Genomic DNA, 952,929 nt, shown 5'->3' on the forward strand with positions numbered 1-952,929 from the left:
CAGCAAATATAAGAAAAATTCAACCCCACCCCATAAGCCAGCCTACGTAATTCTTGAATGACCCCAAAGGTAACTTTCGTTATTTATTTTATATGTACGCTGATAAAGCTTTGAGTAACTTAAATATTCAAGTAATATTTAGTAGGTATACATGTGGTCAAAGAAAATTAATTTTCCAATAAAAATAAGTTACCTACTATTTTTACATTAGCACCGAATATAATTAAGCCGAAAAATTATAATTGTCTTGTGCCTATTTTTTTTTTTTTTTTTTTTTTCATTATAAATATCGTTTTTTATAAACAGTTTTTCAAAATTTTAACAATTTTTTGTTTCTTTGGTATTTATAAAAAAATATAACTTTTTTTTTTCTTAAAATATTTTAGAACTTTGTCGAATTGAATTTTATTACCAAGTTGAACATTTTTTTGGTGGATTCATTTGTGAGCCTAATGGACAATCAAATGCTTCTGAAAAACTTGGTGAGTTCATCATTATACCAGTTACTCTAGAAATTTAAAAATAATCAAAATTTTCATATGACAACAAATTGAGTGGTAAAATTAATTCCAAAAATCGAAAGTCAAACAAACAAGTACATTTGGATCCAAATTGAAACAGGCTAGATAAAACAAATCTGTGAAAATAGAGTAATATGGATTATTTTGATTACCTCTCTAACGATGATAATTTAACCTCAGACGGTTGATAAATACAATTCATTTGAGCAGCAATTACAAAAAACAATTGTTTCGGTAACAATGGAATACCATACAACGTTTGTGTTCCCCTTTTATCCGAAACGTCTTGTTGAAAAATTCGCCATGTTTGATAGGCCGTTTGTAAACCACCAACATCAGCCATATTTTCATTTCGTGTTGTATTCCAATCAAACTACAGAAAACATTATTTTTGAGAAAATATTTATTTCAAACAAAATCAGCGAATAGAGAACTTGGATGTTTTTAATAGTTTTTTCATGTAAAGTATTCTAAACTATAAATTCAAACGTCAATGACGTCGATACATCGTTTTGAGCAACGCCACCGCACGGAGAAATGATAAAATAACATGCAGAATGATAAATGGTTTGTTTCTCAACTGCTTTCACTATATTATAACGTAATGTACTATAACATAATACTATTATAATACTATTAATACTATTCCATAATAACAAACTAAAAAATGTTAATTTAGTATGATTCCGATTGGTTCACAGCCTCAACGGATGTAAATACGGCACCACCGTTTTTTATTCAAAAATATACCTTTTTTTAAATTAATTATTAATAAAAAAAAACTGGCATTGTTAATTTTTTTTTTAAATTTATTTAAATATACTTTAGACGAACTATTTTTTCATTTATATATGAATTTGCTGTTAAAAAAATTAGTTCTCTAGGTGTAGGTAGGTGTACCTTTGGAAAAATTAGTTAAAAACAAGGGATAAATAAAAAATTAAAACTTGTTTATAAGGTGAAAAAGGACATTAACCCTAAGACATTTTTCCATGGTCCAACCGAATGGGGTATTCTACTATTTTTGAAAAACTACTTCAAAATGTTGACTTTGCTAATAAAAAGCCACCTAAAATTTATTTCGGAAAAATACACACGCTTTCTTCCCAAAAACTTAAATTAAATTTTAAACCTTTTTTCAACTGTCAAAAACGCGAGCATCCAATTTGATGACGTAATATCGGTATCATTATACTAAATAACACAAATAAGTTTGACAGATATATTCATAGACAACTGATTATAATAAATATAAATACTTATTATCTATGGATATATTATACCCAGCTGTCTACACTGAACTACATGATGGTCTATGGTTCATACCGATATGACATCACAACAGGGCTTGTCCGCGTTTTAGGTCACGTAATATACAGTTTAAAAATTACGATTTTTAATTTTAAAATTATAAAAGAAAAATGTGCTTTTATGACTTGAAATCAGAATATTTAAGTATATTTTTACATAAATTTTAACTTTTTTCAAATTTCATAATTTATTTTTGACTAACGATAATACCCTATTCAAATCAGTGTTTCCAAAGCTACCAACTTTAAGGTAGAACTACCAATTTTAGGTATCTTTTTCAAACCTACTTCCTCGCAAGAAAATCCACCAACTTTTTCAGTTTATAAAAAATTAAAAATTTGAATATAATTCTGTGAAAATGCTTATAACTATGCCTCATAATATTATGTTTCTTTCTTTATAACGAAGATTTTATTGTTCTTTCATTGATTAAACACTTAGCGAAGAAATATTTTAAATTGTTAAATATGAGATGAAGAATCTATTTTTGGTACAGAGCGATCAAAACTGGCAAAAGGTCATTACAGTGGATTACGAAGAAAAAAATAAAGTTAAGATCTACCAACTTTTAAGCAGGATTTCCTGAAAAACTACCTACTTTTTAAACCATATCTACCACCTAGACAGGTTTTTAATGGGCAACACTGCTAAATAACTTAAAAAAATATAAGGTAAATCTACTAACTTTTCAAAGTAGATTGGATGGAAACTACCAACTTTTTAAATCCTATCTACCTTCTAGATATATTTTAAGTTGGGAACACTCATTCAAATGTTGCCTTAGACTCATACATACCTGATGAAACTCATCACTTTTCGAATTCTTATTTTTCAAAAAATATTTAGCATATTGCCTAGCAAAACAATCGATACGTGCTTCTAATCCCAACCGAGATTCTTGTGAAAACCATGATGTTTTTGTACCGTTTCCATCGAAATTAATACCATACAAATCGAAACCATGTAAAATTGAATGCATAAATATTGATCCAATTGATGCATGTGCAACATATTCTGGTACATCGTCACGCAGATATGCTTGTGTTAACAATGCAATGGGAATTACTAAAAAAAAAATTATAAATTTTTATTAATATTATAATTTTGTCTGAAAGATGACGCCATTTAATACTTACAAACAATATTTTCTTGTGGTTTATAAGCAACGTTAACTACATATGTTCGTGTTTGCCTAAAAATTTAAATATTACAAATAATAATATTATTCAGATAACAAGAAAAACCCATGAATACCACTTTGAAAGCAAAATTATGAGCCTAGGGCCCCAAATAAAACACAAAGGTTGTTATGACTGTCCGTTTGTTAATCTCCGAAACAATGATTAGATTTGATTATGATTTTTTTTTGTTTTATTTGAGATTTGATTTAATTGGAATCGTATCTTATGGTTCTTAACGAAATGCTTAACGAAAACTACCTTACCTGGTAACCTAAGGTTATTTTCAGCTCTTTTTGCTACCTAGTTGTATTAGTATATGATAAATCATCGACTTTGGAGCTATAAAGTAGGTTGCTTGAAAACTTGTAAATTCTAGTTTTGGAATCTATTGTTCAAAAATTTTTATCAACCCTTGCCGCTTTGTACGGAGGGTTGAAAGGGTGAGAAATGTTATCCCGAAATTTTATATGAAGTTTCGAAGCGTACCAAAATTTTCAAAAATTATTTTACAACAAATTTGCTAAAATCACTGGAAAGCTTGTTTATTTTTCATAAAAACAACTAGGTACAAGAAATTACCATACAAGCTTCTGAAATAATCGTCGCAATATAATTTTTCTCATATCATTCGAAAAAAACATAAAATACCTTTTTTAAGCCCCTTGCATACTGTTTTATATAACAAAAATAACATACAAAAATTTTAAAAATTATTTAGCAACAAATCTGTTAAGACCATTCGAAAGTTCATACGACCTTTTGGATATTGGTAGTATATAAATCGAGAGATAAATCATATTTTTAAATTTCCCAGAGATTTGAGAAGCTCCCAGCGCTAATAAAAAGGGTATATAGCATCTGGCGCAAAAACTGTTTGTCGTTTCACGTTGCAAATTTTAAGGCTAAAATTTAACTCTTTTCAAAGTAATATTATGTGGTTTTGTACCAATATTTTCTTTACACGTACAGTTTATCACTTCTATTTTTGCTTCTAATTTTATGTAATTGTCGGAATCCTTCGATAGCATTTTCAAAAAAATTTTCTGGATCAATTTGAATCTGAAACGAAATATTTTAAACATAAAAAACAGATTTTCCTAAAATTTTCGAATTTTGTATATCACTTTGATATTTATAATTGATTTTTATGTTACATTTATAGTTGATTATCGTCCGATCGACCCAATCAATTCAAAAAAATAAAGGACAGGTATTGTATCTTGCTTTACTAATTCAATATTTCTTTAGAAACTACCTACAAGTTTATTTTGACGACTATCAGAAACAAATTATATATTTCGTTTTTTGGCATTTGTCCAAAGAGGTACATTTTTTTCCCCTAAAAAAAATCGAAAATACGAAAAATCTATTTTGTCTCTTATTTTGTTTAAAACTTGTATTTTAGCTAATTTTGATACGGTGAAAACGATGCGGTTGGATAAAATGCACTCCGATTTATAGCTTTCAAGATATCAGTCCTATAGAAACGAAACTCGGACCCAGAAAAATTGGATGTCGTGATATTTTGAAATTCATAAGTCGGACATTCAAATGGATGCGATTTTTGTAATATTTGGTTCAAAATGACTTTCAATGTATAAAATTTTTATGACTATCAGAAACAAATACTTTTGTTGCGATTTTGAAATTCATAATTCGGACATTCAAATGGATGCGATTTTTGTAATATTTGGTTCAAAATGATTTTCAATGTATAAAATTTTCATGACTATCAGAAACAAATACTTTTGTTGCGATTTTGAAATTCATAAGTCGGACATTCAAATGGATGCGATTTTTGTAATATTTGGTTCAAAATGACTTTCAAAGAATAAAATTTTCGTGACTATCAGAAACAAACAATACCAACCCAAAAGGGTTGGTACCCCTTAGAAATATCGAGAAAATTCTAAAAATAAGAATATAATTTTTCGATACCTGCCTTGTTTTTGGAAATATCGAAGGCTAAGATTAAACAAAATCGATATTTTGAAAATTACTCCAGATACCGAATATTTTTTGAAATTGTGTCTCCACTACCGTGCTCATACATCCTAAATTAATCGGGCACAACGGGCTACTTTTGTTTTCAATATTTATTATAGTTTTAACGTTAATTTATAAAGTTTTTCTTTAATTTCCACTAGTTTTGTAGAAATCTATGGAAACATACCACCATAAACATAAACCAACGTTAAATATGCCTACTTTTGAAGTCATTTATTTATTTAAATAATCGGGCAACCCCCTTAAAATTTTCAGAATTGGTTTAGAATTAGTCCAACAATTTATTTAAAAAAAAAAATTAAACATTTTTTTAAAATTGCCTCGGTGCTCCTACATCCTTAATTTAAAAAAAATTTAAATCATTTTAGGTTGTCCCAGTCTATCATTTTAAAAATGAATTTATATTTCTAGTTATCTAGTCTTTTAATTATACTTACATTTTTCATTGTATCAGAAATATACGTTAAATTAAATAATGTAGGCCATATTAAATATTGTTCACGTAACAATGATAATTTCTGTAATGCTAATTTTCTGGTTGTATCATCCATCCAAGTTAATAATTTCATACGATTTGCCAATGTAACTTTTAAACGATTAAATAAACCGCTCACTTTATATGTTAATTGTCGTATATAAAACATTGGATATTGATTAATATATAATGCACCGATTGCTTCATTATATAATTGTGTTGTTAATTGTACACAAAATGCTGGTAAATGTTGTTGATAATATTTCGATGCGTTTACCAAATTTTGTAGGACATCACGTGCATACATCATTAATATTGCATTATGTATGATTCTGAAACAATTTAAGTCAAAAATATGAATCTTGTTTACAAAAAATCGTGTATAACCAGAAGCTGCATTTAATAGCAATTTACTACTATATACAGGTCTCATGACCACGGACCATTTTTGCCAGTTACATCCACAATAGTACAGTTAAAGATGTTACAAATAAAGTTAAATGAAAGAAACCGGGTATATTTTGCTTCAACCTCATGGAATGTGTTTCAAAGGTGTCAAATATAATGACTAACGAATGAGTTAGTGGCGCAAATGTTAACAAACAATAAATTGTTAATTCAATGGAATGATTATTGTTTAAGTTGACTTACAAAATTAATAAATAGGCAACTTGATTAACGTATACGTTATACATGTATAATAGTTTTCGGTTATTTAACAAACACATAACATTTACGTCATACAATTTGCCTACTTACTAATTTTTTAAGTGAACTTTAACATTGATAGTTTCATTGAATTAAAAATTTATTGTTTATTAACAAATAGAAACATTTGCACCATCAACGCATGCGTTACTAATGATATTTGACATCTTAGAAACACATTTCGTGATGTTTTAGCAAAATACGAGCGGTGTTTTTCATTTCCCTTCATTACCCGATTTTTGTGACATCTTTTACTGTACTACAATTATTCTTACAAAAATATTGTTGCTAAATAATCATTAGGTAAAACAAAAGAGCGAAAGGTGACGTGGGACACCCGGTAGGAACTATGTTCTTTTTGCTATACTTAATCTATAGATATGAATCTTAAGCACAAGACCACGACCGTATGAAGAATATTATTAATATTTCGAGATAATACACTATAAAAGAAGTAGCGGTCATAGTTCCAAAAATATATTGAAAAGAAGCCCCCGGTGTTTAAACATGACCATTTAAAATTTCAAAGACATTTTAAAATTAATAATCGCATTTAGATAAGTAAAGAGAGAAAATAACAAATTTAGTGTTTCAAACTACAAATTTTTTTTATTTTAAGTATATTGTATTGGATCAAATCAATTCCACCTGAGTCATTACTTCTTCTTATTACATATGTTATGACATATTTCAGCTTTAGACATGACGTAAAATGTTGAAAAAGTAATCTATGAAAAGTCGCACAGTGATGTACTTCGGATAGCGCAACGTGCTTTATCTTTGAGCATTACAATAATTACTTTTTCTATAGTTATAGGCTACAATATTTAGGTAAACGTAATAACAATCCGTTACAATAAAAACCAGTTGAAGCTGCTACTCGGAGCTAGAGTAAAGGTTTCCTACAAGAGAAAATTGAAAAATTTTCAATGTTTCAATCGCAAAGAGAACACCTTCTAATACAACCAGTGGGAGGTATTCTAGGTAATGAGGGAAAAAATCATATAGTTCACACGTTTTCATCGACAATTGTTGAATATTTAAGTTATCGTTAAAAAAAAGTATTGAGGAATAATAGTGCTGTAAAGAGAGGCAATTTCTATTGATATTTTAAAAAATGGGCTTAAAAACACATACACTTTCCCCTATTCGCTCAAATTTCGATCTTTTAAAAATTTGAAGTAAGAAGATAATGCTTTGCTTAGTAACGAACGAAATAATTTTGTGTATTTTTTGAATTATGTCTTCATATAAGTAGAAGTAAACTGAGTGACTTAGAGAAGCTAATTTTTCCTATTCGACTCTTAGTAAACCATGGAATTGGATGTAAAAATACATTAAATATTTACTTCGTAATAGTCCGGAAGTAAGCCCTCACTACTACCTCATCCCTCACTACTATTCCAACCACTACTGGATCAGCATAACCCACAACTAGGGAGACGTGAATGGGATGGACCCAATACATGCGCATTTCTAGGAATCGTGACATCAGTCTGGAGACGATTAATTGATGCGTTACTTGAGTGAGACATCATATAGTTTGATACAACTTTCGCATAAAAAGCACTTTCGTTGTTTTAATATAAAACCCCCGAAAGAATTCCAAAAAACAGAATTTGTTTACGCCATGACATAGTATGTGTGGTTTTTTTACAAATGATACTCAAGCATACTCTTCGATAAATTATTTAATAAAAAAATTATAATTACTAAAAAATTATTCGTGATTTTCTAATCAAGCACTAAAAAATCAAACTTGGAATAAAATAATTTGATATAAAATATTGAAATTTCCAGTGCTCATGCTAAAATTGAAAGAAAATTATTTACTTTGTTATTGTATAATTGGTGAATAACAACATTTATCGATTTGATATACTCTTAAAAAAAGTTTAAATCAGGTTCACTTAAGACATAGAAATTAGTCGAATTAAAATTGAGAGACTTTGGAATGTATGAGAAAAAAAATCGTAAAGCTATAATTGAATGTGATAACGTGTTCTTTTGGTAGGTGTTACATATGCTCTCCCGGGACAAATGCACCCGCAAACCAAATCATCCACGACAATTTATCCATCGACAATACAATCAATAGTTAAACTCTCGTGATTCCGTTAACTCTCTGATCGACGGGCTTTAATAAGGTCGAGTTAGCGCTGGCCTGGAGACTTTCAACCTTTTGCTTTTGCCCTGCGATTCTGTTCACTCTCGGACCCACAGGTTTTCCATGCCTCCAATGCAGTCGAGCTAACACGGGCTTACGTGATTTTTTGCCTTTGTGTTAAGCCTATGATTAATATTCAGAGATGTTCGGCAGGTAAGCAATACCTCTAATGAGATTCAAGTTTGTTTATCCCTGTGATTTCATCCACATGCTAATCCACGGGTTGACCGTGCCCCTAATGAGGTCGAGACACCACGGGCGTGCATAACACGATTTGGAAGGCGGGTGATTTATCGCGAGATATGTGCCACGGGTTAAATGGTTTGCGAGTTAAAATAATTGCCATCAGATGATTTGATACGTAACAAATTTGGTAAGAGTAAATGAAAGTTGGTCGAGTGAAAACACACATTTTTATTTAACATTATAACTGTACGAATTTTTTCAACATCTTATTTTAAATCGATTAAATAATTCTAATTAAAGAAGAACATAATTCATACTTTTTATCAAAATGGATGATTTTAAGCAGGTTAAGCAAAAAATCTACAATAAAAAATCATGCGACATTGTACTTTGAAGCGATAAAATAATTTTTTTGTATGCGTCCAAATGTATTATAAAAATATCGTCCCATATTACTTTATTGCCATAGTTTAAGACCATTAATATTCACCCAAATTTATTTATTATTTTAAAATAATCTGCCTCGAATAATGCATGTATGTGAAAATTGTAAAATAACTTTACTCTTAGATTATGACAATAAAGTGAGGAGAACTTGCGTTAAATACAAAAACAAATGGGGATATAACGACGGTACTTTATTTATGGTTAACGAATTGATTAATACCGTTTTTGAAAACGGGCCATCAAATCCTCCAGTTTTGTTAGATAGCTTGGGAAAACAACATATAGTACATCGATATTTGTTATATTTATAGAAAGAACATCTTCAAATAATTGTTCCCACCGTATCTGAAAATAAATTCTGCTTATAATCGCATAAAACTGCTTTTGATAAATCGATAATATATTGTCATTTTTTTTTCCCTTAAATAATTGAAAATTTTATTGAAATTTCTCTATTAATATACATATAGAATCAAACTTTCATCTTTAAATTTATTTATTTCTATTCAGTTAGATAAAACACTTAAATTGATTACTCTAACTAAAACTTTAGAAAACTAACTAAAGTTTAAATACTTTAAAATGATAATATCAAAACGTAAGCTTAAAGAAATTGAAATAAAGCAGAAAAGCAGACATAGAATGTTTATTCAAAACCATTAATCGTCAATTAAGCATCGTTTCGGCTCTCTATTGAGCCGTCATCCGGGATCTACATTAATCAAGACAAACAGATAAATTATTTTATCTTATATATTCTTATATATTTAAACGAGCAATTCTTGTATAAACTATATCTATATATCAGCAATTTTGGAAACGGCTCCAACGATTTTCATGAAAATTAATATGCAGGGGTTTTATTAATTTACGAAAACGTCCTTTTATGCGTGTTTTCAAGAAAAACTGAAACATGGACTGTAAAATATGACTCTTCCTTTCATCTATTGGCGACAATATAAAATACATTATCGGGACATTCAAATTAGTATTTGTGTGGAGACATTTAAATGGTTCTTATATTAGTGATAAAATACCGAGTGAATCTCGGTCAACCAGGTGTTTACATATAATGTTTATAATTTGTAACTTTTGTATCTGTGTCTGTTTTGGTTATTGAATATGTCTGAGGAAAGCTCCATAAGAGAGCCGAAAGTTCCCAAAAATTATATGTCCCCTTTTCTGCTAAAATTCGATCTATTAGATAATAAATATGGATACAAATTATCTAAATTAGTAAACCTAAATATTTAAAAACATTATCAAAAAGAAATAATAGAGAACATTTCAATTTACATCTATTTCAATCAAATCTTTCCTTTCTAAATCTTAAGAATTTGTTTAATGTTTTGTGTCACGTAAGAAATACAATATTGAAAGGATAGAAAAAGAGTCAAAATTTTGAACTAATTTAGTAAAATAAATATTATGATGTCTAATTACTTACAAACGTATAATCACTTTGTAATCTTGATAAATTAAATTGCTGCGTGGAATCCCAATGAATCGATTTTCTTTGATCTTGCAACTGTTGAAATTAATATTCAATACAATTACAATTAATTATAAAAAATTACAATTTATTTTGTTGATTAGATAACCATTGAAACTGGTTAAAACTGATATCGTTTTTTTCAGAATAACAAATAACGGACATTAGATACAATTTCTTGAGTGTGAGACACAGATGGATTTTACATCTGTTGCAAAATTCCCTTCACGTCAGAAATTCCAAAAAAAAAAAATAAATAAATAAATAAATATTCTATTCGCTATTTGTAAAATTGTATTAAAATTTAAAAAAATTCCCACGTGTGTTAACGGGAAGGCTCCACTTACGTAGGCTTTGGTGGAAGAAAAACTTAAGCAGCACATGAATATCGTGAAATGGTTTTATATGGATTTGCGCCAGAGGCAGCTAGGTAGAAAAAAAACGAGCTTACCTTATCTAACGATGCAATAAATGAAAGTATATTATGATACTCGGATGTTCGTTGTTGGTCCGTCATTTTCTTTGGAAGAAATCCGTCAAGTAAACTTTTTATTTGTACCAATCGATTTTCGGGTGATCTATTCTAAAATAATAACAGTTCAAAAGTTTCTAGTGATTTCATAATCATCATTAGGTAATCAATATTAATTTTTTAGAAAATATTATAGATATTTCGTCCAAAAATATTGTACACATAATTGAGTATGAATGAACAAAAAAAATATTATTTTTGATACTTGATTCACCTACGGGAACTTTCGGTAAATTTCAAGGGTTATGTTTTTCTAAATTATGACTAACCATCTTTTAGATAATTTTGATCAACCATAAGTTTCTTTTGAAATCTGTTTTCAATATATGAATCGTTTGGCCTCCAAATTAATTTTTTCGGTACTTGTGTATCCATACGATAGTTTTCTGAAGTATCCTACGAATAAATGAGATATTGATTTGTACTTACATATCGAAATAAATGTGGATATAACACAGATGATGAAAATATCGTTGATTCGGGTACATCGATATAAATTGACGAACTTAATCGATCATTTTGATCGTAATCTAAATATATATCTAGCAATGGTGTCCCATTTACTTCATACAATCTTGTTAATAATGGTGTTAAATCTGATGGTCCCACAGTACTTGGTGGTAAATAGCCGCCAAGCTCATCCAATATTGTATATACTACAATAAAATTATGACCAATTAACCTAGTGGATTAAGAGCCAGGCCAAAAATAATTCGTTGAATTTAATAAAGCTGATCATTTGAGGGTGAGTTATAGTACTTAGGTACACACACATACTGCGGTCAGTCAAGTGAACGGCATAACAGTAGTCAGATATATGCTATCGAAACGGTTAAGTTTTACGTGGTACTAAAATGAATTTACTAAAGCGGAAAATTGTTATACAGATTGTATGTTGCATATAAATAACAATAATGATTGTAAGTCAGTTAGGTGTTAGAACAGGACTGGTCCGTCAGCCCCTATTTATGAATCATAAATAGATAAGATTTGTTTATGATTTCCGTGGTATTTAAATGAATTTTCAGCTAAATAAATTTATTTAAATACCACGGAAATCATAAATAAATCTTATCTATAGTTAATTACCGTCAACAAACGGAACTACTAAATGGAAAAATTAAAGCTTAAAGAACCTTACATTTTTGGTGTGATGTTGATTTTTCATTAGTAGTAATACAACTATTATAAAATAGACCTAATTTTTCGAAGGCGTAACCAGAAGTATTTCTTGATAATAAACCTGAAAAAAAAATCTATAAATATTAATAAAATAAAACTTATAATAGTATACAAGTAAGTGGGCATTATTTTCACGAAGATGTAGGCGTTCTGGAATAATTCCAACATTATATTTTTAAAAGTATTAATCAAAATAACAAACAAGGGTTTGAGGATATATTTACTCCAAAAAAATTTAAATAATTGTGATAAACTGTTTGTATATATACGGGCTGCACTTTTTAAGTTGGCATATGCTTCAAGATCGATAAATAAATTTAATCGAGGAAAATGCTTCACACGAAAAATGATAGTTTCCAAGGCGCACATCTTATCACCGGTATCATATTCGATCTAAGTTTTGAGGTTCACGTAAAACCTACTCTGATTCATAGCTGACAAACATTAATGAACCAGGATTTTGAAGAAATAAAATTTAGATTTTTTTAAATAAAATAATTTTAGATTTAGATTTTGTAAATAAAGTTACTTTGCTTAGTCCACTATATTGAAGGATGAACCCTTTAAATTAGAAAGTTATTCTTTATAAATACATAAACATTTGTTGTTTGAAACATTTTTTTGTCAATCAAATAGTTTAGACAGAAAAATTGAAATAAAAAGTCTAGCTTTTTGCGCGTTTCTTCATTCAATTTGAAGAAAAATGGTCTTTATAGAAAAATAAACCACTTTTATTGGATTTATTGGAAAATCACTCTTCTTGGATGATAACTTTGGTATCTTGCAAAGGGTGTTTTTAAATGATTCCTTGCCCACGCCCACGCCGATAAGTCCGAGGCGGTTGAACACTTGGAAAATATCATTCGGCGATTAATTGGTGAAATTCGACTTAAATTGCTGAAAAAAGTTTGTGAACTCAAGTATTAATGTCATCAAATCATCTTTCCAATAAAGCCATTTTCATTGAAATTAAAATGATATCGATTTCTTTGAGGAGTCGATTGAAGCCTATTAATGGCAATATGATTCGAAAAGAATTTCAAAACATTTGGTCGAGTCGGTCGAGTTATTATTATTTTTTAATATTTTTCATAACTTTTTATTATGCCGGGAAGTTATTCTTAAAAGTCGCACCCAGACCCTACCCATGGCTTGTCATTGTTTTATTTTAATTTAAAATTATTAAAACTGTGAGCTACATCCGTCAAAATCACAGCTTCTTCAAATAGCCCCACATTCCTCTACTGTGACATTTTTAATATTAAACATACACATTTGTAAATAATATCTGATACTACGAATATCTCTTTTAAATACATAAAATATTCAATAATACTAAATGGGTTATAATACATTTATACAAATCAATGGATCGTGGTTTTTGTGACGTCATCAAAATAAAATATTAAAATAAAATAAAAGAATAGAATAAAAAATAAAATACATTATATAGAAGTGGGCGGTAATTAAATAGCATTGTGTTTGTTATACTTATATTTCTACTGTATCTATGCCGTATCAATCATTTAGACTTGGCATTATCAATTCTGTTTATGGTTTTTATATAAATTTAATAATAATAAATATGAATATTATGAAATACAACATCTCTTTTTTGTTCATCGGCTATTAATAGTTTCAATTTAAAAACAAAAATCATTTTTTTAATTTTTCTTCAAAAACTATTAGTTGCCACAGATTTTTTGTTTTTCAAGAATGTTTCACAAAACCACTAGTTGATTTTCAACTATCTATCTTTTATAGTTTTGAAGTTGTGGATAAAAGAGGGTTAACATAGATGTTTACGAAAAAAAGTTTCAAACAAAAGTTGTTTATTTTTTATAAAAAACATTTCTAATATCTAGAGTTTTGTTCTATCTCTAACGGCTTACAGGGTTTTCTCATACGCGCTCAAGACCCTATTGACCTATGTTATTGACCTATGTTGATGACCTATGTCATTAATTTAGGAACTTTTTATGTCCTGAGCACGCCATAAATATTTCAGCTTGATATCTCTTTTCGTTTGACTTACCGTAATGACGTACTGACGATCTATTATAATTGTTGCTCGCCAATTTCTAGATAATCTTAATATATATATTTCTTGTGTGCGTGTGTATGTAATTGAACTCCTCCCAGACGGCTGGACCGATTTTGATGAAATTTTTTGTGTGTGTTCGTGGAGATTCGAGAATGGTTTAGATTTACAATTTGGTCCAGTACAACTGTTTTTGAGGGCTCCGTACCAAAAAAATGAAATTTCATTAAATGGTGGGAGCGCATATAAATCATATCACATTATGTATACTATGTGTACTATGTATTTTTAATAGTATTCAGGTATTGTCAATAGGCATTTATTAGAGCCATATGCGAGCGCAGCGAGCGTCAATAGGCATTTATTAGAGCCATATGCGAGCGCAGCGAGCTCTACTATCAATGGTCAGGCAAAAGGTCGAAGGTCAGGCCACTCCAATAAATAGGAGTTAAATTGGGGTTTAGCGGGATGGGTTTAGCGGACAGGCTAAACGTAGTATAGGTATTCATGAATTGGAGATACGTTTTTACGGGACAACGTCCGTCGGGGCCGCTAGTAAATTATAAAAAGAGTCTTGGTACGACAAATTAAAAAAATAATTTTCATCTAAAGTCATTTCAGAAAATTACAAAATATTTTTTCATTATGAACTGACAAAGAAGTTGAATCTCTCTTTGAGATATATTTTCAGGTTAAAATGGTTTTTCTAAAGAGATTATAGAAAAAATATATGGCCAGTTTAATTACCAACATAATACTTTGTCCAAAAAGTAAGGTGACATTTGAATTTAAACTGCGCGCGTTTGTTGTGCATTATGAATTCCTTCCGCCCGGCCAAACAGTCAACAAGAAATATTATTTGAACGTTGTGTGTCATTTGCGTAACGCTATTCGTCTAAAAAGGCCGGAATTGTGAAAAGACAATTCATGGTTTTTACACCACGATAATGCACCACCCCAGACCGCACTCATTTCGTCAAAAAGTCAACCCATATCGTTCCGCAACCACCGTATTTACCTGATCTGGCGCCGCGCGACTTCTGGCTGCTCAGTTTCGAAGATTTTAAAATCCGTTGGCATAAGTACATTGCATCGGGGGGAGGGGTCATTACTTTGAATAATAAAAAAAGAATTTTCAAAATAAATACAATGCCCCCTTATTTTTTAGGAACAGTAGTATTTTCTTTTTGTTTTAGCTTAGTGAAACAAACAATTTTGTACACATATCTTCGTGTTCAAAACGATTTTGAAGAAAATAGGAAAAACATTTGCAAATATTCTAGGTAACTTGCTTTCGATATGGCTCATTTTATCACGTATTTTATTCAGCAAAATTTTTTATACCTTGACTAAATGGTAATTGGGAAATGTTTGACTGAATCATCAATTATTCAAAGAAATAAATAGTAGATTTGTGTAGCTTTTTTACTTTCTAGGCATACAAAATACAGATAAAAATACTTCTTTAAAAATTTAAAACAATGAGTTTAGAGATTTCTGCAATCCCTTAACAGTATCTATAAATGTTTACTACCCACTTTGTAAATTGAAAGCTGTAAATGTTTCTATTTTATTTGTTGAATGCATGTTAGTTATGCAAATAAGGGATGACACTTTGTTGATATGTATTGTTATATATACAGAACGTCACATATGTAACGAAACGTCACATAATCTTCTAAAGAAGCTTTACTATTGTATTTAACTAATTATTATTTTATTATTGTAATTTAACTTCCAATTTTGTATGTATATATACATATGTTTGTTTGGAATGCAACTGTATTGAGTTGAAATTATGGTTCCTAATTTCCTGAATTTAGAACTAGTTATTTTAATGCACTCCCATGATATGAATGTCCAACTTCCATGATATGACTAGCAATTTTTAGGCAATCCCATCAAATGATAGGCTCTGCTGGGAAGAATAATTATAACACATGTAAATCGGATGACAATGCGTTTATAATGGTAAACATGACCTAATTTTTCCATTCATTCTATCATAATTTATACACTCCTTTTATACCATGTATCATGAAATATACCAAAGTATACTAAGTTTAGTCCCAAGTTTGCAACGCTTAATAATATTGATGCTAGGAACAAAATTTTGGTATAGTTGTTTATAAAATCACCTAATTAGTCCATTTTCGGTTGTCTGTCTGTCGTCTGTCTGTCATCACGATAACTCAAAAACGAAAAAAGAGTTGAAATTTGAAATTTTTATAGCATGCTGAGAACGTAAAATTTGAGGTCAAGTTTGTAAATGAGCAACATAGGTCAATTGGGTCCTGGGTCCGTAGGACCTATCTTGTTAACCGTTCTAGATAGAACAAAAATTTATATAAAAAAAAATATTTCATATAAAAAAATAAGCAACTTTTGTTTGAAACATTTTTTCGTAAAACTCACTAATTACCCGTCAGAGCGCAAATTCTACGCAAATTGTATAGTATGTATTATATGGGTATATCAGTTATACATGTGTGGCATGTATGTATGTGTAATGTGGCAGAGTAGTCAACACTGTCTATACATGATATTTCAACTATTAACTCAGTCAATTGTTTGTTTTCACTTGTTAGTTTTACATTTAAAACTTAAATCAAAAATACTTTTTAAAAGGCAAGCTTATTTTGTACTAAAATCTAGAAAATAATTATTCCTATGAGTCAATTGAAACACTCAATTGATTCATAGAAATAAATTGACACAAAAAAGCGTCTCACTTTTACCAATAGCCTTATATAAATTACTTCTTTACTTTTTAGTGCCTCAAAATCTGTCTAAACCGAAAAAATTTCTTCTAGCTTCAAAAATATTTTATTCTTCAACTCTAAAAATGCAAAAATATAGTTTAAGAAAGAAAATTCTTCTCACTTCGAGAAATCCTTTTTTCGGGATATAAAAAAACGAGATTCTGAATATTATCTAAAGTAAGGTCATTCTTTGATAAATATTCAAGGAAGAATCCAATTTTGATGAAATTTCCTCACTGATAGCTTATCGAAAACCGAAATGAAAAAAAAATCTCCAAACATTTCTATGCATTGGTAGCAGTTCTAGGAAAATTGTAAATTTTCATAGTTGTTTCTATCTTTACTATGGTCTACTAAATGCTACCTTCAGGATTTTTGTTAGCTAGTAAAAAGTTTAGCAATACGTGAAGAGAATGGCTTTAGCTTTTTTTAAATTACACGCCAAACAAAATATCCGTCTCTATGCATTCAAATTCTGCCGGTTTCTATTCGTTTTAAAACAAAAAATGTTCTTAACCTTCTCAAGAGCTTTCATGATTAAGGTTAATTAATTCAATGAAGAAATTGCTTATATGAAAAATGAGTTTCATAGCTTATGTGACATCCGATTTATGTAATATTAAAATAACAACTGTTACATTCACAATACGATTATGGGGGTCGGGTAGTTTAGTGTTTAGTTTTATATGTCTATACATCTGTTTACATGCATAAAAATGGCTTATGTAACAAATTTTTTTCTGTAATGTACTTCAATACAGTAAATTACAATATACAGGGTATTACTTACATACCGCGACAAAATATCACTAATAAAATAGAAGCGAGTACAAAACAAAAGTGCAATAACATAAACTAGAATAATGTAGCAGTAAAATTAAATTCCAAATAAGTGTTGCAAAGTTGAAAATAGTTGAGGGAATAAAAAAAGTTTTGCAAAAGGCACCACTAATAAAATCGTTTAGACTTCCATGTTAAAATAAAAAATAAAAAATACGAAGAACCTTCATATTTTAGGCATAAGTAAGCGTTCAGGGAAATCTGCTTCGTTCTCGCTCTTTACAAAGAAATTACATTTTTCCTTAGAGCCTTCTCCAAACTGAACCGATTTTGAGGACCATCGACTATGTTTTAGTTTTTCCGGATACGGAACCCTAAACTTGCACTTGAAACATAGCTAAGAACACTCCCCATTAAATTACTTTTCAAACCAAACAAAAAAAAAATCCAAAGCGGTCAAACTTATCCTATCTTTTTTTTGGTTCGGGGATTAAAAAGTAAGAAGAAATAAAAAAAAATAAAAAAACAACTCCTGAAAAATAACTGAAAAACATAATTTTTACACTCACTTTGCAGTTGTAAATTGACATTAGCTTGCATTGAATATACAGTGAAACGATTATCTGGCATTGCTGAGGAACTACCACAAGCGAATTTGTAAAAATCTTGGCATGGAGATATTCGCATATCCATGGACGAAAGTATTTGAGCGGCCAATGCTTTACATGCTCCCCCATCGCAAACCGGATGACTCTTACCATCCACATCGTACGTGCATTTTTCTTGCATCTGGAAAAAGTAATGAAAATAAGAAACGGTATTTACATTTTATAAAAAACTAACTAAACTAACTTTAAACATTTTTATCGTATTCATCTCAAACAAATTTTCATAATCTATGTTTATTATATAATTCACATGTATTAAACAGGATGCTTTTTAAGTTGGCATACCTCGAAACTTGAAAAATAAATTTTATCGATAAAAAATGTTTTGTTCGTTCTTGGGTGCACATCTTATGCTGACATTCAATTCAACGTGGGCATTTAAGCTCAATGAAAAGCTTCCTATGCTTCATTAATGGTAAGAGATAGAAAAACATTTTAGTAATAAAGATGTTCCTGATTAAGAGAGTTACATTTGATGTTCGAAACATGTTCACGAAAACCATACGGTTTGGACAAAATCTAACTCGAATGACTTTTACAGAATAAGGGCACTTTTCGATTACAAAAAATCCTTATAAAAGATAAGAACTAATTTTATTATTCAGAGCTTTTTTTTACTTCTCACTTTTATAAAAATTGTATGAAAATTTAATTTTTTGTTCCAACTATTCGGTTTTCAAAAAAAACTTCAAACAAAAATGTTGATCGTATTATAAAAAACAACGAATTCAGTTTGTCTTTCAATGTCTGCGTAAGATTTGTGTCTTTGATAAAATCAAGGTAAATGAAAAACACTCTATATAATTCCGTTTTTTCATATTGTTAACCAACATGGGGATAAAAATTAAACATGATTGTGAAAGTTTTACTTGGAAGCTTTCGCTTTGAATTTTTTATAGCGGTTAAAATATTAGTTCTTCCAATTTTTATATTCGTGGACCATAATGAATTTTAATAAGTTATAAAGGGACCTTCTTTCTACAAGGGAATATTTCTAGTTTGTAAAAAAACTCTGCATGAACTGAGCCACGTAACTACCCTTATAAATAAATATATGGGTACGTACTTAAAATATTTAGGAGCCATTGCAACAGTCTTCAATTATCTATCTCCTTTAGTTATAAGTGTTCTTTGATTTATTTATGACAACATTTTAACTTTGTAATTTACAAGATAATCAAGACAAAAAAGAGAAAAGCTTTGCACACTACAAAAAACTTTCAATCTTAAATAAAAAATGACAAATGAACTTAAGCTGCAGTCTGAAGTTTAAAGCATTCAACCGTTTTTAGTGATATTGTTGTGTTGATCCATAGAGTTTTTGAAATAATTTCTTTCAAGTCAAAAATTTGTCCAATATAGGTTCTTCGGTGAGTGTGGCGCGTCATAAACTTAATATACATATATGACAAAAAATAGCATACAACACTCCACAAAAAAGAGTTTGCCAAGCGATATTTCTAATTTTCAGAGTGTCAAACAACCAAAATCTCTTCAAATATGATGAAATAAAAACAGATATTCATCAAAATCATGGGATAGTTAAAATTTTGTCTTGTCCGTAATTCTTTATTTCATAGGCCTTTGAAACAAAAATATTACTCCGGTCGGCTCTTAAACTACAAATAAAAAAAATGGAAAAACTACAATAAAAAACAATTAAGAATTGAATATCATGGTCAAAGTTTAGTTTGAGGTCATAAACCACCTAATTTTAATAATCTGTGGTTTGAGGTTACAATGCTTTTACAACAGTGAGCGCGCATAAAGGATTTTCATTGGCGCCAACTTGATAGTATAATAAGTTCCTTTCATAAAAAAAGGTTATTCAATTTCCTTTCCTTTTGTTTAACTTTTGAAAAGCTTCTCTTTTGTTCTCAAATTTAGTATTTTCTTTTCGTAAATTTTTTCCTAAACCATCAGCATTTAAATTTTTTTTATCGTTTTTGTATCTAACAAGAAATTTTTTTGAATCACTCAAGAATCATGTAACTACTGGTTTCTCAATACAATGTTGTATGCAACAATGGCAACCAAAAGGAAAATTGGACATTTTTAAAGAATATAATTCGCGATTGTTTTTAAGTATTCAAAGAAACTTGTTAAAAATCGAGATATATATTTTGTTTCTAACTTTGATAAAACATTGCGATCCAAATCATCTGTAACCGTGTTTATTAAATGATTCAAGGCATAGTTTCAAAGATTGTTTCAAAGATATGCATCCAATCGTCATATGTAAGGTGTGTCAAAAAACCCAAAAAAATTTTTAACAAATATTCGTAAACAAAAAAACCAAAGAATAGCCGATAGTACAAATATATATGTATATTAGCTTGATACCCGCCCACTTCACTGGGCTTAAAAGTAAAAACCACCGCTTTATAGCCTCCAGCCTTTCTTGATATGTACAGTCTTCAATTTTGTTAGATGTAAAATAGTCATAATCCATTGAGTATATCAGAAAAGTTGGCCATGATTTTTTGACATTAACTATTTAAAATTTTTACTCTTTAATTTATGATTCAAAATGATGATCATAGATCTTCTTGTCTAGTTTATGGTTCAAAATGATGATTGTAGATGGCTCAGGTCTACGATCATCATTTTGAACCATAAATTAAAGACTCTGTAAAAATTTAAAAAATGGTAAATGTCAAATTAAATTTAATTTTTTATTATTTTTTTAATATATCTTTAAAAATTATAGTTCATGTGTTATTCTGATATATAAGCTATATTGCTGTACAGTTTCATTAAAAACCATTCGCTAGTTTTAGCATGAAAGCGTAACAAACAAACAAACAAAAATGCTTACTTTCACATTTATAATATGAGGGGTAGGGATATACATACTATATAACTATATATACGGCTTTTAGTATGTTTTTTCAGAATTGAAATAATATTTATTTTGAAAACTTTATTAAGACAATTGTATTATAAGTTTTTCAAGTATTCGTTGTGTACAGAACCGAATTCAGCGTCACTGGCCAAAGTATTTCCTAATTTTTAAAAGTAATCCTAATTTTTTGAAAATCAGATTATAATCAAAGTATGATACTCGCTGATAATACAACTTTCAATGGGTGAAATCATTTTTAAAATCGGTTTAGTAGTTAATTCAAATATGACGAATTTTCTTCATACAAATTATCATCTCCATTTCACCACCAAAACGACCGAGTTTCATACAAACTTTCCTCCCTTATTGACCCCCTTAAAGAATGAATGTTCTTAAAAATAGTGATGAAGTTAATTTTTGTCTCAAACTATGAGATCATATAGCAATTTTTACATTTCTCATTTCAAAAATGATAAAGTTCTTTCTACCCCTTTTAAATCCCGTTAGGCGATGAGTTTCAATAAAAATACGAAACATGTCTTCCATCCATTGTTAAAGAATGTCTATGCATTTGAAGTAGATTTGCCCCTGTTTTTCAAACCCTACGGTTAGAATTTCTGAAAATCTTTCCTTATCAAATACGTAAGTCATACACATCCTCCAAGTTTCAGGTCTTTACGATCAGCGATTGTAAGTACGTTGATTCGTCAGTGAGTCATTCAGGACAAAGCATTTTATATGTATAGATTAAATTTTTCACACAATGTTTGTTTCGTTAGTGTAACAATGTTGCCTTTATTTTTAAATAATGATACTATTTATTTATGTATATCATACATATTAAGCAATATTGTTATTAAATGTTAAAATCATTGAATGAAAACCAGATTTCCCCGAGTTGCGTTAAAAACGGTCCTGCTAGCAAAGAATATGGACATTTTTTTAGTATTTATAAACCTTGAATTTCTTGGAATAATTCCAATTTTCATTTGTAAGCATTGATTACGTTAAGTAATTATATTGATTATAAGGAGGTTTTTTTATATCTGCAAAATTTCAATGCCAATTTATTTTCCGAGCAATTTTATTAAATAATTTTTTTTATCCTGAACGATGAGAAAAATATATCTAACTAATTTTCCAATGTATGAATAAATGTATGTATGTGTATGAACGGTTGGGATGTTATAAAGACAAATATTAAAGCTAACAATAAATAAAATTTGTAAAATTTTTTTTTTTTTTTGGAAAAAAGAAAAATTTAATATTTAAGTAGTACGAGCACCAAGGCAAGTTTAGACTGGTGGTTTAAATTATTTGTAACTTTTTTCAATTTTAACGATTAATTTTGCTATAACTTTATGATTGTAGACGAAAAGTAAGAATACAATTTTTCGATATCTGCATTGGAATCAAAATATCGAAAGCTAAATAATTAACAAAATTTTCAATTTTCCATATTTTGAAAATTACTCTAGAAACCGAAAAGTTTTAGTTTTACTTTTCGTCTTATTATAACATGCTTTATCAAAATTGAAAATATATATTTTTAAAAATTATTGTCCCCACTATCGTACTCATACATCCTTAATTAGTCGAGCAAAATGGTTTTTTATTGTTTTCAAAAATTTAATCAGGTTTTAACTTAAATAGTTTTTTTATTTTCCACCAACTAGTATTTAAGAAATCTATGAAAACGTATCTACCATCTACCGTTTTCCCATAAGACCAATATTAAATATGCCTACTTTTGAAGTCATTTATTTATTTCAATAATCGGGCAAACACACCTTAAAACTTCTGAAATTGATTAAAACTTAGTCCAACTTCATATAAAAAACCAAAACATGCCTTTGATTCAAAATTTCCCTGGCGCTCGTACATCCTTAAAAACCAAAAATTTCTCGAATAATATTCGAAATAAGGTTTTTCTTTTTGTTGAAAAATTTAAACTATTTGCGCATAATTTCCCCGTATAAATAGGAGTGGAGACAAATACGTATATTTTGTAAGTTTTTTCCAGGGGGAGAAATCGAGTCCGAACGATTAAATTTTTTTTGCAAAAGGGATGTTAGATGTATTTTACTTTTTTTGATTATAAATTGTTTCATAATTTATAGATACAAGTTTGTTTCCAAAATGCATCCGTTCATCTCAAAAATTTTCTTGTAAGATAAAATAATTTTTCGTTTCCCGCTTTTCAAACTAGGATGGTTTTTTTTTTTTAAATCATAATAGTACGAATTTTTTTAGCGTTATACTATTTTATTTCGAAATTTGCTACCAGAAAAATCTCATCATGCCAGAAACACCAAGAAAACAATGTGAAAAATTATGAATTGTACTTTAATTTTTTATTTATTTATTTTTTTTTTTTTTGGAGAAAGCTAAATATCTGAAGCTTCAGGAAAGAAAATTTTAAAAGTAAAATTTTACTATTAAATAATTGCTTCTTCAGTTTATTTTTATGGGATTCAATTTTATCAAAGTTTATATAAATAAAAATATAGTGCATAAAAAAAAATTAATAAATAAAAAGGTTTAAATCCCTTAATATTAATCTGGAAACTTCTCCATATTTCTGATTTTTAATCACAGGAATATGAATATATATTTATAGGCAGGTGTACCCTATATAGATGAACTATGACATTTGACTTCCTGATAAAACAATAGATTATCAACACCTTTATTTACCTGAGGAAAACAATCTCTTATAACTTCACCACCTGGCACACTGCTGATAAGAAATAAAACAGGTGATGCTACCAATAATGATGTCACAACTAATGTAGCTATTGTTAATGAGGCTTTATGTACACTATTATTATGATTTAACCAATAACATGGGACACAACATAACCATGTCCCACTAGATGTGTGTAGCACACGCGTGTCATTTGTTGTATCCGCCGGTGGGATTGTAACAATCGCCGAATTCGATGACGGTTGTTCATTGATACGGGCATTTGTTGTCGTTTGTTCACTATTTGGTGGTTGCACACTTCCGCCCGACGTAGAAGCTGTCGTTACCGTAGGCAATATTGTTGATGTTTTTGTTAAACGGTTTGTTGTTTCTTCCATCACTAAATTATCGTTACTGAAAAACGTTTGGCGCCGTTCTATGCAGCCCACGTTGCACCCCACCACTCTCTATATACTCACACATATATACAGAGAGTTATGTAAACATTACCAGGAAAATGTTTTCCATACAAATAATACGATTTTTTTTTTTTTTTTGGAAAAAAATTGAATGTACTCTAGAGAAGGTCCAGTGTAGCTAATAAATTTACTATTGAAATTTTAAATTTTGTTGAAACTAAGGCATTGAAAACACAATGTTTCGGAGTGTTTATGTACCTAAAATTTCTAATATGCGGGTGGAAGCTACGGAGATTGCCGAAGTATACAAAGCCATCTGAATTGCGGTTTTGGAACTATGTTCGTTATCGAACGTTATCGTTCTAATTTGTTTGTTGGTTGGGCGGTAAAACCAAAACGAGAGCAAAAAACCGACATCAAAAACCGACTGTTTTCACCTAGGTTACCAAGGAAACTAAAACTTTTTCAATAGGGCTTTTCATTTAAAAAATGATTCTTTTTGTTTCGGACTGTTTTCAATCAAGTAAAGACATATCTCATATCTTCTATCCTTGTCAAAAAGCGCTGCTTGAAAAAGATATATAACTTTCTTAGATTGAATAGTTTTTTGACAACTTTCCGAAACAAAAGCAAATTGATTAAAAGGTCTATCGATTCAGCTTATTATAAATTTTGAGAAAATGTAGAAATATTTTTATAATTGTCAATTTGTATTTTTTGTCAAAATTTTTATCATTTTAAAAAATTAAGTTGTGTAAGTTATCAGAAGTTAAAGATAACAGTAATAATTTCAAATAATAACAATGAAATTTGTATGTTATGTCATAATAAATATAAGTTGTTTAGGACTATACTAAATGTTATTAAAGATCTGGAGCTGATAATAACTCATTTTGAACTTAATTATTTATTGAGTGCATACATATAAAACATTACAATTTAGATGAAATTTATTATAAGTTGAATTCCTGAATTCCTGAAAGAATTGATTTGTTTGATGTAAATTTCAGTAATGTTATCTAGGTTTTCTATTTTGCTTTTGTTGAAATAGATGCCTAGATTTAATTAATACCGTTACAAGTTTCTTTGTAGCAAATGCGATATAATAAATTAAAATGGTCAACGTGCAAAATATAAAGATTAATACAAGACATACTATTAACTCAAATCTAATCTAACCGAAATTGAGATAAAAGCATTACTTATTTTAAGTTTTTACAATCATAACAAACTGCAGCGGTTTGAAAATGTGACACACGATGAAATGATTCGATCCAAATTCTCGTATATTTTTCATGTTTCAATTTCACAACATTTTCATTTCACAATGTATGACTAATGAGACCTTTATCCTATAATTAAAATATCATTAACTTGGTCTAAAATATTATTTTCTTAATTTTTGTTATAGAAAGTTAAAACATAATATTTATAATAGATTTTCTAATATTGGTATAATAAAATAAATTATTTAAAATGCTCATTTTTTCATATTCCTTAACTCAAAATCTTCTATTTGTTTACAAATATTGACAGCATATTTTCAATGAAACACGCTATATATTTATTTTATGCTTGTATTATATTAATTTAAATCAATATTTTATGTTTAGTGTTATATACATGGTTATGTATACATTATATACTTTACAACAGTTTAAAGTAGTATTAGTCACATGTTAAATAATTATGTATTAGTTTCGTCTAATTTATTTAAATATATTTATGCAAATTAGTTTATGTTTTCTATATATATATAAATATATAAATATACAAGCATAATTATATTTGTATACATATAAAGTACACCATTTTTATATAATACAATTTTACATTATATAGATATATAATTGTCATAAACAATATTTACATTGCAATTTATTTAAAATATATGATTTGAAATCAATAATTTTTTTAATTTTATTTAAACATGAAAATTTCATTTTATTAAACCCGGTTTCATGCTGTGACATGATATTTTTTGATGAAAATTGTAGTAATTTTATAGGTTAGGGGAATGAAATTGCGTGCACTGGATAATTTATTTAAATTTTCTTATTTTTATCAAAGAATCTTTTTCATGTTTTCTAATGCTTTTTAGAAAGTTTAAAAAAAAAAAAAACTCTTTTGTCTTAATGTCAGAGTAAATTACAGATTTTATCTTGAAAAACATAAATTAAAATACAGTAAAAAATAATTATTGGCGAATAAAGTTGAGATTTATTTGAGAACAGCAAAAATTAGTTATTTACGTAAAAATAAGCTCGATTGGTCGATAAGCGTTCTCAAGTAGTCTTCTCTCACGCAGTTTTTGACACCAAGTGAGAAGAAATTTAAACATTTAAAACTTATATTGTAATTTTTATCTGATAAAAGAAACGTTTTTAATTTATTTTAATTGCGCTTTATTTTAGCATATTATTCTTCAATTTCGTACATATTATTCTCACTGCTTCCACCCAAATTTTAAATTACTAGAACTACCTACCTCTATTGTAGAGCTATTTTTGCTCTTGCTTGACGCAATGGTTTTTTTTAGTTTTAATAAAACGTTAGCAAATGTACATTCAAGGACTAATACATACCTGCTAGTTACAAAGACTGCAATTAAATTGAAAAATTTTTAAATTTTTATGCTTCCATTAGTACTATAGACGTTTATAAATTCAAAGAAGAACAGTTTAGTTTAAAAAGAAAAAAAAACACTTACCTCATTGCATCATAAGTAGCTTTCTCTGGTCACACTAGCCAGGAATTCGAGAACGGATGGAAAAATTTCGCTAATTCTTTTTGGTTGTGTTAATTATTGTCAGAAGAGGGTTCTTATCAAAGATAAAAGATTTAGGTTCTTATGATTGAAAAAATTAAATAAATTGAATGGAACATTAGAAAATTTAAGACGAAATGGTGGAAACGCATTTACATAATGCATACTAAGCAAAACAACATTTTACCTAAACTCCAAATCAATTTTTAATAGGACCATAATTAGCCGTTATTTAACCGCCAATTAACCGAGGAAACAAAAAATTTCCGCTCTTATATAACGGAGAAAAGTGATGTTTTGCTAACTTGACAGTCAAATTAACAAAACAACATTTTATCTTAACTCCAAATCAATTTTTGAATAGTATTGAGGTATTATGTATTATCATTTACGTATTGTTAATAGGAATTTATTAGAGCTATATGCGAGCGCAGCGAACTTCACTGTCGAAGACCGAAAACCGGTCCAAGAGTAAACAGATAGTAGTAAAATTTGTTTAGCGTGTAGTCTAAGCAGGGGGTAGGCCTGCGGGTGGGTTTAAAGAACTTAATGGGTGGGCTAAGCAAAGTAAAGCTATTAATGAACTGGAACTGCAGATTAATAATCGCTGAACAATAGTTAAAATTTAATAAATTGTAGGTGAAACGAAGTTCACTGGGTCATCTAGTAATCAATATACATGGCGACGATCATTTTTAATATTGGGAATCGTAAAAGTAATTATAGAAATACGGAAAATCTACGAAGGAATTGTGTTTAAAATTTGTTGAATTTTTTTATAAAATTAGTCATTTGGATACTTATATTGAGAGTTCAAATCATTGGGTAAAGTAGAATTAATATGCATTAATATGACATTGGAAAAAATAACGGCTTTTCTAAAAAATATTTCTAAATAATTTTCACTTATTTTACACAGCTTGATTTTTCACAGAAATTGTAACGAAAATCCGTTGATCAGATGTACAGGTTGTGTTCATATTAAATAGTTTTAAGACAACCTTTAATGAACTTGTTTTATGGCATGTAGCCATTCGTAGATCAATTTACGACACATTCCTCCTTTTTCAAATTTTTAACCGACTTCAAACAAAAAAGAAAGAGGTTCTCAATTCTACTGTATTTATTTATTTTTTAATGTTTGTTACCTCAGAACTTTTGACCGTGTGAATCGATTTTGATGATTCTTTATCTACTTGAAAGTTAGTGCTTCCCACGTGGTCCCATTTCAATTTGGTCCAGTTCTGACAATAGTATCTATGTGAAAACCATATAAATCTTAAATTTGAATTAAGTATGTGGACAAATGGACAAATAACTCAGTATCACGCCAACCGATTTCGACGATTCTTTTTTTAGTGACAAATTAGTTAGTGTACTTCAGATTCACTAAAAATCATAAAATAAAAAAACTTTTAACAAAAAAAAAACCGACTTCAAAAAAAAAATCAATTTCAAAAAAAATTAATATGCACTAAAAAGCAAAAAATAACGAAACTTTAATGTAGCTACAATAATTATTGTAATTTTTGGAGTGGGTGTTAGCCAAGTTAATGTAGCAAACTGTTCTGTTGCAATTGTTTCCTTGGCTGACACCGACTCCGACAATAATTTTAACTACATTATATTTTCGTTTTTTTTTACTTTTTAGTGCATATTAATTTGTTTTTGAATTGATTTTTTTTTTAAGTTGGTTTTTTTTTTTTGTTAAAAATTTTTTATATTTTTTTAAATTTTAATAAATCCACTTACCTATTATTAGTTATCTTAGGTAGGTACTATAGTTTTGAGATTGGTAATAAAGAAAATTATAATCAAAGAAAAAAAAAACTAAAAAAATAACCAAAAAAAATGGATTGAATGAATTAGGAAATTGAAAATATAAATGAAAATAAATGAAAAATAAAAAACTTTTTTTTTATACATGGACATTAAATGAATATTTCTCTCCGTGAACAATTGTTTATAAATTTTTAATATAGAATATATTTTTTTTAAATCACAATATTATGCATTGGTCTTAAATTATAAATTTAAACTTAATCAATATTATTTTCATTTTTTTTTATTTTGTCAATTAGAACTAAGTTTTAATCAATAATTGATTTTCAAATCAATTTTATTGCATAATTTTTAAATTTTGTAATAAAATTTGTACTTTTTTTTAAACACTCAAGGTATTCAAGCATCCATTATAGTAGATATTTAAAGAAGAACATAGATGGGTAAATTTCCTCGAAATGGGCTTTAAATACTAAATTTATAGTACGTCATTTTCAATATCTATGCATTATGATGAAAGAACTTTTTACACTTATCTAGGCAAACAAGTCAGTTAATAAAGTGTAAAAATGTATACCTATAAGCAATACTTCAATTTGATAATTTATCATGGCTGGCTGATATCTTAAGAATTAAATAGATTGAACAAATTGAGGCATAGCTACAAATATTTTCAAAGCGATTTGTCATCCAGGTAGTGGTTCTCTCATTAATTTTAAGTTCTGTACCAAGTGCAAAGTACTTTCAAGAAGCACTTTATGAAATTTTTTCGAAAATTTAAAAGATTTATTGTTTTTATAGTAAAATTTCATTCAATTTCAAATGAAGGTTGTTTGCTCGTGAAATGACTTTTCTAACAAATTCCATAATATTGAAATTTTGTCACCGTTTGTGGAATGAGATATTTACAATCAAAATGTGGTTAATTAACATTCTGGTGGTATGCCGAGTATAAAAAAATAGATACTTTTCTATATATCTCGAAAAAGGTTCTTACCATTTTTTTCAAAAATATCGTATTGACTGACTTGACTGTAACGATTGAACTACCTTAATGGAAAGTGTATTAAATGTTTGAATGTTGCCTCCCATTCAATGAAGTAATAACCAAACTATGTAAAGAAGAAAGCTGAAAATGATGACGAATTTATTGTCTCAGCGATTTAATTTTTAAAAATTTAGAAAAAGCTTTCAGAATACTTTCATTAAACAATAAATACTTAAATTAAACAAAATAAAAGTAAGCTTTTAATGCAACTTTGGTGTAAATAAAAATAAAAATGTAAAAGCACTTCGCTCAGGATGTTAAGACGATTTAAAACTACAAAAAAAGAAAAGAATAAGATAAGATGTTGTCAGAAAAGGTTTGCCTTTCGTAACCCATACGAAGATGTTTAGGCTTGATAAATTCGAATGTATACATTAAAATTTTTAAGATTAAAACTTAATTCTTATCTTTACAAATAAATTCTTTTTTTTTTCATATATATTATTAATTATTTCATTATTTTTATATCATAAAATATTGCTATTTTTATTTTGTACAACTATGTATATCTTTATTTCAGGGGTTAATTCAAGAAGATATCACCAATTTACTTTTAATTCAGTGAAGGTATTATTAGATATTTAAAAAATTTAAATTTGTGCACATATTTTGGTAAATTTGAAATTTAATTTCGTGACAAAGCTACAAAATATTAGGTCTCCCTAAAAGTATTTAGTTTTTAAAAAATTTTGGAGGAATGTATAAAAATATAAATTTTCGATATGTATCTAATTTTGGAAAATTTGTTATCAAATCTTATCATCTTTTTAATTAACTTAATAGTCCAGTACGGGAAGGTGAAAATAAAAATCAATCTTGAAATTCAAATCGATGCTCGATTTTTTTCCATTGTATTTTGAAGCTATTAAAGCCTGTTTCTCAATCTGTTTTCTAAATAGAGAACATTGATTTCGAAGCAGAATGTCCTACAAAATTTTTACAAACTTTTAAAGTCTAGTTTAAAATATCTGTTTTTAATTACAATTTGTATTATTCAAATACGTTCCTTTTTTCGCGGATAGGGGCCAGATTAAAAAAATGTGTCTGGCATCGATTGAAAATTTTTTTTTTTAGTTTATTATCTTGAAATGTTAATAGCATCTGAATGAGGTCGTGGTTTTGTGGTTACGGTACCTTTTCTCCATTGGAGGATCTGAAAGATGAAATCCATCCACACCAGATTTTAATTAAAAATACCACACCGTTCGCTCTTTCTTTATAGCCCCATTTATTAATAGCCCCATGAAGGAATATCAAATCTAAAGGTTCCCTACAGTTTATAACATAATGGAATCTATTATCTGTAAGATCTGTTGTTTATTTGAATTTCAAGATAAATATCTTCTATCCCGTAATGGCTATAATAATTTTGAAATTTACTTAACAATATTTTATAATGCAAAAATATACTTATTTTTGTATTATGGGAACAAAAAATATAAAAAATTGTTTTAAGTAATACTGATATGGGAGTTACTAAATCAATTGAAGCCTAAGAGACAGTTACCGGTAGTCTTAATATATTTAAAAAAAAGCGAAAACAAACAATTGACTTAGTTAATTGTTAAAATACCATGTATAGACAGTGTTGAGGACGTAATCGTTTGTTTTTTATTCGTTTTAATCGTTTTACTTACGTCACGTAAGTAAAGAACGATAGTCACTCTTAGATAACCACACATTCAAAACGGATTTTCCCATATAATACATACTATTAAATTTGCATCTAATTTGCGTCCTCGTGGGTAAACAGCGATGGTTACAAAAAAATTTTTGAGACAAAATTTGTTTATTTTTTAATAATTTTTACTGTGTTTTACTGATTGTTTTAACTTTTTTAATTGACCTATATTGCTCATTTACGAACTCGACCTCACTTTTGTGTCCACGCTATAAAATTTTCAGTTTGATATCTTTTTTCGTTTTTGAGCTATCATGTTGACAGACACGAGTGTGTTATAGATACGAGTTTAGTTCGGTTCCACGTACATTTTTGTGGGATGACAAATGATTTTACTCCCTAGGGCCTGGTATAGGTATTAATTTTAATTGGGATTTTTATTTTTTCATGATAATTTTAATATTACAAGCAGTTTTAAAAGAACTTTTTAAAAGAAACAAATACGCCCGGCAAAAAAAAGTTCGTAAAAGATCGTGTAACGTCATAATGTTAATTAATAATTGTATACAGTGTATACTATTCAATTAACGTTATTACGTCACAACGATGTTCAACGAACATTTTTTTATCGGGCTCTTTCATTTCTTTTTTGAAAAGCTCTTATATATTAAAGCTGCCTGTCACTTTAAAATTATCATAAAGAAATAAAATTAAAAACAGTTTTGTTGTAAAACTTGTATATGATCTTTCCATTTTTGTAAAAAAAATTTCGTTCAAAATCCCAAGTCGCAAAGAAAATACTTCCTCTATACTGCCTATAAGAAATTAAATGTCAAAAATTTGATGTTTGGTAAAATATATCATAAATCTACCAGCCACTAGTTCTTAGGCCATGAAATTTCTAAATGCCTAGTAAAAATAATCAATGAGTTTCTAAAAAATTTAGTGAATGTAATAGAGAACTGTTATAGAATTTCTAACGTGAGAAAACTAGACATTTAGATTAATTCACTCAAAATTAATTATCTTTAACATAAAAAAAAATGGCTGGACATAATTTAAAATGATCAACCTCCAATTAAAAATAAAATTTTTCCATGATAATTAAATTTGAGTGATTGTTTTAAGACTATATTAGTGACATAAACATATGTTAATATTATATTGAAAATATGGTAAACTTGATGAATTTTTTTTCAAAAATAAATAAATTATTTAATGCTAATTAGTCGGCTGGTAACTTTATATAGCATTGAATTTATTTATTTTTTTAATTCTGATAACCGTTTGGGAAGATGTACGTCTGTTAATTTTTCAGTAAATTTTTTACTGTGACATTTTTAAGTATAATTTTGATAATTTTTTGTTGTAAATATTTATATATATTTAATTATATTTTATTTTACAAAATTAATCAACATAATAAATAATATTTTAAAAATTTAACAATAAATAAATATTTTCTACTATTAATATTTACATTATTGAGAATGGTTTAAGAGTTTGAACAACGTTACGAAAAAATTTCAATATGGATGGACCTCGGATATTTACCATCTTCTTGAAATCAGGAAGTTTTGAAGTACGTTTGGCAGCGGAGAGCGGCTGGGTTTACCAACTACGTTTGCTAGTGCACTATCTTAAAAAAAATTAGTAACCGAAACGAAGCACTGAAGTTCGAAAATTTGAACAGTAGGGCGGATTGGAAAACGGTTTTCTTCATTGGATTCGTTAGAACGAAATTTTATGACTTAAATTGATTTATTAAACAAAAATGAATTTTGCATAAATAATAGGCATTTTATAATTGCATTCTAAATTAAATATACTTAATTCACAATTTGGTTAATAGTGATGAAAATAATTCCAAACATGTTACACTGGAGTTTTTGACGTCGCTGATCACGAATTTTGCGTCAAAATTGGTCTCCGAAGTAACTGTTGTTCAGGGTAAACGGTATCCCCGTCGTCTCCTGGAGCTTTCGAGAAATTCATTACATAATCGGTCCAAACTCGTTACTCGTTGATTTTTTGGGGTCGCTGAACACGAATATCGGGACAAAATGAAGTACCAAGATTTCCAGGGATATCCTTGGCCCTAGATACCTCGGAGGCAAATTCTGTGCAATATTCGTGTTCAGCAACCCCATAAACCTCCAAGTAACGAGTTTGAGCTGTTAATATAACTAATTTCTCGAAAACTCCAATAGCCGATGGAGATATCGTTCATCCTGGGCACCAAGTACCCCCGAGACCAATGTTGACAAGAAATTCGTTTTCAGAGAGCTCAAAAGCCCTCGTGTAGCAAGTTTGGAATTATTTTTATAACAAATAATTGAATTGTGTATTTTGTATATTTACGGTTAATTTAAAATGCTAGTAGAACGAATCGAATGCAGAAAACCGCATACAAATCCGCCTGAATGATCAAATTTTTCGAACTTTGATTGGTTTTAGTGTTTTGTTTCCGCGACTTAATGTAAAAATTTTGATTTAAACATACATTTATAGACACTTTTTTTTAAATTTTTAATTGCCTTTTAGCAATATAAATTATAACGGCCTGGCATTTCCGGTGTATCTAAAACTGCGATAGATATTATTCTAATAATTAAAATAAAGTTATCTCATGATTTTAGTGTGCGAAACGTACTTCATATCCAAATACATTCAATAACGACAAAAATATAAATTCAGGCGTCTTTAAATAAACTCTCGAAAACGTTGCCAGCTCTCTTACCAGAAGAAAAATAAAAATAAACAATATATTCAAACTCAAAAATTATTATTATTAAAAATTTCTAGTATTCTTTTTCACTTAGTTTGTGGTCTATTTTATTTATTAATTAAATAAAATTTTTCTATTTTAAATTAAATAAAATGCTCTGAAAACTGTGTCATGCAAGTGCCTGAGATTTCATTCTAAACAAACCTTCATTAATTTTATTTTTAAACATGATTTAATAATCATTTTTAGTCGTAATTAAAACATAAAGTCATTGAAAAATATAATTTTTTTTCATTATTCACGATTACAAGTTTTGATAAGAAATTATTTTTTTAATTTCATTTATGCGTGCTATATGAAACCCAGTTTTTCTTCACTTAATAAAATATAAATTTAAATCATTATAAATTTGTATAAATTTACATAAGTAATAATAATTTTTATAAACATGAAATTTTAATTAAATTGTAGATGTTTGCATGATCTTAATTTTTTTGTTCGAGCAATTTTTCATTAAAACAGTTTTTCCATTATTTTAGCTCGTAGGTTTTAATAATTTTAATCAATGCACATTCCATTATAAATTTTGAATGTTCACTATCCAACGTTTTGAGAAACGCGTTTTTCAAACGCGTTGGTTGAAAATGTTCCTTCAAGTTTAATAATATTTACGTTTATGAAAAAAATTTAATTAATTGATATATAGAGTGGGTACTTAAGTTGGCTATACATGGAAAACTTTTTTTATTTGCGAAAAAAAGTTATTCTTTATTAAAATCTCTGCTTTCGAAAATGTTAATATTCAGCTATTCGCTGTTCATATCGAATGTACTGGGTGTTCACAAATTGAGAAAGTTCAATAAAACTGTTAATGGTTTTTTAGAAATGCGGACCATTTTGAACAGATAATAAGGCAAACAATTCAAGAAATGACGCTGGAGATATGTAGGGTGTATTTGAACAATTTCATAAAAGAAAAATTACTTATATGGAAAGCGAAGGTGGATACGTTGAGATAAAAACGAAATGAAGATAACTGTTTTTACTTATGTCAACAATAATACCTGTAACGTATGAAAAATAAATGTTCTGTACATATCTCGGGAATCATTTCTTGAACCGCTTTCCTTATTATCTGTTCAAAATTATCTACATTTCTAAACAACCCTTAACATTCCTACGAATTTTTCTAAATTTATAAACATTCTGTACATTCGAAGTCAAAAAGGAATACTGTATAATAATATTTTCGAAAGCATAGTTTTTTTATAAAGATTAACTATTATAATAAAAAAGTTTTCCATTTGTAGCTTTAAGTAGACACTCTGTATGTATTTTGTAAGCAATCTTGACATCTTTCGTTTTATACAAATACTTTAAAAGAAGAAGTCGGTATCTCGCCAATTAAATTGTCTCAAACGTTTACAAACGTTTAAAAGAATACTAGAAAATATAACAACTTTTCATTAAATTTTAATTAGTAAAGATTTGAAAATAAATATGTAAGGAAAAACAAAAGTCTTCGAAAGAAGAATTATTTTTGGATTTAAGAAAGGTATTAATTCTATATTATATACCATTCAAAAAATTGTCTTCCACACTGATTGAAGCTTCAATAAGACTGGTATATTTTAGCTAATTAGTGCACAACTTTTGGAATGGCAATTTTAATCCAAGGTCTACGTAGATTTCAAATAGAAAGTGAATATACATAAAATATATTGTGTTGTTTTTTGTAATTATGGGGTAAATCCAAATTTTAATTTTCCAGTATGGAAATGAAAACTTGTATGTAGTAATCATGTATTACAGGCAATAAAATATTTTAAAATATAGAAAATCAAAACTTCTTGAAGCTTTTTCTGACTTGTATCTCCCGAAATTTTAATCTTAGATTTAGACTCCATAGAATCCTCTGTCACAACAACACATATTTGTTATTCATTTTCTATTTTCACCTGGTTTCCGGTAAATAGAGAGCGAATTATCGACAATTCAAACTGAAATGGTACTGCACCAAAATTTATTTATTTGTAATTGATAAAAATAAATAGTAGAGCTTAATTATTATAAATATTTCAATATGATAGCGATTATATAAAAAAATAAAAAACAATTTTGACATTCTATGAAAATTGTAGAAATATATTTTTTTATTTTATCATAATATTTTGTTCTCTAAAAATAAGCTCAAGAGAGTAAGAGCATAGTTTCATTTTTAAGTAAATTAAGTAAATTCATTCAAATTTAATTTTACTATTTTAAATCGAAACAGTTAAAGGAAATGGTTCCTATAAAACGTTACGAAAGTTTTAACAGTTTTTAGTAAACAGAAATATTTATGATAAGGATTCTTTATTCGCAAGCAGCATGAAAATCAAATTAGTTTTTTTTGAATATTAGGTATTGTCAAAATAGTTATCAATTTAAGTTTTCGATTTTGAGGTGAAAAACTACAGTCACTTGTGTAGATGTTAGACTCATTAAGTCTAGAACGTTGAAGTTAGTCTTCAAGGACTACTGGCTGGACTTCGTAACGCACTATCTTAATTTTCGAATGTTGCCGGTGGATTTACCATGCCGAAAATTTAGAGTGTAATCTTAAAGGAATAAAATGATACTTTATTCAATGAATGCATAAATGTCAGAATAGAGTTGCTTGCCCTCCTTTAGTTGTTGGTTTTTATTCCAACCGATAAAAGCTCGGAACGATTTAAGTGAACACATTCTCTTGCACATGTCTCCATTGAGAAATAATTTTGAGGATTTCCACAATTACTGAGCATTCTTCTGCGTTTAAACAATTCTAGTTTACTTTTTGATTATAGATAAAAACTTTTAGTAGTCGTTTCATATTTCAAAGACTTGGTACAACGCCAATGCAAGAAGACTGCAATTTAATTTTTTCCGCAACCATTTATCTTTAATAAAGGGATCAATAATCGGGATTCATTTTCGGGTTATTTATTTACGGTACTAGATTTTTAAAACTCTTCTAACTAGTTTTAATGAAAGTGTGCGAAATTTTCCCTCTAAAAGCTACCTTAATTTTATTTGATTGATAAAATAATCTAGAATATCCATCCTAATCTATTTTATACATGTACTAATTAAATTCCCTGGGACCTGCCCTACTGAGGAAAAATTATAGCATGATATAGGATGAAATAGTTTGAGCTAATGCTCGTGGGACCCGCCCTTGGGAAAATCAAGCATGGGATCTTTATCCATAATCAAAATGCGAATTTAATGTTCTTTATGCATAAGCGAAAACACTTCTAGAATGCTCAAACTTTGTATCCAAAAATAAGAATAAAGGATTTGTAGGGGTTAAATTGTAAGCTATTAGCTAAATAATGTAGGTGTATATAGGTAGGTTTTGAATTAGTAAAACGTTGAAAGGAAACCTGACATTGAAGAGATCAAGTATGAACGCAGATGGAAATAACGAAATTTAAAATTAATAATGAATGTTGAAAATAAAGTATAAGATGATTTCAAATCCTAAATTTTGGAAAATAAATGACAGCTATAATTATTTTGTGGTTGGTACTAATATAGTCTACATTATAAAAATTAATAAATCATTTGATACAGAGAGAAAATTAAAAAAATATGTTTTTCAAAACTTTTCTACATTTTATTTCTTTCTTCATGAGCTTTTTTTACAATTGCCAATTTTGAATGTGGATCTGATGCAGCTAAATCAACATATGGTGGATTTTTTGTACCATGTAACATTAGTGTCCATTCACTAATAAAACCAGATTGCGGCATTTGTGAATTAAAACTGACCTAAAATTAAATCAAAATTTTTGTTAACATTTTGATTTCGTTACTTTTACAGCCGATCTTGATATTTGCAATTTATTACCTCCAACTTCCAAACTCCCTGAGGATATTCACCCCATGTATGCGTTGTCATAAAAGGCCATTTTGTAAAACCGTCTCTTTGGTCATCATCATTTTTTCGCTTACTTAATATCATTGATCTAAAACAATAATTTACATTAATTGAAGAGTTAGTAACTAAATTATTCTTGCTGTTCCAAGTCCTTTTAAATAGTCGATTATTAATTAGTACGAAAAATGGGTCTAGACTGAACTCTCCGATTTGGATGTCAATCACATCAATTAAAAGAATCTCCCCGGATCTACCGGATTTTGATTATCAATTCGGAAAATTTTTGAAAAAGGCTTATTTTTTAAATAGGTTTTTTTTGTTGTGAAAAATTCAGAAAAGGAGTTTTCCGGTTTCGAAAAGATCCGCACATTCTTCTGTCCAGGAATTTAGGAAAATTTTTCTCTGCATTGTTATCTTTTGTGACGTTTTCTTTAATATCTCTGCTTCATCTATTCGGATTGAAACGACTAAAATCCGATTATTTTGTTATGAATTTTCGCATTGACCTTGTCTACTATCGAATCCGGAACAAAGAAAAATAACATCAAAATCGCATTTAGCTCATATTTTCAACTTCTATGATAAATTTTCGAAAAATGAAGGAATTGAGTTGAAAATTTGGAAAAAATGTAAACTATAATCACACAGTTCAGTTCAGGAAAATCACTTTTTCCTTTATTTCCTTCGACGAAGATGTAACTAGGTACTACTGTTTTTAGAATCCGATGATCCTTCTATGTTTCCATAAAGAGTCTAGTCTGCTTTTGTAGAGTATATTGTCACTTGAGACTATTCCACTAAAATTGAAATTTCAAATAACATACGCCATGGGTAAGGCAAGACAAACATTAAAATTAAACAATTCAACTGTAAGTAATTGAATAAGATTTTTGCGATATGCTTTAAGTGATACAAATTAGAAACGATTACCTATCGTTGTTTTAATCAGTGCAAAAGAAGATATTAAAATATCATGTTAATTACATACCTCGTACCCATAGGAGAGGTCAAAAATAGTTCCAAATCTCCTCGGCGGGTTGAATTCACTGTAATAACTGCTTGTACATGTTCCAAATAATTAATTTCTGTATCTTGGCCTTGGCAAGCATCTGTTCTGATTTGCAATAATACAGAACGACCTGACACGATTGGCCTAGAATAGAAAATATACATTACTATCTTTTCGTATTTCCAAAGAAAAAATCAAAATTTTACTTTGTCTCTAAAACGGAACCTGCTTCACAATGAAATCTTGGAGGTACTGTTTTCCACTGTTTGGCAAGTGCTACCATTGCACCAGCATCTAAAACACCAAATCCAAAAAGATGATTAAACTCTAAGCCGACTCCATTCATTGTCCAATGAAAACGTCCTTTGGCATCGAATAATGAATTACGTTTTGATGTGAGCACGGTTAAGTGCTGGATATCTCGCCAAGTCAATTGTGGACTGCAAAACAAAAGTAAAACATTAGATATTTGGTCCAAAAGACATATTTAAAAAAAAAGAAGATATTAACTCACTTGGCTTCTAAAGCTAAAGCAAAAACACCAGCGGCTTCTGGTGCAGCTGCCGATGTTCCAGAATGCGTGGTGGTGCATTTGCCATATAAATCAGTTGTAGCCTAAGGAAAAAACATGAGCAAGTTCATGTTAATTTCAAAAAAAATAGATTTCAAAACAAACGCAAAGAAATTTTCTTTTAATTCATCGATTGGCTTTATTTACACGATTATATATTCCAACAAGTCCAATTTTATTTTTCACTATAAAATGCATGACTTTAAACTAAAATCGGTCTCTTTCATAGTAATGATTTTGTTTATATAACTTCAGTGACTTTGTATCAATGAATCCATATTTTAAAATCAATCCCATTCTATTGTAAATACAAATATTTAGCTGTACTTGTTTAAATCATTAGGAAATTGTTTGGAAGTATTTTTACATTATTTCAATATAAAACGGCCAACTTCGGGATGAGGTTGTCATGATTTTAACTTTTTTTCAGTGTAAATAAAAAAAAAACGACTTACCACACCCGTATTTGGATCTTTGGCACCGTTACTAAAAGTGGAAGCTAATGTTGATGAACAACTTTCATCGTAATGAGCATTTTGACCATCATTTATCGCACTATTTATTGAAATCGTCCACATGCTTGCAGCATATCCATCACAATTACAATCATCATCTTCACCTCCATCTCCACTTGCCCAAACATAAATATTCCCAAGACCATTTCGTCCCTAAAAAAATATTTCCGTCATTAATCTATATTCCAAAACTATTAATGAAATGCGTACCTCATTGACACCTCTGACAATTGCACGCATTGTTGCATTTCTAGGCCCGTCCACAGTTTTACCATCATCAGTAGGACCCCAAGAGGCACTATAAATATCTATTAAATTTGGTTCATGACCCATAGAGTTTGCTTCTATTAAATCTGTCATATAAGGTTGATCTAACATTCGGATACCTGGAATGTTATGAAAATGATAAAAATTGATTTTCTTGTTAAGTAAATACGAATAATGTACCGGCGATTTTCGAATCATAGGCAACACCAACACCACAAACACCATTATCTCTTGCAGCAGAGACTTCTCCAGCGCATCGAGTTCCATGACTGAAAAGTAATAAAAGTGAGCATAATAAGAGTAAAAATGTAAGTATAAGAAGAGTAAAATAATAAGTAAATATTGTACTAAATTAAGGATGTACGAGCGCCGGGGCAACTATGGATAAAAGGCTTGATTTTTTTTTATACAGATGGGTACAACTTAATAATGCGGGATTTTTATCAAATTTTTAGTGTTTAGGTATTATGAAAAATTGTTACAATATATTTTATTCAAAGTATTGTCCATCTGAAGCCACTACTTTTTCCCATCTTTCTGGCAATTTATGAATATGAATATGAATTCCGTCCCAAAAGAACCGCGCCAGCTTGGCGGCCAAGAATAAATCGAGCGAATTCCGAAGAGGGCGTTCTGAATCGATCTAAACAAATGGTAGTCAGAAGGGGCAATGTCTGGGCTATACGGCGGGCGATATTAAGTTGGAATAATTCTAAATTAATTCTGAAATTTTTAAGGGGGATTGCCCGATTATTTAAATAAATAAATGACTTCAAAAATACGCATATTTAACATTGGTCTAACGGTCTAAACGGTGTATGGATGGTATGTTTTCATAGGTTTCTCCAAAAACTATTCGGTGGAAATTAAAAAAAAAAATAACAACTATTTAAATGAAAGTTAACACCTTAATAAATTATTGGAAACAAAAAAGGACCCACTGCGTTCGACTAATTATGCATGTATGAGCACGGTCGTGGGGACACAAATTTAAAAAAATATATTTTCTCAATTTTGATGGTGAATTATGTTATAACTTGCCAATATAAAACGAAAAGTAGGAATAAAATTTTTTGATATCTGGAGTAATTTTCAAAATATCAAAAATTGCTAATTTTGTTTAATTATTTAGCTTTCAATATTTCGAAAACTAAGACAGATATCGAAAAATGTTATTCTCATTTTTCGTCTACAGTCATGAATTTATGACAAAATTCATCATCAAAGTTGAAAATAAGGTACAAATAATTTCAACCACAAGATAAAACTTACCTTGGCGCTCGTACTACCTTAATTCAAAATTTTGTTACATTTTTGAAGAGGACGTCAATCAAATAAGCTTCGCACTTTTGCAATCACTCTTTTAGTTTGACGTAAATAATTCCTATTACTCTATCGATTATCTCATGATTAATCAGGTCTAGACCAAATTGTAAATCAGGCGAAGGAGCAGAAAATTTAGAAGATAATATATCTGTCGCTTCTTTAGCAAAGATAAAACAATAAAAGGTGATTATGTTGTCGAAATATAAAAATTTAATTTACCTATTAAACCAATCATCCGTATATCTTGGATATGGAAAAGGATCATTACTGCTGAAATCGTAACTTGCTTGGGCATTCTGTAACAAAAAAACAGCCGCTTAATCGAATAATTGCTTCCAATTTATTTAGAAAACAAACATTTCTAACCCCCCAAGAGTGTTATAGAATGAAACAAGAACTGTAACAAATTGAAACGTCTGTTTGTAAGATTAGAGTTCAAATCCAAGTACTTTTGCTACTAAATATTTTGTTAAAACTAAAGGATTTTCATCATTGGTCATAATATAATGATGAATGACGTCACTTAAACTTGTTTTATAAACTAGATGGTACTGGTTTTCTAAGTATCAACGATTGGGAGCTAAAAATAAAAGGGTCGTCATTTGCATAACGAGGAATAATTAAGATTTGCATAACGAGGATAATTAGTAGCAATGAGAGCTATAGCAATGTTCTAAGTTTCAATACGCTCAACAAAGACATAATTTTTCAACTATTAGACACGCGTTTTCAAACACAAATAGGTATACAAAAACAGTCAATAAATGGGTAAAACATATATGACTTTATTGATGTTTACTTTTAATTAACTAAAATAAACAAATATATATAGTGTTTATTAATCATTATTTTACAATAAATAAAATAGTAAAACTTACGTAATTATACTTTAAATCTGGATGCATGTAATCAACACCTAAAAACAAAATAATACAACTCATTTTACTACCAACAATAAATCTTCTATAAATATATAGGAGACTTTCTATAGATCTATATAGATAGATAGTCACTCATCACGATATCTCTGGAACTATAAGACCTAGAGACTTGAAATTTGGCAGGAATATTCCTTTTGCCAAGTAGAGGTCAGCTAAGAACGGATTTTACGAAATTCCACCCACAAGGGGGGTTGCGGGGGTGTTCATGAATAAAAAATTCATATTTTTCAATTATGGCTTTTAATAGTTCAAAACTTGGTCAGAATGTTTTAAATTACATTTAGAAATTTTTTTAACCTTCGGAGGGTAGAAAGGTGTAGCGAGAAAGTGGGAAGGAAATATCGAATATTTACAAATATACCTAAGTGGGGTATCAAATAAAAGAGCATGACGTGTACATTACAAAACTGTTATCCAACGAAAGGAAATGTGGAGGGAGGGGTGCAAGTGGGGATGTTGCCCAGCAAAGCGGGCGGGTAACAGCTAGTCTTATATATTTAAACGAGCAATTCTTGTATATATATATATATATATATATATATATATCAACGATCTTGGAAATGGCTCCAACGATTTTCATGAAAATGAGTATGTAGGGGTTTTTTGGGGCGATAAGCCGATCTAACAAGGTTTCATTTTAAAAAAACGTCGTTTTATCCGTCTTTTCATGAAAAACTGAAACCGGCAATGCAAATTATAACTCTTCCTGACATCTATTGGTGTATATCGTAGTTAATGAAATACAATGCAAATTATAACTCTTCCTGACATCTATTGGTGTATATCGTAGTTAATGAAATAAAATACATTACCGGGACATTCAAATTGGTATTTTGTGGAGACATTTAAAACGGTCTTCTATTAGTGATAAAATTTGTGTCTTTTTAAGAATACCGAGCAAAGCTCGGTCATCCAGATATTCAGTTATTTATTCACGATATACGTGTTCCGATATTTTAATATATTTCATGTGTTAGATAGATGTATCTATTAGATAGATATCCATACAACATTAACGGATTATTAATATTATTATACAGGTTGAGGCAGAGAAGTGTGCGATTTTGAAAACGCGTTTAAAAGATATCCCATCAATTCTACCATAGGCAGAAAATTAGGATAGGTTAGGTTAGGTTATATTGGCTGTTACACACATAGGCTATAGAGTTTAGGCTGACCGTTTTTAGTGTTTTGTTTCTTCGACTATTGTTGCAGATGAGTTTTGAAGTTATTTATCACATGCCAAAGAATTATCAGTGATATTTGAACCACTTTGTATCTTGCTGGCTCTTTCATTGCTGCAAATATTGTTTTGATAGAGCGCTTTTACAGTTCAACCTGGTGCTGGGGTATTACCACCCTATGATGACTCGATGAAAAACGTGTTAAATAAAAGAAGATATGGTCTGCTTATTTTTAATAAAACATCATACTTTTTGTTAACCTCCAAATAAAAATAGAGATTTTGTCGTTTTGTAGAAGTTTAACGTATCTGCGTATTTGTGTATCTGTCCATGACATTCTCGCGACTAAACGGATGAACCGAATTTGCTTTTTTTGTTTGAAAAGTAATTTTGTTGATAGTATTCTTAGCTATGTTTCAAGTGTTAGTTTAGGGTACCTAACCCGAAACAACAGAAGAAGAAGCAATTAAATGAAGAAACATCTTAATACTGGTTTTCCACAGTTGAGACAGTTGAGATTTTGTCGAAAACGAAAACAAAACTGAAACGGTAATGACCATTATATTACTAGTCTTCAAAAAGTTAGTCGAAAGTTGCAGTTTTGTTTTTTTCTACACGAGTTTCTGTTTTGTTTTTAACCTAAACAAAAAGTTTCTTACCATCGTCCATAATAGCTGTGGTCACGTTTTTTCCCGTGACACCTTGTGCCCACGCTGCCTCAACATTTAAGTCTAATTTAGGTTTTCCACCGTTTTGTCCAGTATTTTTTAAATACCATTGAAATGGAAAATAAGGATCTGTTGGATCACTTATTGAATTACGTATTTGTTGAAATGGTACTAAATTTTCAACTTTAAATGGCTTGTATCCACGTTTCACACGGACAAAACCTGGTTGTTGTATTGCTGTATGTACCTAAAATAAAAAAATTCATAATGAAGGTAATTCACTCATGGAACGGTTTTTCTTAGGAATTAAATAAAATTAAAATATAAGATTAATAAAATTAATCTGTATTTGATAAAAAAAAGGAAATTTGTTCACTGCCTGTGGAATGAGATATTAAAATAAATTGGCAGTGTATAGTCGGTGTGGTACTGAAGTCGTGTAATTGCGACGCCGGTAGTCCACCCGACAAACTTCCCAGAGGGGGGAAAAACATTAAAAAAAGATCTTGTTAGCCTTCATAGATTATTCTTCGAACATGTACTTCAGCTTATGCTGGAACGATCATTAGCTCCATAGATAAATGATGTGTTTTATCCACTTTTCAGATTCTGTTTATTCAGTTTTTTTATTACCATTAAAAAACAGCTCAACTAATTCTGCTGAAAACTCTTTCAATTCTTAAATACGCGATAACTCGTCGAATAAGCCCAGTCAAGTGTTAATTTCATAACTGGTTGGCGACATAATCGAGGTGAAAGAATCCGAACGAACATACAAACATACGCACAAACATACACACACACACACACAGACATCACATTGAAAAGATTTGTTTCGGATATTGCGTCCTTGAAACCGCGGAAATATGTAAAACTGGAGATTTTCAAAATCGGCCCCATTACATTAACTTCCTCTGAGAAGTTAATTAACAATCAAAATGTGCATATCTGCAGGTATATAGAGTATAAAAGAAATAGATCCTCTTGTATATATCTCGAAAACACAGCGTCCTAGCATTAAAACATAAATTTATGATGAATTTTTAAGATATTTACAAAACGATTCTGGCATGATTTGTTGAAAAGAGGAGCAAAAAAAAATTTTGAGGTGCAGTTGCCTTAAAAAATTTTAATGCGCAATAATCTTTTTAGAGACTTGCCTATAACGAACTATAACGGACCAACGGTCGAATAACCTTAAAATGAAAGAAGTTTTTTTGTTATTAAGAATTGCTCTACTTACAAGGGGGTCCACTTTTAATTTTCTAGTATGTGGAATACTTCGCCTTGTTCGTACGATTGGTAATGCTGGATGTAAAAAATGGTATTCTGTACTTGAACCCAATACCTGAAACAATAGAAAATTTATATTAATACTGACAATCTCTTTGCTTTCAAAATATTTGATATTTTAATAACGTTTTAAATATTTAATTAAAAATAAAAATTTCATCGGATAATCGAAGTACCTCGTAATCCAAAATAAATAATTCTGAAAATCAAAAATGTCTTCAGGTCAGAAGCTTTTTATTGTTATCGAATAAAATAATCAAATAGAACTTTTCAAACTGTAACTATCATTGCTTCCGATATTTTAAAAAAATATTTTTTTTTTCAAAATTTCCAACATAAGTCTCAAGAGTTCCAATTAAACTTTTTTTATAATTCCTATTTAAGCCCGATAGGCATGGATGGCTAGAGTTTGGATGTTGCAGATCAGACAACTTTGAAGAGTGTACTCGCAGACAATACCCACAACAAGAATTTCGAGCAATTCGTGGAGCGGATAAAATATTCCTTCTAAAAACTTCTCGTAAAATTGATAAACCATTACTATTGTACACGTAATATATTAGTCTGTGTTTAGAGATAATAAAAAATTAAATATTCAGTTTAATATTAAACGTACAAGTTTCATTGGGTGATAAAATTATTTCTTATTATTATTTCGTTTATATTATTTCTTATTAGTAGGTATTACTTTTATAATTATTTTACTCTCAATTAAAACTAACATAAAGAATTATATTTTTATTACAATAGGATATTTTACTCTGTATGGGAAAAAATTAAAGTAGTTATTTACAATACAAGTAGGATAACAGCATTATTAACGTACGCCTGCGAAATTAGCACAACGAGTGCGATGCATGAGTTGGACAATCGCAGAAGTACGTTTCTAATGCGTTATCACACATACATCGTACAAAACTTTATCTACGCCTCTAAAATGTGAAAATAAACGATAATTGCCATTTAAAATTTGCCATGGCTTATTTAGACAAATAGAAAATTTAAAAATTAATTAACGCCATAGTGCGAGAATGAATTCATTAGCACACTAGGACGGTAATGAACTATTTACCACGCATACTGAATGTGAAAAGTACTTCTTTTTTCACGGGCGTAGATAAATAAATTATTAAGATAGCTTAGGCAAAATACAGTAGGAAAACGTTTGTTTTAGTTCATAAAAAAACTAAATGAATATCACCATGGAAATAGCAGCTACCACGTTATTATTACAGACTTTTCATATTGATAAGGTATGCTTTTTTAACGGAGATTATTAAAAACATCTTCTTTTTTTTTCATACACTTAGCCGTACACCTTCAATTAACGATTTTACGTCATGTCCTGTGATATAATTTGATTAAAAATAATTTCTAAGTATTGTGACGCAGGTATTACAAAAAAAAAAACTCGTGAGCTACAGAACACCATCAGTAAAGTCATGTTTCCCCAATCATTTAAAGTAGTTCGGCTATTTGAGCAATTACGATCTTCATTTTTTTTGCGAGAGTTCAAAGTCCCTTCGTCACAATAAACAAAGTTTTGGAGCCTCTTGTGGGGCAAAATTTTAACCTAAACTACCAATAATGTAGGTTAGGTTAGCTTAAATTGGCTGTCAACGAAGGACACACTTAGGCTATAGAACCCATTATGATACCATTTATGTGTTTTACCACCTTTCCACTGATAATTTCATTTATTAGATCCTCAATTTCAGTGAACCTCCTTCATGCATATACCATGCACTACACCAGCCCATCACAACTATTAATTAAATTAATTTTGTTGCGACGGCGGGAATCGAACCCGCTACCCTAAGCATACCGCGGACGGAATTTGTTATGTTACGACTCCCAATAATGTAAATTGTACAAAAATTAATCGGTGATTGAACTTCACAAAAGGTTTTCATTATGAAAAAATTTATCACAGATTTTGTTTATGCAAAAAAAAAAGCTCTACCCTGCGGCTCTTTCCAAAGAAAAAACTTTGGTATTGGACGCTTTTACGATATTTTAGAGCATTTTATTACATTTACGTCATACAAATTTCCTAGTTGACTAGTCACGTGACAGCCGGACTACTTTAATGTTTCTTTATATTATATACTTCATAGATCAGTAACAAAAAATTATCTGTACATTTTTGTAACAAAAATTTTTTACAAAATATATCTTTGAATTAGTATGATTAAGACTGCTGATAATTAGCCGCCTAGCCCAATTTGAATGGTTGTACAAAGTTATAAAGATTTCGAAAGGAAAACGTCTAGCCTAATTTGAAGGGTTGTACAAAGCTATGGAAAATTTCCAAAGGAAAAATGTTTTACAATTTCAACCCCCCTCCCCAAATTGCTGCTCCAGATACCCAAAAGTAGCAGGAAACATATATGTGGATGTGTATTTATTAGACATCCTCAAAACCACATAAATTATGTTTAAGACATTATGAAAACCATTTGTATCACATTCTCATCCCTTCCCGTTGAGTTTCGATACAGTACATAAGTCAAGATTTTCATGGAAAATATAACTAAAATAATAAATAAAGAAATTGATAATCAATTTGTTTCACTCGATATAATTCAATATGTGTGTATCTTTCAAAAGTAGAACAGAAAAAAAAAATTTATGTGAATTGAAATAAAAAAATAATTAGATTCGTCGACTAAACGAGAAAGAAAATTGAAAAGAATCAAATTACATGGCACACACCATATGGAGATATTCCCCAAACGAACGTTGCTATAAATGAAAATTATTACCTTCATTATAACACTATATGCAATATTATTTTTGATAAAATGCATAATAAAAATTTATTAATATTTGATTAAGAAGTCAGTAGATGATCAGTCAAAATGATGACTAGTATCACTATTTTTAACTTAAAAAAAAGGACTAACTCAAAATTTAGAGAATAAATATATAAAGTGATTTAAATAAATAAATGACTTCAAAAGTAGGCATATTTAACATTGATTGGTCTTATGGGAAAACGGTAGATGGATGATATGTTTTTATTAATTTCTCTTAAAACTGGTCGGTGGAAATTAAAAAAAAAAACTGTTTAAATTAAAGTTAGACCTGAATAAATTATTAAAAACAAAAAAACCTATTGTGCCCGACTTATTGAAGATGTTTGAGTACGGTAGTGGGGAGACAAATTAAAAAAAGTATATATTTTCAATTTTGATGGTGAATTCTGTTATAACTTGACAATATAAGACGAAAAGTTAGAATAAAATTTATCGATATCTGGAGTAATTTTTAAAATATCGAAAATTGAAAACTGTTTAATTTTTAAGCTCTCGACATTTCGAAAACCAAAGCAGGTAACGAAAAATTTTATTTTAAGTTTTCGTCTTCATTCATGAAGTTATCACAAAATTAAACATCAAAGTTGAAAATAAGGTTTAAATCATTTCAACCACTAAACGTGCCTTGGCGCATGTGCTACCATAATCGTGTTAATCGCTCAAATCCTATTTTCCTTTGCGAGTGATATAGAATTTTTAACAATATATACTCGCTTTGATGATTTATATGCCTATACAAACGTGCATCTTTAAGCTTTTATAAATCAGATATATCAAATTAAAGATCAAATAAACAGATATCTGTCGAAACTAATATATATTAAATATATATTTTTTCGTTCGTAAGAAAAACCCACATTCTGTCAATATAAAATCTTGTATATAAACTCTTTTCTAAATTTATTTAAGCACCTGTTCACACTTCACAGACAAAAAAAACCATTATAATAAAAGGAAAATCCTTTTTCTAGTATAATAAAATAAAACTTTTAAAAGTATTTTACAATAGCAGCAAAATAATGGTTTTGATATTATTGATTTACATAAATATGATTGTATAGAAAACCATTAAAAAGATATAAAAGTTTAGATATTTTATTTTTAGTACTTAAACAGTTTATTTTAACCAATTTCAAAAAGAAAAATTCTCAACGGAACTTACGCTCCTAAGACCGAAGCACATGGACTAACCAAGCAAACTTTAATTGCAGTTACTTCAGTCGTTAGGAAGGACATGACAAGATCAACAAAAGATTCAGATTATTTTCTATATTTTTTAATCCGCAGAATCAATAATCAATTTGGAAAGACTTAAGAAATGTCTGTAACAAGATAAATAGTATTCATGTTAAAATTTCTAACGAATGAAATTTACAAAATGTAAAAAACCTTTGACAAATTTTTCGAGTACGGAACCCAGAACTCGCAATTGAAAAATAGCTTAGAACACTCTCTATTAAATTACCTTCCAAACGAAACAAAAAACTATCAAAATCGGTTCAACCGTAATATTTAATTTTGGAGGAAACCATCCAAAATCGATTTTACATGTCAAAAACTAAGAAAATGTCTGTAACAAGATAAATAGTATTCATGTTTCATGTCAAAGTTTACGAGTGAAATTTACAAAATTTAAAAAACTCCCGGAAAATAATTTCGAGTACGGAACCCTAAGATGCACTTAAAACATAGCTAAGAACACTCTCCATTAAATTACCTTCAAACGAAACAAAAAAATCAAAATCGGTTCATTCGTTTAGGCGCTAGACAGACAGACAGACATACAAAGCAATCAAACTTATTTTTTGTTCGAGAGTTCAAGAGTTCCAGAGAGCTTGAGTAGGTTTATCTTAAAAACGAGAAAATGCATTTTTCATCATACAAATGAACTATGTATATTTATTTGAACAGATTTACCTATAATCAATTTGAATTTTTTTAATTAATATGTTTCTACTTAATAAAAGTCTGAATCAGATGCACTGATAGACATCGCACAAACTAAACCGATGGATCCAGATTCACTTGATCTATTTATTAAATTATTCTGAGCTCTAATATTTAAAATATTGGCCCCATATTCCCAGTTGCCCTGAAAAATTCATGCTAAAAAAGACTATAGTAATACAGTAAAATTCTGAAAGGCAACATTGGTCGGAAAAATTTGATTTTTTTTTTTGTCCCATTGATGCGATAGATTTTTTTGTGTAGTTTTTGGAGTGCTGAATTCGAATTCTGCTTCATAATTTTTCTACTACATAAGGTTTTCGAAATATTTATAATTAAAAAAGCGAAAAGTTCGTTTTTCGGTTGGATTGGAAATTCCGTAACACCACTATGTAATTCTTTTCTGATATGAAAATTGGAAGCCATCCTCTTTCTTCCCTCTTCCATTAAACTACTTTTTGAATCTTTCCGGCATTCCATGATTTCTGTTCTTCGAGAAATTATATGGTAATTATTTTAGTTTAAATATAAATACTCTATAACTGCTAATATAAATATATAGGTATTATTTATGGCACTTAGATATTATCTTTTTATTTTTATTTGCATTGGAAAAAAATTTTGGAAAATTTCTAAATGGCTTTTGAAGGGAAATGAATGGTATTTTCTGATAAAACATGATTTCGAATTTAGGGGAAAAGCAAGTTTTTTTCCTTATTAAGGATCGAATTCCTCGTAAATGTGGCAGATTGGTATTCAGCACGTCAAAAACCTTTCAAAAAGTATACTCTTGTTTCATGTATAAAATATGTGTCGACCAGTGCAATTAAAAATAAAAATTTATTAAAAAAGAAAAAAAATTGTATATATAAAAAATAATAAATTAGGTCACCACTGTACAATATCAAAAAAAGAAAAGTGTAATTATACGTAAAAGTTTGGGAAACAGTACTGTAGAATCATTTTAGCCTCTAGGGCACTTGTATTCTAAAACAAACTCTGCACTTATAATTTTAATATTCATACAAACCACAAGTAAATGTTTACATCAACATTTATTCGAAGCATAACTTTTATGTATTTTCCAATAACATAAATAGAAAATAGTATTTTGATATTGTTGATACAATAAAAAAAACTAATAATTTAAAAGATATATATCAAGTTGATAATCTATTTTCAATACAAACATAAGATCATTTGAATGATGTACCTTTTGCATTATGACCTCTCATTTATTAGCTTGTACTTTCTGAGCTTCTGTATGACATTGTAAACAAATCTTTTAACTCGCATATTGGGTGAATCATAAGCGAGATATATTATTTGTTTTCAATGTCACAATGCTCTATTTATCCAACTATCAAGGAGTGAGTGTGGCATGCATAATTTTTTTTTTTAATTATATTGCGTGTTGAACTACTGGGGTACGGAAACCTAAATGACTCACAATCAATTTATGAGAAAGTGGCACTACACAAGCTTATTTTATATATAAATGTGTACTACCCACAAGTATAAAACCAACTTTTAAAAAGTCACTAGTTCACTTTCAACAAGTGCACTTGTGACTTGTGGTATTATGGAAAGGAACCTTTTTGAAGATGTCGATATTTTGTCATGAGCAGATTTCTAATTATACCGTCATAATAAACATTTAATAATACTTTGAAAGGTTTGAAATTAGAAATGTGCAGATGGAAAAAAAAACATCAACAATTAAAGCACTATATCTTTCAAATAATACTAAAGAAAATTTTGAACTAGCTACATAAGAAAAATTATAAACATTATCATATTATTATTAAATCCAGAAAAATAATTATTAATAATTCCAGATAGTTTCGGTAGTGGCCAAATAATGGATAATCATCACGGACTGATATCTTCATAAAGGTTCGTTTCCTTAATACCACAAGTCACAAGTGCACTTGTTGAAAGTGAACTAGTGAGTTTTTAAAAGTTGGTTTTATACTTAGTACACATTTAAAAAAGTGTAGCACCACTTTCTCATAAATTGATTGTGAGCCACTCAGGCTTCCGTACTAGGGTCATAAACGCAGTGTCAGCAGGTATTATGTTATCACATTATATTTATTGTTATTATTGTTATAATTTTCATTCTTTTAGGTGTGGTTGAGTAACTTATATTTTCTTTGATCAAAGCTGGTGTAGAAGTTTGATATTTCGTAGGAAACTGTGGAGTTTTTGGATTTCTCGGTAGTTGTTTCCGAGTGCAGTAGTAATATCGGATGAAATTATGTTGGAAATTCATTGTTCTGTATTTAATACATTGAAATAAATGCTGTGCTGTGAGTTATATATTGCAATGGGTGCAGATGGTGGAATAAATCTGTTCAAGATGAAAGATTCCGTTGTTTTGGTTAATCTTATTCGATGTCCAGTCAGACCTATTTCAAATATGCGATCATCTTGATAGAATGGGAAACATTCAACAATTCACTTTATACATTTTTTATTTTTCATAGTTTATTTCGTTATTGGAATTGATTGTACCCATTTTAAGTTTTCGTTCTCCAGTTTAAAAAAAATATGTTTTAGGAGATCAGTACCGTCTAGTGCTCGATACACTCTTTCATTTTCAGCAATTCCCATATGACTAAATGTATGTTTGTTGGTAAATTTCTTTATTAACTTGCATCTTCCAAACAGCTCGATATATTTCGACATGTAAGATATTGTCATATTCGTCTTAAAAACCAAAGAGTTCTTAAATAGGTGTTTGAAAAAAAAACCAATTTGGCAAATTTTTATGGTGAAATAGTAATACTTTAATAAAAAAAATTAATCAAACCTTTCGAGTAGGGTATCAAAATAAAGAAAATTAAAAGGCGATTCCAAAATATAAATAAGTTTATACTTATGTTTAAATTTAATGAGGAATAAAAAATTGATTCTAAAAGTTTTAATATAGTAAAATAAGAGGGTTTTTAAGTAAAGGGACACTAAAAAGTATAAAATAAAATAAATAATTAAAAATAAAAAGACTGCGCTAAATAAAATCTTAAAAGAAGGAAAGAAGTTCAGTAGTTTACATAGCGACTACAATAGTGACAAAAAGCATGAATTTTGTTTCCAAAGTTTTTAAGCTTATTGGGTTGAAATTTATTTTGATAATTTCTACTTTAAAAGAAAAGTTGGTATCCATTTAATAAACTATAAAATTCAACAGTTAATTTTCAAATCAAATAATTATATTGTTTCAAAATAATTCAAATCTTTTTATTCATCTTGCAATTACGAAAAATTAAAATAATCAAATCTTCATTCTCAAAGTAAATCAATCAAGTACCTAAATATAAAATGGATGTCTGCAAAACCCGATAGATACCGAGAATTACTAATATTACTGAAAAAAGCTTTCTGATAGCATTCGGACTATTTTTTCTGGTATTTTAAATGGTTACCGGGTAATCAAATACATAATACAAACTCAAAGTAAATTTCCCGCCCTAAACCAGCAGAAAAGTAATTTGCTCGTACCGTTTTATCACACTTGATTATTAATTTGTTATATTTATCTGTTGGTCTCCATTGTTTAACAAATTTCAGCAAAAATAGCGTTTGCATTTCGTAAAAAAGCGCATTTCCGTGCTCCTTCGGTTACTGGCGCCAATAGTCCGGAAATTTGTTGCTAAATATACAAACTACTATTATTTATTTGATACTGACATTTATTAAAATTAAAAAAAACAAAAAAAAAACGAATGAGTTATTACAAGTCAAAAACTAATTAATTCTAATTAAATGAAAAGAAATATATTGTAATAGCATTGGTGATATTAATAAAAATTAAAGTTTAATATTCAATCCAATTGATTTATAAATATAATATAATTAAGTATTGTAATGTAATTTCAATAATGAATAAATAAATATACAATTACGTACAATAGACAGTGTTGATTAAATGATATTAATGGATTGATTCTATATACAGAGTGAATCGTTTTCTATTATATCACGCATTTATTTTATAATGGGACGTTTTTATACCCTGTATATATGAAATATATTTCTAGGCATACTAATTTCTGTCCCAAGTTTGAAATGCTTAGAAATATTATTGATACGGACAAAATTTGGGTACAGATGTTCATAAAAGTCCCTGATTAGTCCATTTCATGCTGTCATGTTTAGTGTAATACTGTGTCCAAAAAATAAGGTGACATTTGAATTTAAACTGCGCGCGTTTGTTGTGCATTATGAATTCCTTCTGCTCGGCCAAACAGTCAACAAGGAATATTATTTGAACGTTATGCGTCATTTGCGTAACGCTATCCGCCTAAAAAGGTCGAAATTGTGGAAAAACAATTAATGGTTTATACTCCACGATAATGCACCATCCCATACTGCACTCATAATTCGTGATCAGTTCGTCAAAAACTCAACCCAAACCGTTCCGCAACCACCGTATTCACTTGATCTGGCACCGGGCGACTTCCAGCTGTTCAAAACCAAGGTCAAAAAACCGCTCCGGGGACACCGTTTTGATAGCATATAGGAGATTGAAGCCGCAGCGAGGACCGAACTGAAGAAAATCCCGGAAAGTGACTACAACCAGTGTTTCGAAGATTGGAAAATCCGTTGGCATAGGTGCATAGCATCGGGAGGGGATTACTTTGAAGGGGATGAAATTGATTTGGAAGAATAAATAAAGAATTTTCAAAATAAATACAATGTCACTTTTGTTTTTTGGGCACAGTATATATACTTTGAAAATAATGTCCATAAACTATAATAAATAGCACAGTGAATATGGAATACGATAAAATTTATGAAGTGAAAAATCAATAATTTCATTTAATATATGTTTTCAAAATTTTAAATACTAAAGTAAATAAAAATTTAGCAAAATAAATTTATGATGTCAATTCTATCAGTATTTTTTGTGCAGTGGCCATCAAACAATTTCAAAATCAAAATTTTTTTTTTATATACAAAAGTTAAAATTACAAATTGTATCCTCAAAGGTGAACAGTGTTGTTTACGAAAAAAAAAAAACTTTCAAACAAAAGTTGTTTATTTTTTTAAAAGGAACATTTACACTTGGTTATCTCAAACAGTTTTTAGGACCCAAGACCCAATTAACTTATGTTGCTCATTTACGAACTCGACCTAACTTTTTACGTCCGGAGCACGCTATAAAAATTTCAGTTGTAAATCTCTTTTCGTTTTTAGTTATCGTGGATACAGAGGGGCAGACATCCGGAAATGAACTAATTAGGTGATTTTGTGAACATCAAAACCAAAATTTTGTTTGTGGCATCTATTTTTTCAAAGTTCCAAACTTGGGTAGTTGGTATAAATCAGTGTTTTTTGTAAAATTGCAATTTTTTAAAGTTTATAATTGAAGTAAATATAAAACTAATGATTTATATACATACAACTTTAAGGATATAAATCTTTACGAGAGATTAGGTTTAGCTGCTATAAAAATACGAAATAGTTAATCAACTATTTCTTTAATTTATCAACTTGACCGATATAAATATGTAGGTAAGCATGTTTAGTATTTGAAATAATTTATAACATCCAACAACTTGAAACAAAATCCATTTATTAACTTCTTATTGAACTGATTATTTCTCAAATATAATACAAGACTTTACTATTTCAATTATTAATCAATTGTTAAATTACAACAAACATATACGGACGGCCAGAACGGCCAGTTTTAGAGGGTGCCGTTAATTCAAAACTCTTTTTTTTTATTCTTGCTTTTTTGCGTCACTTACATCACATTATGTGGAAAAAAATAGGAAAAGCTTGCAAGTATATATTAAGTTATAGAAAAAGATATTATATTAAGTTATAGAAAATCACATACCATATAGGTAATGGCTATGAAATGTATAAAAACCAGAAGTAATAATCCTGAACCGCATAATTATCTTTTCATTTGGAGGTCTTATAGTCAGATTTCATAGCCAAAAGCAATTAATCAGCATACATATACAATTACGATTCATTTTTAACACGCTTATATTAACTTCACTTGTTACTGAAAAATAATGAAATTAAATCTTTAAATTTAACCTACGTCTAAGATGAAAATTTTTACACATATCAAGGCCAATACAAAAATAAATTATCCTACAGTATCCTGACCAGGATTTCCAGGATCGATAATCGTATCTTTATTAATTTAATAATAATATATTGATATATTGAAAATAACTATAACGGCCCACTCTTGGCCAGGTGGTGTTGTGTTTATATATATTTTTCTAAATTCTATTTTGTTATCCAAAGAGTTAACGATTTATAACTTAGCGAGACTCAAAAATAATAAAATAAATTATAGTTTAACAAGTGAAATTTTCAAAATTTAAAAAACCCCCGACAAATTATTAGGGTATGGAATCCTAAACTTGGACTTGAAATATAGCTAAGAACACTCTCCATTTAATTACCTTTCAAAAAAAAAAAAACAAAAAAAATCAAAATCGGTTGATCCATTTAGGCGCTACGATGCCACAGACATGCAGGTAGACACACACACAAAGCGGTCAAATATTGACCATCGCATGCCTTAAATTTTATATTACAATTGAAAATTGTTTTCCACTTTAGTGCAACGAAAAACGGTCAGATCGTTAATAAGTAATGTTGCAAGCTTCTACTTAAGTTCCGTTATATACGCAGTGAGTATAACGAATGTAGTTTTTCTTCCTACCAAAAGCAATGTTGATATCAAATTTCATTTCATTCGAACAATAATTATATTTCATAATGCATTATCGAAAATAAAACAAATTTACCATTCAGATACTCTATAATATGATTTGTTAATTAGTCTGAAAAACTCTGCATTAAAAGCTAGAGATTATAAGAGATTCAATATTCAGGGTCTTAGCCCTGAGTTAGTAAATTTGTATTAAACACTAGGATAAAATAGATTATATAACAATATATAATTATCGTTATATAACAGTTAATAAATCCAATGTGAAAACATTACGATAACGATATTAAATATTATATTTTCAATAAATTTTCGATTTTACTTTGCTTTAATTAAATTTCCATTGTGTTTTATGTAAAATTTATGATTTTAGTTTAGTGTGATATATTTTATAAATTAATATTTAGGGAAGAGTGTAGTTTCAGAGATTGAGATTTAGATGTTAAGTTAATCAATAATAATCATTAATAATACATACCTTTGTATTATTAAGTAATTTTGCTTTAAATTTCGGTAACAATGCAAACAGTCTCTGTTTATCTCTAACCCCAATTATTTCTTTACACTTTGTATTTTCAGAGTGTTGAATATAACCCAGCTATGGATAAAAACTTGTAATTCATGGTATATGCTCATAATGTACCATGGATGGCACTCGAATATATCTCAAATCACCTTCACCAATAGGGAATATTCATGAAATTTAAATTTGGTTCAAATATTTTTCTTCCGTAACTTTAATGACTGGACATTTCAACTAAACCATTATTTTAATAATTAATATCTTTTTATTTACTTAAAATTAATTAATAAAAGTACAAATTCAGTGAGGGCATTTAAAAATTTCTATATTGGAAATTCAAATTTTTATACCTACGTGACATCATAGTACGGACTTGTCAAATTTGTTGACATACTGTATGATATTAATTACTTTCATTTTATATGGTATTTCATTAAATTATACTATTCTACGGCTTTTTATTAGAAAACTTAATAATAACGAGTGTAAATTCATTTTTTTTAAGTGTAAATTATACATTGAATTGTCAGTAATTGACAGATCATGTACTTATACGTCATCAACAGAAAGCGCCAAAAAACTGCGTTTAAATATCTCAAAATTATAATGTATTTTAAATATTTGTTTACACTTAAATACAGCATTTTTAAGCAGTATTTATATTTTTTACTTTGTTATAACGGTGTAAAAAATGAATTAAAAATACCTAAAAAAAAATACATTAATATTCCCTATTGTATCTCAATGTGCATTCTTCGTAATGTAATGTTTACAATTCATTCCATTCCACAACTTCAACTAATATTTAAAATGACTTCAGGTGAATGAGACCATGTTTTCCATCTTCTACAACGGCCACCTATAACAAAGGTAAGAGAAGATAGGTTGCCAGGAAAATAGTTTGAAACCGGTAGTTTCGACCTGACAACCTGGTGTCATTAAGAACACTTATAAACTTTAAGAACAGTTTTGCTCGTTTTCAGATTTCTTTTTGTTTTTTATTTTCTAATTACGCTTATTCTTTTATCATATATAAGTTGGTACCGTACATTGTTTGAAAATTATCGAAATAGGGGTATTTAAATGTGTTTTTGGGCGAATCTAACAATTGACTTGAATGACATACAAATCAGAGTACCGACCCATTTTTTGAGCTAGAAACAGATCTATTATATAGTAATTCAACAAAAATTTTATCAGGGGTACTATCCATTACCTTTAGTACAAAATAAATAACAAAACTTGGATATTATATAAAGTCTTTAATTAAATCCTTGTATAATAAAAAAAATTGGGTAATTATTTCTATTTCGTTACATCGATATATATATATATTTGAGGTTTTATATTGAATGTCTAACAGAATTTATGAGAAATTTTTTATAGACCAATATTAGATCAAACTAACAAGACACAGAAAATTGTGTAATATATTTATAGCTTTTTCAAACTTGGAGTTTTTTTTAATTCTAGCATCAATTTGAATGATGGTAATATCCTTTTAGGCCAGTTTTAGTAATAGTGTAAGATACGGATTATATAAAATAGACTTTCATACAACTGGTTACCGAATGAAAGTTATTTTTTATGAATTGTAAAATGTTAACAAATATTCCTGCATCGAGTTTCCTTAAAAATATGGCTACCTTTAACATAAAATACTAGAGTACAATTTTTTCGCTGTTTTGCTTGTCTGACGACTTACCTGTTTCTTTTGTGAATCCAATTAAGTCCATCATATGGGAACTTATGTGTGTTACCTCAGAACTTTCGACTTGGTAAACCTGAAAGCTATAAAAGTCTTAAATCCCGCCAATCGATTTCGATGATTCTTTTTTTAGACAAATTAGTTAGTGTACTTCAGATTCACTAAAAATCACAAAATAAATAAAACCTAATTCAAAAGAAAAACTTTTCCAAAACAAACTAATATGCACTAAAAAGTAAAAAAATTACGATAATATTATTTAGTTAAAATTATTGTTATTTTTGGAGTCGGTGTCAGCCAAGCTAATGTAGCAAAATGTTCTGCCAGAGTTGTTTCCTTGGCTGAAACCAAATTCAAAAATAACAATAATTTTTATTACATTTTATTATCGTTATTTTTTTATTTTTAGTGCCTATTAATTTGTTTTGGAAAAATTTTTCTTTTGAAATTAGTTTTCTTTTTGTTAAAAATTTTTTTTTTATAGTTTTATGAAAAAAGTCTTGATAAAAAGTTATTTAATTGATATCTTACTATTTTAAAAGTTAATACTTTCTTCAAACTGAATACTAATTAATATATTTTCTAATATTTTTTTTCATTACAAGTGATAATTTTATTTTTAAAATGGTGTTTAAAAAACTGTATCTTTAATAATAAAAATTTATAGCGTCTGTTTTACAGTTTTGTTTTACTAATTTAATAAGTAATCCTTTTTATTCTTTCTTACGTAAAGGAACGAGTTCTAATTGAAGTCATTAAACTCACAATTTTTTACAACCAATAAGGTTTAAAAATATAAAAAAAGAAAAAAAGGTGAGGCCCGATGAGAAATCGATTCGATTTAGATTTTTTTTAAATGGGGTGAAGTTTAAAATTTTTCGATTAATCCTGTTGACAAAACATAAATATTTGTAATAGGCCAAATTTTGAAAATCAATTTTTCAACAGCTTATCATCAGACCATTTTTTAGTAATCCCCAGTCTAGTAATTGGTAACGCGCGTTAAGAAATATGCCCAAACAAAATTTCTAATTGACAAAAAGTATCCAGAAAATGAAATTTTGTAATTATTTTCGATAGTTGTAGCAAAATGATAATTTTTCACCATTTCCTTATACTTATGTATACCTAATGTAGAGATATTTTCTCATAGAAATATTTGGTCAAAGAAATATTTTCCTCTTGCAACATTATAATAGGGATATTTTTGGACCTTATAATTACTGAAATATTTCGATTTTAATTGGAACATAATATTTGGTAATATTAATCATTCGATTTACATCGGTAAAGCGGATATATTGGACTAGGAAATTTTAGTCGAATTTAACATATAACCCCACTCCTCATATAGGCGTCCCATTACCCACAATATATGCATCTCATCTTGCCAAAGCCATCTGACTTTAATTGTCAAAGTTTTCAACGCATTTCTAACTTACTTTATATAATCAGTTAAATACGTTACTAAAATGAGTTTAAGGCATAATTATTGCCCGGAAATTTCCCGTATTTCCCCGTTCGTGTTCTCTCCGAAGGAATATAATTCAATTTTTTTCAAACAAAAATAGTTACCGGATCCTTTCGTTTATGTGAATTGAATTAGTAAGGTTGAAACGAATGGCATGGTATTAAAGAATCAAACGTGTTTACAAACCTGATAAAGGACATAATACACCAACTTACCCTATCTCCCCCGCCCCTTTCCCTGGTGTTTCTACGTAATATTATTTTCAAAACAGAATTGAATCAACATTTATCATTTATAATCACATATGACACAATTGAGTAATCAATTAGAAATAACAGACTTATATATTTCTATAAATACAAAAATAAATTATTATTTAATGTAAAATAATATTCAATTATCGTAATGACGTCATCTTGTATAAAATAAACAAGTTTGCTGATGCATAAGAACCATTGGGGGTAAATTTAAAATAAGTTCATTCTATACTAACTAATATTGTGATACGCATACAGACTGGGTATTTAGAAACTATAATTTAGATTTTACTTTTAGTACATTGCTCTGGTCTTGTGAGAAAAAAGAAGAGATATATATTTGAATGGTTTAAAACCAACATTAGCATCAAATTAATAAGCTTAAATAAAAATATGTCTAAAATTTTTTCAGCAAATGCTTCGATATAAAACCACAAGCTTATTTTGTCTTCGTTTGTAACTAAATGACATTGCAAACAAATTTAACAGATCGTTTTTTTTTTCATATATTAATCCGCGATATCACAAACTAATTCGAAAACACCATAATACGACGAAAAAAGCGGGCTGCGAAGTTTTTTTTTAAAATGTCATTTAATTCACGTCCTTGAAGACAGTGAAAATAAGTAATAGTGAATATAATATATACTTGGTGGAAACACTGATAAATTACATTCATTTAAATACAAAACATATGATTGTTTTATTAAAATGTTGGAAAACAAATTCTTAAATGCAATGTAAAGGGTTCGTACACTTCATGCTATTTTATCCTGTGCATATGCAATATATATCAAGGTATACTTTTTTTAATTTAAGTCACAAAAATGCAACAAGCGCAATAATTCAAAAAAGAAAAGAGATATCCAGCTGAAATTTAATAGTGTGCTCCGAACGGGAAAGTTGAATTTGAGTTCGTAAACGAGGAACATAAGCCAACTGGATCTTGTTCTGGTAGGAGCCATCTTGTAAACCGTAAGAAAAAACTAAGGAAAACAAAATTTTGTTCGAAACATATTTTCTTAAATATCATTGTTATTCCATAGTGTCCATTTTCTCCAAAACTATAAAACATAGAGTGTTGAAAATTGTAAGTAGCTTCAACTAGTGATTCTTGTGAAAGATTTTGGGCACATAGAAAATATTTCGACAAACTTTCTAAAACTAGAACATATGGCGGTCGATCGAAGTAAAACTTAAAACTGTGGAATAACTGATTTTTTTAAAATTTTTAAATAAATAAATATTTTGATTAAATGGGGTTTTAGACGCAAGATTTTCGAATACTAGTCCAGCTGTGATAACATCTACTACAAGTTTAGTTTTTAAACTTTTTGTGTGACGGTCACGTACGCTCAGTGTTTTTTCGCCATCCCAAAAGTTCCCAACGCGTTTTCAGAAATTCAAAGAACTAAAACTCTTTCTTAAGTTTTTTTTAATTAAGCATTTTTATTGAGACTCTCCATAAGTTGTCTCTCAGTAAAGAAAAATAATTTTTGAGATTTTTTGAAGTCTAAAAATCAAACTCGACTATGAAAACAATTATAGAACATACAAGAAAATGAAATTCTTCCATTTTAAAGTTCAAGGATTGAAAGTAAAACTTCCATTTTAAAGTACAAGGATTGAAAGCAGATGTAGCTCTTCGATTTTTTAACCCCAACTACAAGCAACAACTGCACGTTTTGAACTTATTTTCATATTTTTTGTAGAAAGCTTTTAAGAATGGAATCACATATATTTTCACTTGTATTTAGAGATTTATAGTTATTTTATATCAAAAAATATTATCCTTTTATAAGAATTATCAACAAAGGTTTCTTTTGTACCTTTGTAGAAAGTTAAAGAATATTCAATCTTTGTGTAACATGTAAAACGTGGTAAGTAATAATATCTGATTTTTACGGTTAAGCTTGAAATTTTATTCATAAAATTTCTTTGAAAGAATATTTCTAAGTAAAAAACATTTTTCTTTTTTTAATAACTGCAATGCAGATTTATTTCTAAAATTTCTACATTATATGGATATGAATAAAGCATTAGTTATTTTTGGTGACCAGTTCAAATATTTTATTATATTACAAGTTTTTATTTAACTTGCAATGTTTGTGTATATGTTTGTTTGGATTAAATCTTGTAACTGAATTTAAAAGCAATTATTATCCGATTGAGCTGAAGTTTTACATGCACGCTTACTTTGGATGATAATGCATGGCTAGGTACATGACGCCAATCTAAATATAATATGGATCGTCCAAGATGGCGTACTAGTTATTTTTTCTTATCGATATATCAGTATCAAATAAAACGTTTTGCTGACCATAATAAGGATAACATATTTAAAATCGATTGACAACATATTTTTATGGTAAACATGACCCTATTTTCCCATCGCTTCCACCGTATTTTATCTCTGTACTTTTCTTAGTTAAAAATTATGGATGTACGAGCGCCAAGGCAATTTTGGACAAAAGGCTTGATTTCTTTTTATATGATGATGGACTCAGTCTTAATCAATATCAAAAATTTTATGAGGAATTTTTATTTGATAAATAAATGACTTCGAAACTAGGCATATTTAACATTAATATTATGAGAAAACGGTAGGTGTATGATATGTTTTTATAGATTTCTCCAAAACTAGTCGGTGAAAATTTAAAAAAAAAAATTTGGAAAACGGTTGACCCTGCAGGTCATCCCTGTAACTTCCCGCTAAGTATTGACTTAATGATAACTTTAGAATGAATAAACCGATTTTCACGCAGTTGGTGACATTCGACGCAGTTTTTGAAGCTTCATGAAGAATCTTTAAGTTTCCATTGATAGAACAAAAAATTTTGAGGTTATTCCGAAAAAACTCGTCAACGATAACTCACGAACGAATCAACCGATTTTGACCGGACTGGTGGTGATCGACGTAGTTTTTTGATGTTGAGAGCTGATTAGTTTTTGGAATTGATCGATACAGCCGTTTAAAAGTTATTAAAAAAAAACCACTTAAAAAAAATTTTTTTTTGCAGGTTTTTTGAGATTTCTCGAAATCTATCGGTTCGAATCGGTCCAAATAGGCCTCAAATTCTAAGTCAAGCCAAGTTATGAGAGGTTTACATACATCCACACACACACACACACACACTCATACATACATACAGCCATACAGACACCCTCGCGGAAGTAGTCAGGGAAGCTTCCTGACACCTTAAAACGTCGAGATCTGATGAAAACTCGATTTTGGCCAAACGGGGTGAAAACAATAACTTCCCTATTTTCTTAGCGGGAAGTTAAAAAAACTATTTAAATTAAGGATGTATGAGCACGGAAGTAGGAGCAAATGTTATAACTTGTAAAAAATATATAATTTCAATTTTGATGGCGAATTATGTTATAACTTGACAATATAAGACGAAAAGTAAAAATACAATTTTTCGATATCTGGAGTCATTTTCAAAACATCGAAAATTGAAAATTATCTAACTTTCGACATTTCAAAAACCAAGGTAGATATCGAAAAATTTTATTTTAAGTTGAAAATAAGGTAAAATTTATTGTAATTACCTATTTTTATTTTCATTATGGATGACTTTCTAATCAATTAATCACTAATATATCTAGATGGTCTACTAGCAAATGATTTTATTGGTTATCAATTTTACCACACTGCAGAATATTAAACAAATTATTAATTATTTCTTTTCTCGAACATTTTCATTAAAAAGCCACAGAGAGTTTCTGCGTGATTAAGTTTCGAAATAGATGCATCTGTACACGATATAAATGATGAAACCACAGACAAAATAGGAATGTTAAATACACATATCCACATCTGATAAATTCTAGATAATTATGCTGTTCTAGAGAAAATAAGCATAACAAATATTACAAATTTAAATAATGGTGTAGAATAATTTAATGTTGAAATTCACTATTTTCATATGTTTATTCAATTTAATTCAATTCAAGCAGGTTTACTGACTCATAATTTTTTTGTTTATTTAGAATCACTTCATATAGCCACGAGAAATCTACATGTAGTTTTAAGGTAATACGGGCGCCAAGGTAATTTTAAACTTAGGGTTAAAATTATTTGTGCCTTATTTTCAACTTTAATGATGCATTTTGTCATAACTCAAATGTAGACGAAAAATAAGGATACAAATTTTCAATATCTGCCTTGGTTTTCAAAATATCGAAAGATAAATAATTAAACAAAATTTTCAATTTTCGATATTTTCAAAATTACTCCAGATATCGAAATTTTATTCTTCATATTGTCATAACATATTGGCACAACAGGTTTTTTTGTTTTAAACAGCTAACTAAGGTTTAAACTTTAATTTAAATCAAACCAATGTTCACCCTAAAATAGTCAGACTTAGTCCAACTTCTTATAAAAAGAAATAAAATAAAATGTGATTTTATCAACAAAATAGGAAAAATTTCCTGTTTTAAATTTTATATAATTTGATTCTAAATTGATTAACTAATAAAAGTATTAAACAAAAAGTTTATTTTGCGGAAGTGTTTTGTAAAACTCTACGTAAGTATTTATGCTTTTATTTCCACTGAAACAATGAACAAAATAATTTTCGTATGGCTTCATCAAAAAGGAAACTTTCGTATTTAATATTTATTACATTTCAAATAAAAGCAAGTTATTATAAATGATATAATTATTTGAATAAATATATTATTACGATTCAATTTGTTTTTATTTTAAAGGTGACATTATATTTATTTAACACAAGTGGACAATATTTACAAAAGGTTTTGTTAATACGCCCGTTGCTTGTAATACCTGTAATATGGAATATTGATGTATTATACCATGCATATATGTAATATGCAAGGTATACTAAGTTTAGTCCCAAGTTTGTAACGCTTAAAAATATTGATGCTAGTACAAAAATTTTGCTTTAGGTGTTCATAGAATCACCTAATAAGTCCATTTCCGGTTGTCCGTCCGTCCGTCGGTCCGTCTGTGGACACGATAACTCAAAAACGAAAAAAGATATTGAGCTGAAATTTAAAAAATTTTAAATTTACAGCGTACTCAGGACGTAAAAAGTGAGGTCCAAATCGTAAATGAGCATCATAGGTCAATTGGGTCTTGGGCCCGTAGCACCCATATTGTAAACCGTTAGAGTTAGAACAAAAGTTTAAATGTAAAAAATGTTCCTTATCAAAAAGTAAACAACTTTTGGTTGAAACATTTTTTCGTAAACATCACTGTTTACCCACGTGGGCGCCATTTATGCGGAAATTTTATAGCATGTACTATACTTGAATATCAGTTATTTATGTGTCACATATATGTATGCGTTATGTGATAAAGAAATCAACACTGACTATGCATGGTATTTCAACAATTAACTCAGGCAATTGTTTGTTTTCACTTGTTTTTTTATATTTTTAATTCATTGTTTACACCGTTATAACATAGTAAAAAATGTAAATACTATTAATGCTGTAATTAAGTGTAAGAAATATTTAAAATGGAGAATTTTTAAATGTTCAAACGCATTTTTTTTTTGTGCTCTCTGTTGATGACGTATTAATAAATGATCTGTCAGTTGGTGACAGTTCAATGTACTGTTTACTACAGGTGTAAAATACCCACGTATGTAGTAATTATATTAACACGTATGACGCCACATATTATCATTATGACGTCACGGCAGTTTAAAATTTTGAATTTCCGTTTTAGAAAATTTAATTTCTCTCACTGAATTTGTACTTTTATGAATTAATTTTAAGTAATTAAAAATATATTAATTACTAAAATAATGGTTTAGTTCAAATGTCCAGCCAATAAAGTTACGGAAAAAAATTTTTGAACAGAATTGAAATTTCATGAATATTCCCTATTGTCAAATTCATGAAAGTTTTGGTATAGGATGCCCTAAACATTGCGTCTTGGATTTTCCGGTTATATTATCCATATTACCACAGTTATCTTTTTTGTATCGATATAGTTCTTCAATATTTAAATGCTTGAAAAAATACATTATGTTGAGAAGTAGCGGTGTTATTTTACACAGAAAACTTCAATTGTGATAATTTGAAAGATGGCTTTAAGAAATACAATAATAAATTTTGTTTTTATATGCCAGAAGGGACTGAGGGGCTAGGAACTTTATTAACGTATTTCTTCGACTCAAGGCGGCTCAGTAATTTTGCCAGAAAACGTATAATTTCACATTTATGAACTTTTGGTTGCCTTTATATTTGAGAAATCATTCAGAAAAAATAAATTCTACCAAATAGTAAACATATATGCTGCATTATGGTATTACTAATGCAAGAAAAATATTGAATAAAATCCCTTTTGGATAAATTCTGTTTATCGAAATTATATTTATATATTGTCATTTCACAGCAATGGAAAAGTTTGTTTTTGATTTTGAATCGTAATATTCAAATACGAGAAGGTGAGATTTTCGAATTGTAAATTTCTAACATCTTGTGAAATGATGGAAATTACACTTCCTTTCATCCCTCAAGGCATATAATATTTAGAATAATAAAATACAGAGACGTACTATTTTAAAAGTCGATTATATTGAATTTAAAAGCTTGGGTTTGGTAGTTTACTGATTCCTGGAAACTTATATTATTAAATGGAATTTATAGAGCCCATAAAAAGTGTTTTTTTGAAATATACCAAGGTACTAATACACTAAAATTGATCATGTGATAAATATAATGATAACTTGTTATAAATGAATTAAGACAATGCCATCATTTTCAGCCAAACAGATTTGGTATCTATGGTAGTATAAAAGGTTTATCAAATCGCAGACTTTAGGCGGTAAATGCCCAATAATCCAACCAATATTATATTATATTGGGTGGGTTTTCCCTTGAACAATTCTAATATTTCAATAAAAAATTTAGCCAATCAAAACCGTTTTCGATCAGTTGATACGGCAAAAAAGCCAATAAAAATCGTTTTCGATCAGTTAATACAGCTAAAAACCCCTAAAAATAAAAAAATATCCATATTTTTGAATTAATAATCCATTATTTTTTTACAAATTATGGCAAATAGATTTTTAAACCCAACATCTGTGCAGTTATTATGACAATATTTTCACACTATCAAGCGTCTCCATTTCTCCCGTCATCAAACGAAATTTTAATCTCTTTTTGAACATCTTTTGTTATGAAGATCAGTGTTTCTCTGATTGCACCAATACTAAAACGATTATTTAACTAAAGGGAATCAAATATTAAAAATTTATACTAATAGATCAATAAATAAATGTATTTTTTTTTTAAGTTGGAAAGCTCTAACTCTGAATAAAACTATTAAAAGTTTGTTCGGTGAAGTTTTAGCACTTTGGCATTATAGTTTTATTCAAGCAAAGTCAAAATCAAGATGATGGTAGATTATGGAATTTAATATTAAAAATTTAACAATTCCGGCCCTGTGCTTTAGGTACACAAATTATACTTTGCGAATTGACTAGAAACTATTTCAACACAAATGGAAGCTTTATAATAATTTGATTTAGACATTATGTATTCATTTCTGTAGAAAATTCAAGTTTCACAATGTGAAAAATTGTATTTTTCCCTATAGGTTAAAACAATCTTTATACTTATATACTTCAGTTTCATATATCGTACTTTTCACAGAGAACAAAATCAAATTTATCTCATTAGCATTGTAAGTAATTGAAAAAAAAATCAACTTATACAATTCATTATATTTGTAATTTTTCTACTCTATAATTGCTTTATTGGTACAAGAAAAATATTCTTGGATCTCAAAAATGCTATACGTAGTCGTAATAGAAAAGATTGGTTTCAAATAAAATTCCTAAATCCATATGTCAACAAAACACAATAAAAAGTTTTTTGGAACATTTTTTACATGGTTACCACATGTGTGAGGTTACAATCCTCGTTGTAACCTCTTGTTGTTATCGGATAGGGCTGCCAACTCTCCGATTTTGGAACGAATTCGGTAGTTTTCGAGGTGTGATTCCAGTATCCGGTTTTCGAAAAAATCAATCTATTGTAAATAAAAATTTACTTGATTTTATAAACGTAAAAATCAATATTTATAATATAGCAGTTGCTAGATAGAATTGAGTGTACAAAAATCGAGGACCGCATTTTTTCAATTGATTCTTGTTCAGAAAAGCTTATATATTAATATTCCAGATGTCCCCAGAAATCCTATTGATCCAATTTTTGTATATCCCTCCTCCTCCATAGAAACAGTTAAATTTCATATGCTACCCGAGCTTCTTGGGTATTTTTTTCGTCAAAAAAGCTCCGAGTTTTTTGGCGAAAGTTCACTGTTTTTGAGTTTTTTTTCGAAAATCCTGTTAATTTTCACAATTTTCATTGTTCACACTTAGGTACTTTTTCGTATTCCACTATAGCTGGATGTAAAGAATAAAAATTGAAAAAATTAACAGGAATTTTGAAAAATAAAGGTTGAATATGAGTACTTATAACATATTCAAATTTCAAATCGATAGAGTAAACGGTATAATCGCAGTGCTTGAAATTCAAATGTAACTTTAACCATTCTTATATTGAAAACCGTTTTTCTTTATAAATATTTTTTTCAACCAATGAATATTTAAGACGAATCATAAACAAGTGAATCACATTACACACACACACATGTCACACATACATAACTGATAATCCCATATTAATCCATATTATAAAATTTGCATCTAATGTGTGCCAGTAAATAGTAAACTCGTCAGTAAACAGTGATTTATACAAAAAAATGTTTGAAACAAAAGTTGTTTATTTTTTTATAAGGAATTTACATTTAAACTTTTGTTTTATCTCTAACGGTTTACAAGATGGGTCCTACGGACCCAACACCCAATTGACCTATGTTGCTCATTTACGAACTGGGCCTCACTTTTTACTGAGTTCGCTGTAAAAGTTTCAAATTTCAAAATATCTTTCTTCGTTTTCGAGTTATCGTGTTGACAGACGGACGGACGGAAAACCGAAAATGGATTAATTAGATGATTCAATGAACACCTATACGAAAATTTTTATCGTAGCATCAATATTTTTAAGCGTTACAAACTTGGGACTAAACTTCATATAATATGTATATTTCATATATACATGGTATAAAAATTAGAAAATTTCACGCCAATCAAATAATGATTTCACGCCATTGTGTATAAAAGCGTCTTAATACGTATTGACGTTGTAACTTGTATGTGAATGGGTGAAAATTACATTAACATGTTCAATGTCGTATTGAAATTTCTCATTCAATTTGAATAGCAATTTTATTTATTATTAAATATTATTTTATATAAATAGAAAAATTCATTAATATTCATTGTTTATCAACGCTGATAAGCAATGAAAAACGACAACAATATAATATATAGATAATATGATTACATTGAAAGATTACAATGTTGAATGTGGGCCGCTGTAAAAGATGTAATTTTTATATATCAACAATGTATATAATGCGTATTGATATAATATATTTTATTGAAACAGACAGATTAAAATTCATGGAATTTTCTTAGCGAAAATGAGTATAAATTTATTTATAGACATTGTTAAATATTATTAGGATAAAGTGTTGTATCTTAAATAAATGCATCTTTAATCATCCGCCAGTTTCTTGAAAGATATGGGCTGGCTTTGAGACAGCTACTATATAGGGTTTGTCATATTTTACATAGAATAACTTACAACTAAACAACCGATTTCTGTATAATGTGGTATTTTTAGTCCAGTTTTATTATTTGGACTATTTTTTTAATACAACATCAATCAAGTGGTCGCCACTATAAACCAAAACGAAATGTTCCCTTTTTCTTGCATCTTGGTTTAAACAGCCACTTTTTGGGGCAACAAAGGCGTTTGTTTCTTGGCGGATCTTGTGTGGATTCTTCCTCCCCCAAATTCGACAATTTTGCATATTAACGCTGCGAGAGAGCGTAAAATGTTTTCAAGTTCAGTGTCAGCCATTTGAGCATATCTTTGATGACAATACAACGCTTTTTGGTTCTGGGCAACGCTGTCTCTGACCGCTGTTAGCGAGTTCACTGGAACGCCTTAGTTGTTGATGAACGGTGTTGACTATCTCCCACTGGCTCCCATGCTCATCAAAATGTAACACCAGGTCTCGAATTTTCGACGATATGCACATTGAGAGACACAAATAACGACTATTTTCAATTTATCTTCAGCCTCACCGCGTTGTTTCAGTGCTAACCGTTTCAAAAACTTGTCTTATCAGCTCAATCGATTGACAAATAACAAAGTTATTAAATTTTTACTTTCCGATATAAAAAATGTCGCACCCTGTATAAAGACAAAGTTCACTCACCAGTGGGCAAACAAACGAAATTATGATTGTCCACGTGTTTTTTTTATTAAATAAAATATAATAAAATGTAATTTTTTTTTTAATAAAATATTTCGATTGTTCTGGGTCAGTTTTCTATATATAAGTACCTACAGAAAAAGTGAATCTTATTGATCCTGAGCAAATAAAAGAATGTAGTTGAAACTGTTATTGAAGTTTAAGAGAAGAGGATACAAAATAATTTCATATTGAAAGCAATGCCTTCAGAGTAAATCGGTGGAGAGGAGGTGATTCAAGATACATTAGCCCATAGTGAACTATGGTGTTGTACTACTGATCACATATTAATAAAATAAATACCATTTTTATTGATTGTCGTTGATATAAATTCTCAAACAAAGACATAGTGTGTAGGAATATTGTAAAGGATAGAATATTACCATTCTTAATTTTTGTAATGTTATTTTTATAATGTTTTGGTACGACACTCTCATAAATATATGGAAATGCTATGAAAATAACAACATTTCCTTTAAGTTATATAAACGTCGGCAGTAAATTCCAAGAATTTTCTTAGGTAAAATAATCTAGAAAACTTGTTTATAAACACTATTATAAACATGTTGTTAAACAAAAATAATATAATGGAAATATTATAAGAAAAACAATATCCTTCTAGTAAAATAAATATATTGATAACATTTTAAAATCTATTTTTAACATACTTTTTTTATTAGCCCTGACACAAGTATTTATGAATGTAATATAATTTTCCAATCAAATTTAAAACTATTAGTTTTCAACCACTTAGGATTACTAAGAACCAGACTGTTTGCTCGATTACAATAATAACGGAATTTAAAAAATTATACAAAATAAAAATTAGAATGCTGCAGTAAAGATATATTTGATTAGCGTAAGCGGTGGTATTTAGTCTTTAAAAGTGCAGCTTTAAATACCTAAATAAAACATACTTCATAACCATGAGAACTAGTTATAACAAAAACAAGTGAAAACAAACAATTGACAAAGTAAATTACTGAAATACCCTGTATAGAAAGTGTTGAAAGTTTATATAAATTTTTTTTAATCCCTTCCATTATTAAGTGAAATTTACTAATATCTACTGATATTATTATTGGCTACTGGTTATCGAATGATAGTCAGTGAATGAACAAATTTATAAATTTTTCCTTACCCGTATCCCTCCCAAATTAGACCCCATATCCAAATTTGGAAAAGAGTTTTTTTTTTGCTCTTGATGAGCTTATTTTGGAAGCTAGGTTTCTGCAGTCAATAACAGAGCATCTTGTATAGATGTTTTAAAATCCGGTAAGCATACCCAACCGATATAATAGAAATGATGAACCAAAAGTCATCAAATATTTAATCTAAAATTATTTAAAAAAATATTTTATATGAATGAATGCAATTAAATAAATTAAATATAAAAAAGTGAAGAAAAAAAAATTTTTTTTCAATTACTTTTCTATATTCAAATTTTATTGAAATTCAATCAATCACATTTACAATGCATTATGATTACAAATACAGCAATGTATCGCTTGATTAAACATCAAATTCATGCCTTTATATTCTGATTATTTTAATAATTTTTCTTTAAAGCCTATTTTCTTCGTATATTTATTTACATTCATGTATTGGCGTTATTTATGTATGAGAGAGGTTTTTGAAGATGATAAAGTAAGTAAATGCTAAATGTACATTAAGGTGAATATGATAAATGTACATTATTACGAGTTAGTACGTTATTCTTAATTAATTTTGAATTTTAAAAAATAACAGAGCCTCTAGCACTAAAATATGAACAAAAAAAATCGACTTTTGAACAAATCAAATCACACTTAAATACTCACATCAATCGTAAAAGTGATCGATCGGTTAACATCTGATTTTATTACACATATGTTGTCTGTAAACGTAAGGTGACAATATTGGATTATTAAGCTTTTTTTAGTTTACTGGTAAGTTTATCATTTTTGAATATGTAAAAATATTGATTAGAATGAATAAATAAATCGTCTTATAAGAAGTAATTATTTTTAACTCACATTTTATACCGATCGAAGCAGTAGATACCGTAGATTTCTGTGAGGTAATTACGGGATATATTTTTTTAATTTGACTAATTTATCCATAAATATTAGCTTTTTATGATAAGTATCTAATGTGTTTTTAATCCGGAATAATGAGCAGAGTTTTTACTTATGTATACAATTCCGATAGTATCACATTGTAAAGGAGAAAATTGAAACTTTACTATATTTTGTTATTTAAAATATTTTTTGATGATTTTTTATGTTAAAATAACTTTTTCTATTATTAAAAGAATAAAAAAATAACAATTTCTATTACCTTAATTAATTTAATAACGTTAATATTTATAATACCAGTGATTTATTACCATTAGTATTCCGCAATAAGTTATGATTTTTTTTAAAATTAATTAAAAATTTAAATTTTTTATTTTTCAATCAAATTTTTCATGAAAATACTCAATAATCTTAATTACATTACAAAACAACTTTTTTAATTTACCTATGTTAAGTGTGTATCCCAGAATTATGTACTTTCATTCCCGGCGGAATCAGGTTCAAAGCCAAATTTTATCACGGAATTAGAGACAAACTCGAAGTCCAGAAAATTAACGTTTAATACTATAAATTAAAAACTTTGGCGTGAAAAAATGATCAAAACTAATTATCAATAAATCATTGTATATGTTACTACAAATCAAATTTAATAAAGAAAATATTTATATTTATTTCAATAATCAGCTTCAAAGTGCATTATTATGCCTATAAACATCCCGTAATATGGTACATTTACCTTAATATTTACAGTGTGTTCTTAAAATAAAATGAACCAAGTACAAATTTTTATGTTAGAAAAGAAAATTTGTAAAATTTGGCAAACTTTACACAAATAGATGAAAGATAAATTTTGCTTTCGATTTCCGTTGATTATATTCGGTTTTAAAAAAAATTGATACCCACATAAGTAACTATTTTCCTTAATAACAGAATAATCAACATAGATCAACGTTATATTCAGGTAATTTTTTTTAAATTTGTTTTTCATTTAAAGAAGCAAGTTGCTACAAAATTTTTCTTTAATCTCCCCATACGCTCATTTATAGGCAATAAAAAGCAAAAAGCTTTAAGAACAATGTGAACTATTACTAAACCATGAAAGGTACGTAAAGGTTGGTAAAAAAGGCGCTTGATATGAATCCAAAATACCTGGAAAAATTTTCATTTTCAGTACAGGAACTTTTTTTCTTATAATTAATTATTATCTTGTGATACGATAGTCAAACGGAATGCCTTTGTAATTTTTTGTTTTTCATTTTAATAAAAATGCTGATAAATATAAGCGTTTCTCTCATTTATCTTATTTTTCTGAGGAAATGATCAAAAAGAAATCTTATTTAATTGATTTAGATATAGAAACGAGATGCTATTCTGATAAATAAATAAGTGTAAAAATGTTTTTGTTTTTATTCATTTGATTCGTATATTGAAAGATTTCATTGAACCAAAATTCCTTCGTTTTTTTATTACATTATGTAAACAAGTGAAATTTACAAAATTTAAAAAACCCCCGACAAATGCGATTTATTCCTTGTAAACCGATTCTTGGAAACTTAGCTATAAAATGTTCTCAACCAAGGTGGTTCGACCGTTTAAGGGCTACGATGCCATTGAGAAACACACAGACACACAGATAAACACTTTAAACTTATAACACTCCTGCTTAAATCAATATCAAAGGGATGGTCAAGGACATCAGATGAGATGAAAAGGATATTTAGAGAGCTATCATTTTTTGGGATATATTTTTGGAAATATTTTAATTGAAATTGAAATATTTGAGTTGACTTTGATCTTTTGAATTATTGTTTTGAATTACCTAATTATTTTACCCTTTCACTTTTCGAAATGAATGGAGCCAGGTTTATTTGCCCATTCATTTCCATAGTAATTATTTATATGTCAAAATTATGTGTCATGCCTTGCCAAAATGAATCAATTTTAAAAATCATCGCCAATTTTTTAGTTTTTTCGGGCACAGAAACCTAGACTCGCACTTGAAACATAACACTCTCCGTTAAATTACCTTTCAAATTAAACCAAAAGAATTAAAATTGGTTCATCCGTTCAGGCGCTACGATGCCACAGACACACACACATAGCGGTCAAACTTATAACACCCCTTTTTCAGTTCGGGGGTTAAACAGAGTTTATTCAATTTTTTACAGCTTAAATTTCAAGCGAACGCCAATTATTTTGATATATTTACGAATTTTACGAAACTATCAAAGTTTTTTTAATGTTTAGTATTCCTGAGCCTATGAAATTCCCGAACTTGTCTAAAAAATTCGTGATAAATTCAAGATGATCTAAAAATATGTTTTCTCCATGATATAATTGACGAATTGCAACTGTATCTGTGAAAATGAAACACGCTTTCTCACTCTAAACGTGGATAATAGAAAATATTCATGAAATTTAAATTTGGTTCAAAATTTTTTTTCCGTAACTTTATTGGCTGGACATTTTAATTAAACCATTATTTTAGTAATTAATATCTTTTTAATTAATTAATAAAGTGCAAATACAGTGAGAGGAATTCTAAATTTCTGAAATGGAAATTCAAATTTTAAAACGAACGTGACGTCATAGTATTGGCTTGTCAAATTCGGTGACTGTATGGTATTAATTACTTATATTTCGTATGGTATTACGTTGAGTTATATTATTCTACGACTTTTTAATAGAAAACTTAATAATAACGAGTGTAAACTCTGTGTTGTAAATTCATTTTTCAAATGTAAATTATACGTTGAACTATCACCAATTGACAGGTCACATATTTATACATCATAAACAGAGAGCGTCAAGAGAACTGCGTTTTAACATCTCAAAATTATTCTGTATATTAAATATTTGTTTACACTTAATTACAGCATTTTTAAACAGTATTTACATTTTTACGATTTACAACGGTGTAAACAATGAATTAATAATATAAAAAAAATACAGGAATATTTCCTATTATTTTTAATGTTAATTTAAAGAATGGGTGTAGAGGGCACACCACTCTTCCGATTTTACATTACAATTAAAATTAATAATAATTATCCACTTTAGTACATTATTAAAGCGTGTCTATTCAGTTTTTTAAACTATAATATTCGAGCAAGAACCTTTTAATAGATATAACCTTTTGTTAAAACATTTGAATATGTATCATTTCTCAAAATATGATGAAAGAATTACAACACTAATAAAATTTATTTTGAGATATCTTGAGAAAATTGTATATGAATGATACTCGCCAGTGAAACTTATGCAACAAGAAAACATTGATCATAAATCATATGTTTTTAATGTTATAAAAGTTTTATAGAATGTGAATTGAGTTTAAGAAAAAAAATGTGTTTTACGATTCTTAAAATTTGAAATATAAATCTTTCAAAAAAGTTTTAATACTCTACGGACACCGAAATTGCAAAACTAATCTCGTTACGAGAATAAAATTTATTATTGTAAAACTGATTTTGGAAACCACAGAAATGGATAAAAATACGCATTATCCATAAAATTGTTAAAGTAGACATAAAACTATAACAAAATTTGAAAGTTAAATTAAAATTAACTAAAAAATGAAAAAGTTATAAACATTCCAAGATTGTTGTCTGTTTCTTTTTTTACAAACAATGTTTTATATGTAATCTTTATGGCGATCCCGTGCAAGGACGTTACTAAACTATATCTTCCTCTTTGTTTAATTAGGAATTTTAAACGTTCATATGTAGCGTAATTGTAAAAATTTTCAAAAACCAACTTCACTTTTCTATTCGTGAAGTGAGAATTCTTCATCTGAAATGAAAAAAAATTTAAGTGAACATCCCCATTAGTCTACATTACCTATAAGCCAATGGGGATAACAGAAACTACAGTCAATATACTCCATAAGCAAGATATAAATTAAAAATCTATCAAACACAATAAATTCCAATAAATAATCAATCTAGTAAGCAAATTAAGTAATATTTTTATTTTCATTATTAATTTTTTTTTTTTTTTTTTTGCATTATATAAATAAACTAGCGGACCCGACAGACGTTGTCCTGTACACACGTCTTTTTTTAACTACAATTCATTAATACCTATACTATGTTTAGCCTGTCTGCTACACTCATCCCGCTAAACCCCAATTTAACTCCCATTTATTGGACCGGCCTGAGCTTCGACCTTTGGCCTGGCCTTCGGCAGTGGAGCTCGCTGCGCTCGCATATGGCTCTAATAAATGCCTATTGACAATAAAAAATACATAGTACACATAGTAAGTTGTAATATAATGTGATATGATTTATATGCGCTCCCACCATTTAATGAGATTTAACTTTTTTGGTGTGGAACCCTTAAAAACAGTTGTAGTGGACCGAATGGTAAATCTAAACCATTCTCCAATCCCCTTGAACTCACACAAAAAATTTCATCGAAATCGGTCCAGCCGTCTAGGAGGAGTTCAGTCACATACACACGCACACAAGAAATATATATATTAAGATATTTACGATACCGTCGGTTTGAAATAAAAAAATAATAATATTTTCATATAAAAAATCCGATATGGATATATGACTTCCATGAACGCTTAGTCCAAATTGTATTCAGAGATAGTAAAAATTATTATTGAAATTTGAAAGACTCATCTGGTGAAGTTCTTGATCGCTAAGTTCTTGATCACGATTCACTTATGCAAATTCAAACTCAGTAAAATAAAGAATATTTCAGGTCCAAAAAATTTGAGGCATGTGCAGAACGCGTGAGCTAAAATCTCTCATCAGGAAACTAAAGATTATCGAACGGTTGACGTGAGTCCTGGCGGGTTAACTATACGAGATATCGAAATTACGTTTGAGGAAATATAAAAAGAGAGACACGCAACTTAATATTACAACAATTCTTAATCCATAATATCGATGGCTTATACTCAATGTGGCACCTGTATCGTTAATCAAAACAAGTCAAAATTGATTCTAGAATGTTTAAAATGAATATTTCCGTGGAAAATATGATACCAATATTTCCACTACTTTAAACAAGGATGTAAAAAAATAATAATATTTTATATAGAAAATAATATTTGATATCATGTACATTTAATGATAAAAAACATTAATTTTATGTTAATATTCGTAGCTAAAGTTGCTGACTGTACATACAATACCTCTGAAAAACATATTGTCAGTTATATTTATGTTTTAACTTCCTGATAGAAAATTATGGTTTTCATTCCGAAAAATAAAATCACACGCATAAAATATGGTATTCCTCATCAAAAATATCTCCGGTTTGAGTATTAAAAAACGTATCCTGTATCCCGCCGAACCATTTTTTTTCTGTTATAATCTCCAGCTGTATTTGTTGTGTGCAAAGTAGGCGGAGGGGGCAGCTTAATCGATCGCAACGCTACTTATGAAATTTGCAATAAATCTCACGCTTTATTTAAAATACTCGAGTATACTCGGTAACAGGAAGTGATTAATCTGACTTCTAGAAACCTTTTTTACACAGTTCGTTGTATATAATAATATAATAATGGTACACACAACACATACTCTAAGTACTAGAGAACAGAACATAATAATAATATGAAACATGATTATTGCATTAAAATATGTATAAAAAAAAGTCGATTAAGCGTGTATCAAGTTTATAAAATATGTGTTTTTATATCCGTTATTCTATTTAAAAATAGGTCACACATATAAATAATATTTTTTTATAATACATGGATAAGCTTACGTATAAAATAATAACATTTTAGTTTTTTATTATAACATAATTTTTATTATATTTTCCCCAATGGAACCACTAAATTTGATTGAAAAACATTTACTCGTACTTTCTGAAAGTTATATGTCTTTACTACAAAATTTTGAAAACTAGCGCCAGAGTATGGATTCTACTTTATTGTATGGATGTAGCTAAAACGAGCGATCATGTTAATGCTATCCGAGGCGCACAATTTCAATTCAATTCCAATTACAAGGCTACGAAGAGCAATCTGACTAGAAATGCTCTAAAAGTTGGTAATGAGAATGATCTAGAACGGCGAACGAATCTATGCATTCTTTCGTATATGCCAATGTATTCGGAAGTTAAATCTCAATTTTTAAAACGTTTTCTAACACGCAGATGATGCCACTGAAATTAGGAAAAGGAGAGCCACATTAGTTGGGAACCCCCAAAGGAAAGACATGTGAACAGAAGCGCGCTATCTATAAGGCAAAGTTGATATGCCCCTACAGGCGCACTACATAGGGGCGCGCGTGTGGAAGTTTTAAAACAAATATAAAATTGTGTAAGTATGCAAAAAATTACTGTTGATGTTATTTCCATTTGTGCAGTTATTCAAATGTATAGCAGCCTAATTCATATAATTTCTGCAAAAAGAAAAAATGTTAATAAAAATGAGGAGCAAGTCTTGGAACTCTCACTAATCAAAGAATATGAAAAAGACACTTACACAAGGAGATACGGAAAAAATAGCTCACAGCAGATGAATCTGCCAAAGACATTGCTTGTTCATTATCTAGTAATTATAGACAGACTTATAGTTGAACTTCAAAAGAGGCGATAATTGCTTAAGAGCAATATTTACAGTTAATTTTTCGTTTTTCAGAAACAATTTGACCAATTTAAACATTGAAGAAGTTCAAAATAGAACATGTATATGAACAACGATGTATTTTGGTGATTTAAAAAAGAGCTTTTTTGACGAATGTTTTCATCTAAGTTTCCATCCTAAGCCGGAGACCTGAACCGAACAACCAGCAAGATTTTATAGGTTCTAAGAAATGAAGAACTTAAAACTAAAGAACTAAAAAACAAGGTCTTTATTCAGAGATTTTTATTACGGGATCTTATTTGGGAAACTGCCTACTGGAGCAAAATTATCTTGCTTGCTGCATGTGAAAGTGATACAAAAGGATTACCTACACAAAAACAACTCAGAAAATAAAGGTTCCGATATATCAGAAATATAACTAAAAATGTCGGAAACTGGAAAATCAAAATTCATAATCTAAATGGAAAAATTACTAACCCAAATTTGTTTACTTCAGCATATTCAAATCGAAATGACTTATAAAAAAAAAGTCTTCAAAATATTGTCGATTTTTTTTTAAATATTACAGTAAAAACCGTAGCTGATTCAATTTTGGTACGGAATATTAAAATGTAAGTAAGCAAAGTATAAAGAAAATTATAATAATATGGAAAAAATGGGTGCTTAGAAAATATAACAAGAAAAATACAAATAAAACACTTGACTGCATGCAATGCTGGTATCATATTTTCTTTACACAGTATTAAGAAAAAAATAGTTCTAAAACGATATTTTGTTATTCTTGACCGAACTCCAAATTTTGGTTCAACGTTAATGACCATAAGTAAAAAAAAATAATCTGGAAATATTATTCGATGCATTATAAATAAATTGTATGTAGAAAATGATAATAAGTTATGGAAAAAAGCTTTAGCTTTTTTTTAAATTTGAACCCGAATTTTTGGATAAATTTCAAACACTTTGAGAGGGTCTTTTGCGTTTGAATGAAGTTATGATTTCTTTCTTTCATAGATAATAAATGGCGATCAAATAACAGTTATAGATTTTTAAATTGGAATAAAAACAAACCGACATAAGTTATCAATATGACATTCCATCAAGGATTTTTATTTTCATTTTCAAATATACGATTCAGTGAAACCTCCATACTAAAAAAACACACCAAATTGCGATTGTTAACGTGATTTATGAACATGCGAGTTTATCGGAAGAGAAAAGAAGCGATTTCTGAAGCAGGTAAATTATTTCATCAAAAAAATCGATGAAAATCATTTTTGGTTTAATAGCTTCACGAATCACAAAACTGTCACTTTGGGTGTAAAATGCTATTCAATAATCATGTCTACCCACAAAGTGAAAATGGATCATATTTTGTTACCATGAAGACGCCACATAAACCATTTTTTAATTAGTATACTATGATCCAATATATAAAAACAAAACAAAAATCATATTGATATCTCATACCATTTTGTTTGCTTTTCAAATTAAAAACGTATATCCCCAATTTGATCATCCTATATATCTCTTGCCTTTTAGTATATAAAACCCGGACAACCCAATCCAATCTGATGCCAGATCCCAATTCAATCTGATGTCCCCCCATCAAACTCTGCAACTTTTGTTAATGTTATTCTTTGGTTAGTTAACTACAAAACGAACTATTATCCATAATATATTAAAATGATTCACCCTGTATACGTTAAGATGGATTGGTATATAAATGTTTGAAAAACCTTTCAAAATCATCAAATATTGTAAGAAATACAAGCGAAGTGAAACGCTACATGAAGAACAAAAATGAATTTAATAAATAAAATTTTATTTTTCAGACTATCGTTAAAATTAAAGTGACAGGGATTGTGTGGGATATCCATCAGATTTTTTTTATAAAATGAAACGACGTCCTTAATAAAAAAATAAACATTTCATTATAGTATGTATAAGTATTATTTTCATCATTCGTTCATTACAACGTTTATAATACACGAAGAGCTTTTACGCTTAACGCTTCAAACAACTTACTATACACATAGTACAGTCAAACAGTTATGTTAAAGAAGCCACTCGCATTTTGCTAAAACCTTATGGAATGTGTTTCTTAGGTGTCAAATTACATTAGTAACGCATGAGCTTGAGGTGCAAATGATTCTATTTGTTAATAAACAATAAATTTTTAATTCTCGGAAACAATCAATGTTAAAGTTCATGTACAAATTAGTAAATAGGCAACTTATAAGGCGTAAATGTTAAGTATTTGTCAAATAATCGAAAACTATAATACTATGTATTTATAACGTATACGTAATTCAAGTTGCCTATTTATTAATTTTGTAGGTCATCGTTGCATTGAATTAACATTTTATTGTTTATTAACAATTAAAAACATTTACATCACTAACGCATGCCTTACTAATGAATGATATTTGAAACTAAAGAAACAAATTCCATGAAGTTTCAGAAAGATGTGAACAATTTCTTTTATTTCCCTTTATTAGTAACATCTATAACTGTACTAACGTACCATACAATATAAAAATAATATAAAAGTGTGTTAACGATAATTTCTTTTAGAACAGAGAAGTATAAAAAAAAGTAAAAAAAAAAAAAAAACAGTTCATTAAAAAAACATTCATTATCCATGTTTTTTATATATCAATTAATTTAAAAACAAAAAGAATTATTTTATTTTTTAGTTTAAAAAACATAAAGGGTTTTTTTTAATTCACTCATAAAAGTTTTAATACTTGTTCGACCTCTATGAAGTGACGTTAATAAAATGTAGAGGCTGTGTGTTTCATTTTAATATTTAAATTAGATTCAACCCACACTAATCAAACAGAAAGTTTGTTAAACTGAGCGGTTTCTTATTCAAGACGGAACTATTCTTAAATATTTAGAAGCTATTACTTCATTTTGTACAAATTGACTAATAGTTTTTTTGACAAAATTTGTTTTTTTCCACGTTGATGCGATAGAACATTTCTTATAGTTTTTGAGGCGCTGAATTCGAATTTGGCTTCGGAATTTCTCTAATACATAAGGTTTTTAAAATTTGGCTACCTAAAAAAAAAAAGGAAAAATCCGTTTTTTGATTATATTTGAAATTTTGGTCTAAGAGAGGTTGATCTTCACCCATCTGATAACCAAATGAGACATATTTTGGATAAAATTTTATTGATTTTTAAACATGCCTTTCATAGTTTTTCTATCGAGAAGGGTTTATGGCTTTTTTAATTAAATTAATTTTAATCAATTTCTTCCATGAACGATTTTTTCAGGCTAGCCTATACCTATACTTTATTCTCGTAGTTAAATTATCTTTCTTGTGATTCCAATTTCGATTGGTTAACAGATCGGTGTAGATTTGTTCATACTATAAGAACAGGTAAGTCGATATAGGTAACTACCTACACTGATCTGTTAACCAATCGAAAGTGGTATCACAAGAAAGATAATTTAACTACGAAAATAAAGTATAGGTATAGGCTAGCCTGAAAAAATCGTTCATGGAAGAAATTGATTCAAATTAATTTAATTAATAAAAGCCATGAACAATTTTCGATAAAAAATAACTATGATAGTGTTTAAAAACCAATAAAATTTCATCAAAAATATGTCTTATCGGGTTATCAGATGAGTGAAATTAGGTATACTCCTTTTCCTACCCTTATTCTTTAAAATGCTTTTTGAATTTTTCCGATACCTTTTTTGCTCTTCGACAATTTTTTTGATATTTATTAAAGTTAAAATACACATTTTATTACTACTAAAATAAAGATTCAGGTATAATTAACTTCTTAATTCAACTTATATATTTACATATTACCAACTTATTTGATTTCCTGGAAAAAGTAAAAATTTCAAAAGAGCTTTTGAAGATTAATGAAGGATATTTGCTGATGGCGTTCTAGTGGCGTAAATTATTTTTTGAGAAAAACTTATTTAAAAACGTGAAGTGGTGAACCAATTTCAGATTCATATTGAGCACGTAAAAACCTTCCAGAAAGTAAACTCATGCTTCTGGTACAAAATTTGTGTTGGCTAGTGTTATTAACAACACATTTAATTGCATCTATTGACAAAACAGAATGAATGGAATATCTGAACAGTGTGCACCTGCGAAATTATTGTACGAACTAACATCGTACATTTCTTTTAAGCCTGTTACCGTAGTTCTATTTTAAGCTACCGTTCGTCGCATGGGAAAATGATTTTCCCAATCGGTATACAGCTTTTGAAACTGTATAGGTATATACGTCTTGTGGAGTTTTATTTATTATGAAGTTTTAATTTACAATTTTTTTTCTTGGTATTCAAATGTGTTTTATATTGTAATACGATACTTAATATCATTTAAAAATATGTCAGACAAAAGTATGGGGACACACAATTTAATTTGAAACACGAGTAGAACATTAGAATGTGTATACTGTTCGAAATCAGAATCGCCTAAAGGAACAAATTAATTGTATTGAGTTTAAAAATAGTATATAGTATATCATTCACTTGTAACATTGTAACAGTTTTACTATAGGATTGCGAAGTTTGAGCTCTTCGTCAGACCGGTATAGTTGAAAAGGCATAGGTGAACTTTTTTAAATTAATATATATATATATATATATATATATATATATATATATATATATATATATATATATATATATATATATATAGTTTTCTCTATGACCACCAACTCCAATCAACTTCCCGTTGGGGCGGTAAATACCCCTTGGTCTCCTGGTGAAAGTAAGGGAGTTTGGTTGTGGTGGAAGTGGGTGGCAAAAATGAGAAAAAATATATATCGATCCTTTTCTTACTCACGTGAAATTTCGGAAATTTTCAGAACAAATTTCTGGAATGATCTAGATAGTTCCAAAATGTGTGTAACGGTCAAAATCGATTCGAAATTTTCTAGAAAGTTCTAGAATTGATTTAGAAAGTTTGTTTAAACCGACAACTATAATCAAGAAAAAGGACAATAGAAGCTAATAGAATAGAATAAAACCCTTCTCTCGAACATTCTTTTAACCAGAAGCCTCTAGAACAACCAAACGATATATAAACCAAAATCCAGTGAATATCCGTCAGTCTGATCGTGTTTACAGTCGAGAGAATACATCTATAATATTTACGTTATGGATCGCTAAAATGGATCCTTAAATATTATTTATACCATTAAACATGCGATGTATTTTAACCCGGGTTTGGCTGCTAGTGCTTATTAAAATGTCATAAAAGCACACCCAATTATATTATCAAACTAGAAACAGTTGTAAATAACAATAATCCAAACGCTGCAAAATTAAAGTTTAATAGGGGATCGGACTAAATTTTTGTATCACTTCCGATGAAGAATTCTCACCACAAGAATAGAAAAGTGAAGTTGGTATTTAAAAATCTTTACTAGGACGTGGGTATCGCCCTAGAGGTTACATATAAAACTTTTGCTAAGAGGAGATGGGCAACCTTTGAATGCATCCTTTGCTTACTTATATGAGAAACTTACAGCGCCAAAATGGGATCTGCCATTATCGCCTTGGGCACAAATATTCTGTAGTGAATTTTAAGGATCTTCTGAACATTTAATTTAGTATTGAAACCATCCCAAAGGAGGATGTTTTGGTAGGAAAATATAACATAGTTTCATACAATTTAATTATAAGTAAAAAAATCAAATGTAAAACTTATACAAGAGAAATTTTCTAAGAAAACAATTTACGCTACGTCAAAACTGTCATCAGTTTTAAAACATTGAAATTGTATTATAAACTAGTGCATGAATGTGACATGTGACGTAAAAGTCTTTATATTTTTCAATTTTGAATATTATTATAGTTATAACTTATTTTTACAGGAAATCACAGAATTTTACTCTGGTATCTACATCACACTTTATGCACTTAAATGCACTTATTTTATACCAAAAACAAGGCTAGCCTTTACGGCATCATTACGTTGTCTCTTCGTTTTAAGAAATCCAATCGTCGCAATATCTTCTTGCGTCTTCAAAATAGAATTGATCACATTAATTTAAATATTGGTCATAAGTAGTAAAAAAAATTTTCCAAGGAGAAGGATCCGGATAAAAATGATTATTTCAAAATAATTTTTCTTGGTTGGTATTTAAATAAATAGAAAAAAGATATCTTAAGACACTGTACTGCTTAAAACTAAAACATACTAATTCCCTTTCTTTGTAAACGATATAATATTTATAATAAAATTTATAGTTATTGCAGAAACACAGATTAACGGAGTGACATATTAAGGACACATAATGGTATAAAAACGGGCAACATATGCCACATACAGACGCACAGATACACAGACACGTTAAATTTATAACACCCCTATTTTAGTCGGAGACTAAAAAAAACGAATTCAAATCATTTTAGTAGATAGTTGTAATTTTAATATCCGCTCTCAGATGCAAGACGTGAGTTCACTAATGAAAAAAATATTTTAATTCGCAATAAAATAAGTTCTCAAAGACGTTTAACGTTTTAAACGCTTCAGTTTACACATAGCTCTGGTGCCATATGTTACTACACAATTTGTCCTGGAACACACTGTGTTTTACCATTTTCCCATCTTTTACATAAACTTACAAACACCAATACAAGACAAATACTACTTCTATATCTTGTTCAACTTACAAATCAATAAATGTGTGTCATGTTAAATTACTTGCCGAGTTCTGCGAGTGTAGTAAGTTCTCTTTATGTAATTTAATATTGAAATTGAATGACATTTTCTGTACAATAAAAATCAAGAAATGCAATTACCTGAACTAAGAATTAAAATGGCAAATGGGTACTAAAACTTGTAATAAATACAAACCCAGTCGAAAGTAAAGATTTATAGAGTTTTCTCATCCAAGATGAGAAAAAAAATCCTTATAATGCCCGCCGGTGTTGCAAATTCAAAATTTTAAAACATTAAAACCCTTGTTACTTTGGAATTCTATGTTCAATTTCTATAAATATTATAATGTTTACCTTTTTAAGTATAGGTACTAAAGAGTTTGATTCAACTATTCTTCCAAAAAAAAAAACGCAAAATACGAAGCTCCAAAAGAAGCAAAAATTGTGCTACTACCTCTAACATTTGAGTCATGTGACGTAGAAAAAAAGTGTTGGTAGTTATACTCAATAAAGAACATGTAAAGAATTTGGATTCTAATTTTTAAAGAGTAGTGCTTCGTGCAGTCTTTGGATGAATAAGTCTTTTGATAAATAAAAAATGTCCAGTAACGTTTTTGCTTCACATGAATATTTCACGAGTTACAAGTTCCCAAAGAAAATAAAATTGAATCTATATTTTAACTTTCAATGAAAAATATTTCAAACATGAAAAGTTAATTAGGCTCAGCGGAAGACTTACAATTAGTTAAATATTTTCAAAACTTATATTTCGTGAAATACTCAAGTGAGGAGAAAAGTTTTTTTTCATGAATTATTCACCCGAGGAGAAACTTTTTTAATTCAACCATATAAAATACGAAGTTGCTTCTTTATATTATATCTCACGAAAAAATATTTCTTTGTTGTTTCTCTAATAAGTCCTATGATTGAACACTTTTATGAACACTTTTATTTGGCCCATTTCTTATTATTAACACTCGAATACATGTTATAACGCCACTTCCTTACTAGAAACTACTCCAATAGAAAATGTAAATTTTGTTGAATTACTTGTTAATGAGATAACTTTAAACTTGGAAAGAGCTACGGGCAACCGGTAATAAATGTATAGTTTTATGCGAATATGTTTAAGTAACATAGTAACTACTTCATTTTCTTCGGTACAACGATAACAATTTTACAACTAACGAGATTTTATTATTCTTTGTTTTTCTTCATTTCTATAAATTTTATTAACTAACCTCTATCCATCCACTTCACAGTTATCCGTTAAAATTGTTAATATTCATTTTATAATAATTGTAAAAGACAATTATTTGTTTAACTAAAAGGAATTGACTATTTGCAATAAAGTAACAGAAACAGAAACACCCAATATGGAAAATGAGCAATCAGAACTCCCAAAAGAACGTTTACAAAACACTGTTTGATTTATTTTTACATTTCATTTAGACCACCAAAATTAGTCACCATTGACAGGATTTCAATGGTACCGTACCTCCTTAAAAGTACCACCAAAAGTACCACGTACCACCCATAAAAGTTATTAGGGTCACCATAAAAGTTATTAATATGCATAAAATTTGCTCCTTAACTTTGGTACCAGATTCAATTCTATCATGTCTACCATAAGGGCCATAATCTATGTTTATTTGAACCATCAATATCCATGCAGTATCAGTAAAACATGTGAAGGCTGGTTTAATATAACGTTCTTGTCCGCGTAAGATTATTTTGATAATGTGCTCCCATAATATATATGATGCAGCTTATTGTGTTTTTTATTTTGCAAATAACCTTCCATTTGTAAAGTAGAAGACTTTTAAATTTTAAAGAACTATCAAGAATTCTATACGAAAGAATTAAATTGAAGATTAACCAGGAAATTGGAACTAGGCAACTTGGGTTTAGAAAAGGAGTAGTGGTACAAGAAATGCTTTATTTATGCTGGGAAGAATAATGGAGAGGTGTCTCGAAATGCAAAAGGATGTGTATTTGTGTTTCCTTGATTATTCCAAATCTTTTGACAAGATCGACCATGAAATACCAATACAAAAACTAAAAAATATAGGTGTCGGTGGAAGAGATGTGAGATGCATAGCCAATATGTATTGGAACCAGACTGCCTCAATAAAAGTTAATAATAAAAGTACTGAAAATATGTTTGTCAAAAAAGGGGTCAGGCAGGGCTGTATTCTCTCACCCATCCTATTCAACATATATACAGAAAACATATTTGAAAGATTGAAGGAAATGGCAAGAATTAAGATTGGTGGTTGGAACATAAATAACATCAGATATGCAGATGATATCATCCTGATAGCGGACAACAACGAAAAATTAAAGGACATTGTAAATAAGGTGTGCACTTTGAGTAAAAAGTTGGGAATGTTCTTAAACACAAAGAAAACAGTAGGCATGGTTGTAGCAAACAAACCCAAAATAATAAAACATAGTGCAAAGATATACAACGAAGAAATAAAAATGGTTGATAAGCACATATATCTTGGAACTCTGATAACCAACGTTGGCAGGTTTGCAAACGAAATAAAAGACGCATTTCTTTAGCGAAAATTACTTTCAACAACCTAAAACGAATTTTATATACCAAAGTGATAAGTTTAAACACTAAGCAAAAAGTTCTACATTCGTGTGTGTGGCCAGTGTTAACTTATGGTTGTGAAAGTTGTACAATAAATAAAAATTTGTGGAAATCCTTGGAAACGTGTGAAACATGGTGTTGGTGTAGAATATTGAAAATAAAATGGACTGATTATACGTCGAATGATAAAGTGTGGAGAAAAGTTGGACTTTGGAAAAACAAGTATTAAATAGTGTTCACAAAAGACAGCTGAAATTTTTGGGACAAATAATTAGCAAAGGGGAATTAGAATTTGTAACACTATGGGGAAAGGTAGAAGGGTGTAAAACGAGGGAGAAGACGATTAAGGTACCTGGAAAGCTTTCCATGTGAAACGCCAATCAAATTATTCATTTGGCATACGATTTAAATGGAAGATCATGTTGGTCAACATTTGTAATATACAAACATGACACATTATTATTATTATTATTATCAAAGATAAGAGAAATTTAAGAAACGAAAAGAGAACGAGCAGGAATTCTATATGATTTGTATGTAAGCTTCTAAATCATTCTGTAATTAATAAATCACATATTAACGACGCATATACACATCCACATATAAAGAAACATATAATTAATAATGATGTAACTGTATATAGTTACATGACGTAAATAGTAACAAAACACAACCCCCTGTTGAACAATGGTTGGTAATCGCCATGTATAAGGTATATGTTACAAAGACAATTTCGAACATCTCAATTAATGTATTTTCTATGCTTTTTTACCTCCGTGTATCGAGAGGATCAATTTCGAAAACTTTTTTCAAGTGATAAGTATAGTGAAAACATTTTATGTAACTGGTATTGTTAACAGAATACGCAGTGATATTCAGATATTGGGATATAAGCCTTGAAGATTGTGCTTTATGAAAAAGTTTAGTGTTTCGGTAGGTGTTGCCTGACTGTCTTAGAGAGTTGTTGCAACAGAAAGTTCGGTAATTGTTACAAACCTAAAATTTCATCGTACAACAAATCTCCATTAGTATCAGATTTAAAATTGACCGTATACTTTTCTAGCAATACAGAAAAATCTCGGATTAGTTAAACAAGAAATATTTCCTTTATATAAGCACGGTACTCAAAAAAGCATTTAAAAAACTCTACTTCAAACTTTTTGTTTGTTTGAGTTATTGGTTCATCAGTAGCCTCTTCACTCTGTCTACATTCAGTGCGTCTTATCAAGTTCGGATGCTGTTACAATAGCTTGTTCGTAATCTGTTATGTTGAGTTTAAGTTGGGGCCCTGGCCGCTCAGTTCGCCTACCTCTAAAACCACCAGTGCTTATACACCTTCTGCGCTGAAAATAACCTTAATTATTCGAAAGAAGGAATTCCTTCTTTCTTTCAAGAACTTTGTTACACAGGTCCTGCTTGACGAAATTTAATAGTTCAATATTTATAGCTTTCATAATGTTTTTACAACTTAATTTTATAAATTTCAAAAATGATTCAAAGTACATTTACGGTAAAAACATTTAAAGAAATTATACATTTCACATTCCTTTACCAAATTGAATTTCAGGTGTGGCATTCAACTCTATATATAGAAGTCGTATGAAGTTAACCTAAAATTCTCATTGAATTACGTCATAATAACATCTTACGAATCGTAATCATATATCTGTGAAACATAGAAATAGAAAAAAAAACAATTTTAGGATATACCGCCTACATTTTAGGTCACTTACTATAATAAATATTTCCAATGGATGGGCTTACACATACGATGGAAAGTAGTTATCATTATTATCTTTTGTGAGAAAATGTACTCAAATAGTCATATGTTCCTATTTCATTTCAACTAAAGTCCAATCATAGCAATAATACGAAACTACTATTTCTAGAAAAGAATGTTTTATAGCGAAGTGGATTTAAAGATGGTATATTGAGTTTTGGTTTCGTAAGACAAGCAATATGAAAGAATTTTAACCTTCCAGCAATCCACGCTTAACAAACGAAATAGTAATCATTATTATCGAACACTTTGTCCAAAAATGGAGCTCAATGGCCCATAACATGGTTTGATTGCAGTTTATATATATTACATAAAAGTAATGTTTATTTTTACAAGCTTTTTATCAACACACTTTCCTTGTCAGACAATCTGAGCGTTAGAAATATTACATTGGAAATAAGTTGAGACATTCCGCTACGAGATAGAAGGCTGAAATATAATAACAGAAAAATGCGATGGAAACAGAACAGGTGCCAAATATTATGGAATACCAACGCTGTCCTAAGAAGCGTCAGAATTAGTAGCAGAAATCCTACCGATACATAAACGAGTGATTAATTATGAATTGAGATTCAAATAATACAACACTCATGTTTCGACTTTCTAACATCGATATTGAAATCTGTAAAATTTCGATTTATCGTCTATTGGAGCCAAAATTCTAGCATCAATAACTAACTATTAGAGTCGTTAAACCAGCAGGCCCAAATCTGTGGTTTTTTTTAAAATTTCTAATCAATTTGATTCCATGAAGGACTTAAATAGGACTTTCTCTTGAAATTCTAAATGCTGCCATCGATTTTGTCAAAAAACAAAAATCGGACCTTTCTGCAGATTTGAAAGACGAAATTATCTATCTCAAACATATCTACGAAGCAAATTTGGAAGAAGAACTATCTCCATATACTTGAATTCAATTTTTATTAAAAATTTTGAGAAGGATTGGGGGTTGGGCCCCAAACTTATTAATTCCCCGGACCTGGATTTTCTCTGCGGCCCTAAATACCAAAATTGATGCAGAACTTCATATATATACTTTTGTCGAAATAAAGGTTTGGAAAAACAATTATGATGAATATAATGATATATATTTCAACATAAGCAAAGAAAAATTTTCTAATTTGGTAAGGACTCTCACTTAAACAACAGAATTTAGAATACAATATTATATTGTGAAAATATAGAAATGAAAGATAAATATTTCACTTTAATTTGATGGTTTATATCCTCAGGCATGGCCGATATTATATTTTATTTTTAACGGACATATTTGCCTTAAATATTAATAATTTGTTACAAGATATTGAAGGAAGAAAATGTTGTTATTTTCAAAATAAAATTCAATCATGTATGAAATATTTTATATCCTTTTTTTTTTTTTACAAATTCTTTCAACTAAACCGAAAAATGAAAAATGTTAGTTGAGAGTCAGATATTTGATAATATATTATATAATTTAGTTGTGATAGAGGTAATATGATATGATAGAATCATGTTTAAAATTCGTTCGTGAACTTGTTATCTTACTTATATAAAACGAAGCCTAAATAATTTTGTTTTTATCTACAAGTATGTAAAAAGTATTTGAAAGAAAAAAGAAGACAAAGTGTTTTTGTTTTTTTACACTAAATTAAAGTAAAAAAATTTTAAATGTTCAATTTATATAGTTGATTTCCTGGTTCATATCATCCATACTTTAAAAAGAAGCGATAGTTTTCAACGATAACCAAAATTTTTTAAAACAAGTGAAAATACCATCCAAACAATAAGCATCAAACCTTGACCAATTAATATAATTCAACCCCAAAAGGAACATTTTCTTTTTGAGAAAATTCGATAAAAAAACTAATTTTCTATTTTACCAAATTTATTTCAACTTAGAAGAAATGTATAAAAATACATATAACAAGTGAAAATGAACAATTGACTGAGTTAATTGTTGAAATACCATGCATAGACAGTGTTGATGACACAATCGTTTGTTTTTTGACGTGACGCACACACATTCCCATCTTAATATATACTATAAAATTTTTACCTAATTAGCGCCCTCGTGGGCAAACAGTGATGTTTACTTTAAACTTTTGCTCTATCTCTAACGGTTAACCAGATGGGTCCTACGGACCCAAGACCCAATTGACCTATATTGCTTATTTACGAACTCGACCTCACTTTTTACGGCCTGTGTTGATAGACAGACGGTCAGACGGACAGACGGACAGACAACTGGAAATAGACTAATTAGGTGATTCTATGAACACCTATACCAACATTTTTTTCGTAGCATCAATATTTTTAAGCATTACAAACTTGGGACTAAAACTTAATATACTATGTATATTTCATATATACATGGTATAAAAATACATCGCTTTAGAGAACTATAACATGTATAACCATTTCTAATTAAGTACCTATTTCTAACCCAGAAAAATTTACCTTTAGAAATGAAAACAATGACTCTTAATTACTATTTTCATTGTAAGTATTTTTACAGAAATTATAAATGAGAAATAATAACGAGTGATCATTATTTTTGAATGCATTTATTATGTAATTTTACAATAAAAATTGTTAAAAATACAATTTACTTAATTAACAACTTATAATTTACTTAAAAATTCAATTTATGTAATATATTTAATTACTTTTTTTTTTATGATTATTAAAATGGTAAAAAATAATTTGGAAAAATTAATGGATTTTTGTTTTACAGTGTTTTTAAAATCGTTCACTTTTCTGTGCCACTGAGTGTTTTCCTTTCAACAAAAAGCCAAGGTTGGTATTTTTTTCTTAGCAAATGGTTGTGAGATAATTGAAAATGGGGTTGAAAATTTGTATGAATTTAATTTGTTTGAAGAAGATAATTAAAGTTATATTTTACCTCCAAAACAATTATCTTGTTTCGTTCAAATAATTACTTAACCTAAATGTTATTCGAATTGGTATGTTAATTGAAATAATGAATTTTAAGTAGAAACTAAACTAATAATATAAAAACAACAGATCCAGATATTCTGGTAGTAATTATAAATATTTGATGAACGAAAAAGTATAGTGGGTAGTGACAATAATGGGTCTTTCAGAAATTTTCAAAATGTTGGACGTAAAATTTATGTTGATTATTTATGATCAAAACCAAAAAAAGCCAAAACCGCGCTTCCCGTTAAGAAAATTATAAAAATTCGATTTTGTCAAAAATTTTCTGAGATACGATGAATGGTATCTTGAACTTTTCTTTAGTTGATTCCGCGGATATTCTAATGGTTCAAACACTCAAGTTATGAAGTCTATTGGTTATTTATGGTAATTAAGATAAAAAAATGTATATAAGTCTTGCTGATTTGATGATTTTAGGCGTTATTTCATAGCTTGACAATCTCAATTGTTAAGTAAACCTGATTTTTGCATATTTTGGATCGAAATTACCCCCTGTACTAAGTTTTATCGAATTCCGGAACAAATCCATGGTTTGAAATTTATATCTTTAAACAAGTGAAAACAAACAATTGACTGAGTTAATTGTTTACATACCATGCATAGTCGTGTTGATTTTTTTATCACATTACACATACAAACATGTGACACATACATAACTGATTATCAAGTATAGTACATATTATAAAATTTCCGTTATAAATCACTGTATTTATATATCTCCGTTACTATTAAGCATTTAATTATGTTTTAATTTATTAATTAGAGCCCATGTAGGGTATTTATCGGTATTTTAAAAATACTTGACGATCACCCAAGGCTCCTCCAAAAATTATGCAATCCTATTCATAGGATTGACTGACATGAAGAAGATGTTATTCGATAAATATCACACTGTTCAGTGATTTTATATACACACACATTCAACATACTATTAGCGCGAGTTGATTTAAGACTTGCATTTGTATAGAACCTTATATATTACTGCATGCTACCTACCTCTTATGTTTCACTTATTGAACTAGTAAATAGCTGAGACGAGTAAACTTTTTTTACCTCAGAAATTTAAAGAGGGCCAATTTATTGACTATTTTTATATAAAAACCAGTGAAAACAAACAATTGACTGAGTTAATTATTGAAATACCATGTATAGACAGTGTTGATGCGCGGTCGTTTGTTTTTTTGACGTCACGTAAATAACAAAAGATATTCACTTTTAAATAGACACACACACAACTGATATTCCTATATTAATACATACTATAAAAAATTTGCACCTAATTAACGCCCTCGTGGGTAAACAGTGATGTTTACAAAAAAATGTTTCAAACAAAAGTTTTTTATTTTTTTATAAGGAACATTTTTTATATTTAAACTTTTGTTCTATCTCTAACGGTTTACAAGATGGGTCCTACGAACCCAAGACCCAATTGACCTATGATGCTCATTTACGAATTTGACCTCACTTTTTACGTCCTGAGTACGCTGTAAAAATTTCAGCTCGATATCTTTTTTCGTTTTTGAGTTATCGTGTCCACAGACAGACGGACGGACGGACGGACAACCGGAAATGGATTAATTAGGTGATTCTATGAACACCTATACCAAAATTTTTTTCATAGCATCGATATTTTTAAGCGTTACAAACTTGGGACGAAACTTAATATACTATGTATATTTCATATATACATAGTATAATACTATGTATATTTCATATATACATGGTATAAAAAAAATGTAAAAAATAGGGAAAACTTTTTTGGCTAGAATAAATGGGTTTAATTGACGATTAGTGAATTGTTTTCTAATATGTCTCCTATAATCGCTTACGAAGATCAATCGTTTAACAATTTCAGACGATATCTACAAAATTAATCTTTTTACATTATACAATTTTTTTCACTGAAACATTCAGTACTTGCTACATTCATTTTGTTTAAATCCATACAGTGCGAAATCGAACAACCAAAAATTTCACCTTGTAGTATTCCATATCTCATGAATGACTTCGAGTGAAATATGTTTGCTATTTAAACATATGCCCATCAATAAAAATAAAGACATGGCTTAGTGAAGGGATCAAAAGGAAAGTTTTATTGTATACACACTGCTTTGGCATAATATAAACAATGCCAATTAAATTGTGCCAATTATTCAAAACGAGAATGAATCTCGAGAATAATTGACAATTTGACAAACAAAATTATATGAAAATAACTTATTTTTAGAAATTTCTCTTGATTGTTATAAAGGCAGGTTAAAAGCCAATTATAGTATTTAATTAGATGAATAAAGCATTTCAAAGTAAATTATATATTATTCTCATTGCTCAAAATAATTCGTGATTATAATAAAAGTATGCGATTCCTTCAATGTAAATAAATTAAACCTTTTCTAAAATTGTCGACCTATTAGCTCAGTTGGCTAAGGCGTAACCAATTGGGGTAGCGGGTTCGATTTCCACCGTCGCAACAAAATTAAATTAATTAATAGTTGTGATGGGCTGGTATAGCATGGTATATACATTCAGGAGGTGCACTCAGCCTCTGAAATTGAGGAGCTGATAAATGAAAGTATCAGCGGAAAAGTGGATAAACACATAAATGGTATCACAATGGGCTCTATAGCCTAAATGTGTCCTTCGTGGACAGCTAATGTAACTTAACCCAACCTAATCTTTTCTAAAATCACTATTACAGTTACTATATATCATAAAAACGCGGCTATGATTACTACAGTTGACGCATAGAATTTACACCGTTGTTCTTACAGTTTTAGTCTTGTCCTAGCCAGAGTACTCTTATAAACCAAGATCAATACAATATTCCGCAAGAAGTTTCACATTATTTATTTCTTTTTTAACAAGCTTTTATTAGCTTCAGATGTATGTTAGTATGTTAGTATGTAACGGAAACTCTGAACATGATTTTGACACCCTTCAAAACGTCGGATTAACTCGAAATATGGCATACTAATCAAGGACAAATGATGATGTAATGATATAATAAGTTTATTTGATAATCCTGGTCAGGATTTTCAAGAATAACGATTTCCATATTTGAAAATATATACATTTATATGCGCTTCCACCATATTTATACTGAATTTTTAATAAATGATAGTCTAAAAAACACAAAATAAATAATAGTTGTTAAAGCTATTTTTTTCTACCTTTTAGTTCAGCTAGTTACATACAAAAGTATGCAAACTATTATTTATTTAATTTAGGTTTTAGTCAAACTGATCAGAACCATAGGAATTTCGGTCACAATAAAGAGATTTTTTTTTATTAGAGGCCATTCATTAATTACATATGGATCCAAGGAGGAGAGAGTTAAAAATCTGTACATACCATTATAGTGCATGGCCATAATGACCACTTTCCACAGTCCTGGTGGATATTAATTCTAATATTATCGAAGGAAAAAAGAAAATACATTACAAAATAGTAATAACAAATACCTTGCATATTATGTAAAAGTGATCAAAATTCCCAAGTGAGCTTTAGTGAACAACAACAGTTTTAATTGACATCCTATATATTTATATGCATATTTAATAATACAAAAGAAAACTTCGTTGATTAACCAGAGTAAATCAACAAAGCAGGTCGTGTTATTAGGGATTACATAGTAAAACTTTTAATTTTCATCAACGTGATTGTGTTAGTGGTTGAAAGCTCCACGTAGTGAAAATTTGTAACATGTGATTTTAAGAACTTCCTAGAATATGAAACATAAAACATAAAGGATGTTTTTTAGAGGTTCACACCTTTGGCAACGTCCTTTCGTTTATTTACCGATTTGACAGTACCAGTTGTTTTGTGTTTAGTTTAGCACATAACGCTTACAAATTGTTGAAATTTTATATTTTTCGAAGAGTGGACATTCAAATTGCACCATACCATTTCCAAGTGTGCTTAGGTAATGACTCGAACTTAATTCTGTTCTGGGTTACTATGACTTGGTAAAACCAAAGTTAATGACAAGATATTACAACAAAAAACTAACCCTGTGGCCTTGTTGCATGAATAATATAAAACTTATTTGAAAGTTCGAAATATGTTACCATGAAATAAAGTTTACATCTAAGTCTTTATCTACACAACAACCCTTAAACAAAATAAAATATATAAAAAAACTTGATATTTTCATCATAACATTATTTCTCATATTAAATCTTAGGTAGGAAATTATCATTTTCACCCCGAAACATGAAATAATATTTCCTTGTGTTTTAAAGAATATAGAAATAATAAAGGTAGAGTTGGTTTATTTTATGTTGGGCCTTATATACAAAAATAATAAATAATATTGGATATATACTTTATTATTTATTCTCTTTATTTTTAAGTTGAACTTTACTAGAAACCAACTCTATCCAAGGATGCACAAATGTGTGTGCATAAAAGTTAGTGTAACTGTCACCAATTCTTGTAACAAAGAAGAGCTTTCGTGGAAGGGAAACCCAAAAATTTCTCGATGAATATTAATATTATCGCGATTAATATTAGTTGCATAATAAAGTGATAGAAAATCAACCATTTTGTCTGTCTAATATTTAATGAGATATTTGGTTTTTAGGGAGAAGCACATTAAATTCAAAGTTTATGAGTTTATTAGAAAATTGTGAGAATTGACAGTAAATTCTTATTCTATAAATTAACCACATTTTAATTAGATTTGTATTTTATTGCTATAGTTACGATTAATAAAAATAACATTATATAAATAAAAATTTTCGTCGTAATTAGCAAATCAACGAGAAAAGAACGAGAAATTTTGTGAGTCACTCGGTAGGAACCATGTTCCTGTCGTTATAAATATATTATTGAATTAAAGTTTGATTTACAAGCACAATGAAGGAATGGTAATAAAATGGTATTTAATAATTTTTTTCAAGTTTTTCGTTTATCAATTTATGAAAATAGATATTTAGTTATTAATTATTATAATAAATAAATTGATGGGTATCTTTTTAGATTTATCAGTAGATTAGGTTAGGTTAGAGTGGCTGTCCTAAGGTGGGACACACTTAGACTATAGGATCCGTTGTGACACCGTTGTGGAGCTGTTTAAGAACAGCAAGAGAGCTTTGACGTCGACGGACTCCAGGTCGGAGAGGTCGTGAAAGAGAAGCTGGCTAAAGTAAGTCCATCTCCTCATGACAAGAGCTAGGCAGTGAGAGAGAAGATGAGACATTGTCTCCTCCTCCTCACCACTGTAACAGCTCCTGCAGTAGTCGTGACACTGCCAGGCCCAGGTGCTCAGAATGCCTGCCGCCCGACCAGTGTCCTGTAATATCCGCAACAACTTTGCGAACAGAGGCCCTTGGAAGTCATATAAGATTTCTGAACGCCTGCGATTGTACTCAGATCATAGAATAGTAATCAAAACAATTGATGTTTTTGAAATGTTATGTCAAAAGCCATCCATCTATGAAGTGTAATAAAAAGTTATCAAATATCAGAATCAGAAGTTATTTAATAAAGTAGAAGTAATTTAAAAAAAAAAAAAAAAAAAAAAAAAAAAACATGGATGGGTTTGGATCTGATGACTTTTGTGCCGGATGAGCGACAACACCGTGGCTACAAAACCACGAACACATTGGTAAAGTTACTATTAAAATGTCAATATATTTAAAAAAAAAAAAAAAAGTTTTTCTTTTTTAGCGCCAGAAAACTGCGTTTAAATACAGCATTTTTAAGCAGTATTTAGATTTTTTACCTTTTTATAACGGTGTACAAATATAAAAAAATACATGAATATTCCCTATTCGATTTATCAGGATGCTAATGGCCATATCCGGCACTTTCTTCGGTTTTTTTTCTCATATTTATATTATGAATCTAAATACAGATACAGAAAGGTACCTATAAAAGTATATAACAGTATAAATATGTGTAATGTTTACTTTTATTTAATAAAAAACAGAAACCACTGCAAAGCTTAAGCTTTTTTGTTGAGTTTTATTTTCAAACTTTTTTTTTCCTGTATTTTTCTAGCCGAAAGGTAAATATTAAAAAAATAATGTATTTACCTTCTGTCCGCATAAGCAATGTTGTTTAAAGCTTCTAAATGGTAATCGTGTTACAAGCAGAGGTTAAATTAAAGTCAAAATCAGTATTAACACAGTTTTTAAAGAATGTAGGCGGTCTGTTTCCAATCATTGTCATAAACACAATATAGTATGAAAAATATCTCTATGACCTTGACATTTTAACACATATGAAAAATATCGATACTAGGATTATAGCAAGATCAAATTTTGTTTCACAGATTGAATTTATATTTGAATAAAATTGTGATAACACGTTTTTTAAATAGACGAAGATATCCAATAATCTTTAAATAAGTTAAATTTACAAAATTGACATTTGCTCGATATCCATTGAACTTTCGGCCAATGAATATTTTATTTCTCACAATACAAGTAAATTTCATCAAAGTAGCTTATTTTTATTTTCTTAAACTAAAATTGGTATTAGATTTGAAAATTTCATTTAGCATTGCTTTTCCATTACACATTTTCTCCGTCTTGGATAGAAATGGGTACAAATCAAAAATATATATTCCTATTGCAGAATATGAAATATTCAGTCGTAAGTTTAACATAACGTAGGGGGCTAAAAATAACCCATTTTCGTAGCTGAGTTTTCCTGTCAAATTCCATTTAAAAAGTTTGCCATTCTTTATAAAAGAACCAGTAAGTTTATAAACAATAACTTCGCTATATATTTTGTCCTCCTTACTAATTACGAATATATATCCTAATACTCTAAGAAATGTACGAAACAAAACGCAATCCATGCTATCAGGAAGCACAAAATTTGATGGAGTAGAAAAAAATTCTAAGAAAAATTATTTACATGTGCAGAACCTAAGAAAGTCGGACAAATCGAAAAAACGGTTTCGCATCGCATTTGTAAAAAAAAAAAACAAAACAATCAAGTGAAATTTACAAAATTTAAAAAACCCCCGACAAATTTTTCGGATACGGCCCTCTTAACTCGCACTTGAAACATATCTAAGAATATTCTCACTCAAATTTCCTTTTTCCTTGAAGCCTTTTCCAAGCAGAGTTTGTTTATTCGCATATGGAATCCTAAACTCGCACTTGAAACATAACTAAGAACACTCTCCATTAAATTGCCTTTCAAACAAAACCAAAAACAAATCGGCCCATCCGTTTAGGCACTACGATACCACAGACAGGCAGGTAAACACATAGACAGACACACATAGCAGTCAAACTTATAACACCCCTTGTTTTAGGTCGGGAGGTTAAAAAATAGTAAAGATTGTTTTCTCGTTATGGGCATATCGACAGAAAATTCTAAATTTGTGTATACTCATTAAGAGTATAATAATACCATAAATTCAATTAAAGTTCGGATAATTAACATGGGGAGCATAGGAAAGGTTGTTTTTTGTTGTGTTTTTCACAAGTTTTTTTAAATCTAGAAAAAAAACTATATTTAAGATATTTTCAAAACAAAAAATAATTGGACATTCAATATGCAGCAAATAAAAATTCAATGTAAAATATTTATCGTGAAATTAAACCACAGATTCTTATAATAAAATTTGTAAAATTCATAGAAAAATACGATGTGGGTTTTATACAATTTCAGCGAGTGGATCATATGTCAACTATTTAAAATAAAAGAGACAATAAAACAATAAATCCAAGCATACTTTGTTAAATTCTTCCTTATAACGAATATCTAGAATAATAAACAAAATAAGAAACTTATCTATAACAATGTAGTTAAAATTTATGTATAACAAGAAGAAAAATGTCTTTTTCTTCCTACCATAATCACACAAACTGTTGGAGATGCGATAGCTTAACGAATTTTTGTTTGTCGTTAATATTTTCATCTAAATAGAATTAGTTATCCGGTCAAATTAAACAAGAAAATAGGAGTGAAGGTACAAAAATTTACACCCAGCTAAAAGTTGGTAAGATTGTTCAAAACACCATCATAATTGAAATTTAAAAAGTCCTCATCGAATCGATACCTGGAAAAAAATTTACTCGGGATCAAAAGTCACAAAAACGGATTTTTCGTGATTTTCAGCAAAATGGTTAGTTGGATCGAAAATTGTAGATCAGATAATTAAATATAAAAAATGTCTCAATACTTTTTTCCCCAAGAACAAGAAAGAGATCGTTTCTCGAGATATAACAATTCAAAAAGTTGGAAGAGTTGTAATCGTCATATAATTCTATGGATGGACATATAACTGTATGGCTGATATAGAAAATTTTATAATTTTGTCTTACAAATTTCAGTCAGTAATTATATGAATTTATATTTTAAAAATATTATTTATATAATTTCGTATCTTATTTTCACAGTTTAAATAATTGCTATTTTCCAATAATTTTAATTTGAAATTTACTATTTATCATTAACATGTAAAAAATTGAAAATTAGCCATAACAGCCACTTTTTACGAAAAAAAAAATTATCCTATGCAAGCGCTGGTGTCGATTTGATTGTCCCACCATGACTAAACATATAAGGACGATTACTCAACATCTCAGAAACGGTGGCTCTTAGGAAAAAAAGTATTTTAGAGACATTTTTTATATTTAATTATCTGAACTACAATTTTTGTCCCAACTAATTTCATGATAAAACTTAATGTTTTGTTGAAAAACGCAAAACACCCATTTTTATGAGCTTTTACCCCGAGTAAATTTTTTTCTAAGTATCGGATCTATGAGAACATTTTAAATTTAATTTATGATGATCCAAATTTTTGTACCTTGATGATTAATTTGACCGGATACAAAAATTACAAATAGGCATTAAAATTTTATTTTATGAACATTAAACGTAATCATATTTGCAAATCTTAAGCTATTTTATTTTCACTGATAATATAGACAATTTACAGATTTAAAAAAAAGGCCTAATACTATACGATTGATCGAAATTGAAAAAAAAAAATAAATATTGATTTATTTAAATTCGAAAGTAAGGACAAATTCCCCATTTAAGTTGAAAATAGTAAAAATAAAACAAATAATTCTAGCGTATTTTAAGCCAATAAAAAATGCTATACAGATAAAAAATAATACCCAACGTACGAGGTAGGTATTGATACATAGTAACCTCATTACTGCGTGGGCAATATGTTTATATTCACGAGGCAATAGGCAATAATACTGAGAGGAAATTTGTTTTGATGTTTAAATTAACAAGTTTCATACAAATAAGGGTGTTTTACCTCACAGTAAGACTCATTTATGTCTATGATAGGTATAAATAATATACCAGGTGTCCCATTTTAAACAATCCTGCAGAAAAACTTTTGAAAGAAGAGCTTTTGGAAAACACGAAAGTAAAAGTTGTTTTCTGTTCGAAACGGGACATCTCATAGAAGACGGAATTGGCTTATTTAAAAATCAACTGGCATTCATAACCGGCACGAGAAAGAGGAAAAATTAAAACACACCCACACACACATGCTTCTTCTCCAAATTGGTGTTAATGCCTTGTCCTAACCATGAAACAAAAAGATATGTTGAAAATTTCGATTTCGAAAATCGGACCCATTACAATAACTTCCTATAGTGGTAATTTAATAAAGACATTCGTACAATAGCAATAATTTGTTCTCTTAAAGAGGAAATCGTCTTTAATAATCAATCACACACGTTATGTAAAGCCTTGTTATGGTATTTTCATGATATACATTGTTTGATCATTATATGATATGGAAATTCACATACACGTGTCGACAGCGATATTTTAAAAACGTGATCGAAAATCTTGTCCATTTCCGGTCGAAACTTTCAGTATTGTCGTTATAAAAATGTTATAAACCGTTCGTTTAATTATACAAAATATGAGTTGTAAATAAACATTTCATTTGATTTTGATGGATTTATTAATTTCTCTTAGTAACCGATAACGATATTGATGAATAATTGAAATTACAAAAAATTATTCTCTATACATTATAATCACTGTAAAGACCCGCAACACGAAGCTAAATTTCTATGATTCTTTTTATCTGCCTTGAGATATGATAAATATGAGTTTGGTACAAAAGAAAAATCAGACTTTATTCGTGGCTCGAGTATCCAATTTATGGAAATCGAGTTTGCGACGTATATTAAAATTTGCTGATGGTTTCTGTTAATTTGATTTTAATACGCGAACGGAAAAAAACACCGTCATTCTAGCGTGATTAGAAGTGAAAAGTGTGGTTTAAGTAATTTTTTTCAAAATTTTGGTAGCGGTGTTCATAAAATCACCTAAATAGTCCATTCCCCGTCTTCTGTCTATCCGTCTGTCAACACGATAAATCAAAAACAAAACGATATATCAACCTGAAATATTTATAGTGTGCTTAGGACGTAAAAAGCTAGTTCGAATTCGTAAATGAGCAACATAGATGACTTTAGCCTTGAGACCGTTGGACCCACCATTAGAGATAGAACACAAAGTTTAAATATAAGAAATTTCCCTTATAAAAAAATGAAAAACTTTTGGTTGAAATATTTTTTCTTTAACACCACTGTTTACCCATGAGGGCGCAAATTAAGTTGGAACAAATAGTGTTGGTATTGTATTGTATCAAGTATAGATTTTGTAAATATGTTTGTGTTTGTCTATTACTATTTACACTAAGGAAGTGAGAAGAAAGATACTCTTATTACTTTGTGTGTAAGAGTGACTATCTTTCTTTACTTACATGACGTAAAAAAACAAACGATTGCCTAATCAACAATGTTTTCACTAGTTTGGTTGAATTAGAATATGGTTTAGTTTTATATATAGATGTATTGAAATTTGATTATGTCTTTGATATATCAATAAAGAATATTATTATAAAATGAAAACAGAAGGAGGTAATTATATAAATCATTTGAATTGCTTTTAGCTAAAAGATACAATTTCAACTCTTTCCTTGAGGCAAAAACAGATTATATAGAAGGTATTCATTCATATTATACAAATATGGCTGAGTTTCAGTACGATAAGTGTCAAGTGGAATATAATAAATGATCTTATAAAAGCTAATGAATCCCATATGATTTGATAGATAATTAAACTTTATTTAAATTAATGATGAATGTAATTACTTTACATGTGCAACGTAAATGTAGAGCTTATTTTAATCAAACATCGTTTTGCACATACTACAGAAGTTATAAACAGGATATGTAACATTTATCGATTCTATTTATACAAATATTTGTGCATTTTAGATTAATAAAGGTAAAAATTTATTCTTTCTCCTTTTGTCGAAATGAAATCAACATACGTCTAAAGAACTTTGACATATTAACTGTAATAATCTTACATCATACTCCATAAATTACGTCACACAGATTTTATGATTTTGTTAATAGTCGCAGAATGGAAACACTAAAGATGTTCAAATTTGCAAAATTTGAACAGTAAGTCGGATTTGAATGCGGTTTTCGGCATTCGATTCGTTACAGCGTCAGGAAATTTTGTGATCTAAATTGATAAGAAATTAAAAATATGCAATTTGCATAAATAATATGTATCTTAAATTTATCGTCAATATAATGATGAAAATGATCACAAACTTGTTACTCAAGCGTTTCTGGGGTCGCTAAACACGAATATTCTTCGAGGAATTGGTTTTCGAGGTACCTAGTACTCAGGGTAAACGTTATAAACGTCGTCTCATGGAACTCGTTACTGGGAGGTTTTTGGGGTTTTGAACACGAATATCGGTATAGAATTGGGAATCAGGTACCTGGTGCCCGGGGTATCAAGGATGCCTCGTAGATCAATTCTGTCGCGATATTCATGCTTAGCGACCCAAAAAAAAAATACCGGCAACGATTTTGATAATTGTTTAAATTTTTATCTTTGGGACCCCCGTAAATACGTCACACAAATTTTTTGATTTTGTTAAATTGAAATATAACCCGTAATAATTGAAAGAGTTTAAATTGCTTCTTTTTTTATAAATTAAGCCAAGTTTTCGAATTGTTTTACGAATAATTTTTCCGTATTATTTCGTTCATTTATTTCATTGGCTCAGTCGGTCAACAAAATGTCGAAAAGTATACCATTATTTCAAATAGTGGTATTCTTGAAAAATAATCACTGAAATTTGGCTTCAATATAGGATCTCAGTCTTTTTCCTTCCCTTGGCTGTTTCCCAGATTCTTAATTATAAAATACCATTGACTACCTCAAAAATCAAAATATCACAAACTTGCAGGTGTTCTAGATTTGCAAAGTGTTAAAATTACGTACAATTTAGCGGAAAGTTAACAGTTAAATTCTGTTTTGTTTCATAGAAAATAATTGTAAAAGTTCAACAATCACTACATATAGACAAAACAAAGTCGCTTTCCGCTGCCTGTCCTTATATATGCTTAGATCTTTAAAACTACCCAACGGATTTAGATGCGGTTTTTTTTATATAGATAGAGTGATTTAAAAAAAGGTTTATATGTATAATATAGTAGAGAAACACTGATAATGTTCGAGGTTTCTAATGAATGTAAATAAACACATGTTTTTATACCGCTTATAAGCCATTTCCTTTGCCATATAAAAGTTTGTAAGTAAACAAATTGTAAGTAAGAAAAGTTTTTATGGATGTTCTTATGTATAAAAGAAAGAGCGAATGCGTTCTGTGTGCCAATGTGTGTTATGGTTATGTGTTACTGTGTGTGATTGGTATTGTATGTGTACAACTTCAAGTGATGAGTCTGACCAGCTGGGTTCATGTCATGTATACACATATATGTTTTATTCGTAAGTACCGTCCGTAAGAACTCTTTTTACTTCATATAATATAAATGGCTAACGATATGGTATGAAGACTTTCAGAAGTATATTTAGTATCAGCATCGCATCCGTTCGAAGCCGAGGTGGGTCGCTAGTATTTTAGAAATCGGTACATCTAGACTATTTTATTTAAAAAAATTCTTCTTTATTAAATTAAACAAACATTTCAGTTAAATAAACATCAATTACTAATGTTACATAATCATATATATCTAAAGCATTTGCGTCACATTATGCTGAATATACCACTAGTTCGATTTACATCTAGGCATATAAATATCACGAGTATGACAGAGTATATGCGTTAAGCAATGCATCTAAGTAAGAGGTATTATATATAGAACTATTCGTTGTGTGCGTAGTCATGGTAGGGATAATAAAAACGATGCCAGTGCTTACAGTGAAAAATTTTGGGAATAAAGGAGGCTGTTATGACTAATTTGCAATTCTTTACATGTTAATGTTATAGAAAATGTCAAATTAAAATTATGGAAAAACACTAATTTTTTATACTTAATGCATTAAAAATTGTGAAAATAAGAAATCAAATTGCACAAATATTATTTTTCAAATGTAAATTATCATAATTATTTATTTAAATTTGTGAGACAATAATATTAATTAAATTTTCAATGCAAGTCATAAATGCACTCCATATAATTATTTATGCATCCATACAATTCTATAATTAAAGTAGCGTATCGTTACGATGGAAAAGCCTCCAATAAAACTCACGCACGGTGCGAATACTACAGTTCTTCTGTAATGTGCCTGCATAGAGTGGGGGTCAACACATGTATATAATACCTCTCACTTATATGCATTGCTTAACGCACGTATGCTGTCATACTCGTGATATTTATATACCTAGATGTAATCGAACTAGTGGTATACATACCTATTTGTCTAAATCTTACTTTTCTCATTGCATAAAACAATAATTAATTAAAATTTTATCAAAGCATTAACGATAATTAAATGAAATATTGTCAGTAGTAAAGTTTTACACACCCACCCGTTTCCATATACATGAAATAATATTCTTGTCAAAGACACAAAGACAATCCTATTACATGAAAATGATATTCTTGTCAAAGACAATTCTTGAAGAATATATTAAATAGAAAGAAGTATTCAATAGAAGATTTTCATTTACATCCAACATTATTATCGCGTAACAATTTTGTTATTATCTTTAACATAAAGTACCTACAATTCTCTGTAAATAATTTTAAACAACGCTTTAATAGAAATGCAGTAAAATCGTTGGTGATAACGACGAACGGGTTTTCACTACCAAAATGAAAAATCCTGGCTAAATCCCCATATTAACACAAACACGAGTGTATCGGCTATAATGATATTGACTGTAGGCTACATATTATAACTGTCAATTAATTAAAATTCAAGCATCTGACCGAACAAGTAGAAGTGAGTTAGTGCACTGGTTGGAAGAAAGACAAGTAATTCAGCGCAACGTCCGGCAAGCGCCAAGTGGACATCAATCTTGAACGAAATTAAGGTTATAGAGTTATGAAAGCAAAATTTCTAGAATTTCTTAATACTCAGAACATAAGGTATTAAATATTTAATACCTTAAATATTTAATGACGTTACTTTTTCCAGGTGCATATTTTATTTTGAAATCATACTGTGATAAATAGTACGTCATATCTCCCAGTTCTTCGTCTGGTCTTGATCTTATGTTTAGATCCTCTAGAGGTTTATGGTCTGTGATTACCAAAAACTGTTTTCCGATCAACCAGTATTGCCAGTAACGCAAAGCTTCTTTTATGGCTAAACATTCCAAATAGATAGCTTTTTTTTTCTTTTGAGCTTCATTTAATTTCTTTGAGAAGTAAGCTACAGGCTTTTCTTCACCATTCTGTTGTATCTGTTTAAGTGTTGCTCCAACACCTAGTAGACTTGCATCTGTGTAGATTTTTATTGGCAGTTCATTATCAAAGATTTCCAGAATTGGTTGCGAGCATAACATTTCCTTTACCTTATCAAATGTTTCTTGACATTTATCTGACCAGATAAATTTTATGTTTTTCCTTAATAAATTATGCAATGGATCCAGAAGAATTGCGTTCTTCGGTATGTATTCGTTGTAGAAATATATTTTCCCCAAAAATTGTCTTACATTTTTTTGCGTTTTTGGTATTGGAAAATTCTTTATTGCTATTAGGTTATCTTTTAATGGTCTAACTGTATTATTTTCTATTATGTGACCAAGATATTTTGCCCAGCTTGCTGCAAAATGGCATTTTACGAATTTTAGTCTAAACCCTTCTATTTTAATTGCATTAAACAATTTCTCTAAATGTTGCCTATGGTCATTAAAGGATTTTGAAAACACCAAAATATCATCTATATAGTTAACTGCAAATTCTGTCAGCTTGTATTTCCTTAAAATATTACTTAGTATCCTTTGGAAGATAGCTGGAGAAGTCTTTAGACCGAATGGCATCACTGTCCATTGATAATGTCCTTCTTGAGTCACAAATCCCGTTTTTTTCCTATCCCCAACTCGTAATGGTATAGACCAAAAAGCAGAGTTTATGTCTAAACTTGAGAAATATTTGCAATTTCTTGTCTTTACCATAAGATCTTCTATTATCGGAAACGGTTGTGCTTGAGGAACAATTATTTTATTTAAATCCCTGAAATCTATGCACATTCTTGTTTTACCTTCACCTTTTTTTTCTGCTAGTGTTACCGGAGCCGCAAAGGGACTGTACGATTCTTCTATTAGTCCTCTCTCTAGCAATCTTGATATCTGTGTTTCAATTTCTTTTCTATCTTCAATCGAACATCTGTAGGGTCTTTTGCTGCAATATTTTTCTACCGTTAGGTCAATTCTGGCTTCGTATTCTTTAACTGTGCCTATATCATATTTATCTTTTGCAAACAAACTTTTATTTTTATCGATTAGAAGTTTTATTTCTCTTTCTTCATCTTCTGATAAATTTTTGTCAATATTATATTCTGTATTTTCTATGTGCTCGTTAAAGTTCACTGAACTTCTTTTAAAACACTCTTTTTCTATTTTCTCAAAATTTGATGTAATATCTTTATTATCAATTTTCTTTACATCATCTTTTTCTCTTCCTTGTTTTATTTCAAGGTTTTCATCTTGAGTTAAATGAAACTCTTTTATTAAATCTAATCCGATTAAAAAATCGTATTTGAAATCTTCATTATCAATAATATGACAACAAACTAATTTTTCTATGTTAAATATTTTAATTTTTAATTTAGTCAAACCACAAGTTTTTTGATTACCATTAATTGTCTTTAAATTAATCTGATTATTATTATTTTTATTTTCTTTTATTTTTAATAATTTTGAATTAATTAATGAAATATTGGCACCTGAATCATATACTCCTAGCACCTCTGTTATATCATTAATTAGTAGTTTGACTGCAATTAATGGCATTATTCGTTTTTTTGTTCTTCTTCAATTAATTCTGCATCAATAGCATTGTTTACTGTTTGAACTCTTTTTGTATAATCATTTTCTTTGTAGTAACATTTATTCTCTGGGTGATAACGTACTCCTTTTTTTAATCTATTGCATATAGAGCACGGAGTTCTCTGACCTGGTTCTTTATAATCTGATTTTGTTGTTTTTTGTTTCTCTGTTTCTCTCTTCCTTGCTAAGAACTCATACTGGCTAATCTCTTTAAATAAATCTGTGGTTGTCTTTAGTGATTCTTTTTTTATTTTATTCATAATATTGTCCGGTAATCCCATTACTATTAAGTATATCATTGTAGAATCATCTATGTTTCTATTCACTTCAAGAATCAACCTCTCCTTCTTTGTTGCATATTCTAATATTGGGCCTGTCTGGTATCTAAAATTAAAGGCATATTTAACTTGTGACCAACCTTTAATTTCATAAGTTTCAAGAAATTTTGCAGTCCATGTGTTCCAATTGGACTCTACGGTATATTTTATTAGCATGCTGCTATACCAATCGTGACATTGTTTTTCTAATAAGAACTTCAAGATTTCTATTTTTTTTCTTCTTGATTTATACCAAACCTTGTGCATTCTTGTTCAAACTCCTTCAACCACTGTGAGGCGTTTGATGTTCTGTTAGAAAATTTATTAATTGTGAATCTCTCAGCTACTTTAGCTAAATTTTTTAATTTGCTTTCATTATCACCACCATTATTGGTTGAAATGTTTTGCACTGAATTTTCTATGATTGTCTCTTCCAAGTAGGTATTTCCAAATTGAATATTTTCTTCATCATCTAAATAGGTACTCCTTAAATTTTCATCTAATGCAATCCATACCTTTCTGTATTGATTTCTTCTTTTTAAAGAGTTTTTGACTTTCTCAAAAGTATTTGTTGCAATAACATAAGTGTGATTTTTTGCTGGTTTTAAGTCATCAGGCACTTCGAAATTCCGCCCATCTGGAGTCGCAATTGAAGTTACACATATAATATTTGACTTATTATCTGAGCTCGGTAAAAGCTTGAAAGTGAATTGTAATTTTTCCATTGTTTTAATGTATATATATAAATATATTTCTTTCTTCTTGTTTATCTATTTTTTTCTTGACGAAATTGTCGTTTTATAATGTGAATCTTGGAAATAAATGACAGTTTTTGAATAAACACTTGTGTTGCTCTGAAAAGAGTTTATTTTTATAAAATAATTACATGAATAATCTTAATACTAATTACATAAAGGAATTAATTATTTAATTACCTGAAAAGAGAAACGACAATAATGTCAATTCTCACAATGACATTTATTCCCTCTCGAGTTATCAAATTATATCTAGTTTTTATTATGATGTATACAAAAGCAAATCTATAGTAACAACAATTAACATACGAACATACCAACCCGCGGTCAAGTGAGCGCTGGGGTAATTAATTAAAGAAATGCATTTCTTTACATGCTGTTAAAATTTAAAGGCAATTTACCACGCCTAACATGAGATAATTGCAATTAAAAATGTCATTTTTAACACATATAGCATAACAGAAGCAAGTGAAAATGGCAATCTTTTTAATTTTTCCCAGTGAAGGAGAATTACCGTTTTGACAAAAAACTAATATTAGGAAGAATCAATAAAAAAAAAAAAAGAAAATAATTCACCATTTAGTTTTCCTAAAATAGTAAATCAAATATTACATTTAGAGTAGTCTTAGAGTAGAGGTGTTTGTGTGTATCCATCCTAGTGTCTGTGCGCTCCTTGCTTGTATCTTGTTGTATAGCAAGGGTAATCAACCAATAATTTTTGACAGCAGTGCTAGGAACGAACTACATTAAAATAAACTTAACAAAAAACGATTAGCTTCTAAATGCAGTTTCTAGTGACGAAGAAGGAAGCATTAATTTAGTAAATAAAGTAAATTATTTGCAAACTTTGGATGGACAACTTCCATCATCAGAAGAGATTACATTGGTTAAAAGATTTAAACAAGTCTAGAAAAAAGAGATTCCTGTATTTGTCTTCGATATAATTTTTCAACACAGCCGAAACATATGACTTACTGGCAATGGCCAAAGTATTAAGTTGTAGCACAGTGACTTGCGAATAAACTTTCTCGGTATTTACGGAGGCTAACCGCCCACAACGACCATCTTTATGCCTACATCGAATGTCCGATTTTATCCTTTTAACACATGAAAAAAAACATAGCATTATTCATGGACTTTACGACTGAGTTTACTCAGTAGAAGAATCGAGCACCACAGCTTTTCAAATTATCTTTTTACAATAATCATTGAAATATAATTAAAAATTAAAAGTTATCGTGTCAACGACATTTCATTTTTGTATAATGCCTACCTGATTTTCTTGAGCCTACGGTCCTGTTTAAATATCTTCCAAAGGAAAACGTTTTTCGTCATTACTTTTTGTTTCATTCGTATCAAACCAAATCTAACATGGTACCTATTGTTAGTATTATATTTTATTAAAACCGATGATCATCTAATATTAAACCAGGATTATTTTTAAGATTTTAACGATACCTATTATAATCTACAATGATATAACACAGTTATTGTTGGTTTTAGTCAGAAAATACATATCTTTATCCATATTATAACAACATTCATCTAACTAAATTCTGACCGTCAGTTTGTCACCCGTTTATATTAATTTTACCATCTTAAATTTTTAGTGACACATTCTGATGACAACTTAACTTCCTAGTTTTAATATGAAATTACAGAATGGCTAAATTGATATAACATGACAATGTGTAAATGATAAAATAATATATTTTAAAATGAAAGTGATTACTACTCTACTGTCGGCTACCCAACGAAAGATTTCACTTACAATAAAGATTTGACAGTCTAATAATACAAACCCAAAAGTATTTACTTCAAAATCATTACCTGCTAAAATAAGTCAATTAACAAAAAGGAATAGGAGCGATCAAAAAAAAAACTATATATAATTATTACAACTTGTTGTTACTTATATAGTCAAAGTCAAAACTTGGAAATATTGACAATACATTACTCGTAGAAAATAGTGTTTGAAGGTAAAATATTTTGAAAATCTTCAGTCCTGAATGAAGGCAGTTTATGAAGAGACAAGAATGACTTTAGATGTGGAAGAGATCCCCAATTATAATAGCATACATCTTGAATTATACATACTGTGTCCAAAAAGAAGGTGACATTTGAATTTAAACCGCGCGCGTTTGTTGTGCATTATGAATTCCTTCCACTCGGCCAAACAGTCAACAAGGAATATTATTTGAACGTTATGCGTCATTTGCGTAACGCTATCCGCCTATAAAGGCCGGAATTGTGGAAAGACAATTCATGGTTTTTACACCACGATAATGCACCATCCCATACTGCACTCATAATTCATGATCATTTCGTCAAAAACTCAACCCATATCATTCCGCAACCACTGTATTCACCTGATCTGGCGCCGTGCAACTTCTGGCTGTTCAACAAGCTCAAAAGACCGCTCCGGGGACACCGTTTTGATACGATAGAGGAGATTCAAACCGCAGCGAAGACGGAACTGAAGGCAATCCCGGAAAGTGGGATTGCTTTGAAGGGGATGAAATTGATTTGGAAGAATAAATAAAGAATTTTCAAAATAAATACAATGTCATCTTATTTTTTGCAAATGAAGGGGCACTAAACATAAACTAGCTATCGAATTAGATTAAACAGTAGAAAGAGTCCAGGTTCCCGAAAAATTGCGATTCCGCACATAATTTGCATCCGCTCCAATTCTCAAACAAGTTTTGTTATTATCGGTAAATGTGCTTGAGTACAAATTTAGCTAAAACAGTGAGATTAAAAACTTAGAGGAATAAGTATAATATATATTTCGATAGATTGTACTTTTGATAACATAAATTTTCCCCCGAGATAAAGTAGAAGAAAGAGAGGATATTTTTCCTGTCCATAATTTGTGATAACTAAATTTGCCACAACCCTCAAATATCTCTACATTTCACGTTTGACTCACGGGATGTGTTGTAATCTTTTACATTTGTCTCACCTCTCCAAGAATTGAATCTATTCGAACAGAATGGTAGGATATTGATGTTTATCTACAATATAACGAAAGTATGGAGAAAATAATCCAATCATTAAAATTTTGTCGAAAGGTTTCGGATTATATGCACGGTAACAGTATATGAACTTGTAGTGAAATGAGGTATAATTTGGTCTAATACTCTTCCAGCGGAGATCGTCTATCGTCTAAATATGGGATTATTTTCAATTTTTTTTCATTGAAACTATGTATTGAATATTTTTCAATTTTTTTGACTTATTTTAAACATATGTATAATTCTAGGAGATATAAGTATTCCATAAAGATGGTGATAATTCTACTAAGCAAAAAGAAACATATAACTTATATTTTCCCACAATTCTCTTATGCTGTACGAGTAATATGTAAATTTTAATCGCAATTATATCATAAACGATGGAGTAAATTGCCATCAAATTTTAATATGATATGTTTTATACATTTAATTATTCATTTTTCTTTTTTTGAAAATTTCCTAATAAATTGTAATCGCGGAGAAACTATCTTAAATAAATGTGTATATATAAGAATTTTTATGGACATGAAGAAGGCTTTCAAAAACCAAAAATAATAGTATTTAAAAAAAAAGTAGGGCTTATTTTAATTACTTTAAATTATAGAAACAAAATTTCTTATTTATATTTATACATATTTTTATACTTTGAGCGGCTTACCTATGTGATCTTTTTTGTATTGTTTTCAAGCTTACAAAGAAAATTAAATTATGAAGGTTTCAACTTTGTTATCATTTATGAATTTGGATACCTAAGTATATTATACCTAGATATATTATTATATTATACAAAGGTATTATATATATATACCTTTATATATTAATTCAAGCAAATTAGCAATTGGTTATTAAAGTATCTTCTTTAAATTCTGAAATGGGCAGTTTCACCACGTAAAGTTTTAGGTTTTTAATTTATAAAAAGGTTTTTCTGAGACCTATAATCTCCCAGCACCTGGCCAATCTATATATTTAAAAATGAACCCCTATTTCTCTTGGTCATGCTATAACTTGAGAACGGATGGAACAATATTGCTAATTTTTTTGTTGTTGTATTAATTATTGTCAGGAATGGATTTGTATTAAAGAAAAAATGAAAGAAGTTGAACGGAATATTAGAAAATTTAAGAAAAAATGATTAATGGTGGAAACGCATTTTATCATGCATAACATTACATCTCCATATGTACTATGTATTTATTTGCGCTCCCACCATATTTATCTAGAACAGATTAATTGAGGTATTATTTGTTATTATTCATGTATTGTGAATAGGTAGTATTTAGAGCTATATGCGAGCACAGCGAGCTCCACTGCCGAAGGGTTCAGCTAGGCTGAAGGTCGAAGGCATGTTCAAGAGATAGTAGTAATAGTTGAGTTTAGCGAGCGGGCTAAGTAGGGGATGGGTTTAACGGGCTAAGCGGGAGAGCTAAGTAGAGTATAGCCTTTAATGAATTGGAACTGCAGGTGAATTAAGATTAATAATAATCGCTGATCAATAGAGACAAATAAATAAAATTTAGGTGAAGCGAAGCCCTCAACAGGCCATATAAATTTTGTATATTTGAAGGAGTATTTTCATCCAAAAAGTTTTAAAATTTGGGCAATTGTTTTACACAAATATATTAAAAATAGTCTAAAAATTACAATAATCAAAAAAAAAAAAAATTAAAAACCTACAATTTTACTTAATTTCGAAGCACCTCATTTCAGAACTTAGTAACAAAATGTCTTATTTGCTTGGAGTATATTGTGTAGGGTACCCAAAGATATTTCTATAAAATATAAACCTCTATTGTATATAAATGTAAACACTTTGTGAAAGTATTATTATCCTTTATGGTTTTTAGAACCTCAAAACGACGTTAAATGTATGGGTTGTTTCATTCGAGTTAACACAAATTATTCGATTTCTTTTTTCGTCGCATTTGCTTTATTTCAGTTTATCTGATTTTTACAGCAAAGTATTTCACGGGCACTATTTTCGATTTTTCGATATTATTTTTTATACTTTGATATACTATATTACTAGACTATAAATTAGCAATAAACTATACTACTAAACGATATACTGTTGTTATCTATTATTCAAAATAACCAAGTTTAATCACTTCCATAAAGAAAGGCGAAAATGACCTCAAAAAAATTTCACCAGTTGAAAAGTGTGCATTTTTTATTTTTTATAAAAGGAAAATTAACTTGGAATGTAAATTTTTTAGAATAATTTATTCGGTTGACGAAAATTCACGAAGGTGAGAATATGTTCATTTTTCTTGTCGTATCCAGTTGTCTCAACTTAAATGGAACACTTTGTATACAAAATAACAATACATTTTCTATAACTTAACCACATTTTGGATGATGAAGTTTTAAAATTTAATACAAATATTCATTCGTGTGCAATAGAATATTCGAGTATACTTCAAATTTTGTATTAAAGTGATTCAGGAGTTGCTGGTTGTTTAAGATAGCGAACAAAATTTTCGACAATAAACAGAATGAATGTCTCTTTGAATATAAAATACCACACTTAAAGACGATTATTTATTCATCCTTTTAAGTTTCGAAGCAAACGTATTTTATAAATTTCAACGCACATATTCTTTTTATTGTTATTTTGCAAGAAAAAAGGAGGTTAATTGATTTTTCGCCTTTGCAGATCCCGAAAAATGCAAATTGCAAAAATAGGTGTACTGGCTATAATATATTTTCAAACTATGCACTTGAAATGAAAAATATAGATTTTGATTAATTGATTAATTTTGTAATGATTATTAAAAGTAAGACTCCAAAAATTCTGAAATAATACAATAAGACTTGTTCGATGTTTAAGAGCTCAAACATGGTTTATGCAAGATCAAAAACAAGACCAGATTTATCAAGACCAAGGCTGAGATTATTTTTGCAAGACCACGACCAATACTCAACTCTACAAGAACAAGACTGGATTCTGCAAGACCTAGACCAAGACTTAATCTAAGAAACAAGACCAATACCAAGATTCAATCGTTAAAACCAAGATAACTTTGGTCTTAGTCTTAATGCTTTTAAATTGCTTAACTATTTACTTAAAAGTCTCCTAACGTGCGAAATACATATGTGAATCACATTATCTGATCTCAAAAAATGAACTCAAGTGTAAAATGCAAGAAGGAAGACGAACATGACAGTTCATGACACTTCGCAAAAAACTGTTGAAATTAATCTTCGAATCTATATTTAAAATGCGTGCAAATATAGGCATTAATTTTTAAACGACAGACAATGTTCCTCCTATTTTCAAACATACTTTCACAGAAAATAAAGACTAATGCACTGTATAAGATTAACGAGGGGAGCTGAGGGTGTTTTACAAATCCGTTTCATGATCCCCAGGCAGATCGATTTTGTTATAAATGATAGTTTAAAAAACTAAAAATACACGCTTTATTGCACTAAAAAGTGGGTAATAACTTCAATTGTAATGTATTTCAAAGCGTGGGTTGATCATTTTTTTGTCAAATTTAAACAGTGAATATAGTGACCACCTCACGCTTTACATTTTATATTACAAAATTGGATTTAGAGACCCAGCCAACTCCTTTATAGGGTATAAACTTTCTTCCCTTGTCGCTTTTTATAAGCGAATTTTTAAAGCTTAATTTAGCTAAAATGTGTTCATAAAATCACCTAAAGAGTTCCTTTCCAGCTGTCCGTCTGTCTGCCTATCCATTTGTCCGTCTGTGATCACAATAACTCAAAAACAAAAACAAATATTAAGCTGAAATTTTTATAGCGTTCCGGACGTTGAAATTAAGGTTGAGTTCGTGAATGAGCAACATAGGTCAATTGCGTCTTGGGCTCGTAGGAACCATTTTGTAAACCGTTAGAGATAGAACAAAAGTTTAAATGTAAAAAATATTCGTTATAAAAAAATAAACAACTATTGTTTGTAAAGTTTTTTCGTAAACATCACTATTTATTTACCCGTGCGGGCGCATATACGGTTATAACATTATATATTTTGTATTATATGGAAATATCAGTTATGTAATAGTGACACCACAGTCGTGTTATATCTAAGAGTGCCAATCTTTCGTTACTCACATGACAAAAATAACAAATAATTGTGTAATTAACACTATCTATACATGGTATTTCAAGAATTAACTCAAGATATTGCATGTTTTCAAAAACTGGTAAAGAAATGGAAAATTCCATTTTATTAAAAATATTTTAAATATGAAAGTAAGGATGAAATATTACTTTAGTTATGGAGCTCTGCGGCTCGTGTGTTAGCTATAAAAATAGGTTAAAGTACCACATGTAATATTTAAAATGTTAAGATATTCTTATACAATGAACGTTCTTAGACAGCTTCGAGCTATATTACATACAATATTGGTTTTTAAGATGAAAAAGTTCCCAGCTCAAAATAGCTTGTACTATGTATACGGAGTGCCCCAAAAAAAATGTATACACACTTTAATGCGTCATTTTTTCTAATTTATTATTTATTTGCTGGGTATAAGCCATTTAAAATAATGGCTGATATTAGACTAGACTTTGAAATACGTAAATTTATTTTAAAGTGTTACCATAAGTGTGAGAATATTGTGAAAATGCAAAGACAGTTTAGAAGGAAGTTCAGATAGATCCACTGACGGATCACAATCGGATCAATTGCCACAATTGCAGCTACTGGGCACGAGAGAATCTTCATGTTACAGAAGAACATCATTTAAATTTACCAGGAATTACAGTGTGATGTGAATTGTAAGCGCGGGGTTTAATTGGACCATTCTTTGTTTGATAACTTTTTTTGTGGCTGTATAACACTGTTTACTTGAATTTGTTGCAGGATAATATCATGCCAAGTATTCTTGAGCAGCTTGAGGACAAAGAGGACTATTATTTTCTGCAAGATAGAACACCTCTCCACTATCATCGTAATGTGCGAGCTTGTCACAATAAAAATCTACCGAACAGATGCTCGTAAAGGTGTCATCGAATGGCCTCCCTTCTCTCCACACCTCACGCCACGGGTTTGTTTTCTGGGGACTCATCAAAGATAAGATTTATTTGTCGAAATCGGCAACAGTCGATGAATTGAAGTCGGCAATTCATAGAGAATGCAACGAAATTCCAAACGAAATGATTCACTAAGTTTGCGATTTCATTACTTCGCGTTATCAGCGTGTCTGAGATCACTATGGACATCAATTTGAATATTTTCGCAGACTAATCAAATTCTACATCTGCCTTCTTTAATTTGTATTTTTAATCTGTAATAATAATTTTTGGGACACTATATATGTATATTATTTATATGTGTTTATAAAACGTATAAGGATTTTGACTGGAAGGTATTTTTTAAACTCTATGTTTATATATTTATTTACTCATTCTACGAGAATTATAATCTTTGACTTTATGTCAATGATAATATTTATCAATTCAAATTTCTATTGGGTATTTTCTTTTCCAATTTGTTTTACAAAATCTATCACGAAATATTTCATATTTTCAAGTGTATCAAAACAACATCCGATGGATTGACAAGAATTTTTTTCATTTATGTATGTATGCTTGATAATACTATAAGTTTCATTTTTTAAGAGCAAAAAGACCCTCGAAATCCATGTTTAGAGGAATATGTGATGAATAGTATTATGAAATAGTAGCTCGGTCTGTGAAGAATTCCACAGTGCGGTACCCAAGGCCAAAACAGGCTTGAGAAATAATATAGTGATAATTTATTGTCTTTTTATTTACAGGAAATTTTATTACAGATATAAGCTACAATTTTGATAATTAACAAAATGAAAAGCTAATATTATAACTCTAGGCTGTTTTTTCCTAAGCGGTACTTTTTTGGATCGCGAGGTTAGTCATTAGCCAGCACAGCATGATAAGCTTTAAAATAAGGGGTAAATCATGAAATTTGATAAAGGAAGAAGGAAGATATCGCGTACCCAGGAAAAAACTGGCTAAAAATAATATATAAAATGAGTATCGACTTCTAAAACTTGCAAACAGGTTTTATTGTGAAGAATTATATGCAATATAATGAGGAAGAAAAAAAGATCCTTATATATATTCTTTTAAGAGAGGTTTTACACCTTATCAAGGAATTTGTCAACTTTATACTTAAAAAAAAAAAAAACATAAATTTACAGAAAATTCTATTTTTGTAAATTTATCTCAGATATATTTATAAAAACAAAACACGCAAATTATCCGAGCTTTTTCTACGTAGATATTTATAATTTACAAAACGAAATACTTAAAAATATCTATATTCTGAAAAAATATCTAATCGTCTATGTAAATGATTAAGTATAATATTAAACTTTACATAATACTTAGGTACATACATATAATATTTCCTTATAATCGCACAAATAAAATTGTAATAATATTCGTAATGCGTACTCTAAAATAAACGAAATGTAATCCGTACTTACTGATATAATACAACATTATGAATGAATTATGTCTGAAATAAATACCATTTGAAGTATTTTGTTTGCTCTAAATACACGGAGAACTTTTTGTGGTACTTAATTCTAAATATATCCAATGTTACGATAGAACATTTATTCGAAGTTCTAGACAGATCACGTGATCTTCAACTTCCTCTAAGCAATATGGAACCCTTCATGTAGAAAATTTTAAAATTCAACTTATATATTATAAAACGATCGAAATCATTTTCACATTTGAAAAACTGATAAAAGTTATGTAATAAAAAATAATTAGGTTTTTATTGTGGCTTCTGTGTCAAATTTACAGCAATCGAGATCGATTGTTGTAATATTCGATGGTTTTTTTGTCTGCCGTATATATTTAAAAAAAGTCATTAACAACACTATATTTTTTACAATTTCATTTCATTTTTTAACTATCTCTACGCAGTTTTAAACTTCCTGCATGTTTTTTTTTTACATATTTTCCTGTCGAAAACTTTTTTTAAATATATATGGCAAACAAACAAAAAATCGTCGAAAAAAACCAAAATGTAGGCACTCGATTTTCATCATCATTTCAAGTTCCACATGCAAGCCACAAACAAAAACTAGTATTTCTTTATAACCAAACTAACTTTTATCAATCCTAGAAATAGACAAAAATAATCACAAAAATTTCGTTTTATTATGGGCTCAGAGTCAGAGGTGGATCGTGAACTTGAGAGGCCCTGGCCTAGTATTACTTAGGGGCCTACTTTATTACCCAACTAATTTCCATTTTGTTATAAAACTGTTTTCTATATTATTTTGGCTATTTTGTCTAACTGTTTACTATTTTATATTCATTGAATTTAAATCTAAGTTATGAATAAATTTATGAATAAAAATAATATTTGTATCACGTAAATGTTTTTTATGCTTTAAAAAAAGCATAAAATATAACATTTATATGTCAATTTGATTACAGTTTTTTTCAAATTTATATTCAAAAACCAAATTTTTTATATTTTCATTTGGAAAGCACCGTAAGGTAATGTTTTTTTTTTTGGCATAACAGAATCTGTGATAAATTTTCTTTATGCTTTTGTACAATCAATATTATTGTGAGTTCTTCCATAAGGTACTGTGTTAAAAATCATAATTTTAAAATGAAATAATTCCCAATTTTACCCCGAAAGAGCCCCCAAAACTGTACTTATTTTTATCCAGGGACTTCCAACCGAAATTAGTGTACATTCACCGTACTTGTTCAAACAGCCCAACTAATTTTATATAATAAGACTTAGTGTTTGTATATACAAAAAGCAACTCTTCGACATATTGCAAAATAAATTGGCAGGTTATGTGTAGTTATGATATTAAAACAACATTTCTGTATTTTTTATATTATTTTTAAGCAGGCGTCCTTTTACCACAAGCCTCAGGGCTGCTGCCCAAAAAACCCTTAAGTAGATACGCCCCGCCCCTGTTCAGAGTCTGTTAGGTCAAGTTCATCGAATTAAAAAACTAGAATGAAATAAAAGTTTTTTTTTTATTAAAACATTCATGTACACAGCATTTTAAAATTAATCAAATTAATTTAAAATTTAATTAAACTTAAAAAATTTATTTATTCAAAAATCCCCAAGACGAAGTGAAGTCACCAGGTAGATATCGCACTTTTATAATAATTGTAAAAAATTTGTACTAACAAGAATAATTTTAATTAAATGCTGTGAGTCACTAAAAACTCTAAGGGATTAATGGTATATCAAAACGTTATGTACACTACAGTGGTTTCATATATATAATAAACTCAAACCCCTAACATTGTGAGTAGGAAAAAAATTTTTTTAATGATTTATTACCAAATGAATTTTTTTTATATAACCAACAATAAATATCAAAGAAGGTTATTTATTGTTTCCGAAAAATACAATTTTGTAGAATTCAGTTTTTATAATTTTATTGGATTAAGTATACGGAAACGCTCTTGCCCCAATATACAGTGTGGCCTCGGATAGAGGTAACTATACTTGTAAATTTTCTTATTTTACATTTTAAGAAAAAAAGTCATCCTTTATAATAAATTTTGCTTATTCTGAAAAGTATGTAGGCATATTTAAAACTTCTAAATAATGAACAGAGTAGCCAAAAATTTGGAATCAATATTTTTCTTTTTGGTAAACTACCCTTCCTTTTTATAAGTTGACAAAATGTTACTAAGAGAAGTTGGTCGCAATTAAAAAGTATGACTCAAGAGGATCCGAGTACTTTAATTAAAACATCATTTTTTATTTGAACAAAAGTTTTAATTACTAAAAAACGTAACAAAGAAAATAACATTAAATCAATTTACATGTTCCTCTCCTACCATAACACATTTTTCAACCAAAACCCAAATTTTTTATAAACTTTAAAAGATTATTAATCGTCATTGAGATCATATTTATAAACTTTTTGTTGAGATAGCCCCACAAAAAACTAGGGGTGTTACAGTTTCAAAGGAAATTGAAATAGTCTGTTATAGACTTTAGACTATTAAGACCATAGACAACTAATTATAATATAAATATAGCATAATATAAATATTTATTATCTATAATTAAGACTATTATTTAAGTTTAGATCAGCTTTTTGGATTTTTCTGTGGATGTGTAAGGAAATTAATAATAAAATTTACTTTCTCGGATAAAGCATTATTCACGAAGAATAAAATTATTAAATTTAGAAAGATCTTCTTGAAATTTTGTTTAGAGTCATAATTGTTAATTTCGAGGAACTTTTCTTAGTAACATTTTGTCAACTTTTAGAAAGAAAGGGTAGTTTACCAAGATAAAAAATAGTGATTCTAAATTTTTGGCTACCCAGTATATTATTCAGAAGTGTTAAATATGCCTACAAAATTTATAGAATAAGCAAAATTTTTTATAAAGAATGACTTTTTTTCTTAATATGCAAAATAAGAAAAGTATAGTTACCTCTATCCGGGGACACACTGTATAATATTCTATTAAAAAAATATGATATTTTTCTATGGTTAATTTCAACAGGTGGAGTTTTACCCTGAGAGTGGTAATCGGGGTAACTTCATCCTCCGTAAAATAAGAAAGTCAACCACAAAACATAATACAGTCGGTTGGTTCATAAAGACCTTTTAAATAATTACAAAATATCGGTTTAGTATTTTTTGTCTCAAAGAAATTTCTTCAGTCGATATCTCGAAAGCTTTTCGTTCGTAAGAATAATTAAAAACATAGTAATTATTCCTTATTAATGATTAAAAAACATAAAGTTCAAATGTCGATTTAGATTAATATTTTTCTAGGTAAATTCAAAATAACTCATAATATCAATTATTCGTGCAGGATTGTTGTCGATTTCTCATAAAATGTTTACCCAATTGTTAAATGATCTGATTTTTGGATCAAGTTTTTCCTATATGCCAAATTTTGGACAATTCCAAAATACAAAATTATTGGTTTATATTATTATCGATTTTTAGAATTTTTTCAGAAATTGGGACGATTTATCTCAGATTTCCATAAAAAAAAACTTTCTAGGATAATTTTACAATCGAAGGTATACGAAAGCTGATATCCTGAAGCAATTTCAGTCGATATCTCAGAAATTTCTGGTTCAAATGCCTAATGGATCATATTTCAATGATTATTATAAACATACATATGTAAATCATTAACCTACTTTTTTTACTAGTATTTTTAGACCATGTATATATAAAATATATCAAGGTATATTAAATTTAGTTCCAAGTTTATAATGCTTAAAAATATTGATGCCATGACCAAAATTTTGATGAAGATGTTTATTAAATCAACTAAATAGCCCATTTCCGAATGTTCGTTCTTTACGAATGTCTTATAATACGATAACCCTAAAACGAAAAAACATATCAAGCTGAAATTTTTATAGCTTGCTTAAGAAGTAAAAAGTAATTGAGCAACATAGGTCAAGCGAGTCTTTGGTCCGGTAGGAACCTATCTCGTAAGCCGTTAGAGATAGAACAAAAGTTTAAGTATAAAAAATGTTTATTATATAAAAACTTTTGTTTGAAGCTTTATTTCGTATACATCACTGTTTACCTGCAAGGGCGCAAATTAAGTTAGAAACATTATATAGTATGTATACTGATATGGTTTAAATTTTTACGTTATATATATTATGTATGTGTTTGTTTGTTATACGATATACTATATCTATCTGGAAGTGAAAAGAAGGATCCTCTTATTACTTTGTGTGTAAGAGTGGCTATTTTCTTTACTTATATGACGTAAAAAAACAAACGAGTACGTAATCAACACTGTCTTAACATGATATTTCAACAATTAACTCAGTCAATTATTTGTTTTCACTTTTTTATTTTGGTTTCTTACTCCAATCTCCTACGTAGTACACTTTATATGCAATTTTAATTTTCGCCTCTTCCTCTTAAGTTGTATTTTAAATCAAATCTCGAAGACATGGAAAAAGTTCAAAGTTTATTTTCATTACGAAAAAAAGAGAATAAAATAACAAGTGAAAACAAACAATTGACTGAGTTAATTGTTGAAATACCGTGCATATCAGTGTTGAGTTCTTTATCACATTACACATACAACATGTGACACATACAGAACTGATAATCAAGTATAGTACATATTATAAAATTTCCGCCTAATTGGCGCCCTCACGGGTAAACAGTGATGTTTACGATAAAATGTTTCAAACAAAAGTTGTTTAATTTTTGATAAGGAACATTTTAATTTTTTACATTTAAACTTTTGTTCTATCTCTAACGGTTTACAAGATGGGTCCTACGGGCCCAAGACCCAATTGACTTATGATGCTCATTTACGAACTTGACCTCACTTTTTACGTCCTGAGTACGCTGTAAAAATTTCAGCTCGATATCTTTTTTCGTTTTTAAGTTATCGTGTCCACAGACGGACGGACGGACGGACAACCGGAAATGGACTAATTAGGTGATTTTATGAACACCTATGACAAAATTTTTTTCCTAGCATCATTATTTTTAAGCGTTACAAACTTGGGGCTAAACTTAATATACTATGTAATATGTATATTTCATATATACATGGTATAAAAATTACTCTATAAATCACATGACAGAAACAACAATTTCTATACTATCGATTTGAATATTATATCTGTATATAAGAATACATAGAAGTTGTATGAGTGTTTATCACCAGATAATCTGTAGTATAGATAACAGATTAATATTAATTCAAATAGCTAAATACGTCATCAGTATATTGTTATTATCATTTGATACTAAATAGGTACTTCATTATATATTGTTAAATGTTTGCTTTTTGTAAGTTACACGTATTGAACGCTTTTGTAATGTAATAAATGCTATCAATTTATATCATTTTCATCAATTGAATTAGTTTTAATTGATGTAATCCTAATGTATGCGTCATACAACCTACCTCAAAATGACATTTTAGCTTCGTAGTAACACGAATGTTTTGAAAATGATCTCCTGCCAGAAAAGCCAGAAAATAGTCGTGAAAAATATGTGTGAAATGCCTGCGTTGAGCTTTGAATATAAGTCAGGGAAATCGCTCTATCTGCTGTGATTTATCAAGAATTGTGAGGGGTATATGTAAACAGTAAAATTGAAATAATTCTATAAAAGTTTTTTCGATCGCTAAGCATGGGCCAATAGGTAGCGATGGGCAAATCTACTACTCTGCAAATTTCATCCACCTGCCTATAATCGGAAAGAAGATATACGATCTCAAATTTTTTCCAAAAATTATGCATATCAAGAAGGCAGAAAAAATTCAGTACAAGATAGTCGCAATTTTTCGGTGTCAATTTGTAGAAGCCTGAGTTTAAAGTTCAGATTACGGTTAAGTATTTAAAATGCGACCCATCAATCTGTATGACTGTGCAAAATTTCAAATTGATATTCCTATAAATACAAAAATGAGAGTGTCTTCATGACACAATGTATCTATATCTATTTTTGTGTATGTTTATTTATTAAAAGCTCGAAAATTGTTTGCTCATCGTATAGTATCAGTAAAAAATGGCAAAAATTCAATTCTACATTTTTGTGAAAATTTTTACGTCATAATTACCTTGTGAATTTAGATTTCTTGATGAAGTAATAAAAGAATTTATGATAAGAATAACAAACATTTTAAGTTATATAACTGTCGTAGGTATAGAGCTGAGAATCTAGCTCATTCAAAAAAAGTGCCTATAAATGCTGTTCAGAGCAGAATTAGGCTGTTCAGAGTTAAAATAAGGTTATACGTCTGACAGAGAATGAACTTCGTGGCCGCTCAATTTGTTGCCATCCATTTACCTTTTTTTGCACTTTGGGTCTAACCTTGTACGAGTTCCCGAGGGGCAGTTTTCTGTCAGTCCATCCCTGATAATTTTATTATTTATTTTTAGAATGTTTTCATTCATGTCAGGCAGTTCATCTTACTAGTGAATATCGAATTTAATTTATGTGATAGAATATTATACACCTTTACATGTAACAGTGTTAATTAACACAGGTATCAGTATTAATTATTTACAAAGCACAAACAAATTTACAATTTAGACCGTGACTCTACAATCAAATCAAATTTCTGTAATTAAGTCCTGTCCGTATATCTTGAAAGATTGATTGAATAATAAAGTTTGAAAATAATAAATTTGGGGCAATAGCCATGGTTCTAGGCAGTTTGTGTATCCTATTTGTGGTAAAGAAAATCATTGATGACACAATACGTTAAAAAATTTTGTCCGAGTGACTGAATAATTTCAACCCCTTCAAAAAGGAGGAGGTTCGCTATTCAACCCGTATATTTGTATACCCTGTGTATATGAAATATATACCAAGATATATTAATTTTAATCCCAAGTTTATAACGCTTAGAATTATTGATCATACGATAAAAATTTGGGTGTAAATACCAAATAGGTGTTTATAAAATCATCTAACTAATTCATTTCCATTTGTCTGCCTGCCTGTCCATCTGGAAACACGATAACTCTAATTTCTCACCGAGTTTTCATCTGTGAACCAACTGTGATATATGTCACTGATTGCCAATTGTGGACCGATTTTTGAAAATGTTTACTCTCGAGATGGTCCCATAGTTGTTTCATCAAAATCGGTGTACTAAAATAACAAAAACACGAGAGTATAAAACCTTGATTTCCATCAAAGTGACACTTGGACCATGATTGAATATTTATCTCAATTTTCTATTTGATTAAACTTTTCTTTATTAATTATTCTCTAATAAAAGTTTGACAAAAATGAATCACGGACACTTTTTACATTATTATGAGCTCACAATCTAATATAGCTTTTAGGAATATTATATACATTTATATAGGTGAATTAGTTTTCCCATATAACTAATTTACCAAGAGTATATCACGTTGTATTATAGTACCACACTTCTAAAACATATGACAGTTTTATATACAGGATGATCCATTCCAAACCCAAAACACATCCTATTTTATATTTATTGAAGCTATATTTATTGGCGTTAAAGATGATTAAATTAGGAAGCTATCCATTTGGTAAGGTAAGCACTAACGTCAATCGTTAGATAATCTTCAGTCGCATGATGAGATGCGCCAAATATTTCACGCTATAAATATTCTTTAATATTGTAAGCATAAACTCTGAACAATCTGTTTTAAATTTATTTTCTAATTAAATTTATTTACTTTCAAACATCAGAGAAATAATCTAAATAATTCAATTAAACTAATGTCACCATATTTCTATCACAACTTTTTATTTTTTACTAAGTACGACTTATACTCTGGAAAGTGCACAAGTTTCCAAAGTTAATATTTTTAGCACTTTTACTCTCGTTATGAGAGAAATTCTCACAGTTTCACTTGAAAAACATATATTTTAAAAAAAACTGTAGATTGGTTGAAATAATCTGAAAAATTCGAAAATAGATATAATTATATAAAAACAAAAAAAATTTCAACCACATATACCATCGATATTTCCTATTACACTTATTTAAAGCGAGCTATCCCAAATTATATGATTTAGGAATAAAATCATAAATATCTTTGCAAATATAAGACATACATAACACTGGAGTAGATGATAAATTTGTAATAAAAATCATTTTCGACAAGTTTATAATAAATGATAAATATTTCGATTTTATTTTTAACAACCGAGAAATTCCAAATATAATTAAAAAAATTACTACCTTTCCATTTTATCGCCTTTTTGTTAATAGACCTTTTTCATGAAAAACAGAAATGCTTTTTTTGAATTTTTTATGAAAATATAGGTCGAGTAGAGCCTGTAACTTGAAAATTACGCATTTTTAAAAATAATAAACTATGAAAAAAATTGTAAAAAATTCACAATATTTGAAATAATTTAAATCGATTTTTTTTTTGCTCCACCGCACACGTGATCTGTGACGTCAGTTCGGCAAGCAATGACAATAAAACAGTGAGTCGTAATAATATATCATTAATATCAACTTTAGAGGGGTATTGTTTATATCATTTCTGAAAGTGAAGAATAAAATGCCAAAAATCGACCCAGGATTTTCAAAGATAGATCAAAGAAATCTATCGAAAAACTATTTTTATGATATGGGAGTTTTTAGTGCAAGATGACAGGTTCAAAGCACCCGAAGTTCGTGAAGTAAAAGCAACTTTATGATTACTAATTTTAATAAGAAAATGCGTAACATTCTAGAAAAAAATGTGATTAATATAATTTCATAATAAAATTGTCTTCGAGGGAGAGCTATGGGGACTTTTGTAACATATATAGTAAAAGAAAATGTTCATCATGGCAATGATAATATTCGTACTGTACTTACTACAAAATGATCTTCGCAACAATAATAATTAGATTTTCCAATCGGACCCTTGCGATGAGTACGAACAAACCACTTTTTTCTAATAGCCATATCTATTGGAAACGGAAAAATAAAGTTTTTCTGGCTTTTTTATAGTAGTATTTGGCCACAAAGGCACAAATCACGCCCGATATATTTATATGCGCAATTTTTCATCGTCAATATTGAGCGATTTATCTGTCATTGCCGGTTTATATCATTCGCAATTCGTATATTTATGATAATTAATAAAAGTCATCTGACAAATTGACGCCACAACGCCATTCGTATAACTTCGTGTGTTTCCGGATCGTTTTCACCAATTTGAATTTTAATGATTTTCATTGTCTGTTTTCTCGGTCACATGGCTCCAAAAAAATCAGGGAAAAAATTAGCCCATTTATCAAGACATTTACTTTCATTTAAAAAGAAAAAAAGAAAAAAAATGTGAAAAAGGTCTATTAATTTCTTTAAAATATTAGCATGCATCAATTTAAATAAGCCACCCAGTATATTTATGCAATCGAATTATTACTCCTATGAGTATATGGAATTAATTTAAACACATTTCGAATATAGGTGATTAAAACTTGATGTCATCGACGCGACAGATGCCACAATTAATTTATAGAATAATTGTATTGTTAAACTTCGAAAATTGAATCAATAATCATATAGTTTGGATTCAAATTTAGTAACAAAACAAATGAAAACAAACAATTGATTGAGTTAATTGTTGAAATACCATACATAGACTGTGTTGATTACTCTATCACATTACACATACATACATGTCACACATATCTAACTGATATTCCCATATACAATTTACACTTAATTTACGCCCTCACGGGTACATATTGATGTTTACGAAAAAATGTTTCAGGCAAAAGTTGGTTATTTGTTTATAAGGAATATTTTTTACATTTAAACTTTTGTTCTATCTCTAACGGTTTACAAGATGAGTCCTACGGATCCAAGATCCCATTGACCTATGTTGCTCATTTACGAGCTCGACCCCACTTTTGACGTCTTGAGTACGCTGTTAAAATTTCAGGAAGGACGGATCGACTAATTAGGTGATTTTATGAACACCTATACCAAAATTTTGTTCTTAACATCAATATTTTTAAGCTTTACAAATTTGGCATTAAACTTAGTATACCTTGATATATTACATATATGCATGGTATAATAATACCAGCCAAGAATATTCATCGAAAAAAGTTTTAAAAAAATGGTGTTACCTTTGCCAATCGATTGATTATATCAATATTATTTCGCATGTAGTTATTTTGCAATTTATTAAAAGTGATTTCAAAAAATCACTAGTTTGTAGGTTTATTAAATTAAATCCCTTATTTCAAAAGCCGCAAATGTCATATTCCAAACAAGTATTAGGCTATATTGATTTTATTATCAAATTACTAGCAAACAAAATGTCAAAATTTGCGGGGTGAAACATTAGTGACGGTTTTGCGTCGAGTGTTAAAAATTATTATATCTTCATTATGGTAGCGCAAAGAAATAAAACCATTTTCTCTTACTCTTCCCGACACTTCTTGATCAATTCGTAACTTTCGTAAAGTGGGTGTTATTTCTATTTTAGGAAAACTAGCGTATGCGTAACTATGAGAAAGTTAAAGAAATGAAGCCTTGTCAACACCTAGCAGAAACACTTAGAAATTAATTTCACTTAGAGTAAGTGTAATGAATTCCACAAATTTTCTTATGAATTCACTTACACTTTTTGTTAAGGTAGTACCTACACGAAAGTGATATTCCAAGAATTTCTCAAAACTCAGAATATAAAATATTTAATTCATAATACACTTGCTGTTAAAATTAGAAGATGATTTACCATGCCATACATGAGATATTAGCAATTAAAAGTGACGCTATTTGTACGTGTACATGGGAGAAGTGTATAAAAATACACAAATTTACAAATATTATATTTATTTACCAATGAATGACGTCCACCATCTCTATGAAAAACTAATATAATGTAGAATACTATATTTAGAAAATATATAAATAAAAATAAAAATTATTTACCATATAGTTTCGATAAAAAACTTAAATAAATAACTCGTTTTAGCGATAATTTTTGTGGAAAGCATATAAAAACTAATGGTAAAGGTATATATCAAAGTATGTGTGTGTATACGTATAGAATATATAATAGTGAGTAACTACAGTCTTGTGAAAATAATATATGGTATATGTATAATAGTCATAGCACAGTTAATGCACTGAATGATAGTATTAGTCCAAAACTTTTTGACTGGACGGTCGCGGAGGAATTACCTTAACAAGAATAGAATAAAAAATAGGCTAGAGAAATAATATTAAAATATAATTTTGTTATCTGACATTTTATTCATTACGTAATTTGTATATCATATCTGTAATGAAATTGCCTATAAATAAAAATAAAGTAAATTACTATCGATATTATATTATTTCAAAAGTCTGTTTTTAGCCACGGGTACCGCAATGCGAAATTTCGCACGGATCGAGCTAGTAATAAATATAGGTAATTGACAAAAAGATTAATAATTTAACATTTATTTCGGCATAGAAACAGTGAATATGATGACAATTAGCCAAATGGTAAACAATTTTTAAATGTCATGTAAAAATAAAAAGTTCAAAATGAAAAACTAAACGATAAACAATTTCTCTCATAAAAATTCTATCCAAATATTTTACAAACACACATGAATATTGTATATATACCAAAAAACTGTTAAAACTGTGGAGAATAAAACTGATTAATATTCAAGAGATGGGTATGTTTTTTTGTACGCGTAGAGGAAAAGGTCATCTAGAAAAGTTTATGTTTTTTTGTGTAGCACTCACTCTAAATTCTGTTGCCATAATATGAAAATTTTTTTCCAATACGAAAAGTGTTATTATAAACTGCAGGTTTGCTCTAATAATAAACACTGAGTTTTTAAAAACTACGTTACCTTTTAATATTCGATAAGCACTTAGAATGAGAATAAACTTTGACAAGTTCAAGAAATTTTTATTTTTCTTTATAAATAGTTGGTATAGCATCTTTAGAAAATGTCACCGAAGTTTATTAATTAAATTCCAAGTTTTCACCTGGTGTTCAAGCATACTCAAACTAAGAAACAGTTTATGAAGAAGGAAAATGCGTATATGAAGAGTCTACCAGGTGACAATAAAAATACTTTATTGATTCGATAGGATAGATCTATGAGACAGAAAATTACAAGAGGGCAAGCAACCGAGATAATGGATTTCCTTACACTTTTCTTTTCAAGTAAAAAATAATAATAAAATTACCTTCTACCTAGATCACTGCACATTGGTGGGTAATTTGTGACGTCATATTTAAGTTTTAAACATAGAATGTTGAGAGTTTGGAAAATGCTACATAATGTACCTTTGATCAAAACAACGATCTGTTTTAACCTTCAATGTAAAATAAAATTAATGTTTAAATTTTATATTTATAATGAATTTTCGTTAATTATCGATCGAATCAACACAAAATAGGCTTTTTTGATAGGCCAACATGCTATGTATCTTCAATCAATACTTAGTTGAAGTTATGTTACTTGGCGCTCATAGTAACGGATGATGATTATTGATTATGAAGAGAAAGTTATCGGTTTTCAATATTTCACTTACAAAAAAGCAGCACTCCGAATACAACCGGTAAAGGTGATCAAAGGTACAGTAGGGTGGTAAATTACGATATTGTACTTTTAGATTATTAAATTATAAACATAGTTTAATAATTTTTATCAGTAGTTAGTATTAAACTTAAAAGCTCAAAAAGAGCTTCTATGTAACTGGTCCTTAAATCTGCTACTACAAAGTATTAAAGTGTGTTATTTTATTTATCGATTTTAAGACTCAATAAAACTGTGATAGTTAAAAACCCAAACTCTCTTTTTAAATCTTGAGCTTTGTATTGATATTTCAGCTTGACAGCTCTTTTCGTTTACGAACAGATAAACGGAAATGGACTTATTAGGAAAAAAAACAATCGAATTTTTTGCTGAGCGTAACACTCTTTAGGATGTACGAGCACCAAAGCAATTTTGGATAAAATATTTGATTTTTTTTATATGAAGTTGGACTAAGTTAAAATCAATTTAGGGGTGGTTGCCAGATTATTTAAATGACTTGACAATATAAAACGGAAAGTAAAATTTTTCGATATGTGGAGTAATTTTCCAAAAAGTATCCAAAATTGAAAATTTTGTTTAATTATTTAGTTTTCGATATTTCGAAAACTAAAGCAGATATCGAAAAATTGTAATATTATTATTCGTCTACATTCATGAAGTTATAACAAAATTCATCATCAAAGTTGAAAATAAGGTATCAATAATTTCAACCACAAATCTCACCTAGCCTTGGCGCTCGTACTACCTTAATTAGAATACTTTTTAAATACCGTGTATCCATAGATATAGATACATGTACGTTCTAGGTATTAAATAACTTAAAATGTAAATTTTTTCATTGGTTTTATCTCTCTCATTTTTACTATATAAACTAAAATGAATAATCAATAATTTAATAATAAATTCAATACCTGTCGTAATATTTTTTTATAAAAGTTTGTCTAATATTTTTTGTCTCTTTTATTTGTTTTCTATGGAGGAACAGAACAGGGCGATAAAATTTATTATTATTAAATAGAAAAAGTAGGTATCATCTAAATTTCGAACAACAAATAGATCGTTTAGATAAATTAAAAGGTCAATGGTCGCAAAAGTTTTCGAATTAAAATATAGCCAGAATGTCTCTAACTATCAATTTAAAATATTGGTTTATATGTTGGGAATACAATTTTCTTAATAATTGTCAAATTTTAATAGTTGTCAAGAAACCCGGCTTGTCAAAATAAGCTCATCAAGAGCAACAAAAAAACTCTTTTTCAAATTTTGAGTCCTAATTTGGGAGATACGGGTATGGCAAAAATTGATATATTTGTTCATTGACTGACTATATAATTCGATAACCAGTAGCCAATGATAATCTGTTGATATTAGTAAATTTCACTTAATAATAGAAGGGCCTTTTTAAAAAGTATAAAATTATTTAATTAGATCTGTGATATTTTTGTGAGAAAACAATAACAATTGTGTTTTAATATTATATCATTGTTGCGTAATTTGTTTGTTTACTAATAATCTAATGTTTATTCGCAAAAATATAATAAAAATATAAAAAGTGGGATTTGACCCAATCCAATTAAATAATTTTATACTTTTTTTTTAAATCCCTTCCATTATTAAGTGAAATTTACTAATATTTGCTGATTATCATTGGCTACTGGTTATCGAATGATAATCAGTGAATGAACAAATTTTTCAATATTTGCCATACCCGTATCTCTTAAATTAGGCCTGAGATCCAAATTTGGAAAAGCTTATTTTGGTAAGCCGGGTTTCTGCAGTCAATAACAGAACACGGTAGATACCTTTTAATAATTTTATAGAAGTTCCTAACGAGTAAAATAAACTCAATGTTCTGCTCTGAGTTTAATCAAGTTCGTAATAATATACAGTAATACCCCCAACTTGTTCTAACTAGGTTGAATTCGCGTAAGTCGAAGTTTGTTTGATATTACATACTAACGATTATTTTAGAAAAAAATGTTTCATAAAATCATGATTATCTTATATAAAATTTGAAAATCGCGTAAGCCGAAGTATTACTGTACTAACTATATTTAATATTAATATTCCGTTTTATCCCCCACGAATAATGTTGATCTAGTTTAAATATTTGTTTTAAAGAAAGCTCCTTGAAAAAGTTTAACTTAAAGGATAAGATAAGTTTAAGAATTTTAATTTAACTTCTTCGGATACTCCTTTTGCATCACTTTTCTTTTTAAGATATAGAAAATAATTCATATTTAAACAACATTAAATTTATGGAAAATAGTTCCGAGCAGTAAATCTCTGAAAAACATCTTTAAAGACGTTTGAAAAGATTCGATCCTAATTCTCAAGTGCAAGAGCTAATTTTACCAAAATATGTTTTGTTATTAAACAATTTGGAGTTGTGGGAAATGAACAAAACAGATAAAATTTATTATAATCATCTTCTTTTGATTACTCTCGGCTCTCGACTTAAGCGCAGTCTTCATTTTTCGTAGTCGAAATACAAGAAAGCAATATATTTAAAAAACCGGAAAATCCGTTGAATTAAATGTACTATTAAGCATGTAATTTTTATTTTTCGAAAAAAGATTTTGTTTCACACCTTTTTTAAAGACTCGTCTGATTATCAAATCTAAGTAGTGCCAAAGCTCAAGCTGTTCTGACCCTTAAATTTTCGTGAAAGCACATAATTGACGTTCTAAAAATCGTATTTAACTTATTGGGAAAATTATTGATGACGTCAAGCAGTACTAAATCGGCTTAAATATTTATTAAAAAAAAAGAAAAAAAACAGCAAGTGGTTTACGGAATGACTAGACCAATAAAAAAGTGGACTATTTTTTATTCGACAGTTCGTTCATACATTTTAACAGTTTTTTATAAATTACTATGGTTTCTTCATATCTTTCTAAATATTCAATGTCTGGTGAAACCTAGTTTAACCTTATATCGTAGTTCTTTTCTATACTACCGGTTGTCGCATGGGAAAATTATTTTTCCATTAGTAATATATTTTTTTATAATTACGGCTCAACAACTTAATAAAAGTATGGGAAAACGAAACTTAAAAAAAAAAAGCAATTTTAAATTTAAAATACCAACTTCAAACAATTTCGAATAAACAAAATCATCTACAAGCTGTTTTTTTTTTTTAATATTTTAAAAAAAAAGTTAATGTTTTTTTATTTCCCAAAAGTCTTAACCTTGGAAAAATATACAAGATGATTTAGTTTTATACCCATGAGATAATTCGAGAATACTTTATATTTTATAGTAATATAATCATTGGAATCAATTTTAGTCACATAAATTAAATTTTAGACTTTGCTAAATATAAACATTACGTAACCGATAAATTTTGGTGATAAATATTATATTGAAACATTTATAAAACGTTTATGAAATTGTTTTAATAAATAAAAAAACTCGCAAACAAGCACACCATTTTAAAAGAGGTTCTTTTAAGCTTTTAAAGTTATAATAGCTTCACAATAGTCCTTTGGTATATATAGGATATTGATACCTATAGTCGATTCACAACATTCTACAAAATTGAAAATTCAATCCATCAAGTGTCTCATGTTTTTATTGAAAATAAAATGAAGAAAATTAAATGAAAAATGATATTTCAATTAAGATAATTTAATTTTACCAATTAAATCTAATCAAATTTATAGACCGTGAATACTTAATGAACAGAAATTTCCATGATTATTATGATCTGCCTTTTTGAAGGATTTATTAACGTAAGTTAAGTAATAAATGGATAGTCAGTTTTAGCTTTATTCTCAAATTTATGGAAATTGTACTTTTTTCACTTTTCCTGTTGTCATTAACTTTATTTTAACGTATATGGCGGAAAAAAAACTCGATTTTCATAAGTTCGACATTTGAACCACAATTAAAACTTCTATATGTATACCTTTATTAATTTTTAAAAAAAGCAGGAAGAAATGAGCATGGAAAATTCACTTCGTTATGAGCTCACGGTATATCTAATATCAAAATTATTCGATTTTAAATAAAAATTGTTAAATTTTCGTTTTTTAATTGTTTACTGATATATTAAACATCAGTTAATGATTTTTCATTTTAAAATTTTTTTTAAAGACAATTTTCTATAAATTTTTTAAACTTATACATTTATATATTTTCTAAATATTGTTTCCTTTCAATCTTTGAAAAAAATTATTAATAAAATAATTATTGTCTATTCGATTATAAAGTAATTTCTGATATTTGTCATAGCCTCAGGTCCCGTGTTAAAAAATAGATAGTTGACAGTTTTTGTCTCGTAAACTAAAAATCAAAATTGGCCCTTATTTTAGTATATTGTGAATTATATTTTATATATTTTTTTAAATAAAATACCTAAAAAACGTTCATTTATCTTTCAATTCTTCTAGTACAACAAACATTTTAAATCTACAAAATTTATTCTGAGTTTGTTCGATTATTAAATAAAAATAAGCCTACAAAATGTACAAAAAATCGACCACAGAAATTCCAACATCAAAAATATTTTATGAAAAAATAAATAAAATAATACTTAAATGAATTATAATAATAAAAAATAATTTACTTACCGGTCCCAAATTAACAAATCCATTACGATTGGCAACATTATGCGCTAAATTATTGTCAACACCTTGACGAAATTTCACAAGAAAGCTATTTGTAAACAACTCCTTGGTGTAAACGACATGACAACTTTTGAATAATACAAATAATATCAGGCATACTGCCCCAAAGAGCTGTCCATGTCTAGTCGGCATTAGACAGCTGGTTGACAAAGAATTTGAATCAAATATGGAATGATTCTTCTATATGTTCTATTTTGTTGCGTTATCAATTCGATCTCGAAATATGATGTTGTTATCAACGTGTATGAAATAATACTAACAAATTTTTTTTTTTGTATTCTTTTATAATTCTTCAACGGCGGCAAATGCCACTCTGGCAATATGTTTATATGTAATGGTAAAGTATACCCGCTTCTATCGTATAGTCACCGCGCCGCGCCGTTTGTGACGTCAATTCGCATTGATTTTACGAGAGACATAGTTACCAGACCGGCGCACCTGATATCTTTACTAAAATATTATCACAATAATAGTAGAGATACAAATTATATGATCCAAATATCAACGACTATTAAATTTAAGTGTAGAATTATACCCATATAATATTTTACAACGTTCTATACAATAAGTTTTAGTCGTTAATCATGATGAGTAGGTAATAGGTACTATTATTCTATATTTCTTAAATATAGTAGCAATATAGAGGTTATATTTTCCACTTGAACATTCAATGTTGAATTTTCCACCTATCTTTAAATTCTAGTATCCTGTTTCAAGACTTTCTTTTATAGCCATTTTATAGCCAGTCTATATGAATCTTACGAAATTGCTCACTTTAAAAAGACCTAGATGAAGCTCAACCGGAAGTGAAGCTTTTTGAGCTAACTTTTTGATTTTTTTTAAAATGCCGCTAGAATATTTTTTAAAAGTATCTTCTTTCTTTTGGTTCTTCTTTTCAAAGAAAAATTTGAAAATGTTTTTAATTGTTTTTTCATGTAATTTTACAATTGAAAATGGTTTTTCTAAACTATAAATTCAAACGGCAGTGACGTCAACATATCGTTTTTAACAACGCTACCGCATGGTGAAATGATAAAATAACATTCAAAATGGTATGTTTCTAAACTTGCTTTCAATATATTATAACGTAATTTTCCATAGAAACAATCTGTAAAATAAAAATTTAGCGTGATTCCGATTGGCTCACTGCCCCAACTGGTGTAAAAACGTCACTACCGTTTCTTTTATTCAAAAATATACCTTTTTTTTTTAATAATAATTAATAAAAAAAATGGAATTGTTAATTTTAGAAAAAGTTACTTAAATATACTTTAGATGAATTATTCTTTCAGGTATATATATATGAATTTGTGACAAAAAAATTAATGCAAGTTTTCTATTCGACTTTAAATTTATTAACTTTATAAAAATGTTTCTTCTAGACCACCTAAAAAATAGATATGAATAGAGACGCAGCTTGATGGATACGTAAATTCGTCAAATGCCTTCTTTGCACATAGTCAAGACATACGCGTTTTAGCATTGTTTTACTAATACTGAAATAAGACGGCATTAATGAACATAGATGAATTTGAAAATAATTTCTTTTAATAAAATAGATGCCTGTCAACATATGTTAGCATTGACAAATGCATTTTTATACTTGATTGATTATCAGCATAACAACTTTTATTTCTTATAAACTTATCGCAAGCTGTTATCGCAAAAATTATTATATAAGAAGAAGATATCTGAATGAAATATTTAATATTTACTTTGACCAACATCCGAAAAAAACGTGTCTGATATACGACACAACAAAAAACTCAGTTTTTCAGCCGTCATACATAGCTACATGATTCAATATTTAGTCTAAATAAAGAAAAAAATAAAAAAATAATAATAAAAGTTAAAAAATTTTAAGTGTTCTACTAAAATGAAAATTTTCCATCCGTCTAATTGATCCATATAATGTTAGACGAGTAATTACAATACCACTTGATAATTGTCACATAGACTATTCGCTCCGTACAAGTAGGAAATCGAAAATTACTCATAACAGCCTCCTGTATCGCCGAAATTATCCACTGGAAGCGCTGGCGTCATTCTGATTCTCCCTGCCATAGCTATACGTACGGAGTCAATATATATTCTATTTAGGGTTTAATCTTTTCTCAAAACGAGTACTTTATTTTCCTTAGAGGATAATAATTTTTACGACTAACAAAACTTCGCATATTTTTCACAGCGCTTCCATCTTTTTTTATAAAATTTCAATACCCTATGTCTACAAAAGGACGATTTCCCGGCTAAAAATATATTGAGAAATTGTAATTATTTTCAAATACATTATCTACCATTTGATAAATACCCCGTATTTATAAAAATCTAAAAATACTTGGAGTTCATTTAATATAAAAAATAAACTATAAACCTAAGATCTAGAAATTTCTACATAATAGACTATCGTATACAAAGAAAGATTAAAAAAAAAAAACATCAGAAATGTTTCTTTTACTACATGAAAATTGTATCTCATCTACAAATGAATTTTATTTAACAATGACGAATAATTGAATCCAATTAAATTAAGTATTTGTTTGTACTGATGTAGAATTGATAATCAGATTGTTATAGTTAGTAGTGACTAGTGAGTAGAATTTCTATTACAACAGCTTCTAGTACTAAATTTAGAAAGATTGTTCCGTCATGTTCAACTTTATCATTACTGTATTTATATAGTGAAGTATACGTGCAGTATAAAGAGATTTCGTAAAATATTGAAGTTAAAAACTCCTATTTTATTGAACTATGAACAGACAATACTCTTCTGTAAAAAATACTCTTACAAAAATAACCCCGCAATATTCTCCTAGAAAAATATCCCGAGTAAAAAATATCTTTGTTGAAAATATTCCCACAAAAATATTCCCGCAAAAATATCCCTACAAAAATAGTCGCGCAATAATATTCCCATAAGGAGTAAGCATTGTTATGAAATAAATAATAGTTTAAAAAAAATACAAAAGCTGCACGCTTTTGTAACTAACTGAACTAAATAGTAGAGAATTATTTCTATGAATTTAAATTATTGTAGATATTTTATTGATAGATGTTGGTAAAATTAAAGTCCTTATAAAGTATTCTGCTTATAGAAAGTATTTTCTACTTTTTAGTTCCGCTAGTTATAATTTAAACTATTATTTATTAATATTATGGAATGTTATCTGCGCTTCCACCATAATTATTTGAATTATTTATATTATAAAATTGTTAATCCTAAAGATCCTAGTTAGGGCACACTATTACTATTGAATTATTGCACAGTCATCGATTCATGATATGAGTGCGACTTCATTCTGATGTTTTGAAGTGGGTGAAAATCACGTTCAAGGTTACAACCACGTTCCGTTACATACCAAGCTAATAAAAGCGCGTTAAAAAAAGCGAGACCCTATGATCCACAAGATGGCTCTGCCTTCAGCAGAATCGAGTAGCTTGTTGGATATTAGGATTTAAATCGATCTCCTTAATTATTCTAAAATATCTTATTAGCTAAAACATGCGTGGTTTATTCTTAAAGAAGCTTTTTAAAATAGGCATCTTGATTTGAGTTTGTAACATTACGTAGATATTTCACTTATAGATAGGATCATGTTATAAGACTTTATTTAACTTTCAATGTTTGTATGTATGTTCTGGTCAAATCTTGCAATTGAATTTAAAAGCAATTATCCTTAACCGATTAAGCTGAAATTTTGCATAAACGTTTAATTTTGATGGCAATGCATGGTTAGCTAAGTGGCGTCATTCTAATAGACGAACAAGATAGCTGACTAGTTATTTTTTATATTAATCAGATCGCAATACATTTTTATGTATGAAATGATTTAGTTTGAAATCATTTTCCCATCGCTTCCGCCATATTTCATATAAATACCTTTTTTAGTTTTAAATAATAATACTTTTTTGAGGACAAGCTTTTATTTTAGTAAAAAGTTAATAATAATTATTGTTGAGTCACACACACATAGTACTTGTAAAAGCTTCAGGCACTCCTTCAGAGCTTACAAATAGTCTTGTGCGAGTGACTCATAGCAATCATTATATTCTACTTTTTAGTACAATTAAAGCTTGTCATTCAAAAATTATTTTTTATTTAAATTTATGCCTCTCAATAATAGACTAGGTTTTTTTTTATTCAGTGTCAAATGCAATATTTTATTTTAAACAGGTTATTACGTTTCTATCAAGGACGCTTACTTTTGCGACACTTTGTATTTTTATTCTTGAAGTTATTCCATCTTGGAAATTTAACAGCCTACCATTATTCGTATATATCATTATTATGAGTATCTTTGTTAAGTGTTTTTTTAAAAGTACTTATACAAAAAATTTTTGTTAAACTGTCATGCGTAGACTATAATTTTCTACTAAAAAAATAATTGGCAAAACAACATTTATTTTACTATTTCAAAAAAGTAAATATAATAATTTTTAATCAGAAAAAAAAAACAAAATTATTATGATTGAGGTTTCTCGCTTTATCTACGACCCAAACAGAGGATCGTTATAAGTTTGAAACAGTTTTACAAAACTGATTTACTAGACTTCAATTGAAGCCAGATTTAAGCGAAAATATTTCAAATAAATACGATAAAGATCTGGAATTTTTTGGAATGGAGGCTGGGCAATAAAAAGTGCTCGATCGATCGACCGTCCGGCACCTTTTTTACAGCTTATTATTTTGAAATATTGAAAGTGATCTTGTGGTTACGGTGCCCGCTCCTCACGTGGAAAGTCTTCAAGTTAAAGCCCATCTACATCAATGAATTTAAAAAAATCAATAATACATAAATTATAGTGAAGAGAATGTAGTTCTTACCAAGTGTCCCACGACACCTCTCGCTTTGTTTCATATGAATGGGATCGCTGCTCATTGCATTCAGCATATCTATATTTGAACGTATCTAAATATAATTATATCGGCCTACGTCGTAATAATTATATTTATTAACTGTGTAAGCACATGAATAGATTTTGTAATCTCTTCTTAATGCTTCGGAAAATTATTATCGGAATTTAACATCTACACAAATCTTATAAAACACCTAAGAAAGCGGTAGGCAGGAAAATTGTATATTTTTATTATTATTTTAACTATCCTTTACTTTCTCTATAGCATACATGCTATCGTTACCGTGGGTAAAAGCTACGAAAACTTAATTTAGCTCTTTTTTGTATTCTAAACATAATGAAAATAAATAATAGTTTAAAAAAATAAAAAAACACCCATTTATAACTTGTTGAACTAAAAAGTAGAAAATAATTTCTGTAAGTGCAAAAAAAAAGTGAAAACAGTGATTACGAAAAAAATTATTTAATCGTAAAGAAACTTGAAGTGTTGAATTTCAGTCATTGTAAATATTTACAGATATTGGTAGAAGGAAGGCCATTATCAAATATCTTAAAATGGATTCCACGCTTTTTAACGATAAATTTTTTTTTTTTTCTCACTACCATTTATCTTCTTTTTTTGTGAATATTTTTATTTTTATTCGAGTTATTTAACGATAAAGAAATTTTTTTGTATTTTTCGAAAAATTTTTTTGCATTTATATTGCAATATTTACAAAAAATATATATCCGAAAAAATATATAAATAAAGTAAAATGAAAAGCGACAAGCATTAATTTTAGTTAACGTGGTAAAATCAGTTTTAATGCTGAATATAACATGAAAAGAAAGGTACGAAAAACTTTGTTTTCATTATAACTCAGTTAATTTTCAGGCAAATGGATTGAAACTTTTTCCATTTTCATGATATTTTATAGTACTTTAAAAGTGCACCATGTACTTTCTTCTAAAACTTTAAATTTTTCAGTTATTTGACGTTAAATACTCCGAATTTAAATCGCCAATAACTCGGAAAGTTTTGACTTTTCGAAATATACTCAAGGATTTTTTTTCGATTCGATTTCATTTTTAACATAAACTTATCCACCCTCTGGGCAAGCTCGCACAAATTTTTTTTTCTAACTTCTTTAAGTAGGTAACCTTTAAACAATGCAGTCGAACAGGTTCTATAAAGATTCATTGACTATCCCTGGATTCCGAGCTTTTAACATTTTTATACCTTACGGATCTCTGTTATTAGTTATTTAAAGTATTATTTATTAATATTATTGAATATTATCTGCGCTCACACCATCAAAAATTTTTTAGAAAATTGTAATCCAGAAGATTCTGATCAAGATAATAGGACAAAGCTATGAAACTGTATGTGTTATGGGTCGTTGATAAGTGTGCAGTTATGAAATGGATGAAAATTACGTTCAAAAGTTCCATTATATAGATACATAGATACATACCAAGCTAATAAAAGTGTGTTTATAAAAGTGGATAGGCTTACGACTTATGAAAAAAAGCTGTAGTTGCAGAGCTGAAAATAGTTACCATAGAATAATAAGAATAATACGTATTTAATCAAACATGAATGAAATACGATATATTCACTGATACGATACATTTTTCACGTGTTTTAGATGTACCTACGTAACTTTGTTGAAATGTCGAAATTTATTAAAATAAAAAATTCGACTATTCTATTATTCAAATAAATTTTATTTGTTGAAACATATTGTTATATACTCCAATCATCTTAGGGTTTCACCTCGAAATCTAACGAAATAAGCTGATTTTTTGTACAAACCTTTATTTTGATAGGACAAATGTTGTAAATTCACATATGGTAACGCGTTCGCACCCCTAGATATTCAAGGTCAAAAGTTTCGAAAATCATTTTTATACCATGCATATATGTAATATGCAAGGTATACTAAGTTTAGTCCCAAGTTTGTAACGCTTAAAAATATTGATGCTACCCACAAAATGTTTCTTATAAAAAAATAAACAACTTTTGTTTGAAACATTTTTTCGTAAACATCACTGTTTATCCGTGAGGGCGCAAATTAGGCGGAAATTTTATAGTATGTTCTATACTTGATTATCAGGTATGTATGTGTCACATGTATGTATGTGTTATGTATAAAGAAATCAACACTGACTATGCATGGTATTTCAACAATTTACTCAATCAATTGTTTGTTTTCACTTGTTTTTGTTAATATCTCGTTTCTTTTGCGTTCAATCGTATTAACATTCATTATAAAAGTTGAGAGGATAAAATTTTCTACAAATTTTGTCTGAAAGTTTTCTTTTGTATGCTGAACCGTCTTTGTAATAGAGGGCGCATACTACTTAAAAAATAATTTAATACCTTATATTTATAAATATTGACCCAGCACTGAAGTACGTTAAGCTGAGCGCACCATGTATTTCAAAAACGGTTCAGCATTCAAAAGAAAACTTTCAGACAAAATTTTATCCTCTATATAACTTTTATAATGAATTAATACGATTGAAGGCAAAAGAAACGAGATATTAACAAAAAAAAAACTGGTTTTCGAGATCTTTGACCTTGAATATCTAACGACGCGAACGCGTTACCATATGTGACTTTTGAGACAACATTTGTCCTATCAAAATAAAGTTTTGTACAAAAATAGAGCTTATTCCGTTAGATTCCGAGGTTGACCACTAATTTTAACTAAGATGATCGGGTTAATAATCTTTTTTTCATATGTATCCAAGTAAATCTATATTTTAAAAAAGTGTCAATACTCTTCGGTCGATTTTGATTGAATTTTTTGCAATCTCGTTCATATATCATGTATGTACATATCTGTCTATATCCAGATTATATATGACTGTCTGCCATTCGAATTCACCCATGGATTATCAAATTCAGTTTTTCCAATAATAAATCAAATAATACAATATTCGAAATATAAGTGTGTATTTGAAAACTATATTTGAAAAATATAATTATACAAGAAATACAGCGAACAATAGTGTTAATTGTTTAAATAGTCTGCATATACTAGATAGATAACAATTTTTATACCATGAAATATACATAGTATATTAAGATTAGTCCCAAGTTTGTAACGCTTAAAAATATCGATGGTACGAACAAAATTTTGGTATAAGTGTTCATCAAATCACCTAATTAGTCCATTTTCGGTTGTCTGTCCGTCTGTCTGTCAAGACGATAACTCAAAAACGAAACATGATATCAAGCTGAAATTTTTATAGCGCGCTCAGGGCATAAAAAATGAGGTCGAGTTCGTAAATGGGCAACATAGGTCAAATGGGTCTTGGGTCCGTAGGACCCATTTTGTAAACCGTTTGAGATAGAACAAAAGTTTAAATGTAAAAAATGTTCCATAAAAAAATAAACAATTTTTGTTTGAAACATTTTTTCATAAACATCAGTGTTTATACCCGTAAGAGCGCAAATTAGGCGCAACTTATATAGTATGTATTATATGGGAATATCAGTTATATATGTGTGACATGTATGTATATGTAATGTGACAGTGTAATCAACACAGTCTATACATGGTATTTTAAGAATCAACTCAGTCAATTGTTTGTTTTCACTTGTTTGAATTAAAATTGTAAGAAGTCTTGTCTCGTCACTCGTCAGCTTATCTAACATACCAGGCCCATGTGGCATTTAAGGCAGAAAAAGCTCACCGCTGTTTAAAAAAATCCCATATTGTATGCTTATTTTCTGCTCCGTAGTGTAGTTTATGACCTTTAGTTTTTCTTACAAGCATATAAATAGTTAATAGTAATTATTATTTTCATTGCAAATATTAAGGTAAAATATTCTACCGCGGTAATAATGTACCATGTAAAATCAAACAGTTTCTTGAAAGATGCTACTATCTACGAAACAGCATTTCTATGACAACCAAGTTTAGTTACCAGGAGGAAAGCAATTGAGGAAATGAATATCCATGCGTTTTTGAATTCAAGTAAAACAGAAATTTTTTTACTATTTTTTACTTTTTATTAATTTAATTTATTTATTTTCAAGGTTTTTGTTCTGTTTTTTTTTTCGAATTTTCCATACAGAAGTTTTTCCATACAGTTTAGATAAAAACGGACTGAAAGGTTTTACTCAAAATTGTTTTTTCCTATCAAAATTGTTTATTCGTATAATTGGTTCTGCGAAATCTAGGCACTCGAAAAAAAAAATTTCCAATAAATCCAATACAAGCGATTTGTTTTTCTATAAAAACGATTTTTGTTCAAATTGAATGAACAAACACTGAGCTTGATTATTGTTATCTATTACTGTCAAACTATTCGATTTACAAAAAAAAATGTTTCAAACAACAAATGTTTGCATAGTTATAAAGAACAACTTTCTAATTTAAAGCGTTTATCTACTGTTTGTCAGTTATGAATTAGAGAGAGGCTTGTATTGAACCTGATAATTTAGCTTGAATATAAGATGTGTGATTTTATCGTAAACCATACAAAGAATCGACTTGAAATTTATACAGAAGGTGTATTAAATACTCATTTATTGGTACACAAAATTTCAGAATTTTGGTAACACTTTCGTTTTGGTATCGAAACACATTAACTTCCCAGTATAGGAAAGTTCCTGTAATCCGATCGAAAATCCAAAACACAATTTTCAGCATAATATCTTTACGTTTCCATATAATAATATTTATTTATTGTTAAATCATTTCAAAATCTCATATTAGTGGAGAGCTGTTAGATTTTTACTTCGGAATCCAGAGATAGTCCATGAATCTTTATAACTGCCTTTATGACTGCCTTGTTAAAAGTGGACATTAAAAAGTGAAAGACAAAAAATTGTGCGATCTTTTTCAGGAGGTGGAGAGCACCCCTTCTCGAGGGTGGAAAAAATTATGCTAAAAATGACAATGGTAATCGATTAAGGAATGAATTTTAAGCAAAAACTGTGATTGAAACATATTTCGAACCTATTGGCGATTAAAATTCGTAGTATTTAACGCCAAATAACTGCAAAATTAGAAAAAAAAATTGCTCGTACCGCTTTTTTATTTTTTATTCATCACAAAAAAAAAGATGTATTTACCGCGGTAGATAAAATTAATGCTTGCCGCTTTGCAATTTATTTCGAAAAAATAAAAACCAAAAATGTCTTTATCGTTAAATAACTCAAAAAATAATAAACTTACAAAAAAAATCTCGGGGACAAAAATTGAGCTCTTTTTTCGCAAAATATTTTACCTTCCAGGCCTTTTTTTGGAATTTTAATATTTTTCATGTTATTTAAGGATAAAGACATTTATTGTTAGTTTTTTCGATAAATTTTTTTTTTGTTATATTTAAAAAAATATATATCCAAAACTGCTAGAACTTTTTGAGCATGTTACCAGTACCTAAAAAAGTAAATTGAAAAGCGGCAAGCAATAATTTTAGTTCCCATGGTAAATTCATCAGTCTTTGTGCTGAATATAACATAAAAAGAAAGGTACGAAAAACTTTTTTGTCATTATAACTCCGTCAATTTTCATGCAAATGACTTTAAAATTTTTGCATTTTCATGGTGTTTTATAGTACTTTAAAAAGTGTGCCATGTACTTTCTTCAAATAACTTCAATTACCATTAATTAAATTATTCGAATTTCAATTACCCATAGCTCGGAAAATATTGACTTTTCGAAATATACTTAAATGACTTTTTTTGCTTAGAATTCATCCTTCTATCGATTCCCGTTCTTATTTTTAACATTAACTTTTCCACCCCCAAGAAGGGGTGGAAACCTTGGACAAGATCGCATAAATTTTTGTTTTTAACTTCTTTAAGTAAGATTTAAACAACGCATTCGAACAGTTTTTATAAACATTCATTGACTATCCTTGGATTCCAAGCTTTTAACATATTTATTAGACCTTACGGATCTCTGTTATATATTTAAATTTTAATTATGATCATAGGTACAGCACTATCCCTTAGTACAAAAACAATGCCTGAAACGATTTATTGTTTATACCATAAAGGTAGTATTTGAATAAAAAATTTATTCTTTACCATCATAAATACAATAGAGTAAAAATGGTTTTACCTTAAGGCTATCAGAAAACTGTATATAATCTATTTCTTATTTATTTTGAATTAAGTTTAATCGTATACAATGTAACAAATAGAGAAAATAGGTTTAAGGGGACTTTCTAGTTTAAAATTTTCAAAAGATCAATTTTTACATAAATATGTTCCTTGGTATCATTGAAATATTCTCCTAAAATTTTATGAATAAATTCCAAGTAGAAAAAAAGTTATAGCTATATACGTGAAACGATACCAGCGTTAATTCGAACCGGTTTCTATATACAGAGGAAGTCGCCACACTACAACTTTAAACGTGTTTTTTAAGAACCAAAAGGTTTCTGATTTGTTATAATGAAACCTAGACAATAGTCCTCTAAACAGTTAGAATACTACCCCTCCCTATTTCTGTATAAGGGTACATTTACCCCAAAAAATAGTGTCTTTTTGAAATCTTTAGAAAAACGTGTATAAAAACGATAAAAATGCTCAAATGCACTTCTTGAAAGAAGTTGCCTGTAGCGGAAAAACTGGACCAAAAGGGTCATAAATTTGTTTTTTAATTAAAACATGTATTAAGTAAATAACTTACAAAAAAACAGGGACAGATCGTCAATTTGTGGGGTCCTAGGCTGATATATACTACTTAGGGACCTGCCTTTTTACTCAATTAATTTCCATATTGTTTTCAAAAACTGTTTTCTATAGTAACGTAGTTTTACTTCTCACTTCCTAAATAAACTTATAAAGGCAAACGAAAAACCTCTTTACCAAATTTTGATCTGAGACTTATTTTCCGAGATATTTAACCAAATCAATTAAAAAATTTATCCAACGACAGAATACTGGGTGAGGTTTGGTAAAAATTTAAAAAAGTGAGATAGATAATTTGATAATTAAATTCAACGATAAAGACAGCAATAATTGTTGGCTTTATCGTTGCATTTAATTACCAAATTATTCAACTCACTTTTAAATTTTTATTCAAGCCCACTCAATAATTACCATGGTATATAATAATACACATAGGATATCGGGTTGGATACTGGGTCGGGGTTTATTTAGCAAGTGAAGAGTTCTGTAGTCAAATATAGAACACCTTGTATAATATGACCTAGAGTTTGTATACAGAATGTTCAATTTACATCTAGGCATATAAATATCACGAGTATGACAGAGTACATGCGTTAAGCAATGCATCTAAGTTAGTATTATAGGTGTTATATGAAATTGCAAAAGTGACTTGTATCGTGGCTTATTACTGGAGTAAATCTAAGCAAAAAAAGGCTGTTATATGGATTAAAAGTTCGAGCAGCGAAACTTTGGGGTTTTTCTTTTCACATCAAAATAAGTATTTTTTGAAATTTTTTACTTTCCCGGAGTGGTGCAACATGTTTAAAAAACAAAATGGCGTCAAAAATGGAATTTTTTTCAGAAATTTTATCATTTTTATTTTATATTCGCAAAAGGAGACATCGGTGCATATCCAAATTTGGTAGGTTTGTAGTCAATGTTAAGAACTACTCCTCATAATTTTTTAGTGGGGTTTCGTCCCTTCCCCTCCCAGTTATATATATATGTATACATACATATGGTAAAACAGTTCATTTGACTGTAACTTGAAAAATATTCGATTGATTTTAATGAAACTAATATCAATAGTAGGTTTTATTACTTACAACTTTCGGTTAAAATTTTAGCGAAATCCGTTAAATAGTTCGGCCAAAATTTCCAATTTAGGGAATTATTTAAAATGGCTGCCATTTTATGCCATTTTGTCCTACGAGGTTAAATTTTTTTTTAAATTGTAGCATTTTTTATTATCTTTCGATTTTATAATAAGTAACTTACCCGTAAAATGACTCCTTGATCCATATTTTTGCGAAAAACGGAAAATTTAACACTTTCTGGAAATAATTGTTTGGGGGGTGTATGGACTGGCTTTGGGGGGTGTTTTTTGCTTTGGCATGAGAAAACTATTTTTAAAAGAGGTCTTTATGGTTTAAAGCAAAATTTTTAAGTTTTAACCCCCGCGCTGTAAGGGGGAAGGGGCGTATGAAATAAATGTATCTTAAAAGATTTTAAAAAGAGGTCAAAATGGTTTAAAATGCTAAAGTAACCCAAAATTTTAGCTGTTTATATTAATATAGCACTTTTTACAACATCCACCCCTTCCACTCCCGCTTTCATATTTTTTGCAAATTCAAAATTTTTAGGACGTATAAAGGGGTTTTTGGGGTCGCTGATCTCGAATTTTGCAATAGATTATCAAAAACAATTGTAATATTTTTAGGGGGTGTACTTATTTGGGCCAAAAGTTCGAGATCAGCGACCCTCAAAACCCCTTCATACATCTTAAAAATTTTGAATTTGCAAAAAATATGAAAGCGGGAGCGGAAGGGGTGGATGTTGTAAAAAGTGCTATATTAATATAAACAGCTAAAATTTTGGGTTACTTTAGCATTTTAAACCATTTTGACCTGTTTTTAAAATCTTTTAAGATACATTTATTTCATACACCCCTTCCCCCTTACAGCGCGGGGGTTAAAACTTAAAAATTTTGCTTTAAACCATAAAGACCTCTTTTAAAAATAGTTTTCTCATGCCAAAGCAAAAAACACCCCCCAAAGCCAGTCCATACACCCCCCAAACAATTATTTCCAGAAAGTGTTAAATTTTCCGTTTTTCGCAAAAATATGGATCAAGGAGTCATTTTACGGGTAAGTCACTTATTATAAAATCGAAAGATAATAAAAAATGCTACAATTTAAAAAAAAATTTAACCTCGTAGGACAAAATGGCATAAAATGGCAGCCATTTTAAACAATTCCCTAAATTGGAAATTTTGGCCGAACTATTTAACGGATTTCGCTAAAATTTTAACCGAAAGTTGTAAGTAATAAAACCTACTATTGATATTAGTTTCATTAAAATCAATCGAATATTTTTCAAGTTACAGTCAAATGAACTGTTTTACCATATGTATGTATACATATATATATAACTGGGAGGGGAAGGGACGAAACCCCACTAAAAAATTATGAGGAGTAGTTCTTAACATTGACTACAAACCTACCAAATTTGGATATGCACCGATGTCTCCTTTTGCGAATATAAAATAAAAATGATAAAATTTCTGAAAAAAATTCCATTTTTGACGCCATTTTGTTTTTTAAACATGTTGCACCACTCCGGGAAAGTAAAAAATTTCAAAAAATACTTATTTTGATGTGAAAAGAAAAACCCCAAAGTTTCACTGCTCGAACTTTTAATCCATACACAAGGCGTAATTTCACTCTACTATATCTGTAGTTCATCTATTCAATTGAAAAACTCCCACTCTCCAAGTGTCTTACTACTATCTCAACGCATATCGAAGCTTCAACACATGTATAAAATACCTCTCACTTAGATGCATTGCTTAACGCATGTATTCTGTCATACTCGTGATATTTATATGCCTAGATGTAAATGGAACATTCTGTATACAAACAGTAACTGTATGATTTGATTGCAAAAGAATGCCCCTCTGCTAACCAGATTGATCACAGTTTTGCCAACCTTATGATCGGTTTTTTTTTTTAATATTTTTTTTACAATATCGTCTTTGTTTAATGGAGACTGGGATCCTTTTGTATGCACGGCGCCCTGGAGAGTAACCGAAAAAATCCTTAAGTAAATCCACCCCTGTAAAAGGGCTCACATTTTTTTCTTTTTTAATTTTTAAAAAATGTTTCTGTTTTTTAATGCTAAATAAGAAAGTTCCCTTAATTCTATTATCGTTTAAAACTACATAAGAAGTATATGAGTTACAATTGCAAATTATGCATCTCAATTTCAAATGATATATATAGTTCACTAACGCTTACATTGCTTCTACTAACGATTCACAAACGCTTGCATTATTAAGTCATGCCAAGTATATATACTAGCAGCGACTAAAAAATTGATACTGATAGGAGCTATTTATATTTCCCAAATTTGATCTGGAATGAAAATTTGAAAAATGTGATTGAAATTTAATTGAATTAAATAATTGGTTTATTAAAATTGGCAAAAAATTGTGGATTATTTTTTTCACTCGAATTTTTTAATAGAATATTTTCTGTATTCGGGCGAGTGACTGTCTATATTAACTCGATCGAGGGCGAGTGGGATAGTCCTGTTCAATTACTCGTTTGATGTAGACATAGAAATTATATTGTTCATGTAAAACATGCAAAAAAAAAACGAGTTAAAAAAGCAGTTTTTCTGCCATTTAGAGGATTAATAACGATAAATTTAGTAATCAAGAAAAATGAAGTTTCAATCTTGGCTCGAGTGTCGGATTTTTGGAAATCGAGCTTTTTATTTTGCAAATGTCAAAAGTATTGTCAAATCGTTTCCAAAAATCAAAAAGTTACCCTTCATTTTTTAACTCCTTCGACGGTTGAAAATATCCTTCTATTGGTTTCAACGTATTATACTCTCAAGAACTTTCTTTAAACATAAACGGGAGGTAAAATACATCGTCGAAAGACACAAAAATTGAAGCATAAAATTCGACACTAAAGCCACGGTCAAATAACTTCATTTTTCGTTATTACAAAAAATTTGTTTATCAATCTTCCAGACAGCAGAAAAAAGAATCATAGAAACTTCGATTCATTAGAGACTAACGGCAAGTAGTTCAGGAAGAGGGGGCAAGAAGGTGGACAGACAAAATTTATAGATGTAAAATTTAGAACAAAACAAGTGAAAAGAAACAATTGACTGAGTTAATTGTTGAAATACCATGCATAGTCAGTGTTGATTTCTTTATCACATAACACATACAAAAATGTGTAGACAGTGTTGATGCGCAATCGTTTGTTTTTTTGACGTCACGTAAATAACAAAAGATAGATATTCCTATATTAATACATACTACAGTGCAACCTCGATATAACGAATCTGAAGGGAACCAGTAAATATTCGTTATATCAAGTAATTCGTTGAACTGAGGTTCGTTATGTTGAGGTTAGATTGGTCTAAAATTCGTTATAAAGAGGTAAAAGAATAGTTTTATTCACCTCAATATGTATTACGTACTTATACTAATAAATGATAACACATTTTTATCAAATTACTACATATGTATATGTGTTTGCTATGTATTTATACTATTTCTTGATAGTTGAAAATTCGTTATATAGAGGTTGTACGCAAAGAATATTCGTAAAGTAGAGGTATATTTTATATTGACTCTTATGGACAATTCAAGGGGATTACGAAAAATTCGTTAAATCGAGGAAATCGTTATATTGAGGTTCGTTATATTAAGGTTGCACTGTATAAAATTTGCACCTAATTAACGCCCTCGTGGGTAAATAGTGATGTTTACAAAAAAATGTTTCAAACAAAAGTTTTTTATTTTTTTATAAGGAACATTTTTACATTTAAACTTTTGTTCTATCTCTAACGGTTTACAAGATGGGTCCTACGGACCCAAGACCCAATTGACCTATTATCCTCATTTACGAACTTGACCTCACTTTTTACGTCCTGAGTACGCTGTAAATATTTCAGCTCGATATCTTTTTTCGTTTTTGAGTTATCGTGTCCACAGACGGACGGACGGACAACCGGAAATGGACTAATTAGGTGATTTTATGAACAGCTATGATGTTGGATTTTCCGCCAACTTCTTGAATTGAGTGGACTGAATCTACTACTATTTTTGAGATGACGATTGTCCAACATAAATAAATAAGTTTTGTTGATGTAATTAAATGTTAATACAAATTCATTAAAATAAGTTAATGGAACTTACCCGTTGAAACTGGATCCCATGTGGTACGAGTCCATGTGGTACGGAGGAAAATTTTTGGGATACCAGGATAAGGAATCGCACTTCACAACTTTGAAATAAGGACCCGTTTTAACGAGAGAATTTATAAAACAGTTCAATAAACACCAACTTTTACAATGATTTTATTATAGAGATAAATAACTTTGCTTTTGCGGTAACGTTACGGAACGATATTAACTATTAGCAAAAAAAACTACTACTGATTACCAAAAAAAAATATCTTATTATTACATAAATATTTACGGCTTGTATGTAACATTTATGTACAAAAAAAATAAAATATAGTTTGTCTACACAAAACATGATGCGACGCCATAAAATAAAATAATAAATTTGGAAACTAACTGCGGCCTCAACATCCCCCCCACCCTGAAATATTGTTTCAGAAATCAAGCAAACCAAGTTTACCAAATTTTAATGTAAAGGGGACATAAAGGGACATATATAGGAAACTAAAATGCTAAACCATAAGGTTCTAAAATCAAAAAAATCAAATTCTAATTAAGTGAATATTATATTAAACTAAAACAATGCTACTCTACTAAAATACGTAAAAAAAAAAAGGTTATTGTGAGGGAAGCGGGCAAACTTTAACCGTGGGCCTTTTGAACAGCCCTTGTTTGGTTCGAACAGAGACAACTCTAATTACACCGTCTTTACTAGGGAAGATTTCTTCGATAACACCAAGAGGCCACCTTAAAGGCGGAATGCCATCTTGTTTTAAAATGACAACCATACCGGGTACGATTGGAACAGAGGGGGTGTTCCATTTTTCCCTGACTTGCAAGGTTGTTAGATATTCCAATCTCCAGCGATGCCAATAGTCTTGAACCATTCTATCAATCAATTGAAAACGATCCAGCCGATTGATTGGTTCAGCACTTAAATCTGGTGCGGGAATATTTTGGAGCGGAGTTAGCGTCAAAAAATGTGCCGGAGTCAACGCGGTGGGTGCGGTTGGATCAGAACTAAGAACGCATAGCGGACGTGAGTTAAGTAATGCTTCAATTTGAGCTAACAACGTTGTTAATTCTTCATAAGACAATAGTTGGGAATTGAGACCTTTATATAAATGGGTTTTTACGGAGCGCACGTTGCGCTCCCAAATACCTCCGAAGTGCGGAGAGTTTGGTACGTTGAATTTCCAAGCTATTTTCCTTGAGGCGAGCTCATCTCCAATAAGTTCATTGTACTCTTTGGATATTACAAGTTTGTACAACTCGTCTAAATTCGATTTAGCTCCCACGAAATTCGTACCTTGATCGGAATAAAGGCAGGCGCATAAACCACGGCGAGATAAAAACCTTTTGAAGGCTTGTAAAAAATGTTGCGTTGACAATGAACTTACTAGCTCTAAATGCACAGCTTTAACGCTTAGGCAAACGAAAAGGCAAATATAAGCCTTTTGCGACAGTGTACCACGTTTACGGTGAAGAGTGATACTTACAGGTCCTAAATAGTCAACTCCAGTGTGAAGAAAGGGTTTAGCTTGCTGAATTCTATAAGCAGGCAGGTCGGCCATCAAAGGAAATGTAGGTTTGGGTTTAAATTTATAACAATAGTTGCAAGATTGGATACGATTACGAATCACTCCACGACCCGCCATGATCCAATATTTTTGGCGGATAAGTGCAGAAACTAAGTATGGTCCAGTATGTAAATTCTTACGATGATAGTAATCTATTAAGAGGTTTACTAGCGGATCCTTCTTTGGTAAAAGCAAGGGATGCTGCTGATCATAAGTGAGTTCAGCTGAGTTTGACAAACGACCCCCCACCCTGAGAAGGCCATCCCTCAAAAAAGGTCTGAGTTTTCGTAAATAAGGAGAACATTCCTTATTAGAAGCTAAAAGTGACATATCTTCCTCGAAATGTACCCTTTGTACTACTCTAATCATTGTTAGCTCAGCCTTTTCCAATTGTTCAGCGAGTATATAATTTTGTCGCGGTAAAATACGAAGAAATCGCAATACGTATATAGTAGCCCGAATTAGTTTCCACCATGTTGAAATTCGGGTCACTAATAGATATAGTGAATTTGCTCCTTTATCAACGAGCGGAAGCGCTATTAACTTTTGTTCAATAGTGGTCGAACTTACACCACTATCAAATGGTTGAATAGGCCATTGATTTCTGTAATTAGATAACCAAGATGGCCCAGTTAACCAGAGCGGGTGTTCTAATAATTCGGAAGGAGTTAAACCACGTGAAATGCAATCAGCGGGGTTAGATTGGCTATCAATATGGAACCAATTTTCTTTGGAAACCAACTGCGTGACCTTTGTAACGCGATTTGCCACAAATGTCGCCCATCTTGAAGGAGAAGAATTTAGCCAACTTAAAACTACGGTGCTATCAGAAAATGCAAGTAGGTCGATTATAGGAATCCGGGATCCATATGTATCTAATACAAAATGAACTAATTTTGAAACTAAATGTGCGGCGCATAATTCTAATCTGGGAATAGAAATTGTTTTTGTTGGCGAGACTTTCGATTTAGAACACAGCAATGTGACTTTGATTTGTTTGTTTGGAGTTAAGGTTTGGAGGTAAACTACTCCTCCATAGGCCTTTTCACTGGCATCAGCGAAAGCTACTAAAATTGTGGGACTATTTTTGAAAACAGACACATGTCGCGGAACTTGAAAATTATTCAACAACGATAGTTCATCAATGAATAATAACCATTTTTTTAATATGTTAGGCGGTGGCGTATCATCCCATTGAAGTGCAAGACTCCATAAATCTTTAATAATTAATTTAGCGTAAAGAATAACGGGAGATAAAAGACCTAAAGGATCATAACAGCGTGCAATGGTGGATAAAATTATGCGTTTTGAACAGGTTTGTCTAGTTGAGTTAACCTGAAATGATAAAATATCTGCATGCGGGTTCCATTGAAGGCCAAGCACCTTCAATGTATCACTTTCAAATTGTAGCAGGTCAACAAGATGAATTTCCGGTGGAATAATGTCGAGAAGTTGTTTACTATTAGAGGACCACTTGACCAATTCAAATCCTCCTGATTTAAACAAACCCACCGATTCCTCATACAACAATTTGGCATCATCAATACTATCGACACTAGAGACAAGGTCGTCTATGTATAGATCTCTTAAAACAACTTGTGCAGCATTCGGATATGTTTTGGATTCATCTTTAGCCAATTGTTGGACAACTCTTAGAGCCAAATAAGGAGATGATTTGATTCCAAATGAAACTGTGTTCAATTGAAGTTTTGTAACTAGTCTCTCAGGTGAGAAACGCCATAGTAGTCTTTGATAACGTCTATGCGATTCAGCAACAATAATTTGTCTGTACATTTGTCGTATGTCTGCACACATGGCAATGGAAAATAAGCGAAAATTCAATAATATAGTGCGAATATCTATCTGCAATTTTGGTCCCGCATATAAAATGTCATTTAAAGATAATGAAGAAGTACTTTTCATACTGGCATCGAAAACTGCGCGAACTGGTGTTGATGAACTAGCTTTGAATATGGGATGATGAGGTATATAATAGGTCGTTGAGTCGGAATCGTTTTCTTCGACTATACTCATGTGACCTTGATTTAGATAATCTTGAATAATTTTGTCGTATTCAAGTTTTAACTCTGGAGAAGCCTTTAGTCTCCGTTCCAATGAAAGATATCGTTTATAGGCAAATGAATATGAATCACCTAAATTTGAAGGGTGATTTTTAAAGGGCAATGATACAATATATCTCCCAGTAGGATCTCTATCAACCGTTGAAACGAATAAATTTTCGCAATATTCATCTTCAGGGTCCATTGCCACAGATACTGAGACCTCTTCTAATTCCCAAAAACGTTTTAAAATATTTTCTATGGGTGGTTCATCCATTGTAGTGCAAAAGATCTGAGTTTGATCGGTTGAAGACAAAAGAGGTGCGCAACCCATAACCACATAGCCTAAGCTACTCTCAACTGCAATAGGTGATGATTTGGAGGTGGTTACTCTACCAGTGTAAAACAAATGCGGGAATAATTGAGCACCAATTATTCCGTCTATAGGACCCGGTTGATGGTATTTTTCATCTGCAAGGGGTAAATTCTTAAAACAGGACATGGATTCCGTGTTTATTGGTGACGTTGGTAATTGATTCGTTATTTTGTTGACTACTAAGACATTTATATTGTATGATTTTAAGGGATCATATCGCGAGAAAAATGTTAAGTTCGATTGTCCATGGGCTGGGTTGGAATTTGATCCGATTCCACTAATTGAATTGTAAACTTTGGACATTGGTAGTCCAAGGCGTTTGCGACAATTTGCGGTTAATAAATGAGCTTGAGATGCACTATCCAAAATAAAACGAGCTTGTTGCTTTTCTCCATTACAATCTTGAATATAAACAATAGCGGTAGCTAAGAGCACTGTTGAGTTTTGTTGAGGACTATTACACGATGTCGTTGAGCACAAACTATGCGAGGGCGAAATACTTTCTAAACTATGGTTTTCTTTCGGCGGTGATTTTGACTCAACGGCAATAGGTCCAGTTTGCGGTATTGTAACCCTAGTTTGGTCAAAATGCAATAATGAATGATGTTTCAAGTTGCAAGTTGAACAAGTTGATTTTGAATTACAATTTGCTATAAGGTGACGATCGCTTAAGCAATTCAAACATAAATGTTTTTGAATGGCGCAAGTGTATCTTTCCTTTGGGGAAAGCCTTATAAATTGGCTACAACGGTAAACTATATTGTGGTCAGTCTGATGGCACATTGGGCATTTGTTATTTGATGAGCCATTTTTAATCATAAATGAAGACATGGTTTTGGACTTATTGTGGCTAGCGTTATTAATTTGGCTGGATTTAATGCTATTAGCATAAGTAACATGAGGACGTGAGCGCGATAAAATTTTAGTTTGTTCTTTCACAAACTCAATAATATCTTCGTAATTTGGGATAGAATCTTTTCTTTTATAATTTTCGAACAAACGTGATGTTTCGGGATCAAGTTTAGATAAAGCTAAATAAGAAAAAATGAAATTTGATAAATTAGGGATATCTAATTTTTGTAGGGCAACTACAGCGGTATCAAATTTTTCGACGAATGAATTGAGCTGGGACTCAGAGTTTAATGATTTAAATTCAAAAATTTGTTTCAGATAAGAGCTAGCTAGTACGCGTTTATCCTGGTATTTATCAGTAAGTGATTTCCAAATTATTGGATAATTTTCGGAAATTGGAGGTATTCCAGAACAAATATTTAAGGCGTTTCCTTTTAGCTGTCCAATTAGATAATGTATTCTATCCGTGTCATTTAATTCACAATTATCATGAATCATGCTTTTGAAACACTGGTAAAAGATGGGCCACTGAGAAATATCCCCTGAAAATGTAGGCAATTCTAATTTAGGAAGTCGCGGTAAAGATCTATGGGGTTGTGAATTTTGTATTGTCGATGAGGTTGCCTTTTCTCTATCAGCTACTTGCCTAGCTACAAAGCGAATATGATCACGTAGGTCCTCGAAACTGTTTAAACATTGGTAATCAGGAACAAAAGTTTTGTCTAGTTTTAATTCAAGGAGGTTTATGGAATCGATTGTTTCCGTAAATAATAAACTGGTTTGCTCGAACCCCTCGTATTTAATTTTGAAAATACGAAGATTTTCTGAAGTTGCAATATTATTGCTTGCATCGTAGATACCTTGAATTCGACGAAAAAGATTCTCCTTTTTTGCCGTTAAAACTCTCAATTGTTGTTCAGTTGCCATTATGATAGCCGTTAACAATTAATTTTTAATAACAAACAATGAATAAAGATACAAAAAAAAATTTCTAAAATGTTCCAAAAAAAAAATCCCAACAAATGAATTTAAGTATTGTTTAAACAATTCTTGAATGTTCAATAGATGTTTATTGAATGTTCAATAAATGTAGCGAAGCAAATTCAAATGAGTTTAGAAAGCTAAATTAAATTCAAACTATTTCAATAAATGATTGCTATGGCGGAGCAGCAATTTTGTTTGAGACAAACTATAATAAAGTACGAAATAATTTTTAAATTTTTATTTTCTATTTTCGAAATTAATAAGTAATTAAATAATCTTGATTCGCAAAATGGTTTTAATTATTATCTCGAATTTAATTAGAAAATTAAATAAAACTATTTAAAGCGGTTTCAAAACTAAAAAAAAAAAAAAAAACAAAAAAACAAAGTATCAATGGCGATTTCAAAACTACAATAACAAAATTTATGGCGGTTACTACTAAACTAACAAAAAAAATTGAAAAGGTTTTCCATCCGGTTCGTATGGACCAAATATATGTTGGATTTTCCGCCAACTTCTTGAATTGAGTGGACTGAATCTACTACTATTTGGTCCATACGAACCGGATGGAAAACCTTTTCAATTTTTTTTGTTAGTTTAGTAGTAACCGCCATAAATTTTGTTATTGTAGTTTTGAAATCGCCATTGATACTTTGTTTTTTTGTTTTTTTTTTTTTTTTTAGTTTTGAAACCGCTTTAAATAGTTTCCAAATTTATTATTTTATTTTATGGCGTCGCATCATGTTTTGTGTAGACAAACTATATTTTATTTTTTTTGTAACATTTATGTACAAAAAAAATAAAATATAGTTTGTCTACACAAAACATGATGCGACGCCATAAAATAAAATAATAAATTTGGAAACTAACTGCGGCCTCAACAGCTATGACAAAATTTTTTTCCTAGCATCATTAGTTTTAAGCGTTACAAACTTGGGACTAAACTTAATATACTATGTATATTTCATATATGCATGGTATAAAAACCTATGTTGCTCATTTACGAACTCAACCTCACTTTTTACGTCCTGAGATCGCTACAAATTCAGCTTGATATCTCTTTTTGTTTTTCAGTTATCATGTTGACGGATAATTTGGTGATTTTAAGAACACCTAGGATACCAAAATTTTATTGGTAGCATCAATATTTTTAAGCGTTACAAACTTAGGACTGAACTTTGTATACCTTTGATATACTTCATATATGCATGGTATAAAAATCTGGCATTTGTTTAAAATTTTTTAAGCATTTAGCCGGCTCTGAAAGCCCAGGTAAATGTTTCCTCTTTTTTGATGACATTCTTGGCCTAGAGTCTATAAAACCTCCTAAGGAATAAATAAACCTAAATATCCCTGAGTTACTATACAAGGTTGATATAATTCACAATAGGTATAATAGACGGGTTGATACTTTACACATACTTCACTTGCATTGTCACTTCTCTATTATATGGCATGGATGGTAAAGATTTATATCCGTAAAGTACAATGTTATAAGAAAATAATACTAGTCTCTATATAATAAAACAAAAAGGTCAAAGGTTATGGGGGTGAAATTATGTAAAATGTCTTACAATATAAAATATGGTGTTTTTAACGCATTCTTTGAAAGTACAACATTGTTCAATCAAAAATTTTATTCAAATAAATCCGATTTTCATAATTTTTAGGTCAAAATTACCTTAGTTAAGACAGTTCACTCGTGAAATGGATTTTCTCAGGAATTCAATGAAATCGAAATAAATGATCAGTAAAAGTATCTATGTATTCTCTATTTAATAAAAAAAAAAAAAATTGAAAACAAACAATTGACTCAGTTAACTATTGAAATACCATGTATGAACAGTGTTGATTTACTCGTTACTCTTACACACATAGTAATAAGAGAATCTTTCTTTTACGGGTAAACAGTGATGTTTACGAGAAATGTTTCAAACAAAAGTTAGTTCTTTTTTTATAAAGGAATTTTTTTCCATCTGTCATCGCTCAGTCGCAAATTCGCTCTGTTTTTTGTGCCTGTGGGTTATAAAGAGAAATTAGCTCCGAAACTCATCGTTCAATCACAAAATTTACAAAATATTTGTGCTTCGGGATAATAGTATCAAACAACATAAAAATTCAGCTTATTTAGCGACACACAAAAATTTTGTTGTTTTTCTCGATTTTTTTGAAGGGATTTTTTTTATCAGAAAAGTCTCTTTCCCCCAATTTGGATAAAAATCATTTTTATGAGAAGGTAATTTTTATTCGGAAAAATACAAAAAAGAGTCCATTTAACGATTGGGCGAGTATAATTTCTGAAATATTTCTTAAAATCGTACACGAAAGATATCGTTATCATTGAATTTCAAAAAAAAGCTTTTCGTACTCTTACAAATAAACAAAAGATACAATGTAAGTCAAAGAAACAATCTAAAAATTAAACTCGAAAAATGTTGAAAAGTTCAAATTTGATAAAGCGCAAAAAAAAATTTTGGGCGGTTTTGAAAATTATACGATAGTGTAAATTATATTGTTGAAATTAAACAAATAATCAATAATAAAACATATTTTTTAATTAGTTTAAATTTATTTTAATAACATATTCTATCTAAAAAAAATTTTTTAACATTGATCTGATTGTCAGTCATTTATTTTAAAATCATAAGTGGCAGCACTTATCAGTTTCATTTACAGAATTTTAATAAATAACAAGTGATGCACTCTATTATCTGCTTTTATAAGTACTCAATTTAAAATTTAGTTTCACATAATCAATTATACAAATGTTTATTGAAATCAATTTATTTATACGATTATAATGTGAAACTACCCTACATATTAGAAAAGTACGTCATATTTCATAATTCAAATCAAATTAAATCCGAAATAAATAGATTTTTAATTTAGTAAAGATCTGCGTAGGCATATTAGAATGATGCCTGTGAACTGATCTTTATATTTCATTGGTGGAATAACGTGACATTTTTAATACATTATTATTTTGTTGTGTATTGTGGTCAGTGTGAAAAATTTCAAACAAACTTTCAAGCACAAATTTTCATTGACCAATTAATATATTTAAATGAGCATAAATGCCGACTAATATATTATCAATGTTCTGGTAAGTTGTTTTTCACAATACGCCCTATATCAAATTACGTGTTTTGTACACAATTTGACAATGGATGTCACCATACATTGACATTTCACGCAGAACTGTCAAATAAACAAAAATCGTTTATTTTTAAAGTGAACAAAAGTCATTAGTAAATTCATTGGCACCCCAATTCATTAAATTTAGCATATCTTACGAAAATGTAACAAAAAAATTGAAATTAATTGTATTTTAAGTCATATTCATTGTTAATTGTGTATCTAAATTCTATAACTGAAGGGTAAGTTTGATTTTATTTTATTTTTAATATAACTAGGCCGTTATGGAGGATAGCTTAAGTGTAAAATCCAATGATTCAACAGCTACCAGTGACGATTTCGATTTTGTTTCTGACAAACCAGGTCCTAGCAAAACACCAACATTAGATATAAAGGACGGTAATTTGTGTGATCTGCAAAAAGTTTTGGACGAGGTGTTAAACGAACCAAGTTGTAGAATGGAGGACCCGTTACATAATGTTATTAATGGTGGCACAACAGACAAGGATAATCAAAATATTTATACGAATGATGACAACAAAGATGCTGCAACAAAAAGTAGTTCAGGATCTCCGACTATTGAAAAACATGACGAAATGAAACCAGAATACAGTGAGGAGAGCGAAGAAGAAGGTAAAGGTATATTGTATCTGCACAATTTTTAGTTTTATTTTTAGATTTAAACACTTTAAATAGCGTAATTATTATTTTTCACCCTGTATTTCACACCTATTTAGTTTTGCTTTAATTAATCGGTAGGTAACAATGTTTCTCCGCATCTACCAATTTCTCCTCGAAAAAAATGTGGAGATGCTCCATATATTAGTGTAGAATAGTTAAATTTGATATCTGGCAAATTTGAAGATTTAAATACCTTGCTAAACATAAGCTAATTCAGCAAAAAAAATTTCAGATGTAACTATTTTTTGTAATAATTTATGGCTTTGATTCATTTTTCACTACTTTGATCAAAAACTGGCCCACAGACATTTTTGCCGCTACATTTACCTAAAAAAAAGTATTTGTGGTATGTAATAAGTTGTACAGGACGTAACTGAACGAAATATGTTTTCCAATTTTCTGTTACTAACAGAAAGTTTCGTTTGTGAGTATAAGTGGGGTGTATGAATACAAATAATAAACTCTTCTGCAGACGGATATTGGTAACAATATCATTGTAAAATATCTTCTTCTGCCTATCCGAATATACCCAAAAAAAATTTCTACAAGAAAGTTTCATATTTACCGATATTTTGGATTTGCACACTTCGTATGCAAGAAAAACATTATAAAGATTCAAATGTCAAATAAAATGTATTAATTCAGCTTCCGAACTATTTAAAAATAATCAAGAAACATTTAAAACATTTTAATATAACCTGACCGTGTCAAATCCAAAATTAAACAAAACTTCTATAAACATTTCGGAAATGATTTTGATTATATTAATATTTTGATAAGGAAATTAACAAAAGTATTATAATTTTGATAAGGAAATTAACAAAAGTTAAATGTTACAGCACACACCATAATTTAGTTTCAAAAGTCGTTTCCAGAATTTAGATATATACGCAATAACTCGAAATTAAGATTCTTAGTGTGAACTAGGCATTATATTATATTTAGCCTTAATTTACAAAAATTTTATGTCATTGGCATTATATGTTAAAATTAAAAATTTGTAAAAAATACTTAAATTTGTGCACTAAATTAACCGTGAAAATTGTTTAATTAAATTTATTTAAACCTAAAATTTTCAACAAAAATATTTAATATTTCTTACAAAAGAATCAAATGCGAGTGAAAGTGGAAAATTTACGAAATCAACCACCTCTCCTCCCATAAATGTGATTTTTCCTTGTAGTTTCCTCCAAAGTGAACCAGTTTTCTTATAACATATACCTTTCAAACAACAACAAAAATCAAAATTGGTTCATCCATTTAGGAGCTACGATGCAAATTATAACATCCTTCTTTTTAAGTCTCGGGTTAATAAAAATCTCAATTTTTCGATTTAAATAAAATAATCAGTACCATAATTTAAAAATATTAAGGTTCCTTTAGAAGCCGTCATAGATCATTTCGTCAATGGAGGCGATTCTAAACAAGTAGTATAATTTTATTGATCATTTGTAAATGTATCTGACCCTTGTTGCATGGGTTTGTATCTTTTCCTCACAATCTAGAGTTCTCTTTTTGAATCATTTCTTGAATGCTCATTAAGATCACACTTTCAAGAATAATACCCCTTCCTCCATTCGCTTTTCACTCAAGTTAAATAAATAAAAAGATTAAAATTAAAAATAGTTACCTTGTATCCATTGGAGGAATCCGATAAGCGCATTATCATACGAAAGAATTACTTCCTAAAAACAACTGATAATTCTAGAAATACACTCAAATCAAAACATTATGTATCCAATACTGTGCAATGGAATATCGATTGAGTAATATTATTATTTTGTGATAAAAATTCAATATTTTTCGGATAATTATAATAAAAATAAATTCCCAAATGTTGATTTTGCTGAAGTTATTTAGTAAAAACGAAATAAAATTTAAAAAAATCAAATAACCCGACTGCTTTAAATAAAAAGTAAAAGAAAAGAACAAGTCCAGTAGCTTACATAGCGACTTTAACGCCGGGGCCCATCATTGGAAAGAATTGAGCCGATCTAGATTTTAATAGGTCCCGAGTGTTCAAGTCGCTATGTAAGCTACTGGACTTTTTCTTTTCAGTTTTTATTTAAAGCAATCGGGTTTTTTGATTTTATTTTGTTTAGTTAGGATTTTCAAATACCTATTCAATAATATTCCACTTAACATAGTGCGTCAATTTCAATTTTCAGCCTATGTATGTATCTTTGGTCTTTTATGGAGCTCTAGAGCCAAAAAAGGAAAATATTTTGCACATATTTTGGCTTATTTATTTCGAGGAAAGCTTGTTGAAAAGTAGCGGCATCAATTGTTTAAAACATGATGATTGCATGACTAAATAATTTTCAGAAAATTTAACATATTAGAAAAGAAGGCCATATCGCTCTTTTGGGGTCGATTAAGATTTTCACATGTTTTTCCCAAAGTTTCAAAAAAAAAAATCAGCCCTGAAATCAAAACACAAACTCGTGTCGAAAAAACAAAACTGCAACTTTTTACAAACTTTTTGAAGGATGGCAATGTAATGGCCATTAGTGATTAAGTTTTGTTTTTCAACAAAAACTCAACTGTTCGTCTAGTGGAAAACCAGCTTAAAAATTGCATGAAATTCTTTCTGTCTATTAGACGAAAAAGAATTTGAAAGTAACTAATAGAAGTAAACATCCAGAACCTCTGGTAGAATAAAATCTTTCAAGCATATATTTAGCACCATCCAATAAATAAAAATGTACAGGAGCATTTTTATTTATTGGACGAAAAGAGGAAACATGTAAAAAGATAGAGTATCAACTTGAAAATGGGCTGCGCTCCGGTTTTATAAAAACTCTCAACACAAAATTTAATGATTATTTTCCAAAATTAGTAACTCAACTTTTTCCATAATGTGTACTGCTTATTCGTGGGTTTGTTAAACATGTAGTATACTCTATATTTACAATATTTGTACCAACAAAAACGGCGCTTATCAAATCAAACAGCACGTGTATGTTATGCTCATTTATCAAATAATGTTTGTCATGCCTCCAAACAAATAAAAATTTAATGTATTAAAAGTTTTGCTTTGAGAAAGTATTTGAGTCAAATTTCAGTAGTTCTTCAATAATCACAATGACCAGACGTAAGTGTGATTTTCTTCTCTGTTGCATTTAATTAATTTTTTTAAATTGTTTAATTAAATAATATCTTCATTTCATTATCTCGACTAAATAGTTATAACAGTATTTTTCTTACGTTAATGTTTACTCACCGTATTTAATTTACGTCAGTGATGTGCAATTATTATTGTTTAATAATGTGTCGGTTGTTTGCGTTGTTAGAGAAAATTTGTATACCATGTAAATATGAAATGTACATAGTATATTTAGTTTAGTCCCAAGTTTGTAACGATTAAAAATGTTAATGCTACGAAAAAAAATTTGGTATAGGTGCTCATTTAATCACCTAATTAGTCCATTTCCGGTTGTCTGTACGTTTGTCCGCCTGTCTGTCAACACGATAACTCCAAAACGAAAAGAGATATCAAAAGTCAAAAGTAAGGTCGAGTTCGTAAATGAGCAATATAGGTCAATTGGGTCTTGGGTCCGTAGGAACCATCTTGTAAACCGTTAGAAATAGAACAAAAGGTCAAAAGTAAAAAATGTTCCTTATAAAGAAATAAACAACTTTTGTTCAAAACATTTTTTTGTAAACATCACTGTTTACCCACGAGGGCGCTAATAATGTGAAAATTTGTAATTTGTATTAATTTGGGAGTATCAGTTATGTGTGTGTGTTTATTTAAAAGCGGATATCTTTTTATATTTACGTGACGTCAAAAAACAAACGATTGCGTCATCAACACTGTCTATACATGGTATTCCAACAATTAACTCAGTCAATTGTTTGTTTTCATTTGTTTAATTTTATTTTTATTGTTAGAGAAATATTGTTTTTGTGTACTAAACTTTAAATATGATATAATATCAAGAATCTTTTCAATTAAAAAAATAATATTTATGTTAATGAAACAAATAGCGTGCACCACTTAGACAAATACATGTCAAATTAATTTTAATTATCAGATAATCGTACCTCTTGTCTAATTTAACAAACTTCAACTTTTGAATTCAAGTTTGTCATTAAATTGAATGACATATATATCTGATCATAAAACAGCTGATCGAGTAGTTGAGACGCTTATGGGGATTCAAAGTAATTCTTGATTTTTACCCAAAGTTATTCATATTTATATATATGTACTAGCTTGCTACCCGCCGCGTTGATTGGGCTTTAAACTAAAGACCATCGCGTTATAGCTTCCATCTCTCTTGCTCTAACTTATCCCCTTCCATAACACTCGAGTAGAGATAGGGGTAGGGATTGTCTTACACTGGTAAAATATATATACAGAATTCAATTTTTTTTAAAATTTCATAGTCTTAATTCATTGAGTGTATCAGAACAGGTGGCCATGAATTGTATATCGTCCACAATTTTACAGAAATCTTTAATTTATTTAAAATGTCATAGACTAAATTTAATTTTTTTTAAATAATTAAATACATCTATAAATTATAGCTCATGTATTAGTCTGATGTATGAGCTATGCTATTAAACAATTCCATTCGCTTATTATTATACAGTTTTTACGTGAAAACGAATCAAACAAACATCCTTACTTTCACATTTATAATATATAGGGATTGATAAAATCACTAATGGGACGTCAAGCAGTCACTATGGTAGCCATAAGCAGGCTTCAATCTTAAAAAAAACTAAGTTGCAAATATTTTAACATCATTGTTTTAAATTGCAGTTTAATCATGTTATCGTAGTTCTATTTTAAGCCACTGCATGCCGCACATAGAAAACTAAATTCCCAATACTCAAATATCAACATTTTTTTTTATCTTTTCAAGATTTGATTTAATTCAATTTCAATTTTGATTTAATCGAGTATCGTATGTATTTGGCGTTATTTTTTTTCATTTTGACTCCAATCACTTTAAACCATGTTATACGGCGATTTTCATTGAAAGGGGCAAATAAGTGCTAAGATATATTTTTATCAGATTATTCGTAGTATTATTTTCACAGGCTCAATCTCCTTTAAATATAGACACTTTAAATAAAAAATATAAAGAAAATGACCAAACTAGTATACAATGCAGAATTAAGCTGTTCTGGGCAAAGAAACTCTGTTGAAACTATTTTGCTTTAAAAATCTTTGAATACAATAGAATATTTTCGGACAAAAATTTATCTTCATTGAAAAAAAAAAAAAACTCCGTGCCATTATTTGTAATAAATGATAATTGCATGTTAATTAATGACAACAAAAAATGGTGACATTTTCCAATTATATGGTTTTTAGTTGGAAAATGACAAAATTTCCATATAGAATGCAATTTGATCTGAAACCGGTACTGCTACTTTAGAAAAGTAGTTTATTACGACATCAAATTAGTGAGATTGTAAAAGACGGTAATAAAATTTATTTTTACTAATACAATATTGCAATTAGTTTCATCTACGTAACCGATTTGTTTCCAAATTCAGTTGCACGTGTATTGTAAGCGTGTTACCGAGGCCAGCTTTCACAATGTATGTCGTAATTTTCTGATAAGTTTATTTGCACCTGTATATGTGTAGTACAGTTCTACGGTTTATGGCTAATTTACTTTCCATGCAATATTAAGCGATAACAACTTAAAACACATTTCTTTATAATATTAAAATATAAAAGACGTGTGTTTAAAGATATTCTAAAAAAACTTGAATGATTTTGCCATTTTTAATCGCAATGTGATCACCCTCACTGGAATTCACTAAAATTTATACAAACGCAAAAATTCGAAACACTGCCTATTATTTCTCAAACAGTATAAGCCAAAGATAACAAATCAATGGTGCACGGAACAGTATCTTGGGACGACATTGAAAACAAAGTTCACTGTGAAGTATTACGAATGAACGCAAGTGATCTTACGAACGCGCGCACGTTTGTTATTGAATTTTTATTGTGGACTACAATTAGCATTTTGAAACAAATCTATGGGTCAAAACCGCGAACCAGACAAAAGGAGTTAATTGCCAGTGTAATAAAAGGCAGAAATATACAGTCGACGTCTATGATCAAATATCATCAAAAATACTCCTCGACCTAGAAACACATGTATCTGACTCCTTCTATATCGCTTGGTCTTGATAAAAGCACTGACGTCACTAAACTTGCACATTTAGCAGTTTTTGCTCGATATTACTAAAAAATTGACATTTGAACTTCGCTCTTGCTCTATCTAGACGAAAACACTGATGTAACTAGAATTGCGCGTTAGCTGTTTTTGCTCGATATTGCGTAGAAAACGTTATTAAGAGAGAATTAATTGCGAATCACGAAAATCTCAATGATCATTTTAGGCCCGTGCCTAAAAAGCTTTGTAATTACTTCACTTTTGTTGAACAAAGTCGCATCTCTTTTCGTGCATTTCGTTAATGACAATATGACCACAGAGGAGAGAACGAATACTTTCTGTTTTAATCATAAACTTCAAAAATGAATTTGAATTTTAGTTATGAGAGGATTTAAAAGTGAAGTAAATAAAAATTCTCTGTGATGTGAATTTGGAAATCATTTGTCATTGAATTTTCACAAAAAATATAAAAGTTCATCATTCGGACCATATATAATAAAAATTTTCTCTTCGGTAAAAAGTGATATCAATTTCTGAATTCGAGATTATAGAGAAAGTGTTCAAATTTCAATGTCTTTCGTCCATATCCAGAAAGCTATGATCGACTTGATGTTCGTTTCGTGTGTAATACCCATACCTACGCTCCTTTCCCAAACATATAGTCCTGCTTACAATAATTGATTTTAAAGTGTAAAAGATATGTACAAAGTTGGGTCGCTCAATCATATTTTTCAACCTTTCAAGGTTGTTATGAAATTTCTACATAAGCCGCTCAACTATGTAATGGTCATAATTAAATAAAGCATGCAAAATTTTACTTATGTAAACGTATTTGACATGTGGTTATTTTACAACTTACTGATAAGTTCTTTTATTTTCATTTTAGTTTCACTATCAAGGTTAAAAAAATCGATTAATATTTTATTGATAATTCATAAATAATAATTTATAAACTGTCACAAACATTTTTGAAACACATCCTGTGTTTTTTTCATATTTTGTATCGAGATTAATTGTTTTTATTGAAATTTACATAAGTTTATTTGTTTATATAATACAATGCATCATTTTACCTTGCGAAAAGTATAAAATTGCTTAGAGTAGATTCAAACCCGGAATTACCTGGGAATATGATTGACCGAAAATTATTACAGAAAGTTGGAAAATCTAAGAAATATCCAAACGAATCTTTGAAACGATCTAGTAATAAAATACATTTTTATAGTTATTGAAATAAATACCACGATACTATATTTTTATGTTTTTTTGAGCTTTAATTACCTTAAGCAATGTTTTTTGTTCAAATTACAAATAAATTTTTGGTGATTTTTCAATTTTGCCGATTAGAATTTTATCGGTTTGCTTAAAGAGAAAGATACCGAATTATTTTTAATCTCTTTTGGAATATATAGGTAAAAAAAGACCCAAAAAGAACAAAATTTCATTTTATTTGAAGATTAGATATGTAGTTCTCGAAATACTGCCAAAAAAAAATCCCAAAATAGAGTTTCACATACGATTTCGGACGATTTATAAAAATATTTGACTAATTATCAAATAAACACATTTTTTGTTTACAATCCTTTAGGGTTACTCTCCTTAAGAAAAATTTCAATAATACTAACTACATAAGGTAATTTCAACCCAAAACAAGCTGTGGATAGGGTCTGATGCGGCCTTTGATACCTACGAATACCTTCCCAGCATAAAAAAAAAAAAAAACTCGATCGATTAGGGAAATACTCGACGGAATGTTATTTTCCGATCATATTGCCGTTAGTACGCTTCGATCGACACCTCATCGAGAAGTCGAAATCATTTTTTGTTCACGCGATTTCGATCAGGAAAAAATTTTAAAAAAACGCACCCTGTTCGAAACGGTTCGACCAATGTTATGAAAAATATTTTCGGATCATATTGCCGTGAATACGCTTCGATCGATACCTCAACGAAGTCGATATCATTTTTATCCGCGCGATATTGATGACGAAAAAAATGACAACGAATGTTCGTACACACACACACACATACTTCTTCTCCAAGTTGATATTAATGCCTTGTCCAGACCATGAAACGTAAAGGTATGTTGAAAATTTCGATTTCGAAAATCGTACCCAACTTTCTATACTGGAAAGTTTAAAATTCAAAAATTGGGTTTATTTAATGAAAGGATGCATAGTTTCTGAGATATCGTCCAAAATCCCATACGGAAAGTACTCTGCTTGAAATATAAACCAGTGGCGTAGATGTTTAAGTGATGGTTATGCAATGATTGTAATTGCGATTAACTTTAGTTTCAGATATTGATCAAGAATGTACAATATTCAGTGGTGTCACATATTTAGGTGCAGCACAAATAAATGCACCTAAATCTGAAACAGAAATACAACGGAATATGGCCATTTTAAATGAACAACATCAACATTCAGAACAAGGAATCAAAGTTTCAGTTTCAGTACCCAGTTTTTCGACTGGAATTGTCGTGTAAGTTTTTATTTATTACCTTCAAAAGACCTTTATAATATAACAGTTTTTGTTAATTACAGTTTGTACGATGCAAATACACATTCAGTTATTGCTCGTTACGAAATTCAAAGTATACTATTTTATGCGCGTGGAGTTGCAGACACTAAAGAGGGTAGTTGTTTTGCGTTTACATGGTCACATGGCGAAACACAAGAATCAGCTATATTTCAATGTCATGTATTCCGATGTGACATTCCAGAAGCTGTGTCACAAGTATCAGGTAACATTCAATTTTTAAAAATATTTTACTTACCCAGATATAACGTTAAGAGGGTGTCCTGGTTTAGGAGCCTCAATTGTAGGCACTTTTCAAACTAAGAAAATGAAAATCATTTATGGAGTCATTTTTTATATGATAATTATTGACATTTTTAAAAGACAAAATGCAAATTGTAAAAAATAAATAAAAATTGAAGTCAGGCCTACAAAAAAAACACGGTACCCTGGTTGACACGATTCCAGCCTTTGTAGTGACCTGAATCAAAAAAATTTTAAAAATTTTAAATTAGTAACGGTGTCGTTGTCGTCTGAATCTCGGTAAAAAAACTAACAAAAAGGGGTGTAAGGAAGATTACCACCAAATTTCAAAGAAATCGGTATAGTAGAATTTGATATATCATGCACACCACCTCCAAAAATGTAGTTTCAACAAAAACGCATGGTAAGTTGGAGAGACAATTCCAATAATAATATTACTCACCGTACATTGGTCCTTCTTCTACTTCATATGCAATGTCTGGCAAAGTTATTTATAAGCAGTAGAAGCTCGCAGTACAGAGCGATCAATTCAAACCTCGTTACCAGAAAATCTGCTATATCTTCGAAAATAATTCGAATTTTGAAAACCCGTTTAAAGACATATTCTTAAGGATCTTACCTTTAAAAATATGCAAAAAAGTAATCGATTTTGACAAATTTTTAAACTAATTTAAGTTAATCATTAAATTTGTTTCTAGGATGTTTTTCAAAAGCATTCCAACGAGCCCCACGATCAATGACCAATTCCGTAGCATCAGTTACTGACATGTCAAGTTCAGCATGTACATTACCTGATATACAACAGAGGACTTTAGTCTGTGTTTTTGAATTATCTTTAGAAATTAAAGAAGACGATGGCCGAGTAAGTTTCTTTAGAAATTGAAGACAATTTTTTTTAAAATTTTAATTAAATTGTAACTTTTAGGGTGGATTTTCTTCGGTATACAAAGATAGATCTGGTTTTAAACTACGTTCGAAATTAGTCAAACAAATCTGGATCAGCATGAAACAAGTGACAGATCAAGCTGTTTCAGATGGACCACACCTTCATATAGAACGATGTTTTGGTATTCTAGTAGCACCTGGGCGACATGTTAAACATTCTGACATGCAGTTATTAGAAATGGTAAATTTCAATTGCTTCTATCATACATTTAGAACCTCGAAAGCAGGCAATTTGTCTGTATAATAAATTTATAAATTGTAAAACAATTAATTTTATAATAGAGAGCTATTTATCCATATTCTTTCGATGAAGTATTGCTAGTGATTTAAAAATTGCTTCGCAAATTGAATTTTGGGTAGATTTATTTTCGGAATTTAAAATTATACCTCCGATTTTTATGAAACCAGGCCAAACTGTTCGTATGAGGGTGTAGAAAAAAGTCAGTTTGGTCAGAAAGTGTGATCTTTAAAGGAGAACTTTTGATCAGAATGATCCAAAGAACATTTTAGGGTGCGTTAGAAAAAGTTTCACAGAAAACCATTTTCCTATCTAATCTTGCGGAATCTTTTACGCGTTTAAATGTACTGGAACGCGCTTGAAAGTTCGTAATAGCCAACTGCTGAAAATTAATGAAAAAAACTATTGGATCTCATTTTTTGTCCTTTGGCATATTTCCTAAGCCTCGCCGTTTCCAAAAAATTCGTTATTTTTACGGAAACGTTATTTTTGTTATATGATTTTTGCACCTTACCTCGCCCTTTTCTAGATGTCGATAGTTTGATTTTATATTTTTACACAAAGATTAATACCCCAATAGTTCCTAACTAAGCCGGCCATAACTGCATACCTACCCCTTCCTTTCCTTTTCCTTATCTCTTTTTGTGGTTCTATACACTGTAAATATTGTTTAAAAAAAGAATGCGTAAATTGAATCGAATATGCATGAATGACCTATATTTTGTAAGATAACTTTTAAAGTCCAGTAAATTTTTAATATACTCAATATTAGTTACAAATAGACACATTTAAAAAAATATTGAATGCTTTCAATTAAGTTGAGGCTGTAATTATACCATAAAATTTTAACCGAATTACAGGTACCTATGGGAACAACAACAACAAATAATACTTGTGAAAGTTATGTAATATCAGGTCATTGGGATCCATCAGACGCAGCATTTGCACCATTAAATACTGAAACACCAAAAGAAATAACACAATACATAACGATTGCTGCTGATCTTGTAATACGCGGTGTTCCAGAACCAGTACGATTTTTAGTTGAGACACCTGTTAAAGTATTTTCTCAAAACGAACGTTTTTGGTATTTCACTAAACGGCCATTAGTACAACAGTTTATATTAAATTTGAAAGAAGTATTATCACCAGATACTGGTGATATTATATACGAAGTATCCAATTTAGAAAGTACTGGTGATCTAGATCGTAACCGTTTAAGTCTAATGTTAAATATATCAAGTTTAATACGAACACCAAGTATTACGTCAATCGACACGTTAACACCAAAAGAAGAGTATCATTCTGATGGCGATGAACCACTTTTAAGTGGAACTGGTTGGGTATCCAAAGATTGTCCTGAAGCAGTTTTGGATAGTTGGGCAGAAGTATTAAGTAGATGGGAACCAGGTGAAGCACGACCACGTGGCTTAGCTGGTTTAGTGAAGATGGGTATACCAGAAGCGTTACGTGGCGAAGTATGGTTAAGATTAGCAAATGCCGATCATGATCAGCAAATGATGGAAACATATCGTATTTTAATAACAAAGGAAAGTGGCTGTGAAAATGTTATTCAACGGGATATTAATCGTACATTTCCTGCACATGACTTCTTTCGTGAAGCTGGTGGTCTTGGTCAAGATTCATTGTATAAAATTAGTAAGGCTTATGCAGTTTACGATCAAGAAGTTGGTTATTGTCAGGGTTTAAGTTTTCTGGCAGCTACGCTATTATTACATGTAAGTTAATGAAGTTTAAAATTCATTCGTGCAAACTTTTCAAATTATAAATTCCCGTCACTTTTTTTCTGAACGAAAAAGTGCTTACAAAATTAATCGTTACTTTTTTTTAGATGCCCGAAGAACAAGCATTTTGTGTCCTAGTTAAATTAATGTACGATTATGGTTTACGAGATTTGTATAAAGATGGTTTTGAAAATTTGTACTTACGACTTCACCAATTAACCAGATTAATTCAGGTTAGGTTTTTTATTGATAATTTATTTTATATTTATTGTCCTCTCATATATATACGAAAATCACTGTACATCATTATCAATTTGTAAAAAAAACACAATTATTATTGAAAATAATCAATTTTTATCAGTTTATATTTAACAATGAACTTTAATAATCATTTCAAGTTACTACAATCGTGGAAACCCTTTTTATAGGGATTCTAAGTGTGGGAAACAAGGATACACCTTGTGGGAGTAAAAATATCAACTTAATGGTCTTGATCCCAAACGGTTTTAAATATTTGTTTCGATTTTTCGAGACTCTTTAAGGAAATATTCTGGTCTAGAAGCCTAAATTGTGATAAAAAAATTAAAATTTTTTCGAATTACAGGCTGGTGAAGTGGGACTTCAAAAAAATTCGTCACCCTGGTTGACACAATTCCAACCCTTGTAATGATCCGAAACAAAAAAATTAAAAAAATTCTTAATTAGTAAAAATGGTCTAATTCTTAGCCAAAAGCCAAAAAAAAATCACAAAATAGCGTCGAAATGAATAGAAAAATTTTTTAGATCTTTTTAATTTTTTTTTTAAATCCAAAGTTCAGACGATCGAGAAATTTATAAAGAAGACTTACCATGTTTTAAAAGAATCAATCGACTAAAACTTTAGATATCATGTCAACCACCTCGAAAAATGTATGTTCAAGAAAAACGCGTTTTAATTTGAGAGACTTCCAGCAGAGTAATTCGGAAAATAATATTACTTACTTTGGATTCATTAAGGGTCTAACCTATAAAAATATGCGAATATTGATTTGTAGCTTCCTTTCACTTTATGAGTCAGAGATAATTCTCAATACCAAATTTTATCCTTTCGTAATATCTCTTTGGTTTCTATGTGGCGTCACATTCTAAAATGGTCCTTTTTTTTGCAGGAACAATTACCACCCTTAGGACAACATTTCGCCGAACATAACATTGAAACGCATATGTTTGCATCTCAATGGTTTTTAACATTATTCACAGCACGATTTCCCCTATATTTTGTGTTTCATATTATTGATGTGGTACTTTTACAGGGCATAGAAACTTTGTTTCAAGTTGCTTTAGCACTTCTAACTGTAAGAGATTATAAAATTAAATTAAGTGATTATTATTATTACACTTTAGTCTTATTTAATTAAAAAACTTACTTAAATTTATTACAGATGTGTAAAAAAGATTTGTTACAATTAGATTTTGAAGGCATTCTTAAGTATTTTCGTGTATCGTTACCCCGCCGTTGTTTAACTGAAGAGGTTTCCCGTGGTGTTATGAAATTAGCTTGTAGTATAAAAGTAAAAAAATTGAAAAAGTACGAACAGGAGTTAATTGATCACAAAGGTAAGCCTTTTTTCCCAGTATTTCAATAAATTTCTCTCTATCACATTTTGTACGTCATTTTATTTCGAAACGGCTAACATCTAAATTTAAACTTCCACAAACCTAAAATCAAACGTTTATAATAAATAAATTTCGAAGTATACGTTGAATATTTTATATTGTTAATAAATTTTTTAGAATCACAAGAAAATGCTGAAAATTATTCAAATGAATTAGCACGACTTAAAATGGCAGCTTTAAAACATGAAGAACAAAAACAATTATTAATTGAAGAAAATTCGAAATTAAGAGTTGCAATTAAAGATTTAACATCACGACATGAGTTAGAAACATCAAGAAATGCAGCAATTATTGCCGAGTATAAACAGATTTGTAAGCGATTAGATGAACAAAGTACGCAATCAAAAATTGCGTTGAATGAAATTCGGGTAACTTATTGAAAATTGTTAAAGATTATTCGTAATTGAAAAATAATTTGTATTTTTATGTTTTATAGGAAAAAGTCAGCGGTTGTGAAAAATGTCGTGTAGCAATGTCCAATGTACCTACATCACCAGCGGGACAAATAAGTTCTGGTGATCATCCACTTGCACCAAAACATTTAAAACAGCAACAACAATTAAATGAAGAACAAGCACAGGTTTACGAACGTGTTCACGAATTGGAATTAGAATTAGCACAAGCTAAGTTAGCCCAAGTAGAAGCAGAATGCAGAAATCAGGTAATTTTATTTATTTTTTACTTGATTCCTAATAAAATTTCTAGTTCCCATAAATAGCTCGAGCTTTATCATAATATATGGTAAAATGAATCGAAAAAAATAAAATTGAATTTATTTAACGATTCCCATATATCCAAGCGATTTCTAGTATTCCTTTTTAAAACTCATCCAATAAATGAATTAAAATTTTGAGTTTTCATTACTCTAGAGCAGGGATGTTTTGGGCACACCACCAATGACAAAGTTCACTATGAAGTATTTATATTACGAATAAACGCAAGTGATCCTATAAACAAAAAATTTCGTTGGAAAAATTTCATACGGCACGTCTATGGCCTCATTAAATATTTCTTTTGGGAAAATGGTACGTTGATACATAAAGGTTTACCACCCTTGCTCTAGAGAATCCAAAAATGTTGCTTTTTATTTCTTGTTATTTTTTAAGGATAACGATAACTCACAAATAAGTGTTTTACAATTTTCCGAACTAATTTTTTTATTTAACTTGTACAGGGTCCTTTCACATTAAATTTTATCTTAAACTTAATTTCAAATACGAAAATAGTAATTAATAACTTCATTAAAAGTTGTCTTAAAATAATGGTGGGCATCACCTGTTGATATCACCAAGTGAAGCCACACTCATATTTCCAAATAATTACCAGTCTTTGTAAAAAATATTTTATTGTTTTATAGGCCCTAACACATAAACTAAATGCAACAATAACCGAATTACAAACTGCCAGAAATTCATGGCCGCCATGGTTAAGTAAAACATTAAGTTCAATAAAAGAAGTGACAAATAAAAAAGACATTCCAACATTAAATTCATTTAATCATCAAACATCACAACAACAACAGAATAATCCAACATCAGTGGCATTTACAGCTCATATGGGATTATTGCGACGTGAAAGCGCACCACATAAACAGGAAATTCTCTCCAATAATGATATTAGTAGACGTGAGTCCGCCCCTATTATTAAAGACTCTCAAAGTTATAATAGTTTTAGAACAATGAATAATTAATTTTTCATGTTTTTTTATTTTATTTTGTTCTCGTTAAACTTGATACAAACGCTTTTTTCGATTATATTTTTATCCCATGTAAGAAATTTTACGAGTACAAAATGAAAATTTTTTTGTTTTTGATAATATTTATATCGATGTTGCGATTTTTTGGTTCTTTATTAAAAAGAATATCTTTACCATCATCGATTAAATGTTTTTAGTAAGTTAAGGAACGGCTAAATATTTTAAAGAATTTTGTTTAGAAATTATTATCGTTTAAAATATTGATGAACTTACTTTACTCGTTAAGCGATTCAAGTTTTCTGTTGTCTCCTGTTCGAACGCATTCAGGATAATTAAAGGATTCATCAAAGATGATTATTGTTTATTAATGGAATTAAATCGTAAAACTACATCGATTATTTCATTGTACAGCCATATGCCATTCTGTTAAAATAATATTCAAAAATAATTTAATAATACAAACAATTTTCATTTAGGGGATATATTCTAGTCTAGAAACCTAAATTGTAGGCATTTTTCAAAGTAAGTTTATAAAAAAATGAAAAACATTTTTGTAGCCATTTTTTTCATATGATATTTCTTGGCATTTATAAAAATATAATAAAAAAATTGTGAAGAACAGAATTTAAAATTGTTCGAAGTGGGGGCTCCGAAAGAAAGACGGCACCCTGGTTGACCGAAGTAGTGATCCGAAACAAAAAGTTTGAAAAATTGTTAATTAATAAAGATGTGGGTATCGTCCTGACCTTTTTTTGGCCTTTTCGAATTTTTAAAAAATATTCAAAATGAATTTTTTTTAAATCTTGGATTTCAGCCAATAGTGAGATTTATAAATAATATATAATTCCCACCAAATTTCAAAAGAATCCGTCGAGTAGAACTTGAGATATCCACCTCGAAAAATGTGGCTTCAAAAAAATTGCGTTTTAAGTTCGAGAGACAATTCCAGCAGAGTATCTCGGATAATAATGGTACTGACTGTGGATTAATCGGCGATCCCAGATCCGTACATTGGGCCTTTTTCTATTTCATATGCAATGTCTTGCAAAGTTATTTCTGCTTACCGTGCTGTTTTGCCTTCTTTAGAAGCAGCAGTTATTTGTAGTACACAGCGATCAATTCAAATTTCGTTACCAGAAAATTCGTTGTATCTCCAAAAATAATTCGAATTTTGAAAAATTCGTTTCAAGAGATATTCTTAAGGATCCAGCCTTTAAAAATATGCAAAGAAAAAAAATCAATTTCTTCAAATTTCTAGACCAGAATATTGCCTTAAATTTTTTCGCTACCACTTAATATTTATTTATTAGATTGGTGAAGTCTAAAGTTCGTTTCAATCCTTAATTTTCTAAAAATTAAAAAAAAAAAAAAAACCTCCGATTCGTTTATTTCATTTGGGTTTGGTTACATTTGGTTTCAATTTTTATTTATTATATATACACAAGGGTACGTTCAAATCTCGTAAACTCTCTATTATAAAATTAAGTCGAATACTGAGATACCTTCGAACAAATTCGTTATACGTAATTATGTGTTTGTTATTTTTTTTTCAATTCGAACGCACCCAAATTTGTTTAAAAAATATAGTACAACGTGTGCCATTCCAATATATATTATTAATTGTTAATTTGTTTTACCCTGGTGCTAATTTATTTCCAATAATATAATCGAATCAAGCTAAACGTCTATTGTCCCGTTAACGAACTATTATTATTAAACCCAATTTATGAATTATTAGTGATATACAAAATAAATACATTAGTGTATTTATTAATTTAATTATAAGAAAAATTTAAAGAATTAACCATTTATTTAATTATATTCAAATTAAAAATATATATTATATATTATTATAAAAAAAAGACCGAATATTAAGTACTGTTTTATTTTGCTCGAAAACATTTCGTTTAATTTTTCTAGAAGTGAAACTTCTGTGTACAGTGAGATACATACATTTAGTTTGTAAGAGACCGAATCACAATCATGACATTAATCTTAATAAATTACTTGGGTCTAAAAATTATTGTTTTATTTCAACACCAACATATTTTTATTAAAACTTAACCAAAGGTTTATGTATACTTTACTTAGGTTATTTTTATTAGCAATTATTGATAGCAAGGAAGACAATCTCTGTCAAATATAGCGTGTATCGATTATAAAATAAAACATAAATTTAACCATCAATTTTTGACATCAACACAATTTTTGTTAGTGACTTTGCGAGCCCTCGATTTACCTCAACGTTTAGTTCCTTCAACGAATTCTTATACCATGTATATATGAAATATATCAAGGTATACAAAGATTAGCCCCAAGTATGTAACGCTTTAAAATATTGATGCTACGAACAAAATTTTGGTATAGGTGTTCATAAATTAACCTAATTAGTCCATTTTCAGTTGTCTGTCTGCCTGTCTATAGAAACGATAACTCAAAAAGGAAAAGAGATATCAAGCTGAAATTTTTATAGCGTGTTCAGGACGTAAAAAATTGCGGTTGAGTTCGTTAATGAGCACCATAAGTTTAAATAAGCAACTAGAAAAAAAATAAACAACTTTTCTTAGAAACTTTTTTTCCTAAACGTCACTCATTTACCCGTAAGGGCGCAAATTACGCTAGAAACATATGGTATATACACAGATAACTATTGTATTTATTTTAAATTTATACGTTAACTATATTAGGTATTTGTTTGTTTATTTATTACTAATCCACTGAGGAAGTGAGAGGAAAGATACTTTTATTACTTTGTGTGTAAGAGTGGTATTTCAACAATTATCTCACTCTCAGCAATTTTTCGTTTCGGGGAAAAAATTCAGGTAGGGCCAAATCTAGGGAATACGTTGATGAGTTTTCTCACACTAAGGCCAAATACCAACCACAATTATCAAAGAAAACAATGGTCATCACTTTGACTATTATTCGATTTTTATGTGAGTTTTTGGCCATCCTCATAAGCCTTAGAAATAATTATAAACAGAAGTATTATTTTCTTTAAAATATAGAAAGAAGGTGATTGAAATACCCATAAGAGTTATTGAAATAAATATCAAAATACTCGAAATAAAATTGTATATTAAGATATTATATTTAGAAAATTATTGTATTAAAAATCATACAATTTTATTATTTAAATAGAATTTCTTAATATACAATTTTAATTCGAGTATTGTGGTATTTATTTCAATAACTTTGTCTCAACTCGAAGTCAACAAAAATTCATCCTTATACCCATAAGGGGCTTAGAATTTTAGACGCCCGTCTTGAAACCACGAAATCCAAGGCTCTTTATGGTTTTTCTGTAATTTTTTTTAAGTACTTATAAACCTTAAATAATTAAAATCTATCACTAAGGTCTGACTACAGTATTATTAACCCAAGAAACACAAAATGGTTGTTTTGAAATTCTTGCCTCAAATAGCCATTAACTGCTTAAAATATATCATGAGCACTATTATCTTTCGGAAGTTTCATTTCTATTTTGTGATATTTCTGGAATAGTTTTTTTTTTTTTTTTTTAAATAAAATCATTTACTTTTGAATATTTCAAAATATAAAATTTTGTAGCAATAATTAACTAGTTTCTTAAATCAACCTTTGGACTCCAGCTTTATAGTGTAATATTTTTCCAGGACATATCAGTCAGCAATAAACCGCCATTTTTATTGAATATTCAAAAGTAATGATATATAACTATAATTTTCGAAAGCGCTTAAAAATCTACAAGATAATTTTAAAATGATCAATGTATTTCACACATCCCAAGTAGAATTCTGCAAAAAAAGTGTGTGTTATTGTGAACCGTTTTCAATCCCGAAAATACACCTTATTGGTTAGCATTCACAAGTATAAAACTGTACTTATTAATTACTAGTCTTGATTTAAGAATCTTTTGGAGATGATTTTCAATCGATGAGTCTCTGATAAAAATAAAGCACACCACGCGCTATCTTTGTTCAAACAAATTACACACTACACAGAAAAAAGCTTTACAAAGTGTGTTTTTATTATTATTTTTATTAATTTTTATTTCATATTAACATAAAAAAAATTGAAAAACTTAATGTTATTATATTATATATATTCTTGTATGCTATTTATTTTATATATATTATTACCTCAAAAATATATATTTATCTTTGTAAAATTTTTTTAAAACAATATTTTGTAAAAAACGAAGAAAAAAAAATGAAAAGAAAAATTTTGAAAAATACCTGGAAAAGTCTGTGCAAGTAAAAAAAAATTGTTGTGAATAAAATCTGTCAGCAGGGCCGTCTTAACCATATTGGGCGCTAGGGTGCGAAAATAAAAAAATTAAAAACTTCATTTTTGTGTTTATTTGGTTATATAACACTTACTCTAATTAAATACATTTTTAAACATTAAATTAAATTTTTCTAGCTTTTAAGCTGGCAAACTTTTTTTATTGATATCGTCTGTTTTGAAATCTACTTTTGATTCGATATTTATTATGGCCAAATTTGTCAATCTCTCTTGGGGTATGGTTGATCGTAAGTAGTTTTTGATTAATTTCAATTTCGAAAAGGATGTTCACCTTCTGCTATTGCCACAGAAAATGTTTAATATATACATAAAGATGTTGAAGCATTTGCAACTCTAATGAATGTTTGTTAAGTACTTTCCAAAAATTGATTGATTGTGTACACAATCAATATGTATAGTTATAAGGCCATCGGTTGCCCCGCTCCTCCAGATCCTGCGCTTGGTTGCCACACAAACCTTGCACCCTCGAATAAACACGGCCCTGTCTGACAGATAGAATTGATATTTTCATTTTTTTAATATTTTTTACACTGCTTTTAATTATTTCATAAGTTAAGACAACCAAATTCGGTGATAGGCCTGTCCAATTTTAACAGTTCTGCGCCTGAGAACTAAAGCATAAATGGTTTTTGTGCTGGTTGAAAAAATTGAAGCCCGCCATGCCTGTTATAAGCCAACATTACAAGTGTAGCCTGAAAAGTTTCCAGCATAATTCAAAAATTCCTTAAAATTCCGCTTTATTAATCAGCATAGTCTTCTCTCCCTTTCATCTGTAAAAAACCCGTCCAAAAATATGATTGGCATATTTCAATTTTTTCTTCACTTGCGGTTGTTTTATTTTATTTTTACCTTCATCTTGTCAAATAATGATGAGAAAAAGAAATCTTAATCATAAATATAATTTTAAGTAGTGTATTTAATATTAAACTCAGCATATACAAAATACACACACAGTTTGGCAATCTATTATTTAATTTTAATTATAAATAGGCCAACATACTTTAGTCTTTAATAAAACTAATTTCATAACTATAATAAATAATTGCCTTTATTGTTTTCAAAAATTGTTACACAAACGTTACTCGAATTCGAATTCTTGCATATTCGATTGAATTTACCAAATGATGTATGGGGTAGCGCCGGGCGTTCCCAAGCACAAAGGAATACTTTTCAAACATATTTTGTTAAGAACTGACAGCTACGTGCTAAAAAAGACATAATAATTCAATCGTTAATTCCTGCTAATTGGATTGTTTCAATACACAGTTACCATAGTTACCCGATAAAACAGAGTCCTCGCCAACTTATATATCGATAATCAATCGGTAAAAAGCTGGGGTTTCACGACCGAACTCTTTTTTTTCAACTAATCATGGCCATAATCAACATTTTGAAATACCTCGAAACATAAAAAAAATATTCAAAAACTTTTATCATACGTGTAACAATTTTTTATACTAACATAGTAATTTTTTGGTTGAGAAAAAAAAAAAATTACGCCACACTTGCGCAAAAGATGTGATTAAAATTAGTAAAATACTTTTTAGATAATTTTAATTATGTAATAATTAACACGCTTATTTCTTGACAAGCAGATAATATCGTTAAAATTTAGTAAGATCTTAAAATTTTCATTTCCATTGATCTAAAAATTATTTTAGATAATCTTTATAGTAAGACTGTTTTCAAGTCAAATATATCACTTAATCTATTAAAATAGAAAGATAACTGACCAAATTTTACTGCCCCGTTTTAATCGATAGAAATTTATTATTGAAATATTAATAATAAGCTTTTGCGCAAGTGTCTTTGAAATTAAAAAAAATTAATACAAAAATCAGTATTTAAAAATCATTTTATTTAACTTCGAAATGCATAATGTTTTTGTACAATTAAATGTGTAGAGTTAAAACACATGTCTCTAGTAGCCATATTATTGATTTTATTATATAATTTATAATCCATTTCAGTTAAAAATATAAAAAATTATTAATTTGACTCGAAAGTTTTATTATTTGTTAAGTGTCTCCATGGGGGCGAATGAAATTAATGAGGGATTAATACTTGAAATTTTGTGAGTGGCTTCCTTTTGACGAATCAACCAAGCTTTCTCTCTACGACTTTTTTTAAATGAGGATGATAACGTCATATTTAAGCTATCGGTCTGACAAAACGCAACAGGGTATTTTTGCCGGACACTATGGCCACTTTATATCATTCATAATTATAAAAAAAAATAATAATATTTTGTCCGAAAAAAATTCTGCTCCGAAGAACTTGCCTACCACCTCGAATTAATGTTACTAAGTGATCATAGTGTGCGACAAATTCCCTGTTGCATTTTTTCATTTTTTAGAGAGAAAGTTTGTTAGAATCGTCAAAAGAAAGCCACTCACGAAGTTTCAATTGTGTAATGATCATTTAACAAAAAGAGTGTTGCCATGCGGACTAAAACTGATAATATTCCGTCAAAGTTATCTCAAAATTATCATTATAGTTGTTTCAAAATAGTACCCTTTTCTGCCACCAGCCAATAGTAAATCTTCCAATAATTGTAATATATTTTAATCAACAAATAATCGCAAACTTTTCAAAACTTCGTTGGTATTTGTGATTGAAGTCGGCTTCCTGCTAATTGGATTGTTTCAAGTTTCTGAAAGAAAAAATTTATATAACATAGTTTATGATTAATAGTTCGCTCAATATTTACTTGTGCAAATGAAAAACAAAAGAAAATGGATTTGTTTTCATTTCCATAGTTTATTATTGGCACTCCGAGTATTCCATACGGTGATGTTAAACATTCCGTGGCATAATCGTTGGATACGTCTAAAAATACATCAAAATGAGTATTATTATGTCGGTATTATAAAATTTATATGTATTTAAACCTTGATGATTTTGTTTGAAATTAATTTCCACTACAATATAATATCCACCTTCTGGATTGATGATATTTCGAAAACCACATTTTTTTAAATACTTTAACAATAAATCACGATTGTCAGCGTAATTACTTTGAAAATATTCAAATCCATATTTTTCAATAGTTCTGGCTAAAGTTTCCTAAAACATTTTTCTCAATTTTTATAAAGATAATAATTTTTATTTAAAATATACGTGAGGTGTTTCGGTTAGAATTACCATGACTGAATTCAATTTTTCTGTTTTCAAATATACAAACAAGAAGCCTTTCAATGTTACTCTGTAACTTTTGTTACCTGAACTGGTGTAAAAGAACTAAATGACAGTTGATGAACAACTTTTATCCTATTAACTAATTTTTCAGGACCATACACCCATGCAACTTTCCAACCTGTACGTCCATAAGTAACTCCACTGCCTCCTATTGTTAATGTTCTATTCCACGTCTCAGAAAGCGTTGCTGAAAGTAAATTTTTCGAATTAAATAAAAAAGCTCAAAAGATAAAAAATTTTCTCCATACCCATGCGAATATGTTTATTATGAACTACCGTTGAATCTAAGCATTCATCAACTACGCATAGAACATTCCATTTTTTACATAAATTTGTAATAAATTCTAATTCATTTTTGGTATACACTTTTCCCAATAAGTAATTTGGATTACTAAATATTATTAATTTGGTTTTATTATTAAATAAATTTTTCAAACATTCAAAATCAATAATCCAATTCATTGAAGATTGATTTTGCTCATTTTGATCTTCCTAAAATTGATAAAAAAATATAGATTGAATTTGGAAAATATTCAGGACTCAATTTTTTCCTCAGCTAACATATTTATTTGTTAATTTTCCTTTATAACTCCAAATTTTATCTTGTAAGTGTCAATATTTTATTAAATTAGAGGCAATACAAAGATCAAAATATAAAAAATTTACGGTAAAATATTTGTGTTCAAGTTTTTTTTTCGATCTAACATTGAATAAGTAAATATTTTAAAAGTTCATAGATTAGTTCAATAAAAATTGAGCGCGCTTTATTATGAGTGAAATTTTCAATGCCATCTATATCGTTGTAATATAAGTAACGCTATTTACATTTTTCGTAAATTATAGTTTTTAACAGCTTTTAAACATTTTACTTACTTTCGGTTTCTTTGAAAATTACAAAAAAATTAGATAAAACTATGAGTTCATCTCGACCTCGTATAAGAAAACGGTTAAGCGGCGCTGCGAATAGGAAAAGAGCAGCAGAAAAATTGAAAAAGGTAGAAGAAGTTATGTCAAAAACTGCTAAGCTTACAACTTTTTTCGAGAAAAAAGAAGAGGTGCAGTCTTATGAATCGAATTATTTCGGTCACAAACAGGAAGGTAATTATTAAATTGCATGAATATATTTTATTTTATTTTAACTTAAATTCTACGAACTTAATTGTGCATTAAGAATTTTATAAAACTCTTAACCTAAATGAAGAAATGAAACAAAAGTATAGGTTATTGTTAGATTAAAAAGCCTTTAAACCTCTTTTTTGAGCATCGTAAAAGTAAATCAATGAAAAAACACGAAATTACTGATTCTCAATAGCACACAATAAAATCGTCATAAATGCATTTTTAGATAACTATATCCATGTTTCCAAATCACCTACTAAATTAAAGGACGTGAATACTTACGACAAACTTTAAAGGACATTCATGGACAATTCCACCATACATTAGCACAAGAGGTTTACAATTGTGATAAACTGGAGTAATCAGAATGACTTCATCACCTTTATCAATAAATCCAGATATGCATATATATATAGCTTCTGTTAAACCCATTGTAATCACTAAGTTATTATCAGGACAAATTTGTCGATCTAATAAAGTCCTATAATATTTCGCCAAAAGATCTGCCAAACGTGCATGACCCTACAAAACTCAAACATAGTTCAAAAAAGTTTTTATTTCCCATATAGTCACGCTCATTTAGTGTAATTTGTCCATTTCATGAAGAGTATATCCATCCGTACTTTTCATTTTCATCTATTTTGTAAAGAGGAGAGATGATTGGAATTTAACCACCAAAACAGGCCCTAATATAATTAACCAAATCCAATTTTTGAATTGATTGGTATTGATATATGCTGGGGGGCCTTTTTTGTATAATAATTTGACCCGTAAAGATATGTCATAGAAAGGACATACGTTTCATGCAATATTCAATTTCACTAAGTGAACACGACAAATATTTACGTACAAAATCTCTCGTATATTGATTAAATAATTTTGTTTTATCAAGAACAACATCTGCTAAAATATTATTCATTTCTGGATTTGGACAAAAATCTATAAAGTGCCTACGCAAATCTATTGGTTTCAATTCATTGCTTAAATTCACATCAGATGACCTAAAATTTTATAAATATTTTTATCCAAAATTTTATTAGAAGTATAAATTTTTAACCTTATATGAGAAACTTTTTAAAAAAACAGTCTAGACACATCATTGTTGTAAGCGAGGATTTTAACTACTGAACTCTAACACATGGAGTAAAAGCAAAGTTCAAAGCAATTTTTTTAGCTAGGTGTGCTTATTTTGAGCCATACTGTACGTTTGTGTTTTTATATGATCCACAGTGTGGTGTACATATAGGACCACTTTTGCATTTCAATAAAAGATAAAACTTATCAGACTTACCAAAATTGATGCAAATTATTGCTACCTTCTTGGATACTTTTTAAAAACACTAATTTTCTATTATCCATATTTTTAACTCTTGATAAATGTTAAATTTCCTCAATTAAAAGTATATTATTAAATAAAAGATTAACATAAACGTTTTAAAATTCAAATTCAATAATTAATCAATTCTTTTAGAGTGTGAATATTTCTAAAACTAAAAAAGAAATTAGAATAAAATAGAAATTATTTGAGCTTGGGTTTCTTAAATGACACCATGTAATATGTAGTAAGTATTGGTGTAAGTTGATGAAATCATGTTGTGATATTATCAGACATAGTTTCTGTTCCTATAGTCAATACTGACCTATGGTTAGCATGCTGGATTAATTTCAGAACACACTTATACTATGCTTCTGTTCGTAAAGAGATGTTACGTTTGAGAGCATCATGATATTATATCATCACTGAAAAATACACATTTAGAGAAAACCAACGCAACAGAAATAGTCGCGTTTACCAGTTTTTGAATGTATGTAAAAGAAACTTTTAAACACCTACTAGTCGAGTTGTTACACAATAAGGTGGACGAAAATATTAACTAACTTTATGTATAAATTATTCTTCTTTCGAATACAACAATTCTCCTCATGGATATATTACCCAAAGGCGTGAATTATTTCGTGTGCTTGAATTTCAACTACCCCCTCCCCCCCTAACTTACTCAAATATCTCTTACTTTTAAGACTTTGTATGCATAGTTTCAAAAATTTTGCTGAAAGCCATTTCTAATAATGAAAATGCGAAGTACTTTCAGTGACTACGTGAAACGAGTTTGTTATAAATCCCACCTAATTAATAACAGATAAAACGAAAATCGGGAAAATTAATTACGATTTTTTTTAAAGAAAATACCTTATTTACTGACATTGTTATATCTGAACTTGGAAAATATCCCACATCACAGTTTTCATTTATATGTACCTTAATTATGTATGATAAGGATTGTTTGTTTAAAAAAAACTTACTTTTATTAATATTTGCATATAAAATTCAATAAATTTGCATATAATTCAAAGTGGTTTATTAATTAAGCATATCGCACTAACAATTTTTGAATTATCATTCAAAACTAGAGTTTTGTTGGTTTGATTATTAATAAAGCTATCAACAACCTGTATTGTAATTAAAACAATTAATTCAACCTGTGATAAAATTAGTTGTAATGCAACAAAAGATAAAATGATACCAAATATTTAAAATAAATGCGCTAGCAAAAAGATAAGTTTAAAAAAAAAATACTCGAAAATAATAAAAAAATCAGTTGTGGAAAATTTTAAAAAAGCAATTTTATATTTTGTTACAAATACGTTTTAATTAGGCTAGTTAAGGTTTTATATGATTCAATTGATTTGATTTTAAATAAATAGTTCTAAACTTTCAAAGTAGTTTCAGTAAAATTTTTGTATTTTAAGGAAGTTTATTAATAATATTTGTTAAATATAGAAAATATAATAAATGTATGTATGTATAAAATTAGCATAATGTGTAATCATGTACTTTAGTCAAATTTTGTATTTGGATTATCATCATTAATTTGTTTTTAATTAATGTTTGATAAGAAAAATATTTAAGAGATGATTATTAATTTAGAGGTTAATAGGGAAATATACTTTGTATGATCTCTCTATTCTTTATCTCATTTAAAAATATTTAAAGCATTGTCATGCTATATTAATATATTATCTCCCATAAAAAATAAAGATAATTATCAAAAAATGATTTCAAACAGTTTTAAACAGTTGTGTAACAACCGTCGAGTAATTCAATCTACTATTTCTTGTCTATCAGCCGCAATGTCAACAAGTACTCAAAAAGGTGATGCCAATAAATTTAAACTACCGAAACGATATGAAGGAAGTGAAAAAAGTGTTTGGTAAGTTTAATTATGTTTATATTTTGTTTTATCTCAAAATTTTGATATTTTCAATGTAATTATAATAGATAAGCTAACCGTACTATACATTGAACATTAATTAACTTTGTTAAATTTGTAAAAATAATGTTTTGAGGGGTTTTCAATATAAAAATATATTTGATCCAATATTGTTTCCATAAATCGGTGTATCAAAAATAAGTTTTTGGCTGAAAGTCAAGAATCAACAGCTGTTTTACATGTCAAAAATTATAGGTTTATTTGGATATCTAACCATAGACTAATATTAAATATAGACCACAAAGGCACAAAAGCAAGCTTTCTGTACTTGCTTTCAAACGACAACTGTCGTTATCGCTGTGTGATGGTACAGTTAAAATAATTCGATAGATATGCAGATGTTCCTTTCATCACATAAACATCACCGTCTGTATTAAGCTTGATGACTTTACCCAAGTGTAATGATAACGATGCTCGTCGTTAATTTGGCTACTGATCGTTAACTAAACTTGTAAAACTTTAGACGATAAAAGCGGTTGAATTGAACATTTGGGATTGTTTTTGATAAATTCGTAATTATTTATATTTAATAAACATTTGGATATGGGGAAACAGTACAATGGTGCTTTATGTTGCGAAATCATTTAAATGAATAGATTTGGGTTAATGAGTAGCTTTCTTGTTCCTTTTTTTTTTATATAGACAATCGTAGTTGTTGATCCTTTTTTGTGCTAAGGTTGCTAAATATTTATTTTGTTAAGGTACTAATGTAATTTTGAATTCAGGGTTGAATATATTCAGCTAGCTTTAGACCATAAACCACTCAATCTTGGACAAGGATTTGCTGATTTTGCTCCACCAGATTACATCTCAAAAGCTTTAGCTGAAGTATCCACTGGAGAGAATGTTTTGTATCATCAATATACTCGAGGATTTGTACGTTAAGATAATCTAAAAGCAGTGATGTCACAGATGCATATTTTTCGATATCTAGTACCTACTTGAGGGAACTCTATCTTTCCTTGATTTACGAAGGATTGAATTCTACTAAACCCAAGGTTGTCGAAATTTTTTCATCAAATACATTTTACCGTATCCGTACATCACTGCTGTAAATATAACCGAAAGCTTTTTTTTGATTTTTGAATTATTGTTTTATAGGGCCATCCTAGATTAGTAAATGCTTTATCAAAATTGTACTCTCAATTGATTGGTCGCCAGATTAACCCAAATACTGAGATCCTTGTAACAGCTGGCGCTTATGAGGCGTTATATTCAACAATTGTTGGCCATGTTGATGATGGAGATGAAGTCATTATCATCGAACCATATTTTGATTGCTACGAACCAATGGTGCTCTCCGCTGGAGGTGTTCCTAGATATATTCCACTTAAACCAGTAAGCTTTTTTTTCAATTTAGTTATATTCAAGAGTCTTTTATCGAGCTTAATTGTAGGTACATTCTTTATACTCGATGAAAAAGACCTGGCTATAACCAATTATTTTAGGGTTCTTTTCATACTTATAAATGTTAATAAAATTATTATATTTAGAAAAAAACATCTGGAGTTATTCACTCTTCCGATTGGGTATTGGATAACAATGAATTGGAAAAACTATTCAACGAAAAAACTAAAATGATTATAATAAATACACCGCACAATCCACTAGGAAAAGTATTTACCGAAAGTGAACTTCAAGTGATTGCCGATTTGTGCAAAAAATGGAACGTTTTATGTGTTTCCGATGAAGTTTATGAATGGCTGGTGTATAAACCTCATAAACATGTTCGAATAGGTAAGAAACAGCTGAGATAATTTTCAAGTATTATATGTCCTTCCTTTATCAGAGTGGTCACAAACCGTTGAAATCGGGAATTATCAAGGAATATTATTGATAAAAATCCAGAAATTTTTCAACAATAAAACCAATATTGAAATTTTATGGGTTTTAAATTACGTTAGACAATAATTTTTCCCAATTACCGTCAAACTTTTTATAGTTTTTTAATTTTATCTAAACCTAATCAAAGATACCAAGAAAATAAAAATTTTCCTTCATACAAAATTTTGAGTGATATCAACGAAAACACTCAACTAATCGTAAAAAGAACCCGATTTTGTCTTTTTTGAGAAAACTGCAAGAAATCGAGAAAGAATTATTGTCACCAATTTCGATAAAACTCAATACATTAGAAAATTTTTACCCAAAAATTACAAAAATCGGATTCATTTGATGATTGGATGCATGTTTCTAAGATACAATCCAAAATTCCATCTGAAGAGCGATTTCTCGTATTGAAATCAAACAATATCATAGGAAATATTTGCCTGCTAGAAAAAAGAAGCCGGTCCATACAGAGTTTCATAAAATTCCTAAACGAAAAGTTGTTTGTGTTTTCCCTAAGTTATCCCAGTTATGTAAAGTTTTTCAATCATTATGTTACATTTTATAGCTACATTACCTGGCATGTGGGAACGTACAATAACTATTGGATCGGCTGGTAAAACTTTCAGTATAACTGGATGGAAGACCGGATGGGCTTATGGGCCGGCAAATTTAATGGTGAATTTACAAATGATTCATCAAAATTGTATTTATACATGTAATACTCCGTGTCAAGAAGCCGTAGCGAGAGGATTTGAACTTGAATTAAATCGATTAGGTTCTGAAGAGAGTTATTTTAAAACTCTACCTAAAGAACTAGAAGCAAAACGTGATTATATGGTTAAATTTCTCAGTGATGTTGGTATGGTGCCAACAATTCCAGACGGAGGGTTCTTTTTAGTAGCCGATTGGACTCCTTTAGGTAAAATTGATTACAAGTTTTCAATTTAAACAAAATTAATTGTATTTTATGTTTTTAGAGAAGAAAGTTGATTTAACTACAGAAACAGATCGGTATAAAGACTATAGATTTACAAAATGGATGACCAAAAATATTAAGTTCCAAGGTATCCCACCATCTGCATTTTATAGCGCACCTCATAAACCATTAGCAGAAGATTATGTCAGATACTGTTTCATAAAAGTAAGTGGACTCTGATTAGTAATAAAAGAAATATCGACATTTAAATATTTAGACAAATGCAAAACCATGTTTTATTATGCTTAAAATACGTATTTATCAGGATTACCCATAAGGCAAAGTAGGCACGTGTCCGCACAGGCGCGTATTTAGAAAAGAGGCAGCCTGGATGTTTTTTAACAAATAGAAAATTCATTTTGAATTTCAAATTTTAAAAATTTTAATGTCCAATCAATTGGTCTTTCTATACTAGCCCGTATATCGGTGTTTCGAGAAAAATAATACTAAAATTTCTAAACTTTAATATGTTTCTTTTTGCAGAAAGATGAAACATTAAAGGAAGCAGCAGAAATTTTGAAGAAATGGTCAACTAAGTAATAAGTTATTGAATAAAATATTTTTTATCAAATACGTATTTTTGTAAAATAAAAAGTTTACTAAACAGAAATAAAACGGACTACAGATCTAATGTTAACATTTTTCTGATTATTCCTTTAAAATAATATCCCCAGTGTATGAATATTGCTAATAGTAATCTTTGATTTGATAAACATTTAATACTCGTCAAATAAATACGGACGTTGCCCCTAATTTTAGAATGAGGCCTTAGGCGAAGCGAATTCGATTTTAGTTTTAATGTTATTCTCTCAGCTCTCATTTTGATATAATTTAAAGACTTTTTTTTTTTTTTTTAAATGTCGAAAAAACTAGAGATTTGCGAAATCGTAATCTTCTTTGTTTAATCGCTAACCAGAGACTTTTAGCTAAAAATATTGTTACAAAATATTGAAAATATTAAAAATTATCTTTAAATGATTCATTAATATGGTAATAAAAATTCGCATTTTCGATTTCTAACATTTTATTTATTATTTTCTCGTTTTAGTTGAAACATACACTTTTAAAGTATTATTTTTGTTTATTTTTTTGTTCGATGGGTATATTAAACAACCATTTAACTATATCTGAAATACCCTCTCCACTTATAGGACTAGCTTCAACTACAGAAATTTGTTGAGGTATTCGATCCTTTAATTTTGCATATTGTAGCATTAGCAACGCTTCATTTCTCATTTGTCGATAGCTAACATCCATTTTCGTTAATATCAGTAAAATCTAAAAATACAAATAACTTGAATTTTTTTAAATTGTAGTCTTAACTTTTTCGAGAATTCCTTTTAAACAAAAAATACCACGTTTTAGCCTTCACTTCCTTTGTCCACACTTATCCTCTCTTTTGTTCACAATTTCATGGGCTTTAGTAATACAGTCCATATGTTATTTTCATACAAACACCCATCCTTTTTTTCTGAGCTTCGATTGCTAATTAAGTAACTTTACTAAATTTCAAGTCAATCGGGTGTATAGTTTCAGAGATATCGTGATGATTCTGTCAGTGGTATTTCGCTTATATATAAACTTTACATATACAGGATGGACCATTTTAATCTATTATGGCTAATAGGTCGTTTAGTACTTAACCAATCAAAAAATAACTTAAACAAAAGTTGATTGAACCTAGTTCTTTGGTTTGCTTTAATAGTCAATTTAGATTCCACCATACTCTCAGAACTATTTATAAAGCTACCAAGCTATATTACCTTTGCATTCTTTGTAGCTGGATCCACCAACAATTCATATAAGAGTATACCTGCTGCAGATATTTGACATAAATTTGATGCATCCACCACATACATAATTTTTCGAACACCCTTATAATATTTTTTCCATATTGATGCAACTGAACCACCAATTTCTGTTACTTCCTCATACTGTGATTTATCTGGTGATAGTATTGTAAAAATATTTGTACCCACAGATGGTACAGTATTTGTCGTTAAATCGATTTCTTCATAATTTTGTAATTTTTTAAGTAACAGTGTTTTACCCGATCCATTTGGACCCAAACACAACACCATGTTTACAAGAAAAAAGTTTTCGTTTTATCCATAGTTTTGTTGCTATAGCAACAGTGGAAGTAAAAATAACATTGTTTGCGCATTTGATACATCTTTATTTTCATCGCCTAGCCCATCAACCTTGAATAGACCTAGAAAAGAAGTGTAAAACCTACACATAGAAGTAAAACGTTGCTGTGGAAATTCTTGAAAATAAAATAAAAACTTTAACGGGTAAACATCACTAAAAAATACATTCCTTTAAACAGGGCAGGACATAAAAGATTTATAATTTTGACGTGAGAAGAGCAAACTTAAAATTATTCTAAATTTAAGACACACTTAAAATTGATTTTTCCTGAGGACAAACAATTTAAAAGCATATGATATTATTTCTGAATAGGCCGCTAGATCAATGGATTAATGCTTTGTAATTCTCAGACTTTAACTGCTCCTCAAAATAACTATTACGAAAATGTTGTCTATACTTGATGAAAGTGAACTTAAAAATCAAATGTAAGACCCACTTAATTCTGCATTGGCATCAGATCTGATAAAAAATGAAAATTATTCACTGGTTCCAATTCCATAAACCGCGAATTAACTAATAGTGCAGGCAAAATGAGTGTGATTCCAAAATTGAATTCAAAATGAGAAAAATGTTCCAATAAGAAAGAACGCCGGCTTTGGTTCGTGCGCCAAAAGCATTGCCATCATTTCATATTAAAATTGAATAAGTCGTTTGTTAGTAGACAGCTAAAGGTTAAGTAAAATGAAGTGCTAATTAATAGTAAAAGTAAGTATTAAATTCATTAAATTTATTTAAAAAATCGGGTTGCAGTGTGGTTATAGCACTTGCCTATGAAACACGGATACGCTGGTTCGTATCCCGGTGAGGCTTACATTTTTTACTTTTAACTTAAATGAATATTTTCTGATAATAAAAATTTTCAACTCTTTTTATAGTTTAAATTATCAATATAACCCGCCCTCTTCCTACAAATAACGCCAGTCATAAATCACAAAATATGTCATAAATCACTTGTCAGGGGGTGGGAATTTAAATAATCATAAATATATCTCACTCTTTAAAGTCATGTTCTCCTGTTATAAAATATTAAAAATATGTACAATATAATAAACATGTCATATAGTTTATCTCACTCATATTCTCCTATTACAAAATATTAAAATTAGTATTTATTTATAAATTAAAAAATCGCTCGTTAAGACTAAAATTTGAAATTTGTTAACAGGAGAACATGCTATGTATTTTATCCCATTTTTTAAATAACATATTCGCCTATTACAAAATATTTTAAAAAAAACTTATTTTGCTTAGCTCCGCGATCTTAGCACCTCATGTGCGGAATTTCGATTGACCAATTATACCATCTGAAAGGTCAGAAATTGGTCATAAAAGGTCAGTTGGTCTCATTAATTAGTCAGCATCAGAAATTTTTTTATTAAAGATTAAAGTTTTTCAAGGTCAATTAATAAGTTTAGCACCTCATTCGCAGAAAAAATAAAAAACTCCACCTATGCGCGATCGGGAAGCATTCGCTGATAATTGGTCAGCTAATATAAATAATTGGTCAGTTTAATTTAATATTAAAAAAAATTAAAAAAGTTGTCTCTGTCGTAACGCGCATGCTTTGAGCCGGATGGTTTTATCAGGGCAGTGAGTACTTACGCACAGCTCTTCACTATAAACCAGACAGAGTAGGGGAAATATTTTTTTTATAATTTTTTACTTTTAAAAAAATGAATTTTTCCTTTTATTTAAATTTTTCACTCTTTTTATACCATGTATATATGAAATATACATAGTATATTAAGTTTAGTCCCAAGTTTGTAACGCTTAAAAATAATGATGTTAGTATAAAAATTTTGTCATAGGTGTTCGTAAAATCACCTAATTAGTCCATTTCCGGTTGTCCGTCCGTCCATCCGTCCGTCTGTGGACACGATAACTCAAAAACGAAAAAAGATATCGAGCTGAAATTTTTACAGCGTACTCAGGACGTAAAAAGTGAGGTCAAGTTCGTAAATGAGCATCATAGGTGAATTTTGTCTTGGGTCCGTAGGACCCATCTTGTAAACCGTTAGAGATAGAACAAAAGTTTAAATGTAAAATTTTTTTTCATAAACATCACTGTTTACTCGTGAGGGCGCCAATTAGGCGGAAATTTTATAATAGGTACTATACTTGATTATCAGTTATGTATGTGTCACATGTTTGTATGTGTAATGTGATAAATAAATCAACACTGACTATGCATGGTATTTCAACAATTAACTCAGTCAACTGTTTGTTTTCACTTGTATTATATATATTTGTACATATGTCACCTATAAAAAATTTGAATGAATAATAATAATGGTTATTTTATATAGTAAAAAATCAATTTTCGGGATAACGTTTTCAAATTAATATAAATAAATAAATATCGTTATATATTTTAAATTTTGTTTTATTTTATTCTATCCCATTTTTCCTTTCAGAACAAAATTATTAATTAACTAATTAATTTTTTTTTAGTAAAGGTACAAACAAATTCTTATAAAATATAGGTGAGATAAAGAAGTTGGATTGTAAATACGTAATATTCTTTTTGGATTTTCATTTTATTTTTGTGTAGTATTTGGTTTGTAAAAAAAAAGTTGATGCAAAAAAATTTTTTTAAGATGAAATTAATTATATGGAATTATGTGCAAGTAATTCGTAAATAGTTTTTATGTATTTTGATTTCATTTAAATAAAGTTGAAAACTCAAACCCTGTTTTTATTTTATTTTTCCCCATCTCTCTGTAGCTATACAATATTATTTCAGTTAAAAATAGGTAAGTATTTCGAACTTCACGATAGGTAAGTATTTCAAACTTCGTTTGCCATTTTTTTTTGTAATAATACTACTCAAAATTTTCCGAAAATGAGTTTTACTTTTTGTTATAATTTAAGAAAGTCGAAAATATGAATATAATTATTTATTAATACGAATAACAGAGCCCTAATGGTATAATGGTTAGCGTATCTGACTTCGAATAAATAGTCCCTTGGTTCGAAACTAGGTGAGGACATATACTAAAAAAAAGTTCATTAGATCTTTTAAGCAAAATCTGATTTTTATTTTCATTTTTTTTCAAATTTCCACCACAGCATGTTTGCCTAGTAAATGATGAAAAAATTAGTTTTTTTTCGTTCAAAAACTTCAATTTTTTTCACATTTCTACTAGGAGAACATCAAGGACGGACGGAATAAGTAGTACCTGATAGCAAGGTAATTGTTGTCACCTCGTAAGTCAGAAAGTTAGTGGTCTGCACACCCGTGTTTGGTGAGTGTGACCTCTAGTGGGCAGACCAATAACTTTCTGCCAAAATAAAATTTTAGACTTTCGGGGTGAAAACACTTACTCACCTTTCTCCTTATCAGGAACTACTAATTCCCACTTATGTTCTCCTAGTACAAATGTTGAAAAAATTGAAAATTTTTTCGAAATTATATTATTTTTTGAATATAAAATTAAACTGACCAATTATTTATATTAGCTGACCAATTATCAGCGAATGCTTCCCGATCGCGCATAGGTGGAGTTTTTTCAATCTTTAATAAAAAATTTTCTGATGCTGACCAATTAATGAGACCAACTGACCTTTTATGACCAATTTCTGACCTTTCAGATGGTATAATCGGTCAATCGAAATTCCGCACATGAGGTGCTAAGATCGCGGAGCTATTTTGCTTGTTTTTTTGTTTGTACATGCAAAAATTAATTCCTGTTAAATTAAATTTTATAAGATTTTGTAATAGGAGAACATGTTGTTTAAAAAAAATAATAATAATGTTAGTCCCACTTATGTCATAAATCACTCTTCTTTCAGAGGGTGGGAATAAAAATAACATAAAACATACCCCGCTGCTAGATACGAACCGAGGTACTCTGTAATCGGAGGCGAGTGCGCTAGCCACTACTCCACTTTTGACTTACAATTATCAATAATGTAATATACATATATTTTACTAACCTTTTTTCAAGCTTAAATATATACGCATTACTAATTTAATACTCACTTTTACAAAATAATCATGATAAATGAACTGTAAATCTGGGAAAAGTTGAAGTAGGGAATTTAAATGATAAAAAAAAGAATAATTAAATAGGAATAAACCTTTTTTTATTGAAACATCATATTCAGTATTACATATATTGAAGAAAAAAAAAAACATATAATAAAATTGAAAATTAAAGATGTTATATTTCCAATAACATACATTCTTGGAAATATATTACAAATATTTTTTATTTATTTATTTATATTTTTTTTGTATTTTTTTTATTTAATTTTTTGTTTTTATTTTGATAAGACTGTTTGATTTGTTTTCTTGTTTTATCCATATTAATTAAATAATATGCGTATGTATGTGTGTACGAATTGTCGTATTTTTATAATATGGGGTGCCTGAAAACTGCTGCATAAGAAGAACCGAGCGATTTAGAGGATAAAATAAATCCGACACACCGTTAAAAAGTTCAAATCAAAGTTTTAGAAAATAAAATTTACTACAATTTATTTTCTTATTTTATTAATGCTGAATCGGATTTAAAATTTGAACTAAAAATTTCATTCTCTAAATCGCTTTGCTCTTCCCAATCAGTAGTTTTGAGACACTCTGTATAATATCAAGTATACAAATTATTCAATGATTTTGAACATCGTTACTTTTATTTATTTATTACAAAAAGAAATTAATTAATTAAAAACAAACAAACAAAAAAAATATAATTTATTTACATTTTAAAAAATATAATCATTATTTTTTATTTAAACATTATCTAATACTATTTATTATTTTTAATTACGATTTTTCTTTTTTTTTTAAATATTATATAATCACATTTTGTCAGTTTATTGTCAATGTAATAAATGATTTTGATTGAATGTATTTATTTTATTTATTAATGTTTTATTATTTTGTTTTAAAAACTCAATGAAAAAATGCTAAAATATTTTGATGCTAACCTCAAAATTTGAAAGATAAATTCGATTATCAGTTTATTTTTTGGTTAAAAGACGTTTTTTTAACGCAAGTATTCAATTACGATGTTAATTTTTTTTTTTTTTAAATTAAGGTGTTTTTAAAAAACAGTTGATAAATTTTCTGGCTTATACGAGAGGCCCCACGTTGAGCGCTCAAATTGCAAGACCCAGATGCATGAGGCATTTTACTGTTTTGATTTAAAGTAACCCTCAACATTGGCCGTGATGCATTGTCAATAAAAATATTGAAAATATTATTAATAAAATATTAATATTTAGGATTTTTCTACTTATGATTTTACGCTTCTACGATTCGAATAAGAAGTGAAGTCTTATATATTTCGGGCGTATTGACTCCGTATGTTCCTTGTAGAAACTTCTACCATAAATCAAAAAAATGATTATAGTACTATTCTTTTTGTAATTGAAAATTTAACGAATAGATTGGTTCTTTCTATTGATTAACATCGACGGAAAATAAATACATCTTAATTTCTCTATTTCTTCAAATACTTTGCGTTTGTCTTAAATCGATTCATCTTAAAAAAAAATCGAAAAATTCCTGATTTTTTAAACAATGGCGCATCATTAATTTATAAAAAATATTACTTACTAAATTAAAAAATTGTGAATAAAAACATACTTTCGCAATAAATAATAAAATTTATGGCATTAATTATTTTATAAATCGAAAATTTTATACAAAATTGATTAGGTTTTTCGGTGAAACACAATTTTTTTTTTAAATACGTCTTTTATAACACAAGACGCTTGAATAATCCACTTTTTTTGATCACATAAACAGAGAAAAAAATGTATATTTTTTTTTTAAATACAACGTGTGAATTAGAATACCACCACCGAAACGAGATCAAATTCAAAAATAACGATGTAAGAAATACACTGAAATATTTTTAAAAAATTTATCGGAATAAAATTTGTTAGCTTTTCGTTTTATACTTTCAGACATTATTTATGATTCCTTTTTTTTAATTGGAAAAATGAAAAAGATATTTAACAAAAATTATCGAACGAAATTTTTAGATATACATAGAAAAAATTAATCAATGCAGTTTTCTATGGATAAAATTGTCGAGCAAATAACTCCACTCTAAAAACAAATGTGTTATTTTTATTTTAGGAAAATACACAAAAAAAATGCGTAACGTAAAATGTGTAATAATACTCCATTTGTATTTCGAGTGCGATCGATTTCAAAATATTTAATAATTTAGTCTGATTAAACATGAAAAAGTTATGAACTCTGCATCAAATCAGACATTTTAGTTTTTGACATGTTGTTTGTAATTTAAGGCAATGTTAAATCCAAATGTAGACATTAGCAAAAACAGGGCCATTCTTAAAAAAAATTTTATTTCAGTTTTTGTCGATTTTGACCCCGAAGAACTAGTTTTTCATAAAAAAAAAAAAAAAAAAATGTAAGTTCATTTTTAATGTAGGCTAAACTTGAAACAATTTGAGATTAGAACGGTTTTTATAAGACTAATTAATAATTTCAGAGATACGGCTTTTCAAAACGAATAATTATCGGTGTCCGCCTAGATATTCTTAAAAATCATCCTGGCATCTCAAAATTTCTAGGACGAACCAGGTCCATTAAAGAAAGCAAAATTTGATTAAAATAAATACATACTCAAAACTGATATCAAATTTTCACATATTTTTTATCGATATCTTTTTTAATATAATTTATCAATTTAGCAAAATTTCATCAATTTCAGTATCATTCAAGTTTCTGAAGACCCAGAATTTCCTTGGTAACCCTTTCTCTTCCTCTTTTGGGGTCTCAAAGTACCCCACTCAACCAAGAAAGCCAACTAAGAGGAAGGAAGATGTTATCCAAGAAAATATCATGTCTTCAGAAGCTTGAATGTTAGTAAAAATGATAACATTTTGCTAAATTGCTAAAATTGATGAAAAATATCTGAAAATGTGACATCAGTTTTGAGAATGAATTTATTTTAATCAAACTTAGACCTCTGTGATGAAAATGTCAGGAGGATTTTTTAAGAATATCCTTCGTTTACTTCATATCGTCCGGTATGTCGGGAACTATTGGTTTTATAAAAACCATTCTGTCCTCAAATTGTTGAAAATTTAACTAACTTTAAAAATGAATCCATCAGTACTTCGAGACCAAAATTGGCAAAAACTGGAATAATAAGGTCAAAATTATTGGAATTTTTTTTATTTTTAAGAATTACCCGATCGTTTGCCGAGCTCTAAAACAACATACCAGAAAAAACCTGATTTAATACAGCGAATTCAAATGTTTAATTTAACTGAATTATAATTGGAAAAAAATTCCTTCAAGATGGTTTCTAAAAACTGGAAAAATGCCACAATCTTAAATTCTTAACAATAAACCACATTGATTAATCTTTTATAATAAAAAAAAAGATTTAACATTTAAAAAATTATTTTTTAAAATAGAATTGATCTTAAAAATAGAATATTTTTTCTAATATTAATAAAAAATATTTTTAACTGTTTTTTGGTATAACTCGTCAAAACTTGGTCAATTCTTATTTTTTGGATAAGAATAATAAAAATCGAAAGACGCAATAGGGTAAAAATACAAATTTCTTATCCATATAACAATTAGGGAAGACAATATTTTTTAAAATTCTGAATAATACTTAAAACGATATTTTAAATAACAAAATGGGAAACATTTTAATTGAGTACGAAATTCACATTACACCATTTTCATCAGTGCGTGGTGGTTAAGTTTTGTTCAAAAATTTATACTTTTTATATAAAGTTTTTGTCATGATTTTTCATAGAAAATTTTATATTTGTCAGTCCATTAATTGTTTCAGCACCAAGAATAAAGAATTTTTAAAAAATGACGTGTCCACAAAAAAAATTACATCATATTTAGAAAATTATGGATATTATTTGGATGAGGTACCAATAAAAAGCAGCACAAGCCTTCATTTTAAACATTTGAGCATTCAAATTTGTGACTCGTATGATTTTTTTAAAAATTATTAGTGAGTTAATAATGGTATCACAATATAACGATTTTCATTTTCGCACAAAACGGTTACATAATTTGTAAATAATAGTCAAAATTAAATTGGATAATTTTAGAATTTATTTGTGCATAAAGGAATTTTGAAATCAAATAAATTGGACTTTTGTTAATTTGACTAGATTTGATCCCAAAGAAAGAAACATAACCTAAATAATTGAATATTGCCCATTTTGTAAATTTTCTGATTATATATTAAACCGACCACAAGCACATGCTGAAATTTTTAGGGTAAAATGACCAACCAGGAAATATGCTGAAGAAGTTCCTCCCACATGTAAAAGTTAGTTTAAGCACTATGGCGTCACTATTGTGCGGTACAGGTTACTACAGGAGAAAATATTGTTGTCACATCCCTTGGTATCTCACCTCTGCACCAGCAAATATGTACGGCGTTGCTGGATACTAACTCTGCATAAGTATTCGTAGCATATAACATAAATGCCGTACACGTAGGGCTTCGGACAGTTTTTTTTAACTTCCGATACCGAAGTTACCGGATTTATATATGTACGGCATTTATGTAATTCGCCTCGAATACTTATGCAGAGTTAGTATGCAGCAACGCTGTATATATTTGCTGGTGCAGGGGCGACAAATCAAGGAAAAAATAACGGCATTGTGCTTAAACTTACTTTTACAAATAGGAGCATGTTTTTCAACATGTTTTCCTGATGGGTCATTTAACCCGAAAAATTTCAGCATGGGCTTGTGATCTATATGGCATTCAATGCGTTTTTCGTAAATCGGCAAAACTAATAAGAACCACCCGGGATTACTTACGATGCTGAAGTAATTTTTCTGATGTTAGCAATATCATAAACAAGGAGTTTTCCCTGTTCGATAACTAGCGAAAGAAAAATGATACAAATATTAGATTAGCGTCAATCGATGCACGATAACGTCAAGCTTATGTATCCCCATAGTCCGGTCCTTGAATTTTCTCGTAATAAAATTATCCAATTTAATATTAATCATATTACAAATTACGCCACGTCTAAATTAGTAATTAATATACTAGTATTAAATATTTTTCACAATGTTTTCAAAAAATTAAAATGGAAAAAAAAAAGAAATCACAAAAAGAAATCTGGTTTCAAACAAAATCAACTGAATCGAGATCAAAACGAGAGATTAAAAACAAAACCATTTCCAAAAACAAAAAAATAGAGAGTGAGACATTAAAAAAAAATTCTTTTTAAACACACAAGTAGTTTTGGAATCATCATCATTTTACAAAACTTTATGTTGTTCAATTCTTTTTTTTTTTTTGAATACCACGGTATTTAAAATCACTCTTAATTATTTTAAAATAAAATTAAAAAATATACGAACACAGCACATACTGAAAAAGCCCTTGCTGTATTTAAAATAAGCCATCAATCAAAAAAATTCAGGAAAAAAATCTGAATCGTTTTACGAAAAAGGAAAGAAATGTTGTGTGGCACCTTTTTTTTAAGTTTAGAGCAGTTTTTTTTATGGGAATACTGTGTGTAATAGTAATAGGGCGTAATATTTATAAAACACAGGTATTTTATGATTTAAGTAGTTAGTCTTTTGTCGAAATTATGAGAAAAAAACAAAAATTTGACACGCATGAAAATTACTTTTTTAGGCACCTTTGGTATTTTTTTAAAATAAATTTCAGTCTGAAATTATTTCATATAGTGTTTTTACTCTCTTCAATCATCTTCTTTTTTCTCTGGTTTCAACTCGACTATTGCATGTAACTCTTCAGGGCTACATCTGCAAAGAAATAGAAAAAAATGTTTTATTAAAGTGATGATTACAAATTATAGTTTTTTTTTTGGGTTGCTTCTAAAAACTTTTGATCGGAAAAAAACGGGATTTAAACGGGGGTGTAAACATCGTGCGTTAAATGTAGTCGAAATTTGAAGGTGACAAAATAAATATTGGAGGGTATTTTTTGATGAAAAGAAGAAGTTTTCTGGATCGTATAAAAAAACTAAACGTATTTTAAGGAAAAACGTGAATAAAACTTACCCAAGCAAACTTTGTAAATCACAAACAAAACGATATACATAACGTTTGCCAGCCGTTTTATGTATAATATTTTTGTCATAATAATATCGAAGACCACGACTTAATTTTTCATAATTCATTTTTGGTTTATTTTTACGTATACCCCAACGGCGTGCAACTTCATCAGGATCGGTAAGCTTAAACTCCCAACCATCGCCAGTCCATGAGATAAATCCTTGACATGATTTATCGGTTAATAATTCTAATAAAAATTGCCATAATTGAATTGGCCCTGATCCTGTAAAAGAAATAATATTGTTAAATATAATCTCCAAAGATGAGAGTAATAAAAGTATTTGTAACTGATTTAGTTTTCAAGAAATTACCTGTGAAGCAAGGGCCAGAATTAGCATTATTTGGATATCCGCTAAGCATTGCTGATTGCATCATTGGTTTAGTGTCCATTAATGAATCTCGGCCACCAGTTAGGCCAGCTGAAATAAATGCAGGATGTGTATGATGTACATGACCTAAATCAGATCCAGGTCCCCATTGATCTTGTGGTCCCCCACTGCCCGCACTTCCTGGTACTGTTTGAAATGGTGTACCATCGTAAGGTGTTCCAAAACCATCACTGTATCCGTCGTTATAGCGTGCTGTAATATTAAAAAAAAAGTTCGTTAGTAATTATTCTTAACCAAAAATAATGTTTCTTTGGACTTACCTCTTTTAAAATGGCTCATATACGATGAATTATATTTATCCATAATATTATTACCAGCATAAAATTCTGGAGAACTTTCTAAATATGGTGCTGAGTTCGTGTTTGGATCTAGCGCATGATAATCTGGATCGGGATCATGCCCTAAATGATACGGTGTTTGTTGTTGATGATGTGGTAGGATATAATTTCCTGCCATTCCTGGACCCTGAGAATCATCTACACCTAATTGTTGTCCTAAGCCATCATTCATTGAGCTATAACCGCCGGATTCTGTAATAAAAAGTTAAACATGTTATAAATAATATTATTGAGAGTTATCTCGACTAAATAGAAAACTTTCAATTTGAAACCTTATAATTTGCCCTAAAGATGGGTTAGTGTTATTAATAATAGAATTTTCCCAGCGTCATTGTTGCCGAGTAATACCCCATGGTTTTTAAATATAAGGTAACTTGCAGGTGTCCTGGAATGTCTAATAATGCTCGTGTTCGACCGATAACTTTATTTTATTTTTGATGAGTTCGTCAGTTTAGTAATTCCGTGGATTATCCCTATGTTTTGCCATATCAGGTACAATTGAAATTTACGCTTTCAAAGCCCTTTCACACAATCCTTTGCTATTTTAGAAAATAAGAAAACTGAGATTACGGATTGGATACTTGATTACTACAAATTATAGTGTTTTCTGAATAAGCCCCACAATTTAATTTATCTTCGAACCTTAAGATTCATCAGTATAAAATACCAAACTCTTCGACACTAAACATAAAGCGAATGAATTCGGCCCCAAGGCCTCTAACGACCTCAATTTATTCTCAAATTTTAAATGGGTGAGATTTCTAGCTTGCTAAAAAACATTATAATGTGAAGCTATGATAATATATTAATTTTATATATGGATCAGAGTACAAGTGGGCCACTTTTGACAAGCAGAACAGTCAGTGTGGGATGAACAAAACGAAGAGTTAAAGCGCTAAAACTGACGCTTATGGGATACATGGAAGTCGGAATCCGCTAAGAAGTGTGTAACAACCCACCTGCCAAAGTAAATAGCCCTGAAAATGGATGACGCTGAAGCGTTATGCTTATACTCTATCGTTAGTTGGTATTTTCTATAAAAGATATATCTCTTTTATCATGAAATCCTAACGAGTAGGAGGGTCGCGGTGGTGTGCGTGGAAGGATTGGCTGAGAGGCCATCTGGACCCGCCATCGGCGCAGATCTTGGTTGTTCTTGAAAATACTCCAGTGGAGTTCTACCCATTCCTGCCTGAAAGATATTTTTGATGCAATGTTCGAAGAGAATAGAACTGAGCATGGTAATAGTGCGTATCAGTTCATTGTGAAGGTAGATGGAAACAGACGGGTCAATCCAAGATGTGGTTAATCGGCAGGGACTTGCGACAGTGTTGCCCGTAATTATTCTGTGATATGCAACTTCCGTGGACTGTGAGGTTTTTTTTAATATAGTCGACGAGACGTGGAACAAAAGTTTCGTCAATAATGAGAACTATAGTGCGTTGAATATCTCGCCTGGAGTGTCTAAATGACTAAAGATGGGTCATGTCTGAGTCTACCGAAACTTTAAAAAGAAATCATTAAAAGCAAAGAAACAAACCTTCTTTAAGATAATGTAAAGGTGGACTTCGTTGCATATGATGATGAGAATGATGTTGTTGTTGTTGCTGCGCATGCATAAACGATTGCGTAGTATGTTGTTGATGTGACGACACTGGTGGTGATTGCACCGTATTATTATTATTACCAACTGGTGATTGTTGTTGTTGTTGAGGTGGTGGTGGACCAACAGTTGTACCACCTGGTGTTGTATGCTGCTGTGATGGTGGTGATGATCGATCATCTCGACCACCAATCATTTGAGGTGTTGCACCACCGCCACTATGATGATCTTCATGTGTATGCTGTTGTTGTTGATGATGCTGTTGCTGCTGCGGATGATGTTGAGGATGATGTTGTGAATGTTGGGGATGCGGATGATGTTGTTGGGGGTGATTTGTGTTGTGTGACGATGTTGGCGGTGCTATTGCAGATTGTTGTGTTGGTGGCGGACATATTGTTGTGGTACTTCCACGTAAGTGATTGTTGTAACCACCTGTAAAAATAAAAAATAAAATGTTTTATCATCCTGAATCAAAATATGTTTCTTGCGAAATAATATCGTTTTTTTACAAAATACAATCGGTTTGTTTTGATTTTCTGATAATTTATGCTCATATTTTTGAAACATTGACTTTCGATGCTCGAATTATGTTTACTAGTTTTGGATAAATCTATGAAAACATATCCATCTACCGTTTTACCATAAAATCAATGTTAAATATGCCTACTTTTGAAGTCATTCATTTAATTTAAATAATCGGGCAACTGCCACCCCCCCCTAAAATTTTCTGAATTGATTTAGTCCAATTTCATATTACCTTGGTGCTCGTACATCCTTAAAAAATTCAAAATTTTTAACAAAATGCCTTTGGATAAAACAATAAAAAATGATCTCCGCTACGTTCTCGTTACTTTTTAACAACCATAAAGTTCAGGCATGATTTTTATCCAAACCAACGGAATAGATACTCTAAAATTTAAGCACAAAGACAGTTCTACTCAAAATATGCTTCGCGTAGGATTTCGGACATTAAAGAACAAAAATCAAGACAAAAATTCGTTGTCATCAATTTCGATAAAACTGAGTATCTTTTAAGGTAATTTTCCAGAAAAGAATCATTTTCGTCCAGAATCTCAATTAAAGAATCATTTTCTAGCAATTTCTAAAATTTTAAGGATCTAAGTAAAATTATTTTTAGAAAATATTTTAGTTCTGCCTATGAGAGTCATTTTTATAAACTTAACGTCTCGCATCTCTCCATAAATTCGTTGTATATCAACTTCCGAAGTGTTTTTCAATACCGAATATCAATGGAATCATCAGCCTTTCCAATTAAAAAGGAGAAAAATGCGAAAAGCTAGATGGATTTTCTAATTAAGTAAACTATTATTATTCAATTCTTCATATTTTAATGTTAGAAACTAAATGACCTTCGTTTTCCTACCAAAATCAACTATTTTAATGGAATATTTAAAACTAAATAAATTATTACATAAATTGATAAAATTTCTGCGTATAAATAAATTAAAAATTATAATTAATTTAAAAACCACAAAAATAATTTTGATAATTAGAGTAGGAAAATTTATTTTGCCAATACTGTTTAAATTTATCAAATTTTTGTTCGGAGCGAGAAAAAAAAACAGTCCAACAATTTTTATTAAATGAGTATATAAATTTTATTTCAACATTTTGTGATTGGTGATTAGGAATATACGCCTTGTGAATGCGCGAGCCAATGGTCGTGGTATGGATGTTGAGTATGTGAACTGAGATTGGCCGCGCCTCTAACAACACGATCATCATCACAAGAGTATAATAAATACCTGCCTCTCTGTGACGAGTATATCTCATCATGCAACAACAAAACGAACTAGAGAAGTACTTACTTGCTATCAATATTATATTTAAACAAAAACAGCGAACTTCATGTACAAATAAATGAAGTATATTGTATAGAAATTTTTTTATTTCAGTTGGAAATATAACAAATCTAATGGCGAATTTATTTATCGATTATATGAGCGTTAACGCTGTGCTAACAAATTAGATAAAGTATCCCATAATCACCGTATTCGTACAACAATATAATGTTAAAGAACATAAAATTCTGAGTAAGGAAATCCATTGTCGAAAACCTTTAAGAAGGAAATGTACCTACTACAATTTAGTTCAGCCAAAAAACGAGATAAGATTTTATGAGGTACACACTTTGTGACCATGGCGAATAGATTCTTAATGTTTTCAAAAACAAAAATCCAAAAAAAATACACAAAAATTTTGCTTTAATTACTGCCAGGCAAGTTAATAAAAAATTTTGATTTTTTGTAGACATCCATCCCATGTAATATTATCGGTGAAAATCAATACTATTTCTAAAAAATTACCATTTTTACAAAATTTTTCAAAAAACCTGCCGAAAAAGAACGTTCCCGGGCAAATTTTTGTGCAACTTTTTAGGATTTTTGTTTTTGATAACATTACGAACTCATCCCATATAATCAAGAAGTGTGTACCTCATAAAAGCTAGTCTCCAATTGACTAAATATTTTTTCTAAAGTTTATATTTAAAGAAATATTATTATTCAATGAAAATTAAATATATTGTACAAATAATTTGGTGTACAACTTCTAATTTGAAGATGTTTGAAGATGAATCCATGTTAGATAAAACTCGACGAAATCATTCGAAAGGGTAAAATTTTCAATATCTAGCTTAGTTTCGACATATTGAACCATGAAAATAAAGATATAAATATACAAGAACAGAAATCACTCTTTACATGGAATAATTCCCATTAATTTCAACAAAGAAAACTTAAGGACGTTCCCAAAAAATAACGTTTTCTTAGAATCATTATTAAGTCGTGTATATGAAGTCGTAGCAGGTAAATTTTTTAATACCCCTTAGTGTGTTAAATACATAGATTTGAGCTATTAAAGTTTATGAATCCTATATTAAAGTGTTTTTAAAGGTATGCTTTATTATGTAACAAGGCTAATTTTCTTAAGATTAATTTGGAAAAATAAGAAAATGTGTTTAAAATCAATGAAAATCCAGTCAACTTTTTACTCTTTTACCTATGAATACTAAAAAAATTGAAATTGTTAGTGTGATTAATGAAATTAAGAATTTCGATACATTTTTCTTCTTCTTTTCGTTTTTTAAGGGTATTTCGAATAAGAATTGTCGTTTATTATTTTTACATTCTCAAATACTACTTTCTTATATAGAAAAAAAACTGTAAACAGTGCAACCTTAATATAACGAACCTCAATATAACGAATTCCTCGATTTAACAAATTTTTCGCAATCCCCTTGAATTGTCCATAAGAGTCAATATAAAATATACCTCTACATTACGAATATTTTTTGCGAACAGCCTCTTTATAACGAATTTTCAACTACATAAAAAATTTAAATACCTCTAAATAACGAAATTCGTCAATTCAAAACCTTTATATAACGTATAAAGTCCCACCAATATATGACAGTTAGTATACTCCATAGTATGTAATTCATGTCGCGAGAGGTTCCGACACTTTTTACCTCTTTATAACGAATTTTAGACCAACTTAACCTCAATATAACAAACCTCAGTTTAACGAATTACTTGATATAACGAATATTTACTGGTTCCCTTCAGATTCGTTATATCGAGGTTGCACTGTATATAACAATATTTCATTTCAATAACCTTTCAAGTAAATGAATTTTGAAACTATTAAGAACCATAGGGAATGTTGGTGGAAGCGATGGGAAGACTGATACAGAAATTCGTTAAATATATTATCGCATTATTGTCGGATAGAATTGATGCTGAACAAAAGAAAATTGTTTCAACCTCTTATATTTATGTATAATTTTTTATTGAAAAGCTTGTACAGGGAAGTACTTTGCAAGGCTTCTGAGGCCTCTAGAGGTACAAAATTGAGAAACGAGGCAAATCTGACCATGAGCTTGTATTGAATAATAAAATTGTACCTCTGTCAAGAAGTTGATCGTATTTGCTGATCGTATTCATAACATTGATCATTTGATATATGGTGACTAATATTAAGTATCTCTACTGTTTCATGATGAGACGATTACCGACAAATATACAATATATATGTAGGTATACTAGAGGATGATCAAATAATAGTTATACACTTTTAAATTAGAATAAAAACAAACCAATACAAGATATCAATATTGGATCATAGAATGTTTATTTAAAAATGATTTCATGTAACTCAACAACTGTTCGTGGTACAAAAAAATTAAATTATCAATTAATCATCTTTTTATACGTCTTTTGTGATAAAAGACGAAATTAACTATCAAAGTTAGTAACATTTTTAAAAGCACTTATTGACTAAAAAAACAGCATTTATTACCTCTTTATATACCACTGTGTAAAAAGAGCTGTTTTTAATAATTAATTTATCGTAAGCCGTAGAAAGAATAGACTTGAAATTTATACAGAATGCGTATTAAGTGCTTATTAATTGACACACAAAATTTCAGTTTTTTGGTAACTCTTTCGTGAGGCATGTGGAGTTTTTTAATTTAGTTATTTTGAAATTGAATCAAGTAGATCCATTATTTCATGGATTATATTTTTTGAAAAAGAAAATAGCTTTGCTGTTATCATGAAAGGCGTTCTGGATCCAATATCTAATATCAAAAATGTGATAAAAATCATATTGCGATATCCCATACCGTTTTATTCTTTCAAACTAAAAACGTATAACCCCCACTTGATCACCCTATAGGTAGGTATGTTTACAAAGTACCTATCGTATATTGTTTGTGTATGTAATGTAACTTTGAATTTAAATCATCGGACCATATCAAATTCACATCAAAATTTTTTTATTACTAAATATACGTTCATTATAATAATATAGGTATATATGAACAATTTTTTATTTTTTATTCTAGTTTACAAATAATTTGATCAGTTTAAATCAATCCACTAAAAATTGGATAACTACAAAGTGTACATATTTAGATAGACAGATATTGGAAAATCCCAGAGAGGAGGCAAGCGAAAGGTGCTCGATATTGGTAAATCATGAAAAATTATGATAAAAACAAGTGACAATAAACAATTGACTGAGTGAAGTGTTGAAATATCCTGTTTAGACAATGTTGAATATCAGTGCTTGTAGAAAGCAAATTTATGGCGCGGCCATAATTTGTTCTATTTTTCGAAGTATTTTGTAGAAAACTTTTTTGGTTTTCAGAATCCTATCACAAGCTAGACTCTTTGGTTAAAACTTTCCACGAATTTTCAACTCTCTATCTGCTATAGTTCTGGAGACAATGGATACCAAAGTTTTGTCCTAATTTGCATCCTCACGGGAAAACAATGATATTTAAAAAAAAATTTCAAATAAAGTTGCTTATTTTTAATATTTTTTACATTTACACTTTTTTCTATTTCTAATGGTTTATAAGATGGGTCGCACGGATCCAAGACTCAATTGACCTATGTTGCTCATTTGCAAACTCACTCGTGATCACGGACGGACAAACGGATACACGAACAGATGGTAATGGACTAATTAGATGATTTTATGAGCATCTATACCAAAATTTTGTTTGTATCGTCAATATTTCTAAGTGTTACAAACATGGAACTAAAATTAGTACTCATTGATATATATATATTTCATATATACAGTCAGTAAAGTTTAATTAATTAAACTAAAAATAAAATAGTTTAATTAATTAAAGTTTAATTTTAGTTTATAGTAGAGTTTAATTTAATAACATTGTATTTTCATAGTTTCAAATATGGAGTGAAGAGTAAATAAGTATCATCTCTTATAGCTGTTTGACTAAAAAAGTTTTCACAAAATAGCATTAAATAAAGAGGCTAGCTATAATGACGCTTCTCTATCCATCTCTAGTAACTTTGTTTAGTTATCTAACCTTCCCTTATTACTTTGATCACATCTTTTGAAATATACAATTTTTCCTACAGCAACGCTATCCTTATTTAATGCTTATAGTTTCAATAAACATGATAATAGTACTTAATTAACAGGTTAGTTACAAGATTTATTTATATAAATCAATGTTTTAATTGTTCAGATTGTATGAAAACAACAATATTTTGATACAAAAATCATTTGAATGTTTCACTCATAATTTAAATAAATTGTATTTAATTATAGTCATATTTAATTTTAGTATGACATCAGCGTATTGTGTATAGGTACTGTGTACTGTGTAGTGTACCAACTTAAACAATATTATTTAGTTATTTACTTTTTTTTTTTTTTTTTAATTTATTATTTTATTTATCATTAATTACTATTATTTTTCAACATACTTTAATAATTTAAAAAAATATCTATGTATTTAATTTATATGAAAAACATGTTTTCAGACTGTAAATTAGGCTCACTTAATGCGTGGTACTGGTATGAGCTTTACCAATAAATCTATAATGTGTAAATATACAAAACTCTATATATTATAAATGCGAAAGTAAGCATGTCTGTTTGTTTGTTTGTTACGCTTTCACGGTAAAACTAGCGAATGGTTTTTAATGAAACTGTACAGCAATATAGCTCATACTTCAAAATAAAACATGAGATATAATTTATACATTAAAAAATTGATAAAAAATTTAAAAATTTATTTAATTTGTAATTACCATAAATTACAGATTTCTGTAAAAGTAGTCATTTGACATTATCATAAATTACAGATTTCTGTAAAAATAGTCAATATAAAATATTTCATGGCCATCTTTTCTGATATAATTACGACTATTATACATTTAAAAAAATAGAATACCATACATATATTTTACCTGTGTAAAACAATCCTTACCATTATTTCGAGTGTTATAGAAAGGAGATAAGCGAGAGCAATCTTTACTTTTAAGCCCAGCGAAGCAAGTCGGTATCACTCTAGTACTAGATAAATAATACACCAATTGCAATTTTACAAAAGGTTAGTATGTATGATTAATGTCGAGTTCATCATCAGTTTTTGCCTTCATCTTTTTTGGTATATATCTTTAAAGAGCCATATTTACGGTTCTATTAACAAAACGAAAATGTTATTACGGATTGGATTTGTCTTTTAAATTAGTAAAAAGTATTAAAGACCATAATATTTCAAAGACCATAAGATTTCAAAGTAATTTGTATTTTTTTAAATGGAGTACACCGTGGCATTCAAACTTATGCGCAGTATTAATTTACAGCGTGCTTCAAACTGAGAAACTTGTTATAGTCCAATATTTTAGTGATTCTTTTTACACATAAATTCTTTACAATTTCATACGTTAAATTATTTTTTGAGTAAAATCTCCGTTATATTCATGAAATGTAATGTGATTGTTATAAAATTTTAATAATAAAAGACAACTCCGCCCTTGACGAATGCAATTTATGCAAGAAATATTCGTTTTGAACCAATTGTAAAAGAAATGCATAGTATAAAAGCTGATAAATCTATGTGCGATCCCCATTTTTTGTAAACTTGTCTTATTGCTATTATAATAAAACCTGAATTATTTACAAAAAAGACAGGGACATACCTTTTCTTTTAATTCTAAATAATAAAAGGTGTTCGTATTTCAATGGCGAAATCATTGCTTCCATTTCATTTTGATTATCTTGTTTAAAATGTCATTTCATTAACATTATAAAAAACCTAAATTACCTATCATTTGAGTATTCGTGAGAGAAAAATAATTCTAACTGAAAATTTTTGGGTGTGTTTCAATTCGTTGTGTGCGTAGTCATGGTAGGGACAATAAAACCGATGCCAGCGCTTTCATTTTGGCGTTAAAGGAGGCTGTAATGACTAATTTGCAATTCCTTACATGTTAATGTTATAGAAAATGTCAAATTAAAATTATCGAAAAACACTAATTAATTAAACAAAATGCATTAAAAATTGTGAAAATAAAAAATCAAATTGCACAAATATTATTTTTCAAATTTAATATATTTTAGAAACTTTTGCAGTTTTTCACGGATTACGCAGGTAGCACATTTTTTTTTTAATTGCAAAACGTAATTTGACACTGTCCTAAGTGGTCCAAATAACATAGCAAAAAAAGGAGTTTTACATCGCGTTTTACGATTTTAATGTGCAATTTGACTTTCGTATATTTTCTGAATAAAAAAGTTTATTTTTAAATTGAAAATATTAAACATCAATGAATATATGCTTGAAGTAATATAGAAACGTTTCTAATGGCGCCAAAAATACATATTTTCCTAAAAAGAGTCACAATCGATTGACCAAAAAAGGATAAAAATTGAATTAAAATTAATTTACTATCCCAAATTATATAAAATATTTTTGGAATTATTTTTTTAATATAATATTTTTTTTATATTCGTTGGCTGATACGATGGTTTAGCGCTCACCTGATGGCGTTACGTGTGTATAGTGAATGTATATATGCACCTGACCAACTGACTATTTTTTTAACTGACAAGAACACCTGTTTACGATCTGTTCTCGGCTGGCTTGTGCTGAATAAATAACAACACAAAAAAAAAAATACTTATAACCAACTGGCATTATTTCATATCATCTCTTTGACTTGGCTCTAAAACACTTTTTTGAAAATAAAATATATTGCATATCAAAAATAAATTGTCCGTTTTCTAAATTCGACAACATAAACAATGTTTGGAGATGTTCAATTGAAAAATTATGTCAATTTATTTGATAGATTTATTGTAAGACACATAATTTTGTTTTATGGCCTATAATAGCTTCAATCTGGAAGTATTAGAAGGTTATCTTTCGTATATATGTTTTAAAATTAGGTTTTGAACTTCTGTTGCAAGGTTGCATTAGTTTAAATATAGGATGAAAAATTTTATTCATGTAAGCTATTTTTGTAGTTGCATAAGATAATATATTATGAAGCTCTTATCATATTTTGGTAGGAGATGAAAGCTATCTTTTTCGACTATGGCTTAATTGTTTTTACATCGAATTTTTAGCTTTTTTGGTCGGATAAAAAGAATAAATTTAGTTAAAACGAAATACACTTTCAAAATAACAAGCGCAAAATGGAAGTTTATAAAAACCTGGTTAAATGAGACATCAAAGGACCTGCAAATTTGCCTTACTTATAGAGGTTTTCCATTTACCCAGTGTCTCAGATACCCAGGTATAAATAAATATCTATCTCATTTACAGAGAGTTCCATTAATAGATGTCAGAATACAGGTTATTTCAGTTAAGGAGGTGCGGTTATTAAATAAAATAACGTATTATCAATATCATTGCTGCTACAAAAATTATTAATACCGAGGCTTTGCGCGAAATCTTGTGCCTTTTATTTAATCATCGGTCCACTTACCGGAACGTTTTTGTTACGAAGTTGCTTGAATGATGTTAGCAAACATTGTTCAAGTTCAGGATATTCTGATAAACGTACACGTTTTAGTTTTCCTTGCCCTGCAGAACATATCGGTTGAATTTTATCTTTATTCTGGATAATTCTACAAAGAGTAGATTTTGGCACATTAAATTCGACACAGACTTAATCGCGTTTATTCCCACTTTAATAAACGGATATTAACTTCAGTTTTTCACGTACTGATAACAATTTGATCCTTCAAATAAACATGCATATGATAGTAAAGCAAACAGAAAAAACTGAATGTCATTGAGTCTCAAAATTAGTTAAGTACGGAATAAAGTAAACAAACAAAACGATGTTAACTCAGTTGTCAGTTATAGAGGCTAATGCATATAAAATTCACTAGTTGTCTCAGTTATTTAGGTAGCCATGACGATGAAATCGAAAGAACGAATCCCACATATAGAGGCTTGCTTTGTCCTACTGATAGAGGCAATTTAGTGCCAAAGGGTTGGGCTCGAATCTCACCATGAGTTTAAATTTTGGAAGTTTCTCCTTTATCCAGGTCCCACTTAACCAAGTTATACTGTAGTTATACAGTTATCATGGCAAAGTATTTACATCATTGTCAATCTCTTCAAGAAGTAGCACATTAAAATCACAAATAATTTTGCGAATACACTCAGATTATAAATTCTAGAAAAACAGTTGTTTTATTTATCAAAACGTGTTAGGTGACAAATTCCAGCATCATATTCAAAATGTTTTCATCGAATTGTTAATTCGACTACAACTAGGTGGAATCGATAGTAATTCTTCAACGGATGAAAACGTGAAGTTACAGTTTAAACCAGTAAAAAATAAAAAAATTTTCCAATTTCAAATATTCAATCTCAAAAAATTCGCTAAAATGAATTATAAATTCGGGGAATTAATCATGAATGTTTCTTGACAGAAAGGTACACATTTATTTTTTTCGAATTTTATTTTATTGATCAAATTATTTGATTATTGACCTTTTAAAATTAAAATTAATTGCAAGAAAAAATTTAATATATATTTTAATAATATTACTTAATATTTATAGTTCCAAGTTAAATAAAATACCAGCTGCGTTTGGAAAAAAGCAATGTGTGTCTGTGTTTTATATTACAAGTGTGTTATACATTTCAATTGCCTCACAACCAATATTTAATGTCTTCTGCATTTTTTTATTTTTTACCGGCAAATTTTGCTAAATACAACAGAAATATTTTCAATATGTTAGTATAAAGATTTTTTTCCGAATTTTTTTAGGCTTCGATAAGGCGCGTTTTTTAGTTTACTTTGTGTTTTGATTCTCCCTCGCCTAAATTTTTGGAGATTTTATTTGGAAGTTAGTAATGTATTGTGTAATTTATTTTTCTAAATAAGTTTTAAATCAGAGCAAAATACCTTTAAAAAAAATTCAAAGTTATCAATCAAAATCAATTGAATGAAAATGTTGGAAGCGCAAATAAATATATAAGTACATAGTAATATTGATATCCTACATAATTTAATTGCGTTTCCACCAATTATTTACAACATGTGGTAATTACTGTTTTTCTGTTATTTATTCGATTAAAGTGATGTCTAACTGTTTTTTATTCGATTAAAGTGATTCTATGTTTGTTCAAAGATATATTTATTGTTTGTCTAAGTTTTGGTAAATTAAAAGTGATACAATGTTAGTATGCTGTGAATACTTATCGCTTATTTCAAACGTCAAATGTTAGTTTAAAACATTCCACTTACGATATAAAAATCGTTCAACTAACACTTAACAACGCTTAAACTGTTCGCTTATGCTACAGATATAACAATTTTGTAAGAACTGTATATAGACTTTAATGATCCTTTAATTGTCCTAGTGATCGAATTATTCGCATCATTGTGCAAATGTTCGAAGGAGTTGTACGCATTAGAGATATAAGCAAGATTGGCAATTGTAAGCAAAAATATGATGAAATTAGATTTCTTTTTGTGGCGATTTTCTTAAGAATCGCTTCTTTATCAAGAAACCAGGAACCTTGCGACACCTTAAACTTAACATCCGACAAATTATAACCAAAACGAACAATAAACTCCTGCAGTAGATTCAGATTTTTAATTCGATTAATAAAAATATAACTAAGATCGGATTATTTTAAATTTTGAAAACTCAATTTGGATCACTCGTTGTGAATAAGTTTTCAATTTAAAATATTTGTCGCATGATTATCTTTTAACAATTGAATAAAATTGTAAAAACTCAAACATTGAATTTTTACGAGAGAATTTTTTGAATTTCACCTGCTATCAAACATAATTTAAACTATTACTTGACTGAGAGATATTAACAAGTGTAAAGGTTACAAACTCGTAAAATAGTAGTCTTTACACATACATATGTTTCGATAGCTATTCGATAAACCGAAATTCGATAAAGCAGTATACATGAAAAACAGTTTTGCTTTCTTCAATTTATTAAATAATGTAATTTTGTTTCCCGTCTCTAATTATATTTTAGTATAAAAAAGTTTACAGAAGATTCACGACTTATTGTATAATAAAAAAAGGATAAGTAAGAAAACACATTGTTTCTCAAATTAGTTTGTAAGTTCTTGATTAGTTATCGAGCGATAAGCGAAGTCTAAAAATAAATATCGTAGTCTAAAAATGGATATCAAAATATTCGCCAGTTCATTTCTTTAAAATATGTATGTATTCCATAGACTTGTCTCGTAAAAAAAACAAAATAATTTTGAATAGTTCTGAATTGATGTGTGATAGCTTTAAAAATATATGCCTATCTTACAGTGACGGACGGTATAATTTGTTGAGACACCTATAATTTTCTGTTTTTATGGTTTATTGAAACAGATGGTTACCACAATAAGTTTGTTAAACTTAAATTTTCGTTTAAATTCGTCAACATTTTTAGTATAATAAATAAATAATAATTAAAAAATTGATAAAATATCGTATATTCGAAAAATTTCTAAGCACCAAATACTTTTCATGTTTTGGCTAAAATATTTAAACCTTAAGTCCAAGCGTCATATATATTATATTAATACCATTTTAAATATTTATTCTGGCCCAAATTCGTTTAAAACTGGTTAAGGTTTTGAAAATAAGTGATTATTTAATTTCCGATGCAGAAAATTTTTCGAATGCTTCTTCCAGATTTCTTAATTGATTTTTCAATTAAAAAAAAGAAAACTTGATATTTCATAATCAATTTAAATAAAAGTTCAATTAAAATTAATAGAAATGATAATTAATTAAAATAGTAAATTAACTGTAATAATACGTGATTTTAACATATTAAATTACCATAAGTTAATTAATTTGAAATTTAAAAAATAAGTAAATTATAATTCAAGGTCTATGGTAACGTAAGTGAAATTGATTTTTTATACATAATTAAAATTGGGGGATAATTTTTGTTGTTGATAAAATTTAAAAAGCGTATTTGAAAAATAACGCAAAAACTATATAAGAGCATTCCTGGTTGGCTACCATATCACAGATATCAAAAAACAATTCTTGAGTACCAACTATACGGACTATGAAATAAAAAGATATCTTAAAGCCATTCATACACGTCTGAAAATTTTTGATATTCTCCCCGTTAAATCAGTTGTTACTTATGTATGGTATGATTTACTGTAACAGTTGAGGATAAGGTCGTGGTTCTGTATCGGGGTAGGTTTCATCAAGGGCTAAATGACTGGTATTTTGCAAAATGCCAGTGTTTTTGGAGTGAAACTTTACAGTCATCGAATAAGTAACACATAACTTTGGAAAAGTCAGCTCGAAGTAAGTTGCCCAAAATTAAAATTGTATGCTAATATTCTGATAGTCAAATTTGTTTAAAATATAAACTTGATTTGTTTGTGCAATAGGATCTTCGGTAAACCGAATAATTCAATCAAATAGAAATAGCATAGAACACAGTTAATTTGACATTTAGGGTATTCAATTTTTTCTCAGATAATGCCGATCGAAACATCGAGAATGATCTTCGAATATTCACGATATCATTCTGAACATATTAAGGCAACAGCAATAATTGTAAAAAATTTCAAATAAAAAAAAAACTTTCGGAATGATATCGTGAGTATTCGGAAATACTCGTTGTTGGCAACTTAACAGCTATAAAGTTGGAACTATTCACAAAAATTTTTTGACTTTTATCAAATAAAAAGAAGATGATTTCATAAATAAACAAACATTATTCAAGTTCGTTATAAAAATTATGCAAATTATTAAATTACTAAATTGTTTTAATTACTATATATTAAATACAAGTAATTAATTTACTTCAATTATGAAATACAATATATATTTAAACCGGACATTAACAAATCATAATATATTCTCTCCCATTTCATTTCAAAAAGTGCGCTTTTTAATATATTTTTAAATACATTATATTTGTTAGTTTTGAGGGTCGATTATCGTAATAATCATATTATATTGCGCGCGCGATTTAAAAAAACAACGTAAATATATAAATATTTGCACGAAGAGTTAATAAATATATTATATTAATTAGAATCATATTTCTTAAGATGTTTTTTATTTTTAATTAATATATTAACAATTAGTACAAGGTGTTTCAGTAATTAAAATAGTATATTTAAATTAGAATATATTAGTTACAAAATATCCTTCGATTTTCAAAAATTTTTTGAATAATTTTTAATATTGTCAATTTAAATGGAATACAATTTTTGTGAAAATTAATATTTCTAAAACTAAAGAAAACCGAAAAATACATATTTTGGAGTGTTTGAACGTTTTTGAGCATTTAAAAATCAGATAGTTAAATCGTCTTCGTAAAGCATCTACAAAAAAGCAAACTCAATAACTATTTTTTTTGTTGTTATTCACAAGATAATGCTTTTTGTTTATAAACATTTCGGGGATAGATATAGCTTTCTAAAAATTTTCTTCCTTTAATTATATATAAGACTTTTTATCTTCATCCCCATGGAAGAGAATTTCATTGTACAGGTTTTTCTAAATTGTTAATGGATTTTTATGGATATCCATGATTTTTCGCCCTATATATTTTGTAACTAGAGTGATACCCACCCGCTTCGCTGGGTTTAAAAGTAAAGATTGATAAAGATTGCTCTCGCTTATTCCTTTTCTATAACACTTGAAATAATGGTAAGGATTGTTTTACACAGGTAAAATAAATGTATGGTTTTCTATTTTTTTTAAATGTATCATTGTCGTAATTATTCATTGAGTATATCAGAAAAGATGGTCGTGGAATATTTTATATTGACTATTTTTACAGAAATCTGTAATTTATGGTAATGTCAAATGCAAACGCAAACGCAAACGTGTTTACTTTCACGTTTGTAATATATAGAGATATCGAATGCGATTGTCTACAATTTCTTTTTCTAGATTGGAATATACGACTTTAAAAACTTTTAGATTTTTAATTACATGTTTGCAAAGTGAGAGCGGGAACCAAAATTTTTGACTTTGGATGCGTACATTCAGCTTAATATTCATGCTTCGAGAAAGGCCATTGGAGACTTTTTATTTATGTTTAAAGACCTGTCCAACAATATCAATTTTGCCAGAACAGAACGAGGGCTAAAATGGTGGTGGGCTAAAATGAAGACATTAAAAGGATTTTGCTTTAAACTAGGCGATGGAAAGTATTCAACTTTTTTGTACAGAATTTTAGGGAACTTTCTTTTTTTACATGTTGCAAAATACTGACCGAAGTCGCTTTTACAAAATTGGGAGATATTTAAAACAGGAAGTGGAATTCTTCAAGGAATTATTTATATTCTATGATGAAGAAGTACGTTTTTCATTTAATTTCAATGAATTAAAAAAAAAAATTATAATTTAAAAATTACATCTTGTAAGTGAAATCCATATAAATTTTTTGATGAGTTAATATCATATATTATTTAAACTAGGTATATGTATATATTTTGACTTATAGTTAAAGTAAGAATATTTCATATGATTTTATATATTACTTAGCTAATAAGAATTACTTAAATATGGTTAATTGTGCAATAAAATATTATATATTTCACAATATATAACTATATTTCACGATATTTACCTCTATCATTCAAATATAAGTTACATCCTCTTTGCGCGTTCACTGACTGATGTGTTGTACATATACTTAGATTTTTTTCATTATTTCTAAAAATTTTTTTTGTACTTTCTATTTAATGAGTTTATCTTTGTTTATTTTATTTTATATTGTTTGAATTTTTTTTTCTATATGTTTTTCTTTGTTTTAACAAATTGTTTTTGTAGAGAGATAACAAATTTTTTTCTGTTGAAAGTATATTTCTTAAAATCAACGCTATAAGATTTGAAACTTTGGTTAATATGATTGAAAAGATTCCCACCAAATTTCAAAGGAATCGGTCCAGTAGAATTTGAGATATCATCGCAACCACCTCAAAAAATGTAGTTTCAAGAAAAATGATATTTAAGTTTGAGAGACAATTAAGGCAGAGTAACTCGGATAATAATATTACTCATTTTGAATTAATCAGCGATCCCAGATCCATACATTGGGCCTTCTTCTACTTCATATGCAATGTCTTTCAAAGTTATTTCTGCTAACCGAGCTCTTTTGCCTTCTTTTGAAGCAGCAGAAGCTCGTATGTTCAGAGCGATTAATTCGAACTTCGCTGTATTTCCGTAAATAATTGAAGAATTCGTTTAAGCACATATTCTTAAGGAGATATGCAAGGATTAAATAATGCTTGGGCTTTCAGTAAAACTTTATAAATACATTTTTTTGATTAACAAAGTTGTCAAAAATCATAAAAAATTCCTGGGCCATCGGGCTTTTTATTATTATTTTTATTCTTTTCAATTGGATATTTCTATATCAAAAAATCTAGAGAGTGTGATAAAAAACTATCTAAAATATTTAGACAATCTTGTAGTTTATAATAATACCATAAAAATATAAGGTTGCCGATGATATAAAAACAAAATTTTAATTTAATTATGAGTTCATTGAAGATCCATCAATTGATGAACAGAGACGACTATAGTTAGAATGCTGATAATTGAAGAGCGATATCTGTATTATCAAATTTATAAGCCTCACTTGCACACAATATATTATATATTTTTGCAGTTGCGTGGTATTGTAAAGCCAAAAATAAAGCATATATTTGGTTTATATGTATGTACCGTGCAATAAACCAAAACTTTTTTACAATACTGTAGGGAAACAATCACCTTAAGGATTTAACCTTTAAAAATATGTACAAAAATCGAAATTTCTTCAAACTAGACCAGAATACTGCTTTAAGATAAGAATGACCATCACTTAGCTTGTGTAAAAACCAAAACCAAATTACGTCGGTTGGTAAGCTTCTAATCACCGATGTAACTCGGTATTTCTTAAAATTAGTTTTAAAATTTTTGTAATTTGATTCAATTATTTGGTGATTCTATTTTTATAAACAATTTTCTTAGAATTCATTCGTTTTATCCATTGTATACAATGTTCGACGAGTCCACAGTTAATAACTCTTGTTAGACCCAAAAATATATTTAAAAAAACTGAATAGCATTTAAAATGCAAATACCTAATATAAAGTCCACACATATAAACAAAATGAATGTATAATATTAAAGTTATGGTCTGTCTGGTCTGGAGTTGATAATCATGTTGTAATTTTGTATGTGACATATGCATATGGAAGAATAGAATATTATCCAAATAAATTGAATATATTGTATTCAAATTATTTATTTAACTATTCAACAATTATGTATAATTTGTATGCGATATCCTAATCAATGTATAACTTACACAGATAATCAATCGAGTTTCAAACTTTTAGCTACCGTTGATGTTACAGTTGTAAATTTAAAATATTCGTTAGAGAAGAAAGACTGTATATAGGAAGTTCAATAGCGGATAATCCTGGTTTCGAATTGTCCATATTATCCCTTAAAATGTAAAACTGGACTTGATACCATGACAAAAATTGAGAGAGAAATTAAAATTGATTAAAAAACGAAGAAGCAATCAAAGATTGCATTCAAAGGTTGTCCATCTCCTTATATCAAAACAAAATTTTATATGTAATCTCTAACCCACGTATGTCGTCACTAGTGAGTATCTTCCTCTTTGTTTAATTAGGAATTTTAGTATTTTAGATTGATAATGATGCAAAATTTCACCTCTTTTCGAATAAAGTTAGCACACGTACTAAATAAATTGCCTTTCCCGAAAAAATCTTATTCTAATAAAAGAGGCATTCTTGACTATTTCAAGATAGGCCAATGCAAGCGTGAGCTTAATTTAAGAGGAATGAACACGTAATTCATTTTCCGATTCTGTTTCAAGGAACGTTCGCTATACAATCAATGTAAGAAGTCTTAGTTTGAAGTTTCTGTTGCGAAAAATTATGCAAAGCTTGAGAATATAAAAGCAAAATTTTGTCTACCTTAGATAAACCTGTATTATTGGGAAAAGGGATATGTTCCAATAGGAATTTTTTCTCAGTTACTGAAATGTGTATGTTTTTACAATATTTTAATAAAACAGCGACGATGGTTAATTTTTAATCAGTGTTGCTGCATGATTTTTGTTTAATTTAATATTATAGGATTGCGTAATAACCTAGTAGTTAAAAATTAGTTTAGATTAAAAAAAAGTTTAAGGAAGTCCAAAAAATATATTAAGCTGTCTAGAACTTTATTAAATTTGTTACTTAGCTTCTCTGCTCAACAAAGATAAGAAATTGAATGAATACAAATAAAAACGAGGATATAAACCTAAGGAGGAGGAAATATATACCTAAGTTTATTGAGAAAATAAAAAGCTTGTAAAAGTCTGACTACTAACGGAAGCGCAGGTTAGTAATTTTAATTTTCTTCAGAAATATTTAATTTTTATAATTAGGATAATTGATAAAAAATTAAATAAATACAAACAATATAAAATACTAATACAAAAGGATTTGATTTTTTAGTTAGGATTTTTGAAATTTAACATGTTTGAAATTTTTATCAGACAATATTAACAAATTGAAGTAATTTAACTTTTGTACTAGCATAATAAATTGTAAGAATATTTTGTTTGTTTGAAATAGTAAATAAATTAAATTATATTTACAATGCGGGTAAAATAATCAAATCTATCGTAGAAAACACATTGATTTTTGATTAAAAATGAATTTGACAAATTATATGTCGTTTATCTTTCGAATGAAACTATCTATATATATCTATGTTAGACAATAACTAATTCACGTCTTTCGTTTTTAAATAAATTAAAGAGCTTAAACAAATCTAAACAGAATTCAACAGGTGTGTTTCAATTTTATAAAACTATTGAAACAATATGATATTTTATAAATTTCATCAATTTAAAAAACCATTTTAAGTAGGTAAATGTAATTTCAAAAAAATATAAAGTAGGGAAAAAAATACATATAGTATCGGAATTCGAACGACGGGTCAGTAGATGTTCAACCGATCCCGCCAATTAAGATATTCAAAATAAAGAAATATATTTAAAACTTTTTAAATTATATTATTAAACGCGATTGGGCGTTTAAAGTGTTTTAGTGTCGATACCAAAAAACTGAAATTTTGTGAGCCAATAATTGAGTATTGAACACACTTTCTGTATAAATTTCAAGTCGATTCTCTGTTCGGTTTACGATAAATTAATTATTTAAAAAAGTCCTTTTTGCATGGTATATAAAGAAGTTGTAATAAATGTTGGTGTTTTAGTCAAAAAGTGCTTTTAAAAATGTTTTACCATTTACATTAAAAACTTTTATCAATATTTCTCAAGTTTTAAGCTTGAAAACCATAACAAAATTAAGAACTGTGAATAAAAATGAAAAATTTTTTTAGTAAAAACACTGACTTTGATAATTAATTTCTCTTCAACTGTACAGAGGATCTAATTTTTCACGAAAGACTTATAAAAGGATGATTAATTGATGAATAAAATTTCATATCTTTGGTATCATTTTCAATTAACGTTATCGAAATACCTTAAGGCAGATAATAATACACTTAGAAAGAAAACTTCTTATATGTAGATATATTTGTACATTTTCATGAAAAATATAACATTAACAGTAAAAACTTTCAAAATGAATATAATAAAAGCTTTTACATTGAATTCATGCACAGGACCTACTCATTAATTATGAAGTCTGACTGATTTTTGAAGTAAATGCCAAATGATTCGTCTGAAAATGATTAGTTCGTCCTGAAAATAAATAGAATTTTCTAGCTAAAACTACCAAAAAGTCTCAAAACGAAATTATTTATAAAAATTATGATTTAAGGAAACTAAAAGCGAACGCAGTCCAGATAGAAAGCTCCAATCGAACATTAAATTTTGTATCACAATTTAAAAACTATTTTAAACATTTATATTTCAATTAAATCGCGCGTTCCTAAACTGTAATTTTTTCCCATTGCTTCCACCAAACTTTTATTTCAAAACGTGAATTATCAAAGTATAGTTGTTTAATCATCAAAGTTTCATAAATGATAAAGTTTCATAAGCTTTAAAGTTATACGACGGTAAGAAGTGGGTAAACAATAAATGGAAAAATTTGTTTACACAGTCGATAAATCAATCATAGATCAATTTAATAACATTAAGCTAAAAAAACACGTACGACGCGCTACGTATCGCGTATGGATGAATTTTATTATCATTTTTTTCACCTCAATTACAAAAGTTTATTTTCCAAGAATATTTTTTATAATATAATAAGAAATTAAAAATTATACAAAAATTATTAAAATTATTTAATAATAAATGTAAATAATTTAGAATATTATTATTAGTATTTATGGCAGTGGGTTTTTTATTAACGCTCAAAAAAACAATTAAAAATTATCAAAAAAATTTACCATTAAAATGATATGCAAATAAATTTAATTATAATTAAAAATTTCCCACATAATTCATAGCAATATTATTCTAAGAAAATTTATTTTTATTATTTATAAAAATATTTTTACGAAAGGTGTCAATTTAAAAAAAATATTGATAAAATAAAAATTTATAAAATTTCAAAAGTAAATAATACCTGGAATAATTGATGTTGCATCTAAATTAGTATATGTTGTATTATTTATAGGATAATCGCCATAAAAGGCCTCATTGGCCGAAAGGGCTAAATCGAGCACTTGGAGGACCATATTCGAAGAATCACTGTTTGCGTCCGTCGTGACGCTATAAATATTGTGGTGCCCCTAAAGTCACCACTCAATAAAAACTAACAAATATAATATTCAAACATAAAAATAAAATCACGTAAAAAAAAACAGTTTTTTAAGTTTATAAAAATATAAAAAAATCACAATTAAAAAAGCACACTTTGTTTTTCATTTTTCACTTAAATAAAAAAAATTCACATTTTTTAAAACAAACAAAAAAATTCACTAAATATAAGGCGACGGATTCGATTTGGCCGGGTGGTTTTTTTTTTGTGTGTGTATGTATGTGTATGGAAGCTACAGGTGTATGATAAAGACCATTGTAATACACGCAAAGTTTTAATACTGATTCGATTGCGCTTCGTATTATGTTATACTCCTTGGTACACTGTATACGTACGAATGTTGTTCGGTAACTGAAAGAGACGCATCCGGCCCCGTGCTCTACACATAACGTCCACCACCACTATATTAGTTTGAATGAGTTGAAACTAAAAAGATATTTCCACCAATGTTCTGTATTCTATACTCATATATGAATTAACTATTTGTTTTTAGTAAAAAATATACAACATATAGGAGATAGGAGATATTATAAACTTAGGAGACTAACGACTTAGAGAGACCTCTACCAGCACTTTTTTAATAGAAGACACCTGATCATTAACACACAAAATTAATAATAGCTGTGTACGGCTACTAGGTTTGTATGGAAGAGGTACTAAAACACTAGTTTAGAAAAAAAGTCATTCACAAACGTTTGTAATCTATTTTAAAAAATTTATTTCCTAATTTTTGTATTTCAACATTCATTTTATAAGTATATAGTTTTTGGTTTTATCGATTTTATAATCTTTTAAGATTATAGATATATATTATGTGATGATTTTAAGGGGAAATTTCTTAATAATTTTTAATGTTACGTTTAAAAATTACATGCATTGTATTTTTTTTCTTGTTAATTTGTATCTATTGATTTTGACTTAAGACGACAGTATTCTCAAATTTGAAAAAAATTGATTTTTTGTGTGCATATTTTCAAAGGTTATATCCTTAAGAATATGTATTTTTCAAAATTTGAATTATTTTCGGAGATATATAGATTTTCTGGTAACGAAGTTAAGCTCGGTTAGCAGAAAGAACTTTGCAAGACATTGCATATGAAGTAAGAGAAGGCTTAATGTTGTGAGTATTTAATATTATTATCCGAGTTACTCCGGAATTGTCTCTCAAACTTAAACGCCTTTTTTTTCGAAACTACATTTTTTCGAGGTGGTTTACATGATATCCCATGTTTTACTGGATCGATTCCTTTGAAATTTGGTGGGAAACTTGCTTATAAATCTCTATATCGCCTGTGCCTTTGATTTAAAAAAATTTCAGTTTGGAGTATTTAAAAAAAATTCGAAAAGGTTAAAAAAAAAGCTAAGATGCAGGCGACAAAATTTTTACTGATTGAGAATTTTTCAAATTTTTTGGTTTCAGATCACTACTAGGGTTGGAATCCTGTCAACCAGGGTGCATTGTTTTTTTTCTAGCCCCTACTTCATCGGCCTGTATTTCGAAGAATTTTTGATTTTTTTTTTGTATTCTTAATATGTCAATAAAGATCTTATAAAACATTGCCTACAATAATTTTTTCCATAATTTTTAATCTTAGTTTGAAAAATGCCTAAAATTTCAGTTTCTATACCAGAATTTCCCCTTAATGATTTCGAAAATTTAATTTGAGTTGGATATCGTACAATTTTAATGGCGTGGAGGAGCTATATCATTCTTTCTCTCTTTTTTTTAGATTAATGCGCAATTTTATGTTAACTTTAATTGGCTTGTTAATATTGTAAACAAATCTTTATTTTTCACCTACTTCTAATTATTGATTCTAATGAAAATACATTGGTACTATCTAAAATAATTATGGTATAATTTTCCTGCTTTCACAATGGAAATATAAAATATACTATGTTATAGAAACTTAAAATTTGATGGAAGCGTAGGAAATATATAAGCAGCGAAAGATATAAAAAAGTCAATTGGTTCAAATATAGTCAGAAAAATTCAAATATTTAAAATTTGGTGGAAGCGTCGGGAAAAATATATAATCCACGAAAGAGGTAAAAAATTCAATTGGTTCAAATGTAGTTTTAAATAGTTCCAATTATTTTTACATTCCAATATTTCATTCTATGTTGAATTTAAAAATAATTTGAACTATTTAAAACTACATTTGAACCAATTGAATTTTTTACCTCTTTCGTGGATTATATATTTTTCCCGACGCTTCCACCAAATTTTAAGTTACATACATAGCATATTTCTTATTTTCATTATAAAAGCAGGTAAATAATACGATAATTATTTTAGATGGTAATTTTGAAGGAATTTTCTTCAGTTGTTTACCCTATAAAAATTTTTATTTCGAATAAGATTTGAACCAAATTATTATGTGGACTGCGTTATAAAGTATATTAAATTTAAAACTGTAATTTCACTTTTAAAATCAGCTGCTTTATAAAAACCAGTGAATTCAATAATGATTATAATTATTCTAAAATGCAAAACAAGATTTCAATTTCTAAGCAAAAATGGTGTAACTTCGTGCTTTAATATTATTTATTCATATCATGAAGGGTTGCGTTTTTATTTCTTCAAAGAAAAAACAACCCGTTCTTTTAACCCTTCTTGAGAAACGGTCAAATATTCTATATTTTGTATATCACAAATAAAAGTATGCACCTTTATAGAAAATTTTCTTATATAAAAAATAATTTGTTCCAATGACATAACAGCACTTGAACTAATTTTATTTCATATGTATTTAGAAGTGTCTTTATAAGCAAGCATATGCGTTTGTACAGTACTTTTATTAAAAGTTTATAGAAGATGATACAGTAACGATCAAAATTATAAAACTCTCAACGCCTTAATTTTTAAATTATATACTGAGAATTTGTTCAAATAGAAGTGTTATGAATCGTCGATTATTGAGCATGCAATAAACAACAGATTTAGCAAGTAAAATTGAGAAAATCGATCCGTTATAAAGGTATACTTTAATTGAAAAATATAAACTATTACGAAATTTTCACAGTTTTCCCGAATATCGATTTTAAATCTTTTCCTTTATGCGGCAAAAATACACTATAATGTATGTATTATAATAACATTTTCATTTTGAAGTGATTCCCCTCCCCCCTTCAAAGCTTAATTATTAAATTGAAACTTTGCATTCTCAGGACCGATGACAATACAATAATTTAATAAGAATTTTCTGATGGTGGAAGTGCAGATAACATTCTTAATTAATAAATAATAATTTAGAAAACTAAAAAGCACGCTTTTGTAGCTAGCTGAACTAAAAAGTAGAAAATAATTTCTACTAATAAGCTAAGAAATAAAGTACTTAAGAAAAATATTTATCGTAAATAAGGGTGGGATGCTTTTTAAGATATTTTATAGTATTTTTAAGTTTACCAATATCTGTAAATAAAATATTTACAATAATTGAAATCTAGCACCCCACGCATTTTTATAATAAAATGAATGCATGCATGTGGTGGCTTGCTGCTGCTTTTTTAAATTTTGCATCAAATAAAACGGGTTTAAAAAAAGTCCTCTGTTTGTTATTAAAACTTTTGCTTAGATCTTTGAGTTTTCGTACAAACGGAGATGAAAGAAAAGTTTAAAAACAATACTTCTGTTTGAAACTTTTTTCGTATACAGTAGAGAGATTTACCATAAAAAGACATTAAGACATTAAAGCTATGAATTTTGTTACAAATAGTAAGAAAAACAAAGAAAATTGAAAGAGATGGAAGACACATACGTGTTTGCTTTTTAATTACAAAACCATTGTTCAAACCATATTAATAGATAAAAGATATTAGAGCAAGAGCCCACCGTAAAATAGCTAGCCGATAAGCAGACTGGATGAAATATATTTTTTCCTATATAATTAACTGTAGGCATTACAGAAATCATTTAGTGCCAGGCGTGGCGCGGTTATTTTTATCTTCAAAATTTTTGAAAATGGAATTTTCTTATGTACTAACTATACCTACAGCCTAACACCTTCAAATTAATGGCAAACTCTTCTATTTATCATTATCAAAAAAGATTTTATCAAGTGCCTCGGTTTACCAGGTATTTACGAGTTGGCACGGATCGTTCAATTATCTTTTCCGCGCGTACTAACTATACCTACTCGTTAACACCTTCCAATTAACGCCAAATTATTCCTTAAATATTAATATAGTAAAAAAAAATCAAGTGCCAGGTATATATAAGGATTTAATGCCTGGCACGGCACTTTATATTTTGTTATTCCCTATGCTATTATATATAAAACCTATTGGATTTATTTTATCATAATAATCTTATTAATCACTTTCATTCATTCTGAAGTAAAATTTTGTTAATTTTAAAGTATGAAATCATTTTATATATTTGTCATTTAGATTTAAAATGCCTCTTTGGTTTGAAGGTGATCCAACACCTCTAACAGTTGAGGACATTGTTTTGGTGGAGTTAGATGAAGTTGAAAATGAAGAATTTCAGATTGATATCGATAATTGTAATTTTGACGAGAATGACGATGATGATGCTAACCACTATGAAAATATTAATTATGATGATGATCTGAATAATGTTGATGAGGAAAATGATGATGATGACGATGATGACAACGATGTAAGCGATCACGATGAATAAATGTAAAGAGTGTAAAGAATGCATAGTAATGTATAAGATATAATGTAATGTAGGTGTTCTCTATTAGTATTGTAATTAAATCATAATTTCAACAAATTTTCAATAAATAAAAAAATATTATTATAAAAATTTGTTGTATTTGTTATTTCTCGTAAAACTATAGATCTCAGCAAACGTAGAGCTCTGGGAAGGTGATTTTACAGAGCTGAAGCAGTTACAAAAAAAGGTAATTATATTAATATCATATAATTGGAGTGTAAAGATGTGATTTGTATTGTGCTGAACAGAATTCTGTACCTCAGAATGAATGAAAGTGATTAATAAGATTATTATGATAAAATAAATCCAATAGGTTTTATATATAATAGCATAGGGAATAACAAAATATAAAGTGTCGTGCCAGGCATTAAATCCTTATATATACCTGGCACTTGATTTTTTTTTACTATATTAATATTTAAGGAATAATTTGGCGTTAATTGGAAGGTGTTAACGAGTAGGTATAGTTAGTACGCGCGGAAAAGATAATTGAACGATCCGTGCCAACTCGTAAATACCTGGTAAACCGAGGCACTTGATAAAATCTTTTTTGATAATGATAAATAGAAGAGTTTGCCATTAATTTGAAGGTGTTAGGCTGTAGGTATAGTTAGTACATAAGAAAATTCCATTTTCAAAAATTTTGAAGATAAAAATAACCGCGCCACGCCTGGCACTAAATGATTTCTGTAATGCCTACAGTTAATTATATAGGAAAAAATATATTTCATCCAGTCTGCTTATCGGCTAGCTATTTTACGGTGGGCTCTTGGACTATATATACAGAGTATTTAAAGAAGTTCCAATATTATTTGTTTCCATTGGGTTATGCTGCTTTACTACACTTGAGATTTTTTGAACGAACTGTAATATCACCCTTATTTATGTGGCCATCAAGAACATATTAAAGGTAGTTTCAACAACATTCTGTACAACATATCTTAACAATAAATAAACACTTGGTAAATATGTTATAATCCCACTTCTTTTTGGGGATGATTTAATTCAACTTACATTTTATTTTATATACTAAGTGATGTACCTTTTTATTTCAAAGTACAACCCACTTAAGAGAGTCTATAAACTTTAATGGGGAATAAAGTAGTTTAGTAAGTATGGTTCCGACCAACATTATCACCGTGAATACTACCAACCGGATGTTGTCACGTGTCACAAACTATATATCCTCCTTCCCAATAAGTTTTTTTTTTCTTTTAAAGATCATATTGCACCAGGTCTATTGTTATAAAGAGTAAGATTTCGTTACTTCAAAAAGTATTATCTAGATTTTTCGTAAGACTATTAAAATTGTGTTCTGTACTGTGGAAATTTGAATCTTTTTTCGATAAAGAAAAATGGCCGAGGTGGTTTTGTCTTATAGATAGCAAAAGAATGGCTTATTCTTTAATAGCCGTTAAAATACCCAGTTAAGATAGTACGAGCGCCAAGGCAAGTTTAGACTTGTGAATGAAATTACTTCGATGATGAATTTTGTTATAACTTCATGAATGTAGACGAAAACTAATAAAATTTTCGATAATTGCCTTGGTTTTCGAAATATCGAAAGATAAATAATTTAAAAAAAGTTTTCGATATTTTGAAAATTACTCTAGATATCGAAAAATTTTATTCTTACTTTTCGTCTTATATTGTCAAGTTATAACATAATTCAACATCAAAATTGAAAAAATATATTTTTTTAAACTTAATCATTTATTAAGGTTTTAACTTTAATATATAGTTAATTTTTTGTAATTTAAACCGACGCGAGTAGTTTTGGAGAAATCTATGAAAACATATCATCCATCTACCGTTTAACCATGTTGTTCAATATTAAATATGCCTACTTTTGAAGTTATTTATTTATTTAAATAATCAGGCAATTCCCCCTGAAATTTTCAGAATTGATTTATTTTCTTAAAGTTTAAAAGGATTTTTTCGAAAGTCAATTTTTGTTCTATAAAATTGTAGCCTGCCCTTGGAAAATTTATGGAAATCATTCAGAACTGACAGTTCTTGAATTCTTCGGACACTTCTTAAAACTAAAAGAGCGTAAATTCGAACGACGGAACTTTATTCTATTTTCAAAACTTAGAAAACTTGTGAAAAAGTTAAAATCTGATTTTAGTTTTATTAAGGGAGTGGAGAAATGCTACATTCAGAAATGTTTGACAAATTGCAAATTCTGAATTGGAAAAAACAAGGTTCAATAGAAATTCAGAAAATAGTTTTTTACCATTATTTACCCAGAAATTCCAAATATTGTGTTTCATTGTAAAACAGGCCATATCTCTGATATAAGACTTAAATAAAAGAATAAAATGGTAAACTAGTAAAATTTTATTTTCTATGTTTGTAGGTTATAATAGTTTTACGCCAATAAATCGAAAAATTCAAAACTTTTTCTCCGCATTCTAACTTGCAGTGTTTTTTTTATAACGAACTGGACCTTTTATTTAAAGTAGCTCCGATGCGAATTTTATACAGCTTTTCCAAATGTTTGACAGTCATTTCTTAAAACTTGATTTGAGTAGCTAAGAAAGTTTAACAGTTAAAAAGCTAATTAAAACCATTCAAAAATTACCCAAAAAAATTACTATCACATCCGGTATAAAAAAAAACTCAAATTTACGTATCAAATATCCACTAATCACATCATATTCTGTATAGTACGTTCGTAAATCTATATTTTTTAGAAGAATATAAAAATTATTTTGTGATCTAATATTATTGATATTTGATACGATATGCATAACAGTATTCAAGATCTATCACCATTATACAAATACAAACACCCTTAAAAATTACCCTCCTACTGCTTCACCCCCGCATATAGAATTGATTTGTTCGAGTTATACATTTAGAGAGTAGTGAGTGTATATAACTCGTGTTTAGAGTAAAATGTATGTGTATAAAATAGTCATCTATTTCCTATTATATGAATAGGTATAGAATGTCTTTTGTCATCATTTCCGGTTGTACGGTACAACAAAACAATGTTCATTTTATTGTATACACACTGTAAAATAAAATTTTATATGTAATTTGTACAATATTTCAATACGAGATGGTAAAGCCTGTTGAAAAATCTATTCTGCTATTTTATAGTTATAAAGATTCTAATATTCGTTAGGAAAGAATTTACATTTTCTAGTTTCGTCGTTCGGCATGCCTAGGGTAGCGGATTCGTATCCCGCCTTCACAATAAAAATTAATTTAATTAATGGTTGTGATGGGCTGATGTAGAACGTGGTATATGCATAAAGGAAGCTTCCAAAAATAATTGAGGAGCTGATAACTGAAATAATCAGTGGAAAAAATGGAAAACATACCTATGGTATCACAATGGGCTCTAGAGCCTAAGTGTGTCCTTCGTGGACAGCCAATATAACCTTATCTAACCTAACCACCTCATCTATGCGTTACGGCAGAAATTACATTTTTAAAGTGTTCGTATTCCTACAAAACCATGCTAAAATTATATGCACGGTAAGAGTATATAAGCTTGCAGTAAAATATTGTATAACTTTTATTTCTACTGTACTCAAATGTTTATCATACAATAACGACGATTTGTTTAAAGTTCTGTTAATATAGTTACCTCTCTTTTTAACACCCTAATTATAGTCGTTTCTTTTCAACAACTTTAAATGGACTAATTTTGCGTTATTATATCTCAACAATGAAACGGTCAATAATTTTGGTTTTTATTTTTTTAACTTAAAAAAAAAATACATAAATATTTAGTTAGTTTTTTGAACATTAGACATTTTTTTTTAGAAATAAACTCTTCTTATGCTTCCCGTATTAATGATCTGAACTTTAATTAAGTTATCTCAAATGAGAAACAGTCGTCAATCGACTAATCGAATTTTTATGGCAATTGTATTATAATATCTTTTATTATTGTATTATTATTCTTTTTTTTTATTATTTTGAAGTCAAATATGTAGCCGTAGATCTTAAATAATGTGACAAAACTGAGCAAGCGCGCTTTTAAGAAACGGCGACAATTTCTTTTTGCCCACCAACGAAACAAAAGTATGCACGTCCGATTTTATGAAATTTTGATTAACTTGATACTTGGAGAAGTGGTTTCTATACTTGGCGAATAAAGAAATTTTTTTACAAGATTTAAATTTATATAAAGAATGATGTATAACGAAATAAGACTTGGAACATTAGACACCTGATATCTTACATTGGACTTTCAACAAAATGATGTACAAGTATTTAATTGAATTTTGTTTTAAAATCTTTCGCTCAGTTCTAAAAAAAAAAAAAAAATTATTTTTATTGATATAAAAGGTTACTGAACGAGTGGAAATAGTTTTTAATCGTAAACATAAAAATCACAAAATAGAATTATTCCGGTTCAGGTTCAGGTTCAAAGAATATAAGGTTCAAATTATGGTAGTAAGGTTTATTAATATTCCTAATATAAATTTAAAATGATGGTTTAAAAGTTTTTATTAATACCCAGTTCATTCAAAGTAAAAAAAAATTGAATATTGAATTACAAGTTTTGATTCAGAATTTTATTTATGTTATTGCTTGCAATAATTTGATAAGGAAAAAAACAGTTAATGTTTTTGGTAAATTCAAAGAAAATAGCAAAATTGATAAAATAACTTATATATTGAATTCCCAAAATCCTTAAAAGAAAGATTAACATAACGCTAAAGATTCAAAGAATTTGATTTATTTATATTTAAGTTCTAGGAAAAACCTCTGTGGTTAATTGCACTAACCAAAACAAAAAGCTAAAAGAAAACATCCTGGATTTTATTATTTACTTCCCGATTTTATCTCAGCCACATACAGAAAATATTCACGTATAATACGAATTCTTTGCACATAACATATCACCTTGACTGAAGCGCTAACATTAGTAAAGCTAGTCGAAACCTCTATACAATCTTTTCGAAACTGCCTTTTATTTACTAAACTAAAAGTATCTACACAAGTATCTATAAAAGTACTACGAGCTCGAATTTTTGACAGCGAGACCATCCCCGAATGTTTGGTATGGCATATGCATTTATTATTGGCCTTTCGTTAAAGTTCAATGGATCTGATAAACAGAGGTAAATTTTTTAATATTCTCCATCAATGATGAGTTCTGAATTTATTATAAATTCAATAAATATTAAAAAATTAAAGGTTTCCATTAATTAAAAACATTGACATTAAAAATGCGGATCACAGACAATTTTAATTAATAAAAAATTAAAATTCCATCGAAATAATCAATTCAAAAAACAATTAACCGAAGTTTATTTATCCATATTCGAAAAATGAAAAAAAATTATAAATATTTCGTTTTCAAAATATGGTATAATAAAATTGATTTAGATATATGATTTCGACATTTTATGTATGAAATACCTACAATTGATAAGTATAGTTTTACAAAAAAAAAAAAAAGATTGATTGAATAAAGTTTTGTTGGATCCGGAAGTTTGATATCAATTGCATAATAGAAATACTAGTCAAGAATATATTCATTTACAAAGACGTCAAATGTAAACAATGCTATTAGAAGTGTACTGTACCTTGGTGTATACCGAATATAAAATTTTTACCAACGAAAGTTTCTTTCGATTTCAGTTTTTTTTTCTCAATACTTTATTGTTATCTAAATTAAAGAAAATCCCTATATATTATAAATGTGCAAGTAAGGATGTTTGTTTGTTACGCTTTCACGCTAAAACTAGCGAATGATTTTTAATGAAACTGTACAGTAATGTAGATCATACATCAGAATAACACATGAGCTATAATTTATAAAGATATATTAGGAGAATTTAAAAAATTAAATTTAATCTGACATTTATTATTTTAAATTTGATGATTATAGATGGAGCAGATGTATGATCATCATGTTGAACCATAAATTAAAGAGTTCTGTAAAAATTTAAAATAGTAAATGTCAAACAATTCATGATATACTATTTCTGATATACTCAATGCATTATGACTATTTTACAATTAAAAAATTGAAATATGTGCATACTTTTTAGCTGCGTAAAACAATCCCTTCAAGTGCTATGGAAGGGAGATAAGTCAGATCAAGAGTGGTGGGAGCTATAAAGCGGTGGTTTTAACTTTTAAGCACAGCGAAGCGGAAGGGCATCAAGCTAACATTTTTCGTAAATCAACTATCTTAAAAAACAGCATTAAATTTCTCCAAAGTTTAAAGGAGATACATCAACGGACCATACATTAAATTTACAAGCAAAGTGTACCTATATAAATATAAGTAAATATATATGGTAAGTTAAAACTAATCGTGGGCTGCATAATCAAACAGCTGTGGCTGGTAAAATTGGCTCTATAGCAGTGTAAAGTACTTCGTTGGTTGATTACTTGAAGACTATACCTTCTTCTATATGTGGATTTTCAAAAACTACTCACTACACCCAACTATTATGTATAGGTAAAAACAATAATGTTTTGATGGAAGTTATATATATACAGGAAGTTTCAAAATATTGAGGTTCGATTTGATCTTAAACAATTAGCTGGAATTAAGATATTCAATAAATTCGTATTTATTTAATTTTTACCCAGATATCAGAAACTGAAAAGAGACTATTATTAAGAGAAATTTACTTATTTATTATAAATTTATTAAGTTCTGAGTACAGCCTTGCCACTTTTTAGCTTTAATTTTTCTGAAAAAGTATGCATTTAAAGGAAAAAATACTTATAATAAAAGTTGTTAAGCATAATATTTCCTACTGGGGAATAAATTGCTAAAAATTGTGTAAAAACGTGGAAAATCGTCGATTTTTCCGAAATCACCCTTTTTTTCTGCACATTTGCATTCTGCAAACCAAAATTTCAGTAAATCATATGAAATTTCAACAAATTCATTGGAAATTTTTGTTCCAAGTTTGTAACGCTAAAAAATATTGATGCTACGAACAAGATTTTGGTAGAGTTGTTCATAAAATCACCTAATTAATTCATTTCTGAATGTCTGTCCGTCTGTCCTTCTTTCGACACGATAACTCGAAAACGGAAAGAGATATCAAACTGAAATTTTTATAGCGTGCTCAGTATGGTATGTCGAGTTAGTACATAAGCAACATAAGTTAGGGTCTAGGGTCCGTAAGATCAATTTTGTTAAACCGTTACAGATATATATATTTCTTAATATATATATTTCTTGTGTGCGTGTGTATGTAATTGAACTCCTCCTAGACGGCTGGACCGATTTTGATGAAATTTTTTGTGTGTGTTCGTGGAGATTCGAGAATGGTTTAGATTTACAATTTGGTCCAGTACAACTGTTTGAGGGCTCCGTACCAAAAAAATGAAATTTCATTAAATGGTGGGAGCGCATATAAATCATATCACATTATGTTATACTATGTGTACTATGTATTTTTAATAGTATTCAGGTATTGTCAATAGGCATTTATCAGAGCCATATGCGAGCGCAGCGAGCTCTACTATCAAAGGTAGGAAATGACGAACAAAACCTACGAAAACTATTTAAATTCCTTAAGTCTACAAAATTACAAAATAAACTCTAAATTAACCTATATAGTGTAATTAATATATATATTTATATATACATACATCTAAACTGTGTAAATGACCATAGTTGTTAAACACACAGTATAAAAATATATTAAAAAAGGCCAAAGGTCGAAGGTCAGGCCACTCCAATAAATAGGAGTTAAATTGGGGTTTAGCGGTCAGGCTAAACGTAGTATAGGTATTCATGAATTGGAGTTACGTTTTTACGGGACAACGTCCGTCGGGGCCGCTAGTAATATATATATTTTAAAATACGTTACATATATTATGTATGTGTTTGTCTGTTAGCATATAGCATATACTATATCCACTGAGGAAATGAGAGGAAAGATATTCTTAATATTTTTTGTGTAAGAGTGGCTATCATTCTTTAATAGCATGACGTAAAAAACAAACGATTGCGTAATCATCACTGTCTATACATGGTACTCCAACTCAGTCAATGTTTTGTTTTATTTGTTTCAGTTAAGTTTCCAGAGAGTTGTTTTGAAGAAGCCATTAGACTATTCCACCATCGATTTTTGATAAACCTTCGTTATATAATAAACATCGTAATATTTAATATGCGTCTTCGTCTTTTCAACAAAAATAAATACAATTGAGTTGTTGGATTTGTGTAATGGTAAACCACTCAAGAGCACGTGTCGTAAACTACTGATAGCGTCTCTTCTATATATTTATTGTATTCATATTCATCAACCATTGTGATATACCTACATGAACTACTGTGTATATTATGTTCGATGACTACTTCCGGTCAAATATCAAATATGTATATTTCATTCATTCGGTTCAAATGGAGTACAATTATTTTCTTAAAATTTGTCATCTATACCTGGTAAATTGATATTTTTTCGATTTATAATTACAGTAATATTCGCAAATAACGTTTTTCTGAAAGAACGACAAGTCTGAATGTTGATGTGTTATAACAAAAATAGCATTCAATGGGTATTTTTTAAAATGAGGATGTTTTGGCCACTAAGAATACAAATTTCATTAAGACTAAATGATGTAATTAAGACTAAAAGTATGAAAATATAGATTCTATAAAGAAAATTATAACAAGCGGCATTAGTTTTTCCAAAAAATACATTTAAAATGATGAAATTGCATGCATGTATTTGTGTGTTATTTCTTATAAATAAGTGACTTTCTCTAAATCTTTAGTCATCAATATTTCAAAAACTATGGCATATTTCGAAAAATTTTATTCCTAAGTTGTAAGAGAATCCACTCTGAAAATTTGAAATGGAAGTCTCAAATAATTTCATACTTAATGATTTCATCACTTTAGCGAGGAACGTCCTTAAACATAAAATTTGCAATTTTTCTACAAAAATTCAAATTTCCATATTTTAGAGCTAACATGAAATAATTAAATTTAGAGACAAATGCTAAGAGAAAAAATGGTAATGCATTTTATTTTTCTACAAAATTGGTTCTAAATTGAGGCATTAAACGGCAAATATCCATACTCTCATAATAAATCTTTTAAGGATTACGAAAAGAAACAATACAAATTTTTTATTATTAATGGGACACACTTGTTTATGGAATTTGCAAGCTTTAACATCTGGTTTGGGATAAATCAATAAAGTATTTTGACGATTTCAGCATAAAAAAGAATTTCAGACGGTATAGAATTAACAAATGCGGTTGGCAATATTTAGAATAACATTTAAAAATTAATATACCAGGTAATGATTAATAGAATCATATACATTTTTTTGTACTATTATTATAATATTTCTCTTTGATGTGATTGGCCTGTACATAAATGACACAAACAAACAAATAAATATCGTGTGAACGGCCTCTGATCGTGGGTTTGTTTACACTTGCTTTGTTCTAAAAACTATGAAAACCTTAACCTTAAATAAAATTTTATTTAGAAAACAAGCATTTACTTTTGTCTTCTAACTATTTGAAAAAAAAAAATAAACAAATAGAAATAATAAATAATGTTTTTTAATTTGCTGCATAAAACACCAAACTTTTCTTGTGAAATAACAATTTATTTCATAAAAATGTTTTGTAATTTTACAAAACTACGATTGTATTTTTATTAGACCGTTATGCGTTAGAGCTTCCAAAAATTTCAGTAAACATTAAACAATTTTAGACACACTTTGCCTAAATAACGTTTGTAATATGTGAATAATTTTTTTAATTTAGTGGTGAAGTTGATACAATAGCATGACTTGTATAAAAGTAACTGGCAAACAAATTTCAAAAATTGTTGTTTTGAAATGCAACTAGTTTTAAACGATCTAAAAAAAATTGTAGTTCTACTACTTATAAATATTTTAACCAAATAGTGATGTGATTGGCACAACCACATGAGCAGTTTTATTAGGTTTATTTAAAAAAATTTGATTAGCTCGAGTCGGACTTGAACCAGCGATCTATGGATTACTATTGAAATTAGTGTATTAAGGCCACCGGTTTAATAACTGGGCTACTGATGGTTGTTATATATGTATATAAATATATTGTATATTATAAAAATGATCAATAAGTTTATATTAAACTCTCCATAAATTAGCAACAATCTCATGTAGTTGACTCAACCGCACATATTGCCAATTTTAGCTTAAAAGCTTGTTTTAGGATTCAGATGAAATCGAAATTTTAGTTTTCTGTAGGATATGCTCGAATTGTATGTTTTATTATTTATAAAATATATCTTTATCTAAATCTATGTGTCTGGGAATTTCTTGAAAGGATTTAAAATTAATCTATAACTAGTGGGAAGTCCAATATTTAAAAAAAATTATACATAAATATATACATCTGTGTGTTTATCTAGGTACTTGGTTTAGACAACACAAATAAAAATTCATGCTGAGAATTACAGATAAAAATATTATATGTGAACTAACTGATAAAAACAACACAAAACATTGTTTGACATTATCACAGTAACAAATGTTTTTATTTATTATTATCTTCATTGACCAGAAGCTGGTAAGTTACTTTATTTTTGCCATGGGACACACTTGTTTATGGTATTTGCAAGCTTTAACATCTGGTTTGAGATAAATTGTTTGAAATTTTGGAAAAAACGATTCGATTATTTACATTAAATAATTGATAAGGTGAATAAAGTAATTAAATTGTCATTAGCTTATCAAAAAATTGAGTCTTCATCCTAAATACATTTTTATCTGACTTCAAGAGGAATATTATTGTTAATGATCCATGATTTTGTGTAATAATACTATGATAATACTATACTATAGTTGTTTCTGTTATAATTATCATTGAAAAAATGTGGAGAATTATTTACATTTTTGTAGACTTATATTTCGTTAATTCTTCTTTTGTTGTGTTGATTATTGTCAGGACAAGGTTTGTATAAAAGAAAAAACTTAAGAAAGTTGAGCGTAACATTAAAAATAAAAATTTATGTACTTATGTATTTATTTGCGCTCCAACCATATTTATCTAGAATTGTGAAAAAGGTATTTAAATAGTATTGATGTATTATTTTTTATTATTCACATCTTGTGATTAGGTATTTATTAGAGGTATATGAGAGCGCACCGAGCTTCACTGCCGAAGGCTTCGCTGTAGGTAAGCCAAAATTAATTATTTGCTGATCAATAGTCACAATCAAAAATATTGTAGGTGAAACGAATTTCACCGGGACATATTCAATATTCATAGTTAAGACAGGACAAAGTCTGTCGGGTCAGCTAGTTTTATATAAATTCAAGTAAAAAATTTAGATTTTTTTGGTGATACCATACTTATTCGTGATAATTCATTCAACGAATAAAATTCTCGCGAATAAGTTATTCCACGAATAATTTGGTTATTCGTTATTCTTCGTTCGAATAAATATTGCCCATCTCTGACCCCAAGTTCGTGAAGCTTCCTGTATATCGTATATTCCAAATGGATAGGGATGATAAGAAGAGATTGGTGAGCTAGAGTCTGGTTATAATACAATCTGGTTATAATTAAAATATTAAAAAAAAAATTATTAATTAATTATTATTTTCTAAAAATAATATAATTAAAACTAAATATTTTTATTAATTTTTTTTAATTAGGTAGCGATATCTTTTAAAACAATGTTTTTACTTTTTAAAGAATTTTTATTAAATGTAATAAAATGATTTTTTCTCTAATTTGTGCTTTATCTATATATGTGTGCTTATTTAATTATTTATCACTGCAGCAATCAGAGTGGTTTCCTGTTCTGACTGATAAATAATGTTATATTTTTAAACGTATGTTCGTTGGGTGGTTGTTTCTTTTTGGTCTGTAATATAATAAATCTATACGCCAATGAATTTATTATAATATTTTCTGGTCAACCATTTTTTTAGATAAGTGATAAAAATTTTTTTGTACCAAGTTCATGTAATATTATTATGAACAAATAAACATTTTTTAAAATACATACTTTAATTCATTTTATTTCTAAAATAAATAAGTAAACAATTTTTATTTGCAATTTTAATAATTAAAATGTTTAGGTTTGAAAAAACGTTAATTTTAATATGTTTTTATAATTTAAAAACAGATGTAATTTTTGAGAAAATGAAGAAGCAGAATCGCAAAATATCTTGCCTTTTAATATTTTGAACGTCTATATATTTGTGTATCTGTCTATGAATTGTAAATTTCCAAACGGATGACCAAAGGTCACGAATGACCGAAGGTAGAAGACTAAATTAATTATTTATTATACTCTGTATCTACATATGAGTTAGTAATGGGGTACATCATGTTCTGACATTAGATTGGACCCAGTTCTTGCTTTAATAGTCAATTTTAGATTCTTAAAGGTAAGAAATAGAATAAAACTTTAAATTAGAAAGTTTAGAAAGTTTATCCTCGTAAAAAGACTATAATTTTTTATTCAAAACATTTTTTCGAATATCCTTAGGTTTCAGAGAAAATGCCACTTAAAAATAGAAAAAAAAAAGGTAGCTACAGAAAAATGCTTTAGCTAAAAATTGCCAAGGGTAATAGAGGACATTGGCCTGTGTCTATGATTGACCTGAAATTCTAGTTTCAATTTCATTTGACCTTGATTTTGGTCAAGAAAATTTACCTGAGCTTAAAAGTTATTAACACAGACGAATGACCTTTATTGCCCTTGCTAACTTTAGTCCAAAAAATTTTGTAAAGCAAGCGTATTTTCTTTCGATTAAGTGTAATAATGACATATTTTCTCCGAAAGCTAACGAATTTCGAAAAAATATATTAAATAAAAAAAGTTGCTTTTTTATGGGGATCAATTTTCTAATTTAAAGTGTTATTCTATCTCTTAAATTTTAGGATCTAATTTGGTTACTAAAGCAACCGGGAAAACTAGGTCAATCTGATGTGAGAACATAATATCTCCCATCAAAATCTTTTAAATTATTTTTTGATCGGTTAACTACAAAACGAACTATTAGCCATTATAGATTAAAATGGTCCATTCTGTATATAGTAGTGGTTAGTGGTTTTTAAAATTTTGGAAATTTCACTTTTTTGGATAATTTAAAATCGAATTATTTTAATTTCGAGAAATTTTCATAAATAATATCTGCTAGATAATCTTACGAATATTTATTCCAAAATATTTTATTAATCAATCAAACAAGGACAAAGAAACGTAAGTATCTTAACAGTGCTTATAAATATAAATAATGGAGTTTAACCTTCGTTTCTCTGACATATACGCCTTATAACAGAGACCACCCACATCATTATTTGTTAATTTTTATTTATTTAACTACATACATATTTTACACATTACATTTTGATGTGGGTGGATTCGGTTACTTCGTTCTTATCCAAGCGACGACAATGGGATCAATTCTGCACCCCCATTAATTATAATTATTCACACTGCCGCTGCCTGGACTCGAACTCGCAACCTCCCAGTCAATAGCCAAACGGTCAAAGACTAACGCCTTAGATCGCTCGACCAGTCAGCCGGTTAATAGTGCTTATGGACCACTAAAAACGAGTAACATAATATGTTAACAAGTGAAAACAAACAATTGACTGAGTTAATTGTTGAATACCATGTATAGACAGTGTATAAATTGATAGAAAACGTTAAATTTTCACAAAATTTGTATTGACGGATTTCGATAACAATTTTTAAAATCAAAGTCAACAATATAACCTAAACTTTTTTTAAAATGTTATCGCCTCAGATCCAGGTCTCACGGGATTAAGCTTAAATCCGGTATTGCTAGAAACCAAACGCGTATTGGTAAAATTTGGATAGTTTGCAGTTTAAATGAAAAAAAATTTTATAATTTGAATGTAATACACATATTTGATAACAAAATATAAAAATATGGTTATAAATTATAATATAAAGTGAAAACTGTTAGTAAAAATTTGAAGGTTTTTATAATTTTTGTTTGTAGGCATTCCGCTTTCAAATATATATTGTTGCAAAACTTTCCAAGTTTTACTCAACTTTAAATATTACAATACATACATATTACAATATATAATTGTTTATTTTGTGTACATCAGTAAAAGTTCAGTGCTATAAGTGTGTATAGAATATAGTATTTCTTAAAGTCAAATATATCGTTATATTATTTTACAACGATAACGGATGGCTGATTACACGTTGTTACACTTCTTTAGTATAAAAACAAAAATTAAAGATGTGTTTTATTGATAATAATCTTTGTGTTTATATGTGTATTGAGTGTGTAAGGCTATGTATACTCGTACATCACTATAAAATATTGAGTGATTTTTAAATTTGTCTAGGTATTCGTTATAGAGATTATACAGGGTGATCTTATCCAAGAGTGTTCCGATCCTTAGTTGTCATATAGAATGACCAAAAAGTATCGCCCTAAATTCATAAATTTTGAATTTGATAAGTATACCATTAATGAAAGAGAGCTTCGTTAATTATCGTACATATGGACTATTACTGAAATAATACACAGAACAAAAGGGATTTCTTAGCTCAATTAGATTTTTCGCCAAATAATAAATATCACAGTTAATATGAAACCTAGAGAAAAAATATTTAGAAAATAAATTATAGTAAATTTAATTTTCTACAACTTTGATTGTTCTAAATAAACTTTGATTGTTCAAAACTAGGACAACTAACGAAATCGTATTACGTTAACGAAACTCGGATTCAAAAGCTGCTCAGTTTTCTTCGAGTTGTATGCTATATTATTGATATTTCACGAAAAAATACAAAAAAAACAGTCGAAAACAAACAATTGGCTCAGTAAATTGTTGCAATGCCATGTATGGACAGTGTTGATTACGCAATCGTTTGTTATTTTTACGGCATGGATATAAAGAAAGATAGCCACTCTTACACCCAACGTAAAAAGAGAATCTTTCTTCTCACTCCCTCAAAGGATATAGTATATGCTATAAACAAAGAAACAAATACATAAAATATGTATCGTATAAATTTAAAATATATACAATACTTGTATACACACTATATAATGTTTCTATACTAATTTGCGCCCTCACGAGTAAACAGTGATATTTACGAAAAAATGTATCGAACAAAAGTTGTTTATTTTTTTATAAGGAACAATTTTTACACTGAAACTTTTGTTCTATCTCTAACTGTTTACAAGATGGGTCGGTAGGGCACGATCAAATTGACCTATGTTGCTGATTAACAAACTCGACTTCACTTTTTACGTGCGTCCTAAGCACGCTATATTTCAGCTTGATATCTCTTTTTGTTTTTTGTATCGTATCGTTGACAGACGGAAGGGCGGACAACCGGAAATGGATTTTATGATCACCTAAATAAAAATTTTGTTCGTAGCATCAATATTTTTAAGCGTTACAAACTTAGGACTAAACTTAGTATACCTCCATATATTTCATATGTACATGGTATAATAAATAATATTTGCCACATTAAACCTTACACACACAACAGTTAAATAGACAAGGGGGAGACTGAATAAATGCGGATTGGATTGAAGGATCGACCGACTGACTGATGGATGAACAGGCCAACAGACTTAACAACAATCAACATAGTTAAATTTCATGGTTCAAATATTCGAGTTGAAATATTATAAACAATACATAAAACCATACATATTACAAATGGCCTACTTTCTTAATGGCCATCCACAATATACACACATACACACACAACATATCGTCTATCTGTCTGTCGACAGAACAAACCTATATATTGTTGATCATCATTTGTATGTATTTTTATATTCACTTGTGATCAAAAAAGTTGAACAGATCATCAGAAAACACGCAAAAATTAAAAATCGAAGTAAAATAGCAAAATTTTTGATCGATTTTTAACTTTTCTTCCAAGGAAGAGTTAGAAAACAAAATATTTTATATTTATCCAAATGAAAGAGAATAGGGAATATTCATGAAATTTAAAATTGATTAAACATTTTTTTTTCCGTAACTTTATTTGCTCGAAATTTGAAATAAACCATTAATTTAAAATTAATTAAAACTTGTAAATAATTAGAAACTAATTAATATTTATTTTGCAAAGTCCACTTTAATTAAAAATAATTGTGACAATTGTTTCGATTTTTACATCATATTCATACAAATGTGAAGTTTAACAAAATATTTCTGTTTATATAGTAAACATTAGAAAAAGGATATACATTGCTTATGTGTGTTAGACAAAAACAGACATAAATATGGATTTCCACAAACTAAAGCTCTCATCAATCAATTAAAATTAATTAATAAAAGTACAAATTTGGTGAGAAAAATTCAAATTTATAAAACGGACGCGACGTTATAATACGTGGCTTGTCAGACTTATTGACATAATGTATGGTATTAATTATTTATATTTTGTATGGTATTACCATGGATATATACTATAATTACTACATAAGAGGGTATTACACCTGTAGTAAACAGTACATTGAACTGTCACCAACTGCCAGCTCACATATTAATACGTCATCAGCAGAGAGCGCCAAAAGGACTGCGTTTAAACATTTCAAAATTATTCTCTATTTTAAATATTTTTTTACACTTAAGTACAGTATTTTTAAACGGTATTTATATTTGTTACTATGTTATAACGGTGTAAACAATGAATTAAAAATATAAAAATATATTCACTTATAATTGTCGTATTATTTAAATAATTTACTAAAGCTGAAAATTGTTATACAGATTGTGTATGTGGGTTCTTATTAAGAACGCTAGATAGAGTATCTCTTAGCTGCAAATCCCAATAGTTACACGCTCTAAAACATTATTGATACAATCCAAAAAAATATGATTCGATAGTATTTCCAGGTGGGTCAATATTTCTACACATTTAAGTGTACTATTTCGTACATATGTTTATTGAAACATTCACAAATATTATTCAATGTTATTCTATTATTGCTTGTTTGAGAGTCGCGGTGCGGTGTAATTATTTATTAACGATGCATTCAATTTATTCATTCATCAAAGTTAACTAATACTCAGATATATAGCAATAACAGATAGATGGATACATGGAGTACAATAATACGAAAGAGAAGATATAGTACCTGGAGTCCAAAATACTTTGAGTCATTCTCGTGAGTTTCTCGAAAGATAGTCCTCTTTACTGTACATTACTGGCATTAGTTGTATTGAAATGAAGGCATTTTTTTCAGAAATGCAGATAGGTTGAAGATGAGTTTTGCAAAAACAGGCAAAAATTTTGATTCTTCTGATTGTCTAATGTTTCAGATACGAAAAATGATGAACCTTCAATCTAACAACATAATGTACGATTGATACAGAGGGTGTACTAAATTTTACAAATATGCTCTTGTTATTTTATAGGATTATAAATATAGATCAACGAAATATAAGTGAAAAAAAGACATCTTATTCAAGCAAAGACATTAAAAATAACAATTGAGGCTGTTGCTAGACACTCAGAGATAAACTTGAAAGGGAAACATGTGCTGTTCCCTGGATTGAACTGAAATGATAACATGTTGAAGAGATTTCGCTCACCTACAATCGATTCTAGGTATATTCGAATGTGAACCATGATACACTATATACACGGTTACACGTTTCTATGGAAAGTTGTTGAACATTTTAATTTTAAAAATGAAATAATGAAGTGTTACGAAATAACAGTGTTACTAAACGGAGATAATTTTGTGATATTTTAAAGCATTAAAAAACAAATCAATGTAAATTTTGATCATATAGATAGGCACTACACTTTGCCCTATGGTGTATTTGTAAACTAAAGCTAGTCAGTCGGCCTATCGTTGTATTTCATATTTGTTTGCGTTGTATATTTTATCCTTTATACATCTTCACAGTTTTTGCACATTTTTGAAATACTCAATTGTCTTCTATTGTTTTAAATAAAAAAATTAAATATTTCAAAATCATTAAAAATATTATATCTATGGATTGTTTAAACATTTTTCTAAACTATGTAACTATGATGAATGTGTATAAATTTAACAATTTTTGAAACGTTTATTTACCAAACAACTCCCTTATTGCGTGCACATAGTACAAAATGTAGAATTTTTTCAAAATAAAAAATATTTTTGTATTTTTTGACTAGTTTTAAGCAAAAAAGTACTCCTGTGATTTTTTATCTAGACGCTTAGTTTTCAAAATTAAAAATACAATATTCGATTTTAAGAAAAATGTGTTATTTTTTCAAAATCTGAGGAAATTCCCTTAGCTAACGCAGCTCTTACGCTATGAATTTTATTATCTTTATGTGCAAGTCGGTAATATTATTTTTCATTCATAAAAGTTTAGTTTTTAAAATATGATTGATTTCCATAGAAACAAATCAGAAATGAACTTTGATATTTTAATGTAAAAGAATAACATAATAAAATATAATTTCGAATTCATAATAAAATAAAAAATTCATAAAAGAAATATTTAAATAAATTTTAGTTTGTACAGATAAATAGTATGCCAAAAAGTCGTAAAAAATCCAAACAAGATGATGGCTTTGCCAGTGTCAATGCTTCGCCATCAATACCAGGTACACCCAGCTACATGATAGATCCAGATGAATTGGATACAGAAGACATATATCCATATATTTTAAAAGCCAAAGACGAATTTGAGAATATTGAAAAAGAAGGTCGTGATTTTAATGAAGTGGAAATCGAAGCATTCAAAAAGTATACAGATGTCGTTAAAAAATACTTGTCTTATTTAGATGAAGAAATCCGAAAATTAGGTGATTTATTATTATTTTTATTCGTTTTGAAAATTTAATAACAGAAACATGTTTGAGTAATTAAACAAGTACTACAAGAACAACATAACGTGAAAAAATTTACACAACTGTCAGAATTCGAGTATTTTTTCAGTTTCTATTATATATGTTTTTGCAGACTGTTGTTAAGGTATGATATAATAATAAACAACTATGCCAAGTTTCATACCGATAGTACTACCTTAAGGTAGAATGTAACAAATGCGTAACTGTACATAATACTGATACATTGTACGTATTCATATACAAATTTTACACACAGAGCTGCATTCTGTTTACATTCTGTAAACAAGTGGGTTTACGGACATTCTACCTTAACTATTTTTCAACGGTAAGCATACGAATAACTATAAGGTAATTGAATCAACATCATTTGACAAAAAAGTCACTATTTCTATACTCTCAAATTTTTGAATTTGTAGAATTAAATGGTGGCGGTGAAGATGAAATTGCAGAGATAAAAAATATTGTTAAAGAATTACGCGGTGAGAATAAAAAGAATATTGCACGACTAAGCAGACTTCAACAAGGACGAACCGAAAAAGAAAGACAATTAATTCAAACCAAAAAAGAATTACAGGATCTACAAAAAAGTGATGATTAACAATATTTTATACCGTATTGTACCGTACTGTCAATAATATACGTTACATAACATTCAATAAAGTTTATATATTTTTTAATTAATTTCAAAATTAAGTATGGATAGCTTTGCGAGTTAAATTTATATGCTCCCAGAAATGCCATTTTCTGCCCAGTATACATTTTGACAACTACTTTGATAAAGGACAAAATTTTAGAAGCTGTTTGGATTTCCCTTTCCAGGATTCCGAAAAATCTTAAATCATAAAAATGATGACAATTCGCTTGATATTCAAAAGAGAAAACAATTGAATAAATACATGCAAAAATCATTCGACAAGATATAATTAAAGAGAAGTTGTTGGTTGAATATCGTCTTAAGCAGAAGCATAATAATCAATTTTAGGGTTGTGGTTGAATTAAAAATTGCCGGGCTACCTGAAAGAGAAACGATCATCTCAGCAGTGACTGTAGAACAAAAAGTCTTTTTAATAATTTATTAACAAATAGAGAATTCAACGTCCTCAAGTTTTTCCAGATTGTTTATCGCAAATTTGAAAAAACAGTATCTGAATGTTAAAATTTATTTAACGAATGAGCAGACAATGTGTCTTTACGTTTATAAAGTAATAGAAAAATTTTAACGAACCTTTATAAACCATAATCATTGTTGCAGCAAAAAATATACACAAAATACACAAATATAAACAAAATCAATAAATCTTGAAAAAAAAAAACACTAAAAAGATAAGAGCACTAAAACAAATCACATATAAAATTAAATAAATCCACTCAAGAAAAAAAAGTAAGAATTTAATAAAATATTAAAATTATTAACAATAATTGATCATAATAATAATAAAACAAAAAAAAATAAACATCCTTAAATTACTGACAATTGATTTTGTATAAGGAGATCCACAAATAAGTATATTATTTCATATAATTTGTAAATAAATGTTTGAAATGAATACAAACATTATTTACCTATTATAAGTAATAGTTAATAATTTTAATTTTATTATTATTTCATATGTGTAATAAATACAGAACGATTTATTCATAATTATAAAAACTATACACATGCAGATGAAATGAGCAAATTAACATTTGTTTAGTTTAAAATTACGTTGGTCTATAAACAAAGGAAAAGCATAGATTTTCTGGCACTCCAAATAGGCCAGTCGACAGGGGTAGTTCCAGGTGGAAATAAATCAGAATTGAATCAAACTTTGAGATGTTGTTCAGGGATGGCTATACAACATTTTCTCAAGTTTTTGAATACCTCGAGGACCCTGTGCCAAAAGAAAAAGAGGGGGGGAGGAGGGAGAACTGCAAAATTTTTGATATTCCTCCGGTTTGTCCTCAAAAACTTTTCTCTTTACGTCCTATTATAAAAGCTTAAGAAAAATTGAATTGTACGGCCGCCATTTTGAATTTTCACATTTTTTATGACCAGAGTTGGTTTGCAAAGCTGATGAATGTAACCCGAAACCATAACTACAACAATATGTCATCATAATTCGAGTATAACAGATGAAATAAGGCGGATTTCTGAATATTTTGGATTTTTAATTTTGAAAAATGGCATTTTTTTTAAGCTCCATATCTCATTAAGCTCATATAAAATGGTGGCAAATTTTACGTTTAATTTAATTTAAATGGTATACAAAAAAGTAAAGCATGTTTTTCCGTAGGACGTAAGGAAAAAAGTTATTGAGGAAAAACCGGAGGAAGGTCAAACATTTTGCAGTATATCACCCCCCCCCCCGTATTCTTATAGCACAGGTTAATTTACAATTTAGTTCAATTAATTTAGAAACGGAGTGAAACTAGAAGTATTTGTGGTACTTCTGGTTTCTAATAATTCAGAAGTTTGAAGCGTGTATTGCCTAAAAAGTAATAAAAAACGAATAGTTTTTATATCCATTTATAAAATCGAGACTATATTAAGTTTAGTCGAAATTTTTATTGCGTGTGGTCCGACGACCCACCTTTTAAATCGTAAAAGATTATACAAAAAAACAGCACAAAAATTCAAATCCAAAAAAGTATCATTTAAAAATAAACAACTCCTGTTGAAAATTTTTTTTATAAATATCTTTGTTTTCCCATGAGGGTCCAAATTACGGGAAAACTAAAGTTTCCATTTTCTTAAAAACTATACAATATAAAGAGTTGAAAATTTGCGAGTAGTTTCAAATTGCATATTAAACACATCCGGTAATAATGGGGTAAAAGGGGTTTATTTTTAAGGGTAAAAAGGGTTTATTTGAAATTTTCAAAGCATATTGCATCTAAAAATAACACAAGCATTGATATACAACACTGTCAATAAAGGATATTTCACCAATTAACTCAGTTAATTGTATATTTTCATTTGTTTTATAAAAGCTTGGAGTGATATTCAATAAAAATTTTTCCTGAACGTTATAGATCACTCTGTTAATATATTCAATAAAACAATATTGCATACATTCCCCATCGAGTTTCACTCATTTAAACAAACGATCATCTTCATAAATCGTAGTAAATAGTACAAAAAAGTGTATTTAAAAAAAAAATTGGGGGCATTTTAACTATAGCACACTCCTAAGTGCCAAAGTAGAGGAGGTAAATAAGTACTTTTGTGTTACGTAAAATAATAATAGAAAAGTAAGTTAAAATGTTATTAATTAATATAATATAGTGTCTAATAATTAATTAACTATATTAAATTGTTATAATTTATTTTAATTAAAATAAAACAAAGTAGTATTTAAAATATAGATTTTTGTAATTCAATTACGAAATGTCATAATTTTGATACTCATTTTAGTTACAAAATATTGTTCATTTTGTCACTAGGGTCAAATTATGAAATACCGTTAAACTGAAAACACTGTTTTTGGCACACGATGTGTTGGAGAAAATTCACATCTAGTGCAAAAAAAAAGTGTTTTCTGTATTCATGTATATTCCGAGCTATATAATACTTAAGTTTAATTATTAAATTTGGCAACAAAAGTTTAATATTTAAAAAAATAAAATAAAAGAATACGTTAAAAATTTTGGTGGAAGCGCAAGGAAATAGAGTATGGTTTTCACTTTGTTCAAATGAAGAAACGTCAGTCAATAGACATCAAAAATTGGTTCTTTTTAAAAGAATTGAAATGAGATTAATTTTTGTCTCTACGTTAATTATCTTTTCGTACTGTTTGGAAAACATCATTAAGAAAAAGAAAAAATATTTCAACATTTAATTGTAATTTTTTTTTTCAAAAATAGGTTAACCATATGCGTATTTGTTGCTTCTTGGTTTCTTTATAACATATTTCTTATATACGTGATACGTGAAGTAACAGACAGATATCAGAAGTCTACACATCTTATAGGCCTGTTTTCTCTTACTCAATAATCAGTATCTCCTATAATAATCAACCAACTCCTGTAATAATCAAAAGATTTCCCTCCAAAAAACATTTACTGTCTACTCGGATAATTTTTAGTTACGTTTACTTTGAAAAATAGCAATTTAATGATTTCGTTACGCAATTTGAATGTTGTGAACGGCGTTATACCATTGATAAAAGAGTCAAAACTGAAACTAAGCTTATAAATGATTTTCGAACTTTTACTTTCACTAAACGAATTTGTATATCAAATTCACGACCTTTTTTTTTGAATCGATTTAAAATTCAAGCTAAATAATAATCCATATGAATTTATCAAACATTTTGAATTTTAAATTTTAGAATCTAACAATTGATGCAAGTGGCGTACGGATAAGAAATCCGATCCATTTTTCGAGATAGGGATTTATTTTGGATTGATTGAAATTAAGGGATTTAAACGTACCGATTACATGTATTATATATATATACATATATACCTTTCAAAAATGGCAGAAGGATCATTCGATTTTTTTCATTGTTTTTCAAAACCGTGATTAAAACAAACTTAAATAAGAAACAAACCATAATAATAAAAAACAATTTAATATAAAATGAATTTAAAATATTCTTATGTTAAGTGAACTGATTTTTGTATGGTTCGTTGAAAACAATGCCCTTTTAATACACAAACACATACAAACGCATTATTATAAATATTACTTTATAAATATAAGAAATACACCCACTTGATACGAATACAGTGTGGATATTAGGTCTATATTGACGAAGCTATTTACATGCCACCGTATACAAAATCACAACTGATACGTTTATCTTCTTAGATAGCCCAAAAGGCTTTAAAAAGGGAAAAAGCTCGAAAAATCTTTTAAGAATAATTAATATTTTTTGGATTTACACAAACATGCAGATATGGTGCTGATTAAATAAAACCTTCTCCCGATTAATTTCAGAAAACAATTGGTTATGTAGTAGTTATCAACGTGCTAAAGATAAAAAGCTATAAAGGCTAGCGCAGTAAGCCACTAAGCGGTTCGTAAATAAATGGCAAGAGTCAAGGAATGTCAGCAAAGAAATAGCAAGAAGAAAAGAACTTTCGTAAAGAAATGGTGAAGGAATATCAAGAAAGAATCAGGTGACTAGGAACCGAGAAAAAATGAAAAATTCTTGGGTCAAAATATAATAATTTATTTTTCACAAGCGTTAAGATAAGAAATGCTTTAATGCCTATCTGAAAGCTTTTATAATAGTTGTAGTACAAAAACGAGCATTGCTAGTGTCAATCTTACGACGTAGAACAGTAAAAGTTCGGTAAATCATGACTTTGTGATGATCTTTCTCGCTGAAGTGTATTATCACATGGAAATATTGTCGAATTGATGCTAAGCAAAGACGAAAATAGGAGGCAAGATACAGCCATTTGTGGCATAGTATCCGAAGACATATAATGCTATAGGTTTTGGCAGAATGAGGTGTAGAAGTTTTAGAGGGTAGGTATGAGCCCGACATAAATTATTAGGTGGTATACATTCGGCGGGCATGAACGAACCATTTCCTCCTTAATAAATAAGTGTGATTTTTAGCATATCGTATATTTTAATATTAAAACTCTTACCAATAAAAACTTGGTTCGCGTGTAAATACCAAGAAACACTTTTTTTCATGTTTACGTGTGTAAACATCATTTTATCCTCCAATATACATTAAACAGAAAAAAGGTAATTACAAGTTTCGTCTTAATAGCTTTTTTTCTTTCTTATTCTTCTTCACAAAAAAATAAATAATTTCAATGGTTTTATAAATAAATAATAATGAATAAAAAAAATTGAAATGTGTGATAAAAAACCTTCACGCTAAATAAAATATTTCTTGTTTTCTACAGTCGAAAACAATTTGCGTTAAATTTTGAATTTTTAAAAACAATATTGTTTAATTTATGCTCATTAAACGAACGTGTGTAACTCGCATATGCGTTTATAATTTTTATATTGTATGATTGTTTTTAGGGATAATCAAATTTTTATAAATATTGCAATAATTTAGTGACAGCATTTAAAGTTCCCGTCAATACCGAAAATATAATAATAATATCTACCGAATTTTTTCGGTATATAATTTAAAATTGTTGAATGCACTTTTCTTGATATAAATTCACATTAAAAAAAATTGTGTAGTTAAGAATCGATTGCTTCGATGAAAATTAATAGGGTATTTTACTTTTAATGAGAAAAAATCTATAATTTTATTGAGATAGCTTAGACAGAAAGCAGTCGGAAAATATTAGTTTTGGTTCATAGCATACCAATATAAATTTTAAAATTTAGTTCACAGTTTTAGTTTTTTTAATTTGTTTTTTACTACCAACAAACTACCTATTTTGCTCATTTACGAACTCGACTTCACTTTTTACGCCCTGAGTGTGCTGTGAAATTTCAGCTTGATATGTTTTTTTTTTTGTTTTTGAGTCATTGTGTTCACAGACAGACGGACAACCGAAAATGGACTAATTAGATGATTCTATGAACACCTATACTAAAATTTTTTTCGTAACGTCAATATTTTTATGCGTTACAAAGTTGGGACTAAGCTTAATATACTATGGTATATTTCATATATACGTGTTTTAAAAACAGTTTTTTATTTCGACCTAAAAATTTAATATTTAAAAAAATTTCGTTTTTTACAAACCCAAATAGTGTAGGGATATTTTAAAACTTAAGGAAAATAGTGAAAAACTCATTTAATAATTTACATCAGATATTTAACAAATTGTAATCGAGCAATGTCTTAGAAATTCAGGTAAACTTATCATAATTATTATGTATTTAAAAGTAAAATAAAATAGTTTAAAATTTGAAGGTTATTTTTATAAAATAATAGAATAAAAATAAAATACCGTGCAATATTATGTAGTTATTATATTATGATGTGATGTTTCAACCATGTATTTAATTAATTCAATTTCATTTAATACAATTTCACTAATTAATAAACATTGTAAATTAACTAATAATAATCTATTATTATAGGAGGTTCATGCATGTATGTAAATGTTAGTCTTAACTCTATATTAATTGTCCATTTCAATCATATATTTTTTATATACAAGCATACTATATACCCTGTGTTATCTATTATTCTTTTAAGTTAAAGATACTACCCACTATATGCAGGCACACCACTCTTTGTGTCACGCTCCTTTTATGAAAAATGTTATTCGGTTTAATGGGGCTGCAAGAGTCATACACTGAAAAAAAATTAAAATAATGACAACTCATTCCGAAGTTGGCCGTTTCATATGGAAATAAAGTAAAAATACTCTCAAATAATTTCTTAATAAAATAAGCTGCAGAGAGAGCTTTGAGATTTGAATGGACAATATGCAGGCCTAAATATCCCTAAGTGACTTTGTCTTAGTTGTTGCAAACAATCGGAACCTTTTTATAAGAGCTCATGAGAAGCTTTTTATAAGAGCTAAGGAGAAGCTTCTTATAAGAGTTCATGAAAACCTTTTTATAAGAGCTCTCACATGGCCTTGGCTATGAGTGTTTTCGCCACAGCAGTTGGGCTTGTGTACAACCCAAATATTTAATAAAAAAGGAGTATATATATTTCGTACCTTGGTACATTATAAATACCGCGCTTACCTTTTTTATTTAGAAGATCTTTTTCCGAAATTTAAGATAGGTATTCATTTTAGAAGTCAAATTTTTGTTTGATTTAAAGAATTTAATTTAATAGCTTTTAGTTTTTACTGTAATAATTGTAGTAAGTATTATCTTAAAAAGACATACTTCTGATTTAATAGTCAACCCAATATTTTAGTACATTACGTTTGGTTTGACAAGGATATTTATAATGAAATAACTAACATAAAAATTGCATTGTATTTACTTTGAATTTTCTCTGTTTTCTTTAACTTCTGATAACTTACATAACTCAATTTTTTAAATAAATTAAAAAATTATTTAAGAAAAAATAAAAATTGACAGTTATAAAAAGTTTTTTGCATTTTCTCAAAATTCATGGCAATCTGAATCGATTGAAAAAGTTTTAGTTTCCTAGATAATCTAGATATCAGTTTTTGATGTCTGTTCCAGTTTTTTTGGTTTTAACTCCCAAACAGCAAACAAATATCGTGCGATAAGGAAAATAGTTCCAAAAAAAACACCTAAATTTCCAGTGTGTGATTGAAAACTATAAAAGTATTATTCATAGGTTGAATAAAGTTGACACAGTGTATATATATCACAAACACATCCATCAATGATGTACCAATTGTAGTTAATGCTTGTAAATTTAGTTGTTAATTTTTTTTTATTTCTAGTATTTTTTTATTATCATTATTACATATTTTTTAATTCTTGATTTCTAAACTATAGACATTATTATAACAAACATAGTTGGTTACATGTATTTTTAATTTTTTTTTTTTTTTTTTCAAATATAAATTTTATAATTCAAGGATGCTTTTAATAAAATATAATAACTGTTTTTTATTTAATTTTTACATAGCTTTTTATTACGAAAATTTTGTTATGTTAAAATTTTATTTAGAAATTCATTCAAATAATATTTTAGATAGCTTTCTAGATAATAAAGGAAAACTTTTATTGAGTTCATACCTTTAATAAATTTGAAATCTTCTGAAATTTGAAAGTCTGGATACCTTTCAGTATAGGTACATTTTTATTGATAAATTAATTTGTTTGGTTTAATTATGCTTATTCTTATAAGTTCTGATTTTATAAATATTCTCGTAAGCTAGGCATGCTCTCTCGTGGATCCTAGAAAGTATTTAATAGAGCGGACAAACTTGAAATTGAATATTATCGGTTTTTTGTTATTGTAATAGAAAATAATTATCTTAAAGTAAATTTTTTAGAAATTCCATAAAACGTTTTCTAGTATCTTGAAAATAGCAATTTATAAAGTACGGAAACGCCGTTTCATCGTTGAAAGAATTGCAAAAATTTAATAAGAGGAAAAAGTCGTTAGGATAAGAAAAAAAGATAGTCAGTCATGGGGACTGACGACGGAAGTGAAAACTCAAAACTTTGAAATAACTAGCCTTTGACCTGGCTGGAGCCTTCGGCAGTAGAGCTGCCGTGCGCATAAAGATCCTATAAATACCTATTCACAATGCCTGAATAATAATAAATAATACCTCAATACTATTCAAATAGGTGTTCAAAACTCTAGATAAATATGGTGGGAGCGCAAATAAATACATTTGAATAGTAATTACTTATATGCGTTCCCACCATTTATTTTATGGGTTCTAATTTTTTTTGGGTGCGGATCTCTCAAAAACATTTTGTAGTGGACCAAATTGTGAATCTAAACCATTCTCGCATCCACTAGAACACACACAAATTTCATCAACATCGGTCCATCTGTTTAGGAGGAGTTCAATTACAAACATCGAGGACGCGAGTTCCATGATTTTTCATGAAAAGAAGTTTTATAATATGGCTTTTTTTATTGAAATCTACAATCATTCGACTTTTCCGCAACTTCCCTTTCTTTAATTTCTTTGTATTTATTGACAGATGAAAAGCCAAAATAACCTTTTCTATATGTTCTTGATACTGAATTTGTTTTTCAAGTATTAGATCCAATTTGCTACTTTTTTCTACGATAAAAGCTATTGAAGACTTCAGAAAACCTTGAATAAATACTATTTTCGAATCGAATATGATAAAAATTAATATTAATAAAATTTTCTAAAGTAATTATCGAAAATAAAAATCATGGTAATTATATGATTCAACGACATAATATTTAGTTGAAAATATACTTAAAAAAAATTAAATAAATGAAATAAAATTTATAATAATTCATGTAACTCAAATACATATATAATTAATTATTATGAAATAATAATAATTAGTTATTACTATATTATGTGTAATTTAATACATTATTACCAAATCATTAAAGGTACTCATTTTATGGGTGAAGTACTGTTTTTTTACTGATTTTTTTAAGTAAATAATCATTAATCATTATATTATTTGTTTATATTTACTATAATTTAATCCTTTAATGAAATTAATATTATTACTGCTTGAATCTTCGAAAATTTCGAGTGGTGGAAACTCACAATATTTGCAATACTTCAATTTTAAAGCTGCATTATGTGTTTGTTCAATAAATAAAATTGATTTTCCTGTTTATTGCATATCCATTGCTAAATTTTAAATGATTGCAAATTGAAAATGAATGAAAATTATAAACTTAAATAGCATATAGAGCTAGTTCATTTTAAAGTATGAGTAACAGAAGGCAATTTTACCTTCTTTATGAGAAAATTTAATGCCTTATCTTAATATTTCAAAAAAAAGATTTGACGGGATATAGAACAGTAATCCCTTTATCTTCAAACATATTTAAGGAAGAAACTCAGAAGATATAAAACTGCGTACGTGAAATAGGTTGATATCAAGAATTAAATGTATTTCTGTATTGGAAATTTCTTTGTTTTGGGTTTCTCCAACCACAATCATAAATATTTTGTACTCTTATCATTTTAGCAAAACATCGGGTTTTTTAAATAATTAAAGATGGTTATTGGAGCGGCAGTTCGTGCTTACACCGCGGTTAAAGGTTAACTAAACCGCATAATAATTTAATCTAAAAGAACACTCGGCTAGTTAAAGTTAAGTACGCGCAATAGCGACCTTAACACTAACACAGTTTTTTTTTAAAGAATATGTAGCTCCTTATTATTAAAACTATTGCGTATTTTACAATAATAATAAAAAAGAATAGTAATAATTTTTGTATACAGGGTTTCTAAAAAGTCATGAGTGGCTCCATTCTTAGACTTCCATACACAACCGTCCTTCCCTTGAGGAAAGAACAGTTTCGTTAACTACAATAAATAAACAATCCTTTGGCGTTGAAATTTTAGAAATTATTTTTTTAAATATATTTTGAAAAGTCTGTGTTTGATAAGAGCATAGTTAACAATTGTATGTTAAATAATTTTTTCTAAAATCTAAACATAATTTATTTATTCGGTCGGTGGCCACAAACGTAGGTAAGCTTTCCTACACTACAATGCAACATGCTTTCCTCCAGACACTTTTCTTTATATGTATGAAGAGATTTTCTTTAGGCTCGATGCGTTGCCGTTTCAGAGAGAAAAGGTGCAAACGTGTTAGTGTTTGCCTTTTAATAACTAATGGTTACAAATTCGAATTCTAGTAGCGACAACTGTTTTTAATTATAATTCACGGTAGAATCAATTGAGGTTACAATACTAGGTGTTTTACCACCTTTTTCGCTGATAATTTCATTTATCTGCTCCTAAATTATTTTCAGAGGCTGACTACACCTCCTTCATGCATATACCATGTACTACACCAGCCTATCACAGCCATTAATTAAATTAATTTTTGTTGTGACGTTGCGAATCGATCTCGCTGCAATGGGTATACCGCGTACGGAATTGGTTACGCTAACCAATTGAGCTACTAGGGTTGACTAAAACATTAAAAATAAAAAAATTTTGTACACATTGTACCATTTTTTTCAAAAACCAACTAGATTTTGTAGAAATCGAGTAAAAAAAAATTAAGTATCATATCTTCCTTTACTCATACAGGATAAGATAGTTCTGTTTTTATCAACTTTTCAGTATTGTTTTTATAAACTACTGCGCCAAGTTTACGCAGACTGTCGCAGTTGTCGCAATATACTATTTTGATAATAAATTTAGTTCATTTAATTTTTTTTTCATTGGAATTACTTTGTTCATTGTTTATGTGACCCAACCTGTATTATAAACAAAATTTATTTATGTATATATTATATATTACATAATATTGTTTAACGATTCATAACGAAACGAAATTAAGAGCTTCTTTACTATTCTTTAGTCAGATAGACACTGAATAGAATAGATATAGGTACATTACTAACGTATGCATGCATCACTTTCATTTCATTCAATCTAAATTTTAAATAATATATGGTAAATAAATTTAATTTTTTGTTTGTATCTGACCTAATACTTTAATAGAATAATTAACTAACTAGAGAACGAATTCAATAGCAGCAGAAAATCAAGAGCCTTAGTGTAAGAACATATAGTATTACCATGAACGACATTACACATACAGAATGTTGCATTTAAGATGAAGACACACTCATATTTTCGTTATTTATAAAAATATCGATTCGAAATTTTGCACACAGAGTAATGGGTCACATTTCTTAAGATGCTTAACCGAAATCTGAACTTTAAACTCAAATTGCCAATAGGATCGATTCGTAATATTTTGTCTAGTAAGAGATGGAGATATCGACAAAAATTATAAGAAAAAGTTGCTTGGAATATTTGTTTATACCCATATACCAATTGTCATAAAAGACGCCTTTTAAGTTTTTAGTTGTATTTAATTCACGCTCATAATTATTTATTGAAATATTTGAATACATAAAATTATTAAATTATCAATTTGTCCAGTTTTTACATTCCATAGCACACTAGTTTAAAAATGTACAAGGTTTAAGACATGCAATATGTTCTTTTATTGAAAGCAAAAATATAAATTATTAAATTTATTGTTTTAGGTTTTTTTAGGGATAATAATTTTTGATAGAATTATTAGATAACGAAGAAGTAAATTATTGAAAAAATTAAAAATATTTTGCTTGCTATTTAAAAATATTATTAAGCAGATGTTTATGGTACCTGCTGGTATTTTAACATAAACGAAAACGTCTTTAACATTTAAAAATGTACGCCAATATAAAATTGTAAATTTTTTTTCATTACTAATGAAAATTGTCAGGAAAATTCAGATATAAAAGCATAGGGCAAATATGTTTAAAATTTACCCACAACGGACACGCATAAAGTGTGCCTAGAAGTATTTGTAGCTTATTATCTCTTATTAAAGGTATTTGTATGTAAGGTAGTACAAGCGACAAGGCAAGTTTAGACTTGTGGTTGAAATTATTTGTACCTTATTTTCAACTTCGAATATGAATTTTGTTATAACTTCGTGAATGTAGACGAAAAATAAGAATACGATTTTTCGATATCTGCCTTTGTTTTCGAAATATCGATAGCTAAATAATTAAATAAAATTTTCAATTTTCGATATTTTGAAAATTACTCCAGATATCGATTTTATTTTTACTTTTCGTCTTATATTATCAAGTTATGACATAATTCACCATTAAAATTAAAAAGATATATTTTTTTAAAGTGTTCTAGCTACCGTGCTCATACATCCTAAATTAGTCGGGCACAATGGGTTTTTTTTGTTTTCAATAATTTATTAAGGTTTTAACATTAATTTTAGTAGTTTTTTTTCTCCACCGACTAGTTTTAGAGAAATCTATGAAAACATATCACCCATCTACGGTTTTATCATAAAACCAATGTTAAATATGTCTACTTTTGAAGTCATTTATTTAAATAATCGGACAAACTCCTCCTCCTCTAAAATTTTCAGAACTGATTTAGACTTAAAAAATCACGCTTTTTATTTATAATTTCCTAGGTACTATTTTTGGGTTGTAAAAATGTTGTTTAATTATTTGGCCATTAAATCACACCATCTCTAAATATAATATAAAAAAATAGGCATCCATATGTAATGTATGTTTATGATTGATTGATTATTAAAATAAAATTCTTTTAAATTATGAATTATTAAAATGATTTGATAAATAATAAATATTTAATAAATTTTATTTACAATTCAATTGAATTTGTTTTCATTTCAATGTTTCAATAACATTTTATTATGTTTTTCCTTTTCTATATAACAATTATGGTTTATAAAATAAAACAATACAATCCATGTTTATTGTTATTCTTATATATCTAATGCTAATGTCATGTTGTATACTCTTTATATCAATAACTATTTTATACACATTTACAGCTACTTATAGAGTGCAGTACATTCTTTATAGCTCAGGCAACAAATCTACAAAAACAACTTTGGAAATCATTTAAAAATATTCCTGTAAACGAAGATTAAACCCCTATGACAATATAAGACGAAAAGTGAGAATACAATTTTTTGATATCTGGTTATTTTTCAAACTATTGAAAATTGAAAAGTTTGTTTCATTATTCAGCTTTCGATATTTGATAAACCAAGGCAGGTATCAAAAAATTGTATTCTTATTTTTCGTCTACATTCATAAAGATATACTAAAATTCATCATCAAAGTTGAAAATAAGATAAAAATAATTTGAACCCTAAATCTACCCTATTCGTACATCCCTTATATGTATTGGAGGCGCTTGGTTTTCTTCTTTTCTATGTCATTGCTAATACGTTTACTTTCTATTAAATAGTTTTTTTTTAAATTCTTTTTATTTATTCCAAGTGCAAATTTTTAAAAACTTTCAAAATATGTCGTTTTTTGAGGATTTTTCCATTAGAGCAATGTATTTTATATCGATTTCAATGATATTTTTCTTAATAATTTGCATGGATATCTAAGCTGAAATTTGTAGCCACATATTATTCTTTGAGTTAAAGTCTATCTATAAAAAATTTTGAGTCTTTAAATCAATTATTGTTGCCATGCTCATACATCCTTAAGTATTTTTCGAAAGTCACTTTCCGAGTTATTGGCGATTAAAATTTGCAATGATAAACGTCAAATAACGGAAAAATTTCACGTTTTTTTGAAAAAAAAAAAAACGCAGAGCTACACGACTCTTATCTATTCAGAATAAGCTATTCTTCTTTTGTTGGTTGAACTACTAATAAATTGGTCTACTTTAATAATATTTTTAAGTGAATCATTTTAATATAAAATATTATATTTCATTTCAAAAATATGTAACCATATTTAAGCATTGTGATAATAATTGTTTCTTCCTAACATAATCATAATTAGCATTTTAAACAATTCTCAAATTTTGGATAAATTAATTCGATGGCAGGCACATGATGTCAAGATTACTATGGACAGTTGCTTTGTTTTTAGTTTGGTGTCACTTTATCCCCTCCGGGAGGAAAGTGTCATAAAATTATGACATAAAATTATCTTTTCAATAATGCCAGTTTCATTGATATTAAAAATAATTTACTCTCTCTCGATCATCATCCCTTTACCAGCCTCTTCCGAGTATTCGCTTAGTGTAAACTAGGCATTTGTATTAAAAATAATCTAATATCAATATCCAAGTAGAATATCGTTATAATCATGAAGGGCATTATTTCAATGACATATCTGGCTAGTCGATCAAGGCCAAAATAAAATGCTTTTTTTATATTTTCATAACATGTTGTTTAGATTTCAAGATCATGTAGAACAAGTGAAAACAAACAATTGACTGAGTTAATTGTTGAAATACCATGTATAAACAGAGTTGATTACTCGATCACATTACATATATATACCTATACATGTCACACATACATAACTGATAATCCCATATTAATACATACCATAAAATTTGCATCTAGAGTGTGCCCTGGTGAGTAAACATGTGTGCCTTTTGTTCTATCTCTAACGGTTTACAAGACAGGTCCCACGGACCCAAGACACAATTAACCTATGTTGCTCATTTACGAACTCGACCTCACTTTTTAAGTCCTGAGTGAGCTGTAAATTTCAGCTTGATATCTATTTTCGTATTCGAGTTATCATGTTTACAGACGGACGGGCGGACGGACAGACAACCGAAAATAGACTAATTAGACGATTCTATTAACAACTATTCCAAAATTTTGTTCATAGCATCAATATTTTTAAGCGTTACAAACTTGGGACTAAACTTAACATACTATGTATATTTCATGCATACATGGTATAAAAATGAGAATAATCAATATACAAAGATGACTTTACATTTCATTTCATTGACAAATGTACGTAAATAATGCATGATAAAACTGACTCCCTTGCACATGTTGAATGAGTCAGGATAAATTATTTTTTTTGTTCATTTTCAATTTATTGTCTGTAAATTGGGTCATTGCATTTTATATACATACTTATTTGTTGATAAATTTCACAAAACATGTCATGCGATATGTTTATGAATATTTGCTTAAAAATGAAAAAAGGGAGTGTGATTGAACTGTTTACAAAACAATATGGAAGGGCTTAAAGGAAGGCAGGAATTGGCAACAGAATGAGAATTACCTCTCCAAGATGATTGAGAAGGATAAGAAATGACCAAGCATGATTATTAATGCGCATGTCTTAATATACAATATAATATTCTGGCGCGTATTTACAACATAATGACTGCCATTTAATAAATATTATTTAATAATTAAACTTTACTAACCAGTGATACATGTCCACTTTGAAATATCCCTTGCAAATAAAATAATATCTAACCATTTTTTAGAGCTTGTATACAGAATTAATTAAACAAACAGTAACTATTGAAGCAGCTGACTTCTTTCAGTACGATCATGCGCATTAAATACATTGCTCTGTTATTGTGTCTTTCTGTCAGCTATTTCAATATTGTGTTGTTGTCTTTGTTAATCTTCTCTGTGAAGCAAAAATGTAACTACTTGGCACAGGATGGGGCAGCTAATAATAGTTGGTCTAAGTTTTCGAACATGAGACAAAATCAATGTGAATCCAGAAGTGTTAACTTGCTTGTAAAGCGAATATCTTGATTCTTAAAGATTTTTTACAGCTCATTCTTAAGAAAATAAAGAACCAATCGAATATTCTTTCGCAAATTTTTTGTAAAAGTTTGATACGCTTCTAAACTATAAAATTGAGTGATACAAATTTTTGAGATTCCAAATCTAGAAAGTACAAGTTTTCAAATGAGTTATTGTGGTTACAAATTCCATGATTTTTTTAAAGTTTAAAATTTTGGTAAAATATTGTGTATTTAAAATTTTAATTTTTATAATTTTGATGAGTATATATTATAGTTAAGACTGGATGGTATTTGCTACTTAAAATAGTTGAATTACATTTTTGAAGGATCTGTGCCGGAATAGCAAGGATTTGTATAAAATCGGATTCTAAAAATTGCATATCACATGAAACATACATAAAATCAAAATATATGAATAAAATATACCACTGCAGTGTTTACATATAAATAATACACCATTTGATAATACCTATAAATATACATAATATGCTATGCAAGTACAATTGTTTATTTTGTTGATTTTTCACCCTTTTTTTCATTACAAAACATATTATAAATGTTTATTTTATTTAAATTATTTTAAGATTATTATATTACTTCAAAAAGCTACTACCATCTTTTTATTTTAAACAAAAATAGAAGATATATTTATGTACATTTGCAAATGCATACATAATACACATATAGAGTGTCCTCGTGTTTCGAAGTTAATTTTTTTTGGACTAATTTTCGAAACTGTCTTAGGTTTAAATTTTGGTCAAAAAATTAAGAGTAAAAGTTTTGGAAGCTATAACGCAAAACGGTTTAGTAAAAATACAACCCTAGTTTGTGAAATTACTAACATTTTTATTACACAAGAAATAAAATTATATTATTACACAATAAAGAAAAGCTTGATTTTTTTACTTGTTTAAAAACAACAAATTGTTTAAAATTACTAAAAATAAATTTTATTTTGAAAATTGTATTCTAGTAAGATTGCTACACTTTTGTCTGCAATAAAACAGGAATTAAACATCAGTTCGTTCATTCATTACGCTTTTTTCTTCAAAATTTACGGTCGCCAAAATTAAACGTAACGCTTAACGATTTAGTTTTGTACGTGCGTTTCGACGTACAGTTCTAAAAAATATCAAGAAAACATCACCAAGAAAATTTGAGAAATGGAAATGTTTCTGTACCCTTTTAAAAGTAAAAGCTTTATATTAATAATTTGAGTTTGAATGCAAATGCATGCCAAATTCTTAACAAAAGCAGATTATTAAGGTAGTACGAGCGCCAAGGCAAGTTTAGATTTGTTTTTGAAAATATTTGCACTTTATTTTCAACTTTGCTGATTATTTTCAATTTTGTTATAACTGCATCAAAGTTGACGTAACATAAGAATACAATTTTTCGATATCTTCCTTGATTTTCGAAATATCGAAAGCTACATAATTAAACAAAATTTTCAATTTTCGATATTTTGAAAATTACTCCAAATATCGAAAAAGTGTATTCTTACTTTTCGTCTTATATTTTCAAATTATGTTTCTTCATCAAAATTGAAAATATATATTTTCTTTAATTTTTGTCCTCACTATCGTGCTCATAGATCCTTAATTAGTCAAGCACAGCGGGTTTTTTGTATTTTCAATAATCTATTAAGGTTTTAACTTTAATTTAAATATTTTGAAGTCATCTGTTTATTTAAATAATCGGGCAACTCCCATTCCCAAATTTTCAGAACTGATTTGGACTTGTCCAACTTCATATAAAAAATAAACCAAGCCTTTTTTTAAAAAAATTTCCCTGGCGCTCGTACATCCTTAAGGGGAATCAAAAATTATATCCTTCATTCAGAAATTTTATCACGGGATGGTGAGACACCTTGTATAAATAAGTATTTTTAAATTGTGTTATTATTATTATTTGAGTCATTGCAAATATTCATTTAAAGAGTTCGTATAATGTATACAATCAGTTCGGCATTACTTACAGATTCTTTTACACATGACTCATCGTAATGCATATTATATTTATATTACTTTGACTAAAAACATGCTTAAAAACAGTAGTTGTCGTGGTGATATTCTTTAGTTTATTTATTTCGTTCCAGTATGTAAAATGGGCACTTCTTGTAAATATTTGTTATTACGAAATAATTAATTATAACAGTAGTTGAAACTTGTTGAAAAAGGTAATTTTTTGATTTTTGAAAATTAGTGAAAATTGGACTTTGAAAAATTAAAATTGGGTTAACGAAACTACAAAATAAATCCCTGATTTTTCTTTGTTAGGGGAGAAATAATCAAATTTTGAGTTTGAGCAAATAATCAAGTTGTTTCTTGCTAAATCACCTTTTACTCTAAATTTTGTGGAATCTCGTACAGTTTTTTAATTATAATTAATTTGGTTGGATAAGGTTTATTAACTAACTAGAATTCCTATTTTTGTTTCTATCGTAAAAATTTATTGAAGCAAATGAAAAGTTACTGAAATTCATGGCTTATTTTAGTTGAAAAGAATTGCGTATTTTATAAGGATATAATTTATTGCGTATTTAACGAGTTAAAGGCAATCCGCTACCGGACTGGTTGGGAAAGATGGAAAATTTTACCAAAAACAAATTAAAAATTCATTGGATTTAAATATTAAAATTGTCTAGAAATGCATTACAACAGAATTTTAAAATATGACGATACTTAAAAAATGTCTGATGATATTTTTTTAATATTTACTAGGTCTAGAGTCAGGAGTACTATTATTTTAACTAATTAAATAATTACATAAATCCTATTAATAGTGATGCCTGTCTAAATTTAGAGTGTTCTACTGTACAATTGGAGTTTACGGATCAACATTAAAGAAAGTCCTTGGGTGTAAAATATTTCGTAGATGAAAAAGTTGTTAGGCACGACTTTCTATAAAACAGTCTAAAGATTTTCAAATATTAGACTTGGACCTAGACTATATTTATAATAAATATATGAAATAAAATTATAAGCATATAACCTTATTAAACCCATCCGTTTTAATTTTTTTTTCCTATTTAAATATCTTTAAAACAAAACTAATTAATATAATATTTATAGACATGTTAATTTTTTTATAACATCCTCTTAATTTGTTTACTAATATTCATTACATTATTATTAATAATATTTTATTATTAATTATAATTCTTACGTTTTATACAAAAACATACTAAAATAAAATCAATTGATTTATTGATTAAATTTATAAATTAATTAAACTAACTATAGGCTACCAATTTTTTTTTGTTATTTAACTTTTTGATGCTATGGAATAGTATTCGATCTGTAAATCGAAATTAACAAATGCCAAATGTATAAGTTTTTGCTTGTCTATCGTGAAAGTTGGTATCTGTGGTGAAATATTTCTCAAAAAAACTATAATATCAATTTGAAACTTTAATAATGATGTAGAGGCTCTATGAAACTCCGAAGTTCCATGCATGGCAAATTATAGACGAAAGAAAAAAACGTCATACGAAAACCTCGATGCTATACCAAAATATTTCTCTACTTATGCTCACAAACACAAAATTTGAAATTAGTATAAGTAAAGAAAAAATATTATATTAAAAAAAATTGTAGAAAAAAAATTTCTCTATAATTTGTCAATCAATATAATAATTTATTTAATCAAAAAGATATAAGCCTGACTTCTAAAAGTCCTAGGCACCACAATTTGTTATGGAATGTAGTCTACCTCCTATGTATATTTTTTTAATCTAAAAATAACAAAGGCCACTCACAGCATTATCAAATAAAAATCAAGATGACATTATGAGGTTGGTGATAAAAACAGATTTTTGAAAACCAGTAGTCATTTTATAATAAAATATCAGTTTCATGTCGCTATTAATTAAATTTGATTAATTGTCCCTGATTATTGTGGTTCTAAATTTACTAATTTCCGTTTCGCTTTTAAGTCTACGTTTAATTAGTCGTTTTTGTGAATGAAATTTTTTAATTAAGGCCATAATTCTTCTTTTTTTTTGTCGTAGCCCCAAATTGATGTAATGTATATTAAAACTTTTAATATATTTTTGTGTGTTTTTTTAAATACTTTGATGTAAAAGTATGGAGAAGTTGGTGGAAGAAGTCGTATTTACGTCATTTCCAAGTTATTTTTTGATCAAATTACACGGGTTTTATTCAATTTCACTTGGTATTAGCTTTTGGGTGTTTTGTAATTTTTTTATTGGCTAATCAAATCTTCTAAAAAAATAAATTTTCTAACCAATATAAAACTTTTGTTTGGTTTGAAGCGCTTTTTTTTTGCGATTTTTTCCAATGTTACTAAATCTCTAAAACACTCGATTAGAGATCGATTTAAATATTTCATTCTATCAATCGAGAGAATAAAAGTGAACATACGACCCACAAAAAAGTTTTCCGAGATTTAATCAAGAAAAATTAATTACCCCAAATTAGAATCTAAAGGTCTTAAGGTCTAATAATATGAATATTATTAAAATGTTTGTAAAATCTTAACTTTTAAAAAAACTGACTAAAAACTAGTCTTAGAATAAGAGAAAAATAAAGATGATTCATCTACCAATGGAATTATTTTAAAACATATAATAAATTAAACAGTCACTATTTATAATTTAACCATTAGGCTCAATTAATTAATATTTTTAATTATTTCTTTTATACAACAGTAGTTTATTGATTTTTTTTTGAGTAAATATCGCCTTTGTGATATTATGTATGGAAAGTAGTATAAATTAAATTAAATTATAAAATCAACTTTTAAAGCAAATAATAAACATAAAAAAGAAGTCATTTTGAAGGTAAGTTAGATAATAGGGGATATGAATCATTTATAATAAATTGATTTTAATAATATTTTAAACATATAAAACTGCATTTTTATTTAAATCAGACATTTAAATTAAGATTTAATCCTTAATTAGTTAAGGTTTTTTTACGCGATACTCAATATCAAGTCCAAAAATAAGTAATTTATTAATGATTTTACGACGTGACTTGAGGGTTTAAAAAATATTCGAGTAAAGATTAAAAATCTTTTTTCTAAGAAACTCCAAGTTCAGGTTTAACTACAATATTGACATAAAAATGGAATTATAAAATTGTGTAGTAAGTTTAATTAATTACGGGAAAATTTGATTTTAATTAAAAATTTTTTTTAATAAATATGTATAAAAATAACGATAAACAAAAGACTTTAAATCTCAAGATTTTTTTTTCATTGAAATATTCATTTTTGTGAAAATAAAATCTACAAAATTGGTATCTACGCCCGTGAAAAAGAAGTACTTTTCTCACTCAGTGTGCGTGGAAAAATAGTTCATTACTCTTCTAGTGTGAATTCGTTCCCATATTGGGGCGGTAATTAATTCAGTTACTATAGTAACTTTTTTAATTTTCTATTTTTCTCAATAAGTCAAGACAAATTTTAAATAATAATTATCGTTTATTTTCACATATTAGAGGCTTAGATAAAGTTTTTGTTCTCGTGCTATGCACTCGATGCACAAATTTCGCAGGCGTACGTTAATAATGCTGTTAACACACTAGTATCGTAAATAACTATTCTATGAACTAGAACTTTTTTTTACAAGGCAACTAGTACACTTTCCAAGTGGCGTATTTTTTCATTATATAATATCAAAGATGAGAATTAAGATCGAATATTAATCGAGAGCAAGATAAAAGTAAGTATCTCCTAAGATACTTACTAGTACACCCGCTGTGATTTCAAGAGGCTTGGATGACTTGCAACAAGGAGAAATCGAGCTGTAATTTTTATTTCAATTTTCGTTACATAGAAAACAAAACTGAGAAAATATTTTTCAGATTATTCAAATGTTATAAACTAATAATTCTTATAAAAACAGATTGTATTTTTGATTCTAAAAGAAATTGTTATAAAAAGTAAAACATGAAAATTTTAATTAAAACTTACCATCATGAATAAAAGGCGAAGTATTCGTTGATGTTGGCGTCGGCGTATGTGCTGGTGTTGGTACACCAGATGTAGTTGATTTATGATCACCAGTTAATGGGGAATGATACCCGCCAAGAAAATCAGTCAAATCTGGTACACATCCAGAATCATATAAATTACCGCCACCAGAGTTTGGACCAATAGTATTAGGTGGTCCACTACCTGTTGATGATGAGTTGACAGAAGCAACTTCACGTTCTCGTTCAACATCTGTAAAAATACATAAAATAACGTTATGTAAAATTTTGTATAGTAGTATAACAAAGTGTCTGGACTATCAATAATTTTTTACGACAAGAATAAAAATTTTATCGTCAAAATTGGAAATTTCTGATGCACTTGCATACTCGTCAAACATTCTTAAGTTTTTTTGACTCGTTAAACTTACTCATCATATGACTGAAAAAACGATGCCCAGCAATGCCAAACTTTAACCATATAATTTGATGTTTGTTTTTGATCATTTCTTACAAATTTTCATAAATTTATTTTCTACTAATTTCGAAGCACACACAAATTTACTCTAACACTTTGTTATAACAAAAAAATATGCTTTTAAGTAATCGCGGTATTCGAACTTCGACTAATACATTGTTTTGTAATTGAAGATCGTTTCCAATTTTATTCTCTCTTAGAAATCATAAATATTTCCGAGAATAATAGTTAATCAAAATATATTTTTGTGTTTAAAATATAAAAGTTTATAAATGATTGGCTATTTAAACTGACTTTTTTTGAATTAAATTTACATTAATTTTTCAATTTGGTTATAGAAGTGTTATTAAGAAACAAATTTAAAGATATTTCAGGTAAAGAGCCAATAATTTTAAAAAATCCAAATCAAATCAATTTGAAATACACATAAATTATATATGCAATTAAAATAAGGCCATTTGAATAGAAATACCGTATTTTCAAAGTAAACTCTCTCAAAATTAAAAGAAACGATTTCAAATTTTTATTCTCAAAATTATCAATTTTTATAAATTGAATTTACAACAAAGGTTTTATTAGTAAAATTAATTACGTAAAAAAAAAATTCATGCCGAAATAAATATTCCCAAAAAAATTACAAATTGAAACAAATTTGTATAATTCGTCAGGTGTTCGTGATTAATAAAAATTTAATATAATCAAATAATCAAAAATAATGATTGAGATTACAAATTATCTGTAATACAATTTTTTTCGTTTATATTAATATTTCAAAAAAAAAAAATTAAAATTACTTTTGTACATCATGTAATTCATATGAAATTTACTTAATGAATTTAAATACACTAAATTTTCATTCATTAAAAATATTGAAGATTATGTCTTTAAACTTACAGAGTGTGTTTAATAACATTAGGCACGCATGTATAGAACTCCGGAAAAAGTTATAGTAAACGATTAATATACGTAATTAACACAGTTTTCAATTAACGTAATATTTAACTGTTTTTTTTACAATCAGCTATGTCTCCAAATTTGTTCACATGAATTAAATATAGTTTTAATCAATTATCTGGATAGTTAAATTCAATCCAGTTCAAACATAAGCAAATCGACATTCAAAAAATTGATCTATTTTTCTAATGAGTAAAGTCTTTCCTATACGATTGCGACTAAGGTTTAAAACCAATTGGAAACTAACTTTCAATCAATCAGCTTTTTTGGTTTTTTATTAACAAGTACAAAGTTAAATTCATGTGAAAAGGGCTCCATGAATTATTTTTAGATGCAATTTATGATTTCCGTGGTATTCAAATGTATTTATTTAAGCTGAAAATTGTTATACAGCTTGTATATTGCATATAAATAACAGTTATGACAGTCAGTCAGTTCAATGTTAGAACAGGGATGGTCAGTCAGCCCTTATTTATGAACAGTAAATATATAAGTTTCATTTATGATTTCCGTGGTATTTAAATGAATTTATTAAAGGTGAAAATTGTTATAAAGATTGTATATTGCCTATAAATAACAGTTATGATTGTCAGTCAGTTCATCGCTAGAACAGTACTGGTCAGTCAGTTGTTATTTAAGAAAAATAAATAGATAAAATTTATTTATGATTTTCGTGGTATTTAAATGAATATATTAAAGCTGAAAATAGTTATACTGCTTGTGTATTGCATATAGATAACAGTTATGACAAGCAGTCAGTTCAACGTTAGAACAGGGCTGGTCAGTTTACAACTTTGGGCCGAGGGCACACTTCACAACCTATTTTATATTCGTTTATTTTTTACATTAATTTTGCTAAATATTTTAAATTTATTGCTAATTATCCAGCGAAACGGGCAGTTTACAGCTGGTATATTCTATAAAATATTCTTATCTCGAATGTTTAAGTCCCAATAATCCAATACACAAATAGTATATCATACACTATGTAATATAAATTACATAAATAATTCTAAAGCCGGAATTGAGTACTTGACTGATAAAACTAACCTTGATATTCGGAAAACATATAATTTGTAAAAATTTTGTGTTCATCATAACATTTTCACGCAATTTTTATACAAAAGCAATTTTATTGAAAGAAAATAGGCAAGTATCTAAAATTCTGAAGAACAAATCAAAATATTGTTATGTAACTTTAAGTCTTGAGAATTGGAAATGAGCCATTTAATTTTATTGAGTTTCTGTGACTTAAAAAAAACAATTAAATGAACTCAAAGAAATTTTATGGAAAATTATCAAATAAGAGTAAACATTAAAATATGTTATTTTATAGCTGAGTAAAATTGTAACGCACTAATAAAATAAAGATAATTTTCATTTAATTATAAAATTGTTTTTATAATATCATTGGAAATTCAAAAAATTTTGTTTGTTGTACTAAAAACATATATTTTCATATTTCGGATTCCAAAACAAACAAAATAATTATTTTTAAATCGAATTAAGTTTCGAAAAAAAACACTAATACTTTTTGTAATATTTTAAGTACTATTTTTAAGCTTGAAATGAAACCGTTAGTCTAAAAATCTAGCATTTTGCCATTTTAATCTAGCAGAAGAAGAATACTACTTTTAATTTTTGTACTCAAATTTTTAAGCAGATGATTTTCTGTTAGGCAGTATAATTTATTTTAATTACACAGTAATTCTGAAAAAGTAGAAATATATTGAAATAAAAATATATATCACAAGAATATTTGCTGCTAAACCCTCTTTAACATGCATGTAAATGCGAAACAGATTTTCCATTTTATGGGAAAATTAGTTAACATATTCCTATTATTTTTTTATTGATATTTTTCATTTTATTAAAAAATTGCTTGAAAACTAAAAAAACTCTATTTTTCGTAAAAAATTAATTTATTGAATTTTGTCTCGAATTCGTCCAATTAAAATTTGATATAGGAAGTTTTTATCTCTCAAATATTATTAAATTTTTGACGCTCACGACAACAAAGTTAATTTCTTAAGGAAAAAGTAATCAGTAAAATCAACAGATAAATGATTGTTTAGTCTTATCATTTTAAAAATTTGCTTCCTTTAGTACCTTGATTTGTTTACGTGATAAAACTTGATCATTCATAATTTGATTAATTTGTCTGGATTAAAACAATTATGATTACGTTTTGATGGTAAATAATTTGGCTCAAGTAGATAAGTTAATCAAAAATAAATAAAAATTCAATTTTTTTACATAATCGCGAAATCAAATGTTAAAAATAGATGTTTACTAACGTTGAGAGCCATAATATAATACCTTTGTCCTGAACGACCTTCAACTAAGCCGTCTAATAATTATATTCCTAAACTTTATCGGTAGAAAAATGGGGCATCAAATCTAAAGCTCCCACATAATTAAATGAAATTTTGCATTATAACAGTAATTATCACCAAATTTGGACTAAGCAATTTTTTAGCAAATTTCTATACCTTATGAAATATTGTATACAAAAAAAAGTCAGTCAGGGGAACTGTCGACGGAAGTGAAATCTTAAAGCTTTGGAATAACAGGTCTTTGGTCTGGTCTTTGACTGGAACCTTGGTTCCAGAGGAACTCCAGAATAAATACATTTGAATAGTTAGATTGGTAATGTAATATATTATTTATATGCGTTTCAACCATTTATTTCATGGGTTTTAATTTTTTTTTGCGGAATCTTCATAAACATTTTGTAGTGAACCGAATTGTGACTCACTTGGACACACTTGCAAGTCCATCCGTTAAGGAGGATTTCAATAACAAACACACGCGATGACGGTAACGGTGACGATGACCGATCCTTGTGTGTGTTGTAAATAAGTCCAATTATTCGCCGAAACGACTTTTGTTAAAATAGTTGGAATGGTGAAGCCAAAGGGCATATAGTGAGAACGAGCAGGAACAGTTCTGGAAACGGATAAACGTGATTTAAACAAATCAATAATTTTTTTTTTCCTTTATGGCTATGGTTCGAGAGCGGCTTTATATTAATTAGATAAGTGTTGAATAAAGCGAATATTGTTGAAAATTAAAGGATATACTTTGAACAATTTTAAAGTTAAAATATTAAACAATGACAGCTTATTCTACTTGATGAATTCTGGCAGTTTTGAGTACTCATACAGTTTTGATTTATTTTTGCCATTAAAATTGTATTATTTCTACTGGATCACTCTGTATAAAAATATGCATATGAAAAATGTTTTAAATATACCCTGTACACATACAATAGTAGAATATGTCACATAAAAACAAAAAAAATAAAATAATGAATAAAAATAAGAGCAAAACTATATGAAAAATATGTAAAGAATACACATACACACATATAAAAAGATGAAGGGGTGCAGAGATGTAAAGGGATTCCTACAAACTGTGTTAAAATGTGATTACAGTCATCCGGTGTAGCGTCGCGCGCCGGAAGTGACGTGGCAACAGCGCCAGCAACTCCACCTCCGCGCTATTTATAAGTTTTATTCGTCACATAACAACCGACAACACGAGAGAAAGAAATTGTGTGTATGTGCTTTAGTGTACAATATAAACGTACATACATGCATACATACACATCGTAGTTTTTCAAGTGCTTTTTTTTCATTATTTCGTTTATTATTATATTAGTCACAGAAACGAAGCAATGAAGTTCGAAAAATTTGAAATATAAGTCGGATTTGGAAGCGATTTTCGGCATTCGAAAAATATGCAATTTACATAAATAATATGCATTTAAAATTAGTTAAGGTTTTTAGTATCGCTTAGCACGAATATCGCGGCAGAATTGATCTCCGGGGTACCTGGTGCCCGATTCTATCGCAATATTCGTGTTCAGCTACCCTAAAAATCCCTGAGTAACGAATCTGGATCAATTATGACCAGATATTCCTGTTCAGCGATCCCAAAAACCTCTGAGTAACAAGTATGGAATCATTTTCATCTCTATTAACTGAATTGTGAATTTAGTATATTTACGATTAATCTAAATTGCAATTATAAAATGCATATATTTAATTTCTTATAAATCAATTTATGTCACAAAATTTCCTGACGCTCTAACGAATCGAATGCCGAAAACCGCATTCAAATCTGATTTACTGTTCAAATTTTCGAATTTTGACCGTTTTTAGTATTTTGTTTCCGCGACTATATTTGCTTGTGCCTGAATTAAAACACTAACTCATTCAACCTACTGAAAATAAAAAATTAGAATTATTTATGAGATGTAACGCCAATCATCTAAACGATTATTTAAATGATGAATGAAAAGAATCGTTTTAAATTGCACTGTTTACTGTACTTAAAATGCAGTTGTTTAAATCGTTCTAAACTGTCCGCTATAAAATATAGAATGCTTAAATTTTTTTTAAGTTGGTTTGAGCACCTCATAATAATAATTATGGTCTAAGTTCTGCCTGGTTTTTCAAATTAATGGTGAAGGAAAAAAATATTACACAATTTTCAACCGTCGGAAAATTAATTTCATTGATAAATTCTGTTCGTTCAAATCTGGCTTGAGATTGTTGAGCATTAGGTCTAACTTCGAAGTCAAGACTGTCACTGGCCTTCATCTATATGGATAGTTTCAAGCTCGGCTGCTAAATAACACAATGATATGTTTGAATTTGGATCGATTCCTGATAAAATCGGATATTAAGTGTGTATAGCATTATGTAATGTTTAATGGCTCGCGGACTTAAGGTATTTCGATACCGAAAAAATGAAAAAATTTGAAATTTTATTTACCAATAAATCATATTTTGTGAAAAATCAAATCGATTCTTCGAACGATTTATGAGAAATTAACTATCAAAGTTAGTGTTTTCAAAAAAGAGCACATTTCTCATAAACTGTACAGAGAATCGATATGAATTTTTCACAACCTATTGAAAAGGTTGAGAAAGGTGATTAATTGATAAATAAAATTTTAAATTTTTGTTAGCATTTTCATTTTAACTCTTTAAGAAATTACGATACTTTAAAAATGAAAATGATACCAAAAATTTTAAATTTTATTTATTTATCCATTAATCATCCTTTTATACGTCTTTTGCGAAAAATTCATATTTTCTGTACGGTTTAGGAGAAATTAACTATCAAAGTCAATATTTTTACTAAAAAAAGTTTTTCATTTTTATGGACAGTATTTTGGTATGATTTTAAAGCTTTAAACTTTAGGAATAATGATAAAAGTTTTTTATGTAAATGATAACATTAAAAGCACTTATTGATTTAAAAACCAACATTTATTACGTTTTCTTCATATACCACCAAGTAAAAAGGGCAGTTTTTAATAATTAATTTATCGCAAACCTGACAGAGAATCGGCTTGAATACAATTTTTGATAACACTTTCGTTCTGGCATCAAAACGCCATAACTTTATTTAGTTCATTAGTCAAAGATTGGCACATAAAGGCTTGATTAAGTGTGGACATTTTATATGGCCAGACGCAAACCTTTTTGAAAGTGCAGAAAAGGCATTAAACTTTTGATAAAAAATTATGTTTTATAATGACAAAAATAGCATGTTAGTAGTGAATTTTAACGATAATAATATCAATCATTTGCGATTAAAATAAACAGTATTTTAGGCACTAAAGTATATTTTGAGAATTTTAATAATTTTACTTCAAATAAAAACCAATATAAAATAAAAACCAGGGCACTATTTGCTATAAAAATCAAGGCCAACAAGGCTATCATTTAGTTTTGGAACTAAATAATACATCTACAAAAAAGTTTCAGTCACAAAATATATTAATGATGGCTTAAGACTATTGAAATTAATCCAAAAAAAAAATACACTTACCTTTTTGTAATATTTCTAGATGTTCCCATAATATATCACCCATAAAAGCGGGGGCACGTGCTAAGAATGCATCTTTGCCCATTGCACATATATCTTTGCCCCGCATACGAAATTGTGTTAATGTGATACCTTCTAATGAAAATTCACGTATTGCCCAACACACCCAATGTGTAACATGTTCTTCAGTCCATTGACGGGGATCTAGAATCAAAATAACATAAATTAATATTTATGTCAGAAAAAAGTAAAAAAAAATTATGCTTATTCAGAATCCGGCATTGTAAGAAATTTTTAAAATGTATTCATATTTTACAAACTGAGGAACTTTAGCTTTTAAATAACAAAAATTAGCGATATTCGAAAGTTTTTAACAGGTCGTGAAAAATATAGAATTGTAAAACACGTTATGAAATGATATATTTTTAAAATAAAATTCATTCATTTAAATAATTGTAAATCAATTATTAATAAAAAAAAATAGTAAATTACTTTTAATAGAAAAAGCAAAAGCTTATCAACTACTTCAATATTTAATTTCATATTTAATACGAACTAATTAAAGTAATTAATTACACTTTAGAAATTTAGAAATTTCATTCCGATTAATTTTAAGTACTCGTATGTTAAAATTCCAAACTTAATTCAGATTTTCAGAAAATTAATGTAATTTTTTAGATAAATTTTTCAGTTAATTTGGACGAAAAGTTACAAAAATGAAATTTTAGAAAGATGAATGTGTTTAATAAACCAAAAAGATCGTGAGTTTCAGTTTTGAGAACCCACAACTTGGTAGTTATAAAGTATACCTTAACAAGTAAAGAAATTTTGCATACCAAATCGAATTATTGGATAATCCTTTTGCGCTTTCGAGAAACTTGCTCGAATAAAATTTATTTTCATGAGAAAAATTTTTACTATTTGAAGTTTTACTCTAGTGCAAACGGTTTGCTAAATTTAATGTTTGCTCTTTTCAGCATCTCGCACTCTGTTAAAGACAGAACAAAACTATAAACAGCAAAAAATATTTCTCGAAAAAATACCAACAATGTTTGTTTAAAACAATTTTCCAAAAGCTCGAACAATTAAGCTGAAGTTCGGCACGGTATGGGTCATTACGGACACAAGTTCCTTATAACAAAATGCTTGTTTTAGATTATTGACCGTATATTCTGATACACGTGGTATAACTGTATATTAAGTTTAACGTAATATATAATCAATTATAACAATATTATAAACTTTTGAGGGTAGAGTTATTAAACAGAATTAGACACAAAAAATTCTGACTTGACCTGTCAAATTATCCTGAGAGAGTAGACACTATTTGAGCCCAATGTAAAAAATTATTTACCTTTAACCAATTTATCGATAAATACAGTAGCAACAATTCATTAATAAACTCGAAGGCATTATTAATGGTCAAAATGCTTCAATTTAATTACAGTCTACTATCAACCAAAACAAGTTTTGGTTCCTTACAAATTAATTCATTCATATTTTTATACCGGAAATTATCGATCAAATAATTTTAACGATCAGAGTTAAAACACACCGTTATTATAAAAAATTATTATATTAATATCTGAAATTAATATCTTAATTAAGATTTAATTATCATCCTTCGATGAAGACCCAAACTGTGATTTAATATTATAATAATCTATAGTAAATAAAATAAAAACTAAAATTTTATAAACACTTCAATACATTATTATTAAACGCCACTTGTGTCTCCCAATTCAATCTAATGTCAATGTTATATTTCTGATTTCCGTTTTAAATATTTTAACAAAAATAATTGCGGAAGTATATCTAAGTTTTATCTAAATGCAGTTTTAAAAACAAATTCAATTTTTTAAAATAATAATTAAGAAAAAAAAAAATGTATTTCTTATTCATATATAACTGCACCCAAATGTCGCAATCTTTTCAATTTTAATTAGCTTAGAAATGTTTTTTTTTAGATGTAAAAAACTATAACATCGCTGATAGATTTATTTTTGTAAAAATGCATTAAAAATAATTAAAAAATTTCCAGTTTTTTAAATGTCTGATAAGTTAACTACGGAAGCCTGAATGGCTCACAATCAATTTATCAGAAAGTGGCGCTACACTACTTATTTTTTAAATGTGTACTACCCACAAGTATAAAACCGACTTTTTAAAAGCCACTAGTTCACTTTCAACAAGTGCACTTGTGACTTGCGGTATTATGGAAACAAACCTTTTTGAAGATGTTAGTCGATGATGATTATCATTTAATTAGACAATACCGAAACTGTCTGGAATTATTAATAATTATTTGTCCGGAATTAATAATAATATGATAATGTGTATAAATTGTCTTATGTATTTAATTAGTTCAAAATTTTCTTTAGTATTATTTAAAAAATATAATGCCAAAATTGCTGATGTTTTGCTTTTGCATCTGCACATTTCTAATTTCTAACCTTTAAAAGTATTATTAATTGTTTATTATGACGTTATAATTAGAAATTTGCACATAACAAAATACCGTTTTCAAAAAAGTTCGTTTCCATAATACCACAAGTCACAAGTGCACTTGTTGAAATTGAACTAGTGTCTTTTTAAAAGTTGGTTTTATACTTGTACACATTTAAAAAATAGCTAGTGTAGCGCCACTTTGTCATAAATTGATTGTGAGCCATTCAGGCTTCCGTAGTTAACATGTCACTTAAAAAGTTCATATCAAAAGAACGATTCTAATAATTTGTGAAAATAATATAATTTAAATTAAATCGAATAATCTAAATACTATAAATGTTTTATTTATCATCACTTATCAATCGGAAGTTCTCCTTTTATTTGAAAAGTGGTCCAAATTGAGAAGAAAGTTTTTAACAAAAAATTAAAAATAAAAAAAAATTATCTTAAATTCTATTTCTTATAATTCAGAAAGTCAATATCTTTGAAAAATTTAGATTTATATACAATCAGGTCTAAGTGGTATAATTTTCTTGACAAACTTAAGATTTGCTGATAGTTTTCGCAGAGGTGTTCTTTCTCTTCCCCGAACGAAAAAACTATTTGCGTATGTATATGACGTTGCGTATATATATGACGATTGAAAGTGGAAAACTGAGGGTATATTTTGTTTCCCAGGGACATAAGAACTGGTATGCTTGAGTCTTCTATAGTTTCAACAATTAACTGAATCAATTGTTTATTTTCACTTGTTATACCATGTATATGAAGTATACATAGTATATTAAGTTTAGTCCCAAGTTTGTAACGCTTAAAAATATTGATGCTACGAAAAAAATGTTGGTTTAGGTGTTAATAAAATCATCTAATTAGTCCATTTCCGGTTGTCTGTCAGTCGTCTGTCGTGTGTCGTCTGTCTATCCGTCTGTCATCACGATTACTAAAAAACGAAGAGATATCAAGCTGAAATTTTTATATCGTGCTGAGGACGTAAAAAGTGAGGTTAAGTTCGTAAATAAGCAACATAGGTCAATTGGGTCTTGGGTCTGTAGGACCCATCTTGTAAACCAGCAGAGACAGAAAAAAAGTTTAAATGTAAAAAATGTTCCTTATAAAAAAAATAAATAAGTTTTGTTTGAAACATGTTTTCGTAAACATCACTGTTTACCTGTGAGAGCGCAAATTGTATAGTATGTATGTTATGGCTATATCAGTTATATATGTGTGACATGTATGTATGTGTAATATGACAGAGTAATCAACACTGCCTATACATGGTATTTCAACAATTAACTCAGTCTATTGTTTGTTTTCACATGTTATATAAATTAAATTTAATATTAAAATACATATATGTCCTGCAAATTATATTAGAAAAGCTATTTCATAAAACGGAAATTTATATCGAATGAAGAGAAAATACCACATAGGCAGAAAAAATATATAATAAAGAAAATTAAATGCATTTAGAAAACTGAATATAGAAATCATTTCCTTTCTATGACATACTATTCTAATTAGATGCATCCATTACTTGTATTTGAGGGTGGTAAAAAAATATTTATAAAATACGATTTTATATATAGCTAAGATTGAAAAAAGAAAATTCAATTTTAACTTAGTAGATCACTCTTCATACTCATCATAGCCCATGAAAGCATGTTCTTATATTCATTTGTGACAATAGTGTATAATACTAAAATATTGCTAGTATATACACACAGCGCTACCAATTTATAAGTGGTTTTGTAATGGAAATAGAATCTTTATTGGAAATCGAACGTGATTTTCACCCACTTCGAAACGTCGGATTGAATTGAAACTGCGCACATCAATCAAGGATCGATGACAATACATTTATTTAATAAAGTCTGATTATCCAGATCAGGATCTTCAGGATTAACGATTAAATAAAAAATCTTTGATGGTGGAAGCGTAGATAACATTTCATAATATTAATAAATAGTTTATAAGAAGTTTATCGATTTAAGCTATGAGCATTTTATTCTTTACACAAATATTAGAAAATATATCAGTCAAATATTTAAAAAGTAAATCGTCATAGTCGTATAAGTCATAAACGGTAAGTGATACAAAAAAAAATTTCACAAAAAAACAGGAAATTTAATTATCTACAATAAAGGTTATTACCATTTTCAGTATTAAGTGCACGTTTACGGAAATAAAGACCAAAACGATTTTCTATAAAATTGACCCCTGCTCTCTTTTTGTGCAATTACATTCATTACGTGATTCTGAACCTATTTTAATAAAAAAAAATAACTCCTGTAATTTAATGCAGAAAAAAGTCTCTGTTTACTGTAAGGTAAACTTAAAAGACTTTAAAACATGCATGGGCAAACGTGGCTTCGAGAAGACACTCATACTTCTGTATCTAAAATACGTGTAAGACAGTGACAACCTAACCAGTGACAACCAAAAATACGAGTAAGACTACTATAAGAGAAACTGAGATAGGTAGACGAGTCGTATACCCGTCTCGCTTCCTCCTCTATGAGCAATGCGTTCTTGGATAAAGGGACATACGATAAAGTTCATGGCCCCAATAAAGTTATAACAAGGGTGTCTTTGACTTAAAATAACTCGCCCATGCCTGCGTTAAAACAAGTATTTTATATAATAGTAGTTTAAACTTTGCTCATAGTGTTTTAGAACGATAGTAGTTTTAAGTATAATAAAGATAGATGTTTTTTATTTCTTAGTTTACTTAAAAGTGAGGTTTATATATTAGTTAATTTTATATATTTTTATATATAAAGCTTTTATAAGTAAGTCATGACTAATATAAGGCTTTTATAAGTCATGATTATATTAACAACATATAAACAAACGTATGTATATCCCTATATTATGTTATAGGTACTTCTTCATATAAATAACAAATAAATAATGACATTTTATATAAAATATGGTGAAACTTTACGAAAAAAAAATATGTTTTAAAGTGCGCAGCAAAAAATCATCTAATCCCTAGCCCAAAAAATGTATCCATTTTTAAGAATCCCAATAAAAAATTTCTAGTCTACTCCGAAAATTTGCATTCATGCTTACTTCGAAATAGATCGATTTAAACATTTGTTTCTTGAATTTGATTACCATTTATGTCAATACAAAACTCAAAGAACGAGAAGTAACCACCTATAGGGTTTCTACGTAACTTAAATTTAAAAACTTTAAATAATTTTTTTTTTAATTCGTAGCCGTCGTTCGTAAGCTTCGTTAGCTAATCGAATTCCTTCTTAAGAGATTGAAAAATAACTTTTTTTTCCCAGGATTTTTATTTCGAAAACTAAGCGCCTAGAGAAAAAATCAAAAGTGTATTTTTTTGCTTAAATAAATCGATCGAAAATAAAGTCAACGTCCATTGTCCATTGACAAAGCTGCGGCTTTTTAAGTGCAGGACACAGTGAATTTTCAATTGCACTACAAAATAATTAAAATGTCAGACTACAGATTTTTTCTTTTGATAAAAACTTTCAATAACTTTTTCAATGCTGATGGACTGACTATCTAAGGACTGCATCTAAATAAAATTGTTCCAAATAATAAAACTACGCTGGATTTATACATTTAAATTTTGAAATTTTATTATTTTAAGTAATGCTACTGGCGTATCATGCTGCTAACACTACAAATCACAACCATGTCACTAATAAAATAACATAAAATTAATTTTTAATCAAACATACGAGATTTTAATTTGATACATAAATATAATGATTTTGCTTGACCACCGGATGCTGTTACACGAGGTTGGTTATGAATGAGAGCGACCGGAAACTTTCACTAGTAGTGGCCTAAGCGATTTCCTGTAACCAATTCAATCACCCCCCAATTCTATCAGATATATAAATATCAATCACCGTATACTAAACTCAATAATGAATGCTGTATATTAGATCAAGGGCCAGCATAAAAAAAGGTAGATTTATGTTAATCTGTACAAAAGTTAAGCCCTTATGGTTAGATTAGGTTATATTGGCTACCCACAAGAGACACACTCAGACCATAAGACCCATTGTGATAACATTATGTGAATTACCGCCTTTCCGCAGATAATTTCATTTATCAGACCTCCAATTATTTTCAGAGACTGAGTACACCTTCATCATACACATACCACTCACTACATCAGCCCATTACAACTATTAATTCAATTAATTTTATTGTGACGGCGGGAATTGAACCCGCTACCCTAGGCATACCGCGTATGAAGTTGGTTACGCTGTAATCAACTGAGCCACTATTGTCGACAAGTGAGCCCTAATAGAATTAATACTTTTTAGAAGAGTGTTCCCTAGAAATATCAACAAAGCTGTTTTTTTTTCGCTTTTCATTGATAAAAATAAATTGGGAGGTACAGTCTATAGCTTGGACTCAAAATGATGTTGTTATGGAAATGTTTTCTTTAAGTAGCTTTTGAGACAAGTTTATAAAACTCGCAAAGATAATTCTCGAATTTCACGCACTTCAGAGATTTTTCTCAGAGTTGATAAGTGCCAAAGTATAGGTATTTGAAAGCCGAATCAATGTACATTTAAAATGTTCCATTTTCGAGAAATATTCTTTTGTCTTTTGAAGACATAACTGCACAAAAACTCAAATAAATTAGACTAGAGCGATTCTATAGAAACAAAGCTAGCGTAATAGTCTCTAGATAGCCCAACAACATTGAGAAAGGATGTCATATTTTGGAATTATTTACAATATGTCAAGAATTTGTGTGGACGTACGTCTTACGTAGTCCAATAACTATGGACAAGAGCGTTATTCAAAGAGTCACGCTTTTGTACTTTAAACCATTTGTCCATCTCATCTTTTGATCTTTAATCCAAAAATTTCGTAGAATCACTCGTAAAATCAAGTAGTTCGATAATTTATAAAAACTCGTATATCGTGTGTCGGACAAAACAGACACTGAATTTCAAGTTGAGTGCGTCATTAAAAATTTGCTTCTCTTCCTCAGTGTTGTTACTACCTAAGGGCTACCTAAAGTCAATTTTTGACTTGTTTTGAGTAATTCCAAAACATGCAGGTTAACTTCACAACAGGTTATTATTTTACATTTTTTTGACGCTGGCTCTTGGTCCATATTTATCTAGTAAGCAAATTTAGTAATATTTTACTGAATATTTTTGTTTGTATTGTTAAAATAATATCCTATTGTTATAGGATTATTTAGTTAGCGGTCAAACATAACAATAATAATTAAATGTAATTAATTGTTCAATCCAATGAACAGCATTGAATTTAGAATTGACCAATCAGCAACTAGAATGGTTTATATGCACTCAGTATATGGATTTTTATTTTTTAATTTTTATATTGTTTGTTTATTTTATTTTTTTTTTTAATTATTTGTTTATTTAATGTGCTTTGGGTCAGTGAATATTCACTAATATTTTTCTAGGAAATTTTAACTTATACGAAGTGTCTTTTCAACAAATTTTGGTAACAAAATTATTCCACTCTTACATTAATTTTGAAATTTTTCGCACGTTACCATGCTGATTTGTTTGCTGGTTGGGAGGTAAAACAAGAAAGAGTACATGGAAGTTTTATGTTATATAGTAGTAAATGTCCTGATCAAACCCAATGTAACGTATGCAAATATTGTATGCCATTTTAAACTAATATTAAACTAATTCATACAATAAAAACTAAAAGTAGCTATAAAATTATATTCTTTAAAGAATCAAACAAGTGTTATTGCCTTATAAACGAAGATACAATAGGAACATAGTTCATACCGGGTATCCTATGATACATTCCGTTCTTTTTATATTTGAAAGCTTTTTTTTGTTTAATCAGTATGATCAGTATATTTGTTTAATCGGTGATGTCTCGATTTAGCTCAAAACAATTTCTTGACTTTTCCAAGATTTCCAAAGATTTAAATTAACTTTTCCAAACGTATATTAAACATGATCTATACTTTTAATATACTGTATAGGATCATTAAGTAGATATTAAATTTAATTAAACATTAAATGGAAATTTTTTTCGTTCATTTTATTTAAATTGTTTTATTTTCTTTTTGACTGATCGTGTATCGATCGATATTATTAAAGTTTGTACGTTTTGGTTTTTCCCAAGATGTTCAACAAACATTCCTAAAGCACTTGATAGCTGGATCCGAACAAGTCAAAGGTTTAACAATTGGAAATTTGGTAACAGATCATAGGAAAATCACTATTCAATATTATTTTACTTTAGAATACATAATTATACCATGTATATATGAAATATACATAGTATTATAAGTTTAGTCCCAAGTTTGTAACGCCTAAAAATATTGAAGCTACAAAAAAAAAATTGGTATAGGTGTTCATAAAATCACCTAATTAATCCATTTCCGGCTGTCCGTTCGTCCGTCCGGCCGTCCGTCCGTCCGTCTGTGGTCACGATTACTCAAAAACGAAAAGAGATATCAAGCTGAAATTTTTACAGCGTGTTTAGGACGTAAAAAGTGAGGTCAAGTTCGTAAATGAGCAACATGGGTCAATTGGGTCATGGGTCCGTAGTACCCATCTTGTAAACCGTTAGAGATAGAATAAAAGTTTAAATGTAAAAAATGTTCCTTACAAAAAAATAAACAACTTTTGTTTGAAACATTTTTTTGTTAACATCACTGTTTACCCACGAGGGCGTTAATTAGGTACAAATTTTATAGTATGTATTAATATCAAAGTGAGTATCTTTTGTTATTTACGTGACGTCAAAAAAACAAACGAGTGCGCATCAACACTTGCGCATTATATGAGAATATCAGTTAAATATGTCAGATATGTATGTATGTGAAATGTGACAGAGTTATCAACACTGCCTATACATGGTATTTCAACAATTAACTCAGTCAATTGTTTGTTTTCACTTGTTTTAAATATAAAATTAATTTTCCAGAAAAGTTTCAAAATGATCTGACAATCACCTAACTTTTTAAGATATTCAGAATTCCCTGACATTTCCATGCTTTCAGATTTCCTGTTTAATGATCCTTAGATATTTCCGACGCTATTTAAGGAAAATATGAGTAGTTTCTCGAAATTAATATCCCAGGCGAAAAGGTTGGCTGTTTTTTTAAAGGAAACCATTTTATAACAAACTGAAAATTAAGGCGAATAATAAAATGTGCTAGCAAAATAAAATCAAATTTACTCAAAAAATTTATTGCTTATATCTCGTATTAGTTGAGGGTTACTGAAATTTTTTTGCATATATGTCATTTACTCTTAAACCGACGGATATACAAATTTTATATAAGTTACTTATTTATAGCTCTTACCTTTGGTGATATTTAAACGAACTTGTTCTTTTTCCCAAGATGCAAAAGAGGCCTTTAAGGCCTCTGTCATCTTTTTGTTCGTTCCCGGCGTCAGTGGAGGCACCTGCGTCGGGATGTCTGAAAATAAAAACAAAAAAATTAAAAAAACTGTTTTATATATCAAATCAATTAAATTTGATTCTAAAATCGTTTATCTGGGCTTGCAAAACACTTTCAACAATTTTTTGTGTGTAAAATTCCATTGCAAATCTTTCATTCTAATATCATTTTAGAAAATAGTCATTTGATAAAATTTTGTCCTTTCAACCGGAAAAATCTTTTCCCAAACCAGAAAAAAAATTTGATTAATACATGTCAATTAAAATCGAAAAAACTAACTTTGAATAAAGTAAAATGACGAATAATTTTTGAATGAAATTTTATTTAGATAAAAATTGCCTAGTATTTAGATAAATTACTATTAAAGGGTTTTCATTAAAAATGATAGAACTATAAACTTAAAAAACTTGCGTACGATAGTTCGTGAAAATTTTTCCATTACAAAGCCGCATTGATTCAGTTCGACATCAATAATGGCATTGTTCTTGCATATTTTCAAGGGCACTCGATATTTCATAACATTCATGACGACGAGGTTTGCATGTTGTTTGATTATTTACTGAAACCTGTTGATTTAAATTTCTTATCAAACGATAAATAGTCGATTCATATTGACGATACGAACTAATGAAAATCATGTAAGCAGTTCAAGTAACATAGAACATGGTTTCAATAAGAACGGCAAATATGAAGTGTAATTATGGATGCTGTGGAAATAACAGTCAGTCGATATGGAAAGTTCACTAAAGACAGTTGATATAACAGTGCAGTGCGAAGTTGTTGAATTATTATCTTGTTGAGTTTGTTACGCTTTCACGCAAAAACTAGTTAATGGATTTGAATGAAACTTAACAATAATATAGCTCGTATATCATAATAACACGTGAGCTATAATTTATAAAGATATATTAAAAAATAAAAAATTAATATTAATCTGTGACACTTCACTACGCCATCTATCAGTATCATTTTGAACCATTAATTACAGTTTTCTGTAAAAATGCTGAACTAGATACAATTGATGGACACCTTTTCTAATATACTCGATGAATAAAGACATTATAAAATTTAAAAAAAAATGAAATCTGTCCATATATTTTACCTGTGTATGTAAGAGAGGTGTAGATTATAGCGCGGTGGTGTTTACTTTTAGGCCCAGCGAAGCCGGCGGGTATCACGCTAGTAAAATATATTTTGAAAATAAAGATTGTTTATTGATCTTGCGGATGAATTTATACACCTTACCAAAAACAGTACAATGTTTTCAAACCATTCACCTTGTGGTTTTTTTTATTATATCGAATCTACGGTGGAAGAATCTTGAAATAATATAAATATACATTTCGACTACAAACTAATCATCATCATTATCAGTCATTAGTTTGAATGACTTAAAAACATCCCCTATACAAAAATAAAACAGTAAACTAATAAAAATTTTACAGAGAAAATTTCGAACAATAGATTTTTCATAACAATTCAAAGAATTTTTGCATTGTATGTAATAAAAAAATGTATTTTGGCATGCGTGTTGTTTCGGTTCAACTCGTATCAATGTTCTATCTAATATTATAATAGTTGTTTTCAACGCACCGATGAACACGGGTTCTGGCTGTGTATGTAATGTGTTTTAAAATGGTAAACGATGGATAGATATATTAACTTACTAACTATAATAATAATGTCTGTCTCATTGTTTAAAGGTACCTATACTGTATAGTTTCATTTTATATATACTATGTCTGTGTTATGTTGCAATCAAACAATTCATTGAGAGCCTTTTTTTGTTCAAGAATATTTATTTCACCTTTGATTCTAATTATTTTATGCATAAATGCATTAGAAAAAACTGAAAATTTTATTTTTTAAGTGGAATTGTTTAATAATTTTACGATCAAAGAATTTATTGAATGCTATTTAAGTCTGACGAATTTCCGTCGTTTTAGTTTGTCGAATTTTTGTTGTTTGAGGTAGGTCCAAATAGACCTACTTTTAATAGAATATTCAAACTTATAGTTATTTTACAAATTCTACTTCATCCATCAAAAAAATTGATCGCTCAAAAACTCAATTTTAGGAATGCTCTAACAGTAATCATGAAGACTTTTCCTTCACTAAAGCCTCAAGTAATTTTTCTTCTATTGTCTTTCAGTACTTTATAAAAAAGTTCCTCTCCAAGGAGGTTTTATTTCACATAAGGTTGAAATTTTCTTATCTCTTTATTGCATAAAAATCTCTCTCTCTTTATTGCATAATATAGATTTGTTATTAATTCTCAAATAAGAAAATTCTGATAATGATGAGATAAAACCGCAGCTAAGCTTCAGCTAAAAGCTTTTTTATAACTAAGATTTTATCGCTTTAAATTTAGGTCTGTATGTCAAAAATACATATGGAAAATATTATGGCCTTGAATTGAAGAATTTCAACTCCTACGATTCAAAACCTAACAAGTCCTTAAATCGGAGATTTATCAAGCAAAGAGAGAGTGAAAAGAATAATATTTTTTTTATTAAATTAAAAACAAATCAATGAAGAATAAATTTAAGTACATTTTATGTTAATTTTCGATATTTAGTAAGTTATCGAGAATCAACTTAATTTACTTAAAATTGTTATACTTTCGAAAATACAGAAAAATCTACAAAAAAGTTTCCTTTTTCTAAATAACATATACATAAATTTTTTTAATCACTTTTCTTTTATTTTATTAATTTTTCACAATCAACTTTTTCGGATATATAAATACCAATAATGAAAAATTTTAATTTCAATGAGTAGTAGATAAATATTTTAGTTAAAATGCATATTAACCGGCAGATTGAAACAAATACCCAATAGTTTGTGATTCTCATTGAAAAAAGTGAAACCTACAATTTGAGTCGAAACTGTTTGTTGCTAAGGCATATGTATAACAAATCGCTGAGATGCAGTACAAATTTAATATCGATTTTTTACAAGGCATATCATAGTCGAATAAAAGTATCTACGAGAAATTAGATGGCGACTAGCTGTAATAATATAATGGGGATATACCTCCGTTTTTCAGACATCCATCTATAACAGAGACCGGCCTCATCATTATTTTTAATCTGCATTTAAAACTACATCCGAATATACAGTTAAATTTATGATGCGGGTGGAGTCGGTTACTTCGTTCTTATCCAAGCGACGACAAGCGTGTGATCAATTTACCGTCCCATTAATTACAATTGATCAGAGTGTCGCTGTCTGGATTTCAACCCGCAACCCCTCAGTCAGTAATCAGACGGTTAAAGGCGATTATGCCTTTACTCGCTTGGCCGCTGAGTAAATCATAGGCGAATAAAAGTGTTTACGACAAATTTGATGATGACTAGCTGTAGATACTATTTATTAAATTGAATTAAAGAATGGAAGAACAAAGGGAGAACAACAGAGGCAAAGGGCATCATCATACATGTACACATCTATATTTAGTAAATAATTATAGTGTAAAAAAATAAAACAATGTTTTATTACACATAAACACAAACAAGCACAACGATATACAATATACATGATGATGAATCAAATATATAAATGTTACAGCCAAGTCTTATAATCCACCATAAGGACAAACGTCTAGCCATTATTTAAAACGACGGCTTTTTGAATTACGACCGGTTGACTAGCTTAATGAAAATACGCCGCATTGTATGCACATGTTGCGTTGTTTGAAAATGTACTAACAGAAAATGGAAACAGAGTAAGAACCACTTCTCCAAGATTATTGAAAAGTCATTGATTATGACAGACCATAATTATTAATGCGTATGCCTTAATATACAATAATTTGCCATTTAATAAATATTAATTAATAATTAAACTTTACTATCCTGTAATACATGTCTACTTTAAAATATTCCTTGCAAATAAAACAATATCTAACCATTTTTTAGAAAATTTACAAAGAATTAATTAAACAAATAGTAACTAGGGAAGTAGCTGACTTCCGTCAATACGAACATGCGTATTGAATAACAAGCTCTGTTATTGTGTTTCTCTATCAGCTGTGTGTATATGGTGTTCATGTCTCTGTTAAGAAGCAAAAATGTACACACTTGGTACACGATGGAAAAATCTAGTAATAGATGATCTAAGGTTGCGTCGTTCAAAGCGGCTAATCAACGCATAACTAATTGCAATATGCTGCACCGGTATGTCATTTTTCGTTTCTCGTTAGTGGCTCAGCGCTATTGTAAATATAACCTCAGAACTGTCATATAAAAGTGAGTTTATGTCATAAAAACGTGCAACAGTGACCGTGAGTTTACTGCTGAAATTATTGAAGAAGTTTTGAAAATGTACGTACCCATAGGTAGTGTGAAACGGAGCAATCAAGACGTGGGCATTCGTCAAATTGCCAATTGGATGTAATTTTCTTCAGTATGCAAAAAATGAATCATATACAATCTTCAGAAGATCACCTTATCGGTTGTTATTTGGGTGTGATTCGAAATTCGATTGAAAACTCTCCTGTATATGCTACGTAATCTATTTTCTATGAGGCAAACCCAATTTAAACCTAGCTAAAAGTAGGCCGCCGTTTACAATCTGGCAAAATTTGGACGCCACATTGAGAAATTAATTATTGATAGGAAACCCAATTTACAACTTAGCTAAAAGTAATCCGCCATTTGCAATCTGGCTAAATCTACCCGCCACATTGTGAAACGTATCCCAAAGAGATTTTCTTTCTTCACGTTAACCATTCGTTAGTCAAGAATGTGCCGTTTTAAATAATGCCTAAAAGTTTATTATTACAGTCGATTATAATATTTGCCTACGACATATACAACAAGAATGAATGTATGTATATGTGGACGTTAGTTATACAGTGTTTGTTATTAAACTCGCTACTGTACGGTGGACGCTAACCTTGAATTTCGATAGTTACATGAATTGAATAATAAAATCACTCATTCGTTACTTACAAAATCATTTTCAAACTCATTTTATTTTTGTCCAAATAAATGTGGTGTGTTTGATATTTATTCACAAAAAATTATTCTCTGGTAATGTTGTCATATTACATGTATTAGATAAGTTCGCCGGGAAAAATAGAAAAATCACATTCAAAGTTTTCATTTTCAAAATCATTCAAGAAATGTTCCTTGTTAGTGATCAGGCAGAAACAGAGGCGTCAACGCGAGAGAAAATTTTTTTGCCTTTAAACTTTTATTGTATCTGTTATGGCTATAAATAAGGATAAACAGTTCCTCGATGAGGAGCTGATTTTCGACGTCACGAACTTAATAAATATTTGTCCTCCCATGAAATCTACAAAATGAACCTATTTGAATTAAATTCGCATGGAGTCTATTTTCAGAAACCCAAGTGAAATGTCTTTGGGATTATCACATAAGCAAATACGTATTTTCGAATTTTTTTATATATTTTCCATATATCTTACCCTTTTTTCTACTTCACTTTATATCCACAGCATTCTCTACATTTGTGACCATTCAAGGTATAAGAAAAGCCTAGTCTTCATAATTACAGCAGCATTTACAGAAAATTGTGCTGTCGAGAGTAACTTCAAACGTAAGAAATAATGAATAAGAAACGATAGAGCAAATGTTTAATGAAATGTCGTTTCGAGCACAAGATATAGAAAAGGCAATCGTTCGGAAAATAATTAGCTTTTTTGATAATCAATTGATGAACACCTTTCCACATTTATCATAATACATCGCAACGTGGAACCTAAAATAGTTTATAATTGCTACTCGTATTAATTATGTGTGTTCACTGATAGCCAAAACGTGAATTGGTCTCCTGGGAAGTTTGATTTTTGCTTATTTAGATGATGAGTTGATGATAGACATAAATTCATATAAAATATTTAATTTATCCAACCATTAAACATATTCGGAACTTTGAAAAAAAAAGACATATGAAATATTTAAATTATTTAAAACTAAACAGGCAGCTTATTTTCCTATTCTACAAGAATGATAATTCATTTTGAAATTAATGTTTTTCCTTAAAATTATTATTAATGTGAATATTTTTACAATTTAAATTGTAAATGATTTTAAAATCATTAATTTAGTTAAAATTTTTCACACCAATTTTGAGAATAAATTTTTTTCAAACAAAACATAATAATATTTTGCCATAAAACAAATAAATAAAATTTTTGGTTAAAGCTGAGCAAATTTAAACTTTTTTTATTGAATAGGTAAATTGAAAAAGTATGGAACATCTTTTTTTTATCTCCATTTCTATATATTATAAATAAGTATAGCATGTTTGTTTTTTTGTTTGTTTGTTTGTTACGTTTTCACGCTAAAACTAGCGGATGGTTTTTAATTGAAACTGTACAGCAATGATATATAATTTATAAAGATATATTAATAAAAAATAAAAAATTTAAAAATTAATTTAATTTGACATTACCATAAATTACTGATTTCTGTAAAATTAGTCAATATAAAATATTTCACGGCCATCTTTGCTGATATACTCAATGAAAAATTACGACTATTATACGTTGAAAAAAATAGAAAACCATACATATATTTTACCTATGTAAAACAATCCTTACCATTATTTCGAGTGTTATAGAAAGGGAATGAGCGAGAGCTATCTTTATTAATCTTTACTTTTAAACCCAGCGAACCGAGTGGATATCCCTCTAGTATTATATTAATCGGTTAATTTATTTTCTAGCTATAAAAAAAAAACCATAAAATTAAAATTTTAAAAACTGACTTCTATCAAATTTTCATTGCGTAATGAACTATCGAATTTACATTTTTCCCGTTTTTGTCGAGAATTTTAGAATAAGTAAGTATAGTGAATAATTCTTGGACAATAATTAAAGGATTTCAGGGTTTCAGATAATGTACGAATAATTAAATCAATGACTTTTATTATTGAATAAAACAAATCGAGTTTATGCTTTGTAATTTTTAGAAATAAGGAGAATTTATGAATGGAAATAAATAAATAAATAATTTGCAAATAGTTTTAAACATTTTTCAAGAAAATGACATTTCAAATAAGTAAATTCAACACACAAATTGCCCGGTTCGATCTACATCATTAGTGTCACTACATAGTTAGCTTTTTTTTTTTTAAATAAAAAAATTAAATAAAAAATGTCAGTGACCCTTTTAAAAGTCATAAATAATTATTGTATTATATTTATACATAATTATATGTATAAATATGGTGATTTTGGTTTTAAAAAATCAATGATTTATTATTAATATATTTTAATCATACAAAATATAAAATAAAAAAAAACTAATTAGACTTTTAAAATAAACATATGTGATGAAGATTCGGGTGATCTATGAGAATACAAACCGGTTGCTCACTGTACGATATCACTGTTTTTTGTTTCTTTTTATTTTTTGAAATTATTCTCAAATTTGAAAACCAGTAGTATTCTAAAGATGAATATTTTAAACCAACGAACGAATTCAATGGTAGACTTCTTTTTCCATCAGTGATAACTTTTTTGTATTATATGTTGCATTATAATCCTTATTAGTCATACATAAAAAAGTCTTATGACAATACAAAATTATAAATCGGAAAATGGTGGAAGCATCGGGAAGGATGTATAAGAAATAGAAGTAAAAAATTATACTGAAATATGAAAACTCGTAATAGAATTGAATATTTTAAATTATCGATTATACGAGGTATTTTTACTCGTGATAAAAAAATTGTTGTGAATAAAACTAGCAAATTAGCAAGCGTAAGCGAAATCTAGATTGAATATCAGTTACTAACCGTAAAATTAAACTGGTTAAATTGCCATAATATCGGTCGAAAAAAAAACACTGCTGTTTCCTTTATAGATACCTATAATGAACCAGAAGGGAGTTTTTGTGTACTGTAAGAAGAAAATGAAAAATAGGCATCTTTTTATTAATTTTGGGAAAATAAAAACCCACGAACAGTATCGTCAAAGTATTTATTTTTTCAAACGTTTTGTCTTTCCATATTCGATCTGTTTATTTATCACCAAAGCATCCTCATTTCTCAAAACAAGCGGACTAAATATAGCCGACTGATTTGAATGGCTTTTAGCTATAATAAGTCGTGAATGATAAAAATGTATGGGTATGTTTGGATTATTTTAAGGTGGTGGTTTAATAAATTTTACGTCCATGTTTATTATCTAATTTTGCAAATTTTAATTTTGGCTTTATTTTTGATTAAAATTGAAACTGAATTTGAATTGAAAGCTTCTTATAAATATTAGCTACCAGCTGATGAATATTCTAAGAAGACATGTCATATGTTTTTCGTTACATCACAATTATGTGTTATAAAAAAATTTTAATATCAGCTTAAATATACAAATATTCAAAAATAATTTATATGAACATAATAAACACATATGTTACTAGAAAGTAAACGTACAAGTAAGTACACGTAAATCGATTGTAACGAATTTTATTAATAGGGTAAGATGTAGTATCTTCCGGACAATGTAGCTCTTGGATAATTCTATAGTCTCTTAAAAGATATTGCTATTCTACGAGACACAACTACTAGCAAGGCAAAGATTACTTATCAGAAGGAAAGAAATCGAGAGAAAGGTCCATATGAATTTATTTTCAAGAAAATTGGAAATCAAATTTTTTTGTGCAAAATAGTTTAGCCTAGTATATGTGAGAAAAAAGAAATTCTATTCACTCTGAATCAATCAAAAAAGCACCTGAAGTTGTTGTTCGACACTTAGTGATCATATTCAATCACTTCATACGTTTTATACGATGCTGTCCCCTAGAATAAACTGTTGAATTGAGTATCGTCAGGTTAAATGGGTAAGAGTATTCTAGGTGCGTTAGGTGTGATTATTGGTACATTATGATTTTGTACCATAGGTCACATATTGATAAAACATAATTATAGGTTTTATTGATAGCGAAATTATAATATTTTAGTTCTCAAAGAAATACATTGTGTGTGGGAATAATGGCGCTGTAATGAGAGTTTCTTTTATTATGGAAAAATGGCTTAAAATATGTAGATAAATTGTGATCCAAGGTACATCATCTTCTCCTACATGTATACACACAAAAATAAGCAATAGCTTTATCGTTAACAAAACATTACATTATTTAGTACAGATGATCAGAGTAGATGGGTACATGGTTAGTTATTTGATAACTTGAGGCACCATCAGGTTAACGAATGACTTAACTATATGAGCGATACACATTATATATCGCATTTATATACAGGGTGTTCCGAAATCACTTTATACAAATTTGAGGGTTTATTCCTTGCAAAATTATTAGACATTTTTTCCTTTGCCGTTTTTTTCACAACTCAAAATTAGCGGATCTATTAACAACTAAAGATAACCAATCAAAGCGTGTCAAAAGTCCATTAACGTTTACTTTCTCCTTATCCACAACATGCTCGTGGAAGCCCGTCGACAGGATAAAATTTTTTTTAATTAACAAAAATTAGGTGAAAATGAAATATTTATAATAATCACAATAAAAACGATAATAATTATAAGTATAATTTTAATTTGGGTTTTGTCCTGTCGCATGGTTGTGGACGACCACAACGCGGAGGAAAGGTATTGGTGCACTTTGATGGTGACATCTTTAATCGTTAATAACTTCGCTACTTTTAAAAGGAATATACGCACAAACTTATCTACAGTGATTCCGTATCATCCTATATATGTATGTAAAAACGATATACATTTTTATTTAATATAATAATAATAAACTAACTAAGGCTATATAAAGCCTACAACTGATATGTTTTACTTTTTAAAGAAAATAAAATTTTAAAACATGTTTGGCTGGAGCTTCGTTAACAACAGCCACATCAAAGCAATAGTATTCATATTAACCATATAGTAATAAAAGTTAACCAACTAACAACGTGAAACATTTAAAGGAATAATTCTTGAAAAAATTTAACAAACAGACATTGTTTTTACATTATCAAACAAACAATACCATAAAATAAAATTTCTGTATTAAAATTCCAATTTTTTATATATTTTTAAATTTCAAGTTTGTACCAAGGAAAAAACAAAATGTTGGTCTTGAAGCACATAAAATGATCTAATGATTTTTCAAATGCACACTTCCGTCCATAAAAGCGAAGCGAAACACAAGGAAAGCTGCCAGGATGAAATTCTGTGAGTTTGTACAGGTGTCTAAAAACAAATACGTTTTTCAGGAAAATAGAGGTATCATAATATAAAAAACATTTTTCTTTTGAAAGCTTTTGTTTGAAATTTTTCGGCGTATGCAACGGATAAGTTAAAATAATAAAATATGACATTCATTACATATAATTATAATGATAAGAGACTATCGTACATAAGAGGCGCTCAACTTGCAGATGTTCCATTTGCGAACTGCCAAATAAACCCACTCTAAGAAAGATCAATATTATGTTGAAAATATTAGGTAGTTTCCAAGAGCCTCTACAATAGAAGAGGCTACTACAGAGCAGGCACATTCGGAGTGCTTAGTCCTAAAAGTATACTACAAGCAATTACAAGAAAGCAATAACGATAATTGACCTCTGTCAAGGTCCATTTCTTGGTATGAGAAGACTGACTGCAGAAATACTTATAAGATCTCTCGAAGTTAATAACATCCTACGTTAGCAAATCACAATGTTCTTTAGCAAGTCTAAATGATTCAGAGATTTAGTGGTCCTTTGAGGATATGCAACTTATTTCTTTAAGTATCACAATGGGGCTTTTTCTGACCTAGGTATGCTCTCGGAAAGCCACTGTAACCTAAATTAACAAAGACTATATATAGTTCTCTAGTCTTAGGCTCCTTGGGAACTCGAAGGCAAAGTTACAAACATAATTTATAAATCGCTTAAAATGTTTTTATAAAGTAATTTCAACTCAGATATTTACCGTACAATTCTATACATGCCCTTAACTCAAAATAAATAAATATCTAGTAATCTTACGATAAAGTTAAGTTAAAACATATATTAAATAGTAACTTAGTAGTTAGGTAAGTTAAGTAAGTAACTTAGATGGATGCATGCAGCTGTCCAATAGAAAAACAACAAAAATCAACAACTTTTGTGTAAGATTATCATATGATGTGAATATAATATTGTGTATTCACTTATATTTTATGTTTTATAATATATTTTATCTTTTTTATCTTTTTTTGGATTCGATTTTATACAACTTTTTATTTTTGTTTGAAACTTTTTTACTCTAAGCTGAATAAATGTCTTTAGCATTCCGTACCAATAGTAACAATTTTTATAGCTCTGAGAATCGGTCTGAATATGATGTTATTGATAAATATACTCCGAGCAATTGCGAGAAATTCTTTTATAACTTAATTATGAACATCCTATCGATGAGAGATGAAGTCTTTTCTTTTTAGTAGTTTATAATTTTTTAAGATTCTAATAAAAATATAATTAAAAAATAAAAATACAAAAAATTATCTCATCCGACACACACACAACGTCCTATTGTCCGCATAACACTCTGAAAATTTGAATTTTACTACACGAATTAATATAGGCAAAAATAGTTTTCCTCAATAAATTTAAGCTTGTAACTAAATTGAAAATTTTTAACGGGCGGTCGTACTCGTCTATTAAAAGAAATGAAGCAAAGGAGGAAATTGTTGATTTAGGAATAATTCAGACTCAAAATATTTTCTAGATAAGTATTTATCGATGACAACTAATGCTCAAGGGCAGCATATGTTGTCATTCTCACTTGTCACGCAAATTTCGAAAGCCCAATAAATAAATTTAGAAAATTTCGATAAAACATAAAAATTTTTATGGTGGAGGTAACGGGAAGACAAATAACACATGCCAATTAAAATTAATTTGAAATTTTTGATGCAGCTCTAAAACGAGATTTATAAAATTTTTTAAAACTGCTAATTTTAAATTTATTATTAAACAAGTGAAAACAAACAATTGGCTGAGTTTATTTTTGAAATGCCATTTATAATCAGTGTTGATTACTCAATCGTTTGTTTTTTACGCCATGTAAGTAAAGAAAGATAGTTACTTACTAAAGCAACGACTGTGTTGTGACTATAAAATGTTTCTAACTAAATTGTTGCCCTCACGCCTATGTTGCTCATTTACTAACTCAACATCATGTTTTACGTCCTAAGCACGCTATAAATTCAGCTTGATATCTTTTTTCGTTTTGAGTTATATTGCAGTCGAACGGACAGACAACCGGAAATGGACTATGTAGATGATTTTATGAACACCTATGATAAAATTTCGTTCATAGCATCAATATTTTTGAACGTTACAAACTTGAGACAAAATTTAGTATACCTTGATATATTTCATATATACATGGTATAAAAACCGTCGATCACGATAACCAAACATAGGTCTTCCCGTCACTTCCACCATTTCAAATATTTAATTATCGTCTTTCAAATTCCGTTATACTATTAGAAATGGGGAATTTAACAAAATTTCAGATGATTTATTACTGAGCTTTATAAATAAAAGTTGTAGTTAATAAAAAACAAGCGTTTTTATTTCTAGCCTAATATATACACCATTGTAAAAATTTTACCTAAAATCCTAAAATTTTATCTAGTATCTGATATAATTATAATGTGAAAGTTGTCAGTATGAATGGATAGGTGTTTGTTACTCTTTCACGCAAAAACTACTGAATGGATTTGGATGAAATTTGGAACACAAATCGTTTATAACCAGGATTAACACATAGCATATTTTTTCTCCCGATAGTGTGTTATCGTGGGACAATTATTGCTGACTTTTTTTGGTACTTTATAATTCTTAACAGCTACTTACAACAATTACACGACTTACATTACCAGCGTTTATCATGGGTTAAATTTTAAGAACCCTAATTTTGAAAGAAATTAGGGTTCCGCATCAAAAAATTAAAATCCATAAAATTGTGAACAAAAGAGAAGATAAGTGAGGGCTATAACGCGGTAGTCTTTGCGCAATGCGGGCGGGTATCTGTTAGTTTGAAGATATATTTTTTAAGAACATTACTTATCATTCAAAGATTCCAGTTAAAGACAACAAGACAAATATAATATACAACATTTTAATTTTTAATTCCTTTATATCGAACCCTTAACCATATTCTCCACATGATTCATACATAAATAAAATTTTATTTTAGCTTAAAAAAAAAGGTACAGTACAACTATTAAAGTAAACTAAGTATAAATATAGCAAGCAGGCTATATTGCTATACTATAGTACAGGTCGTGTAGAGTTTTTATATACGTATATAGGTATATATATTGTTTGTATGCATTAAAATATAATGAATTTTAATTTTAAGGTGATATTTATATTTGTTGTATATATCTACATATGTTTTGTATGTACAGGTATTAAATGCACCTGTCTTTATTATTTATTATATATATTACATCTTATATAGACGATTATTTATTTAGTTTACCTATCATAGATTCTATAAAATAGATAATGTAGGTTGATGAAATTGGAAGTCTATATGCTTGAAACTCGAAAAATAATAACAATTTTTCTTATCAAAATTATTATTTCGTATAATGGGGATTTTGAAAGAAAAAGTGTTTTTCTTTATTTGACAAAAATGGAAAGAAAATATAAGTTTTGTAACAAAACTGTTTTTATTTTTTCATGGTAATTTTAAAGTTACAAGCAATTTTAAAAAAACTTTTCAAAAGAGAAACGAAAACACCCGACAAAAAAATGTTTCGTAAAAGATCGTGCAACGTCATAATGTTAATAATTGTATGGTGTATAACAATGTACATTATTCAATTAACATTATTACGTCACAACGATGTTTAACAAACATTTTTTTTTCGGGCGTTTTCGTTTGTCTTTTGAAAACTTCTTTCAAAACTGTTACTTTAAAATTATCATGAAAAAATAAAAACAGATTGGTTATAAACCTTATATAAAATCTTGTGGTGCAAGGTACAAAATCCCAATTTTTTCTGCGAAGTCTAGGCGCTCTTCGAAAAAAATTGTCCAATAAATCTAATAAAAGTGGTTTGTTTTTTCTATAAATATCATTTTTTGTACAAATTGAATGAACAAACGTACAAAAAGCTCCATTTTTGTTATCAATTTCTGCCTAAACTATTCGGTTTACAAAAAAATGTTTCAAACAAAAAATGCGTATTTATAAAGAACAACTTTCTAATTTAGAGCGTTCAACTAATGTTTGTCAATTATAAATTAAAGTGAGGTTTTAATTGAACCTGAAACCTTAGATCGAATTCGATTCCGATATAAGATGTGTGCCTTTGAAACTAGCATTTTTCGTTTGAAGCATTTTCCTCGGTTAAATTTATTTATCGAGTTTCCACTCTAGATCAACATGAAAACATGAAAACTTGAATTTTTTATTTTTAATCCGACGAAGAGAAAATTCAGGATGATCATGGTAAAATCTCTTTCTGAATATGTTAAACGAAAACTACAAACCACTTAAATAGTGTAATTGCAAAAAGAAGCAATAAGTAATTAAAAGTACAGCTTGTATTATGAAATCATACCGGTCTCCTTTATTGAAACGGGAGGTTTAAGATTTTTAGAATTATAAAGCATAATATAAATTTATTATTTCTAGGCGTATTCTTAGATTATAACATGTTTATTAAATATAAACCTATTACACTATATTTCTTTAATTACCCCCCCCTCCTCTCTTTTTTACTTTTGTGTAGAAAATACCATCTAAAAAACAAAACTTTTGAATTACATTAATTTTTAAGATTATAGTGGGTCTCTTAACGTCATATTCATTAAGCCTGTGCAAATGAAACTGTTGGCACATGCAAGATTAATCGGACAGTACACTGCAATTTTACACTACAATCAAAAATTTTTTTAACAGAAATTAAAAGTTTTATTTGAAAATTGATTAATTATATAAATTTAGATAGCATCTAACATCAGTAGTAATCGAATTTATGTAATTATTTAATTACTAAAAACAATAAATAATCGTCTTCCGTTTGGGTTAGAAAAATTTGCCATTTTCATAGAAGACTATTTTTGAAGTTATACTTCTTTAAGCGAGATATGAAAAATTAATCAGAGTGATCTTTGCGCACGCATGGGGTGACACGAAAACTACATGTTGAAGTTAATTACAATTTTTCAATACCATGCAGATAGTCGATAAACGACATTACTCACAATATGCAATAATATAGATGTCAGATTAAGTGTATAACTTTTTACGAGTGAATAATATATAAGTTTATACATCCTTTTTTAATGTACGAGATTTAATTTATAAAAGCAGAAGTTTTTTAATTTTAAATCGATATAAGGTGGAGCAACATTATCAAAAATTTATGCGGTCGTTCAAAATTTGCTATTCACAACATATTAATATTTGAAAACCAATTTTAAAAATATTGTTTTATATGTATTAGTTATTAAGTAGTAAGCAATTAATAAAACATTTTTATCTATATATTGCCTTAATGTCCGATCAACCTTAAAACTAAAAAATTAAAATATGTATAAAAATTTTCTGGTATTTATACAAAAATAACCTTAATTCACATGTAAGAATATTTCATTTATAATTTTTTTAATATTTTTATCCTTACATACTATTTGTGGATAAATTTGATCAAAACGAGATATCATATTTAATCCTTATTAAATACCTAAATTTTACTTACTGCACGTTTAATTTCTATCAAAAATGAAAAGATTTTAAGCTAATGTCTTATTTTTTACGTAATATCACAAGTATTTAACAACTTTCAAACCAAAGTTTTTTGCTAATGAAATACTATAATCACTGTGTTATCAAAAGTGTTAATAATACCAAATTTAAAAGGAAAACTTGCAACTTGACGTTTCTAAATAAATATATGATGATCAATCAAAATTAAGTCATTTGATAAAACTTCTGAATTAATATTGTTTAAACCAACTCGGAAATTCTTTAATTCAAGTAAAAAATGTTCATTCTAGATTTACCAAAAGAAAAAGCCTTACCTTTTGTTCTACTGGAGGGTTTCATTGTCTTTATTCCCATTCCGACGTAACGTTCCGATAAATCTATATACATTTGTATTTTATTATAAATTATTAAAATCGACCAAATATATTAAAACAAAATATTATATTTTCAAAAAAATTACGACTAGAAATATCACACATAAAAAACATAAACCAAAATATATATATTAAATTACGCCACTTAAAAACGAAAAAAATTATGTCCACAAATAAATTAAATTTAATTAATTAATAATTTAATAAATTAACAAAAACAATAATTATATAATTTTCACTGAATATTTCACTTTTTATTTTAAATAAATTCTTTTTTTTTATTTAATCGTCAAAATATTTTTAAAATAACAACAACACCTGAAGAATATGGGGTAAAAAAAATATGCAGTAAACAAAGAGAACATGATATACGGCTGTCTTTATTAAGAGTGTCACTTGTATTACAACATACTTCCGGTGGTGGTTTTACTATATTTTTAATATTCTTCTCAAAACTAAATGACATCGAATTTTATTTTCGGTGTTGTTTAAGACCATACTTTTTTTTTTATTTACGCATCACTGTTATAAAATGTCTCACAATTGAATATAAAAAAAAAATTTAATTTATTTGCATATATTTACACAGTTCAAGTCCATTTTTCAATTGTTTTTGTTAATAAATAATAAATGCGATTTATTAAAAAAATATTTGATTATTTTTCATTGGCTATTATTTGTATCCTATCAGAATAAACATGTGTGGGCACACTGGAATTAAATATTACATTTGATTATATAAATTCACTCCATTACTGTGCGACGATTGGATGGCAATGAAAATTTTTTTTTTCAAAATTCACGCACATGATAAATAATCAATCTGAATTCCACCCACACATCCACTGAGAACACTTTTAAATCACTTGAATAGATAATCAATTGTTTGGATCGAAATATTCGATAATCGTAAATGCACCTGCAAGTGCACTTTGATGCAGTGTTGCAACACACATTTATGTCAGTGAAATAAAAACTTTAGCACGACATTAATACACCATATAATAATAATAAAACACAACAAAATGAATATTAATGCCCTCTTCTTGCCCCGCGATACTAGCTTATTCTTTTTACCACCCGCTTCACGTTCTCGTTTGTAACATCAACGAACGCACTCTGTATGATGGATAAAAAGATATGTGTTTGTGTTCGGTTGTAGAGGCCCAGCAACAGAGTTGTCTCATCAGATTATTAAACAAAAAAAAAAGCCATAGTGAATATGACTATCCGACCTGCCACACCATGAGCTTTCTGATAAATCTTAGTCTTATATTCATTATGTGCGACTTCCACACCCCTATTATGAGCATTTTCCTCATGCTCGATTTAAAACATAAATAAGTTGCTTTTTCAGTCATATGTGGTTGAAACTTTTTCTATCTTAATATAAGTTTATCTATTTTCGAATAATGAATTTTGCAATTTTTTTAATTTTTTTTTTTCAAGTTCTCCAGATATTGTGAGAATTTATCTTATCTCGAGAGTAAAGATGTAAGCAAGATAATTTTACCTTTGGAAATTTTCGGCCTATTCGTGTACTTTCCTTAGTTTACGGTACGTATCATTGAAATTTCTTTGTCAAAAATATTGCAATGTCTTAATATTTCATTGTGTAATAATTTTAGTGATAGTAATTAATATTTAATGTTAATAATAAGCTTAATAAATGCAGATGACGCTTTTGCAAATAACTTCATTATGATTTATTTACATAATAATTTTTATTGAAAGCATTCTTACTGGTACATAACCTACAAGTATATTTATTTTCTATATAAAATCGTTATTTAAATATATCTCGTGAAATATTTGATGCATGTGCAGAACGCGTGAGAAAATTACCGGGCTAAAGATTACCGAACGGTTGACGGAAGTGACGGAAAATTATTTATATAATACGTAAAAAAAATGTTTGAAAGATTGTAGCTCTCGAAAATATTAATAAATCGTTCTTAAAATTTTATTCCATAATTTATCGCTTTTGAGAAATTAAAACTTTTTGTCTTTTTTTCTACGCAATAGATTTTCCATTCATTTACAAGCTCCAACCTGGATTTCAACCCAGACAGTTGACCATGCATACTGTGATTTGTATGTAAATCTCGGTTAAACATACATTATCAAATTTGTGTTAGAGTCGGAAAAGGGTCCTTTTCTAAACACACGGTGTTAGAATTTTGAAGGAAAAATACATTTTTGTTGAGACAATTAAAAAAGCTGCTTAGAAAAATTAGTAATTTGACATTTTGAATTAAGGATCCTGTATGGTAATAATTTACGAGAACCAACGGTAGATTTGTGAGTATAACATCACCTCGTTTCCAAATAATATTATCCAGCTTCACTGACATTTTTGCAAATACGTAACGTTAAGCATGCTTGGGAAATTGTGGGTCTTTCCAATAATGCTCTTTTTTATCTAAAATTTCGACAGCTCGAATCTAAAAAAGGGCGTTTCCCTCGCTATTAGTGTATTGAGAAATTATCATTATTTTAACTATCATATGATAAAATCCTGCTGTCGAAACACTCAAAATCACTTATTTATTAGTCTCGGAAAATATTAGACTAACTGGTAAAAGCCTAAGAATAAATTATAGAAGAATCGGTTTTCTAAAAATTTGGTGTCCCCTTCAATTTAAAACTCTCCTCGGGATCAATTTTTCATAACGCAAAAGCATACAATTTCGTTTTACGGGATGAAAATAATAACTTGTCATCAGAAAGTTAAAAAGATATTAATACCCCAAAAAATATTAAAAAACAAAGACATCAATATACAATTTACATATGTAGGTGTACATGCTATCTCACTTTACTATATAAAAATTATGGTATAATTATATGTAATTATGAATGGCTTAAAATAGACAAGATAAACAAAGTCCGATAGATACACAACATATGTATATTTATCTTTTTTCATTACTTAAGTTTAGTTACATGTGTTAAAATGAATAAAACATATAAACTCATAGCTTATTGATACATGTATATCCTTGTTTAACAAATATATTTGAATGTATGCACAGAATATGTGAATGAAATAAGTTATGAATGAAAAAGTCTTGTAGCCGGGTATCAACTGTACAAGGTACCACTACTTCTTTTGTTGTTGTATATGTATGAGTATGTTTTTACTATAAACGATCATCTTCGCCGGATGAGGTTTACTACAAACGAACTTTTTACACTAGATGAAGAGCACACAATGTTCAAACATATGTGTACCTATCTTTGTCAGTTGACTGGCTAGATTTTGTCAGGCAGGTTAATAAATATATCGACGTATAGTCGTAGTATGGTTGTGTATGGATGGGATTGATATACGATAGATAGATGATGATAATATGTTGATGGTGTGTAGCCTAAGGGTAGGATGTTGTAATTTTTTTTAGTAAAATGTTTTTGTGTAACTTTGTTGTTGTCTGATCTATGGTACGCTTCCTTCTTTTTCCTTCTTTTGTGTATGGGATTTATATGTATAAAAATATTAGCTATTAATCGATAATTACCTTTAATGTTACAATTGATGTTTTTTTTACCTATGTGTGTTCAGATTTCAACGATTATGTAACATAATGCTTAAATGTTCAATACACAAAATCGATGCTGGATTCAGACTACTACTATTTTGGAGCATGGATGTGAATTATAAGTTATGAGAATGTGAAGTTATTAAGAATGCTATAAAATTCGAAGAAAATTGAGCTAGCTATGGAAAAAAAATGCCAAAAAAAACCTTATTTCCAAAGGTGAATAGTATACAGTGTGTCGCATTTAAGATGAAGACACCCGTAAATGGGAATATCGATTTGAAATTTTTCACAGTCGTTCAGGATGATGGGTCGCAATTTTTAAGGTAACTAAAATCTCAACTTTAAACTCAGCCTACTACAAATTGACAAATAGGACCGATATTTAATATTTGGCCTAGCGTCAGAGATGGTGAGAGATATCGAAAAAAATAACTAAAACCTGAACTTTAAAGTTAGCCTACTACAAATTGACAAATAGGACCGATTCTTAATATTTTGCCTATCGTCAGAGATGGTGAGAGATATCGAAAAAAAATTATTAGAAAAAATTGTTTTTTATATTTTTTATTATAAGTATATAATTTTATATTTTATATACATATTTTTTTTATAAGTATATTTTTTTTATCAGCAAGTACCAATTTTCATGACAAAAATCGCATTTTAATTTTTTCATTTTTTCGGTCCACACTCATTATTCCAAGTTTATAGAAATATTTGAATACATTACACTATTAACTTATCAATTCGTCCAATTTTTACATTCCATAGCACAATAGTTCTAAAATTAAAAAATAAACTTTTATAACTGTTATGGAATGTAAAAACTGGGAGAAATGATAATTTAATAGTGCTATGTATTCAAATATTTCAATAAACGCGTAATAATTTTGAGTAAAGACCAAAATAATGAAAAAAATAAAATATGAATATGATAATGAAAATCGGTATATGGATGGGTATACAAAAATAATCTAAGCTTCTTTTTTTAATAGCTTTTTTCGATATCTCTAACCATCTGGGACGCTAGAATGACCCTATTTCTCTATTTTTAGGCAGAGTTTAAAGCTCTGATTTCGGTTAAGAATCCTAAAAAAATGTGATCCATCACCCTAAATGACTATGAAAAATCGATTACCCCATAATTTAAAAAAAAATACGAGGATGTCTTCATCTTAAATGCGACACACTGTAAATTAGATGTTATACAGAGTGGCCTCAAAACGTCTTTACAACGCTCTACCACGTATAGCTTAGCTTCAAGTAAGTCGATTTAGCTAAGAAGCCTAAAAGTTGTTCCGCTATACGCTCTTGAATTTTCAATTTTGAAATCGTTTTAAACGGAAAGCGCGATTTTGATAAAGTTTGGTGTGGTGAAACTGTTTTTTATACAAAACAAATCATCTTTATATTTACATTTGATTTAGATTTTTTTAACCCTCGAACCAAAATAAGTTTGACCATTATGTGTATGTCTGTCTGTCTGTGAACCGATTTTGATTTTTTTTATTTCGTTTGAAAAGTAATTTAATGTAGAGTGTTCTTAATTATGTTTCAAGTGCTAGTTTAGGGTTCCGTACCCCCAACAACTAAAAAATAGTCGATGATCCTTAAAATCAATTCAGTTTGGCTCTAAGGAAAGAGGAAATTTAATGAAGAGTGTTCTTAGATATGTTTCAAGTGTGAGTTTAGGATTCCGTACTCGAAAAATTTATCGAGGGTTCTTTAAATTTCACTTTTTAGATAAAAATAAAACTTAAACTACATAGTAGAAGTAAAATATTCGAACTAATCAACACGTGTCGAAACTGTTACAAGTGCACTTGAGAAATGAAATATATTCTTAATACACTTACACCATCAATATAATATAGTGATAACTTTATACACATATGTTAATATTATTCAAATTTACTTTGTATTTATTTAATAAAAACCTACTTAAACTTAAATAACAGCACTTAAAATAAAAAAATAAACCATCATTTTAAATTAAGTAACTTTTAAATCGTTTTAAGTAATAATTGTTAATTTTTGTTAATATTTAAACAAATGAAATCTCAACAACTACCCTTATAATAAATATAATAATAATAATAATGAATGAATATGTTATTTTAGTTAAATCATATTTAATATTGTTTTATCTTAATAAAAATGAATTAACTTAAGTGATTTTTAAATACAAAAACCTCAACAACAACAATTTTTGGTGTTTAAAACTTTCCAAAAATACATGAAATTCTTGCATGAAATTTCGATGAAACTGTTTCCATGATAGAGTCCTGTTTAAACTTGTTAGGGTTCAGAGTAAAAGTCAGATCGGGTTCGGATCTGAAAAGACTAATAACTGAATCGAGTCTAGATCACATCATCTGAATCGAGTACAGATCCAGAGATCCTGAAAGTATTTTTTTTTTATATGAAACTGAAAGCAGTCTTATTTAATTCTGAAAATTTTAGGGTAGGGGAATATTTTTCGTCTATATTCATGAAGTTATAGCAAAATTCATAGTCAAACTTGAAAATCAGGTACAAATAATTTCAACCACAAGTCTAAACTTGCTTTGGCACTCGTATTTACCTTGAAACAAGATAATGAATGAATGATGAAAAAAACGGTATAGTTCTGGCATAGTCCAGATTAGAAAAACCTGATCGAGAGAGACCTGGCAGCGTTCAGATCCGAAAAAATGATCGGGTTTGGATCTAGAAATCTCGACGGGATCGAAAATCTGAAAAACTTGATAGGGTTCAAATTAGGAAAATCTGATAGGATTCAGATAAGAAAAATCTGATTGAGTTTTTTTTTTTTTTAACTGAAAAATATCGATTTGTCGGGTTATAATCAGGTGGGTCCACACGATACAGACTATTGTTTGTACATTGTACAGACTGAAATGACTGATGTTCATGTAAGACTTTACCATCATAGCTTTTGTTTGCACTGATATGTTACGCAGGCAAAATTCTATAGAAGTCTGTGTGAAGCTGGTATCGTGTGGACCTACCATTATTATTTTTAATAACAAGGGTGACAAAACAAAACACCTGCTTTGGGTCTTGACAGCTAACAACACTGAATGACAACACACGAAACGGAAGATAGCAACAATTCCATGTGATTCATTCTTAGTGTCTATTAGAAACAGAGTTAATTTCGAAAAATACGAAATGGAATATAAGTTGGGAAATGTTGACTGATTTACGTCGAGGATTTGAATACAGAAAGGTATTCAATATTGAAGACATTTAATCGGTGTTTCCGTTTGAATTAATTACCCTACTGATCATTTCAATCCTCTATGTTATTTACAGTAGATTCACTTTCATAGAGGTTTTTCACCACATCGAGGCTCTTGTTAGGGCCCCCGCAGACTGCAGACTTTTTATCGGCCGATAGTTTGGTCGGCTTCTTAATCAGTATGGAGAGGAATGCATATGCGCACACTACAGCGATTCAGTATCGGCCGATAAAAAAGTTTGATGGGCTACCCGATTACATTCAAACAAATCTGCCTGCCAACTATCGGCCGACTGTTTAATCAGTATTGGCGCATACACGCCTGCGCATACATGACGATTGTTTAATCGGCCGATAGCTCAGTTCGCTCTGTGATTTGGCTCTTCCACAGGTATAGAAAGTCTTAAATTTGTATCCTCCTTCGCTATTGCTGGTCCAATTAGCTTGAAAAGTTCATTAAAGCTGGTAATGCTCATTCAATAATAGGCGGAAATTTTTTTTGGGTAATCAAGTTATTTGGAATGCATAGTGTAAAATTTTCCACTAACTAATCTATCACTGAGAATGGGATGCACCCGATACTCTCGGAATCTCTTGTTGATTTTCCTCCTCCGGAGTATGATGAGACCAATAATTTTCCTGGACAATATTTTCATTTTCGAGAATAGTCTGCGCCCTGTTCACCAACCAAACTGTTTAGTTGGCTCGGTGTGCGCACTTTCAGCCCAACCTGACTAAACTATCGGCCGATAAAAAGTCTGCAGTCTGCGGGGGCCCTTAGGGTAGGGTAAAGGAGGTGGTAATAACACTTTCGGCAGGCGCGGATCTAAAGAGGGGGGGGTCACAGGGGTCATGACCCCCCCCCCCAAAACAGCCCACATTTCAAAAAAAAGAGCTGAATCAATATTTTACAAACCGAAAAACAAAAAAAAAACCAACAAATTAGACGAATTTTTGCATGCGAGTATTCTGATTTTGTTTTTGATTCATTGGAGAAATTCAGTTTTCTTTGTTTATTTGGTTTTTTTGTTATTTTATTGAAAAACAAAAATGACAAAAATCCTATGAACCCCCCCCCCCCCCCCAAATTTCTAGATCCGCGCCTGACTTTCGGTCTATTACTCCTAGAACACAAGCAAAAACATGAAATTTTTCCAAATCTACTAATCTTGCACGAACAAAAAGGCTACGACAATTTTCAACAAGTTTCAATTTGGTATGTAAACAATAAAAATATAAATTATACCACCAAATGGTAATTCAATTTGTTTAATAGTAGTGTATGATGTATATTACAACCTAATATAAGGCATTTGTATACTCATGGGCAAAGAAACTAAGCCATTTTTAATTAAAAAAATTCATTGATAGTTCGGGTGTCATTGAAAAATGCACTTCTAAAAATTTTTAAGTGGTTTAATTATGCTTAGTCAAACAACATTTTATCAACAAAAATTCTTGAAACGCAAGTAGGACGTTCTCTTTCACTGGGCTTGGAAACTTTTTAATCGCTTGCACGACTTCACTTTGGAGTATATCCACTTTTTGGTTATTCTAATAGGAGGATAATTAAATAATAAATACAAAAAACATAATTTAAAAATTACTATATTCTGCGATTATCAAGTGATGGGACAGAGAACATCCCTTTTCGAAAAGTATCGACCAAGACAATTTTTGCATTTGTTATTCAATTATCTTCCTTCCAATAAAAACGACATACGTTTATTTCCGAGCCCCGTGATAAAGAATGCCCAACTAACAATAATTTTCGTTGATAAAAAAGTTGTTTAATAAATAAAGTATTGCTTAACTCAACCAGACGCTCACTGCCAATGAGTCTGAATATTTTAGACAAGTCATTTCACATATATTGTGGCTCCTTGTCATATTTAAAATCGATCGATTCAGACCCCACTTTTCCACTTAGCACTCTAGGCAAGTGCCCTTCAGTGTTAACATAATTGATTAGCAATGTCCGTAGAATATGATATCCTCAAAAATATAGACTTTGAACAACTGATTGAAGATTTGGCTTATCCGAAAGCTAAAACGGTAATTATTGTAATTTTAAAGAAATAAAAACAATTGTTTAATAATTTTAGAATTTTGCTTATGTAGATACCCATATCTACACACTAAGGGTCTCGTGAACCTTATATGCCGAAGACCCCAAAAAGTTAAAGATAGCTCTGAATCCACTCTAATTTGTATTCGTAGTCTTTATTACTTCAAAATTTTCCAGAAGGATTTTTGTTCTGATGAACCAAGTTTTCTTGATATTAAACACCCAAAATTTAAAAAATGAGCTTATTAGCGCTAGAATTTCTTTGTCCGTGAGTGTACACATTTTAAAGTAAAGAGTTATTTAATGTATTGTATATAATTATTGTGGTTTCACATTTATGACAAAGACCAATATAACATCACACAGTATATAGATAGAACCCACAGTATACAGAGTATTAAGTAAAGTAAAGTAAGTAAATAAGTAAGTTATTAAATTGATTGTGGGCGACATTTCATTTGATCTCTTTGTATATTTTTGAACCATTCTAATGTAATAATTAATTCATTTAGAAAACAATCTTATTTATAATTTTATTTATTCATTATGAATCTTCTTGATTCTTTATATAACAAACATATAGGGTTGGACAAAAGTGCGAATACCTTGAAAATTAAAATGTATATGTACAGAATTTAAAAATCTTTTTATTTGTCATTTCCATTTCCCTTGAAGAGTTGGGGCTTCAAGATCTTTGAAATTGTGTTGTTGGTAGTTTCATTTGCTTCTACTCTTTCCTGGCATTACATTTGCGCTAATATTAATTAGATGCAATTGAACTAAAAAGTAGAAAATAATTCATTCTATTAGTAACTCATTTATGAATATTAGTAAAAGTTAGAGGCACTCAATTTAAAATACCAAGAATTATTCGGAGCGCCTCAAAATTTTACAAATAGTTATATAATGTATAATAGAAATAATTATTTTCTACTTTTTAGTACAATAATTGTCCTTACAAAAGTATTTTTAATTTAAAACTAATCAAGTGAAAAAAAAAAGAAAACAAATGATTGAATTAATTGTTGAAATACCCTGTATAAAAAGTCTTGAATGTCAGTGCATTATTTTTAATTATTTAGGAAAATTCAAAAAAGGAATACAATTATGGCGGCCTTTCGTCCCCGAAAAATTTTTCGAGAAATTTTGGAAAGTATTATCTAGATTTTTTTTCGAGAATCCTTCACAAGTCTACTAGCATAAGTTAACTGGAAATTTTCAACAACATATCTTTTATGGTTTCGGAGAAAATAGACATCAAAGTTTTAATTTGCTTCCTCACAGGTAAACAGTTATGTTTACAAAATAATATTTCAAACAAAAGTTGTTTATTTCTTTATTGGGAACATACTTTACGACTAAACTTTTGTTCTATTTCTAACGGTTTAAAAGATAACTTTACAAGACCCAATTGACCTATGTTGCTCATTTACGAACTCAAAGTCCTGAGCACGCTATAAAAATTTCAATTTGCTATCTCTTTTCCTTTTTGATTTATCGTGATGACGGATGGACGGGCAGACAACTGGAAATGGACTAATTAGGTGATTTTATGAAAAACCTTTGTTCGTACGGAGTAAAAAAAGGCATGCATATCCAATAACCCGTAAGCGGCTGGAAAATCAGGTCATGCTTGCCTTAAAAATGCATTATTACCTTATTTATTTATTTTATTCGTACCCATATTCTAGGAGTCCACAAAAAAGACGTTAGGATAGAAAGACGTCACTACGGCAATCATTCAAAGTAAATGTGTATACAAAATTTCAGTTCAATCGGTTGAGAATAACTGCTTTACAATTCGGTTGCAAAATTTGGGCCGACAAACTAACATAATACATACATAATATATACAAACATTGCAACTTAAAGAAAAGGTTGTAAAATTTGAAAGCATCATGTGACTAAATAATTATGGGAATAACGAAAAATTCTTAACATTCCAAAGTTTTTTTAATATTCAAACAAAAAACAAATCGTAAGATTTCGTATGTAGATAAATTAAAATTGTTTTTAAATAAATAATTTAGCAAACACAATGATCATTCGTTCTGTTAAGAATATTATTTTTTTAATTTGTATTATAAAATTCTTTTTATGATAATATTAGGAGGCATCGAGCAGTAGCCAAAACTTGAATAGCTGCTATATAAAAAAAGAACACGACAACCCTTTGTATATTAAATGCATACACAACACGGACATAAGGATTTATTTCCCAGTGGTATGACTGTATAAGGTTCTTGTTCTCATCATCAGCTTCTACATCAAATCCTTTAATATTGAAGCCATTGGAATTTCATTCATTTCTAAGATCTGGTTTTCATTTAAAAAAATATTTCTTTGATACCTAAAAACTCAAATGCTAAAACTTTCTCATAGTGACAACTTTGTTTTCAAGTTCAATAAATTTTGAATACAATATTAATGTAGTTCATTAAAATAGGCAATCCAATTTTACTAGTCTGACGCCGCATACTAGCTGTGAACTACCCGCTTCGCTGGGCAACTTCAGTTTTAAAACTGAAGTTGCCATCATTTTTGTATTTAAATACAAAGATAATTGTGTTAAACCTTTACTTCATATGCCGTCACTTATCCTCCTTTTGTTCACAATTTCGTCAATTTTATTATTTTGGTGCGGTTCTTACCCTAATTTTAGGGCAAGAACTCTAGTTGTATCCTGCTTCGCTGTGGAACATTATGATTGCATGGAAATAGATGAGAAGTACCTAGTAAATTTTATGAAATTTAATAAGCCCCAGATAAAAGAGGTCACAACTTTGAAACAGCTGAACTAACTTTCATATGCGTCGGAATTTTCAATTTTGTATTTTACACGTCATGCCCTTTTATTTGATACCCACTTGAGTATATTTGAAAATATTCGATTGTTCATCTCTACTTTCACACCCCACCTTTCCAATCCCCCTTTAATCGATGCAGAATCTTTTAAGTTTTCGAAGCACACCCTTTTCAATCCCTATTTCAATCCTTTACAGATCTTTTTTTGCATTAAAATATATCGTATGTTTTTTCTCAGACTTTAGACTATCTTTGTACTAAATTCCATAAATCGGTTCAATAGTTTAGGCGTGATTGAGTAACATACAGATAGAAACAGTTACTTTACCATTTATAATATAAGTAAGGAAAGTAAGGATTATATCGAAACATTTACAATTTCTTTAGTCTATGCATAAAAGTACTCCTAATAAAATACAAAGTCGTAACAAAAGCGTTTAATTAGCTATGTGTATCTAAGAAAAATTTTCGGAATTATTATGAGAAATTGAAAATTCATTTCGAAGTCTTTTTAAAAATTCTTCTGCTATAGAAGACATATTTTTGGCAACATTTTAAACATTAAAAAATATTTTAATTTACTAAAAGGAAATAATTTATTATCGTATGAAAATTTCTCATTTTCTTGTAAAAGAAAAAACTAATTTTTATAATAGAAAAAAAAAGAAAACAAGCATAAATTATTGTAAATTGTATAATTCATCATTTAATCACCAGATGTCATAGCATGGCGCCGACATTTTCGTATTTTCGCAATTATACACACAAATTTCTTTCCGTGTATCAAAATAATAAAAATAATAATAGTTAATAAGAATTTGGCACATGTAATAAATTTTTCTTAAATCTGGTGTTAAACACTCATACGACTTCCTACAAATATTATTCTTTAATTCCTGTCTCTACACATAAAAACAATTTTGTAGATAAAAACAAATTCAGCTAGTCAGTAATTTGTGTAAATGTATTCAGCATATGTGTCAAAATTAGAATTTTAACCATTCCCATAAGTCCAAAACCCTTCGAACAAATCAGCAATTTCGTTAATTTTTTGGTACTTTTTGATACTGAATAAAATTTTGCTCCTATATTACAATTTCTGTCAAAACAACTTTCATTTGTAAATAATAGTAATAAAGACTGCAGTTCTTAGAATGTTATAAAAGTAGAAAAATTCTAATAATAAGACTACACAAGTTCTTGGCCATTTTATATACAGAGGTACAAAAACGTTTCGTTTAGAGAAAACATTTTGAACAACAATTTTCCATCTGTATTTTTTAACATGCTATTTTACATACGTACATTAATAATGAAATCTATATGACAAAGATAGTAAACAGAGCTATGATGAATATTAACAAAGACAGTAAATAAAAATATCATTGTGATGAACTATTTCCGGTCACTATGTGACGCAATATACCTTTACTAACAAAAAACTCTATGATGGTTTATAGTTATACTGACTAGCAGTGAAACAGTGGCTGTGTTGTAACTAGACTTTGAGATAGCTAGTGAATATTCAACAGATAATATTAAAGTGGACAATTTTAATATAAACTACTGATGGTGTTAACAGAAAATTAAATCAATTTTTATAAAGGATGTTTTTTATGGAGTTTCACATCTTTGAGTTAGCAACATCCTTTTGTTTGCTAAGTAATTTTATAGCAGACAGTTTATTTGGGTTTGATTTGGTTTGCCATTTTATAATGAGTAGACTAACGCCGGAACGACCATTACAAATTATTCAATGTAAAAAACTTAAAATAATGACAACCTCATCCCGAAGTTGGTCGTGTCATATTAAAATAAAGTAAAAGTACTTTCAAACAATTTTCTTATGACTGGAAAAAGAACAGCTAAATATTTGTATTTACACTAGAATGTGATTGCATTTAAAATATGAATTCATTGACACAAAATCACAGAAGTTAAATTAACAAAATCAGTACTTCTAGGAAAAAGGATTGATTTTAGTTTAAAGTAATGTATTTTATTGATGGAAAATAAAATTGTACTTAGTTGGAATATATATGTTCGTGTAAATAAAGCGAATCGATGAATTAGAAGAACATTGCTATGCGTTTCTTTAAATATAAGATTTGTTTACTACGAGCACATACCTATCATGTCTAGTCTATATGCGGTTGTTTCAACTTCATGAAGATTGTTGTTACTAATTTAGAGAGAGTTTGAAATAAACTTATTTTTGTAATATATAACATATTTTTATAAATATATGACAATCATCGGTCTTGATTTTGTATAACAAGTGTTAAGAACTTAGAGCAAAATTAAATTTTTTGGATTCTGATGACGTCATAAACTTAAAAAATTCAATTTTTTTGATAACACAGACAAATTTAATCCTATTTTATTGAAATTTTTTTTAAACTCACTAATTTTGGGTCATTCTTTTTAGCTGTGATGTTAGTTTTTCGCTAGCTATCCCTTATGTTCTTAAGTCCGAGAGCAGGACGCCACATTCTTAAAACCTATTAGAGCTAGGTAATTTTGATCACATTTTGATCTTCAAATTTGAAGAGTATGGCCCCAATTTAGTAGGATTACATACTTAGTTTATCAAAATTGGATAAAATTTGAATGTGATAGAGCAAAATTAAATTTTTGGATTCTGATGACGCCATAAAGTCAAAAAATTCTATTTTTTTTGATAACACAGGTAAATTGTAAATTTGATCCGAACTTGAAACACACCAACTTTGGGTCACTCTTTTTAGCTGCGATGTCAGTTTTTCGCAAAGAAAAATCACTTATGTGCTTAATTCCGGAGCCAGGACTACACATTTTTGAAACCTATTACAGATAGGTTAATTTTGATCACAAATTTGAAAAGTATGACTCAAATTTAGTAGGATTACATACTTGGTTTATCAAAATTGAATTAAACTTGAATGTGATAGTTAAGACTCCAAGAATATGCCGTTTGATTCAAACCGGAATAATTTATTTATTCACAAATATAAATTTATTACAAGCCATTATATAATTTCAGATTTTAAAGACCAAAGAACTGCGTTAAAAAAGTGAATGTTATAAATTTTTTTTTCTCAATAATTTTTATAATGCAAAATGATATTATTTATATGAATGAGTTATATATTTGAAACGGATGAATGACAACTCTTGGTCATTATAGGCTTTTATGTTTCATATGAAAGTTTAAAAAATATTGTTTCAGTTATAAATTGTGATGATACATTTAATATCATGTAATAAATTAATGGCGTACAGTATGTTTCAGTATAACGATGTTCGAGTATAGTGGTATAAAGGATTGTACTAGTTGTATTAGTAATCAACTACAGCGGATCCGTGGTAATCAGACAGACGTTTTGCAAAGTAGTGTCAAATTATTGAATTTGTCGGACTATAATAATAATAATGGAGTTTAGCCTCCGTTTCTCTGACATATGCTTATAACAGAGGACACTCACATCATGCTATGATAATCTTTATCTATTTTACTACATTCCTATATATACAATTACATTTTATGATGTGGTTGGAATCGGTAACTTCGTTATTATCCAAGCGAAGACAATGTGATCAATTATGCACTCTCATTAGTTATAATTGTTCACACTGCCGCTGCCTGGACCCGTACCCGCAACCTCTCAGTCAGTAGCCAAACGGTCAAAGACTAACGCTCTAGCCCGCTCGTTAAAAGACTACTGCCACAAACTCCTTTTAGTCCGGAACTTTTGAAAAAGAATACCAAGTAATCCGACAAATTACATAGCAAAGTGATAAGATTTCAATCATTTCCTCATTTCTGCCACGAAAAATTCATTTATTTGTAATAAATCTCCATTGTAATCACCGTTATAGTTATGTCTGATTACAAAGGTTGTCGGATTAGACCGGACCGGAATACCGTGGGTTTATTGTATATGATAACGTCTACTTACCAAAAGGCAAACAACTGAGACAATGGTTGTACATACACTTTTATTTTTAAGGGCTTATTTGACAGTTTATTAATTTATAAGTTAAAATTTAATTAAGTTTATGTTAGTTAATGTGTTTTGAATCAAATTTTACTTAAAAATCTGCTAATTGGTGGTTATTTTTTATGCCATATTATAGTTTTAAATATAACGAAAAATGTTTAGGAGGTAAACTTTGAAAATACAAAACGCCATGTACCTTGGATCAAAAGAACGTCCTATATAAGTGATTAATGAACGTAAGTCCTTACTAAAAATTATTGAAAACTATTTGTCTTCTGTTTACTATATAGATTAACGTACCACATAATCATTTTAGGGGTGGGGTGGTGGTTCTGGCAAAACTATCGACAGGGATTCATTAATTTTTTTTGTTTTGTTTTCGTAAATATACCTTCTTTTGTCATACTGGGGTCCTTTAACCATAAATTTGTATACTTCCATCAACTTTTTTTCTGTTTGTACACTTTTTCTACCTTCTTTTCTTTTTGTCTTCGTAAATCTACCAGCGGCTCTTTTGTCGTATGAAAACCATTTCTTAAAAACTTGTTGACATCATTTTCCTTTTATTTATTTTATGTTTTTCTTGTTCCAGAAATTTATAATTATTTAGGATAATTTAAAAAAAAACCATAAATTTAGTATTTTGTTATCAGTTTGGGTACATCGAGTAATTTATTATTTTTCCTCTCTCAGTATAAATATGTACCCCTGTACGAAAGTTTCTTGGACTCCATATAATTTAAATAGTCACTAAGAACGGGGTTCAATTATCTGAGAAATTAGCTTTGATCTTTTATCATTTTGTATTTTCTAAGAAAATTTTTAAACTTACTAAATTGTCATGATACACTTATTACTTTTATAATATTCTAAGAACTGGAATTTTTGTTTATTATTTACAAAATAGTCTTGACAGAAATATTAGTTTATAAATTTTTTGCAGTACGCATAATCAAAGGAAAGTCACTTTCAAAGTAGTCCCCATTGAAGCATCTGAGGAATATTTCCTGTACAACTTTCTTCCTTGCAAATAATTCAGCTTTCCGAAATAAAGTGAAACATACTTTTAGATCGTAAATCTAGAAATTAAATATGATATATTATTTGAATAAAAAAAATATTAATTTACAAAAATTATAAATTCGATGAGAATATAATGTTAGGGCGTATATTATTGTTGAGAAAGAATTCAGGTACATTTGATTGACAAATTGCAGGCCCCATGTGAGAAACTGAAAAAGGTAACCCTAACAGTAAACAAGTTGCCGATGCACAATTCATTCACAACGGGGGTGTTTGGTATGAGAGAATACCTATATCATATGTAACCCCCTTGTATATTTAAACACCGGAACTAAGCAAGGTTATATTAAACGAAGATAAAATTATAGTTAAATGTGATGATAAAAAAAGAGATGGACATTAAACGTAGAAAAAAATTAATGTTTTTTAAATAATTTAAAAATAATTCCACAAAACGTTAAGGTATAGTTATAGTAGATATTTTGAATTTTAGGTAGGTACTTTAATTATTTACTACCAAAAATTAATTTGGCGTGGATAATTTAATTTGATTTTGATAATAATTGTATATTGGTAAAATGCCGCATAAAATATATCGGATTTTTTACGTTAATATGCACATTTGAATAAAGGTTCCGACCTCAAGTAATTCAAAACTAAGGTTTAGACAAAAATGTTGAATCAAAGAAATTCACTATTCGAAATTTTTTTCGTTACAATTATAATCATCAAAAGTATTAAAGGAAAATTTTAAAGTTTTACCAAAATTACAAACATGTGTCTCTGCGAAAAAGCATTGAATTTGGAACCGCAATAACTGATTTAAAAACTTGTACTTTCTAATTTTGGAATGTTTTGCTCAAGAAATTTTATCAAACCTACTCCCATTGAACGGAGGGCTGAAAGAGTGAGAAATTTTGCTCCTAAATTTTATTTAAGCATTAGAAGCGTACCAAAATTTAAAATTATTTTACAGGAAATCTGTTTACAACAAAAAAAAATCTTTTTGGACCGTTTTTTGGACCAAGTACACGAGCGGAATTTTACCAAGTCTAATTGAATTTTACTCCCAAATCTTATCACCCCGATTTTTTCACAATAAGATGAAATTGCAACAAAAATTTTGTAAACTATGCAACAATAAAAGGGTATTTTGCAACCCTTGCAACAATAAAAAGGGTCTTATGAGTTTAAATTACCATAAACAATGAATTTTTTCGATTTTACTGAAACCTTGGAATTTTATCGGTACGCTTAAATGTTATCCAGATAATAAAAACTTTTTTGATTATCTTTCGGAAGGCTTAAGGTAAAGAAGATCCAAAAAACGTAAGTCCAATTCAGTTGATAATTAGGTAAATAGTTGCCTAGATATCGCCATAAATCGCCCCAAAATATAGCTCTTTATACAGGATTTTCGACTCAATCATAAAAAATACTCGACCAATCATCAAATGTAACCGACTTTTGTATATTTTTGGTCAAAATTATTCTATATACCGAATTTTGTTAAATTTTTCGATTTTACCTTTAAGAAAATTGAAAAAATCGACAAATTTTTGCTGTCTCTAATTTGAGTAAAACTCAGTATGTAAAGTAATTTTGTCACAAAAAATCAAAAAATCGGATTCATTTGCAGATTAAATGCAGAGTTTCTGAAATATTGTGAAGAATACCATAATTTCCCGCATCCATTTCAGGCAACATCAATAGACAAATGAACTGGAATTTCGTTACTTTCCTAATAACAACAAACATCCAAAAACCGAGAGAATTTCTTTAAAAAGATTTTTGAAATTTGTTTATGTTTATCAATTAAATCTCAAAAAACTGAGTGTAAGTGAAATTGTAAAAATCAGTTCATGTACTAAATGATGTAATAAATGATGGGCTCCTCTGCAAGGATTCCAGGAGGATGAAGCTTCTTGTTATGTATTTTATTAAAGTAAGATCAATCTATAAGTAATTGGGTTATATTAAAAGTACAAAAATGCGTATTAACACATTTAAAAAAGTGCATTTGAACTAAAAAAGAAGTCACGAGTCAAAATTATGTTGACTCATCTCTCAATGGATACATAATAATAATATACACTTTTTTCAAAAAAAAAAAAAATTATATGTAAGTATACACGCACCGGAAGTTGTATTTGGGCCTAGCAACGAGATTATAAATATGATTGAAATAGAGATAGATAAATAAAAAGAGATGTAAATAATAATCATAATGATCATCATCTAACTAACTTCATTCGTATACACTAAACAACATGGTACGCATTTAAAATACATTTAAAATAAAATGTCCTATGCCAATATGTATGTAAAAGTATATAGATGAGATGAGGGGAAATGGGAAGTAAAGAGAATGAAGTAAGTTTATGAATGAATAAGTACAGTGAGACTGTGTTTATAAAATAATATGATGATGTATGTGGTAATGTTTACTGCTTTTGTGAATTATAGGCTGTAAAATTCATAAATATATCGTAGACAATTCAATTCAAAATAGACATCCTTGTGTATTATAAATGTGAAAGTAAGGATGTTTGTTTGTTTGTTTGTCTGTTACGCCTTCACGAAAAAACTAATGAAAGGATTTCAATGAAACTAAACAATTATATAGCTCATACATCAGCTATAAGATGAGCTATAAATTATAAAAATATATTTAAAAAAAATTAATTTTTAATCTGACATTTTACTGCTCCATAAATTTAAGATTTCTGTAAAAATTTTAAGTAGTAAATGTAAAACAATTCATGACCATCTTTTCTGATTTACTAAAATAATTATGAATAATGCCTTCGAGTGTTATGGAAGGGGGATAAGTGCGATCAAGAGAGATGGAGGCTATACTGAAGCGGGCGGGTATCAAGGTAGTATACTATATATTTAGGGTGTTTTTTTAAACTTGACATATACGTAAAACTGGAAAAATAAGATTAATCGAGGAAAATGCTTTAAAAAAAATGTTATTTTTAAAGGCACACATCATATACAGATATTGAATTCGTTCTGTCTAAGTTTTCAGGCACAATTAAAACCTGGTCTGATTCATAATTGGCAAATATTAAACGAACACTTTAAATAGAAAGTTGTTTTTTATAAAAACGAAAATATTTTTTGTTTGAAACATTTTTTTGTAAACCGAAATCATTTAGACAGCAATTCATTACAAAAATATCTGTTCGAACGTTTCTTAATTCTATTTGAACAAAAATGGTCTTCATACATTTTTTGCTTGATGCATTTTTATCCTTAAAAATTATTTTTCGAATTTCACATGTGTCAACTTAAAAAAAAACACCCGGTGTAAAAATCCATTTCTATATACTTTCTAGATATTTTACCTTTTATATTCCATTTTTAATTTTGCCATATTTAATTGAAATATATAACCTTTAGTTTCGGTTAACTAGATTAATACAAACCAACATTTTCCTATAGACAATTTGAATTATGTTAGCATTAGCATGTTTTCTAAATTTCTTACCTGTAACAAAAAGAAAAATAAAAAATTAAAACAATTTCTAAATAAGAAATTTTTAATAAACCATAAAAAAAATAGACAAATTTTTGAAATTTACGAAAACCTGACTCTGGATTTTTATCCGATTATGCTTATGGAATGGACTTTACAGAAGAACATACAGAAGACTCAGAAATGCAAAAGACCAGTTCAGTTAACGATTGGATAAATAGTTATCGCCATAAATCGCTCAAAACATAGCGCTTTATACAGGATTTTAGGTTATATCAAAGAAGACTTGCTTTGCTCGCAAGAGGGTTTGGCTCCGCTTCACCGAAAGTAACATTCCAAGAATTGTAATGTGAATTCATAAAGAAACAAGTGAAAACAAACAATTGACTGAGTTAATTGTTGAAATACCATACATAGAAAGTGTTGATTACTCACATTATACCTATACACATATACCAATACATGTCACACATATATAACTAATAATCCCATATTAATATATACTATAAAATTTGCACATAATGTGTGCCCTCGCGAGTAAACAGTGATGTTTACAAAAATCCTTATCAAAAGACCCTTATCAAAAAAACTAAACAACTGTTGTTTGAAACGTTTTTTACGTTTAAACTTTTGTTCTATCTCTAACGGTTTACAAGATGGGTCCTATGGATCAAAGACGCAAGTCCTATGTTGCTCATTGCAAGTCCTATGTTGCCAAAACCTATGTTGCTCATTTACGAACACGAAACCTCACTTTTTACGTCCTGAGTGCGTTGTAAAAATTTCAGGTGGTTTTTGAGTTATCGTGTTCACAGACGGACGGACGGACAACCGAAAATGAACTAATTAGATTATTCTATGATGACACCTATGGTATAAAAATATTAAAATTCGACCGTACCAAAAACTTACTTTGAAAAAAATTCTTTACTTAAATTTAATAGTCTATGAAAGTTTTTCTATGAATGTACTACAGTATGGTGTATGTATAAATAAATATAGCCACAAAACTAATAAGTTCAACCAGTAAGCATTAACATTTAACGATCCTATTCGATGTTCATTAAAATCCCACTATAATAAACTATTCTTACTGTTTTATGAAATATATTTCAACTAAATTAGGTCAAATATATTTACTATTTTCTTTCATAATTTATAGAAACAAAAATAACGTTTTCATTCATTTATATTTATATTATAGGTAATAAACATAGATTCGATTCGCTCTTATTCTCAAATAATTCCACTAAGTTTTAAAAAATTCAAAAACTTTACAAATTATTACAAGGAATTATTTCCGTAGGAAAATTCCGGCTGTTTCCTAAAGTGCTTTCCTGTACATAAAACCTTTTATAAAATTCGCAATTTTTTTTATCGTTCATCATATTTGCAGGCATGTAACTTTATTATCCTTGATCTTTTTGGGTTCTTTGCTCCTGGGCAGGGGCAAATAAGTGAACCAGAAAATGTGCTTCTCTAATATACTCTTAGATTCGAGGGGTTGTAAAGGCCAAACGGAAATTCAAGATCATTTGTAAAAGTACAAAAAGTTCAACGTATGTTCTGAAACACGGAAGTTGTCGCGCTCCCTTTACGAAAATTGTTATGCTCATGAGAGAGTCCTATTTACTCCCTCCAATTTGATGTTAGTACGGGTAGAGGGAAAGTGCTATCTAAACATTCCTCAGGGTAAAATGATCCCCAGTTGTTTTAAGTGAACCATTAAAGCCATCTACTATTTATCGATAGATGGCTTTCACGTGATCAAATTAATCAAGAAAGGCTTATGGGGATTTATAAGATTTTTTGTGTTTCGTTGCCAAAATATTAATTTTACTGCATATGATCTATGCTAATACAAATTTCAACGTACAATTTCTCTTTTTGTGTTAGTTTTCGCCGACTGATTATTTTACTCTTGGCTTCGGTTGACTTTTAATAATATTATAACACATTTTGATAGGCGTATTATATATTTTAAGGTCAGTTTTTATGATGATATTCAAATATGTCGTTCCGGGTAAAATGATCCCTTTTATATACATTAAAATGATACATATTTCGTGTGTAAAATTAATATAAGTAAAACGGGTCTTAAATGTGTTGATTTAGATTATCTTACCGGTGATTTTTGTTTTCATACTAATCGTTGATGCAATGTTAAAGAACAATTAATATTATATATGAACTAACTGTTTGTTTGGTAAAAAATGCAATTGGATCATTTTACCCACCTATTCTTACAAGGGCAGTAAAACGATCCGTTTTGAGAAATATTGATTAGTTCTAAAAATTTGAACAAACCAAAAGAAATTGGTCAATATTGCAACACTTAAATAAAGAAACCCAAAATATTTTTCGATGTTATACATATCTCGAATATTTTGGCTATAAATTACATTTTTTCCTAAGGGGATCATTATAGAACACCTTCCCCTACTCATGAAATACGCCAATTAAACCGTTTTCAGAATTTCAACCGTATTAAATAAATATTTTTCAAGATAACAATCTATGTAAATAATTACGACTGATGGTAAATAAGATCAATAAAAAAGAATTCTAATTGATGCACAATTTTAAAGTTTGCATGATGATGCATGATAATAGTATGCAGATATGAATGTGTATTGTAAGATCGTGTACGTATGAAATGTAAAACAATCATCATTTTTTAATATGCTTAATGCTTATTTGACAATGTATGAAATGTTTAAAAAATGTGAATTGAATATCATTGTATTCATTTAAATACTGAAAGTTTATCAAATATTGAAAGGAGTTTTTTGGACGAGTTTGGGTTAAAGACAATTTTGGATAAAAAGCTTGATGTTTTTTTTTTAAATATAAAGTTGCACTAAGTCTTAATCAATTCTGAAAAATTTGGAGAAGGGGGGTTGAAAATTTTGTTTAATTATTTAGCTTTCGATATTTCGAAAACCAAGGCCGATATAGAAAAATTTTATTCCTATTTTTTGTCTCCATTCATGAATTTATAACAAGGTATAAATAACCGCAACCGCAATTCTTAAACTTGCCTTGGCGCTCGTACTACCGCGAGATCCTCTTTTAAACCGTGTATATATGTAATATACATCAAGGTATACTAAATTTAGTCCCAAGTTTGTAACGCTTAAAAATATTGATGCTACGAACCAAATTTTGGTATAGGTGATCCTAAAATCAACTAATTAGTCCATTTTCGGTTGTCCTCCTATCTATATGCACGATAACTCAAAAACGAAAAAAAGATATCAAGCTGAAATTTTTATAGCGTGCTCAGGACGTAAAAAGTGAGGATAAGTTCCTAAATGAGCAACATAGGTCATTTGAGTCTTAGGCCTTGAGTCTATAGGACCCATCTGGTAAACCTTTAGAGATAGAATGAAAGTTTAAATATAAAAAAAATTGCTTATAAAACAAAAAAAACAACTCTTGTGTGAAATATTTTTGTGTGAAACGCCACTGTCCAAAACTATAAAAGATAGAGAATTAAAAAATTTCAGGTAGCTTTAACTAGTGGCCTTGTGAAACATTCTCGAAAAGCGAAAAAAATTCTAGAAAATACTTTCAAAAATGTTCAAAATTTTCGAAAATAAATGGCGGCGAAAGGCTCTTAAAAAACTCTTCTAATTTATAAAAAAAAAATAATGCAAGCACTGACATTCAACACTTTCTATACAGAGTATTTTAACAATTAACTCGGTCAATTGTTTGTTTTCACTTGCTTTTGTCTACATACTTTTTCAGTTAAAGAAAACCACATCGTAAAACTTTTTTTATCATGTATATGTGAAATATATACATAGTATATTAAGTTTAGTCCCAAGTTTGAAACGCTCAAAATTATTGATGCTACGAAAAAAAATGTTGGTATAGGTGTTCATAGAATCACCTAATTAGTCCATTTCCGGTTGTCTGTCCGTAAGCACGATAACTCAAAAACGAAAAGAGCTGATATCAAGCTGAAATCAAGCGTTCTGAGGACGTAAAAAGTGAGGTCGAGTTCGTAAATGATCAACGTTGGTCAATTGGGTCTTGGGTCCGTAGGACCCATCTTGTAAACCGTTAGAAATAGAACAAAAGGTAAATGTAAAAAATGTTCCTTATAGAAAAATAAACAACTTTTGTTTGAAACATTTCTTTGTAAACTGTTTACCCATAAGGGCGCTAATTAGGTGCAAATTTTATAGTATGTATTATGTGTGTGTGATTATTTAAGATTGGATATCTTTCTTTATTTACGTGACGTCAAAAAACAAACGATTGTGTCATCAACATTGTCTGTACATGATATTTCAACAATTAACTCAGTAAATTGTTTGTGTTTACTTGTTAATCTTTTAAGTTTTATTTTGAGTTTTACTTGAGATATTAACGCATATATCGGTCATAGCGACTAACCGTCATTGAAATTAGTCAGCAATAACGACCGCTATACATACTTTCACTTCAATATAAAAATGTACATATCGCTTATAATGACTATCGGTTATAATGACGAAGTTATTTGATCCCTTCAATAATCAATTTTCGCTGTTCCTACAATAAAATTCAAAAACTCTGCATATAAAATTAAAATACATAGTTACATACATGGTTACATTAATATATTATCATACTTATACATACATACACACATACAGCAGATAGATAGACATTTTTTCAATAATAATTATATGCATATTGTCTGTTCTGTGTTCTGAACGATACAAACACTAACACAATGTTGACGACAATAATATTATTGTATGTACGTACGTTAATGATATGTGTACTTAAATTATTTTTATTTGTTAAACACTGTAAAGGCGTGAAGTATGTTTAATTTTTATATTTTTGTATTATTTATTTTTAAACATTGTACCTTTTATTGAGATGTGTGTATGATGTGTGTGCCTCTCTGAAAATATCAATGTTTATGTAATAGACAGTATGATTATTTAAAAAAATTATCTAAATATTTTGGATAATCCGAATACTATTGAAAAGTTAACGGACGAAAACTTAAAAGAAAATTAATTGGCAGTACATAGTCGGTGTGGTACTGAAGTCGTGTAAGCGCGACCCCTGTAGTTACCACGTCTAACTTCCCAGAGGGGGAAAAACATTAAAAAAGGTCTTGTTATCCTTCATAGATTATTCTTCGAACATGTACTGCAGCTTATGCTGAAACGATCATTATCTCCATAGATAAATGATGTGTTTTATCAACTTTTCAGATTCTGTTTATTCAGTTTTTCCCAGTTTTTTTAGTATTATTAAGAAACGGCTCAACAAATTATGTTGCAAACTCTTTCAGTTCTTAATTATGCGATTAATCGTCGAATAAACCCCCCAGTCACGTGTTAATGTCATAACTGGTCCGCGAGATAATCGAGGCGAAAGAATCCGAACGAACATACGTACACACAAACACACAGACATCACATTGAAGAGGTTTGTGAATAGTAAGTGAAATTTACAAAATTTGCCCCCTAGAATTTTTCTCGGGTACGGCTTTTCTGATTTTTCGAATACGGAACCTTAAACTTGCACATGAAACACAGTTAAGAACACTCTCCATTAAATTAACTTTCATACGAAACAAAAACAATCCAAATCAGTTCATTCGCTACGATGCCACAGACAGACACACATAGCAATCAACTAATAACAACCCTTTTTTGCTTCTATTAATTATTCATTAAAAAAGCAAATCATCCGTTTGAAAAATAGATAAATCTGTGTAATAAAATTAAAAAAAAAAAGATTATATATTATAGTTAACAAGTGAAAAGAGACAATTGACTGAGTTAATTGTTGAAATACCATGCATAGTCAGTGTTGATTTCTTTATCACATAACACATACAAAAATGTATAGACAGTGTTGATGCGCAATCGTTTGTTTTTTTGACGTCACGTAAATAACAAATAATATTCACTTTTAAGTAAACACACACACACACACTTGATATACACTTATATTAATGCATACTATAAAATTTGCACCTATTTAACGCCCTCGTGGGTAAACAGTGATGTTTACAAAAAAATGTTTCAAACAAAATTTGTTTAATTTTTGATAAGGAACATTTTTTACATTTAAACTTTTGTTCTATCTCTAACGGTTTATAAGATGGGTCCTACGGACCCAAGACCCAATTGACCTATGATGCTCATCTACGAACTTGACCTCACTTTTTACGTCCTGAGTACGCTGTAAAAATTTCAGATCGATATCTTTTTTCGTTTTTGAGTTATCGTGTCCACAGACGGACGGACGGACGGACGGACGGACAACCGGAAATGGACTAATTAGGTGATTCTATGAACACATATACCAAAATTTTGTTCGTAGCATCAATATTTTTAAGCGTTACAAACTTTGGACTAAACTTAATATACTATGTATATTTCATATATGCATGGTATAAAAATAACTAAACAAACACGCTTAACTGCACTTAAAAATGCATAGATAATAATATTAATTGTAATGTAAAATTGAACGCATGGGATGGTCGATATCGGTCGAATCAGCTAAATTAAATAATGAATGTAGACTGCACCCCACGCTTTAAATCTTACAATTAAAACTATTATACACTTTTTATTGAAATGAAGCGTGTTTTTTCAAACTTTAATTTATTTTCTTATTTTTTAGTTTTGTTAAGGTAGCGCGAGCGCTAAGGCACAAGTCTAGACTTGTGGTTGAAATTATTTGTACCTTATTTTCAACTTTGATGATGAATTTGGTTATATTTTCATAAATGTAGACGAAAAATAAGAATATTATTTTTCGATATTTGTCTTGGTTTTCGACATATCATAAATTACTTATCAGATATCGAACATTTTTATTCTAACTTATCGTCTTATATTGCCAAGTAATAACATAATTTACCATCAAAATTGAAAAAAAATATTTTTTTAAATTTGTGTTCTCACTACCATATAGCATTAATTAGTCGGGCATAATGTGTTCTTTTTGTTTTCAATAATTTATTTTTAAGGTTTTAAGTTTATCTTAAATAGTTTTTTTTTTTAATTTCCATCGACTAGTTTTGGAGAAATCTATGACCAAAATGAAATGAAATATGACCAAAAGTCGAAACGTTATTTGGCTCGTTTCTTTATAAATTTTTATAGTAGGCATTTGGCAAGTAATAACAGTTTTTATGAACAGTCTGTATTCAAAACAAAAAAATAACTAAAAAAATTTATATGTTTAAAAGAAATATTTAAAAAAGTTATTTCTAAAGTCTATAGACATTGTTTTAACATACAAAAAAAAGCATAATTTTTTTTAATACATATATTTATGTATGTTATATTATGTTGTTACCTAATATTAAAGCAAGATTTGTATATAAGATGGATTAATGATTGTTTTAACGCCTAATAACACACACTGGACGTGTTGTGTTTCAATTATGTCGGTACTTTATCTTCCAATACCAAAAAATTGAGCACATACAAATGAGAAATCGGAAATTTTTCCGACATCGATCATTATGGAATATAAAATTGAGAGTGATACAATATATTTATGAAAGATGACAAAACAAATGGAGAAATGACCCCTGATTCGTTACGCCTACGAATTTTTTGTTCCTTTGTCTAAATTTGTATTTTTTAAAAAACAGCATAATTACGTCAAATTTTGAATAAATATCGACAAAAGTGTATCAAAATAGTCATAGCAGATATGACTGAGTCTAAATGTTATAAATCGTTAAAGATTGATTCATTTAGTTTTGCATTCAAGTGTACGTCCAAATAGAATGAACCGCAAACTATATATGTTTCGACAAAAACAATCAAAATAATGTTTTTAGTTTTTAATATCTTTATAGCAAAAAATAAATGTGCTAATATTTGCATATTATATTGCAAATAAATTTTTGCCAAAGTTTTTAGTTATAGCCAAATGGTAGGTATGAACAGGGCCGGATTTAAATTTCTGCCGCCCTGGGGCACTGAAGAAAATGCCGCCCTATGACTGAAATTTTATTTTAATAGTTTTGATATCTTATTTTTTAAGAATTAGAATAACTAATTAATTGCAGAAAAAAGAACCGCTTCATAACGAGCTGACTATCTGGTTGCAGATAAAGATTTTAACGCAATTCTTTTTTCAGTATGAAACTGTAAGACTTCCCAGCGATGCGTCGATGCAGTAAAAAAGTTGTATAAAGTTTGTACTGTATGAAAGAATGAAGCAGCTTCTGGGGCGCATTCTACTGCGTGAACTCCAACTTAATTCATAGAATGAGCAGCACAAGGAGCATGTTCTGCAAGATATAATTTCATGAATTCTTGCCTGTAAGCCCGAATAAATCCCTGATACATTATTCGCGTTATCATATGACTGACTTTGACAATCTGAGAGATCAAGATCAAAAAACTCAAGAACAGATAATACAGCAACTAGCAAATCTTCAGCTTTATGTCCAGAGTTCGCAATAAACATGAGAAAAAAAAATTTTTTTAATTCTTCAAAAAAAACTATATTTATCAATTCCAGAAAAAAAAAATCAAATTTTATTTTTTCAAACAATGTTTATTTAAAATAATTAGTTATTTATATATTGTATAGAAAATGTTTTCTAACTTTACAAATTTTGCCGCCCTAGAAAATTTGCCGCCCTGGGCGCTAGCCCCGACTGCCCCTAGTGTAAATCCAGCACTGGGTATGAATACATAAATTTTTAATACCGTACGAATAGCTAAATAAAAATGAATTGAGATCTGGATCACAAAAATCTTTACGGATACAGTCGTTAACATTAAAATTTACTAAAAGTTTTGATTCCAAAATTAATTTAAATTTAAACTGGTGACAATTTATTTTAAAAATATCTTCAAAAATAAACGTTTAATGCCTTAAGAGTTTAAATACTTTTACTTTCAAGGCAGTTGTTGCACGTAGTAAGACATGCTCAACATATGTTAATGAGGGAATTTATTTAGTATCATATTTAATATTTAATATTTAGATTTTATTTTTTAAAACAAAAATATTATGAAGGCATTTCTTCTCACCAAGTACTATCATCAGCTGGTGTGTATTTTTACTTTATCACATGTGTGACGATCATATTAGGTCAAACAGTCGTTTAGTAGGACTATTTAGGTACTTTAATATGAAATATTTTAGGCCTAATACACAGCTGTGCTGTAAACGAAGATATGTAACATTAACTTAAATTGGTAAGTTTTATTTTGCATAATCTTTATCAAATTTCATTCCTTGTTAGAAGAACCCACATGTGACATAATTATTGCAATTTAAAAAGTTTCTCAGTTTACAAAAAGTGCCCATTCTTTGACGCAAACTTTATGGAAATTGGCTTCCAGTTAAATTGTCTGCAGTTTTAAAAATTCTAATAAAATTCGGAAAATAGACATGAACACTTTTCGATAGAAAAACTATAAGAGGAGTGTTTAAATAACAATTAAATATATCTCATCTGGTTATCAAACGGGTGAAGATCGACCTTATACCGTCTGCTGTACTTGACATCGTACTAAACCTAATAATACTACACTGCGCGATTCATGTACTTTCTCTGTTGAAAAGTTATGCCAACTTTCGAAAGAGACAGGCTCTGATCTAAGGTAGAGCTATCTATAATCTATTTTCTATATATGTATCTTAGCACACGGTCTTCGAAACAGCTGTAATAGTTATAGCTGGGGCTGCGCCTATCGACCTGCTAGCTTTCGAGAGGGCAAAACTCTACAACCTCAAAACTAGCGGCAACAACATGAAGGAAGGAAGGGCAAAACTGAAAGAGAAAACGCTAGAAGAGTGGCAAGATAGATGGAAGACGTGCCAGACAAGGGAAGATGGACGAAGCGGCTGATCCCGGACATCAAAGTTTGAGTCTCCTGAAATCACGGAGAGACAGACTTTTTCCTGACCCAGATATTGACGGTCCATAGCCAATTCAACGCGTATCTTCATAAATTGGAGTCTTAACCACAGCCACATGTACAAGTATTGTCCGCACCAAACGACGCTGAGCACACGTTTGAGATACTTTAAAGCCAGTACCGAAGGAACCATAGAAAAAGCTCTCAACCCAGCAAGGTTAGTAGTCCATATGCTAGAACGTGAAGAAATTTGGCCGAAAAACGCAGTTTACGTGCGGCGGCTTCTACAGTATAAAATCCTGTAAAGAAGCGAATAACAGGAGCAGACGTCGTGAGACGTAAACAGATTTGATTGAAGTAGTGCTTACGCGGTTCCAATTCAGACGTCTCCGCACTTGCGAGTGGGGAATAATTGCAAAGGTGTGGAGGGTTTTAGTCGGCATGGAGATTTTCGAGTAAAATTTCATCGAATCCGTACTCTATCTATAATCTTTTTGGTTGACATATTATGCTCAAAAACAGGCCGAGAAACCAGAAACCCTAGCAGTGATGTCTATAATATAGCATTTTATGAACGGGTATGCCTTTTATTCATTTTAAATTGATTTATTATAAAAACATATAATTAATAATTAATTGGCTATTTGTAATATACCTACGAAGTATTAAATACAATTAATTAAAAACAATAAAAAAAATAATCATACTTGTTTGATATACCACACACATAAAAGTATGTCCTAACTGTATGGTGACATTTTATATATTTAATGTAAAAAAGTAACTATTATGTTAAACTGAATGACTTGCCAGTTTAATTAATAACTAATAAGAATTTTCTTGAAATCGGTTTTGTATAAAATAATGAAAGAAAGGCCGGACGGAAATCTGCACTGAGAAGGAAGTGTGCACTAATGACTTTTCTTCATTGGTTTCTTGAACTCAATTATATTATTAATAATAAAATATATTTATATTATATTATATGTATAAAAATATCAATAATCAATCAATTTTATACACTAAACGCTTTTTCTTTTTTTTAATTGAATATTTGACACACATTCTTGTGTGTAAGTGTTAGGTATTGTTGTATTTGTATTGTGACTGTACATAAATTGGCTACGAATGCGCTTTATTAAATGCGATATATTGCTTAAAAAATTCTAAGAACTCTTTGCATTTCTGGACACCTTCTACACTTACATATATATTTTAAATGTTATGAGATGGGTTACAATTCGACCATAGGGTTCGTTGTGGTACCGAAAAGAAGATTGGCTCATTCCCGACCATTATTTGGAGATGTTAAAGAACATTGTGAATCATTTGGAGCTGCTAAAGAACAGCAGGAGTGCTTTGATGTCAACAGATTTCAGGTCGAAGAAATCGTCAAAGTAACGTTGACTTAAATGAGGCCGTCTCCTCATGTCAAAAACTGGACAGTGGCAGAGAATAAGAGACATCGTTTCCTCCTCCTCCCCACTGTGACATCTTCTGCAATAATCGTGTTGCACTGGTAGTCCAAGTCGATTAACGTGAATGACGCGTAACTGCTTATTGATGCTTATGCCCGATAGTCTTTTTCAGTAAGCTTGTCGGTTTTACAATTTTCTAGAATGTCCCTGTGTCTCGGTACCGATATCGCTTATATTAATTTGTTCCGCCAATTCATTTAAGGACGCTAGACAGGGCTGTGCTACCTTTGTGTTTAGATAGACTAAGATTAAGAATTTTAACGGTTTTCTGTGAGTGAGGATAGTAATGTCGCTGCACATGAAAGTCTTTACTCTTATCCATTCACAAACCACGTTAATAGTATGCCATATTCTCCAAATGGCATATAAAAATAATAATCGAAATTTTTCTTTGCTAAGAGTTTACGATATAATAAGGCGTTCATAGCTTTGCTTTCTTCTCTGTGCCAACACTAACGCACAATATGCAAACAAACTCTAAAAATTGTTAAAACTATTAAACTACGAATCTAAACACCTTGAGTTTTGACGTGGATACGTCTATGTTATCGTTTGTAAAAGGGATCATTTCGTTGGCAGGTTCGAATACACAATCGCCATTTGTTGATGCGTAAGTGAACAAAGTCGGTAAGAATGTGATGTATGTACTAACGCCAGCTGTTGGTTTGTAAGTGAAAGAAGTCGAATAACCAAACAGTTTGTGAACCAACCAAAACCTAATCATAATCTCAGCTACGGAACAACAGACGAAGAAGAAGCTGTTAAAGATGTAAATTTAGAGAAGTTCTGATAAATATCAGTTGAAAGAATAAGAAAGTGAAATGTTGAAACAAATTTTTTTTATCGAAAATAATTTAACACTGTTTTCTAAAAATGAACTAATTTTTATAAACAAATCTACAACTAAATACCATAGATTTTACCAATAAAAAAGTAAAACTAAAAAACTCACATTAGTCAGTTAAAAATACATTAGTCAGTTCATTCGAAGTTCATCATAAAATTTAAAATTGGAATTGTTTCGGTTGGAATTTAAAGCTCATAAATATTATATTAATTTATAAAAGTATAGTACAATTAAACTAATTATCTAAAAAGAAAAAATTAATTCATCTTTGAAATTTTCCATAGTTGTTTATTAGGGTGTAAACACTTCATAAAACAAAATCAACCTCTCAGGGGCGTAGGGTAGTTGGGGGTTTTAATCAGTTTCTTACAAATTACAAAAAAAACTTTGTCTCAAATTACAAAAAATTATTTAAAAAAAAAAAAATATTAAAATTATTAGCTGAAGTATTTGTGCACATTCTCGTTTTTTTTTTCGACTTTCTAGCTTCAAAGTTGACCGAGATATGCCAATTTTAAAATGTAATTTTTTTTCTCATTCAATCAAATGAAAAAGTATCCATCTTGTAAATCGTTAGAGATAGAATAAAAAATTAAATGTAAAAGTTAATCCTTATAAAAAAAATTAACAACTTTTGTTTGAATCATTCTTTCGTAAACACCACTGTTTACCCGTGAGGGCGCAACTTAGCAAAAAACTTTTGTGTCCATTTTCTCCAAAACTATAAAAAAGTGTGTTAATTTTTGTCAAGTAAACAACTAGTGGTTTTGTGAAACATTCTAGAAAAGCAAGCAAAATTCCAGAAAATACTTGCAAAAATTTCGAAATTTTTGAAAGTATTTATGAATATATCAAAGCAATTATGAATATATCAAAATTCAGATTTTTCTATAGGTACATTGATTGCATTAATGTCTGATAAACCTTTACATGAATCGTTAGTAAACAAGCCCTGGACAATAAGTAATCTAGTGCATAGACGTACAAATCAGTTTAAAATTATTTTATGAAATTTAAAGTTATCTAGATTTTCTAAAATGTTAATTACAAAGCACATTATAACAAAACCAATATTAAAAACACATAAATAGAATTATTATTATTATTACATTCAAACAAATATTACAATCAAATTGAACTATGAGCAAAGCGGATACAGGACATACTTTATATTTTTTTTATATTATATTTAAAAAAAATATATAATATAAATAAAAAACAACAACAACAACAGTTAATTGCGTTCATCCCGACGATTATTGTTAGTAATTATTATCAGGTCTAGTTATATTGGATAGAATATAAAATAAAATCTTAGAACTTCACATAAAAATACCAGTTTTCGCTTGAAATTTCTACACAAATATTCTCATTTAAAAAAAATTATATTCATATCCGATTTGTAAAATTTATTTTAATAAAATTTAGATTATGTTAACTGATTTTGTATGTAAATGATCGAATTTGTTTCAATATTATATCGTGGGTTGATTTATTTTTGTAAATGTCCATTAGTATTACCGTAAAAATTCATTTTGAATAAATTATGTGGCGTTTGGTTCTATTTCTTGATGTGAATGAGAGAGATTCCCATGAATCTAGTTGTAACGCAACTGTATTTTAAAAGACCAAAAAGTCATTTAGAGTTTTAATAATAAAATTCTTTGACAAGAAATTTCTTTCATAGATTATCAGAATACACCTTTTTCACATTTTTTTTCTTTTTTTTTTTTATGAAAGTAAATGTCTTGATAAATGGGTAAATTTCCCCCTGATTTTTTTGGAGCCATATGACCGAGAAAACAGACAATGAAAATCATTAAAATTCAAATTAGCGAAAACGATCCGGAAACACACGAAGTTATACGAATGGCGCTGTGACGTCAGTTCGATAGTTGACTTTTATTAACTATCATAAATATACGAATTGTGAATGAAATAAACCGGCAATGACAGATAAATCGGTCAAAAATATATCGGGCGTGTTTTGTGCCTCTGTGCCCAAATACTACTTCAAAACAGCCAGAAAAACTTTATTTTTCCGTTTCCAATGTATATGGGTATTAGAAAAAAGTGGTTTGATCGTGCTCATCTTCTTTGATCTACCTTTGAAAATCCTGGGTCGATTTTTGGTGGCATTGAATTCTTCACTTTCAGAAATGATATAATATAGACAATATCCCTTTAAAGTTGATATTAACGATATATTAATATGATTGCTGACACTGTTTTATTGTTATTGCTTGTCTTTTTGACGTCACAGATCACGTGTGCGGTGGAGCAAAAAAAAAAAAATCATTTTAAATTATCTTTAATGCTTATCAAAAGATTAAAATTTTGAACAAGGAGGCGATGTATATTTTTAACAGATCATAGATTTTTGCTATGGCATATGAATTTTAAAGAGTTAAAAATGCCCATGTTGCAGAGAAATTTCTATGACTGTTTTTGTATGCATTTTGTTGAAAATTATTTTGTAAGTTTGGTCATAAAGAAAAATAAAGTTGAAAACGTGGTTCCAGTGTCCAATTGGTGAAAATCTAGATTTTCGGTATTCGTATTTCGACGATAATATTTTTCTGTCATTCCCATTTATATTAAAAAAAAGTCATTGAGATCACAGTAAAAACAAATGACAGGGAAGTTGAACATATCGAAGGGGTTTTTTTCGGATTGAAAGCATAATCGAACACTTCAAGTTTGACCCATCCCCTAAACTGTTCCACCCATCTTATAATAGGAGCAGGAGCGTATAATATTTTATTATTTTGTCTCATTATTTTGATACATATATTGCTTTTTATTATTTTCAATATGTTTGATTTATTTATTTTCTTTATGATACACATATAAAATTGAATCAAATAAAAGAATGACCTTACAAAATTAACAAATTCTCTAAGGTTAATGATATAAAATAAGCAAAAGGATTAATTAATTTCATTTAATGAATTATAACGCAAACTTATAATTAAATGTAATTACTTAATTACACGTTATATTCATTTTTTGTGATGTATATTAATAATATGCACTTAAGAATTGATACAATTTCTAAGATACCTATATAATTAAAACTTGTTTTTAAATCAAATATTATGATTCATTAATAATATCTCATATATTCTCTTTGTTTATTACTTATTTTACAATGTGTTTAATAAACCATACCCCTCAAAATTAAAAAAAATTCGTAGCGCAGCAGCTGCGTTAGCTATGCGAAATTAAAATTGAAGCTATTTTGTACTTTTTAGTTCACATATTTTAAATTTATATTTTATATGCCTTCCTGTTTCAATATGTTGGAAATTCAATATACAGGTTCTGGCGATTATTAAATATATGAAAATTTTAGTCATGAAAAAAGAAACAGACTTAATAACAAACACGCAAATTGCCATCAATTTTGGAACGATCTTCAGTATTTACGGGAAGCCGTAATTATACAGATATCGATTAATTTGATGCAAATTTGTAAAACATTTCTCAAGATACCGAATAAGGTAGGCCATCTAAAAATCGAAAGAAGTTTCGTAGTCATATTTTAGGGACTGCATTTCGATGAACATTATTAAATAAAGTAGGTTACGAATGTTTTGACATTTTCAGTTTTGTAATATTTCAAAATTGTGGGGAAAATTTCTAATATCAATGTCGTCACTATTATATGGTATTAGCAGCTCAATATCGAAAAATCAGGAAAATCAAAATTATAAAAGAAAATTTGATAAAGGTGTTGAATTATATCAAATGTACTATTGGATGAAGGCAGCGGATATTCTTGACAAACGTGTTACATTATTGGAGTTAGCTACAGCGTTCAATAAATTTCAGAAAAGGCTGATCAATTTTCATGAATTTTTAATCGTTTTAGATGATTTAGCACGTCAAACAAAAATTTGTCCTGTTGTATTCATAGACAAATTTTCAAAATCTCGCCCAATAGGTGTGTTATATATTATTCATTTTTTAAAAAGTTTCCTGCCTTATATTTCGCAAACGGAATGAAAAAACGAAAAACGCGAAAACATTTGTCGGCTCATTTTAGAGGGGAATGAAAATACAGTAGTCAATTTTTGTTAGGGAGTTGTCTTAAACATCAAACAGGGGTCAACTTGGTTTTTTTTTTAAAATTGAACTACCTATTTTTGGTCATTAAAGAAAAAAAGGCAATTTTTGTTTAAAAATTTTTTTTTCTAGACCTTAAGTTTTGGAACCTGTGTTAAGCTATTTCCAAGTTATAAAGGTTCCACCAAGAAAATTTTTAACCATCAAATTCTCAACATACCAAATTTTTTCCCAGGTTTATTTTTATATTTTTCTTTTAAATGAAAAATAACAGTTTTAGCCCTTAAAAACTATAAAATTAAGTACCAAAAATTGCGTTAAAAATTAAATTTGTTTCATTCCGTTTTAAAGACATCGTACTATATTGAGAAAGCCATCACGTTACGGATATGCGCGAATAAACACGTAAAACCAAACAATATGTACCGGTCTGAAAATGTTTATAGCTCGCGAATGATACAAAAAATTGATTAAATTTTATGGTACACATTGTAATTCAGTAGATGGATTTTTATTTGCTTATTTTTTTATTTTTAATACAACTAAAAACTAAGCGCATTTTCAATTTTAAAACTATTTAGAGTAATAAAAAGTCATTAAATATCAATTAACTAAAATAATTATATGGTAATTACATTTTTTTACTTTACTAAAAATAAATCATGTTTGTATATTTTTAAGGGGGATGTTTCAGATCAGTCGTGCGTTTTAAATTTACTATCAACAGAAAATTATCAAATCTCATTCAAAATATGTTTCTCTTCTAAAGATAAATTCAAGGTTTTGTCATGACCAAAATAGTAATACATAGAAAATACGATTTTCGTTCTGATAAAAAAAGTCCGATTCATTTCCGATTCAAATTTCCCTTTAATTCCATTTGAATTCCGATTGAATGAAGTATAAATATCTTTACTAAATTATAAATTTCATTAGGTAGCGTGGATTTACGTTTGAAAAGTTTTCTCAGAAGAATATTACTTCAACGGGAAAATATGCTAAAAGAAATTCAAAGAACAGAAAGAAGTTCATGGTTAATGTTTTCACCTTCACTGAAATCGGAGCCTTCATTGAAATCTCGTACAGATGGCGGTAATTTTTTTCGTACCAGCAGTGTGAAAAAATAATAAACTTTAGCGATATAATTTGAAAATATTTACCACACGTGAAAATGCTTTATCAATTCACCGTAAGGTACTCGTTACGGTCGGAATATCGAAATGGTCGCAGAGATAAGTTTATAGTTGTTTTTATGTAGTACACCCTTATGGAAGGGCAACATTTTGTAATGTAAATTTTGAGATTTGAATTACATTTGTATGTCATCTTCCACGTGACATTCGTTGTGACAATGCGTGAGAGGTGACATATACCTTCAATAAGGGTCAAATAAAATAAACATATATTTTCAAATAAATACAGTGCTTTCTTTTATAATAATATTTTAAATGCAGTAGAATCTCAAATTGAAAAAATGCCAATTATCAAGGATTTCTTTTCTTTTTGGCGAAATTATTTATCTTAAACTGGATTTCAGTTGGCGTTTGATAGATGGCGTATGTATTAGTTTAGAACAAAATTCTTTCATTATTTTTTCGAATTAATATCCAATTCAATCAGATTGAACGTTTGAATCAGTTCAAGTTGAAATGAATCAAAAATTTTTTCCAATTAAATCCCATTCATTTCAATTAAGTGTTGATTCAAAATTTTGAATTGGTTTCAATTGGAATGAATAGGAAATTATTTCCAATTGAATCTCCAATTAATAAATCGGATTTCCACCAATGTCACTTACAACAATAGAATTGTATGAATGAATTGTTTAATAAAAACAGCCTATTTTTTTAATATTCTAAACATTATAAAGACCAATGCTGCTTTTTTATCACGCTTATGATAACTATGTAATCTTCTTATAAGTCAAATTCAACCTACTTAATATTGTCTGATTACCTTGAAAGTTTTCACATATATCAAGGTCCGATGGCAACACAAACATGTAAAAAATTCTATATTCTTGCTTCTTAATCTTCTAGAAAACCAATTGATTTTCTAATCAAATATTTGACAAAAGCATTCGATAATAGCCAACCTTCTTAATAACAAAATTTTAACATAAAATAGCGATTTTTTTTTTAAAACGTCGATATCTCAAAAAACAGCAATGATAGAAGAAAAAAAATTATATAAATAAATGTTTAGAAATGTTCCAAAATATAATGTCCAATTGATTTTGATTCAAATATGTGATCAAGACGCCACAATAATAATCGTTTATTTTGTCAGAATCAAATTTTCATCAAAATAACGAAGGTTTAGGAAGAAATATCAAAGGACAACAATTCTTAGAATAGTTCAAAATATGAGATCCAATAGTTTTTTTTTCATGATTTTTTTATTTTCACGAATAAAGACCACTCTTTGTAGTCAAACTGACTTTTTTTACATCCTCATATAAACACTTTGCACCTAGTTTCGTAAAAATCGGAGCTTTTGGTCATTTTTGGTTTTAATAACTCGATTATCCCTTGTACCATTTCGAGATCATTTCAACGGTTTGCATACAAAATCTATTAAAAATAGATGGCTGAGTATATTTTTGACATTTTTGCACAAATGCTTGGAAAGAGTGGATAAAAATTAACTAGTATCGATGTCACTCTACGAGAAGTTTGGAACAATATCTAAATCTCACCATTTAAATAAACAGCATAAGGGTATTGAATTGGGTCAAATGTGCGAATGGATGATGGAGGCACGTATTCTTGATAAACGCGTTACATTTTTGGATTTAGCTGTTGCTTTCAATAAATTTAAAAAACGACTCATCAATTTTGATGAATTTTTAACCGTTTTAGAGGATTTAGCTTGTCGAATAAGAATTTGTCCTGATATATTTATAGAAAAATTAACTAAATGTCATCCTCGTTCGATGTCATCAGGTATGTAGGAAGATAGGTGTTAATGAAAGATCCGTACAATGCTAGTAGTAAATCAGCTTGAACACGAATATCACGAGAATTGGTCTGCGAGGTCTTTTTTGTCAAATGGTCACCCTATTTATAAATGACCTAAACATCAGCCAGCTAGTTCATTGAATGTTGTATTAGACGCTAGGTATGAATTTCATTGAGACCGTTAGTTGTACGACACCGTTTAGTAAAAAGGCTAGGCCGTTAATTGAACGGATAATTAAGTTAGTTGGCTACGACATATACACTAGGATGCAAGAAAATAACATCCTTATAATATATTTTTACTGACTCAAAATTCCATCAGGTATTGCTGTGTTATCAAATTTGAAAAATTTTCTTGGAAAAATTGTACGTACCAAGGAGAACGTAGTAGAAAGTATAGATAGTACTCAAGATTCCGGGATGGTTTCAAACGGGGAATCAATACGGCTTTCAGCACCATTGCCCTATTATTATTCAGGACGGTTTTCATACTTGGATAGAAAATGATTTAATAATCGCAGGAATAATGAACATTTGGAAAGATCATTCGCTATATAAAGAATGGTAATGGTACCTAACTGGAACGTTATTAATTCATCAATTCCCTGGAAGATATCGCTATCATCGAAATGCAGAAATAACTAAAATATTTTTTTAGAAAGTCAAAGATTTGATTGTAGGGACTTAATATAACCTACCGCGATTGATTAATATTGTAATGTCACGTCAGAAGTGACTTACTATATCCGATAAGGGTTGAAACTTAATAAACTTTATTAAAAAAAATAATACGCAGTTTTCATTTCATTTTCATGTTGAAAAAGATGCTCTTATATGTAAAAGTCAGCTTAAGCATCATGGTGTTAGTTTTCCGCTGTACAGGTGAGTAAAGGTGGGAATATGAATGTCACATCCCTTGATAACTCACCCCTGCACTCTGTATAAATATTCGAAGCGAATTACATAAATAACGTACAGAAATAAATGACATAGGGATTTAAAATTGACGAGAGATCAAAAATTTCTGGTACCGAAGTTACCGGATTCAGCAACGCCTAACATATTGATTGGTGCAGGGGTGACACACCAAAGGGTGTGACATTTTTCTTAAACCAGCCACTGAACTTTCTCATAATGCTTATCGAAAATAAACTAAACACAAATAATTTTGTACGAAATAAAAATATTCATAAATAATAAATAAATTATAATTATTTATTAAAATTGTTTAATAAAAAAAATATTACTCATATAATAAATAATATTATAATAATTTTATTTATATTGTTGGATTTTATTTAGTTTTAGTATTTCGATTCGACTTCAGCTGATGAACGACCATTGCGCGTTGCTGCGCTGGGGTAATAATGATGATGATTACTGGGTGCGCCGCTAAAGCACTCATCCATGCTTCCGGTCTGTCAACTAAGTAACATTTAACAAGGACTTATGACTTAGTTTGTTAGTTGTGTTGTGAATATTTTTTTATTTACTATGTAAATAATATATTCTCTTTTTATTTATTATTATAAAATATAAATTCAACAAAAAATGTATACTTTTTTGGCAAAAAATTTCGTATTAAGTCCGAAAAATGGGCCAACACTCTGATTCTGACGCAAGTTTATTCAAGTTGGCTCAAAAATTGAAAAAATCACAAAAAAGATATTGTTTAACAATTTGATAAGGACTCGATATATACAGTGAGTCGCATTATAGATGAAGACATCCTCATATACTCACCCACCCCAACTTTTCCATTTCCTACTTTGTGATATCTCATTTAAAAGGGCATAAAATTCTCTCTTTAACCATGATAAAAAATGAAATCTTCGATTGGTTCTTAAAATAGGCTACCCAGAAGATTGAATTCATACCCTCCATTTTCTATATAGTGTATATTAAAAACCAATCGATTGATTTCATTTTTTTTATTATGGTTAAAAAGAGAATTTTATGCCCTTTCAAATGAGGTATCACAAAGTAAGAAATGTCGTTTAAAATTTCAAAGGTGGGATGGATGACGGTGAAGGAATGAAACCTTAAATATTCTAGGTACCATTTTTGAACTTTCCTCTCGATATCTAAATATTGTTTTCACTCAAAACAATAATAACATGAGATCAAAAGCTATTAAGGGTGGATACTTTTGAAATGATTACACTGTAAATTTAAACTGTTAAAGTTTGTATTTTTAACATATCTATCTATAAATATATAGGAGACTTTCTATAGATCTATATAGATAGATAGTCACTCATCACGATATCTCTGGAACTATAAGACCTAGAGACTTGAAATTTGGCAGGAATATTCCTTTTGCCAAGTAGAGGTCAGCTAAGAACGGATTTTACGAAATTCCACCCACAAGGGGGGTTGCGGGGGTGTTCATGAATAAAAAATTCATATTTTTTTTAGAATGTTTTAAATTACATTTAGAAATTTTTTTAACCTTCGGAAGGTAGAAAGGTGTAGCGAGAAAGTGGGAAGGAAATATCGAAATTTACAAATATACCTAAGTGGGGTATCAAATAAAAGAGCATGACGTGTACATTACAAAACTGTTATCCAACGCAAGGAAATGTGGAGGGAGGGGTGCAAGTGGGGATGTTGCCCAGCAAAGCGGGCGGGTAACAGCTAGTACAATATATATTGGAGTGTTTTTAAAGGGATGTTTTATTACCTCTCAAAAGTAACTTTTTTAGGGATTAATTCGAAAACTAATATTCATTAGTTAAAAATATCACAAATATTTTCCTATAAAGAATATTATAACAGGCGGAACTCGTTTTTTCCATAAAAAAAAAGTGATGCAATGAATGGAATTTGTGTGTTACTTCTTCTAAAGGTGATTTCCTATAAATTATTAGGCATCGATATTTCGAAAACTATGCAATATATCGATAAATTTTACTCCTAATTTTACCAAGTCCAATCCTTTCTGAATGTTTGAAACGGAAGTCTCAAATAATTTCATAATTAAAAATTTCATCACTTAGTTGCGAACGTCTTCAAAAGATAGGTATATTTTTCAAATGAAAACATTTTCGTAGGTAAATTTAGCAAACAATATCCATAAATTTCGTGCATTATACAGATATTGAATATATGTACTCAAATGTTTTAAGACCACAAACAATTAATATCAAAACAAAGCGATATATACAGATTTTTGCATTTTACTACCTAGTATTGTAATGAGATGCATGTATCACAGACATTATGTTACATGATGTCTATATTTTAAATTTCAAAATAAAAAAATAAATATAAATGCCTATGTAAATATAAAAATATAAAAATAACAAACCTAACTAACAATTTATGCAAATTATTTTTAAATCCATTAATTTTACATAAAATTGTATGGTTCCCATATAACAAACAAAGCATGTTAAAACATTTTGATGTTGTACATAATTTTAATCATTATATGTTTGGTTATTTAAAATAAAAAATGACAATAGTTTTTTATGTGTTTAAAAATGTTTACATCGAATTGTGTAGAAAATAAGTATTGGTTTTTTCAAATAAGATTTCAGCGCTATTATGTCACAAATATCAACCATCATTTCCAATAAAACAGCTGTTTTTTAATTAAACAAATTTTTGCGTCTAGTCAAGTAAATCAATTTTATACAAGTGAAATTTACAAAATTTAAAAAAAAAGCGATAAATTTTTCGGGTACGGAACTCTAAACTCGTACTTGAAACGTATCTAAGAACAGTATAACTTCATTAAATTACCTTTTTACTTAGAGCCTTCTCCAAACTTAACCGGTTTTGAGAATCATCGCCTATTTATTGGTTGTTCCGGGCACAGAACTCTAAACTCGCACTTGAAACATAGCTAAGAACACTCCCTATTAAATTATCTTTCAAACGAAACAATAAAATCCAAATCGGTTCAACCGTTTAGGTGCTTCGATGTCACAGATAGACAGACAGACAGGTACACACAGCGACCAAACTTATAAGACTCCTTTTTTGGTTCGGGGGGGTAAAATTCATTTCGTTTGAGATATTTCTTTCCCAACACTACAGTCAAAAATTATTGGCTTATTACCCATGCTATACACAACTAATGAGTACAATGAATACACAAATACACCTCTCCTTTAGAAATAATACTCTAAAATCTAAATGTAATATTTAATTGATTATTTTAAGAAACATTGCGTTTACTTTTTCTCGAATTTAAGAATATTATTCCGCTACAATATTGTGAAAAAGTTTTGGATTATATATACGGTAAGAGTATATGAGTTTGTAGTGAAATGAGGCATAATTTTTGTAATTCTGTATCAGCGGAGGATTAGTTGTTTACAACCACAATAGTTTTTTCTGTTATAACCACAGTATTCAACTATATCTACGCTAAAAATTACCATCTAAATGTGTGCTCGTAATTTTTCATTGAAGCAATGGCTGGTAAGAGAATTTTCAATTTTTTTAATAATTCTAGAAGATATCAGTTTTTCATAAAGATAGTGATATTTCTATTAAGAAAAAAAAAATTATAACCAATTTTTCCACGCTTCTCTCATGTTGTACGTGTTAAATACCGTAGTGTACTGAAGGTCAATTCTGGTCGAAGCCGACTAACCGGCTATCAATACAACCTTCGGCGGAAGCCGAAGTATAATTAAATTACAACTTATATTTTCCCACGCTTTTCTCATGTTATAAATAAATTTCTCATGTTTATATTGATTGTATAATAAAATTTAATTCATCTCTAGTAGTTGATCTAGAGATGATAAAAAATAACCTAGCAATTTAACCACTTCCGGCTTCGGTTTCAGCCCTTTTCGGGCCGAAGCCAAAGCATTGTCTTCCAAGTTGTACATTTTGTGTATTATTACTTATTGTTTGTAACTTTCTAAATATATTACAATCGCAGAGCAGCCACTTTAATAATTTTCGGACTGTGTGTATCGGTACCATATGATTATGAGCTAACTTGATAAATGATATAAATAATCAAGCAGGGAAATCTCTTGCATAGTATACTATAAAAGCTATAATTATTTCATAATATTTATACTTGTTGCTGACGCATTTTTATATGTTATTTTTCAATGAATATTCATGAAAACCTGTTGAATATAAAACTATAAAAGTGCTTTTAACTGTTATTATATGTACAATAGATAAAAAAAAATTATTTTATCATTACATTAAATAAATACCTACATTCACTCAATTGATATTTGTTTTGTATTCTAAATTATACCTCTATATTTAAAATACAACGCAATTGGGAAAATTGAAGGAAGCACTTTACGAAAACGAAATAACTTAGTACGTCCGTGACAGTTAAGACTAGAAAAAAATGCTCTTATTTACGTACATTATATACGACATGTGATACTTAGTCGCAGAAACCATGCAATGAAGTTCGAAAAATTAAACAGTAAGTTAGATTTGAATGAGGTTTTCTGTAGTTGATTCGTTAAGAGCGTCAGGAAATTTTGTGACCTAAATTGATTTATAAGTAATTAAAAATATGCAATTTGCATAAATAATAAGAATTTGCAGAAACATTTTATAATTGCAGTTTAAATTAACCGAATATGTACTAAATTCACAATTCGATTAATAGTCATGAAAATGATTCCAAACTCGAAGTATTGTGTCAGAATTGGTCTCCGATGTACCTAATGCCCAGGGTAAACGGTATCTCGAGTTTTCGGGAAGTATCTGGTGGTCAGGTTACCTTGGCGTCAGGTACCTTGAGAATCAATTCTGTTGCGATATTCGTGCTCAGCGACCACAAAAACCTCCGACTAACGATTTTCGACCGATTATATAACAAATTTCTCGAAAACTTGGGATACCGTTTACCCTGCCGTAGATCAATTCTGTCGCGATGCTCGTGCTAAGAGATCCCAAAAACCTTCGAGTAACGAGCTTGGACCGCTTATTTAACAAATTTCTCGAAAACTCGGAATACCGTTTACCCCTCGCACCTCGGAGGCCAATTCTGACGTGTTCAGCGACCTCAAAAAGTCCCGAGTAACAAGTTTGGAATCATTTTCATCACTATTCAAAAAATGAAAAAATGTTTAAAACATTTAATAAAATAGAACTTAAATTAAAAAAGACATTATATTTATGCATCCTTACATAGCCAAATTAAATAGTTCTTTAATTGAAAGATCATTTTTCGAAAATGTTGCGGTATGTTTCGACCTGTAAATCATCTCAAATGTTTAACCATCTCCATTTTCCTTTATGCAATCGCAATTGCCAGCAACACCGTAGTTGCAATATTTCACATTTGTATTGATAATTTTCTGCCTTTCATTTTGACGTCTATCGGAATCTCTCTCGAATCTGCCTCGGAATATACCACGTTTTACTGATTTACACTCTAGTGCGTTTCTTTTTCTTATCATCAGGTAGAACATCTTCTGGTGGCCGTCCAACTTCAATCATTTTATCCTTCAATTCTTCTAAGGTAAATCCGGTTAATTCACCCAGCTCAATTAAATAATCAATATATTCATCAAAAGTTAAAAACTCTTTACGGCGATTCGTCCACAATAAACCAGTATTTGTATACGTAAAATTATATTTACGATTAAACAATGTGGAACGTTGCAACCATTTATCACTTTGTATTAAGGAAATTGTTGTACCGTCTGAATTTGGATAGCCCCATTTAGCGTATAATTCAAAATTTTCAGCAAATGTTGGTGGTGGTAATTCTTCATCAGTTTTATCTTTACCAAACACTGACATGTCAATTTAAGGTGTTTACATTTTATACAATAAATCTATGGTAAATTTTGATTGTTGGTACCCCCAAACCCAAAAGATTATTGTTCTTAAATTGATGTCTACATTATTAAAAATTACTTTTGACATTTGTAATTGAAAATGTCAAAAGTTTTTTTATTACTTTTTATAAGCGCATGTTTATATTTGAAGAAAATTTTGCTTACACATCAGAATTAATAGAGCATACGTATACATGTCCGTGAATCAGAAAATAGCTTTATAGCTCTGCACAAATTCTAATTAGGGGCAGAGCAAGAAATATACCCGGCGTCATTGTGGCGACAAAACAGAACATAGCCGTTGTGGTCGGGTATATTTTATTCATGTACACTGAATCAATCTTATATCAATATTCACGACAATAAAAAAATTATCAAGAAATACCAAACTGTATCAATGCTGCTACGCAATTGTGGCCGGTTGTATAAACTACCCAATCCCTTTTGACAGGCGTGCAGAATCCACCGTAGTCGCAGCGACACTAAATAGAATAGCTAATACGCTCAAAGAGGTCAAAGACTGCAGCTACTGTAAGCCGCAACTAGCACGCGTACTTTGTTTTAAAGTTATTAAGGTTTTAAAAATCGTGGGGTGTTACCGAGCAACAATGACGCCGGGCTAATGAAACTTTTAACTATTCTTCAAAAACCCTTTCCAACCATTACCAAAAAGACAAACTAACCGATCTCATTGTGACAGATGAAGGTCACAATGACCCAGAAATAACGAATATCGAATTTCTTTGAAAGTTTGAGCCCCATGAAGCTGATATTTCGAGAACTATTATTCGAAATGGATTTATAGTCATTAGCATCGTTTTCCCTTTGTTAATATTAGCCTAAAACGAAATTGTGAAAACTGACGAAACAAACATTGGAAAATAATGTAAAGAATGATAAAATTATTGTTTTAATTATAATGAAAGCAATTACTAAGCTAATTTTAACTCAAAAACTACGAAAATTGGATTAGTTGGAACGCATTGCCTCTCTATTTCAAGATATGGCGTTGTTAGTTCCTTGAATTTAAATTTTGAGCCACGTCGACTCTCTAAACAGTTCTTATAGATTTAAAAATTTCAAAAATTTCTTTGACGTTTAGTGTTTTTTAAATGTATAATGCAGATTTCATTAAATATAAATTTACACTCATTATTATATAATTAATTAAAGAATCATCATTAGACTGACTAGCCGGATAGAATACCTGATTTATATCCCGACAATGATTGGAAAGCACGGATGTGACAACGATTATACACTCTTAATAATATAACTGAACATTTATTAAAAGTCTATGAGAGATTTAATTAATATGAAAAAAATAGTTATTTATTAATAATTTTAAGGAACTAATATTTTTTTATCATTTCCTATTTACCTTTTAATTGTGCTAAATTTATAAAATTTTTAATGAATTACAAATGAAAAAAAACCTTGTTAAATATGCCTGTGTTCAAAAATTTTTTATTGCCGCAATCGACGTTGATTATCGAGCCAAAACATTGTGTGAAATAAAATTTTGGATAACAACAAAAACTACGAAAATATTTAAATGGACAAATAGTAAGAGCGGAAAATAGCACGTGGTGACGTCATAACTTGCAACTGCTATAGAGCAGGCATGGACAAACGTGGCTTAGAGAAGCCCCTCAAACTTCTGTATCTAAAATACGAGTAAGACAGAGAGACAACACTTAGTTTCTACCTATCTCATTACTATAAGAGAAACTGAGATAGGTAGAAGAGTCGTATACCCGTCTCGCTTCCTCCTCTATGAGCAATGCGGACTTGCATAAAGAGACACAATAAAGTTAATGACACACAATAAAGTTATAACAATGGTGACTTCGACTTAAAATAACTCTCCATTGACTGCCATAGACACTACATGTCAAAAGTTTTGCAAGAAAAAGATTGATAAATAATTGCTTATATCTTTCATGTGTATCAATCGATTTTAATTTTTATTTCAGATCTTGTCATCTAATCTCACACATTTTCAAATTTTAACGAAAACTACAAATTAAATTCTTATTTTTCGTAAATACTTCGCACAATTTAATATCATCGGTCAGAACCCTTGTTAGTGTATGCATAATATGAATTATGTATGAGTACTATAATGTACTTTTCGTCTGTCTTCCCTACTTTATTTTTTTGGGAAATTTTTTATTATTTTATCTCATCGAAGACAAAATTACTGTAAAACATGTTTCGTCAAATTCATTGCAGTATACATACTGGAATAATTCTTCTATAAAAGAACTACGGAAATTTACATACAATAAATTTTTTAATATCCATTAAAAATACATTAATATAATACAATTTTATTCATTACATCACATTTTTCAATTATGATTACATAATTGATTTTGATAGATATTGACGAATCAAAGAACAAAATTGTGATTAATATAAAAAAATTGATTATTTGTACAGTTTTCCAAAAACTATAATCAATTAATTTTTATAATCACGAAAAAGCAACCAAAGACTATATTCGTATGTCTTGCTTGCTTCATTGACATTTCGACTAACAACGCTTTAACTTTACGGTGTATCGACGTCAAAATTATAATTTTTTCCTTGAACTCGTCAAAATATATTAAAATATATTATGTCACCCAGTCATACTTTTCCAAATAGACCAAAATGCGCAGAAGTATTTAAAAAATTATATTAAACGCTTCCAAATCACCATCTTTTAGTAGTTCTAAAAATAAAAAATGTATTGCTCACAATTCTTTACTTAGGTTCTAATTTTACTATATCTTTTTTCGTAGGTTTTACTATTTTGAAAAACGGATTTTTTTTAATTCGAGATGTTATGAACTTTATTGCCTAATTTATATCATTTAGAGAAGATTAAATCAATTTGAAAAGTTTGAAAATAATGAATCCAGTAACTTCGCAGAGCATTGCAATTACATGAGATTTTGAGTGATTATGAAAATCCAAGGAAAAAATTATTTTATATTTGTATAGAACTTTAGTCAATCTACTGCTGCAGTTGACGGAAAGAAACTGAATAATTGCCATTATATATATATCCTCTTTTCTACTCGAAATACTCAATAACTTTTATATATTGCAATTGCTAAAAAGAATATTTTGTTTTTGAGAATTTGTACTGTTTGATTCATACTCTTATCGCAGTTCCGATATAGCCTTCAATAAACACAGCTTTTATCTTTAAGTGACTAGTTAAGTAACTTTTAAAACTTAAGTTTTCCTCTGAATTCAAGAAAACGTGAGCTACTAGCTCGAAATATATAGAAGAAAATTCCTACAAAATATGTATAGAGAATAAAAAAAATGTAATATATTGGATGCCATTTAAAGATCCAAAGTTGTGTCCATTCCCGAATAAATCGAAAATGCAAATTGAATTCAGCAAATGGTACATATTTTCTCAGTAACAAAACATAATAAAACCATTTTGTCATTTACAAAATAATAAAGTTATCGAGAGTCTCCCCTTTTTTTTTAATGACACTACATATTTCCATGTTTGTTATTCATTTTTTCTTTTACTATATTTTTTTTATTTAACTCGTCAAAACTAAAAAAAATTAATAAATTGTGCGACTTCTGGCTACATCAAATCGACCAAAACTTGAAATCGAACTATCTTTTCCATCCAAATCAATAAATGATAAGTCTAAGTCATCTTCACGTATTTTTAAGTCGTCTTCGTACACTTTAGTTATTGGTATAAGGCTCTTTTCTTTGCTTGATTTTATTATTTTAATAGGTTTTCTTTTGCCTAAAAAATAAAGAATTAAGTTTCTATATTATGCAAATCAGATCAGATTTCGCCAAAGACATCAAAAATAAAACAAAAAATCAAGCAAAGTTGATATCTATTTAGCATCGCTTTTCCACTCAGAAACACGTAAAACACATGATGCCGGGTGTCAAGATACTAAATAAATTATGGTTTTCCAAAGTTTGTTAAAATTATATGGCCTTGTTGACAAGAACTAATTGATGATAAAATTCGACCCAAAATAATTTGAATAACGGGTTGATCAGATCTTCTTAAGGATGGTATTAATTAGCTCATTCTATGAATAAATTGATATTTTAATTTAGCTTTTAATATAAGTAGAAATCTATTTAAAATTAAATTTTTTATGATATCTGACTTAAAATGCGATATTTTTTGATATATCATTTAAAATAGACTATTTATCCAAAAAATTTTCTGATAAGGCGCATAGTACGTCAGATATACGCTCTCGAAGGCATGCTTGATTGCATATATTTGAAGTTGGACCGAAATCTTTTTTTCAAGAAGGGAATGGAAAATTTTTAAACAACCTGTTCTACGGACATCGTCCTATACAAATCTATAATGTCACCGAATTCTTTAAAGGAATGACAAGACAATATTTGTAAATTAAATTAATTAAATACCTCTTGGAACACGAGATGTCAGTTTTTTTATAAATATATCGGGGCAAACTTTTATCTGTTTGGCCAATTCTTCCAAAATACTTAAAAACTGGTCAAAATTAATAAATCTGGTTTGAAATTTATTGAAGGCCTGAGCTAAGTTCAATATGGAAACACGTTTATCAAGAATTTTCGCTTTTGTCATCCAGTAACATATTTCGATTAAATTTAAGCCTCTTTCTTTCAATCTTACATAATTTGGTTGGGCTAATTGGTTGAAATGTTCATATAATGACATGGGTATTTGAATTTATGGGTATTTTTATTTTGATAAAATGAAATTGTCAAAAACATTCGCAGCCAACTTTGTTATAAACTTTCCACAAATTTCTAAAAATCCGTTCATAAAATTTAAACCCCATCCGCACCAAAAAATAAAACCCCATAAAATAAATGGTGGAAACGCATATAAATAATATATTACATTACATCTTACTATTCAAATGTATTTATTTCCGCTCTCACCATATATATCTAGAATTGTGAACAGCTGTTTGAATAGTATTGAGGTATTATTTATTATTATTCAGGTATTGTGAAAAGGTATTTATGAGAGCTATATGCGAGCGCAAGTCGAAAGCCAGTTATTCCAAAGTTTTAAATTTTCACTCCCGTCGCCAGTTTCCATGACTGAATATAATTTTTTTCTTAAAAATAGCTATTATTTCAACTATTTTTTTTATTATTTCAACTTATAAAAACTATTATTAAAAATTACTAACTCATACAATGAAAAAAAAATTATATAATTATTGCTGATTTGACTAGAGTAATATGACTTCAATACTGGCATACTACCTTAACGATACGAAACTTTCACAACAATGTACAGATACACACACACATACACACATTATTACTAAATATAATGATAATTCTGATTTATTGATGCGTATTCGGTTTAAACGTTGTTTATCGCCTCTAGATATCATTTGTAAGTCGGTACAAATATACAATTAGAAATGAAACTTTATCTTTAATGAATACTGTCTGTCTTTGTCATCGAAATAAGGTTTTCAATATAGAAAACCATTTTCAAAATGAAACTACTATTCTCTTTATATATTCAGAACTGTCGACAACGCAACCAATTTTTATTTGTTTTATTAAAAAACAGAAAAGTGGAAATTGTTTTAAATTCAACAAGTGAAATTGTGCTTGTACAAAATGTGTTCCGTAATAAAAGTTGTAACACATATACAAGCATTATCAAAGATAATAAATGAGAACTTTAGGATATATCGAATTAAATTCCAATGTTTTCCTTAATTTTTTAGGTTAATTAACTAATCGTAATTACTCTTATAAATAATGTATGTTACTCGTTGCTAACTTGGTGTAGACCGTTACCGTGGATAAAACTTAGTTTATAAGATAGATAATTTTGACTCGAAAATCATGTTCATTTGACGATTGAAATAGTAATTTCGAAGAAAATTGATAGCTCGTATCGATGCTTAACGTTATCTCGAAAACTACTCATCCAAATGTACGGTAAACCCGATTTTTGAATTTTTTTAGGTCAAAATTACTTTTTAACTTGATATCCAAACCTGAAACGGAAATTTTTTTTCGATTTTTTGCAATTTTTTAAGGGGGTACCCCTTTGACAAAATGGAAAAATTCGTATAATTTTTTTTGTTTCGGAATTTGATAAAATTTAGTTTATAAGGTAGTTTTGAATTGCGATTAGTTCACACTGATGGTGGCCACAATTGGCAAATATTCGGGTATCTACCTATTAAAATTGATTTCTATGAAAACACTTTAAAACAAAAGGCCCAATGCAAAAAGTATATTGATATTGATAAAATATTTTAACTCGTGAGTGTTCAACAACTTTTTTCCTCCATCAACGTGTTTTACTACCGTCATAACTTAAAAAGCCCCATCTCCATAAAATAAAATTTTAAAGTAACTAAGAAAAACAAACTTCTAAATCTACATACAATTTTTATTTTTTCAAATTCTTTTGATGTACGTGGTGGGCCATTTAAATCCATACACCTAAATATCTCGTTTTGTAGCTAAATAATCAAACATAATTTAAACAAAAGTTGCAGAGTTTAATAGGGGACATCATGTTTTTACATCAAATTGGACCTAATTCTTTGGGTTTCTTTAATAGCCACTTTCTAAACGGTATTTATTCTAAACATTAAGAGATAGAATAACACTTTAAATTATAAAGTTGATCCGCATTAAAAAAAACATTTTTTTTGAAAATCATTAGCTTTCGCGGAATAGCGACTTAGAGAAGTTCCCGTAATCTAACTGGCAAATTCCAGGAACTCCAAAATTTAAGACTGGAATTCGGATTTTTTTAAATTATGTCGATAGTTTTAATTTAAATAATTAAAAATACATATCATGTAATATGTTTAAAGTAACTTCTCTTTGTTTTCCAACTAAAATGTAATTCGCCTCCAATTTGAAACACCTTTGTATTTCACGTTTCTTACCTGAAACAAGAAAAAAATCCAAAATTAATAATATTTAGATATTTTAATTAAGTTATAAAAATTATTATCCACGCAAAATTAAATAGTGTCAGTTATTATAAGATTAAATGCATTATTCATTTCAAATATATTTGATGACATTTCCAACTTATTTACGTATTTTATTATACTTTAGAAATAAATATATTGTTACGAACGAGAATGACCCAAAGGGCGTAATTAACTCGACATCCTTTGTTATAAACAGATATGTATGCTTCATACTAACTCTATCAACTAATTTCACTTACTGTTTGTAATAAGAAAGCTTTTTACTTCACCACTGTGAACATAATAAATATACCTTACATTACATTACAGATTGTGAATTTTATTCAATTCATAGTCAAAAAAATCATCAAATTGTCACTACGTCATTATTCCTCTATACTCGTTTGAACGGATTTAACAAAAAATTTGATGGATTTAGATGAAATTTCCAAGTGATACAAGTGATAGCATGAACTAAAGCGAAGTATTTGGAGATATTCAGAAGTTTAGAAGAAAAGGCTAAGGAAGTCGGTCTTATAATCAATGAAAAAACACATTACATGATTGCACCATCAAGCAAAACACAAAACGCAGTAATCTTGTAATTGATAACATAAATTTCAAGGGAATAACATTCTTCATATAATGGTATTACAATGGGCGCCATGGTCTGAGTGTGTCTCGTGTGTCTCTCGTGCACAGCCAATATAATCTAACCTAACCTTACATTCTTCATGTATCTTGGAAATTTGAATGTTGAACGTCCATCAAAGAACGAAAACAAGCTGGATTCAATACTTAAAAACAAATTATTAAATCACACAGCAAAAATGCAAATTTTCACTTTACTAATTCGTCCAGTACTACCATATCGTGGGGAAGCATACAGGCTGACTGGGGATGATAAGAAAAGATTGAGAAAATTCGAAAGAAAGATAATAAGGAAATATACGGCGGAGTGAAAGAAAACGGCGAATGGAAAATCCGACACAAAGCTCGCGGAATTGAATGGTTTGACCGACGCACGGATGACTCCTGAATATCTAAAACAGTAAGTATACTCAATGTCAGAAAAAATGCTCGTTTTAAAACATTCTAAGTGTTACTATTATAACATAACATATGATGAGTACGCTTAGAATGTTTTAACTGTGGCATTTCTTCTGACAGTGAGTATACATTATAAATGCCAAAGTTTACACCACAATGAGAAGAGGTAGACCTAAAATGAGATGGAAGGACAATGTCACGAATGATCTCCGTATTATAAAGATCACAGGATGGTGTTCCAAGGCGAAAAACAGAATGCTATGGAGGTCAACTGTTGAGGAGGCCACGGCCCATCCAGGTCTATAGTGCCGTTTGGTCAGATCATAACTAAAACAATAAACTAATAATATGTGTAATCAAGATACCAAAATTGAACGGAATTTATTAAGTTAGTAAGTTCTTGACTAATCAGGCTTCATTGGTTTAAAAAAGGATAAAACAAGAAATTAGAAAAAAGTTAAAAAAAGTATTGAAAAAACTCAAAAACAAAGTCTTACGTTAGACAATACCTTCAGTAGAACGTGGCTCCAAAATATTCTGATTAAAGCATAGATGATTAACTACGGGATATAATTACAAAAAAAATTTTAAGTGCAAGAGTAGGATCTGTAATATCATTCAGGTGTTAAATTTAATTTCCCATTTGCAAAGCCAAACATTTTTGGCATTTATTACAATTGACATAATGCCAATGTTCATAGTTTGATGCAACTGTTCAGCTGTTACTTATTAAGTATCGGAAAAATTATTATGAAAATTTTTTTTCTCAATGATTGTGTTCATGATCTGTTTTTGATGCCTTATCAAAATATAAAAATTTCTATTTGGCCAACTTATCTATTAAACTACTTAATGTCTTCGTGTGTAAAAACATTTGGCTTATACTGTCGATATTTCAAGAAAATCAAACTATTAATAATAATTAATTTTTTTTCCATTATTTTAATACAAAAATAGATTAAAAAAATGAGAGTAAAGATAATTATGACTATAATTGTAATGAAAAATGGGAAAAACCATTTTTGTAAGAAGAATATTGTTAAACAATTTAAAGGTAATACAAAGACTTTTTATATTCAAAAGACATTTAAATTAATAAAGAAAAGGTAGAGGGAAAAAAATTAACATTTAAGGACAACAGGCAGACAACAAGTAAATAAGAACAATATGTTCTTTTACGACATTATTGGGGTTGTTTGTTCAGTGACAATTTGGGCACTATTTTTTTAGAAATTATCTGAAACAGTAAAGCTAAAACAGATTTACTTATACATTCTAGGAGTTAAAAATGTATTTTGTTATTTTCATTTACAAGAATTGTCATAACGTGCATAAACGAATTATAAAACAAAAATTTGAACTTTCATTTTAAAGAGGCAAATTGAAAAAGTCTTGTAATTATGAAAAATATGAATTGAAAAAAAATATTAATGAAAATTGATTCTATTTTGTTGTTACACTAGAAATCCCAATAATAGGGAATATTCATATATTTTTTTTTTATTTTTAATTCATTGTTTACACCCTTATAACATAGTAGAAAATATAAATACTGCTTAAAAAAAGCCCGTACTTTGATGTCACGTCCGTATATAAATTTGAATTTCCGTTTTAGAAAATTTAAATGCCCTCACTAAATTTGTACTTTTATTAATTAATTTTAAGTAATTAAAAAAATATTAATAACTAAAATAATGATTTAGTTGAAATGTCCAGTCATTAAAGTTACGGAAGAACAAGTGAAAACAAACAATTGACTGAGTTAATTGTTGAAATACCATGTATAGGCAGTGTTGATAACTCTGTCACATTTCACATACATACATATCTGACATATTTAACTGATATTCTCATATAATGCGCAAGTGTTGATGCGCAATCGTTTGTTTTTTTGACGTCACGTAAATAACAAAAGATATTCACTTTGATATTCCTATATTAATACATACTATAAAATTTGCACCTAATTAACGCCCTCGTGGGTAAACAGTGATGCTTACAAAAAAAAGTTTTTAATTTTTTTATAAGCAACATTTTTTACTTTTAAACTTTTGTTCTGTCTCTAACGGTTTACAAGATGGGTCCTACGGACCCAAGACCCAATTGACCTATGATGCTCATTTACGAACTTGACCTGACTTTTTACGTCCTGAGTACGCTGTAAAAATTTCAGATCGATATCTTTTTTCGTTTTTGAGTTATCGTGTCCACAGACGGACGGACGGACGGACAACCGGAAATGGATTAATTAGGTGATTCTATGAACACCTATACCAAAATTTTGTTCGTAGCATCAATATTTTTAAGCGTTACAAACTTGGGACGAAACTTAATATACTACGTATATTTCATATATACATGGTATACAAACTTGGGACGAAACTTAATATACTATGTATATTTCATATATACATGGTATACAAACTTGGGACGAAACTTAATATACTATGTATATTTCATATATACATGGTATAAAAATACTGTCAATCTCATAGAAACATGTTCTACTCTTAGGAGAAAAAAAAAATCAAATTGTAAGAGTCCAATCAACATTTGTTGGAAAATATTCACTAAAAACTTACAATTTTGCACTTAAAGTTTAGCTTTAGGTATAGGTAAATATTATTTTAATCGATCTGTAAATTACAGGACATGTTTAAAATACTTTAGTGCCCAGATCTAAACTTTCATTGAGTTCAAAAAATAAAACAACATTATTAAACAGATAAGTATTGTAATTAGTATCGAAAATCTTTTTAACTTCGCTTAATAATTAATTAATTATCTGAACAGAATACAAAGAAAATGTTATCCGTTTGGAATACTTGAAAATAAAACTCAATCCCTTTCGACCCCGATTGATCTTGGTCGGGATACTAGGATAAAGTTATAAAATTTTCAAGTTATTCAAGCATCATTAAAAGTAGTTTAAAATCGACTTCTTAGATTTTATTACCATGTTAGTTAGAAGTACAGCAAATAAAAGCAAATTTAATAGTATCTCCACAAAACCTTTTTTATTAAAATTTACTTGCGTTTTTGAAAAATGTATTGCCTAATCAAAAACACAGATGTTTTTATACACAAAAAATGCTTTATTAATTATTCCAGCTAAATAATATTTTATTTTAAAGTAATAGTGACCAGTGAAGTTAATTACTAAGAGCAGGTGAATTTGTTGCTGGCTAGAATATGTTTAGTTGGCGATCCACAGACTGAACAACAACAACAACAAAACACTCTCTGCAACTATTGCAACTGTGTTAATTGCGGGGAGTTATGACTACTATACTCTCTGGGTACCAATAAATTATAATATAAGGCGGTCATCTAAAGGTCACGGTTCGTTTCACCTTTACTTATGGGTATTTATAAAAACAGTGAATATGTATCTGAATTCATTTGCATATAACACAAAAACCACTATAGGGCATTTATATATATTTTATATCTGTTGCGCTTTATGTGAAAACCAATTTAACAATTTAAAATTTTTGCTTTCTTAGTAAAGTTTTCTTTTTCTCTTATGTTACATACCTTTATATTCAATCTGCTCACTTAATATTTACAACTTGCTGCTTTCAATTATATTTAAATTTCTTGATCTATACTGCCGTAAGATAAGAACTAAGTACTTATTTCACTCGTTCTACGATGGTAAATATTTTATTAACGCGCGCATTTTTAACCAATCAAATTAGCCGAATTACTGTCAAAATCTAAACTAATAAGTAACTATAGTAACTTTTATAATGTACTAAATAGCTCAGGATCAATTTTTAACTATAATTAGCATTCATTTCCACATTTTAGAAGCGTAGATAAAGTTTTGTATGAAACTCTACAATAATATAGCTCATACATCAGACAAAAAAATTAATTAATTAAATTTATTCATTTTACTGCGCCATCTATGAGCATCACTTTTGAACCATTAATTAAAGATTTCTCTAAAAATGGCAAACGTAAAAGCATAAAAATACAATTGATCGCCATCTGTTCTGATATTGTCAATGAATTATGACTATTATACATTTAATAAAAAAAATTGAAAGCTGTACATATATTTTACCTGTGTTAAACAATCCCTATCCCTATTTCGAGGGTTATGTAAGAGGGAGAGTGAGAACAAGGGAGGTGAAGGCTATAACACGGTGGTCTTTACTTTTCAAGCCAGGAAAGCGGGCGGGTATTAAGCTAGTAAAAAAATATACCTAGATATACTTAAAAACATAAAATTGAAACTTTAAGACTTATTTGGTTGTTTTGTGATTTAATCGTAGAATAAAATAAATTCAATAGAAAATGTATTGCTTTTTTTTTTCAAAAGTCACAAAATTCCAATTAATTTGACTATTCTAGAAAATATATATATGAAGATATATTCTAAAAAATTGCACGAAATCATTGGTTCATTTTCTTTATATTAAACGCAATTTACGTTAATAGCCAATCGAAATTTACGTTAATAGTTAATCGTAATTTGTGTAAATAGTAACACTAAAGAAAATTTTTTATTCTAAAGCTGACCTTTATTCAAGTTTCACAACTTTAAACATACAATTTTATTAAAAAAAGTATATATGCAAATTAATTATGATTAAGTTTAAAGACTTAAATGTAAATCATATGTTATTATAAATGACAATGAAAACATTTTAGTTTTAAATCTTATATATCAGTTACCTCCATGTTTAAGAAAAATTTGGTAACTCAACTTATTTATCCATGTAAAGTATTCCTTATGAATTATTTCTATTCCTTATCCACGTGAATTATTCCTACTTCTGTGAATGTGAATTATTGTTTCCGAAGATTCTCTAAAGATAAGAGTGATCACTAAACATACCATTATGGTGCTATGCGGAGATGAGAAATTCCATTGTTGGATCGAAACTAAGATAATTTATCGCCTCGGAAAACGTGTTTTATAGAAAACAGAGATGATAAAATAACTGCACTTACTTGAGGCTTGCACCTGTGGCTTCAGAATTACATTTGACATATTCGACAAAATTTAAAAAAACCATATACCAGTACCCAAAAAGTGAGTGTGGTCGTTTTAAAAAGCTTAGGTGATAGGTGGTTATTGGTACACGAGTACACTTTCTTGCAGGAAAATGTCACATAAAATTTGTACACATGAATGTGAGTTTCTTTGATTCTAGGTGAGCACTAAGGAAAGATTTTTGGATATTAGTTGAATGAAAGTGGTGAAATTCTTTCATCTATAAAAAGCTACATTATAAGTGTATGTTTTTTTTTTTTTGAAATTAGCTTTCTGCACCAAAAAATGTAAATCTATGAAATTGTGAAGAAAAGGCGGACAAAAAAGTGCAGGCGATAGGCTTTGTTAAGTTGAAATTGCGAAGCAAAACGGATCACTTTATGCAAAACAGATATCTGCAGGAAAAGGATTCTTGCAAAGGATAGCAGGAAGGACTAAATAAACTCTATAAGTAAAAATAGTATAAAATTCCTAGAGTTTTAAACCAAAACCCCTGAACATATATTCATGGACGTGAATAAAACGATCTCTTTGAATAAACTGAGTTGAGTTCACCTGTATTCATAAAATTTCTCACGATAATTTAAACAAAAAAATAAAAAATTACCAACAAATCCTTAAAAAACAAAGTCATATATATTTATTAAAATATGAATGCATATATACACATCTTTGTCGCACAACAGTCCTCAACTATACTTGATATTGATACAAATTAAATAAGGAAACATATATTTAATTATCATTTTACTAAATTAAATAGTTGTATGTTTGTCTTTCTTTAAAGCATGTACAATATAAAACAGATAGTAAAAGACAGTATTTATTTGCATATCTTTTTTCATTTTATAATGAATGATTTTGAAATTGAAAAATATAAAGAGGGTGATGGTGTGTAATGCATTTAAAATTACCCACCTGCGTAATATGTTATATATGTATGTGTACATTAGGTGGTATGGGTGCTATCAACTCAAAGAAAGTAGCATGATAATAAAAATAAAATTCAATAAAATAAAGTTCGAAAACTAAAACCCGGAAAATTACAGAATCGCGATCTTGAAAGTATGAAAACAAGAGAATATTTTTATCTGAAATTGTTATGATAAGTAAAATCTCTCTTTAAGGTCCTGAGGAAAACTATTTAATCTTAGAGGCCCCCCGACTGTAATGACAATTTTACTTATCATATCAATTTCAGATGAAAATATTTTCTTGTTTTTATACTTTTAAGTGCGCGATTCTTTAATTGTCGGGTTTTTAGTTTTCGAACTTTATTTTATTTAAACCATTTTGGGGTTATAATTTCGTGAGAAAGTATATCAACATATATATCTTTGAAAAGTGCTATCATAGTTTTGCGTCCTCTAGAGGGCGCCATATTCAATTCAATGTGACGGTACATGGTCTATAACCAGCGGGAAATCAAGAAGCTTCTAACGATACCTTATTTGTCAAATTATTCTAAGTAGATAGTTTAGAAGCTCGGTGGGAACAGACGAAAATACATACATTTTAAACTATTTTGGGGTTATAATTTCATTATTAAGAATAACAATATATATATTTTTGAAAAGTCCTAGCTACGCCCTTTAATTTGAAACCAAACAAGATCAAGAAGCTTCTAACGATACCATTTGTCAAATTATGATAAGTAGTTTAGAAGCTAGGTCCGAAGAAATGAACATACATACATATGGGTCAAGCAAATAACCCTCGCCATTGTATAGTCGAGGTAAAATCTAAAACCCGACTACTATAAAATCACGCTCTAAAAAGTATCAAACAAACACACATTCGTATCGGGGGGCCGTTCTGTGGAACAATTTATAATCTTATAATAAGTAGTCCACCAAAGGTAGTGACAATTTTTTTTTTGTTGCGTACTTTTTAGAGTTAAATTTTGTGTTTTAGGTTTTAATTTCTTGAAAGGTATTTTTATTTAAATGATTTCGGCGTTATAGTGTCGTGATAAAGTAAAAATATATATTTATTTGAAAAAAGCTTATAAAAAGCTTTCATTTGCTCCCCAAACCATCATGAATTTTTTTTTTTTAGTTAGTTCTCTAGAGGGCTCTATATTCAATTTAATGTTTACAAAGCTTATAGCCAGCAGACGATCAAAACGATACCTCATTTTTCAAATTATAATAAGCAGTTAAGTAGTACGAGCACCAAGGCAATTGCAGATTTAAGGTTGAAATTATTTGTACCTTATTTTCAACTTTGATGATGATTTGTTATAACTTCATGAATTTAGACGAAAAATAAGAATTCTTACTTTTCGTTTTATATTCTTACTTAAGTTATAACATAATTCACTATCAAAATGAAAATATATTATTTTTAAATTTGTGTCCCCACTACCGTGCGCATACATCCTTAATTAGTCGTACACAACGGGTTTTTTTTTTTTTTTTGATTAATTTATTGCGGTTTTAAATAATTTATTGAGGTTTTTAAAATTTTCAGAACTAATTAAGACTTAATACTCAATGCTCGTACATCCTTAAATAGTAAAAGTAAAGAGAGAATAGATGAACATACATCAAACATGCCTGCAGTAAAAATCACAGCACTCGTGATTTTGGCATAGTAGTGTAAAAAATAGGTTTTCTATACGCCCCTTGATAGTCTCTCGTCATCTAACTGAATTAATTAGTCGTAGGGTCGGACCTGACATGAATTGTTTTTCACATCCGCCCTATATAAGGGATAATCTCATTTCTCCAAATTATTCTAGTCAGTTTTAAGCGAGATAAATGATTTAGCTGAGGTTGTAAAAAACTTTACCAAAATCCCAGTAATCAACTTAGTTCACTCGTTGTTTATCAATCTGAATTTGTCTCGAAATAACAGAGCCTAAATCATCTAGTCTTTATATGCATGTATGTTCGTATATATATTTATAAAAATATAATAATAATAATGCCAGTAGACAAAATGGACATGCTTGGAGGAGCAGGACAAACCGTTTGAATGTCACTTTAACATGCTATTTTTTATGAAAAAAAAAAAAAAAACAAAAGTTGTTGTTTTTTAATACAATTAAAAAATTTGTATTGTTTTTTAGACCTTTATTTTTGTAAATGTCTGCTGTCCTTATTTCACAATGTGTTTATTCGAATGAACATCGCGTCGCCTTGCATCAATCAATGCAATTAAAACAATCTGGCTATGTATAAAATTTAAAAGCTAGTTCAAAAGAAACAGTGTTGAATCACAATCATCTTCGACAATTTGGTCCTATAATTTCGTTGACGAGGAATGTGCGCACAGTCGACTATTTATATCAAATTTCTGACCAAAAGTCAAAAAACTCAAATCTTATGTTTTGTATTGAAAGTTTTTTTTTTTTTTGGTATAGTTAAATAACTACTCCTCTCTGTTTTGTAAGCCGTAATATACTTGTTCTTATGAATGCATGCTATTATTGTTGTAGCTCTTGATTTACCGTGTCATTCAATTAATGTTTACTGTGTTTGTTAGGGCAATTAAATAAATATTTACATGAGATATTGAAGACGAAGGTTTGTGCTCTATTTATTGGTATTCATTTAATGTTTGTATTGTATAATGTAATATAATTAAATATTTGTGATTCATATTTGCTCTTAAAAAAGATAATTTTTTGCATCAAATTTATCATACTCAAAGGTTTTTGTTTATGTGTCAGGTTTTGTCAGGCAAAATTTTTTTCTAACAAGGCAAAGTTTAAGTGTTCCATAATATGTTTATGAAAAAAATTTTGCAGGAGGAAGCAGTTTTCCAGTGGAACGTTTCAACTTATAATTCTAGAATCACGTTACGTGAATACAAAAACAAGCATAGATTAGACAAAAAGTGGCTCAAAAGCAGAATAAATTAAAAAAATTAAATAAAAAAAATTAAATAATTGGGTTTGAAGACAAATATGAGTAAACTATTTTTGTATTATTATTGCCAAATAAAAGGTACTTTTACATCTAAATAGTCTTTTGAATCAATTTTTAGCAAAAACTCCATTCATTAATTACATTTTACCCAGAAATTTAATATTAATACTCCACTGTGGTACGTACTCACACATACTTCTTCTGCAAATTGGTGTTAACGCCTTGGTCTGACCATAAAACGTTAAGATATGTTGAAAATTTCGATAAAAAATAAAATATTTATCAAGGTGTATGTCACTATTTTCAGCTATAGCAATGATACCTTCTCTTATCAGTCTTAAAATAGATTATAGAAGAGGGGAAGGGGGTTGAAAAAGTTTTATTTATTGCCATTTTATACCAAAAATAAATTTTACAAGTGAAAACAAACAATTGACTGAGTAAATTGTTGAAATACCATGTATAGGCAGTGTTGATAACTCTGTCACATTTCACATACATACACATATCTGACATATTTAACTGATATTCTCATATAATGCGCAAGTGTTGATGCGCACTCGTTTGTTTTTTTTGACGTCACGTAAATAACAAAAGATATTCACTTTGATATTCCTATATTAATACATACTATAAAATTTGCACCTAATTAACGCCCTCGTGGGTAAACAGTGATGTTTACAAAAAAATGTTTCAAACAAATTTTATTTTTTTATAAGCAACATTTTTTACATTTAAACTTTTGTTCTATCTCTAACGGTTTACAAGATGGGTCCTACGGACCCAAGACCCAATTGACCTATGATGCTCATTTACGAACTTGACCTCACTTTTTACGTCCTGAATACGCTGTAAAATTTTCAGATCGATATCTTTTTTCGTTTTTGAGTTATCGTGTCCACAGACGGACGGACGGACGGACAACCGGAAATGGATTAATTAGGTGATTCTATGAACACCTATACCAAAATTTTGTTCGTAGCATCAATATTTTTAAGCGTTACAAACTTGGGACGAAACTTAATATACTATGTATATTTCATATATACATGGTATAAAAATCGCTATTTCCCTTCGAATAAGCATACTTTCAAAATGTGTAAGCTTGATGATGAAAGTTAGATGCCTTTAAAATAACATAGGTCTCATTTTTTCTAATTTTTTCGAAGAATAATAGGCTTCTTTCTTTCCAACACTTCATTATTTTAATAAAACCGTTTTTTTAATCACAAATCAACATTTTGACAATAATTATGATTAAAAAAAAAATAAATAAAAAACCAATGGTGTTCAATAATAAAAACCATTTAAATACTTGATATGTGAAAAAATAAACACTAAAATATTTCCTCCCTTAAATAGTTTCATTACATGGTTTATTATTATATAAAAAATACTTAAAACACCCCACAATAACAATAATAATAATACTTTATAATAATATAAAATTTACACCGTTCACTGATCACAATCGCCATTAAAAATAATTATAATTAGATAGTTGTTCAAATAGTAATTCATTCTAACACAATAAAAATATAATGTATGGTCACTATTTCTATATAACTATATCACTTTAATTTAGGGTAAAACAATAATAATTTTATGTTGTTTTATTGTGAGAAAATTTTATTTTACATTTGTTGTTCAGCTTTTATTAATAAATTGGTAACTACATTATATTTTATTAATAATTATTAACTGAATTTTTGAGCTGCTTTTTTTATTGTGTCAAAGGGTTGAAATTAATTGAAAGGTCAAAATATGCGATTTGGAATAATAACTTTTATGACAAATGTACTTGCCCTATCAATTTCGAGATAAGACTTAAATAAAAATGCTAACAATCAAAATTCCAAAGGTTTTGCGATTTTACTGTTTAACATTAGCAGCCAAGTAAGAATAGTTGCATTAATTTTTTTTGTTATGTATTAAACAAGTGAAATTTACAAAATTTAATAAATCCAAGAAAAATTTTTCGGGTACGGAATCTTAAACTCGCACTTGAAACATATCTAAGAATAATCTCGTTTAAATAACCTTTTATCTTAAAACTTTTTAAAAACTAAACCGATTTTGAAGATCATCGTCCATCTTTTAGTTTCTTCGGGTACGGAACCCTAAAATCGAACTTGAAACATAGCTAAGAAACTCTCTTCGGTATTTCGACAATTATCCCAGTCAATTGTTTGTTTTCACTAGTTATTATAATAAATTTAAAATAAAAATTTTTCTTAATACTTTTATCGAATAATGTTGATCTTGTTAAAAATAAAAACATAACAAAAAATTTTAAAAAAAGTTATAGGTCAATTTATACATTTGTACGCTATATTATACTCATAATTTTATAAATTTTATTACTTATTTGATTTGATATTGGTAACGTTTTATAAATGTCAACATATTTACATATATTAAAACCAAATTATTACTTTTTTTATATTTGAATATTCATATTATTTTTATGTTCAGTTTTATAAAAAAAAATTTAAAACATAAATTGTCATAAATTTGTTTGTTTCATAAAGGTACATTTAAGCCCAAATACTGTACTGCTAGAGACCTAATTTGTGTAAAATTTACACCGCTTGAGTTTCGTACTAGAGATTTTGCAATTTGTTTCGAATTAACATTCTTCGTATTAGAATAACAAAAAAAAAAGCCTTAGCATATTCATCGATTTTAAACTGGTGCCAAACAAAAAACATTTTAGACCAAGAAATGGAATATGAAGTAGACGAAGATTATTAGAATTTTTTGAATCTGAGATAGCCGATTAATCAAAAGTGATGCCTTTTTCTTGAAACTATTTTTGGAGGTAGACATGATATTTCACGTTCTATTTGATCAATTCCTTTAAAATTTGGTGGGAATCTTCTCTATAAATCTCTCTATCATCTAAACCTTGGATTTAAAAAAATTTCAATCTTGGTTATTTTAAAAAAAATTCGTATTGGCCATTTTGTGAATTTTTTATTTTTATTTTGCTGAGGTTCAGACGATAGCAACATCCTTACTGTCTAAGAATTTTTCAAATTTTTTTGTTTCGGATCACTACAAGGGCTGTAATCTTGTCAACCAGGGTGCCGTGTTTTTTTTTGTAGCCCCTCCCCCACTTCACCGATCTGTAAATCGAATAATTTTTAATTTTTTTAAATTATATATTTCAAAATGACGATAAATATATGAAAAAATGGCTACAAAAATTGTTTCAATTTTTTATAATCTTTTGAAAAATGTCTACAATTTAGGCTTCTAGACCAGAATACCCCCTCCTTAAGGACTACGGCTACTCAAAGTTCAAAAAAATTTACGTAAGCTCTATTTATATGTACTAGCGCAATAGGGACATTTTAAAACTCACTGTCCTGTCAGAACAACTTTAATATTCCTCGATGTTGGAAGACTGATGATGAATAGTTTGATAAGTTATATTTTTTTGTTATTTTAGTATGAAATAAATAATGTCATGTCACTGCCCATTTTAATAAAATTTCCCATCATACCCTTGTGTGAGAAAATTTCTCATAGATTAATTGATCATATCCGTTTTTGTTTTTAAATATAAATATTAAAATAAAATCAATGATTATCATTTCGCAGATCAATATAATTATTGCAACAAACTACTCTAATATAAAAATTGTTTAATAATTTAATATAATTATAAATTAATTTATTATTCATATAATTAATATTCTTTGACTGTACATAACAATATTATTATTAACTTATATTTTATAATTTATATACATAATAGGTAGGTATATGGTATTGTGATCAATTTTATAAATGCACGTGTATTTTTTAAAAGTCTCATTAAAAAATTATTATAAATTTAAATTATCTAGTTTATATATAAAATTAATTTGAATTTTGAAAATAAATAGTTATTTGCTACTTTATTTATATGGGGAGAGGTTTCAGAATTGCACGATACTTTTTAGCACAAAATGAACAAAAAATTATATACTATAATGTCCATGATGAGACATAATGCCATTTTAACGATATAACTTTTATAGTAAGTGTTGCAGTGACTTCCACGATCCTATTCCAAAGCTGTTCTTGCGAATCACAAGATATAAGCAGGTTCCACAGAAAGCGATAAATGGGTGGAAGGTCATGATATCATTCAACACGGTCAGAGACTAAATAGTGTTGTGCAAAGATTTTATGTGAGGCCCAAAGAAGCAAAACACTTATACAAACAAGTGAAAAAACAATTGACTGAGTTAACTGTTTAAATATCAAGCATAGTCAGGTAAGTAAACAAAGAAAGTTAATCTTTGGTAGCCACAGTTGTGTGTATATAACACGACTGTGGAGTGACACATACATAACTGATATTCCTATATACATACTATAATGTTCTAATTCTAATATAATTTGCGCCCTCATGCGTAAAACGTGGAGTTTACGAAAAAATGTTTCAAACAAAAATTGTTAATTTTTTATAAAGTAAATTGTTAATCTTTTTGTAAGGAACCAACGGATCCAAGAACCAATTGACCCATGTTGCTCATTTACGAACTCAACTTACTTTTTACATCCTAAATTATGTTTAGTATTGTCCAGGCACGCAAAAGAATATCCTATATTTTGGAGAGTTTTTCGCCAGTATCTCAAGGATTACTCAGTCAACCACTAAGTTCCATAAGAAACGTAGAAAAAAGAAATTCAGCATGGGGACTGTCGACGGAAGTAAAAACTTAAAACTTAGAATAACTGTGTTTTTTTAAATTAATAATAGTATGAATAATAATTACAAGTTTGTAAATCATTAACGTGTCTATAAAGAACTAGTATAAATAATTAAAAAAAAAAAAGCCATCTCCGAACAGTAATCAGACGTAACCAAACATCAGAATCACTTAGTTAATAGTTAATTGGACAGCTTTAATTATTATTATATAGATGTCGTTTTTTCGATTGAAAAAAGTTTAAGTTTTCTAAGTTACGGTGCTATATCTGTAGCTATATATTCATATTGATGACGCGAGCAGTAAATAATAAATTATCAATAAACAAATCATTAATTGACTAATATTTTTTTTCAATATTTTCAAAACTCTAATGGTATTAATTTCTCAAGTATAATCTCCATATTCAAGAAGAATTAACGAGATTTTATCGAAATATAAACATCTATATCAGTTTCAATCACATATGCCTATCGTTTTCGATCAAAATTAGGGAAGATGTTTTATCGAAGCATACACCTTTACGATTTACTTTGCGCCAGTGTGTGTGTTTTGTAATAATAGATCATTTTTTACTTTGACATAAATTAATAATTACAAATAAATAGATATATAATTATTTGATTAATATTTGAAAATTAGGTCATATTTTATTAAAATTTACATATTTATCAGTGAATATTATAATACAAAACAGTTATTTAAACAAAATGTTTACGGTCATATAAACAAATTGAATTTGAAAAGAAATAATAAAATAAACACAAACACATATTTTTATTTTCAAAAAAAAAAAGAACCGGACGCCAATAATATTACATTGTAACATTTTGCCGAATATGTTTAATGGTTTAAAACAACAAATCTCCATAATAATAATAATGTCTTCCCACTGTCAGAGTGCTAATAATTTGCAATAATAATCATAAATAATTGATTTCTCACATATTTAATTAATTAATAATAAAACATTACAACCATATTAAACAAGCAGAGGGTACAACCGTTAGAAATCCGACCAATAAATATTTAATTGAGTAAATTATGTTATCGTTTTGATGAAAATAAAAGAATACTTTAATTTCAAGAATTTTTTTTATTTGCTTTTTCGAATATGTGACATGTTTCGTATTATGAACTTATTTTCAAACTATGACAAATACTACAATTTTTGTTTCTTCAAATTTAATTCAACAAAAAGATTTTGTTGTTATCAAGGTATAAAATAATTTCAACAACATGAAATTATTTTATACATTCCTACCAGATAGAAAATAATTTTGAATTTGTGCCAGTTTAATCGTTAAGAAGAATTTGTAGAATTTTTTCCATTTTATATACTTCCATTAGCTCTAAAATATTCGGTTTCGATCTTTTACTTTCAATGTGTAGTATTTCATATGTTGACAGAAATTAAAAACAGTTTAAAAATGAATTAATGAAGTCTGAAACATGTCACACATTACAAATGTAACAAGTAGAAAAAGCAAATAAAATAACTCTTGATATGAAGGTTAGGTTAGGTTGGCTGCCCACGAAGGACACACTTAGGCTATAGAGCCCATTGTGGTACCATATTTGTATTTTACCACCTTTCCGCTGATAATTTCATTTATCAGCTCCTCCATTTCAGAGGCTGAGTGCACCTCCTTAAATTAATTTTGTTGCGACGGCGGGAATCGAACGCGGTACCCTAGGCATACCGCAGACGGAATTGATTACGCCTTAACCAACTGAGCTAATAGGGCGACTCTTGAAATGAAAATATCATTTTATTTTATTAATTACAATGGATTTCTGCAAATTAAAGCTCTAGAATAAATTAAACAAATTATTCTAAATTATAATATTATTGTGAGCCTTCACAAAAACTAGATATAAGTCTAGAAGTCTGGAAATGATGGTTACCATAGTAGTTATAACAATAATAGAATTGTCAGATTGAATATGGACGGACACCAAACGAATAATTGTATCTCTAATCCTTTTATTAAATCGCCCATATCTTTTAATGAAGGATTTGTTTTATTATTTATTCGAACTCAACTAGTAACTATATATATATTATTTTGTACAACTTAATAATTGAGAAATTTCAAATTTTGGGTTTCAGTGATAAAGAAATGTCACAAGAATAAACTTTCAAAATTTCCAGATGATTCCAATAAAAGTTTCCGGATTTTCCAGTGCAATTTTTGTTATTTTTCTCAGATTTAAAAAAAAATTAATAGTAATTAAACTCCCATTGAAATTTAACGTCATTAGAAGATATAATTTTTGACCAAATAAACTTCAATATTTTATTTTTTATTTATGTTTGTTTACCAAACTTGGTATACAAAGCATAGAAGTTAATGTTGTAAGAAGTTAAAAAATTGTTTGTTTTTGAACTTTCTAGGGTAATTTGAACTCAAAAATATCGAAAATCTAGTTATTTGACTATAAGACAAACATATTTATGCATGCAATTATCAAATAAACCTGGTATCTTTTGGGTCAAAATTATCAAATTTTTCCTTATTTTACAAAAGGATACCCTTTCCAAAAAACCGAAAAAGCAACAATTTTTTCATTCATTTATTTTTGAAGAATGTTATATCAATGTGGACACCTAAAAACGAAACAAAATGTTTAATTTTTATTTTCGACGAGACCAACAACTTCATATCAAAAAACTAATAATCTTAGATACTTATAATCGGTTATGTGAATATTGTGTGATACTAGTTGAAGAAGTATATACATATAATTTTTGTCAAAAAATCACATACATACTCTATACATGTAATGGAATTATTATTGAAGGAAACAAAACCGGTTCCTTTCCTGTGACAGAATAAATAACAATATTATTCATGTATTTTGTAGATTTGTCTATATTATAAAGTCGTCGCCGGTTTGTTTTTTTTTTACTTCAAAATAAATATTCTCACTGTTATATGATTAATTTACAGGGTGATCTCATTCATAGGTAAAAGTGGACACACGGTTTTTGGAAATCAGAATACCTCCAAGTTTTAGCTAACAACGGCTCTCAGCATTGAATAGGCTCTAAAAACCGTAATACACTGTCAAATGCCAGCTCTCACCATGCTTGCCTCTCAGTTAGCATCCGGTATTTATGGATACTATATTACACATGGAGGCCTTTGGAACAGAAACAAACATTTTCCAATAAATAATAGACGAGAATCTACCGAAGATATGGAGATGCATGCAGATGTTCTCTTGTAAATTTATATAGTTTTCAACATTAAATTATATAAAAGCGATCAACATTAAATTATACTTCACATTGAAAATGTCTAAGTTTAGACGAAACATGTCTGTAATAATAATTTAAATTATTAATTTATAAATAAAACAGTGGACTAAGCAAAGAAAATTTGGAAGTTATTTCTTCAAAACCTATTATGGAGTTCCACAAAGTAAAGCTCTCTACAATCAATTATATAGTTTTCATTTACATTCTTCTTTATTTTCGCGCATCGTTCATCTGGTTAAAACTTTCTACAGTAATAGGACATCTGGTGCTAATATACAATAGTACATTTAAACCCCCTTGATCCCACGATTGTAGGTATCATATATAGATTATAGTTTTAAAAATGTAAATGTAATAAATAAATTAAGGCCTTAAGTATCAAAAATACAAGTGAGCTCTGAGCTTGAAACTGCCCTTTCTTGACCCTCCTTCTTTAAGGTACAGATCAGAGGATCAGAAAGCACCTGGAAAATACTAGAACTTCGCGGACAAACATAGTCTCTGCCACTGCTGACACACCCTGTGCAATAGAAACTATGATATAAAAAATTACGATATTAAAATCACAAAGTAATAAATGGAAATTCATCAAGTTACAAAACTAGTCAAAGACAGACAAATAAATGTATTATTTTATGTAAACAACGAAATAATTAATTTCATATTTTTTCCCTGAGTTGAAAAAAATCTGATCAAATTAAAATAAATTTTTGTCGATCCTTCAAAATTTTTTATAACTTACTCTGTTAATTAATTACAAAAATTAATCTTTTAAGAGATATTTTAAGAAATTTTCACTTGTCATAATTAGCAATCTTGTGTAGAAAATCAAAATTACTTCATATAAATACGTGTTATTTTTTATTTTTTTCAGCGTGTATTCTTAAGATTTTCGGGAACGGATTTAGTGCTAAGGTAATTTTAATCTAAAAGGTTATTTTTGTCTATGTTAGACATGGCAGATTTATGATATATGGTGGAAGCGCAAATAAATGTGGAGTATATAGTAAATAAGGATATATTTCTTAATTTCACTGCGCTTCCACCATTTATTGATTACAGCTATAGAGATTTATTTACAAGATCATTATTATCTTTGTGAAAGCAATTAGTTGATAACTTGTTTATATAACTTCCCTTGAAATATCACAGTCTAAGACATCACGACCCAAGATGCTCCGTAAAATTTTTAGATTTTGCGCTGGAACTTTTCGATTAATATAAAGTGATTAATGTTTATTTCACGAAGTACATCATTTTTCGCTCTTAGAAGTTTAATTGTTTCAAGAAATTATGATCTTCCCAAAAGATCACTCGTTATATTGTTTTTTAGTCTTGGTTTCGACTAATAGCCGTTTTTTTATGGGTTTTTCATGTTCTGCCGCAATTCTAAGTACATTGCATGGTCGTTATTTGGCAGATTTGGCCTTTTGATGAACAATTTTTAAGCAATAACAGTACTTCCTTTATTCAGGTATACACATTAAAAATGAACATTAAAAAAGAACCAGGACATTAAAAAAAGTACAAAGTACAAAGTAAGTGAAGTACAGGCCATTAAAAGAGAATCCAAAGGTTTATCTATTCCCTAAATGACCTACATATGAAATGCCAAAAAAATCACTAAATAAATTGTAATTAATTTTGATCATTTCGAAATAAGTAATAATTTATAATTATTGAAATAAGATTTATTTAAACTGACTTATAATTTTTGATGATTGCATTTCTGAATTAAGAAATGATCTAAAAACGTATTTATTATGCATAACAAAAATTAGGTAATATTTTTTATTGGAAAAAAATTATATTTTAATTATTTTTATTTGTAATTTAAAAATAGATATAAAATGAATAAAATTGTTTTATTAATAATTATTATAATTATGAAATGATGTTTTTATAACAGTTATAATCGACGTTTAAATGAATTAAATGCTTTTTGAGAATAAGAAGCAACAAGCACAACGGATATCCTGTAAAGATAGTAAAGTGTAGCCACACGAGTAGCCTCTGGTCAGATTCAGATAACTGTCAATTATTTTGTTTATAATTTTTTTAATGTTAAATCAATTCTGTATTAGATTTATACATGGAACATAAAAAGAGGTGGGAGTCAAATTGGGCTATTTTTCGAATACAAATATTGATTTGGCATAAAATATATTATGGTTTTTATTCTTCAATTTTTATTTTTAAAACGGGATTTAATTTTGAACTTTATCTTCAACGAAAAAAATGTATACGAAAAGTACGCGAACAAAGTATACGCTAAAGACTTACTATCATGAGATCCGTTACGATTTCAGTAATTTGCTTTGTGAGAGTGATAAATTTCTTAGGATAAAATTATTTAAAAGAACAAAGTAGTGTACCAATGAAATTTTTGGGTCAGATGTACCATTAACGAGATAGTCTTTGTATCAAAATGGTCGAGAAAATCTTTGTATGATACCATGACGTTGGTAGAAATTTTCAGAATTTTCTGATTTCTTTCTTATAATCTGATTTTTTTGTCTGCTTGATGTATATGTTGTCAAATAATTAAATAAATAAAATTAAAAACATTTAAAATAAAATTTAAATTTTCTTGAAATTAATTTTATATGATCCAAAAAAAAAGTTGTTGATACAAGTGTGCGTACCTAATAATCATTTTAATTACTTATAGGTAAATATAGCAGTTGTAGATGATACTAGATTTTTTATAAATTTTAAATACATATATTAATAGTCAAAAACTTAAATTGTATATTACCTATATTTGAATAAAAAAAAATTGTTAATTGGAACCAGTTTTCAAATTAAATTAAGTTGATGCGCAGTTTATATATATATATATATATATATATATATATATATATATATATATATTTATATTAACAAATTTATGACTGACAACTTTTATGTAATACTGTACTTTTTTGTGTATCAAATGTAAGACAAGCTACTTTTTATACCATGTATATATTGAAATATACATAGTATATTAAGTTTAGTCCCAAGTTTGTAACGCTTAAAAATATTGATGATACGAACAAAATTTTGGTATAGGTGTTCATAGAATCATCTAATTAGTCCATTTTCCATCCGTCTGTCAACACAGGACGTAAAAAGTGAGGTCGACTTCGTAAATGCGCAACATAGGTCAATTGAACAAAATTTTGGTATAGGTGTTCATAGAATCATCTAATTAGTCCATTTTCCATCCGTCTGTCAACACAGGACGTAAAAAGTGAGCTCGACTTCGTAAATGCGCAACATAGGTCAATTGGGTCATCTAGTAAACCGTTAGAGATAGAACAAAAGTTTAAATGTAAAACATGTTCCATATAAAAAAATAAACAACTTTTGTTTGAAATATTTTTTTGTTTACATCACTGTGTACTTTCGAGGGCACACATTAAATGTAAATTTTATAGTATGTATTAATATGGTATATAATATAGTATGTATTATCTATGTGTGACATGTATAGGTGATACTTATGTGTAATGTAATAAGAATAATCAACACTGTCTATACATGGTATTTCAACAATTAACTCAGTCAATTGTTTGTTTCCACTTGTTAATATTTTTTTAAGAATTAAAGAAGAAAAATTACGACATATATCAAAATCACTCAATAAAATTTTTCATATATTTTTCATATTTTTGTACTATGACTAGTAAATTATTCGGCTCTTACTTTGAACGCAGTCAAACCTAGTAGCTTAGTTGGTTAAAGTGTTACCAATTCCTACGGTATTCGGTTTGTGGTATGCCTAGGTTAACGAGTTCGATTCTCGACGACACATTAAAAAATTAATTTAAATAATTTTTGTGATAAACACATATAAAGTATCACAATGGACTCTATGGCTTAAGTGTGTTTTTCGAGGCCAATAACTCAGTTTAAACGTAAACTATAAAGGCGAACTCAAGAAAATCCGCAATGGGCAAGAAGCTTTTAATTTTTTTTAAATTTTTTTTATCCCTGACGAAAAATTCTAATATAATATAATCAAAGTTAAGTAAGCAAAATAATAAATATATCAATAAATAAATATTTTTAAAATTATAAATAATTTTTTTGCAGGTTTTGGAAAAATAATGTGTAATGTTAGTGATAGCGCAGTTTGATTTTTGGTTTAACCAGGTAAAAACTAATGGCTTGGAAACTAATGCCTGCAATTCAGTGTTCATATAATTTTGCAACCTCCTGTATTTGTATCCAAAACAATGGACAAAGATTGAATATTAAATAATAATCCACGAATTTTAAGATAAGTTTAATACTATTTAATATATTATTGTATATCAGGTTATAAAACTTCAATTATAAATAATCGTTGTATAATTTGATTTTATACTTCCAGACAGTCAGCCGGATTACGCAGATGATATATTAATCATAAATGTTAAAATCGAAATATTACAAAATGATTATTTATTTAAATATACAATTATTTAGTTCAATTTTTTAAAGTTTAAAAGTTCAATAACTTTTATGTTGCGTTATTATATAGGTAAGAATAAATTAATTTTGATTTCTGATGGATTGATATATGATGCAGGGTGTAACTAAAAAAGACAACTGGTTTTTAGTTAAGGGTCAAATAATTTCAACTTCGTTATTGGCCTTACGAGCTATACATTCTTTGACAGAAAAGAGTGTTATGGTAACCTGAAAGGGCGTAAGATTATCTATGGTAAGGACCAATCGTAAATATTAACCTGCGATAAATTCAGGATATATTTTGTCACGTATATTTAAAATGATGTGCTATCTAGTATTAGCAACCATCCGGTCTTTTTTGATTCAGACACATTTTATAAATATTTTCCCTAAAGAACTTTGAATCCATTTCCAATAAGAGACACTGTACTATAAAATATTTCTTTGTGGAAAAATTGTCCCAAACTGAAAACAACAAGAATTTTTTGTGGAAGAAATTTTTTCGGAACCAGAATTTTTTTCCTTAACGGAACTTAAACGGAAGAAAAAATAGGCTTGAAGCGATTAAAATTGTTTATAATTTTTTTATATTCTTGAGCCAATAAAAAACCATCTTTCCTGCACATACGCACTAGAACTTCAATATAGCCTCTAAAATTTACGTACTTAGAATACGTAATTCAGTAGAGATAAATTAATTTATGTAAATTTTGACCAAAATATATATAAATAAATTAACCGGATATTAGATAAATCAATTTTGTAAAACAAAAAAAATAAATAAATAAAGTAATAATATTATTAAATCACACAAATACACCTCTGAGAAGACAGACAGACCTCCTTCTCTTGACTTGTATCAAATACAACCACATACTCACTCACATGTTTTATATGAAAGAGGAAATTACGTCGATTTCATTCATAAATTGAATCGGTCGATCAACTGACTCAACTACAAGAAATTATACCTCGAGTACTACTTCTTTACGTTTATAATCTTGTTATGAAATAAATGAATCTACCCAAAATTATTACAATTAAAAGTCTCAAAATATAAACTTAGTACCTATGCAAATGTTTTAGTGGAAGGTTAAAGAAGTGAGAGCAAAGACGCTCTGTAGATATCTCTGGGAATCGGATTTATGAAAACGACCAAAGTGAAGTACGTGAATGCTGACAGGAATATGAAAAGTGAAGGGTTGTCAGGAGCAAGCCTTCTTTGGTAGTAACGCCGCAAAGATTATATGATTGCCAACAAAAATCTTGGGAGAAGCGCCGACTCATATACGTCCAAAAAAGAGAGGTTTAAGGAAGTAACTCGACTGTAGAGGAGGAATGCGTCAAATGTCATAAGTTTCTAGCCAAGCTACATTCAAAAACTTAGTGACGAAGTTGATCGGATTAAAAAGATGAGTTAAGTTCATATACTCTAAAATAAAATATGAAGAAAGATGGACTAACAGAATGAAGAGACAGTCGTATAGAGATTTTTAACTCCCTACTACCATTGATGAACTACTCGATAGAGTATGTATAGATCTCAAGATGAATTGATCCAAAGTTTCTGACTCAAATATTCTATACCTGCGGAGTCCTCTATAAATGATACGTAATGACATCATCATACATGAACAGTAGTTACTAGACTTACATTACGATGCTTAAATTAAATTAAGCAGAGGAACTTCCATTATCTTTCAAAGATCCACTATCTTTCACAACTGTAACCTATTATTAAATTTCAAACGAGTTATATGGTCTTAACTGCGCAAGCACAACATGAAATTCGGGATATCACGGAGCGTCAGGCAATAGGAAAGACATTAAATGTTTATAAATCAGTGGAGAGAGGATATTGGAAAGACTCCTCTCGCCATCTAACGGTTCTGCTTGCTTCGAATGTTTTTTAAACCCTGGCGCAAAAATAAAGGTATTATAAATTTAATCGTTATGTGTGCGTTTGTCTATCTATGGCATCCTAAACGGATAAATCGATTATATATTTTTTCTTAGTTTGAAGGGTAATTTGATCAAATGTTTTTAGCTATGTTCCAAGAAAATCGGTTTAGTTTGGAAATAGTTACAAGTACCCCCTAAAACCCTCGTTAGGAACGAGATTCCTTACGAAACCAGAACAAAAACAAATATAAACGTTAAATAAATACTTACATACAGTTTAATTAATTTACTTTTCTAAATCTGTATTATACATATAATCTGCTTTCGATTGCTCACTTAAATACTTAAATAAAGATTTAAACTAACAAGTTATAATATTTTATTAAATAAATAATATTTATAAATTGTTGATAGCTATAACAGAATAGTAATGAATTTGGTGTCAAGAAGGTGAACATACAGTGGTTTCCATGGATATGGTACACACAAAGCGCATATGTCACATGATTACTTGACGATTATTACCAGTTTTCTCACATGAAAAACCGCGATAGGGAACTCCGTTCCAAAAACCGCATAAATCGGAGGTTTCTGAGAGAAACAAACTAAGAGAACCAAAGATGACAAATACTAGGATAAATTTTCTAAAAATTGAGACAGAGTCTTAAAAAGAAACAGGGTCTTACAAGAAATATTACTTTGAATAAATGGAATCAATTTTTTCAATTGAAGTGTACACACTATGACTATATATTTGCCTAGTATTTTTTCCATTAGCTATCTATCTATTCCATTCACTTGAATAATCAAAGCAACAAAAGCTATACCTAAAGTTAACTTACATATACACATTCATATGCGAATGAAACGTAAATTATTATTTAAAAAAATATAATTATTATTATATGATTATGATTATTATTATTATTATGTTGGAAGTTAGTAAACCAGTTTAAAATGAACAAAAAATAAAAAAAATAAAAGATAAAAATAAACAACCAAGAACAACTCTCCCAACAAACTTAATATCCGCCGTTCGTTCGTTCGCTGTTGCTGGATGTAAGTTTGTAGTTTGTTATGTTTTGACTATAAGGCAATGTTATAAATTATGTACCGATCAAAGATATGAATGGATGCATGTTGGATTATTAATCAATTGCTGTAATAAATTAGCATTAACGCCAAACAATCATTTTTTTTGCTCATGAAATATATAATATTCCTGTGTTGTACATTCTCGTGTATACGAAACATCCAGAAGAGCAATATATGAGTCACGACTTCAGAACAATCATTTGATCGAAGTTTACACATCTTCTCATAATACCTATAGTACAACTAATAAGCCGGGATGCGTACGAAAAGTTGAGAAACAACACCGATTTTAATGAAACTTTTTGTAACGTGTTTAAACGACCCCAAGGAAAATTCAGCCAACTAAACCCAGTCATAAAGGGGCTAAGGGCTCCAGCGGGGGACATATGTAACCCAAATTTTTTTGAAACGCTTATTTTAGTTTAAAATTTTACACAAATCAGATTACACGAATTCTGTCACGTATTCCAAAAATCTTGCCATTTTTGGACAAGAATTTCACTTTTTTGGCACAAAAGTATTTACCATCCAAACTTTGCTCTAAGAGATATTTTTTTTGTTTTTTTGTACTATGTATCGCTGATTACGATACATAGAATGCATGTAATCTCACAACAAATTCTATGATAACAGTTCCTAGATAACAGTTTGGACGATAAATATTTAGCTTTTCGTTTTTTGTGCAGTAGTTGAATTTTGGATCAAAATGACAGGATTTTTGGAATACGTGACGCAATTCCTATAAGCTGTCATCGGATTCGTATTTAGCAACCAAAAATACCGGCTAGATGAAAATTTTAAGCCAAAATATGCATTTCAAAAAAATTTGGACTACATACCCTTCCCCCACCATCGCTGCGGGCCTATGCCCCTTTATGACTATGTTAAGTTGACTGAATGCTCCTTGGGGTCCTATAAACACGTTACAAAAAGTTTCATTAAAATCGGTGCTGTTTCACCAACTTTTCACTTTCGCACATTTTTCCGGTTTATTAACTGTATTATCGTCCTTTTAGACCATGACTAGACACCACAGTGAATGGATGTTAAACGATTTGAAAACGAAATGAATAATTAAATTCTGGGCAAAAGTTGCCATAAGGATAAGTTTCAAAAATTAAAAGCCTGCAAATTTAATGCAATAGAATCTATTTTGCTAGAAAAAGATACAAACAAATTTTTTATAAACTTTCATTTAAAAAAAAAAAAAAATACATGAACATTGCTTATTGGATCCAATTTGCTTATAAACAAAAAATATTTAATCGTTGTTTTTCCAAATAAACGTAAATGAAAATTACCGCATTGCATTTTAATCTTAATAAAATAATCACCTGGACAATTTTTGCGCAACCTTTTCTTTTACCAAAATCAATGCCAGCTCGATGGAATACTCTCAAACTTTATTTAAGTTCCAAGTACCAGTATATTTATAGAATAAAAATTATTTGGATACATATTTATTCTAATATATGTGTGTGGAAAGTATGGTTAGGTTAGGTTAAGTTATATTGGCTGTCCACGAAGGACACACTTAGGCTATGGAGCCTATTGTGATACCATATATGTGTTTTACCATCTTTCCGGTGACAATTTCATTTATCAGCTTCTCAATTTCAGAGGCTGAGTGCATCTCCTTCATGCATATATCATGACCCCCATCACAAAAATTAATTAAATTAATTTTGTTGCGACGGCGGGAATAGAACCCGCTACCCTAAGCATACCGCGGACGGAGTGTGGAAAGTATACTGAAGTACCTCTTCGAAACTAGATACGAAGAAATCTTAATATTTTAAAGGGGGTTACTACAAGGTTTTCTCACAATGTTATATACCACCAATTTAATTCGATTGCCTGAAAAGTTCATTCACGGTAATTTTAAAAATCTTAATTGATTTTTATAATTTTAATCTTATAAATTTACGGACAGATAAAAACACTAAATTTAATTAAGTTTGACTGTTTAAAATTATCATTATTTGTGTCATCTTAAAATTAAGGTGCTAAAAATGTAAATTAAAACCCAAAAATAATTATATAATCAAACATATAATACACAAAATTTATGGTAAATTATACAAAATAAGATTTAATAATATTATTACACTTGGTGACTAATGTGAGAAATTTAATGTTTTTGCATAAAATAAATGAGTATTTTTTTATTTATTTATATATTATTTAAAAAAAAAAACTCTTGAGCAGCAGAGCTCCGATGCTAAGGTCATATTTTCTCTTATAAGATAACATTTACATTAAAGGGAGAGAAGCGGTTGAAAATAAGAAGCAGAAAGCAGTTTCTTAACAATAATTCAAAATAAAATTTCAACCCTTTTTTTGTGAGTGAGCTATCGAGTGAAAAAATTGGGTATTTCGCCACAAAAAAAGGGGATATCCGCAAAGTAATGACAATATCTCAACCTACATAACGATTTTCAAAACTCTAGCCTAACACAGTAATTGCCTGATTTCGAATTTGCCATGTCACGCATTAAAATGTAAAACTAGACTTGATCCCATGACAAAATTTGAAACTCAAATCAAAGTTGATTATAAAATAAAGAAGTTAAAAGCATTCAAATGTTGTTGTCCATCTCCTTTTAGCAAAACAAAGTTTTATATGTATTTTATACTAGCTGCGAACAACCCGCTTTGCTGGGCAACATCTTCACTTTCACCCGCTCGCCCCCCCCCACCCATATCACCATGCGTAGAGGTTACAGTTTTGTAATATACACATTATGCTCTTTTATTTGATAACCCACTTCAATATTTTACATAAAAAACCTACCTCTTGAATCACTCTATCTATTAGAAAAAATCGCATCAAAATCCGTTGTGTAGTTTTAAAGATCTAAGCATGCATAGGGATTAAGGACAGACAGGCGGTAGCGATTTTGTTGTGTATTGATGTATCTCTATGATGATATCGGACAATAACGTCACTATGTCTTCATCTTTGTTTAATAAGGAATTTTAAACGGTCATATTTAGCGTACTTCTAAAGATTTTCAAAAACCACCTTCACTTTTCGGCCCATTCAGTGAAAATTTTTCACCTGAAGTGATGAAAAAAAATTTATCAGCATGCCAATTTAGAGAGATGTAGAAACGCCTTCATAACAACGATCCATCTTGTATACAACCCTAAATAACGAATTTCAACTCATTTCCACCAAAGATGCCGGTGGAGATCCTTGAACAGTTGTATATATCAGACACCCCCAAAATTCCATAAATGGAATTTTAGAGGTTACAATAAAGATTTAAAATATATCTCGTTGGTCTTCGACATAATACATAAGTCTTTATTTTCGTGGAGAATATGATAAAAAATTTTTAAAAATATTATTATTAGTAATATTATTATTATAGGTACATATAATATATACACACATATATATTAATAATAGATTGATTCGCCTACGGCTGCTTTGTTAATGGCGTCGGTGGCAAAGCAGTAACGATATCAAGAACTGAACGGACTATACGTATACGGACACTGTACTGACCTCAACAGTGGGCCTTTCAACAAGAGCAACAGCAGCTTATACCGTGGCTACATAATATTTTATTTTACTATAAACTGAACTACCTGGTTCATTCATAAGATCGTGGGAACTTTAGATTTCTCTGTGATTCAAATTACTATTTAAGATAAAAGTTGTTTACCGTTTAATCAAGAGCTGGAAGTTGGAGTGTATATAGCCAAGGTTATGTATGTATATATATTTAAATTTTACTTTACAAATCAATTCATTAAAAATACTTGTTACCTAATTATTTTGATCAAATTACGTGATAATTAGAAGCGAAATTGAAAGTTTTTCTTCCGGTTCTATAAATAATTTTATTTGCTTTAATTCACTGTACTCTTAGTGATTCGTGAGAATTATCAATTTGACAGTGTTTTGAATTTGATTTTTATCTTTTTGAAATTACGTTTTTATACCTTGACAAGTTTTAGGCTCATTACATTAAAATCAAATAATTGTTGAGGTAATATTTAGATGCCATCAAGTAACTATGCATCTAGGAAGATATTCCAATAAGTAGATAATTGAAAAGCAAATGCAAATAGCATCTTACCACCCTAGGTAAGAAAGTTGAATTTCTCGACTTCACCCCGTCTTTATCATACACGCCAGGGCATCCAAAAATATAGTCTAATAATCGTTTAAATAACGATAAAAATTTTTGAAAGAAATTCTTCAAATTATTTTACGATTTTACGACAACAATATCACGTTTGCTTTGATTAATAATGTTACTATGGATTGTAAAAATATAAGATTGATTTAAGAAAGATGTTTAAAATATCTCTACATCTCTAAATCTCTATCTCTATATATTACTAGCTGTTACCCGCCCGCTTTGCTGGGCTACATCCCCACTTGCACCCCTCCCTCCACATTTCCTTGCGTTGGATAACATTTTTGTAATGTACACGTCATGCTCTTTTATTTGATACCCCACTTAGGTATATTTGTGAATATTCGATATTTCCTTCCCACTTTCTCGCTACACCTTTCTACCCTCCGAAGGTTAAAAAAATTTCTAAATGTAATTTAAAACATTCTGACCAAGTTTTGAACTATTAAAAGCCATAATTGAAAAATATGAATTTTTTATTCATGAACACCCCCGCAACCCCCCTTGTGGGTGGAATTTCGTAAAATCCGTTCTTAGCTGACCTCTACTTGGCAAAAGGAATATTCCTCCCAAATTTCAAGTCTCTAGGTCTTATAGTTCCAGAGATATCGTGATGAGTGACTATCTATCTATCTATCTATATCTATAGAAAGTCTCCTATATATTTATAGAATAAATGCGAAAGTAAGGATGTTTGTTTGTTTGTTTGTTACGCTTTCACGCCAAAACTAGAGAATGGCTTCTATTGAAACTGTACAGCAATATAGCTCATACTTCAGAATAACACATGAGCTATAATTTATAAAGATATATTTAAAAAATAAAATTTAATCTGACATTTACTATTTTAAATTTTTACAGAAATCTGTAATTTATGTTTCAAAATGATGATTATAGTTTGACAGCCGTAACAGTTTGAGGAATGATTATCAAATTTCATCCATCCTGGAAGCCAAAAATTACAAAACGGGACGTTTAACTACATTTAGATTACAAAGACGTATACAGAAACATTTTTGCTAAAGGAGCATAAAAGAAAACTTGCCTACAATAATAACTCAAGTAATCAGGAAAAGAACCAATTAAAAATTTTAAAGACCTATATCAGATCTCTTCTTTTTGATAACAAACTTTAACAAAAAAAAAAAAAACTTTATATCAAAAATTCAATAGCTGTCTATTACATCAGTATCATCTCTTGTATTAAAATTAATGACCAATGGAGAGTTATGCCTACAAATTAGTATGCTCAATTTGATGAATAAATTACCTAAAAAGAAGAAAAAATATTTCATTAATCAAAATCAAAGGTAATAAATTACCTCTGTAAACTACTTTGCTTAATCGTTAGCTTCATTTTGAGTTACGTTTAACTATTAATTAGATGGATTCATTAACAAATACTTTTAATTAGATAAAACAATCTCGCTTAAGATTCATATAACAAATACATTCGTGTAAATTGTAATCATAGAGAAATATTGTTGGTAATTTAATTCTAACAATTAAAAATTAATTAAAAGGCTTGATTTTTTTTATGAAGTTGGCCTAAGTCTAAATCAATTCTGAATATTTTAGAGGGGGTTGTCCGATTATTAAGATAGTTAGATAAATAAATGACTTCAAAAGTAGACATATTACATTGGTCTTATGGGAAAACGATAGATGGATAATATGTTTTCATAGATTTCTCCAAAACTAACCGGTGGAAATTTAAAAATATATATATATATATATATATATATATATATATATATATATATATATATATATATATTAATATATATATTTCTTGTGTGCGTGTGTATATAATTGAACTCCTCCTAGACGGCTGGACCAATTTTGATGAAATTTTTTGTGTGAGTTCAAGGGGATTCGAGAATGGTTTAGATTCACAATTTGGTCCAGTACAACTGTTTTTGAGGGCTCCGTACCAAAAAAATGAAATTTCATTAAATGGTGGGAGCGCATATAAATCATATCACATTATTTTAAAACTTACTATGTGTACTATGTATTTTTAATAGTATTCAGGTATTGTCAATAGGCATTATTAGAGCCATATGCGAGCGCAGCGAGCTCTACTATCAAAGACCAGGCCAAAGGTCGAAGGTCAGGCCACTCCAATAAATAGGAGTTAAATTGGGGTTTAGCGGGATGGGTTTAGCGGACAGGCTAAACGTAGTATAGGTATTAATGAATTGGAGTTACGTTTTTACGGGACAACGTCCGTCGGGGCCGCTAGTATATATATATAAATTAAAGTTAAAACCTTAACAATAGTTTTACCGTCTTGAGACGCATCAATATGATACCAGGATTTCAGCCTCAAATTTCAGATTGTGTGTCATATTGTTTCTCTAGTGAATACCATTCCAGGAAGTAATGAAATTTTTTTTAACATATAAATAGTTTTAATATGTACATAAGATTGCAAACGCTAATTTTTATAGCTTTTTATTCAATTATTATGAGATAAATTATCTTTTATTTGAAATCAAAGGAAATATAAAAATACATGTATTTATTAATTTAATTAAATTTGTGTTTTATGAAGTGGTGATTGTTCCGATTCATACTAGTTTAAGCTTAATGGTTTAGGGAAAAATAAACCTTCTGAATGTGATGCTTCATCATCGAAGGGTTAAAATTAATCCATCTCTCATGAGGTTGGAAATCGCAACCTGTCCGAAATTTGTAGGAGCAGAGAGTACATCATTTCATTTTTTATAGATTGTCTTCACATAGCTAGCTAGCCACCATGGTTATCTAGGCTACCTTCTTCTGGATATTTAAGGAACTTCAGTTGAATCAACTAATCTGGAGTGCTCTTTGAGATCATTCGAAAAAAGGGGAATAAGTTCGATCAAGGGATTGAAGAGTCTAAATGGTATTTTGTCGAAATAAAAGGAAACTCCGAAACTCCTTTATAGCTATCGTATTTGAGTTTCATTTTGCTTTGATTTTATATTCGAAACTGTAACCGTAAACAAAAAAAGGCTTGGTCCAATATGGCATCTGTGGCGCAGAACTATAGAAAAACTTTGAAGTAACTTAATACTTCTAGAGATATTGTAGATTGTACTGTAATGAAAATCTAGACAGCTATTTGAAAAGCTCCTCAAAAATATATTTGAATTTTGAGACCCCTCCTTAAAATTAAGATTTGGTGTAATCAAATGGTATTTTCGAATCCACAAATTGTATCTCGTTTTTCATTTTTAAAGAAATCTTTAACTTATGGCTGAAAATGATGCTCATAGATGGCGCACTGAATGCCATGGACTTACTTTAATTTTTTCGTGTTTATATATCTTTATAAATTTTAGCTCATGTGCTATTTTGATGTATGAGCTCTATTAGTATACAGTTTCATTCAAATCCATTCAGTAGTTTTTGCGTAAAAGAATAAACTGATTAAAATTACCAATTTAAATGATTTTAGGATACTTAATCTTAAATCAAATAATAAATTGAATACTCCAAAAAAAAAATGTACAAAAATCAAATCAAATTCAAAAAAGTTTAAAAAATAATCTAAAAATACAGTTAGAACAAAAAAAAAGTTACTTCATCTTAATTGATGTACACAGATGAGAAAGTAATGATTTCTTACAAACACATATACACCTGGCATGGCGTGTATGAGTTAGTTAAACGAGAGACCCGCAGGAGAAGTGGTTTTTTATTTTATGTTTTATAATATACAACTAACCAAACAACACATCTACGGACGGACGGTGTAACTCTCAGAACAACATCGTGGCATTAAAGAAAGTTTTATGAATGAATTTTATAGTTGTGGTGGAGTAGGATGCGTGTGAATGCGTGTGTACATGCATTAGAGAAGGGATTCAAGTCGCGTGGCTCAATATGACGTCACTACCGCTCGTTCGAATGTGATCCACCACAAGAGATGCTGTATATGAGTACATATATACATGTACAGCACTAGGTCCACGACCTCATCATATATAAAATGTAAGATTTCTCTTCATTAGGAACTAAGAAGAGATCAAACTAACAACGAACACGGTGTCGGTGCAGGCCGCGGTCGTGGCGGTTTGTTCGACAACACCAGTGTATACCTTTGTTGTTATAACAGTGGCGTAACCAATTTAAAAATACATATTATGGCACAGCATGATGCATTTTCAAACTTGTTTATTTTTATTTTAAAACGATGAATCTTGAATTGTGGAGAGTACTCTGGTGTAACCTCTATTGCTTGGAATTATTTTATGTATACTCTGTATTTTACTATCCTATTTAGCAAAACTTTTACGTTTTTCTATTCCTCAAATCATGGACCTTTGTTCTCAACTTTGTTCGTTATTGAGCAAAAACATCATCTATTGTCGCGCATTTTCAAATTTTAAGTAAAGATACATTGAAATCGACCTCAGGATCGCATAATGCACTAGAATAAATGAAATACGTGAATACTACGCTAGCATCTTGCGCTCCGTGAATTTTTCTTTTCTACACATTTTCCTGGCTTTCTGTGCAATTTAAAAGTTCCAAAATCGAATATGTTTTAGGATTTTTTACAACCAAAGCTATACTATAATATACTGCTATCATTAATCTTGCGATACCAAATTCATATTTCGTGCTATCCTAATTGGTATCCAGGAACTTTCTTCACCATTTTGTTAGTACAGATTAAAAAAAATGAGACTAGAAAAAATAGTGCAGGAAAATGCCGGATATGCCTGATATTATTAATTTTTTGGAGTAATAAAACAGGAATTTTTTGGAAACCAGGTAGGTGGCGTCGGTGATAAAATTTTTCTTCTGATTTGAAATGAAAATCATACCTCTTTGAAATGTAGTAAATTCCTTGCAAATTTCTTACCTGTAACAAAAAAGTATAAAATTATTAATAATAATTTGTGTTATTAATTTTTAACAACTCCCGAAAAGGCTACATGATGAATTTTATGAAGTTAGAAGATGTTGAGTTCACACTTCAAAATATGTGATCTGGAATCTTTTTTTTCAAAAGGAGAAAAAATGGAAACCTCTTAAAAAATATTCAAAATTTTTGTCTTAAATTTAAGAAAAATGCATGCTCTTAGATAAAGGGAACCCAAAAGTAACAAAAATCTAGTTTAAAATTTGACCCAAAAGTAACCTTCGAATCCGATAATTTCCAATTTCAGATGATCTAGAAGAAAGAATCTCGAAAACTATATGCCAAACATCCAATTCGACCCATTATTCAATGGTCATAATTACCTTAAAAAGTGTTTTTTTTTACAAAAATTTTATAAAAAACATTAAAAAAGTTAAAACAACAAAAAGATAAGATAAGTAACCATAATTCCTTTCTGAATGTATAATTTAAAAATACTTCTTAAAAAGCCCATTAATTTAGCTATGTTTAAATAAATCATTGGAAATTATTAACTTATAAGCCTCGTATTTCAAGTACACGAGGTTTCAAACTTCGGGGGGGGGGGGGCATTATTGCCTTTTTTTATAAAAACTAAATTTAATTAGTCGACGTTCAATTATATTTAGAGAATTTAATCAGAAGAATATATTTAGATAATTTTCTCAGGTAGAAGAGTCATTGATTACTCCAATATTTGAGCAGTGGATCTTCTTACTATCCCATAAGGTACACCAAGACAACCTTCATTCTAATACGCTACTTTAATTAACTACTTCACCATTATTCATAATATTGATGGTACGCTAATGAGTTGGTTATTAACTAACCGCATTGGATGTGATCCATAGTTATAGATGAACTGTTTTTGTTTAGTGTAGAATTAATAGTGATTGATTAAGAAGAAATTGTACATACAGTGTTGTATAAATACATTCAACATTGACTATAATTATTGATATTTTTTCCTGAAGTTTAACCTGATTTCGTGATACAATCATCAATTTAAAAAAAAAAATATTCATCTATTTAAATGAAAGATAATTAGTTTGAAAATCTTATTAACTTGATTATTTTATAATAAGCTTAATTTAATTTTTAAATATTTGATTAATATTAATTTAAAATAACTAAAATATAATTTGATTTAACTTTATTATCCATTTATTTTTCATTTTACTAAGATATACCTATTTGAATTGTGTCAATTGGCGTTTAATTGTTTGAACAATCTTATATTTCATTAAAATGAAATTTAAAAAACCTAACGAGTCGTAAAACAGCAAACTTTTACAAAGTATAAATAATAATCTGGGGAATTAGTAAACTCGACACAAGCAAATAACTCAAATTTCTAGCAAGATTCTTATATGGTGTACTTGAATTTAACATCTTTCTAAAGATTCATTTAAAAAATCGACTTATATGCGTAACTGATAAAAGATTTGAGCTCACATTAAAAAATGTTTCCCAATAAAGAAGCTATTTTTCTTTGTCTCAAATTTGTTCGTACGGGATTTTCAGCAATATTTCAGAAACTGATTCAATCTACAAAGGAATCATTTTTTGTATTCTTTTGAGTCAAGTTTATCTAATATGAAGAGTTGTATCGAAATTGGCGCCCAAAAATTGTTTGTCCCTACAAAAAAATCGACAAAATAACAAAAACATTTTATTTCGAAATTTGATTACACTTGATATAACGATTAATTTTGAGCCAAGAAAAAATAAAAGATCCCATATAAAGAAATTCCATATAAAGTATTATTTTGGAAACATTTTCAGCTGTAACAGAACTATTGTTATGTAACTGTACAAAAGAACTGGATTTTTGTGTTTTTCAGATTTTCCGTACCCTATATACTCTAAAAATACAGACAAACAACAATTTCATTTATCACTCAATGTTTCAGTATCATGCTCAACAAAAATCTAAATATTAGAATGCATCACACTCAAAGGCAAACCCTAAAATCCTTTTGATTCGTAGATAATTAAATTACACTTTGCTGTGTTGTAGATACCGATCTCATACTGTCTTAAGAATAATATGCTTAAATTTATTAAGTCACGTATTAAATAACAGAATGGTAGCCGTATATCATTATTTTATCATTATGATTCTTGGATTATACAATCATTAACAGTAGTTTTAATTTTATATAATCTGGACGTGTAACAGGGGTAGTTGATTTATTTTTTTATTCCGAAAGTTTATAAATTTCAAAAGGTTACTTCATTACTTATTTTTAGATATTTTGTCAAAATATAATAAAGGAGAGAATGAACCATTGATCAGACCCTAGTGTGTCTTGGTTCAGCCCCCATCCCTCTACCAGATTATACTTGCATCCACAATTTTATGGAAATATTGACAACTCCTACGGGCTTCTTTTGTAAACATGTTCTTCAGTGACACCTTCAACTGTTTTTTTTTCAATGACTCGAAGTCAATACAATGAATTTTTCTACGCTTATTACATGGTATAGAAAAAATTGCAAATGAAGAACCTATAATGATTATCGATAAGTGATACACGACGATGTTTTGATCCGAGGTACATGACTATGCGTCTTTGCATTTCGTTACCTTAAAATTTTACGTAAAATCTTGTCATCGTGTAAAGTCCTTCGCAGATTTATTGCGGTTGAAATTCATACAAATAATGATTCTGTGTTGTAGAAATATGTGTTTTTTTGATTAAGAGATAAATTAAAGGTTATATCTATAATAATATTCTCTACTTAAAGTCTTTTTGTTGTAAACTTTTTGTTTCAATCTCATCTAAAGTTATAAAATAACATTTTATGATTTTATTTTCGAAATTAAAAACCATTAATTTTAAGATTATGTATTATTATATGTTATAAATTATTATAATAATACATACATCTAATTAATTATACAGTCATATATGAATAATTTGTTAAAAAATAAAATTAGAGGAACAATTTTGTTTTTATTTTTTAAATAAAAAATGAATAAAAATATTTATATACTTAAATTTTAACATTTATGTTAAAATCTTTTTAAATTATTATGTTGTAATAACAAAATAATACCATTTTGTATTCCATGCCCGTGTTTAGATTGGATATGGACAATGTTGAATTTGGAAAGTGTTAAGTTTGTATTTATGAAAAAAATGAAAATTGAAACAGGCAACTATATCAAAAACCTTTCCAAATTCCAGGTTTAATATTGATTTGTCTGACTATTTGATTGTGTTATTTCCATACACTTTAATTTCTCATATGATAATTTACATTTGCAAAATAATATTTGTGCAATTTTATTTCTTATTTTCACAATTTTTAATGCGTTAAGTTTAATTAATTAGTGTTTTTCAAAAATTTTAATTTGACATTTTCTATAAGATATATAAAGAACTGCAAATAAGTCATAACAGCGTCCTTTATCGCCAAAATTTTATATTAGAAGCGCTGGCATCGATTTTATTGTCCCTACCATGACTACGCAAACAATGAATACCTAGGCTTGAAAATATCATGGATCCATCAATTTATGTCTTAAGATGAAAGAATAATCAAAACAATTAGTTTATTGTTTTGAACAAGAACCAAAGAAAGTTTATACGCACTGTAGAAACTGTAGAAGTTAAATTTGTGATGGTTTCATAGTGCCAATATCGACAATTTTCATTTATATATTCAAAAAGGAAAACTGCCAACGGTTAGTACAGTGCAATTTTAAAGCAGCCCTTGCAACAAGGAACAAGGTTGCATTTAACAACTCCAGTGCACTCCTCCTTTACTGCGATGGTTATTTCAGGTCTGTTCTTTGCAGATTTATTCGTTTCGGATAAATTTTCTTTTCCAGCTCGAGAGGTGACTCGGTGATTCAAATTTTAAATTTACTCAGTGACGACGTATCGTATGAGATCACAATAAACTCAAAATAAACTTTATATAGAAACAATTAAGCATTATTAGAATTGGTAAAACGAACTAATAGGAAACTATATTGAGCAAATACGATATTTCGCCTTTTCCAAAACTTTTTCTTAGACTGCCATCTTACTATTGGGTTAATTTAAGACGATATACCCAGTTGCGAGTTTTTTTGGGAAGAACTTTTATTTAACATAAATATTAAAAAAATATACCCCGTGGTCGGATTTCAAAAATTTGATCTGGTACAGCTTTTGTAATCGATCTCCTAGAGGTTCTCTAAAAAATATATCTGGTTTGGATTATACAAAATCAAAAATCGAGAAAATTTCTTTAGTCGATAGAAGAATACAGGTATTAATCGAAACAATAGCCAAAATTATAATTTTTGACAAAATAGTGGCTTCCAAAAAAAGAAAAAAACAAAAACAAAAAAAAATTCATAATTCTTAAGAAAATTTCAAGTGGTCTAAAATATCGAAATAATTTTCAGAAATCTTACTCCTTTTGATTAATACCTGGGGAAAATATCTAAGAAGATTGTGTAAAAGTTCAAAACTAATTGGTCGAGCCGTTTCGGCGAAATCTTGCTCACCGACTTGAAACACTGTTTAGAGAAAACGCGTTTTAAGTTTCAAAAGACGTTTACACTCAGTTAAAATTTTTTTCTTTGATGCGTTTATCTTGAATATTTGAATATTCAAATGAATATTTCTCGGAGGAACTTGAAATTTTAAGAGAATTTACTCGATTTTTTTGAAAATTCTAACTGCATAAGTTCTTTGTGATGAGTTCTACTTTTTATTTAAAATAATTTGTACCTTTCGAACATTACATACTTTTACCGTCGTCACCATTTATAAATTTTTTTTTTAAACCTGGCAAAATCAGAACTAATATTGACTACTATTATTGAGAATTAATCTATATTTCGTATTTTGATTATAAAATTAATAATGAAATACAATTCTATATAATAGATCCATATTCAAATTATTTATTATAGATATATTCAGTATATGTATTATAATATAATCTCTTTTATATATATTTATATAATAATTTTATTTTAAAATCAAAATAAATTATTACAAAATAATACAAAATAAATATCTATATATTATGTACAATAAATTATATTGTTTTGTAAATGTATGGACAACACAAAACATATAATATACAACATCACATAGTAACTCTACTCTAGTAATATTATTATTATTAAAAAAACAACCAAAGAAAATATAATATGTATGATGTGACTTATTCTATTCGATTTTACTTCATTTATTCTACATAAAAATGATACTACATCTCATGTAGTTTGAACATTTAGCATTTATGGACTTCCGAGGTGAATTTAGAGAAAATTATACAATAGAGAAAACCTAATACAATAAATGTTGTAGCGGGCTTAACGTAATCAAATTTGTGCAATGAAAAAATGAACTATCTATACTCAAATATTTATACGAATTTTTATTGTTAAGTTTTTTTTTACTACATACAAATACAATATAGGTCACAATACTTTAATTTTAATGTTATTCTGATAGATGATAAATCTTGACTCATTCTGTAGTTAACTTGAAGAATCTGTATTGAAATCTGACGGTATCGCACGCTGTGCACTGTTTATATATTTACAATCAATTGTTACCGTACAGTCTAGCAAATTCTAGAACTGCCACATATATTCTATTACATATATTTTACTTGTATATATTTTTTATTTTTGTTTAAGTAATATAAAAAGATATTGTTTATTTTTTTTTAAGAATTGTCCATATTACATTTGTTTTTAAGATAGTACTGTATGAATATATCACCGAGCTGTTTATAACGACGGATTGTTTATATTGTCGGGTTAATTGTTAACACCACAATTTCATTGCTCCTAATTTTTTTTCAAACTTTCTTTTTCTTAAATATAACCTTTTTGTCCTTGTGTACTCCCATTTAAAAAATCTTAATCGAATCGCGCACATATCTAGAAAAATTTATCAACATAGTCGCATTCTATCCTGTTTTGCATTCTTTCATTTTAGAGCAAAGAACACTGTACCAAATGTGTTTCCTTATACCAGAAAGACGGGTATTTTCAAATGATTGTTATATATTTGAAATATATTTACAAGCGTTGCACAGTACCAAGATTAATCCCTATTAATTGCAGACCACGACTATTTAAACTACTGCTGACTACTGAAAGCGTTATCCTTGATGTGTTTTTCAAAAATTTTGAACCAATATATCACCAACTCCGACCAAACTCTTTTTTAAATACTTCCATGTTTTTCGTGTGAATTTTCAATCAGTTATCAAAAAGTCTAGAATTACACTTACTTAAACGCATACTCCTTTATATTCCTTAAATTCAATTTTACTATATTGCGTCTACATGGGTTAATTTCATTGATTTCTAAGATATTTCAGATAGAAGAAAAACCTTTGGCGGTGGTGCATAAACATTATAATTCAAAAAAACCCAATAAAATTTGTTTTTTAACTAAATTTTATTTTTGCTAAAACATTTTCCACGTTCAAATATAACAATATTTAAGGACTACAAAAAAAATTAATTTAAAAATGTTGGAATTATTTGTTATCAGAGATACCTGCCTGCGTTATACCACTTTTGAAGATGGGTTATTATTATCGGAAAGATTTAAGATATTATTTTTAACTCCCGAACCAAAAAAAAGGTGTTATAAGTTTGACCGCTATGTGTGTCTGTCTGTGGCATCGTAGCGCCTAAACGGATGAACCGATTTGAATTTTCTTGTTTCGTTTGAAGAGTAATTTAATGGGAAATGTTCTTAGCTATGTTTCAAATACTAGTTTAGGGATCCGTATCCGGAACAACTAAAAAATAGGCGATGATCTTCAAAATCGGTTTAGTTGGGAGAGGGCTCTAAGAAAAAAAATAATTTAATGGAGATTGTTCTTAGATACGTTTCAAGTGCGAGTTTAGGGTTCCGTAACCAACAAATTTCTCTGAGATTTTGTAAATTTTACTTGTGACTAAAGTGTACCCTACTATATTGAATGAACCATAAAAGAACTACATCTATTTCTCATCTGGTTTGTGTGTATGTTATTTACATGGTACACATATAACCATTGATTTATTTGAATTTTTAATTAAAGTGGGTGCTGCGTTAGTGCCATAAAGAATATATTTTCAATTATAATTTCATTTTATTTATTATTATAAACTTTTTCTCTTAAATTATCATTTTACCTCTAATACTTTCAACATTTATGTGACCTTTTGTCATTGAATTTTAATGGTCATGGTACATTCAACTTATTGAGATTTCTTTCAATTCCTAATTACAGGAGCGATTTAATATTAATTTCACTAAGTTCTATCTTCTAAAAAATTCTTGTTACAGAAACTGATGACACAATATCTATCTGTATATATACATAAAAATGTTCCTTTGTATATTCTATACGTTTTATCGTTGAACGGAAAATTTGAAAGAATAGTTAAAGAGCTATAAATGTAAAGTTCGAAATGACAAACCATTGAAGATACAAACTTGAATTTTTTTAACAGATTTCTAAAGCAAATACAGTATAAAAGATTTTTTTACAAAATCAAATATCATAGAATGAATATTCGATAAAGAATTACTAATAGTTACGGTTCTATAAAATATCAACTAAATTTTTTCATGTCATGGTCATGAACACGCATGTTCTTGTTATCATAAACAATCGAATATTTTCAAATATTCTCAAATGGTGGAGTATGAAATAAAAGAACATGGCATATACATTACAAAACTTTTATCCCGGTACAAGGGAATTTGGGGGGAGGGAGGGACGAAAGTGGGGATGAATGGTACCAAATAAAACAGAATGATGTGTACATTAAAAAACTGCAAGTATACTTTCATCTATTTCCATGCAACCACAATATCCCTCTGCGATGTGTGGCGGCGTACAGCTAGTTCTACTTAAAATTTAATATGAATTATGTTGATCTGCTATATCTCAGAAAATTCATTTCGATAACGCCGTTCTTGAACGTCGGTTTCTTCTTGTAAAAATGATTATTTATGTCATTTCAATCGAGATTGTCGGAGGTGATAAGCAAATATGCGAAGTCACCAGCAACACAAATACGCAAATTCACAAAAATTCAAATGACCCTTATTTCGGAATCACAGCACTATGAGAAGCTGTGACACGGGTGTACTAATAAAATAAATCATTCATGTCAATGAATTCATTTGACATGGTTCATAGTCATACAATTGGACCATATATCTAACATAAATACCGTTCACAAGTGAATAGTAATTTCATCTTACGTTAGTATTCATTCAATAATTATATATTCCGTGATAAATAATAAATATACCTATGTGGCTTTCAGAAACAAGTAGGTACCTACTATTCAACAAGACATGAAATAATTAGAAATATACATGATTAAGTATCTATATTTTTAGAATAAACAAATGAACAAGACTTAGTCCGTTGTGATCATCTATTTTATCCAATTAAAAACAGAGTATGCTTCACTTAATTCATTAAAATTGGATGTAAAAAGGATTATTGAAGGTTTATTTGATCATTCTTTAAGGCAGTTGTCTCGCTATGGGCATATTACAGAAAATTCTTAACTTTTTATACTTATCAATACATAGTATTAAGCAAACTCGCTTCTCGCTACCTGTCCCTATGTATGCTTAGATTTTTAAAACTACGTAACGGATTTTGTTGCGGTTTTTTCTAATAGATAGAGAGTGATTTAAGAGGAAGGTTTTTATTTATAATACATGCATAATAGAGAATACTGATAATTTTAGAGGTTAATGTGATGTCGACGAAATTGTGAACAAAAGAAGGGTAAGTGACAGCCTATGAAGTGAAGCCTATAACACAATAATCTTTGTATTTAAAATTGAAGTTGTCCAACGAAGCAGGTTAAGAAGCTAGTTAAGAATATAATGATACAATTACCATGAAAATTTGAAATCAATTGACCATCTCTACCCCGAGATAAATTCAATTAAAGTTCGAATAATTAACATGGGGAATATAGGAGATGTTCTGTTTTTTTTAACTCTAGAAAAAAAACTAGATTTAAAATATTTTGAAAAAACTAACTGAAAATTCATGTATTTGTTCTGAATTTTAAAAAAAAATCTTGACTTTTTCATTGAACAGAAACAGTTATATCTAGAACATAAGTAGTTGAAGAGAGATGTATAATGTCTATTATAATACAGACTTTAATACGAGAATACAGAAGTTTGACTACGGGAATGCCACACCATTTGTACATTAGAGTTAAAAAGAATACTTTATTTGACTGTCTATGTATACTAAACATGTGTATACTTACATTCTATTTCTGTTGAAATAGAACACACAATTTTTTACAATATAGTAAGGAGACTAAAACATCTGAAGAGTTTGGCACAAACTATCCTAAACGTTTATATCACAACTGTTCCTGTATCGTAGCGAAACAATCAGATTTTCGTAAATGCGATTTAGATACTGGATACTTTATTGGCTTTATTCCAATAAAAGTTGTTTGTTATTTTATAAATAAAGACTTCCAAATCGCTATTCTTCCTTTTCGTTGATTTTTAAAAAACCTTAGAAGTGAAGGTCAAATTCAAGGTCACCATAATATTGCCGTCATTTTACTTGATCGCTCCAAAGTTGTAAAGTCCCTCTTTTTTGAATTATTGGAATTTTTATACGAGGTTCTCTGTATATTAAGAAAATCATTTTTGCATGCGACAACTGTTGGCTTAAAATAGAACTATCATAACAAGCTTAAATGAACAAAACTTGAGTTTAAGCAAGCGTTTAATAAATAGACGAATATTTAGAAACCATAGAAATTTACAACAAGCTTAAATGAGTTTCAGCAAGCGTTTAATAACTAGACGAATATTAAGAAACCTGATCATTCTCTAGAACATGCTGTCTTATTTTTTAGATTGAAGCCTACTTATGATTGCTACCATATTGACTACTTGGCATCATTAGAGTTTTTCGCAATAAAGCGAAGCACTATTTTTGAAACAGATTCCTAATTGAAATTCTAATTCATATTGCAGTTTTCAAATAATGTAAGTTACAATTATATTAAATATGAAACGCAATCATAATCAGATTTCATATACGTAAATAAATAAATCAATCTTCTTATACTTACCTTATATTAAATTACATAAATAAGTAGTGAAAAATTATATGTAGATCTGATGTTTTATATGACCAATGATCTACATAATGTTTAAAACCACGAACGTAAAATAAATACTAGATTTAAAATATAATTATAATAATATTATATTCATCTATACTTGAACTTAATTATATTTTATCTATTATACTTATACTGCGTTCTAGTGTAAAATTTTATTTAAAAACACTTCTTCTGTTTAGATTTTTTCTCTTAAACTTTCTACAGAAATTTTGCAGATTATTTTCAAGCTAGAGTTTTATCGGCTTCTCTTATTTCCTATTACATAGGAAAGGTGCGAAATTAAAATAATTGTGATTTCATACATACAGTTTGCACGCTTCTTGTATATTCCCGGGAAAAGATTTGAAAACTTGCTATCTCAATCAAGCTCAAAGAATTTCTAGATTTTACAGTTTAGCAGGGTTAAAGGTTCATGGGGCTGGAATTGACATTTCCACGTAAGAAAAGACCCGCGTAAATTAAAACTTATAGCTTTTTTTATCAAATTAACATTTTTGAGGCCTGTAGTAGTACAGAGAATAAGCCAGAATAAATGAAAAAGCTGATAATCAGCGACAAACAATACCCACTAGTGCACAGTTTGGATGATAAATACTTAGCTTGGCGTTTTTTGACTAAAAATGGTATTTCTTATCAAAAAGGAATACAAGACAAAATAGCGAACAGCGACCAAAAATACCTACATAATGAAAATTTTAAGCCAAAATAAGCATAAAAACTGGATTACTCCTCTCGATGGGGTCCTATGCCCACCTTTGATTAAGTTAAGTTGGCTGAATGTTCCTCAGGGCCTTATAAACACCTTATACAAAGATTCAATAAAATCGGTCCCGTTTCCCAACTTTTCCACTATTGACACTTTTGTCTGACTTATTGACTGTATTATAGGTACAATTTTATCACAAATAGTTCTACAAGCCAAAACATGATATGGGACATCCATAAATTACGTGAGCAATTTTTTTATTCAATGCAGACTCCTCCCTCGCCTTAGGTGAAATTTAATGAGAATGCAGACCCCCCCTCTCCCTTACAACAGATTTACTTAGATTTTTTTCAAAATGAGTTAATATACAAATTTTTACTGAATGCATACGATTATAAGCTGAATTTTTTATTCTACTCTAAATAAACAATTTTAATAAAAGGTAAAATTTTTTTTTAAATGGACAAAATGAACACTCAAAATAAATTTTTGTATTATCTGTAAAATAATTTATATTTTTTAAAGTTAACGTAATATTTTTCGATTATGCTACGCCGTATCCCCCCCCCGTTTCTTGAACTCCTTCCACCTTTGATTTCACGTAATTTATGGATGCCCTTATATAGAATTTACCCGTAGATAGTACTTTTTGAATAAACCTCTGCCAAAAATTTAAATAATAATTTTAACTTCGTTCAAGTAATTGGTTTTTTGACGGCAATTAAATCTAAAATGGGTTATCATGTTTACTATAGGGCTATTTAAAAACATAATAGCCTTTTGTATGCTCTACAAAGTTTTTATTTTGATAAATATTGATTAAATTTTGAATAATTTTACAAAAATCAAATAAGATTCATTTAACCATAATCTAAAAACATGTGGGGATCCAGTCTCTCTTCTTTCGATTTCTGATATCAAATATCACATTTTCACTGAAATGCATAGTTGTATAACTTGTTTCACGTCAAAATATTATTTTAAAGATGTTTAATGAGAAATAACATTCAATTTTACCATTATGAGTGAGTGAGTGATATCAACAAATGTGTTAAAATGTAAATTTACAAATAAATTTTACAAAGTATTCCACATCCACATACCAGATAATTGTTGTTCGCATGATTTGAAGCAGTTATAAGAATTTAATTTTATCGTATTAAGTTTAATGTATAATGTTCTTTTATGAATGGTTTGTTTTTTTTCTTTGAATAATTCTTTCTTGAATGTACATACGTACCTTGGTAAGTAATTGCTACAGGTAAAATTATTACACAGTAAATTATTATTCATACGCTTAACTTAATCAAATAATTTCTTATATAATTTTCTGTATTTATAAATTAAATGAACAAAATAGACAATTCTAAGTAAAAAATCCTTAAAAGATATGCGCTTAAATGGTTAAATCTTTCGTGACAATGAAATTATGATTACTAATCTAGAAGTCGCCCTATTAGCTCTGTTGGTTAAGGCGTAATCAATTTCGTCCGCGGTATACTTGGGATAGCGGGTTCGATATGATAATGATGGGCTGATGTAGTGCATGGTATATTCATGAAGGAGGTGCCCTCAGCCTCTGAAATTGAGAAGCTGATAAATGAATTTATCAGCGGAAAGGTGGTAAATATATGGTATCATAATGGGCTCTATAGTCTAAGTGTGTCCTTCGTGGACAGCCAATATAACCTAACCTAACCTAGCCTAACCTAACCTAACCTAATCTAGAAGATTCAAATATATTTATGTTCGAATCACATTATATAACTTGAAGTATTATTTTTATAGCTTATGAGCGCACACCTTAACATTTCATTATGTTTATCTTTTACCTATATTCTCATATTTCTGATCACCGGCAGTAAATTAAAACAGCCTAAAATAGTTGTCAACATTAAATTTAAATAGTTATTTTCTAATTTCATTGGTTAATCGGTTAAATTAAATTTCCAATTTCCAAAACGCTCATTATCTCGATCATCACCATTGTCATATACTTTCCCATAAAATTCATGGTGAAGTATTTGTTTGCAACATTTTGGAAGATTCCAAAAACGAAACCATAAAAATTAGAGGTTTTACATGCAAGTCTAGCTTCGGTTCGGAGCGTTATGGTTCATAATTTCATACCAAGCTGATCCGATCAAGGGAGAGAATTCTGTCAAAACTTATGAAAAATATTAAAATCAAATAAATAAAATTTCACAAAACTTTTGAGACAAAAATTGTTTTTTGTGCCCTTATTTTTAGAGTCTAAATGATTTGAAAAGATTTTTGACACATAATTTAGGGGAAGATATCCTATAATGATTCCTAAGAAAATAGGTAATTTGCAGCCAAACTATTCGAGATATGTGAACGTCGAAATATTTTTGGTTTTTTTATTTGAGTGTTGCAATATTGGCACGTCAATTTCTTTTGATTTGTTCAAATTTTTATAACTATTCAATATTTTTCAAAAGGCATCGTTTTACTGACCTAGTAAGAAAAGGTGGGTAAAATGATCCCATCGCATTTTTTACCAAACAGTTCACATAAAATATTAATTTTTCTTTTACATTGCATCAACGATTAGTACGAAAACAAAAATTACTGGTAAAATTATCTAAAACAACATATTCAAGACACACCACATAATGGGGGATCATTTTAACGTATAAAAAGGGGATCATTTTACCCGCAACGGCATATTTGAATATCATTATAAAAATTGACTTTAAAATTTAGTATACGCCAAAAAATGTTATTATTTGAGTAAAATTAAACAGGAACTAAAAGTAAAACAACCAGCCGGCGAAAAATAACAAAATAGTTTTTACATTACCGTAAGTCCTTGTTAAACGATTAATTTGATCACGTGGAAGCCATCGATCGATAAATATGCTAGATGCCTTTAATGGTTCACTTAAAACAACGAGGGATCATTTTACCCTGAGGGGTCATTATATAGCACATTACGCTATGTATCAAGAATATTCATATTTTTATTTAATAATTTTTAGCAAACGTCAAAAAAAAATTGACTTTTGTGGATATGATTTTTGCAATCTACATTTTTTTAAGCAATTTTTGCCAACCAAGAATATTTTTGCAAGAATATTTTTGCAAGAATAAACTTCATGTCCAGGGTGGAAAAATTGAGTTTGCAACTAAAATGGAATGCTAAACTTTTGTAGCTTTTAATATATATATTAAAGCGGAAACTGTCAATTTTGTAACTATCAAAACTTGTAAACTAATAAGGATAAAATAATAAAATTCAAAATTTTGAAACTTGCTTACTAAACAACTTATAAGCGATAATATAGCGCTCAATAGCAATAATAAATTAAGATAAGTACCAACTATCAAAATAAAAACTCAAAAGTTACTATACAAACATATCATGTACTATTATTAAAATGTTGTGTCGAATCGAACGAATGATATATCGATCAAGATTTAACCATAGCGGGTGGCTCACTTTTACCCGTCTTTATTTAATACAGAATAATGATGAGATGTTGAATACTTGGCCATTGTTGTAAATAATGCTCTTCCAATTTGTTTATTCAACTAACAAGTTTTTCTTCTAAATTTACATGTTGTATTTAATATTTATTTATTTAATCTGATTTCTCGGTATATCTTTATTTCATTTAAAAATAAAAAATAAAAATAATAAAACAAAATAGAATACTGTTTAGGATGACATTTTGATTTTTATGTTTAAAAGTTTAAGCTGTAATTATTATTTATTTAACTAATATTTCAAATAAAATTAATGTCAATTTTATTTTATTTCAACGTTCAAAAAACAAAGGAGTTTCTCAATCGTACTTTGTTTAATGAAAAAATATCTTTTAAACTGCAATAAAGTTTTTACTAAACCAGAAAAAAATTTGTTTGTTTTTAATACCAAGATGATATTCCGATCAATTATACAAGCGACGGAAAGAACAAGTGAAATTTACAAAATTTAAAAAAACCCGATAAATTTTGGGTACGGAACCCTAAATTTAACTTGAAGCCTGTCTAAAAAACACTCTCCCTTAAATTTCCTTAAAGCCTTTTTCCAAACTGAGCCGATTTTGAAGATCATTGCCAATTTTTTAATTTTTCCAGGTACGGAACTCGCACTTGAAACATAGCTAAGAACACTCTCCATTAAATTACCTAAAATTGGTTCATCCGTGTAGGCGCTACGATGCCACAGACAGGCAGACACACACACATAGCGGTCAAACTTATAACAACCCCTTTTTTAGTTCGGGGGTTAAAAATACCATTCAACTATTCTATGTTTCCACCATCGAATTCCGCCCAAGAATCGGCAATTATTATTTTTGGCTTTAAGTCAAGTACAATAATTTATATTTAGTAATGAGCGAAAGCAAATGCAGCATGGTACTAGTCTACATAGAAAGATGATTAATCTTCTTAGAAAGACTTCTTGCAGTCTTGATCAAGACCTAAACTGACAAATCAAACCGAAGATTATCAGACCTAGATTATTTTGATAGTCAATATTTGTAGATGTTATTAAGGAGGTACTTTCGCTTGGGGGAAAGTAAATGATGCATTTACCTTTTAAATTAACATAGGCGGCGAGATTTTTAATTCAATAAAATAAGCATTTGTCTTCTTAAAAATTAAAGTATAGCAAGAAAATATTGGCTTAAATCAAAGTATGTACTTGCTGCCATAAGGACAAATTTTTCTGCTAGTACTTTCTTCCAGTATTTTATTTATTCCTCAAAAAATTTCCCGGTGACATATATATTTTTGTGCAAAAACTGAAACCTGGATATTTCGAAAAACTAATTTACAGTATTTTTTCAATCCATCTTATCGATAACTGGTAGTATAATTCAAGAAAAGTTGGTAGGGTGTAACTTTCTCTTACGACAAATGTTAACATTTTTTTCATAAAAATTTCCACTGTAAAGTATGATCGAAATTTTACTATACGATAGATAAAGACTTAAACAATTATAAAAAAATTATTTTTCCTTGTAATCTAATATATATTTTAATTAACATGGGAGGCGAAAAAACCTCCTTAATACTCAGCTGAATGTACATTTCACCACAGAATAATATTCGACTCTCGTAAATATAAACACAACTGTGAACAACACTTTCGGATACTTGAGAAAGAGCCTAACTACCGTGGATTTTTGTGTGAATAATTTTTAATAATTTTGATATAACTATACTTGCAAAATACGTATTATGCAATTTTATCGTCTTATGATAATTTCTGCAACAAATCAACAATTACGTTTAATGTATGTACAAAAAAAAAAATGAATTTTTCGTCATGCGTTGTTTAACTTTTATTATAATACATTAAGTACCTAAGATGAAATATACCACCAAAAAAAAAAAAATAATAATAAAAAATAAAAAACAAAGATATCATATCCAAGACAAAGATACTAAAACTAGAATTATATACAACGGATATAGATAATTTATAACTTGATTTAAAGACATACCGTTATAATATTTTTTTTCATACATATAAGATAGATATTATATTATTACATACAAACAGAATAGATTACTGATTGATCCAGGTGGAATGGTCGATTCCATTACAACTGAGCAAAATTTATATGTCATTTAGTGATGCATATCTTCTTTACGAAAAGATATTTTAATGGAATTATTCGTTGAATTGCTTCATTTTCCCCTCATCATATTTAGTTTTGTCGAAAAATAACATAATTACTGATAACTGGGAGTTACAACTCGCCAACTGGCGATAAGAATTTGTACTAATTAAAACAAGAGGTAGGTCCAATTTCAGTAATTCCAATTTATACTACCAGATGGCAATACTTGTACTTACCATTTTTAAACGCTAATCAAAATATTCAAATTTAAACCAGATAAATCCCGCCAACTATAGCCATACAAATTCTTACTTATTATAACAAGTAGTCTATCTTTTTCAGGAGCCTCTATTTCAGGTTTTCCGATTTATACCACCAGGTTACTAACCATTTATCAATAGTCACGTAAAAGGCTAAAATGCCAATGCAGATGCATTCTAGGCCGGTATTATATTTTTATCGTATTGATTGTAATTAAGTATCATATTAATTTTTTAGACAAAACTTAATAGAGCGGGGGAAATTAAAACCCTTAAATAATAATTCCATTGAACTTGTTTTTTATTTAGAAAGAATGCATAATTATGGTAAGAAATTTTGTCTAATTCTAATGGAATAGCTGTAATGGTGTTGTACCAAGAAGTTGGACTAAATCCTTAGTTTACATTACTACACAATACGTTAACTCCAATTTTTATTATAAGTGTAACTTTGTGAATTGGATCAAGTTCTTTTATTCACTGTTGTAAAGTATACTTGTTATATTAGTTATCAGAAAGAATTTTATGTTAATTTTACCATTGATAAACATCATATTTTTTATATCATGTATATGAAATATACCAAGGTATACTAAGTTTAGTCCCAAGTTTGTAACGCTTAAAAATATAGATAGTATGAACAAATTTTTGAGGTTTTCATAAAATCACCTAATTATTCCATTTCCGGTTGTCTGTCGTTTGTCCGTCTGTCATCACGATTACTCAAAAACGAAAAGAGATATCAAGCTGAAATTTGCATAGCGTGCCTAGGATGTAAAAAGTGAGATCGAGTTCGTAAATGAGCAACATAAGTCAATTAAGTCTTGGGTCCGTAGGACCCATCTTGTAAACCGTTAGAGATACAACTACCCATCTTGTAAACCGTTAGAGATAGAACAAAAGTTTAAATATAAAAAATGTTTCTTATAAAAAATAAACAACTTTTGGTTGAAACATTTTTTCGTAAACGTTACTGTTTAGCCGTGAGAGCGCAAATTATATAGTGTTTATTTAATGGGCATATTAGTTATCTATGTGTAACATGTATGTATGTGTAATGTGACAGAGTAATGTCTATACATGGTACTTCAACAATTAACTCAGTCAATTGTTTGTTTTCACTTGTTAATATTAAAATATGTTTTTAACAATATATGATTTTATCTTAAAAAACTAGGATTATAAAGAAGTGTGGGATTCGATTCTACCTGTGAATGATTTAAGCATAGCACATACAATTAAGCAGTTGTCCTGGTAGGTGCTACATTGTCCAATTTATAAGATGTAATTACAAATTAAATTAAAGATATTTAAATGTAGGAAAAAAAATTTTTTCTCATTAAATTTAGGTACTTCAATATCTTTTGTGTGTGTACAAAATATCTCTTCTATAAGAATTTACCACTCTACATGTTACATTCTGTATGATACACAATGTATCTTATTTTATTTGATCTTTATAGTAAAAAAGAACGAAAAAATTATTAATCGATATTTTACAAATCATTCATTATTAGTAGAACAGAGGTATCTAAATATTTTAAGTACAGTTTTATAAAACATTTGTCTCCAAATGAATCAAAACAAGTGAAAACAAACAATTGAAGTTCATTGTTGAAATACCATGCATAGACAGTGTTGATTACTTTATCACATTACACATACATACCTACATGTAACACATACATAACTGATATTCCCATATAATACATACTATACAATTTACGGCTAATTTGCGCCCTCACGGGTAAACAGTGATGTTTACGAAAAAATGTTTCAAACAAAAGTTGTTTATTTTTTATAAGTTTTTACCTTTAAACTTTTGTTCTAAGTCTGTAAAGATCTTCATTCAGTAGAACTTATTCAGTGGACAAGTTACGTGGGAATAAGGTGATTAAAACGACCGAATTAAACCCTGATTAGAATCGTCAATGACCAGTCAAGTACGAGTCGGACTAGCACGCGAAGGGTTCTGTAAGGCCTGGTGAGAATACGGACAGTGGTTAGTAATAAGGTTTCGTTGGTTACCCTTCGGGTCCGGAACTGCAAAAATTTATGTCTGAGGTATGAAAATATCTGTGTTATGCAATTCATACTTATAATAAAATAAATATTACGCTTTCCAAGTAATCTCTGCAATATATATAACAATCGTGAACCACAGTTTTAGAAGCACATCTATAAAAATACACCAAAAATAATTAATCATTATTCAATCAGGGTTGTACCATAGCACCATGAAAAAAATATCTTTAAAAACGCATAATTTTATAGATTTGTTTATTTATATATCAAGCAATCGTTTCTTGTAACCAGGTGTGCATCTTTAAGAAATTGTATTTTACCATCTTTGTTTAATTTATCGGAATCTTTTAAGAGGAAGTTCCCAATTTGACCTGCATATGTAAATATGTTAATCGTTAGTCTGTTTTTACATGTTAACTTTTTCATAAATTAAAAATTCTAATCGAACTAGGTAGTTGCGTATAGCATCTTTCACTCGACTCTACTCTATGAAACTCAAACATTCTAATGAAAAGCCGAAAAAAATCATTTCATTTTGGAAAAAATAGAACAGGAAAATATAGGAGATATAAAAGATATTCCTAAAAGGCCAATTTGTTTCCTCTATCACACCAACAATTTATTCACAAAAAATGGATGCATATACTCACTAATTGGTTCAGAACCATTTCTTGTGATACCGCAAAGCATAGTAAAAATTAAAATGAATGGTACTTAAAGGTACAAAGGCTCTTAAAAAAAGTTGTTCATGGAAAAAGGCTTCAGCGAGCTAGCAACTAGGGAAAAAATCATCTGACAAAACTTACTGGTTTTTTTATTGGCCACTACAGTTTCAGTAATCATATGCATAAAATTAATCTCGCAGGGAACGATCCGCAGATTTTATTATAAGGAAGGAAACCGGAATGCACATTAATTCGTGAATACGAAAGTCCTTATCAATTAGGATGAATTAATCTTCTCTCAAATAAAATAAATGAAGTATCGTCCAGAAATATGCTGAAGTTTATTAAATTCTAAGACTTAATCGTGCCTCAAATCTAATCTATATTCATAAAAGAAGAAAGTGACTGACTGACTGATCGATCAACGCACAGCTGAAAACACTAGAACTAGAAACATAAACTTTTTCAGAAACGTTCCTTATGCGACGTAAGTGTGTACTAAGAAGGGATTTTTAGAAATTCATCCCCTAAGGGGGTTCAAATAAAGGTTGAAAGTTTGTATAAAACTTGGTCAATTTTGAAGTTAGAAATCTAAAAAACTATATGTGCTCACGGTTTGAAACAAAAGTTTACTGTATCACTTTTTTATGAAAATTCATTTTTTAAGGAGTTAAAATATTGGATGAAAGTTTGTATGAAATTCCGTCATATTTTTAGTACCTAGGTACTTGTAGGTATTTATTTAAATTGAAGCTATCTTGTAGTACTTGTAGGTAAAATTGAAGTTACCCTGCGAAGCGAGTGGGTAATTGCTAGTTTACCCTAGAAACAAATTGGATAACCGGTTAACTAATCTCGAATTGATAACTTTTATCATTTTGAAAATCGGTAAAAAATGGTCGAGAATTTACAAATCTTGCACATAATTTTGGATTGCCTATTAACTATGTATTTTAAAAATTAGCATTCTTTTTAGAGAGAGAGAAATTTGTGAACTCTAGAAAATTTTCCACGAACTAAAAACAACGAAATTATTACATTTTCTCTAAATTTTATTGAAAATATTTCTCTCTAATTATTTGTATTAGCCCTAATATTATCAAAAAAATTTAAATAATATAGCTCGCAGATAGCCTAAAACTCGAAGTTGTTTAATTATAATAGGTAATATACACAACACAAATAGTTTTTTAATAATATTATATTTGCAATATTTATAAATAAAACCAACTACTTACTACTAAACAATTGAATTTTTAATTAAGAACGGATGCTTTAGACGCCTACAGTAGCCGCTATTTAAATTGTAAATGCTCATATATACCACTTATATTGCATTTAATACATGTAACGGTGAACACTAACTCCCCTTTCCGTAGCCTGCGGTTATCCACACACAGATAATACCATCTTAGTTGTACACTGTACAATTAATAATTTTTATCGATACTTAATTAAAAAATTATGCTTACATTTTTTTTTTGTGGATATAATTATTTGGTTTGGGCGTTTTTGTTTTTGTTTTTTTTTTTTTCTTGTTTAAATTCTTCTTAATATTCTTGGAGGTCTAAAACTAATTTTTAGTTCATTATTTTAAGACTTGTTTTTGTATACATAAAATTTTGAAATTTAAATAATCAAAAACTTCAGTAGCAATACCTGACGCCCAGTTTGTATAAAAACTTCCTTTATTTACGTTCTTTTTATTGACCTCAGCTTTCTCAACATGTATTATTTTAAAAAAATAATATAGCGAATATCTGAGGAGCGTAAAATGGCACCTTCAAAGGTGAATTTTCTGAATAACCCTTTATTAAAGACGTTCCCAAAAAACACTTTTTCTTAGGATGATCTTTTAATCATGTATATGCATTCTCATTAATGCCCTTTATAAACCGGTAAACTTTTTAATACCCCCTTACGGTGTTAAATTTATAGATTTCAGCCGTGAAAGTTTGTGTTTTTAACATGTAAATCCTATATTGATGTGTTTTTAAAGGTAGGTAAGAAAAAAATCCTTTGGTAATAATTATCACTAAAATCGAAATCTAAGATCGATAAATCGAAATCATAGTAAACAAATTTCTTAAGTCCAAGATTTTAATACTTAATTCATGAAAATAAATACTTAACGGCATAAACATTTTCTTGAACCAGGAAAATATTTACTTGCTTAAATTTTGTAAAAAAGATATTAGAGAGACTTTACCTTGAGCAGAGCGCAGCGTACATGGTAATCAAATTTTTCAATTTGTTTATTAAAACTTAAGTGATTGAGAAACCATCGTAGGGAAAATTACAAGGTGTTAGAAAATGTTGAAAGGCTAATCAAAAGTGAATTTCATTTTGTAAACCTTTCGAGACTCGCAAATTTATTTTCATTCTTTATCACATATTGCATGTGTTGTCAATGACTTTACAAGGGAAATGGAGCTATTGCTTTTGTACTGATGATGGAATTTGAAAAATTTCTTCAAATGTACATCGACCCTAAAAATGGAATAATTTTGTATTTTTTTTATCGATTTCATGCAAAAAAATGTACTTTTATGATTTTTTCTCAAGATGCTTAGTTTTCCAAATAAAAATTCTTGCAAATTAAAAATGCAATATTCGATTTTAAGAAAAACGTGTTTTTTTTTATGTCTGAGGGAATTCGCTTAGCTAACGCAGCTCCGGTACTAAGAATTTTTTAACATATCGGCAGACATACAAATCTTCAAATATTCGTTATTATAATTAAAACTTCGTAGACGAGCTTCTTTAAAAATATTTTTTTCGCTGGGTTTTAATTTGTCTAAATAATTAAGAAATTATTGTGGACAACTTTCTTTACTAATTTCATCCGGATATTGATGTGCACGCGTACATAAATAATACTTAATTTATGAATGAGCACTTTTTTTTGTGGTATATCCGCTATCGCTCACGGGTACTAATCGCTTTAAGATATTATAAAAGCTTGTTAATATTTAACGGTATAACAAATGGTTCTAAGTTAATATATTTTTTAATTGACGTGTGTTTGTTTTTGATTAAAGTAAGTTTACTTTAAAAAAAATGTTTGTTTTTTTTTTAAAGTAAAGGTACTTAACTTTTGAAGTAAATTAAGTATAATATAATTTATAATTAGATTAATAAATGATCCATAACGATATTTCAAAATATTGTTACGATCCAATATAGTTAACTTGAAAAAATTTTATAAAAAAAAATTAGTTAATGCCTTATTATTATATTTTTTGAAATTGATGTAATAAATTGTTGCTTATAATACGTTAACTAGAAAGTATATTGTTTATTTAATTTACAAAGAGGAATGGTAGGGTCTTTTAATTTGGATTATTTTATGTGAAGAATTCTAAAATTAAGATCATTTTACACAAACATTAGAGTTCATTGAAATTTAAATTTCACTGATAAAAAATTTTAGGCAAATTAGAAAGAAAAAGGCGAAGACAACACAAAATGAAAATATTTATAACAAGATCAAAAACTAAATTTTTCTACAGTTTATTATCTTTATACTGTGTATACACGGTGTTCTGTTATTGACTGCAGATCGGTGGTTTACAGAATAAGCTCATAAAGACGAAGGATAAAGTTATTTTCCAATTTTGGATCTAAGCCCTAATTTGGGCGCTACAGATATGACAAAATTATCATTCGATTCTATGACTATCATTCGATAACCAGCAGCCAATCATAATCAGTAGATTTTAGTAAATTTCATTTAATAATATTATATAACTAAAGAAGGGATATAAACTGATTTCATTGGATTACATTATTTTGAAAAAAACATTTAAAAAAAAAAACTATAAAATTATTTAATTAGTTTTGGTCAAATCCCCTTTTGTATATTTTTATTATATTTTTGCAAGAAAATACTCAGTCAATTGTTTGTTTTCACTTGTTTTTTATAAATCTAAGATGATTACGAATGTTATTCCTAAGACATTGAAGATACAGATGACTAATAAAATAAATATCTAAAGATACCATTTTATTGCCCCGCCTTGCAAAATTCCCTAAGACTGCAACTTCTTCCCGGCGAATGTTTTTACTAGTCACGAAATAATGCCTTGCTTATGAGATAATACGATCCGCATACTAGTTTTTGTCACAGGAATATTGACTGCATGAGAGGCCAGTTAACCTCCCTCCCTAAAATTTTCAGAATTGATTTAGACTTAGTCCAACTTCGTATAAAAAAAATCAAGCCTTTTATCCAAAATTGCTCTGGCGCTCGTACATCCTTTATTATGTCGAAGTGAGAAATTTTAGTAATAAATTATGATAATATTATATAATTTTAACGAATATTTTATGAAATAATTATTTGGCAGACAAGTTCCGGACGCGTTTGATTAAATGATAAATTAATATTAATTTTTCTTGTGTATGTGTTATTTTTGGTCTATGGGTAGAAATATAACCATGTATATTTTTTTAATGATTCTTAATGATCACCGATTTATCATCTTACAAATAAAAGTTAGATAAATCTTGTATTGTTAATAGTAAAATTAGATTCCAAGCCGATTTGGTTAAAATTATCTTAATTAAATTAGTAAACTTACTAATTTCGTTAATGATTACCCGATTTTATACGAATTGATTTGAGATCTTTAACTTGTCTATTAAGGTAGTACGAACGCCAAAGCAAGCTTAGACTTGTGGCTGAAATTATTTGTACCTTATTTTCAACTTTGATGATGAATTTTGTTATAAATTCATGAATGTAGACAAGAAATAAGAATACAATTTTTCGATATCTGCTTTGATTTTCGAAATATCGAAAGCTAAATAATTAAACAAAGAATTTTTAATTTTCGATATTTTGAAAATTACTCCATATATCGAAAAATTTTAATCTTATTTCGTCTTATATTGTCAAGTTATAACATAATTCACCATCAAAATTGAAAAAATATATTTTTTGAATTTGTGTCTCTTCTAAAACTGATAAAAAAATTTTTGTGCTTGCTTAACTAATAAGAATCAATTTATCTTTCACAACTTCAGATATTTTCAAAAGTTTACAATATTCAAACAAAACACAATTTGCTCATTCTTCATCGCGGTACATTTACTTTAAAAAGTTAAAATGATTGGTATTGATGTTAAATGTTAAGAGTCAGTCATTCAAGTGAATGTATCTCTCTTTTCTTCTTAAAAACCATTATTTTATATTTATTTCCGTCATATTTTCATTCATACTAGAAATAAAATATATAAATACAATACATAAATATATATTCAAATATATGTTACCGGCAATATATTTAATAAGAATAGAATGTTTAGGTATTCGATACGTTCAGGCAATCTATATTACATACATTATCGGGATATAGAACCAGGCAATCTAAAATGCTAATTATTCTGTAAGTTTAAACCTTTTAGTCCTTGTTCTTCTGAAATTCTACCAAATATCTCACAATAGGAACTCAAAAGTAGTAAAATGGATTTTTTTTGGTTTTTTTTTGCAATAATTGTAGAGATGAAAATGGATAAAAGTTATGAATAATAATAATATTTGTATCACGTAAATGTTTTTTAAATGTATACGTCAATTTGACTAGTTTTTGACGTGTACACGTCAAAAACGTATAAACGGAATCTGTGATAAATTTTCTTCATTATGAAAACTTTTTTGAAGCTCAATCACCCATTAACCGATTAAATTTTGTACAATTAATATTATTGAGAGTTCTTCCATAAGGTAAAGTGTTCAAAATCACAATTTTGTCCCGTAGGAAGCCCCAAAACTGTGTTTATTGTGATCAAAGGACTTTGAACTATTTACCTCTGCTTTCGAAAATATTAACATTCGCTATTCACTTTTGACATCGAATGTACAGGGTGTCACAAATTGAAAAAGTTCGGTAGTAATGGTAATGGTCGTTTAGAAATATAGACCATTTGGAACAAATAATAAGAGAAACGGTTTAAGAAATCACTCTCGAGATATGTTTTAGTGTATTAACAGAATTTTGTAAAAGACCAATAAAATGTATGGAACGCGAAGGTGGATACGTTGAGGCAAAAACGAACTGAATGTACGTAATATAGATGATATTAAAAGTTAACGATATTAAAGTAAATGGCTAAAGATTCTATAGAGTGACTGTATTATACACTTTACAGGTAACATATATATTCATTCACAAAACACGACGAAACGTTTGCATTTAATAAACGTACACAAACAGACAACAAACAACTTTACAGAAATAAAATAGAAATATAATAATTATTTTAAAAATAATGAATCATCAATAAAATAAGACAGGTATATTTCCGGTCACACATACATATATTATATATTTATATACATATATACGAGTATATATACATTAATATGCATATATAGTTTTTAAATAATCAAAAATTTATATTCATTAATAGATATCATGTTGATTATATAATAGCTTTAGTGGATATAATCAGTTTTGCAAAAAATATAATCAATAATTTCATTATGATTTGAAAATACCATGATCTATCCAAATTAAAAATAAAAACGTTAATTTTAAACGAACGAACTTTTTTGTTCACTTATGATAAGGGTCCATCCATAAAATACGCCACGCGTCAAGGAGAGAGGTAAACAAAAGATTTAAATATTACTAACTCGATCTATATTTATAAGGTTTAAGTAGGTTTAACGCGAGGATAAAAAAATGAAACTGTTTTAATTTAATTATTTCTAAACATAAATTTGAAAAATATGTGATGCACGCCAGGGGGAAATGGGGGTTCACGAATGTGACCACCTGTGACAAAGACGGAAGGGGGTACCAAAAAATCATAAAATTTGTGTGATTTATGGATGGTTCCTAAGCATGTTCATTAGACAACAATCAATTTTAGGAAATAGTGCCTTGCGATCAGCTTGGAAATACATATAGTTGAGAGTAATTAGGGAGAAAATAGTTTCATATTAAGAACATACAAAAATTATTTATCATTTTTAAAATTCTGAAGCAATTAATAATAATTAAATAATTAAAAACCTCGGAAATTTTGACCTTATTTCAATTTTTTCCGATTTTGACCTGGAAGGACTGGTTTTTCATCAAAAACTGTCGTGTTTATTTTTAAAAAAAGTTTAAATTTGCAACAATTTGAGAGAAAGTCGGTATGTGGGACCGATAGTTTTGGAGATACAGCTTTTCAAAGCTTGTCTATTTATTCAAGTTGTTCGATTTTTCGCAAAATTTCATCTAATAAACCGTTAGAGATAGAATTTAAACATAAAAAATGTTCCTTATCAAAAACTAATCAACTTTTGCTTGAAACGTTTTTTCGTAAAGACCACTCAAATGAAAGCGCAAAAAAACTATAAAAGATAGAGAGTTGAAAATTTGCAGGTAGCTTCAACTAATGGTGTTGTGAAACATTCTAGAAAAATGAAAAAAATTTCAAGAAAATAACGGTTTACAAAATGGAATTTTGCGTAAAATCGTGTGTATTTTGAAAAAATAGACAAACTTTGAAGAGCTGTGTCTCCAAAACTGTTGGTCTTAAAACCGATTTACCTCAATTGTTAAAAATTTAACCTTCTTTAAAAAAATACTACAATTGCTGACGAAAAACCAGTACTTCCAGATCAAAATCGGCAAAAACTGAAATAAGGTCAAAATTTTCCAAGTTTTTCGGCATGATTTGGTCGTTTGCCGTTTGCTTTACATGCAAGGTTCAATGTTTAATTTGATTGTAATAATAAGATTGTTAAATTAAAGATCAAATAACGATTCAGATAATATAAAAGTTTGGGCTTAATTCCGAAATTGCAGCGAACTCCTACTATATACATTTGTATAATCTTTGCAGTGGGATGGGGTTTTTGTGGAAAAAGAATACTACATCGGCATGAAGAATCCTTAATATTGTGAAAGATAAATAAATGTTTAGCATTGTGAACATTTAATTATATTTGGGACATTCAGTAAATATGAGTAAATTTAATAACATATGTGTAATACAATAAACTAATGTATTAAACAAAGACCAATTTATAAAGGATAGATTAAAAGTTTCCGGTCGCGTTAACAACATTATTGCTATATAAAATTATTTTATTTTCAAATTATAACTTAATATTATTTTAAACAATCCCATCAAAAAACTATTTTGTTTTTACGAACAAAGAATGTTTCATTTTTTTATCGAAATAAGTCATGTATCAACAAGAATGCGCATACCGTTCAGAGTACAGGTCAGCGCAGCTGCCCCTCCCTTCATGGATCTGGACTTTCCACTGATTTAATTGTCTAAGTATGTGTATATGCAAAATACTGTGGAATTCATGAAATTTTAAACGACAAAAATTTCAGATTTACGTTTTCTCTCAGCCACAAATTTCTGTTTCCATGGACTGTTTCTGGACGACAAGCAAATAAATGTTTCATAAAATAGCTCAGGCAAAGTGTCATACTTAAATTATTATTTTGGTCAGACTATTATTTCGGTTGATCCCTGCCAAAATTCATTATATACAAAAAGGAGGTTTAAAATTTAAGTAAACCTAAAATTCTATGGCTATCCAAAAAGCTAAACTTAAAATTTAAGTGAAAAGTGTCCAATTTCCTGAAACTTTTTGTGTGTATATTTTTAGTTTCGGAAAAACTGTCGCATAGATTTGACAATTTTGGTTCCCGCTCCGTTACTTCGATTCGTCCGCGCTGATTTGCAAGCGTGTCCATACAATAAAGGACCAGGTTAGATTAGGTTATATTGGCTGTCCACGAAGGAAACACTTAGGCTATAGAGCCCATTGTGATACCATATATGTGTTTTACCAACTTTCTGCTGATAACTTCATTTATCAGCTCCTCAAGTTCAGAGGCTGAGTGTACCTCCTTCATGCATATACCATGCACTACACCAACCCATCACAACTATTAATTATATAAATTTTGTTGCGACGGCGGGAATCGTACCCGCTACCCTAAGCATACCGCGGACGGAATTGGTTACGCCTTAACCAACTGAGCTAATAGGGCGACTAAATAGGGAACAAAGGACTTAGTCATGCAAAAAAATTAGATAAGGGCGACCAGTAGAAAGGGGCGTTTTATTAATCACTGGGAAAGAACAAATAAACCCGAATAAAATAGGTCTGGTTCATAACATAAAACAGCACAAAATGTTAAAAAAGCTACATCCCATTCGAGGTCCAGAATAGGAAGGCTTCATGAAGAAGAGTGAAAAAACAATCACGCCAAAACGTAAGCATAAATATAAGGATGCTTCCTTAGTAATTCTAGCACATTCGACCTACAAAATTGTAAAATAAATATTCCTTCTTATTCCACAAAAAAAACCAAACTAAAGTAAATCATAGGGTACGAAATAATCCCTTAAGATAAAAATCATTGGCTTAGAAAGAACCACGTTCGTTATACCTTCTTATATAAGGGATTAGAAAGAAAAATAGATTTTACAGAGTTAGTTATACGAATAAACTACATCAACTACCATGATCTAGCGACCACAGTTAATATTATTCAACTAATTAAAAATTATAGATGTTTTCTGTTTAGATTTAAAGTGTACAATCAACACTATCTTGTGGTGTTCATATAAACTAACAAACAAATGGTTTATAGCTGAACTGCATCGTATGACACAACCATAATATTAACTTCCATTGCAAATAGATTGATATTACCGGCATAGTATATTTTAGTACTTCAAACACTAGATGGCCAGATAAACAAGATTTTATTCATTATTTTAAAGTTCGTTAATTAATTAACATTGTATGTATAAAATATACAGTAATACAAAGACTTACGTTACTTCTATTTTCGTGAATTCAAAGCAATGCGATTTCTAAAATTCGTTTTTAAACAGCATTTACCTCGACATACGCGCTTTCACTCGGTTCCACGTATCGCGTAAGTTCGAGGTATTAACTGTACAGTAATTTCAGGAATAAAGATTTTACTTTGGAAATTTATCAACAAATCGTTAAATTAACAGCAGTTTTGAGTTCTCTTGGAAATGAATTTTGAATTTTTTTAAATTTTTTTTTTTTTAACTTTTCAAATTACCTATAAAATCGAAAAAATGTAGCTTTTATCGAGAATAGTAACAATACCAAAGGGTATGAGAAAATAGATTTTTTCTTTCAATTTCCATGTATTTACTATTAAGTAGACTCTGTTATCTCGATCATCAAAAGAAATCTAGATCGCTAAAGAGTCGGATCGAAGAGCAAAGTGCAAGCTCTGGTCGCAAAAACAGAAGCGGGAACACCAAAAATGTCGTATCAGACCCAACGCCTCTACAGAGAGATTAAAAGGCAAAATTACATTCTATAGAAAAATGCAGAGATGAGTTATAATTTTAAAAAGTTAAAAAGTCAACAATCCATGAGCTACCTATAATACTTAACAGGGTTTAACGAAGTTTGAGATATTCAGTTTAATGAGTTTTCGTAAGACTTTGGTAGAAGAAACTGCATCACATTTCACATTATCAACTGACTTATATCTCAATTAACTAATTTTTTAGCCTTGATATCGTATTAAAACTTTTCCTTTCGCATTAAACATGCAATTAAGGCTTTAGGTCTTGAACTCTAAAATGGATACTAAAATATGATGTAGGTATAATTTTATGCATACTAGAAAACATGAACGCTTTCAGACATACAACACGCAACAATCTTTTTGAAAAGATAGGCCATGTTTTATTTTATAAATGTGGTCACTAGTCATGATATTATTTTACTGTGAATTAAAATAAACTCAAAGAACAAGTATTGATAAATCCAGTTTTACTCAAGAGCCAGTACCCAGTAGTCGAATAACCATATTAGTTATCAATAAAAATATAACAAAAAATTTTATTATAAAGGTTTGATATCATTACAAGATAAAGACAACAATATGCTATATGACTTGATCATTCATTCAAGCTTGGGTAATAGTTGATCTATTTAAGGTGTTTCGATACCAAAACGAAAGTGTTACCAAAATACTCTATAAATTTCATATCGATCCTCTGTACGGTTTATGAAAAATTAATTAATTTAAAACAGCCATTTTTACATGGTGGTTTATGAAGAAGTCGTAATAAATGTTGATTTTTTAGTCCATAAATGCTTTTAAAAATGTTACTAATTAAATAAGAAACTTTTATTAATATTCCTCAATTTTTACAACTTTAAAATCATACCAAAATTAATAACTGTGCATAAAAATGAAAATAGTTAGTTTTCCTTAAACCGTTTCAAGAATCGATATGAATTTTTTACGAAATTTAAGACGTATAAAAAGATTAATTGATAATTAAAATTTAAAATCATCTTTAAGTATCGAAATACCTTAAAGAATTGAAATGAAAATGATAACAAAAATTTAAAATTTTATTTATTAAATAAACTATGATACTTAATTTTTACTAAGCCGTTCAGAGAATCGAAAGGAATTTTTCACAAAAGACGTATAAAAGGATGATAAATTAATAAATAAAATTTCAAATTTTTTGCATCCTTTTCATTTTTTCGGTATCGAAATACCTTAAGGGTGCCTACCTAAATTTTTATTTCAAGGACAAACTATTCGATTAAAGAATATTGGAAAGTAATTTGCATAAATCAGTATGGCGATCGAATTAATCTCATAAAATTGTTCCTTTATGAAAAATACAGGAAATACCCTGCCTTAAATTCTAATAAGAATCATTTAAAAAGGCAAAAACCAAGATTTTATATATTTTTATTATGTATGAAACTAAATTTTTACTTTTATTTCAAATTTTTGTGTACTCAAAAGTCAAAATAATTCATCCATGATACATTTAATAGCTTTTGGAATCTCAACACATTATACCACCTTACATATGAGGGTAATACTGCACACTTCAACTGTCGCTCCTGTGTAATTTTTCGTTTCTTTCCATTTGTTTAAATGAAGATTTTATGGTTGAATACTTTCTAAGTTTTGGTCATATTTAGTCGAGCTCTACAAAGAAATATTTTCCCAAAGAAATTACAATAAAATCCATGAAATCCAATATTAAATATTGATTGGTAGCTAAATCAAATCGATCATTCAATAATTTCTTACATTATGATCAACAACTACATTATTATTGACGCATGAAATTGTAAATACGTATACAATAATATTTATATGCATGCTATACAATCAATGAGTGCTTGATGAACAGAATAAAATCATATGTATACAGTAACAGTATATAATTTTGTGTACAGTAAATAAAGATGGAGATATTTTTATTATACAGGTTGGCTGTATGAAATCAAATATGCATACCTTTAATAAATATCTGGGAAAAGTTTATTTCTAAAATATATCATTTTACAAAAATTATACTAAGTGAGTTTAATGTTAATCGGGACATTCAAACCATGTATAGATAAAATTCTGTATTTTTGATATGTTATTAATTGCTAACTCATACGTATAAAATATCCTTTGTTTAATCTAACGAAAGGTTTTCATATAATTCATCATTAAGGTATTTATTTCCCTACAGTATTGTAAAAAAGGTTTGGTTTATTGCACGGTACATACATATAAAACAAATGCATGCTTTGTAGTCAAATAATGTGTTATTTTTAGCTTTACAATACCACGCAAATACAAAAATATATAATATATTGTGTGCAAGTGCTGCTTATAAATTTGTTAATATAGATATCTCTCTTTTGTATGGTATTATTATAAACTCTACAAGATTGTCTAAATATTTTAGATAGTTTTTAATCACACTTTTTAGATTTTTGATATAGAAATATCCAATTGAAAAGGGTAACCTATATTATTCATCATTTTTTCAGCCAATTTTTAACGATAAAATAATAATAAAAAGCCCTTTACCTAGGAATTTTTTACCATTCGTATCATCAAGATACGAATCTTACTAAGAGTACGGTCTTTTGTAGTGCACAATTTACTAAATCTAAATCAATAAATTATTAATCCTTTACCTCCATGATCGTAGAAAAATGATGAGTTTGAATTCTTAAAATCCTCACGCTTTTTTGTCTTATAGAACAATCTTATTTAAAAAGATAGATAAGAGATATTCTGGATCAAAGAAATGGGCACCAATCAGCAAACCTTTAATTGTAAGTTTTGCTATTCAAATTATAACTTTTTTAGGCTCTATACAAAATATTATTAATAACACAAGTTTTATAATAGAGCCTGAAGAAGCTATAAATTAAATAGCGAAAGATTGCAATTAAATGTTTGCTGATTGGTGCTTATTTCTTTGATACAGAATACCTTTTATCCTGATAATAGTATTTTTAACCCCCGAACTAAAAAAAGGTATGTTATAAGTTTGATCGCTATATGTGAGTCTGTCTGTGGCATAGTAGAGCCTGAACGGATGATTTTAATGGTTTCATTTGAAAGGTAATTTAACGGAGAGTGTACTTAGCTATGTTTCAAGAACGAGCTTATTTTTCCGTACCCGAAAAAACTAAAAAATGATAAAACATGACATATAATTTTAATATTTAAATAATTACTATGGAAATGAATGGTTAAATAAACCTGGCTCAATTCATTTCGAAAAGTGAAATGGTAAAATAATTAGGTAATTCAAATAAATAATTCAAAAGAACAAACGGTCGAATCGACTTGATTGAGAACATTTTTAAATTTCTTTAATTTTACTTGTAGAACAATGTTAACACACTCAATTTTAGTAAAATAGCATCTCGTGTTTGTTCGGTCAAGCGCTGAAAAACAAAATTACATCATTTCAAATATAGGAGCGCCTAAATCCTAATCGAAGCAACTACAACTAAATCGACTTATTTTGAGCTGTAATAATATATCTGGTAGAGCTTTGTACAGCCCATTTAGGGACACCCTGTATAATAAATATACATGAATGTTCTTAGAATTATATTTTCATGACTACTTTTTTTAGTAACATCAACATTCAACAATAATAAACAGTCATATGAACATATAGCATTATATGTTGATGCTGTATGGGTTGGATTCGAAACGTTATTATATTTATTATATGTATTATAATTTAAAGTGAAATAAAACAACAAATTATTTTTATTTATAAATAAATACCTATATATATCTATCGTGGGTATACACAAATTTAGACAAAAAACTATTTGTCTAGGAATATTATAATGGCGATTTCATAGTCACATTTAATTTAAAAAAAATTAGTTTGAGGCAACATCGAGAATAAGAGCCAGTGCTGTCAAATTCATAAAATATATGGACTTTTCCCGCGACTTTACTCGCGATAAGTATTCATTTAAATTAATCACTTAATGATTCATTGATTCAGTGAATCATTGTATCATTTAAAGAATCGCAATATAGAAAATGTCAAATTTAAAGACTAGTCAACCACATGCAATGCCTTAACCCATTTGCCCACACTTAACCCAACTTCTTAACGCCAACTTTACTTCCATCCTTTGGACAGTGAGGAAGGCGGTCTTCCACCAAAGAGCTCGCATTACAGGAAAAAACAGTCTATTTTATGTATAAAAAAAAGCAAAAAAAAAATCATTTTCTATTTTCGATTGCGATTTTCGGGATGGGTACATTTATTGGAATTTCAAGTTTTACTTTTCCGTCAAAAAGTCTCCTTAATCTTTTCCCAAGGTCCCATTCATTTCTAAACCGAAAGTCATTAAAATTGGTTTGGCACTTTAGTTGTGAACACGTAACTGACAGACTAAGTTACATATTTATAAAATTATTTAGGATTTGTTATGTCAGTATAATTTGCTATGACAATATAATTTGTTATGTCAGCACCTGGCCCTATTCTATTGAAATTTCAAACCGTTCAAATGAAAAAAGATCGAGAAGTATCGTGGGACACCCGATAGAAACTATATTCCTTTCGTACCTTGATACATTATAAATGTAGCGCTTACTTTTTTATTAACAAGATATTTCCTGAAAATTTAAGTTATTAATTTTTTAAGCCAAATATTTGTTTGATTCTTTAAATAATTTAATTTTATAGCTACTTTTAGTTTTTACTGAATGAAATAATTGTAGTATTAGTTTAAAAAAGATATACTTTTGATTAAGTAGTCAACCCAATATGTGAGTATATTACGTTTGGTTTGATTAGGATATTTATTTATTACGGCATTGCATAACAATTGAATTGCACTTACTTTAAATTATCTTTGCTTTCTTTAACTTCTGATAACTTTCACAACTCAATTTTTTTAAACGATAAAACATACAATTTTTACAAAAAATACAAATTGACAGTTATAAAAATATTTTTGCATTTTCTCAAATTTCATTGCAACCTGAATCGATTGAAAAAGTTTTAGTTTCCTAGGTAACTTAGATGTCGGTTTTTGGTGACAGTTTTTTTGGTTTTTAACTCCCAACCAGCAAATAAATATCGAGCGGTAAGGAACATAGTTCCAAAAGCTTTTATTAACACGTACTGTAGACTAATTGTCTAATAATATCAATTATTTTATTTTCATAGCATTTTACATTTGTCTAGTCAAAGCACTATATATCTATAATTCATTTAACTTAAGTCAAATCACCATTGAGTACAATTTACTCATTCATTCACGTACACCGTATATTTTAATGAATGAAAATATTAAGAGTGTTGGTTGCTTTATTACAGCTTCGCCTGTTTGTGAGGTAGACATTAGTATTTTATTAACCATATCTCAATCATATAAATATGATTGAATGGCTATCAAGAACAATTTGTAATATTTGTATTTATAAGAGATTTTAAATTTAAATTTCTTTTCTAAGAAAGTTATATTATTAATAATAAAATTCGTAGCGCAGGAACTGCGTTAACTAAGCGAATTCCTTCAAAGATGGGGGGGGGGGGGAATAACACATTTATCTTAAAATCGAATATTGAATTTTTAGTTTTCCAAGAATTTTTATTTCGTAAACTATGCGTCTAGAGAAAAAGTAACAGAGTACTTTTTTGTGTTTGTAGTCACCACTAGTAAAAAATCGTATAAATTCTACTTTTCGAGTGTAACTGGCGTAATAATAGCTTGAAAGGACAGTCACTTGGAAACTTCGATTCTACTTATACAGACCTATCCATAACAATCTGATATATATTATAATCGTAAAAGTTTAAACGGACCTGAACGGAAATTTAGCAGAGATTAATTATAGTCTGGAATAGTACAAGCACATAGGCTACTTTCTATCCCGGTAAAATGTACGGTTCCCGTGGGATATATTTATTTTAATTTTTCATAGAGCAAAGGATCTACATGATTTTTGCATAGGTAATGGTAGTTTAGTGATAAGAAAATGGCATAGGTTAATTTTTATCCCAGAAAAATATACAGTTCCTATGGGGTAGCATACAGGACCCGTATTTTTAAAACAGTTTTGTAAAATAATAACTCTCAAAGTCTCTTTCAATCGCGGGTAACACCGAGGGGCGCATCTAGTTTTTAAATATTTCACAGAAAGAAGACAAAAGAAAAGATAAATTCATCAGATTTAATTTAGAGAAGAAAAGTATATCGAGAAATTTGAAGCATATAAATTTTCGACAACCCTATTGCGAGAAAATAGCATACGTCTTTTATCGATTTTGCACCTGAGACAAGGCGAGATAAAAGCTCCCGAATTAATGTATTGAATTTTTAAGTTTTTGAGCCCGTGCTAACTTTTTATCTACCCATTAAGGACTAGAATTCATTATTCCATACAAGATTAATCCATAATATCAGAAAGATTCAGGAAAATTTCATATGATTAGTGGATCTGGTCTTAAGAACTATTAACTATTAATAGGAACTATAATTAATGAGTACCTATGGTTTTTAGGGGTAAACAGAAATTTTCCCGTTTCCTTTCCCCGTTCCTAGAATACACGTAAAATTATATTTGAGTGTATCTAAAGTTGCGGTAAATTAATGATGAAAGAGTAATTTTAAAGTTTCAATTTTTCTTTTTTAATAAAGCCAATGTTTTTGTTGGCGCTCAGAGTCCTATGGCATTAAACAAAACTCTTGATTTAGATATTTTTAAACTGTATAATTAATGTGCGTTAACAATCGACCAAGCATGTAGACAAACCGATATAAAAACTTCGAAAATTACATACATTTTTCGAGAAGTAATATTCTGCTAAACGATAAAAAGTAGGTACTTGCGCACTGAGCAAGTTTTATGAATAGTTTGAAAATCATAAACTCACAGTATGCATACGTAATAAGATAAACATAACAAAGTCATACTGATTTCGATGTAAGTATTTGTATATTTTTTATGGATAAAAAAAATCAATCAACATTGATTTGTTGTGTAATAATATTGTACGTGTTGAAAAAAAATAGCAATAAATTTTCAAAAATATAAATCGAACATTCATAACATTTACATTACGAAATAGTATTTTCATTTTTAAGTAAAAATAAATCAATTTCATTTTTTTTTAAAATCAAATTGAAAAGGGAGTTAAAATTTATTGATTTTTAGATTTTTAACTTATTATAGTGAGAAATTTTGACCACTCAAAGAAAATGATTCTAATATTATAATGGCGGAAAATGAATAACTTTAACACTCTGATATGCTTTTTGCAATAAACATATAAGCAATGGCATAGAAAGAGAAAAAGCAAGTGTCTCCATCCATACAAAAGGATGTAAGAGCGGGATAGATTTAGGGTTGAAATTATTTTTATCTTATTTTCAACTTTGATGATGAATTTGGTTTAAACTGCATGAATGTAGACAAAAAGTAAGAATAAAATTTTTCAATATGTGCCTTGGTTTTCGAAATATTGAAAGCTGAATAATTTAACAATATTCATTTTCAATATTTTGAAAATTAGGCCAGATATCGAAAAACATAATTTATCATCAGAATTGATTTTGTATTTTTCAAATATGTGCCCCCTTCTACCGTGCTTATCAAGTCAACCCTAGTAATTCAGTTGGTTAAGGCGTTGCCAATTCCGTATGTGGTATGCCTAGGGTAGCGGGTTCGATTCCCGCCGTGTAGTATGATATATGCATGAAGGAGGTGCACTCAGCCTCTGAAAATAATTGAGTAGCTGATAAATGAAATTATCAGCGGAAAATTTCGTAAAACACATATATGGTATCACAATGGGCTTTATAGCCTAAGTGTGTCCTTCGTGGACAGCCAATATAACCTAACCTAACCTAATCGTGCTTATACATTCTTAAAAAAGTAATTATGTTAGTTTACATTTAAAAATATTATTTAAGCCATTTCGTCTCTTATTTTCACAAATTCTAATGCAACAAATTGAATTAATTGTTAGTCATTGTCAACAATTTGATATTTGTTACAATTACAATACAATTTATAAGTAAAAAATTCAAAAACTATGCATATTTTAAATAAAACGCATGATTTAATGCAAATTTTATAACATAACAGCGCTGCGATCACTACTATGCTCCTTGCCAATACTTTTTATGTATCCCAATACATTAAAATTGCATTACATGCAACACTTTGGTTGTAAAAACGAAGTTTATAGAAGAAACACATTGAATAATAAATAAAATTTATCCTCTGCACATAAATAAAATTGGATGGCTAATAAAAATTACATTGATTTACAAATAAAATCATAAAATCAAATTAAAATTACATTTTTATTTTTAAATCTTTTTGAAATCACTATATATTGTAAATCAAAATGCATATACAAAAAAAAATATATTTACAGCTACTGTGTATTAAAATGTCAGAGATGTGAGAGCTCGTGTAGGCTTATCAAAAAAAAAAAAACTGTTTACTAACTAACCGATATAAAAATATTTCAATATTGAAATTGTTTATGTTTTCTAGTATTTATAAGGTCGTTGTTCCATGAAATCATGAATGTAGAAATTTGATTAAATTTCACAGGGTTAATCTTCGATTAAATATCCGTTGCAAAAGTTCTACACCAATGGAAATAAAGAATTTTGTAAATTGTTTATTAAATTAATGGTGTATAGACCATCACCAAATTAGCAACGAGTAACATAGACTATTGTAACGGGCTGTACTTAAATAACGTAACAAATTTAGGAGGGGAGGGGATCAAATTATAATGTTAATATTTGTAATGGTATGGTGGAGGTGTCCTCTAACGCTTGTACGTTATTATCGAAATAAATAAATAAAATTTTGATGAAACTTCCCGCGCTTGATTTTATTGTAGCTAGCTTTTTTGGTATTAAGAGATTACTCAAAACACACAAATCTTTTTTAACCATAAAAAGTTTCTTAACCATAATACAAAAAAATTACGTACAAAACAGAGGGAGGGGGGTCAATAATTTGTTACAAACTGTTGCATGGGGGGGTAGTAGTGGAAAAGTCGTTCTAAATGCGTTACGTAATTTAAGTATAGCCCCATAAGAGTAATTATAGTTAGCGAATTCTGATGACGACATTCATAAACAACGTAAGCATAATTTTGACGATTTTTGATAACTACATCACCCCCCACGTAAGCATACATAAGATTTCTCGAAACCCCCCTCCCCATCTCGTTTTGCCGAACAATAAAACGTTGTTAGAAAAGGATCAGTTACACTAAAACTCACAATTTGACGTAAATAAAAAATTTTATTCTTTACTTCGCGATGTATATACACATAATTTCTATTTTCTAAATTTCAATTCATAAAATCTTACATAAGAATGAGTTTAATCACCCCCTACCCCACGTAAGCACATGAATAGATTTTTAACCCCCCCTTCTCCTTTAAAATACTTATGTAGTTAATGAATGGCCCCTTAATTAATACAAAATTTATCTAGGAAATTTGTGAAAAATCAAAATTTAATTCAACATATCCTACAATTCTCCTTTATTATCTTAGATGAAACTTATATAATCATTAGTTTTAAACAAAAAAGGTGCTGTAAATAAGACTTGATTACTATAATGGATAACTCGAAATTTGCAATTTTAATCATTGGAAGCATGTAAGCAAAAAATAATAATATTTAATTGTTTCAAATATTCTTCAGACCTAAGAATATATATTTTAGACCTAAGATATACGACATCGTTAAGTTAATCGAAACCTATACTACAATTTTTCAGTACAGTGTAAATTTGTTTTAACAGAAATTAAAAATTTTAATCTTTTAAAGTCAAGACAGTATTAGACTTATTTTAGACTTAGGGTTGAAGTTATTTGTCCCTTATTTTCAACTTAAGTATGTACGAGCACCAGGGCCATTTTGGATAAAAAGGTTGATTTTTTTTATATGAAGTTGAGCTAAGTCTAAATCAATTCTAAAAATTTTAGAGGGGGTTGCCCAATTTTTAAATATATAAATGACTTCAAAAGTAGGCATATTTAACATTGGTCTGATGGAAAAACTGTAGTTGGCTGATGTGTTTTCATAGATTTCTCCAAAACTCGTCAGTGGAAATTAAAAAATAAAACTATTTAAATTAAAGTTAAAACCTTAATAAATTATTGAAAACAAAAAAAATCTGTTGTGCCCGACTAATTAAGAATGCATGAGCAGGGTATTGGGAACCAAAATTTAAAAAAAAAAAAAAATGTTTTCAATTTTGATGGTGAATTATGTCAAAACTTGGCAATGTAAGATGAAAAGCAAGAATAAATTTTTTCGATATCTGTAGTAATTTTCAAAATACCGTAAAGTGAAAATTTTGTTTAATTATTTAGCTTGCAATATTTCGAAATCCAAAGCAGATATCGAAAAAATTTATAACAAAATTCATCATCAACGGATGATGATAAGATACCCTTAAAACAGTAATTTAAAAAAAAAATCAATCCAGGTAATCAGGTTTATGCGCCAGATATCGAAGAATATAATTTTTAGATATCTGGCGCATTTTTGAAAATATCGAAAATTGAAAATTTTGATTAATTATTCAGCTTTCGATATTTGGTAAACCAAGGCAGGTATCGAAAAATCCTATTTTTCATCTACATTCATAAAAATACTAAAATTCATCATCAAAGTTTAAAATAAAATAAAAAAAATTCCAACCCTAAATCTACCCTGCTCGTATATCCCTTATATGGATGGAGACACTTGGCTTTTTCTTTTCTATGTCATTGCTAAAATGTTTATTTTCTGATTAAAAGTTTTATTTTAATTTATTTTCATTTGTTTCAAGTGAAAATTATCAAAAACTTTCAAAATATGTCGTATTTTGAGATTTCTCCATATGAGCAATGTATTTTATATCGATTTTCAATGATATTTTTCTTAAAAATTTGCATGGATACATAAGATGAAATTTTAACCACATATTCTTTGATTAAAAGTCTACCTATACAAAAATTTGGAGCCTTAAAATCAATTTTTGTTGCCATGCGCATACATCCTTAATGTAATTTTGCCACAAAAACTTGATTTAAAACATCTGTGGTAAATTAAATTTTTTTTTAAATATCGAAACAAATCATCAAATCAATTACTGCCAAAGCTTAATAAGAAATAAATCATAATTTGTGCAATACAGAAATTGCACCAAAAGAAAAAAAAATTAACTAAAAAATATGTTTAAACAAAAAATTAATATAAAATATGCTAATAATAATTATATTAATAAGTATAATAATCAAGAATATTCATTTATTGATAGGTGTGAAATAACATAGTTGTAACATGATTGGACGCTGTCGCCCCATTGATTGAATAAACTTTAACATCCTTATTACAGGAATTGCGGTTGGCTGTGCTCAAGTTCCACGCACATAATAAAATACTTTTTTAAATGTCCAATTATCAATTCAATATCGTGCAGAATTTCTTCTAACAATCAAATATCATTTTACAAATTTTTAAAATTATAAAATAGGTATCGATATTATTATCACAAAAATGATCTGCATTTCTGTAAAACTTCAAATGTGTATCTCGTTAACATGTGAGTTGACTTAAGGTGGTTCCTCAAAAAGTGAATGTATGATCATATTTGAGACTTCTGTTTCGTATTTTATTCATAAATTCTGTTAGAACTTTAGAAGAAAAATTAGACGAAAATTAATAGTAAAATTTTTCGATATATACACCATAGTCTTTAAAATATTGATGAATTTGAAATATTCGATTTCGTTATAATGCAATAAAATTATTCCAATAAAAGCCTTCAAACAAATGTTGCCCTTTAAGGTAGTACGAGCACCAAAGCAATTTAGGGTTGAAATTATTTGTACCTTATTTTCAAATTTGGTGATGAATTTTTAATTTTGTTATAACTTTATGAATGTAGACGAAAAATAAAAATACAATTTTTCGATATCTGCCTTGGTTTTCGAAATATCCAAAGTTGAATAACTAAACAATATTTCAATTTTCGATATTTTGAAAATTACTCTAGATATCGAATAATTTTATTCGTACTTTTCGTCTTATATTACACAAGTAATAACATAATTCACCACAAAAATTTAAAATATATATTTTTTTGTATTTGTACCCTCACTACCGTGCTCGTACATCCTTAATTAGTCGGGCACAACAGTTTTTTTGTTTTCAATAGTTTATTAAAGTTTTAACTTAAATTAAAATAGTTTTTGCGTAATTTCCACCTGCTAGTTTCGGAGAAATCTCTGAAAACATATCATCCATCCATCTACCGGTTTACCATAAAACCAATAGAATTAAATATACCTACAATTGAAGTTATTCATTTATTTAAATAGTCGGGGAACCGCCCCTTAAATTTCGTTTTCTTAGGAAACCGTGTTACACGTTAACACGATACTTGTTTTGTAGTAAACCAATCAAAAAATAACTTGAACAAAAGTGGCATAGTTTGATGAGGGACATCAGATTGGACCTAGTTCGACGGGTTGCTTTAATAGTCAATTTAGATCCTACAAGTTAAGAGATAGAAAAGCACTTAAAAATGGAAAATTGATTCTGATAAAAAAAAACATTTTTTATAAGAAAAATTTGGGAGGAAATGTGTCTTAAAAATTTAATCGAAACAAACACGTTAGCTATAAAAAATGTTTTAGCCAAAAGTTATCAAGAACAATAGCGGGCATTCGCCTGTACCCATGACTTTCATTTCAAATTCTTGTTTCAAGGTTATTGGACTTTGATCTTCAAATTATCTTGAAAATTTACCTGGGCTTTAATTAAGTGATTAACACAGACGACTGACCTTTGAAGTTCCCTTGATAACTTAAATTTTTCTAAAGCTAATAGATTTTTTTCGATTTAATGCAATAATAATAACATATTTTTAAATCGCAATTTCCTCTCAAAATTAACGATTTTCGAGAAAATGTTTTAAATAAAAAAAAGTTAGTTTTTTTTTTTAATGAGGATCAACTTATTAATTTAAAGTGTTACTCTATCCCTTACCTTTTTTTTTCAAGCAATCCGTAGAACTGAATCCAATCTAATGTCAGAACATGATGTCCTCCATCAAATTATTATTGATTAGTTACAAAACGATTTTTTAGCCATAATAGTATAAAATGGTCCACCTTGTATGTCCTACTATTAAAATGTTATGTCCTCTACATAAAAGTCAAAAGTTCAAAAGCCGATTATGAGCTTATCATAATTATCAATGAATGAATTTAATAAAATTATGATCAATTAGAAATTCCAATAATAAATGATAGTTTACAATAATGAATTATAAAAATAATTCATTAATAAATAAATATATAAAATATAAGAAAGTTAATCTTACCTAATGAATCTTCAGGATCGGATAAATCACTTAATGATGGCACCTTTTGTATTGAATTAATCGATGGTGGTGCGGAAATACCAATATCATTATCAATAATCTCCTGTTTAAGAAGGATACCCATTGAAGGACCGTCATCATTTTCAGTCTGAAACAAAACAAAAAATTGTATAAGGATAACCTTTTGTTCACTGCGAGTTGAGACATAATTATTGAAATAAATACTTTGATACTCGAAATAAAATTGTATATTAATATACATTTCGCTAAATACCATTATTTCGATTGCAACGCAATCATCATTAGTAGCTTTTATTCATATAACACATTACAAAAGCTGTTTTACAAATTATAAAAGAAACCTAGAAGAACTAACTGTAGGAATAAAATCTGTTTAGTATATAAATTCGTAAAATGTGTTAAAAACGTACTTTTCCGTCTAAAAAAAAGGTATTGGTTAAATCGATATTAGTTTTCCTTCGACATAATACTGAAATTTTTTTCTCTTTCAAATCAAGAATAAATCGACAAAAAATTAAAAAATAAAATAAAATCAAGCTTACCCAATTTTTACGAAAAAACCGAGCCATAATTTTAACAAACACAATTTTATAAAATTTAAAAACTTTGAATGATTAAGAAAATTCAATGTCGAAAATTTGATGTTTTCTATATAAAATTAAATGATAAACTAAATTCATTAAAGTGTCTCTAAACCTTCAGCAACAAATATTTTTCTAATCGAATTTATTGAGTATCCATAGATCTTACTTACAGGGTGTTTTTCAAAATACATAATACGGTTGGTTTTAAGAAGATGGTTAATTAGTATAATAATCTATTTAGATATAATTCAGTCTTTATTTTTAACAAAAATAAATTTAGGAACAACAATTATTAACTTTATTCTTAAACCAACTTGATTCAATTTAAAGTAGAAGCCCATTTTTAGACAGAATGAAATAAAATTTTAAGTACATGTTAAGAAATATCGTCTTTGCCTTTGAGATTGTACATTACTACAATGTTTGCCATAACTTTTTTTCATTGTTTTCGACAATATTAAATATTTATAAATTACAAGGTATAGGAACAATCATAATTAATCCGTTTCATCCAACCTCTAAAAACCGCGGATTTGATTAATAATCCCTTCTCAGAGTATGTTAAAAATTTAAAAAAAGCCGTAGCGCGGGAGCAGCGTTAGCTAAGCGAATTCCCTCAAAGATTAAAAAAATAACACTTTTTTCTTTAAATCGAATATTGCATTATTAATTTTTCAGTAATTTTTATTTCGAAAACAAAGCGTCTAGAGAAAAAAATCACAAGAGTACTGATTTGCTTAAAACTGATCAAAAAATACAAAAATATTTTTATTTTGAAAAAATACAAAAGTTTGTATTTTGCACGAAATATCTCCAAATTATTCTTCTTAATTGTTATGAATTTGGAAACACCTGTATAATAAATCCAAATATATATTTGAAAGTCTATTGATGCTCATCCGGGAAATATAGAAACCAAATAATAAATATTATTTAATATTTCTGTAAACGAAAAATGCAATATTATGATTTTGGTGTTAAATTCCATATACAATACTGTCCAAATATTATAACTTAATAATAAATAATTGTTATTAATTTACAAAAAATTATAAATTTTTATCCTCGATACACAAATGATCCCTATCAATTTTGTTGTACTGATGCCTGATTCACAAGATATTTGATAAAACGTGTTTTCCAAGATGGCGGCTGAAGTTCACGACCCTGTGTCCCGTCAATTTGGATTTACACTCGGAGGATACCCCTAGATATGTTCCAACACGTAAAAAATTTCTGCAGTAAATTGCATTATGAAACTACTTTTTTTGCTTTGGCTATTGGGGTACTACACCATTGAAATTTTCGTCCCTCGAAAACCATAAAATGATTTTAAAAAATATCTATTTATCCATATATATTAGAAAATAAAAATGATATTTAAGAAAAATATTCATTTATCTGTAAGAATAACTGACTGATTAACTGGCTAACATATCAAAGCACATATTTATTTGTAACTTTCCAAAAAGTCCAAACTCCTGGGGCTAGAAACATGACGTTGTATGTGGGTTTCTTTGACACTGTATATGAGCAGTAAGAATTTTTGGAAATTTAACTCCTAAAGTGGTGAAAAAGGGGATGATAGTTTGTGAATAAACTATAATAGATAAACTATAACCACTTAACCCATTTTAAAGATTCTTTCACCTATAGAAAGCTAAATTATCAGCTAGTAACATTTCAAAAAAAAATTAGGGTTCCATATCCAAATATTAAAACCCATGAAATTGTAAACAAAAAGGGGAGTATCCAAGAAAATTTCTGCTTATATACTGCTTCAAAACGATTATTATTCTATGTCATAGATTTCTTATTTACATTCCCAACATCTTCTAACTTTGGAGAAAATTTTTCTGAAAAATATTGTTGGCGAAAATTATTTTGTTAGATTTTAGCTAAGAGACAATAACATAAATTTGAACTTCCACTACACCTAGTTTTTAGAGTTATTACCAAGACTGGGCGCCCACCTAACTGTCTGTCAGCGGGTTGTATATCATAAACCGCAAAAGTTAGACAGCTGAACATTTGACAGAGTTTGAAATTCCAAAAAATGCTATCATTGTATCTTCAATAATAGGAGATCAGCCTAAATTTTTTTATCACTTCAGATTAAGAATTCTCACTTCACAAATAGAAAAATGAAGTTGGTTTTTTAAATATCTTTACTGGTATGCAAAATATGAACGTTAATAAAATTCCTAATGAAACAAAGAGGAATATACCCCCTAGTGACGTCATACGTGGATTAAGAATTCTCACTTCACAAATAGAAAAATGAAGTTGATTTTTTAAAAATCTTTACTGGTATGCAAGATATGAACGTTAATAAAATTCCTAATGAAACAAAGAGGAATATACTCACTAGTGACGTCAGACGTGGATATCGTCATGCTAAAAGGAGATAGATAACCTCTAAATGCAATCTTTGATTGCTAATAACTTCTTCGTTTTTTAACCAATTTTAATTTCACATTCAAGTTTTGTCAAGGTATTAAGCCTAATTTTACATTTTTATACGAATATGGTCAATTCGACATCAGGATTATCCCCTATTATATATGGGAGCTTACTTATAATGCATATTGTTAAAGCACCTTTCTTGTTTTTTTTACTTAAGGTAGTACCAGCATGAAATCACTTTTCGACAGATTTGGCCGAATTTTTTTTCTCGGGTTTATAATAGCTTTATTTATGAATTCCTAAAATTTCATAATTTTTGACCGTTTAGATCGCGAGATATTTAAAGACAAAGTTCGCGATTTTGAGGGTCATGTCCCATTTAAAGCATGTAAAATGTCCGGTCTCTCCAACTATTTTTTATGATATTATTATATATTGAAGAAAAAGTAGAAAAAAATGTTTATACAATACAATTCTAAAAAAAAAATTTAGAAATTAATTTTCACTTTCGAGATATTAATTTTGACGTAAATTGATCGAAATTGGGACGTTGGCATAATTATTTCCCATTTTAAACGGTCAAAATTTCTGAAACTTTGGGAATTAATAGTAAGCATTATTAAATTCTTAAATTTAATTTTTCGTTAAATTCTGTCGAAAAAAAAATTGTACCATTGCTTTAACATAGAAACTGCAAATACCATGCTGGAACTACGTTAAGTAAAAAGTACATAGTCTTATATGTTATTGTTTGATAGTACGGAATCCTTCGTGTGCGAGCCTGACCTGGACTTGACCGATTTTATTATTAATTGTAGACTTTTAGACTTCAGTCGCATACAAGGTATTTAATCATTTGCTCATTTTAGTTGTTATTTACTTTATAAGTTATGCAGTCCAATTTCGAAAAAAATCTGGCTCCGTAGGGATGTTAAAAGTTCCATTAATAGTAGGTAGTATTTTCGATACGGAATCTTAACAATATAACAATAAAATAAATATTATTAAAATGAATCATCATGAATGGGAACGATTTATAAGTATATAAAAACAAAATGCAATAACGCTCCACAATTAATATATTAAAATAACCAATTAAATTAGATCATATCATTTTAAATTTACATAGAAAGTTATATACATATCTAGTTAAAAACACTCAACAGCCAGATTCCCTACAGCTACCTTCTCTCTCGTATGTGTACGCTAATACACTCTACTAAATCTATTAAAATATCTGGTTGTTCAGTGAATTCAAAGCATACGTATAGAATATAGTCCATAAAAGGAATATTGTTCATTACGTCAAATTATGGTGTTGAAAAGATATTTGATCTTGTATAACAAAATCATACCAAAGTAAATACATTATGTAATAGACCTTTTTCATGAAAAACAGAAATGCTTTTTGTTAATTTTTTATAAAAATATAGGTCGAGTAGAGCCTGTAACTCGAAAATTACGCATTTTTAACAATAAAAACACTATGAAAAAAATTGTAAAAATGTCACAATGTTTGAAATAATTTAAAACGATTTTTTTTTGGCTCCACCGCATACGTCAAAACAGTGTCAACAGTCGTATTAATAAATCATTATTATCAACTTTAAATGACGTCACAACGACACTCGTGTAACTTCGTGTGTTTCCGGATCGCCAATTTGAATTTCGCCAATTTGAATTTTAATGATTTTCATTGTCTGTTTTCTCGGTCATATGGCTCCAAAAAAAAAATCGGGAAAACAATTAACCCATTTATCAAGACATATTCTTTCATTTAAAAAAAGGAAAAAAATGAGAAAAAGATATTTAAATTAAGAAAAAACAACATTATATAATTAAGATTTATTGTAAATCCTCTATCAACAAATCGAAATCCACCACAACCGGCAAAATCGAAAAACAGAAAGATCATATTACCTTTAAAAAATAATCAAAATCGGTTCATCCATTTAGAAACTACGATGCCACAGATATACAGACACGTTTAACTTTCAAAATATCTCTATTTTTAGTCGAGAGTTAAAAATAATGTAACCAAAATAAGTCATCATAGTTAACAATACTATTTTGAACATGTTACAAAAAATGTCTGTATTTAACAAATCTTAAGGAGATCCATAGCTAGTCCTTTAAAAATTGCTAAAAATTTGTAAATTAATTCTATACGTTAAATAATTACTTTTGAAAATGGAAATTTTTACATGTTCAAGCGGATTAATCTAGTTGTGTTTCATTATTAAATATGATTGAAAAAATAAAAAGCTTTCGATTAAAGCAAACAGTGGTTTTCGCAAAGAATTATGAAGATTTTTTATATATCTGATGAAGTATCCACATCGATCACATGGTAGTCTCGAATTTTCAAGCAAATTATTTCACTTGACAACATCGCCTGTCATCAAAAATATTTTCATCATTAGATTTATTATATAAGACGGCGAATCATTTTTATACCATGTATATATGAAATATACCAAGGTATACTAAGTTTAGTCCCCAGTTTGTAAAGCTTAAAAATATTTCTACCAACAAAATTTTGATTTAGGTGTTCCTAAAATCACCTAATTAGTCGATTTCCGATTGTCCGAAAAGCTTTCATGCTTTTTATAGCGTGCTCAGGATGTAAAAATTGAGGTCGAGTTCGTAAATGAACAACATAGAAAAGGGCCCTACGGACCCATCTTGTAAACCGTTAGAGATAGAACAAAAGTTTAAATGTAAAAAATGTTCCTTATAATAAAATAAATAACTTTTGTTCGAAACATTTGTTCGAAAAAGTCACTGTTTACCCATGAGAACGCAAATTAGCTTAGAACATTATATAGTTATGTATAAACATTATATTTATCTTTCTTTACTTACATGACGAAAAAAACAAATGAATGCGTAATCAACACTGTCTATACATGGCATTTCAACAATTAACTCAGTCAGTTGCTTGTTTTCACTTCTTTTAATATAATAATTAATAAAACTTGTTTTAAATTTACCATAATCGCTTCGCAGATTTAAGTAAATAAAAATAAGTAAAATTTTGATGTTATGAATTTCAGTTTGTTGTCAAAAATAAATTTTTTTTAGTCAATTAATTTTTAATAATTTCTTAATAATTATTTTTTTTTTTTAAATGTAATTAATAGATTTAAAATAATTAAAAAATGATTCAAAAGTATTATTTTTTAAGGACATTATTTGATTAGAGTGGTATGTACACTCACTGTCAGAAAAAGTGCCACAGTTAAAACATTCTAAGCGTACGCATCATATGTTATGTTATAATAGTAACACTTAGAATGTTTTAAAACGAGCATTTTTTGTGACATTGAGTATACATGGATCTCCTTAAAAATCATATAAAAGACATTTGAGTAGCTATAAATTATATATCACCAAACAACGTTCCACACTCAATTAATTCTGAAGTTTATGATAAAAACAATATTTATTTATACTATAATATAATATAATATAATATAATAGACTTATATTGTATTATTAAATTACATTTGACATAATATTAAGAAGTAAATATTATTTAAATTAATATAAGAATTATTATTAAATTTTATTTTATTATTTATCATATTTATATTTGATAAAAATCTTGGAAATCTTATATTCATTCATTCATCTTAAGAAAAAAGTATTTGAAAACAAAAACAAGTGAAATATACAAAATTTTAAAAATATTCAACGTAAAACGTAAAAGTTAGTGCGGGCGCTGGATGGAGTTGAGTGTGCAAACTATGAGGACCGCATTTTATCAATTGATTCTTGTTCAGAAAAGCATATAAATTAATATTCCGGATGCTAGAAACACTGGTCCAATTTTTCTATACCCCTCCCTCAAAAAAAAAACAGTCAAATAAAGCAACCTTATTTTTTTTGAGTCATTTCACGTAAAAAACACCTCTGAACAAGAGAATACAAACAATTGACTGAGTAAATTGTTGAAATACCACGTATAGACAGTATTGATAACTCTTATCACATTACACATACATAAATGTCACACATACATAAGTGATATTCCCATATAATGCATACTATACAATTTCAAAAGTTGTTTATTTTTTTATGAGAAACATTTTTTACATTTAAACTTTTGTTCTATCTCAAACGGTTTACAAAATGGGTCCCATGGACTTAAAAACCAATTCACCTATGTTGCTCATTTACGAACTCGATCTCACTTTTTACGTCCTGAGTACGCTGTAAAAATTTTAACTTTGCTACCCGTTTTCGTTTTTGAGTTATTGAGTTCACGGACGGACGGTGGCACAACCGAAAATGGACTAATTAGGTTATTTTATGAACACCTTTACCAAAATTTTATTGGTATAATTAATATTTTTAAGCGTTACAAACTTTGGGACTAAACTAAATATACCTTGTATATTGCATATATGCATGGTATAAAAAGTTCATATACATGGTGTAAAAAGGTCAAAGGTGAAAAGCAAAACAAAAAAAATTAAATTTTTGAAAATATCCTAAGAATGATATTTGAACATATTTTGTAAAGTTCTGAAGACTAATAACGGATTGTTTAAGTCTAAGCCCTAAATTTTAATTTTTCAAAAGATATAACAAGGTATACTAAGTTTAGTCCTGAGTTTGTAACTCTTAAAAATATTGATACTACCAACAAAATTTTGTTCATAAAATCACTTAATTAGTGTATTTCCGATTGTCCGTCTGTCAACACGGTTTCAAAAGCGAAAATAAATATCAAGCTGAAATTTTTATAGCGTGCTGAGGACGTTAAAAGTGAGTTTGGGTTCGTGAATGAGCAGCATAGGTCAATTGAGTCCTGGGTCCATAGGACCCATCTCGTAAATCGTTATAGATACAACAAAAGTTTAAAAGTAAAAAATATTTCTTATAAAAAATAATCAGTTTTGATTTGAAACATTTTACCGTAAACGACACTGTTTACCCGTGAAGGCTCAAATAAGGTTTGAAACTAGTATATACTATATCCACTGCAGAAGTGAGAAGAACCGAAAGTTTTTTCGCTTTTATTTCGTCGATTAAATTACATTATTGTGTATTGTATGTTCATTTTCTTTATTATGGCTGATTTCGACTGTACTTTTATAAATGAATGGATTACAAAGTAGAGAAACTATTTCACTAGAATTCATAGGAAAATTAATCAAGGTTAAGTTTTTACTTAAAGACAATTGTTTGGCAAAAAATCAAAGAATGCTATTTTTGTTCCATGTGGTGACAAAATTGGATATACATTCACTAATCGTTTAAAATACAATATAACTGAATTTTTATGGGCTCATTATGTAGATATCTAATCAAAAAAATTCCACGGACATTTCTTGGATGAAAAAATGTCGATGACATACACTACCTATTAATTATTAAGGTAATATAGCAGTGTCGAAGCGGGAAGTTTAGTTTAATCAGCTAACTAAGGATACAACAAAAATTTATAATAAAATATCTTAAACTTTTGCTTTTTTATGATTAAAATGATTTTTTTCTTTATTTTTTTTTTCAAACTTATAGAAATTATTTTATTTCTTTTAGTTCAGCTAATTACAAAAGCATGTTTTTTAGTTTTTGTTTTTAATATTATTTATTTTCTACTTTTTAGTTCAGCCAGCTACAAAAGCGAGTTTCTCAGTTTTTTAAAAACTATCACTTCTTAATATTATGTAATGTTATCTGCCCTTCCACCATGATAAATTTTTTAGTTAATCGTTAATCCTGATCAGGATAATCGGAAGAATTTATTAAATTATTTTATGCTTATCAGTCCTTGCTAAATGTATGAAGTTTTAATTTACGTTAAAATTAACACATACAACTAGCTGAAATTTAAAAGCGCGAAAATTCCAAAAATCTTCTAGAAATGAGAAACGTCTTTTAAACAACGATCTTTATTTGAAAGTTACCCATATATTTGGTTTAATTAACGCTCATATTACATGTAATGAATAAATAGATACACTTTGCATAATAATTAACCTAATTAATATTTATTTGAATAGAATGACTCTATTTTTATAAAGAAAATTATATGCCAAGCGCCATAGTTGGCAAACGAATCAAAAATATTCTTAAGTTATTCATACTTTTCAGTAATAGATCTATAATAATTATTAATTCTAAGAAACTTTTATGATATCTAATAGTGATACATTTTATTACAAATCTAAAGAAAATTTTAACAAATGCACTGGTTTCGCTTTTGCCACAGCTTTTTGGCAAACGAATCAAAAATAATTAATGTTAAAAAAAACTTTTTAAAGGACAATCTTTTATTATTGTTGAAATTTTTGTAAAAGTCAGTCAAGTATGAGTGACTTCTAAAAAATGATTTTCTACTTTTTAGTACAATAAAAGCTTGTCAAATATAGTGAGCGATGGGAAAATCAGGGCATGCTTATCATTAAAATGCATTGTTATCCAAACTAAACGTGTATACAAAATGCTCAATCAATTGAAGATATCTGCTTCAAAATTGAGTTACAAAATTCCAACCGAACATATACCTACCATGCATACATTGCAAGTTAAATAAAAGCTTGCAAAATATAACAATTGCTCCATCGTATACGGGCTATCTTTTTTGAAACTTTTAATTGATAGATAAACACTTTAAATTAGAAAGTTGTTATTGATTAAAAAAATAACATTTTTTGATCGAAATGTTTTTCCGCAAACCGTACAGTTTAGGCAAAAACAGACTGAAAAGTTTTACCCGAAATAGAGTACTCTTAGAAAACAATTTACCTCAAATCCCATAAAAGTGGTTTGTTTTTCTATAAAGACCATTTTTGTTCAAACTGATTGAACAACAGTGTTTGCGTATTTATAAGGAACAACTTTCTAATGTAAAGCATTCATCTTATGTTTGTCAATTATGAATCAGAATCAGGTTTTAATTGAATTGAACAACGGGCTTAGTGGTCGAGCGGTCTAAGTCGTTAGTCTGGTTGCTGACTGAGAGGTTGCGATATTGTCGTCGCGCTTGGATAAGAACGAAGTAACCGAATTCACCCACATCAAAATGTATGTAATTAAATAAATAAAGATTAACAAATAATGATGTGAGTGGCGTCTGTTTTAAGGCTTATATGTCAGAGAAACGGAGGTTAAACTCCATTATTAATATTTAAAAAAAATAATAAAATTGAACCGGAAAAATTCGAATTCGATGCCGGTATAAAATATGTGCTTTTGAAACTAACATTTTTCGTTTGAAGCATTTTCCTCGAATAGCTTTATAAATCAAGCATAATATGTCAACTGAAAAAAGACACTCTGAATATTTCAAATTTATTTAAAAAATCACCAAACTTATAGAAAATGAAAACAGAAAAAAATTCAACAAAAATTTCATAATTAAAATTGTTCACGCTTATGTTCGTTTAAACGGAAATGAAAGAACACGAGATTAAAATACTAAAACACATTAATATACATTATAAAAACTTTAAATATATTGTGTATTTTATATTTATTACATCATTTGGTGTATTCTCTTTCATCATATATTTTTCTATCTTATTCTATTTCTTATATGAGTAGAAGTAAAGTTAAGTGACTTCAAGTGTAAGGTTAAGGTAACACTGTCAACACTCACTGATTCACATAAATATAAATATCACGTTTATTATTCCTTATAGTTTTACCTTTTATTTAAACATCTGAGAAGAGTGATTTTTTGCGATGATTAATTTTTTTATGATTGATCAAATTTAAGGTAGTACTATCATTAATAGACTTTGCATTCAGAATTTAATGAAACTTAGCATAGTTGTCCATTATTATATCATAATTAACCAGTTAAATTTTTATGGGCCTTCAGAGAACTGAAAAAAAGATATTTTAAAGATATTTTAACATTGATCCTTATGAGAAATCACAGATTTTATTTTATTTCACAAAACTGGACGTTCAGATTTTCAGTTCTCTGAAGGCCCCTAAAAATTTAACTGATTAATTATGATATAATAATGGACAATTATGCCGAGTTACATTAAATTCTGAATGCAAAGTCTATTACCGATAGTACTACCTTAACATAATTACTACATATTTTGTTATGATTTTTGAAAACAAAATGGCTACAAGATAATTTGTTAGATAATTTTCAATTTTCCAATATAGTTTGTTATATTGGAAAATACGTTTTCCATTGATTATGTTAAAGTTTTATATAAAAAAGCGCTATATTCACTAGAATATTTTCAGCGATAACTTGAAAATTGGTTATCATGCCGCCAAGTGAACCGTATTTTATACCATATATATATGCAATATGCAAGGTATACTAAGTTTAGTCCCAAGTTTGTAACGCTTAAAAATATTGATGCTACGCACAAAATTTTGGTATAGGTGTTCATAAAATCACCTAATTAGTCAATTTCCGGTAGTCCGTCCGTCCGTCCATCTGTCAACTCGATAACTCAAAAACGAAAATAGATATCAAGCTGAAATTTTACAGCGTACTCAGGACGGAAAAAGTGAGGTCGAGTACGTAAATGAGCAGCATAGGGCAATTGGGTCTTTCATGCGTAGGACCCATCTTGTAAACTGTTTGAGATAGAACAAACGTTTAAATGTTTTTTATGAAACATTTTGTTTCGTAATCACTGTTTACCTGTGAGGGCGCAAATTAGGCGTAAATTGTATAGTGTGTATTATATGGGAATATCAGTTATGTATGTGTGACATGTATGTATGTATAATGTGATAGAGTAATCAACACTATCTATGCATGGTATTTCAACAATTAACTCAGTCATTTGTTTTCACTTGTTTATTTATTGAATCTTCTTCAACCTTTAAAAAATCATTAAAAAAATCATAAAAATTACCTTTTATTCATATCAATAGATTTGAAAAACTCATGGTATGCTAATTAACCTTCATTATACTTAGAATTTATTATATTTAATCAAGTGCAATTTTTTTTTTAAATTAATTGCATTAATATGTTATATTGTTATGAACAATATTATTAATGCAAATTTAAAATGTAAGTACATTTTATTTCAAATGCAATTTACAAAGAAAATCTTCATCTGTTAAACAGAAAAAAACGATTTAAAAATGCAACAAAAATTTTGCTTTAACAAAGAATACTTTTTCTTAAAATACGAATTTAAAAGGAGAAAAATAAACAGTTGACTGAGTTAATTGTTGAAATACCCTGTATAGAAAGTATTGAATGTCAGTGCTTGTATTATTTTTTAGAAAATTTTCGAAAACCAAAAATAATCGTGTTTTATTTTTCAAACTCTTTCTTTCTAGAAGTTTTCTTCGTTTCTCGAGAATCTTTCAAAATACCACTAGTTGAAGCTACCTGCAAATTTTCAACTTCCTAGTTTTTATAGTTTTGAAGAAAAAGGAAACTTAAATTTTGTCCAAATTTGCGAGCTCACGACTAAACAGTGATTTTTACGCAAAAATGTTTCAAACAAAAAGTTAATTTTTTTATAAGGAACATTATTTAGATTTAAATTTTTGAAGTCTTACAAAATGGGTCCAAAAGACTCATGACCCAATTACTCAATGTAATGTTACTCATTAAGGAACTCAATTCACATTTGAGCACTCTTTAAAAATTTCAGCTTGATATCTCTTTTCGTTTTAAAGCTATCATAGTCACGGGCGGGCAGGCGGAAATGGGCTAAGAAATTTTATGAACACCCTTTACCAAAAATTTGTTCGTATCATGAATATTTTTAAGCGTTACACACATGAGACTAAAATTAATATACCTTGTATATATGAAATATATACAGGCTATAAAATATTTTTGAGTGAAAATAAATTAACAAATGTCATATTTCGATCAATTTCTTGACTAAAAGATTTTTCTTACCCCAAACAAACTTATCTTTTAATATTCTTGGTAACAATTTATACTATGTAAACCGTAAAGTTCCTTTATCTGAATGTAGAACCGAGAAAATGAGATAAACGAATTATAAATGATTTGATACTGAAAAGTATTTTGAATGTAGTTTACAAATTGGAAAAAGTTTCCACGAGGCTATCGAAAAATTCGTTTTTCAATCTTAAAAAAAAGCTTAATCTTAAATGAATACTATCAGTCTTTGCCAATTTTTTTATTGAACTTTACCGTATCCAATTTTAGGCTTTCGATTGTTAAATCACTTTTTTAAATAAATTTTTTATAGTTGATAAAATTGTAGGGAAATTAGTTTGCCGGCGGCGGCAACGGAGTCTTCCATTAAGAAACACTCAATATCGTTGTAAAAATATTCATTTGAATAATAAAATTGTTATAAATTTCCTTATCATTATCAGTTAATAATGATTATTAATATTTTTTATAATAATTTATAATACGTTCTTAAACAATTACCTTATTATACCCTGTATATATGAAATATAAATGAAGGTATACTGAGTTTAGTCCCACAATTAATAACGCTTAGAAATATTGATTATACGAACCAAATTTTGGTATTGGTGTTTATAAAATCACCTTATTAGTCCATTTCGTATTGTACGGCCGCCCGATAATGCAAAAACGAAAAGAGATATCAAGCTGAAATTTTTATAGCGTACTTGTAAACCGTTATAAAAATAAACAACTTATGTTTGAAATTTTTTTCATAAACATCACTGTTTGGAAGGGCGCTAATTAAAACAAAACTTTGGGTGTTTATTTTCTCCAAAACCTTAAAAGGTAGAGAGTTGAAAATTTGCAGATAGCTTCAGCAGATAGCTCCTATAATTAGTGGTATTAAACCGCTATTTGCAGATAGCGTCTTGCAAAAGAGTCTCGAACAACCAACAAAAATTCTAGAAAATTTTTAATTTTTGAAAACCAAATAACCATTTTTCTCAAATATTCATAAGTTTTACCGTTCTGTGGCAAACTAAATTATAAACTTATGTAATATGGATCGCATGACAGTTATGTAATACCTGTATAATATGGATTCTTTATCAAATGACCAGAGAGTCAGTTAAAAAAATCCGAATGCATAAACGCTGAGTTTCGTTTACATCAATTATTTTTAAGCTTTAAATAATCAAACGATTGAAATTAACGTACGTCGATTTCAATGGAACTGGACATAAACGTGAGTTGAAATAGGGGTGCGACTAACAACGTTGTAGTGTAAAGAACTCTATGCTAAAAGCATACATTAAAATCGACATCCGCTATGTATAAGGACTCGAATGTATAAAGCCTATAGACGTAAACGATATTGTCTTATTCAACTCACCTTTATATTTATAACATTATAATTTAAACTCAACTTTATATTTATAACATTATAATTTAAACTCAGCTTTATAACATTATAACTTATTCAGAATACCATGTATTTACAAGGTTGAACAAATTGTTGCAGCAAACAAAAAATGCATTTAACTGTTTGTATTTTTTTTTTTTTTAACCGATAACGTAGAATGTATTATTACCTTTTTTTTTTAATTATAAACATTTTATTTTTCATTTCAATGATTATTTTACATAAATATTGTTATTATAAAAAGATAAGTATGTGGTTTTTTTAAATAGGTCTTTTCATCGATTTAATATTGTTTCGGACAGTTGTCAAAAACTATTCAAGTAAAGAAAATAAATATCTTTATCAAATAGCGCTTTTCGACAAAGATAGAAGATATGTGATATGTCTATACTTGAACAGTTTTTTGACATCTGTCCGAAACACATAAAACAACAAGTATCAAAGAATAGTTTTCATAAAAATTATCTTTTTTCTTAGAGCCTTCTCCAAACGGAAGCGATTTTGAGGATCATCGCCTATTTTTTTAGTTGTTCCGGGTACGGAACCCTAATCTCGCACTTGAAACATAGCTAAGAACAGTTCCCATTAAGTTACCTTTCAAATAAAACAAAAAAATTCAAATCCGTTCATCCGTTTAGACGCTACGATGCCACAGACAGACACATATAGCGGTCAAACTTATAGCTCACTTTTTTATGGTGCTGGGGTTAAAAAAGAATAATTTTTAAATGAAAAGGTCTAGTAGTGCAGGCGCTAGATGGAGTTGAGAGTGCAAAATATGAGGAATGCATTTCGTCAATTGATTCTTGTTCAGAAAAGCTTATAGATTATTATTCTGAATGTTGCTAGAAATCGTATAGGTCGAATTTTTGTATATCCCCACTCCACCAAGAGTTTAAATATTGGAAAACTTTAAAAAGGTTTTTCGCAAAAAAAATTCGAAATTTTCGAAAACAAACACAAGTTGAAGTCAAAACGACGAAATACTTTAAAATTTTTTAAACTTTTCTAGTTTAATAACGGTGAATGAAAATGGTGGGTGAATTATAAAATTTGATAAAGGAATAATGTAGATAAGGGTAGGAGAGAAAATAACTGCGTAATAATGTATAAGATGATGATGGTACAGTATGAAAATGAAATCACAAGCACTTTTTCATTACGGAAATTGCCAAAAATAAAAACCCTTACAACATTTTAAACACAAAATTATGACGATATTTTCTCCATTATTATAAAGTTATATTGACTCAAGTGTCTAGAGAATATTTTTTTTTTTAAATAAAAAATATTAAATAATAACATTTATTTTATGACAGTTTGAATATCAATAAAATGTATACAAACATATTCAGTGTAGATATAGATAGTAAACATAATAATTATTTATTCATAATTTCTCATTATTTATCAAATTCAATTGAAATGCAATTTTTTTTTTAATTTACATAATAAAATTTATTATATCGATTAATTAATAACTAAATATAATATAATTTAATTTTAATATTTTAATAGACGTATAAAGTCTTATACACATAGTTCGCATTAGATCTAGGCATTATAAATATCACGAGTATAACAGAATACATGCGTTAAGCAATGCATCTAAGTGAGAGATATAATATACATGTGTTGAAGCTTCGGTATGCGTTGAGATTGTTGCAAGACGCTTGGAGAGTGGGAGTTTCTTAGTTAAATAGATGAACTACAACAGATAAGGCACGATACAAGTCACTTTTGCAATTTCATATAACACCTATAATACCTCTTACTTAGATGCATTGCTTAACGCATGTACTCTGTCACACTCGTGATATTTATATGCCTAGATGTAACGCGAACTATATGTATAAATATATCATTTTATGATACAAAGTTTGAATTAGAAACACTGGCCCCTTGAGGTAATTTTATTTTCTTAAACAAAACAAATAAATTACTGTAATAGGTAGCGAAAAAATCGGTTTCGGTTGTAGAATACTATTGTCAGTTTTATCCGCTGACAATTGTATGCCATAACTGTCTAATTCCATGTAATATGTATGTCACAGTTAACGTCATCAAAAATTGGGGATTTCTTTAATATGATTAACTTCTTTTGAAAAAATATTGACCAATAATATAAGTTCAATATTTGTAAATGAATAATTTTCTTATTTACTAAATCAATATTATTAAAAACGTATGTATTTTTTAATCATCTTTTGTTTCGTATACTATGAAATTCAATGGAAGTATATAGACCAAGAAAGACAGTACTTTTTAGTTTTTAATATTTTGTAAGTCACTGTTTAACGATGTGTATGTTTATGACCCTCTTAATTTAAATTAACATGAATACAAGTGAAGTACGGAACCTTAAATTCGCACTTGAAGCATATCTATGAAAACTCTCCATTAAATTAACTTTTTCCTTAAATCCTTTTCCAAACTGAGCCGATTTTGAAGACCATCGCCTATTTTTTAGTTTTTTTCGGGTACGGAACTCTTAACTCGCACTTGAAACATAGCCAAAAGAACACACTCCAGTAAATTTCTTGAAAGGTTATTTAACGGAGAGTGTTCTCCGCTATATTTCAAGTGCGAGCTTAGGTTACCTCAAAAAACTAAAAATTGGCAATGATCTTCAAAATCGATTCAGTTTGGAAAAGGCATGACATTTAAATAAATAATTACTATGGAAATGAATGGTCAAATAAACCTGATTCAATTCATTTCTAGAAGTGAAACGGTAAAATAATTAGGTAATATAAAACAATAATAATTCAAAAGAAGAAAGTCAACTCAAATATTTCAATTTCAATTAAAATATTTCCAAAAATTTATCCCAATAAATGATAGCTCTCTAAGTATCCTTTTCATTTCATCTGATGTATACTCAATGTCACAAAAAATGCTCGTTTTAAAACATTCTAAGTGTTACTATTATAACATAACATATGATGCGTACGCTTAGAATGGTTTTAACTGTGGCACTTTTTCTGACAGTGAGTGTACTTGAACTTTGATATTGATTTAAGAAGGAGTGTTATAAGTTTAAATTGTTTATCTGTGCATCGGTGTGTTTCTGTGTGACATCGTAGCCCCTAAACGGTCGAACCGACTCGAATGAAAAATTTTATAGCAAAGTTTCTCAAGAAATAAAATCGCATTATTCGTTTTTTAAATTTTGTAAATTTCACTTGTTAAACTATATTCTTATTTAAAATTGTTAATTCTTACCGTTTAGGATCCAAATTGACTATTAAAGCAACTCGGAGAACTAGGTCCAATCAAATATCAGAACATGATGTCCCTCATCAAACTTTTGTTTAAGTTATTTTTTAATTGGTTAATTGCTAAACGAGCTATTATTAGCCATTATATATTAAAATAGTCCACCCTGTATATGAGGATGTATTTAAGACTTGACTGTCACCTAAAGAAATAGATACAAAATACCTTCCAATATTCTTTTTCTATTGAAATGAAATGTATATATATCACAGCAAAAACATTCACATTTCATATAACATCATCATACATCATCATACAATACCCTTTCAATTTTCCATTTTACTAATCTACGCTTACGCACTACTGTGCTATATGATTCAGCGGATAGTATTTAAAAACAGTTTCCCGTCAAGTTGATACCATATATTATCATTTCCAAAAAAAAATTAACTGTCATTTATTTATAAATTATTTGCCAACCGAATCCTCTGTCAAAAAGAAAAAAATTGACCTATGTCAAAGGGGTAGGGGATTCCTGTATATGTTTTCAAGGCTAATTAACCTTGTAACAATTGTCGTCAATATTTATCAGTATTTATAATAGAAATTAAAAATAAGTACAATATTGTTTAAAGTATTTAACAGGTGTTAAGTGTAATTATTTTTCAAAATATTTCTATGAAAATTACATATTATTTTATAAACATTTAATTAAAATTACCATTCATTACTTATTCAATTCTTTAAAGTACTAAATTAATATTATACAGAATATCTAACATACAGATTGGACAACCCAGATGGTCAAAATTATCGACTATTCGTCTAAGAAAATACAATTTTTAGAAATTTGTCGTAAAAGTTTACTAAGAAAACAAGTTGTTCAAATAAAATTAGAAGTAGTGCGAGTATAGTTGCCAACCGTGCATTAAAAATGCGCTTAGCTTATTTACATTGAAGCATACTTTATTTTTATAAATTTACAATGCTTCAATGTGTATATTCGAGTTAAGCTCGCACTTCAATTTTGAAGCAATCATTCTAAATTCAATATGAGGGCCGCCCAAGATGACGGACCAGTAATTTTTTATGCTCTCCCATAATATGGATATCAAATGAAAGGATTTGTTAAGAAGAATGGAAATAACATTTGTAAATCGCATGACAATGCATTTTTGGTCGCTTCCACCATATTTGATATACATATCTTTTTTTTTTGAAATTAGAAATTTTTATAAAAATACTTTTTAATGGACAAGCTTTTATTATACTAAAAAGTAAAAAAATAATTATTTCTATGAACCACTCATACATGACTATGTGTAAAAGCTTGAGGCGCTCCAAATCATTATTGATATTTTTAATTGAGCGTCTTCAGTTTTAGTACAATAAAAGCTTGTTCTTTAAAAGTGTTTTTTTATAAAATTTTTAATTTAAAACTATAAAATTCGTAGCGTAGGAGCTGCGTTAGCTAAGCAAATTCCCTCAGAGATTGAAAAAAAAAAAAAAAAAACTATTTAGTTTATTGAAAGAAAAACACTTAAGTATTACGATTAAGCAAAAAAACTAATATATATATTTATTTTCAATCCTAATGCGTTATATAAAGTACATTAAGATAATTTATTATTATTTGTAATTTATTATGTAATTTATTATTATTATTACATAAAATCACCAAAAATTAGGATAAAACATCAATTCTATAATGAGTGTCGTACATATTACCTCCTATCGTAGAATCGTTCACAAAAATCTGAACGCAATTTATCAAATTTCTTTCATCATAAGATTTAAAATTTTAACTTCTGTACAAAAGTTTAAATATCTTCTTTTTTATCATAGTTATCTTGTACAAAGTTATTTTTTTTAAATCATTAAATTAAGAAATATATATTTCAGTCAATTACACAGCTAGATTAATTAATTTTTAATTAACTAAATATTCAAATGTGATTTGTATCATTACTAATCTTCGTACAAATAACTAATATCTACCTAATTGAATAAGATTTTTATTTTTTTTTAAATATAGTATGGATAAATCAAGTCTTTATCTACAAAATTCAAATGAAAAATGAAAAGAACAAGTTTTTATCAATTAGTATACCTATTACTGCCTTCAAAGGAATCGGTCGAATAGAACTTGAGATATATATCATGTCTACCTCGACAAATTTAGATTCAAGAAAAACGCGTTTTAAAATTGAGAGATAATTCCGGCAGATTAACTCGGATAATAATATTACTCACTTTGGATTAATCGAAGATCTCAGATCCATACATTGGACCTTCTTCTACTTCATATGCAACGTCCTGCAAAGTTATTTCTGCTAACCGATTCGTTTTGCCTTCTCTTGAAGCAACAGAAGCTCGCAGTACAGAGCGATTAATTCGACCTTCGTTACCAGAATTTCCGCTGTAATTCCGAAAATAATTCTAATTTTCAAAAATCTGTTTAAGGGCATATTAAGGGTCTAGCCTATAAAAATTTGTTCAAATTTCTAGACCAGAATACTGCCTTTATTCTGACATCTAAGATGGCTGTGCGAATAACAAAAATATAACGTGGTTTTCAAGAAAACAAATATGAAAATATGTGGAAATAACACTTCAGATTCCTTCGGGCAGTCATTGTGGATGGTTGATACAAAGTACAGTGAGAACAGTTGTTGAATTGAATTATTATTAATTGTGAATATATTTGGAAATCAATATTGTAAATTGATTTTGTGTGAAATAATAAATGTATCTTTGCATTAAACATTAAAGTATAGCAAAGTTTTCAAAAATTCACATAGTGGTGTTTTATTGTATGAAACATATCGAGATAGAACGTTACATAATTTAGTTTATGTAATGTTCTGATTTACAGTCACATGTTCAATCATTATGATGCACTAGAACTCGAAGTTACAAGCTTACATGTGAAATTGAGACCTATATTATTTAAGAAGCGTAGACTGTGGAGTTATCAAGTCCACCACGATGGCAAGTATATTGCTGTACCTATATAGAATAGGTACAGCAAATCTTAGAAGGCCAGGAAAATTATACAGTACATTTGATCAATATTTCGAAGTTTTTAGAAAACAAACTTGACTGACCAATTTTCTTAACACACGTTATACAGCGTTTTTGAAGGACTTTTGGTTTGCTGTTTTCACTCAAAAACACACCGTATGTTCTCTTACATACGGTGATTGGTTATGTAAAAGGTTAAAATGTATATGGTTTTTATTTACAGATGATACGGAATACATAAATTAAAAACAATATTCTTAAATCAACTTTATTATTTTTAGACAGAATATACTCGTTCCACTTAATTTATAGTTAATTGAATTTTTAAAGTTCATTAAACAACTTGAAACATTACTATTAAACTTACATCGGATTGTAAAGTCTGAGTTTGTTAAAAATGGTTTTCTAAATATATTATTCAAATCTATCTGTTTTAAGAGATTTTTTTATCAATAATATTTAAATTTTGGTATATAAGTCAGTTGCGGAGCATTTAACACATTTTTTTTTTAATATTTAATGTAAAAATTCTCAACATTATATGATTTAATTTTAGGTTACAGAGATATCCAAGACACTTCGATAAAAAAGAAATTAATATTTACCATCGAAATAATTCCTATATTTTACATGAAACCTTAATCGCGCTTAGACAAATTTGGGAAATATTAGCTGTCTTTTTCTATATTTTTGAATAATTAATTATATATTTATTTGAGGGCATTTTCTTTGCAAAATTCTAAGACAATTTTCCTTTGTCATTTCACAATTTAAATAAGCGGAGACAGTGGAAATCCTCACTGACACACAGACACTTCCCCTTCTCCCATACGACAAGGACAAACCCTCTCTTCTCTTGATTTCAATTCACAGTATCTTTTTACATACCTGGCAAAAATTAAGTGAAAATGAAATATTTATAATAATTACAATGAAAACAGTAGCTATAAAATTATAATTATTATAGTTATTTAATAATTAAACAATTTTAGTTTGGGATTTTCCCTGTCGCAGGACCCTGTTCACGAACATGGCGCGGGAGAAAGGAAAGTGAACGCCATTGGTTATCAAAACGGAGAGGGAACCACTGCAATCACTGTCTATTGCTCGAATTTTGAAGAGCTTTGATTGACTTTCTTTAATCGACAAAGAAAAAAAGGTAACGGCAAAAGACAAAATGTCTTAGAATTTTGCAAGAAATATAACCTCAATTTTATAAACGGTGATTTCGGGATATCCTATAAATTTTATGACACTAAATTCTCGAATTATAAATCTATACATATAAAATGATTTGTTCTGAATGACTGATTGACTGATTAACCGCTGAGACCTGAAACTTGGAGAGTGTGGGGGAATGAAATAGGGGATGAAAGTTTGTATTAAAATCCATTATTTTTGAACCCACTAATTAATCGATTTTAAAAATTCTTCCACCTATAGCATGATGCTACATTGTCAGCAAGTAACATGGGCTGTATTTTATTTAAAAAAAATAGGATTCCGCACCAAACCATTAAAACCGATTAAATGGCGAACAAAAGGGGAATTAAGTGAAGGAAAAGGAGGACGCGGCACAAGCGCGGTAGTCTTTGTTTTTAAAGTTAAAATTTCCCGACGACGCAGGCGAGTAGGTTCTAGTTTTGTATATAAAAAAAGACTGATTTTACTGAAGCACTTTTTACATGGCATAGATTGTTATACACTTTTTACAGTTTTCCGAACAAAAAAAACCTAAGAACCCTGATTGCATGTAGTGAAAACACGAATAATCTATTACAAACACAACACTAGAATTGGTACCGAAGTAACCGCCTATATTTTCAAAACAAGCGCAGCGCTTACAATAAATTATACATAAAAGATAAATGATATTTTTTTATGTTAATAATAACAATAATAATAGCATTTCATAATTTATTGTGATTTACCATAAAACTCTTGAAGGAAGTTGATGAATACGGTCGAATGATAACGGAAATGTTATATTCAAGAGGGCATATAGGTACATATACACACATGAACTAATAATATAATAATTATATAGCGTTAGATTTCAAAAATAAATTCTAAAAAACTTATTATGTTTTTAAATTTAGAGTTTTTTTTTTTTGTAGATGTTCCTGCTTACTTACTACTACACATATTATACCCTTTTTTTATTTTCAAAAGTGACAGTCAACATATCGTAATTATATTGTAACTATTTTTACAAAAAAAAAATGTAATTATAGCTTTTTTTAGCGTACCGTACCAATAGGGTTTTCTACTATATTTGAAAAAGTACTTCAAAATGTTGATTTTGTTAATAAACAGCCACCAAAAATTTATTTCGGAAAAATACCCACACTTTCTTGCAAAAATTAAAAAAAATTTTAAACCTTTTTTTAAACTGTCAAAAACGCGGACATCCAATTTGGTGACGTTATATCGGTATCATTATACGAAATAACACAGATAAATTTGACAGATATATTAATAGACAACCAATTAAAATAAATATAAATATTTATTATATACGGATATATTATACCAAGCTGTCTATACTGAACTAACTGATGGTCTATGGTTCATACATATAACATCACATCAAGGCTTGCCCGCGTTTTAGGTCACGTGATATACAGTTTAACAATTACGATTTTTAATTTTAATATTAAAAAAGAAAAATGTGCTTTTATGACTCGAAATCAGAATATTTAAGTATATTTTTACATAAATTTTAACTTTTTCAAATTTCATAATTTATTTTTCACTACCGAAAGTCCCTATTGGAAACAGTATTGGATGTACTTGAAGTGAAAGAAGTAATAAGCTTACACTTCTGAAGCCTTTAATTAAATATTTAACACGTCGATTTTCTCCTAAAACGAAATCATGAAATTCATCTAACTGGTGTTTTTTAGATATCAAAATTTTAAGGTAGTACGAGCACCAAGGCAATTTTAGACTGATAGTTGGAATTATTACCTTATTTTCAACTTTGATGAGGAATTTGATGAATGTAGATGATTATAACTTCATGAATGTAGACGAAAAAATAGAATAAAATTTTTCGATATATGCATTGATTTTCGAAATATCGAAAGCTAGTTAACTAAACAAAATTTTCAATTTTCGATATATTTTTCGTCTTATATGTATTGTCTAGCTGTAACATAATTCGCCATCAAAATTGAAAATATATATTTTTATATTTGTGTCCCCACTACCGTCTTCATACAACCTTAATTAGACGGGCACGACGGTTCTTTTTACTGACTATGTTTGGAGAAATTTATAAAAGCACATCATCCATCTACCGTTTTCCCATAAGATCAACGTTAACCGAATATTTTTGGAGAAATCTATGAAAACACATCATTCATCTACCGTTTTCCCATAAGATCAACGTTAAAAATGCCTACTTTTGAAGTCATTTATTTATGTAAATAATAGGCAGCCCCCCTAAAATTTTCAGAATTGATTTAGACTTAGTCCAACGTCATATAAAAAAGGTCAAGCTTTGTATCCAAAATTGTCCTGACGGTCGTGCATCCTTAAATTAAAATAAAACAATGACAAATATTTTTTATATCAATGACACTGGCTTTATTGGAAAGATAATTTTATGCCATTGATGCTTGAATGTACGATTTATGTCATGTGGCCGCCGCGAGTGCGTAGATGATTCGATCGTTCTCACACTTAATCGATTTTTTTTATGCAGAAGGGTTGAAATAATTTAACAATAACAACTCATTCTTGTGAAGGAGTGTCTCTAAATAATTTGATTTGTTTACTATAAGCACTGTTTAAATTTAGTTGAAGATTGAAATACAATTGAATTATAATAGTTTTAAGGTAGTTCACTCGTTTTAGTAAAAATATAATCTTACATTCGTGGACTATTTCTAACAATAGTGTACAATACTAAGACACTGTATCTAGACATATTACACAGAAAACAGCACAACAGTAAATTTTCAAGTTAATATATTTTCAAAAAATACTTCGCACATAAATTAATGTTTCAAAACTTTGTTTCAGAAAAAAATTGTAAGCACAAGATATATAGAGATTGAGTGCGTAGTCATGGCCAATCAAATCGACGCTTCCATTGAATAATTTTTGCGTTAAAGTAGGTTGTTATAAGTAATTTTCAATTCGTTACAAATAAATAGTATAGTAAATGTCAAATTAAAACTATTGAAAAATAACAATTAATTAAACTTGTTGCATTAGAAATTGTGAAAATAAGAAACGAAATTGCATAAATACTTTTTAAATATAAATTATATAATATAATAAAGACATATAATTCTATGCAACCCATAGAATTATATGTCCATGTATACAATTAAATTAATAAAGTAGTGCATCGTTACCATGAAAATGCCTCAAACAAAAATCGAATGGAGAATATTAACCATTTATTAGTAATATGCGTAAAAAAGAGGTTTTGTTACCTCAAAAACATTAAAAAAAAGGAAAATTTTCTAGAGGCAAGAAAAAAAATTCTGGTGGTAAGAAATTTTTCTTGTAACAAGTGAATTCTTCCTTTTAAATTCTTATTTCAAGAAAATATCTAGAAGAAATTCCTTTTTTCGATATGCTCACTGTAAATGTACAATTTTGCCCATGATCTTAGTTTACCTAAATCGAATAAAAACGAAATTAAAACAAAAAAGTCCTAGTAAAGCCTTGAGTGGTGTCAAATAATTATTCAGATTTAAAGAACAATTACAACTTCCTGCCAAGTATGTATATAGGAAGTATAGGGTAAGTTTTTTGTTAATATCAACGAATCAACAACGCATACCCTACAAGTCAATTAGAAATTTAATTACCTATCGAAAAAAACAATTTTGTAAAAATTGTATTGTAATCAACTAGCTTGGAATACCTTTTTCTCTTGAAATTCAATGTACGTGTACGTCTTTTTAAAATTGAAATTAATCATTAGTTTTGTCAGGTGGACTTCCACTCAAAATGACGCATGACATGTGATGAACGCATTTATTGTTTGGTGCTCATTAACTTTACTACCGTTTCGTTATACTCTTTTCAAAATTATATTTTTCAAATCCGTTAAGTGTGCTTTAAAAACCACACTAACAAGGAATCATACGTGACAGTTGATAACTGTAGTTTTATGATATGATGGAAAAATATTTGTAAACGGATTTTTCGTTCTTTCGAGAAACGGACAAAAAAATTTTTGCATTGTTTCTTGAATTATCTTTTTTATTAAGACTGCCTGTAAACCTAATAAAGATAATATTGCTTTCTTAATTCCTAAAGCTCCAAACAATGCGTAAGAATAAGAAATTTAACCACTATCTCAATTTTCACAGCTTTTTCCTTATTTTAGGCGTTTTTCAATCGCCCACCATTTAAAAAAAAAGATAATATCTACTAAAATCTTATTATGGTTTTCTCAGTTGTTAATGCCACCAAAATTTATACAAAATCACAGGTTTTTGGCCCTTTCTTTCTTGATTATAAAATAAATTAAAATTGATGGTCATAGTCTCCAAAATTTTCATCAAGAAGAAATTTTTGACCTTCGGAACCCTTAGTAAATAGCGACAGGGAGTGATAAAATTTGTTTATCAATATATTCCAAAACTAGAAAGTACAAGTTTTCAAACGAGCAATTTCGGTTTCAATTTCAATGATTTTTCGTAGGGATGCTGTTTAAAATTTTGGTAAATTTTTGAAATTTTTATCTAATACTTAATTCACCGTCAAAAATAATATATATATATATATTTCATCTTAACCTTTTTTTCGAAAATCATCAACTTTTGGAAGAAATGCGACCTAAAAATTTGTCATTATTGCATTTAATCGAAAAAAATACGCTTAAAGTTTATCAATAATTGTATAGGTCAAAGTCATTGATACAGGCGAATATCCACTATTACCCTTGACAACTTTTAGTTAATAAGTAAGTATTTTTCCACAATTAGCGTGTTTTCTTTCGATTTAATGCAAGGATGACATATTTTTATGTCGCATTTCCTCTGAAAGCTGACGATTTTCGAGGATACACATTTTTCAATGGCGTGAAATCATTATTTGATTGGCGTGAAACTTTATAATTTTTTTAAGACTCCTTTTAAATATTCATTGCCGGGAAAAAATATTTATAAAGAAGAGCGGTTTTCCAGATAAGAGTGGCTAAAGTTACAATTGAATTTCAAGCACTGCGATTATACTCTTTAATCTATCGATTTGAAATTTGGATATTGAAAAATGTGTATAGAACGTCTCAAAGAAACCCGTAGAGCTAAATCTAATCTGATGCCAGAACATGATGTTCCCTATCAAAAATTGAAACACTTGTTTAAGCTATTTTTTTATTAGCTAAGTACAAAACGAGCTAATAGCCATTAAAGATGAAAATGACCCACCCTGTATATACAAGAAGTGCTCGTTTAAATATAAACTTTAGTATATCCAGGAAGGTTTACTATGATCAGCTCTCCTATTTTAATTCTTCAAGAAGCTACAACGTGTGGTATATGTAGCGGTGTTTAAAGAATCTATTTCAGGAATTTTAAGAATTATATGTGATACCAATAAATTTGATTGAATGTGTTGAATAATGTTTTATCTACTTCATATTTTTGACCGGATACATTTTTTTTGTATAATTTCTTGTATACAGATTTTATGTGAATTATTAGGTATTATGTATAAAGTGTGTATTCCATATAATTTTGACGAAATTATTTTTTTTTTATAACAACTTAATAAAACTATCAACAATTCATTAAATTAAAATATATTTCATGAAAGAATAATGATTAAATTCTATTCCAATTTATTACGAAGTGCTATTGAAAGTGAACGGGATGCCGTCATATATTCGATTTTAGTTCATAATCGAACGCCAAGGTAATGTAGTAAATTGTTCAAATTTTTAGGCAGAACCCTGTTATAAAAGTGTTGGTTGATTTCACTTTCAGTAATAGGAATGTTGAATAAATTTTTGTTATCACTTCAGGTGAAGAATTCTCACTGCACGGGAAGAAAAGTGAAGTTGGTTTTTGAACATCTTTAGACGTACGCAAAATATAAACGTTTAAAATTCCTAATTAAACAAAGAGGAAGCTATAGGTTAGTGACGCCATTGTCCGATATCACATAGAGATACATATAAAATACATACAAAACTTTGTCTTGCTAAAAGGAGATGGACAACAATCTTTGAATACTTATTACTTCTCCGTTTTTTAATCAGTTTTAATTCCATTTTTAAATTTTGTCATGGTATCAAGTCTAGTTTTACATTTTAATACGAAAAATGGCAAATTCTACATCAGGCAACTACCACCGTATTGGGAGGAGTTTCTTTGGAGGAAAAACCATTTTTTTTTCGAAGGTTTTAAAATTTTACTCTTCTCTACAGCCACACCAAACTTTGTGATATGTAAATTGCGTTAACGTCTAGGAATTGGTTTTTTTGAGGAGTGGTGCAATTTCTCAGATCCGTTTCGAATTTTTCTGCCGAAATATTACAAATTTATGCGATTTTTAGGGGTTTGCGCACTTGTACAATCTGTCCAAATTGATCTTGATAATCTGTATGTAGGTTAAGTTGATGTCCAGGAAATTTCTTTTGAAAGCGTCAACTTCCCAGGCCCCTCTCACAATTTTTATGTTGGCATAGCATAATCTAGCTTAAGCTAGAAGATTTAAAATTTATCTGAGAATTGAGTTAAATTAAAGTTAAAAACCCATTCAATTCAATTGAAAGCATTATGGTTGAACGGATAGTACCCCCCCCCCAAATTATAATAAAATGAAAGAAATGAAATAAACAGAAATCAAAAATTTTAATCTGTAAAATAATTATTTAAATTTAAATAGCATCTTACATCACTAGAAATCGGATTTATTTAATTTCTTAAATCTAAAAATAATAAATAATCGTCTTTTGTCCTAATATTTTTAATAGATCTTTGTCCTAAAATTTGTTTATTACCTTAATCGACGTTCGTTATCCAGCCAAAACATCAATTTTTGGATAACATAAAAAACTATGAAAATATGAAGCATTTAAATATACAAATAAAAAGAGAGGAAAATAGCACGTGGTGACGTCATAACTTGCAACTGCCATAGAGACTCCATATCAAAAATTATTTTGAAAAATAGAAAAAAATAATTAATTGCTTTTATCGTTCATGTTTACCAATCGATTTTAATTTCAGATCAATAAATTCAAAAGGGGGAACAACATTATCGAAATGTTATGTGTTCATTAAACATTTGGCTATTTACAACATTTTAAAATTCCAATTTTAAATGATCTGACCTGAAAAAGCTTCACAGTTTTTTTTTTAATAATTTTTTGCGTATGAATTAGCAATTAATAACATATCAAAACTTAAGAAGTATCGAATGAGAAAAAAATAAGACCTTAGTCTTGAGCTCTGCTACTCATGATTTTTTTTTATAATTTATGAGTAAGTAATATTTTGAAAAATAAATAAAATTTGTAATTTACTAATTATGCGAATTTAACTAATATATCACCGATTAATTTACATAAAAGTAATAATTCACAACATTTTTTTTCTTGCAAAAAGTAATAATTTACTATAATTTTTTTATACAGAAATTAAAAAAATATATCCGGTCAATAAAATACAAAATTCATCACCACAATAAACCAATCAAATTGAAATAAAATTTATTGAAGAATAAGTATAGATATAATAATTTTAGAGAAAAAGTATCTAAAGAAATAAATTAAAATATGTTATATAAACAGTTATTATAGAATAGTTTACCTTTGGTATAATACGATGAAATGTAACCGTTTTACGAGTTTTGAACCCAGTGGCACTTTTCGCCGGACTGGGTTCATAAAAGTTTTGATCTTCCAGATTAAAATCGTAAGATTCGAATGGCTCCAACTCCATTCTCACCCCACTCTGAAAAATAAAATAAAAATTAAAAATTTAAAACTATTACAAAATTTGAAAAAATTTTAAATCAATAATATTAAATATAATATTGACTGCAATAAGCTAATTTTTATTGAATATGAGTGAATACTAGTTCGGCTCGTGAGTATTTACGCAGTGCGGTACCCGTGGCTAAAATAGGCTAGTGAAATAATATATAAGTGAGTAATTTACTTTATTTTTATTTATAAGCAACTTTATTACAGATTAGATATACAAATTACATAATGAAGTAAAATTAAATGTTAATATTATTCTAGCTTGCTTTTTTCTAAGCAATACATTTTTACACCATAAGTCTATTTTATGTCAGTATACGCCAGTAAAATCTTACAAAAAATAAAAATAAAATCACAATACGCGATCTGAAGCTGCTTTTTGGTATGTTTTTGGAAACTTTCAGGGAGTGTGAAATTACGTTTTGCAAGCAAAAAAAATATAGTTTCTACTTGCGTAATACGTAAAAACTGCAAGTTTCGCACTTTTCAATGTAAAAACTATGAGTTTTTGACATTAATTGCTTCTATCATTTTGAAAGAATATTAAATTAAAACAAATGAAGCCAACCCTCGGCTTCGCATGTCTATTAGTTTTTGAGATTTGATGCTTGAAAAATTTACATGATTTTAGGAAATGTTAATACTTTGAGTTTTGCTTATGTTAAACCGTTAGAGATGGATCAAAAGTTTAAATATGCTGGAGCAAATTAAGGCAAAACTTTGGTGCCCATTTTCTCCAAAAATATAAAACATAGAGAAATGAAAATTTGTAGAAAGCTTAAACTAGTGAGCCTTTTGAAAAGTTTTTGCAAAAAACTGCAAAAACTGAAAGAAGCCCGATAATTTTGCAGTTTTTCACGTAATGCACAGATAGTACAATTTTTTTGCTAGGCAAAACGTTATTTGGCACTCCCCTAAGGGATCCAAATAACATACCAAAAAAGCAGCTTTACATCGCGATTTGCCATTTTAATGTAGAATATGACTGGCGTAGTAACCAGCAAGATAAACTTCAAAATAAGGTGTAAATCATGGAATTTGATAAAAGAAGAAGGAAGATATCGCGTGAACAGGAAAAATAGGCCAGAGAAATAATATATAAGATATTGGGCGACGACTTGATTAACCACTCTCAAGATTTTATTTTACCAATATTATTGATTCGTGTAAGGGCACCCGAATTTTACCATATATTGAGTCAATAATATTGTTTCAATAATATTGATTGTGTAAGGTTAGCCTAAACGGCGGAATTGAAACCACCTTCATCTGGTTAATAGTTTCAATACAGATGTAACCGTATGACGATCATACCACAAAGACCAGAAGAACAACAGCATACAAAGAGGTCGTTTTAGGTTACTCGATTGATAATAATTTTAACTGAACAACAACGATGGTCATGTTTGTAATGTGAATTGATGAGAACTTGATCATCACCAAGTATGGTTATTTGGTTTTTTTTTTAAAAACATCTTGGTAGTTCTTTCTTTATGAGCTGATCAGTTACTTGTAGTTGTTTTACCACATTGAATATATAAACCAATAAACCTAAATTCATTGATCCATTGATTCAATATACAACTTATTTAAGTATCGATCATTCGATCACTTGTCACAATGATAAAATATAATCGCAGGTCGCGTTGTTTATTCCGGGATTTTCTATTTACTTGTTGGAATACTTGTTTATCATTAAATTTTGTAAAAGACATTGATCCTTAAGGTTGGTCGAAAAATCCAATTTTGTAACAATAATTATGTGAAAATAACAAATATCTGAGCTCAATCAGACGAAAAATACTGATAACAAATATAGAAAAACATATAAGTTCGCATTCACTCGGAAAATATTTAAGTTTTCGATTTTTACCATTAGTTTCATGGAATTTTACGTCGAAAACAAGAAACCGCATCTTTCTAGCATTTACAGAAGAAAAAACCAGTTTTGGAGATGTTTTCCCGTTTCGGGGAGTTGAGACTTATATCTTAAAGTTATTAGTTTTTAGCTGTAGACTTCATTATGTCGAATGAAAAAAACCCCATTATTCTAGCGTGCATACAATTGATAAGGATAGTTTTAGGGGTGTTTTTCCCTATTCCATCCCTTTCTAGTTTTATTTTCGTGAAAAAAGTATATTATGTTCTTTTCCAAGGTACCATCTATCTTTAAATCAAAAATCAAATTTGGTTCAACGGCTTAGGTGTGAAAACGTAACAGACAGGCGGAGTTACTTTCACATTTATAACAACAGCCTGATACCCACCCGTTTCACTGGGTTTACAAGTAAATAACACCGCTTTATATCCTTTACCTCTCTTGATGTGCACAATTTTCCATTTTGTTAAATTTAAAATAGTCATAATTCATTGAGTAAGCCATTATTTTAAATTTTACAGAATACTTTAATTTATGGATCAAAATGATGATTATAAATCTGTCCATCTATAATCATCATTTTGAACCATAAATTACAGATTTCTGTAAAAATTTAAAATAGTAAAAGTCAGATTAAATTTTATTTTTTTAATATATCTTTATAAATTATAGCTCATGTGTTATTCTGAAGTCTAAGCTATATTGCTGTACAGTTTCATTTAAAACCATTCGCTTGTTTTAGCATGAAAGCGTAACAAACAAACAAACAAACAAACATCCTTACTTTCGAATTTATAATATATAGAGATTAGTTAAGATTAGAAAGAGCAACTTTTGAGTATTTTTGTGATAATAACTATTTTTGCAATCAGCTATTTCTCGATCAAAAAAGAAAGCATTTGTAAGAAAAACTGAGCACACATTTACACTTTGGTAAATCTAAACAATGTAAACTTGAAATCTTTCAAATATTATTAACCTTGGCCTAAATTTCGCTATGATGTATTTCGATAGTAGTCAGTGTTTTTTATTTAAGAATTAAGGATTCTATTCCAAAGAATTTACAAAAAAATAACAAAATACTAAATAATTTCATATCAAAGATTAAAAGTAATATGAATCCTAAGAGAATCCATTTATAGTTCATTCTTAAACATTTTTTCTTATACAAATAATAGCGGTATATAATTTTTTTTTTTTTACCCATTGAAATACAAAAATGAATGGAAGAAAAGTTTTTTTTATTAATTTTTATTTTTACATTGCAATTTGAAAACAGGCTAATCTTATAAATTAAACTTTTATTGTAATTGAATAATATATCTCGTCTAATATTTTTTCTATGCCAAACTTATCAGGAATATAATAATTGTAAACAACAACTGGAGAGGCAATGTTAGTCATTTTTTAAGTTACTTGTATGCAATTAAATCTCTATATGTTATAAATGCGAAAGTAAGCATATTTGTTTGTTTGTTACGCTTTCACGCTAAACTAGCGAATGGTTTTTAATGAAACTGTACAGCAATATAGCTCATACTTCAAAATAACACATGAGCAATAACTTATAAAGATATTTTTAAAAAAATAAAAAAATAAAATTTAATCGGACATTTATTTAAAATTTTTACAGAAATCTGTAATTTATGGTTCAAAATGAGGATTATAGATGGACAGATCTATAATTATCATTTTGAACCAGTATTCTGTAAAAATTTAAAATAGTAAATGTCAAACCATCCATAGGCAACTGATAACTCAATGAATTATGACTATTTTGCATTTAACAAAATTGAAAACTGTACACATCAAGAGAGGTGTAGGCTATAAAGCGGTGTTTTTTACTTTTAAGCCCCCAGTGAAACGGGCGGGTATCAGGCTAGTAATATATAAGTACAAAACAAAAAATACCAATTTTTAACGTTTTACTAAACGCGCGTAATAATAATCACTTATAAAAAAAACCAGCAACTTGCGAAACATGAAGAAGTTTATAAGGAATTATTTGGCTTAATATACGGTCCAGAAATCGCTGGAAATATGGATTTACAAAACGGTTTCCACGATTCTGAAAAAAATGTTCACTTTTCTACTTAAATCTTTGCAACTTGAATCTAACTACTTGAAAATATCTAGAACCATTCCATGTTAATATCAATTTTTGACAAAAACATTTTACACAAAAACCTGTGGAATTTTTGTTTGTTTTTTAATTATGATTAATTTTGACATTTAAGGGCTAGAATACAAAATTACTAACAAAATATTTTTAATTTCTGACCACTAAAAGTGATATTATAGTGCGAACCGATTTCTAGAGCTACCACCGTTGTAAGGATATTTCAGGTTGAAATATAAATTAATAAATTGTATCTTTTTTTCCATAAATAATAAAGTTTCTCCAAAAAAAAAAAAAAAAATCAAAATTATTCCGTTAATTTAAATTTGCCGACTCTTGCACCAATAATTTGTTTCAATCTATTAAAACAACAGTAGTTATAAAACAAACTTAAAATTTTTTTATTTATTTTCACATGGTCGATAAATGTATACTCAATGTCACAAAAAATGCTCGTTTTAAAACATTCTAAGTGTTACTATTATAACATAACATATGATGCGTACGCTTAGAATGTTTTAACTGTGGCACTTTTTCTGACAGTGAGTGTACGTTCTTTATAACACATGCTGTTCTTTTTACACCAATCTAGTATAGTGAGTGTAAGAAAAAAAAGATAATGCTATTAAAACTGTATAGCATTATCCTTTTCTTCTTATACTCAGTGTAAATAATGTATACACTAGGATACAAAAAGAACATAAAATGTTCACATATAGAAGTATGCATATGTGTATGTGATTGATCCTTGTTCAATATGTGACCATCATAATCTCTGATGGGTAAAAAGATACATTTTTACATGCATATACACCACCTGTTGTATCATATATCATGTGTGATGCAACAACCCATAATGCAATGTTATACAACAGTTCTTATAACGATATAAAACAGTTAACCACCATAATATTTAATACGAGTTTCAGATTTAATAACTTTTTTTTTGTATATGAAAGACAGTAACTTTATTGAAGAAATATAACAAGAGAAGTTTGAGAATATTTTAAGATTTTATTGAAAATACTATAACACAGTGGTGTTATTTTGGCAAGAAAATCCAGAACAAAGCCACTGCGGTAATCCTTCAAAAATTGGGGAACTTGCTTTTTTAATCAATTAGAAATATAAGGTGGTTTGTGTTTGTGGTATCAAAAGTTGAAGAAATTTGAGTATTAAGGTTGAACTAGCAAAGGCAATTTTGGATTTAAGGTTAAAATTATTGGTACCTTATTTTCAATTTTGATGATGAATTTTGCAATAGCTTCATGAATGTAGACGAAAAGTAAGAATATTTCGATATCTGCCTGATTTTTCTAAAATCGAAAAAATTGCTATCCAAATTACTTATGATTGCTTTGAGGAATTGAACTGTTTGATGAGATTAATCTGGCATGAAGGGAAGTGAAAGTTTGGATTATTTTATCAGACAGGGATAACAATCAATGCCCGCTGATGTTTCCATACTACAGTGTCTTGATTGAGCATTTCCAACTGAGACATTCAAAATTGAACTTCTATCTATGATGTAGTTTCTGGGTATCTTTGACGATCGCATAACACATGACATTTGAACCTATTGAAGCCTAACGGGTGTCTGGTACAAAATATGTAGATCCGAAACTTAAAGCTCATCTGTCTTAGGAGAAGTTCTAGTTGAGCGAAGTCATAATTATGCGATCTGTTTTTAATGAAGCTAAAACGTTGTACCTATTTTTGCAAAATTCAGGAATCGTTTCACCGATTTGTCAATACAAAACTGTCTGCTAAAATTCCCTATAGATTATGAATTATAATATGCGGCACATATGTGTTTATGAATATTATCAGCAAATAAACATTATCTTAATAAAACATCAATAAATATATGATAATGTACTTATATTTGTTAATTATTTACTTTTAATAAAACAAATTAATTGATTAGATTTGACAAAAAATAAAAATTATTTCAATACTTTTTACAACATGTTTTGTTGTGCGTGCGAAAAACACATGATTCATTTATGATGAATTTTAATTTGGAGAGGGAAACTTGTATATTCTTAAGATTATTATTTAAATTTTTACTCTAATTTTTAAATCAATATTAATCATACTATATACACAGTGTTCCAGAAGTAACGTGTGCTCTTGTTTAAAAGTAGAAAATAAAATTCTTATAGGAAAAATCCTCTTCCATTTTTGACCCGATTCACGGATAATTAGCTATTAATTAAAATAGGCAGCCAATCAGAAACGCGTAACAGCGGCAAGACAGTGGGGGTTATTTTTTACCTTATGCAACAAGGACGTCCGTTACTCATGGAACACCCTGTATAGTTTAAAGGCTCATGGCTCCGAAGTTACAAAACATGCCACAATTATATCACGTTCTTATCAACACTTTATTTACTCAAATTTAGGGAATTGAAGTTAAAAAATTTTCTTCATGATAATCCTAAATAAAGAATTTCAATAAAAGACAAACGTCACCCCGAAAATTAGTCATAATAGATTCAAAGATGCTCAAAATAAATATTTCCGTTAAAATATCGTCACCAAATAACATCATTCGATTCGCGATTACAACCATTCCATTCGCTTATAACAGGAATGTAAAAAAAAGATTTGATAGAAATAAAACCTACACTATAATAGAGCCAATATCATTGAGCTTATTTCCAGTATTATTTGGGTTGTTCTATAAACTATAGAAAACAAGTGAAAACAAACAATTGACTGAGTTAATTGGTTAAATACCATGTATAGACTGTGATGATGACGCAAGCGCTTGTTTTTTGACGTCACGTAAGTAAACAAGAATAGTCACTCTTAGATAACATTCATTCTTAACTGATATTCCCATATAATACATACTATAAAATTTGCATCAAATTTGCGCCCTCATGGGCAAACAGTGAGGTTTACAAAAAAAATGTTACAAACAAAAATTGTTTGAAACACATTTGAAAAACATTTTTTACATTTAAACTTTTGTTCTATCTCTAACGGTTTACAAGATGACCCACGACCCAATTGACCTATATTACTCATTTACGAACTCGAACTCACTTTTTATGTCCTAAGCACGCTATAATCGCTTGATATCCTTTTTCGTTTTAGAGCTATCATGTTGATAGACAGACGGACAGACCACCGAAAACGGACTAATTAGGCGATTTTATGAACACCTATACCAAAATTTTGTTGGTGCATCAATATTTTTAAGCGTCACAAACTTTGGACTAAACTTATTATACTATGATATATTTCATATATACATGGTATATAAACAAGAGTCTGATTTAGGCTAGATATTTTAGTGTACATTCTAGTTAGGTCAAAATAACAGTATGTTATACAAATAAATTAGTTTTTATCACGTTTTCCATGATATTTTAGATTTAACGTGGATTTGTGGACTACCCTCACAAAAACCCACTTCTGATTGGATCATAAAAATCATATGCTTTTCTAGTTACTTTTACTATGCATAACATTTTTTATATACTTCGAATAGTCACATGTATTATACATATATTATATTTCATAGGTATAACAACATTTCCAAGAGTCTCGGGTTCTTGGTCTATAACAGTAGCCTTAGTCTTGGTAGTCTTGCAAGACCAATACCAAGACTAATCAAAAGCTACAATTTTTGGAGGATCTCAATACACAAAGACCGATGAGATGTTATGATTTCTTAATATCGGGATTTGGTTAATTTTTGGCAACGTATAAAAAAATGCAATAAAAAATCTCCATCCAACTGCGTAAAATATTAATCACTCTTAAAATTTGTAAACAACGTCTTAGTAATAATGCATATGAATTATAAAATATGAATTCTGTTCATCGATTATTTTAATAATAATAGTACAAATTACATTAGCCAGGTTCATTATCTAAAGTTTAGAAGATTAAAAATTTAATTCTGATAAAAAATTGATCATAAATATTTTCATAATTCACAGAATTATACATTTTAATCTCTGGTGAAGTTAATTTAGTAAAATGATAGGACACAAAAATATTTAATTGACTTAATTTGTTGTTGGGGGGCCAATCCATATAAATCAATATATTCCATTCATTGTATTAATAATAATTTTTTGTATACTAAAATTTTCCATCAATATTTTTACCTCAAAACTACTAACAAGGTGCTGAGAGGAAATAAATATATTTCTTCATTATCTGAACAAAAATAAAGTTAACTGAAACTGGCTCTCATCGCGAGAGCAAATATGGCGAATGGGGATACGAATGTGATACAACTACCGTACGGGGTTGAGTGGTGAAGTTGACACAAGCGTATGAGTTGTTTGTATAAAAGAAATATACTGTCCAACAAATTTCAAATATTGTTGTTTTGAAATGCAACATAGTTTGAAACAATCTCTTTTTCGAACTTGAACCAGGGATCTGTAGATAACTATTGATGATTTTAGTGTCTTAAGTCCACCGCTGTACCAACTGGACTGCCGATGGTTGTTTTATGTGTATAAAACTATGTTATATATAATAAAAATGTTAAATAAGTTTATTTCATACTCTCTGTAAATTACTAACAACAATCTTCATGTAGTTAACCCAAGTCCATAAAAATATTTAAAGCAAACTCAAAGAAATTTTCTTTTAATTCGTCTATACATATATTTAGCTGTACTTGTTCCAATCATTAGGAAATTGTTTGAAAGTATTTTTATTTTATTTCAATATGAAACGGCCAACTTTGGGATGAGGTTGTCATTATTATAATTTTTTTTCAGTGTAATATATAAAATGTTCGATTCACATCTAGGCATATTAATACCATGAGTATGACAGAATACATTCGTTAAGCAATGCATCTAAGTGAGAGCTATTATATACATGTGTTGAAGCTTCGATATGCGTTGAGATAGTTGTAAGACGCTTGGAGAGTGGGAGTTTCTTAGTTGTTGAACTACAACAAATAAGCCACGATACTAGTCACTTTTTCAATTTCATATAACACCTCTTACTTAGATGCATTGCTTAACGCATGTACTCTGTCATACTGGTGATATTTATATGCATGCCTAGATGTATAGGGTGGGCCATCTGTTAGTTATTCTTTTTAGGGGAAATAAAACACATTTCATATGAATAAAATTCGTAGATCTTTATTGAAAATCAAAGTCGTGTCTATGGCAATTAAGTATGAAAAACAATATCGTCCAAGTGACCACCACGACTCCTTTTACAGGTCTTATTACGAAAAAGCCGGTCTATAAAAGTTACATTTAAAAACTAAAAAGTTACATTATATGGCAACAATTGGCCGGCAAGATCATGTGATTTGACACCGCTTGATTATTTTCTTTGGGGTTATTTGAAAGGAAAAGTGTATGCCAATATCCCACGGACGATTCAAGACCTCAAACGCAACATTCGACATGAAGTTCAAGTTATTGATCCACTTTTATTGCAAAAAGTCATTGAAAATTTTGATGTGCGGATACAGACCTGTAAAGGAAGTCGTGGTGGTCACTTGGACGATATTGTTTTTCATACTTAATTGCCATAGACACGACTTTGATTTTCAATAAAGATCTACGAATTTTATTCATATGAAATGTGTTTTATTTCCCCCTAAAAAGAATAACTAACAGATGGCCCACCCTATAAATCGAACATTCTGTATATGTTAGTGCGAATGTGACAATTATGAATTTTAATTGATTAAATTAAAATTTTCTAGGCTTTGTCGGACAAACTATTTTGTTGTTTAATAATAATTATTAATATTATCAAATTGTCATAGCGTCCAAAAAATTCCCTGTTGCGTATTTTCAGACCGATATCTTAAATATGACGTTATCATGCTCATTTGAAAACGCAGCACTTTCGAAAAAAAATCGTAGAGAAATTTAGTAAACTCGTGAAAACGAAGCCACTCATGAAGTTTCAAGTATGTATTTAATCATTTAACAAATCAACCTTTTTGTCCCACGGTCTGTATAAAAGTAATTTGATCAATACTTGCATAGAAGTGAAGGTATTACACAGTCTCGTAGGGTGGATAACAAGAGATATCCGATTTTGATTCCCGGCGACTGAGTAATTTTTTCACCTCTTAATATTTATCCCTATAGATTATAAATGTGAAAATAAGGATGTTTGTTTGTTTGTTTGTTTGTCACGCTTTCACGTAAAAACTAATGAATGAATTTGAATGAAACTTAACAATAATATAGCTCATATATCAGAATAACACATGAGCTATAATTTATAAACATAAATTAAAAACAAAACAAAAATTAAATATAATCTGACATAAATTATACATTTCTGTAAAAATTGTCAATTGTAAGACAATTCATGACCATCTTCTCTGATATACTCAATCAATTATGACTATATACATTTTAAAAAACTTGTACATATATTTTACCTGTTGTACATATATTTTAACTGTGTAAAGCAATCCCTACCATTTATTCAGGTGTTATGGAAAGGGGCTAAGTGAGAGCAATCGAGGTGAAGGCTATAAAGCGGTGGTCTTTACCAATCTTTACTTTTAAACCCAGCGAAGCGGGTGGGGATCAAGCTAGTTTTTTTATAAAATTTAACCAAATAAAAAAATATTATAATTTAAATATATACACTAATTACTAAATTTATTATACATACATTAACATCGTTTTATTGCGCCTGTGGTCTGTGGTAGCATTATGATAATTAAACATTTCATTCATCATTCATATATTACAGTGCTAGTACTGTAGACACTAATTAATTGATTCAACTCAAAAATTATTTTTGTTCCTTTTTTATTTGTATATTCTATTTAAGATATTTTTCAAATGTTTGTATTATGTCTGAGAAATCATCTTAATAATTAATTTGATTGTGTGTCGTTATTTTAAAATAGGTCATTTCTTGGGTACTAGGGGTATTTTTTTATTCCCACGGTTCTTTGTGGAATACAATTTGTAATTTAAATCATAAAATACTAATCTTAAAATATTATCGTGTCTTTAGTAGACAAATTCGTACATATTCGTATCTATTTAGGGAGCAAAGGGAATTTAAAAAAAAAAATTTTTCGACCAAAAAGGAAAGATCATATATAAGTTAAACTGTTTTTATTTTTTCTGTTTTTAAATTACAAGCAATTTTAAAAGACCTTTCAAAAGAAAAACAAAAACGCCCGACAAAAAAACAGTTCGTAAAAGATCGTGTAACGTCATAATGTTAATTAAAAATTTTATACAGTGTTTACTGTTCAATTAACAGTATTACGTCATAACGATGTTTTACGAACGTTTTTTTTTGTCGGGCGTTTTCGTTTCTCTTTTGAAAAGTTCTTTTAAAACTGTCTGTATTTTGAAAATTATCATGAAAAAATAATAAATAAAAACAGTTTGGTTATAAAACAACAAAAATTTGGAACTAAAAATAAAATAAAAATTTCAAATTGGGAACTCACAAGTCTAAAGTCTTATTTTTTTTAGAAATCGTCCACAAACGAAATTTACGCGAGCCATTATGTGTTACTCTTCATTCTCAGCCAATAGGGGAAAAAAGAAATCAAGTCTTAAAGTATTCATTCAAAGTTCGTGAAAGGATACTGCAAAAAACCGCCACAGGCATGACCGGTTACTTATTCTTATCCACACGGTAAAACAATTTCTTGTCTGGTTAATTAAATTGACAAATTTCCAATTAAGCGAGAAGTTTCAAAAAATTTTTGTGCCCTTTTCCGAATTTTTCCATCCTTTTAACTTGACATTATCATATACGATATTTAACTAAAGAAAAGCGACATATTCTGAGTTAAGAATAAAGTTTCCAAAGGTAAGGACCGTCTAGGATGAAACTGAAAAAATTAACTTATTTCAATATCTGCAAATTTCGTCAAAGCTTTCAAGTCTCCGCAGTATTAAATCGACGTTGTCATATTTAACTAAAGAAATGCCATTTGTAAGTACCATGCACGTTTAGTTTGGACGACAATGTAGGGTTAGCTAAGTGACGTCAATCTAAATCCAATATGGCGGATTGGGCAAGATGGCGATCTAGTTATTCTTTATGCACTCCCATGATATGGGGTATCAAATGAAAGGGATTGATAACAATACGAAGAATATATATAAATCAGATGACAATCCTTTTTTATGGTACGCATGATCTGATTTTACCATCGCTTCCACCATATTTGATATACATACCTTTTTCTAGTTTTAAATTAAAAATTAAATAAAAAATATATTTAAAAGGTAATGAAAAGTAAAAAATAATTTTTTGTCAAGTCAGTCATACATAGTCATGCAAATAATCTTATAAAAGCTCGAAGCGCTCGATTTAAAATATCAATAATGATTTAGGGCGTCTCCAGCTTTTATAAATAGTTCTTTAATTATTTTTTACTTTTTAGTAAATGAAAAGTGAAAAACTACTCCATAGTACACGTCAAAAACATGTTTTGACCCTGACCAAAAAAAAAATTATCTCGATTAAAATACTCAAATTGTAACGATCATTTCGAAGATGATTGTTCCAACGCAGATCATGTAGAATATGGGTCGCTCAGACTTTGTTTACTTTACCTGCATTTTTTAACATTTTATCATGTCATGTCGGGAAAAATTAACTTCTCCGTGGCTTTTTCGCCACAGGGAGTGTTACTATAATGGAAAAAAGATAGTTATTTATGACCCGTGTAGAGAGTTTCCTTTTATTTTAATTTTATGTATATCGTATGAAGAATGGTGGCGCCATAATTTTAAAAAATTTTTAAACTGTAGTAAATCTCTGATAGTATATAAAAATTAATATTCAATAAAATTATTGGATATAAAATTATAAAACGAAGATATATTTTTTAAAATTTTATTGACACAATATAGTTTATTTTTTAAAGTAGGTATCCTTCAAATATGATTATTACAACATTACAATGAGATCAAATTATCTTACACTAAAAAGACAAGGTCGTTCGTATTATCAGTACAGTCACCTTAAAATGTTACATTTGCTGTATAAATGTTTTATTATATTATTAAATAGATATAACAGACTTCAATGTGTTTATTTATCTCTTTAAGAAAATAAATCAGATTACATTTTGAATGTAATACAAATCTCTGTTAATCTTGTTGAGGCGCTATAGAAAAAGAAACGCCATTTACTTAAACGACAAATTAAGCTCTTAAATATTACAGAGGTCCAATGTTAAAGACAAAATTGTTATCAGAAAACTGAAAATACGTTCTTATAGAAGAAAAAAATTCAAGAAACGTTTTACTTTTATTTTTACGGGTAATCAATGGCTAAGTTCACTTTTTATGTCCTTTGCACGCTGTAAAAATTTCAGCTTGATATCTTTTTTCGTTTTTGAGTTATCGTGTTGAAAGGCGGACAGACAGACGGACAACCGAAAATTTAATAATTAGGTGATTTAACGAACATTTATATCAAAATTTTGTTGGTAGCATCAATATTTTTAAGCGTTACAAACTTGGGACTAATCTTAGTATACCTTGTATATTACATATATATACTCAAAGTCAAAAAAAATGCTCGTTTTAAAACATTCTAAGTGTTACTATTATAACATAACATATGATGAGTACGCTTAGAATGTTTTAACTGTGGCATTTTTTTTGACAGTGAGTATACATGGTATTAAAGTTATAGACCTCAAAAACCTATCGATTGACGTCAGGTAAGCCCGATTTGGAAGTGTAGATGCCGAGAAAATAGGAAAAAATGAGCAAAAAAACGTCGTTTTTAAATATTTGATTATTTTAAAAAGTTGATATTTGGTGAAGCTATGAGAGATAATTTCATAAACCGTCACTTTTTTTTAGCAAAAAATTTAGCACAAAATTTCGATTTTTTGAAATTTTGCATTTTTTCGAAAAAAAAAAACACTTTTCAAAAAAACTTTCCTTTTGGTCGAAGGATTGTGGTAGAGTGTTATTTAGGGGCTTCGTCTAGATTTCTTCTATCACGAGATTTAAGCAGCAAATGAAATTTTTAAATTTTTGATGCCCTTTTGAAAAAATCAATAACAACTTTTTGTTTTGGAATTTGATAAAATTTGACATATAGGATAATTTTGTCCCAAAGAATTCAAACAAATCAGATTCATTTGACATTTATTTGAGTATTTTTTATGGTACCAATACGAAACTTTATATTTTGGAGACATTTTCGGTGGTATCTCGAGACCTCATCTATTTTAGTCAAATGAACTACAATTTTTGTGTTTATCATCCTACAAAAATATCTTCAAGAATTCTATTTAACTTCAGCTACTGAATGTCTTCTTCTTTGCTTCTTTCTATAAATAAATATTTGACTATAATTCTACCAATCAACAGCTGCAGTAAAGTCTCGTAAATTTATCAAATCAATGAAAATTGAACAAAAACATTGAACTTTCATTCTCACCTAGCGATTAGTACTACTTTAAAAATAAACATACACACGTTATCCTTGAAAATCCACCCCCATAAAAGCGGATAAAGTACAGGATATTAATACGGGTCTGGTGTAAATAATATATAAAAATTTATTTATCAATTAAAATCACTGTGTAAATAATTACATTAAAATATTGTTATACATATATTACTAAGGCCATAATAGTATTAGCTGATGAAAAATTATTATTTTTACCCCGAAAATTGAGATACATGAAAGAGGGTATAAAAGTCAAATTTATAGTGGGGTAAATCTACCAGATTTTGATAATCAATTTGGAAAATTTTGGGAGAAGGTTAATTTTTATACCATGTATATATGAAATATACATAGTATTATAAGTTTAGTCCCAAGTTTGTAACGCCTAAAAATATTGATGCTACAAAAAAAAATTGGTATAGGTGTTCATAAAATCACCTAATTAATCCATTTCCGGTTGTCCGTCCGTCCGTCTGTGGTCACGATTACTCAAAAACGAAAAGAGATATCAAGCTGAAATTTTTACAGCGTGCTTAGGACGTAAAAAGTGAGGTCAAGTTCGTAAATGAGCAACATGGGTCAATTGGGTCATGGGTCCGTAGTACCCATCTTGTAAACCGTTAGAGATAGAATAAAAGTTTAAATGTAAAAAATGTTCCTTACAAAAAAATAAACAACTTTTGTTTGAAACATTTTTTTGTATATATTATTGTTTACCCGTGACAGCGCAAATTAGTTCAGAACATAATTGATATGTTATATATATATATATAACACATAGTATCAATTATTTGCATAGCAACATCATTGTTTATTTCAAACATATACGTCACTTACAAGATTGTATTATTTGTTTGTGTATCCGTCTGTGGACACGATAACTCAAAAACGAAAAAAGATATCGAGCTGAAATTTTTACAGCGTACTCAGGACGTAAAAAGTGAGGTCAAGTTCGTAAATGAGCATCATAGGTCAATTGGGACTTGGGTCCGTAGGATCCATCTTGTAAACCGTTAGAGATAGAACAAAAGTTTAAATGTAAAAAATGTTCCTTATCAAAAATTAAACAACTTTAGTTTGAAACATTTTTTCGTAAACATCACTGTTTACCCGTGAGGGCGACAATTAGGGCGGAAATTTAATAATATGTACTGTACTTGATTATCAGTTATGTATGTGTCACATGTTGGTATATGTAATGTGATAAAGAAATCAACACTGACTATACATGGTATTTCAACAATTAACTCAGTCAATTGTTTGTTTTCACTTGTTCTAAATACGTTTCTTACGTTGTTAAAAATAGAGAAAAGGAGTTTTCCGGTTCCGGAACGTTCCGCAAGACTTTCTGCACGCGGTTTTGGGACAATTTATCTCTACACTGTTTTCTTTGGCGACGTTTTCTTGAATATCTCTGCTTTCTATTGATCGGATTGTGACGAATAAAAAACAGAATTATTTTTTAAAATTTCTACATCGACCTTGCCTGCTATCGAACCCTGAACCTAGCAAAATAATCTCAAAATTTCAAGAAAATCGCAGTAACTTCATATTTTCAACTTTCTCTGATAACTTATCGAAAAATGAAAGAATTGAGTTGAAATTCTGAAAAAAGATGTAACTTATGATGATAAAAAAGTGTGGTAAATTTTAGCCCGATACATAAGCTCATTTTGAGAAAAACGAATTCAGGCAAATCATATGATTTTAACTTATATTTAAATTGCTCGTTTTTCATGTACTTTCGGATAATGACAACGGTTTTTTTTAAACCTTAAGTTTTCAATTGTTATACCTTGTAATGATGCAAATGTAGATTTTTTTTGAGTTTTTTAAAAATTGATAATTTTCAATTTTATTGCCAGCAGAAAATATGGCAAGAATGGCGAAAAGAAAATGGCTATTTAACTTTCCATAACATATTTCCAGAATTTTTGGCATAATAATATTGAATTGCTGTTTGATTAAGACGTATCTTGTGACTTTCGAAAAGTATATTAATTTTTAAACTTTGTACCGAACAGAAATACAAAAAACCAAGTGAATTAATAAAAAGCTTGTAATAACTTGTAATAGTAAGCAATAACTTGTAAAACGAAAAAGTTGTAAAAAATAATTTATCATCTGGCCGTATATGCCATAAGTCTAAAATTTACAAAGAAACTTTCAATTCGATTGTTCTTAAGCATAAAGTTTCAAATTTCTTGGTTAATAGAAGAAACTGAACTTTGACATAACTGAATTCAATAATTTACTTAATTAGCAAATTATTGGTTACTTCTAAAGGTCATATTTATTACGGCTTGTACTTGAAAAACATGTTACTTTGAAAGTACAACCAACATGGTACACACGAATACCTGCCTCTCTGGAGTTGTTTGCAAAGATTGGAACAAGAATATTACACCTGTCTACCAGTTATTATTACGATATGTTCAATTACCTCGACATTGCTAGGCTTACTTGCTGTTGAGAGAAGAGCTAACCGACTCAGTGACTACTCTCAAGAGAACTTTATAGGCTTTTTTTTACAATTTTTATCTTTTTTTTTTTTTAATTGAATAAAACACCGGATAAACTTATTTTACTAAATGAGTAGATGTCTGAGTTCGGTTTCTATTAGATTAATATTAATTTTTTTCTTAAATGTTTTCAGTTTTATACAACAGAGTAACAACTTTTATTTTTAATCAAAAATCACTTTTGTAAAAAAGACTTTCTCATTTACAATTTTCAAAAAATTCAATTTGTAATTAAAAATGTTTCTTTGTATCATAGAAATACTTTCCTAAAATTTTATGAAGAATTTCGAAGTAGAAAATAAGTGAAATTCGAAATGTCAATTGAAGAGAGTCAGCCAGTCTTGATTTATAAGCTTGGTCGAATAATTTACAATCTACTCAGAAGCTTAAACCAATATTGGCTCGGTTATTATTTCCTCTATGGGTTGGGCTGTGACAATATTACTGATCGTGTAAGGTCCCTTGTATCGTTCATGTGTACTTCATTTGATGTATGTTCAATCACTTTTAGACATTTACACATCCACAAATGGACAAAGGATATTTTTCAAAAATATTTCAACCAAAAATATACTTTTTGCATGATATTAACCTACACTCGTGAGTTGTATAAAATATATTTATGGCTAGTTTTCAAATTTATAATTTAAATAAATTGCACACCAAATATAATATAAACAAAAAAAATTATTATTATATGTTAAAATGATTTTTGTTGTTGATTTGAATACCAAATTATTATGATGAATATTTGTGTTCAAACTTATTTATTCAAATTTTTACATAAAAATTTTATGTATGCGTGCGTTTTAAAAAAAAATATATAATTTATTATAAATTTTGTAAATTGCATATAAACACTCACTCCTCTATGTGATTTAAACAATTAATTATTAACTTGTGTTTTACATGAAAGATATAAATATTTATACAAAATATTTTGGAACTATGTTCTATGTCGCGCGTTCGTCCAATGAGGGCTAAATAAAACAATGTACGGCACAGATCGACCAACACTTATTTTATAGTTTATTATCTTGAAATTTGAACTGAATTCTCAATGAGGCCGTGATCCTGTGGTTAAAGGCCCGCCCCTCGTGCAAAAGGTCGTTAGGTCAAAAGCCAATAGATTTTTTTTTAATTTTAAGAAAAGAACATAGTTTCTACCGCTTGTCCCACACCAACCCTCACTCTTTTTATGCCCTGTACATATGAAATATATATCAAAGTATACTAATTTTAGACCAAAGTTTGTAACGCTAGAAATAAAAGAAATATATCAATTATGTCAATTGGGTCTTGGGTCCGTAAGACCCTCTCGAAATCTGTTAGAAATAGAACAAAAGTTCAAATGAAAAAAAAAAATAAATTTGTATAAAAAATAAACAACTTTTGCTTAAAACATTTTTTCGTAAACATCAATGTTTATCCGCGAGGGCGCAAAAATTTGATGTAGATATCCAAAACTATAAAAGATAGAAGAATTTTTGAAAAAAACGAAAGACAATTTTCTAGAAAATACTTCGAAAACTATAACAAATGGTGGACGAAAGGTCGCTACAAATTTGCTGGTTTTTCAATTACACTAATTTGTGAAAAATAATGCAAGCACTGACATTTAACACATCCATACAAGGTATTTCAACAATTAACTCAGGCAATTGTTTGTTTTCACTCGTTTATTAAAACAAATTGCTAGAAGAATTTCCTAGAAGATATTATGTGACTTATTTTTGTACATAGCCATAACAGGATTAAACCTGTTTAGAATTAACTAAAATACAGCTGAAAAGAACACTCGACTTTAGCTGGACTTTGTCCTTCTCGATCGAATATCGCTTATAAAGTTTGCAGACATACGATGGCCCCCACATTTATAGAGAATAAGGAAAGGTTCACCCTAGTTTCTGGAATGAAAATCCTGTTTTCAGCTGAAAGGTCCCTGCCCAAGAAGGCATATTTAGATAATTTAAAAGTCTAGGACAAAGGACTCTAATTGATTATGACAATTATTATTATTATTGTTATTCACACAATCCCAAAATTTTTCAAGACCATTTGAAAATAAAACTATTTTCCAAGAAAACACATGCCTACATTAATGAAATCATTTTTGTTTATTCAACCCATCAATTATAATCTGAAAATTTTAACATTTTTTATAAAAAAAAAACTTTTTCTCTAAAATTTCTTAATAGATTTTAATTAAATATCAAGTTTAATGGCAAGTATCCAAATAATCTAATTTCGAAATTATTTTTATAAATATTTTTTGTTTGTATACAAAAAAAATTGGAATAGTAAAAAAAAGTAATTTTTTTATTATTTTTCCAATAAATGGCCTTCAAATTTCAAAAAAAAAAAAAAAAAAAAAAAAAAAAAAAAAAAAAAACAATCAATTTAACAAATTATTTTCATTTTTCCCCTTTCTTTTAAATCGTAGTGTCTGCTTGTCTGCCAAAAAGACTTTGGATCTCGATTTTTAACCTTTTACCCGTGGTCCTGATTTTACTTAAGACAATTGTGTATTCAGAAAATTTTCTGGAATTTTCGTTTTCATTGTAAACTAAACAAAATCACGGCATAAAAGCTTAAAAAATTTAATACTTCGATTATAATAAATTTTTTTATTAACGAAAAAATTTTTTAATTAATTAAGAAATGCATAAAAATAAAAAATTAGGCATTTTTGGTAAATTTAAAAATTAAAATTTTATAAACAAAGTATTAAAATTGTTTAAACTTTTATGACGTGATCTTGTTAAAAAGGCTTCACGAGATCAAAAAATTTTACGCCAATTATTTAAACATTTTTTCTTTTGGTTTAAAATGAAAACGTAAATTTTTCCAGAAATTTTTTTTAATAATCAATTGTCTAACTATAACTACATTTCACCAATTTGATTTTGTTGACTAGAGTAATTCTGAAGAATTCTAATTTCCGTCAGATTGTAAACTGGTTACCAAAAAGCACTCCAACTAGCGCTAACTCAACGCTTATTATCGAAAATCAACACATTGCGTTATATTTAGTTGGCCTAAGTCGAGTTGTTGGTTTTCGACCTATGTTACTCATTTACGAACTCGACCTCACTTTTAACGTCCTGAGGACGCTGCAAAAATTTCAGCTTGATATCTTTTTTCGTTTTCGAGTTATCACGTCACAGACGGACGGACGGATGGAAATGGATTAATTAAGTAATTTTATGAACACTTAAACCAAAATTTTGTGCGTAGCATCAATATTTTTAAGCGTTACAAACTTGGGACTAAACTTAATATACCTTGCATATTAAATATATATGCATGGTATAATGACACAGCATTCCGTTCGAACACATGTAAATGCAAACTAGATACATAGAGCCAGCCTACTTTTAAATTCACTATTTCATGTTCCTTCAAAATTGTAACATCCGATTTATTCGAGACTTACCTGAACACTGGTCGTCATTTTACTCTTCCATTTATTGCCATCGGATATTATCGACTAGATGCAGGACAATAAACAATTGTTTAAATTTTAATAAATTTTCAATCTTTTTATGAATTTGAATAATATTGCATGTTTTAAATTATTCAAATTTTTTATTATTGTTGCTCGTAATTTGTGCGTGTGCCATTCGAAACAACACACATAAATATACATTATTTTCGCGAACGAATATCCAATATTGAATTTAGCAGTCAGGTCATTATGCATAAAATTTTTAAGACATTAAAAATCAAAAGCTGAAATAATTTATTAATCAAAAAAATTTTTAATAAAAAGAACACCGACTTCAAAAGAAAAACTTTTCCAAAATAAATTAATATGGACTAAAAAGTAAGAAAATAACGATAATATAATGTAGTTATTATACAATTATTGTTATTTTTGGAGTCGATGTCAGCCAAGGAAACAACTCTGACAACAATTCTTTTGTCACTAAAAAAAATCATCGAAATCAGTTGGCATGATATCAAGTTATTCGTCCTTTTGTCGTGCATATTTAATGCAAATTTAAGTCTTTTCTGGTTTTCTCATGGATGCCTTTGTCAGAACTGGGCCAATATGAAATGGGACCACGCGGGAAGCACCAGCTTTCAAGTAGATAAAGAATCATCAAAATCACGTCGGTTAACCACGTCGAAAGTTCTGAGGTAACGACATAAAAAACAAAGTCGAATTGATAAGCTCCTCCTTTTTTGTTTGAAGTCGGTTAAAAATAAAAACTCATTTATTAAAAAAATGAAGCAACAAAGCTCCATCACTTAGGTCATATTTCAGGGTGTCTAGCGAATTTAGAAACTAAAATTTAAGGACATTTCAAGGATTTCAAGGACTAAAAATGTTGATTTTTAAGAACAAATTTTTTAAACAAAAACAAATAATTTACTAATTTATGTTTTTATACTTACAACAATTATTTCATTTATTTAGCTCGAATTTTAATATTCATTTCCAGATACATGATCGGATTAAAGAGATTTCTTTCCGATGCTTCAAATTCTATTAGATCCAGCACATTCCAAGCACCGATAGCAACCTGTATTTTCTCTTACGGTATTTTGTCTTTTTATGTTTTTCAACAAATTAAATATAAGAGTAAAGAGGCAGATAAATTTTCGCCGTATTACGGCAAAATGCTAGCTCAATTTGGAGAAGCTACAAAAGTACGTAAAGCCTAAAAACTCGAAAATGAATGATTTTTCGACATTATAAATGTAAAGTAAATACCCCAAAAGGCAATAACTTTGACGCTAACTTAATCTACATAAAGTTCTTTAAGCTTCCAAGTCAATTTGGAAAGACTACGGAGAAAGGAAGATGTAAAAATATCGAAAAGAGCGGTGTTTCCTGGCAATTTCTTAAAAATTGCTGAAATCAATCCCCAATCTATAAAATCCTTCAGCCTGATATAAACAATAGATTTACTATTAAGTATCTAAATAATTATTAGTTTACATGGTCTACCATATTATGTTCTACCATGTTAGATGTTGTTGTTTCTATTATATTTACACTAGAGTAATACCCACCTGCTTCGCTGGGCTTAAAAGTAATGACTGATAAAGATTGCTCTAGTTTATCCCCTTTCTATAACACTCGAAATAATAGTAAGGATTGTTTTACACGCGTAAAATATATGTATGGTTTTCTATTTTTTGTAAATGTATAATAGTCGTAATTATTCATTGAGTGTATCAGAAAAGGTGGCCGTGAAATATTTTATATTGACAATTTTTACAGAAATCTGTAATTTATGGTAATGTCAAATGACTAAGTACTTTTACAGAAATCTGTAATTTATGGCAATGTCAAATTAAATTAATTTTTAATTTTTTTATTTTTTTTTTTTTATTAATATATCTTTATAAATTATTTTTTTATCTCATATGTTATTCTGAAGTATGAGCTATATTGCTGTACAGTTTCATTACAAACCATTCGCTAGTTTTAACGTGAAAGCGTAACAAACAAACAAACATGCTTACTTTCGCATTTATAATATATAGAGATGGTTACATGTTTTGTAGTAACCTATTTATTCGGTAATAACTTTCATTATATTTCAGAGCCAGAATATCTATCGACATTTCAAGCTTATTTGAATCAAATTGGTTCGCTGGAGATACCGAAGTAACAGAAAACCAAACGTGTGTTAGGGGTTTAACTTCCTTCTCGCTGATCTTCGATGCAATACATAAGTCTATATTTTCGGAGTATATATGACAATAATATATTTTGATACGGAATACTAATATTCAAAATACGTCGCGATTTACGATTGTGATAGCTGTTAAAGAAACATCAATAAATAAAAATAAATAAATAAAATGATGAGTTGATTGGCCGTATTTGGCGTTGATTGAATACTGAATTACAATATTATTATTATTATATTTATATTTTACAGAGTGTCCACAAAAAAGTATGCCTATAATTTTACAAGTCTGCAACTAAAATTAGTCTATCTCTCGTAGTTGTTGGCCGATTTCAATTTCACTTTTTGTCATCTCTTTTACGGTACCTGCATATTTTGTGCGGAAAAAAAGCATCGATTTTCGTTATTGTTTACAGATATATTTTTCAAGTTATTCTTACGATTTTATACCTTTTAATTGATCAATAAAATTTATCATATGTCAGTGAAAAACACTTTTTGTCATTTAGATCCTGAATACAAAAAAATGGGTAACTATTTTGTTATACATTTTCGGCCATTTGATTATTAAATTTTGGATGAAATTGTTCAAGGTTTTCGACTTAAGGTTGTATGGGTCGTTAACAGACCATCTATTTTTTCAAAATTTTAAATAGCGTACAAAATTTAATACACACATTACCATAATTTACCATAATAATTAAACTGAATTTATAACAATTAATAATACATAAATTCTATTAAAAAAAAAAAAAAAGGAAAGTATTTTGACCATTCATTTGATTAGTTATTGTAGTTATAATTCCTATATTATCGACATATTATACTCTAGAAATCTTCCTTATCATAATTAAAATAATAGATTTGGCAACTTTACAACGATTTAAAGCGCCGAGTTATGGTTCTTTAAGATTTTCGGAGACGATTGTCTATTTAATGAAAACAATTTTTTGTGGCATATTAATTAAACTTGTCAACCGATGTCAACGGCATCTGTTAATGATTTTGAAAGTTATCATACTCATAATGAAACATACGGTAATTACAATGCGAATTATGATTAATCGTTAATATTTTTTGATAATAATCGATAACATGTAATTTTTTTATATATATAAATTCTTTAAACTTTAAGCTTTTTTTTTTTGGTGCATTTTTATGTGAACACAATTTTTTGGAAATATGAGAATTTGTATAAGGGGGCGTCCATAAATTACGTGAGATGATTAAGGGGGGGAGGGGGTCGAGTCAAATATCATCTAATCTCACGTTGGGGAGAGGGGGGGTCTCGACAAATATCACGCAATTTTTTTTTCTGATTATATGGACATGTTGGTTCCAATAGTCTCTCTTGAGACCGCGCATAATTCTCCATGGACTGAATTAGAGTAATTCTTTTTTTTTAATCACAGTAGACATAATTTAAGTATTCTATTCTTAACTTTTTATTACATTTATAACTCTCAGCAATATTGATTGGTAGTCTTAACTAGTCGTAAATAAAAGCACAAACCAAATTGTTTTTTCCTTTTTACAATAAACAATCTAACGCGTTTACGTAATAAACCCACATTCTGAAAAATCTCACGTGAGATTGGGGGACGGGGGAGGCGGTTGACTAAAACCTCACGACATCTCACCAAGGGGAGAGGGAGGGACAGAAAATTTAAAAAAACACCTCACGTAATTTATGGACGCCCCCTAAAGAATAACGGACGGGATCCCATTGAGGCAATGTAAAAACTACGATTTTTAGTTTTCAATATTTCATTTAAAAAGTCGATAATTAAATTAGATAATTAGATGCATATCTTTAATATAATAAAAGGTTAACTGTTCTAAGTTCATTTTTATATATTTTTTATCCATACTACCTTAAAAATGTTCAAATATTACAATCCTAAAGCATATATGTATATGTATACTTTTCAGGACAATAAAATAGCAAATCTTTGATGTACATTACATTTATGGCATTAAAACACACATTAAATAAAGTGTATTTTTCGATTACCAAATACATCTGATATATTGATTGTGTTGCAATTTTATTGTCCGCAAGATACTTGGTGGCGGTCACCCTATATATATGTTTATGATTATTATAATAATATGTTTATATTTTTACAAACAACACTTTTTACATATAAATTAATGAATATTTTAATATTTTATTTATAATATTTTGTATTTATTTTATTAATTTTTGCCTTACAGCTTCGTTGGCGTGCACAACACACGTGGTTAAATCATTTAAATCAGTTTCTTTCAAGATATAAATATGTACAATTCTTTACCATGAAAGATGGGTAATTTAAAATTAAAACTATGGGTCTGGCCTCCTAAAGGCCATATTTAACATGATTTACCTATCACCATATCACCAAACATTATTAACAATAATTATTTTATACTTTTTGGTACAATAAAAGCTTATGTTTTAAAAATTATTTTTTACTTAAAACTAAAAAAGGTATGTACTATATCAAATATGGTGGAAGCGGTGGAATCAGGTCATGCTTACCATAAAAATGCATTGTCATCCGATTTACATATGTTATCTGTATTATTCTCAGCAACACCTTTCATTTGATACCCATATCATAGGTGTGCATAAAAAATAACTAGACCATTTACTAAATATAAATAAATATGAAATCATCAAGTTATTTATTTAAATAATCGGGCAACTCCTCTAAAATTTTCAGGATTGATTTAGAAAAAATTAATCCTCTTATTCAACGTTGCCCTGACGCTTGTACATCCTTAAAATCTGCCGCTGATATGGAACTTTTGATGACATTTTATTAAAAATTATCAAATTTTTGTAGAATTTTGTGAATGGGAGATCTATAAAAGACAGAAATGTCATCCTAACCCAACATTCGTTACCTAAATTGATGAAGATTAGCTGAGCAATACAAATGCAAACAAAACATTACATGCAATTTATTAAATACTAGAAAATCTTTTCCAGGAACAGCAATTTATATAAATTTTTATATAACAAATAATGTACGATACGAATCTCTATATATTATGCGAAAGTAAGCATGTTTGTTTGTTTGTTGGTTACGCTTTCACGCTAAAACTAGCGAATGGTTTTTAATGAAACTGTACTGCAATATAGCTCATACTTCAGAATAACACGTGAGATATAATTTATAAAAATATATTAATAAAAAAATAAAATAAAAATTAATTTAATTTGACATTACCATAAATTACAGATTTCTGTAAAAAATAGTCAATATAAATTATTTCACGGCCATCTTTTCTAATATAATCAATAATAATTACGACTAGAAAACCATACATATTTTTTATCTGTGTAAAATAATCCTTACCATTATTTCGAGTGTTATAGAAAGAGGATAAGCGAGAGCAATCTTTACTTCAAATAATAATGGGGTTTAACCTCCGTATTTGTGACGCATGCCTAATCACAGAGGCCACCCACATCATTATTTGTTAATCTTTATTTAATCAATTACAAACATATACAATTACATTTTTGATGTGGGTGGAGTCGGTTACTTCGTTCTTATCCAAGCGACGACAATGTGATCAAATCTGCACTCCCATTAATTATAAATTATTCACACTGCCGCTGCCTGGTTTCGAACCCGCAACCTAAGTCTAAATAATCCTACGTTCTAAAACTAGCGCTTTAAACCGCACGGCCATTTAGAATCTTTACTTTTAAACCCAGCGAAGCGAGTGGGTATCACTCTAGTTAAGATATATAGGCATGTGATGGAATTAAATAAAAATATTTATTTTAAAAGCAAAGAATGTAGGTGGTTTGTTTCATTGGTGTGAGCTTAAAAAACACATACAAACACATGTATTTAATACAAAAAATGATTTTAAACAGACGACAAGGCACGACACGATAAATTCATATACGTTTATGCGAATCCCCATACACTAAGAGCCAGGTATACAAAATTTCGGTAATGCACTGAACTTCTTGCATTGTAAAAGGTGATCAAGGTGATCAGTTTCCTATGTTTTCAACTCTATAAATTAGAATCCTGTGAATCTTTGGCTTGTCTCAAACGTCAAATGCTCCAATTGTTAACTTGTTCTACAGAAATAACAATTTTGTAACAATTATGTTTAGACTTTTACGGGAAGATTATGGTCAATTTAATCTTTAATAGTGAGCGAACAATTTGATTCATTAAGCAAAAGTTCGACGAAAATTTAAGCATTGGAGATATTGTAAAGCGTGAGTAGCGTGTGTTCATTGTAGCTTGTGTTCAGTCAAGAATACGTCATTTGATTTGTTTTTGTGGAGTTTTCTTAAGGGAAGCGGTTAATATCAACAAATCTGTAACGTTGGAGCACCAAAAACGTTACCATTCGCCATAGCCGAAATTACTTTTTGAAACTTAAAAAATAACCTGGAATGAATAAACTGCTGCAGAAAATCCAGAGGCGGTCATTTGATTGGCAGCATCTTATATAATATTTCTCTAGCCTGTTTTTTCCTATCAACGCGAGAATTTCCTTATTTCTTTATCAAATTTCATTATTTACCACCTCATTTTAAAGTTGACCGTACTGGCTAATGACAAAAAATAAAACTCACGGTCTAAAAATGTACCGCTTAAGAAAAACACGCTATAATATTAACATTTAATTTTGTTCATTATGTAATTTGTATACCATATCTGTAATAAAATTGTCTATAAATAAAAATAAAGTAATTGACTCCCTTATACAGTATTTCTCTAGCCTGTTTTTATCCACAGGTATCGCAACACTTTCGGAAAAAATCGTAGAGAAAAGTTTGGTAGACTTGTCAAAAGGAAGCCAATCACAAACTTTCAAATATGTATTTATCATTAAAAAAGAAGGTGATTTTGAAAATGTTTATAAATAAAGTATTCTATGTGTTAATCCAGATATCCAAATTATAACCTATCTGAAGAAATTTGCTGATCCGTTCAGTCGGTTCCGCATGATTGAGTACGTACATACACAAACAAAACTTTGTATAACTGGCTCTTGGTGTAAAAGTATAAATGAATCACTTTTACATTCATCTAATTATATCTTTAATAAATTTTACCAATAATAATTCATTTTTCATCATTTGTACTAATTTTATTTAGTTAGTAGCCAAAAAATTTATTTTTCATCTTTTTCTATTCATCATAATTTTAATATATGGAATAAAAGAGTACTGTTTTACAAAAAAATAAAAGTGGTTAATTGTTTAAACACCGTGCGAATGCTAAAATGTTTCATGTAGGTATACTCAAGTTTACAAAATATTTTCTTGTTAATTCAAAAAAGTTGTGTTTGTTTATAAAATCATTGACAAATAAATATATTTTTTGTAGTCCCTTACAGCAGGTAACTGAGGTAAAAATCTCACGTGTCAACACAGGTTACTAAACATTGATATTTTCTATTAAAATCTTCGACATTGCTCCAAACTAGATTTATTATGATTTCAACAAATCGGGACTCAGGACTTCAAATTTCTTACATCGGTACATCGGTTTTCGGTACATCGCGGCACAAGGCCTACCATCAAAACATCAGTAACCAATTAATGAACAAATAAAAATTTCTTATTCATCAGACCTTTTCACCTAAAGACTAAATAAATGTGTAACAAAACACTTTGAATGCATAAAAAATAAATGATTACCACATATGTTTCAAAAACTGAGAGAGTTTTTATACATTTTTATATATTTTTAAATAAACTAAATCATAAAATAATATCAAGATTAAAACATCTGCAAAGTATACTTCGTCTACATCTCTACATCGAATGTCAACAAAAACCTTAACATAGTGTTTTGCAAAACAAACAAATATGTATAACAAGTTATGTACTAATTGACTGGACACTCATCGGTTTATAGTATGTAAAAACTGGTGAGCCTAGTTTCGACTTATTAAAATATTGGCGCCATAATATCCTCGCTCAAAAAAATCTTTTACGTTGATAACATTTTGTCCTTCTGGGGAAAAAAAGATTAGATCGTAAATTTTTTCGAATCGTATTATTTTACGAATATATCGTAAAATCAATTTGCTATTATAAAATCAAATTTCATCGATTTGCTATTGTTTCGAACAGTTTTCATAAAACTATTTAGCTAAAGAAAACCTAATATATTTAACCTTTATCAAACAGCGCTTTTTGACAAGGGTAGAAGATATGCGATATGAAGGATAGAAGCTATATATTTCGGATCATAATCAGATTTTGAAGAAAAAAACCGTTCGTTTTTCTCAAAATTTAGGTTATGTATCGGGCTCAAATTTACCACACTTTTTTATGATCATAAGTTAGGTACATCTTTTAGAATTTCAACTCAATTCCTTCATTTTTCGAAAAGTTTTCAGAGAAAGTTGAAAATATGAGGTTACTGTGGTTTTCTTGTGATTTTGAGATTATTTTACTATGTTCAGAGTTCGATAACAAGCAAAAATGAAGCAAAAATTCATCACAAAAAAATTTTTTTTTTATTTGCCTCAATCCGATCGATAGAAGCAGAGATATTCAAGTAAAAGTCACCAAAGAAATAAATTGTCCCAAAACCGCGTGCAGTCGTGCGGATCGCACACACCGACTAAAAATTTGGACTAAAAATGGCAGACGATCATTAGTTTTTCATTATACACAAGGCAATATGCTCAATTTTGCAATAAGTTATGTCATATCTGCAACTGTCGATAGACTCTGAAGATAGAATTGAACTATTATGGCCTTGTCAGATGCAATATTTACCAATATTGCCGGATTTTACAACAATATACCGAATATTTCTGATATTAACAAAGTCACAATCTTTCAATATGATCTAGAAACGGTTAATATTATCGTTCAATATTTAGACGGTAACATTAACTTCGTTTAGAACCTGCTAAATACGACTCAATCTACGGTTATTGAACGGCATACTTCCATAAGAAACTAGTGCAAAAGGGTAATAAGTAACTTATTTCGTTCGACTTCGTACATATTAAGAATCTTTTCAAATAGCCAAAAAGAAAAAATATGCTCATCAGCTACTCAAAACCGTTAAGTGCCTATTTTTTAATTGAAAATGTATACTTTGTTTCAAAAAGTCAAAACGGGGGTTGTCGCCATCTTCTGACGATGCAATTCTAAGGTTTCTTTAGGTAGATGTTTGAACGATAACTTGAATGCATATATGTTTTCGTTATCGAATATAATAAACTTGTATTACAATGAAAGCAACATCTATGCTGCATTGAAAATCTAATTTGAATCAGTTTCTCCAAAATATAAAATTAAGATGAGATTTATATTTATTGTAAAAAGAATATTTTATTTTTAGTGCATTTTTTAAGGAATCTGTGCAGTATCAATGATAGAATATTGACAACAAACAATTGACTGAGTTAATTGTTAAAATACCATGTATAGACTGTTTTGATTACACTGTCACATTACACATACATAACTGATATTCCCATATAATACATACTATTTAAGTTGCGCCTAATTTGCGCTCTCACAGGTAAATAGTGCTGTTTACGAAAAAATGTTTCAAACAAGAATTGTTTATTTTTTTATAAGAAACATTTTACATTTAAACTTTTGTTCTATCTCTAACGGTTTACAATATGGGTCCTATGGACCCAAGATCCATTTGACCAATGTTGCCCATTTACGAACTCGACCTAACTTTTTGTGTCCTGAGCATGAGTTATCGAGTTGACAGACGAACAGACGGACGGACAACTGGAAATGGACTAATTAGATGATTTTAGGAACATCTATACCAACATTTTCTTCGTAACATCAATATTTTTAAGCGTTACAAACTTGGGACTAAACTTAATATACTATGTATATTTCATATATACATGGCGTAAAAAGTATCGCAAAAAAGACTGATCTTTTCATTATTGCAAATCGTTTAAGTACCATCATAACTAAAAGTTCAAGAATGGTATTAAAAAAAGAAGGGTAAAGTAATAAAAAGTATTATATTTTTAGTCTAAGAGTAAGTTTCGGTGACTCATTCGTTACGTAATGAAATGTTACCATACAAACAGTTTTGTAGATGTGCATCGCGGCCTTACATCATTGAAATAAATATGTGCATTTCGATTTAAAAATACCGTATCGGCTGTTAATTGAAAGATAAATATCACAAACCAATGATAATTGTAAATATTAACAAATTGATTTATATGAGTGCCAACCCAGCCGCCGCGCCACACTTGCTATTATAATTATATTCAAAGTTCTTTATAACAACAATATTTATCTGAATTATTTATCTCTATTAAAATAAAAACTTTTGAGCAGTCGAACCCCATCAATAAGGTTAGATTTCACCCTTTTTAGATAGATATTTCTTATTATTAGATATTTTTTTATCGTACGTTATGGTATGTTTGCTAGTTGGGAGGTAAAACCTCAAAAAGTGCAATAGACCCTAAAATCCGACATGTATACTCAATGTCACAAAAAATGCTCGTTTTAAAACATTCTAAGTGTTACTATTATAACATAACATATGATGCGTACGCTTAGAATGGTTTTAACTGTGGCACTTTTTCTGACAGTGAGTGTAGGTTACCTGGGAAATAAAACTTTTTTTTATCGATTCAGCTTGCCATGAATTTTGAGAATATGCAAAAATATTTTACAATCTGTCAATTTATAATTTTTGTTCAAAATTTTTATGTTTTTTCGTTCAAAAAAATGAGTTGTGAGCTATCAGAAGTTAAACATAATAGAGATAATTTTTTTTTAAGTACAAGGAAATTTTTCGCTATGTCATATTAAATATTCTGATCAATTAATTTGTGGGTAATGTACCCACATGTTGGATTGACTACTAAATCAGAAGTATGTCTTTTTTAAACTAATATTACAATAAATTCATAAAGTATAGAGTTAAAGTTGCTAAAATATCTAATTCTTCAAACAATAAATCAAGTATTTGGCTTCTTAAATTAATACTTTAAATTTTCAGAATTACCAACGCACAGAAATGTAAAAAGTATCAAGAGCAAAAAGTAACGTACCAAAAAACTAATATTTATAATTAATTACTAATACAGTTATTTGTACGAAAGAAACATACTTCCTACCGGATGCCCACGACACATCTCGTTCTTTTCTATTGATATGGGATTTTTACCTTTTCATGGTTTTGAAAATAATGTTAAGCGGTACATTTTTAGGCTACGAGTCTATTCCGTATTAGCCAAAACGATAAGCTTTAAAATGAGGGATAAATCATGAAATTTGATAAAGGAATAAGGAATATCTCTCAAAAAGCAGATCAAGTGCTAGTCGGAACCGCACACGAAGGGTTCCGTACCATCTTACAAGATATACAACATAATGTTCTTTTGTAAAAGAAAAAAATAAGTACGGAACTATTCGTATGCAAGCCCGATTCCCACTTGACCGATTTTTCTTTAATACACAACCCGCCAATTTCAGTTATCTAACTATTGCGGTTTATGATATACATAGATAGATAGACGGGGATGTGGACAGCGAAGTCGTTATTTATTGAACTCTGAAGGATTTATATTGATATCGGAGTAGAGAGATACTACAGGATTTCTGGAGTCTCCCGATCAAAGCAGGTAAGGTTCCAAAGCCTACGCAAGTTTATATTTTCAGGGTAAATATGACTAAAAATGTCGACATATGTGATATAAATTTACTATTGTGTATGTTTTAAACTGAATTTTTATATATCACTGAAACATAAATATTTTACGATCTTACGAATTACACAGATTGATTGATGTTGGAGATTTATTGTAATTTAAAAACGAGTAAGGTTATCAAATAAGTTCAGTGAAACTATTTTATTGGTGTATAATTCAATTTGGAAATAATTTTCACTAACAATATGCTAAAAACTAGTCTATAGTAAAGGATAGTCTCAGAAATGGATTATCCAGAAGGTAAAGTAGTGCCTAAAGATGCAATAGGCACAAGTCCATGCTAAAATTTTTCGGATGAAATGATCCGCCTGAAATCATGTTGAAACAGATGCTACTATATGTAAAAGTAAATTTAATCACGATGGCGTCAGTTTTGCGCGGTACAGGTGAGAAAATGAATGTCACACCCCATGGTGTCTCACCCCTGCACCAGCAAATATGTACGGTGTTGCTGGATACTGACTAAATAAATTACTTAGAGCTTCTGAAATTTACGGGAGATCAAACTTTGTTTTTAACTTGCGGTACCGTAGTTGCCAGCTTATTCAAAGTTAGTATCCAGAAACGCCCTACTTTGATTATGTAATAGATTTTCTAAGACGTCAAATATGTATCAAAATCTAAGCACATAAGTAAGTTGTTACACACATAAGGACATTAGTAAGGTTTGTTAAATTTTATATATTATTATTCCTAGTAAGTTTTTTTCTGTCCTATCCTTATCTTTCTTATTCCTTAATCAAACTTCATGATTCTCCCATCATTTTCAAGTTTATTATGTCTAGGTCTTTACGCAAAATATACTCACGGTCTAAAAATGTATCGCTTACGTAAAAACACGCTAGACAAATAATCTGAACGAAAAGATATCATAAATTTAAATAATAAGTTTATTAGGCAAACATGTTAGTTTTTACAAATGTTCTCGTAATACTCTAGGCATTACTATTTTTAATACATGTTCTCCTAATATTAATTTAAGAACTTTTGATTTTTTTTTCACCACTTTTTTACGAAATTTGTTGTTGGTTGTTTTTAGCCACGGGTACAGGGTATCCACGGGTTACGGTAGCTGCGGAAATGGAATTCCGCACGTCTCGAGCTAGTAAAAATTTATAACATTAACATAACCTCGATTATGAGCTACATCTCGTTGAGAACCATTGAGCCGTGTTAGCAATCTCGGTACCTTTATTAAGAATATTTAAACATTGTTTAATAATTATTATAGTACAATTTTGGTTTTAGCCACTTCGGCTGTTTCTAGAATCCAAAACTTATAGTGATTATTTCTTCACCAGTGTGTTTGCATAAAACCCGCGGTTTCAAAATGAAATGAAATCTTATTCCAAGTGTCGCCCAAAAAAGAGCAAAACAAAGAAAATCGATGAAGCTGCTAGTGCCAAAAGTACCCAAAAAATGACTGAGTGGTTATCGAAAACATCAGGATCGAGTAGCATGAAAAAACAAGGTTAAATTCAATAGGTCAAATTTGAGAGACTTCCTGTCATAATTTTTTTTAACGACAAAATACTAATAAAATATAACGACAGAGTTTTGGGTAGACTCCCTAATTTTGGTTTTGTCTCGGGGCCATTTCAGCTCTACTTTCGGCTCCGCTCCCTTCTAATTTCAAAAAGAACTAATCCTACAAAACCTAATACAAACACGTTTTGAAGTGATTACCATTTAGTTAAAATAAACTAATGAAACTATTAAAATTATTCCTGCAAAAGGCAAAAAAAAATCTAATCGAGTCTCGAATATAAAAAAACGATTCTGAAAGAAATAAAATATTATTTTTACGATCGAATTTATAATTGGATCATTTCACAACGATATTCTAATAAAAAAAAAAGTTTTTCTGCAGAATAAGCTCATTTTATATTTTTATTTTACTACCTCAAAACATTTGCAAATTAATAAACAACATTGTAAACACCTAATTGATTCGCTCCTTAATTAGTATTTTTTATCTATACAATAATTAATTTGCGCAAGTGTTTAAAAAATTTATGATAAAAATTAGATTAAAAAATATTCTACGTATTATTCCTTAAAAAAATTCCAAACAAAAAGCGATCGAAATCCCCCTTCAAAAAATACACCTGCAAACAATTTTTAAGTTATAAATTGAAACCATAAAAGTTTTGTCTTCAGGGATCTTTTTATCCTAAGTTTTTAAAAATAGATAAATTTACCTACTTCAGACGATCATAAATTTCAGTTATATTTTTAATTGAAATTCTAAAACCGTATAAAAAAGTTTTACAAAATATTATGAAATATAAATTAAAAGATTTATAACTTAAAAAGATAAGGGAGAAACTTAAGTAATTTTAAAATGCTACTCAGCGATATTAACAGATATCCATCAACACACAAAGTGACAATTGTTAATAAAAAAAGATAAATAAATAAATATGCATACCGAAAAAGTATCCAGAAAGTTGATTCACAACACTTTTTCACTATTAATTTTCAATTGTTTTTTCTAAGTTATAAAAATTAAAGTTCTTGTCTTTCATAAAACAAAAAAATTCAGATATTTAGAAAACAAAACACCACACAAAACTTAACCACACACGCACTTAAGTTTTTCAAATCTGGACTATATGATGTACGATAACTTCAGACTTGGGTGGCGACTAAACTTCGACTCTTTGCAAGTGAAGACGATTTAAAAGCAAAAAGGATAAAAGATCAAAAACCTTACTACAGTGTTGTGTTGATTCACTTGCTACTATACAAACAGGGTCAACCAATATACACTTTTAATTTATATCTTTTTTTGCTGGACCTTTTATGAACAATTAAATCTGTTGGGTTTTTTAAACAAATATTACATATGATTTGTTTATCAATATTTTGGTATATTTTTTGATTTTTTTATATTTTGAAAAATATAAATTTATTAATGAGCCTGAAATCAAAATAAAATTAAAACTACATAAAAAATAAAAGTTATAATTTTTTTATTGAGAAAGATATGCCTGGTGCTTTAATAAACAATATTTGGCGTCAATTTACTCATGTTTAATCTTAAATCTCCTCGGTTTATTATGTTCAGTTTGTTTCTTTTTTGTGTCAGGAGATTGGTAACCGCTCTGAAAACTTTTTCCATCAGTTACGAAGATGAAAAAGCAATTAAATACTCTGGCGATATTTCATATTGCGGGATAAGCTGCAAGTATATCTTTTTGAGGCCAGAATAGCTAATACCCATTTCTAAAGTATACACTTGGTTCCTCGTGCTTATTCCAGTCAAATCCTCTTATAATGTCACATCCGTTTCATCAATGTTACCATATAGATTTATTATCCATTTTGGTATTGCCATATTTGAAACATTCTCAAACTTTATTTAAAAGTCTGCATACAGGGCATTTAGATGTTGAACGCAAGTTAAAACGTCATCTTCCTGGCATTTTGTCTGTGAGAAATTGGGAAACTGGGAAAATTCGCCTCTTCCAATGTCTTACTTCATTAGTTTAATTCTGACAAGAAATACTGAAATATGAACTTTGTTTTGATCAAATTTAGTTATTTCACTAATAAAAAGTGAAAGTTAGAGTAGCAACTAATGTAAATGTGATAGACTATCGTGGACCCCCGTTCACATCTCACAGATCCTCAATTCTTTTATTCATTCCCATGGACCTCTTGTAGGTCATCGTGGACTCTCGGGGTCCATATGGACCACTTTGGGAATCACTAGCCTAAACACACCCTTCGCAAGCAAGAAATTTCGTTGTTGGCTATTGATAAATGGTAAGTAATCAGGTGGTCTAAATTGGAACTACTGAAAAAGCGGTTCACTTCCTGTTTAATAGTACAAATTTTTATCGCCAGTTGGTGGGATTCATTTGATTTAAATTTGAATATTTTTATTGGCTTTAAAAAATGGTAAGTACGAGTATTGCCATTTCGTGGAATTGTAACTACTGAAATCGGGCCTTCTTCTGATTTTAATTACTACGAATTATTATGGCCAGTTGGGGAGTTGCAACTCCCAGCTATCAATATCTTATTAAGCGTATCTACCGCTAAAATTTAGGAATCAATAAGGACTCTAAGGTAATAAAACCCAATCAGCGTTTTAAATTCATTTATAGCTTGAATTCTATAACTTTTTTTTATACAAAAAATTTAACTTGGACAACCTTGTTTTATGAATGAAACAGCTGCAACTGAAAAAAAACTTTTATATTATGGTTGAATGCATATGCATTTCAGGTTCAAAAGTAACTTAAAACTTTAAAAGTAAATAAGTTCCTTTAGATAATTAAATTTTCCTAAAAGCATTGTTAACATAGAGCCTGTTTAAAAAATGTATTTATTTTTCGTTTAAAAAATTAACTGTATTTGTAAATTTGAAGAAAATTTTTTTATCTAAAATAATTTGAAAAAGCCGATAATTAACGACATTTTACGATGTTTCAATTTGATTGTCAGTTAGTTTGATGTAGGTACTAAAATTTATCGACTGAGTTGGTAATAGTCTAGTGGAGCCATATTGGTTATAATTTTATTTTACGGCGAATATATTTTTACTTGAAACAGGTAAATTTTACTGAAATTATAAATGAATTGAAATAATTTTCACTAATTACTATTCTAAATTGATCCTTTCGTTTTCTTTAATCGTTAATTTATTTAAGTTTTTGTTTTTGCAAAAAAAGATCATTACATAATAGTCGTATTTAACCTCTAATATAACCCGAATTTGAAATTATACTATTTAATAAAATTAATTCTCGTGATTTTGTTACTCATTACAGAATGTTGGTCTCTCAAATTATAACCTCAGCATCCAAACGATTTCCACGAGTGATATGCTCGAGAAATATTGGTGTTATGGCACCAATGTTCAAACAGGCTTCAGATCCAATTCAAAGTTTATTTATTGAAAAAATCAAAGAATATAGAGCAAAAAGTGGAGGGTAAGCTTAATGTCAAGCATTTTAAAATAAGGATAGTCTTCTTACAAATCAGTTTGTCATTAATTTCCAGAGGTGCAAAACTCGTTGATCCAAATCCAGAAATTGAACGTGAATTAAAAGCTGAGATGGATAAAGTTGCTAAAATGTATGGTGGTGGTGCTGGTGCAGATTTAACAAAATTCCCAACATTCAACTTTACAGAACCAAAAGTTGATCCAATTGTTGAAAAGTAAATGTATATTCTCTAGTTTAAAATATATTAGTCAACTCGTCAATAATTTCCATTAAATACATGTTATAAAGTTATACAAATCATAATTTTTGTTTTGAAATTCTAAATTCCTATCCTTATAATTTTAATTTTGGTAACTTCATGTCGCTCGGGCTAAATATGAGTACAGTAGAACTTTGTCTTATTCATAAATCGCATTGTCTTTTCTAAATTTCGCAATTAATTTATCAACATGATTCCCATAACCATTAAATAAACTGACTTCTACAGCAGTTAGATTCTTATTTAGGCTCGTAGCTAGAGCTATTGCAGTGTTAGTAGAGATAGGAATGTGGCAAGTAATAGACGTAGATTGAAATTACGAAAACAGTTTAAAAATTCCAAAATACTTCATGATATTCAATAATCAGAAGAATTGGGAATTACTTACGTCTTAAAAATATGTAACAAATAATTAAAAATCACATATGTTAAGTATTTCGGATTGTCCATTGTTACCCGCCACGGATGATATCCGTGCCTTTAACTTCAGACACGGATGACCTACAGAGACGGGCAAATGTTATTTCTGTCCGGAGGTTTAGTTAGTCAAGATTGGAGAACTTTTATGGCATGCAAATTTCCTTTCTTACAGTGTTTTTGCAATAATAAATGGCACTGTTATCCCCTTTGTTGGCCCTTACATGCACCCTGTGAAGACATCCACCCCATTTTAATCTTATGTATAATTCATAATTGAAAATCATTAATTATATAATTTTTTATGAATATATAGTGAAGATAATCGTGAAGAGCCAAAATCGAATGAAACTAAATCCAAATGATGAGTTTCTAATAAATTACAATAAATATGAATGTAAGTATTTAAAAAAATACAAATTTAGGAAAGGTCAGAGTTGCTACTCCTCTCAATACAAGAAGCGGACTTATTTTATCTCTTTTAAAAAAAAAAAAAAACTTTATTCTGGACTAATATGGAGTCGGAGGAAAAATGATGAGGTCGATAAAAAGACAATATTCGATGAACTGTAAGTCATACCATGAAATCAGACTCACAGAAATAAAATTCAAAGTAGTAAACATAATTATTGATTAACATTTATTCTAACCAAAGTTGAAAGAAGGCAAGATTATGTTTGTATATTTTTAATTGAATAACAGTGGGCTAGATTACGATTAAAAAAATATTTTCCTTCCCCCTTTTGATGGAAAATTTATAAACAATTTAATAACGAAAATTATTTGACGACTATCACTTTTCGCTGGGCTATTAAATGTTTAAAACAAAGACTACCGCGATATAGACTTCACATCCCTTGCTCTTTTTTATTCACAACTTCATGGTTTTTCTCATAAAAATACATGAGAAACTTTTGTTTCAAAGCATTTTATTACATTATCCATCTGTTCAAATTCCCTCTGTAAATTCCTAGTTTTGTCATAAATTTTATTTACATTAAATTTTCTCTATTTGAAGTTCAAATATGTAAATTGGAAGTAAAATATTAAAGAGAATATTGGATTTTCAAAGGATATATTTGAAGTTCGAATATGTAAATTGAAAATAAAATAATATAGAGAATACTGGATTTTCAAAGGATATGCACGTGTATTAATTGTGTATTTCATTATTGTATAAATTGTCAACTCATTGCCATTTTCATTTTTTAAAATAAAATGTATTTTTAAAAAAATAATAATTTACAATATTAAAAAAATAAGCGAATTAAATATTACTTGGAATGTTGCATTTTTAAATTATGCTCCACTAATTCTAACAACAATGGCATTTGAAAATAATTCGCAATTATATGAAATGTTTTCAAATATAAAACTAAATCATTCCAGCTAATTAATGTTTTATAATCACCGGCACAAGAACAATGCTTTGGTATATTTTCCATTTTTATCTGAAAAATAAAAACACTTTAAAATTGAGTTCTTTATTGGGGAATTGTTGCTTTTATTTACCTGTTTACATCTGGTACATTGTAAATCTTGTAAGATATACGCCATAGCTTTACGATTTAAGCAATCGATTAGCATGCTTTCTATTTCTACGTTATCGTAGCTATTCTTACATAATGGACACAACCAGGACGCTCTGAAAAATATTTATTATGCTTAATTATTGCAAACATGTATTATTCACAGAAAAAGAAATGCAAATTTAGAATGAAATTTGGGTGGGGGGGGGGGTGAGTGTTGTTTTCGTAGGTGGGTTTAACTCATGTAATTCTTTATAGATCAAGTTTTTTTGCTCTCCTAGTCCAACTGTTAGTCCATTTCTGTTTGCCCGTCCGTCCGTACCTCTGCTAGGCGATAGCTCAAAAAAGAGACATCCAATTTTTAGCTTGCTCAGGGCGTAAAAAAGTGTGAGTTTGTATTCATAAATGAACAACATAGGTCAATTGGGTCTTTCTTGTAAACCGTTAGAGATAAAAAAAAAAGTACAAAAGTTAAAAATAATCTTATGAAAAAATAAACAACTTTTGTCTGGATTATTTTCTAGCCAACTTACTCATCGTTCTCCATAGTACGAAAACTGTCTTTACATAAATCAATATCACGACAGTGATTGCATGCTTTACAAATGACTTCAGGTAATGTAAACGAAATACAAGGTTCTTTCCATTCAGCGTCGTCACTAAACGCTCCAATTTTAATTAATTTTAACATATTTTTTCGTAAATCCATTACTTCAACTTCAATGCTTGGATCTAATGATAAAATTTTACAAATTGCTTTAATAAATTCTAATGCCGGATTTATTAAACCACCCGATTGAGCAGCAAATGATAATTCAGAAGCTGCTTTGCATGTAGGTAATCGACGGTGTATTTGTTCCACAATTCTATAAAAAGAGAAAAAAAAAATCTATACTAATGATATAAATATGAATTATATATTTATTTGTATATTTGGTTATTTGTTTTTGTTTCTTTTACGTGTTTCTTTTATTGTATTAAATATGTATACATGTCCACTGAGGAAGTGAAAAGAAAGATTCTATAAGTACTTTGTGTGTAAGAGTGACTATCTTTCTTTACTTACTTGACGTAAAAAAAGAAACGATTGCGTAATCAACCCTGTCTTTACATGGTATTTCAACAATTAATTCAGTCAATTGTTCGTTTTCACTTGTTTCTATTAATTTCAAAACTTTTTAAGTATACTTACTGAAATAATTTTTGGGATAATTCTCCAGTAATTAAATTTTTAGCAAATTCGGAAGCGTTTTTATGTGCACCTAAACCCAGTTGAGGCCGGTATGAACTTTGACTAGTAGATGGTCTACGTCTGACTGGAGTTTGTGTCAAAGCTCGATCAGGATCACTCCACATATATTCATATACAGCATTTATATATGCAGCAATTACATTACTAAAACTTGAACGACATTTAACTTCTTCTGGTAAATATTCAGCTAAATTCCAATTCATTACGATTACGGCCTACAAATAAAAACTAGATTAATTGATCGTACATAAAAACTATATTAATTGAACTCTTATTAAAGTGGTTCGGCTGTTTGAACAAGAACGGTTAATTTAACTCCTATTAAAGTGGTTCGGCTGTTTGAACAAGTACGGTGAATGTTCATTTTTTTTGCGGTAAATGCAAAGTCCCTTGATCACAATAAACGCAGTTTCGGGGCCTCTTGTGGGGCGAAATTTTGAATTATTTCATTTTAAACTTTTGATTTTTAACATAGTACCTTATGGAAGAACTCACAATAATGTTAATTGTACAAATATTATCGGCGAATGAGCTTCAAAAAAGTTTTTATCATGAAGAAAATTTACCACATATTTTGTTTATGCAAAAAAAAATCACATTACCTTACGGCGCTTTCAAAGAAGAAGACATAAAAAAATTTTGTTTTTGACGCTTTTTCGATATTTTTAGAGCATTTTCTTACATTTACGTCATACAAATTGCCTAGTTCAGCGTGCCTAGTCACGTGACAGCCGAATCACTTTAAGTATGATTTAATTAAGTCGTAGCCAAACGAACTTGAGATGGCTTTCATTTGAATCATTTTGCTCGATAAAATATTTTTCGAGTAATTGATTTGTGTTGTCAAGTTAAAACAAGTATTCAATAAATTCGGCTAAGTTTTAAATGCCAGAGAGTTTGATTGAGTTTTTAATTTGAAAATTTTTACCCCGTCATCATCATCGTCATCTTCACCTAGTTCAGATTGATCATCTCGTGGCGCCTGTTCATTATTTTCATCCATATTCGATAAACTAATTTTATTTTCCTCTTCACCAGCAGCATTCAAACCGGTCGGTAACTTCCCTCGTACTCCACCATGATTTGCCAAATCTAACCACATTAAGTACTCCCAGCATTGATTGTATGATATTTCAATACTATGAAATAATTCAGTATTACGAATATTTTGTACCACATATTCCACATAACTTATAGCATCCGTTACGGATTTTTTTTTGGTACATAATATGATTTTGTTAAAATTTGCAAAAATTATAATTGCACCTAAACGTTTAAATTCTGCGACTAATTGTATAAACAATTTTTTCATTAAATTATGTAATGTTTTACGCAATGCTGGATCGTACAATAAGGCATTTGGTGAACGTAGCCATCTGAAAGAATTCAAAAATATTTTCAAGCATGAGTCAGGCAAATGTGAAAGGTTTGTGTACCGTAAACAAACCGCGGCCAAAACAACAACAAATTGAAAAAAGGGCAAAAATTAGTTAGTTCTTAAATAAGAAAAACATTTTTTTTAAATAGTTTAATTTGAAATATCTTTGCATTTCTGTTACTTAATGTCTTCAGTATTAGGAGAACATCTATAAAAACTGTTACATTCGAATCATGTTTGCCTGATATGCACTTATATTTTTTCGTTAAAATTATTTATCTAGCCTGTTATTTCCTATGCGGTACATGATAAGCTTTGAACGAGGGTTGTTGAATCATGAAATTTGATAAAGGAATAAGGAAGATAAGGTATGGACAGAAAAAAACATGCTGGAGAAATAATATATAAGGATAAGAGAGGTATCGCAAATGGATCCCTAGCACCTGTCATCCGAAAGCGAGACATCTTCGAATAAGAGATGCTATTTTAAACATATGAAGCTATTTGATTCTGTCGACATAGCTTTTCAGTCGGGATTCCTGTCAGGAAGGGTCCAACGTTTCGAACCCGAACATTCTGAATCTGTTGGCCTGCAAATTTCTGAAGGTGTATAGTGGCTTCAACGTCCTCAATACATAGCCTAATAGTGGGATTAGCAGAGATCGCCATTTTATGAAGATGGTAGTTTAATCGAAAGTGTTCTACCAAGAGTCCTTCTTCTCAACTGTGCTCTAGTAAGTTTCAGCCGAGCACAGTCGAATGGCCTAGCTGTAGTAACACAAAGTTGTTAAAATTGTATGACGGAAAAACCTTGTTGTTTGAGGGTTAACTATAGCTCAAAAAAATTATACAAACCTATAAAAGTGAACAATTTGAAAATCTGCAAATACATTTCGATACAATGTAATATCACGTAACCATGAATTCACCATTGAACGTAAAATTTTAAATGCTGGAGCACATAATGCCGTTTCATCGTATGCTGGTAACGATGTTGGTGGTACATTTGAACCGACGATTTCTTCAAGTGATACTTGTGGTATATTATCGAATGCAACACATGAACTTGTACCTTCTAAATCATTAACATGATGCGATTGTAATAACGTATTCACAGCCAAACTATCGATATCCAATTCTACGCATACAGTTGAATAACATCCTGCATTATTTGCAACAGCACTCGAACCTTCATCAAATTCGGTTAATAATCTACAAATTGAAATGAAATAAATTATTACGATTTTAGTATAAATTGTCCAGCCAAGCGCGCTCTTAATCACATTTATAAGCATAATATAACCTTGTAAGAAGAAATCTTTGACTTACCGATTATCATCAGCTTCACGGCCACCTAAATCAGGTCTATCCGTTGGTGAACACCATAATACAAAGTTATTTTTTTGTAAAAATCGTGCATAATATAAATCTGTTCCAAATATTGTTGGATCCTGTGGCAAATTTCCAAGTGGAACGAAAAAATATCGACATTGTTCAATACTTAATTCCAACACTGATTCAATATTTAAGTAATGTCGAATCATTGCTCTGGCACCGATTTTTTGCCATTCCATTGTATTATACAATGATTCAATATCCTAAATTTAAAAAAAAATTAGAATGCAATTTCTGGCAACAAAAAAATTACTATTTATAAAATGTTCGGGAGTAAGATGGGATGTTTACTTCGGGATGCTACAATGAGTTCTCAAGAGACGGTTTATATACAGGTCAGCGAAAATTTTACAGTTTTTGTAACGTTGAAGTAATGAAGCTATTTAGTAGCGTCAATAGTAGTTAAAAAGAAATTCCTGGGAAGGAAGGAATCAAATAATTCAGCTCTACCATTAAAAATCGAGGTGGATAGGCATATAAGACAGAAAATTGGCAAAATATATTCTTAATATTTAATACTTACTTGAATATGAATTTGTATTAATGGAAATGATAATAATTCTGGCATTTGGGACGTTAGAGCAGTGAAATTTGAGGATGTTTGTACAGCTAACAAAGTTGGTCCTTTCTTTTCGTCACGATATGCTTGCAATGCCTTTTGTAAAATTTTGTACACTTGATTTAAATCAGTTTCCATTCGTATTTCGAATGTAACACCTGTCGGGGGTATCATATGCTCTTCTTTTCCACGTTCTAATCTATGAATGAAATTAAGAAATTATAAAACTTAATATCACAATTTAGAATTTAGGAAAAAATTGACCGAGAAAAATTTCTGGAATAGTATCCAATTTTTGAACTCAAGGGCTAAAAACTTCATAATCCAATCAACTCCTCCACAAACTCGATCTAACCAACCCAATACTCCGGGTATTTTGTCCGATTACCCATGACTTAACTCCGCCAAACTTAACGTTCGTATAGAAGATAGAGATGAAAGTGATCTCTAAGGGGTTTATTTAGAGATGGCACCTCTATTTAATATTTGGATAAAATAAATACTTACTTAACAATTCGTTCAGCTGCATACATCGTGTTCATATTTGGCATTTGATTTGTACGAACGGTATCCACAACAATAATGAGAGCTTTCTTTATCGGTGATAAAAACAATCCGAACATTGCTTTTGCACTATTCGGTGCTCGATTATGATACAAGTAAATATTTTTTAAACAATGCATATTTGTGTCTGGATCACGTTTTAAATATGGCTGTTGTTTTAATGGACATATTTGTAAATTTTCCAGTGAAAATGCATTTACATCCATTGAACCAGATTGTATTAATTTTTTTGCATGATTTTTGTCCACAGTACAAACGCAACCTAATTGTAAAATTGCACGAAATTCTAAACTCATTTGTGTTTCATAAATGCCCTCAACGTCGGGTGTGGATAATTGTGACATCAGATTTCTGAAATTAAAATTAAGAAATGAATTTTTTTTTAATTTAGAATAAATGACATTTAGATAAAAAGTGGACAAAAAATGTATAAAACTTACTCGCTATGTTCCAAAAATTGTTCTTCTGGTACCGAAAATTGATACAAATAATGCACAGGTCGTGACCTTGGTAGAGTTCTATTACATTTTTTAAAATACATATTTTCATCGCAAACTTTCGGTTTCCGCTGATTTACATAAAAGATTCGTGGTACAGTTAAACGTATTTGATGTAATTCACTACCAACTAAGCCCCATAATTTAAATATTCCTGGTTCATTCGTTTCAACAATTTGTATAATTTGCCATGGTGAATTTAACAAAGTACGTTGTGTACTTTTCAGAAAACCTCCAATTGTTGCTGTTGAAGCTTTTGTACGTTTAGCAACTGGTTTATTATTAACTGATGCACGATTTTCAGCTTGCCATGACCACTTTTTCTTTTGATATATAATCCATTCTCGAAGGTTTTCCTAAAAATTTATATTTTTCATAATTTAGAATTACAGTGAAATTATTGTCAATTACTTTGGGTGGTGGTGGTCCAAGAGCTTCACGCCATGTTCTTGCAACTTTTTCATTTGAATCAACCGTCGGTTCACAGTTTTCATCATTTTCAGAATTTTGGCGTTTGCGTTTTGTTACAATTGCACGACGTTCATTTGCCATTGATGGGGTATCCATTGTATCTTCAATATCTTGAATATTCTCCTACAAATGAACTGGTTTAATACAGTGTTACAAATTTATTGAAAAGAATCGATTACTCACTTCGGGAGGATTCTGGCGGGGTTTCGCCGAAAATAATTCATTAATTCTCCGTTGTTTCAATACATCATTTTTTTCGAGCATTTTCTTATGTAGCCATTCAGGGTGTCGTATTCTAGGTACAGGATTTGATAACTGTAACAAATTTTCCATAGCTTATAAAAAAAATTCCGACCAGGATATTTACAGTACAAACATTTGGTTTAATTTTATTCGCAATGTAAGCCCGGTACCTCTTATACCGAAATATTTAAAGAAAAAACCATGAAAATACATATCAAGATGAAAGTCTCAAAAAGAAAAACCTATTAACCGGTCCATATTTGTATTATATTAGAATATTTTTAAGCTTAAAAAATAAATCGTACTTACACCCTGCATTGCAGCTGGAATTGTGATAATTTTTTGAATTGTACCTCCGAGTCTTTCAATATAGTAATTCCAATCTAAAACTTCTCTAATATCTACGTCCATAATTGTTGGATCTTTTAACCATTTTCGTAAATAATGTCGTTTAATACTCGGATCCGTTTGAAATATTGCTAATGGAATTGCTCTAAATTTAAGAAAATGATAATTATATAATTTGTACAAATATTTTAGTAAATTTCTTACCGTTCAGTTACTGGCGCTCCTTCAGGTTTTTTGGATATTATAAAACGACATGCTAAACCTTTATCTTTAACCATTTGATCACCTAAAAATTCAGCTAAACGTTTCGCTGTTGATATTGATGTTGATTTTTGACCTTCATATTCTTCTAATTTACGTGACATTGAACGATTCTCCGAAATTAATTCAAATAATTCTGAATCTGGCATATTTGCACCTTTAGTATATAATACATCCAACCAATAATCGGCAACTTTTGCAACTGATGAATAACATTCTTCTAATGTATTTCCTTTTAAAAATGATTCAAATACTGATGATTGAAAAATTTTTATAATTTGTAATTCACCCCGACGTTTTACTTCAAATCTAAAAATTAATGAAAAATACATAAAAATTAAGGTCACATTGAAGTTTAAGATTTAGTAGAATATTTGAATAATCAACTCAGTATATGGAATAATTTTTACTTGAAAATAAAAAAAAATCACGTTAATTTGATTGGTTAAGTGTTTTTGTATAATTTATGGTAAAATTCGATCTCCTATACTTTCGAGAGATTTTAAGGACATTCACTCCGACGTTTTACTTGTTAAAAAAAATTATGATAAAAAAAAAGTTTAAGTAATTTTTGATGTTTAAAAAAAGGAAAAAATATACCGTGATCGAATTAATTTTGTGAATTTTTAAATTTAAAAAATGATAAAAAGCAAAGAAATATTTCTTCCAAGTTTTGTAGCTTCGGTTCCCTTTAAACGGTTCGATGGTTCTACTGCTGCTGCGTGTGCTGTGTACATCTCAACTCGTATCGAAGCTACATTCAACTCATAGCAAGAAAACATGACTATAACACCTCTTTCTTATCCGCATTGCTTAATGTATACATACTTACTCTCTTAGGCTTTATATTATAATCGTAAAAGTTTGGATGCATGGATGTTTGTTACTCTTTCACGCAAATACTACCGAACGGATTTGGATGAAATTTGGCACATAGATAGTATAGTCTAGAATAGCACAAAAGCTTTTTAATCCCAGTAAAATGTATAGTTCCCGTGGGATATATTTGTTTTAATTTCTCATAGAGCAAAATATCGACATGATTTTTTGCATATATAGTGATAGTTTATTGGTCAGAAAATGACATCCGCTAATTTTTATCCCGGAAAAATGCACGGTTCTTATGGGATAGCACACAGGAACCGTGTTTTTTAAAGGGTTTTGTTACATTTTTCACAGTGACGATAAAAACCCTCAAAATCTCTTTTTATCGCGGGTAACATATTTCGATAACTATATTTGAAACTTTTACCAGTTAATAATTATTATCTAAATTTTCAAAAATTCACCAAATTTAACAATTTTCTATTCATTTAAAATTTACATACTGTTTCCTTATGAACGAACGCACATAGCCAAAACAGAATAGTAAATGAACGTCGTAGTTAAGTGGTATTTGGAGAGCTATTAATCTAATCGTCAAATAAATCTTGAAATATGTTAATAATTACCCTTTTAATTCAGCCAATGAGCCATCGAAATTAAAAACAGCATATCGTTTTTTTAATTTTTTTCCTTCTTCTTTAGCTGCTGGCAATACCATAGCTAAATATGGACCATCAACTTCAAAGAAAATTGTATTTTCTTTTCTTTGTTCATACGTTAATTTCTCTGCGTCCTTCAATTCATGATATTGCTCATTTGTAAAATGTGTTTGTACCATACGATTTAGCACAGCATTTGGATACGAAACTACAATTTTTGATTTTTTCTCATGCGTACTTAAAAATTTGAATGTATCAGGAAATGATGCAGGTAATACACACCAAATACCATCGGTATCCAATTCTAATGGTCGGCCAACTCTTTCAACAATTTCTCGTGCTTTACGAATTACATTTGCACCAGTATGGCATACAATACCAGCCATTTCCATGCTATGCCAACGGGCACCACGACGCATAACGTATCCATAAAACGAATTTAATATACATTTATATGCTAACTGTAATGAATCATATAATACTTCACGATTTTTTGCCGATTTAATATCTTCAGCATTACCCGTTTTAAGTGCTTCAGCCATTATTTGTTTTGCTTTTTTCGACAAACCTTTATATTCATAGCGACGATCACGAAAATCACGTACTGTATCAACATAAAATGAATTCTCTTTCTGACATATTGTCGATGCCCGTTCTTCGATTCGAGTTACTTTTGTTTTTTTGTACGCTTTTTTACAATAGTCGGTTAAACGTTTTTTCTCAAAATTAGCTTGTTCTTCTTTCGACAACTGATGAAATGGACGTTGAGGACCACCAGGAAATTGTGGTGGAAATTTTTCTATTTCTAATTGTTGTTGAATGCGTTGGTATTCTCCACGAGATGCAGGCACTGGACAAATTAAATATTTATTTTTTATTTAGTTTAGTTTAGAAAAATGGGGAAACTGCACCGATTTTAATGAAACTTTTTGTAACGTGTTTATAGGACCCCAAGGAACATTCAGCCAATTTAACCTAGGCATAAGGGAGCATGGAGTTCCAGCGGGGGCATATGTAGCCCAAGTTTTTTTGAAATGCTTCAGCTGGCTGAATGTTCCTTGGGGTCCTATAAACACGTTACAAAAAGTTTCATTCAAAATTTTCACACTTTCGACACTTTTTTCCAGCTTATTCATAGTATTATTTGTACTTGTACAATCAGTGTTCCGTGCATCAACAACAGATTGTGTATTTACTTACTGAATTCACCACGCCATGTCCATGCCATTTTTCGTTGACATGTTGCATTTGGTCGATTAAAATCGCATGACGCACACACGGTTTCATTAACAATTGCCGATGGTTGTAAACGATTTGTTAATATAATATTTGGATACATAGCACCGACATCTAAATGATAAATTTTTGGATTTTCAACACGATTTGGATGTTGTTGAATTTCTTTTAAAGTTTCTTTAATTTCATCACAGATTTCTTGAAAATTGGTCACCATATCTATTGGGACACCTTCTTCATGTTCAATAGCATATTGCATCGTGTCTTCAACTTCATTTATCAATTTATCAAATATTTCAGTATCTAAACGGAATTTACATGGTATGTCTGCACGAAACACTCCAACTTCTAGTGCTTCAACATGCCCTCCAACATATGTTTCTTGATGTAATACATGTCCATCCGATGTTAACTTATTGAATTCATGTTCTTCTTTATTTGGAAATATGATATTTGCATGAAATGCTTGAACCATTAATAGTGCTTCACATAAAGTTCCAGAACCTTTTCGTAAAACCTGGAACCAATAAACATAACTAATTATTATGTCAACTATTCAAAGAATCGCTATAACAAAGCCACATATAAAGTTTCGCGGCCTCTTACCCTGGTGGAAAAAATATTTGAAGAAAGAATAAGTCTTAGAAACTCTGAATAACATTTTTGGACTGTCTAATTCAGAGTTATCCACTTATTAAATCTAAATTAAATAGTCCAAAAACGTTAAGAAAATCAGAGTTATTCAGAGTTTCTAAGACTGTTTCACTTTTTCCATCAGGATAGTAATCATTTGTGAAAAAGGGTCCTGAACTCTGGACAATGAAGGATCCAGATATTTAATTAAAAATTGCATGTTTTACCTCGTCTGGTTCCATTGGAATAATTGTACATAAGGCGAATATAAATGGATGTACATATTTCATATACAAATAGTAAGTGGCAACTGCGTCAGACACTGAGTAATTTGATAAAACTTGTGGTTGTTCTGTTGCTAATGTACACATATCCTCTGGATCTAGTTCCACTGGATCATAACGTAATTTTGTTTTGGCTACAGCTTTTAAATTATGCGATCCGGCTGGTAAATACGAATCTCTTTTGACCCAACTAAAAAAAATCATCTTTTTCAGTTCAACATGTTTTAAAGTTTTGGTTATAGTTTTTAGAATAGTAAACGTAGAATTTAATATAAATTTTAATATTTTGAGAAAATTTGAAATCAATTTAGAAGATGGATTTTGATTTTGATTTTTTAAACTCATTTAAAGGAAAATTATACCACTTAGAGATTAGATTTAACTTCATGAATGTAGACAAAAAATAAGAATAATATTTTTCGATATCTGCCTTGGCTTTCGAGACATCGAAAGCTTAATAATTAAACAAAATTTTCAATTTTCGATATTTTAAAAATTTCTCCAGGTATCGAAAAATCTTATTATTACTTTTCCTCTTACAAGGATGTTAAAAATTTTGTCTTACTTTTCGTCTTAAGGATATACGAGCCTTGATGTTCGTACATCCTTAAACAACGCCATTGCATAAAAAGGGCAAAACTAAATTTCTGCGTCCCATTTATTCTATAAATGCTTTGTTTATACCAAGCGAGTACAGGAGCGAGCAACTCCACGGAAAATCCTAAAAACGTGGTTTGGGAGGTAATAACAAGAGTCACTGAGAGAAAACTTTCATCGCTCAGTTATATAAGAAAATTCCATTCAAACAAATTCGAATGAAAATTTTCGTTTTCGTGTACTCCATTGTGAGCATTCCATTGCAGACGAATATTCGAAACGCTTTCGAAAGTTCAAAACCTTGACCTATCGTATCTCAAAAGCCCGTGTTCTTACAATTTTATGTCAGGGAATACTTCTGATCAACTTATCAAGAGCTATCAGAATCTACAATTTCAGAAATGTTCAGTTATATTTATTTTACATACAGATACTGTGGGATCGTCTGTAAAATAGCAACAAATCTTATCACTCGAATAAAAATATTGTCTCGAGTCTCGATCGAATATTTGCTTGATAGAAACATATCATAGCTCAAAATTTTCGTTTCTCTTACCAAAAGCAATCCATATGCATAGCAGAACGACATGAATAAACACCATCACGATTTTTGAAAAATCCAATAGCTTTTTTCATATCCAATTCATGGAACGCAGCACGTGCCTCAACAAAAGGCCAATCGAAAAAGTCACCGTTATATGTGACAAATATATGTGGTCGTATATCCATAATATGTTCAAAAAATTTTAATATCAAACTTTTTTCATTCGGTTCATTGAAGACGGTAAATTGTCCTTCATATTCCGGTTTTGGTGTATACTCAAAATCATCTACATCACAGGATATTATTTCACGATTTGTTATCAAATAACCTTGTCCATCAATCATATATGATATCATCATTATTTGATCGGTAGCTGCATCGGGAAATTTTAATGGTAATTTTGTTGTTTCAATATCGTACGCCAACACGATTGGATCAGGACGTTCAATTAAATCGTCACATCGTGTTATTTGGGGTGGTTCCGATAAAGAACTACGTACTCTTACTTTGTACCATAAACCACAAAAGATTTGCTTATCAATTGATACTCGAACGTGATATGGAACGTCGTATTCTCTAAATAATAATTAAAAACGGGTATGATTTTATCAGTTAAGTGAAAAATTGGAAAGTGGAATTTAAAATTATACACATTTTAAAAATACGTTTCTCATCTATACCGGATGTAAAAAAGGATCTAAGTACACAAATTTTCTGGAAAAATCCATTGAAAGTCTTACTATTACCCAGTGACGTAGCTAGGTGGATAAGGGCCCCGGTGCATAGAGAATAAGCGGGCCACTACTCTGTTCAACGTTCCAAACAACAAAGCACATGACAATATAAAATATTTATTATACAGATGAGATCAAAAGACGAAAAAAAAAATATTTTTACAAAAATCCCAGTCAAATTCGTCTATAACTTCACTCAAATCCAAGTTTGATGCCGCCTTGTTTTCTATCCCAATTAATATCAACATCAGTTCTATAATAAGTCATTTTTCAATTCAAGCTTGAGTTTAGAAAACGTTATTTACCTTTCGATAAAGTTTAGAGTTATTATAGATATACCGTTCTGCTGCAACCTGTTTCAGGCATTTTTTTCATCAGAAATAATGGTAAAATATAGTACATGCTCTGGGCCTCGAAGCTCAGAGGCCGCCTAAGCACATGCTTATCAAAGACGCTTGGCGCATGTGTTGAGAATCTTAAATTAGGAGTTCTGTTATTGTTAATGTTCATTTAACATCATCAAGACCTGACTGATTCTTTCTTTTCCATACTTAAACGGTTTCTGAGCTTCGAGAGATAGCTGTTAGAGCTAAGTGATGCAGAACACCAGGCCTCGTAACTCCTTAAAAGACCGCCTAAGCATTGAAAAGAAACAGTCAGCTCCCGAAGCTATTAAACCTCGAGGCTGCTCACAATAATTTTTTTGATGATGTTAAATGAACATTAACAATAACAGAACTTCTAATTTATGACTCTCAACATATGTGCCAAACGTCTTTGATAAGCATGTGCTCTGAGCTTCCAGGCCCTGGTGTTCTGCACCACTTAGCCCTATGATAGCTGCGCCACTGCAGAAATTGCATTGGAAATCGCATTGGAAAAATGAAAAATGAACTATAATTCTAATTTAATAATACAGTATTATATTGACCTTCAGAATCATTTAAAAGTCATCGATGGTACATAACTGATAAAGGAAGATGGTTAATTTGATATTTATTAATAAAGTATCTATAAACGATCCGAGAAATTGCACGACGTATGAGATTTTGGGCGATGCATCAGAAACTATACAATCATCCTTCAAATGAATCCGAATATTTGTATTTTTTCTCTCAAAATAACCTTAGGTTCTGAGTTTTGTCGAAATTCGGAGACAATAAAATCCCTTTATCAAAAAATTAAAAAATAAACAACAACTTTTTATTTCGGTGAAATTTCATAAAACCGGTGGAGATAGGAAAATTTTAATCCAAAATAAAGAAACTTTAATGACTGATATTTTCTATATCGCCAGAAATTCTACATGAAGTTCTTTAATTTGAAGTGATTTCCGGCGGTATTACGGGAACTACTCATTCAATCTTACAACTAATTGGACTTTTGTGTCTTTTGAGTCTTCCCCTTTTATATATTACAAAAACATTGGCGTAAAAAAATTATATTTGTACAGTGATCTTTGCTTTACATCCGGTATATAAAACTGAGGTTTGGAAAAATTTGGATCTAGAAAAATTGACGAAAACTGAAATTTATACCTTATATCAATAATATTTTCCATTTGATTAGCAGTTTTTGCATTATTTATATCTTGATTATTCCCAGTAAGAACTGATGTGAGCATTTCTGTATAAAAGGTATTTGTTTTAGCTACTTCTCGATTTTTTCTCACAGCTGATAAAATATCACGACGTACTTTTATTAAATCGGTCATATTCATAAATAATAATTTTAGATAACGTTGTTTTAAGCCAATTAAATGATTCGGCTGAAACGAAATTATATCTTTATAATCAAAAACAAAAAAGAATTCAATTCAAGCTCTGTAAAGCTTTATTTCAAACTCTATAAACTATCTATAAAAAAACTTATTTTATCTATAAAAAAACTTATCTATCTATAAAAAAACTTATTTTTAAGAACTCATTTTTTTTAGATTTTCCGCGCCTCACTAGGGGCTTTTTCAATCGCTAAATCACAAACCAACTTTTGTCAGTTATTTTCTGGGTTTGGTATGTAATTTTATCGGTACCCTTTAATTAAAATAAATCAGACTCAAATGATAATTTTTAATATCGAAAGAACTTTTTCTTCTTACATTATTCAGAGTGGTTGAATGTAAATAAATAAGCAAAAAGAATATCATACCAAATCTAAATCTTCTTTAAAATTTGTTTCAATACTTGTTATCAACCCGGCATATTTTTTTGATAAAAACTGGATAATTTCTTGCATATTTTCTTTACGTGGTAAAATATAAAAATAAGGCATAAAAGGTAAAGATATTTTGAAACGTGAACCATCTTCTTTGATGAAATAGTAATCAACAATCGATATTAATCGTTTATCATCATCTAACAATTCATTCTGAAATAAAAATTACAACTTATAGAAATTATAATATCTTACGAGAAAGCGAAATAATACCGTGTGCATATTTATAAGAAAACCAACACGTTCTACGTTATCCCGAACACGATGAAATCCATATTTATTATCAATTTCATCTTTTTCTTGAGCCTCACGTAAACGTACTTCTGAATTACTATCATCCCTAAAATATAATTAAAATTTATATTTGTTAAATTAATCTACTTTTATATAATAAATAAAGAGACACGTACTTAGCAACATTTTCTGGATTGCTTGGTTGATATTTTCCTGTATTTTGTAAGTACATAGTTCTTAAATTCTGTGCATAATTCTAAACTCGAAACTCGAATTTAAATGAAAAAAAAAACAGGGTTAAAACTTTTCCCGCGTAGATGAGTTATAAAGAATATATATTCATGATCTTTATCTATAGTGAATATTTGACAGTTAAACTGGAACTTGTTCTTTTCCTCTCGGTGTAGTAAATTGAGAGTAAGCCATAGATAAAATATATTCAGTATATTATCTAGTCTGAGAGTTAGAACGACAGGCCCAAAACTTGCGATATCATGAATGAGAGAGAAGACTGCCAGAGAGTTCCACTGTGTCCTTGTCTAATCTATATGTCATTGGCATATTATTTACATTATTGTTATGAAGTAAATAGCAAAGAGAGTAAGTAAATTGTGGTATTACAAAGTAATAAGCCTATCCTTTTCTATTTACACTCTGTGTACATAATGTATAAACTATTGTACAAAGCATATAATATACATCGAAATATTTTATTTGCTTATTACTAAAAATAACTTAATTTCTTGCTTTTTGAAGATCTTTTTTTGGTAATTGGACCAATAGGCCTTTTTATCGATTTGCTTTTGTTTCGAACAGTAGTTAAAAAACTATTAAACTATAGAAAATCTAATTAATATATTTTACTTTTATCAAACAGCATTCTTTGGCAAAGGTAGAAGATATGACATGTCTTTACTTAATTGATTGACATCAAAAATATATTCAAATTTAAAATATTTGCACCAGAGAATATATCGATAAAGGTCTATTTTACTGATATAGTCTCTATATGCACTGATAAACCCACAATCATATATTTTATCTATGCCCACAATAGGAAATATTCATGTATTTTTTTTATATTTTTAATTCATTGTTTGATTGTGCTTGTGCTAGTACCATGGAGGTTATAATATAAAGAAACCTTCATGGCTAGTACAATAAAAAAAAAATTTATATCATTAGTCATTTGTCAAAATTGACAAAATCAATTCGTATTCAACTAATTCTATGTTATAAAATCATCTGAAATGGAAAATAAGGAAAATTTAAATGAATTTTCTGATGAAAAAACAAAAGTAAATCGATACTTTGTACTTTCTGATACTCTAGAAACAATTGAAATGGACGAGAACATACAACCAACTGAAATATCGGATTATGCTTTTTTACATCATAAAAATACGAATATATTAAAATCTTTTACTTTCTTACCTTCAAAATTGTATGGTAAATGGATGATGTTTTTTAGTCATGCAGATGATTTTGATCAAAAATGGAAAGATAGTTGTAAGTTATATGATGAAGGCAAATTATGTGGAATACGTTCAATGAAATGTTCCACAAAGTATAATAATCCAAGAGCCTCTGATTTTACTACAGGTGTTATATTATTTTATTGTGGTCCAATGACTGATGAATCTAAAATGTTGGAATATGGTAAAAATTTATTGGATCATATTCCATATTACAATAAGTACGGTTTTATGGCTTATAAAAGTGATGAACAAACATATCAGGGTACAAGAGCTACGGGAAATCGTAATAATAGTTTGTATCGAATACCTGTACCAAAGACCAAAACATTCTAATGTTTAATATAATTAATTTTCAACTTGAGCCTTATTATACTTTTATTCGATGACCATTTTGATTATAAAATGATTAAATAAATCACCATAGACATTCTGAATACTATGTTATTCGTCAATAATTAGAAGTTTAGGGAGATTTATTTAAATCAAAATGATTAGGCCAATGAATACAACTTTGTCAAAAAGTGATTAAAAATTAAAATAGTATCTACCTTTGGTTGTAAGATATTGAATTGAATTTTTGTATATTTTTATTGTTAAATAAAGAAATAATTATTTTAATCGGGGTGGTTTCATTTATTTACCTCTATTAGATTAGAGCTTTAAATTTGGAAGCATTTATTTAAGGCATCATGGATAAGAAATTTTGTAAGTAAGGTTTTTACAACGCACTACCAGGTAAAGTTCAGCTCAAAATAAGTCAATTTAGCAAAACATACTTTATTATAAAGTTGTTCAATATGCTAAACAATCCCGAATTCGAAATTACACAGTTATAACAGTCGCAAAAAATTCATATAAAAATTATGATTAATATAAATTCATTGGCGTATAATGTGGGAAATTTAAAGGAAATAAAGGATTTTGAGTATGATATTTATATGTAACTTATATTCTTCAAAAAAGGTATCTCCTTGTCTGATTTACTCTAGTTCAATTGTTCCAGATATTCATTAAATTTAAGAATATTGATTGAAATAACAATTACTTTTTCCCTAATAATAAGTAAATAAATTATTGATGCGCAGACATCCATATAACTCAATTTTGATAATATTAAGACAGTCAACTGTGAAATGAAATATATCAAGGTAGACTAAGTTTAGCCCCAAAATTGTAACGCTTAAAAATATTGATGCTACGAACAAAATTTTGGTATTCGAACCGTGCGTGAGTATTATTGGAGGCGTTTCCATGGTAACGATACACTACTTTAATTATAGAACTGTATGGATGCATATATAATTGTATGGATTGCATTTATGACTTACATTGAAAATTTAATATTATTATCTAACAAATTTAAATAAATAATTACGATAATTTACATTTGAAAAATAATATTTGTGCAATTTGATTTCTTATTTTCACAATTTTTAATGCATTAAGTTTATAATTAGTGTTTTTCAATAATTTTTATTTGACATTTTATACCATAAACATGTAAAGAATTGCAAATTAGTCATAACAGTCTACTTTATCGCCAAAATTTTTCGCTGGCATCAATTTAATTGTCCCTACCATGACTACGCACACAACGTATAGGTGTTCTTATGATTTTATAATCACTTAATTAGTCCATTTTAGGTTGTATGTCTGTCTGTCCGTCTGACAACACGATCACTCAAAAACAAAAAAGTTATCAAGTTGAAATTTTTACAGCGTGCTCAGGACGTAAAAAGTGAGGTCTAGTTCGTAAATGAGCAACATGGGTCAATTGTGTCTTGAGTTCGTAGGACCCATCTATCTTGTAAACCGTTAGAGATACAACACAAGTTTAAATTTAAGAAATGTTACTTATAAAAAAATTTACAACTTTTGCTCGAAACATTTGTTCGAAAACATCACAATAATATATATCCCGTGAGGGTGCAAATTATATAATATGTATGTACCTATTATATGGGAATATCAATTACATGTGTGTGTGTGATATGTATGTATGTGTGGCTATCTTTCTCTACTTACATGATGTACAAAAACAAACGATTGCTTCATCAACACTGTCTATACATGGTATTTAAACAATTAACTCAGCCAATTGTTTGTTTTCACTTGTTTTTATTTTCGTTTTAATCAGAGACTATATCAGTAAATATATTCTCTGGTTTTTATGGAGCTCATTAAAACAAAAACTTCGGAGCTCATTAAAATCTAGACCAGCTCAAATCTTAACAATAATGAACCCCGACTGTTAACTTTTTTTCAGATTTTATTTAACACAGTCGAGTTTTTGTAATTTTTTCTTTCATAATCTGGCAGTTATATAATCTTTACAAGCAAACATATAATAGTACCTTTCTTAGACTGTATATGTTCTCTCTCATACTCATGGATGTAGCATGCGAAATGATTCAAACGAATTAATATACTGTTTATACTAATTGTAAAAAAGGGAAAAAGGATTTTTAAATATTTAATAAGAACTTATTTTATGTTTTTTCTTATCGTAGATTACATAGAAATTAATATTTTTTTATTTACAAAAATAAAACAATCAACTGTGATTTAAATTAATATTCTTTACAAATTAATAAATAAATACATTTATGAGTTAATTTAATATATTATGCAAAACTCAGTAAAATAAGTTTTTTGGAAGAATTTTCTTCATAAGACTTTCTTTTTTTTCGAATTTCCATGTACCTACACAAAATAATAATTTATGGACCATATAATAATTGTTTTAATGATTCCTCATTAATTGTTTGTAACGAATCATTGTGTAGCTCATCATTCGATGGGACATTCTTATTCTCAATAAGTTCATTATTATTACAACATAAAAATAAATTTGTATGATCATCAGAATCCATGTGCTGTTTCTCTCCAACTATATCTTGTGTTGGTGTATTTGACAAACATAACTGTTGCAACTTTTCCGATGGTGATAGCACATTCATTGGTGACATAACTAATGAAAAAAAATCAGTATTTTTTATCACTTCCAAATGATTTTGTGTATCATTATTCGTATTCTCATCATCTGTTGTTTCAACATGTTTATTATCATCTAGAAATATATCTGAATGTTCTGTTGTTTCGTTTATAGAATTTTCGGTTTTTAAATTTGTTGGAATTGATGGTGATGTTCGCATGGCTAGATTATCATAATTTATTGATTCGGATAATGTTGAGGCAGGATGGTTCGATGGTGAAGGATTTTCAATAATTTGTGTAGATAACGGATCATTTTCACTTCGCACAACTGTTCCAGGTGGCTGTGAAGGACATTTATGTGTTCGTTGACTGACCTGTAATTTTTAATCAACAAATTTAATACGTATTAAGGGGCTGTACTTAAATTATATAGCGCAATTAGAACGACTTTTCAACCCCTACCCCCCTACATAACAAATTATTGAAACCCCCCATCCCCCTGTTTTGTACGTAATTTTTTTCTTCTTTGAATTTTAAATTATTATGGTTTAAAAAGATTTGTGTGTTTTAAGTAATCTCTTAATACCAAAAACGGCCGCAAAGCGCTACTTTCAAAATAGTAAAAGCTAGCTACAATCAAATCAAGAGCGAGAAGTTTAATTAAAATTTTTCTTTAAATCATCCAAGTTTTATTTATTTATTTCGATAATTATGTACAATCGTTGAAAGACCCCCCTCTCCCGTACAATAACAAATAGTAACATTATAATTTGACCCCTCTCCCCCTAAATTTGTTACGTAATCTAAATACAGCCCCTAACAATAAAGAAAAATTATAAAAACATTTTTAAAACTCGGTTGACAAAAATTTAACTGCCAAATTCAATGATCAGGTTTTGTTTAAATTATTAAACATAATCTTAAAATTTCCCATTTTTTACAAAATGCCAACATGATTATTGTTTTTAGTGAAAACACGTCGATTAAGATATCGAAGAGGAAATTAAAAAATGGTACTTAGAGAATTTTAAGTTTACCCTTCACCTTCAGCCACCCCAACTTTGAAATTTCAAATGGCACTTCCTACTTGTTATACATCATTCGAATGGGCATAAAATTCTCTATTCACCATGATAAAAAATGAAATCGATCGATTGTTTCTCAAGAAAGACTACACAGAGGATGGAAGGAAGAAGATGGAAGGATCCACCCTTAATTACTCTTGATCTGATATGATTATTGTTTTGAGTGAAAACATGTCGATTTAGGTATCGACGGAAAGTTCAAAATGTGTACCTAGAAAATTTTGAGTTTCATTCCTTCTCCCCCACCCACTCCAACTTTGAAATTTCAAATGGCACTTCCTACTTTGTGATACCTCATTTGAAAGGGCATAAAATTCTCTCTTTAATCATGATTAAAAAAAGATGAAATCGATCGATTGATTCTTAAAACTATCCAGAAGATTGAATTCATACAATCGATCTCCTAGTTCCAAGCAGACAAAATCTATTATGTTTTGCATGTTAGAGTTCTCGTGTTCTGGGGTAGTGTACTACAATGAAATTTTTTTCTTTCTTAATTTAAAAACCAAATAGTAGTTAAAGTTTACCTTATAACGAAATTTTTTTCCGCACGCAGTACAATGGTATGGCATTGCTCCAGTATGAATTCGTCTATGTACTAAACATGAAACCCGTTGTCGAAAACATTTCCCTAAAAATATAATACAATTTAGCGGAAATATCACTTTTCCCACTCCTGAAAGCATTGAACTAGTGTAATAAATGACACACATTTTACATACCACAAATCTCACATGAAAAAGGACGCTCTCCAGAATGTATTCGTTCATGATTATGTAATGTAGATAGTTCTTTAAAAGCTCTACCACATTGCCCACAAACATGTGGTTTATCTGAACTATGGTATAGCATATGTTTATGATAAGATTGTTGAAATGTAAAGGATTTGTTACATTGGTTACAATTATACGGCATTTCTCCTGAAACAAATACAAACACAATAAAATTTACAGCCTGAAGCAATGTTTTTTTATATTTTACTCTGTTTTCATTTTTACAAAAACGCACATACATATATTAATAACTTTATCCCATTCAAATCTTTAGTACAGGTCCGAGCGAACGAAAGGAGGGTCAACCGTGGGTATTTCGGAAAAATACTCACGCTTTCTTGCCAAAAACTTAAATAAAATTTTAAACCTTTTTTAAACTGTCAAAAACGCGGGCATCCAATTTGGTGACGTAATATCGGTATCATTATACGAAATAACACAAATAAGTTTGACAGATATATTCATAGACATATGATTATAATAAATATAAGTACTTATTATCTATGGATATATTATACCTAGCTGTCTACACTGAACTAACTGAAGGTCTATGGCTCATACCGATATGACATCAAAGCAGGGCTTGCTCGCGTTTTAGGTCACATGACAAACAGTTTAAAAATTACGATTTTTAATTTGAATATTTTAAAAGAAAAATGTGCTTTTATGACTCGTAATCAGAATATTTAAGTATATTTTTACATAAATTTTAACTTTTTTCAAATTTCATAATTTGTTTTTGACTAACTATAATACCCTATTATTCAGCTTTCGATATTTCGAACACCAAGACAGATATCGAAAATTTTTATTCTTATTTTTGCCTACATTCATGAAGTTATAACAAAATTCATCATCAAAGTTGAAAATAAGGTACAAATAATTTCAACCCTAAATCAAAAATTGCCTTGGTGCTCGTACTAAATTAAAATAAAACAAAAAAACGAGCGAACACTGCCATTTACCTGTATGTAAACGTTTATGTTTTTTTAAAAAATACTTTGTTGTAAACATTTTCGAACAAACATCACACTCCCATTGTTTATTATCATGTGTTCTTAAATGTACATTTAATTGTTGCTGCTTAAAAAACGTTTTATTACATATATTACAATTTAATGATGACGTCATGTTGCTTGTTGCTGTTATTGATGTATCTTTATTATCTGCGTCAGTAAGAATCATCAACGGTGACGTCACCAAATCATTATTATTCTCATGATGATTTCGTAAATTTGTAAAACCAAAATGTGCAACACGTAAATGTATCATTAAACTGCCTTTCATACGAAATTTTTTTGTACACAAATGACATGGCAATATTGTATCACCATTTTGATTAATTTCGATATTCGAATGAACTAAATTTTTATGCATATCAACAATTTTACGATCATTAAATTTAAAACCACAAACATCACATGCAAATAATTTTGGGATTTCAATTTTTTTAAACATTTTTTTCGTAATTTTTTTCTCATCAAAATTATTATCACATATTAAAAAATTCTTCGGTACTGTGGCAGTAGTATTCGATGGTGCGGATATTATATAATTTGGTACAGCGGTCGTTGTGGAAAATTCATTAAAGATTTTCAATGGTTTTTCTTGTATTAATCCATGTAAATGTCCAAACATGTGTATGGTTAATTTATCTAAACCCAAAAATAATTCAGAACATACAGGGCATGATAAATGACGCGTTGCAACACTCACTAACGCTAAACGTAACGAATCCGAATTTGAAAATGCTGGTTGTGAACACAAAGGGCATGGAATTATATTCGAACACATTTTTTTTGATTTTGTTACATTTATCACTAAAATTTTTCTAATAATATTTCTTTAAAAACAAACTTTGATATAAAAATGTAATGTTCTAGTTTGAATGGCCATTGGCACACTATACGAACATCAGTGTCCAAAAATAGCCCTCGTTTAATAGTGAACCTCACCTATTTATGTTTCAACGATGTAAACATTGTTTTTAGTTGTGGGTAGGATTTATAAATAAAATTTTATTTGATCGCATCTATTTGTCTGGTCATTTTTTTGTACGAATTTTAAAAATAATTTTGAATGTTAGATTTACTTTATAACGTCATATATCTCATTGCCATTATGTATATTGACAAAGAGCATGCAGTTTTGTAATAATCGAATCACAACAAAAAATCTTTGGATTTTAATTATACCTCACCAAGGCGAGTGTAGATGATTAATTCGTAAACGTAAAAAAAATTTTGAATTCATTACATATTCTCGTTCTAACGAAATTTTTTTCCTTTCTCCTTTCCTTTTTATACCATGTACCCAAATTTGTAACGCTTAGAAATATTGATAATAAAAACAAAATTTTGGTATAGGTAAAATAAAATCACTTCATTAGTCCAGTTCCGGTTGTCTATGTTTATCTGTCTGTCTGTCCGCCTGTAAACACGATAACTCAAAAACGAAAAGAGATATTAAGCTGAATATTTTTATTGCGTTCTTAGGTGCAAAAAGTGAGGCCGAGTTCGTAAATGAGCAACATAAGTCAATTGGAACTTGGATCCGTAGGACTCATCTTGAAAACCGTTAGAAATATAACAAAACTATAAATGTAAAAAATGTTCTTTATAAAAAAAATAAACAATTAGGCTCAAATTATATAGTACGTGTTACATGGGAATATCAGTGTGTGTGACAGCTATGTATGTGCAGCTATCTAAGAGTGGCTATCTTTTCTACTTACATGACATAAGAAAACAAACGATTGCGTAATCAACACTGTCTAGGCATGGTATTTCAACAATTAACTCAGTCAATTGTTTGTTTTCACTTGCTTTATATAACAGATAATTAAGAGCCGTTACAAAAAGGTACTATGAACTTTTCAGTGGATCTTCGATTTCTTGAAATAAACATGAAAATCTAGTAAATTTCAGAGGTATCGATTGAAAAAATGACGCCAGGATATAACAGCTCTCGCATTCGATTTTAGTCTTTACCTCTGAAACTACTCGTATAATTGTTAAACGAGCCTTGGGCAATTTTCTCAAGATACCCCTTCGAGATAATCGAAAGACGAGTTAGGCAGCGTTCTATTATTACGTAACGTTTTCTGGCAATTTTTTTGCTCCCCCCCTGCCCCATCGTAACAATTTGGGACTGACCCCCCCTGTCCATAACTTGTTACATCACATTATTAACGTGTTTATTGTAAAATCCGGTGCACCTTTTTGGGTGCACCGGATTTATCACTTGTTATCACACAAAAATTGTATATATAAATGATGATGACTTTACCTTAAAATTGACATAGACTCGGTCCAAAAAAAAAGTGTTTCTGCGCCGGTGCCAGTTACTTTTGTATTAATTAATATAAATTTTAGTTTTATCGAAAAAAAATAAATAAATACAAACCAAAAATTACTTAATAAGAAATAATTAGTTATAAAGTTACGTAACAATATATTTTGGGCCCTCCTTAGTAAGCATAACACAGAGTAACGTTCGATTGAAACCCACCCCCGGGTTAATATGTTACGTAATACTTGAACGTTCCCTTACGAGAAACTTCGTAAATATAAAAATTTTGACTCAAAACTACAGAAATCGAATCTATTTAACAATTGAGTTGGTAGTTTTTGGGAAATCGATTAAAATTTTATAAGAAATGCTTTTATTTCGAAGCGATTATGGGTATGTATTTCGAAAAATACTCACTAATTTTAATGTGAGCTAGATGTTTATGGTTTTGGGTTCTACTCACCCTAAATAATCAAAGGGTTCGAAATCTGATCCATTTTATTATTACTCTAATTTACTGAAGAAATTACTCTGGGATATCACTCCCCCTTGAAGATTTTGATCGATATCTCGTCCAATCGTTTAAAGAGACATGATTTTAATACTCTTTTGGTCAAAATTACTCCAGAAAATTATTTTTATTCTCTAAATCAGAGACAAAAATTTAGAAAATAATCGAATTTTTGCAATGTTTTTAAGGGATTTTGAAAATCGGGAAAATTAAGAGAAAAATTTATGGTCCAAAATAACGAAAATCAGGTTCATTTAATGATAAATAGATTATATTTTTTTAAAATTCACCTAAAATCCTGTATGAAATATTTTAATTTCGAAGCTAGTGTGGGTATATCTCGAAAAATACTTCAAGTGAGCTGAATGTATTTATTATTATTATTTTTTTTCCTAATTACTTTGAATAATATATTTAAGAATAATATATTCCCTCTAAAAATATTTGTTTAAAAAGTTTTCCGTAAATTCAAAAATGCGCTTGATATTTGAAAGAGATATCATCTAAAATTATAGGCCAAGGAAATATACAAATTTAATTTCCTTTATTGATTTTTATTGAACTTTAAAGGGGTGAATTATCGATTGCGTGAATGTAATCACTCCTTCACCTCCCTGTAAAGTATCGTAACCATAGCAAGCGATGTATGTAACCGTTACAATATAAATAAACAAAATTTATTGATTTGTTGATATTTTTTATTATTTATCATGCATTAGACATTTGTAGTTTTTTTGCTAAAACTAGATGATTGCGGATTATTTTTTGAATTTGATTTTATGTACGATTGATTTACACATCTACTTTTATTATTAGTTACAACAGGTTAGTAAAAAAATGTTTTAACAAACTTTTATCGAAATACCTACCACCAAAACTGAATATGGATATAAATAACACAATTTTGTTGAATATGTTATGTGAAAAACACTTTAATTTTCGTAGTAATATCCGAAACATGTCGCATTATAAAATATAATAAAGTGGTTAAGCGAAAATTAAAGTGTTTAAATTTATTTATTCACATAAGATAATTAATATTATGAAATTCCACAAATTAAAGCTCTCTATCATGAAAAATTTGTCGTTATTTCATTCGAAAATTATCTAAATCGGTAAATCTCCTACTAAGAATGGATTTGTATTTTAGCCGTAAAATTTATTTGCACCGACTTCAAAACGTAATTTCTCTCAAAAAATTATTGATAGAAGTATTTGAGTTACTTTTTAAATTATATTTTAATTTTTTTGAGCATTTTTAATATCTTTGTTTTACATACTAATATTGATAAATGATAAGTATCCCGGTAGTCTAAATTGAAACTACTGAAAACGGGTCCATTTCCTGTTTTAATTAGTAGGACTTATTATCGCCAATTGCAACTACCAGTTATCTTATTTGAATTTGTATATTTTTATTATCCAACTGATAAGCACAAGTATTGCCATTTGGTAATATTAAATTGAAAATACTGAAAACATTCTTTCTGTTTTATAGTACAATAAATAAGCCGGAAAATACCATCAAATGTGGAAAAGTGGTGGAACAGCTCCGATTTCAAAAATTTTTTGTGTACGTGTTCCTTAAGCCTCTAGGAACATTCAGCTACACTAACCTTCTCATTACAAAAAAAAACTGAGAAAATTAGGGTAGTTTTCCCATCCCCAAAACACTCCAAATAGTAATAGTGAAAACAAATCAATATTTTACATCAAAAATCCTCTCCCGATGGTTTTTGAGGTCGTTGATCATGAAATCAAGGTTAAAAATCAACTGAATATGTTGCAACCCCATTAAAACTACCCTTGAAGTGACAGAGACAAAAAATTTATTAAATTCAAAATTTTGCCTCAGAAATTGTCTCTTGTGGTGCTTTTATGTTCGCTGATGTTCACAAATTCAAGGTTAAAAAGCAATTGAGGATGGTTTCAACCCCATTAAACCTACCCCTAGAAGTGTCAATGATAAAAAAAAAAATTAGAAATTCTCAATTTCAAAAATTTTTGAAATCGGATCTGCTCCACCACTTTTCCACATTTTCCGGCTTATTAAATGTACTATTAATTTGTGCGATTTATTATCGCCAGTTGGCGGGGTAAATAAAATACATGTAATTAGTAACATATTACAAAAATTCGTAGATCTATATTATGTGGAATAAAACCCTCCTCGATTTTTGGAAACTAATGGTTTTGTAAAAAATAATTGTCGGTGTGATTTTTGATAGGACTCCTCCTTAAGCAGCCATTTTTTTATTATTAGTAAATCTACGTGGGGCCCCAACGAGAGCCTTTTGACATTTTATTTTAGGATGGAGGATTCTATAGGCGGCGACCTAGGCTGCCTCAAAGGTAAATCCGGCACTGAACAAAGAACATTGAAATCTATGCAGACTAAATCACCGACAAAATATAAATCCTGAAATTGAACTTTCATACACTTTTTTTGTAGAAAACGTAAAAATGGCGCAAACAAGCGCAGCCAATTCAAGTACAATGATCATGAATGATGTATTATCTGAACTCGGTTGGAATACTGGCGTACATTTACCAATTGCAACAATTGAAAATCAACAGTTACAAAGAGAATTGGAACGTTTAATACATGCACGCGCTGCAGCCAATACACATTTATTACAAACTCGAAATAAACGGCAAGAGCTTGAAAATCATAGCAAACATTTATCACAAGAACAACTTGAAATATCATCATTGTTAACCACACAACGAAGTACAAAACAAGCTGAAAATGATCAATTGGTTGTATTAGATTTGGAACATAGTAAATTATCACAAGATATTAAAGAGGTAACTTTATTATCATATTCTCCCTTAAAATTATTATTTGCCGTATAGAAAAAAAAACAGGGATATTTTTTGCTCCAACTTAGATAAAAGACGAGAAAAGTAATTTTTCGGAAACTTTTCGTTTAATTTCAAAATTAGCCTTATCTTCGTGTCATATTGTGTTTTATTTTCGTTTTTTATATTTAGCTATCTTTTTGACAATTAAATGAGGATTTATATTTTTTGCGCCAAAATTACCCAATATTGCGAAGTATCGTCTAATTCCGAAACAAAAATTTTTGTGTGATTTTATCGATTTTTTGTCTCCAATTTGGATAAAAATATTTTTCAAGAGTAAATTAGGCCCAAGGATTCTGTCTGAAAACCCAAATAATATGAACACTCAGCTTATTTGACGATTAGAGGAGTATTTTTCGTAATGTATTCTGAATCGATTCGAAGAAGCTTTTCGACCAGGATTTTAAATGACGTCCCAAAAGTTACTCAATCGTTATATAAACCCGATTTTTGTATTTTTTGAGTCAAGTTTCATCAAATTCATAATTTAAAAAAATTTTGTTATTTTTTCGATTTTTTCAAAGGGGTGAAAAAATTGCAAAAATCGATAGGAAATTATTGGCCAGGTATTTGGTAAAAAAATCATTCTCTAGATTAGTTTTGGACCAAAAAGTTCCAAAATCTTGGCCATTTTACAATTGGGCGGGCAGTTGTTCAGATTTCATTTGATATTTCAGGAACTTGTAATTCAATTATAAAATCAACCAGATTTTCATGTCTTTGGATTATTTAGAAGTATCATTTGATGATTAGATCACTACCTTTCGATATAGCTCCAGAATCGATCCGAAATCAAAGTTTTTGTGCAGAGTTTTAAGTGAAATCTCAAAAATCACTCATTCAAACGTTAAACAAAGCTGATTTTTGTATGTTTTGAGTAAAAATTACCTCATATATAAAGTTTCACGGAATTCTAAAATAAAATTTTTTTTAAATGGTGTCTATTTAACGATTTGACGTGGATTTGGCCGAAAATTGTATAAAAATGGCGAGTACAACGAAGCAATTTCAGAAACTTTTCCTTCAATTATTACTGGGACTTCGCGCAGGGCATGCAACAGAACAAAGTGTTTATGGCCACAGCTAGGGCATTCGACTATGTTCGCCCGAAACTTACTATAACACGGTTGAGAAGGGTGGTGGGGCTTTTGACAAGACACTGTCGATTAAACTACCACCTTCTTATCATGAAGATCTCTGATGACCCCACTTGAAGGGCCTGTATGTAGGACAACGAAACCTCCATACATGTTGTTTGCACCTACAGAAACCTGCAGGGCGTCAGGTTTAGAATATTTAAGTCCAAAGCCTTGAATCCAACAATGATGGGAGCAATCCCGATGGAGAAGTTTGGGTCTTTCTACGTGGCGTCTGGCAACAAAAGAATCTTGTAGCTTCATTTGCTTAAAATTGCATCTCTTGTCTGGAGATATCTTGCCTTCGGGTTACAGGTTTTTCTCAAGGAAGACACTGAGGACTCCTTGGTCTAAGTGCAAGGGAAACATTTGCGGTTCTGCTTTTATGTATTGCTATTATTTCCTTCAATTGCAAAATGAACTAGATTTCGAGTTCGACATTCACGATATTTCGAGACCATACTAAAATCGTAATACATTTGTTTGTTCTAGTTTAAAAGAAAAGAAAAAGATATAGGTGATCGTGAAAATAATTTACGAAGTACATTATGTAATTTATTCAAACGTTTAGAAGATTTGAAAAAAACTGTATCGTATGATACAGATGCAATTCGATTATGGGAAGATTCATTATTAAAAACAGAAGAAGACAATGCCATTATAAAAAAATTTTCAGAACAAGATCAAAATAAGGCAAAAGAATTAGAATTAAAACGACAAAAATTACATAAAGAATTAGATTTAAGGCAACGTACATTAGATAAATTATTAAATGAAACGAATGGTATTGAAGTGGCCTTAAATAAATCACATCAAATGTATTTGGATGCAAAAAAGGATCGAACTAATTTATTAAATCAATGGCATGAAACTGTGCAGCATTTAAGACAGCGTCATAAAGATATGCATTTTATCAATATGGTATGTAGGTAATATTGGTTTGAATAGACGGGTCCCGAAATTTTAATAGTTAAAAATCTACAACTTTACGTTGAGAAACTGCTCGTTTAAGAATTTAAGTAACAGAATGTCTAATTTTGATTCACATTTTTTAATGTGACATGGCGTAGGGGAAAGTGGCCTATAATGATTCCCCTAAGAAAAAATGTAATTTATAGCCAAACTATTCGACATATGTCGAAATATTTTTATATCACCATAGGCCATCTATTGATAAATATACTAAATGACTTTAATGGTTCACTTAAAACAATGAGACATCATTTTACCCTGAGGGATCATTATACACCACTTTCCCCTACCAACTTAATTTTTGTATAATCAAGCTTTTTAACTGCCCGGTAAGCTGTTGCTTTGTTCTCCTCTATATATTTTCTCGAATTTAATTTCTAAACATTAAAGAAATAATGATAGAATATTATAGGAAATCGAAAGATTACGTGGAACTTTAGCAAAAAAAATTGAAGATACTGAAGAGCAAAATACATTCTATGTGAATCAATTAAATAATAATAAAGAAACTGAAAAACAAACACAAGATTTAGCCAAAGAAACAGCACGTTGCCGTGAAAAACTAATGAATACTATAAACACAGTACGTGATGTTATGAAAGAATTACATATTGGAAAATATGAACTAGCAAGTTTAGAAAATACATTACATCAAAGCCGTACAAAATGTAAACAACTTGGAAACGATATCTCACATAAAAGAGAACAATTGAATCAAACGAATAATACGAATCAACAACTAACAAAGCAATTAGAAAATTTAAAAAATAAAAAAATGTCAACAAACGAACGTGCTCGTGAATTACAAAAAATGGTTGATAATACACAAAGTATTTTAAATGCATTAACAGTTGAAACAGAACGATTACAAAAGATTGTATTTCGTTCATCACAACAAGCAAAAAAACTACAGGATATTGATGATGCATATCAAATTGAGATACGTGGCTTAAAATTGGGAATTGAGCTTATGGAAAAACAAGAGAAAGCATTAGAGAGAGAAGTACAAGCTACACGGGAAGATGTTTATGATTTTGATTATAATATATTACAAATTGAAGCACGTATTGAAAATATCGAAGGAACTACTAAAGGTAAAACTTAATTTCTTTTTAAGAATGTACGAGCACCAAGGCAATTTTAAATATAAATAAAAACTGAAAATAAATCAAGTATGTAATCCCACTAATTTTGGGAGCCGCACTTTTCAAATTGCTGGTCAAATTTTACGTTACTGCAAAATTTTTCATAATTTAAATATCATCGTTTTCATATTTTGCCCAAGGAGTTGTATAAGCGACTTTTTAACACGAAAAATAGAAAATACGACCCAAAGTTAGTATGTTTCAAAAAAATTTTCATTCAAATCGAACAAAATTTAACCAAGATATCCAAAAAAATAAATTTTTTTTATACTCTATGACGTCATTAAAATCCAAAAAAATTGATTTTGCTCTATCATACTCAAATTTTATCCTATTTTAATAAATCAAGTATGTAATACCACAAATTTTGGACCACACTTTTCAAATTTCTGATCAAAGGGATTCAGGGTTTCCACATTTGGCCCAAAGAGTGGTATAAGCGACTTACTAAAACGAAAATTAGAAAATACGACCCAAAGTTATTATGTTTCAAAAAAAATTAAAACTCATACACAGGGCGAATAGGGTTCCACAAATACATTAAGAGCAATGTTAATATAAAAATAAAATATTTAATTTAGATTTAGATTATTAATAAATTTTTTAGATCAGTTTAGTGAAGAATTGGAAGAAAAATTACAAGAACTACTAGCTGTATTACGAGAGAAAAATAGCATGAAACAAACATTAATAAAACAAATGTCATCGGTTCAAGATGATATTCGACGTTTCGGTTATCAATTTGCTAATGATAATATTGAATTGGCAAAATTGGTGAGTTATTTGAAAAAACGTTTCTCGAAAATGTGTTTACATTTTAAATCAAACTGTAAAATTATTTTGTTGTTTATAATCTTACAGCAAGAAACATTACATAAAGAACTAAAAATGGTTGAAGGTGGCAAACGACAAGTAAAAGCTGGTCAAATACGTAGTCAGGAAAAACAAGTGGAAGAGAATATTTTAAGATTGCGAGTAATGCAAGCTCAAAAACATTTAGATAATATTGACGATTCGTTGTACACTTTAGAAAAACAACGCATTGAAATGGAAACGGTAGGTTTTTAATAAATATACAGTTTAATACATGTAATATATGGGGGTAGAGGTTGAGAAGGATCATTTTAAATAGGGATCAAAGTAAAAATTCGTAGCGTAAGAGCTGCGTTAGCTAAGCGAATTGCCTCAGAGATTGAAATAAATGGTCCGAATCATCGGACAAGACTTTATTATATTATAAAATTGATATATTATTCTTGTAATATTTTGATTTAAAGCAGCCAATTATATTCTTTCATTTTGGCTCCACGGCTCCAGGGGAAGGAGTCCCAGAGAGTAGTTATATCACACCTAGGACCTAGTTAATATAAACCCTGATACGAAGTTTCACTGCTGTCCCCTCAGCCTCTCCCTAGAAAATCCCATTTTCCTGTATTTTGAAATGTTTTCCCTAGGGTGTGGCCTTCTCAAATTTTCCCGGATATGTGGCTTATACCAATCCTAGGAACACCTTAAAGTCTAGCCTTGTGCCCAGTTTAATTGAAATCGTTAGAGCCGTTTTTCAGAAAACCCCAAAAATCCTGTTTTGGCTTAGAGGAAAGTACCCTTAAAAAAAGGCCTAAGGAAAAAATCGTCTGGAATTATGACCAAACTGAACCCATGTACCGAGTTTGAGAAAAATCCGTTGAAAATTGAAGGCTTCAGCTTGGTAACAGACATACCGACATACCGACGGAAGCAAAATTTTTTAAAAACCACTTTTTTGGAATCAGGGACCCTCAAAAGGTGTATTTCCGTTGAAACCCCGATATCGATTTTTTTTTTCGATCACAATACTTTATTCTATCTATAATATAATAAAGTAAAAATAAAAAACGAGAGAGTTGGTAATAAAACATTTAATCGTTAAATTGACATGTTTAAGTCTTTGTAACTTTTTTACTTTTACTAATATTTACTAAACATTTCTGTAAAAATTAGCCAGTTGTAGTTGATAAATTTTCATACTCTCGTTTTTCCGACATGTTGGGGGTAAAAAAATAAATATAAAGTTACATGAATATTCCCTATTTCAAAGTTTTCGTAAATGTAAACGTTGTAGGTTACACCGGAATGAAGCAACTCACGAAGTTTCGTAAGAGTGTTATTCACGAAAACATACCCATTCTGTACTGTAGACTATTGGTGAAATGATACCACATTCATTAAAATTGATGAAGTTAAAAATACCAGAATAAAACATCTTTGAGAAATAATATATAGAAATTATTCCGTATTTAGAGACTTACCAGCCTGAAATAAGTCTTGGCTAACCTAAACGTCTGGATTGAATCCAATTCTTAACACCATTGCCACATTCTGACACCCCAACCGTTCACACATCTTTCGACACTTGATTAGTCTCATTCATGACCCTCCTTTCTTCTTGGTTGCGTTTATTTTGGCACTCTTTCTACTTCTATTCTCTGTGGTGTGGCCTTTGCTTACTATGAGAAATTCTCCAATCTATGATAGCAATAATAATTTGAATTCGAACTTTTTACAGGCAATGAAAGAACGACAGATCGAAATTGGAATGGAAAGAGATGTTTTAGCGTTACGTAAACGTAATTTACTAGAAGATAAATCAAATTTGCGTGGTGAAATTCAAGAACGTTTACTAAAAAATGAACAGTACAAAAAAAAGTATATAAATACACACACTCTTTATGTTTATTCAACTTCCAACTTTTACTTGAGCCATAAAATTTACAATACATGCAAATCACTTTTCAGATTCGAATACCAAGTATCACTGTTAGGTACTGATGATGACGGAAAACCTCTATCACCAACATACTTCAAATTAAAAAAGACTCAGGAGCGAGTGTTATTACAACAAGAGGGTGATGAATGGGATTTAAAAGTAAAACAAGCTGAACAGGAAATTGTTGCAATGGAAAATACATTAAAGCTGGTCAATATCAGTAATGATAAATTTAAAATGAGTTTACATCCTGTTGAAGAAGCAGGTCAATGTTTAATATAGCTCGTTTTACGATTACTTTGCAATAATTCTAACCACACACGAATTCCTTTTTTTCTAGTAGAAAATCGGGCCACTGTGACTTTAGAGGAAATTAAGCATCGGAGGCTATTAGCACGACAGAAGTCGTCTCAAATGCCCCTTCCATATGAGCCTATCATTCCTGTAGCAAGATGTTCCGTAATTTACAAGGAATGGCTATGACAAACCCATCTTGATTACTGGGACTTTGCGCAGGGAAAAACTGTGTATAACCACAACTAGCTCAATCGACTCTGCTCGCTTTAAACTTACTAGAGCACAATTGAGAAGGCTAATGATTCCCCTTTTAGATATGGAAAATTTATCAATTTTCGGGGGGGGGGGGGGGGCGTTGTGAAAATGCAATTTTTCGAACTTTTCTGTTAATTTGACTTTATTCGATTAGTGAGAGTCCATCTTTTTTAACATGTATAGAACAGAAAATCGTTATTCTTGGGTGATTTTTTGTGCGTACTCTTAACATTTAACAATCAAGCACTTAAAATGCAATTAGGTCAAACATTTTTTCAGGATGTTATTGAGTTTACGATTTTTTTACTTGAAAACTGGAGGGTTTAGAGAAAAATGTCTTAGAACATATTTTGTTAATTTTGACCCAAATTATAAGAAAAATTTTTCCGAAGCAATTCGGTCAATATTATTTATTCGTTTAAGAAAAATTAGTTTAAACAATACCCTACCGGGTTGCCAACCGACAACCTGCACTTTTACGTTCAAGAGACATTTTTGAGACGGAATCCTGCAAAAATTTTCCATCCGAAAATTATTCATGATCAATGACGGATTTTACCGGGTCTAGTACGTAGGCTGGTAAAACTTCTATTCATTCAGTTTTTTCTTATCTGTAGATCGCAAGAATCTATTAACAGAATAGGATTCCGTAACTTGAGAAAGCTGAGTTGTGAAAGAGAGGCTGTTTACGAAATAATAATACTAATAATCTATTAATTTTATAATTGTAGGGCCAGAGGAAGAAGAATTTAAAAAAATCGAACAAGAGCATTATTGTTTACTGAAAAAATTACGTGCAACGCAAAGGAAGCAAATTGAGTGTTGCAAAATAATCGAGAACTTAACAGGAGAAATGAAAATTGTAGATGATCATTTACTAAAATTTTATAACGAAAAATCGTAAGCATACAAATTCTATTTATCCTCTCTTTCTCGTTTTTTGTACACTCATGGAACCGTATCATAAAATTTACTAACCGTTAAATTTCATTTTTTTAAATAGTCGTCTTGAAAATGATTTAGCAGCAAGCGAGAAAGATATTTCTCTTCAAGAAGATCGTTTAACAAGAGCAAGACGTACGTTGAGCAGGTTGTCTGCGAAAGTTCGACCCACTCTACAGCAACCATTTGAGGTAAAATAAATTTTATCATTTACTATTATGTAAACTTATTCAAATATTCGACCTCACTTTAACCAACGCTATACCAAGTTTAATTAAATTTCGAAACAAAACTTTTTTCCGTTATTTTGTCGTTTTTAAAGGGCAAAAAAAAGTGCATTTCTAATAAAATTGCACTATTAAATTTCGGGGCCCGATATTAAACATCGGACTTCTATTAGTGCGACTAGTCCATATTTTGATTGTACGATCAAGCAAAAATTAATTTTAATTTTTTATTTCTAGAGAGAAATTTCAGTACGTAATTTAATCGAAAATAATCAAAGTGCAATGCAACAAATACTTGAATTAAACATACGACATCTAGAGACGAGTCCAAATATTACACGTTTATGTGACTATTATCGAATTTCACTGCCCGGTATAGAAAGATTTCGGCCAATTCCAAGACGTTTATCGCAATTAAGTTTACCACCACCCATGTCTGCAGATCAATCAATCAATCAATCAACTACAAGTGAAACAACAAATTCAATTTATAATGCAGCTAGATCATTTAGCTCTCTTCAAAGTGTTTCTACAACAAATATTCAATTTTCATCGAGTGGTAAACCCACTTCAAGCGGTGGTGGTAGTGATGTTGTTAAAATTAAATCTTCATCTTCAATAAAAAAGAAAAAATAAATCATTTTAAACAAATAAAAAAGAATATTGTATAAAAATTTATATAATAAATGGTTTTTATCAATTTTATGTACCTGTTTATTATTAATATAATTTTAATATTTGATGTATCATCAAATAACTACAAATGATCATAAGCAAAAAAATTCTTATCGCGAGCTCATTAACGGAACATAATGCGTACGTCTTGAGCATTCACGATTAAAAAAAGGTAGCTTATTGAAACATGGGGGTGCAAAATCTCTAAAGAATAAAGATCGTCGCCACTGAAAATTTTCCTTTGTTCTGTCGTGTCAAATGACCCGTTCTTAGGTTAGTAGTGGAAAATAAATTTCAATAATTTGATGAATGATTCAAAAATTTTTGATAAATTTCTGATTAGAAATTATTATTTCATGAATCTAGATGATTATATGACCTAGAAATTAGTGTGAAAACAGTTTTTCCATCATATGAGTTTATACAAAGTTGGTTAAACGCCTGGTATAAAAGCAATGTGTTTTTTATATTAAAACAAGTAAACAAACTATGAAACTATAAAAACGCAATTATTCAGAAGAGCCTTCGAAACAAAAATAGCTTACCAAATATCACACAAATAGTACCAAATAGCACACAAATTTGCAATAATTTTAATATACATTGATTGATCATTTTGCATTCGCCATAATATAACGCAATTATTCACATTTACAGTTTATCATGAGAACCATGACACAAAGAGGATAGGATCATGACATATCTCAATTATTAAAGGTCCATCTATACTTCAGTGAAATATCCCCTACTCTTATCTATTTTGCATAGAAATGCATGGATTACAAAGATGTCTAACCATCCCTTTTACGGAAGTGTTTGAATTTATATCTATTGCTCTGAACTAAAACTTCGTTTACTTATTATCAAACCAATAAACATTATTAGTTCCAATTTCTTTTTTCACAACACTGAACTGAAGTTTCCGTCGGGTCTGACATTTGTAGAGAAACATTAATGAATCAGTCTGAACGGTCTCTGCAAGTACACTTAACGGTCTGAACGCACAGAATAATAAATACACAAATATTTTGGTTGAAGAATTGCACGAGCTGATAACAATCCTAAAAAAATAATAACAACAAATTTCAAAATAAACTTTTAAAATAATGAATGCTTATTTACAATCTTTACAATGCCGACTCTGTGCTGAATGGAAATTAGCAAATGAATTAATAAATATTAAAGAAGAAGAAGCGATTAATTTAAATTTAGAATTGAAAATACAACAATGCTTAAATTTAAATTTTGTTAACACACAATTACCCAACAATGTTTGTTTATTGTGCTGTGACAAAGTTGGGTCTACGTATGAATTTCAGGAACTTGTAAAGAAAGCGCAACAATGTTTATTAAATTCAATTGCAGAGAAGAAAACAAATTTAAAAACCAAATTTCCTGAATCTGAAAATGATTCGTATCAATATGTACAATCAGTATTAAATGACTATGAGGATGATGTATCAATTAATGAAGGTTTGGACAGTTTAAATTTGATAGTAGTTTATCCTTTTAATTTTATTGGATTTTTAGATGAAGATCTCATTAGAAGTAAGGTACAAACAAAAACTACTGGATTAAATAATGTAGGTAATGAATGTTGATAATTTTTATAATCTCCGAAGACTATTAATACTTACTTTCTTTTAGAAGTCTAGTAAAAAACGCTGTGAAAGAAAACGAAGAAAAGGAGATCGAATTCCGAGGAAAAGTAAGATTTTTTAAACAGAATTCTTATTAAAACTCAAATAAAAAATACGTTTAATTTCTTGTAGATGGTAAAACAGCCGTAACTTTAGATCCGGATACAGCTAAACAAAGAGCTGAACGGAGTGAATTAATACGACAAATTAAAGATGGTATTTTAAATACTTAGACTATTATAAGAGTTAGATAAATAAACTAAAAATAATTGCTTTTAGAATGGAAACTATACAAATGGAAATGCATTTTATGTGAAACAATTTACACGTCTGTAGAAGAATTTCGTAACCATTTTAAAAACGATCACAAACAAAATCCAATTTACAGTTGTACAGAATGTTCAAAAGTTTATGAATTGTACGACACTTTCAAACGGCATGTCGGATCACATAGGAATAAATTTAAATTTAAGTATGTTCTATTTAAGGTACTATAGCAGTATCGAGGATCACAGTTAACTACTATTTTTTAGAATTTCTGAGATCATATATCCCTATATTGAGAAAAAAAAATTAATTTTTTTTACCGTACCGTTTCAGAAATATAATTAATTAAAATTATGCAAATACACGAGCTTTTGTGTCTTTGTTCAATTTTACCGGAAATAGTTTGTGTAAAATTCGAAATTATTTAGATAAAAATTTATTTTATAATATTTAGTTGTAAAAATCAGGTGATAAAATACACGAATATCACTGGCCAAAGAGGGTCACGTGATGTATGATATGAAGGATGTATGTCACAATTATCAGATACTTCGAAAGTATAAATTGTGAATCACGAACTCATATAACAAGAACGTGAAGCTCCTATGCCGAGCTAAATGCGCCCGTGGCTAAATTTATTTAGAAGCTGTCTTTCTCTCGAACGAGAGAGGAAGCGATGTTTACATATATATGTTCTTGGTTCGAACCATGGAGTGTAGAGGTAAAGAAGCGCTATTTGTAGTAGGCTGAGTTTAAAGTTCTGATTTCGGTTAAGTATCTTAAAAAATGTTACTCATCACCTGTATAACTGTGCAAAATTTCAAATCGATATTCCTATAAATAATGAAATAATGAGGATGTCTAAATGCGACACACTGTATAATTATAAATTTTTTTAAAAACATAATATTTTTAGATGTCATTTATGCTCACGATATTTCCATCGTAGTAAACTTTATAAAGATCATTTAGAAACTCATACAACCGTGAAAAGGTGTACGTGCCCAAAATGTGGAAAAATTTATAAAACTTCAAACACTTTACGAGTACATTTACGAACACACCAAGTGATTTCAAAGCGTAAATATGAATGCGAATTTTGTGATAAAAAATTAAACACCAAGTCTGGTCTTTTATATCATAAGAAAATTCATTTAGGTACAATATTATAAATATTAGGGGCGGCAGAAGACTTGAATACGGCAGTTGCCTGATGTCGAATTTGCTATATTACGCATAAGAATGTAAAACTACACTCGATACTATGTCAAAGTTTGAAAGTAAAATTAAAATTGATTAAAAAACGAAAGAAGTTATTAGCACTCAAAGATTGTTGTCCATCTCCTTTTAGCAAAACAAAGTTTAAACGTATCTCTATGGTGATATAGAACAATGACGTCATTTACCTATATCTTCCTCTTTGTTTAATTAGAAATTTTAAACGTTCATTTTTTGCGTACTTCTAAAGATTTTCAAAAACCTACTTCACTTTTCTGTCCGTGCAGTGACAATTCTTCACCTGAAGTGATAAAAAAATTAAGTCAGCATGCTCATTGGTTGTTGAGTACTGTTCACACACGGAATGAAAATTCCCAACTTAAATTCAACCTCCCAAAGTATTCAATTCCATGGGAACTTAAATATTAATTTGTTATTGGCATGGCTCTTAATTGTGGCAGAAATATCTAAATATAAAGAAAAGTATATCCCCGACTTGAGATTGTGCAGTGTCGAGATGTACAGTGACTATGTACTTAATTCGATTCCGTAAACTATTAGTTTACAAAATAATTTAAATAAATTTTTAGTTCAGTACTAGAGCTTTTATTACACAAGGAAAAACGTTCGAGGTTTAAAACTTCGTCGCTGAAAATTTTCGAATAAACACTCCATTCGACCTCCACTTCCTCTGCCGCTCCTTTAATTCGATCATGATTAATTTCTGTTATTCACGTAAATGGTTAATGTTGCAGGTGAAAAGGATTTCACTTGTGATCAATGTGGTAAAACATTTTTAATAAATAGTTCATTAAAATATCATGTGAGCACTGTACACTCTGATGACAAGCCATTCTGTTGTGAACATTGTCAGCGAACATTTAAAACGCAACGATTATTAAAAGTTCATTTGCAAGTTCACAGCGATGAGAAACGACACGCATGTGAAGTATGTGGAAAACGGTTTCATAGGAAAGAATCATTATCTTTGCACTCGTCAGTACATACTGGAGTGTTGGCGTACGCATGTGAATATTGCCATAAAGCTTTTAGAACAAAACAATTGTTACAGGTTAATATTTAACTATGAAACCTATAAAATAATTGGTACAATTCGAAACATGTAAAATAAAATGTATAATATTTTTAGGTCCATGTTAGACAACATACCGGCGAACGGCCTTATGCGTGTTTAGAATGTAATCACCATTTTACAAATTCCTCAAATTACATTAAGCATATGAGAGGAAAACATGGTGTAATGAGTACTAGAAAAAATGCTACCTATAGAGTTACTGAACCACCTGTAGAGAAAGAAAAGCCAATAAAAAATTAATTAATTCATCAACAAATTTTTTTTTCTTATTTAATTACAATTTCTTTTAAACAGAAGCCAAATGAATTAAGAACCTTCCTCCGATTTTTATCCGCTCAATATCACAAGCTTTTTCACGGGTGATTTTTTCTCTTCGGGCAATACTCCATAGAGAGATAATATACTAATCGTTCAGTTTACATCTAGGCATAGACGCACCACGAGTATGACAGAGTATATGCGTTAAGCAATGCATCTAAGTAAGAGATATAGATGTTATATGAAATTGTAAAGTACGTCTTACAACTCTAAGCGTCTTACAACTAGGTTATCTTCCTTCAAGAAAAAATTATATGTGTATTTCTTCTGTAAAAGTTGCTACCTAACTTTTCCCATCAAATATTTATTAAGCAAAATTTTGAAATCGAAATATTTTAATAAAAAGTTTCATCAGAAGCCAAAATATTTAACATAAAAATCTTAACCGGTAATTCTTTTCTCTAAACACGGATTACTAAAAATTGCGATTACTTATGGAGTGAGTCACAATGCTTGTATTTTGCCAATATGAGCGTTTAGTTTTTTAGCTTTGACAGCGTAAAATGGCTCTGGCTGATCGCCTCTTTATAATCGTATCGAATAATGCACATTTTAGTATCAGTCTATTTTTAATATAGGTCTGTATACAATGATGACGTAAATATTCAACTATGGTGCATTTGGTGCAGTTAATTAAAATGTAAACAAAAAATTGCCGAATATCTTGGTTGTAGAATTGTACAAGCTGAAGAACATTTATAAATTTAAATTTATTAATAAAAAAAGTATGAGTGCTTATTTACAATGTAGACTCTGCGCTGAATGGAAATTAACAAATGAATTAATAAATATTAAAGAAGAAGAATCAATTAATTTAAATCTAGAATTGAAAATACAACAATGCTTAAATTTAAATTTTGATAACACACAATTACCCAACAATGTTTGTTTATTGTGCTGTGACAAAGTTGGATCTACATATGATTTTCAAGAACTTGTAAAAAAAGCACAACAATGTTTATTAGATGCAATTGCAGAGAAGAAAATAAATTTAAAAACCGAATTACCTGAATCTGAAAATGATTCGTATCAATATGTACAATCAGTATTAAACGACTATGAGGATGATGTATCAGTTAAAGAAGAAGGTTTGGTCTAAATTCTGTAGTTGTTCCCTTTTTTAACTTATCTACTAAAGCGACAAAGTTCTTTATTTTCTTGGTTTGATTTTAGATGAAGATGACGGTAGAATTATACAAAAACCAAATAGTATCAAATTAGAAAATGTAATAGATTTTGAAATAAATTAATTCCCGATAAAGAATTAACTGTATATACTTAATCCATTTTCAGGATACAGGCGAAAAACAACAAATTAAATTACGGAAAATAAAAAGGGAACGAATCCAAAAAAAATGTATGTGGATTTTTGATTAGGTACTGAATAATTTGTGCTTACAATACTTTTAACAAACATTTATCTTACTTTAGATACAAAAAAAGCAGCAACAACATTGGACCCAGAAATAGCCAAACGAAGAGCAGAAAGAAGTGAATTAATTCGACAAATTAAAGATGGTATTAAAAAAAAAAAAAAAAAAAAAAATTTGTAGTCACATAAATTAAAGATTGACTTTCTATTTTTAGAATGGAAATCATACAAATGGAAATGCATTTTATGTGAGAGTGAATGTTTATCGTTAAAAGATTTTCGTAACCATTTCACAAACGATCACAAACAAGATCCAATTTATAGTTGTACAGAATGTCCAAAAGTTTACGAATTATACGACACTTTCAAACGACATGTTGGATGCCATAGAAATAAATATAAATTTAAGTATGTTCTTTAACCAATTTCATTTTAAACTACAGGTTGTTTCAAAGCCAAATGTTTTCCTTTCATATTTTTGTTCGCTTGAAACCATCTATAAGTCTGTAAACTGTTGCAAAAAATTAAAAAAAAAAAAAACTGGGTATTCTCTATCACTTTTAGTTTCGATAGCATTAGAACCGAAAGTAGAGCTGAAAAGTTCCCAGGACAAAACCAAATTTGGGGGCCCCATCCAAAAATCATCGATTTTATAACTTAATTAAATGTGTAATTTTATCTCTTACCGTTTAATTTTATCTCTAATCGACTTTAACCATTTGACTTCTTAGATTTAAGTTGTGGGTTGGAATCCAGGCAGCGGCAGTCTGATCGTCGTCGCTTGGATAAGAACGAAGTAACCGACTCCACCCACATCATAAAAAATTTAATTGTAATCGGATGTAGTTTAATAAATAAAGATTAAAATGTGGAGGACCTCTGTTATAGACGTATATGTCTGAGGTACGGAGGTTAAACCCCATTATTATTATAAATATTATCGAAGATAATAAATGAGAACTCTAGGATATATCGAAATTTATTTCCCCATTATTATTATTATATTAATACTCAAACAAGACTATTGATTTAAGGTGCCAAATATGTTCACGCTATTTTCATCACACATCACTTTACAAGCTGCATTTAAAAACTCATTCCAAAGATAAGAATTACACATGTCCGAAATGTGGAAAAACTTTTAAAACTTCAAATACATTACGTGGACATTTACGAATACATCAGCCTGATTCTAAACCAAAATATGAATGTGAATTTTGTAAAAAAACATTAGAATCAAAATCAGGTTTAATGTATCACAAGAAAATTCATTTGGGTATGTTTTGGTTCTAAGAAACATTATTGTCAGAAATAAAAAGTAATCTTTACATTCTTATTTAATATTGTAGGTGAAAAAGATTTTAGTTGTGATCAATGTGGAAAAATGTTTTTAGCAAAAAGTATTTTACAATGCCATATAAATACCGTACATTCCGATGTGAAACCGTTTAGCTGTGATCAATGTCAACGGACGTTTAAAACTAAACGAATATTAAAATCACATTTACAAGTGCACAGTGATGATAAGCGGCACGCATGTGAAGTATGTGGAAAGCGTTTTCATAGGAAAGAATCTTTATCATTACATTCGTCGGTACATACAGGAGTTTTAGCATTTACATGTGAATATTGCCATAAAGGTTTCAGGACAAAACAATTGCTAACGGTTAGTATTAGATTCGCATAACTGTAATTTTCAAAGCATTACACATTTTTATAGAAATAGAAATTTTGATAGAAAATAGAACTATAGTAATATATATAGAATCTAATCGAGATACTTTTAAAAAATGATTGTAATATTCTATTGATGACATTAAAAGTTTTACTTGTTCTGTATTCTAATTTATTGTTAGACGCATTAATTTCAGAAATCAGAACGTAATGATTGTGTAAAATCGAGTCGGTTGTATAGTCAGTATTGAACATAATTTACTTTTACAGGTTCATATTAGACAACACACCGGAGAACGTCCGTATACGTGTCTTGAATGCAATCATCATTTTGCAAATTCTTCAAATTATATCAAACATATGAGAGGAAAACATGGTGTAAAGAGTACAAGACAAAATCATTCAGAACAGAAGGAATCGCCTATAGATAAAGATACGTTAGAAAAATAGAATTTATACACAATACCTTAATTGTACTATACTTTAAAAAAAATTTTAATAAACGATTTTTTTTAGTAAATTCCACGTCCTTGTCTATTTGCCTATTTTTAAATTAATATGAGTAATAGCGTACAGTATAATGACATACAATTAGTTCGTTTCTGTTTTTATAAAATTTTATAAATGTTCATATTACGGCAGAAATCAGAAATCAACTAAACCTTCTGAAGAATGCAATCTCGAGAAAACCTTTTAAAGATTTTACCTTTCGATACTTTTTTCTTACATTATGGCCTGTGTTATTCATACATAATCGTATGAATTAAACTTAAAACAAGTGAAAATAAGCAACTGATTGAGTTAATTGTTGAAATACCATGCATAGACAGTGTTGATTACTCTGTATTATTAAAATATTAAAATTCAATAATACATATTATACAATTTACGCCTAATTTGCGCCCTCACGGGTAAACAGTGATGTTTACGAAAAAATGTTTCAAACAAAAGTTGTTTATTTTTTGATAAGGAAGATTTTTTACATTTAAACTTTTGTTCTATCTCTAACGGTGGGTACAAGATGGGTCCTACGGACCCATTGGTCAAGACCCAATTGACCTATGTTGCTCATTTACGAACTTGACCTCACTTTTTACGTCCTGAGTACGCTGTAAAAATTTCAGCTTGATATCTTTTATCGTTTTTGAGTTATCGTGTTGACAGACAGACGGACAGACAACCGAAAATATATAAACACCTATATCAAAATTTTGTTCTTAGCATTAATATTTTTAAGCGTTACAAACTTGGGACTAAACTTAGTATACCTTGCATATTACATATATGCATGGTATAATAATTGAAAATAAATTTCTTGAGTTTAACTGATCTCTAACTTTATGAACGCACCCTTATGTCAAAATTAAATTTGTCAAATTATTTGATCAATAAATAAACAAACTTCATTTAAAACCATAAACTGTGTTTATAATATAAAACTATTTAAATATGAGTACTTATTTACAATGTAGACTTTGTGCTGAGTGGAAAGTTGCAAACGAATTAATAAATATTAACCATGAGAAAGCTATTCAAATAAAATTAGTAACAAAAATTCAACAATGTTTAAATTTGAATTTTGATAACCTAAAATTACCCGAAAATGTTTGTTTATTATGCTGCGATAAAGTAGGATCTACTTATGATTTTCAAGAACTTGTAAAGAAAGCTCAACAAAAATTATTCGATGCAATTGAAGAGAAAATAGTATATATTAAAACAGAAATACCAGATCCAGAAGACGAGTGGTATCAAACAACATTGAATAATCATAATGCTAACGAAGAGAAAAAAGTAAATTTTAAAACTGAATTACCAGAGGTAGAAAATGTGTGGTATCAACATGTTGAAACAACATTGAATGAACACGTTGCAAACAAAGAAAAATTACTAAAGAGTAAAACTGAATTACCAGAATCAGAAAATGAATGGTATCAAGATGTGGATACAACATTGAATGATTATGGTCCAAATGAAGATAAATTAGTAAATTTTAAAACTGAACCAGAACCACAAAATGAGTGGTATCAACAGGTTGAAACAACATTGAATGATTATGACGATGATATCGTAAAGGAAGAAGGTTTGGATATTACTATTTTGTCATATCCTTATACCAGTTTTATTAAAATTATCCCCGTCATTATTTGTGGAATTTATGAGGAACGAAATAGTCCCAAATTAAAGTCGGAAAAAAAGGTTTTTTTTCCCGACTTTTAAAAATTTTTTGCAGATTTGGGCTTTGGTAGAAAAAAAAGTTGGGAAAATTAAAATGAGCATTCTATATTTTCCAGTCCTTATTATTAGTTAGAGAGATGTACATATGATTTACTGATGGTCATGGTAACCGTCTGCTGAGCCTGAAATATGGTAGTAGGCAATGTTCCAAGTCGCCCTGTAAGGTTCCTCGAATTTCTATGTGTCATATTCCCCCCCAGGGGGAGATTTGAAAAACTGTCACTAAGTTAAGGTTCTGGAAACTGTCTGCTTGTTTGATAATTCATTAGATGTGATTCTGAACAGTCATCTTGCAAAGTTTGAGCTCAACAAGTTGTCCCACTTGTTGAGCTCAAACATTCCCGAATTATGCCAAAAAAACCGAAAATGTCGTTACGCGGTAAAAAAATTTGAAGTGATGGTTCTGGAAACTGTAAAACTGGTTTGGTTATGTTGAGGATGTCAAAAGGATCAGAAAAATATGTTTGGCAGAAAAGCAAGTGGCCAGGGATTTTTTTGGCAGCACTTTGAAAAACGCAAATTATTCCCTGGGGGGGGGATGACACATAGAAATTTGAGGAACCTTACAGGGCGACTCGGAACATTACCTACTATCATATTTAAGGCTCAGCAGACGGTTGCCATGACCATCAGTAAATCATATATACATCTCTCTAACTATATTTAGTAACACTAAAATTAACGTTGCACTTATTTATTATTTTTGAATTTGTTTAATATTTCATAGTTTATTTTTAGTGAAAGTTGGAGAAAATTCAGAAGTTGAGAGAGAAATTCAAGTTTCTACACCAAAAACTGTAAGTCACACTTAATTTAAATAGATACAGCCTGATTCAAGAATTTTTTCAATTTAAATAAAATTTCCTTACAGTTTTTGATATTTACGAGGCAGCAATTGTCTCAAGACCAGAGTTTCCAGAAAATTTTCTATCAAGTAGCATTATCTGTGATAAAAAAGAGCCTAATGTAGTACTCAAAGCGCCTCATTAACTTCAACCAATACTAATATGTTACAATGGCACGCAAATTTTTGTAGCACAAGCACTTTTTAAAGTAACTCATTCATATAATAGTCTAAGATCCCAATTAGGATCGACCTTCACCCATCTGTTTACCGGATGAAAGTTATTTTTTATGAAATATAAAATGTTAACAAATATCCCTGCAATAGGTTGCCTATAAAAATGTGGTCCAGACTACTTTTAGTGAAAATATCAAGAGTAAAATTTTTAGAAATTTTTCACTGACTTGCATATCTTACGAATTTTGATCTACTCGAAAGTAAAAGCCATAAAGAATATGCAGCAGCTATGTTGTTTGCCTTTTTTCGTTCACTATTATCGCATTTATACAAGTTGAAAATAGTAATTACGTGCATCTGTTAATTCATTGACTCGCATATCTAAATAAAGATAATTTTGTTACAATTACGGTGGCATATGATTGGCCACAAAATATTGGTCAAAAATAATGTTTACAAGCTTTCCAAGTTTTGATATTTATATTAAAAATGGTCTGGACCATATTTTTTAAGGCAACCCGTTACAGGAATATTTGTTAATATTTTACATTTCATAAAAAATAACTTTCATTCGGTAAACAGATGGGTGAAGGTCGACCCTAATTCGGATCTTGTACTATAAAAAAATAGAGCAATTTGGGAAAAGTAGTACAATCTAGCAACCCTGATCAAGACGAATTTGATTTACCAGAGTGAAAGTAGCCTAAAGTAGACGAAAGAGATGTTATCATTATGGCTATCTAGGGAGGTAATAGTCAGTGTTGCCAGATAGACTTATCCACTTGCCCCTATATCGCCTAAACGACCACTTAAAATCCCCTAGATTAAAACCAGATGCCCTAAATTAAATGACTTTGAAATTATCATACTTTTTAATAAGTTTTTATACCATGTTTATATGAAATATATTAAGGTATACTAAGTTTTGTACCATGTGCGTAACGCTCAAAAATATTTATGCTACGAGCAAAATTTTTAGGTGTTCATAAAATCCATTTCCGGTTGTCCATTCGTTTGAATGTCCATTCGTCCACACGACAACACAATAAATCCAAAAAGGAAAAAAGATATCAAGCTGAAATTTGTTTAGCGTGCTCGGACGTAAAAAGTGAGGTTGAGTTCGTATATGAGCAACATAGATCAATTATGTTTTGAGTCCGTAGGACACATCTTCTAAACCGTTAGAGATAGAACAAATGTTCAAATGTAAAAAATGTTCATTAAAAAAAAATAAACAACTTTTGTTTAAAACATTTTTTTGTAAACATCACTGTTTACCCACGAAGGCGCAAATTATGTAGTATATATTATATGAGCCATGTGTATGTGACATGTATGTATAAGTGGCTCTCTAAAAATGGCTATCTTTCTTTACTTACATGAAGTAAAAAGGCAAAAAATTGCGTAATCAACATTGTCTATGCATGGTATTTCAACAATTAACTCAGTCAATTGTTTGTTTTCACTTGTTTTATATATAATTTCTGTTTGGAACTTAAATCGTAATCAACATAATCTATACATGGTATTTCCCCTAGATTTTCCACCAAACTTTTTAAAATTCATTAAAAGGGCAACACTGGTGATAGTTGTATTCCTTGACCACAAGCATGTGTGTTAAGATCTCAAATTTGCCATTTTAAGTCATTTAGAAACCGAACTATTAATAATGTATTTCAAAATGGTCGCTATAAAATCAATGCTATATCAAAGGTTTACTCTTATAAAAAATTAAAATCTTGGTAGCTGGTTATTTCCTGGTAAATATTTATTATTTTTACCCAGGGCTTCACATAAATATACGAAATTCGACAATACTTTACCCCAATAACCGAATAATACATTATGTTTTTTTTTTTGTCTTTTGCTGTAGGTTCGTGTCCGACGTAGAAATTGTGAGAAAAAAAGAATACCCATTGACCCTGAATCAATGAAATTAGCAGTTCAAGCTGTTACTGGACCGAATAAAGTATCAATGAGAGAAGCTGCTAGAATTTTTAATGTCAAATTCTCTACACTTTTACGTCATGTTAATTTGTTCAAGGCATCTGGTGCAACTGACTTTGAATATAAGGCTAGCTATGATGTCAAGAAGGTCTTTACGGAAGAAGAAGAACTAAAACTAATAGAGTATGTAAAAACCATCACTAAAATGAATAAGGGTCTCACAAAAAAACAGCTTCGTGAAGTAGCCTATCAGTTTGCTGTCACAAACAAAAAAAGATACCCCTCTTCTTGGGATATATTTAAACTTGCAGGAGAAGAATGGATGAGATTATTTTTGAAAAGACATTCCGACGATGGTGACCTAACCATCAACCTGTTACCTACAGCCAGTTTTTATAAAACAACTTTAGCTAAATTTTTTGATAATTTGAATGACGTACATAAACGCTTTGGACCGTTCCCACCTCAAAGAATTTGGACACAAAATGAAATCGCCGTGACTACGGAGCAAGATCCTTCAACAGTTATCTCAGTTAAAAAGTTTGGTGACATGACGCTAACAGAAACTGAGCATCTAATAATTATATCCGCTTGTTCCAATGCTTTAGGAAATCTAATACCTCCCATGATGCTGTTCCCTAGTGCTCATTATAAAGATTACATGATAAAGGGAGCACCCCCAGGTACAATCGGTGAAGCTAACTTTTCGGGCGGTTTGAACGAAGAGTTGTTTTATAAATTTATGGAGCATTTTATAAAACACACTAAACCTTCAAAAGAAGAACGTGTCATCCTTATAACTGATAACGATGAAACTCATCTTGCACCAAAAACCTTAGACTTAGCGTCTAATGCTGGGGTGGTGTTCGTAACTTTCCCACCTCAAATTTCTCACAAATTACAACCACTGAATATCTCTGTCTTTCTTGCGTTCAAGCTGTATTATGACCTAGCAGTTCAATCGTGGCTTGTCAAAAATCCTGGAAAAAAAGTTGGCGTTTATAATGTTGCCGAGTGCGTTGGAAAAGCTTACCCAAAAGCTTTTACTACTGACAGAATAACTAGTGGCTTTGAAAAAGCAGGAATTTATCCTCTAGACAAAGCAATACCTAAAGATAATGAGATTGGGGAGGATAACACGTCATCTTCAAAGAGGAAGAAAAAAAGCTCACTACAAGAAAATGTTTCAAAACCTTCAACGAGCACGTCTTCACCAGAGAGCTATTTTCAAAATAAAAAAATTAAACTAGAATATGACAATTTGGGTATTCTAAAATAATCATAATAAGCACAGAAAAATAATAATTCGAGAGAAAAAAATCCTTAAATGTCAAAGACAAAAATAAGAATAAAAGAGGTTTGTTAGATTATAACAGTGAATCTGAAAATGAAGAAGTGAATTTAATCTGTTATAAGCCAGGAACGAAAATCAAGTTTTAATTTTAAAAGCCAGGTATTTTAAGAGAAAAGGTATGTGTTTAGGGCCAGGAACTATACGAAAATCATGTTTTAATTTTAAAAGACAGGTTTTTTAAGGAAAGAGGTAATGTTTTGTTATGATTTAGCAACAAGAAGGGACCACCAGTGGAATAGATAGGAAAAATTATTGTTGATTCAAAGATCAATACGATTTTGAATATCAGATTCATTTTACTAACTGTGAACTGCCAGGAAATTTATAAAGAAATCCGAAGAAATATTTAATATTTTAGTGAAAAATAAATGTGATAAACTGCCAAACAAAGTTAATTACGTGTATCGATTGCGACTGATGAACAGTTGTGATTCTATATTTTATAGTTTTAACCGTAAATTAATTCTTTTTGTAATGAAAAAAGTAAATAAAAATTGTTATTTAAAAATGTTGTTTTTAATTTGTTCTGCCTTTTGTTGAAGTGAGCGCTCGGTATAACTCAGATAGTACTAACAACCCATGCATCTTGAGAAAGAACAGATTGTCGATATATGGGGTGTCAGCCTCGATACTAACTGAGAAATTGTGATGTAAGTGTAAGAAGATTCTGTGGACATATTAAACTTGTTCAGCATAAATAGTCGGTTTAATACGCATACACTGCTATACGAAAGCGCGGTTTTTCTACGTTTTATAAAACAGCAAACGCGCTAATTTTTTGGTAAACGCAAAATATTTGATGCTCATCCACATAAAAGCGAATGTACATTACCTTTATTTAACCTTGATCGTAAACTACCGCCATTATAATTTTTTTAAATCTTTTGTTTTTAGCATTTGTGAAGACATCATAAATCGAAATCTTCTGAACGCTCCCTAGTTCTTATGTCAAAATTGAATAAACAAACTTCATCACTGTCAAGTTGATAGTTGACTGTCAATTTGAAGTATGAGTACTTGTTTACAATGTAGACTTTGTGCTGAATGGAAAGTTGGAAATGAATTAATAAATATTAAACACGAGAAAGCTATCCAACTAAAATTAGAATCAAAAATTCAACAATGTTTAAATTTGAATTTTGATAACCTAAAATTACCCAATAATGTTTGTTTATTATGTTGTGATAAAGTGGGGTCTACTTATGATTTTCAAGAACTTGTAAAGAAAGCTCAACAAAGTTTATTAGATGCAATTGGAGCGAAAATAGAGAATTTCAAAACTGAATTACCAGAATCAGAAAACGAGTGGTATCAATATGTTGAAACAGCATTGGATGATTATGACGATGAAATTGTAAAAGAAGGTTTGCATATTACATTTTATTTTCTGGTCACTTTGTATATTTTAAAAATTGTTTCATATATTTCTGTTTATTTATAGTGAAAGTTGAAGAAAATTCACAAGTTACCGGACAAAAAAATGTAAGTCTTAACACATTTGACAATCCTCTTCAGTAGCATTAAACCCTTAAAATTAAAATCAAAATAAAATAAAATATATATTTACTCTATCCTTAAACAAAATAATTGACTGCTGTTTTAATGAAATATTAAAAATTCAAATTTGTATGTGGCAGTTTAAGGATGGTCATATAAACCAAAGCATGTCATTAATATTTTCTCTTCAGTCATCACAAATAAAGCCGTCTTTTTCAATTTTTTATTTTTAGATTACTAACGTAAAACATGAGGAAAAAATTGAAGCAACATCAAGAGGCAATTCTTCTACTCGAAAGAAACGTATGAACTATTGAATAACTGTTTACAATACCTAAAACTTAAGAAAATTATTTTATTTAAGGTAAAAAAACAGCGTTGGATCCAGAAATTGCCAAACGAAAAGCGTTAAGAAACGCAAAAATACAGCGTACCAAAAACGGTATTATTTAATTTTGGTTTATTTTCAAATCATTAAATTTAATCACTATTTCCGTTTTTTGTTAGCAATGAAAAATTATGTATGGAAATGCGCAACGTGTGAAATTGAATGTCATTCTGTAGAAAATTTACGTAAACATTTCACGGATGAACATAAACAGAAACCAATTTATAGTTGTACAGAGTGTTCAAAAACGTATGACATATTTCAAACTTTTCAGAAGCATGTGAAGGCACATAGAGATAAATTTAGATTTAAGTAAGTTATGAAGATTATGAAAATATAAGTAAGATATAATTTTAATTAATTTTGTTAAAACTTTGTATATACAGAGTGTTTCACTTAATTAGTTCGAATTCGTCATAGATGCGTTTGGGCGCACATTAAAATAAATTTTCACTAAATTCCCATTGATCCAATAGGGTATTCCACTATTTTTGAAAAAGTACTTCAAAATGTTGATTTTGCTAATAAAAAGCCATCAAAAATTTATTTCGGAAAAATACACACGTTTTCTTAAAACTTAAATTAAATTTTAAACCTTTTTTAAACTGTCAAAAACGCGGGCATCCAATTAGATGACGTAATATGGGTATACTATACGAAATAACCCAAATCAGTTTGACAGATATATTCATAGACATCTGATTATAATACCCAGCTGTCTACACTGAACTAACTGATAGTCTATGACTCATATCGCTATGACATCACAGCAGGGCTTATCCGCGTTTTAGGTCACGTGATATACAGTTTAAAAATTACTATTTTTAATTTTAATATGATAAAAGAAAAATGTGCTTTTATGACTCGAAATCAGAATATTTACGTATATCTTTACATAAATTTTTTCTTTTTTCAAATTTTATGATTTATTTTTGACTAACGATAATACCCTATTGTTAAGATATCGAAAACGAAATGATAGGTTTTCTTATTTGGCGGGGTCCCTAAACGTACTTCTAAATTGGTTAAAATTATTTGATAAATTGGGCATACAAGACACTCTGCACTGTTTTTTTTTTGAAGTAATATTTTGTTTGTTTCAAATTCATAAAATTTTTAGGTGTGACTTATGCTCAATGCATTTTCATCTACCGTTTCTCTTAAGAAATCATCATTTACGAAGTCATTCCGAAACGAATTATACATGTCCAGAATGTGGGAAGAATTTTAAAACTCCATTCTATTTACAAAAGCATTTACGATATTTACATCCACCAGATGTAAGACAGAAATATGATTGTGATATTTGTGGTAGAAATTTTTTGACAACGAAAGGTTTATTATACCATCAGAAAACAGCACATTCAGGTATATATTTTAATATATACCTATGTGAATTATTACCTACATATGTGAAAATAAGCATTATTTATTAATTTTTATTACAGATAAACGAGATTTTAGCTGTGATCAATGTGGAAAAATGTTTGTAGTACAGAGTCAATTACAGATTCATTTAAATACGGTACACTCGGATTTAAAACCATTCAGCTGTAATCAATGCCAACAGACATTTAAGAGTAATCAAATATTAAAATCTCATTTATTAGTCCATAGTAATGAAAAACGACATTCGTGTGAAGTGTGTGGAAAACGATTCAATAGAAAAGATATATTGAGACAACATTTAACTGTTCATAGTGGCGTTCAAAAGTTCGAATGTGAACATTGCAATAAACGTTTTCGAACAAAATCACAATTGAAGGTTATTACTATTACGAGGTAAATTAATCTCTATACATGCCATTAATCAATTATATTTTAGGTCCATATCAGACAACACACAGGCGAACGTCCTTACTCATGTTTGGAATGTAATCATCATTTTGCAGATATCTCAAATTATCTCAAACATATGAGAGGGAAACATGGTTTAACGAGTACGAAAAAAAATACACCAACGAATTGATGAAATGAATAAACTGGGAATAGTTTTAAATTTATTTATTCATATTCATATACTTAGATCGCACGTAACGAGTACAGTTAAGTTTGTTCACTCATTTTACTCAGCGGTGAATTTTTATCTGGTCAGATAACCAAGGCGTTTCACTTTTGATTCTCGATCACGCAGAATTAGTTGATTACTTGGAAAGGGCATATGGGTACCGTGCCACTTTGGAGTCTAGGGAAACTTTCTCAATAATAATAATAATAATAACAACAAAAGACCAATACAATGGTGCTTGTTTCGTCAAATAAACGATAAGTCAAAATAGACTAAAAAAAAGATGAAAAAGAATTTACAAGTGAAATTTACAATAATTTCAAAAAAAAAGACAAATTTTCGAATACGGAATCCTTAACTAGCACTTGAAACATAGCTAAGAACACTCTCCATTAAAATACTTTTCAAACGAAAGAAATAAAATCAAAATCAGTTCATTCTTTTAGGCGCTACAATGCCACAGACACACGCACATAGCGGTCAAACTTATAACACCCCTTTTTTTATTCGGGGGTTAAAAATCATTCAGGTTATACAAATATAAGTTTGTTAAAAAATCTTTCAATTTAAAGGTTTTTGTTAACGTACAATATAAAAATAATTGGGCTTAAAATTGATCCTTGTGGAATAGAAAAATTTGGCAATGTTACTAGCTCTGATCGTTGATCTTCGAATGAGATAAATTGCCATCGGTCACTAAGATAGCTTTCACCACGGATACTCATTCTTTCCAGTTTGTGTAGTAAAATATCGTGGATAAGTGACGTATTGTATCAAAAGCCTTTCTCAGATTGCCAATGGTGTACTTCTACTCACCAAGGGCTCTGACTAAGCACAGTCTCACCACTATAGGTACACTTTTCGTGCAATCTAGAGATCAGTTTATGTTCTAATACTGATAATTAGTGATGTATCTAAAGTGATAAGAGTATCATATAATTCCAGTATGCATCGAAGCAAGTTTTATTTAATTCTAGCGGTATGAGAATTATAATTTCATGTCCTAAGGTGTGACACTCCAGACACAATTTAAAATTTTAATAGAAAACAATATAATATCCATGGTAAAAACAAAACTGCTCATCTCTGACGTTTTCGATTGTAAAAAAACTGACTAATGTAAGAAATTCATTTCAACACGTAGGTATAATTTCAAATATTAGAGCTTGAATATCTCGAAAACATGTCATTTTTTTTTTTAGTTGATGCCAATGATGACATATATTTTTTTTACGTTAATGTTTTAAATATTTAATTGTATTGTAAACTTGATGTAGGTACAGCCATTTAGACGTTTTATTAAATAATTATTTTATTTTCTACAATAAATAAGTATATTCATTTAATAAATTTATAACAACATTGATTTTTCGTTCAATTATTTTCCTGATTCACTTTTTAAAATAAAATTGATATAATAGGGAATATTCATGAAATTTAAATTTTAATGACTGGACAGTTCAACTAAAACATTATTTTAGTAATTCATATCTTTTTAATTACTTAAAATTAATTAATAAAAGTGAAAATTCTATTCTACGCATGACAGGCTTATGTGAAAGGGGCGTTTGAGACAACCCCTCTCGTGCTAACGAGCCCTTTTGATTAGGTGATAAATTTTGTTTTCTAAAAAAAAGTTTGCTAAAAATAAAAGCAAATTTAAGTAATTATGGCGTAATAACTTGGAAAATAATCATAAAAATCTTTGAAGATATAGTAATAATATGGTGTTTTAGTTCTGTTTCTTAATACGTTGCATCATAGCGGCATTGTACAAGTTTCGCTAAATAAAAATTCTTAATTTTTCCCTTGGTTATTATGGATTTAACGTAACACTCAAGTTAACTGTACATTTATTTTAATTTCTGTAAAAAATTGCCTTAAGCGCAATTATCAGCACCTTATTATGAGAATTTTTAAATCCGGTAAATGTTCCTTCTGGAATTGGTTATTTTTTTTAGCTATTTGAACTTCAATCATCGGCGGTTTTTTCTTATTCCAACTCAATAGAAATAAGCATTCCATATCAGTAGAAATGAGCATCAAATATAATAAAATTTGGTACGCACAGTCTGAACACGAAAAATTAAATTAAATTATTAAATTTCCTTGGGTAATTATAGTTTTTTTTATTCAGAAATTTACCTTCATAATAGTGCAGAAATTAGTCGAAATTTCATAAATAAAAAATATTTTAGGTCCACATAAGACAACATACAGGTGAACGTCCTTATTCAGGTTTGGAATGTAATCATCATTTTGTAGACACCTCAAATTATATCAAACATATGCGAGGGAAACATGGTATAACGAGTACGAGAAAAAAAGTCACAACCAATTGTTGAAAAGAATATATCAGAAACTAATTAAAATTATTTATGCATTCTTATTTCCAATACTAAGAATGTATTAATTAATTTAATCAATCTCTCAATTTCTGCGTGGTTTAAGCAATGCGAGAGTGACATAATTCAAGCGGAACGAGAATCATTCAATGCGTAAGGTTTGGTTTATCTTTTTTGATAGTTGCGGTTAGACGAGTTTGAATTATACAATGAGAAGTTTGCAGAGCCTCATTTAGCATCTTATCACATATGGTAAAAAAAAAACGTGGTGAGTTAAGAAAAAATATTTCACCTGCACAAAAAATGATTTAAAAATTTTTATCTTATCATAATACCTTTGTATTGAATTTTTAAAATAAAAATTTTTATCAAACATTTTCTATGTATCAGTTTTATTTTAACTATTATCCTATTCTTTAAAAATTATTATGATTTCAAAATTGGAATTTTACATTTAATTAAATATTGAATTTTAAACAAATAGAAAGAAGCTAAAAAATTTCACGATAAATATTTTGGGCAGAGATGCTTATATCATCTTAGCCACCATTTTTGTTAAAATATGACTCATTTTTCCATGTGATATCGCCTCTTTTACTATACAGGCAATAATTATACGTACCTATGCATATGTCGCAGCCAACCAAATTTAATTAGACGTTTAATTAACAGCCTAGTCTTTTTACTGAACGGCAGTGTTCAGCTTGCGGCGCCTGAATTATCGTCAGTTATTCAAACAAACAGCTAGGCAAATGAGTTGGATGAATAACGTCGAATTAAATTCAAGCACTTTTATCAGTTGAACGTATTCAAAATGAATGAGGACAATAAAACAAGATATATTTTGTTTAGATGAATTTATTAAATAGATAGCGATTATACAATAAAGGTCACTTATTTCTTCTAATATTAATTATTCCATTCAAATTCCAACACCTTCGATTACATATTTATTGCCACCGAGTATACTCGTTAAAGTTGGCCGAGATAAAGCACTCACATATTTTAAAAACTGTCATTGGGCAAACTAACTTATATAAATTAGGCAAACTAGTACTACGGAGAAAACTAAGAAAGAGAGGTGGGGCAAATAGCTCCGAGGAATTATAAGCAAGTTTCTACGTGGAGGAGGCATTGAGGGTTTATGAACTTCGAAGAAAGGTTTCAAGTAGTGTCATCATTTTAGCAAGCCAGGATTATAATGTGCTTTATTGAACATGTATTGGTCGTTAGCACGCAGTTAATTGTTTAGTAATAATTTGCACCTCGAAAAGAGTGAAAAGCAAAACGGAAACGAAAAAGATAAATGGTAACAACCCAGAAGACTCAGCAAATAGAATGAACAAAATTATATTAGATGGAAATAGAAAATCCAGAACAGGAAACCTTATTAAGGAGGACAAAGAATCTTCATGGACCGCAGAGTCAATGGTCTATCTCGACAAATGTTTAAGGTACGGAACCCAACGTATCTCATCGTCACAAAATTTGTACGGTTTTTACCATTCTAATTAATATTACTATAACATATATCACTTAGAATGGTAAAACCTGTGCAAATTTTGTGACGCAGAGATACCTGAACGTAATTTTTTCATTATAACTCTCTCAAAACGGAACCGATTTTGAAGATCGTCGTCTCTTTTTTAGTTGTTTCGGGTACGAAACCCTAAACTCGCATTGAAACATAGTTAAGAATACTCTCCATTAATCAAAATCGTTTAATCTGTTTACGAGCTACAATGCCACAGACACACAGACATCCATAGTGATCGAACTTTACCATTCAACCAAAAAACTTCACCAAAAAACATCCTTCTTTTGGTTCGGGAATGAAAAATATGTTTTTACTGATAATACCAAAATTATCACATTCGAACAAACTAGTTATATTTTTGAAAAAATTTTCTATATTAAAAAAGTAAGTTACTTTTAATTAAAAAAAAAAATTGTATTCTTAAAAACTTGGTCCTTTTTTCAGCTACATGATCTTCAACATTATTACTCATAGACCCACAAGCCCATGCTGAAATTCGGGTGAAAAGACCCACCAGGAATCATGTTGAAAAAGATGCTCCTATATGTAAAAGTAACTTTAAGCACCATGGCGTTAATTTTGCATGGTACAGGTGAAAATATGAATGTCACACCCCTTGGTGTCTCACTTCTGCACCAGCAAATATGTGCAGCGTTGCTGGTTCTAGACCGTACGAATGAAATTAATTTGGAAATATCAATCAATGAATAGTGTTGGAACCAAGAATGCATATTTGATTTTAAACCATTTCCATTTTATTCTTCTCAACAATCGGTGGTGGATTTTTTCTCGTACTCATTACACCATGTTTCCCTCGCATATGTTTGATATAATTGGAATCGTTTGCAAAATGATGATTACATTCTAAACATGAGTAGGGACGTTCGCCTGTGTGTTGCCTGATATGTACCTAAAATATTCAATTTCATTTTATTTGCAGGATGATTTTTGAGATGTTTTATGAAATCTATAAGAAAATTGAATTGTTTTATAAGAGGAATAACCTTTAAAAGTGGTTTTGTTCGAAATCGTTTATGACAATATTCACATTCGAAAGCCAAAACACCAGTATGAACAGAAGAATGTCGAGATAAAGTTTCCTTTCTTGTAAATCGTTTTCCGCATATTTCGCACGAATGTGGTTTTTCATCACTGTGCACTTGTAAATGAACTTTTAGTATACGTCGAGTTTTAAACGATCGTTGACATTGATCACAAGTAAATGGTTTTATATCTGAGTGTACTGTATTTAAATGACCTTGTAATTGAGTACGTGTTGAAAACATTTTTCCACATTGATCACAATTAAAATCTCGTTTACCTATTACAATAATTTTATAAATTAATAAATGGGAATAGTAATATTTTTAATAAAAATTTTAAAATTAGAAAAACTCATTTATTTTGTAATAATATCTAATCACGCTACGCATAACACAACTGCAGCTATTATTGGAACTAATATGGAATGGAATTGGTTTATTCCTTAACGCGGTTTGCGGAGGTGAGTGAACTGGCAGAAATCGTCACGTAAGCATGTGATTTTTGCTATGTGTGTGTGCGTGCAATATCCAGCAGAGTACAAACAGGACAAATGAACTTGTTGTAAGTGTTGTGTGTTTGTGTGAGCGCGAGTGTTAAGATTAAACACTCCCTCCCTCTGTCTTTTTTTATTATAAAATCTTAATACATAATTGCTCTAACCCGAAAAAGTTAATTGCTATTTGTGTTTTTATATACTTTACTCGAGATAGTTTATTTTTTATTATAATTAAGTTGCAATTATGTACAAATACAGTGCAACCTCGGTATAACAAATCGGAAGGGAACAAGTAAATATTCGTTATATCAATTAATTCGTTAAACTGAGTTTTGTTATATTGAAGTTAGGAGGTTGGTCTAAAATTTGATATAAAGGGGTAATTAATGTTGTTTCGCGACTGACAAGGAACATTTTTTACGTTTCTGAGCCATTGCAACTTGAATCTTTGCAATAGTGACGAGAAGCAGTGTTTACATTACTTTCCATTAAACAACAATGATTGTTTTACGAAAAAAACGTATCGGAATCTGTCGCAACATTAATTACATACTATGGGATTAAGGCTCATATATTGGTAGAAACGTAATATAAAGGTTTTGAGTTTACAAAATTCGTTAATTAGAGGTATTTCCCCTTTTTTTGATAGTTAAAATTTGTTATAAAGATTGTTCGCAATGTAATGGTATTGAATTTTACATTGACTCTTATGGACAATTCAAGGAGATTATGAAGAATTTGTTAAATCGAAAAAGTCGTTATATTGAGGTAGGTTATATTAAGGTTGCACTGCATACAGATTTAGAAGAGTAAGTTAATTAAATTGTATGTAAGTATTAATTTACAATTCTATTGTCATGTATATAATTAGCATAGTTAATTTTCTCAAAATAAATACCTAAATGTACTGTTTTCTGATGATATAATAAACTTGACGTGGTGGCTAATTTCTTTTTACATATATCACATTCATATTTCTGTCTTAAATCTGGTTGATGTAATCGTAAATGCCTTTGTAAATTATCCGCAGTTTTAAGATTTTTCCCACATTTTGGACATGTATAGTTCTTTTCATCGGAATGACTTCGTAAATGTAATCTTAATAGATATGGTTGATAAAAATATCGTGAACATATATCACACCTAAAAAAAGTTAAAATATCTTCAATAGACTTTATATTTTGTGCAAATTTCCATACATTAGATAGTTTTCTATAAATTTTGTGGTAGTTTTGGATTCTTCCTATTATTCTTCTTCTTAAGGATGTCCGAGCACCAAAGCAATTTTAAATAAAAAGCTTGATTTTTTTATATGAAGTTGGACTAAGTCTAAATCAATTCTGAAAATTTTAGGTGGGGGTTGTCCGATTATTTAAATAATCAAATAACTTCCAAAATAGGCATATTTAACATCGGTTTTATGATAAAACGGTAAATGGATGATAAATTTTTATAGATTTCTCCAAAACTAGTCGGTAGAAATTAATAAATTATTGAAAACAAAAAAAACCCGTTGTGCCCGACTAATTAATGAAGTATGACCACGGTAGTGGGAACACATATTTAAAAAAATATATATATATTTTAATTTTTTTGGTGAATTATGTATAACTTGATAATATAAGACGAAAAGTAAGAATAAAAATTTTCAATATCTGGAATAATTTTCAAAATATCGAAAGTTTAAAGTCCATATTTTAAAAACCAAAGCAGGTATTGAAAAATTTTAATCTTATTTTTCGTCTACATTCATGAATTGATAACAAAATTCATCATCAAAGTTGAAAATATGGTATAAATAATTTCAACCGTAAATCTAAAATTGCCTTGGTGCTCGTACTACCTTAAAAACTTCCAATTTTGCGGCGTTTACTTAAAATGTTTTTTTATAACGAGGAGTGTACGAAAATAACGTAACAGCGGATATTTTTATTTTTGAACGCAAAAAAGGAAAGAAAATAGAACTTACTTAAAATTATATCTATTTCTATGTTTCCCTACATGTTTTCTGAAAGTAGTATATAAATCGTAAGTCTTAGAACATTCATTGCAACTATAAATTGGTTTTTGTTTATGATCATCGGTGAAATGTTTTCGTAAATTTTCTACAGAAGGACATTCAATTCCACATACTACGCATTTCCATTTGTAAGTTTTCCATTCTAAAAAAAAAAAAAAAAAAAAAAACATAAAAATAATGAGAAACACAATTAACATCATACGATCATATACCTTATTAGACTTACACGTGTTTTGGCGAACAAAGTAAGTTTGCTAATGTAGCCCAAATTTTTTTTAAATACTTATTTTGTCTTAAAATTGTCATATTGTCGATAGATTTTGCCGCTTAATACGAATTCGATTTCAGATTACACAAATTCTGTCACGTATTTCAAAAATCGTGCCAGTTTTAATCCGAAATTCCATTTTTTGTTACAAAAACGAAAAACTAAGTACAATTATCGTACAAACTGTTATCTAGGAGGTATTTTTGGTCACTGATTACGAATTTGAACTGGCACAAACACGACGCAACCTAAGTATTTATTATCTAAACTTTGCTCTAGAAATATTTTTGGTTGCTGCCCGTGTAATCTGGCATTGGGTTCGTAATCAGCGAACAAAAATACGCCTTAGAGCACAATTTGGACGATAAGTACTTAGTTTTCGGTTTATGTGCCCAAAAAATGAAATTATTTACCAAAAATGGCACGACTTTCGAAATACGTGACAGAATCCGTTAATCTGACATCAGATTCGTAATCAGCAATCAAAAACACCTCCTTGATAACAGTTTAAATGATAAATGCTTAGTTTTCCGTTTTTGTAACAAAAAGTTTGATTTCGGGTTAAAAATTTTACGATTTTTGAAATACGTGGCAGAATTTGTGTAATCTGACATCGAATTCGTATTTAGCGGCCAAAAATACCTACAAGATGACAATTTTAAATAAAAATAAGCATTTCAAAAAAATTTGGACTACATATGCCCCCCGCTGGGCCCCTATGCCCCTTTATTACAAGGTCAAGTTGGGTGAATGTTCCTTGGGGTCCTATAAAGACGTTACAAAAAGTTTCATTAAAATCGGTGCTGTTTCCCAACTATTCCTAAGCATCTCGGCTAATTAGTTGTACTAATATTAAGCAAAAAGGTATTTAAGTCTAGAATGAAACTATCTGAAAGGTATCTTAGGTGAAAACTACATTAAGTATTCTGAGAATCAAACTTAAAATACTTTGTTCGCTCAAACACACCCAATAATTGTTTAAACTATTTATATAATGCACTCAATCAATCAGTTAAAATATAAATAAAATACCATCTTTAATGCGTTGAATTAAAGCGGTTCGTTTTGCTTTTCGCTTCACAACTTCTGGATCTAACACTGAGGATTTTTTTAAACCTACAAAAATTTAATTCTTTATTTAATTTCAGTGTTTATATCAAAATGATTGAATATGTATCATACGTTTTCTTCGACCACGTTTTGAATGTATTTTCTCTGTTTTCTCTTCTACTTTTACACGAGAATCCTAAAAAACCATTCTGAATTAAAATGCCTCAAATTTAATAATATGTTTCAACTTACATTATTTAATTCGGTAGCTTTAGATGTTTGAAAACTTTTTTCATCTTTAACTAAAATAGAAATAAAATATTAATATCGGAAATGGATATATCAAATAATATTTAATACAAACCTTCTTCCTTTACCGAAACATCATCATCGTCAAAATCATTCAGTACTGTTTCAACATATTGATATGAATCATTATCTGCTTCAGGTAATTCCACTTTTAAGTCGATTGTTTTCTCTGCAATTGCTTCTAATAAACATTGTTGCGCTTTCTTTACAAGTTCCTGAAATTCATACGTAGACCCAACTTTGTCACAGCACAATAAACAAACATTGTTGGGTAGTTGTGTGTTATCAAAATTTAAATTTAAGCATTGTTGTATTTTTGTTTCTAAGTTTAATTGAATCGCTTCTTCTTTTTTAATATTTATTAATTCATTTGTTAATTTCCATTCAGCACAAAGTCTACATTGTAAATAAGCACTCATACTTTAAATTATTTATTTATGAAGTTTTAAAAGTCAAATTTTGATTGACTATCAGCTTGCAGAACTCTACAATCATGTCTGCTCAGGTAGAATACAATTCCACAGACTTAAAAAAAATTTTCTTTTTTATTATTTAACTATCATTGATGTTCTAAGGCTGAAATAAAAACCAATTTTAAAATTCTAAATCTTCATATTTTGTGGATTATTTACACATCCAAGATGAAAAAAACTTAGCCCATCGATAATCATACTTAATATATCGATTGCAACACAGACTTGCATTAAATATAGACTGATGATAAGAGTACATACTGTAATATATTTATACTGGGATCTGACATATGGGCAGGACTAAAAAAAACATGGCCGACAAAAAGTGACAAATTTTAGAAGAAGAATGATTAATATTAATTCAAGAAGAGAATGATTAATATTAATGAAATTTGTAGTTGGGGGTAAACAAAACCGAGTAATCGTAATTTTATTGAAGGTGAAAGACTTTAGAAAGCAGGTCATGTGATTAAATGTGGAAAAAATCAAGTCGAAAGTGAGGAGAATATGCTCAGTTTAACGTCATACTGTTTACAAACAACTAATTTAAATATCTCTTCAAGTATTCTTGATGTCAAAACACAATAATCTTTTTAGATTTAAACATATTAGTTGATAAAACATAATCATTTTTTTTCTGCCATAATTTTAAGACATCAACTTTCTCAAACTTACCAAAATAATTTTCAATTTTCGTGTAATATTTGCCTCCTTGAGGCAAATTATGAAAACTCAGATCTGTATTCGTCTTGGAACGACTTGGGCAATTCTTCACACAACACTTTACTCTTCTCGTGCTTTTAAATTGAGGTAAATACTTTCCAGACATCATTATTTAATTTTTTTTATCAATTATTTATTATTGTTGTAATTATAACTTGCAAAAAGTAGTAACTCCAAACTTTTCAATGATCAACACTAAAAGCTGTAACTTGAAATTAGTTTCTACTTTGAAAACCAGATGTCATGCCTCCTTTTGTCAGATCCCAATAGCCGTTTAAAAACTACACACAATAATTTTTGTTTACCATTTTTTCCCTTTAAGACGCTTGTCTCCTTATCGTAAAAAAATTTTTGGTTTAATTGCACGATAAGAGTGTACATAACATGCTTGTTATCAAATAATGTGTGATTTTTAACCATTTTAACATTATAATATCACACGCAACTTTAGCTCATGCATTATATTGTGTAACAAATGCTGTTTACAATTTTGTTAACAAACATAACTCTCTTCAACGACCAATACTCAAACTATAGTAATTTCTGTTCAACAATAAAATTGATTAATTTTGCATTATTATATCTCAACAATGACACGGTTAATAATTTTGATTTTTTAAACTCAGAATAAATACATGCTCAGTTAGTTTTTTGAAAATATCTGAAGGTTAATTTTTTTTTCTCGAATTAAAAAACTTGTTAAAAGCACAACCTGTCTCAGGCTCTCCATTTTAATTATCCAAACTTTAATTAAATTTATCTAGAGAGACGGTCAATCGACTTTGAACTTTTATGGTAATTGTATTATATGCTTAGTAAGCACATACAAACAAATTAGAATTCCGACACTATGCCCATAGCGGGACGACAACTTTAATATTTTTAGGGATGTTTTAATATTTTTGTAATGGAAAAATCGAAAAGTCTATCAATTGGATTAAATTGTCAATGAGGTTTAATTCGTTTTTGGTTATTTAAAATCGGTTTAAATTATTTTGTAAATAAGGAATAAGAAATAAAAACAATTATTAAGACGCATTATTTTTAGTTTTATTAATTTAAGTTTTTAATCGTTAAACATTAAATAAAAATTTAAAAACGGATTTATTACAATTAAATTGAATATACTTAATACGAAAAACACAATGAAGGCCACATATGCGTAAATAAATTTTCCAATTTTTATACAGGAGGTGAATCAAGTTTTGAAATAGCATTTTTTCTTGTACTCATCACACCATGTTTTCCTCTCATATGTTTAATATAATTCGAGGAATTTGCAAAATGATGATTACATTCCAAACATGAATATGGACGTTCACCTGTGTGTTGTCTGATATGATTCTAAAAGAAAAAATATTATAAAATTTTTTTTTTATTGATTTTGTTACACGGTGGGTTATTTTAATCTATCAAATTAAATATCTCCTTGGGAAAACTGTCAATAAAAAAAAAAAACTTTATCTCAACAAAAGTAATCGAAAATCTTTAATATTCTTAGGTAAAAAAACTTTTAAAACTTTTTTCGAAATTTTATTGCTGGATGTTCACGATTCAAGAGGCAAGCAGCATCCAAAAAAAATCATTTAGGCCTCCATACTTTGGAATAAAATTAGAATAGTATATTACACTAGAAGGGCAGATAGTTTGAGATTCCTGTACTGCGTACATACTATTTTTCTTTATTTTCATCCGAAAGTACGTACTTGCTGCTTCTGTTAGGAGGTCGACATTTATGCTTTGTTATCAACTTTCTGCCTACCAACAGAAGCAGCTACGTACGTACTTTCGGCCGAAAATAAAAAAAATTGTATAAATCAAACGGACAGAAAGTTTGAGAGCCCTGAACTGCGAGCCATAAAGCGAAGCGAAAAAGTTGTCCAGTGAGGTCTGCCACCATCTTTTAATTTATATGGGTTTTGAAGTACGATCCCAAGGAAGGGCCAATAAATCACGTTTTTTTAGGATCATCTTTAGATCGTTTTAATTACGTTGCTAAATTTATAGATTTGAGCTGTTAAACTTTGCATTTTTAACATAAAAATCCTATATTGAAGTGTTTTAAAAATGGATGTTGTATTATGTCAGAAGGGTTAATTTCGTAAGATTATTCGGAAAACTAATATTCATTAGTTGAAAACATGACAAATATTTTCATATAAAGAAAATTATAATAGACGGAATTAGATTTTCCATAAAATACATTTAAAGCTCTGAAATGATTGCACTTTGTATTCTAAAACTGATTTCCTATAAATCATTAGGACTTGATATTTCGAAAACTAAATACAAAAAAATTTTACTCTTTATTATCATCTAATTTTCTCAAGTTCTAACAGGATTCTTCTTAAAAATTTGAAACAGAAGTCTCAAATAATTTTATCACTTAGCCGAAAACGTCCTTTAAGCTAGACTTATAAAATTAATTTTAATATTTACCGTTAACAATGGTTTCGTTCTGAATTTTTTCGAACAATATTGACATTGGAATGGTAATACTCCTGTGTGTACAGTTGAGTGTTGCGTTAGTGCTTCTTTTCTAAGAAATCGTTTACCACATACTTCGCACGCATACTGTTTCTCATCACTGTGAACACGTATATGACATTCTAAAATACGTTTTGTTTTGAATGTTTTCTGACATTGTTCACAACTAAATGGTTTCGCCTCGGAATGTACGGTTGCTATATGGTATTGTAATGAACAAATATTAAAATAGGTTTTGCCACATTGTTCACAGCTAAAATCTTTTTCGCCTACAAAATATAAAACGTACGTTAATTTGAAAAATTCGGTTTAAGGTATCTCGATACCAAAAAAATGGAAATGATCCAAAAAATTTTATTTATCAATTAATTAATCATTCTTTTATACAATTAGTGAAAAATTCATATCGATTCTCTGAACAGTTTAGGAGAAATTAACTATCGAAGTCAGTTTTTTTTATTAAAAAAAAGTTTTTCTTTTTTATGCACAGTTCTTAATTTTGGTATGATTTTAAAGCTTAAAAATTGAGGAATATTGATATAAGTTTTTTATGTAAATGGTAAAACATTTTTAAAAGCACTTATTGACTAAAAAAATTAACATTTATTGCGACTTCTTCATGAACCACCATGTAGAAAGGGCTGTTTTTAATAATTAATTTATCGTAAACCGTACAGAGAATCGACTTGAAATTTATACACTATGCGTATTAAATATTCATTAACACACAAAATTTCAATTTTTTATTTACACTTTTGTTTTGGTTTCGAAACGCCTTAAAACAAGCTTCTATTTTTTTTAGTTCGATTGTATTTAATTAAAGTGCTTACCCAAGTGCAATTTTTGATGATATGTTAGACTAGCTTTAGATGATAGTTTTTTATTACATATTTCACATTCAAATTGAGGTTTTAAATCAGGCTCATGGAATTTTAAATGTTTTTGTAAGTAATCAGACGTTTTATAAGTTTTACCACATTTTGGACATGTATAATTTCTATCATTTGAGTGACAACTTCGCATATGATTCTTTAAAAGATATGGTTGATTAAAATAACGGGAACATATTTCACATCTAAAAAAAAAATTATTTTAAGTATAAACTATGAGTTGTAAATAATTAGCCATAGAACTTTTAAGAACTTATAACTTATTATTTCATTTTATCAGATAACTGTGTGCTGCCCGCGCATTTCGCTAAATAATTTTAAGCCTTTTGGTCTTATTATAAGTATACCTTCTTTAAAACAGATTAAAACCGAAAAATTAGATGCAAGGAATTAGGAACTCTTAACGATTTTGATAACTCGGTCGAAACTAACTCTGATGCAACTTGGAGTTTCTGCAGAGTATACTCCTTTGTAAACTTTTTGCGGTGTGTAGGTGAAGTTTTGTTTGTTTTGAAGTTGCGACATGAAATCCTGCGTTTTATTTTGGTTTCCGTTCATTAGTGCCGGTCTTTTTACGGAGTATTGCTGGTGTGCTCTCAGAGTATTTGCGGAATATTGCCGGTATATGCTTCGTTGCGGTATGTGCTCCGTTCATACTCTGTGAGAACACTAGCAATAAATAAAAACGTAAGAGGGGTGCCGCAAATGTTCTCTTTGAGAACAACTTGTCATCCGAAGGTAAGACGTCTCCGGGAGAGATGTCTCGAATGGAGGCATCTCTTACCCGGATTTCTATTTTAAGCAGATGATGCTATAAGATTCCGTCGAGGCCAGTTGCCACACAGAAAACCTACAGCTTCTCCGCCGGTTTTTCTCCCAATATTGATGGATTTAAAGTTTCGGACCAAACAAATTTTTAACCTAGCGTCCTGCAGATTTCTCCTGCATGTGGGATCATCAGAGATCTCTATGAACACTTGCAATACTCCACGGAAACCTGGAGAAAAGGTCGTGGGAGTCTCATCACAACTGTTCATAAAACTCCGCGTTTCCATCGCTAAAACCCTATCGATATCCCGAGTTTCTGTTTACGTGTTTTTTCGGAGTAGATTACATTGAAGTGTATTTAACCACTATTGGATTTAGATAAGAGCTTACCCTGGGGGCAATCCGGGTAGAGAAGCTGTGGGCTTCCTGATTGAACAAAACCTTTCAATCGGATATACCTCTCTCTGCCTCCGATACTATACATCATTACAAGTTCCATGGCTATAAATACCACCTCGAATTATCTAAAACTTACTTAAAACTGTACTTATTTCTATGTTTCTTCACATGCTTTTTGAAAGTTGTAAATACATCGTACGTTTTTCCACATTCTGTACAACTATAAACTGGTTTCTGTTTATGTTCATCTGTGAAATGTTTACGTAAATTTTCTACAGAGGGGCATTCAATTACACATGTTGCGCATTTCCATTTATAATTTTTCCATGCTAAAAAAAGGAAAATTTCTGAATAGATTGATTTGAAAATAATCTAGTATTAGCCAACTCAGTGTTGAGAACTGAAAGCTGGCAACACTGAGTATGAAATAGTTACCATCTTTTGTACGTTGTATTAGTGCGCTTCTTTTAGCTTTTCGTTTAGCAATTTCTGGATCCAAAACTTGTACCTTTTTACTACCTAAAACAAAATAATTGTTAAGTATTATAATAAATAATTCAAATTAATATAAATTTTTACGTTTCTTTCGAGGGGAAGAATTTTCATCTGACTTTTTTTCGTTTTGCTCTTCTTCTTTCACGTCAGTATCCTAAAAAGAAGCATTTTTTGATAAATATAAGAGTTCCAAATACGATTTACTTCTAATATAATAACCTTATTAAATTAACTGAATGTACTTACATTTTCAGCGTCATTAACTTCGGAATTTTCTTCATCTTTCACTAAAAATATGCATTAAAATTATTAAAAACAAAGTAATTTATAATAATAGTGTTAATTCTTTACAAATGGTACTATTACTTAAGAGCCAACCTGTAGGTATGTTTAACTTTTTACAATTTTTTTAGTTCTTTAAACTAGTTTCGATAAAAGAAGCACTGTAATGAATTTACAAAAAATAATATACAAACCTTCTTCTTTTACTTCGATGTCGTCATCATAATCATTTAATACTGTTTCAACATATTGGTACGAGTCATTTTCCGTGTCTGTTAATTCAGTTTTTAAATTTACTTTCTTTTCTGCAATTGCTTCTAATATACTTTGTTGAGCTTTCTTTACAAGTTCTTGAAAATCATACGTAGATCCAACTTTATCACAACATAATAAACAAACATTATTGGGTAATTGTAAGTTATCGAAATTCAAATTTAAACATTGTTGAATTTTTGATTCTAATTTTAATTGAATTGCTTTATCGTGTTTAATATTTAACAATTCATTTCCAACTTTCCACTCAGCACAAAGTCTACATTGTAAACAAGCACTCATATTTCAAATTTTGAAGTTTAAGTCAAATTTGAATTGACATTCAACTTGACAAGTTTGTTTATTCAAATTTGAAGTGAAAAAATTTCCAAGTTGTAAACAGGCTCGGATTTTTGAAAATTTAACTCACAAATTTAATTTTTAATAAAGATATCATTATGAAAATGATAAAAAATTTGTTGTGAAATATTTCTATACAATATAAATATGATTAACGCCTATATTATCATAAAATTTAAAAAACACAGTTTGAAGGAAAATCAGATTGTAGAATTCTCCAACCTATTGCTCAAGAAGCCATAGACTTGTTTTCAATGTAGACCGATAGTGCTTAAAGAAACGTCCCTTACAATTTACATATTACAGCTCTGCGGCGAATCGTTAAGTCTGGATGTAACAAACACATCACCGCAAAGCGAAGCAGGGCACAAATATGTAGAATGAAAGGGACGTTTCTTTTATATAAAAAGATGGCTGTCAAAAAAGCTTCTAACCCTGCAATTTTTTCATAATTTCATAATATGTATGAAGACTTCACTTGAACCTTCTCCTGAAAGACGCGCAAGAAATAATAAATCAAACTCAAAGTTAAGAATTTATTAATCGAATAAATGTTTATACAATTTATGTCGTTATGGTAAATGCATCGTCACAGCCTTCCTCGTCTATTAATTATAATTGAATAATTAATAGCCAACGGAAAGATGCGTCCGCTACATCTACTCCCCCCCAAAAAAAAAAAAAAATCTAAACATAGTGAGATAACTTTGAAAAAACAAAAAAAATCTGCATTAAAAAAAAAAACGGACCAAAAACAATTTAGAATTGGAAAAAAAAATTTTTTAATCTAATTTGGAAAAAAATAGAGATATTTTAACTTATGTGAATAAGAAAAGAAATATAATTATTGATAATTATTGTTTTTGGCCAGGGGAAAAAAAATTAATGATAAAATGAAAAATTGAACAATTAAAGAAAATGAAAAATAATATATTGGTTTGAATTAAAAAATGATTGATATTTAAAAGAAATATCACAAAATTTTGAAACAATATATTATTTTCCACTACAATATTTAACAAAAATAAATAAATAATAATAAATGAAATTAACTATCCAAATAGTATGCTGGTTTGAGTCGATCTATACTAATAGAAGTTGGTTTGTTGTTGACGTCAACAACAAAATATTTTGAAAATTTTTGTATTATAGAGTAAGGTCCTCTATAATTACAAGTTAAAGGAGGTTTGACACAATCTTCTCGAACATAAACCTTTTTTGTTTTGGCCAAATCTTTTGGTAAATAAACATTTTTGTTTACGAACCGTTTTGTGAAAAAGAATTTAGCGTTGACCATTCTGTTTTTCAAATCTTTTGTGGATTCAAAAACAGAACGATGTATATCAGTCACATCTCCAAAGAAATTATATGGAAGTCGAATTTCTGTTCCATACAAAATCTCAGCAGATGAAAAACCAATATCCTCCCTTACCGAGGAGTGTAAATTTAACATAACCCATGGAAGAATTTTGTGCCAGTTATTATTTTTTTTGCAGCAAGCAAGGGATGTCTTGACAGTCCGAATGAAACGTTCGACAATCCCGTTGCTGATTGGGTGATAAGCAGTTGACGAAATGTGCTTAATTCCCAGACTTGACAAAAAATCATTCCACATACGAGATCGAAATTGTGAGCCTTGATCAGTGGTGATACGCATAGGCAGACCATAACGCGAGAACCAGGATGCGATCAAGGTATCAATAATTTCTTCCGATGTAGCATTTTTGAGTGGAATCGCCTCAACCCAACGCGAAAAACGATCGACAACAGTGAGGATATATCGATAATAACAAATAATCAAAAAATCTCTTTTCGTACTCAACTCGGGAGAATTTATGTTGACCAGGAGTCGGGAGAAACTGCACGATTTCGGGAGTGTCCCGATCAAATCTGGAGAGGTGAAAAGCCCTTCAGAGACAATAATAATGCTATGATTCGTGAGCTGATGCTTATTCAAAAATTGATTTATATTTTATAATCAGTAGAGAAAATAATTCTTCTTTCTTCCTATATCTATATAAAAACAAACATTTTCACCTCAATCCCCACCCCTATATAAGAAAAAAAGGTGAGAAACTGGAAATTATATTTGGCTGGAGGATTATGCAATCTAGTAATATTTAGATTTTAATAAACGAAGAAAATTTGCTCAATTTCATGAATTCTTTCTTCTTTAATTTTTTATAATCAGAAACAACTGAACCTTCCTACAAATTTTAGAGGGTTTTTCCCCTCTTAAATAAACAAACTTGACTGTCAAGTTAAATGTCAATACAAATATTTGAAGTATGAGTGCTTGTTTACAATGTAGACTTTGTGCTGAGTGGAAAGTTGGAAATGAATTAATAAATATTAAACATGATCAAGCAATTCAATTAAAATTAGAATCCAAAATTCAACAATGTTTAAGTTTGAATTTCGATAACCTACAATTACCCAACAATGTTTGTTTGTTGTGTTGTGATAAAGTTGGATCTACGTATGATTTTCAAGAACTTGTTAAAAAAGCTCAACAAAATTTATTAGATGCGATAGCAGAGAAAAAAGTAAATTTGAAAAGTGAATTACAAGAACCAGAAAATGATTGGTATCAATATGTTGAAACGGTATTGAATGATTACGACGATGTCGAAGTAAAAGAAGAAGGTTTGGAAATACCTTTTTAGTAATTCTTGTCAGTGCTAGGCAAAATACCTTTGAAAGTGTATATTATCAAAATTCATAGAAATATTGGATAGTTTTTCATTCATTGCTTGTTTTTAGTGAAAGATGAAGAGAATTCAGAAGTCCAAAAGAAAGTGTCTAAAGTAGAAAAAGTAAGTCACACTCAGTCAATTTAAAACTACTTGATAATTCTCTAAGAATCTTTAACTTTTTTCGTATCTAAAATTCTAATTTTTCAAAAAATTTTTGTTTGAAGGATACGAATGAAAAAGTTGAAAAGCAAAACGAAAAAAAGTCAAAAAACAATTCTACTAGTCGTAAAAAACGTATTATTATTATTATCTTGAATTAGTTTTTATAATACTTTGTAAATAATGACTTTTCGTGTTTTAGATGGGAAAAAAATAACAGTAGTGGATCCAGAAATTGCTAAACGAAAAGCGAAAAGAAACGCACAAGTACAACGTACCAAAGATGGTAGCATATTTAATCTTTGATTATTTTCATGCCAGCCTTTACAGCAATTATTTTTATTTTTAGCATGGAAAAATTTTAAATGGAAATGCGCTACATGCCAATTGGAATGCCCCTCTGTAGAAAATTTACGTAAACATTTCACAGATGAACATAAACAGAAACCAGTTTATAGTTGTACAGAATGTTCAAATACGTACGATGTATTCACATCTTTCAAAAAGCATGTGAAGAAACACAGGGATAAATATACATATAAGTAAGTTTTAGACATTTAAGGTAATACGAGCGCCAAGGCAATTTTAGATTTAGGGTTGAAATTATTTATGTCTTATTTTCAACTTTGATGATGTCCCTAGCATCTAGACCAAGAGTCCTCTGTGGCCTCCCCGAGAAGGGACTGTCACCCGTTACAAACTTGGGACTAAACTTAGTATACCTTGGTATATTTCATATACCAAGGTATAATAAATTTATACTTTTTAGATGTGACATCTGCTCAATGTACTTTTATCAACCATATCTATTAAGAAATCATTTACGAAGTCATTCCGATGAAAAGAACTATACATGTCCAGAATGTGGAAATAATTTTAAAGCTGCTGTTTATTTACAAAGACATTTACGATTACATCAACCAGATTTAAGGTTTAAGTATGAATGTGATATTTGTGGAAAGAAATTAACAACCTCTTCAAGTTTATTAAGTCACCAGAAAACAGTACATTTAGGTAAATATCTTGAATACTGCACCTTTTCAAAATCGACAAAAAAAAAATATTACTGCTATTTTTCCTAACGAAGCATTGTTTTGGAAAACTCTCGACTGTTTGTAAGTTTCGATTTTTGCCCCAATTTCCTAGATCAATTTTTGTATTATATAAATACGTATTTCTACTACCAAGAAGTCATCGTCAGTATGAATTAGCTAATAGTAATTAATCTTATAAATACGTATGTTACCCGTTATTAATTTGGTGAAGGTTTGCACACTGGTGTTTTAAAGTGTGCACACACAATGAGGATGGATCCTTTTAGGCTACTAATACTCCAGTATTTTATCACCTGATTTTGATGACACTTAAATCAAAATTAAAATTACAAATAAAAAAAAAATCATGGAACTAAATGATTTTTCAATTTCGAAATTCATTATTAATTCTAAAAATTCAATTTTGAAAATTTAATATAGATGCTTTCCTAGGTATCTAATTCGGTAGGCTTTGGGATAAAGGGCTTATTAGGATTTAGAATCCGAATTTGGAATAGGTCCTTTATCCAAGGTCATTGCTTAATTTTCCAATTTTTTTATATAGATGATTTTGTAAGCACCTAATTCAGTAAGGTTTGAAATAAGGTGCTTATTAGGGTTTGGAATTAGAATTTGGAACAGGTCCTTTATCCAAATTCATTGTTTCATTGCCCAGTCTTTCAATATAGATGCTTTCGTACGTCGATTTTATAATTGTTATCGATAACGTGTGCGACCACATATCATTTTTGTATTCTGCTATATTTTAAGGGTTCATGTGTCTTTTGGGGAAATTGAGACAAAAATCGAAACTTATTTCGAAAAATTTTAGAGTTTTCATTTACTATCTTTGATAATATTGATATCAATATTTTGATTTATGCTGGCAATGTCATACCTTTTACTTTTGTGGATTTGTTACACCGAAAATAAAATATGTGTGGAATTATTTATATCGTTAAAGTATTAAATTTTTTTTATTATTGGTTAATAGGTAAACGAGAATTTAGTTGTGAACAATGTGGAAAAATGTTTTTTAGAAAAACTGAATTACAAAGTCATTTAAATACAGCACATTCAGATGCTAAACCATTTACTTGTGATCAATGTCAACGATCGTTCAAAACTCGACATATATTAAGAGTTCATTTACAAGTGCATAGAGAACAAAAACCACATGCGTGCGAAGTATGTGGAAAACGATTTACAAGAAAAGGAACTTTAGCACTTCATTCATCTGTTCATACTGGTGTTTTGGATTTCGAGTGTGAATATTGCCATAAACGATTCCGAACAAAACGTTTTTTAAAGGTTATTATATTTATAAAATAATCGTATTACTATACATCAAAATTCGTTGTATTCAGTATTTTAACGTTAGTGTCTATTTCGATAAGGCAAGCAAGGATGTCCAATCAAGGATAGCTTTATGAGTGCTTCACTCAGGGGAGAAGAATGACTACGATAAACTGACCTTGATTATTGCAATTTCACGGATTGAATGCGGTAGGCTAAGCTGTGCTTAACCATAACTAGGCCATTTAACTGTGTCCGTTTAAAACTATCAATGAATCTAGAATTTTTTTCAGTAATGGTACTTCAGACTTGAAGGAATTTTGCTATCATACATTACGCGATATTCTATATATTTTCTGCCTTATCAATAAATTCTAGCGCTATTTTACGATACAGCGATTCATATGAATAATATTTTAGGTCCACATCAGACAACATACAGGCGAACGTCCTTATTCATGTGTGGAGTGTAACCATCATTTCGCCAACAGCTCAAATTATATCAAACATATGCGAGGGAAACATGGAGTGATGAGTACAAGAAAAAATGAACCAACGATTATTGAAAATAATAAATTGGAAAATGTTTAAAAATATTCATACATTTTGGTTCTTACATTAATTTTTTTGACCTCCCAATAAAATTAAAAAATAAAATTTGAAAATATAATTTGCGTTATTTCCATATCCCTTCTACCTCCATGTATTCCTTAACCATATAATGCATCTAGTTTTTCTTTTTAAAATTTCCTCAAAAATAATTAATCGAAGCTTTTGAAATAAAATAATTTAGAAATCATCCGACTATGTTGACATAGTTTTGTAGAGAGAGGGTAGCAGGAAAAGAGACGCCTATTTGGACGAGGTCTAGTTATCGGTCTTTGCATACTTTGTACTGCGCATCAGACTGTCTTTTGTTTTCAATCAACTGAAATTTGAAAATGATATATACAATTTCAATTAGACAGCCTAATGCACAGTACAAAGTATGCAACGACCAGTGGCTAGATCCTGTCCAGATAAGAGCCGTAAATTCAGCCAAGGGTGCTTATAGCTCAACATAGGGGTTTCACGTCCTTATTTATGTGTTCTTGGTTCTCCTCAACTAAAAACAGCCATTAATTATTTTTACAGATTTTCCATCAAATAGAATGGCCTGGCAATGATAAAAGATATATGGCATTTCTTTACTTGAATAGTTTTATGACATAAGACATACTGCCCGAAACAAAAATGAATCATTTGTTAAAATAAAAATGTCTATTGTTGAATGCACCCCTGTAATTCAATATGGCGGATATTCTAGCGTATGACGTTTGGTGCGCTAGGTGTATTCAATTGTAAGCGCTTGTAGTAAAATTATATACAATGGAATAAAAAAATAACATAAGTTAAATTAATATAAGTCCTACTCACTTTTAACAGTTGATTTACTATATTATTAGAAAAAGAAAACGCTATTATAACTTACATTTTGGTCGATTAATAAATATAGAGGAAAGAAAAGACGAAAGTATACTTTGCTTTTTTAGAGTTGTTATGCCAAGCTAAAATTTTAATTTTGTAAATAAAATATATTATAAATAATTTAAAAAATTTAATATTCTCGTAAATTTTTAATTTTATTATATAAACAAAAAAAATTTCATACTGATTTTTAATGCTTTTAGTGTAGTGTATATAAAATATAATAAACATAGAAGTTAGAAAAAAATAAACAAACATTTTTTATTTCGAGCAAAAATTTTATTAAACAAAAAAATGATTGTATTTTAAAAGTAATTTCTTTTTTTATTCACTAATTTGTGTTGTTAAAAAGTGTGTACGATTTTATTAAAACAAAATGAGTTTATACGCTCAATGCCGATTATGTGCTGATTTAAAATTCACAAATGAATTAATTCATATTAAACAAGACGAAGCAGTACAATTAAATTTGGAGCAAAAAATACAACAATGTTTGAATCTACATTTCAACGATACTCGGTTACCAAAGAATGTATGCTCGTTATGTTGTGATAAAGTCACCGCAACCTATGATTTCCAAGAGTTAGTTAAAGAGGCACAACAACGTTTAGAGGATGCTGTAGAGGATAGTAAATCAAATATTAAAGAAGAAGTATCTGATACAGAATTAAATTCGTATGATTATGTGGAACCATTGTTGAATCAAGATGATGAGAATGATACAAAGATTAAAGATGGTAAATATTTCTTTTTTTACCCAATATATTATTTTACAGGAAATTTTTTCTAACAATGAGAGTTGCGCTACTCGTATACAGTTAAGTTAAAATTAATTTAATCCAAGAAAAATTGTTTACTCAGCTGGACACACGATTTTTTCCAAAGTTAAATTGTTTTTTTCCCCTGAGGATTATTTAAATTTACGACTCAAGATATAAACTCATTGGCGGTGTCACTCACGGTTTTTTAATCGTAAAAAGTCAAAACTCTGAAGGATAACTATTTTGATTTTTTCCATACACAAAAATAATTGGTCTTTTCAACTCAAGAAATTAAATATGATAAGAAAAGTTTACAGATAAAAAGTGTTCGTTTTTAAAAATCAAACAACTTTAGAATAATTATCTTTTTTGAGCAATTTAAGGTCAAAAATTTATAATTACGCGCATAATAGTATAAACAGCTAGCTATATACAGTGGACCCGCGGCAATATGACGAAAGTTTTAAGCAAGGTGATGTCGAATTATCGAATTTGTTGGACTATAGAGTACTGCCACAAATGTTTTTTAGGCCGGAACTTTTTGAAAAAGAATACCTATAGTAATCCGACAAATTACATATCAAAGTGATTAGATTTCAATTATTTTCTAATTACCGTTATAGTTATGTCGGATTACAAGGGGTGTCGGACCAGACAGGGTTCGAATTACCGAGGGTTTACTGTATTTATAAGCTTAAATCTTCGTTTAAGACGTAAACACAAACAAAGTAAACCATTTTCTTTGCATTTTTTAAAGTTGTATAAAATTGCGTTGACCGTTCTTCGTCTATTGACTCAACTCTTCTATGACTTTCAATCAACCCACAATATTTTCTTTCGTAAGTCTGCATCAGAATGGCAAGCCGTGCAGTTCATAATGTTGTCTTGTATTGGTATTTGAGAAAGTTTCCAAAAATCGTGATTAGTTTTTGTTTTAAAAGCTTTTATGGGAAGGATCTGTAATATGATCAGGCAAAAACAAGCGAAATGAACAACAAAAACTTCAAGTCAACCAAACTCGATACGCAAATAGCTAGCCAAGTTATTCGCGTTGCATCAGTTAACGAGAGGTCAAAGGAAAAAAGTTGCCTGGGATCTCTTTGGATGGGAATTTCCTCCCTCGACTGAAAATCTATTGAAAAGTATTTTTCTAAAGGATATGTACAGGAACCTTTTTAATAAAACTACGGTTGTCCATTAAGGCCATCAAAAGGACGCTTTGATGTAAAATCTTCCGGATATACCATTACTGAACATTATTTTTTTTATTACAGATGATAGCTATGACGATGACGAAGATAAAGATGAAGAAGATTCGAAACCTAAGTCATCCGAAAGGAAGATTAAGGTAAGGAAAATTAAATAAGAAATGAACGAAATATTTAACAAGTTGCTGTATGGGGAGTTATATTAGGGTTCGTGAGTTCCGTCCGTAATATAACTCCTCCAAATTGTATAATATTTACACTTTACATCTCAAATACTTTTGTTTGAAACAAAAGTCGTTTGATTTTTAGTTTAAGTTAAGGCTTAATAGTTTAAGTAATAAATTAAAATATTTATATTTTTAGTCTGAAGAGAAAAGAAGCCGTAGGAAACGAAAACATGAAAGTAAAAACTTAGCTGAATCGAAAAGAAAATGTACGTATCAATAAAAATTTTAAAGAATTTAAAATATAAATATATTTAACGTAAAAGGACAGGCAGTATCTAGGGTTATTCACGTTATTCGACACGAAAGATTACGAGTATTGTAATTCCCGTCAGATTGTAAACTGATTAGAAACAAACTCCTATTAACGAAAATAAGAACATTGCGTTGTGTTTAGTTGGTCTGGGTCGACTTAGCATGGATGCACGGATTTTGGTGGTTTTGGTTCCACAATTAGTTTACAATCTGACGGAAACTACAATATTATGATGACATAAATAAGGTTTCTCAAAATGACCATGTTTGGGACAATAATGACTTGGAAGTTTTTTGATATACCACTTAATGAGATATCAATTTATCCTGTCTTATTAATAAATCCTTAAACTGTTACAGACGTGAAAAAAGAAAGGAAAAGTGTTAGCAAAACAACCGACGATGAAGAAGATCCAGAAAGAGCACGAGAGAGAGCAGAACGAAATGCATTAATTCGACGAATTAAAGATGGTAAATTAAAAAAGTTTTATCAAATGGGTACTTTACGGGAATAGTCTATGAAAACTCAAAACTTCATTATATATTTAGCATTTCCTCATTAAAAATTCCATTAATATTTATTTTTCAGAATGGAAAATGTATAAATGGAAATGTGTATTATGTCAAAATGAATTAATGGGCTTGGATACATTTAGAAAACATTTCGAGGAAGTACATAAACAACCGCCCAAATACATTTGTATGGAATGTAATAAAGTATTCGAATCGGATTATAATTTTAAACGGCATATGTCTTGTCATCGAAATGAATTTAAGTTTAAGTATGAAAAACAATTTCCATTTTAAAAAAATATTCCATTCTTAAACATTTTATTATTTGTTTCCATTTTTAAACATTTTGCTATTTGTTCTAGGTGTGATAAATGTGATCGATTTTTCCCACGACGTAAAATCCTTAAAAAACATTTAATCAGTCATTCAACCGAGAAAAATTTCATGTGCCCAAAATGTGGTAAACATTATAAAACTTCGGATTCGTTACGAGTACATTTACGAATACATGCATCTGTTTTAACACAAAATCGTCCGAAGTACGAATGTGAATTGTGTCATAAAACGTTGCATACACAATCTGGACTTTATAATCATATTAAAATTCATAAAGGTGGGTTTTTTTTTTGTTAAATTTTTGAAGTCATTGCCACATTGTCGATAATTAAAACCATCTATCTCAGGGATGGCGAGGCAATGTAATATTTCGGCCACGCCACCGATCACAAATTTCACTATGAAGTATTATATTGCAAACGAACGCGAGTGATACGAACTTGCGCTCGTTTGTTATTGTAGTTACACGTGGACTACAATTGACATTTTGAATCAAATCACAAATTCGTTAGCCAAATAAGCGAATCAGAGCGAAAAAAATTGCATGTGCAATGAAAGACAGAAGTAAATAACGTTTATGATTAAATATGTTGGCAAAAATTGTTATACGAGCACGACAAGTTACTCGGCTGCAAATGTAGGCTGTAAATTACGTAGAAAATGTCAGTAAGAAAGAAATAATTGCGAATTCCGATAATCACGATGTCAAGATTATATAATGACACGGTGATACGTAAAGGTTCGCTATCCCTGGTTATATCTTGTTTAAATTAATTGGTATGGGTGTATATCATTTTGTATAAGACAGGTCCAAGCATGGAACCTGAAGCACTAACGTATAATCTTAAACAATAATCACCAGATTCTATCAATGGTTTATTGACCACATAAGAAAGAATTCGAGCCAAATTATTATTTTTTTAATTGTAAATATGAAATTTTCTTTTATTTTAAGGTGAACGAAACTTTACATGCGATCAATGTGGAAAAGCATTTTTGACCAACAGTTCGTTGAAATATCATATGAATACCGTACACTCAGATTTGAAACCATTCTGTTGTGAACATTGTCGTCGAACGTTCAAAACACAACCATTATTAAAACGGCATATGCAAGCACACAGTTCAGAAAAAAGGCATGCTTGCGAAGTTTGTGGTAAACGTTTTCATCGAAAAGAAACATTATCAAGACATTCGTCTGTACATACGGGTGTGCTTGACTTTGCATGTGAATATTGCTATAAACGGTTTAGAACAAAACAACTTTTGAAGGTAAAGTATTTACTAAAATCTATTTAAATAGGTTTTCTTTTGAATTTGATGATTTGAAACATAACTGACATATATTTCGCATTCAGAGAGTTGCTTTACAGTTTTATCTATCGTTTTTAGTTTTAAGAATTTCTCGATTAATAAGAGAATGAATTATCCGAGAATACTTTTAAGACCTAAGCTTAAATTATTAAAATATTAAATAAATAGAAGTGGACTAAGCAAAGTAAATTGGAAATTTTATTTCTTCAATCCTACTTATTAAAAGTTGCAAGGAAACTTTCTACTTCGAACATTATCGCCATTATCACTGTACTCTCTGAATGTTTCTTACGGGATACTCTATATTGAACTAATTATGCCAGTGTATTTTTTTTTTTTACAAATGACAATTATTTCTAGGTACATACAAGACAACATACCGGCGAATGTCCCTACTCATGTTTGGAATGTAATCAACATTTTACAGATTCATCAAATTATATTAAACATATGAAAGGTAAACACGGTGTAATGAGTATAAGGAAAAATGTTACATACAAGTTTGACGACGATCCTCCAGCAAATCCTGAGCAAAAAGTGGAAAATATTAACCCCTCTATAATGAATAATAATTAAAGATTGTAACGCAATTTAAAAAAAATAAAACATTCCAAATATTTATATAATATATAAATTCTATATTACACACATCACAGCAAATTTACGTATTTGTGGTATTAACTGTACAGTATTGTAAAAAAATTATAACAAATTATTATAAGAAATATACTTGACTTTTATAAAGTACAAAATCTAATAAAATCTGAAAATTAAAGCTTTATTATATTTTTAATTAATAAATTATACCCCATTTTAAAAGCTTGTGTTCCTCAGGGTATGATTATTGGGCCAGTGCAATTACGATTTTTATTAAAGAACAAAATACCGGGAATTTTTTTTTGGAGTAGAAAGTTAAGGTTTCATCCACTCTTCCATCTTTACGGCTAATGTGATCAACGCTCATTTGATATTTTTATACCATGTATACATAAAATATATTAAGGTATATTAAGCATTATTGGTTGTATGTCCGCCTGCCTGTCGACACGATAACTCAAAAACAAAAAAGATATCAAGCTGAAATTTCTATAGCGTGCTCAAGACGTAAAAAATGAGGTCGAGTTCGTAAATGAACAACATAGGTCAATTGGGTCTTGCGTCTTTGCCCTTGGAGAAGTTTCTTATTCATAGCTGTGTTCTTTTAATAAATTTAAAGTAATCTAAATATAGGTTCTGAAGTGATCTGCTTACGCAGGAGTAAGATATACATCAAAAGATTTGTACAATTTTAGGATAATTACCAAGACGATTTTAATTGTAAACCTCTGAATAATAAAATTACGTTTTTTAAAAAACAAATAAATATTTTCAACCGTTATTCATTTTTCACCCTTTTTAGTTCACGTAAAAAAAAGAGTATCCTAGGTGAGGTAGAGGTGCAAAAAGTGCAAGAAAGAAATTTGTATAAAGAAAAATATATTGAAAAATATATAATGCACTGGAATTGACAGAATAATCAAGAATATTTAACGAAAACGCATAAAAATAAATCAATTATTTGGATGAGAAAGTTATGCAAGCGAATTCAGAAACATCAAGAAGTAAACAAAAAATTTTTTTTTTCAAAATAAAACTACGTTATTATATTTTTTAAAATTTAATCAAACGCTTATTTTAACTATCGTGAAAAGAAAATGAATATAAATTTTGTTTTAAATACAGACATTACTTAATTATAATTATTTTTTAATGAAAATAATTTAAAAAAAAAATTTGTATTGTTGATTTTGAAACAAATTATTGAAATAATTGTTAAAAATTTTTTTAAAAGCTTATCATTATGAGTTTATACGTACAATGCCGTTTATGTGCTGATTATAAATTTACAAATGAAGTAATTCACGTTAAAAAGAATGAAGCAATTAAAATGAATTTAGAGCATAAAATACAACAATGTTTGAATTTACATTTTAACGATACCCGGTTACCAAAGAATGTATGCTCGTTATGTTGTGATAAAGTCACAGCGACCTATGATTTTCAAGAATCAGTTAAAGAAGCACAAGATCGTTTAGAAGAAGCTGTTGAAGATACCAAAACAAGTATTAAAGAAGAATTATCTGATACAGAATTAAATTCTTATGATTATGTGGAACCGTGTCTGCAAGACGATAATGATGATTTTAAAATAAAAAATGGTACACATATTTGTTGATTTTTACTATTCTTTCAGAAATTGTAGAAGTGCAATTTTCTAACTAGACCTAAATTCTTTGCACCAGAGTGTCGATTAGATATAAATAAGTTGAAATTACAAGTATACTGTGAAATTAACTATTGATTTCGGTTCGAAAAATTTATTTCCGGATTTTATTTACTTTATAATATGAAATAATTAGATTTAGAAACGAACTTGCACAAAACCAATGAAAAAGTAATATTTTGAAAAATTACTGCATTGATTTATTCAATTTTTTTAATAATCAATCGCTTAAAGGCAATACACATTACATAAGTGTATTATTTTTGCATGGAAAGTCGGTTGAATGTCGCAAAGTACCAGAATTTAAAAGTCATTATTTTTTGAGTCAATGGTAAGTCTTATTCAGAAAAACATACCTAGACTATCTTATAAAAAATTATTGTTCGACCAATTGAAATTATTGGCTTTGTGCAGGGTTCTTTAAGCTTGAAATTTTATTTATTTCTGTCACTATTTTATTGTAGATGATGATTGTGATGAAACTGAAACAAAAGAAAAAGATTCAAATAAGGTAAGGTCTTACCCATATTATAGTACGAGCTACCAAAAAGAGACTAATCTCTATTAATAATAATAATAATATATAAGAGGGGTTCTGCAAATGTGCTCCTAGCACCTATAGACTAAGAGATCCTATGTGCTCTCCCTGAGAACAACCTGTCACCCGAAGGCAAGACGTCTCTGGGTATATACGATGGTATTTTAAGCAGATGAAGCTATAGTATTCTGTCGTGGCCAGATGCCTCGGAGAAAAGTCGCAGCTTCTTCGCGAGGATCCCTCTCAGGATTGATGGATCCAAAGTTTCGGACCCAAAATCCTAAACCTAACGTCCTGTAGGTTTCTGCATGTGCAAATAACATGTATGGAGGTTTGATCGTCCTCGCCATAAAAGCTCTACAAGTGGGATCATCAGAGATGCCCATGTTATGAAGGTGGAACCAATTCCAATTAACAGGGCCGGATTAATCCTCAACGGGGCCCTAGGCAACCATCAACTTGGGGGCCCTTTTTTCACGTCCGTTCCCTTCTTTTTTCGATTAAAAATACAAACTTAATCTGACTCAATGCAAAGTATACCTAACATATCGAATCGCTCTTGTCGCATTGTAGCTCTTTCAGCAGCTTCGATTTTTTTTTTTAATTGCGAGAAGTATCGTTCGGCAGAACAATGTGTGATCATTAATGTTGATCATTAAAAAAATCCGAAGAGCTATTTCTGTGTTAGGAAATACATCGGCTAATTGATCTTCCATTAGAATCTTATACAAATGACTATAAGTTTTGTCAAAGTAGTCGGAAATGTCCTTTTTAGGAACTTTGTCTAGTTCGTCGGTCGTCGCCTTTTGAATGCGGCCAATTGAGTTTTATTTATTTGAGTAAAATTTATTTTCAGTTCTGATTATATTTCCTTTCACTCTCTAGAATTTTATGTTTGTAAGAAAATTTTAGAAGGCTTTTTCATTTTTTGGGGGCCCCCTAAAATTGGGGGCCCCAGGCAACTGCCTATTCTGCCTACTTGTTAATCCGGCCCTGCCAATTAACTTAAATTCAAACCAATTAATTAACTATATTGCGTTGAATTAATATGGGCTAATATAATCTTTCCTTTTCCTCTTTAGAGGAGAGTATAATTTAATTTTAACGTACTTTTTTTCCAGAGTACCGTAAAAAGAAAAACTAAGAAAAGAAAGATTGATTTTCATAATTCTGATAAAGTAAAAAGAAAATGTAAGTTGTAAGCATTTCCCAAATTAATTAATTCATATTTAAACTTAAATAACGTTGTATTTTAGACATAAAACGAGATCAAAAGATTAAAAAAGAACCGGAAGATCCAGAATACGAACGTCAAAAAGCTGAACGAAATGAAATGATACGTCGAATTAAAGATGGTATTACAGTTTTTTATTCGTACATCTTTATCAAGTATCATATTTAAACAATTGCACAATGTAATTATTATTTCTAGAATGGAAAACTTATAAATGGAAATGTGTTATTTGTGAAAATGAACTTACAGGATTAGAAAAATTTCGTCAACATTTTGAAGAGGTTCATGATCAACCACCGAAGTACAATTGTATGGAATGTTCAAAAGTATTCGAATCATATTATAATTTTAAACGACATATGTCAGCACATAGGAATAAATTTAAATATAAGTATGTATACAAATACTTCAATCAGGGGCGAATACTACGTAGGAGCCTGCCTAATAATTCTACCATTTGTCATTTTGTTAAAGAACTATTTTTTCTTTATCCACGGTTACCGCTTTATTGGTACCGGCTTTGGTACTAAAGCATAAATACCAGACTTTCGGCTTCCCAACAAAAGCAGCAAGTACGTACTTTCGGCTGAAAATAAAGAAAAATAGTATAAATCACACGAGCAGAAAGTTTGAAAGCCCTGAACTGCGCGCAGTGCAGGAATCTAAAACTTTCTACCCTTGTAACTTGTAGTGTAATATAGTATTTATTTAGTCAATTTTTTAATGGAGGCTGGAGACCTTTTGTATTCAAGAGTTCCTGGGCCGCAGCCCAAAAAACCCTTAAGTAGATTCGCCCCTTGCCTCAAAAAACTTTCATAAAGGTCACTTTTGAATGACTCTGTACTAGGGCATAAAAAATTGTATCATTTGTAGGTCCATTTTTTTTTTTTTAGATGCGATGAATGTGGAAGATTTTTCCATCGTCGTAAACTTTTACGAAATCATGCACGTAGTCATTCATCCGAAAAAAATTTTATATGTCCAACATGTGGTAAAAGTTATAAAAATTCAAATTCATTACGTGTACATATGCGTAAACATTCGGGGACAGCAGCACCAGTACAATCAAGACCTAAATATGAATGTGAATTGTGCCATAAAACATTACATACACAATCGGGTCTGAAAAATCATCATAAAATTCATAAAGGTTACATAAAATATACAAATTTATAAATAAGGCATTATATTTAAAGGAATTTCACGAATCCTAATATGCACGTTTTGGGTGTGGGGAGGTTTGAAATCATTTTATATTAGGAAAATGTAGGAAAAAGATCTGAAGCCATCAAGATTGGAAAAAAAGTGAGACCCAACATACTTTTTTAACCAACAAAAGAAATTTAAAAAACTCCCGACCAATTTTTCGGGTGCGGAACCCTAAACTTGCACTTGAAACGTATCTAAGAACAACTCCATTAAATTACCTTTTTCCTTAAAGCTTTCTCCATACTGAACCGATTTTGAGGACCATTGCCTATTTTTTAGTTTTTCCGTGTACGGAACCCTAAACTCGTACTTGAAACATAGCAAAGAACACTCTCCATTATATTATCTTTCAAACTCGAAACAGAAAAAAAAATCAAAATCATCCGTTATGCGCTTCGATGCCACAAATTAGTCAGACACGCACACACATAGCGGTCAATGTTAGAACACTCCTTTTTTGGTTTGGGGGTTAAAAACAAAATGATTTGTTGTTAAAACAAACCAAAAAAAAAAAAAAACGAAAAAATTGAGCTCAAAGTCCTCCTAGAAATCGATTTTTTGAGCTAAACGAGCACACAAACCTTACAAATTGTGAATATGAGTTGCTTTGTAAAATTTTTTTGGCGTGCAAAATCCACCTCAAAATTTCGACACACCTAGTCCATATTGTACCTACCTATCGTTAAATAGCATTGATTCATATGTGAAATTTTGAAATCCGTGTAAGTGCAGTTTAACTGTCACGGGTTCCCCGCTTAGCATGTTACGATTCGTGAAATTATTTTATAAGATGGATCCAGAACTTTGTAATTAATATTTAATATGTTTATTAGGTGAACGTGATTTCACATGTGATCAATGTGGCAAAACATTTTTAACAAATTGCTCATTAAAATATCATTTAAATACCGTACATTCCGATTTGAAACCATTCTGCTGTGAACATTGTCAACGTACATTTAAAACACAACAATTATTAAAAGTTCATTTACAAGTGCATAGCGATGAGAAACGACACGCATGTGAAGTATGTGGACAACGATTTCATCGGAAAGGTACACTTATACGACATTCATCTGTACATACCGGTGTTTTGGCATTCGAATGTGAATATTGTTATAAACGGTTTAGGACAAAACAACTATTGAAGGTAAATTTAATTTGCATTTTTAAAGAAGATTAAACCGGGATGTATAAACGAATCTTCACCTAATGTACTCTAATAGACCTTTTTCACATTTTTTTAAATGAAAGTAAATGTCTCGATAAATGGGCAAATTTTTTCCCCTGATTGTTTTTGAGCCATATGACCGAGGAAAAAAATAATGAAAATCATTAAAATTCAAATTGGCGAACGATCCGGAAACTCACGTTATACGCATGCCGCTGTGATGTCAATTAGTATTACATTATTTTCAAACTCTGTTTTGACATAATTTGCATTTTTGATTATTTAACTCGTTTATTTGTAAACTTACTTAATAAAAAATGGTAATAACCTTTATATATAATAATTTTTCAGGTTCACACAAGACAACATACCGGTGAGCGTCCATACTCGTGTATAGAATGTAATCATCATTTTACAGATTCATCGAATTATGTTAAACATATGAAAGGCAAACATGGTGTATTAAGTACAAGAAAAAATGCAACGTATGCAACTGACCCACCTCCGTTGGTTCAACAAGATAAATCTGCAACTCAGACAATTAATACATTCAATTCAGTCAATGCAATTATTGGTTACAAGCAAGAATAAAAAACCACTCTATAGTAGATAACAACCCACTTTATTTTGATTGAATCGAAAAATTTTTATGATAATTTATTCATTTTGTTGGTTTGATATTTTATTCAGCTGAACAACATTTCTTTTCGACCGAATTCGGAAGGGAATTGAGTATTCAAAATGTAAGGAACGAGAATTTTTGACTGGTTTGCATCCCTGAAATTTTCAGGAATCCAAAAATCCACGGTACATGGGGGAAAAAAACTTACTATTGCCTACGATTGATCTCCATTCAAGTGAAATCAATGAGATATCGTGGTACAGTAGATCAAACTGCTGGTCGCAGTACAAAAGATTTTCTAAGATTTCTAAGAGTTACTCCTAGCTCAAATATAATCAGTATTTATTATAAAGTCGTAGGGAGGGAAACATTGGTTACAATCCAACCAATACAAGATTACTTTTTATAGTTTTGGCTTTAATTAAATTGTAATTTTCCATTTAGTCAAGAAAATCATAATAAAATGTACTAATTTATTTATTAAATTCAATAAAAAGATGATTTTAATTTAAAAATTACTTATTTATTCCTCTAAATATACCCTCGAAAATAACTATTTGATATTTTATGTTTTTAGGTAGTAATTGTTATGAAGGAATCTTCGGAATACGCAACAAACAGATAATTAAGTGCGTTTGCTAAAAATTCCTCGAATATATAGATTTAAGTTATTAAAACGTAGCATTGGTTGGTTGACTGCACAAACCGATAAAAGACGTGTCCATCTCAAGATCGTATTGTGGGTATGTTCCGATAGGTACTGCGAGAGCACAGTACTCTAGGGGAATTAATGACGTCATAAATCACCGCCGTTTTGTGCTGCGAGTACTGGCGTTTTAGAACTACCAAAGCACTGTCATTACTGTTTTGATCACGTGATCAACAAATCAAACAGCGCCAGAGTATTACAGGCAAATATTATAAATATCAATCACATTCTGTCAGTTGACATGAGACAGAGTGTCACAACATTCCGGTGCCGACAATATATTATTCTCTCTAGCCTCCACCAGACATTGACCACGATGCGTATGCTTGTCAATTTGACAATTCTCTAAAATAAAAGTAGAAGATACGCAGAACAGGCTTAGTCACTTGGCGGGTAGAGAGCACTAAAACTATGTGTCTCACTTTGTTAGGACATCTTCCACTTATAGAGCTTTTCATTTTAAAATCACGATTCACTTTTGTTTCGTACTAAATGATTTATAACCAATGTGATAAAATGAATAACAAATATCTTCTATCTTAGTCTTACTTATTGCTGTCAGTACGAAAAAAATAAACGCTGCACTTGCGCTTATGACATGATGAAAAGGCCTATTGGATTGTAATGCTAAGAAAGACTCTATCTAGTGATAGAAAAAAGATCTATTGTCAGAACGCCAAATATAGCACAGCTGCAGCACATTAAAATGTATAATAAAGCATATATCTCCTCTCTCTTTAATCATTGAAATAATCAGCTGATTGTAACGAGAATGGTTTCAATTTGATACTCGTGGCGCTGACATCTTAGCGTTAAAATCCAATAGAAACTAATCATATAAGAGTAAATTCATAGATAGTAAATTACATATTCTACTCGTATCACAGCCTGCCAATGCGATCACAAACCTTTTTACATAATTTTGAGTCTATGGATGCGTTCAATTATTTACTGCGCAAATTAAAATTTTTATTCAAATGAAACATATAAACAATAAATTTAAAAAAATTTAATCAAAAAGTGAAATAGATCTATTTTTATTTCGTTTGATGTTGAATTTTAAACAATATCGTTGTTATAAAAATAAAAATAAATATATTTTACTTACCTTATTGAAACATTTAAAAATAATATCGATTCAATTTTTATTAACTGCGCAAACTCTAACTATTATTCAATTGTTTATTTTAATTCTACTTGACGCATAATAATATACAATCGAAAAGTTTGTGGTTTTGATTCAAAATTTTTTAGAAAAAATGTCACAAATTAATTTGATTTGTAACTTTAAACAGTGCCGTAAAACGCTTTTAGAAACGGCTTATATGACCTCATGTTCTCATTTATTTTGTAACGAACATGTTTTAAATATAACTACCAAGCAAGAGTTAAAATGTCCAGTGTGTAATAATATGTTTGAACCAAATCGAGATATAATTCGCGTTAACTTAAATCCCGATGAAGCAACTAAATCCGTACGTAAAAATTTACTTAAATTAGTTTAAAATATACAACAGTTTATTATCATGTAGGTAATGATGGCAGGGTTAGTCCCGGAAGTAATTATGGATGTAGTTACCAGAGCACTAGCGTTTTGGATCTATCAAGTAAATTTGGAAAGTTTATATTTAGGAGCTGATTTAAAAACAGCAAATGAAAAAATGGTAGTTTTAGAAAAATATTGTGAAGATAATTACGCTAAGCATCAGAGTGAAATCAACACTCTCAAACGTAAAATTGATTGTACGTGATTTATATAGTTTTTGTTTTATATTGCTCTGATTTTTAATTCTTTCGTTTGTTGAAATTTTTATTTTTTAAATTATTGCAGCTTTAAACGAGGAGTTGGAAATGAATAAAAGACACTGCCAAGTTTTGATTCAAGAATTGCAGGAAAAGGTGAATCTAGTTGAAAATTTGCAAGTAGGTTTTTTTATTTCTAAACATGCTATTTCAGTTTTAAGAAATGAATTTTGTTTTAGTTAAAAAATAAAATAAGCACAACTGAAGAATTTATAAAATCAAAAAATGCTCCAAATTATTATGATTCAAATCCTGCTCCTGGTCAAAACCCAGTAGCCATGAACACTGCTCAAACCAATGCGTTTAGAGTTCCGAAGCCGCATAATAATGATTTTAAATTCAAACCAAAATCAATTGATTCACCGCAATTAATGCCTCCAATGCATCCATTTTATCGTTCAGATACGAATGACGAGCAAGGTAAATGTCTCTTGCAAGTTTCTGTGGAAATTCAAAATTTATTTTGTAACATAATACTTTTACAGATTTTTATTTCAAACCAAGTATGAATTTCAAATGAGAATAATCAAATAGTTAAGTTACGGATAACAGAATACTTTATTTTTTCCATATTTGTATTACTAGGTAATTAGATATCAGATCTATAAGTTTTTTATTTTCTTTAAGTAATTAAAAGTATTAAAACTAAATTGAAATGGTTAAATTTAATATTTATATATTTTTTTTAATGTATTAAAAATAGGTACTGGAATTTATATTTTAATTTATTAAAAATAGAATAAACTGTTTATTATTACGTTAAAAAAAGACATCGTTTCATTCTTTATAAGTTCATCGGGAAAGATATTAGCTATGTTTTCACTGTGGCGTCTGGCCTCGACAAAATTCTTTAGATTCATCTGATTTTAATGGCGCCTCCTACCCGAAGTCATCTCGTCATCGCTCGACAGTTCGTTCTCAAGGGGGACACAGAGGACTCTTGGTCTAGATGTTAGAGGACTCTATTTTTAACCGACTTCAAACAAAAAAGGAGGAGGTTATTAATTCGACTGTATTTTTTTTTATGTTTGTTACCTCAGAACTTTTGACTGCGTGAACCGATTTTGATGATTCTTTATCTATTTGAAAGCTGGTACTTCCCGTGTGGTCCCATTTCATTTTTGGTCCAGTTCTGACCACGGCATCTATGAGAAAACCATAAAAGTCTTAAATTTGCACTAAGTATGCACGACAAGAGGGCGAATATAACTCAATATCACGCCCACTGATTTCGATAATTCTTTTTTAGTGACAAATTAGTTAGTCTAGTTCAGATTCACTAAAAATCACAAAATAAAAAAAAACTTTTACAAAACAAATTAATGTGCACTAAAAAGTAAAAAATAACGATAATATAATGTAGTTAAAATTATTGTTATTTTTGGAGTCGGTGACAGCCAAGATAATATAGCAAACTGTTCTGTCATAGTTGTTTCCTTGGCTGACACCGACTCCAAAAATAACAATAATTTTAACTACATTCATTATATTATCGTTAATTTTTACTTTTTAGTGCATATTAATTTGTTTTGTAAAAGTTTTTCTTTTGAAGTCTGTTTTCTTTTTGTTTTTGTTTTTTTGTTATTTTTATTATCCCGTGCGCGCGTAACGCAAGAGTTACAAGATTTAAATTTTCAGAAAATATTCATCTCGATACCTCCCTTTCATGTCCCGAAAACCACGTTTCATACGTCGTTAAATAGCTGAAATTTTTAGTGTTACCAAAAACTGTATATTTTTTTTCGCAACTAACCAACTGTTTCTGGTGAAGGTTTAAATAACATATAAATACGTTTAGGTATTATATTAAGTTGTATTTTTTATCTTAAAATTGTACAAGACACTATAATATAATTACTTACTGTAATACTGTCTTATCTGCTATTTATGGTATACATCGAAAAATCTAAAGATACTTTTCTTGGTTAATATCAATATATTGCAACTTGATTATAATTAAATTTCAACTGTTGATGTTTCCAATAGAAATAATTGGTTATTTTACAAAGAAAAATCTAAAATAACTCTTTGTAGTTTTCCAATTACAGATTAGATTTGATTTGTGTTAGGAATATCTATTGTACCTTTTAGGCTTCGAAAGTCCTCCTGGAGTCCTATGGTTTTAATAAACTGGGATATCCATACATCGCAAGTGATGATATCTTTTGAGAGGTAGTTTCTATGCATTCACATAGAATGTTAATTTCGATTTCCTTCTTTTCATGACAAAATCAGATAATTCTGTGCATACTGAAATTAGGACTATAAGAAGATCTTTATAAGAGCCTTTATTTAAAATTTGATGAGTGTTTGCCCAAGGACGATTGACCTGGGCTTAATGTCAATAAGGCTCTAAAGTCAAAACCAAGGTTTTTGCAAGATGTCCCCTAAAACGTTCCATTGAAAAAATATTCAGGGTGAACGATTAAAATCGAATAACCTATATTTTCATAATTTCAATGTCACTCTCACCTCCTAAAAAATCGCATTGGGAAAAATTTTTCTACGCGTTTAATAGTTAAGATGCCACTAACAAGGTCTTAAAATTTATAACACTACTCATATTTTTAGTGGTTGCAAAATTTATTTTCAAGTGTCAATATACTGATAATAACATGCGCATCTACGACTAATTAATCATTTTACTAATTGTACCACAAAAATATAAAATAATAATTTTATATAGACAAGTGGAGTTCATCATACAACAAATAATTTATTTGCTTAAAAAATATAATTAAACTAAGTGACTTTTAATCGAGGTAAACGCACTTTTATTGTGTAAGCTGCAATTTATGTACGTATATTCTTAAAGAAAAAGTACATATTCGTCTCAAGCTGATTGAAGTAAACGTTATTGACACGTGATATTCATAAACATAGCCTAATATAAGCTTCATTTATAAATATTTGATTAAAAAAAAAATTCTATAAAAATTGCATTAAAACTAAATTGTTTGGGTCGGGGAAATTTTTTAATATCGTATATTATCTGTATATATTGCACAAATACATTTATAGACTAAGACTGGAGGGTAGAGCTAAGGAAAACTATCTTGTATGAGAGGCAAAGTGAAAATGTCCAGCGATAAGCAGCAAGTTATAACCCAAAAATCCACCAAATAGCGCTAACGTAATAAGAGGTGTTTGATGTGAACTTCTCTATCCTTCTCGAAAAACTTGTTTAGATCTTTATCTTACTCTTATTACTTTGGGTTTGATGTGAACTTCTCTATCCTTCTCTAACAACTTCTTTTGGCCTATCTTACTCTTATTACTTTGAGTACTTCTTTTAAAACTTACACTTTTGTTACAGCAGCAATTATATCACTTGCTAACGTGATGCTACCCTCCGTAACTAAGATCCCATTCTCCTTAGCTCTACCTTCCATAACTAAGACCCCGTTCAGATGGCAGACGTTGAACACGCATTCTATTTGTTAATATCTACGTTAAACAATCATATTTTTTTAAACATGTGCTCAACGCTTATCGTGTAAACCTAACTTAAGAGCTCGCATCAAAAAGGTTTAATGATTTCATTCATCAAAGTTAGTTTCAAAAATTAAAACCTGACGTAATTATTTAAGGAAAATGATTGGTTAAAAAAATTAGCTTGTAGTTTGCTTTAGTCATTAATTTCAAAGAAACAAGGTACAGAAAACTTGTACCCAATATGCACCTGTACCCAATATACAAGATGCTTGTACCCAAAATATATATTACAATTATTTTGGAATAATTGAAAATTTGCCTGCTTTTAAATTTTAAATTAATATTATTTAAACGCAAACATTAAGTACAATAAACGCCTAAGACGAATTATGTAATTCAAAATAAAATCTTAAAACAAATAATCGTTCTTAGATGGAGATAATTTTAAAATGACAATAAATTAAGTGGACCAAAAGTCGCGCTATCCATTGAATCTTGTTTTTAAATAGCACAATGGATAATGACTTTTGACCTCACTGTATACTCTAAATAATGATTTAACATTTTCTTATAATATAACTGTACAATAATAAAAATGGCGATATAATTTATTAAAATAATTGTTTTATAAAAACATTTTTAAGCTAAACCATTGGACAGATTATTATTACCTTTCTTCAATGCCTGCACATTTTTAACGAGGCCAATTTTCAGAATAGTTTCGGCCCTAATGATTAGTTGCATAATATATAATTATATACTATACATATATTTTTTTTAAATAAGAAATTCTATTTGAAGTTAAAAAGCCGAAGCTAACGTCTTACGAAATGAAGAACAAAAATTTAATTTTATAATCGCTCTCCAAAGAAAATGAACAAAAATGTTGAATTTTACTTTAAACGAAAGTGAAACTTCTTTAGTCATTTTTCTTATCATTTACATTTCATTTTAAAATAAGTATGATTAAAACCAGAATCAATTTTTGAAATTCTCTGGTGGTTTCCGATTTTTCAGTATTATTTATCTATTTATCATACTTTTCCCTGATATTCTAGAAATTCATGCAAATTGAAATGTAAAGTCATTAATAGGTATAATTTTTGGCGAAATATATTTGTTTAATGTGTATATCTTCATGGAACTTCGAGCGTTATTTTGAAAACTGTACTTTCTTAAAATAGCAAAAGAATTTTCTTAAAGGGGAAATCGAAAAAATCACATATAATTTTTTGTTTTCGAATTTGATAAAACTCGGTATTTGGAGTAATTTTGTCCCAAAAATTACAAAAAACGATTGGTCGAATGTTTTCTATGATATCACCCAAAATCCTATAAGAAGTCCTATATTTTGTATAGATTTTTGAGATATCGAGAATAGGCTTTTGTCCTAAATTTGAAAGATTGGTTTGTCCGTTACATTAGTATCTGATTTACACCAAAAAATTATTATTAAAAAAAAAAAAAAAATACTATTTACATTATGTATTTTGTATTTTCAAAAACCAATTCAAATTTACTTCGAAAACAATGTAGAGTGTCATGACGTCTTGAATGTCATCACGATTTGGAATACAAGCATTTTTGTGTATGCAAGTTTATGCAGTCGTAATCAACTAACCTATTTCGTTTTATTAAAATGTAATGTTGTTTACATAGCGTTTGTTATGGCGTGACGTAAGATTTTCAATACTTTCTGATTGACATTTGCTATCACGTGACTAAATACCTACTTTTACTAAAATTATCTGAATAAATAATAATAATTCTTATTTTTTTCAATACTTTCTGATTGACATTTGCTATCACGTGACTAAATACCTACTTTTACTAAAATTATCTGAATAAATAATAATAATTCTTATTTTTTATGAAAAATAACTTTTATCCAACCGATTTATTCTTAATGGACAAAAGCCTATTACTAATTGTCAACTGAATTGAATTTTTGTGTTTTTTGCGTTCTTCTCTAAAGGAGTTTCATTTTAGTAATAAATTAATCGTGATATACCGTTCATTCAATTAATACGTTGCGCTTTACTAAAATATAGTAAAAGAAATTATACGATTATTTTCGCTTAATAAGTTCTCTAACCAAACTCCGTGCATTGTTCGATTATGAGTATTTTTGTTTATTGTTTTCAGCCCTATTAAAATAAAACAACGAATAATCTGAATAGTTGAAGTAATATTTGAATAAAAATTAAATTTCCTTAAAACTTATTCAGGTGTTTGGTTTAGTTCAGTACTTAAATCTTGTAAATTTAAATCCTGTAAAATTTTTTTACTATATACTGGAATTTTTGCTATACTATGAATACCATGTCGTCCTTTCATATGTTTAATGTAATTTGATGAATCGGTGAAATGGTGATTACAATCCAAACATGAGTACGGACGTTCACCGGTATGCTGACGTAAGTGAATCTACAATAAACAATTGTGAGAATCAGTATATGAAGAAAGCGCTAACTTAAAATCAAAATTATCAAATTTACCTTTAAAAATGTTTTCATACGGAAACATTTTTTACAATATTCACATTCAAATGGTAATGCATCCGAATGAACTGATTGATGTCGTGTAAGTGTACCTTTTCGTCGGAATCGTTTACCACATACTTCACAGGCATGCGGTTTAACTTCACTGTGTATTTTTAAATGTGTTTTTAAACTGGATTTTGTTTTAAACCTACAAAAATTAAACAATTTTCACATATATTAGGTGTACTGATAAGTTCGTATTCTGACACCTAGATAGTGTTACTAGTATTAAATCCATATGATTTTGTGTTAACCCTAATCTTCAAAAGAGATGTGTATATGTGTCACAAATCAATAAAAAGAATGGCAAAATTTGAATTAATTGGGCTTCGAATTGCTTCTGAATTCACCGTATTCTCCACATCTGGCCTTCAGCGACTTTTTCCTGTCTTAGACCTCAAGAGAATGCTCGCTGGAAAGAGATTTTCCGCCGATGAAGAGGTAATCACCTAAACTGAAGGATATTTTGTGGCCAGACAAATCATAGTATGTATGGTCGCTATAAGCGCTGTATCGCCCTCGAAGACAACTATGTTGAACAATAAAATCAAATATTACCATAAAAAAAACTTTTTTTTACTATGTTAGCCTACGAACTTTTCAGCTCAACTGGTAATATACAGTGTAAATTAAACACTTTCTATCTTCGTGCCCTTGATTACTGGGACTTTGCACAGAGCATGCGACAGGCCAAATTGTGTATAACCACAACAAGGCCATTCGACTGTGTTCCTCTTCATAACATGGGGATTTCTGATGATCCCACTTGTAGGGCCTATATGGAGGACGATGAAACCTCCATACATGCTATTTGTACCAACAGAAATCTACAGAACTCCAGATTCATAATGTTTGGAACCGACACCTTTGATTTGTCAATCCTGGGAAGATTTCGGCGTAGAAGCTGTGAGCTTTCTGCGTGGCGTCTGGCCTCAACAGAATCCTATAGCTTCATCTGCTTAAAATAGAATCTCTTACCCGAAGACGCGTCGCCTTCGAGTGATAGTCTGTTCTAGGTGTTAGCGACCCATTTGCGGTATCCCTCTTATGTTTTATTATTATTATTATTATCAATGTGATTTTTGTTTCACATCCACTATATTTAAAATTATTTGAACTAGGCAAAATGCAACTTACATTTTAAAACATTTATCACATTTAAAAGGTGTATTATCTGAATGTATCGTATTTAAATGTTGTTCTAGGTTGCCTTTTTGCATAAAACCTTTTCCGCATTCATGGCATGTATATTCTTTAATACCTGTCAAAAATAAAATCAATATTATTAATGTATTATTAAAATTTGTTGCGCCCAACTAAGGGCACAGTAAATGTTATAATATAACGTAGTTTATGCTATGAACACTTGAGAGAAGAAGGATTAGATATTCGGATTGAGGAATGAGAGGAGGCTTAAATCAAAAACTTGCAATGAATAATGATAATTATCATTTAAAGACGATTTCTATCTTTCTCCAGCTAAATTTGTTATTTTGATTTGTAATTTACTTTTTATTTCGATTGTTAAAACATGAACTTGCTTCTCCTACCTTCTCTCAAGAGTTGCTGAATTAAACGTACCTGTATGTAATTTTTTATGGCATATTAAATTTGGTTTCGAACTAAATTTCTTATTACATTGATCACATTCGTATTTATATTTAATTTCAGATGGCAGATGAGCACGATTATGGCTACGTAACGAGCTAGAGGTTTTAAATCGTTTGCCACATTCATCGCATATATATTTACGTTCACTGGAATGTATGTCTTGATGTCGTACCAAATGTGTACGTTTATGAAAATATCTACCACATGTTTCACAACTAAAATAAAACACAAATTTTAATTTTTATTTTATTTCACTAATTTTATATTGAAATTTTTTTAATTAGTACATTACAACAAGGCTAGTTTTTCTTCCATCTATTAATAATCGGTGCTGCTAATTCCACCCGCCACGGATGCCCTATGGTAACGGGGAAAAATGATTTCTGTCCGTCGATTTAGTTAATCAATAAAGAACATCCGTGGCTTTAATCCATACTAGCTCGACCCCATTAAAGGCAAGGCCAACCCGTGGATCATAGGGTGGGCGCCACCACAGAGCAGGGTGAATACAAGGGCCAAAAAACAAGAATTTTTAAAAATTTTAAATTGATTAACCAGTTTTGAATGCATTTACGTCAGTGTTTTTATACTCAAAGATATCCGTAACTTTTATCAGTAGCGGAGACATCTTTTGACCGGATATACAAGCCATCCGGGTCTGAAATTATAGTAAAGAATATTATCCGCGGCGGCTGGCAATAGACACTCACATTACTAATAATAACAGCACGTAAACGAATCTCTAATACCTAGATGTAAAGGTCTTCTGTTTCCTTCTTGAGAGAAACTCTTAACCTCGAGGAAACGCATATACATGTGAAAGGTGTTATTTTAAGTAAATGAAGCTACGGGATTCTATCGAGTTCAAAGCCAGCAAAGAAAATACATTATTTTTGGGCTGGGACTTTTTCCAAGCATATTTATTCATCATTTTCATGTATTTTTCAGTTTCACATTAAATCAGACAGCAGTTTTACATAAAAAAAGTAGCAAATTTTTGTATAATTTTGTTTTTTTTTTTTCGAAAACCAAATAAGTTTGATAGGCTTTGAATATAAAATAACTTATTAGCGTATATATCTTTCTACTTGTAATTTCCGACAGTGGTAAAAAATAAATGTACAGACAAAAACTTTATATTAGAAAGTTGGTCTTTAGAAAAAATTATTGGATAAGATTTCACAGAAAATGAATTCAAAAACAGATCAAGAATGAAAGCAAACCCATACCAATATTTATCCTTGTCTCTGTGAGCCCGAACATGCCGTTTAAAGTAATCATACACATCAAATTGTTTGCCACATTCATTACAAATATATTTCGGCAAAACTCGATGAACATTATTATAATGATCGCGTAAGTCATTTAAATCTGCTGGTTTTTCATCACAATTAGCACATTTCCATTCATAATTATCAAATTCTGAAAATAACTTTCGTAATCGTTTCTGACGGGCATGTCGTATTTTCTTTTTTTCTTGATCATCTGAAATATTAATTTTAATACTTATGATTTTATAATAATATTTTTAAAGAAAATTCAAATATGAATACCTAGTTTCGCTTTTCGTAAACGTTCTTTTTTCAGTGTTTTTCGTAATTTACTTTTTCGTATCTTATTTTCATTATTGACATGTATTTCAGTTTTTATATCCTGCAAATTGAAAACAAGAATAATCATTATTGGTAAAACCAAAACTGCTCATACTCTCACTGAAATATAATCCCCATATTTGAATATTGATTACTTCTATATTTAAAAGCCCATAGCTAAAAATAATATCAAGTTTACCTTTTCTGAAAGAACACTGGAAAGAGGCTTACAATCATCTTCTTCAAAATCGGAATCTGAAATAGCAACATTGAAAATTATAGTACAGTTTTGAGTATTTAGGAAGCGAGGTAGAAAATGCAAGTGATATTATTCAGAAGTTATTATTGTACAGATATGCAAAAGGGAATAGACTCAAGAATTCCCCGGGTACAAAATAATACGATGAAGAGGAATCTGGGGCAAAGTGCACAAACAAAAGTAGATGATTATAGCGTAGTAGTTGAAAATAGAAGGAGAAAATGGACCAATCGGTTCAAAATATCCGGATATTGAGTTTTCAATTATAAATATATTTTATACTTTTAGAAGATCCAATTAATTTAGTTACAGGAATATTGAATTCCCAATTCAAATTATATTGAACTGCATATATAAGCTCATTTCAGAGTCAGGCTAGCCCAGAAAAGGCTAAAAAAGACGTCTACCAAAGATTAAAGTGCGTGGCCGCTTAATTCTTTGTAAGACGAATTCGTTTACCGTTATTTGCTCTTTAGGCCGAATCTTGAGTTCCCGTTGGACAGTTTCCTGTCCGTCCGCCCTTGACTATTTTTACAAATAATTAGCCACTACAACCGCTTCGGCCACTTAAAAGATATCATATTCCATAGTTGAACTCAACATACTTGATAAATTAATTAATTATTGCTCAATTAAATAAAAAATAAGGCTGTAATTAACATTTATACATGATACTCATTTATTTTTTTTTAAAGAGTTTCATAAATATCAAATGGTTAAAAAAAAATTAAATCCAAACCTTTTTTATCAATGTCATTATCGACATCGTTATCATTGTCATTATCATTATCAAAAAAATCGGAATACTCAGGAATATCTGGTTCAACTTTAATATTTTTTACATCTTCATCGTTATTAGGCAATGGTGTACGATTATTCTCAACCTCATTAATATTATTTCTAAGAGTTTCTTGTGCTCTCTGCACCAATTGAGTAAATTCATATGAACTCCCGACACGATCGCAACAACTAAGACATACTGATTTCGGTAAATTATCTGTTTCTAGAAATTGTAGTTGTAAACAGTGATAAATTTTATATTCTAAATTCAATTCAACCGCTGTTGTATGTTTAATATGTATGATTTCTGCTTGTAATTTATATTCGGCACATAAACGACATTGTAAGAAATCTTTGGTGTCATCTTCAGCAATTATGGACATATTTGTTATTTTACTTATAACTTAAATTTATATTAAAAATTTTTAGTTTTTAAAGTTAAAAAACATTTTTTTATTTCATTTAAATATAATTTATTTTATTTATTTTAAAAAAAATTAATAGGTACAAATATAATTTTGAGTTTAGTTTATTCATTATGTACAAACACTTTTTCAATTGCCCTTTAAACAAATTATGGATTATACTTTTTTTTAATTTTGCCAAAATTATTATTTTATATTTAATTTATTTATTATAAAAATATAAGACTTTTAAATTTTTATTTATTTTTTCTGTTTACGAAATACATTGAACTTATAACCAAAGAGAGTTCTTTTTATGTTTGTCCATAGATGATAATTTTGTTTGTCCTGTAGATGCTACATTCACTTTCACAGACTTATCGAAAAGTTTTAGTACTTTAAGTCTGTGAATGGTTACAAGCGTCGAACAAATTTAGTAATTATAATGAATCATACCATAAAATAATGTAACAAATTGTATATAATTTGACTGAAACTAAAAATATGGAAATATTTTTAATAAATATTTGTTAATTTTTATACCCTGTATCAAAGAATAATTTTTATGTATCTGTATTCTTTGGTAATATATATAAAGATATATTACCTTAGGGAATATGACACATAGAAATTCGAGGAACCTTACAGGACGACTTGGAACATTACCTACTATCATATTTAAGGCTCAGCAGACGGTTACCATGACCATCAGTAAATCATATGTACATCTCTCTAACTATAAGTATTCCAAAAAATTTTCGAAATTTTTAAAATCAAATAAATTATGGTGGCGGAAAGTTGTTCCGTTTGCTAAACAACAACCGCGAAAAAAAACCAATATACAAATTTGATTGATATATCGCCAATGGAAATAAATAAATTTGAGTATGATATTTGGAGTAACTTGTATAATACAAAAAATGTAGTCTTTGCATGAAGGCAACGAAAAATTATTTTCTGTTATTCCAGATATTCATTAAATCTAAAAATATTGATAAAAAAGTTCTTTGACATCATTCTATTTACAAAATTTATTAAAAATATTTGAAGCTCTTAAAGTTTGAAACACAGAGAATAACTATTCTCTTTGGCCTGAAAATTTAGTCACATAGTGGCAGACGAGGGAAAGCTAAGAAAGATAAACACCATATATAGAAAGCACCCATTTGAGAAATAAAAAAGTTGATGCGCACGCAACAATATAACTCAAAATTGATAATATTGACAGTCAAATGTTTTTGTAATTTTTGTTTTCATATTTATTGCAAAAATTTAATCTACTAATTGCTAATAGATAAGATTAATTACTAGGTTAATTAAATTAAAATATTTTGAAAAGTTTTATTCGAAGAAAATTTTGTTCTAAAAAATTAATAAAAATGGATAATTGTTTATCATTATACTGTCGGCTTTGTGCAGAAATAAAATCAAATACCGATTTAATTGATACAGTTAATCATGAATTAGATTTAAAGCGTAAAATATACGATCTATTAGCAATAGAAATATCGGATGATATTGATTTACCAAAAACTATATGCAATGAATGTTCTAATAAAGTAGTTCTGTGCTCAGAATTTAAAGAACAATCACAGAAAGCGCAAACTGCATTGCGTGAAATCTTTTTACTTAATAAAGTTAAAATCGAATTGAGTGTTATCGATGAAAATATTGATCAGAAAGACGATAGTTATAATGATACATATGATGATTTTTCATCAGTTAACGAAAATCCAAGCTCTGGTTGTGCTGACTCAAAAGAAGGTTAAATTATATAGTTCTATAATTTTAATTATTTTATATACTATTTAGAATATTTATAATATAGAGAAAATCTGGAGTACTTGTAAATGACACTGGTCAACAAAAATTTTATCACAAAAGCATGAGTTTACTTTTTGAAAGGTTTTTTTGAAAAATTCGTTTCTTAATATGGAAAAAAACTTATTTTTCCCCTAAATTCGAAGTTATGTTTTACAAGTGAATAATTTTTTCTTACGCCATCAGAAAATACTATTAATTCCCCTTAAAAGCCATTCAGAATTTTTCCAAAATCTTTTTCTAGGAAATAGAATAAATAGGTAATCAGTAGGTAATACAAGTAGAATTAATTAATTAAATCAAAATATTTCTTTTGGTAGTATTACATTGTGTATTTTAACAATCATAAATATTATATAATTTCTCGAAGAGCAAAAATAATATCGGAAGAATTCAAAAAGTATTTTAAAAATAGGGGACAAGAAAGGAAGGGTTCCAATTTCTATAAAAGAAAAGAAATAAAATAAGAGAAAATAATTATTTAAACGCATTGATCGAATGTTCTCGTTACGTTTTTTGTGTGCAACCTATCTTGAGCAACTTTCAATTTTTAGTAATGTAAAATTTAATAATTTTTAGTAATGCGCGTGTCGAGATCATATATTATAAAGACGTAAGACTAGAGTGGAAAGGGTAGTGGGAAAAAAAGTGCTTGCCTGTGCGAGTCGGTCGTTGCGTACTTTGGATTGCGCATCAGGCTGTCTTTTGTTTTCAATTTATTGTCTTTTTGTTTTTATAATTGAAATTTTTAATTATTTTCAATCACTTAGACAGCCTGATGCGTAGTACAAAGTACGCAACGACCGATGACTAGACCCCGTTCAGATGGGTGGACCCACAAGTATACAAGATAACTTGTATACTTGTGTGCTGTCGACAAAGCATTTATTGTTTGAAACTGGTAATAACTTGATGGACACAGCAAACAGTGTACTTGTTACCTACCGGTGTAGAATGGCTACATAGCTACTCAACATACATCGTACGACTTTGAGTTAACATATACAAAATATACTACTTAGTACATATAAAAGACAAAGCATATATTGTTTGAAACTGACAATTACCTATCGGACACAGCACACTATACAACACTTAAGGAGTTAACTCCAGTCGTGCGTCGAAGCTGACACTCACAATTTTTTGTTGTTGCAGACATTACACTTGTTAAAAAAGAAATAAAAATCGAAAGTGCCGAAACAAACGTAGGTAAAACAAGTAACCGAAAGAAAGGACGAAAAAGGTCTTCTAGAAATAAAAGTGGTGATGGTGTTAAGAAAAAACGTGTGAATCGTGAAGGTAATATCTTTTATATAATAAAAACAATAACTTTAAAATTGTTTTTGTCTTAGAGAATTCGGGGTAGGAAGGATTTTGAATATGTTGTTCAGGTTGAAACAAATACTAATAAAAAGGCGTTCAAAATTGTATCTATACCATCTCTTGTATAATAAAAATGTCTTCACAATGTATCCACCAACATAGGCGTGCCGAGGGAAGGGCAAGGAAAGGTAGCTGCCCCTCCTTGAACCTGGAATTCGCATACATTTAGCTGATTAAGTATGTATTTATGCCTAAATATTCTTACATTTTAGGCCGAAAATCCATGAATTTTCCTCTTTGGCAAAAAAAACCTTATTTCATTCACTCTGTACAAAAAGCTGGCTACGTCTCTGCCCACCGATGGGATTGACAAGAGGACAAAAGACAATTTTTTTTAAACTTTAAACGACAGTCTTTATAAAAATCTCTGCTAATCGAGTAAACAAGATTTTCATACACAAAAATTAAGTAAGATTTCAGGGGGGGCTAAACAAAAAATGAAAATCCAATTAAAACAATCTTAATAATTATAATCGGTTCAAATATTGAAGTATAAGCAGGGTATTCAAATAATTAACTCTGTTAGTTGATATTTTTATTTTATATAAAAATTTTGTCTTACAGTATTTAAAAATTATAATTGGCGATGCAATGATTGTGATGAAAACATTAAATCATCAAAACATTATCGTCAACATTGTGCCGAAGTTCATAGTAAATTGCCCGAATACGTTTGTTCAATATGCTCAAAAGTTTATCATCATGAACGATTTGATGCATTTTATTTACATATTTATAGACATTTAAAGGAGCATCAAGATCGGTATGTATGCAATCACTACTTTCTTTGTCCATTTTCATTCGAGAATCACTTAACTGCCAATCTGCCAATCCTAATAAATACCTTTTCACTTTCTTAAGACGACACTTGTAAGATAGTGATCCGAAACATAAAAGTTTGAAAAATTGTTAATTAGTAAAAGTGTTATACGTAAGTGGTCATTCTGGGACCCTGTATACAAATTTTAAATGCTGAACAAAAATAATTTATAAATTCGATTTTTATGAGAAATTTTTATATATAGACCAGAAGTAAAACATATATGTCCTCAATGTGGAAAATTATTCAAGAGTGCATCTATTTTACGACAACATTCATTGTTACATATACCAAAAGAAAACCGTACATTGTTTACTTGCTTAACATGTGACAAAAAATTTCCAACAAAAGGATCATTAAAATATCACACGACTATTCATACAGGTAATTATTAATTTTTTATGCTTATAAAATCTAAGCAAAGGAAGCAGGAACAGACCTTCTCGACCAGAATTTATTCAATTTTCAACCCAAATACTCTGCATTTAATTCCCTGAAGATTTCATTATCCCTCATAGATGCGCTAAAAATAGGATAATAATAATAATAAAACAAAAAAGAGGTACCGTAATTGGGTCCCTGGCACCTAGACCAAGAGTCCTTTATGCTCTACTTGAAAACGAACTGTCACCCGAAGACCAGACGTATTCGTCATTTTATTTCACTTCCAAGCCTGCTGATCATTCATTCCAAGCTAATAAAACGTGGTACCTGTATTTGTATGATGTTCTTTACAAAATTAAGATTTTTATTCAAAATTTTAAAATGAATCAGTATTATCTAAATGAAGGATGCTACAGATTGCAAAGCGTTTTTATTTAAAAGAATTGTCATATTCATCTATGTTAAAAAGCCTTTTAATTTTTCTAGGACAGCAAGTTTTAATTTACTGTGAACAATGTGGTAAAAGTTTTAGAAATAAATCGAATTTATCGTCGCACATAAAAACACAACATTCCGAAGAAAAACCTTATCATTGCGAGCAATGTTCCAAACGGTACGTGTATTAAAAACTTTTACCACAGGAAACATTCTTCAGGTTTATAACAAATTCTATATTTATATTTTTAGATTTAAAAGTATACCAAATTTACACAAGCACTTAAAGGTACATCTGGGATTGAAGCTTAAGTGTAATATTTGTGGTAAACTATTTTCAAATAAATCTTCATTAAAGCGACATTCCTCCACACATTCTGGCGTATTACCATACGAATGTAGTTTTTGTAATAAACGATTTAGACTTCTACAATTTTTAAAGGTTTGTATGTTTTTAAATTCGTACTAATATTTTCTATTGAAAAACAAATGTCCTCAGTACATTTGTCTAAAGCTGGAATAGCCTCTGCAATCTTAAATAATTAATATCTAAAAATATTTTTTTATAATTTGTTTTCAGAACCATGTTCGACAGCATACTAGTGAAACTATTATCATGCCAACAATTTAATAAAAAACCACATGAAAGCAAAATTCGGTGTACCTAGTGGCTCATGTACAGATAATTAAATTGTATGAATGTTGTAAGAAAGAGTGTGTTTGACTTTTGAAGAAACAATAAAAAAAAATTTTTATTTTGTTGTTTTTTATATTAAAATCATATATAATTATTATTGTACTTGTAAAAAAATGCCGTACCTACAGCAGTTTGTTGTAATAAACTCGAATTAAAAAAAAAAATTTATTTTATTCATTTCCATCATATGTATATATATCGCAGTCAAGTAGCTTAATTAGCCGTTCAGTTAACAGCCTAGCTTTTTTTTATCAAACGGCGCCGTTCAACTACTGACCTGAATGATATTCAGCCGTAGTGTCTATTAGAGCATTCAATGAACTGGTTGGCTGATTTTGAGACCTTTGATACCATAGGGTGCCATTTGACGAAAAATAGATGAAATATCTGACATTAGAAATTGTTTATTTACGTAATTTAAAATATAACATATGGTTGTTTGGTAATCGTGAGATCAAACAGCGTAACTTAATAACAAAGTACACATGTTAATAATTAAAATATTATTTGTTAATGCAAATTAAAGCACAACTATTATTGATGCACAGCAGAATAACAACTACATTTTTGGAATGCCTGGCCACTAACTGACTTGCCACAGCATTTCTTAAACAAATTGAACTTTCTCAAATTTCATCGGCATAGTTTGTATCTGAGTACCGTGAAAACCAGAGTTAAATATCACGAGTATGACAGAGTACATGCGTTAAGCAATGTGTCTAAGTAAGAGTTATTATAGGTGTTATATGAAATTGTAAAAGTGACTTGTATCGTGGCTTATCTGTTGTAGTTTATCTATTCAACTAAGAAACTCCCGCTCTCCAAGCGTCTTACAACTATCTCAACTCACATCGAAGCTTCAGCACATGTATATAATACCTCTCACTTAGATGCATTGTTTAACGCATGTATTTTGTCATACTCGTGATATTTGTATGCCTAGATGTAAATCGAACATTCAGTATAGTACCATACTTAGTTTCAACTTTTTGTCCCTACACTCATTTTTTTTTTTTTTGCGTAAACGCAATCAAACTATAAGATCTTATAGTTTGGTTGCTTTTGATGTTTCGAAAAATCAAAATTATTTTTGGTTGCCGATGCCATGTTGACAGTGTGTGGTTTTCAGCGCCAGGTAGCAGAAAGTGCATGCAACTAAATTTAAATGGCTATTCGGAGGTAAATAGTTAAATGTTATCAATCCAAGTCATTTTTCAGATTGAATGGATGAATATCGTCCAGACTGCTAATGAACGGTGCACTATGCTACGACTTACATACAGTGTATTTCGTTATTTATAAGAACATCGATTTAAAATTTTGCACAATCAAACATAATGATGGATCACATTTTTTAAGATACTTAACCGAAATCATAACTTACAATCCTTTTAGAGACTCTTTATCAATTTGAAAGACCTGACTTTAAAGCATTATAACTCAAAATTGACCCTTATAGGCTTGGAACTAAAAAATCTTACTATAACCAGCTGCGAATTCGTTCGAACTGTAAAATACATTCTTCTCAAGATTGATACTTTGAATAATCTAATTCTGTTTGCTTTGAATATTTAAAGTTTAAAATAAAATAAATGTTAATTATTCAAAAATTAATTTTTATTTCAAAAATAATATTCAACTAACAACATTTTTTTAAATAAAAGTTTCTTTAAAGTATTCTATTCTACCAAGAACTAGACTCGGTCGATAGCTCAAAATGTGGTATTTTCGAAATTATTTTGAATTAGTTTTGAAAAACTATTAAGAGAAAAATGAATTTTGTGTTTTTAACATTAGCTTCTGAAAAATAAAATACCGGCCGTAAACCACAAAAATTTTTTTGATTTTATCAACTCTTGGTTTTCCATTCCATAGTTGTATTTTCTTCAATTTATTGTATTAACCAACAATATTTACTTCCAATATAGTCTCAAGTTGCTAATCCAGGTTCCACACGTGTATGAATAATCTCATGCCGACTTAAATGCCCCTGTTGCGTAAAGGTTTTATCACATACAAAACAAATATAATCCTTTTCACCCGTATGAATTTTTTCATGACGAGTTAAATCACCCTTGTTTGTAAACGATTTATTACAAATAACACATTTGTACGGTCTTTCCCCCGTATGAGTACGTTTATGTACAATTAAATTACTAGAATTTGCAAAACATTTATCACATATTGGACATTTATATGGTTTTTGGCCCGTATGTATACGCTCATGCACTGTTAAATGACTTTTATGTGTAAATGTTTTATCACAATCAAAGCATTTATATGGTCTTTCGCCCGTGTGAATACGAGAATGAATATTTAAATCACCTTTATTAATAAATGTTTTAAAACAGATTTTACAGTTATAAGGTCGTTCGCCGGTATGTATACGCTCATGTTTGATTAAATCACCTTTTACAGTAAATGTTTTATCACAAACCGAACAACTGTGGGGTTTTTCACCTCTATGAAAACGTTTATGCACAATTAAGTTACTTGAATTTCCAAAACGTTTATCACATATGTCACATGCATACGGTCTTATATCTGTGTGCGATTGTAAATGTTTTGTATAATAACGTTTTTTTGAAAATTGTTTATTACAAATACTACACTTATAATTATTATCATCTTCAGTAACACATCTAGTCGAATGATGTTTATTTTCATGTTTTAAAAATTTATTAAAATTGGAAAATTTTCGATTACACACGGTACAAATAAATGGTGGTTTTTGTTCGATGATTGTTGAATCTGTTTGTTGGTGATTTTTATAACTGTTTTCATCAATGGAAAATCCTTGGTTTTTTTCAAATCTTATTTTTAGTTTAAATTTTTCTATAGATTGTGGATTTGTTTCATTCATTTTTGATTCATCACTTTGTGACATGATATTTTTGGTAAATGTGTTTACAAGTAATAAACTAGTAATATATGCATCAGGAAAATTGTTTGTTATCATATGCTTACTAAGCTTACATGGTGCACAAAATTTTATCTTATGCCAATGGATAACACATATGATCACAAATAAACACATTCAAATCCAAAAAGTGATTATTCTAAAGGTTTAAAGGGATATTTAATGGGCTCTTTTACAGCATCAAAGAAATCGAACAGAACTTGGATACAACACAAAAACTTGCATGCTACTAAAACTTTAATAGTGTACTCAATTTTGTCAGCTACATACATGGATTAAAATAATTAATTAATCTTTAAATATGTATACAATAAGAATGTATGAATTTTATGAAACTGTACTGAACTGACGTGGAATTAGCATCTTGTATGATTTCATCCAAGTGTCAATCTGCCATATTTCATTATTTACGTGTGGCACTATCAAAGTTTTAGTATCATCCAAGTTTTTTGATAACATCAAATAACTTTTTCCAATTTTTTAAATAATGTAAACACCCCCTTGATGTACCTAACTTTTCACCACTTCTCGTGCCATAACTTTTGTACGGATGGGTCAAGGGTCGAAGATCTATCTGGTGCGGGGCTTTATGGATCTAGAATAAAGGAACCAATTCCTCTTCGCCACGCTGAGACGTTACTCGGGCTACTTTAGCATTAAAGGGAATGGAGCTTTCACCTGACCCATTTGTTTTGATTACTGGGACATTTTCGCATGCGTTTGTGATCGCTTGAAACTTACTAGAGCATAGTTGTGAAGAGAGGTAGGACTCTTAACAGGAAACTGTCGATTGAACAACCAATATTCATAAAATGGGGATTTCCGATGATTTCTCTTGTAGGGCCTGTACGGAGGACGATGTAACCTCCGTACATGTTATTGGATCTATTTATCCTGGGAAAGATCTCAGTGTAGAAACTGCGGGCTTTCAGTGTGGCATCTGGCTTCAACAGAATCCCATAGCTTCACCTGTATAAAATAACATCTCTTACTTAAAGACGTTTTGCCTTCGGGTGACAGGTTATTCTCAAGGATAGCAACAAGGCCTAGGTGTCTAGGTGCTAGGTGCTAGTCAACCATTTGCGGTACCCTTACTTCGATTTTTACTATTATTAAATAGTTAAATACACCCTTAGACTCTTTGATCTTATGTGTGTAATGTGTATTAGTGTCAAACGTAGGAAGGTACCCTTTTCAGAAATTAAAAAGTCGATGCGCACGCATACAATATAACTCAAAACGTTCAAACTAATTAATAAATTTGACAGTAAATTGTTTTGTAATTTTTGTTTTCGTTTTTTTGTTTATTATAAGAATTAAATGTTACTAATTTTTAGAAAAAAATTAATTACCAGTTTAATTAAATTAAACTAAGTTGAAAAGTTTTATTCGAAGAAAAGTATGATCTAAAAAATTAAAAAAAATGGATAATTGTTTATCATTATACTGTCGGCTTTGTGCAGAAATTAAATCAAATACCGATTTAATTGATACTGTTAATCATGATTTAGATTTAAAGCGTAAAATATACGATCTATTAGCAATAGAAATATCGGATGATATTGATTTACCAAAATCTATATGTAATGAATGTTCTAATAAAGTAGTTCTGTGCTCAGAATTTAAAGAACAATCACAGAAAGCGCAGACTGCATTGCGTGAAATCTTTTTACTTAATAAAGTTAAAATCGAATTGAGTGTTATCGATGAAAATATTGATCAGAAAGACGATAGTTATAATGATACATATGATGATTTTTCAACAGTTAACGAAAATTCAAATTCTGCTGTTGTTGGCCCCAAAGAAGGTTAAATTTTAGTATTTTTTTCACTATTTTATACTTTATTTAGGATATTTTTAGATTTAAAAGTAATCTGGTGCATTTTACATAATTTTTCATAATTGAGTAAAGACTGTAAAACTTAAGTTTCAAAACTGGTACCAATGATTACGATTTCAAATTTCTAGTGAACTATGAGAGACTTTACTTATAATATATATATTTACAAGATGTATTTTCTTACAGACGTTACAGTTAAAAAAGAAATAAAAATCGAATGTTCCGAAACAGATGTAAGTAAAAAAAGTAATTTAAAGAAAGAGCGAAAACGGTCTTCAAAAGAAAATCGTGCTGTTGTTGTTAAGAAAGAACGTTTGAATCGTGAAGGTAATATCTTTTATAAACATAAACAATAAATTTACATAAATCCGATCTAAAAAAAATAAAAAGTGTTATTTTAGAGAATTCGTATTAGAAAGGGTTTTTCAATTAAAAATTCACAGAAAGTAGTCTCTAAATCATCCCTTTGTATAAAGAAAAATGTTTAAAAAGATAGCAAAAGACAATTTTTTATAATTTAACGAAAAAATGCCATTATTTATAAAAAATCTCTTCTTTCCGAGAAAACAAAACTACCATACACAAAAATTTTTTTGGGCTATCTTATAGTTCTTTTATTTTAATATTTATATTCAGTTAACTGATACCTAAGTTATAAGCAAGGAATTTAAACAATTAACTCTGTTAGTGTAATTTTTATTTATATAAATTTTTTTCTTTTACAGTATCTAAAAATTATCACTGGCAATGTACTGATTGTGATGACACCATTAAATCAGCAAAACATTATCGACGACATTGTGCTGAAGTTCATAACAAATTACCTGAATACGTGTGCTCAATATGCTCAAAACATTATCAACATGAACGATTTGATGCATTTTATAAACATATTTATAGACATTTAAATGAGCATCAATATCGGTATGTATTCAAACAAAAACTAAAAATTTTTAACGGATTATTTTGAATAAAAATGACGCGTGGAGTCATAAATGGTTCACGACACTGTATCGTTATTTATTTTTGTAAATTATTAACCTTAATAGTGGTGGGGTTCATTTTGCTATCTGATAAGTTATAAAATAGTGTCCCAAAGGCCAAAATGATCATTTACGGAGAATATAATACGGCCGTTGAGTGGGTTTTCATGGGCGCTTGTTTCCACGAAATGACTAATGATTTTCGACGTGAAAACTGGAAAACTTTATGACATCTTATTTTCAAACTACAGTCTTAAACATTTGATTTAAGTGCTGTGCAATACCAAAATATTGTTTAAAAGGAAGTTACATCGATTAAAAATCATGAAATTTTACGATAATTCTTATAAAAGACAAATATTATCCACTCTACTAGACATCTGTTACTTGAATTTTCCCTGAAGATATGATAATTTAAAGTTAAATATCGGTTCTTGTTTATGATTTTCGGATTTTGCAGAAAAAACACTTTGAAAACCATTGGTCGTTTTCGTGGACCTCAATCGGCCAGACCCACGAACCCATTCAGCGGCCATACTAATACTATTATATTAGCACGACCGCTGATTCTCCATGTATGGGGTTGTGGGTTATTAATTAGACTGGTAAATCGATTAATAAATTCTGTATTATACGTGAGTGATCATTCTTTGATTCTGTATTGAATTTTACATATTAAATATAAGTATTAAAGTTATTTATCAAAGATAAATGTTAAACAAAAAGAATTTTTTGTGGAAAACTTTCATATAGACCAGAAGTAAAACATATATGTCCTCAATGTGGAAAATTATTCAAGAGTGCATCAAATTTACGACGACATTCCATGTTACATTTACCAAAAGAAAATCGTGAATTATTTACATGTTTGACATGTGACAAAAAATTTCCAACGAAATCGTCTTTAAAATATCACACGACTATTCATACAGGTAATTTTTAATTTTTTTTATGCTTAAAATCTAAGCAAAGGAAGCAATAGACCTTCTTGACCAGAATTTATTCAATTTTCAACCCAAATACTCTGCATTTAATTCCTTGAAGATTTCATCATCCCTCATAGATGCGCTAAAAATAGGAGAATAATAATAAGAAACAAAAAAAAGTACCTTAATTAGGTCCCTAGCACCTAGACCAAGAGTCCTCTGTGCCTTTTTTGAGAACGACCTGTCATCCGAATACGAGACGTCTTCGGGTAGGAAGCGTTATTAAAAGCGGATGAAGCTAAAGGATTTTGTCGAGACCAGACGCCACGCTTCTCCGACGGAATCTGTCCAAGGATAGATAGATCCAAGGTTTCGGATCCGAACATTATGAATGTAACGCCCCGCAGATTTCTGTAGGTGCAAATAACATGTATAATCATAACTGTTTAATTTAAAACGCCCAGGTCCATTTTATAGTGGTATTCACATCACCTCGAAGAGCGGGATTAATTCGTTGAAGGTTTCTATAGATTCATTCCTCACACATACCCTAAAAAGATGAAAATAATAGTTCAATCTACAAAAACTAAACTCAAAATTCAACTCGCCCTCTGAAATGTATCCTAGTTTATTTTAATTGAAAACAGTTGAGCTGTCATAACTACAATTTTTGACCAAAGTTGAATTTTCTGGTTATCCACAAACCGCAGCCCGGACTATCTTGTTACGGAAATCATGTTACTTCGACGAGTGGGACGTTTATTTCTGACTTGAATTCCACTTCCCATGCAAGCAAGCCTGCTTTTAATTTTCTTTTCTAACCAAAAAGACGGAGTATCCTGATTAGTCTGATTTCATTACCAAATTAAAAAGCCATTTAATTATGATTCTTAATTTTTTTTTAGGTCAACAAGTTTTAATTTACTGTGAACAATGTGGTAAAAGTTTTAAAAATAAATCAAATTTAACGTTGCACATAAAAACACAGCATTCAGAAGAAAAACCTTATCATTGTGAGCAATGTTCGAAACGGTACGTGTATTAAAAACTTTCATCACAGGAAACATTCTTCAGGTTTATAATCAATTCTTTATTTATATTTTTAGATTTAAAAGTATACCAAATTTACACAAGCACTTAAAGGTACATCTGGGATTGAAGCTTAAGTGTAATATTTGTGGTAAACTATTTTCAAATAAATCATCATTAAAGCGACATTCATCCACACATTCTGGTTTATTACCATTCGAGTGTAGTTTTTGTAATAAACGATTTAGATTGCGTCAATTTTTAAAGGTTTGTAATTTCGTGTGATTTTAAATTCCTTTGTGGTCAGTAATTAAACAATTTTTCCACAAACGTTAATACTAGATTACTCTAATAAAATGTTTCTTTTTAAAAATTAATGTTAACTTATGTCCGATATAGTCTAGTGGCTAGGATACTTGGATTTTACGCAAGATTTCGAGTTCAATTCCCGGTAGCGGAATATTATTTATATTATCTGTTCTGTATGAATAGATAAATAGCGAACGAATAATATATTCTGAGAAATGAGTTCAGAAACTGCTTCGAAACTTACGAGATTACCTATTTTAAATATATTTTTCTAAGAATATATCTAGAATGATTAATATAACAGCGAAAGTTTAGTAGACACAAGCAAGTAAACTTTCATTTTGACAAAAGGGGTTTTGATTTTTTTATTTGATTAATAATCGAGAATAAAATCCAAGTCTTCTGGGTGACGTAATACAGTATTTTAGTCACTACACCATACCGAATACCAAACAATCGTTTTTAAAGAATAGACCTCGCAATTTAAAACAACTAATTTCTTCAATTTCTTTTTAGAATCATATTCGACAACATACGAGTGAAACTATTATCATGCCAACTATGTAAATCATCAAATTATTTAAAACCTATGAAATCAAGACGCGATATATTTAATGGCGTCTTTACAGATTCATCGAGTTCAAAAATAAAAATTATTTTAGTACATTTCCATCAGATTTATGTGTAAATAACGAAACTATATATACTTATGTGAGAAAATCTAATTTTAAAATAAATTAAAATTTATCAGAGGAAAGTCGAAACGTATTAAAATTAATATAAATATAAATAAAAAATTTTCATGTTTAATAATTACTGTTTTCATTTTTAATTTCAACATAAACTCTGTGTCACAAAAAACGTACATTATAGTATACAGAATGTTCGATTTACATTTAGGCATACAAATATCAAGAGTATAACAGAATACATGCGTTAAACAATGCATCTAAGTAAGAGGTATTATAGGTATTGAAATATATGAAATTGCAAAAGTGACTTGTATCGTGGCTTATCTGTTGTAGTTTATCTATTCAACTAAGAAACTCCCACTCTCCAAGCGTCTTACAATTATCTCAACTCACATCGAAGCTTCAGCACATGTATATAATACCTCTCACTTAGATGCATTGTTTAACGCATGTATTCTGTCATACTCGTGATATTTATATGCTTAGATGTAAATCGAACATTCTGTATATACTCTATGTAAAGCTATGTGTTTTCTTTTTGACACAGAGATACATTATTATTAGATCACAAATTCAAACAAATATTTTTACAAAGGATATAGAAAGATATTCGTGTTTGTCTTATACCCAGCCTGTGCAAGGGTAAGAGTGGCGAACTTTTATGTATCAACTCAAAACTCTTTAGTTACCACCAAAACAAATACATTTTGCGCAGTCTCAGTTAATTAAAATTAAAATAATATAAGTGTGACTTCTGTTGTTACAGATTAAATGACAAATAACGTATAAGCGAGCTTTTGATGTTGTTCATCTCTGAAAATAATAACTCGCAGGCATAGGTAGATGAAATATGGTTAAAACAGCACGAGCCAACGTTCGTACTTCATAGTGTACTTTTTTATTGGTGGCGTGCCCAAAATATTGAATCACGTGCCATTGGTTCATCATTCCTGTACTAAATTGAAGTGTTATGTACTATTATTAAAATTATTAGTATACTTAAACATTATGAAATTTGTACTAATCTTGAGCTGAAATTGTAACGAATCCAAAGAGTTCGTGAAAAATATTACATACAAAAGTTTGCTCTTCTTGTTATATTTACACGCATTTTTTATATTACCCGAACTGGAGAACCCAATTCTCCGATTTAGCTTATTTTCGATCACAAACTCTACACTATCTTTAATCGTTTTTGAGATCGTGCTCATGATCAGACAAACGAACAAACGGAAATGGACTAATTAAATGATTTTATAAGTACTTATATCAAAATGTTGTGTTTACCATAAATTTTTTTGAATGTTACATACTTTAGATTAAAGTTAATATACTCCTGTTTTATTTAATAAATACAAGGTATAAAAATTGATTATGGGTAATATGGACTGGTTTATCCTGAATTTGCAATTTTAATCATAACAGTTTAAAACAAACAAAAAATTAAATTAGGAAAATTACATTCAACTGTTTCACATATTCTGAATATCTAAAAATAAGCGACCATATTCCGCTAAAAATATTTTAAATAAATCAATCATCAATGTCTTCTTAAAAATTTGACTATAATAGACTATAAACCAATAAGAAGATCTCGTTCGAGAAAAAGACAGCCTGACGCGCAGTATAAAGTACGCAACGACAGATAGGCGCAGTAAATTCAGCCACTGGCGCTTATAGCTCGGCATAGGAGGTTTCATTTCCTTATTATATATGTTCTAGTTACTATAGATGCATTTCAAGATCATAAGGTATGATGTATGAGATCTTGGACTAGGTTCTTAATATAGAAATGGTTTGTCTCCAAGTGCCCTATTAACGATATTTTTTAATCTAAAGAATATTAAGAACCATTTATCGTAATTTTTCGTAATTCAATCCATCTTAGGCCTATGATTAGCACAAATAAACATATATTCAAATCTAAAAAGTCTTTTAAATATATCGTATTGTAAGCTAATAAAAAATCTACGAAAAATATGAAGATTATATACTCATTGTCAGTAATTTTATGTGTAGATTAGTGTTAAACGTGGGAAAACACCATTTTGGGAAATTAAAAAGTTGATGCGCACGCATATGATATAACTCAAAATTGATAGTTTATGGTTTTGAGTTTTGCTTTTGACAGTCAATTGTTTTTATAACTTTTGTTTTCCTTTTTTTGTTTATTACAAAAATTAAATCTTAATGATTGTTAGAAGAAAATTAATTACCAAAATAAGTTAATTAAACTAAGTTGAATAGTTTTATTGAAAGAAAAGTATGTTCTAAAAAAATTAATAAAAATGGATAATTGTTTATCATTATACTGTCGGCTTTGTGCAGAAATAAAATCAAATGCCGATTTAATTGATACTGTTAATGATGATTTAGATTTAAAGTGTAAAATATACGATCTATTAGCAATCGAAATATCGGATGATATTGATTTACCAAAAACTATATGTAATGAATGTTTTAATAAAATAGTTCTGTGCTCAGAATTTAAAGAACAATCACAGAAAGCGCAGACTACATTACGTGAAATTTTTATACTTAATAATAAAGTTAAAATTGAATTAAGTGTTATCGAAGAAAATATTGGACAGGAAGACAATAATTATAATGATTCAAATGATGATTCTTCTTCAGTTGATGAAAATCCAAATTCTGGTTGTGATGACACAAAAGAAGGTCAATTTATATACTGTTTTTATAATATTGCTTGTGTACGATAAGGCTATTCGTATATACATATATACACAAGCGGATCTCTAGTGTGAATACTTTTTAGAATAAATTATCTGAAAAGCTGGTATTTATCATTACGAGTTGGTTGGATTGAGTTTGTCGACTATAGAGGAATTAGTTGGGTTCTGAAGTTTTTCGCCCTTGTGTTGAAAAATAGGACACTATTACAGAAAACGGAAATATTATATTTACGCTAGAGACCCGCTTTTGCACGAATAGCTCCACCTAACAGTTATTTTATCGTATCGCATATCTTACCAAGAATGCATTTTTTTTAGTTAACAATTTACTAAATATAAATTTTTTTATTTTAAATATTTTTCTTCCTTTGACTTATATATTTAGAGTACTATAATTACTACATCTGTGATTTAGAGACATTTAATTACGAAAATTCCAGCATTATTGGATTTTAATGCTAAGAAAGACTCTATCTAGTGATAGAAAAAAGAACTATTGCCAGGGCGCCAAATATAGCACAACTGCAGCACATTAAAATTTATAATAAAGCATATATCTCCTCTCTCTTTAATCATTGAAATAATCAGCTGATTGTAACGAGAATGGTTTACATTTTGATACTCGTGGCGCTGACATCTTCAGCGTTAAAATCCAATACAGAACTAATTTGATATGAATCATAATTTTGAGCTATTGTCTGATAAAAGCCCATAATCCGATTATAATTTGTTACAAAAATATCAAAATTATAATAAGGAATATTCATGTATTTTTTAATTCATTGTTTACACCGTCATAACAAGGTAAAAAATATAAATACTGCTTAAAAATGCCGTATATAAATGAAAAAATATTTAAAATACATTATAATTTTGAGATATTTAAGAGTTTTTTGATGCTCTCTATTGATGACGTATAAGTACGTGCTCTGTCAATTTTTAACAGTTCAATGTATAATTTACACTTTAAAAAAATGAATTTACACTCGTTATTATTAAGTTTTCTAATAAAAAGCCGGAGAATAGTATAATTTAATGAAATACCATATAAAATGTAAGTAATTAATATCATACAGTATGTCAACAAATTTGACAAGCTCGTACTTTGATGTCACGTCCGTATAAAAATTCGAATTTTCGTTTTAGAAATTTTTAAATGTCCTCACTGAATTTGTACTTTTATTAATTAATTTTAAGTAATTAAAAATATATTAATTACTAAAATAATGGTTTAGTTGAAATGTCCAGTCATTAAAGTTACGGAAGAAAAATATTTAAACCAAATTTAAATAATAGCTCTTTTGAAGAAGATAATTTAACGTTAAGCTCCGAAATGGTATTTTTATGAAATTAATTTTATTACAGATCTTGCAGTTGTTAAAAATGAAATAAAAGTTGAATATTCTGAAATAAATGTAAGTAAAACAAGTAAGGCCTTATTCTCCTTTTTCATAATTTTATTATATGCATATTCTTATTTAGAATTTTGTTACTTTTATAGAATGAGCGATGCAGGTCATCTAGAGATAATCGCAGTGATGATGTTAAGAAAAAACGTTGGAATCGTGAAGGTATTATATAATCTATCTCGTATATCACAAACAATAATTTTAGATAAATCAGCAAGAAATATTTTCGTCTTGAGATTATTTAGAATCAAAATAATTTTAAGTATGTCAATTTAAATTGGAACCCTAATAAATTTCTAGAGCAGTAAAAACTACACAAATAAAATTAAAAATCCGTTCGAAATGTTTACAGACTTAATTTACATTATTTTTATTCATCATCAAAATTTTACTTTTTATAGTATGGAAAAATTATAATTGGCGATGTAATGATTGTGATGAAACCATTAAATCATCAAAACATTTTCGTCAACATTGTGCTGAAGTTCATAACAAATTACCCGAATACGTGTGCTCAATATGTTCTAAAGTTTATCAACATAAACAATTTGGTGCATTTTATAAACATATTTATAAACATTTCAACGAGTATCAATATCGGTATGTATTCACACGAAACTGAAATTTTTTTTTTTGTCATTCAAATATAGACTCAGAAATTTCATATCATTGAACATTATACGTCCTTAACTTAAAAGAAATAATAATTTTGCATGCAAAATTGAAATGCAATTAAATTTTACATTAAATTTGATGGTCAATCAGGGACGGATCTAGTTATGGGCTTTTTGGGCTGTAACCCAGGGCCCCGTGGATACAAAAGATTCTCAATCTAAAATAAATAAAAAATCTATCATAAGGTTGGCAAATTTATTTTGCAATTTTGCAAAATTTCGTATAATTGCTGTTTGTATATGCAACCACTAAGTTATATTAAAAATAAATAAAAATTTTATTTTCCTAAAAAATAGTTTATTGACAAAATGGCAATTGGTAGAGTTATTATCCCCCCCCCCCCCTGTGTTCAATACACCATAATTCTACTCCTTGCCATTTTTCTTCCCGATAAATTATTAAAGAGTGACACAAAAATGATCCCTCGCAGATAATACGATTGTTATTTATTGAGAATATTTATAGCAGAAAGGTTATTCATATTTTTTTTTGTTTAAGATGGTTTGTTACCCAAATCACTTAGTCAAATCAGCAATCATATTGTAATTGATAATAACACAATTAAATTTTTTATTCATCGAATTTAATACGCATTAATAATTGAAAATCGTAAAATCATTTCTAAAAACTGAAAAATTTGTCGAGGTTTTTTTTAAATTTTGTAATTTTCACTTGTTTCTATGGATTCATTTAAGTATGATCTTTTCAATAAATATGAAAAAATATGGGGTCAAGTTTAAGTGATTTGGGTAAGAAGCTTAATTTTTTTAATTGCTAGCAATAATGCAAAATAAAGTTCGTACGTCTGTCTTGTCTTCTACATATTCATTCATTTCAAATAGACATGGTTTCTACATTTTCTTAAGCAACTTGCATCAGTGGTACATTAGATCAAAAAACCTTTATAGGCTTTTCCGCATGAAACTTATCTTTGAGTGATTATTTTTGGACATTCTGTATAGTGATATTACAAAAATAAAATTTATAGTTGCGATATTTGTGGAAAACTTTCATATAGACCAGATATACATGATCAACATGTACGAACGCATTCATCAGAATCATCAGAAGTGAAACATATATGTGCACAATGCGGAAAATTATTCAAGACTGCTCAATATTTACGAAGACATTCAATATTACATTTACCAAAAGAAAATCGTACATTATTCACATGTCCGACATGTAACAAACAATTTCAAACAATATCGGCATTAAAATATCACACAACTATTCATACAGGTAATTTTTTTTAAATTCTCTTAAGTGTTAGCAATGAGTCTTAGTTTTCTCACCCAAATGTTATGCTTCTTGTAGATTTCTATAAATTTTTATTATCTCTTAGATTTATGGTATCTCCAAGTTGTTAAGATGATAGTTTAAAATTCAGGATAAAAATCCAACTTTACCTGTCTTTTTATGGCATTTAATTATATGCTCTAAGATAATGATTACATCCTCCTCTCCCTTTCATAGTTCAGGTCTTTTCTCTCTTCAAGAGAGGTCAGCATAGTATTTTGGAATCGTGAATTTTAAGAAAATTACTTTTTTGGCCCATATTAATCTCTGGTCTTTTAATTATGCTTTTTAATTTTTCTAGGACAACGAGTTTTAATTTACTGTGAACAATGTGGTAAAAGTTTTACAACAAAATCGAATTTAGCATTGCACATAAAAACACAACATTCAGAAGAAAGACCTTATCATTGTGAACAATGTCCAAAACGGTACGTGTATTATAAACTTTCACTACAGGAAACATTCTTCAGGTTTTAACTTAGTTTTTTTTTTTATTTATATTTTTAGATTTAAAAGTATACCAAATTTACATACGCATTTAAAGGTGCATCTAGGTTTAAAAAAGCATAAATGTAATGTATGTGGGAAACTGTTTGCAACAAAACCTTCATTAAAGCGACATTCATCCACACATTCTGGCGTATTACCATTCGAATGTAGTTTTTGTAATAAACGATTTAGAATTGCACAATTTTTAAAGGTTTGTATAATTTCTAAATTTCGATGTTGTTAATGATGTTCGAATATAATGAATTTAAAACATCCTCAAAACTGCTTTCAATACACATGAATCAATATGGTTTACTAAGAAAATACTAAATTAAATTAAACTATGAAAACAATAATGTTATTAAAAAAATGATGCATTAAATCAATATCCGATATGGTCTAGTGGCTAGGATACCTGGCTTTCACCCAGGAGGCTCGGGTTCGATTCCCGGTATCGGAATGTAAGTTTTTTTAAATAACATTCCTGTATAATTATTTTTAACCCCCGAACCAAAAAGGGGTGTTATAACTTTGACCGCTATGTGTTGTCTGTCTGGATCATCGTAACACCTAAACGAATGAACCGATTTTGATTTTTTTGTTTCATTTGAAAGTTAATTTAATGGAAAGTGTTCTTAGATACGTTTGAAATGCGAGTTTAGGGTTCAGTACCCGAAAAATTTTTCGGGAGTTTTTTAAATTTGGTTAATTTCACTTCTATTTCAGTGTTAACGAAAATTTTTATAGTTAAGATAGTTTGTCTATAAACCAACTTTTCTTAAGATTTTAATGAAATTAAAATATAGTGTTAATTTAGGTTAATTTTATACTTTTTCAATCGATTGTGAAGCGTGATATTTATAATTAAAGTGCACATAATTACCATTCAACGGGCCGATAAAATATAAAAAAAGACAAGGCTTCGTGTACATTTTTAGAAATTTTGAAAAATATTAATATTTAATGAAACAAAGAATTAGGAAATTATAAATGAAAATAATTTTTTTATCGATTTATTGAAAAAGTAGGCAAACAAAAAAACAACTTTATAAATGCAGTCGTGTGTGTATTATATGTACCTTAAGAATATGTTCCGTTCGTTAATTTTACACATTGATTTTGTAGTTTATTTATATCAGGAGAACATAACAAACAAATTTTTGTTATCAATTGAAGAAATTAGTCAGTCAGTCGGTTTCACTTAAAAAAATCAATAATTTTATGATATTTTTCGTATTTTTATATCAGGAGAACATAATATATTTTTAATACTGACTTCAAAGAAAAAAATTTATTCCGATACCGGGAATCGAACCCGAGCCTCCTGGGTGAAAGCCAGGTATCCTAGCCACTAGACCATATCGGATTGATTAATTCAATAGTTTTAAATAAGCACACCCCTCTTCATCTTAAACAGTGATTACCTTTTGTTTCGGACAGTTTTTGAAAAACTAATAGCTAAAATGAATAACAAATATCTGGTATCTTTGTCCAACTTATTACTGTCTGCCCAAAACAATAATGAATCGTAATTGAAATGAAAAGGTCTACATAATAAAAATTCTTTTTTGTTTGTTTTTAGATACATGTTCGACAACATACAGGTGAAAGGCCATTCTCCTGTCAACAATGTAATCATCATTTTGCAAATTCATCAAATTATATCAAACATATGAAAGCAAGACACGGTGTTTTTAGTGTGGCTAAAGATCCGGTTAATTGTAATGCCAAGTATTTAAAAACTATAACAACTGAAGCAACTACGTGATAATTATTATTTAAATATTTACAATAAATATTATTGTTTTTTTGTTGAAAACTGTTTTATAATTTACGAATTAAAAGATGTACTACCATTATTTATTTTTATCCTGTTATCCATAAATTCCGTCGTCACAAAATCTTTGTAAATTAGATGACTTGCTACAGTGTGTTACAACAGCAGAGCATCAGATTGGATAATTAAATAAATAAAAAAAGAGCTCGTTTTTAATTAGTTTCTTGTTAATTAAATAAATAATCATTGTGTTAGGAGAATATGATGTGAACTAAATTTATAAAATGTTAGAATTATTATTGAAATAAAAAACATACATTTTTGAATATTTGATTAGGAGAACATGAGCAAACAAATTTTTAAAAATATTTTATTTTTCTCAAAATTTGCTTAGTATGGGTGAATACCTACCTAGTGAATAGAATTCAGTATTTATGTTACTCGATTCGAATTAATATTTATTATTCCAATAAATATAAACATAAACAACGAGTTAGAATGTTAGTACACACATTTTGAATCGAGTAATGTAAACAAGGAAGTAGACCATTTGACTATGTTCGATTTAAAGTGACTAGGATATAGTTGAGATGGGTGGATCTTTTGTCAGAACAATGCCAGTGGAACTGGATTGAGCTCTTTATTATTTGAGACATAGAATGTTTGGATCCGAAACGCATTGATTCTGGAAGAAACTTTCTAAGATAGGCTGTGGACTGTTCGTTGGTTTAAGTGGGAAGGACCCGTTTTTAGTACCCCTGTTGTTATTATCATTATTATTACATAAGAAGCGAATTTCGTAATAAAACGATTGAAACTAACTGCTGAAACAATAAAACTTCTATTTAAATTAAATGTCACTTCAAAAAAAATTAAATTTAAAAAAGTTAACGGACCCGTGGAAGCTGGATTACTTCATATTGAGGTGTTATATTCATTTTGTTCACAGAAACTCGTTTTGTAATTTTTTCGAACTGCATCTTAACTGGAAATAAGGATTATAAGGATCGCAAGGATATGAAGATCAAGGTTCGTTTTAAAGATTGTACAAAAATATTTTTGTTTAATATAAAGTTTTAATAATTTAATAACTGTACAAGTCAATTGTACAATAATACATTGAAAATTGTTAGTTAACAATATAGATGAGAGCCGATCATAGTTTTTCTATGTTTAATTATCTAGGGAACTTTAAAATTTTTGTGTTTTCAATTACGAGAGACACATAATTGGTTACAGGGTGTAAGGAAATAGTGACGTTAACAATTTACATATCCTAAGCTATGCTGAAATTAAGTCCTGAACACTCAGCTTATAATTTTAACTAATGAAAATTAAGACGAATTTCATTACGATTTTAATGATTTTTAATGTTACTTTGATTTGTTAGCAAATTCTCTCACTTTCAAGTGGTCAACTTTGAATTTACCATGAAACCAGTCGATAATGTTTTGAGAGCTCAATTTATTCTCATTTTGGAGGTCAATTTCTGAGGGCAGTGTTGGAAAATAAAATCAGATCGGTAACTCATAATTATCCTATCAATAGGGGGGAAAACAATAATTTAATGATATATGTTGTAACGCCACATTTTGAATAGAACAATTTTCAATTATAAATATAACTTTCTCGATAAAAATATTAAGAAATTTTCGATTAAAACTTTCTATTTTATTACATAGATAAAATACAAAATTTTTATAGAAAAAGTCTCTTCTCTTTAAAATTTTTAACTTAAATTTTAAAATTAGTACAATTTTTTTACCTGTATATAGGCAGATTAAACAATAAAGGTATCGTTTTTAATTTAACAGTTAATTATAAATTAATAAATTATATCCATCAAAACGACTTGTGTGAACCATATATTAATCCTTTTTTTTTCGTAATAATATAATCAATTTATGTATTTTTTTGCATTTTCACTAGGTACACAAATTTTGTTGGAACAATTAATAATTATACACAATAACTTATGTTGAGTACACATTTTTTGTTTTGTTTAAATTGGCATTGTGAAATCAATATCCAATTTTTCAGACTTTGCAAGACTGACAATACTTGCTAATTTGACAACTAAGCGAGCGGCTTCATCTAAATTATCAACTGGTAAAATTTTAAGACCGGCTGATCCTATTAATACTTTTGCTTCATCGACACTTGTACCCTAAAACAAATAAAAGTAAAATGTTTTAATACATTATTTTGATTGAAAAAAAAACTCACGAGCAGCAGAGCTCCACCACTAAAGTTATATGTGTCCCTCATTATAACAGGTGAGCCATCTTTTATGTCGGTATGCAAACATTGAGTAACTTTGAAAAAAAAAACTTGATTTCTGTATATGCGGTATTTTTATTCACTTTATTCCTTTATAATTTATTTTGAGTAGTCTTTGAATACACATCAATCAAGTGGCTGTCTCTATTGGCCAAAACCAAATTTTCTTTTTTCCTACGTTTTCCTTTATCTTTTCGAGCATTTCGGGCGGTATAGCGATGATTTCGACACGAATTCTTGCCTTGATCTCGTTAATGGTCTTAAGTTTTCTGGCGTACACTTCGCTTTTAAAATAACTACACAAAAAGAAATTAACTCCGTAAAGTAGTTCTACGTACGCCAAACTGCTTAGCGCGGTGACGATACACTTCTGGGCTCTGCGCAACGCCCTCTCTGACCACTTCAACCAGTTCATTGGAAAGGACAGAATTTGACACCAAACGACGAATAGTGCTGTCAGACGGTGCCTATTGGCTACGATATATGTATTTCGTCGCATTGTTTCAATGTGAAGCGATTTATGGTAAAAATCGTAAAAATTGTATTGAATTGGCGTTTCAAAAACATGTCTAATCAACTTAATCGGTTGACAAATATGACAGTTATTTAATGTTTACATACCGAGATAAAATATGGCACACCCTGTATATTTCTTATTAATAAAAGAGATGCTTTTTATTAAAATGTGGTTAATGTATTTCCCAGTTTTTGAAAACATGCAATATCTACATAAAAAAGCTATTAGAGGCTGCTGGAAACTTGCGAGGCTTTTCATTAATTATGTAAGGATGATTTTGACGATTTTGGACAACACCTTCCACCATTTAAGGATATATAAGATTTTTCGAACCTTTCCTCCCTCTTCTTACGTGAGATTCTATCACGCTTTTCAGAATAATAAAATGTTGTAAGAAAAGGATCAGTTACACTAAAACTCACTTGAAATATCATTATAAAAGTAAATTTTCAAATAATCTTAAAGTGAGCGAACCAAAAATTTTCAACCGAAATGACACTAGATTTCTTATATTAACTTTCGACTTACAAAATATTACGTAAGAATGTGTTTTAAAGACCCCCCCCCCTCCCATCAAGATAAGGGCATGTAGGGATTTTTTAATCCCCTTCTTGGAGCCCTTGCATAATTGATGAATGACCACTTAACACTCCCCAAAATATCCTTGAGTTTAACCCAACCTAGATATTGATTTTCAATTCTCTAGTTCAATTTAGGGAGACTGTATTGAAGATCAAAGCCATAAAATGTGTTTTAGAGGTAATGAAATGGATTTATAGCTTACCTGTAATCTACAAACAATTGGTAACTTTAAGTTGAGTTCTTTTGCCGCAGCAATAATACCTTCAGCAATAATATCACACCGCATAATACCACCAAATATATTTACAAGGATAGCATGCACATTTTGATCAGCTGTAATGATTTTAAATGCTTCCTTTACAGCTTTAGCTGTAGCACCACCACCAACGTCAAGGAAATTAGCTGGTGAACCACCATGTAATTTAATGATATCCATTGTTGCCATAGCGAGGCCAGCACCATTTACCAAACATCCAATACTGCCATCAAGTGCAATATAATTTAAATTAAATTGACTTGCCGCAACTTCTTTTGCATCTTCTTGCGTTAAATCACGGTATTTCCATATATCGGGTTGACGATACTCGGCATTATCATCAAAACGGAATTTTGCGTCAAGACAGAAGACTAAAAATAAAAAATAAAAAAAAATTATTAGAAAATTTCGACCTTAAAATATTAATATGTTGATATACGACAATCCTTCTAAAGAAGACTATCTACCGATTTTAATTGGAACCTTTTTACAGGTCACTTTATAGATAAAGAATGTTATTCAGATGTAATATTTCGCCATAATTTTGGTTGTTAATTATATGCTATTTATAGTGATTACCGTACGTTAAATAATTTAGGTTAGCTATATTTAGATATATTATTTTTGGTTTGTTTTGGCAACCAAATTTTTTTTTGAACATTACCTATACACGGTGCATTTTTAAGTTGGTTTATGCTTGAAACGAAAACTATTAGTTTCAAAGGCACACATCTTATACCGGCATCGAATTTGATCTAAGTTTTCAGGTTCAATTAAAACCAATCAATTAACATTCGATGAACGCTTTATATTAGAAAGTTGTTCATTATAAATTTTTTTTTTTTTTTTTGAATCATTTCTTTGTAAACCGAATAGATTAGACAGTAATTGATAGCAAAAATCTAGCTTTTTGTGCGTTTGTTCAGTCAATTTGAACAAAAATGTGGTCTTTATAAAAAACAAACATCTTTTATTGGATTTATTTTTTTCGAAGAGTGATTTAGAAAAAATTTTGGGTAAAATTTTTCGGTCCGTTTTTGCCTAAACTGTACGGTTTGCAGAAAAATGTTTCGAACAAAAAATGTTACTTTTTTAATCAATAACAACTTTCTTATTTAGAGTGTTCATCTATCGATTACCAGTTATGGAGTAGAGTGAACTATTCATTGAGCTTGAAAACCTAAATCAAGTTTAATATCCGCGTAAGATATGCGCCTACACACCCAAAATTTTTGCTATATCGATAAAACTTATTTTTGAGTTTCAAGCATATGTTAACTTTAAAAAAACAGCCTGAATATGAAACTCACTGTACGTCATTATCAAATTATATACAAACATTACTATTCATGAAAATAGTAAATATTTATGAGTTTATGCTTTAAAAATAATAAGTTTTAATATTATTTCTTTTCGATTCAGAGCCTAAGTTGATCATTAACTGTACAGACCAAGGCCAAATTTAAAGAAGGGAGATGTTCGTCTTCAAACTAAACAATTTGTGTCTGAATAAAATAATTCACCATGTAGAATGTACAATTAGAAATACGGAAATCCTTTTAATCGAGAATTTTAATGGAGCGCAATTTCGCCTGGTGGTAATAAAAGACTACTGATACATCCAATAAGTATCACTATCAAAGATAATGAAATAATTGTTAAATTCATCAACGAAAATCTCGATTCTCAAATTATCTGAAAATATAGGAGAGAAAATAAACACAACTTACATTTATCTTCGCCCTCGTACGCGTACGGATTTACTTCAATTAAAAGTGCATCAGTTTTAATGAATAATTCGTACATTCTCATAATGTTATCAGCAGTTTGATCTTTGAATTTTGTTAAACCAATGGTCTCGGCTACTTTAACGGCTTGTTCCCGTTTTAATCCTTTGATGATGTCAATTCTTTCATAAATAATTGCTTCAGGATTTTCTTTTGCAACATCTTCAATACTGACACCACCTTGAGAACTAGCAATTATTGCTGGACCCTAAATAAAATTAAAAATATTACAAACAAAAGAAAAAAATTGGTCTTAGATCAATTATTATATTCCCTCTGATCAACTAAACTATCAACGTCTTTCGGAGTACTGTACTTTTAAAATTCGAAATGCTTTATGTTTTGGACAAAAACATATGAAAAACTTACCCCAAAGGATCTGTCCATCATAATAGCTATGTAGTACTCTTTTCTTGGGAATTTCCGTTCGGTAACCATTACTGAGTTACAAATACGACCTGCTTCACCAGTTTGTTTAGTGACTAAAAGTTGTCCAAGCATTTTATCGGCAACTTCAGCAGCCTCTTCTGGTGTTTCAACCATACGAACACCGCCTTTGAAACCATTCTTAAATTTGCCTAAGCCTCTACCGCCAGCAAGTACTTGTGCTTTTAGTACCAAATTATTAGTATTTAAATCAGTTGCGATTTTTTTTGCTTCTTCTTTCGTTTTTGCAATGCCAAAAGGTGGTACTGGAATATTTGCTTCTTTAAGCAATGTATAACTTACATATTCATGTACATTTAAATTCCGTTTTTGTTGATGTTGAATTTGCCAATTAGTTCCTAAAGCAGAACTTCCGATAATCTAAAAAAAAAATATAAATAGGTTGTTATTGTTTTTAGTGTGTAAATTTTGGTTTGCAAAAAGCATTGGGAAATCTGCCAAAAGAATGGAAAATTATTCTGCTTTAGATTTTTAAATCAAGGTATATATATTTTATAAGAGTCACGTACGTGGCTGCGTTTTACCGATAGAGCATGCAGTAAACGATTGGGTGAGCTTCACATTATTTATTTACTCTAAACCAAAGAGCATAGGATAGAGGAGAAGCAGCCCATATGAGCTAATGTAAAATCGTAGTATACGAGTTTCAGCGCCTCTACCGAGTCAGGCTTTCAAACTTAATAGTTAATAGTCACCCCCGCAAAGTAGTTAAACTTAATAGCCATACCCGCAAAGGCCTACAAACTTAATAGTTGATCGCCTCAGACTCCAGATGTCACTTATAATTATACTTCTGCTTCTTGTCTATCCTATAGTCTTTGCTCTAAACCTCCTCTCGTGTGTATGCATAGACATTTTTGCGCTCAATATATCCACACACAAAAAATTATGCAAATTTTTTTAAAATGCTTTGTACTCGTCTTGAAAAGCCCTTTCAAATAAAGCATACATCGATGCCCAATTTTATTTTAAAAAAAGGTACTAACTAGACGAGCGCTCCGACTAACAGGCGAGGAAATCATATTTACAATAACAGGTAACCGCCATTGGCACCGATTTTGTATAAACAAAATAAATCTATTAAATATTTAGGTATACTTATTATTAATATATTTATTTCGAAAAATACAACTTATTGTTCGAGTATAAATAAAAAACCAATCGTTTACAAAATGAGTTTGAAATTTTAATTTTTATTACATATTTTAAATCTATCTTTAAATAAATATGACTTCATTATAAATACGTAATACTAATATAACAAATTATTATTAAAAATAGCGCCTTCGGCAAAACCACACCCGTGGTGAATTTCCGAAAAGGAAATTGGCGTCTTTTTTAGTGTTAATTTATGATAAAAATTGCACCTTAGATTTAACAATTCATGTACATGATGGGTGAAAAATATGCCAATTTTACTAATCTGCTTTCATAAGGTTGAGGACCTATCAGACAATAACTAATACATCAGTGGCGGATTTAAGGGATGGTAAAGGAGCAGTTGTCCACTGGGCTCCCGAAATAAAATAACACAAGGGGACTGGGCTCCCGAAATAAAGCACCAAGTCCATTAACAAAGACTTATTTAAAAAAAAGGGGTCCCCATTTATTCATTTATAGATTTTTCCCACAAAATTGTAAAAATCCACAGAGTTAAAAACTTCTTTCTATTAGCCTATATTTTTATTTTAAATAATACTTTACAAAGAATATTTGTAAAAAATCTTATCAATATTATTTCTATTGTTGGGGATTTAAAATCTGATTGAATTGGGTACATTAGGTACGAATTTCACATGTAGTCGAGCTTTCGTGAATTAAATCAGAAAATTTCTTTTTACCACTTTCCGTCTTAACTCTAGTGGTACATTATTATATAAAGGAAAAGTATTCATTAATGAAATAATTTTATTAATATTGTTTCTATTGTTGGGAATTGAAAAAGCTGTCGTTACACCCAGTATTCATTTAACGTATTTTCCCAAATATTTGAACTGTATTATGTCATAATAATAAAGTACATTGTACCCAGAAACTAAAATTTTCAAGTATATGATACTTAAGATAAATTTTTTATTGAAAATAAAAGTTTAAAACATAGTTTATGTACATTTTTATTAGATTTTGAAAATATAAATTTTTGAATGAAATTAAATTTAACTAAAAGTAACTGTTAAATATTGTAAATATTTTTCAATATAACTACAAAGAAATGAATTTAAGGCAATTTTTAATACATGATTTAAAGTTTTAAGTTAATTATGATAAATTTTTATGTCATAAATTGCATAATTGAAAATGAGGTATTTTTAATTATCTAAATTTGTTCTGAGCGCTGTTCTATGTATCTATTAAAATGACCCTGACGAATGACATCACGTCATTGTCAAGAAGAAATACGAAACAAATAGTACATAAAAAGACTTCATAAATTGGATTTTATACATACTTTTTGACTATTTCTTATAAGATGTTCAGCTAAACTTAATCTTCTTAATAAAGTTGCCATTTTGAACAATAGTCAAAAACTGACAGATCGTTCCACTTTACAAATTAAAAAAAAAATCTATATACGTTGTCTAAACTCTGTGTTATGTATACAGCAAAGTACAGTACACCATTAGAAAACAAAAGTATTTAGGTTTAGTTACAGTACTGTACTGTATTATTATTATACACCACGGCCACTTCGTATGAACAGCGGTGTGTTCGAACTAAACGATTATTTTTTTTAAATTTACGTTCCAACATTAATTTTTTTTAAATATTCATATTTTTTTGTCATCTAAAATAATACATATTTTTTTAAATATGTAAAATAATTTGTGTTAATGAAAACTGTTGAAATTTGAACTGTTGTTTTGTTTCTGTTGTTATCTCGGTTTTTTTATAAACAAATATTTAATTTAAATAAAAAAGTATTAAAACATCTTTCTTTGGTCAATGCCAATCACTTACTATCCATAGTTAATATTCTTAGTTATTCTTATTACTCATTCATATTTTTGATTAATTCTTCTTGATTAAAATTTTTTTACTTCCTAATAATACAGGATGTCCCCATCTAAAATGACACAGATTTTTTTCATGAAGGTAAATGGAAAAGTGTACGATTTTTTTTGTACTATTATTAAGTAGATATTTTCAAGTTCCTGTTATCCTATTCAAATTCGGATTTAGAACTGATTTGGAGGGGGGAATGAACTAGTTATAACTCATGAACTTATTTCATGGTAATATAAAATTTCAGTGGACCACGCCCTCGCTTGATTCTTTTGTTCTGAACAGAAACTTTGGTCTCGAGTCTTTTTATTTTAGCTTAATCATCACTTTATTGTACTGAATATGCCCATGTACGCGTTGCCCCTTATATATTAAGATTTTGTTAGTTTATTGATGCCATCTAAGATGGTATCACAGTATGACGTCATCAATTTACATCTATCATTATAAATTGATGTAATCTTACAGTTATACCATCTTAGATGGCATCAATAAATAAAAAGAATCTAACTCTTTCAACCATAGACTTCTTATTATTAGATAGAAGTTCTTCTATATAAAAGTGTTGAAATCGGTGCCCGTGATTGGGCTTGGCTAACCGTAGAATGCCATTATATGGATTTTAGAGGATAAGAGATAGAAGCTGGTTGTCACAAACTAAAAGGGACTTTATCACAAACTCAAGAACATATATATGTATATAAAGACGGGAAATTCGAGTGGAGAGGGTAGCAGGACAAAAGATGCCTATCTCGTTGCATAAAAGACGCCAGATAGGCACCGTAAATTTACATGCGCTTATAGCTCGGCATAGGAGGTTTCATGTCCTTAATATATATGTTCTTGCACAATCTTTTTATTTTTTCTACTTTTGTCTTCCTTTAGAGACTAATATATTATTTTCTACTAGAATACCATGCATCTTAATCGTCTAAAGTAATTTAGTGTCTATAGTTTCAGGCTTCCGTATAAAATAGCTGTAACATAAATTATAACGGCTGGCAAATGCTTTCTTTAATTTAAGTATGTATTATGATAATTATTCAAATATTAATTATATTCTAATTAAAATATTATACGAAATATATATAGCACGCAACAAAATTATTTATATTTATAAACAAAATAAGCAAAAAATTTCATTAATTGCAAAAATATGTTGATAGTAGTTTTAAAATTAATAGTTTTATGAACTTTCATATAAAGGATGTCTCGTAGGGCATTAAAAATTGAATTTTATTATCGCCTTTTATAATCTCGCTATAATAGTTAGTCACTTTTTATGAAACTATCTACATTTAAATTATATTTTGTATTTGTGAAAATAATGCTACAAATAATTCGATGAACATATTAATAAAAATTAATTATTATAATCCTCTTAATGCCGTGCGTAGTAATTATTATTAATCCTCTTAAATCCTCTTAATTAATTATTATAATCGCCCTTATTGCAATTTTATGCAAGCAAGTGATTTCATAAATGTTTATTGCCTAGTCTAAACTTTAGTCGTCATAAGAGTACCTAAACAAAAATAATTGTTGATAAAAGATTTAAAAATCACGCTTTATATTTTTCATTGTAAAATATTGAATTTTTTGTCCTGATGAGAAATTTGGGATCAAAGGTTTACGTACTATAACGATTATCAGATAAAGAACAAATTCATTTTGAATTGTTATGATAAAATAAATCAAAACAGTTAAAAACTAAAAATAAATAAGTTGTATTTTATTATACTTTGATATTTGAACTAAGAGTTAGTTCAATTTGGCCATTTATCCATTTAGTGAATGCATTTCATAATATTAATATCCATAGATTTATATATTAATTAATTAATATCTTATGTTAGTACAATATTTAATTCATTTATGCAGTGATGGAAAAATTCGACCTTTGTAATATTGAAATAAATTATTACTTAATTTATCTATTATGTATACGTTTATCATTAAAAAAATATTAAATTATGATTTGTTTATATTTTTATAAAATGCACCTTAACAAAGGTGTGATAATTAAAATTTAATTAAACTTTTCATTATTACCTGTAGAACGTAGTCAGAGGGGGGCTCAGGGTGCTGAAGCCTATCGAAATTGGTATCAGTAGAAAGATAATTTAATTACGAAAATAATATTATAGGCTTGCCTGCAAAAAATCGTTCATGGAGAAAATTAATTAGAATTAATTTAATTAAAAATAGCCATGAACACTTTTCGATAGGAATGTTTAAAAATCATAGATATATAACCTATTAGATAGAGGATCCTATGTATTGGTCTGAATTGGTGATATATAGATATATACTAGCGCCACAAAATCAGTGGCTAGAACTAAAAAAATATAGAGATCTCTATATGACAATTATAATCGCGACTGCGTTGAATGGTTTTATTTAGTTCCCAGCCACTCATTCTGTGGTGCTCTTTTACGCCATAAATTTTATTTTACGCCATATAGATCCTTTATCCAGTTATATAGAGATCAAGGTTAAAAATTAATAAAATTTTCATAAAAAAGTATGTCTCATCTGTTTATTATGAGATGGGTGAAGATCGACCTTATACCGTCTCTAAGACATTATAGATAGTAAGCTGTATGTTTACAACATAAAATTTTGTGTAGAAATTAGGAGAACATGGTTGTCAAAATTTGAAATACTTACTTATTTGAAATACACACCATCGCATCGATTTGCTTAAAAAAAATCATAAAATTTTGTGTAGTCTTATTAGAAACGTATGATGAACCAAATTTAAAAAAATGCTCTAAAAAAAACTTTATTAGGAAAAAAAAATTTTTTTTTATTAGGAGAACATGATTAACAAAATTTAAAATATATTATAAGTTTCTCTCCAAGTTTTACTCAATTGCTGATTTGATATGCTGGACCACCCTATGGAGAGATTTGTTATATCTATTTTCTATTGTTATATTTTAAATTTTTTTAATAAATCCTCTGGCAAGGGCGCAATTTTCTATTGACAGAGATTCATCTAAGTTGAATGCATCCTAATTTTTTTGGCATAGGTATATAAACCAATTTCTTATTTTTATTTGATAATCAAATTTTTTGTTTATATTTCTATTTTTTAAACTATGTACTGTGTAAAATTTAGAATACGTCCCTGATTTTTTATATACGTATGTAACGATATCAGCAGATTGACATGTGGCGAGCATGTGGTTTAGCTGTACATAAGATCAAATAAATTATATCAAAAACTAGTATTTATTTTAACTAGTTAGGCAACCGTTATTCCGATTAAGTTATAATATTCTAACTCCTGCATATAATCATAATAATCCGTAAAAATTTACAAGCGGAAAATTTCCAAAAAAAAGCAATTAAGAACCATAACAACATGTGAAGTCTTCTGAAATTTATTTTGCAAACTATTGGTAGTAATTAATATTTTTCGCATTGGGTTTTCGAAATATTAAATCTAGAACAGTTAAATATCCATTATGTTTCGTTGGTCTTTGTGCAAATTAAATATTTTTATTTGTCTCTCTATTTTTGATTCTAAAAACAATATATTTATTAAATAGTAATAATATTTGTAAAATATAATGGATTTGAAAACATTTTGGTAATAACAATCGAATTAAGAAAGTCCGCATAATATGCTAATTGTACAACATATCTGTAATGAGTTGGTCTATATTAACTAACTTTTAAGAACAATTATAAAAAATTTTTTATTTAATCAGGGCCGGATTCACCATGTTGGGGCCTTCAGGCAACGCAATATACGGGATCCCTTTTCAGTCGTTTGAAGATCATTTTCATAAAAATATTAAAAATTCAGAAAGTAATAGCATGTTTACGAAAAAACGTTTCAAACAAAAGTTGTTTATTTTTTGATAAGGAAGATTTTTTACATTTAAACTTTTGTTCTATCTCTAACGGTTTACAAGATGGGTCTTACGGACCCATAGGACAAGACCCAATAAACCGATGTTGCTCATTTACGAACTCGACCTCACTTTTTACGTCCTGACTACGCAGTAAAAATTTCAGGTTGATATCTTTTTTCGTTTTTGAGTTATCGTGCCCACAGACTGACGGACGGGCAACCGGAAATGGACTAATTAGGTGATTTCATGAACCTATACCAAAATTTTGTTCGTAGCATCAATATTTTTAAGCGTTACAAACTTGGGACTAAACTTAATATACTATGCATATTACATATATACATGGTATAAAAATTATTTAAACTATGTGATGATTTGTTTCTTATTTCTGTTGAAACTTGACTTGTCATAGGCAGCTTCTATTTTCTACCACCAGACAGCTGTTTTGGATACAAAATAAAAATAAATTTTCTCTTTGTGAAATATTTTAATTTGGTTTAATTTGGCCCTGTATTTGATAATATTTTATCTGCCGTTTTTCATGAAGATTCGATCTCGTAGCTCTAATCAGCCTCCCATTCCTTAGAGAATTTGTCAACATGACTGCATCGCAAAACAAGGACCTATTTGTGACTTGACACTTAATTTCGCCCACCTTGCAGTTTTCAGTTTCTCTTATGATGGATAGAATTAATCGGTCATCTATATCATTGCCAGGCAATTTGTTAGACCATTTGCATATCAAATTTCTTTTCATTACTCAATACAATGACGTTGCCAAGGGGGATACAAGAAGGGGTAGATATATCTGTGACAAAATTCATCACTAACTCCTGATACTTTAAAAAATGATTGAAATTTTATGTCAGTATGTCCCTGTAATAAATACTACAATAAAAAAAAATTGTGTCATATATTCCCAATGTCTTTATTATCATACATAATATAATAATAATAATCATAATAATCATAATCATAACTTGTAACAACTTGTAATTAAATTAAACCTAATAAATATAATATTTATACACTACACAATTATAATATTTTATTATTTATTTATATATACAATCATAATCTTTATTTTAATTTTTTTTTAAACTGACACACACTACATGTAAATTATTTCATATTTCTGTGTGCCTGTGATATCAATTTTATTTATACCTAAAAATTGTAGTCGCATCCAAATAAGTAGAACCCGACATTCATTGTATCTACCTCTGAATACGAGTCTCATTCACTTAATTCACAGGTTCTACTATATATTAGCTTTTAGATTTTGTTATATAGGAAGCCCCAGAATGATCGCAGATGAATAACACAAATGGCTTAAGGGAAAAAAATTCGAATCAGAAAAATCCTTAGAATTTTTTCTTTTTTCTGATATATCACTAATAAGTAAGGTATAACTTAATTAATTTTAAATAATCACATCAATAATGCGTTAACTAGCCATGTTCCGTCTCCATAGGTGGTACTCTTTAAATAAGAAAAGCTTTTTATAAGCCACACTTATTTATACCAGGCAAGTACAGACAGGAGTGTCCCACGCAAGTACAGACAGAAGTATACCAGTAATTCTCTAGAGCATAGTTGAGAAAGGTGGCGGGACTCTTGACAGGACAGGAAATTAACATCTTTTTCGTGTTGCATCTTATCAAAAAATTTAAAGAATTTTTTTTCTTCATAGAATTTCAAACTTTATATCATTGTTTTGTCCTTGTGCGATCATTCTGCCATCCTTCATCACACAAATTATACCATAATAGAAGTTCTTTTTCGAATAGTAAAAAAGAAATGCGTGTTAAAAAATTGAGCAATATTACTCGTTAAATATTTATATAACACGCACGCACTAAAATTATAAAAAATGACTTAACAAATCTTTTACTAGCAATTAATTTTTTATAGCTAAAATAAAAGTTCTCTAAATAAACAAAACCATTTCGAGAAAAAAATCCAATTCATTTAAATTAACCCAAAACAAGTCTCCTAACAAATTGTATTATTTAGAAAATATTCAACAAATAAAAGCTTTTAACGTTTTCGAATTGATCACAAATTAATGAAATCTAAATCACTCTTTCGACATCTTAAAATCACTCTTTCGATGTCTTATAGCTAGAATATTTTCAAGTAAACATTTGAAATTTTTGAAATTTCATCCGCTAAACAATTAAAAATAACTATTCAATATAGTTTTTTTTTACTTTTATACGAATATTGTTCCCTGTTTTTCCTCACAAATATTACAAACCTCACTCTAAGTTGAAATGTGTTTGGGACTTTCGGTGCTTTTAATTAAATTGAATAAGAAAATGCAAGACCTTTATCCAGCATCATCTAGCATCCAGGCATCACTTAACTTACGCAGTTTTTCAAACTGAATATAAATAAAATTTTATCTTTACAACAATTCGTATGTCTTTCAATAAATACTGAATTATAAATTATCAGTCTTACACAAGCCTGAGATATAGCCACAAGAGTTTAAAACCATTACTAACCAAGTCAATGTTTATTACTGTAGGATAAACGAATTATGTATACTCTAAACTGAAATCAATTGGAATTATTTAGTCAATAAAGAAGATATTATGAAATTTTTGAAAAAATGCAAAAATTTTCTGATTTATTTACATATCATTAGCATTTTGAAGTTTATATAAGGTACTCAGTAATACAACGAAAAAATTTAGCTTTTGAAAATTCTAAGATCTTTAGAAACACAAACGCCTTCACAAAAATTTGAGAAGTGTAAGAATTATAAAATTTTTGGCTGCTCCATAAAAAATTTGGCTATCCAATTACATATTATTACATTAATCTATGCTCTTTAGTTAGAGCCTGCGATTTATTAGTAAATAATTTAACTTTATTTAAGAGAGGGGTGGAGCATTATTTCAATTGTTCTCTCTGCTTTTCTGTTCTTTATTTAGAAATAGAATATTTGAATTTAAATTATACTAATAAACATAAATTTTGTCCCAGAAGCTTGAATTTACTTTTTTGAAAAGTTTTTGACATGCTGAGTACGAATCTAAGCGCAAAATTGCTTCAGTACGTCACATTTTCGAGAAATTCACCCCTTAAGGTGGAAAAAAAACTTGTTTCCTCCTAAATACGAAATCATGTTTCATCAATTAATAATTTTTTCTCACACAAAAATTTATGCCATCAGAAAATACCATTCAATAGCAATTTTGAATTTCTTTTTAAAAACCTTTTTCCAGGAAATAGAATAAATAGGTAACAAATAAATATATAAGTAGAATTAATTACAGTGGAAGCAAATTCGCGGTAACGAATAGCGGTATCACGAATTATTTAGACTTTGTAAGTCGAACAAAATGTTATTTCTAAGTCGAAATTTTATAAATTTAATCCTCTGTATCTCGAACTACTTGTTAAGTCGAAAACTCATTATCTAGAATTCTTTTGCATATATTTATATTAGTAGTATGTGTATTTTAACTAAAATTAATATCATATGATTTCTCGAAGAGCTTAAAAAACATATCGGAAAAATTAGAAACAAGTATTTTAAAGGAAGAGGGAAGGAAAAGGAAAGCCTCCAATTTCAATGTGAGAAAAAAATTACACAGTGATGTTAAAAAATTTCAAATAGAACCGTAAAACGGATTTTTCTCTTTTTTAGATAAAAATATTTCAAAAACCTTGTGTATTAGAGAAATTCCGTAGCCGAATTCGAATTCAGTCTAAAAACTATAAAAAAATGTTCTATCTAGTACTAGTAAAACCTTGCAACTCACCATGACACGTGAATAAATCTTTATCTGACATACATTATTATTACATCTAATTATAATGCTTATGTTGTTTATACAGTGTGTTCTAATTTTATACACTGATATATAATTATAAATTTTAAAAAAATCTACCTCGAATTTCATGACTAAATAATTTTTTGTTTTGACTAAATTAGTATAAAAATTCTATTCAAAAATTAAAATTAGAACAGAAACAACTTCTATTTATTATAAACAAATTATAAGGGTTCCATATTTGCCATTTGGTAACAGAACCCTAAAAAGCACCATTTGATAATTGATAAACAATTTTTATTTTTTTTGTCATTAAAATCCAAATATAATAATATCAGGTGAGATTTTTAGGAACTATTTAATAAATAGTTTTAGATTAACTGTTCGCTTGAATAATAATAATAATAATAAATCAGTTATTTTACTCAGACAGTGCCATTCTTGTTCATTTGCGAAGCAGAAAGTATCCCCTCTTTGCCAATTATTTTCTTATGATCAAGTTGTCATTAAATACAGCTTACTGAACTAATATAGAAGTTTTGAGAAAACCGTTTCTTAATATTTTCAAACGAATTAACAATTTATATTAACAACATAGCCCTTAGAGGGATTTAAACGACTCAACTATTTGACGAAAATCATTGCGACTTGAGTTTGTAATAGACGGCCTATTTTGACACAATCTATCTACATTTTTATGGGAAGACTTTGTGTTCTGTTTGCAACGGCAAGTTGATATTAGGGTTTTTATAAGGAAAAGTATCATTTTTTTAGAATGCTATCTTCGGGAGTTCCCCTAAAGTCGGAATTGCGGATGAAATTCGAAAATAGAAATCAACGGAACCATATTTGTACAAGTGATCTTAACATTATGGAAAGGAAAGTGCACTTCGCTCCGTATTTGAGTAATATTCAAATACGTAGAGATGCTTATGAACAAAAGCAGGGTCGTCTTAGGCATATTGGGCGCCGGGGTGGAAAATTCAGGCGGCGCCCCCTTACCAAATTTAACTGCATTTTTGTGTTCTATTTGTTTATTTAATACTTAGTTTATTTAATCACCACAATAATTACTATGTATGCCAAACTTTATGTTTTATTTGTGTTATTGAGTTTGTTGGTAGACTAGACAGTAGTGTGCACGCTCTAACTTTCAGCTGCAACTAACTTTCAGCACGCCACGCATCCTTTGCTTTACACTCCAGGATAAAGAAGGCCCTGAACAAAAAGTTTGTCATAAAAGAACCTTTTATTAAAAACAGAAATCTAAAAATTTTAAGGATCTGTACCAATTAAAAAGAGTCTCATCTATCGTTACAGAACAATTTAAAACACAAAATCCTTCCACAATCCTTAATTATTTTTTTAAATAGTCTTAGTTGTAAATACAGCTTTTATAACAAGTCATAATAATAAAAAATTTCATGATATAAATATTTATTATTGGAGCTTAACACATTCATGATTTAGCGCGTGAGCACCATATTACCCTCGATGGTTATTAAGAATTTATTTCTACGGACTGACGACTTGTTGATTCAATAGAGAAGATTAACAAAATCATTGCGACGCTCAACGTGATATATCTGTCAAGTTTACTTAAAATATTGACCTGGAAAATGGAGTAAGTTATAATAAAATATCTTATAAATAAAAAAAATTACATAAATGTATAATTGCACTGAAATATTAAACACAAGTTTTTTTATTCAGTAATGAAAATTACTAAGCTGATCGAATCAAGAAATCAGCATATTTATTGAAACAATAACTGATCAATTATTATTATTATAAATTATTTATTGATAATCATTTTAATTTCAGTAAAAAATATGTTCATCTGACTTAATTTTTTTTTTTTCATTTTAATATAAAATCATAATTAACTACTACAACAGAAGAAAAGCTTTTAATAAATGTTTCCACAGTTTTTTTCTCTATTTTCAATAAGGCAATCTGTTAATTAATATTAAAATAATTAAAATTGTTTTTAAAAACTAATTGCCATTGATTTTATTCGATATATTTTAAAATTTAATGAGGCGATAAATACGATTCAATATGAATGTTTTGTTTTCAATATAGACTTAACAGGAGAATGGGCGTTTGTAATTTTTAAAATTCGTTTTCCACGGTTTATCTGGAAAAAAAATTTTTATTTTTAGTTGATATTTTTCATTGCTAATAAATTAGTATAAGGATCAATGATGGAGCAAGTCTCAAGTCCTTGAAAATTCGACTGCAACGTAAAATAGCATATTTCCAATCTGTATATTTTATGAAGTAGAAGTATTCTCGCTTACCCCAATTTTCGATCTCTGTTTATTACACGCTCGAATTATTACACTTTCAGCATCTTCTTGGGCTCCCCTACAGGTTAGGCCATTTTAATGTATACACCTAAATATCTCGTTTTGTAGTTAATCATGTTCTGACATCAGATTGGAAAAGTCAATTTAGATCCTAAACGGTAAAAGATAGAATATAACACTATAAAATAGAAATTTGATTCTCATAAAAAGCTAACAATTTTTGTTTAAAACATTTTTTCGAAAAACGTTAGCCTTCAGAGGAAAACTCATTTAAAAATATGTCATTATTCCATTTAATCGAAAGAAAATATGCTTTAAGTTTATCGGTAATTGTAGGTCAAAGTCATGGACACAGGTGAATGTCCTCTATTGCCCTTGCCAAGTATTTTTCCGTAGTTAGTGTGTTTTCTTTCGATTAAATGCATTAATTGCATAATTTTAAGTTGCATTTCCTTCAAAATCTAACGTTTTTCGAAAAAAAAGTTTAAACAATAATTGTTAGTTTTTTTATGAGAATCAACTTTCTAATTTAAAGTGTTCTTCTATCCTTTACCATTTAGAATCTAAATTGGTTATAAAATAAACCCGAAGAACTAGGTCCAATCTGATGTCAGAGCATGATGCCCTCCATCAAACTCTGCAACTTTTGTTAAAGTTGTTTTTTAATTGATTAACTACAAAACGAACTACTAATTACGTGTATAGATTAAAATAGCCCACCCTGTATATCGATTAGTGGGGTAAAGAAATTTATACAAGAAATTATCTCGTTGAAATAAAAGTATAACAGACTCCGTAGTCCCAGATATATTCCAATAAAATTACACAATTGTTGCATTAGTAATAGTAATTAACTTTTTATTTACCTTAATTACCTACGTTTTATCATGATGTTCTGCATTACTATGTAATTCAACTCCAGACGATGGTGATAGAAAATCAATTGGTGCATTCGGATCATTCACAGGTGCCGGTATAAAGAAATTATTACTTGGTGGTATCGTAGATGGGTTTAAAGAAGGTAGAGCTGATGTTGGATTAGTTGATTTTGCTGTGCCACCTGGATTAAAAACATCCACGTATGCTTTCTTTATACCTACAAAAATACATACATTATTAAATCCAAAAAACAGACAATATTGTCAACGGAAACCATTTTGTACCAGGCTAAAATAGTGAGAAAACTAATTTTTGCATCGTTAGTTAGGTTTTTAGAAATAAAATAAAAGGAATATTTTTATTTTTATTTGGGTCACTAAGTACAAAGTTTAAATAAAAAACTGAGAAAATTATCGCAATTATAAAAGACTAGGGGAATATGGCAAATCAAATTAAAATATAAAATGAAGTAGGCATCTTTTGTCTTTTCATTCAATGAATAAACCAACTATGTCTAACAAGTATGGTTTACATATTTTTATTCGTGGCGCTGAAATCTTAGCGTTAAAAATCCCAAGCTTGACTTTCCACTATTTACGGTTGCCAGCTCAAGTTCCGGGAAGTCGGAAGGAAAATCGAAAAATCGAGAAATAGTGAAATTAACCTAATTATACCACCCAATTTTAATACTACTATACGATATTTTCGATGTTTTGTGTACTCAGTTTTAATATAATTAAAAATTTAAGTAAATATCCTTCAAGTAAATTAAAAAAAAGAGCTGCTCAGATTTTTCGAATTTACCTGAATATGAAACAAATAAACACTAAAAACATCTTTTTTTACTGAAATCTAGAGAATTTATGTTGATATCAGGAGTCGGGAGAGACTAAACGATTTTAGAAGTGGCAACTATGCCAGCACTCCAAATTTCTAACGAAAAAATCAGGATAAATCTCAGTTGTCTCTCATAAATACTTTCAAACGTGACATGTTATAAATTGAAAGTGTTTTTATTTTTAAAAACTTTTTATCGGTACAGAACATGATGAAAAGCCAGTATTTGCTAATAATATTAAAACATACAACGGAACACTAAATTTATGACACGTATTTGGTCAATTTTTACAATGAACCATTTTCCTGAAATTTACCTACTTACAATTACAAAGTAGGTAAAAATGTTCACAAAAATTGTTCACTGGGTAGGCGCTGGTATAACAAGTTTTCCATTATTATTTTTATAATTTTTAAAAATTCATATACTTAATTATCTGTTTCATTATGCTTACCTCGACCACGTTGCATTTTGAACATATTGGGTGCCGATGGTGGTTTAAATTGTGTATCATTCTCATCAACACCCACAGGTGGCAATGGTTGCTGTTGTTGAAGTTTCTGATTATTATTAATTGCATTATTATGTAATACTTGTGCTTGCTGCATTTGTTGCATTTGTAGTTGTTGTTGATTATTATTTGATTGTTGGTAACTATTTAATGATGGAGGTGGCATACCACCACCTGGTTTATTATGCAACAAATCTGTCATCTTTGGAGGTGGTTTTACTTCATTATTTGCTTCTTCACCATCTGCATCTAAATTCACCCATTTTTTCTTTTCTGGATCCCATACGATCTACAAAAGAAAATTATAACATTATGTTAGGTTAAGCTGTAAGTTATTTGACGTGAGTCATACTTTAGGGTTAGGGTTAAGGTGCTTTAGGATTTGAAGAGAAAGGTACCTTGAGGCCTGTTTAAGAACAGCAAAAATGTTTTACTCAGAGATTATTTTCTCTGTTTCTCTATTACAGGTTATCAGAGTAGAATGATTTTAATGTAGCATATTTCCAAAAATGAAGATATCAGCGAGATATTACTCACCGTTGGATTTTTATCATCCGGTAAAATCATTTGATTTTTCGGTCGCAATGATAATTTATTCCATATACCACCAAACCAACCAGACGATGAACTGTTCCCTTGTTTATTACTCAACGCAGAAGACGATGACTTGGCTGGTTTATTCTCCGCATTACTTTTACGTTGATTATTATCTTGATCATAATCATATTGTCTACTATTTCCTAGTGAATTTGGCATTGTAATTTGTGGTTGCTGCTGCATCGGAGATGATGTCTGTTGTTGATACTGATCCTAACATGAAACATAAAACAAACGAGAGAAATATTATTCCAACAATCTGTTTTACATTAAAAAAATACTTAACTTTTAATTACTTTTTTGATTTGTTAATTTATTTGAGAGTGCGCACTGACGATTTTTAATTTTTTTCATAAATATTGTTAAACACAAAATTTTTTCCCAGAAAATATACAAATATATATGAACACAAACTTTATTTTTCATATAGGTGTAAACACAATGCAAGCAAAATTTTAAGCACCGCCACCAGGCCAGTTGTGGTTGACAGTCATGAAATTTACAAATGGCTATGAGGAAACAATTTCTTTATGAGTAATGATTTTTAGACATTCCATCTTAAACCTTTTTACACAAGAGGCAATGGCCCTACCTTAAAAATATTTCAAAAGAAAATAATTTCCTATATCAGACATTCCCAAAAGCTCTTTTGCTCTGTAGAGATCTTTACCTGCCTATTAGTGAATTCTCTTTTCACAAAAAATTTGTATTTTTTAATACAGTGGAACCTCCGTAACTCGAACCTCAAGGAAAATGCAAAAAAATTTCGAGTTAATAAGTTTTTGACTTAAAAAGTAGTTCGAGATACAGAGGATTTAATTGCTAAAATTTCGACTTAGAAAGGCGCGAATGTATTTTAAAACTACGAATTCATTAAATTTTACTAATTACGACTTTCGGTATCTGCTTTTTGAAATCACATAGTATAAATAAGTACTATCAATATCTCGAACGAAAATAATATTTTGTTTGAATTACAAAGACTAAATAATTCTAGATACCGCGTATTTAGGGGATTAGTGGAAGGGAATGGCATTTTTTTCGACTTACTGAGGACTTAACGAGTTATTGAAGTTCCTTACTAAAATTAAACGAATTTCATTATCATTTAATAAAATTTATGTTCACATTTAGAAAAACTTTTTTAATAAATAAATGAAGAAAGCATTTGATTTTTTTTTTTACAAAACTATTTATTTTAGATTTAGATATATACCTCCAGAGAAAAAGAAAACATCACAGAATAAATGAAATAATAATTAATAATACTAATATCTAATAATCTTTTAATACTAACAATAATATAAATTTTTATGTGCAGTTCATATCTACAGAGTGTATCACAAAAAGGATGCCATACTAAAATCGATTAATGAACGAATTTATTAAGCTGCAATGTCTAATCATGTTTTTTTAGATCAGTTAGTTTATTCTTAAATGAGCTTTCAAATACAAAATAATAATCGGAGACATGATCTAGGTTCGTTATAATTTAAATTTTTAATAATTTTGAGTAATATGAACATGGTCCCTAAAATATTTAATTTTCAAAGTATAACTCATAAAAATTTCGAGAGAATTAAGATATTGAAAGGAGAAAGGAAAAACTTGTTTTTCTAATATCCCAAATAAAGCAGCTAAGAGCAAACTGTTTAATTTATTAAAAAAAAAAAGAAGCATTTTCGGATCAATGTTTGTAAGAATTTTTATCCTTACTTTGAAAACCACTCATTATTTACTCTCTAAGTATGATACGGCCTTGTTTGTGATATTCTGTATAATTAATTAATGATTGTATTTTAAAAATTTTGAATCCTTTTTAAAAATGGTATAACAATACATATTAACAATTAGTAACAATTTCAAATGAAATAAAAACAATATTTATTGTAATCATAGATCACAATATGATTTGTAATTTAAATTAATCGACTTGTAACTACTTTTTAGTATCACATAGGATTTTTTAAGAAATAAAAATACTTAGCAGTTTTACAACACTGGCTACAGAGACCTGTATGTAGTCATTCAATAGAGAGAAACAATTTTCTTGTTTAAAATAACTATTCGTGATTTAAGTAAAGACTCAAATCGATATTGCCACTGCGCATAAATGCCGTGATAAATGTTTAGCAACCCTTTTTGCATCAATTGTTGAAAGTATTATATTTTTATAATAGAAGCAGAGAAATAATACATTTTAAAATAACCATTAAGAAATTCAAATACGTTACCCAGATATTCATCATCAAATTCCTATCATAACTGGGAAAAGCGCTGAAGATTTTCATATGTAACATCAGATTTTCATTAAGCAAGACTGGGCACCATATCAACTAAACTTAAGGGGTTATATCCAGTTAAAATTTTCAAAAATTCGATTTTTTTTTTGCATTTCCAAAATGTACATATATATAAGTATATTCTCCAAAAAGTTCAAGTTAATTTAAGAAATAAATATTCACGAAGTAAAACTCATTGAAAAAAATTTTTTAAACTGAATATAAACGTCTTTTGAAATTTTAAACGCGTTTTTCTCGAAACAGCGTTTTTAAAGTTGGTGAGCAAGATTTCTCCGAAACGGCTCGACCGATCGGTTTCGAATTTTTACACAATATTCTTAGATATTTTCCCCAGGTATTAATCGGAGGAATAAGATTGAAAATTATTTTATTAATTATTCTGAAAAGCGGGATTTTAAAATTAAAGGAATGTCCTATATGTATACGCTTTTTATATTTATGTAAAATAAATGGTCTTCCCAAAAATAACTGATGAAAAAACGTGTTTTTTGCGCTCGCATCTGGATATAACCCGTTAACATAGAAATAGACATAGACATACATTTTTTCGAGAACTTGGATGTCATAGACGATTTAAATTTGTAACATCCTTATTTCTATTTCTACGGTTGTTAAATCAAAATACGTTCAAATAGAGTAGAAATTTTTACCGAGAAGTATTCAAAATAAACTATATTATAAACTTGAGCAATTTTGTGGTGTCTGAAAAACTCTTTTTAAAGGAAACTTTCCAATGTGATACTAAAAATTAAATCGATTTCTAACAAAACTTTTTTTTTTTAATTTTCTAATAAAAATAGACTACATATCAAATTTATAATAATTTTCTACATCTATTTAGGCATTTTATATAAACAATTGACATTTTATGCGTGATATAAAAAAATCATATTTGTAATTATTAAATGCAAGAAAAACTTTAGAAAGCAAATCTTTTGCCAAATAAAACTTTTAAACTTCACTAAGTTTTCTTCGAATTATTATTTGATGAATGTTAGTTTAGAAAGTTAAACTTTCATTTTTCATGATTTTATAGATTCGACTACACTTTACAAAAAATAAATGCTTGTGGAAACAAAATCCAATTTTTTCGAATTAAGTCAAGGAGATGTAATTCACTTAATAGATTCTCAAAATTCTACAATACCTCGATTTCTGCGTCATATTTTAAACAGGCAAATTTTGGGGTTTTTCCTCTTATGCTTGCTAATTTTATCGAGATATAAAACGATATTTTGGTAAAAATATCAACTAGTACTAATCAATGGGTGCATCAATATCAAAAGTCCTTGGGGTTTCACTGCGTTGTCGATTAAAACATCTTCTCAAGTAAATATCTTCCTGATTATCATCCTCAATATCATCATTATATGCCACTAAATCATCATCGTTCTCATCAAAATAAGATACTGGTGCATCGATTGGATACGTTCCACCAAACACCAACGGTTTATAATAACCACCCGAATATCTGTTAGTATGACCAAATAAACTATTTTTAAAGCTCGATAACATGTTTGAGGATGTTCTTGATGTGACCGCACGTGACGAAGATGCCCATGCATCCACCGTATTCGATATAATATCGTGTTTTCGCTTATTACGCTCATATGTAGTTAATTTAAAAGTGGAAACATTTGCATCGTTTGAATCTAGCTCAAAATTTGAGATGGCTTTATATTTAACAATTGACTTTTTTGGTTGTAATTTTTTATTATTTAATTTGGTTGTTATTGTTTTACCATTTTTAATTGATATTGAACTTTTCATTAATTGATTATCTTTATAATATATTAATTGTGTATTATTCTGTTTTTTTAAATGTATTGTTGTGGCAGCATTCGTAGTTGGAGTTATTTTACATTTTTTATAAATATCATTTGTATTATTCACACAGTATTGTTGTCCAGATGATAATTGTTCATTATTTTGATTTTTTAATTTTGTATTCATTACATAACGTTTACGTAATGTATTATCAATAGCATTAAATTGCTGTTGTTTGTTAGACGATAATTGATAATGCATCATACTTACGTCATCCGTTTGTGTTGATTCTTTTGTTTCTGTGTTTGATGGTAATTCAGTTTGCTGCGTCCAAATGGATAAATTCATATATTATTTATTAATGATGAAAATTAAAGACTTTACAATGTTTAAAGATTTTCCCAAATCATGCCATTTTTTAAATCAACGATATTGGTAGCAGCGTGCAAGGAGTTCTTGCGCATTAGTGCCTAATAAGGCAGGCGATTAAGGGTTTTTCAATAAGGACTATACACCCGAATAAGATAAAATTGATTCATAAACTAAATGCACTTGATCATTTGAAATGTTCCGTTCTTTTCTAAAATAGTAGCCAAGATAAAGCCATGTAGAGAGCATTTTTTTAATACTCCTCCTTCTCGGAACCCTTACGTAAGTACATAATGGCCCCTTAAGTGCAGGACAATAAATTTAAAAAAAAGTTGGCCAATTATTTTAATTAATATCCAAAAACATTGCTTGAACTTTTAGAGAATAAAATAATATATATATTATTATAATTATTATCCCAAAGAATTGGGCAAATTTTTATCTTCAAAATATATTTTTTAAAACTAGAAAATACAAATGACAATAATACTAATTAAATAACTTTACGTTATTATTGTTGTAATTTTCTTCGCAACTGTTTTAACATTCATATTTTTTATTTGTTTATTAAAATATTTCAACAATGTATTCAATTTGAAAGTATACTGTTTTTTAATTTAATGATTAATATTTTTCCGCAATGAAAACGATAGGCGTGGGGATTGAGGACTTTGAATCACAATTGTTCTAAGAACACATTAAGTAAGAAAATAAGAATAGTTTTTTGGTAGAGAAAAATACCAAAGCATTAAAATATGGGTTATTTACAAGCATTAAGAAACAAAAGCAAGAATAGTACGGATCACCCTTATTCACACAGCAAAAATGGAGTAAACAAAGAGATATTTTTTTATGATATTTCAATACACACGGATTAAATTGAAGTTGGTGGTTAAGTATGCAGATGCATATAAATCCAAATCAATAGAAATAAGCTTGAGTTTCGAGCGTATTTTCGCGAAAACTAGAATCTATTTTATAGCAAAAAAACTTTATTTTTAGCGGTACGTGTACACTGTAGTTAGAGTGAATTCAGCTAGATTAATACACCACGTTTACACGTAATCAATAAAAAACATTATGAGATTTGTTCTAAAGCTAAATCTAGCAAACCTTCTAACTAGAGCTGTAAAAAGCTCTACGTAGAGTGCTCTAGATAAGTTTTAGTGTAAGCTCGGCATAACTGTAGCTTTAGTTTATATGTCTTAGAGTCAGCAGGCAAACGTGGCTTTTATATATAGCTAGATTAACCCGTATACTCAGTACAGTATACACGTACCTTAATATTAAGGTAGTATAGTAGTATCGAAAGTCACAGTTAACTGCTATTTTTTAACATTTATTCAAAATATCATAATTTCCTTAGTTAAGAAAAAAAATTAGAGATTTATATAACTTAAGAGATACGATTAATTAAAATTATGCAAAATTACATGGACTTTTATGAGTGTCTCTGTTTAATAACGCCGGAAACTGATGGTTTAAGAAAAATTGAAAAATTAAAAAACTCCAATTGATAGAACTATGTCTCAAAAGGTACGTTAATTTTAATTTATTATAAACTAGCTCTGAATTACCTGCTTCGATGGGTAACTTCAATTTTAAATACAAAGATTATTGTGTTACAACCTTCACTTCGTAAGCAGTCACTTACCCTCCTTTTGTTCAAAATTTCCTTTAACCTCTAAAATTATCTTAGTTTCTCTACTATATTATGCATATATTATACATAAAAACCTATCTTGGGAATCACTCTATCTATTAGAAAAAAAACCGCATCAAAATTCGTCGCGTAGTTTTAAAGATGCGGGAAGCGACTTTGCTTTATACTATGTATTGGTTTTTTATATCATTAGTTGTAAAAAAACAATTCAAAAATGATTGTCGATTTGACTAAACTGTTTTACGTCTCGATACTGCTCTAATATCTTGTAAAGATATTATTATTGATTGATTATTGTATATCTAGTCTGTGTAAAATGATACCATGGAGAACCAAATGATTTTATATGAGGACACTCAATTTTAATCAACATAAACATAACCAATTTGATCAGTGTGTCTTGAAACCCCACCTTGCATTTTAGATAATATTTTCTAAATTTAAAAAACTTAAACCCAAAACGAATTTAAAAAAAATTAACTCACCTGAATATTATCTAAATAATTATTGTCTTGTAATTGTTGATGTTGTTGATTTGAATCGTGTTCAGTTATATTCCGATCTGTACTCCATTGTTGTTGATCCCAATATTGATTTTGTTGGTACTCATTACCAAATCTTCGATCGTCTTGTTGTGTTGTATGATAACTAATTGTTTGTTGTTGTTGTTTATTATTGATGTCTGATTGTTGTTGTTGTTGTTGTTGTTGTTGAGATTGATATTGATTATCAGACCATGTTGTGGATGATAATGTGTTGTTGTCTGGTTGATTCTGTTGAGGTAAAAAGTTATCGGTTTGATAAAATTGTTGTGTTTGATCAATATTATGTTGTTGTTGTTGTTGTGTATGTTGTTGTTGTTGTTGTTGATTGTTCCAATTAACAGATGATTGATCATACGTTTGATTCAGTTGTTGATGCTGTTGTTGTACAGCTGCAACGTCATCATGATGATCCGTTGGTGGAGTTAAACTTTGTGTAATGTCTAATTCTGATGATGCTAAATTACTCATTGATTGTCTTTCTTGTAATATACCCATCTAAAATGAAATTCACAATTTTACTTTAAGTCAAATCTCAATAATTCAAATCACACGAGGACCTATTTATCTATTGAGAAATAATCGAAGTTCGAAATATCAAGATATGAATTTACATACATGAGAATAAGATCTGGGCAGTTAGAATTTAAATTTTCCTAAAGAATATTCAATTCTATTAGTGAAATTCGACTTTAAATCGACAAAATAATTCCGATACTTAATGGTTAAAAAATCAGCACATGTAATCTTAATATATAAAACAAGTGAAAACAAACAATTGACTGAGTTAATTGTTGAAATACCATGTATAGACAGTGTTGATGCGCAATCGTTTGTTTTTTTGACGTCACGTAAATAACAAAAGATATTCACTTTTAAATAGACACACACACAACTGATATTCCTATATTAATACATACTATAAAATTTGCACCTAATTAACGCCCTCGTGGGTAAACAGTGATGTTTACAAAAAAATTCTTCAACCAAAGTTTTTTATTTTTTATAAGGAACATTTTTTACATTTAAACTTTTGTTCTATCTCTAACGGTTAACAAGATGGGTCCTACGGACCCAAGATCCAATTGACCTATGATGCTCATTTACGAACTTGACCTCACTTTTTACGTCCTGAGTACGCTGTAAAAATTTCAGCTCGATATATTTTTTCGTTTTTGAGTTATCGTGTCCACAGACGGACGGACGGACGGACAACCGGAAATGGATTAATTAGGTGATTATATGAACACCTATACCAAAATTTTTTTCGTAGCGTCAATATTTTTAAGCGTTACAAACTTGGGACGAAACTTAATATACTATGTATATTTCATACATGGTATAACAAGGTCAGGTTAGTTGGACCATTCATGACTCAAGAATGGCTAGACCGATTTAAATGATTTCTGATTTGGTGGATTTGTTTCCACCACAAATAACAAAAAATAATTAGAATACAAACAAAAATAATAAATTAAAATAAAAAAAAACGACTAAATTGTTTGTTTCGTGCAAGCGTTATTAATAAATCTTGTTGTGTGAGTAAGATTACTATTGTTATGTAATAAAAAAAATATTGAACAAAAAACGCAACAACAACTGTCAAATCGATTTGTCTGCATCATTCCAGATCATTCGGTCAATCAGTCATCCTATCAGCATATAATCTATAAGTCGCGAAACGTTCCCAGGAAGCCGTAATGCAATTAGGTATCGAAATAATCAATTGTTCCGAAAATTGCGAATCAATCCATGAAAGAAGAACGAGAAATTGCACGCGAAAAGAGCAAAGTGAGGCAACCCGTGAAATGGCTATTTTAGAGATGAGTAATTGTCGAGCTTATCGCACAGATCAAAACGTTGTTATTCTGTATTCATTAAAATCGACAAAATTGACTTTGTAACAAGCGAAGATGAAGCCACTTACTATCCAACTGAATTTTTAAACTCATTGAATGTGCCTGAATTATCACCGCACAATTTACAACTGATGGTTGGCTCGGTAATCATGATGCTTCGAAATTTAAACCAACCTAAACTATGCAATTGAACGCGGTTGGCGATTTGAAAACCGATGATTAATGTGATTCACGTGACAATACTCAAAGGAACGAAAAGTTTTCAGGTTCAATTAAAATCTCACTTTGATTCATAACTGACAAACATTAGATGAACGCTTTAAATTATAAAGTTGTTCTTTATAAACATGCAAAAATTTTTTTGTAAATCGAATAGTTTAGCCAGTAGCCAGTAACAAAAATCTAGCTTTTTTTGTGCATTTGTTCATTCAATTTGAACAAAAATGGTCGTTATAGACAAACAAACCATCTTTATTGGATTTATTGAATAATTTTTTCGAAGAGTGCCTAGATTCCGCAGAAACAATTATACGAAGTAACAATTTTGATACGAAAAACCACTTTCGGTAAAATATTTCAGTCCGTTTTTGCTTAAATCGTACGGTTTACGGAAAAATGTTTCGAACAAAATATGTTACTTTTTTTTATCAATAACAACTTTCTAATTTAAAGTGTTCATGTATCGATTACCAATTATGGAGTAGAATGAGTTTTTCATCGAGCTTGAAAACCTAGGTCAAGTTTAATGTCTGCGTAAGACGTGCGCATACACACCCAACATTTTTCGCTTGAAGCATTTTTATGGATAAAAGTTATTGTATATTATCCTAATAAACCATTGAACTTAATAAATTTTTTGTTTTCATTGAATTACATATATAAAACCCTAAATCATGTTCAGCAAAACGGTAACGAGACATTCGTTGACTATTAGGCAGTATGAAGTTCGCCGGGTCAGCTATCATATGAATATATCACAGATCTCAACTTCGACCTCCTTTGTAAATTGAGAGATTATTTAAGTAAAAGACTTCCCAATACTTACATTGTAATCATTTAAAACTGATTTTAAACTGCTAATCCACGATGAATTTATAAAATTATCATCCGTACTCTCATTTGCATCTAACTGAAATTCAGCCATTGCTGTAGGATCTCGTGCACATAAACGTTCCGCTAGTACAAGAATTTGATTGGCAAATACAGCATCATATCGTGTTGGATTTTGGGATATAATGGTACCAATACGTTCTGTATATAGCAATGCACGCTCGAAAAATCCACGTTCAGCTAATCTTGTTGCGATTAAATATTTATAAGGCTGAAAAAGAAAATTTTAAATTAAAATTAATTAAGCCAAAACGACGAAGAAACATTTTACTTCTAAATTTTCTGAACAAAATTACCTGGAATTCTGGAATTGTAAATGTTGTATCGCTTAAACTACACGCATATTCATATATTTCTGTCATAATGATTGCTTCATTTGTGGCAAATTCACGGAATTCTTTTTGATGTGATGATCCCAATAATACTAAACGTCCCGCTTTGTAATTAAATCGTCCAAAACCAGTTTGTGCCATTAAATAACAAAAATGTGCAGCATATAATGAACCCCTAGCTTGTAATGTATCACCCAATGTAGTAATCGCTTTACGATCTAATTCTGGTCGTTGTGATGTATTCGATAGAATCATTGCAAGATGTGGTCTCCAATCACCCCATTTCTCATCCAAAACACACTGTAAATATTATTACCATTAAATACTTAAAATTCAGCCGTTCTGAAATGATTGCCAAATCCTACGTCTGATCCTAGATCTATATCGTGAATATTTTACTCACCGTTACAGCAGCAGGTTGTCGACCAGATAATAATTGATATAAAGTTTGCAATGGATCATTTATTGTTAATCCATTAGCAAAACGCATCATAACATTTGCATAAGTTCGTTTATCTAATTTACTTGCCAAGAATAATGCATGGCCCCATAAACCATGTTTCATAGCCCATTCTAATGCCTCTTTTCCAGATCCATAAATAAGATATTCCCTAAATTTATTTGTTAGATATGTTTCATTGAAAGCGTTTCCTTTCGAATTGGTTCCGTTGGTTTGTTTAAATGTAGACGATGTTGGAGGATTGTCATCGGTGTCTGGAACAGCCACCGATGGTATTTCTTCGGGTAAACTACTAACTGATGATACTATTGATTCACGACGACTATTTGTTGATGCGTTTGAGTTTTGTCGTGAGGCATTTCTCATTAATAATTCTGCAATATCAGTGCCTACCACAACCTAAAAATACAAAACTGTTATGAAACTGCCTGAAATCGCACCGAGAAACAAACCATGCCTTCTTTGGGTTTTTTGGCTGCACCTCAAAAACTATTTGGGAGATATCTCTAATCCTCAAATGAATCCAATTCTTCTATTTTTTTAGTTTTATCGAAATTTTTTTCTCGATTTTTTGCAATTTTCTTAACGAATAGTTCTTAGGAAAAAATCGAACAAATGGCAAACATTTTTTTATTACAAAATTTGATAAAACTCGGCATATAGAGTAAATAATACAAAAATTGGATTGATTTGACGGTTGGTCGAACTATTGATAATACTAGAACTACTCACAAAGTTCTCAAATGGAATGGATTTTGTATGTTTTTGGGGTCTTTTTGATCTTATATGCTCCGAAAATGAAAATCACAAAAAAGTTAAATATCTTGATGTTTTAAAAAAATAACATTAAGATAATAATTAATGGAAACCCCGAAAAAAATAAAAATCGATTTCTGTTAAACATTTTTCAAATTTTTGTTGTTGATACTTTTATGCTATATTTAATCACCAAAAGACTACAGGGAAAATGCAGGGAGGAAATATTTTCTACTTCATAAAACTGATAGACTTGGAATTAGCAACGAGAAGTCTGTAGGGTATAAAAAAGGAATGATTTATTAAAGTAAATACTTACGCCATTTTGCCTTAATAACAAAATTAACAGTTCCCACATTAAAATATAAGATTCTTTATCATTAATATGTTGATTTGAAGTGAACGATTCAGCTTTTTTAATTTTATTCTCACAATATTCGATTAATGTTTTCTTATGTGTAACGCCTTTAATTAATGGTCCAGGAAAATCAGCTAATTCTTGTTGTTCTGGATCATTTGCTAATAATAACTCATGCAATTCCATTATTTCAACTAATGGCGATTGTCCATCCATTGGATAATGTGGTAAAACACGAACTAAATGACCAGATGATATGCTTGCTTTTACATGAGCTGTTGAGAATTTTGTTGGTGTTAATCGTTGCACTGATACAGATGAATCTTCTAAATTTAACGATGATTCTGTACGATCCAATGGTCTACAAAATTTTCATTATTTAATGGGAAATCATAAATGTTATTGCATTTAATTTTTTTAATACCCTGACGTAATTAATACTTTTTATTACCATTTTTAGAAATTATAGTAAGTTATTGATAAGCACCCTGTACAAACCTTATTTCTCCGTCTTGGAAAGTTTTTATGCCTGTCTAAGTATTTTTTAACCTCTGATTTGTAATCTAAAAACCTGTCACCGGACTTAGTGACCAATAAAACGTTTGATCGCCATCAGTTTTAATCGAATTCATCGAATAAAAAAAATTTGTACAGGGTTCTTAGATGTTATTGCTGCTTCCATAGTTTAATTGTTAAAGAGAGACTTTATTATTGAATAAGACTCTTTCAAAATACAACTTTACAGCTTTTATTTACCATATTCTCATGGTCATTTATAAATTAGACATTGAGCGTCGAAAAATTTAATGGAAAATTCAATTTTTCCCAGAAATAATGTAATTAATGTTGGGGATAAAAAAATTGTGTGTTAGCTTCGACGCACGACAGGAGTTTACTCCTTAAGTGTTGTATAGTGTAAGGTGTCCGTCAGGTTATTGTCAGTTTCAAACAATAGATGCTTTGTCTGTTATACGTACTATGAAGTATAATTTTTATATTGTAACCCTAAAAAAACCCGAAGACCTACGACGTACGTTGGTTGAGTAGCTATGTAGTTTCTTTGTATCGGTGGGTTATCTACACTGTGTGATGTGTCCTTTAAGTTATTGTCAGTTTCAAACAATAGAGGCTTTGTCTACAGTACACAAGTTGCGGAACAAAAACGTAACGAGGTCATTCGATCACTAGATTTTACTCCTCATATTTTTTTCAAACTGGGCGCTTTATATGAAAATCGAATTTTAAGGAGTAAACTCCAAACAATATTTATTATTATACGATAATTTTGAATATTTTAAAAGAGTCTTACAAATTTTTATCAGTTATTAATGATAAACTATTAATAATTAAATTTTCTTGAGTTTGTGCTTTATTAATAACGACTTGGATAGTTAAAATAATTATAGACCTGAATTATATCGTGTTTTATAATATTGATCAACAGAAATGAAGTTTCAAAAATTAAATATCTTTCAATATCGTTGTTGTGAAATAACCTTATTTTTTTCAAAATGATGTCAAATTCTTAAGTTAACCTAATTTAAGTATCAAAAATTTTTTTTTTATAAATATACAATTTTACAAATACACATCCAGGCGTACTTATGGCGATTTCAATCAAACATACGAACCAATAGATTCCAAATTGATAATATTTTCCAAGCACCATGATATCCATGAGCAAATTTCTATTAATAGCACAATAATTTTAAAAATATCCCAAATTTGATTTCCAACAAAAAAAATTCCTCGAAAATTCGTGTTTGCCTTTTACAACGAGATCCAAAAGTGCAATATCAATATGAAAATTGTTTTCTTAAATTGATTGAACTAGCACTTCCTAGTACGTGGTACACGATTTAGCGTAAATTTTTTTTATACTAAAAATTGCTTTGAATGTGAAAATAAATTTTTAAAATTACTGAACTAATATCAAACTAAATTAACTACTTCAAGCCCTTTCTACTTTAAGTATTCAGGGTGGACCATTTTAATAAATTATGGCTAATAGCTCGTTTTGTAGTAAATCAATCAAAAAATAACTCGAACAAAAGTTGCAGTTTGATGGGAGACATCATGTTCTGACATCAGATTGGACCTTGTTCTCTAGATTGTTTTAATAGTCAATTTAGATCGCAAAAGCTAAGAGATAGAATAACACTTTAAATGAGAAAGTTGATCCTCATATGACATATTTTTTTAAGTCGCATTTCTTCCGAAAGCTAATGATTTTCAAAAAAATGTTTTCAATAAAAATATTTTTATTGAATCTAGATACTCTTTATGGAGTTTATTATTTTTGACTAGCAAACCGGAGAACTAGGTTCAATCTGATGTCAGATCATGATGTTTCCTATCAAACTCTGAAACTTTTGTTTAGGCTATTTTTTGACTGGTTTACTACAAAACGAATTATTAGCCATGGTCCACCTTTTATGCCAAAGAAATTACTAACAAACTAAAAATTTGAATACAGTTTGATGCTAGGGACGATAAGTAATAATTCTCATCGATACCTAAGTCGTATATATATAAAAAAAGTTAAATACATAGAAAATCGCATGAAATTGTTCTAGTGGAGGGAAAATAAATAGAAATACCCTTCTTTTAGTAAAGGCTGAATCTCTTTTTGGATAAAAGTAAATATAGTTTATCGTCCCATTAATTCTTATTATGGGACAGGGGTAAAAATCGCCAATTTTTAAAACTCTTAAGTATTTATTATAACAAAGATTCGAAGGATCAAATACTTTGCGAATTTTCCGCGGTATAACTTCATTTCACTATAATATTTCGCTTCCTAAAAAGTGAAGTAGAAGACACAAAAACCATCACCTTGATTATTATTTAATATTATTATTCGTCGGAAGCTCACAAATGTAAAAAATGATAGATAAATTTTAACATGCGGCGATGATATCTTTTTATAAAATAAATTAATCGAATCTGTTGTATAAAAAAATAATCGGCACACATTAAAATTGACACTTTGTCATTTTTGACTCTGCCACACTTTTGTAATTTCTATATTTAAAATGATTAAGAGCTTTATTGTATAAATTTAAAGAATGGGGATTCTGAAAAGAAAATTTTTTCTTTTTTTTTTTTGATAAAAATGGAAAGATCATATTTATAACAAAACTGTTTTTATATTTTATTTTTTCATGATAATTTTAAAGTTACAGGCAGTTTTAAAAGAACTTTTCAAAAGAGAAACGAAAGCGCCCGACAAAAAAAATATTCGTAAAAGAATGTAGGGTGTAACGTCATAATGTTAATTAATAAATGTATACAGTGTAAACTATTGAATTGACATTATTACGTCACAACGATGTTTTACGAACATTCTTTTTGTCGGGCGTTTTCTTTTCTCTTTTGAAAAGTTCTTTTAAAACTGTCTGTAACTTTAAAATTATCATGAAAAAATAAAAACAGTTTTGTTATAAAACTTTCTTTCTTACGATCTTTCCATTTTTGAAAAAAAAAAGGTTCAAAATTCCAATTATTGCTAAAAATTATAAAAAAAAAAAAAAAAAAAAAAAAAAAAAAACTAAAAAATTTACATTTAGTAGAAAGGAAATTAAAGTTTTCCACCATTTATTTACAAAGCTGAAAATTAATAAAATAAATAATACATATTTTTACATACATTTAAAAGATTATTATTAAGCGAGATTTACAAATTTTGTTTCTCCTAGATTTGCTAAACAGGACAATAATCTTTAATTTTAATTATTTGAAATATGAATCATAATTAATAATAATCTTAAAATGTATGTATTATAAAAAACCAAAAACCAAAACAAATCAATAAAAACCAACACCAAAACAATCCAACATTAAAAACCCATGATATGTGTGTTAATAAGACAGAAAAATAGCATTGAATGTGTGTTATATATGAAATGTACGCTATTAGAGAGCTCACCTAGAATATTCTTGACTATAAGAATGAGTATGCGATTGTGAAAAATAACCACCCATATGGGATACTTCTGATGAACCACCTGAATAATATCTGTGACTTGTGCACCTAGATATAGTAGAACGGTACAAATAATGGAGACATGTGATTTTTTTATTAAGCAAATAATAATTTAACATGTTCGTAAAAGCATGAATTTTTTATGCGTCGAGGGTTCCGTACTTACTACATACACAAGGTTTAAAATATACTCATATTTTTCGATCAAAATATACAAGGTTTCCCGTGACTCGATGAACATAGTTTAAGGGCGTATTGTTTGAACAATTTTAAGTCGAAAGTACCTTATATACTTTTGTCCAAAACCTAATAGTTAAGGAGTTATGGGAACTATTGAATTTAACCAATAAAGTAACGAAGTTGTTGAGTTAAGTAGTTCATTGTTTTGTTAATTAAAAATTTTTGTTTTGCTAACACGAGACAGCGGAGGAGACATTTTGAACAAAAACTTTAATACACATTTGTGTTAGCAAAACAAAAGATTTTAATTAATAAAACAATAAACTACTTTACTTAACAATTTCGTTACTTTATTGGTTAAATTCAATAGTGCCTAAAACTCCTTAACTATTGCGTTTTGGACAAAAGTATATAAATCTACTTTCGACTTAAAATTATCTAAAGACTACGCTCTTAAACTATGCCCATCGAGTCACGGGACACCTTGTACATCCTTATATGCAAACACAAGCTTTATGAAATGAATTTTGATACTTTCTTTCAAAAAATTTACATTAAAAAAAAGTCAATTTATTCTTAAGTATTTTGTTTTTTTTAAGTGCGAAAAAAACCCTACAAATATCGCTCAAAAAAGAAGGTTATGTTCATTTTTATAAATTCCTGATTTCGATTAAAACGTTTGGGTAAGAAAATCCGTCAATGAAGATCAAATTTACGTAGAAACAAGTCTTGACATAACAAGTCTTTGAAAATAAAATCGCCACTTACGAGATACTTGTTTGAAAAAACTGAATGCTAAATCGAAAAACGCTATAACTTAATTTAATGTAGCTATCAAATAAATATATAAACAAAATTTCGGCATTTTTTTTGACATATTTTATGGTACGGAACCCTAAGGACCCAATGAAACAAAATGATAAAAAAAATTCACAACAAATACAAAATTCAAAAAACAATATACACACTCGTCATCATCTTCAGCACACATGTATAACAAAAGGTTAAAAAAAAAACAAAATTCATTTACAGCAGTCACCAATTACCTCTCTTTATGTAATTCATCGTTAGCTGAACTACGACCAGAATGTACGGATGCTTTATCTTCATGGCCGCGAAAACCTTCAATGGATGTTGGCCCAGCTCCCATTGCACCATAACTTTGTAAATATTTACGATACCATTCAGCATATGCTGCAGGGTTAGTTCGACGTAAATTTTCATAATATTGATAATGTTGTTGATAGTGGGCCGCATAATATGGATCATAAGCACCCTTAAAAAGAAATCCATTTTATAAGGATGAATTTTTGTTGATTTCGAGATATAATTATTCAAATAAATACTAACACGATACTCGAAATAAAATTGAATTTTACGTAAATTTATTTAAAAATATAATTTTAAAAAATACAACAGACCAACCATCGTCAGTAGCTAAATTTATGCATATAACACATTACAAACATTCTTTAGAAAGTTAAAAATAAATATGTAAAATATTACCAACAATTATAGTAACACTTTCAAAAATAAATACAAAAAATTATCACAAAATCGAAAAAATAAATTTTTCAAGACCACCAAAGTTTTTGTAAATTATTTAGTGGCTAACCTAAAAATCTCTTTGTAAAGAATGTTTGTAATGTGTTATATGAATAAATTTAGCTACGGGCTATGGTTCCGTTGCAATCGAAATATCAATTAATATCTATATTAATATACAATTTTATTTCGAGTATCGTGGTATTTATTTCAATAACTAAATCCATTTTAGTTTCAAACCTCATTTTAAATTGAAAATTTGGAGATTACCTGATAATATGAATTATATGGATCACGGGTTTTTCGATGATCCAAACGTTCACGATAATTTGAATCACTACGGCTTGATGGACGTGAACTATGAAACAAAATAAAAAATTTAATTAAACCTAAGGGACCATTCATTAATTACGTCAAACATTAAGGGGAAGATTACTCTCCAAAGTCTACCGTACAATAAATTTTTTTAAATGATTGGAATCTTTTCTTAACGTAGTCAATAATTTATCGTTAACTTAATTAATCTTTTATTCTATTATTTAAATTATTGACTTATGGGTTTTCTGCTTCAATAATAATTAACTTTAAAAAGGTTAATCATTTCAAGTTCCTAAAGTGATGCAAACCATTTTTATAGGGACTCTAAGTATGAAATGTCGGGATCTGTGGGAATAGGGGATTTTGATTTAATTTAATTTGAGGTTGAAGCTAACAGTCTATTGGAAAAATTTATAAGCCTTGCTTCCTCACAATTGTGAAAGGGCACCATTCGTACCACCCAAGGGACATTACTAAATTATGTTTAACTTTTCATATAGCCTGGTGGTGTTTATAGTCTAAAACACAAATTATTACTAACAGGGAGGCACTTTGAATTTAAGTTCAGAATATTTACGAAAATTATAAAAGAAACACAATACCAAATGAATTAATTTATTTAAATTTTAAACTGTAATCAAGACTCACCTTCGACTCTCTCGACCATAATAATCATCTTCATACCGTCGATCATAATAAAAATCATCACGTCTTTGTTCTCTACCGTCATATTCACTACCACGTTCACGTCCACGATCACGCTTACTACGTTCCACACGATGTTCACGATCGCGATCAACACCATCACGATCCATTTCACGACGTAATGTACTAATCATACGATCATATTCAGGACCCCGACCACCTTCTCGTTCAATCACACGTTTTAAACTATTATAAATTCTATCATACTCATCACGATTTGGTCGATTATCTTTTAACCGTCTATCTTTACGTTCTTTATCACTAGAATAATCCGTATCTTCTTCATAAAATCGTGTATCACGATCACCGATACCAGTGCCACCTCCACGTCGTCGACGATCATTTTTTCTATCCCAATAACGTTCTGGTGATGATTCGCGTTCTCGGTAATATTTTTTATCCTTTTCATATCTAGGTGTTGGTGACTTATTTTTTCGTCTATCTACTGATGCTTCTCGAATTTCACGATCATCTTCAGAAGAATCAGTTCTTGTAGTAAGCCGATTTTGATCTTTTGCTGTATTATTATCAGTTGTATTTTCTCCATCGGTTTGCGACCGTAATGTGGTTTGTACATCAATACGATCATGATTTTGAGAACCATTTCGGACTGATGTATCACTAGACACTGGAACCGAATCCGATTGAGTGTCAGCCCCATCTACATTCGTTTCACGTACATCACTAGCTAAAACGTTTCGATTACGATTTAACGCGCTATCAGAGGATTGAGTCGTAGGTGGTGTATCAGCTCCAATGGTTTCGGACCGTTGTGCAGGACGATGTGGTATATTACCCTCAATATTTTGTAATTCAGCTTCTGTATCGTCATCATCAAATGTATTCGATCGAAAATAAGCATTTGTGGCATTTGTTAACCATCGTGCATTCGATTCCGGTGAACTTGATTCACCAGGAACCATACGATGTAATCCTGCTGGTAATTCATAGTTTCCTTCAGGTATTGAATTTGAATTTATACTCTGTGAATTCATAACATTTTCAGATTCACCGTCCACAACACGATCTAATCCTGTTAAAATTCTAGGTGTCGGATTTATCGATGACGAAGCAATTGATTCATTTTCAGTACGTCCAAGCACCATTCGTCTTAATCCTGGTGGCGGTTCTTCTGTATTCTGTTCAGAATCATTTTGTTGTATATCAGGGACATCGTTATCAGATAACTGTCCTGTTTCTAAATATTGGTTACGATCATTTTTCGGTGCTACTTCTAGATTTTCGACACCAGACGAAGATGACCATGGTTGATTATTTATTTTACGACTAGTATTATTTTGACATGTTAAATCGATTGGAATTTGATCAGGTCGTTCAACATTATCGGGAACTGTTTCTAAATTTGCAACTTGATTTACCTCCAACTGTGATTTTTTTTCAAGTAAATTAGGTTGCTGAATGAAATTTGATGAAAGAATGTTTTCTTGTGATGAACGCCCAGTATATAAATTTGATGCTACTCTTATCTTATAATTAGGTTTTCCTGATGATCGTTTATATGGATTTACGCTATCTTCAACGTTAGAAGGACCAGGCGGTGGAGTAGTTAATGGCGGCGATGAAATTTTTACTGGATTTAGTGGAGGTGTGACATTTTTAGCAATATGTGTCTCTGGTGTTACAATTTCCTTATTTTCAAAAAGATTTTGATGTTGTAATGTTAAATTATTAATCGCTTGTGTAACATCGGAAATTTGTGTTGGTTCAAAATTGCTATCAGTCCAAGGGCTCATTGAAGGTGGTTCTTGTTTAATTTCTTCTTGATTCGTATAAGTTTGTTCACAATCTTGACTTGAATTTGGTAAGCTAGGGCATTGGCTAATTGTTGAACTTCGTGATAATTTATTACTTTCAGATGTTGGGAGCATATCATCGGACGAATCTTGGGATAGTTGTGATTCAATTGACCATTGTGGAGTTAGAGTACTGTCATTTTGCTGCATACGACGGCCAGTGAATGTCGATGGTATTTGTTCCAGTGATACAACATTTTCTTTTGGCTCTTCCGTAGGTTTACCTTTGCAATAAAATTGATTTATATTGAATTTGAGTTCAGGCATAATTATTAAAATTAGTAATAAACTAAATACCACGTTTTTTGTAAAAAAAAAAGTGCTTGAAATTGATTGGGGAAATTGCTTTTCTTTTGTGAGATTTTGGGCAATATCTCAGAAACTGATCATCAAAATCACGTTATGCAGATACTTAGTTTTATCGAATTTGGAGATAAAAAATTTCTCCAGTTTTTGTAATTTTCTTTAGATGAACACTAGATTTCTAGAGTAATTTTGAACCAAAAAATACAATAAGTAGCCACATTAATATCCTATTAGAAATATGATTGAATATGTACATCCTAAATGTAAATACCCTTTAAAAAAAGAACACTAGATACCTTTCTATTCAATTATATAATATAATTAGCAATGGACCTACCATCCGAAATCTTATACATTTCGTTTAAGTTTTCGAATTCGTTTTGGATCGATGCTTCTATTCTTTGGAAGAAGTCTTAAATATTAAATTTAATAAATTCACTATCAGTTCTTGGTAATTCGAGCATCCGTAATAATATTATTATTATTTTTTTTTTATTTTAAACTCATTTACTTTGACACGCATCGTTAGTTTAGAAACTAGCAATGTTTTTTAATATGTATTTTGTTATAAGTTTTATATTGCATTAAAATATCGATTATGATTAATTTTATCTGTTGAGAGATTTTACATATATATGTATTATTTTACGCACAGATCCAACCTGTTGCTGGATGTTTGAATTTCTAATTTTTTTTATTTTATATCATTGTAATTATTTATTATCATAGTATATGAGATATTTTTGACATATTCTATGCAAAGAATATTTGTATTTTGAATAAAGATGATAATGATTGTTATTATTATTATCTATCTAGTCGTAAAATGAACAGGAATTTAGAGACAAAAAATGTTTGATTTCTTGATATTTTTCTAAGCATACCAAAAAAAACCGGAAAATCTGGTATCGGTAAAACAAAATAAATAAACCGCGATCTGGCTAAATCCATTCGAAAATCGAATTATATACAGTCAATAAGTCGATAGTGGAAAAGTTGGAAAACAGGACCGATTTTAAAGAAACTTTTTGTAACGTGTTATAGGACCGCAAGGAACATTCAGCCAACTTAACTGCGATGGGCATATGTGGCCCAAAATTTTGTTGATGTCGGATTAGACGAATTCTGTCACCCAAAAATTGTGCCATTTTTGACCTGAAATTCGACTTTTTGGCATAGAAACGGCAACAAGTATTATCGTCCAAACTGTGCTCCAGTGGGTATTTTTGGTGGCTGAATGTGAATTCGATGTCAGATTACACGGATTTTGTCACGTGTTAGAAAATCGTGCCATTTTTGACCAAGAATTTCACTTTTTCAGCCTTTTGAATTAGTATGGGTTGGCTTTTATTGTCTGTTAATGAAAAATAATAAACGTTTGTGTTTTATGTCAATATGTGATGAGCCGTGGGTTTTCTCTAAATATCAATTTTTAATCAAAACCTAAAGTTCTAATATAAATTTTTTGTTTCAAATATTATAGTATTTAATCTCTTATATAATTAGGTATAATTACCTTGATGTTTTCCAGCTAATGGACCCATTTGTTCAAATAAAACCGATGGCGATTGTTCATCGAGTTTTGTTTCATTTTTCATTTGCTGTTTACCAATTTCAGTCTTGTAACTATTACTCGTCGAACTCGAATTTGAATCTTCAACAGTCCAATTCCATGTATCATCTCCTTGATTAAAACTATCTTGTATGGTACTAAAATTTTGATTTACATTATTTTCATTAGTATTTCCACTATTATTTGTAGTAGACTCATCACCCCATCCCCAATCCCATGGATCACTTTCCGGATTATTTTGATTTGTTAAACTAGTTGGCTGCTGTTGCTGTTGCTGTGTATAATTACTTTGATTAAAGTCATGTTGAGACTGTTGTACAGAACTTGGTCGTGGGGGTTGAGTTTGTCCAACATTTTGATGATAACCGGCATTTTGATAGTATTGTTGATTTTGTGATTGTAATAACAATGGTGGTGTGGGTGTTTGATATGGATATTGATTTGCATTAGTACCTGGTGCAATTACATTATTATAGGCTGATTGTTGTTGATCAGTCGTTTGCCAATAATTACCACTGCCTCCACCGATATTTTGTTGTGACGTTTGATTCCAGTTATAGTTTTGCTCTTGATTATTAGTAGGAACCGTTTGACCTTGAGTTTGATTATACCAATTGTTTGGTGGATATTGTGGGGGTAGTGATTGAGGTTGCTGAAATGTTTGTGGATTTTTATAGTTTTGCTGCCATTGTTGTTGATACTGTAGGTAGCGAAAAAAAAAAAAAAAAAAAACACAATTAAAATTATGAATAATAAAAGCGTAAAGTTACTAATTTTAAGATATTTTTTAGCTATTATGAATTTTTGAATAAATATAATTTTCTTATTTTAAAAAGTTCAGTAAAAAATTTTAATTTGAACAATTCATTTAAAAAAAAATTGAAACAAACAGTTACTGCATTCATTTTGTAGCAGGTTAGTTTTTTAACTAAGTAAATTGAAAACCTCTCATTTGTATTTTAACAAATAAATAAGCAAATTATTTTAAGTCCCACATCGAAATAACGAGCCGAAATATACAATTACAATCGCGTGGTTGTAAGATTCATTGCTTATTCCAGTTACCGAAGCTAGATTATAACCGTCACAGCCGAATGCATGGCAGCATTTTGAATTATTTTAATTTCAAATTAAGTTCAATTCCGTCTTCCGGTAGGAAATAATAAAAAAAGAATGTTTAATTTTTTTAAATTTATTTTAAGTATAGTTGAGGAAGTAAGACTTTTGAGATCGGAATTTAATAGTTAACCTCCAATTTTTACAGAACCGGGCGCAAACATTTCATAATGAGGATGTAGAAAAGTTAGTTCAGTCAGAAAGTGTCGCCTTTAAAATTACTCACGTAAGCGCGCTTACAAGTTCGTAATAACAGGCAATCGTGCTGAAAACTCATGAAAAAAAAAAAACTGTATTTCATATTTTGAACTATTCTTAATCAAAAAGGGTCCTTTGGTATTTTTTCTTAAACATGTTCAATAAATGGCACGATATGAATTTTTCATATTGGGTTGAGGTAAAAATGGGTTTGATGAGGAGGACCTTCCTATTAATATTAATATTTCATATTTGGAGATAATTTTCCAGAAGTGCATAGCAACCATTTTTTCGGTATCGAAAGTAAAAGAGAATATTCCAATGTTTTGACCCATCCAAATGTAGATGCAAATTCACCCCCCTGAATGTAATCCTGCCGGCGCCCATGATAATACCTATACCTACTTTATTCCAAGATATTATTATTCAAACTTCTTTAAAATAAATATTTTCGTATGCATACAACTGAAAACTCTTGGAGAAGTGTCAAAATTTATCATAGAACTTCTGATAAAATTAAGACAACTGATATTTAATTAACAATCAAAATGTAATGTTTGCTGAGAAATCAAAAATACTTTCATATATTATTGCTGGTAACATTTATTTGAAATTCAAGCCAAAATATTTTAAAATATTTCTACGATAACATTTTTTTTAATACAATAAGAACCTTGGACCATTTTGTATGTTTCCTTTTGAGATAAAAAATTGACACTAAGCAAAATTACAATAAAAATAATTGAATTGAATAAAAAGTCATAATTAATTACCTGGGCAGGTTGATTTGTATTATATAGAGGAACTCCAGGTACACCAGCTGTTGTGTTTGACACTGGGGACGGTGTAGCTCTTTTTTTAATCCAAGACATTTTTATCTACAATAAATTTGATTTTTTTTAGAGAATACACTTAAGTATAATCCTTGAATGCATTTTATGATAATATAGGCACTACACGTAAACAAGGTCAAATCCAAAATTTATAAACACTTTTTAATTGAAATTTGTTAACTAATTGACATATGTTTTCTGACATATAACCATTACCAAAAAAAAATTTTATTTTAAAATGGCGTTCGATTTGCAAATTATATGGCTGAATACAATGAAAGATTTTGTGAATAGTCATAAATGAAAATTTTAACTTTTTTTTAGAATTGTGACTTACATTTTATTAAAAACATTTATGAAAAATTAAAAAATAAATAATTATATTTGACACTAATCATTCTTCGTTGATCACAGTAGGCAACTGCTGTGTTGGAAGTTTTAGCTTACGAACTTCAGTTCACCTGTAAATTTTAATATAGAGCGCGCTTTACAAATATTTCAGCTATGTGCAGGCTTAACTTTTTTCCAAAGTCTTTATTTCAAATTTATATTTCCCATTTCGAAATTTTAACAAAAGTTTCGGGGGATATTATTAAGTATTTTTTATATACGCCAAATCATCCAATCAAATTGACATACATATCTTTCATGTATTAAAACAACTTTCTAAACAAAGTATTAATTTCCTCTTTTTAACTTTCATTTTTATCAATCTAAAAAATGTTTATATTCTTAAAGGTAATGCTTTTTTGAGATAAAGGAAAATTTGTAAATTTTTTTTAAAAAATAGAACCACCTGTTTAAATTTTGAGGTTTTTGTTTTGAAAACCACGTACTGGAATTTTATTTGTTTTAATTTTTAAAGGCCCCGTAGAAAAAAATTAAGGATCATAATTTTATCATATTAGAATAAACCGGTTTCTGTCGTATTTTCTAATAATACTTTAAGGGAATATAATAACTTATACAGGCCGTTTTTGTACCATCTAGGGATACCAATATCACTAGAATGACAGAACACATGCGTTAAGCAATGCATCTAAGTGAGAGGTATTTTATATATATGTATATAATAAATCCGTTTTTGTATTATATATATATATATATATATATATATATATATATATATATATATATAATACAAAAACGGATTGTATAATAATAATACTTTAAGGAAACGTGATATTCTCAAAAAAAAAATCAAAATTGGTTCATCCGTTTAAGCACTACGATGCCACAGACAGACAGACAGACAAACAGACACACATACATATGGCAGTCAAACTTATAACTCCTTTTTTGGTTCGGGAGTTAAAAAAAGGGTAGTTAACTGTAATCCTAGATACTACCATACTACCTTAATAAAAATAACTTTTTGAATGGGATGTGCTCCATATCGGAAACGACACCCCTGCTTGGTTATTATGTGGTAGAGCGATAACAAACCGCGACAAATAATTATGTTATCAAACTTTTCTCAAACATTTCAAAATTTTGTATTATAATTTGTATTATTCCGAAAATCTACAAAAATTTTATTAATAATATATATAATTTCTGCAAAAGTTTTTGATTATTCTGTTTTGATTTGAACTGATAAAGCTGTGTCAGCTTGTAATTCTATAACAACAAAAGTAGAAGATCGTAAAATATGAATACGTAAGTAAAAAAATTTCAATATTTATATAATTTTTTTTTGTTTAGTCTTTTTATACCATGCATATATTATGTAATATGCAAGGTATACTAAGTTTAGTCCCAAGTTTGTAACGCTTAAAAATATTGATGCTAAGCAAAAAATTTTGGTATAGGTGTTCATAAAATCACCTAATTAGTTAATTTCTGGTTGTCTGTCTGTCTGTCGTCTGTATTCTGTCTGTCCGTCTGTCATCACGATTACTCAAAAACGAAAAGAGATACCAAGCTGAAATTTTTATAGTGTACTGAGACGTAAAAAGTGAAGTCAAGTTCGTAAATGAGCAACATAGATCAATTGGGTTTGGGTCCGTAGGACCCATCTTGTAAACCGTTAGAGATAGAACAAAAGTTGACATGTAAAAAATATTCCTTATAAAAAAATAACCATCACGAAACATTTTTTCGTAAATATCACTGTTTACCACTGAGGGCGCAAATTAGGCGTAAATTGTATAGTATGTAACTATGGGAATATCAGTCATGTGTGTGTGACATGTATGTTTGTGTAATGTGATAAGAGTCATCAACACTGTCTATGCATGGTATTTCAATAATTAACTCAGTCAATTGTTTGTTTCCACTTGTTTTTTGCCTGAATCTCGATTTTTTACCTAAAATTATCTTATGTAAAACGTATTTTTTATAGTTCCAAATCCTCCAGTGAAGAAAATGTTACATTGAAATCTGAAACTATATCACAACCTTATAAAGAATCCTTAATTAAAGACGAAATATTAGTGGAAAATATCGATTCAGATAATCAACAAATTAGTAATACAGAAATAGTTTTTTCATCAAATCATACAGACGTAAATTTAAATATAAAGCCGCACACTGAAAAAACGTCATTTGCGTGTTTCATTTGTAATAAAAAATTCGAAAATAGAATATCATTGAATATACATAAACTCCGTCACAAAGAAAAAAAACTTTACAGATGTGATATTTGTAGTCAAAAATTTTCAGTTGAATCGGAGTTATTTTCACATAAAACAACTCACAACGAAGATAATTCATTTTTGTGTAATATTTGTGATAAAAAATTTACTAAACTTGTTTGTTTAGAATTACATAAACGAAGACACATTGGTGAAAAACGTTTTTCATGTGATTTTTGTAATACAACTTTTTTCATGGTTGGCAACAGAGTAACCCATAAACGAATTCGTTCCAGTGAAACATCTTTTTCGTGCAATGTGTGTGAAAAAGTTTTTGCAAAACGAGATTATTTAGTTGTTCATCAACGCACACATGGTACAAGAAAAAGATTTGCATGTACCGCTTGTGAAAAAAAGACATTTAGCCAGCTAAGTAGTTTATCTATGTAGTAGTTGGTGATTTACACAGAATATGGATGTAGTTCGACAAAAATGAATTCATGAAGCCAAAAATCTTCACTATTAGTAATTTTAGAAAAAATTGCTAAATATATCTCATGTTAAAAGCAAATACATGCATGGAGAAGGTACTCTGAAAATTTTATTATAGCCAAAGATGAAATTGGGACGTAATTTCCGCACAATGAGAGGCGTACCAACATCTAAGGTAATTGATTAGGTCAGCTAGGGACATTTATCAAAAGAATATAGGGACATTTGTCAAAAAAACATATATTGAATGTAAAATTTTCATATCACAAAATGTTTTACATAAAACTTTTTGACTTAAAAAAATACTTATCACGTATCACTTTACATTTTTTCTTATGAATCTACAATGGCAAGTATGACAACAATGCTTTGTTTTGACATTTCTACACCGCCGCTATGATGAATTTGACCTAAGAAATTACCTCAGTTGTTGACAGTCTTAAAATCGTTTGACACTCAGTTTATATAGCTTAAAGGTCTAAGGTTTTGCGACAGTTTAAAAATCCATATTTGAATATTATTATTATTATTATCTAACTGTCACGTTAAAGATATTATACGATACTTTGGGTGTGTTCCGTAATATTCACCAGTATACTGGCCAGTGCTAATGGCGCCATAAACCGACGCCATACTGGTGAATCGTTCCGAAATATACTGGCCAGTGCGTGTATATATATTCTTATTATAATCGCCAATTACGAGTAAGTCTTTTTCAGACTCTTTTATTCCTTCTTAGTGAACAATAAATAAATAAATTTCACTCGGTGAACACATGTACATTATCATGCCCGTTTTACCAGTACAATATGGCATCTATTTCTGACGTCATGAGCACTGGCCAGTGTGCTGGTGAATATTACGGAACACACCCTTTATTTGTAAGAGAAAATAAGCAAATTGTAATTGTTCTAAAATGATCTATTAGAAGAAGAAACATTATAATGTTAATATATTATGTTATATATTATTTCTCTAGCCTGTTTTTCTGTCACTCCGCGTTTTTTTCCTTATTCCTTTGTCAATTTCCATGATTTTCTTCTCATTTTAAAGCTTATCGTGCTGGCTAACGATGAAAACTAAACCCATGGTCTAAAAATTTACCGCATTGATTTGCTTATTAAGATCTAATTTTGTTCAGTATGTAATTTGTATAACACATCTGTAACTAGAAATTTTTTTAACTAGGCACCATTTAAGTAATTGAATTTGTTTTGAGTTCTTCGCTTTTATTTATGGAATAGTGCAGCCCGTTACTCTGGAAATTAACCTGATGAAAATGCGTACATTTAACAAATAAATAACATAAAAATTTAATCACCATCCGCCACAATGCCCTTAGAACATTATTTTTATTTAAATAACAATCTGATATTCCGAACAATATATACTTATAAAAAAGTAACGCTAACAATATTTAATTATTAAATATAATAATTGAAATGTTTAGCCATAATAAAAAGGTATTTTTACTTAAATATTTTATCTTATAGTTAGGGTAAACACAACTAATTCAGTTAATAATTAGTGTATGTTTGTCTCTTAAAGGATCCAAAAATATAAAAATAAAACAAATAGAATAATTCCACCAATCGCTGCTTTCACATAAAATGATTGTTGATTTAAATATGTGGCATCTTTTTTATATTTTTGTGTTAACATTGAAAGATTTTGTGTTTTTGAATCCAATTCTGAAATAGAAAATAAATTTTGGCTATAGAAATCGTATTTCCAATAAGTTTTTGAAAAACTAATATGAAACATCATACAATTTTAAACGCGTACCAAACTAAAAAAAATTTCTAATTTAAAATGATTTTTTATCTCTTATCAGTTTTTAGTACCTGGATGACTGAGCTTGGCTCGTTAGTTTTTTTTTTTTTTTTTTTGATAATTTGTGTTTTTTGGAAATTATATTTAGATTTAGAAAACAAAAGGGAGAAAGACAAATTTGTACGGAAGGGTGCCAAAGATGTTTTACGAAGACTAACGAAGACCGATAATTGTATTGCCTATGGGTTCAAAAATGAGTTCATTCGGTCCTGATGGGCCCAACTATTTGAAAAAAGAAACAACTTGTTTAAACATTCTTTCATAAACTATAGATTCTATGTTATCTCCATGAGAAAATCCTTTTTTTCTGACATTTTAAAGGTTTTGTTTATCTCTCCAGCCCTTCTAAATTGAGCTATAGATTTTAGAAATTTATAAGTAGCTTGAACATAGTGTCAAGGAAGTGTTTTTCGGGGGTATCAACTTCCCAACCCCCTTTTATTATGTTTTCTAATGGGTGAGAAATATGAATTTAGTGTTGGAACTTTGCTACTCTACAACATTTTATATTTCAGAAAAACTATTAGCTTTAGTGCCTCACTTTCAAAAATTTTCAAAGGTCTCAATAAATATGATAACAGCGCTGCTTAATATTAGAACAAATATTTACCTGATAGTACAGTGCCTCGTTGCAATACATCATCAATATTTTGAACCATAATACGTTGTACATCCTGTAATTGTGAATTTAATGCATTCATATTTCTACGTGAACGTGAATCAGCAAATCCTTTTTTTGATTTTTGTAAATAATTTTCAAATTCAATAAAAGCATACGGTCGTATAACAGATTTTACACGTTTACCATATTGTGAATAAAATTCTTGTGATATATCTTCCAAATAATTGTATGCTAAACGTTTTGAATAATTTCTTTCGCACAATACTAAGTAACATATTTCATCTTCTATTAAATAACTGAAAACAAATTGTATTTCTTATTTATACATTAAAAAAACTTTTAACAAAAAGAAAACCGACTTCAAAAGAAAAACTTTTCCAAAATAAATGAATATGCACTAAAAAGTAAAAAAATAACGAAAATATAATGTAGTTAAAATTATTGTTATTTTTGGAGTCGGTGTCAGCCAAGGAAACAACTCTGACAGAACAGTTTGCTACATTAACTTGGCTGACACCGACTCCAAAAATAACAATAATTGTAACTACATTATATTTTCGTTATTTTTTTTACTTTTTAGTGCATATTCATTTATTTTGGAAAAGTTTTTCTTTTGAAGTCGGATTTCTTTTTGTTAAAAGTTTTTTTTATTTTGTGATTTTTAGTGAATCTGAAGTACACTAACTAATTTGTCACTAAAAAAAGAATCATCGAAATCGGTTGGCGTGATATTAAATTATTCGTCCTCTTACCGTGCATACTTAATGCAAATTTGAGACTTTTATGCTTTTCTCATAGATGCCGTTCTATAACTAGAACAAAATGAAATTGGACCACACGGGAAGCACCAGCTTTCAAATAGATAAAGAATCATCAAAATCGATTCACCCAGTCAAAAGTTCTGAGGTAACAAACATAAAAAAAAAATATAGTCGAATTGAGAACCTCCTTTTTGAAGTCGGTTAAAAAGAACTAGTTTCTTTAACACTATTTTCCTGGATTTTACTTTAAAAACAAAACTTCGCCGTTTTTTTTTTTTTAATAACAAGACTGGATATTGAAAATAAACTTTGAATCATCTGTAAATACTAACTGTCATACAAAATCAGACAAAGGTAATACCATTAATATATAATTTGTTTATTCTGATTTTGGTTTAATATTGCTCTATTTTTTTAGCCAGTTATTTATCGTTTAGAGGTATAATCGGTAACCGTATTATCTAAGAGCCAAAATTATAAAACAAATCTAGTAGATATTTTATAAAACTTTGATTTCAAAACAACTTTTGGTGTAAATACTTACTGGAATAAATATGGGCCAGTTTCTATACTGCATCTAGTGGGTGATTGTGGACCAAGTTTTCGGAATAACATTTTTGCTTGATTTTGATAATCCAATATACTTCTTCCAGACTGTTCATAACAATTAAAATAATTTTTTAATTATTTTCTACGGTAAATTAAATTAATGTCTATTACCTGTTCATCTTCTTGCATGGTAGCCGCTAATGGTAAGCCATCAGCTACCCTAGCTATCATTGTCATTAAAATCATCTTTAATTTTTATTTTATTTAAAAATTAATTAAAATCAATTTGTATAATTTTTTCTGATATAATTCATCAGGTTATGTACACGTCATTTCATTATTGTCAAAAGTAAATGTGATGTGTAGAATTTTTTTATGTGGGATTATATTGGGTGCGTTCACCATGGTCAATATAAATACAAATTAAACGAATATTAAGAACTACTTAAAAAGCGGTCCACTTCCTGATTAATAGTACAAATTTTTATCGCCATTTCCCGGGATTTATCTGATTTGAATTTAAATATTTTTTAAGCCTTAAAAATGGTAAGTACAAGTATTGTCATCTGGTAGTCGAAATTGTAACTACTGAATTCGGATCTTCTGTTAATTAGTACGAATTATTATCGCCAGTTGATGAGTTCTAACTCCCAGTTATCAATAGGCCTTTTCATCATGTCATAAGCGCAAGTGCAGAGTTTATTTTTTCGTACTGACAGCAGTAGGACTAAGATAGAAGATATTTGTTATTCATTTTATCACATTGATTATAAATCATTTAGTATGAAAGGAATGTGAATCGTGATTTTAAAATGAAAAGCCCTATAAGCGGTCGTGTCAATGTGGCTCAACGAGAAAAATTTGAAATATTTTATTAAAACAAAATGGAAATACTTATAATCAGCAAAGTTTATAAGATAAGTTTTACTAATTTTTCGTGTGATTATGTTTTCTGTAAGCTAGTAAAATTGTGGAAAATAAATTTTACTACTATTTAACAAGGAAAGCCTCTAATGATTTTACTCACCACGGCTCGTAAAATTTTTTCCGCAAATTTAATATCATTGGGCGGTATTAAATAAAAAATTTCAGACCTTGTTATTATGTTTTTCAAAATTTGTTAATATTTATACTCAAGGTCGATATATTTACATATTTTGAACAATTAAATTAATTATAAAAGTGGGATCAAATTTGCCTACTGTTGAAAAATCACAGAATGATTATAAATTTTTTTATTAGTCATACGAGATTTACAGGCAGGGCAAGCAATCCCCTGTTGCGGGATAATAAAAAAAAATCATACAAAAGTAAAAAAAAAAATTATTTATTTAATGTTTTGTTATTGTTTAATATTTTTCGAGTTGAAACACTTTCTTCAAAGTTGCATTACATAAAGTTGCATAAGGATTTAATTTCACCATCTATAAAAATAGAACAGAAAATAAACGAATTAATTCTGAAAACAACAATAGAACTTTCATTTTTATTCACATACATTTTTCCATTCCCGACTCTTGGTTAAATGATTTCCAAAAGCGTTCAATTACACTTTTAATATTATTAACCTATATTTATTCACATAATCAGAAATTTTGAAGCTTTTACATAAATTAGCTAACCATTTTTTTACTATAACTTTTTCACAAAAATGTTTAATGAGTAAACAAAAAATGAGACAAATTAAAACTTTCTAGTTTAAGCACTCTTCCTCGGGAGCCTAGTACATTTTCGTGCAGACGTACATCTCTCAAAAATGTTTCATCATGTTTTTTCGCATTTCATTTCGCGAAAGTTACAAACATTCTACGTTTAATTTTCCTTTCAGAAAGGATCATTTTTTATTAATAAGAAATCGTACTATGTCAAACGTACCTGTTCTTTTGCAAATTGACTTCCTAAAGATGCAGCTTTTTGAAAATCTTCTATAGCTTCAGCGTCACGACGATGTTTAAAATGTAATATCCCACGTTGACAAAGTGCTTTACAATAAATATCACCTTTCGAATAACATAATTGAATTGCACTTTGTATATCTTCAAGTGCAGCTTCATCATCATTTAAGAGACGATAAACTTGTGCTCTATTATTGTAAAGTGATGCATGATTTGGAGCAGTTTCAATTGCTTTTGTAAGTATGGCAATAGCTTCTTGTAGTTTACCATTTTCAGCTAAACGAATTCCTTGTACTTCTAATTGATTTGTTTCACTCAAATTTAAATTTTCATTTATTTCTTCACCTAAATTTTTGTCATAAAATGAGAATTTATTTATTTAATAATAATAATATTAATAATAAAATATAAGAGGGGTACCGCAAATAGATATATAATACCTAGACCAGGATATCGTCTATGCTCTCCTTGAGAACAACGTGTCACCCGAAGACGATACTTCTCCAGGTAAGAGAGGCTATTTTAAGCAGCTGAAGCTATAGATTCTGACGAGGTCAGACGCCAGGATTAATGGATCCGAGATGTCGGTCCAAAACATTCTGAATCTGACTCCCTGCAGATTTCTGCAGGTGCAATTAATATGTACGGAGGTTTCATCGTCCTGAAGCATGTTATGAAGGTTGTAGTCGACAATGTCCTACTGTCTTTCTCAACTGTTCTCTAGCATTTATTTATACAAAATTAAATCAATTTATTTACCTATATGCTCTTCTTCTAAAGCAGATTCATGAAAACATGTATTAGAAAATGATATCGCTTCATTATTTTTACTAAAAATGCTATTTAAAATATCTTCATCATTAGCACTTAACGTATTTTCATTTAATTCGGACATTTTTAAGAAAGAAAAACAATGTTTTTCCGAATATTATAACTTATTAATTAATTTTCTAATGCGTATATATTTAAATTATTTTAAAAATAATTTTATATTTAAAAAAATTAACAAATATCTCATTTGCATATTATGATAATATTTATAAAATTATTTAAAAAAACTTGTTTTAAAACCAGTTGAATATTTTATTAAATAACTTAATAAATTATTGTCATCAAAATGAAATGCATACTGCACTTACAGAAGTTTCTTAAAGTTGACGAACGCTATACTGAGATTGTACGAAGAAAATTTGATTATCCCAACATCTCTCTGTATTAGTCGTCAAGGGGATCCAGAAGTAGTGTGACGAAAAACTATTTAATCCATCGGGAACTTTTTTAAAATGGAGTGAAAAATAAGTTGTATCGGTTTTGATAATATTTTATCACTACATTTCTTTCGACGTTTCTTTTTCAGATTCCCACCTAACAGGGGTTGAAAAGGTAAAAATCAGTTCTTAGGATAGTTATGAATATAACCTTTTTGGTGCTTAATTTTGAGTCTGAAATATTTCGACATAGTTCTTGGTATATAAGCTAAAATCGATCTTCTTTAGTTTTTGATGTCTACCGTAAGACGGAAAAACGAATATGTGAAAACTGATTTATTCACCGGCTTCGAAATTTTTCTAATACATAAGGTTTTTAAAATATTTTTATCTAAAAATGGAAATATTCGGTTATATTTGAAATTTTGTAACATCACTTTTTTCTCATATAAAATTGGAAACTTTTATTTTTCTTTACTCTTCCTTTAAAATACTTTTTGAATTTTTCTGATATTTTTTTTACTCTTATCAGAGAAATCATATTTTCAAGTTTTCCATATTAAGACCAAATTTGTCGAGAATGTGACGTACTGAAGCAGTTTTGTGCTCAAATTTGAATTCTGCACATCAAAAACCTTTCAAAAAGTAAACTCATGCTTTTGTGACAAAATTTGTGTTCACAAGTGTTTTCATTTACGAACACTTGTACGAAAATTAAATATTTACGGTCAATAATTTTAGTATTTAAAAATTTAAATTCTCAAAAAGAAAAGATTTATTCGTATTTATGATAAAAATATTTTACAAAATTTTCGATTATAATAATAAATTATAAATTAATATTTATACATATTTTCTTATAAATATTATAAATGCTTATCGTATATCGTATTTTATAATAATCTTATAAATTATTAATGAATAATAATTTATAAAATAAATTAAAATTGTACGGATAAATCTTCGATGATTCTTCTTACCAAACTGTTATCATATATTTTACGTTGTTGGAATTTGCTCGAAATATTCCATATACAATCGTTGCCATTTCAAATGTGAATTAAATAATTCTAATACTTGTAAAAGGAGATCATGTTTTTTCATACCCTATAATAAAAGAGAAAAAATTATTAAATTTCCATTAATTCATATGATAAACTTTTTACGTAAGTTTTGTTTTCAAAAAAATATTATTTCGTTTTTTTGAAATGATCAACCTTAAAATATATTACGCAATAGATTTAATGAACGCGAAATATTTTACCCTTAATAATAATACAAAAGAGGCTTACCGCAAATGGGTCGCTAATACCTAGACCAAATGGGATTCGGTTCCCTCCTTGAAAACAACCTGTCATCCGATTCCATTCCTCACGGGAAGAAACGATTACCCTAAATTTGCGATCAATACAGTAAATCGGAACAATGGAATCAAAGTATCTAACCTGTTCAGTATATTCACATAACCTGTGTTTGTCCCACAGTGCCACTGCCTGCAAATACTAAATCGGTAGGCAGCTTTCATGGCTTCCGCTTCATTTATTAAGTGAATCGGCGGAGTATCTAGAAGCGCACCCAGCGCAATGGTAGATATTGTTCGCGTGGCTCCAGTGGCACTAAGGCATACATCTGAACAGGTGGTCCAATTTTTTCTGGCTACGAAATGTGAGTAATGGCTTTACTATCATTGTAAACATTGTACCCTTACCAAAATATATACCGCAATTTTTTATAAATTAAAACACTTACCATAATATCAGGTTTCCATGTTTGACTTGAATTAATTGGTCCAAGAAGATCATCTAAGATAGTTCTTAGCCTCCATTCAGGACCTTTCTCCAATAAATGTTTAACCATTGCTAGTAACCAATATTTATACTCCACAGGCGATTGTAACACTTCACTATTCGCTAATTGTAATTCGAAGTGTGTTAACGCAACCGATGTTGACGATGCTAGTGCACTATTATTTGCCGATCGATTTACCGATAAACATGAACGCTGTGCATTTACCAATGGTAAATCACCAACTGGATTTGATGTGACTGGTCGATATAATGGATCTTTCGGATCACCCAACAATAACCAACTGTTCAATTTAATTTTAAAACAATATGATCGGCCGTCAACTAATATTAACATTGGTTCATTACTTGAGTTTAATAGACATGAACTGGGTACAGCATTTTGAGGTAATGGTACATTCTGAACAATTATTTGAGCATCATTGATTGGCCATAAATCCCATATTGTTAGATAATTATTACGTGTTATGATACAACATCGATTCGTTTGTGATATGCTGATAGATATCGGAGGACTGGATAGGGCAAAGGGCGGCAAACATCGTCCACCAGTTGAAACGTTTAATAAATGTAGAGTACAATCTTCACATCCAACACCGATTAATTGCCTCGAACTTGATATGCAAAGTACATTTGAACCTGTAAACGAACGCGGTTATTAATAATACTAATAAAACATAAGATGGGTCCCTAACAAATATACTAAGAGATTCTCTGTGCCCTCTTTGAGAAAAACCTGTCATCCGAAGGCGAGATGCCTCCGAGTGAGAGATGCTATTTTATGCAGAATGAAGCCATAGGATTCTATCGAGACCAACGCCACACAGAACTCCCACAACTTCTCCACCGGAATTTCTCCCAATATTGATGCATTCAAGGTTTCGGAAACAGTTTGAACCTGACGCACTGTACGTTCCGCAAGTGCTAATAAAATGTGTGGAGGTTTCATCGTCCTCCGTACAGGACCTACAAGTGAGATCATCAGAAGTACCCATGTTATAAAGGTGGTAGTTCAATTCGTTTCAGGCGAACGCAATCAAATAGCTTAGATGTGATTAGACACAGTTTAGAATGTCACATACCCTGCGAAAAATCCCAGTAATCAAGATGGGATTGTCGTAGCCATCCCTTGACTTGGTAAATTGCTAACGTAGAATACCTTGCTAACGCGGTTATTAAATATGTAGATATTTTATTTATTGAATATATTTCCCCCCAAAATATAGACTTATGCATTGTATCGAAAGATGGCAGAGATAGGAGTGCATTTTAAATTCGTTTCACAGCCCTTCACACATTTGAGCACCTCTAGCGAGCCGCTTTAGGCGGAACAGTACCTTAAAAGTAATTTAGAGAGTTAAAATTTTTTATGTAAATTAAGTTGATGTCAACCTGCCCTTTCCTGTTTTCAAATATATGGTAAAGACAAAATTCTGATTTTATCAAAAATCATAAAAGTTTTTTAAATTCAACCTAACGAATTGACTAAATTTTTTGTATCACTTTAGGTGAAGAATTCTCCCTGAAGAGGGAGAATAGTGAAGTTGGTTTTTGAAAATCTTAAGTAGTGAAACGTTTAAAATTTCTAATTAAACAAAGATAAGATATGCTTTAATGACGTCATTGCAATTTGTCAACATAGGATTAAGTATAAAATTTTATTTTGCTAAAAGGATATGGACAACAATCTTTGAATGCTTTTAACTTCTTCGTTTTTTAATCAATTTTAATTTTACTTTCAAACTTATGGTAGCAAGTCTAGTTTTATATTTTTACGCGTAATATGGCAAATTCGTATTACTAAAGAAACCCAACTTACCAAAATATGTTTCCCAATTCGATGTATCCAAATGATTTGCCGATTCATTAAAAAACTGTAACCGAGATAAAGTACCATTCAAGGTTTTTGAATGATTATTTATAGCGTGTAAATTAAATTTAAAACCACTATGTTTTAATGCTTGTACATTATCAACGACGGATACAAGTGATTGACGTGTTTCAGCAGTTACAGGGGTTAATGTAGCTGGTGATAATCGAGGTCCTGGTGAACGTTTTTTCCAATCACTATCAATTGTTATTCGTGGTAATGATTCGTTTCGTGTTTCAATTATAATTGTACTTTTTTCCGATGATGAACTGCAAAATTTATTTTCAATAGGTTGTTGCGGTTGTTGTTGTTGAGGTTGTGGTTGAGGTTGAGGCTCTAACGATGGTGGTTTTTCTCTAAAAAATAAATTTAAATTATGGCATAAAATATATATTTGACGATTGATCGAATATTTTCTATGATATCGTCCGAAGTCCTGTAAGAAATCCCATACTAAATTTTTGGTGGTGGAGAATTAGTCATCTAATCATCAAATGACTTAAATTTTTTTGTTTTTTGCCTTCTTTATCTTATACAGGGTGGATCATTTTAATAATTAATGGATAATAGCTCGTTTTGTAGTTAACTAATCAAAAATAATTTAAACAAAAGTTACAGAGGTTAATGAGGGATCATGTACTGACTGACCGCAAAAGTTTTGAATTTTTTGGTGATACATATTAAAAGATTCAGTAAAATTGAAAAATTCGTAAAAAGTTTGTTCGTGATTTGGATAAAAAAAACTGTCTAAGTGAGTATCTGAGCAAATTTTTACTATCTGAGAAACTCTCAGACAGAGAGTAAAATTTTTAAGACAATATGTATGCTTCAAACATGTTAAAGACACTTTTTAATTGTGAAGCTATCGGTACATTTGGAGAAAAAACCCAACTTACTTTAAAATATCTTTACTTGGCGTTGGCGGAGCAACTAAAAACATTGGTGTAATACGTCGTTTACCATCTGGTAGACGTGTTTCAATTTGTTTGTTAATTGGACGAATTCCATCTGGTGGAGCTTTTATGGGTGTTGTTAAAAGATTTGGTGATGGTGTTGTGATTGCTGCTGCCGTTGTTGTAATTGTGCTTGCACCTTCAACACGTTTTTCAAGATTACTATTTATTGTGACTTGTTGTTTTTTTGCCAATTGTTCACGTGATTCTAGAACACGTGTATCTTCGATAATCATTTGATTTGAACATGTACTCCAATTACTTTCTATTGATTTACCATATAATCGTTCGTATAAAGAATTCTAGAAGGATAAAGAAACATACATTAAAATTTAAAATTAAAATGAGCTCGTTCGTTTTTTTAGTTAACCAATCCGAAAATAACTTCAAACAAAACTGACATCAAATTGGAGCTAGTTTTTCGGGTTTCGTTAATAGCCAATTTAGATCTTAAATGGTAAGAGATAGAATAACACTTTAAATTAGTAAGTTGATACTCAAAAAAAAAAATTAAAATTTTTCATCTAACCATTTATTCGAAAATCGTCAGCTTTCGGAGGAAATGCGACTTAAAAATATGTCATTATTGCATTTAATCGAAAGAAAACACGCTAACTACGAAAAAATGTTTTTGCCAAAAGTTGTCAAGGACAATAGAGGAAATTCCTTTGTGTCTATGACTTTGACCTACAATTATCGACAAACTTTAAGCGCATTTTCTTTTGATTAAATGCAATAATGACATATTTTTAAGTTGGATTTCCTCTGAAAGCTAACTTTTTTCGAAAAAATGTTTTAAACAAAAATTGTTAATTATTTTATGAAGATCAACTTTCTAATTTTAAAGTGTTATTCTATCTCTTACCGTTTAGAATCTAAATTGGCTATTAAAGTAACCTGAAGAACTAGGTCCAGTTGTTTAAGTTATTTTTTGTTTGGTTAACTACAAAACGAGCTAATATAGCCATTATAGATTAAAATTATCCACCCTGTATACAAACCTTTTCAGTAGATGGTAATCGTTTGCCTAATTCATTATCATCAAATCGAATACAAGCAACAGTTCCATCCCATGAGCACGCCATTAATATAAGACCATTCGATGACCAAGATATATCCAATACACTACTTTCGAATATTTCTTGTATTACAAATAATGGACGTTTTAATGATGTCAACCAAACACTTAAACTGCGATCCCGTGAACCAATTGCTAAACAACAATATTGAATGGGTTTTGAATTTCCTGGAGCTTGTCTTTGAAGTATATTCGAATTGAAACGCTGCAAAAAATTTAAGATTTATTTGTTTTTCTTTTTTAAGGTAGTACGAGCACCAAGGCAATTTTAATAAAGGCATAAAGGTTAGCCACCCTTGGTCTAGAACAAGGAGTCCTTTGAACACAAACTTCTATTATCTTTCAATCAAAAAATTTTCACTTACAACACACGTAACAGCTTTTCTATGGCCCACAAAATCTTTATCCTGTTTCCAACCATCACGCTCAATTATTTGAGCTGTAGGCCCACCTCCATTCATGGCATGTGCTGATACCAAATATTGTCCATCAGGAGACCATGATAAACGTAAAACATGTGTTGTACCAGAACATTCCTCGAATGGATTTGTAACGACCACTTCTTCGGTCCATTGCCCAGTCCGCCATACCTAAAACTCAATATATTACAACATCCACCTCATTGAAATTATTTTTAAAAACTTACTCTTAAAGATCGATCGTCTGATTGACTTGCCAAGTATTTTCCAACTGGATCCCATGCAACACCCTTGACAAGACCTGAATGACCTTTAATGGTTGTAACCATTTCAGGGAATTTATGGCTATTCCAAATAATAACAGAATTATCAACACTACATGTTGCAAGCCAAGCACCGTGTGGTGCCCATGCACAATCGAGTACATCACCAGCATGGCCTCGCAATGTAGCTGCACATCGCCAATGTTCAATATTCACCGTTCCGCTACTACCAAATACCATACTAGGTCCACCTTCGCCGGCTAATTTCCAAATCATTACTAATTTATCATCTCCACCAGATGCTAATAGAGTACCATCACAGCTCCAGCGCACGACATTTACGCAAGCTAAAAGTAAGTTTAAGCTAGAAATAGGCAGCAGAAATTTTTTAAAGAATATCCATCACAGATGAACACCAAACTCGAACGAGGGTCATCCGTATATTGTTCGAATTTCTTCAAATAAGAAGACTTGGCTGGCCCGATTATATCACTCACGTTTATTTTAAGAAATAAGGATTTGGAAATTTAATTTTTTGGGGTGAAAATATTTTGAATTGGCGCGAAAAATTTCCATTTATTCAATTTTTACAATTTATTAGCACTGAAACCAAACGCCTTTGTACTTATCTTATATTTGAGAAGTTAAGATAATATTGTTACGCAAAGTCAAAATTTGTGGACAAGGGTAGAATTGTTGTTTGAAGGAATATCAACGAGTCGTGGTCAAAGACCCATTTTTGGGCTCAATCTATTACCATTTATTTAAAGATTAATGTTCAAGAAATTATGACTTTTGGAAATATAATTTTCAATTTCTACAGAAAAGAAAATGCATCAATTACCTAAATGATTATCCATTTGACAAAGTTGTTTTGGTGTATTTGAATCATTTTCTAAATCTTCGTTGAATATTGGTGCGATATTCCAAACGACGACACGTCCAGAATCGGCACCTTGGCCACCAGTTGCAAAACGTTCTCCATTTGGATGTATATCAATTGAGAAAATTGGTTTTTCTACACAACAAAAAAGCCGGTTTTTAATTAAATTACAAAACAATATTTATAATAAAAATTCAAATTTACCATCGTGACTAACCCACGCTGGTTTTATCAGCTGCATGAATTTAAAATTTACGCTTTTCTTTTAAATAAAATTTTACAATTTTAAAAATATTTTTTTTTGTTTATTTTGAATCCACGTTATGTTACTCAATTTGATTAAAATGTAATTAATCTAAGTATAGATTATTCATGTTTGAAGTTTAAGAAGTATCACTGACTTCGAATATTAAGGTGGTCAACAGAGTGAAGGGATCTGCAAAAATACAATTTAAAAAATCAATGCAGAGTGGCCTCTTTGATAGTAAGTTGGATAAATCGTCTATAAGATAAACTTAAATTTATTTTGTCAAAAATCCTAGTTGTATAGCCTGTGGCTTTGTTGACTTGGATCCATGTTCTAGGATTAATTAAATCCGAACAAACGAATAACTCTGATATTTTTAGTCTTATTAAGTTGTGTGTCTATACGTTATCCATTCTGTACTGAGTTACTCTGTAACTTGTACACCCGGTATTTTGTGTTGTGCACTGTATACACCCTGTAGCAAGAGTGTAAAGTTGTTGAAATAATGGGGCAAAGCCCTCTTGACTAGCGAAGGCAGCTTATATATATTCATTGAGTCTTATCTAAACAATGAGCAATCATAAAAAAATCTATTTTATGGGTGTATGATTACTCAGGGTATTTATCATATAAAGAGGAAATTTATATTAAATCACTTCCTCTTTATCGTAAGATAAAATTTCAGACAGATCTCTCGGGTCCCTCGTATTTAAAGAAATTTGCGCTCTTATTTGATCCAGTTATATTAATGGCAAGTCGTTGATTTTCAAACAAAACCCTACTAAAGGGGGCAAAGACATACAGGCGCTTAAATTGGAATAAATAGATTAATAAATATTTATTAATTAAATTATGTCTTATTTCTTCTTTATATATTAAAATTTTATAGAATTAATTTGATTTAATAAAACAAACATTTTATAATGATTTTATAGTTACCACAAATTAAGGTCTACCAACTAGCAAATATTAAAAAATTAAAAAACTATTATTAGGAACCATATTGCATAGCAAAAAGCTATAATATTTTGGCGATGATTTACTAATCTTTATCCCATTCAATTAATTTTTTTATGCCTTATAAATATTCCAAAACAACTTATTAAATATGTATTATGGTAGTAGCAATTCGGATGAATCAAGGGTGTGCTATTTAGCTTTTTTAAATTATCTTAAATTAAAGAATAGGTTATCAAATATTATAAGCTTTAAAGTTTTGCCAAATGATGACTCATTGTCGGCGCCAAATTTCAATAATTATATCGTTTTTTTTTTATCGCTCATGTTGTAGGTTATCGAGTGGATTAACAATGCATCAATATCGGTTAATACAGCAGAAAAAATTGAATTACTACATAAAATTCAAGAAGTTGTCATTAACAAGTCACCAAATTTATTATTACGATTATTGTCAGATATTCTAACATTTACAACAGATCGAGATGCTGAAGCTCGAAAATGGCTTGTGGGATTTATGGAAGAAGCTTGGTAAATGAATATAATTAACTAAGTAAAACAATATTAAATTTCGCAATGTTTATCGAACTTTTGTAACTAAAAACATTTCATATGTATATTCCCGAACATATATTTCCGTTGAGAATGCTTGTGTGCGTGCTTTAAGATTACTGTAAAATGTTAAATATATTAATACAAAAGGCACGCATAACTTGATTTGTGAACTCTATTTATTGTCTTCGGTAATACCAAGATACTCAAAATTTATTTATTGTATTTGCTATATTATAGGGAATAAGAGCTCTCAAATAATCAGTTCATTTGATGACTAGATACGTCGATGTGGAGGTACCAATCGAACTTCGGAACAATTTATAAAAAATACTCGATCAATCATTAAATGAACTCAATTTTTGTAATTTTTTGGTCAAAATTACTCTTATACTGAATTTAAGCAAATTCAGAAATAAAAAATGCTTTATTCGATTTTTTTTTTCAAGAGGTATCCCTTGAGAAAATTGCAAAAATGGAGAAAAATATTTCGTGTTCAATTTCAGGCAAGCTTAGGGAATATTTGTCTGATGGTATATGAACTTGATTTTCATGACTTTTGGATCCCATTTATTTTTTAAAATCGCTAAACCGACCGAAAGTTTTCTTGCCAAATCGATTAAGTTTTGTTAAGAATTAAAATCTATATTAAGGAGGGGGGGGAAGGGGTCAGAGATACCAAAAAAAGCATATTTTTCTAATTATATTAGTATTTTGAAACTTATTTTACATTATTAAGCATTATTCGCGATCCTTAAAATATTTTGCTACATTTTCATAAAAAAATTTTGAAAATTCCTCCAGATGAGAACCGGGTTAACTCAAAAACACAAATTTTCTATTCGGTAGTCAGGATAATTCATGATTGCTTCATCTGAAATTAAAAAACCAAAAAGATTTATCTAGTACATAAGTTTGTCTTGAACTTGAAGCAAGGAATTAAAAAAATGTTTATTCATTTTTGAATTTTTGGTGAAAGTGCAATAAAAAAACTCCTATTTAAACTTTGATTTTTGACAAAAATTTATGTTTTGTTTAATTAAAAAAATAAGTTTTAATTGAAAAAAAATTCTTCGTTCAGAAATTAGTATTTAGTATGTAAATGAACTGTACAAAGTTTAGGCGAAATCTGTCCGAAGGTTTTCAACAAAAATTTTGACTACCGATTTTAAAAAAAGTTTTGAGAAAAACGCGGTTAAAGTTTGATAAATGAATAAAATAAAGAAATACATATAAAAATACATGAATAAAATAGAGATAAAAAAAAGCGCCCAGAGACTCAGTTGTCTATAACTTGGAAAGTTTTGCTCTTAATGACTTCAAATTTTCATAGAATATTCCTTATAAGTTGTAGTTTTAACCTTTATCCATCTGAGTAATTAATATGTATTTCGCTTGTTTGTTTATTGCTGGCGAATATATTAAAATCTAAAATAAAAATAAAATTTTATATTTTTCAAAATTTTTAGTAAAAAAAATCATCAAGCAATCGAAACAATCATGCCTAATCTACATATGTTATTGTGTGATGAATCTTCCGTACAAGTTCAAAAACGTGTTATACAAGCTGCAAAATCAATTTTTAAAAATATGCTAATTTGGCTATCAAAAGATTCTCAAATCACTGAATCGATGGAGCAAGCATGGAATCAATTTAGTTCTATTAAGGTATACATATTGTTAATCTTTTTATTTCATTTACATCGTAGTCGTTTTTTTTTTATTTTTAAAATTTTTTTACAGTTGGAAATATTAAACATGATTGATAGTGATAATGATGGAATTCGTACGAATTCAGTAAAATTTCTTGAGTCGGTTGTACTCATTCAAACTTATCCCGAACAAGGGGCTACACGAAACGAGAGTGATTTTTCATTAGAAGACATTCCATTAACATTAAAATTTGCCCGTCGGAGAAAATTAGAAGAGGAAGCTAAGTAAGTTCACAAAATAAGAATTTAAGATATTATTTTAAGGGATAATAGAAGTAGAATTAATGATACCGCCCTAAATTAGTTTACAACTTACATTATACACGGACATAAAATAATTTTATAAATTCAAGCCTTGTCGGAATTTTGATTGTGTAAAGTGTGAGATCAATAGCTGCGTTTGATGGATAAGATTTTTAGATGAATGCTACTGAATATGATGACGACCTTTCGATAGGACAATCGGGGCTGTGCTCCGGGGCTCCCGTCTCGGGGGCTCCTTTCTCAAAAAACGTGCCACCTTCTTTTTTTTCTCATTTGTTTAATGCCAGGTAGACATTAGTAAACTAATCAGTTCAATCAAAGATGTTAAAGAGTTAGCCCGTTTTTTGACTATCCAGAATTCGTCTAGTTATCCGGATGTGTATGCAGCACTTATATTCGTATCTTAATGTGACAAGCTATACACAGTAATTTATCCGTAAAATCTACGAAAAAGAGGCTTTAGTTACAAGTTCTTGCGTTTTTATGTAACGAAATGTTTTGAAAGTTCTTGAAAGCATTGCAAGTGTATCATGAGTATCATGACTGTTTCTACAAGTTAGTATAAGATGTGAATACAAATAGCCCAATCGAATTAATATTTGATTTTAAAATTAAAAATAATCGAATTATGCAACAAACAAAATTTATGGCTCCCTCTTTTCAGGTCTAAATCGGAAATATAGATTCTAGAAAAAAAATGATAAGTACCAAAATTGTAGGAAATTTAATTTTAAATAACTTTGGTAATGACCATTTTTCGTGTAAAATTGAAAATCAACGATTTATTCAATAAACAAAAATTTACCCTCAAATTAAAGATGGCGGATGACGCAACAGGGTTGGAATCCCGAAAATCGAAATATAGACTGACAGTGAACCCCTCTAACGATTTCCGAAGAAAATGCTATAGTAAATTATCGCCCTTCCAATTTGCGTATTTTTTGGACAGTCCCAAAAAAAAAAAACTAAAAAATAAAGACACATAAAATTTATAAATTAACAAAATTTAATTTTTAGTCACATATTCACTCTACTCATAAAATTCCATGGATCGGCTCACATAAGCAGTGTAAATTTAATGGCATGTATGGGTGCGGTATGTAGAATAGCAAAAGCACGTCCTGAATTTATGCCACGAGTAGTGATTGCCCTGGAACAATTACTTTCAAATTTACCACCAACGTTAACACCATCTCAAGTGAGCTCAGTGAAGAAACATATGAAGTTACAATTGATAAACATTTTAAAACATCCTAGTTCATATGAATTACAACATACAATTATTGCAACATTAAACGAACTGGGTGTTAGCGCTCAAGAAATAAATCGTGCTTTACCAAAATTAGATGAACATCAACGTAAAAAATATGCTAAACGTAACATTGAAACCATAACCAATCAACAATCACCGTCAGTACCTTTAGCAAAACGTCCTCGTTTAGAAATGACACCTGAATCACGTGAAATAATTATTGAAGATACAGAAAAACCAAAAGAGATGGCATTGAAAATGAATGAACAATTTATTTTTGATAATTTAAACAATGAGACTGTCACCCAAATTGTTATGAAAACAATGCATTCATTACCAAATGTAATGCCATCACATTTTAGCTCGAATTATACACCAGTTGCAAATCCTGGAACATCATCACAACTGCGAAAATTAGCTAAATTATTAGCTGTACAATTTACTGAAGCTGGTGTTGGGCCAGGATGTAGTAATAGTAATACGGCGGCGACTGTTACTGCTTCGGTTACAGTAAACGACAATCGAATGGATGAAGAAATAGTTAAAGAAATTAAGAAAGAAGTAATTGATCCTGAAGAAGAAAAAGCGATGAATAAAGGTAATTTAAAAAAAAAAAAAAAAATTTTCACGAATTTAATAAAAAGAACCGTAAAAAATCAGTGTTCCGTACTATAAGTTGTTAAATACAAATACAATCTCTTTCAAAACAGACTCCATTTAACGTAGTAAACGTACAAGCGCGGATCCACCGATGTGGGCACGATGGGCATGCTCACAACCTTAATAGACATTTATCGAGCGAAATCAACAGAAAAGGGAATAAGAGTAATTTTCGAATTCAATTCACATACCTCTATTAGATTCCGTTATTCAGAGATTGTCTCCGGAGATACTCGATCTATTTCAGTTGGGAGTTTTTTTTCCTGAACTAAATGTTAGTGTCAGGGACTGGGATATCGGTATCGAGACAGATGATCCTGATGCACCGGCTATTCATAATTAACGATAGTTAATCAACTGTTATAGATGAATACGCCATATCAAAGTCGATAGCTCATCTCATTGAAGCGTGCGACCAAGATTTGTATCCTAACATATAAAATTTTTTACAAATACCGCAGAGGGATCGTTTTCTGCTCTTCGCAGAGTATAATATTGATTACGTGCCTCAATGGCACACAAAATATTATCCGAACTTGCTCTTCTAAATATACGCAAAGATGTGAACCTTGATATCAATGTTTTCGCGAAGAAGAATCGTAAGCTTGAGTTTGCAGTTCAAGTAAGCGCCTAGATAAAATTATTTAATATTTTTTTTTTTATTTAAAAAAATTGGCAACAGACAAAATTATTTAATTTAAAATTTATATTAGCGTTTACGTTCACTGAGGGCAGTTTAGTAGTTTTGCGTGAGCGAACAAACTAACATTTTACAAGTTTATTAATTACACAACGGGAACGTTCGCCCTACTTTGCCCACGTGGAACTGTACTAAAATCTTGGTCAGGGCGTCATATATTTTTTTAAACTTCTCCTTTAAAGGATTTAACTATATCGATAATGACCGAGTTCATACTCTGACTTGCACTTGGCCGATTTTCGACTGGCAGTGACCATAACCTTTTTTGAGGGTTGGATCCGCTCCTGATGGAAAAAATATTCGAAGGAAGAGTAAGTCTTAGTAAGTTTTAAAAGCTCTGAAAAAGTCTTAGGAAGTCTGAATAACTCTGAATTTCTCAACGTTTTTCTGGACTGTCTAATTATCGAGTTATCTAAAATTATTAAGTCTGAATTAGACAGTCCAAAAACGTTGAGAAATTCAGAGTTATTCAGAGTTCCTAAGATTTTTTAAGACTTCTTTTTTCTTCAAATATTTTATGCCACCAGGGTAGAAACAGTTTTTATAGTGAATTTCCATGACCTTCAACTTCTCCAACGAATTTTGTTTTTATGAACTCGATAAATTCAAAATTGGTACAAAGTAGTGGCTTAGTGGTGATATTTGTTGATTTTTTCAATCGTGCAAAATCTACGTTATTTTACTATCCTATGCCTTTCTAAAATTATTTCTAAATTTCTTAAAAAAATTCCCGTTTTAATCTAAATTAAAGATTATTTTTTATCAATAAATAATAATTTCACTTTTATTTCTAGGTAAAGATGAAGAAAAAGCAATTCGAAAGCCACGTATAAAAACATTACGATTAGATCAAATAACGAAACCATTGACATTAGATACACGACAATATTTATTAGAAACATCCGTTAAAAGAATATTACGTGCTGAACAAGCTGCAATTAAATCGGGTGCATCTGTTTTACGTAATAAAATAATTACAACTTTAGCTAGTACATTTGGTCCATCTGTACGTGAAACAGTTTTAGCATTCATTCTAGAAGATCTAAAAGCACATATTGACATAGCATTAGCTTGGTTATATGAAGAATATAGCTATATGCAAGGATTCAGTCGTATGACAAACGTTTTGAGGCGTGATGGCAAACCAAATCAAAGTTACAACGATTTATTATGTGCTATATTAACAAATTTAGAAGGTGAAATTAAAGATCGTGATTTACTATTATCACGAATTGTTTTAGAAGCACCGCTAATAACTGAAGAAGCTGTTGATATATTAAAAAGAGTATGTATTCAAGAGAATCGTGCAAGTGCTATCATGGCACTATTATACGATTTAATATCGCGACGTCCGACAAAAGCAATTATATTCGTTCACGTTTTATTACATCATACATCTCACGAGAATACAATTGTCCGTGAAGAGGCTACTACACGTGTTCTACAATTATATAAGCGTTCTGGTAAAGAATTTCAAAGTGTTATCGAAGAGCAAGCAATTGTTTATTTAGATTTCCTGACACAATCACAACCTCCACCAATTTTATTCGGTGAAGATGTTGGACGTCCAAAAATTATTGACAATTGGAACGATGAAACATGTAAAGCATGTCTTTATCTTTATTTAGCACTTTTACCAATCAAGGAAACCTTAATTCATGAATTATCGCGAATATATACACAAACCACAGCGGATACAAAACGTATTATATTACGTTTACTCGAACAACCTGTGCGGGGTATGGGAATGGATTCCCCTGAATTATTAACACTCGTTGAAAGTTGTCCAAAAGGTGCTGAAACGTTAGTGACTCGTGTTATACATATATTAACTGATCGTGGACCGCCTAGTGCAGTACTTGTATCAAAAGTACGGGAATTATATCAAACACGAGTGTCAGATGTACGCTTTTTAATACCGGTGTTAAATGGTTTAACGAAAAGAGAAATTATTGGGGCATTACCGAAATTGATTAAATTGAATCCAGTGGTGGTGAAAGAAGTTTTTAATCGTTTATTAGCTGGTCATTCTGATGGTCCTATTACACCTGCTGAATTATTAATTGCATTACACTCAATTGATCAATCAAAAGCTGATTTAAAAACGGTCATGAAAGCAACTTCATTATGCTTTGCTGAGAAACATATTTATACACAAGAAGTTTTGGCTGTAGTCATGCAACAGTTAATGGATGTAACACCGTTACCTACGCTTTTAATGCGAACTGTAATACAATCACTATCGTTATATCCACGTCTCTCTGGGTTCGTTATGAATATATTGCAACGATTGATATTAAAACAAGTATGGAAACAAAAGGTAGTATGGGAAGGTTTTATTAAATGTTGTCAGCGTACAAAACCACAAAGTTTTCAAGTTTTATTACAATTACCAACAGCACAATTAGCTGAAGCGTTGTCAATATGTCCCGATTTACAGAAACCATTGTCAGAACATGTGAAATCATTCACTGAATCACAACGGGCACATTTACCAGCATCTATTATGGATGTTCTAAGTGGAAAAATAGCAGCAACTCCTGCTGTCTCTGAAGTTGTTACCCCAAAAATTGAGTCTGCAAATGATGTTTTACCGAATGAGCCATTGCCGCCTGGTATGGATTAAAAATAATTTCAAAATAGGACTGTTTTGTGAAACTACGAAACTTCAACTTTCAAGTCAAGCACGTCATGGAAAGGTATAAAATCTTGTATACTATGAAAAATTGTCAAATTCGTTAGAGGGAGCTTGAAGAAGGCGATAGTTTGCGGTCTTCTTTCATCTTCATGGAAAAGAATAAGAGCAATACTTTAGTAAATGTAATTTATAAAATCCATTGTGTTTATTTTCTCGTTAATTCTTTGTACCACATCGCTGATTTTTCTTGGCCACCGAATTGCATCTAATTATTACTCGGATAACCTAGATGCTTAATTATCTATTCCCGGAAAATCAAACGTCCTTATTTGTCCTTTTATTTTCGAATTAATTTTTAAAAACACGTAGATAGCTCAACTAAGGGGCCATCCATAAATTACGTTACATCAATTTTACGATTTTGAATCCCTCTTTCTCCCTTGCCACAGATGGTCACATTTTTTAAGCTCCTCCTAAATTCTTAATAAAAATCTTTAATAAAATCAAGATTAAATCAAATAATTTAAATAATAGACAGAACAAAAGATTAATTAAGTTAAGACAAACGAATGATTACGTTAATAAAATATTTATGTCAAAAATATCCGTAGTATCAACATCTTTTCTTCCATCCACATAGCGTTATCATCATTCGAATTTTTCGGGCACGTCTAACCTTTTCTTGTTTAAAAAAATTTATAGTATGGGAAAATTTAGAAAGGGAGTATAATAATAACTTGGTTTTTATGAATTAGTTTTTTTTCTTTTTACATATAAATTTTGCGTTCATATTTTAAATTTTAATATGTGAAGTCACAAAATTTTCGACTCCTCTTACTCTTTATGACACATTGCCACATTTTGATGGCCCCTCCAACCTCCCTTGACGTCCGACGTAATTAATGGATGGTCTCTAATCTAGAATGTGTAAAAAATGTTGTCTTATGCTCATTTAAATCTTTGCATTTCGCAATTTTTAATAGTTTACTTTCTTATTATTCTTTCTTCTAAGTTTCGTTTATTCTCGGGTTTTTTCAAATTATTTTTCTGTATTTTACTATTTTACATATAAAGTGTAATTTCAATCTAAACAATTGCAATTTTCATTTGATAATTTTCAAGTTTATGAGTTAAATATTTCCAAGAATATTGATTAAGCCTTGGAGGCGTTAGAAATTTAAGTAAATAGTATTGGGCATACAATCTTAAAATCAATGATCATACTTAGATGTAAATTTATACAAGATGTCACAGCAATAAGGCACATCCTTGTTGCATCAGGTAGAAAATAAAATTCTAAGGTGAAAAGTCATCTTCCATTTGTTGATTCTATGGAGGGGCGGGTGGCGAGGGGCGGGTGGCTCCCTACAAATTCACACACTTGCACACGTACTCATACGTATACGCCATCGTAACGTTGACGCTCTCGCAGTTTCTTACCACTCCCTCCTACTAATTATTCGTGAATCGGATCCAAAAATGGAAAATGACTTTTCGTCTTAGAATTTTATTTTCTATCTGATGGCTGTTACTTCTGGGACATCCTGTATATCTATCCTTCACTCTCTTTACAAATAAATATATTTCTCTATTTAACTTATTGTTGAATACTAAATTAAAGTATGACATTGTGTTTCTAACTCTTCCATGGTTAGCTTTAACCCGGCGTCATTGTGACAATCAAACAGAACATAGCCTTGTAGTCGGGTATACGAGTATTTTATTAGTTTTCTATATTAGGGAAATAGGTAGTTAAATAAAATGGGCATATTATCATCAAAAATGTAAAAAAGTTAACTGTATATAATATAAATAAATATTACATGGCCATTGTAGCCGAGTATAACTAACCTGCTCGCTCTTCAAAGACGTGAGACCTGCAAACTCCACTACTAAATATAATAGCTAATACTTTCGTAAAATCGTGAAAGTTATGCAATTCATTATTTAAAAAAAAAAATTAATAAATAAATACGTTGTATTTATAAATGTTACGTGGCTATTGTGGCCGGGTATAACTCATCCGCGTGCTCTTCGCATACATGCAAACTTTACCGTAGCCGCAGCGACATTAAATAGAATAGCTTAATACGCTCAAAGAGGTCAAGGGTCGCAGTTACTGTGAGCGTCAAATAACGCAAAATAATTATTAGGGTTTTAAAAACCGTCGCGTCGGGTATTTGACACCCGAGAACAGTGACGCCAGGTTAATGGTAAAAAATTTAAAAAATCATTGCTCTATCAAATAAATAAAAATGAAACGGTTAAATTAAACAATTCAAATAAACAACAATGTTTTCACATATATAGAGATTTTGTTTAAAATTATAATTTGTAATTTAGAAATATAAATATAAATTTTCCACTGAACGTTAAATCATTGTTATATAAACATTTTGTTAAATGTTTCTACTATAATTTAAAAAAAATATATATAGTTTGCGTTCATTGGGAAATTTTTAATATGCAATGGGAATGTATTATTATTTTATATGTATTATTTAATAATAAGTGACTATTATTTTACTTAAATGATTGCATTTATTCTTTTTAATAAGATAGATAACGTTTTCAAAAATTTATTTCTTTGGTATAATCATATAAGTAAAAGATAATATTGCATTTTAATGTTTTATCCAATAGTAAAGTATTTTTTTCAAACCATAACTCCCCAGTACTCTTTTTTTTTCGATTTTTCGCCCTAAAAATATTAATTTTATTAATAAATAAATAAGTAAATATGTTAAGGATGTACAGGCCCAAGGCAATTTAAAATAAAAAGCTTGATTTTTTTTAAATATAAAGTTGGACTAAGTCTAAATCAATTCTGAAAAATTTTAAGGAGGGATACTCGATTATTTAAATAAATAAATGACTTTAAAATAGACATATTTAACATTGGTCTTGTGGTAAAACGGTAGATGGATGATATGTTTTCATATATTTCTCCAAAACTAGTTGGTGGAAATTTAAAAAAAAAAAAAAAAACTATTTAAATTAAAGTTAAAATCTTAATAAACCCGTTGTGTTCGACTAATTAAGGATGTATGAGCACGATAGTGGGGCGACACAAATTTGAAAAATATATTTTTTCAATTTTGATGGTGAATTATGTTCTAACTTGATAATATAAGACGAAAAGTAAGAATACAATTTTTCGATATCTGAAGTAATTTTCAAAATATCGAAAATTTTTTCAATTATTTGGCTTTCAATATTTCGAGAAACAAGGCAGATATCGAAAAATTGTATATTTATTTTCCTCTACATTCATGAAATTATAACAAAATTCATCATCAAAGTTGAAAATAAAGTACAAATAATTTCAACTCTAAATCTAAAATTGCCTTGGTGCTCCTACTACTACCTTAAGCTAAAAATTTACAATAAAAAAAAGAATGTTGATACAAAAATTACAAAAAAAAAATTCGATCTGGTATAGGATCTTTATCCTAGTTGACGGTCTTATTTCCGCAGTTTAATAGAATAACATCCATTCTTCATTCATATATCAAGATTATTATGAAATTCCACAAATAAAATATTGCACTTTTCCCGAATCTACATTCTGTCTAAGGTACACTTTCCACAATCAGGACAAGAAATTTGATAATTGATAAATAATTGAAAAATCATATTTTTGATAGAATATTGCACTTTTCCCGAATCTGCATTCTGTCTAAAAGGTACACTTTAGATTGGTTACTTGAGTAGCTGTATTTCAAATCAAAGTAAACATTCATTATTTATTCTGTTCATAAAAAAAATGAATATTTATTGATCTAGATTCAATTAACTGTTCGATTTTTTATTTAAACAAATTTTCTGCTAGTAATTTCTTAATCTTTACATCGGCGTGTCGCAATTGATGCTCCCCTTCATTTAAAAATTTTTGCATTGCTTTATATAATAAATAAACTCCTAATAAACATTTATCTTTAATATCCCATTTCTTTACACTCCCATGATATTCTCCAGCCTGTAAATTTTGTAAATTATTAACACCAATCGCTTGTATCATCACGGCTTCACGGGTGTATGCTTCTTCGGATAAAATATTTTCAAATATACGTAAACATATGACGCCTTTCTGAGCCTTCCAAATATCTTTGATTTGCTGAATTTTACCCGATAATTTTTTATTACTTTCTTGAGTATTCCATGCCTTCGAAGCCTCGAATAAATGTGCATACATTCGATCACCTTTTCCTTTGCCAACATAAAATATTGAAGTGATAAATGTTTTCCATCGATCTGTTTGGTCCATGGTTGATGCTCGAAAGGGTAAATTTAATGTAATTCGTGGATCTAGTAATAAATAAGTGTAGAAAGATTTGGTACTACCTCCACGTAATTCTCTCGCGGGGATATTTATGTATTCGTCAATTAATTTTTTTTCTAATTGTATATAATCACAATTTTTCATCCATTCAGGTTCTTGTATTGATTTTTGTAGTTCAGCCGAATATGCTAGAATAAAATGATAGAAAATAATTAAACCGCAACGTACGAGAAATCTCATATATAAAATAAAAGTAATAACAAACCTTTTCGATCACTTTGAAGTTGATTTTGAGTAGTTTTTGATGTAACATTCTGTAATTTCTCTCTTAATACTAATTGTTCCAAATTGTCTTGTAAAGTATTTGAATCACAATGTGAATTCGAAGTCACCACTTCTCGTTTTTTATCTAATTTTAATGAATTATGTTGAGGTTGATTTTTGTTAACCTTTGAAGGAATCTTTGGTATTTCATCTAATTTATTCAACGTTCCTCTATCTATATCCAATAATAATGAATTCTTTTGATGTTGATTTTGAGTATGATTCGTAGATAATTTTCGTAATTCCTCTAATTTCTTCAAGTAAACACGGTATGTTGTTGGTGTAATTGGACCAGGAATATATCCTAATTGTTTCAAATTATATCGTAAAGTATCTGGATCATAGTCTGTATTAAAATCGACTGTCGTTAGATTTGTAATCGATAATAGTGAATTATTTTGAGCGCGACATTCAGTAGCTCTTGAAAGTTTTTTCTGCAATTCATCTTTTAAATCCAGTTGTTTGAAATTGGATTGCGAAGTATCTGGATTATTGTATGTATTCAAATTGAATGTTTCCTTATTCGTTTTTAATAATAATGAATTACTCTCTGATTGCTTTTGAGTAGATCTTGGAGGCATTTTCCGTAATTCTTCTAATTTCTTCAAATAAACACGATATGTTGTGTGTGTAATTGGACCTGGATTATATCCTAATTGTTTTAAACTATACCGTAAAGTATTTGGATCGCAATCTAAATACAAATTAAATGTACTCTCATTTCTAAATGGTAATGAATTACTTAGAACTTGATTTTGGATATTCTTGGAAGAAGTTTTTTGCAATTCCTCTAATTTTTTCAAATAAACACGATATGTTGTGTGTGTAATTGGGCCTGGATTATATCCTAACTGCTTCAAATTATATCGTAAAGCATTTGGATCGCAATCTAAATATAGATTGAATGCCATTTCATTTCTAACTATAGCATCAAGTTGAATTACTTAAAACTTGATTTTACCTAAACATGGTTTGTTAGAGACGTAATTTAACCTGGATTATGTCCCAATGCTTTTGTGATATTAACCAATTATTTTGGGTAAGTTGCGAAGAAAATTTCGACTGTTCTTTTCAAATAAACACTGGAAAACTCACAGGAATCTGAAAATAATTTATCAACGTGTAAATGAGCATATATTTCAAAAGTTTTTCATCTCTAGATATGAATTAGTTCTTTCTTAGATAGACTCAAGATTTCTGACCCGAAAGCATTTAATTTCTGCCGATGGTCGGTTTCAAAGAAGATGTTCAACAAAAAATGTTGTAAACAAGTGAAAATAAGCAATTGATCGAGTTAATTGTTAAAATACTCTGTATAGACAGGGTTGAATATCAGTGTTTGCATTATTTTTATAAACCTGCTAATTTCGACTCTCTATCTTTTATGGTTTTGGAGAAATTTTACACAACAAAATTTTGCCCTAATTTGCGTCCTCACGAACTCAGACTTACTTTTTACGCCCTGAGAACGCTATAATTAATTACAGCGTTATTATAATTTCAGCTTGGTATCTCTTTTTGTTTTTAGCTATCGTGATTTATCGCCTGCCGGGTGACAAACGGAAATGGAAAAATTAGGTGATTTTATGAACACCAATATCAAAATTTTTTTCGTATCATCAATATTTCTAAGCATTAGAAACTTGAGATTATAATATCCTGATATATATATTTCATGTATACAGGATATAAAAACATCTGTCTAATTTAAACTTTTCATCTATTTCGTATCAATCAATATTATGAGTTTTAAATGATGCCAAGTCAAATATAATGTTAGCAAGGGATGTTTTAGCCTAATTATGAATCCAACCACTTTTATTTGAAACTTTTTTACGTAGAATGAGATTATGATAGTTAGTCTATTTATATTCCAATCTAATTGTTACACCCAGTATATTTTAATCAATAACTCAACCAAATTCCTATTATTGTTATTATTATTATTATTATTATATCATAAAACGAATTTATACTACTAACCTGTTTGTTTGTTGAATTCTCCAATATAGTAAAGAATCCATGGAATTTTCTTATAGGCGAATACTATTTTTTATTTATATATTTTTGTTGTTTCGTTAATGAATCATTCTTACAAAATGAAATCAGCATAGTAAAATTTGCACAAATTTATTATTTAATTGTTATCACATTGTTTACCCTGTTTGTTATCATGTTAGATTATTTGGAAATTTTTATCAAAATATGGTATTTTGCATTGTTATCACTAATATGTGGTGTAATAATAATTCCTCTTCCCTTGGTTTTTTTTTTAAATTTTATGTTATAATTATTTCTGAATGACAAAATGCAAAATTAATTACATATTAAGAAAAAAAAGAATTGATTCATTTTCAGAATTCCCCGGCGAATCTGTAAATACCCTGATTGAAGTAATTACATCAATTGAATATGAACAATGTATTTCTATTACTAAACAAATTGACCTTGAGAAAATGCAATGATAGTTGCGCTGATTCACACTTACAGTAAATTAGAATAAAATTTTAAAAATAACGCCAATATATGTATTCGAATTAGATTTATTTATTTCAAATTGTATCAAGAATATACAAAATCTCAAGATTTTGGAACCTCGGGGGCTAATTTATTATAGATACTAAGTACACGTGTCTCAAGTAAAAAGTGTTATTCTTATTACAAATAAATATCAATTATCATTTTTATTTTAATGATACAATTTATTAAATGATATATATTTTTAACAATTTTAATTCCATAAGAAATAAATTTTTTAAATTAAATCACAAATTGAAAATAAAACAACAATTCAAAACAATTTTTCCATTGGAAAATTTAAATTTACTTGAAAATTAAAGTAGAAACTCAAAATTTATCAAATTAATAATAATCCAACTAGTTAGGGAGCTAGCATGCATTTGTAATTTGTATATAAAAATCCTAACTGTCTGATGGTTGGTAGGTTGGTAGCTGTAGGTTCTAATACAAGAATTTTGTTTCTTCTTACATTGGATCCGGAAATCCGACTTCGTCGAAATATTTTTTTGGACTGTTGGAAGGAGTTAAATTAAAATTTATCGGCTAGGGCCTCCTTACCCACTCCATGTTATAAGTTTATTTGCGGTATTCAATTACACCCAGTTAAGATATCAAATAAAAAATTTTAATTAACCCTCTTCCAGCAGCTGAAAGCCGAATATCTCGAAAACGCCGGATTCCCCTCTATCATATACAAATGTATGTCAGCTCCTTAGCTAAAATTTGGATGTAAATGAAAATATGAACAAACAAGTTGCATAAATTAAATTTACTGCTTCTTCATTTGAATTACATATTCTGCGGTTGGAAATGAAAATCTGCAAGAGTAATATCCCATATATTAAAATTGGAAATACCGCACAACTGACATACTGGCTTTACCTTTTTCGGGTTCAATATCTCGACGATAAAATGAAGGCATCGATTGTGCTGTATGTGTTATTGATGTTGGATTTGGTTTAAAATTGAAATTATTATTTTGAGTAATATTAAAACTTGGTGATTGTTCTTGTTTCGCAATCAAGGTATTGATTTGAGTCTTCATGATTAGTGGATTTTGAACAGGAGTAAACCTTGGACCACAATATATTTGAGAATTTTCCTGTTTGCTAATTCCCCCAGTTATATTATTTAGCTAAAAATATGGTAAATATAGTAGCTGTAAAATTTATTTGATCCAACTTGATTTCAAAGTTGTTCGATAAAAATAAACGGTCCGAAACATGGGACAAGACTTTATTATATTATAAAATTAAGATTCAAATTCTCACATAGATTTGGTTGCTTTCAAATTATGAAATGTTTTTATAGTTTTCCCAAGGGTGTGGGCCTTCTCGAATTTTCCTGGATATGTAGCCTATACCAATCCTAGGAACACCTTAAGGTCTAGCCTTGTGTCAAGTTTAATCGAAATCGTTAGAGCCATTTTTGAGAAAACCCCAAAAAAAAAGGTTTTCCCTAGGGTGTGGGCCTTCTTGAATTTTCCCGGATATGTGGGTTATACCAATCCTAGGAATACCTTAAGGTCTAGCCTTGTGCCCAGTTTAATCGAAATCGTTAGAGCCGTTTTTGAGAAAACCCCAAAAATCCTGTTTTGGTCTAGAGGAACCTTTACTTAATTATATTTATAATATAATAAAGTAAAAATGCTCTGTTATGGAAGAAAGTAATTCTGATTTCCCTTTAGAATTTAAGGCTCCGGAAACGTATATTATTACCCCCACTCTCCAGATCTCAAAAACCTAAATCTGAAAAACTAGATCAAACTAATCATCAAGAACTATCAGAATCTTTACTTTCAAAAAATTTAAACAAAAGCCATTTTTATTTAGAAAAGTGAAGTGTTTTTCTCTCGAATAAGTGGCACCCAAAGTAGGAATATGCAACGACCGAGCAATTTTCTTTTCATATATACACAGAATCTAGCAATTCAGTTTTCTAGAAAGTACTGCATGACCTTACAATGTTCAATTAATTACCTGCAATTTATAAATCAATTTCGATTTTTCCTCTAATTGTTGAATTAAATCTTGACATCGTTTTTTATTAGTTTCCAACTCCTCATTTAAAGCTATAAAGTTTCGACAATCGAAATAATTCAAGAACAATTAATATAAAATTATATTATAAAGCTATTACATTCAGTTAGCACTTACATTCAATTTTGCGCTCGAGTGTACTGATTTCACTTTTATACTTAGCATGACTATTTTCACAATATTTTTCTAAAACTGCAATATTTTCATTGGCAGTTTTTAATCCAGCTTCTAAATATAAATTTTCTTCATTAACTTGATATCCCCAAAATGCTAATGCTCTTGTGGCAATGTCCATAATTATCTCGGGGCGTAATCCCGCTGCCATTACCTAGATGATGATAGTTTAGATATTTATTATTATTACAAGATTATTCAATTAAACAACTTTAGTCATTCTTTTACATACGGATTTTGTAATTTCATCAGGTTCTAAGTTAACACGAATTACGTCTTGAATAGTTTGAAAATGGTTGCCACAAACTGGGCATATTAACTCTTCACCGGTTGTTATATTTAAACCGTGTGCGTTACAAAATATATGAGAACATTTTGTAACATATGCCGATTTCAAAAGTGTTTTGCGACACTGTTTAAAGTTACAAACAAAACGAAATTGAGACATTTTTTACCACTTTTTAAAAGCAAAACTTTTCGATTATATTTATGCGTCAAGTCGAATTGTTTTAAAATAACAAATGAATTACAGTTTGAGTGTGCGCGTTAAATATACTGACTCAATGTACTAACGTTAGTAGTTAGAACGCAAACGCATGAACATATATATAAGGACGTGAAACTCGAGTGGGAAGGCAGCAAGAAAAATGGCGCCTATCTGTGCGAGATCTAGTTTTCGGTTTTTTGTGTACTTTGTACTGCGCATGAGGGTGTCTTTTATTTTCAATTTTTTGTCTTTTGTTTTCAACCAATTGAAAGTATTATAATTTTAATTGTTTTCAATCCTGATGCGCAGTACAAAGTACGCAACGACAATTGAGGTTTCACTTCCTTATATATATATAGGTTGTTGTTAGAAGGCCTATCCTTAGATCATCTATTACTAGATGGACTCTTAGATCATATATTTTAAATAGATGAGTCCAGCGTATACCAAGTATGTATATTTTGGCTTCACAGAGTAGATTAACAAATACAAAAATACAATATTCAAACAGCTGACGGAGAAACACGTAATACCGAAGGATGGTATTCAATGTATATGATCGTATGACCGGAATCAGCTGCATCAATTATCTGTTTATATTTCACATTCACAACTGCACATAAAAATTTATTTTGTTTTAACGTTCAAACGAGTAATATTGTTAGATAATTTTGTGTTAATTCTATGAAAAATTTTTTTTTTAATGGTAAAATGGAAATTTGTACAAAATATACTGTTTTAATTTTATTTAAAAGTGGTATAATCTTATTTTAAAAACGCGCCAGGATATTATGTTGTATATTAAGACGTATTATGACCATGCTTCGGCATTTATTATCCTTGCCAATCTACTTTGAGACGTGGTTCTCACTCTGTTAACAATTCCAGTAGTGAATTTTCAAAGGATGGATCCAACGTGTACAAAGGGCATCAAATTAGTCTATAATTAACTAGTCTGTGGTGACTGTTCCAAATTAATTTCTTCACTTATTGTTATCCAATAATTTAATCGATCTCCATTTAAAGATTGATTCATGATTTTTTTTGCTGATTCCTAAAAACAGTAGAAAAATGACAACATTTCTAGAAATGTTTAAAATTTTCCTAAGTTTTTTATGTTTTCTACAATTCTAAAAGCTAGTGATCTTTTCCTAGCGACCTAGACGGATTGCACTCACAAAATTACACAGTACAAGTTAAAATGAAGACTTACACAGGGCTGCAAGTATAGACAACTTTTTTTATTCCGTTGGAGCGCTGAAATATTCCTCGGTCCGTGCGTACTTTGAACTGGGCATTAGGCTGATTTTTGTTTTCTTTTTGTGTTTTTTATTTTCAATCAGTTGAAAACAATTTCAATTGAGTAAACATCGCTTTCTCTTTCGTTCGATAGAAAAACAGCCTGATGCGCAGTACAAAGTACGCAACGATCGATGACTAGGTCCCGCACAGATAGGTGACGAAAATTCAACCAAGGGCAATAGGGTATTCCACTATTTTTGAAAAAGTACTTCAAAATGTTGATTTTGCTAATAAAAAGCCACCAACAATTTATTTCGGAAAAATACACACGCTTTCTTGTCAAAACTTAAATTAAATTTTAAACCTTTTTTAAACTGTCAAAAACGCGGGCATCCAAATTGATGACGTAATATGAGTATCACTATACGAAACACCACAAATAATTTTGACAGATATATTCATAAATATCTGATTATAATATAAATATAAATACTTATCTATGTATATATTATATGCAACTGTCTACACTGAACTAACTGATGATCTATGACTCATACCGCTATGACATCACAGCAGGGCTTACCTGCGTTTTAGGTTACGTGATATACAGTTTAAAAATTACGATTTTTAATTTTAATATTTTAAAAGAAAAAAGTGCTTTTATGACTCGAAATCAGAATATTTAAGTATTTTTTTACATAAATTTTAACTTTTTTCAAATTTCATGATTTATTTTTGACTAACGATAATACCCTATTATAACTCGGCATAGGTTGACGTACTTTTTATATGGGTTCCTGCACTGACGTATGAATTTATAGTATAGAAAAACCATTATCAATTGTAAAATTACATGAAAAATCAATTTTTTTTAAAAATCCTTTTAATTTGTCTTAGTAATTAATAGTAAAAACTCAAAAAGAAATGAAATTAAAAAACATGCAACTTCTCTGTTTTGTTACTAAAAAATACACAAAAATTTGACATGCAATTTTCTTTTTTTATTCGAAATAAAGAAAAAGGCTTGCTTATACAAGAAATACATAATAATTGTTCGTTATCAAAACACAAAATTGAAATAAATTTAACTAGGATTAAATTGAAATAAATCTAATGATAAATCTAAATTTAACGATGGTCCAGTACTTGGACATGTCGGTGTTAAATCAGTTGCAGTCAAACTATGAAACCGTTCATTAACTAATTGATCTACACTAATAATTTCATCGGTAGCCATTGGTACTTGTCCAGTATCCGTATCCACAACCGGTAAAATTAAATTTTCATTTTCAGAATGTGGAACAATTTGAACATTTAACAATTGTTCTTGTAAACTTTCCGTTGGTAATTTCTTATCAACAATATCACTAGAATCATTTTCAATAGTTGGTGATTTCGTTTCAAATATTGCCGATTCATTAATAGAATATTTTCCAGGTGGTATTCGTAATAATAATCCTAAAGATTCATTGATTTCATAATGATGTCCTTTCTCATCACTAGGTCTGATAAAATTCGATGAAATTTTTTGTATATTTTGAATTAATGATGATAAATCGTTTAAGAGCGCTACACCTCGACTTCCTGGAGGTGCACTACGTGCTAATTTTAACGATGTTTCCCATAAATTAGCACGTTGACGTTTTATTGGCAAGGGACCATGATCTGGGAATAATTTTAAATGGCGTTCCATTCGATTAAAACCTACATACGCTTTTTTACATGTAGGACATCGATATTGAGCTGATATATTTCGCTTTTGTTTTGGCAAGCCAGAGAATAATATTGGTTTGGGGTGTTCCAATTCTGATTTTTTGTCTTCTTTGGGTTCAATATCATTTTTTGGTTCTTCCACAACAGTTACTGTACCATCGATATTGTCTGTATCAATTTCATGTAAAGGGCGGAAATTTTTATGACGTGGAGGTTTCGTAACACGGCCCGATCTTGTACGAATTGGTTTTGCAACTGGTATTTCAGGTGATGGTTCGCGTTCAACAGGTTTTTCATCCGTTTTTTTTGGTCGCCCACGTTTAGATGGTCTTCCACGACGTGGCGTTTGTAAATCTAATTCTTCAGGAAATACTGTACGATAGACAATTCTTGTTTTTGCCTCTGGATTATAAAAAATATTTTGTATTTGTTTGGTTTTTGTGTCTTTTAATTCTGATGTTAAATTTTGATTTCGTAATACGTTTTGTAATGTCGTCAATTGTTCAGGGGTTAATTGTTGAACACTAAAAAATATATAACATTTAAAAAATTATCATAAAAATTACAATGCCTTAGCGGTTTACAAGAATCCAATAAAATAAATTATCAATTTTTACAATTAAAATTTCGCAGCCGCTCTGAAGGAGAAGTCACCGACTATGATAATTTTAGTAGGGGAAAAAGTTTTTAGACATGAATCTTGAAAAATAAAATTTCCGGTTGTTTTGACATTACTGTCAAATAGAATCCTCCATAGCCCTGATGATATTTCTAAGACGCAAGAAGCTCCTTAAATTGATCAAAATATTAGGTAATATGTATACACAACCAAAATATTTTCTTAACACAAAATTTTACCAAAATTTCAAACAGCTGCCTTCTTTTAAAACTACACTGGCCTTCTTTTGTAAATGACAAAATTGTATTTTTTGACAGTGCGATGATTATTTCAGATGATACAGGATTTGTCAATTTTGATTGTAAACCGAATATCTTGGTTCAAAATGCTCGTAAGGGAACTTTTTAAAGAAAAATAAACAAGCTTTCGAGTGATCTTTAAATTTTTTTAAAAATTTGTTGTAAAATAATTTTTAAAATATTGGTACGTTTCTAAACTTTTTATTAAAATTAGGAATAGTATTTGTCACCCTTTCAATCTGCCGTGCAAAGCGGCAAGGGGGGATAAAATTTTTGAGCAATAGATTACAAAACTAGAAAATAGAAGTTTTCAAGCAAGCTTTTGAAGTTCCAAATTCGATGATTTTTCGCAGATTCAGCTGTTTAAACTTTTGGTAAAAAATTTGTGTTAAAAAGCAATGTAAGGAGTTCTTGATTCGTTCATAATTTGGGTATCCGGACTCTTGTATCGCTGTAAGGCAACCGCGGTACTTTTGTATAAAAAATTACCTTTTTAATACTCCATTTTGATTTATTAATTGTATAGGATTCTGTGAGGTACCTAACGGTTTCGATGAATTAATTGTAATATTCTTAATAACATCATTGGTAATCGGTTGTACTATTTCATTTTCACTACTTAAAATTAAAGGTATTTGAATATAATTTCCGTCATTTATATCAAACGTTTCAGCTAATTGAATATGATTCACATTATCGTTGCACTCGTCTTCAGATAGTTCACTTCCAATTTCTTCATTACAATCGCCATCAGTACAAGGGTCTACTTCCAAACGTAAACCAAGTGCTTCTGCTTGTTCAACGGTTAATTGAATGGTTTGTGAATCAGTACTATTGTCACCCTGAAATAATATTTTTTAAATGAATAGACCTCTTTCACATTTTTTTTTTCTTTTTTTTTTTTTTTTTTTTAAATGGAAGTAAATGTCTTGATAAATGCGCTAATATTTTCCCAGATTTTTCTAGCCATATGACCGAGAAAAAAAGACACTGAAAATCATTAATATTCAAATTGGCGAAAACGATCCGGAAACACACGATGTTACACGAAGATTGGTTTGACGTCATTTAAAGTTGATAAAAATGATATATTAATACGCCTGTTTTATTGTCATTGCTTGTCGGATTGACATCAGAGATCACGTGTGCGATGGAGCAAAAAAAAAAATCGTATAAAATATTTCAAATATTGTGAATTTTTAACAATTTTTTTCATAGTGTTTTTATTGTTAAAAATGCGTAATTTTTGAGTTAAAGGCTCTACTCCACCTATATTTTCATAAAAAATTATCACAAAGCATTTCTGTTTTTCATGAAAAGGTCTATTGAAAGGATTTTATTTTAATCTGTCTCAATGTGTGTATCCTGATCCTGAATATAACAGTTTTGACGCCACCACATGATGAACTAAAGGGCGAAAAAAACCCATAGACCCGTGCTAACTCGACCCCATTAAAAGCATCGCAAACTTGTGGATCACAGGGTGAGACCACGCGAGAGAAAATTCTCAATCCATGACTAACTGTATATCTGTGAATATCCGAGTCTGAAATTATAGGCATGAATATATTATATATTAAATATATAAATTTTAGGCGCGGATATTCGCCGCGGGTAGCAATAGACACTCCGATATATAATAATCCAAGAAAAAGCAATTTATTAATGATTAAAAATTTAGATACGGCGTTTACAAATTATTTCGCGGCAAATAAAATTATACTTTGGAAAAACCCAAGAATACATTATTAAGATAAAAAAAATTACTTTTTAATAAAAGGTTTGTTTTATTTTTCAAGATTATCTTTCACAATTTTCAATCAAAATTCGAAGAAATAAAAGTTTGGTGATCAGGTCTCGTTTCTAAACACGTGGCTCTCTTTCTGAGATATTTTTCCAACAATATACATTATTTCGAATATATATAGGAAATTTTTTATAATTTCCCTCTTGAAATAAATTAATTACGGAAAACTATTCTTAGTTGCTTGAAACTCAATACGTTTCCGAACACAAACGAGAAATTATCCCCACAAAATTTATAGCAATTTATGTAAGAAATAACATGAATATTTATCCTCTACAAAATGTTTCATTAGTTTTTAATATCAAAAAAGTGAAACACAAGAGAAAAACAAAAAATCAACTTATACTTTAAATTCGAAAACACTGAAAAACGCAGGGTACAAAAATATAATATTGCTATCAATTAAAATTGGAAAAATATTAAGAATTACAGGTTTAATTAATTTATTTTTAACTTTTAATCGGTGAGTTTTAAAACCGGTAACGCGCGAATAAAATTTTATTTATATAAATTTTACCTGCAAAATATTTAATAATTCTGCTTGATTTAAAACTTGATGGTCTAATGTTGAAGTTTCAATCAACTCATCTTCAGCACCAGCCAGAGCTTGTTGTAATAAATCAATTTCTTGAACTTTTTCAACAACCATGATCTGATTAGCCATTTATTATTATTTTTTTAACCATAATAATTGACAACAAATATTAATTGTTGTTAGTAAAAGATGTATATGAAAATTATAATTATTATCCACTTAAATAATATAAATATTTTTATTTATTTGAGGAAAATTTTAAAAAGAATTTATGTCAAAAATGTGTTCTTCCATTGGATGTGCTACTACCATAGATATTGATACAATTTGACAAAAGTTATGGACGTAGATATGATTCCAAAATAGACAGTTCATAGATTTTTTTTAACGGTTATAATAAAATTCAAAAGGCGCATTCACATGATAATATAGACTCCTAAAATAATAATATACTTTTCTTCTATTTTTTTTCGATTGTGAACATGAATTGATTTTCAAAAGACTCGCAAGTCGAGATTAAATTTAAGGCCTCTATGAGATACCCCCCTTCAAAAAAAATATCTTCCATTTGGATTATTTTTTCAAAAAACATTTCGTTAAAAAATAGGACACCTGGTATAGGGCGAAATTATGGCTGATATATAAAGGGTAGTACGTTAATGAGAAATTACAAACAATAATCAGGACCGAATTTAGAATTCGGGGGTGCTGGGGTCAACATTTGCCGGATGCCCCTTAAACTTTTTAGATATAAGTAAACTCAAGCTGGGCAACATGACAGCTGGATGGATACATTTCAACAGCTGAATACATTTCAAACATTTATTGCTAGCGTTTTGTTCATTTACATTCGATTTGCAATTCTGTTTTAACTAAAATGCGCAATTTCTTGTTCTCAAAAGTGTTGATAATATCATTAAAATTCATACTATTGAATCTTTTGCTTAAAAAATTTTGTTTCTGTCGGATTAAAAATTAAATCGACAAAAAATCAGATTTTTTTCGAATTGGTGTAGGATCTCGACCTGCACCCGCTGGCCCCACCCTGAACCCGTCCGTGACAATAATTAACGAAGCCTTACCTCGTTGTTACTTCATTGGATTCAAAAACCGTAGAGGAACTTTATTCTTATTTTATCGTCTATGTGACGATATACTATTCTAATGCAAGAGATTTGGCGCACGCAATTCTGTGTAATTTTAATAAAATAACGAAAAGATAAATTTGGCCAGAATAATTTTCTTACTAAGCAATATCTTACTAGCTTGAATTATGTTTTTTTATAGTGTTGTATTAACTTTACCTATAGATGCCACTGCCAGCCTTTCAATATGGCCGACAGGAGTGATTCTCATTTAAATGTTTTTAAACAAGCAAGTGATTCAAACAGTGGTAAAAATTATAAAAACAATTGGAAAATGTATTCAAAATTTAATATAACTTCTGAAGACATTTTGTCATTGTCACGTGTGACGACGCGGCCTGTCGATGAAGGAAAGGCCCTGTTTTTCGCCGACAAAATATTTCACTGTAAGATTTTGTTTGCGAAAGAAAATAGTGTAAAAATCCAAGCTTCTTGCGCGTCTACAAAAAACATGCATCAGAAACATATACGATTCAAGTGAAAATCGAATTTTCCGGCAATGTGAAAAAAAATTGTTTGTTTTTGCTCTTATGTGGCCGAGGCGGGAAATCAATGCAAACATTCCTACACCACTTTGTTTTATTTGAACAAGTAAAATTTTAAACAATAATTAATAAATCGAAGGTATACCAAATCGAATAACGCGTTCATTGCGTAACTTAGAACTTCACAAAAATAATTATAATATGAGGCTATGAAACTAAATTGAAAAATCTATTAAAATTTTTTAAATAAAATTTTGGAATTTTAATTTCACACATACTTTTCGATTACTTTCGTTCTTTTTGCAACTCGTTCGGCTCTTTCATTAGATTGGCGCTTATTCCGTTTTTTCTTGGCAAAAGAGTACAGGGAAAATTGACAGTTAGAATCGCAATGGCTTTCAGTCGTTTCAACATTGTGTTTTCATTTTTAAAATTTATAGTACCATTGTAGATGTTGTTATCAACCATTTTTTCTTATCTATAAAGTGAAAATCCTCTTTTTTGAAAGGCTCACTGCATACTCGCATGCTGAGCTTGTACTTTTTAATTTTCAAATTAAATAGCCAAGATTGCTTAAAATTTTCGTCCGATGGGAAAAGGTAAAAGCTTACACTATCCAAATTTGTTTTTGGACACTCACTTACACAGCAATATTTGATTTGTTTTAATTTATCCTTTTTTCCTAAATGTAAACAATACGTCAGTTCAATTGTAAACAATCACTCTTAATGTTCCTACAGAAGTCCACTTGGCGGCGCCACGAGATTTGTTAATCGCGAATATAGACCATAACAACCAAGCTTTACTTTTATACACAGCCCTTGACATTTCGACAGATATGAGGTATTTGTAACGCAATTTTTATAAAATTTATTTACAAGCTACCTTTTTTCGAGGTAAATAAAAACGTAAATGTAGAAACTTTTAAAAGTAATCGTGTCGATATTAGAATATAGATGTGTCAAAAATTCATTTATAAATGAGTTCAGTAACAATAATTAATTATTAAGTGATAAATGATTTATTATCTGAATAAAAAAATTCAAAATGTGTACAAAATACGATTTATTTTCACTGTTAAGATTTATTTAATTATATTCAACGAAAAAGTATTAACAGTTTCGTAGATATTTTAGTGTTTAAAGTGCAAAGAATAAAATGTTATCATCCCATGTATCACTGGAAGCTATGTATTCTACCACGTATGTGGAGAATTATTTAGATTGTGTTGAAAATTTGCCAGATGATTTACAAAGATTACTATCCCGTTTACGTGAATTAGATTGTACTTATCGTGGTAAATTTCCATTAAATTTAATTATAAATTTCACAAGAACTGATACGTTTTTTCTCCTTTTCAGCATTTCTACGAGAAGTGGAACAGCAGTCAGAACTACTTGATATTGAAGATCCAAATTCACAACGTAAAACGCGTCGTATTCAAAAAGCATTAATTGCAGCACAAGAACTTGGTGATGAGAAATTACAAGTTGTTCAACAATTACAAGATTTAATTGAAAATCGTACCAGACGTCTGGATTTGGATTTTAAAAATCTTGGTAAAGATTAACTGTCATACAATTTTGGATTGATTTAATTTACATAAATAACTTTGTTACAGATTATAGCAAAGAAGAGGCATCGAATGAAACAAAGGAATCTCAAGTTCAACCTAGCATCGCTGTTGCAACACCTGTAAATACAGCTACACCGACCAATGAACGACAGTCGAAAAGGGCACGACGTACACGCCAAGAAACCTTACAAGCAGGAGATAATTCAAATACTGCAACCGATTCGATTGCTGCAACAGAGCATGTATTAAGAAGTTCGCAATCCACTACACCAATTGTTACACATACAACTCAAAAGAAAACGAATACAGGTAGAGAGATATTATTTTTCAAAATTTAATTTCCAATGGACAGAAATAATGAAAACTCCAAACCTATAATTGACTTCAAATTTTGCTTTAACATTTTTTATGCAGGAAATTTACGGCTTTTTAACGTTTTCGAGATAATATTTAAAAATTCAGAAATAAAACTTAAGAAAATTATGAAATTTAATCATTACCTGAAAAAGAATTTACAATTTTTGTAACTTATTCGTTCTATATTTTAATTTCGAAGATTTTGGTGCTATAATGTATATTTACTTCTTATCGCAGTGCTACCGATGATGAAAAAGCTACGAAGGAGTTAATTCGTTCTTCTAACCTCTATTCTTACTATTTTCTATTATATTGATACCGATGTATATATCCTTTATGGAAGCCCTCGTAAAATCAGAATGAGGTATCGTGAGGTATCTCTGTTTTATCATTGGTAATAAGGGCGGGCAGATTTGGCCGGGACCTAAAGGTAAAAAGAAACGAGCAAGACATAGTACAAATTGGAAAATAATTTTGAAGGAACGAAAAAAAATCCTAGTGAAAATGCTTATGGCCAGGCTTTGGCCCTTCGCTACTACTGTTTCTATCGTGACCGGAACCTAGCAAGCAAATTTCTTATCCAAATATATACGAAACTCACTATAATCATTATCAATTTGTAAAATACAAAAATATTATTGAAAATAATTATATGAGTGGCGCAAACCATTTCTATGGGGACTCTAAGTATGGAAAACCAGGATACATAATGAATTGAGGATTGAAAAATCAACTCACCATACGAAGCCTGGTATTCCATACTCAAGAGTTCCTTTTTAAAAGGCTTGCATCTCTTTATAAATCTGATAAATCTTCTTAAGTTTATATATAATCAAATTAAATAAGAATTGTGACGAAATTGTCTGCTAGCTTCAGTTCCAAGTAAGAGTCTCGAAAAATAGGTTTGCACCATTTTTAAAACTTGATATGCTCAGAAAGATTTCTTTAGTATATAATTAATTAAATAAAATAAAAATCCTCAGAGAGCAAGACCATTAAATTGATTTTTCGTCTCTCATCCCACGTATTTTGATTTTCCATACTTAAAATCCTTGTTAAAGGGGTTTGAACCACTTCAGAAACTTAAAATAAAAAAAGGTACTTATTATAAAAAAAGGTAAACTCATAAAAATTCATTATTTTCAATTGATACTGATGTACAGTGAGTTTCGTATATATACGAAAGGAGAATAAATTTGTCTGCCAGCTTCCGTTCACTATGTTTCTATCCATGCATACTCCAATTGATATCTCTGTTAAAAATATACACAAATGTATGCCTTTTTAGGTACGGGAAAGAAGAAAAAACGAAAAACACGTGGCAATACAAGTACACAATCCGTACAACGTGAAGAATCCCCACCGCGTGAAGATGAATCAGTGATTGATCCAGATGAGCCAACATACTGTTTATGTGATCAAATATCATTCGGTGAAATGATATTATGTGACAATGATTTATGTCCAATTGAATGGTTCCATTTTTCATGTGTGGCATTAACAACTAAACCAAAGGGTAAATGGTTTTGTCCAAAATGTCGTGGTGATCGACCGAATGTTATGAAACCAAAAGCACAATTTCTTAAAGAATTGGAACGTTATAATAAAGAAAAGGAGGAAAAAACATAACTGTAATTGTAATATTTTTTAACTAAGTGTAATATTTGTCTTCTTAATCAATAAAATCATAATTTTTTAAGTTTTGATTCATGTAGTTATTAATTATTTTTCATAATTCAATTTGTAAGGTAAGGCGGTAATAACTATAAATAGTATTTCCCACATAACTGTCCTCAAATAACTACTAAATCCAATAAATAATGTAAAAATAGTGTGGTTACAAATAGGAGAAATAATAATAATTAGGATGATTGACAGAGAATTATTAAGAAATCTTTACGATTTTCATTACTTCGATAAAAATTAATGAGTTAATCCAAAACTCCAATGATTTTTTCAATAACTTGGAATTTGTTAAAATTTATGAATAATTTATTTAAAAAAAATGGGCTCAACCGGGATTTGAACCCGGGACCTCTCGCACCCAAAGCGAGAATCATACCCCTAGACCATTGAGCCGATATATATAGGATAAAATATCCTCATCAAACAAAAGAGCTACAACACCATATAGACTAAGAGCCAGCGCCTGTCAGACATACGTTAAAGTATAAAAGCTGAAAATTTTTTTGCGTCTTCTCACTGGTGTAGGGAACAATGTTTGGGGGTTACAAATCTTGACTAACGGTGCCTTCGGTAGGTATTAGGTAATCTAGGGGCGCAGTACCTGAGCTCTCTCACGTTAAATAATAAAAGCTGAAATTTACACAGAGTGTTCAAATGACCATTCTAAGTCAATATTGAAAAGACTATACCTATCCGAACGGTCTAACACAGGAGAGGGTCTACCCAGACGCGGTAGAAGGTCAAATGCACAAAATACATAATCTACATTTTCTTCCATGATTATGAACTTATTTCACTGCAATTTTGCTTCTAAAATTTTCTTTCGAAACACTACCTTCGACTTATATATTAAAATATTATAGTGATATTTCGTTGAATATTATTAATACTACAGGTAATATAAAAGTTTGTTACTCTTGTCTATAATGTTCAGGATCACGTACTGAATGTAAATGCACAAAATTCTTACAAAAATAGGCGGGAGAAGTGCCTCCATTCTAAGGAAAACCATTTTAGGCTATATCTCCATAATCGTACACTTAAGAACTTTTATTGTAGATAATTAAATTACCTACCTTTTTTGTAAACTAATTTTTTTTGTATCACTAATCGTTTATGACTTATACAACTATGACGATTTACTCATTGACTATTTGACCGATATGTCTTCTAATATTTGTTTAAATGAGAAAATGATAATGACTTAACTTTTAAATCTACAAATTTCCTTAAACATTTCCCTTAAAAATTTTTTTCTCAAATTAAATTTATGAAGTCACTCGAACACTCGATATTTTTAATGCTGATGCGTTTCCAAATATCAATCCGATGGCTTTGCGCTCTAGTAGTTTTACCTGAGATAACAGCGACGAATGAACGCTCCTGTTAAACTTTGCGTCGTCTCAAAACATATTTTAGAACGATAATATCTGAAGATCGGCTAAACGGTTTAGTCTCGCTCAATATACATTGCGATGTAGAGGTCGATACACACAGAGTTTTGGAAAAAATTTTCTATACTTCTATTTTTTGACCTAACATGATGAACAAAGTTTGAAGCATGGGTGTAGTCAGGGCCAAAACTACAGTGGGGCAACTGGTTGAAATTTTTGATTCATTACTGATAAACGGGTAAGAAATTTTCTTTTTTTTCTCAGTTGCTTTTTTCAAGTAGACATTTTCAAAAAAGATCAGTTCAATGAAAGATGTCATAGAATCTTTTTTTATTGTTCAGAATTCTTCATTGCCGTCCAGTTATCCAGATGTGTGTGTGTTATATAAATTAAAGTTGATCAAAAACTATATGCGTAGCTGAATGAGACAAGATAGTAATTTAGCGATACTGACCATCGAAAATTAAAGAGCGCGCAAGATTAATTTCAATAAAATAATAAATAAATTTGTTATCGTAAAATCTAGGAAAGAGGTTTTAGCTTTAAGTCCTTGCGTTTTTGCGAATATATTATGAGTATCACGACTGTGATACTCAATTTTTACGGAAATGTTTAAGGAAATTTGTAGATTTAAAAGTTAAGTCATTATCATTTTCTTGTTTAAACAAATATTAGAAGACATATCGGTCAAATAGTCAATGAGTTTCTACAAGCGAGTATAATATGTAAATAAAAATTTTTTTGTCGACAAAATACTATTATATTTACTTTGCATTTCCATAATATTATTATAACGAGCGATTTTTGGATGAAGTTCTCAAATTTGGTTCTACCCCGGGGTCTTTTCTATTTTATTTTCGTCCCTGGGTGTAGAAATTTAGCTGTTGTATGTTACAAAATTATGGAATTTCTTGAAGACTAGGATATGAATCTAATTTTCCAAATAAAAACAATTACTTTTGTAAATAATATATGATAAATATTTTTATTAATCCGATAAACATATATATATATACTTTTTTTTTCTTAAAACTCTTAAAAATAAAATGATAACTTATTGCAATCAATAAGATATATAAGGTAATGGCAGTTTTTATATCAAAATAAAATAATAAATTTTTTTTTCTTTACAATAATAAATAATACAATTAAAATAATTAATTTTATTAATAAAAATAAAAGAATTTAGATCCTATGATATCATTTTTGTTCTTTTATGGTGTGATGATATGTATAAACATCCAATATTAACAGTTATTTACTGTGTTTTAGATCCAAGTTTAGATTATATACAAGATTCCTACCAAAGATCTTTGCAGAGCATAATTAACAGACTATTATTAATATAGACCGTTGTAAGATTCATAATTTTGCAATATACAGTGATCTCTTCAAAAATTAATGTTTATTTTACGTTTTAATTAATTTATGCAAGCACACAACATAGGTTAGTTCCTTGCGAAAGATACAATGGACTGAGGAGCACGTATTGCTGCTCTATGCATAATAATAAGTCTGTGGTATAAACACAATTATTCATAAAATATGACGTATTGTTATTGTAATAATTTTTTCATAAAATATAACTTTAATAATCCAAACCGAATTTTAATAGTGTACATGTCACTTATAAATAAGGATCCGTAGCCTAACTTGGGTTTTATCAAAGACATAGAGGATGGACTGAATGTTCCCTATTCAGCTGTATAGTAAATACGGGCGAGAATTCCATTCTCTATGTCTTTGGATTTTATATATTCGAAGGATGTTTGTTATCCGAAGCCTTTTAAACAATTTTTTTTCTTTACTTAAAAAAAATTACACATTTTGTCTGGCTACGAAAATTATAAAAAGTGATTGGATTTTCAGTCGATAAAACAACTAATTAATAAGTAATAAATAAAATGTATACGTATTTAAAAGTCTGAGTGCCCTAAATAAGAGTGCGAATTAAAAATATTTTGTTGAGGATTTGAAAATTACATTAGATATTTAGAGTTACTTTTATGTAAATAACTGTATTTTCGGATATTATTATGAGATCAAGTGACAGATAATTTTGAATTTGATAATTATATTAATATATTTTTTAATTATGACAAAGACGAACCATCAACAGAAAATGTTTTTATGACGAGTAGACCTCAAGCCTACGACTTAAAAGCTTACTACGTTCAATTAGCATCCTAGACTTTTTACTAAATGGAGCCATTCAACTGGCGGCCTGAACTATATTCAGTCATTCAATCAAATAGTTAGGTAATTAATTTGAATCGATAATGTTCAACTACTTGCCTAGTCTAATTATTTAAATTAAGTTCCAATTTCTGTTACCTGGCGCTGAAACTCACATACTGCCAAAATGGCGTTGGCAAATAACATTATTGTTGGTGTTCTCACAGTGTGATTGCGTTTGCGCAAAAAAGTACAATGGAAGAGTTCAGTAACAAAAAGTTGAAATTAAATATGGTACTATTAAAATCTGGTTTTGACTGCGAAAGTTTCAGTACTCAGATACAAACTATGAAGACCAAATTTCAGAAAATGTTCAATTTCTTTGAAAGAGGCTGTGGCAAGTCAGTCACCTTTTGGTGGTCAAGGATTTCAAAAATGTAAATATAAGCCGGCTGTGAATCAATGTCGCAATAATAGATGCGCTTATGGATCTTTTCGGATCCAAATCCATGGAAGTTTAACTTGCGTTAACAAATAACTCATATGTTTTATTTTATTTTAAATTACGCAAATAAATCATTTTTAATGTCAGATATTTCATCTTTTTTGTCAAATGGTCATTCTATTGTACGAATGGCTTAAGCACCAATCAGCCAGTCCATTGAATATTGTGTAGACTCTACGGCTAAGTAAAAAAGCTAGTCTGTAAACTGAACGGCTAATTAAACTAGTTGACTACGACATATAAATTGTATCCTGTTGGACAAATTCTTAGAAAATTGTCGGTAGCTGGGCATTCGGAAATTTTTTTTCGTAAGAACTTGTGCAACAAGATGTTGTAATCAGTAAGTTTTATAAGCGTGAATCAACAAACAGATCGCATCTAGACTTACTTTTCTTTGTCAGTCAATGATATTCATTTTCAATCAATCGAAATCCTCATCCCTCATTTTACAGTTACCGATTTAAGTACATTAAAGCCGTCAAAATGAACAGTGTTTAAAACTGACATGTTTTACAATTTACCGATCATTGTACGTTAAATTTGTCACTTGATCAATTTAAAAATGAATATTAATTAGCAACACTCATATACCTAACTAAATGAATAATTATGGTAAACATTTCATTATTTACAATATATCAAACCCAAACGCCATGTGGATTTTTATTTGTTGGTACTGCATTCTCCAATTGTCTAGGTGATCCAATTATTTTTCTAGTACTGCCAGCTTTTATGGGCCCTAAATATAAATGTTTGATTTGTAATCATGTCTTGAAAAATTATTTTAAAAAAAAATCTTACCTTCTAATAAATGTCGTATTTCATCGGTAGATGTTATACTCAGACTAAGTAAATTGGCCTCTTTCATTTCATTGACTAGTGATTCAACTTCTTTCTTTTTTTCAACAATTGCTTGTTCTAAAATTGCAACTTCACGTTTTAATACGTCTGCGGTTGCTTGATTGCGTTCAGTTCCTTGATTTGCTAATTCTAATTCATGTTGTAAACGTTCAACTTCTGTTAATAAACTGCGTTCTAATTGTATTTGTGATTCACCAAGACGCATTTGTGCTCGTTTCTCTAATTGTAATTCGTCCATTAGTAGTCTAAGAACAAAAATAATAATTTAGAAATTTTATTACTTTTATTGATAAAATATCCCAGATTATCATCGAAATGATATTAGAAAACTTTCCAGCTACTGCCTTTTCAATGAAAAAAAAATTTGTTGTCATTTTTTAATTATTTTAGATTATGGCCACTTTCTTTTTGGACTTTTAGAAATAGGAAGAGCTATCGAATTTGAAAGCGGTAACTAGCTATATTAAAGAGGTAAACCACGAACAGGTTTCCATGAATTTTACTGTTATCATGTTTCAGATGATTGAATCCTTTATGTAATACTGCATTCGTTCTTTCAGTTCGTAGGCTTTGGAGTGATTCTCATGTGATCTATCAAAAAAACTTATCTCTCCGAACTTACCGAATTTTATTTTTACATTGCAATAATTCTGTTTCGCAATTGGCGAGTTTTGAACGTAGTAATGTAATTTCAGATTTTAATATTTTTTCTTGCTGTCGAACAATTTCATTTTCCTCTTCAATATAATTTAATGCTTTTATCTAAAAAAATGAGAAAATTAAAACATTTATAAAATATTTTATTCATTTTGTTCTTTATGTTAGATCATAAAATCAATAAAAACAATAAAATCTTTTTTTTGAATAAGAGAAAATTATTTTATTATATTAAAATATGATATTAAATAACTATTTTTCAATAAGATATTTCTGCTAGGTAAAGAAAAAACTTTTAGAAAACGCATCGTGTGTGCATCGACCTTTAGCCTCGCGGTGTAGAGGTGAAAAATTCCCAAATGGGTATTGTATAATGATGTGAATAAAACTTATGATTCCGCAAATGTACGTGGGTTGCTCATTATGTGGGGGTATCGTCAGGCAGGTCAAATTATCAATGGATGCCGAAGTGCATTATTTGTGGCGTAAATAAATATTTTTATTAGTTATCAAATTTTTACATACCTTATCACTATTAATTCTGCTAATATTACTAACTTTAACTAATTCCTGAGCAATCAAATTTAAACGTCCTTGCTGTTCACGCCCTTTGGTTTCCCAAAATACAATTTCAGCATCATACTAAAAAAAGAATATTATGAATTGAAAAATTGAATAAAGAAAACAGAGAAGGTCCTAATAAGGTAAATGTGATTATCATAATTTACCTTTGTGAGATCAGCTTGTTGTATTGATATTTTTTCACGTTGATAATTTACCAACTGTATCAATTCTTTGTACTGAGTATTATATAAAGTATTTTCATCACTATTCACGCCTAATGGTCGATTTACATCCTAAAAAATAAATAACCAATTTGTTTTTAAAAATTTTTAATCTTATCTTTTTTTGCCAATTGATTAAGTTTTCGAAAAATGTATTCAACAAAAGTTATTTGTTATTTTAAACATTTTCTTTATCCCTCCTAGTTTACGAACAGTTCAATTTCTTAAGATCCTGAAAGCCTAGATAAAATACGTGGTGGTAATATGATTAGGAACGGATTGGCCATATGGTAGTTTGGTTTAATCTCACTTTTAGAAGATCCAAGTAATTTAAGTACTCGAATATTGAATTTTCAATTCAAATTTCATTGAATTGCGGATAAAAGCTCATTTCAGAGTCAAGAAAAGGTTAACAAATACGTTTGCCAAAGATTGAAGTGCGTGGCCGTTCAATTCTCTGCTAGACGAATCCGTTTACCTTTTTTTGCACTTAAGGTCGAACTCTCTATGAGTTTCCAGTAGGCCGTTTCCTGCCAGTCCGCCCCTGTGTATGATGTCTCTTCCTTCAACTAGAACAACCGCATCAGTTTTTCAAAGATAGTTTGTTTAAAAAAAAATTTACTCTGAAAAATAAGACACTTGAAAAATGGAAAGATGGCTCAATGCTGTAGGGCATAAGCATCAATAGGCATTCGGGAGATCCGATCACGAACTGCAAACTGTTCCTTAAAGAGGATATCTTAAAAAGGGCCAATCTTGGAGGGAGGAACGTACTTGTGGTACTATAAGACAGATATGGTCTATATTTGCAAAATTGTTGCGGCTATTACAGGACATTCCTGGACGGTAGGCATGCTGAACGCCTAGACCTGATAGTGTATCACGACTATTGCAGGATCTGTCACAGTGAGGAGGAAGAGGAGGAGACGACATATCATCTTCTCTGTCACTGTCCAGCTTGTGCTATGAAGAGATGGAACCTCTCCGACCTAAAATCCGTTGGCGGTAAAGCACTTCTGCTGTTGTTAAACAGCTCCCAATGATTCATGGAATAGTGGTCGGGGATAGGCCAACCCTTTTTCTATAGCAAAACGGACCCTATGTTCTAAGTGTGTCCCACCCCAAGATAGCCACTCTGTAACTCTAACCTAACCTATAATGGAATGAAGAACAAAATAAGATAAATATATACCTTTATAAAATTTTTCCTTTGTTTTAAATTATTATTATTAGTTGGTGTTGAATTTTGCGGTGACGGTGGATTTCTATATGGTGGTGGAGCATGTGGGTTTGGTGGATCTTTGTATGGTGGTGCCATCAACGGTGGAGACATTTGTTGTTGTTGTTGTGTAATATTATTATCATTTGTGTATGGTGATGAATAATTATGATCAGTCTGTTGTTTTTGTGTTGTAATATTGGTATTTTCAAACATTTCAACATCTTCAAATACACCTTTGTCTTGTGATGATGACGACGATGATGTGTTTTTCATCACTGACGAATTATGTTCTTCAATTGAATTATTTGCACTATGAAAAATGCAACAATATTATTAAACAAGAAATGTTATGTTGATAATTTAATGTATGGAATCTATGTAAAAAAGTTTCAAGCAAAAAATATTAATGAAACCTTCAATCGTAACAACCTTGAGACAGGGTCCACTAACGGAGAATAAGGTGGACACAACTGCCCAGTGTGTCCATCTTATTCTCCAAAATGAGGGATGGCAAAATTGAAGGCATTGGGCGGTTGCACGGGGTCGCAACTTTCTCTCTTGGAGAGAAAACTCAATGGAATAAAAACTATCATTTCCAAAAGTTATTTTTCAAAGTTTTCTTTAAAAAGTTACCTATTAAAAGTAGTTTTAGATTTTTCTGGAGATTCAACGCATATTGTAGAATTATTTGTAGGCGTATTCATTGAGTTATTTGCATTAATTTTTAATTTAACATTTGGTGATAAATGATTTTGTATCGGCGAAACATTTTTATTAGTACCATCGTTCCAATGTAAAATAAATTGTACATCACTAGAATATTCACCCCATTTTGAAAGTATCTGAAAAATAAAATTTGCTATCAGATGTTTTGCACAAGAGTGGACAAGATTTTAAATATGCATGTAAATTCTTAGGCTTGGAAGTTGGTTTTCCTAAAAATTTGATTTTCCTTACTTTTAATGGTTGTTCATTAGGCGCTAAAAGTCTTTCATTGCATCGCCATCTTTCAATCAATGTAAATCGTCCAGATTTTCCAGTTGCATGGGCCAACGCAAAAACCACATCCTATTAATAAAAATATAAATGCATATACTTCAAACTAGCTCATTATACACTATTTTGACTATTTGGAAGAAGTGGGAGATGCTTGTGGTACATGTGCGAAAATTATAATAGAGATAATACCATAGAGCTGGATAGACATAGGAAACCTGGGCTATAAGTGAATTATTGACCAGGTAGAAAGAGAAAGAAATTGTAGGCGTATAAGAAAGACGAAGTCAACTATACGCACCTACCTTTCTGTCTCTTTCTACTACGATCAACCATTTGGGCGGCGCCTTTGCAGCTCAATGGTATTATCTCTATAGAAAATTATCTCATCAATTTTGGTAAAAGTAATAATTAATTATTTAGTTTATTTTGTTGACAAAACTGAAGATAGAATTTTTAACCAAATAAATTTGAATTTTGTTCCTTTGCTCATAGAATTCCAGACGTTTAATTAATTGCAATAGATCTCATAAAATATATTGCCTGGATTTTTCAACCTCCAACACTAATTCGGATAAATATTTTAGAGACTGACTGGAAAAAGTAAATTTTCGCGTCGGTTATTGAACGATATCTCAGAAACTACGCATCGAATCAGAAAATGTCATATTTTTTAGATAAAAATTTCCTTATCGAAATTGGAGACTTTTTATTTTTTTACAATATTTTTATTTTAAGATAAAAATTGGTATTTAGAATAATTTTGACCCATAAGATTAAAAAACGGATCCATTTTGACAATTTATCGAGTATTTTCTATGACATCACCCAAAATCCTATAAATTTTTGAGAGATATTTAGCGGTTTCGTGAACTACTCGTCTAGTCGTCAAATGAAGTGGATTTATGTGTACTTTGTGTTTTCTTTAACCTATTTATTCCAAAAACAGAGACAACATAAATTTCTAGGTATATTTTTAGGGTTTCGAAAAAATAAAAATAAAAAGCGATTCGGTAAAATCTAAAAAAATCATAGAAAATTTATTTGTGATTTGGATAAAAATCATCTAAAGTAATAGTCAGGACTAAAGTAATTAATTAAAACCTACAAAAAAGTTTACTGTTCCATAATTTCCAAGATTTTTTGATATTTGTTAGATTTTCATAATATAATTCCCGATCAATCCACTTCACCATTTTTCGGGTTTGTGGGCACTCTCTGATTGAGTAAGAACTGTTAAAGATTGTAGTTACGGAATTACGTTGTATAAAATTTTTAAGTAATCAAACAACTTTCATTTCATTTGACAAACATATCAAATTAAAATATAAAGTGTAATAAGTGTTAGCAGAAATAAAATACTTATTAATAACTTATGTAAAAATAAAAATTTAACTGGCTCAGTGCCATATATGATTTCAAAAAACAATTTTAATAGTTATTTTTAAATTTTATTACAATTTTTGTCATCTACAAAATTCTGCCATACTTTGATAACAAGATACATCTCTTCTTCACTAACTACGCTCCCTTTTCTATTATAGGATACATTCCGAAATTTACAAATTTCATAAAAGTATTTGAATTTAAGAAACACCTTCTGGCTTCTTCATAAAGATTTAAAACAAGGATGTCACAACTTGATAACAACAATACCCAAATAGATGTTACCCTACTTTTCTTTGGTCATGTGGACGAAATATTCACCTGACAAGTTGTAGTTTCTGTGACTCCGCATACAATCCTTTGAATACCCTCAACCCACACTTTTAACTCCATATTATTTAAAAACAAACCAAATATTTATACTTTTTGTTGTGAAAATTCAGCTTTTCTCATAAAACATTCTATATTTTAAAAATATATACATTTTGTATTTAATATACTAAATAAATACTTTATTTAAAAAAACACATTCGAACTAAACATCATTTGGATTAATATTATACACTTTATTTAAAATTACTTAAATAAATACATTTTTATAAATTTTATTAAATATTTATGTACTAAATACATGACACTTTTGACATAAATAGACTAGCAATAATAATTACAAAATATGGTGGTATATAGAAATCTTTATTATCGATATTTGTTCCAATAATGAATTCTTGATTTTCATTGTAGTACGTTCATGTTTATAATAGATGGATTTTTTTTTTTAATTAGGAGCGAAAAAAATTTTGGTTTAGGTGTTCATAGAATCACCTAATTGGTCCATTCCCGTATGTCTGTCTGTTATCACGATTACTCAAAAACGAAAAGAGATATCAAGCTGAAATTTTTATAATGTGCTTAAGACGTAAAAAGTGAGGTCGAGTTTGTAAATGAGCAACATAGGTCAATTGGGTCTTGGGTCCGTGGGACCCATCTTGTAAACCGTTAGAGATAGAACAAAAGTTTAAACGTAACAAATGTCCCTTATCAAAAAATAAACAACTTTTGTTTGAAACATTTTCTTGTAAACATCACTGTTTACCCACGAGGGCGCTAATATGGTTTTGTAGTATTTATTAATATGGGAATATCAGTTATGTGTGTGTGACTATTTAAGAGTGGAAATCTTTATTTACGTGACGTCAAAAAACAAAAGATTGCGTCATCAAAACTGTTTATACATGGTATTTCAACAATTAACTCAGTCAATTGTTTGTTTTCACTTGTTTATCTATTATATTCGATTTTATCTACGGTTTAAAATCCGAGATTATTTTAGTCTCCGGCTTAAAACCGGAAATTTTTTTAATCTCAGGTTTTGTAATTTTTCAAAGGCAACCTTAGCAAAAAGTTACCTTCAATTATTATTTTTGAGAAAATTTAAAAAAAAAAAAAAACTAGATGCATTCTATAATTATGGAATACATGGATTCAAAAGGGATTTAAATAAGACGCAAATTATTTTTTTAAATTAAAAATTGTAGTTTTATAAGAAAACTGTTTTTATTTTTTATTTTATCATGATAAGTTAGACAATTTTAAAAGAACTTTTCAAAAGAGAAACGAAAACATCGTTGTGACGTAATCATGTTAATTGAATAGTATACACTGTATACATTTATCAATTAACATTATTACGTTACACGATCTTTTACGAACATTTTTTTTTACATTTTCGTTTCTTTTATGAAAAGTTCTTTTAAAATTGTCTGTAACTTTAAAATTATCATGAAAAAATAAAAACAGTTTTGTTATAAAACTTATATATGATCTTACTATTTTTCTCAACAAAAAAAAAAAGAAAATATTTTTTCAAAATCCCCATTAGTGTAGAAAACAAAATGTATGAATATTTTTAAATATTTTCCAATTTATTATTTTCAATAATCGGTGGTTCATTTTTTCTTGTACTCTTTACACCATGTTTCCCTCGCATATGTTTGATATAATTTGAGCTGTTGGTGAAATGATGATTACACTCCAAACATGAATAAGGACGTTCTCCTGTATGTTGTCTGATGTGGACCTAAAATATTATTCATATGAATCAATGTATCCCAAAGTGGTTCTAAACTAGCGTTAAAATTTTTCGATAAAGCAGAAGGCAATTATTGTATCGAGTAATGGATGCATTCAGTTCAGACAATGCAATGGATTGTAGCATAAAATTTTTATGTAACGAAATTCATTAAACTTTGAAGAGCCATTATCGAGATACAATTTCCATGGTTCCATAGTTCCATAGTTAGATTAATTTTAGTTTTAAACGAACACGGTTAAATGACCTAGTTTTGGGTTAAACACAACTTAGCCTGGCGCATTCCATACGTGAAATTTCGACAATCAAGATGAGTTTATCGTAGTTATTCTCTGATTCGGGACATAACAGAGTATCTACAAAAATCACAGATTCGGACGAGAACCGTCCGTTCCCGTAAGAGTGAATCTGCTACTGTGTCATCTTCTCCCCTGAGTGAAACACTCATGAGCTATCCTCGATTAGACATCCTTGCTTACCTTATCGAAATAGACACTAATGTTAGAAATCCTGAATACAACGAAACAATTTTGATGTATATAGTAATACGATTATTCTATAAAAATAATAACCTTTAAAAGTGGTTTTGTTCGAAATCGTTTATGACAATATTCACACTCGAAATTCAAAACACCAGTATGAACAGATGAATGAAGTGTTAAAGTTCCTTTTCTTGTAAATCGTTTTCCACATACTTCGCACGCATGTGGTTTTTGTTTTCTGTGCACTTGTAAATGAACTCTTAATATATATCGAGCTTTGAACGATCGTTGACATTGATCACAAGTAAATGGTTTAGCATCTGAATGTGCTGTATTTAAATGATTTTGTAATTCAGCTTTTCTAAAAAACATTTTCCCACATTGTTCACAACTAAATTCTCGTTTACCTATTAACCAATAAAAAAAATTTGATAAATTAAGGATATAAATAATTCCACACATATTTTTATTTTCGATGTAACAAATCCACAAAATTAAAAGGTATGGATGGCAATAAAAAATAACTAGTGTAGGCGCTGAGTGGGTTTCATATGCATTTACAGGTCTCACCGAACAAGGAGTGTATTTCGACGTATTTTGACCCGTTCAATCCGAATTTTTAACTTGCTCATCGTTCAGAGTGGGGGAAATTTGCTATAAACAAATTAATTATTTATACGGCCATAGCTTCTTAACTATTGGAAATTTTATGAAACAATTTTATACCATTTTATTCTACATCAAAAAACCAATATTAATTTTTTTATTCGTCTTGATACGACAATAGAACCGGATATATGGTGAAAATTGTAAATATAAATAATACTGAATAAGGTCAGCGCGCAGCGCTTCGTTTGAAAGTTCGAAGATTGGCCAATAAATAATATTTTTGTACCTTAAAGTAGAGTCTATATTTTAATGCCATGCACATAAAAATACGTCAACGAAGCTAGCACGATTGTAAGTATTAAGTTTTATCATTTTTCCGGCCCGCTATTAGTTTATAAGTGGAAAACGAGCCTATAGCGAAAGAAAACCCCACATATTTTAATGCCATGCACATAAAAATACGTTTTATGCAATAGCAACGAAGCTAGCACGATTGTAAGTATTAAGTTTTATCATTTTTCCGGCCCGCTATTAGTTTATAAGTGGAAAACGAGCCTATAGCGAAAGAAAACCCCACATAATTATATATGAAATATATATATAATTGCAAATTTGTTCTAGTTTAAGAATCTGTTCAATTTTTTTAAATATCTCTATTAAAACTTGAGTTATTGCAACCGAACGCAAATGTATGAGGAAATTTTGCGTAAATAAGCAAAAACGGTTCAAAAAATGAGAATAAAGAAACTTATTTATCATTCTATACACACAGAGTGTACCAAAACTTTACTACGTTAGCAAAAAACACAGGATTATTGTGTGAAGTTGTAGTATTCAAAATATCTACCTAAATGTACGGTTTTCTGATGGTATAATAAACTTGCAGCGGTGGATAATTTCTTTTTACAAATATCACATTCGTATGCCTGTCTTAAATCTGGTTGATGTAATCGTAAATGCCCTTGTAAATTATTCGCAGTTTTAAGATTTTTCCCACATTCTGGGCATGTGTAGTTCTTTTCATCGGAATGACTTCGTAAATGATATCTTAATAGATATGGTTGATAAAAATACATTGAGCAGATGTCACATCTAAAAAGTATTAATTTATTGAATATTAAAAACAAAAAACCTGACTGCGTTAAATAAAAACTGAAAAGAAAAAACAAGTCCAGTAGTTTTCATAGCGAATTTAACAGTCGGAGTCCATTATTGGGAAGATTTGAATGGGTAGAGACACTAGAGATCAAACGCGTGGGCCGATTTTGATGTTTCTTATGCTAATCGATTTGTCTTAGCCTTGCAATTGTCAATAAAGACTTGGCTTATCTTCAGTTCTTTTTTGCCTCAAAATATTCATCTTCGCGTTCCAGGCATGTAATTTTTTTTACAAAATTTTTTAAATACACTCCTATATATCTCGAGAGTGATTTATTGAAACATTTCTATCGAACTTTTTCAATTTGTGGTCACCATGTCAAAAGTGAATAGCTGAATGTTAATATTTCGGAAAGTAGAGATTTTTATAAAGTTTAACTTTTTTCGAAAACCTTATAGTAAAAAAGTTTTCCATATGGATCCAACTTAAGCAGACATATCTAAAGAAAATAAGACGTATATAAAGAAAACATCAAATCGAATGACTTTTTCGTTATTCTGAGGCGGCAATGGGGCCTTATCGATACCTCTTCATTGCAAACATAACTTACAAGAACTCATTCGTGAGTTAAAAAAACTACTGACTTGCGGTTTCCGTTACTTAAATAATAGACCTTTCTCACAAAAAACAGAAATGCTTTTTGTTAATTTTTTATGAAAATATAGGTCGAGTAAAGCCTGTAACTCGAAAATTACTAACCCGCTTTTTGCTAAACCGCACACGTGATCTATGATGTCAATCCGACAAGCAATGACAATAAAATAGTGTCAACAGGCGTATTAATATATCATTATTATCAACTTTAAATGACGTCACAACGACAAGCAATGACAATAAAACAGTGTCAACAGGCGTATTAATATATCATTATTATCAACTTTAAATGACGTCACAACGACATTCGTGTAACTTCGTGTGTTTCCGGTTCGTTTTCGCCAATTTGAATTTTAATGATTTTCATTATCATATGGCTCCAAAAAAATCGGCGGAAAAAATTAGCCCATTTATCAAGACATTTATAAAGTAAATTCCAGCGCCATTCTCGCGTGGATTGATTAAGATACATTGGATGTGAAATTTCTATTGCCACAATTACTTCAAATTTCTAAAACTTACTTATATTTATATTTATCCCTGTGTTTCTTCACATGCTTTTTGAAAGATGTGAATACATCGTAAGTATTTGAACATTCTGTACAACTATAAACTGGTTTCTGTTTATGTTCATCTGTGAAATGTTTACGTAAATTTTCTACAGAGGGGCATTCCAATTGGCATGTAGCGCATTTCCATTTAAAATTTTTCCATGCTAAAAATTAAAATAATTGCTGTAAAGGCTGGCATGAAAATAATCAAAGATTAAATATGCACCATCTTTGGTACGTTGTACTTGTGCGTTTCTTTTCGCTTTTCGTTTAACAATTTCTGGATCCAATACAGTTATTTTTTTCCCATCTAAAACAAGATGGCATTATTTACAAAGTATTGTAAAAATTAATTCAAAATAATAATAATTTTACGTTTTTTACGACTAGAAGAATTGTTTTTTGATTTTTTTTCAGTTTGCTTTTCAACTTTTTCATTCGTATCCTTCAAACAAAAATTTTTGAAAAATTAAAATTGTAGATACGAAAAAATTAAAAAATTCTAAATTACCAAGTGCTGTTTTAAATTGACTGAATGTGATTGGATTTCTGAATTTTCTTCAACTTTCACTAAAAATAAGCAAGGAATATCTATACAATATTTCTATGAAACCTAATACACATTTTAAAGTTATTTTGGCTAGCACAGACAAGAATTGAAAGGGATTTGCAAACCTTCTTCTTTTACAACGACGTCGTCATAATCATTCAATACCGTTTCAACGTATTGGTACCAATCATTTTCTGGTTCTTGTAATTCAGTTTTTAAATTTACTTTTTTTTCTTCTATCGCATCTAATAAGTTCTGTTGAGCTTTTTTTACAAGTTCTTGAAAATCATAAGCAGATCCTACTTTGTCACAACATAATAAACAAACATTGTTGGGTAATTGTAGGTTATCAAAATTCAAACTTAAAAATTGTTGAATTTTGGATTCTAATTTTAATTGAATTGCTTTATCATCTTTAATATTTATTAATTCATTTCCAACTTTCCATTCAGCACAAAGTCTACATTGTAAACAAGCACTCATACTTCAAATATTTGTATTGACATTTAACTTGACAGACAAGTTTGTTTATTTAAGAGGGGAAAAGCCCCTAAAACAAGAACACATAATACATATATAAAGACGTGAAACTCCCAAGTGGAGAGAGTAGCAGGAAAAGATATCTATCTGGCGAGGTCTAGTCCTCAGTCGCTGCGTACTTCGTACTGCACATCATCGTCTTTTGTCTTCAATCAATTGAAACTCAATTGAAAGTGAAAATAATTTCAATTGTTTTCAATCTATTAGACAGCCTGATGCGCAGTACAAAGGACGCAACGACCGATGACTAGACCCCGCCCAGATAGACTTCGTAAATTCAGACGCGGGCGCTTTTAGTCCGGCATAGGATGTTTCAAGAATATTTAGATATATATGTTCTTGATCTGAAATTTGTAGGAAGTTCAGTTGGTGAAAAATTCAAATATTTTAAACCTCCTATAGGTGCTTCCAAAGTTTCAGATCGGATCGGATTGGATTTCAGGATTGCTACGAAGATGGATTGTATTCTTAGACTGGAAACACTGAGAAAAAAATGAATTTTAAAATTATCAATATAAAAGTCCAAATATTTTAAACCTCCTGGACGCTTATTAATTTTATTAACCATCATGATCCCTAAACAACTAGGAAGAATTGATAATCTTCAAAGCTTCTGATTAAATTTTCATATTTTTTATAAAAATTCGAACAATTCCGACTGGATTATTTCTACGAAGATGGATTATTTTAAAAACAATGTTTTGGAATAACTTCGCAGGATTATTTATAGTTAAAAAGGAAGTTCTAGGGTTTTATTGATAGGGTCTTAATTTAAACAGTTCGACATGATTTAAGTAGGTCCACATGAGCATTTTCATCTCTAAAAACATACACATCTACTATTGGTTAAAAATCGATATTATTAGTGTCCCAGTAGTCCAGCCTTAATCGGATATAGAAAATAAAAGGTAACAAGGAAGGATCAAGACAAATTTCGAAAGTTAAAAATACAAATAAAACTTATCTTTATTTTAAATTAATTAATTTTAAAAATAAACTATACAATAATATTTATTTTCTTATTTTACAAAACTCTGCGGTTACTTTATTATTATAATTATATTGTAAAGCTGCGGTTACACTGAAATCAAAAACCGACAATAGTTGCATAATCGTGATAATAAGTAGCTTAATGTGAGACTAAATTAAGTATGTTTGTCTCATGCAAACAATAATAATTTGTGATACTTAACTATCGGACTTATAAAAATAAAATAGATTAAATACAAAGTACATATTTTATACAGCCATTTCCATAGCAATTTTCGCATGAGGTTTATAGCCAATTAATTCAAAATCTTCAGCCTTAAAATCATCAATATCACTAACATTACGTTTAATTATCAATTTAGGGAATGGTCTTGGTTTTCTTAACAATTGCTCATTCAATGCATCTACATGATTTAAGTACACGTGACTATCACCTAATGTATGAACAAAATCGCCCGCTTTTAAATTAGTCACATGGGCTATCATATGTGTTAGTAGCGCATAACTAGCAACATTGAATGGTACACCTAAGCCCATATCAGCCGAACGTTGATACAATTGACAACTTAATTCACCATTTGCAACAAAAAATTGTGCTAAACAATGGCATGGTGGTAACGCCATTCGAGGTATATCTACTGGATTCCAGGCACTCATTATAATACGACGATCATTTGGATTTGTTTTGATTGTATGAATTACTTCTTTTAATTGATCAACACCTTCGTTGGTGTAATCACTATGCATGTTCTTGTATTCGGCACCGAAATGGCGCCATTGAAAACCATATACTGGTCCCAAATCACCTGTAAAATTATTGAATTAATATAATGTTGATAACAAGATTGATCTTGCAACTATTTTACAAAATTTGTCTTTAAATGCGCAGAATATTTAGATCGTCATGATTTTAAGTATTTTTCTAGACGGCTTAGACAATACTCTATAATCCGACAAATTCAATAGTGTTGTGATATTTAGAACCACTGATATTTCATGTAAAAAGAATCTAGTATACTAAAACTAAAAATTATAAATTGTTTGATCGGTAGCTATAAGAAAAATAAAATTTAGTACATAATTGGTAATTGTTCTGTCATGTAACATTTTGGTGTTATATTAATAAAATATTTAAACAAACTATTTTTACAAGTTTTATATCCCACAAAAAGCCTTTGCTTCCAAAAACAACAAAGATGAAGGTACTTCAACGAAACTGAATGATTGAAATCTCCCACCAGTTCGTGATGTCACAACCCATATAAAAGGAGACATTCTCGCGTGATTAATTAACTAGTAATTGCAGTTGCATAAATCATTCAGTTTTTCTTGCGATAATGTTTGTTATCAATAATTTGTCAAAATAACAACACAGAAACTATAAATTTTGAATCGCTTAGTAATTTCAGTAACAAATCAGTTCCGTTTCATTTGAGTAGCTTTGAGTGTATATGGTCTAAGTATTTCGCGCAAATAACCCGCTCTTGTGTTCACAATGGTGTTTGTTGTATCATAAATAAGCTTTTTTGAAAGGTATGATAAAAGTTTAACTGTTTAGTTATACTCATATGTGTTTTACCACCTTTACCGCTGAGAATTTTATTTGTCGAATTCTCAGTTATTTTCACAAGCTGAGTGCACCTCTTTCATGCACTACACTAGCCCATGGTAACCATTAATTAAATTAATTTTTTTTTGTGATTGCGGGAATCGAGCCCGCTACCCTAGGCATTCCGCGAACGGACTTTAACTGTTTAACATATTTGAGGATAAATATACATTCAATAGTTGAATGTAAAATTAATGAGTTTGTTTACAAATATTTCAAAGCAATGTTTAGAAATTAATAAAAATAAATAATTTCTTTTTTTTTTTGAATTGATTAAAATTATCAGTAATAATAGTTCAAGTGTTAAATTCATTAAAAAACGATTTCAAAATACATCCTACAATCAACCGATCAAAGTCAATATCAAGAGGATATTGCACTCTCTTTGTCTAACAATCTTATCTCGTTGATATAAAATGATAACACACAAGTTGTAAAAGCATGTAAGTTATTAATAATTTGCATCCTAATCAAAATAACTATATTCATAACTGAAACTGATAAACGTACTTAAAAAATTAGAGACGATAATGATTTTTTGACATTGTTTCATATCGATCTAACTTATCGTGACTTCGCTTGCATAGTTATTGGAGGTTAATAGGTTATCGTAGTTGCCGAGTAAGTGAAATTTTATGAGATAGAAAGTATTTTAACTTTTTCTTAACCCGCTTTTATTAGCTTGGTATGTATCTATGTAACGGAATCTTTGAACGTGATTTTCACGCATTTGAAAATCCCTGATTGAATTGAAATTTCACAGACTTATAAAGGAACAATCACAATACAATATTTTAATAATTTTATCCGGATATGCTGATCAGGATCTTCAGGATTAACAATTTTTTTGTTCCGCTAGCTGAACTAAAAAGTAGAAAATAAATTATAGTTTAAAAATAGAGTGATTAAAAAAAAATCATTTTGTCGTAAAAAAGCGTGGGGTGCTTTTTATGATATCTTTTTTAATGACTTTACTTTTACCAATATTTATCAATAAAATATTTACAAGAATTGAAATCTAGTAGCTCACAATTTATTTTTACGACAAAATGACTTTTTTCTTCATCATTTAATTTTGTTTTTAAATTTACAGAAATTATTTTCTACTTTTTAGTGCAACTAGATACAAAGCGTGTTTTTTTAAAACTATTATTTATTTTTACGCAATATAAAGTAGCCAGTTTTATGCATATCTCTTGACATAATATCTGTCTAGGAAATCAATTATTTCTGAATTTGCTCGAAGTAATGCAACATTTTTTAGACAAGAAAGAAAATATTAAAAAAAAAGAAAGAATTTTACCTTCTTCACGATCTGTAAATCCTAATTTATCTAAAAATTCTCTGCTACTGTTCGCATCCCAAATATGAATATTCTTATCACGTAATTCATGTGCATTTGTACTACCTCTTATGAACCATAATAATTCTTCAAGAACACCACGCCAAAATACACGTTTTGTTGTGAATACAGGTATTGTACCATTTCGTAATGAGTATCTCATTTGTGCACCAAATATTGAATAAGTACCAACTCCTGTGCGATCATCACGTTTAATACCTGGTTAAATATAAATTTCAAAACATTAAATTTGGATAAATTAATATTTTTTAAACCAAGTGGAAAATTTGTTAAGATTATGTTTTTAACTGATTTGCTCCTCCTTCCCTTAAACCAAAGGCGTTGATTCGCATCGTTCGTATTGTGTTCAAATTTTTATAATAAATGAAATCGTTGAGCATAGAATTTGCCTCAAATTTCTTAAATAGATTTTATAAAAATTTTTCCAAAGGGTGTACAACGAAACAGTTTGAGTAAAACATTATGAGTGATTAGAGTAATAGACCTTGGGACAGAAAGGGTACTTTGTAAAATGATGAATACATACTTGAAATTTTGTGAGCGGCTTCTTTTTGGCGAGTCTACTAAACACTCTACATTTGAGAATATAGCGCTTTCGAAAAAAGTGGTAGGGAGAAGTTTGGTAGACTCGCCAAAAGGATGTTACTCACAAAATTTCAAGTATGTATTAAGCATTTTACAAAGTACCCTTTCTGCCCCACGGTCTATTAGGTGGAGAGCCGCTTTTACAAGTTATGTAAAATGAAGTTTACTTAGAATTTAGACAATTTTTGTTTTATTTAATAACTCCGAATAATTTTTTGTAAGAGCAGTGTTATACATTTACTTTTAAAAATTCAAAATTTTGGATAAAAAGGTTTAAAAATTTACACGTGTGAATATTTTTATACCATGCATATTTGTAATATGCAAGGTATACTAAGTTTAGTCCCAAGTATGTAACGCTTAAAAATATTGATGCTACGAAAAAAATTTTGGTACAGATTTTCATAGAATTACCTAATTAGTCCATTTCCGGTTGTCTGTTCGTCTGTCTGCCAACACGATAACTCAAAAACGAAAAGAGATATCAAGATGAAATTTTTACAGCGTACTGAGACAAGTTCGTAAATGAGCCACACAGGTCAATTGGGTCTTGACCAATGGGTCCGTAAGACCCATCTTGTAAACCGTTAGAGATAGAACAAAAGTTTAAATGTAAAAAATGTTCATTATAAAAAAATAAACAACTTTTATTTCAAATATTTTTTCGTAAACATCACTGTTAACCCGTGAGAGCGCAAATTAGGCGTAAATTGTATAGTATATATTATATGGGAATATCAGCTATATTAGTTATGTATGTGTGACATGTATGTATGTGATAGAGTAATCAACACTGTTTATGCATGGTATTTCAACAATTAACTCAGCCAATTTTTTGTTTTCACTTGTTTCCTATTGAATTCCTAAAAACTAAATAACATGGAAAGGCGACAAGTCGGTATAAAGTTCTGTTATTAATCTCTTGCAAGACATTTTTTATTATTAAAACAAGTGAAAACAAACAATTGACTGAGTTAATTGTTGAAATACCATGCATAGTCAGTGTTGATTTCTTTATCACATAACACATACATATATGTGACACATACATAACTGATATTCAAGTATAGTACCTACGATAAAATTTCCGCCTAATTGGCGCCCTTACGGGTAAACAGTGATGTTAACGAAAAAATGTTTCAAACCAAAGTTGTTTATTTTTTTATAAGGAACATTTTTTACATTTAAACTTTTGTTCTATCTCTAACGGTTTACAAGATGGGTCCTACGGACCCAAGATCCAATTGACCTATGGTGCTCATTTACGAAGTCGACCTCACTTTTTACGTCCTGAGTACGCTGTAAAAATTTCAGCTCGATATCTTTTTTCGTTTTTGAGCTATCGTGTCCACAGACGGACAACCGGAAATGGACTAATTAGGTGATTCTATGAACACCTATAGCAAAATTTTGTGCGTAGCATCAATATTTTTAAGAGTTACAAACTTGGGACTAAACTTAATATACTATGTATATTTCACATATACATGGTATAAAAATCAAGGCCATGATAATTTATAATTATTGTTTTAATAAACAATGCAACATTGTGTTTATTTCCGATAACTCAAAAGGTTAAATTATTTCTTTGGACTTCTTACCAATTAAATTTTATTATTAGATAGTTTTAACATTTCCGTGATATAAAAATAATTTATAGGACATTTAATAGTATGGCTCCATCCTGGAGTAATAAAACGATAAAGAAATATACATCTTATAAAAAAATTTCAAGGATCAATAATGACAAATTTATATCACATGAAGAAATTTTTGTTTTAATGGACTGCCGAACTGGCTAAATAATATTTCGACTGCCTCGGCGGGTTATCGCGGGAGTCTTATAAAAATACCAATGAAATTCTAAGTGGGAAAAAAAAGAAAAAATTCATTTAAAAAACTGAAAATACGTACCATTACGTAAAATATTTTGGATATGATTTAAATATTGTAATTCATCGTAATTAATTTCATCTTCATCCCTTATATCTTCGGTTGTTTCTTTATTGATTTGTGGTTGAATTGCAGGATTTGGCATGACGGAAAAATTACATTTTTTATTTTCAAATTGTTGATTATTTGTGTTTACTGCTATAATACTGTAAAAGAAAAGTTTAAATGGTATAACTTAAAATAAAAGAATGCTTGAATCACAAATTTGTGTACTATTCATAAACCGAATTTTCGTTTATCAAAACGATAATCATAATATTAATAAGCCTCCTTCCCCATTTTCAAAGTATATTCAGAAGAAACAGTTTTAGAAATGGTAACACGCGGTTTTAGCGGGAGCGCAGTAGAAGATACTTAAGGGGTAGTTATTTCAGAAACACTAATTATTATACCATAACGGGATAAGTGAGACCTCAGCAGATAAAATCCATATATAGTTTAAAGCGAGATTTCAGCGAAATAACTGACATCAATTAAATTTTACGGGCATGCAAACTTCATTAGATAAATTTGATAGTTTAAATAACTATAGATTTTTGATAAAAAATGAATTATATTTTATAAAGAAACTGATTTAAATGAAAATATATAAACAAAAATAAATACCTTGCCATTTTTTTTTTTTAGTTAAACGTCTTTTATGTATTTAGGATTTAAGTAATAAATGTTTATAATTTTAGAATTAAATGAAATATTTATAGTACTTATAGTTAGTTATACAGCTATGATGAACGTATGATAATCAATGATTTTGCCGCGCGAATTGGATGGGTCCTTTCAGCGACACGAACTATGCGTGTGTTTCCTAATTTTATCAGTATTCTTGAAAAAAATTAATTTACTTTTTTCAATACTAATATTTTCTTCTAATAAAAAATAGCACATTTAATAGCCAGGTCGTAATTTTAGTCAGATTATAATATCTCTTTCAAAGAAAGGTCCAAAACTATTTCAACCCGTATTAATTCAAGCCATCTGATAAACTTGGAGCAAAGACTATATTTTACCGATATATTCTCTGACTTGGAGTGAGTTATCAATGGAGTTTTATATGGTTTTTAGTAGCTCGTTGATAGTCGGCCTACAAAGTGTTTACAAGATATGGAATGTGTCCAGATGTCCAAAAGATGTTCCGTAAATTACATAGTTCATATGCGTTATGCTCAACACAAACACCCTATTTTTTACGTGTCTGCAAATGAATTAAATCAATGAATGCTCCCATCGGCAAATTTTAAAAGTTTTTATGGAGTTGATTATTTGTCCTATAAGGTCAAGAAGATAATCCTCGTAATTTTTTATGTAATTATTTTTATACAAATCTTTATCCACAATTAAAAAATTTTTGTTTTATAAATAATTGCTTAAAGCAGGAAATGCAACTAATTTGAACCAGTCATGGACAGGAACATTCAGGATAATGCATTGATGGTAAGTTTTCGATTATTATTTGCTACTTTAGTAATTTTAGACCATATTAAATTTCTGCAAATAAGAAGAGCCAAGGATAACACGAATTCACAGAATACATTAAATAACTTGGCATAATACGAAATATTGTTTAACGATCGTCAATAAAATACGATAAATTATTTATGATGGTAATGGTAGTAATGGTACCACAGACTTACATTAAAAAGCAGCACTTTCTCTGTGTAAAAAAAGTGTCCCTCAAATAGCATTAAATTAAGATGGCGTTAGTGTTTCAGAGGACCATGCATACAATTACACACATATATTATTTAATGTATTATGTAGTCACTTTTGAGCCAAACAGCCATAAGAGATTGTGTACCTTTACCATTACCCTCCATAAAGGTTAGGTTGGGTTTGAGTGGCTGTTCTGTGGTGGGACACTTTTAGACCAAAGTTGTTGTGATAGCGAAAAAAAGGGTGGTTTATCTCCGGCCACTACTCCAAGAACCATTTAGAGCTGTTTAAGAACAGCAGAATTACTTTGACGTCAACGGTCTTAAGGTCGAAGAGGTCATCAAAGAAAGGCTGGTTCAAGTAAGTCCATCTCCTCATGGCAAGAGCTGGGCAGTGACAGAGAAGATGAGACATTACCCTCCATAAAGGTTAGGTTGGGTTTGAGTGGCTGTTCTGTGGTGGGACACTTTTAGACCAAAGTTGTTGTGATAACGAAAAAAAGGATGGTTTATCTCCGGCCACTACTCCAAGAACCATTTAGAGCTGTTTAAGAACAGCAGAATTACTTTGACGTCAACGGTCTTAAGGTCGAAGAGTTCATCAAAGAAAGGCTGGTTCAAGTAAGTCCATCTCCTCATGGCAAGAGCTGGGCAGTGACAGAGACATTACCCTCCATATAAAAACACATCAGTTTTGAGAGCCATTTCAAAATGATGATGGCGCTAACTATAATATTTTTTTTTTTTTGAATTGTTTGGAGAAAACTCTGAGTAAATTCTGCCGCTTTCATATTAGGATTATTCATGCCAAATTTCATTACATTTAGACAAATATTTTTTTATTAACAAACTTGCAAAAATAGGGCTATTAATTAAAGTCTTAACATAATGATACGTCTTTGGATTTGTCGAGGATGTCATATGTCACTCGATTGAGTTACAAATTCTTCTTCCGAGCATTTCTCGTGTTTAAAATACGCCAATAGGGATCATAATAATCTCTTCAAAATCACGTATATTTTATCGCTAAAAAACGATAAAAACTCCAAAGAATATTTTTGACTTTGGTCTGTATAATATGTGTGTGTCATCTTTTGAAGTTTTGACTAGGGACATCGTTAATTTTCAAAAATAATACACACAAGAGATATGTATCTATGCACTTTTTTTAAATACGAGAGAATGATGGCGGTGTAGAAATGTCAATGTCAAAAGAAAGTGTTTTTGGTCATATTTGTCATTGTAGATTTGTAAGAAAAAATGTAAAGTGATACTTGACAAGTATTTTTTTAAGCCAAAAAGCGAAAAACTTCTGTTTTTTTTTTTTGTGATATGAAAATTTGACATTCAATGTATGTTTTTTTTTTGATAAATGCCCCTATATTCAATGTATTTTTTTTTTTTTTTTGATAAATGTCCCTAGATGACCCAAGCAATTACCTCAGATTTTGCCTCAGATGTTGTCTATGTACTTAATGGCCTAACGGAAAACCTTATTAAAAAAATAATAAATAATAAAAATAAAAATAAGCATTTGATCTTTTAAAGTTCAACCGAAAGTGGAGATCAGATAAATTTGTTTTTAAAATTGTACGTTTTATTTTCAATATTTTCGAAAACGGCACAGCAACTAGAACCTTTTTGAAATGTTACTGCTTATAATTCGATTAGTCTTTTTATTTCCTACATTATAACACCGAACACCCAAAAAAGTCTTTTGAAGTAGAAAAACCAATTTTTTTTCTGTTTTTCCATAACAAACAATTCGTTCGATGTGTCTTTTTGAGACTTGCATTTGATTTATAACATTTCTCAGTTTTTTTAAATAAATGTATGAAAAAAAAAATCAAAATTCAACAAAGCTTCCACCAAGGAGATCCTGGGTTCGAGATCCGACTATACTGATTAAGTTTTTATTAAAATTAATTTTTTGTTTTTCGCGCAAAAAAAAAACTGTGTGAGTGGGAGCGTAAACGTTATTTTTATGTAGAGGTTGTATGGTATTCACAACAAAAATTTTTTTCGAATAACAAAAAATTAGTATTTTTTCTTTTTTACGTTTCAAAATTATAGTTAATTAAAATATTAAGTATTAAATGAATCTAAGAACATTTAAGAGAAAATGAAAAATAACTTGTATTTTCCAGGAAAAATTATTTAAAACTAAAGAGATAAAAATGAATTAATCACCTGGTTGCTACAGGCTGCGATTTCGTATGGATCAATCTATTATCCATACAATTATTAATGAACACATTTAACAATGCACTATTCTGTTTAATAAAATGATTAATTGTATTTTCAACAATATGTTTAGAACCATTTTGATGGCATATAATATGCCTCAGTGTAAACATATTTTATGTTTCAAATAATTTACTAACTATAATAAGTTTTTCAAATGTTATTGTTTTTATTTATATACATACGATGTAGGATTTTAAAAAAAATTACTCTTATTCATGAATTAATGCCGTGAAAATCATATGTACATGTTTAAATTCTTTGAATGTCCAATGTTCGACTAAAGAAAATTTTCAATAAACTGATTAATATCCAGCCTTGAACGGTTTATAATTAAAAATTATTAAATTAAGAAAAATATGGAAACTCTTTATTATGATTCTACGTACTAGATTTTTGAGTTGCAATCTGACACAAATCTTATTAAGTTTATAAAAAAAAAAAGTTTCAAACAAAAGTTTATTTTAAAAGAATTGGTCAAATACGAGATAGACACCTGTGAAGAGAATTTTGCCATAAGGACTTTAGATTTTTGTATTTGACGCCCTTAAGATTAAAAATTCCTGTTTTGCCCTCTTATTGGGTTTAAAGCTTGACACTACTACGATGAGACTATATTTTTCAAAATTTAAGGCTCAGTTGTTTCTGTGAGAAGAGTTGGAGATATGGTTAATTTTCGTATATATTAAGCCTTTTCCAAACTATGCATTTAAAATGTTCTTGTTGTCTCGGTGTAGTACACTCAAAGCAAATAGAAAAAGATAGTGTTATTGTTGTGAAATAAGATTATCCCATATCTACTTATACTGATTGTAAAATATAGACATATCAGGGTAGATCGCGCTAGTAGTGGGGCTATCGTGTAAGTGGTCATATTCACTCGATTAAAAAAGAACGCTACCTTAGTTACAGAGTTTGATGGGGCCAATCATGCTCTGCCATCAGATTGGACCTAACTCTTCGGGTTTCTTTAATAGTCAATTTATATCCTAATAGGTAAGAGATTGAGAATAAAACTTTAAATTAGAAAGTTGACCCTCATAGAAAAACTAGCAATTTTGATTTAAAACATTTTTTCGAAAATATTAGCTTCCGGAGGAAATGCGACTTAAAAATATATCATTATTGGATTTGATCGAAGAAAATGGGCTTAAAGTTTATTGATAATCGTAGTTCAAAGTGATGGACACAGGCGAATGTCCTATATTGCTCTTGGAAACTTTTGGCTAACGCATTTTTCCGTAGTCAGCGTGTTTTCTTTCGATGAAGTGCAATAATGACATATTTCTAAGTCGCATTTCCTTCGAAAGGTAACGTTTTTCGAAAAAATGTTTTAAACAAAAATTGTTAGTTTTTTATGAAGATCAACTTTCTTATGTAAAGTAGTTGTTCTATCTCTTAACGTTTAGGATCTAAATTGGTTATTATTAAAGAAATCCGAAGAACTAGGTTCGATCTAATACTAGGTATGATGTCCTCCATCAAACTCTGCAACTTTGTTTAAGTTATTTTTTTATGGGTTACTACAAAACGAAATACTTAGGTGTATAAATTAAAAGAAGATAGGATTTGAATATCAAATTTTACCCATTTCTCTTTTTTAAAAGACCGATCACGAACTGAATTGTGAAAATAAATTTAGTCTAATGAGGTGATTTTTTTATTCTAAATTTGTACGAAGTATATGTAAAGAACAGTAGGGACTGATATTTCAACGAGTTTTCTGTTTCGCGATAATATGAAATTTTGTTTATAAATAATGAGCATTTTTTATCCATTAACATTATATTAAAGTTCAAATTGGGGATGATAATACGACAAAAAATTGCGTTTATTTTAATAAAAAATTTTATTATCAAAATGTGTAGTTGAATCTCTGTAAATCCGTAATTTTGAGAAAAAACGATTTTCACGTAATCGGGTCAAGAAGTAATTTCACTTTGGAAATCACAGATTCTGATCCTGTCGGGAAAATTTCTTTAAGCTATTTTTTAATTTAATTCTCTATTGAGTTTTGATGTTTTAAAACTATTTATATGTCATTTCCGATGTTTTTTGACTCATCCGTTACGATAAAAACCGATAAAACGCATAAAATACGAATTGTGAAAAATTGTACATGTGAATGGTTCTGAAACTTTAAAAAATTTGGTCAAAAATCTACATTCCAATTGTTTACATGCAATTGGTATAGTAAATACCAAATAAAATATTATATACTAATTACATGTAAATAATTGAAAAATAGTCTTTTGTGAGATAACGTGTGATTTATTGCAAATTTCATAAGAGAGCAGGGCTGCAATCGATTCAGTTTTCCCCTCTACTTTTTCTCACAACGAACAGAGGTTCGACTGTAATATATGCAACGTAATAACTTTACATTCTGTTTATAAATAAAATCTCGTGAAATGAAAATTCCATTACGGAAATATTTTGTATTTTTTCTAAAAATAGATTTTCAAGATATTCTAAAAAAATTTGTGAAAATTGGTGATTAATTTCAGGATATAATAAAGTGACCAACTAGTGACCTAAAAGAGGTGAGAGGGGACTTTAGGGGCGAAGTACAAGTTATTTACGAACACTGCGCATAGGATTTCAAGTTCAAATGTCAAGGACAGCATAAGCATCTTCATTGATTTTACTAATAATGTTTACAATTTTTATAGATTTACAATTTACAATGTTTGTAAACACATTGAATTAGAAAAATTTAGATTATATCATGAGCGCCCAGGTCACTGAACATTCATTCTGCATTATGGAATGATAAGATATCAAAGCCGCGTTTGGGACAAATCTGTCTTTTAATTTCTATTTGTGATTGAGACTGAATGTTATTAACCCAGAATTTTAAAAACTGTTATAGTAATTTTTGAATAAAGCTTAATAATAAGAACATCCAAACTTTTGATTGTTTGTGATGACCTTTGACCTTGAATAAATTTTTTTGCGTACTTGACAAAAAATTTATCTTAATAGTTTAATATACTTTTTATAAAGATTTAAAATGCCCGTTCCACAGAAGAGGATATAGTTTACACTTTCTAACATCCTTGCATTGTTAATTTGTAACAATCGACAATCCGATAACTAAAATTTTTGATTTTAGCTAACTGTTTTCAAACTTACCCAGCAATAAAATATACTTTAGTTCCGAACCTTATCGTCTTGAAGAGTGTGGGGGAGGGGGAGCTTGTGTTAAATTCAATAGTTTTGATTTTATACGGAATTGTTTATCAGGTTTGCCCAATGAATATTTCAACTTTTTATCAACTTAAGAACTATTTATCTTCAATATTTATTAATTATTATCATTCGAATTCTTAAGTTTTAAACAGACGTTTGTTGTTTTGTTCAAATTCAATTCTGGCTATTAAAATACAAGCCTTTATTACACTAAAACGTAAAGAAATTCCCTTAAGCCACTCATATTTGATAATTTGTAAAAGCTTGATAATTAGACTAAATAGATCATATTGAATGTATAATAAATAAAACCACAAATCTAATTTCCTCAAAATTTGTAACTAAGCATCCTCACGCTTTTACATACATGAGAGATTGAAGCAAACAAAGATTATTTTTGTGCATAGAAAGCTTGCTTGAACTTCAAAAAGAACTTTTTGTAAAATTTTTTATTGGATAATTTTAGCTATTTTACGGCACCAAATTTAAATTAAAAATTGGTGAACTTAAAATCACTTACCAGCTTGAATCATGCCAATACGCCATAAAATATAGACTACGATGATTGTTTGGAGAGTGACAGATACATATTATTTAGACTTGCTTTGTTTCATTGCAGCTCTACAAGTTGCCTATTATAAATATTGAATTGCATATTGATTGTAAACGTATAACAAAGCTTGTATAATAAATTTGTGTTACGATAATTTGTGGTTTTTTCGAGATTATTTTATTTATAACGAATTATTATCTCACCACCGTGAGATATAAAAATTTATTTTGAAGATAAAAACAAAAAACAAAATGAGTACCATATCTAGTTGATTATGGAAAATATTTACTTTTATTTTTACCCATAGAAAATTTTACGACTAAATATTAATTACATATGTATGAATATGGAACAACCTATAATTAGGAATCCAAATACAGAAAAGTGTTCAGCGGATTGTACGGATTCAAGAGAAGTAAAATAAATTTTATTTTTCATTTTAGTGTTTAAAAATTTATTTATAATATTAACCACAAGGTTGCGGTATTATACAAAAAATAGTCGATAATACAGTTATCATACTGCTATCTTACTATTTTCATATGTCAACAGTAGATTCAGGATTACGTTAGGCAGTGGGGTACTTATTTGAAGGTTTTGTGAATAATTGAGGGGCAGGGTTATCATATATTCATATAAATAAAAAAAACATGGCTCAAAAGATAATTCAAATCTCACGCTCGGCAAACAGAGTTTTGTCAGCTACAAGTGCTTTGTATCGCCTGAAAATACCAATCAGAACAATGGTCTGTTTCATATTCAAATTATTATATAAGTTTTTGGATTTGGACCACTAAACTAAACTTTACGTTTTCTTTTTCAGTCAGATCAAAAAGATTTTCGTATTGAAAAGGATACTTTTGGAGATTTAAAAGTACCGAGTAATAAATATTATGGAGCACAGACAGCACGATCAATAATCAATTTTCCAATTGGAGTGGATACTGAACGTATGCCGGTAAATTTTGTTTATCATTTCATTTATCAAAATTTTCCATTCCAACAATAAAAAAACTTTACCTTTCACTATTGTTCTACTTAAAATTTAATTATTTTGAATATAATTAATTTTACCTTGAGAATGTTACTTCTATTCATTTAAGATTTATTTAAAATGTACAGATAAAAATAACTCTTTTAATAGATTATTAAAAGGTAATTGTTTACATCTATTTTTATCAAAATAAACCGGATTTTTTGCAAAAACTATAAAAAGAGAGTGAGACACAGAACTTTAGACATTGGAAATTTTAAGTCTTTATTTTACATTCAAGAAATTATAATTTTAATGGAAGGATATAAATAGATTTTCAGTGTAGGTATGCATAACGAAGCGAAAATTTCAAGATTCTTTTTTTACTTGCTTTTTTAATTATTGGTAAAAATAAGAAAATTGTTCCTTTCGACAATTGTAAACTTCCTGTCATTATTTTTACGTGTTATCACTGACTTCCTTTTAACATATACGCCAAACTAAAAACAAATTATCGAAACACAATAATCAAGAATTATCGAAACACAATTTTCTTTATTAATAAATTTAGTTTCATTTATCGTTCAAATAGTAGGCAAAAATAATGTTAGAACTTGCATTATGGGCTAATGAAGAATTGAATGGTTTTTAGTTCTTATTTGTTACTTATTAATTCGAGTTTCCGTTTTAGATTTTTTATTACAATTATATTTTTGAAGAAATAAGGGCGAAAATTTTCCGAATGAGATTTCAAAAGTTTGATAAAATCTCACCTAGCCACGCGGCTTCACTAAAAACGTAATCGAATTAGCGAAATGTTAGAATTTATTATTTATGTATTCGCAAAACGAAATTTTTTTTTTTAATTTCTTCAATGATTTGAAATATTTGTTTTAAATATTGCCAATTGATTTTAATGAGAATATAATTGATTAAATTTTTTTTCATGGTTTAAAACCTTGAAATAGTTAAAAAAAATAATATTCACAATGGCCAAAATGTCTAGTTAGAATATGGTGTCCTTGAAAATACATTTATAAAAGTTCTTGTCCGACATTCTACAAAATTTTCGGCATTTTTTTTTTTTCAAATTTGCAGCTTTTGTTAAATTAATTAATTTTTGCATTTGTTACTCAATTATCTTCCTATAAGTATAATCAGAAATAAACGGATATTAGTCAATTTTAAGCTTTTGACGAAATCAGAAATGATTTCGTGAAAAAGAAACTTCCACTTACGTGAATTTTCGTAGAGGTAAAAAGCATGAATTAATCAATTAAGAATTTCTATACGTAAATTTATCTCTGACATAATATGCGATCACTGGGACATGCTTGTTTCTAATTGATGCACGGGTAATTAATGTCTATAAATAAATTTTTTTAATAAAACTGGTTTTATTTCATACGTGGAAATTAAATTTGACCAATGTTTGTTGTGTCCGAAAATGGTCATAAATTACGACGATTGTTGGGAGTTACGATTAGATTTTTTTGGTAAAGAATACCAAACTAATGTGACTAAACTGTGACTTTCAGTCACACCAAAAAAATGAAATCTACATAAAATATTGTTTACACCTTTAAATGTAAAGAATTGAATAAATTAAGATTAATCATTACCATTGTATTAAACAATTAAAAGATGATTAATATATGCTATTACATAATAATTTAATTATTCAATTTTGTTTTTGTAATTTAAATACACTTGAACTTGAGTTATTTTTCCATTTGAATATATTGAAAAAATTGAATTTATGTAATATATATTAAGGTATACTTCTTTTAGTCCCAAGTATTAGTCTAAGATCCCAATTAGGATCGACCTTCACCCATCTGTTTACCGGATGAAAGTTATTTTTTATGAAATATAAAATGTTAACAAATATCCCTGCCATGGGTTGCCTATAAAAATGTGGTCCAGACTACTTTTAGTGAAAATATCAAGAGTAAAATTTTTAGAAATTTTTCACTGACTTGCATATCTTACGAATTTTGATCTACTCGAAAGTAAAAGCCATAAAGAATATGCAGCAGCTATGTTGTTTGCCTTTTTTCGTTCACTATTATCGCATTTATACAAGTTGAAAATAGTAATTACGTGCATCTGTTAATTCATTGCAGACTCGCATATCTAAATAAAGATAATTTTGTTACAATTACGGTGGCATATGATTGGCCACAAAATATTGGTCAAAAATAATGTTTACAAGCTTTCCAAGTTTTGATATTTATATTAAAAATGGTCTGGACCATATTTTTTAAGGCAACCCGTTACAGGAATATTTGTTAATATTTTACATTTCATAAAAAATAACTTTCATTCGGTAAACAGATGGGTGAAGGTCGACCCTAATTCGGATCTTGTACTATATGTAACAATTGTGTTTTATTTTGTAGAATTATTTTTGTATTCCATTTTTGCCAAATTTAATAGGTTTTTGAATAAATTCCTCAAAAAAGTTATTGGTTATTTTATAAAGAAAAACTTTCTAATTTAAACATTACCTCTATCTCTTAAAATTTACGAACATCAGATGAATTTTTAACGAACTCAAAAATTTTGGAATAATTTACGATCCTTGTGAGATATGTCCTTCTAAGCAAAACAACTTTTATTGGGGTAATGCGGTAGTCGCCTTATGTCGAATTTGCCATATTACACATAAAAATGTAAAACTAGACTTGGTATGATGACAAAATTTGAAAGTGAAATTAAAATTGATTAAAAAATGAAGAAGTTATAAGCATTCAAAGATTTGTCCATATCCTTTTATCAAAACAAAGTTTTATATCCATTTCTATGTTGATATCGGGCAACGATTTCACTAATCTATATCTTTCTTAGTAGATATTGTTCTATGAGTAGATACTTCTAAAGATTTTTACAAGCCAACTTCACTTTTCTGCCCGTGCAGTGAGAATTCTTCACCTGAAGTAATAAAAAAATTTAGTCAGCAAGCCTATTGCCCCGACAATGCTTTGTTGAAGAAAAATTTAACTGGGGAAATTAAAATGGGATAATCTATTCATTACATAATTTAGTACATAATATACATATGTAGACGTGTTTTAACAAAAAAAAAAAAAAAAAAAACAATAAGACAAACAAAACTATGTTAAATTAATGGTAAAATTTTTGTTTCCGCAGCTACCTGTAATTAAAGCAATGGGTGTGTTAAAAAAAGCAGCTGCTCTTGTAAATAAGGAATATGGATTAGATGCCAAAATTGCAGATGCTATTGCAAAAGCAGCCGATGACGTAATATCTGGAAAATTGTATAATGATCATTTCCCGCTTGTTATATGGCAAACTGGATCTGGTACACAAACAAACATGAATACGAATGAAGTGATAAGTAACCGTGCAATTGAATTATTGGGTGGTGTACTTGGATCAAAAGATCCTGTACATCCAAATGACCATGTAAATAAAAGTCAAAGTAGTAATGATACGTATCCAACGGCTATGCACATTGCTGTTGCCGTTGAAATTAATTCGTCATTACTCCCTTCATTAAAATGTCTACACGAAGCGTTATGTAAAAAAGAAAAAGAATTTGAGAAAATTATTAAGATTGGAAGGTATGTATTTTAATAAAAGCTATTTTGATAATCCTTCTTAACTTGGCGTCATTGTAGCGACCAAACAGAAGATAGCCGTTATGGCCGGGCCATTTCAATCTATGCATCTGAATATGTCGCCAGAGTCGGCATCTATTAAAAAATGACCTCATCGAAAATTGTAGAATTTGATGGGGGACATCATGCTCTGGCATCAGATTGGACTTAGTTTTTCGGGTGTCTTTAATAGCGAATTGAACGTTTTTAAACCAATGATGGTAGCGAATGTGATGCGTTCAATACGATTAATCTCAGACAGTTCAGTTAGTTTTACCAAAAAATAGCTAGTTTAGATTCTAAACTTTAAGAGATATAATAACACTTAAAATTAGACAGTTGATCCTCATAAAAAAACTAACAATTTTTGTTTAAAACATTGGAGAAAAAACGACTTAAAAATATGTATTATTGCATTTAATCGAAGATAATACGCTTAAAATTTATCGATAATTGTAGTCATGGAAACATGCGAATATCCTCTATTGTCCTTGACAACTTTTGGCTATAGCATTGTTACCTAGTTAGCGTGTTTTCTTTCGATTAAATGCAATAATGACATTTATTATTAAGTTGCATTCCTTTCTGAAAGCTGACGATTTTCGAAAAAATGGTTTAGATGGAAAATGTTAGTTTTTTATGAGGATCAATTTTCTAAGTTAAAATGTTATTCTATCTCTTATCGTTTAGTATCTAAATTGGCTACTAAAGAAACCGAAAAACTAGGTCAGAAGTCAGAACATGATGTCCCTCATCAATGCATAGATTATTCAGATGCATATATTAAAATGGGTCACCCTGTATATAAATGTTAAGTGACCATTGTGTCCGGTTATACTTTACCCACGCGATGTCAACAAAATAGCTAATACGCTCAAAGAGGGCAACGACCGCATCTACTGTGAGCGGCAAATAATGCGCGTATTTAGTTTTATGCTCAATTGGATATCTCGAAAACCGTGTTAGTTATAAAATAATCCTCGAAATAAAATAAACTTTTACACTTATGTTAGACTAGGTTTAAGGCTTTACTTTTTTTTTACTCGGAAATCTGTGGTCCCTTTTCTTTATTTTCAGTAAAATTACTGTCAAATACTTCTCTAAATCTACCTGAAGGCTTTACGAACGTACACTTATTTATTAATAAGGAATTATTTGTTTCAAGAACTCATACTCAAGATGCTGTACCATTAACATTAGGTCAAGAATTCAGCGGTTATCGGCAACAAATTGCAAATGGAATAAAACGCGTAGAACATACTCTGCCCCATTTATATGAACTTGCATTAGGAGGAACAGCGGTTGGAACAGGTTTAAATACAAGAATTGGTTTTGCCGAAAAGTGTGCTGCTAAAATTGGTGAATTAACTGGTTTACCTTTCGTATCAGCGCCAAATAAATTTGAAGCATTAGCTGCCCATGATACAATGGTGGAAGTATCCGGTGCATTAAACGTACTTGCATGTTCCCTAATGAAAATAGCCAATGATATAAGATTCTTAGGATCTGGACCCCGTTGTGGTCTTGGTGAATTAATTCTACCAGAAAACGAACCAGGTTCATCCATTATGCCTGGTAAAGTGAACCCAACACAATGTGAAGCTATTACAATGTGTGCTGCTCAAGTAATAGGAAATCATGTAGCCGTTACTGTTGGTGGTTCAAATGGACATTTCGAATTGAACGTTTTTAAACCAATGATGGTAGCGAATGTGATCCGTTCAATACGATTAATCTCAGATAGTTCAGTTAGTTTTACCAAAAATTGTGTAGATGGAATTCAAGCGAACGAACAACGAATTAAAACTATGCTACATGAAAGTTTAATGTTGGTAACAGCATTAAATCCACATATTGGTTACGATAAGGCTGCTAAAATCGCTAAAACTGCGCATAAAGAAGGTTCTACATTAAAAGAGACAGCAATTAAATTAGGATATTTAACTGAACAACAATTTGCAGAATGGGTTCGACCAGAAAATATGTTAGGTCCAAAATAAAATGTAAATTAAATGTATTGTTGGCATAAAAGATCTTTTTACATGTTTTTAATATGTGTTTGTATATAAAATATATTATGTTAATAAACCTTAAATCTTGGATCGGATGAATTTTTATTTTTATTTTAACCCTTATCTATCACTTGAAGTTCCAAGAATAAGAAATATAACAAAATAATATATCAGAACTCGGATTTTGGAATATTAAGTATAAAAGGTTGACAATTTTTTTCTCATACGGGATAAGTCTTTGTTTTAATGTGCAATTTATTGTCATTGTATATGGCTACGTTTCCTTTGCCGTGCAATTATTTTTGCATTCATAAGCAGAAGATAATAACAAGTAAAATTTACAAAATTTAAAAAACCCTCGACAAATTGTTTTGGGTACGGAACCCTTAACTCGCACTTGAAACATACCTAAGAACACTCCATTAAATTACCTTTTTACTTAAAGCCTTTTCCAATCTGAACCGATTTTGAAGATCGTCGCCAGTTTTTTTTCGGGTACGGAACCCTAAAATTCCTTTTTAAACATGGCCAAGAACACTCTTCATTAAATTATCTTTCGGACGAAACAAAAAAAATCAAAATAGGTTTATCCGTTTAGGCGCTACGATGCCACAGACAGACACACACACAGCGGTCAAACTTATAACCTTTTTTTAGTTTGAGGGTTTAAAAACAGGAATTTTTTCTATTTCCCAAATTAACAAAGGATTATTTTGTTAATTATACATGGGATTAAGAACTTCCAAAGACTTTTCAATTGATAATTTTATTTACAATTTCCGTACGTAATCTAAATACGTTACAAACGATGTTGGTAGCAGAGATGGGCGTTATTCGAATAATTTTTTATACAAATTATTCGAATTAACAATAATTCACGATTTTTTTATTCGCGAATAATTATCCGACCACTTTTCAAATGACTAAGTGATTCCATAGTTTTGTAGGTTCACAGTTCAATGTATAATTTACACTTTAAAAAAATGAATTTACAACATAGAATTTACACACATTATTATTAAGTTTTATAATAAAAAGCCGTAGAATAGTATAATTTAATGAAATACCATATAAAATGTAAGTAATTAATATCATACAGTATGTCAACAAATTTGACAAGCCCGTACTTTTATGTCACGTCCGTATAAAAATTTGAATTTCCATTTTAGAAATTTTTAAATGCCCTCACTAAATTTGTACTTTTATTAATTAAAATTAAAGTAATTAAAAAGATATTAATTACTAAAATAATGGTTTAGTTGAAATGTCCAGTCATTAAAGTTACGGAAGAAAAATATTTGAACAAAATTTAAATTTCTGAATATTCCCTATTAGTGCACTCTTTATATTCACATATTATATAATTCTCAATAGTTATGTAATAGGTAAGTAAAAAAAAATTAACAATTATTTTAGATTAATTATAATTCCTATATTTTTCGATTATAACAATACACAAATAAATTAAAATGGTTAGTAATTTTAACCATTATACGTCATTCGGAAAATAATCGCTTATCGCTGATTCAGTCTGAATGCACCCATAATTTAAAAACAAAAGAATGGTTTAGCTGGAATTATGGACACACCAATAAATGACTCACTAACCCATAGAATACTAAAGTTGGTTACCCTGTAAAAATATGTCTTGTCTTCAACTGGATGTCTTTTACATACTCAAAAAAAAGAAAATATAATGTAAATTGTAAATAAATATTTTATTTTTTATTTTAATATAATGATTTTATTGTATTCAGTTCTAAAATAGTATTAAACGTATAACTTAAGTAAAAAACGATAAGTGTTCAAAACAAGAAAATGTATTAAAAACACAAATATTAAATTTTTTTTAAAAATATTTTTATTATCAATGTCAACTTCATCTAACCAAGAAGTAGTACACGAAGGGTGGCTCACAAAGTCACCACCTTCGAAAAGAATTTGGCGTGCTGTAAGTTTTAAATTTATTATTTAAGTCATTCATTTCAATGAAGACATTAATTTTTTTGTGATTTAGCGATGGCGGAGACGATGGTTTGCTCTTCGACAATCTGGCGAATTACCTGGACAGTATGTTTTAGAGTATTATACAGATAGAAATTGTAGAAAATTAAAAGGACGAATTGATTTGGATCAATGTGAACAGGTAATTTGTACTTCAAAGGGTGTTACCATTTTTTTTTATGAGGTGTCAAATTTCACTAATACAATTCTTTTGTTTATTGTGTAATAATATAGGTGGATTCTGGATTAACTTATGAACAACGAAAATTAAAGTATCAATTTATGTTTGATATTAAAACACCATCACGTATTTATTATTTAGCAGCTGAAACTGAACAAGATATGAACAGTTGGGTGGAATGTATTTGTCAAGTTTGTTCATTGAAAGTTTATAACAACGATTACCCACAGCGTAAGATTTTCTAAAGTTCTTTCTTTTTTTTTTTTGTAACTGTATTTTAATATTTGTGTAAGAGATACTTTTTCATCAATTTTGGACTATTTATTATGACTTACAAGTGAAATTTACAAAATTAAAAAAACCACCGAAAAATTTTTCGGGTACGGAACCCTAAACTCGCACTTTAGGCATATCTAAGAACATTCTCCATTAAATTACCCCTTTTCTTAGAGCCTTCTCCAAACTGAACCAATTTTGAGCATCATCGTCCATTTTTTAGTTGTTACGGGTACGAAACCCCAAACTCGCAATTGAAATATAGCTAAGAACACACTCTCCATCAAATTACATTTCAAACGAAACAAAAAAAAAAAAAAAATTAATAAAAATTGGTTCATTCGTTCAGGCGCGACGATGCTACACAGATAGTGCCGACTTTAAAAAATATTATTTTTAAATCACATTCCGGCTCTTCTGTTCAGCAAAACTATCAATTATGTCATTAAAAGGTCACTATTTCATATTTTTAAAAATTTTCTTTCAAATTTTTTCATTTTGTGGGGGCTTATTGGCGCTGCCTTATCCTCCTATATGGTAAATCCGGCACTGCAGACAGATACACACACATAGCGGTTAAACTTATAACACTCCTTTTTTTGGTTCGGGGGTAAAAATTCAATTATTGTGTAGTAAATTTAACTGAGACAAAGCGTGTTAGTTACTCAAATTGCCCTCACTGAATATTCTTCAATTTTAAATTTGTCGCTAGAATGGAAATTTCTCGAGTCCTTGATAACAGCCTCAGCTAGCTAATTCTTTCAAATAAGCGAGAAATATTTGCTTGATAGGCATTGAGATATTTCATCAGCATCTTATAAACTATCGATTTATCGGGATTATATCAGAGCCCATTTAAAGCATTTTTCATTAGAAAGAGTTTGATCGGTTCTTTAGATCACCTTGTATAAACCTAGTAGAAAATATTAATGTTACACTTAGACAAATTTTACTTTTTCTTCTAGAATTACCAACAAATTTACTTCCAGAAGTTGAGGCAATCGAAATAACAGAAGAATCAAATAATGCATATGAAAGTTTTAGCGGACCATATATTCCAATATCGCAATGTATAACCGGAAAACCCCTGACGTCACCGACTGGTGCACAAACCTTACCCAGATATAATAATTCAAATAATGAAGATAATTTCGGTCAAACATCAACAATGCCATTTACACCGGTTAAACAAAATGTAAGGAAAAATTCCCATACTGGAAGTTGTAATGCATCATTAGATTGTAAATTTTACGATTCACCACGTAAACATGGTATGTTAAATGAATCACAATCGTTGGATTATACAAATGTGAATATACCGAGTGATTCAAGTCCAACATTACAAAGTCCAACGGATTCTGAAAGTGTGTTTACCGATGAAGAATGGTTGCATTCAATGCCAAAATTACCATTAAAACCACGTCAATCTAGACCATCGGATGCTTCATCGATTGAATTCGATTCAAATATATTATCAGCTGCACAAAAATTTACTAAAATTAATTTAGCTGAAACGAAATCTGTTCCACCACGACCACCTAAACCTTTACATTTACTTGGAAATGGACCATCACATAACTATTTAAATTTAGAAAATTCAAATTCGAAACCCAGTATTGCTGAACGGTAAGTTATATTTAATTTTATTGTATTTTTGCACGCTACTGTTGCCAAAGACGTTTTTTTACGAAATTTTATGCTAACTAGCTTGATACCCGCCCGCTTCATTGTGTTTAAAAGTAAACATTGGTAAAGATCACCGTGTTATAGCCTTCACTTCCCTTGCTCTCACTTATCCCCTTTCCATAACACTCGAAATAGGGATAGTGATTGTTTTATACAGGTAAAATATATGTACAGTTTTCAATTTATAAAAATTTTAAAATAGTCATAATTCATTGAGTATATCAGAACAGATGGCTATGAATTGTATTTTTACATTTTAACAGAAATCTTTATGCTCATAGATTGCGCAGTTAAATGTTAAATTGAATTGAATTTATTTATTTTTAAATATATCTTTCTAAATTAAAGTTCATGCATTATTCCGATGCATGAACTATATTATTGTACAGTTTCATTCAAATCCATGCATTAGTTTTTGTGTGAAAGCATAACACACAAACAAACAAACATTCTTACTTTTACATTTATAATAAAAATTATGTAATTTTTAATTTTTTTGTTTTGATAGGCGTGCAATTAAAAATCAAGAAAAGCAATTAGCGAAAGAAGATTCAGATGCAAGTGGTGTAGAAGCTGCTGCTGTTAGTCCGAATGCTGTCGTTAGTCCGAATGATATGAATTTGGTATGTAAAATAATTTGAATTATAATCATGACATTTTTATAAAATGTTTTCCATTAAGCAGTGGCAGATCAAGAAATTATGCACCCGTAGGCGCTTCAAAAATAGCGTACCCCGTAATAAAAATTTATCGATATAGATCCTATTTTTTGATATCTGCCTTGGTTTTCGAAATATCGAAAGCTAAATAATTAAAAAAAAATTTCAATTTACGATATTTTGAAAATTACTCCAGATATCGAAAAATTTTATTCTTACTTTTCATCTTATATTGTCAACTTATAACATAATTCACCATCAAAATTGAAAAAATATATTTTTTTTAAATTTGTGTCTCCACTACCGTGCTCATACAGCCTTAATTAGTAGGGCGCAACGGTTTTTCTTTGTTTCCACTAATTTATTAATGTTTTACCTTTAGTTTAAATATTTTTTTTTTAATTTTCACCGACTACTTTTGCAGAAATCTATGAAACATATCATCCATCTACAGTTTTACAATAAAATCAATGTTAAATATGCCTACTTTTGAAGTCATTTGTTTATTTAAAAAATCAATCAACACCCCTTAAAATTTTCAGAATTGATTTAGACTTAGTCGAACTTCATCCAAAAAAAAAAATCAAGCTTTTTAATTAAAGTTTAACAGGTTAAAATTTTTTTGAGCCAAGAAAATATTTACTTGCTATCATGCTAAGAACATATTTTCTTACAACTAGTATGGTACTAGAGCTAGTAACGATTTCGAGAGAAATACGTTTTGTATCTGAGATCGGTACATCCTTAAATGGTACCTCATACTCATCTCTTTTAAGTTACTCTTAATGAAAAACCCTTTACATTTTTTTAAATGTTTTTAAACTTTTAACTTTTTTATTGACCTAACAGTGTTCATATAATTTTACTGTTTCATAAAGGTAATTGCTGATGATATGTACGATTTTCCACGAACACATCATACATCAGAATTAGATAACAACAACAAAGAAAACCAGAATCAACGGCCTCAGAAGCATTGTTACAATAATGCTGCACCGGTTGTTGTACCAACAAGTGGTGGCAGCGATACACATGTTTTCCGTTACGACATATCACCATCGGCAGTATCATCAACTGATACTACAGCTGGTGGACCTGAATCTCAAATATTTCAGTATGATTTCAATACCGGTGATGAAGCAACTGATGAACCAGCCTCACCATGTTCACAAAGTTCATGTTCCACGACAGCAATGTATTCAAATGTTCCATCACCGTTGCTTGCACCAAATCAGGTGAATATTTTACTAAAAGGGTATTTTTTAAATCATAAGAAATATAATAAAATTTGAAAGCAAAAAATTTGTCTTAAAAAAAAGATAATTTTTTATTTCTATGTGGAAAGGTATATTGATTAAAATGTCCCACCATGTAGTTATTTTCAGTTATCTATATAATAAAAAATATTTCTGTATTTATAGAATGCAGTTACGCCACCTGCTGTAAATCGTGGTTTAAAACCACGTGGATTATCAAATTCAACATCAATTCATTCGTTAAATGATACAGCACCAAGTGTTAATCGAAAATTGAAGCCTGTTTTACCTGTTAGAAATGCACAATCGTCATTAGATAATCATTCTCAAGATGGGGGCGAATATGGAAATATACGTAGAATTGAGATGCGTAATACGAATTCTCGAACAAGTAATTGCCATAATGAATTTGAAAATATTTCGGTATGTATTTTTTACTAAAATTAAAAATTTGTATACCATGCATATATGTAATATGCAAGGCATACTAAGTTTAGTCTCAAGTTTGTAACGCTTAAAAATATTAATGCTATGGCCAAAATTTTCATATAGGTGTTTATAAAATCACCTAATTAGGCCACTTTCGGTTGTCTGTCCGTCTATCCGTCTGTCTGCCAACACGATAACTCAAAAACGAAAAAAGATATCAAGCTGAAATTTTTAGAGCGTACTCAGGACATAAAAAGTGAGGACGAGTTCGTAAATAAGCAACATAGGTCAATTGGGTCTTAGGTCCGTAGGACCCATCTTATAAACCGTTAGAGATAGAACAAAAGTTTAAATGTAAAAAATATTCCTTATAAAAAAATAAACAACTTTTGTTTGAAACATTTTTTCGTAAATATCACTGTTTACCCGTGAGGGCGCAAATTAGGCGTAAATTCTATAGTATGTAATTATGGGAATATCAGTTATGTATGTGTGACATGTATGTATGTGTAATGTGACAGAGTCATCAACACTGTCTATGCATGGTATGTCAACAATTAACTCTGTCAATTGTTTGTTTTTACTTGTTTAAATATATATTTTCAATTTTGATGGTGAATTATGTTATAAGTTGACAATATAAGATGAAAAGTAAGAATAAAATTTTTCGATATCTGGAGTAATTTTCAAAATATCGAAAATTGAAAATTTTTTTTAATTATTTAGCTTTCGATATTTCGAAAACCAAGGCAGATTTCGAAAATTTGTATTCTTATTTTTCCGTCTACATTCATGAAGTTATAACAAAATTCATCATCAAAGTTAAAAATAAGGTACAAATAATTTCAATCCTAAATCTAAAATTGCCTTGGCTCTCGTATTACTTTAAATCAATGAACTCGATTAGTTGTTATTTTAATTTGTCAATAATTGTATTTGGTATTAATTTTCAGGTATCACAATCGAATGCAGCAGATTCATTAACAAATTTTGATATATTACAGTATTTGGATTTAGATTTAGATGTAGATACACGAAGTTGTAGTTTAAATAGCTTACAACAGCAACCACCACGATCAAATAACAATAGTAAGAAAACTGTATATAAAACAGTTGATTTTGTTAAAACAGAAGCATTCAATCGAACAAAAAAAACATTGGAAGCTGAACGTAAACAACATCCAAGTGATCTTTAAACTTTAAAAAACAAACACAAGTGCATTTATTAAAACATTCAATCAATATTATATATTATTATTAATTATAATATAGTCAGTCAGACCTAAAGTGCAATTTTACTTTTTTTAAATGAACTTTTTATATTTAAAAAAATTAAAAAACAAAAACAAATTATATTTGTATTATTCAATAATGTTATTATTTTGTATTAATTAAAAATGCTATTATATTTAAAAACTGTTGTTTCTTTATTTATTTGTTCCAATCTAATTAGGGGTGGGTCATTTTAATATATAAAACTAAATATCTCGTTTTGTAGTAAATTAATCAAAAAGTAACTTAAACTTAAAAGTTGCAGAGTTTGATGGGGGACATCATGTTCTAACATCATATTGGACCTAGTTCTTCGGGTTTCTTTAATAGTCAATTTAGATCCTAAACGGCAAGAGATTGAATAACACCGTAAATTAGACAGTTGATCCCCTAAAAAATCTAATAATTTTTGATTAAAAAGTTTTTTCGAAAAACGTTAGTTTTTGGAAGAAATGCGACTTTTTTTTAAAAGTGTGGAGTGACTATTGTCACCGCCACGGATGATATCCGTGTTTTTAATTTCAGACACCATTAATTAAAGTCACGGATGAAGAATTTTCTTTAGCAAATGCCACCCTGTGATTCACGAACTGGCCATGCCTTTAATGGGATCGATTTAGTACGAGTTTGCATAATTTGTAATTAATTTTTATTATATGTACTTGTAGTTCAGATATGTTTTATGTTTATCATTTAAAAATTTTTATCTCCTATTTTTACCATCGCTGGTTTTATAAAAACACTTTAAATTGTCTTATAAACAAATACCTGCCATTGATACAGACTGTAAAGAGGATGATGGATGATGTTCAATCCCAACTCCCTATGCCTCTTGTGTGTACCCAAAGAAATATCCGTTTAAAGAAATTTTTTTGTAAATTTTGATATAAATACAAGTGATTTTTATGTTCTATAACCTTCATGATTTTTATCTTGAATAATTTTTGGTTATAAGAATTATTATTATATGATGTATGTATGATGTACTAATAATAATATTATACAAGTGAAAACAAACAATTGACTGAGTTAATTGTTGAAATACCATGCATAAACAGTGTTGATTACTCTATCTCTTTTCGTTTTTGAGTTATCGTGTTGACAGACAGACGGACAGACAACCGGAAATTGACTAATTAGGTGAGTCTATTAACACCTATACCAAAATATTTTTCGTAGCATCAATATTTTTAAGCGTTACAAACTTTGAACTAAACTTAGTATACCTTGCATATTACATATATGCATGGTATAAAAACACCTTGACCTATTATTATGTGTTTATATTATGTACGATGCCAATATATATTACATATCCCCGTTTAATTGGAAAACCTTAAATGAGTAGTGTGATTTTTCATCTATCAATTAAGAGAACAAATTTCCTGAATGTATATAATTTTTATTTTTTTAAATAGGGCCGATCCCTGTGGTACTGCTATACCGGGTCAACCCGCGGTAGAAGAGGAGCAAGCTCCTAACATTCTACCATGTTCCAAAAAGAAGTTTAATATACTGGTCTCGCAATGCGAGACGTACCAGATATTAAGCTGATAAGAACAGACACTACACTTTGATCTTAGCTCATTGAGCCGAGAAGCGATAACAAATATCGGGTAAAAATATGATTATATACCTCCTAAAAGAACAACTCACTTGCGAGAGTTTAAAAATAAATAATAATTTTGCGAAAAGGATGTACACTGTAAGAAAGAAAAAGACGAATATATGGTAAGCGTACCCTATTGAAGTAGTACGATACCGTGTAGACTGTAGGTGAATAGGTGTAGAGTGTGATACAGGTAGGTTGGTACCTGTCGCTAATATAAATACCTTAAGTAATAAATAGGTACAATATATCTAAATACAGAGTCAAATTGTTTTATATCGTACTTGTAGGATATATGAAATTCTGAGGACTCCAATTTGTTTGAATATAAATCAATCATTTTCTAAAATGATTTTTCTGAAAATTCTGAGATATCAACTAAAATCGGTTTACGAGGAATTATATTAGTTAAAATATTCAGTCGGAAAATCAACCACATTTTAGTGGCTATGGATTATTGTAAGTAATTATCGCTCTAAAATAAAAACTTTTCGTTTAGAATTTTAGGCGATATCTATAAAACTAGACATTTCCTTCTCTCCCCTCAGATTATTTTTGCCCTCTTAAAGCTCTCTGATTTCTCAGTCTGAACATTTCCTTTTCTTCCCTCAGATTATTTGAGCCCTCTGAAAGCTTTCTGATTTTAAATAATATAAAAATCTAGAAACACTTCTTTTTTTAAATCATCAAAATCGAAGCTGTTATTGAGGACTTACATTCAGTTTGAGGAGAAAAACATTCATTTATACGACTATTAATACTTCAAATAATTTTATGACTGTGAGGAAATTGTTGAGTTAGAGAATTTCTAGAACATGAAATCTAATCGACAAACAATTTTTTATTAATTGAAAATATTAACATTTTTCGATGTGACTGTTTTAATTTAGCAGCTGAAAATTGAATTTTCCGGCCGCTATTTGGAATTTTCACATTTTTATTGCCAGATTCGAATTCTACGATCCCATAAGCCCCCAGGTTGGTATTTTCATCGTCATTTATTTTTTCAAAAAAGTTTCGGGAGTTTTGGGGCATATAAGTCGAATTCCCGAAAAAGGGAGTAGGGAAGAGTCACCACCTAATTTTAGGAGCTTTTCTTATGTGCAATTACGAACAAAATGAGCCATGTTAAATCAAAATCGGTTAATTATCGAAAAACTTAGATAGTCGACCCTGAATTTACATTCATTAACTGCACTGTTCATCTGCCAGGTTTTAAGCAAATCTGCAAATCATCTGCCAGGCTTTTAAGCCCCCCCCCCCCCCAAATCATGCCAGGCGATGATAACTCGTTTAATTGAATATAAGACTTTAAAATCGTGTAAGTTTCAAAGTGCCTCAAGAACATTTTTTTCATAGGAAAAATTGCAAATTAAAATCACCTGCCAGGCTATTTTAGCCCCCACCAAATCATGTTAGGCGATGATATTTCGTATGAATGAATATTAGACTTTAAAATGGTGTAGGTTTCAAAGTGCCTCAAGAACATTTTTTACATAGGAAAAATTGAAAATTAAAAATTTCATAGCTCACTAACGCCCTCCAACCTCCCAGCCAGGTAGTCGATTGCACCATCCACTCATTCGCAAGTTATCAACTTTAATATTTTCAATGTGCCTCAAATATGTACTCAAAAAAGCCACTCAGCTCTTAGGGTAAAACTACTGCATGCAATACACAGATCTACTACTTTTTTTCGATTAGGTACTGTGATTAGATTAAGCTAAAAACATGTTGCTTAATTCAATAGTACCTACTTTTTTTATACATTTGAAGTATTTATTTCACAATACCTTAAATACACTAGTCCAAGCAAATTTGCCAATTGGGTCTTGGGTCTGAACTACTCATTTTGTAAACCGCAAGAGATTTAACAGTAATAGGCCAAATTCAAATTTATATAAAAATTGTTTCTTATCCAAAAATTAGCAACTTTTATCTGAAACAACTTATATCTAAAACGTTTTTTCCTCAATATCGTAAATTGTGGTGTCCATTTTATCCAAAACTATATAAAATCGAGGGTTGAAAATTTGTGGGTAGCTTCAACTATGTAGTGAGTTTTGTGAAATATTTTTGAAAAACAAAAAAAAAAGAACAAATAGAGACCGAAAGACCGCCATAAATGTGTTGGCTTTTTAAAATTTTTTAAGTTATTAAAAATAATGCAAGCACTGATATTCAACATTGTCTATACAGGGTATTTCAACAATTAACTCAGTCAATTGTTTATTTTCACTTTTTTTTTCCTAATTAAATTACAACTTTTTGAATGAAAGCTCCTCTATATATACAAAATTTATAGGTCCTGTTGAGGATTTTATTGACATTTTATGATAAAATAATACTTATTACATTTTTATATTATTTTCTTTATTAGTTTCATTTTTGTATTCGATATTTAATATATCTAAATTCTAAAAAAGCATTTTGAAAATGGATACGTATTATGTATATATGTATAAATATATATAATTTGCCAGGTGATGTGAAAGTACGGGTCTCGCAAATTCTTTTTAAAATTAAAAATTTTAAGTAGGCAAATGTCTTATTCAGTTATTTGCTTGTAGTACACCTATAATGGATACTTGACATTGAAATTGTAATAATAGATACCTACTAAAATTTTTTTAATAATATTTTCAATTAATAAAAAATTGTTTGTCGATTAGATTTCATGTTCTAGAAATTCTCTAACTCAACAATTTCCTCACAGTCATAAAATTATTTGAAGTATTAATAGTCGTATAAATGAATGTTTTTCTCCTCAAACTGAATGTAAGTCCTCAATAACAGCTTCGATTTTAATGATTTAAAAAAAGAAGTGTTTCTAGATTTTTATATTATTTAAAATCAGAAAGCTTTCAGAGGGCTCAAATAATCTGAGGGAAGAAAAGGAAATGTTCAGACTGGGAAATCAGAGAGCTTTAAGAGGGCAAAAATAATCTGAGGGGAGAGAAGGAAATGTCTAGTTTTATAGATATCGCCTAAAATTCTAAACGAAAAGTTTTTATTTTAGAGCGATAATTACTTACAATAATCCATAGCCACTAAAATGTGGTTGATTTTCCGACTGAATATTTTAACTAATATAATTCCTCGTAAACCGATTTTAGTTGATATCTCAGAATTTTCAGAAAAATCATTTTAGAAAATGATTGATTTATATTCAAACAAATTGGAGTCCTCAGAATTTCATATATCCTACAAGTACGATATAAAACAATTTGACTCTGTATTTAGATATATTGTACCTATTTATTACTTAAGGTATTTATATTAGCGACAGGTACCAACCTACCTGTATCACACTCTACACCTATTCACCTACAGTCTACACGGTATCGTACTACTTCAATAGGGTACGCTTACCATATATTCGTCTTTTTCTTTCTTACAGTGTACATCCTTTTCGCAAAATTATTATTTATTTTTAAACTCTCGCAAGTGAGTTGTTCTTTTAGGAGGTATATAATCATATTTTTACCCGATATTTGTTATCGCTTCTCGGCTCAATGAGCTAAGATCAAAGTGTAGTGTCTGTTCTTATCAGCTTAATATCTGGTACGTCTCGCATTGCGAGACCAGTATATTAAACTTCTTTTTGGAACATGGTAGAATGTTAGGAGCTTGCTCCTCTTCTACCGCGGGTTGACCCGGTATAGCAGTACCACAGGGATCGGCCCTATTTAAAAAAATAAAAATTATATACATTCAGGAAATTTGTTCTCTTAATTGATAGATGAAAAATCACATTACTCATTTAAGGTTTTCCAATTAAACGGGGGATATGTAATATATATTGGCATCGTACATAATATAAACACATAATAATAGATCAAGGTGTTATATAATATTATTATTGGTACATCATACATACATCATATAATAATAATACTTATAACCAAAAATTATTGAAGATAAAAATCTTAAACGGGTATTCCTTTGGGTACACACAAGAGGCATAGGGAGTTGGGATTGAACATCATCCATCATCCTCTTTACAGTCTGTATCAATGGCAGGTATTTGTTTATAAGACAATTTAAAGTGTTTTTATAAAACAAGCGATGGTAAAAATAGGAGATAAAAATTTTTAAATGATAAGCATAAAACATATCTGAACTACAAGTACATATATAATAATAATTAATTAAAAATTATGCGTAAAATCAGATTAAAATTTGTTATAAATATGCTACAAATTATTCAGTTAATTACAATTAATACAATTAATTTTTGAAATAATTACACTCATAGGTATGTGACATACTTATAAAGTAAATATAAGTAAATAATTTTAAATATTTATTATTAGTTATATTTATAAATTTTTCCAGATTGAATTAATTACAATAATTGAAAATGAAACTCTTCGATTTAATTTCATATTGTTTATGTGCTTTGATATTACTAATTTGCATCAATGATTCGGAAGCGTGGGATCAATGTGAAGTCGCAAGACAACTTTCTAGTCACGGTTTTGGTAGAGACGAATTGGCCGATTGTAAGTAATCTATTCGTAATCTATTCGATTGATATAAATTTGATTTATAACGTAATTAAATTAATGTATTCAAATGGATAAAAAAACTGTTTGAAAAAAAAAATTTTGCGGGTGCGTACATAAAAATATACAGAGGGGTGCATTATTAAATACACAATAATAAAAAGAAATATTTTCTTTTTTATTAGTTTGATTATTTGTAACGAGAAAATAGTGTATATCGTCGCATGGAAGTTTAAAAAAAGAAATGTCTGCAATTCAAACTTACTTCTTTCGAGGCGTGCAATTTTGGTTTTAGTACCTATATTATATTATTAACTATATCTACTTATGCACCTCACCGTATAAAATAAATTGGATTTTGGGAATTGAAGAAACTAAAAAAAAAACAGATTTAAATTACATTCATTATCTAAAAAGTGAAATTTACAAAATTTAAAGAACCCATGACAAAAAACAGTTTTTTCACAGTAGCTCTCCCCAAACTAAATCAAAATTATCTTTCAATAAAAACAAATTAAATCGGGTTATTCGTTTAGAAACTACGATGCCACAGACAGATAGATACACAGACACATATTGCGATCAAACTTGTGACACTCTTCTTTTTTTTCTGTTCGGAGGTTTAAACAACAACAAATTTGGAAGAATATTAAAACCCAATAATTAATATTGTACCTAATTTATTTCACTTCTTTAGGGACATGCTTAGTTATGAGTGAAAGCAGTGGAGATTTTAGTGTTATTGGAGGTCCAAATACAGATGGTAGCCGTGATTGGGGTTTATTCCAAATTAATGATCGATATTGGTGTGGAGTTGGTTGGGCTGGTAAAGAATGTAATGCTGATTGTTATGGTAAGTTCTAAATTAAGGTAGTCCGGCTGCTTGAGCAAATGGTGAATGTTAATTTTTTTGTGGTAAATAACAGTTCAAAGTCCCTTGATCACAATAAACACAGTCCTGGGGGGCCTCTTGAAAATTTTGAAATATTTCATTTTAAAAATGTGATTTTTAACATAGTACCTTATGGAAGAACTCACATAATGTTAATTGTACAAAAATTAATCGGCGATTGAGCTTCAAATGTTTTCATCATTTTCAAATTTACCACACATTCTGTTTATGCATAAAAACATTAACTTTTATTTGGCGCTTACTAAAAAGAAAAACATAAAAAACTTTTTGACGCTTTTACGATATTTGAGAGCATTTTATTAAATTTAAGTCATACAAATTGCCTAGTTGACTAGTTGACTAGTCTCGTGACGGCCGAACCACTTTAAGTAGGTACTAAAAATTCTACCTTTATTCATGTAGGTATTTTTTTCAGTTTAGAAAGAATTTTAAGAAATTATTAACTTTCAATTCACAGTAAGAACTAGTTTTAAGAAGAGCTACGAAAAAGATGATTTCCACTCGGCTAATTATTTTATGCATGGCATCTGAGAGCGGCTACCCACACTGCGTTTACTAGTGTGCATTTCAGTAGAAAGTTTAAAATCATTTTAGGACAATTTTTATCAAATTATTTCTCATGATTTTCTAGCAATATAATTTCCAGACAGAAATTTGGTTGCTCTACTAACGCGAATCCATCTTTAACTAACGCAGCCGATCTCAGATACAAAACGTACTTCTCTCGAATACATTGCCAGCTCTTGTACCATACTTGTTGCAAGAAAATATGTTCTTAGCATGGTAGCAAGTAAATATTTTCTTGACTCAAAAAAATTGTACCCTGCTCAACTTTAATTTTTAAGCAATCAAATATTTGTTCACTTTAATTAAGGTAGTACGAGCACCAAGGCAATTTTACTTTTAGGGCTGAAATTATTTGTACCTTATTTTCAACTTTGATGATGAATTTTGCTGTAAATTCATGAATGTAGCCGAAAAATAAGAATACAATTTTTCGATATCAGCCTTGGTTTTCGAAATATTGAAATCTAAATTAATTAAACTAAATTAACAATTTACGTTTTTTGAAAATTACTCCAGATATCGAAAATTTTATTCTTACTTTTTGTCTTATATTGTCAAGTAATAACATAATTCACTACCAAAATTGAAATTATATTTTTTTTTTAAATTTGTGTACCCACTACCGTGCTTATACATCCTTAATTAGTCGGGATCAACGGGTTTTTTTTGTTTTCAATAATTTATTAAGGTTTTTACTTTAATTTAAATAGTTTTTTATTTTTTTATTTTAAATTTCCACCGACTAGTTTTAGTAAAATCTATAAAAACATATCATCCAGCTACCCTTTTTCCTATAAGACCAATGTTAAATATATTTTTTTGAAGTGATTTATTTAATTAAATAATCGGTAAATCCCCCCTAAAATTTTCAGAAATAATTTAAACTTAAACCCACTTAAACTTCATGAAGTTCATTTAAAAAAAAATCAAGTTTTTTATTAAAAATTGTCTTGGTTCTCGTACATCCATTAGTATTGAGATAATTCAGTAATTTTATGTATTATGCAATGTGGAAAATTTTCAGAATATTTGCTGTAGGTAAATTTAAGTAAGGAAATTACCTACTAATAATTGTAAAATTGTTTGTAGCTTTCTTGAATGACGATATCAGTGATGACGTACAATGTGCACGAAAAATTCAGGGAATTCATGGCTTGGATGCATGGTATGGTTGGCAAGCGAAATGCAAAGGAGGTCCACCAAGCGTTGATCATTGTTTCTAAAAATATTTTATTGTTAAATGATACGAAGAGCGAACGAAGGTAAGCAATTGATAAACAGGGTGCGATCGAACTTATTCACTAAAAATAAAGTGATATTTTCTGCACATGTATTTAGAATGTTTAACTGCGTAAACAATTTTTGTATTTTCCAATAATTTAATAAATAATGTGAATTGAAATTATAAATTTTTTTCTCCTTCATTTTCAAATTTGTGATCAAATCTATCTCTAATAGGATTTAAGAATGCGGAGTCCATCATATTATTATATGATGTACTGATATTTTAATATTATATAAAACATTGTACCCCTCACCCTCCTCCCCCCATTACCAATTATGTGTTTATATTTTGAAATATATATTACATTTCCGTTTAATTGGATAACCTTAATTGAGTAAAGAGAATTTTCATCTATCAATTAAGAGAACGAATTCCCTGAATGTATATAATTTTTGATTTTTTGTAATAGGGCCGATCCCTGTGGTACTGCTATACCGGGTCAACCCGCGGTAGACGAGGAGCAAGCTCCTAACACTCTACCATGTTCCAAAAAGAAGTTTAATATACTGGTCTCGCAATGCGAGACGTACCAGATATTAAGCTGATAAGAACAGACACTACACTTTGATCTTAGCTCATTGAGCCGAGAAGCGATAACAAATAGCGGGTAAAAATATGATTATATACATCCTAAAAGAACAACTCACTTGCGAGAGTTTAAAAATAAATAATAATTTTGCGAAAAGGATGTACACTGTAAGAAAGAAAGAGACGAATATATGGTAAGCGTACCCTATTGAAGTAGTACGATACCGTGTAGACTGTAGGTGAATAGGTGTAGAGTGTGATACAGGTAGATAGGTACCTGTCGCTAATATAAATACCTTAAGCAATAAATAGGTACAATATATCTAAATACAGAGTCAAATTGTTTTATATCGTACTTGTAGGATATATGAAATTCTGAGGACTCCAATTTGTTTGAATATAAATCAATCATTTTCTAAAATGATTTTTCTGAAAATTCTGAGATATCAATTAAAATCGGTTTACGAGGAATTATATTAGTTAAAATATTCAGTCGGAAAATCAACCACATTTTAGTGGCTATGGATTATTGTAAGTAATTATCGCTCTAAAATAAAAACTTTTCGTTTAGAATTTTAGGCGATATCTATAAAACTAGACATTTCCTTCTCTCCACTCAAATTATTTTTGCCCTCTGAAAGCTTTCTGATTTTAAATAATATAAAAATAGAAACACTTTTTTTTTTTTTAAATCATCAAAATCGGAGCTGTTATTGAGAACTTCCGAGTCAAAACATTCATTGATGCGACTATTAATACTTCAAATAATAGCTTTATGACTGTGAAGCAATTGTTCAGCTAGAGAATTTCTAGAAAATGAAATCTAATCGACAAACAATTTTTTATTAATTGAAATTATTATAAAAAAATTTTAATGGGTAGAAATGAATTAAGCAGAAATGAATGAAACAAAATTAGTGGGTTTCAAAAAAATTCCAATAAGGTCGGATCAAATTTGCCTGTGTTTACAAATTTAATTTTGCTCTATCACATCCAAATTTTATCCAATTTTGATAAAGCAAATATAGGATTCTACTAAATTTTGGGTCAAACTTTTCAAATTTGTCACCAAAATTACCCTAGCTCTAATAGGTTTCTAGAATGTGGAGTCTTGGTTCCGAAATTTTGCACATAAGTGATAGCTAGCGAAAAATTAATATCACAGCTGTAAAGAATTTCTTATTTTATGACGTCATCAGATTATATAGTTTCAATCGAACTAGAAACTTAATCAATGAAACTAGGAATTAAAAATTCAGTTCAGTAGTCAAGAAATACTAGCATGTTTATTGTGTAAAATTAATTTAATTAATATACATAAATGACATAAAGCCTTAAATTTCACAACTTTTGTCTTAATACTTCAAAACGAAAAAGTATCAATTTAAAAAAAAACAACTTGGCCGGATAATTAATATTCTACTACATTAGGTTTCCTTGATGTTTACTCTTATAGAAGCTTTTGAGATTTGAGATTATAATTACGTAATATTCTTACGTAATTTTAGTGAATTTAATTTATTTATATAATTAGAAAGCAATTAATTTGAACTTAAAATAACAGAAATTAATATTTTTGATTTTATGTTTGTGCAAACACTAGCAATTTACAAGCGGATGTGACATACACGTTGCCTATGCTTTACTAAAACTTTTATAGAGTCTATATTGCGTATTCGAGTGGGTCGTTTTTATATGTAAATAATTCTTAAGAATTAAATTTTAATTGAATTAAAATGAAGGATTACGTTGAGTTAAAAATGAAACTAAAAAAAAAAAAACGTTATTTAATTGTATTAAACTCCAGACACATTTATTTTAATCACAACGTCATAATTATTACATACACCACATACATATTAGTACATCATGTATTGTATACATCAGAGATGGTGGTAATATACACAAAAGGATTATAAATTTTTCCGGTCTATGTTTTCCGGTCAAAAAATTGGGTCTAAACTATGTATACTTTGATATATTTCATATAATTTTTGAACAATGATTACAAATGTTCAACAGAGATAATTTGAAAAAATTGATGGAATTTATTTCTTTTTACAACGTTTTCAAAATCGCACCCTACCCCACCATGCCTGTATGTTCCCACGTGGTTACCTGTGTGCAATTACACTTTAGGGGTCATTTATTAATTACGTATGCATGATTGAGCGATTTTTGAGCCCCGTTTCCCCCACGTAAGCATACATAAGATTTCTCGAAATCCTCTTCCCCCTTCTTACATAAGATTCAATCTCGTTTTGCCGAATAATAAAACGTTGTTAGAAAGGATCAGTTACACTAAAACCGACAACTTTAACATTAATCGTTTTATTGATTTCATAATTTATTATTTATTAACGAATAGAAACATTTGCTCCACTAACTGATTCCTTACCTAATGACAAATGTAATGCTTATCGATTATCCGGAAGTGAAGCAATTTTTTTTTTCATGTGTTTTTATCAAAATGCAAACGGGTGATTCTTTTTTCTTAATTTTTAACATCTTTAATTGTACTGAAAGATGTAGCTCGATTGAAAAACGATAGTACACTCAATTATAAGAAGGATTAGCTATAAATGACACAAATTGAGATACAGAACAGTCAGAACAATGAAGTTATTAGAAGTATTTTTAAACATTGAAAATCATATAAATTTACATATGATACATAAATTTTCTTAATTTCTACCATGAAGTAATGGTCATATTGAATAAATAATGGTAATAAGTAGTACATTAAATGTAAATTCATAAATCAGAAGTTAAGAAGTATATATTTATGTCATATATTTATAGCCGTTATCTAATGGCACGTGCGATCTATGTGTTTTAAGCCAACGATTAGTTTAATATGATAGGATATTAAAGTATCTTTTTACATGACTTACGATCATATCAATCATAACAAATAGCTTATTTGTTTTGTATCTTATGTAGCTTATGAAGTAGTAATCTGTAGACGCATAAGTTATGATAATAAATCCTACTAATATTACATAAATGTGAAAGTTTGCATGTTTGTTATTCAATCACGCTAAAAAGTTGACGGATTTGGATGAAATTTGGTACACAAATAGTTTATTACATTTTAATCCCAGAAAATTTTTAGGTTCAATTATGGCTAATAAAGGAAAATGAAAGAAACCACTCGCATTTTGCTAAAACCTCATAGAATGTGTTTCTTAGGTGTCAGATATCATTAGTAAGACATGAGGTAGTGGTGCAAATGTTTCTATTTGTTCAATGTTAAAGTCCACTTAAAAAATTAGTCAATAGGCAACTTGTATGACGTAAATGTTAAGTGTTTGTCGAATAATTGAAAACTATTATACATGTGCTAGCATTCAAACCCGGCGTGGCTTGGGTTAAAATACATCGCATGTTAAATGGTTTAAATAATATTTAAGGATCCATTTTTAACGTAAATATTATAGATTTCTATACTTAGATAATGAGAGACCTTTTCGAGAAAACTCTAGAATATTCAAATAGTTCGTTCTTTTTCACTTGTCAAAATCACTTGAATTTGTTACTCATTACTGTCCACTCTTAAATTCAATTAATTTTCTCTCGACTGTAAACACGATCAGACTGACTGAAAGTCACTGGATTTTGGTTTATATATCGTCGAATATCGAAATTTCTAGTACCAGAACACTCTAAAATATTTAGTTGTATATCACTTTCAAAGTTAGAAACATTTTCAAAAATTTGATTAATATGTTTTCCATTTATTCTCGCTTTGGTTTCTTTTTAGATCCGCGAACTTTGGGGTTTCTTAAGAAAGAGTTGTTCTAGTGGCTTCTGGTTACAAGAATGTTCGAGAGAAGGGTTTTTATTTTATTCTATTATCTTCTATTTTCCTTTTTCTTGTTAGACAATCGTTTAATTTAATAAAATTTATATCCAGACATAATATTTTAATATAAATAACTTACTTTTAACAATAAAACCCTTGAAAAAACACTAAACTTGGTTGAAATAAAAAGATTTAAATTTCGGAAGAAGGCTCAGAAAGTTCGTGTCCGGTTCTTTCTTGATAGTTCTACTGGTCACCAAGAGATGGCGCTAACAGCTGTCGACGGTAAGTTTAAAGTTGATCATGATTATAGTAGTCGGTTTAAACAACATTTTCACATGAGTAAGAAAAGGACAGATATATATTTTTTCACATTTTTGTCACCCACCGCAACCAAACTCCCTTACTTTCACCAGGAGACCAAGGGTTATTTACCGCCCCAACGGGAAGTTGATTGTAGTTGGTGGTAATAGTGAAGACAGAGTTTTCACTATTAGTAGTAGCATTATATGTGCTAGTTAGTAGTAGCATTATATATACGTATAAGCAATTCAAGTTGCCTATTTATTAATTTTGTAAAGCAACTTCAACATTGATCCTTTCTTTGAATTAACAATTTATTGTTTATTAACAAATAGAAACATTTGTACCACTAACTCATATGCCTTACTAATGATATATAACATGTTAGAAACAAATTCTATGAGGTTTTAGCAAAATGCGAGTGGTTTCTTTCATTTTCCTTTATTTGTAATTGCAAAATATTTTACTGTGCTAATAGTATTATACCTTACATAGGCAGGATTAATTAAATCAACATTATCGCCAGCGCATCCACGGGTAAATGCCAGTATTTAAATATTAATATATAGTTGGGTAGGATTAATTTGCCCTACTATAATTGCGAGACTTCCATTTTTTATTTCGTTGTTGCTATGTTTTTGACATACTAAAATTCTAAGAAAATCTAAAAAGGTTTAAGTATGCGTAAAACATTTTTCGTGAATATATCTCTATTCGTCACTCTTACTTAAAAAACGGCAAAGATCAATTTTGAAACTTTTAAATTTCCTACAAAAAAAGTCGCTTTACTTTTCCCTAAATGCAGTGTCACTTTCGAAAAAATCCAATTGAAAGAGTTAAGATCTTCGTTATTTTTATTTAACGCGTACTTCCTTGCACATCATTTTCGAAGCTCAATATAAGGTGTTTTCTTTGCTTGGTATCCACAATAGATAGAATCGAACCACCAGGTTTTATTTTAAGCTGGCCCTTCGCTTTATCCGTTTTATTCTAATACCTCTTGCCATAAATGTATAAACAGTTTATAAAATTTTTATTATTATTAAATGAATTACATTGTTTAATAGTTTAGCCGCTTATAATTTCTTTAATATTATCATTAATTTCTTTAATAGAGTTTATTATTACAATCACAGTTTTGTATTGCAATTATAAAGTTGGTTTATTAGATTTTAGATAGAAAATTTTAAAGCTGTGTCAACCTAGGTGAAATATAAATAAAGAAAATAACTAATAAATTCAGTTATCATGATTATATATTTTATAAGATATTAGGTACACGGTGTTTCAAAATTATTTGGCACAGCAAATGTCCGTTATCTTTATGATTTTGGTTTCTAAATATGTATATGTATATAAACACTTTTTTTGCTGAGAAAATGTTTGTTGGTGTTGGCGCAGGTCCGTACACAATGTTTTTTTTCTCTATGCCCGTGAAATTAAGCTATAGCTATAAAATAATAATTTTTAAGAAACAAGAATATTTTTTTTGTTTGGTTTAACTTACAGGGTGGGCCATTTTAACCTATACACTTAAATATGTCGTTTTGTAGTTAACCAATCAAAAAATAACTCAAACAAAAATTGTATAGTTTGATGGGGGGACATCATGTTCTGACATCAAATTGGACCTAGTTATTCGGGTTTCTTTAATAGTCAATAGAGATCGTTCACGGTAAGAGATAGAATAACACTTTAAATTAAAAAATTAATCCTCATAAAAAAACTAACATTTTTTACCTAAATCATACGCTAACTATGGAAAAATGCTTTAACAAGTCTTGTTTAAAACATGTTCTCAAACAACATTAACTATCGGAGGAAATAAAAAAATAATGAAAATACGCATTTTTCCATAGTTAGCGTATGATTTAGGTAAAAAATGTTAGTTTTTTTATGAGGATCAACTTTCTAATTTAAAGTGTCATTCTATCTCTTACTGTTTAGGATTTAAAATGGCTATTAAAGAAACTCGAAGAACTAAATCCAACCTGATGTCAGGACATGATGTCCCCCATCAAACTCTGCAACTTTTGTTTACTTTTTGATTGGTTAACTGCAAAACGAGATATTTAGGTGTATAGATTAAAATGACCCACTCTGTATATGTTAGTATTTAGGAGTTGATTAGAAATGGGAATCAACTAAAATGGATGTAGACCAGAGTAGATAATTTTTGAAACCAAAAAAAATTACAGTAGGATGAAACCCATTAGAAAAGCAGGGGAATATGATCAAAATGAGAGGAAACATAAATTACGGTCGATCCGAGTTCGGGAAGTGGGAGGGGGTGAGCTTTTAAGGGTAAAAAATGGTTTATCTTGATTTCCGGCAAAACTACAAGTCCTATGGAAAAAAGTTAAATGGCAAAGTTGTAGGCAATAAAAAGATCTACAACTTTTGTATTTGCAATTTTTTCACATAACCTCAAAATTTAGGTGAAAAATTCAAAAAACCAAGTTTTTGGTTTTTTATTTATATCTTTGTCAAAAAAATTTTTTTTTCTACGAAATTTTGTGAAAACTTACCTTATTATGTCCCAAATACACTGTAATTTATTTGATTAAAAATATTTATTTTTTCGCTTCATTTTAACTTAATATCAAAAAAGCACCCTAATTTTCAATCGAAAATTCTGACGTCAAAATATCAGCTTTTTTCAAAAAGTTTGGGGGCTTTTTGTTCCTTGAAATATCTACTTTCTGATGGTGTAAAAAAAATATACATTACTATAGGAAATATTCTTAAAAAATGCAAAAAATTGAAAAAACAAATTCGAAATTTTTTTTTTAATTACTATGTACAATTTCATCAAAAAATGTGATTGCTGCAATTTTTTTAGTTAAAAAGTTTATTTATTTTACTCGAATTACATTCATGTCATAGAAAATCTCATACAAAATAAATATACATGTAAATCGTACTATTGAATTTAGAAACTTAATTCTGATTACGTTAATCATTAAATTTTTTTTTAAAAACGTTAAATTTGTTATTTATAAATACCTTATCTGAAATTCTAATCAGTTATTCATTAGTTTTTGTCTCTTTGGAGGCATTTCTTCATCGTCAGATTCGACAAATCTTTCCAACTCTAGTTGATCGTCGAAATCTTCAAGACCATCCTCTTCGTCTCCAATGTTATTTCCAGTCTGCATTGGTTCTTCATCCATAATTTCCTCTGAATCATTTACTTCCTCGTAGATTCTTTCTTCCATATTGGAGCAATTTTCAGAACCATGACAATTAGTGCATAAATTTGTGCATTTTAAACCATGTTTTCGGCAGCCACATTTTAAACTGTTACATCCAGTTTCACAGCTGCAGCAAATAGTTTTGAGCAATACTTCCGGAATTAAATCCTTTTCTGTAAATTTGGGCATAATGCCACGCTGATGTTGCTTCCAGCCCCAATCTGTTGCTGTCAATTCGTTACCCAACCAAGTTTGAAGCTGATAATATGCTCTGTAATAATGTTGTTCTGCTGCTCCTTCTGTGGGTGGGAGGTTTGCCAAAATGAAGAATGATTTAATTTTTACCAATTGATATTTTTGAAACCTTAATTGATTCAGTGTTATTTTTTATTTTTTACATTTATAAATAGATTTGATTAATTGTAATCCATTTTTTTTATATTTTCTTTACTTTCATCTCTTTTGTAAAAAACATTGGCCAAATTTGACAAATTTTTCGCGTCTAATATAGAATTAACGATACTTTTCTTTCCTTTTCCGGCAATTATCTTGAAACAGCAATAAATAGGCATCTACAAATATTATTTAAAGAAGATTCTACAACTTTTTCAAAATATTGTAGATGTCTTATTAAATATTAACTTTATTAACTTTTTTGTTTGTTAATTATAGAAGTATATTTTAATTTGCAATTTTTTCGTTTATCAATTAAACATGAAATCTTACGTTTTTTGAGTAATTAAAGTGTAAATTTTAATAAATACCTCAAAATTGTACATAATGATTTTAAAAAAATTTTCGAATTTGTTTTTTCAATTTTTTGCATTTTCTAAGAATATTTCGTATAGTAATGTATATTTTTTTTTACACCGTCAGAAAGTAGATATTTCAAGGAACAAAAAACCCCCAAACTTTTTGAAAAAAACTGATATTTTGACGTCAGAATTTTCGATTGAAAATTAGGGTGCTTTTTTGATATTAAGTTAAAATGAAGCGAAAAAATAAATATTTTTAATCAAATAAATTACAGTGTATTTGGGACATAATAAGGTAAGTTTTCACAAAATTTCGTAGAAAAAAAATTTTTTTGACAAAGATATAAATAAAAAACCAAAAACTTGGTTTTTTGAATTTTTCACCTAAATTTTGAGGTTATGTGAAAAAATTGCAAATACAAAAGTTGTAGATCTTTTTATTGCCTACAACTTTGCCATTTAACTTTTTTCCATAGGACTTGTAGTTTTGCCGGAAATCAAGATAAACCATTTTTTACCCTTAAAAGCTCACCCCCTCCCACTTCCCGAACTCGGATCGACCGTAATTTATGTTTCCTCTCATTTTGATCATATTCCCCTGCTTTTCTAATGGGTTTCATCCTACTGTAATTTTTTTTCATTTTCTACTATCTTTGAATGCTTCGGCACTGGTCTAATGATAATATAAGCATATATGTATTCAGCGTTCAAAAAACAACTAGATCCCGATTTTCAGTAATTCTTATGTTTTTGTCCAGCCTCCTAAATATATCTAGTCTACAAAATTAAAGATTGGAGTTTGGTTGAAATATTTAAGAAATATCATACGGATCATTTAAAACAGTTACATCGGAGTTGTGAGTTCATTTTTCCAGGTATTCCAGTCCAGTCCAGATAAAATTTAATTTTTTTTGCCCCATGGTGATATTTTTATACCCTGTATATATGAAATATTTATCAAAGTTTATTAAATTTAGACCCAAGTTTGTAACGCTAAAAAATATATGCTACAAACAAACTTTTGGTATAGGTGTTCATAAAATTCCCTAACTATTCCATGTTTGCCTGTCTGTCAAAATGATAACTCAAAAACGAAAAGAGATATCAAGCTAAAATTTTTATAGCGTACTCAGGACCAACAAAATAAAAATGAGATTGAGTTGGTAAATGAGCAATATAGGTCAATTGGGTCCTCCGTAGGCCCATCTTGTAAGCCCTTAGAGATAGAACTTTAGTTTGAAACATTTTCTCCAAAACTATAAAAGGTAGAGAGTTGAAAATTTGCAAGTAGCTTCAACTAGTGATTTTGTAAAATAATTGACCATAATTGTGTTGGTTTCTTAAGCTCTTCTAATTTATAAAAAATGCTGCAAACATTACAGAGTCTTTGGACAATTAACTCGGTTAATTGTTTGTTTTCACCTGTTCTTGCTTATTGTTGTTAAATTGTTATATTATAACCATATGGTTACAATTATAATATGGGAATTTTCAAGGTTTATTGTGCTCATAAGTCTTTTAATTTTTAAAAGCAGTAAAATTTTTGTATTTTGTGTATAATTAAAAATTAAAACTAAACTAAGTATTTTTGAACATATTATATTTGTTGTGTATATATTTTTTGTATGTATAATATCTACAATACAATATATACACTGGTTGCATCCCGGATAAAGATCATTTTACTAGTTAATATAATAATTACATAATAATAAATCTTAGTAGAGCAAGACACGATGCCTTTTGTTATAATAATAATAAAATACACACTATATAGTTAGTATAGTACAAGCCGTTGTTGTCATCCACCAGCATCTTTATCTGTCGTATTCACAACCAACGCAATTAATCAGTGGTGGAGTGAAGCATGCAACAAATAAATGAAAAGAAAAAAATATACTATTATCAAATAGCAAATAGCAAATAACAGATTGACTATACGAATTGTAAGTACGCGTTGTTTGCTAAAATTTATTTGTTTTCAATACGTATAGATACTTATACAAGTTACATATAGAACATTATTATATACTAGCCATTACTAGTCCGCCTTTCACCAAGACCACGGACATGGAGAATGGATTAAGCTGTAGTGGGCTTAACGTAATCAAATTTGTGTAATGAAAAATGAACTGTCTATATTCAAGTATTTACTATACGAATTTTATTGTTAAGTTATTATTTACTACATACTAAAACAATATAGTTCACCATAATTTTATTTTATTTGTTTGTTTTTTTTTTTTTTTTTAATTGTTACCGTACACTCTAGCAAATTCTAGAACTGTCACGTATGTTATATTGCATATATTTTACTTGTATATCTTTTCTATCTCTGTTTAAGTAATATAAAACGATATTGTTTGTTTCTTTTTAGAATTGTCTAGAGATTATTTATATTGTCGGATTAATTCTCAACATCACAAAACAATATCTACAAGAAATCATCCACTCTCTAGAAAGAGAGAATGCGATCGCAATACCTACCTCTTCTGTAAGCCTGTAGCATAGACATAGAGAAAAATTAAATGGCCACACGATAGTTTTACCTCTGTTATAAATTTCTGCTTTTATTTACTGTACAATTAGATGGGAACGTTCAGTCCATTCTATATGTCTGTGACCAAGACTCGATCTTATAACATCAATCAGAGAGGAGAAATAAACATGGCGGTAGTTGCCTTAAAATTGAAATACCGTAGATATTTTTTCATCAAGGCTGCATCGGAAATATGGATGAGTAGAACAAATTTTGTCCAAATTTCAACAATCGGAATAAATTTCTACCCACTGATTGGGTTTACGAGATTGAGTCTCAGTGAAAAATGGGAATTAGAACGGTATGCCAGGCTGGTATTAAAAGCTCGCCGCGATTTCGTACGGATTTTTCTTACGAATATCTTCATAAAGAATCATTGAGTACACAAAATCACCCTTAAATATTTGTTTTCTATATATGACATCCTGAAGAAAGAACGCCCTTCTTCACTCTTAATTTTATTTATTTTTTAGGCAGGGTACTTTTTTTATCCACGCGACCTTGGGCTGCAGTCCAAATGGCCTTTAAGTAGATCCACCCCTGGGTATGCCATAAAAAAAATTATCGAAAATATACATGTAAGGTATTCAATTTCATTTATTTCAATCTTAATTCTGAATGATGATCCAAATTGAGTCTCCTAACTTCAATTTAAAAAAAAGGCACACAAAATGTAATATAATGTTAGATATATTTTTATTAATCGAATAATAAGTGTACTACATGATGTCAGTCAAATGGCCGGCTCTGAACCCAGGTACTGCAGCATTTTAGACGTTTTAGGTCTCAATTTCAGCGTTGAGCATTGTTGAGGGTTAATTAAGCAATTCAAATCGTAAATGGAATGTTTCAAACCAACATTTGGCGTTTGAAGCAAGCAAAAGTATTTACAACATTCTAATTCACAAAGTTTAAATCTTAGGAAACTGAAATTGAATCAACCTTTATAATTTCATTTTTACCTTTACCCCTATGTTTGATTTTCAGAAAACATAGCAGTCACAACAGTTAAATAGTAGTTTCAATAAAATCGGTTCACCCTTTTAGCCAAGAAGACAAACATGCAAACAGACATAATTACTTTCGCATTTGTAATATTAAGTAAGGATATGTAAGATAAAATATACTTTCAAGTATTATTGATTTACTTTTATTTTGTGTGAATTATTGTTACTAACTTTTAAATAAATGATGTATTTTCATTCAATTGTGTTTGAAACTGAAGAGTTTGGTATTCTATAGGGGTTTATTTATTTTTTTTACAAGGTGTCTCATTCGAATAATAGTCTTAAGTACATTAACACTTTTCTAACAATTGCAAGTGGCATTGTGGCGCCAATGCTGCTCCTATTGTTAAGAGACAAGAAGTGCTGCTTGGCTAGTGCGGTTTTGAATCTCGTTGGATAAGAAAAGAAAGAACACATCCTTTGTTTTAAAATTTGAAGAGAATAAATTTTAACCGTGGCTTATAAATAAACGAAAATTCGATGATTAGTTTTAACTGCCTAGGATTCGGGTATGGAATCCTAAACTCGTATCTAAGAACAGTTTCTATTAAATTAACTCTTATCTTAGAGCCTTCTCCAAAGTGAACCGATTTTGAGAATCATCGCCTATTTAAGCTGTTTCGGGTACAGATGCCTAAACTCACACTTAAATTATAGCTAAGAACACTCCCCATTAAATTGCCTTTCAAACGTTCGGGGGATAATAAAACAAATTGAGAGGTTTTAACTTATATCAAAAGTCGTTGTTTTGCAAAAAAGATTAAAATTATTTAATTGCTCTTTCATGTTTATCAATCGATTTAAATTTAATTTTTGATCTTGTTTGAAATCGACATTAGAACAAAGGCATAATACTCCTGTTTGTTTATGTATCTGTCAACGTAATACAAAATACGGGTTACAAAAAACCACCCTAACTAGCGCTAATTCAATCTCTGTTAACGAAAATCAATTCATTGCATTATGTTTCATTGGTCTGGATCGAGATACCATGGATTGGATTGGTTTTTGGAAGATTAAACAATTTTATATACTGTTACAAGTTCTTGAAAAACAATTCTAGCCTCAATTTCACCTCAAAGCAGATTCAGAGTAGTTAAACAATTAACCCAAGCTATGATCTTAATTTGATTGTAAACTATAATAATGATCAAAACGCTACCACTGACAATTGTCGCGCGACTCTATATAGCGTGCATAATCCATAAATTAACAATATAGATACAGATTGTTGCAGGTAACACAGAATTCGTTATTATATCTAATTCTGGCATTAAGAGTATTTAGGCATAAAGCTTAATTATTTTTTGATCTGTTTGAAATAAATTTGATATTATCAAAACAGGCTATTGATTATGTCGTATTTAGGAAAAAATAGAAAAAAATTTTTGTTATAGTGTCTCATTTTTAATGCAAGGGCTAAAAGCTTCAGAACCCAACTAACTAAATCCTCTATATTCGATAAACTCAACCCAAAAAATCCGTAATTACAATAATACTTGGGGCCATTAAATTTTCGATCTATTTTTTTGGTCTATTATGTCCGGGTTTATTTTTTCCGATTACCGATTATGTCATATAGAAAAAAACTGCGGCGTTCATGGGTTTCTATTGCAAGAATCGTTCAATGGCTTATTAAAGAAAAAAAAACCGCGGAGTGCTGTTAAATGAGAGGATGGAAATTGAAGATAGGGATGAAAAAGCAGCACTTTTGGTTTTTTTCCAAATTTCTCGTAAGCTAAACAAAATTTCAAGAAATTTTCTATTAAATTTTACATCAGATTGGTATTTTTGAAAATTAATAAAAATTTGTTTCATACCAAAACAGTTGGCAAAATGGCAAAATTTCGTTGTTTGTGGTTTTTTGCTTTTTTGCCTGTATCTTTTTTTAGGTCAGAGGTAGGTATAGGAATTGAATTGAATTGATAGATATAGAAACAAAAAAAAGTAGATTGAATTTCCTTTTAAACAGAATACTGAAAATTTTTTTTGGTTAACAATTGACCGAGATATAGCCATTTCCACCTGGTTTTTTTCGGATTTCATTCCTCGTACACATTTTATTGTAAAAATTCTTGTTTTATTCAATGTAAAGGGTTTTTTAACCCCTGAACCAACGAAAGGGTGTTATGAGTTTGATCGCTATGTGTGTCTATCTGTGCATTGCTGCAGTTTATTCGTTCGAGATAATTTTCTATAACTTTTCACAAGTTTCGGGGGTTTTACCAAGATAAGAGCTGTAATTTTTAAATTTGAATAATAAAGATTGCTGTAGCACTCACTGCACTGTGATAGGGCTGGGAAGAGTACGAACTTGTATAGTTTTAATGGTAATGATGGCTGGAGTAGTTTTATTGGGGAAGTCTAGAAAAAAAGAAACATTGGAATTCAGGAGACGAAAGCACTAGTTTGTATAAACTGAATAATATTAGTACTCATTTAAAGCCTTTTTGTCTTTTACCCTGACATAATTTGTAATAACAGAATTTTCTTAATACCTACTACATAAAATACAAGATGATGTTTTATCATAGTCAAAGTATTGAGTAGAACGTGCCGGAATGTCATTTGTATTTATAATCTGAATCACAATCATATTTCTGGTTAAATATATTTTATATTATAATTAAATTTGATTAGAAAATGTTGCTGGACGGTTTTTTTGTGATACTGAATGTTTTTTTTTTTTAAATTTTTATAATTGGATTAAAAACACATTAGAGTGAAGAAATATAGTTCTAATTCGAGTCTGAGAGTATCTCTGTTTGACTAGAAACGAATGCAGTTTGCATACAAAAAATGAGGATCAAAGTTTACTGCTAATAATTGTCAGAATCCATTTTTTATACCACTTTTCGAAGAAATATATAGGTGCTTTTCGCCCAAATATCTAAAGCTTACACAAGATTTAGCTGCTATTAATTAAAAACTAAAAATTTTATGAAATTGATCCCAATTAAATGAAAATTTATTCAATTTTCAAATTCAATGAATCACTTTCAAAATTTTAGTTTTTAATTTATTCGAATAAAAAATATGGGAATAAAAAATCAACTTTGAAACAGAAATTACACTAATCGAATAAAAAAAAGTTTTAATTTCCAAAAATTGAGTGAAAACAAACAATTGACTGAGTTAATTGTTGAAATACTATGCATAGACACATTATATATACATACATGTCACACATACATAACTGATATCCCCATATAATAGGTACATACTATTCAATTTACGTCTAATTTGCGCCCTCACGGGTAAACAGTGATGTTTACGAAAAAATGTTTCAAACAAAAGTTAGTTTTTTTTTTTTTAATAAAGAATATTTATATATTTAAACTTTTGTTATATCTGTAACGGTTTACAAGATGGGTCCTAAAGCTTAATATCTTTTTTCAAACAGGCGGACAGGCGGACAGACGGACAGACGGACAGACAAACGAAAATGGACTACTTGGGTGATTTTATAAACACCTATACCAAAAAGTGTGGAATATCTTTGTATACAGAAAGCTATAAATTATCGTTACAGAGTACAAACCAGCGACAAAAATCTGCAAATAAACTGTATGAATGAAGAATCAATGGGTAAGCTGGATGAATTATTGGATGAACGAGGGCTGAATGAGTTGCACGAATGTAATAAATTATTAACAAAAAAAATAATTAAACAACTTGCTCTTAGTGAGTACCTGAGTGATATCAGCGTAAAGGAATCCTTGCAAATATTCACTATGTTACACCACTACGAGCAAGGAGCAAGGTATCTGAGTATAAGTGAGAGGAGTGAAAGGTATGTGATTGCAAGTTTTCGTATGTATGGGTTTAAATGGAACAGCAAGAAAGAAGAGGGTGTTAGAGTGTGTGCCATGTGTGACGCGGTTGAAAGTATAAAACACTTGATAGAAGATTGTCCTGGAACTGCAGGTGTAGAAAGAGATGAGCTTATTCGCCTAAACATATACTCTGCCACAGATATTTTGAATGTGTCCGAACAGGCTAAAATAAAACCCGTGGTAGCCTACCTTAAACACATCTTAAAAAAAAGGGAGTCGTACATCAAATGAAGCCGTCTATGTTTCCATTTTTATATTAGAATGATTATTTTCATTAATTTTTTTATTTTTTTTTTTTTTCTGTCCGTCTTTGTATAATTTCTATTGCAATTAATGTTTTATTTCTATTATTAATATTATTTTTGTTATTTATTTTATTTTTAAGTTTTCATTTTGATTGATACAAGTTTATTTTCTTTTATTTATTGTATAAATTGATTTTTTACGTCAAATAAAGTTAAATATATATACCAAAATTTTGTTAATAGCATCAACATTTTTAAGCGTTACAAACTTGGGACTAGACTTGTATACCTTGCATATTACATATAAGCCCTGCACTAACACCAATAGATTATTTCTGTATAATTTGGAATTAATTGTTTTATAAATATATTAGTCCGATTATCTTGAAGATGATTTCTATTCAGACGAATCAAGAGAAATTCGTCAAAAATCGGTGGGAACTTTCAATATGTTACACTCACATATTGACCAATTGGCGGCAAAGATTTAGTTTTCGCAAATTTTCGAATAATAATCTATATACATAGTATAAAAGAAAGTCGCTATCTGCACCTGATCGAATTTTGAAACGGTTTTCACAATCGCGAAGATAATTTTTTCGGAATGCACCTAACTGAATTTTGAAAATGTGTTCTCATCGTTATGTACAGTAAATTAAATATCGTAAATTGTGTAAATAATAAGTTTCAAACGTACATACAAATTTCTAGATGTAAAAAACTGCCTGCATAAACCGGGTGCATGCTTAGGGATGCGTAAATTTTGCAAAAGTCATCCATATACCCGTGTAAGTCAAATCGGGTCGTTACTAGTTTATATTTTCAGTATTTGAAAATAATATCATTGATTTCAAAAGTCAATTCAGATCTTGAATAACTAACTAGATAGAATATGCAACGTTCTTTTTCCAAAATCAGTGACTAACAACTTGAATGAGCGAAAGCTACGAAATTTCCAGTATTCTACCCTCGAACCAAAAAAATTCCTAAACTAGTGAACCAATTTAGATTTTTATACCATGTATATATGAAATATACCAAGGTTTATTAAGTTTAGTCCCAAGTTTGTAACGCTTAAGAATATAGATGCTACGAAAAAAATTTTGGTATAGGTGTTCATAGAATCATCTAATTAGTCCATTTCCAGTTGTCCGTCCGTATGTCTGTGAACACGATAACTCAAAAACGAAAAAAGATATCAAGTTGAAATTTTTACAGCGCACTCAAGAGGTAAAAAGTGAGGTCGAGTTCAAAAATGTACAACATAGGTCAATTGGGTCTTGGGTCCGTAGGACCCATCTTGTAAACTGTTAGAGATAGAACAAAATTTTAAATGTACAAAATGTTCCTTCATTAAAAAATAAACAACTTCTGTTTGAAAGTTTTTTTTGTAAACATCACTGTTTACTCACGAGGGCACACATTAGATGCAAATTGTATAGTATGTATTATTATGGGATTATCATTTATGTATGTGTGACATGTATGGATGTGTAATGAGTAATCAACACTGTCATATACATGGTAACTCAGTCAATTGTTTTTTCTCACTTGTTTTTATTTCGTTTGAAAAGTAATTTAATGGAGAGTGTTCTTTGCTATGTTTCAACTTCGAGTTTAGAGTTCCGTACCCGAACCAACTAAAAAATTAGCGATGATCTTCAAAGTCGGTTCAGTTGGGAGTAGGCACTAAGGAAAAATGTAATTGATTGAGAGTGTTCTTAAATATGTTTCTAGCGCGACTTTAAGGTTCCGTACCCGAAAAATTTGTCGGGGGTTTTTAAAATTTTATAAATTTAATTGTTTAAATTACTAGCTTCAATTTCTCTTATATTTGAGAAATGTAACTAAAAGAGAAATTGGATATCTATTTCGAATTAAAAACAATTTCAATAAAAAAAGTATTATTTGTAAATACTATTCACATTTTTCTACGTGATCTACATTCAAAAATATATAATGTGTTTTCAGTATTGTAAAAACATTTAAATGGTGGTGTTTCTAAGAACGTTCACAAACGTAGAATTACATAGAAATAGCACGTTAATGTGAACGGCGACTTTTATTTTTAATCTAGGCTGTACCGGTAGCCCTTTGTTTAGTACAACTTTCTGTTTTATCATAATTTTTTTCATAAAATAATTCTTCCAACATTTTTCTAATTAATTTTTCTGGCACTAAATTGAATTTCCAAATTTTCTGATTTTGGTTTGGATTTGAAACTCTTATGTGCAGATTTATCTTCTTATTTGTCTGTCACGAAATACAAAATATTAGCATTTAGTTTACCCTGAATAAATTTTTTTTTGAGTTAATTAGTGTGCTTATTAAATTATTTGATGTTATTCTTACATTTCGTCTCATTTTACTTTTTTCGAATTTGATTCGAATTTAAGTCGAATTTCTTTCAATGTCCTATTGAACCAAATTAAATAAAAGAAACATATTACAAATACTTCATAAGTTTGGGTATAGAAACTTCGCATTACAAATCAATTATTTTGTCATTTTTTGTTATTGAATCGTGTAGGTACTTAGTTAAGGTAGTACGAGCGCCAAGGTAAGTTTAAACTTGTGGTTGAAATCACTTGTACCATAGGATTCAACTTTTATGATGAATTTTGTTATAACTTCATGAATGTAAACGAAAAATATGAAGACAATTTTTCGATATCGGCCTTGGTTTTCGAAATATCGAAAGCTAAATAATTAAACATAGTTTTCAATTTTCGATATTTTGAAAATTACTCGAAAAATAATCGTCTCCAGATATCGAAAAAAAATCGTCTTATGTTGTCAAGTTGTAACATAATTCACCATAAAAATTAAAAAATTTTTTTTTTTTTAAATTTGTGACCCCACTACCGTGCTCATACATCCTTAATAAGTCGGGCGCAACGGTTTTATTTTTCATTTCAATAATTTATTAAGGTTTTAACTATAATTTAAATAGTTTTTTTAATTTCCACCTACGAGTTTTGGAGAAATCTATGAAAACATATCATTCATCTTCCGTTTTCCCATAATATCAATGTTAAATATGCCTACTATTTGAAGTTACTAATTTATTTAAATAATCGGGGAACCCCCCCCCCCCCTCTAAACTTGATGTACACTTCCTGTCCAACTTCATATAAAAAAACGTCAAGGCTATTATAAAAAATTGCCCTGGCGCTCGTACATCCTTAATGCTAGGCTGTGTGCACTCACCCAAAGTGCCTAGTGGAAAAGAGAGGTCTATTTCTCCGAAATGAGAGGTACATTGGCCAAATTTGGAGGTGTCAAAAATGGCTAACAATACGAACTAAAGATAATGGTAATTTTTGGTGTGGTACGGAAATAATATGTAAATGTTATGTTCTCTTCCTATTGGAAGTTTTTGGGTTATTTTAAGGACTTCCGAACGAATAAATTTGTATAAAACTTTGAAATTTTTAACTTTAGTATAAGAGAATACCTATGTATAACCTATTTTAGTTTGATTGCATTTAAGACATTCTTACACAAATCCACTTCTTCCCCATCTCAAAATTGAATGGATTAAAAGTATTCAGTGTTCGTTTTCGTATACTTACTTACAGGGGAAATTATTACGTTTGCCAATACGTCCTAGACTATGAAAAATATACCCAGAAATTGTTGAAACAGGTGTAGTGTACGTTGGTCTGGCTATTTAAATTGTATGAGAATTTTGTGTAGAAAATATCGTTTTTCCCAATACATATATGGGTATTATTAGAGTATTTATTGAAATATCTTCTATACAGACTTACAATACATGCACCTCATTCGATATTTACGAGCATATTATCATGACTGGAATTTACAGGGTTGTTCAATTATATTGAGACAACTTATAACGTGATTCTATTTAACAGAGTGAAATTTAGTTAAGTTTTTACAAAAAATATGTCTAAATAACCTTTGAACAGTATTAAACCATTTTAAAGAGGTATGAACGTATATTACGAAGTAGTGATTCATATTTTGGTGGAAGCGATGGAAAAAAATTTACTTACGACCTACAATTCGGAGTTTTTGTTTCTTAAAAAATTCAGATCTTCTAATTTACAATTTATCTCTTGTGACAAACATTGCAGTTTTAAGAATTGAGACTATGTACTATTATTAAAATATTTACGAAAAATACACACAATTTTAAATGACAGTTTACTTACCAGACTCAAAGAGCAAATATGAAAGGGGGGCTAACTTATTTATTATTTTGGAGTAAAATTAAAAACAAATTTTTAGTCAAAAAAAGAAATAAATTTTGGTTTTACTGTTTAATTACTTTCAAGTTGATTTGATTTTTAAATCACATTCCACCTGAATCACTGCTTATTGGTAGGTAATTTATTACTTCATATTTCAGTTAGTAAAGAAAAATGTTGAGTAGGTAAAGTTTGAAAACAATGAGTGGAACGCTTATAAAGCGAGCTTGAACACTTACAAAAAATCATTGAAGCTTGCGAAAAGAACCTCTTGGGCAGAATTCTGCGAGAAAATAGAGGAAAATAGTACTAGGATATCTGGAAGACCCTATCACTGGCCAATGGGCAGAATCAAGCTTGGGTACTCTGGAGTTTCTGGTCAATAACCATTTCCCTGGCTAAGAGCAATGGGAATATAATGGCTTAGAAGCTACAGCTGGTGCAGTTGCAATTATTGAATATTTAAATTTTCAAAAAATACATAGTTAATAGGAATAATGGTGAATAAAATCTTTTATGTAAACGGGAAAATTTTGGACGTGAAACGATCTACTAAACACTTTTTTTGAAGTACGGTATAAACAGTGTGGAACAGAGAAGTGTGAGATTTTGAAAACTCATCTCTGTACAACCTTAAACTGCATAACAAATTTTTAAGAATGCATAGTATATTAATTTTAGTCCCAAGTTTGTAACGCTTAAAAATATTGATGCTACGAAAAAAATTTTGGTATAGGTGTTCAAAGAATCACCTAATTAGCCGGTTTTCGGTTGTCTAAGCACGATAACTCAACAATGAAAAGAGATATCAAGCTGAATTTTATAGCGTACTTAAGACGTAAAAAGTGAGGTCGAGTTCGTAAATGAGCAACATAGGTCAATTGGGTTTTGGGTTAGTAGGACCCATCTTGTAAATCGTTTGAGATAGAACACAAGTTTATATATAAAAAATGCTCCTTATAAAAAAAACAACTTTTGTTTGAAACATTTTTTTGAAAACATCACTGTTAACCCACGAGGGCGCTTATTAGATGCAAATTTTATAGTGTGTATTAAAATGGGAATCTCAGTTATGTGTGTGTGGCTATTTAAGAGTAGATAATATCTTTCGTTATTTACGTGACGTCTAAAAACAAACGATTGCGTCATCAACACTGTCTATACATGGTATTTCAACAGTTAACTCAATCAATTGCTTGTTTTCAATTGTTTTCTTATAAGTTTTAACTCTTATGAACGGACATCCGTTTAGGTGTCGAGAATTTTGTAGGTGAATCTTGAAGTTATTCATTATATATGCTGCAGTATTGGCATTGTGACTAAATTCAGGATAAGAGAAAAGTGATAGATAAGAAGAAAACATTACCTACTGATTTAACTTAATTTACTTAAAAACACGTTATAATTTCTTCAAAAACACAATAAATTTTCTAAAATCCTCTTTTTTTGTAGTTTAAAGTGATAAATAGATTGATATTTTTTCTTTATACAGATTTTTCAAAACCGCATACTTCTCCTCCTCAGCTTTGAATAATCATTGTAGATATTTGAAATTCATTTCAAATACTTCAATAAAAACCAAAATAAAAATTTCGAAATCGAACATAAAATCGAATGGTAGGTATTTGATGTTTTGTATTTTGAAATTTATGCAAAAACTATATGTGTATCATTTTATTGTTGTACACACATTTGTATAATATTTACAAAACGAAAACAAAACAAAATAAAAAAAAATAAAAAAACCTGTGCAGAACACAATTGAAAACAATAATATTCTCTTCAACAAGTTCACTCGATCGATTGTTGTTTCAATCCATTTTCAGAATTCTGTATAGGTATACTTCAGTATTCGAAGAGACAAGAAGAAAACCAAATATGGCTGAATTATCTGTTACATGTCTGTATCATCAATATTATTTTTACTCTGGTTGGCAAATAAAATGTGTATATATATATATATATATATATATATATATATATATATATATATATATATATATATATATATATATATATATATATATATATATATATATATATATATATATATATATATATATATATATATTGAATCGACACAAATATGGTTAAATAATTTTTATATCGTTTTTATATTTATAATTTATGTATCGAAAAAATATGTATTCTTATTTTAAAAAGTATAGGTTGATCCAGTTATTTTGATTGATTCATCATTAAGAATACGAAATTATACAACCCTATTCATAGTATCCAAGTCATAATAACATGGTATCAGATAGAAATCAGACATCCCGGGAACTAACCCGAAAACTGAGTCGGGATTCTAATCTATTCGGCAATTATATTGTAACGTTCTGTCCCTTGTATATGCTTGATGAATTGTTTGAATAAAATGTATTGAATAATCGAATGATTGAATTTGCTTTTTAATTTGCCGCAATCTTAATATTAATCTTAAGGATGTATTATGAGTGGAGGCACAAATTAAAAAAATTAATATTTTCGAAATATAAGACGAAATATAAGAATACAATTTTTCGATATCTGGCGTATTTTTCAAAAGATCGAAAATGGAAAATTTTATTAAATTATTCAGCATTCAATATTTGGTAAACCAAGACAGTTATCAAAAAATTTTAATCTTATTTTTCGTCTACATTCATAAAGATATACTAAAATTCATAATCAAAGTTGAAAATAAGATAAAAATAATTTCAGGATGTTATTATGCTACCTCTAGGTCCACCATTCCAACTGAGCTTATAGAATTGTCCTTAAATTTTATGAATGATTCACGATAAATTGTTTAACTTTTCTTGTTTTAAGACTTGAGAAATCTCTACTATCTCTATATATTATAAATGCGAAAGTAAGCATGTTTGTTTGTTTGCTACGCTTCGCTAAAACTAGTGAATATTTTTTAATAAAACTGTACAGCAATATAGCTCATACTTCAGAATAACACATGAGATATAATTTATAGAGATATATTAATAAGAAAAAAAAATTTAATTAATTTAATTTGAAAATAAGATAAAAATAATTTCAATCCTAAACCTACACTGCTCGTACATCCCTTATATGGATGGAGACTCTTGGTTTTTTATTTTCTAATACGTTTACTTTCTATTAAAAAGTTTTTTTTTAAATTTGTTTTCATTCGTTCCAAGTGAAAACTATCAAAAACTTTCAAAATATGTCGTTTTTGAAATTTCTTCCTCAGGGCAATGTATTTTTTATCGATTTTCAATGATATTTTTCTTAAAAATTTGTATGGATAGCTAAGCTGAAATTTTAACCACAAATTCTTTCGATTAGAAGAAGTTTATCTATAAAAAAATTTTGAGCGTTTTAATTAAATTTTTGTTGCCATGCTCATACATCCTTAATCGATAAATATTATGGATTATTTAAACAAAATAATGATGAATTTTCTGAACACATTTATACTCCTCAATGTTTTTTAATATTTGTATTTTCAGTAAAATTAATTTCATTATACATTAACTTTAATTTTTTTTGATAATTTATCTGAAGTTGATACAAATGACTTGAAATACCGAGCAAATGAACTTGTCAGGAAGTATCCTGGAGACTGATAAGAAACATTGGGGAATGAATGTATTCATTAACATTATCAACTTAAAGACACCTTAGCAAATTTTGAAGATGGACATTTGGCACAAAACATATATAATGTCTTGCATTCACGAAATTTTCAAGCAATATTGCTCTACGTATTTTTTTTAGCATTCCAACTACAAATATTTCAGGAGAAAGAATTTTTTCCACCCTGAAAATGGTAAAAAATTACATACGTGCAAGCATGGACCAAGATACATATAATCGATGTTATTTCGCGCAAACCAAAGCCAGGAAGAAGAAAGGGATTCTATAAGTGATTATTTAAATAAAAAGTTAATTATTTATTTTTGATTAATTATATTCAAGTTTATAATTTATACTTGAAATTATATTTAATTTAATAAAATTTTATCCATAAAAATTAAATACATAATATTTGAAAATTAGATTTTTAATTTCAATAATCACTTCTTTAGGAACTGATAATCACTACTTTAGGAACATCATTCACAGGGCCGGATTTAAATTTCTGCCGCCCTGGGGCACTTTAGAAAATGCCGCCCTATGACTGAAATTTTATTTTAATAGTTTTGATATCTTATTTTTTAAAAATTAGAATAACTAATTAATTGCAGAAAATTTATTATGTATTACATATTATTTATTACTGTTCTTTGAAATTAAAATTAATTAGTGTTATTGGATAATTCTCCAATTTTAGGAAAAATCATAGATCAATTAAAGTTTCTGTTATCAAAAAGACATACATAATTTGAAAATATTTTTAATTCTTCAAAAAAACTATATTAATTTATCAATTACAGGAAATAAAAATATCAAATTTTATTTTTGCAAACCTTTATGGAAATAAATTAATTAAACTATTTTAATAGTTTTTACTTAAATTTCCTATATTATAATATATAAAATTTTGATTTGATACATAATGCATAAATTATATTTCTTGAAAAATAAAATGTTTATTTAAAAGAATTATTTAATTATATATTGTATAGAAAATATTTTCTCACATTCCAAATTTTGCCGCCCTAGAAAATTTGCCGGCCTGGGCACTAGCCCCGACCGCCCCTAGTGTAAATCCACCACTGATCATTCAATAAATAATCACGTAATCAAACTATTTTTAATTAGCTAAGTGTATTAACAACAAGGCCGGATTAACCCTCAACGGGTCCCTAGGCAACCATCAATTTGGGGGCCCTTTTCTTCCACGTCCATTCCCTTCTTTTTTCGACATGTCGTTTTCTACATTTGTTTTCGGCAAATTCATCAATTATATTATCAATATCGATTTTGTTCAATAAATCTGACTCAATGCAAAGTATACCTAACATCTCGAGTCGCTCTTGTAGCGTTGTAGCTCTTTCAGCAGATTTGATTCTTTTTGAAGGATCGTTCGGCAGAACAATTTGTGATCATTTATGTTAAAAAAATCCGAAGAGCTATTTCTGTGTTAGGAAATACATCGGCTAATTGATTTTCCATTAGAATCTTATACAAATGACTATGAGTTTTTTGTGCATCGGTGTATCTGGAGTTCACGTAACTTTGGAATTGTTTCATTTCAATGAAAAATTCTTTCGATTCTTCGTGGAGATCTCCATCACTCAGAGAAAAGTTGATGATTTTATGTTTGTAAGAAAATTTTAGAAGTCTTTTTCATTTTTCGGGGGCCCCCTAAAATCGGGGGCCCCAGGCAAGTGCCTATTCTGCCTACTTGTTAATCCGGCCCTGATTAACAAATACATTTATATAAAATTATGTAAAGCTTATGATTGACAAAGTTAAAGAATATTTAACAAGCGAAACATTTGATGCATTTGCAGAACACGTGAGCAAATCTCTCGATTAAAGATTACTGAACGGTTGACGCGTTAAACTATTTAAAAATTTGAATTCCTTCAAATTAAGTATTTAATGAAAATCATTTTGGTTAGATTTTTTTACTTTTTTATATTATAAATATAATAAAGTATTGCTATCGAAAAAAAATCGATATCAGAGTTTCAACGGAAATACACGTTTTGAGGAACAATGATTCCAAAAAAGTTGTTTTTAAAAAATGTTGCGTCCGTCGATATGTCGGTATGTCGGTATGTCAGTATATGTCTGTTACCAAGCCTTCAATTTTCAACTGATTTTTCTCAAACTCGGTCCATAGGTTCAGTTTGGTCATAATTATAAATAATTTTTTCATTTTTCCCCAGGGCTTTTTTAAGGGTACTTTCCTCTAGACCAAAACAGGATTTTTGGGGTTTTCTCAAAAACGGCTCTAACGATTTCGATGAAATTTGGCACAAGGCTAGACCTTAAGGTGTTCCTAGTATTGGTATAAGCCACATAACCGGGAAAATTCGTGAAGGCCCACACCCTAGGGAAAACCTCTCCAAATACAGGAAAATGGCATTTTCTAGGGAGAGGTTGAGGAGACAGCAGTGAAACTTCGTATCAGGGTTTATATCAACAAGGTCCTAGGTTTGATATAACTCCCCTCTGTTACCCCTCCCCCTGGAGCAGTGAAGCTGGAGGGGATGAAATCTTCAAAAGTGGTCAAATCAATCCTATCCAAAATTGATCAAATATTATGTAAAATGTCTTTCTAAGTAACTTTTGTAACTTAGTAATCTTTGCTTAGCCGCACCCTTACCAAACTACATACTTCTATATTATATTAAATCCAATAAATACCTAAGCCTGTTCCTAAATTATTTGTTTTTAAATAATTCTTACAATTGGCTGCTTTCAATAAAAACATTACAAGAATAATACATCAATTTGATAATATAATAAAGTCTTGTCCGATGTTTCGAAGCGTTTATTTACTTACCAGGTAATCGAGAATGTTATGGGTGAATGTAAGTTTTTTATTTCTCAGGACTCTTAAGAGAAGTGTCTGCTATTGCCTTCAGAGATTATAAAAGAATTGTTACAAAAATTTTCACTGTTTCTCAAATATCTATCTTTAAAGGCTTAACAGCTCTTACAAGACTATTCTTGCTGGATTAAATTATATATATATATGTATAATAATTGCATTCATAAAAAACACACACATTCGCTTGCATTGTTCCCTAAATCTGGAAGCCATATAATTGTTGTATGAAATATAAATATTATACATACAAAACAACGACTCAACAAATTATTTTCGAAAAAAATTATTTTGTCTACCATTTCGACCTTGAGTTAATCTCACCGTCATTATATTTAATAAATAAAATTATCGTTAAGTGAACATATTACAATTCAGTAGTTCAGTTATGGACAATATTTTATTTATAACAGATAAAAGTAATATGTATATAACTTATTTCTGATATGATAAATCAAAAGGTGATCATATTAATCGATCGAAAATGAATCTTTTCTGTAGGATGTTATTATGCTACCTCTAAGTCCACCAATCCGACTGAGCTTATAGAATTGTCCTCTTAAATTTTATGAATGATTCACGATAAATTGTTTAACTTTTCTTGTTTTAAGACTTGAGAAATCTATACTATCTCTATATATTATAAATGCGAAAGTAAGCATGTTTGTTTGTTCGTTACGCTTTCACGCTAAAACTAGTGAATGGTTTTTAATAAAACTGTACAGCAATATAGCTCATACTTCAGAATAACACATGAGATATAATTTATAAAGATATAGTAATAAAAAAATTTTTTTTTAATTAATTTAATTTGATATTACCATAAATTATAGATTTCTGTAAAAAAGCAGTCATTTGGCATTACCATAGACTACTGATTTCTATAAAAATAGTCAATATAAAATATTTCACGGCCATCTTTTCTGATATATTCACTGTGTGAGATTTTTCTTTTAAAAATTTTACACAGCTCAATTTGAAGGTATTTTCAAGCACTACAATAAAGATTCTGCTTATAAAGCTATAAAATTTCATTTTTCCTCGTTTTTAAACGTCAAACACCAAAAAAATAATAATAATGAATAAAAAAAAGATTTTTTGATACGGTATTACTTACTGATCGTTGTATTTAATAAATCGATTAAGCAATCATTCTCTTTGTTTTTTTATTGGCTACAATTTTATTCCTACAACTATGCTAAAAAAACGCCAAGTTTTTGAGTAATTCACGTAAAACCAACTGTAAACATGCTTTTTTTTTGTCAAATCTGCGCGCTTTCTATTGCAAATAGCTCAAAAAGTATTTGGTTAATAAATAAGTGTATATGACATTTTTTGCACAAAATTGGTCACTCTATCGATTCCAGGGGTTATTTTGACCAAAAATATTTTCACCCCCAAGAAGGAAGCGCCCTTCGGCGTGATTTTAAATAGGGTGGTAAGTAGAGCATATTCCCAAAATTTCATAAAAAAAATCAGTTACTTGGATTTCGGAGGTCAAAACCTTAATTCCCTGTAGTATTCATAGATGCCACACATATATAACTGATATTCCCATATAATACATACTATACAATTTGCGCATAATTTTCGCTCTGACGCGTAAACATGATGACAGAGGGACAGTCGACAGATAGACGACAGACAGACAGACAGACAAATAACCGTAAATAGACTAATTAGGTGATTTTATGCACACCCATACCCAAATTTTGTTCATAGCATCAATATTTTCAAGCGTTACAAACTTGGGATTAAACTTAGTATACCTTGGTATATTTCATATACATGGTATAATAAATATGGTAAAAACTCGAAAAATTTCAAAATAATAATTTGTCAATCTAATCGATATTAGATGATAATTGACATTGTGACTTTTTTTCAAAAATAAAGACAGATATGGCAAAAACTAAAAATTTTCAATTAACGAATTTGTACTTGTTTTGACATAGTGCCCTTGTCACATAAATAAGAGTAAATATAGTAAAAACTCGCAAAATTTAGAAATTAATAATTTGTAATTGATATTAGTGGATAATTGATATTGATACCATGTACATTTTTCAAAAATAATGGTAAATATATATGGTAAAAACTCTTATTTGGCATATTAAATAATCCAGGAACCGCTGACTAATGATTGATTACTTAATATTAATTATATTCATAAAACGTTTTCACAAATCAGTTTCCACGATTCTGAAAACTCAAAAAAACTATTTGATCCATCGACTAATACTTTGTGAAACTTGTTGAAAATAGCTAAAACAAGTCCCCAAATATCCAAAATTTGTTATAAATAATTTTATAATATTACCATTTTTATATCAATGACCAAAACATCAATTTTTCTGTTTTGATTCCCTTTTTTTTTCAAAAACATGAGCAATTTTTTTCGTTTTTTAAGTATGTCTAAGTTTAAGCTATCATCGTGTTGTAAACATGTGTTTTTAATCGAAAAAATAATAATAGTTTTGTTGTCTTAAAAACTGAAAAGACCTCTTTACTGAATAAGTTACGGAACTCTAAAAAGTTCATATTATATGTATATTAATATTCAGGAATTTTATATAAAAAAACTCGAATAACAGCAGTTTAAATATATTTTTGAAGTGTTGAAAAAATAACAACCACCTTTTTTTTTGAATAAAAATCAAATGGCATACTAGGCATTCAAGTCATTGATAGATGAATTTCTTATTTTTTTTAATGAATAGGCTTAACAACAGCTATTCTCCATATGGCTATAGGCCTTAAATACAACATTTATATATGATTTTATCTCAAAATTATAATATTTTTATATTTATGTCAATAAAATTCTATATAAAGGGGATGCACAATAAGTCTGTTACTGTATAAAGAGTACTGTATCTAGTATAGTCAAAGATGTAAACAGATTAAGGACAATGGAAAAAATCGCTAACTTTTTGCTAAAACCTGATGGAGTTGTAGCAATAATACTTAAATGTCAAATATCATTCGTAAAACATGAGTTAGTTGCGCAAACTTATTGATAAACAAGGGAAAACAAACAATTGACTGAGTTAATTGTTGAAATACCATGTATAGACAGTATTGATTACTCTGTCACATTAAAAACACATACATGTCACACATATATATAACTGATATTCCCATATAATACATACTATACAATTTGCGCATAATTTGGACTCCCACTGGTAAGCAGGGATGTTTACGACAAAATATTTCAAACAAAAGTTGTTTATATTTGTATAAGGAACATTTTTTACATTTAAACTTTTGTTCTATCTCCAACGGTTTACAAGATAGACCCAATTGACCTATGTTGCTCATTTACGAACTTGACCTTAATTTTTACGTTCTCAGCACGCTATAACAATTTCAGCTTGAAATCTCTTTTTATTTTTGAGTTATCGTGTAGACAGACAGACGGACGGATGTACAGACAACCGAATATGGACTAATTAGGTGATTTTATAAACACCTATACCAAAATTTTGTTCGTAGCACAAAAGCGTTACAAACTTGGAACTAAACTTAATATAGTATGATATATTTCATATACATGGTATAACAATATATATTTAATTAAATATTACATTCCATATTAAGATGACCTAACAAATTAATAAATAGGCAACTTGTTTTACGTATATGTGAGTATTTGTCAAATAATCGCAAAACTGTTATACTTGTAATAACATATACGTAATACAAGCTGCCTAATTTTTTATGTCCTTTACATAAATCGTTTCATTCAATTAACAATTTATTAATAAGTAGAGACATTTGCGCAACTAACTCATGATTTACGAATGATATTTGACACCTTAGAAACACGTTCCACCAGGTTTTAGCAAAAAGTGAGCGGTTTATTTCATTTTACTTAATCAGCCGAAGTTACTGAACTAATCAGGAAAAAGTAAAAAATTTATTATGATCAGAAACTTTTCTGTCAATATACAGAACGAAAGTTTTTTTGAGGAAACAATATAAGCTCTATATGGGATAACCTTTCAGTAATAAATAAATTTAGGTATAATTTTCTTTTCCTGATTATTTCTTATTTCTTATTCTTATTATGTTCCATTGACTACTGCTCTGACACTGGAATTTTTTCCCTTATTCCGGGATATCACAGTGTACGATTTTGGGTGACATTTCACAAACTATACGTCCTATCGCCATTATAATCCCGATTTTTGTATTTTTTGAGTCAAAATTTCTCTTGAAAATGATTTGTAGCCAGAAAGCAGATCAGAAAATTTTCCCGATTTTAGCAATTTTTGTGAAGGGGGAGGAAAAATCCAAAAAAATTACAGAATACTTTTTCTTTCGGAATATATAACTTTGTTATAACTTGGTTTATTGGGTAATTTTGACCCAAAAAATTGAGTGTGTATTTTTCAAGATATCACTAAAAATCTTGTACGAAATCTAATATTTCGGTGTGATTCTTGAGATATCTGGAAAAATCTTCATCTAATCGTCAAATGAGCTGAATTTTTATATCTTTGGGACCTATTTACATGATATTAGCAATCTATGAAAAAAATAATCTAGATTTTGAGAAGTTTTTGAATGAGAAGTCGCATATGATTTTAGACGAAATTCTCTGAAACAAATCGTGTAATAATCACAGATCCGATTTTTGTCTTTCTTTGGTCAAAATTAGTAATTACTCTTGAAAATGATTTCTATTTAGATTGAAAACATGAAAATGATTTCCATTTTTTGAAATTTTTTTAAGGAATGTCTTTTTGAAAAAAAAAACGAGAAAAGCGCACAATAAAATTTGTTTCGGAATTTATAACTTGGTATACTCAACAATTTTGATTCGCAAAATAAAAAAATTGGGTTTATTTAATGATTGAGTGAGTAACTGTTGTGGGTTCACCAAAAATTCTGCACGAAAATACATATTTCGGAACTATTTTAAATATCTAGAAAAATAGAGTCAATTTTTATGTTTTTTTCGGTCTGAAGGATGTATAAGCATGCCAACAATGTATGAGTTAAAGACTATTTTTAGAAGAAAATCAAAATTCCTTTAAGGTAGGCTTTTACTCAAAGATTATGTGGTTATAATTTCAGCTTAGGAGAAAAAAACTCTTTGAAAATCGATATAAAATTGTGCACTCTTCAAAAATGGAGAAATCTCAAAAAACGACATATTTTGAAGGTATTTTCTTTTTATTTACGTTTTTTAAAAAGATTTTCATAAGGCTCACTAAGCTACCTACAAATCTTCATTTATCTTTCTTTTATAGTTTTGGAGAAAAGGTACACCAAAGTTTTGCCCTTTTCTTACTTATTCGATGATGATATAAGAAAGTCGATTATACGGTTCAAAAAGTATAGGGAAGGATCTGAATCTCTTGTGAATCCTTTCAATCTTTTGCTAGCGACCTGAGTAACTGCACGTTATAAAAAAATCTGATTGTCTCGGGTTGTTCTTGTTTTATGCCTGTACCCTCCATTTATGATTTCATAATAAATAATCACAAAATCAGCGCATATTGTATCAAGGTATTGCTGTTTTTTTTTATTAAGAGTGTATCGTATAAGTTTAGCCAGTCAGCCACATATACTTTCTTAGTTGCATTATACACAGTAGAACTTATTTACGTTCCAGTAAATAACAAACATTCGATTACCGTAATATTATACACGTTTGATATTCTCCATGGGAAATATTATACACTTTTTAATATACATACTGACTTTCATATTCATAAGTTCAGTATGAACAAAACCGTCTTACGGTTAAGTTCATTTATATTGAATAGTGTGAAATAATACAACTTTGTTTACAATTTGATTAAAACGATAATTCCGCTTTAAATAATAATAAACAATTTTTTTTGTTGTGCTCTCAAAATTTTCATTAACTTTTGATTTTATTTTTTGGTGAATTTTAATCAGATGTTTAATTGCGCGTCGCGTAATGTTTTTATGATTTGTTTTTGTATAGTTCCACGTGTTTAAAAACTGTTTTTTTCTTTCATATGTGGTTTGTTTTTTCGATTTGAAATTTGTGTGATTAATTTTTTAGAGGGTAAGATTTCAGTTTTTTTTTTTTTTATGAAGGTTTTTATTTTTTATAACGTGTGAAAAAAACCACAATGTAGTTAACATTTGGTGTATCGAAAACCATTTTTATGAGAGGCAGTGATATAAAGAATTTTTGAGAACAAAATTTTGTTTTTATTTATTTTTTATTATTGTTTGAGGGGTTGAAATTGTTGAATTTTTTTTTATATATATTTGAAGAAAGGCATTTTGTTTGACTTTTAATATTTCGTTTATAGTTTTTACACACAAAATTGTGTACAAATTAAAAAAAATAAGAGAGTAATTTGGGTATACCGTAATCTGATAAGCTCGAGGTCTCTTAGGTCTTATTTTATTGTCAGTTTTAGAAATAGAAAATTCAAAGTTGTTACTTTGAAAGTTATTCAAAAATCAGTTTCTTTCTTGAGAAAAATGCTTCGTATGCAATCTGTCAATTTTACATGACTATAAAAGATTGCAGATGGTAAGTACGAATAAAAGTTGTTAAAGGTTAAACAAATGGCTTTATTTCAATACCAAAAAATTGAAAAAGGTCCAAAAAAATTGAAAATTTTATTTATCAATTAATTAATCATCCTTTTATACGTCTTTTGTGAAAAATTCATATCGATTCTCTGTACGGTTTATCAGAAATTAACTATCGAAGTCAGTGTTTGTACCAAAAAAAAGTTTTTAATTTTTATGCACAGTTTTAATTTTGGGATGATTTTAAAGCTGAAAACTTGAGGAATATTATAAATATTATCGAAGATAGTAAATGAGAACTCTAGAATATTTCGAAATAAATTTCGATTTTTGTCCCAATTTCCTAGATCAGTTTTTTGTATTTTATACAGTTTTTTTTTTGTATGTAGTCCGCCACCAAATTAGCAAAGAGTAACATTCATAATAAGAGTAATCACGACTAGCTAATTCTTACTGATGATGACTACTTGGTAGTCGAAATACGTATTTATAAAATACAAAAAAATGATCTAGGAAATTGGGGCAAAAATCGAAATTTATTTGAGGAATATTGATAAATGTTTTTTATGTAAATAGTAAAACATTTTTAAAAGCACTGATTGACCAAGTAAAAAACTAACATTTATTACGACCACCTTGTAAAAAGGGCTGTTTTTAATAATTAATTTATGGTAAACCGTACAGAGAATCGACTTGAAATTTATACAGAAGGCTTATTAAATACTCATTATTTGACTCCCAAAATTTCATTCTTTTGGTAACATTTTCGTTTTGGTGTCGAAACACCTTAAATGTAGCCCTAGTTCGAATTGGAAAACATTTTCCAAAAAAGTGTGCATTTTTGGTTTTGTGCTGTGGTTTTCGTACAAAGAGGCGCAATTTCAAGGATATTTGTGCAACATAAGAAAAATTAAAAAAAAAAAAAAATTAAACAAACAAATAATTAAAAATAAGTAAGTACAAAGATATAAATGGTCACTGAATGGCTAATTTCTAATTGTAATCTTTTTGTAATTTCTATTGATTTTTAGATAATAGTGGGTGGCTACGATAGTGATACATTATTAAAGTGCCTAATTTTTTCGCTTTGCCTTGACTTTCCTATGACTTCATTTCGTGGAACTTATTCTTACTTCACTACGAACCTAAATTCTGCTAATATTTTTATGAGTTCCGAAGTTTTAAGCAAAAAAGTACTCTTTTTCTCTAGACGCTCAGTTTTCGAAAGACAATTTTTTGAAAAATTAAAAATTTACGAGTTAAAGAAAAATGTGTTATTTTTTCAATCTCTGAGGAAATTCGCTTAGCTCCTGCTCTACGAATTTTCATGCTTTCGATGGGTAGAAATTTCTAAACTTGGGGCATTACATTAAATTACTAGTGATTCCCTTAAAAATTACATATGGGTAAAATTGCAGAAATCACTGTTTTTGTGATTTGGATAAAACTAAAAAATTCATGGGCTCTCAAATTTTATTAAAATTAATATAAAAAAAAATCTAATTTAAACTTCCGTCACAAAACGTCGTTAAATAATACAGATGCAAATGATTATAATGATTTTTTAATTTTTTAACTACCCACCAGATTTTTTAGTAGTTTTAAAAAAGCTCGTGAGTCGCAGAACTCCATCACTAAAGTCATATTTCTTCCTCGTTATATATTTCTTATTTAAATTTTTTTTTTTTATTGAAACAGGATTTTTGTCTTTTCAAGTTTTTGAAAACATGGAATATCTATCTATACATATAAGAGCGTTAAGGGCTGCTAAGTTAGCGCGATGTAAAGTTGGCACCTCCAAAAAGCGCATTTTTGACACTAGTCCAACTTCCATATCGACTTTCAACCCACGCTTCATTTGGAGAAGCTGAAAGGGAAACAGGGCCCAATCCACTTACTGATTTTCAATCCTCCATCTCAATTAAAACAGGCTGTAAAAATGTTCAAAGCCATAAAAACCGCGAAAAAATGTAATGTTTCGGAATAACAAATTGGAAAAAGGGGACTAGAAAGTTTGACTCCAAAAAATACATCTTTGATAGTAGCCCTACTTATCAACCTTTTAACAAGGATCTTTACTGAAGTTCAAAGCTCTGGAAACGACCAAAGGTGGTTTTTCCTTTAGAAATCCACCCAAATATCTGAGATAAGCCCCAAATTTTATAACATCGATGTGCCTTTTAAATTTAATTGCTTTACTTGAATCCTAGATACCAAATTTCAGCTCATTAAAACTAAATAGGGCTGTTATGGATGTCCGAAAGTTGCCCCTTTCCTTAGCATGTACTCTCACCCACGAAAAGTGGGTGAGAGATTAATTTTTTATATTCATTAGTTTAAATTTTCGAACAACATAAGACAAATTTCAGTGCGATGATTATTTCAGAAGATACAGCATTTTAAATCCAGAAGTGCCAATTTTGCTTCGAAAGCAAATACCTTTGCCCAAAAAGCTCGTAAAAACTTTTTCGTACATTTGTAAAACACATGTTCAAGAAAAATAAACAAATTTTTGGGCGGTTTAAGCTGATTTGTTGTAAAATTATTTTTTCTCATCTCCGTTCAGAAAGTGTTAACTTGTTTCGCCTCCGTCGAGCAGAAAAAAGTATACACAACACGGGAGCAAGAACAGAATGTCTCTTTTGCTCCTACGATGTGTAGGTAATGTATTATTAAAATTTTTTGGTACACTTCCGAACTTCATATAAAATTTAGGGATAACATTTCTAACCCTTTCCACCCATCTTACAAATTTTTGAACTATAGATTCCAAAACTATAAAAAGTACAAATTTTCAAATTATCCTTAATAAGCGTATAAATTGTGTTGAACTGGTCATGTAAATTTATAATATTCCCCGTTAACTTTCGATATAGATCAAAGGTCTATATTTTGGGGTAAAATATTACTTAAAAACTGTTTTTAATTAAATAAAAATTAGTTTTTAACACAACTAATTCAAATTTAGTATAAAATTAATCATTTTACTGAACATGAATAAAAAAATACTTAATAGCCACTTAAACAGCTAATTGAAATCAAGATGTTTAATGGTAAAGATCTAACTTAAAGATATAATTTATGATTTCCCGCCCAAAATTCACAGCAAGGTGCATGAGATAATTTTTTTATTTTTAATTTTTATATAAAAACATTTACATTAAATATAAATATTCTGAGATTATTATCAAAATAATTGATTTTTTAAAAATCGAAAGTTTTCTGTAATAAAATTGTGTAAAATTCACACGATATGGAAAAATAAATTGATTCAACACTTAAGTTTGATTTTTGATAGCTTCAAATTTGCAAAAAATCTCACTTAAAATTATCTACACTTTAGATAAAATTTTGGGTATTGTAAATATAATATAACATTCAATAAAAAACTACGATTAAAGTACGATCGGCAATTAATTTCCCGATAAATTATAGTTTATTTTATGGTAACCAAGACTTTGACAAAAGAAGAATTATCAATTTAAATAATTACGGTTTTAAAATGAACATTTAAAACATTTTTATGGCATTTTTGTTAATACTTGTTAACTTTTAAAATTTCAAGTTATTTTTGTTCTTTGTAGATTTTTTTTAAAAGCTTTTATTTAACTTCACTCGTTTGTCCTGGAATTTTGCAATCGAATGTGACCCACTTCCCGATTTTCGATTGATCTGAAATTTTGTATGCCCTTAATCAGATGACAATGTATATTTATGGTAAAATAAATTTTTATATATTTGATATGCATAAACTTTTGTGTTTTTATACCATGCATATATGTAATATTCAAGGTATACTAAGTTTAGTCCCAAGTTTGTAACGCTTAAAAATATTGATGCTACGAAAAAATTTTTGGTATAGGTGTTCATAGAATCACCTAATTAGTCCATTTCCGGTTTGAATATGAAATGAATATGAAATTTTTATAACTTACTCACAACGTAAAACGTGTGGTCGAGTTCGTAAATGTGCAACATAGGTCAATTAGGTCCTGGGTCCGTAGGACCCATCTTGTAAACCGTAAGAGATAGAACAAAAGTTAAAATGTAAAAAATATTCCTTATAAAAAACAAAACAACTTTTGTTTGATACATTTTTTCGTAAACATCACTGTTTACCCGTGAGGGCGTAAATTCGGTGTAAATTTTATAGTGTGTATTATATGGGAATATCAGTTATGTATGTGTGATATGTATGTATGTGTAATGTAATAGAGTAATGAACACTGTTTATGCATGGTATTTCAACAATTAATTCAGTTAATTGTTTGTTTTCACTTGTTTAATAAAAAATTTAAATAAAAAATATAGCAACGAGCTGTTATTGTACTAAAAAAAAAAAATAATCGAGAGGTGTCGTGGTGCACTCGACAGGAATTATATTCCTTTCGTACCTTGGTTTTTTTTAATAAATGCAGTGCTTATTTTTTTTATTTACACGATATTTTTCTGAAAATTTAAGGTATTAATTTTAGAAGTCAAATGCTAGATTTTCTTTAAAGAATTTAATTTTATAGCCACTTTTAGTTTTTAATGTATGAAATAGTTGTAGTATTAGTTTAAAATATATCTGACTTAGTAGTCAACCCAATATGTGAGTACATTACGTTTGGTTTGATCAGGATATTTATTATGAAATAACATAAAATTGCATTGTGCTTACTTTAAATTATCTTTGTTTTCTTTAACTTCTGATAACTTTTTCACAACTCTACTCTACTTTAAATGATTTAATCTAAAATTTTGACAAGAAATACAAATTAACAGTTGTAAAAAGATTTTTGCATTTTTTCAAAATTCATGGTACCTGAATCGATTGAAAAAGTTTTAGTTTCCTAGTTGACCTAGATGTCGGTTTTTGGGGTCAGAAAACAAATATCGTGCGATAGGGAATATAGTTCAAATAATTATTACTGTGAGTCACATTTGACAATTTTTTTTTTTTTACTTTTGAAAAACTATTTTTTACTTTTGAATTATTTTATCACAGAGAATGTATACTTAAAATAGTATCATACAATTCTGAAACACCCTATAAAAATTTAAAATAAATTATTATTACACTAAAAACATATCAGGTAATTTTTTTGTGTATGGCCAAGATTTTGCAATTAATTTGAAATTATCAATTCAAGGTTATTCACGTGTAACTAACTAACTCAATGCAGGTACTTACAAATAATTTATAATTTTTATTGAGTAGGAGTTAAATATTGATAAGGATATTTAATTATAAAAATTATTTTATCTCTATCTCTATATATTATAAATGCGAAAGTAAGCATGTTTGTTTGTTTGTTTGTTTGTTACGCTTTCACGCTAAAACTAGCGAATGGTTTTTAATGAAACTGTACCATAAAATACAGATTTCTGTAAAAATAGTCAATATAAAATATTTCACGGCTATCTTTTCTGATATACTCAATGAATAATTACGACAATTACACATTTAAAAAAATAGAAAACCATACATATATTTTACCTGTGTAAAACAATCCTCACCATTATTTCGAGTGTTATAGAAAGGGGATAAGCGAGAGTAATCTTTATCAATCTTTACTTTTAAACCCAGTAAAGCGGGCGAGTATCACTCTAGTTATAAAATAAATAAACATACATTTTAAATTGGGTAAAACCTTTAATAATAATAAAAAACAGGTCGAATGTTTTTCGAAATGTGTGCAAAAACCAGGATGCCGTAGCTATATCAACAACGAACATTTAACATAAGAGATATATATTTCCATTCTATCCAAGACATTCAAAAATTTTGTTCTTTCAATTTTTGAAAAATAAAGTGTAAGGAACACTCAACAACTCGAGATATTATTGATAGTTTCTATAAAATATTGGGTGTCATATAGGATTTTAGACGATAATTTTGCAAATAATCAAACGTCAAATGAATTTTTGATTTTTTGGGTCAAAATTACCTACTGATTTTTTTCAAATTTCAAAATAAAAAGTTGTTAGGTAATTTTTTCGATTTTACCTCCTTAAAAAAGTAAGAAATCGACAAAAAATTTTTCTTTACAATTTCGATAAAACTCGTTGGTTTTGAATACGTTTTTTTTTTTTTTTAAAACATTAAAAATTGGAAATTTTCAATTGTTGTACCTTGTAATGATACATATCTGGAATTTTTTTTAAAGCTTTTTGCATTTTTGTTTTGTAAAGTTTCGGTTCATAATCAGGTTTTAAAAAACATCAAAAAGATTTGCTTAAACTGTACGAGATGTTTAAATTTTTCCAAAAAATTTGTTTTTCTCAAAATTGAGTTTCGTTTATGGTGTATCAGGCTAAAATTTACCACACTTTTTTATGATCATAAGTTCATCAATATCTTTTCCCTGAATTTCAACTCAATTCCTTCATTTTTCGAAAAGTTACCAGAGAAAGTTGAAAATATGAGGTTAATGTGATTTTCTCGAGGTTTTTAGATTATTTTGCATGTTCAGGGTTCGATAGCAGGCAAGGTCGATGCAGAAAAAAAAACGACGGGTTGCCCTCCGGGAGTGCAGGCAGAAGTGAAAACTTGAATATTAACGTTGTGCATTTTTGATATTTTGGAATGGTTAAGAAATAATTTTGCACGAATTGCTGTAATTATCATTATAAAAGTACTATCATTTATGTGGTAGAATACAATATTTATTTGTTGCAACATTTAAATAACAACATATATTTATATATTTTTGTCTTACGAATTTTCGATCAGGTCACGTGTCCTGACGCGAGAGTTTTTTACCCATTACAAAAAAAAAAAAAAAAAAATAAATAAAGCTATTCAAAAAAAAAAAAAAAAAAAATTGTTCACTTCCCAAAATTTGACGAATTTATTATCAAAATCCGGTAGATTTACCCAACTATGTATGAAATAAAATTAGATAGAAGTTAGGTAAATTATACTGGAAAAACGGGAATTACTAAGGAATTTTGAAAACTGATTTAAGTGGCCACCTTACCTACTGTCATTTAAAGTCTAAAAATAGTAGACGGAAAGAATTCGCATATAATAGCAATATTTAAAAAAAAAGTTTAAGTTTTGACCTTTTTGCATACGGAATCATGTATACTTGAATTTGTAATATTATTTAAAAATACGATTACAAATCTGAATTTCTTTTATTCTTTTTTTTATTTTTGAATAGTTTAGTACCTGCCCCAAAGGAGAAAGATCATATTTTAATAAGTCATTGTCCTGTGTATATTAATATAATATTATATACCATACAGGTGTAATACGTTCTTTGTATAGTTTAATATATGTTATAAGTGCTCATAAGTCTCGCATAATACTTCTTACTTATAAATGTAATGCCTTAAATCACTTTTGAAAATTTACTTTTATAAGAGCCGTTTTTACCGACTTATTCATATATATTATTTAATTGTCCGTTGGGATAAATTCATGTCACTGTGTTATTATTAATATTTTTTTTTGCCTAGAGAAAAAGGAAAATTAAAGAAAACAAGTGAAAACAAACAATTGACTGAGTTAATTGTTGAAATACCATGCATAGACAGTGTTGATTACTATGTCACATACATACATGTCACACACTTATAACTGATACTCATACAATACATACTTTAAAATTTGCGCATAATATGCGCTCTCACGGGTAAACAGTGATGTTTAAGAAAAAATGTTTAAGACAAAAGTTGTTTATTTTTTATTAGAAACATTTTACATTTTGTTCTATCTCCAACGGTTTACAAGATCCAATCTATGTTGCTCATTTATGAATTTGATCTCACTTTTTACGTCCTAACCACGTTATAAAAATTTCAGCTTGATATCTCTTTTCAAACAGACAGACGACAGACGAAAGACGACAGATAGACAGACAGACAGGCAGGCAGGCAGACAGACAGACAGACAGACAGACAGACAACCGGAAATGGATTAATTCGATGATTTTATGAACACCTATACCAAAATTTTGTTCATAGCATCAAAATTTTTAAGCGTTGCAAACTCTGAACTAAACTTAGTATACCTTGGTATATTTCATATACATGACAGAATAAGCGAAAATAAACAATTGTTGAAATACCCTGTAGAGTCAGTTTCGAATATCAATGTTTTCGAAAGTATTTTGAAGCTAACTACAAAATTGAATTTTACTACTTGAAGCTATCTACAAATTTTCTATCTGTTTTGCCTTAATTTTTACTCTCTCGGGAAAACAATGATGTTTATGAAAAAATATTTCAAACAAAAGATGTTTATTTTTTTAAGTAAGGAATATTTCTTACCTTTAAACTTTGATTCTTTCTCTTACGGTTTACAAGACTTTATTGATCTATGTTACTCATTTAGGAACTCAAACTTGATATCTGTTTTCCTTTTTGAGTTATCTTAGACAGACAAACGGAAATGGAATAATTAGGTGATTTTATGAACACCTATACCAAAATTTTATTCGTATCTTCAATATTTTTAAACGTTACAAACTTGAGATTAAAATTAATATACCTTGATATATATGTCATATATGCAGGGTATAAATATATCCTACAAATTCGCCTTGTCAGTTTTTTAGACAAAAAAATCGACTTTTTTAGAATTTTTTTTAAAGAAGTTTGATTTGAATAAAATTTGGTATCAAGAAGGGTTTTAATATTTGATAAGTCAAGTTCGTTAATGAGAAAAATCGACAGATAAACAATGGGTGGGGAGTGTAAAAAGTAAAAAATTTTGAAGTAAAATAAAAATTTTGTATTTTTTGATTAGTTTTATGAAAAAGTACCTACTCTTGCAATTTTTTCCCTAGGCGCTTAGTTTTCCAAATAAAAATTCTTGGAAAACTTCGCGTTATTCGATTTTAAGAAAAATGTGTTATTTTTTCCAATCTCTGAGGGAATGCGCTAAGCTAACGCAGCTGCCTCGCTACGATTTTTTTCATATATGCAGATTATAAATATATCCAACAGGAGAAATTCTTAAGGATGTTCCAGCATGGTATTTGCAGTTTCTATGTTAAAGCAATGGTACAATTTTTTTTTCGACAGAATTTAACGAAAAATTAAATTTAAGAATTTAATAATGCTTACTATTAATTCCCAAAGTTTCAGAAATTTTGACCGTTTAAAATGGGAAATAATTATGCCAACGTCCCAATTTCGATCAATTTACGTCAAAATTAATATCTCGAAAGTGAAAATTAATTTCTAAATTTTTTTTTTAGAATTGTATTGTATAAACATTTTTTTCTACTTTTTCTTCAATATATAATAATATCATAAAAAATAGTTGGAGAGACCGGACATTTTACATGCTTTAAATGGGACATGACCCTCAAAATCGCGAACTTTGTCTTTAAATATCTCGCGATCTAAACGGTCAAAAATTATGAAATTTTAGGAATTCATAAATAAAGTTATTATAAACCCGAGAAAAAAAATTCGGCCAAATCTGTCGAAAAGTGATTTCATGCTGGTACTACCTTAAGGAGTCTTTTCAGTTTTTTAGATAAAAAATGTACTTTTTTAGGATTTTTTTAAAGAAACTTTATTATTTGCATAAAATTATGTACATTTATCAATGAGTAACCAAATTTATTTTTATTTTTCGATTACATTCTTTACCTTTGCTCCCTAGGTGTGTAAAGTGTAATATACAATTTTATGACGCTTTTTTGTTACATATTTCAAAAGATATTTTAATTCTTCAGAAAAATTGTTTAAGTGACGAACTAGGTCACATTGCGATTATTAATTAATTGTAAATACATTTAAAAGGTTGTTTGAAGAAGAGAACTTTGAGTATTAAAAAAAGAAAAAGAATAGGCAATGTCAAGGTTACAGGGAAGAAAAAGTATTAAAATGACAAGTTTTAAAAGTATTTGTAAAAAGTTCGACATGGACTTTAAAATCCTTATTAATGTCATTTGTGACATTATTATTTATTTTGTTTCTAGCGGAAAACATAATATTTAATAATAAAATTTATAACGAATATATACCGGGCGTAAATGAACCAATATTTGTGGCGGTGAGAGAATACGGCGAAAAAAGTTATTTGAGCTGAAGAGACTAGTAGATACACTCATTTAAATTTCTTCTAAATTCCGTTTTTGGAAAAATTTGCTGTTATCTTTCACAGATTTCAAACAGCTTTACTGTATGTCTAATAAATTTTTAAAGATACATTTTTGTTTGAAACATTTTTTGTATAGACGTCAATTTTTAGCACTGGATTTTAGGTATTTTCAGGTTAGAAAGAAAATTTTTAACCAGCCTATTTTCAAGAAGTTTTTGCAGATTCTTATTAACAAAATTTTTTATTTTCCCCATTAATTCAATCAAATTAAACATGAAGAGGTTGAACGTTGCACCAAATCAGGTATGTTTGTTTTTTTGATATGTTGTTTGCAAAGTTAAGGCAATGTTAAATCCAAGTTTTCGACCTCGACAAACGATCGGATCATGCCGAAAAATAAGAAAAACCTCAAAAATTTTACCTTATTTCAGTTTTTGGTGATTTTGATCTGGAAGGACTGGTTTTTCAACAAAAACTTTAGTATTTATTTTTAAAGAAGGTTAAATTTGCAACAATTTTAGATCAAGCTTTGCTTATAACAGAATAAACAACTTTTGTTTGAAACTTTTTTTCGTAAACTGGTTACCTGTGAAATCGTAAAAATTAGGACCAAATTTTGGTGTTTATTTTCTCCAAAACTATAAAAAAGAGGAGTTAAAATTTTGCAGATAGCTTCAACCAGTGGTCTTGTGACTTTGCAAAAAAAATTAAAGAAAATAATTTTCTAATTTACTAAAATCAGTGATGTTTACGATTAAATGTTTAAACATTTGTTCTATCTCTTAACGGTTTACAAGATGAAATTTTGTGTAAAATCGTGAATTCGTTGAAAGAATAGACAAACTTTGAAAACATGTATATCCGAAACTGTTGGTCCTATATAAAAACTAGTCTTTCCGGTTTAAAATGGACAAAAAAGTTCTTTCAAAATTTTCAAGGTAATTTTTATTTTTCGGAATGATTTACATACAAACATTGCAAATTTGATAAAACTTCTTATAAAAACGTAAAATATGCTGCAAAAATTTTAGATATGTGAATTACTCCTGTAATTGGAGCGATATAAATACCTTTTAGAGAGTGGATATCCTGTAATTTATTTAATACATATAAAACTGTGATAATTACATTTGATAAAATGTTTTTTACAGTGTCACAATTAATTATTTTACATTTATTAGATGTACTTACAATTGAAATGTAATAAATCTGACATAAACATGAAATGTTATTTATAAATTATTAATTTATTATTAAAAATATATAAATAATAATATAATAAAAAAAATAAATAACCATTTTTTTATTGATTGATGTGTTTATACTTACAGTGCATGGCTCGCATGTATCTACCATATGTAATGTATCTTTTATGTTGAATCAATCCGTCCTAGTCAGTATATGTACGGTTTATTTAGTATGTCAAACTTGATTTATGTTAATAAAACTAGTGAAATTATACAATAAAATCGAATTATGTTTATCAATCAATATTAGTGGATTCTGATATAACTATAATACCGCTTCCGATGACCCAATCTCAATATGTATATGACTTATAATATGAACACAAAAAATTTAATACGTTGAAATCAATTTGTTTATATGAAAACCATGTTTATGTGATGAACTGGTACAAATATCCATTAATAATTGTGCAATTATTTTATTATATAGAAACAATTGAGTTTCGAGTGATTCAATAATGGACCCTGTAATATTAGATAAGAAAATGGCTTTCTGTGAAACTTTTTCTAACTCACCTTAACATGTTCTTCGGGTCGTTCTAATCAAAAGATCTCATGGTCACAAAATTTTTTAACGGGTAGCTTTCGAGCTGCGTGCAATGAAAGCTACACATACATTATGGTCATATAGCTCGTGGCTCGAAAACTATTAAAAAACGTTAAAAAATTTTGTGGCAGTGAGAGTTTTTGACCCGAACAATCAGAAGAACATTTTGGGGGAAGTATGGAAAAGTTTCACAAAAAGCCATTTTCCTAGTTATATACTAAAACTATAATATATTCGTAGCTTTGATAAAACGTAGCTTGAAAACTACTCGTTTAAAATTTTTGTGGCTCGTTTAAAACTTTATTAAAAGCTACTTATAATTAAACATCAGTTAATTAAAATGAATAAAATATACAAAAGTATTCACAGATTACAAACGTTATTTATGCAAAGTGTACTATGTTCGTGACGTAGTAATGTTAAAATACAAAACCTATGTTTAAATATATACATAATTAAAATTACGTCACAACGATGTTTTACGAAAATTTTTTCTTCGGGAGTTTTCGTTTTTCTTTAGGCAAGTATTTTTTAACTGAATATAACTAACAATTTAACTATCAATGTGCAGATCGCACATAAGTTCCATTTTTGTAAATAATATTTTTTGTTCAACGACTCAATGCAATTTTAGTATGATCATGAAAGCAAAATTTTAAAAACTTGCAGCTGAAAGCCTATAAAATTGAAGTTTACGTCGCAATAAATGGACACATAATTAATTAATTCTTTTGCTCATCAAATTATTAAACGAAAATATTGTAAATATTTCGTTTATAAAAAGAATAATCAATCATATGTATATTGAGTTCAGTATTACTTGGCGCATAATGTGGATGAAAGTATAATTAAAGCATAAAGTTTCAAGAATACTTCAAGTGTTTAAAAGGGAACCTTGAAATTTGAATTTGACCTTCAGAATTATTTAAGAGTCAACTGGGGTGCGTGACTGGTAAGAAAAAATAATTATTTAGAATATAAAGTAATTTAATGTGAAAAGTTAACACGTTATTATCAAAATTTTTTGCAGATCAAGTAGATTTGTCAAAAATTAATGTTATCAAATAAACTTAAATAGGACGTTATCATGCTCATTTGAAAATTTTTATTTTGTTTTGATATTCCAATTTGTGAAGTTTTTAAAATAGTGTTTTAACTAATAATTACTATTTAAAATTCTAAAACATTGAGGTCTATTAAATTTAAGTTTCTTTGAAATTTATTTTAATTATTCACCTTCAATTCGATGCCTTGGTTGTTTATAATTTCTGAGTTTGGTAAAGAATTAATAAAATTCGAAACATCGTTCAAAATAATTTTGTAGAGTTTTATCAGTTCTCCGATGGTCACTTTCCGTGATCATAATTAGAGGAAAAGTTTAAATTCCAAGGATGATTTAATTTTAAAAGCTGCATTTGTTTGGATACATTTTCTCAATCTTTGTTAAACAAATACCAGCAAAGAATTTCCTTTATAAGCCCCCCTGGCGGTTCAGGACAGCTCAGTTTTATGCTAAGCTGTTTATGCATACAGAGTAATTAATAATAATTTATTATTTGTAAATAAATAATTTATAGCACCTTTTGAATAGCATTTTATTGATTACGTAATTTGTAATTATGTTTAAATTTAATCATGTTGTAATTATTTATATTAATACGACATGTAAACTAGATTCTTGTGGTAGATATTATAAGAACTTTCTCAAAAACCAAGAAGTAATTTAACGCTATTATGTGTAAATGTTTTTTATTTACTCTATCGCGAAGTATTTTCGCCAAGGTATGTCGAAGAGAAACATTAGCATTCATATTTTTCCTTTACGTCGCGAGCAGCCCAGCAATATAACATTAACTTAAAACTATTTAAACATTGTTTTTAATATCTGACACAAAATCAGGATTGTAGCTCCTAAACAGATTAACCTATTTTGATTTTTTGTTTTGTTTTGTTTGTTTGAGAGGTAATTTGATCGAGAGTGTTCTCAGCTATGTTTCAACAAAATCTGCTCAGCCGTTTGAAGATCATCGACTTGTTCCTATTTGTTCCGGGTACGGAACCCTAAACTCGCACTTGGCGAGTTAAGGCCTTTACATATTTAAGAGTACTCTCTATCAAATTTTCTTGAAAAAAAATCAAAAGTGGGTTCATTCGTACGTAGGAGCTACGATGCTACAGACAGAAACACAGATGCACAGATGCATATGTTAAACTTATAACACTCCTTTTTAGTCAGAGGGAAAAATTATCATTAAGCAAACTGGCCTCTGTACTACGCGAGCTACCACGAAAATGAAGGTGAAGCTCATCTATTCCTATTTGACCCGGGATAAAAAAATTACTTTTAATCGAATCCGCTGAGGCGAGGCATAGAGGTCTAATAAACCGAAATCAAGATATAGAGTTTTCAGAATGCATAAAACGAAACAGAGAATTGATCATGATTAAAACCTTCTTTTTATTCACTTATCTATTGGAAGATTTTGTAAGGCAATCGATAGCCTAGCAGTTGCGACAAGATAATTGTAACAAAACTATCTCATCTCGAACTATACTGTATCTGATCAGGGCGAGTGTATAGTACGAAATTTGAAGCAAATCGTCTAGCATCCGTTTTATGTTGAAACTTGATACAGCCAGCCACTAAAAATGAATAGAGGAATGAATAACTTTTTTAAAATATTTAAATTAAGTATAGGTAAATAAATGTGTTGGCCAAACTGGTTAAGTTAAAAATAAAGTTATAATTTGGATACCTCTTTTGTTATTTTTCAAGTGGTTAAAATAATTTGATTTGTTTGAATTTTTATGTGTTCATTATTTTTAATCATTCAATATTATGTAAATATATATTATTATTAGGTGATTCGAAAGTATGTAGACTTATTTTCAAACGCATAGGAGTTTAACAAAATATATTATTATATTATATTTTGGGTGAATATTTGAAATTAACAGATTTCCATCGTGTTCAACTTGGTGTTTTGTTATTTCGACCATCTTAATTATTATCTATTTCTGTTTTATCTACAATTGTCAAAGATGCAAACTTCCAAATTCAGATTTAAAGATCAAAGCAGCACGCATTAGATGATTTTTTTACAGTCGAAGTTTCATCATTTATTTTATTTAGGAAGCGAAACCTTTTTCTTGTTTATTATAATATTAAATATTATAAAATCTTTAGTCTTTCTACGTCTAGATCTCTAGATGTTTGAAGAGATTTAACTTAAAATCACTTTGATGAATTTTGATACGAATTTAAAAAAATATTTTTTATTATTCAACATCTTCTATTCTGTTCGAGTTAAGTAACCAATAACTAATTTATGACGTGTCACTGGGAATACAAATTTTACAAATCTATACGACTGTGTACTTGGTTACTTGGCTAATACTCTACAAGTATAAGTAAGGGTAGGGTACTTATACTTGTAGAGTATTAGCCAATACTCTTGGCTAATACTCTACAAGTATAACTAAGTCGGGATATAAAAAATTTGTACCACTGCTTTTGGACGGCACTAGGTTTTCCGTAATTTTTTTAGAAGATTCTACCTCACGGAAAAAAGCCGTACAAAAATACTTCACTGTTACTTCCCATTTGTACATGTAATAGCGCAATTCTCCCCTGTACCGCGCCAAATTGACGCCATGGTGCATTTGGGAAAAACGCTATTAAGGATATAAGTAAGATCTTTTAAGTCAATTTATATTTTTCAAGGATTCCTGCTTAAAATTTCTTACAATTTAATGCTTTAGCTATCTATTTTTCGACCTCAAAATAATTCTATTCAAATTTCCATTCTTAAATTTGTTTAAACTTTTCCAATTCCCTTATACGCTCTCTTCCATAAATTTAGGCAAAATTAGTATTTTGTAATATAAACGGAATAAATTTTTACAAGGTGGTTGAAATATTTTTTAGTTCTGAATAATATTTTCTGAGTAAGCTAAAAATTTCCCCAAAATCACTGATAGACAATAAAAACTAATTTAGACCCCCATTTGAATAAAAGAAGTGGTCATACTGAAAATCTACGGAAGAACAGCGCCTGCGTGCGTACAGTTTTTTTACGAAGAGGTCTTAATGTTAAACGTATCGTAATGCAATTTTTATGGTAGGTTTATAACAATACATTAATCTATAAAACCAATCGGCTCTAAATTGGAGGAAGTGTTCTTTCGCCCTTAATCTGCGGGGCTCCACAATTATGGTCCAAAAATTTTTAACTTGTGTAATTTGGTTGCTTAGTGCTTGTTTTTAGAGAAGCATTATTATAATACGTGACTTACAATATAAAATTTTTAGTAACATCTGAAGTCAGATTTATCTTATATACGTATCTTGTTCAACTTGTCTCAATCAAATAAATAATACGTCGTATGTTGTTTTTGTATTCTAGTTTAGACGTTATTTACACTCAATATAAGTAGACAAAGATAATCTTATTACACTTTAATTAGAGTATCTTTTTCTATTCTTACTCAGCATATTACACTGAGGTGAAAAGAACTACCGAATGTATGCCCGTGTTTTATTAAGGATGTACGAGCACCAGGGGAATTTTGGATAAAAGGCTTGATTTTTTTTTTGTATGAAGTTGGAATTTGTCTAAATCAATTCTGAAAATTAAGGGGGTGTTGCCCGATTATTACAATAAATAAATCACTTCAAATGTAGGCATATTTAACATTGGTCTTATGGGAAAACGGTAGATGGATGATAGGTTTTCATAGATTTCTTAAAAACTAGTTGGTGGCAATTAAAACCTTAAATTATCAAAAACAAAAGAAAACCGTTTTGCCCGAGTAATTAAGGATGTATAAGCACGGTAGTGGGGACACAAATTAAAAAATATATATTTTCAATTTTGATTGTAAATTATCTTATAACTTGACAATATAAGTATAAGTAATTTTCAAAATATGGAAAATTGAAAATTTTGTTTAGTTATTTACCTTTCGATATTTCGAAAACCAAGGTAGATATTGAAAAATTGTATTCTTATTTTTCGTCTACATTAATGAAGTTATAAAAAAATTCATCATCAAAGTTAAAAATAAGGTACAAATAATTTCAACCACAACTCTAATCTTGGCCTTGGTGCTCGTACTACCTTAAAATACTCAATACACTTATACATTTTTATATGCTGAGAAGCAAGTAGTAAGTACTGCATTGAATAAATGTAAAGTACTTCTGAGTTAAATAAAGTAAACACTTCAGTCATTATCGTCTAACAACTTTTAAGTAACTTATTTTAAAATAACTATTATGCTTAGATTATTTACTTAAGTTATATTAAATTTTAAATGTAGCGTTCGAGTGGATGTATGTGCTGATGTGCATCTTAATTATTGAGTTTTATAATGTCTTCAGGAGCGGATTTAATGATTGATTTCAATGCGATTTTTATACCATGCATGTATATAATATGCAAGGATTAAGTTTAGTCCCAAGTTTGTAAAGATTAAAAATATTGCTGGTACGAACAAAATTTTGGTATAGGTGTTCATTAAATCACCTAATTAGTCCATTTACGGTAGTCCGTCCGACCGTCCGTCTGTGAAAACGATTACTTAATAACGAACAAAAAAATCAAGCTGAAATTTGTACAGCGTACTGAGGACGTAAAAAGTGAGGTCGAGTTCGTAAATGAGCAACATAGGTCAAAATATTCCTTATCAAAAAATAAACAACTTTTGTTTGAAACATTTTTTCGAAAAACATCACTGTTTACCCGTGAGGGCGCAAATTAAGCGTAAATTGTATAGCATGAACTATATAGGAATATCAGTTATGTATGTGTGACATGTATGTATGTGACATGCATGGTATTTCAACAATTAACTCAGTAAATTGTTTGTTTTCACTTGTTTCATTTGAAGCCTATCAGTTTAAATTGGAATTAAAAGAAGTTGAATCGGGTTAGTTTTAAGCTAAACATGAAGAAAATTTGGGCAGCTGGTTAAAGCTCAAGAGTTTCATAGTTGAAAAGAGTAAATGTTACATGTTTTTATATTGATTCAGCGTTTTTAAATTTTACAAATTCAAGCCACTTAAGCAAATCACAAGATTTGGACTTTATTATAGACTTGCTGTTTATTATTACCAAACAAATTTGAATAAACCCATTCTTTCGGAAATTTTCAAATGCAAATAATTTTCATTTTCTAAAATAATTAAAAGTGCCTATTATGTAAAATACACGTTTATGGAGCTAGTATAGATATTTTTTGTAAAAGAAAAGAAGAATGTAGTCTAAGAGACGGTATAAGGTCGAACTTTATCCATCTAACAATCGGATGAGACATTTTTTATGAAATTGTATTGATTTTTGAATACACTAACATAGTTTTTCTATCGAAAAGTGTTCGTGGCTATTTTTAATTACAAATTTTAATTAATCAATGTTGTTACTTTTCAATACAAAAACTACTATAATAGGCGTGTTTACAATAAAATTTCTTAAAAAATATGCCTCATCTGGTTATCATCAGATGGGTGAAGTTCGACCTTATACCATCTCTTAAACTAATAGTATATTTTGAAATTCGAATGAGGTAAAAATCCATGCATTCGTCGCTATACGCTCTTTTTCGACGTGGACTTGTCGAAAACTATAATTCAGATTGAGATGAAACTTATTATGCATGTTACTCCATTTTATTTTAACTTATTCCGTAATTACATTGGAATGAGAAGTTTATGGATTTCCTTTTTAATTTGATGTCAAACTGATACAATAATATTAGGCATGAGAAAAATTGAAAGATTTACAGAATAAAAAGGTAAAAATAAATAAAGAATACTCCAAAAAAAATAGAGATAGTCAGTCATGGGGACTGTCGACGGAAGTGAAAATTTAAATTTTTGAATATCTATGTTTTATTTTTAAATTTTTTAACTAATTATTATTTCATCATTTGTAAATTTAAATTTATAACGTGTAAGGTTAGTTATAGGCAGAGCGCTGTCACCAGAGCATTTGTTCAAGGTACAAATTCGTAAACTTTTTATCCAATTTCCAAACCAAAGTACTTATTGAATGATTAGCGTTGCGTCCATATAATACCACTGTCCCAATATGAGATCAATTCTCCGTCCAACGAACACTGTCCATTTACAATTCCAATAATTCGTTCAATGATTTGATTGACTTTTATTATAAGATAACTTGATTTTTAATCAAGTTAAATGAGAGAAGATCACTTGAATCACAATAATTTATTGAATTTATTACTTTATTTGAAAATACTTTTATTGAAAATAATAATTACTAACTAATTACAATTTATTTTACAAAATTAAGTATAATCCCGTAATTAACACTTCAATTAGATATCGAACTTCATCTGATTTAGCATTGAAGATGCTACTGATTATATACTAATTTATTGCTGAATTGATATTATTGCCATTTACGTCAATCGTGTGACTATTTACGTCATTCATCCAGGTGGACAATGCAAATGTTTTTGATGCTACAGTATACAAAACTATCATAACTAGCGACCCGCCCCGGCTTCGCACGGGTGCAATGCTGATACTAAATACACTACAGAAAAACTGTGAACGTTGTATATAAAAACATAGCGGCCCGCTCTGGCTTCGCACGGGTATAAACTATTAAAAATTAACCTTAGTTTATATTTTAAAACCAAAGACTATAGGATAGACAAGAAGCAGAAGTATAATTATAAGTGGCATCTGGAGTCTGAGGCGATCAACTATTAAGTTTGTCGGCCTTTGCGGGTATGGCTATTAAGTTTAACTACTTTGCGGGGGTGACTATTAACTATTAAGTTTGAAAGCCTGACTCGGTAGAGGCGCTGAAACTCGTATACTACGATTTTACATTAGCTCATATGGGCTGCTTCTCCTCTATCCTATGCTCTTTGTTTAAAACTACTATCATACAATGACAATAAAAAGTTATTGTGGGTTATCCATAAGAGATAGACATATACCATCACGGACTTTTCTGTAGACCTTTTCAATGTGTACAATACTTAGTACATTATTTTGATAAAACTCGTAGGGTTCAGCCTGCGTTTGCAATGTATTCGGAAAAAAATGTAATTATTTACGACAGCACATTAGAAACCTCAAAAATAGCAGTACTTCTCCACTATTTAATGGATGTTATTATACATATAAACCTTCCTCTTGAATCACTCTATCTATTAAAAAAAACCGCTCATCAAAATCCGTTGCGTAGTTTCAAAGATTTAAGCATACAAAGGGACATAGGGACAGAGAAAGCGACTTTGTTTTATACTATGTAGTGATAGTGATAATAAATAAAAGCAACAACTCACAGTATTTTCAAGCGGTCACCCATCCTGGAACTAAGTGTGCTCAATGTTGCTTAAGCCGAATCTATACAAAACAAAGTAAACTTTGTCCGCCCAGAGCCCGCCACGGTATTTTAAATATTTTAGTTAAATTTATTACCCTTTCTTCTGAAAAGTATTTTTTTATTTTTGAGGAGAAATACTTTATAATAACATCAAGTAGCCAATAATATGTATATATTTATTACCGATACAATCTTCTATCTTCTGTTAATCAAATACATATTCCCTTTGTCATTTCACTTTTGAATACACGAACACTACATATATATACTGTCTCTCTCATTTACTTATAAACATATATTACATATCTCACTCATAACAAAATCACACAAAAAAAATAATACACACACACATATATAGAAATAAATTTTTATTTATTTTTGAAACATTATGTTTTGTATTTTTTAACTATTGAAAGAAATATGATATGTATGGTACTTGTACATTTCATTTTACTATCTTATCTTATTATCTAGATTATTTTGGAAAACAAATTACAGGTTCGAATTTTCATGTCTCTGGGAATGCGGGCATCAATAATTTCTGGAATAATGCAATTTAAATAAAATGCTTGCAATTTTGGAAGCATTACAATCTTCCAAAGATCATTATCCCTAACGATTTTTTTGACTGCAATTTCTTTTCCATTATAAATTACCAAATCGCATATTTCACTTTTTGTAATATCAATTGCCCTTGTATTTGATAATAGTAGGGGTAAAAAGCTTACCGGTTTTTATTTCCCTCTACAGTGTAACATTTTTGTTTATTTGTGGCCAAAATATCTTATTAACGAAACGAAGCATTTAATGTCTACAATGACTTCGGTCCCAACCAAACCAGCGGGACTAACCCAAGACAAGGACTTTCAAAATCAATAAACAGGCCGCATTTTTCAACTTCTACATTATTCTGTATTTCATACAGATTTAATGCCACCGTTTCATTGATACGACCATATTCCATTGATTTTGAAAATACTTACTCCCCCATTTAGTAAATTTTCAACTAAATTATGTGAGGAAGTTGTTTCTTTACGATTAATCAACATATTTTTGTGAAGTTTTCGCCATTTTGCATTGTCATGTTGACCCCTTGTTTCTTCCTCGACTTTTTTTTTGATGGTACGTTGTTTTTTAATCGTAAAAGAAATGTTTTTGCTTCCTCTAACATGGCCTCTTCACAAATATTTGGTTGGGAGTTATAAGGCCCGTAGTTTTTATCAGGTTCTTTTCATAGCTTTATTGGCCATTTTGATAAATACTTTACTAAATGTTTTACCAATGATCGTGCATTTAGGTGAAGATGGGCCTAAATGGCAACTAGGTCCACTTGTATGCGATAGAGCAGCGTCAACGCTACGCATTTCATATCCACCTCGTTTCGTTAAGCTTGTCCTCTTCCCCTCATTAAATTTGGACACTAACGACAGGTATCTATAAAAAACAATTAAAATCCTTCCACTCAAATGCTTTCTTATAATTATTTAGTTTCCAGTTTAATACCATACCTCTCTGCTTCATTGGTTGATTCGTCGAAAGCTACACGATCTGCTTTCCTAATAATGGGGTCAAATATTAACAGGCCCAACTTTATTCAATTCCCAATACATAAGATACAGTAATATATCTTTATTATGCGATGAAAAGGAGCGACGTCAAATAGTTATTATTTTTCTGTAAACACTCCTTCTTATCATACCTGTGTTGTGTAGATGGAGGTACAAATATCATACTGCATTATTTTATAACACACAACAAATATTCATTGCATTTTGTATATGCATACAACATTGTGTGTATTCTCTTATTATTCTTTTATTGAAAGCGTTTTTCCCTCTTATAATGAAAAGTAAAGAAAAATTTTGAAATTTTCATTCACCAATTGGATAGGAATGCTATTTTATTCCATTTAATTAAATATGAATTTTTTCGAATTTAATTATATATTCCTTTTGAAAATGAAAATTGGGGAAATTAATGAAAATTTTGAAAAATCAAGATAGACAAAAGGGGTAGATTTGAAAGTAGTACAACATATCCAAATTTCAAATTGAAATAATATTTGGTTCAAGAGATTGGTAGGAAAAACCTTGTGTGTATTCTCTTATTATTCTTTTATTGAAAGCGTTTTTCCCTCTTATAATGAAAAGTAAAGAAAAATTTTGAAATTTTCATTCACCAATTGGATAGGAATGCTATTTTATTCCATTTAATTAAATATGAAATTTTTCGAATTTAATTATATATTCCTTTTGAAAATGAAAATTGGGGAAATTAATGAAAATTTTGAAAAATCAAGATAGACAAAAGGGGTAGATTTGAAAGTAGTACAACATATCCAAATTTCAAATTGAAATAATATTTGGTTCAAGAGATTGGTAGGAAAAACCTTGTGTATATTCTCTTATTATTCTTTTATTGAAAGCGTTTTTCCCTCTTATAATGAAAAGTAAAGAAAAATTTTGAAATTTTCATTCACCAATTGGATAGGAATGCTATTTTATTCCATTTAATTAAATATGAATTTTTTCGAATTTAATTATATATTCCTTTTGAAAATGAAAATTGGGGAAATAATGAAAATTTTGAAAAATCAAGATAGACAAAAGGGGTAGATTTGAAAGTAGTACAACATATCCAAATTTCAAATTGAAATAATATTTGGTTCAAGAGATTGGTAGGAAAAACCATCAAACGATTTTTTCGAATACAATTTCTTTTCCATTATAAATAACAAAGTCGCAGACTGCTTGTTAGGTAATATTTAATTGCCCTTGTATTTAATATTAAAAGAGATCCGCATCAACCTGAAATGGTTTTAAATGGACTTTAGTAAAATAATTTATATACAATTCTTGATTTTATAAGCTTACCTTATTTTAGATCCCAATTATAATTTAAAAGTTCATATCAGCATTTATTTCATATAAGTTTAATTTTTCTTACCAATGAAAAATTTGTAAATGAGATCATGCTGTGTGTCGTGAAGCGACCCTCATAATTTTTGAAATATAAATGTGGATTCATAATTTCCTTTTTGCCCTAAAACTAACCGTTCTCGAAATATAGCCATTTTCCCACTTTCACATGTAAGTTAAAAAATACGTATTCGACCAATAAACACAATAAAATTTAAAAAAAAAATCATTATGGGTATAACATTTTCCAAATTCTCGAGTTTTCCCAAAATTTTGCATTGATGTTATTTGGAAAAACATTACAAGCAAGAGGTTTATGAGATGCCCAAGTTGTCCGTCTTACTCTATAATTTTAGAAACTGAAAAAATTTAAGATAATTACCTTGAATTGGACTGAACTAAACGGCTAGTAGACGCTTCAATATCAGGGAAAGTTAGATTTTCAGTCGAGCTAATAAATTATATTATATAAAATTTGTTTTAAAAAATTGATTTAAAAACATACCTAAAAGTTTTCTGTGATCGAAACTAAACGTCTATTTATAAAAAAAAAAATTATTAAATTATGGTTAAAATAATTAGGTTATTAGAATAGCAGTATAATGTACACACCTTCTATATAAAAATCCACGTCAAAATAAAACACTTTAAAATAAATTTACACAAAGCTTCTTCTTTAACTCTTTAACAAACTGAAAATTTTTGTCACTAAAAAATGAAAATATCACTTAAAACTCAGTGGCACTAGGAAAAGATAAAACAAACCATATTCTATATAGACAGGCATACAAGTTTAAACAGACCTAACTAAACGAGGAGAAATTGAATACACATACATACACAACGTTTTATTGCTTATATTGTAGATAGGAAGGAGAATTGTAAAAATATATAAAATTGAAAGTATTTTTCCTACCAATAATGAAAAGTAAAGGAAAATTTTGAAATTTTTGCAAATGTATACTTTGCAAATGCTATTTGCTATGTTAAGGCTATCTCGAATTTTTTCGAATTTAATTATATATTCGTTTTGAAAATGAAAATTGGGGAAATTAATGAAAATTTTGAAAAATCAAGCTAGACATAACAGGTAGATTTGAAAGTAGTACAACATATCCAAATTTCAAATTGAAATAATATTTGGTTCAACAGATTGGTAGGAAAAACAATCTAAAATTTAATACATTGATAAAAAATATGTATAGAACACCCTTAACTTCAGTAATCAGGCGTTGTTTTCAATGTGGTATGTTTGTATCGTGACGATGACGGTGACAATGACGCGAGTTCCATGATTTCTGTTCACACAAAAAGTGCTCAACGTGCCAAAAGAAGTTTTCCCTTCATAAACAATTTTTTTTGTGTAAATGTGCATTTTCGTAAACAGAGAGAGAAAGAAGAAAAATTGAAAGATTTAAAGGGTAAAACTGGATAAAGGTTTAAATGATATTACCAAAAAAAAAAAAATTGAATATTCTCAATAATTTTGTACATATAGTGCAGCATATATAATTTTCATTAAATAATTATATTTTAACAAGAATATATGATTATATATAACTATAAATGTATATTATATGTATGTATGTTTAGTTACAAACAAGATATACATACATACATACATACATATTGCATGTTTGATCATGTTACGAAGTCCATCAAGTGTCTAACTTTTAGACGTATTTTAAATTAAGATTTGGATCATGAAAACATCTTAAATTACATGTGAAATTATTTTAACACAACCATAATATCAATACAAAAAAAAAACAACCATACGATACTAGTATATAGTTTGGTTTATTATTTCTGTTCGGTGTATATTTTATATTGTGTAACCTATACTTTTTATAACAACATTGTAATTATTGCAGTATTTTTGTTGTTCTTGTGTGATGTGTTTGTATATTATACAGTATGGTCTATATTTCTCACATCTTTCAATAAATTAGGCCCTCGACAAACAGAAAGTGATTTATCGTTGGCAGTATTGTAAATACGGCAATTGATCCTAGAATATTTTGACCTATTAAGAATGTACGAGCGCCAGAGCAATTTTGTATAAAAGGTTTGATTTTTTTTTATATGAAGGTGGGCTAAGTCTAAATCAATTCTTAAAAGTAAAGAGGGGGGGGGGCTGTCAGATTATTTAAATAATTGAATGACTTCAAAGACATATTTAACATTGGTTTTATGATAAAACGGTAGATGGATGATATGTTTTCATAGATTTCTTCAAAATTAGTCGGTAGAAGAAACCTTATTAAATTATTTAAAAAAAAACTGTTGTGCCCGACTAAGGATGCATAAGAACGGTGGTGAGGACACAAATTTAAAAAAGTATATATTTTCAATTTTGATGGTGAATTATTTTATAACTTGACAATATAAGACGAAAAGTAAGAATAAAATTTTTCGATATCTGGAGTAATTTTCAAAATATTGAAAATTGAAAATTTTGTTTAATTATTTTGCTTTCGATATTTCGAAAACCAAGGAGATATCGAAAAATTGTATTCTTATTTTTCGTCTTCATTCATCAAGTTATAACAAAAATAATCATCAAAGTTTAAAATAAGGTACAAATAATTTTAACCACAGTCTAAAATTGCCTTTGCGCTCGTACTATCTTTAAAGATCTTTTCAGTTTAAAAAAAATCGATTTTGCATTTCTGTTTTATTTTTAATACAGAATACGTATTATTTTTTAAGTAAATCTTATCAAAAAACTTTGAGATCAAATCGTTACATCAAAACTTCATATACCCTAAAAGATCATTTTTGGAACTGCTGTCATTAAAAATTTGTCGCCTCTTTTGGATTTGTGCCTAATTTGTTACGTTTTCAATAAAACTGTCTAACAAAACTTTTCATTAAATAGTCAGCAACTTTTATTTGACATTTTTTTTCGAAAACCTAATAAATTCACAAATATGAAATTTTTTCAATTCCCATGTTTATATTAGATATACTTTTTTTACTTCGTGCAAGGAAAAAAAAGAGAAAAAAAACTTTTATTATCTCAAAAAATAATAAAAACAACTTGATATTTTTTATTTCATAATTTTATTACCAAAATTATTGTGCTACTGAACCAAGTTCGGCTTAGTTCACACTTTCAGTCAGAACTTTGACTGATCTATTTCATTAACACTTTTTTAACTACTTTTTTTTTTTAATAAGTATGCACGATATTCATTTAAATTGATGCCATTTAGGGTCAAAGTTCGTTGGATTATACAGTTAAAACTGATGTTTGTTTATGAATTGAGTTTAACAAAAATTGAATAATAAAATGGTAAATGTGGCTCGTACACCTCGTCGAATTCTAATAAAATTAATCAGAATTCAAAATTTGTCGCTTTGTACCTTAAAGGCGCTTTATTTCACAAATAAAAGGGTATATGTAGTTCCTTTTTATAAGTTATTTGAACAAAATTATTTCTATAAGTTTCACTGAATAATTATGGGTCAGCAAAGTGTTCTAGAAAAGTTCGCGGCAGGAGCTGTGAATCTCGGGTAATTAATTGCGTGTCTCCCAGATCGATTGGAAATTTTTAGTTTTTATAGAAATATCTGTAATTATATTTACGACATTACTCTCGGGGAACCATTCAAATAGTAACATACTAAAGATTTTGGCAACTTTGTTGGGAGTACTTTTCCTATAAAGTGCGCACAATAGTGATGCGACTCGAGTAGGATTTTGCGACTTCAATCACTTCAGTAAGTTTATTACGTCACTCGAATAGTACTCGAGTTTTCGATTCACTCAGGCTAATTTTCGAGTCACAATTTCTAAACGAATAGTAAGAAGAAAAGTTGGGGAAAAATTACTAGTGAGGAAGAAAAAAGAAGGAATTTTCTGCCAATTCAATATTTAATACTAGGAACCATGAGTATAAATTTCTAAAAGCCAATATTCTTTCTAGTAGGAAATAATCGAAAAAATTGTGGATGTACCCATTTTTAAATACCATCATTAATTACCAATATTATGACAATATTAATTACCAATTAATATGAAATAAAATACATAAAATTAGTTGAACATGATTTATCTGTGTAACTCGAGTTTGACAAATTGACTCGAGGTACTCGAGTAAAAGTGGAATCGAGTCGCAGCACTAATGCAAAGATGCCCGATTGATAGTTTATTCAGATCTTCCTTCTTACAGAGAAAAAGCTCCATGATAAAAATATTTTATTTTATAATTCCTGCCTTGAATTAAATACATTTATAAAATTTTTGAGATACTTGTATTCGTAAATCGCTTCCACAAAGATGTAAAGCATCAGAACATTACCCAAATATTTCTTGAAGTATGTCGCACATATTAAGAAACATCCTATATAAATAATCTAAAATGTGGAGCTCAGATCAATTTAACCCAAGAAATAAAAAATTGTACCCCAATTAGCTAAAATTACATTAAACCTAACCATAAATACATTTTGACACATATAACATAGTTAACGCATTTATTTCCAACTAGAGTTGTTGTTATCAACACCCGATATTTTTATACCATGTATATTGAATATACCAAGGTATACTAAGTTTAGTCCCAAGTTTGTAACGCTTAAATAATTGATGCTACCAACAAAATTTTGTTATAATTGTTCATAAAATCATCTAATTAATCCATTTCCGGTTGTCTGTCTATCTGTCGTCTGTCGCCTGTCTTTCTGTCATCACGTAACTCAAAAACGAAAAGAGATATCAAGCTGAAATTTTTATAGCTTAGGACGTAAAAAGTGAGGTCGAGTTCGTAAATGAGAAATATAGGTCAATTGGATATTTGGTCTTTAGGACCCATCTTGTAAACCGTTAGAAATAGAACAAAAGTTTAAATGTAAAAAATGTTCTTTATATATAAATAAACAACTTTTTTTGAAACATTTTTTCGTAAACATCACTGTTTACCCGTGAGAGCGCAAATGATACGCAAATTGTATGGTATGTATAATATGGGAATATCAGTTATATATGTGTGACAGAGTAATCAACAATGTCTATGCATGGTATTTCAACAATTAACTCAGACAATTGTTTGTTTTCTATTGTTTTTTATAGAAAATTATTTTTCGATATCACCTGACATAAAGACATTATTCTTTGTGGATAATTTATACGATTGAATGGACGACCCAACTAAATATTTATATAACGGAAACAGAGGTGGAGTTTTATAACAGAAATGTGTGGTGAGAAGTTTATATCTAAAACTATTTTAAGAATGTAGAATATATTTCTTCGCCTTAATCAATAAATGACCGCATTATTTGTGGATGGAAGAAAAATAGACTTAAAAGTATTAGAGAAATAAAAATACTTCTTTGAATGATTTTTAGTCGGCTTACAAACAGACAAGGTTATACATTTGTGCCGATTTGGTATCAAGGTATACTAAGTTTAGTCCCAAGTTTGTAACGCTTAAAAATATTGATGCTATGAACAAAATTTTGGTATAGGTGTTCATAAAATCACCTAATTAGCCCATTTCCGGTTGTTTGTCTGTCTGTCGTCTGTCGTTTGTCATCACGATTACTCAAAAACAAAAATAGATATCAAGCTGAAATTTTTATAGCGTGCTTAAGACGTAAAAAGTGAGATCGAGTTCGTAAATGAGCAACATAGGTCAATTGCGTCTTGTAAACCGTTAGAGATAGCTCAAAAGTTTAAATTTAAAAAACGTTCCTTTTAAAAAAATAAACAACTTTTGTTTGAAACTTTTTTTCGTAAATACCACTGTTTACCCGTGAGAGCGCAAATCATGCGCAAATTGTGTAGTATGTATTATATGGATATATCCGTTATATATGTGTGACATGTATGTATGTGTAATTTGACAGAGTAATCAACACTGTCTATACATGGTATTTCAATAGTTAAGTCAGGCAATTGTTTGTTTTCACTTGTTTCTATGAGATTTTTCCCAGAGCGAAAATGGACGTTAAAATTCAAATAGAAAGGCACAGTTCAAAACCTTTTGCTCTTAACTTTTCCATGTAGTTATTTACCCTAGCCATACAGATTATGACGTTTATTTTCCTAACTAAAAAATTTCACACAAGACACACAATATTTTCTTGTTTTCTTACTCTTAAGAACGTGATTTTGTAGTCTTCGGGGTTTTAGTTTTTATTATTTTATAGAGGAAGAATTTGCTTGGTTACCCTGTACATTTTCTCAATTTTGTTAACAATTTTTTTGTTGATTTTAAAATGATGATCAATTTCGTTAATTTAACAATTTAATATTTAAAACCAACCCAACAGTCATTATCATAAACTTTGATAAAATCAATTTTTATAATGTAGGTAATTATAATAACAATGAATTACATTATATTCTCCAATCAATGACTGTATAAAATGTCATTAAACCTAAAAATTGTGCACATATGTGTTACGATTTTGCTGCGGTTGAAAAAAAAAATTTATTAATACGGTTATTGTTCGATACGATGTGTGATATCGTTTTAACCATAATAGTTGAACGATTCTACGATCATACGATAGATATTTTGGTTGCTGTTGTTGTGTATACTCTAAATATTATGAGTTTTTGTATCGCGATAATTTTGTCTAGACACCTTTATACTCTAAACATAGTAATCAGTAAAATATATTCTGTGTATAGAGAGACGAACGAACGACAATGCTGACACATTAACTTAACTATATGTTCATGAATATTCAATTCATAGAAAATATTTATCGCAATTCGTTTATATGTAGGTATCTCTGGAAGTTCATAATGATTCATTCGTTTGTTATGTCTTTGAAAAAGTCAGTGGAATCGTTTAAAAAAATGCATCGATTTGAAATTTTTAATAAAAGTTTCTGGATGACCAAGTTTTACTCGGTATTTTTTGAGGTGAAAAGGCACAAATTTTATCATTAATATAAGAACCATTTAAATTGTCTCTACACAAATACCCGGTTATGTACTTTATTTCAACGCCAATATATGAGAAAGAGACATATTTTGCAGTTAATGTTTCAGTTTTTCCTGAAAACACGGATAAAAGGACATATCCTTTTTTTTTTTAAATTCCCCCCATTCCTCTACAGTTCTTGCATTTATAAGTACTTCTGCATTCGAATATTAGTAAAACTGAGCAAGTTAAAGTTTCTTCTGGTATCTTGCGGTAAAAAATCGATAAATATCTATATCTCTCTCCGTGAGATTCGAATTTGAAAAGCACTCATTTCCGTTTGTCCGTCCGTCTATCCCCCCATCATCACGATAATTCAAAAAGACGTAAAAAGTGAGTTTTAGTTCGTAAGTGAGCAACATAGTCAATTGGGTCTTTTGGATGTATAGGGATCCATTTTATAAACCGTCAGAGATAGAACAATCTAAAATATTTTCCTTATAAAAAATAATCTACTTTTGTTTGAAACATTTTTTCGTAAATATAATTGTTTATCCCTGTTCAACTAGTGGTCTTGTGAAATATTCTCGGAAAAAAAAAAAAAAAAATACTAGAAAATACTTTCGAAAATTTTCGAAATTTTTTAACACACAATTATGGCGGCCCTTTGATCACCACCATACTACATTTTAAACTTTTATTCAAAATAATTCAAGCACTAACATTCAACACTTTCATACAAGGTATTTCAACAATTAACTCATAGAATTGTTTGTTATCATTAGTTAGCTTTAGATTTTGGGTTTTATACAAAGTCAGTAATATACCTATACGAATGCGAACGATGAACATTCTAAGTGATATTACTATAACAGTACATATAATTCACATATAATGTTATAGCAACAGTTAGAATGGTAAAACACATGCTTTTTTTTGTGACACAGAGTGTACATAAGAATGGCTTCACAGATTCACAATTTTTTTCTCAAATTTAATTGTACCAAAATTTTCGAAAAGTTATGCGTTATTATACCTGAAAAAATTGGTTTGTTTTTACTTGTTGTTCCACAAACTGTTAAATTCGCTAATAAAAAGTTATAGTCACTCAAAAGTGACTTACTAATAGGCGCTAACCATTAAGCGTTAATTTTTGGACGACAAATGGGCTACGTGGATAGAAAAATAAGTAAAAAAGACCTTCACATATTGGCCCCTTGTATATGGTCAACATCTCTTTAGGGTAAGACTCGTAATATTAACGGAATAAATTATAATCACTTTTTTCGATAATCTCGCTCACATATCCTAGGAGGCACCGTTAGTTAATTTAATCAAAATACCATAATATATAAATTATTATATTTTGGTCATAAATTTATATAATATAATTTAATATGAATGGATGAATGAATGTGTTGTTCGGTGGTAATATAATTTACATGATTATTGGTTCAAGGATACAAATTGTTTTACTTTTTATATGTTGTGTTACAAAAGTGATTTAAAAACATTATTAAATTATGTTATATATGTTACGTTTTTTATTTATAACCAAGGACAAATATATTTCAGTGATAATATTTTATCTTATTTTGTATGCTTATCATATTCATTTAAATATAGAAATAAAAATATTTATTATTACCATATTTAAAATATGATTTTTGTTACAAAAAAAAAAAAAATTGCAAAGATTTGTTCCATTAAGGTTGATCGGACAATACACTGCAATTTTAAAGTACACTCTAAATTTTTTTTTAACAGAAATTAAAAATTGTAATCTTATAATTAATTTTAAGACTAAAAAAATGTATTTACATAAAATATGATGGAAGCGATGTTAAAATCGGAACGGCGCAACCTTACCATGCATTGTCATTCAAACTAAATGTGCATGCGAAATTTCAGCTCAATCGGTTGAAGATATCTACTTCAAAGTTGAGTTCAAAGAATCCACCGTAACATACATACATACATTGCAAGTTAAATAAATGCTTTTAAAAAGCACAATCCTTCGTCTTCAATATAAAAAAAATCCTTACTTAACTGCACTGACAAACACAGTAAACATAAATTGAATGACAGGGTTAATAGAGAGCGACAACAATAATAACATGCATCCGTAAGAGCAAATAAATTGCGGCTTACAAAACAAGCGGGGGCAAGGTAGCTCAAGTGATCTATTTGTGATGGAGTGGTTATCTAACTACGACAAAAAACAACTTTCAATGCAAGACAAAAGAGATAAGTTTTCTGACTTTGGTCCGGAAATTTGGTATAAATACTCCACTGTGCATCGAGTAATAAAAATAATGAAGAACAATTTTTAACAAATATTTTTAATTCATACAAAATTCCTTCAAAAATTTAAAACTCTACATTTTATTTCTTATTACATTTAATTTAAAATGAAGGTAATCTCATATGTATAAAAATGATTATAAGAAATGTATGATGGTCTCAGTGTGACGCTGTAAGCCCCCCATGTAGAAATATTATCATAATATGAAAACTATATCGATAAAACTGCCGAACTAGTTTTTATTTATGTTAATAAAGCGCGATAGAATTTTAAATGTATTTATTTGTTCACAGTTAATATAATGATTAATTTTATGATCACATAAAAATTTATTAAATGTTTAATATAATTATAATAAATATTTTTATTCTTTAATAAAAATCTTTTACATAAAATAGAATCAACGAAAAATGCACAAGAAAGTTAAAAAATAATTTTAAGTATCAATAATAGGGTATTCTACTATGTTTGAAAAGTACTTCAAAATGTTGATTTTCCTAATAAAAAGTCACAAAAAATATATTTCGGGAAAGTAAAGACGATTTCTTGCCATTAAATTAAATTTTAAATTGGTGACGTAATATTGGTAAAAACAATATAATATTGGTAAGTCGTTTATACCACTCCTTGGGCCAAATGTGGAAACCATCATAGTAAAATATTTTCAAAAATATTGCAGTAACGTTAAATTTAATTGCATACTTGGTTCATTAAAATAGGATAAAATTTGAATGTGAAAGAGCAAAATAAAATTTTTAGGATTTTAATGACGTCATAGAGTATAAAAAATCATTTTTTGGACATCTCGGCCAAATTTTGTTCAATTTGAATGCAATTTTTTTTGAAACACTCTAACTTTGGGCCGTACTTTCCATTTTTCTTGGTAGTAAGTTGCTTATATCACTTCTTGGGCCAAATGTGAAAAATATTGCAGTAACGTTAAACTAGACCAGAATTTTGAAGACAATGACCCAAAATTAGTAGGATTACATACTTGGTTTATTAAAATAGGATAAAATTATTGTGTGATAGAGCAATATAAATTTTTTTTTTGGATTTTAATGAAGCCATTGGGTATAAAAAATTATTTTGAACATCTTGGCAAATTTGGTTCGATTTGAATAAAATTTTTTTTTGAAACATACTAACTTATGGTAGTTTTTTCCTTTTTACCTGGTAGTAATTCGCTTATACCACTCCTTGGGCCAAATGTGGAAACCATGATAGTTAAATTTTAAAAAATATTGCAGTAACGTAAAATTTGTCAAAAAATTTGAAAGTAGGGTTCAAAATAAGTGGGATTACATACTTTATTTTTTATAAAGTTTATTTAAATAAGATAAAATTTGGGTTTGATGGAGCAAAATTAAATTTTTTGGATTTCAATGACTTTATAGAGTATGAAAAGTCAATTTTTTGGATATCTTGGCCAAATTTTGCTCGCTTTGAATGAACTTACAATTTTTCGTGTTTTAAGTCGCTTATACCACTCCTTGGGCCAAATTTGGAAACCATGATAGTTAAATGTAAAGGGAAAACGCTAGATGGATGATATGTTTCGATAGATTTCTCCAAAAGTAGTCGGTGGAATTAAAAAAAAACTATTTAAATTATAGTTAAAACCTTAAAAAGATTGAGAAAAAAAAACCCGTTGTCCCCGACTTATTGAGAATGTATGAGCACGGTAGTGGGGGCACAAATTATAAAATTATATATATTTTCAAAAAATATATATTTTCAATAACTTGACAATATAAGACGAAAAGTAAGAATAAAACTTTTCTATATCTAAAAGTTTTTTTCAAAATATTGAAAATTTTCTTAAAATTTTCAGCTTTCGATATTTGCAAAGCCAAGGCAGATACCGAATAAAATTTATTCATATTTTTTGTCTATATTCATGAAGTTATAACAAAATTAATGATCAAAGTTGAAAATAATGTACAAATAATTTCAACCACAAGTCTAAATTTGCTTAAGCGTTCGTACTACCTTAAAAAATGTTTTTTTTTAGATAGACCCACCGTGTCACACTGGACTTTTATTTTATGAATTCAAAATTAAAAAAATATTTAAATATTATCAGGTTTACATTCCAATAAACAATTAGAGTTTTGTGCATCATTCGTTTAATTTTTAAATAACTTGATTCATATCTCATTCATTTGTGGTTGGAAAAATTATAATGTGGTTTAAATTTATTTCGGGAAATTTTTTGGAATAATTTTTATATTCATTAGCTTATATAATTTTAAATATTGTTATTAATTTTAAACATTTAATTTTTAATATTATTTTAGAAAAATATGCTTTTTGTTTAAACCACATGAATATTTATAATTAAATAATCTTTTCTTTCTTACAGGAAACTTGGTGCAGCTTTTATTTCGTGGAAGTTTATCCATTAAAGAATAAGATTTCGTTAAAGGTAAGTTCTCTGATCTCGAAATACCTTGTAGTACAGGGCTGTATAACAGGGTGAATAAAGTAAAATATTAGATTCAATAGTCGTAAAATAACAAACAACATTCGTTGGCAACATTTTTATCAGAAATTAAAAAAAAAAAACTATTTTAATTAAAGTTAAAAACTTTATAAATTATTGAAAAAAACCCGTTTTGTCCCAAAAAATTAAGGATATATGAGCACGGTAGTGGGGACACAAATTTAAAAAAGTATATTTTTCACTTTTGATGATGAATTATGTTATAACTTGACAATATAAGACGAAAAATAAGAATAAAATTGTTCGATATCTGGAGTAATTTTCAAAATATCGAAAATTGAAAATTTGGTTTAATTATCTAGCTTTCGATATTTCGAAAACGAAGGCAGATATCGAATCATTTTTTTCATATTTTTCGTCTACATTCATGAAGTCATTAAAAAATTCATCATCAAAGTTGAAAATAAGGTACAAATAATTTCAACCCTAAAAATCTAAAGTTGTCTTGATGCGCGTACTACCTTAAAGTACCTTGAAGATCAGGATCAAATCCAAGATCATCCGAAGATTTATCGTTCGATTTCCTGTAATTTTAGTCTTTTACAGAGTTTTTTTTTTTTAAATTGATAGTTGAGGGCTTTCCATATTTTTTTCAAGTATACGTATTCGTTGTGTGCGTAGTCATGGTAGGGACAATAAAATCGATGCCAGCGCTTCCAGTGAAAAATTTTAACGTTAAAGGGGGCTGTTATTACTAATTTGCAGTTCTTCACATGTTAATGTTATAGAAATGTCAAATTAAAATTTTTGTAAAACACGAATTAATTAAACTTAATGCATTAAAAATTGTGAAAATAAGAAATCAAATTGCATAAATATTATTTTTCAAATGTAAATTATTTATTTAAATTTGTGAGACAATAATATTAAATTTTCAATGTAAGTCTTAAATGCAATCCATACAATTATATATGCATCCATACAATTCTATAATTAAAGTAGTGTATCGTTACCATGGAAACGAAACTCACGCACGGAGCGAATAATAATTATTAAGTACATAAATCAATTTGGATCTAGGTCACACTTTTTAGTTGAACTAGTAGTATAACGCTTTAAGTTGTCAAAGGTTTATTATTTAATTATGTTAACATCTCAGTGAATTGTCTTGAAATTATGAAGATGACAAGCATAAAATAATTATGCTATAACATATCATACGAACGATAAATAACTCGCATACAACGTTCATATAATAACTATCGAATAACACACATGTTAAAACGAGTGACTGCAAACTGTAGACGGTTATACAGGGTGTTCTATAATTGACTGCAGACCTTTTCGCTTCCTGAATAAGCTGAGAAAATAATAAGAAAATGTTCTCTACCAAATTTTGAACTGGGGACTAATTTACGAGATAGTTAACTAAATCGATTAATAAAAAATACATTCATCAAAATAATATTCATTCAATAAAACACCATATAAACAGAGGAGGTGTTTTATCATAGTGTATAGGGGTGCAAAATTACTACAAAAAAAATTTAAAACAAAGTCTTATACATCGTATCAACTTACAATTTCAACACACTATACATAGTGTGGTTTGTCCGTGAGTCCACTGTCGGCTTTGATAAATACATGCTAAAGTATGTGATATGCGCACGATAGTTTGGGTTCAAAATTTAATTTACATAGAAAAGGAGTGTAATAAAAACTTTTATGGGTTAGTTTTTATAATAATGTAAATAGTCAAATAGGGTTTTTTTTGTAGTAATTTTGCATTTTAGTCACTCCTTCACACTATGATAAAACACATTCTCTGTTTAAGTGGTATTTTATTGGATTAATTTTAGTTTGATGAAGGTATTTATCATTAATTGATTTGGTTAACTATCTCATAAATTAGTCCTCAGATCCAAATTTGGTAAATAGCATTTTCTTCTTTTTTTCTTAGCTTATTCAAGAAGCAAAAGGTCTACAGTCAATCAGTGGATCGATAAATGATTAGGTCCCGAGTTCAAAACCGGCTATGCTGACTTTTTAAAATTTATGATCTGTTTTGTAGGTTTGGTAGCATCTAACCCGATTTTTAATATCGTATGTCGCAACTTGCCTTTAATTCTTATACATCAAAATAAACTAAATCTTAAATCTACTATTCCAGATTCGTTCTTTTCTAATCACTCTGTAAAAGATTATCCATTCAATAAACTATATTATAAATGTTCACAAAGTTCAAACATTATTTGAACTCATTGTGAACTGGATTAAACTTAGTAAAAACTATATAATACAAAAGAGAAACTTTCTACGTATAAAGAGAGAAGAGAATCCTTAAAATTTTAATCAAATTCCACAAATGATTAATTGATTGATTTTGAGTTATAAGATGAAAGTAAAATATTATTGTTATTATTATTATTATTATTATTATTATATATTTTATATTACAAATTAAATTGATTATTTTATTTTATTATTGATTTTTATTATTTATTAATGTTCTAATAAATATTAAATTCTTTTGTGTATATAGTTCAGGAGTTAAATATAATTTTTATTATTTTTTAATTTTAACATTTATTTGCTAATTCATGATACTTTAAGTCAAAATGAGAGTAGTGTATCTCTTATGTTGTCACGACAGTTGAACATTTACAAACAATATAATTAATGAAAACGGATTTTGGTGGTTTTTAAGGCTTTCGCGCAATTTTATAGCCTCTCCAAATTGAGCTTGATTGTTGAAAATTTGCGTATGTATGTTGAGTTAGTGTCTAGGAAGTTACTTTGGATTTTGAAATTTTTATTCATTTCTACAGCCTTTTCAACTTGAGTCGGTTTAAAATCTGTATGTTAGTTGAGTTAAAGCCAAGAAAATATCTTTTGTAGGCGTGAATTTCCACAGCGCTCCCTTCTCCTTTTTTGTGTCCAAAATTTAATTAATTTTAGCGATTTTAAGACGTTACAACCTTACACACTTATACAGTCCTACAAAACATGGCAAAAGCCCTATTACAATAAAAAGCATCTAATAGGGGAAAAAATGACCTTAGCAATGAAGGTCTGCGAATTTTTTGTTATATATCTGTGAATCTTAAGATATTCTTATAAGAGTGAGAAAGCACGCGGTATCTTAGAAAGAGAGAAGCTGTTTAAGCGCACATTTAAGTGGAACATGGAAAATACGGAATATTTTTTGTACAATTTTATGCCGTTGAAAACTACCTCTTCGCAATAATTCGGGCAAACTTCTCATGTCGTTAGAAATACCTTAAGCCTTTATGTATTGGAATTTTTAAATATTTATTATGAGCAAGCGTAGGTCAAGGAAGAAGGGGTCATTTCAACTCCCATGTTATTTAAAAAATATTAGATTACAAGGAAAAATAATTTTTATGATAATAGTTTAAGTCTTTATCTATCGTATAGTGAAGTTTCGATCATATCTTGACAGGAAAGTAACACCCTACCGACTTTTCTCAAATTCACTACCAGTTATCGATTAGATGGAGTGAAAAAAAACCCAAAATTAGTTTTTTTGAAATATTCAGGTTTCTGTTTTTGCACTAAAATATATATGTTACAGTGGAATTTATTGAGAAATAAACAATAAACTGAAAAAAAGTACTGGCTAGAAAATTTGTTCTTAAGGCAGCAAGTAAATACTTTGATTTAAATATTTTCTTGCTATAATTTAATTTTTAAGAAATCAAATAATAATTTTATTTAATTAAGGAGGTCCATTCGCCGCCGCCAACGTTAAACATTTAAAAAAAATCACATTTCCAGCCAGTGCAAAATTTACTTCTTCCAAGCGAAACGACCTCGTTTGATAAATTGAATAAAAAATCATTATTTTCCTAAATAACAAAAATTATTTATCAATTTTTTAATAACTTTTCAGTCAGATGCGTGTAAATAAAGTTTCTACCTGCACTTTGATTCATGGACTAATTTTTTAATGATGTCTAAATAAGTTGCTTACATGTTGAGTATTTTATAAAAATGAGTGTAAATTAATTATTGTAATTATTTATTATTATTAATATCATTTGTATTTAATTATATATAAATGACTTATTTAACTATTATGTGGTATTTTAATGATATATATTTATAATTTTATACTTTATACGTTTAATAAAGACATTATCTTATCAAATCATTTTTTTTTCTTCAGTGTTTTATTTATTTTAAACTTTGGTTATTACGTTTATTTAATTTGAACTAATTTGTTAAATAGTAAAATTTTTAAAGCAGTGGGGTAGCAACTTTCGGGAAAATTTGATTTTTTTAATACAGTGTATCGTTTTTATGCAGTTTATACTTAACAGAAATCTGATCTTTAAACTGAGCCTACCACAAATTGACAAATAGGGCTAATTCTTTATATTTTGTCTAGCGTCAGAATTTGAGATATCGAAAAAAATTATTATAAATATTTTTTTATACCCATATACCAACAATTTTCATACCAACAAAGTTTTTTAATCTTTTCATTATTTTGGACCATACTCATAATTATTACAAGTTTATTGAGATATTTGAATACATAACTCTATTAAATTATCATTTTGTCCAGTTTTTACATTCCATAGCACACTATAGTTAAAAATTAAAAACTTTTATAATAGGGGATCGGACTAAATTCTTTTTATCACTTCAGATGACGAATTCTCACTTCAGGAATAGAAAAGGGATGGTTTTTTAAAATCTTTACTAGAATGTAAGATATGAACGTTTAAAATTCCTAATTAAACAAAGAGGAAGATCCCACTAGTGACGTCATACGTGGGTATCGCCATAGAGAGATCATATTAAACTTTGTTTTGCTTAAAGGAGATGGAAAACTTTTGAATGCAACCTTTGATTGCTTATAACTTCTTCGTTTTTTAATCAATTTTAATTTCACTTTCAAATTTTGTCAAGGTATCAAGCCTAGTTTTACATTTTTATGGGTTATATGGTCAATTCAACATCAGGATTATCCCTAAGTCAAGACCTTATAATTTTAGGTATATAATTTTTTTCAATTTTGACTATATAATTTGACGAACTTAGACACGAAAGTAAGAATAAAATTTTTCGATATCGAGTGTTTCTGTAAACTTATTTTTTGTTGTAAACCAGTCACCAGAAATGTTATATAAGTACGCATTAAACGCTCGTATTACAGAAAGGAACACTTGAGAGGTTGTTGGATTAGTTTTAATTTTCTAGTAGAAAAACTCTTAATAGTAAATCGAAGTCTTTTTGCATCAAAAATGTTATTTTAGAACGAAAATGAAGAATAAATATCAAATGAAAGAAGTATATTGTCAAATTTCATTCAAATGAACAAAAGGTTTTATGAATAATAAATTAAGAAATTCTTCTCAAGTCAAACAATTATAGATAAAAGAATACCAAAGATAAAAACATTTAAAAAAAGTATAATGGTGTCACTAAAATGTCACAGCAACACTGAAAAATTGATTAATGATTTTAGTAATACAAGTGCATGCATCATTTTATTTTATAAAATTAAGTTAATTATGTAGAAACAAAAAATAACAAACATAAAAAGAGATTATTGAAAGAATGTTTGGTATTTTTTTTTATGTGTTTACAATAAAAACTTTGGTAAAAAATCATGTTTCTGATTATCGACTTAACAAAAAAAAAAAAAAAAAATTAAAAGAGTGGTGCATAAATGGATATACACCGTTAGTATATTATTGAAAAGAGTTTTTTTTTAATGTTTAGAGTTTCACGTCTTTGACTTGGTAACATTCTTTTGTTTGATAATCGATTTGCCAGACAGTTGTTTTGTGTTACTGTTTCATTATGAAAAGATTCACGCTAACGCTTGCAGATATTTTTGAGATGTTTTTACCAAACTAATAGTTTCAAACATTAATAATAATGGCATGAAATTATCTTTCTAATTAGGCCAGTTTCATTGATATTAAATATATTTTTCTTTGCTATATTTATACCATGTATATATGAAATATACATAGTATATTAATTTTAGTCCCAAGTTTGTAACGCTTAAAAATATTGATGTTACGAAAACAATTTTGGTATAGATGTTCATATAATCATCTAATTAGTCCATTTCCGGTTGTCCGTCCGTCCGTTTATCAAGCTGAAAATTTTACAGCGTGCTCAGGAGATCAAAAATGAGTTCGAGTTCGTAAATGGGCAACATGGGTCAAATGGCTCTTGTAAACCATAAGAGATAGAACAAAAGCTTAAGTAAAAAATGTTCCTTATAAAAAAAAACAACTTTTGGTTGAAACATTTTTTCGTAAACATCACTGTTTACCCGTGAGAGAGCAAATTAGGCGCAACTTATATAGTATGTATTATATGGGAATATCAGTTATATATGTGTGACATGTATGTATGCGTAATGTGATACAGTAATCAACATAGCTTATACATGGTATTTTAACAATAAACTCAGTCAATTGTTTGTTTTCACTTGTTTAATTTAAAATTGTTAACTTTCAAATACACCATGTTATGGTTTTTGGTAGCAAAAATACTTTAATATGATGCCATCACTGTTGTATGTAACCTTTATCTTTCAGTATCTTAAGCACTTAAATAATATTTTTTCTTCGTAAATGTTCAAGTTTTAATTAATTAAAATTTCATTATTTATGTTTAAAAGAACGTTAAAAAAATAAAATACAACTAATTTTCAATCCAAAGTGACGGCAGTGCCAGTCACTTTTGGGCTTTAGTTCAGTCATGCTTTATTTCTCTAAAAAAATTATATTCCAATATACTAAAGTTCTTTATTTTATCATTTTTTAATAATTTGTTTTATATAATTTGACCCCTGATACAATTTAAAATACTAAATCATCCATACAGGAAAATAAGTTTTAAAATTATGTCGAAACGCGACTTCCTTTCGCTTGTGTAGTGTCAGTCAAATTTATCATAAAGTTTTAGGAGTAAATTTTTTAATGCAGAAGGATAAATATAGAATCAATCGTTTACATAATAGTATTCATAATATGACGCAAAATAAAAAGCATTTTGAGTCAAATTTAGTGTCAGTCAATATATTGAATCACCTATTTATAAGAAATTGAAAAAATTATGCTTATTATACAAGCACTTTATGTTACATAAAATTGACGTTTGCTGTTATACGTCCTTTCATAATAAAGAAATAAGTATTTTACAACTGTATATTGACGTACGCATCACGCTGTATAGCGTGAATATATACTTTTGTTGTATACCTATACATCTTGGAAACAGAATATTTATTGTAATATTGACCGCAAAGGAAGTGGTTTAATGGAAAATAGCTTATGTATTCTTGCCAATATGTCTACAGTTAAACAAGATGTTTAATAGCATTTTTGCTTGCAAAGATTTTAAAATTGAAATCATTAATAGAATTATTCCATCAGTGCAATGTTTAAACTTATATAATTGATAGCTGCTTGCCTTACATACTTTAAGAAACTTTGTGGCTATATTATAAATGAAAGCGAGCTTTATTCATTTTTTTTTCGGAGATAATGGTGTCAAAAAAGTGTATGGCACGAATGAAATTTCTTTTTGTAGTAGCTAAGCATGCTTTAGAAATTTCAAGGACGTTCCATAAAGATCGGGAATATTCTTGAAAATCCCAGAAAATTCTAGATACTGGAGGAACTTCAAGATCGAATACATTCCAGAATGTTCTGGAAATCATAAACGAAAGTCAAGAAACTTTTTTTCTCAAATGCGCTATGATTTTTTTGTAAGTATGATTGAAACTTTCGCCTGTTTTACATATTTAGGAAAAATTTCTATAATAACCGCCGTTCCATATTTTTGACTCTCATACGGGGGGGGGGGAGGAATTCATACGGATCACAGATCGTATAATAATATTTTTATAATATTAAATTAAAAATTTAAAGAAACCATCTACATAAAATCAGGTCTGGTGAGACTTTATGTCGCTATATTTCAAGAAAATTTGCTTATTTGTCAGAATATCATCACTAATTTTTTAGTTTTCATCGGGTACGGAATCTCAAACTCGCACTTGAAACATAGCTAAGAACACGTACTCCTGATCAATTTACTTTTCAGGTCAATAAAAAATCAAAATCGGTTCATCCGTTTTGGATCTATTTTTTAAACCCTTTTTTTATTTTTTAGCCAGGCTTGGTATATTTTTCAGCCTTTTTTTTGAGGCAGAAGCGAGAAAATGGAGCACCTTGCAATTTTATCTTTCAGTTTTTGATACGAAATCATTCGAAATTAGTTTTTTTTTTTTAATGTATTAAATTGTAATAAATTAGTGAATGGAGACATATTGATTTATGAGTATAATAAATCAAGCGATTAAAAATTAGAGTGGATTCTTATATACGATTATCAGGGCGATTTATAATTCCAAGTATGTGATGTTAGTTTAGTTTTTACATTGTTATTCAATATAAAAACTAATTTCTTGTAGAATGTTTTGGCATATTTCCAATTAAGTGTTGTATTGGGTTTTTTATTTTAAATAAAAAAGTAATTATTGTTTATACTTTATAGACAATATTTTAATATATGAGTTTATTTACATTTTATTAATATTTACAATATGTACAATTAAATTTTTATCGTCGATATTTTACATATTTTGACATTTTAATATTTTGAATGGTAATTAAATTAAATTATTACCAATTATTACAATGTAGTGTTTGTAACATGCATTTTTGAACATCCAATTTGAACATCCTTAGTTCATTAACCATTTGGAATCAACATTTGAGGCTTACTAGCAATCATTCATAACCTTACAATTTCAAATCTTTATAGACACGAGCAAGACCAATTTTTACCATTTTGGTACAATTTTGGTAAAAGTCATTAAACTTAAGTAATTTTAAAGAAGTTCACTTGTAAAATGGCTTTTCTTAGGAATTCAATTCAATGAAATAGATTTTTTTTTTTGATTTTTTTTTTATACTGTATGTTTAACTAATAATGTCATATATACAGTGTGAGAAGGTTAAATCACTTGTTGGTTATATTTTTATATATATATATATTTTGAAATAGATTAATAAACCTATTTTGCTTCATATATAAAGATAAATTTTTTCGCCGTATGTGTAATGAGATATACAATCTAAATATATAGAGATATAATCTAAATATGTATAACTTAATACTTGCCCGCTTCCGTAATACTCAAAGGGATTGTTTTAAATAGCTAAAATACATACACAATTTTCAATTTTTTTATGGTAAAATTGTCATTATTTTACATTACTATTTTTAATTTTTACAGAATTCTTTAATTTATGGTTCAAAATTATCATCACAGGTGAAGCAGTAAAATGCTAGAATAAATTTATTTATTTTTTTCTAAAATATCTTTATAAATCATAGCTCATGTGTTATTCTGATGTATGAGCTATACTGTTGTACAGTTTCATTCAAATCCATTCGCTAGTTTTTGAGTGAGAGCGTAACAAATAAATAAATAAACAAACAAACATTCTTACTTTCACATTTATAATATATAGAGATAGGGATAGGGGTTAACGATTAAGGATTAACATGTAAAAAAAAGGAGATACTTTTCTATATATCTCGAAAATGGTTATTACCATTTTTTTTCAAAAACAACTAAATGAAAATTTAATTTATGACAAAATTTTGGTAGAACGATAAAGTTTCTTGCCCTTTCTTATGTATGTCTTGTTGGAAAGATAAGCCAAACATTTTATAAATTCGCACTTGTCCGGCATCTAGGTACTAATAGTTAATTCACTTGAACAGTTATAATTTCAGATATACTGTATATGATATTCAATTGATAATCTTTTATGAATTATGAATAAAAAATAAATAATAATATACCTGACCAACCTTACAATTTAAATTGTTATGCTATGGTGGATGTCGTCGGTATGATATGGTATAGTGTAGTATGGCATAAGATCGTTCAATGTTTATAAAATGATAGATAATGTTTTATTAAAACACATACTTGTAGTTAGATATAATATAGACAATGTCATATGATAATTTTATTTATTGAATTATTTGTTTACAAATTGAATATTTTGATTTTAAAAATCATTATACATGCATTTAATATGTAATACATATCTGTACAATTATATTATTGGGTAAAGTGTAATACCAAGAATGAAGAAATTAAAAACACAAAGATTTAACATTTATGTATTTTTTATAAGCCATTTTTTAAAGCCACAACTTCATATTACATTGGAAAATGTCTCTGTTTATAGAACAGTTATTCATCAAATATATACATTTTCTTGAGAATTTAAATATTAAACACCTATAAAAAAAAAAAACGTGTGAACGGTACGTTCATATGCATGAACCACGGTAAAACATTGTAATGTACCATGGTTCACATGATAATGTATCTAGAATCATCACACCTGATTTTTGTACTTGAAAGCGCTTTCTTCAATATTTTATCGTTACATTTCACTGTGAGGATCCGCGTTACACAATGTATATGATTCAGAAAACCCTACACGTTTCTCTTAAAGACATTTTTTTAATAATTCGAGGTGTATGAGACGTCTTTTTGTCACTTATACTTTGATACTGAACAATTAGATATCCATAAAACACTATAATGGTATACTCAAGGATCAACAATTTGTTAGATTCAAGGTATCTTAGAGTCACAAAAAAATGCACGGATTACATATAGTATTATATGTAATCCGTGCATTTTTTGTGATACTGAGTATACATCCCTTTGCTTATTTAAAACTTGAGCTCTTCCAAATTCAACGTTATGCTTAAAACTGTAATATGGTATAACAACTCACGGATTACTGAAGTTTTATGTTGAGTATAATTGAAAATTCAATACGCAATGGTCTGCTTGTATAGAATAGTCCAGTCCGTCAAAGTAATCAAATCACATTAACAATCAGTTTTCCGTCTATTTGAAAATTCTGATAAAATATACTTATTTCGATGTCCATTGTTATTATTATTATCTACCGCTAAACTTGGAATGATTCTAGAAATATTTGACTCAAGGTACTGCACCTTACCCTATTTATATTATGTGTACTTTTATATCAGTGATTTTCAAACAAACGCTAGGCCATTCCTTAAAATGCCATTCATGTGACCACAATAGTTTATGGCCCATACAATGCTATGCAATTTCTAGCTATATTTAATATAAATAGGAAATTATAATCGTAAATATTTCTACTAGGAGAAAGTCAGGAAATCTATACCCAGAACTAAAATAAATGTTTTTTTTTTTTTGGTTTTAATTACTGACGGTTATTATCAATGATTTTACCGATGTCTGGTTTTTGGCCTTTTTGAGATTTTATTGGCACGTTTAAAAAGTTTAAAAATTATGCAATTATGCATAAGTCGTTCAATTTTTTGGAATATATGAGATAAAGAAGACCCTAAAAAATCAAGTCATTTTCGACCAAAGGAGTAGTTCTTTAGATATCTCCGAAAATGTATCTAAAATATTTTTGTTCGTATGGAATTTCGGACGATACGGTAAAAACTACTCGATCAATCGTCAAATGAACTTTTCACAGTACAAATTGTACTTTTTGGGTCAAAATTACTCTATATATCGAATTTCATCACATTTTGAAATAAAAAGTTCGTGTCGATTTTTTCGATTTTTTTAAGGGGTACTTACTTATCCGTAAGAATATTGCAAAAATCGAGAAAAATTTCTTGACTCTGATTTCGTTTAATACTGTAGTAATTTTGATCATAAATATACAAAAATCGCGTTCATTTGATGATTGAATACATGGTGATAGATCGTCCAAAATCGAATACTAAGCAGTATTTTTTAGATCGATTTAAGACAATTTCATAATACATAAATGTTTAATTTTTTAAAAACTTTCTATAAAATAAATATTATGAGATTATTAATTTTATACTATGATAAATTTTTTGGTAACTGCTGTAATATTACTATAACAACGATTAGTGTATAGTTTAATCGATGAATTTATTAGTTTTTTTCTTGAATAATTTTTTGATATTGATTAATTCGTGGTGATTCATCATCGTCATCATATGTATATATGCTATGTATGGTGTTTATATTAAAACGGCAAACTTGATATTTGTCTTTTAAGTAAATCCGAACATAATATACAGCATGTTTAGTGTAAAATGCTATTTTTAGTTAAAGCAGCGTTTTGTTTAGTCTGTGTGACATAATTTTAGGAAGTACTTCGTAACTCTGACAATATGTGATGATGGAATATTTTATCATTTTAGTCAGTTGCTATTTTATTTCCGCATTGTTTTATATCTATTGAAAACTGGAATTTTGCATCAAGGATCCTCAAATCGAAAAATGATGCCAAGCATTCTTTACAGTAGTTTCATGGAGGATGCTTGGGACACCTTCACTAAGTAGATTGATAAAGTGTGAAAAGGGAGGGAATAGAAAGCGCATCAAGAAATTAAACCGAAATTTCGCAGTAAGGTTTTTGAAGCCGAAGGCTTGTATTGGTTAAAAAAGAAATGAAAAAGGAAAAAAAAGGAAAACAAATAGGAACAAGGGTGAAGGAAACGAATGGGATATATTCCAGGTAGTGATGAGCGAGACCAAGACTGTATTTGACTGCCCTTGTTTAACGAATTTAGTGTCATGGGTTAAGCATCTTTAGCTTACTCATTGGTCTTGGTCTTGCATGTCTTGTTTGGTCTTGCATATGTGTAGGAGAAAGATCAAAATACAACACCAAGTGTCCTAGACAGAATCAACTGCTAACAAAAGGACCAACACCAATGTGTAAGACACAGTGCAAAGTTCAATCCTAAGTGGTGCTCGTCTCTAACTCAAGAAAATAAATGGGATCATCCAGAGGAGCTAATAAGCAACAATATGTATCTATTTACGGTAGTTAGGTCACGCAAGAAAAATGTTAGAAAACTTTTAATATAAGTAATTGAAAGCCTATTACACACTCTGTTAATATTTAAAGACAATTTATCGAATCTAACATGAGGATAATTGCAATTAAAAATGACATTTTTAACACACGTAGCATAGGAAAAGCGTGTGGAAATGGCAATCTTTTTAATTTTTTTAAGTTTCAAAATATTACGTGGCAGTTTTGAACAATTGCTTACTATGTCATTACTTTTAGTTGGCAGATATCATTCAGATGTTTTAATAATAAAATATCATAAAACTCTAATGCGACAATAAAGATGATTGCTGTACAATGATTGCATGCAACAAATTACATTCTATGTATTGCACCGTTTAAATAATTTTTTTTCCAGACTTAATTGTAAATTATCAAAATTAGGTATTCAAATGAACAACTTGAAAGTATGTTGATTTCAAAATCCCCTTTTCTTTATAGATAAGATACACAATAGATCTAAATTATTTTAATAGACATATATATTTTATTAGCTAATAAAATACCTAATAATTTTAATTGAATGTCAACACTCTGTATAAACTAACGACCTTCTTTAAATAGTAGTCATTGAATTGGATAGACAAAGGTTACTGATCACACAGGTACATTCAACTTCCATTTGCTTATATAATATAATAAATGTGCAATAAATTTTATTCAACTATAAATGTAATCACTTGATATATTATTTAATTTAGGGGTTGCTTGTTTTTTTTAAAATCAGATTGTGCGTAATCACGCACAAAGAAATAAACTTCAGGTAGTGTAATTGTTTGAAGGTTAATCAGACATTAAGGAAATGACAATTTTAAACTTTAATGACTAATCGCTCATTTTATAGTAAACGTATCAAAAAATAATTTAAACAAAAGTTGCAGAATTTGATGGGGGACATCTCGTGTTACTAAATCAAATTGGACCTAGTTCTTCGAGTACCTTTAATAGCCAATTGAGATCGTAAACGATAAGAGATAAAAGAAGACTTAGAAAGTTGATTCTCTTAAAAGACTAACAATTTTTGTTAAACATTTTTTTTCGAAAATCGTTAGCTTGCGGAGCAAACGCGACTTCAAAATATTTTCATATTGAATTTTATAGAAAGAAAATACTCTTAAAATTTATCGATAATTGTTGGTCAAAAGCATTTTTCCGCATGTGTTTTCTTTCGATTAAATGTAATAATGACATATTTTTAATTTAAAATTTCTAATTTATAGTGTTATTCTATTTCCGTTTAGGATCTAAATTGTCTATTAAAGAAACCCGAATAGGTCCAATCTGAAGTCAGAGCATGATGTCCCCCATCAAATTCTGCAACTTTTGTTTGAGTTATTTATTGATTGGTTTACTATAAAACGAACTACTAGCCATTATAAATGAAAATGACCCATCCTGTATGCGTAGGTTATTGTGGATAATAATTTGCCGCTAATTAGTTGTAAAAATACGTCGTTTTATGTTTTTTTTGGGTGCTTTTCTAACTCTTCAACGAAAACCCTAAAGTCATTCTATGGAGGTATGCTTTGCTAACTCCATATCAAGCTAGCAAAGCACACAAAAAAACGAAAAAAAAAATTGAATTTTGAAATAATCATTCTCAACTAATTAGGGATTAATTAGCGACAAATTCTTATTCTATTACCATTCTTCTACGAAAACCGCTTAAATCATTCTATGGAAGCGTGGCAGTTGCTTAGCTAACTTGATGCGTCTTAAATTCATGAATTATTAAGTTTTTTTTGAACAAAACCTGTAGAAAAGTTTTTGAGATATGATTTAAAATGTATCAGTTTTAGTCAACTGATACATTTAACTCATTTGAGAGCGAATATATTTTTTAATCGACGTTTTATAAATTTTGAGGGGACGTGATTATTAACCGATTTCAAAAAAAGAGAATGTTCTCAATTCGACTGTTTTTTTTAATGTTTGATACCTCAGGGTGAACCGATTTTGATAATTCTTGTTTTATTTGATAGCTGATTCTTCCTGTGTGGTCTTATTTCAATTTAGTCCAGTTTTGACAATAGCATCCATGAGAAAACCATATAAGTCTTAAATTTGCATTAAGTATGTGAGCGACAAGTGGACGAGTAACTCGATATCACGCTAACCGATTTCTCTGATTCTTTTTAGTGACAAACTAGTAAGTGTCCTTCAGATTCACTAAATTCACTTTTTTTTAATAAAAAAACCAATTAATATGCACTAAAAAGTACAAAAATAATGATAACATAATGTAGTTACAATATTATTGTTATTATTGGAGTCGGTGTAAGCCAAGTTAATGTAGTACACTGTTCTGTCACAGTTTCCAAAACTCCAAAAATAACAATAATTGTAACTACAATATATTATCATAATATTTTTTTCTTTTTAGTGCATATTAATTGGTTTTGGAATAGTTGTTTTTTTTAAGTCGGTTTTTTTTGTAAAAAATTTTTTTTTCTTAACAACTACTCAAAATTTTATTCATGGTGTAGAAAAGTTGTTTTACGGACATTCCTTAACCTAAATACCTTAAATATATTTGAAACGATCATAGTTTTAGAATATTTACTAATTTTAATTTAAACGCTTTTGCGGTATAAAATAAATAAATATTAAAATTTATGTATACGTAATGAAATATTTGGCAGTTGTCTCTTTAGGATAGATAATATTTTGCCATAATATAAAATTAATTAACAAATTTCTATAAATTAAATAAAATACCTCTTTGAGTGAAATAATATATATGGTTTATTGATTATATACCCAAAGACTTGATTCATATATCAGTCAGTATCTCTGTATTCGTTGTGTGCGTAGTCATGGTAGGGATAATAAAATCGATGCCAGCGCTTTAAGTGAAAAATTTTGGAGATAAAGTGGGCTGTTATGACTAATTTGCAATTCTTTACATGTTAATGATATAGAAACTGTCAAATTAAAATGATTGAAAAACACTAATTAATTAAACTTAATGCATTAAAAATTGTGAAAATAAGAAATCAAATTGTACAAATATTATTTTTCAAATGTTAATTATCGTAATTATTTATTTAAATTTGTGAAACAAGAATATTAAATTTTAAATGTAAGTTTTCAATGCAATCCACACAATTATATATGCATCCATTAATTCTATAATTAAAGTAGTGTATCGTTGTCATGGAAACGAAATTCACGCTCGGAGCGAATATATGTAATATATTATTAAAATTAAAACCCTTTTTGTCTTTGACGATATAATAGGAATTTTATATTCTAATTTGATTTAGGTGCGTATTACGTATATTAAATATTTTTGCACATATTACACACACGGTAAGTATTTCATACACGTTTATTAAGTGTTATTCACCATGTGTTGTATACCGAGTTATCGGATATATGTGATATTTCACCACAAACATAATTCTTAAACGTATGAAAGTTTTCCTAAAAAATAATGAACTATTTTCATTATACCATGTATATATGAAATATACATAGTAATACGAAAAAAAATTATATAGGTGTTCATAGAATCACCTAATTAGTCCATTTCCAGTTGCCTGTCCGTCTGTACATCTGTCTGTACATCTGTCTGTCAACACGATAACTCAAAAGCGAAAAGAGATATCAAGCTGAAATTTTTATAGCGTACTCAGGACGTAACAAGTGAGATCGAATTCGTAAATAAGCAATATAATAGGTTAATTGGATCTTGGCTCCGATGGACCCATCTTGTAAACCGTTAGAGATAAAACAAAAGTTTAAATGTAAAAAATGTTTCTTATAAAAAATAAACTTTTGTTTGAAACATTTTTTTGTAAACAGCATTGTCTACCCGCGAGGGCGCTAATTAGGTGCAATATCAGGAGTCTTTTTTGGGAAGAGACATTTCTTTAATTTTAAAATCCCGTTGTCCGATTTCAAAATTTTGATATGGTACTGCTCCTGTAGGCGATCTCTTGGAGGTCTTCCAAAAAAAGGTGTCTGGCGGTGAGCACCACATCTTTGGTTTGGATTATCTTAAATGCAAAAATCTAGAAAATTTCTTTTATGTATTAATCGAAGGAATTATTAAAATTCTAATTTTTAACAAAATAACAAACGATTGCGTCATCAAAACTGTCTATACATGGTATTTTAACAATTGTTTGTTTTCACTTGTTTTATTTTAGATTACGAACTTTCGACATCTGCGTCCTCTAAATTAAATGAAACGGCCTATTTTTTCAGGAATCTGAAAAAACGAACATTTGAAAGAAGGTCTATGGCACTGTGGCTAATCGGCTTTATAGATAGATACCGAAAATAATCAAAATAATAACATGTTTGTTTCTTTATCAAGCATGAAAAATGATGATTTCAGGCTGAAAGATCGATTCTTGATCGCATTCTAACCAAAATGTAGGGCTAAACTATCAAGGGTTGACTTCTTTGATAGGTCGTAATAAACTTATGTGATATATATGCAATGTTTAAATATTTATTAATCTGATATCTGCTATTATTCGTTTTATCTTCTTCAAGTTTTTTACCCCTCGATTTTTTCCCTGATATACTGGCTTTTCGTTATGTAATAGCTTTGTAAAATATATTTTCATAATATATCTTACATTTCACGCCAATTTATCTTGAAAACCAACTTACCCCATAGTCTGTTTTAATATGTAAATTAATCGAACTTTAATTGCGTTTTACCTAAGAGAAAAACAATTAAATATAATTAAAAAATAATTGTATAATACTTATATTAACTTAGCACAAACAAAGTGTGTAGGTTTTATAGACATTTTTGACAGTGAGTTAAATGTCCGTATAATATAGCGTGAATGACCCAGTAGTAGTTTTAGATGTACATACACAAGTATATAATATGTATTTAATATTATTAAATTATAGTAATTAATTTTAACAATACTAATAAATAATATACATATTTTAGTTGAATGTTTGAATATTATGTTAAATGTTTTACCAATTATTAACTTTATGTGAGAGACTTTAATGTTTATCAATATTTTATATACATATTTACAGGTTATGCTATGTGTTTTAAGTCTGGGCACATTTTTTTGAATGCTTCACATATCTGCCAAAACAGAATATGTGAAAAATAAATTTGAAGACACTATTTTACTTCGTTATAAATTTTTCGCTTCGGACACGACCTTAAGATCAAAATTGTAAAAGAGAACTTCATCACCTTGACATTTTTTTTAATTTGATTTTTTTTTCTTAAGTAGGTTAAATCTTACACAGAAACATTAGCCTAAAATTTCAGAAAAAATTTGTTTTTGAGTTATTCGTATAATATAGTAAATCATCAAGTTTCTTTGTCTTTGAATGCATTTTTAACAGCTTTACGTTTTTTAAAATTATTGACCTGATAATTGGTTGTCAAGTTTATCGATTTGGTTCTAGTTGATCTTATTTTATTCTTCTTGAGTTTCTCTAACTATTGACTAGTCATAATTTAGTTTTTATACCATGCATATATTTAATATGCAAGGTATACTAAGTTTACTCCCAAGTTTGTAACGCTTAAAAATATTGATGCCACAAAATTTTGCTATAGGTGTTCATAGAATCACCTAATTAGTCCATTTCCGGTTGCCCGTCCGTCTGTCTGTGGACACGATAACTCAAAAAAGACAAAATATATCGAGCTAAAATTTTTACTGCGTACTCAGGCCGTAAAAAGTGAGGTCGAGTTCGTAAATGAGCATCATAGGTCAATTGGGTCTTGGGTTCGTCAACCGTTAGAGATAGAGATAGAAAAGTTTAAATAGGCGGAAATTTTATAGTATGTACCATGAATGAATATCAGTTATGTATGTGTCACATGTATGTATGTGTTATGTGATAAAGAAATCAACACTGACTATGCATGGTCTTTCAACAATTAATTCAGTCAATTGTTTGTTTTCACTTGTTTTTTTGTTGGCTTTTGTTTTATAGCATTTTGAAGAAAGAATTTTGAATAAAAAAACCTACTAACTAACAAAATGTAAAAAGTCCTAACTTTTTTTTTCTTTTGAAATTTCGACCAGTCATGTAAAATACCTGACCTGTAAAATAACAAGCACTTTAAGATTGATTTTGATTTTTTTTAGACTATCCAAATTCGAGATACTAGGAAAACACTCTAAAAGGGGAAGGGGATATATAGAAAAATTATTGTTTTTTTTGGAGAGGGAAAATATGACGGCAAAATCGGCCAAATAAGAAAATCGCAGTCTGTCTATTGATACATGCTCAGAAAAGCTTATAGATATTCTGGATGTTAGAAACCATATTGGTCCAATTTTTCTATACATCCCCTTCCCTTCCGTACACAGAAATAATGCTAACCTTATTTTTTGGGTCATTTAATCTTAAAGATATATTTTGATATTTTCGAAAAGTACACCGTTTTCAAGATATTGACAGTTTAACGTTCGGAGAAACTACAAAGTGGTCACTTTTAAGAATAAAATGTATTCATTATTTATTGAAAATTAATGTCTATTCCTAATGATAAGAAACACAACTTGTAATTCAGAATGCTGGGTTCAAATAAATTGAATTCATCTGTAATACTAATAATATTCAATTCTTGTATTTGTAGATGGATAAAACCATCTACAAATAAACCAAATCGAAAAGATGTGTATTTATTGAAATTTCACATATATAAGTTAAGCATAATACAAGTATGTATATGAGCCGTATGAAATTTTTCTGTGCGAAAGCAAAATTTTTGTTCGTGGATCTGAATTTTAGAATCTAAATGTTTCGAAAAGGTAACTGTTATCTAATATTTTTTTACTGTTTACTAGCTGTTGTCTGATGTACACGATTTTTTGGGAATTATTTGCACCTTGTCGAAAATTTGTATAGATCTAGCTGTATTAAGTTAGTCTTACATCTTTTAGCAAATTCATAATTTGGGCTTTTTAAGCTATTTTAGGCTCATGAAATATATTATAATTAATTTCAACAAGTTTAAGTTCTTTGACGCAGTTTGTTGAAGACAATAATTTGCAACGATTGAGCTATTTCGTTGGTTCGAATGTATACCGATATATGATTTTATTAAAATTAATATTTTGAAAACCTACTTATTTTCATTAATTCAAACATTGTAAATTAGCAGTTATTATACTCAAGCTGGCAGATCAGAGAGATTAATGAATAAATTACAGGCCACTGTTTTCTTACCAAAATTTTTTAGATGTATTGGATAAAGAAAAAAAGAAAACTTTTGTTGTTTCGATCTAAAATTGCGTCTATAAAACTAATTTAACAAACGTTAAAACGTGATATTATCCAATTTTTTTTTTAAAATTTTGCTTTTTGTTGATTTAATTTTTTTATTAATTTTTATTTTATAACTTGAAGTGCATAAACTTTGATCATTTTAGACATTATGGCTAGATATGGCCATAGCATCTGGATATTAGTACGAAAGACAAAAGGCCACACAAATAGACCGTGAAATAACCTATTCATTTATGTGAGTTCGTTATAATTGATTGAGTGTGTACATACCACATATGTTTAGAATTCGTTTAGAAATTTTCACATAAATTAACACATTGTGAGTTGACTGAATATAATTATTTTAACTACTAATAATAATTAGCCAGCGCGATGCGGCATCTCTCATAAATGGTTATAAAATTATATGATTATTATTAGTAATAGTTTTAGTCCGAGCAAATTAGAAATTGGTTATTAGTTTATTATACTATGAACAGTGTGTCGCATTTAAGATGAAGACACCCTTTTATTTTCGTTATACAAGGGGGTTACATTTTCTAAGATACTTAACCGAAATCTGAACTTTAAATTCAGCCTATTACATATTGACAAATAGAACCGAATGTTAATATTTTGCCTAGCGTCAGAGATAGTTAGAGATATCGAAAAAAAAACTTTTAGAAAAAGTTGCCCAGAATATACCTTTATACCCATATACCGATTTTCATGACAAAATTCGCATTTATAATTTTTTCATTATTTTGATCCACTCTCATAATTAATTATTATAAGTTTATTGAAATATTAGAATACATAACACTATTAAATTATCAATTTGTCCAGTTTTTACATTCCATAGAACACTAGTTATAAATTAAAAAAATTAACTTTTATAACTAATGTGATATGGAATGTAAGAAATAGACAAATAATGAAAAAATGTGACTTTTGTCATGAAAATGGGTATATGGGTATAAACAAATATTCCAAGGAAATTTTTTTTCTTTTTGTTTTTTGTTTTTTCAATATTTGTAACTATTTCTGACGCTAGGCAAAATATTAAGAATCAGCCCTATTTGTCAATTTGTTGTAGGCTGAGTTTAAAATTCTGATTTCGGTTAAATATCTTAAAAATGTAACTCATTACCTTGTATAACTGTGCAAAATTTCAAATCGATATTACTATATATAACGACATTATGACGGTCTTCATCTTAAATGCAACATACTGTATATACGTATGCATAAATATATATAACTAGCCTGATAGCCGCCCGCTTCACTGGGCTTTAAAGTTAAAAACACCGCTTTATAGCCTCCACCTCTCTTGATCTCACTTATCCTCCTTCCATAATATTTGAAGGAATTCTTTTACGCAGCTTAAAGATATGCACAGTTTTCAATTTTTTAAATAGCCATAATTGATTGAGTATATCAGAAAAGGAGGCCATAATTTGTTTGTTCAAAAAAATATTATTAAATTTTTTTTTTTTAAATATCTATATCTTTATAATTTATAGCTCATGTGTTATTCTGATGTATGAGCTATATTGCTGTACAGTTTCATTTAAAGCCATTCGCTAGTTTTGGCGTGAAAGCGTAACAAACAAACAAACAAACATCCTTACTATCGCATTTATAATATATAGGGATAGGAATTGCTGTACAGTTTTATTAAAAACCATTCGCTAGTTTTGACGTGAGAACGTAACAAACAAACAAACATTCTAACTTTCATATTTATAATATATAGGGATTTGCAAAAGGCTTTAATACTTGGGGTCCCGAAAATCCTTCAAAAAAAATTAAAAACTTTACTTACGTTCAGAAACTGCGCGTTCGGAATTTAATTAACCAAATGTCTAATTTGATAGGACTATATAAGTAAGTAAGTATACGAGTATATTGCCTGAAAAAATATTTATTATTGGTTTATGAAATATGTTATGATGATCAGTATTTTATGTTTACAAAGCTGTTTTTATGCCTTGTTATAACAAACACCATGCACTCAGTATTTATATTTATATTACCTACAAGATGCGGTTGCTTATATTAGTACTGATTTAGTAAATAATATAATATTCACATAAAGCTATTAGTTTTAGTTGTAAATAAATGTATGAAATTTTAATTATCAAATATGAAGAAATTTTTGTATACTTAAAGCTATATCAACAGTTATAGACTATATCAACAATGTATACTATTTCGAATATAATAAGGCGCATACATAGGTTGTTCCAAGTTATAACAATTTCTGTTGGGGATGTGGTAAGAAATATTTTTATACCATGTATATATGAAATATACATAGTATATTAAGTTTCGTCCCAAGTTTGTAACGCTTAAAAATATTGATGCTACAAAAAAAATTTTGGTATAGGTGTTCATAGACTCACCTAATTAGTCCATTTCCGGTTGTCCGTCCGTCCGTCTGTGGACACGATAACTCAAAAACGAAAAAAGATATCGAGCTGAGCATCATAGGTCAATTGGGTCTTGGATCCGTAGGACCCATTTAGTAAACCGTTAGAGATAGAACAAAAGTTTAAATAGAAAAAATGTTCCTTATAAAAAAATAAACAACTTTTGTTTGAAACATTTTTTCGTAAACATCACTGTTTACCCGTGTGGGGGCCAATTAGGCGGAAATTATATAGTATGCACTATACTTGAATATCAGTTATGTATGTGTCACATGTATGTATGTGTTATGTGATAAAGAAATCAACAATGACTATGCATGGTATTTCAACAATTAATGCCTTCAATTGTTTGTTTTCACTTGTTTCTGTAACTTTTCACTTTAAAATAGATACTTCTATCCTATAACAAATATGATTCATGATTTTAGCCACCGGCTATCATTTGACGACAGCGAACCGGTTTTCCGACTGTTAGATAAATCTACAGGGCATTTGTTACTTTCGACCCGCCGTTACTTTTGTACCCGGTCTCCCTTACATCGCGTTTTGCGATTTAAATCTAGAATTTGACTGGCGTAATGACATTTTTTTATTTTTTATTATATACAAATTTAAATACTTAATTAAATAGATAATTTAATTTTAAAACTTTTCTTGATATTCCTATATTAGTGTATCGACTAACTACAAGTTTCGTACTTTTGAATTTTTGATTCAATATTTTTTTGATTCAGTATTCGAAAAATTCTTTATTCGATTTATAGACAACCGCTCCTGATTTTAAGACAAGTAAAAATTTGCGGAATATCAAACTTTATTACAAGAATTATTTTTATCTTACTTATTGCTGTCTTTCTCAAAAATCTTTGTAAAGTATGGATTTGCTAATTAACATTTGATTTTTTATGCAAATTTAAAAACTTAAATTACTTTCACATACAGAGAAGGAGTGACTTAAACTGTATGTTTAGTTATGAGTGAAGTCTGGAAAACAGCTTAGGTAATAATGAAATGGTTGGGTTCTGTAGTTTTTAGTTCTTGCAAAAATGGGATTTTATGACAAAAAATTTTTTCGGCCTATTTTTTCCTAAGTCAATTTTTTTTCATTTAAACGTATTTTAACTGTTTATAAAAAAAATGAAGCCTTTTACCGAGTTGCTAGTTAGCTCCTACTTCGTTAAACACCAGATTTTATTATTTTTGTAACGTAGTTTTTAGTTGTAAATTTTTTCGAAAATTAAATGAATTCTTCACAAATCAACGGTTTGAAAAGTGTACATCAGTTTTGATCGCGATAATATATAGATGTTATATTTTTGTGTTCACACCAGACATATTATTTTTAGACAGCAGTAAAATTTATTTATATAAAAAAAAACAAGAATTTTATGGATAAATCTTTTAAGTTCAAAAACATCGTATATAAATTATGTAATTAAACAGAGAGTCAACACTCTTTAGCAGTTGAATTGTCAAAATATATACACCATTAATTTCAATTAGCTAAGGGTTTATGGCAAATGTTGATTCAACAATAAACTGTCTTCTCTACAGCAAGTAAATAAATATTTTATTGGTCTTGTCAACGTTACTCATGTCATTGTGTTATTTTTAGTATTTTATTTGGCATATTTTGGACATGCTGTAACCTTGAGACAGATCAACAAATATGCATTGTATAATTTTGATGATATCTTGGAGGACATTCAATATATTGTTAAGTAATTTTAATTAGCACTTAGAATTATATTGAAAAATTAAGGTTGATCGGACACTGGACTACAGTTTAACAGAACACTTTAAATTATGAAAGAGAAGTTAAATGTATTAATCCGTATATTTTTTTAACTTTTTCTTTTTGAGGTTATCAAAGCACCAAGACAATTTTTAAAAAAAACCTTGATTCTTTTTAATATGAAGTTAGCCTAAGTCTAAATCAATTTTGAAAATTTTGGAGGGTAGACATATTTAACATTGGTTTTATGGTAAAACGGTAGATGGATGATATGTTTTCATAGATTTCTCCAAAACAAGTAGGTTAGGTTATATTGGCTGTCCACGAAGGACACACTTAGGCTATAGATCCCATTGTGATACCATATATGTGTTTTACCACCTTTCCGCTGATAATTTCATTTATCAGCTCCTCAATTTCAGAGGCTGAGTGCACCTCCTTCATGCATATATCATGCACGACGCCAGCCCATCACAACTGTTAATTAAATTAATTATGTTGCGACGGCGGGAATCGAACCCGCTACCCTAAGCATACCGCGGACGGAATTGGTTACGCCTTAACCAACTGAGGTAATCGAGCGACTCCAAAACCAGTATGTGGAATTAAAAATTTTTCGATATCAAATAATTTTCAAAATATCGAAAATTGAAAATCTTGTTTAATTTTTATATTTCGAATAACAAGGCAAATATCAAAAAGTTTTATTCTTATTTTTTGGTTACTCATGAAGTTATAACAAAATTCATCATCAAAGTTGAAAATAAGGTACAAATAATTTCAACTCTTAAATCTAAAATTACCTCGCACTACCTTAACTAAAATATTTACAAAATTTCATTTCAGAATTTTTTTTTTTTTTAATTTTTCTTAATTACGACATTTAATTTATAAAAGTAGAAGTTTTTTTTTAACTTTTTAATTTAAAGAAGGTGGTGTTACATTTGCTATTTATAAACTGCTGTTCGAAAAATCTAGAGAAGATTTTCTTTTTCAAGTTCAATAAAACTCAGTAAACAACTTTTTTATTTTTTCTATGTTTACCGTCTTATCACAAAAATTCGGATTCTAGTAAAATCATAAAAATGATTTTTGATTTCGACGATAAAAATTATTTTTAAGTACCCAGAAACCAAGAACACTTGAGAAACATGCTACAGTTTGACTTAATTTTGAGAAAAACATATTGTGTTGATTCTTTTATAATGTTGGCTGCAAATTTATAGCTATTTCAATTCAAGTTCTGATCTCAGTTCTTTATGATTTTCTTTTATTTTTGCTTTTTTTTAAAATTTTTTTGAGACGGCAAATTTTCGTTGGATGCAAAAATCAGAATTAAATTCATTAATTAACTTAATAATTGTTGCAAAATCTTAATAAATGTAATTTATTATAATAACAATTTAATTGAACATATAACCATAGAATAATATAATTAATTATATATAATTATTATCCAGAATTATTATTTATATGTACAGTGTGTGTTTTTAAACATAAGGCTTATAATGTTTAAAGTATATCAAAATGAATAATTTCTGCATAAGACTAATAGACAAGGTACTATGAGTCATAACTCAATTTATATCGTTATGGTTTAGGTATATTTTCTTTTTTCTAATGATTTTCATTAACACGCTTTAATTAACTTGATATGTATCTCTATGTATCTATATAATTTAATCTTTGAGCATCATTTTCACCCACTTCTTTATTTCGAATTCAATTGAAACTTCCAAGGATGATAAATATGATGAACAATACAATAATTGAATATATTTGTACGATTATCCTAATCAGAATCTTCAGGATAAACGATTAACTAAAAAATCTTTGATGGTGGAAGCGCAGGTAACATTCCATAATATTAGTAGAAACAAAAATATTAAAGTAGAAAATAATTAATAGTTTTAAAAACTAAAGAAACACGCTTTTTTAACTAGCTGAACTAAAAAGTAGAAAATAATTTCTATAAATAAATAAAAAAATTAAAATAAAAAAGAAACGTAACTAAGAAAAAAATCATTTTATCGTAAAAAACGTGGGTTACTTTTTAAAATATTTCATAATGACTAAAACCAAATAATAAATTACACAGGCAGTAGTTCTATTCATTAGAACGCAAAGTATTTATTAAGTATTAATTATAGCACTTGAGAAAGATGTTTATCTAATATTTAATAAAAATAAAATATTAAAAAAAATTTTGTTTAACTGTTCAAATATTTTTGAATTTGATTATTTCAACTTTTTTTAAAGTGTCTCTCAAAATTTACAGATTTTCGTGAAAAATAATAATCCTTTTTTGTAGTCGAATTCCAATTTATAACTAAGTAAGTTTATAGTTTTCTTCTTACAGTTTAGTTTTTATATAAAATATAATAAATAAACCATTGCATTTTAAGTCAGTCATAAAATATTTTTATATTTTAAAATATTATATACTTCGAACAAGATGAATTTTTCGAAATTTATTATTACAATTTTTCTAAAAATCAGTTAATGAAAATGTATATTTGTCGAGTTTTCTCCGAATACGAAGCAAAAATATAGAGCCATAATTAAATTTGAATTATTGGAAAATGAAATGTTACAAATTCGTTATAACAAATATTAGGTTCTATTTTAAAAGCTTTTATTTAACATCCTGGATTTTGGAAGTATTTTCTAGAATTTTTATTTGTTTCTCTGGAGCTTTTAAGGACTATTTTTTACATTTAAACTTTTGTTCTGTCTTTAACAGTTTACAAAACCGAATTGATCTATGTTGCTCATTAACAAACGCAAATACACTTTTTACGTGTTGAAAACACTAAAAAAAATTTCATCTTGATATCCCTTTTTGGTTTTAAGCAATCGTGTTGACGGGTAGAAGGACGGACAAACTGAAATGGACTAAGTGATTTTAAAATCATCTATATCAAAATTTTGTTTGTAGGATCAATATTTTTAAGCGTTACAAACTTGGGGCTAAAATTAGTAAACCTTATATATATTTCATATACATGGTTGTTCACGCTATACGACACGGAAGATAAAGGCTAAACGGCTTGATTTTAACAAACATAGAGGATTAAATGGAAGGTTATTGGAGGTACATTTAAAAATTACTTTCATAATATACAGGGTGATCGGAAACGCGGAATGTATCAAAGTTGCATTTTTTAAATAAAACATCCTCTTTATTATTTCTTTCACAAGTTTTACGATCAAAATAAAGGTGTTTTTCATCATGGTTTATCTCACTTAAACTTCAAGGTTTAATAAATATTCTGTATTTTCTGGAATTATAGTTGCAAATTTAAACATATAATTTCTCAAAGCTTATGTTAGTTTTTCAAGCCAAATTTAACTTGGTGTCTACTTATCGATTGAGTTTCTTGTCGCAACTGTTTTTATACAGGGTATATTGTAAGTATTTCCTATTTTTGTGAAATTGCGGGATTTATTTTGGAAAATAGAATATCCCTCTCATATGTAATGTACCAAAAATATATTATAGTAATTGCATAGAAGTAGCTCTATGTAATTTGATAATGTAATTTATAAAAGTACACTTCATAAATTTCCATAAAATGGGCTAATAAGCTGTCCATACAAGTACAGTATTCCTACAAATCGTTAAATATGCTTACAATGATCAATAATGAAAATTAAAAATGCCCAAACATTAAAATCAGCGAACAGTTTAAAACAAATATACAAATTAAATTTAGATAAATCGAGTGATGAAAATCGATTAAAATTTAACAAAGTTAAGTGAAATAAATGCATTGATATTTTGGGTTTTTATATAGTGTATAATTTGAAATCAAAATTATCTCGTGGCCAGAGGGTTGCCCGATTATTTAAATAAATCATTCAAAAGTAAGCATATTTAACATTGGTTTTATGGTAAAATTCGAGATAATTTAAAAAGTATTTTTGTACATAATTTTAGTAATTTTTTAACACATTTTTATAATTTAAGGATGTACAACTGCCAGGACATTTTTGGATAAAAGGATTGATTTTTTTTATATGAAGTTGGATTCTAAATCAATTCTAAAAATTTTAGGCGGGACTGCCCGATTATTTAAATAAATAAATGACTTCGAAAATAGGCATAATTAAGATTGGTTTTATGGGAAAACGGTAGATGGATGATATGTTTTCATAGATTTCTCCAAAATTAGTGGGTGGTAATTAAAAAGAAATTATTTAAATTAAAGATAAAACTTATTGAAAATAAAATAAAACCCTTTGTGCCCGACAAATTAAGGAAGTATGGGTACGGTAGTGCGGATACAAATTTAAAGAAATTCTGATGATTCAAATTCTTAATGGTGATTTATGTATAACTTGACAAGACGAAAAGTAAGAATAAAATTTTTTGATATTTCGAAGGCAGATATCGAAAATTTTTTCTTATTTTTTGTCTCCATTCATGAAGTTATAACAAAATTCATCATCAAAGTTGAAAATAAGGTACAAATAATTTCAACCTCAAATCTAAAATTGCCGTGGTACTCGTACTACCTTAACAGAAAATATTGTGCATTTATGGTAAACTTTACGAGTAAATGTCACCATTTACTTTATGTCTATACACATATGTTACAGCAACAAGAGAGTACTTGAATGTAAGCCGAGTGACTGACTCTGAGTGAATCTATGTGTAGTTAAGTAAACTTTTCGTAAATATTGTAGCAAAAATGCATTCACAATATATTATATATGTAAGGTAGGTATACAATAGGGGAGAAAAACACTCAAATGATGGTTGATTGTGATGTATTATATAAAAATTTTGTTACCCTTAATATTTTACGTGTACAGCATAAATAAAATCATAAAATTACACCCATGGGACAGTCAGTCAACCCTGTAGCATTATTATTAGTTTATTAGTTAAGTGATCAAGTGACTTGAATTTTATATTATGAATTTTGAAAATCTCATGTGACATTCATATATGAATACAACAGCAATGTTATTTATTTTCCATTACTTATGTAAGCTTGGGTCTATATTTTTGCAGCCAGTATTGGTCAGACATTTTTCTAAAGTAAAGTGTTTACAAGTGTTCCATTTTACTAATGTAAAGCAGCCAACAATACATCTTGTGCTCGGTGATCTCGACGGATTTCTTATTTCGTGGTTTGGTGACGTGGTTGTTTGAAATGTGAGAAAATCAGACTTTTTGTATACCATTTTGCCTGTAACGATGATTTTTATTTATTAGGTATTAATTTGATTAATGTTTCTCCTTATAAAAATGGCCAAAAACTGATATTATGTTTCGAAACCTGGAGACGGGAAAAACTTTTCTTATTAAAGAATTTTATGTTTCAGCTGTTGTTACCTAATATAACCGATTTAAAACATTTCGGTTAGAAAAAATTCACTCAATTTCCTCAACTTCAAGAATCATATACTTAAAGATTATTTGATAAAGAGAACAAAGACGAAAAAAATTTTAGATAATGTTTTTGTAAATTCAGGAAGTGGTATTTCACGAAATTAATAAATGAAGACAGGACTGCCGAACTTCCTTAAATGAGCTGGCGAAACAAACCAATGTACACCTGATATGCGTACTGGACCAGAGGGACATTCGAGGAAACTGTGAAGCCGATGAGTTTGCTAGACATGATACAAGGCTGTAGCACACAAGCGTAACTAGGCAACTGGAAGTCCCCTTCGCGAACGGAAATCTTAAGAAAGACCAATTCTTAAATGGAGGGAGCAATGTACTTGTGATACTGGAACACAGACAAAGCCGTAGTATAATCGTTGGTGTTCCGAAGATTTTATTTTAATTCAAGTCATTGCGGTCCTTACAGGATACTGGCTAGGCGGAAGGCCCGCTAACCGATTGGGTAGTGTATCATGCTCATTGCAGGAGCTGTAACGCTGAGAAGGAGGCGAAAACCCACTTTTTGACATAACAACCGATCCTATAGTCGAAGTGTCTTTTACCCTAGCTACCACTCTAACCTCATCTAATCTAAGAGAGGAAAATGTGAAAGAAAAATGAATCACAAATTTGGAAAGCAGAGTGACAATATTGCAACGTTTAAGGGACTTAGCAATAGAACAATTATTATACAAATATGCTACAGCTAGCTACCTTAAATATATAAATTTGAATGAGGATATACGAAGGTATAAAGTAAATAATACCATAAATTTATTTGTAATGGAATTTCACCACCCTCAATGCTACCCAATATACTTTAATGTCATTGTATTCTAGTTTTTATGCAATTTAATTACGAAAATTTAACTTTATTTATTATAGCAAAAAAAAAAAAATGAATTACGTTTTAATATCTGTTAAAATGGGGATATATAAAGCATTCGATAAAGTCTCTAATTGTATGAAGTCGTTGAAGGTTTAGTATAGTATACATTTAGTTTAGTAATCAGTATTGGAAAAATATGTAGATTTGGCAACGCACAAATATTTTTGAAAAAGTGTCTATCGTAAAATTGTCTGATTTTTCATAGACTTATAGTTAAAGTTACTTGATTTCGTATGAATTACTCATTGAAACATTTTTTCGTAAACATCACTGTCAAAACTATAAAAGATAGAGTGTTGCTTCAACTAGTGGTTTTGTAAAAGATTCTCGAAAAACGAAGAAAAGTTTTAGAAAATACTTTCGAAAATTTTCATTTTATTCGAAAACCAAAAAATGGTGACCGAACACTGACATTTCTATACTGAATATTTCAACAATTAACTCAATTATTTGTTTTCACATGTTTTATTTATAACTTCAAAAATAATACAAATTTTGCTTTATAATTTTTGGAGTGTATTTTAAACACATTCAAAGATTTTTTTTAATGTGAAGGGACCCCTTAAAAAAACTGCAGCTGTTGAATAACTGATATTAATAATCCATGGTAATTTCCCATAAAACTGTTTATATTGATTACTTGATGACATCAGGGAATTTCCCAATAGGCACCAGAATTTGTGTATTTACATCAGGCATTGGCAAATGTGACTCAGAGAAGTCCCTCGGACTCCTAACTCAAAATACGAGTAAGATAGTGACAACTTAACCAGCGTCAACTTTAAATACGAGTAAGACAGAGAAACAACTATTTTTTTCTACCTATCTCAATACAATTAGAGAAACTAAGAAAATTCGTATACCCGTCTCCTTTCCTCTTCTATGAGCAATGCGATCTTGGATAAAGGGACATAAAATAAAGTTAAAGACACACAATAAAGTAATAACAATGGTGACTTCGATTTAAAATAACTCGCCTATGCCTGATTTACATGCTATTTTATTTTGTTGCTACTGAATTCGATTTGTATCATAAATAATATATTGAACTAAACTTGGTATATTAATAAATTTTTATTTTTGTTGCAGGTGCGTTTATAAAAAAAAAAGAAGACACCTAACGGTAAACGTTTCTAAATTTACTACAATAACAAATATTATTTCTTCACGAGTAATAATACCATTTGCGAATAAAAATGCCATTTGCGAAGTTCAATTGTTATTGTAATTGTTATGAAAAATATAATTGCCATTACAGTCGAGGAACCTCTAACTATTCTAAGGGTTTCATAGAACGCTCCTCCCTACTATAATGACCATTTTATTTATCATTAGCTGACCCGGCGAACTTGGTACCGCCTAACAGTTTTTTCTTTTTTTTTTAAATACTTATTCTGCTGATCGGGACACCGGGCCAGCTAGTAAGATAAAAAAAGAAAAAAGAAAGTTAATAAGTAATAGATCGCTTCACGGATCAGTCTTAACCGAATTCTTTCACGCTCATTGCGATCTTCACGTTCCTGGGCAGTACGATTAGATTGATAATTAATTTGATTCGTTGCATTTTGGGTTCTTCTGCCTAAATTTGTCCACCGCCTTATAGAAGGCATATTTAGTAAGTCACAAACACACAACACTTTTTTAATTCTATAGAAATTTGTAGTGATTAGATTTAGTATAATATTATAGATGCACAGCAAAGAGACGTTTACATTTCAATTAACATTTTACCACAATTTTCATTTTACCATAGACAATTTGTTTTTAAGTAATGTTACGTAGTAATGTCGCCCTATTAGCTCAGTTGGTTAAGGCTTAACCAACTCCGTCCGCGGTATCAGTCCAAAATCATTCCTCGGTTTTTGGGGTCGCTGTACAGGAATATCGAGACAGAAATGGTCTGCGGAGTACCCAGGGTACCAGAGTTACCTTGGGCACCAGGTTCCTCGGAGACCAATTCAGTTCTCGATACTCTCGATATTCCTGTTCAACAATCCCTAAACCTCCTTGTAACGAGTTTGGAATCATTTTCGACACTATTAACCGAATTGTGAATTTTTTATATTTACTCTTAATTTAAAATGTAATTATGCATATTATTTATGCAAATTGCGTATCCTTCATTTCTTATAAATCAATTTAGGTCACAAAATTTCGTGATGCTCTAACGAATTGAATTTAGACCGCATTCAAATCCATGTTACTATTAAAATTTTCTAACTTTGACTGTTTTTATTGTTTTATTTCCGCGACTATAATACATTTTGACGAATATCCTATCAAATAGCTTTTACATTTGTAAAATAATAATGTTTTCAAATTAAGTACATAGTTTTTAAAGGTACTATTTTAAAGTTTTATTTACTACATTTGGAGTTAGACTTTTATTAGTTGTTTTATAAATTAACTAGAACAATAAAATACATTTAATGATCTGTGAATGACCGTTTGGCCATTTATCGACACTAGAATGATTCACATTTATGATTATGAGATGTAATAAATTGTTAGGCGAATAAACCTAAGCAACATTGATTTATTCGATTGAGTTCATCAGAATAAATCTATAAGGTGTCCCAGGAGTAACGGACCTTGTTGCATCGTCACGTATGCATAATATATACATACACGCCCGCGTAACGTTGAAGTTATTTCTTACTATTGAAATTAGTCAGACCGGCATAGTCAGGATAGGATGTCGCGTGGTGATCAGTCGAATTCTAAGAATTCTGGTAGACTATTACACACAAAAAAGATGCTGCCAGTCTGCGTTATTTGCCAATATTTTTCCATAAAAGTACATGTTGTAACAAGAAAAGGGCACTTGAGTTTATCCGGCTAGGATCCACTTTTTCGGATTTTTTTCAACCCCACCACTCTTCGAAACCGCCAAAAAGTTTTGTCTGCCAATATTTTTCCCGGTTTATATAGAGTGGATGCTTGACTTACCGTTGCTTCCAGACGATTAGGGTCCACTTTATCTCCAGATTTCTACACCGCCCTCTACCTCGAAAATACCCTATCTGCTATATATACATATCCTATTAGAGAAAATGTTCCACATTGATTCAGAATACATATCGACACATCGACACATAATAATCTGCAATATTTATAAAGTTTATAATTACCTACTAGAACCTAATGCAAAAAAACGCATCTCGATCCATCTGACATCGGAAAATTTAGAGGAAAATGCTTTTTATCGTCTGGCAAGATATTAACTTGCGAAATGAATAAATAATATTGATAATTTTTGCTCTATGATATGTTAGTTGCTTGCACGAACGCTTACTTTTGATTAATTTTTGTTTTCGTTCTTACATTCATTTTTTAATCCTTATTGATTCGTTTTTGTTCCTCTAAAACAACCCATACACAAACCTGTGGTCAGATGTTACAATATTTAAGAAATATTGCTCGGATATTTTTTAGATTTTATGATAACAGTACAGTAGTTACAAAATATGTACTTCTTCTTTAATAAGAATATAAATAGTTCAAACATTGATATTCAATTCAGTATTCTAAAGTATATAAGCAATTAAGTCAGGTTTTATTTTGATTTGTTTTGATTTTAATACATAATTATTTCAAACATATATAAAGACCAACTTCCCAAAAAATATATATTCAAAACATCAATTAAATTACATAGAAAGTCAATTTATTTGTTTTAATTGTAATTTTGAAAAAATGAATATATATAGTAAAAAAAACATTTTTTAAATTTTTTTTGCTATAAAGAATAATTAAAAAAAATTATTAAAAATATTATTTGAAGACGGTCATTGAACTATTTACAGTACAAATTATTAATTATAAAAAATATGGCTATATTATAATGTATTTATTATATTATTCTCTTTTTTAAAATCCATTATACTCGAACATGATTTGATTAAAGAGTCTCACGAAACCTCTAGATACAAATATATTTAAAAATGTAGACAACAATTTGAATGCTATACAAATAGTTCACTATACAAATCTGATAGTTCAGTTTAAAGAGTGTTATGCCGAGATAACAGAGATCGTGAATTCGATTCCCGTCAAAGTTTGAATGTTTAAAAGAATATAATAGGGGCTCATTAACTTATTTGCTACTGTTCACATATGAGCAGAAAGAAAAATTTCTTTTACTGTCACAAAATCTTCGTTTGAAGCTAATTTAAGCGGGAATTTAACTGAGTAAAATTTGTTCCAAATTATGGTTCTCGAGATATCAATTTCATAACCCACCCTAAAATGTACTTTTGGTCATTCTGATAAAAAAGGGGTTAGAAAAAATTCCACAGGAAGTCATTTTCCTAGTCATATAGGTACTATAAATATAATAAATGTGTAGCTTTCGTCGTTCGTAGCTCGAAAACTACTTGTTAAAAAGTTTTATGATCACGAAAGTTTTTGATCAGACTGATCTAAAGAACATTTTGAAGGCGGTTTGAAAAAGTTTCACAGAAAGCCATTTTCTTATAATCATATACTAAAACTATATTATATTCGTAGCTCTATACCCGTAGCTCGAAAACTACTCGTTAAAAATTTTTGTGACCGCAAGAGCTTTTGATCAGAATCATCCTAAGAACATTTTAGGATGGGTTAGAAAAAGTTTCACAGAATAAAACTTGTAACTACTTTTTGGGTCGACAAATTTTGGGCTGTTTTAGACAGAATTTTTCTTTAACCATCTCTTCAAATATAGATTTTAGAAATTCATTCAATTCAATTAATTTTATTACTTAATCGGAATTAACACGTTGCATATAGAAGTAAAAAATTTCTTTCACCAAATGCTTATGTAAATAGTAAGTGTGTTTTATTGTTTCAAAATATGCAATACTACTGGAGTAAATCTAAGCAAAAAAAGGCTGTTATATGGATTAAAAGTTCGAGCAGTGAAACTTGGGGGTTTTTCTTTTCACATCAAAACAAGTATTTTTTGAAATTTTTTACTTTCCCGGAGTGGTGCAACATGTTTAAAAAACAAAATGGCGTCAAAAATGAAATTTTTTTCAGAAATTTTATCATTTTTATTTTATATTCGCAAAAGGAGACATCGGTGCATATCCAAATTTGGTAGGTTTGTAGTCCATGTTAAGAACTACTCCTCATAATTTTTTGGTGGGGTTTTGTCCCTTCCCCTCCCAGTTATATATATATGTATACATACATATAGTAAAACAGTTCATTTGACTATAACTTGAAAAATATTCGATTGATTTTAATGAAACTAATATCAATAGTAGGTTTTATTACTTACAACTTTCGGTTAAAATTTTAGCGAAATCCGTTAAATAGTTCGGCCAAAATTTCCAATTTAGGGAATTGTTTAAAATGGCTGCCATTTTATGCCATTTTGTCCTACGAGGATAAATTTTTTTTTAAATTGTAGCATTTTTAATTATCTTTCGATTTTATAATAAGTGGCTTACCCGTAAAATGACTCCTTGATCCATATTTTTGCGAAAAACGGAAAATTTAACACTTTCTGGAAATAATTGTTTGGGGGGTGTATGGACTGGCTTTGGGGGGTGTTTTTTGCTTTGGCATGAGAAAACTATTTTTAAAAGAGGTCTATATGGTTTAAAGCAAAATTTTTAAGTTTTAACCCCCGCGCTGTAAGGGGGAAGGGGTGTATGAAATAAATGTATCATAAAAGATTTTAAAAAGAGGTCAAAATAGTTTAAAATGCTAAAGTAACCCAAAATTTTAGATGCTTTTATTAATATAGCACTTTTTACAACATCCACCCCTTCCCCTCCCGCTTTCATATTTTTTGCAAATTCAAAATTTTTATGACGTATAAAGGGGTTTTTGGGGTCGCTGATCTCGAATTTTGCCATAGATTATCAAAAACAATTGTAATATTTTTAGGGGGTGTACTTATTTGGGCCAAAAGTTCGAGATCAGCTACCCCCAAAACCCCTTTATACGTCATAAAAATTTTGAATTTGCAAAAAATATGAAAGCGGGAGGGGAAGGGGTGGATGTTGTAAAAAGTACTATATTAATAAAAGCATCTAAAATTTTGGGTTACTTTAGCATTTTAAACTATTTTGACCTCTTTTTAAAATCTTTTATGATACATTTATTTCATACACCCCTTCCCCCTTACAGCGCGGGGGTTAAAACTTAAAAATTTTGCTTTAAACCATATAGACCTCTTTTAAAAATAGTTTTCTCATGCCAAAGCAAAAAACACCCCCCAAAGCCAGTCCATACACCCCCCAAACAATTATTTCCAGAAAGTGTTAAATTTTCCGTTTTTCGCAAAAATATGGATCAAGGAGTCATTTTACGGGAAAGCCACTTATTATAAAATCGAAAGATAATTAAAAATGCTACAATTTAAAAAAAAATTTATCCTCGTAGGACAAAATGGCATAAAATGGCAGCCATTTTAAACAATTCCCTAAATTGGAAATTTTGGCCGAACTATTTAACGGATTTCGCTAAAATTTTAACCGAAAGTTGTAAGTAATAAAACCTACTATTGATATTAGTTTCATTAAAATCAATCGAATATTTTTCAAGTTATAGTCAAATGAACTGTTTTACTATATGTATGTATACATATATATATAACTGGGAGGGGAAGGGACAAAACCCCACCAAAAAATTATGAGGAGTAGTTCTTAACATGGACTACAAACCTACCAAATTTGGATATGCACCGATGTCTCCTTTTGCGAATATAAAATAAAAATGATAAAATTTCTGAAAAAAATTTCATTTTTGACGCCATTTTGTTTTTTAAACATGTTGCACCACTCCGGGAAAGTAAAAAATTTCAAAAAATACTTATTTTGATGTGAAAAGAAAAACCCCCAAGTTTCACTGCTCGAACTTTTAATCCATACACAAGGCGTAATTTCACTCTACTATACGTATTTCTAAATTATAATTATAATATTTCAGATGATAAATAAAAATGGTTTTATTGACAACTTCTGACTCATCATTTTAATGTTTCTAAGTGTTCCGTATCGAAAGATAAAAACACTTAATGGTAAGCACAAAATAAACCATTAACAGCTACTTTCTAGTATGAAACTATTGAAATGTTTGTTGAAGTTATGTATTTAAAAAAAAAAAATTATGTATATATTTCAAGATTATCAAAAATGAAACCTCCGAGTCATTTCAAGAATATAATTCGTTTTTATATTCTTAAAAGAGGGTCTCAAACTTATGTATGACTATTCTTATGCGAAAATTTGAACTTCTCAAATATTAGATATGCGTATTTTCTTAAAATAAGTGATTATTCAACAACAACACGAATAATTGGGAAAATTAACAAAAAGTGTACCCGAGGTTAGTATTAGTCCCATTTTTACAAGACTGAGCAACGCAAAAGAGTGTGTTCCTATTTGGCACATTTGAGATCAAACGTGTCGGCCGATTTGAATGATTCTGGAGTCTTCGATTTGTCTTTACCTTAAGTGTGCTACTGAAGATATGGCAATAATGAAAATTCAATATCGCGACCAGCAGACGCCATATTGTTAAAATGTATGTGTGTTCCTATTTGGCACATTAGAGACCAAATGCGTCGGCCGATTTTAATGATTCTGGCGTCAATCTATTTGTATTTTCCTTAAAAGTGCTACTGAAGATATGGCAATAAGGAAAATTCAATATGGCGACCACCAGACGCTATTTATTGAAAAAGCAAATAATGTAAATCGAAGAACTATGTCAAGTGGGGTAGTATGTGGGGAACAATGTTCAAGTGGGGAACTATGTCAAATCGAAGAACTATGTCATTGAATACTTATTAAATAGACAAATCGTTTAACGTAATAGTCATTAAAATCGGTTCACGCGTTTAGTTTCAAAAGACAAAATATACTCCTCAAAGGATCAAACACACATGCATAGGCTGAAAATGAAAGTCGACAAACTATGGTAAATAGGGTATCATTGAATAGGTATTTGAAAGTCCTAACTAAAAAAGAAATTATTTTAAAAATAAAAAAAACCCGACTGAGTTAAATATAAACTGAAAAGAAAAAAACAAGTACAACAGTTTACATAGTGACTTTAACAGTCGGGACCCATTAAAGTCTACATCGGCTCGAATCTTCCCAATAATTTACTTTATACTTTTTTTTTTCTTTTTAATTTATATTTAACTTAGTCGAGTTTTTTTATTTTTTAAATAATTTTTTAAATAATCTATGTTGATGACATAAGAATGATTGTCGATATCAGAAATGTGTAAAATGATTCTGTTTTGCACAAAATGTGGTTTTAATTTAGAATGAACAATGTACTCTGATCGTTTCAAACTTGACAGCCTGATTCTCATACGTATATAAAATGACTTTGATGTCTAATTTCAATCAAGAAGTTTAGAATTAAAATAATATGTAATTGATGCCTGAAATCAATTGTAAATTTTTTTTTCAATAGAAATAATTAAATTATTAAAGAATTCAAATGTGTTGTAATTAATTGATATTTGTTATGAATGAAAATTTATATACCGTATAACTAATTGTTTAATATTTACCTTAATTCAATATTTATCTTAATAGGGGATTTGTGTAGTAACTCAAGCGCGTCATATTAAGAAATGGGGGTTTTTTTGGACCTTCCTTTGTACATCCACAAAATATAAACCTAAATATAACCCTAAATATGGGGGGGGCGTGCGTAGAGCAGACGATCAGATAAATTAAAACGAAATTGCGATAGGTGAGTTAACTCGAGCGCGTCAGATTAAGATATGGTGGGTTAATTATTACATACTTAAAACTGTAAATTTCAATAATCTGAAAAAATTTTGATCGCGCTCGAGTTACCACGGATAACGCAACTTTGCAAGCCTCCCATTTCCTTGCGTCTCGCTTAAAACATCAGATTATTGAAATGTACATTTTTTAGCATGCAATTAACCCACCATATCTTAATCTGACGCGCTCGAGTTAATTCGTCCCTCCATATTTAGAGATAATATTTGGTAGAGATACTAAGGTAGGACCAAGGAATCGATCATATGTTAATCTGACCCACACGAGTTACTACACTAATTCCCTCTTGGGGCTTCCCTTCTATCTGTATACTAAACGCATGGTAACTTATTCTTAATTTCTTGAAAGAAAATATTTCCTAGAAAAGCTTGAAATTTTCACCTATTATATTGATAATTTCGATACGCCTTTATTTTTATTCTCTTACTATTTTTTACGAAATGATTGTTAGAAGAAATTCGCTTAAAATTAGCATTAAGGTAGTACGAACGTCAAGGCAAGTTTAGAATTGTGTTTAAAATTATTTTTACCTTTACTTTACTTTGATGATGAATTTGGTTATAACTTCATGAATGCATACGAAAAATAAGAATAAAATTTTTGGATATCTGGCTTGGTTTTCGAAATACAAGTGATTCAGTCAATATAGACGAAAAAAAGGCCGGACCTGGAAAAAATTACAATAGTGACTCTGAGGTTATAGATCGTTAGGGGGGCATGTAAATAACTTTAAAAAAAATTAAGAGAATTTTTGGTTCCGCTGTTTTTGAGAAAATCCAAAAAAATGGGGAAAACAAATTGGAATGCGTTTTTCTCGGAATCTATTGGTTTAAGGGAAAAGTTTTTCAAATAAAAACTGTCGAAGACATTGTCAGTTACATTTTATGTCATTGGAGCAACGTCATACGAGTTAAATTACAAAAAGTAGGTGGCGTTAAAGTATCAAAAAAAGGGTTTTTCACGATTTTCATTAAGAAAAAATGATGTTTTTGTAAAAGTGTAAATGAGAAAGTTGTTTGACTCAAAATTAGCTTCAACTTTTATTTAAACAATTTTTATGAAAAATTTACCACTTATTTATTATTATTACATATTGTTGTTGCTGTTTACCTTTAATCATGCATACGATATTTACATCATGGTCTATTCGATTATATTTGATGTAATATGATACATACAGGCGTAAACTAAATATTCACAAATATTTTGTCTAGTAATCTTAATTAAAGAGAATTGAAAAAAATTCTCTTTAATTAAGATTACTAGACAAGATATTTGTGAATATTTAGTTTAGGCCTATATGTATCATATTACATCAAATATAATCGAATGAATCAAGAAAGTTTAAAAATTGAGAAATTTTGAAAACAAATATCATAATATGCGAAATAAAAAGTCGCGATATTGAATTTATTATTGGGTCTAAAATGATTTTTTATAAAATTGGCAGTACATAGTCGGTGTGGTACTGAAGTCGTGTGAGAGCGACCCCTATAGTCCACACGACTAACTTCCAAGAGAAGGGAAAAACATGTCTTGTTAGCCTTCATAGGTTTATTCTTCGAACATGTACTGCAGCTTATGCTGGAACGATCATATCTCCCTCCATAAATAAATGATGTGTCGTATCCACTTTTCAAATTCTGTTTATTCAATTTTTTCCAGTGTTTTATTACCATTAAAAAAAGGCTTAACTAATTCCAAGTTTTTAAATATGCGGCTTTCAGTTTTTAAATTTACGATTTTGCGTCGAATAAGTTCAGTCACGTGTTAATGTCATAACTGGTTCGCGAGATAATCGAGGCGAAAGAATCCGAACGAACATACTCACATACGTACACACACACACACAGACGTCTTATTGAAAAGGTTTGATTCGGATATTGTGGCCTTGAAACCGCGGAAATATGTAAAACTGGAGATTTTCAAAATCGGTTCTATTACATTAACTTCCTCTGGGAAGTTAAAAATACGCACCATACTTAACAATACCTATACTGAACTTTTAAAAGATACATTTCAATTGATATTTTATGTACAAAATACAACATTGTCAAAAAGAAATTCCGAACTCATCACATATATGTGGAAAGCCTTTACAAATAATTTTTGTGCCGATTAAACAAGATATTTTATTACTCATTTATTTATGGTGACTTAACTAAAATTTTAATCCTAATGTTTCAATTGTTTCAACCCCTAACAATATTATTGTGCTGAAATATAATTATTTACGGTAGTAAATGAAGTTATTGATGAACGGTGTGTCGATGAAAAATGCATAAACGGTGTTTTAATTTGGTACAATTGAAAAATAATGCTTTGGGTTCCAATTATTTTATATATTTTAATACGAGTGCCAAGGCAATTTTAGACTTAGGGCTGAAATTATTTGTACCTTATTTTCAACTTTGATGATAACTTCTATGAATGTAGATGAAAAAATAAGAATAAAATTTTTCGATGTCTGCCTTGGTTTTCGAAATATTGAAAGCTCAATAATTATACAAAATTTTCAATATTTTGAAAATTACTCCAGATATCGAAAAATTGTATTCGTTCTTTTCTTCTTATATTGTCAAATTATAACATAATTAAAGATCAAATTTGAAAATTTGTGGCCCCACTACCGTGCTTTTTTTTAATTAGTGGGCACAACGGGTTTTTATTTGTTTTCAATAATAATTTATTAAGGTTTTAATTTTAATTGTAATTGTTTTTTAAGTTCCACCGACTCGTTTTGGAGAAATCTATGAAAATATGTCATCCATCTACCGTTTTATTATAAAACCAATGTTAAATATGCCTACTTTTGAAGTCATGGGTTTATTTAAATAATAGGACAACAACCTCTAAAATTTTCAGAATTTATTAAGACTTTGTCCATCTTCATATTTAAAAAAAATGAAGCTTTTTATTTAAAATTGCCTTGCTGCTCGTACACCTTTAATTTGTTTTGAAGCTAATTCTATTTTTTATGTGTAAGTTTACTTTATTTGTGCATCTGTTTAGGTTTACACCGTAACTATAAGCATTATAATATTATTATCAGTAACAAAGTAATGAATCATGTTCAAATCAAGCTTTGCAATGAACGAGCAGCCTAATACACCATAGCACAGCGCATAGATGTATGACTTATATATTCTATACATGGTATAAGAGAAAGTTGCTATCCGCGTCTGTCTGTCTGTTTATCCACTTACTCCTTCTAAACCTCGCAACGAGTTTTGAAAAGGTTTTCATCAATCGTTTGGATAATTTTCCGCGCAAGATTTATGTTTTGGACATCCTAATACAAATTTCGATAGTTGTGTAAATGATGTAAGTCTAAGAGATGGTATAAGGTCGACCTAATACGCATTCATCTGATATAACCCGATCATCTTGATCAAAAAAAGAGGTCAACCTCGGAATCTAACGGAATAAGCTGAATTTTTGTAGAAACATTTACTTTGATAATACAAATATTGTCTCAAAAGTCACATATGGTCACGTGTGAGCGTCCTTAGATATTCATGGTCAAAGGTAGCGAAAATCATTTTTTTTTTTTTTGGATAATGTATTATAAAAGTTGTAGAGGATAAAATTGTCTAACAATATTGTCTGAAATTTTTTTTTATACGTAGAAACGGTTTTTCAGTAGAGGGCGCAGAAAATGGAGCGTTCAGCTATAATTACAGCTGAGTAGCTTAAGTATTAATACTGAGCTCAAGTATTAATACGTACTTTATTTAGTGTAGAGTATATTTTTGTAATTGTAAGGTATTAAATAATTACTTATAAGTAGTATTTAATGAACAATTGAGTAAAAAACTGTTTAATAGACTGGGATTCAAGATTCACTCTATCTTTTATACGGTTTTTTTACTTAATTATTCATGAAATACTACTTAAGGTTGTACTATCGGTAATAGACTTTGCATTCAGAATTTAATGAAACTTGGCATAGTTGTCTATTATTATATCATAATTAACCAGTTAAATTTTTAGGTGCCTTCAGAGGACTGAAAATCTGAACGTCCACTTTTGTGAAATAAAATAAAATCTGTGATTTCCCATAAGGATCAATTTTTAAATATTTTTAAAATATTTTTTTTTTTCAGTTCTCTGTAGGCCCCTAAAAATTTAACTGGTTAATTATGATATAATAATGAACAACTATGCCAAGTTTCATTCAATTCTGAATACAAAATTTATTACCGATAATACTACCTTAATAATTATTTAATACCTTATATTTATAAATATTGACCTAGACTTGACTAAAGTACGTTAAGCGGAGTGTTCCATCTTCTGCGCCGTCTAGTGCAGGTATAAATACTAGTTAAATGATTAATTATATTTCAATTTGCTCATATCTGTAAGATGGTCCTAAACAACAAAACGATAAAAAAAAAAGAAAAATTGAGTTGTCACTTTGCAGATGTGCACAAATGAGTTGTTTCAACACAAATTTTTTATAACTAGTTTAAAATTCTAAAATTTTAAATTCCCCAATAATAAATTCTAAAGTTCTACAAATACATATTTTTAGAAGGCCGCTTGTGCCTACTTGAGACTAAACTGGATATATACTTGATTATGTCTATTAGGGGATTCGAAAATTAGCTGTGCGAGGCCGGACCGGGTCGCTAGTAGTGTATATAATACGAATACATATTTTATTAGTTTAAATGGAAGATACTGTTATTTATATCATCCATTCATACAATATAATAGTCAAACAAGCAAAGTATTGAACCAATAATATTGGAGACTCATTTGGATGCTGTCAAATTTATATTTTATAAAAATGTATAGAGTGTTTTATGTGTACAAATTTTTGACAACCTGTCAATTGATTTAACATACACCTACTTCAATTTTTTAGATATTTTTTTAAAATTAGTATCGATTAGAATTTTGTCACTCAAATTTAATTACTAAAACTTCGATATTATTTTTATTTTATAATTAGTTTGAATTTCTACGAGTGGCTAATTTATTTTATTTTACTTTGTATATGTTAAAAGGGAGTTCAAAAAGACAATCTACTGTATATATCTCCTACATCCGCGAGTTATCCGAAACGAAACGCTCACTTCCATACTCTCATCTTATTCGCAAGCAGCTCAGGCGTTTAGCTATAATAATAATTATCTTTATGTTTATAAAAAAATATTTTTATCAAAATATAATTTTTTTATAAAATATTTTCATATTATGGTATAAGAGCCCATAACAGAAAAAGACACCCATCTAACTCCTCAAAATTATAAAGTGAAAATGACTGAAAAAACATGTAACACCCGCCAGACTAATAGAAATTTGTTAATTGTTATCTTTTTTGAATTAAGCTAAACGATTTTTTTTTCTCAAAACAACTGCTTAAATTTTTTTACACAATTTGTAGTAATTAATGAAAACTTTTTGCAAAAATTTGTCTGGCTTACTATTTTCATACCATAATAAATTTTCATACCATGTATATGAAATATACCAAAGTATACTTAGTTTAGTCCCAAGTTTGTAACGCTTAAAAATATTGATGCTATAAACAAAATTTTGGTTTAGGTGTTCATAAAATCATCTAATTAGTCCATTTCCGGTTGTCTGTCGTCTGTTTATCAAGTTTAAATTTTTAAAGCGTTCTTAGGATGTAAAAAGTTAGGTTGAGTTCGTAAATGAGCAACATAACCGTTAAAGGTAGAACAAAAATTTAAATGTAAAAAATGTTCCTTATAAAAAAATATACAACTTTTGTTGGAAACGAAAAAACGTAAATATCACTATTTGTCCGTGATATCGCAAATTATGCGCAAATTGTGTAGTATGTATTATATGGGTATATCAGTTATGTATGTGTGACATGTATGTATGTTAAATGTGACAGATTAATCAACACTGTCTATACATGATATTTCAACAATTAACTCACTCAACTGTTTGTTTTCACTTGTTTTTAATTAACTTCTGACAGACCTGTTGTTATAATTCTTTTTTTTTTACGAAAATACACTTCATAACACCTCCTTGGATTAAAAAAAAAATAAAGTTTATGATATCTTCTATCTGTTATAACTTGTCTGGCTGATAATTTTTGTTAATTAACACTTAATTTTAAATGCGCAATAAATGAACTCTGTCATAGTAAAAAACATTTTTTCGGTGACAGATCAATTTTTATGCATAGAATGGATGTCAAACTTTCATTCCAAATAAAATTATGGTGGTGCTTTGACATGTGCGTCCTCTCTCGAAAACTCGAAAAAGAAGCTTTTAGAAAAGGGTTATGTCCACATCACCTTAATTTTTTTCTGTATGATGGAAATTCTTGGTAAGGTCGGGCTATCGGCTAAGGCAGGCACTGGATTTTCTAAGAAAGGAAAAAACCTTGCCCTCTACGGGCCTGGTTTCATTTATTATCTCTCATATGAAATAACAATATGTTTAAACCATCGTATTTCATTATTAATACATCCAATCAGAGAGAGCATATGTAGGTTCTGCAGACTGCTTGCTCATACAATAAGACAGAAATAACACACTAATAAATAATTAATATTGTTGTGAGAGAAATTAGTGGAAAATGAAATATTGTTTTAATTAAATAGAATCACCTTCCAAAACATTAAATCATATACTAGTTGTAAACTAGTCCCAGCAAATTATGCATTTGGTTACTGAAATTCTGTAACGGGTAGTTTCTAAATGTAAATTTTATATAATTGTATCGTTTCATATAATTAATTTTCATAAAGTTTATATAATTGTAATTGTATCGAGTGTGTTTGTTTGTTTGTTTGTTACGCTTTCACGCAAAAAACTATTCAATGGATTTTAATGAAACTTTACAATAATATAGCTCATACATCAGAATAACACATGAGCTATTAATACATAGTATAAAACAAAGTCGGCTTCGTATGTCTGTCCCCAATTCTTATGTATATGTATTTAGATCTTTAAAACTACGCAACGGATTTTGATGCGATTTATTCTAATGGATAGATATATTCAAAGGGAGGTCCTTCAAAAAATTAAAAAGTTGTACATCGATTAAGCTCAAATATTGACAAGATATACAACCAGCTTCAAGAATTGTTTTTATTTATTTTTAACCTTCGGGGACTGGAAAGGAGGATCTATAAATGAATGCAATCACAGGGAGAAAACTATTAATTTTTCTTCAAAAAACAAGAAAAAAGATAATATTCTGTTCACGCTAATTATCTACTCTACATTATCTTCACCTGAGACTCACGCTAAATATACGACGTCCGTATATCCTTACCGAAAAATACTAATAATTCTGTTCATGTAAACGTTAAAAAAATGCAGAGTAAACTAAATTCGATTTTATTTGATTACTTTACGATTGATTGATTTAAATTTATTAATCTACATCGTTATTGAACTGAAAAGCAATGTCGATAATCCTCTTAAACCGATTAAAAAAATGTATTTTTTACCTATTAGTTTACGAACGATAGCTTTATTTTATTAGACTATATGTAATAGCGTATTCGGTTTCTGTCAGATGCTTACCGGTGACAACTACGACAATTCCTGAATACACACGATATCATAAACATATGATGACAGTGACAAGAAATGTCAAAAAATTTCGTGTCGTTAAAATTTGTTGTACAACATCTTCAATTACAACTTAATTTTTACCAGAATATAAAAGTTAGCACGTTAAATTCCGACAGTAAAATTTATATCCATTATACAGGGTTGTACAATAAAACGTTACCACGTAAATGGAGTAGAATTTGTCAAAAACGATGTTACTTACTATTTAAATGGGAAAAAACGTTGTTCAAAAAGATGTTACCTCTTAAAAAGCGGACGTGTGTTTTAAGGACATGATATAGGAATTAATATTCAGAAGTTTTATGTTATTTTATAAAATAAAAATATTACTGTTATATTATGTTCTTTACATACACATCCCATCCATTTTAGGGAAAACATCCTTTAAGACAACGTATTTCTCCCAAGTTATGTCTCTTTTTGGAAAAAATTTCTACTATTTACGTGAACATCTTATGGATAAATACACAACAACCGTGTGTAGATAGTAAATTACTTTACATTTATTCGATAAGAAATAGAACTTGGATATAGCTACAAAGTTTAAATCAAACATTTAAACAAAGTTTTAATACAATTTGATATATAAAAACTAAAAAATTGTGATACTTTTAGGATTGCCGATAAAAATACGAAAATTATTCTTGCTGTTTTTATACCATATATATATGAATATCCAGGTATACTAAGTTTAGTCCCAAGTTTGTTACGCTTAGAAATATTGATGCTACGAACAAAATTTTCATATAGGTGTTTATAAAATCATCTAGTTAGTCCATTTCCGGTTGTCTGTCTGTCTGTGGACACGATAACTCAAAAACGAAACGAGATATCAAACTAAAATTTTTATAGCGTGTAAATGAGCAACATAATTGGGTCTTGGTTCCGTAGGTTCCATTATGTATTCCAATAGAGATAGAATAAAATTTTAAATTTAAAAAATATTCCTTATAAATAAATTAACTACTTTTGTTTGAAACATTTTTTCGTAAACATCACTGTTTACCCGTGAGGGTGCAAATTGTGCGCAAATTATATAGTTTGTATTATTTTTTTGTTTTAATTGTTTATAGTATGTATTATATGGGAATATGAGTTATATATAGCATATACTAGACCACTGAGGAAGAAGGTAAGAAGAAAGATACTGCGTAATCGACACTGTCTGTACATTGTATTTCAACAACTGACTCAATCAACTGTTTGTTTTGACTTATTTATTATGAAAATTGTCTACTTTCGAAATGTATTTTAGTAGTGGTAAAAAGTCGTAGCTTTCCTGACCATACTGCAAATAACTGTATTTTTTAATGCCTTTCCCCTTTTTAACCGATTTCAAACACAAAAAAGAGGAGGTTATCAATTCGACTGTATTTTCTTTTTAATGTTTGTTACCTCAGAACTTTTGACTGGGTGAACCGATTTTGATAATTCTTCATCTATTTGAAAGCTGGTGCTTCCCGTGCGGTCCCATTTCATTTTGGTCGAGTTCTGATAACGGTATCCATGAAATCATAAAAGTCTTAAATTTGCATTAAGTATACACGACAAGAGGATGAATAACTCAATATTACGCCAACCGATTTCGATGATTCTTTTTTTGGTGATTAATTAGTTAGTGCACTTCAGGTTCACTAAAAATCACAAAATAAAAAAAAACTTTTTTCCAAAACAAATTAAAATGCACTAAAAAGTAAAAAAATAACGATAATATTATTGTTATTTTTGGAGTCGGTGCCAGCCAAGCTAATGTAGCAAACTGTTCTGTCAGAGTTGTTTGTTTGGCTGCCACCGACTCCAAAAATAACAATAATTTTAACTACATTATATTATCGTTATTTTTTTACTTTTTAGTGCATTTTAATTTGTTTTGGAAAAATTTTTCTTTTGAAGTCGGTTTTCTTTTTGTTAAAAGTTTTTTTATAGTATGTCGAGTAGTGAGATTGTCAGCTCTGATGTGCGCATACGAAAATTAACTCTGATTTTTTAAGAACATTCATCAATTTCGCTATTTCAATTTGTCATGAAAAAAATAATAACTAGCTTTATTTAGTATGTATGACAAAGTAATTTTCAATGGTCATAAATCTTTACTAATAAAATAAGACCGTTACGCTATAAGTAAACTATATAGGTGTACTAATTTAATTTTGAACGCTTTATTAAAATAATGCCTACACCGGATATTTAAAAATAATAACACTACAAAACTATATTCGATACAGAAGATTGAATAGAGGGCATTTCCTACACATTTTTAAATTTCCAGTATTTTTATATCAAAATAATATATCTGAATTAAATTAGCGTGTTCTTGAAGTACACATATTTATTTTAATTTTTATTTTAAACATAAAACTATATTAAAAGGATGTACGAGCGCCAGGGCAATTTTGGATAGAACACTTGACTTTTTTTTATATAAAGTTGGATAAGCCTAAACATATTTAACATTGGTCTTATGAGAAAACGGTAGATGGATGATCTGTGTTCATAGGTGCAGGGAGCGAAGCATGCAAAAAAACTTGTATTAAAATAATAAAAGTAATAATAATATTAGGGGATCCGCAATAGTTTAATTTTAATATAAGAAAAAAATATTAAAAAACTTTCGGTTCGCACCTAGACCGCTTTTTTTCTTTTTAACTTATTTTATCTGAATTTGGTTATTATGGGGAACCCTATATAAATAAATAGAAATAATTTAATAGGTATTAAATTTACATGTTATATTTCTACTACGATTGCTATATTTTTGTTGTTGATGTTGGTTGAAAAACATAAAAGTTATTTGTTTATAAAATAGCGTACAAAACTGTGTGAATAATAGAATTGAATAGTAGTTTTACAGCATGATTTTAATGGACCTTCTGCGAAGCTTTTTATATTGAAATTTTATAGAAAATAACTTGAAAGAGTACTATAAAAATGAAAAATTTCCTAGTGCGTAAATATATAAATTCTCGATAAATAAACGCAGTTTAAATTAGCTTCATATTATTTAGAAATTTAGAAAGTTCGCCAGGTTTAAGATTTCGTATATTCACAGTTAAAGATTCCATTTTCGCGGATGAAGAATGATGAGTAAGAAGTTGTTGTACTGAATACAAAAACGTTCGAATAAGTCATTGGCAGAACGGTGAGTGGCCGAGGGGGAGTAAAGGCGAAGATTACGGAATCTTTACTCGGCTCGTTATGGAATCTGCACGTTTTAGAGGAATTCGTCAAATAAAAATTGGCTCTATTAAAATTTAAACCTTTGATGACTTTATTTTCATAAGATATAATAGAATTAATTAAGAAATTAAATTATTAAACTATAAAATACACGATTAATTGCACTCAAAGTGTATAATTATTTTAATTGTAATGTAAAATTCAAAGCGTGGAGTGCTCTCTAAATTCATTTTTTAAATAAGCTGATTTGACAGATATCGACAACCCTACGCTTTTAATTTTACATTGCATTAAAATTATTATCCAGTTTTTAGTGCAATAAAGCGTTTTTTAAACTATAATTTATTTTCTTATATTCAAGTCTCGCTAGGTTTGTGCACTCTTTGGATAACAAAGTAGGAAAGAAAACATTTATTTACGTGGCTGGGCCACGAACTGACGACCTTCCTCACGAAAAGCGGACACTATAGCAACTCTGTCGTTGCGATTAATCCAATTTTTCAAAATAATAAGAGAATATTTTGGATTTGGTCAGGATAATAGAATAAAGTCATTAGGAAGGGTAGTTTCCTGATGTCGAATTTGCCACATTACCTATATAATTGTAAAAGTAGGCTTGATACCATAACAAAATTTGAAAGTGAAATTAAAATTGATTAAAAACTGAAGAGGTTGTCAACATTCAAAGACTGTTGCCTGTGTCTTTTAATGTCTATGACGATAGCATACTAGTAAGGATTTTTAAAAACCGATTTCAGTTTTCTATTCGTGAAGTGAGAATTCTTCATCTGAAGTGATCATAAAAATTAAGTCAACATCCCCATTATTGTATAGTCATCGAATTCTTGACACGTGTACAAATTTTCAAGTTAATCGAACAATTAGAAGTAAAGTTTTGTTTCAAGTGGAGATTAATTATTGTTAAGCCTCGGGTAGTTTCATCTTCTTGAATTATATAATCTCATCATGTGTGAATGAATTTTGTTATTTAATGACTGGCGAGTAATCACCCTGTAAGTTAATGTATGTGTATGTACAAAATATTATAATTAAATTTACACGCTTATAATATTATTAAATTTATATAACATTTTAACACAACAATTACAATGTAAATATACAACTAATTTAACAAATATATCTTCCTGTCTATTCTAAAGTTGTAACTAACTATCTTCTTTCTATCTCTATAGGTATATTAGTTTTGTATAAATTATTAAATTAAGAAAAAAAAACTGGGTCAAATTGAATAAAAAAATTTAATTTAATTTAAGAAAAATAATTGAATTTTATTTTAATCAAAGATAAAGTTGAATTAGATTTTTTTTTAAACACACTTCACTGTCAGACAAATCAGAGTTTCTTAACTTTAAAGACACTCAAGAAGCTATTATAAAAATTGTTATAAACAAATTCTATATCTTTTAGTTTAGTTCTAACGGTTCAATCTTAAAAGTTTAAATTTTTTGTTAAGTGCTGGAATACTTTGGTCCCTGACTCCCTGATCAGTTGTTATACCATATATACAGGCTGTTCTATTATTGAGTGCAGAACTTTCGTTTCTTGAATAAGCTGAAAAAAAAGAAGAAATTGTTATTTTCCCAATTTGGATCTGAGGCATAATTTACGAGATAATTATCCTACTCTTATTAATCTCCCGAAAGGAAATCCCAGTTGGGCAATGCTTGAAATTTTGATGTAAGTCTTATATTTGAACCTCCTTGGATTTCCCTTAGGGACAGCACCTAGCTACTGTGACGTAAAGGCTTGTCCAGACCTAATTAAATATCACACTTGTGTTCCGATAAGAAAATTCCAAATGTAACGCAGCTTGGTTGCTCAATTGGGATTCCCAATAGGAATGTAACATAGATACTTATTTGGGTCCCAAGTGGACAATCAAATCAGTTCCAGATTAATTATCCCAGTCAGCTCCTAAAGAAATAATCAAAAGAAATTATTTGCATTCATATCCACTTACTCCACTTCCTTATTTTCATGTTGGGATTTCCCAGTTAGATCCCACGCAAAACCCAAAAACATATTTGGGGAAAACTGACTATAGTTATTTTATTATTGCTTAAAATTTTCCAGTTAGATTCTGATTGGGCCCTTATATCGATAAGTTTGAGTCAAAGAAATATGTTAATAATTTAAAAATTCTTAGCGAACAAGACCTGTTATTACACTTACCCCTGTTACAAGCCCCTTGCTCCCCTGGACTCAAAATATCAATATCCTGGAAGGATAAAAAAAGACAATTAAGTATACAGAATGTTCGATTTACATCTAGGCATATAAATATTACGAGTATGACAGAAAATATCATACTCGTGATATTTATATGCCTAGATGTTAATCGAACATCCTGTATAATCGATGAGTTATAAACTGATGGCAATACAAAAGCGGTCTGATGACTTAATCCTAATTCTAATCTAAATTAACCTTAAAATATAACTTAACAATGTAAATGAATAAAATTTGCTAAAAAAAAAAAAACGAATTCATATGCTTAGTTTATATTCATAAGTTTATGTATAATGAAAATAATTTTATTTTTGTTACAGATTTAATAACCGGATGTTACAATTTATAGTAATACACAGTACAGTGGTGGAAGTGTAATTTCAACTAATATTCATCATTTATACATATTTCTGTATAAAATAAAATTATGACTATGTTTTTGCATACATAAATTATTCAACTATATATAAAACTATAAATTTTCACCAGTATATAGAGTAGAGGAAAATTACTATGGTATGTTAAAATTATTTTATTATGTTAAATTTTATGAAAATTTAAGTGTATTTAAGTCGTTTAAAGTATATTTATAAATTTGTTTAATGTCGTCTGAACGTCTAATTTGAATTGTAAATATAGTTTTTTTTATCAAATTTAAACCATGTAAGTAAATATTGTTTAACTTGTATGATTATTTCATGTTTTTTTTGCAAGGTTTTTCGTGATTTTTACAAACCTGTCGCGTATTATTTTTAATCGTTCACATGTTATATTTTGTATATTTCCGAAAGTATGGCGTGGAATTAATATCGTCCTTGTATATTATTTACAACTGAAAATTAAATGGCAATCATTGTCGTTAAAATATAATCGATCATGTAAAAACTAATTTTGACGAGTTGTTTAGGTGTATAGATTAAATTTTCCCACCCTGCATATAAGTTTGCGAACAAATGTGATTCTTCACTTTTGTTTATTTTGATTATTAAAATCGGAAATATACGAGATAATCCAAAATTCACAAAAACGTTGCTTGCTAAAATTAACCTGACAAATACGATACCGTTGTATGAAATTTGATCCAAGTTCAACTTTTTTAAATTTTTTCAATGATATCGTAAAAATACTAAAAATTGAAAAATTTGAGAAAACATTTTTCTTTCCATTATTTAAAAAAACTTATGTTATCGAATTCATATAGCTCAAATCGACTTTTTTTTTTTTTAAATATTTCTTGAAGGATAGATTTAAGCCAAATGCCCTCTTTTTGCTATATTATATTCTTATAAAATTTAATTGATTTGCACGGCGCGGCGTATCGATTTGTATTTCGAAAAATATGATTTACGTTTTATGAACTATGGAATCCCTTAAAATTGCTCATCCTATCATTAATATCAGTGGTTTAACAGACAGTATAAAGTCGATCTTTACCCATCTGTCAACCAGATGAGACATATTTTTTATGAATTTTTATTGATTTTTAGTTTTTATCATAGTTTTTCTATTAAAAAGTGTTCATGGCTATTTTCATTTAAATTAACCATAATCAATTTTTTCCATGAATGATTTTTTTCAGGGAAGCCTATACCATTATTTTCGATTGGATAACATATCGATGTAGTTACCTTTATTGACTTACCTGTTCATATGGTATGAACATTTTTAGACTGATCTGTTAACCAATCGAAATTGGTATCAGAAGAAAGATAATTTAAAAACGAAAATAATTATATATGCTTGGCTGAAAAAAACCGTCCATGGAAAAAATTGATTAAGTTACTTTAGCCATGAAAACTTTTCGATAGAAAAACTATGATAGGACTGTTTGAAAATGAATAAAATATCATAAAAAATATGTTTCATCTGGTTATCAGATGGGCGAAGATCGACCTTATACCGTCTCTTGTACTACAATGCCTTTCAAATAAATCCGGAAGAATATACGTGACTCGAACTGGCAATGTAAAAAAATTCTCATTCCATATAAAACAAAATTTTAATAAATGCAAAATGAAAAATTTTCCAAAAAGATCGAAAGATTTTCAAATATTAAAACAAACTACCATGTTTTCTTTAAACAGTATACTTACATTTGTTATACAAAAATATCAAAAATTAAATTGTTTTTATGTTATTAACTTCTTTTCATATTCATTTATACTTTGTTGCCTGCATATTTGAAAAATATATATATTCGAAGTGATAAAATTTACATATTGTTGCCAAATTTTAATCCATTGTGTCAAAATGATTAGATATTATATTCTAAGAAATTTAAATTGTATTACGTGAATATTTTGTACGTGAATAGAAAAATGTATATGATAATTCTAAGAAATGTTTGGGAACACAGTGATGTTATTATATACAAAATTGTCGATATTGAAACGATAGAAAATATCTAGTCAACAAAAATACACATCAGTTGGAGTTATATTACATTTTTTATACCATGGATATATGAAATATAGATAGTATATTAAGTTTAGTCCCAAGTTTGTAACGCTTGAAAATATTGATGCTACCAACAAAATTTTGGTATACGTGTTCATAGAATCACCTAATTAGTCCATTTCCGGTTGTCTGCCTGTCTGTCTGTCCGTAAGCACGATACCTCAAAAACGAAAAGAGATATCAAGTGGAAATTTTATAACGTGCTTAAGACGTAAAAAGTGAGGTCGAGTTGGTAAATGAGCAACATAGGTCAATTGGGTCTTGATTCCGTAGGACCCATTTTGCAAACCGTTAGAGATAGTACAAAAGTCTAAATGTAAAAAATGTTTCTTATAAAAAAATAAACAACTTTTGTTTGAAACATTTTTTTATAAACATCACTGTTTACACACGAAGGCGTTAATTAGGTGCAAATTTTATAGTGGCTATTTAAAAGTTGATATCTTTTTTTATTTGCATGACGTCAAAATATATTGTATGCAGTTTGAGTTTGTTTGAGCACGCCGTACAAACAGAATAAACGCAGGAAATCGGATATTTACGGAAATAAATACAAGATCAAGTCTCAAAAGGGAGTCGTCAAAAGCTTCATGGCCAGCAAAAAAGAGGGAGTAATATTTTGATGCGAAAAGTCATTTGAAGTTCTTAAAATTGACGCACCTTTAACAACACATAGACCTTCTAGGAAATGGTGAAGCCAACGGCTTGCTAGAAGGAACATTGCTGTCGGACAGAAGCCTCAATAGACATCCGGAAATTCCGTTCATGAACTGCAAGCTGCCCCTTAAAGAGAATATCTTAAATAGGGCCAATTTTAGATGGAATGAGAAAGGTACTTGTAGTACAAGATATATGTCCTGGGTACTGACAGTCATAGGTGCTCCTAAAATCTTATATCGTCTCTAAGGGCCCAAGCAAAATTGTTGCGCCTATTACAGGTCACTGGCCAAGCGGCAGTCATGCAGATTGCCTGGCCTGTCAATGTATCATGACTATTGCAAAAGCTGTCACAGTGGGGAGGAGGAGACCATGTCTCATCTTTTCTGTGAGTGTCCAGCTCTTTTCATGAGGAGATGGACAAAGACGTTGAAACAATCTTTGAATTGGAACGCAGAAAGTCTTGCAGTATCGCGACAAATATAAGCTAAATTCCTTAAAAATAATAACATTTTACCCTCAGCGTAGTAGCTGAATACAGCTTATTATAAGAAATAATATTTATGGTTTCCCTCCTTCTTCGTAAAGGAAGGTCTGACTGGCCTCCCCCTGCTTTTTTTTTTTTATATAATTGAAGATAAAATATATTTTCATTAAAAGCTCATGTTAAAATTTTTTACCATCACAATACTATCTTGTCGTTTGAAAATAAAAACTTTCAACGGAGATATTTTTTTGATAAGAAATTAATGTACAACATAAACCAATTAAAAGCAAACAAAATCTTATTTTCTCAATTAGGTTTTGTCAACATAGAAAAGAGATTTTTATTTATTTTCACAAACGTCACATTAATACAGACCATAGAGAATGTTTTCTTTTATTAAGGATGTACGAGCGTCAGGGTAATTTTTCGATAAAAGGCTTGATTTTTTTTATATGATGTTGGGCTCGATCTAAATCAATTTTTTAAATTTTAGGAGGGGGGATGTCTGATTATTTAAATAAATGAATGAATTCAAAAGTAGACATATTTAACATTGATCTTCTTATAGGAAAACGGTAGATGGATAATATGGTTTCATAGATTTCTCCAAAACTAGTTGGTGGAAATTAAAAAAAAAAAACTATTTAAATTAAACTTAAAATCTTAATAAATTATTGAAAAAAAACCTGTTTTGCCCGACTAATTAAGGATGTATGAGCACGGAAGTGAGGAAACAAATTTAAAAAAAATATTTTTTCAATTTTGATGGTGAATTATGTTATAACTTGAGAAGACGATAAATAAGAATATAAAATTTTTCGATACCTGGAGAAATTTTTAAATTTCGAAATTTGGATTAATTATTGAGCTTTCGATATTTCGAAAACCAAGTCAGATATCGAAAATTTGTATTCTTATTTTTCGTCTACATTCAGGTTAAGTTATAACAAAAAACATCATCAAAAAATAAGGTTAAATTTCCAATTTTGTTAAGGTGCTCGTACTACCTTAACAAAATTGGAAATTAAATTATCTACAATAGGTTATTATCATTTTTGGTCTCAAAATGATGGTACTTCTTCTGACTTAAGGATTTTGTCTTTTTACATTCAGTACGTGATGCTGAACCTATTTAAATAAAACAATCTCCTGTAATTTAATGCAAGAAAAAATTATCTATAGTCTGTATTACATTGGAAACAGTTTAGGCGTAGGGGGTTGAGGTATATATAATTTCTTTCTCAATTATAATTAGATACGCCACCACTGAATTTTTGTGTATAAGTATAGACGAACGACGGACGACGGACGGCATATACCAACTATGGTCGATTGTATTATACTTATTATTTGATACAATGGTGTATTGTTAACAAGGGCAAGACTTTTAACATTATATTATTGTATTATATAATATTGTTTAATGGAATCACGTCTGATGATGGTCGTTTTGTTGAATCGTTGTCGTCGAACAGAGTCACACAACAAAGTTGCATTCAAATAGTTTATACTGTTTTATATCATATCCTTTCTTATTTTATAAAGTGGCTCAGAAATATGCCCTGAATTTTTGTAGGAACTTTAAAGATTATGGCAAACATTTTTTCGATTAAAAACATAGGTGTAAAATACGTTGATGGCGGTAGTTTCAAAATGTGGTGCGTATCGGTTCCCTCTCTAACATCGCTTTCAGAAAAAAAAAATATGAAACAATATTTATTTTTAAAATCTCCTCAGAGTCCCTAATAGTCAAAATTAGCCATAATTCAAAAAGAAAAACCAAAAAACAAAAAAACAAGTGAAAACAAACAATTTACTGAGTTAATTGTTGAAATACCATGTATAGACAAAGTAGATTACACATACATACATGTCACACATATATAACTAATATTCCAATATAATACATACTATACAATTTGCGCCTAATTTGCGTTCTCACGGATAAACAGTGATGTTTAGGAAATAATGTTTCAAACAAAAGTTGATTATTTTCTTATAAGGAACATTGAGAGCCTAAATGGCAGGCAGCCGCAGTGTAAACAATTATAATTAATGGGGTCTGTGGAACTGATCACATTGCCGTCGCTTGGATAAGCACGAAGTAACCGATTCCACCCACATCATAAATGTAATTTAATTAATAAAGATTAACAAATAATGATGTGGGTGGCCTATGTGATAAGGCGTATGTCATGAAAACGGAGGTTAAACCCCATTGTGAGGAACATTTAAACTTTTGTTCTATCTCTAACAGTTTACAAGATGGGTCCTACGAACTCAAGACTCAATGAACCTACGTTGCTCATTTACGAACTCGATTTCACTTTTTACGTCCTGAGTACGCTGTAAAAATTTCAGCTTATCTTTTTTGTTTTTGAGTTATCGTGTTCACAGACGGACGGATAGACAACCGGAAATGGACTAATTAGGTGATTTTATGAACACCTATTACAAAATTTTGTTGGAAGCATCAATATTTTAAATTGTTACAAACTTGGGACTAAGCTTAGTATACCTTGATGTACTTCATATACATGGTATAAAAACCTACTTGACGCTGAGAAACTGCTAATTTTACAAATTAAAGAAATTGTATTAATAAACAATTGCTAGTTAATATAATTATTAACCCGCCAGGACTCGCGTTATGAGTATTATGCTCACGCTCGATTTAAAACATAAATAACATTTTACTTTTAAAATGTTATATGTGGTTGAATATTCATATCAATGTTTCAAATTTTTCAATTTATCTGCGGTTTTTAAAAGTTTTTTGTTTTTCAATTGTGAAATTTTCTCTCATCATGATAGTATAAGTGTCAGCAAAAAAATAATGATTTTCATTATTATTTCTCTGCTCCAATATTTTCACTCTCAATCATTATGCAACAATAGTCACGTAGTTAAATTATTTTTAATTGGCTGGTGCATCAAAAAAATTAATTTATATAAAATTATGTAGAGGTTATAATTTAGAATGTTTAAAGAATATTTAACGAGCGAAATATTTAACGCATTTGTAGAACGCGTGAGCAAATCTCTCATAACGCAACTAAAGATAACCGAACGGTTGACGCAAATGCTGACGTATTAAAAAAGGGCTCACAGTATAAACTCACTTACAGAAGTGGGGTTGAAAGAAGTTGTTGATATATAAAAGTGAAATATGATTTGAGTAAGAAAAATTAATTCGAACACATTTCTAGGACAATTTGTACAATAAGTTTGGTGGTTTTCTGATCATTGACAAGACTTATTGTTTGATATATATTGTACATATATTTATACAGAAGTACATGTTTCTTGTAGTTGTAGTATAGATATAAGCAAACAACACTACTTGTCATTAAATGTATCATCGCTTTTGTTATAGTGATCATTTATTTCTCTATTGTATTGATTTCATTTCATGAAACATGTGCCCTAATACATGATGACTCAATAACAATCTATGTAGCGAAACCAACAAAATTGTAATTTATTTAGACTAGAAAATTAAATCAATAAATCAACATTTATCATTTTACCCTAATATTTATTTACCCGAAATTCAATGATTTTTCATCGGCTCGCTTCATTGATATGACATTCAATTTTAAATATACATAGTTAAACTCGACCATAACAAATATACATGGAACATTAGTATTCATTCATGCGTTGGTCGTTATATACGCTTATAATTCTGGTGAATATTGGTCGCTATAGCCGATATTTTACTTCTGTAAATGACTTAACTTCAAGACTTAAATGACTAAAATCTTTCTTGACTAAAACGTCAACAATTTTAAATATAAGTATATCGAATATAGTCTTTTTGTGTAAAACATGTTTGATATATTATTATATTTATTCTTTATTTTACTAATTTACGATTTAGTTATTATGTTTTTCGAGACGTTATATAAAAAGTTAACGCCCCTTATAATAAAAATCTGTCAATAAAGACTTTTTTTTTTAGTTTTTTAGTTTCAAGTTCTTTATTTTTTTAAATCTGTAAAATCATGTTGGATGTTTGGGACAGTTTCCCAGCTCGAGCTATTGTTACTTGCTCAATTTGAATTTTTTTCAGTGTTCAAAGTTATCATATTGCTTAAAAATCAAAATTCACTGTAAAAATTGCTGTACAATACTCGCCTCTTTTGAAGTTCAACTACAAGTTTGCCTCTAATTACTAGATCTACTGTCACTCTGAAAGTTTTCTACCCAGATAACGAAGAAGTAATATCTACGGTAGATTCATTTCTATATAAGACTGCTTTCCCTTCCGTGTCCTCTTTGTTCCCTTTCTATATTCTTTGACAATTGAGAGTTCTAAGACTTGCATTTCATTATTATTTTAATTTTTTGCACAAATTATATGAATTATTCTGTCATACATTTGAATAACTTTGCAAATGTCAGTATCACCAGACTGTAATTTGTTCACTTACAGACGGAAATTCTGACACTCTTAGACGTGTTAGAAAGATGCGGTTTTCAGAATTCGGCGCGTAAACCTAAAGAAAAAATTTGGAAAACTGTAACTTTTTCATTTCAACTCCTGGAAAATCTGAATACACCCCCAATTGACGCTCTTCTATACATGCTAACGGTAAAGTTAAATTAACGGTAAAATTTCACGCCCTACATCACAACACTTCGAAAGTCAGAAAAACACTTCTAAAATTACTTCCTTTATCCTTTCTTCCAGATATAGATATTTCTTACAAGCTAGATAAATGCGATTTTTGTTTTTTTCTGTGACACAGAGCCGAAGTTGGAGGCTGCAACTGAGAGTCAAGGGAAGAACCCTCCTTGCGAGCAAAGCGAGTTAAGACAATAAATCGTTTTTTTGATTATAATTAATTTTCTTATTCTTTAGTCTCACTAAGTTAAAAATTCTATACTTTTTAATGAACGAAGTCTTAAACAAATTCTATTGCCGTAGATGGATATCGACCGAAAGACCTTCCGCATGAAGGGCGATTACCCTAATCACAAAACTATCCCATCCTTGACAGTACTATAAATATTTTACGATAATATTATTAAAGTAAGAAAGATAAGATTATTCCTGCTGATCTTGGTCAGGATACTGGAGTAAAAAATTATAAAGTTATTTTCATCGGAACTTGATGCGCGTGCAAGCTAATCGGACAATTCGAAGAAAGTTAAAATTGATTTCTATTTTATTTAGCGTGTTAATCAAAGTTATCATGTTTTTAGAAATTTCGTGCTATTACTGTTCGTAGTTTCATATAGAACAAAGAATTGTGTATCGAAGAATATTCCCGAAATCTTATAATACATCCAATAACTTACCAAACTTTTGTCATGAAACATCAGTTATAGGATAAATGATTTACACAAGTGTATTACATTACAGAACATAAATTATATCAAAATTCTAGATGTAGTTACTTTAACTTACATTAATAATCGAATTGTGTTTTCTGAGAAAGCTTTTCTCTTATTAACACGATAACAAAAGTTGGTACACAACAACAAATGCATTATTTCCTAAATGTATGTATCTTGTCACAATATTCATTTCAAGTTAAAAAAAACAGTAACACAACTTATAATAGCTTTACTTACTCTTTATACATAATTTACAAACCATAAAATGAAAATCTTATAATAATGATGTTTATGTCCCTGCTTGGAATATTTTTTTAAATTTTACATGAAGTTAACCAAGCTTGAATATTTTAGTTGCTGATTGTAACCTGGAGAACATTTATTTAAAAATTTTACCTAATTATAATAGGAAATCGGACTAAATTTTTTTATCATTTCAAATGAAGAATTCTCACTGGACGTGCAGAAAAGTGAAGTTGATTTTAAAAAATCTTTACTAGTATGCAAGATATGAATGTTTAAAATTCTTAATTATATGAAGAGGAAGATACCCACTAGTGACGTTATTTGTGAGTATCGCCATAGAGATTACATGTAAAACTTTCTTTTGCTAAAAGGAGATATGAAACTTTTGAATGCAATCTTTGATTGCTTATAACTTCTTCGTTTTTTAATCAATTTTAATTTCACTTTCAAATTTTGTTATGGTATTTAGTCGAGTTTTACATTTTTTAGGGTAATATAGCCAATTCGACATCAGGATTATCCCCTATTATTCCAAAGTTTCTCAAAAAGATTAATTGGTTAAGTACTCTGCGCCCAACTCTTGTTGTATTATCGACTGTTGCCTCAGATTTCGACGAAAAAAGTTTTGCATTGGTAGTTAATTTTTCAAAAATTATATTACCTTCACACAAAAAAAAGTTAACGTAATTTTGAGTAAAGTGTAAAAATTTTACATCACAAAATTTGGGATTTTACGTTCTAAAGTATGTAGATTTCGAAAGGGCGAAAAACTATTATCCACCCGTACGTTTATCTAAAAAAGAAGTTTGTTAATTTTTAGTTAGGTAATTCGGAATAACGATTTTATTTATTCCAATATAAATTTTGACCTAGTCCGATAACATTTAGGGAATGAAAGAGGGTTCAATATTATTTTAGAAAAAATTTCACTGCTAAAAATCCCCTAGAAAAAAATTTCTTTAAATTCGTTTATTACCAGAATTTTTTTATGGCCTAGACAGTAGCTGTTATACAGTTTTTACGAACGGCGCGAGTTATCAGTGACATCGCGTTCTTCTTACTATGTTTTGTGCCAGTAACTGATATTTTCAGGGTGCGAGTAAACAAGCTGATGCAACTTTCATGCGAACTGGCCTGCAAGTAATTGTCTACTGGCAAGGGCGGCTACCTGGTACCTACTTTAATTCCAACGCGTATAAATGCAAACTGTATCGAAAGAGAAAAAAAAATTAAAACAATTTAAAGAAACTAATAACACTAAAACTGTAAGGTACCGTACCATAAAATTAATATTTATAATTAATTACTAATACAGTTAGTTATTTTTACGAAAGGGACATCGTTCCTAATGGGTGTCCCACGATACTTCTCGTTTGTTTTTATTGCTTCAGGAAACTTTTTCTCTTTTTTTAATGAAATAATTTGACAATTCTTGCAACAGATGCAAACTTATGGGACCTAAACTTTTAATAACTTTATATAAAATTTTTTGGTATATAAAATATTAAATTTTTATATTTTCTTCTTTTTTTGTTGACGGATTTTATTATCACTGGAATAATGTTTGCGGTATATATACATATATTTTTTCATATTGTATACATTTTTTTTCTTCTTTTTAATACTCACAGAAAATGACATAAACAGTTTTAATCTGTGTAATGTAGTCTTGATGCTATCATATCAGTTTTGTATAACAAAACTATTGAAAATAAAGTCTTAACCTTCTACTACTCGCGAAAAAAAAAAGTTTTATACCTGGCGTATTTCGATTGCAATATTTATTAAAAATTCAAAGAAATCTCTGACAAAAAATCGATTCAGGTCTAATCGATTTGTCTGCGGCATCATAGCTCCTAAACGGTTGAACGGATTCTGAATTTTGTCGTTGAAAGGTAATTTGATCGAGAGTATTCTTAACTATGTTTCAAGAAAATCTACTCAGCCGTTTAGAAGATCATCGCCTTTTTCCGAATTGTTATCGGATACAGAACCCTAAATGCGCACTTGAAATCAAAATCGGTCTTTCTGTTTTGGAGCTACAATGCCACAGACAAACTATTAAAAAAACTATTTTTTTAATATTCTGGGGAAAAAATTAAACATAACATGTGAAAACAAACAATTGACTGAATTAATTGTTGAAATACCCTGTAAAGAAAGACCAACATAATTATGGTGGCCCATCGGCTGCCCTTTATTGGTTTTAGAATATATCGAAAATTTTCAAAAGTGTTTTCTAGAATTTCTTTTTTCTTTTTCTGAGAATATTTCACAAGACCACTTAGTTGAAGGTATTTCATACGTATTTAATAATAAAAAATATGGCGGCAATTTCAATTGTCAGTCTCCGCAAAAAGTGATCCCATTCTTAACCGTATCCAATATTAAAGTGATCCAATCATCCCTTATTGGGTTTTTTCTAAACCATTTATGCAAGCTTGTTGTTTTATCTAGAAAAAGCACTATTCATGCTGTTTAGTGTGTGTTTATTTTTAACAGCAGCGCAAGTAGTAAATGGTTAAAAACTAGTGTCTGTTAAAGTGAGATGGGTAGATTTATTTTATCTGTACAATGAACTGAGACACATAAGGTGGTATCATAAAATATGTTATTGTATTCTGGGAAAATGTATATATGAACATTGAAAACACTTTTAACAAAATTCGTTGTAAATGTTTTATGAATTCCAAGAAAAGGATAAATTTATCATGAAATATATATGCTATGAATAATTTGATTGAAGAGATTAGTCTAATTTTCAAACGAAATGAGATACGGGGCTTATAATTTCAATTACACAGAATTGAAAAAAATTAACACACACTCGGAGCTTTCTGTATAACCTGTATAAATAGCCAATTCTTAATGGCCATTCATGGACTCAAGTCATTCCATCCACCAACCTGTTTTGCTATCTGCGTTTATAAGGAAACAATGTAAATTTTAATATTATCGTTATTATTATTATTATTTTTTTTTTGTTTGTTTAGAAATATCGATTTATATTTTCCATTTAGTGTCATATTAAATCTTGCTTTTTGTCACTCTTTAAACTTTAAATTCAACGAAATTAATCCATTAATCATTCGTAAATCTGATGAATGTACGTCCTTATGATTCAAGCCTTGATGTTGTCCCTTGTGGAAATAAATCTGTTCTGGAACTTTTCTTGGAATTCTTAGTTTGAAATTCAGAAAAATAATATGTGATGTAAAACTATATCTGAAAAAGGCAGAAAAATTCTGCAAATATTAAATAATTTATTAATCATCATTTGATGAGAGAAAGTGGTAATAAATTGATTCCCTTTCGAAGAAATATTCTAAGTTACTACTACTTTGTTACTACATTTCTGAAATTGTTTTTAGTAAATCAGAATGTTTCTTCCGTAAGAGTCTTAATCTATTACCATTTTCTGTCATTAATTCTGATTGATTAATAATTTATTTAATGTTTCCAGAATTTTTCAGGGATAATTTTATTTTATATATTCTTTTTCTGAATTTCAAAATAATTATCCATAACATATTTATTTCTACAAGGGGATTTTTACCAATAGCCGATTAAGCTCGATCGTATATAAAATATTAAGGAATTTAAACAGTTTCTGTCATTTTGTAATTTGTAAGAGTTTTAGAACATATTTCAATATAGATCTAAAATTCAATTACTGCAGTCTGGGTTCTGACATTTCTATCTGTAACCGTAATATGTATATTAAATCAAAACAGAATCGGAAAAAAATATAGCTAGCTCTAAAGTAATTTCTTACGACTCAAAAACTCTGTCAAACACCTGTTCATAAAAAGTTGAATATGAATCACTGAATAAATAAATTATTTTTAGTATTAAAAAGGTAATCGGAACTATAATCGATAACAAAATGTTATCAACTATTTTTAATGAATTGAATCATTGTATTGTTGTAAAATTGATATGGTAATTTGCTAATTTATTGAAACTAATGTTGATAAAAAAAATATAATTAAAAAACATCCAGATGTTTTATCAATGAAAACAATTAATGAATCATGCTATAAAATTAATGCACGTTTATAGAGTTTTATACAAATACCGTGTGTCCCAATATAAAACTTTCATTGTTAAAAACTAAGGATTATTGCTAATTTGTTTATTGTGATTGATAGTTTTGAAATTTTTAATAAATTGTTTTATGTTGTGAAATTGTTAGCTTAACGGAATTCACGTATACGTCAAATATAACTCGATTTAATCATTATTAACTGAAATTTGATCTGATTTGTACAAACTTTATATGTTTATATGAAATATATATCAAGGAATATTAATTTTAGTCCCAAATTTGTAACGCTTAGAACACGATAACTCAACAACGAAAATAGATATCATACTGAAATTTTTATAGCATACTCAGGACATTAAAAGAGACTTGAGTTCCTAAAAGAGCAATATGGGTCTTTTGAAAGTTGGGTTCCTTGGACCCATCTTATAAACCGTTAGATGTTGAACAAAAGTTTAAATGTAAAAATAACCAACTTTTATTTGAATCATTTTTTGTAAACATAATTGTTTACCTTGAGTTTAATTTTGGATTATCTCCAAAATTATAAAACATAAGCAGTCATCTTAATTATTATATACACGTACTTGCTGGAGCTTTCTGTATTAGTAAATACTACTGTCTGTGGGGGATATTTTTATATTATAATAAATCAGTAATCTTTTCCCGAGATGGTTGAAATGTTCCACACTTGACCTTCAATAAAAGAGGAAATACGTCATTGTCTACATGACAAGTTATAGAAAACCTCCTCGATTTCTTTTTGTTACCCGTCAAAGTTGTTATTAATATTAAAATAATTCTCTGAAATTTTAAAAACACATTAAATAGTTGGATCATGCATTGGGTACTTACAGACCGTGAGCCAATAACGAAGCGAAATTTCTATGATTCTATTTGTCTGTCATTTAGAGAATTGATAAAGGTAAGTTTAGTTGTAAGGAAATTTGAAGTTTAACTTTAACTCGATTGTCGAAATTTTGCGATTACCATAAAATTCGAAGGTCTAGCCGTAGTTGAAAATTTATTTATAGCCAAACTTACCTTTAACGTTAAACCGTATACGTTATACGTTAAAAGAAAGTTATTTTCAATAGTTGAAAAATAAAGTGCATTTGTAAAAACAATCTAATTTTACAACCCGTCCACTTTTATCCACCGTCAAAAAAAATAGAAAACAAGCTGTTAATGTGAGTGAAATCTTTATGGTACACTCATTCGACTTTCCAGATTATAAAAATACTTTTTTATAATTCCCAGTTCAGTAATAAACAGTTCATTATTGATCCTAGCACAATGAAACTAAATATCTCAAACGAAAAAATTTATTTTGGAGACGCGCTTTGTATCAAAATATTTCGAAAATGTTTTTTTTTTATTGGAATTTTTTTTGTTTTTTTAGAATGTTTCACAAAACTACTAAGTTAACCTAGAAATTTTCAACAAAATTTTTTTTTATAGTTTTGGTGAAAATGATGACAATAACTTTCCTATACTGGGAAGTTAAAAATAATCAAAACAAATTCGCTTCATTATGAGCTCAAGGTCTATTATATGTGATACATGTCTGGATATATAGGTATGGTAAACGTGATAATTTGCACATTGTACTCATCCATATAAAATAATAACACTGTAATAATTTTTGTCATAAATATTGAATTCTCTGAAAAATACAAAAATACGTGGTACCGTTTTGTTCGTTCGTTTCATATTTTTTTGTGTGTTTTGTTTTGTTTTTTTTTTTTTTTGTTAACATCTATATAAAGCATTCATTTGCTATTTAAAATTTACAATGCAATATAACAGTTGATATAGGGCTACACAGAGGTTACTTTTCATATAATATTTTAAATTAAATTTTATATAGCTAATAAATGTGGAAACAAGACAATGGATTTAAATTTAAGAAATTAATTTATTTTGCTCTCGAAAATTTTAGTCTGTATCTCAAAAACTATTCGATCAGTCAGCAAATGCACCCGATTTTTGTACTTTTTGTCAAAATTACCTTATATACTCGAGATACGAGTTTTATCGAAATTGAAAATAAAAAAAATTTCTCAACTTTTTACAATTTTTTTAATCGCAAGTAAATTTTTTGTTTTGGAATTTGATGAAACTCAGTGGATGCAGTAATTTTGATCCAAGAAGTATAAAAATCAGGTTAATTTAATGATTGGACCTATAGAAAGTTGCTATGTCAGCGAGTATCATAGGCAAAACTTCAATTTCAAAAAAGTTAGTTTTCAATAAATTAAAATCCATAAAATTGTGAACAAAAGAGAGTGAGGGCTATAGCGTGATAGTCTTTGTTTTTAAAGGAGAAATTGCTCAGCAAAGCGGGTGGGTATCTGTTAGTATGTATATAAGGAAGGATCGATGAACATTTGAAGAACTTTTTACAAAATTCCATCTTCAGTACAAAAGCAATAGCTTCATTTCCTTCAGAAATTCGCTAAACAACAACAAATAATCAATATTTGCCAAAAATTTTCCACTTTGTGTAACAATAAAAGTAAAAGTTCGCATTATTTTGTTTTAGGGAGCCCAATGTTTCATACTCTGTGTAATGAGATTACTCCCATTAACATGATAAATTTTGAAAGACTTCGTATTTTAAATAACCATAGCTTGAACAGTGCGGAATTCCGCACTGCTTAAATTAGTATTAGAAGAACATGCTTTAAAAATAGTTTAAAAGTTTGCCAGATCTATTCTTTTAAGCATGTGTAAAGGTTGTATAACTTTCACAAAAGATTTTATTCTTTCTTTCGATCTTTTTAGTCAGAATTAATTCATTTATCATTAAATTCACCTACAAAAAATGTTCAATAATTCAACGTTTTTCACCACTCGCTATATTTACCGGAAGTGTTACTATAAGCTTACACCATTGCCAACTATATGTCAGTTATATTTCATAACATTAATCTCTGTAATCATTCAACGTATTTTACCAGTGGTTTATATACTCTCATCCTCTGGGCTATACACACCACAACCATTGTGTGGGTTGTCTCCATATATTTTTCTCTCGTACTGAAAGAAATTAAAAAACAAGTGAAAACAAACAATTGACTAAGTTATTTGTTGAAATACCATGTATAGACAGTATTGATAAAGCAATCGTTTGTTTTTTGACGTCACGTAAATAAAAAAAGATATCCACTTTTAAATAGCTACACACACACTGATATTCCCATATTAATGCATACTATAAAATTTGCACCTAATAAGCTCCCTCGTGGGTAAACAGTGATGTTTACAAAAAAATGTTTCTAACAAAAGTTGTTTATTTTTTTATAAAGAACATTTTTTACACTTAAACTTTTGTTCTATCTCTAACGGTTTACAAGATGGGTCCTAGGGACCCAAGACCCAATTGACCCATATTGCTCATTTACGAACTCGACCTCAGTTTTTAGGTCCTGAGTACGCTGTAAATTTTAGCTTGATATCATTTTTCGTTTTTGAGTTATCGTGTTGACAGACAGACGGGCAGACAACCAGAAATGGACTAATTAGATGATTCTATGAACACCCATACCAAAATTTTTTTCATAGCATCAATATTTTTAGGCGTTACAAACTTTGGACTAAACTTAATATACTATGTATATTTCATATATACATGGTATAATAATAATGGTGAGTAGGCGAACTCTTTGTATTAACGATTCTTATGTAATATATTTATATGATATAATGGCGAATATTTCAATTTATTATTAAGTTTGTTAACGAAAAGATTGTTATCTGCCACGTGAAAGCGATACACATTGCAAAGCTATTTGCTAATACCGTAGGAAATGAAACATTCGATCAAGGAATTTTATTCTCGTCAGTTGAATTTATGAGATCCGGTGGAAAATGTTTATCTGAGTGTAGTTAACAAAGTCATATACATGTGACTTGTGTTTTTTCAATTAACGCTCATTGGTTGGGACAGAAGTACCCGACTTCTGGACACTACATTTAAGGAAATATGCAAGGATTGAATAATACTAGGCATTTCAATAAAACTTTTTTAATACATTTTTTGATTAATAAGCTTTCCAAAAATCACAAAAAATTTCTGGTTCATCTATTATTATTTTATCGTTCAAAGTTGGCTGAAAAAATGTCATCTCATATAGATTATACTTTTCAATTGGATATTTCTATATCAAAAAAATCTAGAGAGTGTGATAAAAAACGATCTTAAATATTTAGACAATCTTGTAGTTTATAATTATAATACCATAAAAATATAAGGTTGTCGATGCTATGAAAACACAATTTTAATTTAATTATGAGTTCATGGAAGACCCATCATTTGATAAACAGAGACGGCTATAGTTATAGCTATAGTATTGATGATTCAAGAGCGATATCTTTATTATCTATTTTATAAGCAGTACTTGCACACAATATATTATATATTTTTGTAGTTACGTGGTATTGATAAGCTAAAAATAACACATTATTTTACTACAAAGCATGCATTTGGTTTATATGTATGCACCGTGCAATAAACCAAAACTTTTTTTTAAAATACTGTAGCGAAACAAACACCGAAAAAAAACTATTGAATTTCATATTTTTTAAAATTCTCAATAGTTTTTTCCTCGACATTTTTAACCTACTCTCACCGTTTTTGAGATATCGGCATTTGAAAAACAAAAATGTGGATTTTCGTCGACAACTTGAAAATAAAGATAAATAAAGATTATAGGTCTGGTCAAAATTTGATATTCCTTTATATTTTCGACAATTCTACAAACTTTTTATCTCGTGTCATTTTTCACCTTACTTCACCATTTTCGATTTATCAGCGTTTGCAAAACATAGGGGTTTTTGCCAAAAATTTATTTTTAACGAAAATCAAGATTATTTTGTGGTTGTGGTAAAAATTTGATTTGAAAACCCTATTTTATTATATTTTGGACTATTATAAACACTTTTTTAATCTTGGTATTTTTTATTTTATCCTTTCGTTTTCGATATATAAGCGTTTGTTATAAAATTGTGCGGGAAGCTTTCCATAATAACTGTTCTCGGCTTGACTCGGCGTAACTCTTATCGAGAATTTAAGTTTTTATATATGCATATATGAAATATATCAATGTATACTAAGTTTAGTCCCAAGTTTGTAACGCCTAAAAGTATTGATGCTACGACCAAAATTTTGGAATATTTTTTTCTAAAGTTATCTAATTAATACATTTTCGGTTGTCTGTCTGTCTGTCCGTCTGTATGTCAAGACGATCTATATTCTAAAGCGTGCTTAGGACGTAAAAAGTGAGGTCGAGTTCGTAAATGAGCAACAAAGGCCAACTGGATCATGTAAACCGTTAGAAATAGAACAGTAGAAATAGACTTTAAGTGTAATAACTTTTGTTTGAAACATTTTTTCGTAACCATCACTGTTTACTCTTGAGGGTGAAAATCAGGTGCAAATAATATAGTATGTATTCTATGGAAATATCAGTTTTATGTGGCTATATACTTACATAGCGTAAAAAAACGATTGCGTAATCAACACTGTATTTAGATGGTATTTCAACAATTAACTCAGTCAATTGTTTGTTTTCACTTGTTTTCATTTAATATTAAGTTTAGATGATTTAAAAATTCTTTTGTACTTTTTTAATATTTCCAAATTTTGTTGTCATCTGCATCGGGTAATAGATAACATAACATTGCATTGTTATATCAAATTTTCGCTAAGTTTCAAATTATAAAATCGTGTTTAAAAATTACTAGAATTGTGTATAAAAATATTTTTTAAATTATCTCGAATCACTATCACATCAAAAAACAAATCACGTTTAATGGAAATAATGAAATTTTCAAAAATGAAAAGAAAATTATATGAGAATCATAAAAATATGAGAAAAATCTGTAAGATATTTAATTATTTCTTACGTAATGAAATAATAAAAACAAACAGTAATTTCCTTTTATTTACAGTTCATTTATTTTACGTCTTTTTTTATATTTTATAGTACAATCTCTTTAAACAAAATCAAACGAGACATATAAACATGCGCTCAAAATTTAAGCCTTTTTATAATGGAATTTAATTTATGTGCTGTTAAGCAGATAATAAAATTTTGAATTTCTCTCTAAAATTTTTCACTTTATCGTTTTGAATTAACAAGTAGACATGCCTTCATTATTTTGAACAAGCAAAATGTGAGCCAAAAGCGGTTATAGCGCAAGAAAAAATATATTTTGAATTTTCTCTTATAATACTCTGTCTAGCCTATACTACTAAAATTTATGACCTCTGTGATGATATTGTTAAAATTATACTTCTAATAATAATTTACAATATTAAAATTGTCGTTGCCATGATAACTGATCTTATAGAAAGTATTTGGAATAAGTAATAGTTTAAAAAAAAATGAAAAACAGGCTTTTGTAACTAACTGAACTAAAAGGTAAAAAATAATTTCTTTAAATTCAAGAAAATCATTTTATCGTAAAATAGCGTGGGGTGCTAATTTTCAATTATTGTTAATATTTTATAAGCAGATATTGGTAAAAGTAAAATCATTATCTTAAAAAGCACCTCAAACTTTTTAACGATAAAATGTATTTGATTATTTTCTAGCTGTTAGTTCAGCTAGTTGCAAAAGCGTGTTTTTTAGGCTTAAAACTATTATCTAATTTGTGTTTTTTAGTTTTTTAGACTCTTATTTATTTTCAAAAATTCAGTATAAAATATGGTGGGAGCGCAAATAAATGTATATATTTTCAGATATGGAAATGGTTATTCCTGAAAATCCTTATCAGAATAATCAAATGAACTATTATATTATTAAATTATTGTATTGTCATCGTTCCTTGATAATTATGCAAAACTTCGAGTAAATCCGACGTTTTGTAGGGCGTCAAAATCATGTTCAAAGTTTCCATTGCATGCTAACACAAGCTAATAAAAGCGTGTTAAAAGTTAAAAAGGTTAAATTTCGTGGTTCCTGTATGACGAATTATTTAAATGGGTTTTATAGGAAATATTGTATAAATGTGTAATTGCCTACATGGTTCTTGCAAGTGCGAAAAACAATTCTAATAATAATAATAAATTTTTATGAAATTAATTTCTAGATAGAAAACAATTTTTTTTACTTTATATATATATATATATATATATATATATATATATATATATATATATATATATATCGAGAAAATATTTTTACCTACACTTCCACAGTTTGAAAAATTACAATATTCTGAATTTTTCATATACATTTTTATCAAATCACGATAAAAGTCTTATAATTTTTTTAAAGTTTTAGAATGGCTCACAGTATGTGAAAACATTGAAAACATATAACGCAGTTACATGGAACAATATAAATAAAACAGATCAATATATAGGAATATTATAATTATTTAACAATTATTATTATTTATAATCAGTTAATCAACAGTTAAAATTTGTATAGTTTTTATGTTTGAAAAATCATTTAACCCGAACCATAGTAAAAAAATCTATCGACAATGATATTTACGTAAATGATAATTTTTGTTCTGTCTAGACATTCTAACACATTTGTGATCAATTACCTATCAATTACTAAAACTATCAACAGTACAACATGTCGACATACAATTGCAACATTTTTTTGTTGGCGTATGTGTGACATTTTGTTTACAATGTGTTACGGATTTACCATTCGTCAATTTGATTAACAAGTTGTTCATGTGATTGTGATCCTTATGGTTCATACATTCAACTTCTCAGACGCTGGAAATAATTGGCTAATTAAACACTGTATATTAATTATTGTATTATTTAAGGATGTACGAGAGGCAGGGGAATTTTTGATAAAAGGCTTGATTTTTTTTAAAATAGAGTTGGACTAACCAAAGTAAAATAAGAGGTATAAATAATTTCAACTCTAAATCTAAAATTGTCTTGATGCTTGTACTATTTTGATTTTCTTCAACTTTTCTAATTAGTAAAATATCGTCTGTCCTTTGAATATCTCAATTTCTAGGCGCAAATTTTGGTAATTTTTTCTGCATATCTAGATGTTATTATGCAAACGATTGACTTAAATCCGAGATCGCTATCTTCTTTCATTCACGACAAATCGACATATAATAAGTTCTTGAACGAGACAGCTTCATAAATTAAAATAATGACTAACACATCTGGTACATTTATTCATACAATTTTAATGTGTATTATATGCTTTTAAAATATTTTAAATACCTGCCATAATAGCTTTTTTTTGTGAATAAGTACTGTATGTATATAATTCTATACACATTTACTGTACAATACGTATTTCATCACTATGTAGTATATACTGATACAGTAATGTATAACATATATGTATCTTTAAAGTAATTGATATTGTTTTTATTTGTTTATACTACCTACTATATAGTCAGTACATACATAATGAATAGTTTTAATTTGTATGCACTTTACAAATATTCCTATGTGTAAATGAGAAGGTCATCATTGTCTGGTTTTTATTGGTTCTTTTTTTTTATTCTTCGGATTTACAATTGGGTTGCTGAATAAGAAAAATTTTTAGCGCAGAAGCTGCGTTAGCTAAGCGAATTCCCTTAAAAATAAAAATAAAATAACCCATTTTTCTTAAAATTGAATATTGCATTTTTAATTATTCAAGTTTTATTTCGAAAACTAAGCGTTTAGAGAAAGAATCACACGAATACTTTATTGCTTAAAACTTTTTTTAGTCAAAAAATAAAATATTTGATTTTGAAAAAATTCAAAACTTTGTACTTTGTACATCCCTTCACCCCTTGTTTATCGGTCAATTTTTCTCATTAACGAACTTCACTTTTCAAATACCAAAAACCTTCTTGATACCAAACTTGATCCAAATTGGTCTTAAATTGCGACCGCTAGAGATTATCGTTTTTGACATCTATTAGGTAGAATCGATGAACATTTAAAGAAATTTCATCAAAATTCCGTCATCAGTACAAAAGCAATAGCTCCATTTCCTTCAACAATTCGTTAATCATAATCAAGCTTTGTATTTTATTCTCTATTCTAAATAATATTGAATTTCGCCAAGAAAACTTTTTTAAAAGGTAATATTTGGATGACCGAGCTTTGCTCGGTTATTCGCCAATAGATGTCAGCAAGAGTCATATTTTTCACTTTAGACTACTCAAACGCCTCCTTTTTGTTATGTTATAATTTGCATTGTATTTCATTAACTACGTTATACACCAATAGATGTCTGATGAATTTTTCATGAAAAGACGGATAAAACGAGATTTCTGATAAATGAAACCTAGCTAGATCGACTTATCGCCCCAAAAAACCCCTACATACTCATTTTCATGAAAATGGAGCCATTTCCAAGATCGTTGATATATATATATATATATATATATATATATATATATATATATATATATATATATATATATATATATATATATACAAGAATTGCTCGTTTAAATATATAAGATATGTATAATTAAATATATAAGTTAATTAAAATGAATAAAATATACAAAAAAATTCACAGATCACAAACGTTATTTAGACATAGTGTGCTATGTTTGTGTCGTAGAAATGTTAAAATACAAAAGCTTTTGTATAAATATATATGTACATACATAATTAAAATTAATACGTCACAACGAAATTTTACGAACAATTTTTCTTTGGGCTTGTTTACGTTTCTCTCGTGAAAAGTTTTTTTATAACTGTATTTAACTTTCAAATTATTACGAAAAAAAAAGGTTTTGTTATAAATGGACCTTATCCGCTTTTTGTAAAAAAAATAAAAAACAACCGAATTGGAGCGAAGAAAGCAACTATATCATCGATAAATTGAGAAGTAATTCTAATTAGATTTATGATTATGTGCGATCTTATGACTCTCATTTAGCCTTGAATTACATTTTTTTTCGAATTTACAAGGGTTGGAATGATTCAGTCACTTGTACCGAAGTGTTGAAATGGAAAATTTTAATTAAATTTCACGCTATGATTGGTTTTTTACTATCGCAAATTGATTAGTAAATTAATAGCTAACTTTAAAGAACGATAATCGACAATAACTTGTCTTCCACTATAGTTTAAAAAGTTTTGAGAACATTGATACATTCACAATACTTATCATGATGAGTTCAAGTTTATGTTTCACTTATATACTTGAATTGAAAACTTTTTCGTAAATTTGTATACTCTGTTTACAGAACACATGTATTACAAAAATTGTTTCTTACCAGTAGCAAGATTAAATAATTTTATACGATAAATAAATAACAAAACTTAAATAAGACTACCTAGACAACTTTCCGCTATAATTTAACCGATTTACGAATTACTAAGGATGGTAAACACATTAAAAGTGTCACCACATTTTGCACATTTTGGTGGTTTCAAAATACATTGACATAATTAATTATTTTAAGATCATGTTCAAAATAAAATTACATCTTTAAAATATTTGTTTACCATTTAAAAGTTTACTTCAAAGAGATTTCGAATATTTATGGGTTAGGCACGTTTAATTGGTTCATTTAAGAAACATAATCTTGAACAGTTTTTAATTCAAAGCAAAATGTTTGTGGTTTGGGCGTTTATTTACCATTTTAAAAACAAAGTTTAACAAACTAACTGCATTAGATTTTCCTTAATTTTGGTATTATCTAATTAAAGATTAGATTTTTTCGATATTAACGATAAATGACTTTCTCAGTGTTCTTTTATAAATATATCAAAAAATTCAAATATTGTTTGTCTTTGTTTTTTGGAATAAGTATCGAGGGAGATTAAAATTGTAAAATTTCCAAAAATGGAGAACAGTAGATAACATTTGGGGCGATATCCTAGAAAATACTCTCTCAAAGGTCTACGAACGTCTTTTTTGTATTTTTAGAAAATACTTGACCAATTTTAAAATGAACACGATTTGAAATTACCAAACAAAAATTTGAGTTTTTCGAAAAGGGGATTTTCCCTTGGAAAAATTGTAAAAAATCGACCAAAATTGTTTGTCTCCAATTTCAAAAAAAAGTCTTACTTAAGGGAATTTGTATCAAAATAAAGTCAAAATCGGCTTCCATTTACGATAGGATGCATATTATTTAAGAAATCGTTCGAAATACCACACGACGAAAAGTATTATCTCAATTTAGTAAATATTAAATCAATCATCGTATTTTATTGTGGGTCCTTAAGGGGATATATTTTAACAAAATGCATCGTATCTTGAATTTGGTTTTTCATTTAAATAAAATTATTAAATAATAAATCAAAAATATAAATCATATATATAAAAGTTTGATATCCTCAATAAAAATTGTTCAATAAAAGTGTGTCAAAAAATAATTAATTAATAATTGAAAATGATTCAATATACAGGGTAAAGTGCACCTTTGGTTATAATTTACATATACAGGATTAATCATTTGAATTTATTATAGCTTATAGCTCGTTCTTCTAAATTAGATGCTTGAAATGTTTGTTAATTTTAATTCTGCTTATTTTGACTTAGCAATCTTTCTTTAGTCTTGCAGATTGAATAAATTATGTTATTAATTCTGGGCCATGGTAGTATGCTTTCAGTAGAAAAAGTAATATTTTCACTAGCATTAAAACTTGTTATAAGAGACAAAGGTTGGAAAAGAAAATTTGGGCTTCCAGAATCGTTAATGGATCCAAGGTTGATTGAAAACCACGGCTTTCGTTGGCCTCCAAAAAAATTAAGGAAAGAGCAATAGACCATTTTCACATTTTTTTTTCTTTTTTTTTTTTAATGAAACTGCTTTAACGATTTCAATTAAACTTGGCACAAGGCTAAACCATAAGGTGTTCCTAGGATTGGTATAAGCCACATATCCGGGAAAATTCGAGAAGGCCACACCCTAGGGAAACATTTCAAAATACAGGAAAATGGGATTTACTAGGGAGAGGCTGAGGGGACAGGCAGGAAATCAAATAAGAATAAAAACTTAATTAAGCCAAACTTAAGTTAAGAAACTAAAGCTCTTTCTTGTTTTTAAATAATTCTTAAAATTGGCTGCTTTCAATCAAAATATTACAAGAATAATATCTCAATTTTATAATATAATAAAGTCTTGTCCGATGTTTCGGACCGTTTATTAGAATTATTTTCATAGTGTTTTTATTGTTAAAAATGCGTAATTTTCGAATTACAGGCTCTACTCGACAAAAAATTTTTTAAAAAATAGCAAAAAGCATTTCTGTTTTTCATGAAAAAGGTCTATAAGCAATAGTAAATTAAAATGGTCCATTTCCTTTCTAAAAAACGGAAAAACAATTCAAGGTATGTACATTTCAAGGTATATACATTGCAACACTTTACTCTATAGATTGTTTTTTTTATTAATGATATTATAAATTTTCAATTAAATTTACTACCCTAGCTATACAATATTCGATTGAGTGACGGCTATAGGCTAGTGGCTATATAAAATCATTAAATGAACATCATAAATTTTCTGTGTTGTTTATATCGATATTTTTATTAATGTTCGAATATTTCCTTTTGAAATTAAATTGAAAACATTTAAACCGTTATGTATTATTTACAATCCATTGACTTTTTATACCCTGTTTTATATGAAATATATAATATCAAAGTATACTCATTTTAGTCCCAAGTTTACAGAAATTATGTAACGTAACAATTTCAATTCTCTCTTCAATATAAAAGTACTCATACAATAATAAATGTAATAAACATAATAGCTTGCTTGTTTCAATCAAGTGCGTTCGACTGAATAGCTCACTATACGTACATAATACATGTACAACAATCATTAAATGTAGATTAAGAATACAGGATGGGCGACCAAAAAACGTACGAACAGATAGTTATTGAATTTTAATGCTAAGAAAAACTCTATCTATAGTGATAGAAAAAAGAACTATTGTCAGAACGCCCATAGATACATAAATTTAACATAAATGTTTGTTTACAATCTTGAAACTATACGCATATGTCATAAGCATATAATAAAGGTTATTGCAACAATTTTTATTAACACAAATTTTGTTAAAGAATTATATAAAACATTAAAATAATTGTTTTTATTTAAAAAAATTCATTTGAAAACACACACAACTATGACATTAAAAGTCAAAAAGTATACAAATTTAAAAGTTCAAAATGTAATTAAAAACTAAAAATAAAATAAGGTCCAAAATTTGTATTAAACAAGTGAAAACAAACAATTGACTGAGTTAATTGTTGAAATACCATGCATAGTCAGCGTTGATTTCTTTATCACATAACACATACATACATGTGACACATACATAACTGATATTCAAGTATAGTACATACTATACAATTTCCGCCTAATTGGCGCCCTCGCGGATAAACAGTGATGTTTACAAAAAAATATTTAAAACAAAAGTTGTTTACTTTTTGATAAGGACCATTTTTTACATTTAAACTTTTGTTCTATCTCTAACGGTTTGCAAGATGGGTCCTACGGATTCAAGACCCAATTGACCTATGATGCTCATTTACGAACCCGACCTCACTTTTTACGTCCTGAGTACGCTGTAAAAATTTCAGCTCGATATTTTTTTTCGTTTTTGAGTTATCGTGCCCACAGATGGACGGGCGGACGGACAACCGGAAATGGACTAGTAAGGTCATTCAAGGTAGCATCAATATTTTTAAGCGTTACAAACTTGGGACTAAACTTAGTATACCTTGCATATTACATATATGCATGGTATAAAAATTTATATAACAACACAAACTACAAAGTTTATATAAAAAATAGGAAAATTATCGTAATTATAAAAGACTCGGGGAGCAAATATAGCAAAGCACATTAAAATGTTTAATAAAGCATATATCTGCTGCCTCTTTTATCATTGAAATAATCAACTGATTGTAACGAGAATGGTTTACATTTTTTTACTCGTGGTGCTGACATCTTAGCGTTAAAATCCAATATTGCTACAATATTGTCAGAAAGTTTGCGATTATATGTTTGGTAAGAGTAGATGTGCTTGTAATGAAAGGACGTATAATTTTGGTATAATATTGTAGCAACGGAGGCTTCACACACATAATATTAGATTTTTTGGTAAAATATTCTAATATTCTACTCTAGTTGTTTCTGTTACAACTCGTTCTTTCTGTTTCAACTTGTAGTACACTTACCTCGCCATCGAAACGATCAACAAGTTTTTCTTAAACTGAGATCAAAGAAATCGAGTTTTTTTTAAATATTTTTGACTGTTTTTTTTCTATAATTAATTAATGATCCAATCGATTAAAATTTTCATTGTAATTGCATGATTATATCCTTAATAAGTATACAAAAATTGGACATTTTGCCTACAGCAAGATAGTCTTCGATGTCTTAACTGTCAGACTTTGGATAGGCTTCCTCTCAATTTTCAATTAATTTTTAGAGCTTTTAATGAAAATTTTGGTCTGCCAATTTTGCGAATATAATCTTTTCCTTAATAACTGTCAAAAATGAAATTTTAAAATTAAAGAAGAAAGAAAAATTAAAGTTACCAGTGACTTTTCACTTCAGGCCTATAAACTTATAGAAATACGCTCTGGAACGTGTGTTTGTGTATTTATATGTAATTTTTTGTGTTTGAATTTTATGTTTCAGAAAATGTAGTCCGCAGGGCAGTAGCCTTTTTGTTAAATGATTAATACATACTTCTCGAGTGGTTTTCTTTTGGCGAGTCTACCAAACTTTCTCTCTCTAATTTTTTTAGAAAGTGCTGCGTTTTTAAATAAACATGATAACACTATATTTAAGCGATCGATATGAAAAAACGCGACAGGGAATTTGTGGGACAACTATGGCCACTTGATAACATTAATGTTGAGAGATTATTTGGTTTTTTTGACTATCAAAAAGAAGGCACTCACGAATTTTCAAGTATTTATTGATCATTTAACAAAAAGGGTGCTGTCCCGTGGACTAATGCTTAAGAAGTCTGTGCAGTATCCTCTAGACCAGTGGTTAAGCTATTTTCTCTCGTAGACTATTTGTCAATTTTTCATAACTAACATAGACTTCCTGCATCCTTGTTTCAGTCGACGTTTTTTTAAAATTCTTTTTAAAATACTTGTGAATTAACCGCCAGCCTTGTGTGACCCTTAATAAAAAGCTTGTGTGTACTTATTATTTCGCTTTTTTTTTGAGTCAAAAGTAATTAATCTCTATTTTGAACTTCCCAGCGGAGGTTAATGTAGGTAATGGGGCCGATTTTAAAAATCTCCAGTTTAACATATTTCCGCGGTTTCAAGGCTGCCATATCCGAATCAAACCTTTTCAATGTGTGATGTCTGTGTGTGTCCATGTATTCTGGGTTTTTCGACGCGTAATCGAGTATTTAAGACCTGAATTTTCAGCAAAATTTTTTGAGCCGTTTTTTAATGGTAATAAAAAAATTGGAAAAACTGAATGAACAGAATCTGATCGTTCCAGCATAAGCTGCAGTACATGTTCGAAGAATAATCTATGAAGGCTATCAGGACCTTTTTTTTTAATGTTTTTACCCTCTCTGGGAAGTTAGTTGTGTGGACTACAAGGGTCGCACTCAAACGACTTCAGAACCACATCGACTATGTACTGCCAATTTATTTTGGTTTTTAATTTTTTATTTCACTATTTAACCTCCTTCGTACTTCACTTGCCTCTTTTATCGGCACACTTACCCCTTTGATGTTCCTCTTTCTATTCTCATGGACTCCTTATTCTAATTTTATACCGTAACCTCCTTTCGCATCAGACTCGAATACGAGTAATCCAATAGATCACTTTGGTGATGATTGCTTTAGGATTAGCATATCCAACAGGACACCCTTTAGTAGCCGTATAATATAAATAACAAACTGATATTGGTTGGTTTAAATCCATCGTTGTTGTTATTATTATTTTACAAACAATAATAATAACATGATAAAAAAAGGAATATATATGTATTAGGACCGGTTAATTTCCGGTTTTGATTCAGATTAAAAAAAAAAAAAGTTGTCCATCATGTGAACCAAAACATAAAATGCATCATTACTGTTACTGTTACAATCAAACACAGTGTTTTACTATTACAATACAATGCAGTCAGTAGTGAGTCAGTGAGTGCAGTTAGTTAGTAACTATTACACTGTTGTTGTATCTACTATTATCATGAAGATGAACCATTATTATAACAGATCACTTTTTTATCAATTTGTTATATAGGATTCCGTTCAACCATAAAACACCAAAAAATCGGATTTTGTCCACTAAGAATAAATCGGATGGATAAGAGTTTCTAATGATTAATCATGGCATGTAGGTAACAAAACTCAAAATTATTTTTAATAACAAGTGAAATTTACAAAATTTAAAATACCCCCGATGAATTTTTCTGGTAAGGAATCCTTAACTCGGACTTGAAACATATCTTAGAATACTCTCCGTTAAATTACATTTTGCCTTAAAGCCTTTTCAAAACAGATCTTGAAGATCATCGCCAATTTTTTATTTTTATTTTTTTGGTATGAAATCCGAAACTCGCATTTGAAAGCTAAAGCGAAAGCTGAAAACACTCTCCATTAAATTACCTTTCAAACGAGACACTTAAAATCAAAATCGGGGCAACCGTTTAGGCGCTACGATGCCACAGACAAACAGACACACATAGCGATCAAACTAATAACACCCCATTTTTTGATTCGGGTCTAAAAAATAGGGATTATTATTATTTTTTTTGAATATAAAATTTGTCATTCAGTTGCGTGACATCAAACACCAATAGACCTTTTCATCGATTTACTTTTGTTTCGGACTGTTGTCAAGAAACTATTCAACCTAAGAACGTTTAATATATTTTATCTTTTTCAATCAGCACTTTTTGACAACGATAGAAGATATAAGATATGTCTTTACTTGATTGAAAACAGTCCGAAAAAAAAAAGAATCATTTTGTAAATAAAAAGCCCTATCATAAAGTATTCCGTCACGCCATGGCAACTGCTATTATTGTTTACATTTTAATAGAACGCAGCAGGTTACTTAATATATTGTCATACACTATTTACAGCTTGCATACACAAAAAATGATTGTATGTCGAGTCGTGATGTCATTCAAGACGACATGACACTCGGACCCACTGTCTTCGAAGTAAATAATTGGTTTTTAAAAATGCAAAATATATAATGCAAATAGTGCTTTTTTTATAATACTTTTTGTGTGTAAATCAGATACTAATGTTACGTAGGTATAAACCATTTTTTCTAATTTAGAACAAAAGCCTATTGGACTCTTTTTCAGCATGCCGAGTATTTTTTTTGGTAAAATATCTCGTAAACTACAAATTTTTGTGCTTAATGAAAATGAACTATTTTTCTCCGAGCCAACGATTTGAAAATCTAAGAATAATATAAATTTTTACGTTTCTTGGTTTAATTACCTTGGATGATGACTTTTACAAATAAACTTTCATGGTTTTTTCGGTTTCGCAGATTTTCTGGAATCATAGCTAACAGCACTCTTATTGTCTCTTTTCAAACGAAGAAAACTTAATCGATTCATCCGTTTGAAAGCTGCCAAGCCACACAAACAAATACCCACTTTTTAAACTGTGATAGAAAAAAAATAGCCTCGAAAAAATAACCCAGAAAAACTGACCGAAAATTTTATAGACCCGGCGTATAGTTGTAATTACGAGTTGGTTGGATTGAGTTTGTCTCATAAAAGGGAAGTTGATTGGATTCTGAAATTTTTTTAATATAGACAGTGTATAGAATAGTTTAACAGAACCCCATTTCTGTTTCAATGTTCGCACTCATCTAATTCTTTGATTTTATTAATATTAAATAGTGACCAGAGTCTGACATCACAGTTTCGTGCCACGCTGTGATTTGCTAACCCTCTGTGTGGCTGGCATACGTTATTATGTAGTTTATACACCTCTTGACGAGACTTCTTTCATCAAAGTATTTTATATACAGGCTGTTGACTAGAGGAGGTCACTTTTTTCAATTGAAACAATAAACTAAAAATATTTAATCGGTTTTTTTTTACTCCATTCAATTTGGGGGAAAGTTGTTCTCAAGGATACAATTATGGTCATAGGTGGGCCATATTAATTCATTGTAGGTATCCCTGATGTGTGATTGATTTATGGATTTCTAATTTTTAAACATTCGAGACTTGAATGAGATTGAAACAATCTATTATTGGTGCACTTAAAAATATTGTGCGTTCCAAACGTGTTTGAAAATTAGTTTTTTGAAATTTATTGAAGCTGATAGTAGAAAATATGGATAAAAACACGACTTTTTCTATAAATATGACAAAGTTATCCCGACTCAAAACATTTCAATTTTTTCACTTCGGCCTCTTAGTGGAGTTTCGTGGGCAATTGAGTAACACGAAAGCGTCCCATGGTTTTCAACGTATTTTTTTCTACTGAATCCGAAAATCAAGGTTGTTTTTGCGAAATATGGTCGAGTAATTTGTTAAAAACAATTTAATTGTTTATAACGGTACCAATCATGTTATAGGCAATGATTTTTGACTGTGAAATTGATTGATATTATTTGTTAAAATTAACCCCTCGAAAGAAAGAAAGTCACAGAGTGATGTTTAACTTAAAACTATCATATTTCCAGGAAAAAATAAGTTATAGATGCCTATTGAAGTGGAAAACATTTGTCTTTTATATAGGACAATATTGGTTTTTTATATTTTTAACTATAAATAAAAAAACGTTTAAATAAATTACATTTAAATTTTAATCGTAAAATTTGATGATTTTTTAACCGGTGTAACTTCCTTTAAAACAGTGTTTGGGTATTGCATGAAACTTGAATAAAATGTTTAGACTTGTAGCTTCAAAATGAGACGTCGTCGAGCTTCCTATTTTAATTAGAATCTGAGATATAAGTGAAAATGTTAAAAAAAAAGCGTCATTTTCCCGCTTTTCTCACGAATTTTTCTTAATAAATTTTATTCTAATTAATATTTTTTTTAAATTATTTTAAGTGTTAACTTTTAGCGAACAATATTATACACATCACAATTAAAACTTCAAAAATCATTGCCTCGCATGACTGGTAGCGTTTAAACAAATAAATATTTTATACCATGTATATATGCAATATACATGGTATATTAAGTTCAGTCCCAAGTTCGTAACGCTTAAAAATATTGATGCTACGAAAAAAAGTTTGTTATAGGTGTTCATAGAATCACCTAATTAGTCCATTTCCGGTTCGTCCGTCCGTCCGTCCACCTGTGAACACGATAACTCAAAAATGAAAAAAGATCAAGCTGAAATTTTTACAGCGTACTCAGGACGTAAAAAGTGAGGCCGAGTTCGTAAATAGGTCTATTGAGTCTTGGGTCCGTAGGACCCAAATTGTAACTCGTTAGAGATAGAACAAAAGTTTAAATGTAAAAAATATTCCTTATAAAGAAATATACAAGTTTTACTTAAAACATTTTTCACACTGTTTACCCGTGAGAGCGCTAATTAGCAGCTAATTGTATAGTATGTATTATATGGGAATATCAGTTACATATGTGTCATATACATACATGTGTATGTGTTATATACCATAGTAATGAACACTGTCTATACATGGTATTTCAACAATTTACTCAGTCAATTGTTTGTTTTCACTTGCTTATAATAAATTACTCGACCATATTTTAAAAAAACGTATTTCAGATTCAGCAGAAAAAAATACGTCGAAAATCATAGTTTGTTTCGAAGGCCTCAATCGGCCTCTGAAGCTCTCTGTGGTTGATTAGATCTTATTCGAAATTATTTAATGGTTTAGTATTTTTATAAATAAATCACATTAAAAAAATTCAAACTTTAAAAATTTTTGAAGAATTTAAATAATTTCATTAGAAATAAAGAATTCTTTAACAATTTTATGAAACAATAAACAATCGTTTATGTAAGGTGTTTTAGGTATCATCAAATGCCTTGTTTATCACTTATTGTTTATAAGAATACGTTACACGACGCGACGCGGTGGGCTAATATGGGAAGCGGTTCATCATATGCTGTTATATTTTGATGAATCAGTTTGTGTGTCTCTATACTTATGTTAGTAAATAAATTATAATAAGTGAAATCGTCAGTTCTGTTCATTTAAAAGTCTATCATGTTTTTTAACACACTCACGCATTTGATATCAATCAGTTATTATATTACAGAATGTTACACGAATTATACAGCGTGTTCATTTTAAAAGTATCCACTCTTAACAACTTTTGACCTGATGGGATTATTGTTTTTAGTCGAAACACGTCGATTTAGATATCGAGGGGGGAGTTCAAAATTGGTCTCTAGTGAATTGTAGGTTTCACCCCTTCACCCCTAGCCACCTCAACTTTGAAGTTTGAAAAATCATAAAATTTTCTCATCATCCATGAGAAAAAAAATTAAATTGATCGATTAGTTCTTTAGATAGACTACACAGAAGATTGAAGATATGAATTCAATCTTCTGTGTAATCGATCTTAAAAACCAACCGATCGATTTCATTTTTTTATCATGGTTGAAGAGAGAATTTTATATCGTTTCAAATAAGGTATCGCAAGGTAGGGGATGCTGTTCAAAGTTAGGTACCTAGGGTTGAAGGAGTGAAACCTACAATTCTCTAGAGGCAAATGCTTCACACTGTTATACAAGTGATACAAATTTTAATTTATATGAATTAACTGCATGTAATGAGTTTTCGTTCTAAACTTATATAATTTGAATACACGGAGAAAAATTCGACGAAAATTTCAAATATTATTATAGTAATCCTGGACTATACTTTTATTGTCAGAAACTTTCAAACATAACACACGAAAATTTACTACTTTTAAAAGATTTTTTACTATCCAATATCGTAATTTAGCAAAGCAAATATTTAATTCAATAAAAAATATTACAATACTACTATTGTAAAAATTACGAACGTTGGATTGTAAATACCTATCTGATTAATGTTGTTACAATATGATATGATGCTTCTATGAGCGTATACATACAGAAATGGTTACATCTCTTTAACATTTATTGTGTTTATTATAGTGGTTAAACTATATAATTTTATATTAGTTCATCTTTAACTGCTTACAAATACGGACAAGTTGAGGTTATAAAAAAATATTTCCTGAATTGATTGATCAAATTGAAGATTAATTTGATGGTGTAACTAAATCCCACCAAAAACATTCTGTAAAAAACTAGCCAAGTCTCGATGTTGCTGCTTGTTTATCTCTAAAAAGGAATGAAATCTAGACAAAGTCGTGTCAAGTCTAAGATTCCTCACTGCAGCTGCGATTTCATTATTATTATAGTTAATTCTGTGGGAATTTTAGTTCAGCTAACTATAAAACCGTGTATTTTAGTTTTTTGAAACTATTATTTATTTCATGTTCTTTCAAATAAAGAAATATTCAAAATTCAACCATCTTGATCAATTTTTTCGTAAGTTTAAACATTAGGTACATACTTATTACCGTGAATATCTGAACTCTTACGATAGCTTATCGTAAAAATTATTTTCTAAAAATTATAATACAGCGTTACAATAATATATAAGAAAAATTGCGATTGTAATATCGTAAAAAAATCCGTGAATTTTTTCTCCTGTATATGCTATTATTTGGGTGGAACAAATCCCACTATGTTTATAAATATTTTTGCATTATTTTATATTTTTTACTTTTTCAATATGGATACTCACTCGATAATATTTCGAATCACTCTGTAAGTAATAGTTATCAATCAGATTGATTGATGTATGTATATGTAGGTACAATATAATATCATCACCATAATCTTCGTATATTGCAACTAGGATTCAGTGTAAAACAGCGTTTTTTTCATATCGTTCTGCGTTCTATAACCACGGAATTTCTTGTCTGAACATGGCCTTTTCTATAATGCGATAAATTATTATAAAAAAAATTTGATTTCCTAGCTGAACTTAAAAGTACAATATAATTTCTTTAAATTTAAAAAAAAAAATCATTTTATCGCAAAAAAGAGTGGGGTGCTAAATTTTAATCATTGTAAATACTTTATAGACAGATATTGGTAAAACTAAAGTCATTATGAAATATCTTAAAAACCACCCTACGTTTTTTTTTTACGATAAAATGATTTTTTTGAATTAAAAAGAAATTATTTTCTTCCTTTTAGTTCAGCTAGCTATCTAAACATGTTTTTTAGTTTTTTTAAACTATTATTTATTTTGTGTTTTTTAGTTTTTTAGACTGTTATTTATTTTACAAAAAATTATAAATATGATGGGAGCGCAAATAAATGTATATATTTTTATGTATGGAAATCGTTAATCCTGAAAATCCTGATCAGGTTAATCAAATAAACTTATTTATTGTATTGCCATTGAAAAGCTGTCAAAATTGCTAATTTTAAAATCATTTTAAGGCAATTTTTTTCAAATCATCAGCTAGTGCGTTACCCAAGGATTTTAGATAGAAAATTTGAAGGCTCGACTCATTTTAGTGTGGCTCTAATTTTGATACGATTTAGTTTTATAATTAAAAAAAGTAATTATTATGTCTGAGACATTTCAATAAAGAATTCAGAATCAAATATTAGTGTCCGACCGAAACTGGAATTTCTACCGAAACCGAATCTTCAATGTCTGTCTCAATTTCGACCGAAACCGAAACTGAAACACACACAATTAAATCAAAGCGATATAATAGCACGCAGTTGTTTCACTGTTTGGATGTTTAAAATTTATAAAATCAAATCCAAAAACGCATACACAATACAACACATCAAGTCACAACAAAATTACACCGGACTGGCCGGAAAACTCAGCAGACACGAACTCACTTAAAGTTAGTCGAACGACGCGCGATAATTCACGAACACAGAGTCTCGGTGTGGCCGAAAGTTCGGTAGTATTTCTACCGAAGATGATGCTAAAACTAGTTTTTTTGGCCGAAACTGGCCGAAACCGAACCTTCGGTCGGACACTATCTAATATCCGTAGTTCAGCCGTCGTAAAACTTTCGAAAAATTTACAATTACTCCGGCCGTATCTTGTAAACTTAAATGTAAAGCTACGGAACCCTATTAAGAGCGTGTCTCACACGCTCTTAATCGATTGTTTTTTTTTATAGAAGGATTGTATCGTTAAACTGTTATGGAATGTTGACAGTATTTATTGTACGTATATAATATACTCACTCACTGGTTTATTATGATTTGTAATAAGTAAATATGTTTCCTATTATAAGTTATAATTTCTAATTAGATGGAAGTAGGTTAATTGAAGAATGTTAAGCATTAATAAAACTTAATTTAGTTTTAAAATTACTTTATAACATAATATATATAATGTGCAATATAATATTTATAATATTTTATGATAAAAACAATAGTAAAAAAAAATTTATTGGTAGTTTATATACTTCATAGAGTACACCTGAACGATACTTTAGTAAAAACAACAACGCAATAGCATTTTAGTTGACAAGATTTACATACACTAAAAGCAGACATTTCTGGGCCAAATTCATGATAAAAAGAACTTTTAACAAAAAGAAAACGACTGCAAAAGAAAAACTTTTCCAAAACAAATTAATATGCATTAAAAAGTAAAAAAATAACGATAATATAACATAGTTAAAATTATTGTTATTTTTGGAGTCGGTGTCAGCCAAGGAAACAACTCTAAGAAAACAGTTTGCTGCATTAGCTTGGCTGACACCGACTCCAAAAATAATAATAATTTTAACTACATTATATTATCGTTATTTTTTTATTCTTAAGTGCATATTAATTTGTTTTGGAAAAGCTTTTCTTTTGAAGTCGGTTGGTTTTCTTTTTGTTAAAAATTTTTTTTTATTTTGTGATTTTTAGTGAATCTGAAGTACACTAACTAATTTGTCACTAAAAAAATAATCGCATGATATTGAGTTACTCGTCCTATTGCGGTGCATACTTAATGCAAATTTAAGACTTTTATGGTTTTCTCATGGATGCCGTTGTCAGAACTGGACTAAAATGAAATGGAATGGAAATGAGAATAGATAAAGAATCATTAAAATCGGTTCACCCGGTCGAAAACACTGAGGTAACACACATAAAAAAATTATTTACTTTTACAGTAGAATTGATAACCTCATCTTTTTGTTTGAAGTCGGTTAAAAATGAGGAAGTATTAAAAAAAAACCTTTGAGAAATAATTTATCGAGATTGACTGGGAATTATTATGGAATTCAGAGAAATTTAAGAAATTTGCAAACTATTCAACAAATAATCTATTTTTATGTGTTTTAAGTTTTTTAAGTTAGTTCTTTCCCTACAATCCCGTATAAAATTATTGGCTTATTACCCATTCTATACGTAGATACCTAGATACCTTTTTACTGCTTAGTGTAGTGTACACTATTACAATCAAATACAATTCAATTAATACACACAATAATCTCAATTAAAAATAATATTCTGAATGTAATATTTAATTTAATATTTTAGGGAAACTAAACGATGAATTTTTATATTTTTATTGATTCAAAATATAATATTCTTCCAAATATTAATTTTTTTGTCAAAACGGGAACTCTCTTTGGAAAAAATTAAAAAGGTTACCATTTTCACACGTTTCTCCTATTCTACGTGTGTTAAAAATACCATTTTTAATTGCAATTATATCGTGTTAGGCGAGGTAAATTGTCTTTTAGTTTTAAATTGTCTTTAAGTTAGGATTTTAATTTCTAAAAGTTTTGAAGATTTCTTAAGGTTTTGCTTAAATGACCCAACTACCTTAACAATGATTTTTATGATAATTACAAAAAAATCCTTTTTGATTTTTTAGATATGGTTAATTCCTGATTTGGTACATTTAAAAAGATAATAATTATTTACAAATTTTTGTTGGTTATGTGGTTATGTCATGAGCATACAAAGGGAGAAGGCTCATATAACTCAGTTCGTTTGATGATTAGATGAAAAGCTGTCGAGATACTGCCAAAAATTTGTTTAAATTATAGAGCTTTTTATAAGATTTCTCTGAGATATCGTACAAAATTCCATATGGAAAACAATCTCGAATCGATTTGAGTCAGTCTCATAGAAAATATTCGACCAATCGACCAAAATGAACGCGATATTGTATTTTTTGGGTTAAAATATCTATATATAAACACAGTTTGTATCAAATTTCAAGAAAAAAGATTTTGCACTGTGTGGCTTTTTCGATTTTTCCAAAATAGTTTAGAAATTCGCAAAAATTCAAGAAAATTTCCTGTCAATTTTTATAAAAAATTGAATATCAGGTAATATTTATCCACAAAATACAAAAATTGAATTCATTTGATGATTGGATATATAATTTCTGAGATATTAACCAGAATCCCATTTGCAATTAGTGAATATTTCTTCAGCAATCATATAAAATCGTAATAACCGTAAACTTGCGTAATATGTAATAGCTGGGGAGGTTAAATTCTTGAGTGAAGTTAGTTCTTCCTCTGTTTTCTCGATTTAATCTAGCGTTTTCAAATATATAAATCTCTCAGATTTCTGTCATTGATAAAATCTCTGGCCATATAATAATTAATAATACCTTACCATGCTGGTTGTATTACTTTATTATATTTTTTCGTCCTTGTAAGAAGTAAAACCGTAGATAATACACACAATATAACCTCTACTCGATATATGGATTACATTTTATCTCACTTATTAATATATTTCAAGGCCAGTAACCATATTTTGAAAAAAAAAAAAATTGCAATCTATAATCTAGTAACCACAATTTTAATGAAATATAGGTATATATTATTAATAAGGATACAAAAACCTATACGGTTTATATCATATTAATATGTCTGTAATACCACAGTCTTGCTAACTTCTATATACAAGGTGTTTTTTTTATCATAGAGGTTATATATAACAAAGAGGCTTAAAAGCATAGGAAATGCAATAAGTTAATTATTGACCGTTAAAAAAGAGACCGAAAAAGGGACCATCTTCTCTCTTTATTTCTCAGTCTGACAAAGCGCTATATTAATATTTTGAATTATTGTATAAACACGTGCATGCCTGTGTATTTCATAGACATAATATGAGACAGATGTCTTTTTTTAGGTCTCTCTCTATAACAGGCATGGGCGAGTTATTTTAAGTCGAAGTCATAATTGTTATAACTTTATTGGGTGCCATAAACTTTATTGTGTCTCTTTATCCGCATTGCTCATAGAGGAGGAAGCAAGCACGTTTGCCCATGCCTGCTCTATAACGATCAACCGTTTGGATGGCCACATTACGGTTCTATGTTTTTTACCCGACTGTTAAAGTGGTTAAGTTTTCGCGCGTATTTTGTATGTATGTATAAATTTCTTTTTAACCTCGTACCTCCCAAACGGTTCGATGGATTTCAACAGTTAAAGTATCGTTATGTACGGCTTAAAAACCCAAGTTTTCTTATGTAGGTGTTTAAAGAAAAAAAAAGGCGGATATTTGGCGCGAAATATCATATCATATGTTAAAATTTACTAAGCCTAACGTATAGGGTATCAAAATAATGGAAATTCAAAAGGGATTACAAAAATGTATGTTAGTTTTATGTTTAAATTTAATAAGGAGTAACAAATTATCTGAAAAGGAAGAAACAAGTTCAGTAATTTACATAGTGATTTGAACAGTCGGGGTCCTTTAAAATCTAGACCGGCTCAAATCTTCCCAATAGTGGTCCCCAATACATGGATGACGTCTGTTAGGAAATACTTGGGCATATACTCGTGATGCCTATAAGAAGTTTTGTACTCATTTGATTCGTTCTTCTCTTGAATAAACTTTCATTTTGGATAATAAAATGAACAAAAAATCAAAAAAGCTATTACAGCCCAAACTAAGGCGTTATTCTTTGACCATTTGGCTACAGACTGGGAGGTTGCGGGTTCGAATCCAGGCAGCGGCAGTGTGAACAAATTATAATTAATGGGGGTACAAAATTGATTACAATGTCGTCGCTTGGATAAAAACGAAGTAACCGATTCCACCCACATCATAAAATATAATTGTATATATGTAGTTAAAGAAATAAAGATTAACAAATAATATTGTGGGTGGCCTCTGTTAAGGCATATATCAGAGATACAGAGGTAAAACCCCAATATTATATATTATATATTATTATAATTTGACTTTTCAAGTAAATATCCATAGCTGACTTGATATAATCTGTGAATATTAAATCTGTTAAAATCAGTTAAAATTTGCTTTTTCATGAAAACGTACACAGTTAGAGCTATAGGAAAGTTGGTGGTTACAATTTGATAGTTACAATTTACATTTGCTATTGACATAAACCTTGTGTTTAAGCTAAGGGAGTTATTATCGTTTAAAACTTGTAATTCCTTAATCATAATTTTGGGGCAACTTATATACGTTATTCAATTATTTACAGTTGCGACAAGAAACTGGGTCGATTAGAAGATTCCAGGCTAAATTTAATTTGAAAAACTGATATAAGCTTTGAGAAATTATACGTTAAAACTGCTAGTATAATTTCCAAAAATATAGAATATTTGCAAACCGTGAAGTTTAAGAGGTAAACCGCAGAGAAAAACACCTTTATTTTGATACATTCCGCGTTTCCGGCCATCCTGTATAATACAAAAATAATTTTTAAATGTACAACCAATAACACTTAATCTATTCCTGAAAGAACATTTTATTAAAACCAAGCCGTTTAATCATAATCTTCAGTGTCGTATAGCGTGATAATAACTCGCTATTCGGTATAAAAGCGATTTTATAGCTATCAACCACCTGCCGGACCCCTGATATGACAAATTTTCCTTTCCCTACACCCTTCAAATAAAAACTTTTATAAGCTTATCGATAACTCATATCAATTTTGTTTTTGTTTTGAAGATGGAAGTTGTGTCGCTATTTACAACAGATTTTTTTCTGTACATTTATAGTAAATGTTTAAAATGCATCGAAGGTGGAATGATGATCGTCTTTAAAACACTTAAGCAACTGCTTCAAGTATGCGAAAATGATAATTTATTTTAGGGAATTTGTTCCAAATTTCTTTTTTCGTGATAAATTATGAGATTGAAAGGAATACATCAGACCCCACTTTCAAATTTAATAAAATTTTTTGAGCGTCAAAGAATAATTTATTTTTAATCAATCAGAAATATAAAAAATCAAATTGCGTGGTTCATGTTTATGAAAATACCAACGCGAAGTGGCAATAACAATTGCCGTCATGGTTGGACCATTTTTTAATTAATTCAATAGAAAAGGAAATAATCTTAATTCCATCGTCAATATTTTAAAAATTCTCTGTTCATGTATTATATACTTCATGGGCATATGTAACCGGTCTTATCGGACATGGCTACTCTACGATGTCTATAATTTAAATGCATAAATAGTCAGTCAATCGACGCCAAATATATAATTTAAATAAAATTATTATGTTCTCAGACATTTTTTAATTCCTTAATTCAAGCTTTATTATTTATCGTTACGATCAATTGAATTTATTTTCAAATACCTAAAAATAATTAAATTCCATTAAAAAATATAACGAACAATGCAGCATGATCTTTATTGATTTTACAAATTTATTCAATCAATATTAAGTGAAAATGACCTGTACTCTTATTAATAATCAACAGTGATTATCAATGAGAAACTTTTTCGAAAGGAAGTTTTGTAATTGCGAAAAGATTAGATCAAAATAATATCATTTTAAGCATTTTAATTATAATCGGCTTGACATCTGTAATGATGTCACGCATAATTCAAATCGTTAACCGTGCAATATTGATAATGAAATTTTTGAATTGCTGTATAGTTTGTGCATGTCTCTACTTTAGAGCAAAATTGTGCTATATACAAAAAGCGTTTACAGGCAGCAGGATGCAAATTAAAAAGAAAATTTATTATTTATATTTTTTATAATGGATAATTTTAAGAAAGAAAAGCATTAAAAATTTTTTTTTACAATCTTTCATAAGCTCTAACTTGAGTTTTTGAATCTTTGATTTTTTATGAGGATTAACTTCCTAAGTTAAAGTGATAATCTTACCTCTTTGGATCTAAATCGACTATTAAAGCAACCCAGAGAAATAGGTTCAATCTGATATTTGCTATTAGCTATTGATTAAAATGGCCCACCTGTATATTTATATTTAAATACATTACATAACTTTACAAAGCATCCACCATCGTTTCAAATAAAGATTTTCACTTTTGGAACTATTACTCATCTCAAATATAAGGAAACAATTACTTATTTAATAATTTGTTAAACAAATAATAATAAGTAAATAGCAAAAAATAAAATTGTATGCAAATGTAAGTAAAGATGTCTAAACAATTTTAAACACATTGTTAAGAAGTTTATATTATATCAAAATAAATATACTTAATCCATTTTGACAAAAATGAATAAATTATTTGAGATTTTCATTTTCATTGTATAATCAAATATTGTATTTTCAATGCAATCATAAATTTATATTATGCCTAAATTTTACTACAAATATAATCAAAAATGAAATCAAATTTTCAATAAACAAACAATAGGTTTTTTTTAATCAAACTTTAAGATAAGAATTCATATCCTTTGTGCTGATGAAAAAATCATCGATAAAATTTATCACCGATAAACAAGGGGCGTGGGTGCGTAAAGCACAAAATTTTGAATTTTTTCATAATAAATAATATTTTTGCATTTTTTGATCAGTTCTAAGCAAAAAAATACTCTTATGATTTTTTCTCTAGACGCTTATTTTTCCAAATAAAATTCTTGAAAAATTAAAAATGCGATATTCGATTTTAAGAAAAATGTTATTTTTTTTCAATCTCTGAGTTAATTTGCTAAGCTAATGCAGCTCCTGCGCTACGATTTTTTTTAACTGTTCAACAAATGTAAAGTTCATTGTTAAAAATTGTGCTTAACGCTTGAAGTATTATAGATTTACTTTTTAACACCAGTTTGAAATATAATACATCTACCTCAGCAAATGGAAATAGCATTTTCGAAATTAAGGAACTTTTTGGAAAGATATTGTAAAAGAGTGTATAATACGCATAGTAATATTTGAATGCTCTTTATGATTTACGTTTCTTAGAAAGTCATGTAAAAAATACTTTTTCTAAAAGTCTGTCGGGGTGCTTGTATTATTCATAAACCGCTAATTTACGCATGTGGATGGTCAGAATGCGATTAAATTTTGTTATTCTGACTAAATATTCCTAAAGAATATCATAAAAACATGAATGCCATGTAGAAAGAGATTGTGGAGAGAATGTGGACTGCAAGGCTCCTACACCCTTAGAGATCCTTAAAACGTACGCAGTACGTTGCTTGTATTCGTAATTATAATAAAACACAACATATATTGTTTTAAGATTTTTTTTTTTTGCGCATATTTTAAGGTTTTTAATATAACATTAAAATTAAATTGTACATAAATAATATAACATTTTGATTTTATTTGCATATTTTAACTAACTACTAATATTATTTTACAAAATAGCTATTAATGTTATCTATCTACTTAGTTTGAAATAAATAATGTAAAATTGTTTGAAATCACATGTACCTAATGTATTTTCTGTCTATTTTAACCCTACTGAACATTATTTTCTCCACATTTCATGTCTGATGGGTTGTTTGTTATTTACAATTTATCGTGACATGCGATGACGCATCGTGAATTTGATATTTTTTCCTTCCATGTGTGTGTCTTTGAAATTAAATACTCGTGAATTTTTACTACAAGTGCTGTTTTTTTTTTATAAATATTTTTGTGTGTTCTTTGTAATTAATCGTATTGTCAAAATTCGATTAGTTTTTAAGAAAATTTATTTGCGGTCTGTGATAAAAATGATTAGTTTTAATAGTGTTATCAAATAATACCGATTAGAAATTCCAATTTTCAAAATTTGTTAGAACTCAATACTGAATAAAATACCAAATTGACGGTATTTTATTTTCAAAAGCTTAGAAAAAGCAATTGTCTTCACTTTTTCTTCTCTTGGCGCATTTTATATATTAATTTTATAGATTTTCCAATAGAAATTTTCGTGTGCCACCACTTGGGACCCAACTGGCCTGCCCAATTAGATCCCAAATAAAAATGTCACGCACATACGTACTTGGGTCTCAATCGGACAAACCTAATCAGTTCCCGACTGTGTAATCCCAATCAGATTATAACGAAAAAAAAAACTGACATATTCCCATCAGGCTGCCCCCATCTGGACATGCCGTAACAATAACCAATTGGGTTCCAATTTCTACTTTGGGCAAATTTCTAGCATGGATAGTCTTCATATGAAACTAATTCATTCGTTCTTAATTAACCGACTTCATAAAAAGAAGAAGGTTCTCAATTCTGTATTTTTTTATGCTTGTTACTTCATAACTTGGACTGGATGAATCGATTTTGATGGTTCTGGTTTAAAAAAAATAACGATAATATAATGTAGTTACAATTATTGTTATTTTTGGAGTCAGCCAAGTAAATCTAGCAAACTATTCTGTCACAGTTGTTTTCTTGGTTGACAACGACTCCAAAAATAACAATAATTTTAACTACAATATATTATTATATCGGTATTTTTTTACTTTTTAGTGCATATTAATTTGTTTTGTATAGTTTTTTTTTTATTAAATTACGTTTTGTTATTAAATTCCTGTTAACGTTTGTATGAATACTTTTCCATTGTCCAAAATATATATATATATACAAAAATGTGAAAATATTTTTAATTTTTACATTTTCCAAATATATAGAAATCAGAACCAATATCATTAAATATGTCCCTTGATCAGTTTTTGACAATAACCTTTTTGTTGTCCCAACTCTGAAAAATCCTTGAGTTTACCATAATTTTTTTCCCAAACTATTGAAGATACATAATAATAAATTAATCCTCATTGTGTAGGGGGCGGCAAATATTAAAAAAATTCCCACAAATGATTTTAAAGGGTTTTTTGGTGGAAATCATTCATTTTGATTTTACAAGAAAAGAAATTATTTAACTTAATAGAATGTAATATCCTAACAGAAGTGCAATGAACCACTTTGAATACACATTGTATATATCATTGTATGAAATTATTAAATTCAAAATATTATATAAGTTTTTTACTTGGATGATTTCCAAATTGTTTGTCTTCTATGTGTGAATACATGATGCTTCATTTAAATTGAGGCTCAAAAAGTATTTTTGAAGGTGATAAAGCATTTTCATAATTTATATTTTTTTAAAATTAATTCAAAAGATCATAAGCTCTTGTTACATAAGCTTTTATGAGTTGATATAACATCAGCTCTTATGAGTAACTCTGTTCAATAACACCGGAAATTGATGCCTTTCAATTAGAAAGAAGGTTTTCAATAGATAGAACGATGTCTCAACCTTAGGTTAGGTTAGTTTATATTGACTGTCCACGAAGGACACACTTGGGCTATAGAGCCCATTGCGATGCCATGTATGTGTTTTACCACCTTTCCGCTGATTTCATTTATCAGCTCCTCAATTTCAGAGGCTGAGTGCACCTCCTTGATACATATACCATGTTTCGACGGCGGGAATCGAACCCGCTATCCTATCGACTAAGCTAATAGGGTGTATGTCTCAACCTTACACTGACAAAAAATTCTAAACGATTTAGTGTGTAGTTGTGATTTTATTAAGTTTTTATTATCCTGATTTTGTTTCCGTCAGTGTTAATCGGAAATATTAAAAAACATTGTGCGTACAAATTTTAAGTGTGAAAAATTTGTTAGATTATATATAACGAACTTATGAATGATATCATAATTAAAAACCTACTATCAAATATTAATAAATATAAATGAATTTATTACTTTTTGTTTTTGTATACTTTTAATAATGTATACCATATTTATTTACATCATGGTCTCTTGATTATAATGGATTATTTTTAATATGATACATACAATGTAAACTAAATATTGACAAATATCTTGTCTAGTAATCTTAATTAAAGAAAAAAAGACACTTGAACCAGGACTCGAACGGACATTTTGGATTCACGTCCAGTGCCCTACCAATTAGGCTATTGGAGTTCTAGACACAGAGTGTAATTTTTTCAACTCATTTCAAAAAAATTGTAATCTGTGTATAGAACTCGAATAGCCTAATTGGTCGTAATTATAAATGAATTTATTTTATTAATATTTATGAATTTAAGCAACAGCTTATCCTTAAATTTAACTGTAAAATTTTAGTCAACTAAATTTTTTTCCTTAAAAAAATGCGTATCGTGTGAAAATAAAGCTACCCTGAGTCTCTTCTTAGGGTAGGGAAAAAATTCAAACAATTTTCTACAATAATCTTTATATTTCATCTTCAAAATGATTTCTCATACATTATCACAATTTATATAAAACACTGTGTATGAGAAAGTTTATGCAAAATGAAAGGCATTTCTTTGTCGAATACTAAACATTCATTTAACGTATTTTAATAAAGCTTTCATAGACGACGATTCACATTGATTTATGATTTTTGTGTTTGAAATGTATAATTTTATGATGATTAGTTCAAGTAATTGCTAACAAGATAGGAAAATACAGGATGTTTTCCGAACATAAAACTATTTTGCAAAGTTAGTATATTTGGTAAAGTTATCAAACAAATGACTTAAATAGTTCGCTTAAAATTAATAAGGCCATGTATTCTGTTTCATCTTTCAATCAAGGAAAAAAAGTTTTTTGTGTTACCCACGAATATCAATATCGCAATTAACGTCCAAAGTGGTATTAAAACTCCTTCAATAATTATTAACCGACTTCAAACAAAAAAGGAGGAGGTTATCAATTCGACTGTATTTTTTATGTGTGTTACCTCAGAACTTTCGACTGGGTGAACCAATTTTGATGATTCTTTATCTGTTTGAAAGCTAGTGCTTCCCATGTGGTCTCATTTCATTTTGGTGCAGTTCTTACAACAGCATCCATGAGGAAACCATAAAAGTCTTAAATGTGCATTAAGTATGCACGACAAGAGGGTGAATAACTCTTTGATGATTCTTTTTTAGTGACAAATTAGTTTTTGTACTTCAGATTCACTAAAAATTACAAAATAAAAAAAACTTTACAAAAACCAAATAGAAAACCGACTTCAAAAGAAAAACAATTCCAAAACGAATTAATATGCCATAAGAAGTAAAAAAATAACGATAATATAATGTAGTTAAAATTATTGTTTTTTTTTGGAATCGGTGTCACCCAAACTAATCTAGCGAACTGTTGTGTCAGAGTTGTTTCCGTGGCTGACACCGACTCCAAAAATAACAATTATTTTAACTACATTATATTATCGTAATTTTTTTTTACTTGGCATATTAATTTGTTTTGGACAAGTTTTTCTTTTGAAGTTGGTTTTCTTTTTATTAAAAGTTTTTCTTATTTTCTTTCATGATAAATCAAATAAAAAAGCTTACATACTTTTTTATAATAAATCTATTTTTTTTAGAAAAACTTATATATTATTTATTTAATTATTTAAATCACTGCTTAAATTGTATGTGATCGGTTGGTTATTGCATTTAACTTTTCACTGCAATGTAATTATGATGGGTGTGATGTAAAAGTTAGCGTTAATTCAATTTAATTTTTTTTTTTTTTTAGTGAGAAGCTGAATTATGGAGATTGTTATATCCAAGCATTAGATTGTGGTAAGACTTTTTATTTAGATCTTTGAGAAACTGAAAATTATATAAGCTTGATAAATTAACAAAGTTTTCAGAAAAGATTTCAGTACTTTTTGTATGGTATAAAAGCCCATAACAGAGAAAGGTACCCATCTAACATCTCAAAGTAATAAAGTGCAAGGGATTTAAAAACATGTAACCCGCCAGACTAACAAAAATATGTTAATTGTTAACTTTTTTTAATTTTTAATTTTTGAATTTTGATTTTTTTTTAAAAACACCTGCTTGAAATATATACTATTTGTAGTAAATAATGAACCATTTTTGAAAAAACATGTCTGGCATACAATTTTTGTTAATTAACTTCTGGCAGACCTTATGTTATAAATTTTTTTTTTACCAAAATACTCTTCATCTCCATGAATTTAAAAAAAAATAAAGTTCAAGCTATCTTCTATCTGTTGCAACTTGGTTGGCTGACAATTTTTGTTAATTTTGTTAGACTTAATTTTGAATGCGCAGAAAATGAAGCTTTAAATATGAAATCTGCCATAGTAAAAAACATTTTTTCGTTGATAAACTTATTTTTATGCATGAAATAGATGTCAAATCTTCGTTCAGAAAATTATTTTTCAATCATTTTCACTTTATTATTTTTGTGGTGTCAATGGGTGCCTTTTTTAACCCCCGAACTACAAAAAGGGGTGTTATATGTTTGACCTCTATGTGTGTGTGTTTGTGTTTGTCTGCCTATGGCACCGCAGCGCCTGAACGAATGAACCGATTTTAATTTTGTTGGTTGCATTTCAAAGGTAATTTAACGGAGAGTGTTCTTAGCTATGTTTCAAGTGCAAGCTTAGGTTTCCGTACTTAGGATTCAGTTTGGAAAAGGCATGACATATAAATAATTACTATGGAAATGAATGATCAAATAAACCTGGTTCAATTCATTTCGAAAAGTGAAATGGTAAAATAATTTGGTAATTTAAAACAATAATACAAAAGAAAAAAGTCAACTGAAATATTAAAATTTCAATTAAAATATTTCAAAAATTTGTCCCAAAAAATGATAGCTCTCTAAGTATCCTTTACATCTCATCTGATGTCCTTGACCATCACTTTGATATTGATATAAAAATAAGTCTAAAAGTGTTTATCTCTACGTCTGCGTGTTTCTTAGTGGCATCGTAGCCCCTAAACGGTCGAACCGATTTGATTGAGAACATTTTATAGCAAAGTTTCCAAAAATCGATTTAATCTAAATATAGTAGAATAATGAGATTCAATCTATGAAAATTTACTATTTTAGAATTAAAATAGCATTTTATTGAAAGAAATGTACCTACTACTAAAGTAATATTTTGGTACGTTTTAAGGAACTTTCGAAATACTGTCACCTTAAATAGTTAGTTTGTAAAATATGTAATTTTTCACAGTTTTTGATATAAATAATAACTAAAAGAAATAAATTTTTTAATATGACAAAACAAAGAAGCTTCTGCCATAAAAATGACTTCATTAGACAATTTACGATAGATATATTACTCTCGTTGTGCCTAATTAAAAAAAATGTAATAAAGAATTTTAAGTGCTACTTCATTTTCCAACGTAAACATACGTAGAAACAACAGCATATTTTAAAATCTATCATAAGTAATGTGAATATTATATTTATAAAATAAATTTTATAAATTTAGTAGTTTGGCATAAAGATCCATAAATAATTTTATAAAATGTTTGTCATTAATTTTCATAGTTTTTTTTGTGTTGTTGAAATTTATTTGTAAAATTAAGTTATAAATAATTTTTATTTTGGTTAACGTCACTCAACGAAGAATGTGCATCATTGAGACATGATTTATTGATATGAATGTTATTACAAAAATGCGTACAAGGTTACTCAAAAAATTGATCATTATTTTTTATGAGTTGCCTTACAAAAATATTACAATAGTTTGTTTATATTGACACGCTTTTAAGATCGATTTACAAATATCCGCGACAGAATGGCATCGGCGATTTCTATTTAATTTGTAACTGCGATTTTCATAGAAACTTATTAAATGCTACAGTGGATGCACTCTTGCAATAATAATGTACTCAATTTCTTCATCTTGTTTAAGTCTTGTACTTTTCTTTTGATTATTTTGACTTTCTGGTGTGAAAAATATATAAAATATATTTGCTTAGTGAAAGAATATTTTCCATTTCTATGCTTAAGGATGTAAAAGCACCAAGGCAATTTTGGATAAAAGGCTTGATATTTTTTATATGAAGTTGGATTACTTCTTAATCAATTCTGAAAATTTTAGGGGGAGTTGCCCGATTATTTAACTAAATATATTACTTCAAAAGTGGGCATATTTAGCATTCTTAGGGGAAAACGATGGATGATAAGTTTTCATAGATGTTTCTAAAAATAGTCAAAACCTTAATAAATTATTGAAAAAAAAAAAAACCCGATGTGCGGAACTAATTAAAGGAGCTATAAGCACGGTAGTGGGGACAAAATTTAAAAAAAAAATTCGCAAGCATTTGTAAATTTGTAATAGACACAGCTTTGTAATAGACGCCTTGCATATCTTACCGTGTACAAATTAAGAAATAAATGTTTTCCTTTAGTCATTATGCCAATTGTAAAAGTTTGAGGCGCTCCGAATTATTCTTGCTATTTTAAATTGAGGGCGTCCAGTTTTTCTGAGTGAATGAATAAAGCAGAAAAATTATTTTCTACTTTTTAGTATGATAAAAGCTTGTCTCTAAAATATTTATTTACGATACTAGTGAGAAAACAGCATTATTAACGTACGCCTGCGAAATTTGCTAAACGAGTGCGTAGCACGAGTTGTACAATCGTAGAAGTACGTTAATAATGCGTTATCACACGTGTATCGTACAAAACTTTATCTATGCCTTTAAAATGTGAAAATAAACGGTAATTATTATTTAAAATTTGCCATGGCTTATTGAGAAAAATAGAATATTAAAAAGTTACTGTAGTAACGCCCAGTGTAGTAATAGTGAGTGAGAAAAGTACTTCTTTAAATTGTTTAATCGATATTTTTGGTTTTTTTTTTTTTGCTAGCATGCAAAGTAAATTCTTAGTTTGAGAATATTATACTATCTCCATTTTACTCTCTAGGATTAGAACTATTCACAATATACTTTTTCTTGAAACTTTTTGTACTATGAAGTGTTTACAAGTGTTCTATCAATCATTTACATGATTGATGGACACTTAGTTTATGCCTATCGATTTAACTTTAATTGATCGATAATCATAAAGATTTTAAAATAAAACATTTGTTTAAGTACGGTCAACATTTGAAGTTATTTATGTACTTTCAATTAATTTTCACTTAAATAAAAGATTCTTCATTCTTAGATTTCCTGATTTTTTAAAGATTTCTTTTTTATCTCGAGAAAGAATAAATAATGATATTTTCTGTATATAAAACCATCATGAGTCGATAGCGGATAACATCGACTGTTTTTGAACAACAATACCGAAGATTATTTTTCTCACCCACTTTGTAACCGGCGGTTGATCGGATGATGACACTTATCAATGCTCGATTCAACAAAATTTTCCATGGCAAAATATTCTTTTTTTTAAACTTTTAAGCAAAAAATGTGCTTGGATTGATCAAATTCTTCTTTACGGTGAAAAGTAAAATTATTTTCGATAATCAACAAGATTCCCAAATTGGAAATATTTGTGATATTATTATTATATAACATACACACGATTGGTCCTTTTAAGCTCTATCAAGGCTCATTTTAAGGGAATAGCTCATCAAATTGGGGAGGGGAAATTTGTACTCTCAAAAGATCAAATAGTTCCCATAAAAGGGAAGTAATATTTGCCGTTAGATCAAACATTGCACTTTTCTTCCTCTTAAAAACGAATTTTTTACCGAAAAAAGAGCCTTACTACAGCCAAAAAAGATCAAGAATAAGAAATGTCTGCAAATATTGTGTACTTTTAACAGATTATCAGAAAATATAGATCGAAAATTTTATAGACCCAGAGTATTTTTATAATTGCGAGTTTGTTGGTTTGAGTTTGTCGACTATGGAGGAGTTGGTCGGGTTCTGCAGTTTTTAGCGCTTGCGTTCAAAAATAGGACAATATTACACAAAAAAGTGTCTTCTTTTTTCCTCACTACTGAAAATTCAACCTGGAAATGCCAGGACATTTAAACTCTACTAGAAAATCAGGGAAATCCAGGTTAAGAGTAAGATAAGTTTGTTTCAGTAGATGAATTATTTTATACAACTAAAACGGTACAA

At 29.0% G+C, this 952,929-nt stretch overlaps 41 protein-coding genes, 1 long non-coding RNA gene and 6 other non-coding genes across 59 annotated transcripts in view; 22 read left to right on the forward strand and 26 right to left on the reverse strand.

The window, feature by feature from the left end:
- Positions 1-398: 398 nt before the first annotated feature.
- Positions 399-24,381, reverse strand: LOC123292933 (neprilysin-1-like). Its single transcript, XM_044873646.1, has 13 exons — positions 24,003-24,381; positions 18,362-18,581; positions 12,169-12,270; positions 11,457-11,683; positions 10,947-11,078; positions 10,451-10,531; positions 9,224-9,348; positions 5,458-5,827; positions 3,981-4,072; positions 2,969-3,024; positions 2,629-2,897; positions 674-894; positions 399-508 (listed from the first exon to the last, which is right to left on the reverse strand). Exons 2-13 carry the CDS (start codon positions 18,579-18,581, stop codon positions 409-411), a joined length of 1,995 nt encoding a protein of 664 aa, XP_044729581.1. The 5' UTR covers positions 24,003-24,381; the 3' UTR covers positions 399-408.
- A 13,608-nt stretch (positions 24,382-37,989) lies between these two features.
- LOC123292934 (neuroendocrine convertase 2) lies at positions 37,990-138,692 on the reverse strand. The gene is made up of 13 exons (XM_044873647.1): positions 138,335-138,692; positions 45,985-46,089; positions 44,733-44,988; positions 42,827-42,864; positions 42,168-42,244; positions 40,803-40,891; positions 40,566-40,741; positions 40,296-40,508; positions 39,784-39,884; positions 39,476-39,709; positions 39,249-39,413; positions 38,231-38,348; positions 37,990-38,151 (listed from the first exon to the last, which is right to left on the reverse strand). Exons 1-13 carry the CDS (start codon positions 138,521-138,523, stop codon positions 37,990-37,992), a joined length of 1,923 nt encoding a protein of 640 aa, XP_044729582.1. The 5' UTR covers positions 138,524-138,692.
- A 16,892-nt stretch (positions 138,693-155,584) lies between these two features.
- On the reverse strand, positions 155,585-160,867 carry LOC123292935. Its single transcript, XM_044873648.1, has 4 exons — positions 160,756-160,867; positions 160,032-160,119; positions 157,001-159,662; positions 155,585-155,599 (listed from the first exon to the last, which is right to left on the reverse strand). The coding sequence occupies exons 1-4, from the start codon at positions 160,865-160,867 to the stop codon at positions 155,585-155,587; spliced, it is 2,877 nt and encodes a 958-aa protein (XP_044729583.1).
- A 3,002-nt stretch (positions 160,868-163,869) lies between these two features.
- LOC123291952 (rab GTPase-activating protein 1-like) lies at positions 163,870-181,536 on the forward strand. Of its 3 annotated transcripts, none has more exons than XM_044872423.1 (13): positions 163,870-164,027; positions 164,338-164,698; positions 173,184-173,373; positions 173,436-173,635; positions 174,372-174,535; positions 174,599-174,799; positions 175,717-176,595; positions 176,709-176,834; positions 177,750-177,935; positions 178,023-178,197; positions 178,375-178,625; positions 178,694-178,918; positions 179,615-181,536. In XM_044872423.1, exons 2-13 carry the CDS (start codon positions 164,344-164,346, stop codon positions 179,945-179,947), a joined length of 3,285 nt encoding a protein of 1,094 aa, XP_044728358.1. In that variant the 5' UTR covers positions 163,870-164,027; positions 164,338-164,343; the 3' UTR covers positions 179,948-181,536. The 3 variants fall into 3 exon arrangements, with proteins under 3 accessions (XP_044728358.1, XP_044728359.1, XP_044728360.1); XM_044872424.1 differs by having other exon boundaries at positions 164,338-164,692; XM_044872425.1 differs by lacking the exon at positions 163,870-164,027 and adding an exon at positions 164,261-164,301 and having other exon boundaries at positions 164,423-164,698.
- A 4,708-nt stretch (positions 181,537-186,244) lies between these two features.
- On the reverse strand, positions 186,245-187,911 carry LOC123291504 (kynurenine aminotransferase-like). The gene is made up of 5 exons (XM_044871810.1): positions 187,687-187,911; positions 187,462-187,625; positions 187,132-187,306; positions 186,951-187,069; positions 186,245-186,893 (listed from the first exon to the last, which is right to left on the reverse strand). The coding sequence occupies exons 1-5, from the start codon at positions 187,898-187,900 to the stop codon at positions 186,831-186,833; spliced, it is 735 nt and encodes a 244-aa protein (XP_044727745.1). The 5' UTR covers positions 187,901-187,911; the 3' UTR covers positions 186,245-186,830.
- Positions 187,912-188,337: 426 nt separating this feature from the next.
- LOC123291502 (kynurenine aminotransferase) lies at positions 188,338-195,269 on the forward strand. Its single transcript, XM_044871809.1, has 8 exons — positions 188,338-188,536; positions 191,682-191,766; positions 192,552-192,702; positions 192,928-193,164; positions 193,320-193,563; positions 194,222-194,575; positions 194,634-194,797; positions 195,116-195,269. Exons 1-8 carry the CDS (start codon positions 188,353-188,355, stop codon positions 195,170-195,172), a joined length of 1,476 nt encoding a protein of 491 aa, XP_044727744.1. The 5' UTR covers positions 188,338-188,352; the 3' UTR covers positions 195,173-195,269.
- Positions 195,270-195,703: 434 nt separating this feature from the next.
- Positions 195,704-196,716, reverse strand: LOC123292936 (ADP-ribosylation factor-like protein 16; the record flags this gene model as incomplete). The annotated part of the gene is made up of 2 exons (XM_044873650.1): positions 195,704-195,910; positions 196,396-196,716. Coding segments are annotated over 2 exons (528 nt in total), but the record flags the coding sequence as incomplete, so codon positions are not given.
- A 9,513-nt stretch (positions 196,717-206,229) lies between these two features.
- On the reverse strand, positions 206,230-503,933 carry LOC123292091 (ETS-like protein pointed). 2 transcript variants are annotated; one of them, XM_044872620.1, is made up of 11 exons: positions 503,738-503,933; positions 468,845-468,988; positions 439,535-439,682; positions 292,776-292,892; positions 283,025-283,225; positions 275,747-275,998; positions 209,117-209,611; positions 207,499-207,768; positions 207,161-207,430; positions 206,796-207,072; positions 206,230-206,537 (listed from the first exon to the last, which is right to left on the reverse strand). In XM_044872620.1, exons 2-11 carry the CDS (start codon positions 468,974-468,976, stop codon positions 206,474-206,476), a joined length of 2,226 nt encoding a protein of 741 aa, XP_044728555.1. In that variant the 5' UTR covers positions 468,977-468,988; positions 503,738-503,933; the 3' UTR covers positions 206,230-206,473. The 2 variants fall into 2 exon arrangements, with proteins under 2 accessions (XP_044728555.1, XP_044728556.1); XM_044872621.1 differs by lacking the exons at positions 439,535-439,682; positions 468,845-468,988; positions 503,738-503,933 and adding an exon at positions 308,871-308,973.
- On the forward strand, positions 252,666-253,839 carry LOC123292092. The gene is made up of 3 exons (XM_044872622.1): positions 252,666-252,707; positions 252,883-253,174; positions 253,636-253,839. The coding sequence occupies exons 1-3, from the start codon at positions 252,678-252,680 to the stop codon at positions 253,815-253,817; spliced, it is 504 nt and encodes a 167-aa protein (XP_044728557.1). The 5' UTR covers positions 252,666-252,677; the 3' UTR covers positions 253,818-253,839.
- A 1,792-nt stretch (positions 503,934-505,725) lies between the features above and the next one.
- LOC123293357 (ATP synthase-coupling factor 6, mitochondrial-like) lies at positions 505,726-506,567 on the forward strand. The gene is made up of 3 exons (XM_044874147.1): positions 505,726-505,869; positions 506,088-506,249; positions 506,320-506,567. The coding sequence occupies exons 2-3, from the start codon at positions 506,089-506,091 to the stop codon at positions 506,480-506,482; spliced, it is 324 nt and encodes a 107-aa protein (XP_044730082.1). The 5' UTR covers positions 505,726-505,869; position 506,088; the 3' UTR covers positions 506,483-506,567.
- Positions 506,568-508,223: 1,656 nt separating this feature from the next.
- On the reverse strand, positions 508,224-523,713 carry LOC123292937 (DNA polymerase epsilon catalytic subunit 1; the record flags this gene model as incomplete). The annotated part of the gene is made up of 22 exons (XM_044873651.1): positions 523,574-523,713; positions 523,377-523,503; positions 523,098-523,316; positions 522,488-522,717; positions 520,228-520,791; positions 519,018-519,264; positions 518,122-518,674; positions 516,889-517,771; positions 515,381-515,746; positions 515,138-515,321; positions 514,769-514,900; positions 514,526-514,708; positions 514,058-514,470; positions 513,561-513,968; positions 513,018-513,252; positions 512,429-512,697; positions 511,955-512,311; positions 510,650-511,097; positions 509,662-509,936; positions 509,003-509,335; positions 508,453-508,585; positions 508,224-508,391 (listed from the first exon to the last, which is right to left on the reverse strand). Coding segments are annotated over exons 1-22 (6,783 nt in total), but the record flags the coding sequence as incomplete, so codon positions are not given.
- Positions 523,714-525,338: 1,625 nt separating this feature from the next.
- On the reverse strand, positions 525,339-531,495 carry LOC123292938 (zinc finger protein 626). Its single transcript, XM_044873652.1, has 6 exons — positions 531,167-531,495; positions 530,636-531,085; positions 529,620-529,817; positions 529,425-529,528; positions 527,606-528,186; positions 525,339-525,384 (listed from the first exon to the last, which is right to left on the reverse strand). The coding sequence occupies exons 1-6, from the start codon at positions 531,462-531,464 to the stop codon at positions 525,339-525,341; spliced, it is 1,677 nt and encodes a 558-aa protein (XP_044729587.1). The 5' UTR covers positions 531,465-531,495.
- A 4,440-nt stretch (positions 531,496-535,935) lies between these two features.
- LOC123292939 (coiled-coil domain-containing protein 39) lies at positions 535,936-545,422 on the forward strand. Its single transcript, XM_044873653.1, has 11 exons — positions 535,936-536,280; positions 537,966-538,394; positions 538,858-539,539; positions 540,198-540,364; positions 540,452-540,646; positions 542,136-542,275; positions 542,366-542,601; positions 543,620-543,788; positions 543,892-544,021; positions 544,295-544,648; positions 545,390-545,422. Exons 1-11 carry the CDS (start codon positions 535,936-535,938, stop codon positions 545,420-545,422), a joined length of 2,880 nt encoding a protein of 959 aa, XP_044729588.1.
- A 395-nt stretch (positions 545,423-545,817) lies between these two features.
- Positions 545,818-549,193, forward strand: LOC123292940 (zinc finger protein OZF-like). Its single transcript, XM_044873654.1, has 8 exons — positions 545,818-546,205; positions 546,263-546,315; positions 546,380-546,440; positions 546,505-546,588; positions 546,652-546,844; positions 547,556-547,797; positions 548,613-548,929; positions 549,008-549,193. Exons 1-8 carry the CDS (start codon positions 545,839-545,841, stop codon positions 549,191-549,193), a joined length of 1,503 nt encoding a protein of 500 aa, XP_044729589.1. The 5' UTR covers positions 545,818-545,838.
- A 904-nt stretch (positions 549,194-550,097) lies between these two features.
- On the forward strand, positions 550,098-565,337 carry LOC123292941. The gene is made up of 19 exons (XM_044873655.1): positions 550,098-550,359; positions 550,445-550,497; positions 550,565-550,628; positions 550,703-550,789; positions 550,859-551,051; positions 551,678-551,919; positions 551,993-552,309; positions 552,588-552,754; positions 553,790-553,862; positions 553,983-554,387; positions 557,450-558,387; positions 559,886-560,241; positions 560,319-560,359; positions 560,608-560,677; positions 560,739-560,816; positions 560,882-561,074; positions 561,883-562,130; positions 562,211-562,527; positions 564,969-565,337. The coding sequence occupies exons 6-19, from the start codon at positions 551,895-551,897 to the stop codon at positions 565,113-565,115; spliced, it is 3,375 nt and encodes a 1,124-aa protein (XP_044729590.1). The 5' UTR covers positions 550,098-550,359; positions 550,445-550,497; positions 550,565-550,628; positions 550,703-550,789; positions 550,859-551,051; positions 551,678-551,894; the 3' UTR covers positions 565,116-565,337.
- On the forward strand, positions 553,910-559,268 carry LOC123291986. Its single transcript, XM_044872480.1, has 3 exons — positions 553,910-554,400; positions 555,283-555,352; positions 557,450-559,268. The coding sequence occupies exon 3, from the start codon at positions 557,507-557,509 to the stop codon at positions 558,800-558,802; it is 1,296 nt and encodes a 431-aa protein (XP_044728415.1). The 5' UTR covers positions 553,910-554,400; positions 555,283-555,352; positions 557,450-557,506; the 3' UTR covers positions 558,803-559,268.
- A 1,418-nt stretch (positions 565,338-566,755) lies between the features above and the next one.
- On the reverse strand, positions 566,756-572,287 carry LOC123294078 (zinc finger protein OZF-like). The gene is made up of 8 exons (XM_044875150.1): positions 571,895-572,287; positions 571,783-571,832; positions 571,663-571,726; positions 571,513-571,596; positions 570,162-570,354; positions 569,091-569,335; positions 567,657-567,973; positions 566,756-567,562 (listed from the first exon to the last, which is right to left on the reverse strand). The coding sequence occupies exons 1-8, from the start codon at positions 572,256-572,258 to the stop codon at positions 567,392-567,394; spliced, it is 1,488 nt and encodes a 495-aa protein (XP_044731085.1). The 5' UTR covers positions 572,259-572,287; the 3' UTR covers positions 566,756-567,391.
- Positions 572,288-574,073: 1,786 nt separating this feature from the next.
- LOC123292942 (zinc finger protein OZF-like) lies at positions 574,074-578,911 on the reverse strand. The gene is made up of 8 exons (XM_044873656.1): positions 578,551-578,911; positions 578,321-578,361; positions 578,159-578,228; positions 578,015-578,098; positions 577,716-577,908; positions 576,353-576,597; positions 575,475-575,791; positions 574,074-574,379 (listed from the first exon to the last, which is right to left on the reverse strand). The coding sequence occupies exons 1-8, from the start codon at positions 578,909-578,911 to the stop codon at positions 574,218-574,220; spliced, it is 1,473 nt and encodes a 490-aa protein (XP_044729591.1). The 3' UTR covers positions 574,074-574,217.
- Positions 578,912-581,936: 3,025 nt separating this feature from the next.
- LOC123294079 (gastrula zinc finger protein XlCGF49.1-like) lies at positions 581,937-584,784 on the forward strand. Its single transcript, XM_044875151.1, has 6 exons — positions 581,937-581,958; positions 582,026-582,109; positions 582,173-582,365; positions 582,593-582,837; positions 583,852-584,168; positions 584,574-584,784. The coding sequence occupies exons 4-6, from the start codon at positions 582,609-582,611 to the stop codon at positions 584,742-584,744; spliced, it is 717 nt and encodes a 238-aa protein (XP_044731086.1). The 5' UTR covers positions 581,937-581,958; positions 582,026-582,109; positions 582,173-582,365; positions 582,593-582,608; the 3' UTR covers positions 584,745-584,784.
- A 1,130-nt stretch (positions 584,785-585,914) lies between these two features.
- Positions 585,915-590,925, forward strand: LOC123294080 (zinc finger protein 311-like). Its single transcript, XM_044875153.1, has 8 exons — positions 585,915-586,357; positions 587,656-587,729; positions 587,953-588,022; positions 588,429-588,539; positions 588,658-588,850; positions 588,944-589,194; positions 589,873-590,189; positions 590,592-590,925. Exons 1-8 carry the CDS (start codon positions 585,997-585,999, stop codon positions 590,805-590,807), a joined length of 1,593 nt encoding a protein of 530 aa, XP_044731088.1. The 5' UTR covers positions 585,915-585,996; the 3' UTR covers positions 590,808-590,925.
- A 1,126-nt stretch (positions 590,926-592,051) lies between these two features.
- LOC123292944 (zinc finger protein 37 homolog) lies at positions 592,052-597,647 on the forward strand. Its single transcript, XM_044873657.1, has 8 exons — positions 592,052-592,429; positions 592,959-593,005; positions 594,154-594,223; positions 594,289-594,387; positions 594,465-594,657; positions 595,160-595,416; positions 596,309-596,625; positions 596,998-597,647. The coding sequence occupies exons 1-8, from the start codon at positions 592,072-592,074 to the stop codon at positions 597,235-597,237; spliced, it is 1,581 nt and encodes a 526-aa protein (XP_044729592.1). The 5' UTR covers positions 592,052-592,071; the 3' UTR covers positions 597,238-597,647.
- Positions 597,648-599,247: 1,600 nt separating this feature from the next.
- On the forward strand, positions 599,248-600,325 carry LOC123294081 (E3 ubiquitin-protein ligase CCNB1IP1-like). Its single transcript, XM_044875154.1, has 5 exons — positions 599,248-599,452; positions 599,510-599,720; positions 599,809-599,900; positions 599,960-600,200; positions 600,266-600,325. Exons 1-5 carry the CDS (start codon positions 599,303-599,305, stop codon positions 600,298-600,300), a joined length of 729 nt encoding a protein of 242 aa, XP_044731089.1. The 5' UTR covers positions 599,248-599,302; the 3' UTR covers positions 600,301-600,325.
- A 3,936-nt stretch (positions 600,326-604,261) lies between these two features.
- Positions 604,262-618,831, reverse strand: LOC123292945 (zinc finger protein 420-like). Its single transcript, XM_044873658.1, has 10 exons — positions 617,877-618,831; positions 609,960-610,403; positions 609,161-609,216; positions 608,923-609,022; positions 608,599-608,854; positions 607,340-607,584; positions 606,896-607,019; positions 605,714-605,906; positions 605,037-605,642; positions 604,262-604,944 (listed from the first exon to the last, which is right to left on the reverse strand). The coding sequence occupies exons 1-9, from the start codon at positions 618,829-618,831 to the stop codon at positions 605,436-605,438; spliced, it is 2,580 nt and encodes an 859-aa protein (XP_044729593.1). The 3' UTR covers positions 604,262-604,944; positions 605,037-605,435.
- A 1,456-nt stretch (positions 618,832-620,287) lies between these two features.
- LOC123292946 (zinc finger protein 782-like) lies at positions 620,288-624,562 on the forward strand. Its single transcript, XM_044873659.1, has 7 exons — positions 620,288-620,672; positions 620,892-621,032; positions 621,431-621,629; positions 622,442-622,620; positions 623,520-623,646; positions 623,721-623,910; positions 624,469-624,562. The coding sequence occupies exons 1-7, from the start codon at positions 620,288-620,290 to the stop codon at positions 624,517-624,519; spliced, it is 1,272 nt and encodes a 423-aa protein (XP_044729594.1). The 3' UTR covers positions 624,520-624,562.
- Positions 624,563-626,932: 2,370 nt separating this feature from the next.
- Positions 626,933-632,977, forward strand: LOC123292947 (zinc finger protein 37-like). Its single transcript, XM_044873661.1, has 8 exons — positions 626,933-627,320; positions 628,703-628,752; positions 628,839-628,908; positions 629,148-629,346; positions 630,440-630,663; positions 631,022-631,148; positions 631,228-631,420; positions 632,792-632,977. The coding sequence occupies exons 1-8, from the start codon at positions 626,933-626,935 to the stop codon at positions 632,975-632,977; spliced, it is 1,437 nt and encodes a 478-aa protein (XP_044729596.1).
- Trnae-uuc lies at positions 631,598-631,669 on the forward strand. The gene has a single exon. It is a non-coding gene; the product is annotated as a tRNA-Glu (tRNA).
- On the reverse strand, positions 632,504-632,575 carry Trnae-uuc. The gene has a single exon. It is a non-coding gene; the product is annotated as a tRNA-Glu (tRNA).
- A 1,065-nt stretch (positions 632,978-634,042) lies between the features above and the next one.
- On the reverse strand, positions 634,043-641,609 carry LOC123294082 (succinate--CoA ligase [ADP-forming] subunit beta, mitochondrial). 2 transcript variants are annotated; one of them, XM_044875155.1, is made up of 5 exons: positions 641,305-641,609; positions 638,778-639,215; positions 638,352-638,616; positions 636,568-636,992; positions 634,043-635,153 (listed from the first exon to the last, which is right to left on the reverse strand). In XM_044875155.1, exons 1-5 carry the CDS (start codon positions 641,362-641,364, stop codon positions 634,989-634,991), a joined length of 1,353 nt encoding a protein of 450 aa, XP_044731090.1. In that variant the 5' UTR covers positions 641,365-641,609; the 3' UTR covers positions 634,043-634,988. The 2 variants fall into 2 exon arrangements, with proteins under 2 accessions (XP_044731090.1, XP_044731091.1); XM_044875156.1 differs by having other exon boundaries at positions 638,778-639,189; positions 641,303-641,609.
- Positions 641,610-651,517: 9,908 nt separating this feature from the next.
- LOC123294083 lies at positions 651,518-679,166 on the reverse strand. 5 transcript variants are annotated; one of them, XM_044875160.1, is made up of 17 exons: positions 679,079-679,166; positions 678,682-678,786; positions 676,538-677,294; positions 672,845-674,939; positions 672,149-672,236; positions 671,380-671,609; positions 670,097-670,201; positions 666,130-666,529; positions 664,998-665,453; positions 664,559-664,894; positions 664,198-664,473; positions 661,661-661,791; positions 661,237-661,618; positions 654,590-654,862; positions 653,996-654,341; positions 652,704-652,920; positions 651,525-651,652 (listed from the first exon to the last, which is right to left on the reverse strand). In XM_044875160.1, exons 2-17 carry the CDS (start codon positions 678,778-678,780, stop codon positions 651,649-651,651), a joined length of 6,195 nt encoding a protein of 2,064 aa, XP_044731095.1. In that variant the 5' UTR covers positions 678,781-678,786; positions 679,079-679,166; the 3' UTR covers positions 651,525-651,648. The 5 variants fall into 5 exon arrangements, with proteins under 5 accessions (XP_044731093.1, XP_044731095.1, XP_044731092.1 ...); XM_044875158.1 differs by having other exon boundaries at positions 651,518-651,652; positions 652,691-652,920; positions 661,237-661,791; XM_044875157.1 differs by having other exon boundaries at positions 661,237-661,791.
- A 4,074-nt stretch (positions 679,167-683,240) lies between these two features.
- Positions 683,241-685,946, reverse strand: LOC123294085 (vesicle-trafficking protein SEC22b). Its single transcript, XM_044875162.1, has 4 exons — positions 685,746-685,946; positions 685,570-685,679; positions 684,253-684,560; positions 683,241-683,500 (listed from the first exon to the last, which is right to left on the reverse strand). The coding sequence occupies exons 1-4, from the start codon at positions 685,818-685,820 to the stop codon at positions 683,352-683,354; spliced, it is 642 nt and encodes a 213-aa protein (XP_044731097.1). The 5' UTR covers positions 685,821-685,946; the 3' UTR covers positions 683,241-683,351.
- Positions 685,947-686,889: 943 nt separating this feature from the next.
- Positions 686,890-688,364, reverse strand: LOC123294086 (tetratricopeptide repeat protein 36). The gene is made up of 3 exons (XM_044875163.1): positions 688,229-688,364; positions 687,450-687,814; positions 686,890-686,998 (listed from the first exon to the last, which is right to left on the reverse strand). Exons 1-3 carry the CDS (start codon positions 688,362-688,364, stop codon positions 686,924-686,926), a joined length of 576 nt encoding a protein of 191 aa, XP_044731098.1. The 3' UTR covers positions 686,890-686,923.
- A 1,272-nt stretch (positions 688,365-689,636) lies between these two features.
- Positions 689,637-696,269, reverse strand: LOC123294087 (protein HIRA homolog). The gene is made up of 9 exons (XM_044875164.1): positions 696,153-696,269; positions 695,910-696,083; positions 695,030-695,412; positions 694,749-694,973; positions 694,307-694,588; positions 693,249-693,607; positions 692,302-692,708; positions 690,427-691,121; positions 689,637-689,784 (listed from the first exon to the last, which is right to left on the reverse strand). Exons 1-9 carry the CDS (start codon positions 696,187-696,189, stop codon positions 689,677-689,679), a joined length of 2,670 nt encoding a protein of 889 aa, XP_044731099.1. The 5' UTR covers positions 696,190-696,269; the 3' UTR covers positions 689,637-689,676.
- A 928-nt stretch (positions 696,270-697,197) lies between these two features.
- On the forward strand, positions 697,198-707,286 carry LOC123294088 (symplekin). Of its 2 annotated transcripts, XR_006535073.1 has the most exons (7): positions 697,198-697,339; positions 697,487-697,683; positions 699,174-699,372; positions 699,448-699,641; positions 700,698-701,530; positions 703,087-705,382; positions 706,104-707,286. XR_006535073.1 is itself a non-coding variant. In XM_044875166.1 (6 exons), the coding sequence occupies exons 1-6, from the start codon at positions 697,304-697,306 to the stop codon at positions 704,916-704,918; spliced, it is 3,291 nt and encodes a 1,096-aa protein (XP_044731101.1). In that variant the 5' UTR covers positions 697,198-697,303; the 3' UTR covers positions 704,919-707,286. The 2 variants fall into 2 exon arrangements, 1 of the variants encoding a protein (XP_044731101.1); XM_044875166.1 differs by having other exon boundaries at positions 703,087-707,286.
- A 1,004-nt stretch (positions 707,287-708,290) lies between these two features.
- On the reverse strand, positions 708,291-711,772 carry LOC123294090. The gene is made up of 3 exons (XM_044875168.1): positions 711,520-711,772; positions 709,478-710,637; positions 708,291-709,400 (listed from the first exon to the last, which is right to left on the reverse strand). Exons 2-3 carry the CDS (start codon positions 710,445-710,447, stop codon positions 708,739-708,741), a joined length of 1,632 nt encoding a protein of 543 aa, XP_044731103.1. The 5' UTR covers positions 710,448-710,637; positions 711,520-711,772; the 3' UTR covers positions 708,291-708,738.
- Positions 711,773-712,416: 644 nt separating this feature from the next.
- LOC123294092 (E3 ubiquitin-protein ligase CCNB1IP1-like) lies at positions 712,417-714,750 on the reverse strand. Its single transcript, XM_044875171.1, has 5 exons — positions 714,502-714,750; positions 714,213-714,423; positions 714,036-714,127; positions 712,939-713,191; positions 712,417-712,874 (listed from the first exon to the last, which is right to left on the reverse strand). Exons 1-5 carry the CDS (start codon positions 714,715-714,717, stop codon positions 712,846-712,848), a joined length of 801 nt encoding a protein of 266 aa, XP_044731106.1. The 5' UTR covers positions 714,718-714,750; the 3' UTR covers positions 712,417-712,845.
- Positions 714,751-716,977: 2,227 nt separating this feature from the next.
- Positions 716,978-721,160, reverse strand: LOC123294089. Its single transcript, XM_044875167.1, has 3 exons — positions 720,954-721,160; positions 719,119-719,471; positions 716,978-718,235 (listed from the first exon to the last, which is right to left on the reverse strand). The coding sequence occupies exons 1-3, from the start codon at positions 721,098-721,100 to the stop codon at positions 717,083-717,085; spliced, it is 1,653 nt and encodes a 550-aa protein (XP_044731102.1). The 5' UTR covers positions 721,101-721,160; the 3' UTR covers positions 716,978-717,082.
- Positions 721,161-723,621: 2,461 nt separating this feature from the next.
- Positions 723,622-726,197, forward strand: LOC123294091 (inhibitor of growth protein 1). 2 transcript variants are annotated; one of them, XM_044875170.1, is made up of 4 exons: positions 723,622-723,895; positions 723,963-724,160; positions 724,223-724,486; positions 725,823-726,197. In XM_044875170.1, the coding sequence occupies exons 1-4, from the start codon at positions 723,760-723,762 to the stop codon at positions 726,161-726,163; spliced, it is 939 nt and encodes a 312-aa protein (XP_044731105.1). In that variant the 5' UTR covers positions 723,622-723,759; the 3' UTR covers positions 726,164-726,197. The 2 variants fall into 2 exon arrangements, with proteins under 2 accessions (XP_044731105.1, XP_044731104.1); XM_044875169.1 differs by having other exon boundaries at positions 723,623-723,898.
- Positions 726,198-726,541: 344 nt separating this feature from the next.
- Trnap-ugg lies at positions 726,542-726,613 on the reverse strand. The gene has a single exon. It is a non-coding gene; the product is annotated as a tRNA-Pro (tRNA).
- Positions 726,614-729,167: 2,554 nt separating this feature from the next.
- Positions 729,168-736,752, reverse strand: LOC123294093 (ras association domain-containing protein 8). Its single transcript, XM_044875172.1, has 9 exons — positions 736,523-736,752; positions 734,777-734,887; positions 734,453-734,661; positions 733,790-734,129; positions 732,541-732,669; positions 732,338-732,454; positions 731,778-731,917; positions 731,096-731,400; positions 729,168-731,033 (listed from the first exon to the last, which is right to left on the reverse strand). Exons 1-9 carry the CDS (start codon positions 736,592-736,594, stop codon positions 730,933-730,935), a joined length of 1,524 nt encoding a protein of 507 aa, XP_044731107.1. The 5' UTR covers positions 736,595-736,752; the 3' UTR covers positions 729,168-730,932.
- Positions 736,753-738,038: 1,286 nt separating this feature from the next.
- Positions 738,039-742,934, reverse strand: LOC123294095 (zinc finger protein 501-like). Its single transcript, XM_044875173.1, has 8 exons — positions 742,364-742,934; positions 742,200-742,258; positions 742,064-742,133; positions 741,915-741,998; positions 741,660-741,852; positions 740,232-740,476; positions 738,866-739,182; positions 738,039-738,281 (listed from the first exon to the last, which is right to left on the reverse strand). Exons 1-8 carry the CDS (start codon positions 742,719-742,721, stop codon positions 738,111-738,113), a joined length of 1,497 nt encoding a protein of 498 aa, XP_044731108.1. The 5' UTR covers positions 742,722-742,934; the 3' UTR covers positions 738,039-738,110.
- An 882-nt stretch (positions 742,935-743,816) lies between these two features.
- On the reverse strand, positions 743,817-753,305 carry LOC123293507 (thymidylate synthase). 2 transcript variants are annotated; one of them, XM_044874358.1, is made up of 4 exons: positions 753,118-753,305; positions 749,240-749,424; positions 746,681-746,938; positions 743,817-744,574 (listed from the first exon to the last, which is right to left on the reverse strand). In XM_044874358.1, exons 1-4 carry the CDS (start codon positions 753,282-753,284, stop codon positions 744,018-744,020), a joined length of 1,167 nt encoding a protein of 388 aa, XP_044730293.1. In that variant the 5' UTR covers positions 753,285-753,305; the 3' UTR covers positions 743,817-744,017. The 2 variants fall into 2 exon arrangements, with proteins under 2 accessions (XP_044730293.1, XP_044730294.1); XM_044874359.1 differs by lacking the exon at positions 753,118-753,305 and adding an exon at positions 749,885-750,050.
- A 4,145-nt stretch (positions 753,306-757,450) lies between these two features.
- On the forward strand, positions 757,451-763,619 carry LOC123294262 (fumarate hydratase, mitochondrial-like). The gene is made up of 4 exons (XM_044875385.1): positions 757,451-757,662; positions 757,740-757,874; positions 761,043-761,476; positions 762,678-763,619. The coding sequence occupies exons 1-4, from the start codon at positions 757,567-757,569 to the stop codon at positions 763,510-763,512; spliced, it is 1,500 nt and encodes a 499-aa protein (XP_044731320.1). The 5' UTR covers positions 757,451-757,566; the 3' UTR covers positions 763,513-763,619.
- Positions 763,620-765,267: 1,648 nt separating this feature from the next.
- Positions 765,268-771,291, forward strand: LOC123291846 (GRB2-associated-binding protein 1). The gene is made up of 8 exons (XM_044872275.1): positions 765,268-765,475; positions 765,542-765,670; positions 765,763-765,940; positions 766,951-767,611; positions 768,180-768,294; positions 769,209-769,565; positions 769,752-770,009; positions 770,969-771,291. The coding sequence occupies exons 1-8, from the start codon at positions 765,395-765,397 to the stop codon at positions 771,209-771,211; spliced, it is 2,022 nt and encodes a 673-aa protein (XP_044728210.1). The 5' UTR covers positions 765,268-765,394; the 3' UTR covers positions 771,212-771,291.
- A 1,406-nt stretch (positions 771,292-772,697) lies between these two features.
- Positions 772,698-772,891, reverse strand: LOC123294328. The gene has a single exon (XR_006535082.1). It is a non-coding gene; the product is annotated as a U2 spliceosomal RNA (small nuclear RNA).
- Positions 772,892-776,395: 3,504 nt separating this feature from the next.
- On the forward strand, positions 776,396-776,589 carry LOC123294329. The gene has a single exon (XR_006535083.1). It is a non-coding gene; the product is annotated as a U2 spliceosomal RNA (small nuclear RNA).
- Positions 776,590-777,124: 535 nt separating this feature from the next.
- On the forward strand, positions 777,125-780,185 carry LOC123293612 (lysozyme-like). Its single transcript, XM_044874490.1, has 4 exons — positions 777,125-777,154; positions 777,235-777,401; positions 778,102-778,257; positions 779,974-780,185. The coding sequence occupies exons 2-4, from the start codon at positions 777,260-777,262 to the stop codon at positions 780,105-780,107; spliced, it is 432 nt and encodes a 143-aa protein (XP_044730425.1). The 5' UTR covers positions 777,125-777,154; positions 777,235-777,259; the 3' UTR covers positions 780,108-780,185.
- A 385-nt stretch (positions 780,186-780,570) lies between these two features.
- LOC123294330 lies at positions 780,571-780,764 on the reverse strand. The gene has a single exon (XR_006535084.1). It is a non-coding gene; the product is annotated as a U2 spliceosomal RNA (small nuclear RNA).
- A 120,284-nt stretch (positions 780,765-901,048) lies between these two features.
- The window catches only part of LOC123293555, a 90,441-nt gene continuing 38,560 nt past the window's right edge, over positions 901,049-952,929 (forward strand). The window contains exons 1-2 of the long non-coding RNA XR_006535020.1: positions 901,049-901,249; positions 948,614-948,660. This is a non-coding gene — a long non-coding RNA (uncharacterized LOC123293555). The remainder of the gene's footprint in view (positions 901,250-948,613; positions 948,661-952,929) is intronic.

The sequence above is a fragment of the Chrysoperla carnea genome, chromosome 2 (genome assembly GCF_905475395.1).
Source record: "Chrysoperla carnea chromosome 2, inChrCarn1.1, whole genome shotgun sequence".
Lineage (NCBI taxonomy): Eukaryota > Metazoa > Arthropoda > Insecta > Neuroptera > Chrysopidae > Chrysoperla > Chrysoperla carnea.

Coding starts and splice junctions, on each gene's coding strand:
- LOC123292933 (XM_044873646.1), bottom strand. CDS start 18,581: ATGCAAGAAAAATGCACGTACGATGTGGATGGTAAGAGTCATCCGGTT. Junction 9,349..10,450: donor TACAAAGTGATTATACGTTT/GTAAGTAATTAG, acceptor ATTTATTTTCAG/ATACGGTGGGAACAATTATT. Junction 4,073..5,457: donor TTTCTGATACAATGAAAAAT/GTAAGTATAATT, acceptor ATTTCGTTTCAG/ATTCAAATTGATCCAGAAAA.
- LOC123292934 (XM_044873647.1), bottom strand. CDS start 138,523: ATGCCGACTAGACATGGACAGCTCTTTGGGGCAGTATGCCTGATATTA. Junction 42,865..44,732: donor CACAGCTATTATGGACGATG/GTAAGAAACTTT, acceptor TTTTGTTTTTAG/GTGTTGATTACATGCATCCA. Junction 38,152..38,230: donor AGGGAGTTTGGAAGTTGGAG/GTAATAAATTGC, acceptor ATTTAATTTTAG/GTCAGTTTTAATTCACAAAT.
- LOC123292935 (XM_044873648.1), bottom strand. CDS start 160,867: ATGGCAACTGAACAACAATTGAGAGTTTTAACGGCAAAAAAGGAGAAT. Junction 160,120..160,755: donor TGCAACTTCAGAAAATCTTC/GTATTTTCAAAA, acceptor TTTCTTATTTAG/CTTTATCTAAACTTGATCCC. Junction 159,663..160,031: donor AATTACGAAGATATTATTGA/GTTTGTGAAAGA, acceptor TGACCAAACTAG/GGTTACAATACCGCAAACTG.
- LOC123291952 (XM_044872423.1), top strand. CDS start 164,344: ATGGAGGATAGCTTAAGTGTAAAATCCAATGATTCAACAGCTACCAGT. Junction 174,800..175,716: donor ACATGCAGTTATTAGAAATG/GTAAATTTCAAT, acceptor ACCGAATTACAG/GTACCTATGGGAACAACAAC. Junction 178,198..178,374: donor GGAGTTAATTGATCACAAAG/GTAAGCCTTTTT, acceptor TAAATTTTTTAG/AATCACAAGAAAATGCTGAA.
- LOC123291504 (XM_044871810.1), bottom strand. CDS start 187,900: ATGAATTGGATTATTGATTTTGAATGTTTGAAAAATTTATTTAATAAT. Junction 187,626..187,686: donor TAATAAACATATTCGCATGG/GTATGGAGAAAA, acceptor ATTTACTTTCAG/CAACGCTTTCTGAGACGTGG. Junction 186,894..186,950: donor TTTGTTTTTCATTTGCACAA/GTAAATATTGAG, acceptor TTTTTCTTTCAG/AAACTTGAAACAATCCAATT.
- LOC123291502 (XM_044871809.1), top strand. CDS start 188,353: ATGAGTTCATCTCGACCTCGTATAAGAAAACGGTTAAGCGGCGCTGCG. Junction 193,564..194,221: donor TCATAAACATGTTCGAATAG/GTAAGAAACAGC, acceptor TACATTTTATAG/CTACATTACCTGGCATGTGG. Junction 194,798..195,115: donor TCAGATACTGTTTCATAAAA/GTAAGTGGACTC, acceptor TTCTTTTTGCAG/AAAGATGAAACATTAAAGGA.
- LOC123292092 (XM_044872622.1), top strand. CDS start 252,678: ATGAATTTTATTATCTTTATGTGCAAGTCG. Junction 252,708..252,882: donor TTATCTTTATGTGCAAGTCG/GTAATATTATTT, acceptor AATAAATTTTAG/TTTGTACAGATAAATAGTAT. Junction 253,175..253,635: donor TGAAGAAATCCGAAAATTAG/GTGATTTATTAT, acceptor TTGAATTTGTAG/AATTAAATGGTGGCGGTGAA.
- LOC123292091 (XM_044872620.1), bottom strand. CDS start 468,976: ATGGAGTTGGAGCCATTCGAATCTTACGATTTTAATCTGGAAGATCAA. Junction 207,431..207,498: donor TATGAGCCATTTTAAAAGAG/GTAAGTCCAAAG, acceptor TTAATATTACAG/CACGCTATAACGACGGATAC. Junction 206,538..206,795: donor GATTTACAAAGTTTGCTTGG/GTAAGTTTTATT, acceptor ATTTCTTTGCAG/ATGTAGCCCTGAAGAGTTAC.
- LOC123293357 (XM_044874147.1), top strand. CDS start 506,089: ATGTTGGTCTCTCAAATTATAACCTCAGCATCCAAACGATTTCCACGA. Junction 506,250..506,319: donor TATAGAGCAAAAAGTGGAGG/GTAAGCTTAATG, acceptor ATTAATTTCCAG/AGGTGCAAAACTCGTTGATC.
- LOC123292938 (XM_044873652.1), bottom strand. CDS start 531,464: ATGTGTTCGAATATAATTCCATGCCCTTTGTGTTCACAACCAGCATTT. Junction 529,818..530,635: donor ACATAAACGTTTACATACAG/GTAAATGGCAGT, acceptor TATTTGTTTCAG/GAGAAATGCCGTATAATTGT. Junction 528,187..529,424: donor GAAAAAAATTTCGTTATAAG/GTAAACTTTAAC, acceptor TAAAAATTACAG/GTCAGTCAACGAACACATAA.
- LOC123292939 (XM_044873653.1), top strand. CDS start 535,936: ATGGCGCAAACAAGCGCAGCCAATTCAAGTACAATGATCATGAATGAT. Junction 542,276..542,365: donor AATGAACAGTACAAAAAAAA/GTATATAAATAC, acceptor ATCACTTTTCAG/ATTCGAATACCAAGTATCAC. Junction 544,022..544,294: donor CTCTACAGCAACCATTTGAG/GTAAAATAAATT, acceptor TTTTATTTCTAG/AGAGAAATTTCAGTACGTAA.
- LOC123292940 (XM_044873654.1), top strand. CDS start 545,839: ATGAATGCTTATTTACAATCTTTACAATGCCGACTCTGTGCTGAATGG. Junction 546,316..546,379: donor AAACTACTGGATTAAATAAT/GTAGGTAATGAA, acceptor ACTTTCTTTTAG/AAGTCTAGTAAAAAACGCTG. Junction 547,798..548,612: donor TCATAAGAAAATTCATTTAG/GTACAATATTAT, acceptor TTAATGTTGCAG/GTGAAAAGGATTTCACTTGT.
- LOC123292941 (XM_044873655.1), top strand. CDS start 551,895: ATGTATCACAAGAAAATTCATTTGG. Junction 552,310..552,587: donor GGACAAAACAATTGCTAACG/GTTAGTATTAGA, acceptor TTACTTTTACAG/GTTCATATTAGACAACACAC. Junction 560,242..560,318: donor CGATGAAATTGTAAAAGAAG/GTTTGCATATTA, acceptor GTTTATTTATAG/TGAAAGTTGAAGAAAATTCA.
- LOC123291986 (XM_044872480.1), top strand. CDS start 557,507: ATGAAATTAGCAGTTCAAGCTGTTACTGGACCGAATAAAGTATCAATG.
- LOC123294078 (XM_044875150.1), bottom strand. CDS start 572,258: ATGAGTGCTTATTTACAATGTAGACTTTGTGCTGAATGGAAATTAACA. Junction 567,974..569,090: donor TCAGAAAACAGTACATTTAG/GTATTTATTTTG, acceptor TTATTGTAATAG/GTAAACGAGATTTTAATTGT. Junction 567,563..567,656: donor GAACAAAACCACTTTTAAAG/GTTATTCCTCTT, acceptor TGAATATTTTAG/GTACATATCAGGCAACACAC.
- LOC123292942 (XM_044873656.1), bottom strand. CDS start 578,911: ATGAGTGCTTGTTTACAATGTAGACTTTGTGCTGAGTGGAAAGTTGGA. Junction 577,909..578,014: donor AATACAACGTACAAAAGATG/GTAACTATTTCA, acceptor TCCTTTTTTTAG/CATGGAAAAATTATAAATGG. Junction 574,380..575,474: donor GAACGAAACCATTGTTAACG/GTAAATATTAAA, acceptor TTTTTCTTTTAG/AATCATATCAGACAACACAC.
- LOC123294079 (XM_044875151.1), top strand. CDS start 582,609: ATGTACTTTTATCAACCATATCTATTAAGAAATCATTTACGAAGTCAT. Junction 582,838..583,851: donor CCAGAAAACAGTACATTTAG/GTAAATATCTTG, acceptor ATTGGTTAATAG/GTAAACGAGAATTTAGTTGT. Junction 584,169..584,573: donor GAACAAAACGTTTTTTAAAG/GTTATTATATTT, acceptor ATAATATTTTAG/GTCCACATCAGACAACATAC.
- LOC123294080 (XM_044875153.1), top strand. CDS start 585,997: ATGAGTTTATACGCTCAATGCCGATTATGTGCTGATTTAAAATTCACA. Junction 587,730..587,952: donor CATCCGAAAGGAAGATTAAG/GTAAGGAAAATT, acceptor TTATATTTTTAG/TCTGAAGAGAAAAGAAGCCG. Junction 588,540..588,657: donor AATTCGACGAATTAAAGATG/GTAAATTAAAAA, acceptor TTTATTTTTCAG/AATGGAAAATGTATAAATGG.
- LOC123292944 (XM_044873657.1), top strand. CDS start 592,072: ATGAGTTTATACGTACAATGCCGTTTATGTGCTGATTATAAATTTACA. Junction 592,430..592,958: donor TGATTTTAAAATAAAAAATG/GTACACATATTT, acceptor ATTTTATTGTAG/ATGATGATTGTGATGAAACT. Junction 594,658..595,159: donor AGGAATAAATTTAAATATAA/GTATGTATACAA, acceptor TTTTTTTTTTAG/ATGCGATGAATGTGGAAGAT.
- LOC123294081 (XM_044875154.1), top strand. CDS start 599,303: ATGACCTCATGTTCTCATTTATTTTGTAACGAACATGTTTTAAATATA. Junction 599,901..599,959: donor ATCTAGTTGAAAATTTGCAA/GTAGGTTTTTTT, acceptor ATTTTGTTTTAG/TTAAAAAATAAAATAAGCAC. Junction 600,201..600,265: donor AGATACGAATGACGAGCAAG/GTAAATGTCTCT, acceptor ATACTTTTACAG/ATTTTTATTTCAAACCAAGT.
- LOC123292945 (XM_044873658.1), bottom strand. CDS start 618,831: ATGTCACAAAGTGATGAATCAAAAATGAATGAAACAAATCCACAATCT. Junction 609,217..609,959: donor TAATGACATTGATAAAAAAG/GTTTGGATTTAA, acceptor TTGCTATTTCAG/ATTCCGATTTTGAAGAAGAT. Junction 608,855..608,922: donor TTTACGAAAAGCGAAACTAG/GTATTCATATTT, acceptor TTAATATTTCAG/ATGATCAAGAAAAAAAGAAA.
- LOC123292946 (XM_044873659.1), top strand. CDS start 620,288: ATGGATAATTGTTTATCATTATACTGTCGGCTTTGTGCAGAAATTAAA. Junction 622,621..623,519: donor TCACACGACTATTCATACAG/GTAATTTTTAAT, acceptor ATTTTTTTTTAG/GTCAACAAGTTTTAATTTAC. Junction 623,911..624,468: donor GATTGCGTCAATTTTTAAAG/GTTTGTAATTTC, acceptor ATTTCTTTTTAG/AATCATATTCGACAACATAC.
- LOC123292947 (XM_044873661.1), top strand. CDS start 626,933: ATGGATAATTGTTTATCATTATACTGTCGGCTTTGTGCAGAAATAAAA. Junction 628,909..629,147: donor AAAACGTTGGAATCGTGAAG/GTATTATATAAT, acceptor TACTTTTTATAG/TATGGAAAAATTATAATTGG. Junction 629,347..630,439: donor TTCAACGAGTATCAATATCG/GTATGTATTCAC, acceptor ACTTTCATATAG/ACCAGATATACATGATCAAC.
- LOC123294082 (XM_044875155.1), bottom strand. CDS start 641,364: ATGGCAACTTTATTAAGAAGATTAAGTTTAGCTGAACATCTTATAAGA. Junction 639,216..641,304: donor TTATAAGAAATAGTCAAAAA/GTATGTATAAAA, acceptor TTTTTTTTTTAG/ATTATCGGAAGTTCTGCTTT. Junction 638,617..638,777: donor TGATGGACAGATCCTTTGGG/GTAAGTTTTTCA, acceptor AATTTTATTTAG/GGTCCAGCAATAATTGCTAG.
- LOC123294083 (XM_044875158.1), bottom strand. CDS start 678,780: ATGTCTTGGATTAAAAAAAGAGCTACACCGTCCCCAGTGTCAAACACA. Junction 677,295..678,681: donor ATACAAATCAACCTGCCCAG/GTAATTAATTAT, acceptor CGCTACCTACAG/TATCAACAACAATGGCAGCA. Junction 652,921..653,995: donor CAAAATGCAACGTGGTCGAG/GTAAGCATAATG, acceptor GTATTTTTGTAG/GTATAAAGAAAGCATACGTG.
- LOC123294085 (XM_044875162.1), bottom strand. CDS start 685,820: ATGATTTTAATGACAATGATAGCTAGGGTAGCTGATGGCTTACCATTA. Junction 684,561..685,569: donor ACTGGCCCATATTTATTCCA/GTAAGTATTTAC, acceptor ATTTGTTTTCAG/TTATTTAATAGAAGATGAAA. Junction 683,501..684,252: donor ACGAGGCACTGTACTATCAG/GTAAATATTTGT, acceptor TTTCTATTTCAG/AATTGGATTCAAAAACACAA.
- LOC123294086 (XM_044875163.1), bottom strand. CDS start 688,364: ATGTCCGAATTAAATGAAAATACGTTAAGTGCTAATGATGAAGATATT. Junction 687,815..688,228: donor TTTAGAAGAAGAGCATATAG/GTAAATAAATTG, acceptor ACAAAAATTTAG/GTGAAGAAATAAATGAAAAT. Junction 686,999..687,449: donor GTCAATTTGCAAAAGAACAG/GTACGTTTGACA, acceptor CTATTTTTATAG/ATGGTGAAATTAAATCCTTA.
- LOC123294087 (XM_044875164.1), bottom strand. CDS start 696,189: ATGCAGCTGATAAAACCAGCGTGGGTTAGTCACGATG. Junction 694,974..695,029: donor CAGACGATCGATCTTTAAGA/GTAAGTTTTTAA, acceptor ATTGAGTTTTAG/GTATGGCGGACTGGGCAATG. Junction 689,785..690,426: donor CATGGAAACCTGATATTATG/GTAAGTGTTTTA, acceptor CTTTTATTATAG/GGTATGAAAAAACATGATCT.
- LOC123294088 (XM_044875166.1), top strand. CDS start 697,304: ATGTATTATGGTAGTAGCAATTCGGATGAATCAAGG. Junction 697,340..697,486: donor GCAATTCGGATGAATCAAGG/GTGTGCTATTTA, acceptor CTCATGTTGTAG/GTTATCGAGTGGATTAACAA. Junction 697,684..699,173: donor GGATTTATGGAAGAAGCTTG/GTAAATGAATAT, acceptor CAAAATTTTTAG/TAAAAAAAATCATCAAGCAA.
- LOC123294090 (XM_044875168.1), bottom strand. CDS start 710,447: ATGGCATTCAATCTATATTTAGATTGCGATCCAAATGCTTTACGATAT. Junction 709,401..709,477: donor ACTTCAAAGTGATCGAAAAG/GTTTGTTATTAC, acceptor ATTTTATTCTAG/CATATTCGGCTGAACTACAA.
- LOC123294092 (XM_044875171.1), bottom strand. CDS start 714,717: ATGTCTCAATTTCGTTTTGTTTGTAACTTTAAACAGTGTCGCAAAACA. Junction 714,424..714,501: donor CTGATGAAATTACAAAATCC/GTATGTAAAAGA, acceptor ATCATCATCTAG/GTAATGGCAGCGGGATTACG. Junction 713,192..714,035: donor AATTGATTTATAAATTGCAG/GTAATTAATTGA, acceptor CCATATTTTTAG/CTAAATAATATAACTGGGGG.
- LOC123294089 (XM_044875167.1), bottom strand. CDS start 721,100: ATGGCTAATCAGATCATGGTTGTTGAAAAAGTTCAAGAAATTGATTTA. Junction 719,472..720,953: donor AATTATTAAATATTTTGCAG/GTAAAATTTATA, acceptor ATATTATTTCAG/GGTGACAATAGTACTGATTC. Junction 718,236..719,118: donor CAAAATGGAGTATTAAAAAG/GTAATTTTTTAT, acceptor TATATTTTTTAG/TGTTCAACAATTAACCCCTG.
- LOC123294091 (XM_044875169.1), top strand. CDS start 723,760: ATGTTATCATCCCATGTATCACTGGAAGCTATGTATTCTACCACGTAT. Junction 724,161..724,222: donor TTTGGATTTTAAAAATCTTG/GTAAAGATTAAC, acceptor ACTTTGTTACAG/ATTATAGCAAAGAAGAGGCA. Junction 724,487..725,822: donor TCAAAAGAAAACGAATACAG/GTAGAGAGATAT, acceptor ATGCCTTTTTAG/GTACGGGAAAGAAGAAAAAA.
- LOC123294093 (XM_044875172.1), bottom strand. CDS start 736,594: ATGGAGTTAAAAGTGTGGGTTGAGGGTATTCAAAGGATTGTATGCGGA. Junction 734,888..736,522: donor CAGAAACTACAACTTGTCAG/GTGAATATTTCG, acceptor TTTTATTAATAG/GATGTGGTTTTTGCGTTGGC. Junction 731,034..731,095: donor AATACGACATTTATTAGAAG/GTAAGATTTTTT, acceptor ATTTATATTTAG/GGCCCATAAAAGCTGGCAGT.
- LOC123294095 (XM_044875173.1), bottom strand. CDS start 742,721: ATGAGTGCTTGTTTACAATGTAGACTTTGTGCTGAATGGAAAGTTGGA. Junction 741,999..742,063: donor TTCTTCTAGTCGTAAAAAAC/GTAAAATTATTA, acceptor ATCTTGTTTTAG/ATGGGAAAAAAATAACTGTA. Junction 738,282..738,865: donor GAACAAAACCACTTTTAAAG/GTTATTATTTTT, acceptor ATAATATTTTAG/GTCCACATCAGACAACATAC.
- LOC123293507 (XM_044874358.1), bottom strand. CDS start 753,284: ATGTTTACACTGAGGCATATTATATGCCATCAAAATGGTTCTAAACAT. Junction 749,425..753,117: donor TCGCAGCCTGTAGCAACCAG/GTGATTAATTCA, acceptor TTTCTTTTACAG/TATTATAGCAGTAAACACAA. Junction 746,939..749,239: donor CCAAAATATTTTACGTAATG/GTACGTATTTTC, acceptor ATATTTAACCAG/GTATTAAACGTGATGATCGC.
- LOC123294262 (XM_044875385.1), top strand. CDS start 757,567: ATGGCTCAAAAGATAATTCAAATCTCACGCTCGGCAAACAGAGTTTTG. Junction 757,875..761,042: donor TGGATACTGAACGTATGCCG/GTAAATTTTGTT, acceptor TTGTTTCCGCAG/CTACCTGTAATTAAAGCAAT. Junction 761,477..762,677: donor AAAATTATTAAGATTGGAAG/GTATGTATTTTA, acceptor ATTTGTTTCAAG/AACTCATACTCAAGATGCTG.
- LOC123291846 (XM_044872275.1), top strand. CDS start 765,395: ATGTCAACTTCATCTAACCAAGAAGTAGTACACGAAGGGTGGCTCACA. Junction 765,671..765,762: donor ATTTGGATCAATGTGAACAG/GTAATTTGTACT, acceptor GTAATAATATAG/GTGGATTCTGGATTAACTTA. Junction 768,295..769,208: donor GTCCGAATGATATGAATTTG/GTATGTAAAATA, acceptor TGTTTCATAAAG/GTAATTGCTGATGATATGTA.
- LOC123293612 (XM_044874490.1), top strand. CDS start 777,260: ATGAAACTCTTCGATTTAATTTCATATTGTTTATGTGCTTTGATATTA. Junction 777,402..778,101: donor TAGAGACGAATTGGCCGATT/GTAAGTAATCTA, acceptor TCACTTCTTTAG/GGACATGCTTAGTTATGAGT. Junction 778,258..779,973: donor ATGTAATGCTGATTGTTATG/GTAAGTTCTAAA, acceptor AATTGTTTGTAG/CTTTCTTGAATGACGATATC.